This window comes from Crotalus tigris, unplaced genomic scaffold (assembly GCF_016545835.1).
Source record: "Crotalus tigris isolate CLP2741 ecotype Arizona unplaced genomic scaffold, ASM1654583v1 scf7180000024383.4638030, whole genome shotgun sequence".
NCBI classification, from domain to species: Eukaryota; Metazoa; Chordata; class Lepidosauria; order Squamata; family Viperidae; genus Crotalus; species Crotalus tigris.
The window spans coordinates 19,355-1,172,787 of record NW_024100553.1 but is presented as its reverse complement, the minus strand read 5'-3'; the positions used below and the strand labels follow the sequence as shown (position 1 = coordinate 1,172,787).

At 39.5% G+C, this 1,153,433-nt stretch overlaps 3 protein-coding genes across 39 annotated transcripts; 2 read left to right on the top strand and 1 right to left on the bottom strand.

Annotated features, from left to right (window-relative positions):
* The first annotated feature begins 30,019 nt into the window (after positions 1 to 30,019).
* On the top strand, positions 30,020 to 167,924 carry LRIG1 (leucine rich repeats and immunoglobulin like domains 1). 2 transcript variants are annotated; one of them, XM_039328764.1, is made up of 19 exons: positions 30,021 to 31,125; positions 83,901 to 83,972; positions 90,292 to 90,366; positions 119,501 to 119,638; positions 121,729 to 121,872; positions 124,202 to 124,345; positions 125,575 to 125,718; positions 128,892 to 129,035; positions 131,988 to 132,068; positions 141,468 to 141,539; positions 144,070 to 144,141; positions 145,928 to 146,091; positions 153,833 to 154,153; positions 155,197 to 155,478; positions 155,928 to 156,347; positions 157,229 to 157,354; positions 159,110 to 159,256; positions 161,110 to 161,406; positions 164,696 to 167,924. In XM_039328764.1, the coding sequence occupies exons 1-19, from the start codon at positions 30,920 to 30,922 to the stop codon at positions 164,881 to 164,883; spliced, it is 3,237 nt and encodes a 1,078-aa protein (XP_039184698.1). In that variant the 5' UTR covers positions 30,021 to 30,919; the 3' UTR covers positions 164,884 to 167,924. The 2 variants fall into 2 exon arrangements, with proteins under 2 accessions (XP_039184699.1, XP_039184698.1); XM_039328765.1 differs by lacking the exon at positions 159,110 to 159,256 and having other exon boundaries at positions 30,020 to 31,125.
* Positions 167,925 to 169,188: 1,264 nt separating this feature from the next.
* Positions 169,189 to 318,293, bottom strand: SLC25A26 (solute carrier family 25 member 26). Of its 6 annotated transcripts, XM_039328633.1 has the most exons (11): positions 318,162 to 318,293; positions 311,247 to 311,403; positions 307,544 to 307,653; positions 299,101 to 299,205; positions 296,695 to 296,742; positions 294,944 to 294,974; positions 213,406 to 213,450; positions 201,061 to 201,130; positions 180,768 to 180,832; positions 179,644 to 179,717; positions 169,189 to 170,829 (listed from the first exon to the last, which is right to left on the bottom strand). In XM_039328633.1, the coding sequence occupies exons 1-11, from the start codon at positions 318,192 to 318,194 to the stop codon at positions 170,758 to 170,760; spliced, it is 810 nt and encodes a 269-aa protein (XP_039184567.1). In that variant the 5' UTR covers positions 318,195 to 318,293; the 3' UTR covers positions 169,189 to 170,757. The 6 variants fall into 6 exon arrangements, with proteins under 6 accessions (XP_039184567.1, XP_039184569.1, XP_039184568.1 ...); XM_039328635.1 differs by lacking the exon at positions 201,061 to 201,130; XM_039328634.1 differs by lacking the exon at positions 294,944 to 294,974.
* A 181,888-nt stretch (positions 318,294 to 500,181) lies between these two features.
* On the top strand, positions 500,182 to 1,010,948 carry MAGI1 (membrane associated guanylate kinase, WW and PDZ domain containing 1). 31 transcript variants are annotated; one of them, XM_039328724.1, is made up of 25 exons: positions 500,182 to 501,289; positions 752,080 to 752,196; positions 881,355 to 881,474; positions 892,368 to 892,571; positions 895,703 to 895,913; positions 901,212 to 901,294; positions 907,220 to 907,258; positions 913,532 to 913,589; positions 916,708 to 916,814; positions 920,382 to 920,474; positions 923,367 to 923,552; positions 925,782 to 926,402; positions 946,678 to 946,709; positions 960,240 to 960,456; positions 972,229 to 972,306; positions 977,497 to 977,588; positions 978,570 to 978,762; positions 979,933 to 980,226; positions 985,021 to 985,221; positions 997,927 to 998,017; positions 998,152 to 998,212; positions 1,002,884 to 1,003,030; positions 1,003,627 to 1,003,765; positions 1,006,463 to 1,006,551; positions 1,008,097 to 1,008,298. In XM_039328724.1, exons 1-25 carry the CDS (start codon positions 500,833 to 500,835, stop codon positions 1,008,151 to 1,008,153), a joined length of 3,987 nt encoding a protein of 1,328 aa, XP_039184658.1. In that variant the 5' UTR covers positions 500,182 to 500,832; the 3' UTR covers positions 1,008,154 to 1,008,298. The 31 variants fall into 31 exon arrangements, 30 of the variants coding, with proteins under 30 accessions (XP_039184658.1, XP_039184670.1, XP_039184660.1 ...); XM_039328736.1 differs by having other exon boundaries at positions 500,184 to 501,289; positions 907,223 to 907,258; XM_039328723.1 differs by having other exon boundaries at positions 500,187 to 501,289; positions 985,018 to 985,221.
* The last annotated feature ends 142,485 nt before the right edge of the window (positions 1,010,949 to 1,153,433 follow it).

Genomic DNA, 1,153,433 nt, shown 5'->3' with positions numbered 1-1,153,433 from the left:
TCAGCAGAACCGGTAATTAATTTTTTATTGCCTAGGCCCGGAATGGACTTCCGGAAGCAGCATCCACACAGAGAACCGGTTGTTCACATATTTGATTCCCACCACTGCATAACATCCATCACTTACAGCCAGACCTTGCAATACAGTTGCATTGTTCAGATCCATTCAACAAAAGCATATAATGGATTTGGACTAGTCATTGCTTAAAATACAGAAGCTGCCCAGATCAGCAGGATCACAATGGTTTAAAGACTTCATCATCTTCTGGATGAAAAACAGAAGAGAAGCCATCATCAACCATCAAGCCTGCCCTCAACAATTACATTTCCATTTCAGATATCAGAGTCTAACCCTGCAGGAGACTCAGATGGCAACACTGTCCCATGGTTATTTAACAACATTATTGTATTCCTAATGTGACTATAGCAATACACTCTCATCCTTAATGTTGTTTATGTCATCGTTTGCCCCACAACTCTTTACAATGGAGAAACTACCTAATCTCTGTACAAAATAAGCAATGGGCACAAATATATCAGAAATGGCAGTCTACCCAAAAACAATATTTTGCTTCTCCAGTTTTGTCTTTCACTAGCCTTAGAAGCTGGATTCTTACTTCTCTAAATGAGTACAGTATACAGGTATTTAGAAGATTTAACATCATTTAACAGGGATAAAGCAAAGATCAGGTTTCTTACCATAGTATGTTAACTAATTATTCAGTACAAATATGTGTCATACCCAACTGTTAGTTTGTTTAGGAGCAATATATATATAAAATCCTCACTGCCTTCCATCTGTGCTTTGACCCTTCTACTTTCTCCATCATTTCCCTCTCAGAGACCTATGTTCAAATATCAATGTCTAGGCCAGGGGTGTCAAACTGCCAGCCAGGGGGCCGAATTTGTTACCAGGAAACCACGCCCACTCCATTGCCTGCAATGGGGCGAAAGCTCCGATTCGTCACGCGATGTCACATGACGTCGCGGGTTTGACCATCTAACCATTGAAATGCATAGATGAATAGATGTATTTGTTTACATTTCTATATATAAATTTGTATTTGTGAATAGTTGTGTTTGTACTTTGTCTAAATGTTAATACAGTGACTGATAGGTCTGCTGGCTTTTGGGGGGGGGTCTGCTACAGCAGCACCAGATTCACTGAAGATCAGTTGCATTTATGTGAAACTTTTTAGGATGACCATATGTTCAGCAATTCTGTGTGAACCCTTCCTGCTACCAAGAAGCCCCTGGGGGGAAAAAAAAATCTGTTGCAAGCATGCAAAGTTTTTATTGTTATTTTATTTTTCTTTCACAGAAGCATTTAACTTCTTTAACTAAAGGTTCTAAAGCATGTGCCATATGACCCATATGTGGTCTCTAGTTCACAAAGATATTTATTTCTCATTTTTTAAAACAGACTAGATCTGACAGATCAGAACTCTGTCCTGAAAACAGAATTTAACGAGCAGGGGACTTGCCACATACTCTGCAAATCTCCAGTGTTGACATATAGTTTTCAAATGGATGTTCAGATACGACTTCTGAGTTTATCAGTAAGCGTGGCTTTCTTACACATCCACTGATGAGAAATATTGCTTTCAACAACACTTTGTTCCTCTGTTTGTCACGGGGCCAATGGCCTTTGAAGTCTTGTTTGCATTCCACTATTAGAGCCTCTGAAAAGAGCTATCTTTGATAAGGGGCCGCAGACACGTTAGGAAATAAAGATGATTGATTGCTTCACAAATCGATTGTGTGATTCTTGGGGAAGATTCCTGTTGCGCTGCCCATTATTATTTCTACCGTGGGCAATTGTCTGTAACTTTTATCTGGCATGACCTCATGTTTAAAAAGAAAAGAGACTCCCTCTCTCCAAACCCCCCCCCCTCTGATTTCCAGTTTAAACAAATGACATCAGAAAGTAAATTATAAAAATTTACCCTGTTAGGTGTCAGCACGATGTTGATTCAGTCTGGCCAATTTTCAGGCTGCTTTTGGATTTTGAAACATTGGGCTCTGCAACCAACCAGCTAAAACAGCTCAACGCTTGATTGTTAGCCCATCTGTTTCAGGCAAAAGGACACCTAGACCAGTGAAGAATTGCCTTTTATAACTGTTTGGAAGTTCTAGCAAAGTTAGAGACCCAACCCTTTATGATGTAGATCAAATAAATGTGCAAAAATACTTTTATCAGCATGCTGTTGAAAAGGCAATGAACACAATGTTTCATTAAAATGTATGATTTTGCAATGTCCTCAAGTGATTATGTTCTGGGAAGATAGTATTAATTTGAATTTGAAATGAGATTTAGTAGAGGGTTAAGAGCTAAGCATCTCCTAGAAAAAAAAGTCTGAGATTTTCAACATAAAGAAGTGCATAACACTTCATGAAGGGCCAAGAACTTTTGTAAATTCTAATTTTAAAAAAAAAATTCTGAAGTTTTTTTTTTAAAAAAATCTTTTTTTTCGAAATTTTTCAGTTTTTTTCAATTTTCAATTTTTCTTTTCAATTTTCAATTTCTTTTTTCAATTTTTAAATCTCTTTTCAACTTTTAATTTTTTTTAATTTTAAATTCCATTTTCAATTTTTAAATCTTTTTCAGTTTTAGAACTCTTTTTTCAATTTTTTTATAAGATTCTTTTTTCATTTTTTTTTCATTTTTCAATTTCTTTTTTCAATAAAATATTTAAAAAAACAGTTTACTTATTTAAATTCTTGAGAAATTTTTAAATTCTTAATGGTCTAAGAGGAAAAAAATAAAAAAATAAAAAAATATGGAAGAAAGAGACATTTAAAACAGGGAAGATAAAGGTGAATTTTTGAAGCCTGAGAACAAAGGGTCAAGAACTTTTGTAAATTATTGTTAACTGACACTTCGCAACAGGGAAAATGTTTTTTTTTAATTCTTTAACAAACAAAAAAATCATGGTCTGTGAACATCTGGAAACAAATGAAGTTATAACTAAAAGCCAGCATGGGTTTGATAAAAATAAATTATGCCAAACCAATCATTATTTGACAAAGTGACTAAATTAGTAGACCAGTGAAATGCTGTGGACATAGTATACTTAGACTTCAGCAAGGCATTTGACAAAGTAGATCACAACCTACTTCTTGGTAAGCTAAAAAAATGTGGGATAGACAGCATCACCACCACCACTGTCTGACAAACCGTGCTCAACAAGTTGTCCTTAATGGTACTACATCTACATGGAGGGAAGTAAGCAGCAGGGTACCACAAGGTTCCATCTTAGGCCACTCTCTTCAATATCTTCATAAATGACTTAGATGAGGGAATTGCAGGGGAACTCATCAAATTTGCATATGACACTAAGCTGGCAGGAGTAGCCAACACCCCAGAAGACAAGCTCAGGATCCAAAAAGATGTTGACAGATTTGAACAATGGGCCCTATCCAGCAAAATGAAATTTAATGAGGAGAAAAGCAAGGTTTTACGCCTGGGCAGAAGAAATCAAAGGTACAAGTACAGATTAGGCAAAACTTGGCTCAAAAACAATAACTGTGAGAGGGACCTTGGAATCCTAATGGACGATCACTTAAACATGAGTCAGCAGTGTGCAGCAGCAGCCAAAAAAGCTCATACAATCTTTCGTTGTATAAACAGAGGCATAGAATCAAAATCACATGAAGTATAAGTACTGCTTTATAAAGCCTTAGTAAGCCCACACCTGGAATATTGCATCCAGTTTTGGTCACCACATTACAAAAAAGATGTTGAGATTTTGGAAAAAGTACAAAGAAGAGCAACTAAAATGATTAAAGGCCTGGAGATTAAAACATATTAAGAACAGTTGCAGGATTTGGGTTCAGCTGGTCTAAAGAAAAGAAGGATAGGGAAGACATGATAGCAGTATTCTAGTATTTGAGAAGCTGCCACAAAGAGGAGGGGGTCAATTTATTTTCCAAAGCACCAGAGGGCAGGACAAAAAAGAATGGATGGAAACTAATCGAGGAAAGAAGCAACCTGGAATTAAGGAGAAACTTCCTAACAGCAAGGACAATTAACCAGTGGAACAGATTGCCTTCAGACATTGTGGGTGCTTCATCGCTGGTGATTTTAAAGAAGACACTGGACAGTATCTTGTCTGAAATAGGGTCTCCTGCTTGAGCAGGGGTCAGACAAGATGACCTCAAAGGTCCCTTCCAGATCTATTCTAATTGATAGATAGTACTTCTTAGGTATTCATGTTGTTTTGAACGATATACAGTACTTATTATAGATAGTCCTTAACTAATGGAGCCTGTTTATTATGGTTCTAAGTTGCGACAATAGAAAAATGGGTTGATCACATGTCTGACCCAATTTTGTGATCTTCTTTGTGGTGGTTGTTCAGTGAACGCTGTAGTTGAAGAGTGGGTGCCACGACCGTTAAGCAAACCAATGTTTGCTATAGGCACAGTTTTGCTGAAAACCAGAAGTAATGCTGGGTTTGAGCAAAATTGTCATGAAACATAGTCACATGGCTGCAAGATGCTGCAAACAACCATAAACGTGACCAGTTACTGGGTGCCCAAAGTTTGGTCACATTAAGGAGTGAGGGCAACTATCAGAATTTTGAATCTGGGTGGTTTGGTTTTGGTACTTTTGTGGTGATTGTCATACTCCATGGCACTGTGATTTTTTTCTAGACTAATTGAACTACTATATTTTTTTTTTAGAAACCTGGTGGTATTGTTGCGCAGTTTGGCACAGCCAGATATGGGTCAAAGTATTTTTCCTTTCATTTGCAAATTTTTACAATAGATTTTCAGTATTCTTTGGGGGAAGGTGGTGAAGTCAATAACTACTCAAGGGGAAATGTTGAAGTTGATCCCTTCAATAAGCATGTCTCATATATCTGAAGAGATCCTAAATATTTGGGATGGTCTTTTAAGTTACTTCATATCTGTCTGTGAAAATGTCACAAAACAGAAGGGGCCAATCAATCAACTGGAACTTGAGAAGGTAAATTAACAAGTTTTACTACTCAGTGTGTGAGAAATGGGTCGCTAAGCATGACTGAGTTTTAACAGTCCTATTGCAACTAATGAGACTTTTTCATGATTTTGCAAAAGGAGTTCCAGTGGTCAACTAATCTGCCCTTCACCATTGGAGAGCGAGCTATGTCCAGAAGAAATTTCCCATTGTTAGTTCTCCCTCCAACAGCTAATAGCAAGATGGTGTTGGAAATTTCTGTGGGTGAATTTCCAGTTTCATCTGACCGCAGTGCACTCCCAGTCAATCACATTGCATCCCTCAGCTCAGCTAGCAAAAATGCAGTTTAATGTTTGTTTATTAAGAATCAGCAAACATCCCAAAAGTTTACTGGCAAAAATAATATGCAAAGAAAGCAGAAGCAGGGAGAAAGAGATGAATAGACAAGAATTAATATTATCTATATCTACAAGTAGCCCTTAACTTACAGCTAGTTGCTTAGTGACTGTTCAAAATTACGATGTACCCAGTTGTGGGATTCAAATATGTGAACAACCAGTTCTCTGTGTGGATGCCGCTTCTGGAAGTCCATTCTGGGCCTGGGCAACAAAAAATTAGCTACTGGTTCTGCCGAAGTGGTGCGAACCGGCTGAATCCCACCATTGGGTGTACTTTCCCAGAGGTACTTAAGACCCAGTTCTGAAGTTCTGACAGTTCCCCACACACACAGGCTCTTGGCAACTGGGTTGCATTTACACACATTTGCATCATCCTGCAATCACATGAACATCCAGCATTTATTTTTGGGTTTTGGCAAAACTGGCCCATAGTGAACCATTGATTCATTTAAGAATCATGGCATCTGCTTAATGACTGCCACAAAATGGTCAGAAAATTGGGTTGATCACATGGGTGACCCAATTTACGACAGTCACCACTTACAACTATGATGGGTATACTTTGTTATAGTCATAAGTCAAGGACTACCTGCATGTTATCAAAAGAACAAAAATTTTCCAGAGCCACTGGAAACAACACTGTAAGTGATTAACACAGACAGTTCCAAAATGAGTAACCTTTGTTATTTCAGTTTTAAGCCTGTATGTACATAACAGCAGCAGAATAGAGATAGAAAGTAGGACTTCTGGTGATCTCTCCTTGATTCTGCACCATTAAATAAACAATTTGGTAGGCGGGGATGTTGTACCCAACAGACTGGGTAGAAGAATGGAAGTTTCCACTGTGACTCTATACATCATGAGCTAATCTTAGTTCCTTCCATCTGTCAGGCCCCAAGAACTAAGAAAAACATGTAGAGTTACTTCTGAGCAGTTTCCTTCATTATTCATCACCTACAGACAGAGATCTTGCCAAATTAAAGCAACTATTTGCATGTCTATAGATCTGTTCTGAGAATTGTTAGGGAGGAGCCTTCTTAACTCTCTTTCTCCCAACCAAATTTTCTAAACTTCATTGTCTCTTTGCTCTTTGGAATGCAGCCCCTCCTGCCTGGGAATCCAGACTACATTTCGCCACACCATTTCCTAAATTAATATTTATAGTTCAAAAATAAAACATGTTAACTGCAGTTGCACAGTAGATCTCATGTTTGCTTTGGCATCAAGATGGACTTACTGGAGGCTCTTTCTCATTGGTCTTTTGTGGGAGTTCAGAATGAATTCTGGATCTGTCTCATCTCATGATCTCCACTGGATCAACAGATCACTGATGGAAAGGATCACTAGAGTGCCTCAAACTAATTCCAAAGGATAGGGCAGTAAAAGTTATTTATTTATTACTTAAATTGGTATAGTCACCCATCTCATATATATGACTCTGAGTGGTGGAAGCAAATGGCTTAACTTAAACAATTAAAACTAATATAAAAACAACAAAAGAGACTACAACAACTTAAAAGCAAGAAACAAAATATAACAGCACATTACAAACCATAATTAAATACATAAAACTCATAGCCCATAATCCAATTAATCAAAACAGACACCATGCTGGCTCTAACACACTCCTGAACAACTGTGTCTTCTGAGCCTTATGAAAAGTTTTGGTGTGACCTTTGTCACTCTGCCAGAAATTGTCAGCAAGCTGTGAGAGAAGAGAAAAATAACAAAAGGTATGAAAGCAACTTCAACAGTGCATTTGATTAAATAATTGTGTACATTAAATTTTAAAATGTGAATGAAAACAAACTTTGTTTTGTCCTGGCTCCACCTGAATTTTGGAGTATGGCTTTAGTGTGTCATCTAATTCCATCTTTCACTCCAAAGACAGAGAGGATTTTATCATAGTGAAGTAAGAGCAAAATTGTACTTTCAACTCCAGACCTAATCTAGCTTCTTCAGCATTTCTATTGTAGGACAAATCTCTCTCAGGAATTTCTCCAAACAATCATTTAAATCAAAGATCAGCAGACCATTCTGTTGGGATATAGATGGTTTATTATAGTACCAGAGGAAACAGAAACAAACTTAGAAGGATATGGGGATTCTCTCTCTCTCTCTCTCTCTCTCTCTCTCTCTCTCTCTCTCTCTCTCTCTCTCTCTCTCTCTCTCTCTCTCTCTCTCTCTCTCTCTCTCTCTCTCTTTTAGTAACCCATCTCAGACACTGAGCAACTCAAGACATTGTACAATAATACCATAAAAACTTTATATCCCAGTAGGAGGCAATTAAAACCATGAAGAATGATTGGCTGTAGCAACATAGTTGATATGCATGCCGATGAGGTAAAGAGGGTGACACTACAAAGACAATAGCTCATTCACAAAGACTGTGTTCTTTGAATAACAGTTGCTATGTGTTACTTTTCCACTTGTTATCTCCCAGGGGCTCCTCAGCACTGTTCCCATTTCCTAGTGCCCCAATCAGCAATCTTTGTGTCTAAATGTTTATAGCTGACCTGACAGTTCATTTTTCTCTGTGAAAGTGAATCTGAGGAGTGGATAATCTACTTGCCTTACCGGATGGCATTTTCTTTTCACCATACTGTGTTGCACATCGTTGTTTGCAAACGAATCCTGTAATATGTGGATCAGATTTTGTGGGCAGAGGCTCCACATAACTAGAATAATTTTTCAAGCACGTATCTCTTTTGGGCATAACACTCACACCCGAACAACTGCTTGCCCATATGAGTTTTTCGCAGACTTGATGAAGGCATCATCAGAAGTTTCAAGAAGGTGAGTTCATGGTTAACAAGGTGTTAGTGTTCAAGAGTGTTCAGGAAAGTGGACAAGCCAGAAGTTACAATAAACCTTGTTGTTGTTTTTTTACATTCTTCTTGATTCTGAAAGGCCAAGCATCTTCAAGTTGTCTTTGGAGTGTTGATTTAAAGAAAGAATGTGCAAGACAAGCTTTGAAGATGGAAACATCTGTTCAAATCAAATATGAACCAGATGTGTAATCATTCGCATGCACATACACACAGACAAACAGAGAGGGTCTGTAGGAAAAAGATCTCAAGAGTGCCTTCAGACATCTCTGTTTGTAAGATGGGTCAACATTTGACCCACATTGCATGGGAAAGCTTTTCAGGAAAACATCTGTTGACATCATGGACGTCAAGCTATACGTTTCCTGTTTCCCAGCTGAAAATCTGAAAGCCTTGAGCAGCTCTATCGGCTGTCTTGCTGTCTCTTCGGTTGCCAATTCATTTATGGTTTTTGCAACTCTTCACTGAAGTTGCGGGCACCTTCCCAACTGCTTATGATCCTGCATAATATACAGCATACAGCATAACATTAATAAGAGTGTTTGCTGTGGCTAATGTAGGAAGATCTCAGTTCAAACTCTTGCTCAGATATCAGTCCACCAAATTCACCTTGGGCCACACGCTATTTCTTAGCATAATCCCCCAAAAGAGTTGTTTGAAGCACAAAATGAGGGAGATGGGGGGGGGAGAAAGGAAGAGAACCATGTGTGTCTTTGAGCTCCCGGTATCATATGAAATGGAGAATGTATATGAATGACCAATTATTAATAATTGCAAGGAAATAAACATATTAATTAAAAAATGACTGAATAAGAATACCCACACTGATACACGACAAGATAAAAAAATACAAAATCGATATTAAGGCAATATTTTTATTAGACTCAAGCACAAGAGTTTGCACATTTTTGACTGCTCCAAAACCTTCCCATAAAATAAATGTTGCAAATGTAACTAAAGGGGAAGATTTTGAAACAAAAAGAAATGTCTGATTGGCTGTAAAAACAGAAATATCACTAGTCCTCAGCTTGTCTTCATTATTGGCAAAGTTCATAGGTTATTAACCTATCCCAAAACCAAAAAAAATGTACTTAATTACAGCTAACTTGTGTTGTATTATTAGAGAGGATCACATCGTCAGACTATAAAATCTTTCTTTAGATTGTAGTCATTCAATTTTATCAATCTAATTGTCCCTTCAAGAGATTTCTAGACGGAAAAGAAGGTTGCATATACATATAAAAGAGTCGCTGTTAGTGAGATGCACAGGATACTATATAAATTTGATAAATAAACAAATAAATGTACAGAGTGAGAGATCTAGACTAAAGGGATATTGATTATTATATGAAAAAAATAATTCTATTTGTTAATACAAGAATATACATTGTATCATGAGAAAATGCAGCAACTTGGACTAGAGATAAGGAAGGATGAAAGCAAAAATTGGGGTGGGAGCACAGGTAGTTAAAAAAACAGACAGATTTTCTGGCTCCTTTATATTGGAGGTTGGAGATTTTCAGTTGTCTTCTGAACAACTGTGAAGGAGGAATAGCACAGTGTTCTCTGTACCACCCACCCACTCATCACCGACCATCCAGGATTCTTAACTGATTTCATACATTAAGAACTCACTGCCTTCAGTCCTTCACAGATCATGTAAGATCAACACCAAAGTCTCCTTTGCCTTTTTTTCTAATGCTCCTGTCGCTGTTCTAGCCAGTAACTTGTCTATTATCTAGAACAGAGGTCATCAACCTTTTCATGCTGGTGGCCCAGAGGGAAGGGGAGCAGCTGGGAAATTTGTGTGTGTGTGTGTGCGTGCATGCACATGCGTGCGTGCGAACGGAGCCCCGCATAGGGCTATGCACACTCACATGGTGCAAGCTGCTCCATTTGCACATGCACACAGGCACTAGCCACCGCCGCTGCTAGCACCCGTGAGCATGCACAAACAGGCTGTGCAACCCATTTGTGCAGGGGATCGGGCGTTAGTCACCGCTGCTAGCACCCGTGAGCATGCGCAATTGGGCTGTGCAACCCCTGCGCATGCTAGCGGCCCCATTTGCACAGATGCTAGCTGCTGCTAGCCCCACGCACATGCGCAAACAGGTCCACGGGCGCTAGCGCAAGTGGGTAGGTGCATGCACATAAATGTGTGTACTAGCCAGCCTGTCCCACGACCTGGTGGCCAGTAGGCCATGGCTTGCTAGTGGGCCCCAGCCCACAGGTTGTGAACTCTTGATCTAGAAGAGTCATCCTAATCTAGAAGTACTCCCAATTTCACAGGTTCTCATAACTCATTTCCATGCAAACCCAGCCAACGTTGAATTGCCCTGGAGGTAATGGGAAGCTCACAGCTGGTTCTGAAATAGGAACACAAATATAGACATTATTAAAATATATGTCATAACCCCCCCCTCCTCCAGATTCTTCTATTTCTTATCCTACTTGCCAGCAAACCACAAAGTTTGTGGATGTTTTGGTAAAACTGAGTCTCCGTATCTGGGAAACAGCAAGTGAAGCTGAAGAGATATGAAAGATTGGAATTCTGTTCAGAAGGAAATGTCACCAGTCCAGCTGCTTCTACTCACCTAGGAAGTCAAAAGCTTTAGGGATACAAACTTTTTCGTTCTTATGACTGGCTTACTCATTTATTTCAATTATTTCCAACAAAACATTATCCAGTCCTCTTAAAAACTTTTTAAAAGATTATTTATTTATATTTTTATTAAAAAAAAACTTGGGAAGAAGCAATAAAGGATTAAACATCCCTTTTTGCTTTGAGTCCCAGACTAATGACAAACTGAATTATTTTGATCTTTGGCTTTCCTTTTTCCATGATCATAGTTATTCTGTAGCTATTCTCCTGACAACAGAACTTTTAATTTACTTTTTTAAGTATAAGGCTACATTCTAGAGCATTATAGACTCCCTCAAGAACTGCATGGATCTTTCACTAAACACTAAAGTTTCATCTCTGCTCTAGTGTGAAAAGTACTGTAAAATTATTATAGAAACATGGAACAACATCATAGATTAGGGAGGAATCTTCTTGTCCAAAGCCCTGCTCCATGCATGATCCATCAGAACAGCTTTGATAGATGACCATCCCAACTTTGTTTGAAGTCTAACAAAAGAAAGCTCACTATTACAGCTTGTTCCACAGGGGGGGGGGCAGCTTGTATGACTAGCAAAGTCTAGTCAAGTTTTAATCTACTAAATTTAGTTCTGCCTGTTGAGACAATAGAAGATAAGTCCAGTTCGTCTCTGTCTTCCTTCTTCAGCTATTTCATTATGGGCTTCTTTTTAAAAAATATTCGATTTATTAAATAGTATATGTTATTATTTTCTAAACTATATAGTCTTTTACATGTTAGCAATATTGTGATAGCTAGTTTGATGTAGCAGTTAAGGTATCAGGCTAGAAATCTGGCAGATCGTGAGTTCTAGTCTCACCTTACGCACAAAGCCAGCTGGGTGCCTTTGGACCAGTCATTTTCTCTGTCCTAGGGAAAAGGCAATGGCAAACCACTTCTGGGGGGGGGGGGGAAATGCAAGAAAATTGCAGAGACTTGCTTCTCTGAGAATTAGATATGAATGAATGGAAAAACAAAATATTATAATGTAGTCCACATATAAAACACTACACATTTATATGAATGTCTTTTGGTATTCTTCTTACTTCAAAGGTACTCAAGGAACGTTTTGTTGCTGACCTCTCCCAAGACTCAGCTCATTCTTTGTTTTAGCCCTCAATTACAGTTCCTATAGTTTCTAGAAAATACCCTATGTTCTTCTTTGGTTATGTGTACTTCCTTACGTTTTCTACAGGTTGCTTTTTTTGTTTAGTATTTCACAAAGCTCTGTATGTGTCCATGCTAGCCTTATAATATTTTAACCATTTTCTTGCTTAAATCCTATAAGATATTCCTGTAGATAATTTCTCATATTTCCTGGACATGTTCTTCTTGCAGAATTTCAAGTCATTAGATCCAAATGACTTTCCTTCAGAATTCATCAAAATCTGTTCTTCTGAAGCCCAGCACACAGGTATAATTCTTCTCAATTTTTTTTCTCTTGGATATCACACCTTCAAGAGGACCTCGATCACATTCCCTCAGTCAATTAGTAATCTTCACTACTGCAACCAATTATTTCCTGTTGATAAAGTTTAGCTCAAGGATAACACACTGGCTTGCTCCTTCTTTCATTGAGGGATTACAGCAGTTGTCAACCGGAGAAGATGAGAATTTATTAGATGTCTCACTCTTGTTCAAGTTAGATTCCCAGCAGATGTCAGGTAATTGAAACTTTTCCTTCCTTACATGTTGGTTGCATGCCTCTTGGAAAATCTGGTCATCGGATGAAGAAAGGTCTCATCCAAAGCTTCTGCTGGCCTTGACAATTTTCAATAAACTCTTCTGATTGCATCACTGTTATTACTTTTGTTCTTCTCTCCTTTGATTTTTTCCAAACATTTTTGGTATGATTTTCAAGCTCCCATTTCTGAATGTTTATGCAAGTATGTACTGCATATGTGTGTGGAATGTACAGTTCAACATCCCCACCCATTTTATTTTTATTTGATCTGTTCCTTTGGCACAAGTTGTAGCCTTCCAATGCTCTAGGCCAATCATGGATATCACCCTGCCTCTCATAGCCTATTTGAGCTAGGGTCTCTCATTCTCCTTCTTTATTTCCCATATTCTGCTCGTTGGCATAGAAACATCTGAGATTTTAAATGGCATCATCTACTAGTATCTTTGTTGGAGTTTTCTGTGAAAGCCTTAGTTCCCATTTTGGTTTTCTGCTTTTCCTTTTGTGACCCATTTTCTTGACCTTAGTCCTTGGCTGCATATTCTACCCTCTTCCTTTTGGACTTCAGCACTTTGTAGAGGAATTTGGAGAGATGCCTGGCAAACACTTTCTTCTGAGTCTTTGTTAAGATGTCTCTTCCCAGGACTCTTTTGTGAAAATAAATCTAGGCTCTTGCCAGAGAACCTAAACTCTATGTAAAATCATCTATGTAAGCCAGTTGCTGCCTTCCAGGATCCTATTTTCTTTTCTTGCATTATGACACTCAGTTGTAAGAATGGATAAACAACTCCTTGTGTCCCAGTTTCTATACCTTGTTGTTCATGATCTGTAATCTCCACAGATTCTTCTGAGGTCTTTCCTGAGCATGAAGATAAATAAAAGTCAGAAAAAATAGCTTCAATGTAGGGATGCATGACAGTTTTTGACTGATGCTACTAAAGCCCACATTAGACACTTACCAAAATGATGTTTAATACTCAATTTTGTTCATTCATTGTAGGAAAGATTTGATGGATTGTTCCCCCATAGCTAACGGTTATTCATGTGGGAACAATAAGTGAATGTAGCCTATGCCTGAAAAAAAGCACATGAAAGCTCAAACTGTACAATCTGTTTTTAGATTTCCTCACTCCACCCCGGGAATTGATTACACATCTGGATATTGGGTACTCCACACATTGGACTACATCCAACAATGAAAGTGGAGATCTCTTTACCAGTGCAGTTCCCATGATCTCCTCAAAACTGCCCATGATATTTGAGAGATTTCCTAAGCAATGTGAGATACAAAAAATCAATCAGCTACCAGTAGCTTAATTAATTAATTAATTCTTAGACATCCATGGAAGGGAAAGGGGTTCATCAGGATATGAATGAGATTTTCAGTAATAGTATTTTTGTTACTCTATATGGAAATCATTTGGGTACCCTTGAGATTAATTATGTTATGGGGACCTAGCCAGCCTAATCAAACATTTAACAGATTCAATCAATGTAAACAATATGAATCTTATAAAAAGTAAAAAAAATTGTCTCAGTAGCAATCAAATATTCACAACATATCAATGACAAGACATCTACTCCTCCATTTGAGATAATTTACTTTTAATTTGGGCATGCAATGGACATAATGTATTTCAAGGAAGGGAACTAACTCCATAACCTCCAGAAACTTACAAACTTTGTAAATACAGATTAGAATCAGAATTTAGATTGTTGCAGAAATAAGACAGGTTTAAGAAGAGATCATCAGGAATCTCAAAGTTGTTTATCCATAAAAATCTGCTTTGGTCATGACCTTCCCTAATAGGACAAGAAATATCTGCACATATAAATCTAGTGAAATCTGAATAGTCCACACAAATCTATTTTTCCCTTTATTTTCTTCCCTGCATACCACAAACAGCAGTGGGTTGGACTAGACGACCTCCAAGTCCCTTCCAATATGATGATGATGATGATGATGATGATTGATCATCGCACAGTCAGCCTGGATTTGGCATTTTTGTCTACCTATCGAGTCCTTACCAAGGACCTGGGATAGGCAGATGTGGATGTTTGATGGTATTACAGATATCGTCGCAGGATGGAAGCAGTTCCTAATAAGGCCGCCTTTTGCAATTGACTAATGGCAAATTTGTCAGTGCCAATGGTGTTCAAGTGGTGCTCCAGTTGTTTTGGGATTGCACCTAAGGTGCCTATTACTTTTGGTACTATCCTTGCTTGCCTTTGCCACAGTCTTTCTATTTCTATTTGTAGGTCTTCGTATTTTGTTATCTTCTCTAGTTCTTTCTCGTCTATTCTGCTGTCTCCAGACACTGTCACATCCACTATCCAGACTTTTTTGTATTTCTTATTGACAATTGTTAAGTCCGGGATGTTATGTTGCAGATACTTGTCTGTTTGAATTCTGAAGTCCCAGAGCAGTTTAATTTTTTCATTTTCTATGACTTTCTCTATTTTTATGATCCCATCAGTTCTTGCTTAGAGGCAAATGATATTGCTTGCAGATCTTCCTATTATTATTAGTAGTAGTAGTAATAGTAAAATGTATAAATCATTATTGCTTATTCATTTGCCACAAGTTAGAATATCCAGATGATGTCATTATTCCTTCTTTACAAAAAAGAAAAGATAATGAGCTATATTCCCAAAGTTTATTCCCCAAGTAGACAGCACTTAGATGCCCTTTGCTGATCTCAGAATGCTAAACAGCTTCAACCCTACTTGTGAATGGGAGATTGCCTGAAAATCCCACTGGCTAGACTAGGAAGACAAAAAATGAACAAAGGTTCCCAAAGAAAGCAAACAAACCCTTTCCACCATGTTGGCTTTCCCTCAAGCTAGCAAAAATCAAAGTCATTTCAAAGAAGGTTTCACCTTTACATGTCTTTGATATTTCATGATTCAAAATATGTCACCCCATTAAATAGAATAGGAGAGAAAATATTTGGCTTTATTCTCTTGAAAAGACTGGCAAATCCACTTTTTGGATTCTTCAAGAGCTCATCTGTACAATACATGGTTCCCCTCCCCTTGCTTAAGAGCATCTGTTTTTTTTTTTTTTTTTTTAGCAAAAATAGCTCTATAACATGGGTGTCAAACTCACCATGTCTTATCATGACTTTTTTTGCATTGCCGGAGCTGGGCTGGGCACAACCTCCGCATGATGCAACTGGCCTATGGGCCTGCAGTTTGACACCCTTGCTCTATAAGTTGCTTGCTGCTTTTGCTGGATAACTGAGGGAGTTTCAAGCTAAGCAAGCGATTAAACCCACATCTCTCAGGCCCAAAGGCAACACTCCAGCCACCATTTCAAATGGTTATCTCCAAATTACCAATGGCACTTATCCTTATGCAGCAGCAGAGGTGAGCACTTTTTAAAATATTCACTCAAATCAGTCTGTTGGGCACACATCCCAGAAGAAGATGGAGACCAAACAAAATTAGCCTTATACTTAGTAGAAAAGAGTGACAATAGTAGAAAAGAGAAAACCTGCATTGTGGCCTTTCTTATTTCTTAATTTCTGTTTTTATCCCTCCCTTTTTTTTTTCAGCTCTTCTTTCTCCAGGCTCCTCTTTCTTCCATCTCTATCAGCCTTCCAATGAAAAAAACAGGTCTGGACCTGTCGCTTGCAGAATACCTTAGGGACTGAATATTGGTTCACATAGAAGCTTAAAGTAACACCCTTTCTGATTGTATACGACATATTTCAAGATATAAATCCTGGTACCAGACCTAGGAAAGAGCCATGATGAGTCTCTTCTGAATAAATTCATCCTAACAGACTTCTAAAGTATATAATAAATGCAAATTTAGACATGCAAGATTCCTAAGGCTTAGAGCTTTGGCTGAAATGGAAAGAACATTTGAGCGGGTTCCACATAGAGATTTAATTACTAAAGTTCACAGTATGTCAGTATCTCCTTCTATATTTAGTACCGAGATGTCTTCCTTATTCCAAATGCGGTGGTGCATCATCTAGTTAATACACATAAAATATGAATTACAGTTTAAGAGTGTACTAGTAAATTGTTTTCCAATTAAAACACACAGTAAGTAGCCTGAGTGAAGTAATTAGAATAAACGAAGCATGTTAATTATAGCTTGACAGATCCTGCATGTGGTTGGCAATTATCTCTCACCCCTGTGTTTTCTGAAATCAGTCCAAGTGTATGAAGAGACTTGGATGTGAACCATCAAGCTGAGCACAATCTTAATGGGTCACGCATTAAGTGTGAGCCTCATCAAATGATGCATTTGATGCTGGAATCATCTTCTAACATAGCTGGCCCATCTTCCTTTTTAATACTTTATGGCTGGGGAAGGCAAATGGCAGCTTGGATACACTTTCCAGGGCCTTTAATATAAGCTGACACCCATCACCCTCTGCCAATTTCTATCATACTAAAATTGCAGCTGCAATTTTCCCAGCTGATTTGATGAAATACCATGTTCCAATTGCAAAATTCCATTATTTCCATGGATTTGTTTCCACAACCTTCCCAAGGCAAGGTTTATTGTAATCATGGTATGTTGGACAGGTCATCACATCACCATACTCAGGTGCTGGACTAGAATGGAGCAAATTCAGGTTCAAGTTTACTTAGTCACTGGGTGATCCAAGCCAGTCACCATGTTTCAGATCAAACGATTTCAACATTGGAGGAAGGAATGCTATGAATTCTGTCTTAAATCCCCAAAACAAATATGGAATATAAGACAAGTAAGCAGATACATAAATGCTATGCCATTGGTTGGGCTCAAACATCACATTATGACCATATGATGGATTAGCACAATATGCAACTCAGCAAGTGATATTCTTTCATTCATGTTTATCTGAAGGGGTCAAGAAAATAAAGTAACAAAGAATATAGTCGTTATACTATATACCCAAGCTATATCCAGATGGATCGTCCAACAGTTCTGGTATTGCCAAGTGGGAAAATGCCAACATAAAACCTTTTGAAATGATTCATTTAGCAAATACATTTATTACTATGTTCCTTGTTTCTTTCTCTGTTATATCTATGTAGACATTCATACTGTTATTTAAGGTTGTGCAAAGAGATTTTACATTGATTTTTTTTAGCATCATCACACATACATTTTTTTTTCTGAATTCATCTGTGATTTATTTTTAGAGTCTGGTCACCGATGTCCACCATCCCCAACACACAAATTATTCCTGCAAGAGTAAAGTTCTAAACATAAAATTGCCTGTCAGTATTGGTCTGCCTGCTGACTTTAGTCAGAGCCTTTCTCAGCGGTAGATATATCACTAGTTATGAAACACCAATTTGGAAATGGTCATCAGTTTGGTGGGAGGGGGTTTAATCCCCTCTTACAGTTTTTGGAAGAATGGAGAAATAATTAGCATGCACAGAATAGAAGCAGCACAATGGGGAATAGAAGTGGCAAATTGGAGGGAGAAGAAAATATGTACTCTGATACAGATGGGTCTAAACGCAAGGGAACAGGTCAACAGCACTTGCCAAGGGCGAGACTTAATATGGAAGCATAAAGTGGCCAGAGCTGTAAAAGAACATTTGATGGGTTCTTTTAATAGACACAAGTAGTAACATAAGGGTTGAATCAGATGGGCACATTATGAACAAAACAAAAGGAACATTACACCCTCCAGAATTAAGACATTTCACTATTTGCTTCATACATTATATTTCATTTTTCCCCCACACCTGGAATACTGCAACCAATTTTGGTCACCATACTACAAAAAAGATGTTGAGACCTTGGAAAAAGTTCAGAGAAGAGCGACTAAGATGATCAAAGGCCTGGAGACTAAAACATGAAGAACAGCTGTAGGACTTGGGTTTGGCTAGTCTAAAGAAAAGAAGAAATAGGGGTGACATGACAGAAGTATTCCGGTATTTGAGGGGCTGCCACAAAGAAGAGGGGGTCAAATTATTCTCCAAAGCACCAGAGGGCAGGACAAGAAAAAATGGTTGGAAACCGAGCAAAGAGAGAAGCAACCTGGAATTGAGGAGAAAGTTCCTGACAGTGAAGACAATTAACCAGTGGAACGGCTTGCCTTTGGAAATTGTAGGCACTCTATCACTGAAGGTTTTTAAGAAGAGACTGGACAATCACTTGTCTGAGATGGTATAGGTTCTCCTGCTTGAGCAGGGGCCTCGACTAGAAGACCTCCAAGGTCCCTTCCAGCTCTATTCTATTCTATTTGAAGTTGATAGAACCTGAAGGGAAATGAAAGCTTATTTCCCAAATTTAGAATTAACATTCAGACTATTAAACCTGTTGGAGGCATGACAAAGGTCTCAATGCAGCATACAAGTAGTCCTCGACTTACGACTGTGATTCAGCCTGCATCACATGACTCCTCCCAATTTTACAATGTAGCTTGCAGTGGTCATTACGCAAAGACTGCAGTTATTAAGGGAACTCATTGTTCTCTATGGGTGGTTTTTGCTGGAAACCAGAAGTAAATGCCAGTTTTAGAGGAAAAACGTTGTAAATTGCAGTCATGTGACCGCCTGGTGCTGCAAATGGCTGCAAATGCAGGCTGGTTCCCAAGCACCCAAAAGGCAGTCATGTGACTGTGGAGGGTATTGGGCTTTGGATCTTGGTCATAAGTACCTTTTGGAGGTTTATCAAAACTTCTAATGGTCACTAAGCAACCAGTTGAAAGTTGAGGACTACCTGTATGGAATTACGCATCTCAATGCCTCCTAAATTCAATGGGATTTAAGTACTTGAACTTTGCATTAGTTTGCAGCCAAAGTCTATTTACATAAAAATAAAAAGAGTGAAAAAGGACATAAGCAGAAAAAAAAACCCAGAAAAGAAGAAAAAAACCCTTTATTTTATTGGCCAGTAAATGCAGTTTTGGTAAAGAAGGATGCTTTAGAGAACATTTAAAAATTTTGAAGCCTTATTCCCATTCTCTGTGGGTTCACATGTGGGTGTGATGTGGAGCGTTAACAGGGTAGAAATGAAATTTTCAGTTTGAAGAACATCCTTGTAGGAATTACATTTGGCACAGCGTCATTTTTGGATGCAAGCCAACTTTACTCCATTGATTTCTGTGGCACTAAAGCAACTAAAATCCAAGTAATTTGTCTTAAGTGGTTTGTGGGTACAGCTGCCAATGCAATGCACTGTTGCAATGAGCATCTCTTTCTCTTTCTGTCCTGTACCGTGGGAACAGAATCAAAACATTGGGGGACAAAGAAAGGACCATCTATACACTTAAGAGCCTTCAAAGACTCGGCTAGAGAAATAAGCCTTTGTGGCATCATCAAGGCTGGTGTGTGAATTACAGCTACCATAAATCTGTAGACGTTAGTTGTGCCAAGGTTAAGTCCAATACTGTATGCATTGCTATCCCACATGCTGAACTTCAGGGAGCTGTGAATACAATACACAATAATCAGTAGATCAGTTGCTCTAAGGGTTGGCCAACATCTTGGATGTCTTCTAAATAAACAATCCCACAGCTGCTGAAACTCTGGGAAGGCAGCTCGTGATTGTGAAGATACCATGGCATCTTTCCAGTCGACTTACCACTGCACTGGCTTTCTTTACATCAGACTTTCCCAACTGAGTTTCCTTTCAATAAGATAAGAGCTTATTCCCAGGATTCCCCAGCCAGCATGACGGTTGGCCTAAGTCCTCCAATTTCTAGAAGGAGCAATCTTGATAACAATTGGAAGCACCAGGTTAGGGAAGCTGCCCCCAGCCTTTAACCAGTTCCAATTGAAGGATGGTTCAGTTGTGTTCTTTGTTTGTCCAAAATGCTTATCTTCTATCTTTCCAAGTAAATATATCTAGAGCAGCTCAACATATTATTTCACAAGTGTTTAGGCTGCAATAGAAGGGACACAGTTATTTCTATAACTCTGCTGAAGGACCCATCCCATTAATTTTCTCCCTCTTTGGAGTCTTAGATAAAGAGGAATCATTCCATCTGTTCCCAACAAAATTAAATTTACTCTGAGACCTGCTTCCACTTCCTTTTCTTGATCTGTTTCTGGTTGGTCTTTATATTTATTTTTTGATGTTTGAATTTATTTTCTCCCTCTGTCTTTCCTACTGGCACCTGGAGACAGAGACTGTTCTATTGTTACTTAATCTATTCTGCTATTCTTTGAATCATTTTTGGCTAAGAAATACAAGGTAAAAATACTATAAAATAAAAGTAATAAATAACTAAGCAATACAAGAATAAACAGCAGAATCAATTCAACATTAAAAAATATATTCATCAATGATCACACTAAGCCATAATGCCCAAAATCATGATGGTTGAATTCACACAACAGAACCACATTATGGCCAAGCGGGTAATAAAATTGACATTGTCAATTGTAAGGTGACCAACTTTTTTACAATGAAAAGGAGGACACAAATAAATTGAAGAAAAAAATATCGTAAATAAAAGAAACATTTTATTAATTGCAACAATAATACAGACAACTTGTATGTGCAAAGTTTGCCAACCGGGTGTTTTGGCGCACTCAGCAGCAATTCCTATTGGCTTTCGAAAGCCAATAGTGGGAGTAGCACGGCTCATGCAAAAGTTGAAAACAAAACCCATCAAAAAAGGTGCCAGAATGCTGTTCTGAGCGTTCTATGAGGGGGAAAAAAAGCCCTGCAGACTAGTCTTCAAATATCGAAAAGGAGGACATGAAGGAGGACACTTTTTGAGGGAGGACAGAACTTACAAAAGGAGGACTGTCCTCCCTAAAGGAGGACGTTTGGTCACCTTATCAATTGTCCCCCTCCCATTATGAATGGGATGTAGCATGAAATAAGATCTAATTCTTATTTGACCCCAACAAACCTTTGTTTAAAAATGATTTAGAGTATACTAGTCAGCAGCACCTTTGTGCACAAAGCATAATTGTCTTTCTCTACAGCAGTTTAATTGCTCAATGGCCATGCAACTTTCCCATTGATTCAGGGTGGAGAAAGATTAATTGAAATGTTGAAATTCTGTAAATAAACCATTTCATCACGCTCAGCATGTTGACACAGAACATACCTAAACTTAAAATAAAATAAAAGTTGTGCCTTGGAATTATAACTCTTCGGATCTGATTCTTCCAAATTATGGAACAAGAGCAGAACACTTATTTCAGCAGGAAGGTTTCCAATACAAGCCAATGGGTGTACTTCAGCCACTTCAGGCCATGCATGAAAAAAAACAACCCACCACTAATAAATTATTGCCTTTCATAACAATTTTTGAAAATGCAACACACACCCAGGGAAAAAAATACTATAGATCATTCCTCTGCAACCTCTGCTAGTTTTCTATTTGCAGGGGTGGGGGGAAGGATGGTTCAATTAAAAGATATGAACAGGACTAGGAAAATGGATTATGTTTGGCAAGATTGAGGAAATAAGGAAAGAGGAAGGCAGAAACTAAGGTGGGTGGATAGGATCAAAGGAATTACTGGAATAGTGAAGGACTTGCCAAAAGGGTCCCTTCCTTCTTCCCAGAAATTGGAGCTGGTATGCAGTGACATATAATATGATTTTCCTGTTTGGTTGCAAGTAGAAATCAAGCCTTGCATAGAAATCTAAATGCAAGCAATGGTCCTTTGAGGATGGACAAGGATGCTTGAAAGCAAATCTTCCAAGGCTCAAGCCTATCCACTTTTGACTCCCTGTCAAAAGTGGCTTATGTCTCTGGCTACACATGGGCAAAGCGTTTTTATATTTCATTTGGCTCGGGTTTGCTCGTCTTTGCAAAAACAAAGCAAGTGATTCAATATTATTCTTTAACTAAGGAAGCAGATGGTGGGGGCGGAGATGAAAGCAAGAACATACTGAATGGCAGATGCAACTGGATCCAGATTTAATGCTTTTTTCAGTAGATCTCCCTGGCTTCTCTTGGAAAAGCCATCAGTCAGTACATTCTGCAGAGGGAGAGGGGAGAAATCCTTCCTGATCCCAAATAATAAGATCAATCTGGGATGCCAAGTACACAAGTGAGGCTTGCCAAGCCAGCCTCCCGAGAAATCTCGAGAGCGAGGGGACCATACAAGGTAGTGGCAGCCAAACCATAACTGGGAAGCAGTCGGGCAATTAAATGGTCTTGATGCTGACAGGTTAGCAATGCAGGTGGCACAATGCACTTCACATAGTGCAAAAGCAAAAATCTCTGAAAACTTACTGTTGGTTTTGGCTCCTCAGCATCCTCCACTGTGTGTGGCCCATAGGTGGAACACAAGTGCCAAAGACAGACGGTTGCCAGAGAAGTGAGATGGAAAAAGAGTCATCTGACTTTGCACATAGCCAGTTTCTCGGCAGCACATTTTTGCTAATAGGACATGGTTGTATCCAGCATCAAAGGACCTGCATTTCCCTTTAAGTATCTTGCTTATTAACTATTATCGTTTACTTTGTGCAAAACTTCTCCCCTGCCTGATATTTTCCCACATCATGCTAAAAAATTAAGTGATGCCACGTGGCCCAGTAAAGCAAAGTTCTCCCAAACATGTAGAAAGAGTAGACATGACTTCATGATCACCTGGGTGTTTGCCAAACCTGCAATCGCTTCCTTCCCTCCCCCCAATTTCTTCAGTGCAAGCTTGACTTTCTTGACTCCAGGTTCCACCCATGTCTCAGCAAGCTGATCTCCAAAAATGTCAATGGTTTCAGAGCCAAAATTATAGGAGGGTTATTATTTCTCTGAATAAAGCAAATTTGATACACTTAGAGTATTAGCACCGTATAAAGTGCAATGAAATAAAAAGAGACTGAGACTTTACTATCAGCAAGTCTAAAATTATGTATGGGATCGTCAGTCGGGTGCATATCACTTTAACGGTCACTAGAGTGCAAATAATGTGATACAATTTAAGTCTATTGCTCAGATGTTTAAGAAAATTCTTGTAATGTTTACTGCATCCCCGGAGTGGCTGTTAATGTTCCTTAAGCTGTTTAAAAATCCCACTTGGGGAGTCTGTTGCCCTTTGCTGATCTGGAGGTGAAGGGAAGCCAAATTAACAACAAAACAAAATAAAACATCTTGAGAAAATTGGATTTGGTTAGTACTTGAATGAGAGACCATTGAGAAATTCTACAGTCATACGCTAGAATGAGACTGGGAAATGGAAACATATGTGTTTGTTTCAGGAATTTATAAAACTTCTCAACTCACAATGGGTGACTCTGGGCAGAGCCCATAAATAAAACTGAAAACAAATCAAAAGATACATACCATAGAGAACCAATACATCAAAAAGATGTCAGAAGAAGGGAAAGGTTTTAGACTTACTCTGATGTGACCATGAAGACACCAGGAACCGAGTTTGGTTCAATGGCTACTTTAATTTTACATTTGATGAAGTTTAACTGCTACTTTTATCCACAATGTCTTGCTTATCTCACATCGGTAAGTCAAGTTTTCACTTAAACCTCCGGTGGGAAAGCCATAGATGTTCACCTGGCTTCAAGAGAAAATAAATAAATAAATCAATGGCAAGCAGAGCACCCCCAAATTTCAGTTTAGCAAGTGATAAACCATTAGTTATGCAAGCAGGTTTGGACAATGAAATATTTCTTCCTATGTTTATTTCCTCCAGGGTGCGTGCCCCCTAGATCAACCCCAAAGAATTTCATAAATTGAGAGGGGGGCCCCTCATGCTAAGCTGCATAGAAAAAAGGACCCACTGATGACCTATTTCATCAGATATCAAGAGTTTGTACTAAGCCATAATGTGAGTATTGTACAGTCTGAGCCAATCAGCAAACCGTGGGCTTTGATTTAGTCTACGGTATGAACAGAGCCAACTGTAACTGACTGAACATAGTATGGTTTTGATACCTTGTGTGAAAGACCATTTTTGGGGTGTTACTTCTTTTCTACAAAGTGGTTTGCACCGTTCAATTCATCTTTGTTTCAGGAGAAGCTGTATTTGTTGAACTCCAGTACTGGCCACTGGTAGAAATCCTATGATGCTCTGGATCCTGGCTTTAGAGCTGGTTTGGCCTAGAAACCAGGAGGCTGTGAGTTCTAGTTCTGCCTTAGGCATGAAAGCCAGCTGAGTGACCTTGGGCCAATTCACTCTCAGCCCAACTCACCTCACAGGGTTGTCCTTGTGAGAAAATTAGGAGGAGGAGGAGGAGGGGGAGGAAGTATTAGGTATGTTCACCACATTGAACTACTTATAAAGTAAAGGTGGAATAATGATCTAATAAATAAAAGAAATGGTCTTCATACAGTGCACGGAACCATGCTATAAGTCAGGTTACAGGTGCAACAGCTGTCACATGCACATACAATACTCCCACTTTAAAACACTGCAAAAATATAGTTGGCATGAAATTTTGGGATTAGGGCCACCCCAAATGCAGGACGGCATGCAGCCTAATTTGAGACATGAGTCTATTGAATAACACAATTATAATTTCATGGGGACTTTGGGTAGGAAAAAGGTTGCAGTCTCTATGTAAGTGCTTGTCAGGATCAGCTGTGTGCTGGGAAAAGAAAGGAAAGCTTTCTTCCCTCCAGATGGTGCTTAAGGCTGATCTGATGCCCATTGTTAGCATCCGGAGCCCGAATATTTTTCGGCACAGAGCCCAACATATATTGGAGAACACAAGGAATGTTTTCTTCTCGTTTTATTATTACTTAAGTTAATCACTGAATACAACTCCTTTTTCTATTGATTTCAGTAGTGGCACGTTGGCTTCTGTGCCAAAAAGAAAAAAGAAAAAAGAATCCAGAATAACATGATTCTCTCCCTGCAAACATTCATATCTATTCAGGTTTAGATTGACACTATCAAGGCAAGTGTTTCCTTTAGATCAAGTCTGGATTTTTTCTTTTAGAGCAAAAATCTTAGCTACTACCTGACAATTTCAGAACTTGAACACGCATCATGCATTTTTCAAAGATCTCCTTGAGGTTTATAGTCAGTTTTTATTTTTATTTAAATGGTATTATATCAATTTTTATAATGCTTAATGCTTTGTGTGTCTCAGTGGCTGGCTTTACACATTATGCCATCCCGTAGATTTGATTTATATCTATTATTAAGACATATTATTCAATAAGCCACAATGGCTTGGTTCACACAATGCTCTAAGACACAATGAGATTGCCTTTGGGCTTTATGGGAAATTAAATACAGGTAGTCCTCAGCTTATGACCACAACTGAGTCCAAAATTTCTGATGCTAAGTGAGACACTTGTTGAGTGGGTTTTGCCCCATTTTTCTTGCCAGTTGTTAAATGAATCACTGCACTTGTTAAATTAGTAACACAGGTGTTCAGTGAATCTGGCTTCCTATAGACTTTGCTTGTCAGAAGGATGCAAACTGTGATCACATGATCCTGGGACACTGCAATCGTCATAAATGTGAGTCACTTGCCAAGAGCCTGAATTTTGATCACATGACCATGAGGGTATTGTAATAGTCGTAACTATGAAAAATTGTCATGTCACTGTTTTCACTGCTGTTGTAACTTTGAAAGGTGACTAAACGAACAGTTGTAAGTTGAGGGCTACCTATACTATCGTTTATAAATCATGGTTTACAGTTTTTCTTTTCAAGTTTGGAGCTGGCCAGTTGCTGCTTATTTAGCTAATCTTGATTTAGGATGTGCAAAGCCCAGCTTATTTTTTTACCACACTACATGATTCAAGACATCATTTTACTTGTAAACTATGAGGAATGTTTTTGTTATGTGTGATTGCCCCCCCCCCAAATTTATTATATGCCATCAATTTGTTGATAATTCTTAGCAACCACATGCACAGATTTTCTCTAGAAGTTATGTAAAAACCCAGCCAGTTACAGTTTACACAGAAATTTTTGGCTAAATAGACTTTCACAGGATTCATGAATCCTGGCAATAATTAAAGGTGTTAAGAAAGAAGCTTTGGTGAAGGCCACCTTGTGAGATCATCACTGAAATTAAATTTAGACAAGGCTAGGTTGTTACAAATTATGTACACTAGCCTTACTTTTCAGTCTAATGTTTGAGTTGGCTATTGAGTTTGGGTTTTTTTTCAGAATACTTGGAGAAAGTGTTGAAGAGGTATTCTTCCTTGAGTCAGACTACTAGACTCTGGCCATTGGAATCCAGCTGTTTTCTTTTTTTTGCTTGATTATAAAATCAAAGTTAAACTTGGATTTTATTGCATGGGTATGTGATGGGCTTTCCAGTTTCCTGCTCAGCCATGAAACTTACAAATGATTGTAACACCAGTCGCTATAGCCCTTTTCAATAAAGCTGCTAAAAAATACATTTGAGTGAAGGGTTGAGTACACTGGTGCTGTCTCAGATGTTTGTCTGAATCCCCATCCATCATCTACTCCACGGGTGTCAAATCCGATTGCATCACATGACATATCGTGACGTATTGTGATGTTTTTTGCCTTTGTGGCATGTGATTGGCCTAAAACCATACATGCCTCAAGGAAGTAGTTAAGACTTGGCTCTTCCTTCAGGTTTTGGAGTCAGGTTGAGATAGGTCCCCAACAGTAAATTGTGGAAGTCCTCAGTTCTGTTCACCATATTATTTTATATCAATTATGGGTTTTTTAAAAAATTGTTTGTTCATTGTTTTGTTTGTTTGTTTGAATACTCTCTAGAGCAGGGATGGCCTCTTTACAACCTGTGGACTTAAAATCCAGAATTCCTGAACCAGCATGGCTGTCCCAGAAATTCTGGGAGTTGAAGTCACAGGTCATAAACGGGCCATAATTGACCACCTGGCCTAGAGTTTGAATTAGCCATATAAATATAAATGTAGAAATAAATAAAACCATATAGTTGAAGACTGATGGGATTTTTTTTTCTATGGGTTGTGGCATGGCTTCAATTTCATGGTTGTGGCTGCTGTCCTGAATTTTGACCAACTCCTTGTGGACACTCCTGAAAGAGTAGATCAGAGGTGTCAAACTAGTGGCGCACGGGCCAGATGAGTTGCTTTTGGTACTGGCTTTTGGTTGGCTCTTTAGAGTTGACTACTGCCAGATCACTTTCTGTAAGGACCCACCTCAGCTAACCACCCAAGAAAGCAGAACTCTTGAAACAGGCATTGTCTCAAAAGGAAACTTTTATTAGGGGTTAGTGGCATTAGGGAAGTCAAGGCGAGATCTGGGGAAAATCCCGTTTCAACGTTATAGTTAAATCATCAATATTCCTCCTCCCACCAAAGTCATAATGGCCATTTGAAATCCAGCCAATCCACAGGTGGCGGATAACTGGCACAATTGGCACGCATCTCAAGGTCTTCTCTAGTTTCCTTTCTCTGCAACCCTCTCCCTGATAAGGGAGACAAATTCCTTTCTCAAGTGGATAGAGGCAGGAGAAGACAAGCAGAAAGCAAAAGTTATCCCAAGCGAAAGCAAATATTCCCCCTCCCCCCAGCAGAATGGCAGGCCCCAAAACAAAAGGACAAGAGTATATATATATATATGCAAGGAAAACAATGAGGATTTGAGGACCTGACACTTTCTGGTTCATGCCAGATGACTGCTCATAGCCTAGCCCAGTGATGGCAAACCTTTTAGAAACTGAGTGCCCAAAAACCGGCCCTGCCCCCGCTCCATCACCCACCCCCCCGCTCCACTCCCTGCCCCGCCCCCCACCCCACCTGCAGGGCCACCCACCGCCTCCACAGCCCGCCGCAGATCACCCAGGCGGCCCAGCAGCGCCATGGCATCCACGCCCTCTGCCCGCACCCCGCAGCTTGAAGTGCATGTGATGGGATGCGAGGGTGGAGTCTTGGCCCTGCTGCCCAGCTGCCATTCCTTGGCTGCACTGCTCCGCATGGGCTACGCTTGGGGGCAACTCTTCTCTGGGGGGGCTGCTGGTGAGGAGGGGGCTTCGGGAGGAGGCAGGGCTGGGGGGACGGCGTGCGTGCCCACAGAGAGGGCTCTGAGTACCGCCTCTGGCACACGTGCCATAGGTTCGCCACCACTGGCCTAGCCCTGCAAAGAAGGCATTCTGTAGGTTTTAAAAAAAGAAAATGCTATTTTGGAAATAAAATGATTATTTTGTCACTCATGAAACTGTACCAATGAGTGGCAAAGGCAATAGAAACAACCCAAATGTATACTTGGCTATTGAACATTTTCTCTCTTGAGGCATAGTAGGAAGCCTGAAATACAGGTAGTCCTTGAGTTACAACAGTTCATTTAATGACTGTTTGAAGTTACAACGGCACTGAAAAAAAGTGACTTATGACCGTTTTTCACACTTACGACCATTGCAGTATCTCTATGGTCACGTGATCAAAATTCAGATGCTTGGAAACTGGTTCACACTTAAGACTATTGCTGTGTCCCGGGGTCATGTGATCACCTTTTGTGTCCTGATAAGCAAAATCAATGGGGAAGCCAGATTCGCTTTACAACCCTGTTACTAGCTTAACAACTGCAGTTATTCACTTAACAGTGGCAAGAAAGGTCACAAAATGGAGCAAAACTCACTTAACAAATGTCTCATTTAACAACAAAAATGTTGGTCTCAATTGTGATTGTAAGTCGAGTACAAGCCTGTACCAAGCCCTCTTGGGCATTTTGTGCAAAACAATTACTTTTCTATTTTTTTTTTAATTTAAATTTCTTAAAGAGAAGCCAATATTCTTAAATTTTAATTTCTTAAAGAGAGCCAATATTAAGATTCAGTGGATTTTTTTTAATGGCAGGATCCAATTTCACAAACATTTCCTAACTGACCCAGAAAAACCCAGAAGTTGGTTTTTACCCTCTTTCCAGAGATGAGGAAGGAACAGTAGTATCAGGTAAGCTTTGAGCAGAACTCTGCCGCCTTCTTCTGACAGCTTTACTCTTCCTCCACCTTTAGGGTGAAGCAAAGTAATAGTTTTCTGTGTCGCTCTGCTGCTCTCTAGCGATCGACCGGGTTTTTGTAGGCAAGATTCATTAACCCTAAGAAATAACAAACGGTGACTAATCGTGTGGGACTCAAACAATCATTGAGTTTGCTGTCGTGGGAACATTGTTGCTCCTTTCGTGGGACTAATTCTACCCACCCTGTCCATTGCAAAGCACCCAGACACAGCCCCGCGCGTTATACAGCCCCTTCATCTTCCTCCGATTGGAAATTTCTGGTTCCCAAAAGTTAAATTTCCATTTAAAATGGCAATCATCCAATCGGGAGCTTGAAGGAATTTCTATTGCTCAGGCCTCCTTATAACTCAAAGGCTGGGATCTCAGACACCGAGTGCAACCTACGAGTAAGGAAGATGCGTTTGTTTTTCCGCCCGATACGCTCTTCCCCTTTAAGACGCTCGGATTGAACAGGGAGTCTCCCGCTTTCACACCTTGGGTGGGAAAGGGAGGCGGGACCTCTCGCTTCTGATTGACGGCCTGCCAACCTCAATGGAACGTTGTATATCCAAACAGGGGAAGGGCCTTCCGTCCAATCGGGAAGCGCGCGGGCACGCCGTGGAATGCCCAGGAACCAATAAGAGAGCGGGAAGAGGACGGAACATGTTGCAATGTGTCCAACGTGGGTTTGAGTTGGGCAACCGACGCTTGGGGGGACTGAAAAGTGGCTTTGCGGACGGTGAGGTGGGAGGTGGGGACGCGAAGGTGACAGGCCGCTTGCGCGAGCGCCCCGAGAGGACCGCGCGGCTCGGCTCGGCTGGCTGCTCCCAAGCGGGGCGCGTATCAGTCCCGAGGAGGCGGGAGGAAGAGGAGGAGGAGAGCCAGCAAGGAAAGCCAAGAGGGGAAAGTTGCGGAGGCGGAGATAGAGAGCACCGCTTCGCCCGTGCTTGGGAAAGGTGTCGGAGCCTCGGAGGAGAAAAGGGCAAGGCATCGGCAGAGCCGCGGCGTTGCTGTCCCCGCTGCAAGCTAGGTCTTTGCTCCGCTGAGCTCTCGGGCTCGGCCTCAGCTTGCAGCGGAGGAGGCGAGAGAAGCGGCGGGGAAGAAAGAAGAGGAACTTTCTGGATGCGTGGAGCTTTTCCCCGGCTCGGCCCAGGCGCAGCAGCTGCAGCCGAAAAGATGCGGGCTCCCTTTTTTCGAGCACAGGATCCAGTCCCTTGCTTAGCTCGCGAGTAGTGATCCCGGAGGGGACATTTGAGCTTCGTGCCGGGGCCAAGAGCTTGCTTCTTTCTCTCTCTAGGCATTGGAGACTCTTAAAGACTGCTGCGTGGAAGAGCCGGCGCTGTGCCCTTTTCCCGCGACACCCAGCGCCGGGATCGGACCCGGAGAAAAATTGAAGGAATTGCCAGTGCTTTGGATTGAGGTGTCATGGTTTAACCAAGTGCCTCTGGAGGCCTGCTGACCTCGGAGCAAAGAGTTCAGGTCTAGGAGAAAGAAAGGGGGGAAAAAACAACACGCGTGGGACTTTTCTTTGGTTCAACCCTCCTCCTCCCCTCCCCCCTCCCCCAATAAAGAATCTGAACCTTTGGCTGGGTATTTCCAGTCTTGGTCCCCACTTTTTCACAACGATACAAAATGGCGCTGCCAGGATGGGGAGAGATGAGGTCTTCACTCCTTAGAGATGCATTTTGGACCCTCTTTTTGATTTTCCAAGTGTTCGTGGGAATGGGCTCTTGCGTGGAGTGTGACTCCAACTGTACGTGCATCGGTGATATTTTGGACTGCAGCAACCGGGGATTAGAAAGCGTTCCTCTGGAACTGCCCACCTGGATAGTTCATCTGTAAGTGTCCTATTTGCAAAGTTTAAATCCTTGTTTTGGATAGGCATGCCAGATTCTTTTGAAATTCTGTTATGTGTGTGTTTTCATATCAAAGTCTCCATTAAAGGCAGTTTCTCATCCTTCTTTGCATAGTATGATTAATATAATAGTGTGTTTCCTTTTCATTGACATATCTAGTTGTAGCTAGTTGCTGAGCAACTAACTGACATCCCTTTGGGGGTAGAGAGTTCTCACATCCTCAAAGAGTGAAGAACTTGGAGGGAATAGAAGCTGTCCATTCTAGTTATAGTACTGACACTCTGCAGAATAAATGTTTTAAAAGGGACACATCTCACCCTCATTCTTCAAAGTCTGTGGGTGTAGGTTTGTTGCTGAGTTCCTTCATGGGACCTCATCTGCAAACTCACAATATTTTCTTTCTATCCTCCCTGAAGTTCTCAATTGAGTTTCTCTTAGCAGGATATATATGCAGTACAGGACATAAGTGCTTTAATGTGCTTTGTTCAACATGTGTCTGTTCTGAAAGGTTCATGCTATAATCTTGTGAAACCTGACTGATTTGGACATGGGAAGGTCATTTGTCCAGAGAAAAAATCATTCTGATTAATGACTGAAATAAGCATTGAAAGTGGACAGGTAGGATTCTTTTATTAGAATTATTTTAAAGACAAGATTGACAGGTTGGAAAACCCCATGTTTTTAAATATTGATGTTGTCTTAGGTTTTACTTATAACAGCCCTGATTAAAACTCAAGATTAGGCCCCAGGAAACCCCATGTTGTATATGACAGGGTTCCTTAAAGCTACCGCACAAGCTGAGGGAAGCTCAAGATTGTCAAATGTAAGGATTTCTACAGAACCATCTGATTTATCATAAGGTTGTCATTTGTATGTTGTATGGATACAGATTTCAGATACAGATTTTTAAAAACCTGACCTAGGCTCTTCTACCAATCTTTAGTTATTCAACTTTTTCTTCTGGCTGTATAAAATTATCTTTTTGTCTTTAATTCAGTGGTGACATTTAAAGGCACTTGAATAAACACTTGCTATTTACTTTTATAAGACAAAGAATATTCTACTTGTCTAAACTGCTTCTTTATGCTTCCTAAGGAATTAATAGTTACAGTCCAAAATAAAGAAAGCTGATTTTTTTTTTTTTGTAGAAAAAAAAAATGAATGGTTTGCAGATGTAGACCAAATGCTTTCCTTTGCTTGCTGCACACTGGACCCTTGTTATCTGTTAAATAGTTTGATGAGTCTTAACTTAGTAATTATTTACAGTACTTAATTCCTGATGTACTCAGATTGGGGATCTATATGACTACTAAAGTTAAGGTGTTAAAATATGGGCCAATAAAATGTGATTTTTATCTAAGCCCTAAATTGGTGCATTCAGATTCTCATCACACCTCTCATGTACAAATATTTCCTTTTTGGCTGTAGATACATTTACTTGGAAGTAAGTATGTTTAGGACTGCAGCTTTTATTCTCTTTTGAAGCAGAAAACTGCTTATACATTGTGTAAGGATATAACGTTATAAGTAGCTGTCAAGAGTTATCAAAATTTTGACTTTTTTAAACGTTAAAATTATCCCTAGGAAATGAATTTTTTCATTGTTACTTGTTGTAATAACTTTTTAGCAGAGTTAGTCAACTTAAATATACTATACAGGGATCTGGTATTCTACTTAAAGATGTTAGAGCACTTTAACATACGTTGTAACCTGAGAAATGTCAAATTGCCTTAACAGAATACGATATATCTGTGCTTAGATTGAAACGTATGGGCAACCTGAGAACCAGAATTAGGACAAAATCACTTTAAATAAAGAGATAAAGAGATGTCCTTATTTGTCATGGAGAGTTTGATACCTAACCAGACTTAAAAACTAATGTAAAGGCTCTTATTTCATGAGAAAAAAAAGATAGAGATTAAAGTACCAAAGCTATAGCTTGCAGCTCACATTCTTGAATAAAATTCTGCACTTGCTTCTTTGATGTCTACTTTTATTGATGTTATATAAATTACGTGGCCATGTAAGTCTCATTCTTCTTGCATGAGAGTTAATGAATTAATGACTTCATATCCACTGCAAATGTGGTGTTAGAGTGATTTTTAAACTAAGATTAATGGGATTATAATTGAGCTGCCAGTCCCTAGAGTGCAATATTGCCTATCTCAGTATTAACTAACCCCTATCTCAGGAGTTATATGCAACAGACTTTTCACATATATAAAAGTCAGAATGGAGTATACGTCTTTGTACTCTGCCATCAGAAATCAGGAAGTGGTTGATCTTTTGATTGTGTTAACCACAACAGTGATTACTTCCTACGGCTGATTCTTGTAATCTGCTACGGTTTTGTTATTAAACTTTCATCTAGAAGCCAGCACTTTTCCCCCTCACTGTACATCAGTGTTTCCCAAACTTGACAATTTTAAGGCATATGGACTTCAACTCCCAGAATTCCACAGCCAGCATTGCTGGCTGTGGAATTCTGGGAGTTGAAGTCCTCATGCCTTAAAATTGTCAAGTTTGGGAAACACTGCTGTACATGTTTGCTATTTAGGAAGGTTAATTGCTCAGAGTTAATGCTGTGCTACAAGAGGACAGATGGGTGGCTTTTTCATGTGTGCCAGCTTTATTTTGATTGTAATTTTAGGATTTGTAATCCATTGCCAGTGGTACTAAATGGTGGGTGTTGTTAGACAAGTAGATACCTATAATGTATGAAGGATATTTTTTATAAAGACAAACTCCTTTGCTTTTATTACATCATGTTTGTATTAACTCATGCTTGGATGCCCAGCTTGTTGATGACAGTAATCTCCTACTGTGTGTCTGCAGTATTGTGGCAGTGGTCTTTGTTTATTCCTGTGAAAGTTTCACCAGGATTGTGCATGCTAGCAAGTAAACTGTTAATCGGAGTGGAGGCCTTTGTATCCAGTTTGGACAGAAGTATAATGTCACTTGAAATCTCTTATAAACTTTCTGTGGTTGGGTTCATGCATTACACAAAGCTGTGGTTTGTTTAACAGCAGTTTATGGAATAAACTATAATTGCTTGGGTTCACACCCAAGTCACTGACATAAACTATGGTTTATAAATCATGATGTCAGAGTTCACACAGAACAGCAAATCACGCTATAGCTTAAGGTCTTGCATGAAATCAGTTTGGGCATTTGGAAAAGAATCCTCTTGCTTGGGGAATGGGTTGCGTCTTTGGGGTGTCTTTGATTTTAGCTTTACTTTCATGTTGGCATAGTTATGTGTGATTTATTGTTTCCCTCTATTTCTAGCTGTATATTTGTGTATTGATTTTGTACTTAGAAATTGTATTAAAAAATCAATATGAGGTTCTAAGCTTTTACAATAAGCATTTATTTACACACATAATACAAAGTGGCTTGCTTGAACATGAAAATTTAGGACTGATTTGCATGTAAAAACACAGGGAATAAATTAGTACATTAATTAAAGGTGTTTACATTATTTTGTAATTCATTTGTGCTAAATGTCATGACTTGCACTTTATTATATTTATGGGAACATAGAATCCTGGTCACATGGTTGTCCACTCTATTTTTGAAAACATCCAATGATGGAGCACACACAACTCCGAAAGGCAAGCTATTCCATTGATTGTTATCACTATGAGAAATTTTCTTCTTATTGCTAGGTTGGATCTTTTGAAAAAAATGTCAGTTTGTAAATGCATAAATGTAACATTCTGGCAAAATGATCTTTTCTCTTTTTCTTGCCATTGCAAATTATACTACTGTATATGCTCCCTTCATATTAGTTAGAGCAGTGTTTTTATATCTTGGTAACTTGAAGATCTGTGGACTTCAACTCCCAGAATTGCCCTTGGCATGACACAGATCAAATCTGGCTGTTGTGGTTTGGCATTGTTCAGTACATAAATCATATTTTATGGCTTAGTATGATCTGGCCAATAGTGTGGCTTATTCAACTAATACAGCTTCATATTAATACAGTGTTTTTCCACCATGGCTGCTTTAAGCTCTGTCGACTTCAACTCCCAGAATTCTCCAGCCACCATGGCAGGCTGAGGAATTCTGGGAATTGAAGTCCACAGAGCTTTAAAGGGGCCAAGCTTGAGAAACACTATATTTGTGTGTCCCCAAACATATTTTTCAGAATGGTTTGACATTTTAGACATCTTTTTAAAAAGTTGCAAACTTTGTTTTTTTAAAAAATAGGCTCCCATCTCTGTAATAAAAGAATGGGCTTATTTTGCAACTGATGTAGATGGGGGGGGGGGAATTCAGGCTTCTTATTTGACAGTTATGATCTCATATCCCTAAATCCTCTTTGGAGTCCATAAATGAATGGAATTAAATCGAGGTATGATCTCCAAAGGTCAAATTGGTATGTAGCTCAGCAGATCAAAAGCCGCCAGCCTAAAAGTTTCGGCTCTCCCTCTTTCCCTAGCCTCATCCAAACATCCCACAAAAATTTCCAATTTTGTATTTTCAGCACTGGTAAATTTCTCTCTGTATGGCAAGCTTTCAGAGATTGAGGTCCTTTCCCGACATTCTCCTGCTTTGTTCCTTTTGGGATTTGTAGCAAAAATTCCAAATTGGTGGCACACTGAAGTGATCATCAAACTTGGTGAGGTAAACTGAATATTATATCTTCCCTTATATTTATTAAGACGGAAATATTCTTTCATGACCCTCTTAACATTACTATAAGGTAGTCCTCAACTTATAACTACAATTGAGCCCAAAATTTCTGTTGCTAAGTTAGACAGCTGTTAAGTGAGTTTTGCCCCATTTTATGACTTTTCTTGCCATAGGTGTTAAGTGAATCGCTGTAGTTGTTAGTAACCCGATGGTTTCAAGTTAATCCAGCTTTCCCATTTGCTTTTCAGAAGTTCACAAAACGTGATCACATGACCCCGGGACACTACAAACATCATAAATATGTGCCACTTGCCAAGCATCCAAATTTTGATCAAGTGATCATGGGGATGCTGCAACAGTCATAAGTGTGAAAAATGGTCATAAGTCACTTTTTCCAATGTTGTTGTAATTTTGAATGATCACTAAAGGAATGGTTATAAGTTGAGAACTGTCTGTATTAGAGAAAGCTAGTTTGTACTCTTTCATTTTTTGTATGAAGAATCGGTCCTCTCTTATGCTACAGGCATAGATACAGGTATAACTTCTACTGGACTTCTCTGTCTGATTTGGCCCCCTAACAAGTTATAAGGAGATGTTTGGATGAATGCTCCCTTGTCTGCACGAGCATAGCAGATTTATTTAGTGAGTTATAGGCTTGCCCATACAAATGGATTGATGTTGCTTTTGGTTCAATGGGGTAAATATTTCACAAGCTTCTATTGAAGTTGGGGACGGTAAATTTTCCATTGAATCTTAGAATGTGACCCCTTCCTTAGTTACATTCAGGGAGACTTGAATGAAGTCTTCTGCTTGATTTACTGTGACAGGCATGCGTGTTTATGAAATCATGCTATTGGCCAAAGGTACTGTAGATTGCTACTTAGCTACCCCTAAGAATACATTTAGAAATAGCTAAAAGGTGTCCCAATGTTATTAGAAATATCCAAAAGCTCTAGAATCAGGAAAGGTTATAGAAGTCTTGAGGCTTTAAAATTTGGGTTGTTAATTTTCTGAGAGATCATGGTAAAACTTAAAATGGCATATTGCTAATTATATGTGTTTATTAAAGTAGAGTTCTTGGAGGTGTTTAATATTGACACCCAAAGATTGATGGGGTCCATGTTATTATTTGTAATATTAATAATTAAAGTAGTATTTATTAAATTATGTTAATATAATATTTGGAGATTAATGAACAATCTAAAACTTCATGAAGAGGTTTGGGAACCTGTTCTAAAGTATGTCTTCATGGGTTGAAAAGGATCTATTCCTATGAAAGTCTATTCAGGATCGCAGCCTGGAGATCTGTTCAGGCCCTGAGTTTAATTAAACAAGAATACACCAATGACTTATGTAAGTGACACTCTACTTGTTCTTAGGATATCTGGTTTGCATTACAGCTTAAGTCTGCAGCTGTAGCCCCAATAGCATGCATAATAATAGGTGTGCATGTCACTATCATCTGAGTGGATATGCTCAGAAGACATGCATTAAATCATTTTTATGGCATCCCACTTTATGGTTATGAAAATCTATTACATCTGAATGGTTTATTTTTACAACTTAACATTTTCCAATTCCCAGTGTCTTATCTTTTCTGATTTTTATAGTGATAATTTGTGATACTTGTTGCTGCAGAATGGAGAAGTAGAAGGGAGCCAGTGCGCACCTTTGAGGAAAGTCAGATTCAGAGTCCTCTTTAATTTGAAAATTAAATTTCTCAATGTGCAAAAGCATATTTGTTTTGGACTGCCATCCTGTTGGTTATGCACCGTTTTGCAATTCCGCATGCATCTTTACCTCATGCAAATTCTAAAACATTCATTTTTTTTAAATAAGAGTTTTATTTTAATTAGCAGTTTTGCTTGTTATTAAAGTCCATGTGTGCTTTGACCTTTTTCTTCAAAAGCCTTTAATGTTAGCCTTGGCTGTTCCACAGAGGCAAAGCCTGAATGAGACCTGTATTATGGCAGTTATGTTTAGGCCAGATTGTGAGGCCCAGGACCAGCCAGATGACCTCCAGATGAGTTCTGAAAGGGCCTATGAGAAAGGCTCCTTCCATAGATTTTTTTCAGGAGTGCCTTGGTTATAGCACTTGCTGAATATAGCTCTTATTAGCACTTTCTGAAGCATCATTCAGTCTGATGGATTTGGGGATCTAAGAGCAAACCATTTGGGATCCTCTTCTCTTGGGAAACTTTTTGTAGCCTTTAATCACTCTTGGTTTTTCCCTCCCCATGGTGACTGCAATTTGAAACGGCAAGGGCCAGATACAAAGGGAGTTGCAACTCAATAGATTCAGAACCACTTACAAAGGGGATGTTTGAAAGGTGAAGAATGAATGGGCTTGAGTGAGAGTGTGTTAAGGGAGGAGCAGCAGGGGTGAAGGACACATTTTCAGGGAAACAACCTTTTTGATAGGCAGCTGAATTAGTCTCACGTACACAAGCAAATACCTCTCTATTCTTATAAATGGGTTTATTTCAGAGTTGTTCAGAATTGATTTTTTTAAAATGGATTTTCCCCATCCAGATGTTCCTTAAACTTCAGTCTTGAGCAAAATATGTCAGAAACATATGTACTCTGCAGAACTGAATAGATGCCAAGGAATGTAGGAGTTGTCGCTTTTGGATCAACCTCAGAGGTCTCTTAAGATCAGCTGCTCCTGCATCTACTTAGAATTTTCTGAAAATCCGAGAAAAAACTGGGTTCCCTTTTATTTTCTTATTTTTGTTTCCATAGTATCCAGGAAGCATAGATCCTGTTATGAGGTGCTCTTCAAAGAATTTTGAGTCCATATCTTTAAGAGCATGCAAGGCTGAAAAGGGCTGAAGTAGTAGATGCTTAATTTGATTGTATCAGCACATACACCACAACTATTATTTGAATGGAGAGGAAGAGCAAAGAATTTTTCAGGAAAAGAAAAAAAAATAGAGGCTTATTATTTTAAGTTGGAGTTAACAGGGTAGCAAATAATCCTTTGTCTTAGCTATTTTTACTTCTAATCAGTAAGTCATAAATAATACTAGGCAACTTGGCTAGCATAAATAAAATAAAACAGAGTACTGCTTGCAAAATTAAAGATAGATCCTAAATGTAGAAGAATTGGAGGCTGCTTTCTCTTTTCTGAGGCTCTGTAGATTGAGTAATTTCTCTGTTTTGGTTCAAACTTTAAAAAAAAGGAGTAACTTAACTTTCCCCCAGTAGTTTTAATGAAATAAAGAATTGATAAACATTTTTTTTTCTCTATAGGTATTTTGGAGATATGACAAGTTATGAAATTCTAAACTGGGTATAATTTTATGTAAGTGGCTTAGCCATACATAATAAACCATTTGAGTCCCACAATTAGAATAGAGTAGAGTAGAATAGAATAAAATAGAATAGAATAGAATAGAATACTTTATTGGCCAAGTGTGATTGGAACACACAATGAATTTGTTTCCAATGCATAAACTCTCAGTGTACATGCAAGCAACAAGTGATTTCTAAAAAGCATTTTTATTCTTTTTCAGTATTCATTTAGACTGTCTAAAAGGTCTTCAAACAAAAAGAATTGTCTGTATTTCTTTTATTTAACTTCCAACTTGTTGCTTTTCTTAAGGCTGCGTCTAAAAAAGCTGTCCTCTCAATTGAGAACTTGTGTGAGATTTGGAGACAAATGATTTTACCAAAGATAATTGAAACTATTGTTCAAAAGAGGACTTCCTGGTAAAAGTGCTAGTTACGGTGTAAGATGAAGTAGCATTTCTATTATACAAAAACTTAGGCAATAATAAATAGATCAACTTTTTTCAGGTGCCCTCTGTTGTTTTTGCTGCAGAAAGCTAACATTAGCTGCTTTGCTGGAAGCTGATGTAAGAACAGTGTAATTGTGCGTGTGAGATCACAGTAGTGGTTGTAAAGTGGAAGAAAGTCCACTTAAAATAGATTAATTGTGTATATCTGGTTTATAACCTAAATATCCAGAAAAGTCACTTCCACCTGTTGCTTTTCTTGAGGCAACTTATAATAGAGCAGAGTGTTGAACTTGAGGATAAGTTTATCTGTGGTTGAAATGTAAATGAGAAAGATACTAGCTTGCGTCCTAAAGCATTTAGAGCACGGGTGTCAAACTTGATCACGTCATGTGACATATCATAATATTTTTTGCCTTTGTGGAGCTGGGGCGGGCTTGGCCTGTGTGTGATGCATCCGGCCCATGGGCCACCAGTTTGACACCCCTGATTTAGAGGCTAGAATTCTGATTAGTAGGTAGGTTAGGATCAGAGGGCAAATAATAAATGGAAAAGTGTGATTGTCAGTTATGAAAGAATGTTGTTGAATGAAATGGTAGAAGCTCATACTGCAACTGGTATCACTATTTTGGAAATTTTTGCCATACATACATACATACATTTTCTATAGCTGCCCATTTCAGCCAAGTGACTCCGGGTGGCTTACAACTCTAAAATGACTGTATGGACCAGAAACTTATTTTTGAAAAGGACCTTTTTTGTACCTGTGTTTCCATAGCCTTTGTGAGACTTCATGGGGAGGATTGCTACACCATATGGCTTCTTGAATCTGTTGTTTTTAGACTGCTTGGCACCTCTGATGTAAACATAACAGAGGAAGTGATTTGAGTAATTATGGTTTCAGAGTTGTGGGTGCATAAGGAATAAAGGATTGTTGTTTTTCTTTACTCCTAAATTTGTAGATTGTCTGAGTTTTATCAACTGGCTATTCTCTTGCACACCTTAATATCTAGCTATATCTCGTATAGGTTAGGAAATGTGAGCAAGTCATGTTCAGAATTTACAAACTGAAAACCTTGGTGATGAATAGAAAAATTCCCTCTTGGAAAAGTGTAGACAATTTTCTCAGATCTAGTGTGAAAATAACAAATAATTCTGACATGAATGAGTGAGGTTCAGCACCACTATATATAAAAAAACTACACTATTCAGAGATTGGTAGAAGTCAATCCCTTGAATCACAAATGTATCTTTAAGTTGTTCCACTGAAAATGAACAAAATCCTGATATGTGGATTTCTGCTTCATTACTAATCATTCTGTCTAAGCCCATTCAAGAATAATTTCTGTATAATCTCATTGAACTGTGGTGGCATGCAGTACTGCTGACTGCCAGTTTGGCAGTTCAATTCTTACTGGCTCAAGGTTGACTCAGCCTTCCATCCTTCCGAGGTCGGTAAAATGAGGACCCAGATTGTTGGGAGCAATAGGCTGAATCTGTAAACCGCTTAAAGAGGGCTGTAAAGCACCATGAGGCGGTATATAAGTCTATGTGCTATTGCTATTCAAGCAGTTCAGTTCAGTGCAAGAGAATAACTCCTATAACTAAGGGTGGTACACAGTTTGAGTGCCTAACCTCTTACATATGACTGTTTTCTCAGATTACATAAAAAGTATAAATGGATCCAGTGACTGGATATTTCACTTGGCTGTGGGAAAAATCTGCTCACAGTTCAAATGAGTACTAGCCATTAGCTCTTTTAACCTAAAAATTGAGCACATTCAAGTCTGCAAGGATCAGTCACTGTGTAATAGATCATAGGCTTGCTCAGATCAAATATAAACATGCAGGCCTTATGAAGAAAAGGTGAACTATAAATACACTGAAACAAATAATAGTCTACAGGTTATTCTTGCTTATGACCACAGTTGGAATTGCCAACTCTGTCATTAAGTGATGCAGACCTCAAGCAAGATGTCACTTGCAATTGCACTGCCAACTTCTCCATTGGCTTTGCTTATTGGAAGCCAGTTGTGAAGTGTTCAGTTGGCAATCATATAACCAACCACAGAATGCTGCAATGGTTGTAAACTCCTGTTGATTGTGAAGCACCTGAATCTCAATGGCGTGACTGCAAGGATGCTGCAGTGCAGGTATGGATCATAAAGTTACATTTTCAGCGCCATCCTAACTTTGAATGATTGCTAAACCAGGCAATCATTAAGTGAGAACTACCTGTCGTAGTTTTGGGTCTTTTTTTTTACAAGGCAAATTTATTAATAATCATGATGGTTGTGAAAATACATGTGAGCTAGGAAATTGTCCTTAATTTTAATTGTCAGATTTCTGCTTTGATAGAAATCTGTAATACAGTGTTTGTTGTAATTATTTAAAACATTTATGTATCTGCCCATCTTATGTTAAACTCTGGGTGGCTCCCCAAATGGTTTCTTAATAGTAAAAATAACAATACGTTAATAGACATTTAAAAGTCACAAAAAGCCAGAAAAGAGGTAAGCCAAACAAAAAGAACACAACAAAAGAGATTTACAGCTTTGTAAAACTGAGTAAAAAATTTGAAGTACTGCTTGATTGTTACTGTATATGAAAGTGATCAAACCTTTATTAAAATGTAGTTTCTACTCAACAATTAATACTCAGAAAGGTAATTTGTATGATAAGTCAGAATAAACAAAGAGCCATTATCTAGGAAGTTTTATCTAATAAGTCAGACATTATATAATTAAATTGTTTTAATCCTTTTTATGTATTGTAGGATTGTAAGAGTTGGTTAGTGATGCAAGTAGCACATAAAGAAAATAAATGTGATTCTGCCATGTTTTAGAGCTCAAGTGATAGTTATTGTAATTTTAAAATATAAACCTCTCATATAGCTCTCTGGAAGCAAGTATATTACAATTATAAAGAAAATCAACAGTTTTACTCTTTGCTTATTTCAGATCCCAGGATGGACAGTGAGTTTTTTCTATTTTTTTTTCTGAGTGCAGAAAACCAACAGTGGAAGGTTTTTCCACCAACAGTGGAAGGTAGTGGATTAGGGAACTGCTGATCTGCAAATACTATCAGAGGTAATAAAATGAATAGCACAGGAGAGCAGCCTGGTTGGAGGCCCTATGAAATACAATCCTTCAAATGGTTTCCAGTTGTCCAAACACAACTGCTTCTCCCTCTTTGTGCATGTATGTGTATGAGAGTCTGGCTCATTAGCCAACAAAAAGGAAAATTGAACTGGCAATGGATGGAATTTAGCCCACTGCCCTGGCAGCCTAAACCTCTGAAAGCTGGTTTTTATTGCACAGGTTCATATTAAAATATGTTGGCTTTTGTGTAACAAAGCTATAGGATCTGTGTCTTCTGTGGACCAGGTAAAAAGTCTTAATGATTAAGTGTATTGCTCTTTTAAAAAGTATTCCATTGCAAAGAAGGTTTTTAAAATCTATAGCAAATATTCTTTGCCTAAGAATGGGCTAAAAGTTGAACCCTGCTACTTCTTCGTAAAAACTTATCCACTGAGTTCTCTTCCAGCAGATCTGAATTGCCTTCTGGCTGTCATTAGTAAATTATAAAAAATAACAACAGATAAAATGACAACTTACACTTAGCTTTTGCTATAATGGAGAGCATCTTTCCCCATTTGCTTGGAAATATATAAGCAGTATATTATTTATGGAATCCAAAGAGCTGCTTAGATTCACTTACACCATATCATTTGCAGTAAAGCAGGGTAGGCAATATACTTAGAATCTTCTACAACAGCGGTCTTCAACCTTGGCAACTTTAAGACTTGTGGACTTCATCTCTCAGAATTCCTCAGCCAGCAAATTCTGTGAATTGAAATCCACAAATCTTAAAGTTGCCAAGGTTGAGGACTCCTGTTCTACAGAGACATCAGAGTTGGCCAGTATGGGTGGCATTGAATTTTTAAAATATGGTGATGTTTGGAAGGATTTAGGAAAAACAGTACAGGCTTTTAGGTGTCCATTGAGCCTTTTAATAATCTTACCCATTGAATTGATTTTTCCAGTTTGGGGACTTTAAGAAAAAATAGTTCTCTGCAAATCACCTCCAAGCTCTCTTTCCCCACTACAAAAAGCAAATGGGAACAGGCAAGGTAAGCTAGAGACATAAATTATTTGTTTGAACTTATGGCATTGAACTGTAATAGGCAACAAACAGCAAATTAAAACAAAACCATGACAGCAAGAATAGATAAAAATAAACCGCAATAAATAAAACAGAACTATTAATACATTAGGAAAATCTGGTTACATTTGGCACTTAGTCCAACTCCAGACATTCTCCAGAAGACTGGAGACTTCACTCCCTTTTGGAAGCCAACCATTTCCAGTGTATTAGAGCCACAATGAGATACAACATTTTCCCACTCCTGCAGCCTCCCTCCTGAAAATGGCAAACCACAAATATGGCCCCTCCAGTCTGAAAAAGATTGCTCATCTGTGGCCTTTGGAACCCACTATTGACTTTCCTGTGCTACTGCTTCCAAAATCCCTACCATTCAGAAAAACAACATGACTTGCTATTTAGATTGGAACTTTGTTGACCATTTTTAGGTCTAGTTGTTTTCATCGTATGTACTTTTGGGTATAGTGATGTGACTTTTATACATATGTCTGGGTGCATGAAGACTCCCACTTCCTTTAAGGGTGTCTAATGCTTTGGACACCATGAGAACTGGTGAGAATGATTTTGCAACTTGCCAGGTGTGGGTCTGTGATGAACTGCGAGCTCAAAGTAAGCGTTCTGCTTTAGGGAATAACAAACACATGCTATGTGCATGCTAGCTAAGTAGGCTGTTCCCATTGCTTTTCTTGCACTTAAGGCTGGTCTGTTATGGTTCGGAATCTATTGATACATATTTTTTCCATTCATATGCTTTGGGAAATAAGAAATAGACTGCAAGTATCCAAACTTCAGTTTTCCTAAATGCAAGGCTTCAAAACAGTTGATGGCCAACAGTGAATTACTTACTTTTTTCAGTAATTTCTGCAAGTTTATTGAGGTGTAAGATAGCTTATTCAAACTCCAGTTTTATAGCTTATTTTGTAGTTATAGAAATGCCATAATCTCTGATGTCCTTCCTCCCCACTACTTTATTATGACCGAGCCTTTTCTTGTGGTGTTGATTTTGCTCTTAACCGCTGGAGCACGTTGCTTTAATCTCAAATAATTTGAATCTTGTTTATCTCTTATACCCTTGGAGTTGTGTAAGATCTCAACTCTTAATACCATCCAAAGTGATGTAGATTTCAGTTATATCACTTTATTTCACAAGAAATTATTGATTTTGACTCAATCAGTACTTAGGTTTCATTTGTTTTGGCTGTGGAATTCCAGAAGAGAGAAGCCAATCTCAAACTTCTGCCAATTGTATGTTTGAGACATTTGTATTTGAGCGATTTTAAAACAATGATATCTCTACTAATAAAGAAAATATTTTCTTTTTTAAAGCATGTGGAATTGAATAAATTTGGGGAAGCAGGAGGAAAAAAAAAAACCCCTTCTAGATATCAGGGTTCCATATCTACTGATTAAATATACACAGATGATATACTGTATAATAGTAAAATGGAAACGCAGATTTCTTAGAGCTTCCATGTCTTATGTTTTCCCATATTTTTGTTGGCCAATGAAAGCCTTTCTTCATGCCAGAGATTCCCAGCTGTTTCCTCTATGTGGATCACCACAGTTTGGAATAGTGACCCAGTGACGCCGTACTAATGATCAAGCTGGGGCTTTTCTTTCTAATGACTTACAAGCCTATTTCCTTTTCTGAGGAAAAAAAAAACACCACTTGTGTTTGAGACCCAATTTTTAGGATATAATGGTCATATGCAGATTTTGGGTTCCCCATCTCATGCTCTAGAAATTCTCCAAGGTCAATCACAATTTTGGTTTTTTGGGAGCAACCAAGTTATATTGGCATGTGTTGCTGGGTCATTCCATCTTGCTAACTGAAGTTTCTGTGCAACCAAACATGATTCATTGAAAGTTGCATCTGAATGGGAGCTCTCTGATTTGTTGTTGTCTTAGCAGACCAGAATTCAAAGCCAAGAGGAATGCAGTGAAACAGGAAATAGAGGTTAGAAAGCAAGTAACAGATGGGGATTTCCTGTTTGCTTTTTTTTATCAGTCCTGATAGTGAGATCAGTAGGTGGAGAACATTCAGAGAGCAATACCAACAAACTTGATCAGCCCTAATAACCAGTTGACCAACTTCTGAATCTGTGATCAGAATGTAGGTGATTGTATATTCCCTGCAGACCTTATGGTATATAAATTTCTACAGAGTTGTTAGATAGTGCCCTTGATGCAATGACCATGAATTTGGGCAAACTCTGTGAAACACTGGCGGACAGGGGGACCTGGCGTACTATGGTCCATGGGTCATGAAGAGTTGGACACGTCATAGCAATTGAACAATGACAACAAATTTATATAGAGACTGGTCTGGATCTTTATTTTATTGCCAAATTTATTCAAATGCGAGCACATATAAAGTGGTTTTGGGTTTTCATATCATAAATATGTAGAAGCTCATTAATAAAAGTAAAAGTACATAAAAGGCAAGGAGAAAGTCCTAGATTCAGGTTCTGTTATTAAGAAAAAAACACTTGGCTGAAACCCACTTACTTCTTTGTGTTGATAGTACAAAGGAATAAGTGGGTAAAGATTATGACTTGCTATTGTGGTTTAGAAAAGGGGTCCCCAACCCCTGGGCCTCGAGCTCTTTGGAACTGGGCAGGCAAGCAGCAGGCAAGCACGGATATATATGTGCTTCATTTGCACAACAGGCAGGCACATGTGCCCGCTTCTCATGTAAATGGAGCTGCTTGGACATGTATGCTTGTCCCCCTGCTCATGTGGAACCATCCCCTCTACCCCCCTCCCCCAGTCTGTCTGCAAAGCCAGAAAGGTGGGGAACTTTGCTTTAGAACAGTGGTTCTTAACCTGGGCGATATCGCCCCCCAGGGGGCAATTTCGTTTTTCAGGGGTGCGAAGGAACGAAAAGGGGGGCGATGGAGCAAGAAGTTTTGGGGACACTTTTGAGACTTTTTCATACAGTGAATCGCTGTATATCTGTCATACAAAAACATCAGATCACTCGCTATTAGTGGATTGAATTGCGTTTTCAAATGTTCCTCCAGCTAGCTTCAGTACAGAACGCCGTACATATGTGAATACGCATTGCTTATCTTCATGCACGTTGCGCAGCAGCCTCTGCCCTTTTTATATTTCTTTTTGCGTCTTAAATTTCACTTGTAATTCAGTTATTAAATATTACTGTTTTTCTTTTTGGGCATTTCACTTTCTTGCAGTTGAATTTTGTTTTCAGTGGTCATTACATTTAAGTGTCTTGAATAAATAAGATAATAATGTAATAATGATAATACATGTATCACGAAGTTTGGGAATAAAGTGACGGGTGGCACCAAACTTTTTCACACATTTGAGATATGGGAAAAAGGCTGGAAATAAATTATTTGCATCGATATGTCCTGATGACAATTTTAAAGAAAACAAAACAAGTGTTTGCATAAATTGAAGAATTATTTCCTATGTTGTGATTGAGAGGCTATGTTGGGGGAGGGGGGCGATGACAACTTCCTCATTGGCTCAAGGGGGCAATTCATTCAAAAAGATTAAGAACCACTGCTTTAGAAGATGTCTTTTCTTTCCCATAGAAAGCAAGCTTTTCTCCATGGAACATGTGATGTTCAGTTGAGTCGTGGTGCTTTCCTACTGGTTAAAATGTAAAGCAAGTGAAACATGCTAATTCCTGGATTGATTTTAAAAAGCATATTTCTCAGGGCGGGGTTTTAAAATATTTAATACATGGTGATTTTGATTATTATGTACCATCAAGTCAATATCCATTCTTAGTGATTACAGGTAGTCCTTGACCTATGATCCTAACTGAGCCCAAAATTTCTATTGCTAAGCATGATAATTATTAAGTGAGTTGTGTTCCATTTTGCGACATTTTTGCCACAGTTATTAAATGAATTAGTGCAGTTTTAAATAAATCATATGGTTGTTAATCTGAGTTCCCCCATTGACTCTGCTTGTTGGAACCGGCTGGAAAGGCTACAAATGGTAATCACATGATCTCAGGACTTTGCAGCTTTCATAAACACATGCCAGTTGCCAACTGCCCGAGTTTTGATCACACACCCGTCATGAGTGTGTGAAAAGCACCGAATGGTTGTAAGTTGAGGTTCGTAGATTTTTCCCAGGAAGATCTGTCCCCAATTTGGTGCATCAGATCTCCTCCTACTAGATCCGTCCACCTTGGTACTTTATCTTCTACTTTTCCCAGGATGAGAACCTTCTCCAGAGAAACAGGTTTTCATATAATGTGTCCAAAATACAATTATTTGAATATGCTTATTTGTGCCTTGAGTGAGAACTCTGTGTTGATTTGTTCAGTGATCTATTTCTCCCCCCCCCCCTTGGATATACTTGGTATTCTCAGGTGTGTTCTCCGACACCAAATTCAAAGGCATCCACGCTCTTTCTATCCTGCTTCTTCACATGGTTTTCAATAGCTTCCTCTATGACTTCCTGAATCCTGCTAAACTCATTGTTGCTTTGGCAACCTCTGTCTTTATTGTTTGAGGACTTAATTCTTCTTTATGATTATTTGTTGCTAATCTGGCTGTAAATCATTGTAAATCAGATTCTAAATCATTGCTTAGAATAGGCCTATTAAATTGGTAGGATGGATGAGGCTGAATCCTACCTCCATTAGCTGACAGTTTGTTTGTAGTTCTCTGTATAGTCTAATGAAGAATTTGTTAGTGTTTGTGGAATCTTTGGAATGTGAAAGTGAACATCTCTCTCCTCCAACTGGATGAATCCAAATATTATAAAAATAGTTTAGATTAGAATTTGGCAAATCTGATACCAAAAGTTATTTCCAATCTTATACCTGATTTTTCTTGGTTTCTCATGAGAATGCTAAAATCTTGCAAGTTTAGGGAATGACATAACATTTTAGCCATTTTTAAATGTAATCCAGCAATGTGGAATCTGTGATACCCCCCATTTTAGGAATAGGACCAATACTGGTTAAGTGCTGGCCCTCTCAGAAGGCTCTGAAAACACAGCTCTGCCATTGGGCCTGGGAATTCCACTGTGGTGTACAACCTGTTCAGTGCTTGTTCTGTTCGTCGCAACAATAAAACGTTCGTCAATGTCTTATTATTATGAATTTTTCTTATGAATGTATTTATTTAGCTATCGTATTTGTATAGCTGCCCATCTTACATAGACAAAAATGAAACTCCCTAGCTGAAGGGAATAGCAGCGCACCTCTGGATTGTGCTCTGCTGTTGTTTATGTTTTAATAGGGTTTTTAATAATGGTTTTTAGCGTAATTTTGAGGGCACTGATAATGTTACGTAGTTGGGTAATGAAATGTCTGTAAGAAAACAAGATCAGAGGGTACCAAGGATCCCACAGTTCAGCCCCTAGCTACAAATTCTCTCTTCTGTTGAATATGATTTTGTATGTATGCTTTCATTTATAGTTTTTTCATTCTTTTTTCTGTGCCCCTTTTTTAACTGCTGTGAGCCGCTCAGATTCACAGATGTGAGATGAGCGGTTACAGTATATAAATTGAAGGAGTGAATATGTAAATAAATAGGCAAGCTAATAAACTATCATCAAGGCTTCTGAGGGAAATATGCTGCATTCCTTTTATTTAGCCATCCAAATTTCTCCTTAGTTCTGCTTGCATGATTATGAAATTTCCCTATCTTATCACTAGCTAGTACTGTCAGATACAATTGTAGGGATAGTTATTCTGTATAATTTGAAACAACTAAATAGGTTCTTAGAGAAATAAATGCCTCTTATAATTGTCATATAAACATGCTTTCTCCAACAACGATTTTCTTACTGGATAAGGAAAACTTTAGGACATTATCCGGAATTATTTATGGAATTGAAGGATTCTTTAAAAAAACAAACAAAAACACACAAGTATGCTTGCAGTATACTCTGGCATGCTACTTGGTGCATGTCATGGTCTGTCTTATCCCAGATTCCTTAAGAACATTTTCTTCTCTCGTCTTGTGTGGGATTTGTTTATTTTTCCAGACATCCAATTCAGAATTCCTTTGCTTCCATTTGTTTGGGTAACTTTGTGGCTACTGAAGCATGTCAGCTGTATAGCAGGAACATTACTACCCCCTTCATGTAATAAGTTTATTTTGGAAGAGCAGCATAGCATGTTACTGGTTAGAACTCAGTCCATAGAGAGCAGCTCCCAAACCAAGAATAGAAATGTTTCCTCTTTAAAAACATAACTACCAGGAAATTCTATCTCCTCTTTGTAAGGCACATCAAGTGTAAACTGCTCTTCTGGTATCTGTGCAGATCAGCAGGCTGAATTAGACATTCTCAGGCAAAGTGAATACAACACCCCGTTTATGCATGAATACATGCTCAGGGTTGCCTCTAAAGCCAATAGGTATCTCCAGTTGGAAAAAGCTGGGCTTGGTCAGAATCTTTTCTTGGTAATTTCTGGTTCATTATCAGTTTTTCTGGAAATGAAAGCAGGTGCTGAGCTTCAGAATGAATCACTGACCTTTCAAGATTCTCAAAATTAGACTGTAATTAGCAAAGAGTTATTATGTGGAAAAGGTGAGAAGGGCACTCATATCTGTGCATTTCGGTGTACCTTTCCAAAGAACTGGTTTATTGACCAATAAATGTGCAGTAGATATTCAATGATTTTCAAGCATGTTGATTCCTTGATTATGAATGCATTCATTGTCTGAAACAAGAACGTAATTCAAGGCAAACCATTTATTTTTATCATAGAAATTACCTCCACCAATGATAGTTGTGGTTTCTCTCATCTTAACATGTCTTTTAAACTTCATTCCATGGCTTAATATACTTATTTTAATATACTTATTTTAAAACAACATGCAGTTTATTTGTCATGGTGATGCCCAGATCTTCCTCTCAATCTTCAAAGTTATTTATTCATCAATTTTGTTTGATCTTCTGTTTTCAATTTTTTTGTTTGCAGCACTTAAGATTCCGCCACTACCCCAACCTAAGAAAATTTGGTGCCTTTTTTTCTGCCATATCTAGTGCATCTGTTGCATTTTTAGCATTGTGTGACTGTCCCAAGTATTGTATATTTCTCTTGGTCTTTCCCCATAGGCCAATGGTCCCCAATCTTTGCGGCTTGGTGGCCCGGGGAGTGGAGAAGAGGGGAACCAGGCTGCGCAAAAGGCAGGCTGGTGTACTCGCACCTGTGCGCAGCTCCACTCGTGCAAGTGGCGTGTTGGCACATGCACATGTGTGACAGCCTGCCGATTGCACGAGTGGAACTGTGCATGTGCATGCATGCTGGCCTGCCTCTTGTGTGGCCTTGTTCCAAAAAGTGGCTGTGGCCTGGGGGTTGGGGATCCCTGCCATAGATTATTGATAAGCTATGCTTTTTTCTCCTTTCCCCAGGCATGCCCCGATAATAAACTTTCAATATGCATTGTTTAGTTTTGCTTTCATTTCTGCTACTGGGACATGCTGTATATTACTTTTTCTTTGAAACAAGCAAATTCTTTTAAAAGCATATGATTACTCTTAAGTGGGGGGTCTCCAAACTTGGCAATTTTAAGACTTGTGGACTTCAAATCCCACAATTCCCCAGCCAGCATGTGTTGAAGTCCATGTCTTAAAGTTGTCAAGTTTGCGTATCCCTGCTCCTAAGCATATTTCTTGAAACTGTATTTTGTGAAGATGTTCAAACTATGCAGATAATTTCAAACTGAAGAATGGAATATATGTGGATGACTTTATTGGATTAAAAAGGGCCACATATGTTATCCTATTCCTTTCGCTTGTCTTCCTACGTTCACTCAGATATTTACAGGAAAGTTGTGCTTGTATTTCATTGAACATAAATATAACTCTGTGTTGTCTTGGAACCTGTTTTATTAGGCTGTTGGATCATGCAAAGGGTTAGTTCAAGCCAACGCAAATAAGGCCATCTGTCAGACCTCTTGCTGAACCTGTGGAAATTTGGGTGATTAAATTGTGTGTGCCTCTGCAGTCCTGTTTTCTATCCAGTTAAAAACCTTTCACATTCTCAGATGAATTCCTGAATGAATTATTCATTTTTGTTTTATGCAGAATTGGGCCTACTATTAAAAGAATGGAGGTAAATTGCTTTATTTTTCTGTTCTTCAGAAGACAGCTAAGTGAATGCGAAGGGTTATTGTTTCTGTGTTGACACAGAAATTTGTAATCTTAAGTATAAAGTAGAAGTATTCGAGACATTTCAAACTGAGAATATTTTGCATTCAAAGTTAATTTTGCATTCAAAGCAGTTTGTTTTAGCCTCAACAGAAATCTTTGAGTGCTGCTCTGACCATTCTGGAAATCTTCTGAGCCGGAAATGTTACTGTTTTGAATTCAGAACAAAGTTTTCAAGCTCTTGGAACATTTCTGGAATTGTTGGAAAAGTTCAGGTGAAATCGGAACACAATTTCAGATTTCTGGGCATCTAGAATAGGAAATGTTTTGGCTATCACCAGTAGAAAGCTGATTTTTGTATTGCTTTGAGAATTGTCGAAAGAACAATGTTCTGGCAAATTAAAAAGCCTTGCTGGGAAGTGATTGAAAACCTTGAGTTATAAAAATGAGAATTTGGAAGACAAGTAGAAAATAATCCAAATTGGTCTTGCTTCTCTGTATATGCCCAACCACTCTTCTGGCTAACTGCTTAAAGTTTTCTGGCTGAGGGTGTAAAATACAGCTGGAAGAATGTGATTTTGAGATGAAATTGGATAAGAGAATAAGCTACACTGTTCATATTTTGATTTTCTCCTATAGCTTAAAGATGGAGTTTTGAACCTATCAGAGAAATAGTACTGACTTCTTTTGCACACACTATGGACATTATTTATTATGTAGCAAGTTTGTGTTTGCTGGGCAGAATTATACTTTTCTTTTATTATTATCTAGACAAAACATTTTAAACAACTCCTAACTGATTAGGCTAAGTTGGCCCAATTCAAGAGTCAGAGTCTGGAATGCTTGGTTTGGTTCCATCTAGCCTCACATTTTACTTCTCTTACAGTTTTACTGCTGGTTAGTTTCTTGAGGATTTAACTAATTTCAGGAATATAATCACAGTTAAGAATTCTGCTGGCCCTATTTCTCTCTTTTGTGGCAGGCCAGACCCAGCCGAAATGAAGGACAGGATTACCTTTGTGTCATTTCATGTGCAGAAGTCAAGAGATTGACAGGTGAAAGCTTCTGTGTGAGAGAAACACCACTGTACCTGAGGCAGCGGGGATAAAAAGCTGTTCCTGGAGCAGATACTACTCTCTTCTCAAAGGCAGAGTTTCTCAACCATGGCAACTTGAAGATGTGTAGACTTCAACTCCCTGTTACAGAATTACAAATAAAGCTATTGTAAATACTTCTTTCTTTGTCTGCCTAGTCTTGTCTGGGTTGGGAAGCTAAGGTATGCTTGGCTAATACTGTGACGAGAGGACTGCAAGCTGGGCTAAGAAAGGAAAATACTGTTTAGAAGAAGGAAAAATCATTTTTGTATTGTGGCCAAGAACATTGCATAGTTGCTTCCACAAAATCACATGCTTCAAATTGGCTCAAGGGTGTCTTTGACTCCCTCCCTCCCTCCCTCCCTCCCTCCCTTGGAAGAATACCTGCTGGTCATCATAGGAGGATTTACCCCTGCTTCTATTACCACCATCAGAATGGAGTCAATCTTCTGGATCCCATTCCAGGAAACCCTATTGCCCTTCAGGTGTTTTGGATTACTTCCCATTGGCACCTATCAGCAACAGGCAGGAATTGTGACCATGATGATCTAGATCAGAGGTCCCCAACCTTTTGGGCACCAAGGACCGGCTCTGTGGAGAGAGGTTTGTCTGCGGACCGGAGGGTGGGTGGTTTTGTGTGCTCCCTGCATCTCACGGATGGGGCTTTGCTTGTTTATGCGAACAGGTTGCTGGCATGCTCTGGCCCCGGAACTGATCCACGGACCAGGGGTGAGAAACAATGGCTCTTTTATGAATGGTGGACTTCAACTCCCAGAATTCCTGAGCCAGCCAGGAATTCTGGGAGTTGAAGTCCATAAGTCATAAAGAAGCCATATCTCTGGTCTAGCCTCTAGAGCATCTGGAAGGCACTAGCCATTTTTTTCTCTCTCCTTGAATGTTTTAAATAAACTGATGCTCGATTATGTGTGCTTTTGTTTAGCATTTTGATATTGTAAGCTGCCTTTTGATGGCTTAAGTGGATGAAACAAATTTCAGTTTAGATAAATAGAGAGGAGGAGGAGGCTTTGTTTGGCGTCTCTCTTCTGACAGTTTCCAGAATAATTCCAAGGGATGATTATGAAAAGAAATCTTTGCTGCCCCATGTCGTACCTGCAATGGTTGTGTTTTGTTTTTTGCCATTAGATCTGGTAGCTCTTTCCAAACTTTAAGCAGAGTAGCTTTGTCCTGGGATGTGGGCCTGGTTTTTATACGTGTGTGTGTGTGTGTGTGTGTGTGTGTGTGCACGCGTGCGCTAAAAAAACTCTCGCCTACAGACCTTTTCTCCTTTTCTGTATACATTTTTAGCTGGGAAGTCCACATACTTCTCCAATGTTTGCCTTGGTTGAGAAAAAAAGTGGAGAACTTAAAAGCTGACGTTGCTGATTGACTCCCTTCTGCCTCTCCTCTTCCCTTTCTGTTAAAAGTGGAGAACCACTTCAAAAGCTGCGATGAGCTGGTGCCAGACGCCACACAGTTATTGTTAGAGGAATTTAAAATATAATTGAAAACAAACGTTTGTTCAGCTGAACCAATCAGCCAGACTTTTCTTTCTTTCCCTCCTCTTCTCCCACCCCTCTCAAAAAGAAGATGCTTTCTGGTGAAATTGCCTTCATTGTCTATATTGCCTCACGATCACGAATTTACACATTCCTTTGCATCTGGTAACCATTTGCAGAGTTAGAAATCTCTCTCTCTGTGTCTCTCTTTTTGTAAAGAAAATCTTGTAAAAGACACACACAGCCTTTCTTTTACACTCTTATTCTCATGTTGCGTGTGTGGCAGAAAGCTGAAGCTGCAGGGATAATTTGAGTTGAGACACTGAGAATCTCAAGGCAGAAGTCGCAACTTGAAGCCCGGCTGGGTTAATTTGATCCAAATCTCTTTTCTCTGCCACAATGTAATTGGCTGAAATAGTTTCTCTAGAGTGAAACTGTTTGGCTAATGTCTTAATATCCGTTTATTTAATATTAATCATATTATTTCAGAATTTTTATATTTATGAATTTTGGAAAGTTGAAGAATGCTGCTGGATCTGACTCCACGGATAGAAGAGTTTTATTGCTGCTGCTGTTTGAGCCATGTGGGAAAGTATGAGGGTTAAAAGAAGGGTCTATTAGCTTACGGTAGTCCTCAACTTATAACCATAATTGACCACAATTTCCATTGCTAAGCAAGGCAGTTAAGTGTGTTGCCTCTGATTTTACCCTTTTTGCCACAGTTATTGGGTGATTCACTGCAGTTGTTAAATGAATCACCCGGTTGTTAAGAGAATCCACCTTCTCCCATTGACTTTGCTTGTCAGAAGCTGGCTGGGAAAGTTGCAGATGGAGATCACATGACCCTAGGATGCTGCAACCATTGTAAATGCATACTACTGCAAAGCCCAGTATCTACAAGGCCCAGTCCTATACCTTGTTATTGATTTTGAAAGCCACCCAAATGAAATGCAAGGATTCTAGATGCTGCTACTCTGAGGCTACTGATTGGTTGACGGTACACAATATATAAATGAACCCAAAACCAGAATCTAAATTATCAAAACCAGCAGTCCTCTGGGACTTTAAATACTAACAAGTTTTCAATTAATTGCTTTTACTCTCTGGATTTTGTTGGATAGAATGGCTTTAAAATAGCAATAGCTCTTAAGACTTATATACCGCTTCATGGTGCTTTACAGCCCTCTCTAAGAGGTTTACAGAGTCAGCCTATTGCCTCCAACAATCTGGCTCCTCATTTTACTGACCTCGGAATGATGGAAATCTGAGTCAACCTTAAGCCAGCCAGGATGGAAGGAATCAAACTCCTGTCAAAGTGAGCACAATTAGCCTGCAATACTGCATTCTAACCACTCCACCACCACATATGTCTGCTATAGAAAATTTGAGCATATTAAATTTATGAAAATGTGATTTACCTTTGTGCATTTAATATGCAAACTGGATATAGCTTTGAGTTGCCTAGGGTATATTTTTGTATGTGGTTTTTGTTTTTTGTCATGTTACTACAGTGTCTAGGAATTCATGTATTGAGAGTTTTGGAAAAAAAAAATGAAACTGTGTTTATTGCTAAATCCTATCAATTAACTTCAAATATAAACTTTGCCTTGTCGTTTTAAGCACTGTTATTTTCCAAATCCTGTACAACATGTGTGTATTAGATTAGCTGATTTAGTGTCTCTTCATTCGAATCACTAGCTGTTTAACAGGTAGTAGGTTTTTTTTCCCTCAGAGAGATGTAAGTAGTTCATAATGTGATTGTACTTGATGAAGCTGAGGGAAAATATTTATATCAAGTGGGATAGTTCCTGCATGACTGTTTTTTTCTTTTGCACTGAGATTGCTTAGGACAGAAAGAATTTGACCTGTATGAGCCAAAAAGATGGCCTTGGAGAAGTCTGTCTAGACTCTAGACAGATCTCTACAAGGGTTTGTCCCATGGAATCCCATGAAATCAAAATGGAAGTGTATCTGGAGGACTTTTGCGAGAGGAAAGTCTCCAGTTGTCGATGGGGGAAATTTTATGGGTTCTTTGGTGCACATCCACTTCTTCGGTGCCATTTGGAGCATGCATTTCACACTATACCTTTAAGGAACAGTTTGCAGGTGGAAATTGTGGGAGCTATTTATTTATTTATGCAATTTATACAGCTGTCTATCTCACGGCAATTATGTACTGGCATGAGAATGTCTGGAAACATGACAGTTTCAGCAATTGATTTAAGATTCCCATCTGAACTGACCCCCCCTTAGCAGCACAGGAAAATTAATCCTTGGAAAACAAGGAAAATGTGTTCATGATCTGAAGCATTCCTTGCCTGAGATACATGTGGATGCCAAAAAAATAAATAAAATAAAATCCTTTTAGCAGTTGAAATGAAAGTTGCCTATGTGGGAAAGGGTGCTTTCTCTTGTTACAAGGCTTCTTGAGGATCAGAGAGGAAGCACTTCTGCTGCAAAGTGATGGCTACATTCAGCAAAGTGAGAAGCAGTCATTTTTGTGTTTGTAATCTAGAGGGGACTATAGCTAATTAAACTATAAGCAGGAAACATTTCAAAACATGGTACTTTAAAAATAGTTGCAGATTGAACTCTGTTAAACTTCTGCCAGGAAGTCACTTGGAAGCTTTAGGTGTTGGAACATTTCATGACACGAGAGTTAGTCCTTGACTTTCAACTATAATGAGCTTGCCATTACGATTTTAAATTATGTTGGTTGTAAAGCAGGTCATCATATAACCAGCTAGATTTTACACCCTTTGTTTTGCAGTGGTTGTTAAATGAATACACATTTGTTAAGAAAACCCATTGTTCAATATAGAATAGAACAGTGGTTCTCAACCTGTGGGTCGGGACCCCATTTGGGGTCAAACGACCATTTCACGGGGGTCACCAAACAACGCAGTCCACCATTTTTTCCCCCTTTTCCTTAGCTGTGCTACTCCCTTTTATTCTATTGGCTTTTGAAAGCCAATAGAATAGACTCTCTTAAATAGAGTCTAATTCTATTGGCTTTCAAAAGCCAATAGGAATTATCCAGGCTGTCTCTGCCCTGCTGAGCCCGCCAAAAGTCCCATTCTGCAAACGGTGCTGCACCAGTTGAGTAGTTCTCGACTTACAACCTGTTGAGTAGTCCTCAACTTACGACCGGTTGGGGGGTCGCAGCATTAAAAAGGTTGAGAACCACTGGAATAGAATAATAGAGTTGGAAGGGACCTTGGAGGTTTCCTAGTCCAACCCCTTGCTTAGGCAGGAAACCCTATACTATTTCAGACAAATGGCTGTCCAGTCTCTTAAAAACTTTCAGTGTTGGAGCATTCACAGCTTCTGGAGGCAGGTTGTTCCATTGATAATTGTTCTAACTGTCAGGAAATTTCTCCTTAGTTCTAGGTTGCTTCTCTCCTTGGTTAGTTTCCATCCGTTGCTTCTTGTCCTGCCTTCAGGTGCTTTGGAAAATAGCTTGATTCCCTCTTCTTTGTGGCAGCCCCTGAGATATTGGAACACTGCTATCATGTCCCCCCTCGTCCTTCTCTTCATTAAACTAGACATACCCAATTCCAGCAACTGTTCTTTATATACTTTAGCCCTCCAATATGGCTCTTTTTTGCTGAAAACTGGAAGTTGGTGCTGGGTTTTGGCAAAAATGTCGTAAATCATGTGCTGCAAATGACAATAAATGGGAGGCTGTTGCTGAATGCCTGAAATGCAGTCACATGGCCATGGAAGGGGATGGCCATTGGATGTTTGGCACAGGGGGTGGAGTCTGTTGTAACATCAAATGGGTGTCAGTTGAGGACTATTGGTACAAATATTTGACAAAAGTTAAAATACCATATAAATGTTGAGTTTTGTCTTTGTTTCCAACCAGATTAAGTAGATCAGTATGCAACTAAAGTTATCTTTATAAAATATTCTTAATCTATTTTATAAAGATAATTTTCAGTTACATGCTTGAGCTGTGTATTTAAATACAGGCAGACTTGAGAAGTATGTTGAGGTTTTATGCATGTCTGATGTTTTTCCTCCTTATAGAAGTTATGTGGAAGTTGAAAAACTGTTTATTCAGCTTTGGTAGTCAGCAAGATATCTCCTTAAAATTCTTTTTCCAATGTTGAAAAATCTTCAACTCTTTGGTTATTAGGATTAATCTTGGAAAATACCACCAATCGTTCCCAAGGTCATTAATACTGATCATTTTAAAAGAAAATAGGTTGTGGCTCATTTGAGTTTTCTTGGCCAACAGGCATGTATTTAATGTATTCCTTCATGTGACTGAATTAAACCCAAGATTTAAAGTGGTTTTTTGTGGCCTCTTGCACTTACAATCTTAATAGGCGACTTAATGATGCCATATCATTATGTGGATGCAAATGGTTTTAAGAATCATAGAATTTCATGTAGGAAGTGGTTAAGACTAGGTACAGTCTTATGTGCTTCTTAAAAAAATGGTCAAGTTTGTAATGCCAATTGGGTAGGAGTACTGGAGGATTCGTTTGCAAGACTGGATTAAACAACAGTGGCAAGTGTCTTAAATTTTATTGTTATTGTTAGTAATAATGCTGGAGAAAAGTGTTGTTTGTCTTGCAAGAGAATTGTACTAGTGGGAACAGATTACTAAGAGAAAAAGTCCTGTCTAGAACAATAGAACAAAGCCTTTAATGTTACTGGTTTTGTATTAATGAACAGCTAAGCAGAATTGTTGGTTGCCAAGAACTAGCAAGTGGGAGAGCCAACAATATCAGTGTTATGAACTTTGCACTCCACAGAGTGTGAAGTGATATTGGTGAAAGGAGTTTATTGCACAAGTAGAATAGCGGTTCTCTTTCACGGTTTAGCTTTTCCTTTAATAAGGGAAAATAAAGCAAGCCCACTGGGTCTGAGGTACAGATCTTTCTTTTCCCTGGTCCTAAATTCTAACATAATTGGAAATAGTTATATATCTGTGAATTAAACGTGCACAAATCCAATCAGTGACCCAGTTCAACATAATCTTAACATCTTCATGTTCATTGCCCACACTTGTATTGATACATCATTGATACATCTGGTTTAGGTCACCTTGACATATTTTCTATCATGCAATCATAATGTACAGGCAAGCTTCTTCAGAGACTCATGCAAAAATATACCAGGTAGATCAAAATCTGTTTGAAATATCTACAGAATAGGTTAATATAAGTTAATTCATGTAGTATAATTGCAATTTCTTTACTAGCATGGACATAATAGTTTTACCATATTACTGAGGTTCAGTTCTTAGGTCTGAATTAGCTGAAGTTTATTACATTATAAGAACCTCTCAGCATTTTTTCCTTTTTAAAAATGCTTTTTAGATTTCATTGAGTCAAAATGGGTTAGATTTTCAACTTGCATTAGATGCCCTTCATTTAAAATTTCTGTTTTAATATGCAGATAGATCTTGATTTACAACCATTCATTTAATGACACTTTGAAGTAACAAAGTGCTGGAAAAAGTCTGGTCCTCACGCTTAGGACTGGTCCTCACATTTAGGACTGTCACACTACTCCCATGTTCATGTGATCACAGTTTGGGCACTTAACAACCGATTTGCAATATACAACTGATTACAGGGTCGTGCAATCACATGCTTGTGATTTGCGACCTTTTTTTGTTTTGTTTTTTCAGCAAAAAGCACCCATTCTGCACACAATCACGCTTAATGACTGTCTTAAAAATGTCTGTAAAATTGGGTCTGATTCGACTTAACAATAGCAAGAACTTAGGATAGAAATTCCATGCCTAATTGTAGTTGTATGTCAAGGGCTACTTATATGTAATGACAATGTATAGGTTCTGCAGTTGATTTTTAGGGCTAAAATTTGTTGCTTTTTTGTTAGCCAGTACGTGTAAGAAGTGTCATTGAGCCTTGCATCTGCAGTGCATGCCTGCAGATACAGGGTCTGAATCTACATCTTTTAGTGTAGTATTCAAACTAACCACAGTGTGATGTCTGCTGTCTAAATTATGATTAGAAAATAGTCAAGTGTGATCACTTTTCTGGAAGGTTATTCATCTTATAACTGATTTTATTCTAATGTTGTGGTAAATGTTGAATTTGTGGTTTGCTAGTATCCCTGAAACCTTAATTTACTATGTGGTCACCATCAAACAGTAATTGCAGAGTTTGGTTTCCTGCATGAAAACCAATTCTTGAATAAGATTGTAACTGGCCTTTCTAAATTTAGTAAGACATGAAAAGAGTTTCTCATGATTTGACAGTAATATGTTTTGATTTTTGCTCTAATAATCTAGTGGCCTAGGACTAGTAGTGGGAGAATATAAGTATTTAAAATAAATAAATCTTTCCGGGCTTAATCAAATTCCACAGGGCTTATCAACAACTCACAAACAGGATTGAGCAAATGTATGCTTTCTCTCGGCGTTCCATTTCCTCTCCAGCTTTTAAAATCCCCCCATCATATTACTACAGTAATTAACAAATCTTAATAATAATAATAATAATATAAAATTGGAAGGGACCTTGGAGGTCATCTAGCCCAACCCCCTGCTCAGGCAGGAAACCCTATACCAGCGGTTCTCAACCTGTGGGTCGCGACCCCATTTGGGGTTGAACGACCATTTCACGGGGGTCGCCAAACAACGTGATCCGCCATTTTTTTGTCAGCTGGCGGCACCGCGCATGTGTGCCGCGCATGGGGACGCTGTCGCGCATGTGTGCCGCGCATGGGGACGCTGTCGCACATGTGTGCCACGCATGGGGCCGCCGCCGCGCATGCACACCGCGCACGGGTGCGCCGCCGCCATGCGCACCGCACATGGGGGTGCCGCCATGCGTGCGCGCTGCACATGGGGGCGCCACCACACATGCGCGCCGCATCCTTATGACCGGGGTCGCCAGAAAAAAAAGGTTGAGAACCACTGCCCTATACCATTTTGGACAAATGGCTGTCCAGTCTCTTTTTAAAAACTGCCAGTGTTGGAGCATTCACCACTTCTGGAGGTAAGTTGTTCCACTGGTTAATTGTTCTAACTGTCAGGAAGTTTCTCCTTAGTTCTAGGTTGCTTCTCTCCTTGATTAGTTTCCATCCGTTCCTTCTTGTCCTGCCTTCAGGTGCTTTGGAGAAGAGTGTCAAGCCCAGGGGCTTGACAAAGAGCTTGACTCCCTCTTCTTTGTGGCAGCCCCTGAGATATTGGAACAATGATAATGTATTTTCAGGTTTGTTTTGTAACTTTGCCTATAATTTTATTCAGGGCTTTTTTTGTCATAGAACGTCCAGAACGGAGTTCTGGCACCTTTTTTGGATGGAACCTTGTAGGGTAGGCAAGGTGGGTTGTATGACATGTGTGAGTTCTAGCACCTTTTTTTTTTTTTTTACAAAAAAAGCACTGATTTTATTAGTATACAAACTTTGAGTAAATGCTTTTTCCTGGTAGAGTTAGTTGCATATTTATTAAGATACACTAAAATGTAATGTTTCTTCTAATCATGTAAAAGTGATCCTCATGACCACAATTGAATCCACAGTTTCCATTTCTAAGCAAAACTGTTTTGCTCCATTTTACAAACTTTCTTGCCACAGAGGTTAAGTGCATCACTGCAGTTACGTTAGTAACACAGTTGTGAATTTGGCTTCCCCATTGCTTGTCAGAATGTCGCAAAAGATGGTCACATGACCCCCAGGACATTGCAACTGTCATAAATATGAGTCAGTTGCCAAGCCTCTGAATTTTGATCACATGTTCATGAGGATGCTGCAGTGGTCGTAAGTGTGAGGGGGAAAAAAGTCATAAGTCACTTTTTTTCAGTCCCATTCAAATGGTCACTAAAGAAAAGGTTGTAAATTGAGGACCACCTGTATACATTTTTTATGTGTATCTCTTGAGACCTTCATTGCATTAAGGGCAATTTCCATTGTTTTCTGTTTACATATCCCACCAACCATTTGCCTTACATAGCCTCTATTTGTATCATGTAACCTGAGATGTAGCAAACTTGTTTTGTGACTTTTCAGGGGATGGATTCCCTACATGGGAAAACAGAATAGTTTTAGTTGATGAAGAGGTGTCATGACTGATGCAATTCACACATTCTGTAAAAGCCAACCAGTATTTGTAGCTTGTAGTTTTTCCACCTCAGAGAGCTTTTATCTATTTATGACTTCCTCACCAGTGTGCCTTGGTGAGGGGCCTGTTTGTTACATTCACAGTTTATATTTGTGTTTGATCTCTGATCAAAAGCCTAGGCATGAAGAAGCTGTATATGCATGAGGTAGCTGTAGAGGAAATAAATAATTGCAGTTGGGTAATATCCCAAGGCCATTGCAACGTGTTTTGAAAGAGACAAGTCTACTGTGGTGCCGCCGAGAGCGAGGGGAGGGGATAATCTCAGATTATCTGAGACCCTTACATCCAGCACTTCTTCAGCCCTGTGAACATCCTGTGTTGCCTGCACTGTTACACTTCTCCAGTAGATTCAGGTTCCCTTTTACTGTCACCTCTGCCCTCAGGACAAGCCTGCTGTTGCCACTGCAGCAGCTATAAATTAGCCGGCTGTGTGTTCTCAGGCCTATCTACCCAAGGAAGGTAATTGCTCTGGACAGCTTTACAGTAAGGAGGTGTGAAGGGCCTGCTCTCTGAGTTGGGGGAGGACACCCACTTGAGAGACAGTGACAGATTAGTAATTGTCCAACTGTTGAGATACAGGTGCTGGATTGAGATAACTGATTGGAACTGGAGACAAGTTCATTCCTGCTGTGACACGTAATAAGTTGGAGAAGCCAAAATTGCTGCTTGGCCTGAAATTTTTTTGCACTTTCCTCAGTGAGCTGGCTAGGAACTCTGCGGAGCAATGCAGTAAGATGTCCCTCTCGATGTGGAGAGATACACAGGTAGTCCTCTACTTATGACCACAATTGAGCCCAACATTTCTGTTGTTAAGTGAGACATTTATAAAGTGAGCTTTGCCCCATTTTACGACCTTTCTTGCCACAGTTGTTAAGGGAATCACTGCAGTTGATAAGTTAGTAACCTGGTTGTTAAGTGAATCTGGCTTCCCCCATTGAGTTTGTTTGTTAGAAGGTCGCAAAAGGTGATCACATGACCTTGGGACACAGCCATGGTCATAAATATGAACCAGTTGGCAAGCATCTGAATTTTGATCACATGATCATGGGGATGCTGCAGAGGTCGTAACTGTGAAAAATGGTCATAAGTCACAATTTTCAGTGCCATTGTAATGTTGAACTGTCACTAAATGAACCATTGTAAGTCGAGGACTACCTGTATAGTGAAATGTCAGGTTGTCAACTGTAGTCTAGTCTTTTGGGTGATTATTAATACATTTGGGGAAGACTAATCTATTGGTACTGCTCTTAATAAAGATACAGAGGTCAAAAATGATTGCTTCAGGTAACTTCATCATAATCAATAGTAGTTGAAATATATTCTTGATTCTTTTTAAGGACCCTGACCCTGGAATTAAGGATTAAGCAAAAGCAGAACAATTGTACTTTGCTACTTCCAAAGGTTTGATATATTGGTTTTGTAGTAATCTTCATGTTTTAGGTAGAGTGAAGAACTGTGATCATGACTGTGGTCCCGGGATAACAGCACACAGGGCCGAGTGATGGGATGCGATTGCCAGCATTGTGAACTTCATCAACTACCTTTCTTTGTTGTGGCACAGGTACTTCCTATTTGAGGATTTAGCTTTATACTTACTGCAATGAGAAACAATGCTTAAGTTTCACAGTTCAATCAGAACAAATGCTATCGCTCTCCTTTAAAGTTTGTTATATGCTCATAATTATTGTATGGATTTAAACATCCTTTGAGACGTGGGCACGTTTATCAAGCAAAACAAATGTGTCAGAGGCTGAGTTTACACATAAAGTTAGAGCTTGGCTTCCAGTTCAAATGAAAGCTGCTTTTGTGTGGTATGATTTCACGGCAAGCTTTTTGCCCATCACACTTCTTACCAGCATTGCATTAGAATTCCTTTTCTAGGGTTTCCTTTAATAGTTCCCAAGGTTATATATTTATTTATGAGCATATAAGGCAGACATGTCAAACACAAGGCCCGGAGGCCGGATGCGGCCCGCAAAGTGGTTTCATGTGGCCCGCGAAGCCATCCTGAAAACAGTGAGGGAACGGCCCCCACTGCCTTGGCCCTGGCCCAGGCCAGCTGGCCGGGAGCCAATGTACAATTTTGTGGTGGCCATCTATGCTGAAACACATTCAGTCTCCCTGTGACTTTGCCCTGGTACCCATCATGAACAAGTAGAGCAAGCACATCAGCAGCAGCCTTGAGGAGGAAGTAAGTGCAGCTGGGCGCACCCTTGAAGAAGTGGGGCTGGGCTTGGTGCCATGGATGCTCGAGGGCCAGGCTGGACATTTGACCTCTGCTGCACCACCATCCAGCCCCCCTCACATGGCCTGAGAGGAACAGTGAGGCTCTTCCAGTGGACCATTCCTTGGCACTTGCCCCGGTCCAACACCCTTCTGCCAGAGATCCTCAGATCTGTCCCACTCCTGCCCTGTCTCCCACACGCACCATTGACGCGAACAATGTAGAGCTGGCCACGCCCACTCCCTCCACGCCCACCCAGTAGGCTGCACCCACCCTGGTCACACCCACCCGGCCCCCCAAGGGCAACTGCAATGCTGATGCGGCCCTCAATGAAATTGAGTTTGACACCCCTGATATAAGGCCATCCCATTCACAACTAGAAAATGGTCTAGTTTCATTGGATCCAGCTGTGGGTTCTGGAGGGGTGTCTACATCACTCCCTCCTTTAGATCCAAGAGATCCTCTCTCTCGGGGATGTATTCACTCCGCATGGAGGTCACCTTCCAGAGTGTTCTTGACCAGGGGTCTCCGAACTTGGCAACTTAAGTTTCTGGACTTCAACTCCCAGAATTCCTCAGCAAACCATGCTGCTAGAAGTTATCATCAAAGTGTGGGGTTTTTTGACAAAAGAGGGAAAGAATTCAATTTAAGTCTGAGAGTAAATCATATTAGCTGCACTTATTTTAAATGTGGATGTAAATGTCAATGAAATCAAATCAAATTTAGTTTTTGTCCTGGCCTGACCCACTACTTTTTGGCATGTAACCCAAGCAGATCTTTCAAATAACCAAGGCTACAAGCAAAAATGGCAGAGCCCTGGTCTAGACGCTTCACTTTCCCTAAGAACTTCAAAGCTGATTGCAAAACATTTGGTGATAAATACCAAACCACAGATTTTGGCAGGCCTATTATTTCATAAGATGCCCACTCTTTTGCAATCTTCCCTGTCTGTGTCTGGGACTATATGACTATAGATGGCTGTCACTGTTATTTCCCATTTTAAAAGTGATGTTTAGAGTAATGATGGTTTCAGAGATACTTCTTGGCAACCTTTCAGGAGTCCAACCTTTCTTTCTTTCTTTGTTAAGGTGGGGTTTTTATTTTGGGGGGTTTTTTGGGGGGGCCTGCATGTTGATTATTGGTCTTGGCTTTTTTCTCAGGGAAGTAGGCATGCAATCGGGGCATGGCCTATTTGTTTATTGATTTATTAAAATATTGACATTATTTTTTAAATATTTGAAAAAAGGCACTTTGGAACATGTGGCAGGACATGTTTCAGGTGAATCTTACAACCTTAGTGTAGATTGTAGAACATTAAAAAGAGAGAGATGAATGTTGTGTTGAAAAAGTCCAATATCAATTAACATTGATTGCATATAAACGTAACTGAGTATCAGAACATAATACCAGTAGAATTCACATAATTCAACAAAGATTAAATACACAGAATTAATATTTGAACTGGGCCTAACTAAAAATCAGCAAGTTGACGACCTATTTTCCAAATGAAACTTTTAAAATGCAGGTCAGCCTTTAGTTCTGTTTCATGAGTTTTTGATAATGTACTTGATCGTATACAAATGAGCATGGTACCCTGCAAAATGAACATTTTTCTCAAACTTACTATAGTTCTGTTTAATGTTTCATATAGATTGGTTAGTCAGCTTGTTGTTGACTCTCGGACACCCCATAGATCGGTCTTCATAATGATCTGTCCCTAACCTGAAATTTCAGGTCTTCCATGGTAAATCCATCTCCACTTTAACTGAGCCCATCCACCTTACTAATGCTATTCGTCCTCTTTTCCTCTTCCTCAGTTTAATCTTAGTTGGTTATCTGCCATCCAGGCCTTTATCAAATTCAGGCCCCTTTTGAAGATACGGAACATCTTCTTGGAGTTAAAACGAGAAAGAGCAACAGGCATGCTGGCTGAGGAATTCTGGGAGTTGAAGTCCACAAGTCATAAAAGGGCCAAGTTTGAAGACTCCTGGTCTAGAACAACCTTCCAGTGAGGTTCTTCGTGATGTTTTAAAGTCCTGTTTCCAGTTATCCCCTAGATCAGTGTTTCTCAACCAAAGAGGTGTGGCCTTCTACACCCAGAATTTTCCATCCTTCAATTCTGAGAGCTGAAGTCCACATCTTTTCAAGTTGCTACGGTTGAGCAACACCGCCCTAAACTGTTGGTATATGCTTAGAACATTCTGCTTCTGTTGTAATGCAGGTAGTCCTTGACTTACAACATTTCATTTAGTGACCGTTAAAAGATACAACGGCACTAAAAAAAAGTGACTTAGGACCATTTTTCACACTTATGACCATTGCCGTATCCCCGTGATCACGTGATTAAATTCAGAAGCTTGACAACTGGTTCATATTTACGACAGTTGCAGTGTCCTGGGGTCATGTGATCACCTTTTGTGACCTTCTGACAGGCAAAATCAACGGGGAAGTCAGATTCACTTAACAACTCTGTTGCCAATTAACAACTGCAGTGATTCACTTAACAAATGTGACAAGAAAAGTAATAAAAATGAGGCAAAACTCACTTGACAAATTTTTCACATCAATATAAATTCTGGGCTCAGTTATGGTCATAAATTGAGGATTACCTATATGTATCCTACTTGACATCATACTATCATACAGTACCATTTGCCCATGTCCAAAATGAGATTTGCTTTTAAAACAAATCCAAACTTGCACTCTCAAATTATCTTCCAACAGGAAATAAAAATCTGGGCTATCATGACCTGCCATGAAATATAAATCTATTATTCCGCTGATTTTCATTTTGAATCATATAAATCTCAATCTGATATAGGAGAACAGCTGCAGTGACAAATGATCTGTGAACTCATTTATGCTTGTGACATGCACACCTACACACAGGTGTTGAAATCCCTCAAGGTATATATCTAGCTATCTATCTGTATGGCTGTTGATCAGACTTGACATTTTTAAAATAAATGAATGACTCAGTTTAGAATATATATTGGGAAGGTCTTTGCATTCCATTTAAATTTTCAAGTGGTATTCAGTGCCTGTTCCTACAAACTGGATCCTGTTTTAACTTGATATTTTTTGTGCCAAAATGTTTCCAATGTTTTGATTGTGCAAAATAGTTCGGGTTGAAATGAAGCGCTTACGGGGGACGCCAAGGAAGAATTACAATTTGAAAAATATATATTTCAAATCTGGCTGCCCAGTTCTACTATTCAATCTCATCTCGTGCTCTCTCTGGCTTATGTATTTATCTATTTGCTTTTATTTTAAAGTATTATGTGGTCACCCATATTAAATATATAACTCTGGCTGAAGAACAAGCAGTACAGAAACAATATCAAAACCTGGCTTAGAACCAAAATTCAGAATAATGCAAGACAAAGAGGAAAAAACAAGGCACTATATAACTAGATGCACAAAAACAGGCACACATGTATTGGTTCCCCCCTTAAAATCCTGGCTCTAATACCTGGAGGCAGAGCCAGGTCTTGCTAACATTCTTGGAAGCCAAGAAGGTTGATCATACAAAGGCAATGCTACTTTTAAAATTAAAGAAATGGCAAGGTGGAGAGAAGCACTCCACCAAATTAGTGTGATAAATCAAATCAACAATTATTGTGGAGTATCTAAGATCAACATACAGTACGGGATTGATTGACCTTTTTCAATCTCGGCAAATTTAAGATAAGTGGATTCAACTCTCAGAATTCTGGGAATTGAAATTCACTCATGTTACTCAAGTTTGAAAAAATGCTGCTTTAAATTTTATAGATATAGGGTGTGTGTGGGATTGAAAAATCATTGAATTATGGCTAATGTGTTACTATTACATTACATTTATATCCTGCCATTTACCTGGAAACCCAAAGCAACATATGGGAGAGAGGTGCACGTCTCTTTTATTTTATTCCTATAACTACTTTGTAAAAGAGATCAAGATGAAAGAGAGTGAATTGAATGAGTTAAGATGCACTTGATATGACTTATGACAACAGTTAAGACCCAGATTTCTGTTGCTATTTGTTATTTGTTAAGTGTTAAGATATTTGTTAATTCTTGCCACAATTGTTAAGTTAATCACTGCAGTTGTTAAATTGGTAACAAGGTTGCTAAATTAATCTGGTTTCCCCGTTGACTTTGCTTATCAGAAGGTCGCAAAAGGTGATCACATGACCCCGGGACACTGCAACCGTCATAAATATGAGCCAGTTACCAAGTATCCTGAATTTTGATCACATGATTCCTGAAACAATCCTAAGTGTGAAAAATGCATACAACAGCATTTTTTCAATGCTGGTGTAACTTCAAATGGTCACTAAATGAACCGTTGTAAGTTGAGGACTAGCTGTACATAGCATAATATAAATTTTGGAAATATAATAATGGGAAGAAAGTATATTTTAGTACCACTAAAACTCGGGAAAGAGAACATATAATTACACAGCCCATTAGTGCATGTGCAAATGGGGCTGCTATTGCCGGGTATGTGTGCGGCCCATTAGCGTATGTATGAACAGGGCCGCTAGTGCTGCACCAGTGCGCATGGTGCTGTTTGCGCATATGCTCATGCACCAGTTTGAAACCTGCTCTCCTTCCCTCTGGGCTGCAAGCCTGGAAAGGTTGGAGATCTCTGGTCTACTGCTAGATATAAGTGCATTAGTTGGGATGGATTAGAGATGTGATCACAGATATCTGGAGAGTATCAGATTGAAGAAGACTAAATTCTCACTCACACAGGTACATATGCACACCCAAACGCAGAGAGGGAGGGAGGGAGGCAGGGAAGGAAGGAAGGAAGGAAGGAAGGAAGGAAGGAAGGAAGGAAGGAAGGAAGGAAGGAAGGAAGGAAGGTATTCCTGAATGTACACATGTCTCATTTTAATTTGCAGAATGTATTATATTTCCTGATGTTTTTTAGTAATAAAATCCTACCATGGCGGGGACTAAACTTATTATTAGCCATTGATTTCTTAGAAGGAGACAAGGCACATGGCTATAGAAATTGGACTCCTTTTTTTAAAATAGCTACTTTTAGGTTGGAGTTTTTAATTTTTCATTTTTTAATACAAGCATAATAGTAGAATCATGCTTTTAAGCAGAGGACAGAAAAACAAGATCATATGTTTCTTTTTTTAAAACATTAGAAGTGAAAGCTTTGTTTATATCACTGCTTTGTGGGTTACGGTAATTTTGCAGCTTGAAGACAAATCCTAGAACATTGGTCTGGATTACTTTAGTGATACATTAGTGATACAGGTAGTCCTTGACTTTCAGTTGGGAGCAGAAAGTTCATCATTAAGCAAATCACCACGATCATTAAGCAAGGCATCACATTTGTGATTTGTGACATTTCCTGCTGGCTTTTCCATTGACTTTGCTTGTCAGAAGCCGACTGGGAAGGTTGCAATCATAATCATGTAATTACAGGAGGCTGCAGCCATTTTAAGCCAGTTGCTAAGTGCCCGAATCGCAATCATGTGGCCATGGGGGTGATGCAGTGGGCATAATTTAGACCAGGGATCCTCAATCCCTAGACCAGGGCTTTTCAACCTTTTCACCCATTGTACCACTTTTAGGATATGGCAATATCCAAGTACCACCAGTCACCTAGCAAGGTGTCAAAAACTTGATGACCCCCCAAAAATAAATAAATAAAGGAAAAAAGTGATATAGTACAGGTAGTCCTCGACTTATAACAGTTTGCTTAGTGACTGTTTGAAGTTACAATGGCACTGAAAAAAGTGCCCCCCAAGCCACAGCTGAGCAAGACACTGCCTGCCCACCTGGCGGTGCTCTTCCTCCTGTCCGGGGTTTCCATTGTTGTGAGCATTTCTGTTGAGGATTGACAGTGGGGGTAGGATGGGGGGATGTTTGGTTTTTATTCCCCCCATCTGCTGGGTGGTTGCAGCAGGTTTTGGTCACTTCACATGACCCTGGGACACTGTGACCGTCATAAATATGAATCACTTGCCAAGCATCTGAATGTAAATCACAAGACCCTGGAGATGCTGCAACATTCCAGCTGATCGGCGCTTCTTCTGGGCTCAGCAGAAGCACCAGGATCAGCACCGAGCTCCAGCTGGAGCCTGGCGCTGATCCTAGTGCTTCCACTGAGCCCTGACAGCCCTGAAGAAGCGCTGATCCTAGTGCTTCCGCTGAGCCCTGACAGCCCCAAAGAAGCGCTGATCCTGACGCTTCCGCTGAGCCCTGACAGCTCTGCAGCTCCAGTCGTCTCTCACTCAGGCTTGTGCGGTACTGCCACTGGTTCAGCTCATTCCCCTTCGCCGCTACCACTTTTCTAGGATGGTCGCGTACCACCTGTCAGGTGCCAATGTACCACAGGTGGTACCACTGGTTGAAAAGCCCTGTCTTAGACCATGGCCCACTACCGGGCCGTGGCCTATTTAGAATTGGGCCAGGCAAGTGGCTGGCAGGAGCAAGTGCGTGCAGCTCAACTTGCATGGGTAGCAGGCACATACATGAGTGTGCACCAGCCTGCCACTCATGCGAGGGCTGCATATGTGCGTGCGCCAGCCCACTGCTCATGCGGCCCAGTTCCCTTCCCCTTCTGCCCCAACCAGGCTTCCAAGGTTGGGGACTGCTGATTTAGAGAACGGATCGTAAGTTTGAACTGTTGTTAAACAAATGGTCATAAGTCTACCTGTATTGTGATTGAAGTTATAGTTTTCTTGGACAAATGGAAGAATTATATATACCAACCAACCAACCAACCAACCATATAATCTACTTTTCTTCTACTCTGCACTACTGCTTTCTCCCTACCTTAGTTGAAAAGTAAACAACCCTGCCCCCAATTTTAAGAAGGCCACTTTTCATAGTTTTATTTATTTTGTCATATTTAAGAACAGCCCATCTCCCTCCAAATATTTCAAAATATTTGTATAGCCATCCATCATAAAACCAAAGTTCTGCATGGAGCATGACCATAATATAAAAATGGTATCACATAAAGCATGGAAACCAACCAACACAAACAAAGAAAAACACCTGGTGCCGCACCCAAACTCCCTGGATGCAATCCACAGCAGTCTCTTCCAACTCTGACTTCACCCTGTCCCAACACTTGAGAAAATAGCCAGCTTTTCACAGCTTTCCAGAAGGTTAAAAAAGGTAGGGCTTGGCTGGATCTCAAGGGAAAGGATGTTCCATAGAGTAGGGGCTGCCACAGTAAAGGCAAGCTTCCAAGATGCTGCAAGGTAGCAAAACTTTAAGTGGAAGAATCTGACCCACTCTATCAAATTGGGTGGGATGAGCAGATACCTTTTGGCAGAAGTGGTCCTGCAAATAACCTGGCTCTATGCTATATAAAGCTTTGAAAATCATAATCAGCACCTTGAATGACATCCAGAAGATGCCATTGGGAGCCAAGGCAGCTCATGCAACAAAGGTGTAATATTAAGCAAATCTAGATGTACACAACTCTGCATACGTTGTAGCATTCTGGACCAGATGTAATTTCCGGGTGCTCTTCAAGAGCTTCTCTACCCAGAGTGCATTGAAATAGTCGAACTGGGAAGTGATCAAGGCATGAATGATTGTGAGCAACAATAATTGTTCACTGTGCCAAAAATAGTTGTTATTGATATTGGTGTGGCTTCTAATGCTGGTTTTATAACCTTGGGGGGTCATCTAGTCCAACTCTATACATTTCAGACAAATGGCTGTCCAGTCTCTTAAAAACTTTCAGTGTTGGAGCATTCACAGCTTCTGGAGGCAGAATAATTGTTCTAACTGTCAGGAAATTTCTCCTTAGTTCTAGGTTGCTTCTCTCCTTGGTTAGTTTCCATCTGTTGCTTCTTGTTCTGCCTTCAGGTGCTTTGGAGAATAGCCTGACTCCCTCTTCTTTGTGGCAACGCCTGAGATATTGGAACATTGCTATCATGTCCTCCGTCGTCCTACTCTTCATTAAACTAGACATACCCAATTCCTGCAACTGTTCTTTATATGTTTTAGCCTCCAGTCCCCTAATCATCTTAGATGTTTGCAGTGTTTGTTCATTTACTTTGCATTCATAACCACTTGTTTAGTATTGAGACAGTCTCTCCTTGTGTCCCATGAGATGTTTCCCATATGACTGAAATTACAGCTTTTGCCAAGGAGAAGAGTGGTGGCTTCTTAGGAGCTTTTCAGTAGTTATACTCTCTAGAGAGTTAAAATTGGTTGGCTTCTTTTTGCACCAGCTTCCCTTTTTATCTTCCACATTTTCCTTGTATCTCACTTTTAACTGACTCTTAATCCAGTTTAGTACAATGATTAAGGTGCCCACCTAGAAATCAGGAGTTCTAGTCCTGCCTTAGGCACAAAGTGACCTTGGGCCAGTCCTTCTCTCTCAGCCCCAGGAAGGAGGCAAGGGCAAAATACTTCTGAAATCTTGCTAAGAAAACTGCAGGGATGTGTCTAGGCAGTAACTAGGAGTCAAGACTAAATAGAAGGCACCGAAAAAGAGAGGGTGAAATCCTGGCATAGCTGCAGTTGCAATTTGTTCTAATATATCTACTATTCTGAATTATTTTCTTTCAATGAACTGTGGGTTGGTTTAATTATTGCTTTACTTATGGCTAGACTTTGAGAACTTGTGGCAAAATATAATGGATGGATGGATGGATGGATGGATAGATAGATAAATAATTTGGCAAGATTTTACATTCTGTTATTCTTGCACCAGATCTTATTTGTTCCAGCTTCATCCCATATGTAATACCAGACTACACTTCTGCTGCACAGACACCGTCTAGACAAACCTTCAAACTTTAGCTCCATGTACCACAACAAAGAAGGAAACTGCAAATGGGAGACTGCTTGCCTTGGCACCAACTCACAGTCCTGAAGCACACTTTGTTTAAAATATTTTATACCGCTTTCCTTTCTCAGTGTGACATTCTTTTTCTTTACAAAAAAAAGCCCATCTAGTCAGAGCTGTGCTAATAGAGCACAACCATGACGAAATCCAGTTTTACAACTAATTAAAATTTTATCCAACTCGTAATTCACCCACCAACATTATGGAGAACCAGCTCTGGGGTTCCTAGGCAGATTTTCAGTGGAAAGGAATTCCATAATCAAGAAATAATCCTCTTTGTCATAGCTTCTGACTTTGCCACCAAAGAAGGAAAAATCTAGAGAAAAATCTATGAACATGAACCTGATAGTTAAGAGTATTGAGAAAAGAGTACAAATGACAGAATGACATAAGTGTGCTTCTTTTGTGGATGTTATTCTGGGAGAAGTGTTGCTAATTTTAGCCCTTAAATAGTTCATTCAGCTTTTCAAATCTTTTTTAGGAAATAATTTTACAGATTAGTCCTTGGTTACTACACATGAAGAGAGGGAGAGAAATCTGTTCAGGAAATCGAGTAAATATCCTTAGGAGCGACTGTGCCTATTCTCCAAAATAGCACTGTTGATTTGTTTTGTTTTGCGGTTTCATTTTCACAGAAGCAGGCAGGACCCGTCCATGTTCAGTGATTGGAAAAGCCTTTGGCTGGGACCATAAGCAAACCTTTGCTGTTCTACAGCTCTAAGAGAAGACAATGTCTTTACTCTGATTTGCTAAAGTGAGAAATTACATCGAGACATGTTGGTAACAATTAAACTGCATGTTGTGCAGAAGTTTGTTTACAAAACAAGTGGATTCATTTTGTTCTCTTTTTCTCAAAGGTGACGTCAGTTTGAGGTTTGGGAATAGTTAGATTGGAACATCTGTGTTGTTAATTCTGAAATGTTACAGCTTCTCTCTTCTCTTTCTCTCTCCACCTCCTATCTACTATTATGGTAGTCCAGGCATTTTTGCTGGTGTAAGTTTAACAAAGAGCTTTCCAAAATAAAAATGTGCATTTTATTTTGTGCATTTCATGACATCTCCCATAATTGATGACTTCTGTTATCTATTCCATTGGTCCGCAATAAATGGGTCTCAGAACATAAACTGCAAGAATTTATCTTCATGTCTTTGACTGATTCAAACTAAGATATTCTTTGCTCAAAAATTAGCTGATCAATGCCAAAAATGCAAACTAATTTCAGCCAGCATTTTTTCAGTCAGTGTTCATATAGGATTAAAGGAAAACTGTTAAATGGTTCAGTAGCTTGCCTTTAAAACAGGGGTCCCCAACCCCTGGTCCGTGGAGTAGTACCGGGCTGCAGCATGCCAGCAACCGGGCCGCACAAACAAGCAAAGCCTCATCCACGAGATGCAGGTAGCATACAAAACCACACACTCTATGGTCTGAGGAAAAACCCTCTCCACGGAACCGATCCCTGGTGCCCAAAAGGTTGGGGACCTCTGCTTTCAAAGATCAATTCAAAGCAAAATAACCCCAAGGAATTCACACCTATCTTTAGCATGGTGACAATCAATCTCACTGGTGGTTTAAATTAATTCTGAATATGGGATCTCACGTGTTTGCAGTAAAAGTTGATTTTTTTTTTCTTTAAGGAGTCCCCGATTCGAAGACAGTAGTACTGCTGAATTCAATATGCATTTAAAAAATATCTTTGAATCTATTTTGCAAGATAGTTTCCCCATTGAAATTGGTAGGATTTAACAGTAGTTTGCAGATAATTGAAGCTCAAATATAATATTTTGGGGGGGAGGCTTGGGAGCTGTGCAGATCTATTCCTTATATTTAAAAAAACCCTCAAGATATCCCTTTTGGGATGGATGTACATATGTTAACAGTAACCCTCCCTCCCCTCCACCATCACCACCTGCACAAACACACAGTATGTCTTAAGAATGTAACCAGCTCATAATAGATTTCAGCCTCTACAGTTGGATGCTTAGTTATGCATACTTGGGAGATAGACCTCCTGAAATCAGTGGGATTTTATTTCTGAGCAAAAAAAGTCTTCTAATTATTAAAAACATATATAAGTTCATGGCACTGGAAGAAATGTGTGACTGCAAATATCTAAATGATATGAGCATGCTTAGTATTACTGCGTTATTTTCCTTTGGTTTAGATGACAAAGCCTCCATCTTTTATTTAGATTTTAAGGAAAGACACTTCTGGGAGCAGCATAAATCAAGTTACTCATGAATGCAACCATGAGTAAATGGATTTCTTTATTAAATCGCAGTTACATTTTCTGTAGTTTGCACTTGGATGGCTGAGTTCTGCCAATCTGTGTGATTTCCATTGCCTTTGAAGAATCCACTGGCAACATACCAAATCAAGTACGTCCTTATAGTCTGAATATTTACCAAAACTCCTAACCCCCCAGGAAAATATAAAACATAGGTAGGCAAAGTTATCTTTTCAGGGCTGCTTCTAGATCTTTTGTTATAACCCATTTTTTTTAATGAACATCTTAGAACAGGACAGTTTGGTATCCATCTTGGAAAAATGGCACCCCTTGAGGTCACAATATGTTAGGAATCTTTTTGGATCAGACTGAAGCCCGTTTTTCCCTTTGGACATGAATGAAAAGGGTCATAATGTCACAACTTCTTTTCACCATCAACTAGTAGCCAGTCCAGAGAAAAATGCTTCTTTTGTTTCTGGATGGGTATAGTTATTTTTATGATTGTTAGCCACAGATAATTAATCTGCTGCTTGACTTGATTTATACCCACCCTTACTTCTTTAGTGTGTATTCAAAGCTGTGAACAATACTTAGAAAATAAAATGTAGATGAAAAGCAACAAATAGACCCTAAAACTGAACAATAAGGAGCCTGGTGAAAGGAATCTTTACAGAATTTGCAATGAGGATGAAGTCCAAACGCAATTCCTAAGGGAGCACATTCCACAGTTTAGAAGCCATTGAAGGTCTTCTTTTACATGCTATAAAGGCAATGGGAACTTTGACAAAAGGGCCTTTCCTGATGGCCATAACCCTAGCTGAACAGCTTTATATTTTTAATTTGTCTAATCCTCGAAGAGCCATCTGAGATAGTTGCTCTCATCCTAACTTGGGATAACAGATCCCATTCTTTAACTAAAAAGACTCCATTTCAATAGTTTCTTGTTCCTCTAGCAAAGTGGAGAAGGAATGAATAGGAAAGGGAAGAGGACTGTTATGGCCAACTTGGAGGTAGAGGGCTCTGATGCTGCAGACCCTGCTATGGATACATTGGGTGACTGTCAGGAACCGAAGCCTGATTTCATCTACATTCATCCAGAGCAGCTGTGTCTGCACCAGATGACAAAGAATCTGATCCCAGCTGATGCCCACTCCCTGGGAGTCAGTCCAACAAAATGTAAATCAGACTTAGAAACCAGGCCAGTTCTACTATTGTGAGAGGGAAAAAAAATAACCTGTTTTTCTTCTCTATGTTGCTCATGGCCATAAATGTATACTGAGATCCTCACATGGGATCTTTTTGAAACTAAAAGGGCTTGAATGTTTTGAGCTGCAAACGGAGAAAGAGCATTCTGTAAGTATTCCTTCACTTTTGATCACAGTTTGGACCAGAATTTTCGTTGCTAAGCAAAGCGATTCTTAAATGAGCTGCTCTTGATTTTATGACCTTTTTTTTGCAATGGTTGTTAAGTGTTAAGTTGTTTACAGTTGCTAAGTGAATCAGAAGCAAATCTAGCTTCTTCCATTGATTTTGCTTGTCAGAAGCTGCCTGGAAAAGTTGCAAATGGCAATCATATGATCCCAGGAAGCTGCAACTATTATAAATACATGCTCATTGTCAAGCATCTGAATTTTGATCACATGGCGATGCTGTAATGGTCATAACGCAAGGACCAGTTATAAGTCACTTTTTTCAGTGCCATTGCAAATTTGAATGATTGCAAAATGAATTGACTGTTATAGTCATAAGTCAAGGACTCACTGCATATTTCTCCTCTTTTTATTATGTTATTATAAATCTTAGTTCATTGCCTTGTTTCTATACAGTGATGTTAGCTTAACATGTTTAAAATTTATGATTCTATTAAAATAAGTTAGAGTATCAAGAAGAGAGAATAAAGAAAAATATTCTATCAATGCTAACTACAGTTTAGGATGAGAATATTAGAAGCATAAAATTATTTAGCTTTTTCATATACTATATATTTTTAAACTACCAAATCATAGTATATTATGTGTTTGGCAGGCTAATTTTCTATTTGCATTATTGTAATTGTATTATTATTTAGGAATCACCGGACTTGCTTGCAGAAATGATGTAAAACCTCAAATTATAAGAGCGAGAAAAGGATGGATATTGACTAGTCTTGCTATTTTATTCTTTTTTTTTGAAGACTTTGGTGCAAGATTCTCCCAAGAGTAAGGCCAAATTATATTAAATATCTAATCTGATGTGGCCATTCTTTTTTTTTTTATCCAGTGACGTCAAAGTAGTGTATACATTTCATACGGAATGGAATTAAGCTTCAATGTGTAATCCCCTTAGGCCCACTATTCCTGGTTGGCAGGAATCTAGATCTGTACTGAATCTTGCAAGGCATCTTCTGCAGAAACCCTACTCTGTCCTGTGTTTCGATAAAGAAGTGTGTGTTTCTGAAAACGCATGTGTTGAAATTGATCTTGGATCAGACAGCTTCCTGTTTCAGAATCTCTTCTGCAAGGCAGAGGAGAAAGAAAGATCACAAAAGGCCTCATTCCCATCTGTGAACTGATGTCATGGGTTGAAATGCATGGTGGCAGGCTGTCAAAAAGCTGCAGGTTCTGTTAGTCCAGGAAAGGGACATTGTTGGTTTTTTTTTTTTTTCCCTCCCTGTGCTGTCCCTTCAACAGCAGTTCAGAGGCTTTCAGTTCTCTATTGAAGTCCAGCCATGTGTACACCAGACCCTCCTCTGCTAAATCATCTGTAAAGATATCTTGGATTTGGGTGGGGTGTCTGCTCAGGAAGCTGCAGGCGAGGGAGCTCTCTCTGGGCAGATTAGTAGAGAGATTCCTCTTGTGAGTTTTTGATTGTTCAAGGCTCCTGGTTCCATGGAATCCTTGGTGCTGTCTGAGCTTGGTCATTTTCTTGCAGATGTTTCATAACCCAACATCTTTATAAAATGCTACCTATAGTTGGGTAATGAAAGGTCTGCAAGTAAGCAGCCAAGCTCAGACAGCACCAAGGACTCCATAGTTCAACTATTAATATTCTCTTCTGTTGGCTCCTGGTTCCTTTTTTGTGGGAAATGACGAAAAGCTGGATTAGAACAAAGGCTGGCAAAATGTTTAATGGAAGTAGCATTTGGCACCAACAAATATTCCTGGATTGCTCCTCTTCCCCTTAGCTGTCGCTCTCCCACCTTATTAGCAGAAGGAGCCACAGAGTTGTGTCCTGAAAATGTAGAGAGTATGAATAAGAACTGGAGTTCCAAAAGATCACTGGACTTTGTCAGCAAGATTTGGAAACTAAAAATGGATCCAGATGAGACAATGGTTTCTTATGATGTCACTTCATTTTTCACCTGTATTCTAAAGCTGTCATGGTAGTGAGGAAACCACCGCTACAAGACAGCACATTAGGTGACAAAACTAACCACAGCCCATGCTGCACCTCTGCCTACAAAAACAAAAAAAGTTCAGTTGCCTTTTGAAAAAGCACTTTTGGGGCAACCACGACCTGGACAATTGACAATCTCTATAGACGTAAGTGGAGAATGCTGTAGATCAGACATGTCAAACTCGCGACATCACATGACACTGTGCAATGTATCAGAGCTTTTCACCATTCCCAGCAATGGGATGGGCGTGGTTTCCCGATGACGCATCTGGCCCGCGGAGCGGCAGTTTGACACCCTGCTGTAGATGGATAGATGCCTCTACTTCTTATATAACAGGACTAAATTAGATTGTCTATATAGTTGTTCAGTATATGAGTTTGTGTAGATTGCATATATAGATTTCAAAACTAAACTGTGTTCTAGTAAACTTGTGCAAAACCTTTCAATTCAGATTGTATTGAATTTGAAATATGCTTCTAAAATGATTTAAATACGTTGTTCTGTGCTTGAAGCAACATAATGCTGTGCAGGGAGCAACTGTTTTATTATTTATTTATTTGATTTATTTATTTGATTTGTATAGCTACCTATCTTAACAAATATTTCTGGAAGGCGAACAATATCACACAAAAAAATAAATATGCCATAAATACAAACTTTAAAATGCATAGCAGCCAAGGAAGGCATCACAATCAACAATGCTAATACATTCAAGGGGATCTTTGTGTCATTTTACACACAGGTCTGGGCACAAGAGTTTTGCACTAGAAATAGTCCGAATTCAGAATGTTTTGAATCAAAACACATCACTTAAGCCAGAGGCCCCAACCTTTTGGGCACCAAGGACTGGTTCCATGGAGAAAGGTTTTTCCACGGACTGGAGAGTGCATGTTTTGTGTGCTGCCTGCATCCCATGGATGGGGCTTTGCTTGTTTGTGTGGACCAGTTGCTGGCATGCTGCAGGCCGATACCGATCCACAGACCGGGGGTTGGAGACCCCTGACTTAAGCCATTCTATTTCATTATTTTAAATACTGACTGGCAATTGTTCTCTAGGTTTTTACAAAGCAATTTCTAACCTAGAGATTGAACTTGAGACTTTGTATATACTGTGTATCATCACAACAACATAATTTGGGCCCAATTCAAATTTTCAGTATTAGAAATTCAAGCAACAGGATCTGACTGAGTTATCCAGTTCTTTATTTTATTGAATGTATTCTTAGACTCTATACAGATTGTGCTATCAAAGTACCTCACACAAAAACAAAGAAATCAATTGTTAAACCATATGCCTCTTCTCTTTTAAACTGAACAGTCGCATATAGTACTATATGTTCCTTATTTGTTTTCTAAAGGCACTAAAGAGCTTGATGAAAATTTTAATGACAACATGAAATTTGCAAAGTTAAAAATACACATGCTATTTTTACACAAATGTATCTAATTTTCCAGTCGTGTGTGTGTGTGTGTGTGTGTGTGCATTCCTTTTTGGAAAATGAAATCCACGTTACTTGCTCTCTTTTTCTCTTCACGATGCAGACCAGCTCAGACCCGTATTTCTGGTTTGCGTTTTTTTTTTTTTTTTTTTTGAGCAAGGGATTTGCAGGACAAATTGTGTTTTTGTTTAATCTCTTCTTGATTGGGAGATACTGTTTCAGGTTTAGAAGTACCTTGGAATTTTTGAGCCGCAATTTGCTGTTTTTTCATTCAATATAAGCCTCTGTGAATCCAATGTTGATTTTTATCCCAGATGGGGAAAAAATGGTCTTTTGAAAACAGCAGAGAGGAGTTTGACAGGTGGGATTTTCTTCCATTTGCTAGTCTTATTTTGTCCTTTAAAAGCACTGGCACTCTTTCAGAATCATATGCTAGCAGTGTTATCACCAAAGTAACACATATGCATAGTGAGAAGGAAGCTGCTACTTACAAGTTGTTTAAAGTGATGGGGTTCTTTTTCCCCTCCCTAAAGGCAATGTAGTAAGAGACTTGAGAGGGCAAATAAGAGGTGCTTGTTTCCTTGCTCAACCAAGAAGACCTATGTTGAAATCCTCTCTCAGATGCTAGAACTTAACAAGAATTCTTGGGCCAATAATTCTCTCTTAGTTCAACTTATAGTACAGGATAATTATTGTGGGGAAAAATGGAGAAGGTGTATACCACTTCAAACTCCTGAAGAAAAGGTAGAATAGAAATCTCCCCAATAAAAATGAACAAAATCAGAGGTTGTAATAATGAAGAAGAGTCTAATAATAAAGACCATACTAGTATATTGTTTAATTGATACTGTTCCATTAAATCAAGCAAAGAATGGTATTTAACAGTGTAAATAACTCCTTCTGATTCAGTGAAAATATACAATCCTGTTGATCTTCACTTTATCAGCCTGTTGATAATATTATATCAGGTAGAGGTATCAATTGTTCTTCATCCTGTTGATAATATCATGGAGGATAAAGGTATCAGTTGGTCTTCATCCTAGAAGCAAAGTATTTGTTACTCTATTTTAGAGGCATCAAGTCTCTGAATATAGTTTGCCAGAGAAAAGAGATGAGAAGATCCCAATGTTTTCAGGGCCTGCCAGGAAACAACATGGGAAAACAGAATACTGGGCTAAATGAGTTTTTGATCTAATCCAGCAAATCTATTTTTAACAATTTCACAATAAGCTTCAGAAGACAGATGCCTTAGCTGCTTATCCTGTAACCTTGTCGTTATTATTTTCTTGGGCCCACAGAAAACTGAGTAGGAAAGGTAAGACTTTTGCAGAAGTAATAAAAGTTGCAAGTAAACAAAACAGAGTCAAGGGTATTGTAAATCTCTTCAGTGGGTTTCGAAAGCATTATTTTAAGATTTTGATCACCGCTTCTATTTACAGCTAACCCAGGTTGCTATAGGGGGAAAAATAACGATATTAATTTTGTAAAAAGTAGAAGATGCAGATGACCTTGACAGAAATAGGCAAGATCTGTTACCAAAGCAAAGAGGGAGAAAAACAAATTGTTGAGTCCAAAACAAGCAGAAAATGCATGGAAACAGCTGGGACAGAAATCTCCCTAATCAGCCTAAGAAGGGAGAGAAATAAAGCAAGTCAGACTTACAAGATTCTGTTACTATAGACAATAATAAAAAAACAGTCTCCATAAAAGTAGTTTTGGCCTTCCTGTGGAGTTGATTTCTTGGTTTTCCTACCTAGTGGAGCCGACATTTTGCTGGATACGACAATAAAACAGTAGCTTAGGCTGTACTCTTAGCTCTGGATTTACTACGAATTGAGCATCATTAACCCAATGCTTCAATGTAGAATTGTGCTATTTGCACATTACTTAGAAATAATCTTCACAGATTTCATCATTTGTTAGATTTATATTCCACCTTTCATTCAGGAACTCATTGTAGCTGATATATTATTTTCTCCTCCTATTTTTCCCCACTATAACCTATGGGGATAGTTGGAATGCAGTTCCACAGCTCAACCACTACACAACATTGGCTGATCATAGGGGCCAACTTTATAATAAGTGATAGTGTTGTGCTGTTAATTTTGTAAATGAGATGGGGTTTTAGAGAGATGTAATATACATATTTTACTTGTGCCTATTCCTGTCTTTTTAAAATTTACAGTTGAAGTACATTTCTAACTTTGTTCAGTATTTAACAGGGATATTATGCGGATTTCAGAATGGGTTGATAATTTCTTATGAACTTCCATATATTTAATGAGGTTTCACCTTTATATCATGTAGGATAATGTCTCAGACCATATCTACTGATATTCAAGTTTCCTTTAGATCCCCTGAGTTGGGTCAGGATGAAAAATATTGCGCATTCATTCTTCTGTTTTTTACCCACCATACACTCAGTTGAATGCCTAACAGTTTTTGTTTTAAAGCTTTTGCAAAGCTCTAGTTAGTTTCAGCATTCCAGTGAGATACTCTTGCGGTTGTTAAGGTAATTCAAGATGCTAATTTAATGTTGTCTTTGTACCTTCATACTCTGATGGAAAAGCATCATTTTCATTGCTCTTAATTGCAAAAAATATCATATATTTACACATGAAGGAAGATGTCAGGAATGTGGCAAGAGAGAATTCATTGACATATCAAAAAGGTCACAAAATGTATAGATCAGTGGTGGTGAACCTATGGTATGTGTGCCAGAGATGGCACTCAGAGCCCTCTCTGTGGGCACACGTGTCGTTGCCCCAGCAGAGTTTGCCAGAGTAGCAAATACATGGCGTTTGGAAGTGACAGGGCAAGAAGTGAGCGAGCAAGCAGCATTGGCCCCACGGGGATGCCCCGGAGATGACGAGGGACTGGCCCTGGCCACACTCACCCAGTCTGTCGTGACCACTGCAGCCATGCCCACCCAGTGGGCCACACACCCCGCCCCCCCTGAGGGCACCACAATGCTGATGCAGCCCTGGCACTTTGCGATAAATAAGTGGGTTTTGGGTTGCAGTTTGGGCACTCGGTCTCTAAAATGTTCGCCATCACTGGTATAGATGATATTTATTTGTATGTATGTTTGTTAAAAGATCTCAAATGCAAATCCAACAACATGCAACCTTGCTAAAATTCATCTTATTAACAGCAGGACTGGAAAATGTTAGCCAGTAAAATGCCAATTTTAAGGTAGGGTTTGTGAGGCATTTCCCTTCTTTTTGCCTTTGAACTTATTTTTATTATTATCCAGTACAACTCCAAAATAAGTAGGATTGCCAATTTTTGCTGAGTGTAGAAATTGTCTTTTGCTGATACTACTGTCTTTTTTTAAAACAGAAACCTGAGCCACAATAAACTGACCGAGATTGATCCTTCTGCCTTCACAAAGCTGCCAAAACTACGGGAAGTGTAAGTATTTTCTGTCTAAAGGACTTTTCATCCTGGCTGCTCTCTGTCTTCACTTCCATTCTGGCTGGGACAGCAGCAGGAAAAGGTATACAGTTTCCTAGGACGTGACTCTATTGTTCCTCCAGCTTGCATCAGCAAATTAAATCTGAGCTTTTGTTTTTCTTTCATATAGTACCTGGGTGCTGTTTAAAAAATTAACAGTCAATTAGTAGAACAGAGTGTCTCAATTAAACTGCAGTGTCTTTATTGGAAATCATTGGTGTTGTCTGTTCTTCCCTGGCTCTCTCTGCATCTATATTTCATAATCCCAAGGATAGCCAGGTAATCACACCAAGCTGCATGGATCTGTTTTCCTCCAATACGAAGTAGAGTCTGCTGTGACATCTAATGCTAATCTTTTCCTGCTGTCTCAAGAAGAAAAGGTGTAGTGTTGGTGCCATGGGATAATTATTTTCCCTCCCTCTCTCCCTCCCACCCTCTGCTCTCTAGCAGGAGAGACAAAGAGCTTCTTCCCAAGGCTGGTTTGAAGAGCTCTCCGTCCTTGAGTCAGCAGAAAACTATCCTAACACAAAAGTGGCTGCCCCATTACTCTGTCTGTCTGTCTGTCTATCAATTAATTTCTCAGCATTCACATTGATTCACCAGTTTTCAACTATAGTCTCACCACACCATAATGTACTCTAGATGATGAGAACCTATATAGTTGCCCATCTCATAAAACATTACTCCGGGCAGGGTACAGCAACTGATTAAAATAAATATATAAAAACAGCCATTATTAAAATATTTAAACCTTCCCCCCTCAAAAAAAAAAAAACAAGAGAGAGTGAACGTTAACCCTGGAGCCATCTCAAGTTTTCATCTGTCCCCTGGAGCCCCCAGATCTGATGGAATAAATTATTAAATAATAACATATTTTACCCTAATACTAATCTTTAGAGATGTTTGAAAAGATGTGTCTTGCTGTGCAGGCATGTTACACTAATAATATATTCTGCTGTATATTGCTATACAATTAATTATTTCAAATAGTTAATTATATTGCAAACAGTACAGGTAATAATAGTAGTAATAATAATAATACAACAATAACAACAATAATAATATAGTATAGTATAGATTGCATATATAGATTTCAAAACTAAACTGTGTTCTAGTAAACATGATATCTGTAGTGTATGCAGAAGGTTAGGAAATGGTACTTTGTTAATATCCTTTGATAGTTCGCAACTTAGTTGTGATGATTTGGATACCTCCTTTTTGCAACTGCATACAGTACCCTTAACTATTATACTATTACATTCACATATCAATGAAACATTCCATTTCTTGTGAAGTGGCTTTTGCTGCTACAGCTTCACAATGAAGAATGCAAGCAACTGATTAAAAAATGATTTAAAAAACCCCAACATAGTAGCCACAATGTTCTTTTAATCTGCATTGGTTAGAGCAGGGGTAGGCAACCTTGGCTTTTTTATGACTCATGGACTTCAATCCCCAGAATTCCTGAGTCAGCATAGGGTTAGAGCTTCACTTGCACCATTGTGAAAGCCATCTTGACTTTTTTGACTACACTCTGTGGTTACCCCTGAATGCGAAGTTGATACTTTGCACATGAACTGGTGATGTGGCATAGGGAAGGCAGGACAGTATACAATGTTTGCAATAGCGGTGAACATCTGTAGCTCGGGTGTAGGAGGAGGGTGAAGGTTCGTTCTCCGAGCTTTTGGGTTGGTTTCTGAACATTTTGTTACCAGGCTAGGTAACATCTTCAGCAGAGTTTAGGGGATTTCAGTGTTCTTCTGTTTCTAAGGGCTTTAGGTTTACAAAGTGTTATATAAGAGTAGCAGAACTATTTAGAATCAGTAATCTAGCATGCTGTTCCCACAGTGGCTAACCAGATATTTCCTGTTTTGTACCTATCATGAATCTACCCAGGATTGCAATGAGATATATATATATAGGATTAATCCATTCAATTAATAACTAAAATAAAACAAATGATTCTGCTTGACCCAGTGATTAGCATTGGAGATCATACACCATTGGACTACATAATAATAATAATAATAATAATAATAATAATAATAATAATAATAATAATAATAGTAGTAGTAGTAGTAGTAGTAATAATAATAATAATAATAATAATAATAGAGTTGGAAGGGACCTTGGAGGTCTTCTAGTCCAACCCCCTGCTCAGGCAGGAAACCCTATACCATTTCAGACAAATGGCTGTCCAGTCTCTTCTTAAAACCTTCCAGTGGTGGAGCATTCACAATTTCTGGAGGCAGGTTGTTCCACTGATTAATTGTTCTAACTGTCAGGAAATTTCTCCTTAGTTCTAGGTTGCTTCTCTCCTTGATTAGTTTCCATCCATTGCTTCTTGTCCTGCCCTCAGGCGCCTTGGAGAACAGCTTGACTCCTTCTTCTTTGTGGCAGCCCCTGAGATACTGGAACACTGTTATCATGTCTCCCCTCGTCCTTCTCTTCGTTAAACTAGACATGCCCAATTCCAGCAACCGTTTCTTATATGCTTTATCTTCCAGTCTCCTAATCATCTTTGTTGCTCTGTACTCTTTCCAGAGTCTCAACATCTTTTTTACATCATGGTGACCAAAACTGGATGCAGTATTCCAAGTGTGGCCCCACCAAGGCATCGTAAAGTGGCATTAACAATTCACGTATTATGTTGTATGAAACTTGCTTTTTGTCTGAATATTCCCCTCTCCACTCTTTTTACACGATGTTTAATTAAATGACATTTTTTTCTTTTTAGCAATTTATTTTTGTAAGCTGAAAAGCCAAAAATTCCTGCAGTTTTTATCTATCAAGGCTCTTGAACACCGCATGGAATGAGAATTTATGGCTGTCTAAAAGTTGTTGAACTATCCCACCTGACGGCATAAAGGGCGCTTGAAAGTCTTTAACACTTGAGCACAATGTCTAATTTCAGAGTTCACAAAACCCTAAACTAGTTTTAATCATAATCAGGGCCAAATTGCATAAAGTTCCTTTCCCAAACTAATTTTTTTTTACTATTTTGCCTTAAAAAAAAAGAGTAAAATCTAAGTGCCTTTCAGTGACTCCTCAAGAGAACTGTGCTATTTTTAAGTAGGATCCATTTCAACATGACATTAGCCTGGCAACTAGGTTGTAAATATTTTATACTGAGTGGCACTCCCCCTCCCCCTGTTACCACACGTAGTAGTATCACGATCAAAGGGTTGGAAAGAGAGCTTTTAGTTGTAGTTGCTTCAGAGAGTTGTTCAGCCTGTCTTACCTTTGCTTGTTATTTAAGAGAAGCTCCTGACCACATGCCAAAAGCACCTTACCCAACAATATGCCAATATTTAACAGCAAAATAAACTAACAACCAAGAATTTACTGTTTAGATTGCTAGTAAGTTCTAACTTGTCCTTCCAGGTTATACCTGCCAATCAACACCCTATAGAAGCTTCTGTTATTGAATATACCTGAGGTCCTTCCTGTTTGCATTAACAAGCCTTAGAAAAGAATTCATGAATGAAGCCATTCGTCATCATTGAAAACCCTATTTATGTTCCAATGTTCATATGGAGCTCTTTCATAAAAAGATGTCCATTTACACATCTTTTGTGTGTGTATCGATAAAGGAGATGACATTTTTGAGATCCAAGCAAAATTTGTGAACTTCTGGAGAACATCAGGATGTTTGCTATCTATCTTCATGGCACAGCTTTCAATAGATATATAAGTTCAATAATCTCTTTCTTGGTTTCTGGAAGGTTTTATTGAACCCAAAATACCCACATGTATTTTTTTGAAGAAAACTGTTTATACTTGTAAATGATTGTTCTTGCTATGGTTTATGTTTGGTTAATTGGATATATGCATTACTGCTATATCTTCTTATATACTGCTTTATCTTTTATATACTGCTAGAACATTTTCAACATAGCATCCTTCAGATATGAGTGTTATTCATTTATTTTTAAATAGTGGATATTGATTTAATAAACATTCAAATTGGTTTACAAAATGTTCAGCTTTTGTATTGCCCAGAGAATCTAGCCAATACAAAAATCAGGCATTTTGTAATTTCTGTTTTGTTCGAAGGATGCTGGCCTGGGAAAGATTATTGATATAAACAATAACTTATAATTTGTTGGTTAACAGGTATATTTTTAATAATTGTAACCATTTTCTTTGCTTGACTTTTAAACATAATGTTAACAAATACAGAAATGCTTTGATATAAAGGAGCTTCCTGAAACAATTGGACCTCAGTTTTATTTTGCAACTTTTCTCCCATCTCTTCATTTTACTGATATAGTGAATCTTATATCTAAAATAAAGCACAAACCATTTTAAATCTTTGCTGCTTGAAAAGACAAAGGATAAATAAACAAGATCCAATTATATGTACCTCTTGTAGAGTGAGAGAAACTCTCCTATTCTTAGGCAGGAAGCAAAGGTTTTTTTTATCTCGGTAACTTTTTTTGACTATTTCTTTGGAAAGGTTAAAGCTAGGCAAGGAGGCCAGGAAATTGGGCACTTTTCAAGCAACCAGACAAGCACCTGTTTAATGCTAATTAATGGACTAATTCAACATGGGAACAGCAGGTTTCTAAATCCTGAAGGAAACAGGCTACAGTACATGACCTAGGTCACCTTTTTTTCAGTAGCCCAGTACAGACCTCGTACTACTAAGAGCGATAGTCTGAAATCCAATAATTCAGCAATGGAGGATGAAACTGTAGCAGTCCATTTTTTTCATTTCCCTTAGACAAAGATTGAATCTTAAAGCATCAACCCTTATTTGTATTTCATTTATATCCAGCATGTACCCCAAAAGACCATTAATAATCCTTAACTGAAACAGTTAAATGGGTATACTTTGCTGAAATAAGTGTACTTTTGATGTAATAATTTATTTTACACAATATATCTTTTCTTCTTTAAGAAGAGGTAGGGGATGTGCTTGTGGAAAATAATAATAATAATCACAAATTCAGTCCTTTCAATTTCAATTCCTTCTTTCTGCTGAGCTACTGAGCATTTACTGATTTCTTCCATATCTTTTTATCTTCTACTTCTTTTTATGCCTTTGAGTCAGTGTTGACTCTTGCCAACTGCCTGGGCAAGACTGCAGTTTTCTTGGCAAGATTTCAGAAGTGGTTTGCCATTGCCTCTTTCCTAGGGCTGAGAGAGAGAGAGGGACTGGCCCAAGATCCGCTAGCTGGCTTTGTGCCTAAGGCAGGATTAGAACTCCTAGTTGCCCAGTTTCTAGTCTGATGTTTTAACCTCTACACCAAACTTTCTCTCTCCACATGCAGTAAGATCCCCAAATTCATGAGACTGATGGACTCATTTAGACGGAATAGTTGCCATAGGGTCTGACCAGCCATAAAGCCATCTGAGTCAATGCATATTGTGAGAAAAAAGAGGAGAGACAGATGGAACAGGATGCCAATTATAGAGAACAGTCATACTCGCAGCAACATCAATCCTGTATGCAAATAAATTCTTCATGCTGTTGCCTCTGTCAGCATCTAGCTAAAATGGACAGCACTAATCTGGATTGCTGAAGGGACACAGCATAGGAGACAGGTGGTTGGGAGAACCAAGTCTTATTGGCGCTTTATACAGAATAGACTTGGGCAGCAGGTCCTTCTTTCATTTCCCTTTGACCACATGATGGTATCTAAAGCAGCAGACTACAGTGGTGTCTAAAGCTGGAGACTACTGCCTAACACAATAGCTCTAGGTGGGGTCATTATCATCTGTTATAACTAATGATGCAGTCCTCTTTCAGGAGTCATTGTGGCTACGATCACTACTATTCCTGAAATGGCTGTAACCATATCCAGTACAGTAATTAAGTCCAATGAGGAGATCCTAATAGAGATTCTTCTTGTCCCCAAGCCATCCATTAAAAATACGTACTGGTATATCAAAATAAATTGTATACAAGGATATGGATCAGGAACTCTCCTTAGAACTGCCCAGGAACTGCATATGTCCCGTGATCTGTAGTTTGCCCAGCCTTGGAGGGAGCTGGCACTTGTTGCTGTTCCATAAATATGTGTTAGCAATAACTGAAGTAGGCATGGAATGTGCAGCTGGGTTTCTGTTACAAGTGCTCTTGGCAGTGACTTGGCTGGAAAGTCACAGAATTACAGGAAGCGCACTGACACATTTCTGCATGCAACTGGGCTTCTAGGTTAACAATCATGACCGACAGCAAGCAATAAAAAGTAACCTGAGATTTGAAAAAAAAAATATTGCTTCATTTTTTTTAATAATTGTTTCTTGTTGTTGTCATTGTTTCCTCCAGGCGACTGAATAACAATGAACTGACAGCCATTCCATCCCTGGGAGCAGCTTCAGCCCACATAACTTCCTTGTTCCTGTAAGTCTCAGCATTAGCATTCCTATGAGTATATTTTTAATTTGAAGAATCTGTGCAAGGTATACTGTGTGTTTCTTATTTTAGCTTTAATACATTCAGTGATATCTGACCAGCTGGAGCTTAGTAAATGTTGAAGTTCCAGTTAAAGACCTCTACTGTTCTCACCTGTAAAGTACTTAAAGAGAAAAGTGAAATCTTCCATGAGTTTTTTCTCCAGAAATGCCTTGGAATACAAAAATCTAGAATACATTAGTAAAGTCTAACCTGAAAGAGAGAAACACTGGTATGCTGTGGTACCTGAAAGAGAGAGAATGAAGGTGATCGGTTATAGGTCTCAGGACTCAATAGAGGTTATAGGTTTGCAGAACTTAGTTGAAAATTTATTTTTTTTTCCAATCATTTATATAAATCCTTATCTTCAGATGTGCAAGATTTGGTTAAAATGTCATTAAAAGTGCAGTCCACACATTCCTGAACAATATGTTTCTAGATTGGCTTGATTAAATTCTAAATCCAGCGACCCTGAAAACTATATTTGAATAAAATTTCCCTGCTAAGTATCAAATTAAGGATGGCAAGAATACAGGTAGTCTTTGACTTACAATCATTCCTTTAGCAACCATTTGAAGTTATAACAGCACTGGGAAAAGTGACCTATGGTTGGTTCTCGCACTTACAGCTGTCACAGCACCTCCGCAGTTATGTGATCAATTTCAGTCAGGATGTATTTATGATGGTTGCAGTGTCCTGGGGCCAGATGATCATCGCCTGATAGCCTTCCTAGCTGGCTCTGACAAGCAAAGTCAATGGGGGAAGCTGGATTTGCTTAATAGCAATAGCACTTAGACCCAGTGATTCTCAACCTTTTTAATGCCGCGACCCCCAACTGGTCGTAAGTTGAGGACTACTCAACTGGTTGTAAGTCGAGGACTACTCAACTGGTGCAGCACCGTTTGCAGAATGGAACTTTTGGCGGGCTCAGCAGGGCAGAGACAGCCTGGACAATTCCTATTGGCTTTTGAAAGCCAATAGAATTAGACTCTATTCAAGAGAGTCTATTCTATTGGCTTTCAAAAGCCAATAGAATAAAAGGGAGTAGCACAGCTAAGGAAAAGGGGGGAAAAAATGGCGGACTGCGTTGTTTGGCGACCCCTGTGAAATGGTTGTTCCACCCCAAATGGGGTCCCGACCCACAGGTCGAGAACCACTGACTTAGACTTATGTATCGCTTCAGAGTGCTTTACAGCCCTCTCTAAGCGGGAGAAACTGTAATAATACCTTCTATAAAACAATTTATTTCAACAGTAATGCATCAGGATATACCTGAAAATTTAAAAACGTTGTCTCTAAGTGATAGCACAGTAAAGCGACAAATTGATGAAATGGCAGTTAATGTTGAAAAAAAAACCTGATAAGTATTCTCCAAAACTCTTCATTTTCCATGCAATTGGACGAGTCTACCGCTGTAGATAATAATGCTTTATTGATGGCATATGTACGTTATTTTGATGAAAACAATACATTACGAGAAGAAATGCTATTCACAATAAATCTCACTACAGATACAAGAGGATTATCTATATTTAATACTGTGAAACCATACTTTACAAAAAATAATATTCCTTTGAATAATATTGTTGCATGCGCTACTGATGGAGCACCATCAATGGTAGGTTGCTATTATGGATTTGTTGATTATTTGAAGGAAGAAGTGCCAAAAGTTTTATGTATTCATTGTGTGGTGCACAGACAATGAATACATAATACATTAGGAAAACATCTAAGTATAACTCTCCATTCATCATTGACTATAATAATTCGAGCCATAAACAAGATCAAATCCAAACCAAAAAATGATAGAATGTTTCGACAGCTTTGCCAAGACAATAATGAAGATTTTATTATGTTACTTTTGCACACAGAAGTTTGGTGGCTGTCAAAGGGTACATCTTTGGCTCGTTTTGTAGCATTATATGATAGTGTCATACAATTTTTTGAAAGTAATAATGAGACCAATCTGTGTCAACAGTTAAAAACAGTAAAGAATGATGCCTTTTATTTGGCAGATATTTTCAAGAGATTTCATGATGTCAATTTGCAGCTTCAAGGAGCTAATAAAACTCTTATAGGTTGCTAAAGTATTGTGTCATTATTTATTGACAAACTTGAACTATTTCGTTATAATCTATTGAAGAGACAATTTCATCAGTTTCCTGAATTATCATCTATAAAAGAGGATGTAACTCCAGAGGATATTGACAGACTCAGTAGCCACCTCAATGAACTTAAATTGGACATGGAAAAACGATTTGAAGATATTTTGAAATTGAAGGTGTATGACTGGATGAAAAATCCTTTTACCGCAAATATTGAAGAGGCTGATACAACTTGCCAAGAAGAACTATTAGAAATTAGATATGATGAAGAAAGTAAACATACATTCAATAATGATAGATATGAAAACCTATGGCAAAGTAAAAAATGCCTGTCTTATATCCAAATATGTGGAAAATGATATTCAGTTTATTGATACCTTTCCCTACCTCATATCTTGTGGAATCAGGCTTTAGTGCTGTTCATCATATTATGACCAAAGAAAGAAACCGTCTGAATATTTCCGAAAGAGGAGACCTTTGTTTGTTCCTTATAAAAATTGAGCCAGATATCCAGTATTTAGTTTCGTAGCATCAGCCTCAGGGATCTCATTAATAATTTAATTAATTAAATGTAATTTCATCAGACTTCCTGCTTCTATGTATGCAACGGTAAGTTGTTTTATAAAGATTTATTCTGCCAAACTTAGCGAAAGTCCGACATAAAGTATTTGGTAAGTAATTATTATTATATGCTTTAACTTGCTATAACTCTGCTTTATAAATTTTATAAAGTAAAGTTACTTCCCTACTTTATAAATCACCTTTACTGTGGAACCGGTGGGCGGTTAGAAAATTTTACTACTAACAGAGATACAAAAGTGGGCGGTAGGTATAAAAAGGTTGACTACCCCTGATTTATAGTAAAAATCAAAGCATTGAGTGAAATTATATCAATTACTGCTGCTGTCACTACTAGCCACAACGCTCAATTGACAATTTACAAATAACAGTATCAAAGTATCGTAACGTTAATCAATCTGAAACTATCAAATCTCCCTTCCCCCCAAAAGAAAATTCCTATTCTAAGAGGCAAAAATCATAATAATGAAAGCAAGAAAGTAGTTTTTTAAGCCTCTTCCGAAGCCATGCAGCCAGGGGATGGTATGCATTTCAATGACGGAGAGTTCCATCCACTTGGTTCAGTCACTCAGTAGCTGGATGAGGAATTCTGGAATCTGAAGTCCACAAGTCTTAAAGTTGTCAAGGTTGAAGACCCCTGGCTTAGTTGAGTCTAACTGACCTCCTAGGTCAGGGGTAGGCAACCTTGGCTCTTTTATGACTTGTGGACTTCAATAACCAGAATTCCTGAACCAGTCATGCTGACTCAGGAATTTTGGAAGTTGTAGTCCACAAGTCATAAAAGAGCCACGGTTGCCTACCCCTATCCTAGGTTAACACCTGCAATACAATCCTTCAAAGGCCACTGGAGCTTGTGGTAACCTTTTTACAATTGTGGTATGACCAGCTTGAATCGCAATCTGTCCTGGAATTGCAGTTGCTTACTTACTGCCTGTGGTGTGCTTAGATTTGCTATGTGGACACTTTCTAAATGCAACTGGTTGTTTCTTAGTTGTTGTGGTCATAGACCAGCATCTGATGATTAGCAGATTTCTATACTTTTTGGCAATTCTTCTGGCTCAAACATATCCTTTATACTTAGCTGTTTGATTCTATTGAGGGCATTCATGTTGAGGGTATTTTTCCTAGGGTTGATGTAGAACATTTAAGTAAAGACATAAAAAACAAATGATACGTCTCTGCAAAATCTCAGCATAATTCTAGACGTAGCAGTCTCATAGTATATTGTTAATTGAGGCACAGCCTGACATGTATTACAGTTTAACTGTTCACTGGGGAACAGATTTTATTTTTTTTTCCTTTCTGCTTTGAAAATATTGCCAAAGAAATTCATCTCCAACACTAGCAAACATTTGGAAAGGATTTTATGGGAACAGAAGAAAACAATTTGTATGTGAGTTAACCAAAGACAGACCTGCAAAAGAGATATAAATATCGACAACCTGGTGGTGATTCTGATCCAGGAAATTCAAAGTGTGGAGACTATATTTTGAAGCACATCTCTACAAATTCCAAAGATACACCAGGAGCAGATCTCATTGTAACTTATTTAATTATTGCTTGTGATGTAGAACCTTGACGGATTTTTTTACAAGCTTTCTGAAAAGTTCAGGAGAAGCAGAATTCTCTCTATGGTACGCATTGTTCCAATTCTCCAATTCCTTTTATAAGGACCCCTGAGGATACTGAATTACTAGAAGGGAGTTGAAGAAATTTGCAAAGCAGGCAATGACACAATCAAGTAAAAAGTCATATAGCCTCCTTTGAGGACTTCACAGATACCAAAAATGGGCTTAAAATGATAAAACTGATCCATCCCCATTTTTGAGGCCTTTGAGGACAAATCCGTGTAAAGAATATTTTTCCGACATTTGGCACTTTGAAGCACTAGCAAAAGAATGAGAGTGTCTGCTAACTGATGAGTTCAATACAGATGTCTTTCCCAATAAAGACACATGTTAACTAACTACATATGTTAAACAACTGGTTGGTTTCAAGATGGAGAAGGGAGGCCAGAATTCAAGGAGGAGAATAAGTGTGGAGAACTTGTGGCCCCTCCAGATATTGCTCAATTGCTATTCTCATCTTTCTTCAACTCTGTCCACATTGGAACTGTTGGGATTTCCGGTTAATAAACATCTAAAGTATGATATGAAAAGGTTTAGAGTATATTATAATGTGTTTAAAGATTGGGTTTTTTTTCTTTTCTTTTTTTTCTTTTTATTATTATTTTTAAGAGAAGGTAATTTGTTTAATTAAACGTATTTAGATTTGTTTAGGATTTATATGTCTTTTAAGGTTTTTTTTTTGATAGGAGAGAAGATTATGGAGATTGAATGAAAATCTTAGATAAGAAGTTTAAGTTTAAGCATTTAGTTTAAGTATTCAAAAGAGTATTCAATCTTAATGGTATAATGAATGTTTATATGTTTATATTTGTGTTTTAGAATAAAGAAAGAGGGAGACTAGATTTTATATTGTAGGTATAGATATTTACAGAAAGTAATGTTTAAATTTGTGTTTTGGAGGGAGTTTATAAAGAATGATGGATAATAATATAAGTATAATATTAGAAAATGTTTAGAGTATATTATAATGTGTGTTTAATGTTTGCAATTATTATCTTTTAGAGAAGGTAATCTGTTTAATTTAATGTATTTAGATTTGTTTAGGATTTATATGTGTTTTAAGTTTTTTTTTTTTTTTTGAAAAATTTTAATTAAGCCTGTACTCAGCTCTGGGAAGGTTGAGGGAGGGTATGGGAGGTTTGGGGAGGTGGGGGAGGGTATGGGAGGGTGGGGGGGTTTGGGGAAGGGATTTGTTTTGTAAAATTCAAAAACTTTCAATAAAAAAATAAACATCTGCAAGGCAGACGTTCCCTATCACTGGAGTGAAATGATGTTATTTTATGGTAAATCAGGAAAACCTTTTAAACGTTCCTCATCTGCTTCTTGAATAAGGCAGTAGCATGCTCCAACACTGGAAGTTTTTAAGAAGAGATTGGACAACCATTTGTGTGAAATGGTGTAGGGTTTCCTGCCTGAGCGGGGGGGGGGGGTTGGACTAGATGACCTCCAAGGTTCCTTCCAATGCTGTTATTCTATTATTATTATTATTATTATTATTATTATTATTGGTAACTATTGTGACTAAGGAGATTGTCCGCTTTTTGCAGCAACCTAGGAGAGCTAGGCAAACTTGGTGAAGTTGTCTGCATTTTCTTTTACTCTGTTACAATATCATTTTATTATATTGCTTATTTTTGTGCATTAGTGATTCTTAAAACAATTGTTCCATGACTAATTAAGGGAAATCATGAGGTTTGTTATGTTGCCTTGTTATGGTAAAACGTATCTTTCCTTTCTTGATTAGACTTTAGTTTTCAGACCAAAGAATAATTGCAGGATATTGTTACATGTCTAGGTAAGTGAATGGCTGGCTCCTTGAACCATTCCTATTTACGAGGAAAATGGAGATGAGGAGGTGCTTTGTTTATCAAATCACAATTGGGTTTTGTTTATTTGAAGTCTGCAGGAATCAAATAACATAAAACAATGAAAAAAATATCTGGAAAGACTCTTATCCAATTTTCTTGTATCATTTCTCTATGCTTTGGACTAATTGCTGCCCTGTTTAAGATAGAAATGTGTGCTGTATATACATGCACTTGTACTTGCAAACACTGTGAAATAGAATTTGCTTTACAATAAATGGGTGTTACAAATGTCACCTATGAATTCTTAGCATTCATACAGTCTCCCCTTCATCTCTTGATGATCTTTACTGAGGTTGGGCCCTAATATTTTGTATAGCTCTTATCAATGAATTAATGCTGTCACTGGTAATAACAATCCCCTCTACAGTATGGATTGTTCCATGTATAGATATTTGGAACTCCAACACCCCATGGCATGCTAATTGAAATTTGTTGTTGAGCCTTTTCAGGTTAGCCATCGTGGCACAGTGGCTATTCTGCCAATTGCCAGCAGTTTGATTCTCACCGGCTCAAGGTTGATTCAGCCTTCCATCCTTCCAAGGACAATAAAATGAGACCCAGATTGTTGGGGGCAATAGGCTGACTCTGTAAACCATTTAGAGAGGGCTGTAAAGCACTGAAGCGATATATAAATCTAAGTGCTATGGCTATTAGCAATTGTGTTAAAACGAAAACATTGAAAAGCAAGAAGTTATATGAAGAGTTTAAAAGTTTAGTTTCTTTCTCCTTTTACCAACAGAGTGGAAAATAGGATTGGATAATTAATAAAGGACTCAGCAGCAGTAGAGCTACTCATCTGCTAAACAGTGCATAAATCTTTCTTGGAAAACACTGGTGATCTTTACAGATTCATTAGTGTAGAGATGAATTCATATTAAATTATAATTAAACAGATTAGTCTAATAATGGGCAATGCATTGTAAGTTAGGGATTCTACTACTGCTGTTTCAGAATACATGGAAATTAAGTTCTCTTCCATGTTGAGATATTTGGATTACCTACAGAAAGATGGAAGATATTTCAGTAGGTCATGAAGCAAAGAATTCAGAGTGGAAACAGGTTGATAAATAAATTGTAGGAGGATTGAGTCTAGGATGCTGAACTATTAAAAAAAAGCAGTTTCTTTTACTGAAAATAATAGTTTCCCAAATGCGGTTCTTCAGATGATGTTGAACTACAGCTCTCACAGTTGTTGATCATGGGTCTGCTAGTAACTGTTCATGGGGATAAAACTTCAACAATTGGAGAACCAAAACTGAGAACTGTTAATTTAGATGGATTTTTGGAATGAGTGGGTGGGGTAGAGCAAAGAAAAAAGAAAAAAAGCTATGAATGAATTCAATTTGTAGATATAATGGTCCATTTTACATGGTGCATGGATGCGTACGCGTGGTGCCTTTGAGTAGTAACACAATAAATTTAATATCCCAAATACATGTTTTATAAATCTAAGCATGGTTGAGATAACTAACCCAAGGAAACCCATGGCTTAAGCTGTAGTTCAAATGCTACGCTAGGCTTAAGTACAAGATAGCTTAGTGTTTTGTACTACCATGAAGATTTTAAATGACTCTGTCACCACTTTTAGGTCAGAATATACTTCATAGCAGTCCTTCTTGCCTAACACTCTTCCAGTTGTTGGGACTGCTTCCTCTAAGAATTAGTAGCAAATTGTCCTAAGATATCCGAAGAACTCTGTATTGCGAAAGGCTATTTTTCTTCCAACAAAGGGCTATGCAGAAAAAGTTTTCTTGATTGTTATAGCTCTTTGTTATGCCTATCTGGCCCAGCACAATTTTCCATGTATTTTTAAGTGATAAAATCTGTACAATTTGCCTATTATCTCTAGGCTGGAAGGTGTTAACAGTTGAAATTAGCTATTTTCTCCTGTTAATGTATGACTGAGATATTTAGTCCCTTATATAGCCCTTAATTTGAAGAGCTGCACTACCTAGGATTATATACTTAGGTGACAGAGTCCAAGTAACTGGCTTTTCCAATATTGTTTCAGTTCCTCAGTTTGGGAAGTGCTTTTGGTATTTTCAGAAATGTTTTTAAAAACAATCTTTTATATAATTTTCTTTAAGTTGAGAAACTGGTAGCAGTTAGCATGGCCAAGTGCCCACCTACTGTATTCTTGAGGCCATAAAGTGCCAAGCAAGAAATATGTCTGTGGAGATTCTCATCCAGGTCATGGTTGTCCCAAAGGTACTTTTTTTCTCAAAAGGCAACTGAGCTTTGTTTTTCCTTGAAGCCGTTTCGCTTCTCATCCAAGAAGCCCAGTTGCCTTTTGGAAAAAAAAGCACCTTTGGGAGAAGCAAGAAATATATGTGCTGGGTTCCTATTATTTCCTGTTCTTGGAACCACTTAAACATTTTCTAGCTTTGTCCTGTCAGAATTCAAAATGTGCTAAATTTTGTTCACTGGAATTCAACTGTTTCATAACATTTCAAGCAGGGCAGTTTTATGCTTGAAACAAAAACAGTTTTCATTTCCTACAGAATACAGTTTAAGCCTAACAACAATTGGCCAGTTTGCAATCATGGAATTTCAAAACCTGTAGCAAAAAGACAGATTCTGTAAATGGCTTTTCAATTCGAAACATGATTGTTAAATTGCATTCAGTGGTTAGAGAAAATGGAAATAGCAGCCTGCTGTGCAGTCAAATTAATGTTTCCTGCTGACACAGGGAGATTTGGTTTGGAAGGTACATTTCCTTTTAGGGAGAGATTGGACAGCCTCAAGGAAGCCTTTCCTGATTGGTTCATTTTCACTTCTTAAAGATAAAAACTCTTTCTTTTTCAGAGGGGGATCTTGGGAAAGCAATGTTGAGTCTGGCGGGGAAAGGCTGAGGAAATACCCATATATAGGGCTCATTTTAGCTGGTTTTAAGGTAACCTCACTCCATTCAGATATTCCAGGAATGCTGGGGAAACATAATAGCAGTCAGCTAAAATAATCTATTCCTGGGCTCCAATTCCTCAAAAGAATAATTCTGCTATCAAATCAATTAGCTTCACCCAAATGGGTTTATTTTGTTGCTTTGATTTATATTGTATGATTTTGTATTTATAAGAGAAAATAGCAGCAGAGATGAAATTGCTAATACAACTCTGTAGAGGATGTGTTTTATAAATGAAGACCTTGCTGCCTTTCTTGAAATAGAAAGAATGGGATATCTGTGGTCAACTACTTCAGATTTTTGAGAGGCAATGATATACAAAATAACAATAGCATTAGAATTATATACCGCTTCACTGTGCTTTTCAGCCCTCTCTAAGCAGTTCACAGAGTCAGCATATTGCCCCCAACAACTGGGTCTTCATTTTACCAACTTCAGAAGGCTGGAAGGATGGAAGCGAATCTTGAGGTGGTCAGGATCGAAATCCAGGTTGTGGGCAGAGTTAGTCTGCAATACTGCATTCTAACCACTGTGCCACCATGGCTCCTGGTAATAAAGTAATATTAAAACTGACACCAGAAGGAAGGCATTCCTGGGTTTGAGAACAGTCTTAGAAAAGCCACTCTTGCAGATGTGACAAGCCTGTGAACATGAGGGCATCTGTAAGAGATCTTTTGGTGATCTTCATGCCTAGATAAATTTGGTCAGTCAATTTATACAGCTGTCTATCTCAACAAATGACTCTATATGGCAGGCATGTCAAACTCGTGACGTCACGTGACTTCATGCAATGTATTGTGACTTTTTCTCCATTGCCAGCAATGGGGTGGGTGTGGTTTCGGTGTGATGCATCCAGCCCATGGACCAGCAGTTTGACATGCCTGCTATATGGCAAACAATATTTAAAATAAAAGTGAAAACAATTATAATCACAATTGCAACCATTAAAATATGTAGCTGAGAGAAATATAGCAATCACCAACACAATTGGGACAGTAGGGGCCCCAGGCCCAGGCACAAAGTCTGGTCTTTAAGGCCTTATGAAAGGCCAACAGGGTTGGGGCCAACCAGATTCCAGAGGGAGAATGTTTCAGAGGGTGGCCACTATGGCAGAGAAGACTCATCACAAGCTGACATTCCTTAGCTGATGGGACCTGGAGCATGCCCATGTTTTTGGACCAGTTCAGACAGGTAGAAACAAGAGGTTGATAGCCAAATAATACCTCAGGGTAATCAAGCCTTTAGCGATTTAAAACTAATATCTTAAACTATGCCCAGGAAATGCCCAATACAGTTTTTTTTTTACAGCTAAGATGCTTGTAGGATCGTACGCCAATTGGTAATCTAACTGCAACTTATTCAATTATTTGAAGCTTTGGGATATTCTCTAAGAATAGTCCCACACAGAATGCACTGAGGTAACTAAACCATTTTGCGTCTGTAAGCAATCAATCTGACTGATTTAAGGATGATTGTGGCTGAAAACACAGGTAGAGACATTTCTGACCATTGCTGTCATCTGGAGATTGAGAGATATCTGGGAAACTAGGAGCATTCCCAAACTGCGAACCTGCTTTTTTAGCTGTTACTAGAAAAAAGTAATGCATTAATTCAGCTCTTACTAAAAAAGTTGAATTCCAGAGTCCGAATCTGATTTCCTGCAGACCAGCAATCCCACCATATTGATTTAGTTCCAGCTTGTTCACCCTCTTAAAGTTCACCATCAAAGGGATTGACTGATTCCTTGGATAGATGACAAAGAACTATATATTAGCATCAACAAGAATACTGACCCAACTAGCAAATAGTAGTCCCTTGGCAATACTATCTAGATTTGGCCAGAATTGTAGTGTCTCCAAAGGCCCAGTTTTGCAGATGGTCCTGAAGGAAAGTAGTATCAAAAGTTGTCAAAAAAAGAGAAAAAAACAAACTAGACTCTTCAACTTGTTTTTTAATGTTTTTAATTGATCATCTTGACCGGCTACCATTGTAGCGACAAATTGAGTTCAGTGCGTTGCAGCTTTCAATGGTGCTTTGAGATGGTATCTGCTGCTCCTATAAAAGCATGGTTTGGGCACCAGGGTCACAGTTGAAGAAACACAAAGGGAGGTGAAAAAGCTGGTTCTCACAGGTTGGCAAGCAGCCAGTCCAACAGTCCACATGGAGGTGTATTTCCCAATGCTGGGTGTGTATGTTGTTGCACAAAGTATCTCTTCACCTCTTGAAGAATGTCACCCACTGTGTATGCTTTGTTGCCTGCTCTCTCAGCTAGCTCTGGTAGCTTTGACAGTTCATTGTCGTTTTCATTTATAAATGTCAAGCTGGGGACATTGAGATGGGAAGCAGCCATCCACTGAAGAATAGCTTGGAGTTCTCTGTTTATTGTGCTGTCGTCAGCATGCTGGTTGTCCACTATTACTTCTGAATTTATTAATTGTTCTTCATTAGCTGGTAAAGCTGATATTTGCCCTTCACAGTAGGAGTCACCAGAACCATTTTGTTTGTCTGTTAAGTCATCAGTTGCTGCATCAGAACTATTCTCTTTATCTGGGTTTAAGGATAGCTTTATTATTGATACTGATAACTGATCCATGGGTTGGCTGTCTGTTTCATTCATATTCTCACAAGTAGCTGGAAGACTTTCTTTCTGTTCTGATTCAACCGTGCTAGTTTGGGATGAATTGTCAGGGACAGGAGTGGGATCTGGCTCTTTGGCACTATGGGGCATTCTGGCCAGAAATTTCACGTCACAACGTTAACCAGTACCGTAATGAAAATCCTGTTCAGTTGAGCAGCTTGGATGACTTAGCCGGACTTGGTTTTGTCTGGTCTCTCAGGTGTTCATGCTCTTAGTACTGGCTTGATAGCAATTTCTCTTTTAAGAGCACAAGTTTATGTGTCAGCAGTGACATCATAAAGAATATTTATGATTTCCTAACCAATCATATCTTGGCAATGCTGTATTTAAATATTAAACCTGCCTAATTCCAGCAGCTGCTGGAAGGGCAGACTCTTACATTAAAAAAAGTGTTTTCAAGTCAAAATTGACTTCTTGTGTCTTATATAAACACCTCCATGCAATCTTGGCATAATACAGAAATGTTGGCCATTGTTTTCTTTCAGGACCCTTTTTTTCAACTTCCTAGCCTAACTTAGAATAACCGTAATGCTAATGTTCTGCTCCTTATATGATGAATTGTGTAAGCTGGCCAGAATCCTTTTGGAGTGGGCAGCTTCTAAATCAAATAAAAAAATAAGCTAAAATTATTGAATTCATAAAATAGAATGAATGAAATGAATGATGAAGCCCTAGAAATGTCACCTTTTCTGCATCTCTCTCAACTACTATTCTGCTAGATATCCAGAAGTAGTAGCCCTTTCTTAAGGGAAAGCACAAAAGCTGTCCTTTATCTAAAGCAGGGCTTTTCAACCTTTTCACAGATTGTGCCACTTTTAGGACACGACAATATTTGAGTACCACCAATGCTTAGCAAGGTGTCCAAAACATGATGACTAAAAAAAAGGGAGGGATTTTGGGTTTTACTGATTAGATTCATTTGTTATAGAAATGACTAGTTTATAATATTATGGAAAAGTAAAAAGTTGAGGTTCAGTGTTAATGCTTTCTTCTAATGCAACAGAGGAAGCCTGTTCTTTTTCCCTTCTCCCCCTCCCTTCCCCCCCTTTTCCTGCCCACTGTGTCCTACTAATTGCTTTTGTATTTTTGTATTCTATAATCTAATAAATATTACAAACTGTAGAAAAAAAGGAAAAAATGTACCAGTTTTAATTTCTTTGGTGGCTCTTCCTTTGCTGAATCACTTTCCCTTTGCATTGAGAAATGTATGATGAATTTATCCATGTTTATTAATATGCACCACTACCAGCTAGTTCAGGGGTCTTCAAACTTGGCACGTTTAAGACTTGTGGATTTCAACTCCCAGAATTCCTCAGCCATCATGGCAGGATGAGGAATTCTGGGAGTTGAAGTCCACACGTCTTAAAGTTGCTAAGCTTGTAGACCCCTGAGCTAACTGGTCGGCCCTTCTTCCTCTCTCCCTTCTGAGCTCTTTCCACAGTGTAGAAAGAATGCACACACACCCCCAATCCCTTCCTTGTACCGTTAAAGAGACAGGAATCAAGTGCAAAACAAGAAAGGCACATAAAGAAACACATAAACTCCGTTTTTTTTCTCTTTAAGCTGCCTCAGGCGTGTCACGTGTCACAATGTTGCAATCCGAGACCGAAAGGCTCCAGCAATTGCGAAAAGCTTTAGCCTTAAATTAAGCCTGTTTACCTTCAAAGAAAACTTCTAAAAGCCATAGACAGGCTCAAGATAATTACATTTGTTTAAAGGGATTAAACCTACGGAAGTCAACACTTCGGACTCATTGCTAGCCTAAAATACAGACTAAAATATTCCAATAACCAAAGCACACAAAGGAGTCTCTAAATTACAAAATTGTCATGGTTCCAACAGATGAAACTCTTCAAAAGAACTTCAAGCATTGTTTACCTTAAAGAATATTTTATTCGAGAAACAAAGTATTGGCACTACATAGTCGAAACCAAAAACTAAATTCCCCTCCCCTGAATACAAAGTAACAAAGCACAATTCCCTCCTCCAATAAACAGTCATAAATCACATTCCCCAATTACCTTGAAGCGCAGGCTTTCTCCCCGCTCTCCAGCCCGCCAAAACTCTATCAACTCTGGGCCCAATTACCTTGGGTTCCCATGGTGGAGTTATTATTGCTATGACTAGCTGGACTCTCATCCACATTTCCCCTCGCAGCATCAACTAACTCTAAAAGCAATAAAGAAAAATGGCTGCATTTCTATCTGTTGTCAAAGCAAGAACATCCAATGTTAGCAGCGTTGACAAAAACACTGTAAAAACTATACAAAAATCCTTATGGTAACCCAATCAAGCTACCAGCTGATCCAGAACCAAATAAACCCACCTCCTTTCTGACATGCTGGCTTTTCATTTCATCAGAGCTGATTGCATTCTCCTGGCTGAAGAAAACGAACCAGGGGACCTTTTCTTCCAGCAACAGCTACTGTTTCTTCTCTGTCCCTGTTACCTCCCTGCCTGCTGACCTCTCCTTCTTTTTCCCTGTTGTCTTTTTCTTCCCTTTCTTGCCCAAACTATCTCCTTTTATAGCCTCTCCTCTCCCCTCCCCTTTTTCTTTAGTTCACCTCCAGCTCTGCACTGCTTCCGGAAGCACCAATCACCTGGAGCCAATTAACTGGAGCCCTGCTGGCTCCTGGGACTTGTGCCGAGCCCAGACAGTCCTGCAGCTGCAGCAGCCTCTCCCTCAGGCTTGGGTCGCTTCGGCTCATTCTCCTCCCCCACTACACTTGGCTAGCAGTCACGTACCACCTGCCACGTAGCAAAGTACCACAAGTGGTACTTGTGAAAAAGCCCTGATCTAAAGCACTGTACAATTATAATGTCAAAATATCAGTTTAAATTACAGGAAAATAGAACAAAGCAACTGTAATAATATCAGCCTAGTATTCAACATAATTGCTGAAAAAATTACGTATTATTATTATTACCTGGATTTTTGTTTAAATATTTAAAATCAGTGTACGGTATAAATGTAAAAGCAACTCATAAATATTATGATATAATAGAAGCATTGCTTTGTCAACATCAACACATTTTGTAATATTGTATAAGTACCAATGATGATAAGTTGAGGCCCAAATTGTTTTCACATTTCCAGAAAGTTATGAGAGTTGCCAGGTCTCCTTCTTAATTGGAATGCCACAATTGAGGAAAGCCCCTTATTTTCATTCAATGGATCATTTTCAATAGTGGAATGAGAGGATTGCTTGAGCCTATCTTCATAATATGTAGACAATGTTCATAAGGATCTCTACCAAAGGAAGTCTTGATACCTGTGTCTTGAGCAGCTCAAAAGATCTGATTCTAATTAATGATCTTTCTATTTGGTTTGTAATAACTCAATAGTCTAATCTTACTTTATTATCAATTTAGGACTAAGTGTCACAAAAAGAATTCCTCTGTAACTTACTCATAGTCTGGGTGAATTTCAAAGGGAAATAGCTATTTGAATTACAACAAAGGTGTTCTTTATCACTTGACGTATTGAGATGAGAATCCATTTCCATAGTTGCTTCAGATTGCTTTAGGCAGAAATGTTTCATATCTAAGTAGAGGTTTTGCTTTCCCTAGCCAATATTTAAGTTTTAAATTCTCCCTGCCCTCCCCCTCTAACACACAAACACACACACACAGAGAGAAAGAGGGAGGTAGAGCGCTATAAGTATTCTGACTTTTTATGTCAATCTTCTAACTGATAAATACAAACCCTGAGTTTTCCAAAAGCTGCTGTTTGCACTCTCTCGTCTATAGTGGGGCACAAAATGTACAATTTGGAAAATGATTTGGAAACAAAGCATTTGGGTTTTTGAAAAATAGTCCAGTGCCTATAGTTATATTTTATATTAGAAGGATCCTGTGGGGGAAAATCAGCTTCAGTATACAGTTTGTGGAAAGAATTTTGTGTGCTCATGATGGATAACTGTAGTCTTTTCTCAAGATACATAGCTTTAGAGAATTTTGTGTATTTCTTCTTTGGAAAGGAGACAGTTCAAGGAGAGATTATATTTCAGAAAGATGTCTGATGGATTATACTGTTTGCTCATGCCTTCTGAAGTCTTGCATACCTCCCCAATGGAGATTTTATTATTATTATTATAAAGCTGGTTTGCAAATGTGTTCTGTTTCTGATCCTCTTGAATGCATTTTAGAAATTGATTTGCACAATTACTTGCAGGATGTTAAATGTTGAAAAGAAATAAACTTGTGATACTCAAAGATATCTCTTTTCTCAGCTAATGGACTATTTTGTTTAGAGATGCACAAAGCTTTTCTTGTTGTAAGTCTACATGATCTGAGACGTGTAAAAATAAAATAAAGATGGACAACTCCCTTCCTGTACTATCTCATGGTTTCTCTGACCATAGTCACTGACAAAGGCTTTCAACAGTATAAAAAGCAGGCCACATTTTACACTTTTTATCTTGTATGTCTTGAAAGTGTTAACAGCGGTCCAAAGTGATCATGGAAGTATTAACGAAGTGTTAAATAACAGAGGTAAATCTCTACCAGCTCCATTCTGCCTAGGAGGTAGTCTGATATGTTGCCTCTCCGTTCCTTTGCATTTAAACTGCTATACAAGTTGTGAATGATTGAGGCTGCAAAATAATCTTTCTAAAGAAGGATTCCCATTCCTTTAAATGATGAACAAAATACTGTTCTCTTTTATTATATCATATCCAAGATGAGAGAATTTATTTACTTTGCTTCCTATGTGATATTTAAAATCTTGTTTTACTTAACAATTTGTATAACTGCCCAACTTGTAAAAAGCTATTCTGGGTAGCTATTGTTTAGGATTAAAAAAACATGATAAGCAGTTAATGAAAAAATATGTAACTATGCAATGTAAAATAGCATAACTAGAGGTCAAAACCATAACATATTCAAAGGCTGTAATAAATGTTTCATTTTTGGTTTTGATTTCAATTTTTGACTTCGATTTTTTTTAGTTTATATTCCAATTTTATTTCAGAAAACATTTGTAATTTTTCTTCATCTTGTGACATAGATTGGATTATGACATTGACTGGCCAAATCACACATCCAGCTTCCATGCTTTAAAAAAGACTAAAATTCAAGGGTTTCTTGGTTTCTTGTAATAGCACTTGAAGCCTACTTGAATGTAATATGTAGCTCTATAATTTATGAGGAAGAACTCAGAACAAATGCACAAAAGTTGCCATAGGCTTTTCTTTTGGTCTTATAAACAGTACTTTTTATAGGAATCAAGAAAAGATACCTTCCAAAAAGATATGCATGGGTGTGTGTATATATTCTCAAATACATGTATTTATGTATGTTTGAATTCTGAATTGTGATAATAAGGATACCTTACTTCTTGCTAAAATATGGTTGGAGAGGAGCCTTGAAATGAAAAGGCTCATTTTATTTAGTTTTTGCTTTCAGATCAGTACATCCTTGTTCTTTTTACCTAAAATCTAGCTTGTACAAGGGAACAGTAGTTGAACAGTGAAGATACTTGATTAAATCCCTGTGTAGGTTATGAGTTGCTTATGCAAAGATTGTTTGCCTGTGAGAGTCTATCTTTTAGAGATCACACCCGTCTGTCTGATTTCAGCACAAAAACCTACAAACGATCAGGAAGTTTCAGAATCCCTTATGGAAGAAAGAGATGGATTTTAGGCAGCACTCCTAAGCTCTCTTGTTAAGGAGTCCAATAGAATACAGGTGACTAATGCTTCAATAAAAATGCCAAGGATTATGCTGTAAGTGTTCACAAATGTGTTGTAAGTGTTTACAATTTGAGTGGGAAATTCTGATGGGAATGGAAACCAGATATGAGCAAAACTCTTAGCTACTTCATGTTTTCACCTTTTTCATCCCAATGTACCACATTCTTATGGCTAAAGTTTTATATATTCTGGGTATTGGCTGGGCTCAGTGGTGTGACATGGCCTTTCCATGTGGAATATCTCCACAGTTTCTAGGTATGCTTGGGAAAGATGTGCCTCACAGCTGCTGTCTCAAAAACCTGGAAGGTTGCTTTCAATATGTCTTGAGAAGTGGCCCTGTGGTCTGATGCAGAACAAGGCATCTTGATGTGTCAGATGAAAGAGAGTGGCAGGCAGGGTTGTCAGCTTTTGAATCTGCTTTTCTTAATAAAAGTTAGATCTGCCCTTTTGATCCTCATCATTTGATAACCATGCTAGCAGCATCCTTCTAGAAAACTTTGGTGATGGACATTGGGTGGAATACTCACGTTGGGTCTTTGCCACCATAATGGAATAGGAGAGTACCTGATCTTTCTTTTGCATTATTTTGAGAATCTTTAGCATTTTTATTTGAAACAGGCACACACTAGCTATAAATGAATTCAGTTAAGTTTTTGATTTATTTAAATCAGTTCAGGTCTGTTTGCTGATGTATGAATATAAATAGTCTCGGGACTGAAGCAGGGGAGGTAAATGTTATTCTTGAGGGGTTTATTAGGTTGTCCTCATGAGAAATTTATATAATGTCAGGGAACCGGTAAAACATAGTGAAACAGATTGTCTCCAGGTTGGCAAAGGAGTGCAACAAAGCTGTATATTCTTCCTTTATTTAATAATATAATAATAATAATAGTAGTAAAGTTGGAAGGGACCTTGGAGGTCATCTAGTCCAACCCCCTGCTCGGGCTTAAGGGAAGCTGAACTGGCAAAAGATGGGCAAGGTTTTAAATCTGAGGAAGAAACATCAAAAACCTGCAGTATGCTGATGACGCTACCCTGATAGCTGAAAATGTAAAGGATCTGTGGTCTTAATAATAAAAATTGAGCAGCATAGTGAAAAAATGGAACTAAACTTAAGGCTAAACTAATGATAACAGGTAAAACAACCAGCCTTAGAATTGGCAATAAAGATATTGAAGTGATAGATAACTTCCACCTTTTAGGATCAACCATGAACACTAAAGAAACAAGCACTGAATAAATACTTTATAGGCTTCTGGACAAGGAATGGTGAACCAAAGCAAAAGGTGACCCAACAACAGTGGCTATGAATGAAGAGCCAATGAGTATATCAGCTCTTTGGAACCTCTCTGTACAAAAGGGTTAAGGAATAGAGTATCATGCCCAAAATTTGCCTATGTGGTTGCTAATAGTTGAAAATGTGTTTTGAGTAAATTTTTCACCTGTTTTCAAATGATTCTCAGCCCAGTTCTTTTAGTAAGAAAATAGAGCTCTGTACCAAAAGTCTTTTTCATCTAAGGATGAAGGCAAGTTGAAACTTAATGGCTAAATTATATTTCATTTTGTCTATGTCTTTGTTGGATTTTGCTTCCTCCCAATCCCCAGTAAGGTTTAGGAAAGGCCTACTAAAGTTGTCACCACTTGAGAACCAACTGGGCCTCAGTAAGTGTATCTATCACTTTCTCTTGCTCACCTAGCTGATAGGTGGCAACACTTGTCTGATTTCATTTGAATTTAGAAACTAAACAGTGCTTGACCTGGTGAGAACTGGCATAGGAAACCAACAAGAAAATCCATGATTATAGACTAGAATGGGAAGTTGAAAAAGCTTCCTTAAGGAAAGCAGCAGCAGACTACTTTCATCCTGCAACTTGGAAAACTTTATGGACATGTTAGCAAAGTCAGCAGAAATCAATCTCAAGTTGAAAAAAAACTATTGTTTAGTTTATTTTGGCATGTCACTTAAAGTGTCACAAGAGGTAGGTGTGGTTCTTGCTCCTTGCTTTGAACATTACATTTCCTGATAAGGAGTTTTTAAGCATGCAGAAACATACAGTACCGTATTTTCCGGCGTATAAGACGACTTTCTAAACCCTGAAAATCTTCTCAAAAGTCGGGGGTCGTCTTATACGCCGGAATATACGGGTAGCTGTTCTCTGAATTTAAAACCAATCTGCCCCCTAGTGGCCAGCCCTATTTTTTTTTTTACAGAAATAAGCACTAACAGGACAAAGCATACAAAAATCCCATTTTTCTACATCGCCCATCACTTTATTCTTTTTCAGGAAAAGCAATTAAATAGTAAAAAACAGTATGCTATATAAATTAAGGACATTACATCTACAAAAAAAAGAAACATTCGATTTACTTCTTATACCTATAGCAGCAGTCGTGAATATATGGAAAAACTTTTTGATTCAGCAAATCACATTGATTAAGAAAGATACTGGTCAAAGGAAAAAGATCAAAGTGAAAATTAAGAAAATAGATGATGGGATCTATCAGAGAGAATATTTAAAAAAGAAACATTTGTTTGAATATGGTTAAAGAAAAGATTCTGAATACATATGTCATTCTAAGAGAGATGAATTCCTTAAATAATACTGTATGCTCCCTCCCCTTTATTTTATTTCTTGATATAAGTAATATAATGCTGCTGAAATGGCCTAGATGAAGGAAATGTTTTAGATAATTAAATGTGTCTGAATTTAGGGAAATTATAATGTATAAAAAAGAAAAAAAATGTTTTGAATAAGACCTAAAGGATTAGATGACTAGGCACATTAAATGGAATATTTAAAGATTAAATATATTTTATCAAAATAATAAGAACTATATTATTTCAAGGTTTGCAAAGAAGACATTTTGGGGAAAAGGGGAAATCAACTAAATGTACTATGTGGATTATAGATTATAGAAACCAATTGTTAATGATTTTTCTTTACAAATGTAAACCCACTGTTTACCAACTATTAAGTGATTTATGTTTTAAAAAATCAATAAAATATATGGGAAAAAAAATACCAGTTGAGTTCAGGAAGCATTAGGGAAGCAGTGGTGGGCAACACTCGCTTTCTAGCAGCAAAGGAATGGAGTTCCTATTGTGCTCATCTATAAACAGAAATTCAATATTGTACTGTATTTTCCGGCGTATAAGACGACTTTCTAAACCCTGAAAATCTTCTCAAAAGTTGGGGGTAGTTTTATACGCCCAGTCGTCTTATACGCCGGAATATACGGTAGTTATGATCTTGAACTGGTTACTTAAAAAGCATCTTATTCTGGATTTGTGGAATTTTTCCTTATAGCTAGTATTGGTACTTGTAATTTTCAAAAGCAGCATGGTTAATACAATTTATTTTGCATTGTGTGTGTGTGTACTGTGTGTGTGTATGCATATATATATTGCTTGTCTATCTGTCTGACTTCCGTCCATCTGTCCATCCATCTATGCATCAATCCATCCATTTTCTGTTTTACATTTCATGTTGCCATTAAAGCAAGATACAACAATTACTTTGGTTAAGCTAAGATTAATTATAAGAGTTCAACTGATTTACTTCAGAGGAATTTAATCTATGACTGTTGCATTTTGATCTTAAGGCATAGCATTTTTGCTTAGACTTTTTTCTTTTATTGTTGGAATCTTAGAAATGGAGGGAACATTTAGCTAAAGTTTCCCTAGGTGGGAATTATTCTCTTTCAGAACAGGTTCCATCTCCCCCCCACCCACCCCCCCCCCCCGGTGGTCCCCCAGATTATAGCTGCTTATCTCTCCATAGATCTTTAGAGATTTCTTTCAGTGAAGTTCTACCTTTTCATGCTGATTTGTAACAAGAGTGAAACAGGTACCTTTTGCTAAAACCTATGGTTGAAAATAACTGTTTCAATGTCAACAGCTACCTTATAAGCCTGTTTGGACTTTGCAAAGGGGTCATTCACTTTCTAATCACTAATGAAAGTGTGTCTAGCAAGAAGAGAAAAGAGAGAATCCTCAGTGATTGAGCACTTTGATAGGGAAGAACATCTCTTCTTTTCTGCTGTACTGTTATAAAGAAAAAAATATATAATTATTGAGGCTGGATTTTAATTTTTGGCAAACTAGATGGGCTATCTGCAATGTAGCATTTTAAACTGTTCAGAAATTGTGATCTTTAGAATTTACTTCTTTCAAAGATGTTTCTTAGTTTTAGTTTTGTGTTTGGATTTTTTTAGTAAGTTTTTTTTTTCTTTTAACCACTTTGCTCCCCATACTTTTGCAGAAAGTCAGGCCATAAATCGAAGAAATAAATAATAACCATTTCAAAAAAGCAGTGCAGTTGATCATTTATATTGATGCATTTGATGTGTAATGGCCTATTGTTCAAAGAAAAATTAGTCACGCTTCCTCTGGGAAGGTCGTTTAGTCAGGGCTGTATATTAAACATTAATGATGATTTAACCAGGCTTAAAACAATCTCGTACAAGGAGTGAACAGAGTTAGATGGGGATTTTTTTGAGCACAAAGAGATTCTGCACTCTGCTCCTTTCATTAGGATGGTAGTTTCTTTTTAAAAAAGTAAAATTGAGGGTTTCAAACAGCTGTTAAAACATCATATTGGTCAGACCATGGCTGGGGAAATGACTGGGATAAGCACAGATGCCTGCCTAGTGGGTTGGGACTTCAACTCCAGAAAAACACATGGATTGCCAGCCAGTGAGAAAGATACCTGAGGCTTCCTGTGTTTGTCTGTCTTGTGATGAAGTTGACGGTGATGTAAGCTCTGAGTGAGGTAATCAGTCAGCATCTGTGCCCACACATTAAATAAACAGGAGCTTTGTAATAGACCTGAAGTGAGATTGACCCAGCTAGAAATAGTACCTGTTTACTTTTGTCAAAGTCAAGAATGGAAATACAGTAGGGCAGATATAATGGGTTCCCAAATCACTTTTGTGCAGTTATCAACAAGCAGATGGATACATTTCTTAATTATAAGATTTGGGGAGTAGAATTTTCTTAGGGATGCTATTTTGTCCTCTATGCCTTCCAGAGGACATGCTAAATAATTGTCAGTTGTCTGGCTGAATTGTGCTTCTAAACACCATGAACTCTATTAAAGTGACCCTTAATTGGATTTGTGACAATTAATAAAGGTGTACCTTATGAGAGCAGAGAGTGTAACAGTTGTAGAGGTCTACTCTGAGGAAGATGCTATATAAATAAATAGAAACTGATTTTGTTCTGTACTCTTGTCATTGTCAAAACAAAACAATTTTTGTTCTTTGTCAATATAAGGGTCAACTGTGTTAGAAAGCCTCAAATTCCAGGTGCTAACCTTAAAAGAACATCATACTTCGTCAATAGAAAAACAGTGTTATATGATTTTATTTTATATATACGATGCAATTTAAGATTTTGGGGGTGGGGACAAGCAGCAAAATACATCCGAGAAATGCCAGTCACTTGTTTTAGCTCGTTTATCCATACAGTTCTTTTACTTTCATAAGAAATGTCAAACTGTATGTTAATATTTTAGCCAGACATTCTGTTGAACATCTATGAGTAATATGAATATAGACCCAAACCCATAAATTAGCCAGACAAGAGAAACAGAAGTTGTACAGCAAAAATTATACTTGAAATAAAGAATGAGGGGATGTATGTGTCCCCATGCATGTGCATGCACACACACACACACACACACACACACATCAGAATGAAGAGTTGCTTTGCTCCTGTTTTTGAGTTCTAGCTTAGAATGTAGTTGGGACTCAATTGTTGGTTCATGTTTCTTAAAGCAGGGGTTCTCAAACTATCTGCTTTAGGCTGAAAGCCACAGAGGAATCCGGTTTTATGAAGGGGACAGTATAATATATTTAATTACTGGAATGATCACCTCAAGAAACATTCAGTGCAAACAATCCAATAAGAAATATTGTCCAGGGAAATTCCTCTGAACTGAAAAGTTGGAGTCATTTAGCTCTGTGAAACTTTGCATAAAGTTTGTGAAGTTTTAACATGAAAGGAAATGGAAGTACACAATATTCTTGGCTATCAATATTTTTCAGTCATCTTGTTCCTGTTAGTACTTACCACATTTCTTATTGCTGACTCCACACGTTCATTTCCTTCATTTCCGTGGAGTCTCAAGTACCTCAGTTTAGCGGAACCATTGTTTTTCTTGCTCAAGAAAGATGATTGGTCAGGACTCACAGGTTGTGGTTATATAAATACAAACAAATAATGTTACGTACCCTGGCCCTAGTTTATCTATTTTCAAAGGGGTAACTTTTTTAATTCCAAAAATTAAAAAATTTCTTGTATCAATTTAAAAGTAACATTTTTATTACTGGGGTTTTGTTTTTTGTTTGGATTCTGCTATGCTATTAGTAATGCTTGTTAGTCTTAGGTAATATCTTTGTTGTTCAGGAATTGTTCACTCTTTTAAAAATATACAGTATATCCTATCCCCTTCATCTTCTACCATGAATGATTTTCTATAATAATAATAGGTCAGAGTTTTTGTTGAATATGCTTTCTCTGGGTCATATAGATGAGAAACAGTAGATTTTTATGCCTATAAAATATAAGAATGATATTAAAATTCTACCTCAGGTTATCATCTCTGTTTTTTCCCAAAAGCGATTCCCTCTGTGCTTTTCTATAGTATATGCTGTTATTTATACTTTGTAGTTTGTCTTGTTGAATATTTATTTATTTATTTATTTATTTCCTGCCTTTATTATTTTGACAAATAACTCAAGTTAGCGAACATCCAACCCATCTTCCTCCTATTTTCTCCACACTAACAACCCTGTGAGGTGAATTGGGCTAGGAGAGAGTGACTGGCCCAAAGTCACCCAGCTATTCACTGATGTTACCAACAGCTTGAAAGGACACTCTGTTTTCAGATAGCTTTAAGTAATAAGTAATAGTAGTAAAGTTATATAAATACAAACAAATAATGTTACGTACCCTGGCCCTAGTTTATCTGCAGACCTGTGGTACTTTTTCCTTAAGAGTTTTAAACTCCACTGCTTAACATTTATCTTGTGATGATTAGTGGTTGTACTTCTGTGCAGCCAGTCTTCATTTCAGGGAAATAAAACCTCCATAAATTCCTGCAGATAGGAAATCCAAGCAGGGGATTTGGCTTTCTTCACTCCTTTGTGTGTCCAAGCAAACCCATCATCTTACTCCAGGGCCAGTGCTGCTACTAATTAAAATGTTGGTGCATACAGTTTATGTTGCGTATTAGGAGTACATGTTTTGCTCATTTGAGCTGTACCTGAACAGCTTTGGCAACAGTTTTAAGAATCTACCAGATGTTCCTTTGGAGCTTGTGATTCAGTGGCCTCTTAGAAAAGTACGATGTGCTTTTATGGATAGTCAGTCATTCCTGCCTGATGAACACATTGCAACCAGTCTTTGCAATTTCCTTGGGAAATATAGGATAGCAGAGGTATTAATAAAAACAAAGGGCATGATTCAAAGGATGGACTTTCCCTTGTTTTGCTGGAAATCATGTGTGGAGCAATACAATGTAATACATATTCATTACCATGACCCATTATTACAATGCACAGGAAACATGTATAGGGTGGCCTGCATTTCAAGACAAATTATGGCAAAAGTAAGCGTGAAGTTAAAATGCTTGTTTTATCCTTGACTCGTTATGGCCAATTTTCTTCTTCTTTTGAAATGTCTGAATCTCTCAAGGCATATCATTGGTCATTACGATTCCATCTGGGCTATTTGAATGGCATTGGAGTTTGAAGAAAGTGAATAGATTGCTTTCCTGGTCTTTTAGCCCTGGATCTGGGAGTTCCAGGTATAAATTCTGAGATCTTTGTCAGAATGCAAGCATTAACCTATCGTATGTACCATGTTTGCATGCATTTGAAATGCTTTGGATGGAAAATATGTGTATTTCCTATAAAATCTCCAAAAGAGCTGTGCTAGTATCACCTTCCTCTGGCTACCAGTAAATTATGTTAGGAAATCCAAGTTCCCCATAGTAGATTTTACTCATTTAATTAATTAATTTAGGTAGTCACTGATCAACTCCAACTGATTCTCAATATAATACATCATAAAAAAAACCCAAATACAAAACAGAACAAGATGGGATCCAGTCAATCTGGACAGCCATAGACAAAGAAACATCCAACAAGGGGCCAAACTCATCTCAACTCAAGGCCTGGGAGGACAACCAAATCTTCATCGCAAAGAACCAGTTTGGTCTAGTGCAGGGGTAGGCAACCTTGGCTCTTTTATGACTCGTGGACTTCAACTCGTAGAATTCCTGAGCCAGCATTTTGGGAGTTGAAGCCCACGAGGCATAAAAGAGCCAAGGTTGCCTACCCCTAGTCTAGTGGTTAAATAAGCCAGGAGACTGTGAGTTCTAGTGCTGCCTTAGGCATGAAAACCATATGCGTGACTTTGGGCCAATCATTCTCTCTCAGCCCAGTCTACCTCACAATGTTTGAAATAGGAGGAGGAAGGAGTATTTTGCGCGTTCATCACCTTGAGTTATTTATAAAAATAATGAAGGTGGGAATTAAATAAAATTAAGAAAAAAATTGGTTTACAGAATATCAGCAGGGTGGGGCTAGATGGGTTTCAGGGAGGATCTTATTCCAGAGGGCAGGCACCACAACAGAGAAGGCACACTTTTTGGATCCTGATAGATGGCACTATGTAATCCAAGGGACCTTCATTGTGTCAATTTTGTTGGCTCATGCTGGCTAGGCAAAAAACATGGGGACAGATAATTTCTCAAATAAACTGGCCCTATGCCAGGTAAAGCTTTATAATTAATAGCCTTGTATCACATCCAGAAGCATACTGGTAACCAGTGCAGCTTCTGGGGTAGAGATCTCATGAAAATGTGGCATGTCCTTCTCTGTCTACAATTCTGCATCACTGTATTGTGGATTAGTTGAAGTTTCTGATTGCTGCGGTAGCCCTATGTATAGCACACTGCAGTAGACAAGTCTTGAGGTGAATAGAGCAGAAATGACTGACTGAAATAATAAAGGTGAGTGAAAGACCTTCCAAACTAGGAAGAGGCACAAATTTTCTTTTCTCTCTCCCTCTCCCCTCCCCTCCCCCACACTTGTGAAGAACCTTTCTTCTTCCCAGTCCACTGGCATAATCTTATGATGGATCAAAGATCATTCTATCATCAGAGTAAAACCAATTGTTTCTTGCTCATAAAATTTGGTCGGTATGTGGCTGCTCACTCTGGGGACAAGCAATCTGTTGTTTGGGGCAATAAATTGCAGACTTTTTGATCAAGTATAAGATTATTTATAAGAGTTCTTGCCTGCTACATGTGTTATTGTCCTAGATTTCTCAGTGTTTTGACCATTGAATCCTGCATATGTTCAGTATATAACATGCACCATCGTGTTGTGGTATGTGGACGAGAATGTTTATTTTGTGTGTGTCAAAGTTTTTACTGAAAAAGTGTGAAAGACAATGGTGAACAAAAATTTTAAAGTAGAGTGTGGCTGTCTGCTCAGTATGGGGTTGTGGATCAGATTTCTATTGTTTAGCTGTTCATTAAGAAATGTGTGAAAGGAGACAGAGTGTTATGTTTTGTGGGCTTAACGACAACTCATGTGAACAAAGTGAACAAATGTAAAATTAAAGTTTGACTGTGGATTGCTGTTAAGAGCAATATGTGATAGAAATAAAGCACCATAAGGATGACTGAGTACAGTGAAATAAGTAGTGAATAATGCAAAATTGGGGAAGTATAATGTCCTATTGATTGTGTGATGAACATATAGAAAATATGTAAGAATGTTTGTGGTGATGTGTTTCTTGGGACATGAATGTGTATACAGTGTTGGTTGAAAATTTAATTGATAAACTGTATGATACAAAGAAGAACTATAGATCTGAAAATTATTGTATTAGAATTAAAATAATGTTTGTCTGAGTTCTCTGGTTATTTGAAGCTTGGTTTTGTTGCTTGCAGCAGGTGGAGTTTTGCTCTGTTAAGACTTAACTTTAAAAAAAAAACCCACTGACTAATACTGTAAGGTGATCCTGATGAAGGTTAACTGTATGGTTTCATCTTGCTTTCCCATTCTTCAGAAATAACCTCCATTATGGAGGAGCCTAATCATCTCTATGTTCAGGTTAGTCTTCTTCCTCCCAGGTAATGTTACTTGCTGAAAGACTTTCCAATAAATATTCACACAGATACTTAGCACAGCCTCCTCGTCAGGATTAAGATATAATCTTACTTTCTAAAGCATACTTCAGTATTCCTAGGAAAGCCAGGATTGTTTGAAGTAGCACCACCTGTTTTACTCTATCATTTCTCACGCCATCCGCGCTGCAGACGAACATCAACACTTTACCTCCTGCCTGTGTGTAAATTGCAAATGTTAATGCAATTCATAGAAAGGTTCATCAGTTTTGGAAACCGACCACATTCAGTTTCTGAGGCAACTTAAACTTGACTGAAGAAACTCATAGGCCCTCTCTGTAAGATCAAGGATGAAACTCCTTGTCTCATTAGTTATCTAATGTTCTACTCTCTCTCTTGTTTTATTCAGAGAAGAGAATGGAGGGCTTAGTTCTGCTTTGCATAGGGGTAAGAAATATGTATCCAGCTATACATTCCCATTTCCTCCTTGAAAAAAAGGGGGAAAGGCAGAAAATATTGGAGGATTCAATCTGGGTCAGTCACTGGGACCAGGGGTTTAGTTATTTCGAGCTTTTGGACTCATACTGGAGCCCATCCTCAGGAAACTTCTCTCTAGCAGAATGTGTGCTCTTTCTGGCACACTCTCTGCTAGAGAGAAGTTCCCTGACGATGGGGTCCAGCAAGAGTCCAAAAAGCTCGGAAGTCTAAACCTCAGTCAGTCCCAGTGACTGACCCAGATTGGATCCTGCAACATTATCCTGTGGTACATATATTTGTTTTCATTCATAAAAAAATATTGGCTTCTCTGGCAAACTGGGAGACTTAATTGTACTCCCAAAGAATATCCACCTGTAGATTAGCCCTTCCCTCTCAGGGTTGCCCAATAGAGGTCTCACATGTTTACTCAGTAATATAATGATAACCTGCATAATTGATTTTGCTTAATCTATAATCTCAGCTATTGAGGTAGCCTGTGACTGCAATCTTGGTCAACTTAAACGTACCTCAGGAATACAGATTTTAGACAGATTTCCATTCTGCGTGCAGTTATTTCTTATGTAGTGCAGAACAGGGTCTCTTGGCTAGCTTCATACATGGTGCTAAGTCATAATGGGCTTTGGTTTTGTCAGAATGTGATGTGTGAATCTAGCCACAGTAGATCAGACATAGTTTATGGATAAGCACCAAATGTAGACTCAGCCAGTCATTGTTTACTCAACAAATGATGGTTAAATAAAGAATAGCATAGTCAGTAGATCATGGTCTTAAACTTATAGCTTCAAAGTGGTCTTTTTTTCCACTGGATATTTTCCATAGTATTTTGCTTCTACATCAATTTCTGTCATTCTAATAACACGTTTTATCTTCCCATTCTAAATTCAGCTGTACTCCCTTACTCCATCCGATGAAAGTGCCAGATCAGTTACAATGACCTGTGTCTTGCTGTATGGATGTACTTTTAAATTCTAACCCAAAAGGGCAAAAAGTGAGTTTATGTCTGACTTTTCTCCATTCTGTGTGGCAGGAATCGCAACCGAATCCACGGCATCGAAGCCAGCCAGTTGGAGCCCTATGTTTCCCTGGAAACATTAGACCTCAGCTCAAATAACATCACAGAAATCCAAAGTGGCTGTTTCCCGGTGGGGCTTCCCATAAAGGATCTGTAAGCTTTCTTTCTTTTTAAAATGTTTTATGGAAAAGTATTCATTTATACAAGAACAACTGACTTTCAGGTTACTTTGATCTTTTAAAAAAGGGTTACCGATTATAATACGGTTAAAACTCAAATGAGTGCTGTTCATTTGCATCTCTTATATGTATATCATCTCTAGTATCCAGTTCTTTCATTGGTCATGTTATGCTTATGGAAGGAATGGAACAGGGATACTTGGTTTTTGCTCTCTGTCATCAACTTCTGCCTCTTCCTATTGAGCTGATATGGAAACTGAGTTTTTCTGGCCATCTTTTTTTTTTCATGGCCTCTTACAGTAGCTGATATGAGAAGTGTGAGTAGTGAAAGTGCAAAGAACACTAAGTTCAATTATATTCTGTCATATATACCTACCACAAATAATGAATAGATGAAATTCTTTCATCAGGTTTTTAAATTAAAATGTCTTTCTTATTTTCCCTAATTACTTTGAATTAGAATTAAAATGCTAATGCTGAACATTTCATAATGCTATATATGTCCATTATGATGAATACATTTTTTAAAATGAAGAATCACGTCCTCTGATTTCTGATGCAACAACATGTCAGAATTGATCATTAACCAGTGGGGGCGGGATATACAGTGGAACTGTTTCTGTGCTGTCTTTCTTTACATTCAAAATGGTTGAGACAAAATATGGGAGCCAAAATTCCCACCAGTAAAGAAGAAAAACTTTGCCCTTTGCTTCATTCCTTCATCAATTATTTTCAGCTGTATAGCAGTTGAATGGTACTGTAATAAATGAAAATGAAGAGTGAGAGTGTAAGAGAGAGGGAGAGGGAGGGAGAGAGAGAGAGAGGGAGGGAGAGAGAGAGGGAAAATAAACTTATAGATAAGTTGAGAATTTTAGGTTCTAAACTACTCCCTCCAAAACTGAGTTTGGATGATAGTTTATCTGAAAGTATGGCCTTATCTGCAAGTATATATAGCAATACTTTTTTAAAGGACCCATATATATTTCTGGATAAACCCATCAATGGATAAGACAACCTTCAAATACTATTAAATGTATCACTCATAGATAAGCCAGTTATAAAAATCAAAACATTTGAATAGTTTGAGGGACTGGAAATACGGATGATTAGTAGATCACTAGATTTATTGCAATTAACAATCCCAGCTCTCTTAATTTAAGAATGTTGTCTTTATAAAGATTGTGGCTGGCTGTATGCCATTGGCTTTTCCTCTTGTACTATTATTTTACATCATTGTTGCTCATCATACTTCATCCATTACTCTGTGTTCAGATCTGTTTGATAGATTTTGGAATTCTGGTTAAATAGACAAAGAATTTATTATCTCACTAGACTTGCTGTTCTTTCACATCCCTGTGAATGAAGACGCTGTCATTCCCATTTTAAGGATGGCTAATGTAATTGAAACTAATTTCTTCAGAAGGCAATGTTTAATCTACGTGGAATGCAGTTGTCCTACTTTCACTATGCTTTATTATACTTAGTTGTTGTTCAGTGGCTAAGTCATGTCCGATTTTTAGTAACCCCATGGCCCACAGCACACCAAGCCCCTCTGTCCTCCACTGTCTTCTGGAATTTGTGAAACTTAATGTTCATTGCATCAATGACATTATCTAACCATCTCATCCTCTGCCATCCCCTTCTCCTTTGGCCATCAATCTTTCCCAACATCAGGGTCTTTTCCAATGATTATTAAACTTACTGGTAGACAATGTGTGTTGGTTCTACTTTTGGTTTGGCTTTGATTCCTGTATGGACATCCTTTCTCATCTGGACTACTGCTCCAGAATTCAAAGCAAGAAAAAGAGGATACAATTCTGGAAGCTTTAGTTCATCAAAAGGCATTTGAAGAGGGGAAGGAGACTGGAAGTGCTTCAGATCGGAGGAATCTTTTAATCACCACCTGCCTATAAATTGTGCAAAATGGCTTGATTGTTGTTAGAGCAGGGAGACATTTGGTTTCTGAAAACAGCATGTCTGATGTCACCACCTGCTCAGATAAAGAAGGATTAATCAAGACCTCCAACACAACCATTTTGAATGTTCTGTTATAAATTATTGCAGCTACCTGGGGAACAACAAGATCAGCATCCTAGACACCAAGGCTTTTAACAGCTTGTCACGATCCCTGCTGACACTTCGCCTGAACAAAAACAGAATTGTTCAACTTCCCGTCAAAGCATTCAAACTGCCCCATCTAACACAACTGTGAGTAGAAATGTGCAGTTTAATTATAACTTGCCAAGCTTGAGCTCCCTAAGGACACCTCACCAAGCACAATCCTTCAGCCTGCATGTGTGAAATGTTGATTAAAACATATCCTAGTGGTCTTTTGTGACGTGAATGAAGTAAATAAAAAATTGGGTGTGGCTCCACCCAGGATTGATTTTTCAGCTTACATTCTTAATAGGACCAAAAGAAAGGAAGGAAAATATCTGAGTATTCATTAACTAAAATACATGTGATAAATTTTCTTCCTTATGTCAAGAGGCTGGCTTTCACTTTCTGGTTTGTACTTCTATTTTGTGGGCACACAATTGAGAGAAAAAAGCAGGATTAAGAGGGCTTTCTTAAACCCTGTTTTCACGTGCGATGTTCAAACTGCAGGGAAGAAAGATTGTAGAGTTGACATTTAGGTAGACAAAGAGTGCTTTTGATGGTTAGCGCACATGTTGTTGTTTGTTTGTCCAAGGTACAGTGTAGGTTGCATTTGATCTGCATCTGTGACAGTGCTTTATGTACATATAATTGACCTTTGGCATCAACATTTGCTTGCTACTTTCTTGAAGTTTGGAACCCAACTCAAAGGGTAGATTCAGCATAGTTAGTGTAAGATTTCATGTAATAATACAGGTAGTCCTCGAGTTACAATGACAACTGGGATAAATATTGCCATTGCTAAGTGACGCAGTCATAAAATACAACATCATGTGAATACATCGCTTAGCAACAGCAATCCAGGCAGTCCTAGTTGTCGTCATAACCCAAAGACATGTGGGTCATTAAGTGAGAAGTGGAGGGAGTCTCAGGCAAGGAATGCAGGATTGTCACAAAGGGATGTGTCTTGGGAAGCCCAGTGCAAGTTGCGCGCATGCTTGTGTGTGTGACGTGATTTCAGGGAGGCCAGGAAAAGAGGACGCTGGTGGGTGTGTCCCTGTGTGCAAGTCCAGAGAGGTTCAGAGAAGAAGGGGACTGGTATTGTGTGTGTGTATGTGAATGCAAGCAAGCCCAGGGAAGGAAAGTACTGGTGGATGTGTGCATGTATGTGAACACAGGGAAACCAGGAAAGGAGGGAACAGGTAGGGACTAGCAAGCACAGGGGAAAGGAGGGTGCAGGGTGTGCAAACAAAGAAAAGCCAACAAAGAAGGGAAGTGTACCAAGCAACCTGTGACCTTCCCTGCCAGCGTCCCTATTGACTTTGTGGGAAGCTGGCAGAAAAGGTTAGAAATGTCAATCACATGACTTTGGGATGCTGGAACCAGTCAGAAGTATGTGCTGAATTTTGTTCATTTGGCTACAGCTTTGAACAGTCACTGGACAAATGGTCATAATTTAAGGACTACCTGTAAAAAAAAAATAAGGGAAATTTTTAAAACTGAAATAAGCAAGGAAGTATATTCCCCTTCCTTTTTAAAATCAAATTAATAGCGTTTGGGCCCATTTGGCTTTTGTGGTTAATTTAATATTCTTTTATTTTTTCCTGTTTTTTTGTAATCAGATTACTTTTTCTGTTCAGATGACTCACATATTCTTTTTTTTGTTTTCAAAAATTCAAATTTATGCTTTTGCTTATAATTGAAATAAATGGCAGAGGTGGAAATCCTGTGGTCTTCCAGATTTTTTTAGGCTATAGTACGAATAATCTCTACCCACTGGATTACTCAGATGAGGTTTTGGGAGGTAGAAATCTGGCCTTGTGTACCAAATACTTATGGACTACATCTAGGGTGTCAAACTGCCGGTCTGCGGGCTGCACACATCACGTGGAAGGCCGCGCCCACCCCATTGCCAGCAATGGCAAAACCGGCCCGATACGTTGCGTGATGTCACGTGACGTCGCGAGTTTGACATGCCTAGACTACATAAACCATTCATTGTTCCAGACAAACCATTTTTATTCTAATCAGCCTGAAGTAAATTAGATTGATTTCTTCTATACGTATACAAAGAATTTAATAAATAGCAAGATTTTGAACCATTTTCTACAAGAAATAAATGTTAATAGCGTACAATTACGTTTATATTAGGAAGAAATACAATATATATTGCCTTCTGTTTGTGGTTAAAAATCTTATGGTTGAAAACTTTGATATTTTTACAAGGTCACTAAAGGAATCCCATTGCATTCTAAAGCATGTAATTTTTACAAACAAAATACTGTAGAATGTATTTTATATATAAGTAGAATGTATACATTTTGACAGAAAATGGGTCTAATGTAAGGAGGTGCCACTCTGTTTCTCATTTACCTATGCCTGGCTGTTGCATTGAGAAAGACTTGAGTTAACATCCTTCTGTGCTGTTGGTCATTTTCAGAGAGTTAAACCGGAATCGTATTCGTTTGATAGAAGGGTTGACATTTCATGGACTGGACAGTTTAGAAGTTTTGAAGCTGCAGCGCAACAATATAAGCAAGTTGACGGACGGAGCTTTCTGGGGTCTGGCCAAAATGGAGGTTCTGTAAGTCAATAGTTATGTTAATAGATTTTAAGGAATACTGTATTTCTTTTGACATTTTCTTTGGATGCCAAGGAAGTCATCCTCCCACATCACAGCACGACTGCAGACATGTGATTTTTGGTGCCTGAAACATCTGCTTTTGGGCAATCCTTTTGAATGAGCCGAGGTGGCGCAGCAGTTAGAGTGCAGTACTGCAGTACTGCAGGCCACTTTAGCTGACTGTGTTCAGCAGGTCAGCGGTTCAAATCTCACTGGCTCAAGGTTGACTCAGCCTTCCATTCTTCCGAGGTAGGTAAAATGAGGACCCAGATTGTTGGGGGCAATGTAAATATATATATACATTGCTTACTGGTGTACACCGCTTAGAGAGTGCTTGCACTTAAAGCGGTATATAAGTCTCATAAATAAATAAATAAATAATGAAGTGGAATCACTTCTGGGAGAGCATATATACTTTTGCTGTTATTTGTGTAAAGGTACTCAATTTATGGCCCAAAGCCATATTTGCACTCTCTCCAAAGCTTGGTTGTAATTTTCGAGTCCTTCCAAGGGCTACTTCTGCATGGTGGCTCTTAATATAAAGGAAGAGGAAATCATTAAATACATGGACAGTAATGGTATTACCTACATTTAGTTCATTTAAATTCCTTTAAATCAAGGTTATGTTGCCTCCTAGTCCTGAAGACCTTTTCCAGTACAGACTTAGAGTGTAAAAAGATTATATACCCCTTGTTTAGAAGTTTGATTTAGTAACAGGGCTTATGATAGGGGCAGCACTGAGTGGAACTCAGAATCAGTGAGTGAGTGAGTGAGTGAGTGAGTGAAGAGGGAGGGAGGGAGGGAGGGAGGAAGGAAGGAAGGAAGGAGGTCCTTAGGTTATACTGTAAAACTACAAAAAACATCCCAGAAACAGGCACCAGCAAAGCACTTTTGTTTCATTGCCAAAAGAACCATATGAATATTTCCATGCAGTCAACAAGGGTCAAGTTTGACTTGGAGGTGGCTTTCCTTTTATCAATAACAATGTTAGGGTGTTGGAACACCATGCAAGGAATTTCATGTCAGCTATAATCCCAGAAGTCAAATAAGCATGTTATTTGGATTATGGTTTTTTTTTTCCTTCTTCATTAGATAAAGAAATTGCAGATTTGGGGAATTTTGTAGTAAAAATCAATGTCGGGTACAAATTTGCGTGCCATTTAAAATGTCCAACTTGGTCTTTCATGTAGGCACCTGGAGCACAATGTCCTCACAGAAGTGAACGGTGGTTCCCTGTATGGCCTGGTGTCCCTTCAACAATTTCATCTGAGTAACAACCTGATATCCAGTATCAATCCCGCTGGATGGAACTTCTGCCAAAAGCTGAACGAACTGTGAGTTAGCTAATTTGGGAGGCAACAGTTGATAATAAAAATAGATACTCTGGCACTGCTATATGTGTAGGCAGTGCTTTAAGAAAGAAAAGTTTTTAGAAGATTCAGGTTTTGTAGAATGTAATTATTTCTCCCTCTTTTAAAATGCTAGTTTTTAATTTAGAAAATTTGGGACTAGCGTATATTAAGGCACTCTTTCTTCCACAGTAACTATCAGTAACTATGAAGTTATTGGCTGTATCTTTTCTTCAAATACCACTTCTATCAAAGAAATTTGTTTCAGCTAGATAAATTATTTTCAACAGTCAGCATCCATATATTAGTTTCCATCGCTAGCAAGCCTTATCTGTCCCTAACCTCTCTTAAAAAGACTTTTTATGAACCTAGATAAATATGAAACAATTACTTATTTGATACTTTTAAAACTTTTCTCCACCATCTAACTGTGCTTGGTCGATTTGTATATTTTAATTATAATTATTTTAATTTCAAATATTTATAAAACACTGAATGGACTGAATGTATGCATGCATGCACACGTCTATACATTTGTACATGCATATATGTTTTTTTAAAAAATGTCTGTGATGCTATGAAGAACATCAATTGATGTCCCTAGAGGTCTTTGAGATTTTTCTTTAACCCAAGGGTTTGACACTTTGTTTGCTTCCCTTGTTAATGTCTGTTTTAGTTTTATCCAAATATCCAGATAAAGAATATTAAGAAAGTTATTGCAAATGTCTTTTAAGGATACACATTCAGTCATTCAAGGGACACAGGTGTTGTGGATTTATCCAGAATACAAGGAGCTTCACAAATCCCTTAAGGGAGAGGTTTTTCTTTCTAAATCTGAAATGAAAATGTGTTTTTGGTAAATCTACATATTCCCTTATTCAGGCTGTCAAGAGGTACAAAATGTGAGCGAATACATTCCTCTTTCTGGCTGATTGCAGAGGGATACTACAAAGCTTTATTTTGAATTTTGCTCTTGGCTAATTCTAGTTGACGTCAAAAAAGAAACGTGCCTCTACAGTTCTGACAAAAAAAAAAAAAAACACCTGCTGCCAACTATAAGAGTTTTTTTAACAGTTGTGCTTAGCACTATCTGCTAGCATTGGATTTCTTCTGTGTAACCCCCTCCGTTCCCCCTTTGAAAAATTCTTTCATCACAGGTGAGGAAATAATGTTGACTGGTTGCCATCTCTTCATAATTTGACACCACAGTCTCCTTGGGAATTAATTTATGTTGTTCCTTGCCTTTTGGAAAGCTTTTCCAAATGCTTTCTTCCATGGCTCCTTAGTTACTATCTCTGTGCACGTTTGCAAAAAGCATGCCACTTGTTTGCGAAGGAAATAATACCCTTTTTACTTAGGAATGTTTCTGTCCTAACTGTCCTGGTTTTGGCAGATGTCATTAACTATTATATCCCACACTTCAGCATAGGCAGTCCTTGACTTAACAATTGTTTGTTTAGTGGCCGTTTGAAGTTGCAGTGGCATTGAAAAGAGTGACTTACGACTGTTTTTCACACTTACAACCCATTGCAGCATCCCCATGGTCACAGGATCAAAATTCAGACACTATCTGCCTCATATTTATGACGGTTGCAATGTTCGGAATTTATGTGATCACCTTTCGGGACCTCCTAACAAGCAGTCAGTGGGGAAGCCAGACTCAATTAACAACTGTGTTACTAACTTAACAATTGCAGTCATTCACTTATCAACTGTGCCAAGAAAGATCGTAAAATGGGGCAAAATTTACTTAGCAACTGTCTTGCCGAGCAACAGAAATTTTGAGCTCAGTTGTGGTGGTAAATTGAGAGCTACCTGTATTATTAAAGCTGGATAGAAGAAATTGTTGACACTTTTGCCTCACTCTCCTCCCGGAATTTCTTTTGTAGATTTTGTCTCAAAACTACAAAAACAAACGCCAGGGTGTATATATAAAACATTGCTATTTTAGGTTGGCTTATTTGAAGAGAAGTTGCTCCCAGACTAAAATGCAACTCAACCCTCTGCTGAAGCCGTAGGTACATAATTCATGGACCTCACTGAGCTTCCTACTTTTGAATTCACAGCCTTTGGAGCATGCCTGGATTGCACGGGGTCCACATTTTTGTTCTATCTTTTATTTGCTGTGGATGGAGGAAGTCGGAGAACTTTTAAGGGGAAGGGGGTAAGGGAACTGGAAAGTCAAATCAGTCTTTATTGTAGTCAGGGATAGGGAGTTTTGAGCCTCTGTACGATGCAAGGCAATCTGAGGGATTTCCCCCAAATGTTGCTATTCTGATGCATGAAAGAAGAAAATTAGGAAAAGGAGACAGCAACTTGCGTAAGAAGTTCAGTTAGTGGGAAACCATAGTCTCCTGATATTTTGGAGCTGACCATTTATTATGACTGAGATCAGATGGCAGAGAGACAGCCCCTGCTTTGCAATCCTTCCAGTTCTTAGGCATTGCCTAAGTTTCATGACTGAATCTGGAGTTTTGGGGTATATGTTTATAAAAGATTTATATGGCTGCCCATCTTGAGCAACACTTGGTGGCTTACAACAATTAACTCAGTAAATCAAGCAATCACAAAACAGTAAACAATTGTCACGATTGTCCCCCTAGGATGCCTCACTGCAGGCTCGGCCACCTTCCTTCCATACTATCTGCTTATATAATCCTATCCCAGCATCATAGTAAAAAGCCAAGTCTTAATAACCTTCCAAACTGCTAGAAGGATATATGGATATCTGTTTCCTTGGTTCAAAGAAATGTGGACAATTATTTCAATGATTTATCAGGATTGCTGTACCGTAATATAACCAAGATCTTGAAGTTAGCTTGAAGATAACTCACTCTGAAAGCAAATACACTTTGACTTTGCCAATGACTAGATGGAATAATTGGGCTTAACTGTATGAATAAATTCTGAGAACCTGAAGGAGCTTTTGGGTTAAAGCCATATGTAAAAGTTAAATGAGTTAGCTTCTGGCTTTATTTTGCCCATACAGTAAATACTTTATCTGACTTGGATATTCTTGACCCTCTTTCCACAGAAAAGACATTTAGGATATTCATGAACTAAATTATTTTCAGGACAAAGGAACTATCCAGTAGAGTTATCATCAAGAAGAAAAAAATAAATGTTTTACACTGAAATTTTGCTTTTTTTCCCCTCAGGTCCTTGTCATTTAACAACTTAACCAGACTGGATAAAGGAAGTTTAGCAGATCTGGGAAGCCTGGAGATCCTTCACTTGAGTCACAACTCTGTCAGTCACATTGCCGAAGGAGTGTTTAAGGGACTCAAAAGCTTACGTGTCCTGTAAGAGCTTTTTCTTTTTGTTTGTCAGGTTAACTCTTGAGAGGAATAAAAGGGATAGGTCTTGATATTTGCTTTTGCTTTCTCTTAATTAGACAATGAATATCCCAAAGGTGCGTTTTCCAAAGGCAACTGGACTATCTTGGGGTGTTTTTTTTCTTTGATAACCATTTGCTTATCTTCCAAGATACTTCTTCAGTTCTGACTGGTGAGGAATGGAAGGATTTATATTCTTTATGGTCTTCTGGTCATTAGCAGTTTGAGGATCTCTAAGCTCTCCAGAGTTATGGAGGCCCCTTGGGGGTTTAATCTGTATCCTCAGAGTCACCTAAATTAGAATACAAACGGGTGTGGAACATTCTTGGGACGACTGAAAGTCCTGGATTGTAAAAAAGAGATAGTTGGTGTCTTATTTCTTCCCCTCTGTTGAGAGAGGACTGTTCAATTTTGACATAGATGGCTTTTTTGACTCCTGTTTCAAACAAAAGGAAGTGTGTTAATAACCAGATGACTGCAAATAATATAAATCCTTCCATTCCCCAACCAGTTAGAACTGAAGAAGCTTCTTGGATGAGAAGTGAAACATTTTTAAAGAAACCCCCACCCCCCAAAAAAGTCGAGTTGCCTTTTGGAAAAGGACCTCTTTGGGACAAGCATGACCTGGATGATTGAGAATCTCCATAAACATTTAAACAACAATATCTACCCCAAACTTAGACTATGTGGATGAATTGAACCATAGTAGTTGTTGGTACTGAGAGGACATCAGCTGAGGATGACCGTCTCTCCATTTAACGGCTTTTGGGAAACTTCCAGTGTAGCAAATATTGCCTCCAGACTCAACTAAAGAAGAAAAATGCCATAAGTGTGTTCAAGGAGACATTTTACCCCTTTACTTAATGGGATATTTCTTCTTTAGTTCAGTCTCTGCTTTTACTGACTTGTCATTCCATGTGCACAATTGTTGATACTTTTGGTTTTGTGAAATCCTTAGCTGAAAACCAGAATAATTTTATAGGATCCTTGTTGTTGTTGTTTTTAAATAATGTCCTTTCACCAAATGAACAGTACTCCAAATTACTTATTTAAAATTCTTTTCTCCTAAGCTCTTTTGAAGTTGAAGCTGAATGGAAAGGAAACACAGACTTTCCCCCCTTGGTTACTGCACTGTGCAGTTATTTATTCCTTTTATTGAAGTTAGGACGGGCTTTATGTTTCTTTGCCTTTCCCAGACCCACTTTTCAATCCCATGCCTGTTTTCAGAAAGGGCTTGCTCCTAGGCAGCTGGCACAGAAAAGGACGAAAGACTTTCCCAAACTGTTTGGCTTGCAGCTAATTCTCCGTCTCCTTTTGTGTCCAGTACACAGAGAGGAAAGGAGGGCGGGAGAACAAGTTCTAATTGAATCAAGAGGAAGGCCCATCAGTCCCTGCACCTGGTGAAAAAGAGCTGGGCATGCTTTAATTGCGATCTATTGTTGACAAGCCTTTGGTGGGTGTGAAACTGCTGAAATGAGAAGCTATTCAAATAGAGGTCAGTCCCAGAGACCTCACAGCAGAATGATTAACAAGGCAGTATGCTTTCAGGGCCAGCCAGCCAGAAAGAATAGGAAATTGGCAACAGAGGTTGTGAGAAAAGCAAAAGAGAATGCAAAGAAAACTGAACTAGAATACTGGATTCCCCCCCCCCCCATATGTTGGATTTTTTTAAAAAAAAAATATTTATGAGAAAGTGTGCTTCTCACAAAATGATGTTCTTCTTAGAAGAACCAGAAGAGCGGTAAACTCTCTCTTCACCTTTTATGCAAAATACAACGTACAAGTCAATTATTATTATTTTTTTTTAAAAAAAGGATGTTGCAGAAATCTCAGCCACACACCAAATTCCCCTTCAGCTCATCTCACACATATGGCAAGACGATCATGTGCCATTTCCCAATCTTTCAGAGATCAATTTCTCTTTGCAGAAAGAGAAAATGGAGGGAAACGAGGAGCTTACTCAATAAAGAGCAAATGACTCCATGCAAAACGTAATGCTTGATGTTCATGCTTGCATCTCAACCCCTGGACTTTAAATGCTTTGCCATCTACCTCTAGATCCCATTTTACTCCCCTGATTGCTTTATTGCCTTTATTACCCAGGGCTCACTCTTTTGATGTTAGTGGGGGAGGGGTGAGGGGGAGGAGGAACTTTTGGTAGCCATGTTTATATCACCCAGCTGAGCTATGCCCTAAAGCCTGGGAGCCCCCTCTCCCTTGACTCAACCCCAGTAAAACCATAGTGACTGTATTTGTAATTATTTGCATGTTCTCATCCTTACTTCTAGTTGCCTATGAAGATTCTCATTCATCTAGGCTGTGGTGGTCTCAAAGGTTCTTTCATTTTAAAGACAGGTGGACTCTGTCTGGTTTTTTTTTTAAGATGTTTCATTTCTCATCTAAGAAGCTTCTTCAGTTCTGAAGAAGATGAATTGAAGAAGCTTCTTGGATTAAAAGTGAAACATCTTAAAGAAAAATTACAAAGTCCAGTTGCCTTTAAAATAAAAGCACCTTTGGGCTTATTTCTAGTTACTAGTTTTATTAGATTTGTTAAGACTGTCCCACTCCAAAAAGATTTTAGGGGTAGGTGGGTGTAAAATAAATTCTTTTTCTTGCACTTTCTGAACACCAGAAGAAGTAAAACCCTAACTCAGTTGACGAGAATCAGGTAGCAGAAGCATCACTTGTGGGAGTTTTCTTTGAAAGAGAACAATACAGAAGAGGCCAAATCTAGTCAACTAGAGTAAATTACTACTGTTTTTCCAGAAATGCTTCTGATGAAAGCTTTATGCTACGGGAACAAAAGGCAGTGTCTTTGGGGAAGGTTTCCTAAAGGTTGGCCTTTGTGAGCCTCTTTGAACACTGGGCTCACAAACTGGGAAATTGATTGCAAGCTTTCTTTTGTCATCTTCTCCCTAGGAATCTGGATCATAACGAGATTTCAGGGACAATAGAAGACACCAGTGGAGCTTTTACGGGCCTGGAAAACCTAAGCATGCTGTGAGTATTGGATAAGTTTTGCTTCTAGAAAACAAAAACTGTTTTTCCGAACAGCTTTGTATATCTCTGTATATATTAGGAGTGGAATGGGAGAAAGTGGGACATCTGTTGAGCTTCTATCATATGCAGGGCAAATATTTTTTATTACTAGTACATGCCTTGGAAGCTCACTTGGCAATAATTCAAACTCTGACTATACTTTTTTTCTTAGTTTGTAGATCTAAAGAGGGGTTTTTTTTTGAGAATGAAAGAGAGTCACCTTATTTTATGAACCTCAAATGATAAATTTGTTTCGCTTTGTGTTCTTGACAAATTGCTTAGTATCTGATACTTTGTGTCTTCTTGGGAAAGTGAGGCATACATTTTATTTTTTCTTACATTGTGTTCAGATGGTGACCTTTCAAATAGAAAATGCATTCGGCTTTTGTTCTGGGGAGACAGGTAGTCCTCGATCTATGACTGTTGGATCAGCAACTGTTTCAAGTTATGATATTGCTGAACAAGTGGTTAATTATGACCAGTCCTCAGAGTTCTGGCCTTTCCAGAACCCTGCAGTTACTTGGTCACAATTTGAGTGCTTGGAACCCATTTGCATTTGCAATCGATTGCCAAGCTCTCTATAATCATGTGATTGCCATTTGCAACCTTCCCTGCTAGGTTCCCTATAAAGTCAGTGGGGAATATAGCAAATCACTAGGGTTAGTCTCCCTTAGCCCTTCTGCACCGGGACATGCCAGTTCGTGTACCCCTGCACACCCTCCTCATTCACCTTATACCCCCCATGCACACCTAACCTGTGCCATGCAACTTACCTGACTCACATGGTGCCTCTTGCACACCCTCATGCACCTGCCCAACCCGTGCCACACCTCTTGTGCTTCCTCCCCAACCTGTGCTGCACTTATTTATTTATTTTTATTTATTTATTTTATGAGACTTATATACCGCTTTAAGTGCAAGCACTCTCTAAGCAGTGTACACCAGTAAGCAATGTATGTATGTATGTGTGTATATATATATATATATATATATATATATATATATATATATATATATATCTATATATATATATATATATATATATATATATATATTTACATTGCCCCCAACAATCTGGGTCCTCATTTTACCTACCCCGGAAGGATGGAAGGCTGAGTCAACCTTGAGCCGGTGAGATTTGAACCGCTGACCTGCTGAACACAGCTAAAGTGGCCTGCAGTACTGCACTCTAACTGCTGCGCCACCTCGGCTCACTTCTTGAAGACACATCTCTTACACACCTTCCTAGACATGGTGGCTCAGAGGTTAGAATGCAGTGTTGCAGGCTAATTCTGCTGACTGCCAGCAGTTTGATTCTGAGTGGTTCAAGGTTGACTCAGCCTTCCATCCTTCCGAGGTTGTTGGGGGCCATAGGTTGGCTCTGTAAACTGCTTAGAGAGGGCTGTAAAGCACTGTGAAGTGGTATATAAGTCTAAGTGCTGTTACTATTGTTATACTGTCTCCCATACTTTTGCACATCCCTTTGCTCCCTCCCCACCTGGTAGCAGCCACTTAACTTCCTATAGGGTGTGGACTTGCATCTTCCCGCTGTCTTTCCCACTGACTTTGATTGTGGGAACCCGGCAGGAAGTCGCCTTATTTAGAAACTGTGGGATTAAGTAAATGATGGCAACAGAGCCTACAGGGATTAACTAAGATGTTAAGAAGTACATCCACATTCTTTAGTGAAGGAAATTGTCACAATTGCTATCATAAGTCAAGGACTACCTGTATTTAAAGATAACTTTTTGACTTCAGGGCGATAAACGTACAGTATTTTTTTTTTTAGGCACCCAGGCCTGCTAAAGTTATTTTTATATTGTTAAAAAGGCAGAATAATATTTTGCTAAAATTCTCCAATTAACAGTGTCAGCAAGAAAGCCTGAGACCTTAAAATACGGAATATTTTATTTTTTCTTTAGAAGCAGCAGTCCTTGTCCCAGGATTCAGGATGTTTAAATAAAGTACTGAGCCAGATACTGGTTTCTCCAAAATAGAAACATGTAAACTATTATATATGTATGAATGTGCATATATGGATGCCTCTGAAAGACAGCTGGAAGACGTTGTGAACTGAGAGAAACCATTCTGCAAATGTAGTAAAACCACACGAGAAAAATTAAAAACAAGGGTGTTCTTATATACTTTTTTTTAATGCAGGAAGATATGAATTCATAGCATCAGTGAAGTAAAGATTTTGCTCTGTAAAAGAGATAATGACTTCCAATATAAATATAGCATGGTAATTTAATTCAGTTTTAAGCTCCAAAACTATGGCCCTTAGTTGTCTAGGAAAACACTAAGAAATGATTTGAGATAAATATCTAACCTTGGAAAATGGATGAAAAGATGGAAGAATTTCTGTTTTCAAATTAACCAAGTATCCAAATGTATGAGTGATGATGATTACCTTTCATTGAAAAGCTGTAGAGGATTCCTGCTCCCCCTAATCCTTTGATATGCCCGCAGGAGACCATTACAAGGCCTACTGTGAAATTGACTAAAAGCTTAGCTTTGTTTGGATATTAGGCCTCACATGATTACAGATGCGTGAAGGAGAGAGTGGTCCTCACTTGTTGCCCCCAGCTTTAGCATTATGTCTGTTGAAGGCACCATGCCCCCTAATTGGCATTACTAGGCAACTAAGTAGGAAGGGGCCGCTCCGAACAAAAATCGGAACTTTGTGTAATCGGGTTTCTTAATTCTTTTTGGGGGGGGGGCTTCTGCAGAGGGAGAGAGGACAGATTTCTCCTTTCAGAACTTGCCCTCCAGAGTGAAGTTGCTGGGTGAGCTGTAGTATTGGCAAACACACATCCGCAGGAACATGCTAGTGCAGCAGTAGGCAACCTTGGCTCTTTTATGACTCATGGACTTCAACTCCCAGAATTCCTGAGCCAGCATGGCTCAGCATGGAAACCTCTCCATTTCTCCTCAGCATGGCTGGCTCAGGAATTCTGGGAGTTGAAGTCCACGAGTCATAAAAGAGCCAAGGTTGCCTACCCCTGAGCTAGTGACTATGGTTATGCACAGTCAGACGTGCATGTGCTTTGTCGGAACAGAGCAGAGAAAGTCATTCATACTCACTTAAGCTTAGACACTAGTGTGGGCAAAGCCAGATAAGGAAAAAAAGGGAATGTGGGGGTCCTTTGTGTTCTCTGAGCTTGGTTTTTCATTACTAAACTAGGTAACATCATCAACGCTAGTAGGGAATGGAAGGAACGTCTTTTGCCTAGGACTCTTATTAAGCTTCTAAAATAAGTAGATAGGTACTCTGTAGTACGAGCTCTGTAGATTGTCTCCATACCATACCTAGTTTATTGGACAACTCACTGGATCTGGGAAGTTAATGGTCTGCCCTCTCTTGAATAGACTATCTCTTGACTTGTCCTTATGCAACAGCTTTCACCTATCTAGAATCTTCCTACAGTATATGACAGTGCTTGTCTTATGCAATCTGTTTCCTCCAGGATGTATTTTTTTTTTTTAAAAAAATTATACATCACTCAGTTTTTTTAGTGGTCCGTATATATACTTTTTAATATAAATGAATAACATCTTTTGTTTGAAAAATAATCAAAATAAACTTTTTATGTGCTGGGTACTGCATTTAAACTGCCAGACTGAAGCATTTTACTGTATTAATATAAAGACACATAGGTAGAGGGGGGGGGGAGAGACACTTAAGAGGAAACCTCCACATGAATTAATAATTACTTCAGTGTTTTGGAGACGGTTTTAAGAGCTGTTCCTCTTTTGATCTGTGTGGACAAGCTACTGAAAGGAGATTGCAGTGAGTGCTCAAGCACCTTGTTCATCATAGTGGAGGTGTTAAGGGACAAGCAAAGATGTTAGCCCTCTCTGAATTATAGATGACATTTTCCACTGAGGAGGGAGCAAGCTTAAATTAAAACATTGTCTCTGAAGAGCAATCAAAACATTAGACTGGCAAAAGCTGATGTCTAGAAATAGCTCTGATTATTCAGACCTTGCATTTCTTTGCAATTTGGGGGGGGGGGGATGATTTTAGTTCCATTCTTCTTGGGAACAAAAACGTGGCCTTGTCCACAAGCTGTGGATACTTTTCTTCATAACATCCCCGCAATTAGTTAAAGCAGGAATAGAGAGGCCACTGTATTCTGTGCTTTATGCACCTTTTATATATTTGTACATTTATTTCATCCAGTTTATATGCTGCTCAATTTAAAAAGAAAAAACATCTAAGCAGCTTACAAATAATGCTAAAATAAAAGTAAAAATATACCAAGGAAAACATTCTTCTTTTTTTCTTCTTTTGATAGAGATGTAATAGAGAAGCTGTCAAGAAATATAGGTTTGGAAAAACAGACCAAGTATATGGAAAATATTTATCTCTATTCTGAAAACAATGAAATGTATTTTTACTAATCAGTGAATAACTCTACTTATTTCTTCCCCACCTCTAAGCTTCTTTAAAAAATAAATTTTATTAAATGTTTTAAAAAGAACATAAAAACATAAACCAATACAAAATAGAGAGAAGAAAGAAAAAACAAAAAAGTAGAATAAGAAAGAATAAAAAGAAATAGAAGAAGCTTCTGTTTTCCTCTATGGTAAATTTGTATGATTACAAAATTATCTCTTACTTTATGATTTATGACTTTTATCTTTACCTTTAAGAATTTAAGATTAGGTTACATATGGTGCATTTATCACAGAAATCAGATTGTATAAACTTGTTTCATGGTTTTATTTTTACCTAATTGTTGTTTCTTGATTATATTGAAAAGCAACCTTCAGCTAAGCAAATCTGATTTACTTGGGATAGCTTGCTTCTCCAGTTTGGCTTAGTTCTTTTATATCATTTGTCATTCTCAACTATTGGGATCCACCAAAGAAGACACATGGTATCTTCTTGCTAAAAATAGCCACCCACAAAAGTTATTCATATAAAGCACTGAAATAATATTTTGCTTTTCTTACAAGTTACTTGCCAAATGTTTTCATCCCTCAATATACGGATAGCACTCAGCCTACGACCTCAGTTGAGCCCAAAATTTCTGTTAAGTGAAACATTTAAGTGATTTTTTCCTCCATTTTACGACCTTTCTTGCCCCAGTTGTTAAGTAGTGTTCAGGGCAGTGTTCAGTTAGTAATACAGTTGTTAAATAATTGACTTTGTTTGTCATAAGGTCACAAAGGGTGATCACATGATCCCACGACACTGTCACCATCATAAATATGAGTCAGTTGCCAAGTGTCTGAATTGTGATCACATGATCATAGGGATACTGCAACAGTCATAAGTGTGAAAAAAGGTAATGTCACTTTTTTCAATGCCGTTATAACTTTGAATGGTCACTAAATGAACTATTGTAAGTCGAGGACTACCTGTAGTTTTAATCTAGTGTCACGCTCATGATAGGCATTTGCAAGTAGCATTCCTATTTTTGTACATACGTATGTCTAGATAAGCCTATCTTATTTCAAGTAAAGACTACTTAAAGTTAAGCTTGATGTCTGGTGACTACAAGGATCTGTTGCTTTCTTCAGTCTAGCCTACAAATCTCCAGTACAAATATTAACCAGACTCAATCCTACTCAAATCAACTTTTTTGAGATCAGCCAGGCTTGTTAACATGCTGCTAAAGGCTATTATTTGTGGACTTTGTACTGAGTAACATTCCCTAAAATTCTCTTTATTCTCATAAGAAAGAACTACTCCTAAGAAACGTATACATTGATGTTAGGTTAATCTCGCAGTAGTAAGATTTTAATGTAGCTTGCCCCTCATATTTAGACACATGGTCTCCTAATTCTAGAATTTGGTCAAGGCACGTGTATAGACAATATTATATACATGCCTTTATAATATTTTTTCGTGGTTCCCATTTTTATAAAAAAAATGGCCCCAAAAAGTACAGAATATGAATAATATTCTCTATGATAGAGCTAGTAAAAGAGACATCAAAGAGTACAGTTTGAATGAAGGCTTTTCTCAGTATCTATGGACAATCTCACTACATTGAGCATAGTGTATACGTTTTGCAAGCTGAACAGTTTCCCTGACCTTCCTAGCTTCTAATTGTATTTATTTCATGTCTTTATCCAAAGCAGAGAGTTACGGGGATATTTGTATTAACAAAAAACTGAAATTAAAGAAGCATTCCAAAAGTCCCCATGCCGTATCCTCCTGAATTAATTTGTTGCAGAAGTTTAATCTCTTCTGTCATCAGGACTCAGGATGGGCTATATTGCGTTTGTAAAAAAGAAGAAAGGAAAATGTTAGAAATCAGATAAGTAACAGAATAAAGCTGTCTATATTATCTCAAACCAAATTCCGCAGGCCCAATTTAGCCCAGCAATGGGGCGCCAGCAGAACTAGGAAAGTGTTCAAATATTTCTTGGATTGTAGGAATCAAGTATCTATCAGATTTGATTTCATGACCAGAATATTTGAATGTCTCCCTACGGCGATTTCTCTGCTAGGAAGGCAGAGCCAAATGGTATGCTAGAATTGACTTGCATTGCCTTTGTTTTAAAAATACACTTCTTACTTTATATGTATATTGCAAAGTGTAAGGAAGTTATTGAAGATTGCAGTAATTATTACTGTTGTAGTTATAAACCAGGCATGTCAAACTGCCGGTCCGCGGGCCAGATGCATCATACTGAAACCGCACCCACTCCATTGCCGGCAATGGGGAAAAAGTCGCGATACGTTACGCGACGTCACATAACATTGCGAGTTTGAGATCCCTGTTATAAACTAAAAGAAATATAAGAATAAAAAATAGAAGGTGTAGAAAAGAAATAGAAAAGAAAGAAAAAATACGAATATAATAAAGAAAAAGCAAAGAAATATATAAGGAAACGATTTGCTTCTTCATTTCAAAAAGTATAAAACATTTTAGTCACATACCATCTTCTCTTAAAATGCAACAAACGTCTTTCCATATTTTATCTCTTATTGGTAAACATCATTTCAATCCTGATTTTACCAAAAGTCCATTAAGTCCATTTTTTTGGTTTTTGTTTCCCCCCGTTTAAGTTCCTAAACTTGTCGATCCAGAGGTTGCTAATAGCTAAAATGAAGTTGACACAATTTGCAAAAGTGAATAAAAAAGAAATTGTCAACGCTGCAAATATTGTATATTCTTGCTTTTGACAATATGCCGAATTGTCTGGTAAATATGGGGTTAATAAAGAGCAGAAGGGGCATTGGGGGTAAAGCCGGGAAAGAAAGAGGAAGAAAACATTTGACCTTCACACTAATTGGATAGTGTGAGATACGACGGCTAATTTAGGGAGGGAACATGCTGATAATTTAACTGCTCAGAGGAAGAGAACTTAGATCCTAGCATCCCTCCGTTGTGCCTGTGCCGACATTTTGTAACAATAAAAGACTTTTAGGAAAATAAATGCCTGGAAGTTCTTTGGAATATTTCATTAGCCGGAACCACAACAGGAATATTTGAACATGGTAATCTTCTCAAAGGCACTAACCACAGTTTGAGCAAAAAGATGACTATTCTTTCGTCTGTCAGAGCTCTAAGCCCACTGTCTCCTTGGGAGTAGCAACTGTCTAGAGCCCTTGTGGGCGATCTCAAGTCATCTCCTTATCTGGAGAGGAATTACAAAGAGCTGGTCTCCTTGCTGGCTCTTCATTCTGCTGTGGTTGTTCGCTCTGCTTTTTTTTTGCAGAGCAATCTTTCAGTCTTCCATTTCTTTCACAGAAGTTGCAAAGGGTGTTAGAAGACAACAAAGCTAAAACCACATGCTACAAGACTTTTAATCACCTTGGCTACCGGAAAGGAACTGCCATATTTTTTTGCTAAGAAAAAAAAATAATCTTAAAAAACCCTAATTCCCCATCTTGGCTTGCTTATAGGTTCTATTGGTAAGCAACTTCATAGGTATTCACTGGGGGGGGGGGAAGTATCTTTTCAGGGTACTGTAAGTCCATGATCAGATCAATGTTATTTTTTATAATTAGAGGAGTATATCTAACTTCTTTTTGGAATAAAAAGACCTTGAAATCCTTTTGTTGGGATTTTTGCTAGCAAGTCAGAAGTGAATCTATGTGGTAAAGTAGCACTAGAAAATAAAATTTTGACGCTTTTTGTCAATAAACTTCTGAGGGAGAAAGAGAGTTCTACCCTAGGCAAAGATATTTTGTCCCTGAACTTTGAAAAACATTGATTAAACTTGCTGTGGGGGAGGGGGGAGCATATTCTTCCAAAAATTCTCCGTCCTTTATCTCCCCAAACATACAGTAGCATGAAAAACCCCAAATCAAATGTCTTTATTACAGTCTTTGATCAGCCTTTACCATAAAAGAATACAGTGAAAAGGGAAGTAGTTTAACGTGACAATTTATTGGGAAAAAATAATCGGACAATAAAACAACATATGTAATTAAACATTTTGCACAGTTGAATAATTTGATGAAGATAGTTGGCCTCCTGATATGTGAATGTGGGATTATTAGCATCCCTTAAAAATAATAAACATAAAATTTATCTCTCTGGCTCTCGTGTTTTGGCCATTAGAGTATATCTTAGGGCAGGGGTAGGCAACCTGGGCTCTTTTATGACTCATGGGCTTCAACTCCCAGAATTCCTGAGTCAGCTGACTCAGGAATTCTGGGAGTTGAAGTCCATGAGTCATAAAAGAGCCCAGGTTGCCTACCCCTCTCTTCTTAGGGCATCATAGAAAGGCACCATATGAGAACATGGCTGAGCATTTCTACCTCCCTGGATCCACGCCAGCAAAGTCTCTTAAAAAAAAAAAAAAAAGAGGAGTCCTATGAAATCTTCAGGCCAATAGATCTGATGGGAGGGTATCAAAGGGAGGCTCTGGAGAAAGCCCTCTATATTTTGAAACGGAAAGTCTGAAACTTTGTGGTCCGTTTGGAAAGCCACTTATTACCAACTGTGAAAAGGTCAAGGGTGAACTGCCCAGTGGTGAATCCAGTGTCTCGTTTAAATGGTGTTTGGGCTGATAAGCCAAGGTCAGCTCACATCCTGACTGACCTTCCCCCGCCCCCCTTTCCAGAGCAAACCTGCATTTCTTAACTCAAGACAGAGCGTCCTGTATAAAGCTATCAACACTATTAAGCTCTAATAAAGATTAAAGGTATTTAATTTCAGGGAAAGGAAGAAAGTACTGCCTGCTTGTGGCCTCCTTAATCTCGACAGATTGTATTTCCAGCACCTTACATGGAGATGGTTCATCAGATAGACGCTCGCTAATTGGGTTCTTTTCTTCCCCTCTTGCCTCTCTTTCTCTCCACCCTCCCCCCCCCCTTCCCCCTTGCCTACTCTCCCTCCCTCCTCCCCTGGCTGCTGCTTATCTGGCTTGCTGGGTGTTTGGCAACTGCAGGACTCTGTTTGGAAACAAGATCAAGTCTGTGGCCAAGGAGGCGTTCTCCGGCTTGGAGGCCCTGGAACACCTGTGAGTAACCCACAAGGCTTTGCAGGTTGGGAGAGGAGGGGCTGGGTGGGAAAGGGGAGGCTTGCCAGGAATGGCTGCTGCAGCGGCCTGCAAGCAATTTAATAGCATCTTTGTAAGCTGAGAAGCTCTCCGTTCCTGAGAGCCAGCTGCTTCCTTCTCATTATAAGTCAGCTCCAACTTTGGCTCTGCTCCCCCCCCCTTCTCCCCCAGCTAGGAAGAAAGTTGTAGAACACATGACCAGTTATATGGTGGTTTTTTTTTTTAAACCTATATTGGAATGCCTTTTTTTTAATTCACAAAAATTCAAACCTTCCGGAGAAATTGTTCTCCTTTCCCAAAAGTTTGAAGTTGCATCTTTTTTTTCCTCTGTTCTTCCTTGCCACTGAGCATATCTACAAAAAAATTGGGGTCAAAATATCTCACCACAATCTTTGCTAAGCAGGGCGGAAAAAGCAACCCTTGCAGTTTGAATTGCTCTTTTATGCCATTGCTTGAACATATTTACAATAAATTAGGCCAGAGTGGCAGGGAAGCTAATTGAATATCAGAGAATCTACCTTTCTTGTCTTCTTGAACATTGCCACTCTTATAGATGGCAACTTTGATCAAGATCGGCTTTACTCCCATCGTCTTCGCTTTGACTCCCTCTGCTGGCATTAAGAGCAGCATTTGGTAGAAAATAAGTCTATAATATTAAGAGTCCGAAAGACCCCTGGGGTTATTCTTCTTGAGGGTTATTTGTTTTGCCTTTTTCTTTTTTTTTTTGTACTTGCTATTTTTTTAAACACATACTTGCAGAGTCCAAAGAGGAAGAACACCATTTTAGAAGAGGCATTTCTACTACTTTTTTACCTAACCTTTTTTTAACAGAGAGGGCAGGTTGGAGAGTGAATTAGAGGGCTGGCATTGAACCCCTTTTCCCCCCGTCCTGCTGCTCTCTTCACTTTGTCTGTGCAAATAAAGTTCCCCTAGGCATGGATCCTTCCTCTGCAGGGATTGGAGCCTGTTTTAAAATGTCTGCTCATTTTATACATCCTTGCTGTTTTTACTCATGTGCAAATGACTACAAATTACAACTAAGACATCTTTACTTGGGGACCAGCCAAGTAATGTGTTTCAATTGTAATGTGTGTTTCTATGAAGTAGATTCTGGAGTTGGTTCTTTGGCTGTTTTCCCCCCCAGCGTAGTTGGCTGAAGTTCTGAAATTCTCTTCTCTCTGTTCTTTCTATCTTGCCCAAATTGCAAAGGAGGAGTGGATTCCTTTGGAAAGGGGGTGGGCGGGTGGGTGAAAGGGGTTAAAGTTTAAAATACTTACTACATGTTCTTTGCTTTAAGTACAGTTTTTCAGCAATTGGCCAGATGAAATGCTAAAAACCTTGATATTTAAAATGCTGGCAGATTTACTAAGCAATTGGAATGGAGTTGTGTGTGCAGATGTACAATTTTTAAAAATTCCACCTTAAGCTATTAAAATAATAATGGGTGGAGAATAGTACTACTCGTGACCCAGTTCATATGTAACATTAAATCACAAGAATAAGCTGCAGCCCATTCCATTTCAGTTTTGCCCTGAAAAACCTACCTCCAAGGCGTAATATGCAGTTAACCTGTATCTTGACTGGCTAACAAAAAAATATACAGGTAGTCTATGCTTAACAATCACAATTGGGGCCATAATGTGGTTGTTAGTGAGCTATTATATGACATCAATAGAGTTATGACATCACTTCCACTACAGTTCTTAAGCAATCTCTTGTGGTCATTAAACAAGACACAACGTGATTGTGACTTGTGATTTTACTGCCAGTTTCTCCATTGACTCTGCTATTCATCAGCTGGCTGTGAAGTGCATAAATGGTGATCCTGTGACCACAGGATACTGCAAAGTCATAAAGCTGCAAAATCCCCAAATCTCAATCGCACGACCATGGGGATGCTGCAAAGGACATAATAGCAACAGCACTTATATACTGCTTCAGAGTGCTTTACAGCCTCTCTAAGGGGTTTACAGAGCCAGCCTATTGCCCCCCAACGATCTGGATCTTCATTTTACCCACCTCGGAAGGATGGAAGGCTGAGTCAACCTTGAGCTGCTCAGAATCGAACTCCTGGAGTGAGCAGTGGGTTAGCCTGCAGTCCTGCATTCTAACCACTACGCCACCATGTAAACATAAGAACCAGTGGTAAAGTTATTTTTTTCAGCACCTGTATAAGATAAATTGCCTTTTTTCATTCATCACCATTAGGATTCATTAAAACAAAAAATGATAGAAATTGGATGTGAAGCGAAAGTAGACAGATGAGAGATTCACTGTGACATGTCCTGGTAAAGTTAGTATGATGTGGAAATGCATTCGGGCCCTAATTTCTGTACATCCTCTGTTTACTAGGATCAGAGATATTATGAATAAGTGGAAAATCACAAAGTGCCGTATTAAAAGAAACCACACTTACACAGAGTTACTTTTGTACCACCACAGTACATCTATCATATGTCTATAAATTAAAATAAATGCTTACTTTCTGTAGGAACCTTGGGAATAACGCCATACGGTCTATTCAAGAGGATGCCTTTGCAAAGCTGAAAAACCTGAAAGAACTGTAAGGAATGAATCCTAATATTTGCTGTATATTTTGGTCCACTTTTGTGACATTTCTTCCAGCGACTCCTCCCTCCGATAGCTCCTTTTCCATATTATCAGTAATTCCATTGTTCCCTGCACTCTTCTTCTTACGAGCTATTTTTGCAAGAAAGCAGATGTCAGATAGTGAAATTCCACAATTAGTGAAATCAGATCTTCCTTGTGGTTGATTTCATTGGGCTGCAGCTCTGCCTTTTTCCATTGTGCTCAGGAAGTCCAAACTCCTGTCCTCTAATCATATAGATCATATAATGGAATATCTGCCCTTCTCATCCCCCCTCCCCTTTTTATATCTGTATGATAGAAATTTCAGTAATAAGCTGTCTTTGAATTTGCTCCTTGAACCCATTTAGGATGGGAGAATTAAAAATGGGATCAGCAGAAGGGAATATTTGTAACTCAGCATTGAACTTGGTTGCCTGAAATTGGTTGTCTTTTTGGAGACGTTTCATTACTCAGCTGCTAGCACTGATAATGTTACCTAGTTGGATAATGAAACGTCTGCAAGGAAACAGTGAACCTCAACTATGTCAGCAGAACCTTGTTTGTCACATTCTGTTTTGCGATATATATATATTCTGTTCTTTCCCTCTCTCTAAAATAGTGTGTGGCCTATACAGATGCCCAGAAGCTAAATTTACAAGTTTATTGTTGAAGAAGGTGGGGGAGGGGAACATCCATATGTGGCTCTGTCCAAAATCAACCACAAATCACTTAAACTTTATTTTATTTAAACATAGCAGAGCGGGGCTGCTTATTCATGTGGTAAACCCATGGTTATCAAATAATTGGCAATTGTAGATTTAAAGGGCTTATTCATTTCCACTTCAGGTATTGGCACAACTATTTAGAAATATGCAAAGTAATTTGGAAGATCTACCTCAAAAGAAACTGATGACCACTAAGCTAAGTTTAACTGTAAATCAAAAGCTTAATGAAGAATAGTTTTATGAATGGCTATGAATCAGGGAATTTCTCAGAAGCGAATTGTCACACTAATACATATCAGCTGCTATGCAGCAAATGTCAAAATTAATTGTCACAATACTGTCTTTATACTGTGCTTGAGAGCTTCTCAAAGAATTCCGATAGCTGTTGTAGAAAGGAAAAGGCTGGATTAAGTCTATAATTGATTACTACCAAACTACTTTTCTTATATTCTGATTTTCAACCACGATTTTGGTAGTCTTTCCATCTTTAAATCTTAAAGTGTTAATACTTGCCTATTAGATTGGGGTTATCTAGATGCTATCTACTGCAAAATATACATTTAAACACTGCATTAAAGAATGAAATTAGCACTGCAAAATGTGACCATGGTCTGCTTAAAGTGGGGCCTATATCTTCATATGATACTTCTCCAAGTAAAATGAAAATTCCTTCCCTCCGTACAAGGCAATAGCATTGTATGAATCTGGTTGGATTCAGATTGTTACATGAAACAGTTTGGAAAGCCAATTGAATTTGGAGCAGAGTTAGGCCTGCCATCATAAAGTTGAGGGTTTTTCTTTCCTAAATGCCCAAGCTGGGACAAGCCTGACACAAAGCCTTTTCTGTACAGGTACAAAATGGTGTGTTGGACTGACTTGGAGGCAGCAAACTGAGTAATTTAATCCAAGGCTGATATTCATATAACAACTAATAAGGACCATCTTTACACACCTGAACATTTGTAACACTTCTTTTGCCAGTTTTATAAGAATTCACATTTTATTCTTTTCGTTGCTTCCTTTGCTTTCTTCCAGACGCATCAACAGCGAGAGCTTCCTCTGTGATTGTCAGCTCAAGTGGTTGCCACTCTGGTTAACCAAGAAAAAACAACAGCTGTTTGTGGAAGCCACCTGTGCCCACCCAGAATCATTAAAGGGCAAAAATATTCTTGAAGTGGTCCCAGAAAGTTTTGTATGTGGTGAGTCTTAGCTGCCGCATGGTAATTTTGAGGTTGCTTTGGAGGGTAGCCCTGACACAGGAATGACTATGTATTTTGTGGTCAGCTTATTATTTCATAGGCAGTGGAGTGTAGCATCTCCTTTTCGTGGTCTGCCTTCACCATTGAGAAGACCTGTAAATCATATTCACTGCATCTATCGGGAGCAATGATCCCAAATGAGCTTGCTTGGGGAATTATTTGGTGGTCATGGAAATTTGATGATAGAAGGGGTTAGAGCTTGGATGAGAAAGCAGCAACAGCCTTTCTGAATAGCATATCCTGCTTTGATTCATTTCAGTTTGGGTTCCAGCTTGGCTGAAATTGCCTTGACTGCTCCAGCTGCTGATTTTTCTTGATTTATTTGACTTGACTTTTGTTCTGGCAGAAAACAAAAATGATTCTATTTGCTCTTATTAAAGGAAGGCTCTTCCCAGCTTTTTTGTTGTCCTTATATGAGGTGAATCTTACTTTGCGGGCAGCGTAGAGCTAGCCTTGAGACAGACTCATCCGATACCCATTCAATAGCCTATTTTGGATTTTGAGGGTGAAGTTTCTTCCATCAACTCTAAATTATACATCACAATTAATGCAGGTGCTCTTGAGATGATGGAGTTTCATCTTGTCAAAATGTAGGTGACTGGTTTCAATTAGTGTGACGGACAGAGTGAGCAGAATTTGTAGAGTTTGGATTGTTAAGATTTTTAAGAACCACCAGTGAAGGTCTTATGTGGGTAGATCTAGGGATCTCCTGGTGCAAAAATAAGATTGTAAAGATTTCTTAGTTTAACAGAATAACCACATCACAGAGCTTTTTTCTTTTTTGGGGAGTACTGTATAGACTTTTAACTTCCCGAAAGCAGAATCCATAAGGTAAGCCTAGGCAAGAAATTAGATTTAATATTAAAGCATTAGAAATTAGTCACCATATAATCCCAATTAAAGCATGCCAACTGAATAGAAAATCATCGATTTGCAAGGATTCAATGTTGTTCTGTCACCTACCTTTTTTGGGGAGGGAGGATGGATATATTTTATTTTTTAAAAAAACAAGTAATAATAAATAATAAATCTACCCTCTTTGTCAGTGGTTGTAGCCACCCCTTGTGTATTGCATGAGGTTAGAGCAGTGTTTCTCAACCTCAGCAACATGAGGATCCATGGACTTCAATTCCCAGAATTCCCTGAAATAGCAGCATTTATTTAACACATGCCACCTTCTTAATCTGTTAAAAATAGCAATTTGAGCCGCAGGTAGAGAAGGCCATGGAAAATCTCTTGGTCTAGCAACAACTGCCAGTTGTGGAGTTGTCACATCCCCCAACAATGTACTGCCTCTCTGGGGGGGGGGGCAGGGACACACTGCTGTCCCTGTCACTCAAGGTAGAAGCCACTGGTTGGGGCAGAGCAGCTGAGTCATGCGGTCTTTTCTCTCATGCCTGGATTGTACTAGAAGATAGTATAATATTGCTTATCTGTCTGCCTGCCCTCTTCAGAGTCACAGATGTTTTGGCTTTAGGAAACTATAAATTTGCCACCCCTTCTCTGGTTGTGCCCAGCATATCCACTGTATCCATCTGATACCAACGTTTTTTTCCCTATGTTACAGCCTGCTGCAGTCTCTTCTCTCAGACACTAGAACAGGGGTGGGCAACTATGGCCCCTTTATGACCTGTGGACTTCAACTCCCAGAATTCTTGAGGCAGCCATGTTAGATAGAACTGGAAGCCGGAATGTCTAAATGCACCAGGAGTGATTGTTGTCACTTCTTGGGCCAATGCTTTTTCCTTTGGCTACTTACTGAATTGATGTTTGGTACAGCTTTCAGACATTGGTATTCCAAGCTCGGTTCTTAAAACATGAATGTTCTGCCGTGGCAAGCAATCTCACTATTTGACAATCTTTTGTCATTGGTACTTCTGTCACTGGCCTTCTTTTCAGGGGAAGGGAAGGAGGTAATGGTGAATAATGAAATGAGAGATTGGGGGGGAGTAGGACTGATAAATGAAACTGCTTGGAACTCAACTATACTAAAGACTTACAACAGTTCATTTAGTGACCTTTAAAAATTATAACAGCACTGAAAAAAGTGACTTAGAACCGTTTTTCATACTTACGACCATTGTAGCATCCCCTTGGTCACATGATCAAAATTCTAAAGCTTGGCAACTGGCATGTATTTATGACAGTTGCAGTGTCTTGGAGTCGTATGACACCCCCCCTTTCCCAACAAGCAAAATCAGTGGGGAAGCCAGATTCACTTAACAGCTGTGTTACTAACTTAACATCTTCTGTGACTCACTTAACAACTGTGGCAAGAAAGTTGCAAAATAAGGCAAAACTCACTTAACAACTGTCTTGCTTAGCAACAGAAATTTTGGGCTCAGTCATGATCATAAGTTGAGGACTACCTGTAGAGTTCATTTGCTGGGCCCAAACTTTGCTTTGGATGGCGGACATACAGCTCTATATGCCATATCTTCAAGGACCAGGATGCTTTCCCACTGTCAGCAATTCTTACTAATGATGTCAGCTGCAATAGTTGTAACTCTTAGCTAATTAACATCTTGCCCCCCCCTCCTCTCACTAGAGGTGAGATCCTCACCACTGGGTGAGATCCTCTCCCGCCTTTCTATTCTTCTATAAGGGCCTGAAGACCTGGCCCTGCCAATTGGCCTAGGTCTCCAATGGGGAAGTACCATGCTGCAGGCAGTTAATGAACCCAATAGAAGATCCCACCTCCTCCCCTGCAATCCTGCCCTGTCCCTTTCCACCTTTTAATTATAATTTTTTATTATTGTTGTTAGAAATATTTACTTTTGTGGTTTTATTGTTTTTGTATGTCATATGTCCCCCAGAGTCACCTTGTGGGTGGGTAAACAAACTTAATAAATGAATAAAATTTGCTGCATAAAAGTGGAAATTGGATAGGATGCATGTGTGTATTTCTTGCATATACACTCTATTTTATATATATATATATATATATATATATATATATATATATATATATATATATATATATATATATATGTATATACACACACACATACATACACACACACACACACATATATACTTTTTTCTGCATGCCTTAGAATTAGTGGTAAGTCATTGGAAAATAATTTTGTCCCCCCTTAGATCCTAAAAATAATATTTTTTGTTATATATTTTTGTTAGGATAGCAGCTATCTTATTGTAGGTCATCCTCTAGATCAGTGGTTCTCAACCTGTGGGTCGGGACCCTATTTGGGGTCGAACGACCATTTCACGGGGTTGCCAAACAACACAGTCCGCCATTTTTTCCCCCTTTTCCTTAGCTGTGCTACTCCCTCTTATTCTATTGGCTTTTGAAAGCCAATAGAATAGAATCCCTTGAATAGAGTCTAATTCTATTGGCTTTCAGAAGCCAATAGGAATTGTCCAGGCTGTCTCTGCCCTGCTGAGCCCGCCAAAAGTCCCATTCTGCAAATGGTGCTGCACCAATTGATTAGTCCTTGACTTATGACCGGTTGAGTAGTCCTCGACTTACGACCGGTTGGGGGTCGCGGCATTAAAAAGGTTGAGAACCACTGCTCTAGATATTTCTTAGGGCTTTATCCCTAATTCAATTTATTTCTAGTGCTTTTCATAAAGTCTATTACCATTCAACTTAATTTCATGCAAAGGGAAACAGGCAGTGGTAGCCATATCAATGCAAATATTGTCAACTATAGTAAATGCAAGTAGTCCTCACTTAACAACCACAATTGTGCCTGGAATTTTAATCATAAGTCATTGTGGTTAAATGTGATTTGATTTTATGACCATTTTTACTAAGTCATAAAACAAGTCATTGCAGTTATTAAGCTAACTATATGGTTGTTAACATGTCATTTATTTTTTTTAATATATTTTATTAATTTTTTACAATAACAAACTTTAGTGCTTAGTGAACAGTGTGTTGTCTGGGTTCAATAATAATTAATTTCTGTAATTGATCAATATGTAATTTTTTAAAATTTTACAATAAAATTCCCTTCCCCAAACCCTCCCAACCCACCCCAATACCCTCCCCCCATCTTCCCAGAGCTGAATACAGGCTTAATTAAAACTTAAAAGAAAACATTTAAACACCAATAAACCATAAACAAATTTGATTATAGTCATTAAACAAATTATAAAATACTTTAACACCAATATATATAGAAAACAGAAAGAGGAAAAAAAAAAGAAACAAGAAGAAAAAAAAGAAAAAAAAGGTAATAATAATTATACTTCTAATTATACTTCTAAATAATATCTTGAACTTTAAATATAAATTATTCAAAAACTAAATAATATTTTTTTATATCGTACTTACATTTTATGAAATTTATCCATCTTTTCCACACCAAAAAATACTTCTCTTGCGATTGCTCTTTCAAGAAAGCCAAAATCTTTGCCATTTCCGCTAAGTAGGAAACTTTAAAACATATAACATCTTTTCTAATCAGTTTATGTTTCAACTGTATTTATAGAAGTCATCGTATTAAGTCATTAAATGTCCTGTTTTCAAGATTCTTATTTAAGCTTAATATCCCTCAGTATTGAAACCACTCTTATCAGTCATAATTTTCTCAAAATTCATTATCTTTCAATATCCAAACTTTTCATTCAAATACACCGCCTCAATATTTTTACATTTCATATATTATAAAAAGATTATACTACTTATATAACTTATCCCTTTTACTATAGGGCCATTTTATGTCCAAGCTTTGTCTATTCTTTTAACCATGTTCAAACAAATATTTAGTCATATACCATCTAGCAATCTTACTATAAGGCCTCTTTATATCCAAACTTTATATTTTTTTAACCGTATTCAAACAGGTGTTTAGTCATACAGTATTCCATCTGGTAAGCTGAATCACATCTCTTAAATCTAATTCTAATCTTCTTTTGCCAGGTCGCTTTCCAAATCAGTAGGTTTAGCTTGCCAGGTTGTATTTTTACAGATATTGTTAAGTAGAATATTTGTTTTTTGTCTCCCACACTTTAATGATTTTCCTGACAGCTCTTTAATCCATTTTATTAAATCTTCTTTTTTGTGCTCAAGTTTGTTTTTAAATCCTGGAAAATAAAGCATCTTTTTTATTTTCTTTGTTGTAGAAAAATTTTGCGGCTTTTCTTTTGTTTGTATTAAGTTGTAGTTCTCTTCATTTGTAGCTTCCATATTTAAGTCATTTTCTTCTCATTTGTATTCTATTGTCTGATTTATTTGTTCATTCTTTATCGTCATTTTTTGAACATTGTTTAATTGTGAATTTAGGTTAGAGATATGTTCATTTATGTTATCAAATTTATTTTTAATCTCATAATGATTTAAGACAATTGTCATTTGAATCTGTCGCAGCATTGCATATATTTTCTACTGGAATGTATTTGCTTGGAATGTCTTGAGCCATTGTTCCTGCAGATCTCTGATGTTCCACGCTGGGGTGTTCAGCAGAAGGCGTTAGGTGTGGTTTTCTGTCACTTTTAGATAAATATACACCATCCATTTTGTCTCCCTTCTCTAAGTAGTTTTTCACCTATACCATAGTCTCTTTAATTAGCTTTATCAAATCAGCCCATCTTAAAATCCAAACAACCAAAACTTATGTAATTCTTATCTTTATATATGGTTTTTGAAATCCAATATGTTTCCAATTATCAAAGTACTGAAAACGGTATTTTGTAACAGTTCTTTCTTCTTTTATGATTATCAGCCAGCCAAGATTTCAGTCCTAAGTGTTTAACCACCTGAAAGTTTTCCAGTAACTTCCCCTTAGGAGATTAACCAAAGGCCAAGGTTTTTCTTTCTCTGCAAACAGTTCTTAAACTTAAAAATGCAGCTCAGTATGTTTATAATCCCAGAAGGTCAGCAGTTTCTAACCATATATAATTTTACTCTGTAGTAGATAGTCCAATGCTTTGTTCCCAGTTGTTTTTTGATATTTCTGGGCATCTTGCCAAATTCTGAGTCAATGCAGCTATAGTTTTCTCTAATCCTCCACTAGATGTCAGTAGCTGTTCATTTTCCAGCTTTTAAAGCAAAGTGTTATTATTTTTTTTCTAATTTCATCAATACTTTTTTAGGTATGGAATTTTAACAGTTATCTTAGTTTTCAAATTTATCCAGACTGTAGTATTTTTAACCTCATTTCAATATATTTTTGTTCCCTATAAGAGTTTAATTTGCCGCTTCCGTCTATGAGAGGATGGGGGTGTAGTCCTCTCCCTTCTCATTTTGGGAGGATTTTTGCTTCTTGGGAATCTTTTCCAGGAAATCAGATACAAAATAGGAGAGAGAAGGTTGAATTCCTCACCCAGTTTCAAGCATGCTGTTCACCATTGTTTTGGTTAGTGCCTTTGAACTTTGGCTGCAAGTAACTTGGGCTGGTCACCGATGTGTGGCCAGCCTTTTTTCTGTTGGGTTAGAGAGCTTCCCCCGGATTGAGCGGGATGACCATCGTAGTTCTGTGATCATTGGGGTGCCCCTCTTTGGGGCGACTTTAGACCCATTTAGGGTCCCCTGGCAGGACAAAACTAACCGTGGGGTCCGGAGCTCCTCAATCCCTCAGCCATGTACTACGCCGCAGAACCGGGAGTCCAACATGTGGTCATTTAGTGAACCATGTGGACGTTAAGCAAATCCATTCTCCCAAATGGGCAGTTTTTGCCAAAAACTGTCAAAAAGGATTGGAAAGTTATGTGACGTAAATGTGAGCCAGTTATTAAATGCTTAAAACACAATCATATGTACAGCAGTTATAACTTCAAGGATGAGGCAAAAATTCAGAGAACAGCAATTAAGTTGATCAGAGGCCTGGAGACTAAAACATACGAAGAACGGCTGCAGGACTTGGGTTTGGCTAGTCTAAAGAAAAGAAGAAATAGGGGAGACATGATAGCAGTATTCCAGTATTTGAGGGGTTGCCACAAAGAAGAGGGGGTCACATTATTCACCAAAGCATCAGAGGGAAGGACAAGAAACAATGATTGGAAACCAATCAGAGAGAGAAGCAACCTGGAATTAAGGAGAAACTTCCTGACAGTGAGGACAATTAACCAATGGAACAGCTTGCCTCCGGAAATTGTGGTGCTCCATCACTGGAGATTTTTAAGAAAAATCTAGACAGTCACTTGTCTGAGATGGAATAGGTTCTCCTGCTTGAACAGGGGACTGGACTAGAAGACCTCCAAGGTCCCTTCCAGCTCTATTCTATTCTATTCTATTCTATTCTATTCTATTCTATTCTATTCTATTCTATTCTATTCTATTCTATTCATATCTTTGATTAATCATTAAGCAAGGACTAGCTGTAGGTGGGAGGGCCAGGAATGGTTAGTGCTTAGATGGGGAGCTATGAGGAATGTTTCAAAACCAAACCATGTTTCTGAGGGAAGTAAACAAACAAACAGCATCCTGAAAGAAGGCAGTGACAATCTGCTTTGCTGTTGTTTCCCCAAAACACTGGATTTTTCTGTGGCATTGTACCTTTTCAGTGAAATTCTATAAGAAATGCAAGGGAAACGGGGAGCAGGGATTGAGACTCCCAGTGGGATAACGTGTACAGTTGTACTATATTTGAATTTCATTGTCGGAGATTAGCTGAAGCAGACTGCTTTTCTTAATGACAGTCCACTAAAGCTTTCTGGCATGATTTGGATACCCGGTGCGTCCTTTTAAAGAGGGAATGGTTCATTTCTTTTCCAGACGATTTTCCCAAACCCAAAATTATTGTTGAACCAGAAACTACTATCGCTGTTCTTGGCAAAGACATTCGTCTCACCTGCTCCGCAGCCAGTAGCAGCAGCTCTCCGATGACCTTTGCCTGGAAGAAAGACAACGAGATTCTTCACCATGCCGAGATGGAGAACTTTGCACATGTCCGAGCCAGGGATGGCGTGGTGATAGAGTACACAACCATTCTGCACTTGCGCCGTGTCACTTTTTCGCACGAGGGACGCTATCAATGCATCATTACCAATCATTTTGGCTCTACCTATTCTCAGAAATCTCAGCTTACCGTTAATGGTGAGTGAGGAAAAATGTGGCTTGAACATTGTTTGCATTCTAGAAATGAGCTTTTCCTATTGTTATTATAATGTTGTTAAACTGCTTCCTTTATCCTGAAAAAGTTCCAGATATGTACACTTCAACTTCCAGAATTTTCCAGCTAGGATTTGCTGAGTTTCTGAGACCTAAAACCTCGAGGCACTAACTTGGAGAAAGTGACCCCAGCCTCTCTCTTTCTAGATGCAAGTATTAGAGCAGTGTTTCTCAACCTTGGTAACTTGAAGATGTGTATAGACTTCAACTCCCAGAATTCCCCAGCCAGAAAGCTAACTGGAGAATTCTGGGAGTTGAAGTCCACACATCTTAAACTGTGAAGGTTGAGAAACAATGTGTTAAAGCTGGGGTGTCAAACTAGCGGCCCGTGGGCTGGATGCGTCACACGCAGGCCACGCCCACGCTGCCTCCGCAAAGGCAAAAAATGTCACGAAATATCAAGATACATCATGTGATGCAATCAAGTTTGAAACCCGTGTGTTAAAGTATAGCAACAAAAAGGGAAATGACTCCAAAGTGTTGTGAACACCAGTAATATTTCCTTTCGAATTTATTGCACAAAGGACTGGTTTGCCATTGTGTAAAAATTATTCCCTGGACAAGTGATGGGAGTTAAGACGCATCAGTCTTAATAAACACTGGCTTGGCTCATTGGGATTTTTCTCATTGCCTTTATTTAAGTGTTAGTCTCTGGAACTTCTTAAATGAACTTAAAACACTCCTTTAGAATGCCGTGTTTTAATTTTAACTCATAATGTCTGAACGCTAGTGTGTAAGCTCCATTGAACGAAGGAGTTGAACTGTGTGGTCAAATTGCATCCCTATAAATGTCTGTCTTTTTTTTTTCTTCCAAAAAAGCTACATTTTTGTAGCAAGTTAGAGGATGTTAACATGCTATAGTAAAAAAAAAAAAAAGAGAGAGAGTTTGAGTCCTATTTGCAATTGAGCTGCCCAGCCAATATTCTTTACTAGCTTGGGGTACAGTCACTCTCTTTTATCTTCCACAGTGTTGCCGTCTTTCCTCAAAACCCCCTATGACATTGCAGCCCGGACTGGAACAACTGCTCGGTTGGAATGTGCTGCTCGTGGGCATCCCCTTCCGCAGATTGCTTGGCAGAAGGACGGAGGGACAGACTTCCCTGCAGCTCGGGAACGCCGCATGCACGTCATGCCCGACGACGATGTCTTTTTCATTACTGACGTGAAGATAGACGACATGGGTGTTTACAGCTGCACTGCTCAGAACTCTGCAGGTTCCGTGTCAGCCAATGCCACCCTGACCGTGCTGGGTAAGAAACGCTTATACATCAAAGAAAAGTTTGTTAGATTATCTTTACTGCACAAGTGAACAATAAATCCAAAACGATCCCCTAGAGAAATGCACAGAAAGTTAAGAAAGTGAAATTTAAAGGAGGCAAAATTTGAAACTCTTTCACTCGGGAGCAATAAATCAAGTGGGTAAGTATAGGATATGGGACAGATACCTGGATTGGTCATAGATTGGGAGCTGGTTGCCAAACAACCAAAATGTGATTTTGTGATTGGGAGAGGAGAATTAGCCATCAGAACTCTGGAACTAGGTTGTAAATCTGCTAAGTGACTGGTCATTAAGTGGAGTTCAGAATGGCAGCGTATGCATCTTGTAAAGGAACTCTGAATGTCAGAATGCTCCTTCCTATGTTATCAGAAATAGGATGACATCATTTATGTGGTATCATTTCTTTTTGGAATCTTGTAGAGACTCCAAGTTTGGTTCAACCATTGGAAGACCGTGTTGTGTCTGTTGGTGAAACTGTGGTTCTGCAGTGCAAAGCAACTGGAAGTCCACCTCCACGCATTAACTGGCTGAAGGGTGACCATTCTCTGGCTGTTACCGAAAGGCATCACTTTACACCAGGCAATCAGCTGCTTATTGTTCGGAATGTTGTGTTAGAAGATGCTGGGAAGTATACATGTGAAATCTCAAATACAGTCGGAACAGAACGGGCACACAGCCAAGTTAGTGTATTGCCTTCACTTGGCTGCCGGAAAGATGGAACCACTTTTGGAATCATGACCATTGCTGTAGTCTGTAGCATCGTCTTAACATCTCTGGTTTGGGTGTGCATCATCTATCATACCCGAAAGAAGAGTGAAGAATACAGTGTCACAAACACAGGTTAGTCCATAATAATTGTTTTTGGTGGCCAGAACATTAAATCATAAGAAATAACCAACTCATCCTTCCAAGAGATTGCACCTTCCCTAAGCATAGCTTTATGTATCAGCGATTTGACTATTATCCTAAATATGCTTTGAATTTTACCTTGGTACAAAGCAATCTTTGCTCAAAAAATTTGAATGCTGTTAAAGTCAAATGCTATGATGCTCTTTTTTCATAAAATTGGTAAGCTCAAAAATAAGATTCAAAAAGCATTGCAGTGATTTGAATACAAACCTTATCATTATCTGCTCAGAACTGTAAAACAAAAGGCATGGTTTTAATTAAATTGTTGGTTCTGTGATATAAGTTCTTTGGTTCAGGTTAGAGTTCTTGCTCTTGAAATGTGACTCCAAAGGGGATGCAGACCTTGCTTCAATAATGACCATGATTCACCCATGGGCTGATTTTTATGGCCCATGATTAGGCCAGCAAGTTAAGAGAAAATCAGTGGCATCCCCTCTTCATTGGGAATGCAATGGGAATATCTCAGTTAATTTTTATATTGACGGAGGTAAATGTTTAGGGCAGCCCCCAGAATGCTACTTTACTTATTTCTGGAATATATAGAATCTTTCCCGGTTAATGTAATTTCCAGACATTCCCAACCATCATTTAATATTTTTTGGGGGAATATAATGGTGCCTAGAACTGGTCTCTACACCATTCCCAGTTTGTTTAGATCAGGGCTAGGCAATTACAGCCACTTTATGACCTGTGGACTTCAGCTCCCAGAATTCCCGAGCCAGCATGGCTTCTGCTGTTTTTGAATTTCAACACTATTCCTTGTATTGTGACATTGGTTTTTTACTTTTTCTCTCTTTTTCCTGTTTTTCAAGATGAGACTATTGTACCCCCTGATGTGCCAAGCTATCTTTCCTCCCAGGGGACACTTTCAGATCGACAAGAAATAGTTGGGAGAGTGGAAAATGGCCAACAGCCCAATGGCCAAATCCAGAGCAACGGTACGTTTTGGGGGAAACAGGGCTGTGTCTATTTTTATTTTTATTTTTTTTGCAAAAGATGCAGGCCAAAAACTCAGAGGTGCACTGCTATTAAAACTATTACAAATTGCTTTTCTGTTCAGAAAAAGCATAGCAATTTCTTCTACTCTTCAAGGGGGCTTACACAACTGACACATAACAAAAGATGAGAAAACAGGTAGGCTATAATAAAATAAGCAGCAGCCTATATTTGCAGTTTTGCCTGAGGAGGAAAAAGCCTTAAATCTGTAGAGTTTATCACTGATCACCAGACATTTCTGTATGTACACAGTTAGCCCTTAACTTATGACAGTTCATTTAGTGCAGGGGCGTCAAACTCAATTTCACTGAGGGCCGCATCAGCATTGCAGTTGCCCTCAGGGGCCCGGGTGGGTGTGGCCAGAGTGGGTGCAGCCTATTGGGTAGGCGTGGATGGAGTGAGTGTGGCCTACTGGGTGGGGGCGGCCACTTCTATATCATTCACGTCAAAGGTGCCTGTGGGGGCCTGGGCAGGAGTGGGACAAATCTGAGGGTCTCTGGCAGAAGGGGGTGGGACTGGGGCAAGTGCCAAGGCATGGTCCACCGGGGCAAGTGCCAAGATGGCCACCACAAAATTATACATTGGTTCCTGGTTGGCCTGGGCTAGGGCCAAAGCAGCGGGGCCCGTTCCCTCACTGTTTCCAGGATGGCTTCATGGGCCGCATCCATCCCCTGGACCTTGTGTTTGACATATCTGATTTAGTGAGACCGTTCAAAGTTAAAATGTCAGTTAAAAAAAAAAAAGTGAGCGTTTTTCATACTTATGACCATTGCAGCATCCCCATGATCAAAATTTGGATGCTGGGCAACTGGCTCATATTTATGACAGTTGCAGTGTCCCGAGGTCATGTGATCCGCTTTTGTGATCTTCTGACAAGCAAAGTCAATGGAGAATCCGGATCCACTCAACAACTGTGTCACTAACTTAACAACTGCAATGATTCACTTAACAACTGTGGCAAGAAGGCTCATAAAATGGGGCAAAATTCACTTAATAAATGTCTCACTTAAGAACAGGAATGTTGGGCTCAATTGTGGTTGTAGGTCGAGGACCACCTGTACTCTACTTCAGTCTGTCTGCTAATTATACAGCACTATACAGGTTGTCTTCAGCTTATGACCATGAAAGACATCAGGGGCAGTAAAGCTGATAATCACATTAGTACAGTTAGTCCTTACATAACAACCATTTGAAATTACAATGGACCTCCCCAGGAGTACTTATGACCTGGTTCCAAAATTCTGACACTCCCCCACCCTGCAATCATGTGTTGTGCACTTGGCAACCAGCCCACATTCACAGCCATTTGCATCAGCCCATGGTCATGTGACCGTGTTGTATGACGATTTTGCAAAACGGGCCCATAGCATACTACTGGCTTGCTTAATGACTGCGAGTTCACTTAATGTCCGTGGCATTCACTTAATAACTGCTGCAAAAAGATCCTAAAACTGCATTGGTCATATGGGTGACCTGTTTTACGACAGTCACAACTTACAAGCAGGCTCCACTACAGTTGTAAGTCAAGGGATCAACCGTAATCCATGCAGGCATCATGCAGATGTAATCTGCTAACTCCCTCAAATGAACTTTGCAGGCTTCTCTACCTGTTCCATATTCTGTAAGATGAGAATATCGTTATCTGTAAAAGTTGGCCAAGCCTGCAATTCGACAACATCTTTATCATTTGGTTACAGGTGTTTGCCAGCTCATTAGAGGAAGGGACGCAGAGGGTGATGCTCACTCTGTCATTTACCGACAGCCAAAGATATGCTTAGGCTATGATAAAGAGTCTTGGAAAGGAGAGGACATTCCCGATAGGATGCTTCTTACAGACAATACAGGTATGGAAAGTGGGCTGCTTCAATTTTCTTTCATAAAGAGACACAAAGCAAACTGGGGCAACAGTTTTTAACTTTGAAAAATGTTCATCTGTAACAAGGGACACTTTTTTTTCAGTGATACAGCCTCTCCATCTGTTTTATTAAATAGCAGACTGTCAGTAATGATTATACTGTAAAAAAAAACACCTACAGTTGTATAATTTACATATTCTCTTAAACATTTATTTATTAAAAAAAAACCTATGGAGCTGCCTGTCTCACACACATAATGATTCTGGTGCAGTTCACAACAACCAGAAAAGCAACAATATAAAAACATACTGTGGCCTTTCCACCAAGGCACTAGAACCACCGATACAGTCTTCACCCCATCCTAACCTTAGGATTATTATTGACAAGTAGAAGTTGTTAAAGAAGAAACGACGAGTAGACATGGAAGTTTAGTGTGCTTTGAGGTGTGGAGCCTGTCATTTCAAAAAGAAGAGTATAAATCTCAGAGTCTTTCAGTGATACCTTGTACTGAGTCAGGTGGGGTTTTTTATTGATATTCATAGCAACACGTAGTTATTTCAGTTAAATGTATTGGCCCACAACCCTCCAAATGTAGATGCATTTTACAAATAAGGCAGAAGAAAAATGGGTAGAGAAAGTGGCCCAAGAAGGCCATTATTTAAAGAAGAGGTAAACAAGCTTCTCCTACAGAATTCCAACACATCCGTGTACGCGCGCACACATACACACCCATGCATACATATAAGTAGCTTTCTTTTGCAATCACACCTCCAGAATTTTACTAAGGTTTATTCTTCCCTGCCACATTTCTGCCTCAGATCATACTCTCTTTGTTTGATTGTTCAGCTGCACATGTTGCTAAACCTATCTTCCTTAACTCAGTAGCAATTTCCCATTATAGAACATTTTTAATAATGGCTCATTCTTGATGGTGATGATGAGCTAATGTATACAGATTTCATGACTCACTTTTTTTAAAAAAATGCACCCAAAACTTGTTTTGCATAATTTATTATTTGTCGTAAAAAGTCCAAGCAATTTTTTCTTGAATGCTAAGGTCACTTGAAAGCATACCTCTAAATACCTTTAACGTGCCACGTGCAATAGTTGCAGAATTGGGAAATAGGAACACGTTGTTTATTTCGAGTAAAAATTGGGTTACTTGGGAAGCTATATCCATATCTTTGGCTTTTTCTGTGAAGGTGGTCCTTGACTTACAACCACAACTGAGCCCAACATTTCCATTGTTAGGCAGATACTTGTTCAGTGAGCGTTGCCTTTCTTTCTTGCTAGAGTTGTTAAAGTGAATCGCTGCAGTTGTTAACTTAATAATGTGGTTGTTAAGTGAATCTGTCTTCTCCCTTTATTTTGCTAGTCAGAAGGTTACGAAGGGGATCACATGACCCCGGGAACCTGCAGCCGTCATAAAACACATGCCAGTTGCCAGGCATCCAAATTTTGATCATGTGACTCTGGGGATGCTGCAATCATCGTAGGTGTGGAAAATGGTCCTAAGTCACTTTTCCCAATGCTGTTGTTAACTTTGAACGGTCACTAAACAAAGGGTTGAAAGTTGAGGACTACCTACAGTTCAAAAGAATTGTGGCATATGCCTACTCAGCTCTGTGGAACAATGAAGGGGGCTCTCTAGCATGAAACACAAATACAAAACTCCAGAATTCCTAACCAGTCATCCTTGTTAATTGGGAATTTGGGCCACTGACCCAGAATAATATACTTGGCCTACCTATCAGTAACGGGCAGACTCATGAAACCATTGCTATTTCTTCTACCTGAATATAATTCCAGTTTGTTACATTTGTCTTCCTTTCTACCTCAAGCCTATAGCCTGCCTGCCGCTTATACTGACTATGAGGGAAGTGTGGGTACCAAGAACGTTTATCCCAAGGATCCAGATTACTATTCTCTGGCGGCAGAGGCCAGGACTCCGAATACTTCCAGTAGCAAGGAGCCCGACAAGCATGATGGTGCACTTACTGCTAACTGTCCTAGCCCTCTAAAATGCAGCACGAATACGGACAATAGAAAACCAGATATCAGTGGCACTATTTACCCTAGCAATCATGACAGGATGTCAGCGGCTTGCCCAAGCAAGTCACCTCTAGAGGACAGCAAAGGTATGTGCCTATTTTTTTGATTTAGTTCTTAAAATACCTCCCACGCTTTTCAGGTTACCTTTGGCAGTCACTCACTCTCATCTCTCTCGTAAGGCACCTGACTACAAAGGGGGAAACTGTTTCTAGTCCCGCTTTAGGCATGAGAGCCCAATGGGGTGACCTTGAGCCAGGCACTCACTCTCAGCCCAACTCGCCACAGAGTTGTTTTTGTAGCGACAATAGAGGGAGGAAAGTGTGTTGGTTATGTTCGCTGTTCTGAGTTATTTTTAAAAAGAAAAAGTTGAGATGTAAATAAATATCTCTGCATTTAAAATGGCAAGATGGGTGACGGACAGATATATAAGCTTTAAGTAGGACTAGTCTCTTTGCTGCCATTTAGTGGCCATTTGGATTGTTCTAGCCCAGATACGGTAACCCTGGCTTAGGTCTGTTTCAAATTGGTCCATCCTTTTCCTCAAAATGATCCCTTTGTAGTTGTTATCTTGTATTTGATTTTTCTTCTAGAAGCATATAGGAGTCCTCTGGAAAATAAATAGAAAACCAAGATTGGCTCTTGTTGTTTTTCTTTTTTTAGTCAGCATTTTTGCCCAGGAGGACTGTTGGAGTGTAGAAACCAAACTATTTCTGGCAAAGAATATAAGAACTGAGTGTTTTAGTAAAGAGAAAAAAAATAGATTGCTACAGTAAACCTATTATCCAGAAATTATCATAAAACAATAGAAGAACAAATCCGAATCAAAGTTTTGCGTAGTGGTGTGGCTCAATAAGAGGATTTAGTAACCTGGAATGTAAATGAAGAGTTGACATTCCTTTAAAAATAAACATAACATTTTTATGCTTGACCCTCAAATATGAAAATAATTAGAGAAACAAAGTATATCTTGGGATATCATGTAAGACGTATGTATGTAAGAAGAGAATTTGGCTGGAATATCTGCCTCCCTAGAGCCACAAGTGCAATAGAGCAGAAGGAAGAACATTAACACAGGCTGTAGAAAAGGCCCTTCTATATTTTTTGTGGTTTGATTGTGTAAATAGCCTAAAATAGAGAGCTTATACCAACTTAACATTTGGTGATAAAATTCTGATGATCATTGTCCCTAATTCATTGATTTGGCCTCCATAAGGTTTAATTGGTCTATATATTCAGGAGAAAGGCTGAGATTAGATAATTCCTCCATACAAGTCTGATACCAACAAAATTGGCAGCTGTCTATCAGTACAACCTTGCAGAATCAAACAGGTTTCTGAAGGGTGAAGTTAATCTTGCTCCAAGCTGCCCTTAATGGTTGGTACACTAGCTTCAAGCCTCAAAACTGCATTAGGAACACATTTTGGAGACTTGAACAGAGTCCAAAGAAAGTTTGATTGAATGGTCTACAGTGCCTGTAGGTTTATAAATAGGCCAGGTTGAATGCCATACAATAGTCAAGGAGCTATTTTAGCGGTAAACAATTTAATTGCTGCTGGAATGTAATTTGCCCCAGGGTGCATATAAAACTGGGTTATAGCTAATGTAGTCCTTTGGGCAGTAGAAGTGACAGAACTACCCAAACTGCTGATCTTCTAGAAACCTGAAAGTCTATGCTGAATTACTTGAAACATTTAACTTATTCTAATGGATAAGCAAGCCAGGTTCTAACCAGGATGATCTAAGATATACTACTGCTTAGTGCTGTAATATATGGCCAATAAATATGTAAATCATTCTGATCTGACTTTATACACAGGCTTCATTGATTTTAAAGCAATGTTCAGTTAGTACTCTGAGACATATTGAGTAGATTATAAAAAAATCAAAATGTTTAGCTTTCTCTGATATAAGACGCACAAGTGATAATTGATTCTCATGCACTAGAAACGATTGCTCAGGTCTGCCAAATGGTTGCAAAAGTTTCCTTATTTAAAGCAGGCCTCGATCAAATTAGCAATAGGATTTAGACTTATATACCGCTTCACAGTTCTTTACCGCCCTGTCCAAGCGATTTACAATGTCAGCATATTGCCTGCAACAATCTGGGTCCTCATTTTACCGACCTCAGGATGAAAAGCTGAGTCAACCTTGAGCTGGTGAGGATTGAACTCCTGACAGTAAGCTCAGTTAGTCTGCAATACTGCATTCTAACCACTGGGCCATCATGGCTCTAAAGACAATTCTGTATCACTAGCCCCTATGGGTGGGGGGAAGTCAGAGATTTCTGCTGAATTTCCAAATCTTGTGTTGGGTGAGAACCACTAGTGAGGCTGGGTCTCTCTTTATGGACTATAGCAGTGATGGCGAACCTTTTAGACATCGAGTGCCCAAAAACCTTCCCGCCCCCCACTTGTCACCACTCTGGCCTGCCCTGCCCCCACCCTTCCGCCCGCAGGGCCACCTACTGCCTCCATGGCCTGGTGCAGCAGATTGCTTAGGCGGCCCTGCAGCACCATGATGGCCATGCCCTCCACCCACACCATGCATCATCTGCGCGTGATGGGGCGTGAGGGCGGAATCTTGTCCTTGCTACCCGGCTGCCATGTCCTTGGCTGTGCTGCCCCACTCAGGCTACATCCGGGGGCAACTCTCCTCTGAGGAAGGGACCATGGGGGGAGGCAGGGCTGGGGCGATGGCGCAGGTGCCACAGAGAAGGCTCTGAGTGCCACTCACGCGTGCCATAGGTTCGCCACCACTGGACTATAGAAATACTTTATAGCAGGGTGGGCAATTTTCCCAAAGGACCACATGAGCCACTGGGACTGTTGTGGAGGACCAAACCAACAGCTCCTGGTTGTGCTCTGCCCACTCATTTGCATGGCCATGCTTCGACTAAGGCAGTGGTGAGTGGCCGAGCCCATGTCTCCTCACATGACTGTTACCACCGCCGTGTCAGGCTGCTTCAGGTGAGGGGTAAGTGCTGTGCAGCTGCAGAAAAGCGCTTTCTCTCCTTGCTCTCCTGCATTCGCCAGCCAACTGAAGGAGCGCAGTTTTTCCTCCCGCCCTCGTAGCACATTTATTTGCATGTGATTTCTAATTTCCAACTGACCTCTAGCAGGCTGGACAGGGACAGCCCAAAGGCCTGTGGACCATGAAAGGCCCAGGTCTGCCATACAGCAAACGTTCTCTGGCATCAAATACAGCCCAAGTTAAATTGTGAATGGAAAAATCAAAGCCAGATACAAATAAGATTAAGCAGAATTAGATTTTACTTATACTTAGGCCTCTGTACAGAGAAAGAGGAGGTGGTAGAAATTAAGAGCATAGTTTGAGAAACTCTGTCCTTAAACGTTCTTGCTTTTCATTGTCTTACAGGTCCTTCACAGCTCTTGGCCGACTGTGAGCCTTATAACTGTTTATTGCCTGGTGAAGGCTCTCTGCTACACCAAAAAGAAAGTGCTGAACTATCTGAGGCATTACCTGGGGGAGAAGTGCAGCCACGGCTTGTCTCCAATGGGCATTTAACAAGGTCACTCACCTCACTCCCGGAGTCCAGCCACTGAAAGGCTGACAAGGGACCCAGGAAACTTGCGAGCGTGCTCCCTCTGTCTCTCCCACTTATTTGCACAGAATTATCTAGGCTACTTCTACCTCAAAGTCTGAATGGACAGCTTTGCAAATTAAAGAAAAAGTGACAACTCCATGAGGTATAAGAAGCAAGCTTGAGTAAGGGAACAGAGCACTGTTTCTGCGTTGCCCGCTTGTAAATAGTTGTTAAAACTTCCCTGAGAAGGATCAGTGGCTCCATGTTGGCTTGCAGATAAAGCACAGAAATGCAAAATGTTACGATGTAAAGTGAAAGAAGTATTTGATAACAAATGTGTACATAAGAGTTTTCATATATATATATATATATGAAATATATATTTATAGATATTTATATATATAAATATCTATAAATATATATATATCTTTTAACAGAGGCTGTTTTATCCCTTGGTGCATGTGTGACTGAGTGAAATTATATAATGCTGACAATATGCATTGTTTTTTCATTGTTAACAGTTTTTTCTATTTTTAAATCTTTTCCACCCATCTCCAAGATAAATAGTTCTGGTGTCGTAGTTAAAACTTTTGAGGTTGGGACCACAAACTTTACATAGGGAAGATCACACTGATAAAAATGCCCTTTCTATGGTAACCCACTGTAAAGGTGTGCTATTTGAGAGAAGTGCTCTACCTTCAAGAGCTGAACACTTAACCTTCAAAATGTGTGCATGCACAAGTGACATTTCTATTGAGACTACAAGCTGAAGAACTGTGTGTAGGCTCAGACATGGAGCTGAGGAGAGTGTTCAAGCAGATTAGGTGGAATGTGTCATTTGCCCCAGTGTTCTTTGCCAATCACCTCTCAAATAGCTAGCATTGAACTGGTTCGTTAGTTTATCTTCTCAGAGATATTGATAGCACAATGGTGGACAACACATTTCTTCTGTAAACTTGATCCCAAGTGAATCCATAGGATTGTAATGCTCTGAGCTTAAAGCAAACTAAAGTCTGCTCTTGTAACATTGCTGTGCAGGGGTAAGCCAAATGCTCCAAGGATATCTCCAATACCTACTTTTTGAAACATGACTGAATCAATGGCAGAGTTTCTAGTTGGTGTAAATTGGCTTGCGCCAGAGGAGGGAGTGGCAGTATACAGGAATTTTTTAGGACACATTGAAACATTCTAGCACTATGGTGCCTTGTGGAATATATGCCTATCTATACAGTTTCAACCTTAATATAGATGCAAGCAATCTTGTGTAAAATCCTGACTTCTGTTTAAATATTAAATGTTCATTGCACTAGCAATGATCCTTGTGGAACAACATTTAACTGCCAAGCTCCCCTCAAAAAGCAGAAGGAGTAAGAAGATTATAGAGACATCCTCATGCTGTTTTATTTCTCATAGGAAGTTATTGTTTTCTCTTGGCACCTTGGCACCATTTTTAGAGATTTCAAAATATATTGCTAATATTGCTTATGCAGTAACCTGACACACTGAACAATCCTTTTGCACACGCACACCTAATTTCCTTTTCTTTTCAAGTCAGACTTAGAATTCAGGTTCATAGATAGTTGCTCAAATTCTGAAGGTCTTCTCTGTATTGAGAGAGACTTTTGACTTAAGATCTATCAAGGAGAATTATTCAAAAAGCGTGGATCCCCTTAGGCTACTCTGCTTTAATTTTTATACAGTTTTAAGTTCAGTTAAGTGTTCAACACAAATATGAACACATACATAAAAACTGTTTTTATAACCTAAGAGTGGATTTTAAAAATAAAATTGCTATCTTTTTTTTATATTGGTACTATGTAGTTCCCAAAAGTCAATTCTCCAGCCCACTTGACCAATTGTAGCTCTGACCCAAAGTTGGTAAACATAGGTTAGGACATTGTCTGTAGGGCAACATCAAGTTGTGTGTGTTCTTCTCCTTATTTTCTTTACCTTGACTTAAAGGCCAGTTTCAGAGAAATAAAGATAGGAAACGTGATTTAGTTTAGGATATTAGGAGTTCGTATTAGGGACATAATATAACAAATGCTTTATTTGTGGGAAGGGCAGAATAGACTTGATCTACTCTGAAAACCAAGAAAAGCTTTTTGGTATGTTCTTATATTTACAGATTGACTGTAAAGGGAACTTTGACACCAGATTTTTCTCCTGGAACTCTATTAAATAGGCATTAGAAGGCCATCTGGCACAGGTTATTTCTCTGTTGTGAGGTTTAGTATCTTGCTACAGCAACTGGATAGGAAACAGCCAGAGGCTTTGGTGTGCCATGTGCAAGCCTTTTTCTACATAATTTTGTGAGCAGAGGGCTTTCTCTAATTAATAGGAAAGCTGTGGTAAAACATACTCTCTCCCTTTAAGTAAGGGAGAGCTTTTAAATATCTGATTACTATGGCATCAAATTACTCTTCCTTCTCCTTCAGTTGGCAGATGTATAGCTTTATAAGACAAGTTTTGTCATCTGCTTTTTAGCTGAACCTGGACTTTCTGAAGTAATGCATCATTTCATCATCTCCCTATCTCCAGACAATTAAACATACTCGGACTTTGGAATAGGAGTCCAATGATATAAGGTGCCAACTTGTAGCTTATTTGGTGATTTTAAAGAAAAAGGGTCAGCTAATAGGGAAACATATTCAGGGTGCATTGTTTGTCTTGTTCATAAAGAGAGTAAGTGACATGCTTTCTAAAGAAAAGTGAACTTGTAAAGGTTTGGTTACTAGATGAAAAAGGTAAAGGTGAAGATAAATGGGGAAAGGCATAGGAAAAAGGTATCACCATTGGAATTGCTAAGCACATTTGCCATATTAACATTTTGGGAAATTTAGTTTTGGATGTTTAAATGTTACTTCCACTAAATATGTGAATCTGCTGCTTCTGAGAGGCAATGTGAAAGAGGAAGTATTAATTTTTGTGTAAAAAGTTATTTATTTATTACACTAATATGGTACAATGTTGTACATTGAGAATACATTGTAAAGATATTGGAAGTGTTTAACAAATGGCATTGAAGTGTCTTTAATAAAGGTTCATTTATAATATCAATTATTCTGCCTTGATTAATTAATCTGCTTTTTTTATGTAATTTGGTTTTGAGAGAAGTAAAATGAAATTCTGCATTGCTATGCTTCCTGGATTTTGAAGACTTTTTACAAGGCTATGACTGTTTCATAATCCACTAATAATGGGTTAGGATGACCAAATGGAACTTGTGTTTGAATATCAAGAGTATTTATAGCTCAGAGTTAAACAATGAGATTCTTAGTGCTTTCTTGAGTTTGATTGTTTTGTTGCAGATGTTTTACTATCCAAGTAGTGGTAGAAGGGAGTGGGATGTGAGTATCAAGAACCTCACAGTTGTATTTAAATAATTAGGATCATGGACATGGTCCATTTCTGAGTCATTCACTAGTTCAATGAAATACCTGTTATCTTTAATGAGTTTGGGGTGATTTAATTGCCAATTTTAGCCAATGTCCTACTATCTTGTCTCTAATGCTGTTGTCACCCAGAATCATCCAGTTCCTACTGGAAGAGTCAGATCTGGTTAGTCCATGGATACAGGACTATTTGGAAAATTTAGGACTGTAGGATAAACTGGTGGTGGTGTTTTTTTAAGTGTTAACTTTGGAGAATTGCAATAGCTACCCATTAACAGAAAACTGCTTAGAAGTGTCTGTGTTATATCACCCAGAATTGAACTCAGCTTGAAGGAGATGTCTTCTGAATGACAAGAAACCTATACCTTAACCACCAATTAGGTGGTTTCCTTGAGCAAAAGACAGTCTCACTTATATTTCTACAACCTTACATCCAATTCTGCAACGTCTGGGCTGGAAAGAAGCTTGGTGTGAGTTCAACAGTGCCTACTTTTGAGTAAAAAGTATAGGATCACTGAGTTAAACTTTTGTTGTTGTTAATTGCGAAGTTGTGTCTGACCCATCGCAACCCCATGAACAACGTTCCTCCAGGTCTTCCTGTCCTCTACCATCTTCTGGAGTACATTTAAGTTCACACCTACTGCTTCAGTGACTCCATCCAACCATCTCATTCTCTGTCGTCCCGTTCTTCTATTGACCTCAATCTTTCCCAGCATTAGGCCCTTCTTCAGTGAGTCCTTCCTTCTCATTAGATGGCCAAAGTATTTGAGTTTCAACTGGCCTTCTAAAGAGCAGTCGGGGTTGATCTCTTCTAGGATTGACCAGTTTGAACGCCTTGCAGTCCAAGGGACTCACAGGAGTCTTCTCCAGCACCATAGTTCAAAGGTTAACCAGCAACTCTGAAGGGAAGACATACAAATTCTGCAGGAGATAGTATGAGGTCAGCAGAGGACTTTTGAAATGGCTGGATTTCAAGAAGCCGACACAAAAATTAACTCACTAATGAAAGAAAGCAAGAAAATATCAATAGGCACTTTTCTTAGTTTATGTCAGGCTCCCTTCCCTTCCAGGGTTATTTTTTTAGATTCTTTTAATTAAAGTAGCTAAGTGGAACTAGCCTGCTGCACAATGAAATGCAAACAACATTTTTGTTTTCAGTGCCTACATAGGCCCTATAGGTATTCTTCGAAAATGCAAATAGTGAACGGCAACAATCCAAAGCTTGGTCTGGAAGTATACCCATCAGGCAAAACCCAGGTAGACAAAAGTAATCTGGGATGAATAGCTCTTGGGGTGAGCCATCATTATGGCAGTCAAGGTCATATATTGGAGTTGGGATGCAGCTCAAAATAGCCCAGATGGTGGCATGCAATCAAAACCTTACAACCCTATGACTTTTGACCCTCCTTAAGGATTTGCAAGAGTGCCCTAAAAATTCCCAATGTGTTCTTCAGCCACCAAAGCCACCTTGCCCCTGTGCACTGTGCTCTCTTTGGACTCAGCATCTGTTGTGGTCCATCACTATCCCACTCTGCCTCTCAAACAAGGTCACTCATTTTTGTGACTGTCCCTGGAGAACAGGAATTGAGATTCTTCCCCTTTCTGGATATCTTCATTTTTTCACCTCCTGAAAAACTGATTCTTTGGAAGCAAGGGATGGGAAAGAAAAGAAAAAAAATGAGCTTGCTCTTTTTTTCATGGGCAACCTTGTTAGGCGGTAAAATAATACAACATTGTACTCAATCAGTACTAAAGAAATTTGAGTCTAATTAAAAAAGGCAGTCTTGCTTATCCAAGCAAGAATGCTGGCTATGCACCTGTAGGTATGAACAGTGGTCTAGATTTTCCAAATGGGTTTCAAACAAGAAACAAATGGCTTTTTCCCCTTCTATACATTTTAAAAGAAAGAAAAAAAATCATTGCTTCTTCGGTCTCTCCTCCAGAGCATGGCAAGTCTTCAGTCATGTTAATGATGCTGTTTTCTTCTCTGGGGTGACTCTGTTGCCATTCTATGATGAATATGTGTGGCTGCTATGCCATGGAGACCAAGCTGTCATTTGCACATCACGCTCCCTAAAGTGACTGCTAATGATAATGCTTTTCAGTCCCTTGGCTGGAGCCCCTAAGTAAGTTCTTTGCCCCCCAAAGTTGAATTTTTTGGCAGACTCTTCTCCATGAGCTCACCACTATAGCAGGACTCTCCATACATGGCATTTTTGTTAAGGAAATGGAATTACAGGCTTTCTTGTTCTTGTTTAAATAGGGAACATGAAGTCTGGGCTTCTGAACAGCTGCTGAGCCACAGGAGGTAGGAATGGCAGGGAAAGGGGGAAGGGAAAATGGGGGGGGGAGAGGAGAACAGAAATGTGTGGGAAGTAAAGGAATAACTTTCATGAATATGTGTTTTCTCTTAGAATTAAGGAGGACTGGCTGGGTGGAATAATGTCTCCACAGCTGTTCCTCTTGACCAAAATCATAAAAGTAAGCTTCGGATCTTGTCATACATCCCAAGAAAGATAAAACCTCCAAGGCTGATTGAAGAGATTCGAGGGACGATGCCGGAAAACAAGCTGGAAGAAAAGAACAAAAGTCATTTGACATCTTAGAAGTTCTACCACTAGGATGTTCTCTCATTCCACTCCCACAAATACTGTAGAGAGGTTCCCCTCCATTTTAAAACTGCTTCCCTGAATGTCAACTTGAGTTCAATTTATTTGTAATTGACGGCTGCATGAGAGCAGATTTGGGAGCAAGGCTTTCTGAGATGGGGTCACTTTAGTGAGGAGAGAGTTGGGCCCTTTCCTACCTCAAAAATGCACCATCTAGTTCAGTGGTTCTCAACCTTTTTAATGCCGCGACCCCCAACCGGTTGTAAGTCGAGGACTACCCAACCGGTCGTAAGTCGAGGACTTTCCCTGCCCGGGAGCACCGCGCATGCGTGGTGCCACCCCCTGCGCCAGCCAAGGTGTAGCTGGCAAGCGGCAGAGACGGCACAGGCCAACCACCGGCTGGGCCACCAGCTGGCCCAGCCCAAGGGAGGTAAGACACCCGCCGAGCCCCACGCGCGCCAGCAACCCTCCCTGCACCTGCCGGCCTCCCACCTCCCACCCCTGGCCCTCTTTTACTTACAATTTTAGTAGTTGCTCAGTAGGGAGGGGTGGAAACCTCCAGACAGCTCGCCTTTGCTGCAGACAACTTGAAGCACTGTTTGCAGAATGGGATTTTTGGTGGGCTCAGCAGGGCAGAGACAGCCTGGACAATTCCTATTGGCTTTTGAAAGCCAATAGAATTAGACTCTATTCAAGAGAGTCTATTCTATTGGCTTTCAAAAGCCAATAGAATAAAAGGAAGTAGTACAGCTAAGGAAAAGGGGGAAAAATGACGGACTGCGTTGTTTGGCGACCCCCGTGAAATGGTCGTTCGACCCCAAATGGGGTCCCGACCCACAGGTTGAGAACCACTGATCTAGTTGCAAGCTTCATGTCAAAAAGTGGCACACCAGGGGCCACAAATAAGCTGAGGCCATCACTGTCCTCTCCAAAATAGGGCTCCCCTATACAGTCCCCAACAAGTCCAAATAATGTGACAGAAAAAAAGAAAATAATCAAATATAAGAAAGTAAATCAATTTTTAATGTTGAACTCTGGTCCAAATCAAGTTCTTGTTCATGTGTCCAAAATAACATTTTCTTTCAAATTCTGAGAGATGAGTTTATATAAATTCTGCACATGGGTGTTTCCCGATATCCAAAATGTGTGGGTTTATCTCATAAAATATATCACTGAATTATTTTTCACAACAGGCTTCTGCATGTTTCCTGAAAGATTCATGGATTTAAAAAACTTAGACAAGCATGGGCAAACCAGACAATCACAAGGGGGTTCATGAGAACTCAAACACAAATTGAATACTGGGAAAATAATAAAAGAACAAATAAAAGGAAGAGGGTCATTCCAGTGAAATAGATACACTAACCCTTTACTCATAATCCATCCTTGCTCAAGGTTTGGGAAAAGAGCCACAACTTCAAGCCTTATTGAAGGGAGCATAGGATTGGGGTTGCTGCAGCACCATGCTTCCTGGTCCCATCAAATGACACTGCTTTACATGTGCGACCTGGAGCATGTGCCTTCTGTTGGAACTTAAAAGATGGGAGAATGGTGACAGCCACACCTTATGTTAGGGATTTGTAGACAATAACCAGTACCCTGAACTGTACCTGGAAACCTACCAGTAACTACTGCAGTTCACAAACAAGGTGTTACATAGGCATACTGTGGTATGCCCGTTGATCCCACATTCTGGATTAACTGAAACTGATGCATTTCCAAGACAGCTCAAAACACAGCATATTGTAGTTGTCCATATATGAAGTAAACAAGGCATGAGTAACCATGAAAAGAGCCTTCTGGTCCAAGAAGAGGAACAGCTGACACACAAGACAAATCTGTTCAAAGGCCTTCTTGGCTACGGCTGCTACCTGATTTTCAAGCAAGAGCTGAGAGCGCAGGAAGACACCCAAATTGTGTGCCAGTTTTGCCTGGAACGGTGCAATTCCACTCAGAAGTAAACCAGGACATCAGAAGAATTATGAATCCACAGCCAGTCAGTCTTATCAGAGATCAGCTTAAGCCTATTCTTTAGCATCGGGACCCTGATATACTGCAAGGACTGGGTCAAAACTTTCCAAAGTCTCCCCCCACCTGAGTCCAAACACCTCAGCATATTAAACCTCTGCAATTCAGCCTCTACTTTAGTCCTGCAGTAACCCAGCACTCTTCATACTGCTCCTTCCAATGCCAACACCACAGCAGTCATTTCAACCCATTGGCTCCATCATCTTCAATAAATCTTGTTAAAGAAGACACTGTGTGCCTCATGCTTGTACTGCTACTTTCAATTTGAAACAACAGCCCAATAGCCTGTTCCATTTTGCTGCGATTACATTTTCTTTCTTTTTTTAAGTTTTATTACTTTTTAACAGAGTTCAATAATAATTATTGAACAAAAACGTGTTGTCTGAGTATTTTATTCACTAATACAAATTAAATTCCTAATCCCTAAATCTTTTCTCTAACCATTGATAAAATAGGTCCCAAGTTTGAAAATATTATGTTTCTTCTTAAAGTAAGTCTGTCCATTTCCGCACAGTCTAATATTTTTTTGATTATTTCTGCTTCTGGTGGTATTTCTTCGTTCTTCCAATATTGTGCAAGTACAATTCTTGCTGCTGTTATCACATGTAGAATCAAATATGTACTTTGCTTATCAAGTTTTTCTGGCATTATAACTAGTAAAAAAATTCAGGTTTACAGTCTATGTGTTTCTCTAACATTTTTTCTAACCAAGTGTGGATTATTGTCCAATATCTCCTTGCTTTAACACATGTCTACCACATATGATAATAAGTACCTGGTTTGTGTTTACATTTCCAACATTTCTCTGACATGTTTTTAAACATTTTTGCTAATCTTGTTGGTGGCAAATGCCATCTATAAAACATTTTATATAAGTTTTCTTTGTATGAAGCTGACATTGTCAAGTTATAGTTTCTTTCCCAGAAACTTTGCCACTTTTCTAAGTCTATATTATATCCAAAATTCTTTGCCCATACTATCATTGTCTCTTTTACTTGTTCATCTTCCATTTTGAAATTTAATAAAATAATTGTACATTTTTAAATTAACTTTTCATCAGAAGTTAATAATGTCTGATCAAACATAGTCTGTTCTTTGTAAAATCCATACTGTTTGATATCTTTATCATATCTGACTTGCATTTGTAAATGTGACCACCATGTTAAATCGATGTCCCGATTTTCCATCTCTTGCCTGGATTTTAAGTTCCCTTCAGAATTTAGAATATCTTTGTATGTCCATATTTTATCGAGACTGACTAGATTTGGATGTACAAATGCTTCCATTGTTGAAAGCCATCCTGGTATTTTCAAATAAATTTTACATTTTATTTTTTTCCAGGTTAATAATAATGCATTTCTAATGTAGCGGTTTTGGAAGTATTTATGTATTTCATTTTTTCCGTACCATAGAAAAGCATGCCAACCAAGTTGCAGGTCATGTCCCTCCAGATACAGCAATCTTTTATTTTTAAGAGTTATCCATTCTTTTGTCCATGTTAACACTGATGCTTGATAATATAAAACCATTTTCTGCTTATAGAAGACAGTTAGTTCTGAAAGTCACCTATGGATCATTCTGAGACTGTGTTCAATACTGCTAAAAGCAGATATAATTGCAAATGATGACAGTTTTTAATTTCCAGGCCTGTTAAATGGCTATTTGGCAGTTCTAGAGCCTATAGTATTTAATTTTGATCTGCCATTTCCAATGTTTACCCATAACTTAATTACCACACTAAAACCAGTGGTGGGATTCAGCCAGTTCGCACCACTTCGGCAGAACCAGTAGCTAATTTTTAGTTGCCCAGGCACAGAATGGACTTCCGGAAGCGGCATCCACACAGAGAACAGGTTGTTCAGATATTTGAATCCCACCACTGACTAAAACTTTTCCATCTCATTCAACAACCAATATAATCCTCTAAAATTCAGATCCACGACATATTTTGTGGATTCCTTCAATTGTAAAACAAGCTCATCAGAACCAACAAGCCTTTCTAAAAGGCTTGTTGTTGTTTTAACCAAACCAGCCACAATCAAAATCTCTGATTAATCTATAGACTTTGGAAAACATGAGAAAATTCTATAACACCCTTTTGTGAAGTCCCCCCCTCCCATCCTTAGCCACTGCTAAGTCAGATTCTTTGTCTTCCTTCCTGCACTTGTCTGTGGTCTGCTTCAGGGCTGTGGCAGGCATATGGAAATGTTTTATGGTTTCACTAGACAGCAAGCCACTGCATTACCATAATTACAGCTTTAAAGCTAAGTAATTTGTAGCAAGACAAGTCCTGACAGAAGATTCCCTCAGCAGACCAAGACGTATATCTGGAGATTAGAAGATTCCTACTGGAAAAAGATTAAGATGGCACCCAAACACAGCCAAAGAAATTGCCCCTATTATTTTATCTATTCAATTTCTCTTTCAAAGGGTAATTCCTCAATAGACTTCTGGTTTACCTAGCTCTTTCTTGTTCTGACTGTAGTCCAATCATTTAACTCCTTCCACAAAAGAAAATTTTAAGAATGACACACTTTAGTTTGGTTTTCTCATAATGCAAAGAAGGTAGAAAACAGATTTGCCTGAAGTATTTCATGTTCTTCTCAGCCGCATATAACTGTGTTGTTTTCCATGGCTATAGCAAACTTCTATAAGTTGTAGGCCACTCTTAGGCCACTAAAATAAATGAGGTGAAATATATGGAAATACGGAACTTATAAACCTCCCACCTCACTGCTTTAACACGCTGTGAAATCTTATTAAAGGTGCAGTGATAAATAAGGCCTGCTTACAAGACAGGTGTCAAGCCAGGACCAATTATTTCTAAATAAAGCTATAAAGGGATATAATCCAAAATAATTCTTGATCAGTATTTTAATAAATGTATTCCACTGGGTGCTAACACATGTGTGCTAAGGCAGACATGTCAAACACAAGGCCCGGGGGCCGGATGCGGCCCGCAAAGAGGTTTCATGTGGCCTGCGAAGCCATCCTGGAAACAGTGAGGGAACAGCCCCAGCAATCCCACCACTGATAGTATCTCCAGATAGGCAAGCTAACGACTGCATCAAGACAGTCAGGTTTAATTCTCCCTCCTGCTTACAATGGTTGCCAGCTCCAACAAGCATAAACTATGATGACTAACGCACATATAAGCTCAGAGAACTTGATAGTCCATCAATTGGTTCCAAATGCCCAATACATTAAAGTTTAGGATTGGAAAGGAATAGGAAAAGTATTCAACTGATAATCCTAACCACTGCAAGCCTGTCCTAGCTGCTGGTCAAAATATCTCAGCTAATAATTACTGCCTCGCATTCTGTAGGGCTGCATGTAATACCGCTATGAGGCATGATTAAACTTGGAAGCTACTCATCCGGGCATGGATTCGAAAGAACAAAACTGGTACAAATCTATGTCTAGTTTATGGCCCTTTAGTCTTTTTTTATAATCCCCCATTACATCATAGTGACTGAAAAAGAATTAACATCAGCAAAGAGAAGATGGGATCTTAAGCCACTGGCCTGCGCTTCGAGCGCCACTTGGAAGCAAATACGCAGCCTCTGGTTTTAATAAGGTGGCAGTCTGCAATCTGAGGCTCTACAGTTTCTCTTAGCTCTCTGTGAAATAACAGGATAGGAGATAAGACAGTCACCATCTATCCTCTCAGATGGACACAACGCTTGACACTTTTACTGTTTTGATTAACCACTTATAATTGGTAGAAAATCTTGCAGAATTGGCCTGTAATATTTCCAGCTGCTTTCCAAAACTTTCCTGAAGCAATGTTGCCCCAGCTTGCCACTTCTCCTTTCCTAGACATCGCTCAGAGCTATAATTTTTCTGACTCTATGATTCTAGACAAATTTCAGTCACTGAAATAATAAATAAATCCCCAGAACAACCAGAGGAATGTAATTGTAGGTTCCAAGCCTGGCAGCTGAAGGAGTCCATCAATTAAATGTGATTTTTTTTCAGCTACAATTTTATATAAATTGTATTCCTCCATAATTCCTCCAGCTTTCTACATTTATCGGTTCTAGTTAGAAATGCTTTCCATTACAGCAATCATGCCAGAGGAACACCCCAGAGCAGGAAGGCATTGTCAAGAAGAGCTCTTAGAAGGGCCTGGATCTCTTTAAGATGGGCCAGCATCATCTTTGGGCCATATACAACCCCTGCTAGCAGCCACACTACCAATTTTCATTGTTTTTTTTTTTCCCATGGAAACACATGGCAACTCTAGTATATCCTTAAACATGATTCCCAATTTTAGAAGAAAACCTTTACTGAAAAGCAGGGATTAAGAGTAATTCAGAATATTTTAGCTTTGGCCAACTTGCATCACTTCCTCATCCACATATATTTGAGGAAAATGTCCAATCACTATATTGAGCATTCTTTCTTTTCTTTTCTCTTTTCTTTTCTTTTCTTTTCTTTTCTTTTCTTTTCTTTTCTTTTCTTTTCTTTTCTTTTCTTTTCTTTTCTTTTCTTTTCTTTTCTTTTCTTTTCTTTCTTTCTTTCTCTCTCTTTCTTTTTCTTTCTTTCTTTTGTTCTTTCTTTTTCTTTTTTTCTTTCTTCCTCCCTCCCTTCCTCCTTCCCCTTCCTTCCTTCCTTCCTTCCTTCTTTCCTTCCTTCCTTCCTTCCTTCCTACAAACCTTATAATCCAGGGGTCCACATGTGTCTCCTTTTCATATTGGGGAACTAGCAAGGGCTGCTGTGGCTAAAAGCTGCTGTGACAGAATGAGATCACTGAGCACTGTCTATCATTGGGTTACATGACTGCCCAGACACAGACATCGTTCTTCTACCCTGATATGGGCTGGAGAGAACAGCAGATAATTTTTCAAGCAGACAAAAATTTTCTCAAGAAATGGGAGAGAGAAAATAGTGTGTGTGTGTGTGTGTGTGTGTGTGTGATATGCTAAAAGGAAGGGTAAGTTAAGGCTAAGATGAAGCAATGGCTGATAAGCCCTTTTAGACTAAGCATCTTCGAAGGTGAGGAAGGATTCTTTGCACTAGAACAGTGTGGGAGAAAATCACTGAAACATTTAAAGGGTCCACAGACTCCATTTCCTTTGCTTCCCAGCTATTGTATTTGTTTATTTTGACACTGTTTATTTTGTGACTTGTGACAAAATAACACTATTGTTTTAATACACTACATTTCACCAGGCATAAAGTGTCTGCTTACTGACAAATAATAGGCAGCTAGAAAATAGTATGCAAATTTCATGTCCTTACAGTATTTTTTTTACCCAAAAACTATTAAAAGCACACACACATGCACATCTAAAACAAACAGACATGCTAATTGCTTTGTAGTATAGAACTAATGAAACAGTCTTTTAATAAATCAGTTTGAAAGTTGGCTAAGAACTGAACACACTCCAGTTCTTAAATACTGAGTTCCAATATTTGGAGGGGGCTCCTACAAAGACAAGGGGGCTCACACTATTTTCCAAAGCACCAAAAAGGCAAGACAAGAAACAATGGATGGAAATTAGCCAAGGGGAGAAGCAACCTAGAAGTAAGGACAAATTTCCTAACGGTGAGAGCAATCAACCAATGGAATAGCTTTTCTTTAAAAGTTGTGGGTGCTCCATCACTGGAGGCTTTCAAAAAGAGACTGGACAACCATTTGTCTGAAATGGTATAGCATCTCCTTCTCAAGCAGGGGATTGGACTAGAAGACCTCCAAGATCCCTTCCAATTCTATTATTCCGTGTTCTGTGTTCCATGAGTTGAAGTCTACATTTAGCTACAGATGTTCACTGGCTGATTTAGGGCCACTAATTGTCTTGCAGCCTAAGTTCTTGTTGTTTTGGGGAAGATAAATTGGAGGAAAATGTGAACTATACAGTGTATGAACTCCTACAGGAAAAGTAAGTTAAATCTATGAAATAAAAAAAAGAATACATACAGTCAGTGATGGAATTCAAATACCTGAACAACCAGTTCTCTTATTCGATGCAGACCTGGGCCTCCAAAGCCTAGAACGGACTTTCAGAAGTGGCATCACACACTTTTGGTGGGCCATTCTAGGCCTGGGAGGCCTCCTCCAGGCCTCCGAGGCCTAGAACAGACTTCAGGAAGTGGCATCCATGCACTTCCAGCGGGCTGTTCTAGGCCTTGGAGGCTTCCTCCAGGCCTCCCAGGCCTAGACTGGACTTCTGGAAGACAGCTGGTTCTCCAAATGCAGCAAAATTTAGCTACCAGTTCTCCTGAACTGGTGCGAATCGGCTGAATCCCATCACTGCATACAGTAGATCTATAAATATTTTGTGTTAATCGTAATTTTCCTGATGCTCTTTGGGGAAAACTCTGCTATCTTTTGATTCAAAATAAACTATAGAAGGCCTTAACAATGGACTCAGACCAGTCACAAAACAGATTATGATTGTTAGCTTCCCTAAGCAACAAAAAAGCTTTTTTTTTCCCTTTCCCACTGTGAATTATTTACACGGTTGCAATATACACAAATTATGGAAGAAAAACAACTACTTGGTTCACAGCCCTCCACAAAAACTATCTAGCTGACATCAATTTAACTTTCTCAAAGACTTTCTCATGAATTATCACCAGACAGCACATACCCAAACTTTAAAGCATGGAACATTTAAGTGAAAAAATATACATATATGTTGCTTTGCTTAGACATTCAGGAAAAAAAGTAACGATTTTCCACTGAAAAAAATGTGCTTACATTTTCCCTCAAATCATCCCTGTCCCTTTATTTATCCTTACCCAGATATTCCTTGAGTTCTCCATACATCTTGAAGAGCTGACAACACATTCCCACTTGCAGTTCTGGAGCCAGTCTATTCAAACAAAGAAACAGATATATACATATAAAAAGCTGCCTCCAAGAAAACCATCATTTTATCCAAAATGTCATACAAACGTCTCTCATAGCTGGAACTCTTTCACTGAATTACTGAACTAGGAAACAATTATCTGCAATGGATATGCAATGGATAATAAATATTTAGTTCAGCGGCCTTCTCTGTGGTGGCTCCCTCCCTGTGGATCATCACCCCTGAGAAGATTGGCCACCATTTTGACACTCTTTTGAAAGGCCTTGAAGACATAGTTTTGTCAACAGGCCTAGGGACCCCAGGGAGATATGGAGCCCATCAAGTGGTTTCTTTGATTATTTGAACCAGGTGGGTAGGGGTTTATTGGGTTTTGAATTGGGATTTTACTTTTGTAAGTTTCCAGGAGTCACAGTGAGGGAATTCATAATTTATATAATTTATGTGAAGGCAACCATATCCATTTTCTTACTATATATTTGTAACATATATTTGCAATATAATATAAAATAACAATATATTTAGGTGTGTGTCATGTATGTGTTTCAGTTTAAGAGCGGGCAACTAAATTTCATTTTTGATGTGTGCCGTTGTGCCCACAGTAAAAAAATGACAATAAAGGTTATCTTACCTTATCTCTGTTTACATTAAATGGAGGCAAGTATATACATTTTCTTAATAAATAATAAATATGCCCTACAGCTCACAGTCAAGCACTTAAAGTTTCCCATTTATTCTACCAAAAAGATACTCGTCATTAACAGTACTGTAAATGTTATCGCCTACGAATATCATATCACACAAAAAAACAATGAATTGGAAAGCTGCTTGGTCTTTCAAAGATACAACTTTGCTCCTAGAACTAGTTTATTGAAGAAGACAAAGGTAGCAGTTCTTTTAGTCAATGCAGAAATGAAATATACCTGTTCTTATTATGATTCTTGTACTAAAATTAGCAATAGACGCTGGATTCAGTTTTGTTGCTGCAAGCAAGATGCCAGAATTATTAATCTGAAAACTTGTCAGCCATCTCTACACTCTTCTTCAAGTTCTTACCTTTGCCAACATAATTCTTGTCTTGGCTACATCTAGAGGAGTGGTGACTGCAGCTGCAAATCCACCTGAGCATATAAAAAATGCCAAATACAAGCAAGACTTTGTTAGTTTACAATGCAGGCTGCTTAGCCCCATAGTTCCCACAGCTTCTGCCAAATTCACTTTATGATTACACCTGAACCTTGTCCTTCACCTCAAGATTTATTTGAAGTCAGAGCCACATTGACTCGTGGTAATCAGTCCAAAAATGTATCTGTACGTATATGTATGTGTAGATAAACACCATATCTTTCTGCATGTATTTATTTATGTTGGATATAAAAATTCTCTGAACAATTTTTGTCTAGTCTCCAACCTTTCTTTTTAGAGGAACACTGTTGAGAAGATGTGCAGGCTGCATTTACAGAGGACCCCAGAAGAAATGGATTACCTGGACTCTTTTCAGACTGGTTTTCAGTTTGGATAAAGTACAGAGATGCCATTTGATTCCACTTGATGATGATTTGAAGAGGCTAGATTGGAGAGATGTGATCATCCTGGCCACCTTAAATCTCTCAGTGATTCTCAATTCCTCAATATCTTTCTGTCCTGGCTACATGAAGAGAGATGGACTGACTGACTGACTAATGGTCCTCCAACTTTCTTTGTGGCTGATTTTATCAGCTTTGGGGGAAGGGGGGGGAGAGAAGGTCATCACAGGATTCTGAACAATCTCTTCCCAGTTTAGCTTTCCATTCTATCTGAATTACAGGAATTACAAAAAGAGTAAGAAAGATTGAAAAAGTCCTCTAGCTAGATATAGGAGGTAGAAGAGAAAACATGGAAGGAGATGCAAGCTAAAAACATAAAGGAAGAGTGAACTATACTTATCCCATCACTACTTTCACTAAACATGCCTACAGTACTTCACAACAGGAAAATGAAAGACACAACGTTCAAAGAACATGGCTTTCAGTAGATTCATGTACCTATTCATTTACTCATCATTCCCACCAAGAAAAAAAATTGAGGTCTAATTCAAGAGGTGTTTATTTGTTTATGTATATTTATGGAACACAGCAGTGCAACTGAAATCAATGGTACGGAGGATGGTGGAGCATCACTGAGAAAAAACAAAAATGGAAATGCAGTTAAAAATTACAACATCTACAATTAATAGGCAATTGGGAATCCTTGGTATATACTATATCTCCCAAGGTGAGATCTCTTATCATCCTGACCCAAGCATCTGAGGGAACAGCTAAGTGTTTAATGTGCCTTTTAAATGGCAACTGGATCAGGTGAACCATATGTCAGAGGAGATCCTTCTAGAGAGCAGGTGTTGCAACAGAAAAGCCATGTCTCCTCATTCCCATCCCATGATGTTCCTTCACCAGTGAAATCTGAAGCACGTCCATTGCGCTAGAATGTGTAAAACTGATAGAAACAATTGGAGAAAGCAATTCCACAACCAAGCTGGTCCTGAACCTGTGCCATATAGGGGATAACCAAGACTCTGAATTACATATGGAAACTTATTAGGACCCATGAAGCAGGTATGTTACATGGCCCTGCCAAGACAAGATGGCTTGACTGGCCAACTCAACGTTTCAAATCTCCAGAGCAAAGGCAAAAGCTATTCTTGGTATCATGAAGCTTTTATGACTCATTTCTTAATAAGTTGTGCTGTTCTTAGATTAGTTATATATTACATTGTTTAGACAACGATTATGGATTTATTGCATTTATATTGTATATTAAGATAATTAATATCATGTGGTATTTTTATGCCATAACAGGTAAAAAAAAGCACCACTCAATATATGAATCAGATTATCATCTGTCAACTTTAGGTCAATGAAAGTTTAATAAGCCTTCATCTGCCTGCATTGATTTCTCAACATCTGGAAAATTATCCCAATTATCTCTTAGATTCCAATCATTTGAACAAGATGCAGAATAATGCTTGTAGCCAAAATCTTTCTGGCTGATTCATGAAGGTGGGACATAGTCTCTTAGAAGTGCCAACCCTAATTTCATTAGAATGTTCAACAGAGGAGCCTAAAAGTTGAGACTCCAAAAACAATTGCTTAACAGTAAAGTGAGTTACAAGCCTACATGTTCCCCACTATCTGCTAACATATGCACCAGTCAAGTGCATATCTGGAAATGGCCAGTTTGGGAAAAGGTAACCTTAACCATCAAATATGTTATTTTTTCTTAAAACTGATAAGATGGAAAAGGGACAATGCTAAAAAGACAAGACAGTTTAGTGCAGTGGTGGCGAACCTATGGCACGGGTGCCAGAGGCAGCACTCAGAGCCCTCTCTGTGCGCATGCGCGCCGTCGCCCCAGTCCTAGGCCTTCAGCTGAGTTTTATAAAACCTTTTTGCTTTAAGCCTCCGCCGCTGTGTGCAAAAAAAAATGTTCAATCAATCAGTCAATTTCAACTTTTCGCAGGGAAAAAAAAGATCTTGCAAAGTTGGAATTGATTGAACTTTTTAGTCCCACCCAGTCTGCCATTACTACCGCAGCCACGCCCACCCAATGGGCTACACCCAGCCAATGGGCCACACCCAGCCAATGGGCCACACCCACTCGGCACCCAACGATGCATAAGTGGGTTTTGGGTTGGAGTTTGGGCACTCAGTCTCTAAAGAGTTCGCCATCACTGGCTTAGTGTGTTATCTGAACTAGAGATTCTGATTTATCATTCTCATACAAGCCAGGATCTATAACCAGTATTAGATCTAATTTGCATACCTAGCATGCAGTGGACATGGGAAGAATTATACAAGAGCAAAGAAGCAAATAGCCTGCTTGCCATAATCCAGGATTATCCAAAATCCTTTCTAGTACAAAAACACATTTGTACAGTATATTTAATTGCTACTGAAAAAAACAGGAAAGAATGACTCATGTAATTTTTTAAGCCAGATTGCTGACCAAGTGTAATTCTTAACTATGCTCATTATGACAAAAATGACTACATTTGAACAATCCCACCTTGCTTCTAAGCTGTGGATATAACTATGCTGCTGTATTCCTTAGAAACAATAACATGACTAATGCATTTAGAATTAGGAATAGAATTTACTGTTCTAACAATGAGATTTGGATACAACTCTAGCTAAGAAAAGAATCACAGCAATAAAGAAAAGAAGAAGAAAAGAGGTTAAAAAAGCAACATTTTCTCAAAGGAGAATACAGTGTAATATACAAAGGGCCAAGATCAGACCACTTGTTTCAAAAAATCCAGCACCGTAACATTGGCTTGTAGATATCTATAAACAGTGAGCTTTTCCTCTTAGTTTTGTGGAATACAGAAAGCATGTGCTTTTTCAAGGTATAGGTGGGAGGACACATATTTTAATCGATAAAGGCTGAAAACTGCATTTTTCAACTAATTGTCTATGAATTGAGAAAAACCTTTTGATTTTTTAATTTTAACTTCATGTATATTCGCATCCAGGCAGGTAGATTAAACTACATCTTAGCCAATATACAAACAAACAAGTCTAATTAAGAGCAGACTTTTACTTTCTCAGATGCTATAGGTTTTCTAACAGCTAGTATTTGAGGTCCAGGGAAAGAATAGGTTGAGTGGGGGTAGTTATTTCCGGTCTCTCTTGTAAATGAAAATGGATGTTTCCCTACTCATTAAAGAACCAAGAAATGTTAGTATTTGTGTTCATTGGCATTGTTTTGGAACACATCTTTTTTTTTTTATCACCAGGCTAGGTATGATTTCAGAGAAAGAAACAAAGTGAAATTACACTTTCTAGCTGTCTATTATTTAGACAGAGCCTATAATAATCTAAAAATATTTCTATTATTGTCCAAGGCAATAATAAGAAAGGGACTGTTATTTCTTACCATACCCATATGCTCATATTCAGTAGGTTACGAATACTGAGTAAAACATAACAAGATGCTTAATTATAACAAATGTAAAGATCTTATCTTGAGGAAGGAAAAATCAGCTGCAGAGACCAGACTTAGCAGAAATGAAAGTTCCAATGCTTTCCGCAACGCTGGGCACACACTGCGTTACGAAAACAGAAAGGATTGTTTCATTGCGTGACCACGTGGTGCAATTCCAGAAGCGGCCACCATGTTCTTAGCAATAGTTCAGTGTGGCAACTGGCAACATGACAGTCGCTTCCAGAATCGCACTGTGATGAAGTATCTTGTTCCAATACTACAGAAAGCTCCAGAGCTCTCTTCCTTTTTTTTTAATATTTTTATTGAATAACAAAAATTAAAAACATTGAACATGGTAAATCAGATTTGACATACATCACAGTTCATATTCACAATTAACTACTAATACAAGAAAAAAAAACCCTTTACAATAACATCACTCTAATCTCAATCTTAACTTATCTCATTACAATGACTTCCATATTTTTTCCCCCACCATCTATAAAATTTATTCCAAATTTGGTAAAAATCCGTTTCATCCTGATTTTTGAGTTTCTTAGTTAACCTATCTAATTCTGCGCAGTGCATAATTTTATGAATTAAGATTTCCTCACTAGGTATAGCCGTAGCTTTCCAATTTTGAGCGAATACAATTCTTGCCGCTGTAACCACATGAGTGAATAAATACATATCTTTTTACTCATTATTTTCAAGAATTCCTAACAACGTCTCAGGTTTATACTAGATGTTTTGCATACTCATTTCTGTTACCCATTCCCAAACCATACGCCAATATCTCTGTGCTTTCTTACATAGCCACCAAACATGAAAATATGTGCCCCTTTCTTTTTTACATTTCTAACATAATGATGAGGTATCCTTTGTACATTTTGGCTAATCTTGCTGGAGGGAGATGCCATCTGTAAATCATCTTATACGAATTTTCTTTGTATGATGACGCCAATGTAATTTTATTATTTCGCATCCACACCTGCTGCCATTGATCCAAACTGATGCTGTGTCCTAAATCTATCACCCATGTCACCATTGTTTCTTTAACCTGTATTGGCACGGAACCACTGATTGGTTCAAAATTGGAAAAGGAGTCCGGCAAGGCTGTATACTGTTGCCCTGCCTATTTAACTTATATGCAGAGCACATCATGAGAAAGGCAGAGCTAGATGAAACAAAAGTTGGAATTAAGATTGCCGGGAGAAATATCAACAACCTAAGATATGCAGATGATACCACTCTAATGGCAGAAAGTGAAGAGGAACTAAAGAGCCTCTTGATGCGGGTGAAGAAGGAGAGTGCAAAAGTTGGCTTGAAACTCAACATTAAGAAAACCAAAATCATGGCATCCAGCCCTCTCAATTCCTGGCAAATAGATGGGGAAGAAATGGAGGTAGTGACAGATTTTATTTTTCTGGGCTCAAAGATCACCTCAGATGGGGACTGCAGCCAAGAAATTAAAAGACGCTTGCTCCTGGGGAGGAAAGCTATGGCAAATCTAGACAGCATACTAAAAAGCAGAGACATCTCTCTGCCAACAAAAGTGCGTATAGTCCAGGCCATGGTTTTCCCAGTTGCAATGTATGGCTGTGAAAGTTGGACCATAAGAAAGGCTGAGCGCCAAAGAATTGAGGCCTTTGAACTATGGTGCTGGAGAAGACTCCTGTGAGTCCCTTGGACTGCAAGGCGTTCAAACCGGTCAGTCCTAGAAGAGATCAACCCTGACTGCTCTTTAGAAGGCCAGATCCTGAAGTTGAAACTCAAATACTTTGGCCACCTAATGAGAAGGAAGGACTCACTGGAAAAGGGCCTAATGCTGGGAAAGATTGAGGGCAATAGAAGAAGGGGACGACAGAGAATGAGATGGCTGGATGGAGTCACTGAAGCAGTAGGTGTGAACTTAAATGGACTCCAGAAGATGGTAGAGGACAGGAAGACCTGGAGGAATGTTGTCTATGGGGTCGTGATTGATCGGACACGACTTCGCAATTAACAACAACAACAACAACAACAAACCAATAGGTGTTTGTAAATATTCCTTATTTGTTTTTTTTCCGGACCAAGCAAAATTTTATCTAGACCCGTATCTTGTCTATAAATACCCCATTCATCTTTATCTTTCAGATATCTTGCTTGTATCTGGAGATAAGACCACCATTCTATCTCTATTCCTTGTTGTCTTAACTCTTGTTTAGATTTAAAAAAACCCTCTTCTGTCAAAATGTCTCTGTACCTAATAACCTTATCTTTCCTGAGCAAATTGGGGTATTTAACTGCCTCCAATGGCGATAACCAAGTCGGAATCTTTGTGTAATATTGAGATTTGACAGTATTCCAACTTTTCATTAACCCTTGCCACACCCTGTGTTTTAAAAAATATTGGTAATTTCTATTTTGCCCCTTCCACATATGAGCATGCCATCCCTGCTGAAGATCATAACCCTCTAACTGAATACATCTTTGATTCTTTAAGGTTATCCAATCACTAATCCAAGACAGGGCCGCGGCCAGGTAATATAATTCCCAATCAGGAAAGCCTAAACCACCCCTTTCCTTGGCATCCTGTAAAGTCTTTAATTTTATTCTAGCCTTCTTACCAGCTCATACAAATTCTAAAGTTATTTTATTTAACTCCTTAAAGAAATTTTTATCCAAGAAAATTGGAATATTCTGAAACAAAAAAATCAATTTGGGTAGGATATTCATTTTTACAGCAGCAATTCTCCCGAGTAATGAGAGGTGTAAATTTTTCCAACGTTCTAGATCAACTTTAATTTTTTGCATTAATTTAATATAATTATCTTCTTTAATTGATGAACAACGTGCAGAAATGATTATCCCTAAGTATTTAAATTTAGAAACTACTTGTATACCTAATTTAACCTCGAGGAATCTTTTTTGAATATCAGTCATATTTTTAGTAATAATCTTTGTTTTATTTTTGTTTATTTTTAAATCTCCGTAATCTTCTAAAATTTCAAATAATTTCTGCCCGGAGTGTTCTGGGTCTTCCAAAATAAATGCTAGATCATCTGCATAAGCCTGAAGTTTATATATTTCTTTCTTAATCTTAAATCCTCTAATCTGTTCTTCTTGCCTTACCTCTCTAGCAAGAATTTCTAGAGTATAGATGAACAGCAATGGCGAGAGAGGGCATCCCTGTCTAGTGCCTTTCTGTATGTTAAATCTATCTGTTGCCACCCCATTTATTATGATCTGCGCTTATTGTTTGGAATATATTACAGTTATAACGTTTAAAAAATTTCCTCCGGCTTCCATTAATTTTAATTGTTGTATTGTGAATTGCCAATTAACATTATCGAAAGCCTTTTGAGCATCCAAAAACAGAAGTGCCACTTGCCGATCATTGTGTGATTCATAAAATTCTAGAATATCTAAGATTGTTCTCATATTCTGTTTAATCTGTCTGTTTGATAAGAAGCCGGGTGTATAAAATCTATTAAATATTTTTTAAATCTCTCTGCCATTATTGAAGCAAAAATTTTGTAATCCAAATTCAATAAAGATATGGGTCTATAATTTTGTATCCATATTTTTTCCGTATGTGCTTTTGGAATCAGTGTTATATTTGCCTCTAACCAGGACTTAGGTATTTTAGCTTCGGTAAGTACTGCATTAAAGACCTCTAATAGATATTGATTAAAAACACTCTGCAAGTCTTTATATAGTTCAGCAGGTATTCCATCTGGGCCTGTCGCCTTATTAATTTTTTGTCTATTTATAGCCCTAATTAATTCAGACATGCTTATTTCCTCATTTAACTTAGATTTTATTTCCTCTGGTATTTTTGGCAGCTCTGCCTTTACCAAATATTCTATTATCTGTTCCACGCTTCTTCCCTCATTATTCTTATATAAATTTTCGTAAAATCTTTGAGCAATACCCCTTTTTACAGTCTCCTCCCCCTGGATTTCTCCATTTTCATCTACCAGATTAGTAATCCATGATTTCACTTTCTGTTGTCTTAATTTATACACTAGCCATCGTCCCAATTTATTTGCATGCTCAAAATTTTTTTGGTTAGCTGCCTGTAATTTTTGTGCGTATTTTTCCAATTCCTCTAAGTTAAGTTTGTGTTTAATTAAATACATTTTTATTTTCAATCCTTTATTTCCAGGATCTCTCTGGAGTAATATTTCAGCCTGTTTATAGTTTGCTTCAAGCCTCATCTTATATTGCTGTTTCTCTTTATTACTCTTAGCTGTATACGAAATAATAACTCCCCTCAAATATGCTTTAGACGTATCCCAAAGATTCTGCAAAGATGTGTCCTCATTATCATTCACTTGAAAGAAAAGATGCATTTCTTTCTCCATACTTTCTCTAAATTCTTTTTCCTTAAGAATCCTTCTTTGGAAGGTCCATCTTGGCCTATATCTTTGACCTTTCAAACTTATCGGGTTATGATCAACCCAGAGACTGGGTTCTATGTCTATTTCCTGTATTTCTGAGGCTAATTCTTTGGAACACCGTAGCATATCTATTCTAGTCCATGATCTGTGCCTGTTGGAATAATACGTATATTCCCTCTTATCAAAATTCCTCTCTCTCCAAACATCCTCTAAACTAAGATCCATACACATCTCAAATAAAATTTTTGGAAGTATTTTTTTATGTCCTTTCATTGCCTCTGTACATTTATGGTCTTTAGTTTTATCTACAATCGCACTGAAATCTCCGATTATTCTCTTCCAAAGGTAAGAGAAGAGGAGGGTGTGGGCCCTAGTGGTTGGGAATCAGACCTAAGTCCTATAGAGATCCAGTGAGGGAGGCAAAGGCCTGTGGGGAACCAGTGGGGGGGAAGCAGGCCCAAGGGCTGTGGGGACCCGGAGAGACAGAAGAGAGCATGGGATGTCCCAGGGGGTAGAGAGGCCTTGAGAGACTGGGGAAGGAGGGCCTAGGCCTGCACTTTCCTTCTCAGGGCCTTCCCAACCCCTGAAGCATCCCATACTCCACTTAATGACTGACATGTTCATTTAGCGACCACATCAGGGAAAGCAGGGGTGAGAGTTGTTAAGTGAAGCTGTCTCGCCTAACAGCCATCACAACATGAAACCGTAATGGGCAGACTCCATTATGGTCATGTGTCAAAGACCTGTAAAACAGTAGAGGTGCAGTAAGAATTGTTAAAAAGATCTACCCTCTTTGAATAGAGAGGTTCACACCAAATCTCTAGTTTACTAAGCATGGTGCCAATTTTTAAAATCTGATAATATATGCTGGCACAATATTTTGAAGAAACTAATGGCCTAGGTAGAGAAACCACACACACACACACACACACACACACAACATGCACACATCAAAAAAATTCAGAATTGCAGCATTTTCAATTGTAATTATTTAATATAGGTATAAAGTCTATAATCAATATACATGTTTATATTTTAGTACAGTTCCTTAGAGAAAAAAGCCACCATAATTGATTCCTCTAGCAAACAGAATCAATGCTACCAAGATCATACACAAAAATAATTCAGCAATAACAATTTAAACAAGATGCCTTCCATGTAACATCATGAAGCGCCAGCCTCATGTACATTTTACTTCATAGTATTTCTGATTCTCACTGCCTCTGCTAGGAGAATTAACTTCAGGTGCGGTTTGGAAGCCTAGTGGGAAAAAAATAGTGAGTCCTGCCTCCTGCAACTTGGTGTCTGGCTCGCCCAACATTAATTGCTAACAGATCTTTAAAGGAAATATAATCCATCTGGAATCAAATAATAGTGACAATTATATGCTATGATGGTACCTATCCCCCAGTGGGCAATTTTTTGCCAATGTCTGCCCACTGGCTAAATTGTACTTCTTAAAGAAATCCACACTTCATTTAAGGTCTCTTAAAGAGACTTAGATTTAAGAATATCAGCATCCATATGTGTATATTTAGATTAAAAGCTCCTGGAGGACTCACATCCCCAAAGACTTTCATCAGTTAAAAAGTAAATGTTGATATTCTATAAAAAGAAGATTTGAGACACAATAGGAGCAGAAACTTTAAAACTGGGCATTTCCTCTGTAACTCTTTAACCAATTTAGGATTGGAAGGACTGTCTTGAGCATCTGCACAGAGTCACTTCTAAAGAGAGATGTCATCATTGACTTTAAATGCCTTGTATGGGCAGGGAAACTCTCTAAACACAGCACTGTAAACTTGTCAGACCTAATTAGAGCAAAAGGGAAACCAAGGCAGCTGTCCAGCTTTATGGGCAAAAAAGCCATTGCTAGCATTTTATTGTTTGCAATCTTCACTTTCAATAGATTTCTGCTCTTATGACATGTCCATGATTGAAGAAGAAATGTGTCTTACGGACAAGATGAAGTGGAAAAACACTACAGCATTCATCAATTTCTTCAAATGCATCAAAACAGTATTGTCAATCCAATATATTATAAAAAGCATCAGTGTGAATTAAAGCAATCTAACAGAAGGAAACTTCTACACTGGATAGAATAACAAAACTATATTAACAGCAATCTTTAAGTCTAGGTTTACTTCAGAAAACAAATCCCTTCTCAGAGCAGTTCATCATAACACTATTTTTTTAAATTAAATAATGAAGTTGGGATACAGGGTAGCCAATAAATATATTCAATATCTAAACTTTGGGGGGAATCTTAAAAATTAAATGCATTTCTAAATTTTTAAATGCATTACTGAAGGATAGGCTTTTATATTTTTCTCTTTATTCAGGTGAGAAATTATAGTTTTGACCTTACAAACTCACTAGAGAAGACCAATATTTGGTTCAAACGTGTTTTGCATGAATATTTTCATGGCTGTTGAGAGATGTACTGTGTGGTTTTGTATGTTTGGGGAAGGCAACTGTAGCAGTAGAGAGGATTGTTTTAATGTCTTTATTAATATGAGGTATCCCTAAATATACCAACTGTCTCTCCCTCTGGGTAGACTTATTCCTTCTGAGTTTTTCTATCAGTTCCAATCTTGGTCACAAGTTGAAAAAAAGTACAGCATCTGGCTTTTTCCAACAAAGCATTACATTGAGCCTCTCTGCCTCTATAGAGCATCTGACATGTAGAATGACAGGGCTTCTGATCATGGACTTTGTATTTCCGCATCCTTGATCATGATAGTGTTTCTTTTCCCTTTGCTATAATACAAATTAAACTGGATAATTTAGCCAATTTTAATTTGCCCAATTCAAAGTGTTGGGAGGATTGTTGTAGAATTACAGAGCAAATGCTGCCATTCTGGTCTCACTTATCAGCCAGAGAATTAAGAGATGGGGGGGGCTGCATGCCCTCCAGTCCTCTGCTTCAACTAAAGACACAGTAGCTCCAAAAATCCAGTTTTCATGCAAGACAACCTTCTCTTTTCTTCCTCTTTCTCTCTTTCTTTTTCTTTCTCTTCTCTTCTCTCCTCCCCTACCTTACCCTACCCTCCTCTTCCCAATCTTTTTAAAAACAGCTTCTTTCTTATAAGTTGAAGAGAAGAACTATTCTAGCAAATATGGGCAACCGCTGGTCCTTCCCCCCTTTTGGTAAGTCTCAATTTAATACTGAAAATTAATGGTACTATTTTTCTACCCCCTTGAGACAGAAAGCACATTAAAACTGAAGGAGAAGCCCTGGAATAAACAATCTAGTTTTTGAAAACCATGACCACCAAAGTAAAAATCAAAACCTCACCCATTTACATGATCATCTACCCACTGAGCCTCTTTGATTCTCCCAATATTAAGTGAGGCCCTCAGCCCATGTCCAATTGTGTCATTCCATATCATTCTTCTGTCTTCTGCACCCCTATTCAGTCTACTACACAGAATTAGAAGACTCTCCAGAATACATCTGAGACATTGAGTAGAAGCAGAATTACACTTGTGTGTTGTTGGTTGTGATTCAGTACCAGCAGTGGCTGCAGCCACGCAAGGGTGACATGAAGAGGGGAAACCTCCAGTTGTTGAAGCTATTTTGGCTGTCTTCTGACTGGCATCTGCCTAACATATTTGTTGCCTTTTTGACTTCAAGAGAAAAACCTGGAATCTTGCCTAGACAATTCAAAATGGGTAGAAGGAGAAAAGAAATTCTCATCAGTTTGTTTTAGAAAAAGACTCCTTCAGTCTTCTTTATTTAAACTGACTGAAATTTTGTGACATGCCAATGGTTACATATGTTTCGCATATGTTTATTTAATCTTTTTAGTTCGTCCCATTGTTGAAGACTCAGGATATTATACATATTTTATAAGACAGCTTCATATGCAGAAGAGGAGAATTAAAAGAAGTCCTTACTCATCCATAAATACAATTTTGTGTAGAATGCTGGAATTCCTACAGGTAATCCTTTACTTACAACCATTCATTCAGTGACTGTTCAAAGGTGCAACAACAGTGAAAGAAGTGACTTAAGACCATTTTTCATACTTATGATCATTGTTGCAGCCTCTGCATGGTCACATAATCAAAATTCAGACACTTGGAAACTAGCATGTATTTATGATGTTTGCAGTATTCTGGGGTCATGTGATCCCCTTTTGTAACCTAATGGAGAAGCCATATTCACTTTAACAACCATGTTACTAATTTAACAACTGAAGCGATTCACTTAATTGTAGAATAGGGCAAAAGCCACTTAACCACCATCTTGCTTGGCAATAGAAATTTTGGGTTGTATTTGAATTGTAGTCATAAGTTGAAGACTACCTGTATTGTGTCCCTGAGTCCTGCAAAGTATATACAAGCTGAACCAATCTTTATGTTGACTTTTACTAGTGAAAATATCTGGATATAGAAACAGTAGATTCAGTAAAATTGGCATTGTGGAGATGGAGAAATATGGCATTCTTTTTTAGAGTCTGCTGGCTTGAATATTTTTAATATTCAATATTTTTAATATTTAATATTTTTAATATTTAATATTTTAACACAACATAGACCAATATTAAACATACAAAGACAAACATACACAGCAATTCAGAATAACAGAAAGGCCTTTTATATAAAATGTAAATATAATGCAAAGAACGGGGGTTAATTTCTCAGCCAACTTTGTGTTCTACTAAGCAATGGACCAGAATTACAACAACTTCCAGTCTATTTCTCTTCCATGATATTATTACTCAGCCCACACAAAGAATTTCTTGCTTAGAAATCTGACCTACCATTTCCATACAACTGAGAGGAGAATAATGGTCAGCAGTTAGCAGGGTTTGTATTCTTTCCTTTTCTGAAGCTGAAGACTATTATTGCTTTATTCAGGCAAGCAGTCAAGCCTATTAATAATAGGTGCAAAGAACTGAAAGCAGAAGTGCCTGATTGTTGCTATAAAATTTCTCTAACTTGGAAACTTTGAACCAGCACCTTATGCTTTGGTAGGTTTGCCTGAACCAACTTTCCTCTCTATAGAAAGAGAAAAAAATATATATCTGAAAATTCCTACAAAATTTCAAAATATAGCAGATAGAAATTTCACAATAATCTTCTAATACAACTGTCCTTATAAACAGAAGGACACTGACACTGGCATTCCCTAAACTCTGCTGAAGATGTTACCCAACCTGATAACAAAACGTTCAGAAACCAACCCACAAGCTCGGAGAATGAACCTTCACCCTCATCCTATGCTCGAGCTACAGATATTCGCCACTATTGCAATACAACTCTCTGCTAGAGTCATAGACTATTCCTTTTTAAGGTGCTATAAGGAAGCAGCTGCAGCAATCCTGTTTTCCACTGTTAGGTAATCCCACACGGTTGCAGCATCCCACAGGTCCCTGATTACTCTTTGTGACATCCTGGCAGATTCCTCATACACCTCGTTTGTCAGAAGACAGCAATCAAGATTGTATATGGTGATTGCATGCCTGCCCAGTTTGGTATAAATGCACACACACTGAGAAAATAGATGTTGCCCTGAAGAAGAAGCTAGCAGAATTATTACTGGATGCCTTAAACCTATTCCTCTAGGTAAGATCTACCATCTAGCCAGTATTGCCCTGACTGCTCTTTGCAGAGAAACAGCAGCATACAGAGAGCTTCCTTCCCTCAACGGAAGACTTCAAACAATTTAAAAGCAGAGAGGACCTATGGAAAACTACAAAGAATCAACACTGGATAGAACCAACGGAGGAGCTGGCACTTGGGTTTGGCGAGCGCTGGGAAGCATGGGAATCAGACTGTGCAGGGGTACAACAAGATCCAAATGGGGCTATCTAGTGGCTTCTGCTTTTGTGATGGTGGTCACATACAGACAACAACACAAATATATATCTGTCCTTTGTGTCCTGATCAGTGCATATTTGAGGGCTCATTTATTAGTATTGCTAATTGCAGTAATATTGTGACAGAATGAGGTGTTTCTTCTTTAACTCTGAAGAGGGACTAAGTGGATGGTTGTAAGAGCCGAGGTGGCGCAGCAGTTAGAGTGCAGTACTGCAGGCCACTTTAGCTGACTGTGTTCAGCAGGTCAGCGGTTCAAATCTCACCGGCTCAAGGTTGACTCAGCCTTCCATCCTTCCGGGGGTAGGTAAAATGAGGACCCAGATTGTTGGGGGCAATGTAAATATATATATACATTGCTTACTGGTGTACACCACTTAGAGAGTGCTTGCACTTAAAGCGGTATATAAGTCTCATAAATAAATAAATAAATAAATAAATAAATAAATAAATAAATAATGTTGCTAGTTTCAGGGCATGATCTGTTTAATTTGAACATCTGCAACTACAGGGACCCATCATAAGATCCCCTAGTTCAGCACTGTCCTAACTTTGAATCGTCATTGGATGAGTGGATATTAAACAAGCACTATCTGTACAGTGAAAAATTAGCTTTCCGGAGAAGGAGAGAGATCTATTTTACTCTTCGGATGATTCAAAATAATAATTCTGTATCAATGATTATAGTTAAAAAATAAACTTAAAAACACATTTTTCCAGGTTACACACTGGGCATTCCAGACTCCAGCAGGAATTTTTCCAATGGTGAGAAATACACTCTATCTTATGATTATAATACACATGGAAAAAGCATATTACTAAAGCACACCTATCCGTTTTTGTTTTTAGGTTTATAATGGCACTTAAAATGGTTTTTTTTTTCCTGAAGGAAATATAACACAATTGCAGAAAAAAAATTGGAACTGCCTGTATTTACCTGTAGCACAGATGTTTGTACCTGGTTGCAATATTATTGCGATTAGCAATACTAATAAATAATAATGAAAAATAATAGTGCAAAACAACAGATCTACTATTACTTGCAATTTTGATAACTGTATAGTCTGGCACTTAGATTATTACCATTACATTATCTAACTTCAAGACAGTTCATTCATGTCTTTATATTCAATAATTCTTTATATTCGTGCATATTCATATATATTAGAAAAGAGAAAAAGTGCCTCAATTTGGCTGGGATTAAAATTAGATTCAAGAAAGATTCAAAGACTTTAGGGATGAAAGCCAGCTGGTGACATTGAACCAGTCACTGTCTCTCAGCCCAACCCACCTTACAGGGTTGTTGTTGTTGTGGGGAAAACAGGAGGAAGAAAGTGTGTTAGATATATTTGCTGTCTTGTGTCAACCTTGCAATGGACCTGGCCAAAGCCATTTTCCTTGTTTCCGGTTGCCACAAGATTGGGGGTGTGGGGAGAAATGGGAAGTTTTCTAACAGACTAAACAGTTTTCAGTCCCATGGGAACCAAGGTCATTTCTGTTTCCCTCAGCTGGGAAGGATAATTCAAGTGTTGGAAAGCCCACTTGGATGTGTTATTGGGGAACATAATTGAATGCATAGCCAGAGGGGTGGGAACTGTAATTTTGTATTACTGTTGCTTTTGGGAGGGGATTTTAGTCTCGGTTTCACTTTTGACCGTGCCGATACTTTGTATTCAATAAACATGTACTTAGAGGAAAACTCAAGCCTCGTAGTTCTGTATCGGAACCATGACATCTTGATTTTTTTGTAAAAATAATAAAGGTGGGATATAAATAAAAAACTAAATAAAATAGCAGGTAGTATATGGAAGACAAAGAATATACTGGTGGAACCCATTCATAATTTCATTTTATTTCAATCACAGGGACAATTACTTGATTGCAGGCTTCTGATTGTATTTTAAAGTTTGTATTCCTCGCTCTTTGTGGAATAGCTGTTTTTTATAGACATACAAGAAAACATAACCAAAAAACACACTGCAAGCTGATAAAACATCATTGAAAGTTGACTTTAACCACTCGAGTTTTAACGGCGTTAAAAACAGAAAAGGATAGTGTTGATGATTTAACTTTGCAGTAATGTTTGTTTTTTCTGTCAAGTATACAACCTTTTGGTTAAGAAAGCAGCCAACAATATTTTTTGGGCTATCATGAGAGATTAAAATCAGAATGTGCATGTACCTTGTTTCATTTCCCCCCGCCTCTTCTCTGACCTCTAGAACACTTTAAGTAAATTTTGTGGTAAAGCAAAGACCACGAGCACAGAGGGCATCTGAGACAGTCATAGTGTCTGAATATGCTTTTTGTGGTATTGGCAACATGGCTTGAGTTTGTACACTTTTATTTTCCTTCCCCCAAAAAACTGTAACTGAATTAAATAATGCAGAGGCAACTGATCTTACTTATATATGTTTAAATGATTTTATACTATGTCCGATTTAATTCTGAAGTGTAATCATATATCTCCATCTCTTCATGACCAATGCGCAATTCGGTAGACGAAATATTTTAGGCTTCTAAATTTTCATGGGAAAGGAGGGTTAAAAAAAATTATACTCTGTCTAGAGTCTGTTCCCTGATCTCTTATAAGATATATGAAAAGACTGAGACAACCAGAATCTCCTGCAGGGGAATATGAGAACTAAAATAAGTGACGATACTGGCTTTTTGTTCAGCAACTGTTAATACACTTTGTGACTCCTTCAAAATCCAATTTGGAAAGTCAGCATTTCAGCAGCTTAAGGAGATTTAGCAATGGCTTCTCCCCAAACCACATAAAGCTTCTTCACAGATCAGACAATGTTCCCTAGATCTCAGCTCATGAAAACCCAAATACCAGTACAGGTAGTCCTCAGCTTAAGACCATATGGAACCTGCCCAGTTGAGACGGTCATAAAGTAGGTCATCATATGACCAACCTGATTTTATGACCCTTTTGCGGTGGCTGTTAACCAATTTCTTTATTTGCTATGGGGTGTTTTTGCCAAAAACTGGAATTAAACCCTGGTTTTTGGCAAAAAACATTGCAAACTGCAGTTATATGACTGAGGGATATTGTAAATGGCTGTAAATGTGGACTGGTTGTTGAGCACCCAACATGAGGTCACGTGACTGTGGAGAGATGGGGCTGGCCATCAGAACTTTGGAACCAAGTTATAAGTATCTTTGAGGTGTTTCTTCTTTAACTCTGAAGAGGGACTAAGTGGATGGTTGTAAGTTGAGGACTGCCCCAGTGGTGGGATTCAGCCAGTTTGCACTAGTTCGGCAGAACCGGTAGCTAATTTTTTGTTGCCTGGTCCAGAATGGACTTCTGGAAGCGGCATCCACACAGAGAACCAGTTGTTCACATATTTGAATCCCACCACTGGGACTGCCTGTGGGATACCATGTTACCTCAGACACAAACTCTAGGTATATCAAAACTATACAAGACTTTATATTCAGAAAAAATATGGGACTATAAAGTGTCATTTATTTTATGAGTAAATTTTATAGTAACTGTTGTAGAGATTTGTTTATATGACTTAATTTAAGGGGAGTTAAAGGTTAAGTATGATGTTTTATTCCTTTTTTTCTTTTTTCTTTTCTTTTTTTATTATTGTTAACTTTCTTATTAATAACCCTGTATTCGGCTCTGGGAAGCGAGGGGGGGGAGGGTTGAGGGTGGGTGGGTGGGTGGGTAATGATAATATAGTCATGGCAAATGCTTGGGCATTTCCCCTATGCTGCGTTCATGTGTGTGAGAGGGATGAGAGGGGAGGAAGGAGTAGGGAGGAAGTAGGATGGTTAGAGGAGAAGGGGAGGGGAAGAGAGTAGGAGGGGAGGAGAGAAAGAGGAGGGAAGTAGGAAAGGATTAGAGAGGGTGGACGCAGCCTGGGGGGAATGGGCAGGCGGTACCAATTGTTACGAATTTATTTTATTTTGTATGAATAAATGGAAAATCAAAACTTTTTAATAAAAAAAAACTATACAAGACTGAGAAATTGTGAGGGCATCCATTTCTTATTTATCTGTCTTCCTTATTTTATACAAAAGAAGAAGTCTGTTTTACATAATATAAGAGAAGCTGAGTAGACTTCAAGCCTTTTTCTTCTCAGAATTCCCTGCTAGATGTTGGAAAAGTGTTTGGCATAATGGTATACAAGTAAAGAATATGCAGTCCCTGTGTTCAGTGCATTCCTCTTTCTATTAAAAAGAGGATAATTTATAGCCTACCTTACATATGAACTGAGAAACCAGGTCCAGTTCAAGCTTCCAAAACTTTGTTAAAGTCAAGGAGAACTCCAATAGTTGGCAAAACCCCACAAATGATGTCTGTCCAATACTTTTTTTTTAGGCAGTATGTATACAGTTCTTGTGTTGTTCATTAAAACCACTAGGAAGCTTTTACTAAAGGAAATGGGTTCTTTACTCAGACAACGGGACACCAAGGCAACTAAAACTTAATGCTCCAAGTACAACTATAGAAGCTGAGTGCAAACATTATATCAGAAAATGTCTTCTGGTTTATGCTTGATTGATTCAGTGGTTCAATTTCAAGATGACATTGAAAAGGGCAGGGGAAAATATTCGTATTTCTATTTCTGAGATCATTTTTTTCAAAAAATAACGATTACAGAGCCTTAAAAGAGAATGGGAACAAAATCTTCAAGTTACATTTTCAAGTAATTTCATTGTCTGAAATAGTAATAATATTAATAAGTACTTAATGTTCATTAATTTCTTCCAGTGACTTTGCATATATTGGCAAAGAAAATGGAAAAATGGAAAAGGTTTGCTTTTAATGAGTAAGTGCATTAAGTACCTAGTCTAAAAATAGTAAAAATATAAAGGCATGGGAGGAGACTGACATATGAAGGAGAAAGAGAAGTCTAATGTATTAAAATACTTTCATGCAATGTAAATAACTGAACTGAATAAGTGAACCAGTATTTACAAAGATAACTACATTTAGCAGTTTCCTCAAACTTGACTCTTCCAGAAATGTCGAATTATAACTTTCATCATCCCCAATCACCATGACAACTGGCCATGCAGCTGTTTGTGAGGGAGTATATTATAATTGCTCTGGGGAAGGCTGCTAGAGCATCTTCAGCTATTTAATCATTCATACAACTATTTTATTTTACCCTGTATCTGAATGAACTGTTAATTTCTAAGAAAAGACTTCAGATGTTAGGATACCTCAGCCATAATGAGAAGGACAACAAAAGGTTAAGAACTTTTCAAAGGCCTTTATAACTTCAAACGATCACTAAGCAAATGGTTGTAAGCTGAGGACTACCTATATTAAAACTGAGTGAGTTTTGCTTAGCAACAAGCCAAGAGTACCACTGTTGCTCCTATTTGCACCTTCCTTCCCTCCACCTTCAGAACCTGAGGCTGTGCATTTTGGAGGGTTTTTGCCACTCAATCCTGAATGCCCCCAAATCTCAGATTTCTAGCAGAACATTTACACTTCCCCTCCACGCTCCTTGTCAGATGGGTGGGATGGGCCACTTGTGACATCTGAAAGGAAATTATTTCAAAGCAGGCTGTTTTAATAGGGCAAGGTGGCTCTTTAAGAATTCAATTAACTTCCAGTCTCTTTTGCAATCAATCATCCCAGAGAATGTCCTGCCACTCTTCATTCCAGGGAGAGTGTCCGGAGACTGCCCAGATGTTTCAGCCTCCGGTTCTCCTCCGTGGAAAGTTTCCGCCTGGAGGCTGCTGCGGGTAGACATTCTGTTCTCCTGACTCTCCTTAATCTAGAGTCCTGTCAGAGCTGTCACATGAAGAATGAATCATTGGAGGGCCCTTGAGCCTGGAGAGGAGCTCAGGGCAGGCAGCTGCACAAACCCGCACCCAAATGCACGTTCTCCTCACTGAGAGTTTTACTGCTCAACCTTTGGATAATCCCAGAAGCTGACTGACAGACCGTTTGTTCAATAACAGAAATTTGCCAAAAACAAATTGGCTGTCTTTCAAACCGACACCCTGGCCTGGGCTTCTTAGACTCACCTTCTTCTCCCCCCTGTCTCCATCTCCACCCTTCCCCACATTCCATTTTCTTCACTCTAAACAAACCAGAATTATAAAAGAATGCGGCTGCCTCACTGGCCTTCATAGAGTTGTGCTCTGTCCCTCCTCCCTGCTTTTCTTCTTCTATGTTTCCCAGGATAACATATAATCCTTTGCACCTGCAAATGCTCCACAGACTGCCGACTGCCAAGAATCCACCACGTGTCCTTGCTTCCATGACCAAAGTTCCTGTGTTTAAAGAGAGAGGAGGTGGGTGGACAAAATGTTAGTCTCTGCTTTATTTGCAGCTTGCTAGCTTCCTATCAGGAGGGTGGGTGGGTGGAGAGTGCTAGCCTTTTAAATGGCTATTTTTGTGGCATCTTCAATTATAGAATAACTGATCACTTCTACCCACCATCCTCCACCACCCTGCCAAAAGACCACACGTAAAAGTGGTTGGTCTGAGAATGATAAATAGCACTGAAGCTTGCTTGGGGAGAGTTAAATATATATTTTTTTCAGCCTGGAGAAATGCAATTTTGCAGATACTGCCCGGATCTTTCTTCCTCTTGGGAAGATAAAACACATGAAGGAAAAATATTGGAAAAAATATCAGCAGTGACTTCCAAGCTGAATATTCACGCCAAACACTATCTTTTCCAAACAACTGCTCCACATTACACCATACCCAAAATTTTGGCCTATATTAATAATATTAAGACTATACTAAGTTGACCAGTCCCAAAGCTAAGCAATCATCACTATTAACAGTAATCTTAATGAGGCAGAAAAATGGCCAGAAAATAGTAACTTGTCATAGACAAGCGGCTAACTTAGTGTTTCTCAACCTTGGCAACTTGAAGACATGTGGACTTCAACTTCCAGAATTCCCCAGCTTAGAGAATTCTGGAAGTTGAACTCCACATGTCTTCAAGTTGCCAAGGTTGAGAAGCACTGCTCCAACTATATAGCTAAGCTGCTTAGATGTTATAGAGTTTTATATATCTAACAGCTGAGCAGTGAATCTGTATTCCCACCTGACCCACATTTTGGGCAGAAATACAAACATCTAAACTGAAAGCCAATTTACAGTTTCAAAAATAATAGCTAATCATGAGCATGTTCTCCCCCAGTCTTCCCAGAAAACTGATTGACAGGCTGTCGCATCAATTTCCTAAACAGCAACCCCAATTCTAGGGTTGTTGTTTTTAAAAAAAAGTTCTGAAGAATGCTGGAGAATGAAATTTCAACAGCCGAGTCTTATATCAGTAGATAGAGAATATCCAAAGTAAGGCTCATCTCACAACCACAAAAGCCACAACTATTCCTGGAGAAAGACTCAGATTCAAAAGTTCAAGCCTAGACGTCTTCGTGATGCCTTCCAGATGTTTTGGAGTACCTTAGCTGCTTTCGCCAGCATGGCCAGCTATCAGGAATGGTGACAATCAGAAAACATCTGGAGGGCACCACATTATGAAGAGCTATTGCAGACAGTATCTCTAACCTAGGTTTATGCCAACTTCTAAAAAGCTGAACTGAGAGACAAGAACCAAGAAAACTGGGCAACATTCTTCCATATAAGCACTCAAAGCAATTTAGATGACCATGGCCAAAGGGAGAATGCAAACTGGCCAACAGGAAATAAGATAATCCCCTTACAAAGAGGCCAATTTAATTATGGTGCAGTCTTCCCCAGCAAAGCAGGGAAAGCCCTACTCTCAGAATCATTTAAAAATAGACCACAGAATGCAGCACTTGAGAGCATACCACAGGGAATAATTCACCATTAGCACTTGACATAAATGAGCTAACATGTTTCTTTCCATTTCCTTCTTTTACATGGAGATCCAGCTGAAAATGTGAAAGGAAAAAAGCAAAACAAAAAACAAAAGAAACCCTATCTGCTAAAGGGAAGGAGAGATTTTTCTAACAATTACTGAAAGTTTGCAAAGTTTGGTGGAATTTTTAACTTAGAGAACACAGATGAGTATATATTTTCTTAAGGAGTGCATTCTGCTGAAGGACTGTCTGTCAGAACTTTAATCCAAGAATGGGTTAAGGGAATGAGTTCTCTCTCTCTCTCTCTCTCTCTCTCTCTCTCTCTCCCTCCCTCCCTCACACACATATTTCCTCTACCAATTCTTCTCTTGCACACATACTTCTCTCTTTTTTCATTCTCTTCCCTTCCACAAATTTATCAGGGCGGGATTGAGGGCTTCCACCTGAGAAGTGAACCAATCAATGACAGAGATCTACTCTCCCACTACTTGCTATTCTTCTCTCCTGTCAGTTCTTTTCCTCTCCCTCCCTTTTCTTTCTCCTTTCCATCTTCCTTCTCATATTAGTCTCTCCTGCGTGTAATTAGGCAGAATGTCATATGTAAATTTTGCATAGTATTGTATTCATTTATGCTGTATATAACATTGGGACTTTGGGAAGATGTATGTGTGTAGAAAGGAATCCCATAATAAGACTATATGGGACATTTTGAATCTGATGGAAAATCCTTTGGAGTCTGTTGCTTATGTTGGTTATGGTTAGAGTTAAGAGATCTCTAAATTAGAAGATAGACAGACAGACAGACAGCTCTGCCACTGGGAAAACAAGGATTACTCTAACTATGGTATAGTTTTTAGATATTCTGCCTCAAGATGCTGTTTTGTTGTGAAATATATAGCAAATTATTTATCTTGTATGTTGTAATTACTTTTTCCAAATCTCATAAGGTGAATGCTTATGAGGCATCAGATCAGATAATATTTTCTGTGTCTCTGAAAAAAATGATATAAATGCCTGGCAGGGGAAGATTGATCAAATCTGATGTCCTTCAGAATTTTTTATGGCTATCACAAGCCAGCCATAGTTGAAAGGCTGAGTTAAAATTCCTTTGTAAATGTTTTTCTTTTTAAAAAAATGAAAATCTCAAGCATAACTATCTGCTGTACCTCTCTGATATGCCTATATTCATGGACAGACAGTTACGAGAACCACTGAAGTGGTTATTGTCACAGACTGGCATTGAAGAGAACTAGGTTCAATTCCACCCTCAGCTACAGAAACTCACTGGGTGCCTTTGGGACACTCTCTCTCTCTTTTTCTCTCTCTCTCAGATCACCCTACCTCACAGGTCAGCTCTTGCTGGGATAAACACAAGAGACCTCTCCATGGAAGGCACCTTGAGCTCTTGGAGGAAAGGCAGGAGATACATCTATCAAAGAAATAAAATAAATAACTACAGATTGAAATATTTTCCTCTGTGGAATGAAGAAACTAAACAACGAAAAGCAAATTGTTGTATAGGAACGTTTTTCGACTGTTTATGCCTCTCAATTGCAGCCATCAATTTCTACGATTTCCTTTATGGAACCAAAACAGAACAAACAAAACCCACAGAAGCACAACATAGTTGTGTGGATCTACTACTTGAGACCAGATTTCAGTAAGGAGTTTAGAGTGTCCAGGGCACCCAAGTGATTTCCCCACAGAAAAATAATAAAGGCCATAAATTTACCATTGACAGTGGAGGGAAGATTTTTTCAATAGTTCTTGAACATATTATCATGGGACTCACTCCTAAGAAGTCCCCAGATATAATATTCTGCATCAGTTAAGAATAGGCAAGAAAACAAGAAAAGATCAGTAGAGACAAGTAAAAAAAAAATTATGCATACACACATGGCTAGTACAAATTGGCAGTCTTTTTGAAGTGCAAAATTACTCCTCTCTTCATTTTGTTCTCAGAACTGGTTTTAGAGGCACAAAATCCACAAACTATTGTGCTATATTGCGATAATATACTATGAAGCATGACAAACCATTTGCTGCCTTGTTGTGGGATCCCAAACACTGATGCTCAAAAACTTGTGTTGCCTATCCAGAATATAAAATAATACTTATTGATAATGTACCATTCTAATCAATATCAAATACCATCGTGTTAAAGTGTCTTTCTGATAGAGATTAGCAGAATTAGAAGAATGCCAACAGCTGAAAGAGTTAGAGTTGGGCTGGGAATGTTAAAAATATGTGTCATGACTCACTGGGACTAAATAATCCAACACTATATGATTGGATAACACAAGATAGCTCCAGTCTTTCAAATGTACATTCATAAATGTCCTTGACTTGCAACTATTCATTTAGTGACCATTCAAAGTTACAACGGCACTGAAAAAAGTGATTTATGAACTTTTTTTCACAATTTATGACCATTGTAGCATTCCTATGGTCACATGATCAAAACTTGGACACTTGGCAACTGGCATGCATTTATGACGGTTGCAGCGTCCCAGGGTCATGTGATCACTTTTTGCGATCTTCTGACAAGCAAAGTCAATAGGGAAGCCAGATTCACTTAACAATCGTGTCACTAAGTTAACAACTGCAGTGATTCACTGAACAACTGTGGCAAGAAAGGTTGTAAAATGGGGCAAAACTCACTTAACAACTATCTGGCTTAGCAATAAAAATGCTGGGCTGAACTGTGGTTGTAAGTCAAGGATTACCTGTGTTTTCATGAAGTCAAAAGATAAACCTGAAACCCAATGCCCCTAAAACAGTCACACGATTAACCATAAACTAAAACAGTCGAATACAATTATGATTATTTTGCTCTTTTAAAAGATATGTTGGAAAATGACAAAAGCTTTTTATCTGCGTCTTTTAGGACTAATTATCTCTGAACCTAAAAATTCCCTGGCCAGGCATTAATATACGTACCTAAGGTTTCAATCATCCAATTTCTTTCTAATAATTCCTTTAACTGATTGCCTGGGGTGTGCACTATTAGAGGCAGCAGGATATAATTAATCATGTTTTTGTTCCAGAATAATATCTGTTCCCACCAGTGTTCCCAGTATAGGAAAGCAAAAAATGACAAACAGTGCACTTTTACAGCAGACGGTGATGCCAAGCCTGTGTCATGTGTATTTTATTAGATCCAAGCCTGAATAAAAGACTTTGTTTCCACTTCAAAGGACTCATCCCAATCTTCTGCTCTTCCTTTATGAATAACAAATTTAAAATAAATCTTTGGGATGAAACACATGGAAACTCATAGCATCTCCCTGTCTTCCCAGGTCACTTATGTGCTATGTTCCTTTGGTTTATTATTAAATTTGTTTAAGAAATTCCAACGTATGACCTATGTTGGAATGCAAATGTATTTCTGTATTCCATAAGATACAAAGAACATCTTTCTCAAAAGACAAAGGATATTCTCCTGTTGCATTATATTTAAGACTCCGATACTTTTTACCACGTGTGTCTCATCTTCATCCACCTGCTGTATAATTTATACTAGTACAATACTTGCACATCACTGTTTGATAGATAAGGCTTCTCTTGGAGGGAAGGAAAATGTGCACTGCTGCATTCAATACAGACAATATTTCATTATTTCCGGACAAAGAAAATTAATCTTATTAATTAAAAAAAAACCATGCTACCTCATTAACAATATTAAATCTTCCGCAAGTACGGGTAATCCTCCACTTGATAACCATTTGTTTAGTGACTGTTTGAAATTACAACAGCCCTGAAAAAAGGAACTTACGACTGTTTTTACATTTATGACTGTTGCCACATCTCCATGATCATGTAATCAAAATTCGTACACTTGGCAACTGGCATATATTTATGATGGCTGCAGTGTCCCAAGGTCATGTGATTACTTTTTGTAACCTTCTGACAAGCAAAGTTATTGAGAAAGTCAAATTAACCATGTTACTAACTTAACAACTGTGGCAAGAACAAATGGGACAAAATTCAGTGGTGGGATTCAAATACCTGACCATCCGGTTCTCTGCGTGGATGCAGGCCTGGGCCTCTGAGACCTAGAATGGACTTCTGGAAGTGACATCCATGCACTTCCTGTGGGCTGTTCTAGGAGGTCTCCTCCAGGCCTCCGAGACCTAGAATGAACTTCCGGAAGCAGCATGGGTTCAGCCGGTTCTCTGAACTCAACAAAATTTAGCTACCGATTCTACTGAACCGGTGCGAAACGGCTGAATCTCACCAACAAAATTCCCTGAATTTGCTTACTTAGCAACAGAAATTTTGGGCTCAATTGTGCTCCTATGTCAAGGACCACCTGTATTCCAAAATGTTTAATGTACTAAAATACCCACAAAAATCTTGATATCTGCTTTTACCAATGAGAACATAAACTGAAACATTCTAGTACACTTAGATGAAAACACTTCACATACATAAGTTTAGACTTGTTGCTATTCTTCTTTTCTTCCTTTCTGTCAGCAATCTGACACAATCTAGCGAAGCAATCTTGTCACTCTAGTTTTCTTTATTTTTATTTTGTTCACTACTAGCCAGATAACTATGCTCATTAACACTTCAAATACATGTTGGGACAGCAGGTCAGAAAGGATTAAAATGGAAGAATTTTCACTGTAGTAAGAGATTAAGATGGTAATTTTTGAAGATAACTCCTTCCTCTTTCTGACTGAAAAGTGACAACTGGATATATAATAATCATGCTTAGGAAGCCCCAAATTAACCAATAATAGCCAAACTGTATATACTTCTCATACTAAGCTCCTAGATACTGATCTCATTTTCTTCTCCCTAGTGAAACCCAGTTTTAAATTTTTAAAAAGAGAAGGGCTATGCTTGGAAGCCCAGCAGTAATATCAGATTTGTTTCAACTTATTGTCCAGGGGGACAAAAATAGAGATTGGTAGTAGATTGAGGGTATTAGGTATATCTAGTTTAACAAATAGAAGGATTGGGGTGATATGATAGTAGTCTTCTAAGGATTTGAGGGACTGTCACAGAGAAGAGAGGGTCGACCTATTCTCCAAAGCACCTGACAGCAGGACAAGAAGTAACAGGTGGAAGATCATTAAAGAACTAAGGAGAAATTTCCTCTCAGTAAAAACAATTAATCTGTGGAATGGCTGGCCTTAAGATGTTGTGAATGCTCCCTCACTGGAGGTTGTCAGGAAGAGCCTGGAGAGCCATTTGTCTGGAATGAATAGGTGATAGACTTGAAGACCTCCAAGGTCCTTTCCAACCTATTATAGCAATAGCATTTAGACTTATATACTGCTTCATAGTTCTTTACTGCCCCTCTCTAAATGATTTACAGAGTCAGCTTATGGCCCCCAACAATCTGGGTCTTCATTTTACTGAAGGATGGAAGGCTGAGTCTTTCAGAATCGAACTCCTGGCAGTGGGCAGAATTAGCCTGCAATATTGCATTCTAACCACTGCACCACCACAGCTCTTATTATTCTGTTTTATGTTCTAGCAGCAGCAGCAGCAGCAGCAGCAACAGCACATGCATTACATTCTGGGATTAATTCCAGCAGGTAAGATAAGCATCTGGAGAGCCATTACCACTCAAAGTAGGTTGCCTGATGAATACTCCACCAAAGGTGAGAATCAACAGGATTACTTAACTAGGGCCATATCCTAGTATACTCCATTTCAGCAACTTCCAGAATCCTCTCTGGTCTTCCGCTGAACATTAGCAGAAAGTATTTCTGCTATTCTGAATCAAGAAAGATGACAAAAGCTATTGACTGAAAGGCTAGATAACTGATAAGAAGGATACCCCTAGAGATATGCCTGAAAACTCTGCCATCTCATCTTTACAATTCAGCCATGATTTGTTTAATGGAAGGCTCAGCTACTCTACTTTCAAAGGAGCAGGGAAAAAGGAAAGTCCTGACTAGTACAATATATTTAGGATCATCATTCAGTCCACTGATGGGACTGAGTAAGAGGGAGATCTGTGTATATAGCCTTGAGTCCCTGAATGAAAAGTGAATTAAATTAAGTACATAAACACATCTACTGGCTCCTACACTAGGACTTCTTGGGGACATGGTGGCCTAATGGTTAAGATGCTGGACTTGTCAACCGGAAGATCAGCAGTTCGAGAACCATGTACTGCATATACGGTGAGCTTCCATTCTTGCTCTAGCTCCTGCCAACCTAGCAGTTCAAAAGCTTGCAAATGAAAGTAGATAAACAGGTACCACTACAGTGGGAAGGTAACAGTGCCTCGGCATATAGTCATGCTGGCCACATGACACAGAAGCATCTTCAGCTGGCTCTCTCAGCTAAGAAATGGAGATGAGCATTGCCCCTTAGTGTTGGACATGAGTGGGCAGGGGAAACTTTTACCCTTTTACACTAAGGACTGCATAGTCCTTCCTGCCCAATTCAAGATCGCCTCCTAGGCCAGCCAAGTTCTTCTTTAGTTGCCAGAATGTTTTATTTTATTTATTTATTTATTTTATGAGACTTATATACCGCTTTAAGTGGAAGCACTCTCTAAGCGGTGTACACCAGTAAGCAATGTATATATATATTTACATTGCCCCCAACAATCTGGGTCCTCATTTTACCTACCTCGGAAGGATGGAAGGCTGAGTCAACCTTGAGCCGGTGAGATTTGAACTGCTGACCTGCTGAACACAGTCAGCTAAAGTGGCATGTAGTACTGCACTCTAACTTCTGCGCCACCAACATGCTCATCATAATCTATATTTTTGTATCCCCTCTCAAATTCTTTTAATGTCTGAAGAAATGTAGATATACCATCCTTAAGATAGATTTTTTTAAAAAATGCTCAAAGATACCCTTCTCAATCATGATGATAGATGTGAGGCTTAACTGAGCTCCCAGCACTAAGTAACACTAGAAGAGCTCAGACCAGAGATTAAATCCTATTATTACAATCCTGGGACTGACTTTCTTCAAAGATTCCTTCCAGCTTCTGCCTACTTTTGCCATAAACCCATATGTCCAAAAGATATTCTAATGAATGTCTGTAGGAAACCTCTCTTTGTAGACAATTTTGCAGATCAACAAAAGATTAGTGCATCATACAATGAGATATTGGCAAAGAAGCACCAAATTCTCAAATGAGGGAGTTCACAAATTAGGAATCACTACCCACAGGATGGTTTCAAAACATTTTAAAACCTAATCTGGTTTGCAAGGATAAAACAGGAGCAGAGTCACTTTGGATAGTGAGAAGAGCAGCATATACATTTAATAAATAAATACTAAATAAATAAGTAAATAAAAGATGTCAAAACTCTATCAGGCTTTGTCCCTTGCTTGGCCTGTACAAGCTTGCAGTAGCAACTATAGTACCACAAATTACAAAATCTCCAGATTAAAATTTAATTATTAAAATAGTATATTTATTTCTTGCACGACCACTGACTGCCTGATTGATTGATTATTGATTGATTGATTGATTGATTGATTGCTACAAAACTCCATGTAGCATTTGAAGGAATCGTGGTATTCACTGGGGTACCTTTTGTGTGGTGCTATCCAAACTTGTTTAAATGCAAAGCCACTGAAGAATAAATATATTTGGGGGTTTTTTGTACACATTTAGAGTGAAGCAGAGAGACTTTTTTTTTTTTTTTTTTTTTTGAGAAAAAGGATTGCATTTCACTCTAAAAGCAGGTTTAGAAGCCCTGGAGAAACACCCTGTGTTTCTGTTCTTTGGCAGCTTGTTTTCAAACAAGCTGTCTCTTTCCAAATTCTTAAGTGGTTTCAAAGGGTGTTTTAACGTTGCCAGTAAGGCCCTTTCTCCTTGCTCTGGCTGCATACAGATGGTGCACAAGAATGTCTTTGACAATATTTTAAAGCCACTGTGAATAGCCATTCTTGTGACATGAATAAAGCAATGGCTTGTTTGCTGAACAGCTGAAGCTGCAGTGTTCTTTGCGGGGCCAAGAGGAGAGGAGAGGGGGGGAAACAGAGAAGAAAAGACTACCATTAGGTAAATGGCAAGTCCACTCCCACTGTCTGGAAGTGACATCACCTCCTTTGAAACGGTGCCCTAGAAATTGGGTTTTCGGGGAAAGAGCACCCCACCAAATGGTAGACACGTTAGTGTTACAGAATGATTAGTGTTTAATCCCCCAAAGAAGCACAGTCGTTACAGCAAGATGGAGAAGTGAATGGTAGAACATTTATTGCACAGCTTGCAAGGAAATGGATTGAAAGCTTTGTCTGGGTTTTATCTAGCCTGAGTTTTAATGCCACTGAGAACAGTATGAAGGGAAATAGGGAGGGGGGGTGGTAGAAAGCGAGAGGGCTGTGAAAAGAGAATGTGAGAGAGGTAGAAGAAAAAGAAATAAAGAAAAGTAGAGAGGCAGAGGTGCCCAAGAGAATAACATTTAGGGATTTAAAAAAAAAAAAAAACACTCTGGGATGCCAAAAACAACAGACTATTGATTTTTTTTTAACCTGTGTGCATGAGAATATTCTCATCATGAGCTGCCAAAAATAAAATCTAAGCAGTGAAAAAGTGAATGATTAATCATAACTGATAATTAAAAATAAAAGAATGTTTGTAATACTTTAAAGCAGTGGTTCTCAACCTTTTTAATGTCGCGACCCCCAACCGGTCATAAGTCGAGGACTACTCAACCGGTCATAAGTCGAGGACTACTCAACTGGTACAGCACCGTTTGCAGAATGGGACTTTTGGCGGGCTCAGCAGGGCAGAGACAGCCTGGACAATTCCTATTGGCTTTTGAAAGCCAATAGAATTAGACTCTATTCAAGAGAGTCTATTCTATTGGCTTTCAAAAGCCAATAGAATAAAAGGGAGTAGCACAGCTAAGGAAAAGGGGAAAAAACGGCGGACTGCATTATTTGCCGACCCCTGTGAAATGATCGTTCGATCCCAAATAGGGTCCCGACCCACAGGTTGAGAACCACTGCTTTAAAGGAACGGCCTATGCCACAGATCCTTCTGAAGATGTTTTGCAGAGAAACATTAAGCTGGTAGATTGGGATATGTATGCAAGCTGTTTTGTTGGTCATCAAGGCAAGAAAGAACAGGGTTCAAACTGTTACTGAACATTTAGTCCAATGTAGGGAAGAATGGAGCCCAATTTGGCCAATATGCAACAACATTGGCCTTCCTTTCCCCTTATTCTCCCCTTTAGGAGAGGGCATGCTTGACATTTGAAAAGGATGGCAACCCGGCTCTATTCACCAAGACTCACAAAATTCTAGATAATTGAAAGACAGATTGAAGGGTACATAGACTAGGGCCATTCAAAGAACTGATGAATTATCTTCCCTGAAAGTATTCACAGACCACTTCTATGTTGTATTGGCTAAGATCATAGATCCCACAAGACATTCCTTCCTGTTCTGAAATTAAAACATATAGTCAGGTTAAGATGAAATGCTTGAAAAAAAATGTCTGTTTCACTGTTCGGGAGCCAGCTTCTCAGATACAGCTAAACGGTTCTAGCAAAGATGCGATCCACCCAAATCATCTTTGTATCCTTTCAGAGTCCTGATGGGACAAAATGTAGACCTTAAAAAAATATTTGAGGGGTTCAAGGCATTTTAACTGAACCATTATCCTTGCAGATATTTGAGGAAACCACTTTAATTCTTTAAAATTCCTGAAACCTGCACTCTAACTGAGGCTTCTTCCAAGACTTTGCCCTCTTTGGCTCTGGGTGGTGTTGCGTTACACCAAAGAGAACCAGTGTACAATCTGGGGGTCCTCCTGCTTAACGAGCAGGTGGCAGTTGTGGCTAGAAGAGCCTTTGCACATCCTCATCCGGTGCACCAGCTGTGTCTGTTCCTGAATTGGCAAGTCCTATTTTCAGTCATTTATGCCCTGGTCACCTCCAAATTGAACTACTACAATGCGCTGTGCTTGGGGCTGCTTTTGACAAGTATTTGGAAGTTTCAGCTAGTACAGAATAAGTGGTGCAGGCAGTTATATGCACTCCTAGAGTAGTGCATATTGCACCCTTGCACTGCGAGCAGTCTAACTCCTACATTTTGCATTAAATGTAACTTCTGGACACTTACCATGGGTCATTAGCCAGAGTTAAGGCATAGTAAAGAGAACAATATTTAGGTAAAGCCTGTAAAGTGTACTTGATACAATTTATATTGAAACTGTCTTTCGGTTCAGCCTTTAGATATGTGGATATTAACTCTCCAAATTTTACAGTCACTATTAGCATTGCAAAAAAAGAAGAAATAAATTCCACATATTTAGATAGGAGAAGGCTTTCAAACTCATACAGGCTTATTTTTGAAGATGCCACAAATGGAATTAGTTTTGTACTTCAGACGTATCACAATATGGTAAAGCTATTACACTAGGGTTATATCATAATGCTTTAGAATAATTAAAGAAAATTGTGGAAAGGGATATGTGATATAAGAGAAGACTATATCTATTCAAGCAAACTGTACAATTCCACCATTCAAATCATTTTTGTTCACCTCTTTAGCATAAATGTCTGACTGCATATAAATATGTAGTGATTTCACATTCATCAAAATATCCGCAACTATTGTAAAAATATTGGACAATTTTCAATTTTTTCTTGGTCATTTTCACTGTTTTTTCTGTATTTTTTTTTTTTTATTTCTGCAAGACTCTGCAATGCCCTTTTAATCAGGGACCTCTCCTCTTTTAATCTGTAATAGTTCATATTTAAAACAAACAAACATATCAAACACCCAGAATTATATATAAAGGGACTTACCTTTAAAGATTCCCATACAGGAAACTGGACAAGAGAGAAAGGAATCTGTAGTTCAAGAAAGAAAAAGAAAAATGAGATGCATATTAAGTTGGATACAGTTAGTTAACTAAATTAGGAAAAAATATTCGCTCAGTGGAACTGTGGGTTCTTAAAATGATAAATGTCAGAGTATTATATTATTCACGAGGCTGAACCTTTGACTTATTGTCAAGTATTATAGCCAGGGTGGGCTCCGATAGTCAGAACTGGCACTACCAAGTATGGTGAACTTTAAGGACTTAAAGCCTGGAAAAATAATACAGAGAATAGCCTAGAAGGTACACGCAGAAACCTATTGCCAAAGAGCTGCCTGCTCAGCTTTGCAGCTCAGTAGAGACATTTAACTGAAGACTCAGCTATTTACACAAGGAAGCTCAGTTCAATACTGACCATTAGAAACAGAGCTCTCTAACTCGCCAATCCCTTGGGAAATCAAACTATCAATGCAAGTAACCATATCTCCAAAGGGTTGCCATCTAGCCTTTGCAAACAGTCCTATGCTGAAAAAAGCCTAAACACTGCTGTTCTACTTGTTTTCAACACAAATGAATAAATATTTAGACCAAGAGACTGGTTGTAACCATTTTTGGCTAACAAGACATATCAAACAGAAAGCCAGAACTTTGAAGGCCGTTCTTGTTAGGATACCTTAAGGCAGAAGTCCCCAACCGGTTACGTGGAGAGAGGTTTTTCCGCGGACCAGAGGGGGCATGGTTTTGTGTACTGCCTGCATCCTGCAGATGGGTTTTTGCTTGTTTGTACGGACCGGTTGCTGGACCCCTGCCTTAAGACACACAAACAGATTTCCTCTCCACACATATATATGCTGATCTAAGGGGAAAAGACTGGCCATGAAGCTATTCTTCCCAACTAAAGGGAGGTTTTGCTCTGTCCTTAATACAAAAATGCAAGGAATAATTTTAATTTATTTTTATGTAATGTATTCATATATTTATACTCCGCTTTTATTATTTTCACAAATAACTCAAGATGGCGAACATATCCAGCACACCTTCCTCCTCCTATTATCCGCACAGCAACAACCCTGTGATGTGATTTGGACTGAGAGAGGGGGACTGCTCAAGGTCATCCAGATGGCTTTCATAGCTAAGGAGGGACTTGAACTCACTGCCTCTTGCTTTTTAGCCTTGTACTTTAACCACTAGACCACTTAACCGATAGACAAGTCCTGAAATTTCTCCAATGAGCACTCATACAGTCGTTATAGTTACAGCAAATACACAGTCATTTAGTCCCTTTTGCTAGAGTTAAAGACATATGATAATCCTCGGCAGTCCACTCACTAGCTGGGACGCCAAGAGATAAAGGACAGCTAGTTTCCAGAAACAACAAGCTACTACAAGCCCAAGTTATGTGATGAATTCTCATTTCTAATCCTAAAAATTCATCATGAATGTGGTCTGAACCCTGAGAAGGTGTAGGTCAGGGGTAGGCAACCCAAAACATTCAAAGAGCCACTTGGACCGGTTTCCCACCAAAAACAAAACACTGGGAGCCGCAAAACCCTTTTGATATCTAAAATGAAGATAACACTGCATATATCCTTTTTTACCTTTATTATAGGTGTGTGTGTGTTTGTGTGTGTGTGTGTGTGTGTGTGTGTGTGTGTATATGTATATGTATATGTATATGTATATATGTATATGTAGGTCTTTGGTTGTTCGGGTTTTCTCCCGCGTAAAATTGGAAGTGTCTTGGCGACGTTTGACGAAGTCCCATTCGTCATCTTCAGGCTGGTGTTTTCAGCTTCGTGCTTTGAGCAGCAATGTGTGGTCTTAGCTGTTTCTTCCTTTTAACTATTCATACTATTAAAACAATGATCACCAAGAGAATGCTTTAAGAGAATAAAATTACATACACACACAGGTAAAAAAAGGATATATGCAGTGTTATCTTCATTTTAGATGTCAAAAGGGTCTCTCTCTCTCTGTCTCTCTCCCTCCCTCTCTATCTGCCCTTGGTCTGCCACTCCTCTTCCCCCACTCTTTCTCTCTCTCTCTCTCTCCTCCTCTCTCTCTCTCTTTCTCCCCCCCCCCTCCTATCTGCTGCTCACCTGGAAAGCTTCAAGCTGTTGTCCAACAACAACCTCGTCTCTTTTATGACTCATGGACTTCAACTCCCAGAATTCCTGAGTCAGCCTAGCTGGGCTAGCTAGCTCTCTCCTGCCCTTCCTGCTTCCTGCTTCCTGCAGAGACGCAGCAAAGGGAGGAGCTCCGCCCAGTAAGCTTTTCAGCTCCTCGGAGAACACTGTGAGTGCATTCTCTTTTACACACACACACACACACACACACACACACACACACACAAAACATCACACACACACACACACACACACACACACAGACACACACACACACACACAGAGAGAGAGAGAGAGAGAGAGAGAGAGAGAGAGAGAGAAAGAGAGAGAGAGAGAGAGAGAGAGAGAGAAGCAGGGAAGCGCAATTGCCTCTCTCTGTCTCTGTCTGCAAAGGCAGAGGCGGCTGGGAACCGCAGGGGAAGGCTCAAAGAGCCGCATGCGGCTCCGGAGCCGCAGGTTGCCGACCTGTGGTGTAGGTAGTCCTCAATTTACAAGAATTTGTTTAGCAACTGTTTAAAGGCACTGGAAAAAAAAGTAACTTACTACTAGTCCTCGCACTTATAATCATCACAGCATCCCTACAGTCACATGATCAAAATTGAGGCACTTAGCAACAAGCATGTATTTATGACAGTTGCAGCATCCTGGGCTCATCTGATTGCCTTTTACAACCTTTCCCAGTCGCCTTCTAACAATAGGGGAAGCTAGATTCATTTAAGAACCACACAATTCACTTAACAACTGCAGTGATTCGCTTATCAATCATTGTCAAAAAGATCATTAAATCAGGTCTGTTTCACTTAACAATGCCTTGCTTAACAATAGAAATTCTGGTCCCAGTTGTAGTCATAAGTCGAGGACTACCTGAATCTTTTTTAATCACATGTTGATCTATTGAAATTCCTTTAAGAGAAACACTCTTTCTTTCTGAAACACATCCTTTCCTACCCTTCACTACTTCCTGACTTTCTTAACGTTCAAGTTTCTGGTATCCACTGAATGAAAGCAACAAAACAACCGTAACAGTAAAGAAAATAGCAAAGCAGCACAGAATCCATTAGCAGATATATGGATCTAACACAACTACTAATAGGTACTGTAACTGCAAGATTTTTTGATAGGAAAAACTGATCGTGAGAATCCATTTTTAAGTCTGTAACGCTAAACTGGGATGCCAGTTTTACCATGTAGCCGAACTTTTCATCTCTGAAATTTTGGTGGAATATATCAGATCCTTTCAGATTTTATTTATGAATGTTTTTTCACAAGAAGCTGCATGTTCAACAAAAATGTCAATCTTGAGAGACAATTGTGTATTTATTATATGTATGTGGCTACAAACAGGAAATCTACTTACCATGTTTCCCTGAAAATAAGACCGGGTCTTATATTAATTTTTGCTCCAAAAGACACACTAGGGCTTATTTTCCAGTTAGGTCAGTGGTGGCAAACTTATGGCACGGGTGCCAGAGGCGGCACTCAGAGCCCTCTCTGTGGGCACATGTGCTGTTACTCTAGGTTTGCCTCCACCTGCGACCCCCTCCTCACCAGCAGCTCCCCTGAGCGTGGCCCACGCAAAGCAGCACAGCCAAGGACATGGCAGCCTGGCAGCGTAGACAAGACTCTGCCCTCATGCTCAAACATGCACAGTTGATGCTGCAGGGCGCGGGCAGAGGGTGTGGCCGCCATGGGGTTGCTGGGCTGCCTGGGTGATCTGTGGCAGGCCCTGGAGGCAATGAGTGGCCCTGAGGGCAGGCAGGGTGGGGCGAAGCGGGGGCAGGGCAGGGGGTGGAACAGGGGTGGGGCAGGGGGTGGAGCAGGGGTGGGACCAGTTTTGGGGCACTCGGTCTCTAAAAGGTTCGCCATCACTGAGTTAGGTCTTATTTTCGGGAAAATACAGAACTAAATGTGTCTGTCTGTCTGATGATCTTAACTGGGGCTTATTTGGGGAGTAGGGCTTATATTATGAGGGTCTGGAAAAATCATGCTAAGGCTTATTGTCCAGTTGGGTCTTATTTTCGAGGAAACACGGTACATCAGTCTGAATTCAACAAGCATGCTTAATTTTACAATGCAATAACCCGAGGTGGCGCAGCAGTTAGAGTGCAGTACTGCAGGCCACTTTAGCTGACTGTGTTCAGCAGGTCAGCGGTTCAAATCTCACCGGCTCAAGGTTGACTCAGCCTTCCATCCTTCCGGGGTAGGTAAAATGAGGACCCAGATTGTTGGGGGCAATGTAAATATATATATACATTGCTTACTGGTGTACACCGCTTAGAGAGTGCTTCCACTTAAAGCGGTATATAAGTCTCATAAATAAATAAATAAATAAATTGTCAATGTACTGTAGTGTATTCACAGCTTTTCATGTTATTTGAACATGTCTACAAACTGTTTTTACAAAAGCTATATTACTTAAAAGCTACAATTTTTCAAATGTAAAATATTATTATAGGATGATTGTCAACCTCAGCTTATGTCACAACTAGCTATCCTATGAAATCTATACAGGCATATATTGGGGAAGACTGAAGATGAGAATGAAGTAAGCTATTCATAATGACATGTAATTTAATGTAATACTAAAATATGTTCGAGAATTCTGAGACAAATTGTTTACCCTTTAAAATTACGAAGATGACATATATTTGAACAAAACAGCAGAGAACCAGATGTAACCATTTAACATTAATCTAATATATTCACTCAAAAAAAACCCTTCACCATTTGTTATCTGTTCACATCACCATCTGTCTCCTTCTCAGTTTCAATTTCCAAAAATGGAAACTCAGCATAATACAATCCATGTGCATTGCAATTTTAATACTTCCCTGTTTAAAAAGTTGAGGAAATGGGCATTTCTGCTATACTATTTTCACAAGTTATTAATGTTGTGGGGCGCATTATATGAAATCCATCGGGTGCAATTCAAAGGATCCACCTACTTCTGAATGTCTGCCTCTTGAAATCTTCATTACAATCTAGCTAGACCAGTGGTTCTCAACGTTTGTGTGACGGCGACCCCCGTCACACAAACGTTCTGCGCATGCGTGGCGCCGCGTGCATGGGGGCGGGGCCACGCACGCGCACCGTGCATACGCGGCGCTGCCCCCTGAGGGGAGAAAATGGCAGATCGCCTTCTTTGGCGACCCCCGAAAAATGGTCGATCGACCCCAAATGGGGTCACGACCCATAGGTTGAGAACCGCTGAGCTAGACAATGGGATCCTATCCTGAAGATGTTAAAGCCATTTAATGAATTGCTTTGCACAACATGCTATGGTGTTCTTAAGTAGCTTTGTAAGGGCAGGGTGAAATCCACCCCATGCCTACCAAATGAAGTAAGGTTTGCTTGATTCCTTTCCCATCCATGCTCCCCCAACAAACACTGGTTTTAGAGATAAGCACTGAGGTTCAATCCTTGTGCAAATGGGGATCTTATGAAGCAGCCTGAGTACCTTTGTGCAAGTTTAGATTTGCACATATGTCACCTCTTTTACAGGAAATGCACTGGCTGTCAGTCTGCTTCCAGGTACAATTCAAGGTGCAGGTTACCATCTTTAAAGCCCCACATGGTTTAGGACCACATTATTCGAAAGACGGCCTCTCTCCTATTATATCCAACCAGGCCACCAGGATGAGAAGGCAGGATATGTTACCAGTTCCATCGATTACGGACTGTCATCTGGCGGGATCACAAAAAAGGGCCTTCTCAGTGGTGTCTCCTTTTGTATGGAACAACATTCCCTCTGAGGTATGGTTGGCTCTCACCCCCAAGGCCCTAAAAACGTGGGTTTTATCAGTGGAGATAGAGCCAATCAAGGGGCTGATTTGATTGTGTTGTTGCTGCCATTGGTCATAGGGTGGGTTTTTTATAAGTTTTTATTAGGCAGTGGATTTTTAAATGTTGTAAGCCACCCAGAATCCACCTACATAGCCAGGTTAGCCAAATTTATTGAAATTTGTTTAATAAATAAATCTTTCCACCATTTTTTCTTCTTTTTTCATCTTCTTTTCTTCTCTCAACTCCATTACTGATTTGCTACAGAAGAGTCCCAGTTAATTTCTGTTTTTTTAGGTTTCTGCAATAATGTAGTTCATGCTTCACACTTCTACATAATTAGGAAAGCTACTCCCGGTTTTTGTTATTCAATTTATTTTATTAATCATACAAGAACAGTCATATTATGATTGCTCAAGTGTTTTTAGCTACATAAAACAATTTAGTTTTGCTGTTCAGTCAAACCTTGAAACTCCAACCCAACCTGAGGTCATAGGACTAAACACAGTCCCTAAAAGCTTTCAAAGGCTTCCAGAAGTTATCTCCCATAATTACAATTTTCAATGATGCAGACACCCAAAATAATTATATATTAGGTCTGTGCAAAACAGTGAAATAGTGTGTTCAGCCCAATGAAATATATGACAGAAGATTAATTCCTTTAACCATATCTATGTTAATATAAATGAGCTGAAATTTAATTTATGCACTGATTCTCACTACTTTTTGAAATGCAACCACTACATGTCATTCAAAGGATTAAAGGTAAAATCCTGGTTCAGAAATTACAGTATGAAATGTAGAATAAATGAGGCACAATGAAACGAATAAATCCAGACCCCACTTTTAAATTGGATAACCAAGAGGGCCTATTACAACTTAATGAAAAGTCTGCTCTTAGATAATAACTAATGGGAAGCATATTTAACCTTTCAATTCATCGTGCTTAGAGCTCTTCATAAAATAATACTGTTATAAGTCATTTATTTCAAAGTCAGCCCAAATGTGAATATATATATATATATATGTAGGTCTTTGGTTGTTCGGGTTTTCTCCCGCGTAAAATTGGAAGTGTCTTGGCGACGTTTCGACGAAGTCCCATTCGTCATCTTCAGGCTGGTGTTTTCAGCTTCGTGCTTCGAGCAGCAATGTGTGGTCTTAGCTGTTTCTTCCTTTTAACTGCCAGTGGGGGTATGAACTGATTGGGTGGGAGCTTGGCTGTGTTCTGATTGGGTGGAGGTGTGTTCTGATTGGTTAGGGGCTTGGCTGTGCTCTGATTGGCTGGGGGGTTGGCTGTGCTCTGATTGGCTGGGGGTTGGCTGTGCTCTGATTGGCTGGGGGAGTGTTCTGTTTGGTTGTGCTCAGGTTAGTCTGAGTTGCAGAGGGGTTTAAGATTTTGGGCTGCCTTGCTATTTTTTGGCTTCGCGTTCGTGGTCGTGCCTCCTCTTCATGGAGGGTGTCAGTTTGCTTCATGTATGGATTGGAGGGGTTTAAAGTGGCTAATGATGCAGCTGTGGTCTGGCTTCTGGTTTGTGGTCGTGCCTCATCATCGGTGTGGCTTTGGGTTTGTTTTTTGCGTGGATGTGTGGTGGTGACATCCTGTGTGGTTTTTGTGAGTGTGGGTCTGGTATCATTTTTTGTGTTAGGGAGTCGTTTGTCAATAAGGGCGGGTTTCCAAATGGCTGGTAGGCGGGAGGTATCATCTCGCTTGTTCATGCTGTGTGGGCGTTTTTCTATCTCGATGGCTTCTCTGATTATTCTGTTATTAAAATGTTCACTTTTGGCAATGGTTCTGGTATTTTTAAAGTCAATTTCATGTCCTGTGGCTTTAAGGTGTTGGACCAGGGAAGATGTTGGTTCCTCTTTTTTGACTGAGTTCTTATGTTCTTCAATGCGTGCACTTATTCTTCTGTTGGTTTGTCCGATGTATGTGGTGGGACAAGTGGTGCATGGGATTTCGTATACTCCTTGATTTTCTAATTCAATTTTATCTTTGGGGTTTCTAAGGATGGTGGATATTTTTCTGTTTGTGCAGAATGCTGTTTTGATGTTGTGTTTATGGAGGATCTTACTGATTCTGTCTGTGGTGCCTTTTATGTATGGGAGGAGGGCTTTGCCGTTTTCTTGTTCTTTGTCTTGGATTTTAGTGGGGGTTTCTTTTTGGATTAGGTTTGTAATCTTATTTCTTTGGAATCCATTGGATGTTAGTACATTGGTGAGAGTGTGTAGTTCGGTTTTTAGGTGTTGTTCGTCAGCTAAGCGTTTTGTTCTGGAGATGAGTGTCTTGGCTACAGAGTTGATCTGTGCTGGGTGGTGGTGTGAGAGAGCGTGCAGATAGCGGTTTGTGTGTGTTTTCTTCTGGTAGATGGTGTGTCCTAGGGAGCCATTGGATTTCTTGTAGACTAAGACATCCAGGAAGGGAAGTTGGTTGTTAGCTTCTGTTTCCATGGTGAACTGTATTTTGGGGTGTAGGCTGTTGAGGTGTGTGAGGAAGTTGTCCAGTTTTTCTTTCCCATGTGGCCAGATTATGAAGGTGTCGTCTACGTATCTGAGCCAGAGTTTGGGTTTGTGATCCGATTTTTCTAGAGCTTGGGTTTCAAAGTGTTCCATGTAGAGGTTGGCAATGACAGGTGAGAGGGGTGATCCCATGGGTGCTCCTTCTGTTTGTTTGTATTTTTGTCCATTATAGATGAAGTATGTGTTGGATAGGCAGTGGTTGGTCAGATCTAAGATGTGTTTGGGGGGGTTATATTTGTTTTGGATAGCTGTCAAGGCTTCTTTGATAGGCACTTGGGTGAAGAGGGATATGACATCGAAGCTCACGAGTAGGTCGCTGGGCTGTAAGTTTTGTTTCTTTATGATCTCTATAAACTGGAATGAGTTTTTTACGTGTGAGGTGATGGATTCTGCATAGGGCTGTAGTTGTTTGGCGAGAAATTTGGCTAGGTTTTGTAGAGGTGAGCCTATGGAGCTGACTATAGGTCTGAGTGGGGTTCCTTCTTTGTGTATCTTGGGGAGACCATAGAGTTTGGGGCATCTGGATGATTTCTCTCTGGGAATGATTCTTTGCTGGATCTCTTCGCTAATGGGGGAGGCTTTTATTTTGGATCTGGTGGTTTTTTCCAGGTAGGTGGTGGGATCTGTATTTAGGGGTTTGTATGTGGAGTCTTGGAGTAGGTTGGTTAATTTGGTTTGGTAGTCAGATGTGTTCATAACCACCGTGGCGTTGCCCTTGTCTGCTGGTAGGATTATTATGCTGGTGTCTTCTTTCAGGTTACGTAGTGCTGTCTGTTCCTCTTTGGGTAAGTTGCTTTTGGGTGGCTTGCTGGTGCAGAGGATGTTGGTGATTTCAAGTCTGATTCTGTTAGTGTCGTCGGGGTTGATTTTGGTCAGGCTGGTTTCAATTCCACATATAATGGTTTCAGTGGGGATGTGTTTGGGAGCGACTGCAAAGTTGAATCCTTTGGAAAGGACATTGGTTTCGGCTTTGGTGAGGATCCTATCTGAGATGTTATGCACTGTTTGTTTCATGTGTGGCTGTGAGGGAGGAGGGGTTTGTTTCTGGCGTTCTTGTAGTCTTCGGAGTTTGTTGGTGTGTGTATCTGTCTTGAGGGTGGTCTGTGTTTCGGCTCTCCAGACGGCGAGTTGTTTGGATTTGTCCCAAAGTGCGGGGTGGATCTTGTTGCTGAGTTTGAGGTGGAGTGTGAGGAGATCTTTGTTAATTCGGTCTAGGAGGAATCTTTTTGTGTGAAATTCATTTCTGATTAGGGCCAATTCTGTTCTTTTCAGGATCCGTTTGGTGGCTGCAGAGTTGGAGTGGAATTTCAGTTGGAAACATGTGGGGATTAGATTTTGATCTCGGCAGTTGCGTAGGAATGCGAGGTCGCATAAAATGGAAGCTCTTTGGACTTCAAGTTTTTCATAGGTCCTGGTCAGATGGTGGATTTCCTCCCCGTAGAGGTTCGATATTTGTTTTCTGAGGTTTTCGCGGGTGTTTGTATGTAGGTCTTTGGTTGTTCGGGTTTTCTCCCGCGTAAAATTGGAAGTGTCTTGGCGACGTTTCGACGAAGTCCCATTCGTCATCTTCAGGCTGGTGTTTTCAGCTTCGTGCTTCGAGCAGCAATGTGTGGTCTTAGCTGTTTTCTTCCTTCCTTCCCAGTGGGGGTATGAAATTGACTTTAAAAATACCAGAACCATTGCCAAAAGTGAACATTTTAATAACAGAATAATCAGAGAAGCCATCGAGATAGAAAAACGCCCACACAGCATGAACAAGCGAGATGATACCTCCCGCCTACCAGCCATTTGGAAACCCGCCCTTATTGACAAACGACTCCCTAACACAAAAAATGATACCAGACCCACACTCACAAAAACCACACAGGATGTCACCACCACACATCCACGCAAAAAACAAACCCAAAGCCACACCGATGATGAGGCACGACCACAAACCAGAAGCCAGACCACAGCTGCATCATTAGCCACTTTAAACCCCTCCAATCCATACATGAAGCAAACTGACACCCTCCATGAAGAGGAGGCACGACCACGAACGCGAAGCCAAAAAATAGCAAGGCAGCCCAAAATCTTAAACCCCTCTGCAACTCAGACTAACCTGAGCACAACCAAACAGAACCCCCCAGCCAATCAGAGCACAGCCAACCCCCCAGCCAATCAGAGCACAGCCAAGCCCCTAACCAATCAGAACACACCTCCACCCAATCAGAACACAGCCAAGCTCCCACCCAATCAGTTCATACCCCCACTGGCAGTTAAAAGGAAGAAACAGCTAAGACCACACATTGCTGCTCGAAGCACGAAGCTGAAAACACCAGCCTGAAGATGACGAATGGGACTTCGTCGAAACGTCGCCAAGACACTTCCAATTTTACGCGGGAGAAAACCCGAACAACCAAAGACCTACTATATATATATATATATATATATATATATATATATATATATATATATATATATATATATATATATATATATATATATGTATATATATATATATATATATATATATATATATATATATTCAACAAATAAAAGACGAACACCAGGAAATAAAATAATCAAATATTTAATAAATAAGTAACCTAGCTTTCGATGGCTGTATTGCTGCCATCATCGTCAGGGTATGAAAGCCAAAGAGTGGGAAAGCTCACTTATGAGCGCAAGCGCGCCCGCATCCGGCTCATAGACCTCGTTACGGGGCCCGGTCAGTTGATCCTCGCATCACTCATATCAGACATACTTTTGAGTTCTAAGTTCCTGCTGCTCGTGCTTCCTAGGTTGGGGGGAGAATCGCCTTGCACCAAAGTAATCTGTTTGATGTCAGATAGATCCTCTGATGGAATTCCAGAGGATCAATCTGACATCAAACAGATTACTTTGGTGCAAGGCGATTCTCCCCCCAACCTAGGAAACGAGGTCTATGAGCCGGATGCAGGCGTGCTTGCGCTCATAAGTGAGCTTTCCCACTCTTTGGCTTTCATACCCTGACGATGATGGCAGCAATACAGCCATCGAAAGCTAGGTTACTTATTTATTAAATATTTATTATTTTATTTCCTGGTGTTCGTCTTTTATTTGTTGAATATGTATACACCCAGGAAACTACGTTCTTCGGTTTTTAGTATAATTCTTTATATATATATATATATATATATATATATATATATATATATATATATATCAAAATAGTCAAAGATACTAGTGTGTTCATGGCAGATGAGGTATATAACACCTGTGTGCAACTCCTTCAACCAAGTGTGTCTTTTCTTCAGACTGAGCAGCCACACAATTCTAGGAAAACATAATGACTGAAGGACTTGCAGGCAGATATACCTGAGTATACCATTAGTAGAGAATATTTATAGCTCAGGGTTGAATTATGGGGTTCTTGGTGTCCTTTGGTTGTTTTCTTGCAGACGTTTCATTACCCACCTAGGTAACATCATCAGGTAATGAAACATCTGCAAGGAAACAACCAAGCTCACATAGCACCAAGGACCCTATAGCTGTCCCAGATGCCTCAAACGAGCTTTTTGCCTTTGAATTTCAAGTACTGAACAGCCCTAATAAAGAACAAAAATGCTTTTGCATAGGATTTTGTTCTACCTTATGCAAAAACAATAGACCCATTAAAAATACTCTGCAGTCTACTGCAGCTTTCCCCAACTTGGCATCCTGCATAAATTGGGGTTTCTACTCTCAAAATTTTCAACAGGTCTAAAATACTAAATTGGGAAACTTTGCTTTAAAAGAATACACAGAAGGATTTCTTTCACCGAGAAAGTTTTCTGCGGAAAGCAAGTATGAGTAAAACTGGAATAAACTAGTATTTGAGTTATTATTTTCCACAATAAAAACCCTCCATGTCACCAGAAAAGGTTCTGTTTCTATGTACCATTCCTCCCCCATCTTTTTCAATACCCGCAGAGTTAAAGATTAAGGTCTGGTTCATCATATTGCAGCTAATGATTAATAAATGAAGCTACACCATTCCTCCACCAGGCAAAACTCAGTTTGATAGGCACCTGCTAAGGGAAATTTGTTATCTGGATTGGCAGGAAGTAGCATGGAGAAGAAATCAATGTCACTGCTGCACACGGAGCTGACAGACTGAAATCTCATAGGAAATTTGGCATCACAAACAAGGAAGAATTTCCCTTGTGGCATCTCAAAACCCCACAGTAAAGGTCAAACATGGTTCTTATTTATCAAGGCCATGAAACTTAAGTGCTGTGATTAAGTTTCTTCCAAGCCTCAATTTCAGGTACCAAAGCCCAGCTCATTTTACAGCAAAAAGGTATAATATATTTATGAGGGGATTCATGCTTGCTACCTTGTTGCTGAACGGCAATTAGCTGGAAGATTGCCTTGTCCTATTGAAGCAAATGCAACATCGCTGTCTTTGGCTAAATAAGTATGCGGTTCACATCACAGAAATACAACATTCAACAGCTTCCTTTCAATTATTAATTTTCAATTGTTTTTGTTTTAATTTTCTAATCATTGCAGCTTTCAATATAAGCTTGAAATACATCTGAACAAAAGGGTTGAGCTTTTCTGAGCTGACTTTGGCTCCATTCCGTAGACATGTCTACATGGATTGCTTAGCAATAAGAAGGCAATGAGCTGTCATTGCCCTCATCAAATGCACAGAATGGGACATCTTGATGTGGCCAACTTGCCATGGCCAACTCGTTGTGATCAACTCCACCGTGAGACGGTTCGCTGTAGGACAATTCAACAATTCAATTAAGGTATTTAAAATAATTTAAAAAATATTTTAATTGTCATTCACATTTTATTTTGTCCCTCCTTTTGCATCCTTTCTTTAACGATTCTGTTCCATCATTTCTTCGATATCAATGTAACTCTTGTCCCACAGCGAGTTGTCCCACGATGAGTTGGCTGTGGCAACGCATCCTGTAGTGAGTTGACCGTGGCAAGTTGGCTGTGATGAGCTGGTCGTGATGAATTGGCTACAGTGAGTTGTCCTAGACCCTCAAATGCAATCTAGGGGTGATACTATTTAGCTTTTCAACTTTAGTCAACTTAGATTATCCAAGTGCTCCCATATACTTGAGCAGTTTTTATTTATTTGTTTGCCCAGGATATGGCTTGGATATCTTCTTAAACTTCCTTGGAGCAAACTAAACAAAAGATATGGTAGTCCTCAATTTACAACATTCATTTAGTGACCATTCACTAAATAGCACTGCAAAAAGTAATTTATGATCATTTCTCACACTTATGACCATAGCAGCATCCCTATGGTCACATGATCAAAATTTAGATACTTGGCAACTGATTCATATTTATGACAGTTGCAGTGTCCCAGGGTCATGTGATCCCCTTTTGCGACCTTCTGACAAGCAAAGTCAATGGGGAAGCCAGATTCACTGAACAACCATGTTACTAACTTAACAATTGTCAGTTAACAACTGTGGCAAGAAAAGTTGTAAAATGGGACAAAACAATTCACTTAACTGTCTTGCTCAGCAATAGAAATTTTGGGCTGAAGTATGCTCGTTAAACCAAGCACTACCTGTATTACGTAACCCAGAGAATTGTCAATCTTCTGTTAACCAAGTTTCTTGACTAATGTGCTCCTTTTCTCCTCCACCAACCTGCTTGATTACTACCTTTTCTTCAAGGAAAGAAAAGCTTCTTCTTTTGGGCACGGGGTCAAGTGTGTGCTGTTTTATCTCTTCCAATTTGCAAGGCAGAAAACTGGAAGTTTTTTTTTTTTTAACAGTGACTCATAGCCATCAAGTAAAGATTGTTGACTCTGGTAAATTCTTTGGCTTTTGAGGTAGTTCTCAACTTAGGACCAGTTGCTTAATGATCATTTTTTACTATGACCAACCTGAAAAAGGAGGCTTTTGACCAAGATTCAAAGTTTTGACAGCCAGGTCCTTCTGCAGTCATGTGACTAAACTTTGGGTGCTTGGCAACGTGACTGCATTTATGGCCATTTATGACAGGTTTGGCAAAAAATGGCCTTAACTTCCATTTTCAGCAAATGTGCATGCCATAGCAAACCATTGGTTCACTTAATGACTATGGTGTTCATTTAAAGACTATTGTGTTTGCTTAATGAATGGTGCAAAAAAGTCTTAAAATGAGGTTGATCATGTGGCTGATCCATTTTATGACTATTATGACATATAACAGTAATGGACAGGGTCCATTATGATCATATGCCAAGGACTACCTGTACAATGCTAGCTACACATGTGTTCAACATATATGTGCCTATGTCTATGGAGGAAAGGCAGGCAAGGATATCTCTGTAGGCACCAATGTGTGTTTATGGACATCAACTTCTGCAATCCCTTCTTACAGGGTTTCTTGTCCCACTTCAGTAAATATTTGAAGTAACCTTTTAATTAAAGGCAAATAAGATACAAATTGACATGTTGCCAAGCACCAATCTCTTACATCATTTGCCTTTTTAAAATAAAATGTCTCTTGGGCTCATACATGTAACAATGTGAAGGAAATCTAAGAAAAAATATTTTAGAAAATAACAGCAGGAGATAATGCAGATTGTTTCCTAGAGGGAAAAAAAAATACTGGAAATGTGCAATCCTGTCCAAGAAAATAGGAAACAAAGAACTCTGCCTCAGTGGCAGCCATTTTAGCAGAGGTCCTAAAGTGACATCAGGCCTGAAAGGTTTGTGTATCATTAACAATTGTATGAATAATGTCATACCTTACTGAAAATGTTTACATTGCTATTTTTGGCAAGAAAAAAAATGAATGTTTGGGTTAACCTGTTGATTAACCTCTTTCTTTTTGTACATATATACTGTGATCAGATGTTGGGTCGATTTGATTATCAGAGAGAGATCCCCTCACTTGGAACATTTGCTTATTTAATACAGTAATTTGGGATGGGAAAGTTTATAACTATTTGTAGGCCCATTATGTAAACGGGAGGAGAATTTATCAGTTTTTCTTGTTCTGTTTTTTTTTTCCTCAGCATCCAGCCAGGGTGCATTCTATATATTTAATGTTAAATTTGTATGATATTTGGGTTATTTTTTTCTTTTTTATACACATTTTTGTTGTTGTTGTTGTTGTTATTAATGCTAGATCAGAGGTCTTCAAATGTGGCCCTTTTATAATTTGTGTGCCTGGCTGAGGAATTCTGAGAGTTGAAGTCCACAAGTCATAAAAGACCCAAGTTTGAAGACCCCTCTGTTAGATGTATGTTTTTCTGTTTTGTATTTTATTTTTGTTGATAACACAAATACTATGAAATAGAAAAAAATAAATTGATTTAACACAAGTTTTGATGCTTCAGTATAGTGCCTTAGTTCCAACTGTCTTCTGTCGGGCAAAAGTCAGATAGTCTTGATGTCACCAAGGAATTAAACTAAGAACTTTCCCCACTGTGGTGGCCTCCAGATATGTCAGACTGTAATTCCCACAATCCCCTGCTACCCTCTCCTAATCAATCATCTACTAACTAACCTCTAATTTGAATTAATGCTCATGTTGGATGTGCATACTGGGTCTTTCAAATTCTAGTAGCAAATTTTGCAGAGCACATATCCTTCATGTAAAGGACTAGTTCCAATCCCAAACATTACTATGTTCATAGCATAAAATTAGATTAGTTATACTTTTGCCAAGAGAAACATATTTGCAATAGACTCTTTGGGGAAATGGGAAGGACAAAGGTGATCTGGCCATTTCATAAACAACGGAAATCAAGAGGACATAATGACTTAGCTATGAATTTATTTAAATTATTTGTCCCTTGCTTTCCAAAATAACACAGCTCCCAAGTGACTTATAAGAAAAATAATTGCAAATAAAATCACAAATAAACAAAGTAATTGGTCATTTGGAAGGGAGGGGAGGGGGGAGGAAAATGAAGGACACATAGAATTAGAACTTTTCCTCCAAAAGACGAAAAAAAACCCCACTTTGCATATCCAATCTTTTACTTATATTTCCAACAGTGGCTAAATCCAATGGCATTGCTAATAGCACCATTCCTCTGGTCATAGCCAATTAAATCATTTTTCTCCTTGAGGCTAAAATGTTGTGATATCCTCCATCTCACCAGAGCAAACTGACATTTGAATAACACTTCAACACCATCAGCAAAACAACATCTTTTGTCACATCTTAGGGCAGCAGTATAGTTTAGGAGGAGAATGCTTGTTGTGGAGCACAACAACATTGGTTCAACAATCCCTCTGTTCTTAGCATCTCTGTTGCCCAAAGCAGCCACGTTATTCTATATAATGATATAGTCAAAGTTGTTCATAGTCTTGTTTGTTAGTGGCTCTCATTAATTCTACTTCTGTTCCAAGGTTTTGCTGTCATGAATAGAATATTTATAGCCAGCATTTTCTGAATAGCTTTTCTACAAGCAAATGGTCATCCCATTATGTCAGACTGCAAATATATAAGAGGAATCTGATCGAGAGATATATACTAGGCTCTTTCCAGGTTGATTCACATACAAAAAAGAACGGTAGCCCTCAAATTATACTCTTTTGTTTAGTGACTGTTCAAAGTTACAACAACAATGAAAAAAGTGATTTAAGATACCGTAATTTTTCACACTTATGACCACTGCAGCATCACCATGGTCACATGATCAAAATTCAGATGGTTATACTCTCATATTTATGACAGTAGCATAAATATGCTATGTGATCATCTTTTGCTATTTAATTTTGCTACTAATTTAACAACTGCACTAATTCACCAAACACCAGTGATAAGAAAGGTCATAAAATCACTTAGCAACAGACATTTTGGACTCAATTCTGGTCGTAAGTTGAGAACAATCTGTATAGAATTTCCTGCCTAAGCAGGGGGTTGGACTAGAAGACCTCCAAGGTGCTTTCCAAGTCTGTTATTCTGTATTTTTGCAAACTTAACACTGAATGAAATTAAATCCTTCTACGAAGTGTTTCAATGCTTAATGAGTAATATTTTTTTTAACTTGCAGATGTCATTCTGAACCATCTGGAGATTCTACATAATCATATCTAAGCTGCAGAGGGCACTTTCAGAACAACTATTCCAGGAAATATATTAATGCACCCACAGTAAAGCAGTAATGTGGGATCAGTTGTTATGCTTTTGTTTTCACCCGCACTAAATGTATAAGAACGCTGGTATGAAAGTGAAAGTGTTGATTGGAGCCCTAGAAAGTTTGCATCAAGGTAGATTTACCAAGAGACCTAATGAACAAACTATCCCACAAAATATAGAAAGCAATTTGGTTTCTCACATGCTTTATTTTCCTAACAAAAACGCAAGGCATTTCTCTCACCACTGAAATATAAATATGGAGGCAAAAGGTTCCTTTATAGTCACAGCAAATATTAAATCAAAATAACTAGATGTTATTCAAAGGAAACACTCACTCTTGAAAATGATTTTTTTTTTTTGCCTTCTCTGTGAGAGAGTATTCTACAAGAAAGCTGGAATCATTGGATGACACAACAGATGATACAACAAAAATAAAGACACTGATGCACTGGTGATGTTACTTTGTTTGGTAATAAAACGTCTACAAGAAAACTGCCAAGCTCAGAGACAACCAAGGACCCCACAGAAATGATAGTGGTTTTCCTACTCTCCAGCTTCATTGCAAATATTCACCCTTTAGTCCTGCTCAGCCATTGCCCATTTTTAACAAAAAAGGGATAAAATGCAGTAGAGAATCAGCAAAAAGGAGTCCTGAATTCTCCCAACCTGCTCATATCCCTTGCTTGAAAGTCTGAATGTCTTTGAAGATGAGATCACTCACAGGACTTGGGTGAAGCAGGTTCACTCCTACTGCTTACTTAAGGAATTTCAACTCTTTAATGTCTTGATTTATATGGTGTCTTTTTGCTTCCCTGTTTCATTGCTGCTGTCCTCCTCGCCATCCAATTTAGCCCTTTCATTCTTTTCTTCCTTTTTCACTATCATGACCCTTCTCTTCATGTTTTCTCTATAAAATTCTTTAGCTCTTTCTTTTTTTCTTTTGTACTCTCAGGTGGAAGGAGGGGAGGGGAGGTGTATGTGTACCTGTGATCACTGTATGTAAAAAATGGAGTCGGAATAATGTTATACATGGATGTCTTATTTTACATGGAAGTACAAACTGTTGACAAGGTTTCATTTCCTTCTCTCTTGTTTTGGTCCTATTTACCCGGTCCTCCTTTTTAGGGAATGTAGTTTGTTGTATGTGAGTGCCAGTGTATTATGTTACATATCATATCATGTTACCTATGTTACATGTTACAAGGAAATCTCCAATCCCCAATCAGCCACCAACCTTCTGGGCTTCTGGAAGAGCGATAAGACTTGGTTCTGCCAACTGGCATGGGGATCTAAGAGTGGCAGGCAACCCTGGGGGTGGTTGGAAGCTTAAGCTGCCCTCTCCCCCCCAACTTTTTAATTTTTAACTTTTGTCATTCTTAATTCTTCAACTCTTTTTATTTATTATTTTTTTAACTGTCTCTTTTTTAATAAAATGCTCACAGTCAGTAAGGTAAGATGGATGGTGTAGAAATTTGATAAATAAACCTCAGATGAAATCAACTGGAGAAGTTGGGCATGGATTTGGGGGGCATGTTTGTAAATTTTTGTTCCTGTGCACCCCTCCTATTTGGGGGAAGGGCAATAGTCATTTTAAAATTGGGGGTCAACTTCCTTTTGGATAAATGAAGTTTCTCAACACTTTTTCTTTTTCTAGTTTCACTATAGCATTTAGTCCAACCACTTTCCAAAGTAACAAAGGCCAACGGATACACAAACCAGGCCTCCCGGAGTTCTGGTTTCCCCAGGCAATCCACTTCATTCATGACACTGAATTCTAAACCCAATTGCTTTTCAAAAATAGAGACCAATAAAGGAAAAAGGAGCCCACACAATAAACCACTACTGATTAACCACAATTCACTAGATTAACCATTCATCTCATTTTATGCATCTCAAACAATAACACCAGGGATGAGATAAAGGAGTAGTTAGTTGCCATGGAAGTTGAAAATCAGTACCATTATTAGAGAGCTGGCTGAAAAATGTTAGGAATGGTAACATTTTGCTGCAAAGCGTATTACCATTATGAGCTTAAGAATTTTTCTTAACAAACAAACTTGTAATATAAAGATATGTTTAGAGTTACACTGTAATTTAAAGGAAAATAAGAAAGCATGTTCCAAAATATTTTATAAACGGTCATATGGATTTTTTTTCAGTTTGCAGATAAAGGGGATAAATAGATGTATTATTATCATTAAATTGACTCATACCAGTCATGACCAGAACTTTCTGTGGAGTCCCAGGATTTGATAGAAACTTGGTGCAAATATTTCAGAATGTTTCATTTTTATTAAATACTTAGACATCTAGTTTGCATACCCCATCCAAGGTATTTTATTTTAATGGACACTTAGAAAACTTCACTTTGTTACTCCCTCTTTTTTGTGCCCACTTTCAGTTAAGAGCAACTGGTTGAGACATTAAACTATCGTGTATCTGAACTTTCTTCTCTCTACTTAATATTATGTAGCAGGAGGTTTTTTTATACAATTCATAACAATAATAATAAAGTTGGAAGGGACCTTGGAGGTCATCGAGTCCAACCCCCTGCTCAGGCAGGAACCCTACACCATTTCGGACAAATGGCTGTCCAGTCTCTTCTTAAAAACTTCCAGTGTTGGAGCATTCAGAGCTTCTGGAGGCAGGTTGTTCCATTGGTTAATTGTTCTAACTGTCAGGAAGTTTCTCCTTAGTTCTAAGTTGCTTCTCTCCTTGATCAGTTTCCATCCGTTGCTTCTCATCCTGCCTTCAGGCGCCTTGGAGAATAGCTTGACTCCCTCTTCTTTGTGGCAGCCCCTGAGATATTGGAACACTGCTATCATGTCCCCCCTCATCCTTCTCTTCGTTAAACTAGACATACCCAATTCTAGCAACCGTTCCTTATATGTTTTAGCCTCCAGTCCCCTCATCATCTTTGTTGCTCTTCTCTGTACTCTTTCTAGAGTCTCAGCATCTTTTTTACATCGCGGTGACCAAAACTGGATGCAGTATTCCAAGTGTGGCCTTACCAAGGCATTGTAAAGTGGTATTAATACTTCACATGATCTTGATTCTATCCCTCTGTTAATGCAGCCCAGTACTGTGTTGGCTTTTTTGGCAGCTGCAGCATACTGCTGGCTCATATTTAAGTGATTGTCTACTAGGACTCCGAGATCCCTTTCACAGTTACTACTATTGAGCAAACTGCCCCCTATATTATACTTGTACATTTGGTTTTTCTTGCCTAAATGTAGAACCTTACTTTTTTCACCATTGAATAGATAGTGTCCAGTGTTCAAGTCTGTCCAGGTCCTCCTGTATCCTAAGCCTGTCTTCTGGAGTGTTGGCTATTCCTGCCAGCTTGGTGTCATCCTCATCTATCCCCTTGTCCAAATCATTGATGAAGATGTTGAAGAGCACTGGGCCTAGAACAGAGCCCTGGGGCCCCCCACTACACACTTCCCTCCATGTAGATGCAGTTCCATTGAGGACCACACGCTGAGTACGGCTGGTCAGCCAGCTATGAATCCATCTGGTGGTGATGCTGTCTAACCCACATTTTTCTATCTTATCGAGTAGTAGGTTGTGATCTACTTTATCAATGCCTTACTGAAGTCCAAGTAAATTATATCCACAGCATTCCTCTGATCCACTAATTTTGTTACTTGGTCAAAGAATACAATAAGATTTGTCTGGCATGATCTGTTTTTGACAAACCCATGTTGGCTTTTAGTAATGACTTTGTTTGCCTCTAGGTGTTCGCTGATTCGTTGTTTAATTATCTTTTCCAGGATCTTCCCAGGTATTGAGGTCAGGCTGATAGGTCTGTAATTTCCTGGATCCATTTTTTTTCCTTTTTTGAAGATGGGAACTACATCAGCTCTTTTCCAGTCCTCTGGTAGTTCCCCAGTGCTCCAAGATCTTTGAAAAATATAGTTCAGTGGTTCTGAGATCACATCTCACAGTTCTTGAGAACCTTGGGGTGTAATCCATCTGGTCCTGGTGATTTGAACCCGTCTAGGCTGGACAGGTGCTCACTTATCATTTTCTTGCCTATTTTAACTTGTGTTTCTATACTGTTTTTTATGGCACTATTTTTGATAGGTTGGTCTGTTTTTTCCCTTTGTGTAAAGACAGATGCAAAAAACGAGTTAAATAGTTCTGCTTTCTCCCTATTGCTAGTCACCTTCTTACCACTTTCACCCACTAATGGACCAATCGTTTCCTTCACTTTTTTCTTGTTTTTTACATGTTGAAAGAAGCTTTTTTTGTTATTTTTTACTTTGGTCGCAAGCCTTAGTTCATTTTGAGCCTTGGCTTTCCTCACTTCATCTTTGCAGGCTTGGGCTATTTGTTGATATTCTGATTTACGGTAGTTATGTGCCCCTCTTTCCACTTTCTATACTTGTCCTTTTTATCTTTCAATTTGTCAGAGAGTTCTTTATGCAGCCATGCTGGTTTCTTTTGAGAGCTGTTATTTTTCCTCTTTGTTGGTATTGAGCTAGACTGGGCTTCTATTATCTTGCTTTTCAAAATTTCCCAAGCTTCTTGCGTTGTTTTCCCCTGGAGGATTCTCATGCATGGAATCCTTCCCAAGCCCTCTCTAAGTTTATTGAAATTAGCTCTCTTGAAGTCCAAGACTCTAGTTTGACTGTGTTCTATTGCTTGTGCTTCCATAATGTTGAATTCCAATATTGCATCATAATACGGACTAAGACAGAAATGCTATTTCTATTTCTATACACTGCATACTTTCTAATTTAATGAATGGTTTCAGATATAGTAATAGCAAGTAGAAACCATGCTCAACTTTGGTTGATGTGATAGTTACAGTACATCCAGGAAGCTTTACTGGTTACAAGTCATGCACTGATCACCATATAACTAGACTTCAATGTACTCTAAATAGGGCAGGCTTTGAAGAAAACACTTGGATTAGAATGCAACAACCAAGCTACTGGTAGAGAAGCTGTGGAAATTCTCCAACTGCTATGGAACCAATATTACTTTTTATTAATATGGTACTGCATAAATCTCATTGGTGATTGGGCTGAGACTTGGAGGGGGAAAAGCTCAACCATCCTTGGATATTTTTTGACCACAGTATCCTTCTGGACCATTTGAAAGGATTGGGAATTGGAGGTACTATTTTATGGTGGTTCAGTCAGGACCAGGAACCTGGATCGGGAGAACAGGCTTAAACTAAATCCAGGAAAACAAAGTGTCTATTAATTAAGAAGCCTACTGATTCCAGGAATAGAAAAACAGATTCTCAATGGGACTGTCCCCTCATAACTTGGGATTCTTTTGGAACTCATACTGCTGGAATAGTTATCTTCAAACTCTTCAAAGATGAAGGATGTTATCAAGAGGGCCTTTGCCCAGTCTTAGCTGGTACACCAGCTGAGGGTTTACCTGGAACAGGCTTCACTAAGGACAGCCACTTGTGATTTATTGTCTCATGGCTGCATTACTATAATTCTCTCTGCATATAGGGCTTCCCTTGAAGACCATCTGAAAAGTTCAACTGGTTCAAAATGCAATGACCTGTGCTTTGTAGGACGGACCTGTACTGTCAAGTGACACTACTGCCGTGGGAATTGCATTGGCTATTGCTGCATTTTCAAGCATAATTTGGATCAGTGAGGGAACTTTAAGGTGGCTCCCCTCTTCTGGAACAGCTATCTCCCAAATCAAAGAAGGCCTCTCTAATGGCCTCTGAAAGCTAGTAACATTTGAATTTTTCCTCTTTGGAGATTGTCTATGTTGAGTCACTAATACCAATTTGAGCAACTCTACTCCATTATATGTCCATCTCCTTCAGTGTGAACTCTGGCATGTTCACAGAGTTCTATGAGACATTCATGGTTGACATTCATTTAGTGCTCATCCTAGACTATGAGAAAAATCCTCCTACAGTAAAAAAAAAAAAAAAAAAAAAAAAGAATGACAGAAATCCAATGTAATTTGTTCTCCTTAGCTGCAATTCCCCACAAATCGTAAATTTCTTAAAAAAAAAAAAAGGTCTATGTTTTGACACCATCTTCACATAATACCCGTAAAGAGAAAAAGGGAGGCCCCAATACTGAGACAAAGATACAAAGCCTGCTTTCTTTAGGAGGTCATTCAAAGACTGACAAAAATCGATTGGATTCACCACAAGTTTTTTTTTTTTTTTTTACAACTTCACCACAATTAAAGCAATTAAAATGTCTTGCACCAGAAAAGACTTTTCTTGCTGCTGCAGCAGCTTTTTTGGGGTGGTTTGTGAACTGATTGCATTCTGTGATTATTTTCCTAAAGAAATCACTGAAACAGAAAATCATCACGCCCTGCCAAGCATTTCTATTTACACCTGAAATATGTTAAAACAACACTGAAAATGTGTTTCCCACATGTGCATAACTTTCTGCCAGGAAAAGGCTGGCTGGCTCCATCAACTCCTCTATAATCTTCACAGAGAACAGACACTGCAGTACCAGCTCTTTGGCTTAAACTTATAACGACTATACTGATTATTCAGCAGAGCTGACAAATATGGAATTACTTCCAGACAGACATCAATTATTGCAGAATGTTTTACATATTAATATTGTCAATTCTCTATCAGCCACATATACTTTTATTCCACAATAATAATAATATTCATAATAATAAACCACAGCTGCCAGTTAGTTTTTTAGCTAGTGTCAGCCTTCATATGCATCAAGTTCCCAAGAACTTAGGATGTCGTAATACATTGGTATAGTACAGTATACATGCAGATTCAAGCAATGTGGCCTCTGGATGGAAATTTTGTCAATGCACAGATTTTTTAAGAGCTGTCCAAGATTTTTGGGTATGGCACCCATGTGACAATAACAACTGGGAGGCTGGTTTATGCCATAATCATTCAGTTTTCAGATCCTGATACTCTCTTAACTTCTTCAATTCTTTGTCTTTTATTCCACGATATTCTGATATTGCCATATCAATTATCTACACTTTTTTATTTTCAAACACCATTAAATGTGTGTTAAGAGTTGAGATTTTATGAGTTTGGAAATCCCACAACCTGCTCATTTTTTACTTCTTTTTCAATTGTATGTTCTCACCAATTTTTCATCACGAGCTCATCATTTTTAGATGTTAGTGTGAATCATTTTGGCAACAGTTTATAATCAGTTTGTGCAATCTTCTTGCACGATCTGAGCATATGATCTATTGTTTCTTCTGTGTCTTTGCAGTCTGCATTTTGAATTATTTATTTTTTAGCTCTGATCTTGATTGGATTAGTTCAAATAGCGTACTCTTGAGCAATGAAAATCAAGCCTTCAGTTTCTTTTTTTAATGTTCCAATTTTAAGTCACAGTCAGGTTTTATCTTTATCCACTTTCCCCTCAGTCTTTAGTAGGAATTGACCATGTAATGCTTTTCCTTGCCAATATTCTTATTTTTATTACATTATTTTGAACCAAATATGTTTTGGTTCCTGCACATTTAGTAAGTTCAAGTTTTTAATTTGCATCAATGCTTGTTTTGTAGTTTTTTTTGTATAATCAGCCAATGCATGTTTTTCTTCTTGAACAGTTTGACTTAAAGCAAATCTTTGGAGAAAATCACAAAATATACTGCTCAAAATAATAAAGGGAACACAAACGTATAGGATCCTATACGTTTGTGTTCCCTTTATTTTTTTGAGCAGTATATAAAAACCTGCAAATAGAAGTTGAATGACAGTGGCAAAAGAAAGCAAATATAGTACCAATAGTGTAAGATATTTTGAATGCAATCACAAAACAAATGGAGCACCAGCTGAACGTCATTGGTATAGATAAAATCAACACCAGCCAATTACAAAAGAAAGCTTTACTTGGAACAGCTTAAATCCTGCGACAATACAAACTAACAAACAACATCTGCCTATCCCAGGTCCTTTGGAAAGACCAATAGGTGAAAAGAATGCCAAATACAGTCTGAACATCTGGCTAACTATGCAGCCAATAACATTAATATCATTCATTTTATGGCAACAAATGTTCCAGGTTTTACAGTTTTATTGTTTATATTAATTCCACCTCTCTTTATATAGTCTCTTATTTCAATCTATGTTCAACTGTATTTTAAGGAATGTTATATTTATTTCTGAGACAGAACAGCGGTTGTACACATTACCAAATTAGTGCACAATATTTTGAGCATACTTTTTAATCACAACAAATTTGGCTGGGCTAGAATTCTACTGCTTGTATGAATGGTGAAGCATTTTCAATATTCTACAAAAGATTTAGTTCTGAAAAAGAACATACTTTCAGTAAACTGTCTTTCTTGGGTGACAAATTCCAGAGAAGCAGTTGTGTTTAGCAGAGCAAAACTGGCATAAGATCTTGAGATGTTTCTTTATGCTTTTGGTTTTGCCATGATAATTTAGTGACTCATTCAATTTGATTCTATTCTTTGGGTTGGAACTTGCATTCATTTCTGTTCTATGTAGGATTCAAACATGCTGACTACAGATTCTTTCATTGTTTGGCCATGTTGACTCCTCATTTTCCTCAGGGATCTCTATATGTTTAGGACCAAAACTTGGTATAATTCTGAACATGCTATATCTCTTCTTATATTTCATTTTCACTGGAATAGCAGAGAAACCACCAACTCTCATCATGACCTCCCAAAGTCTACTTCCCCAAAATATTTTTTTGTAGAGTGTTGAAGCCTCCATGAAGCGCCGCTTCTTGAATGAACTGCTTTAGAGTATGCAGATATTTATGTGCTTTAGAACAAGACAAATACTGCCAGCCCTCTCATGGCACGCATCGAAATTTCCATTTTCCTGGAGAAAAACTCTCTACATATCACTAAGAGTCAACTGCAACTTTATGGCATATAATATAATATAATCAATAATCAATGTGACTGCTAAGCTACGTCTACTTCCAGACTAGAAAAAAATGAAAATAATTCTCCAGGATAATGAAGAATTTAAATTTAAGCATCAGGATTTATTAACAGAGCTTGCCACCATACTCAGGTAAAGGGTCACAAGGAGAATAATAGCAATAGCACTTACACTTATATACCACTTCAGAGTGCTTTACACCCCTCTCTAAGCAATTCACAGAGTCAGGATATTGCCCCCAACAATCTGGATCGAAAACACAAAGCCTTTCGTTCCTTCTAGAATCCACAGATTTTGTCTACTACTCCAATCCTGTTTGTACAGAAAGGCTGATTACACCAATGAAACCCTACAAAAAAGAACACTGCCGAAGTTATGTTTTGGACAACCAGTTGTCCTTAATGGCATAAAGTCTCCTGCTTGAACTGGGGGTTGGACTAGAAGACCTCCAAGGTCCCTTTCAACTCTGGTATTCTATTATTTCTACCTAACAGGAGACAGTAGGGATGGATATTAGGAACCAAACGTTTCTGTTAAAGCTACAGAAGCTTCCATAATAAAAGACTGAAAAATGGTATGCTCAACAATGCATAACAGTTCTTTTGTACTCCTCTTACAGCGTCAGTTTAAAAGGTCAGACAAGATAGATTGCAGTTATCCTCAAGTGTGGGAATTCGCTGCCGTTCATTTGTGCAAATCAGCTGGGCGACAATGTGAATCTTAACAAAACAGATGAGAAACAACAGTCTTCGGGGTCTAAGCAGGCCCTCTGCAAATCCTGATGTTGAGCAGTATTTTGGAAAGCCCACAACAGACACAGCTTGCTTGGAAAGAGGCAAAATATGAGAAAGAGTCCTTGAGAAATGAAATAGCCTTCAGAATACCAGAATTCTTCGCATCAAGAGGAAACAGATGTCCATGGTTGGAATGTGCATGCAGCCTTACTTTCTTCTATGATACAATAAAGGCACTCTTCTGCTGGGGCCCTAAAATGTAGAACTAAAACAGTGGCATGGCATGCCTACTGCAGCTGTGCCTTCTGGCCTCATCCTTTGTTGCTATATTTTTTTAAATGGGAAGAAGAAAAAATGGACAAACAAGAAGTAAACCCCCCCCAAATGAAAACAATGGCATGAACTCTCAAAACAATCTCAAAACTACAGATGTTCTTACTAATCTGCAGCAAGCATTTGTTTATTCAGGTTCTGTCTGTTTCTGAAGTAGGTCAGTCTCTGCCTTCCAAATTAAGTCCTTTAGCAAAACTCTAAAGTAAATACTGGAAGAGAAGATCTGTATAAACAGCCTCGGGAGAGACGTAGCTCACCTTACAGTAACAGCAGGCTTTGTTTAATTCAACAGGTGCAGCTATGCCTTTCTGTAGAGAGGCTAAATATATCACCAAGCAGAACTTAAACAGATGAAGACTCCAGAAAAGCAAACTTTTGGCAATTACATGTAAACTCATCATCCACATATAGTCATGAAGCAGTGTCCCTTTGCTCAGTGGATATGAGCAAAGAGGAAATAAAAACAAAGAATTAAACAAAGCAACAATGGCAATACAAAAGTCAAATGGCAAATTCTTTTCTAAACCCATGCACTTCCTAATGCCAGTGGTACGGAAATGTTTAATGGTAATCAGAATATTGTGTTTTTATAACCGCCTTTTCTTCCTTCATTGGATTACTGTACTGAAAAACTGGCAACTAGGGATGATGGGAATTGTAATCTACCACACGTAGGGACAATGATGTACAGAATGTGAACAGATATGGCCTATCTTTCTTTCCCTCATTCAGCTTTCGGCACCTGAATTGCAGAACTGGGCTTGAAGCAAAGATCCCAACTGCAAATCCACCATGCATATTTCCTTCTCACTCAGTTCAAAGCATGGCCACAAAAAGGTTTGATCATCCTTGAAGTAGAAGGAATACACCATTTCAAGATTTGAGATGTCAAGCCAGAAAAAGACAGGGAACTTGAAAAATGCAGGAAGAAGAGACAGGCTACATACTTTTTCTTGCAAATACTGCTATGGAACCCTTTCTTTTTGGTCAAACACCCTGTTCCCACTGTAGAAAAACAACCTTCATGGTATGTCTGGTGCATCATCTGGTCCAGTGTTACAGGTAGACCTCAACTTATGATGGGTCATTTAACTACTCTTTGAAGTTATGACGGACCCTTCCAAAAAGGACTTATGACCCCGTTTCAAAGTTCCAACATTGTCTCCCCACGGTCACATGACTGCATGTTGGCCACTCTGCAAACCGGTCTGCCTTTATGGCCATTGACAGCACCCCCTATCTAATCTACAGCACAGAATGTGAGCTTATGACATTTTTACTAGAAACCAGTCTTTACTTCTGGTTTCCAGCAAAACCTACCCCATGCCAAGGAATGGATTCGCTTAATGACCATAGTGTTTGCTTTATGACTGCCACTTTCGCCCAACAACTGCCACAAAAAAGATTGTAAAATTAGGTCCTGTAATGCCTGAACCACTTTACAACCATCACAACTTCTAGCTCTAATCGCCAAGCTCAGTGGTGTCCAGCTGGATAATATAGAACTCCTTTTTTGAGGGAATGTACCTATTTTTGTTGCCTGCTTGGCAGAAGTTATAGTTATTAGGAAACATCATTTTCCATGTCAGTTGTTCTAAAGATAATTTCGAGCTCAAAAAGAGCTTGGGTTCAGACAAGTTCTATAACAGACATTATGACAGTATCTGGGTGGTCTCAATAGGAAGACTCCAAGGGAGTTCTCTTATATGAGGGCAGGATGAGAAAACCTCAGTGGTCCACAGCAGAGAGACAAAGAAGAAGTTAAAACTTTTCTGAAGAGTGCTTGGTTGTAATCCTTTATTATGATCTCTTATAAGAAGACCAGAATCAAGAGTAAGAGGGTGATATTGATGGGATTCCCTTTCTTTAGCCAATCTGCAGAAGCCTCACCATGTGAACATCTATAATAATAATAATAATAATAATAATAATAATAATAATAGTAGTAAAGTTGGAAGGGACCTTGGAGGTCATCTAGTCCAACCCCCTGCTCGGGCAGGAAACCCTACATCATTTCGGACAAATGGCTGTCCAGTCTCTTCTTAAAAACTTCCAGTGTTGGAGCATTTACTGCTTCTGGAGGCAAGCTGTTCCACTGATTAATTGTTCTCACTGTCAGGAAGTTTCTCCTTAGTTCTAGGTTGCTTCTCTCCTTGATTAGTTTCCACCCGTTGCTTCTTGTCCTGCCTTCATATGCGAATGGTGGAAGTTCTCCAAGGTAAAAGATGGTCTACATAGTTTTACTATCCTTGTAAATAGCCTAGGTTGGCAAAATGACCTCAACTCAATGGAGTAAGAAAATATGGGATGAATTGCTTGACCTTATATTTGGTGGGGGTTACTAGATCTCTTGTTAGCCTCCATAAATTAATGTTATTTACTTGAACACCCTGAGATCAGGAGGACCAGGTCTTCTCAATCACGTAGCCATGTTGAGGATCACCTGGATGCATTCAACTATAACAGATAGCATGTTTTCCTTGACCAACAGGAGAGCTTCCATTCTCTTCATGGGGATTTTGGTAGACAACAATGTTGGCTGAAGGGATAGTTTGGTCTTTTAGAAGAATCTAGAACTTGCTCAGAAGGGGAAAGGAGTGAGGTAAGGCTAAAATGTGTTGAAATTGCAGAAGTCTTAGATGGAGCCAACAAGCATATAAACCTTCCCAAGCAAGACAGGGCCAGAATTAGGAAGATGTCTCCTATCAGCAAAAGTTTTTGTAGCCCTGCTTCTGGAGTCAGCGAGAGATAACTTGCTGTAGGATGCAAAAAAAAAAAAAATCTGTTTTATAAGTTAAAAACACACAGAGCAAAATAATATGGAAGTGTAGAGGCTGTACAATAACTGCTTTTGAAAGCATATAAACTATCCCAGTAGCACCAGAGGTCCCCAACTTTCAAGTAGAAACATACAGATAGTAGTGGGATTCAAATATGTGAACAACCGGTTCTCTGTGTGGATGCTGCTTCCGGAAGTCCATTCTGGGCCTGGGCAACAAAAAATTAGCTCCTGTTCTGCCAAAGTGGTGCGAACCGGCTGAATCCCACCACTATATGCAGATCAACAATAAGGAAGACTGTGCTAGATATCTCCATCTCACTTTGGTGGAGACCTCATCCTCTAAGAACCCAGGGCCAACAGAAGAGGCTTGCACTAGGTACATCTTCTGAAATATTTCAGAATTTCAGTATTTCTGTCTGCTAGTCTTTCCCAGAGGCGGAAATCCACCCAATACTCCCATTTTCAGGCTTCAGATGCAGAAGAGATGCAAGAGTACTTTATTTCAAAATAATGCTAGAGGCAGTAAAAATATACAAATCTTCATGTGAGGGAGGCTCAGTATTGGAAAAATACTGAAACTGGCATCAGTTTTGATGTTTCCAAGTTGCCCAACTACTGATCTCGGGCCTCTTTGTGTCCATATGTTGGATTATACGTCATGCTCATGAACCAGAATTATTGTTTAGCTTTTCTTCTGGCTTTGGACTTTCTTGGTAAGACTTTCTTGGCTTCTTTTCTTTTATTCATTCAGTCAACCTCCTGAGATGTACAATACACCTGCATGTGATTGTGCCTCTCACACTTAAAGACATGCACACATACCACTCAGTCTTGCCCACAGCATATATCTTCTGGCCTTCATCTTAACCGTGACCAGCATGACCCCTATTTGGCTTGTGGCTTTCATACATGCTCAATTAACATACCTGACATTTTATGTCTTCCATCTGGAATCATTCTGCCTCACTGAGGAAGAGGGAGGAATTCAAAGGCTTCCCTTCTATTCTGTTGAATGTTCCAATATACGGAAACAATCTCCTGCCAAAGGAACTATTTCAGTCTGTGGTCAACTTTGAAAACACCAAAGTGACGATTCTGTTTATTCCTCCCATTGGCCCTTTTATGTAACACGGTCCCACCTTTTCTGGTTTTGGTTTGGAGTTTGTTTTTTTGTATTCAGCACCATCTAATTTCAATTCACAAATCTCAGTAAATGTAAAGCAGTCTGGATATTTCTGGAAAGTCATCAATGAATGTTTTACCTCACCCCTCCATGACAAGAGACAGGAAAAGAGCAGAAAAGTTCACACACACAGACACAAAACTGAAGTGAAAGAACATTTAAATGTCATCACATGAAATAACTGCAATCTGTGACGTTAGCAGAACAATGGCTACTATTAGGCAAATGTGAATGGGCAGAAATTTCAGGATAGAAATTTCAGAGTAGAGTAATGGGTCACCTCAGAAATATTTTTGGGGGCAAGAAAAGGAGGAGAGCTGAATTGCCTTGTTCAAGCAAGAAGAGGAGCAAATGTATGGCCAGCTGACTGTTAGGATATACTGCCATCTATTAGTCTGTCTCATGTGTGCAGAGACAGAACAAAAAACAAAAACCAGCCCTGGTGCCACAAGAGTGAGAAGAAAGAAAGGACTTATCTTTGAGCCCGATAGTCAGAGAAGAATGCAATCAAGAATCTCTAAATTTGCTTAATATCTGAAGATATATCTTAACATCTCACTTAATATCTTAAGACATTAAGGTGGGGTCAAGCAGGCTCCAAGATAGGGCATCCACACCCAGTGTTCTTGGTTTAGCCAAGAAGCAAGCAGCACAGAATTGCAAAGTTAAATACAAGATTCTCTTATGTGAGAAGCAAACCTTTCTAGATTCAGATGTTCTCAGACTTGAGTCCTTGGTACTCTCTGAGCTTAGTTGTTTTCTTGAAGACATTTCATTATCAAACTAGATAACATCGTCAGTGGTAGTAAGAGTCTCCTCTCACCAATACTGTCAGGGCAAACCACTAGTACATAAAATGAGAGCAAACCTTATTCCTTTACTAGCACTGATGATGTTACCTAGTTTGGTAATGAAACACCTGCAAGAAAACAACCAAGCTCAGAGAGCACCAAGGACCCCACAGTTCAACCTTACAAATATTATTTTCTATCGGTGCCCTCAGAGTATAAGATTTTTTTAGCCCATAGGCAAACTTGCACACTTCATGTCCATGGCATTAGCTTATGGTCACCTGTTAGTCAGACTACTAACAGAAACAGTCAACAGTCCTCAAGCCTTACTGAGCAAGTTCTACAATAAATTAAGTTCTAATAAAATTACAAAGGAAATTTAAAGCAATAGAGCCTAGTTGTATACTCACTCAATCTAGAGACTTTCTCCTCTTTTGTATGCAAAAAGGGAAGAAAATCATCATTTTTTCATCATTTTTCTATAACTAACTTGTGCAACAGATTTATTCACTGTCAGGTTTCATCCAGAGAAATACAGCAGTATACAGTAGCTTACGAGTTAGGTCGACTATAGATGTTGAATTGTATTATTGTAGTGCCAAAATATTACAATAATTATCCAGCCACAAGTCACTTTTGTAACTTTTGTGTGTTCTGATTTCAAATTATTTATATTTGGAATATGCTATAATGACAATGTAGAACAGGGGTGTCAAACTGCCGGCCTGTCTGGATGCGTCATGCGGAAGCCGTACCCACCCCAGTTCTGGCAAGGGGAAAAAAGTCATGATACGTCGCGACACATCACATGACACAGCGAGTTTGACACTCTGATGTAGATTATGCCTTCCAGCTAGGAACTGGGAGACATCAATTTATGAAATACCATTTCTAATTGTATCTTTGCACCCAAAAGATGCAAACTCACTGCAGTCTTCTAGAGTATTATGATTTCCAGTCACAAAGAAGAGGACCAGGAGGGAGGCATTCAAAGGGAAACAGAATATATAGCAATCCACTTGTATTTGCCGTTTTCAAGGCAAAGATACAAATCTCATAGGATAACAGATGAGTTTAACAGCTCTGGAAGAATGAATATATTGTTTAACAGGAAGCAGATGTATGTCAGATGGCAAACTCATTAGAGTGTCCCATCGTTAAAGGAAACAGGATAACAATGAGCCATCTGAAAAAAATGAGACATAATCAGGAAATATACAAGCCGCAGCTAATCTCCTATTTATTGGTAGGTAATGCCTTTAAGTCATGCACATGCATTGAGTTTAGGACCATGAAGACTGAAGCTTTCTTTAGACTGGAGGAGGAAAATCCATAGCTGGCAACCCCTTTCCTTTCTTGGGTAGGGGAGGGGGACCTTCTGACCCCACAAATGTATGAGAATGCAAGGGCCCTGGTATTTGAAGAAACAACTTGTAACTGTTCACATTGTCCCACAAATCTGTAACAGTGAACTTGTACCCCATTCAAATCCCGATGGGGTACCCATTATATCAGCAAGCATTATTTATTTATTTTTTAATTTTCTGAATGTGGTTATGGAGCCTATTTGAGGTCCAGAAACATTCTTGGAAATAAAGATGATGCTTCATAGTTTTCATAATTTTTCAATATTTATTACTTTTTTTAATGAAAATGTCAGATAGAGCGAGGATGCTTGGGGTGCCAAAAGAGATATCTATAGGCATATGGTCACACAGTCATGATGTAAGGAGTCTTAGTCTTTAGCACTATACTACACTGAATGTAGTGTAATGTAATGGATCCCCTATAAAGCAAAGTAATTTTAAAAACAATAATTGCTCATTAACATTGATTTTTTTTAAAAAAACAAACCCTTCCATACTTATTCAATCAGACCTTAATCCAGGGAAATCTAAGAATAAATCGAATGACTTTGGCATGCTAAACTCTGCATGAGAAAGCAGTCTATTAATACTACTGAATTTTCCATGCACATTAGCATAGCACAGATCAATACATAAATAGTAACAAGCAAGATTCCCTTTCAATTTACAGGTAAGAGAAAATCCATTTCCCTGTCTTCTTGAACTTTGGAGGGTTACTTCTTAATAGACCCGTTACAGAATTGGTGTATGTGCCTTAATGGGATTACATAGTACATTTTAGATTTGGGTCCAGCATCTTAAAATTTAATCAATACTGTATGTATCATCTACAGCGGTGGTTCTCAACCTGTGGGTCGGGACCCCATTTGGGGTCGAACGACCATTTCACGGGGGTCGACAAACAACACAGTCCGCCATTTTTTTCCCCTTTTCCTTAGCTGTGCTACTCCCTTTTATTCTATTGGCTTTTGAAAGCCAATAGAATAGACTCTCTTGAATAGAGTCTAATTCGATTGGCTTTCAAAAGCCAATAGGAATTGTCCAGGCTGTCTCTGCCCTGCTGAGCCCACCAAAAGTCCCATTCTGCAAACGGTGCTGCACCAATTGAGTAGTCCTCGACTTACGACCGGTTGAGTAGTCCTCGACTTACAACCGGTTGGGGGTCGCGGCATTAAAAAGGTTGAGAACCACTGATCTACAGCAACAAACGAAAAAGATTTCTAATATATGAGAAATAACTTTCATGTATTCAAGTTTCAAATTAAGTTTCAAATTAAGAAAATTAATCAAATCCCACAGACTCTATGCAAAACAATGGTTCATTATGAATAGAGTTTTGCTGAAAACTGGAAGTGCTGTTATTTTGGAAAAACAATCATAAAATGTGGTCTGGTGACTGCGGGAGGCTGCAAACAGTTGTAAATGTCCCCATGCTGCTGAATGTCCAAAATCTGGTCACATGATCGTGGAGGAGATCCAACCGTCGGAACTTTGAATTGGGCCATAAGTCCCCTTTTACAGTGTGGTTGTTAAGTTCAAATGGTCATTAAGTGAGCAGTCATAAGTTGAAGACTATCTGTAATTGTTATTAATATTCACCGTACACCGTATAACAATTAGACCTTGGGAAAGCAAGATCATTAGCCTGACAACCAAATGAGGTTAATCCGCTCTATCGTGTTTCCTGTAGCTATCTATGGTTATGAAATTTGGACCTTAAAAAAAAAGCAAGATAGGAAAAAAATCAACTTGTTTGAGCTGCAGTGCTGGAGAAAGCTCCTGCATATTCCTTGGACAGCAAGTATTGGAGCGTATAACATCAGACATCACCGGAAGGCAAAAATCATAAAACTGTGTCTCACTTATTTTGGCCATGTCATGTGGGGGAATTCACTGGAGAAGGCAATTGTGTTTGGAAAAGTTAGCGATAAAAGGAAACCAGGCCACCAAAGAACACAGTGGCTGGACACCATCAAAGCTGACACGTCAGAGCACAGAATAACTCAGAGAAATAGTGCAAGATCAGAAGACATGGAGAGACCTGGCCCACAGAATCGCCAAGAGTCTCAGACACAACTGAATGGATAACATCATCATCATCAACCCAGACCTGCCGACTACAAATGAACTACCTTGATTACAGATCATGTAGCTCTACACTTTTAAATCCAGGATGAAAGAAAAGGGAACAATTCTAAGACTATAAACCACTGTAAGATTGCTATGCAATAAAGAGAATGAAGACAAATCAATTTTCAGCTAGAAAAACCGTATTGCTTTTATCTGACACCATCTCCATCATGTGGCTGAGAAATTTATCACAGACGTTTTCTCAGACTCTGAAAACAAAAGCCACTGCAATGACATCATTATTAATATTTATGGGCCAACCTGCCAATGAAAACTGCTTATTCTCCAAATGTCCCCTCTCAAATATCTACAGACCTCTCACATCCTGGACATAATCTATTTCAACTTCTCTCCTTAGGAGGCCACTATAGAGCATTGCATGCCAAAACAACTAGACAAAAAGATAGTATTTTTCCCCATGCCATCACTCTGGTGAACACTTTATTCCCACAGCACTGTCTCTTTTCTCATCTTCTCATCTTTCCTACTACATTCTCGTATTGGTTTCTTATGATTTATCAACTGTTGTTTGTAACTTATGATTAATAATGTAACTGTGATTTATGGTCTATGAACTATTACTTGCTGTTTATATGTACACTGTGAACTTATGCACCAGAGACAAATTCCTTGTGTGTCCAATCACACTTTGGCCAATAAATTATTGTACTGTACTGTACTGTACTGTACTTCTATTCTATTCTATTCTATTCTATTCTATTCTATTCTATTCTATTCTATTCTATTCTATTCTATTCTATTCAGTGGTGGGATTTAGGCGGTTCGCACCAGTTTGGCAGAACCGGTAGCTAATTTTTTGTTGCCTAGGCCCAGAATGACTTCCGGAAGCGGTATCCAAACAGCGAACCAGTTGTTCACATATTTGAATCCCACCACAGATTCTATCCTATCCTATCCTATCCTATCCTATCCTATCCTATCCTATCCTATCCTATCCTATCCTATCCTATCCCATCCCATCCCATTCCACTGATGTTTTAAATAGCTTGCAAGTTATTTATTTATTTATTTATGAGACTTATATATCCTCACGTTTTGCTATTTTAACCATCTGTATTTTGAGTAAGATTTTTGTTGTATTAAAAGAATATTCATTTTCAGCATTTGCATCCAGTCCTTAGGTTGTGTCTTCTCAATTTTGGAAGGCTCGTACATGCTTGCTTTTTTCTTAGCACTCCACACTGTTCATTAGACTAAGAACTGTTCTTTGAGTTTAATATAGAGAGAGAATGGATGGAAAAACTGCAAACCCCACACTTCTTTTCCTCTCCCTCTTTCTCTCGCTCTATAAAAAGGTACCAAGTTTAAACCCACCACTGAACAATAGAAATGATATTAGATACAAGCTGTAAAAATAAAATTAGGACAACTTGAACATGTGTAATTTCTCTTTCATTTACCAACAAAAGAATCTGTAATGGATAAACTTCTTTGGAATTTATCTTTTAAAAGCAAAACTTAAAACAAACATTCTAAGTATAAACTTAATTCTACCAGTTTGATTAGTAATGCTTAAATGTGCTTTTTATCGGAGGTCTTAGCAATTTAGTAATGTGTTAAGATCTATTCCACTCTATTAACTGGAAATCCATGTTTCAAAACTTGGAGATAACATTCAGAAGATTCTTGTAAAATTGGATTTTTAACATGGAGTAAGTACTCTAGAAAGCAATAATGAAAGATCAAAAACACCACCATTTTCTCTAAAACGTTGATACCTATGAGTGAATGCTGAATTATTTAGAAAACTGATTAAGAGCAGAAGTCCTTAAATTCAAGGCTATAACCTAAAACACACATTCTTCCCTGAAACTTTTGCTGAAATCACATTTAGGGTGCAAGCCTAGTCATGTTTATTATGAATTCTTACTGGCTTGGTGGGGCTTATTCTGAAGTTAATATGTCAGAAGTTCATCCTGAGGGCTCATCTGCAGAGGTACAATATTTCTACATTCTCTGCTCCCGTTCCAAATCATGCTAACAAATTTTAGGGTAAGGATTCAACAGAAATGCCAATCAAAGTCATATTGCAAAATACAAATAAAAAGAGTAGAAAAATAAAAAGAGTAGAGTGTAACATGAAATAACAGTATGCTTCTGCTTTATAAAGAAACTCACAGAAGATCCGGATGTTACAGCAGCAATAACAAAAAGGATGAAAGTAGTACAATATAACATAGTTTAGAAATTTATGGGCCCTCAAACAGAATTTAAGAACTATTATTTTATGTCTTTGCAATATTAAGTAATACCCAGCAATATTTAAAACAAAAACAAAAAAATCATTCAGTTATTCATATTTACCTTCCTTTCACTTAAGTAGCCTAAAATTTCAATCACTACTGAATTAAAATAGAAGTATGTTGCTATTTTTGTTCTTAATAACTGGAAATTTGGGAACAGCTTTAATTTTGGAACTTATTTCTTTTAATATCTGACCTTATTTTTTCAATGTTTTGGTTTATTTTATTTCAATAGACTTAACACTATAGCCAGCTTTGGTCCCTAACTATAATGAAGTACGGTGTTGTAACCAATTAACTAATGAATGAACTACTCTAATTCAATGAAGATTCATCTGTGATCTTTGCTATGAAAAGATAAAATAAAGATAATTTTTAAATTACAAGCTGATAATTTTCATTCAGTTCAAGTTAGAAAGTGGAGGTAGAGTAACTAGTGGTTTGACAGAACATCCTGTGAAGTGAGAAGTCTATGAATCTCAAGTAAATGGCCAGAATTCTCTGTGAAATCAATTCTCTTATGGACTGGATTTTTGCACCATCTGGCAGCTAGGGAGGAGACTGGAAGCTGGATTGCTCCTTCTTTGGATGATATATTGGTCTTGCCACTTCTCAAGAAGCCAGCCTGGACCCAAGATATGAAACCACTACCATGCAATTTCCTCTTCTTAAGGAACATCTCAGAAAAAAATGATTCCACTGCAATTACAGAGAGTTCTTGAAGGAAATGGATTCTTTGACCCATGCCAGTCTACCTTCAGGCTTGGACAATAGGATGGAAATCAGTTCTGGCTGTTGTCATGGGCGAGAGGGATATAGATGAAAGGAATGCTTTCTTAGACCTGCCAGCAGCTTCTTGACTGTGGCATTCTTCTGCCAATCCTTCAAGGTTGACAATGTGAGAAAGCAAGAACTACTTGGATTTCTGGAAAGATATTTAATGCTAGTAACATAATGTAAAAGAATCTTGAACAGCTGTCAAAGTGATTCTTCCTCTTATTTTTATATAACTAGCAGAAATATATAAGGCAGAAATGCTGTAGATCCCTATCTCATGTTTCTCATTTCTCTTGGGCTGAGGTGTCCTATTCAAAGAGTCCTGATTCCTCTTTTTGGGATCTATCGGATATTCCATCAGACCTCTGAGCTGACTGAGAGCTACAATGGTTCCACTCCTACTTGAGCAGACAGTTTCAGTCAGGGGTTTGGGGGTGGGGAGAGATGCCAGGCCTTTGGATGCTGTTATTGGGAGACATATAACAGTCCTTTCCCTAATCCTGCTTAACATCCACATGAAAGCAGTGGGAGAGGCAATCCACACCCCCCACACCCTTGAGGCTCAATGGTAGATGCCCAGAAATTGTGTCTCAAGGCCTGGAGGACATCAGAGACAGGTTGGGGAAAAACAGACTTAGACACAACCCAAGCAATGTTGTGTTAATTCAGAAGTCATTTTGCTCCAATATTGTACCATATTTGACTCTTACCAGAATCAAGAGAGCAAGGGATCCTGGCCTTGCAGATTGTGCTCAAGTTGTTTATGGAAGACATGAATAAGAGACTCACTTCCCAGCTTCAACTGGTACTTCAGCTGCAGATTTAACTTGGAAAAGAAAGCTTGGAGATTGATTGCCCATATCTTGGACATATCCTGATTAGACTCCTGTAAGTCACTGTACATGTGGCTGCCTTTAAAGACTTCTAAAAAACTACAAGTGTTCAAGAATGCAGGATCAGTACAGTGACCAGGGTCTGTACTACAGTATCATATCGCACTACTGCTACAAGAACTGCACTGGTTGCCAGTATGCTTCTGAATACAATTCAAGATAATGGCTATCTTTATAGTCCTTTAGGGTTCACTGCCAGAATATTGAAGAGACTGTTCCTGTCTTCCAACCCAGGCAGGTAGAGAGCACATACTAAGAGTTCCTACCTATAAATACTTCTTCTCTTACAGAACAGCCTGTAAACAACCCTAAACAACTTCCCTACTCATGATTTTCTGGAAACCAATACGTATTTGGCTTTTCCAAATATATATGTGTACATGTATATTTATTTATGTATTTCATTTTTATCCCACCTTTATTTTTAGTCAACTCTGGGGAGCATTTGTAATGTTCTTGCTCCCTATTTTCCTCACAAAGAAGAGGGAGTCAAGCTATTCTCCAAAGTGCCTAAAGACAGGACAAGAAGCAACGGATGGAAACTAATCAAGGAGAGAAGCAACCTAGAACTAAGGAGAAACTTCCTGACAGTTAGAACAATTAACCAGTGGAATAACCTGCCTCCAGAAGTGGTGAATGCTTCAACACTGGAAGTTTTTAAGAAGAGACTGGACAGCCATTTGTCTGAAATGGTATAGGGTTTCCTGCTTGAGCGGGGGGTTGGATTAGATGACCTCCAAGGTCCCTTCCAACATTACTACTACTACTATTATTATTATTATACAATAACAACTCGGTAGGCTGGAGGGGGGAGGAAAGAAGAAGAAGAAGAGAGAGAGAGATGGAGATAGAGAGATAGAGATAGATAGATAGGGGGGGGGAGAGAAAGGGACACTGGCCCTAAATCAACCACCTGGTTTTCATGCCCAAGAGAAGCATAGAACTCAATCTTCTAGTTTCTAGCCATGGACTAGCTAACTATCGCAACAAGATGGCACTCAATTTGTATATGTATTTCACTATTATTAGATGTTATAGTTTTTGTTATTTTGATTCCAGACTGTATTTATTATTCTTATTGCTAGCTTAATATTTATAAAATACCTTTGAAGGTGGTCATTTGGACTTATCCCATCAGCATTCATTTTGCTCGCCCGTGCATTTCTAAGCAATGTTTTTTTTTTCTTTAAAAGTCAAATCTAAACCCTTCTTCATTTGCTCTGGAACATATAGTGCCAGAAGATAAATGGCAGAAGTCTTTACTATGTCAAGAGAGCTAAACAGAACCCTAATAACATTCCACCTGTCAAGCTCCAAAACTACCACACATGTAGAATATATACAAGTGGAACTGAAGTTATTTCAGGGCACGTCATAACATTTAGTCCTTTCTGCAACATGCACCATTCAACCCATTTTGGAAATGAAACAAGGGCCCACAAAAGAACAACTGCATCTCAAGACAACCAAGACAATCCACAATGGATTTACTGATATCTTAAGGCTCTGTGTTAATATTCCAGGGTGCCTGATTGTGCTTCCTGTGTAATGCATTTCCCAAAATTAATAATCCAGTAAAAATAAACCTCCAGCAAAATTTAGCAGCTGCTAATAACACTTTCAGTTTACACCAAACAATTTTTTATATATATATCTCCAAACCTGAGCTGGTTGTGGGTATGTAGGAGCCACAAACACATCTTGGCTGCTATTAATTTTGTGTACTTTGTCAGTTGCCATAAATTACAGTTTCCATAATGACAGCATCAAGAAAAAATATATTAAATAGCCATCACATGTATTTCAGCATAGAGTACTAAGGCTGACCTTGAGAAGCAATATTATTAAAAGCACTAGCTTGAATTACTTTTGGATAGAGAAGTTTTTTCCTAAGGAAAAATCCTGCCTGGACAAAAAAAATTAGCTAAATCCTGTTGGAATGGAAGGAGTTGAGCATCTCCTGCAGAAGAAAGCAGTCTGTCACAGGACTGTATTCATGTTTAGTTGTTTAATGTTTAATTGAATGAGTCGAGGTGGCGCAGCAGTTAGAGTGCAGTACTGCAGGCCACTTTAGCTGACTGTGTTCAGCAGGTCAGCGGTTCAAATCTCATCGGCTCAAGGTTGACTCAGCCTTCCATCCTTCCGAGGTAGGTAAAATGAGGACCCAGATTGTTGGGGGCAATGTAAATATATATATACATTGCTTACTGGTATACACCGCTTAGAGCAGTGGTTCTCAACCTTTTTAATGCCGCGACCCCCAACTGGTCGTAAGTCGAGGACTACTCAACCGGTCGTAAGTCGAGGACTACTCAACTGGTGCAGCACCGTTTGCAGAATGGGACTTTTGGCGGGCTCAGCAAGGCAGAGACAGCCTGGACAATTCCTATTGGCTTTGGAAAGCCAATAGAATTAGACTCTATTCAAGAGAGTCTATTCTATTGGCTTTCAAAAGACAATAGAATAAAAGGGAGTAGCACAGATAAGGAAAAGGGGGGGGAAATGGCGGACTGCGTTGTTTGGCGACCCCCGTGAAATGGTTGTTCAACCCCAAATGGGGTCCCGACCCACAGGTTGAGAACCACTGGCTTAGAGAGTGCTTGCACTTAAAGCGGTATATAAGTCTCATAAATAAATAAATAAATAAATTGTTGGTGGCTGATGAGCTGGACCTGCTGCTGCTGCTGCTGAAAGTGGATTTAAGGGGCGTTGTCTTACCTGAACGCCTTTTCTCAGCAGGATGATGTAGAGTCCAATGGATGGGTTCTATGACAGCCTTCCTGCCCGGCAGACTGGGTAAAAACTTTGGCCACACCCTTCCCCTGGGCGTGACCCCAGTTTTGACTGAGGCGAGAACCTTTTGTTGGAATTGATATGGTAGCTCCTTGTCCCGTACCTGCCTAGACCTAATACCTGGGGGGGCTTGGACTCTACATCATCCTGCTGAGAAAAGGCGTTCAGGTAAGACAACGCCCCTTCTCCAGCAGGATGGCTGTAGAGTCCAATGGATGGGACATACCAAAGCCGTCATGTCCCCCTGGGAGGGAGTGTCTAGGCCACTGAATCCTGAGCCGATATGACTTGCTGTAGCACTCTTCTACCAAAGACAGCATCCGCTGCGGCAAAGGAGTCTAAACGGTAATGCCTAATGAATACAGAAGGAGAAGACCAGGTTGCGGCCTTGCAAATCTCTTCCACCAACGCTTGTGTCGACCACGCAGCAGATGTGGCTGCGCTACGTGTTGAATGGGCAGTCACGTGTGTGGGCACTGGAAGTGCCTGCGAGACGTAGGCTTGGGCTATACAGGCTCTAATCCACCTACCTATGGTAGAAGATGACACCTTCTTTCCCATAGTTGATGGTTGGAAGGAAACAAATAATGCTTCCGTCTTATGGAAGGCCGAAGTGCGCTTCACGTAGAAACACAGCGCTCTACGCACGTCCAGCTTGTGCCATCTATGCTGTAGCCTACGTCTGGGTTTTGGCAGAAATCAGGAAGAATCAGTTCCTGAGATCTGTGGAAGATGCTGTTTACCTTCGGAATGAAAGCAGGGTCTGGTCTAAGAACGACCTTATCCCTGAAGAAGGTACAGAGATCCTTCCTCACTGACAGTGCTGCTAGTTCCGAAATTCTCCTTGCTGAAGTAATAGCCACTAGAAAGGCTACCTTCAGCGATAGGTGATGAAGAGAACATGAGTCAAGAGGCTCAAAGAGTGCTGATGTCAAGGCTTGAAGAACTTTAGGCAAGTTCCAAGATGGGTACCTGTGTATAACAGGAGGTTTAGTATTGGCCGCGCCTTTCAAAAAGGCGCTAATCGCTGGATGTTGCGCCAGAGAGGTTGAGTTGTCACAGGAAAGTACAGTTGAGAGGGCCGATACCTGTCTATGGATAGTGTTGACTGATAGGCCCTTATTGAGTCCTTCCAATAGGTAATCTAGGATATTGGGAATAGATACTGAGGTTGGATCTAGGTGAAGTAGGACGCACCACCGGCAAAAACCTTTCCATGTAGCATCGTAGATCCTGTTTGTTGAAGGTCGTCTTGATGCTTGTATGATCGATATCACTCCTGAGGAATAGGATTGCTTGGCTAAAGTTTGCCGCTCAAATGCCAAGCGGCTAGTTGTAGCCACTGCGGATCTGGATGCAAAAGTTTGCCCTGACTGAGAATTACTCGGTCCAGGGGAATCCTCCATGGGGGTGATATTGAAAGATCCACGAGGTCGGCAAACCACGGGCGCCGTGGCCAATGTGGAGCAATCAAGATTACTTCTGCATCTTCCAGGATCAACTTGCGTATGGTTGCAGGTATTAATGGCAGCGGTGGAAAGGCGTACAGGAGTTGCGCCGGCCATCGACACCTGAGAGCGTCCGTTCCCTCCGATCCCGGAGTCGGGAATCTGGAGAAGAACCTGGGGAGTTGTGTGTTCTTCGGAGTGGCAAATAGGTCCAGGTGTGTCTGTCCGAACTTCCGGGAGATCTCCTCGAACAGAGCTGGATCCAGCCGCCATTCCGACTGATCCACCTTGGCTCTGCTCAGGGAGTCTGCCTGGAGATTCGTCTCCCCTGAGATGTGCTCCGCTCTGATGGAGCTCACATACGTTTCTGCCCACCGAGCCAGAGCTGATGCCTCCTGCATTAGTTCCGCGGATCGTGTTCCTTCCTCCTTGTTGACATGGGCCTTGGCTGCTACATTGTCTGTTAGAACGAGAACGTGTCTTCTCATTACTAGGTGGGAGAATTGACGTAGAGCCCGAATGGATGGCCCGAAGCTCCAGCCAATTGATGCTGTGAGAAAGGTCCTTCTGATCCCACTGGCCCTGCGCTATCTGTGTTCCCAGATGAGCTCCCCATCGCGTCTGTCGTGAGCGTGATCCGGTTCGGCTCCCTGAATATACTCCCCTTGAGCATCATGGGGGATATCCACCAATTCAGTGATTTCAGTACATGTTCTGGTACCAAGACCCTCCTGTTGGAGGTACTGAGGGTCCTCCTCTGATAGGGGAGGAGAAACCACTGCAACTCCCTTGAGTGGAGTCTTGCCCATGGAACAATGCCCATGCAAGATATCATCTTTCCCAGGAGTTTTGAGAGCTGTATCAAAGGTACTCTCTTGTCTCTTTGAATTTGGTGAACTAGCTTGGAGATGCTGGTCTGACGCTCCTGGGAAAGGTATACCCTGCACTGAGACGAGTCTATCACCGCACCTAGATGCTGTAGTTTCCTTGAGGGAGTGAGATGGCTCTTTTCTATATTGACCGAGAATCCGTGCTCTTGTAGGACGCGAATTGTGGTCTGGAGGTCTACTTTTGCTTGCTCTTGCGAGCTGGACTGAATCAAGATGTCGTCCAGATAAAACTGTACGCGCACCGGCATCAACCTGAGATGGGCTGCTATTACTGCTAGAATTTTGGTAAATACCCTTGGGGCTGAGGATAGACTGAAGGATAGAGCCCTGTATTGGTAATGCCGGTGTGCGTAGGTAAATCTGAGGAATTTGCGGTATTTGGGGTGGATGGGAATATGCAGGTACGCCTCCGTGAGGTCTATTGAGCACAGGAGGTCGCCCTTCCTGACACTGGCTAGGATGGATTTCAGGGACTGCATTTTGAACCTCCTGTAAGTCACGTAATAATTTAGGCCCTTTAGGTCCAATATTGCTCTCCACCCTCCTGATGTCTTTGGGATCACAAAGAGGATGGAATAAAATCCTCTTCCTTCCTCTCCTTTTGGTACCTTCTCTATGGCCTGAATTGACAGGAGGTGTGCTATGGCCGAGGTTACCAACCTTGCCTTCTGTGCTTTTCTGGAGATGGGACATCTGATGAATCGGTTTGGTGGGGGAGAATAAAAGTCTAAGGTCAGGCCATGCCTGATTGTCTCCAAGACCCAGGCGTCGGTAGTGGTCTGTTCCCAGACTTTGATGAAATTCCCTAACCGACCTCCTATGGAGTGTCCTGTCTGGCGGCACTTGGCGCGTTTAAAGGGTCGGCCTCTCGACCCTCTAAAGGGACGCCTGGACAGAAACTGGCCTCTGGCTCCCCTGTTTGGGCGATCCTGGGAATGATCCTGTCTTGAATAGAAGGATCGTGAGCCTCTAGACCAGTCCCAGGATTTCCCTGATCGAAAGGGCTGAGCCCAATCCCAGGAATTGCCTGGGCGGAAACTTTGCCTCCGGAATTCCTGACTGCCTCTCCTGTCTAATTTCTCTGATGGATGGACTAGAATTTTCCTTTTGTCCCTACTTTCGCTTACATGTGGATCCAGAATGGATCCGAACAAAAATGACCCACTGTACTTGGACGTCGAAAGACGCCACTTGGCCTTCAGATCTGTCTTCCAATTTTTGAGCCACAGTAGTCTATGAGAGGCCACTGTGGCTGCAATGGATCTTGCCGCATACTTGGTTGCATGCAGTGAAGCGTCAGCCATAAATTGTGAGGCCGCCAGTATCTTGGCCAAAGTTTGGTGCGCTCTGACCTGATCTGGAGGTACAGTGGTTTGCAGCTCCGCAGCCACATGATACAGGCCCTGGCAAAGAAGGACGATGATGTTGCTGCCTTGGCCGCCCAGGCTGCGGCCATGTGGGAACGACGGAGGGAGTGCTCAAATTTCTTTTCCTCCGGTTTCAAGGCCTCCGCCATGTCTCCTGGAATCGCAGAGGTAGAAAATAATGAGATCAGGGGACTATCTACTGTAGGGACCTCTAGCATGCCCGAAAAGGAAGGAGAGACATTGAATAGCTTCCTTTCCACGCTATTGGGTGCAGGTGGAGTTGCGAGGGAAAACCATTGTTCCTCTACCGTGGTGCGGAAGACCTCCAGACAGGGGATGTATTTGTCCTGTGGGACTTTTTTGGCAAAGAGAGGGTTTGCCTCCTTGCTTGTGGAAGGCTTCTCCTCCTGGACTGAGGTCAAATTGACCATAGAGACTGCCTTTATCAGAAGTGATTTAAGAAGCACTGGATCAAAGAGGCCAGAGCTCGTCGCCCGCTCAGGGGCGGTCCTCTCATCCTCCGAAAGGGGCATGTCTGTCATGTCTAGATCTAATGAGTCTCCCTCTCCTATCTGAGAGGAAGTCTCAGAAATGTTAGTAGGCGGAGCCTTATTTCGTCCCTTATGGGATGGTTGAAAGGCTACTTGTCCCTTAGAAGCCATAAACTGGGAAAAGGCATCCTGCATGAATGCCTGAAATTGGGCCGACCATATGTCCTCCTGAGCTCTGTCATTGGACGTAGCTACAGTGGGAGTGTGGTCTGGTGTAGATGCTGGTGAAGAGGAGTGGGAGGAATCCAACGGTTCGGTTTCCCCAGGAGGAGACCAAGTTCTGAGAACTTCCTGGGAAGTAGGTTCTGCCGTGGGGGCCACCAATGGGGCAGGGGAAACCATGTTTGTCCCATTGGAGCTGGTCTTCTGGGCCCTGGCAAATTGTCTTTCTAGAGCCAAATGTCTCCTTGAGGCCTCTCGCTCAGCTGATTTGGATGGTCCCCTTTGGTTAAGGTGCTTTGTTTTAGCTTTCTTCTTCCCCACCTCAGATTCAGAGGATCTGCGTTTTTGCTGTTATTGTGGGGGGGGGGCAATTGGGAGACCTGCATAGCTGAATACGAGACATTGTCTGCCATTGTGCCAGGTACCCCGAGTAGGCAATACCTGGAGTGGGGAAATAAGGTACGCAGATCAGTTGCAGATAATTGGGGACTAAGAGCCCTCTTCTGCACAGAAAAACAATGGCCGGACAGACAGGTTCCTTTGGAAAGGAGGACCCTGTAGGGCAGTGACTAAAGGTCACAATAAGGAACAGTTAGATAGAATTCAATTCCTCCTCACCTCTTTCACCAAGGTCAATGGACAGGGATGTCCAGACCTAATAGGAATTCACTTGTAGAATTGATAAACTGTTTTCCCCTATCTGTGGCTGTGAAAACAGACCACGAGTTGTAAGGAGGTAGTTCGCTCTTTCTTCCCTTCTCTCTTCTTATTTCTATAAATTGTTGTTATTATTGGTTAGACAATTACTACCAAATTATCTCATCTGTAAGGCAAAGGAAACTCCGGATGGTAGATCCACCTAAAATGGCGGATTAAACTATACCAGCCAAAATGGCGTCTGAGAAGAAGCCACACCTTCCAACAGTTTGCTGAGGATAGAGCCACAAGGCTCAAAATGGTGAATTTTAACTGCTGAGGCAATCAGCTTAGAGGCCCACAGAAGTATGAATCTTGCACTGGCACACACACCCCCGGGACCCCGCGGGTATCCGCAGGTGACTGGGAGGTTCTTGGAGCCGAGAAGGGAGAGGTCTGCGCCTATTAATCTTGCCTCCCTGAAGTGCCGATAGAAGAAGGCGGCTGGGCGGCCCTTTCGGGCTTCGAAGGCCTGCGCCTTTCCGCTGATTGGGGCGAGCGGGCGCAGCGGCTCTGTCGACCGATCGGGCTGTGATTCCTCGCGCCTTTCAGCTGATTGGCGTACTGGAGCGCGGCGAGCGCTCCTAGGCAAAAACGGCTCGATTCCCTTGGCTAGAATCTCTAGACCCTGGGGATACTCTCACCACTCCGTCGATCGGGAATTTCGTCAGGGAATGGAGATCTGGTAACAGCTCGGAGCCCCGAGCCAGTAGAGTAGATTGACTCTCTGCTAGTGCTGGCCAACTTAGAGAGCTTACAGAAAAGGGAAGAATCTTGCTTTTTTTAGATTGAATTTCTCAGGAGCTAATTTTTTGACTGCTAACGGGCTTCGAGACTGAGTCAAAACTGGGGTCACACCCAGGGGAAGGGTGTGGCCAAAGTTTTTACCCAGTCTGCCCGGCAGGAAGGCTGTCATAGAACCCATCCATTGGACTCTACAGCCATCCTGCTGGAGAACCACATTTTCCCCAATTGCCTAGCAACCATCAACATTATTTTAAAATTTTAGTATTTTATTTTTAATAAAATAAATAAATATTTATTTTTAATTTTAAAATCTATCCCCCAGTGTTCCAGCTCGTGTTTTGCAGCAGAGACCTCAGAGTTTCCCCAGAATTTTTACAGGCTAAAAGTGGTAGAATTCTGAGCCCCTTTTTAAGAGAAACAGAACCTCACACTAGGTTCATGGGCAGTGCAATTTATGCAGGTAGGGTTTTTTTTTTTTTAAAAAAAAAAGTTTATGCTTCTGTGTGTGTGTGTGTTTCCAGAAGCCTGGTTAAATTTCTAACCCTCTCTTTCTGAAAAGCAAGTAAACTGGATAATCTTAAAAAAAAAAAAAAAGACAACCTTGGTACAGCCATTACACATTTCTCAAAACAAGTGAAATGACCAATGGTTTATTGTCATCTATTAATGTATTGTACTTCATAATGTCTAGTTACCAAGCTCTAAAGGAAAACCACATAATCTCTGGTGTCTTAACACAAGTCAAACACAAGCTATCCATTTTTAATATTATATGCATCTTGAAAGTAATATAAACTTGATGGAAATTTTTAAAATAAATATATATGTCAGGTAGCAACTCTCTTAGAAGGCATAAAGCTAAATAAAAGTGCTCCAGCTTTTTCCATTTATGGAGTAGATTGTGGCAGAGAGAGAGAACAGACTCAGTTCAGCCTCTCTAAGCAAAAAATATTCAAGAATGATCCACAGGCACAAGAACTATTATTAGCCATGTATTATGTACAATGGATTATTTTAAGGTAAGCAATTGAATATTTAGATTTTCTCTTATTACTTGAATCTTACCCTTAAAAGGAATCAGAGATTGGCATTAACACAAAACTGTGCTGGCTTCACCCAAGCATTGAGAAAAACACATTATATTACAATTTCTGTCCTTTTTGACACACAAGTAAATTTACCATTGCCTTCTCCCTTTTCTTAACCCAAGACTTTTAGCTTTAAAATGTAGTGATTAGGGAGATAACATTTAAAACTAAGTTGCATAGCTCTGAGAAACCAGACCAAGGAGTCTAGAAATCATATCCTAAACCATACAATCGCAGAATAATTCTCCTCTCCCTGAAATTCATGATCTATAGAATGTAGCTAGTAACTAAAGAAAAGTTTGTTCTAAGGAAAAAGGAATGTGTGATTAGATGGATGCCCCTTGCAATGAGTCAGAGGATAGTGATGTTCAGTTCTCATTTAAGAGAAAGTTCCTCAGTAACTCATCTGGGATCATTCTTGATGCAACTAAGTTTATAAGTGAATGTGATGCATCCAATAAACCATCACAAATACAGGGATTCTGGTTCGATAAGCATTTGAACATGCTTCATACTACAGTGCTAGCAAAGGGACACATAGAGGTGAGGAACAGGGAAAGAATGATCTGAGAAAAGGACATCAGAAGGGCAGACCAAAAGCTGATCTGTGATCTTTGATCTCCATGGGTTCTTCTCCTGTGATTGTTTTGCATTTGGGCATTGGTCAAATGTTATTATCCATCTGACAACCGACTGAAGTAGGGCAGCATCTTTGCAGCAGTATTTCACATCACTCTGCTTTATATGAAGACCCAGTCTGGAGATGGAAAAAGATATGAGACTCTTCCCAAGGGAAAAGAAAAGGAAAGTTTATTTCAGTGTGTTTATAGAATGAACATCATAAGGATCTATAAACAGCTTTATGGCAAGAACAAACATGGTTGAGGGTACACAGGACCAAACTAAAATTAAAAGATGGAGGGAGGAGACTATTGAGCAAGGAATAATGTTAAAGGAGGATCTGGCTGAAGGATCTGACCTCCCTTATACTGCTTGGAGGACCCTGAATAGGTTGAGAGGTGGAATGTCTACATGTAAAATGAATATGCTAAAGTGGAGGCTCTTAGCGGATAACAACATGCTATGTGAATGTACAGACACAGAGCTCGGCCCATATAGTGTTATGTTGGCTACTAACAGAAACATGTACCAACAATGACTTATTTTTGGCCAACGACAAAGCCAAGGAGATGACTTCATTTGGCAGTTTAATGTTTGATCTAGATGGAGGAGGAGGAGGAAGAGGAGGAGCAGGAGGAGGAGGAAGGGGGTTGGAAAATTGATTTTTTTTTAGTTTGATTAGTTTGGGGGGAGCTAGTTCCGTGAATTCAGCTGGCTAATCCAACAAAGCCTAATTTTTTTTGTTTTTTTTTGTTTTTACAATTTATCTATTCACAACCCTGCTTTTGAGCATATTTAATGCTTACTGAAGGTTTCAGATGATTCATGCAAGACATTACCTAATCTTAACATAATTAACTATCTTTGGCCAAGAGGGGCATAGAAAAATCCACAGAGAATTTTAACCCATGTTATGTACTTTGAACATCAAACTGAATATTCTGCATCCTTCCATAGGCCCACATTCCCCAATTATTGGAAACACATGCTGGCACTGAATCATTTCACGGTTCATTTCAGACAAACATGCAGAAAACTGTGGGAAACAAATATGCAGCCCTGTGAAACGGTAAAATGAAAAGAGTGCTTGCAGTCAATGAAAACTGAGACAAGCTGCTGCTTGAATCACGAGGAACAAGGAAAGCTTGCTAAGTGTGCAGAGAAAGAAGAGAAGAAAAAATATATTCAGACAGTTATCCTAAAGTTTCACCACTTGGAAAAAATGAAGACTATTTCTTGCAAAAATGCTAAAAAGCAGGTTGCCTACATTTAAATTGAAGAAGCAGATAAATTATACTGAAGGAATATATGAATGAATAAAAATGTTTTATTATATGAATAAATCACTTTGATCATTAAACCATATGTACATTATCTTGAGATTTAACTCTTCTGATTCCTAACCACATGTAAAAACTCAATTCTGCTTGTACTGTAGCCACTTCTAACGTAGGACTGATGTTTTGTTTTGTTTTGACAAACAAAATCAATGGGAAAGCCAAATTCACTTAACAACTGTGTTGCTAATTTAACAACTGCAGTGATTCACTTACAAATGTGGCAAGAAAAGTCATAAAATGGGGCAAAACTCACTTAACAAATTTCTCACTTAACAACATAAATTGAGGACTATCTGTACTAACAATTCCATTATATTATCAGCAACACCTGAAAATGGAATGAAGATAATGTTGTTTTACAGCTAAATAAAGTACAATTAGAACAAGTACAAGAATTCAGATACCTCAGGCCCATAATACAGGAAAAGAAGAATGCCTGAAGTAAAATCCCAAAACTGATGCTGCCATCATTACATTTGGTTCACTCATCTGGGTTTAGGGTGGAAGCCTAACATTACCATATAAACTAAAATGCAAAGATTTCAGTTAGTGGTGCTACCGGGGCTACAGAATCTTGGACACTGCTACAATTCTGCAACTGGCCAGCAACAGTTGATGAAACACCCAAATGATGATTGAACTGGTTTGGGCTTATTTCCAGAATGGACTCAGTTTGGTGCCCATACACGCTATTCTGAAGAACACAACAATACAGATGGCAAGTTCAGTGCAGGGCAATGAAGAAAATACAGAGAAGACAAACTTAAACTATGTAGCTCATTGCAGAGTAGGCTAAAATCACAGCAACGGACAACGCACTTAAATGAGGTATTGTTATCAAATGTACATGGCCCTAAAGCACCCACAGTAACATATTGGTTGTGAAGCCACACTCAGCTAATCATACCGTTAGGAAGATCAAGATCAAGTTCATTTTTGAAAAATCATCGCCATAATTTGCTAAATAAGCTACAATTGACTAGATATGCTCATCATACAAGCTATAAATTAGTTTGCCAAATCAAAACTACTGAGATTCTTATATCTCACTAAATCAAATCTAGAAAAACTCACATAATGGTTTGGTGTAGTGTTTCTCAATATCTCACATGTTATTATGAGCGTAAAATGAGAAAGGATAGAGGTTCCCAAACTTTCTCCACTTGTGGTGCCTCAGTAATTTTTTCAAGATACCCCACAGTTCCCAAACAGTAGCCTGAAGTGTCCTCAGGCACTTGTGGATGCTATAGGATACTTTAAATTGGAGATCACACAAAGCCCCTGTGAGTCCATTGTGGTGACCCAAGACACTCGCACCACACCACAGAGTTTAGGAATAGGAAATGAAATGGTATAAACTCTTTAAAGAGTTATGTATTTAAGAAACAAATATTAATATTTCTTTTTTTCAGAGTTCATATTATTCTCTAAATCAGTTTCCATTTCTAAAGAAAGTATGCTTGATTTTTTTTTTATAGATTCCTGGGCTCTATTATATATCAAGGCTGTCAATTTTTTGGATTTGATAAAGCTTTTTAATGCACGTAGTGTGCATTTTGCATATAATCTGCACAATTGTCTTTGGAAGTTTTTAAAAAAATTCTTCCAATGTTCTTGAAGATAATTAGCCTCCTCTACCCACCCATTTATGTTTTTAAACTGTTACTTTAAAGGATCTCTTGGCTAATGCAGTGGATACAATAATGCCATGTCTCTTTTTATTACAAGCATTCTTTTATGAATAAGGGAATCTTCCAAAATCTGAAGTGTTTTTATTTAGGGAAAAACAAGCCTTGAAATTTCATCCTTTCTCATGTTTGGGAAGAAAATCCCATGACATCGTTAAAACATAAAAAGCTAATTTAAGATATTTCATTATGACAGTATTATTTTTCCAAAACACATGACAGCATCAAATATATAAAAATTCTGCACACAATGTTTTATTTAATATCCATATGCAACTTTGTGAAAAATATTCATTCTTCTTTGGATTATATAAAGTTTAACCACTCAGTGTTTACCACTTTATTACTCAATGTCCTATAACAAGCTTCATATGTATCTCATAAAGGGGATCTGAATAAACAAAAACCCCCAAAGTGTGCTGCTTGTTTCATTTATTTCCACCGAACATCTGATGTCCCAGTGAGAAAAAAGAATCACTCTCTAATTTAATCAATCCATTTAAAGGGATAACTAGGACCAATTGTGTAACAATTTCATTACACAATTAAAATTGTCTTGAGGCAGCCTTGCCCTACATAAATCTCATGAACTTTGGTTCTCCTCATCAGAGTGAACCATAAATATTCTAGAGGCATGTGTTGTCCCAATCAAAAGAAATATTTGAAGACTCACCAAAATAGTCAATGATGCCTATCAGTTTACAAACGGTTAGGAAATCATTTTAAAGCTCTGGAGTTCCCCTTACCCACAATTCAAGTTTTTTTTTTTTTTTGAAATGGAAACAATGTGGGACAAAAATGAATCTCCCCAAGACTAGGCATCCCATTAAAATCATTCCAGGAAATTAGAAAGAATTTAGGACAACCTCCAGGGATCTGAAGGCCATTTTCATTTCGACCGAAGAAAGTCACAATTTCACCATTACAAAGCAATGGGTAAAAATGGAATTAATGGAAGGGTAAAAGGCAGAAATCATTCTTTATTAATAGCACTGATATTTGTGTCATGAAAAGCCCTTGGATTATCCTCAAGGCTCCTGAAGGAATGTTCCAAATTGAAGCTTTGGGGAGAACTGTGTTGATATTAAGTTTGGTAGAAACCAAATGATGCATTCCACAATAAGAACTTCATATCAACTGTCAGGACCTTTATGACTTGCAATTACTGAAGAATTCTACCAGGCAATAGAGGAAAAATGGACTATTGGTCCATCATCTGAAACAGACGCAGTAAAATACTGATCTAAACATACAAGCAAAATAATGTTCAAAATAATCAAGCAAGATAATGATCCCAAACATGCAAAATAATGTATGAAGAATAACAAGCTAAGTGGTTTGGGGTGACCAAATCAAAGACCAGAACTAACTCTGTAGAAATGTTGTGGCAAAACCTGAAACAAGCAGTTAATTATAGAAAATTACCATACTGCATCCAGTTTTGGTCACCACGATGTAAAAAATATGTTGAGACTCTAGAAAGAATACAGAGAAGAGCAACAAAGATGATTAGGGGACTGGAGGCTAAAACATATAAGGAAAGGTTGATGGAATTGGGAATGTCTAGTTTAATGAAGAGAAGGACGAGGGGGGACATGATAGCAGTGTTCCAATATCTCAGGGGCTGCCACCAAGAAGAGGGAGTCAAGCTATTTTCCAAAGCGCCTGAAGGCAGGACAAGAAGCAACGGGTGGAAACTAACCAAAGAGAGAAGCAACCTAGAACTAAGGAGAAACTTCTTGACAGTTAGAACAATTAACCAGTGGAACAACCTGCCTCCAGAAGCGGTGAATGCTCCAACACTGGAAGTTTTTAAAAAGAAACTGGACAGCCATTTGTCCAAAACGGTATAGGATTACCTGCCTGAGCAGGGGTTGGACTAGATGACCTGCAAAGTCCCTTCCAACTTTATTATTATTATTATTATTATTATTATTATTATTATTATTATTGTTGTTGTTGTTGTTGTTGTTGTTGTTGTTGTTGTTTTGTTGTTGTTATTGTTGTTGTTATATATCTTAGTAAAGTCATTCACTTTGAAGGAACAAGCCAAAATTCAAACAAGAGAAGCGAAAGAGGCATCACCAATTATAGGACGTGTTGGTTACTCTTATTTTAATTAAAGTTGATGCAATCTGTTACAGAATCCAAGGTCAGAATTACTTTTCTGTACTGGCAAAAAGCATTTTAGATAATTGTGAGTATGGAATACTTGAACCAAGCTTGACATTTTTGTATTATATATTCATACAATACAGACCTACATGAAGCTCTGTAAAAAAAAATACTGGCAAAGCTATGCAAGAATTCAGGAAATTCAAAAGAGATGAAGAATTTTTTCAGCAATATACCATCAATCATTGTCTTCATCATACATCAAACAACACTCATACCTTTCATTACCTTTACTGTCATTACTGAAAGTTATGTTTGTTTCCTTCTTCCTCTACTTTAAAATCAATTACTTAAAGTTTCATAATGATAAAGCAAATAACTTAATCCTTCATGTTTTTCAACAGTTGGTAAATAATGTTGTTGTTTTTTGCAGGATTTAAAGTGACAAATTTAAATATAATTGATAATATATTCTCCTGATTCTAAACAATTACATAGTTGAAGAAATTGTTCACTCAAGTGGAGGGAAGAGTATACTTAGGGTTTTTTTGGCATGACTAATAGAATATTTAATCTTTTATTTGCCCTCTACTGTGACACCTATGGTATTTTGCCTTACTGGAAATTTAACTGTGGGATTAAAATAAATCAACCGAATAAGTGAATTCTTTGAAAAGAATTAATATCATGTACTCAAGAATCAGCAATTTTTTTAAAAAGTCAACCGGTGAGCAATTTACAATACATTGTATTTAGCAGTTATCATATATAATAAGGAAGAGTATATAAGAGTGCTGATATGGGTTGATTCACTCCAAGCATCAGCATCACACAGCAGAGGGTTGACTAATTGGCTATTGGCTACATCATGGCAAGGAGAAACAAAGGTCACAACCTTCTTTTTGCACTATAAATTTACAACTGAATCATAATGATATGACTTCATCTTCTCTAGTTCCTTAGAAAATTCAACGAACATCTGCTATTGCTTGGTGGGATTATTCCACATACGCCAAGAATCAAATTTTCTCCATTTGCTGACTTAGTACACGGGTATGCTTGGATTAGAGCCAAAACTGAACACACCTAAATTCCCCTATCCCTTTCCATCTCTGTAAAATGTTCAAGGAAAATGTATTTATTAAAATTAGACAGCGTAAACCAAGCAATTAACACAAAAAACCTAGAGCCAATTGTGAGGTTTCATATCTTGTAAAAAAATAAATTGGCTATTACACATCTAAGCCCCACAATTTAGGCAAGCATCACCACCCACTAAGCAACGAGCAGAAGCAAAACCAAACGTAACACCCGGGGCCAGAGAGCAGCGGTAAAGAAAAAACAAACTATTAAGTATGAACAAGGATTTTAGATTCTGCAATTAAGGAAGCACAATATATTTAAACAGATATCTCCAAGCTATTTATAAAATGATCATCAGAAAATGAAACAGTTTAAATACTATAATCAGATCTTTAAATCTATTCAAGACATTACATAAAGGAAACTTAAATTCCCAGGGCTTACTACAGAAGAACATAAGAACTGCTAGCAGATTTTTTGTGCTGTGAGTCTGTTTTAAATAAAACAACTGATTTATTACACCTATTTAAAAAAAAAAACCTTTTTGCAGTTAGCATTGTAAAGACAGCCAACCTGTCCATCTCTAGGTTGGTCTTGTGAAAACACTAAAATTTCAACCAATTTCACTGCAATGTTCATTCTCCAAGCAGGAAAGTGCAACTAATTTTAATGCCCTTCTTGGTTTGAGGAAAATTTTCATATATTCGCGATTGTTTAGTCATGATTCAAAAACTGAGCACGCAATCATAAGATTATCGCATTTACATCTTGGTATAAAAACAATGGTTCTGAACCCAGAAGAAATTCCATTTTATCTGTTAAAAGAACACAGTACCAATATTTGTACCGGGGACATTATTAAATGTAATATATTTCTTCACATTGTGTATTATCCTCTTAATCTGTACTTTCCTGCCCTTGAAAAGAATGCTGTTTGTTTCCTTAGGAATTCAAGTCCTCTTTTTGGGGCCCCTTACAAAAACAAATGAAGATATAAAAAAAATCATATAATTTCTTAAAAACTAAGCTTAATCAATCAGTGAAACACATTTTCCCAAGAAATGTTGCTACATTTGGGCAATTCTGAAAACACAATACTGAATAGAATAGAGCTGGAAGGCACCTTGGAGATCTTCTATTCCAGCCCCCTGCTTAAGCAGGAGAACCTATATACCATCTCAGACAAGTGACTATCCAGTCTCTTCTTAAAAATCTCCAGTGATGGAGCGCTCACGATTTCTGGAGGCAAGCTGTTCCACTGGTTAATTGTCCTCACTGTCAGGAACTTTCTCCTTAATTCTAGGTTGCTTCTCTCTTTGATCAGCTTCCATACAAAGTTATTGTTTCTATGATGACAGAAGGCCAAAAATGTTTCCATCATGATGTTGCCAATATATCCAAAGGACTGTCACAGGGAAAAGAGAGTATGGATCGCGGGAAGGAAAGACAAGAAACAGTACAGAATCTATATAGAGAAAAATCCAAACATAAAATAAGAAGCATGAGAACTATTGAGAAGTAGAAAAGTTAGCTTCTTGGAGCTGTGGTGTGGCTCTCTCAATGAAGATTTTTAAAGACTGACAGCCTTTTGTCTGGATATCTGAGGGATTTCTGCCCTGGGCTGAACTAGAAGACCAGCAAGATGTTCTCCAGCCCTATGACTCTATGACTGAGACCGTGGTTTTCTTTTGTAACAGCAGCATGAAATGGATGGTGCTGCAACTGGAAAACCAAACAGCTATCAAAGGGACAATAGCCCAGCTGAGTCAAGAACTGACTTTTCTACATTGATGCTATCTGGATGAAAGAGACAGAGTGATAGCAACAGCTACAGGCAAACATAAACAGAGAAGCCCAAGACACAACAATCAGAGATGAGAATTCTCCCCAGGATACAGCATCTGTTCAGGAGGAGAAAGACAAAGGGTAGAACACAAAAAAGTTATGTATCTTCAGTTTGGGAGAAACTGCCCCACAGATCGTGGAATTTATTCACCTCAGACTACCGACTATAAAATCACTGCCAGAACACTCAAAGATCAAATTTATGCAAGCCTGATATTAAAACAAAAAGTTAGATCCTCAGTAAGAGGGAGATCCTGCTTGTCCCAAATTCAAAGCCATGTTATATGGCACTCTAGGAACCTTAGGATCATATTCCCCTACCGTCAGTTCTCCATCAGAGGTTCCCTCTATTATTTTTAAATCTAAAAACTTGATTGCTTAATCCAACAATAATTCAACCAAACAAAAGTATACATAACAGCAAACTTTTAAGTTTTTGATCTCACACACATAATTCATAGCTGGGAGCATAATGTTTAACTCACTTTCTTTGGGATGATTGTCTTTGTTGTTTTCCAAATACAGCTTTAAGTGTAGGATCTGCGATTTCTTTCATGGAATTCTGAATAATTCTAAAGTTCCTTTATTCTTGATTAATTAAATTGTTTTGGGGTAGATCAAATATTGATCTGGCCACATTCTGATGGAAATTCTGGAACTGCCCAATGTAATGAGATCAATTGAATTTTCTATTACCTCAGAGATCACTACTCCTGTTCAAAGTCATTTCTTCTGACTTTCATATCTAACCTATATAGTTCATTAGGCTAAAAGTTAAACCAATGTAGGATGTGGGGGGGGGGAGACCACTATCACTACAGTATTTCTATTAAATTTGTGAAGAGCTTCTCCACATTGAAAAACTTTCTTTTCCCCATTAAAAACACAATATTTAGTTTTCTCTTTGGAAAATAAAGCAAAACATTTAATATTTTAACATGGTATGGTATGGTATGGTATGGTATGGTATGGTATGGTATGGTATGGTATGGTATGGTATGGTATGGTATGGTATGGTATGGTATGGTATGGTATGGTATACTAAAGTACAGTATAATGTAGTGTAGTGTGGTATGGTGTGATGTGTTGCATTATGTAATGTACTATAGTTAGTATAACACAGGGGTAGGCAACCTTGGCTCTTTTATGACTTGTGGACTTCAACTCCTAGAATTCTTGAGCCAGCATAGCATAGCTGGCTCAGGAAACCTGGGAGTTGAAGTCCATGAGTCATAAAAGAGCCAAGGTTGCCTACCCCTGGTATAACATAACATAGTAGAGTTTGGACATGGGAGAAAACCTAGCATGTTTGGAATCAGAATTATAAAAATTCAGAAAAACCATTATAATGAAATGCAGAATACTGTAATGCTATTTGCCTAGCTACTATTATACACGTTGTATGTGAAACAGATAGGGAGAAAACTGTTATTGGAAATATTTCACACTCTAATGAAAATACTAGCCAGATCTCACTTCCTGTTTCTCAGTGGAATTTCTACCAAAATCTGCCATAAACTGATTCCTTTTCAAAGCTTATTCCCCAAGCTGACATGTTCTCCTAAATCAACTGCATAAGCTTTTGATAGAACTGGTTTGATAATTATCAGAACTATAGTGCAAGGCCACAGAGATTTTATTCCCACCATTTAATTGTTATAAAAGAGATTCTTTTCCGCCATGTTATCTCATCAGAACTCTGGCCCATTTGATCATAGTAAAACTTCACTTGTCCCAAGACACCATCATTTCCCCCTAGTTTCTCACTGACAGTGTGTCAACTCTACACACTGCAGTCATCTTACTCGTTCTAGGTTGCCACAAGAATGGGAGGGAATGTGCAGGATTTCAGTTAGTCTAAACAATTCTATGTCCTGTGGGAACCAAGGTCATTTTTTATGATTAAACTGGGGGGGAATTGAGCGTTTTGTTAGAAAGCCCACCAGACTATTCTATTGGGAAACGTAGCTGATTGCATAGCACTAGGATGGGAAGTTTGACTTTGTAATAGTGTACTTCTTTGGGAGAGATAGATCCTTCTGTTTTCTAATAAATAATCCTTTCAAAATGTTTTTTCGCTGGAATGCAACTTTGTTCAATTTTGTTTTCTTATTCTTGAGACAAGAATGATATCAATGACCATGTATTCAAGTAAACAACCTTTAGTAAATCTTGCTGCAAATATAAAACGACATAGTCACTTGAAATGCAACAGACTGGGACTGAAAAACTGCACATATTCTAAAATACATAAACCTTATACAAAAAGTTAATACTGTATTCCTCAAAATTACTTTTTATTTCAGCAATAGGCCACATTGAGTGCCAGCTGGTATATCCCAGTCTGCTCTTCCAGGAAAAGCAAATTAGATCAATGACCAAGTTGATAGGAAACAGGTCACAGAAGAAGTAAGCTGAAGGATTCAGCATATTGTCACTTGAAATAACAGGAAATAGTTTGTCAGTAAACCTTAAAGGTTGTAACTAACAGACAATATTCTAGGACACATCAGGCTCTTGAGCAGACTGACTAAATGGGCCAATTTCCTCTACTCTTTCACCACCCTACATCATCATGACTGGGTACAAAGAAGTGCCTTAGCAACAACCTTATGAGGGATCCAGCAATTCTTCTTTTCCCCAAAGCTCACCCAAAGTCATTATTTGCAATAGGGTCAGGCGTTCAACTTGGAAAGCTGTAGCTAAATCTTTTATCTGAAAATAATCAAAGGTAATGAAGATGTAGAAGGAAAGATGGGATATAATGTTAAATGTTCTGATAAGAAGAAAAAGACGGGCTAGATCAATTGATGTTGGGAGAAAGGCTCCCAACAGTGGAAAGAGAACTGCAGACAAGGGTACCAGATACCTCGACAGAAGCCCACTTTGACACAAAGGCAGAGAAATGGAGTGAATGAGGATGGAGTTGGAAGACAGTTAAGAATGGGCTGGGAAAATAAGAAAGGGACAATGATTTGGTTCTTGGAAATGAATTGAAAATGACAAAGAGAAAATAGCTGGGAAGACAGAAGAGAAATCCTGAGCAAGGTGATGCCCAGAGAAGACTTAAAAGAAGATGCGTCACAGTAACTGGGGAGGGATGAGATGCTGTTTTCTGTAGGACAACTGATTGCATGAAAACCACATGTCTCCAAGTACAAAATGGAGTATAGACAATTATATGTGTGGGGAACACAAAGGAAGATGGGAATGTGCCAGATCAATCTGCAGGTAGAACAGATCATACTATACATTCACAGTATATCCATACAGGTAGTCCTCGGCTTACAACCACAGTTGAGCCCAATATTTCTGTTGCTAAGTGAGACATTTGTTGTGTTTTGCCCCATTTTATGACCTTTCTTGCCACAATTGTTAAGTGAATCACTGCAGTTATTAAGCTAGTAACACAGCTGTTAAGTGAACCTGGTTTCCCCATTAACTATGCTACAGTGACCCTGGGACACGGTAATCGTCATAAATATGAGCCATCTGCCAAGCATCTGAATTATGATGATGTGATCATGGGGATGCCACAGTGGTCTTAAAATGTTGAAAAATGGTCATACATCACTTTTTTCAGTGTTGTCGTAGCTTCAAATAGTCACTAAGCAAACTGTTGTAAGTTGAGGACTACCTGTAGTATCTGGATTGATCCCTGCATGTAAATTACAATCACAATGATGGGCAAAAGAGAAAAAAAATGCCTTCAGGTCTGATTCTTTGCAGAGCAGTAACATTTCCATTCCTATAATCTACCTTAGCCTTTTTTAATAGCATTATTAAGTAACCAGAGTTATACAAGGTCAGATATCACCCTTTTTATTTTTGCCAAGAAATGTGTGTGCTTTTTCAGTGAGATTAGAATTTTTTTAAGTAGAAAGTTGTGATAATGGGGGTGGATAGTATGTGCAATTAAAAAAAAAAAAAAAGCAAAGGATAAAAGGATTTAGTAGAGAATGGAAGAGCGAAACCCTGAGAGGGTGAGAACATCATGCAATATCTGTGCAAACAAGGGACATCCCAGACATCCCAAATACTTCTCTTTGAAAAGATACTGCATCTTCACACAGAAATCTAAAATTACAAAATGATTAGGAACAATCGGGGCTAACTCTCAGGATGAGATGTCCAGTGTAATTGCTTTGTTGGACTTTCAGTGCGAGAAAGAACAGTTGTTCTTTGATGTTAACCACTTCAAATGTAACAGAACCATAAAAATCATAAGTAGCACCTCAGCAAGAGTCTAATCAGAACGCAAACATCTACCAGAACTCTTCACTCTGAAAAATACATTCTCTCTGAATACACACGGATCACTTAAGGCCATCGAAACCCACTTCCTGTTATAAAACTATCCTTGATTTTGACTGAAATCACTTACCTGGTTTTAAAAATGTGTACTGTCCACATGATTAATAGAAGTTGAGATTAGTATTCCCCACCACCATTTCCAAATAACAAGAAGAGAACAGATAAATTCTTGGAATCTTAGGTTCAAATGAAGTAGCAGCACGAATAGGAAAGAAGTGCCTCCATATAGCTGGACTATAAACACTAACAGTAAAATAGCTGATACAGCAAGCATCAAAGACTTATAAAGTAAATGACCCTTTACCAGGCAAAACCTGAGCAGCTAAAGCCCAAGTGCTCTGTTAAAAGAAAAAAGTCTTTGATAACTAAATTAACAAGGTTGCACTTTTTTTTTTTTTACATCCTTAGACAAACGGATCATCAAAGCCAGTGTAAAGTATGTGAATTTGCGTAACAGCAAGAAACTGAAGCAAGGACACTCATGATGCGTTTCTACCACCAGAATGGCAATTGTGTGCCATTCCTCTGAATTTTTTCAGTGATTCCCTTATTTATTTATTTTTTACAAAATTAATCCCCCTTCCCATTCTCCTTCAGTGAAATGTCAAACACGATTACAGGAAACTTAAGTTTCAAAATTGCCATTCTACAAAAATATTTTTTTCTGCAACAGCTGCTTATATGAAATAATTCTTTAAGATTAATTTTGTATAGCTGGAGAGCAGAAAATGCAAAAGTGGTAAAGAGGAAAAAAAGGAAAATGTTTAATGAAAGCCTTCTAAGCTCTCCATATGGACATACTTCTTCCTTCACTAAGAGACGAGCCTACAGAAAGAATTTGAAAATTGCAAACGAGAATAAGGCTTTGTTTTGTTTGCTTCAAATCATACTAGAACAAACCTGCATACACTGATAAATTAAAAATTAAAACATGAAGTCAAAATACTAAAAATATAACTCATGATAGATGACAGATGTTATCAAATGCTCATAGAAAAAGCTAATATGGTCTCCCAAAATAGCAACACTAATAGAATACAGCATTCCAAACTGAACAGTGAAGAAATTTCACGTTGTGATCCGTCCTTGAGCAAAATGTTCTCCTTTAATTCCCCACTTTGTGGCTTGTTCGTAAAACATCATGTTTTGGGAAGTCAAATCAATAATTACAGCTGCTTAGTGGAAGCAGCTCATTCCTCATATTCACAGGCAAGAGATGCAGAAAAATTAAAGGGAAATATCCTCCATGTTGATGAATGTTTTAAGAGATATTCCAATATCTTACATTCAAACCTCTAGATAGCATATGTAAAGTCTGAATAGCACTGGAGGCTACATCTGCCCATATGAAATCAATAATTTCAAAGACCCGATTGAATTTAGCAAATGGCAATGGCTCAGCATATGACAAATTATTTTAGACATTAATCCATTTCGCTAGGCATATATGCATGACTAGACTGAAGCAAATTCCACTGAATTCAGTAGAGATTACTCCCAGATAAACAGATGTAAAATGCAGCCTTTTAATCTGTTTGCTGACACTAACTCAAGGACAGTAATTCACAGGGAAGCTATATTGATAGATTCCCCACCTCGTTCACTTTTACAAATGTTTAGCCATAGTTAGTTTCTGTAATTAGTTTACCATGTATTAGAACAGTACAGAGGTAGTCGTCAATATATGACCATATTGACCATCGTTGGACTGGAATTTCTATTGTTAACAAGGTGATTGTTAAGTGAGTTGAGCCAGATTTTACGATGTTTTTGCTGCAATTGCTAAGCAAATTGTTAAGCAAATCCAACTTCCCTCATTGATGTTGCTTGTCAGAAGCTGGCTGAGAAGGTCACAAATGACAACCACATGACTCTGGATGCTGCAACCTTCGTGAATGCACGCCGATTGCTAAATGCCCAAATTTTGATCATACAATTGTGGGACTGTTGCAACAATCTTAAGTGCAAGGACTGATTGTTCATCACTTTTCTCCTTGCCATTGTAACTTTGAAGGCTTGCTAAACAAATGGTTGTAAGTCAAGGACTACTTATACAAAAATTAGTCTCCATATTTACATAGTTCACTAGTACATCAGTGTACTGCTACATCATCATCATCATCATCATCATCATCATCATAAAGTTGGAAGGGACCTTGGAGGTCATCGAGTACAACCCCTGCTCAGGCAGGAAACCCTATACCATTTCGGTCAAAAGGCTGTCCAGTTTCTTCTCAAAAACTGTCAGTGTTGGCACATTCACTGCTTCTGGAGGCAGGTTGTTCCACTGATTAATTGTTCTAATTGTCAGGAAGTTTTTCCTTAGTTCTAGGTTGCTTCTCTCCTTGATTAGTTTCCATCCATTGCTTCTTGTCCTGCCTTCAGGCGCTTTGGAGAATAGCTTGACTCCCTCTTCTTTGTGGCAGCCCCTGAGATATTGGAACACTACTATACTATGTTTTGGATTATGTGTTTCACATTCTTTATTTTTGTCTCTTGTGCTTTTTGATCGAAAGTGATTTGATTGTACTATACAATAAATAATAACTTTATCATGGATGCTTGGAAGACAAGCTCCGTCTTCCTTGTCCAGTTTTGCATCGCTGGGGGACCCTGAAAGGGTCGAAAGTCACCCTGTGGAGGCGACCAGTTAGGAGGGGCCCTTGCTGGATTGCGGGAGAATGGTAGCCCTCCCGCTAGAACCAGCGCAATCCTCCGAACTGGCAATATGGCCCGTCACTAGGCTGCAGACAGACGAAGTCACACTTACCACCAGGCAACCTTAAAGCAGCGTGGAAGAGACTGGTGAGATCTACCTCTCTTAAATCCTAACTTTTTTTTTTTTACCTACATAAGCTGCTAAAGTACTTTCCCCCCTGTGGAGAGGGAAGGGGGGTTTTAGCCCTCCCTCTAGAACAGCAGTGACCGATTATCCAAGGGAGTTTAAAAATGTTGAAAAAATAATTGGATCCCAATCAGAATTTTATTTCCTAAAGTTTGTGGACTAAAAGATTTTCCATTTTCTATTCTTTATTTTCTATTTCTACTGAAGATCTGGGTTTTTTCTTAAAACTGAAAACTGAAAAGATTAAAAAAAATAATTATGGATGAATTTCTGAGATTCTCTAAGCACATGATGTCATGTTTTGTTCTGTTTTTTTCCATAAAAAACATTTTCTAATGACCAGAGGACAAAAATTCTGTCAAGTTCTCATTTTTAAAATGGCCAAATAAAACATGATGTCATGTTTTTGTCCTCTGGTCATTAGAAAACGTTTTTTATGGAAAAAAGCAGAACAAAACATGATGTTTTGTTCTGTTTTTTCCATAAAAAACATTTTCTAATGACCAGAGGACAAAAATTCCAAAAATGCTGTCAAGTTCTCATTTTTAAAATGGCCAAACAAAAAGATGAGGAATAGTTACACTAACTGTATTTAATAGAGGTTATAACTTGCTTTGATACAACATCTAGCCTGTCAGCAGAACAAGAATTAACCCAAATGAATTAATATTTAAATCAAATTTCAATTTAGTTTTTTTCTGGTTCTCTCCTTGTTTGTGTGTCTGTCTGTCTGTCTGTCCCAATAGCTTTTAGAGTGTAGCCCCCAGCACACCAGTCAAATATTAAGTTTTTAACTGCAATGCATCTTTTGACATCCAAAAAGTTGCATACCCTACCTTTGGTTTACCAAATTATAACTGAAAATTGACATTCGTTTTCCCTGCTGCTGCATCCTTTCCAAAAGAAGAATAAAATTTTAAAATTCTCTCCCGGTATCCTAGTCTAGGTTGAAAAATTAATTATCTAATGCTGTAAGCTAGCCTTTTACTTATATGTACACAACCACATGAGTTTGGGCTGAATATAAATTGGATATTCTTCCAGTTGCATACTATATGAAGGCTAATTCTTTAAGTGGGTGCGGAAGGAAACCAGGTTTTTTTTCAATAGCAAAACTAAAATGCCGGCTGAGGAAAATGACAGTTGGGAAAGAAGAAAAGAATTTGGGAGGGGAAGGTGAAGCTGTTCCTTAGCCCTGGAAAGGATTTAGGCAATGCAAGAGAAAAATCTCACAGGAAGTTCTCACAAACATATGATACATCTCAGAAAATCTGAAGAAGAATTTGGGCTCCAGAAGATGAGAAGCCCTTCCACAGTTTCAATCTTTTATCATTCACTCTCTCATCCTAACTTTAAAGACAGCCTCATTTCTCAGTTATTCATGCAGTTTTTCCCTATTCTACATCCGCCATATCCTTGACACCACACTTGGGTTTTATTCCAATTAGCTATTGAGTACAAGAATCACTCACCCCCCCCCCTCTGAATATATACATTACAATGTTATTTGCTTCCTTCTCATATTCAGGCTGTGCATATGGACCTTAGTGTCTACTAAATGTCCATTCCCACCTCCACAATTCATCCACCCGCCCGTTCCTCATGAAATGCAAGTGGACCTCACTGCCAAAACCTAGCAGATGCAGAATTAATTTGTTCCAAAGTTGAAAAGAATTCTCCAAAGGCATCACTCCATAATGTTCTACTCGCAGGTTTTTTTTCCTTTCAGTGACCGTCCACCTGGTTATTGCTTTATGAGCGACACATCGCTCTGCCGCAAAAAAAGCTTCCAAATGAGAATGAGGAATAATAATAAGTTTTGTAAAAGCATACTGCATTTTGCTCCAAAACATGGCAAAGTAAGCAATGTATTTTATTTAACCTTTCCTAAAAACCTATTAACAGAAGATTGGAAGTCATTCATTTTGCAAAGCTAACTAAGAAAAAATCTGAAATCCCCATTGGTCCACAGTGAATAATCAAATCCTAGTTTAATAACTCAAGATCTGCATGAATTCCATATGTTCTCTCACAAATTCCTTTTGTATTGCTTTGTTTCATTTCTATATGGGGGATAGAAATCAGAACATCACATCTAACTTACATGAAAATCAAGAACTGGGACGAAGGGCAACCAAACCACCTCCCCATTGTTTTTATAGAGTTGTGTGAAAGGAAGTGGGCAAACTGAAATTAGATTCAGGGTGTTTTCACATGCATTAGTAATTTAAGACATATTTGTTAACTTTCTGAAGGCCCTCTTTACTAAAAAAAAAAAACCTTATGTACACATCAGCCAAAAGGTTATTGAGTAAGTGGGTTATCCGATTAGAAATGATCAAATATTAGATATAACATTCCTTTTTTATTAGTTGTAGCTATTAATTTGAGGTCAATCCTCAACTCTGTGAGAATGACAATTATCATTACAATCCTCGTAAGAATTCTATAGATAATAATAAATTTTATAAACAAATAAAGTTCACCTGACATGTTTCCCTAAGCTTCTGCATTTTTTAATTAAACATATAGCCATTTCAGGAGGTAATATTTTGTAGTTGCTTGAAATCCTGCTCTTGTTTATCTTTTGAATTATTTTAATTTTGGAGACGTTTTCATTGCTGTAAACAATAATATTTGGGATGGCAAGACACATATTTTTTACAAAATTTGATACAAATTGGCCATATGGCCCAAGCATGACAAGGGTTGAAATCATAAAACAACGCATAAAAGGGTTCTTGGTATTGGGCAATTACACCACACAATTTCTCCCAGCTATGACCTAGCTTCAAATTGCACAATAGAATATTCAATGCCAGTTGAACATGTGTATACTTAAAAATAAAACTCTTGCTAAAACTGCATTGCAATTACTTTATTGCGGCCAGAAGCAAAAGTAAGTGTGGATGGTAGGGTGAAAGGTTAAGTCCTCAACTTACAACAAAGGTCTTCAAGATACAACGGTATAAAGTGCAACATCACATGACCACATCGTTTAGTGAGTGCACACCTGGCACTCCCCACTGCCATTGTTTTACCCTAATCCCACTGGTCATTTGCCAAGGATCCTAGCCAAGCTAAGCCATTTCTGTGTCAACTCTGCAACAAACCTGAATGAAGCCATTTGGCTCGTTTTCGGTTGCTACCAGAATGGGAAGAAGGTGGTGGAACTTTTCTGCTAGCTTAAACAATTCTCTTGTCCCGTGGGAACCAAGGTCATTTCTGTTTGTTAGACTGGGGAGCTGAGCCTTCTGTTATAAAGCCCGCCAAACTATTCTACATAGTCAATTGCATAGTACTGGGATGGGAAGTTTAACTTTGTATATTGTAAAGTTTTTTGGAGGGAACTTTAGTCTTTTGCAATGCCAATACTTGTAGCCAATAAACATGTTCTTAAAGGAAACCTCAAGCCTCAGAGTTCTATTTTAATTGGTCTCATCTATCGGAACCATTCTGCTTGATTCCTCACAGCCCCAAACCTTGATTCTTCCAAAATAAGGGACTGCCACCCTTTCAACTCTCCCTACTGCCTATTTCCTCCACATCTCTGCCCCTTTTGGCTGCAGAAGAGGGCATGCACGGCCAACGGTTGCCTTGCAAAGGTCCAGGTTGGGCGTGCTTGGTCAGCAGCAGGAGCAAGAAGACAGCAAAGGTCAATTGCAGCAGAGGAGCACAGAGCGGCAGGGACCACAGAGTGCAGGAGCCAAGAGAGCAGAGATGGGGAGATAGGAGGGTGGGGATGTTGAAGCATACCTGAAGACGTAAGCATGGGCCGGTTGCCAAGTGCCAGGATTTTGATCACGTGTTTATGGGAGCACTGCAACAGCCGCAACTTTGCAACATAAGTACAATAAGTACAATTCATTCAGAGTCACCATAACTTTGAATGGTAGCTGAAAGAATGGTTGTAATTTGAGAAATAAATGGACTTCAAAACTCAGTTTTGTAAAAGAAAAAGTCTATTATGGTTCCAAGAACTGCATTAACAAAGAAAAACTAAACTGTGTTGTAAACCATGTTGGGAAACCTGATTTTAAAGAGCAGCATTAAAATAAATACATGTCTATTATTTGTGTGATTAACATATTAGATACTTTATGTTAGACTTCCCCATTCAGAGTAAAGTACTTGAAATCCCATCCATTTTCATTTGAACTTGTTTCAAGAAGATGTCATACTTATTCACTTGCAACAAACTAATTAGTAAACCTGATGGACTGTTGCCTAATGGCCTTTTTAGTAGTTTCCTCTATTTAGTTGCCTTATAAGTGAATATAAGGTGGAATATAAATTTAATAAACAAATAAATAAAGTAATATAGACTTTACTTCCAGAAGAAAACAATTGGCTCCCTTTATGAATGCTTTTTAAAAGGTGTGGTCACAGCATAGCAATAGCATTTAGGCTTATATACCGCCCCATAGAGCTTTAAAGCACTCTCTGGTCAGTTTACAGAGTCAGCCTATTGCCCCAAACAATCTGGGTCCTAACTGTACCGACCTTGGAAGGATGAAGGCTGAGTCAACCTTGAGCCAGACAGGATTGAACTCCAAGAGGTGGGCAGAGTTAGCTTGCAATACTGCATTTTAATTGTTGTACCACCAGGTCTAATGGATATTTAATGGATATTCTGATGTTTCTTGATAGATCTTTTATTAGAGTTGGATTTATTTCAAATTATTTACATTCAACATTGCATTTTGTACTATATTTATTCTCTTAATCCGCCTTGGGAACACTATGGTATTGAACAGTAGATGGAGAAACACAGTTGTAATGCATTTCTTTTTTTAAAAAAAAATCAATAATCTAGGCCTTACAATTAAATACGGAAATGCATTCATTCATGTACTGGACCTTGCCTAATAAACAAAAATGAGAAATTACTCAAATGTAATTTTAAGAATTATAGTGCTCCTTGAAATTAAAAAAAAACTTGAACAATTTCACTGCACAGTTCAAAGATGTAACATAAAATTCACTGCAAGTTTAAAAACAAAATTTTGCAAAACGTGTTTGAAGTATTTTGAGCTAAGTATTAAAACCCATCAGTTATTTACAGTTCAAAGAAGCTCAGAGTATCCTAGAACAATCCGGGTGAGAAATGCCAAAATCTGATTTCATCCATGTCCACATGTTTCTTTGAACTTGTAATTCAGAGAATTGGTCAGTGTATTGAACTAATTAACATGCTTAACGCTTGCCAATTTTGATGGCTGTGATCCTTTCTTGCTGGAGAAGAAAAGAGATGAAGGAAAAGCAGGAAAAACATAGGAAGAGGGTAGAGCTGTCTGTGATGGGAAAAGGACATGTGTCATGATGTTATCACACGTACAAAACTTTCCAAAACACATATGATTATCCCTCAGAGATCTCAAAATGAACTAATTTTCCTGCAAGTCTCTCTTGAAGTTGCTGTTTGCAAAATTTCATATTTAGAGAGTTCTATTCAAGCAACATCTTTACTAGCCAGGAACAAATCTGAAGTTCTTACAATCAGAAACTAAACTTTGTTCTTGTGAATCATACGATGTCATTTAAATTGGGAAATTTTGAAGATATAAAAATTCAGGGAATAGGAGATTAATCCTGATTTCATGAGAAGTCTATTGCTCCTGAAACCACAGAGTGCTTTATTTTTATTTTTGCAGTAACTCTTATGAAACTGACTAATCAGAAGAGAGAGGAGAGGTTGCTTTGAAAAATTACTCAGTGATTGCTAGCAACTATTGAACTAACTGTGCAATGAAAACTTTTAGCGAGATTATCTGTGATGAGAAATTCACCATCATAATATTGCCCAGCTAAAAGGGATGAACTATGCATAATCTTCAACCACATGATCTGAACCAAACTTCTTCAGAATTATACTGTTGTTGTTGTTAGTTGTGAAGTCGTGTCTGACCCATTGCGATCCCATGGACAACGTTCCTCCAGGCCTTCCTGTCCTCTACCATCTTCTGGAGTCCATTTAAGCTCACACCTACTGCTTCAGTGACTCCATCCAGCCACCTCATTCTCTGTCATCCCCTTCTTCTATTGCCCTCAATCTTCCCCAGCAATAGGCCCTTCTCCAGTGAGTCCTTCCTTCTCATTAGGTGGCCAAAGTTCTTGAGTTTCAACTTCAGGATCTGGCCTTCTAAAGAGCAGTCAGGGTTGATCTCTTCTAGGACTGACCGGTTTGATTGTCTTGCAGTCCAGGGGACTTGCAGGAGTCTTCTCCAACACCATAGTTCAAAGGCCTCAATTCTTTTGCGCTCACTCTTTCTTATGGTCCAACTTTCACAGCCATACACTGCAACTGGGAAAACCATGGCCTATTAAGCAAAGTATTCATAAACGTTGATAACACCAATAATCTACTGTAGTCTTCAACTCAGAAAAGGTACCCATATTTTCTAAAAACTATATCAGAGAATGACTGCCAATAAAATCAGGCATCAGAAAGTGTCAAACAGTTCTCCAAGTTGGCAGACTAGTTTGAAATAAAAAGAAATGTTTAAAATGAATATTCATTCGTATCAGTCTAATGCCTTTAACAAGAATTAGTCAGTCACAAAGGCAAAAGAAAGCCTTTCTTTGATACAAATTAACTTCTTGAGAATGAAACAATTAGAAAACTATTTTTGAAAAAAAACATGGCCAGAATTTAGAAAATGTTGCTGTGATTTAGTGGATCTAATCTAAATCAGACCGCTTGGATCATTGATACGAATATTTCTTTTAAACTGCAGCAAAAGTTGAAGGACAAGTTTGACTTTATGAGAATTACTGTTCACTAAAATTTGAATGAGTGTACAGGGTGACTGGTAACTATTTTCAGAAAACCTTCAGGGAAAACCATTTTTCTGAAGGCAGGTAAACTAATTTGCATCTGAAAAATCCCAAATTCAGTATGTGGCATCAGCAGACGATCACAATTATATCTGCTTGAGATACTGGAGAGCTATTGTTGGTCAGGTAATAATGCTTCAAAAGAACAAATAATCTGATATGTTAAAAAGCAACTGTCTTTTTATAAAAATACACCATCTATGTCAGGTCCTGGCATTTAGTGCTTCCAAGAAACTATTTCTAAACTTTCAAACTACATTGCTTGGTTCAGGATTTCAAAATAAGGCAAGAAGGACAGAGGAGAGCCAGTTTGGTATAGCGCAAGGGTAGGCAACCTTGGCTCTTTTATGACTCATGGATTCAACTCCTAGAACTCCTGAGCCAGCCACGCTGAGGGGAAAGGGAGAGGTTTCCAAGCTGAGCCATGCTGGCTCAGGAATTCTGGGAGTTGAAGTCCACGAGTCATAAAAGAGCCAAGGTTGCCTACTCCTGGATAGCAGCTAAGGTACCAGGCTAGAAATCAGGGACCTGGGCAATCTAGCTCTACCTCTGGCATCAAGGCAGCTGGGTGATTTTGAGCCAATCATTTGTTCTCAGACCTAAGAAGAAGGCAATGGCAAGCCACTTCTGAAATGTTGCCGAGAAAACTGCAGAGACTTGCAGAGTCAACATTGATTTGAAGGCAAGAAGTGAAGCAGAGTGGAGTGGAGCGGAACTGAGAGGAACAAAAAGATAAAATAAAGAACTGAGGATCTGGAAGTCCATTAATTGAAAAGCAAACTGATTGTTTATTGTGACCCAAATGTAAATAGCATTATGTTTTTCTAAATCTGTCACACAATCAAAATGGATATTTCTCTCCTCCCAAACAACTAAAAACTAAAAAATGTTTTCAACTGATTTTTCTGTTGAAGATATTTCTTCTGGAAACGTTTCAGCTACACAAAGCTTAGGCATTAAGCACCCTCTAGTGCACTGTCACAGAATTGTCATAACATTGTTCCAACAAGCTAGTTATTTCAATGACTACAAGGAAAACAGCATTACATTTTCTAAATATCATGTTCCTTTTCAAAAGGAATAAAAATACTATTCCTTTTACTGAAGGAAAGTACTCTTAAGAATCCAGGTTTCCAAAGAAATGTTCTTTTCACTTTGTCAAATTAATAGGGAATATTGCTAATTCTCCTATCAGAACTTAGGGAGAAAACAGGCTTAACCAAAGTCATAATTCATAACTTAATAATGTAATTTTTTCAGAAGAATCAGAGAAACATTACAATTCATTATGGCACACACCAAATAAATAAATATCATTCATTAAAATAAAGGAATGAGAGGGAGACAAATGAAATCTCTAGATTAGAGTTCCCCAACCTTTCTGGCTTGATGGCCCGAAGGAAAGGGAGCAGCCACGTGGCTCCATGCACACATGTGCAAGTGGGCCATGCGCACCCATGGCCTGCAGGCTGGCACCCGCACACATGCACAAACGGGCCACTGGCACCCACATGATGTTGGCAGCGGTGCTAGCGTCCCCGCGCATATGCAAATGGGGTAGCTAGTGCCTGCACAGAGGTGTTACCGCAAATGGGGCGGGGCTCGCTAGCTATTCCCGGGGCCCGGTGGCCAACAGGCCACAGCCAATACCTGGCCACAGACCATAGGTTGGGGACCCCTACTCTAGATCAAATTAAATTTAAAATAGTATATAATCAAATACAAAAAATCTGAAATATTCAGAAAATATATCGCTTCCTTTCTTTTTCACATTTGATTATCTCAAAGGACTACAATAGGTTTATTAAGCACTGGCACACTGGTAGTCAACATCATGTGTGTTCATTGACGGAAAAACATCCATGAAACTATTCAATTTAAGTATTTTGTTTTATCCAAAGCCCTAAAAGTTGGCATTCTCTCACACTGAAATTTTATTATATGGAGCTTCAGCACAAAATTTTCACAGAGCCTGCTAGGGTATTTATATTCACAATTGCCACATGTTAATTAGCTTTCCCACTCTTCATCTGTACATTCCTTTCTCCATTGTTGTTATAGCTGGTTTAGATTATTTGGAAATCCCACCTCCATCCTTTGCAAATTTTGGTTGCTTGACGAGAACCAAGACTCAGGTCCTTAAAGAAAACAAGTAATGCATCTCTAATTGAAATCTGAATGGAATTTTAAAAAATAGAAACCTTCCACTGACTTAAATCAAGGGCAAATACGATTCCAAGAAAGAATTCCTTTGCTTAGCCTAAGAGTGTCTTGTATACATGAAAAGCATTTTGTCTCCCCTCCGAACAGAAAATGAAATCCAAGCAGTCTTATTTAGATTAGGTCCACTGAAATCAGTGCAATGCAAATTACATAAAAACAACTCATAAACAAGCTATGAAATGTTAACAGAAATAATGTCAAAGACATTATGGCAGAGTTGAAATTAAAATTTGTCAATCTACTGTACGATGGAATCTAGTTTTGACAAGGAGTTCTCCCTTATATATTTGTCACTCCAATCTCAAAGGTCTCTGAGTCCTTTATTTACGTATTTATTTATTCAATTTGTAAGTGTTGATTGGCACACAATTGTTTCTAAAAGCAGGACAGATAAGGAATGTACTAAACTCAATACCTTCAGAGTTGTTTTCTATAAAATTATATTAAGTTTCAGGACTATCTTTCCAAACATATAATTGTATGAATCCAAACAGAATATACCAATATCGACACAGTTGATTTGTCAAGACAAATCGGCACATTATGCTTAGACAGGGGTGTCAAATTGCCGGCCTGTGGGCTGGATTCGTCATGGCGAAACCGCGCCCACTCCATTGCCAGCAATGGGGAAAAAGTCACAATATGTTGCAATGCATCACGTGATGTTGTGAGTTTGACACCTCTGGCTTAGGAGGAGAAGCCATAAGCTGGAATGTTGGAAGTGGTTAAATCTCAATCTATCCTAACCTTAACTATACTATTCTGAAGACTTCAGAAGAGACATATCTGATTTCATCATCAAAGTGTTCTATTTTATTTTTCTTTTAACAATCCTGTAATCCCTTGCACTGGGGTGGAGTCGAGGTAACCGAACATACCTCAAGTGTTTATTGGTCGGATGCCCTTCCTGACGCCTATGTAGAATTCATAGTAGACAAAAATAAGTCATTGCGCCCAGAGAGAAAAATATCTGCCACTCACAGCCTCCTGATTCTAAGGAGAGCACTCCACCTCTAGGCCACCGTGCCAGTCACAAAAGTATTGTATAAAGAAACATGTTGCAATTAACAAAGCAGCAACTACAAGCACTGTGAATAATGACTCCAGTAATTGATACTCAATGACACCAAGCTGGCAGGAATAGCCAACACTCCAGAAGACAGGCTTAGGATACAGGAGGATCTGAACAGACTTGAACACTGGGCGCTATCTAACAAAATCAAATTCAATGGTGAAAAAAGTAAGGTTCTACATTTAGGCAAGAAAAACCAAATGCACAGGTATAGTATAGGGGGTACCTTGCTCAATAGTAGTAACTATGAGAGGGATCTCGGAGTCCTAGTGGACAGTCATCTAAATATGAGCCAGCAGTGTGCTGCAGCTGCCAAAAAAGCCAACACAGTGCTAGGCTGCATTAACAGAGGGATAGAATCAAGATCACGTGAAGTATTAATACCACTTTACAATGCCTTGGTAAGGCCACACTTGGAATACTGTATTCAGTTTTGGTCATCACGATGTAAAAAAGATGTTGAGACTCTAGAAAGAGTACAGAGAAGAGCAATAAAGATGATTAGGGGACTGGAGACTAAAACATATAAGGAACAGTTGTTGGAATTGGGTATGTCTAGTTTAATGAAAAGAAAGACTAGGGGTGACATGATAGCAGTATTCCAATATCTCAGGGGCTGCCACAAAGAAAAGGGAGTCAAGCTATTCTCCAAAGCGCCTGAAGGCAGGACAAGAAGCCACGGGTGGAAACTAACCAAAGAGAGAAGCAATCTAGAACTAAGGAGAAACTTCCTGACAGTTAGAACAATTAACCAGTGGAACAACCTACCTCCAGAAGCGGTGAATGCTCCAACACTGAAAGTGTTTAAGAAGAAACTGGACAGCCATTTGTCCAAAATGGTATAGGGTTTCCTGCCTGAGCATGAGGTTGAACTAGATGATCTCCAAGGTCCCTTCCAACTTTATCATCATCATCATTATTATTATCTTCAGTATTAAAATGATTGAATTTTAGGCATAACAACATGAGTATAATCCCTAAATATGATGCAGACTCCAAAATAAAGTGTTTTTCAAAGAAAACAAATGAAAAAGCAACAGTAGGCCTAAAAGCAGGGGCCAGGACCCAAACAAACATTCACTGGGAAAGGGAGCAGCATTATCTAGGGCACTAAACTATCATACTTCTAGAGACAGAGTGTACATTTTAATGGCATATTCTACAGAAGACCAAGTCTCTGAAGTTGTAAGTAAATTTGAAAGAAGATTACAACAGCTTAGTAAGACGTCGATATTTCTTTTTCTTATGTGCTTATATTCCATTTCACTATATTGCTGATTAACAATCTTATGAGTCAAAGGAGTTTTAAAAAGACTAATCCATTCAAACTTACAATACTACTACTAATGGAGAAATAATGTTAATTTTAATTGCATTATAGTTAAATAGGACAGATCATTAAGCACTATAGTACAGTAAAACTGCAATTAAATTCAAAACTTGCATTTTATTTCTACAGCTGCACTCATTATAATGTCCATTTTGCAAATCTGATAAAGGGAGAGTTGAAGATCAACAGAGGGATTCCCTCCTTTCTATGCTTTTTCCCATGAACTAAATATAATGGAATTCTAACAGATGTTCTCCTTGGTCATAGTTAATAAAATGAGTTCTACAGACAGTGAAAAGCTTGGCTCAGCTTACTAGGATAAACTTTCAGCAGAGGAACTATAGATGTCACCAGCTCATCATCCAACTGTGAGCCCAAGGACGTTCAATTCCCCACACCGCTGGCCTTATCGGTATGATCACATTTGGCAAAAATGGTGTGTGAATGCCACATGGAGAGTTTTTCCCTTGCTGTGGCTTAATTTACCCCTTCAGACTCTTTTTTTTTCCCAGCACAAGCTGTGTCAATATGCCTCTGTTCTATTTCATGCAACAGGATTCCCGATGCTTCCAGCACAATTAAATGTACACATAATATATAATTTTTCATTTTGTTAAAAAATCATCTGAACCATTTATCGTTATTAAAAACATCATAGTGATCATTAGGCAAAAAGATGAAATGAATGAGCAAAAAGATAAGCCTTTCATTGCTCAGGGAAACATTCCAGAGCGGAGAGATAATTCTAGGTACTGAGCCTCATCACCGTTAAATGAGTATCAGGAAGCTTTCTAGGTATGAAAAAAGACTAGGGCTTTTTTGTACTCCATTACCTCATTTTCTATGCACCCAGGAAAAGATACACTCGTTTTTAAAGAGACTTGGATGGGATTTTATGAACTGTCATCTTCCTACTCTTACATATAACTGCCTATGGCAGGGGTTCTCAACCTTGGCAACTTTAAGACTTGTGGACTTCAACTCCCAGAATTCCTCAGCCAGCTTTGCTGAGGAAAAGCTGGCTGAGGAATTCTGGGAGTTGAAGTCCACAAGTCTTAAAGTTGCCAAGGTTGAGAACCCCTGGTCTATGGAGATTCTCAGTTATCCAGGTCATAGTTATCCCAAAGATGCTTTTTCACGAGGCAACTGGACTTCCTTGTTTTTCTTTGAAGACATTTCGATTCTTACCCAAGAAGCTTCTTCAGCTTCCAGAGCTGAAGGCGTTTCACTTCTCATCCAAGAAGTTTCTTCAGCTTCCAGAACTGAACTTCAAAGGAAAAACAAGAAAATCCAGTTGTCTCATGAAAAAGCACCTTCAGGATAACCATGACCTGGATGATTAAGAATCTCAGTAGACAAGGGCAAATAAATTAATTTATGTAACTAATATTAAAGCAGTATAGTGATTGTTCATATAGAAACAGTGAATGAGAATTAAGTCACAAAATATATGAAGGAGGAATGAATTAATCAAGAGGAAAACCAAGAAAGTTGCACAACATCACACAGTTGCAATTTGCAACCTCCAACCTTCCCCACTGACTTTGCTTGCTGGAAGCAGGCAGCAATGTTAGCAAATGGAAATTACATTAATACAGGATGCCGCGATATCACAATCGCAAACCGGCTGACAAAACCCTAGGTTGTGATCAGGTGCTTTTGGGGACACTGTAACAGCCACAACTGCAAGGTCCTATTGTTCAGCGGTTCATACGGTTGCTGAACGAACGTCATTAAGCAAGAACTACCTGTCCAGTACTCCACACTTTATCAGAGGCCAGAAAAGAGATGAACATAACTCTGGTCCTATCAGCATCCATAATCAATATGAAAAAACAAAACAAAAAAATCCTCAATAATTAACAACCTGCTTCTCATACATTATAGAACTTTTTCCCGCTTCAAGAAAAATGATAATGTCTGTATTTTCTTTTATCCTCCTTTGATCTAACTTAAATATGGATTCACAACATGCCAGTGGCTTGTCTACCCATATATATCTATATATCTATATCTAATATATCTGTATCTGTATCTATATCTATATCTCTAACATATCTATATCTGTATCTGTATCTATATCTATATATTTATATATATCTATATATCTATATCTAATATATCTGTATCTGTATCTCTCTATCTCTATCTCTATCTATCTACACACACACACACACACACACACACACACACACACACACACATCAAACAATTTAACAGACAGTTTTCCACAAACCAGCAATATTTTGAGTTGGGAAACAGCAGCCTTTTAACATAGAGTTAAGCATACAGCATTAGAAAAGATCTAACAGCATTGTACAGCTCATCATTTGTGATTTGTTTCATTCTGCCGCGAAGTCGCATTTCATTTCAACAATAATTTGTTTCTCATTCTATTTGGGCAGGTGCTTCCCTGCCGCCCCCCAAAAGCAATATTTCAAATGAAATTGGTTTTGAAGGAACTTTTTATGAATATACATAATAGAAAAGGCCCCAATTAAATTCCAACAAAATGTTGCCATTTTCAGTAAACAAAGGTCAGGTTTTATGCTAAGAGACCGGCCTGGAAATTAATTACCACCCTGATAGATGTCAAAACACATTTTTGAGAGAGAATAGCATTCCATTGCAAGTGTGTGTTTTATCTGATAGGATACAAAAAAGAAAAAAGAAATCAAATCAGTATTCTTTACCAACTACATTTATTCAACGGCCCTTAGAGAAATCAAAAAGCCTTGTTAGCCTTTTCATCTTCTTTTTCTTTCTTCTCTCTTTCTCTTTTTTGCAACTTTAAGTGGAATCTTTGCCAAGCAACCTGTGTTTAGTCAGCCAGAAAACAAGAAGGTGGAGGGTGTTCCTGTTTTGAGAAAAGCAGGTGTCATCTCCTCATACAACTAAAAAATATATATGAGGTGCTACAAAAAAGCACACCCCATCCCCATTTCTCCCAGTAACTAGAGGAAGTATACCTGTGAAGGTTCTAGCAGTTAGTGTATATAACAGCATTTACACACAGAACAAAAAGTCATTATGATGTTCTTTCAGCCCAAGATAGTCATTACCAGCTGATCAAAACCCATCAAGGAAAAGATTTAAAAGAAAAAAAAATAAACTACCGAAGAAATTGGCATTTGAAGTAGCAATTTTCAGATGTCACAAAACTCCGAGCTGTTTCACAATTTATATTTTGTGTTGAAGCATGCAAAACATTTTAACCTCCTTGCTTTATGGTGCCCAAAATGTTTATCCTACTCCCCTTCCCAAAAAGGGAAAGTTGAGAGAGAGGGAGAGAGCCGGAGAAAGGAAGAGAGGAAAGGGGAGAGAGGGGGGAGCAGAGGGGGAGGGGAAGGGGAGAGAGGGAGGGAGGGAAGGAGAGAGAGAGAGGGAGAGAGAGAGAGAGAGAGAGAGAGAGAGAGAGAGAGAGAGAGAGAGAGAGAGAGAGAGAGAGAGAGAGAGAGAGATGGAGAGAGATAGATTAGTGTAGAGATTAATGCATCAAACTAGAAACCGGAAGACTAGTGTTACCTCCTGCCCAACTGCACTAGTTTTTGAGATCAATTGTGGTTAAGTTTTGGCATTTGCCAAAGAACACATTCTTTTGGACTACATTTGCTTTGAGCTACAAAAATTTGGGGCACCTCACAATATTGGAGGAGACCATGCATTCTACAGTAGTGGCCAAAATTGTGGAAACCTTTTGGGAAAAGTGTTTGATTTCTAATAACACCACTTTTTGGGGGGAGTAGTTCCATAAAATTATATATCAATGGAAAGATAGTTTAATCAAGAATGTAATGCAACAAAGTTTGTTCAATTATTTGTACTATATTCTATGAAAGGTTAGAGCCAAATAACCAGAAAAAGGAAGCACAACTTGCTTAGGTTGATATCAGGTATCTTTCCTTCATCTGATTGTAGCCAATGAGCATGAGTGTTTAGAGAGCCAATTGGGTGTCATCTTGTTTTGGTAATGGGCCAATCAAATCACAGTAGGATTCAGTTATTGATGTCATGTATTGAAGCTGAGAGGAGGACATTTGTCAGTGTGTTATGTGATCGCTAGCAAGTTGGTTGGGTTTTTTTGTGTTCTTTCATTTAGTGAGTTTGTAAAACGTAACAAAAGTAAAATAATGGTGCAAAGAGTTGACTCGTTGCCCAGAAAGTGATGTAAAATAGTATTATTAAGTGAACAAGGCTACAGTTATAAAGAAATTAGAAGAAAATGGGTAGAAACTTAACCAAAGGTGGTATTTCTATTGTACACTTTTCCCAAAAGGTTTCCACAATTTTGGCCAGTCCTGTCTTAACCATGAAGCCATCTGGGTGATCTTGACACAGTTTTCTCTAAGCTCTGAGAAGAAGGCAGTAGCAAACCATTTCCAAAACCTTGTCAAGAAAATTGCAAGGACTTAATCAGAAAGTTGCACCAGAAGTCAGTGCTGACTCAAAAGCTATATACTGTATACATTATGTATATATGTATATATACACACAGATCTGGGCATTTGTATGTCATATATAATTGCCAACAATTCTGCTAAATAATATTCTGAAATCTAAAAATATCTCACAGCAAATTAATTTTTTACAACGCCAGCTTTTTATGTTAATGATCAAAGAAATGAAAATAATGAATCTTGCAAAGTGGAAGAATTTTGAATTAGTAAATAAGCCGGGGAAGTGATTAGCATATAAACTAAGAAAAGAAAGTGAGAAGGAATAGATTAAAATTACAAAATAGGAATGTTATAATGGATGATATGGATATGCAAAGAATATTATATCAGTATTGTACAAAACTATACAAAGGAGGAGAAATTTCCCCAGCAAAAGTGGATGAACGTTCAAAGAAACAAAATTTACCTAAAATGATGAATAAACAGATAGAATGGACCTATAACAGTAACAAAATTTTGTGAGGCTATTAAAAAAAAAAGGAAAACTCCAGACCTACGCAGATTGCCAACCTCCTATTATAAATATTTTGAAGATGAACTGTTATAATATCTTCAAAAAATGATGAATTCTATTCTAGATAGTGTTAGGATACAAGAAAGTTGGTCAGCTGCAAACATAGCATTAATTCCTAAAGAAGGTGAAGACCTGACTATCAAAAAAGATTACTAATATCTTTATTGAATAATAATTAAAAAAAATATTATGACTTTAGCTAAAAGGTTGAAAAGTGTCTTGCATGATTATATACATGAAGATCAATGCGCTTTTTGCCTAAAACATGGTTAAGGGGCAATATTAGAAATATTTTCTTAACGTATTAAAATATTCATAACATCTTGAAAATCAGACCGCACTGAAGTTTCTGGACTTGCAGAAAGCATTTGATAATTTGAATGTGTTAGGGATGCTTTCTTCTTTTTTCCATTGGCAATGCCACCAAATCTTCATTTACAGAAAGACTGTGGTTGGATTAGACTTCTTTTTAAGGATATAAGAGAAGGAAAATGAAAGGACAAATACTTGTTGAATCAAGGAAAAACGACTGCAGCTCATAAATGCAACACCATGCAGATAAACGTTGTCTCTTGGTCTAGACCAGGGGTAGGCAACCTCAGCTCTTTTATGACTCATGGACTTCAACTCCCAGAATTCCTGAGTCAGCAGGAGTTAAAGTCCATGAGTCATAAAAGCCGAGGTTGCCTAGCCCTGGTCTAGAAGCATCTTTTTGTGCCTTTTTTATTAGAACTAGTTTGTTTCTGTTTTTTGTTTTGCTTTAATTGAAATTACTTTTTATTCGCTCCAAATACCAATGGGGCAAACCATTGAAGGTCTGGCTATCCTCCCAGATGCCTGGATCAGGAGATAGGTAAGTTCTGCTACTATTGATAATGAGTGGGTTACCATTGGTGTGTGGGAGGTTACTTTGTTGGGATTGTTTGTTTTAAACTTGTCAGCTGCCCAGAGTCACCTGTGAAAGATGGACATCTATATAAATCACATAAATAAATTATACATTTTAAAAAATAGGTTGATTGCACCAATTGCTATCAAAAATTGCTAGTATCGTTGGTCCAACTTATTCACTGCAAATTAAAAATATTTAATCTGGATTTGAGCTGTGGAACAAATTATCCTTTTTAATAAGTCCAGACTGGTTCCTTAATTAGCTTCTATGTTAGGAAGGCAGGAAGATACTCCTAATAAGTTAGAACATAATTTATCTGAAGCATTTCTATAGCATTCTACATTTCATTTTGTATTTGAGGGCCCTGTGTAATTCATTCAATCATTTAGAACATGCAATAATTACTATTTTGCTACTTAAATGTGTACACAAGTTAAAACCATAGGAAGACTACAATCAGTTTGCCAGGTCAGGCCATTACATAATAGAGAATGTATTCAATGCAATGTCAGGATTAATTACTGTATATTAACAGTTTTTCCTATTAATGTTATTCATTTACTCATCCAGTCTCTAAATTATGCTGTAACTGAAAGCCTCAGAGCAATACACAAAGTCAACTACTATGAAGTCTCAGTGCAAACTCTTCCACGATGAGCCTTGTTTTCCATTCAGGGAAGAAGCATTTTTTATCACTCCTTATCAATGCTTTTTTTCCCCCTTAACGAAATAGAAAAGCAAATTGTGTTACTTCTCTTAATACTGTGCTTTTGTAACCTCGGTAGAGTCCTAGGATACCCTAAAAAAATCAACAAAGAAAACCAATCAACTCCTGCAAATTGTTAGGGAAGGCTGAAAACATATTGAGGATTACGGTAGATGATAAGCAGAACAGCTTTACTAAGGATAATGTAATGGTTTCCAGGAAATTGACAATATTGATTATAAACACACTACCCATTGACTTCCTGAGTTTTATCTCACTTTTGAATGTGTTCATCATCTAGAACTGGACATTGAAGGGATAATATAAAGTTAATAACCTAGAAGAACAAAGAGAGAAAGAAATCTGTTGCTGACTCTTATAGTCACTGGCTACTCAAAATACATACCATAAAAGAAAGTAAAGCTACTCCTGGACTTATGACTGTAATGGAGCTCAACACTTCCCTCTTAAGTCATGATGGTTGTATGTTGAAGCACTTAGGTAACTGACCTGATTTTACAATCTTTTTTTGTGGTGGTCATTAAGCAAACAAGGCAGTTGTTAAACAAATGTCACAATCCTATGGGCATTTCTTTGCTGGAAACCAGCCAAAAAAAGCAACTTCTAACTCGTATCATATGACATGGAAGGCTGCAACCAGCCATGAAGGTCAGCTGGTTGCCAAGTGTCCAAAATGCATAGGGTGTGTGTGTGTGTGTGTGTGTGTGCGCGTGCACATTGTGTTGTGCTGCCATCAAAACTCCAGAATCGTGTCACAAGTAACTTTTGAGGTGTCCATCATAATGAAGTGACTGGTTGTTAAACAAAGGCTACTTGTAAGTTAAATTTAGGAAAAAATAAATATTTAACAGTGTTGCCTCACAGCGAAATGGGCAGCAAAGAAATTTAATAAATAAAAATAAACTTTAAAAAATTCATACTGATTTCATTGTCAGGGTCAGAGAGTTAAATTTTCTATTTTCTTTTTATTGTCAGTTACTTTCCAATTTAATCATCAAAATACTCCCTTATTTTAAATACTATTTAACAACTTGGAAACAATTTAATTAAATTAAAACGACTGTAATAATTAAACAATTAAAATAAATAACTTAAATTATTTGGGTTAACTTAATTCAGTTAAGTTCAATTCTAATTAAAAACAAAAACAATATGACACCCTGCATCTTTTCTCAAGGCCAAGAATTCCCTCTTAAGAATTTTTTTTTAAGATAGCTGTCTCAGCTAAGTGTCCTCAGCTAACTACGGTAATAAAGAAAAATAAAAATTTTGGAAGGTTAGAGCCAATATCATTATACAGTTACCATTAGACAAAGAGAGTCACCATTATCTAAAAATATATACACATATGCATGGAAAGCATAAAAGCAAACATCTAAGGAAGCCAGTTGAAGAGACAAATGAACAAGTAGCAATTAATCCATTAATGTCCCAGCAATACCAACTATAAAATCTGGAAAAGAGAAAGTGCTTCTGATCTGGATAAGAGCTTCCCCTTCTCTCATCCTGGTGTTTGGGCAGTTCTAGTAATGAGAGATAACTGGAGATATAAGCGTGTGTAAGTATGTGGGTGCCTACAGTATTTTGTTAAACCAATAATGCTTTATTGTTGAAAGAACTTACTGCTCTTATTACTTATAGCAAGATCCTAACTGATTAGAATCCTAATTGAAAGTTAGGGATAAATATCTCACTGAACTCACTCTCTCTCTCTCTCTCTCTCTCTCTCTCTCTCTCTGTGTGTGTGTGTGTGTGTGTGTGTGTGCGTGCGTGCATGTGTGTGTGCATGCGTGCTTTCCTTCAATAAATTGCCTCTGTTCACTAACAATTCTGCACACTTAACATCTTCAAGGCACCCAATTTCAACTGTCTACAAGTTGCAGATCAGAGCAAATGAGAGCTGGGACATACCTGCCCCAATGGGAAGCTTAAAGAATAAGGTCTCGCTATATTGAAAGGGATACATACAAACATTTTTCAGGGGAAAGTTTGAGAAATTTGTAAACCCGTCTAGAAGAAATTAGGCAGCGGTAGGACAAACTGTCCTGTGGGAAGAGGTCTAGAAGAGGTGCAGGTAAAAATTCTCCCAAACTGGTGCTTTGAAGTTTGTCATCTAACTCATGGCAGCCATATTGTAAATAGCCAAATCACCCCATGCCCATTTTTCAAAAGTGTTCACAATATCTTCTCATTGTGATGTACCCTTCAACCCTTCAAAGTTAGGGTTTTCTTTCCTGAATATACTAATATACTATTTATTAGCTCCAATAAGTTAGAGAACCCCTTCTCTCTCTCTCTCTCTCTCTCTCTCTCTCTCTCTCTCTCTCTCTCTCTCTCTCTCTCTCTCTCTCTCTCTCTCTCTCTCTCTCTCTCTCTCTCACACACACACACACACACACACACACACACACGGCTTCTCTTCAGGCTTACCTCTTCATAGACAGTTTGGGAAAGGATCCGTAAGGTACTGGAGGATGGGGACACTTGTGCTCTTTGTTTCACAACTTCAGCAGGAACCCGTATTAGACAAGCAACCTGAAAAAACCAATATAATTTAAGAGTAAGACCTTGGTGGAGCTGCAAGACCTGGCAAGGATTGCAACGGCCAAGAAACCTGTGGCCTTAATGTGAGCAGTGGAGGACTAACACTATTTAGTAGAGGAATCAGATGTCAGAAGGAAGGCTGAGAAAGTATCTACAGACCCCTCACTTCCTGGATATAAATTGTTTCATCTCCTCCCTCAGGATGCCACTATAGGGCATTGCACGCTAAAACAACCAGACAGAAAGACCTAATTCACACAGCAATGTCTTATGCCTAAGGATATTTACCCATCCTGTATGGCTGTAGTAATAGTATTATCCTTCTCTTGATCTCTATTACCCCATCTTGTTGGCACCATCTTATGATTATCATTACTTTGTTGCTTTACATTTAAATTGAGAGCTTCTGCACTGGAGACAAATTCCTTGTGTGTATAATCACACTTGGCCAAATAAAGCATTTTCTATTTCTATTTCATTCCATTCCATTCTAGTCCTATGCTACTCCTATGCTACTCCTATGCTATTTCTATTCTGTTCTGTTCTGTTCTGTTCTGTTCTGTTCTATTCTATTCTATTCTATTCTATTCTATTCTATTCTATTCTATTCTATTCTATTCTATTCTATTCTTTCACAACTTCAGCAGGAACTCGTATTAGACTAGCAACCTTGTTTATTATTCTATTCTATTATTATTCTATTCTATTATTATTCTATTCTATTATTATTCTATTCTGTTCTGTTCTGTTCCATTCCGTTCCATTCTACTCCTATGCTATTCCTATGGTAATTCTATCCCAGTTATGGCGAACCTTTTAGAGTGCCCCCAAACTTGCCCTGCATCCACTCCACTCCACCTCCTGCCCTGCCCTGCCCCGCCCCCACCCCATCCCCCACCCTGCCACTCACTGCTTCCAGGGCCCACCGCAGATCACCCACGCAGCCAGCAGCGCCATGGCGGCCAAACCCTCTGCCTGCGCCCTGCAGCATCAACTATGTGAGAAAGGGCACGAAGGCAGAGTCTTGTCTACGCTGCCTGGCTGCCATGTCCTTGGCTACACTGCTCCGTGTGGGCCATGTTCGGAGGCGACTCTCTCCAGCGGGGCTGCTGGTGAGGAGGGGGTCATGGAGGGAGGTGAGCCTGGGGCAACATGTGCCCACAGAGTGCCACCTCTGGCACGCGTGCCATAGGTTTGCCACCACTGTTCTATCCTATACTAATTCTATTCTATTCTATTCTATTCTATTCTATTCTATTCTATTCTATTCTATTCTATTCTATTCTATCCTATCCTATAGTGCTCTGGGACATGTGATGATATGGCAGTGAGATAGGCGCAGTGAGTGTAATGGGTAGCCTTGCCCAGAACTTGATCTTTGACTGCTCCCCTCTGGCTATGGACATATCTCACCTCCCCATGTGTGATTCATATTCCGGTGTTCAGAAAAACAAACAAAACAAAGAAACAAAAACAAACCCCAATTAACTTTTCTCAAGTTAATTCTATAGAACACTCTCTTCTTACAAGCTTCTCAAGGTAAATTGAGTTCCACCGCAGATAGAACGGTGACCATTTCACTTACATCAGAACTCTTCAGCTTATTGCATTTATTTTATTGTACATGTCACAGAGAGCTAATGGCAAAGAACAGCCATTCTGTGTGCTTTCAAGCTACAGGCTACCTACTGAAATAAATTATTCTCACTGATTTTGACCCAGATAGTTACCTGAGGACTCTTGAAAATCAATCCTCAATAGGTTGTCTAGATGTATTGGGCCACTTATCTTATTCCTTATATGACTGATGGAAAACATGGGTTTTCCTGCATTGAATGCTTGCCTAGTAATCAACCCACTAACCTATCTTTTTTATTTGATATTTTTCTTTGGCAATGAAACATCAGTATGGTCATAAAATCATAGCATGGAAAGAATTTAAAGGTCAGCTAGATGAAAACCCTGCCCAGTCAAAGAATCTATTGCAATAGCATCCTTGACAGACAGTCACCGAGCATAAATTTAAACACTTCCAAGAGAAAGGGAGGGAGGGAGGGAGGAGGGGGAGAGACAGACAGAGAGAACTATCTCCCAAATCTATCTGTTCCACTTTTAAATAGTACTTACCAATAGGAATCTTTTTCTGATGCTCAACCAAAACCTTGCATTTTAAGTCTGTTATCCCTTATACTGTCTTCTGAAGCAATTTTATATGAATTGAATGATTTACCTATATCTTCAGGTCCTTGTTTTCCTATCTTTTTTTGAGGATTGCCTTAAACATTTCATTATTTAATATATGGGCCAATACTGCCATCTAGTGATCACAACTGCAATACTTCATAAGCACAGATCTATTTTTGTTGCGAAAAGTTTGACACTAACTCTTTCAAATGTTTGGGAGGACAATGGAAAAAAAAAACTACATCTACCTCTATACTACTAAAACTCTCGACATTACCATTAACTAGGCAAAACAGAACATCACAGGGCAACAATTTTTGAATCAAGCTACCTCAAAAGGGCTTAGATACAGAATGCATCCAAAATCAAAGAACCGTAACTCCTAAGGAAATGAAATTTGGGGAAATTGTGGTTGCTTCAGGCTGCTGCTATGGTCACATGATAGCCATTTTGAACAGCCCGTGACAATTTCCCAGCCAGTCTTGCAATCCCTTGCTCCCACCCCCACCAAACAAGCAAAGAATTGACTCATCATGTGGCTCTTAAAGAAACAAGGGTTGTACATGTGAAAAATGGTCATAATTTACTTTTTTCAGCGCTGTTATAAGTTTGAACGGTCACTAAATGAACTATTGTAAGTTAAGGGCTACCTATATATTGGAAAGCATTCATAACTGAAAGTCCTGAATTTCATTGCCCACTAAAGGAATGAGGCAATGAATCTAAATAAAAATAACAGAAAGCCACAGAGGCCACATGCAACCTCATTTGACCTCCTAAAGTAAGCTGCCAAAAATTCAGCAGAAAAAGTACCAATTTTCACCTATTTTCTGGAGAAAGTAAGGGACAAAGTAAGCATGTTAAGCATTCACAATGTTTTAAACCATCCATTTTGCCCTTTAAATCCCCTACAAATCTCACTCCAATACAGGAAACAACAGAAAATTCAACACTGCTATGTTACCAGCCATGCATCTTTTAGCTTCTGAATTCTAAAATATCATATTTTACAATTAATATATTAAATAGTGATAATATATTTACTCCTCATCCCTTCAATCATTTCTGCTGTCTGGTTTTAGTGGAGGACACTTCACCTTGAGCTTTATGGACACTCACTATGAGTGATGTAACCTAAACTTCAGCAACCAGAAGACTTGACTCTCTACAAAAAAAAAAAAAAAAATCCAAGATTTTTTCAAAATAGGTATGTTTCAAAAACATAGTTTTCATCAGTAAAATTTTATCATTTAACCTGCTTGGCCTGAACTTGTTATCACAGGCCAATATCATCAATCATTCTTATCACACCAACTCATCACCTAATCAGAGGAGACAGACTGAGATGTGATCAGAAAGCATGATGTGAAAGTTAACGATGAAGCTACTGCTTCATGACCCAGACAAAAATGTGCACACTGTGTCCTGACATTGCTAGAGTGAAGCAATCCTTCCTCTTGAAGTAATAAGCTGGTCTGCAGTAGTAGTTGTGGTCTTTGAGACTCTGGAGCTTCGTCTCTCATAGCCATGGAGGTCCACTGGGCCACTTAGTCCACACATTTCGCATAAATTTGGAGGAGGGAGGCAGAAATATGTAAACCTGAAGCCCTGAAAGAAGCCTAAGAACAGGGGTGTCAAACTGCTGGCTCATGGGCCAGATGCGTCACACCAAAACTGCGCCCACTCCATTGCCAGCAATGGGAAAAAAGTTGCAAAATGTCACGACACGTCACGTGATGTCACGAGTTTGAGTTTTGGCATGAAAGCCAGCTTAGCTATTCCGAGAACAACAACAACAACAATAAAAAAGTTGGAAGGGACCTTGGAGGTCATCTAGTCCAACCCCCTGTTCAGGCAGGAAACCCTATACCATTACGGACAAATGGCTGTCCAGTCTCTTCTTAAAAATGTTGGAGCATTCACCGCTTCTGGAGGCAGGTTGTCCCACTGGTTAATTGTTCTAACTGCCAGGACATTTCTCCTTAGTTCTAGGTTGCTTCTCTCCTTGAGTAGTTATGGTCCCAAAAATTTTGAAGGACCTTTGGGTGAAGAAGGCTGGGGATCATAGTTCAATAGCTCTTCTGATGGTTAAACTAAAAGGCCAATCATAAAAAATAAATCTTGAAAATGCTAACTGTAAGGGAGAGGGTAAAGACTTAAGTTACAGCTATAGTAGGAAAAAGCAGGGAAAAGAACAAAGAGATGAAGTCTACTACTGAACCAGGACTGCAATCTCAAAATAGTCTACAAATATATATCCGTATCTACTACCTAGCCAGGGCTACCTATAACTACTATACCATTTATCACTAGTTTAAACATAACTCTTGGGAGTTTGGAGGTTAGGAGGAAGCAACAACATCTGCAGCATAGTAAATCGTATAAACTGAAGTAATGTGGGTTGTAAAAAACAGAAAGAGAACACGCCTGAATATAATTCCCATAAAAACCATGTGGGCAGCTGCTTAGAAAGCTGACAGTTCTTAATTTGCTGGTTTGGGCCTTTAATTGTGTGATGAATCTGCTGGTGTGGCTTGTAACTCTCTGCTTCCATTCATCTTGATTTACAAGCAATTTCCAGCTGCAGCCATAATTTGAGTCTCCTCCCAATATAACTGCCCTTCATTTTCTCCAACAGGCTCTAGTGCAGTGTTTCTCAACCTTGACAATTTTAAGGCATGTGAACTTCAACTCCCAGAATTCCACAGCCAGCAATGCTGGCTGTGGAATTCTGGGAGTTGAAGTCCACATGCCTTAAAATTGTCAAGGTTGAGAAACACTGCTCTAGTGGCAGACTCTCATTTCCTCCCCCCCCCCAGCACTTTTAACACTGTTAACTACTCTCTTGCACAAGAGTTCAGCAGAATCCTAGCATTTTTATAACATGAACAGGCCCCAAAGTTTATGAACATTTCAGAATCTGTTGTAATTTGTTCAAAAGTCACTGCTCATGTCCTATCAGTCCCTTTATCATACATTGGATCATAGACACCTGAGCCGCTTTATGCAGCTCAGGTTCATACAACGTTCAGAACCAAAGCTAACTACATTATGGTTTGGGGCAGGATGTGAAGTCAGCCATTATGGCATATAAACCATACTTTAAAGTTTAGGTTCTTGTTCAAGCCAGATAAATGGTTGACTAATGCAATGATTGCTTAATAATTGTTTAATTCATAGACCTCATTTGGTTTAATATTTATTGTTTTATCATAAAAAAAATAAAATACAAAACAGTAAAAACAAACAAACAAAATGAAACAAAAAAAAGCATACATTCAACCCTAACAACAACAAAAAGGAAAAAAAGTGTACAAAAAAAGAGGAAAAAATGATCAATTAAATTTAACATTTAACCTGTGGGTGTTAAAAGAAAAGAAAAAGCAGTAAATTCTCCTCTGCCTTTTTGTATTTTGTATTTATATACACACACATATGTGTGTGTAAAAGGGGAGGAGAATTTTCTGCTTTTTCTTTCCTTTCAACACCCAACCAGGGCAGTGGTGGGATTCAGCCAGTTCGCACCAGTTAGGCAGAACTGGTAGCTAATTTTTTGTTGCCCAGAATGGACTTCTGGAAGGGGCATCCACACAGAGAGCCATTTGTTTACATATTTGAATCCCACCACTGATATATATATATATATATATATATATATATATATATATATATATATGAAAACAGAAGAAAAAGCAGTCAATGGGTTATTAAAAAAAAGACCTCATTTTTGTTGGATTCGTATAATATGCTAAAACACAAATCCTGCATTAATACAACATAGTAATCCAAAACCAAGCTATATTGTGAATGAAAGAGTTAAGCTTTTTCACTATAGTGTCTATAGTGTCTACAGGTTGTCCTCAACTTACAACCATTCCGTTCAGTGACCATCTGAAGTTACAGCAGCACTGAAAAAAAGTGACTTATGGCTGTTTTTTTCACACTTAGGGCCATTGCAGCATCCCCAAGGTCACGTGATCAAAATTCAGATGCTTGGCAACTGGTTCATATTTAATGACGGTCGCAATGTCCTGGGATCATGTGATCACCTTTTGCGACCTTCTGACAAGCAAAATCAATGGGGAAGCCGGATTCACTTAACAACTGTGTTACTAACTGAACCACTGCAGGGGGTTCACTCAACTACTGTGGCAAGAAAAGTCTAAAATGGGGCAAATCTCACTTAACAACGGTCTTGCTTAGTGACAGAAATTTTGGGCTCAATTGTGATCGTACATTGAGGACTACCTAGATATAATGACTCTCTGGGTTTCAGGCTAATCCCAGGCCATATGGGACCTTCTGTAGGCAAAGCATGCTCTGGATCACTCAGCCGTGGAGCCTCCTTAAAATAGAGAGCCTTGCGATTCGTAGTTGAGCACTTTCAAGGATCACTTGAATGTTTCTCCTCCAACAGAAAGCTGCAAGATAGAAGTCAGGTCTCTCCTGATGAGAATTCACAAGGAGCTGCCAATAAAAAAGCCTGCTATCCTATCCAGCTCAATCAGAGCAATCTATAGAGTAGGGCCATGATTTTGCAATGCACTAGAGACATTCTGAGAACATAAAACAGCAATTTCACAGGAACCTACGCTTGTGCCTGCATCTTATTACTACATATCTATATGCCAGCCATTTGTTACAGTCCAACAACAATTAAAGTGTGGGGAGGGAAGCGGTGCTGAAAGTTGAGGCCTGCTTACCAAATAATAGTCTTTTCCTGTGGTTATGGCTTGATTAAAGTTTAATGACTAATCAATAAAGCTATAATTACAATTTTTACTCTTCTGCGTGCAATTTGGGTCACAAAGAAGAATCAATCAAAGAGTTCAATAGCATTTGGCAGGGGAGAAGGGAATGAGAAATTCTCATTCACTGGTGCCAGCTCTGAGACCAGCACACCATGGCTCCAGGTTCCTGGCAAAGCTAATGGCAACCGGAAAGTTAGAGAAGAAAAATTACAACCCATCTACCTTTTGTCCATTTTAACTACCGTATTTTCCGGCGTATAAGGCGACCCGGCATATAAGACGACCCTTGACTTCGATGCCGAGTCGCATGCCTAGAAAGTCATCTTATACGCCGGAAACTACCGTTATTTCCGGCGTATAAGACGACTCGGTGTATAAGACGACCCCTGACTTCGGCGGCAATTTCAACGCTCTCAAAAGTCGTCTTATACGCCGGAAAGTACGGTAAATGCCCAGGCAAGTTATATGGAGGTAATATTGATATCCAATAAGCTGAAGTGGGCTATACTGTGGGTAGATGGTCTCTTCCTGGAGGATGCTTATTGATGGGAAGAAACAGGTCCATATATCTCTCTTTAGCACAAAATTATTTTCCAAAGTATAGATAGCCTTAGTAATAAGAAGAAGCATTGCAGATTTTCAACCAGACCAATGTTTTTCAAGCTCAATAACTTTAAGATGTGTGGACTTCAACTCCCCGAATTCCTCAACTAACATACTGGCTGTGGAATTGTGGGAGTTGAAGTCCACGCAACTTAAAGTTGCTGAAGTTGAAAAACATCAAACTGCCGGCCTGCGGACTGGATGCGTCATGGCGAAACTATGCCCAACCCATTGCCAGCAATGGAAAAAAAGTCATGATACGTCGTGACATGTCACGTGACGTGGTGAGTTTGACACCACTGAACTAGGCTATCAACCCAGCCATTACTAAAATGGAATTGTGTGAATTGATTTATCCATACTCTAACAGCTTCAGAGAAGAACTATTGCAGTGACACAGTAGATATATATGTCTTTCTCAGTATTGATAAATCCGTGTTTTATTACTGCTGTTTTACTATTATGCTGATGTACCTTGGGGTAGTGATTTAAGACAAGGCCATTTCATAGAACAACCACAGTTATCAATCTTTTTTCTAGGAGACACAGTTGACTCTGGTGCTACTGAATTTTAGTTATCTTCTACAATCCTATCTACTCTATCTGGAATTCAGATATAGCTGTCTATTTAGAATTGAGATGTAGCTGCTGTCACGAGTGTATGCTTTAATTATTTTTATGTTATATAATCATTATCTTATACATTACTACCCAGTTACTCCAGAAGGTAGGAAAAATCATAACAATGGGGTTGTTTAAGTACATTTCACTAAATATAAACTTTTACTTACTACTTCTCCAAAGGAGGCAGCCATCATATGAATTATTGGAGCAAAATATGGAGAAGCATCTGTGTGCAGGACAGCTTTCGTATATTCATAAGTGACAAAAAAGGCAGCAGCTGAAATACAAAATGGAATGTCTTATAAGTCCCCTAAGAGTCCTTATGATTACACACAATGTTTGTACAATATACAGTAAATATCAAAAGAAGATGTTCCCCTTTGTTTGTAGGAACCATCATATTTACAAATATTTTCCATAGTATCAGGCATCTTTCCCCCCATTCCAGTTTTTTTTAACCAGCCATGCTGCTAAGATAGTCATTTTGTGAAGGAGCAAGCCTTCTCTATGATAATCCTCATCATGTTGTCAAATTGTCTGACATATCCAACAACAAAGACGACTAGGTCCCATGCTGTCTCTAACACACAATCTTTCAGAGATGGAATGTCAGTAACCCAACCTTTCTTCTTTTTTTTTCCAAAAAGGATCCAAAAATGATAAAACTAAAAATGATAAGTTTAAAATACGGAGAAATGATAAGACAACTAGAAAAGCCAAATGATTGTTTTCTTGGAAATACAACAAATACCAACAAACAAAAAGTGGGACATTTGGGGGCCAACCATATGATGCTTTCTTGACATGTGGAGACTGTGAGATCCCGGATCGGGAAGAACAGCCTTCAGCTGAACCCTAGTAAGACTGAATGACTTTGAGAGTTAGGAGTATCCAGATATACTGGTTTCTCCTATTATTTTATACAGTATTTTTAACATTACTTAGCTGCCCAATGTCACTACAGTGAGATGGGCAACAATATGAATTTAATACAATTAACTTCAAGAAATCCTCGACTTATGACAATCAGAATTTCCATTGCTAAGCAAGTTGATTGTTAAGTGAATCAGCATGATTTTTTTTGTCCAACAGCTGTTAAGTGAGTCACTGGACTGCACAGGCATTAAGCAAATCTCTCTTCTCCCATTGACTTTGATTATTAGAAGCCATCTGGGAAGGTTGTAAACAGCAATCTCATGATCCCAGGATGCTGCAACTATAGTATTTAATAATAATAATAAAGTTGGAGGGAACCTTGGAGATCATCTAGTTCAACCCCCTGCTCAGGCAGGAAACCTATATCATTTCAGACAAATGGCTGTCCAGTCTCTTTTTAAAAAAATGTCCAGTTTTGGAGCATTCACAGCTTCTGGAGGCAGGTTGTTCCGCTGGTTAATTGTTCTAACTGTCAAGAATTTTCTCCTTAGTTCTAAGTTGCTTCTCTGTTTGATTATCTTCCTTCCATTGCTTCTTGTCCTGCCTTCAGATGCTTCGGAGAATAGCTTGACTCCCTCTTCTTTGTGACAGCCCCTCAGATATTGGAACACTGCTATCATGTCACCCCTCGTCCTTCTCTTCATTAAACTAGACATGCCCAATTCCAGCAACCGTTCCTTATATGTTTTAGCCTCCAGTCCCCTGATCATCTTTGTTGCTCTTCTCTGTACTCTTTCTAGACTAGAGTTTCAACATCAAATACATGCTGGTTGTCAAGTGCCCAAATTTTGATCACATGACCACAGGGATGCTGTGATGGTCATAGGTGCGAGGACCAGTCGTAAGTCAGGTTTTTTCAGTGCTGTTGTAACTCTGACAAATTGCTAAATGTAAGTCGAAGAACACCTGTGCTTACAAACAGCACTTTGGATCCAAGGCCAAAATGGTGTTTCAGAGGAGGTGAGGGATCATTTGAGAGTGAGCAACAGAATTTCATTTTTAATGTGAGCCAGTATGCTCATAGTAAAAAATGACAATAAAGATTATTTTAATCTAATTTTAATATTTATAACTCAGGAAGGAACTGTCCTTGGTGCTCTTTGAGCTTGATGATTTTCTTGCAGACATTTCTTTACCAAACTAGGTAACATCATCAGTGCTAGCCCATCATTCACCAACTATCACTCACCTGCATAACTTCAGATTCAAAGCATTGAATCCCACCTTATTTGACACTATGTTCCAGAATTAAAATGTTTTTAAATGGTTTTTGAAAAACCATGTCCCTTTAAACACTGATCAACTGAAGCCAGCAATTTTAAAATAGGTTTTAAGAGAAAAATACTAGGGGTGCTCTTACTGCAAGGAGAGAATATCTAAATCTAATATAAGTCCTATCTTCAGGTAGCAGCACTTTTGTTGATGTGAACATAAAATGTAAAAAATTATACACAGTACTTTTGTAGATCTAAGAGATGAGACTAGAAGTCCCAAAGACTCACCAATGCAACATGTTACTTTATTTCAATCACTTATTTCATTCAATGAAACCCCAAACTAGCTTACAAACTTTCCTAAATTTAAAAAAAGCCATTGAAGGATTTAGCATGGGAACCTCTGAGACAAAGAAAACAAAAAACAAAGCAAAACATAAAGGTAAAAATGAATACATATAAACTATTTTTACTTCTTGCATCAAATCAAAAACCATGTCTTTTTCCACCTCTTATGTTTTTCAGGACTTCTGCTTCAGAAAGCACATACATAAGCAATTTTGCAATTCAACCCAATTCAGTCAAGTGTTATTTTAAATATCTTATTTTTTTTTCTTCTAAGTGTAAGTGTTCTAAAGAAGCAGCATAAAATGAAAGACTGCATTATGAATTGGCAGCAGTATTTCATACTGGCAAAAACGAAAATCAAAATATATGTTTCCCCTGATATTAAAGGTGGCTTTCTGTAACTCTAATTTACTCTTCAAGTAAATTTGTCTGTAACCATAAAAATAGGACAAAGTTCAGAATTTAAAAATACAAATGGTGTAAGAGAAAAAGAGTGGACGTGTCAAAAGGAGCAGTTGCTAATTCTGTTTCAGGGCTACCTCTGTTGCCCTCTGTGGCTAATCGAAAGATGCTTATCTTCTCCAAAAGAAGATAAGGAAATAGAAGATTAAAAAAAAAGAAACAGAAACATTAGTAAGTTGGGAAGAGCTTAGTAAGTTTAAAAGACGCCTGAGGATGATTCTATAAACCTATGTTAACATCCACCTTCGGAAGACGAAGCTTAGAAACAATGATAACATTGTTGTATTCATCGAAATTAAAAAGCAAATTAAGTTTAAGGAAGTTAGAAAGTCAGGTATCTACATCAAAAAGAATGAGATCCTTACATTGTCCAAAACAGACACCTACTTGTGTAATAAAACTGTTTCTTCTCTAAAATTTGACAGTTCTATTATTATTGATTTGACTTTCATTCATTATTTTTATTTATTAAATTTACATGCCACCCATCTCAGAATTTGAGGCACCTTTATCCCACCTTTATTATTATTTACAAATAACTCAAGGCAGCAAACAGTCTCCTAGTTTCCCAACAGCAACAACAACAAACCTGGGAGGTGGGATGGGCTGGGAGAGATTGACTGGCCCAAAGTCATCCAGCCAGTTTTTCATGCTGAAGGTGGAATTAGAATTCAGGGTCTCCTGGTTGCTTTTTTTTTCATTAGGGGAAGAGGCTCCCAAATGAGAAACATCCTTCTTCCTATCTAGAATCCTTCCATTCCCCACCATTCAGTTGGAACTGAAGAAGCCTCTTGGATGAGAAGCAAAACATTTTCAAGGAATGTTGCCTTTGGGAAAAGCTCCTTTGATCAATTAGAGGGAGGTCACTGTAGAATAAAACTGGGAAAGACAGTTGCACAGAATGCCTTACCATTTGGAAAAGATCCTATGGCAGCAGAAGGAACTCCAGCATAAATGCCACGGAAACCACCAGCCTTTTTAAGTCCTTGAGGACTCTGCAATCTAGTTTTGAGTGTATCCAAAGGAAATAATGTCAGATCCACACACACACCAGCTAGCCCGCCAGCCTTCAAAAAATAAAGATACAAGCAAAAAAAAAACCATTATTAATATCAGCAAAAAAAAAAAAAAAACAATGATTTGTCAGAAATCAAGAACACATTAAATAAGCCAATTTATTTGAAAATCAGCCCTTGATACAGACAGCCCAGTATCTAAGTTCCTATTCTGTTCTGGGCTACTAAGTAATTCCACGTCATCATTTTCAGAAGGGGAATCAAGCAGCCAATTTTTCAAGCAAAACAAAAATTAAGAAGAATAATTATTAATGCTGGAGTATGAAAGTTCAATTAATATTTAACCTGTAGCTATACAGAATTATTATTGTCCTACTCTGATTTATCTAAAAGGGGGTTTATAGTAAAAATAACAAAACATGCAAACAAATTAAAAATGCTTTCCAATATGATACAACAGGACATGTGGGAATGACACTCCCAGAAGTAGATACCTATACTGAATGTTTGAAAACAAAATAAATGAAAGTTATAGATTTAAATCGTGTCATTTGGGAAGAAAAATAATTAACTCCACATTTTATCATTACTTCATTGGGACATAATTGCTCTTTTCTAGTTTGGATGAAATGACAGAAGCAAATCAGCTATTCCAATATTGATGGTAAAATCCAGGAAAGCTCATTACAATATGCAAACATGATGTCAACATGATGTGCCATTAGCACAAGAAACAGTTCTGAAATATAAATATGCGGCACTAACAGCCACAAGATGTGATCAGATAGCTAACATTTATCCAGTGACAACATTGCGCTAAGCCTAAGTTATAAAGGGTCTGCTTATTGCTTCTGTCTCACTTGGGACCAAGGAGAAATTAAGGAACAAAACAAGTAACTTCAATAAAGTGGGTGGGTGAAGAGCATCAGATGAAGGCCCCAGCCTTTAAACGTTTTTGTCATGCAGACAAAAATTATCACAACCGCTGTATATAATTTGCAAGATTTTTCACCTTTCTGAAACAAGAAATATTTTTATAAATCTATTCTTAAGTCTATGGAGTTTCTCAATCACCCAGGTCATGGTTGACCCAAAGGTGCTTCTCCAAAAGGCAATCAGTCTTTCTTGGTTCATTTATTTATAAAATGTATTGGCCACCCATCTTACCACATAGTAGTTCTGGGCGGCCGGAAGGAGCCCCTTCCTTATAAAAGACCCAGTTTTTTTATCCCTCCCCCCCGAATTAGGAATCAAGAGGAAAGCAGGATGCTCTTTGAATGGGAAAAGGAGGAATAATTAGTACTAGAAGGCCAAATTCTGTGCTGAATATAGGACTGTTCAGCAATTTGGAAATGGAAAATCTACCAATAGAGACTGTACCTGCCTAACAGCCAAACTTGCACAACTGTCCTGGGCGAGATCAAGACAAGAATGGGATCTCTATGGTCCAGGACGGGCATGGCAACTTTGGCTGACTTGATCTGATTGGGCAGGAACACAGTCTAAACCCATTGGTGGATTATCCATCTCCAGTGCTGAAGAATTGACTTAGTTACCATGCGCTCCAAAGCATAGCACAAATCTCCCCATTTAGTATAAACAACTCATTCACCATGAGCCTTGCATCAGGCAACTCCAAATGTTAACTTCAGCTTTCAGCAATCAAGAGTTCACTGCAGTACAGGTAACCCTCACTTATTGATAGCCTTATTTAGTGATCGTTCTAAATTACAATAATGTTTTAAAAAGTCAGCTTTGCAACCAGTCCTCACATTTACATCCTCTGCGACAACCTGCATTCACATGATTACCATAGGGATCCTCACAACTGCCATTTATAATTATAGCATCTTACAGTCACGTGGTTGTGGTTTGTGCGCTTCAACTCTTAAACAAAGTTAAACAGAGACGGCAGAAGTAAAATTGTAAGTTACTTTTTTACTTCTTTTATCTTTCTTTTGTTTTTAATTTTACTCTATATTATTTCATGTTTATCTTTTACTTATGTGAAAATCTGCAATATTTATGAAAAGAAGACTAATGATGACTTAGAAAACAAAAAAATAAAATCCTTAAGACAATTAAAATCAGCAACAAAATCACAAAACAGGTCCCAACATCCATATTAAATGGCCACACCGACTTTAGAAGTGCCATTTAATTAAAAATTCTCCAGAAGAACACAACTATGAATTTCGTCCTGAATGCAGTACCAGCGAAGCACAAACTGTAAAATATCAAGATCTGGTAATCCTCCCCAAATTTCCAGCAGTCCTTTCTGGGGACCAACATAGTAGAAGGATCAGTTCTGAAAGAAGCAGTTCTGCAAATGTTTAGGCAATAAAACAATTTTATAGAGTAAGGCGAGCATTCTGAATTAGGCTCAGAAGGCTATAGGAAGCTAATGTGGGGCCCCCAAAATGGGTGCTATAGCTTTTTTATGTGCCATCATCATTACTCAGCTTCTGAGGAGTCTTCAAAGGCAACCGTAACTGGCTGACCGGCTGTACTCAGCATGTGGTCCTCAATGGAACCGCATCTACATGGAGGGGAGTGTGTAGTGGGGTGTCCCAGGGCTCTGTTCTGGGCCCAGTGCTCTTCAACATCTTCATCAATGATTTGGACGAGGGCATAGATGGGGAACTCATCAAATTTGCAGACAACACCAAGCTGGCAGGAATAGCCAACACTCCAGAAGACAGGCTTAGGATACAGGAGGATCTGGACAGACTTGAACACTGGGCACTATCTAACAAAATGAAATTCAATGGTGAAAAAACTAAGGTTCTACATTTAGGCAAGAAAAACTAAATGTACAGATATAGTATAGGGGGTACCTTGCTCAATAGTAGTAACTGTGAGAGAGATCTCGTAGTCCTAGTGGACAATCATTTAAATATGAGCCAGCAGTGTGCTGCAGCTGCCAAAAAAGCCAACATAGTGCTAGGCTGCATTAACAGAGGGATAGAATCAAGATCACGTGAAGTATTAATACCACTTTACAATGCCTTGGTAAGGCCACACTTGGAATACTGCATTCAGTTTTGGTCATCACGATGTAAAAAAGATGTTGAGACTCTAGAAAGAGTATCGAGAAGAGCAACAAAGATAATTAGGGGACTGGAGGTTAAAACATATAAGGAACAGTTGCTGGAATTGGGTATGTCTAGTTTAACAAAGAGAAGGACGAGGGGGGACATGATAGCAGTGTTCCAATATCTCAGGGGCTGCCACAAAGAAGAGGGAGTCAAGCTATTTTCCAAAGCACCTGAAGGCAGGACAAGGAGCAACGGATGGAAACTAACCAAAGAGAGAAGCAACCTAGAACTAAGGAGAAACTTCCTGACAGTTAGAACAATTAACCAGTGGAACAACCTGCGGTGAATGCGCCAACACTGGAAGTTTTTAAGAAGAAACTGGACAGCCATTTGTCCGAAATGGTATAGGGTTTCCTGCCTGAGCAGGGGATTGGACTAGATGACCTCCAAGGTCCCTTCCAACTTTATTATTATTATTATAACCCCAAGCATAGGGCACTGTAGAAGTCAATCTTAGAGGTGATAAGATGGTAGGTAACTGCTATTCAATAGCCCAAATTGGGCAAAACCCCCACAAGCAATTATCTATCTAGCAGTAAGTCTAGAGGTGTCTCAAGTCACAAATCTGCTCTTAGTGGAAAGTTGTTTCCCATCCAGAGTTATAACTGAAGCAGGCAAAGGCCAAATAGTTTCTGAAAAAACATAGCACCTCTGCTTACTGGAATTAAAGTCAGCTCTTTCCCATCCAATCCTTGCAGTATCCAATCCTTGGGTCAACACTTCTATTATATTCTTTACTTGTTCTGGGATAGGTATCATCAACAACCCTCAACGGCACCTCAAAATAGTCCAACATCCTGATGGATGACCGCCAACACTAATTCAGGAATGAGCAAAGGATTTATCAAAGAAAAATGAAAAAGTAATAAGCAATTGTCATTAATTTAAGTTGACATAGAATTAGTTTGCCTTGCATTATTGGGTTCTTTTTCAGCAGAAGTCAAGGATGGTCATCTTCAGCCATGATATCTCATTCAAAAAGTGCTCACTAGCTTCAGTTAAAATTTTAATCAATAAGTTAATTACTCTTTTAATCTGCTTGGCTATTTTGCATGCATTGATTTCACTACTCCCTATCCTTTTAGCTCTTTCTCCATCAGAATTCTTATCTGTAGCAAGTGATTAAGAGAAGAAAAAGAAAATTGATCTGGTTTTAATCTAGCCATCTGGCAAAAGCATGAATCAAAAGTTACTAATTGGTTCTTTGGATTTGAAACTTTTTTTATCTTAGACATAATTTAAATTCATGAAGTAGCTAATGGAGCACCTGCCAGAGAGTACAAATACCTGGATGCCTATTTTAACTGTGGAAAACAATAATGATTTTTTAGACAGCAAAGGAACATTGATACCCTTTCTGGAACTACTTCTATAGTTCTGAAAGTGAGAAATAGAAAGCTTTGCACAGAACTTGATTTTTTTATGCCATTTCATTATTTTTGGACAGCAGGAGACATTTTAGACACCTGAATACCTGAGAAAAGATTTAATATGCTCATATTCTTTTGAACAATATATTGACTACATGAAAACTGAGGAAACAGATTCTTCTTAACGAAGGAATAAATTTACCGTGGTTATTATATTTGTAAACAACCAGAAAAGTAAAAAGCAATCTTACGAAAGGAGGGACTTTGAAGAAGATGACAGAATTTAAAATACCTACAAAGAATTAAAATCATTTATTAAGCCACATAGTTACAAATTGCTAATTAAACATGATATGGAGACAGAGCAAATAATAAACTATATGATTAAATGCATGCAAAATGTCGAAGATGCAAAGGTCACAGATCAATGGAAGAGGTCAGTAACATTTATACCAAGCTACAGTTTTAGGGAAAATTGGTACAAAATGAAACATGGTATATAACTCTGTTAAAAATTGCCAGGATAGATAAATCAACCACCCAGAGTCACTTGGTTGAGTTGGCGGTTATAGAAATCAATGAACCAATCAATCAAATAAATAAATTGACAAGAAACGTTAGAAATGCCACAACAAAAAAGAATGGTTTATCATATGTGGTGGTTATGTAAAAATACTCAAAAGTACTGGAAAGAAATACCCTAAAATGTTCAGAAAATTAAATTTGATTTAAAACCACAAATATTTTTAGCAAGTGTGATCCCAGAGAATACAAATGAAAGATATCATAAGACTTACTGTTCAACATTGGAAATACAAATATATGGCTCCACAGTTATTCAGTGGTTTGCAGTATTAAAATAGATCAACTATGGCTAAATGTTATGAATCATGGCTCCAATTTATTGATATTTGTAGTTGTGCAAATATATATCTTGTATATTTTGGGATTTTTTTCTTTGTATATTCTGCTTTTACTTTGTTTTTTGTATTTGATTATGTGTCATCATATGGTTGTCAACTCTTAGCAACCTCATAGATTCTCCATGATTATGTAACCTAATCTTTAAGGTCTTCCAATAATGCAACAGGGATCATAGATATAGTAGTCCTTGGGTTCTGTAGTTCCTGGGTGAGCACTGGGGTAATTGTTCTGCAGTTCCAGGGTGGGCACTGGGGTAATTCTGCAATCCCAATATGGAAATGCAGAATCCAGTACAATGAGAGCACTGAAAGTTTATTGTTGTAGTCACTGTGGGTGTTATTTTTATAAGACTGAGACACTACCTATTGCATGATCTTACACATATTTTCTTTCCAATATACCTGTCATACCATAGTGAATTCAGATATATTTATTTTACAATAATAAGCAAGAAATATCACACCACAAAGCTCTAGGTGGATAAACCCTTTAAATTTTCAATCCCTTCTAAGTATAGTAATATACAGAAGGCTGAATAGTGGATATATTCAATTAATTATAGTTTTCATTCAAACTTCATATACAATTCATTGGGAGGGAACTAAATTATTTTTATTAATACATTTTAAAGCACATGCGTTTGTAATCTATTTATAATCAAGATGTCTTCTAGTCAAGCTGTTTCAGGGGGCTACACAGACACATCCATGCAAGTTTTCTCTGCAACAAAACAAATAACATTGCTTTTTTTCCAACATCCTTTTTTTTAGCAATCCCAAATCATTGATGGTCTTCCATCGAAATATTAATCAGGATTCACAGTAGTTTTTGAACCCAGACAACACAGCCATCGGCTGAATCTATCATATTTGATATAAAAATTATTTTAAACAGGTCTTGTGCAGGAAGATAGCTAGCAGCAGCATGATTAGGAAACTTGTTCAATATCAAAAAAGTTCAGTGTCAAAAGGAAACCGAATTCAGTCCAAATCCAGTAATTAAAATTACTGCAATGTGTTCCACTCCCAGTATCTATAGAATGTGTATCTCTTTAATCCTTCTTTTTACTAAACTACCAGTTCTGAACTGCAAAAATCCGGGTGACACCAGATGGTAGCAAAAAAGACTCCCCCTGGGAAGTTGTCACATTTTCGCTCCATTCCCCTTCATCTTGACTTTGCATATATGCCTTTTGATCTTTTTTTAACTGTGAAGATGTCAGCAAAATGTCCCGCACACCGAGTGAGGATCGTATACAAAATCAGACGATCATGGAGGTTTCAAAAGGGTTTAGTAGGCAAAGGGCTATGCAGTTTTAAATTCATAATTAAAAGATTTTGTCCTGAAAGCCATTTCAAAGGATCTTCCACCGATAACCAAGTTTATCTAGTGCGGACTGTAAGTCTCCTTCACTCACCACAAGGGAGACCAAGAAATCCCCACGATCCATGCGTGCTCAGAAAACCATCGAGACGCGGCAACTACATTACAACTTGCTTCCCATGGGCGCAGCCATATTGGAAGGTTGCCCCGCCTCCCTTAATATCACATGAGCAGTTACGGCTCAGCAGCTTTGACAGATTTTTTTTGTCCCAGTGGCGCATGCGCGCTTCCGATAAGTACTTCGCATGTCTTTTCTCAATTCAGAAGTGGATTAGGGGCACGGTTATTGAGGAAGTGTGTTTACTCAAATCGTGGGAGTGGGGATTTCTAAATATTGTATGCAATATTCTGCTTTGACTGTGCAACAGAAGGCACGTTTTTCAAGTGTTTCTGCAGCGAAGAAATGCTGTTTGTAAGGCAATGCAGAGAAAGTAAGCAAATTCTCCCGTTCCGTTGTCTAAATCAGTGTTTGTCGAGTTCAACAAATTTAAGTTGTGTGGACTTCAACTCCCAGAATTCCCCAGCCTTTATTTAAGACTTCAAACATTTCAAAGGTTAACTGAACTTGAGAAACAACCGCTCCAAACGACAAAGGAAATGGCAGCAAAAGGATACTGATAATCTGAGCAATTGAACAGGTATTTGCAGCCCAGATATTGTAGATGTAAACATCCCACGTTTCCCTTTTAGTGTTTAAAATTGCGAGCAATTATTATTTTTTCCTTCAATAACATTGATGCTTCCAGTTGGCTCATTTTCTTTTATTCTGGTTATAAACATTTCCAAAGGTTAAAAAGCCAAACATTTTCTCTCTGTAAACAAAGATGTATTGACAGCAGTGAAATAGTACATGTGAGATATAACGTTTAATTATAACACAAAGGGGGATTTGTTTTGCTTGCTTGAAGCTGATAAATGATATGTAACTATAATCTGAAGGTGATAATCTTCAGTTAATTCATGGACAACCCTACAAAAGCCTTCCCCCAACCCACAAAGGGTGGAGACAGCTGTTAGAGGCTAGTTGCACAACCATCTGTGAGAAAAAACCCATAATTAGTTTTGATTGCAGTACATGTTGGAGAGATGCATTTTCTAGAGCAGCAGCATTTTCAGTACTTAGCACATACACAGGGGGTACCTGGCTGTGGTAGGGTCAACAAACTAAAATTAATATATATAATCAATACCTGGGAAGATCCTGGAAAAGATAATCAAACAACGAATCAACGAACACCTAGAGGCAAACAAAGTCATTACTAAAAGCCAACATGGGTTTGTCAAAAATAGATCATGCCAGACAAATCTTATTGCATTCTTTGACCAAGTGACAAAATTAGTGGATCAGAGGAATGATGTGGACATAATTTACTTGGACTTCAGTAAGGCATTTGATAAAGTAGATCACAACCTACTACTTGACAAGATAGAAAAATGTGGGGTAGACAGAACCACCACCAGATGGATCCGTAGCTGGCTGACCGGCCGTACTCAGCGAGTGGTCCTCAATGGAACTGCATCTATATGGAGGGAAGTGTGTAGTGGGGTGCCCCAGGGCTCTGTTCTGGGCCCAGTACTCTTCAACATCTTCATCAACGATTTGGATGAAGGGATAGATGGGGAACTCATCAAATTTGCAGACGACACCAAGCTGGCAGGAATAGCCAACACTCCAGAAGACAGGCTTCAGATACAGAAGGATCTGGACAGACTTGAACACTGGGCACTAACTAACAAAATGAAATTCAATGGTGAAAAAAGCAAGGTTCTACATTTAGGCAAGAAAAACCAAATGCACAAGTACAGCATAGGTGGCACCATGCTCAATAGTAGTAACTGTGAGAGGGACCTCGGAGTCCTAGTAGACAATCACTTAAATATGAGCCAGCAGTGTGCTGCAGCTGCCAAAAAGGCCAACACAGTGCTAGGCTGCATTAACAGAGGGATAGAATCAAGATCACGTGAAGTATTAATACCACTCTTCAATGCCTTGGTAAGGCCACACTTGGAATACTGCATCCAGTTTTGGTCACCACGATGTAAAAAAGATGTTGAGACTCTAGAAAGAGTACAGAGAAGAGCAACAAAGATGATTAGGGGACTGGAGGCTAAAACATATAAGGAACGGTTGCTAGAATTGGGTATGTCTAGTTTAACGAAGAGAAGGACAAGGGGGGACATGATAGCAGTATTCCAATATCTCAGGGGCTGCCATAAAGAAGAGGGAATTAAGCTATTTTCCAAAGCACCTGAAGGCAGGACAAGAAGCAACGGGTGGAAACTAATCAAGGAGAGAAGCAACCTAGAACTAAGGAGAAACTTCCTGACAGTGAGAACAATTAATCAGTGGAACAGCTTGCCTCCAGAAGCAGTAAATGCTCCAACACTGGAAGTTTTTAAGAAGAGACTGGACAGCCATTTGTCCGAAATGGTGTAGGGTTTCCTGCCCGAGCAGGGAGTTGGACTAGATGACCTCCAAGGTCCCTTCCAACTTTACTACTATTACTATTACTATTACTAATATATATCCATTAACACTTTTTCTGTTCCAGATAAGAAATTATGCAGACAGCAGAAAAGCAGTAAAAACAAACCACAAAAATTAAAGGCATGAGAGAAGAAAATAAAATTGCCAATCTCATTCTCTATGCTTCTCTGTACCTTTATATGCTTGCTTCAACTATATCCATGTGCTGCTTTATACACTGTCTTTTGCTCTCTAAACTTTCTCGCCTGTTGGTCAGCTTCCTCCAACCATAACTTCTCATATTAAAAAGAATACATAGATTCTTCGGAGAAGAATTCAATATTGTGAAAAGATCCCTTATGACACCATAAGGAAGGGAATGGTAACAACCTAAATTCAGCAGAACACAGAACATCAGTATTTCCCGTTGATGATTTGTTTTTTAAAATAAAGAGCCTGAAACTTTGAAACAAATTTTGCAAGATCCTAATAAATCATAATTACATCCGTTGATATAGTAAATTAAACATCAGGTGGAGCTGTGCAAGTAGTCCCATGGTTACTATGGCAATTGGAACCAGGATCGCTATCGATAAGCAAAGCAATCATAAAGCACAATATCACATGACATCATTTAGTGATTGCAGTCCTGGTTGCCATCATAACCCCAGGATCGCACAGGTTGTTAAATGGGAAGAAGCAAGAGTCCCAGACAAGGAGTGTAGTAGTGCCATGGGGAAGAGGATACCATGGATAGGCACTACAGAGTTGGGAGGCCATCAGAACCTGCACAGGTTGGGGGAGGCCTGAGAAGGACCAGTGGAAGCAAACAGTGGTCAGGGGAGATCATGGGTGGATGGAGAGATTGCAAAAGGCAATCACATGATTGTGGCTCACTGCGACATTATCATCACAAGTCAAGTACCCAGGCATCTGAACCACAATCATCTGTGGGGTGCTGTGATGGCCAGAACTTTGAGGATGGATCATAACTCTACTTTTTTAGCACCACCATAACTTTGAACAGTCACTGAATTAATGGACATAAACTTAGGACTATCTGTAGGGATGCATTTATTGCCAAATGTCCAATGCTTTACACCGGGATGTTCAACCTTCGTAACTTTAAGACTCGTGGACTTCAACTTCCAGAATTCTTTAGCCAGTTGGCTGAGGAATTCTGGAAGTTGAGGTCCACATGTCTTAAAGTTGCCAAGGTTGGACATTGCATTAGACATTGTCAAGGTATTGATTTAACAGCTAACCAACTTATGTAATGTAAGATTTAAGATGTAATGATGGGAATGACTTAGCAGGGTCAGTGTCTCTTTAAGAGCCTTTGTATAAAGGGAACACTGATGTGTTCGCTCTCTTCCGTTTACTGCTGTAACTGTGGTTTGTTGCTGTACTAGCACGTGGCTGTATATTGTTCCTGGGTTTTGATATTGTAGCTAGTGTAAGATAAACCGCCATTTAATATAAACCACTGTTTACTGGGTTTACTTCTCATGTAATAAGACTGTACACGCTCTAACAGACATTCTGATAAGAAAATGCCCAAAGAAATATAGAGGGAAAAGATAAAACAGGGAAGAAATATCCATGCCAGTTAGACGTAGTTTATAGTAAAATACATAGATATAGTTTAAAATAAGATTTAGGGCCAACCAAGTTGGAGTAAATGCTTCATAAGTAATAAGTCTTTTGAGAAGGATTTGAAGGAAATGAGCATTTTCTTCTGGTAGGCTCTGAGGGCATTTATTTCCTTTTTTATTTTAATTTAGTCAATAGACAGTTTTGAATAATGTAGCAATAAAAATAAAACCATTCACTTTTATATAGTGCATAAACAACACAATGACAAGCAGATCTTTCCATAATGAGAAGTTCCTCTGATCAAGTCTTTTTCAATTATCTGAACAGTCTTTTCAGCTGAAGCTGATAGGCAGCTGAAATTGGGCTAAGATTTATTAACTTTGATAAAGGATTTTCTCATATTTGCTTTGGCTGAATTATAAAAGATTTATTTATAAACAGACTTGTTAAGAGAAATGAAGTCTGCCATCACTGCTGGCAGTGAGTGATTTAGCAGCTAAATGGCGACTTCCATTAAAGAGATGGACTTTTGAAAGAAATTTCATACATGGAAAGAATCCCATTTATTCCTGTGCATTGAACAGAAATCAGCCCTTGTAAAACTTAGTAAATCTATTTACATCACAGCTCTCTTAACAATCTGAGGATGTTAGTATCAGAACATGAAAATCTGCTTTATACACAGACTTAAACAACAGGTTCATCTTATTCAGAAAAGAATTTCTCCAGATATGTCTTATGTAAAAAATGTGTCTGACTTCTAAGCCCACTATAGATTCTTAGAAAGTGAGAACAGAATAAAAGAGTTGGAAGGGACCTTGGAGGTCTTCTAGTCCAACCCCCTGCTAAAACAGGAGATCTATACCACCATTTCAGACAAATTGTTGTCCTCTCTCTTTTTAAAAACCTCCTGTGATGGAGCACCCACAGCTTCTGGAGGCAAGCTATTCTCCAAAGCACCTGAAGGCAGGACAAGAAGCAATGGATGGAAACTAATCAAAGAGAGAAGCAACCTAGAACTAAGAAGAAATTTCCTGACAGAACGTCAGTGGAACTACCTGCCTCCAGAAGTTGTGAATGCTCCAACGCTGGAAGTTTTTAAGAAGAGACTGGACAGTCATTTGTCTGAAATGGAATAGGATTTCCTGCCTGAGCAGGGGGTTGGACAAGACCTCCAAGGTCCCTTCCAACATTATTGTTGTTGTTGTTGTTCCATTCTGCTGATTAAGTGTTCTCACTGTCAGGACATTTCTCCTTAGTTCTGGGTTGTTTCTTTCCTTGATTAGTTTCCACCCATTGCTTCTTGTCCTGCCTTCAGGTGCTTTGGAGAACAACTTGACTCCCTTTTCTTTGTGGCAACCCCTGAGATATTGGAACACTGCTATCATGTCACCCCTAGCCCTTCTCTTCATTAAACGAGACATACCCAATTCCTGCAGCCACTCTTCATAGGGATGAATAAAGATATGAAGTCAGGCTAATAATATTACTGTTGCATTTACACTACCATGCAGACAAGACTGCACAAAGTTAGCATAAAGAAATTAGTAGTGGCAGTGACAAGATGAAAATACCATTTTTTATTTATTTATTTATTTATTTATTTATTTATTTATTTATTTATATATTCATATGCCATTAGGGTTCTGATGAAAGCAACATCAGGGTGTCATTTCACACCCTGTGCCCTTTTATATGTGCCACAAGGCTACTTTTATCAGTCTGACATCCTTTTCTCCTTCTTCCTACTCTCCTAAGGACATCGGTGAAGACCCTTTCCCTTGTCTCTCTCACAATTTGCCCTAGTGGTCAAAAGAGCTTATAGGTATAAATAGATAAAACAATGTGCAACAGATGTCCTGTGTTCTAATTTACTCTTTTCTAAACTAGAGCTGTCCAGGACATTGGAATTACAGCTCCCTGGATTTCTAATTAGTGTAGAAGTTGTCATTCCCATTGTAGGCATCGATATGGGGAAAGAGTGTAATTACCACTGAACTGCCAATCAAATTCTTCTTGACATTTTGCTATTTCATGGATTAATGAAGCTCAACAGGTAGTTGCAGGGGGGGTAGTGAGTTTCTGAATTCAGAACCAACTCTTCTCTTGGACTAATTTGCATGCACTGAGCACACCATGTTTACAAATTTAAAATAAATATTTTAACTGGTGCTTTTAAAAGTGCAAATCTCATTTAAAAAAAGTTGAGTACAAGTTTTAAAAATAATGTCTTAGAGAGAGAGAGAGAGAGAGAGAGAGAGAGAGAGAGAGAGAGAGAGAGCTTTGCCACTATCCCTCCTTTTATATGTTAATGATCTTTTATGCTGACATGAGATACAGAAATGTCGATTAAAAACAATAGTGGAAATCCATACTTTACTACCATAGTGCAGTATATGCATATAATAACTCTGGTCAAGGCTGGCTGATGATCTGAGAACTGCTTTTGTTTATAAAATCATCTTGCAAAAAAAGTGGGTGGTTTTGAGTGGGGAGGGGGGATAGCTGGTGAAAAGTAAGATTAGAGTGATTTGGCTAAAGTATTGTGGTAAGTTTAATCTAAACAGATGGGAGAAAACAGCCAGCCAATCAGCTAATGGCTCCTCCAAGTGCTTAATACTAGAAACACCTGTTTCACAACTCATAAAGAAAAATGATTAATGAATATGTCATTTTTTCACAATTAGAAAAGAACTGGAGCTCTACAGTTTATTATCTCAGCTTGGCTGAGATTTAAGTTCTTTTCTGGATGCCTGGTTAACCTGAGACTCATTTCCCAAGTATTAGTTAGGCTTCAGTCCATTGACTTGAGCTCTGAGACAGATAAAAACTGCAAATGAATAACTGAAACAACAAAACACATTTCCTGAGACAAAGCCCTCCAAGGACAGAGATGAAGAGAGGTTTGGTATTGATGGATGTGATCCAACTTCAAAATCCCTTCCTTAGCTACCTTAACATCTCTATACTCTAGTTGCTGCTTCTCTGGTGTACCGTTGAGGAGACGAAAGAATTCCAGAGATGAACTGGAGTTTGTCAAGAAAGGATCAACATTTTTTAAAATTTCCAAATACACTGCCAACCTAGTATCTCCATTCTGAAGTTGTACAGATTTTTTTCTTTTCTTGCAAGAAAACAAGGGAGGATTTTTCTTTATATAAAAAAAGTTCAATTACAACTCTAATGGTATTTATTTAGTTTTTCTGACATGAATTTGCAAGATTAAAAACAGAGATTAATTTTCTTGCACTGGCTTAAACCTTAATGATGTCAGTGATTTTTTTAAAAAAAAAATCCTATACATCTAATGAGAAGTCTGCCTTGTGTAAAGTCTTGTCCTTAGCTCTGAATAGGCTTCTTAAAATTGACATGAAAATGAAAATTTTAATATGACTGAATGAATTAGTTAGGTACTATAGAATTGAGCTTGACTCCTGATGATATATGTTTGTTGTATTTACTTGCCTCTAATAATAATAATTTTTAGCTCTTCCAAAGATATGCCAGTCATGTTTTTGATCACATCCATCATCATATGTGGTTTTCCACTCTTCCACTCTTCAAAACCATGTGAAGCATGATTTTTTTTCTGGAACTTCTATTCACATCATTTCCTCAAAGTATGTGAGTTTTCTACTTGCTGATCATCAATACATAGAAGGCAGGCAATCTTTAGTTGGCCTAAGAGTGATTTTTTTTTGGGGGGGAGGCAATATCTGGTATTCTCATTATTCACTTTTAAATTTGATAAGTCATAATTAGAAATTATATTTATGTCACTTTTTCAGAATGTCCAACTTTCATAGCCATGTATTATGGAAAGGTCACAACTTCAGCTATTATGATCTTCATTATCATAGAAATGTGTATTGATTTTTTTTTCTAATTTTGTCATTGCCAGCTAAGGTTAATCTTATCTTTGTCTAAAACACTGTCCATCTCTGTCTATTATTTTATCTACTACCTTCACTTCTTTGTTGTCAATTATGCATTCACTGAGCATGCCAGCTGATATTATTCACAGCATTGTATTAATATTTTGCATGCTATCCATTTTCAAAAGCTCTGAGCAGCTAACAGGAGTCTCATAAAAAGCAGAAAAAACCCTCCCTCTGGAAATAACGTGACAAAAATCAGAATATATCACAATAACATAAATAAAAGCAAAAGAAACATATATCTGCCAGTTTATCTTCTCAATATTTAACAATAGCCCAGATTTTTCACCTTCTATTTTCCGTTTTTACTTTCAAATGAGTTTGAAGTCTTTTTTGATTACTTTTGATTAACAATATGGTATTATATGCATATTCCAACCATGTAGTGTTTTATTTCAGCTATTATTTGCTTAATCCTTTTCTCTGCATACACTGTTTAATCTCATGGATATTAAGGTATGTATGTCCTTTTCCTATCCTTTTCTATTAATCTTATAGAATATCTGAGTCCTTTCCTATTCTGAAACACTCTTGTTTCCCCAGCTCTTAACAATAATTTCTTGTTTATTGTAACAGTTTCTTAGAAAAATAATCAGGTGGGCATACCAATTAGCCCTAATATATTGCAGCTTCTGGCATGGTTAGACAGTCAAAGGCCTTGCTGTACTCCATGAAACAAACTTAAATCTCTGGTATTTTCTTGCTCTTTTCATTATCCACCTTAATACTGTAAACATTAGCTAAATGAACTCATTTTTTTCGGTCTGCTTTAAAACTGTTCTGTTCATTTGACATTTCTCTCCTAATACATGACTCTATTCCTTTTTGTAAGTTTGTAAGCAAAATTTGTGAGTTTGAGGAATTAATGCAACTATTTGGTGATTTGTACCTTTTCTCCGTTCTTCAGGTATATTATACATCAATCTTCTCTGTTCTCCAAGCTACCCACTCTTATTTCTCATTTGTCAACATATCAGCAGGAGCTCTTAAACTGCTTCTTCTGCAGTTTTAAAATTATTCAATGAGTTATGAATAATTTGTGCCTAGTGCTTTTCTATTCATCAACTGGTCTACTGCTTAATCGTGTCTCAATTTCTAGCAAAAACAGTACTTGAATGTTATTATTAGTTACATGTATATGTTGCCTAGCCCACAATGACTTGGGGTAGTTACATGTTCTCTTTCTGCACATATTTTTGTCATTTCACTTAATGGAATGGTTTTATCTTTAGTCACATTTGACTCTGACAAATTTCTTCTGTTGTGTACTTCGTTCGCGTGCGAATGATGATGACACATGGCAATGCTGAACATTGTATTCTCTTTCTACAACAACCAAGCAAAAGCAAAAGGCTCGCAGGCCTTTTTATATGGCCAGAAGCCCGGACAGTGTCAACCAATAGGAACGTATGCGCACAAGGCCGGCACTGCTCTGTTTGGTCCCGGGCAGCTTTTGAAATGCCCGGGACCAATGCAACGTCCCGAGCCTGCTTTTGTAGGCTCGGGACACAACACCCTTCCCCCCTAGATGGAACATACTTTGCGTACACACATGTACGTTGTGTGTTGGGAAGAGTGGCATACAGTTGCATTATTCAAATGCAAAGAGTGTGGAATACTCAAGTCTGCCCTCAGGCAAACCCCCTTCAATATTTATAAATAAATGTATCTGAAATCAAAAATAATACAAAATAATCTACCCACGAGTTACTCCCGTTATTCAGGGACCTCATGAGCAGGTCCCTCATGATTTGACAGCAACCTCACAAAGTCTCTCAGATGTTTGGATGGGCCCTTGGCCCCCTGCAACCTTCTAAGGCCCAGAGAAATTGCCTGGCCCACCTGCTTGCCTACCAGGCTAGGCAGGCCAGGATGTTGCTGCCCTAAATCCCCAGGTGACCCTGGTGAGGGTGCCTGGCCTACCTGCTTGCCTACCAGGCTAGGCAGGCCAGGACTTTGCTGCCTCAAATACCTGGTTGACCCACCCAGCTGCTGGCTGGCTGGACCCTCTAAGTCCAAGCCAGCATACTTTGGAGGGGTAGAAGTCCCTGAGTCCACAATGGACCCCTCTTGGGAAGACTGTCCCTCAAGCCCAAGGCCAGCAGATGGAGAGGGTTGGGTAGCGGAAGTGCCCCAGTACTCTGTGGTCCCCAAGCATGTGCCAGAGGTGCCAGAGTCAGGAGTCGCCTCCATGACAACCTCCTTTGCTGGTGACTTCCTTTTGGAAGCAATTGCTGAATTAGGCGGTGCCCCTGATGGAATTCCTTTTCTCTTGCTGCTTGTGATTTGTGTGGATACCCCTGGTCAGTCTCCCTGTCTGGAGCACTATCTGACATATGTGGATACTGTGGATACCCCCGGTGTGACTCCCTGTCTGGAGTAATTATGGATGTGTAGGATGACCCCCTATCTAGTGAATTCCTGTTTGCAGCACTTGCAGAACCTTGGGATGACTCCCAAACAGCCTCAGTATCAACTAGTGATGGCCTGTTAGGCCTGGGAAACTGTGACCCAGAATGCATATTACGGTCCTCCTCCCCCCCCCCCAGAGCAGAGCCAGGAGCAGAAGGGTGAGAGCCCGGTCTACAACGCGGTTGTTCTATGTGTCTGTGAAGAACGCGGCCGTCACCCAAGGCAACTTCGTATGACAACAGCCCTGAGACCTTGCAGACCACCGCTGTGACCCAGAGATTTCCAGGCCCATAGTTTCTTGCCCAAACCAGATTGCCCACCTGGAGTCTCCTAGGTGCCCGCGGTTGTGACACCTGTGAAGCCACCCGATCAGGGTGCAGCCTGTCCAGTTTAGTGATGAGGCGGCGACCCCAGCGGAGTTCAGCAGGGCTCTTCACTATGGCTGTGCATGGTGTGGTGCGGTGTGCAAGAAGGAAATCTGCTAACCTACTGTAAGTCAGTTTCTTGGAGAGCATTTTTGGTGGTGCGCACCATTCTCTCTGCCAAGGCGTTGGAAGATGGATGGAAGGGAGCCGACGTTGCATGCCGGATCAGGTTGGCCTGAAGGAAAGATGTAAATTGAGGGCCATTATCAAAAACCAGGACATCTGGAAGTCCGTGTGATGCAAAAATTCCTCTCAACATCTGCAGTAGTAGTGGAGGAAACAGGAACAACCTCTAGCCACTTGGAATGGCTATCAACAACAACCAGGAAGAATTGTCCCTGAAAGGGCCCAGCGTAATCTATATGCACCTATGTACTGGGGCCTGAGGCATTTCAGGCCATGACTGTTGGCACAGCTGGCACCCATGCACCTGAGCCTCGATAGGGCTGGAAGTACTAATCAGGTCTGATCCTACTTAATTTGCATGTGATGAGTCAGAGTTAACAGGGACACCATCTTTCCCTGTGGTTCCTGAATGAAATGGCCTAATGAATCCCTTTTCACAATACTTTCACATTCTTAAAAATATATTACTATTATTTTTTTCATGTAACATATATTTTTGATAAAGCTTCTTTCATTGTCTGTTCAAGTACACTTCCCATCTTGCAAGAAATACTTGAAAAATAATGCAAACATCAGCTAATAAGTTAGAATTATAGAACACATTATTACCTCTATGATCCCTTCTCAATCTGTCCCCCTACCTCTCTGAATCCTGTGCAATCTATGTCTTCCCATTTGTTGCTGATTTCCTACTTTCAGCAAATTCTGCCAACATGGCCTATGGTAAGAATGATGACTTAAGAGAATGGACATAGAAAGGGTATGATAGGTAAGATTGGAATGAATCATATCTGCACTTGTCTGGACTGGGCATTTTCAGGGTACAGTAGTGGGCAAAACTGGAAATCTTTTGGGAAAAGTGTACAGTAGAAATGCCACCTTTGGTTAAGTTTCCACCATTTTTTCTTCTAATTTCTTTATTACTGTAGCCTTGTTCACTTAATAATACTACTTTACATTGCTTTCTGGGCAACCAGTCAACTCTTTGCACCATTATTTTAATTTTATTACGTTTTACAAGCTCACTAAATGAAAGAACACAAAAAAACCCCCAACCAACTTGATAGCAATCACATAACACACTGACAAATGTCCTCCTCTCAGCTTCAATACATGACATCAATAACTGAATCCTACTGTGATCTGATTGGCTCATTGCCAAAACAAGTTGACACCTGATTGGCTCTCTAAACCAGGGCTTTTCAATCTTTTCACTCATTGTACCAGTTTTAGGATATGGCAATGTCCGAGTACCACCAGTCGCCTAGCAAGGTGTCAAAAACTTGATGACCCCCCCCAAAAAAGGAAAAAAATGATAAAGTACAGGTAGTTCACTTAGTGACTGTTCAAAGTTACAATGGCACTGAAAAAAGTGCCCCCCAAGCCACAGCCGAGCAAGACACCTGTCTGCCCACCCAGTGGCGCTCTTCCTCCTGTCTGAGGTTTTCATTGTTATGAGCATTTCTGTTGAGGATTGGCAGCAGGGGTGGGATGGGGGTGTTTGGTTTTTATTCCCCCATCTGCTGGGTGGTTGCAGCAGGTTTTGGTCACTTCACATGACCCTTGGGACACTGTGACCGTTATAAATATGAATCAGTTGCCAAGCATCTGAATGTAAATCACAAGACCCTGGAGATGCTGCAACATTCCAGCTGATCGGCACTTCTTCTGGACTCAGAAGAAGCGCCAGGATCAGTGCTGCTTTCCAGTTGATTGGTGCTTCTTCAGGGCTCAGCAGAAGCACCAGGATCAGCGCCGAGCTCCAGCTGGAGCCTGGTGCTGATCCTGGTGCTTCCACTGAGCCCTGACAGTCCCAAAGAAATGCTGATCCTGGCACTTCCGCTGAGCCCTGATAGCCCTGCAGCTCCAGCCATCTCTCTCTCAGGCTTGTGTGGTGCTGCCATTGGTTCAGCTCATTCCCCTCCCCCACTACCACTTTTCTGGGATGGTCACGTACCACCTTCCAGGTGCCAATGTATCACAGATGGTACCCGTACCACTGGTTGAAAAGCCCTGCTCTAAACGCTCCTGCTCGTTGGCTACAATCAGATGAAGGAAAGCTACCTGAGCAAGTTGTGCTTCCTTTTTCTGGTTATTTGGCTATAACGTTTCATAGAACACAGCACAGATAATTGAACAAACTTTGTTGCATTACATTCTTGATTAAATTATCTTTCCATTGATATATAATTTTATGGTACTACTCCAAAAAAAAGTGGTGTTATTAGCCATCAAACCTCAAAAATACACTTTTCCCAAAAGGTTTTCACAATGTTGGCCACTACTGTACTTTGAAAGCTATGTTTGTCCAATAAGGAAGTGTTCTTTCAAAGAATGGAGAAATGTAGGATTTTAATTTGCACATCAAAAGGTTTTAGCAAAAACAGCAGTTCCTGATCTATAAATTCTGAGAGAGAGAGGAAAAGACACAGAAAGACATGCATGAACAAGGCTAGTTCTAATGCACCCAAGTGTTTAATATGAGTTAATTTGTTTTGATTTGATCTGTAAGGCTCCCTAATTAGCAAATAACTCAAAGCAAGAAAAGTTAAAAACCCAGTGTAACAGAACTAGAATAATATAAGTAACAAATTCCTCAGGGAATAGAAAAATTATTAACTATTAAAAATAATAGTTATATTAATTGTTGTTAATAATTAACTATTAAAAATTATACTAGTGAGTTCACAATCTGTTGGAACCCTGATGCAAACTGGAGAAATCAAGGAAAATGTGGTTTACAACAATCCTGCAATTCAGAGCTGATATGAACTTCTAAGATTAAAGTTTACCACACAACACAAAGTGCTCTTCAAATTTAGTTTCCAGCTAAATCCAGCCCATCTGTGATCACCCATGTAAATGTATGAGAGCTAGTGTGGGCTAGTAGTTTAAGGAGTGGGCAAGTTCACTCAGGGTCAAGTTCACATACGGTCACAAAAATATGGTGCATTATTTGGGGGCATTCTTCTTAATTTAGCCTCCTACACAAGGTTGTTGCCCTGAGGAAAAATAGGAGTCAGGAGTGAGCTTCTAAATCCCATCTTTTTAGCCAGGTTGATTTTATAGTATTGTATTTATATTATGATAAATTATACAGTTTAATTTTTTTAATATTGTAAGCTGTTCAGAGTGACTTTGAGGCAAGATGAGCGGCTAATAAATTTTACAAGTAATAAATAAATAAATAAATAAAAAGTCAGAAGAAAATGCTCTTGAAAAAAAGACAAAATATAACTCTAAAAATAAATAACACCTGTGTCAAATGTTTTCTCCAAATTTTTATTAAAATAATTTATAAAGCTGTGGTGCTCATCTGTTTCAGAAACCCTGGCCCCCTCTTATTTCATAAATTCAGACCACCCGCAAATATCCTGCCTGACCCCCACACAGCAAATTAGCCAAGCGAAGACAGGTACAGTGTTTACAATGATTTAGATGTAATCTATAACATATATCTTTCCTCCCTATCTAATTAATTCCTCTAATAGAACTAATCAGCACCCTAAATACAAGGCTTGCTAGCAATTAAAAAAAATAAAAAATGCTATCTATCCTAAAATACAATTATCCCGACAAACTCAATTACACGCCTCAGTTCCTTCTTAAATTGTGTTGCTGACTTGTTTCTTCAAACCAACCTATGACTTATTCAAGTTTTGATTGTTAAGAGAAATCACCACTCTCTAAATCAGATAGTGTTTACGAAAATATACAGCCACAGCACTTTATTACCCCCATGGGTGAAATTAAATTGATACATGAAAACCAAATGAGTAAAGCTGGGCAGAAAGCAGCTTCTTAGTTGTTTTTTTTTCCTCATTCAGTTAATATCTTTTCTATTAGAAGAACATTTCACCTTCTTCAAGAGTTCACAAAGACAAATCACCATTTCAAACTGAAGATCAAAAAGAATTTAGATGTAATCAACAAACATCAGTTACAGAATTTTGGATGACGGATGTGACAGTGGAGACTTTGGATAGTAGGAAGTCTATTGTCAGGCTTAATTTGAGAGAAAAATTGGAGAGTATTTAATACAAATTTGATACTATAGGTAGTTTTTGACTTAAAACCATCCATGTAGTGACTTTTCAAAGTTACATCAGCACTGAAAAAAGTGACTTATGACCATTTACACATTGATAACTATTGCAGCATCTCCATGGTCTTGTGATCAAAATTTGGACGCTTGGCAACTGGTACGTATTTATCACGGTTGCAATCATGGCTAGGAGAACTTTTGCACAACTTTGTGTTGTGGTCCAGTTGTGGCCCTTCCTGGATCAGGATTCCCCATGCCCCATTGTTCAGTCCCTGGTCATCTCACGGTTGAACTAGTGTAATGCACTCTACATGGGGTTACCCTTGAAGAGTATTTGGAGATTACAGCTGGCACAGAGTGTGACAATGTGCATGCAATTTTGGGGTCCCCAAGAATGGCCCCTGTATTGCTCCGCAAGCTGCATTGGTTGCTGCTCTGCTTGTGGATGGTGTTGGTGATCACCTTTAAAGTCCTTCACAGCATAGGTTCAGGTTTCCTGAGGGACCATTTCATCCCACTGGGATTGGCCCATACCACTTTTGTGACCAGAGGAGGCGTCCCTTCAGTCTGATTATTCTGGCTGGTGGTGTCCAGGAGGAGGGCCTTCTCTACTGTTGCTGTGGAACATCTTGCCTCTGATGTGAGGCAAGATGTCCCAAACCTCCCATCCTTTCATAAGAGCCAGTTGGCCTGGTGCTCCAATGGGGGTGGTTGATCGAGTGACCATAGATCTCATTCCACTACCGCACTCCCCATGTGTCCTTAGATTTTAATCTTTGGTTTTAATTTATGTTTTAATGTAGATATATATTTTTATGACTGTAAGCCGCCCAGAGTTACCTTATGATAAGATAGGCGGCCTTCTTTGCCTACTTTAGAAGAATGGATATTTAAAGTATCTAGTTTTGCAGAAATGGCAAAAATTTCTGCTTATTTAAAGGATCATACACAAGAAAGATATATTACTGTATGGGGAAGGTGGATAGATTATATTCAGAAAAAATATGGAATTAAAAAGTTTTATTTATTTTATGAATGAATATCAAATATTATAGAGAATTGTTTTATAAGTTATGGAGTTAAAGGTTAATTATGATATTTTTTTTCTTTCTCTTTTTTTTTCTTTTTTTTAATTATTATAATTTTCTTTTTCTTTTTTTTTCTTAACCCTGTATTCTGCTCTGGGAAGTGAAGGGAGGGGGGGTGGGGGTGGGAGGGAGGGTAAGGGGGGGTTCTCTATTTTAAAATTTTATTGTATTTTTATAAATGATTGTATGTTTTAAAAAATAAAAATTTTCAATAATAAAAAAAAAAGATAGGCGGCCAATAAATATTATAAATAAATAGATAGATAGAAATAGAAGCTCAAATACTTCAGTCACCAAATGAGAAGAGAGGATTCATTGGAAAAGACCCTGGCGTTGCGAAAGATTGAAGGCAAAAGGAGAAGGGGATGGCAGAGGATGAGATGGTTAGATATCGTCATTGACGCAGTGGGCATAGGTTTGGGTGTACTCCAGTAGGAGTACACTGTGGTTCATGGGGTTGCAGGGAGTCAGGCAGGACTTAGCGACAGAATAATAACAATGTCAATCTACTGCTATTGAGGAAGCAAAGTAGTGCCATGGTATTGCATATCACCCTGTTTCCTCTCCTGGAGTTTTAATTCAAGTTCTTCTAGATGATCTGAGTTGGGTTATGAACTCAAAACTTCAGGAACTATATTGGAGCAAGGAATGGTTTTCGGTGCCTGTGGAAAGCCAAGATTCAATCCTTATTATGCCTAATTAAAAGGACCATTGGGTACAATAGCAGCTGATATGAAAGCTGTCTTCTGAGTTAGTCCAGGGGGAGCTACTGCCAGGATATGTGAGCAAGATGGATTAATAATCTAACCTACAGCTGCCTCACATGAGATTCTCCAGCTAGATCAAAGCACCTGTTTAGGGAAAGGTACTGTCACTCATGGTAGAGTTTAAGCAGGGAGCAAACTCTTGCATCAAGTGGATACTGTCAGCAGCTCAGGTATGCTATTGTCTGAAATAACCCTTTGTTCATTCTGTGCATGTTTCTCCACAACAATGATACATGAGCTGATACTCTAAAAGGCTACCAAGCTCATACAATATTAGATAAAAATTACAAGTGAGAAGCTATTTTACTGCTATTTATTTTCATCAGCTAAGCATCGCTCTCCTAAATGTCATTGCTGGCTGGTCGATATTGATTTTTCAGTCTCCTGAAAAGTTTGGTAATTCTTTTTTCGCACCTTATGTATAAAAATCAATAATAGTTTGCAATTTGTTGAAACTGTGAAATGGTCCACGTTGCTACTAATGTATTTCTGATTTCGCCTTGTATTATATTCCCATTTGCCCCACAGAATGTGAATGATTTATTCTCAAATTGAAGTCCTGTTTATCTGCTTGCTTAAAGTGGTTCCTTAGATCTTAATACTCTCCGCACATCCCACAGCCTTACTTTTAAAGTTGCATCAAAGAAAAATAAAGATGCCACTGTATATATGAAGCTGATAAAGAGTGTATGTGAGTGAATTTTATGCTATCATGGACCCAGTGAGCTGAGACTTCCCAGAATTCCCCGGGAACATGGTTGAAAGGATGCATGATCTGAATCTCTACATTTGTCTGTTCCTGGATGACAATTATATTGCTTTCCAATTACATCATGTACATATCAACTGAGCCCATTGTTTCTTCCTGAAACCAACTCAAAAGTTAACTGAATTCAAGTATCATACAAATCTGTATTATAACTTTGTAAGGGACAGGGAAATCTGAACCTGCTTTAGATCATTCACAGGGAAGGAAAGATGAATTCTGTACAATATTTTCACAAAAAAACCCCAACCTTTCCAAAGTAGCTATTTTCAGTTCATGCTATCTTTGTCGAAAGGAAGAAGGAAAAAGATGAGTTCCTCCTTCATTTATTCCCCACAATACAGTGGGTGGCTAAGATTTCCCTTTTACGGTTCTTTGCATAATAAAAGTTCTTGCCCTAGCAGTTGAATTTCTGCAGCTGATTTTCATTTTGGTTGTAAGTTATTTCTCAAATCCCAATACATAATATAGCCTGATGTCTTCCAGATGTATGCAGGTGTAACTTCTAGAATTCCAAAGCAGAATTTCAGTGCTGACACTGAGATGGAAGAGAAAGAATTTCAAGCAATTTAATACCAGCTGGAGCTAAAAAACGGCAGACTAATGTCAGTGCCTCACTAATAACCAATAGTCTCTTCTAGTGCTATCCAACCATTGTTGTGCCCGAATAATAGGAATAAGCCATTTTAACCATGGCATTTAGGAAACCATGGCTGTAGATTAATAATTCTAGTCAGTGCTTTTTTTCTAAAAAAAAAAAAAAAAAAAATGGTGCCGGAACTCACACACATGTCATACAACCCACCTTGCCTATCCTACAAGGTTCCATCCAAAAAAGGTGCCGGAACTCTGTTCTAGGAGTTCTATGAGAAAAAAAGCCCTGATTCTAGTACAGATTAAGAAAATGGTCATCTGAACAGCAGTATAATAAATTTAAAGACAGGAGTTTTTATGGATTATGTGCCCTTGAGTTGACTCCTAGTGACATCACATGGAGATTTTCTCCATGATGATTGGTCTGTACCTTAAAGCAGGGTGTTTTAGGTCTCCCAGTGGTGCATTCATTACCATGTAACTGAGTCCATCCTTCTTGCTGCTGGTCATACCTTTTCCAGCATTAGATCCTTTTCCAGCAAGCTGGCTGAAAAAGACAGGATGGGACTCTTGAGATAGTCAGAACCACGTCTCATTGAATCACAGGTAGGATTCATTCTAGCTCTAAGCCATGGTTTGTCGAATCCATTTTCCATGCAAGATACTCGTGTTATCATTTCATATATATGGTTGTAATTATATGGATATAATTTCAAAATAGAAAGCTGAGCTACTGGATCTTCTACCTAATTCTTGAGATGTTATTACCGTTTTGGGGAAGAGCAGGGTGCTTGAGAGAATGGCAGGCCCTGTGCTTTTTTTCTTTCCCTTCCATCTCAGTGTCAGCACAGCAGAGTTGGCAATAAAGCAGCAACCTTGACACAGTTGTAGGAAGAGAAAGGAAGAAGATGTGTGTGTGTTTTTGGATTCTTCAGTCACCAGAGAACTGCAGCAGCCAAAAGAAAGAAGCATCTTTAAAGGGCATGGATGGCCCAGATGATAAAAAGTGCAGAGACCCAGCAAGGAAAACCACAGCCTGGAAGGTGTAAGAGTTTAGCTGCTATCCATTTAAAAAGAACAACAGAGAAGAAAAAAGTAGAAATCCCAGAGAGACGAAATTGGACATAAGGGGAACCCCCCCCCCGATGTACAGGTAGTCCTCATACGATCATAACTGAGTCCAAAATTTCTGTTCATAAGCAAGACAGTTAAGTAAAATTTGCCCCATTTTCACGACCTCTCTTATTTATTTATTTATGAGACTTATATACCGCTTTTAAGTCCAAGCACTCTCTAAGCGGTGTACACCAATAAGCAATGTATGTATGTATATATATATATATATATATATAGGTCTTTGGTTGTTCGGGTTTTCTCCCGCGTAAAATTGGAAGTGTCTTGGCAACGTTTCGACGAAGTCACATTCGTCATCTTCAGGCTGGTGTTTTTAGCTTCTTGCTTTGCTACATTGCTGCTCAAAGCAAGAAGCTAAAAACACCAGCCTGAAGATGACGAATGTGACTTCGTCGAAACGTTGCCAAGACACTTCCAATTTTACGCGGGAGAAAACCCGAACAACCAAAGACCTATATACAAATACCCGCGAAAACCTCAGAAAACAAATATATTAATATATATATATATATATATATATATATATATATATATATATATATATTACATTGCCCCCAACAATCTGGGTCCTCATTTTACCTACCCCGGAAGGATGGAAGGCTGAGTCAACCTTGAGCCGGTGAGATTTGAACCGCTGACCTGCTGAACACAGTCAGCTAAAGTGGCCTGCAGTATTGCACTCTAACTGCTGCGCCACCTCGGCTCTCTTGCCACTGTGGTAAGTGAATCACTGCAGTTATGAAGTTAGTAGCATGGTTCTTAAGTGAATCTGGCTTCCCCATTGACTTTGCTTGTCAGAAGGTTGCAAAAGGCGATCGTAGGACACTGCAACTGTCATAAATATGAGTCAGTTGCCAAGCGTCTGAATTTTGACCATGGGAATGCTGCCAACAGTTGCAGGAGTGAAAAACAGTGACAAGCCACTTTTTTCAGCATTTGAACAGTCACTAAATAAACTTGTAAATCGAGGACTACCAGTATAATTGTAATAGTATATAGTATAGAAATTTGGTATAGAGGCAGTTGTTATAGTAATAATACTGTATAGAAGTAATAGCAATAGAATTAGAATATAGGAGGGTAGTAATAGGAAGTATTTACAAATATATGTCTAAGTTTACATATCATTTTTATGACATTCCTTTATTTTACAAAATAAAAAGTCCCCCATTATATATAAACATCTTATCAAGGTCCAGTGCTTCTGTGTCTGTCTTGAGTCTAGGTCAGGGGTAAGCAACCTTGGCTTTTTTATAACTCGTGCTGGCTCAGGAATTCTGGGAGTTGAAGTCCACGAGTCATAAAAGAGCCAAGGTTGCCTATCCCTGGTCTAGGTCAATCCATTTGGGCATGATTTAAAAAAGAATCCGTGATACCATCTTCATTATGGCTGCTACTAGAGACAATCTGTCAAGTGTCGTACAAAAGTTTATTTTCCTGTGCATTCACAGAGCTGGAACAATACATGCTTCTTTAAAAGCAATTTGTTGAAAGACTGAAAATCTTTAATAAATCATTTTATTGCACTTATTCCTCTCTGATGTTGAGCAATTATTTTATGTGCTGGGAAACCAACATTTTTTTACCTGTAATTGTATGAAGTGACACTAATCTGGCTTTTTGGATCTCTGATTCTTGACCCTGATTTAAGAATCAAAAAATGCACTTATATTTAAAGTTACGTTTTGGTATTAGCCATGGCTATTTATTTATTTGAATCCCACTTTATTTTACAAATAATACAAGATGGCAAACATAACCAACACATTTTCCTTCTCCTATTTTCCCCATGACAACAACCTCGTGAAGTGGGTTGGACTGAGAGAAAGGGACTGGTCCAGAGTCACACAGTTGGCTTTTATGGGCAAGGCAGAACTTGAACTCACAACCCCCTGTTTTCTAACCTAGTATCTTAACCACTAGACTACAGGTGTTAAATTCTCCACATCATGTGATGTGTCGCGACTTATCATGAATCTTTTTGCATTGTTGGCAATAGAGTGGGTGTGGCTTCGGTATGATGAAACCGGCCCTTGGGCCGGCAGTTTGACACCTCTGCACTAGACAAAACACATTTTCTTAATACTGTCTAGCAAGATTCACATAGTATACTAAGGCCAAAGTTATTGCATAGATCACAGCTGCAGGGATTCATATAACACTCTATGCATAATCAATGGCTCACAACCCACAATATTTTAACTAAGCCAAAAATTGAGGATTCTATTTTATGGCGTGAACCCAACTGTTTTTTGTTATCATAACAAAGGGATAAAATGAAGAGGATGAAACTATGAAGCAACTTGTTCCCTCCGTCCTGTATATATATATGTATGCATATAAATAAAATATAAGGATAGAATTCATCCATAGATGGGTGTGAGGTGTAGCTGACATGCTTTCCTTGTTTTGTGTGTCATTTTCAGTGAACTATGCAGCCAGTAATTTGTCTGGTCTCAGGTTGCCATCTAGTGTTTGACAATACAGTACAACTTTTCATTGAAATGTCTATGTTAGAGACATTAACATGCCTTCATGTTAATATCGCCAGAAGATAGATTTAAAAAAATAGAAATACATGTAGAAACAGAGAATAGCCTTTTTAGGATCTTGGGTCTACTTTAAGGATCCTTGCATTTCCTGAGCCAGGATGGAAACTTCTCAGGATATAAGATTCCAAGTGTTGCCCTCCTATATGTCACTATCAAGCAATTAAATAATTTTTCTGCTGAACCAGTATTCATTCATTCATTCATTCATCATTGATTCATTGATTCATTCTGCATTGCTGCTCATCATATAGCAGTGACTCTTGGTAATATACAAGAAGTTGAAACAATACAGTAAAATTGAACAACCAATAATATAAGTCTAGGGTCAAGAAAACTCTTTCCCAATTTACCATGCAAAAAGCAGCAATAAAAAACATTAACTCAACCAACCAACAGAGCTCATTTTTACCTGATCCCAGAGGAAACACTCAGGGTTTGACCACTTTATTAATGGCTAATCGCGGGGGAAGCCATTTGACTCTCTAGGGCAGGGGTAAGCAACCTTGGCTCTTTTATAACTCGTGGACTTCAACTCCCAGAATTCCTGAGCCAGCATGGCTGGCTCAGGAATTTTGGGAGTTGAAGTCCACAAGTCATAAAAGAGCCAAGATTGCCTACCCCTGCTCTAGGGGGATGAACTTCTACAGGGCAGGTGCTGTAACTGAAAATGCATGGATCTAAAGAGATGATATTGCTAGATCTAAGAGAATCTAAGAGATCTGCATGAGCAGAAACAATTGGAAACAGTTTATAGGTCATACTTAGTCACAAAGCAGCTGTGTTAAATAAGCATATTGTGAAATGTCATAAACTGTCCACATTGTTACATTCTGGACCAGGTGCAGCTTTTAAATGCTCTTCAGGAGCAACCCCATGTAGAATGCATTATAGTAATCCAAATGGGAGGTGGCCATAAATAAGGCCACGATCTACACTTTTTTCTTTGAATAGGACTCATGACTCCAAGAGACCTCCCAAACTGCACATCAGCTCTTAGGGATTGCCTAAGTTAAAGACAGAAAATCTCTGGATCTGGTGGCCTCAAATCATACAACTGTTCAATCCTACCAAAGTGGGCTAGCACCTTTTCTCCTCCATCCAAAACCCACAAAGACTGGAAAGAATCTCAACAGCATTGCTTGGTTAGGCCAAGGTAGAGATGTAGAGTTGGGTAGAATCAACAAACTAATGAAGTTTACCCCATGCCAGCTGATGTTCTTACCTAGGAAATTGGTGATGAGTCCTGTTGTCTTCTTTCTGTGTTTGATTTTGACCTAACCACACTGAAGGACAATTCTTACTTCCAAGAAATCTTCTGGGTATTACTAGAAAACATAAGTACTATCCAGTGAACCATACTTTGGAAGCATGTTTCATTGGAAAATAGTATCAGTGTCAGGTCCCCAAATCCTTATTGTCTCCCTTCCATATATATATTCCTGTGCTTTGCTTTGGGCCCTGCCATTTAGCTGGGGGGGGGGGAAGGGAGGATATTTGCTTTTGCTTGGGATAACTTTCGCTTTCTGCTTTCCTTCTTCCACCTCTATCCACTTGAGAAAGGAATATGTCTCCTTTATCAGGGAGACGATTATAGAGAAATGAAAGCTGGAGAAGACATTGAGATGCGTGCCAACTGTGCCAGTTAACTGCTCATTGTGCCACCTGTGGATTGGCTAGATTTCAAATGGACATTATGACTTTGGTGAGAGGAGGAATATTGCTGGCTTAATTATACCGTTCAAGCGGGATTTTCCCCAGATCTTGCCTTGACTTTCCTAGTGTCACTAACCCCTAATAAAAGTTTCCTTTTGAGATAATGCCTGTTTCAAGAGTTCTGCTTTCTTGGGTGGTTAGCTGAGGTGGATCATTACAATCAGCCTTTTAGGGTAGACTAGCAAACCAAAGTCATGTAGGCCAATATTACTTTTATTGTAAACTTGCAGTATGTGCTGCCGCACTCACTCACACAAACATCTAACTGTGGTTTAGTGAGTTTATTAATATTCCCCAGCAATTCCCTTCACCAAAAAACCCCAGAATTGTCCCAATTAAATCCAGCCATAAGCAGACCAATGTTATGGCCAAAGAGTCCACAAAGCACTGAAAGTTTCTCAAACAAAATAAATCCACCAAACAAATCTACAACACAAAAGAGCTCATGAGTCAAGCAAAGTCCAGAGTTTACAAAGCACAATTTCAGCCAAGGCACGGTGTCAATCCAAAGTGAGGCAGGAATTACCACGACCAGAAAACACACAGTTAGGAAACAAACACGTTGTTCCCAGCAATGCCTCCCTCTGTCTGCTGTGCTAAAGTCTAAAAGTTATATGCATATTACATTCCTGTCTCAGACTCAGATTCCTTTTATCTGATTGTTGTATTAGCAGTGCTTCTTCCTCTATTATGAAAGTACCTTGTTGGAAAAAATACCAATATATTATCTCTCTGGCTTTGCAAAGTTACAGTGGACTATAAATTGAAACAGAAGGAATGCACAAATTCTGTTTGCAGCAGTAGAAATCATCTGCTCAGAGTATGATGATAATGGCGATAATGATGATCACCCAGACAAATGTACATGCAGTAGTATGTGCTTACAATTCTATCCATATTTCAAAAATAATTTGGAAGAATTGCTTGAGACCAGGCATGTCAAACTTGCAACATTGTGTGATGTATTGGAACTTTTTCCCCATTGTTGGCAATGGGGTGGGTGCAGTTTCGGCATGATGCATCCGGCCCATGGGCCGGCGGTTTAACATGCCTACTTTAGACCTTATAACAGCAAAGTAATGCTCTGTTATTCATTAAGCTGACACATCTTTTTTTTTGTCTGGATTCCAAATATTAGTCTTTTAAGAGTAGCTTATTAATGCAACTGCCTCTTTCTTCAGACTCATGAAAAACCATATTCACCCTTACTGAAGGGTTGGTAGCAATTTATTTCCATTCCATTTTCAACGTTCCTGGTTTTGTACACTCCTTTTTGTTCAGCATGGAGCATTGAACAGCTCATGGTGTTCTCTGTTGTTACTCATGTTTGGCGACAACAGGAGGACTATAAGAGATTTGAACTGCTTTTGAGGAACTGGAAAGCAAAAAACATGATCTGAAATGCTCTTAGCTGACTGATAGCAGCTGTTCTCATACAATCATACTGGTTTCAAAAACACAGTAAAATATGATAGAAATTAAACAATCAACTGATAGCTGATAAACAGCAGAAATTAAAGCAGAAAAAAATGATTAACAGACCACACAATAGTACTAAGATTAAAAATAACTAAGTTAAAAATAAAGCCATTATTGCTGATATACCATAGCACAAAGCATTATTTTCATTGTTTTGCACACTGAGGCATGTGAAAGAAGTAATAAACTCAAAGATTATTTTCCTCTACCACTAGATGCTGCTCCTGCTGCATTATGAATTACCTTACACAACTTTTTCCGCTCAGTTTATTATATAATTTGATTGCATAACTTTTCTCACACAAAATGCATAACCTGGAGAAGATGGATCTTTATTATGCCTCACGTCGTTCCAAATCTCTAAGCTTTGCTCTCCAAGCCTAACAATCTATTCAACTTATTTGCACATACAAATATTTACATACTTATCTTTTTTTTTTCCAGGGCCAAAACAGTTCAGGCATACCTTGCTACAAAATATACAGGACAGTGTTTTATTTTGAACCTAGTGCAGTAAAAAATGGATGAGATTAATTTGGCTACAATATCTACTGAAAATACGATTTAATTTTTAAGTACAGGTAGTTTTTGACTTATGACCACAACTGAGCCCAAATTTCTTTTGTTAAGTAAGTTTTGCTCCATTTTACGACCTTTCCTGCCTCAATTGTTTAGTAAATCACTGCAGTTGATAAGTTAGTAACCCAGTTATTAAGTGAATCTGGCTTCCCCATTGACTTTGCTCGCAAAAGGGGATCACCTGACCTTGGTACACAACATTGGTCATAAATATGAACCAGTTGACAAGCATCTGAATTTTGATGACAGGCTAGAAATGTCGTAACTGTGAAAAATGGTCATAAAAGTCATTTTTTTCAGTGCTGTTGTAACTGTGAACCATCACTAAAAGAACTGTTATAGGTTGAAGACTACCTGTAATTGGCTTTCATAATCCTAAAAAGCAGAAGGATGGTTTGAAAGGAGATCTAAGATTTGATAACAAGAAATTTAATCACTTTTAAATTTTTATCACTGTTGCATTAGCCACTTCCATTAAAATTTGTGGTTTCTTATATTGATTGAATTTTTCTGTCTCTTTCTCAGGATCTGCACCTTTGTCCACCTTCTTCCACCTTTATATATATTTAAAAATACATATATTTAAGAATTTAATTTACAATAGTAAAGTCTGATAGAAGCTAAACTTTAAAAAAAGAAAAAATAAGAGGCAAGAAGTGCAAGAAGAAAGACAAAGAAGAAGCAGAAAAGAATATAATAAAAAAGAAAAGAAATATAAACAGAAATAATGTCATTAATGTTTTCATTGCTTGAGTTTTATAGTTTTGATGATTTTATATGTCTTTTAATTTTTTATTGGGAGCTGCCAGAATTGGTTAAAAATGGGTTACTATAAATAAATAATTAAATAAATAATACCTTAGAACTAGTTAATGAGCAATTTCCAAAAGCAATTAGAAAGTGAAGTTTGTGAATTTACAATTGTCTGCTTGGTTGCAAACAAAATGGCTAATCCCATCATGTCCCAGCTTTCAAACCCACAGAAAAACTATGGTCTGCTTGCAAGAAGCAGCTGTCTGGAGCTCATATGGGCAATCTCCCATCCTCTCTTTATCCAGAGAGGTTCCAAAGAATTAGTTTACTTGCCAATTCCTTGATCTTCACCAAGATCATTAGCTCTGCTGTCATCTAGCTGTCTTCATGTTGAAAGAAGCTTTTTTTTTGTTATTTTTGACTTTGGTCGCAAGCCTTAGTTCATTTTGAGCCTTAGCTTTCCTCACTTCATCTTTGCAGGCTCGGGCTATTTGCTGATATTCTGACTTAGTTATGTGTTCCTCTTTCCACTTTCTATACTTGTCCTTTTTATCTTTCAATTTATCAGAGAGTTCTTTATACAGCCATGCTGGTTTCTTTTGAGAGCTGTTATTTTTCCTCTTTGTTGGTATTGTGCTAGACTGGGCTTTTATTATCTCACTTTTCAAAATTTCCCAAGCTTCTTGAGTTGTTTTCCCCTGAAAGATTCTCATCCATGAAATCCTTCTCAAACCCTCTCTAAGTTTATTGAAATTAGCTCTCTTGAAGTCCAAGACTCTAGTTTGACTGTGTTCTATTGCTTGTGCTTCCATAATGTTGAATTCCAATATTGTAGGCAAGTCACTGCTGCCAAAGCTTGCTCTTCTGCGTTATCATCATTTTGCAATTAATCAGTAACAAGAATTATTTCAAATTCCTTTCTAGTATAAAAAAGAAAGAGTGCCTCAATAGGATTAGAGAATGCGATCACAAGAGAATAAACATGGTGGGGAGAAGCAAAGATGTTTCCAGCCTATGTCTTTCTCAGCAATATACACCATCACAAAATAAGATCTTAATATATAGGACAGTTAGCATCCTTATTCCAGCCCTTTCCTTTAAGATTAATATTACTGTGATGCACATGGATAATCATCCTGTCCTGACAAGAGTAATTCTAAACATTAGAAAACCCTGGAGGGATTTATGTTTCTAATCTAAGATTTGTGTCTACCTTTTCTCATCATTTCTGATTGCTGAAACTCCTCAGCCGTGAACATCTATTCTTGTGTTATCCATCACTTAAGGTATCCTAGTTTAAAACAAAAATGGTCCTTTCAGAATTCCTCATTCTATAATCTGTAGTGAATTAAGTGCTGTCCCAGAACAAAAAAAATCAGAATTCCCTGGGAGCGGATGTGAGCATAAGACATGTTCCTGACCTTGTTGTTTTGACTTCCCAGGCTTACAGAAGCCTCCCCCCCAAGCCTTGACTGTAGTTCCCAGAACTTCTCCATTGGAATTTTTAATGTGATAGATGGTTAAATATTCTAGGGTGATTATATTGCCTTCTTTGTCCTGGTCCTATTTTCTGGAATTCAGCCCCTGGGTTCCAAAGACCAAATGGCATCTCTAATTTGGAATAAGAATCTGGCAATGGAGGTGGTCCTAGATGACTTCTGCCAAATCAGTTGGGCAAGGAAACTAGAAACAAAGAGAAATTGCTGGCTGATTGATATTGAGCTGAAGATTTAGTGACTTCGGTTGCTTACTTGTCTAAAGCTGTGACTTTAAGGTCAGGAAGCTTTGTACAAGGTTCACTCTGGACCTGGAAGTTCTCAAAGACCCCCATTTGCTATTCCCTGTCATCCAGTAGACCAAGTGACCATGTTTCTACCTCCTGCCTCCCAGAAAGAACATCATGGCAAGGGAAGAGTAATCTGGCCCTTTCCATTGTTCAGATAATAAGTAGCTACAACGGGTTATTTTCCAATTCCCTACCTCCCTTGTGACAATCTTATTTGAATAGAAATTTTTCTCTGATAGATGGATGGGACTGGTATACTTCCCCCTCATGGTTCTCTTGGCAGTCTTAGAATCACTCCCAACTGTTGTCATTCATCCAAGAATGCTAGCAAAGGAGAGTTTAAAGTGGACCAAACTACATATAAATCCTGGATTGTAACTTACTACTTCATTTTGGTCTTGAGAAAGTGAAACTTTTCCCATCCTTCCATTTTTCCCCTTGCTTCTCTTGATTTTTTAAAATTAATATTCAAGCATAACAACAGAGGCCACCTTACAATTTATACATGATTTGTTCACTGGATTTTTTTTTAATTTCAGAAAAGTAAGGTCAAAATAAAATAAATCAATTTGAGTTAGAGCTGGCATTTGGAACTTCTCCCCACTATGTGATTCCACTATTCAAAAAAAAAAAAAAAAGGATGAAATTATTATGTCAGTGGTTAACAGCTTTTTCATTCTTAAGAGGGAGCAATGTGGCACATGGTAGTAGCTGTATTGGCTGTTAAATTAAAAACAAACCTTCAACAGAAGTCAATATGTCATGGGCATTTCTTAAATCTTCTGGTGGTATCTCCAGCTAGATTAGGGGAAGGAGTGAAGAGACTAGCAAGTTTAAAGCAGGAAGCAACACAGATTTAACACACACACACACACACACACACACACACACACACACACACACACACACAAAGAGAATCCCTGAAGTCCTTTTCTGGCTGTTTCCAAGATAATGCAGTCAGTTTGCCTTGTAAATAGGCAAGCAACAATAAAGAATCTGATCAGTTCAAGGAGTTGTTCTGGTTCTAGCATTTATATACAGTTTGGTGGATCCATAAAGAAGCTATCCCTAAAATAGACATGCCAGGAAAAATATTTTCATTGTTTGATTTACCTTTTAACATACGAAGGCTTTAAAGACTACTGGGAACAGTTCTTTATATTGTTTTGCATAATCAAATGAGCTTAAATGTTAAGCAAGGCCAGGCATGGGTGAAAGGCCACAGGAAATAAACATTTATTTATTGCATTTGTATCCTGTTGCAATTACTGTTTCCCCCCCCAAAATAAGCCCCATCCCCCCAAAAAGACCTACCCTGATTTTTTGGGGTGGGCCTACTCCAAAAATAAGCCCTAATTATGACCCCCCCACACTCCATCCCACCTGGCTGTCGCAATGGGGCAAGAGGTTGCATGGCAATCTTGCTGCTAACCCGCTTTCCAGCTCTGGCACGTTTCTCTCCTGCTGAAACAGAGTTGGTGGGACTAAAAAAAGTTCAGTCAGACCTTCCAACCTCTCGTGAAAAAAAAAAGACCTCATGCCAGAGCTAGAAAGCAGGTTAGTATTGAATTTTTTTTGCTTCCGGAAGGAGACGTGGCAGGAAATGGAGCTGCCATTTCGAGAACGGAGAAGGGAGACGTGGGGTGATGCAAGGCGACAAGCAAGTGCTCTTCTCTGCTCTGCATCGCTGCGCAGAGCTGCTCCGCTTCCCATTCTCCATTTTCTCCAGTGGCAGCGATGGAGGGCTGGCTGAGGGAGGCAGCAGGGGAAACCTATGCTGCCCGGTCACGGTGCAAGCCACAGGAGATTTGGAGAGGAGAAGGAGGTGGTGGCTGCCGCTGGACAGGTGATCTGTGGGGTGAAGCATGAAGAAAACCCCTGAAGATGCACACAGCAGCAGCAGAGCCTTTCATCATCACCCCCCGACTCTGAAATGGTGAAGGGGAACCAGGCCTACCCCACCCATCCTCCATCTGCTAGCATGGCAGTTCGGCTTGGGAGGGAAATGAAAGGGAGCAAGGAATGGCCCGGCTGGGGAGGCCCTGAAAGAAGTGGGTGTGAGGCGCGTGGGGTAGCTCCACCCCCCTCCCCCACCTGCCTCGCCTTATTGTGGTGGCAGCGGCAAAATTGCCGTGCATCCTCCTGCTGTGAATGGCTGCAGCAGAAGTGGGTCAGCAGCCATGCAGGCTCCTGCTGGATAGGGCTGTTGGTGCAGCCACTGTGAGGTGTGGCAGGTGTCACAAAAAATATAAGATACTGCCGGAAAATAAGACCTAATTCCTCTTTTGGAGGAAAAAATAATATAAGACCGGGTCTTACTTTCAGGGAAATACAGTATTCAACTGATCTCTGCAACTGTAATTTAAAAAAACCCCAATATTTTTATACCATGATCTTGCCAAAGAATGATATAAGCTTAAGGAATAATATTCAGAAAACCTATCTTTTTTAAAAAAACAGAGGATTCGCAAATTATCACTAGGGTTAGGAGTCCATAACATGATAGCTTATGTACTTGCTGCACAGGGAACTGTAGCAAAGATTGCATTTAACTGCTTTTCTCTGAGATTCTGCACCAGTTAGAAATTTAGAAGTTAACCAACTTAAATGTCATTTCTGCTGTTTCTTTAAAAAAATGTGAGTACATGTCTGATCACCATGACAACCACAGGCTGCCCGGTCTGCTTCCGCCTAAGAACCAGGAACTGTGCATGCAAGATGCTTAAAGTATATACATAAGATTAATATTAATCTTCTTAACTAGAACATACTCTTCAACTGCTGGTGCCTATTGGAGAAATGCCAGCAGAATATATACAGTATATTTCAGAAGTCTGAACTGAAAGCTGTCAAAGTCTAGTTCTTAAATATATATGTTAGAGCTCTTGCCAGAATTTAAATACACTTTGTGTTCTGGCATATTACATTCCAATTTTCCTTCAATGATGAGGTGCCCCATAAAAAATGATCCACAAACAATTAGCAAGAAATTTAGTTCTACCCAGAATCATTGAGTTTAATGGGACTTATTTCTAAGTAGATATGCATCATATTGAGCTGTGATTATTTTTCAATGGGTTTCTTTCCTAATTGCATAAAAGGAAGTAAGTCAGAACATATTATGAATTCAGGAGTTGGTGAAAATAATCTGACAGGATCTCTTTCATGAGTCCAATGTCCTTAATCTGAAATATCAGTGCAGTCTATGACTGCTAACAATCTGGGGAGTAGGTTTGTATGACTGTTTACCCATGGTTAATTGTGAAGCATTACATTCTAAGGCAGTGGTTCTCAACCTTCCTAATGCCGCGACCCTTTAATACAGTTCCTCATGTTGTAGTGACCCCCAACCATAAAATTATTTTTGTTGCGACTTCATAACTGTAATTTTGCTACTGTTGTGAATAGTAATGTAAATATCTGATATGCAGGGTGTATTTTCATTGTTACAAATTGAACATAATTAAAGCATAGTGATTAATCACAAAAACAATATAGCAATGCTCGCTGGAGAAGCTTACTCTTCCTTGATCAAAAATGTTGGGAAGCAGGGAAGGGAAAGGAAGGAAGGAAGATTGAAGGGGAAAGGAAGGAGATGGAGAAGGAAGGAGATGGAAGGAAGGAAGGAAGATTGAAGGAGAAAGGAAGGAGATGGAGAAGGAAGGAGATTGAAGGGGAAGGAAGGGGAGAGATTGAAGAGGAAGGGATGGAGATGGAGATGGAAGGAAGGAAGGAAGATTGAAGGGGAAAGGAAGGAGATGGAGAAGGAAGGAGATTGAAGGAAGGAAGCAAGGAAGGAGAGATTGAAGAGGAAGGGAAGCAGATGGATGGAACGAAGGAAGGAAGGAAGGAAGGAAGGAAGGAAGGAAGGAAGGAAGGAAGGAAGGAAGGAAGGAAGGAATGATCTTTGGAGAGTCATGTTTTTCTAGATGGTGATGAACTGCAACTCCCAGCATTCCCCACTCTTCCACAGTGCTTTTTAGGGCTGCTGGGGATGGTAGTCCAGTAAGATCTGGAGACACACACAGATGCCCTCCGACGGCGAGGGGGGCGGGCCAGGCAGCGTGGGGGAGGCTCCAGCACAGTGCGGAGGGTGGCCAGGCAACCAGGAGGTGTGGGGACAGGCTCGGCGCCACAGCTCAGCTCAGCCAGCAGCAGCAGCAGCAGTAGCAGCAGCAGCAGCAGCAGTAGCAGCAGCAGCAGCAGCATGTTGCTAGAGCAGGGCAGGAAGAGAGGGGGCGGTGGTGGCAAGTCATGAAAGCAGCATCCACATGTTCAGGGTGCAAACAGTTTGGCTCCCCCACTCCTTTATTTACTAATCTGCCACAAGCTCGGGCAAACAAGCCCCGAGGAGTTTTGAACGAGCAATCGTTAAAAAAAAAAAGCTTTAAGCAACAAGGCAGAAAGGGGAACTTGCTCACAGCTCTTTTTTTCCCCTTTCTCGGCGACTGGGAAGGCAGCAGCCAGAGACGCCGCTGCACAAAGGGAGGCAGAGAGATGGGTGAGGGGGAAAACCTCACTCAACTTTCGCCCTTATCAGACCCGGTTCCCTTCTGGTCAACCCCCCCCGCCCCCTTCACCTCCCGCTACAGATCGACGCTACCCCTTGGGAGTATTTCGCCAGGCTTTTTTTTTTACCTTGGCCCTGCACTTGTCCCAGACAGAAGCCAGGCAAGAGGACCTGAAAGAAACCGAGCAGGAGGTTCATAGCCGTGGCAACGCGGCAGTAGTTGCTCTGCGATGGGTAGCACAGCCCCGCCATGCTGCTGAGGTGGCTGCTTTTCTGTCTGCCAGAGGTGGCTGGCAGAGCTAGCCTTGAGAAGAAATTCTCACTAGTGTCTCGGTTCCTAAGACCATCGGAAATATGTGTTTTCCGATGGTCTTAGGCGACCCCTGTGAAAGCGTCGTTCGACCCCCAAAAGGGTTGCGACCCAAAGTTGAGAACCACTGACCTAAGGTATAGTAGCACACACTAATCCCATGGGCTCAGTTCACACAATACGCTTTGATAAAATATAGTTGGCTGGTTTTGGAAGGACTTGATAATATGTGAAGATGATTCTTTCTCTGCTTTCAATACACAAGGAGAAGTCTATGGAGATTCTCAGTCATCCAGGTCATGGCTGTCCCAAAGATGCTTTTCAAAAGGCAACTGGACTTCCTTTGTTTTTTTCTTGAAGACATTTCTCATCCAAGAAACTTCTTCAGAACTAAAAAGCATCTTGGATGAGAAGCGAAATGTCTTCAAGGTAAAAACAAAAAATCCATTGCCTTTTAAAAAGCACCTTTGGAACACACAAGGAGAAGGGACAGGAGAGAGATGTGCATAACAAGAAATTGGTAGGTTGTAAAACTGGGTTTGGAAAGATGGTGTAGAACAAATCTTCTGACATAATAAAAAAAACAAAAAACTTAAAAACTCCAAAAGAACAGAAATTTGCTGGAGTATTCACAATGGTCGGCTCTGACAAGCAAAAGCTCTTGAATAAGAAATATCTTTCTCATTTTCAGTCTCCTAAGGAATCATACACAAGTTTAATATTTGGTTCCAAATTTTATTCTTGGTGTTGCAACTTAAGGGAATCTCTAATTTGTAATACTAAGGATAAAATTTGGAACTTGAGATTAACCTTATTATGGATCCAGCCTAAAAAGAGCACGTAGATGGTTATTTTGCTGCCATCTGACTGGAGACATAATTACTTGTTACTTCTTATTAATTTTCTAGATTTTGAGAGAAGGAAGTGTGAGACTATAGGAAACCAATTTGTCTAAACTACTTGGCAAAAATTGGGTTTTCATTAAACTGAAGGCTTCAGGTATCTTACAAGTTATTATATGATAAACATCTATATTTTATATCAGTATTTTTTACTTTGACCAAATGATTATTATAGAAAATACACAGCCTATAACTATTATACACACATTTTTAAGGACGTTTTCCTATTCATTACTCCTGGTTTATACTAATTCCTGTTTGAAGTCCTTTCTTCCCAAATTGTTGCCTCTTTAGGATGACAAGAAATATATAGATTTTTACTGAGGTGTGGTTATCTAAATTCTAAACCATGATCTGAGAGGAATGCTTCAGAATATTCATAAAGTGATTATTACACCTTTTAAAGCAACTGCCTCTTTATTCTCTACAAGAGTGAAAACAGATGCAACTGTTCTAAGAAATTAAATGCAGAAGGAGGGGGAGGAAAGGGAGGGGGAGGGGGAGAGGGAGAAGGAGATATTCTTTATTGGCCAAGGATGATTGGACACCCAAGGAATTTGTCTCTGATGCATAAGCTCCCAGTGAACATACAAACAACAAAATGCATATGTATAGATAGATATACAATATATATAATATGCCTAGCCCCTCTTCCAGCATTAATCTAGAAACCAAATTAAACAGTTGCCTGGCACATTTGCAAAAACTGCAGAGATTTCAATATCTTGATAATGGTGCAAATTCTATTACAAGCCAGCAGGTGTTGCTCAAGTCAAAAGCAGGATTTATTTAAAAGAGTCCTTTCATATAAAGTATATTGCAGGTTGTTGAGTCATGCTAAAAATGTTGCATTCAAAAGCATGATTTACCTATAGTGAGTCAGCCAAAAGTTCTTCTTTACTCTGTTTTTTTTTTTTTTAAAAAAAAAACATCTTGTGGGACTAGATTAAAGATGGCTTGCACAATGCATAACCGCAATAATGTCACTCTGCTCTAATCTACTTACAATATAAAAAAGTGCATCAGGTACAGAGACAGAATATTGGGATTACTATCTGAAGGGACTATAGTACAAAACTGCAAAGCTTTATTTGGGATTAAACTATTAGCTTCAAGTGAAAGAAATTTTAAAGTAAAAAGTGGTATTACGGGGAATCATTCCCTGTCACCAATAACACAATATCAAAAAGCTTATTTATTCAGAAACAGGACTGTAGCCGTCCTTAGTGGCCAGCCCAATAGCCAATCTGGTACATTGCAAGAGAGCAATTTGTGGACTGCCAGGTGTTCCCTTGCTCCTGACACATTGGTCTTCCTAGCTGAAACTGACAACAATTGCTGGATAAAATCTAAGTATAAGAAGGCAATGAGTGTAGCCTTGTAGTTTATAAGCAAAACTAGAAAGAATTACAAGGCCTTCTGATAGCATCTCTGACACCTTGAATGACTACTTAAACTTGAAGTAGGCTAAATGTAACAAACGTTTAACTCAAAGTTTGCTCCTTATTATTAAGTTATTCTTAACTTAGTACATTATTTTGCCATTCTGGATTGGTTCCACTTGTCCCATCTTCACTGCTTACGGACCAAAGTGTTACGCTCATTCTTAATTTAGCATTCTGTGATGTAGATAAATTTAAGAATTTGTATAGATAATTGCAGGCAAGCTGAACAGTATCACCTGAAGTGCTAGAAAGTAATTTTCAGAACTCCACATTAGTAAGAACCAGTGTTTGATAAATGAAGCATCACATTGTTTAAAAAATGTTATCTTCAAATACATGGAGCTGTGATTATTTCTCAGATGTTTTAGGAATGACATGGAATAAGTTACATTTACCATACTATACTAGTTCAATATGTGTGAAAACCTAGGTTGTAGATCAGGCATGTCAAACTCGCGATGTCACATGATGTCACACAACATATCGTGACTTTTTCCCCATTGCTGGCAATGGGATGGACACAGTTTTGTCATGATGCATCTGGCCCGTGGGCCGGCTGTTTGACATGCCTGTTGTAGATAGAAGGGGAGAGAAAAATAAAACATTTCAAAAACATCCTTAACCCTGCTTCCAGGTCACTTATTACCCCAGTTCACCACAGGAGAGTGAATGGTCCTTTCCAAGATATCTAGGGATGACAGAAAATGTTTTCAAAGGTCTCTTTCTCTTACAATAAAGCAAGTCTCTGCAGCATGCATAGGCTTTCATAAGAAGGAAATGCTGCACTATTAGCATTTGTGGGCATTATATCTCAAAGTAAATATATGATAAATGTGTTGAAGCTGTGACTGATCAATTTTTCTATTGACACTGCTGGAGCAATTTGGTGAGAGGGAAGACCTGCTCAACATTCTTTGTATCACTCTTGTAGCCCAACAGGTTGTAAATCAGTGTTTTTCAACCTTGGCAACTTGAAGATGTGTGAGCCACAACTGCCAGAACTCTGAAATTCGTGTCACCTGAGGAATTCTGGGAGTTGAAGTCCATACATCTTTAGGTTGCCAAGGGTGAGGAAACACTGTTGTAGATAAGACAATCTAGATCAGGGGTGTCAAACTGCTGGCCTGCAGGCTGGATGTGTCATGCTGAAACCGCTTCCACCCCATTGCCCATAATGGAAAAAAAAGTCACAATACGTTGCAACACGTCACGTGATGTTGCGAGTTCGACACCCCTGATCTAGATAGAGATCAGGCTATCACAATTGTTGCTGGTTTTCAGGAAGTGGTTAAAAAGGAGAGCAGGTTTAATTGACCTCATATGCAGTGTGGTCTTTTATTCTTTTCTTTTCCCTTTTCTTGTATTTTACTTTATTAGAATTTTAGTTATACTGTGGCTTTTATTTTTGTATATACCATGTAAGGCAGGCATGTCAAACTTCCACCTGTGGGCTGGATGCATCATGCTGAAACTGTGCCCACCCCATTGCCAGCAATGGGGAAAAAGTTGCAATAGGTTGTGCGACGTCATGTGACATCACGAGTTTGACATGCCTGATGTAAGGCCTTGAGCATATAGAAATAAATGTAACAAATAAAGCAGGGGTGAGGTATATTGTTTGGTTCTGCCTTAACACATTGTGGGACTACAATCATTTATGGCTTATTTGAAAAGTCTGGTTGAATAAACCATGGATTAACATAGGGACTAAGCAAGAGTTGAAGATGTATCAGTGAAATTTTCACACTGAAGTTATTCTTAAGAATATTCATTCAGTCATTTAGCCCAAGTTTTTAGCCTCTAGCTCAGTGCTTCTCAGCCTTCCTAATGCCGCGACCCCCAACCATGTGGTTGTAAGTCGAGGACTACCTGCATTCTCTCTCACACACACACTTTTTCTTTTTCTCTCTCTGGCACGCATGCTCCGCCTCCTCTCCTGTGGCTGGAGCACCCGCCGGACAGGCTGAGGGCGCACATGGGCCGTCGCCCAACAACCACCTCAGCCTGGGAGCATGCGCATGCATGGTGCTGCCTCCTGCACCAGCCAAGGCGTAGCTGGCAAGGTGGCACCACCTGCAATTTCATCATGCAGAGGGCTTGGCTCGGACCAGCCACCCACACAACTGAGCCGGCCCCGGGCAGCATTGGGGGTGCGTTTCAAGCCCCTGGGCTTGCCATGATCCAGGAGATGGGGAGGACGCAGCCAGCAGCCGGCCAACGTCTGCATGGCCCCCAGAAGCACAGCCTGACTCCCGACAGCTGGGAGCTGGGTCGGCATCCGGATGTCAGTGGGGAACCGGCGGGATCGCTACCCACCGCCTGGCTCCCGACAGCCAGCGGAGAGTCGGCCCCACACGTGCCAGCTACCCTCCCAGTGCCCGCCACTGCCCCCCTAGCCTTACATTGGCCACCGCCCATTTGGTGCGGTGGCAGGCAGGCCCAGGCGCTCCTGGGTGGCCATGGCAAGCAGCAGCGACAGCGCAGGCCGACCACTGGCTGGGCCACCAGCTGGCCCAGCCCAAGGGACGTAAGCCACCTGCCGGACCCCACACGTGCCAGCTACCCTCCCAGTGCCTGCCGCTGCCCTGCTAGCCTCACCATGGCCACCACCAGTTCAGTGTGGCGGTAGGCAGGCCCAGGCGCTCCTGGGTGACCCTCCCACCCCTGGCCCTCTTTTACTTACATTTAGTAGTAGTAAATGGAGGGGTAGAAACTTCCAGAAAGCTTGCCTTAGCTGCAGACAACTTGCAGCAACGTTTGCCGACTGGGACTTTTGGCGGGCTCAGCAGGGCAGAGACAGCCTGGACAATTCCTATTGGCTTTTGAAAGCCAATAGAATTAGACTCTATTCAAGAGAGTCTATTCTATTGGCGTTCGAAAGCCAATAGAATAAGAGGGAGTAGCACAGCTCATGAAAAAGGGGAAAAAAACAAACAAAAAAATGCCAGTGCATTTCATAAGGATTTTATGAGGAAAAACTCCAGGACTTTGGCGACCTCTGTGAAATGGTCGTTCGACCCCAAAAGGGGTCACGACCCACAGGTTGAGAACTGCTGCTCTAGCTTCAGATATGTTCAAAATGCCACCAGGACTCACATAAACAGATGATAAATAATCTCTTTCCTAGAGCTCCATTGTGCCACTTTCATACTGTTTTCCAGTCGATTAATTTTTACTTGGTGAGACAGATAAAATTAGTATGGAAACACTAGCCACTCAAACTGTGGATTAGGGCAAACAGACCAATAAGGTAAAATGATTTGCTGAAGGTCAGAAACCGATCAAGGACAAAGAACTGTGAACAAATAGCTGATCTGATTCTCCAGCTATGTGCTAATTAATGTCTAATCATCCATCTGTAAACACAATTTACCTTAAGAGATTATTGTAACAGTTAGTGTCCTATGTTACATGAACAAACATTTTTGGAATCTTCTTTTTAGCAAAGCAACCATAATATCTGCTATCAGATTTTTAGTACTAATTTAAAATTAGCCAAATGGGAAAAGGGAAAACCTGCAAAAATCTGTACCTTGTTTTTTTTCTCTGATTTCAATAGCCCAGGAATATCCTTTTAACTGCAGTGATGATGGGAGAACTGATATTCTAAAGGTGGATTGGAGGAGAATCAATTGATTTAATAAGAATGAGCTCATTAATTAATTCAGCATAACTAAGTTAGCTGATCATAAGTAGCAAGACTAACTGTAATTAAAGTTTGTTCTAACATCAGTTACTTTTGGGAAAGCGGTTGCTAGTGTGACATTCCGAGGTCAAGCACACAGTTTTCAGCTTTGGTTGTGCATTTGGGCCAAGTTTGGAACCAGTTTATCTGGTTTTGAATTTGAAAGAACTTTTAGTTCCCAAAATGGATGATGGCAGTTTTATGTGATAACCTTTTGTTAAAGATCCTTAATATGAATTTTGTCTTTTTTCAGAGTTGTCATATACTGAGTTGGCATTTTCATTAAACTATCCACAACAAGCTGAAGATCTTTTTCTTAATCATTGCTGTCAGCTGATATCCAATAGTGTTTGTGTGGATTGAGAATCTGTTGCTTCAGCTCCATTGCACAATGTCAACGTTGCTAACATCGGATGTTTTGCATTGACAACAGATGGAAATGTAGCCATCTTTTTCCCTTTTGCTTTTAGAGTTAGATGATGCTGGGAGGAGGGGGGATGTGAATCAGAGTCCAGCTAGACATAACAACACTAAACTTAGTGTGAGAATCAAGGCTATTGAGCCCAGAGTTGATAAAGAATTGGCGGGTTGGAGAGCTGGAGAGGAAGCCTGTGCTTCAAGCTAATTGGGGAATGTGATTCATTACTGTTAATTGGAGGAGGGAATTGTGCTTTGATACTATGTGCCCACGGGAGGAGAATTCAGTTTTTGGCTTCAATTATGTAGTGCCGATATTATGTTACTCAAATAAAAGATCCTTTGAGGTAAACTGTCAACGCTGCAAATATTGTATATTCTTGCTTTTGACAATATGCAGAATTGTCTGGTAAATATGGGGTTAATAAAGAGCAGAAGGGGTGTTGGGGGTAAAGGCCGGGAAAGAAAGAGGAAGAAAACATCTGACCTTCACACTAATTGGATAATGTGAGATATGACAGCTAATTTAGGGAGGGAACATGCTGATAATTTAACTGCTCAGAGGAAGAGAACTTAGATCCTAGCATCCCTCCGTTGTGCCTGTGCCGACATTTTGTAACAATAAAAGACTTTTAGGAAAATAAATGCCTGGAAGTTCTTTGGAATGTTTCATTAGCCGGAACTACAACATAAACAATTCCTTGAAGTTCTTTTGAAGAGTTTCATCTGTTGGAACCATGACATACAGATTTGCAATATTAGTATTCATTTTTTAAAAAAATCTTTGCAATTCTATTTTTTTATACTTTGTAATTTTGTACCCTCAGCAAATCTGACAACCTCACTCTTTGTCTTGAAATCAGGTGCATTCATAATCAAATTTAAAAAATGGAAATTAACCTAGAAATTTGAGATCAGCCTCCCCTATATTCCTATTCTCTGCTTCCTATATTTAAGCCATATTGCTTTTCAACCCCCTTTTGTGTGAACCCAGAAATTATCAAAAATTTCTGAAAGTCAAAGTACAAAATATTTAGTGAACCATTTCTACCCAAATGCTTCTGGAGTGACATGTCTCAAAAGTACATGCTGAAATTGATTGATCGATTGATTGATTGATATCTGGGATCTTTGGTTAAATGAACTTTGAGTCTAAATTACTACAGTAGTAGCTTTTTAAAGCTAAACCTTTGGATTCTTGTGTATTTTCAGTTCAGTTCACTTCTTTCCAGTTTTAAAACAAATTATAAATCCAATGCAGAATAGATTTCAAAATAAAACTAGATCACATTTCCTCATGCATACTCACACTTTATTAAATACTATATGAACTACAGACTATCAGAACCAGACATTATATTTAATACTCAAACACATATCTAAGAACAGCTCTGCTGGATCAGGCCAAGACTCATCTTAGCTCTGGGTTTTTTTTCACAGTTGTTAGTTAGAGCACTCATAAGCAACAGATGGAAACTCTCTCCTTCTGCCCTCACACTAGCCTGCAAGTCCTCAAATCAGGAATCCCTCAAAACTTTTGTTTTTATTTAACAATTTTATTTTTATTCAAAAAATTAAAATCCAAAATAAGAAAATTGAACAGAAGCAAAGAAAGCAAAAACATTAAAATGTGAATTAAAATTAAATAAAGAAATGAAAATAGCTCAATTATCTTAGTGAAATATTTTTGTCCCAGAAAGGACATATTCATTAAACAAGCATTTTTCTTTAAAAAAATGAACCACTGAAAATTGTAGATGGATGGATGTTGTAGTAACACAGACTCAGGAAGGAAGGGCTCTGCTTTCCGCAGCTGATTTCGCCCTGCTAGGGGCTCTAAAAGGGCCTAAAATTGCTCCGGAGAGGCGAACAGGTGATGAAGTAAGAGGGGTGCCTTGTCAATCATGGAAAGACAGAGGTTGGTCCATTTGATTTGAAGAAAGCCCTCTCAACCAGCAGAGGAAAGATTGACTGCATTCCTGTGGCCAGCCTCCAGCTACTGACAACCGAAGAAAGAAGCACTAATTAGCAGATTGTAAACAGTGTGTTTGGAACTGGGTGAGAATATTGATCCTTTCTTTACTATTTTACAATTGGATTTCCTGGAAAAGGCTCCCAAGAAGCTAAAAACCTCCAAATGCAAGAAGGAAGGAATTGCAGCCCCACCCTTCCAGAAGAATGAAAGCAGTGTTTTAATTTTTTTATGAGGGACAGAAATATTTAACACTGAAGTGGAAGTAATATAAAGTTTAGTTTTGACAAATTTGAGAACTGAGAAAATTGTTAAGATTTTCTCTTTGAAAGAATACAGGGGTAAAATACAAGAAATCAACCTTCTGTTTTAAGAGTCGGAAAATGAATATTGAATGCCATTTAGTGGTGGATGAGAGTATAGCACCATAGCTGCAATGACTGATGCAGACCTGGCAAGAAGCCTAGAAACAGATAATAACCTAGCTTCTTTGTTGTTTGGTGACTTTTAACTCAACAGAGGACAGCTGGCAACAAAGAAAAATATTTTGGCATAATTACTACAGTGTGAGAACTTAATTGTTTTGAAACCTAGTGATCTTCTTGAATTATAAACATATACTGACCTCTGACTTTTAATCTTAATAACTATTTGGAGAGAAAGAAAAATTTGACTGTTGGCTACATTTGTCTGGGGAAAGTTTTTGGATTGTTCTTGGGGTGGTTGAAAATTTGGAACACTTTGAACATTTTGGATTGTAAATTTTGGCTGATTGACAATTTCTGGATGCCTGAGCAGAAGAATTATTATAAAACATTGCTTTCAGTGGTGGACTTATATCCTGGAACCTATTGGATTCTAAACGCTACATATAAAGACCAGAAGAAGCAGATAAGACTTTGTTCTATGCACATTAAGATTGATGGTATTAGACAAGACTAGTATTTGGGAATTGCAACACTTCTGATAGAATATCTGTAGAGAGAAAATAAAATGGATCCTTTATAGTTATCCAAAAGTGGTAGGAAAACATACTTAATACTTCCATCTGAAACCCCCAGCCAGGTTTACAGGGATCTGCAGGAGTGACTCCTCAAGAAGAAGAAAACATTTACCAGAACAAAATACATTCTATGCTACAATTAATTCAGGAGACAATTATTTCACACAAAGAAGATGCAAGAAGAAACCATAATGAGATTAAAAACAATTTTGACAATATAAATGAGCAAATCTCTAACCTAAACTTACAACTAGAAAACTCTCAGAAAACGACTACAAAGAATGAACAAACAAGTCAGAAAACAGAAGATGAATCAGAGGAAACTGATCCAAAGACACAAAATATAAAAGAAGGGAAACATAAATTGGCACAGACAAATAAACATCTGCAAGACTTAGTTACAACAATGAAAATGGGAAAGACATTCTATTCTTTAGGCTTTCAAAATATACCTGAGGATAAGAAGATTTAAAAAAATTGATTATAAAGCTGTTAGGGAAAATTCCAGAAATGGGGAGACAAAAAATGAAAAGAGAAGCTGAGGGAGAAGGGAAGTGGGAGTTGTTTAATTAATACAACTGGGCGGAACTCCCCCTCAAAAATAACCTAGTTAAATTGTTTTTCCCATTTCAAGCAATATTCATAAAAACAGAGGAAGAATTCTTTGGCAATTTAATTACTTTGGCCTGGAAAGCTAACTGGCAAAGGAAGAAAGCTAGAGTTACTCAAAAAACAGAAGATCTGACATACCAGATGGGGTATTATATGATCCAATATTTGTTTGAATATGGTTAAAAGAATAGATAGCACATAGATCTAAATAGATTTTTAATTTATAATAAGAAAGAAATTTTATAATTAGAATAGCACCTTTTCTTTTGATATGGGAAGTATAAAAACACTAGGATGGCTTGTATAAATGAAATTTCTGGCTACATAAATGCAACTAATTTTGAGAAAATCATAACTGACAAAGACATTTTGAATACTGATGGGAAATTAAACTTAAACTAGAGTTTGAAGAACAGGACATTGATTTAATAAGGAGACTTTAATTGCAAATACAAGTTAAATATAAAATGGTTAGAAAGGAGGTTATAAATTGATACTATTGGCATTTGTATAACAGTAGAAAAATATGAAGAGGATGTGTATACCTAATTTTGTATGTATTAATAGTAGTAAGAACTGTATTTGTTCAATGCTGAGAAAATGAAAATGAAAAATTATGGAAAGAAGAGAGGATCGGGGAAAAAAACACTGGATTGTGTAGCATTGAACAGATTTATATTGAATAAGTTAAGATGTAACATTGAGTAACAAATGTACCCGGACATCACGTTGTTTACTAAGCACTTATGATTTGTAATAATAGAAAATGAATAAAATATTTATAAAAAAATAATAATTCTGAAAACAAGTAGATACAACAGATGCAAATGCAAGCTTATTATTTTAAAATAACATGCTAAGCCTTCCTAGTTGACCAAAAGTTTTGAATTTATTAAAAAAGATAAAACTTCTTGTTTCTTGAGATTGTTTTTAATTTTAAAGCATCATACTGTTATGTCAGAGAATTAAAAGTTACTTAAACAATTAAAAAACTGTAGATGGTTAAATTGCTGAGGATTTTCTTAAGGCCACAGTAAAACATTCTGGCTGCTTAATGTTGAGTCTCGAATGTGGGTGAGACCCCATTTCTTGTTATTGTCACCTACCCTGAGTCTGCCACTGTGCCCCTGCAATAGTCTTTATTCTCAAAGCAGTGGTAACATTTGTTCTGAGGACCAGTCCTGAATGATTTTATTCAATTCTCCCTTTAAAGTTATCCGTGCTAGTGATTGTCACCAAGTCTTATGCTAGTGAATTCTACTGTTTTAATATATGCCATATGAATGGTAATAGTAATAGTAGTAAAGTTGGAAGGGACCTTGGAGGTCATCTAGTCCAACCCCCTGCTCGGGCAGGAAACCCTACACCATTTCGGACAAATGGCTGTCCAGTCTCTTCTTAAAAACTTCCAGTGTTGGAGCATTTACTGCTTCTGGAGGCAGGCTGTTCCACTGATTGATTGTTCTCACTGTCAGGAAGTTTCTCCTTAGTTCTAGGTTGCTTCTCTCCTTGATTAGTTTCCACCCGTTGCTTCTTGTCCTGCCTTCAGGTGCTTTGGAAAATAGCTTAATTCCCTCTTCTTTATGGCAGCCCCTGAGATATTGGAATACTGCTATCATGTCCCCCCTTGTCCTTCTCTTCGTTAAACTAGACATACCCAATTCTAGCAACCGTTCCTTATATGTTTTAGCCTCCAGTCCCCTAATCATCTTTGTTGCTCTTCTCTGTACTCTTTCTAGAGTCTCAACATCTTTTTTACATCGTGGTGACCAAAACTGGATGCAGTATTCCAAGTGTGGCCTTACCAAGGCATTGAAGAGTGGTATTAGTACTTCACGTGATCTTGATTCTATCCCTCTGTTAATGCAGCCTAGCACTGTGTTGGCCTTTTTGGCAACCTTTCCAGTCAGCTTAATTGGATGGCCCTGATCATAGTGTTTTGAAAGAAGGAAAAAAAACTCAACCTCTCGCTGTTCATTTTCCATGCCGTGCATGAAGTTAGAAGATATAGCTTAATCAGATCACCCCTGAATCGTCTTTTTTCCAGATTATTTTCTTGTAGGGAAAGTGTTTGAGTCTACTTCTTATCATTCTATACTTTTCTTCAGTTGCATACTATCCTTTTTCAAATGTAATGACCTAAAATTAGTGGTGGGATTCAGCCAATTTACACCACTTCAGCAGAACTGGTAGCTAATTTTTTGTTGCCCAAGCCCATAATGGACTTCCAGAAGCAGCATCCACTGGTTGTTCACATATTTGAATCCCACCACTGCTTAAAATGGTAATGAGAGCCACTTTGGCATGGTGGTAAGCCATCAGGCTAGAAATCAGGAGAATGGGACTTTTAGTTCTGCCTTAGGCACAAAGCCAATACTTTTTCTCAACCCTAGGAAAGAGGCAAATAACCTCTCAAAAACCTTGCCAAGAAAACTGCAGGGACTTGTCCAGGCAAGCTGTGAGTATTGGACACAACTGAGGAACCATTCGATCTTTGAATGTAAGATTCTTAGAAACTGGGCTTCTGTTTGTTTTCCCTAGCCTTGTTAAAATGCTCATCACAAACAAACAGGCCTGATGAGAATCTGTATATGCTTTCTCCTTAGGAGTGGATAAGACTGAAACAGACAGCCAGGAAAGAAATTGCTTCCAGTAGCAATTTATGTAGTTATTTCTTATTCTCCTCCTTTCCCAGTGTAGAACATAAAACACTTGAGCTAGAAAAAAAATGAACCACTGTCTTCCAAAACCTATGGGCATTGTTTATAAAAGTTTCCCTTAAATATTATAGTTTGGGAAATTTATAAACTGAGCACGGCTTAGAGTTTGCAACCAATTCATCATTTGAGTGTGAAGCCTGAAACAAAGATTTAATTTTTCTTTTATTTTGCTTCCGTATTCAATTCATACATCACACTAATCCATGAAGCCATGATTTGTTTTAACTGTAATTTATTGAACAAACTATAGCAGACTGCTTGATAGCAATGCTCCCAAATGAATGTTACAGTGATGTTATTGCTGAAGAAAACAAGAATCCATAGCTGGATTTTAAGATTGGTCTAGTTCATGGATGTCAAATCCGATCATGTCATGCGATATATCGTGATGTTTTTTTGCCTTTGCGGAGCTGGGATGGGCATGGCCTGTGCGTGATGCATCTGGCCCATGGGCAGCCAGTTATTACCCCTGGTCTAGTTAAATGTTTTTCAGAATGGTTCTTCAGGCTAGCAACAATGCCTGAAGACAGCCTTCAACAGTTGCAATCCTAGGGACAACCTGGGTGAAATCTTGAATTAATTTCAACTCTTCAACTTTCATATACAACAAGAAAATAATTCAAAGAGGGGCAAACTCAGTTCTCAGAAGAAGGCAGAGGAAGATGACGGCAGAACAATTAGAACATCTATACTATCCACTATACCTTGTTTATTTTAAGGGCCCCATCCATATCTTTTTCAGGGACCTAGCCCTTTAAACAAGGTTCACCTGAAAGGAAGGAAGGAACATGGGATGGAGTGGGATGGGATGGGAAGAAGATGACTCCATAGGAAGAGAGAAAACAAAGAAGAGGAGAAAGTAAAAACAGAGAATGAAGCCATGTGCATTGGAGAACAGAGAAGCAAAAGAATCCAGAGAAGAGCAGCTAAATGATATAACATGGTACACTGACAGCAATTGCTGCACCCTTGGTAGAACTCAGCCATATCTCATTGAGGCCTGGATGCTGACAAAATTTCACGACAGCCTGGCAGGTATTTATTTATTAACTCAATTCATATGGCTGTCAATCTCAACAAATTACTCTGGGCAGCTAACGATATTAAGTTTTTTTAAAAAAGAACAGCTGTTGAGAAAACTACAGTAATCATTGCTTCACACATTTGGGCCCAAGGTAGAACCAGGTGTTTCTGACTTTATGAAAGGCCATCAGGGTTGGAACCACTCTGATCTCTGGAGGGAGAATGTTCCAGAAGGCAGGTGCTACAGCAGAAAAAACATTCCATAGGTGACAAGATCCAGTATATAAGAAGCATCTTGCTGGATTGGATAAGGCAGGCAGATACAACATTAGTGATGTGAAAGTAAAATTTTCATCAGGGTCCAGTCCAAGCCAGGAATAAACAAAATGAAGACTGCTTTAGGAAGAAAGTTCTTGTTTATTGAATTGGCAGAAACTTCAGTGATAGCAGCATGTTTCTGGGGTGGCTGACCATATGGTGCTGGGAGTGGTGGGTTTTTATACATTCTTAGGCTTTTGTGTTTGGAGTTGTTCCTGTGGCATGAACTTTGACCTGAGGTTTAGTGTGCTCTTTTAGTATTCTGATGGTGGTGGGTTAATCCTATTATGTCCTAAAGATCATGTCCTGCTTCCCTAGAGCTATGGCTGATGGCTATCTCACCATGTTGGATGGTGAGAGGTTGTTGGTTCTTGGGATCTTTGTCTTTCTAATCCCATCAGCTCCAAGCTTCCTGGCTTCAGTCTTTCTGAAAGGATTATCAAATCTGCATTTCTACATACCTGGCTTCTGCTTGAAGCAGAGAGACTTGGGCTTGCTTTCCTTTGGGGAAATATAATATTCTATAAATTCTAATATTCCTTTGGGGAAATATAATATTTTTAATATCCACCAAAATATTTCATTCTCTGGAGGGGGCTGACTTCTCACAGTGGGAACAACAAAAAGAAATGGCAGCTCAGAAGCAAGTCAGAGAATGCAATCAAAAGAATGCTGCAGGAGGCTTCAGAAGGTCCAAGCAAGGCAGAATTTAAGAGACAACAGAAGCCAACACCAACCTATACTAATTGCTCAGATGCTGGCCCGAAATTCTGGAAAGAGCTGTAAAGTCCAAGATGAGGTAAAAAAAAAAAAAGGTCTGTGTCAGTGGTGCCAACCCAGTCAACTGAGGCTATATGATTGATTGTGGGAAAGTGTGGATTTGAGAGAAACTGGCCTAAGTCTACAGGTTCAGGAAAAATAGGAGAGGAGAGGGAAATTAGAACTATAAAGGATATAGTCATAGATACCAGAATTGTAAATGATGTAAAGGATAGAAGGTAAGAAGACATATGTTTGAGAAATGGAAGTAAGGTGGGGGGAAAAAGCAGCAGAACACATATTGTGGATAAATCCTTATTTTAATATATTTTTCTGTTAGAAATCCCATTTGAAAAGAATGGCTCTTCCTCTTGACTCATCCTATCTCCATCCCCTAAATGTGACCCTTTTCTAAGAGGTGAGCACATGTAGTAGCTTAACATAACTTTATGGCTTGTTCTATCATTCAACCACAAAGCAACTACCCTTTGGGCTTCACAAAAATCAGAACTTGCAGTACAAGGCACATCTAAGTCTTGATTTAGAAACCCAAACAATGCCCAATTTGAATTTGAGTGATACAATCAGTCACAAATTACATAAATTTAAAATGTATTTAAAGATAGGGACAAAATAGTATGTTTGTTAATTGACCTTTAGTCCTTTATAGCCTAATGTTTCGTGCAAACCCAGCCAACCTGCTACTGTGACAGTCCAAGTCTAATGAAAGGACAAGAAATGTCCTTCTATGGCAGGCAGCTTCCTTCCGTCTGAGCTATTGGATTAGGCTAATTTACCATTTCTTTGTATTAATGGCTTCAACCAGGAAAGATAAAGGGAATTCTGTTCATTTGTTTTTTATCTTATCCACTTCTTGTCAAGAATGAACAGCTAGAGTACTAAATAGCTATAAAATATTTTGTTGCTGACTGTTATAGCTTCTTCAAATTAAAAAAAGAGAACCCCTTTTGCTCTCAGGCAATTACAGATCAGAGAAAATTATCACATATCCAGCATGTTTGTGAGTAACTGCTCATCAACATGGCAAGAGCTACTTATAATGAAATATGCAACGCATTGTATCAGTGAATTGATCAATGCTACTTGCAGTTTTTCAAATTCTGAAAAGGCCTATTTAGATGGAGGCATATCTAAATAATGAGATCAGACACTCTGAAAAAAAAATGGAAACAAACAATGAGCACAGTCGACCTGTGGGAGAAACCAGCCAGATTTATTACCTGAGCTGCAGGAGGTGTATTTCTGGGGAGGGGGCCGTGGGGGGGGTGTTGTTCCAGAAGAATAAGAAGCAGCTCAACTCAGATATTGTATGCGAGAGAAAGAGGGTGAAAATAGCTCTGCTCTAATAGTTCACTAAATACATTGCAGATGCTTATAGAAGTTTGGCAAGGTTTTGTCCATAGGTGTGAGACAAAATAGGGAACCCAGCACGGAAGAATCACCACATGCCATTCTTATTTTGAGGGGTGACAATGTAGCAGGATCAGTCTTTGCATAGAAACATGAAAAGCACTCAAGGATGCTAAACTGATTCTCAGTTAGGGCAGTCCCTTTATTCACACATAGCCTTTGAGTCTCCAGTCATCTACCCACATAGGGTAAGCCAGAATGATGGGAGTACACATGCATACAATCGGGTTCCTTTTCTTTTTAAACAGCTATTTTTCACATACGATACACCAAATGATTTGTTTACTTCTACAGCTTTCAAATGAAAAATCATATGAGGTTAATAAATAGGTGACTGAGCTAATGAATGAGAAATGCTATCAATATTTTGCGTATACATATCGTTGCGTCCTTCGCGAAATGGCAAGACACGAGAAGCAGTTGTAGTTCTCAAGACTTCTTTATTCTTAGTTCAGCTTACAGTTGGAAGATGCCGGCAACGCCCAAAACTCTTGTCCTCTTATATAGGCCATTCCCGGGTCAATCTGCAACTTTTGGCGTGCCAGCACTTGCGCATGTGCACAAGTACTGGCGACAGCCTGTCTGGTCCCGGGCAACTTGCACCTGCCTGGGACCGTTTGCAAAGCCCCGAGCCTGCTTGCACAGGCTCAGGACATAACACTCCTTCCCCCCGGGTTAAAACTATTAACCATACCATAGTAACACATAACCCATTGCGAGTGTAGTGCCATACTACCCAATGCCAGGTATTACTTTTGCTTCCATTAGTCTAAGTGTTCTGTTCCCTCTGTTAACTCTGTTTTGCCAATAGAGTTACAAAATCTTCTAAATACTTAGGAGATTTCCTGGCCCTTGTGACCTCCTAACTTCTGGGTACCTGCTAAGTACCCCTTGACTGAGGGATGATGCGTACCTGTCCCCCTTGTTTTGCCTTGGTGGTTCCCAAGGACTGTGCTCCAATGCCTGGCCTGCTTGCTTGTCCACCGGGCTCGTCAGGCCAGGGCTTCTTTCTTTGTTTAACCTGGTTGTCCTGCCTTGCTGCAGGCTCTCTGGCCCCTCTAAGTGACTGTCACTGTTGGGCGATTCTGTAGAACCTCCAAGGTCCGTCCAAGACCTGTCAGGAGGTTGTCTGTCCCCTGGTTCCCGTTCTGTCCCCAGGTTTGTGGGGTTTTCAGTACTGTCCCAAAACTCAGTTGTCCCCTGAGTGAAGTCAGAGGTGTTGTAGTTGGGATTTGGTTCCTCGACCACCTCCCTGTATATTTGCCCCCTTCTAGAGAAAGGGTAGTGTCGGGCAAACTAGAAGGAGTGTGTGCCAGCTCTCTTGCGGGAAATGGTTTATTGGGATGCTCCCGGGTATCCTCCCTGACTGGAGTACTGTGTGATGTGGGTGAGTAGTGATTATCCCCCCGGTGTGACTCCCTGGCTGGAGTAGGCGTTGATGCCTGGTATCTAGTTGGGCTCCTTGAATTCCTGTTTGGAGCACTCGTGGAATCTTGAGATGAGCCGCTTGTGGCTTCCTCATTGATAATGGGCAGCAGCCCATGCCCTTCCCCTTGCCCAAAGGGGTCCCCCTCCCCCCCCTGGAAAAGACCCAGGAGTCTCAGCGGGAAGGTCCCGTCTAGGGCGAAGTTGGTCGATGTGTCGACGCAGGACACGACCATTGTCCAGGGACACCTCGTAAGACAGAGGACCTGTGACCCTGGATATAGAAGCGGGGACCCATGAATGACCAGGCCCGTAATTACGAGTCCAAACTGGGGCACCCACAAGGAGTTGTCTCGGTGCCCTGGGGCGTGAGTAAGAAGAAGGCAGTCTATCCGGATGCAACCGGTCAAGCTTGGTAGTCAGTTTGCGCCCCCAACAAAGTTCAGCTGGGCTCCTCCCCGTAGAAGTGGATGGTGTAGTGGGATAAGAAAGGAGGAAGTCAGCCAACCTGTGATGCCAGTCTCCGAAGGTAATTTTCTTCAAGGCGTCCTTGGTGATGCGAACCATGCGTTCAGCCATACCGTTGGTGGACGGGTGGAAAGGTGCAGAGGTGGCATGACGAATCATGTTAGCCTGTAAGAAAGCTTGGAATTCGGAAGAAGTGAATTGAGGGCCGTTGTCAGACACGAGGACATCTGGAAGCCCGTGTGCAGCAAAAATCCCCCTCAGTACTTGAATAGTCTTTGCAGCGGTGGTGGAAGATACAGGTACAACCTCAAGCCATTTTGAATGGCTGTCAACTAGGACCAAGAAGAATTGACCCTGAAAGGGCCCAGCATAGTCAATGTGCACCCTAGACCATGGAGACTGTGTTTCCTCCCATCTATGTACAGGAGCTTGTGGCATTTCGGGGCGCGAGCGTTGGCAAAGGTGGCATGCGTGCACCTTAGCTTCAATGTCACTATCTAACCCAGGCCATCACAAATGGCTGCGCGCGAGCGCCTTCATGCATACAATGCCAGGATGACCCTCGTGGAGGGAACCTAAGACCCTAGTTCTCATTGAGTAGGAATGACAACTCTGCTTCCCCAAAGCAGACAACCCTGGAAAGTGGACAACTCGTTCCTTTTAGACCAGAAACTCTGAAAATCAGTGCCTGGACAGCTCTCTGGCCATCCAGATAAAACCCAAGAAAGGACACGTGAAAGTGTGTGATCTGTGCCTGATTCAGCGGCTACATCTCTGGCACTCAAAGGAGACTCGGGCAAGGCTTGAATGGAGAGAAGATTGATAGCTGAAGCAGGGTCAGCTTCTATTACCGGCAGGGGTAACCTACTGAGGCCATCAGCATGGCCCATTTCCTTCCCAGGTTTATGAAGTAGGGAGAAATCATAGGCAGAAAGAAAGATAGACCATCTTAGCATTCTGGGGGAGATGATTTGGGGAGTTTGCTTACGTGTGGTAAACAGTCCCAACAAAGGCTTATGGTCAGTGAAGACCGTGAAATGCCTGCCATATAAAAAATCATGGAATTTTTTAATTCCAGCAACCACAGCTAAAGCCTCCCTGTCTATTTGAGCATAATTACGCTCAGCAGAAGACAAGGTTCTGGAGTAGTATGCAACAGGAACCTGAGTTCCATCTGCCCTGAGGTGGCTTAGTACAGCTCCTACCCCATAAGGAGAAGCATCACAAGCGATGCACACAGGAAGGGATTCATTGAAATGTGCGAGTACACTGTTAGAAGTGAGTAAGGCCTTGACCTCATTGAAACTTGCCTCATGTTTTTGTGACCACTGCCACACTGCCTGTTTGTCTAATAGCCTGTGAAGAGGCTCAGCTACACTAGCCTTATGTGGAAGAAAGGAATTGTAGAAATTCAGGAGGCCCAGGAAAGCCTGTAGTTCGGTCTTAGACTTTGGCCTGGGAGCATGCATAATAGCTTTCAGTTTGGATTCAGCAGGGTGAATCCCAGTAGCATCAATTTTGAATCCCAGAAAATCAGTAGAAGGCACCCCAATTTTACATTTGTCTTCTTAAACTTGAGGCCTGTTTTCCTGAACCTTAACAGGACAGCCGTTAGTCTCTCAGCTAAATTGTGTGTAGAATCTCCTGCAATTAAGACATCATCAAAATAGGGGCAAACCCCTGGTATACCCCGTAGTGTGTTTTCCATTACGCTTTGGAAAATTCCAGGAGCGACATTTACTCCAAATTGTAGCCTCTTCACCTTGAAGGCCCCTCTGTGGGTCACAATGGTCTGCGCTACAGCAGCATCATCATCAACAGGCAGCTGTTGATATGCCTGAGCTAGGTCAAGCTTTGCAAAAACGCGCCCCCCCCTTGAGGGAGGCCAGAATATGACTGACCACAGGAACAGGATAGGCATGTTGCTGCAATGCCTTATTCAGAGTGCATTTGTAATCAGCACAGATGCGAATGTCCCCATTTGCCTTGAGAGGCGTGACAATGGGGGTTTCCCAGGGACTGGAGTCAACAGGTTCTAGAACTCCTTGCTGAATCAGTTTGTCCAACTCAGTGTCAATTTTACTTTTTAAAGCAAAAGGGACCCTTCTTGCTTTAATTCTAATGGGAGTGACAGTGGGGTCTAGTTTTAATGACACAGGGGGTCCTTTGTATGTGCCCAGCTGGGGGCTGAAGACATCTGAAAATTCTTTGCAGACTTCTTGTAGGTCAAGTGTTTGCAGACTATTGAGCCCTGTGACGTGTATTCCCAAGGCCTCAAACCAATCGAGTCCTATGAGACTCGTTCGTTCACCCCTACTACTATTAGATCTAGTGGACCTTCAAAATCCTTATACTGAACGTTAAGGGTGGCCTCCCCCTTAACACACACTCTGGAGTTTTGAAAGTCTGTTAACACAATGTCAGAAGGCCTCAGCTTGGCCTGAGTTCCATTACCGGAACAAATCTTCCTAAACGTTTGCATGGAAATGATTGAAAGTGCAGACCCCGTATCCAGTTCCATAGCCAATGGAACCCCTTGTAGCTTCACCTTAAGTGACAGCTTTTTCTTAATGGGCTTGTGTGTGCCTGTCCTATAGATGCTTCTTTGCGAAGCGCAAAACCCCACCCTGTTTTGGCTGGGAACCCTGGTACCTTTCAGGCGCAATTCTTCCTGAGGTTGTACCTTCTGATGGCCCAGGCACACAGCTGCAATGTGTCCTTGTTTTCCGCACGCCCTGCAGATAGCGGAGCGGAACTTGCAGTCGGTTCTCTTGTGGCGACCTCCACAACCGATGCACTTGGGGAGAGCTGAAGAGCTTCCTTTTTGTTTTCCTTCCTTTGTGGGGTGGAGACGGTCCACTTTCTCGTCAGGATCCTCCTCAGAGTTCCTTTGGACTTCTTCCTGGTGCACGGACGCAGCATCTGGACTGTTTCTGATCGGCCGCATGTTCTTGATGGCGCCGCCCGCTGCTTCTTCTGCGGTGACCTCTCTCAAGGCATCTTGGAATGACAAGTCCTCCTTGGCAAAAAGTCTCTGTTGTAACTCCCTATGCCTTAGACCACATACAAATCTGTCCCTCAGTTGTTCTTCAAGGTCTTTGAACTCGCAATGTTTGGCGGCTTTCCTCAACGCGGCGATGTACTCCTTGGCCGATTCTCCGGGTCGTTGATCCCTCTGCTCGAAGGTGTGGCGCCACGCGATGACGGACATCTTGGGCTGGAAGTGCTCCTTCAGTAGCTTTTTTAGATCTGCGTAGCTGACAGACTCTAAAGGGACAGGTGCTGCAAGGTTCTCAGCGATTTCGAATGCGTCTTGACCGCAAACGCACAGCAGGGTGGCAGCCTTTAAACTCTCTTCCTGTACTTGATTTACCTTGAGGTAGTTTTCCACCCTGGCTACGTAGGACTCCCACCTCTCTGGATGTGAGACGTCAAATTCCGAAAGCCTTCCAATTTTCGCCATTTTGTAGAAGGAAGGGTCTATCTGCCAGCCTACCCCCGAATGCACGCTGGATTGGCGGGTAGCTGCCGAGTCAACGCCGTTCCTGCCGCTCAGGACTCACTCAGGTAAGCTTACACCTTTTCGATTGATGTAAGGCATCCCACCTTCATCGCCAGTGTTGCATCCTTCGCGAAATGGCAAGACACGAGAAGCAGTTGTAGTTCTCAAGACTTCTTTATTCTTAGTTCAGCTTACAGTTGGAAGATGCCGGCAACGCCCAAAACTCTTGGCCTCTTATATAGGCCATTCCTGGGTCAATCTGCAACTTTTGGCGCGCCAGCACTTGCGCATGCGCACAAGTACTGGCGACAGCCTGTCTGGTCCCAGGCAACTTGCACCTGCCCAGGACCGTTTGCAATGCCCCGAGCCTGCTTGCACAGGCTCAGGACATAACACATATCATATCTACTTTCTGCACAATATAAAAGCTTTATATTTAATATATCTTTATTTAATGTGTTAGTTGCTGGATGCAAAGTTGGATCTTGGTCCTCCTCAGGCAAAAAGAAGGTCCTCAATCCATTCCCTAAATCATAAAGGGTGCTACTGTTATTCTCTATAATGAGATAAGCTAGCTTCATCCAGAAAACCCTTAGAAAACTTGCAGATCAACCCCCATTACAACACCTGTTTTCTAAATTCATAAAGTTGTTTCCAAGATGAACTGGAATCCTGTTAATTTATCTAGATACATCCATGAAATTTTATTGACAAAAGTAGTTTAACCTTGTCTTTTTTCTGGATTTTTTTTTCTGAATTTCCCATAGCCTTAGATTTCCCAATTTCTCCTTCATCTAAATACTAAACAGGGATGATCCCATTTAGTTTTCTAGCATTGCTATCTACTGAGGCACTCAGCTCCCCCCTAAAGTCCAAACATCTGTAGAAAACTAGGTCAGGGGTGGGGAACCTTGGCTCTTTTATGACTTGTGGACTTGTGGACTTCAACTCCCAGAATTCCTGAGCCAGGAGTTTAAGTCGACAAGTCATAAAAGAGCAAAGGTTCCCCACCCCTGGACTAGGCCATGGACCTACTCACAGAATTCTGTGGGCTAGACCATAACATTCTGTCTGTGGATCTTGATTAGTGCTGGTTGGGCCTTAACATTTGAGAAGAAGAGAAGTTACCAGCTGTGGCTGAGAAAGTGCTCTTACTCTCAAACATGAATTTCATAATTTTTTACTTGATACCTGTAATTGCTTTCTTGCTTTTTCTGTCAAACCTGGTCCTGTGAGATACCTTGCAACAAATTCTGAGTCATCATTGACTGAGATGGTAAGATGAAGCTTGTCATTGGGATCCTCAGAAGATTTGATATTAGAACTTATAAGACTGTCTTTTTAGTTTGTACATTTGAGTGCAAAGTTCACAGTGACAACATGCTAAAACAGGACGTGTTTTGTCTTGCCTTTGGGGACAGAGGGCTCACTGTGATATATGAAGTCCTTATGGTTCCTGTATGCTGATTTGTGCCTTAACATTATAGGTGAATCCATCCATAAGAGTTCATTTTACAATCTAGGAGAAAAAGATACAATGAGTACATCTAATCAATGGAGAACTTAAGATGACATCAAGGGAACAATTAACTGCAGAGGGATTTAGGTTTTGATAGTTTTCATATGCACAACTAAGAGAAAGAGTTTTTATCTGTAAAAGCGCCAGGAAAAGAATATCACAAAATGGAATTTGAAAATGAATTATGCATACATGATGAACGTTTGATTGCCAAAATGTACAAACTTTTGCTGAGATTTGAAACTGAAGAAGAGCCAGTTAAGAGGTGCATGATAAACGAGCTAAGAAGTTCGGTTATAATATTCAAATGGACCAATGAGGAAGAATGTGGTTAAAAGTTTAAAATTCACATTGTCTTGTAATTTAAAAGAAAACTTTTACACAAATAAAAGACCATCGCTCTAGGGAAGAGCTCTGCTTCTTTCTGGAAGGAAATGGTTTTTATTTATAGGTATTGACTGAGAACCACGACTTGCTATTGATTTTCATTCTTAATGGAAAAAAAGTTTAACCTTAGCAGTAATTTAACATTTGCCTTTTGTAGCTGGGTAGTTGAATGTAATTATCCCAGTGAGGACATATCAATTACTTTACCAATCTGTCAGGTAGAACTAGTCATCACTGGTAGATGAATACAGAATACAGCTTTCCAAAATTTTCATAGCCAAAGTATCCAAACATTCCCTTCATCTTTGTAATGGTACATGAGAAACACCTTGGGAGACTGGAGAAAGAACTGCAGACTAGGCAACAATCAGATAAGAGCCAACTTAGCCCACTGAAAAAATGGGAGTGGGTCAAATATATCAGAATGGATCCTCCCTAGTTTCTTGGACTATAAAGCTTAGGGGGAGAGATTTGCTTTCAGACATGCAAGCAGTGGTGGGATTCAGCCAGTTTGCACCACTTTGGCAGAACCGGTAGCTAATTTTTTGTTGCCCAAGCCCAGAATGGACTTCCGGAAGTGGCAGCCACACAGAGAACTGGTTGTTCACATATTTGAATCCCACCACTGTATGCAAGATTCTATTATTGTAACCTTACAATCAAACCAGAGCTAGTGTCTTTGGTAGTGTTTCTTTTCTACACTACCTCACATGGCTGACAGTCTTCCCTTACATATTCGCTACTGTTTTATTCACCTATCTACGACTAGAATTCATTAGTATTTTTGCATTGGGGCATGAATACTCTGGAGGGTGTCTGCAATTCACATTTCCTCTGTAAATTACAGCAGAATTCAACTGCACTTTCCAGATCATTTAATTTATTGAGCCGTTTTACAGGCTTCTTTACCTTGAGATTGGAGGCTGGGCTTATAAATGCAAAAATTAACTGAGACATTGTAGTCTGCTTTTGGCACCAAGAAGAGAAAAATTGCCCTTCCAGCTAAGACAGCCATTTTACAAAGACCTTTTCTTGGACAACATTTCTTTATCTTTCATCTCCCCCCCCCCCCCAAATTCAACAGACTTAGCAGTAGCTGCTTTAAAACTAAATGGGCAGCAAAGGACAACCCCACCCAAATAAAGGTGCATGGCTTCCAAAGCTAATAAGCTTTGGTGGCACTGATTTCATGAGCCAATTTCCCTTTCCTGGAAATAAAAATGCAAAGGTAATATAGATTGTGACATTTTGCTCTTCTTTCTTGAAAAGCCAGATTAGATACAGGAAGTGATTGATTGATTAATCTCAATCCTATCAGGTAGATTTAAACAGAAATTTAACTCAAATTTTATAAACTGCCCAAAGTCACTATGAGTTCAGAACAGAACAAAACAGAATAACAGAGTCGGAAGGGACCTTGGAGGTCGTCTAGTCCAACCCCTTGCTCAGGCAGGAAACCCTATATCATTTCAGGCAAATGGCTGTCCAATCTCTTCTTAAAAACTTCCAGTATTGGAGCATTCACAACTTCTGGAGGCAGGTTGTTCCACTGGTTAATTGTTCTAACTATCAGGAAATTTCTCCATCAGGTAGTTATATAAATTAATAATAAATAAATCCCTTATAAAAAGTAGAATTATATTTTATTAAGCTAGGCTATAATAACAAAATTGTGCAAACCTGATTACACCTTATGTCCCTTCCTTCTGTTATTTCAGGGAATCAGAGTGAAGCTGGCTGAGTCTCTTCCATATGCTATCTTGCTTTTTTAGGACTAAAATAATGTTTCATCCCTCTTTGCTTATGTAACAGTTCTTGTATATGTCTATTAAGGTCATTTACATTTCCCTCTAGAAATTTGTATGGCTCACATAATGTTGCTTTTATGTTCCCTCCACCATAACATGCTAAACATTCATTGCTGTCCATTCCAGAGCTTTTACCACATTGAGTAACATTTTAATAACTTTATTTTTTTTAATTAAAAGTGCAGTCCCTGGCCCTTCTCAGCTGTGTGTTTTAATAATAGCATCTTTCCCACAGGAGCCTCATGTGTGCAATAGCACTCAGTAACATAAAACTGTTAATTCTAAACTCTTTTGCACAGGATTTAATTGGAAAGCAATTCCATATAATTATGAACACATTTGTTGTTTGCCTTAATTACAAAAAGCCATAATAAATAAAGCTAGGATTTAAGTGAATTATGTTCTTTTAGTAAGTTAATTTGTTAAACTCCTCACAAGGTTTATTTTACAGGATCTAATTTTTTTTTTATTGAAAATTTTTAAATTTTTACAAAAACAAATCCCCTTCCCATACCCCCCCCCCAACCCTACCTCACCCCCCTCCTCCCCAACCTCCCAAACCCTCCCCTGGACTTCCCAGAGCTAAGTACAGGCTTAATTGAGAAAAAAACTTAAAACACTTTTAAAACCTAAACAAATTTAAATACAATCATCATTCTATATAAACTCCCTCCAAAAACGCAAATTTAAACATTACTTTCTTTGAATATCTATGCCTATAATATAAAATCTAATTTCTCCCTCTTTCTTTATCCTAATACAAAAAATAAACATATAAACCTTTGTTATACCATTAAAACTAAATACTCTTAGAAAACTTAAAGTAAATACATATTTCCTTCAATCTTCATAATCTTCTCACCTATCCAAAAAAAACAAAACAAAACAAAACAAAAAAAACTTAAAAATCCTAAACAAATCTAGACACATTTAGTTAAACAAATTATTTTCTCTTAAAAATATTAATAATAATATTTAAAAACTTGAAACACTTTTAAATCCTAAACAAATCTAAATACAATCATCATTCTATATAGACTTCCTCTTAAACAATATTATCATTAAAGATTTAAAACTTAAAGCTAAAATATATTATTATCCCAAAACACATGTTTAGACATTACATAAAACATTTTCCAAAAACAATATAAGTTTTACTTCTCCCACAATCTCAATAGTAAACTTCTTGTCTAAAGTTCTCATTCAATGTCCATAATTTTCTGTCCAATAACCAGTTGCATCCACTATAAACACAAACTTCTTATCTAAAATTTTCATTCAATATCCATAATCTTCTGTCTAATAGCCAGTTGCATCTACTATAAGCACAATCCATATCAGTCTCTCTTGCCCGCAAGCATCGAAAAGAATGCGTGAAATTCTGCCCTTGAAGATCGCTCCAAAGAGTTTGTAAGTCCTGGTTGACCCACAAACTCAGGAATCAGTACCTGTGAAACTTCCTCAACCTCCTTCTTCTGTTGGTCTTTCTCTTTATGTTTATATGTTACTTTTTCTCTACATTTATATGTTGCACAAGTCTCAGGGACCGATACCTGTAAAACTTCCTCAGTGAATTCCTCCTTGTGTTGATCTTCACAATTATAAGTTGTACAAACTCTTGAAGATTGCTCCAAAGACTTTGTAGGTCCAACATCTCCCAGAGATTCAGAGACCACTGAATATGAAACTTCCTTAACCTTCTTCTGTTGCTGCTTTTCTTTGGAATTATGTGCTACACAAGTTGTCTTCTGCTCCTCAATCTGGACTTGTTGAGACCTAATAGATGGCGATGCACATACCCCCAGGACCGAAGTATAAAAATCTTTTGCTTGAGAAACAGTATTAAGTCTATGACATGTCCCCAGGTAGTTCACCACCATTCCAGTCGGAACATCCCATCTGAATAGAATTTTTCTCTTTTTAAGTTCATTTGCTAGAAAAGCAAACTCCTTTCTTCTTCTTAAAATTTTAGATGGGATCTCCTTAAAAATTATGACATCTTGTGAAGCAATTTGAAATCTCTTCTTATAATAGGCTTGCACAATTTCATTGCGTAAAGATCTTTTACCAAAGTAAATTACCACATCTCTTGGCAGATTCTTCTGTGCTGCCACCACAGAGTTAACCCTAAATAATTTTTCAATTTCACTAAGTATTCCCTCTTTTTCTTTATTCAAAATCAATGCAAAGTCCTTTGCAACCATCTCTTTCAAATCTCCTTGCAAAGACTCTTCCAGGCCTCTGATTCTTAAGGCATATTCCATTTGTCCATATTGAAGCATAAGAATCTCATTTTCCATTTCTTTTTCCATACTTTCAATTTTCCCCTCCATTATGTCCACTTTTTCATCTACCTCTTCCACATGGGAGTTCACCTTTTCAAGAACAGAAGCAACTCCTTCTAAAGCCAAAACAAAATCTTGTCTCAAGATCTTATTATTTTCCTCTAAAATCTTTTTCATTTCTGCCCTAATTTGAATTATAACATCTCCCATCATGTTTTGCAAATCCTTCATAGTTATTAGCTGACCCCCAGAAGAGGGTGAAACTGTTGATTTAGAAGCTGTAGAAATCCCTGGACGCTTTGGAGCCATCTTAAAGAAAAACCTTTAACCCTTCTTAAAAAATTATAAAAAATTCCTTCAAAAATCATAACTCCCTCCAAAGAAGGTCATTATAATAAAAAGAAAAAAGGAAAAAAAAAAGGAAGAGAAAAAGAATTAAAAAAAGCTTTACTCCTTCTTAAAAATTGCAAAAAATTAAACAGAAAAAAGTCCTTCAAAAAAGGGTCATTACAATAAAAAGAAGGGAGAAGAAAAAAAAATAATAATAATTAAATAGAAAAAGTCCGTTCCAAAAAAATACTTAGAGATACCAAAAACAACCATTCCAATCATAAGAAAATAAAAAGGGAAAGAGAAAGGAAAGAAAGAGAAACACCAAAAAGCCTGCCGGTCAGCATTCTAACTTCAGAAAAAAAAACACCGAGAGATTTGCCGATCGCCATTTTACTTTCCCTTTCAACAAAGAAAAAAAAATAAAAAGAGAGAATAAAAATAGAAGCAAGTCTTAAAACTTAAAATCCAAATAAATCAAAGAAAGGAAAAACTAAATCCTCTACTCAGCTCTGTCCGTTTATAAAAAAACTCACCAGTTCTCTTTAAGCACGGAGGTGTTTGCAGCGGCTCGTTTTGTCCCTGAGGACAAAAACAGCTGGGAAGCGGAGACAAGTCTGAACTCCGTGGGAGCACTCCTTTCACCCCCCCAAAAAAACTTGGGGGGTGCAAAAGAGGCTCTACCACTATTCAGACACTCTCTACCCCCCCCTTTGCCCGGGAGGGGGATTTTGAACCGCTGAACAGCTGGTGTCTGCTGTTCATAGCGGTTCTTACACTTACCCAGGAGAGACGGCTACAAAGTAGCCGCCATCGCGCGCGCAAAATCCCGGCCACTCAGGATCTAATTTTAACTTTGATGCAAAATATATCACTATTCAACAGGTATTAACTTGAAAGAGCCAGCCTCCAGTCAGTACAATCTTCCTTCCAACCAGCATTTTATTCTAGGAAAAGTACATCGTTTTTGTTATTGTTGTTGATGTTGTTGTTGTTTAATTCCTTTTATCTCAGTTCTCTATAGTGGTGAAGAAGTTTCTTGCAGTATATATATCTAAGGGTGTATATGTGTAAGAAAGGGTAATATATATAAATTGCTTTCAAACTTTTCAGAAGAAGATAAAAACTGACAAACACTAATACAGTGTCAAGAAAACAGAGAAAAAAAGACAAAAGTGCAGAAAAAAAGAAAAAAAAGCTTCCAATTTCCTATGCAGCAAATACAAGTTTAATTACAAAGCTCTCTTTTTCTATTTTTCTCCTAATTATCAAAACTACTTAACGTAAGTGAATTTTTTTCTGTTCCTTGCAAAAAAAAATTACGTTACAGAGTTTTTAGTAAGCCACAAATGTTGACTTTTTTCTACTGATAGCTGTTGTCCTTTTATTCAAAAATAAAAGCCTTTGATCTAACATCTTTTGAATGTATGTATGTATGTATGTATGTATGTATGTATGTATGTATGTATATATGTATCAAGTGTAAATTCAAAGTGCCTTTATACATTCTAGACCATTTCTTTGGTGACAAATACCAACGACATACAATTTTCTTTTTAAGATTTGAACATAAAGTAAAATTCAGTCCTTTCCACTATATATTTTCCCACTGATACATTTGTATATTGCAAACAACAAAAATAGCTCCTTTGATTATCTATTCTTTCACTTTTTGGAACAAACTACCTTTTCTCTCTGAGAGATCCTCTATTTTGATTTCCTTGTACGCTCTGTACTGTCAGCAAATAAATCTCTTATCTCTTCTATGCTCAGTTTACCTTTATTGCTTTCTTTGTACCTTAATATCGGAGGATCTTTTTTTTTCTACTTCTGATTCCTTTTACATACGCAACCTACGTAGCCAGATTCCCAAGATCCACGTAATTTCCCTATTTCTCATGGTAAATCTGTATATGCACCAGATTTATAGATCCTTTTCTTTCTGTTTTGTATGAGAAGCAAAAAATAAAAATAAAAATAGGAAGACAGTTCATAATACAAATGAACTACTTTTTTGCATTAAAGCAGCAACTTCGGGAAGAGACTAGACAACCATTTGTCTGAGATGATTTCTTTTTTTTCAGAAAATTTTATTGATTTTCTAGTTTTACATTTAAATATTTGAAAAGCAACATGGCGGCTGAGTTGGTCAATGATTCAGTAACATACAGATATCTTTAGTACAGATCTCAAACTATTACATTAAATATTTCCTCTCTTTTCCCTTGGTATTTACTGTTTCATATTTAAATTAATATAATTCTTATTATATCGATTAAATAAAAATAACTTTCTTACATTTATCAATTTTTAGGTTATACATATCATAGTTGTTTTAACACTCACTCTTTTTAGACAATCAATGTCCTGTTTCGTTTTTCCCAATTTTTAGTTTCTCAACAATATTTAAATTTAACGTTTAATATTTATAATTTCCAAGTTTTAAATAACCCCAATTCTCTTTATCACAATTCATCACAAGATCTAATGTTCAGAATACACGTCTTATCTATTTGAATTCTTGCCTGAGATGATTTCCTGCATCTGCAGAGAGTTGGACTAGAAGACCTCAAAGTCCTTTCCAGCTCTGTTATTTTGTTACTCTATTAAGAAGCTATTTTAAGATTTACAAGTAGGAAAAAACACAATGTGCTTAGTTAACATGGGAACACACGAAAGCCAATATCTGCTGTTTTATTAGATAACGTAGTGAAAAATAGCTTTAAAAATTCCTTTTGTTGATTAAGTTTTTCCCTGAGAGTGAATGACCAAACCAACAATGATATATATCATTATAACCTTTTGGGTTTGAAATTTATGGAAATATTTTTTTCTAGAATGTCCTAGTTAAAGTTGTAAGCTTCTTGGTTTATTGCTGAATTCCTAGGGAATGGAAGAAAGTGCAAAGGGGATGAAGTCATCATAAAAATAGTCTCTGAAAACAAACCTGATTTACCTGCATCGGACAGCTTTAATCAAATTGTAAATATATGGAGAATAAAACTAGAACTAAATCTAGGTCTGGTTTGTCTCTTTTTTAAAAAAATAAGGTAGTTTAGAAACTAATGGGAAATTAATCAAGCCTTTACAATCCACAGAAGAATTACCAAGGCTACCTTTTGCTTGGTAGGCAAATTTAGATTCAAGGTTACAGTGCTTGATTTAAACCTGTTCAGAGAAGATCTTTTTTTTTTATGAATCTGTTTTCCCCTTTCATCTTAGAAAATGATCTAAATAAGCAAGTGCACTTAAATAAGTAAGCCCAGAGCTTGGCTAAATGCTTTGATTCTAAGACAGGAGGCAATTTAATTCAAGAATCAGTATGCTAGGACCAAACAGTGTCTTACACTGAGTTAGATCAGGGCTGCATGCACCAGCCTTCTATGGTTTTAATCAAACTTACTTTCCAATCCTACTTATAAATGCCACAGATTTGTCACATTCTGCACCCAGAACAAGCGTGCAGTTGCAGAATTTAATGTCTTTTCCATTTCCTTAGTGCTAAATTGGAAATAACTGGCAAAAAAAATTAGAGGGAAATGTTTGCAGACATTTGAAAGTGGTGCGAATATTAATTGAATCTATTTGGGTGATTTAGGTGAGAAATGAATTAATTGGGTTGTCTTGGAGAAATTTAAAATTAGTTATCTAAATCACACCTTTACATATAAATATTTCATATCTCACATTTGGTTTAGAGCTCTATCAACGAGCAAACAACGAGTTCCACTGTCCACACAAGGTCCAGTCAACTTTTAAGGACTGATTAAAATATGATCATTGCCATGACTCTTAGACAACCTCCCCCAAGGTATATGGAAAGGATTCAGAAAAAAAAAAGGGTGGAATTGGAAGGGACTGTCTGGATCAGTATCCAGAAAAACAAATTAAGCCACTTTTGAGAGGTAGCCTTTACTTTAAAATCTTCGGAATAAAATCTTTTGTCTGAGTAGAGTTAAATGAGTAGACTATTCAACTTTTGTACATATTTTACAACCAGGAAGTTTTCCCTTATATCTGAACACAATCTAGATAGTTGGTACTTTCTGCTGCAGTATTTGTGATGAGGGAAATGTGATGGGATGGAATCCAGAGTTGCAGAAGGGAGGGTCTTTTTCCCAGGAAGCAAAGAGACAACTAGCTTGGAATCTTTGGTATGCAGATAAAACAGTGAAGGCAGACCCTCCCAGCAGTTCACTATCTCTAATAGTTATATGAATAAGTACTGTGGTCTGGCAAGAGTTCTGTCTATAGCAGAAGTCCCCAACCTTTTGGGCACCAGGGACTAGTTCTGTGGAGAGAGGTTTTTCCACAGACTGGAAGGTGCATGTTTTTGTGTGCTGCCTGCATCTCGTGGATGGGGCTTTGCTTGTTTGTGCAGACCAGTTGCTGGCATGCTGCAGCCTGGTACTGGTCCACAGACTGGGGGTTGGGGACTCCTGGTCTATAGGCAAGCAGCAATAAAGAAACTTCTATGGTAGTGATGGCAAACCTTTTAGAGACCGAGTGCCCAAAAACTGGCCCCGCCCCCTCTTCACTCCTTGCTGTGCCCCCGCTCCGCCCCCACACCGTACCCCACCCCACCTGCCTGCAGGGCTACTCACCGCCTCCAGAGCCCACCACAGATCGCCCAGGCAGCCCAGCAGCACCATGGCAGCCACACCCTCTGCCTGCACCCTGCAGCACCAACTGTGTGCGATGGTGCGTGAGGGCAGAGTCTTGTCTACACTGCCTGGTTGCCATGTCCTTGGCTGTGCTGCTTCACATGGGCCACACTCAGGGGTGACTCCTCCAGGGGCGCTACTGGGGAGGAGGGGGTCATGGGGGAGGTGAGGCTGGGGCAATAGAATGTGTGCCTACAGAAAGAGCTCCGAGTGCCGCCTCTGGCACGCGTGCCATAGGTTCGCCACCACTGTTCTATGAAGTAACTCCTCATGTTGTTCTTGGTTCCTTGCATCTGACAGGAAAATAGTTCTTGACTATTTTTCTATAGTTTCCCTTAATGTAATGGAACAGCTATCACTTCCACTCAGTTGCCTTTTCTCCAGAGTGAACATCACAGCTTCCTTTGGCCTGTCTTCACAGGGTGTGCCTTAAATCTCTGTATCATCTTCGTCACTTTCCCATGAAAGATTCTAATCTGTCTATGTCTTTCTAGAAATATGATGTCCAGATATTGTACATACATTATTTATTTATTGCTCAAATTTAGGTACCACCATTTTACTCTCATCTTACTTCAAGAGTGGTTCACCAGTTCAGAGTAGAGGGGAATGAGGACTGAAACAATATTTTCTCTAAGCTAGAATTGGGTTCGTCTTTTTGGAAGTTCGTCTTTTTAGTTGTTGACTCATACTATTGGTTGAGGTTCAGTATGTTGTTTGCAAGCTCTGAATCCCCATCCCCCTCTTTTATACTGTATGTGTCCTCCTCCCTAAATGTTATTTCTGCAATTTGTTCCTCTCAACCCAATCTTCCATTCTGCCCAGATTTGATTGCAGTCCTGTGCTGACAGCTGGGTATTGGCCAGAACACCCAACTCTATGTCATCCACTAATCTGATGAATTAATTAAAGTTTATCCGTGGTTTTTGCTCAACTTACAATTTACAAGCTTTTTATTAAGCTAGAGAACTCTATCAATACATGGCAACTTGCACTGAAAGTTCCTACTATTTTACTGTAGTCAATCAACTCCTTCCTGTTATAATGGGCAAATGCAAGGTGGCAGATTCCTGATGCCCACTTCAATATTTATGTTATATCTTGTGTTTAGCAGATATTGGGTAGTTAAAATATCTCAACTTCATGACTCTTGCAGCTTCAGTTTTGTGCTTTAATAAATCTTCATCTATCTCTTCTGAGTGATCTGGCAGTTTATAACAGACTCCTAGCAAAATAACCATTCTGTTAGATCAGACCAGTGAACTTCTGAATAGACAACTTCATTCTTAATATGCATCTCTTTTCCTCTGTTATCTGTTCCTCTGAAATAAGTTAATATCCATGAAGCCTAATGTTCCACTGTTTTGATTAATCTCTGAAGAATTATTTATATTTGTGACTCTACAAATATTTCATCTTTGTTAATCATACTTTGTGCATTAGTCTAGAGACATTTAAAATAATGGGTTAGACACTCTATGTTCACTCTCTATTTTTCTTTTTGCCAATATTTCCTTTGTTTCTTTTTTAAATTAATAATTTCCAAATGCTTTGCTGTTGTATTCAATCCATGATTTGTCAATTCATTACTTACTTGGGCATCACTAGTAGCACAAGCCACAATGATGCTAGAGTACAGCCTCCTCCATATATCCAAGAGTAGTGACATGCAACAAAGATTAATATATGTGGAAAGATGCTATTTGATCTTTCAACACTTAGCTTGAATTCAAAACCTAAGTAGGGCTGAACCTTGCTAATCATTTGATTTCTCCAGGATATCCAATGCTATAAACTAGATTAGGAAGTTAACAAAAATCCTATAGAAAGGCAAATTAGGCTCTGAAAAATATTTTGAAGAAAGTTTTTGACTTTGCTCTCACATTATAAATCCCTGCTATTAATTCAAGCAACCCATTAAAGACAAATTTCCAAATAAGATTTCAATGGTTGCCATGAAAACTATCTGGATGTGTCCATGAAATCACCAGATGTTAAGATGACTTTTTCAAGTTGAAAGAGACCTTGCCTCTGCAGAACTTTGGATGTGATGGCAATTGGTTAACTAAGGCCATTTGTGGTCTTTGGAAATTTAAATGACAATTGCATCACCTCCCATCTTCTCCTTCAAGATGGATTTGAAGTGGCCCAGCTGTCTCAACCTTGAGCCACCAATAAGGGGAAGCTAGATGAGGAGAAAGAAGCCTTCGTCCCTTTGAAATCCCCTATATGATAATCCTCTCATCTATCTCGTTCAAATCTGCATTCCTTATAAAAATCTAGGAAAGTTTTCCACGAGTTCATTTAGAGGGGCAGCAGACAAGGGAAAGAAAGAGAGAGAAGGAGGGAAGGGGGGAGGGAGGAAGAGACCATGTATGGTCAACTTGAAAAATGAATGCAGTAATGGGAGCTGAAACCCAAGGCCAAACACTCATTAGATTATTCAGGCGATTAGCAATTGTATGCCTTTTTTTTAAAAAAAAATGCAACAATCTCATTCTAGACTGAGAGAATGGTATCGGGGAAAGAGGTTGAACTCTTAGTCCCCATTATAGATATAGTCCACAGCAATTTCCAGCGATAACTATTATTTACATCAGAGAAAAAAATTCCCCCTTGACAAATAATGGTCTTATAGCATTACTAATCAGAAAAATAATGTCATCCCCCTATCTTGGCCTCAGTAGTCCCAAAGCAAAATCCAGGAAAAAAAGGTCTATATCTATTTCTTGTAAAACACTTCTTCTTCCCAATTTAATATAGAATTCACGGGGACAGCTTCCCCAAAACCAGGAACAATAAAAGTAGCAGCCAGACACACAAGATAAAACTAACCATAAATCCTTTAAAAAAAACATTACAGCTATAAAAAGCTTTTAAAAGGCCCTGACAATTTAATTTTAGGAGCAAATCCAGCTTAAGTCTTAAAGCAACTATCTGAATGCTGACAGATAAGGAACTGAATAGCTTATTCACATCTGAGACTAGTCTGTTTCAGGTGCTTTGCAAAGCTCCATTCATAGTCTGCTGATAGCTGTGGAGATGCTGTTTCACTTCATGACGTCAAAAGGACTGATCTCATAGGTGTCAATGATCCTTGTACAAACCACATCACTGGAATCCAAAAATCCCATATTTTCTCAAGAAAAAAAGATGGCTATATGAAACTGAGGAAGCCATATATCCAGACACAGAAAGACTCCCCTGCAGGAAAATGACCATGCATTTCTGGCTGTATATTTTTACCTGGAAAGGCTTTCAATTTGGCAAATGTCAGGAGGAAACATTATTAATATTCTTTCACCATTCCCACCTGAGATGTGCAGGAAGTTATATTAGCAAGTTAAACTAAATCCTTGTCCTCTTCATGACAAGGTTTTCAGAACGTGAGGCTCCAGCCCCTTTCTGTCATCTTAGAAGCAGCTGTCTAAGGCAGGGGCGTCCAACCTTGGTAAATTTGAGACCTATGGGCTTCAGCTCTCAGAATTTCTCAGCCAGCCATGCTGGCTGGTGAATTCTGAGAGTTGAGGTCTACAAGTCTTACAATTGCCAAGGTTGGACACCCCTGCTCTAAAGCTTGCCAACAAGCCATTCTTCTTCCAAGGGACAGAAGAAGAAATGTTATTATGGCAAATGATCACAGTAATTGAAACTATTTATTTTAAAGAAAGAGGTTGAATCCTAATAATTTCATTGACATGTCTAGGTATTTTCTCAGGAACAATACAAAATAATTTTATTTTACTTTTTCCCAGCATGGTGGTTTTTTTTTTAAATCTAATATAATCTACCACCCAATATAAGATTTACTGCGGTCTCCCATTTAAGTGCTAACCAGTCATTTTAGCTATTTGAGTGAGTTAGGGGTTACCATTTGCAATAGAGTAATTTCAATTCAATTAATTTTAGACCATCCCATTTAGTTTTTGTTCTAGTCTGTCCACTTCTTCCTCCTGACTTTGCCCATTTTTGAAGTAAGCTCTTTGACATATCACTCAAAGGACAAGTGTGACCTGTAATCCAGACAACATTGTGCACCACTGCTCTGCAATACAAATGTCTATAGAGATTCTCAGTCAGAACTGAAGGAACTTCTTGGATGAGAAATGAAACGTCTTTAAGGAAAAACAAAGGAAGTCCAGTTGCCTTTTGAAAAAGGCACCTTTGGAACAATCTTCTCTGCAGCTACTCAGTAGTAAGCTCCACTGTGCTTAATATGATGTATTCCCAGTTGAGTATGCATATAATTGTAGCCTTGAGATGGTCGGTCAAGAAGGCAGATGCAATTTATTTTACTTCATGGTTTGCTTTGGATGTCAACGCTGCTAACATCGGATCTTTTTGCATTGACCACAGATGGAAATGTAGCTATCTTTTACCTTTTGCTTTTAGAGGTAGATGATGCTGGGAGGGGGAATGTGAATGAGAGTCCAGCTAGACATAACAACACTAAACCTAGCATGAGAAACAAAGTTTTTGTAACCAGAGCTGATAAGGAATTGGTGGGCTGGAGAACTGGAGAGGAAGCCCGTACTTCAAGCTAATTGGGGAATGTGATTTATGACTGTTAATTGGAAGAGGGAATTGTGCTTTGATACTATGTGCTCAGGGAGGGGAATTCAATTTTTGGCTTCAGTTATGCAGTGCTGATGCTATGCTACTCAAAATAAAGATTCTTTAAGGTAAACAACGCCTTGAAATTCTTTTGAAGAGTTTCATCTGTCAGAACCATGACATTGGATTTCTCAGCTGAATTGCAGTAGAATTGGATTCAAGTCTCAAGAATTGGTTCAACCCTCAAATGCAGCAAAGATTCATGGATTGGCATGTGAAGTTCAGAAGACAAGATCCAAAGAAAAGACATAGTCAAGTCTCAGAGATCTGGAACTCATAGATTCTAAGAACTATAAGGCATGAAACATATGAAACATAAATTATTGTTTTATTGATTTGTCAGTATAGATACCAGAGCCTATTGCTACCTGGTCAAGTAATAGCCAATTACCTAAGAAGAGAGGATTACAGATAGAATAGGTACTTTTCCTAGCAATTATTCAAATCTTAGGAAAGCTTACCATGTTAATGCAAATGCTTAAATCTGTCCATTAATAAAAAAAAAAAGTAGGGGAGAAGGGGAACTTGTGGGGAGGAGGTAATGGATTGTTGCATTGCATTTTCTCAAAGTAAAATAGGCACACAAGACAGCCTGTAGGATTCTGAAAGTTGCTGGCATCCCTCAGAAAGAAATATCATGTCCTATGCACATACATAAAAAAAGTTCCTGGCTTTATATAAAGATGTATCGTACAAGCCCCCAATTACATGTGCTCAAATATTGCCAGCTGTTTGAAAATCCCAACAGTATAGCAGCTAATTGAGCCTTCACTCTTGCGTTCCTCCGAATATGAGAGAGCTCCCTTTTGGTGTACAGTGCTTCATCTGGTTTTCCTTTCTTGATTTTTTTTCAGTAGAGGAACCTAGAAATTATAGCACTTCTCTTATCTTCATTGCTATGTTATCTGATAAGTCCAACCTTCCATTTGTCCATCATGATTTTAGATGACTAGCTCTTCTAAGATTCTCTCTCTCTTTACCCCATATCTATTCTTTTGTTTAACTGTACCTTTTAGGATAATGAACATAATTCAGCTGATATAGCACGGCTTTTCTTATGTTTATGACATTATATTATTTATTGCCACCTAATAATGATAAATAACAGAAAAAGAGGTTTTCATGAATGATGGCTCTCAGTAGAGTTGTTTTTTAAAGCAAACATATAATGTAGGCATCTCTTGTGAGAATTCTGTATTGGTAGGTACAAATATACAAAAAGGAAATAGTTATTTTTCTTTAGTTTTGATCTTGGTTTCACTTTGAGTTTTTTCCATGATACAGCACATTATCTTTTGCAAATAGACATTGTAAACAAACCAGAAGATTTTAAACCTAAATTTCCCTTGCACTACTTTCCAATCACCTATTTCAGGAAAATTCAATAACTCTCTTAAAAAGCAAGTGTGAGATTTAAGTTTTGGTTGTGTTAACTAAACAAAATGTTTTTCGAAGTCCTACAAACAGGCTAGAGAGTAAAATTATTATGTCCATAGACTGTATTGCCCTTCCTAATATCAGAACAATTGAAAAACATCAGATAGATTTTGCATTTCAATCTGTCTGCATTTTCAGAGCTTAAGACTCTGTAGTCTTATGTAGTCAAATGATAAGGAAAAACAAATATGAGATTAACATAATGGTTGTTAGAACTATATTGAAACAATTGAACTGATGAGAGAGAAAAAAGATAAAATCTAACTGATAGCAATTTTAGTTGCTAGGTAATATATATTTCTCTTGGTGGATATACATAATCACAATACTATAATTAACTTTTTTTTTGCAGAAAATACTGCAGAAATTCCAACAATTTGGTAGTCTAGACTCTGACAAGCTTATAAAGAGCTCATCTTGATCTTTGCTCCCCTCTTAATAAAGATAACAACAAAAATTGTAGTCTATAATCTAAATGTAGACATTCAGATGGTACAGATTTTCTTTGAACTGCATTCAAATCCAGTGTTGTAGAGTTGCTGGTGTATAGTTCTTCTTCATCAAACAACTACAACTAACTTACTACATATTTAGTCATATAGCCAATAGACTTCTCCCTATCATCATCATTATCATTGGAAAAAAGTGTTGGGAGGAACTCCCCCGTTCGGTCCTTCCAGCCGGGATTCCCCTTGACGGCGCAGAAGAAATAGATCGTGAAGCCAGCTACCGGAAAGAGGTTTTATTTCGAGGATCAGCGTTGAGTGACAATTCAGCTCGAGTCCCCGGCTAGCTAGGCAGAGTGATCTTTAAACAGGGGTTTTTATACCCTTTTGTGGTTTCCAAACTTGTCATTTCTGATTGGTAACAAACTTACCATTTCTAATTGGTGAGTTAAAATTTGTCTTTCTTGATTTGCTGGTTTGTGACTATTGTTAGTTCCTTTTTCTTGCCTAAAAGTTGTTAATTACTTTTATTGTTGTGTCCTGATTGCTGCTAGCTGGTTCCTCATTGTGTGTGTCAAGTGTTTGCTGTTTTAGCCTCAGGCTGCTGTTGACCCAGTTTAGTTGGGGTGTTCCTAGATTATTTCTTAGTTGGGCTGGGGAGGGGGTGTCCAACTCTCATCAAAAGGAAACACCAAGAAGTTGGACATTGTTTCCCCTCTGAGTATTTGAAATAATTGATCAAGAGGTCTAAATTTAACAATGATTATGTTCATTTTTTCCCCATGAAAGTTAGAAGTGAAGAAAGCATTCAGAGCCATGTTGTGCTAAAATATCATGACTTACATCTCACGAAGGAACTTGAGTCTTCCAGATTCTTCACCCTAGAGAGGAAAGAGTAATAAATTAACACGGACTGTCAGTGCCAGATCCCAGCCAAGTTCCTCTCTTTTTCCATAAGGTTAGAAGATAAATATCTCAGCGGATTCTATTAATAAATCTGTTGGCTGTAACACAGAAATGGAGAACAATAAATTGTCACCTACCTATTAGCATAGGTAAACATACAACTTAGATTTTAGAATCATTGTTCTATCATAGGATAAGACCTTAGTATTTATCAAAATGTGGGGTTACAACTTCCCTCAATTCTTGAGTTGAGAGTTCAAAATCAAAGAATATCAATCAGAGGACTACAGGTGTGCTCTGTCTGTGACCCAAAGCACAATGGTCTCTAAATTGTTACCCTCCAATTGTCTTGAAGGTCTAAATTCCAGCCAGAATTCCAGGAAATTCCAAATACATATCCATCTATGCACAGGAAGAATAAGGATGCACTTAATCAAGATCTTCCCTGTCAGAATGGATTTTTGTAGGACTAAGTATCTAGAATTCAGTCTTAACTGCCAGTTAAACAAATTAGGGTGTTTTTTTCTGAATAATGTGAGATGTAAAAACCCCAAATTTTGATACTCACAATATGAAGACAAGTCTGGTTAACAAAACAAGGGTTTATTGGAGAATAACATAAAAATAATAAAAAGAAAAGAAAAGAGAAGAGAAGAGAAGTGTTTGCAAATGCGGCCTCTTGGATCCTTCCCTATGGAATGGTTTCCAGGAGTGCACTGGCCTGGTTTCAAATTTTACATTTTATACCCCTACAATGCATGTCACATCTAAGAAGCTCTTTCATCTTTTTTTGAAGTTGTACTTTGTTAACCTGACCTCTTCCGTCCATCTGCTGTTATCTTGTTTATTTGTAATTTTTACTTTGGTTCAAAAATCCCCCTCTTTGATAGTGATTTCTACTCAAAGTGTAAGTTCCTGTGTCCAGAGGATTTTTAGGCAGGAAATAATAAACATTTGGTCATAATTAATTATCTTTGCTGATTACCATTTGTAGTCACTTTTACATGGGCAGGAAACAGTAAACATTCCTTGGCATTGCATTGTTACATTTACGTTACAGTGTTACATTTGTGTTAAATAGACAGTCTCATATATTGGCATTACATTTCTACAATTATTTTTCTGCAATTTTATAAAAGAATAACTTTTATTTCCTTCAATAATTATGTATAGGATTATCTTATATATCATCTAACACTGCATGCATTTCTTTCAAAATAGGGTTTTATAGTAGATATTTTAACAATGTTATTGATGGTTTAGGACTTTTCTTAACATTCTGTAACTCAGGGAAGATATTTTATTTCTACAATGGAAAATGGTAAAGGTATTCAACATTAGCCAGCTTTAAATGATGCAACATAATGCATATATCACACCAAAGTTTGGCAACTGAACTCAAAGGGAAAGAGATATTACAAACAATAGAGTTCATTAAAGTTGGGGGAACTAATACATTTAAATAACTAGATACAAATAAAAAAATAAAAGAGCGCCCTCTAGAAATCAATGAGATTTTTGTTCTTGGGCTATATGTCAGCGGCCACCTTATGCTTGCTTGTGCTTCACTGCTAGGCAGAGACAGACTGCCATGCACTCTGGGGAGGGGGAATGAAAAGGGGAACGAAAGGGGGAATGCTTGGGGAAACAAAAGTGAGTGCTATATCTCCTCAAGACACTGCCTCAGGGTCACCCAACTGGAAGGATCCCCTTACTGACTGTTATGAAAACATTTGCCTGAACCTGATTGGTTAAACTGGGGTGGGCAATAACAAACAGTTAAGGGAGGGAAAAGTAGAACTTAGGGATTGTGGCATGCGACTCTCAGTTCTGGCTTTGCAATACTACAATATCTTTGATCTCTAATAAATATACCTATATCAGTGGTTCTCAACCTGTGGGTTGGGACCCCATTTGGGGTCGAATGACCATTTCACGGGGGTCGCCAAACAACGCACTCCACCATTTTTTTCCCCTTTTCCTTAGCTGTGCTACTCCCTTTTAATCTATTGGCTTTTGAAAGCCAATAGAATAGACTCTCTTGAATAGAGTCTAATTCTATTGGCTTTCAAAAGCAATAGGAATTGTCCAGGCTGTCTCTGCCCTGCTGAGCCCGCCAAAAGTCCCATTCTGCAAACGGTGCTGCAAGTTGTCTGCAGCGAAGGTGAGCTGTCTGGAAGTTTCCATCCCTCCCTCCTGAGCAACTACTAAAAATGTAAGTAAAAGAGGGCCAGGGGTGGGAGGTGGGAGGCCGGCGGGCACAGGGTGGGTTGCTGGCATGCGTGGGGCCCGGCAAGTGCCTTACCTCCCTTGGGCTGGGCCAGCTGGTGGCCCAGCCGGTGGTCGGCCTGCGCCGTCTCTGCCGTTTGCCAGCTACGCCTCAGCCGGCGCAGGGGGCAGCACCATGCAGCTACGCCTCCCGGCAGGGAAAGTCCTCAACTTATGACCGGTTGGGTAGTCCTCAACTTACGACCGGTTGGGTAGTCCTCGACTTATGACTGGTTGGGGGTCGCGGCATTAAAAAGGTTGAGAACCACTGACCTATATAAAGGGAGCCAAGGATTGTTTCTATTTAGAGGTTTAAGTTGTGGCAGGTCTGATAGTATATATATAATAATGTATAATAAATAATACCTTCAAAGATAGGTGACTGACAGGTTCCAGGATGGAACATATTAAAACATTTTTTAAACAGGGAAAATCAGGTGAATTAGATAACCCATTTGGTGTAGTGGTTAAGGCGTTAGGCTAGAAACCAGATGGCTGTGAATTCTAGTCCCACCTTAGGCATGAAAGCCAGTTGGGTGACTTGGTGCCAGTCTCTCTCTCTTAGTATTTCACAGGGTTGTTGAACCCATTTTACAGGGTTGTTGTTGTGGGGCAAATAGGAAGAGGATGGAGTATTAAATAAGTTTGCTGCCTTGAGTTATTTATAAAAATAATACAGGTAGTCCTCAACCTATGATCACAATTGAGCCTAAAATTTCTGTTGCTAAGCAAGACAGTTGTTAAGTGAGTTTTCCCCCCATTTTAAAATATTTCTTGCCACAGTTGTTAAGTGACACACTGAAGTTGTTAAGTTAGTAACATGGTTGTTAAGTGAATCTGGCTTCCCCATTGACTTTGCAGAAGGTTGCAAAATATAATCCCGTGACCCAGGGACACTGCAACGGTCATGAATATGAGCCAGCCACCAGGACCCGAATTTTGATCATGTGTCCATGGGGATGCAACAGTGAAAAATAAGTCACATTTTTCAGTGCCATTGTAACTTTGTTATAAGTCAAGGACTATCTGTAAAGGGAGGGTAAAAAATATAAACAAACACATTAGTGGGTTTTCTAAACAAGCAGCTATGGGTATTTTCAATAGTTGTTTACAGCTGAAGAGGCAGGAGTAAAGGCCTTGTTCACGTTTCTAACTTTATCATCAAATCATTGGAATAGGAATTGCATGCATAAAGCACATTGGTGCAGCAACATAAAATGTTCATAATTTCACATCAGCTCTGGGAAGTGACCCAGGCATTCAGCTGTGAGTCATTCCATGATGAAATATCAGAGTGCCATTGTAAATCAGCCCTGAAGCCTATGTTTATTCCAGCACATTCATTATGGTAAGCATTCAGATTTCCAGTGGTAGCAGCCCCTTGGCCAATATTTCAAGGACAAATCAAAATGATAGGAAACACCTCCAACGCACCCACATTTGAAAGCCAACAAAGGCTAAAAGACATCACTTCTAGGAGCAGACTAGTCGCAATTGTTCTGTTGCATTCTGAAGGAACTGCAAGTGAATGGGGAACTACTGTATTTGTTAGAATTTTTTTTTAAATGCAGTCCACTGGATTTGAGTTGTTGAAAAGTAAGAAATAGAATGGAGAGGCAGCAGACAAGAAGACAACAGTCTTTGAGAATATAGGACCTTATACATGACTTCAGCTGCAAGGCTTCTATACACACGAAGATGGAAAGAGGAGTATCCACAACAGAAGAATGGATTTTGAAATGAATAGAGATAGCTGAGATGGCAAAATTGACTGCTTCGATTAGACCCCATCACTCTGGGAAAAAAATGTTGCAGCTTGGAGGCTCTTTCCTACAAGAAAAGGAGAAAAACCAACTTTGGAGTTTGGGAATTGAGGATTAGACCTGATTTGATTAGAAAAATATTGTGGATTCTTAATAATGTGGTTGTGATTTATTTATAGTTAATAAGTTATTATATGTTAGGCTAAAAATGAATTAAGAACACAATGTCATTGTTTTTTAATTTATTATTAGTGTTTTGAAGGTCTTTAAGTGTAAATATTATTTAATTAAACTTGATGGTTGTATTACTGTCTCTGTGTTGGAAAAAGTTGGAAGTTATCTTTGTTACATATCTTTTGCATATTTTGTCACTTTTTAACTTTACCCTTTTAATCTCTTTCCGTTGCCCCTTTATGTTCATTCGTATTTTAATGGTTATTTTTATTTAATGAAAACATTTTTTTAAAAAAAACTATCCTTGTATACCCCATAAAATATTCTATGTAATTAAAAATGTGCTTGGTCGAATATGATGCTACTATCATTTTATCAAGCACCAAAATGTCCCACCCATTCACAGAGGTCCTCTCTAATCTCAGCCATCCATTCCTGCAACTATCACACCAGCCTTCCTTTGAATGAATATTAAATGCTCTACACCTATCCTTTTATCAGTTGCCCCTGGTTCCAGGCAACCCATGCATAATTTTAAAGGGGTTGCTAGGCATGTAGAACAAGCAAAGCAGAGCCTTTTGTTTGTCATGCTCAATACTTCTGAAATATCTGATCTGGCCATTCAGCAGTGAGATTCTGCTTTTTAGAACTGCAGTCTCTGGAGCTGTTTGGTCTCCCTAAATCATCCTAGCTAGTTCAGTTCTCTTCTGACACCTTTCCAACAATTTTATAGACTTGGGATCTAGTTTTACTTTAAAAGTTGGATTTCCAAAAATGAGGGATTGACGCCTTCTTAGAGTCTCCATTTCCAAGAAATTTCCAACATGAGTCAGGTAAAAAAGGTAAAGATTTTCCCTCTCCAGTCATCTCCAACTCAAGGGGGCTGTGCCGATCTCTGTTTCCTAGCTGAGGAAGCCAGCATTGACCGAAGACACTTCTGTGGTCATGTGGCCGGGCGTGACCCTACACCAAAGGCATTCAGAATGCTGTTATTTTCCCACCAAAGTGGTACCTATTAATCTACTTGGATTTGCATGCTTTCGAATTGCTAAGTGGGCAGGCTCTTGAGCAAGTAATGGGAGCTCACCCTGTCGCACAGTGCTCAGGTCTCTAATTGCCAACCTTCCAATTGACAAGTCCAACATCTTAATTGCTAGGCCACCATACACGTGTCAGACATGGCTTATTTATTAATGTGAGCTACATTTTATAATAATAATAATAATAAAGTTGGAACGGACCTTGGAGGTCATCTAGTCCAACCCCCTGCTCAGGCAGGAAACCCTATACCATTTCAGACAAATGCTGTCCAGTCTCTTCTTAAAAATTTCCAGTGTTGGAGCATTCACCGCTTCTGGAGGCAGGTTGTTCCACTGGTTAATTGTTCTAATTGTCAGGAAGTTTCTCCTTAGTTCTAGATTGCTTCTCTCCTTGATTAGTTTCCACCAATTGCTTCTTGTCCTGCCTTCAGGTGCTTTGGAAAATAGCTTGATTCCCTCTTCTTTATGGCAGCCCCTGAGATATTGGAATACTGCTATCATGTCCCCCCTTGTCCTTCTCTTCATTAAACTAGACATACCCAATTCCAGCAGCCTTTCCTTATATGCTTTAGCCTCCAGTCCCCTAATCACCTTTGTTGCTCTTCTCTGTACTCTGTACTCTGTACCCCTTGCTTTCTCTGGATTTTTTTTAAATCTTTCCTGATGAATAGGCCTTGGAAACTCAGAAACTTGCATTATTTTGTAAGCCTTCTGTTTACAAAAACACATATTTTTCCTCAATGTAGTTGTTTTTCCTTGTTAATGATTATCCCTGAATTTAGAGCCTGTTTGTTTATTGCCCAGAAAAAGTTATCAATGTGTATACACCTGACCAAGAATCCAGTAAGAAAGGTTATATACCATCTGGTTATGTGTATGAAAGCTTAGCTCTGCAGAATTAATTGCAAGGAGATTTCACAGAGCATTATCGGATTAAAGTTATATCAAGGTGATCTCAAGATGCTATAAATACTCTGAGCCAAGACTGTGAATTTTAAATACCACTCCTAGCAGACTGCTTGCCTGCTGACTGCCCAGGGGACTTAAAATTACAGCTCCATGACCAAAATAAGATTCTGTCTTAGTTTATTGCCATTCTTGTACTCATCCTCAATGTGGGGAAAAATAAATACACCATGTTCCTGTCTTGCAGTTCAAAAAAGAGAGTCAAGACTCATTGGGGTATTTCAGCTTTGTTTTTTTCCTCAGTGTTTGCTCTCTTAATGAATTAGCACTCAACTGGTAAGAGTGGTAGAGATCTTTGTTCTCCCTGCCTGCTCTTGCTCATATTGACAAGAATAGATGACTAGAATAGAAAGCAGCAAGCCATTAATCTAGTTGAATGGATGGTATTGGAACAAAGCATTGCAGCCAATGTCACAGCATGGATTTTTAATCTACGGATATGCTATTTCATTCCCCCCCCCCCCCCGATTTCTGATTTTTTTCTCTACTTGACTCTTAGCATCTTCTGACTGCTGAGCATCCTAAAGTTTTCTTAATACACTCCTTCCTTTAGAGTTGCAAAATTCAAAAAACTTTAAAAAAATAAAAATTAAAATGGCCACATTTCTAATAATCGTATAGCAGTGATGCACAATTTGCAACTCTCCAAACGCTTGAGTATGGTCTCCAGAACCATCTAAAAGTTGCTGCTGAATTATTGCTGTTGCCATTTTTGATACAAGTGCAAGGAGCAATCCTAATAACATGGCCTTTCTCTGGTTATTTTTGTCCTGTTGTTTCTACTTTTTAGAAATCAGTATTTGTCCCACCACTCAAAAGCTAAATATAACCTTTGACTCAAGGAAAAACTGAATATCCCTAATGTGCAGAAAAGCCAGTATCTGTCCCAACTCCTCTTTCAATAAAACCCATAAGTTCCCGTTTGCATGCAATCTCCAGATCTGCCCCTTCTCTCATCCTCACTCCCAGGATTTGCAACAAGAAGCTGTGGGCAACTTAGTTTTGGCACTAAACTACTTTGTTCCCACAACAAGAAATAAGGCAGATGGCAAAATTACTCCTCCTCCTGCCAACTGTGACCTCTTGGTCACCTGCAAGAGCCAGAATAAAGTCTGGAGTTGCAACATGCTGAACTCCATCAGCCTTCACAAAAGCACTGGAGATGTCTCTGCTGAGGAAAATAAATCTCAACTTGGCTGCTGTTGAAGGAAGTGGAAGGATTTGGATGGAATGCTATTCCAACTTAGGTCCCAAGCCAACTGTTATGGTTCTGGCTAATGAAACACTTCAAAGAACTTCCAGGCATTTATTGATTGTTACAAAATGTCAGCACAGGCATAACGGAGAGATGCTAAGAACTAAATTCTCTTCCTCTGAGCAGTTAAATTATCAGCATGTTCCCTTCCTAAATTAGCCGTCATCTATCACATTATCCAATTAGTGTGAAGGTCAAAGGTTTGTTTCCTCTTTCTTTCCCGGGCTTTACCCCACCCCCCTTCTGCTCTGTATTAACCCCATAAATACCAGACAGTTCTGCATATTGTCAAAAGCAAGAATATACAGTATTTGCAGCGTTGACACCAACTCTTCCTTCTTCATACGATAGTAAAGCCCCTCTCCACAACACTTTATATACCTATTCCATGAAAGGCAATTGGGGATCTAATTTATAGAGTTCGCGACAACATTTTATGAGCAATTCCTTTGTTAACAGATTGACAGCAGAGCCTTGAAACATTTGGAAGGGGAGGCAAGATGAGAAAAAGCAACCACTGAAGCAATCTGGGTTTTATATCTTTATTGAATATTTAGTGGCTTATGAGATATAAACAATGTAGAATTATTAAATGAGTTATAGTTCTAACTTGTAGAGTTATAATTTTGAAAAATGCAGTGGGTGTGGGCTGCTTCAGAAGTGACTGTGATAAAACCAGAAGATTGAAGATCATGAATGGATTGCCAAAGGAATTTGGATCGAATGTAAGAGTGAATTATTGGTATGAAAAAAAAACCACTTTGAATGGTTTTGTTACATAGAAAGAAGGAATGAGGTTCAACCCACAAAGAAAAGTTGTGAACGGGTTGAGAGGAAGGAGAAAAATGATCAAATCATTGTGATGGGGCTGATGAATTCTTCAAAACAAAAAAGGTGAAAAGTTTAAAGAACAAAGAATGATGTATGGATGTACCTGAAGTAAGGATGATTTGCCAAGATAGAAAGGTATGGACATGCATAGTGTACAAAGTTGTGTGTGATGTCTGTGCTGTGCGATCACAAAATATGTTACAGAATTGGCTCATTTTCATTTTATTTTATCTCTTTTGCTTACCAGTCCTTTTCTCTTCTTTGCATGGCATTGCTTCCCTTAAAGGAAAGAGCATAGCATGTATCTAATAAAGATCTATGTACACATGCTAGATTTTCACTGTTTTAGTTTATTTTGTATATTTACCATTTCAGTTGGGACTAGAATTTCAGTAGAATAGAATAGAATAGAATAGAATAGAATAGAATAGAATAGAATAGAATAATAATTTTATTGTCACTTGAATGTACACTAATCGGCATACATTAAAATGAAATTTCGTTGCATACAGCTCTCAAAGGGTCACCACCTCCGATATACATGACATAAATATGACAAAAATAAATAAATAAATACAGAATTATGCATATACCCACATATATTATATGATACAACAGTCTAGTTTGGATTATGCATTCATGTGCATGGCAAGAAAAATGAACCTTGTGAGTTTACAAGACCATTGCTTACCATTGCTAAACAAGGTGGTTGTTAAACTGAGTTGTGCCCAATTTCATGACTTTTTTGCCACAGCTGTTAGTGAATCGCTGCAGCTGTTTATATTTATTGATTGATTGAACATGAGGTATTTATAAACTACCGACCTCCCTCCTAGACTGCCTCTGAAGCAAACTCGGCTTCCCCCATTGACTTTGCTTGCTTACAGGAAGTCAGCTGGGAAGGTTACAAATGGTGATCCCATGATCCCGGTGTTGCAACCCTCATAAATACATGCTGGTTGCCAAGCACCCAAATTTTGACCACATTACTATAGGGAGGCTGCAGAGGTCATATGTGTGAAGATTGGTCGTAAATCACTTTTTTTACTGCTATTGTAACTTCAAATGTTCATTAAATGAATGGTTCTAATTTGAGGACTTCCTCTATACATATCTTGTTATACTATCTCCTTTGAGTCAGAATTTATATTTTTTTTTCCCCTGTTGTTTCAGTGTGAATTTGTGACAGAACAAAATTCTGGAGATTTCACGTATAGTGTACTATTGAGACATCTCTGCCAAAGCTACATGAAAACTGATACTATATGTTTAAACAGCGGTGGCTTAATGGTGGAAAGAATAATTGCATAACCAGCAACCACTTGGAGCTCTCTCTGTTCCTCAGTAGATATTTGTGATAACAGAGTGAAATGTACAGATTTCCTTCTTGCTAGTGGCATTATACATAGTAATGGGAAAATAACATTACTGTCAAAGCAGAGCTTATAGGACTCTCCACTATGATAAATTCCTGATGAAATGACCTTTAATAATAACTTGATGGGAAAACTGGTTACATTAAAAAAATCAGGCTTGAGACAGGAGATTTCTTGATCCAGATAGTGTATACGTAATATGCGTGGTGCAGGAGAACTTAATTAAACCAAAACTGATAGAATCTCCAGATGAAAATTCAGGTATTAAACTCCGAACTATTTTCAATCTACATAGGATCAAAAAACCTATTTTAAAGAATATTCATAGTGCTCTTCAGTAGTCAACAGGCAGGGAGTGAGGGCGGTAGCCTTTTGCTGTAATTGACATTCCTCATCAACACATTCTGATATGGATCATGTAACTAAGCCAAGGATAAATAGCCTTTAATAGTCCAGATGTGCTCAACTAGAAAGTCCCTGTATCACTAGTAACCATTGCTAATAGAAACTGCTGTTGAGAAGTCTTTCTCCCCACTACCTACTGCACCATGGCGACGGCGCACCATGGCGACGTGAGGCCGTGATCCTCGGCCTGGCATGGCTAGATAAGTGGGAGCCCACTATCTGGTGGGAAGGGGGGTACCGTAGAGTACGCTTGGGTGTGGGACCTCAACCCCCCAGTCAGTGTCGGGTTCCAGGGATGGACACACTGGCCCCTGTGTGTGGAGTGAGTGGGGGAGGGGAGGACCTGTTTCCCCACGAATATCAGGACCTGGCTGCAGTGTTTAGTGAAACAGAGTGCAACCAACTACTCCCCCATCGACCGACGGATTGTGGCATTGAAATTGAACCTGGGGCTACACTTCCAAAACCTCGGATGTATGCCATGACACCCAAAGAATTAGAAGAACTGCAATGGTTCATTGATGTGAACCTGGCACGAGGCTTCATCCAACCAGCTCGATCCCGAGTTGCGGCCCCTGTATTGTTCCGAGAAAAAAAAGATGGATCATTATGTCTCTGTGTTGACTTTCGGGGATTGAATGCTGTGTGCGTGGAGCATTTATACACACTCCCCCTTATGAAAGACCTACTGGCCCACTTAGGGAAAGGGAGGATATTTACCAAACTAGATCTGCGGGAGGCGTATTACCGCATACGAATACGATGGGGGGACGAATGGAAGACGGCATTTAATTGTCCCCTGGGGAGTTTCCAGTACCGTGTTATGCCCTTTGGGCTACAGGGGGCTCCCGCCGTCTTCATGCAATTAATAAACCAAGTATTGCACGAACACCTTTATCGGGGGGTCCTCGTCTACCTTGACGACATCCTGATTTATACCACAACTATGGAGGAGCATGTTGCCTTGGTACGACAGGTATTAGAGAAACTATTGGAGGCAAAATTGTACGTCAAGTTATCCAAATGCGAGTTTCATCGTACAAGGTTGGACTATTTGGGCTATCGCATATCAGCGGCAGGAGTGGAAATGGATCCACTTAAGGTTAAAGCAGTTCTCGATTGGCAGGCTCCTACCACCCGAAGGCAGTTACAAAGTTTCCTCGGGTTCGCCAATTTCTACCGGCAATTTATTCCGTCGTTTGCTGGCGTGGCTCACCCTTTAACAGAACTATTAAAAACAAAACACCTGGATGTAAGCCACGACCTGGCCAGCCAGTAGGATGGACTATAGCCTGCCAGAAAGCATCCGAGGAACTTAAAGCGCTTTTTGCGAAGGAGCCGATATTGCTCCATCCAAATCCAGATGCTCCATTCATTGTCCAGGCTGACGTGAGTGACGTAGCTGTAGAGGCCATCCTACTCCAACCAAACCAACAAGGGTTACTACAGCCGTGCGCATATACGTCTCGTAAATTCACTGCGACAGAGCGCGGATGGGCCATTTGGGAAAAGGAAGCATATGCGGTCAAATGGGCTTTAATGACCTGGCGGCACGTGCTGGAAGGCTCCCCTCATCCATTTGAGGTGTGGACTGATCACCGAAACCTTGAAGCGCTACAGAAACCACGGCGTTTATCACCAAAACACATCCGGTGGGCCCAATATTTTACTCGGTTCCGGTTTACTCTGAAATATGTACCGGGAGGAAAATTTTTTCTTGCGGATGCATTATCCCGCCTTCCCCGGTACCATAGTGATCGAGAGGAGGTTGTACAGGCATTAATCCCTACCTGTACTCACAGGGTAGCGGGCATAAAGACATCCCGGACGACCACCGTTACACTACCAGAGTTGCGGGAGGCTGTAGTACATGATAAGTGGTTACAGAACCATCCAGGCCTACTAACCCAAAGGGATGGGCTAGCATGGAAAGCCGACAAACTCTATGTCCCTGAAAAATTACGCTCAGTTGTCCTTAAGAGATGCCATGACGCCAAGCAAGCAGGACATTTCGGCTTCCTGAAAACCCTCCATCACATTCGACGGCAATTTTGGTGGCCCCGCCTAAAACCAGACATGGAAACGTATGTCAAAGCCTGTCACGTCTGTGCTACCGCGAAGCCTCGAGTGGGAAAGCCGATGGGCCTACTACAAAAAGTAGCAGATCCACGACAACCCTGGGAAGAGATCGCAATGGACTTTATTGTAGAGTTATCCTCAAGCTGCAACTACACGGTAATATGGACCGTAATCGATCTCTTCTCGAAACAGGCCCATTTCATCCCATGTAAAGGGTTGCCGTCGGCGCAGCGGCTAGCCAGAATGTTCGTACAGCATGTTTACTGACTACATGGCGTGCCACGACGTATCATTTTGGACAGAGGAGTACAGTTCACAGCCCAATTCTGGCATACATTCCTAACCTTAATTGGATCATCCCAAGGTCTTAGTTTGGCCTACCACCCGTCTACCAACGGTGCCGCGGAAAGGGCAAATGCTATGGTTGAGCGGTACTTACGTAGTTACGTCACCTTCCAGCAAACTGACTGGGCGGATTTACTGCCATTCGCTGAGGTGGCGTACAACAACACCATACATAGTAGTACCGGGTTCGCTCCGTTCCGGGTGGTGAACGGGGTGGAGTTTGTCCCCTTTCCGGAGCGGTCTGACGAGATGGGTAACGTGTACACGCCCCAAGCGTGGATGACGCGACTAACAGGACTTTGGGGAGTAATAAAGGACGCTCTACAAAGAGCAGAGGCAACCACCAAAAATCAGGCTGATAAGAAAAGAACTGACCATCCACCCTTTAAAGTGGGGGATTGGGTCTACTTATCGACAAAATATCTTAGGTTGCCGGTACCTAATAAGAAATTAGGCCCAAAATATGTAGGTCCCTTTCAAGTGGTCAAAGTAATCAACCCAGTCACAGTACGTCTGAGGCTACCCCCCCTTCTAGGAAAAGTGCACCCGGTGTTTCACAGTAGCTTGTTGAAGTTAGTACAAGGACCCGCTGTGGGTGCTAAGGGGCCTGGATCAGTCATTGGGGAAGAATATGAGGTACAGGAGATAATCGACTCCCGAATGAGACGTGGCCAATTGCAGTACCTTGTCCAATGGAAGGGATATCCCCTGTCGGATGCATCCTGGGTGAGGGAGGGGGACGTGCATGCCCCACGACTCATACGGGCTTTCCACAAGTGCTGGCCGGAGAAACCGGGCCAGGCACAACACAACCGAGGAAACTCACTCTCTTGTCATTTATTTGCAGGTGAGGACGTGGTAGGGGGAGCCGCATGTCAAGCCCCAAGGGGCTTGCCATTCGGTGGGGGGGGAATGAGCAAACAACCCCACCCCCACCAACACGCCGAGCCAGAGCCAGCCCGCACCGTCGCAACCGCCCGCCGGGAGGAGGGAAACAACTTACAGCCTCCCGGCCAGTCCTCGACGCCGCGGCTGCATGACGCCCCACTGCTCAGCTGGGAGGTGGGGAGGAACCGGCAGCAGGGAAGCAGCCTGCGCCTCCCGGCCAACCCTGGACGCTGAAGGAGACGCCGCGGCTGCGAAGCGTCCCGCCGCTCAGCTGGGAGGCGGGGAGGAACCGGCAGCAGGGAAGCAGCCTGCCGCCTCCCGGCCAGCCCTGGACGCTGGAGAGGGCGCCGCGGCTGCGAGGCATCCCGCCGCCCAGCTGGGAGGCGGGGAGGAACCGGCAGCGTCGGGCGGCGTGGGGCTTCTTCTCAGCGCCGCAGAGGGTGCCGGAACCGGACTGCAACACTCCGCCGGCCAGCTGAGAACACAGGAATGGCCGATGGGTTCCGGGACCGGACTGCCCCATCCCGCCAGCCAGCTGGGAGCACAGGAATGGCAGATGGCCTCCCAGCCAGCTTTGGATGCTGCCGGCCAGCAGGGAGACGGGGAGCGGCCGGACATGTCGGGCGGCGTGCGGTCTCTCTCCGACGCATTGGAGGGTCCCACAGCCGACCCGGAGCACCCTCCCCAGCAACAAGCCAACCCCAGCACGGCCCTAGAAGGGGAGGAGGTGCACATTACTATCTGTATGGCTGGAAAGGACTGGCCAGCAGCTAAGCACATAAACTTACCATTGCAACTGAAGGCAGCAAACATGCGGCAGCAACAGCAGGCGGGCTGACGCTGGACCATGGGGGGTGGGGCTGCACGGGGAGGGGGGCTAGGGCACGGGGGTGGGGTTATAAGGATAATTAACCGGATGGTGGTTTGTGGGTGGAGGGGGGGTGTGTGGGCGTGGACACACTATAAAGAGCTCTGGGGAGAAGTTATCCCCAGTGCTGACTTTGTTAGTTAGTAAATAAAATTGCTAACGTGCACCAAGTTTCTGCGTTCCTGACCCTCATTCTGGACGATCTAGGACTGTGGTTTGTCACACTACTAATTGTCTCCACTAACCAGTAATATTGAGGTTGGACTTAATATGTTATGTTGAACCACCCATACTGATTTGTAATGTAAAACATATATAAAAAGATGTTGAGACTCTAGAAAGAGTGCAGAGAAGAGCAACAAATATGATTTGGGGACTGGAGACTAAAATATATAAGGAACGGTTGCTGGAATTGGATATGTCTAGTTTAATGAAGAGAAGGATGAAGGGTGACTTGATAGCAGTGTTCCAATATCTGAGGGGCTGCCACAAAGAAGGGGGGGTCAGCCTATTCTCTATAGCATCTGAAGGCAGGAAAAGAAGTGATGGATGGAAACTAATCAAGATGGGAACCAAGCTCGAAATAAATAAGGAGAAATTGCAAGAACAAATCTGGGTTGGTCACCAGGACCAGAGATTTACTCTTCCAAGCTTTTGGACTCATTCTGGAACCCATCTTCAGGAAACTTCTCTGTACTGGAATATGTGCTCTGGACTATTCTGTGAATCATATTTTTGTGGCGCCTTCCTATTGGTTGATTGCTGTGTTGATGGCTGGCAATTGGCTGTTGTTTACTTGTGCACAGGAAACGGGGCTGGACTAGAAGACCTCCAAGGTCCTCTCCAAATCTGTTATTCTAAGTTAGACTCATCATATAGTGAAATATGATTTGAATCCACTGGAGTCATATGAGTAGGTAGTATTCCAATATGGGTAAAGGAATATTCAGCAAAGCATGGCTTAAAGGGATGTAAGATTGAGGACATTGTCCCTAATTTTGGTGGTATCATCAAAGGATTTATACAAATCTTCTTGAAAACGATGAACCCCAGTGAATGCAAAGCATACTTAGACAAAGCGCATTTCTTCTTTTCTGTTTTAAATTCTCCCCTATTAAGCTTTATTAAATAAGTTCTGAGAAAGTTCTTTAGAATTTCTTCTACTCTTTCCTTTCATGGGAACACAGCAATGTTCTGCTTGCACTGAGGCAGTCATTTAATTTACTCTACATTTCTGATTTTGAATAGCAGCAGCTGATATTACCTTAGATTTTCTGTATGTACACTATGTACTCTACTACTGTTCCACTTATATACAGCAAAATATCCTAATATGAATTGTGCAAGGATTTCAAGATAATTCTTGCCACCAACTGTAGACACTTTTCTTCATTCGTTATTAAGATCACCTGAAATGAAACGTTTTGCCATGAAAGACAATTTCTATGTAGATTGTTTATAACCGTAAAAATATACCAATTTTGTTTAGGCTGAAATATGAAAAATTCATATAGAACTATAATAAATGTATTAGTGGAATGTTCTATATGTAGCAATAAATCATCCTCTGAGTAAATACTTGACTGCTTCAGAATCTGTAGAACTATTTATCAACAGCTCAATTACCCTTTTGAAAGGCATACATATAGAAACCTTATTAATTCTGTTCCCTGGAAAAATAACATTTTATTAATGTCAGCCCTTCAAGGTAGGCAAGGTCAAGAAACAGAAATAGCAAGGTTTCTAGAAATACTCTTCATTGTTGCAGGATAGGACAAGAAAATCTTTTTTTAAATCATTTTATTTATTTATTTAAAAATGAACAAGTGGAAGAAAGGTATAATATTGGCTGATTTTATTTATTTATTTATTTATTTATTTATTTAGTTAGTTAGTTAGTTAGTTAGTTATTTCCAACCTTGTATGCCACCCAACTTGCCGAATCATCTTTAAGTGGCTTATAAACATCCAATTAAAATGCATGATAAAACATTAAAACAATAAATAAATTTAAGATTTTAAATCTTGAATTTAAAATTCAGTTAAAATAAAATAATAATAATAATCCCACAACAACTGGAGCACAACCTGAACATTATCGGCATTGACAAATTCCCGATAAGTCAATTGCAAGAGGCAGCTTTACTTGGAACAGCTGATGATATCTGTAACACCATCAAACATCCACATCTACCTTCTTGGGAAGGACTCAATAGCCTGAACATCTGGTTGACTGTGCAACAAACCATAATCAGAAAATAATAGTAAAACAGTAAATGATAAAGAGCTTTGAAAGCTTGTCTCACTATCCATCTTATACCAAAGAAAATCAAGAAAAGTTTTTTTTCTCCTGCTTTTCTTTTTCTCAGGACTATGTAATCTTTCAGAAGATCTTTTTTTAACAATTCCTTCATTCCTTCTCCAGTGAAGGACCACATGTACATTCTTTCATAGCTGGTTAGGAAAATGAACAAGTACATTACACGCAAAAGTGTTGTTTTATTTTATTTTTGAAGATACCTACATTTTTAAGAAAATATTTTTGTAATGTATACAAACAGCAGTGTAACTATATAATTATATGACTATGTTATAAAAATATATATAAAGAATTTTACTCTTTTATATGGGTATACAGTGACAAATATAGTGAGCAGACTGATTGGAGTTGACCTTTATCATTATATAATAGATTATAGGGGCAAAGGAAAAAAGTATGGAGGAGGCAAACCCTGGAAAACAAAGAACTAAAGAAGGGGGGAGAATCCATACCAAATTTACATATAAATATGCATGTGTATGTGTCTGTGTATGACCATTTAAAGAAAAAAAATGTAAAAATTATTTAAGTCTCTTCTTGGGTGACCTAAGAAGCTTTCAATCTAAAGCAGATTAAGGGAAATAACAGAAGAAACAACTAAGATTTATTTGTTGTATCATGGTTCCGACAGATGAAACTCTTCAAAAGAGCTTTGAGGCATTGTTTACCTTAAGGAATATTTTATTCGAGAAACTAAGTAACAGCACTACATAGTTAAAGCCAAAAACTGAATTCCCCTCCCCTGGGCACAAAGTAGCAAAGCACAATTCCCTCCTCCAATTAATAGTCATAAATCACATCCTCCAATTAGCTTGAAGCGTGGGCTTTCTCCCCAGCTCTCCAGCCCGCCAAATCTTTATCAACTCTGGGCGCAATAACCTTGTTATTATTGTTATGACTAGCTGGACTCTCATCCACATCCCCCCTCCCAGCATCAACTAACTCTAAAGGTGAAAGAGAAACGATGGCTACATTTCCATATGTTGTCAAAACAAGAATATCCAATGTTAGCAGCGTTGACACTAAAGCAGATTAAGAGAAAATAACAGAAGAAACAACAAAGATTTATTTATTACCCTGTTTATTCCAGGCATTTTTATGGCTAACCCCTTCTATTGAATAGCTGCCCCTAAAGAGAAACGGATGCCTGTTCTCATTAAGAGTTGCTGATCCAACAGCTCTTTGAGAAATAATGGGACCAGTGTTCTCCTAAAGTAAGATTTTTCTTTAGACATGCATTTGCTTTGTTGTTGCTTGGCATTGTGTGAGATTGTTGTTGTTATTCAGCTTTTGTTTACTGTTTTAATCTTTTTACTCTAATTGGGCATAAAAGCTGTTTAGAGTCTGTTTACTACAGAAACAGCCTCCAAGCCTGAGTAAATAGATAATGAATAAACTTCTGTTTTAGATTAGAAGAAAAACTTGTCTGAGACACTAATGGAAGCGCAGATCCTCACATCCTTCTAATTGCACAGCCCAAAGATGACATGTCTTGTATCTCAGCCCCAGATCACATGGAGTTAGCTTAAATTTATATCTAGCTACCAGTTTTAAAGAAGACTGGTATTTTGTCTCTTGTTCTGACACAGTTTTGACATCCTCTACTTATGTTTCACTAACTGTATTGTTACTGGTGTCCAAATTCCTCTGCCCACCTTAAGGTTGCTGTGGACATATTGCTCTCTTCTCTGGTTGCTAGGTGATGCTCAACATCTCCATTTTGGCTTGAAGGACAAGGAAGACCTGTCCATTGACTTTTATGTATTCTGCCTGCATAATATCTGACCAGGACTTTGTGGAAGCATTTGCTAGTTCTTAACTGGTCCTTTTACATGTACAAATTTAACAATCTTTTGAAAGCATGTTAGACTTGCTTTTTCAGTGTTTCAGTCCTGCCCTGCACAGAGGCAAAATTCAAATTATGAAAGTCAGATGAGTCTTGTCACTGTGTGGATCAATTTTTTCCCCCTGCTTCTGTCAATAAAGATGTTCTGGTTGTACTTTCCTGCTGTTTTAAAAAAATGCTTTTTATTAGTGTTTTGACTATTCCTATGTTACTGGAGGGGGGGGGAGTAGTAGTTATTCTAGGAGCTATTACCACAGATTATGAAATTATTGCCAGATTCCTTAGTCACCCATTGTCACTTGCAGCAATTTGCAAAATAAATAAAACTTCATATTGAGGCACACAGGAGAAATTGTCTTTTTTTTTCTTTTTTAAGAGAGAGAGAATGAATCTGATATCACTAACAGGACTGCACTGTTTATTTCAAAACCCATGTTAAAGGGGATAGAATATTTGGAATGGGGTTAATTGTAGGGGTGCCAACCTACTATGAATATGTCCTATTACTCTTTGTATCTACTTGCATATTTGCATTAGTTTTATATTTTGATGTGGTCAAATAACTAAATGAATAAAGATTCTCTTCTCTTCTCTTCTCTTCTCTTCTCTTCTATTCTATTCTATTCTATTCTATTCTATTCTGTCACCATACAACAAAAAAGATGTTGAGGCCTTGGGAAAAATTCAGAAAAGAGCAACTAAGATGATCAAAGGTCTTGAGACTAAAACATATGAAGAACGGCTTCAGGACTTGAGTTTGGCTAGTCTAAAGAAAAGAAGAAATAGGAGTGACATGATAGCAGTATTCCAGTATTTGAGAGGCTGCCACAAAGAAGAGGGGGTCAAATTATTCTCCAAAGCAGCAGAGAGCAGGACAAGAAACAATGGTTGGAAACTGATCAAAGAGAGAAGCAACCTGGAATTAAGGAGAAAGTTCCTAACAGTGAGGACAATTAGCCACTGGAATGGCTTGCCTTCAGAAACTGTGGGTGCTCCATCACTGGAGGTTTTTAAGAAGAGACTGGACAGTCACTTGTCTGAGATGGTATAGATTCTCCTGCTTGAGTGGGAGGGAGGCTGGACTAGAAGACCTCCAAAGTCCCTTCCAGCTCTATTCTATTCCGTTCCGTTCCATTCCATTCACTTTCAGTTGCATAATCAGTTATGCATGCAAAGGATGCAAGAATACTAGACCCATCTTGATTTTTTTAAACTCCTTCCTCTCCTCTAGATGTCCTAGATAGATGGACAATTCGCATATTGCATTGATATGCAAAACGGAATACCTCAAAGTTCGGTATTGGGACTGGTGTTTTTTAATTTGCTTGAAATTAACTGAGATTTAAGAGGGACTATTAAAGTGGCTAAACCTGCATTAAGGAATGTAAAACAAACAAACAAACCTTTAGACTAAACAAGTTTAAAATAATAAGGGTAGTTCAGTGTAAGCAAGTGCCCAGTGAAATTCAAGAGAAAAAAAAATCCAAATTTTACATATATAGTAATGAAGTCTAATGCGACAATAAGTGAACAAGAAAAAGAACCGTGGGAAACAGACAGCTCCATGAAAAAAGAATCATCATCATCATATAACATTTATGTAAAAAGAAGTTGAATTCCACATAGGTATGATTAGAAAAGGGTTTGAAAATAAAAGTGTGGCTGTTTTAACTAAAATCTGAACTTTGTGCATCAGCAAAAGCTAAAAATAAACAAAGAGAGAAAAGGATGGGAGGGAGGACAAGGAAATAGCTAAGCACATGATGTACCAGAAGTTATAAGAATATTCATATTTAACTCTCTAATCCTGGCGGTGCATGATGTATGGCTGGCATTAATCTGCTGAGTCACAGAGTGTTTTATACAGCAGAAGCTACAGATATCTCCTCGCTCCAGTCAATAGTCACATTCTCAAAATGCATTGCTGTAGCTTACTTGGTGATTATCAGAAAAATATCTCTTTTCATACACCACCAATAACAATCATACAGAAAAATGCCATGTTCTACTGCTCTAGAGCATTCCAGAGCTATTCCCTGTGTTCACATTTCAGGAGCTTTTATTGGAAAAAAATGAAAACAACTAATTTGTCTTTTCTAGGGCTGTGCACTTGACATGAATACAATCCGCCTTAACAGGCACAAGACACATCTTCTTCGCTTTTCTAGTCAGATTGCAATCCTATCAGAGGCCTATTCATGTTATCAAAAGCCTTTCTGAAGGGAAGCATTCGATGATCATACTTGCAAAATGGCTGCCATTTTGCTTATTCACAAAATAGTTGTCCTAACGAAGATGGCCAGGCGTAAAACTTTCAATTAACTGTCTCCCATTCAATCTGAGCTTAGTGGCTTCCCAAGATAGGCCTTTGGTGATGATGAGCATTGAGACTTTGCTTGGGAACTTGCTAATTTCCAATTTCATTTTTATATTAAAGGGATCTTTAAAAAACGGAAAGAAAGAAAGAAAGAAAGAAAGGCATGGAATAAAGAAAAGTACCAAGGTGAGTTTTTTTTAAAAAAAATACCAAAGTCAAAATAAAGAAAAAGTATTTCAGAGAGTAGAATGAAAACACACTTTTGAAAGCAGAAACAACATTGACTAGCTAAAGAAAAGGATGTTTTCTTTTTAATCTAGATCTGTACAACTGACAGTATAATTCTTCTTTCGTATCATTTAATGATAATTAGGATTATTTTATTTTTCACAGAACTTCACTTAACTCCAGTGATTTGCTTAACAAAAAAAAATATTGTAAACTTGGACACAACTCAACAACTGAAATCCTGGTCCCAATTCTGGTTGTAAGTTACTATACTGTACTATACTGAGTAACTAAAAATGACCCACACACATTTCTTAGAGAATCCTATTAAATTAAACAGGACTGCTAAAATGACATGTAAAGGTGCTGCAATTCATTATGATGTCTACATTGACATAGGCAAAAGACACAGATTAATTTGTAAAACCAGGAGAAAAAAGTTCATAATTTCCTTTTCTTCCAATAACTGGACTAACTCAAAGCAACTCTGTAAAAATAAATTGCATTTCTGTTATGCATTTCCTTCCTACTTCATAAGACAAATTTACAAGAGTTAACTTTGTTAGTTGTTTTGTAGACTGTGGTTGAAGCTAAGTGCAGGAAGGAGTGTGTTTGTTTATACATGGAACTGTTTTCTTTGTCAGACTTTCAGAAGTCTTTACTTATTTCCTGCAAATGGACTTCCAATTAAGATATATCTGACTGTTTATTTAAATCAATAGCGTTTGTATGTAGTTCTGAATCATTGGTCCCACATGGCTATTTTACATTCTACTGTTTCATATAACAGAGCGCCAAGGACAGCCATCAGGAAAAAACAGCCAAACAGCTTTTCATCAGAACAGAAGTGTTTATAAAAACCAAACAAATAAAGAAAACCTGAATGGAATAACTGTTGCTCAGCCAAGATTATAGTTATCCAGATACCTTTTAATAAGATTCAACATTGATTTTTTTCCCCCATCAAACATTTACATATCTTCTTACTTTCCTACAGCCTCAATTACCTCACCTTTTCCTGAGCTGTGGGACAGGATAATTCTCTTCAACATGGATGCAGTTATATAATAAAATACACTCTTGTTTTAATTTAACAAAAAAAACCCTAAAAATATAAAGATGGAAACCAAACAACCAAATATCTCTGAGAGAAATGGAAGATTAAGAAATATGAAAGATTGTCTGAGATGGTATAGGTTCTCCTGCTTGAGCAGGGGGCTGGACTAGAAGACCTCCAAGGTCCCTTCCAGGTCTATTCTAAATAAACAAACAAACAAATAGATGCACAAATAAATAAATAAAATAGTTATAGCAACAGTATATAATATTATAATCTCTTAATCTGAATAAAAATATATATTATCAATTTCAAAACTATATACAATATTACTATATATTTCTATAATAAAAATATATAATGGAATATCCTCTACTTTCAGATTAGATAAATACACGAAAACCTAGGTAAAAATGTATGATTGTTCTTTTAAATTGTAGGCCACCCAGGGAGATAGCTGAGTTGCTCAAACTATAAGCAAAATATTTGTTGCCTGATAGATTTTTTTTTTTAATCATTTAGCAAAGCATTTTTATCAGCAGGGTGTAGTCAGTCTGGACAAACATTCCATGTATTGTTTCCACTGGGCAGGACCATGTGAGGAAAAGGCAAAAAAGGATTAGACCTTTTGAACAGATCTGGTTTCATCCAGCAGAGGGCAAGAGTGCAGCCGGATCTTCAGAGTACACTAGGAAACAACCCACTAATTCTGCTTTGTTTCTTTCCCTGTCCGTGTGCTTGTGCATGTAGATAACGTGCAATTTCATGTAATGCAAAGATGCAGATGATCTGAAGGATGAATCTCTTTCATCCCAATAAATCCCAATGCATTTCCATATTTGTCTACGAGATGTATTGTTCATCATCTTATTTAGCTAAGCTTTTTCCTGTCCTGTCAGGCTCCTGCTCTGTGAGTTGAGTCTAGTTTGTCTTTGGCCAGAGAAACACAGTTTAAAAATGGTTTTATCATCTTACCTTTTTCTGATTTTTCTTTTTAAATCCACTGAAAGCCATCACGCATGGCTGCTGTTTCTTTTTAAACGAGAAAGCTAAGCAATGGCCTGCAAGTCTATGTGCACATAGAAAATCTCCACAAAAATTGGGGGAGGTTATAATTTTCAGACCATGCATTTCCAAACCAAAAGTCATTGTTGTTCCTAATAATGGAGATTCACTTCTTTGTTACACTGGAATATTTTAATTCTTACAACGGGGATGTGAATCAATCAAATCCCTTTTGGAGTTGAGGGTCAAAGACAGAGAAGCTTAATTCAGATTTGAGATTTTTAAAAGCAACAAGATTGATTCTATTCCAATTAAAGTGAAGTTTAAAGTTCAGTTCGATAAATGATTCAGCTAGAGACTGTAATGAGGAAGAATCAAAATGCCTTCAACTGCTTCCTTTTCAGTAGAATATGATCAAAACATCAAAGGTGGTCATCAAATCCGCCCAGTTGAAGCTGAATAGCTTCAAAAGTTTTACTGCAATAATTTTATGAAATGTTTCCTCTGTTCCACTTTTAAGGCATGAAGGAATGAAGAGAGGCATCTTCAATTGTCCATCAAAAGGCCTTTAGAGGAATTGTGTTAAAATCCTACTCCAACTTAAAAATAAAGCAAACTTTCAAACACCTTTTAAAAGGTAAGCTTTAGTAAAGATGAAAGAGTTCACCACTTCTTGACAGTAGCTTTTCTAGATTGTTCATCTTGTTGGCATCAGCCTTATCGGTGAGATGGGTAGTGTTATGTCCCGAGCCTTGCAAACGGCTCGGGGCGTTTGCAGGCGGTCCCGGGCAGGTGCAAAGCTGCCCGGGACCAGACAGGCTGTCGCCAGCGCCATGCGCATGCGCGGGTGCTGGCGCGGGAAAAGTATCGCATTGACCCGGGAAATGTCTATATAAGAAGCTGGGAGGTTTTGGGAGCTGCTGAAGCCATCTACTGTAAGCTGAACGCAGAATAAAGAAAACTGAGAACTACAACTGCTTCTCGTGTCTTACATTTCCGCGAAAGACTCAACACTGGCGACGAAGGTGGGATGCCTTACATCGCCTGGAAAGGAAGAAGTGTAAGCTTACCCAAGTGAGTCCTGAGCGGCGGAACGGTGTTGACTCGGCAGCTACCCGCCAATCCAGTGCGCATTCGGGGGTAGGCTGGCTGATAGACCCGTCTTCTGAAGATGGCGAAAATCGGAAGGCTTTCGGAATTCGACGTCTCACATCCAGAGCAGTGGGAGTCATACGTAGCCAGGGTGGAGAACTACTTCAAGGCAAACCAAGTGAGGGAAGAGAGCTTGAAGGCTGCCACCCTGCTTTGTGTTTGCGGTCAAGACGCCTTCGACATCGCAGAAAACCTTGCAGCACCTGTTCCAGTAGAGTCTGTCAGCTACGCAGATCTGAAGAAGCTACTGAAGGAGCACTTCCAGCCCAAGATGTCCGTCATCGCATGGCGCCACACCTTCGAGCAGAGGGATCAACGATCCGGTGAGTCGGCCAAAGAATACATCGCCGCATTAAGGAAGGCCGCCAAGCACTGCGAGTTCAAGGACCTCGAAGAACGACTGAGGGACCGATTCGTGTGCGGGTTAAGGCATCGAGATCTACAACAGAGACTTTTCACTAAAGAAGAATTGTCCTTCCAAGATGCTTTAAGAGAAGTCACCGCAGAAGAAGCAGCAGGCGGCGCCATCAAGAACATGTGGCCGATCAGAAACAGTCCAGAGGTTGCATCCGTGCACCAGGAAGACGTCCAGGGGAACTCCGAGGAGGACCCGGACGAGGAAGTCGACCGTCTCCACCCCACGAAGGAAGGAAATCAGAAGGGAAGCTCTTCAGCTCCACTCAAGTGCATCGGCTGTGGAGGTCGCCACAGGAGAACTGACTGCAAGTTCCGCTCCGCTACCTGCCGGGCATGCGGCAAACAAGGACACATTGCAGCTGTGTGTCTGGGCCGACGAAAGGTACAACCTCAGGAAGAACTGCGCCTGAAAGGTACCAGGGTCCCCAGCCAGAATAGGGTAGGGTTTTGCGCTTCGCGAAGAAGCATCCTTAGGACAGGCACACACAAGCCCATTAAGAAAAAGCTGTCACTCAAGGTGAAGCTACAAGGGGTTCCATTAACTATGGAACTAGACACAGGGTCTGCCCTTTCAATCATCTCCTTGCATACATTTAGGAAGATTTGTTCCGGTAGTGGAACTCAGGCCAAGTTAAGGCCTTCTGACATTGTGTTAACAGATTTTCAAAATTCAAGAGTGTGTGTTAAGGGGGAGGCCACCCTTAACGTGCAATACAAGAGTTTTGAAGGTCCACTAGACTTATTAGTAGTAGGGGGTGAACGAACGAGTCTCATAGGACTCGATTGGTTTGAGGCCCTGGGGATACACGTCACAGGACTCAACAGTTTACAAACACTCGACCTACAGGAAGTCTGCAAAGAATTTGCAGATGTTTTCAGCCCCCAGCTGGGCACATTCAAAGGACCCCCTGTGTCCTTAAAGCTAGACCCCACTGTCACTCCCATTAGAATTAAAGCAAGAAGGGTCCCTTTTGCTTTAAAGAGTAAAATTGACACTGAGTTAGACAAACTGATCCAACAGGGAATCCTAGAACCTGTTGATTCCAGTCCTTGGGAGACCCCCATTGTCACGCCTCTAAAGGCAAATGGGGACATTCGCATTTGTGCTGACTACAAATGCACTCTCAATAAGGCATTGCAGCAACATGCCTATCCTGTTCCTGTGGTCAGTCATATCCTGGCCTCCCTCAAGGGGGGGCGCGTTTTTGCAAAGCTTGACCTAGCTCAAGCGTATCAACAGCTGCCTGTTGATGATGATGCTGCTACAGCTCAGACTATTGTGACCCACAGGGGAGCCTTCAAGGTAAAAAGGCTACAGTTTGGAGTGAATGTCGCTCCTGGGATTTTCCAAAGCATAATGGAAAACACACTACGAGGTATACCAGGGGTCTGCCCCTACTTTGACGATGTCTTGATTGCAGGAGACTCCACACACATTCTAGCTGAAAGGCTCAGGGCTGTTCTGTTAAGATTCAGGAAATCAGGCCTCAAGCTCAAAAAAGACAAATGCAAGATTGGGGTGCCTTCTACTGAATTTCTGGGGTTCAAAATTGATGCTGCTGGGATTCACCCTGCTGAATCCAAACTAACTGCTATTTTAGAAGCACCTAGGCCAAAGTCCAAGGCCGAACTTCAGGCTTTCCTAGGCCTCCTGAATTTCTACAATTCCTTCCTTCCACATAAAGCTAGTGTAGCTGAGCCTCTTCACAGGCTACTAGACAAACAAGCAGTGTGGCAGTGGTCACAAACGCATGAGGGTTGTTTTAACAAAGTCAAGGCTTTGCTCACTTCTAACAGTGTACTTGCACATTTCAACGAGTCCCTTCCTGTGTGCATCGCTTGTGATGCGTCCCCTTACGGGGTTGGAGCTGTCCTGAGCCACCTCAGGTCTGATGGATGGAACTCAGGTTCCTGTTGCATATTACTCCAGAACATTGTCTTCTGCTGAGCGCAACTACGCTCAGATAGACCGGGAGGTTGGTGTTGTTGCTGGAATTAAAAAATTTCCATGATTTTCTACTTGGCAGGCATTTCACGGTCTTCACTGACCATAAGACTCTGTGGGACTGTTTACCACACATAAGCAGACTCCCCAAATCATTTCCCCTAGAATGCTTAGGTGGTCTATTTTTTTGTCTGCATATGATTTTTCTTTACTCCACAAGCCTGGGAAAGAAATGGGCCATGCTGATGGCCTCAGTAGATTGCCTCTGCCAATAGTAGAAGCTGACCCTGCGCCAGCTGTCAACATTCTATCAATCCAAGCCTTGCCCAAGCTCCCTCTTAGTGCCAGGGATGTTACCGCTGAAACAGGTACAGATTACACACTTTCACGTGTCCGTTCCTGGGTTTTGTCTGGTTGGCCTGAGCACTGCCCTAGTCCTGAGTTTCAGAGTTTCTGGTCCAAAAGGAACAAGCTGTCCCTTTCTCAGGGTTGTCTGCTTTGGTGAAACAGAGTTGTCATTCCCACCTCAATGAGGACTAGGGTCTTAGAATCCCTCCACGAGGGTCATCCTGGCATTGTTCGTATGAAGGCTCTTGTGCGCAGCCACTGGTGGTGGCCTGGTTTAGATAAAGATATTGAGGCTAAGGTGCATGCATGCCACCTGTGCCAATGATCTCGCCCAGAGATGCCCCAAGCTCCCGTGCATAAATGGGAGGAAACGCAGTCCCCATGGTCTAGGGTGCACATTGACTACGCTGGGCCCTTTCAGGGCCAGTTCTTCTTGGTCCTTGTTGACAGCCATTCAAAATGGCTTGAGGTTGTACCTGTCTCATCCACCACCACTGCAAAGACTATTCAGGTACTGAGGGGGATTTTTGCTGCACATGGGCTTCCAGATGTCATTGTGTCTGACAACGGCCCTCAATTCACTTCCTCCGAATTCCAAGCTTTCTTACAGGCTAACATGATTCGTCATGCCACGTCTGCACCCTTCCACCCGTCCACCAACGGTATGGCTGAACGTATGGTGCGCATCACAAAGGACGCATTGAAAAGACTCACCTACGGGGACTGGCATCACAGGTTGGCTGACTTTCTCCTTTCTTATCGCACCACAACGTCCACTTCTACAGGGAGAAGCCCAGCTGAACTTCGTTGGGGGCGTCAACTTACTACTAAACTTGACCGGTTGCATCCGGACAGATTGCCTTCATCTACCTCACATCCTAGGGCACCTAGACAACTACTTGAGGGTGCCCCGGTCTGGACTCACAATTACGGGCCTGGTCATACATGGGTCCCCGCTTCTATTTCCAGGGTCACAGGTCCTCTCTCCTACGAGGTAGCCCTGGACAATGGTCGTGTCCTGCGTCGGCACATCGACCAACTCCGCCCTAGGCGGGACCTTTCAGATGAGACTCCTGGGTCTTTTCCGGGGGGGAGGGGGACCCTTTGGAGCAAAGGGAAGGGCACGAGTTGCTGCCCATCTCCACTGCTGGAGCCACTGACGGCCCATTTCAAGCTTCCGCAAGTGCTCCGAAAAGGAATTCATGGAGCTTACCCACACAACAGGCACTCACGCCTACTCCAGCCAGGGAGTCACCCCGGGGGCATACTCACTGTCCACACACATCACACAGCACTCCAGTCACGGAGGATAGCCGGGAGCATCCCAACAAATCATTCCCCGCAAGAGAGCTGGCACACAATCCCCAGAGTTGGCCTGACCTTACCCCTAATCCTACAGGGGGTCAAACTTACAGGGAGGTGGTCGAGGAACCAAGTCCCGACCGCAACACCTCTAGCCCAAATCAGGGAGTAACTGAGTTTTGGGAAGGTACAGAGACCCACACGAGCCCGGACACAGAACGGGGCGTAGGGATTGGACAGCCTCCTGACAGGTCTTGGACGGACCTAGGAGGTTCTATAGAGACGCCCAGCAGTGGCTATCACTTCAAGGGGCCCGAGGGCCTACAGCTAGGCAGGTCAACCATGTCACAAAGTGACAGAAGCCCTGGCCTGACGAGCCCGGTGGGCGAGCAAGCAGGCCAGGCATCGGGGCAAAGTCCTTGGAAGGCACCAAGGCCTGATAAGGGGAACAGGCTCTTGTCACCCCTCAGTCAGGGAACACCTGTCAGAAACCCAGAGCTGAGAAGGTCACAGAGAGCAAGGAAGTCTCCTAAATACTTAGAGGATTACATAACACTGCTGGCTAAACACAAGCCAGGTAACGATAGGAGCACTGAGAAGCAGAACACTGCATAAAATAATGATTATATGTTGGTAGTAGTTTTAGCCCGGGGGAAAGGGGTGTTATGTCCCGAGCCTTGCAAACGGCTCGGGGCGTTTGCAGGCGGTCCCGGGCAGGTTCAAAGCTGCCCGGGACCAGACAGGCTGTCGCCAGTGCCGTGCGCATGCGCGGGTGCTGGCGCGGGAAAAGTATCGCATTGACCCGGGAAATGTCTATATAAGAAGCTGGGAGGTTTTGGGAGCTGCTGAAGCCATCTACTGTAAGCTGAACGCAGAATAAAGAAAACTGAGAACTACAACTGCTTCTCGTGTCTTACATTTCCGCGAAGGACTCAACAGGTAGCATATAAATTTAATGAATAAATAAATGAATATAAACAAACAAACAAACAAACAAATAAATAGTCAGCTACTTACCTCTGCACTAGACAGCACATCACATTCACTTCCTGTTTATGGAAAGAAAGCAACATTAGAGGCTCTGCAAAGCCAGAAAGCACCCAAAAAACTTATCAGATTTCTAGATCACCTTTAAAACTTGTTAAGTGGTTTGCTCTAGCAGTTCTTCCTCTATGGTATAACCTGTCTGCCCATCACCCACTGTTTCTCAACCTTGGTGACTTTAAGATGTGTGGACTTCAACTCCCAGAATTCCCCAGCCAGCTTTGATTGAGAAACATTGTTCTAGACCACAGGTGTCAATCTTGATTGTGTCATGTGACATATCATGATGTATCATGATGTTTTTTGCCTTTGTGGAACCAGGTGGGCATGGCCTGTGCATGATGCAGCCCGTAGACTGCCAGTGTGATACCCCTGTCCTGGATCCTTGTTTTTGCACTTTGAGAATTTTTATATCTCACAACCACATCATCAGATATTTAGCTTGGTCTTTTTAGTCACCATGTGTTTCTCTTTTCTGATTTGTATTCAGTTTTTAATACTTAAATTCTGGCAGATGCCTAGAGTCCAGCTGGTTTCAGGCAGTCAGATAAATGTCATACATATATAGTGATTCAAATGTATTTAATTCATTATGACAATGTAAAGCAATTCAGACATTGGCTCTGACAATTCTGTTTGAAGGAGTGATTCAACTGAATCTCCTACAAATTGAATAATCCCTTTAATCAAAGACTCTAGATCCCTTATGGGGTAGGAAGCTGATTGTCCAGGGATGAAAAGCTACAGCCCTTCAGTATTATTGACCCATATCTTCTACCATCCCTTAGGCTGTTAGAATTAGTTCAACAACATTTGGAGTGTCGTAAATTGTCTAATCTCGTGGCTGTGTCTTTTCTTGGTCTGCTGCAGCTACACTGCTACTGATACATAATCCCAGGAAAAGACAGTCCTGGTTTAAGATGATCCCGACCCATGCTGCACATAGATCCACAATTCTGCAGGTCACAGTTATTTCTCTGAATCTGTATTTCTTACTACATAGTGAAGGTTTCCTGTGAAGGTTTGGCAACTGTGTTATCTCATTATTTATAATCAGTTTGTGCAATCTTCTTGCATGAGTTGAGTACATAATCCACTGTTTCTTCTTTGTACAATTTGCTCTTTTCAATTTTGATCTTGATTGCATGAGTTCAAATAGCTTACTCTTGAGCAGCCAAAATCAAGCCTTCAGTTTCTTTTTTTAATATTCCAGTTGTAAGCCATTGCCAGGTTTTAGCTTCATTCACTTTACAGACAAACCTATTAGAAACAGAATATCTACAAATTGAATGGCATCCTTGTCCTGTCCATCCTAATTCAGGAGCAACAGTTTAGCCACATGCTGGGGGGGGGGGGAGGGTGTTAGCTTCTGGGGGGAAGAGTGTGTAATGAGACCATATTTGAAAACAAAAGTTGACCACATTGCATAGCAATAGCACTTAGACTTATATACTGCTTCATAGTGCTTTACAGATCTCTCTATTCAGTTTACAGAGTCAGCACATTGCCCCCAACAATCTGGGTCCTCATTTTACTAACCTCGGAAGGATGGAAGGCTGAGTCAACCTTAAGCCACTCAGAATCAAACTCCCAGAGTGAGCAGTGAACTAGCCTGCAGTACTGCATTCTAACCACTGCGCCACCACGACACTTATAGCTTTCCATAAACTGACATTCAAACTCCTTGTCAAATGTATTCTTCTAATGGAAAAGAAACCTCCATGTGGAACACTAAGGTCTTGTGTTTCTTGTTAGAAAGCAATGTAAACATGCCCTTACAAATTTTGAAATGCAAGTACCTGATTAGGCTTGTAAAAATTTAATTCTACTGAGCATTGAGTCTTTGCAAATTCTTCACAGGGACAATTTTGAAAATTATGGGGGCATAGTCTTTCTTTTCAAATTGTTCAAGCGGTCATGTCTTGTTCCAGACTTGGTCAGATAAAGTTTTCCTTGCTGCTTTCACATATGTGTGTACCAGAAAGACAAAGTATCTTGCGTAGTAGGCAGTAGATTCAAAAAGGCTAGAGCACTGGAAAGAAACAAATAGAATGAAGTTTAACGGGGGGAAGAGTAAAGTCATACATCTAAGTAAAAGAAACAAACAAAAAAAGATGTATAGAATGGGGGAACTCTGCCTCAAGGGCAGTATATGTGAGAAGAATTTGGATACACAGCTAATCCTCGACTTACAACAGTTCACTTAATGACTGTTCAAAGTCACAACAACAGTGAAAAAGTGGCTTATGACCATTTTTCACACTTATGACCATTGCAGCATCCCCATGGTCACATTATTTACATTGAGGTGCTTGACAGCTGACTCATATTTATGATGGTTGCACTGTCCCAGGGTCATGTGATCATGCAAAGCAAAGTTAATAGGGAAACCAGATTCACTTAACCACCATGTTACTAATTTAATAACTGCAGTGATTCACTTCAGAAATGAGGCAAGAAAAGTCATAAAATGGGGTAAACCTCATTTAATAAATTTAGCAACATAAATTTTGGGCTCAGTTGTGGTCGTAAGTTGAGGACTACTTGTACTAGTAGATCCCAAATTCAACATGACCCATCAGTGTAATGCCACTGAAAAGAAAGTCAACAATATCTTGAGGAGTGTTAAGAGGAGCATAGAATCCAAATCACAGGCAGTAATTATTCCACTCTACTCTTCTTTGTTTAGAGCAGTGGTTCTCAACCTGTGGGTCGGGACCCCATTTGGGATCGAACGACCATTTCACCGGGGTCGCCAAACAATGCAGTCCGCCATTTTCCCCCCCTTTTCCTTAGCTGTGCTACTCCCTTTTATTCTATTGGCTCTTGAAAGCCAATAGAATACACTCTTTTGAATAGAGTCTAATTCTATTGGCTTTCAAAAGCCAATAGGAATGGTCCAGGCTGTCTCTGCCCTGCTGAGCCCGCCAAAAGTCCCATTCTGCAAACAGTGCTGCACCAGTTGAGTAGTCCTCGACTTACGACCGGTTGAGTAGTCCTCGACTTATGACCAGTTGGGGGTCGCGGCATTAAAAAGGTTGAGAATCACTGGTTTAGAGCTAGCTTGGAGCATTGTGTTCAGTTCTGCATATCTCAGCTTAAAAAAACATTGATAAATGGGAGCAAATCTTGAGAAGGTTACAAAGATGGTAGAAGGTCTAGAATACCAAGTCCTAGAAAATTGGTTAAAAATACCTAGTGTCAATGCTGCTAACATTGGATGTTCTTGCTTTGACAACAGATGGAAATGTCTCTTCTCTTTCGCTTTTAGAGTTAGTTGATGCTGGGTGGGGGGATGTGTATGAGAGTCCAGCTAGTCATAACAATAATAACTCAGCTTGGGAATCCAAGGTTATTGCGCCCAGAGTTGATAAAGATTTGGTGGGCTGGCAAGCTGGGGAGAAAGCCCGTGCTTCAGGCTAATTGGGGAATGCGATTTATGACTGTTAATTGGAGGAGGGAATTGTGCTTTGCTACTTTGTGCCCAGGGGAGGGGAATTCAGTTTTTGGCTTCAACTATGTAGTTCTGATACTTTGTTTTTCGAATAAAAGATTCTTTAAGGTAAACAATGCCTCGAAGTTCTTTTGAAGAGTTTCATCTGTCGGAACCACAACACCTAGGTACAGTTAGCTTGCAGAATAGAAGGTTGGGAGGAGACATGATAACTGATTTCTTCCCCTGAACATTTTGAAGCAGAATCTGGATAATCATCAAGTGGGGATCATGAATCCTGTAATGTGAAAGGGGTGGACTTGATGATATCTCGCCTCCCTTCCAACTCTATGATTCTATGGATTGGACATATCTGGGAGCACTTTCCAAAAGGAGCTGCATAGGCTTACTCAGTTCTTATCAACATATGGAATCTCCTCAAGGCTTGCAGACATAAAAGGGGGTTATGTGCAAGAAACTTGTGTTGTTGGTCCACAGATTCTAACTCACAGTTGTTAAGTGAATCTGGCTTCCCATTAACTTTGCTGTCAGAAGGTTGCAAAAGGTAATCACACAATCCCAGGACATTGCAAACATCATAAATTTGAGCTGGGATTATATTATTATATAGGGAAGACTTTCTTTGTTTCTTAAACAATGAATCGTAAATCCTGTAAATTTTCCAGCAGTTTACTCAAAGGTCCCGAAGTCTATCTTTTGTCCCTCTTTGCTAGATAGGAAGATTCGGTAGGAAAACTAAATCACTTCTTGCCTAACCAAAGGAAAGTATTGTTATGTTACATTGAATAGTATTTCCTTTCCCAATCCCTTCTTTACAAAGAAAATAAACTAAGACCTTACAGGTGATCACTCCCCTGAAAATCCGCTATGGTGGCCATGTTTTCCCACTCAAGAGATCATGTTCTTGGGTGTGCAGCAGTCATGAACAGTGTGTGGTGTACAAGTTTGTTTAGAACTTCAGTAGCAAAATGTGCAGGATTTTAAATAACTGTGTTCAACACATGGAACATCAGAAAATAAATGCAGTAGCTGAAGTAGCCCTAAGTAATACTAGCTCACATCAAATTTGAACTAGCAACAGTCACAAAGAGGTTCTGGAAGATATTATCAATCCCTGAGTTTCTGCTTCTACCCACAAAGCATTGCCATATATAACAAAAGACAAATGTTGCCAGTAAATCATTTTCTCTACTTTGATCAAAGCCATAAGTTACAAAGCTATAAAAGAGATTACATCTCAATTTATATTCCTTAGACCAAAAGCATAAAAAGACTTATGTCCTTGGTGCGCACATGCCTGTCACAGGTCATCTCTGGTTTTAACCTATCTAGCTTGGCCTAACTTTCCAGGGGGTCATCATGTCTGACAAAAGTTACTAGGCCACACTGTATGTTCATCCCAAAACAGTCTGCTGAGGATCCCCCGATCCCCTGATGTAAAAAAGGATGGGAGGCTGGGAGAAGGCTTTCTTAATGGAGGCACCCACTGTTGTGTCTGTAGCTTGTACACGCTATTAGCTCAGACACAGAATACAGGTAGTCTGCCCCTTACAATCACAAATGAGCCCAAAATTTCAATTGCTAAGTGAGTCAGTTGTTAAGTGAGCTTTGCCCCATTTTATGACCTTTCTTGCCACAGTTGTTAAGTGAATCACTGCAGTTGTTAAGTTGGTAACATGGTTGTGAAGTGAATCTGGCTTCCCATTGACGTTCCTGTCAGAAGGTTGCAAAAGGGGATCACATGATCCTGGGACATGCAATTGTCACGGATTTGAGCCAGTTGCCAAGTATTTGAATTTTGATCCTATGATCAAAGTGTGAAAAATGGTCATAAGTCACTTTTTTCAGTACTGCTCTAACTTCAGTCACTAAAAATGAATGGTTGTAAGCTGAGGATTACCTACACATATCTTGTCAGACATATTGCTGATATATTCAATCCACCTTCATAAGTGAGGTATAGCTTCTTTTGTCACAAACCCCAGCCTCTCCATCTTTGGGAAAGAGAGAGAAAACTGTTTCAAATCCTGAAGTAGAAGATAGGGAGTATAAATTGGAATTACTGAGCTGTTATCTCAACATAAAAAGTGGGACCAGATTGCGCAATCTTCAGAACCAGGTGGGATATGCCTTAGCAATTTAGACAGGTCATTTGCCAGAATTAGGGGTTAGGACCAGCTCAAGTTCAACATTATAAATTCAAAAAAGTAATTTCCATTCAAGAATACTGTTGTCATATCTACATTGCAATATGACCTAATGCAGATTCCACATCAGAGTTTAGGAAGGAAGGAAGTAAGGAAGGAAGGAAGGAAGGGAAGGAGGGAGGGAGGGAGGGAGGAAAGGAGGGAGGGAGGGAGGGAGGGAGGAAGGAAGGAAGGAAGGAAGGAAGGAAGGAAGGAAGGAAGGAAGGAAGGAAGGAAGGAAGGAAGGAAAGTTTACAGTGGAGAGAAAATTTAAGGCCCATTATCAGGGAGTGAATGATTTCAGAATGATAACTAAAAGACTGGCAGAAGAAGGTTTTTCAGGAAAAGGAGAGACAAGGGAGAAAGTGAACTTGACTGAATGGCAAGAAAAGAAAAAGTATCTGTTGCTTAATAGAATATAGAATATTCTTTACTGGGCAAGTGTGATTGTTCTGACTGATCTTGAACAACCTAAACTGACTCGAGTCTAATAGGTAGACTGAAGATCATCAGAAAAATCCAGGTGGTAGGCTAGACAGTTTTTTTTAAAAAACCCTAAGAAATTTATAGTTACTTGTAGTTTTGCCATGATGATTATATGGACATGTACATGAAATCTCCAAGATTTGGCCTTGACCAGGAGTGTCTTCGGGGTATGGTCAAAACAAATAAGGATGGTGGTGAGATGCTTGCAATGCCTATGGAAAATAATCAGCTAACTTTACAGCTACTATCTTGAGTTGTTTTGACCACATCCTGTGGACATCCCTCAGCTTGACTCAAGTGAGGATCCTTCCTTTTATATTGGAAGAGTGGATAAATGGAAAGAGAGAGAGAGAGAGTGTTTACAGTTTCTGTACACCAAAGCCAACATATGTTGATGTCTTTGTCTTCATATAATAAATACAATATAATCAAATATAATTAAGTATAATTAAGTATAAAAACATTAAACCAGAACATTTTTAATTAGGGTTTGTTGCAAAACCATAATGACCCAGTTTATACATAATGCAAGGCATAATAGCTGAGCTGAGCTAAGCCCCAAACAAACAGTACACATTATGGTTTAACATGATAAATGAACACCATTTATAAGTGCCTCCCATATATTTTAAAATATGGGATGTGAATGTTTTTGTAATTACAATTCCTTCCCTTATGGTTTTGCTCTTCCATAAACTGTGCTGTTGACTTGCTTTTTCTTAATAATCCTGACAACATGAATATTTCAGTGCAGTAGCCCAGAACTAGGCCAAATTAATTACTGCCATATGAACATTTTAAATAGATTGATCCCAGGACTTTAACTCTAGAATCAAAGGCAAAGCCAGGGTTGCGTTACAGGATGAACGTGTATCTTGGACTGTGTGGAATATGAATCCACAAAAGATCAGGGAACAGCATGAAACAATTCAAAGTCCATTTCAGGAAACATTATCCTACTGTAACTAAGGCCACAGCCCAGCAATAATTTTTTAAGAAAACCAAGAGTGTTCTGGTTTCCATCAGAAACAACTCTATAACCCATATTTCCACATTATACTTTAGAAAAAGAGTCAAACAGCAAAAGAAGGAAAAAATGCAGAGAAGGTCTGACACATTCAGCACTAAAGGATGTTTCCTCTGGATATCTACTGTACAGCATTTCAAAAATTTATTGAAAGCGGTGAATTTCAAATTCCATGCATATGCTTTTCACTTAAAATTAAACAATAAGGCTAGAGCTCTTATCCTGCAGAGCATCACTCTGCTGTCATTCCCATATAATCAATGTCCATAAAGAAGATAATTTATCATTTTTATTATTTATTCATACACCTCCTTTCTTGCAATGAGGCCTGAAATTAAACTTTTGGGGATCCTACTGATTCCAATCAGGGAGATTTATTCAGTAACCTTGTAGAGGCCAATTCAGTTTGATTGATTTCAATGAGCCTACTTGTAGGTGAGTGAAGAGAATTTTGTAGCTTGACTCCCTACATTAATTTAATCACCGAAATCAACTGCATTTAACATGTTTCCACTTGGCTGATGGAGCTCCTTGGTTTGAAATGAGCTCCGTATTATCAGATTCCTCCATACCCTTGCAAGTGATTCTTCAAGGCTATAAGGGCTAGAGTTTGTTTGAGTTAGTCTGCCAAAGCTTGGATCCAAATGTAGTTTGTGTATTCGTCACCCTTTCTATGGTAGGCTCTCTTTGGCAAACTACACTGCTGTTGATTTAGCTTCTCCATTTACTTTCTTCACCAGGATTTCTGAATCTGAGTATAGGTTTGGATACAGATCTCTTCAGGGCTTGACTGCTTTCAACCAATGTTACAAGGGTAGCTGTTCTCCTTTTGAAGACTCAGCTTCATCATTTGGATTTTGATTAGAGCCTTAGAACTCCAGATGGTCAAAGACGTGTCTTTCACGTGCTATGGGGAATGTACAGGAAGTCCTTCACTTACTACCATTTGTTTAGTGACTGTTCAAAATTATCCCAGCACTGAAAAAAGTGACTTATGATTAATACTCACACTTATGACCATTGCAGCATCTCCATGGTCATGTGATCAAAATTCAGGCACTTGGCAATCAGCATATAATAATAATAATAATAATAATAATAATAATAATAATAATGGGATCATAAAATAGAGAAAGTCATAGAAAATGATAAAATTAAACTGCTCTGGGACTTCAGAATTCAAACAGACAAGCACCTGCAACATAACACCCCAGACTTAACAATTGTCGATAAGAAAGACAAAAAAGTCTGGATAGTGGACGTGGCAGTGCCTGGAGACAGCAGAATAGAAGAGAAAGAACTGGAGAAGATAACACAATACAAAGACCTACAAATAGAAATAGAAAGACTGTGGCAAAAGCAAGCAAGGGTAGTACCAATAGTAATAGACTCCTTGGGTGCAATCCCAAAACAACTGGAGCATCACTTGAACACCATTGGCATTGACAAATTCACTATTAGTCAATTGCAAAAGGCGGCCTTACTAGGAACTGCTTCCATCCTGCGACGATACCTGTAATACCATCAAACATCCACATCTGCCTATCCCAGGTCCTGGGTAAGGACTCGATAGGTAGACAAAATGCCAAATCCAGTCTGAACATCTGGCTGACGGTGCGATGATCAATCATCAATAATAATAATAAAGTCAGAAGGAACCTTGGAGGTCATCTAGTCCAATCCCCTTCTCAGGCAGGAAACCCTATATCATTTCAGACAAATGGCTGTCCAGTCTCTTATTAAAAACTTCCAGTGTTGGAGCATTCATATTTTCTGCAGGAAGGTTGTTCCACTGATTAATTGTTCTAACTGTCAGGAAATTTCTCGTTAATTTCTAGCAAGGCAGAGATGATAGAGATAAATAAGGAGCAAATTAAGAAAAGGAAGGATAGAGATGATTTTTTAGACAGAGAGCAAAAAGCAAATCCTTTGCTAAGGAGAAAGCAGCCTTTCCCTTCGTTAAATAGCCCTATGCTAACTTTAACTTTTAACTTCATTAAAAACTGCATTTTTCCCCATTAAAACCAAAGGGCATACTGCCACATACTTTTATCTAAACTTAAATAACAAGGCAAAAAAACCAGCACAAACAGGCAGAAAAAAGGATAGAAAAAAATAGGCATAATTACCCAGAACAGAGAAGCTAGATTCACAGTGTTTCTCAACCTTGACGATTTTAAGGCATGTGGACTTCAACTTCCAGAATTCCACAGCCAGCATTGCTGGCTGTGGAATTCTGGGAATTGAAGTCCACATGCCTTAAAATTGTCAAGGTTGAGAAACACTGAGCTAGAAACAAGGCTAACAACAAATCATATCCATCAACCAAAAAGAGGGATTTTCAAATAACAAACTCATGAAACAAGTGACTGATACTATTATGCTATTCAAATACATGTTCCTTGTATGTGCTTATGCCTAAAGAACACCCAAACTATACATGCATTACATGTAAACTATGTAAACTATTGGAAAAAAACTAAGGAACTTAGAGGCAACTCTAGCCAAACCCCAACATATGAAAGAAAGTTCTACCCAAACTGAACCAATTAATGAACAAATAACTCCCAGAGGATTTGACCCTACTGATAAATCCAGTATTTGAGGGGCTGCCACAAAGAAGAAGGGGGTCACATTATTCACCAAAGCACCAGAGGGTAGGAGAAGAAACAATGGTTGGAAACTGATCAAAGAGAGAAGCAACCTGGAATTAAAGAGGAACTTCGTGACAGTGAGAACAATTAATCAGTGGAATAGCTTGCCCCCAGAAATCGTGGGCGCTCCATCACTGGAGGTTTTTAAAAAGAGGCTAGACAATCACTTGTCTGAGATAGTATAGGTTCTCCTGCTTTGGGGGGGGGGCTGGACTAGAAGGCTTCCAAGGTCCCTTCCTACTCTATTCTGCTCTGCTCTGCTCTGCTCTTTTCTAGGTTGCTTCTCTCCTTGATTAGTTTCCACCCGTTGTTTCTTGTCTTGCCTTCAGGTGCTTTGGAGAATAGCTTGACTCCCTCTTCTTTGTGGCAACCCCTGAGATATTGGAACACTGCTATCATGTCACCCCTAGTCCTTCTCTTCATTAATCTAGACAATTCCAGCAGCCATTCCTTATATGTTTTAGCCTCCAGTCCCTTAACCATCTTTTTATGATGTTTGCAGCATTTCAAGTCATGTGGTTGCTATTTGCAAATTTCCCAGAGGGCTACTGACAATCAAAGTCAATGCAGGAAGCCAGATTCGCTTAACAGCCATATAATTCACTTAACCAGTGCAGTGATTTACTTAACAGCTCTAGCAAAAAATCAAATGCAACTCACTTAACAAACATTTTGCTTTGGGAAATTCTTTTCCCAATTGTGGTCATAAGTCAAAGACCACCTGTCTATAGATAACCTCTGCCTTCCCAAACTTGGGAGTTTTCAGATGTCTTGGGTTTCAGTTCTCATATTCCCATTCAGTCTGGCATTAGGCTTTGATGCTGCAAAAAATCTTAAGTAGCATTGCTGCTCATTAGGAGGCTCAGGAATTGCTGCAAATAAACTATTGCCTCCCATCAGAGCAAATTTACCTACACAGCAAATGTGCTCTGAATTAGTTTGTGCTCTGAGCTGATCTGAAACTATTCATTAGGGAAGTAAACCAATGTATACATGTACTACAAGGCATCTTAATGTAGCGACGATTAAGGCATGCTTGTAAACACTGACAATCAAAGACCAATTGGTGAAAGTTAACAGACACATAAATGCAGCTATTGAGCCTGTGCAGTGAAAGGGAATTTTCTTCTTTTCAGGCATTCCTGAAATTATCCTAGGATTATCTGCAATGAAATTCAATGGTGAAAAAAATAAGGTTCTACATTTAAGCAAGAAAAACCAAATGTACAGGTATAGTATGGGTGGTACCTTGCTCAATAGTAGCAACTGTGAGAGGGATCTCGAGAGGATCTAGTGGACAATCACTTAGATATGAGCCAGCAGTGTGCTGCAGCTGCCAAAAAGGCCAACACAGTGCTAGGCTGCACTAACAGAGGGATAGAATCAAGATCACACAAAGTGTTAATACCACTTTACAACGTCTTGGTAAGGCCACACTTGGAATACCGCATCCAGTTTTGGTCGCCACGATGTAAAAAAGATGTTGAGACTCTAGAACAGTGGTTCTCAACCTTTTTAATGCCGCGACCCCCAACCGGTCGTAAGTCAAGGACTACTCAACCGGTTGTAAGTCGGGGACTACTCAACTGGTGCAGCACTGTTTGCAGAATGGGACTTTTGGCGGGCTCAGCAGGGCAGAGACAGCCTGGACAATTCCTATTGGCTTTTGAAAGCCAATAGAATTAGACTCTATTCAAGAGAGTCTATTCTATTGGCTTTCAAAAGCCAATAGAACAAAAGGGAGTAGCACAGCTAAGGAAAAGGGGAAAGAAATGGCGGACTGCATTGTTTGGCGACCCCCGTGAAATGGTCGTTCGACCCCAAATGGGGTCCCGACCCACAGCCTGAGAACCACTGCTCTAGAAAGAGTATAGAGAACAAAGATGATTAGGGGACTGGAGGCTAAAACATATAAGGAACGGTTGCTGGAATTGGGTATGTCTAATTTAATGAAAAGAAAGACTAGGAGTGACATGATATCAATATTCCAATATCTCAGGGGCTGCCACAAAGTAGAGGGAGTCAAGCTATTCTCCAAAGCGCCTGAAGGCAGGACAAGAAGCAACAGATGGAAACTAATCAAGTAGAGAAGCAACCTAGAACTAAGGAGAAACCAGTGGAACAACCTGCCTCCAGAAGCGGTGAATGTTCCAACACTGGAAGTTTTTAAGAAGAGACTGGACAGCCATTTGTCTGAAATGGTATAGGGTTTCCTGCCTGAGCAGGGGGTTGAACTAGCTGACCTCCAAGGTTCCTTCCAACTTTATTATTATTATTATTATTATTGTTGTTGTTGTTGTATATAAGTGTCAATGTTCATCCATTTTTTTGATGTGATTTGTGGTAACATAAAGTAATGTGGAGGTATTCAATATCTTTTAAAAAGTGAAAAAAGTGTAGTGAAGTAATTGCACATCTGGATTGCATGTGCAGATCACAAATGCTATATCAGGAAACATCTGAGAAGCCAATTAATGATTTGCTGGCAATATGTACAGTGTGTAAAGAGTCAGAATGAGAAATAAAGATATTTTATTCATTATTGCCTGGCATAGCAAGTGAATCAAGGACAACATAGGTCAAATTTGGTTAAAAATGAATGATAGGTCATTTTATTTAGTCCCTAGGAAAAAAGAAAAAAAAATCCAAGGAAACATTATTAAATTTACTCTTTATCTATCAATTCTCTCAGTGAAAAATTCTCTTAATTTTTATTGATTTTCACAATGGTATTTTATTAAGTTTGATTGTCAGTTCTGCTTACAGCATAAAATATGCATCTCCTTCCCAACATAATGATTAGTGCCCATGACAACATTTAAATTATGCAAAAGTTCATTAATTTACAAAACTGTGAACATGAAAGAGAAGTGAAACAGAATATTAACTGAAAATTGGTAAAGCAAATGTACAATATCTGCCTGCCCAGATGCTCTGTAAAATATCTATCTATCTATCTATCTATCTATCTATCTATCTATCTATCTATCTATCTATCTATCTATCTGTCTGTCTGTCTGTCTGTCTGTCTGTCTGTCTACCTACCTACTTACCAACCTACCTACCTACTTACCGACCTATCTATCTATCTATCTATCTATCTATCTATCTATCTATCTATCTATCTATCTATCATCTATCTATCTATCTATCTATCTATCTATCTATCTATCTATCTATCTATCTATCTATCTATCTATCTACCTACCTACCTAGCTACCTACTTACTGACCTACCTACCTACCTACCTACCTACCTACCTATCTATCTACCTACCTACCTACCTACCTACTTACTGACCTACCTACCTACCTACCTACCTGTCTGTCTGTCTGTCTGTCTGTCTGTCTACCTACCTACCTACTTACCTATCTATCTATCTATCTATCTATCTATCTATCTATCTATCTATCTATCTATCTATCTATCTATCTACCTATCTATCTATCTATCTATCTATCTATCATCTATACTACAACCATGTTTCTGGTGTTCTGAGGAATGCTTGACACATTACTCTTCCAACACAGAACATAGAATATAGAATAATAGAGTTAGAAGAGACCTCGGAGGTCTTCTAGTCCAACCCTCTGCTTGAGCAAGAGACTTATACCATTCCAGACAAGTGGCTGTCCAGTCTGTTTTTGAAAGCTTCCCATGTTGGAGCACTCGCACCTTCTGAAGGCAAGCTCTTTCACTGGTTGATTAGGAAATTTCTCTTAGTTCTAGGTTGCTTCTCTCCTTGGTTAGTTTCTAACCATTGTTTCTTGTCTTGCCTTTCGGTGCTTTGGAAAAAAGTTTGACCCCCTCGTCATTTCTGATCTGGATAGAGAAAAATCTGATTTTAAAAAAGTTTCCCTTGCTTCCACCTTGAAGCTAACTTGATTTTTGTTCTGATTGTTTTAACCTGACTTCTCTAAGCAATCTGATTGCACATATTATCTACAGAATGTTGGTAGTTAGGCTTCTGTTTGTCAAAAAAACAATAACAAATGAGATGGATGTGTCTGGAGTGTTTAAGAGCCTAAGTGTAAATGTATGAAGCATCAATCAGGGACACATGTAGCCTTCAAAACTGAAAAGGTAATATGGCCCATTTTCCACAGAATAATCTGAAGGGTTTCATTAGGTGCAGTACCTGTGGCCCAACATCTTTGAAGGATGTATAATTCCCAGAATCCCTTCAAACACTGCCACTAAATTGCACTGAAAATTTCCTTTCTCTGAGAATTCAGCTCAGCTTAGGTGGGACCTCCCCTAATTTTACTTCCACAACAACTTAAATGGAAGATTGAGCTAAGAAAGACTTTGAAGTTGGATAGCAAATTGAAACTCAGCCACCAAGTTCTAAGCCAACACCTTTAATTCTTTCTCTATATTGACTTATTGATATTTTCTATCACCTGAACTGGGACATCTTTTTAAAATGCTGTAAGCCAGGGGTGTCAAACTCGCAACGTCATATGACATATCACAACTTTTTCCCCATTGCCAGAGCTGGGGTGGCCGTGGTTTCAGCATGACGCAGGCCGGCAGTTTGACACCCCTGCTCTAAGCCCTCCATCATATTTAAATATATAAAAACTTGAACCAAGTTGCTGTTTCCAGCATCACATACAGGCAGTGATTAACTCTGACCTGATGTTTTTCTTGCTGCCTATTAACCCCTCAAATAGATAAATTAATGGCAGGGAGATTCTATGGAGACTTTTAAATGTCTTTTATTGGCAGCGAAGAAGAAACATCCTAGTCAACCATGTAAAATGCTTCTTTAAAACATCCAAGGGAAAATTCCCATTGGTCATTGTTTATGTACAATGCTGTGCAGTTCCTTGTAAAGTCTCAATTTGCTGGCTGCAAGGCCAGCAGCAACAATGATGAAGAGTTTTGTTCTTTCAAACAAAGCTTTTAAAACAGAGTTGAAAGAAGAAAGTATTTCTCCAGCTTTGATGAACTGACCAGGTCAACTTTATAGGAAGGAAGTTTGCAAGCATTCCTGGATCATTGTTTGATTTGGATGAGCGTTTTATCACAACTGCCTTCTCAAGTAGTTTAAACATTATTTTAAAAACTGAAATGCAGAAATACATTCAGCGTCAAAATGGATATGTCAAAATGAACAAATGAAGCATTTGAAAGAAATAGCAACATCTGTTCCCTAGACAGGTAAAATGAAATGCAGACTCTTTGGCAACAACAGTGAAGGAGTTTTATTGGCCTTTTGTTTCGCTTCTCAATGTACAGAGTGCATCAACCAGTTACTATGGTGCTGGGTTCATGTTTTGCTTTAACCATGATTTGAACATAAACCATGTTTTTTAAACCACAGTGATTTCAAAAAAATAATTCCAACTCAACCCCAACATAATTAGGGTATACAAGTCTGTGTGACTAAAGTCTGTGAATCAAACCTATGACATAATTCATGAAACAGATCAATGAGGGAATTCACATAATTTGTTGTTGTTAGTTGCGAAGTTGTGTCCGACCCATCGCGACCCCATGGACAACATTACTCCAGGCCTTCCTGTCCTCTACCATCTTCTGGGTCCATTTAACCTCACACCTACTGCTTCAGTGACTCCATCCAGCCACCTCATTCTCTGTCGTCCCCTTCTTCTATTGCCCTCAATCTTTCCCAGCATTTTAACCATAATGGTTTGGTTATTGGCTGGTTTCAGATACCAATTTGTGTGCATTTAATTTTCCAGGCAACACTAATGGGAATAAAGGAAAATTTGTAGCTCAGGGTTGAAATCAGGGGTCCTGGGTGTTCTCAGAACTTGGTTGTTTTCTTGCTGAGGTTTTATTACCCAAACTAGATAATCTCATCAATGCTGGTAAGGAGTGAGATTTGCTCTCAGTTTATTATATATTCTAGTGTCTTGCCCTATCAGTGTTGGTGGGAATGGTCTTAGAGATTCTTTGCTTGGGCCATTTGTTGTTATCTTTCTTTAGCAATTTCTTGAGTGGGGTATTGTTTACTTCTTGATGGTTGATCTGATGTTATTCTTGGAGTTAATCTATGCTCATCTGGGAACTGATTGCTAGTGAGAAGGTGGTTTGGTCTTTTTGTTCCCGTTTTTGGGCTTGTTGATAATTACTTTTGCATAATATATAGATATTGTTTATGTCAATGGGTCTATTGATGGCTAATTTGTCAGTATGTCAGTCTAATGCAGTGTTTCTCAATCTTGACAATTTTAAGGCATGTGGACTTCAACTCCCAGAATTCCACAGCCAGCAATGCTGGCTGTGGAATTCTGGGAGTTGAAGTCCACATGCCTTAAAATTGTCAAGGTTGAGAAACACTGGTCTAATGGGAATTGGTGTCTTTTGACAATAGAAAAGCCACCAATCACAGTCAAAGAAGAATAAGGGACTAAGATAAGGAGGCAGTGTGAGGACTTCATTAGGGACTGAGTTGTTTGTTTGCTTTCTTTCTCCATAAAGAGGCTTATAGCTGTAAGGCTGATTTAGAGTTGCCCACAACTGCCCATAGCTGCTGCTACTTACCTGTGCTGTGAAGGGGTTGATGGATAAGTGGAGGCTGCAGAGGACTATAGATGGGCCAACACAAACACCTCACAAGTTCCAACTATGCATTGTGTGGCGGTGCACACAGTGAGTGCTGATTAGTTCTGACTTCCTGCTGTGAGGCAGGGGAAGGCAAGGCGTGTTCAAGCAGGGAACATTGAAATCAGCTCTTTATTCATATTAACTGGCCATAATGATTTAAAGTGTTGTTTATATACCAAGCCTCTCCCAGTGTCTCTGCAGTGTTCTAGCACAATCGATGCTTTAGGTCTCTTCTGTCAAACATCTTATTTGAGGCTGGTGTTGTGTCTTCTCCTTGGAATGCCTGCCTTTGAAGAGCATGCCCAAGAAATCTGGATGGCTCCAACTCTATTAGACTTTCATAAGGTGTTGAAAACCTGCTATTTCTCTAGATGTGCTGCTGTTGATAAGTTATTTTGTGTTTGGGGTTATTATTTATTTCTTGTACATCACCCAAAGTCACTTTTATAGGAATAGAATAGAATAGAATAGAATAGAATAGAATAGAATAGAATAGAATAGAATAGAGCTGGAAGGGACCTTGGAGGTCTTCTAGTACAGCCCCCTGCTTAAGCAGGAGAACCTATACCATCTCAGACAGGTGATTGTCCAGTCTCTTCTTGAAAATCTCCAGTGATGAAGCGCCCACAATTTCTGGGGGTAAGCTGTTCCACTGGTTGATTGTCCTCACTGTCAGGAAGTTTCTCCTTAATTCCAGGTTGCTTCTCTCTTTGATCAGTTTCCAACCACTGTTTCTCGTCCTTCCTTCTGGTGCTTTGGTGAACAACCTGGCCCTCTCTGTGGCATCCCCTCAGATCCTGGAACACTGTTATCATGTCTCCCCTATTTCTTCTTTTCTTTAGACTAGCCAAACCCAAGTCCCATAGCTATTTTTCATATGTTTTAGTCTCCTGGCCTTTGATCATCTTAGTTGCTCTTCTCTAAATTTTTTCCAAACTCTCAACATCTTTTTTGTAATATGGCGACGAAAATTGGCTGCAGTATTCCAGGTGTGATCTTACTAGGGTTTTATAAAATGTACTAATACTTCGCGTGATCTTGATTCTGTGCCTGTTTATACAACCCAGAATTGTATTAGCTTTTTTGGTTGCTGCTGCACACTGCTGGCTCATAGTCAAGTGATCGTCCACTAGGACTCCAAGGTCCCTCTCACAGTTACTGTTTTTGAGTCAGGTTTTGCCCAATCTGTATTGTACCTTTGGTTTTTCCTGCCTAAATGTAAGACTTTGCTTTTCTCCACATTGAAACTCATTTTGTTGAACAGGGCCCATTGTTCAAGTTTGTCAAGATCTTTTTGGATCCTGAGTTTGTCTTCTGGGGTGTTGGCTACTCCTGTCAGTTTCGTGTCATCTACAAATTTGATGAGTTCCCCTTCAATTCCCTCATCTAAGTCATTTATGAAGATATTGAAGAGTACTGGACCTAAGATAGAACCTTGTGGTACCCCACTGCTTACATCTCTCCATGTGGATGTAGTGCCATTGTGGACTACTCATTGAGTACGGTTTGTCAGCCAGCTACAGATCTATCTGGTGGTGATGTTATCTATTCCATCTTTTCCTAGCTTACCAAGGAGTAGGTTGTGGTCTACTTTATCAAATCCCTTACTGAAATCTCAGTATACTATGTCCACTGCATTTCGCTGGTCTACTAGTTTAGTCACTTTATCGAAGAATGAGATAAGATTGGTTTGGCATGATATGTTTTTAACAAACCCGTGCTGGCTAGTAGTTATGACTTTGCTTGCTTCTAGTTGTTTGCACATCTGTTTTTTGATTATCTTTTCTAGGGTCTTCTCAGGTATTGATGTTAAACTGATTGGTCTGTAGTTTCCTGGGCTGCATCTGCTTGGGTTGGATTGGGCAGAAGGGGTTTGTTTGTTGTATGCTGTTTCTTTCTTTGGGTGTTGTGTTTCCTTCTGTATGTGACATACCTCCATCTGTCTTCCTCCAAGGGTTTATTGGTAGAGTCATGTCCTCTGGGATTTATTTGTTCATTATTTGGTTAGGTTTGGATGAAGCTTTCTTTCGTAAGTTGTTTTGCTAGAGTTGCCTCTAAGTCTTAACCTTTTCCTGTAGTAATTCACATAATTTGCATCTAATGCATGTATAGTTTGGGTGTTTTTTGGGCATGAGCACATACATGGAACATGTATTGCATACTGTTGTGTACTCTGTGTGCGAATGATGAAGACTCATCGCGATGCTGAACAAACACTTTATTCACCTTCTACAACAACCAAGCAAAAGCAAAAGGCACGCAGGCTTTTTTATATGGCCAGAAACCCAGACAATGTCAACCAATAGGAACAGAGCGTTTTCGCGCCTTGCGCATGCGCACAAGGCTGGTGCCGCTCTGTCTGGTCCCCGGGCAGCTTTTGGAATGCCCGGGACCAATGCAAAGTCCCGAGCCTGCTTTTGCAGGCTCAGGACACAACACATACCACAATAGTATCAGTCACCTGTTCCATGAGTTTGGTGTTTGATAGTCCCTCTTTTTGGTTGGTGGATGTACTTTGCTGTTAGCCTTGTTTTTAGCTTCTCTGTTCTGGATAATTATGCCTATTTTGCTATTCTTTTTTCTGCCTGTTTGTGCTTGTTTTTTTGCCTTGTTATTCTGGTGTAGATAAAGTATGAGATAGTATGCCCTTTGGTTTTGAGAGAAGAAAAATTACAGTTTATATTGAGGTTAATGGTTACTGTTAGGATAGGGCTGTTTAAGGAAGGGAAGGGCTATTTTTTCCTCAACAAGGAATTTGCTTTTGTCTTTCTGCTCTCTGCCTAGAAATTCATCTCTATCCTTCCTTTTCTTGATTTGCTCCTTATTTATCTCTGTACTCCTTTTGTGAGATGGTTGGCCATATAAATCATATACATAGACACACACACTACTCGGTGACAAAGAATGCTGGATTAGATGGAGGTTTTGTCTGATTCAGCAGCAATAGCAATAGCAATAGCTTTTACAGCAATAGCATACAACAGCCTTAACCATCATAGCTGGCTATGGTATCCAGGGATAATAGGATTTATGGCTCATCTTATAAGGATAGTTCACAATATACAGGCATTGCAAGACAGAGGGGCATGAAGAGTGTTGATCCATAGAGTGGCTGAGGGTCAGACACACCTGAATGGCTGACAACTACATGTACAGAGAGGACTGGATGCCGAAAAATAGTATGTTCTAGCAAAACAGCTCTGAAAAATAAGCTCTTACTATTCCTCTTTATGGATTACTGCCTTGTCGTGGCGAAGGGGCTTGCGTAACTCAATGAAGCTATAAGCTATGCCGTGCAGGGCCACCCAAGACGGACAGGTTATAGCAGAGAGTTCTGACAAAATGTGATCCATTGGAGAAGGAAATGGCAAACCACTCCAGTATCTTTGCCATGAAAACCCCATGGACAGTACTAAAAGGCAAAAAGATATGACGCTGGAAGATGAGCCCCCCAGGTCGGAAGGTATCCAATATGCTACTGGGGAAGAGCAGAGGCTAGTACTAGTAGCGCCAGAAAGAATGAAGCGACTGGGCCAAAGCCGAAAGGACGCTCAGCTGTGGATATATCTGGTGGTGAAAGGAAAGTCCGATGCTGTAAAGATCTTTTCTCCATAGGAACCTGGAATGTAAGATCCATGAATCAAGGCAAGCTAGACGTAGTCAAAAAAGAGATGACAAGAATGAACGTTGACATCTTAGGAATCAGCGAACTAAAATGGACAGGAATGGGTGAATTTAACTCAGATGACCATCAGGTATACTACTGTGGGCAAGAATCCCTCAGAAGAAACGGAGTAGCCTTCATAGTCAATAAAAGAATAGGAAAAGCAATACTGGGATAAAATCCTCAAAATGACAGAATGATCTCAATTCGAATCCAAGGCAAACCATTCAATATCACAGTAGTCCAAATCTATGCCCCACCCACTGGTGCTGAAGAGGATGAAATTGACCGGTTCTATGAAGCCCTACAGCACCTTATAGAATTAACACCAAAAAATGATGTCCTTATCATCATGGGGGATTGGAATGCTAAGGTAGGAAGCCAGGCAAAGTTTGGGATTGGAATGCTAAGGGAATAACAGGCAAGTTTGGCCTTGGAGTACAAAATGAAGCAGGGCACAGGCTAATAGAATTTTGTCAAGAGAATACGATGGTCATAACAAACACTCTTTTCCAACAACCCAAGAGACGGCTCTACACATGGACATCACCAGACGGTCAACATAGAAATCAGATTGACTATGTGCTCTGCAGCCAAAGATGGAGAAGCTCTATACAGTCAGTAAAAACAAGACCAGGAGCTGACTGTGGCTCAGATCATGAGCTTCTCGTTGCAAAATTTAGGCTTAAATTGAAAAAAGTAGGGAAAAGCACTAGGCCACTCAGGTATGAACTAAATCATATTCCTAATGAATATACAGTAGAGGTGACAAATAGATTTAAGGAATTAGATCTGATAGACAGAGTGCCTGAAGAACTATGGATGGAAGTTCGCAACATTGTACAAGAGGTAGCAACTAAAACCATCCCAAAGAAAAAGAAATGTAAGAAAGCAAAATGGCTGTCTGAGGAAGCTTTGCAAATAGCTGAGGAAAGAAGGGAAGCGAAAGGCAAAGGAGAAAGAGAAAGATACACCCAATTGAATGCAGAATTCCAGAGAGTAGCTAGAAGAGATAAGAATGCCTTCTTAAATGAACAGTGCAAAGAAATAGAAGAAAACAACAGAATAGGGAGGACCAGAGATCTCTTCAAGAAAATTGGAGATATGAAGGGAACGTTTCATGCAAAAATGGGCATGATAAAGGACCAAAATGGCAGAGACCTAACAGAGGCAGAAGAGATTAAGAAGAGATGGCAAAACTACACAGAAGAACTATACAAGAATGAGCTTAACGTCCCAGATAACCACAATGAGATGGTCAATGACCTCGAACCAGACATCCTAGAATGTGAAGTGAAATGGGCCTTAGAAAATCTGAGCAACAACAAAGCTAGTGGAGGTGACAGTATTCCAGCTGAGCTATTCAAAATCTTAAAAGACGATGCAGTAAAAGTGCTACACTCATTTGCCAGCAAATTTGGAAAACTCAACAGTGGCCACAGGATTGGAAAAGGTCAGTTTACATTCCAAGTCCAAAGAAAGGCAATGCCAAAGAATGTTCAAACTATCGCACCATTGTACTCATTTCACATGCTAGTAAAGTTATGCTTAAAATCCTACAAGCTAGACTCCAGTAGTATGTGGATCGAGAACTACCAGAAGTACAGGCAGGATTTCGAAGAGGCAGAGGAACTAGAGATCAAATTGCCAACATATGCTGGATCATGGAGAAAGCTAGGGAATTCCAGAAAAACATCTACTTCTGCTTCATTGACTATGCAAAAGCCTTTGATTGTGTGGATCACAACAAATTGTGGCAAGTTCTTAAAGAGATGGGAGTACCAGACCATCTCATTTGTCTCCTGAGAAACCTATATGTGGGTCAAGAAGCAACAGTGAGAACCGAACACGGAACCACTGATTGGTTCAAAATTGGAAAAGGAGTCCGGCAAGGCTATATACTGTCGCCCTGCCTATTTAACTTATATGCAGAGCACATCATGAGAAAGGCAGGGCTAGATGAAAAAAAAGTTGGAATTAAGATTGCCGGGAGAAATATCAACAACCTAAGATATGCAGATGATACCACTCTAATGGCAGAAAGTGAAGAGGAACTAAAGAGCCTCTTGATGCGGGTGAAGGAGAGTGCAAAAGTTGGCTTGAAACTCAACATTAAGAAACCCAAAATCATGGCATCCGGCCCTCTCAATTCCTGGCAAATATATGGGGAAGAAATGGAGGTAGTGACAGATTTTATTTTTCTGGGCTCCAAGATCACCTCAGATGGGGACTGCAGCCAAGAAATTAAAAGACGCTTGCTCCTGGGGAGGAAAGCTATGGCAAATCTAGACAGCATACTAAAAAGCAGATACATCACCCTGCCAACAAAAGTGCGTATAGTCCAGGCCATGGTTTTCCCAGTTGCAATGTATGGCTGTGAAAGTTGGACCATAAGAAAGGCTGAGTGCCAAAGAATTGAGGCCTTTGAACTATGGTGCTGGAGAAGACTCCTGCGAGTCCCTTGGACTGCAAGGCGTTAAAACCGGTCAGTCCTAGAAGAGATCAACCCCGACTGCTCTTTAGAAGGCCAGATCCTGAAGTTGAAACTCAAGTACTTTGGCCACCTAATGAGAAGGAAGGACTCACTGGAGAAGAGCCTAATGCTGGGAAAGATTGAGGGCAATAGAAGAAGGGGACGACGGAGAATGAGATGGATGGATGGAGTCGCTGAAGCAGTAGGTGTGAATTTAAATGGACTCCAGAAGATGGTAGAGGACAGGAAGACCTGGAGGAATGTTGTCCATGGGGTCGCGATGGGTCGGACACGACTTCGCAATTAACAACAACAACAACAAAAGTAATGTGGAGGTATTCAATATCTTTTAAAAAGTGAAAAAAGTGTAGTGAAGTAATTGCACATCTGGATTGCATGTGCAGATCACAAATGCTATATCAGGAAACATCTGAGAAGCCAATTAATGATTTGCTGGCAATATGTACAGTGTGTAAAGAGTCAGAATGAGAAATAAAGATATTTTATTCATTATTGCCTGGCATAGCAAGTGAATCAAGGACAACATAGGTCAAATTTGGTTAAAAATGAATGATAGGTCATTTTATTTAGTCCCTAGGAAAAAAGAAAAAAAAATCCAAGGAAACATTATTAAATTTACTCTTTATCTATCAATTCTCTCAGTGAAAAATTCTCTTAATTTTTATTGATTTTCACAATGGTATTTTATTAAGTTTGATTGTCAGTTCTGCTTACAGCATAAAATATGCATCTCCTTCCCAACATAATGATTAGTGCCCATGACAACATTTAAATTATGCAAAAGTTCATTAATTTACAAAACTGTGAACATGAAAGAGAAGTGAAACAGAACATTAACTGAAAATTGGTAAAGCAAATGTACAATATCTGCCTGCCCAGATGCTCTATAAAATATCTATCTATCTGTCTGTCTGTCTGTCTGTCTGTCTACCTACCTACCTACCTACCTACCTACCTACCTACCTACCTACCTACCTACCTATCTATCTATCTATCTATCTACCTACCTACCTACCTACTTACTGACCTACCTACCTATCTACCTACCTACCTATCTATCTGTCTGTCTGTCTGTCTGTCTGTCTGTCTACCTACCTACCTACCTGCTTACCTATCTATCTATCTCTCTGTCTGTCTGTCTGTCTGTCTGTCTGTCTGTCTGTCTGTCTGTCTATCTATCTATCAGCTATACTACAACCATGTTTCTGGTGTTCTGAGGAATGCTTGACACATTACTCTTCCAACACAGAACATAGAATATAGAATAATAGAGTTAGAAGAGACCTTGGAGGTCTTCTAGTCCAACCCTCTGCTTGAGCAAGAGACTTATACCATTCCAGACAAGTGGCTGTCCAGTCTGTTTTTGAAAGCTTCCCATGTTGGAGCACTCGCACCTTCTGAAGGCAAGCTCTTTCACTGGTTGATTAGGAAATTTCTCTTAGTTCTAGGTTGCTTCTCTCCTTGGTTAGTTTCTAACCATTGTTTCTTGTCTTGCTTTTCGGTGCTTTGGAAAAAAGTTTGACCCCCTCGTCATTTCTGATCTGGATAGAGAAAAATCTGATTTTAAAAAAGTTTCCCTTACTTCCACCTTGAAGCTAACTTGATTTTTGTTCTGATTGTTTTAACCTGACTTCTCTAAGCAATCTGATTGCACATATTATCTACAGAATGTTGGTAGTTAGGCTTCTGTTTGTCAAAAAAAAAAACATAACAAATGAGATGGATGTGTCTGGAGTGTTTAAGAGCCTAAGTGTAAATGTATGAAGCATCAGTCAGGGACACATGTAGCCTTCAAAACTGAAAAGGTAATATGGCCCATTTTCCACAGAATAATCTGAAGGGTTTCATTAGGTGCAGTACCTGTGGCCCAACATCTTTGAAGGATGTATAATTCCCAGAATCCCTTCAAACACTGCCACTAAATTGCACTGAAAATTTCCTTTCTCTGAGAATTCAGCTCAGCTTAGGTGGGACCTCCCCTAATTTTACTTCCACAACAACTTAAATTGAAGATTGAGCTAAGAAAGACTTTGAAGTTGGATAGCAAATTGAAACTCAGCCACCAAGTTCTAAGCCAACACCTTTAATTCTTTCTCTATATTGACTTATTGATATTTTCTATCACCTGAACTGGGACATCTTTTTAAAATGCTGTAAGCCAGGGGTGTCAAACTCGCAACGTCATGTGACATATCACAACTTTGTCCCCATTGCCAGAGCTGGGGTGGCCGTGGTTTCAGCATGACGCAGGCCGGCAGTTTGACACCCCTGCTCTAAGCCCTCCATCATATTTAAATATATAAAAACTTGAACCAAGTTGCTGTTTCCAGCATCACATACAGGCAGTGATTAACTCTGACCTGATGTTTTTCTTGCTGCCTATTAACCCCTCACATAGATAAATTAATGGCAGGGAGATTCTATGGAGACTTTTAAATGTCTTTTATTGGCAGCGAAGAAGAAACATCCTAGTCAACCATGTAAAATGCTTCTTTAAAACATCCAAGGGAAAATTCCCATTGGTCATTGTTTATGTACAATGCTGTGCAGTGGGTGTGAATTTAAATGGACTCCAGAGGATGGTAGAGGACAGGAAGACCTGTAGGAACATTATCCATGGGGTCGCGATGGGTCGGACACGACTTCGCAATTAACAACAACAACAACATTCCTCTTGAGTTTGCATGAAGACTGGATGAAGTTGGATGTGAACAGGAATTCCAGATTGTGTTAGGAAACTGGTTTGCCACACCAACACTGCTCTATGATCTGGACATGGAAGTAAGATAGCTGTGTATGGCACCCATTATCTTTTTGAGGATGAGTTGGGATAATGTACTAATTTAAAAGCCGAACAGTTGTTGCAGCCAGCTTCTGCTACGCTGCAGTGCTTGGGGAGATCTTGATGAAGGCTGTCTAGAAGATCATGCTAGATTATTGGTTACATGAGCAATATAATAAATATACACAATATTCATTCTGTATAATTGAATATGGCACCGAGCTGGGAGGATTGTGAAAGGATGAATAATGAACTCCCCAAGCTTAGCAGAAAAGAAAAAGTCTTGCCTGGTTTATTATCAACTGCTGAGAGAGTTCAATAGCCAGCAGTCTAAAAAAAATCAAGGGAATTTTAACTTCCTTCCTATCTACTGTATGCTTAATACCTCAGATTGACCAGAAATTTAGAGGAGTTAGCTATCATATTGTGGGAACAAGATACCTCTGTGCTTAACCCAGCATTGTAGGTTGTTAGGTATATCCTTGGAAAGTCTAAAAATATTCAGGCATTATTCAGACAGCTGTTTCAGCTTCCAGTCAAAAGGTATTCTGCAGTGGTTGCATGTTTCCTTAACAGATTATTTTAAGATGGCAGATTTAGTGATGCAGAAACAAAATACAAAATGAATGAAGATTAATTGATTGACTTGATCTAATTCTTTTGCTTGCCACCATCAGTACTTCCAGTGGGTTACATTCCTAATTGTAATAAAACATGCATGGCATTATAATCAAGAATAAATAAAACTCCACTCAAATGAAAACTGTAAGAGTAAACAATGAGTGTAAAGAATAGATTAAAATGTAATGTAAAAAATAGCCGGCAGCATTTATACTATCCTGGCACTAAAATGTTATAACAAAGCTAAATCACAATTTATCTCACATGGAGGATTCTGATATTAGCCACACTTAACAATGCTAATTCTTCCAACTGAGAATGGCTAGATTCGCATATCATACTATGCTGAGCTATACTGCACTGCGATTATGAATTGCACATTATAGATTATTGTTTAATGAGTTTGGGGCATATGAGTTTGGGAAGGCCAAAGGTAGGTTGTAAATGCCCACTTCCTTATTCTTCATCAGTTATTATTTTAACCTTATATGATTGACAATACCTTGTATATCTCGACAATTTTGCTTGTATTAATTCTAAATGACAAAGTCTATGGCTGAAATTCTTGACTTACTTTTAATTTTTTTTCTCCTTCTTCTCCATTCTTATTTTATGTAGCACTTCCCCTATAGAGAGCTTGAAAGCTTGTGTCTTTGTGTTTTAGGATAGGTAATATTTTCATTGGCAGCAAACTATGGATTTTTTTATTGTAATAATAATAATAATAAAGTTGGAAGAGACCTTGGAGGTCATCTAGTCCAACCCCCTGCTCAGGCAGGAAATTCTACACCATTTTGGACAAATGGCTGTCCAGTCTCTTCTTAAAAACTTCCAGTGTTGGAGCATTCACAGCATCTGGAGGCAGGTTGTTCCACTGGTTAATTGTTCTAACTGTCAGGAAGTTTCTCCTTAGTTCTAGGTTGCTTCTCTCTTTGATTAGTTTCCACCCGTTGCTTCTTGTCCTGCCCTCAGGCGCTTTGGAGAATAGCTTGACTCCTTCTTTGTGGCAGACCCTGAGATATTGGAACACTGCTATCATGTCACCCCTCATCCTTCTCTTCATTAAACTAGACATACCCAATTCCAGCAACCGTTCCTTATATGTTTTAGCCTCCAGTCCCCTAATCATCTTGTGCCAAGATTGCTAGCTTTTCCATTATTTTTCAAATTGTCCAATGAGTAATTCTGTAAGAAAGCCTTGCAGTTAAAAGTCACTGAAAAGTTCCTAGAAAGAAAGCCTCTATTTGCTTTGCGGTTCCATATATGTGTGTCTGTGTGTGGAGTGGGAGGACCTATATCAGTGGTGTGTGGATATTAAACCTGGGCTAGTAAATCAAGCAATGTTATCAAGCTTGTGTTGCAGTTATTCACCACCATTCTTCCCTTTCCAAAATTGATCTTTTAGGCAGCACAGTTTGTAGGCTGCCCACATCAAAGCCAGCCTTATAATAGTGCCACCTTATCTTTTTATTCTTCTCAGCCCACACAACACTCTGCTCCAGAAAGATGGCATGCTTGTATTACACATGTATAACAGAAGTCTGCCAGATAACGTGCCATGTAGTTGCCAAAAGAGTCAAGACTGACTCCTGGTAAACAACGCAACAAAGCAAGAGTAACCTTTCTTATGCAATTCAAGGTGTTGTTTTTTATTTACAAGCCCAGATTGACTTAATATCCGATTGTGTATAATAGCTCCCACTCTAAGAGAAAGCTACTCATTCAGTAAAAGGCAAAGGAAAGGATATGCTGGGGTTGCCTCTCTTAACATTTGCCCATTTAAGGTACTTCCACTTGCTTTAGTTTCTTTCTTTCTTTCTTTCTTTCTTTCTTTTTCTTTCTTTCTTTCTTTCTTTCTTTCTTTCTTTCTTTCTTTCTTTCTTTCTTTCTTCTTTTCTTTTTCTTGCTTCCTACCTACCTACCTACCTACCTACACCAAAGAGCAACATAAAAAGAGTAGCTTTTGCAACCCTTAAGAAGGAACCTATTTTCTTATTTTTTTCATAGCTGATTGGAAACATACCAAGCTTCTGCTGGCATGTGTGGCTGGCTCTTGTGAATGTTAAAGATGCATGCCAAATACAGAATGCCTCAGTTTAGATCATTTTAAAATGTGTTTGTCCCATAATGACAGTATATTTAAGTAAATATTTTTAAATCAGTCAGAGTCACCTGGTTGGTATGGGCATCTATACAAATTTGTTTAATACATAAATAAAAATTATTCAAAAAAGAGGGATACCCAAACTGCACACACAGATTTCATATATCTAAACTGATGTGGGTATGTATGGTGCTATTTAACAACAAACACTCAGGAGTCAACAGTGACTCAAAGACATACAAAAATGCCCTAATCAATACCATAACACAGTGAACAGCATCATACTGTTTGCATGCTAGGAAATGGATTTACTTAAAAAGCAATAGCACTTTTCTGATGGAGATGTGTTGCATTTACTGTTAATTTTGAGCTAAAGTACAGAGGCATTTCAGCTGGTTTTGAATGATCAAGGCAATGGCTACCCAGAGAACTAAATGATAGATGCAGGGAAATAAGGAAAACAGGCAGAGTGAGAAGGGAAGGTTTAAATAAAAGCTCAAAGACCAGTGACTTGAGATTAGTTTATTTTGGCACACTTTCTTTTATTGCATTTATGATGAGGTCCAGCATAATGGTAAGGTTGTGTTCTGGAACATCTCTATTTTTTCTCTGTATTCCATCGCTGCAACAAGCTTTTTCATTTTAACTTAGAAAAGTACAAGTCCTGATCACCTGCAAAACAAGAGAAATAGAGAGATTTTAGGGTTACCCTACCATAGGGGTCTTCAAACCTGGTCCTTTTATGACTTGTGGACTTCGTGCCTGGCTGAGGAATTCTGGGAGTTGAAGTCCACAAGTCATAAAAGGGCCAAGTTTGAAGACCCCTACCCTACAGACTTGGTGTCTCTTTTTATGCTGCTTTTGCGCATGTGTGATTCTGTGCACAATTATTATTTTTCATCCTGTTGTTAATCTGTGCATGTCTGCATATCTCATCATGGTCCAGAATTTTTCTACACCCAAAATCCAAATGTGCTAGAATCCAATTTCTGAAAAGGGGTGCATGGGGGGAGAGGAGAAGGAAAGGGCAACCCAAAATGTGCTAAAAATCTCTGTCAGATTGAACTCATTATGATCCATTGCATCTTTCAAATCAGCAGAATATTTTGATTTCATTTGTTGGCTTGGGGGGGGGGTTGCAGTTTGATACCGTCTGATTCACATTAGCCTGACTGATGTATGCATAGCATTTGTGTTGTTCTCAAAGACCCAAGAGTACACTTTTAATCATCTTCCCATCCACAGTGGTGGGTGTCTGCAGCATTGGTTCAGAATATAAATGCTACTAAATAGAAACAGAGTTGGCATAATAATTGGTTAAAAAAACAAACAATGGCATCGAGTCTTTTTCTTATATGCAAGAACAGCTTATGCATTACAGAAATCTGTTTTTAGAAAACAATGCAGTGTTTCCGAAGGCAATGCAGAGAGCCAGAGAGAAAGAGCTTCAGGTGAAATCATGTTGTAAACCAGGGGTCTTCAAACTTGGCTCTTTTATGACTTGTGGACTTTAACTCAACGTCTTGGCCGCCTGCACCAGCAGCGAGCTGCGCGTCCTCTTCCAGGAGTTCGGGCCCGTCATCAAGTGCCACATTGTGAAAGAAGTGGGAGAGGTGAACTTGTGGCTTAAGAAATCTACTCTGTACATGCTCAGAGGTGTTGTTACGTTCTCCATTCCCGGCTGCGATCCCAGCAATTGAAATCAATTCAGCTTTAAGGAGCCCCAGTTTCACTAGTCGTCCCGCCGTGGCTGGGTTGACTTTACACAATTGTTGGATGTCCAGAGAAGCCATTGATGAGCTGCACGAGAGGTACTTGGAGAAGTTGACCCAGCTCTTTGAGGAGCATAAGGCCAAGTACGGTCTGCCCCAAGACAAGTACCTAATTGGTCACCTAGCCGGCCACATTGGACCAGCCTGGGACGCAGAGGGGCAATACTATTTTTTAGAGAATGTTTGTTGTGGGTGTGAGTATGCATGTAGATGAATGGTGGCCCTGTTATGTATAAATTTTATTATTGTATTTAGGGCGTATGAATATGAATATTTTTATTTTCTATGTATATAAATTGAGTGTGAATGTGTATTGAGTGTTTGGGGTATGAAAATGGTGGAGTCGGGGGTGGAGCTTGATACCCCCTCTGCTGAGTGCAATAGAAAAAGTAGGGGGGGCAGGACTTACCCTTGGGCTTGGTCTGTATGGAAAGCGAGTCCGGTCAGGAAGGGAGAAGGCTGGTGAGGTTGGGGGTACTCCAGGGAGGGGAGAAGGTCGGAGCATCCCGGTCATGACTGGGATGGGCAGATATGGCGGGAGCCGAGGGGCAGGCCAACTTTGGGGAACGAGGACTCGCTATGTTAGAGCGATTCCTTGTTCCGGCCCCTCAAAAGGCTCATCCTGTAGTACTGGTGACAGGGGAGTACAGGGCCCTAATTGTAGGCTGCTGTTGCTTAATGCCAGGTCTGTTGTCAGCAAAGCCCCCCTTGTCCGTGATTTAATATTGGACAGCGGGGCAGACCTGGCATGTATAACCGAAACCTGGCTGAGGGGAGGTGTTTCCCTCTCAGAGATGTGCCCAGACGGGTTTGTGGTGCTTCATCAGCCTCGACATCAGGGCAGGGGTGGGGGAGTGGCAGTCATCGCTCAGAAGTCCTTGAGCCCTCGTGGGATTCCTGCCCCGGAAGTTGTTGGGTTTGAGTCCCTCCTATTGAAGTTGGGTTCACGGGTTCAGTTGGGCTTGCTGCTGACGTACCTACCTCCCAGTTGCATTACAACAGCCCTGCCTGCGTTGCTGGAGTCAGTAGCCGGGTTGGCGGTGGAGTTCCCCAGACTTATAGTATGGGGGACTTTAACCTACCATCACTCGGCGATCACTCAGAGGCAGCGCAGGAGTTCATGGCTTCCATGGCAACCATGGACCTGACCCAGGTAATTCAGGATCCAACTCATAGGGGTGGTCACACACTCGACCTTGTGTTTCTCTCGGGGCAATGGAGACATGATCTGGAATTAAGGGGAATAGAGATCTCGCCCTTGTCATGGACAGATCATTTCCTATTGAGGCTGGACTTCAGAACATCACTCCCCCATCGCAGGGAGAGGGAGCCTACTAGGTGGTTCCACCCCAGGTGCCTAATGGACCCAGATCAGTTCCAGGAGGAGCTTGGGGAAATACCCGACTCCCTTGTCCACAACTCGTCCGGGTCCCTGGTTGCGGCCTGGAATGAGGCGGCGTCCGGGGCCCTGGATCGAATGCGCCTTTGCGACCTCTCTGTGGTATTGGTCCCCGGAGGGCGCCTTGGTTTACTGAGGAGCTCCGGAAGATGAAGCGCCACAAGAGATGTCTAGAGCGACGTTGGAGGGCCAGTAACTCTGAATCTGACCGATCACTATTAAGAGCCTATCTTAGGACTTATTTAGTGGCGATAAGGGCGGCAAAGCATGTTCACTTTTCCGCACTTATTGCATCCGCAGAATCTCGCCCGGCCGCCTTCTTTAGGGTGACCCGCTCCCTTCTTAAAGTGGTGGAGGCGGAGGAACCCTTGCAGGGGAGAGCTGAGGAGTTTGTTCAGTTTCTTTCGGACAAAATCGCTCAGATTCAGAGAGACCTGGACTCCGACTGGGCAGTGCCAGCTGAGTTGCCAGGGGATGGTCTTAGTCATGTTATCTGGAGCGAGTTTGAGCCTGTGACCCCTGATGAAGTGGACAAGGCCATGAGGGCAATGAATGCCACCACCTGTTTATTAGACCCATGCCCCTCCTGGCTGGTTTCCGCCAGTAGGGAGGTGACACGAGGCTGGCTCCAGGCAATAATCAATGCCTCCTTGATGGAGGGGTCTTTCCCGCAACCTTTAAAGGAAGCGGTGGTGAGGCCCCTCCTCAAGAAGCCTTCCCTGGACCCAGCTGTTTTGAAGAACATTCGTCCCGTCTCCAACCTCCCCTTTGTGGGGAAGGTTGTAGAGAAGGTGGTGGCATCTCAACTCTTGCGATCCTTGGATGAAACCAATTATCTGGACCCTTTTCAATCTGGTTTCAGGCCCAGCTACAGCACTGAGACTGCTTTGGTCGCACTGACCGATGACCTATGGCGAGCCCGGGATAGGGGTTATTCCTCTATCCTGGTGCTTCTTGACCTCTTGGCGGCTTTCGATACCATCGACCATGGTATCCTTCTGCGTCGTCTCGGATAGGTGGGGGTGGGCGGCATTGTATTGCGGTGGTTCTCCTCCTACCTCTCTGACAGGTCGCAGTCGGTGTTGGTGGGCGGACAGAAATCGACCCCTAGGCGCCTTGATCATGGGGTGCCTCAGGGCTCGGTCCTGTCCCCCCTCCTTTTTAACATCTACATGAAACCGCTGGGTGAGATCATTCGGCGACACAGGGTGAGGTATCATCAGTACGTGGATGATACCCAATTATATATCTCCACCCCATGTCCTTTCAGTGAAGCAGTCGACGTAATGTGCCGGTGCCTGGAAGATGTGAGGGTCTGGATGGGAGTGAACAGGCTTAGACTCAACCCTGACAAGACCGAGTGGCTCTGGGTCTTGCCTCCCAAAGGCCACCTGGATGGTCCATCTTTAGTCCTGGGGGGGGGCAAATTTACCTCCCTCAGTGCAGGCACGCAACTTGGGTGTCCTCCTGGACTCACAGCTAAATCTGGAACAACATCTATCGGCTGTGGCCAGGGGGACCTTTGCACAGGTTCGCCTAGTGCACCAGTTGCGGCCTTATTTGGACCGGGAGGCTTTACTCACAGTCATTCATGCCCTTGTCACCTCAAGACTGGATTACTGTAACGCGCTCTACATGGGGTTACCCTTGAAGGGCGTTCGGAGGCGGCAGTTGGTTCAGAACGCAGCCACGAGAGCGATTGTGGGCGCGCCAAGGTACGCCCACGTGTCACCTATCCTCCGCGAGCTTCACTGGCTTCCTGTGGGTCTCCGGACGCAATTCAAGGTGTTGGTTATCACCTTTAAAGCCCTTCATGGCATAGGGCCAGGTTACTTACAGGACCGCATTCTGCCACACAGCTCCCAGAGACCGGTGAGGTCCCATAGATTGGGCCTCCTTCAGGTCCCGTCGGCCAGACAATGTCGGCTGGTGGGCCCTCGGGGAAGGGCCTTTTCTATGGTGGCTCCGACCTGGTGGAATCAACTTCCCCCCGAGGTTTGAACTACTCCCACCCTGCCAGCCTTTAAGAAAGCCGTTAAAACTCTCCTGTTCCGGCAGGCCTGGGGCTGATGTCCCCGGGGGGGGGGATATGATCGGACTCGCGGTATGACTATTTTATTTTATTGTTTTATGATTGTTTTAACTCTGTACGCCGCCCTGAGTCCTTTGGGATTGGGCGGCATATAAATATTTGAAAATAAATAAATAAATAAACTCCCAGAATTCTTCAGCCAGCGTGCCTGGCTGAGGAATTCTGGGAGTTGAAGTCCACAAATCATAAAAGGGCCAAGTTTGAAGACCCCTGTTGTAAATTATAGATAGTTCTTGACTTACAACCATTTGTTTAGTAAGTGTTTGAAATTACAGCGAACAAAAATGGTGACTTACCACAGTTCTCATATTTATGATCATCACAGCATTCCCACAGTCTTTATCAGAAAATCAAAAATTGGTCAGCACCAGGTGAAGATGAACTGCATGGGTTTTGGTTGAAACATCTAACTGTTATACACCCACTCATTGCCAAACAGTTCAACAATATACTACAAGGAGGAGAAATTGAAAAGTGGCTAACAACTGGGAAAACCTACCTAATAATGAAAAATCCAGAAAAAGGGGCAACACCAGGTAACTACAGGCCAATTACCTGCTTACCAACAACTTTCAAATTACTAACTGGTGTAGTAGCTGATGCAGTGCAACAGCATCTAGTTAAAAACAATCTCTTTCCACCTGAGCAGAAAGGAAACCGCCCCAATAGCAGAGGACCAAAAGATCAACTCCTAATAGACAAAATGATCTTGGAAAACTGCAAGAGAAGGAAGACCAACCTGAATGTTGCATGGATTGACTACAAAAAGGCATTTGACTCTCTGCCACATGATTGGATAATAAAATGCCTAGAAATAACAGGAGTCAGTAGAAACATCAGAAAATTTGTGCAAAGATCGATGGCACAATGGAAGACACAGTTGCAGATCAATGGTGAGAGGCTGGGAGAGGTTAATATCAAGAGAGGAATATTTCAAGGAGATTCATTATCACCATTACTATTGGTTATTGCACTGTTTCCTCTGTCAACAATACTGAATAACTCAGGACATGGCTATCAAACATCAAAAACATCTGCCAGACTATCCCACCCCCTTTATATGGATGATCTGAAGCTGTATGGAAATACATCATCTGAAATAGAATCGCTGCTCAACACTGTCCGTATATATAGCCAAGATATTGTAATGGAGTTTGGCTTGGACAAATGTGCCACACTTACTATCAAACAAGGAAAAATAGTGAAAACTGAAGGAATCAAGATGCCCACGAAAATAACATTAAGAGTCTGGATGAGGAAGAGTACTACAAATACTTGGGTATCCTTCAAGCTGACAACATCAACGCACACTGAAGTCAAGAAAAAGATTAGAGGTGAATACATCAAGAGAGTGAAGAAGATCTTAAAATCCAAACTCAATGGAGGAAATACCATAAAGGCAATCAACACTTGGGCAATCCCAGTCATTAGGTACACAGCTGGAATAGTGGACTGGACTCAAGCAGAACTAAAAGCAATGGATAGGAAGACCAGAAAAATAATGACAATGAATCATGCCCTTCATCCACGCAGTGACATTGACAGACTTTATCTACCAAGGCAAATAGGTGGGCGTGGAATGCTACAAGTACATCAGATGGTTGAAGAAGAAAAAATGGCTTTGGAAGAATATCTGAAGAACAATGATGAAGATGCACTGAAATTAGTATATCAGGAAGGCTTACTGACTACTGGAGAGACCAAACTGGCCTACAAGAAAGACCAAATGAAGAACAGAATAGAGGCATGGGAAGACAAAGCACTACATGGCCAATACATGAAAAAAATAGCTGGGAAAGCAGATAATAATAAAACCTGGCAATGGCTAAGAGAAGGAAAAAATTGAAGAAAGAGACCGAGGGGGACTAATTCTGGCTGCACAAGACCAAGCCTTAAGGACAAATGCATACAAAGTCAAAATTGAGAAGACAGCAACAGACAGTAAGTGCCGCCTATGCAAAGAAGCTGAAGAAACAGTGGCCACTTGGTAAGCTGTTGCAAGAAGATTGCACAGACTGATTACAAGCAGAGGCATGACAAAGTAGCAACAATGGTGCATTGGAAGATCTGCAAAAAATATCATTTGACTGTAAGCAAAAACTGGTGGGATCATAAAATAGAGAAAGTCATAGAAAATGATAAAATTAAACTGCTCTGGGACTTCAGAATTCAAACAGACAAGCACCTGCAACAAATTCGCTATTAGTCAATTGCAAAAGGCGGCCTTATTAGGAACTGCTTCCATCCTGCGACGATATCTGTAATACCATCAAACATCCACATCTGCCTATCCCAGGTCCTGGGTAAGGACTCGATAGGTAGACAAAATGCCAAATCCAGTCTGAACATCTGGCTGACTGTGCGATGATCGATAATAATAATAATAATAAAGTTGGAAGGGACCTTGGAGGTCATCAAATCCAACCCCCTGCTTAGGCAGGTAACCCTATACTATTTCGAACAAATGGCTGTCTAGTTTCTTCTTAAAAACTTCCAGTGTTGGAGCATTCACTGCTTCTGGAACCTTGTTCCACTGGTTAATTGTTCTGTCAGGAAGTTTCTCCTTAGTTCTAGGTTGCTTCTCTCTTCAGTTAGTTTCCATCCATTGCTTCTTGTCCTGCCTTCAGGTTCTTTGGAAAATAGCTTGACTCCCTCTTCTTTGTGGCAGCCCCTGAGATATTGGAACACTGCTATCATGCCCCCCCCCCTCGTCTTTCTCTTCATTAAACTAGACATACCCAATTCCGGCAATCGTTCCTTATATGTTTTAGCCTCCAGTCCCCTAATCATCTTTGTTGCTCTTCTTTGTACTCTTTCTACAGTCTCAATATCTTTTTTACATCGTGGTGACCAAAACTGGATGCAGTATTCCAAGTGTGGCCTCACCAAGGCATTGTAAAGTGGTATTAATACTTCACGTGATCTTGATTCTATCCCTCTGTTAATGCAGCCTAGCACTGTGTTGGCTTTTTTGGCAGCTGCAGCACACTGCTGGCTCATATTTAAATGATTGTCCACTAGGACTCAGAGGTCCCTTTCACAGTTACTAGTATTGAGCAAGGTACCCCCTATACTATACCTGTGCATTTGGTTTTTCTTGCCTAAATGTAGAAGCTTACTTTTTTCATCATTGAATTTCATTTTGTTAGATAGCAACCAGTGTTCAAGTCTGTCCAGATCCTCCTGTATCCTAAGCCTGTCTCCTGGAATGTTGGCTATTCCTGTCAACTTAGTGTCATCTGCAAATTTGATGAGTTCCCCATCTATCCCTTCGTCCAAATCGTTGATGAAGATGTTGAAGAGCACTTGTAAGTGCTCTTTACTTACTTTTTGTAAGCTCCTGCTTGTGTTGATCAAATGTAGCCACCTTCAGGGGACCTGTTCTTCAACTGCTTTTGATTTGATTCCAAGGATTGAGATCTTTTGCCCTTGTATTATACGTCCAAAATTTCTACCTTCCTTATTAGAGCTTCTGGTGAGCAATCTGCTTTTACTTCATCTAGTGCTGAAGTTTTGCTTGTAAAGTATTCTCAGCCATTTTCTCCAATACCACAATTCAAAGGCACCCATTTCTCTTCATTCAGCCTTTCTGGATGGTTCAGCTTTCACAGCCATTTATTTACAACTGAGGAAACTATGTCCTTCACCAATGGTATTTTTGCAATTTTTATACTTTAGTATCTTGTTTAAATACGTCCAAGTCTTTCTCTCAAGTAGTGAGTCTTTCTCCTTCTCACAATTACATTCAATATCCCTTCAATGTTTGAATCTAGGCAGATACAGTTTGTTAGTACATCAGCTTATTCTCTACCTATTTACATAAGACTACATTAGAAACTGGGAGACCATGAGTTCTAGTCCCACTTTTGGGCCAGTCACTTTCTCTTAGCTCTCGGAAGGAGAAAATGGCAAAGCACTTCTAAAAACCTTATTGAGACAACTGCAGCAGTGACTTGTCCAGTCAACTGAATTTTAAAAAAAAAGTGTGTTTGTGTGGGTGTGTATAATTATAATTATTTAGAAGCAACTTGGTTTGTGCACACTATTCTTTCCCTTTCAATAAGACGTTCTTACCAGAGGTAGTTGATAGATCTCTTTCTAATTTTCATTCCAATTTCTATTTTTTCTAGTCCGGTATGTCTAGTGAAATGTTATCTGTATAAATGAAACTGTGGTTTCCATTCCTGATTAAAAACAATAGCTATCATTTTTAACTGCTGTATATCATCTTGTAAGGTGGTCCTGCAGGTATTTTATCAATCATTGTAGCTGTGTTGTAGCAATATTTGCTAGGGCCCATTACCTTCATTTTCCAAAATGTCTAGTTGCAGTATAGTGATCTTTCAAACAATTCCAAGACTTAGGGGGACATCTTCTTTCTCCAGTTGATCTTTGATTTCTCTGTCTTTTACTGTGCCAAACTTTGTGTAAGAGCTTCTCTAAATTTTTGTAATTTTAAAAATAAAGTTCTTGTCATTTCTACTTGATAATTATTCTCAGTTTCTTAGAATTAGAATTAGAATAGAGCTGGAAGGGATCTTGGAGGTCTTCTAGTACAGCCCCTGCTCAAGCAGGAGGACCTATACTATCTCAGACAGGTCCAGTCTCTTTTTAAAAAACTTCCAGTGATGGAGCGCCCATGATTTCTGGGGGTAAGCTGTTCCACTGGTTGATTGTCCTCACTGTCAAGAAGTTTCTCCTTAATTCCAGGTTGCTTCTCTCTTTGATCAGTTTCCAACCATTGTTTCTTGTCCTTCCCTCTGGTGCCTGGGGAGCAACCTGACCCCCCCCCCCTTCTTTGTGGCAGCCACTCAGATACTGGAATACTGCTATTGTTATGTCCCGAGCCTTTGCAAACGGCTCGGGCGTTTGCAGGCAGTCCCGGGCAGGTGCAAAGCTGCCCGGGACCAGACAGGCTGTCGCCAGCGCCGTGCGCATGCGCGGATGCTGGCGCGGGAAAAGTAACCCATTTACCCGGGAGTTGCCTATATAAGAGGCTGCGAGGCGTTTGGGCGAGGCTGAAGCCATCTTCCTGTAAGCTGAACGCTGAATAAAAAGAAACTGAGAACTCCAGCTGCGTCTCGTGTCTGTTTTCCCGCCACGGACGCAACACTGGCGACGAGGATGGGATGCCTTGCACTACCTGGAAAGGAAAAGTGTAAGCTTACCCAAGGAGTCCTGAGCGGCGGAAGAGGAACGGCGTCGACTCGGCAGCTGCCCGCCAATCCGGTGCGCATTCGGGGTAGGCTGGCTGATAGACCCGTCTCCTGAAGATCCGAAGATGGCGAAAATCGGAAGGCTTTCGGAATTCGACGTCTCACATCCAGAGCGGTGGGAGTCCTACGTATCCAGAATGGAGAACTACTTCAAGGCAAATCAAGTGAGGGAAGATAGCTTGAAGGCGGCCACCCTGCTTTGCGTTTGCGGCCCAGACGCCTTCGAAATCGCAGAAAATCTTGTAGCACCTGTTCCAGTAGAGTCTGTAAGCTACGCAGACCTGAAGAAGCTGATGAAAGAGCACTTCCACCCCAAGGTGTCCGTTATCTCATGGCGCCACACCTTCGAGCAGAGGGATCAACGGTCCGGTGAAACAGCCAAGGAATACATCGCCGCGCTACGGAAGGCCGCCAAGCCCTGCGAGTTCAAGGACCTCGAGGAACGACTGAGGGACCGATTCGTGTGCGGGCTAAGGCATCGAGAGCTACAACCAGAGACTTTTTGCCAAGGAAGAATTATCCTTCCAAGACGCCTTAAGGGAAGTCACCGCAGAAGAAGCAGCAGGCGGCGCCATCAAAAACATGCGGCCGATCAGAAACAGTGCAGAGGGTGCGTCCGTGCACCAGGAAGACGTCCGACGAAACTCCGAGGAGGATCCGGACGAGGAAGTCGACCGTCTACACCCCGCGAAGGAAGAGAACCAGAAGGGAAGCTCTTCGGCTCTGCTCAAGTGCATCGGCTGTGGAGGTCGCCACAGGAGAACCGACTGCAAGTTCCGCTCCGCTACCTGCCGGGCATGCGGCAAACAAGGGCATATTGCAGCTGTGTGTCTGAGCCGACGAAAGGCACAACCCCAAGAAGAACGCCTGAAAGGTACCAGATTCCCCAGCCAGAATAGGGTAGGGTTTTGCGCTTCGCGAAGAAGCATCTGTAGAACAGGCACACACAAGCCCATGAAGAAAAAGCTGTCACTCAACGTGAAGCTACAAGGGGTTCCATTATCTATGGAACTAGACACAGGGTCTGCCCTGTCCATCATTTCATTGCATACATTTAGGAAGATTTGTTCCAGTAGTGGGTCTAAGGCCAAGTTAAGGCCTTCTGATATTGTATTAACAGATTTTCAGAACTCAAGAGTGTGTGTTAAGGGGGAGGCCACCCTTAACGTGCAATACAAGAGTTTTGAAGGTCCACTAGACTTATTAGTAGTAGGGGGTGAACGAACGAGTCTCATAGGACTCGATTGGTTTGAGGCCCTGGGGATACACGTCACAGGACTCAACAGCTTACAAACACTCGACCTACAGGAAGTCTGCAAAGAATTTGCAGATGTTTTCAGCCCCCAGCTGGGCACATTCAAAGGACCACCTGTGTCCTTAAAGCTAGACCCCACTGTCACTCCCATTAGGATTAAAGCAAGAAGGGTCCCTTTTGCTTTAAAAAGTAAGATTGACACTGAACTAGACAAACTAATCCAACAGGGAATCCTAGAACCTGTTGATTCCAGCCCGTGGGAGACCCCCATTGTCACGCCTCTAAAGGCAAATGGGGACATTCGCATTTGTGCTGATTACAAATGCACACTCAATAAGGCATTGCAGCAACATGCCTATCCTGTTCCTGTGGTCAGTCACATCCTGGCCTCTCTCAAGGGGGGGCGTGTTTTTGCAAAGCTTGACCTAGCTCAAGCATATCAACAGCTGCCTGTTGATGATGATGCTGCATAGCTCAGACCATTGTGACCCACAGGGGAGCCTTTAAAGTAAAAAGGCTACAGTTTGGAGTAAATGTCGCTCCTGGGATTTTCCAAAGCGTAATGGAAAACACACTACGAGGTATACCAGGGGTCTGCCCCTACTTTGCCGATGTCTTGATTGCAGGAGACTCCACACACATTCTAGCTGAAAGACTTAGGGCTGTCCTGTTAAGATTCAGGGAATCAGGCCTCAAGCTCAGAAAAGACAAATGCAAGATCGGGGTGCCTTCTACTGAATTTCTGGGATTCAAAATTGATGCTGCTGGGATTCATCCTGCTGAATCCAAACTAACTGCTATTTTACAAGCACCCAGGCCAAAGTCTAAGGCCGAACTTCAGGCCTTCCTAGGCCTCCTGAATTTCTACAATTCTTTTCTTCCACATAAAGCTAGTGTAGCTGAGCCTCTTCACAGGCTACTAGACAAACAAGCTGTGTGGCTGTGGTCACAAGCACATGAGGCTTGCTTTAAAGAAGTCAAGGCCTTGCTCACTTCTAACAGTGTTCTTGCACATTTCAACGAGTCTCTTCCTGTGTGCATCGCTTGTGATGCATCCCCCTACGGGGTTGGAGCTGTCCTGAGTCACCTCAGGTCTGATGGAACTCAGGTTCCTATTGCATACTACTCCAGAACATTGTCTTCTGCCGAGCGCAACTACGCTCAGATAGACAGGGAGGCTCTGGCTGTTGTTGCTGGAATTAAAAAATTCCACGATTTTCTATATGGCAGGCATTTCACGGTCTTCACTGACCATAAGCCTCTGCTGGGACTGTTTACCACACGTAAGCAGACTCCCCACATCATTTCCCCTAGAATGCTTAGGTGGTCTATTTTCTTGTCTGCATATGATTTTTCATTACTCCACAAGCCTGGGAAAGAAATGGGCCATGCTGATGGCCTCAGTAGTTGCCTCTGCCAGTAGTAGAAGCTGACCCCGCGCCAGCTGTCAACATTCTATCAATCCAAGCCTTGCCCGAGCTCCCTCTTAGTGCCAGGGATGTTACCGCTGAAACAGGTACAGATCACACACTTTCACGTGTCCGCTCCTGGGTCCTGTCCGGGTGGCCTGAGCACTGCCCTAGTCCTGAGTTTCAGAGTTTCTGGTCCAAAAGGAACGAACTGTCCCTTTCTCAGGGTTGTCTGCTTTGGGGAAACAGAGTTGTCATTCCCACCTCAATGAGGACTAGGGTCTTAGAATCCCTCCACGAGGGTCATCCTGGCATTGTTCGTATGAAGGCTCTTGCACGAAGCCACTTGTGGTGGCCTGGTTTAGATAAAGATATTGAGGCTAAGGTACACGCATGCCACCTGTGCCAACGATCTCGCCCAGAGATGCCCCAAGCTCCTGTGCATAGATGGGAGGAAACACAGTCCCCATGGTCTAGGGTGCACATTGACTACGCTGGGCCCTTTCAGGGCCAGTTCTTCTTGGTCCTTGTTGACAGCCATTCAAAATGGCTTGAGGTTGTGCCTGTCTCATCCACCACCACTGCAAAGACTATTCAGGTACTGAGGGGGATTTTTGCTGCACACGGGCTGCCAGATGTCATTGTGTCCGACAACGGCCCTCAATTCACCTCCTCCGAATTCCAAGCTTTCTTACAGGCAAACCTGATTCGTCATGCCACGTCTGCGCCTTTTCACCCGTCCACCAACGGTATGGCTGAACGCATGGTGCGCATCGCAAAGGACGCCTTGAAGAGACTCACCTACGGGGACTGGCATCACAGGTTGGCTGACTTTCTCCTTTCTTATCGCACCACACCGTCCACTTCTACAGGGAGAAGTCCAGCTGAACTTCGTTGGGGGCGCCAACTTACTACTAGACTTGACCGGTTGCATCCGGACAGACTGCCTTCATCTACCTCACATCCTAGGGCACCTAGACAACTACTTGTGGGTGCCCCGGTTTGGGCTCGCAATTACGGGCCTGGTCATACATGGGTCCCCGCTTCTGTGTCCAGGATCACAGGTCCTCTCTCCTACGAGGTTGCCCTGGACAACGGTCGTGTCCTGCGTCGGCACATCGACCAACTTCGCTCTAGGCGAGACTTTTCTGCTGAGACTCCTGGGTCTTTTCCAGGGGGGGAGGGGGACCCTTTGGAGCAAAGGGAAGGGCAAGAGCTACTGCCCACCTCCACTGAGGGAGCCACAAACGGCTCGTCCCAAGGTTCTGCAATTGCTCCGAAAAGAAAGTCATGGAGCTTACCTAACTACAGGCATCCACGCCTACTCCAGCCAGGGAGTCACCCCGGGGGCATACTCACTTTCCACACACATCACACAGCACTCCAGCAACGGAGGATACCCGGGGGCATCCCAACAAATCATTCCCCGCAAGAGAACTGGCACACAATTCCCAAGGTTGGCCTGACCTTACCCCAAATCCTACAGGGGGTCAAACATACACAGAGTTAGTCGAGGAACCAAGTCCCGACTACAACAACCCTAGCACAAATCAGGGAACACCTGAGTTTTGGGAAAGTACTGAAACCCACACGAGCCCGAGCACAGAATGGGGTTCAGGGAATGGACAGCCTCCTGACAGGTCTTGGACTGACCTAGGAGGTTCTACAGAGACGCCCAGCAGCGGCTATCACTTCAAGGGGCCTGAGGGTCTACAGCTAGGTAGGTCAACCAGGTCACAAAGTAACAGAAGCCCTGGCCTGACGAGCCCGGTGGGCAAGCAAGCAGGCCAGGCATCGGGGCACAGTCCTTGGAAGACACCAGGACACAATAGAGAGAACAGGCTCACGCCTCCCTCCAGTCAGGGGACTTATGCCAGTAATCCACAGCTAAGAAGGTCACAGAGAGCAAAGAAATCTCCCAAGTACCTAGAAGACTACATAACATTGCTGGCAAGGCAAAGGCCAGTAAACAGTGGGAGCACTGGGGAGCAAAATGTCATATAAAATAAATGTTGTATGTTGGTAGTAGTTTTAGCCCGGGGGAAAGGGGTGTTATGTCCCGAGCCTTTGCAAACGGCTCGGGCGTTTGCAGGCAGTCCCGGGCAGGTGCAAAGCTGCCCGGGACCAGACAGGCTGTCGCCAGCGCCGTGCGCATGCGCGGGTGCTGGCGCGGGAAAAGTAACCCATTTACCCGGGAGTTGCCTATATAAGAGGCTGCGAGGCGTTTGGGCGAGGCTGAAGCCATCTTCCTGTAAGCTGAACGCTGAATAAAAGAAACTGAGAACTCCAGCTGCTTCTCGTGTCTGTTTTCCCGCCAAGGACGCAACAGCTATCATGTCTCCTCTATTTCTTTTTTTCTTTAGACTGGCCAAACCCAAGTTCTGCAGCCATTCGTTGTACGTTTTGGTCTCCAGGCCTTTGATCATCTTAGTTGCTCTTCTCTGAATTTTTTCCAGACTCTCAACATCTTTTTTGTAATATGGTGACCAAAATTTACTGCAGTATTCCAGGTGTGGTTTTACTAGGGCTTTATAAAGTGGTACTAGTACTTTGTGTGAACTTGATTCTATGCTTCTGTTTATACAACCCAGGATTGTATTAGCTTTTTTGGTTGCTGCTGCACACTGCTGGCTCATAGTTAAATGATCGTCCACCAGGACTCCAAGGTCCCTCTCACAGTTACTGTTTTTGAGCCAGGTCTCGCCCAATCTGTATTTGTTCCTTTGATTTTTCCTGCCTAAGTGTAAGACTTTTCTCCACATTGAAACTCGTTTTATTGAATAGGGCCCATTGTTCGAGTTTGTCAAGATCTTTCTGGATCCTGAGTTTGTCTTCTGGGGTGTTGGCTACCTCTGTCAGTTTGGTATCATTACAAATTTGATGAGTTCCCCTTCAATTCCCTCATCTAAGTCATTCATGAAGATATTGAAGAGTATTGAGCCTAAGATAGAACCTTGTGGTACCCCACTGCTTATTTCTCTCCATGTGGATGTAGTGCCATTGTGGACTACTCATTGAGTACGGTTTGTCAGTCAGCTACAGATCTATCTGGTGGTGATGTTATCTATTCCATCTTTTCCTAGCCTACCAAGGAGTAGGTTGTGGTCTACTTTGTCAAATGCCCTACTGAAATCTCAGTATACTATGTCCACTGCATTTCGCTGGTCTACTAGTTTAGTCACTTTATCGGAGAATGAGATCAGATTGGTTTGGCATGATCTGTTTTTAACAAACCCATGCTAGCTGCTAGTTATGACTTTATTTGCTTCTTGTTGTTTGCAGATCTGTTTTTTGATTATCTTTTCTAGGATCTTCCCAGGTATTGCTGTTAAACTGATTGGTCTGTAGTTTCCTGGATCCGTTTTTTTCCCTTTCTTGAAGATGGGGACCACATCAGCCCTTTTCCAATCCTCAGGTACTTTCAGTCTCTTCTTCTTTTTCTTTGAAAATAGCACTTAGACTTATATACCGCTTCACAATGCTTTAAGTGGTGGTGGACTGCGGCCCATAGGCCCACATCCATACAATAATATACAATAATAATGAACACTAACCACATTATAGCTTAGTGTGACATCTCCCTTCCACCTGAATGGGTCTATTTAAACGATTGTTTCAATAATTAACATTTGAACAATTATGGGAATATCCTGCTTGGGATATAAATTTGTCTTGTAGACTTGAATTTAGTAGAAGTTCTTATTAGAAGATAGCTTCTGAACAGACTGCTAAAAGAATACCACATAATTAAGTAATAGGAAGTACCATTAAAAATGCAGCAATGTTCATCAAAGTGTTGCCTAGAATGTAAAGTCCACCTGTCAATGAACTTCATTTTATTTGAAGTAAAGGCTATGTTTATTAAGACACAAATGAGGATATAAAGTCTTTGCTTCTGTCTAAACCACAACTTGGAGGGAAAGGAGCATGGGGCAGGAGGTGGTGGGGGGGTTTCCATTATCTTTTAAACACATACAATCATTTAATTGACAATAGGTCAGATAAGAAAGAGACAATGGATTGTGTGTGAAGGCCCTTCTCATCTATGCTACCATATGGCCTAGTGATAAAAAAGGCTCCTACATTCAAAGAGGTAGGATCATCTCCAATTCTTTACCTGAGCCAAATCCTGCCTCTGCCATCTTCCTGGGCTGCCATCCCACCTTTTGTACCTTGGCTGTAATTCCTTGGTACAGTCCTAAATTCCAACTTGCTACCTTTTGAGCAAACTTTATCTGTTGTCATTTATTCAGCCTTGGCAACACCACTGAGACCTCTGTAGCAAACTACTTGGTGCTGTAATCTTAAAGAAGCTATATTTTCTTGGAGACTTTGAACTGGTGAATTAAAAACTGGAGCAGAAACCTTAAGCTTCTTTTTTTTTTCCAACAAAGATGTTCATTTCTTATTCTTTTACCAACTTAAATTTACAAATGAATAGGTTAACTATTCTTGTAACATACAGTCAGGCATCACATTCTGCAAATCTGAAACTCCTTGCTGGAAGATTACCAAAGGAGCTGAGAAGAAGAAAAAAATTTACTTTTGTTCTGCAGTGCTTACTGACAAAATGAGAAATAATTTAACTAGATTATGCAGCCTTTTCTTCCTGTAGTGGAATAGGATGATTTGTCAATGACAAACAATGGATTCTGAAAAGAACAAGACTTTGGGCATTTATATATGTTTTAGGTCTCTTTTGTGGATGCTTTTTATCAAGTGGGATCCATTCTATGACTGCTTTGGTCCCGCTGCCATCAGTTCTTCTTGCTATGTGACCAGCTCATTCCCATTTAAATTTCAATTCATTTAATATATATAATATCTTTGAGGTTGGGGTAATCATGAAATGATTTAAAATCTGAGAAGGTTTTTTCCCGTAAGTAAAATCTAAAAGAGGCTGAATGTCTTTTAGTCAAAAGGTATCACTTTTGAAAATTGGTGTTTCAAGGGGTGTTATTTACCCATAGATAAAAATTACCATTACTGGCTTTACTGCAGGAAAGCCAGTAATGTGGAATAGGATACTAGTATTTAAAAGGGTGTGAAGAAAATGGAGGTGTTTTCTGAAAGCAAAGCCAAGATCATCCCATGAAACTAAATGGCAGAAGATTCAGGGAAGACTAAGAATAAACTACCACTTTACACACAGAGAATTAAATATGAATTTGCTATGGCAAGTGGAGATAATGATCAGCAATTAGGTGACCGTAAAAGGAGTGATATAAATTATATGGAGAACATCCTCTTCAGCAACCAACATCCAGATAAACAGAGATTAACACCAAACAAATGTCAAGCAGGAAAAAAAAATATCACAATCAAGAAACTACCAGGAGAAAACTACACCCTTACCAATACTTGCAGTGCAAGGTCTGCATATAAACAAGGAGCAAACTCCACACTTGATAGCATTGATGATGTTGCCTAGTTGGATAATGAAATGTTTGCATGCAAACAACCAAATTCAAAGTGCATCAAGAACTCCACAGTCCAGTCCTGAGCTACATATATTCTCTTTTGTTGATATGAAGAATAAGACTACACCTAATGATCATTCATGACAATGTGGCAGAACTATGCATGATTTTTTACTTTCTCTTTTTATATAATGATACTAGGTGTAAAACTCCTGTTAATACCTTTTTTCAAACATATTAGTGCTGCTGCTGTAATGGATCCTCTACTTACAAGCATGTGCATGGATATGGGAATGAATGACAAATTTCAATGGAAGAAAAATATCACATTTACTTTGAATATTATACTTAGAAAAAAATTGTATTTTCATTATAGAATGGAAAACATATTCTAAACATTGTAATCCCTTTTACAACCTGAGATAATCTTACTAAGTTTCACTAAACCAAGTAACCCTTTAAAATATAACTACCTGGCATTAAATATATTAGTAGTTCTAAGAATTCTACATGAGTTAAGATTTTTTATTTCTTCTTCAGAACAATGGCTAACTAAATAAAGAATATGCCTTGTTTAGAATAACTTTTCATTTAAAAAATAAATCTGACATAGAATTTAATTCCAATAGGACTACATGCCATGTACAAAATTTGTTTTTAAGTTAATATCTCATTTTGATTCATAATTTAAATTACTGATTTAATGTATAATTTACTATCTATGATTTTTTTAATGACTGGAACCTTGTGAATAATTTTTAGCTTCATGACATGTGAGGTCTGATTAAAAATGTACATGAAATATCTTATCAACCTATAATGATTTATTAGAATATATTAGCTTGATATTTTAGGCTTGTTGCTTGTTCATCTATATTTCATTACATGTACCTGATATTCTTGTTTGTTTCATCTACTTTTTTTATTCCCCAAAAAATGATAATAAAATGGGAGTGGGGAAGCATATGCATCATTATGCCAGACATCAGCAGATGGTGCTGTTGAACATCGTCTTCCAAATTTTTCAAAAATGGAAAAGAGGAGATGCTATATTGATAAAGATTAGAGGTCCAGGGAAATGTTTCAAAAATGGATACAAATAGAACAGTCAGAGAATTTGCTTTTTTCCATTACACTTGGCATGCAGAAGTAGTTTTATTATTTACTTCCCTACAAAGTATTCTTTGGAACATAAATGAAAATCCCTGGTGTCATAACATTTATAAGATGTATGAAACTGTTGGATTAATATACCTATTCAAATAAACTCCTGCAAAAGTGACGGTCCTTTCCTGTTCTGGTTTACTCAGATTCTCAGATCTGTAAATTGAGAAAAAGCAGATCTAACTTTTTGTATTATATCACCTTCCGTCAGGGAGCACATTTAGTGCAGTGGTTAGGGCACCAGACTAGAAACCAGAAGACAGTGAGTTCTAGTCCTACCTTAGGCACAAAACCATCTAGGTGGCCTTGGGCCAGTGACAGTCAGCCCTAGGAAGCATGCAATGACAAAATTGAAGGGACTTGTCCAGCTGGTCAGTAGGAGATTTATTTTATTTATTTATTTATTTATGAGACTTATATACCGCTTTAAGTGCAAGCACTCTCTAAGCGGTGTACACCAGTAAGCAATGTATATATATATATATATATTTACATTGCCCCCAACAATCTGGGTCCTCATTTTACCTACCCCGGAAGGATGGAAGGCTGAGTCAACCTTGAGCCGGTGAGATTTGAACCGCTGACCTGCTGAACACAGTCAGCTAAAGTGGCCTGCAGTACTGCACTCTAATTGCTGCACCACCTCGGCTCTTGATTGATTGATTTGAAGGCACAAAATTAAAAAAAAAAAAGATCCAATACCTCATAGAAACACAAACCCATCTCCATCAAATTTACATGAAGCAATAATAAATTCCCCCCAAAACCCCACACATTAAACAAGATTAAAATATAGTAAAAATAAAATTATGGCAATATTAAGATTCCACCAGCCAACAGAGGCATCTGGAGAAAATGGATAATCAGCAGAGTTTAGTGTGCTATAGAACATTCCTATTCAACACCAAAACTCTATGGGTGGCCTTGGCATACAACATAGTTGAAAGAAAACTATTGTTCACTGTTGATATCTGCTATGTAACTTGATGTTTTCAGAGCACAGATCTCAAGACTGAACACTGAAATTCTTGGCGTCAACAACCTGAATTAGATTGGAATGAGTCACTTCATGTCAGTGGAGCTTCATATTTTTCCATGCAGACAAGAAGATCCTAGAAGTAATAGAATAACCATCACAATGAATAAAAGGGTGTTAAGTACCCCACTATGAACTCTAGAAAGAGTACAGAGAAGAGCAACAAAGGTGATCAGGGGACTGGAGACTAAAACATATAAGGAACGATTGCTGGAATTGGGTATGTCTAGTTTAATGAATAGAAGGACGAGGGGGGACATGATAGCAGTGTTCCAATATCTCAAGGGTTCCCTAAAGAAGAGGGAGTCAAGCTATTCTTCAAAGCACCTGAAGGCAGGACAAGAAGCAATGGATGGAAACTAACCAAGGAGAGAAGCAACCTAGAACTAAGGAGAAATTTGTTGACAGTTAGAACAATTAATCAATGGAACAAGCTGCCTCCAGAAACTGTGAATGCTCCAACACTGGAAGTTTTGAAGAAAAGACTGAAATGGTATAGGGTTTCCTGCCTGAGCAGGGGGTTAGACTAGATGACCTCCGAGATCCCTTCCAACATCATCATCATCATCATCATCATCATCACTATTATTACTATTATTATTATACCATAAAATAATAGAATGATCACAGTTCAAGCCAAAGACAAATCAATCAAAATGATGATTAATCAAATTCTATGTTCCAATCAAAGAAGCAGAAGTTGAATAGTTCTATACTGATTTGCAACACTGAACCAAACAACACACAAACACAAAACAAGGTATCATACTAATTATAGATTATTGGGAGGATAAAACTAGATAAAAAATAGTATCTGGAAATATAGCAAAATTAGGTACTGGTGTGTGAAACGAAGCAAAAGACAGATTAACAGAATTTTGCCAAGAATAGTTAGCCTTTATAGCAATGATCCAACAAACTCCAAGACACTCAATACATGGACATCATTGAATGGACAACATCAACTTAATTATATATTCTGCAAGCAAATATGAGAATATCTATTCTCTCAGGAAGAACAAGATCTGATTGTAGCTGAGGTCATAAATAAATTGTTGCAAAATTGTAAGTTAAGCTAGGGAAAATGAACAAACTGATCAGACCAACAAGACACAGCCTCATCTATAGTAATATGATTATGCAGTGAAAGTATAGAATAAATATAAGATATTAGATTTAACAAATAGAGTGCTTGAAGGACTCTGAAAAGATATATATGTATTTAACATTCAAGCAAAAGAAAATTGAAATGCAAAGAGAAAAAGAGGATAAAATGGTTGTCTGCAGAACTTTTACAAAGAAAGACCCCAAAATTGATGATATGCACAAAGATTTGACCATTGAACTAGAACTGGACATTCTGGAAAGTTAAATGGGCCCTATTGCTAGTAATAGAGCTACAGAGGTTGAGTAAATAGAAGCTTTTCTATTTTGCAGAACCATTTTAACATAAGATAATGCAGTTGTGGTTTCTAAGCATGTTCAAAATGATCAAATGTCTGGAAGAAAATCAAATTATATTTCCCCTTTAAAAAAAAGCAGTATCAAAAACTAACAAACTAAATAATTACACTTATCTCACATGTAGTGAGATAATATTCAAGATTTTTGCAATCTGATTGTAATAATATAGGGAGCTATACCTAATGCAGTTAGAGAAGCTGGTAGTTTACCCTGTCAATGTTGGTGGGAGACTCTTTAATTTCACAAAATATGATCAGACTTAACCATAGTTTCAGCTGGGAAACTGTGACCATCCTAGACCAAGCCAAATCCAAAAATGCTAGAGAATTTCTAGAAGCCTGGCACTCTGACAAATTTGCCAAAATAGACACATAGACATAAGCAATATCTACCTACTGTGCAAAAGAGACAACCAAACAAGCTAAAGGGGAAACAAAAAGACCAAAACCCCTTCCCACTAGCAATCAGCACCCAGATGAGAGTAAATTAACTCCAAGATTAACATCAGACCAACAGTCAAGAAGTAAACAGAAGTAAACAATACCCCAATGAAGGAACTGCCAAACAAGCTAACAATAAACAGCCAACAAAAGAAACCCCAAGAACATTCCCACCAACATTAACAGAGCAAGCTATTAGAATATAAACTGAGAATCTCCATTCCTTAGGAGATTCACTAATTATGTTACCTAGTTTGGGTAATAAAATGTCCAAGCTCAGAGAGCACCAAGGACCCCTCATTTCAACCCTGAGCTGCAAGTATTCACCTTTATTGGTAAGCAAGTAATACTCTGAAGCTGTCAAACTGCTGGCCCGCGGGCCAGATGCATCATAGCAAAACTGCGCCCACCCCATTGCTGGCAATGGGGAAAAAAGTCACAATACGTCACGACACGTGATGTGACATTGTGAGTTTGACACCCCTCAGCTAAAGCAACTCAAGGACCACTAGGGTTAGGGGATTAAGTTAGGAACTTAGATTCCAGTCTCAATCATGATAGCTCACTGGATGACTTGGGTTAATCTTCATTTTTCAGTATAATCTTCAGTAATATTTATGTAGTTTGAGATGAAGTGCTAGCACCCTGAAAAGCAAAAGAGTAAAAAAAATCGAATATACATTATCATGCATAGTTATTTGTTATGGGATTATGATTATTTAATGCTCATTAAGAAATCTTGCAATCTGCCTTAAATTCTGTATCATTTCGGTACAGACCTTCCAAACAGACCAGACAATGTCAGGATAAAGAGGCATTTTTAATCTATATGAGCTGTGAAAGAATTATGCTGCTGCTAGCTTATTTTCATGGAAAAAAGATGGGCACTACACACAGATGTTATATATCCGATAGATTAAATGAAAAATATGCTTGATTTTTTTTAATCAATACTGGCCTATATATCTTTACTTAGTAATAAGTCCTATTTGTTTAAGCTCTCAGATAATCCCATTTTATATTGATCTTTTGTATTTTATTAAAGTGGGAGGATTTTATCTTACAGCTGAGGTTTTTTGTGATTAGTCGTCCTTTCTATTGTTTCAGTTTAAACCCTGGGATATATTTGTGTCTATCATTATTGGTCGGTAGATTCTAAATAAGTGGCTGCATCCAAAATTCACATTATATTAAGTCATGACAGAAAGCCATAAATCATGGTTTACACAGAACCATTAGTTGGTTCATACAAGCCATGTTGGAAATAAACAAGCTACCTTAAGTGACTGTAAGCTTGAATCAAGTCAGTGATACCTAGTTGGGATGTTCATTTTTTTCTTCTTTTGTATTAAATTAGAAATTTCTTTCAAATACCTAACCTAAAAGAAAATGTTATCAGTTTATTCATCCATTAATTAATTTACATGTGGGAAAAACATACAACTGATTTGTATGCCATCAAACGAGTGTCAACTTTTAGGAACCACCAGGTAGTTGGTTTTTTTTTTTCCAGGAGCATCTGTCTGTAGGTAGGTTCTTCAGCTCTTCCAACAGAATATCTTTGTTCTGCAACTGAGTTTATCCAACTTGTTGCTGGTCATGCTCTATTTTAATTTCTTTCTACTTATCCTTAAGACCTGTGGTGGCACAGTGGTTAGAATGCAGCATTGCAGGCTAACTCTGCCTACAGCCAGGAGTTCGATCCTGACTGGCTCAGGGTTGACTCAGCCTTCCATCCTTCTGAGGTTGGTAAAATGAGGACCCAGATTGTTCAGGACAATAGGCTGACATTTGTAAACAGCTCACAGAGTGCTGTAAGGTACTATGGACTGGTATAAAAGTCTAAGTGCTCTCCCAGCCTTACAGACTTCTCTAGCGAGAAAGATCTTTTGAATACGTCCAAAGTATACTCATTTGAGATTGATCACCTGTACCTCAACTGAGAGTTTTGGATTGATTTTTTTACTAAGATCTATTTTTTTTTGTTTTGTTTTTCTTGGCTATCCACAGTATTCCTGGGAATCTATTCCAATAACAAAGTTTGCAAAATTCTTTCTTTCCTGCTTCTTCAAAGTCCAATTTTTTGCTTCTGTAGAGTGTTACAGGGAACACACTTGTCTGCATTGTTCTGATCTTTATAGATATAGACCAGGGGAGGGGAATTATGGCCCTTTTATGACTTGTGGACTTCAACTCCCAGAATTCCTGAGCCAGCTGGCTCAGGAATTCTGGGATTTGAAATCCACAAGTCATAAAGGAACCATAGTTCCACACCTCTAATATAGACACACACATCTGAATATGTTTTGCAAGGCCTCCATTGCTACTTTACCAAGCGCCATGGTGTCTGTGGTGTATTTTTGAATGCACAAAAAATATAAAGGCAAAACAAAAGTCTCATTGTTTAAAATGAATACCTTTTTAACAATCGAACCAATATCTTTAAAAGATAATGTTTTGAAATGCTATTTAACTCTCAGTAGTTTTATTGAAAATGTACCCTTTAGTTTTATAGACAGGAAATTATGTTTTGGTTAAGAAATTGTTCCCTTATGCTCTCTAGAGGAATTTAAGTTACTCTCTAATTGGTAACCTCCATAACAGAACTGTTTGTTTTACTTGTTTACTGTATTTATGGATTTAGTATACATAGTAATGGATTGCATTTTTTGATGTACTATTTTTGCCATATTTACATTATTGCATTGGGAGGATAATGAAAAAGACATCACAGCTACTTTTTTTTGCATTAGAAAGCTCTGTTAGACAAAGGGAAACTATTCAAAGGGAGACTAAAGAATGGTTGCTAATTTAATAAAGAGATGGACTAGGGGTGACATGATAGCAGTCCTCCAATCTCTTAGGGGTTGCCACAAAGAAGAGGGAGTCAAGCTATTCTCCAAAGCAACTGAAGGCAGGACAAGAAGCAATGGATGGAAACTAATCAAGGAGAGAAGGAACCAAGAAGTAAGAAGAAATTTCCTGACAGTTAGAACATTTAATCAGTGGAACAACCTGCCTCCAGAAATTGTGAATTCTCCAACACTGGAAGTTTTTAAGAAGAGACTGGACAACCATTTGTCTGAAATGGTATAGGTTCTCCTGCTTGAGTGGGGGGCTGGACTAGAAGACCTCCAAGGTCCCTTCTATTCTATTCTATTCTATTCTATTCTATTCTATTCTATTCTATTCTATTCTACTCTACTCTACTCTACTCTACTCTACTCTACTCTAGTCATACAGGGGGAATGCTTTATCATGAATATTGTTGATCTTATGGCATATTTTTGAGACATAAGCTTTTCCATGGATTAGGATCCCAATTCTAAAAGTAGGTGCAAATAACCAAGAACTGGAGTTGAATTCAAAGCACCTAAGAGTTTATTATTGCCACCTATACACAAGAACCTGGTCTTCTCACACAGTGGCCCCCAACCTTTTGGGCACCAGGGACTGGTTCCGTGGACAAAAGGTTTTTCTGTGGACTGGAGAAGGACTGGTTTTGTGTGCTGCCTGCATCCCACATATGGGCCTTTGCCTGTTTGCATGGCCTGGTTGTTGGCAAGTCTTGGATCAGTGCCAGTCCACAGACTGGGGGTTGTGGACCCCTGTACTAACAGTCAAGCTAAATTGACCCTAGATAAGAGTCAACAGAATTCAGGGGGGGGTGGACTTGGGTCTCTTGTGACTATGCAATAACTCCAAACTGATGGTGCATTTAACCCCATCCTCCAGCTCGGCCTGCTCATCTCCTATACATAGACTACTAAGTTATAGTTAGTACAACAATTCCTAAGCAAGGGTTGTTGTGTAAGATGCAAGTGATTGAGTTGAGAATTTTTTCCCATTTGTCCTTATTTCTTATCTACTTCTACTTTGACTTCATTGAAAGCTGCAAGTAAATCTTGACAACAATTAAATTTTGCTTTCTTCTCCTAATTTGATGCGTGGGGTGTGTACAATAATTCATAACATGCCTTGCATTAAGTTACAAGTGAGTCAACTTTTCAAAGACTAAATAGTCTTGCCACAGACAAAGCAACAATCAGCAATTGTTAATCATCTTTATCAAGATGCACTCTGTGAAATCAGATTGTGCAGTTATAGAAAATGAAGGTCAGTAAACTCTGTGGCAATTACACTTAAAAGGACTAATTTGTGAATGTAGTATCATTATCCTTACACACTAAGTTATAGGCCAGGCAAATCACAATGCTGAGGAGTAGCTAAGGTGACTATTATATATAACCATGTTCTTATTTATACCATATTAAACAGAAAAGTTAAATTCACATATGCTAAACTGCTGCTTGTTTAACCACAGCTCAAATTTACACAATATTCCATGGATTTGCAAAAATATTCTTTCATCTCGTTTAAGAGGTTCCTCAAATCTTCTGAAGAAATCTGGAGATTATTAGGAAAAGGAAATACAGGAAAATAGTTTCCTGGTATACCATTTTATTCTTGTACAGCTGATTTTTGCTTAAAGACTTTTAAACTTTTAAAGTGCATTAAACACTTTAGCAGCCTCAGCAGGTGCCCACTCTAACCTGACCTTGGCTGACCCCCCCAAAAGTCAAGCAGGACTGAATCCTGGTTAATACTTACATAGGAGATCAACTGGAAATCCTTGAAGTGTAAGTCAGATGGAAAAAACCTGGGGAAAGGCAGAGGTAAAACTTTTATAATTTTCGCAAATAAACTAACTAAACATATTTCTCTGTGAAGTCCATAAAACCTGAGCTGAATTGGAAGAACTGGGACCTTGAATTTTGATGGCACAGATTCCTTTTTCATTGCTCATTCTGAAATGCTGATTTATAAGAAAGTTGATGTTGTATTCATATAACCACTTAATCTAATTTCACACAGTACATCTAACTCATTGTACTTTATACAACATGACTTGTGCTGCTAGATCACATCAATTATAGTATATTGGCATCCTATATGCAGTGATTTATCTCTGCCTGCCTACCTGGCTGCCTGCCTGCCTACCTATCTGCCTACCTATCTATCTATCTATCTATCTATCTATCTATCTATCTATCTATCTATCTATCTATCTATCTATCATCTACTGGGCTATATAAATGAATAAAATTAGATAATAACAGTGATGTATAGAGAATCAACACAGTTACGTTTGTCAGCACATTTTAAGAAATTTATCTTTCTCTTGCCCATCTGCACATGCAAAGGATTATTACCCATTGCCTAAGCTACTCCGTTCAGGGAGGATAAAACCACAGAGTGATATTGAACACTGTCATATAGTAGATAGAACAAGATATTCAGAACAATCAAAGCAGAGCAGTCATATTAATAACAGTTTGTCACTCTTGTATTGGCAAGATTTAAGAGAAAGGAATCAGGAAGTTTAGGACCCATACATTGTATGTAACTGATTTGTTCTGGGTTCTCCCTTGAGTTGGAGAAGGGCAAAGATCACTGTAAATCTATAGAGATCAGTAGCAGTGCCTCCGTTTTTCAATAATCTAACATTTGATCCCGAGTTGCAGGCAGAGCAACTCTGCTTGTATGTTTGTGTCTCCACTTCCACTCAGGGGCATCACAACAGTGCAATGAAAGCCCCCTTCTCCCCCCCCCCTTTTATTAACCTGTGGGACAATGCATGGTCCTGTTTCTGCTCCCTGCAACAAAGTCCCAATTTATCTGGGAGACTGAAGCATTATGTATTTTACATTGACTCTTCTGCCTGGAGAATTTTCATGGTAGAATGTTGACAGGAATTCCTTCAGGAGCAGAATCTATCAGAAGAAAACAGCAAGCTTGACCAGCTAAAGCACTACGGATCTAACAAAATAAACTGACTGCAGTACAATTCCATTCCTGTGCCACTGAAATAGCATAGAAAATACGACCTCAGGAAGGAATTGCTAGCGCAAATGAAAATCAGATGCAGCAACGTAAAGACCGCAGGGCATATGGCTCATCCAGATGCACTGAGATTTATGTACCTAAACAGAAAAGTGTGGCTTATATATTGTACTTCTCCTAGATGGAGATGAAAGTTACTCCAGGAGCTTTCCAAAGAAATGAACAAGTAACAGTGGGGGAGGAATTTATTCATACCATGCAACACATACATATGTATGCGTGCACATGCACACAAGAACGCACACACAGAGTCTGCTTTGGCCTCTGGAAAACAAGGACCCCAGCCTCTTAATCACTGTTTCTGCCAAATAGTGCCCTGGGCAACTTTCAGCTGGGCAAACATTAGAGGAAAAGCAACAGCCTTAATGCAATTTCCCTCCCACCCGCTTTCTGCTACACAGCTACAGCTTTCTGCAGATTCACAGATGTGAACTGGGAGTTTTTCCAGAAAAAGTCAAGATAGAATGTGTGTTCTAAATAGCTTCTTAATTCCTTGCTGTTATGATGATTGAATTTAATTAACTAATTAAATAGAATCCCAAATGTTCAGGTAACATTTTTTGACTGAAGGGAGTTTGCCTGGTGTGATTGAGTTCTGCATCCATCATTTTGTTAACACAACTGGACTACTAGTCTTGGTCGCTCAACAATGAAACACTGATGAAACAGGCACAGCAGCGCTTGCATTTTCTGCATCGCATGAGAAAAACACATCTTCCTTCCCCTGTCCTTAACGCTTTCTACAGAGGAACGATCAAGAGCATCCTGTCATTCAGCATCACAGTCTGGTTTGGAAGCATCACTGCTTCAGATAGGAAGGCGGTGCAGAATGTGATGAGGATGGCTGAAAAGATCATTGGCAGTTCCCTCCCTTCCATCCAGGACATAGCACGTAAGTGTTGCTTGAGCAGGGTCCACAAGATTGTCTGGGACACTACACATCCTCTTCACGACCTGTTTTCCTTGTTATCTTCTGGGAGGAGGCTCCGTGGTATCCGAAACAGAACATCCAGATTCAGCCACAGTTTTGTTCCATACAGTATTAACCTTGTGAACTCTCAAGCTTCCTCATTCCATTATATATTCAACATGGACAGTGTTTAATATTCATATGTTATGTATATGTAGGGGGTAGGTCTATACATATGTTGTATATAGTATGTATATGTTGTATATAGTATGTTTATGTGTTCAGTTTGAGAGCGGGCAACTAAATTTCATTTTTGATGTGTGTTGTTATACCTACCCACAGTAAAAAATGACAATAAAGGTTATCTTATCTTACTAACGTACCCTATAGTCTCCAATTCTACACCATAACTTTTTACATTAACTTTTTTTTCATTGTTTACTCTTTTTTTTTACTTTATTTTACTAGGATTCACTATTAGAAAACCTAAAAGACCAGATCGTCTTTGAGAAGGGTCTATGTGGACACTAAAAGTTGACACTGACTCGATAGAACATGACCAATTGATCACCAATCAATCAGATTAGGAGTTATAAATAGGCAATAATATTCTGATTGTTCATATAATGCTAATTCATAAATTATAGCTCACCAAAAAAACCCACAATCGATTTCATACACATATCATACTAAACCAAATCCAAACAAATCACAATATAGCTTAGTGTAACGGGGGGGGGCAGTTAGTACAAATCAAAGTTAAGCCAGCTTTCTGCCAAATAGGAAAGACAGATTTAATAGCTCAGATCAGCAGAAAAAAAGTGCTAATAAGAAAGATTTCTAAGAGTGTGGAAATTAACTAACAACCAACTGCCTTAGTAACTGACTCTTCTGCATATCATAGTGATTTCCCCAAATCTTCTTTCCAAAATCCTCTTTCCCAAAACCTTCTAAGGAAAGGATGTCCAATCTTGGCAACTTTAAGACTTATGGACTTCAACTCCCAGAATCCACATGGCTGGCTGGAGAATTCTAGGAGTTGAAGTCTACAGGTCTTAAAGTCGCCAAGGCTGGACACCCCTGCTCAAGGGCCAAGGAATTATTCCAACAGCAGGATAAGGCAAACTTTAGAGTTTGGAGGTAAAAAATCACTTTTTTCCATGGGTAAATATGATTTGGATATTCAAAATATATTTCTTCAAAATGCCCATCTGTTCTGTTCCAGTCTACGTGAGTCTTTGTTACACTCACAAGGAGAAACTCCTCTTCTAAGAAACAGGCAAGAACTGCAAGAAAAACCAATCCCTTTTATTCTCAAAGATCTGAGTCAATGTCCAAGGCAAACAAACACAGTCCACAGAAACTCAATCCTCAACACGAACGGTTGCCTTCAGCAACCAGCACCTCCCACACCTTCCCTTTTATAATTCAGCCAAGGCGTGGCTTCCTAATGCCTTCTCCTTTGCCTTTGGAGCTGCCCCATTGCATTCCTCTGTCCTACTCACTGCGCTTTCATGCATCCTGGATTTGTCCCAACTGTTCTTCATTACTGTCCAACTCAGGCTCCCAGCACAGCTGTGTGTCAGCCTGAGCATGAGTAGAGGGGCCAGGCTCCTCATCCGACTGTAAGTCTTGGAGGTCCTCAGAGCCTTCCTCTGACTTTAAGGTCACTCCAGGCCCCTCCTCCTCATCTGATCCCTCAGACTCAGCTGCTGGATCCATTGGCTGGTGAGGAATCACAACACCATCTCCTCTGCCACACTGTGGGCCATGTCATTAACTCTCCAATCTCATCCTACTGCTTGCAAGATCAACTTTCTTTAAAATTTGGTTGCAACATTCAGACTTCAGTTTGACTGTTGATCAGCTTCAAACATTATGGCACTGCCTGAAACAGGCATGTCCTGGGACACCAGCTTTGTGTGGTTAATATGTGCGGTTTGCCAGAAAAAGTGTCCATCTACATCATATTGCCTGCTATACAAAGGTTGACTAACAGACCTTTCTCTATGCTCAGGTTCAGTGACTGCATTTATAACCATATTAAGCCATGGTTTATCTGAGCCACGATTTATTAAACAAGACAGAAATGAGCAGATGACCAAGAAAGTAATGATTTATTTATTTTTCCTTTTAAAGAAACAGCTCTTGCTTTGAATTTCTGTAGATTGAATCAAGGCATGGGGAGGACACTATACCAGAAAAGAATAATCTAGGAAAACTCACATGAACCGTAAATCCTCCTTTGCACAGCATATTGTATCACCATTGCAATTAGCAAGCCAAGAATAAGCTAGTCTTCTAAGCAGTTTATTGCCTTTAAACAAATCCTGGTTCACTGTTCCCCATACACAAAGACAGTAAATTATGGCTCAGCATGTAAATGCATCCAATAATTTTTGCACTTTCCTAATTTTCCTCTAATGTTTTCCTTCAATTACTTTCCTTGAATTCCTTATCTCTCATTTCCTTCTTTTCATCACGGATTAATCATTAATTATCAGTTCCTGATTCTTAGGACATTTCTGCCGAGCAACCTAACCTGCTTGTCATCTATGTTGCGCTGGGCTTTTATTTTTTGAGGAAACTTTGGAAATTCTCTGGAAAATCTGGATTGCATGGGTTGCCCATGAGATTAGACTAATCAATTAGGTCAATATAGGATTTGAGTTGTCTCTGTATTTCTAGTCTTCCCATCTATACAGGGAGATCTAGCATTATTGGATGACTCATGTGTGAATGGCTGTCCCTGTGTTGGATGTTTCCTCTTGAGGACTGGGGGTGCTTCATTGGTCTCCCATTTTGTTTCTTTTTCATAGATGCTCTGCCCTTATTTTCTTGTTTCCTACCATTTTAATTTTATATAATCTTCCTTTTCCTGATCTTTTTCCATTTTTCAATCTTGTATCAGTATTGCCTTGCTGAACTGAAGCAGTGGACTAACATCTTTTCCCTCAATTATGTTTGTTGGCCTGTTTCCATTTTTCTTGTCCCCTTGCAATAAGCCCGTGTGCCTTTAGGAGTGTGGTGTGATAATCCTTGATCACTGTAAGTCATAGAATGAAGGGGAAAGATTGCATGCAGAGTGGTTAGATAAAGGAGAGGAAGCTTCATGGAATCTGGGAAAAACCAAAGAAGTGTTTTCTGGGAATAATAAAGGTTCAGTGCAGTGGGAGCTTTTGTACATGCTAGGAAATCACTGTCAGGCCAGCTTTAGCTCAACTGCTCGATTTTACAGTCTTTATTTTACAATACAGGTAGTCCTCGACTTACAACAGTTGGTTTAGTGACCATTCAAAGTTACAATGGCAGTGAAAAAAAGTGACTTCTGACCATTTTTCACACTTACAACCATTGCAGCATCCCCATGGTCCTGTGATCAAAATTCTGACGCGTGGCAACTGACTCGTATTTATGACGGTTGCAGTGTCCCAGGGTCATGTGATCAGCTTTTGCGACCTTCTGATAAGCAAAGTCAATGGGGAAGCCAGATTCACTTAACAACCCTGTTGCTAACTGCAATGATGCACCTAACAACTGAGGTAAGAAAGATCATAAAACGGGGCAAAACTCACTTAATAAATGTCTCACTTAGCAACATAAATTTTGGACTCAATTTTCAATTGTGGTCATCAGTCAAGGACCACCTGGAGATAGAGATACAGATACAGATAAGCAGAGATCTCAGCAGTTCAGGAAGAAATAGCTTTATACAGTAAAGTACAAGTAGCCAATCACAGCCAATCCATGATGGTTAACTAAATTGGGGAGACTTAAGGTAGCTTGGCAGAAAAATGCTTCTTTTGACTCATAGCTGGAAAACAATGGGGAAGAATATCTCTTGCAATGAGCTAGCAGTAGGAGGAGCCCAGTGTTGCCTACTCCCACCCTCCGGAAGAGATTTGTGGGCCATATGGGTGACTGGCTCAGTAGGATCTGTCAATCTGCCCCGGCGTTCATAGATGCTTCAGAAATGCAGATTTCAAAACTAACTTCCGGAAAGCTTGGGGACCTTTGCTCCCTTTGCAGGCAACATTCCAAGCATTCTTCAGGCTTACGGTTTTTAGATCCAGCAAGGGACAAACCGATGTTTGACTTACAGTATTTCTCTGGGAATGTTTATCTTGTTTGTTGAACATTTACAAAGCTCTAAACACTGGGCGAATTGTATTGTTTCTCTCTCTTTGAATAAGGTTATAGTTCAGTGATCAGGCACATGCTTTGCATGCAAAAGGTCTCAGTTTGATCAACCCTTGGCATTGTCAAGTAGAACTGGGAAATAGCTCTTCCCAACCTCCTCTCCCCTCCCCCCCCCAAAATTGCTGTCAATCAAAGGCTGGGTTTACATGCTATATTAACTTCTGCTCTTTCTAACTGAGGGATTGATCCTGATTAATCATTGCAAGTTATTTAACTATTGTGGTTGGGTTCACCCATAATACTTAACCACAAAAACATGGTTTACAAAAGGCCAAGTTTACACAGCAGCTTATGGCAGTCCCAAACAAACTACGTAATGGCTTAGCACAAATCTCCATGAACAGGCAATATACGGTAGTGAGCTACTTGGATCAGTGGCTGAACCTGCTCTAAGGGAGCCTCCACTTTCGTAAGCAAAGAATGAACATACAAAGAGCTGCATTTGTATATTTAGCCATAACTCAGACAGTGATAAATTCTGACATGCAGCAGATTCCCAGTCTGGACTAGGACAGTAGGCAGAAAATTGTTTTTACAGCACATTCGAACTTACATTGTTATAGCCTCAGCTCTCTGGTGGTGTCTGTGCCATGTGAAAAGAAAAGAGGAAAGAGAAAAAAGAAGAAAGAGGAAAGAGAGGAGAGAGAAAAGGAAAAAAGAGAGAAGAGAGAAAAGAGGAAAGAGAAGAGAGAAAAGAGAAAAATAAGAATAGAATAGAAAAAAAAGAAAGAAAAGTTGTCTCCCCCTATTATACTGCAGAGGTTTGGGGTGAACTTACAAACTTCTGAAGACTAAGCATCTGATCAGTCCTTATCCGAAAGGTGCTTTTTCAAGAGCCAACTGGACTTTTTTGTTTTTCAACCGTGACTTGGATGACTGAGAATCTCCATAGACGATCAGTCCTAAGTTTTCTACTTCAAGTTACAAAATATAAGAACATTACCTGCCTAAGGTTACTGTCTATAAGTGCCACGAATTCCTTGTACAGACAGATGTCCTCCTATTAATCTATTTGCGCAAGCATTTAACCTACTCGGTTAGTCCTTCTGTTTTTTGAGTACATTTATAAGTACTGTATAAAGCCTTAGTGATTCTTTCTCCCTTCTCCCCCTTCTTTGGCAGGCTTTATGATAGAGCTAATTTTTGGTTATGAAAACAAACGAAAAGTTAAAGATAATAAATGCCTGGAAAGCATTTTTTCCTAAGGCTGGGTTTCTGAATTCTTAGCACTTGATTCCTCTTCAGATCATCCAGTGTCTGTCAAGTGGCTGGAATTTAAAGATATAGCAAAGAACTGCTGTTGCTTAGGAAGAAATACACACAGGGAAACAATGCAAAGTACAACAAAGGAAGGATATTAAGGAGGTAGTGAAGGAGCAAACACACTCACACGCTCTCTCGTGAACGACATCAACTTTCAATGTTTAAAAAGAGCTACACTTTTTAAGATCTAAGTTAGCCGAACTGTATTTTTGAAATGGCTGGGGGGGAAAGTTGCATCCCCCCCCCCCGCTTTTAAAGGTATTCCCAGATATTTGTTTGTTCTACTTACTCTCAGGTCCCATCATAGGAAAGACTTTTGCAGAGAAAGATAAATATGCATGTTTGCACGTCTGCAATAAGTTATCTGCGTTTTTGCTTTACTTGTGGCAGACTTTGGAAAGTCGTGAAAATGTGTAAAGATGGTATTAATTAGCTAAGACATTTTGACAGGGTGTTCGCATTGCACAGTGTGATCAAATGATTGCATTACATAATTATATTTGATTGAAACCCAAAAGTTTGCAATCCAGTTATGTATTATTAAAAACAAAGCTTTTTAAAAAAACTAAACATAGCAGGGTTCAGTGTAAAATGAGAAAGCATCGGCTAAATGTTTCAGTATTTGCATATAGCGTAGGGAAACATGAAATCTGCGCTATGGTAGGATAATTCACAAGTTCAAATCAAAGGAAGTTTAAAACAACTAGAATAGATAGTCCTCAAATTGCAACCCCAGTTGGGACCAGAATTTCCATTGCTAAGAAAGGTGGCTGTTATGATGATGATGATGATGATGATGATGATGATGATGATGATGAAGTTGGAAGGTACTTGGAGGTCATCTAGTCCAACCCCCTGCTCAGGCACGAAACCCTATACCAGACAAATGGCTGTCCAGTCTCTTCTTAAAAACTTCCAGCGTTGGAGCATTCACAACTTCTGGAGGTAGGCTGTTCCACTGATTAATTGTTCAACTGTCATGAAATTTCTCCTTAGTTCTAGGTTGCTTCTCTCTTTGGTTAGTTTCCATCTGTTGCTTCTATCCATTGCCTTCAGGTACTTTGGAGAATAGCTTGATTCCCTCTTCTATTTGGCAACCCCTGAGATATGGGAACACTGCTATCATGTCCCCCCTCGTCCTTCTCTTCATTAGACTAGACCTACCCAATTCCAGCAACCATTCCTTATATGTTTTCGCCTCCAGTCCCCTGATCATCTTTGTTGCTCTTCTCTGTACTCTTTCTAGAGTCTCAACATGAAGTTGTTAAGTGAATCATGCAATCTTTAAGCAAATCTGCATTCCCCCATTGGTTTTGCTTGTTGGGAGCCAGTTGGGAAGGTCCCAAATGATGATCACATGACCCTGGGATGCTTCAACCCTCCTAAATACATGCTGGATACCAAGCACTTGAATTTTGGTTGCATGATCTTGGGAATGCTGCAACAGTCACAAAGCCTGGATTTTAGTGCATTTTTGGAACCTCCATCAATTATTATTTTTTCTTGGATGTTAGTTGTGTGGTTTTGTCCATGTTTCTTTAAAAACACAATCTTCTTTTAAATATTGTGCACCACACAGAGCTTTTTTGAAAATCCAATAAACAAATAAATTAGATGACATCATATTTCTGTCTAATGTCGAACTGGCCAAAATTTAGGATTATTGGCCAGTCATATAAAAATATTATGCATGTTATTCATGCAGTGGGTGCATTCTAGCACTCTTTCCTCTAATTTCTATGGCACTGAATGGTGTATAATATTCCACGCCCAACTAAATGGCAACGCTTGGTTCATCTTGGATAATCTCAAAAACTAAACAGGGACATACGTACCCCTTGAGCACTTGAATGGACCAGCTACAGTATATTGCTAGGAAGTAAAATTAAAAAAACCCAGAAAGCAATATCAAATAAACATCTTATTATTGTCACAGAAATTATATGGATATATGGAAGAGGTTACTAAGAAGGATACTTTCAACATGTCGGAAACTAGTTGCAAATGCTGATCACATGACCCCAAGATTCTGCAACCATCATAAGTCCATCAGTTTCTCAGGGTCTGAATTTTGATCATGGGATTGCAGGGATGTTGTGACGGTCATAAGTGTGAGGACCAGTCATCAGTCCCTTTGAAGGAATATTAGATAGAAATGTAAGAAATAATTTATTTAAATAATTATTTATATACTTGGATTTCCTTAACTGCTTCTTTTCGCAATACAAGACAACTCCGTGTAACACTGAAAACAATCTCTAGCTATAGAGCAGGGCTGGCTGAGGAATTCTGGGAATTTCCCCCAGCAATGGGGAAAAAGTCGTGATTTGTTGCACGATGTCGCGTGACGTCGCGAGTTTGACATGCCTGCTATAGAGGGACAAAATGATGCCAGTAATAGCAGAATAAATCTTATCCTTTACCTAGAGAGCTTTCTAAACTGGCAAAACAGCTGCAAATGTGTGATCTAGCTGGGACTTTAAAATGCATGCAGGCATTTGCATGATTCTTACGTCAAGTCTCCATGTTGACCTAACTTTATTAATGGATTATTTTCTCTCCATCCACATGGCTGCTTTTGCCTCTAATAGATAGTTAGCAGCTTAGCATAATCTTCTCCCAGACATTATCCTTTTTTTCCTAAATGAAGAAGATGTGTTCCTGCTGCTGCTGTTATGAAGAATAACTTTGGTAAAGAGCAGCAATTTTTTTTATATAAAATAAGAAAACCTCCTAGATTGTTTAGGCTGCCTCTAATCAAGAAGGAATACAAAGCTGTCTTCACACAAATCACTAAGATAAGGTTTACTCCACTGCTGTTGGTTAGGTTTCACAACACATGTGGGGAAACGGCAATAGATGGGCTTGTACCACATGCTAAGCTGCAAACAAACAAGCCACATATTGGCTTTGATCTTTAGCTTCTTTGTTGTTTTTGGTTTGGCTTTCTGATATTGACTCTTGTCTTGTTTTCTGACTGGATAATAAATTTTGATTGTTCTTCATTTCTGATGCTCACCTGCTGACTCATTGACTGGACTCACACATCTTGCTAAGCCTTTACATAATTTGTTTGACTTGCTAGTCCTCCTCCATTGGACTCAGATTTAATAGCAGATTGCTGTCTAGGCTTTGGCTCTTCCTCCTGTCTCCCAAGGTTGTTTTCACATACAACATCTAAACTATGGCTTGCTTTAAAAAGCAAACTTAAATAAACTATGCCTTAGTGCAATGTGTGAAGCCAGCTTTATGAAAAATGCTTCTGGTGGACCAAATACATTTCTAATAATATTTGCTGTTATTTAAAGCCACTGCAGTGCTTTCTTGATCACTTGGGAATTCTGCTACCAAGCTCTTGTAGGCAATCCTTGTTTTGATAACCATTAAAAAAATGTCTTGTTGCACGAAAACTTTGACTTTAGCTGACTGGAAAGGAAATGTAATTTTAGAACCAAAGTTTATATTATTGAATATCAGGTTCCATGAATAAGGCTGAACATACTATCCTTTGTCTGCTAAATCCTTTCAAATGTGATTCATTGTTGTGCTACTTCATAAGGCTAGCATTTTAGTTGCTAACCTTAATTCAGATGTCTAATATAGGTAGAGGCTTCTGACAAAGACACTCTAGCAGTTAATCAGTAAAGGTAGGCTTCAGCACTAAAAGGCCCTGTGAAATGAAAAATGGGCAGGTTTGGCTGAATATTTCATGGCTTGGGTGTTCACCTGTAAATGGCCCATATGATACCATGTTCAGAACATACACATTTGAAATTGTTCAGCTAATGGAGTAAATGATAATGAATCTAGTCACTGACTCTTTCATATCTGTTACAATATATTTCCCTTAATATGGTAAACTCAGCTGATCTCAGAAAACTGGAAGAGCCAATATTCTAATAAGATCACCAGGAAGATGGGGAAGGAAAAAAACTATATGGACTTGTCCCTGAAGTTATCAATAGTTGAGGTTGAACAAGACTTTACTGAAGCTTTTAACTGAACAGCTTCTAAACGCCATTTCTCCTAAGGCATTTGATGCTGGCTCCCCAGCAGGCTGTTGATTGTGATATTACGTAAGTCAAGAAAGATTATTTACAGAGTATATTTATGGAACCATTAACTCACACCATGATTGAGTTTCTACCACCCAAGAAGTTTATTAATGACTTCATAAAACACACCCTGGAGTATCAACATGATGATGTGACTGATCTTCAGCTTTATATTTCATTGCTTACAACATGACTGGGCTTAATTATGGAAGCATTTTGCCATCAGTTCGAACATCACTGCAAGTTATTTCAGTCAGAGACCTGAAAGTCAGCCCTTTGCTATAAGAGTCTCCTGGCTGTTGACATGGGGGTTATCTCATCCAGTTTCATTTCTTTCTTGTTCTTTGTCCTGCTACAGCTAATCTTGCCCCTCTCGGGCCTTAAAATAGAAGTCTTCAAACATGGCCCTTTTATGACTTGTGGACTTCAAGTCCCAGAATTCCTCAGCCAGGCACGCTGGAAGTCCACAAGTCATAAAAGGGCCAAGTTTGAAAACCCCTGCCTTAAAGGTTTTCTTCCCTTTTAAATTCCTGCCCCAATAATTAAATATGGACAATTATATCCATTTATCTTGATTTGGAATAAATATAATATAGCTCCATGGGCAGTTATTGAAATATTGGTGTAAGGATGCAAGATGAACTAAAGAACATACAGGTAGGCCTCAACTGATGACCACAAGTGGGATCAGAATTTCTGTTGTTAAGTGAGTCATGCCCAATTTTACAACCTTTTTTAGCCATGGTTGTGAAGCGAATCACTGCAATTGTTAAATGAATCATGAAATTGTTAAGCAAGCTCAGCTTCCTCCTGCTCGGCTGATCAGAAGCCAGCTGGGAAGTCACCAATGGCAATCACATGACCCATGGACACCACAAGCATTGTAAATATAAGCCGGTTGTGTTTTGATTGTGGGGATGCTGTGATGGTTGTAAGTGCAGGGGCTAATTGTAGGTCACTTTTTTTCAGTGCCATTGTAACTTTGAATGGTTGCTAAACAAATGGTTGTATGAGGATGACCTGTAGTAAAGGACGTGTAATGTAACAAATTCAGCATAAATACATCAGAATGGTTATTTTTGAAAGCAGTTCTTCAAATCACAAGGATGGTATTCCATTAAGCTTTATATGCTGCCCTTCTACATTCATCTGTCTTATGCCCAGCAAAATAATAGATGTACATAAATGTGACATCTATTCAAAAGCGAAGAAATAAACACTCTTTTCATGGATGCAACTTAAGGAAGACCTGTTACCGATACAAGAATATTAGAACTACTTTAAAAAATAAAAGAAACCTCTTTTTGTTATATTCTCAAAAGAGAATGTACTGAATTTTTTTTGTTGTTGCAATAATCAAATCTACTGTGTTAGGGAACATCATTAATGAATGTCTGCAAAGTGCTATTTGGTCCCATGGTAAATAAAAAATGCTATTATTAGATTCTTTCTGGCTTGCCATGCAAGTGACCCATGAGATGGTTTTTCCATAGTGCCTACCTTCAAGTTTACACCAGCTTCCCCAGACAGTTTTGGAATCTAATGGATGCTGAGAGCATCTTATTCGAGACTTATAAAAATGCCTCAAACATGTTGAGAAACTTTTTAGTTACAGTTGCTGTAGCCAGGAAACACAGACCTAGGCCAGTCCCAAAGGTACTTTTTCAAGAGGCAACTAGATTTTCCTGTTTTTCTTTTAAGATGTTTCACTTCTCATCCAAGAAGCATCTTCAGCTCTGACTGGATGGTGGGGAATGAAAGGATTTATATGCCTTGCAAACAGCTGGTCATTTGCATTCTTTTAGAGAGTAATTGAGGCCACTTGCAGCTTTATCTGTGTCCTCAGGGTCACCTGACTAGAGCAAATGGGTGTGGAGCCTTCTTGGAACTGCTGAAAGGACTGTGTTGTAGACTGGAGATAGATGATTTCATATCCCCTCCCCCCTCTGTTGAGAGAGGGCTGTTTGGCCTCTTTGATCCCTCTTTCAAACCAGCAGTATATATATATTATTGTTAATTATTTTATAAGTTGTATAAGTATTGTATTTAGACTTACTTATGGTTTATATTCTTCTTTTTAAGATTTTAAGAAACTTAAGAAATTTTAATTAAGCCTATATTCAGCTCTGGGAAGGTCGAGGGAGGGAGTGGGAGGGTTGGGGTGGGTTGGGTAGGGTTGTTTTTCTTTTTTGTAAAATTTTAAAAATTTTCAATAAAAAACAAACAAACAAACAAAAAAAAACAGCGGTCCTCTCTGTTCATCTATCTCCAGTCTACAAGGCTATCTCCAGCCTCCTGAAAAAGCACCTTTGGGACAACCATGACTTGGACGACTGAGAATCTCCATAGACATTTAGGTATAGACCAAGCCCAGGTAGACTGCTGCCTTTTAAAGTGTGTTGCACAGGGAGAAAATGAACATGACTGTTCAGTGAGGAAAGTGTGTGTGTGTGATGTTGACCTATTGACCCATTGGGCAGCCTGGCTCTACAACAATCCTGTGGAAGGCAATCTAGAAACTATGCTGTTGCACCTGTCAGCATGGCCTGCCAGCATAGCATGAACTGGAAGGGAGGATCATATAAAACCTTACTTAAAGATCCTGTTTTCCAAGAGCTTGCCAGTAAAAGACACTTATTAGAGTTCCCATGAATCAGGCAAGGCCTCCTGGCACACCCTAGTCTTTACCAATGTTTTTCAACCTGGACAACTTGAAAATGAGTGGACTTCAACTCCCAGAATTCCTCAGCCAGAACTGGTTAAGAAACACTGCGCTCTACAGATGTGGAAAATTCCCTTATTAAAGCAAAGAAATTAAACAAATCTCTAACTATTTGGCAGAGGGAGATTTTTTTTTCCCCTCCCTGATGACCTCCCACTTGTAGGGAATAGCTGGTGGCATTCGGGTAATATTGTAGAAACTGAGATATAGTGCAATCATCATTTATTCCCATTTTGTCCCTATTTTTCAGGGGTTTTTTTTAGCATATGCTGGAAAATATCTTTTGCAATGGTTAATATATACACTGTTTGGAAAGATTTAAAAAAAAAAAAATCTGGTGAAAATTAATTCAGAAATCCAGGCTCTCAATGTAGCTGGGTTTTGGTGATCTTCTGGAAAAATTCAAAATAGGAGCAAAGATAGGAATTTGTAGTATTTCTAATGCAGTTCTTTCTTTTACGAACAAAGTCTCAAAAAATGACTGATTGTGTTTTCTGTCATCAAATAAGGTATTAAGCAACAAGGCACGCATGGATAGATGTGCTGAAGTGATATATGCTATTCCTTACAAATTGTAGCCACGTCCTTCATTACAATTCTGCCTCCTCCCTGAAAAGCTTTCCCATTGTGGTCTCTGTGCCAGTTTATGGCAGTGTTAAAATGTAGTCCTAGGATCCCTGCATCCCCTTTCCAATACCCTATAGGTGGTCTGCAAAATCAAAATTATTTGCCAGCCAATGTTGACAAATAATACAATATTAAAATCTCATCCAACAATCATGAGAAGAGGTAGCAGCGGTGAACACATCAATTTTAATTTTTAATATGGCAAATATCAATAAATAGTCCTCATACAAACAAAAGCTCTTTGAGGATTCTCTATAATTTTCAAAAGTGGAAGGGGTCCTGAGACAAAAAAGGTTAAGTAACACTAGCTTATTCGAAGAGTGGTAGTACATGGCCTATACCAGGGGTCTTCAAACTTGGCCCTTTTATGACTTGGGAACTTCAACTCCCAGAATTCCGCAGCCAGCATGCCTGGCTGAGGAATTCTGGGATTTGAGGTCCACAAGTCATAAAAGGGCCAAGTTTGAAGACCCCTGGCCTATACGCTACTACCCTCCCCACTTGCATTTTTGTGGCCCTGAGTTTATGCATCTACAGTTAGCAACCATGATGCCAAATGACAACAGTTACATTGTACTGTCATGACTTGCACTGTTTCAGTACTGCACTGCAATGTTGTCTGTAAGCGGAACAGTTTGCCCGCACATATTTAGCAATAACAATAGCACTTAAACTTATGTATCACCCTATAGTGCTTTCCAGCTCTTTCTAAGTAGTTTACAGAGTCAGCCTATTGCTCCCAACAATCTGGGCCCTCATTTTACCAACCTCGGAAGGATGGAAGGTTGAATCAACCTCGAGCTCATCAGAAATAAACTGCAGACTGTGGGCAGAATTTGCCTGCAATACTGCATTCTAACCACTGCACCACAAGGGCTCATTTTGTCCTTTCTCCATTCCCTCTGAAAGCCAATTCTTGTGATCAGAGTATCTCTCCTGCCAGGTAACCTTATTCCCCTCATAGACTGTACTGTTCTTTTCACAGCACGCTTCCCTCTTTTACCATAATGTTTTAAGGCTAAAAAGTTTTTTTCTACAATTTTATACTGTCCCTCAACCTTACTAAATACTAAATGTATTTTATCTGTCATATGACCGAATAAATAATAAACTAACTCTTTGGGGTGGTTTTACATAAAGTTCAGACGCCACTGTGATTGTGTCGTTTGTGGTTCAGTGTACTATATCATGAGAACACAGACATAGCAAATGTCAGGAAAGCACAGGTGTCCATTCCAGAGTCCTCACAGCGTTTCTTTGCGGCATTCATTTCTTTGCAATGTGAAATAGGAACATGTATTACAAGGAAGTGTTGTAATACATCAGACAGCGCACAGACCTTGTCATGACTGCACCCTGGCTTTCTTGATGCGTTGCTCTCCTCTCTAATGACAGTGCTTAGAAGAATTACTACAGCTTTCTTTTTGACTGCTGGGTTATTACTTCACAAGGCCACAAGTCTGTATCTCCAGTAAATTATTGAGATAATTAGTGGGGATTGCACAGGTGAACCAGCTCTCAGTTGTAAGCAGGCAGATTTTATATAAAATAAGTGCTCCTGTAATATAAATGTAAACTAAATGAATATGCTGACTGGGCTCACCATTTTTTTGGAACATACTGAATAGATAACAATTAGCTGAGCTGATGCAACTTATTAAGCCAAACACAATAAACAGCTACTCCTTAGAGTACTGTGACAATTCAGATTACTGCAAAATTCCAAACAACTACTGGAAGGCAGCCAAGAGCTGTAGAATACTCTTTGCTGCCATCTTCTGGGGAATGGGTTATTTTCAGCCCAGAGAAAATCTACCATATGTACTTTGCTCGACTAATTGTGAACAGCATAAGAATTTTCTTGGCAACAAATGTAAAGGGCTGATCACAGAAAGGAGGTAGTTCCCAGGGTATTCCAGCGTGTTTTTTGACTTCCCCAAATATTCCACAATGCTGGGATTTCCTGGCAAAATTCCCTCCAGCTCTTTTCCAAACCTGACCTTGCTTAGTTGTGGAGCCCAGAAAAGGTCAGCCAGGTGCCATAATGCAAATGCCAGGGCAATTGAAGCAGCAACTTTCTGGTCTGCCAGCCTGCAGTTTGGATTTTCACTTCTGATTACTGAGAACTTGGAAACCGAGTTTCTCTTTCCATCAAACTGCTGCCATCCTGATTCCTGGTTGTAATTCTTTAGAAGAAGGGAGGCAGCCAACTGGTTTAACTGCTTTCATGAACAGCGTCTCTGCAGCTCCAGGCAGGGAAAGGAAGGCTGCATGTGAAACCAGCAGGAACTCTGCTGAAACCAGCCAGCTCCAGGATCCCTTGTGCTCAGATCAAACCCAGGGCAGCAGAGTGATTTCAAATTAAAGATGAAAAGCAAAGCAAAACAAAACCCATTAAAGAGGGCGGGTGTCTTGGACCAAGACCTCAAAGGGAGAGAGCCAGAGAGACATAACTAAGACTGGCCCGCTGCTCTTAGGAGGAACTATTAAGTCTTTCTTCAAACATGCCCCCAGCACGGAGCTATGTTGTCATTGCATCTTTATTATCTTCACTTTGCAGCACATTTACGAACTAGTTTATTTTAGCATTTATTTGTTGGCGGAGGATTTGGGATAAATGATTTTAACTTCTCTGCTTGGAGAAGACAGGACTTGGAGCTGATTTTTTTTAAAGAGTTTTAACGGAATCTCTAAACATTCAACTCTAGATAATTTCAGAGATGTCTCCCACAGAGTTCCTGGTGGCACATCACAAGCCCTACCTTTTTTCTAAGGTTCCCCCCCCCCCCCCAAATCTCCAGGTTTGCAACTTTGGGATGATGTGGTGTCTGCTCGTCTGAATATTGGCCTGTCCAACTTAGTTTAGTTTTTCCAAATTAGCCAAAGAAGAGAGGTTGTATGATCACACTTTCCTTCTTGCTAGGAAACCTAAAATTTCTAGAAAGGAAACCATGGCCTTCTAGGTGATTGACCTCTGAAGAGCCCCGACCAGCAGGGTCAGTAGCCAAGGATGAAGGAAAGTAAAGCCTAATTTGGATTGTGTGTTGTGCAGGGTTGTCTACAGATCAGGAATGACTTCACAAACTCATTTACACTCCTAGATTTGCAGTATATGCCAACATTTGGAATATCACCCTTATCTTTCTCTCAAGCTTATGAATATTTTGTGTAACAACACTCTGTCTCTCTTTTGTTTGCAAACTCAGCAGGCTGCTTGTTGGTAAAACAACACTAAACAAATGCAGTAAGGAAAATGTTCCAACCCATGAAACAGACTAAATCACATTCTAAAACAATTCCTATTTATATCAGAGGCATTAGCAGGTAAGTCATTTATGAGCTCAGTTTTTATGTGTTTAGTGCCTATCTCCTTTTCTAACTGCTACTATTTTAGATATAACAACAATGTTCCTATATTCCACAGTGCCTTTAAAAAAAAAACTACATAGTCTGACTTTTATTTTATAGCTCTAATTTGTACATGCCTATTCAGAAGTAAGTCTGGTTAAGTATAGTAGCCTTACTCCTGAACAGATAATAACAAGGTAATGAAACGAAATGTATTCATCTGCAATTAACAATAGCATTTCCCAAATGACTACAGAAAAGACAATTGGTCAAATAACAGCTGCAGGACCTGTACAAGATTAAGATGATTCATTACATTAATTTTTGTAACAAAAAGGTGCCTTATGCCACTCTCACTGAATTGAATTTAAATGCAAAACGGCATGTGTATTTTTTTGTTGTTGAAATCTCAAACTCTTTTATCCCACTTTTTTTTATAGATAACTTAAGGCAGGGGTCCCCAACCCCCGGTCCATGGATTGGTACTGGGCTACAACATGCCGGCAATTGGTCCGCACAAACAAGCAAAGCCCCATCCATGAGATGCAAGCAGCACGCAAAACCACGCACCCTCCGGTCCGTGGAAAAATCTTACTCCATGGAACCGGTCCCTGGTGCCCAAAAAGTTGGGGACCTCTGACTTAAGGTACATACTTAATACTCCCTCCTCCTCCTATTTTCACAACAATCCTGTGAAGTGAGTTGGTCTGAGAGAGACTGATTGGCCCAAAGTCACCCAGCTGGCTTTCATGTCTAAGGTGGCACTAGAACTCACAGACACCTGGTCTGTCGCCTGGTGCCTTAACCATTAGACCAAACTGGCATTTCTCTTTCTTTTTGAAACCCTAATTAGCAATCAATTTCCTACCCACAGTCTATCAACAATTTCAAAGCTATTGCTATGTGAAGAGGACCCTATTTCATTCCCATATCAGACCCCCAATTCTGCCTTAAGGGACAAGGTTGAAGAAGCTTGCTTCTTTGAAGGATGGCCCTCTGGGAGGAATAATAGAAAATAGTTTGGAGAGGTACAGTGGGCAGAACCACTGAGTATCTCTCTTGTAGCCACCTTCCCTAAATTGTTTCTTTCTCCCAATCATCACGTGATCAATTTTTTGAGGAAAGATACGAAAGATTGCACTGTAGGGATGAAAAATAAATACTAATTCTCTGCATGAAAACCTACCTTGAGATGCTTCTCTTTATTGTGGCTCTCCCCCCTCTGAGTGCTAAAATATTTATTTTGTTTATTTATTTCTTAAATTTATATGCTGCCCGTCTCATTCTCGAGCAACAATTTATCTTGAGAAAATTATGCATTTGTTGCCCCTGTAGCTGTTCCTACAGCAGATTTCTGGGCAACTTGTACAATAGAATAGAAATACAGAGTTGGAAGGAACTTTGGAGGTCTTCTAGTCCAACCCCCTGCTCAGGCAGGAAAGCTTATACTATTTCAGACAAATGTTTGTCCAATCTCTTCTTAAAAACTTCCAGTGCTAGAGCATTCACAATTTCTGGAGGCAGGTTGTTCCACTGGTTAATTGTTCTCACTGTTAGGAAATTTTTCTTTAGTTCTAGGTTACTTCTCTCTTACATATTTACTAGTCCTCGACTTACAACCATTTGTTTAATGACCATTAGAAGTTATAACGACACTAAAAAATGACCAGTTCTCACACTTAGGGCCTTTGCAGCATTCTCATGGTAACCTGAGCAAAATTTGAGAGCTTGGCAACCAGCATATATTAATGATGGTTGCAGCATCCTGGGGTCCTGTGATTGTTATCTACAACCTTCCCAGCCAAATTCCGTCAGGCAAAGTCAACGTGGGAAGCCAGATTCATTTAACAACCATCACAAAAATGGCTGTAAAATAGGGTGTGAGTCTCTTAATAGCCATCTTGCTTCAGCTGTGTGGTGCAATAGTTAGAATGCAGCATTGCAGGCAAACTCTGCTGACTGCCAGCAGCTCGATTCTGACTCAGCCTTCCATCCTTCCGAGGTTGGTAAAATGAGGACCCAGATTGTTGGGGGCAATAGGCTGACTCTGTAAACCACATAGAGAGGGCTGTAAAGCATTGTGAAGCAGTATATAAGTCTAAGTGCTATTGCTGTTGCTGTTGCTATTGCTTAGCAATGGAAATTCTAAGTCCCAATCTGTGTGGATGCTGCTTCTGGAAGTCCATTCTGGGCCTGGGCAACAAAAAATTAGCTACCGGTTCTGCTGAAGTGGTGCAAACCGGCTGAATCCCACCACTGATCGTACGTCAATGAATACTGTACATTTTCTTGTAGTACTACAAGCTTTTTATGCATGTACTATACCCACACAAGTGGTTTGGTTCAGCATGTGAAGTCGCAGGCCTATTAGGCTTAGCATGAAGTCTAAACCCGGATCATAATTCTAACTAAGATGGATCACCATAATCACCATGGTTTATTTTTACTTTGTTACTTTAACTATTGTGCCTTATTTGGCCCCGAACTTATGGAGGAAGGTTAATTCAGGTTGACCTTCGCTTCCATCTTTCAGGCATGCAGAGAAATGTGGCCACAGCAACCACATTCTGTCCGCTGCTCCCAGCATGAAATGAGAGCACAGAGGAATGTGGGCAGGCATAGCATTTTCTCACAGGCACCGAAGCTCCCATCTTCATTAAGCTGCTAGGATTTCTTTAATATCCAAACCGAAGAAGTGTCAGCCAGCTGCTACAAATTACTGGGATATCTACTGACAGAAATAACTACCGGCAAACTGCTGCTCGCTGTGTTTCTTGTCTTAGATGAGTCTTTTATCCCTAGTTCCTTGTAAGCGAGGTTTACTGTTTAATGTAGAAACACCCAGCAAATTGGGGTAAAGAAGGCTTTTTCTTTTGAGAAGTTATTACTGGGGACCTAGAAGATGGCATGCTTCATATGTCATACATTCCTTTCTATGTTCAAAAGGCAGAAGAATGGTGATGGAGTATTGGACACGTACACACGTGCACTTGGGGCATATAGACCTCCAATTAAAAAGCTGGTGAGAAGCAAAGACCAGGGGGTGACTACTCCACTACTTCTCTCTGCTAAAGAACCATTTGTTAAATCTTGTCTCCAAGGGCTATTTGTGTGTGTGTAATGTTATTAACTACCACTTGGCCCCTAAACAATAAATCAATAAATAACGAACCAGCAAATCCGTGCTTATTATAGCTCAGATGCAGGTTTTAAAAGAGACGGAGCTAACCAGGATGTGGACAGAAGCCAGAAAGTGGATTCAGCAATGGGATCTGACCATTTTTCTTTTAACCCCCAGTGTTTTTTGAGATAGAGAAAGGGGCAAAATTTTCAAAGGCCCTCATATCTTCTCTCCATGGTCTGGAAAATGGTTTTTGATAAAACTTCAAATATCCCAGCACTTTCTATTTTTTTTTTAAACAAAAAAGACAACTCCTGGACAAATCCGGCAATGAAACCTCAGAATAGCTGGAAAAACTGAAATAATTGCAGCCAGCTGTTTCTCCAATGCATCGCTTTGATTAGAGAACACCTTTCTGGTTTTTTAAAAGAGTCCACGTAGAATGGAGACAAAGAACTATTTAAAGCACTAATGCCACATCGGATATTAATCGGATAATGTGGTACTGTTATTCTATACTAAAGTGGATTTAGGAATAATTATTTTTTTAATGAGGAACAGTTTAATATTTATTAATCAAATTTATACATCTAAATTGGCAACTCAAACACAATGATAATGAGAACATTTTATTTATATAAGTGTATTTAACACATTTCTATGCTGATTCCCATACAAATTGATTTCAAAGTCGTTTACAATATTGAAAAATAATATTGAATGCCATCAATTCTAACTATATGGTTAGAAGGAGTCAGATACGACTTAAAGGTGTGTATCAATCAAACAAATTAGTTAACTGGCACCCACCTCTGTTCTTCTAATTTTAATAACTAAGAACTTTCCCTTTCCCCCCAGAAAATAAAATAAAGCTGAGATTCCCAAGACACCTGACTGATGAGAAGCTATGTGCCCAATATCTATTTTTAGGTAAACAAGCATTTGGTACTTTTGCATCAACATCCAAACAATTCTATACTTGCCCAATCCATTCTTAATATCATTCCTAAGTGTTGATTTCTTGGTGTTCCCTGAATTTGTTTTTCTTCTTACACATGTTTAACTCTCTACTTTAACTACTTCTTTCAAGTTTGGCAAATACTGTATACAGGTAATCCTTGACTTGCAACAGTTTGTTTAGTGACCGTTCGAAATTACAATGGCATTGAAAAAGTGACTTATGACCATTTTTGACACTTATGATCATTACAACACTCCCAGGGACACCTGATCAAAATTCAGACGCTCAGCAACTGACTCATATTTCTGACGGTTGCAGTATCATTGGGTCATGTGATCAGCTTTTGCAGCCTTCTGTCAAGGAGTCAACGGGGAAGCCGGATTCACTGTCACTAACTTAACAATTGCAATGATTCCCTTAACCCCTGTGGCAAGAAGGGCTGTAAAATGGGGAAAAACTCACTTAACAACTGTCTTGCTTAGCAACAGAAATTTTGGGCTCCATTGTGGTTGTAAGTCAAGGACTACCAGTAATTGTTTTTTCTAGTCCAGAGTTCCCCAACCTTTTGGGCACCAGGGACCAGTTCTGTAGAGAGAGGTTTTTCTGCGGACCAGAGGGTGTGTGGTTTTGTGTGCTGCCTGCATCCCATGGCATGCTGCGGCCCGGTACTGGTCCACAGCCCTGTTCTAGTCCATCAGCAGCTTACATCACATGTCCCAAACCAGTGGGTTTCTGCTTGTTGATCATCACTTCAACAGAACTGCTAGCCTTTATTTGAGTCGTAGCACATGGTAACCATCTCCATCATTTTTTTTCCCTCACATTTTTTTTTCCAGAGTCTGGTTTTCACGGCCATATTGCATATCACCACAAAGAAAGACCATTGCTTTAACTACTATAATCCATGTTATCATGGAAATGGCTTTATCCTTCTTGATCTTGTCTGAGTTTTGCATCGCTTAGTTCTGTAGGATTAATCCCTTGACATCTCCAGCACACTGTCCATCTGTATTCATTTCTTGGGCCCAATGTAGCACAACTCGAATACTTTTTGCTTCTTTGCCATCAACTAAGGAGATGATTTTCCCATTTTTATTTTCACAATAACAGTCATAAGTCACTTTTTTCAGCGCCACTGTTAAGTTTGAACGGCCACTAAACGAACTGCTGTAATTTGAAGACTATCTGTACTGTTTTATGTTGTAAGCCCCCTCCAGTCGCGTCCCTGTGAGATGGGTGGTATATAAATTTAATAAATAAATGATTGAGGTTGTCCAGAGGTTTGTGAAACAATTACTTACCCATCTCTGCAGAAATCATCGAACAAGACCATGTATATTATTCTTGAGTGTGGGATGAAGTTTCCCAAAGTTAAATGTCTATGGAGATTCTCAGTCACCAAGGGTTGTCTCAACCTTTGTGTTTCCCCAAAGTTAGATTTGCAGGACAGGGTAGGTTAACGATATTCTATTACTCTACACATTACACTACACTACAGTCTGATTGGAATTTTGTAAATTTTGCATGGACTTCAGTATGACGCACTACTGTACTTATTTTATAAAACGTGGGCACACTGTAATAAGCAGCATAAACTCCCACAAAAGGATGCAGAAGCAGAATGCAAGTATTCCTACGGTGTTAGGGTTTGCCCATAAAGCCCCAGTGATTACGCAGAGGAGATCATTTTATTACGTGGAAATAAGTGCGGTAACTCGACGACTACAGTAAATACACACTAAGCGACGGAGTCGGCTGGAAAAGAGGAGTCAACTTTTAAGCATCGTGATAGGCTCCGGAACAAGGGGCAGGTTTGGAAAACAAGGGAGACGCCCCTTTAGAAAGAATAATAATAATAAGAAAAAAAAAAAACAGTTGGCCATGGCTGGATCCGTTTCTGGGCACTTTCCCTTGGAGGGGGGCGAGGGAGGGAAACTTCATTCTGGACAGCACCACCGAGCGCACATGGCCCCGGAGCGCGCGCCTGCGCGCACACACACACATACTTGGAAGCGAGGAACCCAGCTTTCCTCGGCAGGGCGGGGCCGAGAGCAGGAGGGGGCGGAGAGTCGGCCGGGCGCCTGCGCCAGCCGTTCCTATCGCTACTCTCGGGCTCTGCTCGGTCTTGGTGGAATCGACCCGAGTGAAATGTAACAAAACAAGCGGCGTCTTTGTATTTGTTTAAAGGAGCCGCGGTCGCTCGGAGCCCCTCACGGAGGAAGAGAAAGTAGCAAAGAGGGGCAAAAGAACGGCGGCACCAGGTGGGCTGAAGGATCCGGGACCAGGCGCTGCCCGGGAAGACCCTCGGCGGGGAAAGAGAATTTAGCAAAGAAGAAGAGAGCCGGACGAGATCCGCGCAGGGGGAAAGCCAGGAGGAGAGCGGGGCAGGACGACCCGGTGGTTACGATGGGAACCTCGCTGGAGGCGCCGGGGGAAGAGGCTGCGGGCATGAACCGCGCCAACTCGTTTCGGTGATGGCTTGAGCGAAGCGGCTGGAAAGTTGCCGGAGAGCTTGCTCTATGCCTGGCCGGTCGGGTCCCTTGTCCGGAGCAGCCTGCGGTGGACGTCGGGTTTCCAGTCTCGATCCTTTCTCTCCCCCCCCCTCTTCCCGGTGTAAATTGCCCCTCCCTTCCTTTTGCGCGCAACTGGGCGACCCGATCGCCATGTCGAAAGTGATCCAGAAGAAAAACCATTGGTCGGCCAAAGTGCACCAAGCCACGGTGAGCCGCAATGCTCAGGGCCAGCTCGGGGTCACCATCCTCGGCGGAGCGGAGTACGGAGAGTTTCCATACGTCGGGGCGGCCGAGGTTGACGGGGAGGCGACGCTGCCCGGCGACAACGGCGAGGGCAAACTTGGCGAAGGGGAGCTACTCTTGGAGGTGCAGGGAGTCCGGGTCTCGGGGTTGCCCCGCTACGACGTGCTGGAAGTTATCCGGAGCTGCAAGGAGCCCATTGTTTTCAAAGCCGTCAGACAAGGTGAGAGCGAGAGGCGGGCCGCGTGGCAGGACTTGGTGCGGACTTCGAGACGGGGCGGGGGGCGCTGCGCTGCAAGGAGCCTTTGCCTTCATTGTTTTCTGCCCTCTGCGAAGGGGGCGAGGGTCTGTGAGGTCTGTGAAGGAAGGTTGCTGGTCCTGAAGCCTTTTGGAGGTGAAGTTGTGAGATTTCCCCCCCCCACACACATATACCTTTTTCCTGCATCGGCTGCAGAGACCTGCCTGAATGGGTGTTTTTCTGGCCGTCGACACTCACTACAGCAACGCTCAGACGGCCTTCTGCCTTTCGGGGATTCTTCTTATATGAAATATCTGATTGGTGGTTGCTATTAAAATGAAAGCATTCTAGACGAGTGTTTTCCTCGGCCATCCCGTGGGACTTCTAACTCCTATGGGTGCCTGGGACTTAGGAACTCGCTCTTCCTAGACTTTAAACCCTGGCTCTTTAGGTAAAATGGCATTCTGCCAAGGCATCAATCAAGCAAAGGAGGACTTCCATTGGTTTGCTGCGTCTGCAGGGATCTAAGTTCCTGGGAAGGGAGGGGATTTAGGTGCACTTGTTTGTGGGGTTCTGACTGGTCGTCCTGATGGCCTCCTAAAGTTACTGGCTTTATTGTATGGTTCTGACAGGGCTGATTCCTGAACGGGTTTAATTGCTTCAAACCAAGCTGGTTGGACTTGGAGCGAGGATAATTTGCATGTGTTTCAATTTTTAACCTTTGTACTTTGAAGTATGAGCTATGGTTTCACTTTAGCAGTCCCTCCTGTAATGTAAATGGCTGAAATCCCAGACCTGACAAAGCAGTAATCAAAAAGCTAGCTTAGTTCTCCCGAGATTGACATCTTTCTGCAGCATGGAGCTGTTGATCCCCATTGGGCTGATAAAGAATGGTGGCAAGCCTTTAAAAAAAAAAAAAAAACTTCTGAGAGTCAGACAAGTTTAATTCCTACTTGGCTCCAACTTGGGTAGCTTTCTTATGTCTTTTGAAGGAGTAACAACATTTTTTGGTACCCTTAAAATTCTAGATGTATTATTGCATAGCTTTTGGGGAGTGCATGTCATGGAATGCATGTTAAGGATTAGTAAGTGGGTTTATCCCTGTCCAATTCTTGGAAAATTTGCAGTGTCTTTCTTAGAAAAAGCTGAGTTTTCCCTTACTGGGCAATTTTTGTCCCTTGGCTTGGATGCAAAAGGTTCTTGGTCTTCTATCTGTCACTTTGGCAAAGCAAAGTTGGAAAGATGTGCTTTGTCTCAGGTCCCTTTACAGTGTAGCTGGACCTGACAGATGAAAGGATGTGGTGAAATGTGCTTTAAAAAAAGAGAGAAGGGTAGCTTCTTGAAGAAAATTATTAGGTAATGTTGGGTGTGCATGAGTTTCAGATGCTTATCAGATTCCAGCTGGGGCTTCATCTTCTAAACTCACAGGCAGCCAAGCAAGGAATAGAAAAGTTTAATTTGTCTGAGTGACTTCTGAGTCATTTAGCTTTTTTTCTTAGGTTCCAAAATAATGCAGCTTTTTTACCTTTTTCTTTTTCCAGCAATTTCTGTATGTTCTGTTTCTGAGCATTTGAAGGTGAATGAATTGGTTTGTTTTCTTTCCTTCTGGACTGCAAAATTGCATGGGGCAGAGCCACTTTCAAATAACATTTATTGTTGTCCTCTTCGTTTTGTTTTTAATGCAGCCAGCAGGGAATCCCTTTTCCCCTCCCCCTTATCTTGACATTATTAAAGGAGCTGAATAAACCAATAGAGTAGAAAGAGAAAGGACCAGAATGTACCAATATATTTTGTTTGGATGCTGGACATCAATTGAGAGCAATGTAGTCACCTGAGAAGCCAGCATCATTGTTTCTGACTTTTTTTCCTTTCCCTCTTCTTGTGGGCCTACATTTCTCTCTCATACACCCAGATGTTTCAACTCTTGGATTTAACTTAAAGTTTTACAAGTAGCCTTAGACCAGGGATAGGCAACCTTGGCTCTTTTTTGTCTCGTGGACTTCAACTCCCAGAATTCCTGAGCCAGCATGGCTCAGCTTGTAAACCTCTCCCTTTCCCCTCAGCATGGCTGGCTCAGGAATTCTGGGAGTTGAAGTCCACGAGTCATAAAAGAGCCAAGGTTGCCTATCCCTGCCTTAGACTTACGACCACAATTAAGCCCAAAGTTTCTGTTGTTAAGTAAGGACATTTGTTAAATGAGTTTTGCCTCATTTTATGACCTTTCTTGAATTACTACAGCTGCTAAGTTAGTAACCCGGCTGTTAGGTGAATCTGGCTTCCCCATTGGCTTTGTGATCACGTGACCTTGAGACTCTGCAACTGTCATAAATATGAACCAGTTGCCAAACATTTGAATTTTGATCACATGATCATGGGGATGCTGCAAAGGTCGTAACTGTGAAAAACAGTCACAAGTCACTTTTTTTCAGTGCTGTTGTAGCTTTGAATGGTCCCTAAACAAACTGTTGTAAGTTAAGGACTACCTGTGCTTCAACATCCCCTTGATCTGTAAGTGACACAGAGAGTCAGATGTTCTTGGCCAGCATGTATTCAATGGCAATGTTTTCTTCAGTTTACTAAATGGGGAATTTCCAGGCTGGGTGGCAACCTCTATCAAAGAGCCAAACAAATATATTTCACTAGACTGGATTTGGAGGAATTTCTGGCGAGAAAGAGAAAAGCTCCTCCTATGGCAAAGTATCCCTTTGAATTGGAACATTTTGATTCCTCTGCTGGAGGATGACTAGGTCTGTGTATGTGAGTCTTTTTTCAGTGGAAGCATGTGATTGCCAGCTGCTTCCTTACTTTGCGTCAAAAGGATGGCATAGACTTTGCATGGAGAATGGATTATTTCCCCTCCCTTTCTCCCTCCTCCCCACACACCAGACTGTTGCCTGCCAGGAAGGGGTTATTTTCAGCTTTGCTGAAATCCCAAACATTCCTTCAAATAAGAAACTCCCCTGGCAACAGGATGCCTCTGGATCACTAGCTCCTAGTCTGTGCAAAAATACATTTTCATATTTTCTGCCTTGGGCTGTTCAGATGTCGGGGAGGGGGGGAACGGACCCTCAACAGTAAGTAGGAACTCTTGATTAAGGAAGCTGGACAACCTGTGGCTCTTCAACTGGATTATACCAACCAATGTCTCTCACTGTTGGCCATCTTGATTGGGGTTGTTAGGAGATAATAGTTCATCAGGAGCAGCAGGGCTGTAAGTTCTTGCCCTTGAAGCAAATTGAATCTTTGTTGTCCACCAGAATGATAACAAGAGACTTAGCCACCTTGATAAAAGAGAATTGTTTGTTCCTGAAGGGATACTTGAGGAGTTGGGAACCATACTCGAGCATCTAGTGCAGGGGTGTCAAACTTGCCGCATCACATGACATGTTGCGATGTATCGTGACTTTTTTCCCATTGCCAGAGCTGGGGTGGGCATGGCTTCAGCATGACACATCTGGCCCACGGGCCGGCAGTTTGACACCCCTGATCCAGCAAGCTACTTACCCGCCATGTGGATTTTATCCTTGTTGAAGTATACATTTATATAATTTTTATTAAATATTTTTATTATAATAGTAAAATCTAATCCAAACTAAACTTAAGGAAAAGAAGAATAAAAAAAGAAGTAAAATGCACAAGAAAAAAAAGAAAGAGAGAGAAGAAAATAAAAGACACATTCTGGTGTGAGAGAAGTTCTCTTAGGATGGTTCGAAAGCTCGGAAGACTAAACCCAGATTGGATCCTGCGACATTATCCTGGGACATTTTTGTTTCATTTGTATTTTGTTTCATTTGTGAAAAAGAAAAGTAATAAAAACAGAGAAAAGAAATATATAAAGAAGTGGCTTCCAACTCCACAAGTATAAACAAATTTAGGGATTCTTTGCCCCCCCCTTAAGATTATAAACATTTGTCTCTTCATCCCATATCCTATTTATAAACAACTCCACAAAACATTATCTTTTCAATCTGATGTCAACAGAAAGTCCATAAAGGGTAGTCAAAAGTACATAACAATGTATCTTGTTTTAATCTTGATCAAATGAAACACTTTATATTCCTTCCTTTTACTTCTAACAACCTTAATCTTTAGTTCATTCAAATATTGTCATAAGACTAGATTTTCCTGTTTGTTCTTTGTTTCATTGCACAGGCTTTAACAAACATCTTCTGCTTGTTAAATAGGAAAAAAATTATCCAAGTCACTCTCTTGGTTTGTCATTTATATTTCCCTTTTAAATGTTAACACCCTTTTCTAAATCATTCTTTTGCACTGTCAGCTGTACATCCACTTTTGTCATTTCTTCAATAAAGTCTTTTGGACATGGTCTAATCATAGAAGCAGGCATTGATATTTTTTGATTCTGTTCTTCAAATACTTCAATATTTTTTAATGTTATAATTTTTATAAATTTAATAAACTTGTAAATCTTTCCTCTACCTAAAAAGGTTAGTCTCCTCTAATGATCAGTTTTGAAATAATTAAATTGCTTATCTTTGTTTTGTCTTTGAAGAAACCAAAACAGAATTGATTTCCCAAGAGAAGCTGTTTGTTTTTTATAATTAATTCCAAAATCTTATTGTAAAAGTTTCAGTATTTCAATTATATGTGGACCTTTACTCCATTTATAACTTTCTAAGATCAAAATCTTATTTAGCTGTTTATTTCAGATTCTTTAATTTGTTAAGCATATAAATATTTTTTTTTTCATTCAGGATTGAAGGCAGAGTCACCTGGCATTGTCAAACATGGCATTCTAAAGGTCTCTCAAAGCTTAGAAGTAATTAATGAGCAATTTCCAAAAGTAATTAGAAAGTAAGATTTGTGAACTTAGTATCCTTTAAAAATCCCCACCATAGTTGCAAGCAAGACAGTTAACTCTGTTTTCTCCAGCACTCAGTCTGTGCAAAACTATTGTCCGGCAGTGTCCCTGTGGGGAACAGTTGTCTGGACCACATGTGGGCAAATCTCTTGTCCCCTCCTTATCCCGGGAGATTCCAAGGAGCCAATCTACTCATTGGTTCCTTGGCTTTTGCTATGGTTGTTGGCTTTTGGAGAGTCACCTTGCATTTGCAATACTACTCCTGGAACAGCAATTTTATCCATATGGGTATGAGAAACATGGTTTGACTTGCACTTATGGTCAATTGGATAATACATTGCAAACTGTATTAATTAAAAAGTGCATCTCTAGCACAGAATCCTAATGTATCAAAGTTTTAGAGATTACCTGAAAAAACCCAATCAATCTTTGGGCTAGTTTTCCTCATCCTGATGACCTAGGCAGTTACTGGGATTGACTGGAACTCTCAAATTTCTAACTAGTGTAGAATTTTGTTTGTTTCCTTGTTTGCTTGTTTTTATCACAGCAGATGAAAACCGAGAAGTTGGAGTTTCAGTCCAGTTGAAAGTTAATGATAGCAAGGGTTCCACCTGTAAATTGGAGAGGTTTTTTGTGTGAATGTGAATAAATTTTGTCAGGCATTTTAAAATAATAATAATAATATGCAAAGTGTACTTTTGGAAGGCTTGTGCAGTTTTAACTGTAATTTAGAGAGCCACTATTGGTTAAATCCTTGCCATGTATAGTATTAAAAGAATGTCTGGGTTTTGTTTTTCCCCAAATAGTTTTTTTTTTTGTAAAAATTTTTATTTTCAACTTTACAATACATAACAATCTTACAAATACTTCAGATAAAAAATAAAACAAATTGATACACACCACATTCGGTCTTGCCCGCCCATTTCCCCCCAAACCGCATCCCACCTCAACCAACTTACTTCTTTCCCTATTTTTCTTCACTCACCCCCTCTCCTCCTTCACCTCAACCTTCCTACTTACTTCTCCCCTTCTTCTCCTCCCTCTTGATGCGGTCCAGAGGAAATGCCCGAGCATCAAAATTAAAACATTAATATTATATACAATAAGACTATTTCTACTTTATCTGAACTACTTAAACTTCAACCCATCCACCCCCCACCCCCCTCCCCCCGACTTCCCAGAGCAAAATACAGGATTATGCAAACATATTAAACATAATCTATTTAAGTTTACTAATTATACAATGAAAAAAATCATAAAAACCCTTAACTCTCTTCAAACTTTAACATCATAAGTTTATAAACAAAATCATTACTCACAGAATAAGTGAAACTTTGTAGTTCCATATTTCTTCTGAACATATTCTATCCATCTTCTCCATACGTTAAAATATCTCTCTTGTGAATGGTCCTTTAAATAAGCAGAAATTTTAGCCAAATAGTTTTTAGATGGAGCTTGTATCTAGGGGATTTATGTGTGCATTGAAGAATACGAACTGCATTACAGTAGTTGCAGTCGAACTCTGCACACATTTTGCTACATTTTCTATAATCACTTGCTGCTCATTATGGCTTAGAGGTTAATGCAACTGCAATGTTTTTCTAACTCTCTAACATTTTTTGTGGGGTTCACCCAAATGCATTGAACCACAAGTCAACAAATTAAACTTAGTAGTAGTAGTAGCAGAAAAGCAGAAAGTTTGTTCAAAACCACATTTTAGCCTGGTTTGAAATAATTGAAAAATGTCCTTACAGTTTATTTGGTTTGGTGATTTTCAGACTATTGGAGTTTTTTTTAAAACCACTTCACTTTACTACATGTTTTATGACTTCATGTGTGAATGTACTTGACTGTCCGTTCGGTAAACCTTAGTTAAACAAAAAAGGACTTAGCAAAGTGTGGCTGTTCTTTCCCAATCAGTATCCATTGTTGTCCTAATGGTGAGAACAATCTACCAGTGTAATTAATGGCTTGCCTTAGAAGTTGTGGGTGCTCCATCACTGGATGCTTTTAAGAAGAGACTGGACAGACATTTGTCTGAAATGGTATAGGGCAGGGGTTCTCAACCTTGGCAACTTTAAGACTTGTGGACTTCAACTCCCAGAATTCTCAGCCAGCAAATTCTGGGAGTTGAAGTCCACAAGTCTTAAAGTTGCCAAGGTTGAGAACCCCTGGTATAGGGTCTGCTGCTTGAGCAAGGGGTTGGGGTAGATGACCTCCAAGGTTCCTTCCAACTCCGTTATTCTGTTTCTATGTTTCACTTCAACCAGTGCAGTGTGACGTAGTGTCAGAATTTAAAGTTCAGAAGGATGCTATACTAGTAGTGATTACCCCAAATTTGGTTTGCAAAAACCGAGAGAACCATAGCTGGAAGCAAAGAGACCTAGGAAAATCTCCTTGCTGATGTCTAGTGGTCATCTGAATTTTTGCAGCTCAGATTGAACAGCCATTGCTGTAACTTGGAGGTCCAATTCATTTACTTGTGATTTGACTGCAGATCTCTGTCTTGTTTCAACATTATCCTGGAATTTGTAGACATGTAGCTCTGGAATCTGCCTAGACTGATGTAAATGATTTATGTATGGCAATGCAAAACTATTTGTAAGTTATGGCAGCAGCTAAAGTGATTAGAAAATGTAGACGCTTATTTTGAAAGCACTTTTCTGCTTCTTATCTTCAGTCTTACTTCAAGATATTGAAATGAGAGGCAGAACTGATTTCCCTGAAAAGGCCAGGGGCTAATTGTAATTAGGGAAGAGTGAAATGCCATAACCATAATCTATATTCAGCCTTTAATTGTGACATCATGTATGAGTTTCTGCAAGTTGGGAATATAAATTTAACAAATTATTATTATTATTTATCATTACTACTGTTATGATTATGTTGGGAATGGTGGCGGTGAACATAAGAGTAATTTTTCTGTTTTCAAGATACAGAGACAGGAAGTAGGAGAGGCCACAAAGAGGCCACACTAATTTTAGTTCTTTCAATGCTCCTAACTTTTTAATTTATCCTTGGTGGGTAGAGATTGAGGTAGACTGGCTGATCAGGTTAAGGCTTTTTTGAAAATAAAGCATTCAGAAGCAAAACTAAACAAGGAAGTCTCATCTTGCCACTCATAGGAAAGATGCTTGAGATATTATCAAAATGAAGGGAAACCAGCAAGGTGACATGCTATAATGTACTACTGCTAATGCCAGTTCTGGCTTAGTGTGCTAATGTACTTCTGCCAAAATGCACTGAAAAATCAGGCTAAGACCTCATTGAGAAATGTGAAGATTTTCTTTCATAGGAGTCTCATTAAACAAGAGAGCGTTTTAAAAAAGTGAAACTGAGTTAATATTAGCTTAGAGTTAGATAGGTCTTGCAAAGCAATCATGCCAAATTCTCTAATATTAGTTTTGCCCCACTGTAACTTCATACAGCCCACTTTACATTGTGTCACGGGATCTTTTATTTCTTTTCAGTAGTTTTCCTGGAATGACTGAAGAAGATTGTAATGGCAGGGGCAAAAGAGAAAAAGCCATTCAAGGCCACCAAAAAGATCTTTAATTCTGGTTCATACCCAAGGTGCAATATGTAACCTTAATGAGATATCAGGATCTGGCATTGGACATATCTAAATCTCAACTTGTTTAAAATCAACAATGGTATCTGAGCTTGATTAGGAACTTGAACCTCTTGATGTCTATCTTTATGTGAGAGGAGCCATCGCTGTATCTAACTTGATCAGCAAGAACTCCATTCAAGCATCATGATGATAGTATCCTAACGCCGTTTTATCTAGCCCAAGGTTGTAGAAAAAAATAGATTTTAAGAGCAGTATCTTTTCTCATAGTGCATAGGCACATTTCATTTTTTTTCCAATCTACTGGTGCAACAGAATTTTATGGGTTTATGATCCAGTGCAAAGACTTGTGAAACTTGTTTAAGCAGTGGCAAACATGGGAAGAATTTCCATATCATTGAGCAGTGATTCTCTCTTCCAAATTGCTCAAATAACTGTTTACAGCCAGGTCTGTTGGACTTCAACTTCTTTGCTTGTTTGTTTATTTTTCACATTTTTGAACGGCCCATTTCCTCAGAGAGGGAGGAATTATGAGACTTGAAGAGCACAAAGTTGGGTGAATCATACTACAATCATACTCACTAAAGACATACATGGAGAGAAATGATAGAGCAAGAAGTAAATCCATCGAGAAGGCCAATAAATCATTGGGTGGTTTTTGCCTTGATTTCCCTTTTAATGTTTTGAGGCATATCTTGAACTATAAGGTCAGTTGTCAGATACTGAACAGTGTAGAGCAGCAATAAATGATTGGAAGATAAGATACTTCATGCTACCATCACCTATCTTATATTGTCTAAGTTATCCTGCCATCTTTTAACTCAATGCAAGAGTCTGTCCCATCAACTCATGGTTGCAATAAGATGCAGTTGTTAGTCCAAGACCTGTATTGACTTAACAGTTGATGTGTGGTTATATTCCAACAATTTGGTGGTTTACCATTCTTCTTCTGATGGTAGCTTATTGCCAGGAAAACCTAATTTTCCACTGCGCTGCTTCAATTTTTGCACTAAATACTTTAAAACAGTGGTTCTTAACCTTTTTGAATGAATCGCCCCCTTGAGCCAATGAGGAAGTTGTCATCACCCCCCTCCCCCAACATAACCTCTCAATCACAACATAGGAAATAATTCTTCAATTTATGCAAACACTTTTTTTGTTTTCTTTAAAATTGTCATCAGGACATATCGATGCAAATCTCAACTGTGTGAAAAATTTTGGTGCCACCCATCACTTTATTCCCAAACTTCGTGATACATGTATCTTATTTATTCAAGACACTTAAATGTAATGACCACTGAAAACAAAATTCAATTGCAAGAAAGTGAAATGCCCGAAAAGAAAAACAGTAACATTTAATACTTGAATTACAAGTGAAATTTAAGACGCAAAAAGAAATATAAAAAGGGCATAAGAACAAACCGCAATGTAGGAACTAAGAAGAAATGGACATAATCCAATAACAAGGCTTCATTTTCACAAATCGTTGACTCGTCAATCTGCATCATGATTTCTGTATTTTTCAAGGTGTCAATAAGCCTTTCTTCCACATCAGCAGCCATTTCATCAATTCTTTTTGATACGGTGTCATTGCTCAAAGAAATCGATTGCGTGATAGTGCTTGCGCTGGGCCCCAACATGGTGGCAACAATCTGTTTTACTGCTGGTAAAATCAGCGTTTCTCCGATATTGTGAGGTTTGCCACATTTTGCTATCAACAAAGATACTTCATAGGAACAAATGAGCCCCTTGTCGGCGTTGAGTGACGATTTTCCAGATAACTTCCCAACAGTGCTGCAACCCTCAAACTTGGCCTTTAAGGATTGGAAAAACGATGCCGGTTTGTCGGCTTTATCCGAATGAATTCTTACCAGATGGTCTTTCAGTCGGGAAGGCTTCATCGCTTCATTTGAAAATGTTTTCTCACAAAGAAGACAAAACGGAAGCTGTATGTTGAAAGGTGATGGAAAGAATCCCAATTTTAGGTATTCTGTTGAATATTGGCGACACTTCCTCTTCTCGGCCATGTTGGGAGGTCTTCAAAATGAAAGGCAGTACCTGCAAATTAAATTTTTGACTCCACTGGAACACTAGAAAAACACGTGGATGTCGATAAACCTAGTTTCAACAGTTATGTTGACATTACAGCTGACGTCACAGGGGACAGCCACTCAGCATGCGATGTTTCGAAAGAAGCGCTCCCCCCTCCATCACTGCCCATTCTGGCCAATGGCACGCCACTGTATGGGTAGAGGCTGCTGCGCAACGCGCATGAAGATAAGCGATGCGTATTCACATATGTATGACATTCTGTACTGAAGCTAGCTGGAGGAACATTTGAAAACACAATTCAATCCACTAATAGCGAGCGATCTGATACTTTTCTCTGACAGATATACAGCGATTCACTGTATGAAAAAGTCTCAAAAGTGTCCCCAAAACTTCTTGCTCCATCGCCCCCATATTGCCCCCTTTTCGTTCCTTCACCCCCACGTTGCCCCTTTTCATTCCATTATCCCCCTGAAAAACGAAATCGCCCCCTGGGGGGCAATATTGCCCAGGTTAAGAACCACTGCTCTAAAACATGCTGGAATTCTGTTTCACTTATTAAGCATAATGAAATAAATGCCCATTTTCATATTTTTGAGAAGTTGGTCTGAAGATTGCATTGGCTTTCACTTAAATTGGTGTTTCCCTGTAAGAATAGATTTTTACAAATTGGTGAAATGCTTTGAATTCCAGTAGGCAGAATAGTTGTCAATAACCTCATTCTTTTCCTTTGTTTGCAACAGGGAAGTTGATCTGAAACTTTCCAAAATCTGTCCTGAAACTGACTCAAGACAAAAAAAAAAAAAAAATCTTAGAACATGTGAACAAAAAGTCAAAGCCTGCAGATGACATTAAAATGCAAACTTGTTTGTTCAGATATGACTAGTTATTCTTCAACTTGTATTTGAATTTTAAAATCAGTCTTGAATGGTAGGTTGGTGGTGGCTGAATATTATGAAGTTAAAGAGGGGTCTCTGAGTCAGTTTTTCAGTGGAAGAGAATCTGGTTTTTATAAAATTCATCTAGTCTTACATTCCAGGCTGAGGAGAAAAAAAACAGTTGAAGTGCAAATCTTCCCATACACAATTCCTGATTTTATTCCAGTGGGGACACTGTAGTCTGTATTCCAATGCCATAATTTAAATGAATTAATTCTCCAAGTAGTATAACCACAGTATTTAAAACCTGTAGTGAGTTTTCATGCTAAGCCTTTTTTTTTAATCTGTAAGTTTCTCTAATTACATAACCAAATGTGCTTAATTTAGTCTTTTGCAAGCTTTCGAACTGCATCACAAAAAAAAAAAACCTTGGGGTTTCCAAGAATATATTTCATTAAGCAGGTTTTTAAGAACAAGCTATTATTGTGCTGTTATCATTTGCCTTGCAGTTTATTTCTTTCTATTTTGCATCTGGCCATTCCCAGTTCAAGTCTGTGATTTTAGGGTCAGGGGGTTAAGTTTTACCATGAAGGTCAAAGGTAGAAAGTTAAAAACAATGGTTAAATTAACAGCTGCCCATTTACATGATGTTGTTTGTTATGCTCTAATAAAATTGTAAGTGGTTCTTAGATTTTTGAGTTTATTTTCCTGGTTCGAGATCACTTTCAATCAAATTGTGCAGCAGCGTATTCTTAACCCAGTGTCTAGTAAGAGTAGACCCTCTGCACTTTGGTTTAGGGCTGTCCACTTGTATTTTGTCTCTTTTCTTCCAATATTAATTGTAATGGAGCTGGAGAATAGTATGGGATTAATACTTCTTTAATAATGCAGTTACTAGGATCTAAGCAATGTGCTCTTTTTTTAAAGCTTTTTCTGGTTCTGTTAAGCCAGTGGTTCTCAACCTGTGGGTCGGGACCCCATTTGGGGTCGAACGACCATTTCACGGGGGTCGCCAAACAACGCAGTCCGCCATTTTTTCCCCCTTTTCCTTAGTTGTGCTCCTCCCTTTTATTCTATTGGCTTTTGAAAGCCAATAGAATAGACTCTCTTGAATAGAGTCTAATTCTATTGGCTTTCAAAAGCCAATAGGAATTGTCCAGGCTGTCTCTGCCCTGCTTAGCCTGCCAAAAATCCCATTCTGCAAACGGTGCTGCAAGTTGTCTGCAGCGAAGGCGAGCTGTCTGGAAGCTTCCACCCTTCCCTGCTGAGCAACTACTAAAAATGTAAGTAAAAGAGGGCCAGGGGTGGGAGGTGGGAGGCCGGCGGGCGCAGGGAGGGTTGCTGGCACGCGTGGGGCCCGGCGAGTGCCTTACCTCCCTTGGGCTGGGCCAGCTGGTGGCCCAGCCGGTGGTCACCCTGCGCCATCTCTGCCGCTTGCCAGCTACGCCTTGGCCGGCGTAGGGGGCGGCACCACGCATGTGCAGCGCTCCCGGGCAGGGAAAGTCCTCGACTTACGACCAGTTGGTAGTCCTCGACTTACGACCGGTTGGGGGGTCGCAGCATTAAAAAGGTTAGAACCACTGTGTTAAGCAGATACATTAATGTCTACAGAGCATTGTCATACATTGCTGTAATGTATGAAAACAACTGTATAAGGATCTTGATAATGAAATACTAGAATTCTGGAATACCTGAATTTTTTCTTTAGAATTGCCCTGATTTGAATTTGGGAGTGGGTGAGGTGGAGTGGAGGGTGGGATGTGGCGGGGAACCATCTATCAGTAAAACATACTTGTACCTTAAAAATCTGACTTCACCTCTCATACCAGCTTTTTGTTTCAGCTGTTGCATTTTTCATTCCTCTCTGTGAATTCATCAGTCTAAAGTTACTACTCATAAAGATTTGTTTATCCGAGTGATGTAGTTAAAATATTTTTGAGGATCGCTAAAAGGAAAGGGAACACATGCAGTCAGTTAATGAAGGGAGACAGTGGTCCTGTTTTTCTGCTTGCCATCATATATATTGATCTGACAACATTAATTTGAGCCTGACCTGACTTTTCAAAACAGAGAGAGGGAATGGTGGATTTCTTTGCAGGGCTGGCATGAATTAACCCAAGTCAGCTGTGGAATGCTAGGCTCAATTACATTTACCAGTGTGAATGAAACAACCTCTTTAATTCTGACATCTTTTCCCCTGAGGATGTCTGAGAGGGATGTGGTGGCTTCAATAGTCTGTATTTTTTTTCCCCTTCTTTGCATCTCCTCCCTGGAAAACACTTGAGGGGTTTGGATAAGTAAGAGCAGGAGGAGAGAGAGAGACATAATTATCAGCGCCTCAGTGAATTTTTATACAAGTTCAACAGCCTTATGTATACAGAGAAGTGATATGTCAACCTTGTTAATAAATAACTTTGATAAATAGTTATAGGGTGGAAAAGGTAACTGGATAATGATATAGGACATCAAAGGGTGGAGATATGTGCACCATGTCTTATATTTGAGAAACCCATTCTACTTGAATTTCAATAAGTTTTTTTTCCTCAGTTTTATTTGTTCTGGGCATGAAATGTGGAAGTTTCTCTGGTCATGGATACAATATTATTATTCTTTATAAAATCAAGCATGATATGATACACCCAAAATTTCAGGAGATGCTCTTTCTTGAAAGTTGTCCAGTAGCCCTCCTTTTAAAAAACTGCTTCTCTGATTTGCATTATTATAGTGTGTATATACAGTGTTGTACTTCAAACAAGCATAATGCGCAAAACCTGGAAGTCTGAATAGATGTATCTAATGGAAGAGGCTGTGCTGCATATTTTAGGGCTGTGACTATGTGTACCTATTAACTCGCTGATTAGCATTTTATTGTAGCCCACCAACAGTTCTTTTTTCCTTTTAACCAATTAAATAAAAGTTTGGAAATCAATCCTGCAGATTTAATGTTTCGAGGTATTCATTTGGGGGGAGGGGGCTACTGAATCATTCTTATGTTGTTTTATAGTTTTCTATTTCATAGTTTAAAATTGTTTACATTGTTGAGTGCTTTTTACCTGAAGTTCTTATTTTGGCTTGGCTTACGGGAAGACTTTGCTAACTCTACCTATTGCCAGGAGTTTGATCCTGACCGGCTCAAGGTTGACTCAGCCTTCCATCCTTCTGAGTTGGTAAAATGAAGACCCAAATCTAAGTGCTATTGCTATTGTTAAGTAGAAAACCAAGGTATGAGTGTATTTAGAACCATGGTGGCGCAGTGGTTAGAATGTAGTATTGAAGGCTAATTTTGCTGACTGCCAGGACCAGTTCAAAGGTGACTCAGGCTTTCATCCTTCTGAAGTCAGTAAAATGAGGACCCAGATTGTTAGGGGCAATATGCTGACTCTGTAAATTGCTTAGAGATGGCTGTAAAGCAGTGTGAAGTGGTATATAAGCCTAAGTGCTCTTGCTATCTTTAAATAATAATAATAAAATCAAGGTAGCATGGTAAAGATATAATTTATATAGCCTGCCCTACTTGCTTATTTAAAGTAGGGAAAAAGTAGGGAAAAGCACTAGGCCACTCAGGTATGAACTAAATCATATTCCTAATGAATATACAGTAGAGGTGACAAATAGATTTAAGGAATTAGATCTGATAGACAGAGTGCCTGAAGAACTATGGATGGAAGTTCGCAACATTGTACAAGAGGTAGCAACTAAAACCATCCCAAAGAAAAAGAAATGCAAGAAAGCAAAATGGCTGTCTGAGGAAGCTTTGCAAATAGCTGAGGAAAGAAGGGAAGCGAAAGGCAAAGGAGAAAGAGAAAGATACACCCAATTGAATGCAGAATTCCAGAGAGTAGCTAGAAGAGATAAGAATGCCTTCTTAAATGAACAGTGCAAAGAAATAGAAGAAAACAACAGAATAGGGAGGACCAGAGATCTCTTCAAGAAAATTGGAGATATGAAGGGAACGTTTCATGCAAAGATGGGCATGATAAAGGACCAAAAATGGCAGGGACCTAACAGAGGCAGAAGAGATTAAGAAGAGATGGCAAAACTACACAGAAGAACTATACAAGAATGAGCTTAACATCCCAGATAACCACAATGAGATGGTCACTGACCTCGAACCAGACATCCTAGAATGTGAAGTGAAATGGGCCTTAGAAAATCTGAGCAACAACAAAGCTAGTGGAGGTGACAGTATTCCAGCTGAGCTATTCAAAATCTTAAAAGACGATGCAGTAAAAGTGCTACACTCAATTTGCCAGCAAATTTGGAAAACTCAACAGTGGCCACAGGATTGGAAAAGGTCAGTTTACATTCCAATTCCAAAGAAAGGCATGCCAAAGAATGTTCAAACTATCGCACCATTGCACTCATTTCACATGCTAGTAAAGTTATGCTTAAAATCCTACAAGCTAGACTCCAGCAGTATGTGGATCGAGAACTACCAGAAGTACAGGCAGGATTTCGAAGAGGCAGAGGAAACTAGAGATCAAATTGCCAACATACGCTGGATCATGGAGAAAGCTAGGGAGTTCCAGAAAAACATCTACTTCTGCTTCATTGACTATGCAAAAGCCTTTGATTGTGTGGATCACAACAAATTGTGGCAAGTTCTTAAAGAGATGGGAGTACCAGACCATCTCATTTGTCTCTTGAGAAACCTATATGCGGGTCAAGAAGCAACAGTGAGAACTGGACACGGAACCACTGATTGGTTCAAAATTGGAAAAGGAGTCCGGCAAGGCTGTATACTGTCGCCCTGCCTATTTAACTTATATGCAGAGCACATCATGAGAAAGGCAGGGCTAGATGAAACAAAAGTTGGAATTAAGATTGCCGGGAGAAATATCAACAACCTAAGATATGCAGATGATACCACTCTAATGGCAGAAAGTGAAGAGGAACTAAAGAGCCTCTTGATGCGGGTGAAGAAGGAGAGTGCAAAAGTTGCTTGAAACTCAACATTAAGAAAACCAAAATCATGGCATCCGGCCCTCTCAGTTCCTGGCAAATAGATGGGGAAGAAATGGAGGTAGTGACAGATTTTATTTTTCTGGGCTCCAAGATCACCTCAGATGGGGACTGCAGCCAAGAAATTAAAAGACGCTTGCTCCTGGGGAGGAAAGCTATGGCAAATCTAGACAGCATACTAAAAAGCAGAGACATCACCCTGCCAACAAAAGTGCGTATAGTCCAGGCCATGGTTTTCCCAGTTGCAATGTATGGCTGTGAAAGTTGGACCATAAGAAAGGCTGAGCGCCAAAGAATTGAGGTCTTTGAACTATGGTGCTGGAGAAGACTCCTGCGAGTCCCTTGGACTGCAAGGCGTTCAAACCGGTCAGTCCTAGAAGAGATCAACCCCGACTGCTCTTTAGAAGGCCAGATCCTGAAGTTGAAACTCAAATACTTTGGCCACCTAATGAGAAGGAAGGACTCACTGGAGAAGGGCCTAATGCTGGGAAAGATTGAGGGCAATAGAAGAAGGGGACGACAGAGAATGAGATGGCTGGATGGAGTCACTGAAGCAGTAGGTGTGAACTTAAATGGACTCCAGAAGATGGTAGAGGACAGGAAGACCTGGAGGAACATTGTCCATGGGGTCGCGATGGGTCGGACACGACTTCGCAATTAACAACAACAACAACAACAACTTGCTTATTTAATTCATTTTTATACTGCTTTCTTATATCTAAATCTTTTTAGGTTAGTATATATAATACTCAGTTTAAATAAATAAACCAATCAGTATAAATAAATAAATAAATCAACATTAGAGCAATGATGTTACTAGATAACTTTGATTAGTAGTTCCAGGCATGGCTAATATGGAAAAAGTGAATGATTGGTAATATAGGACACCAAGTGTGGAAATTAATATATTAATTACAGTAGGTTTCTCCAAGCATGGTCATTGCTGGGAAGTAAGACAGGTGTTTGCACATCTGTAGGGCCACCTCTTGGAACAGGCTAATTCTTGTCTACTCCTTAAAATTATTGCTTTTTTTCTCTTGTAAGATTCCTATTACCTTTTCACATGTCATAATTACTAGTAGCAAAAATTTATAACACATAATATTGATTTTTATAATTTTATAGTATGAGACTCTTAATGGGTTGTGTTTTCTTCAATCTGGTTAGGTCATTCGGTTATATTATGAACTAATACCTCCAAATGTAAATTTTTGAAGTTCTGTGACCACCGAGCAATTACCCTTCCATTACAAGTAACATTAAGTACAAGCACTACTTCAAAATTAATGACCAAAAAAACACCCCCCTAAATTATTTAAGATTCTCATCTTAAATAATTTAGCTAGATTTTGGTGGTTGTGTTCTTATTTTTAAAACGAGGATGAACTTTTTCATCCTATATATGCTTTTACCCTTCCACCCAAATATTAACATTTAGCTGTTCTAGCTGTAAGCTCTGTGTCTTCCGCTATTAAGACAGTTGCTATGTATGTAAAAAAAATAGGGCTGAGGGCCATAAGGCATGCCTCAAAATAAACTTTGCTTATACTAGTTTAAATATCACTATATAGATTTAGGCATAGCTGTCATGGTAAGGTCTGCAACTCTACAACCTCTCTGTGGCCTCTAAAATCATGCTATCGAACATTGATAACAAAATACCCTATTTCCTTCCTTCCTTCCTTCCTTCCCTCCCTCCCTCCCTCCCTCCCTCCCTCCCTCCCTCCCTCCCTCCCTTAGAAATGGGAGCCAGAGTTGTCTGGAAGGCAAGCTATTCTCATTCATTTCTTAACCCCCATCCACAGGGTAAAGCCCAAATTGCACCTCTGAAACTTGACCATTTTACCAAAACACCATCTTCTTCTTTAGATCCATGAATTACCCTCAGAATGTTGGTCTAGACCGGTGGTAGCGAACCTATGGCACGCGTGCCAGAGGCGTCACTCAGAGCTCTCTCTGTGGGCACAGATGCCGTTGCCCCAGCCTCACCTCCCCCCATGACCCCCGCACTAGCAGCCCCCCTGGAGGAGAGTCACCCCTGAACATGGCCCACGCAGAGCAGCGCAGCCAAGGACATGGCAGCCAGGCAGCGTAGACAAGATTCTGCCCTCACGCCCCAGCGGGGCCAGCTTTTAGGCACTTGGTCTCTAAAAGGTTCGCCATCACTGGTCTAGATCAATATGGAGGAGGTTGGGGGGGGGAGGGTTGGGAGTGGAGGAGAACACATGTTAGAGTGCAGTACTGCAGGCCACTTTAGCTGACTGTGTTCAGCAGGTCAGCGGTTCAAATCTCACCGGCTCAGGATTGACTCAGCCTTCCATCCTTCCGAGGTAGGTAAAATGAGGGCCAAGATTGTTGGGGGCAATGTAAATATATATATACATTGCTTACTGGTGTACACTGCTTAGAGAGTGCTTGCAGTTAAAGCGGTATATAAGTCTCATAAATAAATAAAATAAATAAAACTCAAAGGAAATTGCCTATCTCTGTAGTCCATTTCGTACAGGAATAATGCCTTTTTTAACTCCTCCTCTTTCTTTAATTATTTTAGTTAAATTAATTAGCTACCCGGGATTGCTTTGAATAGTGAGATGGGTGACATCTAAATATAATACATAAATACATTTTAATTGGCTTATTTAGAGTCAAATCTCTTTCTCTTTAATTACACTGACAATCTTTCCAAATAAATTTAGCCTCTACTTACATGGATCAGGTTTGATTAAAACCCACAAAGATTTAGATGAGACATGTGCATGTATCACAGAGAGTTAAACTCACAAGGATAGTAAGGTCTTGCCTTCAATTTCATGATCAGCCAGTCACTCCAAATGTTCACAATATTGATCCATTCTATCACTTATCTCCAAGTGGTTCAATTCTTAGTAAAAATCTACAACATGAAGCCATAGGTCAACAACAATCCTGAAAATAGAACCAGAATTGAAGACTTATAGCAGGGGTCTTCAAACCCGGCCATTTTATGACTTGTGGACTTCAACTCCCAGAATTCGTCAGCCAGGCAAGTCTACAAGTCATAAAAGGGCCAAGTTCGAAGAGCCCTGACTTGTAGCAATAATAGCAATAGCACTTAGACTTATATACTGCTTCACAGTTGTTTACAGCACTCTCTAAGTCAGAGGTGTTAAATTGGTGGCCCGTGGGCTGAATGCGTCACATGTGGACTACGCCCACCTCGGCTTTCGCAAAGGCAAAAAAGTCACGATATGTCACATAATGCGATTGAGTTTGACACCTGTGCTCTAAGTGGTTTATAGAGTTAGCATATTGCCCCCAACAATCTCGATCCTCATTTTACCAACCTCAGAAGGATGGAAGGCCAGGACTGAACTTCTGGTTAATTGTAAAACTTGTGATAAGAATATGGCCTCTGCCTTCCAAATTGTCACTGTTCTCTCATTCAAATCATTATTCAAACTTCCACTAGACTTATGCATATTTAATATCTAAGTGGAAATGAGGAATGCTATCCTTTTGGCTGGCAACAGTTATCTACTGTACTTTATTTTTAGACCTGAATCAATACTCTTTTAATTGGGAATCTGGATTTTTAGATGCTGCTAATTCAAAATATGTTCTAATTGAATATATTATTTCCAAACAAGGAAACACCAAGTTTTTACAATTTATTTTGCAGAAATACTTGGATCCATAGGTGGTATATGCGAATTCTAATTAACTCAGTATTAGCTGTGAAGTAGTTTGGGTGAGGGACCTACCCAATTATAAATAAAATTGAAATATGTCATCAACTGTTTTCTCTCCAGTCCAGCTGCTGTTAGATCCCAAAATATGTTTGTTTTGTGTAAGCAAATACTTCTAATATCAAAATAATTATAACATAAATCCAAACCCATTCTTACAGGTACTTCTCAACTTACGACCATTCAGAGTTATAACAGCACTGAAAAAAATGACATGACAGTTTTTCACACTTCTGACTACTGCAGCATCCCCATGGTCATGTGATCAAAATTTGGACAGTTGGAACTGGCATATATTTATGACAGTTGCAGCGTCCTGGAATCATGGGATCACCTTTTGTGACCTTCCCATCTGGCTTCTTTACCAGCAAAATCAATGGGGGAATCCAAATTTGCTTGATGACCATATGATTCCTTTAACAACTGCAATGATTTGCTTAACAACTGTGGCAAAAAAGGTTGTAAAATGGAGCACAACTCATTTAAAAACTGCCTTAGCAATGGAAATGTTGGGCCTAATTGTGGCTGTAAGTCAGGGACTTAACCTGTATTTGCTAGGTGATCACCTATCCTATCAGACAGGTATTCAGTTGTTCAAGGCCCAAGCTTTAAGGAACTTTTTTAAATGTCAGAGCAAGAAGACCTATTTTTTTTTTAATTTCCTCCTTTAAATTGGAAACTGATCAAAGAGAGAAGCAACCTGGAATTAAGGAGAAACTTCCTGACAGTGAGGACAATCAGCCAGTGAAACAGCTTGCCCCCAGAAATCATGTGCACTCCATCACTGGAGATTTTAAAGAAGAGGCTAGACAGTCACTTGTCTGAGATGGTATAGGTCCTCCTGCTTGAGCAGGGGGCTGGACTGGAAGACCTCCATGGTCCCTTCCAGCTCTATTCTATTCTAGTCTGTTCTGTTCTGTTCTGTTCCGTTCCGTTCCGTTCCATTCCATTTCATTCCATTCTAAATTTCTTTGGCTTATAGCTTTTTCATTTTTTTCCTGTACCATCATCACTGGTTTTGTAGGCAGAGTCATTTGCAATTACAGGAAACGATAACTAAATCAATCACTCAGTCAATGAATCAACCAAGATCGCTTATCTTGAAAGGGACTACATATGTGTGGTGTATGTACTTATATGAGCTTGTGTGGATCCTCAAAGCATCTTTTGAAGAAAAAAACAACACATTATATTAAAAGCAAGTGCTTTGTTTTGCAGAAAGAAGACATTCTGTTATCTTTTTTCCTTAATGAAAAAAAAAAGCCTGATGATCCCCAGTAGGCATATTCAGTGGCATGTAGTTGGCTATGGACACTCCAGTTCTGGCTGGGAAATGATGATGTACCTCAGCTGTTCCTGTTGCACAGGACTTTGAAAAACTGGATTTGTTGAGTTTTACATAACAGTGTCCACCCCATATTGTGAGGATATGAAAAAGAGATGACCATTTATTCAAAGTATCCTAAGCCTTTGGGATAAAGCAAAGAAAGGCATGTTAATTAAGTCTCCCTCCGATAATAGTTTGCCTAAGCTAGAAATATAGATAGTCTTTGATTTACAACAGTTCATTTAGTGACTGTTCAAAGTTACAGTGGCATTGAAAAAAAGTGACTCATGACTCCTGATTTTTCATACTTACGATAATTGCAGCATCCCCATGGTCACATGATCAAAATTTGGATCATGACTTGTATTTATGATGGTCCCAGTGTTCTGAGATCATGTGGTCACTTTTGGTAACCTTCTGATAAGCCAAGACAATGGGAAAGTCAGATTCACTTAACTGTGTTATTAAGAACTGCAGTGATTCACTTAACAACTGTGGCAAGAAACATCGTAAAATGGGGCAAAATTCACTTAACAAATATCTCACTTAGCAACAGAAATTTTGGGGTCAATTTTGGTCGTATGTCGAGGACTACATGAATATTCTTTGAAGAATATTCTTTCCCAGGTATTTATCAACAGTTCATTGTTGATTATAGGTTATATTTTGAACTTTAAATTTTCATTCTTCCAAATGAACTAAGGCGAAACTTCCTGACAGTTAGAACAATTAACCAGTGGGACAACCTGCCTCCAGAAGCGGTGAATGATCCAACACTGGAAGTCTTTAAGAAGAGACTGGACAGCCATTTGTCCGAAATGGTATAGAGTTTCCTGCCTGAGTAAGGGGTTGGACTAGATGACCTTCAAGGTCCCTTCCAACTTTGTATTATTATTATTATTATTATATGGATCATCGCACAGTCAGCCAGATGTTCAGACTGGATTTGGCATTTTGTCTACCTATCGAGTCCTTACCCAGGACCTGGGATAGGCAGATGTGGATGTTTGATGGTATTACAGATATCGTCGCAGGATGGAAGCAGTTCCTAGTAAGGCCGCCTTTTGCAATTGACTAATAGCGAATTTGTCAATGCCAATGGTGTTCAAGTGGTGCTCCAGTTGTTTTGGGATTGCACCCAAGGAGCCTATGACTATTGGTACTACCCTTGCTTGCTTTTGCCACAGTCTTTCTATTTCTATTTGTAGGTCTTTGTATTTTGTTATCTTCTCCAGTTCTTTCTCTTCTATTCTGCTATCTCCAGGCACTGCCACGTTATTATTATTATTATTATTATTATTATTATTATTATTATTATTATTATTATTATTATTATTAAATGTCTGGTCAGCAGAGAAATTGGCCTAGGGCTATAGAGAGAGATAATAATGGGGAAAAATGTAAGCATGCCATTCTACGATTACTCAGTCCTTTAAGAATTTAAGAACTAATAACATCTCTGCATGGGCACTTATTTTTTTTTCATGACTTATGTATATGATGCTTCATAGCAGGAGTTAAGAGTAATTTTCATTATTTAAGAATTGCATCGGGACTGTGGGAAAACAATGCTAAAATTGAGTTCTTTATATTTTCATTAAAACCTTAGAGTTCATATTTAAGTTCCATATTTGAATAAAAAAGATGGATTGAGTGTATACATCTGTACATTTCCAGAAGAAAAATTCCGAGTGGCAATTGAGAAAATCTTCAATTGTTCTTTGTAGTACAAGAAGGATTTCACTTTTTTTCTGTAAGGGTCCTGTCTAATATGGAGTTACAGGCAATTGTTGAGAAAGCTGCACTAATATCAGGATAATTTTTGACAGGTTACTGCAGAAGGGCTTCTGAAACTCAGCTTAGAAATTCTTTGACTTCTTTATTCTCTTACCACATCAGGAGAGTATAGAGAACAAGGTAATGTAATTATGGTATATGTGACAAGCCTTACACCTTAAAGTGGATGAGGTGATGACAACAGCTTTAATCAGTCTGCTCTTTTTTTTCCTCCCCCAACTGGCAATCTTTTTGCATAAATACTTCTAAGATTATGGTCAAAAGCAGACAACTGAAGTTGTATAGCTATGTGTCAGTCTGTCTGTCTACCTACAGGTAATAGTGTATTATAACCCATTTTGTATATGGGTTAAAGGTAGATTAGGTGGAAATTATCTTTCTCTAATAAAAGCTTGCTTTTAACGAAATATATGTTGATATTTTACTTGAGGGATGGAATAGTGCTTTGGCCTACCTCTTTCAATTACAGGTAGTCCTCTACTTATGACTGTAATGGAGCCAAAATTTCTGTTGCTAAGTGAGACATTTGTTAAGTGAATTTTGCCCTGTTTTACGACCTCTCTTGCCACAGTTGTTAAGTGAATCACTGCAGTTTTAAGTTAGTAACACTGTTTTAAGTTAGTAACACTGAATCTGGCTTTCTCATTGACTTTGATTGTCAGAAAGTTGCAAAAGGTGATCACGTGACTCCTGGACACTGCAACCGTCATAAATGTGAGTCAGTTGCCAAGTGTCCAAATTCTGATCACATGACCATGGGGATGCTGTAATGGTTGTAAGTGTGAAAAATGGTCATACATCACTTTTTTGCAATTCCGTTGTAATTTCAAACGGTCACTAAATGAACTGTTGTGAGTTGAGGATGATCTGTACTGCCTATAGGGCAGAGGTGATGGGGATACCTTGAGGGCACTAAGCAAAGGAATGCTATAAATAATTACAAATTATCGTAATAGTTATGCAAAGAATATTTTGATGCAAGCTATTCTTAAATAGCATAGCACTTAGACTTATATACTTCTTCACAGTGCTTTTACACCCCCCTCTAAGTGGTTTACAGAGTCAGCCTATTGCCCCCAACAATCTGGATCATCATTTTACCCACCTCAGAAAGGTGGAAGGCTGAGTCGACTATGAGCCGGTCAGAATTAGCTTGCAATACTGAATTCTAACCATTGTGCCATCGCGTCTCTTAAAGTGAAAACTGTAGACTTTAGTCCAGATGGTGATGATTTTTTTTTTTATTTCTTTAGCATATATTCATCAGGCATCAGGTCCATAATTCCTGGAGCAGCCTTGTAAAGTATGACAGTATTATCCCCATATTGCAGCTAAAGATTATATGTTTTCTCTGCTGCTGTGTTTTCAGTAGCATCTTGATATTCAGGCATTACCATCTGCTTATCCTAAATGTTATTAAATAGTCAACTGCTGCCTTTAACAAGCTTGATAATGGTCAGTTGACATCTTGGTTATTTATTTGCTTTATTTTTTTTTTGAAGGCGAGAATGCCTGACTGAGTGGCCTTACAGACAACAAGATTAAAACTGAAGCATAAATTATAGATATAGTAATATAGTAAAATAACAGTGTCATAAATAACAATGCAATACGGGTAGTAGTCGACTTATAGCAGTTCATTAGTGACCATTCAAAGTTACAACAGTATTTAGAAAAGTGACTTATGACTGATTTTCACCCTTACGACAGTTGCAGCATCCCTATGGTCACATGATCAAAATTTGGATGCTGGGCAACTGGCATGTACTTATTATGGCTTTTGCAGTATCCCAGGATCATGAGATCAGCTTTTGTGTTCTTCTGACAAGTAAAGTCATTGGGGGGGGGAATGTGTGGTAGATTCGCTTTACAACCCTGTTACTAACTTAATAACTGCAGTGAATCACTTAACAACTGTGGCAAAAAAAGGTAAAATGGACAAAACTCACTTAATATCTGCCTTGTTTAGAGATGGAAATCTTGGGCTCAGTTGTGGTTGTTAATCGAGAACTACCTGTAACTAACACTAAGGAGCAATTATAACATGATCCGCATGAAGAGATGTAAATTAACTATCAAGGATGACTGTCAGGTTTCTTATACAGGTAAGATCTGAAGAGGCAGCCCCTTGATTACTGTGTAGTCAATATATTATCTGCAATTTTGGGGCATGTGCAGCAATTTCTAGTAGATTTGTACTAGATTTCTTCTTGGCTGGTTTGTGATCATTGCCCAGGGATCACTTTTTAGGACAACTTGTTCTTTCCTAAGTCCCACTACAGTATTTTGAAGCTGAGTCATAGCAATTCCTATAGCTCTACCCCAATATGAACAGACAAGGGATAGAAAAGGTTCTAATCCTTCTGCTCAGTTTTGCATGTTTTGTGTGTTTGGCTGCTTTCCAAAAAGCCGTGTGCTTTTTGAGTATGAGAGGAGAGCTGCTTGGCTATCTAAATGTCAATCTTCCTGCATATAAACAATTCCCCTTGCAAGATGTGAGGAGACCAGAACACTGTAGCTTCATAGCCTGAAGCGTTTGTCAGCAGCTGCAATATCTGTAGGTCGCAGTGTTGAATCTGTGCATGTGTGTGCCTTCTAGAGGAGTTGTAAATGTTTCCTTGAGCTCAAAGTTGGAGATGGGGAATATCAAGATGGACGGATTTGAATAGGAATTAATGAAACTAAGCAGAAAGAGCTGTAAGGATCAAGTCCAGGTTAATAAGGTTTTCTGTGAAATCCGTTGGAGATCTTGTAAACCAGATATCAGGAAATTGAATGAGGCATCAGCCCATGCAAATAAAAACACAACTTACTCCCGAGCTTCACAATGCTGTAGCATGATACAGAAGTTAAATCTTTCAAAACAGAAATTTAAAATGTTGTGTTAGTTAATCAATTGCAAAATGTCTCTTCAAGTCCTGGGTACATAGGGACATAATACTAACGCCTGATTAGCAAAACCTTTAGTCAGAGGTCCCTGACCTTTTGGGTACCAGGGACCAGTTCCGTGGGAAAAAGTTTTTCCACGGACCAAAGAGTGCGTGGTTTTGTGTGCTGCCTGCATCCCACAGATGGGGCTTTGCTTGTTTGTGTGGACCGGTTGCTGGCATGCCGTGGCCTGGTACCAGTCCATGGACCAGGAGTTGGGGACTCCTGCTTTAGGTGTACTTGGATTCTTATGCAAGTGGACTAACTCTTGGGTGAACTGTGATCTCAGTGTGAATTTGCCAACAAGGCTACAGCACAGAATATCGACAAGATGTTGTGCTGCTAGTCAAGAAGTCTTTGATTGAGTTTTATATCTGCATTTCATCTCCTCATGCTTTCAGTTATTTATTTAGGACAAGTGAGGGCTGCCCAACTCAAACGAAGTGAACCCAGACAGCAAATAAAATCATGAAAAATTCCAAAGAAAAATAATACACGCCACTGAAATAAACTAAAGCCATTAAATGGTGAACAGGACTAAAATATACTATTATTTTATTAAGAGTTGTGATTATAATCATAATATCTAATGCAAACTAAACTTAAAGAAAGAAAAGAAGAATAGAAAGGGGAAAAAGTGCAAAAAGAATGCAAAAAGGAAGAACAGAATAAACAAAGAGAAAAGAAACATATAAAGAAATTTAGTGATTCTTCATTCTCTTTAAGATTACAAACAATTATCTCTGCATTTTATATTCCCATCTCTTATTTATAAATAAATCCAGAAAGCATCATCTTTTCAACCTAGTGACAACAGAGAGTCCATACAGGGGCTTCAGAAGTAACAATATATCTTGCTTTAACCTTAATCCAATGAACCTAAAAGATACTTGGTGCTAAACAGATCTTAGCAAAATCTTAGTTCAGTTAAAGAAAAGCATTTCCCCCCTCCCATGGGTGAATTTCAAAAGTAAGTTCTGAAAAAAAAAAACCTCTTAAAAACCCTCTGTATATAATGGAAAAACAATCTTGGCATCATAGTTACTATCTTTTTTTTAAAAAAAGTTTGTAGTTTCCGCATGCTTTTACAGTAGAATAGGACCAACAGCCTAGCTTGTTGATCATTTGCACAAAAAGTACCACCATGGAATGCTCCCCCCCCTCTATCCCCTCACAGGGGCTGCTCTCATATTTCAGACTGGGATTATTCTTGAGAGCTTTGCATGAAAAAGATTGTGTTAAGAACTAGGTTTACCTTTGGTGTTGGAAGCATATGGGAGATGGCAATGGCTGAGATCCAAGCCATATGTTTCTAATTTCTCTTCTTGCTGACCCCCTGCTGTCTTTCTATTACATTTTTAAAAAACTGAGATGGCTTCAGTTGTGAGAGACGTCATAAGTCATGCTTTCTAGACCAGCAGACACATTTATTGCTGCTTGAAAATGGACAAATTACTCAGATTCAACTTGGGGTAATTTGGAAGACCTTGGGGGCAGCACATATAACTTAAAAAAAAAATGATATTATCCTATGATGAAACTGAAAAGAATGCCTAGGGGTGACATGATTGCAGTGTTCCAATATTTGAGGGGATGCCACAAAGAAGAGGGGTTCAACCTATTTTCAAAGACCTGAAGGAGGGACAAGAAACAGTGAATGGAAACTAGTGAAAGGAAAGAAGCAACCTAGAACTAAGAACAAATTTCCTAACAGTGAGAACAATTAACCAGTGGAATGTCTTGCCTTCAGAAGTTGTGGGTGCTTCATCACTGGAGGCTTTTTAAGAAGAGACTAGACAGCCACTTATCTGGAATGGTAGAGTACAGGGTATTCTGCTTGAGCAGTGGGTTGGACTAGAAGACCTCCAAGGTCCCTTCCAACTCTGTTATTCTATTGTTATGTTTGATATTCCCCCCCCCACCTTCTTGGTTGGAATAGAAAGGTTAGTATAAAATCTAGTTAAATGTTTGACCCAGCTCTTTTGTATGATGTAGCATGAAAGATTAAATAAGACATTGAACTTACTGGTTAATATTAAACCTATCAGTTGTGTGCAGTATGTTGATACTTGTTTGACCCTACATTCTAATGACAACATGTCACACTTTTGCGGCACTGAGAGGTTGATACTATACATGTGTTCTTACCGGTATTTGTCTGTTTATTAATGATTTATTAGAAAATATGGTCCATTTATCTAGAAAAAAGTTTTCTATCTTTGTTTTGATATGCATGGAAACATTAATGCACTTTGGTATAGATCTTAGGCTTGATTGGATATTACCCTCTTTTACTTTGCTTAGGAATTAATTGTTTTATTTAGTATCCTAAATAAACTGAGTATTGTATCTTATGATTTATGATGAATTTATTTTATTATTACAATCATGATTGATCACTTGTTGCTTGTATCTACACTGAGAGCTTATGAACTGGAAACAAATTCCTTGTGTGCCCAATCACACTTGGCCAATAAAAAATTCTATTCTGTTCTGTTCTGTCCTGTCCTGTCCTGTCCTGTCCTGTCCTATTCTATCACATCACTACTTACAAGCTTCCTTCCAGTTGGTGTTGCTGGTCTTTTTCTATATCAGTTAGTTCCCTTTCTCTTTCTCCGATTCTTATTTTTATGTTACTGCAAATTCTCCTGCCAATTCTGTTCTTGGGAGATAACAGCTTTAAGACAGATTTTGGACCTCTTTCTTTTGGTTCACGCATGCTGCTTTCTTGAGATTAGTGGTACCATACTTTAAGCAAGGCTTGGAAATCCTGTAGTTTTATTACTATAAAAGAAACAGATCTGTAGGAGCAAGTAGCTTGTGAATCCACCTCTGAGTGGTGAGAAACAAAATGCTTACAGAAAATACACGTTAAATCTCTTTTTAAGATGGCCTGTGGAAGGCACGTGCACTTCATGTATTGTAGAGGGTGACTTATTCTTTTAGATTCTTTTATCTCAGAGGTCCCCAATCTTTTGGGCACCAGGGACCGGTTCCGTAGAGAGAGGTTTTTCCACGGACTGGAGAGGTGTGTGGTTTTGTGTGCTGCCTGCATCCCCATGGATGGGGCTTTGCTTGTTTGTGCGAACTGGTTGCTGGCATGCCGCGGCCCGGGGGTTGGGGACCCCTGCTTTATCTCATAATGTCTGACGTTCCGGAACATTTCATGAACTGTACAGATAAGATTGAATTAGTTTTTTGAAACTGCAGGAAGGAGAAAATGCTTTGGAGAGGACTTTTTTTTTTACGTCTTCAAGGTGTTATTTTGCTGCTGGTAAGAGCTTTAAAATGACTAATCCCTTAATAAGCTATCTACTGTTTTCTGATTTCGGTAGTGCCTATTGATACTGGAAATGATTCTTTCTTTGAGGATTTAAATTCTTTCTACTGAAACCAGAAAGAGAAAAAAGGAATAGATTTTTCTTCCTCAAATTGTGGCTTCCGAGATGGATTAGTCATGCATATTCTGGAAGTCCAACACAAAAGGGAATTCTGGGAATTTCCTGGTCAACAAAGGCTGTAACAGGAGCTTTACACTTTAGGAGATGGGAAAGTGTCTTTTCTCGTAGCCAGATTGACCAATAGATATTTTCTCATGTATTCAACTTGTGAATATTCTATTTTACAACACATTAATTTATAAATAGTCTGCAGATCATTTTTAAAGGAAAACTTAAAAAGACTTCAGTCTATAAGCATGCAATTTCTACAGATTTTTTTTTTTAAAAAAACACCATAAACAAAGTTTTTAGCCCTGTCATATCATATGCTGATTCAGGAACTCACCTTTTCATATGCTTTGGTTCCCATAGTTTTAAAGGTGTGTAGGGGAAACACCAGTGATGGCGAACCTTTTAGAGACCAAGTGCCCAAAAACTGCCCCCGCCCTACCCCCGCATGCCCCCGCTCCACCCCCAGCCTTACCCTCAGCCCCCCGCTCCGCTCCCTGCCCGCCTGCAGGGCCACCCACCAACTCCATGGCCCCCTGCAGCAGATCGCCATGGCAGCCCTGCAGCGCCATGGTGGCCACGCCCTCTGCACACACCCTGCAGCATCATCTGTGCATGACGGGGCATGAGGGTGGAGTCTTGTCCCTGCTGTGTGGTTGCCATGTACTTGGCTACGCTGCTCCACGTGGGCCGCACTCGGGGGTGACTCTCCTCCGGAGGGGCTGCTGGTGAGGAGGGGGTCGTAGGGGGAGGCGGGACTGGGGCGACAGTGCCCATGCCCACAGAGAGGGCTCTAAGTGCCGCCTGTGGCACACGTGCCATACGTCCGCCACCACTGCACCAGACCATGCTTGATAGGTATCCAATATTTCCATTAATACTTCCACTGATATTTGTAAGCCACCCAGATTCACTTGTTAGTGAGATGGGTGGCATATAAATAAATAAATAAATAAAACCTTTTCCATGCATAGAAAAGAAATGTTGCTGGTATTTTTTATGATAACATAATCCCATCTTTTCCAACACATCTGTAATATCCAAGAATATGAGCCTTCTTTTAGCCTTCAATTGACAACTATTGATAAGAGAAAACCAGCTTCTGTTTAATCACGTTTTACTGAATAAACCTATAGTTATGGTTTAGTGTGATGGGTAGGACTAGTCTTTGCCCCTCCTTAATTACAATGACACAGAACTGAAGCTGCTTCCTTGCTACTGCCTTCATTTTTAAGGTTGTCTATTCAACAACAACATGCTCATACTGTCTTCGATGCTGCAGCTCAAAATGCCCAATGTTTGATGTAATGTCTGAACAAGTAGATATGTAGACCCTCATTAGCAGCAGGTAAGAAAACAATCCTCACAGAAAGACATTTTACAACTCCTCTGCTTGAGGAAACATTGCTGCTTAATAAGAACTGAACTGCTATAGTAGGGTGATCTGAAGGCATTCCAGACACATCTGCCTGTTGTAAGCTTGTGTTTCTATTTTTACCAACTTATCTCCCTCATTCACCAGAGGCACTGATTCCTCTTTCCGTGGGCAACGGACACACAGTATACTTTTTCTTGCTTCGGTATTTTTGGCTATGCATGCAAAGGTATTTTTTTATATAATATAAATTTAGGAAAGTCTTTCCTAGGCTGATACATTTGATTAATTCCCGATTAGCATGGTGAATTGTTGTCTGGGAATTCTACAAACTGTATTGCCAGCATATTTGGAGGGCAATGGAGAAAAGAATTATGATTTGATATACTCAGATGTAAAGGTGTTTGCTGCATTTATTTTGCTATTGATCCAGCATTACCTTAATGACTAGGTACTGTGCTCTTCATGTTTTTTTTTCTCTTCCCTTCAGTTTTCCAGGGAATATCCAGATGGCACAATGTAATTAAACCTCTCCAAAAAGCTGTTTTGTGTCTATTTGTGTCTGTGTCTCTCTGTGTATGTTTTTTTTAAAATGCTTGACTTTCCAAAAAGAAGACAAAAATAAGCTGGGGATAGAGCTATTGTCATGAGTGGATAATAACCTAAACCATTCATTCATTCATTCATTCATTCATTCATTCATTCATTCATATTGCTGCCCATCTCAGCAAGTGACAATAGTGAAAAATCTTAAAATAAATTAAAATATTGAGGAAGATGTCATAATGAATGGTTGTTAGACCCCTCCCCCGCTAACAGTCATGTGATTGTATCAGGCCCTGGTTGCAGCATACTGCAATCTGGTGACCACAATTTGTTATATTTTGCCAGTTTCTAGCAAACTCCTATTCAGCAGAATGGGTTTGCACTCATGGCTGCAGCCTTTTGCTTAACAACTGAAGATTCACTTAATGATCACTACAAAACATGTCATAAAATCAGATCTGGTGACACAGGTCCCTAAACTTATTACCATACTGATTTACAACTGGAAATCCAGTCCCAATTGCAGCCTTAAGTTGAGGATGACTTGTATTTCTTATCCCCAATAAATCATTGATTGTGGTATTATGACAGTCATTTTGTGAATGTGTAATCCCTAACAGAAGCCGCTTTGTGAAATCACACAAAACCTCTATCAAAATTCCATTTCCTCTGCTCTCTCCAGCTTTGCTTAATCTCAACTGATCAGTATACAGTATATATATATATTTCATAACAACATCCTTATCCTATAGGATTAAGCCAAGCCTAGGTCATTATTGGAGATTAAAAGAAAAACCCAAATTCAAGTTCATGCTTGATCATGGACTCAGTGGACCTGGATCAGTCAATCTTGGTGAGGTGGAACTCTATTTCAAACATACACAGATTATGGTATGGTTATATGTGTGAACTGTACTTTATGTGTCAATTCCTATATATGTCAACTTGAAGTTTTAAAGAAAGGTTATAACAATAAGAAGTCTCTAAATAAATTAAGTAAGCTTCAGTGAGGAACAGTAAGACATGGAATGCTCTGTTAGCATTCCATGTCTTACTGTTCCTCACAGAAGCTTACTTAATTTATTTAGAGACTTCTTATTGTTATAAGACATCATCTGCCCCTTGAAGCCGTGTATCCTTTGACCTCAGTTTCATGTTTTAATTGACATTCATGTAAAAGGAAAGATCTCTCAAATGATCCATTTGAGTCTAAGAGGCACAAATTGCCAAAGTCATAGTGTAATCTTGGTTTGTCCAACTTACTAGTGTGAAAAAACTAAGTAAATATTTCATTATTGCTACAATGTACAAGGATTTATATTGCCCCCTTGTTAAGTACCATGCTGTTTCTCTAACCGTATTCTTGTGCTGGGTACTCATTATTTATCAGCCAGCCTAATCCTTTTGCAAATAGCATTAAGCCAAATAAAAAGTTTTTATACATTTGTATATAGAAATATTTTGGGCATAAAGCTGTAAATTTGATTGTTAATTTACAGCTATTAGAACAACATTCTCTGAGGTTCATAACTACGAAATGTTCCCCTTCTTAGAAAACAGCAGAGAGACTGCATTGATTTCTGTCAACATCTCTTTTTTTCCATAGCTCTCATTTTCAGTAACATACAATCTAGCCTGCTTTTTATACTTCCTTGTATAACACACAGAGAGATGTGTGTTCACAATAGTATTTACTTTAGGGAGGAGGGAGAAATAAGTGCTCTTAATTGCATTCCCAGGTCAGTATCAACTCTCTTTTCCTGAGGGAGAATGTCATTAATGCTCACATTTAAAACGCTAATAAAGTCTTGCCTCATATAGGAAAAAAAGTGAGTGCTTTTCCTGAAAGCCGAGCATAGGACATATGGTTTGCGTTTTTCTGAGTTCACCTGAAGGGATTGAATCTTTTTTATTTATCTGTCACCTGTCTATCCAAAGTAAAGTCACCAAGGTCTTTTCAAGGGCTGGAATAAAAGTAGAATGCTGATGATGGCTCTCAATGAGTCTTGGCTGACCTAATGTGAAAACTGAGGTTCCCCCCCCCCCATGCAAGGCTGGCAGTTTCAAGGAGATGAACTTCAATCTTTTGCTTTCCTTTCTGTCAGCTTCAGAGGGACACTTCAAAACTATCTTTCCAATGCTTTCTCTGGGTCAACAGTTTTGGTCACTGATTCACCATCTTAATGCACACACAACCTGCTCAGAAGCCCCAGGGTGCTATTGTCAATTGGTTATTTATTTATATAATTATCCATCTCACAATGGTTATAGAGACATAGAGATATGGTGCCACCCCACCATAGACCTCATTGGGTTTTATGACTAAATGGGGATCCAGCTTCTGTAATGCTAACTGCATCAATCTTTTAACAAAAGTGGGGAAATTATTACAGTATATCTAAAGAATGTAGGAGAGCCTTGAGGGTGGAGTCAAGAGAGGAATCAGCCTGAAGTTGTTACATTCTCACAAGCAGTCCATGTTCAGCCCCTCTTGAATTCCATTAACTGTTATATAGCTCCAAATTAGTGCTGACTGTTAGCTGACTAGATTCTTGTGAATAGGCATGAACAATAAATTAACTTAATTAGAACTTAATGTGTAGTCCTGATTTTTCACGCCTAGGTTCGAAGAATCAGGAATACAAACTATATCCATAGTTTTTAGTACTAAAATTTCTAAGTAAGTGTCATATTACAACTCCTGGTATCCCTTGCTATTGACTATGATGGCTGAGATTGATATAAATTGTTGTTCACAATATTTGGAGGACCCTACTTCCTCATCTCTGCTATATTCTGTAGTGAAAGGGGACTTTCCATTTAATTCAGGAAGAAAGTGCGATCAAATAAAATTTATATGCATCTCATTTTGTTAAAATAACAAGCTATCTTTATTTAGGTCATTACAGGCTATTCTTCTGAACTGAAAGGTACATACAGAATTTATGATGAATGCATTTTTTGGCTCATGTTTCAGTATTCAGGAACAAAATGCCTGTAACTATAGCATATAAGTGAACTATAAAAAATCCATTTCTTGTATCAGATAATGGAGTGGTGGTAACCCAATAATATATCTTTAAGAGTTTACTAAATTACAGTTTTATGGGCTTCCAAGCTTTTTGCACTGGATAAAATGAATTGTTATTTTAAAATGTCTCTTGACTTGGGTCTCTTAAAAAATGAAAAACACCTAAAAGAATCTCTTTTGGAAAAATAATGATGAATGATCTCAGGAATTACATTCCTTAATTTGATATCACATTATTAATGGAAAATGTTATGTGGTGTCTTACAGTATCCACCTTGTTGAGTCAGAATCTTGATTTCAGATCTATGTTAATTATTAACATATTTCTAACCTACTTTGCCTGGATATACAGGTAGTCTTCACTTACTAACTGCATCATACAATGCGTGTTCAAAGTTACCTTGGTGAAAAAAAACAACCTTGGGATAATTCATTCATTTATGACAATTTCACTGTCCTGCAATTGCATAATTGCCATTGTGACAGAGTAAATAGAGAATGCAGAAGTAAAATCATAAATTGTGATAACATGATTTTCTGCTTAGTACCTGCAGTGCATAGTCACCAAATTGCCAGTCCCAATTGTTGTTGCCAAGCACAGACTACATGTAGTCAGTAAAGCAAACCAATATGAAAACAGTAAGTTGTATAGGGTCACTTGGTCTCTATCAGATCCAGCTGGTTAAACCAGCAAAATCTAATGAAAAATTTCCTTCCATCCCACAAGTTTTTATAAGCTATTACATTATTGATTAGCCAAATATTAGCCTAGTGTGCTTCCCTAACCAAGAATTAATAAGAGAATTATTTGCATGCCTTTGCTTAAAATATTTTTATATGGATAACATGCATATAGCCAGTATTGTGTTCCTTCCCCATTATTTCAACATTTAATATTTTAATGGGATTTTCTAACTTGAAGGCATTTTCACTAAACGTCAGGTGAATCATATTAGTTGTTTCTAGTTGTGTTTATAGATATGTTTATAGACATTTAGGTGTTATAGATATTACAATTGGCAAGTCCTGAATGATCAGCAATGTAATGAGTAGGGAAATTGAGAGCCAAAAAGATGAGGCAGTTCAAAGGAATTCTCTTTAAACTGAGTTAAGCAGCTGCTATACAGGTTAATTTTCAAACATTGTATTAATGCAGTTTATCCATTGGAGTGTTGAGGCATTGCAGAGGTTGCAAATGGCCCAGAGAGAACATAACATTAATTAATTAATTAATTTAATACATGCATTACATACATTTGCCGCCAGTGCATTTTTGAGTGTTAAATATCCTGAACATATAAAGGTGGTCCTCGACTTACAACAATTCATTTAGTGACTGTTCAAAGTTACAATGGCACTGAAAAAAGTGACTTATGACCATTATTTCACAGTTAGGACCATCATAGCATCCCCATAGTCACATGATCAAATTCGGATGCTTGGCAAGTGGTTCATATTTATGACGGTTACAGTGTCCTGGGGTTATGTGATCATATTTTGCGACCTTCTGAAAAGCAAAGTCAGTGAGGAAACCAGATTCACTTAACATTTGTTAAGTGAGTTTTTCCCCATTTTACAACCTATCTTGCCTCAGTTGTTAAGTGAATCACTGCAATTGTTGAGTAAATAAGCTTAAGTTCTTAAGCTTACTAACTTAACACTAAGACGAGAAAGGTTGTAAAATGGGGCAAAACTCACTTAACAAATGTTTCACTTAGCAACACAAATTTTGGGCTCAGTTGTGGTTATAACTTGAGGACTACTTTTACTACTAACATAATTTCTAGTTTGGGTCTACAAACCAGGTGTTGGTTGAACTTAGTTTTTCAGGCACAAGTACTTATAAATATGCCTATAATGTAATAATTCAAATACTCCTGATAAATTTAATTTACAACATTAGAATTATTAGAAAGTAAAAGAAACTTAAGCCTTGTAGTATTTTTTTTCTAACAAACTGGATGCATTTTGCCCCCCCCCCAGGTAATGCTATATTCACCAGAGAAAACAATTGTAAGTAGCTCTCCTTAACCAAATAATAAAATTTATATTCTATATTTATATAATATAATATTTAATGAGACCATTTGAATGCTTTCAGATTTGTAATCTCTTTCTCCTACTGTTTCAAACTAAAAACGTGTTTGCAGTTCAAAATAGATTTAGCTGACTTCTCTTCTACAAATCTTCTCCCTTCAGAATAATTTTGCATATAACATTTAGTCCTTTAAAACTTTAAAGTTTTTTTTAAAAACCTTGTTATATGAGCAATTAAACATATTCAAAATCTGACAACAGTAATAGTAAAAGATGACAAAAGCAAGTTTTATGTTTATACCAGCAGTATAAACAGAAATGATTGGATATGGGAATTGAACATTACCTAAATGATCTAACTTGAAGAAAAACGTTTGTTGTTTTGGAGAAAAGTAATTATCAAGTGTATATTTTTATACATTCCTTCTGGTGAGTATTCACAGTAGCTTAACAGGAAGCAATGTTTGTTGTTTGGGAAAATGCTGTTGTAACAGATGAGGAGAAGCTGGAATAGTGGTGAGAGCATGTTGTTGACTTTAATGATGGTTGATTTTAATCTCTAATGCTGGTGCCTTTTAGGCAATCTCTTCCCTCTATCTTGTCTTCCTATCTATAGATAGGCCTCAGGTCATTCCTTCATCTTATTGTTACATTGTGCTAGGGAAACAATGCATAGTTAGATGTTTCAAGAGGTTTTTTTTTTTTTTTTAAAGGTTTCTGACAATAATCAATAAAGCCGGTTATTATTCTAAGCTCATATAAACTTAAAACAGCTGCAATTGTATTATAATTTAACAACAATTAGTTCTGAAGCTTAAGACTAATAGGAGATGTAAAATTAGACAAAGTTAGCCTAATAAACCCTTGGTCCTATTTTTAACTGAAAAAATATGGAAAATTTTCATATGTCCAAAAACAGAGATCAAAACCATCATCTGTTTTTTTTCTTCCTAGAAAACACTGAGAAAACCCTAAATGCCTTCTCTGTTCCTAATAGGTAGCCAAGGGGGGGATTCTATTTTTCCAAACTGGGTAAAGTAAACTATGAACATTCTGAAGATGGCGGAATAATATTCCCAATAATCTACACTGACTAAGAATGATCTTGTACTCCTCTTTGATTCAGCTCTTCAAAAAGCTGCAACTTTCCTTAATCACATATTTTAAGAAACAGACGTTGGGTTGTGGACTTCAAAGGCATAGTTTATTTCTAAAATTGGAACTGTGTGACAACAGTAACACGATTCACAGATTTTTTTTCCTGTAGATCCTTTTGAGGCATCACTTCACATGACATTTTGTATCTCCTGCCCACAGCAGGCCCTGCGATCCCATCTTTTCTCTCTAACTGGGAATGGCCAGTAGTGTCACAACATTGTGAATTCTCTTCCTTTGCTTTACAGGTAATCCTTGATTTGTGACTACCATTGGAACCTGAATTTTTGTTGCTAAGCAGGAAAGTTGTTAAGTGAACCACACCTGACTTTATGATCATTTTTGCCATGGTAGTTAATGAATCACAGTGGTTAAGTGGATTTGCCATCACCCCATTGACTTTACTTGTCAGAATCCAGCTGGGAAGGTCACAAAGGGCAATCACATGACCCCTGGGCTCCACAACTATCATAAATATATGCTGGTTGTCAAGCTCCCAAATTGTGATCATATGACAGTGGAGATGTTGCGGTGGTTGTAAGTGCAAAGATTGGTCATAAGTCACTTTTTTCAGTGCCATTGTAAACAGATGGTTATAAGTTGAGGAAAACCTATATAGATATGCAGAGGTAAGATAAATTCATCAGTTGATGTTATCATTCTGCACACTTTTCATTTATTGAACATTCTTGATAGAAAAAATAGACAAATGTACTGTTGAACATATTCTTGATGTTTCACACAAGCCTGTCCACTACTCATGATTGGAAAATAATAATCTTTTGCCAAACATGGATAAATAGAAACTACAGAGTAATATTTTGGCAGCCAGCCATGGTCAACATGATGGGGTTGTTTATAATGGAGAATCCTTTGAGAAAAACAGTTCTTCCCAGCTTGACTGGCAGGCAAGATAATGTTTTATGTAAGACATATGTTGTTTAAGGAAGTGATTTCCACAAACTATGTAGAAACGTTATTCTGTTAAAATACTAAGGATACAACTGGGTTTCATTTTCTCTCTCTTCCAATTATAATTATTGTGCACAGAGAGGTAAGGGGCACATTATTGATGTGAAGGCAATCTTGTTGCCTGTGTACCTGCATACATAATACAACCAAAGATATACTAATATTTGTTAGGTGATGGCAGAAAATAAGAGTCAGATGAAATCTAGGAAGCTCTGGTAGACAATTCTGGATTGAGGACCGTACTAATCTGCTTCTTGTTGTATTTTACTGTATTTTACATTTTACAGTAATTGGATGCTGTTATTATTAAAAGCCACATAGAGTTCTTACAATGTTTGCGGATCTCAGGTTGAAGTCCAAGGGTTCTGCATGACAATCTATACAGCGAATTTTTTTTTTTTTATTATTATTTTCTGAATCATGTAGGAAACACTCCTTAAAGGCAGCCCATTCACAGCTTTTGTAAACACAAACTAAAAACATTTTGCACCAGAAACTGGTGGGATTTTAGGCTTTTTAAAAGGTAAAATACCGTAGACACTCTGCTGTGCTAAAGGAATATGATTACTGTTCCTCATTGGGACTACGGGGGAATCGAACTGTTAATTGTGCTTGGGATGGTGCTTTGCAGAATTCAGTAGAAAGGGTAGGAAAGGTGACCAGAGCCTTGCCATCCAGAGTTGCTTTGCCAAGATGGGTGGTCGTGTAAATCAAATAAATAAAACAAACATTGGGAAGTGCAATAGATTTATGTCAAGCCAAAGTAGCACAGATCAGATTTTTGCTTAGAGGACCAAAGAGAAATGCATGAATGTGAGAAAGAAATGTTATTGTGTGTTAGTTGAATAGGCTTCAATTATAAACATTTTGTCTGACTGTGAAGGTTGATTGCTGAACCCAGTGCTTTTTTTTCTAAAAAAAAAAAAAAAAAAAAAAAAGAAGTGCCGGAACTGACACACGTCATACAACCCGCCTTGCTTACCCTATAAGGTTCCATCCAAAAAAGGTGCCAGAATTCCGTTCTGGGCGTTCTGTGAGGAAAAAAAGCCCTCACTGAACCCAATAATAGTGGAGTAAACAGGAAGTAAACCTGTTCTTGCACTTTGCTATTGTCTTGCTGATAGCTGAAGCCTAAAACGTTTGAAGGGCATCATGCCTCCTTGAAAACCACAGCAGAAAGAAATCTCAATCTCATCTTCATCCCTTAGGTGAGGATATTAATTGCCTAAAATATGTGGAGTATTGTGGGGCTTTGCAGATGCATCTGGTTGGCTTCCGTGAGATCAAAAGTTAGATTAGCGAGTCCTCAAGGGTGATCCTGCAGGGCCATTTTTAGGATCTGAAAAAGAAATGCAGATGTATCGAACTGGATTTTAAATCTCACAGTTGTCACAAGACAGTGCTTAAGAACATTTGCATTATCTATTTTTTTCCTGTTTCTCTGGCATTTTCTCTATTAATAGTTCATCTCTGAGTTGCATTTTGAAATTGGGGGCTAGAGTGGGAATGGCAGAATGTTAAAGCTTGCCCTGTGCAATAACAGATGCTAACTAATACAGGCATGATACACAATTAGTTTATAATGATTGCAGCCCCCTTATGGGAGCCAATTGGGTCTAATCGTTAATGTCCTAGACCAGTAGGGAAACCTGAATTCTGATCCCTGCTTAGATATAAAGCCAGGGGTGAATGAAGGCTAGTCACCCACTCAACCCTAGGAAGAAGGAGGCAAACCACTCCGAAAATGGTCCCTAGAAAATTGCCTGGACTTGTTCATGTAGTTGCCAGGACTCAAATCCAACTTGAAGGGGGAAAACAATGCCCTTATGTTTGCTTATATATTTGTTAGCCTATGCCAGACCTTAAATCATGTTGTGTTTTGAAGCCCTGGAAGGAGCAAAATGCCTATATTAAGTGCTGATAACATATTCCTCCCAGATAGAATAATGTGGCTAAATATGAGGACCAGTTTCTATCTGGTGTTGAAGTCTTGAAAGCTCTTGGCATTTGTTTCTTGTTTGTTCTTCTGCCCAGTTGACTCTTTTTTTTCTGAAGAACAATAGTGACTTGTTATTCTGGTTGTGCTGTGTTTCATTCAAACAAAGCAGCTTCTCATGTAAAGGAAAGAGGAAATTAGAAAGAGTGTTGAAATAGGTTCCCTTGTGTTAAAATATTTAGTTGTCCTGGCCACATATTGAATAACAGGACTGTACTCTTATGTGTTTGGCTTCCTTCCTTCCTTCCTTCCTTCCTTCCTTCCTTCCTTCCTTCCTTCCTTCCTTCCTTCCTTCCTTCCTTCCTTCCTTCCTTCCTTCCTTCCTTTGGATTTAGCAATGCATGTGAATCCACATGGTGAATATAGTTTTCACCTTGTCTGTTTTTCTCTTTTCATGGTCCAATAATGGCACTCTGGCTTGAAATGCTCTTTTATTGGCAGTAAGGCTGACATTAAAATTATTTACTTTGTGTCAATTGGTCAGTACAGTACTTGCCCCTGCATAGATTTGGGTTTTTTTTAAAAAAAACTGGGAATCTCTTTTATAGCATTATGATGCTGGTTCTTTTAATTTTTCCAAGATTTGTTTGTTCTTACTTCCCTTCATTGTGTGCATTTCATGGACCGTAGCTTGCCCTGAAAACCTTATGATAATGAGCAGATTATAAATATTAAAAGAAACAAAGCATTTACTGAATGCAGAGAAGGAACACTTGTGCCTATTGGGTTATATATTAATTTGTACACACATTCTGCAGAAAGTGAGAGTAGAGATTGCGTATCTGCTCTACTCTATTCTTGATAGTGAGTACAGATTCTGGAACTTGTTCATGTGTTTCCTTTTCTCTGAAAAGCTAGGGATGATGCTAGTAATAGAAGTCAGTCTCTACTGCCTCAATATTTATCTCCAACACTGGAGGTTTTTAAGAAGAGACTGGGCAACCATTTGTCTGAAATAGTATAGGGTTTCCTGCCTCAATAGGGGTTGGACTAGAAGATCTTCAGGGTCCCTCCCAAGTCTGTTATTCTGAAATCAGTGTCTGGGCTGAATAGGAGGAAGGCACTTCAAGTGGAGAACTTTTATTTATTTATTTAAAACATTTATATAGCTACCCATCTTCTAACCCAGTGGTGGTGAACCTATGGCATGCGTGCCAGAGGCGGCACTCAGAGCCCTCTCTGTGGGCACACACACCATGCCCCGGAGATGGCAACTGTCCCTCTTTAACCAGCCGCCTGCTAACTAGCCGAGGTCCCATGTGGCCAGATGCATCCCGGCATGGCTGGTTTCCCTCCCCCCATCCCAGCCCTCCTGGCCTCGCATGCTCTCCTTTTCCCGAAGCACAGATCCACTGCATCGCCTCCTCAGCTGTCGGCCGGCCATCCATCTCAGAGGCGGCTTCTTTGAACTCCTGGCAGCGGGCTGCGCCAGTCAAAGGGCCAGTAGGCTGTGGCTGCTGATGGACACCGTTGGCCCCATGCGCTCGCTGGCCTCTGTATGCGGGGGCCGATGGTGCCAGGCAGCCACCGCTCTGGCCCTTGCCTTGCCCCATGGCAATGGCACCCCCGCCCTGCCATGCCTCACCCCGCAGGATGAGCCTCCTGCCTACCACCCCACCTACCAGAAACTCCCTGGATCTCCCCCAACCCTGCCCACCCCCCACAGGCATCCCTCCCCACGAGCAACATTGAGGTAACCATGCCAACCTTGGCCACATCCACCCAATTTGCCATGACCACCACAGCCATTCCCACCCAGTGGGCCACACCCACCTGGCACCCAGCAATAAATAAGTGGGTTTTGGGTTGCAGTTTGGGCACTCGGTCTCTAAAAGGTTTGCCATCATTGTTCTGGGCAGCTTCCATTCAAAGTCCTGTTTTAAGCTTTGCTTCTCATAATATTCAAAGTGAGCCATTATGGATACAAAGCAAGGTTAGTCAAGAATATTTTAAGAACTGCCCCTTGACAGTATAGTACTTTTTTTAAAACTTAAAAACATATTTGCATAGCTAGATGGAAGGAAGTTTCATACGTATTCTCAAGGAAGTATCGTAGGTGCTACCAACATTTTTAATCTAGACTCACCTAGGCCAAATATTTATCCAGCTGTGTAAGGTGTTACCAGTTACAGCTCCTGATTATTTTTCTAATACTTTTGTATTATTATTCATTATGATCATTCATTTGCCACAACAGCAGATGTGAAGAAGAACAGCTGTGACGAATAAGGCTAGATCTTCCACCAAATGTAAATCACTGAATCTTTTAAAAATACCTTCTCAATTTTTGGGCCCTCGTCCTTGTTCCTAATATTTTTAATTGTTTGCAAGTGATATGATGGTGTATGTCTAAAATCTCTAAAATGGAGGGGAGCAACAGAGGTTGCTTTTCAAAGTCCCTTTTGCAGTACCTAAAATTAGATTTCTAGTATAGCCTTGAATCTCAGGTGTCACCAATTATTTCTTCACATTCTCTGGGGACAGATTTCCTGTAAATTTCAGTACTTGGCTAAGTGAGAAGAAGATTATATAGGGATGAAAGAACAATGTGGGAAGTATTTTCCACACCTTCTTGTAGACTGGGAGAACATAGCAAGAAACAAAGATTGATTTAGTCTTCAATAAGACGCAGGGGTTCTCAACCTTGGCAACTTTAAGACTTGTGGACTTCAACTCCCAGAATTCCTCAGCCAGTGCTGGCTGAGGAATTCTGGGAGTTGAAGTCCACAAGTCTTAAAGTTGCCAAGGTTGAGAACCCCTGATTAAGAGGTTCTCCTCCACTCCTTCTGTAAACAATATCAGTTCAGAAATGGTTCTTTAAAATATAGAGACTGTTTTTTATTCTTTTGTGTTACTAATCGTGAAATGGCTAATTGTGTTGTACCTGAAAATTAAATGGCTCCCCAAATATGCTTTAGGAGACAGGGGTCTCCAAACTTGGCAAATTTTGAGAGTTGTGGACTTCAACTCCCAGAATTCCCCAGCCAGCAAGACTTAAAGTTGCCAAATTTGGAGGCACCCCTGATTTAGGAAAGGGCTCTCCAAAATAGTGAGATAAACCTCCTTGGTTCAGCACAAGTGTAAATAACCTTTCCTTTTTTATTTTTTATTTATCTTTTTATTAAAAATATAGATTCACTGTATGGTTCCCATTATTAATTTTGTGTTCATTTTAGTGTTTGTATTTTTAAGGGTGGTATATATACTAAGATTACACCTAAGGGAGATATGATGGCAAAATATTTAGGGACCCCTGCTTTTAGAATTACTCATTTAAAATGAAAGTTTATTAAATCAGAAAGACATTTTGGTGTAGTGGAGATGAAGCCATCAGGGTGACTTTGGTCCAGTCACTGTCTCACACAATCCACCTCACAGGGTGGTAGTTGTGGGGAAAATAGGTAGAAGGAGTATTAAGTATGCTCACCATCTTGAATTACTTATAAAGTAATAAATACGAGATAAACATCTAATAAATAAAGCTGTATTATTAATCTAAAGCTTTTTCCTAAAGCATGCTAAAAATAGTTGCAATGGATTCAGCAATTTGAATTTCATGTTCACATTTCCCCCCTTAAATTGTGAATGACACAAACCAGATTCACGCATCACATAAAGCCATGATTTCTTTGCAACATGCTACGTACGCTATATGCTAAGCTTGCAGTTTACGAATGGAAAAATATGGGCTCACACAAAACACTGAACTAAAACCAAATTATGTTATGATTTGGCACAACATGCAGGTTTTGAAACCAAGCTTGTCTGAGTGTAAAGCAAGTCTTTTCTAGTGGTGTGAGATAACTGTGCAAGAAAAGGCAACTCAATAGAGATAGGAATGTCTTCAGGGAAAAGAGCCAGCCTCTTCTGCTAGATCCCTGCCATAAAAAAAGTTAATCACAACTTCTTCTGGGTTGCTGGGTTACCTTGCTTTAATAGAAATGCACAAAGCTGCAGGGAATAATCAGAACAACAGAAGAAAAAACATGCAGATAAATAAAATGCCACAAGTCCCAGAGAGATAATACTTTGGTTCTTTAAAATAGTGGTTAGAAGGGGGTGTGGTTAAACTCCATCCACCACTATATTATTGAATTGATTTGTGGATGGGCAAAACATAGCAGTCCTTTTTTATAACTTTTGTTTTGTCTACCTTGGTCAAAAGATCGGAACTGCTGGAAAAGATATGATATTTACACAAGGTAATCATTACTTTGGGGATGAAGTAAGAGGAATGCTATTTGGTGGAAAGACAGCTATGTTTTAGTTAATATAAAATAAAAGCAGTTGGACAGTGTCTTCGGTGGAGATATGATGTATGACTTTCACCTCCTGGAGAATGTTCTGTCTTGTCCTTTTCTGCAAATACTGACTTTACCAGAAATTAATCTCTGTATTAATAGAAGAGAATATTTGTAGCTCAGGTTAAACTGTGGGGTCCTAGTTTCTCTTTGAGGTTGTTCGTTTGCAGACATTTCATTACCCAACTAGGTAACATCATCAGTGCTAGGGGGGACTGGGGCTTGCTCTCTGTTTATATACCAGTGACTTGCCCTATCAGTTTTAGTGAGAGTGTTCTTGGTAGAACTGCCAAGAACTACTTTGGTAGTTCTACCAAGAGCACTCCCACCAACACAGATTGGGCAAGCCACTGGAATATACAGAGAGAGCAAACCCCAGTCTCTTCTAACACTGATGATGTTACCTAGTTAGGTAATGAAATATAAGCTCATTTTCTGAAAGGATAAATAGATTGGGAGAATGGTTAGCTTGCCTTAAGACCTGTGTGCATTTGCCAAAATAGTTAAGGACCTAAGATCTTAAACCTTGCTAGACTCCTTATATTATTGCAGTCAACAGAACTTTCCATAATCTCGTCCTAAGCAAGTTGAGAGGCACAATGCCTTTGATATGGAAGAAATATGCAGCTATCATGACTAGTATCATTTGATAAATAAACTGATAGAGCAGTTTTTCTCAACTTTAGCAGTTTGAGAAGATGAGCGGACTTCAGCTCCCATCATACTCTAACCAGCATGTTGCCAAAGTGAACGAGGTAAGGTTAATATTGAAAGAGGCCAAGAAAATAGAGTGATTTTGATGAAAATTAAAACAAAAATTGCAAGAAAATGAAATGAGCTAATCAAGGAGAGAGAATGGAATTAAAAAGAATAAAGAAGATAAAATGATTTGGGGTGAAACTAAATAGAGGGAATATTAAAAGGAGTTGTTTAAGGATTTTGGACAGGAATGAAAAGTGGCATTGAAACAGGTGATGTATATCACTTAGTTCCCAAGAAAATATAATGAAAAGGAAATAATGAATGCTGAAAAATGGTAAGATAGCCGGTGTAGACAGTATGTGCCTGTCCACTAGGACTTGCTTTGAAATATGGGTCTTAAACCGTCTGCTAACTGGAGACAGGGAGAGTCACAAACGTTGTCCCAAACAGTCCAGGCTTCTAGCACCAGAAAAATGACACATGTTGAGAATCTGAAAGTAAGGCAAGGAGCAAAAATAACAGGAATGCAGGCCTGGAGCATGGAACAATTGTTTTCAAGCATGGAACAAGGTCAAGGAGACTGTTCTTATATAGTAGCCCCAGGTACTAGCAGGGTCATCAAGAAGGATGCAGGTGCCCTCTCCTCTCAAGGAGACATGCCAACCATCTTTGCCCATCCTTTCATAGCTACCACACTAGGTAGTTGATCAGAATCTGGTCCCTCATAACTAAATGTGGTCCCACCTGCTCAAGCTTATTGTTTCCTGGAGAGGCTGCTTTCTCATCAGCCTGATGGTCTGCCTGGCCCGGCTGTTTAGCTTTTGACTCAGAGGATTCAGAGGGGGAGGACATAATAGACGGCAGCATTCGAAATCTGAGAAGTGCAGTGCAATTTTCTGTCAGGTAGAGGGTGCATAGACCAGGTTTTTTTTTCTATTCAGCAGGTAACAGAGAAATGTATGAATGTGAGGAAGAATGTTTATTGTATATTTTTTGCTTTAGAGAAAGTGTATGATGAAGTAGACTTGAATTATGGAGAGTGATGCATCAGTAGGGCATTGAAGCCTGGTTGCTGACAGTGATGAAGAGATATTTGATGGCAATAAAAGCATATGTGAGAATAAATGGAACATTAGTGAATGCTTTAATATAGAGCAGGAAGTAAAGCCAGGATGTATGCTATTCTATTGACTGAATAAATATAAGTAATGCTTGTAGACCTGGAGGGATAAATTCTACATGTACCTTTATCTACAGGTAATGTATTATTGTTTGAGAAGTTTAAAGGATGAAAAGCTATGTTTAGATGTAGCAGGTTATGGGGATTATATGCAAGTATAGAACAGTATAGACAGGTATGGCATTGGTTTAAACCAAGTTTAGCTACAGTAATTTCCTTTTCTTTCTCTTATCTCAAATTATTGTTTTCTTTTGTGTAATATTTTTACTCCTTACTTGCTGCTATACTTTTTATATCATTTATTGGTTAAGAAAGACTTACTATTGGCATTGATCCTGTATTTCATATTACCCATTTGCTCTGTTTTGGAATTGAAACCTCTTTTTATTTTCTTTTTCTTTTGCCATGGTTTTGTTGCCTCAATGGTCCACAGCTTATAAATATCCTACATGAGTTTTGTTGCTTTCTTTCACTGCAATTGTTCAATAGGTTAGACTGTTGCAGTGTTTGAATTCATTAAGTTTGAAAGTTGTTTTTCATGTATACCTAAAAGCATTCATTGTGATTTATATGGCTAAAATTTAGGCTCCTTTTCCCATTCATTTCATGTTGGATTATCACTTAGACTCTTGCCTGTCTAGGAACAATTCCTGCAGAAGTGTATGCAAAAGATGAAAAGGCTATAAAGGAACTGAGTTGAGACAAATCCTGAACTTCAAAGAGCATGCAGTCTAATTAAAACCATCCATCACGAAGAAAGTGAATATGCTTCCAAGTTTTATTCTGCAAAAGGGAATGGTGCGAACTGCTAATCTGAATGTTGGCTTTCAGTTGCCAAGGAAATTAATATAGGTGTAATTAAAAAAATGTACAAATGGCTTTGAAATATGTTATTTTGGAAATGGGGACCAGAGAAACTGCAATGACTTTTCAAGTAATGTAGAGAGTGGCTTTGAAAAGTATTAATGAAGTGGGGGTGTTATTTGGTCGGACGTGGATCCTTAGACTTCTGGAATGTTAGAGCACTTGACATAGAATGCCTGGGGTAGGGGTAGCCAATCATAAAAAATAATTTTTCAGGTAGCCAAAAAAGTCTTATAAAACTTATAAAACCACCTCTAACACCCTCTTTTCCCCCATCTCTCTTTTTATTAATCTAGGTTTCATTTGTCCTTGAGAGGTTGTGCCCAACCTCAAAATATGTGGTCCTACTGATTTTCTTGCAAAGAAAAGATGCTGCAACTGGTACCTTATTTAGCGTATGTTGGCTTTTGGTCAGGTATGGTAGCAACCTTGGGAAGGACTAAGAGATATTTTGAGTCCCATTGGTACCCATGAGCTCAGTGTGAACAGTCACCAGGCTATGGTGTATTTTGGCCATGGACTATTCTAAAAACAGTTTTATCAGTAGTAAAAAGAAACTTAACTGGATAAGAGCATAAATAGCTCTTATCCAGTTAAAGACATGGTTCATCCATATTATTAAACCAAAACTATTGTGAATGCAGCTTATTTATATGGAATATGATGGTACTTGCTGCTTAATAGGTGCTTTTTATCTATTTCTGCCAAAACATAAGGAAGAAAAAAAATAAGTAGAAAGATCGCACTACACTTGTGTTGGAAGTACCGAGGCTCTTCCATGTTGAAAGGATTAGCCAGTGACATCACCATTGCCAGGGGGATAGCCAGTCGGGGGCGAAGGACGGAAGCTTACCCCACCCCAGCACATGGAACTCGAACACAGGCTTGCTAACCTCCAACCCAGCATCCTAACCACACGGAGCCACTGTACTCTTAAAGTAGAAAGATGATAGGGAAAAAATATTAATTTTGTATTCAAACAAAATTCCTGGCTTATTGTTTCCTATCAAATCACAGTCTGAAAGAAGGTTTTGTTTTTGAATTATGACTTCTGATTTGAATTTAAATGCAAAGATTTCTCTTGTTTTTAAATCATTGGTTGGATCAATCACTCTTAGTGTGATTAGCTTCAGAAGATGGGTGGACTTAGCCTAAGAAAATCAGCCATTTGCCACCTTTCTTGCTTTATTCTTTGTCTTCATATTTAATCATAATAGAGACCCTTTACTTTTAAAATAAGCTCTATTAAGTCTTTGCTTTTGGACTAGACTAGACTAGACTAGACTAGACTAGACTAGACTAGACTAGAATAGAATAGAATAGAATAGAATAGAATAGAATAGAATAGAATAGAATAGAATAGAATAGAATAGAACAGAACAACGAGTTAGAAGGGACCTTGCAGATCTTCTGAATCTAGTCCAATCCCCTGCTCAGGCAGGAAACCCTATTTTGGCTAATGAAGTTGTGTTGTCTGTATATCTCAATTTGACATGATATCTCTAGATTTGAGAAGGGCTTTTAGTGGATGATACTGCTAGATACTACTTTTTATCAACTGATACACAATCTGATATCAACCAGATTGGGGAGTTTTGCTTGTCCTCAATGAACAAAGCTCCACAATCTGGTTCTGTTAATTAATTCAAGGTACAGATAGTCCTCATTGTAAAATCATTTGTTTAGTGACTGTTCGAAATTACAGTGACATAGAAAACAGTCACTTACAGCTGGACAACACACTTACAACTGTTGCAGCATCTCCACAGTCATGTGGTCAAAATTTGGTGGCTTGGCGATTCCATGTATTTACGATAGTTGCAGCCACCCAGGGTCATATGATCAGCATTTGTGACCTTCCTAGCTGGTTTCTGCCAAGGAAAGTCAGTGGGGAAGTTGGAGTCACTTAATGACCACATGATTCACTTAATTAAAGTTGCCCAAAATTTGTAAAATTAGGTGTGACTCACTTAACAACTGCCTTGCTTAGCAATTTGGGGAAAGTTTGGTCTCAGTTGTGATTGTAAGTTGAGGGCAGCTTGTATATACTTCACACTTTGCCTAGGTTTTCAAATCAAGCATTTTTCAAACAAAAATCACTTTATAAAGTTATTTCAGTATGACCATAAACATTAATCCAGAATAGATTTGCTACTGTATACTGCTCCTAACCAATGAAATATATAGGAGTATATAGTATATAGATAGTTCATGGCTCAGTAGTAGTAACTGTGAGAGGGCTCTTGGAGTCCTAGTGAACAATCACTTAAATATGAGCCTGCAGTGTGCTGCAGCTGCCAAAAAAGCCCACACAGTTCTAGGCTGCATTAACAGAGGGATAGAATCAAGATCATGTGAAGTGTTAATACCACTTTATAACACCTTGGTAAGGACACACTTGGAATACATCCAGTTTTGGTCACCACAATGTAAAAAAGATGTTGAGACTCTAGAAAGAGTAGAGAGAAGAGCAACAAAGATGATCAGAGGACTGGAGGCTAAAACATATAAGGAACAGTTGCTGGAATTGGGTAGGTCTAATAGTTTAATGAAGAGAAGGACGAGAGGTGATATGATAGCAGTGTTCCAATATCTCAGGGGCTGCCACAAAGAAGAGGGAGTCAAGCTATTCTCCAAAGCACCTGAAGGCAGGACAAGAAGCAATGGATGGAAACTAAAGAGAGAAGCAACCTAGAACTGTCCTGACAGTTAGAACAATTAATCAGTGGAACAACCTGCCTCCATAAGTTATGTTGTTGTTGTTGTTGTTGTTATTATTATTATTATTATTATTATTATTATACACAAAAATGACTGATTTTTAAGAATATTGGATAAATACGTCTTTTGGCTTGTTACTATTGTATTTTCCAATTCAAAAATGTTTCTTTTTGTTCATGTTCTAGCATGTAAATCCAACTGGGAATTTATTAGATTATTTTAGCCAGCAACATCAAATGGACTATGCTTTGGGACTGTGCAATAGAAATGATCGAGGTGTCTGTACGATTCACTTTGAATAAGAAGCTCAGTGGAAACAAAGATGCAAAGTCAACATGATATAATTTATTTATAAATAATTTAATATCTCCCTCCAGAAAGTATATTTACTTAGAAAAAAAGTCCTGCTGACTCCACGAGAACATAATTTTCATAGGAATATACTTCGGATTCATACTCTGTATAATAAGCTACTTATTTTGTAAGTCTACCCTTTCCCCCTGTCACCCTCCTGCCCTCATTTAATAGAATATTCATTTCTGAAGAACAGTAAATAGAATAATTCAATAGTGAGGGTCCCTAATTATGAATGGAATTTTATAGTAGTATTCTGACTTGACAGCTTCCTTTTTTACAGAAGTATCTTTTTTTGTGGAAAGAGTATAAACTCATTTATAGTTATTTCTTCCATATAGGGCGATTTTAACACAAGTAGTTCATCAGTGAAAGCTATCCCTTTCCTAATTGTTCTTTGAAAAAAAGGGTCATTGTTGTAGAAAGAGCTTGTGAAATTCCAGTGAACTACTCTGGATTTGCCAGACCTTCAAGGTCGACCAGATCTGGAAACATTCTCTAAAATGACTCAATCTACGTGTACTTTTTTTTTTCTTTCTTCTAGAGACAGGCTACAGTAACAGAATTTTGCAAGATTGACTGCATTTTTTCTTCTTCTCCCCTTCTTATAACCCAGGGGATGAAGGAGGACTCCACCTGAGTCTTTCTCCAAGGTCACTTCCATGGTTCCATCCATGATTGTAAAGTCTTGTAAGACTCAAGTTTCATCTTAGCTGCCTAAATTGGGTCCCTCAAGAGATGCCTGCTAGTCCCCAAAATTGCTAGTGAATTGTAATTCTAATTGGCTTTAGGCCCAAATTATGTAAAGGAATATATTCATGTTTAGCATATCTGCATATTTGGGCCCTCAATTTGAGTTTCAAATGATGCTTGAGAACATCAAAGGTTAATTTGATGTAGGCCATAGAGATGGAATTGCTGCTACGATTACATGAATCTAGGCGAGGTTAAAGTGTATTTGTCACCCATTTAAGACTTTAATATTTCAATGTTTAAGAATTTAACATTAATTGGTAGTACTATGCATTTCTTGTCTTAACAGTATTTTATTGTATTATGTATTGTATTATTTATTGTATTAATTAATTTAAAATGTGATTTAAAGTGTACTGCTTGGCTTGGCCCTTCTTATTTCCATCTGGGCCCAGTTTGCTCTCTCTAGCTTTCTTGTCACCCAAAGACCAAAATGTATCTTGGCCCTAAAACGGCTGCAAGTGATTAAGGTAGGAAACATTTTGTGTCTTACAAATGGGTCAGAATGAATTCTTCTTAACATATTTTGGATAATCACCCCTTTTATATCTTGCCCTGGAGGGGGAAATAAAAACTTTGCATTCAGAGGTATCTCCTGATCATTTTTCAGAGATCTCAGGAGTCACTGAGAGCTGGTTGCCATCAGCTGGTGACAGCTGGAAATCTGACTAGGATTTTTTTTCTTGAAAATCGTGCTTCTATTTTTCCCGAGGCAATTTCATTTTAATTCTACATTTCTGATGGTACCTGATGAAGTCAGATTTATCTGCATATCTGGACTGTAACACAGGCAATATTGTGTATGCACATCTAGTCTTCTTGTTGTGAATGTTTTGAAACACCAATATTATTATTTGTTTAGTTGTGTTAGTTTAGTTTAGTTTGGTTTGACTCTTCCCAAATGTTGAGTGGGATGCAGAGACTCAGTTTAGACCATTATCTAAAATATCCAAGTTGCAGAATAAGTCTGTCTATCAAACTTGGAAGCTTTCCAACTTCTGTGAAGATGAGAGTGTAAATAGCTTTCGCCTCCTCTTCAGACTAATTTCTAGCTTACATTGGGATACAATTGCTTAAGCCAAGGAACCCCAACATGAGTCGAGGTGGCGCAGCAGTTAGAGTGCAGTACTGCAGGCCACTTTAGCTGACTGTGTTCAGCAGATCAGTGGTTCAAATCTCACTGGCTCAAGGTTGACTCAGCCTTCCATCCTTCCGGGGTAGGTAAAATGAGGACCCAGATTGTTGGGGGCAATGTAAATATATATATACATTGCTTACTGGTGTACACCGCTTAGAGAGTGCTTGCACTTAAAGCGGTATATAAGTCTCATAAATAAATAAATAAATGATTAGCCTCATCAGAGATGAGAAGTTTGAGTCATGATGTGGGCATACTTGGGAGAGGAATACCTTGGTGGGGAGTATGCCTAGAATAAAAAGGTTGCCCCCTTGAACCTCCCAGCCAACCTTCTTTTATCTTTCATGGATGCTCATTTGGCAGGTTGGCACATTTTCAGACAAGCCACGTAGTATCATAGCACTTTCTGCCTTATCATTTAATTGTTTTAATTTTAAAAAATGCACATGCACCCCCCCACACACAAAGTCAAGAGATGCCAACCATGTCCATAAGACATCACATAAAAGAACTCAAATTTAAATGGCCCTTTGACTTCAAGTGGTTGGTTGAAGCAAGAGAGGATGGCGTGCTTAATATCATAAATAATTTTTATTTGATTTTTATCCCACTTTTATTACTTTATGAGTAACTCAAGGCTGCGAACATTCCTAATACCCCTTCCTTCTCCTGTTTTTCTCACAACAATCACCTTGGGAAGTGACTGGCCCTAGGTCACCCAGCAGGTTTTCATACCTAAGATCGGACTAGAACTCACCATCTCCTGGTTTCTAGGATCAGAACCTTAACCACTACACTAAACCTAGCTCTAAAATAAATAATTTTGTTATGGCTGAGTGAATCTTGAGTGAATCTTGAGTCTAGTCTTCCTTGGTCAAAGTCCAATAATTTTGCCAACACATAACTAAGAAGGTGAAGAGGCGTACACATTTATTGAAATAATGATATTCCTAAAATCCATTTGGTGATGATCTGCAGAATTGCTATTGATGCAAACTAACTGATTTCTAGGTATCTGTGATACCTAGATATCTGATAGAACATTTCACAAGATGAAGTGTTTATATCAGTTTTATATGATAACATGGAGAAAAAGTATTCACCTTAACAGGTCATGGACTGATTTGGAAAACAGAGAATCCTAACTCTTCGAATGTGATTGCTCATCTCCATCAATATATGTTACTGTATTTTCTTTTCATTTGAAGAATATGTTTGGATGTATGTTCTGGAGAGCAGATGAAGGAAACCTGAGCTCGCTATACATTCCACCAAGGTTAATGTGAATCTCTGGTGTTAAGAAAGAATGCAGAGTGTGACACACTTTGTATATTCATTCTGTGTATTTAATTTCAGCCACATATCCTGTCTCCCATGATTGTTAACATAACCTGCTGTGCTTTAGTCTTTTGCAAAGATTTCCAGAGATTGGGTGGTCTTATGGCTGAAATTCTAAAACCTAGGAAGGCTAGGTAACTGGAATTTCAGTGTTAATTTTAAGTTTGCTTGTGTTTGAAAAGTGAGGCCAGAACAATTCTCCATTTGATCAGACTTCTGGTTCAGCTTTGGGGGGGGGGGAGTACGCTGTTTTCTTAGCTCCCCCTTTCCCCTCCACTCTAGTTTTGTTAAAAAAAAATGTTTTTTATTTTTTTTTAAAGGCTGCTGGGGATTTGTTTGAGGAAAGCCTGTTGAGAAAATGTCTTTGAAATTACAGGGATCTTGATTGTATCCTGCCTGTCCGTTAGGGTGCCTTTTATTTTCTCAATTAAGGAACAAACAAAAAACATATTTGGTTCAACAGAGAAACATAGAGAAAAATGTGTTTGAGCATTTATTGTTAGATAAGTTAGGAATACAAATAGCTTTTGTGCTCTGAGATTTCCAGTGATGTTAATCATTTCAGAGTTCACTTACAGTCATTTTAACAGCCAGACAAGGGAAGGGAGGGGGGGGCATAACAAATTCTGCTTTCTTTTGTAGAGTTGTTGCTATGATCTTTGCCATTTTTGGAAACTAGCCATAAAATAATTTTGCATGATTTAACCCATGGGGATTTATTGCAAATTGACATTAAGGAAAAGAACTGTGGAAAAAAAAATTTTTTTGCTGCAAATCTATGTAGGGAATAAGCAGAGATGTTAAAGGCTGATCTCCCACTTATGAATTCTGGCTTTGATTTTCCTCTCCAATTATTTATTTTGGTGTGCAGATCCATACTTATATGCAAGAACATACATTTCAGTATTTAATGCAGCAAACCAAGTTGTCTGTGAGATTACAAAATTGCTAGAACATTTTTTTTGAGTTAACAATAAGTGGGATGCTACAAACAGCCAGAAATACAGGCCCATCGCCGAGCGCCCAACATGGGGTCACATGATAGGGGTGTGGCCATCAGAACTTCAGAACCAAATCATAAGTGAAAACATCCAGGGAGTTCCATTTTAACCTTACCTGTTTATTAGACAACCGTCATAAGTAAAGGACTACCTGTATTTGTTTTAAAGATACAGTATTTCCAAGCTGCTCAGGACCAGAACCTTGAACTGGGTCTGGAAAAAGAGTTATCCTTCTCCATCAACACACTTCTTTTCCTCCCCCTTTTTCTATACATTTATTTAAAAAAATATTTGTATGCATTCAGCTGGCTAAGCGCAACATCACTTGAGTATGTAGCAGGTTTAAAGCTCTATATTACATTAGCTGGAGTATCCCTAGTGCAGTTATCCAAGAATAAACTTATTAGAGCATGTGTAACTGAAGGCAATCAAAGATATAGCAATAAGGAATTATGGGCCACAGATCATCTATAGCAGGGGTAGGCAACCTTGGCTCTTTTATGATTCGTGGACTTCAATTCCCAGAATTCCTGAGCCAGCATGGCTCAGCTTGGAAACCTCTCCCTTTCCTCTCAGCGTGGCTGGCTCAGGAATTCTGGGAGTTGAAGTCCACGAGTCATAAAAGAGCCAAGGTTTCCTACCTCTGGTCTATAGCAATGTTTCCCAAATTGGCAATTTTCCGATATATGGATTCAAACTGTCAGAATTCTCAAACCATAACCATCCTGATTAGAAAATTCTTAAAATCTATAATTGGCAATTCTCAAAGCGGAATGGGACAACTCTCTACAGCCAACTCGCTGTGGCCAGCTTGCCATAGCCACTCACCATGGCATACTTGCAGGACAATTTAACAATTCAATTTCAGTATTTAAAATAAATAAAAATATATTAATTTTTGTTGTTCACACTTCATTTGGTCCCTCCCTTTGCACCAGTTCTTTAATTATTCTATTCCACCATTTCTTTGATATTAGTGTAACTTTGATCTCCTAGCGAGTTGTCGCACAAGAAGTTGGCCATGGCAAGTCTTCCCACAGCGAGTTGCCTGGGGTATATTGGCCATGGTGAGTTGCCCGTGGCGAATTGTCATAGACCTTTGTCAAGGTTAGGAAGCATGGATCATAAATCGTAGCTTCGGAGATATACAGTGTTTCCAGGATTTGTGATGGATCCTAAAACAACCCAGAAATACTAGGCTACTCAATCATGGGGAGCACAGCCCTCTTCAAAACAGTAAACTCCGCCATTTCCAATACTGTAATTCAGCTATATCTCACGACTGTGCAGGTAGTCCTCAACTGACGACCGCAACTGAGCCCAAAATTCATGTTGCTAAGCGAGGCAGTTGTTAAGTGAGTTTTGCCCCATTGTACAACTTTTTCTTGTCACAGTTATTAAGTGAACCACTGCAATTGTTAAGTTAGTGACATGGTTGTTAAGTGAATCTAGCTTCCCCATTGATTTTGCTTGTCAGAAGGTGATCACATGACCCTGGGATGCTGCAGTCACTAGCTCAATGGCTTAAATAGAGATGAGCACTGCCCCCTAAAGTCGGCTATGACTTTAGAGTAGAGTAAGGGACTCCTTTACTTTTACCTCAGTAGTCAGAGTTCTGGAATACTTGGCATAGGTTTCATTCAAGAGGATCTTGAAATTATTTTTGTGGCTTTCTCAGTGGTCAAATTTCTGCACTTTTTGGAAGAGACTTCATTCATCTTATCCAATGTTCCTCCACCAGAAAGATACAGATCTCCCAATCAGACTCTTTTAACAGTTAATTCATAGGAGTTCTTTCTTTTTTCCCACTTTTTTTTTACTCTAACATATAATGGTGCAGATGCAATTGGACTGAGATTGATGAGGAGATTAGAATAGATCCATGAACAGCTGCCAAAGGCCTCTAGCCATAAAAATCCACTGTTTGTGTCCTCTACTCCTTTTAATAGTCAACCCACATTGAAATGACAGGGAACCTACTTCAATTCTGCAGTCCCAACTCTTTGTTCAATTAGAAAAACAAATTTATCCCAGTAATAGGGATGCTACTGGACAGACCTGCTTTGCCAATTTAGGATAGAACAGTTCAAACCTCTGGTGAAGTGGAATTTGATCTATAAAATTACTTATTTTGATGTAGTAGATGGTGCTTTATAGAATGTTGGTTTTTTGTTCTTCTCTCAAGATGTGATGGTTTCACCCATTACAGAAGAAAGAGAGTAGCTCTTCTACTCTCTTGTTAAAATGGATTTTAAAATGGATCTTTTATAAGTATTTTGTCATTCTTTCTCAACTTCTAAAGACATTGTAACTTCCCTCGCCCTCTCTTCATAAAGCTACAAGGAAAACTTAAAATTCATTTTCTTTCCAAATATCTCTACCAACCAGTGTCTACAGAGGCTGGTTCTTTAATGGATTAGGTGCACCCAATTCAATACTAGCAAATTGAATTTATCATCTGTAGGTTCAGTTAAGATGTGCCAGAGAAGAAATGAATAATATCAAAAATAGATTTGTGGTAAAGAGGGAAAATAATATTTTAACTGGATAATTAACTGTCTCACTCCTCCCTTTTGATTTACAAGCTCTTAGTTTGCTGCTTTGTTACAGTATAGTTTTAAATGTCTTCCGGCAAATTTTATTTTGCATGTTAAATTGTATACAAGTTATTTTCCATTGCTCGTCAAGAAGGTAGTTTTGATAGTTATTTTGAATACTAAATTGATTTTAACAACTGCATAAGCAATTTCAGGCACTTGACTAATGTAACTATTGAGTTAGGGCAACAGTATCTTTCATCAAACTGGTATTTAATTAAATTTTCATTTATAAGTCTCCAGCAGCTGAGTAATTGTTGCAGTACCCAAACACTGCCTATGGGTTGCTTTTACTGATAAATCTTCATTTTCCCACAGTATAAATTCTGTATGAAATCAAAATCTTTATAGACATATATATATATATATATATATATATATATATATATATATATATATATATATATATGGTACAAATAAAATACGAACACCAGGAGAGTATAAATATAAAAATATACTTTACTAAAAGCTGCCAAGCTTTCGTTTGGAAACTCCAAACATCATCAGGGCTAAGGAGCCAGTAAACAATGATGACTTAAATGATCGTATTTTTATGCAAATTTTCCAGCATGCATATATATACACACACACACACACACACACACACACACACACACACACACACACCTTAACAAAAACCTGGCTGTGGCCAATGAAAACACTCTAAATAAGTGTATAGTAAGTGTATGATTGACCCTCCCTCTTCTATTGAAATAATGTACAAAAACTACTGTAAGGATTAATTCATTATTGACTTTTGGGAAATCTGCATACAGTATTTGGCTATTGAAAAAAAATAAATGAATATGGAAATCTAGAATGAAGAAAAATGTTTAATTTATTTCAGTTTGTATTAATAAAATCAATTTGATTTTATTCATAAATTTCCATATTGACCTCTTGTTATCTACAACATTGATTTAACTGGTTTTAGTGAAATGTTACTACTAATGAATTTTTGTTTCTTTAATGTTACTTTATTAATCACTTTAGTGATAGTTGATCTTATACTGTATGCTATAACTGATTTGTATGCCCAAGGAAGGGTGGTAGATTTTCATTGTAATAAAACAACATTTTAATAAAAACAGAATTAGATAGTCTGTGTCCACCCCAACAATGCCTTCTCTTTGCTCAAAATGTCTAGAAAAATGCAGTGGCAAAAAACTTCTTTAAAAAGGGAAAGAAAAAAGGCAGATAGCAGTAATCTTAGCTGTATTTCCATGGCAAAACTGGTGCTTTCAAAAAACACAAGGTCTTACCCAAGAATTCCAGGTTTTACACCAGTATTTGTTTTGAAAAACAAACCTTTGTTTGTTTTACACAGAGTTAGAATGCCCAATAGGCAAACACAGTCACTATTTTCAATATTTTTCCTCATCTTTGGATTAGATTCATAGGCCAGATCACAGATCATGATCAGTATTAGTGAGGATGCTGAGAGACTTGCATTCTTTTGATGCCACAACTTCAAAACCAGTAAAAAAAACATGGGGACTTTATTGATTTGAATGTATATCTTTGTTTTTTCTCTGAGAACTTGACATCTAATATTTTTATCTTTTTCTGATCTGAGTAGGGTACATCATTATTTCTTGAAAGTCTGTCAAGGATATGAACACTGAATGTGTATAAACTCTGCATTTCTGTCCAAGGGATAGTTTACCTCTGCTGCCATCGTTCACTTTAGATAGATATTTCCTTTTTTTTTCTATTTGAATACGCACAATATGGATCGCCTGTCTTAACAGAGAGCATCATTAAATGCAAAATGTTTTTATGGGCTTTGTCATTTCTTTAGATTGTAAAACCAATAACATTGAATTGTGACAGTACTTTGAATAGATAGGCATGTGTGTGTGAGTGCCCTGGTCCATCTGATAGCTAAATTTCTATCTCCATTTTTGTGGATACTATAGGGATTTGAGACCTTTATTTCCCCGTTTTTTAAAATTTTTCAAGCAGGCTGTTTAAACCATGCATATGCAAATTTTCTCTTACCTGGCTTTAGGCACAACGTGATTCTGGCAGTAGCCAATTTTTTTCGCTGTCATGATCAGACATAGGAAGAAATTATTTTCTGAACAATCTGTTTCTCTGAAATATCAAAATGTATACTGTTTTAATACTTTGTTTTTGGGTCCTTTGATTGTAATAATCTTTTCCACTCCATTCAACAGTTCTGGAGAGCATGGAGTCCTAAGAGCACTTATAGCCATAGTTTACTTGTTTTGGCTTCATGTGATATCTAAACCCAGCCATTGTGGATCTGCCAAACATTATTTACCATTTAGTGAATCTGGCTGGTTGTGGTTTAGGCAATGAATTTTGGGCAAGCAAAGCACAGTTGGTATTTTCAGCGTGAAGATCCTGGGAAAAATGTGAGGTTCCAAATCAAGAAATGTTCCAGTACAATATAACTGGGAAATAAAATTGAATGCAGATCAGCTTCTCACCATCTGTTCTTTACCTATTCTTTCCTTGGACATGCATTTATAGGATAGGATAGGGTAGGATAGGATAGAAAGGGACCTTGGAGGTCTTCTAATCCAGCCCTATACCAGGAGACCCTATACTATCTCAGACAAGTGACTGTTCAGTTTCTTCTTAAAAACCTCTAGTGATGAATTACCCACAACGTCTGAAGGCAAGCTGTTCTAGTAGTTAATTGTCCTCACTGTTAGGAAGTTTCTCCTTAATTCCAGGTTGCTTTTCTCCTTGATTAGTTTCCATCCATTGTTTCTTGTCCTGCCCTCAGGTGCTTTGGAAAATAAGTTAACCCCCTCTTCTTTGTAGCAGCCCCTCAAATACTGGAATACTGCTATCACCCCTACTCCTTCTTTTCTGTAGACTGGACATACCCAATTCCCAATTTCATATGTTTTTGTCTCATAATGCAATAGATCCCTCAAGATTAGAATACAAAGACTGAAAAAGTTTCTTTTCCTTTGTGATTTTTTTTTCCTGGCGCCTCCAGATTCTACCTCTTATAAGTTGGATCTGCTGATTCAAGAGTTCTTTCGTGACAAGTATGACACTTTAATAAGCTTGGCTTCTCTGTGCTTTTTATATTACTTCCCAAGCTCTGTTTGGTGAGCTATGTGCACCTGATGCCCTGGATGGACCTGTTTGACTAGTTTCACCTGTGGAAGGATCTACCTGCAAGCTGTGTTTAAAAATAAGTGTGGAAATCTCACCACCTTGGCAACAGCCTCTAAACAACCAGTGAACCAAACAGTAAGGACACCTAGAGGTGCTTTGGCCACAGAAGTTGCTTTTCCTTTGATACTACTGCATGATTGCCGCCTGGACCAGATGGATCTTACTTCATTGAGACAATTTTGGGATCTTGGAACATGCCAAGTAGAGTTGCCGCCAATATCATATGCAGAGATAAAAATCAAGAGAATGTAGAGAGCCAGAATGAAAGAGGCTATGCTTTCTCCTTTCCAATGCATATGTCCAAAAGAGCAGTTGTGCTTTATGAAGGCTATCAAGTGTTTACCATCTTGGTGAGCACTTGCTTCCAACATACAGGTAGTCCTTGACTTATGACCACAATTGAGCCCAAAATTGCTATTGCTAAGCGAGACAGTTATTAGGTTTTTTGCCTCACTTTACGACCTTTCTTGCCACAATTGTTAACTTAATCACTGCAGTAGTTAAATTAGCAACACAGTTCGTAAGTGAATCAAGCTTTCCCGTAGTCTTTGCTTCTCAGAAAGTTGCAAAAGGCGATCACATGACTTTAAGACACATAAATATGTGTTGTTAAACATGTGACCATGGGGATACTGCAACAGTCAGAAGTCATTTTTTCAGTGTTGTTGTAACTTGAGACGGTCACTAAATGAACTATTGTAAGTTGATTACCTGTAGCAAGAATCCCCAAAGAATAAAAAGTTATCTTCCTTTGTGTTTCCACCAATTAAATCACCAAATGAGATACTTGAGATTCTACATTAAGGTGTCACATAATTATCACACTTCAAGGTTCAATAGATAGTTGTTTTCTTTTAAACACTTGGTTAAATGACTATATGAACTCAATGAATATTTTTATACCTACACGAACAGCAAATAAAGGGAAACAATTACCTTTCTCTTAAACTTTTATTTTTCAAACTATTATTGTTTATTTCCCTTTCTGGTTTTCTGGTTCTTGAAATAATTTTGTTCATATTTGGCTAGGATCTTACATATGCAAATGTAAAAATTGTTAGCAATGCATCGTAGTCATACATGAATTCAGAATAATGTTGATTTTTAAATGACTCAAAATTCAGTGTACATTAATAATACATTAATCATACAATTCATCCTCTCCCCAGTAAGTCCAGATTCAGTTGTAATGCATCAAACAGCTATACAAAGTTAATTCAAATTTTGATGACACACATTAAATATATTCTCTGTGCTAGAAATATTAAGACCTTGTAAAAACAAACCTGTATTGTTAAAACCCTTAATTATACCAAACCTAAGGATGCAACATATATGCACCAATCTGGAAGAAAATTCTATTGGACAAAGGGACCCACAATATTTTACTTTTAAACTTGCTATAGTTTATTTACCCCTTTCATTTCTCCATCTTCCTGGAAAATATCTGCATTGCATTATTGACAGAATTATATTCTCCAGAAATGTTTTTGTTATGCTGTGTATAGGACATCATTGCAGAATTGCTTTAAGACAAGTGTGAACTTTTTCTATTTTCCAATCATATCTTTTAATATGGTATTGAGAAAAGGTTTTGTTCCCAAAACACCTGATTTTTGTTTTGAGATTTGCTTATTTGCAGCATTGCATGTTATTTGGTTTTTATTTTTTCTTGTTTTGATCTAATGTTTTTGATGTATTGTATATTACTTACAGCTGCTTTGGCAGCTGAGGTAATTGATGTAGCTTATTTATTTATAAAATAAAATAAGCATTTTAATAAATCCTTGCTTCTTCCTCCTCCTCCTCTTTGAAAAATTGTCACAGACTTCTGGGCCTGATTCAAAGCATGGATTGTCACTTATGAAGCCATGAAACCATCAATGGTGTGGTACAGGATTCATTGGAGTCTACTTTCCCAAGCATGATTCTCACTTAAAATTGAAAAACTCACTCCCCCCCATGAAGTGAAGAGGGCTTTAAGTAGAAGGCTGTAGTAGCCCCATATGATAAAATATGCAGAATCCAGAATTACAGTTGGCTCCTCCCCCTCTCTGATTTAGGAAGGCCCATAAAACCTTATATCAGATTTCAAGATAATTGGGGGTGTATTATTTTTATGATGTGTTCATTAAGACACTCTGTTTTGGTTTGTTGATGTATACTACAAAGAGTTGGTCACATTGGGGTGGTCTGTTGATATTGTAAATGACTAAGACACATAATCAAAGTATTTTTAGGCCTCAGACTTTAGGCCTAGCAGGCCTTAATGTTTTTAAGAAGGGCCAGTTACCAAATCAACATTTAGAGAAGTCCTGATAGTTTCATGCTACTGTCAGCTCAAGAAAGTATTGGCCATTTCTAAATGATGCATCCAGTGGTCCATTTCATTTGCCATAGATCCACAGCTTTCCAGGCCTCCCAACTGCCCCCAGGTTCCTGCCCCAACCTATGCCTAAATTCTAAATTCTCTTAGTGGTTTTCCTTAATCTGATTAAAAAACAACCAATGGAGTAAATAGGTGCCCTTTTTGTTAGACAGAGATGCTTGTAAAGACTGCAGTCTTTCTAATGTTGACTTGAAAAAGATAGATGCTTCATTTGTAAAACAATGTGACCATATAAAGTCCAGAGAATAGACCTGGGGTTTAAATCCAGCATTTCTTATCTGGGAAACACCTTTGGTCTTAGATAGCTGAAAGTGAAATTCTGAAACGTTTTGTTTACTTAGTAATGAAGAGATGCTGCATTGGCACTCTTCCTTAAAGCTTGGGTATATCAGTGCTTTCAGGGAACAGCGCTATCAATTATGTGTAATTATGTATTACTGAAATAATAAAATGTATTTATTTTATTGCTAGGCCTCTCACCTGCATACTCTCAGCAAACAATAAAGCCAACCATTAATAAAAGATGACATTAAACCAATACTACCGATACAAATAGAGCCTTATAAAATATTACCAAAAGAGCCATTAAACATAAATGATAAATATAAAGTGCCAATCAGAAAAGGAAGGTTTATTTCTACTAAGTTTTTAATTTCACAAAGATATAGGGAATTAATCATTTCAGTCTTCTTTTCTTTGTATCTGCATTCTGACATTAAAGAGTATTTGAAACAACTTCAGGTACATTAGGCTATAATGTACCTGAAGTCCCATGCCCAATGGGTAATAACAACGACAACAACAACAATGTTGGGAGGGACCTGGGAGGTCTTCTAGTCCAACCCCCTGCTCAGGCAAGAAACCATTTTATACCATTTCAGACAAATATGGAACATATGATACACATAGTAAGAGACCAACTGATTCAGGCAGGTTGTGTGAAAATTAAACAATTGATTCCCCATCCTACCTATGCCTAATATAGAAACCTATGAGCAAACACATTATCCAGGAGCTCTTAAGAGTGGTGTTTGATTATTGGTGATTTGAAATTGATGTGGAAAAAATGGCAACAGTGAAATTTATTTCTTTGTGGATTATTTTTGTTGGTCAAGCATCCATGGGTCTTTTTCATAATACAGGTACGTTCTTGACTTAAAATTATTTATTTAGTGATGGTGCAAAGTTACAGCAGCACTGAAAAAAAGTGATTTATTACCATTTTTCACATTTACAACTATTAGAGCATCTCCGTGATCATGTGATCAGACACTTGACAACTGGCATGTATTTATGATAGTTGCAGTGTCCTGGGGTCACGTGATCACTTTTTCCAACCTTCTGACAAGCAAAGTCAATAGGGAAGCCAGGTTCACTCAATCGGGTTACTAAAATTAACAACTGCAGTGATTCATTTAGCAACTGTGACAAGAAAGGTCATAAAATGGAGCAAAATATCACTTAATGATTGTCTTGCTTAGCAATGGAAATTGCTAAGGCTCAGACAGGAAACCCTAGACCATTTCAGACAAATGGCTGTCCAGTCTCTTCTTAAAAACTTCCAGTGTTGGAGTATTCACAGCTTCTGGAGGCAGGTTGTTCCACTGGTTAATTATTCTAACTGTCAGGAAATTACGTCTTAGTTCTTGGTTGCTTCTCTGTTTGGTTAGTTCCATCCATTGCTTCTTGTCATGTCTTCAGGTGCTTTGGAGAATAGGCGCTTTGTGGCAACCCCTGAGATATAGGAGCACTGCTATCATGTCACCCTTAGTCCTTCTCTTCATTAAACTAGACATACCCAATTCCAGCAACCAATCTTTATATGTTTTAGCCTTCAGTCCCCTGATTATCTTTGTTGCTCTTCTCTGTACTTGTTCTAGAGTCTCAACATTTTTTTACATCGTGGTGACCAAAACTGGATGCAGTATTCCAAGTGTGGCCTTACCAAGGCATTATAAAGTAATATTAACACTTCACGTGATCTTGATTCTATTCCTCTGTTAATTGAAATTGAAGTCCACAAGTCATAAAAGGGGCATGGTTCCCCACCCTATTTAGATTGTGCATATAATCAGGCAATAATCATGATGTAAATTCCCCAGGGCACAAGCTGTGGACAAGGTTAAGTTGTGCTGAAATTCAGCAAGTAAGGGACACAGCTTGGACAGCTCCAAGTCAGGTCTACCATCTTGATTTCTTTGGTGGGAGAAAGGAAGGCATGTGAAAGTAACAGTGATTAATAACTCAAATTCTTATATCTTGTTTTTTGAAGATATTGGATAGTGGCCATAAAACGAGAGGTAACATCTTTTAAATGGCATTGCTTTTAGCCATGAAGTCTTGTTAATGTGGTGCTTTATGTGGGTTACACTATCGCTGCAGGACTTCTCAGGAAGCAAGGGATAATTTTGTATCTGTACTTACATCTTTATCACTTTATTTATAAAGTGCTGACTTTTCAAGGTTGGAGTAAATTTCCAATCTTGGAGAGTTTGTTTTTTTAAAAAAAAATACTGTTTAGCGTCTATAATATTTTTATGTTTTCTGTTGCTAGATTGTAGTGGTTGGTTGACTAGTTTGTTATACATCAGACATTGGACTATGCAAGTGAATTGCTAGATGCCCAGCTTAAGGTGGCTCAAAGCCATGCCTATTTAATCAAAGCTGTGCATACCTATTTGGAGCAGATATCACAGACTAAATCTGAATGTAATGAAGCAGTTTTGTCTGCAGAAAAGCTGGTGGCAACTGAATCAGTAGAATCCACCTTTTAATTCCTCAGCTGATCTCAATCCTGTCTGTTGCCAATGAAAGGTCATTTTTGCGGGCCTGCGTCCTAATTTCATTTCTGCAAAGCAGGTTATCCATGTCCCCTCACCCTGTAATTAAGTTTGTTCCATTTCTGCAGCATAGCCTATTTTCTGCAAGCAAGAGCAGAGCTTTGGCAAAGCAATGCAAGGGCATATGTACTGGATAGACAAAATTACTTTCATCAACTGTATTATACAAACTTGATATTTGTAAATCTTAAACTGGTGTTCCTCAGCTGGAAGTTCAAGAATTTGTAGTTCAAACTATTTGGAGGAGCCTGCTTGAACATGGTAATCACAAGGCAATTCCATATATAGCCACCAACCTCGTCCCTCTAACACTTTTGTGTGGTTACACCAAATCTTCATGAGGCTTTGGTGGGTGAGAGAAGGAAGGGAAGAAAGGGAAGGGAAGGGAAGGGAAGGGAAGGGAAGGGAAGGGAAGGGAAGGGAAGGAAGGAAGGAAGGAAGGAAGGAAGGAAGGAAGGAAGGAAGGAAGGAAGGAAGGAAGGAAGGAAGGAAGGAAGGAAGTCTGGTTGGCCAGTGGGGAAGTAGGAAAATCTGTGCTCCACCCCGTCCCCTCTCCTGTACTTATTTTCATGACAGTGTTTTGTTTTTTCAATGAGGATGTTTAAAAAGTTGAGACTGGGCCCATCTTTGACCTCCTTCCAAAAGTCCTACAAAATGATGGTTGTACCAACAGGCTTGGAGATCTCAAAGTAATGGGGAATTAGTGAGGAGGCTGCATTGACTTTTGTATCAAATTCTCTCTGATCTGTTAATAGCACATACTGATATTTGTTTTTCATAGTATGCCACCCAGCTATACTATACTATATTATATACTGTATGCAGCTATATAAATATGAATGAATAAATAAATAAATGCCTTGCACATCGCTCTCAGATTGCAATTTATTAAGTATATTCCCAGTTTCCCTTGTGCTGTTAGAAGCCATGGGATTAAAAATAAAACTTATATATATTATAAACCAAGAATGTTGAAACTCATGTAGACTGTGGGGATCAAATTACTCATTGATTAAATTTCCAAGGGCTAAGACTATTAGAGGGTCAGTGTGCAACAGCGGTTAGAATATTGTAAACCATGTTTGTGTTTGACTAAATCACTATACATTGTGTTCACTCAACAAACTAAGCCAAAGTTTGGCCTGCTTGTCTGTGTTTTAGCATGTTGGGTGAACAGAATGTCTATTACTTCAGTCAAAAAGCTGTAAGTAAACTGAAACCTGGCTCACTGTGATGTATGATCCAACCTGTATGAACCCAGGTTTATCTAGGTTTGAGTCCATACTGATCGGTGAAAATCACTCTGTGGAGCATAATTTTTGGCTAAGAATTACTTGCATATGCATTCTTAATCATTTTCTAAACTCAGCTGGTGGAATAACAATGTAAATGACTTATTTTAAATTTCCTATCACAAATTTAAAGGATATGGTTGCAACAGATGTCTGGGGATACAATACATTAGAATTGTTAACACTTGATTAAGTGAAATTGCTATGCAGAAGAAGTGCTATCTTTACTGATAGAATCTAACCTTATTTTTCAGTGGCTCATCAAAATAAGCAAAGGTACATTTGAGGGGGGAAGGTAAATAAGAAAAACCAGATGTGTTAATTCCTTGCTCTTTTCACTCTGGATCACAATCGGCACTTTCTTCTTGTGGATCCCTGAGGATTTAAAAATGAGGAGAGATTAAAACAAGTGGGCGCAAGGCAGAATTCATTTAGCAAGTTCTGTTTTCAAGGCCCAGTTCCATTTGAAATCTAATTGCTTCTCTGGGGAAGCCCTGGGAGCTGCAGTTGAATGAAAATACAGAGGTTGGTTTTTAAATTGATTTATTAATAGCTGAATTATTTCTCCTTTGTCACATACTGTGAAAATGTTCTGCTTAAGTTATTGGTAGAAACCACAGTCCAAGAGGCTGAATGCTTTCTTTTGATATTTAAACTGGTTCATTATACAAATATAACTTTTGCTGAGTTATACCACTATATAAAACTAATCTTCTTTCGTTGCTTAGTTACATTTACAAATGACAATGTTATAGTGATAAGTGAAAAGTAGCCATACTTAACAAAGTTACAGGTTTCCTTTTTCCGATGTTTTTTTTTTAAAGGCCAACCTTTTCCAACAATAAGGAAACATTTCTTTCCTTAGCTCTTTTCTTTAAGAACTCTGAATTCTGTTCCTTTTACTCCTGCCTACTGTCCTTTTGGTTTACATTTAGCTCTGTATGATATTCAGTCTTTTAACCCTTAGATTTCAGGAGGTCTAGCTCAAGGTTTATGCCCCCTTGCTTTTGTGTTGCTTCTCCATCTTTTGCCAGTTTATAGGAGGGAGGGAAGCAGTTACTTGTCACTGGTCTGCCTCTTGTGAGCTGTAAGGCTCTGCTGCTCCTTTCTTAGCTGCAATAGCTTCTAAGTCTCTGTTCACTGTACCAACTGTTTTGGTCTCACCTTCTTCGCACACAACTAGCTACTCTAGCTCTCTAATATACTCTTCTTTCTCTCTTCCACCAATACCTACAACCTGGGTCTTCAGCATTTCTGTTTTATGTTTCTGCAGGTGTGCTTCCTTGCTCTCTTAAAATCCCAAGGAACAATCCATAAAGGAGGATGTAATCCATAAAGAAGGAAAACACATCAGCAGCTTTGAGTCTTTCCTTCCGCATATACTAAGAACACTGATCCTTCTGGGTTCAGGGTTAAATGCAGGAGCTCTATTGTGCTTCTTTTGGCTATCAGTCTGGCTATATTTCCTGGTGTTGTTTAAGGGACAAATACGTAGGATTGGCAGGCTGTCAAAATGGCATAGTCTCTTTAGACCTTGTTCTTATGAAGAACTTAGGACAGGTTGTTCTAGGGAAAGCTTTAGGAACATGTTGTGCTTCTGTGGGCAACATCATTTTGGCTGCAAACTCTTTGAAGAAGCAAGCAAGCAAAGCAGTTCCATGACAATCCAGGCTTTGGCTATTTGCAGTTCTCATTCCTTTCTAGTTACTGCTGCATGAACAATCTCATGGGGATGCCATACTTGATATACATGTAGTCCTTTCATCAAATAGCTGAGGTTCCTGTAAAAGAACCAAAATTGTCATTCATACAATAACATTGAGAAACTGGGCTGTTTCTTCGTACACGTGTATGAAGAGTTCAGAAAAACAGTATTTCAAGGGCTACAGTGCAATTCTCCTGCTTTTATTGTGCAATTGCCTGGCCTGATTTATAGAGCTGTTTGCAATCTGCAAAAATCATCACTGTTGGCTTATAACACATTGTGTTGCTTTCACTGTTTCCCTTTACATGCACACACAGCTGGATCAAAGAAAAAACAACAACAGACCAACTCTGCAATCCCTTTTGATGGGCTGTAGCCAGGAGCTATCCATCTGGAAGCATGCTTGAAGATTCAGATTCAGCTTTGCTGAATCATCTAGTATGACTGATAGGGACATCAGAGGAATTTCCCCTTTTCTTCCCCGTTTTCCAAATTCCATCCAGCTTTCAGTGTACTTTTGCCAACATAGGAAACAGCTGCTTTCCTAGCCAGCATTCAAGGCACAAACAAACAAATGTTTTATTACAATCCAAGGCCAAATCATGCATTCAAGGCAAGAGATGACTCCCATAGCTGAGTTCAGCTTCTAGAACTTCAAAGTCACAATACAGAATCTCTACTGTCCAGATGTGTTAGACTATAACTTCAAATTACTATGGGAAAAGTAGAGCTGGCTGGGGATTAAGAACATTTATTCATTAACTCAATGACTTGCTTTGACATGAAGAGCTCCTTTCATTTTATTTCTACAAAACCTCAGTGAGATAGACTGAGCTGAAAGAGGATGATTGACCCAAAGATAATTAGGGGTTTTCCATGGCTAAGAGTAGATTTGACCCCGGGGTCTCTGCAAACTTATTCCAACACATTAACTCCTATTCCACACTGTCTCACATGATTTCCTGGCTTATCATCTTACCAGAGGGCACACCTGGATGGAAAAAGGTTGTGCTTTGGGATTCAGCCATATCCTCAATAAATGGAATCCTAGCAATAAGAATATCTAAAGAAGCCTCTAAGAATTCTTTTCTAAAATAAACACCCCCGCTTTTGCAGTGAAAGTGTATAGAAATTAGATGCACAGATGAAAGCTACATTGGAAATAAATTAGCTAAATAATGAGAGGGTGACACTTATGATTTTGGTAGTCCCTTTGCCACATGTGGTGAAAGTTTATCATTCTAAGTTAGAAGAAGCTTGACAATTTTTATTTTCTTTTTTCAAAGTATGTAAACAGTTTTTTTTTAAAAAAACTACTTTTCAGTTTTTTTTTTAAAAAATGTATTAGTTTGGAACAGGGGTTCTCAACCTTGGCAACTTAAAGACTTGTGGACTTCAACTCCCAGAATTCCTCAGCCAGCTTTGCTGGCTGAGGAATTCTGGGAGTTGAAGTCCACAAGTCTTAAAGTTGCCAAGGTTGAGAACCCCTGGTTTGGAAGGTCAAATTATATAGAGTTGTCATCTCAATGTGTTTGATTAGTTCAAAGGACAGCCCTTCCCAACCTCAATTTCTGTATCAGAGAAATAAAGCCATGGTACCCATAATTTCAGAACTGTATCCTTACATCCAGTGTAAGTTATTACATCTAATGTAACCTTCATTTGTCAGCTTTTAAAATACTGAACTACTTGAAAAGAGGTCAACTGGTATAGCAATCAAGAAACAAGCAGGAACACCTCTACTAACACTGACAGGGCAAACCACTAGTAGTGAAGATGTTGCCTAGCTGGGTAATGAAACCTCTGCCAGAAAACAACCAAACTTTGAGAGCACCAAGGACACCAAGGGTTATTTGACATTTTTGAATAAAACTGGGTCATTTTTTTTTATTGTTTCTAACTTCTGTTGGGAAGGTAAAGTTATTTGTTCCAGAAGGGAGCCTGGGAAAACCTCCCTAAAATAAAAAGCTGAAATCAGACCTCAATCATTTCCACTCTGAGCAATTGGCTTTTATTAAATTGCACCATAACTGGGATCCTGGCAATTTTTCAGAGTGATTGACTTCTTTTGTGGAAATGTTTCTCACACTGCAAACACAGTTGGGGAATCAGATGGACACTCTACCCGTTAACATATGTTCCTCTAAATTAAAACGCCCCTGAAGTTATTCTTTCTCCAGTACGAATAATATGATATAGCATTCCACATGAACAAATGCTTTGATATGTTTTTAGGTCTTGGTATTTTTTTCAATGCTTCTGATCTAGATGATTTTTTTTTCTTTTTTAGTGTGTTTGTATGGGTGGGTGCTAATCTTTTTCTATAGTTACAGTTAGCAACTTTGTCCCTTGCTGCTACAAGGAAGCACATTCCAGTCTTTGCTTTCCTTATGGAACAAGTAATTCCCCCCCAAAGAAGTTAGAAGCAATCAGAATTCACAAAGTTTTATTCAAAAAATGTTAAATAATCACTTACATACTTTCAAAGTAGTTCAGCCCTTAAAAAAAAAAAACTTGGCAAATGAGCGTTATGTTGGGTGTTTAAATGAATTCAGTTTTCTATATGCTATGTTCATTTGCAACTCTACAACATTAATAGAAAATGAATACTTACACATCACTTTTGTTGTGAATCAGACCTATTGCTTATGCAGAAAACCTGCTAATTTTCTTTAGCCTCCTCATTGTTATTTATTTCATTTTGTAAAGCAAAAAAGCATCAATATACTGGTATTGGCCAAGTTGTTCCTTTGAGATGAATCCAAGGAAAGGTAAAATGGTGCAAGCGACAATTCCAGGAACGTGGAATGGATTTTGCTTGTATCCAGTTACCTTGCTCTTTGACTCTTAAGATGGCAACTGAGAATGTGCAGATGTTTATTTATTTATTTATTTATGAGACTTATATACCGCTTTAAGTGCGAGCACTCTCTAAGCGGTGTACATCAGTAAGCAATGTATATATATATTTACATTGCCCCCAACAATCTGGGTCCTCATTTTAGCTACCCTGGAAGGATGGAAGGCTGAGTCAACCTTGAGCCAGTGAGATTTGAACCGCTGACCTGCTGAACACAGTCAACTAAAGTGGCCTGCAGTACTGCACTCTAACTGCTGCGCCACCTCGGTTAGGGTTAGGCACCAAAACATTTTTCTGCTCTTACTTATCTGACCTTGGTATACTCAGTTTCTACCATCAGGAACTTGTATACCAAGGTCAGATAAGTGGTAGCTAGTAAATAGTGAAAAATATGCTAGTTCTTGAGAGAGACATTTCATACTTAAAAGCTTATGACAGTCCAAGGTGACCTTCCCCAAGGAGCCTATCTAATACGTCTGATGATTCTAGACAAGGGGTCTGCATAGCTGGCTGAGGAATTCTGGGAGCTGAAGTCCACAAGTCTTAAAGTTGTCAAGGTTGCAGACCCCTGGTCTAGACAGCTCTACTGTCTTTACATCAGATATCAGTGGCCTGTTTGGAAGTCCCTGCTCTAGGGTCTATCCTTACTTCCTTCTGGAGAGAACCAATTATATTTACAGAAACTCAGGCAGTGAGTCCACTTCTTGGCAAATATGTAGCCCAAGCTGTTTGCTATAAGCAAACTAATTCAGCTGTATAGGTATAGTCCTTTTATTCAGAAGAGTACTTCTGTGTATTTCTGATCACAATCATCACATACTGTAATTTTTCTAAGCCTCAAAATGCAGAAAACTTTTGTATCTCGCTGGATTCTTGCTCTTGCAGTTTTTTGCTGTTTATTTTGACCTTTTTAAGTTTTCCTTAAGGAGGTTTTAAAGAAGCATGGATTATATAAGCTAGGATGGGGAGCAAAAACTCAGGCAGAAAAGTTGAAAAGTCACAAATCATCTTTTCCATAAGCTCTCATGGTCTTCACTAGCAGGTCTTGTTTCTTGCTTTCGGAAAGTGACTTGATAGTTTTCCTTCGCACAAGCAAAGTGCCTTCTATGTTTACCTCCTAACCCCAGTGTCAACTCATGCTGCCCATCGGAAGATTAAAAGATAGAAAATAGGGACAATCAGGAAAAATAAATCTATAGTGTATTCTTATGGCCATGTCATAGAGTCATGTAGCTTTTCTTGAAACTGAAATCAACTTTTCTTGAAAAATAAAAAATAAAATGCAATGCCCTTTTTAACTTTAACTAGCCAAAATACAAACATTTAGTAGTGAAGGAGATCGATTACAGAACTGTTCAGATTATGACAAAACAGTAGTTTAGAATAGAATAGAATAGAATATTTTTATTGTTATTGTGTAACTCACAATGAAATTACAAATAGGTAGGTACAGGTAGATCACAAGGTGATGTTGTTCTGGAAGAAGTAGAGGAATTTAAAATCCCCGTGAAAAGAGATAGGATGCACGTCCCAAAGCTGCTTTTTTTAGAAGGCAACTAGACTTTCTTGTTTTTCTTTGAAGATGTTTCGCTTCAGCTCTGAGCTGAAGAAGCTTCTTGGATGAAAAGTGAAACGTCTTCAAAGAAAAACAAGAAAGTCCAGTTGCCTCCAGAAAAAGCACCTTTGGGATAACCATGACCTGGATGACGGAGAATCTCTATAGACATTTAAAGATAGCATGGAGAATTCCATATTAATATTACAGAATATTTTTACAGAGAAAAGTGATCTGGAACCAAAATGAGAGTCAGAATTCAGGGTGAGGTTCAAGCACCCAATTTTGTAGTTTATAGAAGACAGTGAGACTTACTTAGCAGCAAATAAGGAAACAAAATCCAAATTCCTTAATAGATATATTTATCTATTACTTCAAAAATGCAACTGTCTTAGATATCTTTTTCCCAGCTTCTTTTTTCAGACTTTATCTTTTTTCCTAAAAAAAAAAATCAAACTTTTATTTGAGGCTATGGAGACAAGGTTGCTTTGTGCTTTTCCCAGCCTTGATTTACAGCTTCTAGGGTTATGATTTTTTCTTTTTGTTTTTCTTTTAAACCAATCTTTCTTCAGTCGAGGGAGACACTGAAGTAATCTGACTGTGTATGTGATGAAAAGACATGCCTCACACATGGAAATAGCTTCTATGTCTGGCCTGTGGTCTGACTGGCTGGGATTGGATCATGCCATTCAATATTAGTTTTAGAAGAGCTCTGAATTTTTCACTTGTGGTCACAATACTGTAAAATAAGTATGTTGCCATAATAGCTTAACATCTCTAAACATTTGCTTTATTGCATTTTTTTTTGCTCCCTAATGTTCTTATTCTCTCCCATAAAGTAGTTGTTTCAAAGTCATTGCTTCTCTCTCAAGACTTGTGAGTAGGTTTACTTAGTAGGAGAGGCAAGGAGCTGTATTGGGAACATTCTTCATGGAACACCTGTTCTACACTATCCTTCCCACTGAGATGGGAGGACAAAGTAAGGGGTAGGACATCTATTTGCATGGCTCAAATCAAACATAGGTTTCTAGGTTTTCCCAGGGCAGGATCCATGTCTGAAACTTTGGGAACTTGTACAAGGTATAACAGTGGAACAAGATGAAACACTGCTGTGATTTGGAACAGGCACCATTCTATGTTCTAAACTGATTCCTAAGATTTGTGGAAGATTCTTAAGATTCCCAGTGCTGCATTTGTTTTCATGCTGGGGAGCCTTGTGACTTTTGTGCTACCAGGGGCAGCCCTGCAAAAAGTAGTTGTGGTAAATCACAATCACAGTAAGACTAGCTTAAAAGCAAAGACTTTGATTAATGTATTTATGGTAATTAAATTAATATGATCCATTTCTTTTTTAGCCATCGCCTTTAAGTTCCTCTTTCTTTAAAGCAGTTTACCTGGGCATCTCCTTCATGTTAATCTCTACAATAAAAATCCTACAAAATAAATTGCCAGAGGCTATGGTTGACTAAGAGTCACTGAGTTGAGTTTCCCTGGAATGGATAGATTGATACCTTGACCTCTTCAATTATAAACCAATATCTTAGTCACTACGTTATAATTGTCTCTTTCTGTTAGAGGGGGGAAAAAAAGATAAGGTAACAGTTTGGTTAAGAGGTTGCGCTTAATTTACCCAGAGTAGTTTTTGATATAATGTGATACTATCTCGACACTTTGGGACTCCAGATTTTCAGCCAGGATGGCCCAAGGAAACCCTGTTCATTATAACCTGATATTTTTAGAGTTATACCACTGAAGATAGCACTCAACTGCAGCCTTTATATTCTTTTTTTTTAATAAGATGGAGATATACATTCTATTTAGTGCGTTTGTGAATCAGAGAAAATGTTCAGTATTCTAAGAGTAGGAGAATTTACTAGGCCAGAATGGTCTGCTGGCTTTTCCTTGCAACTCAGCTTGGAAAACTTATATCGAGGATTCATTGCAGTGTTTCTTCCCATAACACTTGCCCTTCTCAACTCAGCAGCTTTGTAGATCCATGAGTTGTGCCAAGACAAGAGATTTAGGACTCTACTGCGAGTTGGACGGAGGAATGTGACTTAATCTTGCTTCACAAAGGGAAAACATACCATTTGCTTTGTGTCATTCTGTTTTAATTTAAACATAGTCTGGATAAAATGGAATTGATCCGTGTTACAGCATTATTGGGTCAGCTGTAAATACAGCAGGCAGAAAGTATGCACTCATGCGGTTGGTCACATGAAGGTTAAACGTATAAAATACTTCTAGAGTTATAAAGGCCAAAAGCTTTTATCTGTGGTGTGAGAATCAATCTAAAGCATTGCTCTTGCCTAAAGCGACCCTAATCCTTGGCAAATTCTTGGAACCCTCTATACTATACAGCCCTTCTTTATTATATTTATGTTAGAAAATGCTGAGCTTTTTCCCCTCTAGTAACAAATTGCAACCAGCCTGTCTTCCATTGAGGACCTGTTGTATACTGCATGAGCCAGAAAAAGAGCTGAGAAAATACCTCGCATCCTGGATATAAACTGTTCCAACCTCTCCCCTCAGGACACCGCTACAGGGCATTGGATACCAAAACAACTAGACACAAAGACAGTTTTTTCCCCCATACCATCACTCTGCTAAACATCTAATTCCTACAGCACTGTCTTATGCCTAAAGATATTTACCCATGTAGTAGGACTGTGTTGCTATTATCTTTCTCCTGTTCTCATTGTTCTCAGCTTCTCATCTTCTCTATTATATTTTCCTATTGGTATCTTATGATTTATCACTTGTTCTTTGTATCTTATGGTTTATGATTATATCTTATTATTTACGATTGTGTTTTAATGATTCATGATCTATGACATACCACTTTGTTGTTTGCGTGTACACAGAGAGCTTATGCACCGGAGACAAATTTCTTGTGTGTCCAATCACACTTGGCTAATAAAGAATATTCCTATTTTCCAGTGTGACGAGTGGAGAATCCACCAATGGGTTAACTTTGTCTTCTGCCCGTAGACTAGTTGTCCAATTTTTCTCCGCCTCTCCTCCTGCGACCTCTCTTCCCCAGTCTCGACTAGTCTTGAGCCCATTTAGACTGAATTCTTGACTCCTGAAGTGATTCTTCTTTAAGGTCATATATTTCTGATATTTTGGTTAATCTGTGGGGGGGGGGAGGAACTGCAAAGAACGAACGGCTGTTCGTTTGAGCCCTTTCTGCTGCCGGATTGCAGCTCAACAACGAGGCTGGCCTGAGCCCAGCCGATCACTGGACAAACAAGGAACCGGATGCCATTTTCCGGTCACCAAGTGTGACCCTGAACAGAGGGTCCCAGGGTGTTCACAAAGGTATTGGCAACAATACCGCACACTTGAGAATAATTCCGTTGCGCATCCAATGCTATCTGGACGACATTCTCATCCAATCCTCATCAGTCCAGACAGCACAGTCAGACCTGGCACTGACTCTGAAAACCCTTCAAGACCACGGGTTCTCAGTAAATTTTCAGAAGAGCCAGACCGTTCCCTCAAACCGTCTTCTTCATCTGGGAGCGGTCATAGGCACACAAAAATGCACAGTCCATCTCTCTCAGGACCGTCAATGCAGCATTCGAACCCTGGTCAGGCTCATCCGAAGGAAGCGATCCTCAACGCTGGCTACACTCTCACAGTTGTTAGGAAAGATGGTGTCATGCCTCGCAATCGTACCTTGGGCAAGGCTACACTCCAGAGAGCTCCAGTGGTTCCTACTTCTGTTTCAAAGAGTGGGGATAAGCTCCTCAAACTGAAGAGTGAAAGTGCCACCAAGGGTCCTGAGGCCGCTCCAGTGGTGGTCCTCCCCAGTGATGGGGAAGGGACACTTATTCAGGGAAGCCAACCGAGTCACCCGATGCCAGCCTATTCAGCTGGGGAGCGCACCTGCAATCACAGCTAGCACAGGGTCAATGGTCAAAGAAAGACCTAAAGCACAACATAAACTGGCTAGAACTCAGAGCCATACACCTGGCCCTCCATCACTTCTGCAGCGCAGTGGCGCATCGACATGTGCTCATACTCATGGACAACATGGCGGCCAAAGCGCATGTCAACTGACAAGGAGGCACATGATCCAGGGCCCTCATGAACGAAGCACAAGTGCTGGGAATCTGGGCAGAAAACAACCTAACTTCCATCAAGGCCGAGCACATCCAGGAGAAGCCAATCGCCAGGCAGACTTCCTGAGCAGGACAACAATAGACCACTCATAGTGGAGCCTGCACCCTGCTGTCTTCAGAGAGGCAGCAGAGAGATTCGGCCATCCAGTGTTGGACCTGTTTGCCAGTCCAAAGAATACTCAGCTTCTGAAGTTCTTCTCTCGTTTTCCGACACCAAGAGCAGAGAGAGTGGATGCACTCTGAGGCCACTGGCTGAAAGGACTGCTGTACGCATTCCCACCTCTTTCTCTGTTACAAGCAACCATCAGGAAGATATTACAGGAACAGGCGGAGGTGACACTCATTGCCCCACACTGGCCAAGATGGCCGTGGTTTGCCGATCTCATAAACCTACCTACATCTCCACTGTGGAGGATTCCACACGACCAAATTTCCCTCAACCAGGGGTCCCTGCTACATCCAGACCCACAGTGGCTCCAATTGACCGCCTGGCGCTTAAGCGGCATCTCCTAGAGAGAGACAACTTCTCACAAAGAGTCATTAGGACTCTCCAGGCCTCTAGAAGGCCTACAACTAACAGGATCTATGATTCCACTTGGAAAAATTATTGCGGTTGGTGCAACAGTCAACAACTAGACCCATGCAACATCTCTATCCCAGATATCTTAGACTACCTAGCGGAAGATCTGGATAGGGGGTTAGCACCCAATACAATTTGTAGACAGGTGGCTGCCCTATCAACCATTCTTACCTACAGCAACTCCGAAACTCTAGTCAGACACCCAGTGGTGCGATCCTTTGTAAAGGGCGCATCTAACAGTAGGCCACCTGTGGTGCACAGATACCCCTCCTGGGATCTACTTAAGGTCTACAGGCCATAACCTTACCTCTGTTTGAGCTTCTCAGGACCTGCGACCTACAGTACCTGACCCTTAAGGTTGCCTTCTTAGTCGCTGTTACCTCAGCAAGACACATCTCAGAACTAGCAGCCTTGTCAGTGAGGGAGGACCTTTGTACCTTCCACACGGACAGGGTGGTGTAATGCTTGGACCCCTCCTTCGTACCAAAGGTCAATTCCCTATTCCACAGAACACAGGAGATGGTGCTACCAAACTTTTGCTCCGAACCGTCCCATTAACTGGAGCGCAGTGGCACACCTTAGACATTTGCAGAGTTTTAAAACAGTACATCAAGCAAATGGCACCCTTCCATAAATCGGAAGCACTGTTTGTCTCCTTCCATTCTCACACAAGAGGTTGGAGGGTCACTTCATTCACAATCGGTAGATGGATTAGAAGGTGTATAGCGGAGGCATACAGGGGACAGTCCTTGACGGTCTCCAGACGAATCACTGCACACTCCATGCGTAGTGCTGCAATCTCAGCAGCATGGGCAACTCAGGCTTCGATTGAAGAAATATGTAGAGTGACGACATTACAAATTAGACAGATTTGCATCTGTGGAGGCCTCCTTTGGCAGGAGAGTACTCCAGTGCATAGTATCAGAGAGTGGGACACAGGCCTAGACGGCATCCCACCCACAAGGACAGTGAGGCTTTGGTATGTCCCATTGGTGGATTCTCCACTTGTCATACTGGAGAAGGGGCATTGGTCTTACCTGAATGCCTTTTCTCAGCATGACGATGGAGAATCCACTCCCACCCTTGAGGCCAGTCAGGTCCTGTGAGGGGAGAGGATGGAGTCAACACAAGAAAACATAGCCAAACAGCTTTCGCCTCGTCGAGACTGAGGAAGGGAGGTCCCAGGAGGAGAGGCGGAGCAAAATTGGACAACTAGTCTACGGGCAGAAGACGAAGTTAACCCATTGGTGGATTCTCCATCATCATGCTGAGAAAAAGCGTTCAGGTAAGACCAACACCCCTTCTCCTGTTCCTATAAATAAATAAAAAAGATACATGTTCTCAATTTGAATTGAAGTCAGTCTTAAATATAATGTATTCACGTCAAGCTGGGATATTTTGGACTATGATTTCTTGCCATAAGCCTTGCTAGTTGGAGTGGATGGCTGAAAACCAAGACATCTGGAGAGCTAGCAGGTTGCCTTCTCCAGCTGTATGAGAATATTGCAAACATCATGAAATATTAAGCTAAGTTGCCCTGTAAGCTTCAGCCTGTCTGTGAATAATATAAGTCAAACTAAAGTGTCCAAGTTAGAAATTGGTGTAATTGATGTATCCTGAAGCTTTTACAACAGGAGAGTAAAATAGAGCACGGAAGCATATTAGGTGCCTGTAAACCTCCAATAAGGGAGTTTGTTTGCCATCTTTTTCACTTCTTTCTTGTCTCTTTCCTAGTTACCTGGTTTAAGTGAAACAACTTAAGCCCACTGGAAAAATATTGTGCTTATATGCGTTCTTCGGAAGCTATTTTCCCAAAATGATGGTCAAAGTCATTAATTTGGGTATGGTACTTTAACCCTTTGTTAAAAATCCATGGAAATTTCTCCCTTATCATAAAAGGCACTGTGCAGAAAGTGGTGACGTTGAAGACTGGTTTGTCTTTATAGTTCTTTCTGTCATCACCGTCTCATAGCTAGAAGCTTTTAGTGGCAGGAGATTGTTGAGTTGACATGTTAATCATGTGTGAAATGAATGGCTGCTTTCCTTTGCTTCCTTTTTTGTTTGCTTTGATACCTAAAATAAGCTTCTTAATATATTCAGACAATGATACTTCTCAGAGTTTGTTCTTTCCCCCTTTCTTGTAAAAAGTATTTGTATGCTGAGCCAGTTTTTCCTCATTGTTTTGATCTGAAATACAAATTGGAGTTAGTTTTTCCTAGACTGTGAATCAGCATTAGCTGTTCCCCCGAATACTAAATTCAGCATTGGGTAAGTGCATGTGTTACATCTTAATTAACAGTAAAATAAAGTAAAAAAACAGTAAAATAAAGATATTAATTTAAATATATATTAGACTGGATCATGACCATATACATAAACATCCTCATTGTGTACATGTTCATATGCATATTCATATTTATATGTACAATATTTGTCAAGGAATAAGTCTACTTTTAGTTTAATTCAGTAGTGGATAACTATGCTGTATGTGTATCTTCAGTCAGTTAAATACACTGATTCCTGACTATACTTGTTCAGATTTATTTAATTTTGTAGCCTGATGCACAAAACAGCGAACAAACCTTTGTCACTTAAAAAAAAATCATTTTTTAAAAACTATCTTCAGAAAACTGAGCTTAATTGTGGCAGCTTCTTGATTACAGAGAAACCTGGGCTAGTAGAAAGAAAAGTAAATAAATGTGAAAAGCAAATACGAAACATTTAAAACTGAAAGTTTTTAAAAGACATTTTCATATTGTACTTTATGCTTTTACAGTATAAAGTTGCTCTAATGTTTCTTCATAAATGCAGTGAGCCTGAAACAGCAACATAATGGGGTTAATTTGGTTCCTGGTATAACATTGATCGCTGCTAAATTAGGAAGTACAAACTGTACAATAGTTTATTAAAATAGAACTGATTTAAAATTAAATTTATATTTCTTTTCCTCCCCTTGAAAGGAAAATGAAAATTGATTTTTTTTTCTTCCTCACTTTTTCCTGCAAGAACCAGGAATCACTTTTTTTCCCCAGCTGAACCAAGTGTTGATCCATTGGTTATGATAGCAATTGACTGACAAGCTTGTCGCCCGATCCTGACATTGTGAGCTGAGAGACAGTGACTGGCCCAAAGCAAAATTGGAAAGTGATAGAATTGTCTCATAAATATGTCCAAGGCTCATAACTAAAACAATATTCAAATACTGTTTTCATAATGTGGTATGTTGGATTTTGACTATGTTGTATAAATTCAGTCAGTTGTGATTTGTTTGGTTTTTTTCCCCTTCTTTTCCTTTTGCTTGCCTTGAGGTTAGTTAAAGAAAAAAATGTGGGACCTTGTTAACCTTGAGGCACAGAAGAATAATGCACACTATTAGTTGGGACTGAAGATCGTCCTTACAGTTATTCCTGCAAGTGCAAAGTTTCAAGTAGAACAGATGGTCTGAAGCATTTCTTTAAGGCAGGGGTCTTCAAACTTGGCCCTTTTATGACTTGTGGACTTCAACTCCCAGAATTCCTCAGCCAGAGTGCCTGGCTGAGGAACTCTGGGAGTTGAAGTCCACAAGTCATAAAAGGGCCAAGTTTGAAGACCCCTGCTTTTAAGGAGATGAGAATTTGCTCCACGTTGGATGTCATGAGTATATGTTTTTCACTAGATCACAAAACCTGCTGATTGTTACTAGTTTTCCTGACATTTCTCCTATTTCAGCAGGGGGTTGGACTAGAAGACCTCCAAGGTCCCTTCCAGCTCTATTCTGATTCTTCTGATTTCGACTGAGTTGCTTGATCATAGATCATAGATCACAAGAACTGCTTCTATATGCATACCTCTCGTGATCAGCCTTTGGGTACCTCCTTTTGATTTACATCTGGGCAAGTTGTAATTCAGAATTATAAACTATGAAATTGGTAATCTACCTTAAACCATTCCAAATTGTTAGTCTGTCTAGTGTGGTATAATCTACTTTAGATCTTGGCCATCACTTCCAGCACAATCTTTAGACTGGTGATGGAAAAGTTTCTGTGTAACTTCTGCTCTGTAGCAGTCATGCTTCATTGACCAAAAGCGTTTTTTTAAATAAGATGGATGACAGGCCTTCCTCTGTGCAATAAGAGGTCTTGCTGTTGGCCACTTTGACTCCCCCAGAGCATGACCCTTTGTAGTATTTTATTCATAGTAGAAAGCTGTGATGGTACTAAAATGTTTGTTGGCACTGAAATGGTTTAAAATCTATGACGTTGTGAAGCCTTTCATAGGATGTCCTACACGGTTGAATGCTCTTATATTTAAAAAAGAGATGGAAAGGAGACTTCCTGGGGATAATTTGGTGGCCATAAAACCAAAACAAACACCCCCTCCTCTCCAATAAAAAGCTTAAGAGCTTTGGCTGGAGTGTGTCTGGTGGAAAAAAAGTCATTTCATCTTATTTAGAATGGATCAAACTGGATATTTTGTGCAGTCATATTCAAGAAATGCTGTACATAACCCTGAGCTGTTTTCATGCTTGTAATAGCTATTAATTTATGTATTCTCTTTTGACTATATGAATTTTAACTGATAGCCTCTGGCTTCTAACAGCATGTAAATACTTCTATTCTGGTAACTGTAACCATGGAAAGCAGAGGGATGAAACTGTCCTTAAAACAGAAGAGAAGAAAACCTTCCAATTTCAAGTCCAAACTAGAATATAGTATAGGAATTTGAGGAGGTTGGGTTTTATTTTTTTATTTTAAGATGGACAGAAAATTCATAAGGGCACTTAACATGGTATTTGGCATATTCACATTTGTGTCTTCTTGATTCTGTCATGAATAGGTGAACTTTCAATGTTGGCAGTGAAGCAAACATTTTATAGGTGGCTGAGGGCTGAAATGTGTCTGGAGATGGTGTGGAAGAGATGAACCCAGGATTCTCAAACTTTGCTTTGTTTATAAATTACACAATCATGCCTATGTTATGATAGATGGTTTGCATTAAAGTGCTTTTGTGCATGGACGTGCAGGTGTGTGTACCAGACTACCAAGTTTGATAATTGTTGTCAGTAAATAAACAGGAGGGATGTGTGTCACAGGCTATCCTATGTTTTCAAGTTGCTTGATAATAGTTATAGATATTAAAAGTGGTATATACAAGAACCAACTTATGTTAGGCCCCTTCTGCTATTCACTGTTACATTCTAGCAATGTATCCTTGGCATATTCATCTTGCAATTGTTGGATTGATTCTTGGCTTTGGTGATGAATAATTCTGAGTCCAATACTATCCAATGATTGATTTATTTTACTATTTAATGTTAAATATTTTATTACAGTATTCTACTCTATTGTACTGTACTCTCCACTCTAATTTCTATTCTATGCTATGCCATGCCATGCCATTCCATTCGATTTCATTCGTTTTGAATTTATAAGCTTTTGATTTCATTACTACCCAGGACGGTGTACAATGTGACTTTAAGACAATATAGGGACCTCAGAAATATTGCACCTCTTTAAATCAGAATTTATTTCTTATAACAGGTATTTTTTAATAAGAAACTAAGAAGATGGTAGAATTGGCTGGCTGGTTGGCTGGAATGCTCTTCAGAAAGAGTCCATCATGGAATGTTTTCCTGTAATTTCATTGCTGTCTTTTAACAATGACCCAAACGATTTGATTGGCCTTTTGGGATGGCAGCAAAACACTAACATTCCAAGATAAGATAGTGGCTTATCCAACACTTGGAGGAATACATTACCCTGCTACAGTATCTCTATAAATAATTTGGAGAAGATGAAATATTTTAAGCTTCTAAAATTATCTGGAAATTATCTATAAGTGTTCAGGATATTTAAGTGTCTGGTGAGAAGAAATCGGAATAGAAAGAAAAGGAAGATGGTCTGCCTGAGTCTCTATCAGCTTAGATAAGCATTCTGGTGGGAAAATGTTAACAACTTCCCATTAAAGATGCACTTTTGTAAACTAAAAAAAAATATTTCTCCATTATGTTTTTGGATTTTAAAAAAGTCTTCAAAACATGTGTTTGTTGTTTATTTTCTGAATGTTGGTTTTGTGTCTGCTTTGTTTTGGGGAATTCATTTATTGCTGTTGATCCTTTCATATGATATGCCATTCCATCAAGTGGAATAGTTCTCTTAAGTTGGCTGTTTGCCCTAAATCACATCAAATTGGGATGAGATTGTGATCTCCCTACTATGTTTCTAATGATATACTCTAAGATTCTGGCAATTGGCCAGAGTTTGTGTTAAGTATGTGTGCATTCCTTCACATCCCAGCACATGTGTGCATCTATACATGCAATATTACTTACACACACACACACACACACACACACACCCCTCTTCTTTTTTCCTTTGGAACTGTTGATCCTGTCTGGTAACCAAAGTTCAGCTAAACCATGAATCTATGGAGATTCTCCGTCATCCAGTTCCAAAGGTGCTTTTTCAGGAGGCAACTGGAATTTCTTGTTTTTCTTTGAGGATGTTTTGCTTTTCATTCCCTTCCGTCCCCCACCATCCAGTCAGAGCTGAGAAAGCTTCTTAGATGAGAATGAAACAAGGAAGTCCAATTGCCTCATGAAAAAGCACCTTTGGGACAACCAAGTCCTATGCTTTCTTTATGCACCAAAGCATTCAAAGGACCGCCAAGTTGATGGTGCTCTCAACAAGGCAGGTATAAGCAAGGTCATACCTGGGAATTTATTAGATAGAGCAAATGCTTCAAGCCACCTTTAACCATGAGGAGCATAACCTTCCTTTTAGATGCATTGTAATGTTTAATAATAGTTCTTAGATATACCATTTTTATTTAAAAAGATGAGTGCAACATTGAGAGGAAAGCCCTGGAAGCATTCAATCACCAATGATCAAGATATACATTTCTCTTTTTTTAAAGTAATATTAACCATCTAAATGACATACATGATACAAAGGAAACAATTCCTAGTGTGGTTTAGTATAATTCTTCTCCAATTAATGTTATTTAAAATGTATATCAGATTTTAAGGTTCTGACTACCAGAATTGATAGATTAATGAAATGTACATGTTAATACAATATGTAAATCCCTTTTTGCATCATGAAATGCAAAATATGCATATTTTAGCATGTTTATCAAAAAAAATTCCCCTAGCAGGATTTTCAGTTCCTCTTCTCTGATGTGATGTTATAGAATAGTCACAAATATTCTAATTTGGGTCAGGTAAATATTTTGTTTCTAACTTCAAAATCAGTGATACCAAACATTTTTCAACCATGGGAATACTTGTCTTGCAAATGAAATCCTAAAAGATATACTTCAGAGAGTAGGTGGGGCCAAGATGGAAACCCTGAATGAAAACTAATTTTGTTTTAATTAAAATTCAATTAAAATAATGTAATCACAGTGAAAGTTAATAAATTGTTCTCCATATACTTAACAGTCTCCCTATCAACTTTTGAAGGAGTTTGAGGACTACAGCTTAAGTTGCTCCATAATAAATATCTAAACCCATCGTCTGGGTTGTATCTCTAATAATGGGAGATGTGTTTTATGGAGATTTTGCATCAACTGGAATTTTTAGATCACAAGTTTTAGAACTTAAGATTTCATGTTAAAAGTAGAATTTTTGGCTGGACTTTGTTTATATCCTGGTGACACGGAAAGGACAGTGAGGGAGAAAAGTAGTGTTAACATTGAAGAATTAAGAAATGGAAGCAATTAAGAAAGATTGAAGACAGAGGTAGAATGCATTAAACTTGCTTAGTCCAGGGCCTTTGCTTGAGTCCCAAATAATGCTTCCTTTTACAGACTGGCAGAAAAATATATGTCTCTTGATTGAAAGAGCTCAATCCTGCTTCTCTTCACTGGGCCTTGCCTTTTTATTTTGTCTAGATTGGTTTGTATTTCAGAATTAGAGCTTCCTTCACACTGTTACTCTGTGGTTACTGATTGGGGGCATAGGCCCACAATGCCTAAAAACAGATTGCCAGACAGCTGAACTTGTATGTGTGGTGGCTTCTAATCAGATTAGATTAGAACACAGATCTACATATCTGTAGCAAACAAGCCTACAGGGACATCTGTAGCAACTACATATTTGCAAGCATTGCAAGCTGCAAGTATTTTCAGAGACTATCAAAGGGGATTATGGACACTCAGTAATATGCTTTTCAGTCTTAAGTGTGTTATTTTCAAAAGTGAAGTGAGGGGTTTTAGTGATGTTAAAAGCAAATGGAAAAAATATCCCTTTTTTATATTTGCTGGTCAACCCATGAAGGAATAGGATAGCTTTCTTAACTTTACCTTTCACAAACAACACTTTTAAAAGTGATGAAGCCTGCACAGTCCCTATCCATAATAAGCCTTTTTTTTAAACAGTCTTTTCGCATTTTATATAGAGATGCAATAGCATACGACTACTTAAATAATTCCAGACTAAGAGAGTTAGTTGTCCGTGTTTCCATTCAAGGGAAGCTGAGTATTGCAAACCAGATCTTCATTACAGGAGAATGTGATTGTGTGAGTTGTACCTTTTGCATTTATGTATGGACACCTACCTACTATACGTGGTTTATTTATAAGACAGAATGTCTTGATTTTGTTCCTCAGTGATTAAGGTAGAACGTTTCAATAGTTGAAAACTTACAGAACAAGTTGCTACTGCCATGTCTGTAGAATCACTCATGAAGTTTCTTAATCACAGCCACACCTAGGAGGAAATAAGTTCATTTATTGTAAATATTACAAGGGAGTTTAAGGGTAAGCAGAAGGGACAGGATGTTCATTACTCAGGTTTTAATTAAAATTATTCATGAACTCTCGTAGTGATTTGCTTAACAAATATAGCAAAAAAGTTGTAAAACCGGGCACAACTCAACAATCACCACACTTAGGAACAGAAATTCTTTTCCCAGTTGTGATTGTAAGTTGAGGACTACCTGTAGAAAAGAGCCTTCTGCAATCTAGCCCCCCCCCAAAAAAAACCATCTCTTTGAAGTGTGGGATTCCAATTGTCATAATTCCCAGTCAGGATAGTCCAGGAATTGAATCACTTGTGGCATGCAGTCTCCTTTGCCCAAAACAGCACAGACAACAAAGGTATAGCTGTTGTGTTAGGCAAGATGATGTGTTCATGGGGAATTTGAATCTGTGACTGCTTAAGTTTTTATTCCATGCTATACTTAATGGATAGGTTGATATTTTCATGGCTTATTTAATTACAGTATAAGTATTTGTTAACACAGAACAAATCATTTTCAGCATAGTGCACCCTCTAGTGGTGAAGGAAAAGAAACCTAAATTTAAAATAAATATTTACTTCTGCAAATATTTACCTCACGTAAATATCCCCCCCCCCCAAGCTAATATAGTGGATAAACCTAAAATCTTGACAGTATGAAAGTAATATACACAGTTAATTTGAGTTGGATTAAAAATCAATGGGTCTAGGAACAAAGAAAATCTAATTAAAGAGAGAATACAGGGTTCATTTATATAGAAATTGCACTGCGTGCCAAATATCTGTAAGTTATTCTGTACAATATAACGGTGAGTTTAAAACAATTCTGTCAGGGATCCAGTGTTTTTTTTTCTTTGAATCCACTATTGTTTTAAAGTAGTTACAATTGGATGGCATTTCTGTTTACTAATTTGTTGAGCAGGTCAGCTCCAATTTCTCTTGGTGTACTTTGTCTAAGCTGGGAAATTTACTCTTGATTATTCAAACCAGCACTGAGAATTAAAACTAATGACATTATGCATAAACCTCTTACATAGCTGTTGCATTTTTCTCCATTCCTACTGAGTTTTTTCTCGCCTGTTTAACACTTTCATTTGGCATCAATAGTTATTGTGCCAGTGAATCTCCTGAAAAGGAATGAAGCAGAAGCTGGAAAGAAGTCTGCATTTCTATTCTCTTCTTTCAAGATACTATTTTTTTAAAAACAGAATATTGGATCAATGAGTGAGCAGCATGGTGGCCTAATATTGAAGGCTCTTGCCTCCCATTCGGAAGGTTAAGAGTTCAATCCTAGGTAGCAGCAGGTTTCTCTCAGGGCGCAAAGAGAAAATATCTGCTGTGAATTCCACATAGGTGTCAGGAAGGACATCTGGCCAGTAAATGATTAGCTCCATTCAGTTGCCCTGATTCTATCCCGAATTAAGGAGTTACAGGGTCATAAAAAAAATTGGATCAAATGAGTGTAGTATGAATGTAGGCAAACAAACAGTCCTAGCAGTCGAAACAGTATTAACAGACCAGTCCAGAATCTTCTAAATCATTTTGGCCTCAGAATGTCTGAAGGCTCTTTTCTGGTTTCCGAACCTACAAAGGAGAGTCTCATTTTTCTACTAGAATTATCTGGATAGAAGATGAGATAGAAGAATTCTGGGTGCATGGAGTATAAAGGGCATTCTTGCAGGGGCTCCCAGATTTGGGGTAAAAAATGTCTTAAAAGGTCACGAGGCTGTCAAAAGAAGAGTTTCAATCTATAAAATGCAATTGGAAGTTTATATTTCTGTTGTTGTTGTTGTTTTACTTTGAGCTTTGAATTATGTTTGCACATGGGATGTTTGGAGGGAGATTTTCCCTGAGGATTCCAAAGATACCTCTCTTTAATTTATTTTTAATTTTCAAGTGGCCCAATAACATATAAAATTGGGCTGCCTTTGTTCCTTGTTGGTGGACTGGAGCCAAGAATGGGATTAATTTTGTGCCTCTGGTTTTGCTTTTATCTTTCATTGCTGTTGCTTTTTAAGCCAAGTTATTCAAGATGCGTATATAATGCATATTGCATAACAAACACACACACACACACACACACACACACACACACACACACACACACACACACCCCAAAAATAAATGCAGAGTTAATACCAGAAATAAATATGGAGACACAGGTTACCTCCTCAAGCACCAGGACAAAATGATAAGCAGAGTTCCAGTTTCAGATCTGTGGTTGTAATGCGAAACTTTATGCAGAATAAATTCTTCTCCTATGAACACTTACGCAGTAATAATTGGCTAATAATGGGCATCAAAAAGAATTCAGCTGAATGGCTAGAAGATACTAATTGTGAAATCCTGAAGTGGTGCAAGATGGCATAGATTTATCCTCTGTGACCCCAGAAGTTGGGATATGTATGTCAGATGTCTATGGGACCAAGTCTCAAAAAGGTTCCACACCCATTTGCACTCTGATTTGGGTGATTCTGAGGATAAGATAAACCCCAAGTAGCCTCAACAATTTTCAGAGTGTTAACCACCAGATGACTGCAAAGAATATAAATCCTTCCATTCCCCACCATTCAGTTAGAACTGAAAGAAGTTTCTTGGAGGAGAAGTGATTTAAAACAAAAAAACAAGACAGTCCAATTGCTTTTTGGGAAAACAGCTTTCATGTAGTCAAATGTATAAGGAGGGAGATCCAGGCTAGACATCAAGAGGATGTCAGTCTTGGAAGGTATCCCAGACAAGAAGCGCTCGCTCTCTCTCTCTCTCTCTCTCTCTCTCTCTCTCTCTCTCTCTCTCTCTCTCTCTCTCTCTCTCTCTCTCTCTCTGTGTGTGTGTGTGTGTGTGTAAGTACACTGAACATGTAATACTTAGTCTTGCCATGTCTCTTTTTACTTTTTATTTCGTTTTTCTTGTGGGCCATTTTGGTCTCTCCAGTATTCAGTAAACCTTTCTGGTATACTAACTTCAGTAAATCTTCTTCACTGTCCTTCAGATATTCTTCCAATGCCTTTTTTCAACTCTCTGATATATTTGTCGTGATTGTCTTCATCTAGAACTTGATGTTATTTCCATAGGACATCTTGATTAGTTTTCACTATTTTCCGCCTGTTGATAGTAAGGGTTGTACATTTTTCCTGCTCCATTGTAGTATCTTGGCTGTATATACAGTCAGTGTTGAGGAGCGATTCTGTTTCAGATGGAATTGTTCCAACAGTTTCAGATTGTGCATGTAAAGGAGGTAGGATAGTTTGGCAGATGCTTTTGATGTTTGATAACCTTGGCCTGGCTTGTTCAGTACTGTATTGTTGGCAGATAAATCAGTGTAATGACAAACATTAGTGGTGATAGTGAGACTCCGTGAAAGATTCATCTCTTGATATTAATATCTCCTAAAGATTGACCAGCAACTATATATTCCTTTGTGCCATTGATCTTTGCACGAAGTTTCTGATGCTTCTACTGACTCCTGTTATTTCTAGGCATTTGATTATCTAGTCCAGTGGTTCTCAACCTGTGGGTCGGGACCCCATTTGGGGTCGAACGACCATTTCACGGGGGTCGACAAACCACGCTGTCCGCCATTTTTTTTCCCTTTTCCTTAGCTGTCCTACTCCCTCTTATTGGTGGCCACACCCACTTGGGGGTCACCACAACATGGGGAACTGTATTATGGGGTCACGGCATTAGAAAGGTTGAGAACCACTGATCTAGTCATGTGTCAAGGAGCCAAATGTCTTCTAGTAATCAATCCAAACTATATTGAAGCTGGTCTTCCTTCTTTCACAGTTTTCTAAAATCATCTTGTCAAGAAGGAGCTGATCTTCTGTTTCTCTGCTGTTTGGGCAATTTTCTTTCTGTTCAACTGGAAAGATCTGTTCTCAACTAAATGCTATTGGATTGCATCAACTACCATACCAGTTAGACATTTGAAAGCTGTTGGTAGCAGGTTATTGGCCTGTAGTTGACTTTTGCTGGATCTTTCATCATCAGGAAGGTTTTGCCAGGTGTTAACAAATATTCAATTTCACCTTCTTATAGTATGTTAAACAATCTGGCAATGAGTGAGTGTAAGCCAGTCAAATGTTTCAACCATAAACTATGCAATTCATCTTTCCATTTGAACAGAAAGAAAACTGCCCAGCATCAGAAATGGGAAAAAAATCTTGATCTTCCTTGCCCCTTTCTCCACCATTTCTGATGTTTTTACAAGTTCTTTCATTTCAGTTTTTTTATTTCCACCTCATTTATCCAAGCTGCAATTCTTTTTTTTTAATCATCATGTCTATGGGACCAAGTCCCAACAAGGTTCCACACCCATTTGCTCTCTGATTTGGGTGATTCTGAGGATACAGATAAACCCAAGTTGCCTCAACAATTTTCAGAGTGTTAACCACCAGATGACTGTAAAGAATATAAATCCTTCCATTCCCCACCATTCAGTTAGAACTGAAAAAAGTTTCTTGGAGGAGAAGTGATTTAAAAAACAAAACAAAAACAAGACAGTCCAATTGCCTTTTGGAAAAACAGCTTTCAGGTAGTCAAATGTATAAGGAGGGAGATCCAGGCTAGACATCAAAGAGGATGTCAGCCTTGGAAGGTATCCAAGACAAGAAGCTGTGTGTGTGTGTGTGTGTGTGTGTGTGTGTGTGTGTGTGTGTGCGTACACTGAACATGTAATACTTAGCCTTGCCATGTCTCTTTTTACTTTTTATTTGGTTTTTCTTGTGGGCCATTTTGGTCTCTCCGGTATTCAGTAAACCTTGACCAGCAATTCTTTTTTTTTTAATCATCATGATCATCATTATTATCATACCAGCAGTGTATGATATGGGCACTGATTGACTGCATTGTCAATATATAATAAGTCAGTTTATTTACTAATTTAGAAGGATAATGAATTGATTTAGAGAGGCTTTTAATCAAGGAACTAATATAGAATTTCAGCAGCAAGAGACAAATTGCAGCTGTGTCTCTCTGCTCCCTGAGTGTAGGCAGTTCCTGATAATTATAGCTACTAATTAGTCATAACTCTTATCTGTGTTGTAGTACCTCAAATTTTTCTTTTTTCAATTTTTTATTTCTATGAACTAAGTCAAATACAGAATTACTGTCTATATTCCTCTAGAACACATTTTTCTCCTCACAAACTAATTTAGAATTAAGAATTGGGTCCAATGTTCTTAGACCTGTCCTAAAATTCATGTGTTCCTTTGCTGGAATATTCACTCAGTTTTACCAATCCATAAATTTCCTATGGAAACATCTCGCTTACAGTTAGCATTATAAAGTCTAAGTTTTAAAACATTAATTAAGATGGTCTTTTCTCCCTTTTTTATAAAATGGAATTATAACTAAAGTCAAAGCTTTTTAGAGCTGTCTGCTAAATAACTGCTACAAAGAGAATGCTGCAAGTACTTTGCGAGGGATGAATTTTTGAAACATTTTTTCCCAGGCATTTTTTTTCCTGTAGGCGGCCACCAATTAGATGCTAAAAAAATTGCACAATGTTTTGTGTTGATATGTAGCAGAAGGTAATTAGATCTAGTCTGGCTGGCAGACAAAAAGTGTAAAAAAATAATAGATAGTTAGTAGAAGAAATTCAAAGCAGGAAGCTGAAAGGAAGATAAATAAAATCTAGTTTACACCAGTGCTATTTATGAAACATTTTTATACCTTTTTATCCTTGCAACTGGTCTTTGCTTGCACCACACTGAATGCATCTTCCATTCTTTAATCTCATCAGCTGTGTCCACAACTTTCTTGGTTTCCTCTTGGATCAGTTCATTCCTCCTTCATATATTTATTTTGTGACTTAATTCTCATTCACTGTTTCTATATGATCAATTACTATACTGCTTTAATATTAGTTACATAAATTAATCTATTTGCCCTTGTCTATGGAGATTCACAGTCATCCAGGTCATAGTTATCCTGAAGGTGCTTTTTCACGAGGCAACTGGACTTTCTTGTTTTTCCTTTGAAGATGTTTCGCTTCTCATCCAAGAAACTTCTTCAGTTCTGAAGAAGCTGAAGAAGCTTCTTGCCTGAGAAGTGAAATGTCTTCAAAGGAAAAACAAGAAAGTCCAGTTGCCTCGTGAAAAAGCATATTTGGGAAATCTATTTGCCCTTATTAATGGTCCCATAACTATTAATCTACATGACTCATCATGGATTTCAACCAACACACTCAGAGTAAGATCAGAAAATAGAGGATAATTTGGAAATTGCATTGTAGATTTACTAAGGATTAATCCAGAGAGGATGGATTTTGATGATTTAGAACAAGGCTTCTTAAAATTTTCTCTCAGGACTCTTTCCCACTTACAATTATGGAGGACCCCCAAAAGATCTTTGGTTTGTATGGATTATATTTTTTGAATATATTAAATATATTTACGGTATTAAAATTAAACGTGATGCATGCATTGCCCTACAACTTCTGGCAATTGTTTAATGGGATTTTAAAACTATATTCTTTTTTAACAGCAGTGGCAAGTAGTACTGATTCCATTGACTCCTAATAAAGTATTTGGAAACCCAAAGGGGTCCTTGGACCACACTTTGAGAAACACTGATCTAGAACTATGTTCACTACTTTAGTTTGCCACCAGTTGCTGGTGAAGAATAACCATAGGATTAATAATCTAATTTTCTGAGTTTATACCTTATTCTAATAGCAGATAGAGTGTACTTTGTTGTTCTTAATAGGAAGTAGAGGAAGGCAGATGGACCGCTGTTGCCACCCACTGAAGTGGTACCTATTTATCTACTTGCCTTTGCATGCTTTTGTACTACTAGGCTGGAAGGAACTGGGGCATGAATGGGAATTACCCCGTCACATGATACTTGGGGCTTGAACCTCTGACCTTCTGGTTGACAAGCTCAGTGTCTTAACTCTTAGGCCAATTTACAAAATCTCAGACAGGGTAAGCTACAGTATATGGAAAGAGAATTATGGACATCATACTCATGGATATCTAGAGCAGGGGTCCCCAATCCCCAGTCTGTAGACCAGTACTGGGCCACAGCATGCCAGCATCCAGTCTGCACAAACAAGCAAAGCCCCATCTGTGGGATGCAGGCAGCAAACAAAACCACGCACCTTCCGGTCTGTGGAAAAAACTCTCTCCACGGAACTGGTCCCTGATCTAGAGGATATTTATTTGCAGAAGGCTGTAATTGCAAAATCACTGCATAGTTTGAAAAATGGTGTGAACCACTCTGATTATTTGTACCTTATTTTAACTGGCTTATTGTTAAATTTGTTAAACCGTTTCAACTCCTATGATATGCTGATGGATTGTTCTGAATGATTGCCAGGAGATGCATCAAATGAAGAAATAAATGTGCAATCACTGCTGTTCAAGAATTTTGAAAACGAGGCAGGAATAGACACGTTAGAATACCTGGTACACTTCATGGCTTTTCCAGCACCCTACAATCCTAAGCATTAATCACAGAGCTTAGAATAATAGTTTAGACATGTTTAAAAAAAAGAAAAGCATTGACAGACACTTTTTGATCTACCTTTGAAGACGCTGACAAGCAAGGCAGCTCTGGGCATGTTCTTGCAGCGCCAAGAACCGAAAAAGGCAAGACAATACTTAATTACCATTTTCATCATTATCTTTTTCTTCTTCTTTTTCTTCTTCATCTACAACTACGATTTACTCTGCCAGTAAACTAATTTCAGACGGGTTTGCTGCAAACTTTGTATCTACCCAGGGACACAGGTAAGGTATCCTTATTCCTGTTTCATAAGCTTTTTTACAAGAAACTAATCTTTGTTGCTTTTGCATGGAAAGGAAGCAGTTGTGTCAATCTTTTGCAAAACTCTATTCTGGGAAAGCAGAATATTCTGCGCCCTTTTTGAACTATTTTTTTTTTAATTCTTTCTGTCTGCTTGGAGCTATTGATAATGTCTTCTTTGTTTGGAAAGCCATCTTGCAGAGAATTGGCGTGAGCTTTTATCTGAGGAATGTTTTTACATTTAGCAACCTTGCTGCTGCTGAGAAGATTTTTTTTTTTCTGTCAGGCAAATGCTAAAGTGGCAATTCTAGCTTTTATTCAAGGAGGAAGTAGTAGAAGGGTTTATATCTCATCTGTTTCCTTGGTAAAATAAATACATGAAATTCTCCCCCCCCCCAAGACAGAATATACTTAAATTTTCACCTGCTTTCATTTTTTAAAAATCTATTTATTTAAATATATTGGCTTCCCAACTTCAGTAAACGTAAGTTTTATTAATATTAATTAATGCATTAATCAAAGTTCATTAAATTAAAATTTGTAATTAATTTGATAGTGTTAATGTTTTATTAATAATCTAAACCAAAATCATATGAATATCTTATTTTCCCCTTCCTTGCTGTAATTCTAGTAGATATAAACATACCTAAAAAGCTCTTAAGTATGTAAATAGGATAATAAGAAGCAAAAGAGAACTATTAAAATTTCTGGAACATTACATTTTGCATGTTTTAAGTACTTATATAAGCTCAGTTTCTACCTTTTGGAGTAATTTATAGTATTTTATATTGTGTGGATGTTAAATATAACAGCATTAGTTTGAAGAATATACCAAAATAATAATTACATAGTTGTTCAGTTTTTTAAAAATAACAATATGTTTACATTTTAAAAGAATTATGCATTTGGAAATGATATTCTAATGTACACTATGATTTGAAGAACATTAAAACAATATGAATCTCTCTTTTAATCTTTTACATTTTGTTATACTAATACTAGCGATATCTTTTTACCATGCTCAAATTTGAAATAATTGCAGTAAATGAACCTAGTTAAGTTTCACCAAACTTTAAATATTTTTTTTTCCTTTCTAAGTCTTTCTAAGGGGAAAGACAGGGACATATATACTGTGAGATGTGAGGATTTGTGATAGGCATTTGAATGACATTTAAGTGTGGCCCTGGTGTTTGAGGCTGGAGATGGGGATGGGGGCAAAGAAAGGTGGAACAAGATTGTCCATTTCAGTGTTTCTCAACCTGGGCAACTCTAAGATGTGTGGACTTCATCTCCCAGAATTTTCCAGCTGACCGTGTTATGCCAGCCATGAACTGAAATCCATAGCTGAAATCTTAAGGTTGGCTAGGTTGAGAAATACTGGTTTGTTTGTTCAGGGCATAGATTGCAATTGGAGGAAATACAGAAGATCAGGGGTGGGGCAGCCTTCCCCAACATGTTTATTTTGGCTGGAAGCCTAATTCCCCTCTCCCACTTTGACATATGCTAGTGTAATTGAAGCAAGTTCTACCCAGACATAGATTGTGCTTAACCAAGGGAAGCATCTATGTAGACATTAAACAATTACATAGCTGGTGCTTTTTTAAAGTAGACTTCTATAAAGATGAATAGGGTTTTTAAAATTTATTTTCTTCCTTTAGTTTGTTTTTAAGGTGCCATAAAATCTATTCAGAGTTATTTTTCCTTCTGTAGCAGACTGACAAGCATATCTTCTTGAAATTACAGTAGGACTGATAGGGGTTGTGATTGACAAAAACCTATAAAGCAGTGGTTCTCAACCTGTGGGTCGGGACCCCATTTGGGGTCGAACGACCATTTCATGGGGGTCGCCAAACAAGGCTGTCCGCCATTTTTCCCCCTTTTCTTTGGCCACGCCCCTGGCACCCGGTGATGTATAAGTGGTTGGGGGTCACCACAACATGGGGAACTGTATTATGGAGTCGAGGCATTAGAAAGGTTGAGAACCACTGCTATAAAGGGAAGAAAATAAGTTCTCCTTCTCTGTATGTCAAACAGATATTTTCTAAATTAGAGAATGGGTATCCAACCTTTTAGCTTCCCTGGGGCCCACTGAGTGAAGAGGAATTGTCTTGGGCCACATATAAAATATACACTAACATTAGTATATATCTTTTTCATGAGACAACTGGACTTTGTTTTTCTTTGAAGACATTTCACTTCTCATCCAAGAAGCTTCTTCAGCTCTGACTGGATGGTGGGGAATGGAAGGATTTATACCCCTTGCAGACAGCTGGTCATTTGAATTCTTTTAGAGAGTCATTGAGGCCACCTGAGGTTTATCTGTGTTGTCAGGGTCACCTGAGTAGTGCAAATGAGTGTGAAGCCTTCTTGGAACTGCTGAAAGGACTGTGTTGTAGATTGGATATAGATGATGTCATATCTATCAAGATCCATACATAACTCAATCTTAGACTGGGTAACTTTGAGAGGGTCTTTGTTTCTCAAGACCAAGAGTTATGTTTTGTGTGCTTATTTGTTTATTAATTAAATTTATATGCTGCCTGTCTCTGGGCATCACTTTCTGAACTGACATAAAACATTGCCTTGAGTTTGCTTGCCACCTCATAACCATATATGCCCATGTAACCCCTCTGCTTTGTAAACTGCATTGATTGCCAGTGCATTCAAATCATAAAAGAGTCAAGGTTTCCAACCCCTGATCTAGTCTACCCTCCAAAGAGCAACCAAATCAAACCCTGGTTAATATACCATTTTTTTCAAACTCTTCTCACTGCTACACAGAGGGTGGGCTATTAGCTAATTAATACAAAGATAAGTATTAAAAATGTGAAGAGTTAGTTAGTTGAAATGAGTGACTGCAGTCAGACAAGGGTGTCCTTTTCTCTTATTTGAAACCTAAAACAAATGTTTTTTAATTCTACTTCAACTTCGGTTACTTGGTCCCTGATGGCTTGCAGGAGAAGTGAGTGGTGGGTGGTTGATTATACAGTTAGGAGAGAAAGAAATAAGATTGCATCCCATAAAAACTTGTTGCATGCTGCAACCCCAGTCTCATTGCTGTGCAAATGTCATCAATGAGAACACAATAATGAAAGCTGTATATCATCTGTAGTAGCTGCTGATGCTGCACAATCTTTTTTTCTCCTGGGAAACAGTCATTTAAAATAGTAAGTGTTGTATGCAATGTGTTGATTTATGAATTCTTAATACCCAAAGGGGTTGTTGTTGGACTTACAGAATTTTATTCATCTCAGCAGATACAGTGGGAAATCCTTAGCCCTCAATGGTGGGACTTTTTTTTTTTTTAATTGTGTGTGTTACAGGTGGTCCTCAACTTACAATCATCCATGTAGTGACTGTTCGAAGTTACAGTGGCACAGAAAAAAAAAAGAGAATTACAACCATTCCTTACACTTACAACCGTAAGAGCATCCCCACGGTCACGTGAACAACATACAGGCGCTTGCCAACCAATATGTATTTACAATGGTCTCAGTGTCCCCGAGTATTTGTGGCTGCCATTTGAAACCTTCTCAGATGGCTTTTGACAAGCCAAATCAATGGGGAAGACAGTTCCGTTTAATGACCGTGTGATTCATTTTAAATCTGCATTGACTCATTTAACGACAGCGGGAAAAAGGTCATAAAAATCAGGCACAATTTCCTTAACTAAGTCTTGCTTTGCAACAGAAGTTCTGATCCCAGTTGTAGTTGTAAGTTGAGGACTGCCTGCATTTCCATTGAAAAAATACTGTCAGAGCCTTCCTTAGAATGAGGTTGGTTCAGATTTTAAGGTTCTGTGTTCCATGTTGCAAGGAAATTTAAGAATTGTGCTGTTCTGTTTCAAAAGATGGCTTGCTGTTTGCCCCTTTCTAAATTTTAATCAAAACTGATGGCCTTAAATTTTTAGAAGCTCTATGGAACTCCCATTCCAGCTTCTAGAAATCTAATTCCTCAGGTTTCATTATGGTAAAATAATTTCAGATAGATGTGTTACCCAACAAGGTGGTGGTTAAAGATTAAATAGAAGATCAGAAATGCTTTGTCTTATAGAGGAAAAAATATATATCTGTATTTCCAGTGCCTTGTGGTTTCATCTCCTTTTCTCCTGTGATGATAATTGCCTTCGTTGCATGCATGCCTAAACTGCTCATCATACATTTATAGAAGAATGTTAGCGATATATTTCATGCCCCTCTCAATTAGTTTGACATGATGTGTCTTTTGCTAATCCACATAGACTCTTAGAATTATGTCTTGCTGAAGCATTTTTTTTTTTAACTTGGAGACTTTTGCAGATAAGCAAGTGCCAAAAACTAAAAGCCGCAAGTCCAGATCAGACAGGTGAGCTGCTTTGTGGAGCCTTCCCTTGAAAGCACAAGCTCTGATTTTATTATTATGTTTTTAGATGATTTTAATGGAACTTTTTAAAAAAAATCCCTCCCAGTGGGGAATGTTTGCTGATGCAAAGGAAAGCTCCACCCTTAATGTTGTTTTTTCTTCCTCTCAAAAATGCCGCTGGGCCAATGCAGAATGCATATTGGTGTTATTAGAAAATGATGGAAAGCTGAAAAAACACTGCTTTATTTGGAAAAATACCCCCCTCTCAGCAAAAGTCTCCAGGGTGGTTTGCAGAATTTGAAATGGAAAAGTAGACGCAATTACAAAAGCAAAGCTCATCGAAAGAAATAAAGAAAAACAGATCTATATGCATTAAAATAAAGAAAAAGTCTGGTGAAAAAAAATCTTTTATCTCTTACTTAATTTGTTTATTTTGCATGTTAAAAAACAGCGGGTGATAGAAGCATGTGTGAGAATGCACAATTTTCTTTCTTGCATAGCCTTTTAGTACACCTCTGGAGAGGTGATTTAAATCAATCAATCAATCTGTCTTTCTGTCCATCCATCCATTCTGGCCATTTCAGTTTTTTTTTAATTCTGGCTGTCAATGTACCATACCAGGCTGAATGTATCTCTTAGCTCAAAATGCTTTACTTACCACTGACTTTAAAGTCTTAACAAAAGATCTCCTGATCTCATAATGTCAAGATAAATAGGATTTTTTTTTTCTCTTCCATTTTTTAAAAATGATTTTCTGATACCTTGAATAATTTTTGCTGCTCTTTGGGATGGTGTTTTTAGTCCTGGGTACTGTAAGCATCTACTAATCAGTTCAGGATTTTCCCTTACATCTTTTTGCTTTTCCCAATCTTGATGTTAGAAAATGTTGGTGGATCAAGAATTGCTAAGATTTTCCTTGGGCATAGAAAGTAGCGTCTGCCTCCCTTTTACTCCTCTCTCTGTCGGGGATATCTGAAATATCCCATGATTATATGTTTAGTCCATATATCATAGAAAACAGTTGCAAAAATCATCACAACACCAAATGTGATGAAAGTTGAAAATGTGTGAATCTATGAAAGTGGTTTTGTCTAGCACTGACCAACCTTGATATTCATCCAGATACACATAAGAGTAAGTCTCATTTAACACAGTGAGACATTTCTGAGTAGACATCCTTAAGGTTGTGTGATAATAGCTCTCTCCGCTGCTCCAAGAAGCCTTTTCCCCAGAATTTCAAATTTTATTTGGTTTGTTATCTGATGGAAAATATAGTGGTGGAATTATCACATAGATGCTTTGCAAAAGTCAACTGTCTATTTGAAATGGTGTAGGGTTCCTGCCTGAGCAGGGGGTTGGACTCGATGACCTCCAAGGTCCCTTCCAACTTTATTATTATTATTATTATTATGGATCATCGCACAGTCAGCCAGATGTTCAGACTGGATTTGGCATTTTGTCTACCTATCGAGTCCTTACCCAGGACCTGGGATAGGCAGATGTGGATGTTTGATGGTATTACAGGTATCGTCGCAGGATGGAAGCAGTTCCTAATAAGGCCGCCTTTTGCAATTGACTAATAGCGAATTTGTCAATGCCAATGGTGTTCAAGTGGTGCTCCAGTTGTTTTGGGATTGCACCCAAGGAGCCTATACTATTGGTACTACCCTTGCTTGCTTTTGCCACAGTCTTTCTATTTCTATTTGTAGGTCTTTGTATTTTGTTATCTTCTCCAGTTCTTTCTCTTCTATTCTGCTGTCTCCAGGCACTGCCACGCCCACTATCCAGACTTTTTTGTCTTTCTTATCGACAATTGTTAAGTCTGGGGTGTTATGTTGCAGGTGCTTGTCTGTTTGAATTCTGAAGTCCCAGAGCAGTTTAATTTTATCATTTTCTATGACTTTCTCTATTTTATGATCCCACCAGTTTTTGCTTACAGGCAAATGATATTTTTTGCAGATCTTCCAATGCACCATTGTTGCTACTTTGTCATGCCGCTGCTTGTAGTCAGTCTGTGGAATCTTCTTGCAACAGCTTACCAAGTGGTCCACTGTTTCTTCAGCTTCTTTGCATAGGCGGCACTTACTGTCTGTTGCTGACTTCTCAATTTTGACTTTATATGCATTTGTCCTTAAGGCTTGGTCTTGTGCAGCCAGAATTAGTCCCTCGGTCTCTTTCTTCAATTTTCCTGCTCTTAGCCATTGCCAGGTTTTCTTATTATCTGCTTTCCCAGCTATTTTTTTCATGTATTGGCCATGTAGTGCTTTGTCTTCCCATGCCTCTATTCTGTTCTTCATTTGGTCTTTCTTGTAGGCCAGTTTGGTCTCTCCAGTAGTTAGTAAGCCTTCCTGATATACTAATTTCAGTGCATCTTCATCATTGTTCTTCAGATATTCTTCCAAAGCCATTTTTTCTTCTTCAACCATCTGATGTACTTGTAGCATTCCACGCCCACCTATTTGCCTTGGTAGATAAAGTCTATCAATGTCACTGCGTGGATGAAGGGCATGATTCATTGTCATTATTTTTCTGGTCTCCTATCCATTGCTTTTAGTTCTGCTTGAGTCCAGTCCACTATTCCAGCTGTGTACCTAATGACTGGAATTGCCCAGGTGTTGATTGCCTTTGGATACCCAAGTATTTGTAGTACTCTTCCTCATCCAGACTCTTAATGTTATTTTCGTGGGGCATCTTGATTCCTTCAGTTTTCACTATTTTTCCTTGTTTGATAGTAAGTGTGGCACATTTGTCCAAGCCAAACTCCATTACAATATCTTGGCTATATATACGGACAGTGTTGAGCAGCGATTCTATTTCAGATGATGTTTTTCCATACAGCTTCAGATCATCCATATAAAGGAGGTGGGATAGTCTGGCAGATGTTTTTGATGTTTGATAGCCATGTCCTGAGTTATTCAGTATTGTTGACAGAGGAAACAGTGCAATAACAAATAGTAATGGTGATAATGAATCTCCTTGAAATATTCCTCTCTTGATATTAACCTCTCCCAGCCTCTCACCATTGATCTGCAACTGTGTCTTCCATTGTGCCATCGATTTATTATTATTATTATTATTATTATTATTATTATTATTATTATTATTTGCAGTGAAATCTTCCATTTTCTGCTGCTTCAGTGGCTTGGAAGAGCTCTGTGCTGACGAGTGAACATGCTGTCTCTTTCTCCTTTTCCCCATTCTTGATAATCCTGGCTTGTAGAGTTGTTAAAATGTAGGTAAAATAATGGTAGCCTCTCCAGTATATATCCTTTATAAAAAGTCTTTGACTATTATATAAAGTGAAACAAGGGTTAAAACAGATTTAAAAGTAGGTTAAAAATGGGTTAAAAGTAGGTTAAAATGCAGTGTTAAAAAGGGTTCAAAAGTTAAAAAGAAAAGAAAGCTTTTACTTTTGGAAGAGCTCTTTACAGCCTTTGCTGCCTGTCCACCCTTTCTTCATTTTTTTCGTTGAAAATGTTTCACTTCTCATCCAAGAAGCTTCTTCAGTTCTAATGAGAAGCAAAGCATTTTTCAAAGAGAATAACCAAGAAAGTCCATTTCCACTTTTGAAAAACCCCTTGGGGACAACCATGACCTGCATGATTGAGAATCTCCATCGATATTTTGTGGTAGAATCCTTGGTGCTCTCTGAGTTTGGTTGTTTGCTTACAGATGTTTCATTATCCCACTAGGTAACAGTATTGATATTGTAATATTACCTAGTCGGACAATGAAACATCTGCAAGAAAATAATCAGTCTCAGAGAGCAACAAAGATTTGACAGCTCAATCTTGAGCTAGAGGTATTCTCTTCTATTGGAGGAATATAGTGATTGAAAGTTTAAACAGAAGATGGAGCCTTATTTACAAATGATAGTTTATTTGGGTTATTTTTTCAACAATAGCAAAGCACATAGCTGACATTGGCTGGTCTAGAAAACTAAGCAGGATCAGTCCTGGTTAGTATTTACCTAGAAAATCCAGATGGGTGATTGAAAAACCATCTTGGAAATAGGAAATGGTAAACCACTTCTGCATCAAGCTAAGGAAACTATGGAAGCATCCACATAAATGGTAACTGAGATAGACTTTAAGGTGAATTTACTGTTTGGAACCAAGCTGAATATTTCTTAGGCTGCAAGATGATGATTTATAATCCATAAAATTTCAGTTACCTATGTTTCATTTTCATATCTTTGTGCCTGATGTGTAATCTTAAGTACCTGAATGTTACTGAAATTTGATTTATTCCCTGGTATTGCTGCTATCAGTTAAATTTGTCCATAAATGTCATTTCAACCACATGATCTCCAGGGGCTGAGAAAACAGAAAAATCCAGGACATGTGAGGACAGAGCATATTATGCATCTAGGAATGCAAAGAGGGCAGTCAATATGATTTAACATTTGCTCTGAGGGTAATTTTGGCAGCAGTCTTTATGAGACATTAACTAGCTAATTTATTCCATTTTGATTTTGGTTCTAAGTTGCAGCCTTGGCACTGTAAAACTGCATAAAATTTAGATTAAGCAAAAAAGAACTTTGTAGTGAGAAACCATAAACCAAATGTTTTTTTTCTCCCCTCCTTTTTTTGCATTAACTTTGTTTCCACCCCTTTCCATCCATGCAAAGATGGAATTACAGAATGCACATAACAGGGTGGTACAAGGAATTTTCTCTCTGTACCCCTCAAACCATGCCAAATTAAGGGTGTCTTTAGGCAAAGTAGTTCTCCCATGTCAGATTTTATGATAAAGGTTTCTCTAAGTCAAATGCTCATGATTTTTTAGATTTGGAATTTTCCTTTGCTTCAGAATCAATTTGTCATGTGTTGAGCTGACAGCAAAGATGTTTTAGAAACACAAACTTCAATCCTAAGATCATTATTTCTTGCTTTCCCTCTTTTGAAAACAATGATAAAAAGAGGTGTGTTGAGCTTCTTCTAAGCTTATCATACCTACTTTGATTTGGACTCCTTTCCCTGAGAATTTCCTGGACAAAGCAGGAAAAAAAAAGATCAGCGTGGTCCATTAAAGTGAAGACACTATGTCATTAGCTGTGAAACAATGAAAGTTAAGCCTCCAATCCCCAAAATTGCCTGCTTCTCCTATGGTGTGAAACAAGGAAACCAAACTGCAGGCTTGCCCTAAAATGATTGGAGAAGGTGTGAACCTCCAGTTGTTGTTGCCTAGCTTGAAATAAAAAGTATTATGAACATTTTGAAGCAAGAGGAAAATAAAATAGATCACCTCCTTTTTTTAAAAAAAAATCAAATCTGGAAAATTGAGGAAATATGAAAATATATAGCATAGGTATGTACTATATGTATATTTGTACTACATATGGTGTATCAAAGGTCATATCCCATAGACAATTTTTTTTTATAAAGTGCAACCATTAAATGTCTGAATAGTTGCCATTATCTTCTAAACATTTCCAGACAACCTTTGAATGTTTCTGAGTACAGTAATGTTTTCCCTGAAAAAAAAAAATAATAAAACATATTGTGATTGGCCTATGGAGCCTGGCTAAGACCCTATATTACATATGGAGAAAGCACACACGGGGGGGAGGGAGGGAGCTGCACTTCACAGATGTAAATAAATAAATAAACGGATGTTGCTACAAGTGGCTGTCCCCACCTAATATTCTGAAGTTAAGTGAAGGAGAGAAACAATGACTCCTTCCTTATTCAAGGAGAGGAAGGAAGAACAAAGAACAAAGCGAAAGAACAAAGTGGAACAATGACTGATGACCTTTTTTTACCAGTCCACTATAGAAAGCGTCCTCTCACATTGCATTATGGCAGTGTTTCCCAAACTTGACAATTTTAAGGCATGAGGACTTCAACTCCCAGAATTCCACAGCCAGCGTTGCTGGCTGTGGAATTCTGGGAGTTGAAGTCCACATGCCTTAAAATTGTCAAGTTTGGGAAACACTGCATTATGGTGTGGTGTGCTGGCTTGACAGCTGCGGATAGAAAGACAATACTGAGGGTGGTGAGCACAGCACAAAACATCGTGGGCTGTCCCCTGATACCACTAGACGCCATCGCTAGGGCCCGCTGCCTTAGAAGAGTGAGGAAAATCCTCAGGGACGACTCACAACCTGGTCAGCACTTCTTTACTCTCCTACCATCGGGCAGGAGATATAGAAGCATAGCCAGCCACACCAACAGGCTGAAGAACAGTTTCTACCCCTGGGCTGTCAGATTCCTGAATGGAAAATAACTCTGTGTACGATAGACTTGCAGGGCTGGTGCATTGTGCAATAAGTTCACATGGGGCAATAAGGTTGTCTGTTTGTTGTCACTGTGAATTGTGTTGGGGGGGGTGCACGAAGGGAGGCTCAGCCAATCTCATTGTACACATGTTGTACTTTGACAATAAAGGTTGATCTGAATTGATGAGCGAAGGATTAAGCTTCTTCTGTTGTTAAAATTCTTAAAGTCTCTGGAGGAAGAAAAGCACACTTGTTCTGTTCCTTTTAAAGTGCACCGTATGACTTTGTCCACTTTGATTGATCGGAGTTTTGTAAAAAATTGCTCCTATTACAGAGTTTTTCCAAAGGGACAGTTTGCGTAGCAAATTTGGAAGACTTTTCTCAACAATCGCAAGAAACGTGTTTGTTTATTTATTTATTTCCCGCCTCTATTATTTTTATAAATAACTCAAGGTGGCGAGCATATCCAACACATCTTCCTCCTCCTGTTTTTCCCCACAACAACAGCCCAGTGAGGTGGGTTGGACTGAGAGAGGGGGACTGGCCCAAATTCTCCCTCTGGCTTTCATGTCAGAGTTGGGACATGAACCCACAGTTTCTTGCTTTCCAGTCCACTAGATCAAGGGTAGGCAACCTTGGCTCTTTATGACTCGTGGACTTCAACTCCCAGAATTCCTGACTCAGCCATGAGTTTAAAAGAGCCAAGGTTGCCTACCCCTGCACTAGATCAAACTGAAAAAATGTTTGCATTTAAAAATGAAATGTTCAAATGCATTTATTTCATAGCCTTCCTTTCCAATTTTCCATTTGGGAAATGGAACACATACAGAAAAACATTTCCTCTTCCTCCACGCCCATATTTGTCCATTTTTTTATTGAGCTGCCACATTTACAGCAGCCAACGAGAGATGTCAGCATCAGCTGGAGAGTCAGTTTCACCACGCTGTTCTAGGCAGTGACATCCCTCTCCACTCTTCCACTCCCCCCCAAAAGAAGGATGAGATGCTAATTTAGCACAGGGTTAAAGACTGTGTATCTTAGGTTATATACGCATACACCCATCGTTACAATTATACTTGTTGCCATATATATTTATTTTGTACTTTTTAAAATCGTTTTTATGCTTTATGGTGGTATGTAGCCCAAAGTCACAGTTGCGTATTATCAGAAAAAAACAACAACTGGATTCTTATTACAAAAACCCTTTGAGGTGGGTAAATCCATGCATATGTAAAACTTGGGAATCCTCTGTGGTATTCTGTCAAAGAATATGAGGGAAAGTATTATAAGGACTGCCAAATTCTGCTGTGGCACATTGTGCGTATTCTGAAATTTGCTTCTATTAGCAATTTCCCCTCCCAATGAGTTAGAAGGCTAGGAGGTACTGTCCCGATTCATTTCAGGGTTCCAGACTGTGAGAGGCTGACATGCAGGATTTTAACAGATTTTTGCATCCGAATTAGTCCAGAGAATGGGGACTCTTTTTTTTTTTTTTATTAAAGAGTTTTATAAATTTTACAAAAAATAAGAAACAATACAAAAACAAAAAACAACATATACAAATAAAAAACAAACATTACCCAACAAAACCCCCCTTCCCCCACCCCTACCCAAACCCCCCCTTCCCCCCCCAGGACCTCCCAGAGCAGAATATAGGCTTAATTAAAGAAAAAGTTAAAAAAATTTATAAAAAAAGAATATAAAATAGAAAATATATATATATATAAAGTTAAAAATTATGAAAAAACTATATAATATTTTTTATATCAAATTTAAATTGTATGAATTTTATCCATTTATCCCAAACAGCAAGAAATTTCTCTTGCGTTTGTCCCTTTAAGAAAGCCGAAATCTTTGCCATTTCCGCCAAATGAGACACTTTAAGAAACCATTCCTGCAATGTAGGCAAAGATTCCTTCTTCCAATATTGTCCTACTAACAGCCTCGCAGCTGTTATCAAGTTTAACATCAATATAACCTCCTTTGTGTCACAATCAGTAACTATACCTAACAAAAATAATTGTGGAGTAAATTTTACCCTCCTTTTAAAAATTCTCTGGATATTCCACCATATCTTAATCCAGAATGCTTTTATCTCTCTGCACGACCACCAAATATGATAATAAGTAGCATCCATACAACCACATCTCCAACATTTAGGTTGTAAGTCAGGGTACATAAAAGACATTTTTTGTGGATCAAGGTGCCATCTATAAAACATTTTATAAAAATTCTCCCTTAAGTTCTGTGCTTGTGTAAATTTGACATTTCTCACCCAAATAATTTCCCAGGTGTCCAATGGAACTGGCTCACCAAAATTCTGCGCCCATCTAATCATACAATCTTTAATTAGTTCCGTTTCTGAATCCAATTCAACTAAAACCCCATAGATCCTCTTAATGTGGGTTTGTCTTTGATCCTTCACTTGCTTAATAAGATTTTCATCTTCTCTGTAAAAACCCACCTTACAGTCCATCTTCCATCTATCTAATAATTGCCTATATTGGAACCAAGAATAAATAATATTTTCTTGTGCTAACTCTTCCCGTAATTTTAACTGCCAGTTTTGTCCATCCCATTTAAGTAACTGTCTATAGGACACCATATCCATTTTAACCCCTCTTTTTATTCCTTCTATTGCATGCCAAGGTACGGCCCATAATGGTACTTTAAAATCACTTTTGTAATATTTTCTCCAAACCCTAAGTAAAGAAATTCTTAAGATATGAGATTTAAAAGCCCAATCCATTTTTTTATTAAATATTAAATAGGCATGCCACCCAAAAAGTAAATTCCATCCCTCTAAGTGAAGTATATCAGAATTTGTCAAATTTACCCAGTCACTAACTAATGTTAAAACCACCGCATCATAATATAATTTCAAATTCGGCACCTTGAGTCCTCCCCTCTCACGGAAATCTTGCATAATTTTAAATTTAACCCTTGGCTTTTTCCCTGCCCAAATAAATTTATTAAGGCCTTTCTGCCACTCAGTTAAATTGATCTCATTCTTCAAAATCGGTATCATTTGGAACAAAAAGAGAAACTTGGGTAGAATATTCATTTTTATCACTGCAATTCTTCCCATGAGGGATAATTGCAACTTTTCCCAATTCTTCAAGTCTCTCTGTACCCTAACCCACAACCTTTCATAATTATTTTTAAATAATTTTGCATTAGAAACAGATAGCATCACCCCCAAATATTTTACCTTATTAACAATTTCAAAACCCGTCAAGTTAACCAAAGTCTGCTTCTCCCGACTAGTCATATTTTTAGGTAAAATTTTTGTCTTATTAACATTAATCTTAAAACCCGAAACCAAACCATAATTATGAATCAGCTGTAATAATTTTACTACAGAATAAGTAGGTTGCGACAAAGTGATGACCAAGTCATCCGCAAAAGCTCTTAACTTATACTCTTTTTTATTAACTTCTATTCCTTTAATTTCCTGCGACTCTCGAATTTTGATCAACAGTATTTCCAGTGTTAAGACAAACAGCAACGGTGATAATGGGCAGCCCTGTCTAGTACCTTTCTCTATTGTAAAAACCTCTGACAAACCTCCATTAACGATAAGTTGTGCCGTTTGTTTTTGATATATTACCATAAGAGCTTGCAATATCTTTTCACCAAAATTCATCTCTTCCATTACTCTTAACATAAAATGCCAATTCAATTGATCAAAGGCTTTTTCAGCATCTAAAAATATCAGCCCTGCAGGAACTTGGTTGTTTTTATCTAAATATTCTAATAAATTAATAATTTGTCTGACATTATTTTTCATGTACCTTCCAGTTATGAACCCAGATTGATCTTTATGCACAAGGTAGTGCACAACCCTCATAAGCCTATTTACTAAGATTTTTACAAATATCTTGTAATCCACATTTAAAAGAGATATAGGCCTATAATTCTTAGGTAAAGTAAGATCTTGATCTTCCTTTGGAATCAATGATATAAAAGCAGTACGCCATGAGGGAGGAATCTCTTGACCCTGTAAAATGCCATTAAAAAGATCACCTAATGGTTGAGTCATCTCCTCCAGTAAGGCTTTATAATAAACAGCTGTTAACCCATCCGTACCCGGTGCTTTCCCTGGTTTCAATTGTTGAATTGCTAGCGAAATTTCCTCCTTAGTAATTAAACCATTAACTTCATGTTTCTGATCCTCTGTCAATTTAGGGAAACTAACCTCACTTAAGTATTTATTTATCTCTAAAATTTGCACATTAGTAGATTTATATAATTTTTGATAATAATCCAAAAAAGATTTCTTAATCAATTCCTTCTGAGAAACTAATTTACCCTTGTAATTTATTTTATCTATTGTTCTCTGTCTCTGTTTCTTTCTCAACTGATAAGCCAACCATCTCCCTGGCTTGTTAGCATTACAAAATGTGTTTTGTTTCATAAACAATAAATTGGTTGCAGCTTGATCTGCTAACAACATATTAAATTGTGTTCTTAACAACTTTAAAGATTCTTTAATACTTTCATCAGAAGGATTTAAAATCAAAGACTTTTCTTTTAATTTAATTTCATCTTCCAATTCTTTACGTTTCTGAATCTGTTTTTGCTTATGACAGTTATTCATTTTTATCAAAATCCCACGCATAAATGCTTTCCCTGCATCCCATACCATTGACATTGAAGTCCCCTTATACATATTCAAAACAAAGTAATCCTTTAAACACTCCTTTAGTTTCTGAACATTTTTTTCTTGTCTAAATAAATTCTCATTCACCCTCCAGGATCTTCTCTCCTCTTTTTCTTGAGTCAACTCCATCCAAACTGGACTATGATCCGTCAAAGACCTAGGGAAAATCTTGACATTCTTTACTCTATTATATAAGTCCGTTGTAATCAAAAAGAAGTCAATTCTTGAGAAGGATTGGTGTCTATCTGAAAAGAAGGTAAAGTCTTTCTCCTCTTGATTACATTCCCGCCAATAGTCCCGTAATTCCCAGTCCTCTTTCATATCAAAAAAGGCTTTAGGTAATTTTGCCTGCTTAAAAAGAGAAGAGCCTTTTTTGTCCCTTTGTACGTCTAAAACACCATTCCAATCCCCCATTAATACCACGGATCTGTAGTCCAGCAGATTTATTTTTTCATGTAAGAGTCTATAAAATTGTTCCTGTTGCTGATTTGGTGCATATAGTCCCACTATAAGTACTTTCTTACCATATAAGCCCAATTCAACCATCACATATCTCCCTTGGGGGTCAGACTCCACCAGACAAACTGGTAGATTTTGCTTGACATAAATAACAACTCCCCCCTTCTTCCCGGGAGCAGAAGATACGAAGTGAGATCCCAGACGGGCATTAACTAAATATTTCTGATCCTTAAGTAAAATATGAGTTTCCTGTAAGCAAATAACATCATTATTACGTTGCTTCAAATAATAAAAGATTTTTTTCCTTTTCTGAGGAGAATTCAATCCATTAACATTCCAGGTCAAAAACTTTGCCATCTCCCTTGGCCCGCAGCCTGGAGAAGACACCTTGGAGATCTGAAATTGCAACATGTGTTGCATGACTCTTGGGTCTTGCTCCTCCCACCGGCGGTGATACATTTCCAGGAGAAATCTCTTTGGCCTCTTTCTTACGTTGCTCCTTCTCTTTACGTTTATAAGCTGCACGAGTCATTCTCTGCTCTTTAACCTCCGTCTGGCGTTGCCATTCAGCTTGCAGCATCCCAGCAGAAACCGAACTTAATGCCTCAGACTGCTGCTCCGCCTCTTTGCCACTCAGGGATTTCTGAACAGGTAAAATTGAGCCTGCACCTAGGACTGAAGTATAGAATTCTCTAGCTTTATCAACCGTATTCAATCTATAACGTGTCCCCGCATGGCTCAGAACAATACCCATCGGGATTTCCCATCTAAATGGTATCGATCTAGCTTTAAGCTCATTAGCTAAGAAAGCAAAATCTTTCCTGCTTCTTAAAATTTTTGATGGGATTTCCTTTAGTATAATGACATCTTGGGCAGCTATCTGAAATCTTTTATTATAAAAGGCTTGTATGATCTCATTACGCAGAGACTTCTTCGTAAAATAAATCACCACATCTCTAGGCAAATTCTTCTGCTTAGCAATCCAAGAGTTAAGCCTATACACTTTTTCAACTTCTCTGCATAATTCTTCTTTGTCCATGTCCAAAACCACAGACAAATCAGTAAGAACCACCTCCATCAGATCTTGATTCATATCTTCCTTGAGGCCTCTAATCCTCAAAGCATATTCCATCTGCCTGTACTGAAACATCAAAATATCTTCTTGTGAAGTCTCCACCTTCCTTTCCACATCTTGAATTTTATCATCAAAGGAATCAACTTTATCTTCAACTTCCTCGAGTCTTGCATTCAGCTTAACCACCACTGTAGCCAAACCTGAGACTGCTGCAAGTATATCTTGTCGCAAAATATTATTGTTCTTTTCCAATTGATCCTTCATCCCACTTATCTCTTCTTTGAAGTCAGATTTAATTTCTGATTTAAGCTGTGTAGAAAGTTGCTTCATTTCCTCTCTCATTTGAGCTACAGCCTCTCCCATTATACCTCTAGCCTCTTGTGCTGAAAGTCCAGGCAAAGGAGGGGAGGGTGGTGGCTGTGCCGGTGGTGCATGTTTAAGTTGTTGTTGTGGTTGTGCAGTAGAAGCTATAGGAGAGGAAATCACCTTGGATGTTGTAGAAGGCAGCTGTCTCTTTGAAGCCATTTTAAATAACACAGTTCTCACTTCCCTTTCCCCCCCCCCAAAAAAAATGAGGGGGAAAGAGAGAAAAATTTTACTTTTAAAAGAGGCAGCAAAAACACTATAATCCTTGAAAATCCAGAGGAAAAAAAACCAAAAAGAAAAAGAAAATCAAAAAAGAGGATTCAATACCAAAAGCAAAAGTAAAGTCCAGTCCTTAACAGGAGAAAGTGAAACAGGAGAAAGTGAAACAAAAGACAAGGAAAAAAAACTCCGTCACTTTCAAAACGCCATCTTAATTCCTTCTCCACAATAATAAAAAAAAAAAAAGGAGAAATAGTCAGAACTAAATAAAAAAAAATAAACACCTAAATTATATAAGAAAAAATCCTTTAAACTGCTCTGTCCGTTTTTTAGGAATTACTCACCAACTCTCTATAAGCACGGAGATAGAAGCGGCAGTTTCTTTTGCTTCCTAGGAAGCAAAAACAGCTGGGAGGCGGAGACAGCAAGAGCTCCGAGGGAACACTCCTTTCACCCCGTCTAGGATTAAATCCAGAGAGGGTTCAGGGGTTCTACCTCTACTCTTGCACTCTCTGTCCCTTCCCTTTGCCCGGGAAGGGAGTTCCGAGCCGCGGACCAGCTGATGCACGCTGTGCTCCGCGACTCTGACACTTTCCCAGCTGGACGGCTAAAAGATAGCCGCCATCGCTGTCGCTCCGTACCGGAAGTGAATGGGGACTCTTGATTGATCCACATAATTGGTGCTGACATTTCTGACATCAGATGAAAGTGTTCTTGCATTTGATAATATGCAATTATCAAGAGCCTTCAAAGGCTCTTGATGTCTGTGCCAGCTACTGAATCTCAGTGATTCTTTCTGCATATTATCTTCTGCTCTTTGTTTAGGACGGATCTGTCTGAGGGAGAAGATGACAGTAATGATGATAATAATGGGTATAGGTCTAGTTGCTTTAATATGTATAATGACTATATATTTAAAAGATGTTGGATGTTGAAAATGGAAAATCCGGATTGAATCCAACTTCAACCACAGTGACCCACTGGGTACTTTTTTGGGCAGTCAACTTCTCTTGGCTGTGGGAAAAAATGAGCACCTGAAGGAATAGTGAGATATAACTCTAATAAATAAACACTAAACTGTGCATGTCTAGGGAGGTTCTCTGTCACCCAGTTCATGGTTGTCCCAAAGGTGCTTTTTTAAAAAGGCCACTGGACTTTTTTTTTTAGTTTTTAACACTCTGAGGGCCATTGAAACCACCTGGGGGCTAATCTGTGTCCTCAGAGTCATCTGAGTCAGAGTGTGGAACTATCTTGGGACAGCTGAAAGAGATAAGGAGTCGTATCCCTTCCCTCTATTGAGGGAGGACTGTTCAATTTTGACACAGATGTTTCTCTTTCAAGCCAGTGATTCTCTCTCTCCAGAATGTGAACCTTGCTGTCTTCAAAGGAGTGGCCCTTTTCTTTCAGGTCCTTTTGAATTCTGCCCTGATTCGTTGGGAGAATGCTAATGACTGACTGACTGCAAAGAGTATGCTTTCCATTCCCCACCACTTAGTTAGAACTAATGAAGCTTCCTGGGTGAGTGGTGAAATGTCTTCAAGAAAAAGTAAAATCAAGAAAGTCCAATTGCCTGTTGTGCATATTCTGAAATTTGCTTCTGTTAGCAAAATAAAGGTGGGAAAAAATAATTAAAAAAATCAATGGTGTAATATCTTCCTGGTTTCTTGTTTTAATTAAAACAGACATTTTCTTTTCAATCCATCACCAACAAAAAATGCTTGAAGCTCCGTCACTTTATAATCTTTGCAGTCTTTTGATTGCCGGAAGTAAAAATAGAAGTTGGAAAAAATTTGACCTGCAATAGAATTTAGCTTCCTTGATACAACTACATTACCACATTGGAGCTTTTTCTTCACTTTTTGTGTCTATGGAGATTCTCAATCATCCACATCATGGTTGTCCCAAAGGTGCTTTTCCAAAAGGCAACCAGACTTTCTTGGGATTTTTTTTCCCCTTGAAAACGTTTCGCTTATCATTCAAGAGCCTTCTTCAGTTCTGAACTGAAGAACAAAACTGACAGAACTGAAGAAGCTTCTTGGATAAGAAGTGAAACTTTTTCAAGGAAAAAGTAAAAGAAAGTCCAGTTGCCTTTTGGAAAGTCCAGTTGCCTTCTGCTCCAAGAATCACTTTTAATCTGCTGTTCCTCTACAGCAGCGGTTCTCAACCTGTGGGTCGCAACCCCATTTGGGGTCGAACAACCATTTCATGGGGATCACCAAACAAGGCTGTCCGCCATTTTCCCCCCCTTTTTTAGCTGTGCTACTCCCTCTTATTCTATTGGCTTTTGAAAGCCAATAGAATAGACTCTATTCAAGAGACTCTATTCTATTGGCGTTCAAAAGCCAATAGAATCTGTTGGCTTTCGAAAGCCAATAGAATAGAGTCTCTTGAATAGAGTCTAATTCTATTGGCTTTCAAAAGCCAATAGGAATTGTCCAGGCTGTCTCTGCCCTGCTGAGCCCGCCAAAAGCCCCAGTCTGCAAATGGTGCTGCAAGGCGAACTTTCTGGAAAGCTTCCCCTCCCTGCTGAGCAACTACTAAAAGTAAGTAAAAGAGGGCCAGGGGTGGGAGGTGGGAGGCCGGCGAGCACAGGGAGGGTTGCTGGTGTGCGTGGGGCCCGGTGGGTGCCTTACCTGCCTTGGGCTGGGCCAGCTGGTGGCCCAGCCAGTGGTCGGCCTGCGCTGTCGCTGCCGCTTGCCGTGGTCGCCCAGGAGCGCCTGGGCCTGCCTGCTGCTGCCCCGAACGGACAGTGGCCAAGGTAAGGCTAGCAGGGCAGCGGCGGGCACAGGAAGGGTTGCTGGCGCGCCTGGGACCTGGCGGGTGCCTTACCTGCCTTGGGCTGGGCCAGCTGGGAAATATAGGTAGTCTTCGACTTACGACCGGTTGCGGAGTTGCGGCATTAGGAAGGTTGAGAACCACTGCTCTACGTGTATGTGTGTGTGTGTGTGTGTGTGTGTGTGTGTGTATGTATAGTGTTGTGAAAAAAAATATTTTGAATGAGGGGTCCCTGGAGCTCTCTGAGCTTGGTTGCTTTCTTGCAGATGTTTCCTCACCAAACTAGGTAACATCATCAATGCTAGTAGGGAATGGGCTTTCCTCTCAATTTATATTCTAGTGGCTGACCCTGTCAGTGTTGGTGTGAATGGTCTTGGAGATTCTTTGGTCGGACTGTTTATTGTTAGCTTGTTTTGGCAGTTCCTTGATTGGGGTATTGTTCATTTCTTGATTGTTGGTCTAATGTTTGCACAGTCTGTAGATGTTGTTTATGACTATGTGTTTATTGATTTCTCAGAGTACCAGGTTTCAGGGAGTCTTTAGTGTTTTTGGACTTGGCTTAGTCTAGGACAGGGTAGGCAATCTTGGCTCTTTTATGATTCGTGGACTTCAACTCCCAGAATTCCTGAGCCAGCCATGCCGGCTCAGGAATTCTATGAGTTGAAATCCATGAGTCATAAAAGAGCCAAGGTTGCCTACCTCTGGTCTAGGACAATCATGGTTTCCCAATTAAAACTATGGTTAAGTCTGTCTATATGTTGTGAAATTAAAGATTTTTTTGCATCATGTCTTCTGACTGCAGAATGCATCCAGGAACAACAACTAGCAGTTTGAAGTATGAAATCTAAGGTTCTTCCTGCCTCTCCTATTATCTCTAACATTCATTCCTGGAACTCTAGCATTTCAATGGAAAGTTAGCCAGAGATAATTTTTGTTGCTTTTTTGATAACAGTCTGTGTGATGGAATGTAAGAATGACCTTGAGAGAAGAAAGGACACATGCTACACCTTGGAAGCAATCAGACAAGAGTGACGGGAGCTCACAGTCACTTATGTTCAGAAAAGGGTTTAGAAAAGATTGCTCTATTGGATCAAGTTGTTTAACGAGGAGGCGGAAAGCTTGTGCTTGCAAGATTCTGTTAATGTAACCTTACAATAAAGTAGAATTAGTTTAGCTTGTGTTTCCTGTTTGGTTTGCTGACAAATCTGTAAGGATAAATTTTCTATGACAGATGTCAGAAATGCCTGAGCATTATGAGAGATGATGGCAGATTTATTTTTCCTCTCATTCTAGTGGGGATTTAAGATGTCATAAGTGTTTCATTTGAATTAAATCACGAGTGCTTGGCAGTATCTGAATCCCATGATTCCCAACTGTTTATGTGCACATTATACATCCATTAAGGTGGAGCAACTACATTTTGGGATAGTAGAGATTTTGATTGTAAAGAATCTGGAACTTGCTATATGGCAGCAAAGAGACAACAAATCACTCTATGCTACCATCTGTTGGTGATCTGCTTGCAGCAAAGATCTGGTAATCCTATATTACTATGAAACCTGGGACCTGTCCATAACTCTTAAAGGATTAGTTTTTCAAAGTTTCCTTCCTTGCTGCCTTTGGACAAATTGTCAAATCTTCCTTCTTTCCTTCTTCACTCCCTCCCTCCCTCCCTCCCTCCCTTCCTCCCTCCCTTCCTCTGGGCAATACATACGTCTGTTCTCCTTCCTCTAGTTTCTTATGCCTCCTAAAGGCTATAATCTATATACCCAATAGAAATGGTTCCAGCGAAGTCATTGAATGTATGAGAAAAGATACAATGGTGAGATTGTTTTAGAAGTCTAGAATCTATGAAGGCCAGTGTCTTCAGTTTGTCTTAAACACTATTTTAATAAGCTTTTCTTTCAGCCTTGCCAAGCTATTTGTAAAAATAAAAGAATAGGAAAACAAAGTGTATCAATAACAGTAAAGAACAACTTCAAAAGTTCTTCCTATCTTCTTAAACGTATTAGGCAAGGATTTTCAAAGCATGTTGTTTAGTTTTAATATTACTAGAAGAATGAATTTAAAAACAAAGCAATGCAGTATGAGGAGGAGGAGGAGGAGGAGAAAGAGGAGGAGGAGGAGGAGGAGAAGAAGGAGGAGAAGGAGGAGGAAGAGGAGAAGAGGAAGGAAGAAAAGGGGAAGGAGAAGGAGGAGAAGGAGAAGGAGAAGAAGAAACATTCAATTATCACAAAACTCCCAGTGTCCTTCAAAACAGCAGATCCTTACATATCAGCAAAGTTTACAGGGCTTAATCTCACTTTTCCCACACTGTCTAGATGCCAACATTTAAGAGTAAGTAAAATCTGGTAAAACTGGTAGATACCCTCAGGGAGAGGCAGTCCCACAAATAGGTTGGCCCTGAGCCATTCAGGGCTTTAACCATTATAATCAGCACCTTGCATCAGAAAAGAATCTGAAAGCTAATGCAGCTCACACAACACTGGCATGACATAGACAAATTGTGGAATACTTAAAAGTGTAAAAGTGTGTGCCACTGCATTCTGGACCAGTTGTAATTTCCAGATGGCCTTCAAGAGCAGCTCCATGTAGAATGTGTTACAGTACAGGCAGTCCTAAACATACGAACACAATCTGATGCTAAGCGAGACAGTCAAGTTATTTTTGCTCCATTTCATGACCTTTCCACAGCTGTTAAGTGAATCGCTGCAGTTATTAAGTTAGTAGGAAGGTTGTTAAGTAAATCTGGCTTCCCCATCGACTTTGCTTGTCAGAAGATCACAAAAGGTGATCACACGACTCTTGGACACTGCAATCTTCACAAATACATGCCAGTTGCCAAGTGTCCGAATTTTGATCATGTGCAATGGTCGTAAGTGTGAAAAACGGCCCTAAGTCACTTTTTTCAGTGCTGTTGTAACTTCAAACAATCAATAAATGAACTGTCGTAACTCGAGGACTAGCTGCAGTCCAGCCAGGAAGTGACCAGGGCAGGGTCCTTGGTGCTTTCTGAGCTTGGTGGTTTTCTTGCAGACATTTCATTATGAAACTAGGTAACATCATTCGATGCAGTGACCCGGGTGTCAGTGACTGTGAATTCACAGGAATGGAAACAATTTGGCACCATTTACACTTCTGATGATTCCACCAGCCACAACTGCTAGAGCAACATCAGAAGGAGGATGGGCTCCAGTAGGAGTCCAAAAGCTTGGAAGACTAAATCTCTGGTCCCAGTGACAGACTCAGATTGGATTCTGCAACATTATCCTGAGACATGTATATTTGACACTCAGGCCTAATGACCTAGAAATCTTTACCTCCTTTTATATTTCAGTTCTAAAATAATGCTAATGCACACAGTATTTTGATAGGGAGCTGGACTAGAAGACCTCCAAGGTCCCTTCCAGATTCTATTCTATTCTATTCCATTCCATTCCATTCCATTCCATTCCACTCCACTCCACTCCACTCCACTCCACTCCATTCCATTCCATTCCATTCTATTCTATTCTATTCTATTCTATTCTATTCTATTCTATTCTATTCTATTCTATTCTATATAGCAGGGGTGTCAAACTCAATTTCATTGAGGGCCACATCAACATTGCGGTTGCCCTCAGGGGGCCGGGTGGGTGTGGCCAAGGTGGTTGCTTGGGCGTGGATGGAGTGGGTGTCGCCTGCTGGGTGGGCATGGCCAGCTCTACATCATTTGCGTCAAAGGTTCCTGTGGGGGCCTGGGCAGGAGTGGGACAGATCTGAGGGTCTCTGGCAGAAGGGAGTCGGACCAGGGCAAGTGCCAAGGCATGGTCCACTGGAGGAGCCTAACTGTTCCTCTCACGCCACACGGGGGGGGGGGAGAGAAGCTGGATGGTGGTGCGGGCTGCCCAGAGCCCTGGCAGCAGAGGTCAAATGCCCAGCCTGGCCCTTGAGTACCCACGGCACCAAGCCCAGCTCCACTTCCTCAAGGCTGCTGCTTAAGGTTCTCCTGGCTCCTCGCTGTTTCCAGACAGCCTTGTGGAGCTAAGACTGAATGCATTTCAGCATAGATGGCCACCACAAAATTGTACATTGGCTCCTGGCTGGCCTGGGCCAGGGCCAAGGCAGCGGGGGCCGTTCCCTCACTGTTTCCAGGATGGCTTCGCGGGCCACATGAAACCACTTTGCGGGCCGCATCTGGCCCCCGGCCCTTGTGTTTGACATGTCTGCTATATAGGACTGTTCCTTTCCCTGCTGAATTTGCATAAATTTTAAGGGCCCATGGCAAATGGTAGAAGGGGAAAGTTAAAACAAAACTCGCTTACTCGATATTCTGAAGACTGGGTGTCTGTGAAGAAATGTCAGTCTGAATAATGAAAAAGTCTGTGGGTGTTCCTACTTGATGACGGAGAAGGATTTTATTAATTAGTTCATTACAGATGGCTATCGGAGCTCCAGTTTTCTTTTCTTGTTCTTTTTCACTTTCATTCCGGAGCAGGAAACAGAAAGCAACTAATGATTTATAGGGGTATGCTTAGATAGGCAACAAAACATCTCAGTTAAATGGATAATTTATGTATAAATAAAAAGGAAGAGACAGATTTTTATAGATTCCATGGTACAAAAGGCAGTAAATTAGCACTTGTTACAGCATTGCATGTTTGAAATAAATGGTGTGTGCTGTGAGGGGTTCATTTTGATTTCTGCTCCCTTCATTCACTCCCCCACCCTCCCCTTAGCATGCTAACAAAACATAACAATACTGAATGGATTGTATAAACACCAGTGGTGGGATTCAGCCGGTTTGCACCACTTCGGCAGAACCGGGAGCTAATTTTTTGTTGCCCAAGCCCAGAATGGACTTCCGGAAGTGACATCCACACAGAGAACCGGTTGTTCACATATTTGAATCCCACCACTGATAAACACCCTATAAAGGTGCTGAGTTCTTTTGTTCAAATCTTATCTGGAGGTCATGAGTTTCTGTGGCAATCAAAACAATGCTTAGTACAGGGGATCCTTGACTTACCACTATTCGTTTAGTGACTGTTTGAAGTTACAACGGCACTGAAAAGCATGGCTTGTGACCCTTGCTCACAATTACAACCAGCGCAGCATCCCCATAGTCATGTGATCAAAACTCGGGTGCTTCTCAACGGACATATATTTATGACCATTGCAGCATCTCAGAAGCATTGTGTGATTGCTCTTTGCGGCTTCCCAGCTGGCTTCTGACAAGCAAATTCAACAGGGGAAACCAAATCTGCTTAACAACGTGTTTCACTTAACAACTGCACCGATTCATTTAACAACCGTGGCAAAAAACGAAGTCATAAAATCCGCCATGAATCACTGCCTTAATGACTGCCTTGCTTAGCAACAGAAATTGTGTCCCAGTTGTGGACATAAGTCGAGGACTACCTGTATAGTAAACCAGAAAAGCAATTCTTTTCCACATTGCATCTTTTGTAAAAGAAAGGTTTTTTTTTTTCACACAGCTACAGAAAATATTCCTAGTCTTTGGGGTAAAGTTAAAATTTTTTGGAAGCATGAAATAGCTAGTAGTCAAATTCATGGTGACCAGTCACAAACTGCCCGTTTATGAAAAGGAAACTGGCTCTGTAAGATTACAGGGTGCTCTCCATTCTGAATTAACTTCACTCTTTTTTTGGAGGGGGGGAGGATATTAATTAGTACATTTTTGGATGAAGCACTGTGTTAGAGCTCATTGTTATTTCTATATTTCTATTCTACGCAGGGACCATAAACATTCTTGGAAGATAGTTTGTTGTTAATCAAGTCAGTTTTAATTGTCTGCCCATTCCAGTCTTCTTCAATTGGGGTCATCCACCATAGCTTCTGCTGGTTGGGAATAATAGCAATTGCCAACAGATTTAGAGTTGTGCAAACTGAGAAAAGGGAGTTTTTCTTGTTCTTAGGCATATGTTCATTTATAGATGATAATCTGCTGCTTTTTAAACTGAATTTTCTTTGTACGTGTTAACTCACAAACTTAATAAGTGAGCCTGTATAAATTAATGCAAAGACTTTTTTGCATTAGGTTTGCTTGATATCACATTAATGTCTTTCAGCCAAGGGTATATGGTATTCTATTAAGAGAGTTAGCCGGTTAGCAGATTTTGTAATGTGGAATCCAATTTATTTGAACTTCAGCAAAGTAGACCACAACCTACTACTTGACAAGACAGAAAAATGTGGGTTAGACAGCATCACCACCAGATGGATTCGTAACTGGCTGACCAACCGCATTCAACATGTAGTCCTCAGTGGAACCGTATCTACAGTGCATGGAAGGAAGTCTGCAATGGGGTACCCCAAGGCTCTGTTTTAGGCCCAGTACTCTTCAACATCTTCATAAATGATTTGGATGAGGTGATAGATGGGGAACTCACCAAATTTGCAGGTGACACCCAACTGGCAGGAATAGCTTCAGAAGAGCAAGGGGTTGGATTAGAACAGTGGTTCTCAACCTGTGGGACGGGACCCCATTTGGGGTCGAACGACCATTTCATGGGGGTCGCCAAACAACGCAGTCCGCCATTTTTTCCCCCTTTTCCTTAGCTGTGCTACTCCCTTTTATTCTATTGGCTTTTGAAAGCCAATAGAATAGACTCTCTTGAATAGAATCTAATTCTATTGGCTTTCAAAAGCCAATAGGAATTGTCCAGGCTGTCTCTGCCCTGCTGAGTCGCCAAAAGTCCCATTCTGCAAATGGTGCTGCACCAGTTGAGTAGTCCCCGACTTACGACCGGTTGAGTAGTCCTTGACTTACGACCGGTTGGGGGTCGCGGCATTAAGAAGGTTGAGAACCACTGGATTAGAAGACCTCCAAGGTCCCTTCCAACTCTGTTATTCTAAGGAATCTCCTTAAAGCTTTAAAATGGCTAGTCTATGGCTAGTCTAGAGAAAAGAAGGACTAGGGATGACATGATAGCAGTATTCCAGTATTTGAGGGGCTGCCACAAAGAAGAGGGGGTCAATCTATTTTCCAAAACACCAGAGGGCAGAACAAGAAACAATGGATGGAAACGAATCAAGGAGAGAAGCAACCTGGAATTAAGGAGAAACTTTCTAACAGTGAGGACAATTAATCAGTAGAATGGCATGCACTCAGAAATTGTGGGTACTTCATCACTGAAGGTTTTTCAGAATAGACCGGACAGCGACCTGTCTGAAATACTATAGGGCAGTGTTTCTCAACCTTGACAATTTTAAGGCATGTGGACTTCAACTCCCAGAATTCCACAGCCAGCAATGCTGGCTGTGGAATTCTGGGAGTTGAAGTCCACATGCCTTAAAATTGTCAAGGTTGAGAAACACTGCTATAGGGTCTCCTACTTGAGCAGGGGGTTAGATTAGAAGACTTCCAAGTTTCCTTCCAGCTCTTTCCTGACATGCAAAATAAAAGCTACTAGCCTTTTGTTTACGTCCAGTTGCTTTTTATGCCAATCAGCAATGGCAGAACCCAGAAGATTTAATTGATGTATGCATTTGACAAAAAAAAAAAATGCAGAAAGTCAACTTGTTTGATTGTTATAATGCTATTCCTCTGTTTTCCTTTTATTAGTATTGTGTGAGAGAAATTGCTTGGGAACTAAACAACATCAAATACCTTTAATTCAGCCGTTCTTAGTTATATTTGACTCTAGTCTCTTAAAAGTAGTTTTGTAAATATGTAGTAGAGAGAACCTTTTTTACTGTAGGCAAATCCCTCTGAAATAACTTGCTTTCTTTTAGCCTTTAGAAAAGTATTGAATACATGAATTATTGGATAATTTGGATAATTTTCTGAGGGAGACTGTTTAATGTCTATTTTTTTTAATTGAACTTAACCTGTTGTACTGTTGCAATCATTTGGATGCTGGTGTCTTATTTGCTATTGCTCATATTGTGTAAAAATAGATATTGTACATTTCCAGACACTTTAAAGAAAAACAGAAGAATTCTGGGAATCATAATCCAACATGTCTGGATAGCATCAGGAGAAGAAAAACAAATCTGAAAAGAATGAACCGCCTCTGATCTTGAAGGGACAATGACTAGGGATTCTTCAAAATAGCAAACCAATATGCAAAGCCCACACCTTTTCCTCTAAATTTTCTTGAGAAAACTTTTTTTCCCCTTGCATCAACAAGTCTGCAAATTCTCAAGAATGGATTCAGGTTTGTCTGTCTCTGGTGTGCAGAACTGACTCATCACCAATTATATAGTGTTCTGCTGGGGATAAATGTTGTTTATAGAAGATGATTTAAAAGGGAAAAGAAAATGCTTGAAGCAGAGAAGTTCAGGACAGTGTGCCAAGCAGAACTGTGGGACTATTTGTTTTCGTAAAAGAAAGGTCTTCCAAATTTAGGGGTGGGGAGTTACTAATGACTCCTAGCAACTTTAGACATCACAGTCAATGTTGGGAATTGCAAACTAGCTATATTGGGAATATCAACAGGTTTTTCAATCCCTGCCCTACATCAGTGCTACACTGAGGCCAATTATAGTGCTGGGAACAGAAGTTTCCACTATCGTGTGATTTTATTTTGAAAGGCTTACCGTGTTTCCCCGAAAATAAGACTTAAATCTTAAAATAAGATTTTTTGGGGGGGCCTAATATAAGCCCTACCTCTCAAAATAAGCCGTAGTTTTGGGGTGAGGTGCACACCTAAAAATCAAGCTAGGGCAGGGGTGGGGGGCAGAGCTGTCCCATGCACCCCACACCCGCTTACCTTACTATAGGACTGCCGCAGCCAGGCCTCCCATGCCCCAACACCTGTTGTGTCACTGCCCGAGTTTTTTTGTGGCTGCTTGTGGCCGCATGGCTTGTTTTGGGATGGTGCTGCCGCTTGTGGCAGGACGCCGTGCGGTGTTTCAGGATAGTGCCACTGGTCATGGCAGGAGGCCATGTGGGGCTTTGGGATGGTGCCACCGCTTGCAGCAGGCAGCTGCATGGCATTTTGGGATGATGCCACCGCTTGTGGCAGGAGGCCACATGACATTTTGGGATGGTGCTGCTGCTCGTGGCAGGATGTCACACGGTGCTTTGGGCCGGTGCCACTGCTCACAACAGGAGGCCCTGTGGCATTTTGAGACAATGCCATCGCTCGTGCACCGCACAGCCTCCTGACATGAGCAGTGGCCCCAGCCCGAACCGCTGTGCAGCCTCCTGCCGTGAGTAGCGGCACTGGCGCAATTGACACCATGTGGCATGTGGCAGCATTAGCCCGAAGCGCTGCACTGCGTCCTCCTGCAAGAGGTGACATCAGCCCAAAGCAGCATGCGGCCTCCTGCCATGTGCGGTGGCACCAGTGCTATACACAAACATGGCATCTGGCCACAAATGGCAGCAAATGGCCACTGAAGAAGTCAAGCAGCAGCAAGACAGGTGTCAGGGTGTGGGAGGCCTGGCTGTGGCAGTCCTAAGGTAAGACATCCCCCCAAAGTAAGACTTGATTCCTCTTTTGGAGGCAAAAAAAAAATATAAGACCAGGTTTTATTTTCAGGGAAACATGGTAGTAAGAAGCAACACTTTTTTGAACAAAGGGGTTAACAACAATTCTTTCTTTCTTTCTTTCTTTCTTTCTTTCTTTCTTTCTTTCTTTCTTTCTTTCTTTCTTTCTTTCTCTCTCTCTCTCTCTCTCTCTCTCTCTCTCTCTCTCTCTCTCTCTTTCTCTCTCCTTCCTTCCTTCCTTCCTTCCTTCCTGTCCATCTGTCATGCTTCCAATCTACCTGGAGACAACTATAAGTGGCTTGCAATCAGTAAAAGCAACAATATGAAACATTGAAAAAATAAATAGTTACTCTAAAAGTGACTTAAAATTAACAAAGGTAGCAAGGTAGAGAGCAAGATGCATGCAGGGAGGTGGTGGGGGTCTTATCTTAATCCATTAACCACCTCTAGAATGACATGCCCCCATTGAGGCCCCAGGTTTGTGGCCAGATCCTTTCAGAAGGCCAAAAGGGTGGCTGTAGATCTGACTTCAGGGGGGTGTTGTTCCTGGGGTGGGGTGGGGGAGCCAGGGTAGAAAACCCTCTTTTCCTCGACTCTGCCAGCTGTAATTCTTTGATTGACGGGTTCTGCAGCATGTCTCTTCTGCTGAGGTTGTGTGGGCCAATCCCATTGGGGTGAGATGGTTCTTCAGGTGGCCTGGATCCATGCCATGAAGGACACATACAAAATGTGTCCAAATCTGACCCTTGAAACCTGACACAATGGCTGCTATTGGGCTACTGCTGAGATCACATGATCTTCCCAGATCATTTCCCAGCCAGTCTCGCAATCCCTTGCTCCTTCTCTCACCCAATACAGCCACTTACCTGCCTGCTAGAAAAGGAAGGAAAGGGAGGGAGGGAGGGATAGTGAGGAAGAAACTCCCAGGTATCTTTCCCAGCCCATGTTCCTCTGCATGCTCTCCCAACCTGTGTTCCCCCCTGTGCACCTTCCCTGATACACATACCACCATTTGCACACCTCCAGATACCCTTCCTGACCCATACCTCCTACATGTCTTTTCTGACCTGCAGGGCACTTCTTGAATGCCCCCGTGTATCCTTCTTGACTCATGTTGCCTCCTGCCATTGCACTCCAGAACAGTTCTTTCCTTCCCTCTGCCAGGACCACTGACTATCTGCAGTGTAAAAAGCTTTCTCCAGATTCTTGGCGGGGAGTGTCCCTTTTCCTGCCCACCCCTGAGATACTCCAAGCACCTCAGACCTTCCATGCTACTCTTCTCTCTTACAACTAGCAAACTCTAGACCAGAGGTAGGCAACCTTGGCTCTTTTATGACTCGTGGACTTCAACTCCCAGAGTTCCTGAGTCAGCCATGCTTTTTCTGCCCACCCCTGCTCTAGACAAAACCTTTCTTCCAACTGTCTGCCCCCAAGCTCATGTTGAATTGCCCCCCCCCCGATGCCATCCTGGGAGGTGGGGGGGCAGGAATAGAATTTATATGGAATTTATTGGTAGCAGTTATTTTTTTCAACGGTAAACAAAGAGAAACTTTTTCATCAGGAATGCGTATCTCTTGTAAATCTAGTTCATTTGCTCAGTTTTTTATGGGTAACAGAATATTGTTTTTCTTGGCAGTAAAATTTGGGGAGTACCTGATACTATTCAAGTATCTTAAGGAAAATTTGAAAGGAAAAGATTATCATTCGTAGTTCCCTTGAAAGCTACCTGAACTAGCTTTAATGATACGCAAGTGATATGCAAGTTAGATATTCAGAAGAAGGAGAAGAGCAATATTTTGCATTTCTGAGAAATGGTTATAATGCATGTGGCTGACGTCAGGAAAGTTATTAAAGTCTTATCTTTCAAAAAAAATCATTTCTCAATCTTCCTACTTTTATATAAATAGCTTTTATCCTCCCGGTGATGATTTATTTACTTATTTATCAGATAGTTATAGCTGTCTATCTCACTCAAGGTGACATTGCGTGACATGCATGATATAGACAGAATAATAAAAAAAAAAACCTTAAAAACCATTGAAAACAAGTAAAAACGTAAACAAAACCACACGAGAATGCATTCACAATCTTACATAAAATTCAGCCATTTGGTGGGCTATCTTTTTTACCTGGCATCCCTAAGCCTGCTGATAAAACTTTAGTATTATGAAAAGCGAAACACAAGGGAAAATATGCACTTTAGAGGTTGTTATAAAATACACAAAAAGTAAGCTGTATTCTGTTTTGCACCTGCCCCATAAATTACAGAGAAATGTACTGTCATGTGAATGATTCGTAATTTAGAAGAAGTAGAACTAACACAACTGGTACAGTTAGAAAAGAAACATGCACCAAACTTTAAGGGAGCATCCTGAATTTTCCAGTTCTCCCTCAACAATTTCAATAGAATTCATTGATCATTCAGTCTTACTATTTAATTGACTCTTTTAAAATATTACCTGCTTACTCTTTCTCTCTCTCCCAAATTCTGCTTTGGGAAGAATAATTCACAAGCATCATATGAAAGCCATATAATGAGCTGATTTTACAACACTGAAATTGAAGTCAATTTCACAAACTGCATTTTAGGTGGAGCCTTATGTGTATATACAAATGCATCTGCATAAAAGGACACAAAAGCTATTTTCTAATGAAAAATGGAAAATTAGAAAATTATCCTTGGAAAGATGTGAAGAATCCATAGTTATATACAGAGATTCTGTTTGATGATCAAAATGCCTTTAGATCAAATGAAGAAGCATGGAATATTGAAATTGCTCTACAACTAAGTTTTTAAGTACTTAATACTTGAGATAATACATTCATTATAATCATACTATCGATAATGCCAAATAAATAACATATGATACATTATATTCAGTGGTGGCCTTTTGCTAGGGAAAAAAAAATGACGGTATTCCATGGGGTAAACTTCCTCATTCAATTTACTGAATGATTTACAGGATGTGGCACAGCCATAAGGATCTTTTGGTGTAGTTAAGAGGATGAAGAGGAAGTTGGAGGTAAATTTAAGGGAGAAAATGTTTTATCTGGGTTTATATTATGTCTCCACATTTTGTCAAAACTGCTACTGATTCTTACATGAACAGGAAGTCCAGCAGGAGGGAAGAACAAAGTGGTCTGATTGCAGTATAAGAGATCTGGTTAATAGCTGGAGATGAACAGATTTCGATACCAAGCTTTAAAACCAGGATCACCCTGGCATGTAAATGTTGCTGAATTCAAAATAGGATGCTCCTTCTGTTGTATCTTTGTCAGCTGCGGTATGTGTTTCCTTCATATATTTAAGACAAGGCAGCTGTATTAAACTGGCACTTTGTCATCTTTGCTGGCACAGGCATTAGCGAAGTGGTTCCTTTCAAATAAAAAACAGATGCTGCAGAGGCTAATGATACAGAAGAAATTGGAACAGGGCTTCAGTATACAGGATAAAGGAATGGGAAAACGAACAGGGACAAAGAAAGAAAAAGTGACGTGTCCAATGAATTAATGAGAAAATGCTTGTTGGTGGGAATTGGATTTTCATTTTAGCCAAAATAAATTGTTTGGTTAGCTCAGAATATTAGGGTATCCATTGCTTAGAAAGGGTCTTAAGATCTGCCTAATCTCAACATTTTACACTGCAATAAAATTCAGTTTATTTTCCAATGAAAACCAGAGTGCCCACATTCCCTCGTTTTTTCTCATGACCTATCTTTGCCCTTCAGCTCTGTACTTTTCCAACCTTTATTGACTGTTGGACAGGGAAGGGACCAGCAGCATGTTCTCAACCATTAGAATTATATCATACTGTCAGGGAACAGATGCTAAAGAGTAGTAGCAATAGCAATAGTTGTCAAGGTTTCATACCCAGTTATAGCAATTGCTCACTCCACATGCCCATGCTGAGTTAAGTTAAAACATATCTTACAAAATCCGTTTATGTATGTTCATTATATATGTTAGTTTTTGGGTCCCTTCTTCCTAACATTCATGTCAGCAGTGGTGTGGCTAGTTCAAGACCTCTGCCTGAGTTTACTAAATAGTTTTCTCTTGTGAGAATCAGATTCCAGCATCTTTTAACTTTTACAGTGATAACCTTTGAGCCATTTCTTCTGAGGGCCAGGGCCCCATTTGCTTCTTGGAGGATAGAGCCGTGTCTAGCTGCCTGCTTTTTCAGATAGTGTGGAAGTAGAATCAGCGCTGCATGTGGAATAATAATAATAACATTATTGGATTCATCATTTGACCATATCAAAAGTATAAAGCTAATACAAAGATACAAGTAGATACAAAGAAAACAACAGAACATGTTCATAGTAAGTCATCACCCTTACAGTTAAGTGCCATCTGGCCTAACTATTCAGTCCTCTTTGAAATGGCATTTAAAATAAAGAGTTTCAAAACTCTGGATGACCCCATTGCCATGAACAGTCAACAATAGCAAACCCAATCAAGTATTAGAGATGAAGATAACAACAACAACAACAACAACAACAACAACAATAATAAAATTTGAAAGGGACCTTGTAGGTCATCTAGTCCAACCTCCTGCTCAGACAGGAAACCCTATACCATTTCAGATCTTCAGACCCCTTGCAATACTGGACCTTAACACCAGTGCATTGCAGTGTCAGATTTACACGGACATGAGACAAAACATTGCAACAAAAGGAAGTCAACATGGTGAAGAATTTCATAGACTAGACAAGCTGCTTTGCCATGTAGAGTCTTCAAGGAAAATCAATGTGTATACTGTATCTAAATACATCAGGTTCCTTCATTCTTCTACCTGCAGATGACTGACTGAATGGGATACATTACAAACCATCCCCAGAAGCCCCTCTTCTCCCACAGGTATGATTGATGAAGGAGATGACCAGGCTGAGCCTGACAGTGGGGTCAGATGGATCATCAGTCTCAAATCCCTAAGTACATTCCCCTTGAAGTCTGTTGAATGTTATCTGGCACCAATTTGCCTTGACCATTAGTAGATCAGATTATTGTGTATAGGTAGCTTGAAATAAACTCGTAGTACTTTTGAACCCTATCCTGGCTCTGATTTTCTGCACCTGACAATTAATGATACATTGATTCTTATACTAACATGAAATCTAGCAGGATGGAAAAATAAATTATATGATTTACCTGAATTTCTGTCTGATTGCAATATAAGAGATCCACTGGGCAACTCCTGGAAAATTATTTGAAATTGTGATATTTCACACATCTTAGCATGCCAGAATTGAATTCAGCAGGTGGCAGTTTCTGAAAGCGCAGGAAACGTGGCTTCTAATGCCTTATTAATAGGATGTTTAACAGAGTTGGGCAGTCCCATTTGTTACCAGAAAGGCCTCTTCATTAATCTTTTCTTTGCTTTTTATATTATGAGGTGAGCAGAAGATAGAACCTTCCAGAAAACATGTTAATAAAATATGGGAACTCATGGTTGAGTTTAAAATTGCCTGTTAGATCTGACAACACAGTCAACAAAATGGCTCAGATAATGTCTTACTGCATCTTTTTTCTTTCTTTTTAAAGAATCTTTTGACGTGAAACAAAAGCCCTGTTTTTTTTAAAAAAATCATAATGATGAACTTTTGTTTTAATGTGGTAGAGTATATTATTTAACCTGACTAGATTGCTTATTGCTTTTTGTTATTTCCAAAATGTGAATAAATGTACGAAAAAAATGGATTGATGCATGTTGCCAGTTTTCCTCTTATTCTGTGTAGTTCTGTGCCCTCCTGTATCCTTTCAGCCAAATTCTAAAAGATCCATTTCCCTTTCTCTTCCTATGACCTGTCAAATAATGTCAAGGGCTTCAGTTCAAAATAATTTATGTTCTATTTCATTTATTCCATTTGAATAGCTCTTGGAACTGAAGTTCATTATCTTTTTTTTATAATATATTCCATATTGGTTTTATCCTGGCATCTTATTATGAGGGCTGAAAAAAGGAAGATCATTGTGCTCTGCAAGAAAATGGAAGAAAATGAAAAAGTAGGATTTGGGAGGTTCTGGAATAGGTTTCTTGGAGTTTATTATTTTAAGAATGATCCTGGAAAAAAATATTATGCATCAATCCAGTAATACAACTAACTATTCTTACTTAGTTGCCAGCTAAGTGGCCAACTGAAATGACTGTGTTTCCCATGTAGTTCTATTTTATAATAATAAGGTTTTTTTTCTTCATTCTATACATTTATATTTAATGGCATACCCATACTTTTCATCTTCCTCATTTTTTACTAAATGAAGACTTTTGCATCAGCGTATAAGAGGATTTCAGTGTTATAGCCTCTGGCTGATGAATGACATAAAAAAAATGAAAGGAGACTATTTTAGTTTCTAAAGGAAAAAACGTCCTTGAATTTGTTTCTTCCACATGGAAGTCCTATAGATAGCACCTGATTGTTGAGGCATCATTTCTGAAATCAGTTTGGATCTCATGATCATTTTAAAATATTTCCACAAGAGGACTTTCCATTACTGATAGCTTGAAAGGATCATGTGCTAAATGTTAATATGATTATGTCAAGAATATGTCAAGGATTCAGTCTGAAGGAGGAGCACAATACTGAGAAAAACCATGTTTATTGCAACAATTTCTGGGTGTCTACTTTAGAAGAAAGAGGGACCTGAAACAATGGGAAAGCTAAGATTTTTGACAGAGGTTGAGGGCTACAATGCAGGAAATCATAGGGATCTGATTTGCTGGCCAGTGTGGAAAAGGTAGGCAGGTCCTTGTCAATGTGTCTGAAACTGTATCTACAGCAAAATGGGCCTTTCAGGAGGGAATCAGAGTTGGGGAAGTCCATTGTGAAGAAGATGGAATGTTGAGGTCATCAGCTGAAAAGAATATGGAAAATGGATTGCAATTTCCTTTCAGAGCTGTCCTTGGGCTGTACTCTAAGCTGGTGAATCATAATCATAGGGCTGGATGGGATCCTGGAGGTCTTCTAGTAGGCCAACCTCCTGCTCAAGGCAGGAGTCTTATACCATCCATAACAATAACAATAATAGAGTTGGAAGGGACCTTTGACGTCTTCTAGTCCAACCCCCTGCTCGGGCAGGAAACCCTATACCATTTCAGACAAATGGTTGTCCAGTCTCTTCTTAAAAACTTCCAATGTTGGAGTATTCACAACTTCTAGAGGCAGGTTGTTCTACTGATTAATTGTTCTAACTGTCAGGAAATTTCTCCTTAGTTCTAGGTTGCTTCTCTCCTTGATTAGCTTCAATCCCACTCAAATGATTGTCCACTCTATTTTTGAAAATCTCCAGTGATGGACCACCCACAATGCCAGGAGGCAAGCAATTCCATTGATTGACCGCTGTTACTGTCAGAAAAGTTCTCCTTACTTCTAGGAGATTAAGAGAGATACAGCTACCGTATCATGTTCCCCCTAATTCTTCTCTTTAATAGGCTAGAGTCTAGACAAACCTAGGTCCCTCTACAATTCATCATATGATTTACAGTAACCTCCAGACCCTTTATCATGCTTGTTGTTCTTCTCTGCACACTTTCCAGGTCTCAACATCTGTTTTGTATCATGGTGGATGTAGTATTTTAAGTGTGGTCTCATCAGTGCAGTGTAGAGTGTTACTGTCACACCTGTCTTGACACTATCCCTCTGTTGATGTGAGGAAGTTTCTGTTCTTTGATCCAGAGAGGATTTCAGAGGGCTTTGTTTGGGGACAGGAACAGTCAATTTAGGTGTGATAGGAAGGCAAAGAGATAAAGTGGGTTTGAGCCTGGTCTTGTCCAAAAGATGGATTGGTTATGATACTACTGGTGGTTGCAGCCTCCATTTTATTTGTTAGATTTATTTTCTGCATTAAAACTGAATGCAAACTAATTTTTTCAGTGATCTTAATTAAACACTATTAATACTAAGCCTGGTTCCAACAGTGTTGCCTGTACCAAATAATGTACATTTATTTCCTTGCAAGAAGGTGCCCATCAGTTGTTGAATTCTTGGGGAGCTTATGATGGGGTGCAAATCTACTGGTATTACATCTGATATTTCTAGAAAAGGCAATTCAAGTGTATTTTGCTGAAAATGTCATTTTTTTTCATTTCATTATGAAGTTGGTCTTAATACAAATCTGATATATATTCTGGAATTTATTCCTTATCAGTTTGCACAGAATTAACTATACTGTATATTAACCATATCTGTTCCCACTTGATGACAAAATGGCTGTGTTTCTATAACTTGCTTAATTCGTCTAGTGAATTAATCTTTTTTCAGCATTCAAAGAGGAAATGATCAGAAGCCTGGCAAAGATTAAATCTAAGCTTGCCATGTTATGTAAATGTATCTACTAGCTTCTTTAACTGATCTAGGCTTTGTTTGCAAAACCATCCAGTTTATAATAAATAGAAGACCAGTCTACTTACAGAATTTGTCCCAGATGACATAATCTGTATTTGTCTTTGTTTTTTTGTTTTGTTTTGCTCTAAGTATAGAAAGGGAGATCTACCAGGTACATACACCTAAAAATGTTAAGAAATGACCTCTGCCTACTTTTTCTTGGTTAATTAGATATGTAGTTTTTATTTTTTGTTATGGGTCCGCCTGTTCTCTGTTCTGTGGTGAACTGGTAGTTGGCTTTAATCAAAATGGAGCTGGAGGGTGATTCATGATTCTATCTCATGCATAGCTGGAGTTACCTAGGTGACTATTTGAAAGCATGGAGCTTTGCAATTTTACTTTGAAAAATAAAAAGTGCTTTTAGTATTGTCATAAATATCAATGCAGCCATTTGATAAAACCTAAACTGGCCACCTAGGAGAAAAACCGAATGATTTTTTTTTTCCAATGTGGGCTTTCAGAAAAGTTTGTTTTAAAAAGGTCAAAGCTTTCTCTTTTACTTCTATTGATTCAGTTTAGTATGCTTTTTTATTGCATTGTGTTTGCTTTTATGCTGAATCATTATTGCAGCTGCAACTGTAACTTTTACTGTATTTAGAAAAAAACATTCTTTTTAATGCATTATTATATGCTTACGTGTTGTTTAGTTCCAGTTCTCGTCAAAAAACAAAAGGAAAGGAAAGGAAAGGAAAGAAGAAAGGCAGGAAAGAAAGGAAGGAAGGAAGGAAGGAAGAAAGAAAGAAAGAAAGAAAGAAAGAAAGAAAGAAAGAAAGAAAGAAAGAAAGAAAGAAAGAAAGGTGTCATGCCACATTTTAAAAAATCAGATAAGCACCCATATCAGCAAAAATAAAAATGATCTTCATTTACTCTTACTGTCATACTAATTTACTGAGAAAATTTGGTATTTTGAATTTCCATGATAACATTTATTAGAACTAAATCTAAATTAAAATGCATAACATTTTACTGTCCAAAATTTTTATGGAAAACAGAACAGTTGTAATTATGAAGTCTAACTGGTGATAATTTTAAGAGAAGTATATAAAAAGACAGTTTTATTTATCTGTCCACTGTCTGTCTGTCTGTCTGTCTATCTATCTATCTATCTATCTATCTATCTATCTATCTATCTATCTATCTATCTATCTATCTATCTATCTATCTATCTATCTATCTATCTATCTATCTAGCTAGCTAGCTAGCTAGCTAGCTAGACAGCCAGCCAGCCAGCCAGCCAGCCGGCCAGCTATCTGGATCTAATGTATATGCCACCCACCTCACTATCAAGTTAATTAGGTTTCAAATTAACTTTGAACCTTCAATCTCCAATGGCAGCTAACTTTTAACTGATCAGTTCATAAACAGGTACATCTGCGGTAATATTGTGCCCAAATTGGAGTTGTGCCACACTGCCAAAAAATTCTGACAGGTGGAAATTCAGGATATCTGAAAACAAGAGATTGATGAAGACTAGGGCAGACTGTGCTTGCCAATTTCAGTCATAAGCCAGGTAGTTAAAGTGAAATTTTATTCATTCTTTCAATATTCTGAACAGCAAAAATGACAGAAAATAATCATATTTCTAGAGTATTAGCAGGAATATCTTGTGCCTAAAATGTAAAACAGCAGGAGCGGGAAAAAAAAAATTCCCCCCACTGTTAATGCTTTAATAAAGTAGCAGAACAGGTCTTTCTGAAACATGAAGAAGGATAGAAATCTTTTTGGAGATTACAAACAGGATAGACAATCATATATACTAGAAATGTATCATACATTTGAACAACCATACACAGATACAAATGCATATTTAGCAGATTGCCCTTTTCTGGTGATATTAGGTTGATGTCCCAAGTACTGTGGTTTTGTTGAATCACAGTGCTCAACAGTCCCACTTAGCATGGACAATGGCGAAAGATCCTAAATATTTAAGTTAGCATTTTTTGGAAAGCTAACATTTCTCTATCCGTGCTAAATTGATGTACGGGAAACTACATGCTGATCAGCAGATGTTGTACATATAATTGGCTACATCGCCACTATTTTTGGCAGCCTCTTCACGAGAGCTGTCTTGTTAGAATTGGCCCTGTGCTCATTGTGGAATAAATGAGCGTCTATACCAAGTTAAAAAACTTTCTAAACTAACTAATTAATTTGATTTTATTATACTTTTTGTAGGGGAGCTCAGGGCAGCATAGACAAGGGCTCTCTTTTCCTGTTCCCCACTAAAAAAGCCTGTGAGGAAGGCTGACTTGGGAGAGAATGAGTTTTTCTAGCTCAGGGTGACACCGACTGGCCCCCCCCCAATCTTAGTCCAGTATCTTGATTACTACACCGCACTGAGGAGAAATTCTGATTTTCATTTCTCGTATGAATCCATAATGTGCACAGCAAATACCAGCTTAAATTGATAACCCTACTCTCAATTTGGACTGTGGTTTTCAGTATCTTGTAGGAAGCCTGATGGGTAGTGGAATTGATCATAGACTATCCATGACTAGAGCTGAAAATAGAGTAATTAAAGAAAAGAAAGATAATTAACCTAGACATAAAATTAAATCCTGGAGACAGTTACGGTGTTGTTATGTATTTAACACAGTATGTTAGAATGAAATATCTGCACTTTCAAGAGTTAAAAGTAAAATTGAATGGGAATACCGATGTAGTTTTTGATAATTTTTCTCATATTCACCATGCTTAATTTTCATTTAATTCTCATAAATAACTTCTAGCCTTTCTAAAAGAGCTTGATAGTATATTTTATACCTTAATGCTGCAAATGTGAAGATATGAATTAAAACATCACTGTGCCAGACTGTCCATTAATAAGTGGAATAAATCTCTTGATCTTGGCAAAATGGGGTTGAAGTAGCTGTACTTGGTTTACAACCTGGAGTTGTAAAGTTTAATAATATCACTTATTATCCCATCTTGAACAAGTAAATAATAATTCTAGAAAAGGGTTGTAATAACTTTTTTTCTTTTTTGTTCTTTTCATGGCCTCCTGGTTCCAAGATGAGCTGCAATAACAATAAAAATATTAATGTCTGGGCAGAAATAACTTGACCCTTTTGGAATTTTTCTACAAATTAACTTCTTAAGTCAGTCTTCCATTTATGTGAAAACAATGGCAATTCCTATTCTGTAGCTCAGTCAAGCTCAGATGGTCCTTGACTTAAGACAATGGCAGTGAGAATTTTTTGAAATATTATAGCTCTCTATAATAATGATAAGGAAACTCTGCTCCTCTTCCTCCTCTTCCTCTTCCTCCTCTAAATAGGAATATCACTGATATTTTTGGGTTGCACATCAAACTGCATAAGAATTCATGTTTGCTTTTGGCTTAGCATAATATGTGAACTCAGCATTGTGGTTTGTATACTGTGATCTGTGGCTTAATATATTGAGTGGTCCAGCAGAATGCCCTTTCTTGGTGTCTGGAGGTTGTTGGAATCTGTATGAGGAGTAATAGATTGAGATTTCAAGACAAGAGAGTATAGACATAATTTCTCCAATAATACTGTAGCAATAGCATGATTTCAGTCCCATTATCAAAGCAGTGCCTTCCCTGTGGATGTGCCAGCCTTTTGGAACAGCTATGACCATAAGTCCCTGCTTCTGTGTCCTTTTATTTTCTTTCATTCAATTGTATCCAATTGTCAGAGACTGCTGGACTGCCCTGAGATTTTTTTAGCAAGATTTTTCAAAAGTGGTTTGCCATTGCTTTTTTTCTAGGGCTGAAAGAAAGTGACTGGCCCAAGGTCACCCAAATGACTTCATGGCCAAGGTGGGACTAGAACTCACTTTCTTCTGTTTTTAGCCTGATGCCTTACCCACTGCACCAAACTGGCTCTTCTGTGTTTTTTATGAAAACCATAAAGACCTGACTTTCTCAGCAGGCCTTAGGACAGGACAATTCTTTCAAAGGTATGTGTTGTGTGTAGGCGTCTTATTCTTATTGTCTAGGTTAGCTTATTTAAAAAGTTTCTTAATGGGGGACGAACGTTATGTGCTGAGAGATAACGAACAAATAATGTAAAAGAGGATTGTAGACAAAATAAGCATTTTCCAGCTGAATTAAACACCTGATTTGGAAAAGGATAATATTTAGAGTTTTGCTATTATAGAAAAAGTGCTGAGCCAGTCCTGAAACAGCTCTGGCAGAAACAGATGAATATTTGGATTGTACAGCCAAAAATGGTTTGTGGTCTGGATTGTTTATAGCATCTAGAAAAACTGGAATTATAGCCAGAACTAATGAATCTAAGAATCAGCAAAGGAATAAGGACTTATTATCAAGGAAACCTTTTAAGTTGGTGGTGGCTACATCTGGGTTTCCTCTTAAATGGGAGCTGTATCCTGTTGGCTGTGGTGGCTAGGAGCCACCCTGCCATTAGGTGGTGACTATTTGACCAGTGATAATTGTTAGACTTGCTGTTTTCGGTATTATTACATGGGAAGTAAACAGATGAATTTGAGGTTAGCTAACCAACTACTCAACTACTAAATGAAAGTACTGTAAACGGCCTAACCTATTTATGGAAACCTTTCTCATAGGTAACAATATTACAATATGTGATCTTTAGAAAGATTATTATTATGATTTAGTATGAGTTTCAGTATTATTTGAAACATTGTAGAAAATGTAGAGCAGTGGTTCTCAACCTTTTTAATGCCGCGACCCCCAACCGGTCGTAAGTCGAGGACTACTCAACCGGTCGTAAGTTGAGGACTACTCAACTGGTGCAGCACCGTTTGCAGAATGGGACTTTTGTTGGGCTCAGCAGGGCAGAGACAGCCTGGACAATTCATATTGGCTTTCAAAAGCCAATAGAATAAAAGGGAGTAGCACAGCTAAGGAGAAGGGGACAAAAATGGCGGACTGCGTTGTTTGGCGACCCCCGTGAAATGGTCATTTGACCCCAAATGGGGTCCCGACCCACAGGTTGAGAACCACTGATGTAGAGTATTAACTTGCTAAAATAATCTTCTTAAGTTCTTGAAAACTTAGCTATGGGTTAATAGAACTGGGAAAAACCTATGCTGAGGCCGACACTGACAGCTGTGGGAAGAGTAAACCAGTGATCTGGCTTGAACATTAATTCCATAGTTTTATTTCATTACTATTGCAATGGTACATAATACTCTACCCCTACAGGACTAGTTGCTGAATATTTTTGTATATTTTCTTTTCATTCTTCATTGCTTTCTACTCTGTACGGTAAATAGCAGCTTAATATTTAATTTTCTCAGTGTGTGCAGACATCAGTCATGGTTCATAAGAATATTTAACAAGTAATGCGTCCTGCTAAGGGCAAGGATCTCCCATGAAAATGCAAATTGGACATGCTCTTTTTTGGGTTGGCTAAAGGTAACTGACCCTCAACACAGCTGGCAGGGATTGAAGGCAAGCACCTCTAGCTTGTCTTTTTAACAGCTGTGGCGAATCATGTAAAAATTAAAATTTATTCTAGGCTCAGAGCCCCCTGGAACCTCCTCTAAGGCTTTGTGGCTTTAGAGAACTGAAGTCTGGTATGTTGTCTCTGCCAGAAAACGTTCATTTCTGTTTGATGCACAGAGCTGTGGATTGCAGAAGTGATAGACTCTTTAACAGAATAACAGAATAGAATAGTTGGAAGGAACCTTGGAGGTCTTCTAGTCCAACCCCCTGTTCAGGCAGGAAACCCTATACCACTTCAGACAAATGGTTGTCCAATCTTTTCTTAGAAACTTCCAGTGTTGAAACAAAAAATGCCCAAATAAAGTTTGCCTCCTGTACTGTCATGATATATAGTGGAAATTCCAGGCTGCATTATGGTGGTAATTTGAGGACTACCTATAAGTTGCTCTTCTAGTTTGGAAGCAGGTGGAAATAAGCATGTGAGAAATACGGTTAATATTTGAATGACTTTAAAGTTGAGTAAATGTGTTTTGTTTGCTTGATGTATAAATCCTGCATTTCCTTCAAGAGTCCAAACAACGTGAATTGAAGATTATATTTCATCCCTAAGCTATGCTGGCCAATGGGGCCACTTCCTGGAATTGCAAAGATTTGCATGATTAGAACAATTTGGAAGGAGGGGTGGTTTTGGCTCTCCCTAAATAAGATCATGGCATCCGGGCCTTCTCAATTCCTGGCAAATAGATGGGGAAGAAATGGAGGTAGTGACAGATTTTATCTTCCTGGGCTCCAAGATCACCACAGATGGGGACTGCAGCCAAGAAATTAAAAGATGCTCCTGGGGAGGAAAGCTATGGCAAATCGAGACAGCATACTAAAAAGGAGAGATATCACCCTGCCAACAAAAGTACGTATAGTCAAGGCCATGGTTTTCCCAGTTGCAATGTATGGCTGTGAAAGCTGGACCATAAGAAAGGCTGAGCGCCAAAGAATTGAGGCCTTTGAACTATGGTGCTGGAGAAGACTCCTGCGAGTCCCCTGGACTGCAAGGCGATCAAACTGGTCGGTCCTAGAAGAGATCAACCCCGACAGCTCTTTAGAAGGCCAGATCCTGAAGTTGAAACTCAAATACTTTGGCCACCTAATGAGAAGGAAGGACTCACTGGAGAAGAGCCTAATGCTGGGAAAGATTGAGGCCAATAGAAGAAGGGGATGACAGAGAATGAGGTGGCTGAATGGAGTCACTGAAGCAATAGGCATGAGCTTAAATGGACTCCCGAAGATGGTAGAGGACAGGAAGGCCTGGAGGAACGTTGTCCATGGGGTTGCAATGGGTCGGACATGACTTCGCAACTAACAACAACAACAACAACAAAATATTGGTATCCTAGGCCAGTGTTATTGAGTCTTAGCGTAAAAATTGGCCCTGAGTGCCAAGTCACTCTCTTTCAGTCCAATCTGCCTCACATGGTTATTGTTGTGGAGTAAATAGGAGGAGGAAAGAATTTTAGGTATGTTCATTGCCTTGGGTTATTTATAAATATACCGTATTTTCTGGCGTATAAGATGACTTTCTAACCATGCAAATCTTCTCCAAAGTCGGGCATCGTCTTATAAGCTGAGTTGTCTTATACGCCGGAAAATACGGTAAATAAAGAATGAATAAATAAATAATGTATGTTTGTTGTCTTGAATTATTTATAAAATAAATAAAGGTGGGATAAGAAAGGAAGGGAGAGAGGGAGGGAGAGAGAGAGAGAGGGAGGAAGGAAGGAAGGAAGGAAGGAAGGAAGGAAGGAAGGAAGGAAGGAAGGAAGGAAGGAAGGAAGGAAGGAAGGATATATCATATTCTTGCCCATTTTTTCCTCATAAACCTGGCAGGTTGGGCTTCAAGGAAATCTATTGGCTTTAGTTCAGCCATTGTTGCTTCTGTTCTGAGCCCCAGGCCAGGAGCAAAAAAAAGCAGTTGAGATTGCAATGTGAATGTCCCACTCACATGGCTCAGGATTCTCAATCTAATGGGGGTCAAAATTATAGTTTGCATAAACTCTGGTTTGCCTAATTCAGCAGACATAATAGTCGTGATTGGCCCAGATCAGAAGGGACTTCAGTGGAACTTCAGAATGGAGATGGTCCTCCATTTATGACCACAGTGGAGCCCCAAATTTCTGTTGCTAAACAAGACATTTGTTGAGTGAATTTTGCTTTCTTTTTGACCTTTTTTGCCACAATTGTTAAGTGAATCACTGCAGTTGTTAAGTTAGTAACATAGTTGTTAAGTGAATCTGGCTTTCCCGTTGACTTTGCTTGTCAGAAGGTCACAAAAGGTGATCACATGAGCCTGGGACACTGCCATAAATGTGAGTCAGTTGCCAAGTGTCCAAAATTGATCATGTGACCATTGGGATGTTGCTATGGTTGTAAGTATGAAAAAGGGTCATAAGTCAGTGATGTTCTAACTTCAAAAGGTCACCTGATGAATTATTGTAAGTCAAGGATTGTCTGAAATTAATTAATTTTATAAGGCCAACCAACTCTATGATGGCTTGGGATAGTGTACAATAATAAGATCATTACTTTAAATTACAGGGGTAGTCAACCTTGGCTCTTTTATGACTCGTGGACGTCAACTCCCAGAATTCCTGAGCCAGCATAGCTCAGGAATTCTGGGAGTTGAAGTCCGCGAGTCAATAAAAAATAAATAACCCACACTCACAGGGTCTAAACCAGGGGTCTTCAAACTTAGCCCTTTTATGACTTGTGGACTTCAACTCCCAGAATTCCTCAGCCAGGCACGCTGGCTAAGAAATTCTGGGAGTTGAGGTCCACAAGTCATAAAAGGGCCAAATTTGAAGAACCCTGTTCTAAACTAATGCAAAATCCAGGATGCACCACATATATGGGAATATTGTTCCAGCGACTGTGATTGAGAACCTATCTTTCCTGGTATAGGACAGGCAAGATATAAGATTTTCACAAATCTCAGCTGCCATGCTATGATCAGACAAAGACAACAGATTTTCCTTGATGTTACTCTATAAGAAACTGCACCGTGCAAGTACTATACTACACTTTTCACCTTACTATTGTATAACATAGTTCCTACTCCAACTCAGAACACTGTTAATACAAGTAAGTTGGTATAATATTCACGAACAGCTCAGTTTGAAGTTCACAGTGGGGCTATATGGGTTCATGAAAACATGTCCTTCATCGTATTTTCTAGTCCTTAAAAAAAAAAAGAACCCATGGAGACCCTTGAAAAATAGAAAGCCCCCATGTGTTGTCGTAGGTCTGAAAAGGAAAATTTGAGGATGTAGAGATTTGGAGGTTGTTTGAAGTTTGAAATGGGAGATGTTTTAGAAGTCTCCTAGGATATTTGAACATTCCCATCTCTTCACATGGCAAGTAGGCTGTGTTGATATCCCATGTTCTTTATGCTCATCCATGATATTAGCCTAAAGGCCATTATGCCCTGCTGAAATGGCTGCACAATGTTCAGTTTCTGTTGCAGAGTTCTTGATTTGTTGTTGTTTTTGTTGTTAATTGCGAAGTCGTGTTTGACCCATCGCGACCCCATGGACAACGTTCCTTCAGGCCTTCCTGTCCTCTACCATCTTCTGGAGTCCATTTAAGCTCAAGCCTACTGCTTCAGTGACTCCATCCAGCCACCTCATTCTCTGTCGTCCCCTTCTTCTATTGCCCTCAATGTTTCCCAGCATTAGGCCCTTCTCCAGTGAGTCTTTCCTTCTCTTTAGGTGGTGCTCAGTTTTAATTAGCAAACAAGCAAAACATTTTGAAAGCAAAGTGAGCAGACAATATAGTCCTTGGCTTAAACTCTTACCCCCTTTCCCTGCTTAGCCACTGAATATTGGAGCAGCTGATTTCTTCCTTATATTTGATTGTAGCTCTATTTGCAAATATGAGCTAGTAGTGCCTCCTGCTGCCCAGAGGATGTAAGTCTCCTCTTCAGAAGAATTTGAAATTTCCAAAATTCAGGAGTCTGGAAGTGTGGAAGAATTTAAGTGATTTGAATGGGATTAAATGTTTTAACATGGAGCTCCTGGGCATGGTAAGACCTAAATGTATAGCAGCAAGTATTTACCAAGCACGTAGGGTTCATGACAATATATGTTGTTATTATTGTCATATATATTGCATTAGACTGGAAAAATAAGATGTGAAAAGTGGACTATACTCTTTGACCTAGTGCATAGCCCAAGTGCAGCTGGACCTACGGCTAGTCTTCAACTTTCCCAGCTCTGATAATTCCATTTCTAGAAGCAATCTTGTGATTAAATAGGTGCTAAATGGGTTACAATGAAAATTTCTGTCTGCTGGTCACAAAAATAACTCTAAAAAACTTGAAAAGAATTGAATTAATTTCTCTCCCTCCCTCTCCCTCTCTCTCTCTCTCTCTCTCTCTCTCTCTCCCCCTCCCTCCCTCCCTCCCTCCCTCTCTGTGTGTCCCTCCCTCTCTCTCTCTCTCTCTCTCTCTCTCTCTCTGTGTGTGTGTGTGTGTGAGAGAGAGAGAGAGAGAGAGAGAGAGAAAGAGAGAGGGACCAGAAAAAGAAAGATGGAATTTAAGAGGGGTTCAGTTCCAGCTGGGGAGACGAGTCATCCAATACACTTCTATGGGAAAGAGAATTGATGCTAGCTCAGAACACTGCTCCATTCTTAAGACCATCTTATTCCTGGTCATGTGACTCCAGCATTGTTACTTACGGTAGAAAAGGTTGGGAATGTCTATGGAGTTTCTCAATCATTGAGGTCATGATTGTCCCAAAGATGTTTTTTCAAAAGGCAACTGGGCTTTGTGTTTCCTTGAAGATGTTTCGCTTTTCATCCAAGAAGCTTTTTCAGTTCAGTCAGGGACAAAGGGTTGGGAAGCATTCCAGAAGCCATTTACTGCGAGCTTTGCTGACTTTGTAGTTCAGACATGTCAAACACAAGGCCCAGAGGCCGGATGTGGCCCGTGAAGTGGTTTCATGTGGCCCACGAAGCCATCCTGGAAACAGTGAGGGAACGGCCCCTTCTGTCTTGGCCCTGGCCCAGGCCCAATTTTGTGGTGGCCATCTATGCTGAAATGCATTCAGTCTTAGCTCCACAAGGCTGTCTAGAAAAAGCGAGGAACCAGCCCCTACCACATTGGCCCCCCTGGGTGCATGCACCCCCTGGGTGCATGCTGGGGAGGTGTCACCCTTTGTGAGGAATGAAGAAATGCACCATCGCCTGGAAGTGGCCAGCAAATAGCCCTCGCCTACTTCACATATCCAGCTTGATGGGCTCGGGGGGGTGGGCGTTGGCAGGCAGCGGGGCGCTCTCCTCACAGTGCTGAGAGGCTGAGCCGGGCGGCTCACATCATGAGCAATCTGGGTAAGGAGAGAAGCACAGCAGCAGTAGCCTTGAGGAGGAGGTAAGTGCAGCTGGCTACCCCCTTGGGGAAGTGGGGCTGGGCTTAGTGCCACAGATGCTCGAGAGCCAGGCTGGGCATTTGACCTCTGCTGTCCAGGGCTCCGGGCAGCCCACACCACCATCCAGCCCCCCCCCCGCATGGCTTGAGAGGAACAGTGAGGCTCCTCCAGTGGACCATGCCTTGGTGCTTGCCCTGGTCCCACCCCCTTCTGCCAGAGACCCTCAGATCTGTCCCACTCCTGCCCAGGCCCCCACATGCACCCTTCACGCAAATGATATAGAGCTAGCCACGCCCACACAAGGCCACACCCACTCCATCCACACCCACCCAGTAGGCCGCATCCATCCTGGCCACACACCTCTGCACCCCCGAGGGCAACTGCAATGCTGATGTGGCCCTCAATGAAATTGAGTTTGACACCCCTGTTGTAGTGAGTTGATTTTCTTTTTCTTGCCACAAACAGCAAACATAGCAATGGAAGATTGAGGATAGGGAGTCCTCTACCTGCTATTACTCATGTTCCTACCTCAGCCAAGTGGAGATAGATAACTGCTCAGCTCATTGAGAGGTCCAAGCACAGCAAGGAGGGCAGCAGGGAAGACCATCCTATATCAGTATGAAAAGGCTATTAAGAACCCAGGAAGTTTGGAGGATGCATGGAAGTGTGACATTTCACCAGCAAAAAATGCCCATGGGAAACTCTCAAAGACTATGCTAAATCACATGGTTCTTTATAACTATAAATATACACAACATTATTTTATTACTACTTTAAAACAACCGCTTTCAAAAAAACTTTTGCCAGACCAAATTATTGTGGCTTATTTTCCAGCATTTGCTTGCTTTATTTACAGCTTTTATAGTTTAACTCAATCAGAAGATAAACTACAGGATCGGTAAAATAGATAATGCAAATAGCGCAAATAATGCAATATGAACACTTAACTGTGTCTCCTAGGATGGACACCTCTAGCAATGCATTGGGTTTAAAAGCATGGTGGTATAAAGCAGTTTGAACTGTTTTTTTTTAAAATGCCATGAGGGAGGAAGCTGTGGAGACATCTGGAGCAAGACATTCTGCAAATGTTCTTACCACAATTGGCAAGGAAAAGTGTTTGATGTATTTTGGAACTATCATGTCTGGAGTTTTAACTACATAGAACATGGTGTTACATAATCACAAATAAGCCCCACTGAGATGAGCAAACTTCACACTGAGAAAATATGTGTGCAGAGTAATGTCAATTATTATACAATGTACTTGGTACATTATTATAAAAACTAACACAAACTCCATCCACCATGTCTCAAGAGCAGATCAGTCAGTCTAGATGCCCTTAGGTAATACTTTTACGTACATAATACAGAATAGCAGAGTTGGAAGGGACCTCAGAGGTTTCTAGTCTAACCCCCTACTCAAGCAGGAGACCCTATACTATTCCAGACAAATGACTGTCCAATCTTTTTTTAAAAAACTTCCAGTGATGGAGCACCCACAACTTCTAAGGCAAGCCATTCCACTGATTAATTGTTCTCACTGACAGGAATGTTTTCTTTAATTTTAAGTTGGATCTCTTTCTGATAAGCTTCCATCTGTTAGTTCTTGTCCTGTCTCCTCAGGTGATTTGGAGAATAGGTTGACTTTCTCTTCTCTGTAACTGCCCCTCAAATATTGGGAGACTACTATATTGTCACTCCTAGTCCTTCTCTGTGTTGAGCTAGGCCAGGGGTCTTCAAACTTGGCCCTTTTAAGACTTGTGGACTTCAACTCCCAGAATTCCTGAGCCAGGTACACTGGCTGAGGAATTCTGGGAGTTGAAGTCCACAAGTCATAAAAGGGCCAAGTTTGAAGATCCCTGAGCTAGGCATATCCAGCTCCCACAACTGTTGTTCATCATATGGTTTAGCCTGCAGTCCCCTAGTCATTTATTGCTCTTCTCTAGACTCTTTCTACAGTGCAGAGTGATACTGTATTGTTTTAAGAAGAATTCAGCTTGCTTGCTGTAATAAGTATGAATTATTTCCATGGAACCAGTTAATGAAAGCTTATGAAAAGCTTTTTTTTTAGTTGTTACTCTTTGTTTTCCTGTATTATACCAAATCACAGAATTACTAATATTGTTTTTTTTTCAAAGATAATTTTTATTAAATTTTTAAAATTTTACAAAAACAAAAACAAAACAATCTTCCCCCCACCTCCCCAACCCTCCCATTCCCACCCCCGATCTTCCCAGAGCTGAATATAGGCTTAATTAAAATTTAACCCAAAAATCTTAAGAAAAAAAATATAAACCATAAATGAGTCTAGCATTAGTTAAAAATCTAAATACATTAATTAGAAAAATTATAAAATAATTAACAATAGTATATATATATATAAAAAAACAAAAAATAAATGTTTAACAAGGAAAAGAATAGAGGAAGAGAAAAAGTATAAATTATTAAAAAACTAAATAATATTTTTTATATCCAACTTATGTTGTATAAAATCTATCCATTTTTTCCATACCGCAACATACTTCTCTTGCGATTGATCCTTCAAGAAAGCCGAAATCTTTGCCATTTCCGCCAAGTAAGAAACTTTGAGAAACCACTCTTGCAGAGTAGGCAAAGATTCCTTCTTCCAACATTGCCCTACTAACAACCTTGCGGCTGTAATTAAATTTAACATCAATGTAATCTCCTTGATATCACAATCAATAACAATACCTAACAAAAACAATTGTGGGGTAAATTTTACCCTCCTTCTAAAAATTCTTTGGATATTCCACCATATCTTAATCCAAAAGGCTTTTATATTTTTATACAACCACCAGATATGATAATAAGTAGCATCCAGACATCCACATCTCCAACATTTAGGCTGTAAGTCAGGATACATACGAGACATTTTTTGTGGATCAAGGTGCCATCTGTAAAACATTTTGTAAAAATTCTCCCTTAAGTTCTGAACTTGTGTAAATCTAACATTTCTCACCCAAATAGTTTCCCAAGTATCTAATAAAACTGGTTCACCAAAATTTTGTGCCCATTTAATCATACATTCTTTAACTAATTCTGCTTCTGAGTCCAATTCTATTAACACCCCATAAATTCTCTTAATGTGAGTTCGTCTTTGATTTTTTACTTGTTTAAAAAAATTCTCATCTTCTCTAAGCAAACCCACATTACAATCTACCTTCCATCTATCCACAATTTGTCTGTACTGAAACCATGAATATATAATATTTTAGAATTACTAATATTGTTGACTAAGGTAGGATTTACTGTATTTGCACATTAGACCAAACCATAATGTGGTTTATTTGGTTTTGGCTCAGAGCATTGTGAATAAGGCCATTATGATTTGTGAACCATGATGCTTGGATTAACATCTTACTGCTGTAGTTTTTTTCAATAAATCATGATTAAACAAATATTACTTAGCTTAATGAATGAATCTGATCTTTATATGAAGATGACTAAACTCTTGGCAGATGGAATATAAATATTAAGCTATACAACGAGTGATATACTTTCATGGTCTACACTTCAGAATTAATAGAAGGCATAAGGACTTAGTCGGGATGTAGATATTCTTTCTTTTATAGTGGTAAACCACTGTCTTTGAAGACTAATTAAATCTGTCCATTCCAGAAAGACATGAAAATAATCAGTATCTTCCTGAAATTAAATCTGTGGTCTTATCACTAAAGCCCTTTGTTACAAATTAAACTGAAAATGTAGAAAAAAATGGGAAAAGTACTTGACTGTGAATTAAAGAAAAAGCAATCAAACACTTTAAAAGATACCTAAAAGAAGTTGGCTCCAATTGCCTCATCAGTCAAATAGTCTGTGGGATTTTAATGAGAATTAGTTGTGGTCACCTTTATATCTGTAACAGCAAAAATAATGAAATGTTATTTTCACCATAAGAATTCTTTTGAACAAAGTCTTTTAACTAATCAAATAGCTTTTCTGGAGTTATTTTAGTTATGTTTTATAAACACAGTTCTCTTATAGCAGGCATGTCAAACTTGCGGCGTAACATGACGTCGTGCGACGTATTGCGACTTTTCCCCCATTGCTGGCAATGGGGTGGGCACAGTTTCAGCGTGACACGTCCGGCCCGTGGGCCGGCAGTTTGTCATACCTGTCTTATAGTCTATGAATCAAATTCTGAGAAGAAATCTATCTAAATTCTTATCTATCTGCCTGTAACTATACTTATTTTTATAGGAGAACACAAATTTTCATTCCATAGAAGGTTCAATTCAAGATTCAAGTCATGTTGTGACAGGTCTGAGATGGAACCTTTGGGCCACAACAGCTAGAAATCCCATGGTTTGACTCTGTTTTTCAGGTTAGAAGTTCTGCAATATTTAACAGAATCTCAAGATATTCCAAGAATAAGAGGAGAACATCCATAAAGAATGGATAGGACACTATCACTTCATTTCCCTCATGATTTGCTAACCCATCTGTTTCAGCAAGATGTGTCTGCTCATCAATTGTGAGACTGCTGACAGGAGTTGATCCGTGGAAATGGAGTGGTTGATGGATTGATAGTTGTGTCTTTCTGCAGGAGTTAGACAGTTATATTTACTGCCCCCTAGCAGGAAGCCCTATGATTCTTACATTTTAAAAAGTAGAATCCTTATAGTCAACAGGATTTGCTACAGGTATACTGCTTTTTCCTGTAAAAAGAAAAGGAGAAGCTTGAAATTAGTATTCAGTCCCAAGGTTAAAATTCTTGATTATGTTCAAAATGTATCCTGCTTTAATTAGCCTAAATCTAAATGAGGCCTGCCAAAGCAAGGAACCACTAAGATTGCTACTGTGTTTGAATTTTGTTTCAGTTTGGGTGGATGTTGTGGACATCTAAATTCATTGTCCTTTTGCAAATCAACCTTTTGAAATGGATGCTTAAAATGGACCTCAGGTATTTTGTAGGTATGTATTAGTTCAGGACCAGGAAATGTGACAAGCACCTTCCTTGTAAGAAGAAATAAATTGAAGATCTATTTTGGGCTGCAGCATCCCCTGGAATGTAGTCTGTGAAACAGCTCACTTTCTTCTGTCACTGCCATGGTAATGAGCCAATCCAGGTTAGCAGATGTACTGTAGTCACCTATTCACACAATTGTTCGAATTAATCTGAAAAGTGTCACATTCTTTGATTCAAATGCTTATTTGCCTATCAAGGAGAAATCCCAGTGCATTCATTATATATCTGGTAATAGCGTGTGCGCATGTATGCACGCGCACACACATACACAACTATAATGAAAATGCTGAAAACTGCCATCAGTAAAAAGAAATTTGCATCTGACTTCATGGTAGCTGACATATCTTTTTCAATACAATTCATGCACTGTAAGCAGATTCTGAGCTGTCACAGATTTAACTAGCATCCAGTGTAGAAACACCACTAATTAATGCTTGTGCAAGGCAGAGCCATCTTTTCTACAAAATCACTCAGTCCTATCTCTTTGGCATTGACATTGTTGATCCTACTTTTTCCATTCGCTTTAGTGCTTCACGGAGACAGTTTTTATACCAGGAAGTAGCCCCATGCTGCTAACCACCTCATCTTAAAAGTGACAGAGCCAGTTGTTTTTTAGGAACAACTCTTACAAAGTCCAAACTAAATGCTTTGAAACCAGACTAGTTTGTTAAGAAAGCAAGAGACAGATGGCTTCAAGTCACTGTACAAACAGGAAAGAAGAGCAGAGTTTAAAGCTTTGATTTTACTGTAAGTAGGTTTTGAATTTGAGATGCGATAATAAGTGGGATTTTGTTCATAAATGGCCTCATTAGTAATTTTACTTATGAGAAAGTCCTCTGAGTTCTTGAATACTTGTTGTGCCTGCTTTCCATTCAGTTGCTCAATGAAATCTTGATCAGTTGCTCAATGAAATCTTGATTTGTGGATTAATTTATGGGTCTTGCTGCTTCTGGAGGAACCCTCTCTGTTGCTTCTTGACAAGCAGTTTATTCCTAAGAAGTAAGGAATAGGGATTCTAGACCCTGAAAGAAACAACATCTGGACCTTGAACATCTGTGGACCTCAACTTCCAGAATTCCCCAGCCAGCATGCAGATAACGCTTGGTCATAACAGATTGGGAGTCTACACATCTTCAAATGCCAAAGTTGAGAAACACTTGATTTAGATGATATACCCACTGAGTACATTTCAGCATAAACTCTCCAATGACATGTGTTTCCTTTCTTTGACTATGTAATAAATAGAAGCTACTGTTTTGTTGTTGTTGTTATTGTTTTGAAAAAGTTCAATCTGAGAAGGCTCTTTAAGAGTATCCTCCTGTGGTAAAAGAAAGAAGTTGAAAACTTCTGTTAAAATTGCCAAAGTTGAGAAATGTTGATCAGGAAAAGACCTGCTTAGGGTCCTGTCCTCTTGAGAAGTGAGAGGAGCCTGGACCAAAGAGTAAATTTCTCAGGGGTGGCCTTGCCCTTGTGACTGTGCTGTTCACAGAGGTGTATCTGGCTTCCTTACTTATGCCTTTCTGAAATATGCTGAAAGATAATAATAATAGTAAAATTGGAAGAGACCTTGGAGGTCATCTAGTCCAATCCCGTTCTCAGGCAGGAAACCCTATACCATTTCAGACAAATGGCTGTCCAGTCTCTTCTTAAAAACCTCCAGTGTTGGAGCATTCACCACTTCTGGAGGCAGGTTGGAGGCATGTTGTTCCACTGGTTAATTGTTCTAACTGTCAGGAAGTTTCTCCTTAGTTCTAGGTTGCTTCTCTCCTTGCTTAGTTTCTACCCATTGCTTCTTGTCCTGCCTTCAGGTGCCTTGGAAAATAGCTTGACACCCTCTTCTTTGTGGCAGCCCCTGAGATATTGGAACACTGCTATCATGTCCCCCTCGTCCTTCTCTTCATTAAATTAGACATACCCAATTCCAGCAATCGTTCCTTATATGCATTAGCCTCCAGTCCCCTAATCATCTTTGTTGCTCTTCTCTGTACTCTTTCTAGAGTCTCAACATCTTTTTTACATCGCGGTGACCAAAACTGGATGCAGTATTCCAAGTGTGGCTTTACCAAGGCATTGTAAAGTGGTATTAACACTTCACGTGATCTTGATTTTATCCCTCTGTTAATGCAGCCTAGCACTGTGTTGGCCTTTTTGGCAGCTGCAGCACACTGCTGGCTCATATTTAGGTGATTGTCCGCTAGGACTCTGAGGTGCCTCTCATAGTTACTACTATTGAGCAAGGTACCCCCTATACTATACCTGTACATTTGGTTTTTCTTGCCTAAATGTAGAACTTTGCTTTTTTCACCATTGAATTTCATTTTGTTAGATAGTGCCCAGTATTCAAGTCTGTCCAGATCCTTCTGTATCTTAAGCCTGTCTTCTGGAGTGTTGGCTATTCCTGCCAGCTTGGTGTCGTCTGTAAATTTGATGAGTTCCCCATCTATCCCCTCATCCAAATCGTTGATATAGATATTGAAGAGCACTGAGCCCAGAACAGAGCCCTGGGGCACCCCTCTATACACTTCCCTCCATGTAGATGCGGTTCCATTGAGGACCACATGCTGAGTACGGCCGGTCAGCCAGCTACGGATCCATCTGGTGGTGGTGCTTTCTACCCCACATTTTTCTATCTTGTCAAGTAGTAGGTTGTGATCTACTTTATCAAATGCCTTACTGAAGTCCAAGCATTTAGTCACTCAATAACTGGGTAGTGACCAAAAGTTTTGTTTCTTGTTATTTTAATTGAGGGGCATGAGAGTTGTGATTTAGGAAATGATTTGATTTAATGTTTTATGTTTTATACTCACTGAATTGCCCAGAGTTAGTGTGTGATATACAGCAGAGGTCCCCAACCTCCAGTCCATGGACCGGCCCCAGGCCGTGGCATGCCATGAACAGGTCTGCACAAACAAGCAAAGTCCCATCTGTGGGATGCAGGCAGGACACAAAACCACGCACTCTACAGTCTGTGGAAAAACCTTTCTCCACGGAACCGGTCCCTGTGCCCAAAAGGTTGGGGACCTCTGATATACAGGAATTCCTCAAATTAGGAATGTAATTGAACCTGTCAATTATGATTGTAAGTCATGACATTTGTAAAGCAGGTCACCATATGACAGGATCCAGTTCTAGGACCATTATTGCAGTATTTGTTAAGCAAATGTGTTATGGTTGTTAAGCAAACTCATTTTTTCTTATGGGCTGGATTTTTTTTTGCCACATACCAGAAGTAATTAATGGTTTTTGGCAAAAAAGATTGTAAATTGCATCCCTGTGATAAGTGGCTGTAAATGCGAACAGATTTAATGCAAAATGTGGTCACATGACTGCTGGGGAAGGAAACAATGTCAGAATTTCAAAACTGGATTGTAAGTACCGTATATTCCGGCGTATAAGACGACTGGGCGTATAAGACGACCCCCAACTTTTCCAGTTAAAATATAGAGTTTGGGCTATACTCGCCGTATAAGACTACCCCTCTTTCAACGCACACCAAATAAAAATTAAAAAACATCAGATTTGATTTCAATATGGTAATTTTAATTCAAATGCTTATGGCATAAAGGTACTTAGCAGGAAAACTGTCACTTATAAACATAAGGCTGTTTGTCATCAAACATGTAAACATAAAACAGTGCAAGTGATTAAACTTTTCCTAATTCACTCTAAAGCTGAAAGGAATGATAAGACAATAAACCCATGGGAGCTGCCATGCTATTTGTTTTCTAAGCTGTCAACCAAACTGGAACTGATGATGATAGGAGGAAGATAACAAACAATAGAGAGAGCAAGTGCCGGGCAAGTCCCTGGCGAGTCAGCAACGCCCATCATAACTGCAAGCTATTTTTATAGGTTTTGCTGGCATGATACTTTCCCTTTAAAAGCCTTTAAAATCATCCTGTTCATCATCTGATATCATAAAAATATCAATGACATCTTGTGATACATTTGCAAGGCAGTCATCGTATGGATCGAATTCCGTATCAGATGGTGTGGTCTCAGCTTCGGCTTCCTCTTCCTCTTGCCACAAGTAGTCGTCCTCCATACCATCTAATGAATTTGATATGCCACACTTCTTGAAAGACTTGATTATTGTTTCTGAATCAATATCATTCCAGGCTTTTATGACAAACTTGCACAAAACATCCAATTGTGGAGCACGCATGTTTCCTCCTTTTGTGAATGACTTTTCGCCACTAACCATCCATTCATTCCACTGTTCTCGAATGCGATCTTTAACTGGCTTGTTTAGGCATACATCCAGTGGCTGTACTAACGATGTTAATCCTGCAGGAATAACTGCCACATCTGTGTTTAGTCTTGCAAGCTTTTGCTTGGTGCTGGGAGTTAAATGAGCCCTGAACATATCCCACACCAGTAGACTACGTTTTTGAATAAGTCCAACTGGTCGCCTGCTCCATACATTATCAAGCCATAGCTTTACCCCTTCTTCATCCATCCAGCCTTTTTCATTCACATGTACAAAACAACCAACAGGGAACGTGAGTTTTGGCATTGTTTTTCTTTTAAAAATAATCATTGGTCTCAGTTTGGCACCATCAGCTGTGCATGCTAGTACCACTGTAAAACTGGACTTCTCATGTCCTGTTGTTTTAATTAAAATTGTTTTTTCACCTTTCTGATGGACAGTTTTATTTCCAACCATATCAAAATTCATTGGAGTTTCATCCATATTTCCAATACTACTTAATGCATAGCCATGTTTAATGCGCTGTTGTATTATGTATTGATGGAAACTAATTACTTTGCTATCAAGATCTGCAGGTAATTTTTGTGCAATTTTCGTCTTTTGCCTCAGTACCATATTATGCCTTTCCAAGAATCTAGGACACCAGGATGCAGTGGCCTTAAATCTGTTGCTGTGATCTGGGTTAGATTTGGCCCACTGAAGTGCAAACAAACGTATTTTATTTCGTGTCACTACATAACCGTTTTGGCGATGCTCATTCACCATGTCTGCTACATGTTTTTCAAGTTCTGGCCAATGTGGGGTGCCTCTTCTTAATGCACACTTACCCCTTGGCAGACTCTTTAATGCTTTTTCATTTGCTTTCCAGTCCCGAACCATCTTTTCTGTTACTCCATATTGTCTTGCAGCAGCGCAGTTATTATGTTCCATGGCAAAGTTTACAACTTTAAGTTTGAAACTGGCTTCATATTTCCTTCTTCTTGCTGGTGGAGCCATGATAGGGTCTTGACTATTGGACATTTGTATACTGTACTGTATGTATTGGTGCTGTACTGTATGAACTGGTACAGATACTGGTGCTGTACTGTATGTACCCAGTATACAACAACCAGCCAATCACAGCAAGCGATGAACCTTAGCTGGTGGTTGTATACAAAGCCTGCTTGGATTGGGTGGATCAGCTCTCCCTGCCTGCCCAACCCTTCCTGTCATCTTATAGGCCAGGGGTAGGCAACCTTGGCTCTTTTATGACTCATGGACTTCAACTTCCAGAATTCCTGAGCCAGCGATGCTGGCTCAGGAATTCTGGGAGTTGAAGTCCATGAGTCATAAAAGAGCCAAGGTTGCCTACTCCTGTATAGGCCCTAGGGAAAAAATGGACAAGCTAATTCCATGAGGGAGGGGGAAAGGTAGCACAGTTTCTGAGTTCTCATTGGCCACCTGTAAGTCCAAATGAGTAGCTCAGGGTGTGTGCGTGCACATGTAGGCATGCGTGTGACTCCCTGGGTCCCTTCCATTGCCCTCCCCCCAGTAGCAAGCTTTGGCTTGGAGCAAACAGGCTGCACACAGGGATCTCCTCCTCTCAGTCTTCCACCCTGCGAATACTCCACAGCCTCTCCAAGCTGAGTGAGCAGAAAGCCTGCCTGTTTTTCAAAGGCTCTGCCTTGTCAATCGCACACACACCTTGATGAAAATTGCCCTGCCTGCAAAAGGACTTCTCAGCAGTTTTTTAAAGCAACACTACCAAGAATGAAATTGGAGACCGCCAGAATGTTTAGGGAAGAAGGAAAGGAAGCAGTTAATAAACTAAGTAAGAAAGGCATTCGCCCTTCGAAAACTTGCATTTCCATAAATGTGATAAGTTGCCCCCTTTTCAGGTAATGGGGGGGGGAGTAAATGCTTTCCTTTTAATTTGTTATTAAAACTCATTGCACTACAGTACTTATAGATGGGAGCCAGATTGACCAGCCAGGATCTGTCATAAATAACACCACAAATGCACCATGCAAGTTTATTTAGGCAGGGGGGGGGGAGAAACTGCTTGCATAAGCTCGGGCAAAAGGATTGTGTAGCTGTTTTCTGTCCCCACTCCATTCCTGCTTCTTAACTCCGAGAGGAATTTAGCTGACACCCCTCCCCGTCCAGACCCATAAGCTCCGCCTCCCCCAAGCTACTCTCACCGGCAGTGAGAGGTAAACGCTGAAAAGCTTGCATGAAGAAGCACTGAGAAGTGCCTCGAATGGACGCAGATGCTTAGGTTTGTTTTCATTATATAAAAAAAACCACCCTACAATTCTTTTCCCCCCTTCCCCATTACATGGGCCATTCCTTTCTACTTCCTTTGAATGAATTAATCAGGGGATGGCCACTACCAATCCGCAGTTCTGGAGGGGTGGGCAAGGAATTGGGATGCAAAAGTGAGGGAAGAAGAGAGGAGACGGTTTGCAATGTAGCATTATAGAATGGGGATTAAACCTCCAGGAAATCTTACCGTCACAACAGCCAGATAATGCCTATCGTACTCTCAGAGATATCTTTAGTTGATCGGCTGGTTTTAATAATAACCCTAGGACTCTTTTTGAGTGAGAGAGAGGGGGGGGGAAAGAGAAAACTTGCTGAGTAATATTTTTCCGGCGTATAAGACGACCCCCCACTTTTGCGAAGATTTTAAGTGTTTAGAAAGTCGTCTTATACGCCGGAATATACGGTAGTTTTTTGGGGGGGTGTTGTAAGTTTGAACTAAATAACTGGTCATAAGTGAAGGGCTCCTTGTAAACATTTTCTCAATTAAAAATGGTTGATTGAACTATGACAAGATGAATAATGAAACCCTTGTAACCACTTTGCTTACAGAGCGGGTGGGTGCCACATGAGCCTGAAGCTTAGGTACATAGCAACATTTTATACAAACTGGCTTTTTATATTGATGATGATGATGATGTCCATTCAGTTGTGTCCGACTCTTGGCAATTCTATGGGCCAGGTCTCTCCACATCTTCTGATCTTGCATTATTTCTTTGCATTGTTCTATGTTCTGCCTGGTGTCACCTTTGATGGTATTCAGGCACCGTGTTCTTTGGTGGCGTGGTTTATTTTTATATTGAAGGCTTCATTAAATCAAGATTTGACAAGACCTCACAAATGTGTCCACTTTTAGAAGAAATAGTTACACGTTTAGGAGGGGTTTGTACTTTTTGGAATTGGTGAAGAAGAAGTGCTTTGAGTTGTGTGTAAGTGTATCAACTCCTTTGTTTCAGCCACAGGTATAAAACAGCTGTATTAAGTTTACTTTCAGGCTCATGCAGAAAGCTGAGAAAAGTGATACTCCTGAGCAAATGTGTATTTTAAGGTTTGTAGTTAACTCTCTTGAATGATATAAAGTCACAAAGATTTCCCCATAAATTTTATTAGATATTCGCTTAATTCATACTCTGGTGCTGTGTGTAATTTTTTTTATGAGTATCTCAGCCAAATGATGGAATCTGGAAGTGATGTCATGATCTCAGTTTTTGGGGGAGCAGTCGCTTAGACATATGGTTCCTTTTCCAAAGAGGTTTGTATGACAGTCATTTAAAGTAATGCAGAGAACTGTCATACGGTATTGGGTTTGCTGTTTGGGTGTTTGTCGTGAAGCTTCAGGAAAACAAGGACAAACCAATGCAATATTTTGATGCTTTGTTTCTGCTATCCACTGACACACACACCCCGCTGCCAATCTTTTGGTTCCAGCATCCCAGTGTTCCATCTGTCATGCATTGCTCAGTGCTTTGTTCTAGGATTAATGGCCTTTACAAAACTGTCTCTGGCTAAATTGGTTGGTTTCCCAATACTTAGTGAAGAAACTTGGTTCCATGACAGGTCTGATCACAGCCAAGAAGATTCCATGCTTAAATGTTTTCAGCTGGTGGGAGAATTCAGCCCTGTATCTTTAGGCTCTGTAGATAGCAAAGGAAGATAATGATGTTTTGGCTTCCTTTATGAATGAGGCAATGGTGGGAGAATACACACACACACACACACACACACACGTGGGGGGGAGAGACCACACATACTTCTCTAACCCACATGAAACATTGACTGTGACTCTAGCAATTCTTCATTTAGGAATGTATCCAGTTGGGCTTCTTTTTTTAATGTTCACGTTTTATTTTTTGTTTTTTTAAAAAGCACAATTAGAGCAAATCTCTGAGGAAATTCATGAAATTCTCTGATGAGGAGACATTGCTATACAGCATTCTTTCTATAACTTTGGTGGGAACAGAGTGAAGACCCCAGAGATCTATTGCTAGAGGAAGTTTGAGGACCTCCAGCCTGTAAACAACAGATTCATCTGGTGCTTCAGCTACGTGTGCATTTTCTGTGCCAGACTTACTATTTTTCATCTAGGTTAATCTCCATACAACTGCCAAGAGACTCGTTGAAACAGATGTGTGATAAAATAGCTGTATCGTACAGAAATCGTCATCAAGTTATTGTGAGGCATTGTGCGGAATGTCTGCTTATCCATTTGTATTTATAAGTGCTAGACAAGAACAAAGCAAATACCCTGTTGATTGTGGTCGATATGGGGAGGACCAAAACTATCTTAAATGGTAATTTGAGCAAAGGTCACCTTCAGACATCGTGCTTAATGAAAACGATACTCTATAATCCCAGTTAGGTTTGAACCATAGTCATAATTTAGAAACCAAGCATTAACTTCTGTCAAGTTAGAAAAGGAAAAAAAAATCAGGGATCTTTGTTAAATATTGGTTTGTTTAGCTTTAGCAGCTCTTTCTGGAAGGACAAATCAAATTGGAATGATAGAACATCATGGACACGTATTCTTCCTTTTCCCCAAAAGTATTATGACGAAAAGGGAGGAGGTTAATGATAGACAGGAAGATGGTAGTGGCAACTTTGCCTTTCGTGATCCATACGGTTTAGTTTGAATGACAAGCACTTTCAACAAACATAGGCACAGGTTTAGAAAATATTTGCAAGAATATTTTACAAGACAAGGACACAATAAATTAATAGTGCCTATTTAAAAGTATATAGAAATAATGCCTACTTAAAAGTATATAGAAATGAACATTTTTTTCTTGTAAGAACTACTGTTGACAATGATTTGATGCTTTTTAAAACTCTATTTCAGTACTTATTTTGAAAATACAGAAATTTAAAAAGGAAAATTAACCAGTGACCAAAGTAATTAAAAATAAAAAAGGAAATAAAATTTGTATAAGTACATAAATATTCTGTTTCTTTCATATATACACATGATTTTAAGGAGAAATAAAACATTTTAAACTATTTAAACAACACTCTTTTTGCCTACAGGATTTGATTCAGATATGTGTTTGATTTTCTTTGTTAATAGAGTTGGTTGTGAATTGCCGCAGCCTAGTGACTGATTATTGTTGTGTGTAAAGGTAGCAAGTCTGTGTATCGAAAGTATTTTTTCCCCCTTTACTGTGGCTTTTTTTGTGAAGGCAATCAGCTCATTTCTCATTCTTATCCTGCGTGACAGAAGGTTATTGGATAATTGAGTCTGTCCTTGAAGAGATATGACAGCTTTTGCTAGAAACTTGACAGTTGACTGTCTTTCAGCACAGTTGCCTTGCTGGGTGACTTAAAGAAAGACTGGTTTGACTGTTCTTCCTTTTTCCTATTAAGGATCTTGAGAATCTGTCACTTGATGAACTTCAACAATTATAGCCAGGAAAAGATATCATGTACCTGAATTTGTACCACTTGAACATTTTCATTAAATTGAATGATTGATTATGTGCTATCAAGTCATTTTTAGCTCCTAGCAACCACAAAAAATTCTCTATGATGATCTGTCCATAACTAGTCCTTCAAGTTCCCCAACAGTGCACTCATCAGCACTGTAACTCAGTCCATCTTGCTGCTGTTTGTCACCTTCTTTCTTTCCTTCCACTTTTCCCAGCTTTCTCCAGAAAGCCTATTCTGGAAAGCTAGGTCAATAATAGAGAATACAGTAATCCTTGATTAAGGGCTTCCTTGTTTAGTGACAGATGAAAGTTATGATGGTGCGAAAAAGTAATCGTATGATTGGTCCTTGCACTGTTGTAGCATCTCCACAGCAACATGATTGCCATTTGTGTACTTCATAGCTGGTTTCTGACAAACAGAGTTAATGAAAGTCAGCAGTAAAAATGCAAGTTATGGTCATATGTCTATGGAGATTCTCAGTCATTCAGGTCTTGGTTGTCCCAATGGTACCTTTTTTCACGAGGCTACTGGACTTTCCTGTTTTTCTTTGAAGACATTTTGCTTCTCATCCAAGAAGCTTCTTCAGCTCTGATTGGATGGTGGGGAATGGAAGGATTTATACTCCTTGCAGACAGCTGTTCATTTGCATTCTTTTAGTGAGTCATTAAAGCTACCTGGAGGCTTATCTGTGTCTTCAGGGTCACCTGAGTAGTGCAAATAGATGTGAAGCCTTCTTGGAACTATTGAAAGGACTGGGTTGTAGACTGGAGATAGATGATGTCGTATTCCTCTCCCTCTGTTGAGAGAGGACTGTTCAATTTTGACATAGACAGCCTCTTTGACCCCTCTTTCAAACCAATAATAATAATAATAACAACAACGCCCTTCCAACTTTATTATTATTATTATTATGAAGAAGAAGAAGAAGAAGAAGAAGAAGAAGAAGAAGAAGAAGAAGAAGAAGAAGAAGAAGAAGAGGAAGAAGAAGGAGAAGGAGGAGGAGAAGAAGAAGGAGAAGGAGAAGGAGAAGAAGAAGAAGAAGAAGTTGGAAGGTACCTTGGAGGTCATGTAGTCCAACCCGTGGTCAGGCAGGAAATCCTATACCTTTTCAGACAAACAACTGTCCAATGTCTTCTTAAAAACGTCCAGTGTTGGAGCATTCACAGCTTCTGGAGGCAGGTTGTTCCACTGATTAATTGTTCTAACTGTCAGGAAGTTTCTCCTTAGTTCTAGGTTGCTTCTCTCCTTGATTAGTTTCCACTTGTTGCTTCTTGTCCTGCCTTCAGATGCTTTGGAGAATAGCTTGACTCCCTCTTCTTTGTGGCAGCCCCTGAGATATTGGAACACTGCTATCATGTCCTCCCTTGTCCTTCTCTTCATTAAACTAGACATACCCAATTCCAGCAACCGTTCCTTATATGTTTTAGCCTCCAGTCTCCTAATCATCTTTGTTGCTCTTCTCTGTACTCTTTCTAGAGTCTCAACATCTTTTTTACATCATGGTGACCAAAACTGGATGCAAAACTGGATCCAGTGGCCTCTCTGTCCAAAATGTGGATTTTGCTTCTCTTCGAAAGAGTGGCTTTTGTCTTTTAAATGCAGATGGGCTGCTGACTTTTGTCCTGATGGGTTTGTTCTCCTATGTCATGCCATGCGTTTATGAAGTGGTTGTTTTGTTTTCCTAATGTACAGATCTGCACATGGCTCACTACATTGTACTGCATATACCACATTTCCCCCACCATCCAGTCAGAGCTGAAGAAGCTTCTTGAATGAGAATCAAAACGTCTTCAAAGAAAAACAAATAAGTCAAGTCCAGTTGCCTCATAAAAAAGGGACCTTTGGGTTATAGTCATGTGATGTCTCACTTAACAACTGTGGATGATTTGCTTAATGACCATGGAGAAAGTGAGGTCATAAGTCCATTGTAATCATCTGATGGCTTAACAGCCATGTGGTTTATCAATGGAGTTGCCATTGTTGTTGTTGTTGTTGTTGTTGGGCAAGGACTATCTGCATACATAGTTCATGGCTGAACTGTTGGTTTTTGGTGCTCTCTGAATTAGCTATTTTCCTTTTGATGTTTCATTATCAAGGTAGATAATATCATCATTACATTTCTGGTGCTTATTTTCAACTGCTTCTAATCTTTAGGGATTTAATGAGTAAGGAAAGACTTGATCACAACTATGTAGTTGTGTCAGTGGTGCTAATAGGTCATAGTTTTGTACACCTATTCTTCAGTAACTTGTTTTGCAAATGGTTGTGAGGTGGGCAGGGAAGTGATTCTATAGACATTGGCAAACCTTAGTGCTCTCAGTTTCTCACCGCTGTTGAGGCTGATTGAGGTGATGCAGTGTTGCTCTTCCATGACATCCAGACATCCAGTAATATCTAGTGACATCCAGAAGCTTCTTATCTTGTTTTTAAGAATTATATTGAGAGAATACATTGCAATATATTTGAACCACTTAAAAATTGCTGAGCTGAAACCAAAATTCATGGCAAATTTTAAGCCTAGATTCTTGTGTGGATACTTCGGGATAGTGATTTATTGTATATTTAGATTGTTGATTGCTTATCTAAATATTGTATATTTAGATCAGCAGTCTCCAACTTTTCCAGCTTGGTGGGCTGGCAGAAGCAGGGGTCGGGGATGGTTTCATGTGCGCGTACACCGCTTCCCACACTCACCTAATACTTGCGCAGCATGGTTGTCAATGGGCCACAGACTGATAGTGATCTGCAAACTGGGGGACCCCTGATCTAGATGACTTGTTAACCCCAAATCTGACTGTGGTCTACAGTTCATTTAAAATATTTAATTTAATAAAACTGGTTGTACCACTGAGCTGTAAGCTGCCTTGGGGAAACTTGGGTATGAAAGACATCATATGGTCCTAAAAATGAAACAGATAAAATAAATCAGAAAATCTATATTAAATCCTAAATTATAAAGAGAATAATGAAAACGGTAATCAAAACAATTGAAGTCAATTGTTTGAAAGGTCATTAAATTCAAGAATAATGGTAAACAATGGTACTGTATTCAAAATCTATTATTGTTGTTGTTGTTGTTGTTATTATTATTAATCATTGCACAGTCAGCCAGATTTCAGACTGGATTTGGCATTTTTGTCTACCTATCAAGTCCTTACCCAGGACCTGGGATAGGTAGATGTGGATGTTTGATGGTATTACAGATATCATTGCAGGATGGAAGCAGTTCCTAGTAAGGCCGCCTTTTGCAATTGACTAATGGAGAATTTGTCAGTGCCAATGATGTTCAAGTGGTGCTCCAGTTGTTTTGGGATTGCACCCAAGGTTGTTGTTGTTGTTGTTGTTGTTCTTCTTCTTCTTCTTCTTCTTCTTATTATTATTATTATTATTATTAATAATAATAATAATTTTCTGCCTTTATTTTTATAAATAACTCTGAATATACCTAATATTCTTCGTCCTCAGATTTTTCCAACAGCAACCTAGTGAGGAGTACAATGAAATGATTGTGGTTGTTACATGTTGCAGTTATAGTTAAAATCCATTTTAAGAAATTGGATTGAAACTTCCCCTAATAAAAGTGGCTCATTATGCACCACCCCTCCCCTCATCCAATTAAAGACCTCTATTAATGTGCTCTTTTTTGACAGATCATTTTAAGAACCTCTTTAGTTTTCGCATGGATTGTTGTATTTAAATTAAACAAAATTGCCATCAATTGGGTAATAGAATTCTAAAATCTGTATGATGAAACTGTATATTTCTCAAATCTGTGGTATTGTTTCAATATATCATCTTCGAATGAAGTGGTTTTTTGTTCTTATTATATTAAGATGTACTTTGAAACGAGTCTTGATAGAAGAGCAACGTGCTTGTATAACATTACCAGAAAGATGTTCCTAATCTTTTAAAAAGTTGATTCATTGATTAAGTATGTTAAGATTATTTGAAGAATTATACTATCTGCACAATGGATCCAAATCAAAGACAAATTTGTTTTAGATGAAAACTAATAGTCAGATTTTAATAGCATTACTACTAGATTTTCAAGAGTTGCCTTTTTAAATTCCTGTGAAAGGTTGATATTTGCATAATAAATCATTGCACTCCTTTTGCCACAAAGTAATTTCAAAGGGCTGATCATTGTCTCTAACCGGTTTTGATATGAAATGTAAACACTAGGAAATGGTAATAGTACCATTAAAGTCATCCACATTTTCTCTTCAGAAAGAATGTAATAGTATTCTTCAGGTCATTAGAGAAGAAAAATGAGAGCTGTGCTAACTTGCAATAATTACAATAATAAAGAGGAAAGGAGCACTCCAGGTATTGCAATATCTAGATCGAACATACACCCTTTGAGGAATATTAACCTGTACATTAAGAGCCCAATCTCAGTTATTTGAAAAGAGCCTAAGATTACAAGCTAGCCTAATTTAAATTGGCACTCACTGTCACAATTTTTATTCATTTTTATAGGAGGATAAAATAAGGTAACTCCTTATCCATTTGCACACATGTATGTGTAGGTGTGTATTTTTCACTGTAAGTAAAAGTGCCATAGAATTTGGAACTCTAGCCAGATTTAAAAAAAAATCCAGCCTAACAAACTATTTGCTGTAACGTTTAATGAAATACTCTTCGTAAGTAGAGAATCTTTTTTTTAAAAAAAAACTACTTCTGCAATTTACTTATCTAGGAATTGTTAATACCAACATAGCAGAGATCAAAGGAAGGACTTCCCAGCATTTATATTATTACATGGAGAAATGCCCTATTCTACTACTTTTCTATTTAAAATGCTCCCCATATACCTCAGGAGTCAATAGGACAGTGTGTTTACTAACATTTAATCCAGCCAAGCTCCATGATGGATATCTCTGTAGTTTTTAAATTACTTCATGTAATTAAGGAAAAAAATGGATTTTGCAAAGCAAAATCCCTCTCTATTTCCATCTTTATTATTGCTTTAAAATTTAAATGTATTGCATTAAATTTAATGTAATACATTAACATTTAGTATTGCTGGTTATCACCTTTAAAGCCCTACTTGGCTTGGTACCAGGCTATTTGAAAATTTTTTCCCATTACATCAACTTGGCTACCAGGAAGAGAAGGCAGGATCTCTTGCTGATCCCATCTATTGGGGATTGTTACCTGATAGGATAGTGAAAAAGGACCTTCTTGGTGATGGCCTCTTCTCTATGGAACATCCATCCCCATATGGTACAATCAGCCTCCACCTTGTTGCTTTTCTGAAAGATCCTGAACATGTGGTCTTATCAGTGAGCCTGGGGACCAGGAATGGAGATGCGGGGGTCAAGCTGTTGATTTGATTGTGTTGCTGCTGCTGGAGTGGGTGGGTGGACGGGCGGAGGTGTGCTATAGGTTTTTATGTTATGAATTTTGATATTGTAAATCACTTGGAGTTACCTGTGTGTGAGTTGGGCAGTCACATAAATTTGTTAAACAAACAAACAAATAAAATTGTATCCACTTGTCTAGAGAATTAGAAAAAAACTAGAGAACATTCTACAAAGGAAGAGAGATTATCAGGGAAACATGTCAATAATTTCATTTTCTGATAAATGAGTATTTTGACACAAATAATGCCCATTATCAGATTCAGAAAAGTTTATCATTATGTAAGTCCATCCAGTAGAATTCAGAACTGTTAAAATAATACACATACACACACACACACACACACACACACACACACACAGAGAGAGAGAGAGAGGGGGGGGGGGGTTAATGTACTGCATTTTACTTGAGCCTTTATCTCAAATCAGCAAAGACAATTTGTTTCATTTGGTGTCCTCTCTCCTTTACATCTTTATGTGTTTTCTTTTTAAAGTAGGAGAAGAATTTGGATAGGTTTTACGGGGGATACTCTGGGAGATTATGGTCTCAAGGATGCCCAGTTTAGGGTAGTCCAACGGCTTGTGGATATAGACTTGCAATACTTAAGAGCCAGAGCCAATAAAACCTGCTCCCCTTTGATCTTTAGCCATTCTAATAATTATGGATTGAGGATGGCCTCTTATTTCTATACTCTTAACCATCTCCAAGTGTAGAAGAGTCTTTTCCCTAGCCCGTTTCAGTGTCTTGCCCTCAGCACTACTCAACGGGGCGATTCAAGAGGCTCCCTTTTAGTGAGCGATTATGCCCCTGTGATAGGGCTGAAGTTGAAACTGTGGAGCATGTCTTATTATACTGCCCTATGTATGTATAATACAGCCAGAATTAAATTATTGCCTCTCCTTGGAATTGATCCCTCTGGTTCTAATGTTAGTAATTTGGTTTTATATTGTCTAGGGGATGGCTCCTCCTATATTACTTCTCAGGTTTCTAAATTTCTTTTAAGAGCTGTAGCTATTAGAGGAGAATTCCCCTTAGCTAAGGCTTCTGGTATTAATTGTTTGTGATTATATTTTTCTTGTGTTTTCTTTTGTTGCACTTGTATTTTGGTCTGTGACTGCAAAATAAAAATTATTATTATGGTCCTAATTCTTTGGGCTGGGCACTTTCTGTTTTGACCAACCTTGGTCTTTAATCTGGGGTTTGGTTTTTTTTGTTTTTGACTTGCTGTTTATTTGCTTCCTTGTTCAAATCATTGCAGGGTTCCACTCATACATTCTGATTGGATGGATTTTACGTATTTGACAGACAAATCTTTATGAGCAGCTAGGAATTTTGTTTTTATTGCTGATTTTGCGGTGTGGTTTGTTTTGGGTGTTTGATAAATTAGGATAATGAAATGAAATAAATGTGAAACTAATAATTCAATAAAATTCTTCAAGCATCAATGGAAGCATCTCCTTCCAGCTAAAAGGGGATGGATGTATTTTGTTATAATAATAATTTGCCCACATTGTTTGCTTAGATGTTCCCACACTGTTTGCTTAGAAGCTTTCTTGTCTGTGTGTTTCATAAAGGAGACTTAATAAAAATGAAAACTGCTAGCAATAACATATTGGTAATTCTCCAGAATGCTGTTTTCTGCTGAAAAGATAAAATAGATCGCAGTACACAGTGGTCCCTTTGTTATATATTTTTATGAGTGCCTTTTAGAAATGATCTTAAGTTCACATCTACTATCTTGCCTCATGTTAAATACTTCTCAACGACATCTTATCAAAGTCAAGGGCAATATACTGCGGTTTACTTTATCAACTACTGAATTGTGCATTTTTTCTGGTTAAATTGATTGGGGTGACATCTGAGTGTGCTATTCAAATGGGCTAAGTGTCTGATGTGCCATTTCCAAGATAGGGCAGGTTGGAAGTTCCTAGGATTATGGTTTCTGATCCTATAACAAGTATGCATCTTTTTTTCTTTTTCTTTTTAAAGAAAATGTATTCATAAGAAAAACAGTGAAAATACCAGGAATTTTGAAGATTTGGCACACTGCTGAATAGGGCTCACTTTACGGCTACTTATGCCTGGGATTTTTTTCCCCTCTCTCAGTTAGTAACCCAGTTGCCACAGGGATTAATCCCCCTACATGTGATAGTGCAGAACCCTAAAATTAAATTAGTTAATTTGAATTAAAATAATAATAATTTAAAGGAATGATTGTAATCTCGAGAGAAAATTTAAATGTATAAATATTTGGTTACGAGCCTGAAGAAGAAATACGGCTTGAAGAAGAATGTATTGGAGAAAAGGCCCAAATCTTGCAGTGGTTTGAGTTTTTGTGGAGTGGGGGGGGGGGTGCCCAACTCCAGAAAGCCGTAGCTCATTTTTAAGGAAATCCCTCCAGCTGTCTGCTATTGATCAAAATGTCTTGGAAGTAGTCCAGGACATATGGCATATACCAGATTTCAGAGAAATGGCATAAGCTGTGATTCAGTGTATTTTCCAAAGGCCGCCTCTCTTTGGGAATCTCTCTATCCTTTCCTAAAATTTTTAAGGCACTCATTTTAAGGGAGAGGTATGTTTAAAAAAAACAACACACCAACCACTGGATGAGGTTGTTTAGGGGCTTGGATGGAAATACAGTTAATCTGGTATACAGGCAGTCTTCAACATACAAGCACAGTTGGGACCAGAATTTCTATTGCTAAGCGAGGCATTTGTTAAGTGAATCCTGCCAATTCTACAACCTTTTTGCCAGAATTGTTAAGTGAATCATTGCACTTGTTAAATGGATCATGCAGTCGTTAAGCAAATCCAGCTTCCCCCCACTGACTTTGCTTATTGGAAGCCAGCTGGGAAGGTTGCGAATGATGATCACGTGAACCAGTAAATAAATGCTGGTTGCCAAGCGCTCAAATTCTGATCGCTTGAACACGGGGATGCGGTGAAGGTTGTAAATGCGAAGACTGGTGGTAAGTAATTTTTTCCAGTTCTGTTGTAACTTTGAATGGTCATTACATGATTGTACTTTGAGAACTACCTGTAGTAGGGATACACTCTTACCTTTCAACTGCATCTTCTAATCCTGGCATGGAGGCCAGGATACATAACTGGGTTTAACAGAACAACAGAGTTGGAAGGGACCTTGGAGGTCTTCTAGTCCAACCCCCAGCTCAAATAGGAGACCCTATACCATTTCAGATAAATGGTTTTCCAATCTCTTCTTAAAAACCTTCAGTGTTGGATTAGCCATAATTTCTGGAGATAAGTCATTCCACCAATTAATTGTTCTCATCATTGGGAGATTTCTCCTTAGTTCTAGGTTGCTTCTCTCCTTGTTTAGTTTCCATCCATTGCTCCTTGTCCTGCCTTCAGGTGCTTTGGAGAATAGGTTGACCCCCTCTTCTTTGTGGCAGCCCCTCATATATTGGAACACTGCTACCATGTCACCCCTAATCCTTTTCATTTTTTAATTTAATTAATTTAATCTAATCTTCTAGGCATAGCCACAATAACAAGCAAGAACAACTGGATTTACTGGATTGTTTTATCTGGAAAGGTAATGCCTTTCACACTTAATTATTACAGAAATAAATCCAATCCTGAGATTATTTTTGTTATTGGGGAATTATCCTGCATGCTTTATTTGCAGCTTCTCTTTAATGCATTTAATGACTAGGCCTAGCTTCCTATCTTTGAACATAAAGATAGGAGGTTGAATGGATCCAAATGGGTTTGTTTTAGCTTTAATGATTTTTCTGCTACGGTGCCCTCTACTCCCCCCCCACTGCGTGTATTCACAAGAGGAATGCAGACATACAATAGGAAGGTGGGGAATGACTCATTTTCTTTTCTAAAATGGAACTGTTAAAAAAAGATAAGACTTGTTGGTTGGCCAGTCCTGACAAAGATATTGGTCTAAAAGGGAGAAGAACCAGTAAACTATGAATGCCTGTGATTTGCTGTGCTATCTGATGGTTAGGGTCATGTCCATATTTAGCTTATGTTTGGTGTATCATGTCACATGAATACCCTCCGTGGAGTACAATACGCTGTTAAGCAGTTTAAAGAAATCAACTGTAAAAGCTTTTGAGGAACATGATATAAGTGGTTACCTAGATTAATACTGTGTGCCAATGTCTTGTTTTTCCATAAATAATGCAGCAATTAGTAAAGCTAGTTACGATGATTAGTAAAGTTGTTACAATGAGGATCAGTGTGTTCTAGTGATTTATGTATTGGACTAGGTTTGGAGAGACTTCATCCAAATCCAATAACATCAGTTATGAAAACTCTCTGTGTGACTGTAGACCAGTCAATACAACTTAATTAAGTTTACTCCATAGGGTTATTGTCAGGAAAAAAGGAGGCATCAGTTGTTTCCAGTCACGTGTTCTTAGAGCAATATAACCTAGCCCAATTTTTAACAGCAAATTTTACAGTTCCTCACTATGTTTATTATGCATCCTCTTCCTTGTACCCCATTGACTTGAGTTCCATTTCCTGGTAATGCACAATGACAAGCAATCGATCCTTCTCATTTGTGATATTTATTAGTCACCTAATACGTTTGCTATGTGCTGTGATGGGGAATTTTACAAGACAAATAAAAAAAAATGAACTTAATGAGTAGATCAGTTCATGTCATTGCTAGCTTAGTAGCATAGTTAACATCTGATGACTGCTGGATGATTGCTTGGAGTTACTCCAAGCTTATAAACTCTCTGGATTGATTTGCAAATGGCTTGATGAGTAGCAGAAGAAAGTTGCTGTATATGAAGTTGTAATTGTGAGATTTGCAGACCATTAAAAAACTTCATGCTTTGGACAACGAGGCCTGACTCGTTGCAACAAACAAATGATGCATAGGTACACTGTTCGTAAGTACTCTTCTTCTACTTCTTTTTTTAACATGGTGCTATGGATAGTGTTAGGATTGAGAAAACCCAGTCTCCAGTTAGCCACGGATAAATGGTTTGGACCTTTTGAGTGTGCAGGGACTTTATATGTGTAGCATAGCATATGACTTGAATTGTTAAAGCAGCTGTCTTGCACGGCGTGGCATGGCATGGCATGGCATTGCATTGATTTTACCTTTAAAGCCCTACATGGCTTGGGGCCAGGTTATTTGAAGGTCGTCTCCTCCCTATTACATCTACCCAGCCCAACAGGATGGGAAGTCAGGGCATGTTAAGGTCCCATCAATTAGGGATGGTCATTTAGTAGGAGCATGAAAAAGGGCCTTTTTGATAGTGGTCCCCATGAGGTATAGTTAACTTACACCCTGTTGCTTTTCTGAAAGGCCCATGAACATGGCTTTGTGAGGGCCTGGGGACCAAGAAAGGAAGTGGCATTGATCGAGTGGCTAACATAATTGTGTTGTTGTTGCCATTGTGGGTAGGGTAGAGTTTTATTTTAATGGTTTTATTATCTGATGATTTTTTTAAGATGAAGCCATCCAGAATCATGGGTGAGTTGGGCGACTATATAAATTTGTTTAATAAATAAATATTGTTTTTCAGACCCAAGCAGCTGTATTGGGGGCTGCTTCTGCACATGTTATCTATATTTGCTCTCTTTACTTCAATAGCAGTTTTTCCAGAATTTTACTGAATCTAAAAAAAGACACAGATGCTTTAACTTTTTTTTTTTTTAAAAAAAAGATGCTTTGCATACTCCAAAGCATCTCTTTTGAAGGATCTGCTCAACTCTGTTAGAAAGCTCAGCATACCTCCTCATTTTTTTCACACAAATCAGTCTGAATTTATCCTCTACTATGTGGTCTTTTCCATTTTCCATTGATTGTGAATAGAAATAGAATCTACTGGTTGTAGCTGCCATTGTAACCATATCCAGGGGTGTCAAACTGCCGGCCCACAGGCCGGTTCATCATGCAGAGGCCACATCCAATGCAATTCCGGCAATGCAAAGAAAGTCATGATATGTCATGACATGAGAGAGAGAGAGAGAGAGAGAGAGAGAGAGAGAGAGAGAGAGAGAGAGAGAGAGGAGGGAATTCAGAACATTGTGGAAAAAAGACATTCCTGGCATATAAACATCTTGTGGCCTCTGATGTAGTTTTTAGATCCCCCATCCATGGGACAGAGGCAGCACACAAAACCACACACTCTCTGGTCCACGGAAAAACCTCTCTCCACAGAACTGATCCCTGGTGCCCAGAAAGTTGGGTACCTCTGTCTTAGAGGCAATGCAGAAAAGCATCTCCAGCGGCAGCGTATTGATTATGCTGTCTCATCTGTCACTTCTTTGGAAAATTATAAATGATTCTGAAGATATTATACTGGGAAGATGTGCTCAGTTTTTAAATCATGTTTTGACTGGTTGATGTAGACATCTTTTACAAGGTTGGCAGAAGGGGCTGATTGTGCATATATTTAAAAATGGCAAATATGCCATTAGTTTCTGCAGAATAGAGTGTAAATGTGACTTTATTCTTTATGTTTTTCAGGTAAGGAATTGCATTCACTGAATCCAGGATGCCTTTTGAACCTGACAGATGTTTCCATTTTACTGTCATTTGTAAGCTTCTAAATCATGCAAAAATGTTCTAGCTTGTGAAATTAGGGAGCCGCTTGTAAGTATTTTTAAAAATCCTCTTGATAAAATATTTTTAAACTGCTGGACAATTCCTGTTATTATATGTGAATGGTTTCCTGCACCATTGCAAAGGATTGGCTTAGATTATCTTTTTGGTTCCAGTTGAATAGCTATATCATTCTATGATTCCTTAAGAGAAGAATCTTCTATAAATGTCCATGTTTGCTTTAGATACAGCTGAACACATGGTTAAAAAATAATAGTCTGTAATGAAGAGACAAAAAGTGCATAAACAAACAAAATTTCCATCTTTTGGGAATAACCAGAAGGCTAATAAACATAGAAGACATATTATAACTAGGAAATTAACATAGCTCATTACGCTTCTTCCTTTCTTGAATAAAAGGATTCTGGTTTTTCCCCCCTAACACCTTACTATTTGAGCAACCAGGAAGGATTCACATTATTGTTGGCACATATCCCAATTTTAATTGCTTTCAGGGACAATGATTGTAGATTCTGGGAAGCTTTTAGTACTAAGGAAATTGACTAATTCTTGCCTTAGATCAGATTTTGCTGATCAGAGGTATTTATGACTGAGATAATTGTATTCTACAAATAATGTCAGTATCATATACTTCTATAATTTCTCCAGCACTGGAGATGGATAATCCACGCAGTGGGTTGAGACTGTATTCCTGGCCAATCAGATCAGTCAGCCAAAGTTGCCACGCCCCGTCTTGGACCATGATCCTTTAGTCTTGACTGATCTGGCCATGCGAGACATCTACAACTTTTGGCTCCTGGGCAGGTATAGTTCCTTTCTATTAGGGGGCATTTTTTCTAGTAGCTGAAATTGCTTAGTTTAAAAGTTAATTAGAGATAATTAATTCAATTTAATTGACCACTCAAAAATTTCCTTGCTAAATTGTAAAACTCAGGAAGTCAGATTCCTACAGGGGAAACCACCCCCACTTAAAAGGGGGAAATCCCTAACTCCCCTCCCTAACCAACCCCAGCCACCTTCCAGCAGCCGGCAGCCGCCTTAAACAAACGGGGAGGCTCGGGCAACCCCTCGCGTTTAAAACAACAAACAAAAAAAAAAAAAAGACAGAAAGGCAAGCAGTTAGCAAGGGAAGCGGAGGACAAAGGGGACGCATGCTGGGAGGGAGATTGATTAAGGGAAACAGCTGGCGTGCGAAGGAGCAGTCTTTTCACTCCAGGCTGCTCAGGATTTTTTAAACGAGGCGCCATTGTCTGCACAGCTGGAAGCACGCGCAGCTCTTTGTTACAACCGCACGTGGCATAGGCAGCCTTGTTAACACATGCGCAGTAGTTTCCTGGCAGCGGCGGCCATATTTTTTGTCCAAACAGGGGAGTTAAAGTTCCTTAAGAAAGCTAGGTTCAGCCGCTGGAGTGAATTAATAGGCAAGCAGTACTGGGGTACTAAAGCATCTATTATTCATTCAGAGACATTCAAATCAGACACATAGCTACTGGTTCCAGGACTTGGTGTCTTCTACCTAAAGTAAATAAGAACCTTTCATAACTAACTGTGTTTAGTTGCCTTTGGCTCCTCCCAGACTTCGGGTCCCCCATTAGTGGCCCGTACGCCTCTGGATTTAGTGGTGGGTTCCAGGCATCCCCAGTCGCGTGCCTGTCCTTACCCACCATAGTCAAGCCGGGTTCCAGGCATTCCCATTAGCGTGCCTGTTCTTATCCGTGCACAGTGACTAACTCTGACAATTTTGCAGAGTCTGCTCCTGAGTTCCAGACGCCCCCAGTAGTGCGCCTGTCCTTACTCAAAGTTGGAGCTCTCCTACTACCTGGGTCCCCCCTATCGCGGCCCAGCGTTAGTGGAGAATGGAGGAAGCAATCATTCCCTCCACTGGAGCCCCGCCTTCATCCTCTGGAGCACCTGCTTCAGAGGATTCGGAATCCTCTGCAGCCCCTAGAAAGGCTGCAAGGAAGTCATCAAAGAAGGCTGACAAACAGGCAATCAGAAGACACCAAGCCCTAGAAAAAGAGTTCGACAGAGCCCAGAAAAGGGCCAGAATTGAAAATAGGCAGAATGGGGGAATAGGTCCTGACCTACCGCTGGGTCTCCCTTCATCCCCACGGGCCATTTGGTCATTAGGGAACTCATCACAGTCCCAAACAGAGGGTGGGATAGGCGAATTCTCATCGCTCTCCCGATCCCCCTCCCCACGGAGGTTACAGGAAACCCCGAGGACCATGCTAACCACAGCACCTGCAGGGTCGCAGGCAATGGTCACTCCTCCTGCATTGACAGGGGATCTGCTAGCTACCCTAATAGCACAGGCAGTGGACCGTGCATTTGAGGCCAGGGCTCAAACTTCAAAAGCCAAGGCTCTAGGACTTAGAACGAGGCATCGGGAGGAAACGGAGGACCATCAGGACCTCTCCTCCATCTCAGACTCGTCGGTCTCTGAGGAAGCTTACCTGGACCAGCCAGGTACGTCACAAGGGATTCAAATGTCTGAGGAGGAGGAGGACACCTCACCTCAAGGGCCGTCCTTCAGCGGCCTGTTTAACCCTTCTCTTTTTGTTACTATTCTGCGCAAGGCTGAGGCCACAGCCCATCTGGGGCATGGGACACCAGCGGAGCCTGTCACAGTTGACACGGAGGCTGAGCCGACGTTCGCCGAAAAGGTAACCACTCAACACCGCATACCATGCCCGACCATGTTCCTAAACACAATAAGGAAACAGTGGGCAGCGCCAACCTCCCTACCGCTTCCTAGCAATGCGGAGAGGAAGCTATTTAACGTAGCAAGGGAGCTAGAGGGAACATTGGAGGTGCCGGTGGTGGACGAACCCATAGGTCCCCTGATATCGGACACGGCCATATCAGGAGATTTTGCTGAGGCTCTTAAAGCCGAGGACCGAAAGAGTGAGTCCAACTACAGGAGAACGCACCAGGCAATAGCTTGGGCTACCAGGGCGTCTACCTCCGCGTCCTTTTTCACCAGAGCCACACTTTGTTGGCTCCGTGAGTTACAGGGCCGGGTTCCCATGGAGGATATACGCACTCACCAGGAACTCAGCAAAATGGTAGCGGCCACGGAATATGCGTCGGACGCAACACTTTTAGCGACCAAGTTTTCAGCCAAGGCAATGGCGGCAAACAACACGAGCAGGCGCATCCTCTGGCTAAAGAACTGGCAGGCGGATACCAAATCCAAGTGGAAATTGGCTTCGGCTCCGTACCAAGGGGCAAAGCTGTTTGGTGAGGCACTAACGCCATACCTGACAGAGAACAAGGACAAGCGCAAGGTCCTTAAACACATGCTTAAAAGGCAGGACAAGAGACCCGGCTCCTGGGGAAGGAAACAATCCTTTCGTACGGAAGCCAGGGTCAACTACTTTCAAAATTCCCAACCCTTCCAAGCTAGACAGGATAGGGAAAGACAGGGGGACAGACAGAACACAAGACATAGGCAAACACAGGGAAGACGGCCCTTTCGGGGGAACAACCGCCCCTTCCGCCGTACCAGATGACTCCCGCCCAGACCTTCCCATAGGGGGCAGACTAGCAGGGTTTGCTCCCCAGTGGGAAGAGACCACCACGGACGTATGGGTCAGGAACACCATACGTCATGGTCTATCTCTAGAATTTCTCTCAAAGCCCCCGAACCGCTTCCGCCCGTGCCCCTGTCCCACAAACCCAACAAAGAGAAGGCTCATGAACGAGGCCGTTCAGCACCTTCTAAACATACGGGCCGTAGAGCCGGTGCCTATGAACCAGAGAGACCAGGGGTTTTATTCTATCCTCTTCGTGGTCCCAAAACCCTCAGGGGGTTGGAGAGCCGTTTTGGATTTGAAAAGGCTAAATTTCTACATAAAATACCGCAAATTCAAAATGCAGACACTACGCTCCATCCTTGGAAGCGTAAGGAAAGGGGATTTTCTGGCATCGATCGACCTCACGGAGGCATACTTGCACATCCCTATCTCTCTGGCTCACCGCCGCTTTCTACGGTTTGCCTACAGGGGGCACCATTTTCAATACAGGGCACTTCCATTCGGCCTGTCATCAGCGCCCAGGGTGTTCACCAAGATTCTGGCGGTTCTGGCAGCACAACTAAGAAACGTACCAGTCAGAGTCCAGTGCTACCTGGACGATATTCTAATCCAGTCATCGTCCGCCCAGCAGTCTCGGGCGGACCTAAAGTTAGTGATAAAAATGCTGCAGGACCACGGCTTCTCGGTGAACTTTCCAAAGAGCCATCTAACCCCAACTACGAGAATACTCCACCTGGGAGCGGTCATAGACACAAAGGAATGCAAGGTGTACCTATCACAGGAACGCCTCAGCAGCATAAAGAAAGCCGTAAAACAGGTAAGCCGCGGTCAGTCAGTGACGCTGGTCTGCCTCTCCCAGCTGCTAGGGAAGATGATATCGACCATAGCAATAGTTCCTTGGGCAAGGCTGCACTCAAGAGAACTGCAATGGTTCATGCTCCCATTTCAGAGACAACAAATCAGTGCATCCCGGAAGAGGGTAGGCATACCTCTGAGAGCACGACACTCCCTCAGGTGGTGGCTATCTCCAGCTCTCCTCAGGGGGTCCCCCTTCAGGGAACCAGACAGAGTAGTAGTCACAACAGATGCGAGCTTATTCGGCTGGGGAGGCCACTTGGGGACCAAGTGGACACAGGGCCGCTGGTCAGCGGTGGATCTCCGACACAACATAAACTGGCTCGAGCTGCGGGCTATTCACCTAGTGTTAAGGCATTTTCACAGCAGCATAAAAGGCAGGCACGTACTGGTCCTGACGGACAACGTGACAGCCAAGGCCCACATAAACCGTCAGGGGGGCACACACTCTCGCTCGCTCTCGGCCGAGGCCCTCCTACTGGGGGCCTGGGCGGAACAAAATCTGGCCTCCATAAAGGCCGACCACATATCGGGGGAGGCAAACATCCAAGCAGATCTGTTGAGCAGATCAACAATAGATCACTCGGAGTGGCAACTACACCCGAGGATCTTCAGGGAGGTCTGTCACCGCTTCGGGCTTCCCCAGGTGGACCTTTTTGCCTCTCCTTCCAATGCCCACCTAACTCGCTTCTTCTCCCGATTCCCATCCAAGGGAGCAGAGCAGACGGACGCGTTACGGAGCCCATGGCCAAGGGGGCTCCTGTACGCGTTTCCACCCTTACCTCTCCTTCTGGCGGTAGTACGCAAGATTCTGCGGGAAAGGGCCGAGGTAATCCTTGTGGCCCCTTATTGGCCAAGGAGACCTTGGTTCGCAGACTTGAGGAGTCTCTCCCGCACGAATCCATGGCGGATTCCTCCGGAGAGGATCTCCCTCAAGCAGGGGGAGATCTCCCACCCAGAGCCACAATGGCTACAACTAGCCGTCTGGCTCTTGAACGGTCAATTTTAGCCAAGGGGGCTTGCTCACAGGGTGTAATTAGGGTCATACAGGCATCAAGGCGCCCCTTCACGAACCGTATCTACGAGGCCACATGGAGAAGCTTCCAATCATGGTGCTCTAAACAGGAATTGTTACTCGAAGGGATCACAATTCCCAAGATCCTAGAATTTTTACTAGATGGCCTAGAGAGGGACCTCTCGCCAAACACACTGCGCAGGCAAATCGCCGCCCTCTCAACTATACTTTCTGCCAGCCCCGGTGAATCCTTGGGCAAGCATCCCTTAATACGATCCTTCCTCAAGGGGGCTGCAAACATCAGACCGCCAACCGTGCACAGGTATCCATCGTGGGAACTACCACGAGTACTACAAGCTCTTACCAGAGCGCCCTTCGAACCACTCAAAACATGTGACTTTCGCTATCTGACCCATAAGGTAGCATTCTTGGTAGCCATCACGTCAGCTCGGCGGATATCCGAGTTAGCTTCTCTCTCAATGAGGAAGGACCTGTGCCATTTTCACAGGGACAAGGTAGTCCTAAGAATAGACCCTTCATTCATTCCAAAGGTCAACTCCCTTTTTCACAGATCACAGGAAATAGTCCTACCAGACTTCTGTCCAAACCCAGCTCATCCCCTGGAACAACAATGGCACACCTTGGACGTACGCAGGGCACTAAGACATTACATTTCACGCACAGCGGAATTCCGACGCTCGGAAGCGCTTTTCATATCCTTCCACCCTGCTACTAGGGGCCGGAAGGTCTCGTCCTCTACCATCGGTAGGTGGATTAGGGCATGCATCACGGGGGCATACCAGGCGGAGTCCTTGCAAGTCCCCAAGCATATCACAGCCCATTCCACAAGGAGTGCTGCCACCTCAGCAGCATGGGCCATGCAGGCTTCTATTGAAGAGGTATGCAGGGCAGCCACTTGGGCCTCGCCCTCTCCATTCATTCGTCATTACAAAATCGACAGGTACTCCTCTGCAGAGGCCTCCTTCGGTAGGAGGGTTCTCCAGCAGGTGCTAGACCAAAGTTGCACACGGGACCAGTCTATTCCCCAACCCAAGGGACAATAGGCTTTGGTATGTCCCACTGCGTGGATTATCCATCTCCAGTGCTGGAGAAGGGGCGTTGACTTACCTGAACGCCTTTTCTCAGCACGGAGATGGATAATCCACACCCACCCTTATAGACTAGAATAATAGGGTATATTTAGTGGAGCCAAAACGTCTTACTGTCAGTCAATGGCTGCGCTCGAGTCAAGACTAAAGGATCATGGTCCAAGACGGGGCGTGGCAACTTTGGCTGACTGATCTGATTGGCCAGGAATACAGTCTCAACCCACTGCGTGGATTATCCATCTCCGTGCTGAGAAAAGGCGTTCAGGTAAGTCAACGCCCCTTCTAGGACATATTTTGTAGAATATTTTATGAGATTGTCCATGATATGGTTCCTACTGAATGCCAAGCCAGAAGCAATGTGTAGAAGTTTGGCCAGTTGGCTGGATTCTCTTGAGTGGTGATTATTTTATTAGCTAGGCTGGATGGCACTCTGGTTTGGGGAAAGAGTGGAGAAAGGGGACAGCCAATATTACATACAGGAGTAGGGTAAGCAGTGATATCTCTGTAGTAGTGTGCAGAGGTCAGGTTGTTCATGAGGAGCTTATATCTATACCAGGGGTAGGCAATCTTGGCTGTTTTATGACTCCTGGACTTCAACTCCCAGAATTCCTGAGCCAGCCATGCTGAGGGGAAAGGGAATGGTTTCTATGCTGAGCCATGCTGGCTCAGGAATGCTGGGAGTTGAAGTCCAGGAGTCATAAAAGAGCCAAGGTTGCCTGCCTGCCCTATACCAGGGCTTTTCAACCAGTGGTAAGGGTACCACCTGTGGTACTTTGGCACCTGGCAGGTGGTACGTGACCATCCTAGAAAAGTGGTAGCGGGGGAGAAGAATGAGAGTGCTGCCGGGCGGGCAGGCGGGTGTCTTGCTCGGCTGTGCCTTGGGCGTTTTTTCAGTGCCATTGTAACTTCGAACAGTCACTAAGCGAACTGTTGTAAGTCGAAGACTACCTGTACTTTATCACTTTTTTCCCTTTTTTTTTGGTCATCAAGTTTTTGACACCTTGCTAGGCGACTGGTGGCACTCAGATACTGCCATATCCTAAAAGTGGTACAATGGGTGAAAAGGTTGAAAAGCCCTGCCCTATACAATACGGAGGCCACATGGTGCTGTCCTGGAGGTGGATACTATTTAAGAGTGGCCACAATTCACGATTCAACCTATATATAGGAAGGTTAGGTGGCAGAGCAGCTGCTTCCCAAATGAGATCTATGAAAAAGGTAAGTAGACAAACTGTGATGAGGGATAGGAAGTACAGTGTGGGACCCAGAGAAAGCAGACCCAAAATCTGTGGGTGCCGGAAGCAAGAGATGCCTCAGGATGGGGGGAGTCTTATCACCTACTATTCCTTCATGGCACAGAGCCTTCATGGTTGTTTGAGAGACTGCCTACCTCCAGTAATTTCTGCTTGTCCCGCACATTCTGACAAAAGTTGGTATTTATCCAGTAGATAAATAATGTCTCTTGATGGGACCCAGAAATGGCTGAACTAAGGCTTAGTGCAATGTATAAGACACTGAATTTTATACAGATGAGCTGTACCTTGTGGATGGATATAACCAGCTAAAATAAAAATGGTGCTACCTTCATTATGCCAGTTTCTAATTCTCCTCTGACCGGTACAACTAAATAAATTTTATTCCGGCACATATTTTTTTCATGTATCAAAATGGTATGTAAAATTGTAAGATAAGGTATTCACCTTGAAATGAGAGCTTAGGCTACAGAAATATGACTGCCATTATTAACTTTCTGGAATGCTTTCAAAGCTGTTTCTCGTTAAGAAGAATTGCTAATAGCCTTATGCTCTGGATTCTGTTTTCTGTGAGACATTTGTCACCATTCTTTCACAGATATTGGATTAGTCAATACTTCTTCTATTGCTAGCCAGTATATTGGCATGTTTAGCAAGCTGTCATCTAAGCAGATGGTCAGAAAATATCTGGCAGCACAGAACTGTGTGCATATTAATAAATATTTTTGCATAAATATAACATATAATGGACAAATTTCAGCCATGTTGGAAGTAACCCTGTATGCAGAATATTAATTTACACAAGCATATGTGTCTGTATATGTAAAATATTTAATGCTTACATTTTAAATTTTTGTTTTATATTTGGGGAACCTTTTACAGAATTACAGAATAACGGAGTTGGGAGGATGAATTTAAAAACTGAAAAAGAAACAGAAAGGAGAATTTAAAAGGTTGTTTTGTTTCAGCAGCTGCTTGAATAAAATTATAGATTGACCAGTAAAGTTACTTGAAGAGGAGATTTCACTGTGAACATAGGTCTAGATTTGTTTAATTGGTAAATTTTCTGGAAAATCAGAATGATTTGATTTTATCTCTGTTCACTGGAATGATCCACACTGAATAACGCTTGTGTTTATAGGAAAAGGTCTGATGCACAATTGCTCAGCAAGATACTTAGAATTTTTTTCAATCTATTATAGTTCTTGATCATTTACAGATTATTTATAATTATCTGTGTCCTGGGAAAAGAAGGAAATAATGGCTTCTTTCTGCAGTCCATTTAGAGAAATTCACTGGACAGATATTTGAATCTTTTATTAGTGCCATTAAGAGTATTGTCTATCATTAAATCAGTAGTTTTGATAACCATGAGAATCTGAACCATAGAAGAGAACAGTTTACTCGGCTTAATAGGGCTAAAACAGTGGTTCTCAACCTTTTTAATGCCATGACCCCCAACCGGTCGTAAGTCGAGGACTACTCAACCGGTCGTAAATCAAGAAATACTCAACTGGTGCAGCACCGTTTGCAGAATGGGACTTTTGGTGTGCTCAGCAGGGCAGAGACAGCCTGGACAATTCCTATTGGCTTCTGAAAGCCAATAGAATTAGACTCTATTCAAGAGAGTCTATTCTATTGGCTTTCAAAAGCCAATATAATAAAAGGGAGTAGCACAGCTAAGGAAAAGGGGGAAAAAAATGGTGGACTGCATTGTTTGGCGACCCCCGTGAAATGGTCGTTCGACCCCAAATAGGGTCCCGACCCACAGGTGGAGAACCACTGGTCTAAAAACAAATGGTATAGGGTCTTCTGCTTGAGCAGGTCCCTTCCAGCTCTATTCTGATTGATTGATTGATTGATTGATTGATTGATTGATTGGATATACTTGGCCCTATAAGGCTCAGGCAGAGATATTTTTTTCATTCTCCTAAAACTTAATATATAAAAAGTAATATGTAAATATTACAAATTTACATACTAGTCTCTCCCTTTATGTGTATAATATATTTTGCAACTTAGTACTTATTTATTTACATCAGGGTCTCCAAACTTGGTAACTTTAAGACTCATGGACTTCAACTCCCAGAATTCCCCAGCCAGCATGATTCAAGATTCAAATGTCTGTCCAGTGAATTTCTCTGAACGGGCTGCAGAAAGAATTTATTTCAGTACAGTCAGCCAATACACCAGCGTGAAATGAAGTTTTCTAAAGCTTAAGAATTATGGCTTAATTTTGCCTTTTCTTTCAATATGGCCCAAATGTATACCCTTTTCAGACACCAGGTGGCAACAATGCCACCAATTAGAGATGGAGATAGAGAATATCTAGATACCAAGTTTTAGAGCATAACTAAATTCCTACCTGTTTAGATTCTATTCTAATGTGCTCCTTTTTATATAAATATAACTAAGATATAACAAGTGATAGACTTTCAACTATATTAATTAAGGTCGTGGGAAGTTGTTTAAAGCTTGAAGTTTTGTAATATTGTTAATTCACTGGTACAAAACAATTTGCAGATTAGAATTCTTGTTCTTTTAAACTTCTCAATGGTTTTCTATAATCAAGGTATATATTTTTAGATTGGCTTTGGAGGTTAAGTATGGGGGCACAGTTTTATGCTACTTTTCAAACTTAAATTTACCTTTTCAAAATTTACCTTTGGTCCTTTCTTTTCACTTTTTCTTTGTCCCTTCTCACCAAATACTTCAAAACTTTAATGGGACTTTTTGGGAAATCCAGTACAGGGAAGTTATCCAAGTCACTCATCTGGTTTATGATGTGCATGTCTCTTTTAATTATTAAGACTTCAGGAAATCTGGAAGCATTAATGCAAAGGAAATAATATAACTAATATTACATTGCAGCTTCTCCAGTCCAAAACCATGGGTCAGAGAATCTGAAATGTAATGTTCCTAATAAACCTCAGTTGCTTATTGTTTATATTTCATATTTCATTTTTGCCCAGAAAAGATAGGCAAATCAAATACAAAATAATACTATAATAATATTTTTAAAATCCAATCTGAAAATGTTTTTAAAAGCTCAAGAATATTACTTTTTTCTGGTTTTACAAATGTGTTCTTTATAATTGACACGAGTACAAGAAATGTCTCCTTACTGTTAAATGTAGGATTTTTAAGAAACCACAAATTTGTGAGCTACCATAACATTGTAGGCTCACTTGTGAGTAAAAGCAAGGAAAAGAGAATTGATAATATCATTTATACAAGCAGGAATGTACTACCGCATTCCGAATGATGTATTAAATCATGTATAGATACTGTGGCACAACTTTTTGTGTAACATAGCTAAGATTTTTACTAGCCTTGTAAAGCAAAGTCTTCAAAGGTTTTATTTAGCCTCAGAGGAAGTCTTTAGCCTTGTGAGTTGTTTATTTTGGCTTGTGCTGTGTTCAGAGACATCAATCAGAGCAAGAGAAGAGCATGTTAGGTCTTACCAACTTTATGACTATTGGCATGTTCCTTTATTTCAACATTATTTTTATTGAAGGATTAGTATGAAGACTATTGTTACAAGAATGGCCCCCTCTTTGATAATATGATTGGATTTTCCTCTTTTATTTCAGACACGCATGTGGAGTGCATGTACGTGGGGTGCATGTATATACATATTAATCTCTCCATTAATCTCTATTTCAGCTATGTATGGAGAACATATTCAAATGACACAGAATACTGTAGAAAACCATTGTCAATTATTTCACGTCATTAAAAAAAAAAAGTATAAGGCAAGTTCCTGGTTTACTAATCATGCTGCATTGGCCTTCTGTAACCTGGCAACTACATGTGTTGGCAGGTCATCTTGGATAATTCTTAGCCAGTGTGACCAAAGACCACAATGGCTTAGAATTCTTGGGAGTTTCTGGAGGTGCCAAATTGTAGAAGGTTGTATTAAACAAACCACAGTTGGATCCATCCATATTTGTTTAGTTGGTCTCACTGACAAGAGGTACTATGTAATAAAAGGCTTTAATAGAATAAGAGAATAACAGAGTTGGAAGGGACCTTGGAGGTCTTCTAAACCCCTGCTCAAGCAGGAAATCCTGTAACAGTGGTGGCGAACCTATAGCACATGTGCCAGAGATGGCATTCAGAGCTCTCTCTGGCCACATGCGCCATTGCTCCCATCTCCCCCATGACCCCCTCCTCACCAGCAGCCCCCCCAGAGAAGAGTCACCCTCAGGCATGGCCTGTGTGGAGCAGCACAGCCAAGAACAGGACAGCTGGGCAGTAGGGACAAGCCCTGTCACACGCAGATGATGCTGCGGGGCATGGGCGGAGGACGTGGCTGCCATGGCGCTACAGGGACACCTGGGCGATCTCCTGTGGCAGGCTGTGGAGGCGGTGGGTGGGGCAGAGTGGGGACGGGTCAGTGGGTGGGGTGGTTTGGGGGCATTCGGTCTCTAAAAGGTTCGCCATCAGTGTCCTGTAACATTTCAGACAAATGGTTGTCCAATCTCTTCTTAAAAAACCTCCAGTGTTGGAGCACCCACAACTTCTGGAGGGAAATCATCCTACCAATTAATTGTTCTAACTGTCAGGAAATTTCTCCTTAGTAATAGCTTGCTTCTCTCCTTGATTAGTTTTCATCCACTGCTTCTTGTCCTGTTTTGGAAAATAGGTTGCTTTGGAAACAGGTTGACCCCCTCTTCTTTGTGGAAGCCCATTACATATCTGCTATTATGTCACCCATAGCCTGTCTTTTCACTAGACTAGTCATACCCAATTCTTCATATGTTTTAGCAGTCCCCTAATAATTTTGTTACTCTTCTCTGCATTCTTTGTTGAGTAGTTTGTAGTTACATAAAGTAGTTATTTTAGGATGAAACATTTACTTCTTTTAAAGTTGAGATATAGAGAAAGCAGGTAAGGCAACAAAAGCTTATAAAATGCAGGTATCATTATGGTTAAGTGCTGGTACCATATTGCTGACAGTAAGCTTAATCATCCAGAGATAATAAGCTAACCAACAGTGGTATTTCTAGGGACCTATGTTGGATCATATAATTGCTCCAGAACCTTGACTTCATATGGTCAAAGAAACCATATCTTTCTGATGTTTTTCCTCTTGCAGACTATAATATCTGGACATTTTCTTTTCACAACGACCAAAGATTCTCATCCTTTTCTGCAAGAAAAAAAGATTTTGGTTATGGCACAGTGGTTTAGCTGTCCTGTCATCAAAGACTTTCAGCCTGAGTCCCGGAGAGCCCTTGAGCCTCAGGTTGCAAATGTCAGGCTGAGCCCCATCATTGTTGCAATTCTAAGGATAAGTTGAAGTTCCTGGATCATAAAAAGTGCCTCATTGATGTCATGATCAAAAAGGTGAAAACCTACAGGAGAGCTGAAGCAGGCCAGAGGCACATCTAGCCTGTGTTTAAACTGTGTTCTGGATCACACAGCAGCCAAACAGATGCATTTAGAAAGGCACAGGTAGGACAGAAGTGCAATCTCTGCCTTGGATTCTGGAGTTATTATGTAGTATTAAGTCTACAACAGAGAGATATTGTGTTTAGTGATTAAGGCACCAAATTCTTAGGCACAAAACTAGCCATTCTCTCTCAACCCTAGAAAGGATACAATGGTTAAAAAATTTGAAAAACTTTACCGAGAAAACTGCAAGGAATTCTCCAGACCGTCTCCGAGAATCAGATGGGATTGAACAGAATAGGAAAAAAGCCTACCTGAAATAAATTGATTGCCCAAAACTATAATTGTCTCATGTTTATATTTTCATACACAGGGAGAGAACAACACTGTTAAAAAATCTGCCAGCGCTGTGTATCCCAGCAGTGATCCAACTACCATTCTCTGGGGCTGAACTTAAAAGAACTGGGAAAACTTAAAGGCTGGATATTTACAGGTAGTCCTCGAGTTACAAGTGTAATGGAGTCTGCCCATTCCACTTGTAACTTGAAAGCTTGTAGAGTGAATCTTGTACCTCAAATGAGATTACTCCCTTACTCATTAAAATGCACATGGTTCGTTAAGCGAACATGATGGGGAAGGCTATGGAGGGCCTAGTGATGGAAGAGGCCACCAAGGCCTCCCTGAGCCACTAAACTACCGCAGGCTTCACCCTCCCTTCCTGCCATGTCGGACTCACCTGGAAAAGATCCGTCTCCTCTCTGCCACAGTTCCTGCTGCTGCCCAGATGTGAAGCCCGGGAATGCTTCCGCGCCACCCCTGCAGCCTGATCTGGGCTCCGGAGGCCTTTTCCAGGCCACTGCCACCTGGATATAAGGCTGGCATACGCTTCCATAGTCCCCCCTGGCCCAATTGGGCATGGAAAATGCCTCCGGAGCCTGAATCGGGCCACAGGGAGGTGGAAGTGTTTCCCCAGCCTCAGATCTGGGCAGCAGTAGCAGTCTGGAAAATGCCTCCAGAGCCTGGATAGGGCCATGGAGGGGGGCGCAGAAGCATTCCCTGGCCTCAGATCTAGGCGTCAGCGGCCTGGAAAAGGCCTAGACACCCGGATCCAGCCTCTGGAGATAGGTGGAAGTGTCCCCCAGCTTCGATTCCATTTTCTGTTGCAGAGAACAGAAGCCTAAAGTACCATGAGGTCACATGAGATCAGTAGCCTGAGATCTTGCCCCACTGATTTGGAGTGATCTTGCGTTACTTTAGGCCTCCATTCTCTGCAAATGCACCTAAGACGAAGAGCAGCCAAGAAAGCGAAGGATCTCGATTTTCGCAGGGGGAGTATTGAAGGCCTGGTGCCTAGGGAGACCAGGGGCGGGGCTGGGGAGGGAGGGAATCACCAGGGTGAATGTTGCAGATCCACTGTGGTTCGTAAGGGCGAACAACTTCCGTGGTGCTGCAATATTCATTACTTCGGGACTTGCTTGTAAGCACTAGAGGGCTCTCATCACATAGCTGTGAATAAGTGTTAAGTGAACGCTCGTAACTTGGGGATTACCGGTATATTAACTAGTCAGAGATCGTTTGTAATGTTTCTAATGATTTTATGGCTGTTTGAATCTGGTTACTTAAAAGTTTGAATCTGGTTATTTTGGTTCATTATTTAAGAAACAGCTGGAATGAGGAAGGTATTTATGTGTATCAAATTTCTGTATAAGTGCTTGATGTAATTGCATGTGAGTTCCAAATGATTCTGTGCCAGACGCATATTTTTTAATGGATGTCTAGTCAGCTTTTCAAAATCTCTCTAAAACCAGGTGTATAAATATAAAACTAATTGACATGAAATGAAAATGAAATGAGATAGAAATGTGAACCACACAAGAAGCTGTGTGAAAAACACAGGATTTAAAAGCAGATAAACGCTTACCTTATATCAATGAAATTTCAACAGTCCAATTTTTATGTTTTAAAATTAATGTGATATTGAGACTTTTTGGATTGCATCTGAGTACAAATCAGAGTCAAGCTATCTAAATTAATGTGCAACAAATGTAACTTAACAAATGCCTTAAAAATAAACCTCCTAAAACACTTAGCAAAATTGTATGCAATCAACATTTTTCTGTTTGTTTCTTTCGTCTGTACGCACATGCTCTCGTATATTATTACAATTCTGCTCTTCCTTCATTTTTTATCAAATTTTATTGCCTCTCCTTTTATTACCCATTAGAGGTAGGTTGCTTATCACTTCATGTAAATAAATAAATAGTAAATAAATAACCCAGAGTCACTTTGAAACGACATGGGCAGCAAATAAATTTAGTTAGTAATAAATAAATACGTTTCACACCACAAAGATTTATTGATGTTGCTTGTTTTTACATCTCCCCTGCATTTTAGATAATACTTGCATTTTTTTGTTTAAGGTTAAAGGCATTTCTGACAACTTGGGATTTTATAATTTCAAAAGAAGCAAAACTCAGCATGGACTGGATTCAGTATTTTTGGTTGTGGCTTAGTGTGTGCTACATGAATCTAGTCAGTCATTGCAAGATGTAAACCATTATTTATGACCTAGAGAAATTAGCATAATACATCAGTGTCTTTGGTTCACCTGCCCTAGGTTCTGCTCAAAAACTTCATAGCTGCTACAAAATGAAGTCTGTTCTCATCTCCTGTATTTGGCTTTAGTATCAGCTTCTCTTTTTCATCCCTTCTCCCAGCTTTGCTCAAGATTGACAAAGAGTTGTAGAAACCCTTCAAGCTAATTAATTCTTTATAATACTTTGCTCATCTGGGGATGATTTCTCTTGTGATTTATGACAAAATTAAACACCTTCAGAAGGAAATTAGGAAAAACATCATAAAATCAATTAAATCACACAGCAAACCACAGCAGTAAAACGGGTGGGGAGTACTTCAGGAAATGAGGAAAAAAACCTTCCCCAACTAGGATTTTAACTGTAGCAAAGAATTCCAAAATTCTAGTGAAGAAATTGCAATGTCTCAGGTGACCATGATGGTAATATTTAATGCTGTGACAAGGCCAGGCATCTATGATTTTACTGCATTTTACAAGCCACTTGTTGAGACAAGCAAGGTAAGCAGAGAAATTTGAATTCTATAAAAGGGTAACCAATTCAGATTAAGTTGAGTTGTTTCTATAGAACCAGTTTGGTCTAGTGCAGGGGTAGGCAACCTTGGCTCTTTTATGACTCGTGGACTTCAGCTCCCAGAATTCCTGAGCCAGCCATGCTGGCTCAGGAATTCTGGGAGTTGAAATCCACGAGTCATAAAAGAGCCAAGGTTGCTGACCCCTAGTCTAGTGGTTAAGGCATCAGGCTAGAAAATAGGAGATTGTGAATTTAAGTCCTGCCTAAGCCATGAAGCCAGCTGGGTGATGTGATATTTGGTTAGTCTGCCTCTCTGTCAGCCCAACTCACCTCACAGGGTTGTTGTTGTTGTGGGACAAATAGAAGGAGGAAGGTGCATTGGGTATGTTTGCCCAATAAATTTGTAAAAAGAATAAAAGCGGGATATAAATAAAATAAATAATTTTTTTTCCTCACGTTCACAACATTGCAGTTTTTTCAATGCAGATGAACAATTCCTTTCATTTTTGTTCATCCAAAACAGGGGTTATCATAAAATAAGCACAGAAACTTAACGAAATATGTACGTACTGTGTTTGCACAGAGCTATATCGGTGACTCTGTTATGTTTAACCATCTACACCCAAAGACATACTTACATTAGTTCCCAATGGGTGGCAATACATTAGATTTGGAAGCCTTCATTGATCTAATTTCTCTTACTCTCTCTCTCCCTCCCTTCTTCCTTCATTATTTTTCTGAAACTAGTTTCCATGGTGATTGCTGCAGCTTTGATGGTTGTGAGTCTGAAGGAGGTTGATAGTTCGTTAAAACAGAGCTGAAAGAAGCATGGGGGTACCTGAAGAGTAGCCTTCTCATTAAGAGTTTCCCCACCACCACCATTTCCCTGAATCTCTCTTTATATGAAAGAACCTATCTTTAAAGAAAAGAGGGATCAGTAGCAGAGGAGAGGAGATAATCTGCTCTTCTTGTGTTCTGTGATTCCCTTTCCCTCCTGAGCTACCACAGCTTGAAAGAGACACGTTTTAACATCTATCTACTACTAAAACTCTTACGGTCGTAACCTGTAATTAGGCAAAATGGTGCATCATAGGGTCAACATTTTTGAATCAAGGTATCTCAAGTGGGCTTACTTTTAGTATGTGTTCAAAATTCAGACCCTTGACTCCCAAGGGGATGACATTTGGTAAAGTTGTGGCTGCTTCAGTGCTACTGGCTGCTCCTACTCCACTCTTGCAGTCACGTGATCTTTGTTTTCAGTGTTCTGTGACAGTTTGCAAACCAGTCTCACAATCCCTCAATCCCTCCACCACTCAGCAGCAACCACTTACTTGCCTGCTGGAAACGGAAGGGAAGGGAGGAGGGGAGAAATAGGGATGGTGGAAGGGAAGGGAGTGAAGGAAATTAGGGAAATCCTCATCATACTTTTTCTGTCCAATGCAGCCCCCGCATTGCAAATTTCCCCTGTGTGCCTTTCTTGACCCATGGGGCATCTCTTGTATCCCCACCATGAAATGTCCCTGATCTATGCAGCGCCTTTCATATATGCCGAGCAGAATGATGGATAATGACCATGATAATGTACTAGCTGCCTCAAAATTGATCCAAAAGGGCGTCAGGATGCATAAAAATATGGATGGTGAATGCTGCATTTGCTCCTGAGGCTACAGGTTGCCCAGCTTGTTACAAAGCATTATCGGTGAAGATAAGGTATTTCCTTTTGTGCTGGGAAGTATTACAAAAATTACAGAATTTTTGTTTCATCTCCACGTCTTGCATTTCTGAACCTGACATTTTAATACATTTTCCCTTGAAGCTTTGACCTTTTTCATTTGTCTTTTTATGTGTATTTTTTTTGACCTGCTCTTCTTTCTTACTCTTCATAAAAATCATAAATATGTATGAGGTTCATATTCAGTAAGTAAATGTCCTAATTTTTGATTTAGTGGTATTTAAAGATATGAATTCATTGTAACTCTGCCCAGAATGGCTTGTTTTTATGCACAGATAGTTGTGTGCCATGAATTAAATGCCCAGCTACTAGAATGAATATATTGTCATAACCAATTGCTATGTTTATTATATTTATTAATAAACATAGGGTAATAAGGCTAATTCCTTCGTTCATGTGCATTTTGGCAGTTATTTACTCTATGGGTTAAAAGAACCCTTATTAAGAAAATTTGCTATGTTGGATTGTGAGGCTGATAGCAAATGGTAGTGTGTGCACCTGAATCACTCTCATAATAACCAAAAATAAAAGGTATACTGTATTATACTGGACAATTCTTAAATTATGTTAGATTTCTTTTAAGGAATAACCACAGGCATAGTATGAGTGATCTACACAACTTTCTAATGCAGGTGTCTTTAAACTTGCCCTTTTATGGCTTGTGGACTTCAACTCTCAGAATTCCTCAGCCAGGCACGCTGGCTGAGGAATTCTGGGAGTTGAAGTCCACAAGTTATAAAAGGGCCAAGTTTGACGACCCCTGTTCATTAATGGCTGCCTAAACATATTTACTGTTTATCCATATAGTCTACCTATTGGGAAGACTCTATCACTGACTATGAGACAGAAGACATGGAGCCTCTGACTCAACAGCCCATTACTAACCCATTACACACCCACAAAACAGAACAAAATAGAATAACAGAATTGGAAGGGACCTTAGAAGTCTTCTAGTCCAACCCCCTGTTCAAGCAAGAAACCCTATACTATTTCAGAGAAATGATTGTCCATTCTCTTCTTAAACCCCTCCAGTTGCAGAGCACAAACAACTTCTGGAGGAAAGTCTTTCCACTGGTTAATTGCTCTAACTGTCAGGAAAGTTCTAGGGTGCTTCTCTCTTTGATTAGTTTCCATCCATTGCTTGGGCTTCTTGTCCAGCCTTCAGATGCTTTGGAGAATAGGTTGACACCCTTTTCTCTGTGGCAGCCCTTAGATATTGGATACTGCTACCCTACTCCTTGTTTTCATTAAAGTAGACATACCCAAGTATTCTGGCATGGAAGTAATGTTTTCCCTCAGAAGATAGAGTCTGGTTCCAACAATATTTATGCAGCAGCTGGATCCGACTTGCCTAAATCCAACTGACCACTTGGTTGGAACTGAGAGACTTTGCAGTCCTTTGCAAAAGAAAGAAAATGGCTGAGTGAAAGAGCTGCAAAATACAAGCACTGCCTTGGCATATTTTCTGTACAAAGATTGGTAGCAACTTTTCCTGCATTTGGGAACACTTGAATTTCAACCAGAGAGAACCAGTAGTCACCACCGTTATAATGGCCCCACCGAGGAGCTGTGTAGAAAACAACAGTCTAGAGTTGGCTCAGGAATTCTGGGAGTTGAAGTCCACGAGTCATAAAAGAGCCAAGGTTGCCTACCCCTGGTGTAGGGTCCATTTCAGATGCACTTTAAGAACATTCTGGGACTGGAAGCAGAGTGGTTTTATGGATGAGATTTTAGTTTCCAGCTTTTTCTCCGATTTTGGAAGAAAACATATAGGGGATATTTAATTAAGTTCTGCTGGTTATTTATAAAGCCCAAGAAACCTTTAAGTATCTTCCAGTATTATTTTTTTTAAAAAAATGCTTTTCCAGTAGAATAAAGCTGGAAAGCATATGGTATAATTGTGTCATCTGGTATCTGTAGAAGGAAGAGTTGCTATTAAAACATTGCCACATCTAGCAAGATTTTGCTGAGGACAGGAGGACAGATTTTTCTTCATCAAATGACTGTCCCCAAGTACAATCTTTTTCTAAAGTAAAGATAAAAATAACATTGAAGCAACCTTGACTGTGGGTAACTATATCCAAGCAGTTTTCTTGGTAACGTTATAGAAATGATTTGTCTTCAGCTGGGCTGGTTTTTTGGGGGGGAGGTTTGAAGTCTACTAACAGGAATTCCTAGGTAACAACCATAGCTCTGCAGCTTAGCTTATGAGAGTATCAGGATTGGCTGTTTACTTAACAATCACATAGTTCATTTAACTGTACCGATTCACTTAACAACTGTGCCCCCCAAAAGGGTGGAAAATCAGGTCTGATTCACTTAACAACCTCCTTGCTTAGCAATGGAAATTCTGGTTCCAGTTGTGGGCACAATTCAAGCACATTGTGTTACAAAAGGTTATACACAAAGTAAACAGGTAAATGTAAGTCAGGGCTATCAGAAATACCTGCGATTAGCACAATTACCAATGCTGGGTGAAGTGACTCCTAGTCAAATCTACACTACTAGTCCACCTGGAATTACAGATCTGGGAGAAGCCCAACCATGGACCTGATCTTGAGTAGTGTCGAAGCTAAACCTGATCAGGTTTGATCAGACATTGACAAACAACAATTCTCTCCCCCAAAGATTTAATTTAAGCTGCTTCTTCTTCTTCTTCTTCTTCTTCTTCTTCTTCTTCTTCTTCTTCTTCTTCTTCTTCTTCTTCTTCTTCTTCTTCTTCTTCTTCTTCTTCTTCTTCTTCTTCTTCTTCTTCTTCTTCGTCTTCTTCTTCTTCTTCTTCTTCTTCTTCTTCTTCTTCTTCTTCTTCTTCTTCTCCTCCTCCTCCTCCTCCTCCTCCTCCTCCTCCTCCTCCTCCTCCTCCTCCTCCTCCTCCTCCTCCTCCTCCTCCTCCTCCTCCTCCTCCTCCTTCTTGCCATTTGGATTCTTACAGTCAAACTTTCCCACCTCCTGCATTGATCTAACCATTTTGACTGAATTGTAAGAAAAAAAAAAAGAAACTTTGAAATGACCCATTTGAGGCAGTTTTGTTGGAGGACTAGAATATCTAAGCCCAAGTCTACAAAATCCAAGAAAATGCCTTTCCCTTTTCAAAGGAAAATTCTATTAGGTTAAATTACATTTCATGCATCTCCAAGGGAAAAAAATTGATCAGATTCACCTCATCTCTGTGAAATTTTAATTTTTTTGTTATTACTCAGTTGCCAGCCTTCTCTGACTCTTCATGACCCAATGGAAATCATATTAACTAGGATAAGAAACAAAAAAAGATAGATAGAAATAAAGTGTGTGTATATCATTAATTTTCACATTGATTGTTTTTAACAGAGTACAGAACCTTCACAAAAAGCTAGTGGAGGGGGATGGAACTCCATCTGCTGATCCTTCTGGTATGGAGTTGAGAACAAATGCCAGATACCCTATACACACACACACACACACACACACACACACACACACACACACATACATATCTTTACATTTTCTATATATTTTAACTGCATGGGTTTGTGGGAAGAAGCGTAATATTGGACAGGTTTGCCAGATCAGATTCAGATGCCTGAATTATTCTAAACACCTTCTTGTGAAATATTATTTTTGGACTATAAACTAAAACCTTGTGTGAAAATAAGTAGTGAAATAAGGAGTATGGAATAGAAATTAGCATTTAGGCTATTTCATTTATTATGCAAAATATTTCAGTACTATGGTATTCCACATTGATTCTATGTTAGGGATTAAATGCTATTAAAACAGGGGTCTTCAAACATGGCCCTTTTGTGACTTGTGGACTTTAACTCCCAGAATTCCTCAGCCAAGCATGCTGGCTGAGGAATTCTGGGAGTTGAAGTCCACAAGTCATAAAAGGGCCAAGTTTGAAGACCCCTGTATTAGAAGATTACCTTTTCACTTACATCCTGATTTTCTGTTGTTCAGTGTACAGTAGCACTAAATTGTGAGATGCATCTTTCAGTCACAAAATATCCATAGACTGGGCAAAGCGTTTAGGAAGGATATTCATAAATCTGTTTGGGTGAAGGAAGCATCCTTCCCTGAAGTATTAAAGTAGCTGCATCTTTAGAGGGTTTAGCCAGGCTGTCTTTGTTTGTATTTGCATATGTGAACAGCTGCTTCACTTGGCCCAGTGTTTCTCAACCTTGACAATTTTAAGGCATGTGGACTTTAACTCCCAGAATTCCACAGCCAGCATTGCTGGCTGTGGAATTCTGGGAGTTGAAGTCCACATGCCTTAAAATTGTCAAAGTTGAGAAACACTGACTTGGCCAGTGGTCCCATGAAAAGTGTCATCTATTTTCCCTGCCCACTTCTCGAGGAAAATGCCTAGTGGTTATAGCATGTCAATACCACTAGCATTAATTGTCATTAAATCCTAGCATCTTCTCTCCAGCTAGGCAGGGAATAATAGGTGAGCCTTGATTTCTGAACTCAATGTTTTGGAGGTATGTTCCCAAAACTTTTAACAGTGAAGCTATATATGTAATCCTCAACTTACATCCAATCACTTGGTGGCCATTCAGAGTTATGACAGACCTACCTTGTAGCCACTTACAACTTGGAGTCAAGGTTCTGATATTCCCTGACCCGGTCATATAATCAAACTTTGAATGCTTGGCAACACATCTGCATTGATGGTCATTTCAGCATCCTGTTATCACATGATCACGTTCTGATGGTTTTGCCGAAAACTGATACTTCTGATTTCATTGGACATTTTTTTTCAAAGATTTTGCTTCATGAAAAGCTTTTTGTGAGTATGATAGACTTCTTTAAGCTGAACACAAATATAATTTCAGAATGACTGTATCATGTAGTGACCATTAAGCGGTAAGTAGAATAGAATAGAATAGAATAGAATAGAATAGAATAGAATAGAATTCTTTATTGGTCAAATATGAGTGAACACAAAAGAATTTGCCTCGCGGCGTACATATAAACAGCAGGTAATAGGTCATAAATCATAGTTACAATCATTAAACATAAATTACAAGACAGCAATGTTAGAAAAGTTTTTAAATTTTAATTTATTTATTTATCAAATTTATTGGCTGTCCATCTTACTATAGGGTAACTCTGGGCAGCTAATATGTCTTTACTCTCAGTTTATGTGGAAGATGGATTTTGAAGAAGCAAGATAGGAAGCATATACAGACTCTTCCACTTTAATGTTGAAGAAGACTTCTGAGAATACCATGAACAGCTAAGAAAATAGATCAAGGTTTTGCGAGGTAGCAACTGGTCACAGGCTTGTGGATTCTCCACACCCCCATGGCTAATTTCACCCTGCTTGGGGACCCTAAATGGGTCTAAGTCACCCCAGAAAGGCAACGAAGAAAGAAGGAAGCTCCAGCGATTCTGGAACGGTGGCAGCCATTCCGTTCAACTTGGGAAAAGCTTTTTAACCCGACAGGAGAAAGAAAACAAATCAATGAATCATTGAACAAATCAAAGAAGAGCAACAAAGATTATTAGGGGACTGGAGGCTAAAATATAGAAAGAACGGTTGTTGGAATTGAGTATGTCTAGCTTAATGAAGAGAAGGACTGGGGTGACATGGTAGCAGTTTTCCAGTATCTACAAGATGGAGTCAAGCTATTCTTCAAAGCACCTGAGGACAGGACAAGAAGCAATTGATGGAAACTAATCAAAGAGAGAAGCAACCTAGAACTAAGGAGAAATTTCCTGACAGTTAGAACAATTAATCAGTGGAACAACTTGCCTCCAGAAGCTGTGAATGTTCCAACACTGGAAGTTTTTAAAAAGAGATAGGACAACCATTTGTCTGAAATGGTTTAGGGCTGGGGCGTCAAGCTCAATTTGATTGAGAGCCACATCAGCATTGCGGTTGCCCTTGGGGGACCAGGTGAGTGTGGCCAGGGTGGGTGCGGCCTACTGGGTGGGTGTGGATGGAGTGGGTGTGGTCTACTGGGTGGGCATGGCCAACTCTACATCGTTCACGTCAAGGGTGCCTGTGGGGGCCTGGGCAGGAGTGGGACAGATCTGAGGGTCTCTGGCAGAAGGGGGTGGAACCGGGGCAAGCGCCAAGGCATGGTCCATTTCTTCATTCCTCACAAAGGGTGACACTTTTCCAGCATGCACCTAGGGGGCGGGGCTGACACACCAGGGGCTGGTTCCTCACTGTTTCTAGACGGCCTTGTGAAGCTAAGACTGAATGCATTTCAGCATAGATGGCCACCACAAAATTGTACATTGGTTCCTGGCCAGCCTGGGCCAGGGCCAAGGCAGCGGGGGCTGTTCCCTCACTGTTTCCTAGGATGGCTTCGTGGGCCACATGAAACCTCTTCGTGGGCTGCATCCGGCCCCTGGGCCTTGTATTTGACATGTCTGGTATAGGGTTTCCTGCCTAAACGGGATTGGACTAGATGACCTCCAAGGTCCCTTCCAACTTAATAATAATAATAATAATAACAACAACAACAACAACAACAACAACAACAACCACTATTACTTGCCACCACAATTGAGCCCAAAATTTCTGTTGCCAAACATTTGTTAAGTGAATTTTGTCCCATTTTACAATTTTTCTTGACACTTCAGTTGTGAAGTTAGTAACAGGGTTGTTAAAAGAATCTGGCTTTCCCATTGATTTTGCATGTCAGAAGGTTGCAAAAGGTGATCACATGACCTCAGGACACATCATAATATGAATCAGATGCCAAGCGTCTGAATTTTGATCACGTGACCAGGGGGATGCTGCAACTGTCATTAGTGTGAAAAACGGTCACAAGTCACTTTTTTCAGTGCTGTTGTAACTTTGCCCGGTCACTAAATGAACTGTTGAAAGTGGAAAACTACATATATTACAAAGGACAGGACAGAATCTCCTAAGCCTATTCATGCAGATCATCTGATGCCTCAGTGAATGTGGTGATCGTCTTGGTGTAAAAATTGCCTCCGCCACCATCTCTTTCCCCTCAGCAGCAGCTGTCAATTTAAAGCAAGGCCTTGCACAGTTGACTGATCAAACAAGTTGCCTGGATTTTTTTTTTATTTTTCTTTTCTTTTTTATATAGTGAAGCACTTTAATAAAAAGCCATTATTGGAGACAAAACCTTATCTCCTGTCTGTAATAATAGCCGTAGTTATTAAGGCAAAAGAAATTGTTTTTATCCAAATGTAAAAGCCAGCTTCAGACTCCGGCTATGTCTGACACTGGCCTTTTTGTTGTAGCATTTGATCTCTATCGGTGGCAATTATTTCTCAGCTGAATTTTACTCAAGATAACAAAAACTATCATGCAGCAGTTCCTTCAGGGTACAAAGTAGTTGAGCGGGTAGCCAGAAATTATATTTTAAATAAGTATGTAACTTTTTTTCCCATGAGAAGAAAGAGGTCAAAAATGTTGCTTGCCTTTTGTGTCCTCGTCTGATATAGATGAAATGGCAAAATTTGACTTTCTGCTGTGTGAATGAACTGTAGCAACCCTTGTCTCCTCTTCCGATATCGTTTGTCCCCCAGAGGAGGCAATCAGAAAGTTCATTTTCTGATTTTATATAAAACTTCACAACCTTTTTGCACATGGAAAACATGACATGCTTTAATCATGGCTACGGAAAATAATGCTGGATCCCTGTAGAAAATGTTTTCTGTTTGGGACAGGGGTAGGCAACCTTGGCTCTTTTATGACTCGTGGACTTCAACTCCCAGAATTCCTGAGCCAGCCATGCTGAGGGGAAAGGGAGAGGTTTCCAAGCTGAGCCATGCTGGCTCAGGAATTCTGGGAGTTGAAATCCACGAGTCATAAAAGAGCCAAGGTTGCCTACTCCTGGTTTGGGAGGACCAGAAATAAAAAATTAGAGGTAGTCCTCAACTTATAACCATTCTTTTAGTGACCAGTAGCACTGAAAAAAGTGACCTCTGACCGTTCTTCACATTTACAACCGTTGCTGGATCTCCATGGTGACATGACCAAAATTCAGTTGCTTGGCAACTGACTCGTATTTATGATGGTTGCAGTGACTCCAGGATCAGGTGATCTCCTTTCGTAACCTTGTGACAAGCAAAGCCAAGGTGGAAGCCAGGTTCACTGAACGACCATATTACTAACTTAACAACTGCAGTGATTCGCTTAACAACTGTGGCATGAAAAATGGATCAAAACTCACTTAACAAATGTCTCACTTAGCAATGGAAATTTTGGGCTCAATTGTGGTTGTAAATTGAGGACTACCTGTACAGGATTTCTTTATACTTGCATTGATACAAGAAATACTTCTTTGCATAAAGTATTAGTAAACCTTTATGACTCTGCTTTCCCTCCCCCACAATAATATTTTAAAGTTAATGGGATTCTGGAGAAAAGAACAAATGTATCTGTCCTTCTCTTTGAAATGCTAGAAACTTTATGAAATTGAGCTTTGGAACTTCAAATCTATAGCTTTGGAACTTCAAATCTATAGATACTTTTCCCAGTTTGCTGTGCAAATTGCATTGTTACTCTGTTTTTATTTTTATGGTATACTCATGTATACCAGTCACCAAACAACCTGTCAAAGTGGTGGTTGCTTTCCACCTTCCATGTCTGGGCAGAATTTGGGCTATGCAGATGACAGAATAAAAGGTAGATCATGAGACATAGCTTACAATTTTTTTTAAAAAAATGGCTTATTACATAAATATAGAAGTATACTTTTCTGCTATGTATTCAAAATGGACTGTGATTAATATATAACAACAACAACAACAACAATAATAATAGTAATAGTAATAATAATAAAAAAGTTGGAAGAGACCTTGGAGGTTATCTAGTCCAACCCCCTGCTCAGGCAGGAAACCCTATACCATTTTGGACAAATGGCTCTCCAGTCTCTTCTTAAAAACTTCCAGTGCTGGAGTATTCACCGCTTCTGGAGGCAGGTTGTTCCACTGGTTAATTGTTCTCACTGTCAGGAAGTTTCTCCTTAGTTCTAGGTTGCTTCTCTCCTTGATTAGTTTCCACCCGTTGCTTCTTGTCCTGCCTTCAGGCGCTTTGGAGAATAACTTGACTCCCACAATACAACAGATATTGTGTATATATGCATGTATATATACAGCATGTGTGTATGTCTGTGTTTGTATAATGGGTAGTCCTTGACTTACGACCATAATTGAGCTAAAAAAGTCTGTTAAGTGACACTTTTGTTAAATGAGTTTTTGCCACAGTTGTTATGTTCAATTTTAACAGTTGTTAAGTTAGTAATAAGGTTGTTAAGTGAATCTGGCTTCCCCATTGACTTGCTTGTCAGAAGGTTGCAAAAGCTGATCACAAGATCCCAAGACACTGCAACCGTCATAAATATGAACCAGTTGTCAAGCATCTGAATTTTGATCAAGGGAATGTGGATGTGCAAAGGTCATGAAGTGTGAAAAATGGTCATAAGTCCCATCCTATCCTGTCCTGTCCTATCTTTCATCTCATCTCGTCTCGTCTCATCTCGTCTCATCTCAAGATAGAACATTTCCCTTTATCTATTTACAAAAATATACATAAAACATTGGAGGAAGAAGGGGAGGGGCAAAGAATATAGACAGTCTTCCTATAATTCATAGTGTAGCCTTCTTAACTCCAGGAAGACAGTTGTGCAGTTTATCTGGAAGCAGTCAGGTTGCATAACTGTCCTGTTTTTTTGAGACTTTGGGAGAGGAAATACTGATAGGCAAGAAGAGATGGAAGAGATGGACAAGAAGAGGATGCTGGAATTGGGTATGTCTAGTTTAATGAAAAAAGGACAAGGGGGGACATGATAGCAGTGTTCCAATATCTCAGGGGCTGCCACAAGGAAGAGGGAGTCAAGCTATTCTCCAAAGCGCCTGAAGGCAGGACAAGAAGCAACGGATGGAAACTAATCAAGAAGAGAAGCAACCTAGAACTAAGGAAAAATTTCATGACAGTTAGAACAATTAACCAGTGGAACAACCTGCCTCCAGAAGTTGTGAATGCTCCAACACTGGAAGTTTTTAAGAAGAGACTGGACAAACCATTTGTCCTGCCTGAGTAGGGGGTTGGACTAGAACAGAGGTCCCCAACCTTTTGGGCACTAGTGACCGGTTCCATGGAGAGAGGTTTTTCCACGGATGGGAGGGTGTGTGGTTTTGTGTGCTGGTTGCATCCCACGGATGGGGCTTTGTTTGTTTGTGCGGACCAGTTGTTGGCATGCTACGGCCTGGTCAATGGACCGGAGGTTGGGGACCCCTGGACTAGAAAACCTCCAAAGTCCCTTCCAACTTTGTCATTCTGTTACTAAATGAGCTGTTGTAAGTCGAGGACTTTGCTCTCAATCTAGAGAAATTAAAGAGTTTTCCATCTGATCTGGTCTGGAGATAGATACCCTCTGTTGCAGTTCCAAAAGCGTGTTTCAGCATGGCAACAAAAAAGATCCCGAATAAAGTTGGTGTGAGGACGCAGCCCTGCTTCACTCCATTTCGAATGTCAAAGGAATCAGTCCCGGAACCAGTGAAATCTGGGGGCTGGACAGGGGATAGATTGTATCTGCCCTCAGTGTGGAAGGGACTGCCACTCTTGAATTGGCCTTTTTAGCCACACCAGATGCTGTTTTAGGACCTCTTTCCAGAGCACGATACCATAGTCTCTCGAGACTGAAGGATGCCAGTGGAAGTTGAGGACCGCCTGTATTATGAGCTATTATAAATTTGTGTCCAATGTAATATGAACTGCAAAGAAAACAGAATTGTTCTTTGCCAGAATCTTCCAGGATGTTACAAGAATATGCTTTCTCTCTTGCCAGAGAAGAGAAACCTTGATCAAGTTTGTTAGAAGAACCTTATGAATGGCATCTTTCACTCTACCTGGAAACAGTCTCTGTTTAAACTTTTGATCTGAAATTCAAGGTTGATTGGAGAAATTGTATGTTGTGAATGGTACAGAAACTAGTTTTTTCCTCTTTGAGGAGAATGCTACTGTGCAACAATGGGAGATTAATGGTCCTGTTGTAAGTTAGTTACCTAGGACCTCCCAAGTGGAAAGCGTGAGACTGCCAATTAAAGAGGTGTTCCTAGATGATTTGATTGTGTTAGCAATCTGGCAGAGGGTAAAAGTGTCTGTTTTGGAAGTTTCATGTTGTTTACATAAATAATAATTAACGTCTTTGATTTGTATTACACATGAGTACACTGTGGCTTTCCTATTTTCTGGCTTGAATTGTCCTTGCCAAATATAATGGAGATAGAAGTGGCAAGGAGACACTCAAAATCTATACAGTACATAAAATTTTACAGTCCTCTCTGGACTAATCTGTTGTCCCAGATAAGCATTTTTACTGCAGGTCAGTATAATAGGTCTTTAAGTAGTTATAAATAGGTCCTTTAATTGGAGATCTGCAATGTCAGAATTGGCAGAGATGGGGAAAATGACCCATTTGAACAGAGACAAAGCAATACGTACTTTTATAAAATACTGGAAACCCTTTATGGATATCTAATATATTATGGTTAATCGGGTATAGAGAATTAGAAGGCAAAGTAGTTTTTTTTTCTTAGACTGAGAATATACTCTGTCCAGTTTTCATTGCTTAAATCATACAAATCTGCTGCTATTTGCCATTTCCATTTGTGCTCTTTGTTTGCAATCTATTAACTTTGAAGGCTAACTTATTAAAACCAGCAATGCCTGGACATACATAGATATAAACTTTTTTTTGCAGCCTTGAACGGAAATAAAAATAGGAGTAATTGAAAAGATTTTATCCTCTTGCTTCATATGTAATATGTTTTTCATTTAGTTTTAATGCTGAGCTATACAGCCTTCATTTTTATTATTAGGCTACAGGGTGAAAATTGCTTCGTTGTTCTTTCCTGCATTGTAAACAGCCACCTGTTTCAGTGTATATAAATTTTGACTCTAGTGTATATTAACAAAATGCTGAAGTAAATGTGTGGTTTTTTTTCTCCTGCAAATTACTCTATTCTCGGTGACAGCATTCAATATCGGTTGATGAATGTCAAGCCTTTATGGATAAGACCTTTAATTTCCTAATGTTTGCGATTGGAAAAGCTGCTTTGGCTTGCAGTGTATGTCCTGAATTCAGTGATCCGTATTATCACTAGTGAGCAAGTCAGCAATCTGCTAGCAATATTTCTGACATTTAGGCAGTAGCTACAGCCATGGAACCTGCACTAAATGTTCACACTTCAGTGGCAGGACTGTAAAGTAGCAATAATGTGAAGTAGTGTATACTTCTCCATTGCATTGCCATTCACAATCTTAATTTCTCCTTTCTATTCAATGTTCTGGGGAAGGAACATTGACTGCTGAAGTACTGGGACTCCTTCAGAAGACCTTGGGATGCTGTCCAAGGTGCTACTTTTCTTGATGTGCAGTTACAATACCTACTGCTGCCGTATATTTTAATTTTCTCAGGATAAAAAGCCAATATTCATAAATGGGCAGCATATTCAGTGGGCTTATCAAAAATAACACAAAAGAGAGTTCTTGTGTGCAATTATTATTGTAATGCTCCCTGTTCTGTGAAAACATGAGATAAAACACAACAGAACTACATCTTCTCACCAACATATGACATCCTGTTCAGTCAGTAAAATTTTTCAGTTGAAGCTTATCATTGCTATATCAAAGCTAACAAAATATTCACTTTGAACCAGGATACTGTAAAAAGTTTGGTGTGCAAGGTCTCTTGGCACATGAGAAAATCTTACACAATAGATCAGAACTTCATTCAACTTCATTCATATTTATATCATTTTCATAGTGGAAAAGCGAGAATCTTTTAATCTGAGTATTGGAAGGAAGACAGACAGACAGACAGACAGACAGATATAATTATGGAATCTTCTCAAAAGATCTGACTGGATTATTATCATCAATACACCAAAAGTGTAGGATATCTTTTCTATCTCTCTATATATAGTCATCCTATGCTCCTTAAGTTTTTTTTAAAAAAATGCAACAATAGGGAGCTGGCCAAAAAAATAATAAGTTGAAGGGATGTGGAAGCAAATACAAAAACATTGGCATTAATTATATATTTTCTGGTAAAATTAAACCTTCATAGGTTTCAGTCAACTGCTACAAGGATCAGAATATTGCAAGGGTGGAGAATGACTTAAGTGCTGTCCCTATTCATTACCAGGATCTGTAAATTAGAGGTACAATAAACCCTTAATTTTATGGATCTTTAGTCAGTGACCTTTGAATGGATACAGTCTAGATTTTAGGCTTTCACTCCAAGCAGTGAACACAGTCTGTCATTTGATGAGTCAGTCTAGACAGTGTTTGTGCATTTTGTGTACATTATGTAAGATTTGTAAAATCCCATTCATCCTTTTTTCTTTATGAATACTTTCCCCCTTTAGCAGTTCATTGAATTGAGTTGGTTTGGGATATAATTTAGTAGGGTGTTTAAATTGTAAAAGGAATCAGATTCAACCCATCATTGACCATGGGTTTTGTGCCAATTAATCCAGTAACTTCACCTGGTTCTTTTTGTCAAGATAAAATAAACAAAATTTCCCATGGATGCCAACTTTCACTTGCACAAGAGAAAAAAAGAATGATAAAGGGTTAATGAAAAATAATAAAATAGTAATGATAAGTAGCGTAGATGGGGTACAAAGAGTTTAAGGCATTTGTGTTTGCTATCATATCATCCTGCAGCAGGAAAATTGTAAAGCATGCAATCATAAGCATGCATCTGAAGGAGTGATGATCTATACCAGGGGTAGGCAACCTTGGCTCTTTTATGACTCATGGACTTCAACTCCCAGAATTCCTGAGCCAGCCATGCTGAGGGGAAAGGGAGAGGTTTCCAAGCTGAGCCACGCTGGCTCAGGAATTCTGGGAGTTGAAGTCCACGAGTCATAAAAGAGCCAAGTTTGCCAACCCCCGATCTATACGTTTGCACCATTTATATACAGTTAATCCTCAGCTTACAACCACAACTGAGCCCAAAATTTCTGTTGCTAAGTGAGACAGTTGTTAAATAAGTTTTTCCTCATTTTACAACCATTCTTGCCATAGCTGTTAACTGAGTCACTGCAGTTGTTAAGTTAGCAACCCAGTTGTTAAGTGAATCTGGCTTTCCCATTGACTTTGCTTGATAGAAGGTTGCAAAAGGTGATCACATGAACTTGGGAATCTGCAACCATCACAAAAAAGGATTCAGTTGCCAGGCACCTGAATTTTGATCACGTGTCCATGGGGATACAACAGCTGTGTGAAAAATGGCCATAAGTCACTTTTTCCTTTTTTTAGTTCATTTTTATTAGTGCATCAATGTATAAAATACAAAGAGAAATTTTAAAAAGTGATAGAAAACTGGGGGAGAAGGTAAAAAAGAGAAAATATGGAGTACAGAGGGAAAAAGAAAGAAAAAGGCACCAACTTCCAACTCCCTTTAGCACAGTACAGTAGAAGATAACAACATTATGACCTCAACTTTTTACTTTTACACAACAGTGTATACTAGTCATTTCTATAGCAACAACATCAAAGTTTCAATTTTTTCCCCATTGCAAGGACAAAATCTGGAAGCAATTTCCAAATAGAAACACGATTAAATATATTCTCTTCTTTGGATAAAAGAATCAATGTATCATCTTTGCTCCTCTTTGCTATGGGGAATAATATATGCTTCTGTTTATTCATTAATCTTTATACACTGTCATAATTAATATTAAAAGGATTCCCTATATTATTTCAGATTTTTTTAAGTCACTCTTTCCAGTACTGTTGGATGGTTACTCAATGAACTGTCGTAAGCCGAGGACTATTTGTTCTCAAGTTTGTTTCCAAGGTAGAACCAGTTAAAAAAAAAACTAATAGCCCAAACCAGGGTAGCCACCAGAATTTTAAAATGTCTAGAGTACTTGGAGGGGATGAACAGAAAACATTATATATGCCAATTGATATTTTTGCCATGGCCAAATAGCAATAGCACTTGGATTTATACACCACTTCACAGTGCTTCACAGCCTCTCTAAGCTGTTTACAGAATTGGGCTATTGTCTCCCAACAATCTGGGTCCTCAAATTTACCGACCTGGGAAGGATGGAAGGCTAAGTCACCAATAAGGCTTCTCCTGTCCTCATTCTTCAGAAAAAAAAGTCCTTTATGATATTGGACAGTAGGCAGGAAAATATATGCAGTCAGAAAAAGCTCGGTCATAAATTTATTTCGTGTGATTCCAAAGGCATCAGAACAGGAATATACAATAGTTATTGTGATTAGAAGCTCCATGGAGATCAGAAATGCAAAATTAAGAAAAAACCTTGGAGATTCCTACAGAATGTCACGATAAAGATACCATTAAAGCAGTTCTAACTCTTGGTGTTTGCTAACACATCAACAATACAGAAGTAATTTCTATTGCAATGTGTTCCTTGTTTGTTATGGATATTTTTCATAACCTCCTCTTAAATTGGAATGATGGATAAAGGTTATCTTAGATGTTAATGTTTTCTATTCAAAAGTGCAGTCTGAAATTGAGACTGACATTTCTTTCTACACAATATTTACTTAATTGAATAATGACATAAACACTGCATGAAACCTTCATATCTTTATATCTTTTGGAATGGGAAAAGTAGAAAAAAATGGTTCTAAGTAAGGATTATGAACCTCTTTCCTAACAGCCACTGACTAAAAAGTAATTACGGTTCAGAGTTTCATAATGAGGATTTGACAGCTAGTCAGACCACCCAGAAGAGCGAGGGGCAATATATCTCAGAGAGATGTATTTATTACAAAGAGCTTTTGTGATTTTGAAGGAAATGCAGCTTTACAAATTACAGTGTGCATCTCTGAGACATAAGCTGAAATGCTGTTTTGAATGGTTCTTCCCTCATTTCTTCAAAATGTCAAATTCCATAGAATAGGCCATAAATATTAATTCTGTTCTGGAGGGGCACTCTGGGCTACAAATAATTTTGTGTTAGACTAATTATAGTTTAATCCATGACCATCCAGTGAATATGATTGGTGGAAAACTGACAAAAGAAACTGTTCTTTCATACAGTTCCTAATTAATTTCTTGGACTGGCTTCTGTGAGTTGAAATGGACATTGGTTTGCATATTCATGAAGCAACAGTCTATCAGTGGCTGGCTATGTTGGATAAAGGCAGATTTAAATACCACTCAAATACCAGCACAGAAATAAAATGACTTTTAAAACCCTGTTGTAAAGGAAGCATGAAATTGGTAGTTGCATGAAAAAATCTTTTTGTACCACATAGGCTCCTTGTACACTACCTTTGCCTTCCCAATGTCTTAGACTACACTTCTCACAACCCCTTTTTCACAGATTGGGATGGATAGGCATTGAAGTTTAGAATATCTGGAAAACATCTGATTGCCTACGCAACTTAGTTTTTGTGTGTGCAACAATGGGGAATTAGATGATTTTTTTTCTTTTCTTTATTATCACATATGCCCCATCTTACAGATTTTTGTGATATGGATTTGTTCCCCTGTCTAGATTTCTTTTATGTCTTAATGTTTAGTTTAATTCAAGATCATTGTATGTATGTGTGTCTGTGTCTGAATGTATATTTATATGCCTATGTGTATGCTTACATATGTGCCCCATAGAACAAGAAGGCTTGTTAATGATATGGTTAGAAAAAGAAGTAGCATAAATAATTTGGGACTACTGTTAATAATGATGATGATGATGATGATGATGATGATGATGATGATGATGATGTTTGAAGGGACCTTGGAGGTCATCTAATCCAACCCCCTGCTCAGGAAGAAAACCCTATACCATTTCGGACAAATGGCTGTCCAGTCTCTTCTTAAAAACTTCCAATGTTGGAGCATTCACCACTTCTGGAGGCAAGTTGTTCCACTGGTTAATTGTTCTAACTGTCAGGAAGTTTCTATGAAGAGAAAAAGTTTAGTGTAAAGACTAGGCATTGGGAAACTGGGAGACTATGAGTTCTAGTCCCACTTTAGATACAAAGCCAGTTGTGTGACCTTGGGTCAGATGCATTTTTTCAGTCCTAGGAAGGAGGCAATGGCACTTCTGAAATGTTGTTATCCAGTCAGGGCAGTTACTAGGATTCAATAATGATTCAAAAGCTTTCTCTCTATGTCTACGTCTATGTCTACCTCTACTTCTATTTCCCCCTTAACTTTAAGAAAAAGCAAATAATGCATGTGAAATAAAAATATTGAGTGAAATAGAGTTCTTATTTCATGTTACCACGTTTATTGATAGCAAGGAGGTTTCTCTCCACTATATATTCCATACCAATGTATTTATTTATTGATGTAGTAATATTGGCTCTTATTATGAATGGCTGATTTGCCATTTTTGTTTAACAACTGTCAGATCCCCAAAGAAATGTATACCTTTTTCTTCTATCCTATACTTACTTTTATAAACATTTCCTGGGGCCTGCCATTCTGTTGGGAGGGGGGGTGCCTGGGGGGATACTTTGCACTGCCTTGCCACTATGCCCTTCTCCCAGGGGAAGGAATGCAACCGAATAACATCACTCTTATCTGGGAGAGGTTTGTGCTTGGAGCGGGAGAGAAACGAAACTGGAGAGACCTTGGAGAGTGCACCAAAGGAATCCGTTACTAAAACACTATACCATCTGTAGATTGGCTGAGATTCGAACAGACTCTGGGGGGAGGAGTAACAATTATTGCTTTTCGTATACTGCTTACACGGGTTTTTCCCTCAGACCCCACTTTGATTCCTTGCTGTCACTAGCTCCTTATAAAAGTTCCTTTTGAAACTGTTTCAAGAGTTCTGCTTTCTTGGGAGACCTAGTTGAGGTAGATCCTTACAACAACGTATCTTTTTAAAAACACCAACTTAACTTGAGAGGGGAAAGTAAGGACATAAGAATCAGTGATGAAATGTGTTGGTTGATTTGGAAGCCCTTATTCATTGAGTCAATGTTGAAAATTCACCAGTAAAAAAGACAGCAATGGAGAAATTAGCCTATGTGTCAACTAGGAATTCACTAGGCTATTCAATATAAAACAAAAATTGTGCTATTCCAGCATTGTTATAGTACAATTCTGCTTGATTAGTTACAGGTGGTCCTTGGTTAATAATCATTCATTCAACAACTATTCAAACTTTTGATGGCACTGAATAAGGCAGGGGTGTCAACTGCTGGCCCGCAGGCCAGATGTATCATGTCGAAACCGCGTCCACCCCATTGCCGGAAATGGAGAAAAAGTCATGATATGTGGCAACAGATCACGTGACGTTTCAAGTTTGACACCCCTGGAATAAGGCATCACACACGCACACACACAGAATGATCATGTGATTGTGATCTGGTGACCAGCCTGAATTTTTCATGGAAACGTCCCATGATCATGATTTATGACCATCCCTGCAGCTTCCCACAAACAAAGTCACTGGGGAAGCTGGCAGGAAGTCGGAAGTTATAATAATGTGGATGATTCATTTAATGATGATAACATTTAATTCATTTAATGATGAATTATGGCACTGTCAGAACTGCTGTCACAAACTGTGATGGCTTTGGATTTACCATCAATATCCAAAAGGCACCAGCCCACTCGGTATGCACTATACACAGATCCCAAAATCACAATCACAGGGCAGAAACTACAGGCAGCAAACCAGTTTCATTATTTTGGCAGTACCCTGTACTGAGTAATGCTGATTTACAGAAAATAGCTGCAGAATAGCAAGGACCTGTTACCCGATTTGGATAGACTATGCTCCATGCTGTGGGCATATTGAGGAATCAGCTCAGTAACAAAACTGAAGATCACCACCAGAGTTCCGCAACTTTTCCGGCTTTGCATACTGGCAGGGAAGTGGGAGGAGTTGCCAGATGTGCTTGCCTGCTACTCATGCAAGTGGGGATGTGCACGTATGCACACGCTCATCCACTGTTGTGATTCCTCACCAGCCAGTGGACCTGGCAATTGATTCTGAGGAATCAGAGGAGGAGGGGAGGCCTGGAGTGACATCAGAGTCAGAGGAAGGCTCTGAGGAGCTCCAAGACTTACAGTCGGACGAGGAGCCTGGGCCCTCTACTTGTGCTCAGGATGAGACACAGCTGTGCTGGGAGTCTGAGTTGGACAGTGATAAATCACAGCTGGGAGATATCCAGTAGGCACGAAAACGCCTGCAAGAAAAGGGAGTAGGACAAAGGAATGCAATGGGGTGGCTCCAAAGGCAAAGGAGAAGGCATAATAAAAGGGAAGGTGTGGGAGGTGCTGGTTGCCAAAAGCAATCGTTCATGTTGAGGATCCAGTTTCTGCGAACTGTGTTTGTTTGCCTTGGACATTGACTCAGGTCTGAATAATAAAAAGGATCGTTTTTTTCCTGAGGTTCCAGCCTGCTTGTTGGAAGAAGGGTTTCTCCTTGTGAGCTTAACAAGGACTCATGTAGGCTGGGACAGAACACCCACAACTTCCATGGCCCGGTTCTGAAAAGTCCTAAATCAGTGGTTCTCAACCTGTGGGTCGGGACCCCATTTGGGGTCAAACGACCATTTCATGGGGGTCGCCAAACAAGGCTGTCTGCCATTTTTTCCCCCATTTTCTTTGGCCATGCCCCTGGCACCCGGTGATGTATAAGTGGTTGAGGGTCACCACAACATGGGGAACTGTATTATGGGGTCGCGGCATTAGAAAGGTTGAGAACCACTGTCCTAAATGTTGTAATAGAAATTGGGGAGGGGGGCACAAACTGGCAAAGAGTGGCAAGTAGAATTCCAGGCAGAGCTTCATTGTCTTCAAAAGATTCAGAGTCACAAATGTGTCAGGTATAACATAATTGATTCTAAAAGTAATGATGCTGAATATGCTTTGGCATATAATGCCTCTCTAGGTAGTGCTATGACACTTAGCTGCCAGGTTCTTTCTGGATAATTCAGTTAAAAAAAAATATTCAGGTAGTAGAATCCAGCTGCAATTATGGTCAGTGCAAGTGCCCTGAAGCTGGAGAGACTGAAAAGCTGAAATATGTGCTGAGTTCCTTCTGCCCAGCAACAGAAGTCAATCTCTCCGCTGCCTGAAGCTTTCTTTTACATAGATTGAGTGAGAGAGGAATCAGGCATTGGAAGAGTCAAAGCTTTTTAAAATACTGGGTGTCCAACCATTGTACTGCTCTTAATCACACTGCTTCTCATAGTACAGTGATTTCCAACCTTTCCTGTACCCCGCACCCCTAGAACGCTTCTGATATATTCTTGCACCCCTTACAAAAGTTCAACATGATGGCAATGAATTAGGCATATACACTATAATTTTTCACACACCCTGGAATATTGTCTCGCGCCCCTGGTTGGGAGCCCCTATCATAGTATGTCCCAGTGATGCTTTTTCGGGAGGCAACTAGACTTTCTTGTTTCTTTTTGAAGATGTTTTGCTTCTCATCCAAGAAGCTTCTTCATGTTTGCCACTAATGCAAAAATAAAAAAGTCCAGTTGCCTCGTGAAAAAGCACCTTTGGGACAACAATGCCCTGGATGACTGAGAATCTCCATAGACAATCTCATAGTATGATTCAGGTTTACACCTGAAATGTTAAATGTGCCTTTGGCAAAGGGAAGGAAAGTACACAGAACCACTGTTGTGGGGGCAGTTCTCCAGTACAGGAGATGGATAATCCACGGATGGGTTTTCTCTGTCTGCCTGCTCTTGAGACCAAGTAGCCAAAGCTTGACATGCCCCCACTTCCTGTGGAGTCCATTCTTAACTTGGTCTCTGCTCGGAGAAGACTCGTTTTGGCGTGGCTCTCAGCTTATCAGGTTAGACAAGAAATCCATTGATTGATTATCCCTTGATAATTGGCTTCCCCTTCCAAAAAAAATTGCCACCTATAGGAATTTAACCACAAAATTTTCTGGGGATCAGTCCTGATCTCAAACCTAAAATTAAAAAGGGGATTGGTGGGGAGGGAAATTTCCCCACAGATATCAGCCAGCCCCAGGGCTCTGGGGGGTGAAAAGGGGGGGAAGAAGGCATCAGCAGAGACTACTTGCTGAACCTTTTCCCCAACCACTAAGTTTTCCTTGGGATCATCCCTGAAAATTGAAAATTGAAAAAGGGGGTGGGGGGGGAAACTCCCCACGGATCCCAGTCAGCCCCAGGGCTCTGGAGGTGGAAAGGGGGGGGAGGAAAGGCATCAGCAGAGACCACTTGCTGAGCTTTTCTCCCCAACCTTCCAAGGGATTTTTTCCTCAAATTGGGGGAAAAAATAACAATCTCCAGGTCCGGATTCAAACTTGAATTCGGATCATCGGAGATTCCCTAGCAGCCCAGGGCAACCGCGGGTGCCATTTTAGTTGCCGTTTTCAGACAACAAAGGCAATCCCTGACTGGGATTCCCTTAAAACGTCACCAGCGCGCCAAATTTAAATCCCCGGGCACAAGCAGCTTCTGGGAGGCTGCGGAGCTTATTTTCAGAGGGAAACGAAGCACAGGAAGGGAGTAAGCCCCAACCAAGAAACGGAGGCTAGAGAACCCTCCTGGGATCCGCAAAGCCCTTTTTCAGGGAGAAACGAGCTGTGGCTGCCATCTCTTGCCAGAGAAAGGCAAACCGAGCTTAAGGAAGCTCTACATCATATCTGGAATCACTGATAGAGGCGGAATAGGAGCACACAACCAGCGCTCCACCCCCGATACACACATATAATAATAGGACAAAATATAATAATAATAAAAATAGATACATAAATTTTAAATAATAATAATAATAATTAAAAAAAAATTTTTTTTTAAAGCTAAAAATTAAGCGACTGCAGGGCCAACAGGCCTAAAGACAGAACACACAATATTATCATCATCACCATTATTGTTGTTGTTGTTATTATTATTATTATTTTATTATTATTGTTGTTCCTATTATTAGTATAATAGTAATAGTATTAATAAGAATAAATTCCGCTCTAGGTGACCGCCATTTGATACCTGCTGTGTATTAAGTCAGGCCTACAGACCCTTTTGAGGTCGCCACTGATATTTTTTGCCTCCCTTTTCCTTTTTCTACTGGTGCACGTTGCCTGGTCACCTAAGGCCTCCGGGCGGAACCCAAAGAGTGGTTCCAAACGTGCCTTCGGTACCTCCCTCAGCTACCGTGACCTTAGCCCAGAGAGAATATTTTTGTTGTGGTCGGGTGATCAGGGGAACAGTCCTGGTACTTGTTCCAATTTCGCTCCCGCCAATACTTGCCTGCCTGAGCGTCTTCTCAGTTTTTCTGGGACTGCTCAAGCGGAATGGAGGGACCCTCGTTGCCTCAATCCATGAGCACGACCCCTCCATCTCCCAATTACGGCTGCAACACACCTTCTGACCAGAAGGCAGCAGGCAAGTGCAAAGCGAAGACAAAACACTCGCTCAAGAGGCCCTCCAAGTTGGCGGAAAAGCAAGCCAGCCGTAGGCACCAGGCCCTGGAGAAGGAGTTCTCCAGAGCGCAGAGGCAGGCCCAATTGGAATTGGTTCAAATAGCGGCCACTGAGATGGAATTACCATTGGGTCCATCCACATCAACCCAGAGCGCGTGGTCCATTCCAGGAACACCGCAACCACTGGATCCGCCATCTACATCAGCCCAACAAACAACCACGGCGGCAGGCACAACCACTGAGTCCAACTCTCCACCTGCGGTCACCACACCCAAAGGTAATGACATAGGGGACATCTGGGCAGATGGACGGCTAGAGGCCCTATTAACCAAAGTGGTGGACCGAGCCCTAGCACAGCGCTCCGCCCACCACGACCAGGGGCCCTCCATCTCAGCCATGCCACACTCGGAACTCCCCTCAGAGTCCTCAGGCATTCAGGAACCCGTCTCCCCGGCCCAGTCCTCCATGAGTGGTTATTCTTCACCACAAGAGGAGGATCAACCTGGGATCTCTATGTCAGAGGATGAGGAACTTCCCCCTGAGCCCCCCTCAGGGGGATTATTTAATCCCAACCGCTTCCTCACGATACTACGCAAGGCCACAGCCATTGCGGACATGGGGACGGATCAGTTTTCTCAGCCGCAAGCGACACCGGCCACCACATCCAGACCCGTATTCGTAGAAAAGGTGACAACGCAACACCATATACCTTGCCCCGCCATTTTCCTGAAAGGGATCAAGAAGCCATGGGACTCTCCCGCTTCCTTCCCATCAGTGAGTGGTACGGACAAAAAATTATACAGCACTGCCACAGACCTCAATGAGGCCTTAGAAATTCCTAAAGTAGATGAAGCCTGGACCCCCTTGGTCTCCCAGACAGCCATGGCTGGGGACCTAGTGGAGGCCCTTAAGGCAGATGACAAAAAGTGGGAACAAGCCTTTCGCAAAACCCACCAGACAGCGGCATGGGCCATCAAAGCAGCCACCTCGGCCTCCTTTTTTGTCCGGGCCACCCTCATCTGGTTGCAACAACTACAAACCATAGTTCCTATGGAGGACATACGAACACACCAGGACCTGGCTAAGATGGTAGCAGCCACGGAATACGCTGCAGACGCAACGTTCCAATCGGCCATTTTTTCATCCAGATCCATAGCATCCAACATAATTGCCAGGAGAATGCTATGGCTAAAACACTGGCAAGCTGACACCAAGGCTAAGTGGCGGCTAGCGACCGCCCCTTACTCAAGCAACGGTCTGTTTGGGGAGGCCTTGGACCCCTATCTTGTAGAGAACAAAGACAAGCGGAAGGTCATGGCACACTTGAACAAAAGGTCAGACAAACGTACCACACCTTACTTTCGTAGGCAGTCCTTTCGCCAACCGACAACCACGCCTATCAGTCAGGCACCCAAGCCATTCACTCCCAGGCAGAACAAACCGTACGGCCGCCCCTACGACAGACCGGGGTTCCAGCCCAGACAACAAAACCAGTCGAGACGACCCTTTCGTGGAACGGGTCGTCCGTACCGGAAGACAAAATGACTCCTACATAGACCTACCCATTGGAGGAAGACTAGCTCACTTCTTCCACCAGTGGGAGCAGACCTCCACGGACAACTGGGTACTACAAACCATCCAGTCCGGGCTGTCCCTGGAGTTCCTGGTCACACCCCCAGACCGACTCATCAACTGCTCGGTCTCCAGGAACCCCACCAAACGCAAACTCATGCAGGAGGCCATCCAACACCTGTTGGACATTCAAGCCATAGAACCGGTCCCAGCGGAATACAGAGGCAGAGGATTTTACTCCATCCTCTTCGTGGTTCCAAAGACTTCAGGAGGATGGAGGGCAATCCTGGACCTAAAAAACCTCAACCGCTACATCACATACAAAAAATTCAAGATGCAATCCCTTCAGTCCATCCTGGGAAGCATCAGAGAAGGAGACTTCCTGGCATCGATAGACCTCACGGAAGCCTACCTTCACATCCCCATCCACCCAAACCACCGCCGGTTCCTACGTTTCTGTTACGGGGGAAAACACTTCCAATACAGAGCTCTCCCCTTCGGTCTATCTTCGGCACCCAGGGTATTTACCAAGATACTAGCAGCGGTAGCCGCCAAACTGAGAAAAATCCCAATACGCGTCCAATGTTACCTAGACGACATACTAATCCAAGCAACATCCCTACAGACAGCTCAGGCGGACGTAAGGACCGTCATTCGCGTCCTCCAATTACACGGATTCTCAGTAAACTTTCAGAAGAGCCAGACAGTTCCCTCGTCCAGGCTGCTGCATCTGGGGGCCATGATAGACACAACCAACTGTATGGTCTATCTCTCCCAAGACCGGGTGGCCGGCATCAGGGAACTGGCTCGCTGGGTTCACAGGCAACGTTCAGTTCCGATACTAACACTTTCCCAATTATTGGGCAAGATGGTATCGGCCATAGCCATTGTACCCTGGGCCAGGCTCCACCTACGGGAACTACAGTGGTTTCTGCTCCCTTACCAACGGCAGAACACCAGCGCATCCAACCACCTAGTCAGGGTCACGGCACAAATCCGCAGGGCGCTACGCTGGTGGTGCTCTCGGGCCGTGACCAAGGGGTCACCCTTCAAGGAACCAGTCAGAGTTACCATCACTACAGACGCCAGTCTGTATGGTTGGGGAGCCCATCTGGACTCCCAGTTTGTACAGGGACGTTGGTCCGCCACGGATCTGAGAAACAACATCAACTGGCTAGAACTCAGGGCTATCCACCTAGCCTTGCAACAATTCAAAGACAGAATCAGAGGCCACCACGTTCTAGTCCTAACAGACAACGTAGCAGCCAAGGCGCACATCAATCAGCAGGGGGGACCAGATCAAAAACCCTGATGACAGAGTCACGACTCCTATTCAGCTGGGTAGAGCCCAATCTGAAGTCACTAAAAGCGGAACACATATCGGGGGTCAACAACCAACAAGCGGACTTCCTAAGCCGCACCACAGTGGACCCTTCGGAGTGGGGGCTACACCCGAACTTGTTCCTAGACATCTCCCGCAAGTTCGGGTACCCGATCCTCGATCTGTTCGCATCATCAGACAATGCCCAGCTCCCCAGATTTTACTCTCGTTACTTCAACCCGCGAGCAGAGGGGACGGACGCTCTGAGAACTCAGTGGCCTCAGGGTCTGTTTTATGCCTTTCCCCCACTACCACTCATACCGGCGGTCATCCGAAAGCTGATTCAGGAGCAGGTAGAAGTGATCCTAGTAGCACCATATTGGCCACAGAGACTGTGGTTCGCCGACCTGATGAACCTGTCTCAGTCGCCCCCATGGAACATTCCCCCTCATCAAGTGTCCCTACACCAGGGAACCATCAGTCACCCGGAACCCCAATGGTTACAACTGACCGCCTGGCACTTGAGCGCCAGATAATGGCACAGGAACTATTCTCTCCCGGGGCCATTACCATAATTCAAGCTTCACGCCGTCCGGCAACAAACCGCATTTATGACTCCACTTGGAAAAATTTTTGCCTTTGGTGCAGGGAACGGCAGTTTGACTTACACAAACTCTACATCCCTCAGATAGTAGATTACCTCTTGGAGGGACTAGACAGAGGCCTCGCCCCCGCGACCATCCGCAGGCAAGTGGCGGCCTTGTCCACCCTCCTCACCTGCACGGATTCGGTTCCCTTAGCTCACCACCCCAGGATCCGCGCCTTTATCAAGGGCGCCTATAACACCAGACCTCCAGTAATTCACAGGTACCCGTCCTGGGAACTACCGCGAGTCCTTCACGCACTCACTCGGTCACCATTTGAACCATTGGCGACCGTTTCCTTGCGACACCTGTCGCTAAAGGTGGCGTTCCTGATTGCCATCACATCGGCCAGACGAATTTCGGAACTGGCCGCACTGTCAGTCAGAAACGACCTATGCATTTTCCACAAGGACAGGGTGGTCCTTAGGTTAGATCCTGCCTTCATACCGAAGGTGAATTCACTCTTTCACAGGACACAGGAAGTAATTCTCCCAAACTTCTGTCCAAATCCAACACATGACCAGGAGCGGCAGTGGCATACATTGGACGTCCGCAGAGCCTTGCGGCGTTATATAAAGCGTACAGAACCCTTCCGCAAATCGGAGGCCCTATTTGTGTCCTTCCAAGCGGGCACCTTGGGGCGGAAAGTTTCCGCGGGCACCATTGGAAGGTGGATCCGAAGCTGTATCGCAGAAGCTTACAATGTATCATCCCTGCCGCCCCCAAGTCATCTCACAGCCCATTCCACCCGAAGCGCTGCAACTTCGGCGGCATGGGCTACCCAGGCGTCAATCGAGGAAGTTTGCAGGGCCGCGACATGGTCCTCGCCTTCCCCGTTTATACGACACTACAAGATAGACCGCTTTGCATCGGCGGACGCCTCCTTTGGTAGGAGGGTCCTCCAGCAAGTTGTCTCAGAGATCAATCTACCGGCCTTATCTGTTTCCCACCCCTTGGGACAGTGAGGCTTTGGTACGTCCCATCCGTGGATTATCCATCTCCTGTACTGGAGAAGGGGCGTTGGTCTTACCTGAACGCCTTTTCTCAGTACGGAGATGGATAATCCACACCCACCCCAAGGCCAGCAGGCCGCTAGTAGGGAGCTGAGAGCCAATACCTCGTCAATCATCAGCCAATTCGCCCTCGTTAAGAATGGACTCCACAGGAAGTGGGGGCGTGTCAAGCTTTGGCTACTTGGTCTCAAGAGCAGGCAGACAGAGAAAACCCATCCGTGGATTATCCATCTCCATACTGAGAAAAGGCGTTCAGGTAAGACCAACGCCCCATCTGGTTGCCTTGAGTCAAATACAGGTAGTCCTTGACTTATAACCACAACTGAGTTCAAAAGTTTCCATCCTAAGCAAGAGACTTGTTGAATTTTGCCTTGTGGTCTTTCTTGCTACAGTCATTAAGTGAATTGCTGTGATTGTTACATTGGTAATACGGTTGTTAAATGAATCTGGCTTCCCCATTAAATTTGCTTGTCAGAAAGTTGCAAAAGGTGAACACGTGGCCTTGGGAATTGCAACTGATATAAATACCTGCCAGTTGCCAAGCATCCAATTTTTGATCACATGACCAAGGAAATGTTTCAGTGGTCGTTAAGTGTGAAAAGCGGTCATAAGTCACTTTTTTCAGTGCCATTATAATTTCAAACAGTCTTTAAACAGAGGGTTATAAGTCAAGGACTACGTGTAGTATTGGATGTCTGAAGCTTTTAAGCTTCTATGTGGTGACTGAAGTCATTGTCTAAAAAATTAAAAAAAAAAACTTAGAATGCCTCATCAGCATCTAGATCAGTGGTTCTCAACCTTCCTAATGCCGCGACCCTTTAATACAGTTCCTCATGTTGTGGTGACTCCCAGCCATAAAATTATTTTTGTTGCTACTTCATAACTGTAATTTTGCTACTGTTTTGAATCGTAATGTAAATATCTGATATGCAGGGTATATTTTCATTGTTATGAATTGAACATAATTAAAGCATAGTGATTAATCACAAAAACAATATAGCAATGCTCATTGGAGAAGCTTACTCTTCCTTGCTCAAAAATGTTGGGAAGGAAGGAAGGAAGGAAGGAAGGAAGGAAGGAAGGAAGGAAGGAAGGAAGGAAGGAAGGAAGGAAGGAAGGAAGGAAGATTGAAGGGGAATGGAAGGCGATGGAGAAGGAAGGAGACTGAAAGGGAAAGGAAGGAAGGAAGGAGAAAGAGATTGAAGGGGAAGGGATGGAGATGGAGATGGAAGGAAGGAAGGAAGGCAGATTGAAGGGGAAAGGAAGGAGATGGAGAAGGAAGAAGATTGAAGGGGGAAAGAAGGAAGGAAGGAAGGAAGGAAGGAAGGAAGGAAGGAAGGAAGGAAGGAAGGAAAGAGAGAGAGAGAGAGAGAGAGAGAGAGATTGAAGGGGAAGGGAAGGAGATGGAAGGAAGGAAGGGAAGGATTGATCTTTGGAGAGTCATGTTTTTCCAGATGGTGATGAACTGCAACTCCCAGCATTCCCCACTCTTCCACAGTGCTTTTTAGGGCTGCTGGGGATGGTAGTCTGGAGCCCCCCATGCTCATCCCGGCACCTTTTGCCCTCTCCCAGCCGCCTCCCCGGGACCTGCCCACCTCTCCAGCCTCCTGAGCACCATCGCAGTGGCAGAATTGTGGGAGCCCCTTTCCACGCCACGCAGCCCTTCACCGCCAAGACCCTTCCCCAACTTGTCACATGCGAGAGGGGCGCGGCTGGAGTGCCAGCTCTTGCTCGGAAGGCGCCGCTTCTCCCCTCCTGGCCCGTCCGGCTGGCCTCCGACGCACATGAGGGCATCGCCCTCTTCCCCGCCGCCTGGCTGCTTCCGAGGCCCAGAGTCCGGCGGGCGAGGAAGGAGTCGCTCCTTCCTGCCAGCCCCAGGGCTGTGCCGGGCACCAGAGGGCCAAGACGGCCTCCAACGGTGAGGGAAGCGGGCCGGGCAGCATGGGGGAAGCTCCGGCATGGCGCGGAGGGCAGCCAGGGGTGGAGCATGGGTGGGCAACCAGGAGGCGTGGGGACTGGCTCAGCGTCGCAGCTCAGCTCAGCCAGCAGTGGTGGCAGCAGCGGAGCAGCCCAGAGGCAGCGCCAGCAGCGGCCTAGACCCGGCTCGAACTGGCTGCCCACACAGCTGAGCCGGTCCGGTGTTGGGGGCGCGTGTCAAGCCCCTGGGATTTCCATGAGCCGGGAGACGAGAATGCAGCCAGCAGCCGGCCGACGTCTGCATGGCCCCCATGAACACCACCCGACTCCCGACAGTCAGCTGGGAATCGGGTTGGTGTCCGGACGTTGGTGGGGAACCGGCTGGGCCGCTACACTCCGCCCGGCTCCCAATAGTCAGCTGGGAGTTGGGTCGGCATCCGGACGTTGGTGGGGAACCGGCTGGGCCGCTACACAGCGCCCAGCTCCCTACAGCCAACTGAGAGTCGGCCCAGAGTGCGCAGGTCAGCTGGGAGTCGGCCCAGCCTCCGTGTGTCAGCCTGGCTCCCGGGAATCAGCCGGGAGTCGGCCCTGCTCCTGGCTAGCAGCCGGGAGTTGGCATGGCCACCGCGGAATGGCACTGCGGCATCAGGAGTAGGCGCTGTTGGAGGAGAAGGGCGCCCTGGAGGCAAAGGAGCTGGCGGCGGCGGAGGAGGAGGGCGGCGGCGGCTGGATAGAAGAGCGGTGTCTCGGTTCCTAAGACCATCGGAAATATGTCTTAGGTGACCCCTGTGAAAGCATCGTTTGACCCCCCAAAAAGGTCGCGACCCATAGGTTGAGAACCGCTGATCTAGATGAAAATGTCTCAATAAAGAACATTGGTAGCTCAGGATTGAAATGAGGGGTCCGTGGTGCTCTCTGAGCTTGGTTGTTTTCTTGCAGATATTTCATTACCCAAACTAAGTAACATAATCAGTCCTAGTCCTGATGATGTTACTTCGTTTGAGTAATGAAACATCTGCAAAGAAACAACCAAACTCAGAGAGCACCAAGGACCCCCTCAGATAAAAATATCCCATAAAATTAGATATGTAAAGCTCTTTCCTTTTAATTCACACTTTAGGATGTTGATCCGGTTTCTTAATTTCACACTATTTTGATATGCATTTCCCTGGTTTTTTATGCATGGGTGTTATGTATTATTTAACTCACTACGCTGTCAGCCACCAATCAAATCCGTGCTTTATCAGAAGCAGGTGAAATTAGTTTGTGAGGTTTTGTGATGTGGAAAAGCCATCTGATGAAGGCCTTTATTTCCCAGAATTGCTTTTCTCCATGAAATAGGAGAGTGGACCTGATTGTTCTCTTACCTTTTTCATGTGGAGAAAATAGTTCCAAAAACAATGTTCACGTCAGCAACTGGTCAGAGATAACTGCTGAGAAAAAGACAGCTTCTGGCTACGGTATAGGAGCTAATCAACACCAGGATGTTTAAGCTCAGCAGGGTCTGGAGAAGGGCCCAAGAAAAGAAGAAAAATGCCAGCAGGCCTTCTTCAGCCACAAGCTGGACTTTCTCTATGTCTGGTTCCTGCTGATTAAAATTGGCTTCTCCAACTTTTTAAGGTGGTTCTGGAGATATCAGGAATGAAGCTTCCTGTGTGCAGCGCTACTAGCAATGGCAATAGCATTTTAGTTTCATATACTACCCCCTAGCTCTTTACAGCACTCTCTGGGTGGTTTACACTGTAGAACAGTGGTTCTCAACCTGTGGGTCGGGACCCCATTTGGGGTCGAACGACCATTTCACGGGGGTCACCAAACAACTCAGTCCACCATTTTCCCCCCTTTTCCTTAGCTGTGCTACTCCCTTTTATTCGATTGGCTTTTGAAAGCCAATAGAATAGACTCTCTTGAATAGAGTCTAATTTTAGTGGCTTTCAAAAGCCAATAGGAATTGTCCAGGCTGTCTCTGCCCTGCTGAGTCCTCCAAAAGTCCCATTCTGCAAACGGTGCTGCACCAGTTGAGTAGTCCTCGACTTACGACCGGTTGAGTAGTCCTCGACTTACCACCGGTTGGGGGTCGCGGCATTAAAAAGGTTGACAACCACTGCTGTAGAAGCAGTATTTGCATGTTGCCCCCAAAAATCTGGTCTCTCATTTTACTGAAGGATGGAAGGTTGAGTCAACCTGGAGCCTGTCAGGATTGAACTCTAGGCTGTCGTCAGAGTTTGCCTCCAATATAGTATTTTAACCAGTGTGCCATCAGGGCTCCTCCAGGCTTCCAACTTAATTCACAACATCAGGAAAATGTTTGGAAGGCGAGAAGGATTTTCCACAATGGAATATTGGCCAGATTTTTGTTCACAAGGTGTCTAACTTTTCCATGGCTCTTCTATTTGTATTTGTATTTAATTTTATTTATATGCTGCTCAATCCCAAAGGACTCAGGGCAGCGTACAGAGTTAAAACAATCATAAAACAATAAAATAATATAGTCATACCGCGAGTCCGATCATATTCCAGCCCCCCCCCCGGGACATCAGCCCCAGGCCTGCCAGAACAGGAGAGTTTTAACGGCTTTCTTAAAGGCCGGCAGGGTGGGAGTAGTTCGAACCTCGGGGGGGAGTTGATTCCACCAGGTCGGAGTCACCACGGAAAAGGCCCTTCCCCGAGGGCCCGCCGGCCGACATTGTCTGGCCGACGGGACCTGAAGGAGGCCGAATCTATGGGACCTCACCAGTCTCTGGGAACTGTGCGGCAGAATGCGGTCCTGTAAGTAACCTGGCCCTATGCCATGAAGGGCTTTAAATGTGAAAACCAACACCTTGAATTGCGTCCGGAGACCCACAGGAAGCCAGTGCAGCTTGCGGAGGATAGGTGACACGTGGGCGTACCTTGGCGCGCCCACAATCGCTCTCGCGGCTGCGTTCTGAACCAACTGCAGCCTCCGAACGCCCTTCAAGGGTAGCCCCATGTAGAGCGCGTTACAGTAATCCAGTCTTGAGGTGACAAGGGCATGAGTGACTGTGAGTAAAGCCTCCCGGTCCAAATAAGGCCGCAACTGGTGCACTAGGCGAACCTGTGCAAAGGTCCCCCTGGCCACAGCCGATAGATGTTGTTCCAAATTTAGCTGTGAGTCCAGGAGGACACCCAAGTTGAGTGCCTGCACTGAGGGAGGTAAATTTGCCTACCCCCCAGGACTAATGATGGACCATCCAGTTGGCCTTTGGGAGGCAAGACCCAGAGCCACTCGGTCTTGTCAGGGTTGAGTCTAAGCCTGTTCACCCCCATCCAGACCCTCACATCTTCCAGGTACCGGCACATCACGTCGACTGCTTCACTGAAAGGACACGGGGTGGAGATATATAATTGGGTATCATCCGCGTACTGATGATACCTCACCTCATGTCGCCGAATGATCTCACCCAGTGGTTTCATGTAGATGTTGAAAAGGAGGGGGGACAGGACCAAGCCCTGAGGCACCCCATGATCGAGGCGCCTAGGGGTCGATCTCTGTCCGCCCGCCAACACCGACTGTGACCTGTCAATACGGTGCCTCCCACCCCCACCTCTCCGAGACGACGCAGAAGGATACCATGGTCGATGGTATCGAAAGCCGCTGAGAGGTCAAGAAGCACCAGGATAGAGGAATAACCCCTATCCCGGGCTCGCCATAGGTCATCGGTCAGTGCGACCAAAGCAGTCTCAGTGCTGTAGCCGGGCCTGAAACCAGATTGAAAAGGGTCCAGATAATTAGTTTCATCCAAGGATCGCAAGAGTTGGGACGCCACCACCTTCTCTACAACCTTCCCCACAAAGGGGAGGTTGGAGACGGGACGAAAGTTCTTCAAAACAGCTGGGTCCAGGAAAGGCTTCTTGAGGAGGGGCCTCACCACCGCTTCCTTTAAAGGTTGTGGGAAAGACCCCTCCATCAAGGAGGCATTGATTATCGCCTGGAGCCAGCCTCGTGTCACCTCCCTACTGGCAGAAACCAGCCCGGAGGGGCATGGGTCCAATAAACAGGTGGCGGCATTCATTGCCCTCACGGCCTTGTCCACTTCATCAGGGGTCACAGGCTCAAATTCGCTCCAGATAACATGACTAAGACCAGCCCCTGGCAACTCGGCTGGCACTGCCCAGTCGGAGTCCAGGTCTCTCTGAATCTGAGCGATTTTGTCCGAAAGAAACTGAACAAACTCCTCAGCCCTCCCCTGCAAGGGTTCCTCCGCCTCCTCCACTTTAAGAAGGGAGTGGGTCACCCTAAACAAGGCGGCCGGGCGAGATTCTGCGGACGCAATAAGTGCGGAAAAGTGAACACGCTTTGCCGCCCTTATCGCCACTAAATAAGTCCTAAGATAGGCTCTTAATAGTGATCGGTCAGATTCAGAGTTACTGGCCCTCCAACGTCGCTCTAGACGTCTCTTGTGGCGCTTCATCTCCTGGAGCTCCTCAGTAAACCAAGGCGCCCTCCGGGGACCACCACCACAGAGAGGTCGCAAAGGCGCAATTCAATCCAGGGCCCCGGAGGCCGCCTCATTCCAGGCCTTCTGTTGTCCGGTGACGAAGATTAGAAAGGCTACCACTTTTGACTCAGTAGTTAAGACTTGTTTGAATTCTTTTAGACCAGACATGTCAAACTCACGACATCACATGACGTCACACGGTGTATTGGGACTATTTTGCCATTGCCAGCAATGGGGTGGGCATGTCTTCCGCATGACGCATCCGGCCCATGGGCCGGCAGTTTGACACCCCTGTTTTGGACTGATTTTTTTAAAAAAATTCTTTTTGTTTTCTCCCTCTGCACTTTTTTCCTCTCTTTCTTCTTCTTCTTCTTCTTCTTCTTCTTCTTCTTCTTCTTCTTCTTCTTCTTCTTCTTCTTCTTCTTCTTCTTCTTCTTCTTCTTCTTCTTCTTCTTCTTCTTCTTCTTCTTCTTCCTCCTCCTCCTCTTCTTTTCTTTTCTTTTTTTGTTCTTGACCACTTTGTGTTAGTGTTTATGTAATAAAAATAATGTTTATATAAAAAGAATGCAAAGCAGTGAAGAATTTAAAAAAGTAAATGAATTTTCAAGTGCCATTTCAGTGTGATCATTTAAGATTCCTAGGCAACCTACTTTATAAGAAACACCTGCATTCATTGTTTTATCCCTTGACAAGTGTCTTTTTTTTAATTTATGCAACAGTATTTTCTTTCTGTTAATAAAATTAGATGCGGATGTACAATTCTTGTTCAGATCCAATCTTAGCACATGATTTTGTAATTATGTTTTGGGTGGTTAGAACATCCAGAGACATCCAGAAATGGATGTCTTTTCATAGCTGTGTTGTTAATATTAGTTTCTCCGCTGTCTGATCACTCTTGCACTCCTGGGTATTCTTTTAAGATGGTGATTGACGTGACTTTGGAATTATATTTTTAAAAAATAATCTATACAGATAGCCCTCGACTTACGAACACAGCTGAGCCTGAAATTTCTGTTCCTAAGTGAGACATTTGTTAAGTGAATTTTGCCCCATTTTTTGCCCCAGTTGTTAAGTGAATCACTGCAATTGCTGACAGTGACACAATTGTTAAATAAATTTGGCTTCCCCATTGCTTGTCAGAAAGTCATGTGACCCCGGGACAATGCAACCGTCATAAATATGAGTCGGTTGCCAAGCATCCAAATTTTGATCATGTGACCAAGAGAATGCTGCAATGATCATAAATAGGAAAAACGGTCATAAGTCACTTTTTCAGTGCTGTTGTAACTTTGAAGGGTCACTAAATGAACTGTTTTAAGTCGAGGACTACCTGCAATTCATTTTTTGAAGGCTCACAAGGACGCCTTTTTTCATTTTGAATTTCTTAACTTTGATTCTGAAGTCAACAGGCTACATTCTGAAGGCAAAGCGATGATGCTGGTGTGTTTGCTTCATATGCACTGGGGAATCTCCAGTAACCCCATTTGTTTCTCAGGGCAGGCATGAAGCAAAGCATTCCTGGTTCTGTGCAGAAAATGGTTGAGATGAAAAGGACAGGATTTTTTTTTCTCCACACCTGCCTAAACAAAGAAATGATTAATAGTTTTGGTAATTCCTGCTACCGAGCACTGGGAATACTTCCTGGATTTGCTGAGGCTGTAAACCCAGCGAACATCTGTATTAATGTGAACAAATAAACAAAAATGAGATATGGAAACAAGCAGAACATGGGTTCTGGAATTTTTTCCCCAACCCTTTTAGCAGGAGTTAAGAGGTACCTGCATTTGCTCCTCCATAATGAAGTTCCCTGGGTGCACTGGGAAATATAGAGTTTTAGTTGTCTGTCGATTAATAATAATTGACTGTCCTGCTCCAACAAGAAAATTCGTTGAATACATTTATATTTTATTTTATTATGAAACCGATGTGCTGCCCATCTTGCCTAGAGGCAACACCAGGCGATTTACAGTAAATAAATGTTGAGTTTGAAGACTCAAGACTCTCCCTTCTTTAAACCGCACTTATTCTATTTTAACTGCCTCCTAGTGAAGTAGAATACAGGTACTCCTTGATTTACAACAGTTCATTTAATGACCGTTCAGAGTTACAACAGCACTGAAAAAAGTGACTTACGAACAATTTTCACACTTAACAACTGTTATGGCATCCCCAGGATCATGTGATCAAAATTTAAACGCAACTGACTCATATTTATGACAGTTGCAGTGTCCCAGACTCATGTGATCACCCTTTGCAACCTTCTGACGAGCAAAGTCAATGGGGAAGCCAGATTCACTTAAAAACTGCGTTACTAATTTCACAACTGCAGTAACTGATTTAACAACTGCGGCAAGAAAGGTTGTGAGATGGGGCAAAGCTCACCTAACAAATGTCTCACTTAGCAACAGAAATTTTGGACTCAGTTATGGTCGTAAGTATTTATGTGGCTTTTTATGTTTTTAATTGTACACCACTCAGGGTCACTCTATTTCTAAATTTGATAAATAAATAAACAACAGAAATGCAATCAAATCAGAATCCGAATAGAGCTGGAAAGGACCTTGGAGGTCCACCCACAGCGTCTGGAGGCAGGCTGTTCCACTGGTTAATTGTCTACGCTGTTAGGAGGTTTCTCCTTAATTCCAGGTTGCTTCTCTCCTTGATTAGTTTCCATCTATTGTGTCTTGTCTTGCCTTCTGGTGCTTTGGAAAATAAATTGACCCCCTCCTCTTTGTAGTAGCCTCTCGAATACTGGAATACTGCTGTCATGTCCCCCATAGTCCTTCTTTTCTCTAGACTAGCTAAACCCAAATCCTCAATTGTTCTTCATATGTTTTAGTCTCCAGGCCTTTAATCGTCTTAGTTTTTCCAAAGTCTCAACATCTTTTTTGTAATGTGGTGGCTATATCATGTGGATTATATTCATAATGCTTGTGTTTGCATTATGCTGAATTCCAGTATGACATGGTCACTCTTGCTCAAGGTTCTGGCAATTTCAACTCCTATCACGTCTTCTCTGTTAGTAAGAATTAGATCCAGTATACCTTTACCTCTAGTTCCCTCCTCTACCTTTTGGCTGACAAAGTTGTCAGCTAAGTAGGTTAGGCATATTTTGATCTCCCATTTGCTACAAAGTTTGTCTCCCAATTGATATCAGGCTATTTAAAGTGTCCCATTAGAAAATATACCAACAAATGTAATGATTGTTTACAAGATACTAGAATGTGCTGAGATGTACAAACTTACTCTAGAAATAAAAGACAAGGAAGTTACAGAATTTTATGAGATATGGGACAGGTATTACAATTGGTTAGAATTGAGGAATAAAAAAGAAGTAATGTAAAAATAAGTGTAAATAAATGTAAGGGATATAGGACATAGTATTGTTAAGAAAAAAGAAATGTACTTTGTATTTTGTTTTTTGTAAAGAGAAAAAGAAAAAATATTTTTTTTAAAAAAAAAGTTTCCTATTAATACTGTGGTATGTTTCTTACATACATTTGTTAACTGATTAGCAAAGAGTTCATCTATTTCTTCTGCTTGGTTGGTTGGTCTGTATATATGCCTAACTAGCAATGTCATTCTTTTTTCCTTTTATATTGACCCATTTAGATTCCAGGAGGTTTTCATCCTTGGTTTTGCGTATTTCTGTAGAGATGTAGTGATCTTTTATATATAATGCACATCCACCTCCTCTTTTGTTAGGTTTGTTTCTTTTGAATAGTTATTCCTAATCTTAGGCAACATTTTTTGTTTGTTCCTCTCACTTCCCAATAGAGTATCTTCTTTCTTGTCTTAAATGCTATTTTAATTTGCTCAGGATTTGTTGGTAATGGAGTCACCCTAGCCATGTTTTAAAAATGGGGGCAGGACAGAAGGCTGCTTTTAGAAAGCCCCACTGTGGGAGGGCTCTTTCATTGCACAGCATCTCCAGTGTAAGATTTTTTTTCTCCTTTTTTTGCTCCAGTGGATTGGGTTTGAAAGGAGCAGCTGCTTGAATGGGAAAAGGGCAAAACTAAGCAAGTCCTTTGTTTTTCTCACCCACCCATATTTTAAAGCCTGCTCCAGGCGTGCATCTACTTGCAAATGGATGCCCCAAAAGGATATGCTGCAGAGTCTGAGCAAAGAAAAGCCTCTGAATAAGAAAGTGTATGTGCGTGTAAGAATTCAACACAGGTAAAGTTTAATCAGACATTATCCATCCCTGACTATTGCAAAAAAAAGGCATCTTTATTGTAGACACTGTGTAATTCATGATCCTTTTTTTTTTTGAAAAATAGGATCCGTACAGATTAATGCACATTAAAATTTCAAATTATTTCTCAGTTATCCCAATTATTTTAAAAGATGTTAAACAATGCTATAATAGCAGGAAATGTTGAGAAATAAGTTTTAAGACTGGGAAGTTCACAACAGACAAAATAATGCAGATGTGTAAGTGTTCCAAAAATAATGAGCTGCCCTACCTATAATTTTTGTTATATTGTGTTGGTTAGCCCATGGTTCCTCTGGATATGATCAGTTCCATTCTTTCTTCTGAGACTACTCCAGAATGGTGATTAGGTTGTCTCAATGGTGCTTTTTTCAAGAGGCAACTGGACTTTCTTGTTTTTTTTTGAAGATGTTTCGCTTCTCATCCAAGAAGCATCTTCAGCTCTGACAGGATGGTGGGGGATGGAAGGATTTATATTCCTTGCAGACAGCTAGTCATTTGCATTCTTTTAGAGTGTTGTTGAGGCCACTTGAAGGTTTATCTGTGTCCTCAAGGTCACCTGAGTAGCACAAAAGGGTGTGGAGTCTTCTTGGAACTGCTGAAAGAACTGTGTTGTGGACGTAGTCCGTTCAGCAGTTCCACAGCACAGGCCTTTCAGCAGTTCCAAGAAGGCTCCACACCCATTTGCGTTACTCAGGTGACCCTGAGGACACAGATAAACCCCCAAGAAGGAATGCAAATGACCAGCTATCTGCAAGGAATATAAATCCTTCCATTCCCCACCTCCAGTCAGAGCTGAAGAAGTTTCTTGGACAAGAAGTGAAACATCTTCAAAACAAACAAACAAACAAACAAACAAACAAGAAAGTGCAGTTGCCTCTTGAAAAAAAGCATCTTTGGGACAACTATGACCTGGATGATTGAGAATCTCCATAGACAGGTTGTGAGTCAATGAAGGCTAGACTGAAACCTTATAAATAATGGTCATCTCAAGGCCTGGAAGCCTCCTTTATTTCTCAGAAAATTCAAGTCTGGGCCTGTACTAGAATGTCAGTGTTTATTACAAAGTAAGTGATTCTTAGCTAACATTACAGTCTTTTGAGAAAATTAGATGGTGTGCTTTCTCTGTTATTCAGTTATACTTCAGGTACGAACAATACTGTACAGTATACATGTTTTTCTTAGCAAGGCCATCTTGCAGAGAACAAGATGTAAATTCCCAGTCAATATTTCTGGTTAATGTCAAGCAAACATAAGGGAGTAAATCACATACACACACACACACACACATACACACACACATATGTATGTACATACACACACACATGTACATGACTACATACCGTACATACAATCAAGAGTTGGCAGATGTGCAAAGGGTGCTTACAATATGGTCCCAAAATTTTGACAGCCCCGCCCCCAACAAAAAGGTTTCTTTTTCATGGCTATCATAGAAATGCAATAGTCTTTATCTTCTGTTATGTCCCGAGCCTTGCAAACGGCTCGGGCGTTTGCAGGCAGTCCCGGGCAGGTGCAAAGCTGCCCGGGACCAGACAGGCTGTCGCCAGCGCCGTGCGCATGCGCGGGTGCTGGCGCAGGAAAAGTATCACATTTACCCGGGAAGCGTCTATATAAGAAGCTGGGAGGTTTTGGGAGCTGCTGAAGCCATCTACTTGTAAGCTGAACGCTGAATAAAGGAAACTGAGAACTTCAACTGCTTCTCGTGTCTGCTTCCCGCCAAGGACTCAACACTGGCGACGAAGGTGGGATGCCTTACACCGCCTGGAAAGGAAGAAGTGTAAGCTTACCCAAGTGAGTCCTGAGCGGCGGAACGGCGTCGACTCGGCAGCTACCCGCCAATCCAGTGCGCATTCGGGGGTAGGCTGGCTGATAGACCCGTCTTCTGAAGATGGCGAAAATCGGAAGGCTTTCGGAATTCGACGTCTCACATCCAGAGCAGTGGGAGTCATACGTAGCCAGGGTGGAGAACTACTTCAAGGCAAACCAAGTGAGGGAAGAGAGCTTGAAGGCTGCCACCCTGCTTTGTGTTTGCGGTCAAGACGCCTTCGACATCGCAGAAAACCTTGCAGCACCTGTTCCAGTAGAGTCTGTCAGCTACGCAGATCTGAAGAAGCTACTGAAGGAGCACTTCCACCCCAAGATGTCCGTCATCGCATGGCGCCACACCTTCGAGCAGAGGGATCAACGGCCCGGTGAGTCGGCCAAAGAATTCATCGCCGCATTACGGAAGGCCGCCAAGCACTGCGAGTTCAAAGACCTCGAAGAACGACTTAGGGACCGATTCGTGTGCGGGTTAAGGCATCGAGATCTACAACAAAGACTTTTTGCTAAAGAAGACTTGTCCTACCAAGATGCCTTAAGGGAAGTCACCGCAGAAGAAGCAGCAGGCGGCGCTGTCAAGAACATGCGGCCGATCAGAAACAGTCTAGAGGTTGCATCCGTGCACCAGGAAGATGCCCAAAGGAACTCCGAGGAGGATCCGGACGAGGAAGTCGACCGTCTCCATCCCACGACGGAAGAAAAACAGAAGGGAAGCTCTTCAGCGCCGCTCAAGTGCATCGGCTGTGGAGGTCGCCACAGGAGAACCGACTGAAAGTTCCGTTCCGCTACCTGCCGGGCATGCGGCAAACAAGGACACATTGCAGCTGTGTGTCTGGGCCGAAAGGTACAACCTCAGGAAGAACTGCGCCTGAAAGGTACCAGATTCCCCAGCCAGAATAGGGTAGGGTTTTGCGCTTCGCGAAGAAGCATCCTTAGGACAGGCACACACAAGCCCATTAAGAAAAAGCTGTCACTCAAGGTGAAGCTACAAGGGGTTCCATTATCTATGGAACTAGACACAGGGTCTGCCTTTTCAATTATCTCCTTGCATACATTTAGGAAGATTTGTTCCAGTAGTGGAACTCAGGCCAAGTTAAGGCCTTCTGACATTGTGTTAACAGATTTTCAAAATTCAAGAGTGTGTATTAAGGGGGAGGCCACCCTTAACGTGCAATACAAGAGTTTTGAAGGTCCACTAGACTTATTAGTAGTAGGGGGTGAACGAACGAGTCTCATAGGACTCGATTGGTTTGAGCCCTGGGGATACACGTCACAGGACTCAACAGTTTACAAACACTCGACCTACAGGAAGTCTGCAAAGAATTTGCAGATGTTTTCAGCCCCCAGCTGGGCACATTCAAAGAACCCCCTGTGTCCTTAAAGCTAACCCCACTGTCACTCCCATTAGAATTAAAGCAAGAAGTGTCCCTTTTGCTTTAAAGAGTAAAATTGACACTGAGTTAGACAAACTGATCCAACAGGGAATCCTAGAACCTGTTGATTCCAGCCCTTGGGAGACCCCCATTGTCACGCCTCTAAAGGCACATGGGGACATTCGCATTTGTGCTGACTACAAATGCACTCTTAATAAGGCATTGCAGCAACATGCCTATCCTGTTCCTGTGGTCAGTCATATTCTGGCCTCCCTCAAGGGGGGGCGCGTTTTTGCAAAGCTTGACCTAGCTCAAGCGTATCAACAGCTGCCTGTTGATGGTGATGCTGCTATAGCTCAGACTATTGTGACCCACAGGGGAGCCTTTAAGGTAAAAAGGCTACAGTTTGGAGTGAATGTCGCTCCTGGGATTTTCCAAAGCGTAATGGAAAACACACTACGGGGCATACCGGGGGTTTGCCCCTACTTTGATGATGTCTTAATTGCAGGAAACTCCACACACATTCTAGCTGAAAGGCTAAGGGCTGTTCTGTTAAGATTCAGGAAAACAGGCCTCAAGCTCAAAAGAGACAAATGCAAAATTGGGGTGCCTTCTACTGAATTTCTGGGGTTCAAAATTGATGCTGCTGGGATTCACCCTGCTGAATCCAAACTAACAGCTATTTTAGAAGCACCTAGGCCAAAGTCCAAGGCCGAACTTCAGGCCTTCCTGGGCCTCCTGAATTTCTACAATTCTTTTCTTCCTCATAAAGCTAGTGTAGCTGAGCCTATTCACAGGCTACTAGACAAACAAGCAGTGTGGCAGTGGTCACAAACACATGAGGCTTGCTTTAACAAAGTCAAGGCCTTGCTCACTTCTAACAGTGTACTTGCACATTTCAACGAATCTCTTCCTGTGTGCATCGCATGTGATGCGTCCCCTTACGGGGTAGGAGCTGTCCTGAGTCACCTCAGGTCTGATGGAACTCAGGTTTCTGTTGCATATTACTCCAGAACATTGTCTTCTGCTGAGCGCAACTACGCTCAGATAGACAGGGAGGCTCTGGCTGTTGTTGCTGGAATTAAAAAATTCCACGATTTTCTATATGGCAGGCATTTCACGGTCTTTACTGACCATAAGCCTCTGCTGGGACTGTTTACCACACGTAAGCAGACTCCCCAAATCATTTCCCCTAGAATTCTTAGGTGGTTTATTTTTCTGTCTGCATATGATTTTTCTTTACTCCACAAGCCTGGGAAAGAAGTAGATTGCCTCTGCCAGTAGTAGAAGCTGACCCTGCGCCAGCTGTCAACATTCTATCAATCCAAGCCTTGCCCGAGCTCCCTCTTTGTGTCAGGGATGTTGCCGCTGAAACAGGTACAGATCACACACTTTCACGTGTCCGTTCCTGGGTTTTGTCCGGTTGGCCTGAGCACTGCCCTAGTCCTGAGTTTCAGAGTTTCTGGTCCAAAAGAAAAGAGTTGTCCCTTTCTCAGGGTTGTCTGCTTTGGGGAAACAGAGTTGTCATTCCCTCCTCAATGAGGACTAGGGTCTTAGAATCCCTCCACGAGGGTCATCCTGGCATTGTTCGTATGAAGGCTCTTGCACGCAGCCACTTGTGGTGGCCTGCTTTAGATAAGGATATTGAGGCTAAGGTGCATGCTTGCCACCTGTGCCAATGATCTCGCCCAGAGATGCTCCAAGCTCCCGTGCATAAATGGGAGGAAACGCAGTCCCCATGGTCTAGGGTGCACATTGACTACGCTGGGCCCTTTCAGGGCCAGTTCTTCTTGGTCCTTGTTGACAGCCATTCAAAATGGCTTGAGTTTGTACCTGTCTCTTCCACCACCACTGCAAAGACTATTCAGGTACTGAGGGGGATTTTTGCTGCACACGGGCTTCCAGATGTCATCGTGTCTGACAACGGCCCTCAATTCACTTCCTCCAAATTCCAAGCTTTCTTACAGGCTAACATGATTCGTCATGCCACGTCTGCACCCTTCTACCCGTCCACCAACGGTATGGCTGAACGTATGGTGCACATCACAAAGGACGCCTTGAAAAGACTCACCTACGGGGACTGGCATCACAGGTTGGCTGACTTTCTCCTTTCTTATCGCACCACACCGTCCACTTCTTCAGGGAGAAGCCCAGCTGAACTTCGCTGGGGGCGTCAACTTACTACTAAACTTGACCGGTTGCATCCGGACAGACTGCCTTCATCTACCTCACATCCTAGGGCACCTAGACAACTACTTGTGGGTACCCCGGTTTGGGCTTGCAATTACGGGCCTGGTCATACCTGGGTCCCCACTTCTATTTCCAGGGTCACAGGTCCTCTCTCCTACGAGGTTGCCCTGGACAACGGTCGTGTCCTGCGTCGGCACATCGACCAACTCCGCCCTAGGCGGGACTTTTCAGATGAGACTCCTGGGTCTTTTCCAGGGGGGGAGGGGGACCCTTTGGAGCAAAGGGAAGGGCACGAGCTGCTGCCCATCTCCACTGATGGAGCCACAAACGGCCCATCCCAGGGTTCCACGAGAGCTCCGAACAAGAATTCTATGAGCCTACCTAACTACCAGGCATCCACGCCTACTCCAGCCAGGGAGTCACCCCGGGGGCATACTCACTTTCCACACACATCACACAGCACTCCAGTCACGGAGGATACCCGGGGGCATCCCAACAAATCATTCCCCGCAAGAGAGCTGGCACACAATCCCCAAGGTTGGCCTGACCTTACCCCAAATTCTACAGGGGGTCAAACATACAGGGAGGTGGTCGAGGAACCAAGTCCCGACTACAACACCTCTAGCCCAAATCAGGGAGTAACTGAGTTTTGGGAAAGTACAGAAACCCACACAAGCCCGGACACAGAACGGGGTTCAGGGAATGGTCAGCCTCCTGACAGGTCTTGGACGGACCTAGGAGGTTCAACAGAGACGCCCAGCAGTGGCTATCACTTCAAGGGGCCCGAGGGTCTACAGCTAGGCAGGTCAACCAGGTCACAAAGTGACAGAAGCCCTGGCCTGACGAGCCCGGTGGGCAAGCAAGCAGGCCAGGCATCGGGGCACAGTCCTTGGAAGGCACCAAGGCAAAATAAGGAGAACAGGCTCACATCTCCCTCCAGTCAGGGAACTCATGCTAGTAACCCAGAGCTGAGAAGGTCACAGAGAGCAAAGAAGTCTCCTAAATACTTAGAGGATTACATAACATTGATGGCTAAACAAAAGCCAGGTAACGATAGGAGCACTGAGAAGCAGAACACTGCATAAAATAAATGATTATATGTTGGTAGTAGTTTTAGCCCGGGGGAAAGGGGTGTTATGTCCCGAGCCTTGCAAACGGCTCGGGCGTTTGCAGGCAGTCCCGGGCAGGTGCAAAGCTGCCCGGGACCAGACAGGCTGTCGCCAGCGCCGTGCGCATGCGCGGGTGCTGGCGCGGGAAAAGTATCACATTTACCCGGGAAGCGTCTATATAAGAAGCTGGGAGGTTTTGGGAGCTGCTGAAGCCATCTACTTGTAAGCTGAACGCTGAATAAAGGAAACTGAGAACTTCAACTGCTTCTCGTGTCTGCTTCCCGCCAAGGACTCAACATCTTCCTTTCTCTGGTTACTTTTGTGATTTATATTGATCCAAAATATTTTCAGCTGTGCTGTGCTTTTTTCTCCTGAGTGTTTCAACACATAAATTGGACTGCCAGCACTTCAGATGCTTTCTAAAGGGAAAATCATTGCAGGGCATGCTGAATGTCACAAAATTAGAAGTGGGAAATATTTCTCCTATCATTTCTTTATTTACATTAGGAGTTTGAAAAACTATTTGAGTATAATTTCTTTTTTTGTATTTATATCTATATATCTATAAACTCTTCTCAGTTTATCAGCTTCTGACAATATTCAAATTAAGGCAAAATATTTTGTCCTGTTATAATGAAAGCAGTTTGATCCCTACGCATCAGCTCATGAATGGGCTTATTGTTGAAATACGAGCATGATTGTATTATTATTATTTTTTTAGCCCTGGAATATAGACTCACCATTAGCTTTTACATCAAGGCTAGAGCAGGCACCCTAGTGAAAGCTTGATTATTGGGTTTTATAATTATAATTATCTTTTCATGAGAGGGTAGAAACATAATTCAAGAGGAAGTGAACAGGTTCTAAACACTTTCTATAAATGAAAGATTTTTTCAAAACGTTTGTATTTTAAGATCCAAATGAGGATTCCATTCTAAGACAAGATAGATAACAATTGACATATTGCAAGAGTTCTTTAGGTGATATTTTTATTAATGCCTAATTGCAAGTTAAGATAATGTAATCCATACTAAACACCTAATACTGTTTAAATTCAGTTCTGTTAAATTGGCAAGAAATTTATCAGCAGGAACAAATGTATTAACAGGAACACAAGTGTAATAAATTTGATAGCAACTGGTCTATGCAGAAAATACCCAACTTTAAAAAGTTACTTAATTAAATGAAGGTGAACGTTTTGTTATGTTCTAATGGAAGAAATAAGTATCAATATGTTTCAAAACATTTATTGTATTTAATGCAGTTTTATACTGTTTCTCATTAAAAAAAGCAATCTTGAAGTTGTTTGCAGTAAAACAGTACACTAATACTTTATTAGTGTACTGTTTTATCAGTATACTAATTTATCAGCTCCTTTATTAACTGAGTACTTAGCTCCTTTGTATATTCATAAGTATTGGCTGCATATTAAGATTACATCAAAATGGTACCATATGATATTATAACCCAAATCCTGTCATTACATAGTTGTGTCCCAATGTCTGATGCTTTCGTCCCTATTTGCGCTTCCAGATGCCAGAAACCTGCTAGTATCTCATTATCTTTTGTCAAGATATGTAAGAAATGATACCCACTGTTGTGTCATTTATTAATAGCAATGTATACATGATTCTTTTTTATCTTATAATTATTTTCTTTTATGATGACATATCTGTGTTAGTCATAACACTTCTAATCTTAGATATTTCAACAAATATTAAGTATGAATGGTATTGTGATAGATTGAACATTTCACACTTCAGCAGAATATCTACCTTGAACTGGCTACAACTGATTGAATTATAAGTGCAAGTGCAAATGGCAATATAATATATGATTTTAAATTCAGATAAAATTTTGAAAATTTGAGCTCATGAGAAGGAAAGAAGGCTTGCAATGAAAAGCAAAAACATTTTGTTGGTTGAGTCTGGATGTAAGAATGTGCTCATTTGCAATATCAATCCTTGCTTATTGTATGTGTGACATATGTATCATATATGTATGAAAGCCTAGAGTCGCTTTGGATAGTGAGATAGGCAGCATATAAATTTAAAGAAATAAAAATAAATTTTTGTGACTATTAATTTCAATTTTTTGAAAAAAATCTACAAATGAAATAAATCTTAGAAATGAGCAATTAGATTAAACATTTAGTTAATACTATCCATAACTTTGAACAAAAAGACTATATCCTTAGGACTCATTTTTTAAACCTAGGAATCAATTAAAAGTTGTGGCTTTTATTCTGCAGTTTGGAACTTTAGCTTCTTGGTTTATGGTTGACTGATATATATGATGCACAAACACGAAACACATTTCAGGTTTATTTCTGCTTATTTATTGACCCTTTCCAGCTTCACAGATGTGTAAGCCAAGTGGAACAAAACAAAAAACAACAACAAATTTACTAGAAAAAATAAGATCTTTGTGCTCATCTGCAAAAAAAAAACAAACAAACCACATTCTGGCTTGTTTCTGCCTTGTTCAAATTATTATTAAACCATGTAATATGCAATATGTCTACTCCAACAATCACTGTGTACTGTATCTGTCCATTACAGATTTTGAAATCCAGTTCCAATGCCTACTCCCATATATAATACATTAAGCATAAACTGATTTTACCACGAAGTATATACGCCAAGGATTAAACTTAAACCCTTCCTTGTCATGCTTGTTTTCTATCTGTGTGAATATTTTTTTTCTAAATGGCTGAGCTTTCCAAAACCGTCATCCTACCATCTGTGTTGTGATTATGCAAACTCATCCTCCCAGCTAAGATAAAAATAGCAGTTACCAAAATAATGAACAGACAAAGATGGGCCTATTCACAAAATAAGCAAACCTGTTCCTCTCTGTGAAATGAAATGGACAAGAATTTTGCCATTACAAAGTACCTAAGTATGGGTGTCTGTTTGGAAAAAGAGTACTTGCTGGAATGTTTGTATTGTAATTTTAATCTTCCTCCTGATCCTAAATTCTTGTTTCTTGGATTAACTGATTCCAGTTAATAGACCGTAGGGTGAAAAATCTGACAATCTGCTATAAAAATGTAAACAAGAATACTGAAATTCAACAAGCTTTTTTTCCCTGCTAGTTATAATTTCTATTGCATTAAAGATCTCTGTGTTTTCTGAAGACAAAATCTTGGTAATTTTAAAGCCAGCTGTTTTTCTTAATAGTGAGCATGCTGATACATAGCTGGGGGGGGGGGGTAGGAGACTAAATAATGGGAAAACCAAACTTCCCCAAGCCTTGAGGATCAAACGAAAGCATAGAGCCAAGGTAGAAATAAACTGACTTTTAATATCACCAGCTGGTAATAATGTCAAATCAATCATCTGGTGCCGATTGCAAAATAGTACAAAATACTGATGCAAAAGTATCCGTAGCTAGGTTTAGTATGTCATACAAATCCAGCCAGTGTGCATTAGAGAAAGGCAGCCTCTTAAATCCAAATGCATTTTATGTTTATAATGGATCATAAAAAATAATAAAACAGCCCTCTGTGTAGTCATTTAACACCAGTAAAAAATTATGTTGGGGTGCTTCTCTTTAATTTTGCTTCCTTTAATTTTACTGGCATCATGGGCTTTCTCTCATTCATGTTTGTATTTTGAGATGGTTCCCCCCCCATATTTACTTATCATCTTTGCCAATTCTATTATGTCCCAATGTAGGCAACTAAATTTGTAAGCTAGCAGCTGAAGCTGCTTAAGACTTTGTTCAGAATAATGAGTTATTAACTGCTTCCAGTGAAAAAATGGTGAATAAAATGTGATCCCTATTCTTACATATGTTCACCATTAGGAAACTTGCTGCTACAATTATTACATTTCCCGTTTTAAATGCTGCTCTATTATCCTGTGTTTTCCTATTGTTGCCCAGAACGTTGAGATCATTGGCTTTCAAAATGTCTTTGGCTACCACTTCCTACCTTGGAATTTGTAAATAATCAACATCTTTCATCCCCTTTCCTTATTGCAAAAGGGCTGACGAACTTTTCCTGCATCTTGACCAAGAAGATTAGGTTGGAGAGAAAAGGCTGGAAATATTTTAAATAGCAGAAGGTCTAAGGTTCAATTTCATCTGGGTGACAATAAGCACCCCTTTCTCCAACATGATGGCTTTGATACAGGGTACTTTAAAGCCAATAACGTGTCTTAGAAATCAATAGGAGAGAATATTTGTAACTTAGGGTTGAACTGTGGGGTCCCTGGTACTCTCTGAGCTTGGTTTCTCTGTTTTCTTGCAGTCATTTCATTACTCAACTAATAACATCATCTGTTCTAGGGTTCAAAACTAGCATGGATGATGTTACTGAGTTGGGTAATGAAATGTCTGCAAGAAAACTACCAAGCTCAGAGAGCACCAAAGACCCCACAAATCAGAAAGCTTTTGTTTATTTACATGTTCAAACCTCTACAAATGCCCAATAACTCAATGCTGAATTTGAGTAGATAATCTTCTCTACCACTCCATATCAATATAGGCTGATGAAGAAAAGGGACAGACATCAATTCCGTCAGTGCAAGACTGAGTGCTTTTAAAAATAAAGTGTAAAAGTAATTTTCATATTTGTCAGTTATTATTTACCAAAAGGGTTTGATATGATTTTTAAAATAAATTAATCCCTCATCTTCATTATATGCTATAATTTGACACTATAGAACATAAACCTTTATTTTTCATTTCACATATACAACCTTACATTAATTTGCATCTCCTTTTTTAAAAAATTATATGTTGAAATAGCACATTTAGGGGGTGGGTGGCAGGATGGCAGTGCACACTTTTTTGATGGACCTATTACAAATGTAACTTTGTCTATCTGAACCTTGGCTGTTTAATATTTCATTTCTATTCATTTGAGGCATGCACACTTCTGATTTAGTTATTATCATTCAACGTGTAATGGCTTCATAAATTACATTATTTTCTTCTAAGGATATTAAGGATATTAACGAAATTTATTTGTTTTCCAAGTCCTACGCATAATGTAGTTACAGTGGGAATCTAGTGGCTGATCTTATATCTTGCTGACATCATGACTTCTGTTAGATTGTAACTTTGTTAAGCCTGCCATCTTGGGACACAATTAACTACAACATCCTGTAATAAGTGGAATTTACTCCCTATAATGTTGCAGACGGTTAAATGGTTAACTCCTAGCAACACATTCATTGAACGACGACTCTATTTAATAAAAGTTCTTGTGCTTACAGATTGCTTGTTGCATGTAGTTGGTACTATTTTTTTTTAACCTTAGTACTGATCTTTATTGTCATCTGTTATGCTTTGGTTTGTTTACTTTCTTGGGAAGTCATGTCTTAGCAGTTTAACATGTGGTCTGAATTGGAAAATTAGGAAGCTTAATATGAGAACAATGTAAACTAAAAATGTAAAAATTATGCTATTGACCTTACAAATGACTTCAGGGATTTACTAATAAGCCACCAGAGAATTTCACAACTGACATGCAACAATAGCATTAATAACTCATACTGCATCACACAAAACTTGTCTTTTGCCTGTAGTGCAGAGATATGTATTCTCCCCATGCATCATTTCTGGGAATTTATATTCATCTTTTTTTATTTTAATGTAGACATTTTTAGTTTTACTTTGTGCCATGTCCAAGAGTCCCAGCAAATGTGCCATATGAAAAAGGCACAATCTTAGTTTGCTCGCTCTTACATTGTATTTTTTACTTGCATAATGTAAATCAAACGCATTATTGTCCAACAAAATTCAGAAAGCAGTGAACTGATTACTGTACTATACATTGGTGCCATAGTCACCCTTCTATCCACAACTGTGAAGATAAGGAAAAGTTAAAGGTTTCCCCTGTCCAGTCGTGTCCGACTTTAAGAGACAGTGCTCATCTACATTTCCTAGCTGGAGGAGCCAGTGTTGTCCAAATACACTTCCATGGTCTTGTGGCCATATACCAAGGTGCATAGAACATTGTTACCTTCTCATCAGAGTGGTACCTATTTATCTACTTGCATTTGCATGCTTTCAAACTGTTAGGTTGGCAGGGGCTTGGGCAAGAATGGAAGCTCACCTCATCACTGGGTTTTAGGTATTTTATTGGGATTATGTTGTAGAATTCTGGGCAAATTATAAGAAAATTGTTTCTTAATGGATTATTTTATGCTAATTGTCACAGGGAGTTGGATTTTTAGCGTGCAGTCAAACAAAACTCACATTGCACAAAGATTTTCTGATGGGCTAGCTTTTTAAATTAAAAAACTATGTAAGGTATATAATATACAGTAAGTTGCAGCCAACCTGCACTATCCTCTCCCAGTGTTTGACTTTGAAAAATTTTGACATGCAGTCAAGCAGTAAATTAATTATGTCTTACCTCCTTTTAGTGATTAGTTCTCTGCCTCCAATAATGTACTTTCATTACCATTACAAAGAGTATATTTAACTTAAGTTAACACCTTGCATATACAGCCATTACCAAATTTACCCTTTAGGATAATCAAGGACATTAATTAAGTTTGACTGGCAATATTTTGTAGCTAATAGAGCATTGATTTTCTTCTTGGGTCTTCTCTAGAACTTCTTCTCCATTTGTGAACAGTTAGACATGAATTTTCAAAGATTTTTCCCTTCATCCAGAAACTCTTTAATAATCTTCCAAGATTCCACTCTCGAACCTGCGTTCAGCAGCTAAAATTGCCGAAATCCAACTTAGTTTGCCAAAAATTGTTTTCTTTTCCTTACACCCTAAAATTTCACCTGTGTTTTTGCCAGCATATCAGCCTATTTTTATTTTTTCTCCCCCTCTTGGGAGAGCTTCTGCGGAGAAGTTAATAACCATCCAGGTACAATGGATTGTGTGTGTTTGAGAAATGATTTGATCATGTTAATGTGTTAAGACTGTGGGGTCTTTGGTGCTCTCTGAGCTTGGTGGGTTTCTTACATATGTTTCATTACCAAATTAAATGTATCAATGCACTGATGAATGTTACCTAATTTGGTAATGAAACATCTGCAAGAAAACCACCAACCTCAGAAAGCATCAAGGACCCCATAATTTAACCCTGAACTACAAATATTCTCTTCTAATGTATTAAGAAGATAATCATTCCTGTTATTTTTCATGAGGTACCCATACATTTACTGCTAAAAGTTATTCTGTATCTAGAATTTCTGGTAAGAATTCAGCGAGAAAAAGTTATTCTACATCAACAAAAACTGTAATTTGAAGAATGACTGTTAACTAGGGAAATAATGTTTAAGATAGAACTCATAAATTTCAGTACCCTAGGAATAATGCCGGCAAAAATATCAGTAGTGAAATATATGCTGCTTAACTTCTTGACATTTTCAATTTCAGTGAGAAAGAATAAATTTATGATTTATAATTTTTCTTTGTCATAAAATTAGGTTGTGGTTGATTGGCCTTTTTTTTTGTAGCCTTTAGTTTCTTGAGTTAGATAAATGCACTGTTGTATTTGATTCTTTAGATCAGTGGTTCTCAACCTGTGGGTCGGGACCCCATTTGGGGTCGAACGACCATTTCACAGGGGTCGCCAAACAACGCAGTCCACCATTTTCCCCCCCCTTTTCCTTAGCTGTGCTACTCCCTTTTATTCTATTGGCTTTTGAAAGCCAATAGAATAGACTCTCTTGAATAGAGTCTAATTCTATTGACTTTCAAAAGCCAATAGGAACTGTCCATGCTGTCTCTGCCCTGCTGAGCCCGCCAAAAATCCCATTCTGCAAACGGTGCTGCAAGTTGTCTGCAGAGAAGGCGAGCTGTCTGGAAGTTTCCACCCCTCCCTGCTGAGCAACTACTAAAAATGTAAGTAAAAGAGGGCCAGGGGTGGGAGGTGGGAGGTCAGTGGGCGCAGGGAGGGTTGCTGGCGCGCTTGGGGCCTGGCGGGTGCCTTACCTCCCCGGCAGGGAAAGTCCTCGACTTACGACTGGTTTAGTCTTCAACTTACGACCGGTTGTTTAGTCCTCGACTTACGACCGGTTGGGAGTCATGGCATTAAAAAGGTTGAGAACCACTGCTTTAGATGCTCTTTTCTCACTTTTAATCTTTGGGATCAGGTAAGGGAAATCTGAGGATATGTTTCTCTCTTTTTCATTAATATCAATCTTTGATTAGTATTTTTCAGAGACAACAGAGAAGGACAGATAAATCAGACCCAAGGGGCTGTTATTGTTTTCTGACATGGTGATTGTGAAAGAGAAAGCTTTCTGTCCCATTGAAAGGTAACATAGCAGGAGTGAGCAACTGTGGCCCTTTATGACCTATGGACTTCAACTCCCAGAATTTATGAGCCAGTTGCCCACCCTAGGATATAATTAACTCTTCCAGAAAAAAATAGATTTATCATTTGGTGTTTTGCTCATTTGTGTCCAGATAGATGCAACCTTGGCAAACAAAGGTCATAAAATTGATGTGACTCACTTAAGAACCATCTTGCTTAGCAGCAGAAATTCTGATCCCAATTGCAGTTGTAAGTTGAGGACTATCTGTATTTCCTTTCCTCCCCTCCCCCTTCTCTCCCCTCCCCTCTTTTCTCCCCTCCCCTCCCCTCCTCATTTCATTTACAATGTGAGTCTGGGCAGTGTCACATTAATTTTCTTTTTTTGTGTAAATAACATTCATAAAATCATAAATCCAAAATCCAAAACTATTTTTTGACCTATCGGTTTATTTGATATTTTCATCGCATGCTTTGGACAGCCCCACAAAATGGTTGTTATGGATGAATTTGCCTATTCATGAAAAGGTTGATTATAATATCTTTGGTCCATTACAAAACTCCCACTTGATAGGGGGAAAAAAAACCTGTTCAGGTAGTTCTGTCTCTTTTAGCTGTGCTCTTTATGATTGTCACTTATTTTGAAGTACAATAAATGGAAGCACCCAACTCTTCATTCGCGGTCAAGGTACAGCCCAATGGTTTCCTTTCTTTTTATATAATAAAAATAAAATGAAAATTGGGGAGGCGTAGGAAGTCTGGAGGGATACTGAAAGATTGGTTCATAGATATATTGCTGCTGATTGCTAAGTTCAGCTCTAAGTATTTTTACTGTTAGCTTGAAATATCCAAAGAATATTAAATAGATATCAACTCCCTTCATCATTGCATTTCATTGCATCTGTAGATGTGAGGTACAGGCATAAGTGCTAATAGCTTAAGTTACTGTCTGCTGCACATTTAATTGGTGGGTGACCCTAGCCAACTCCATGAAACTAATTCCAAATAAATGTCAAGCTCAGTCCAAGCACAACAGATCAGCCAGAGTTCAGTTTTTTATTTGCTTATATACAGTACACAGAATCTTGCCAGATGAAACCCTTACTGTTCTCATCCTAAAGGATATACCTTGGGAGATTCTAGAGCAGGGGTCTTTAAACTTGGCCCTTTTATGACTTGTGGACAGCCAGCGTGCCTGGCTGAGGAATTCTGGGAGTCCACATAAAAGGACCAAGTTTGAAGACCCCTGTTCTAGAGAGTGTCTATCCTTACTTTGATGTGGGATGAATTTTCCTTTCATCACTTTGGCATTTGGCCAATGAGAGTGCTAATGATTGCACCATTTTAACAACCCCATAACTTACCAATTTTGGATTTCAGTAAGAAGACTGGAAGTAATAGAGCACAAAATGTCAGTAACAGATATTGATCATTTTGGGCAACCCTGACCTTTGTAGTTACTGAAAGTTGACACTGACTTGATGACATATAATCAATCAATCAGTCAGTCAGTCAATCATTGTATCTAAAGGAAGTCACTGCATTCTTTTCACTGTCAGCAAATTGAAACAAGGCCAGGTGAAGGCCTAAGAAACAAATCTGTACATTTTATAATGCCTTCTAGATGCAGTTAATCATTTTTTTCATGTGAGGATGCTTGTTTGAATTTTTAAAAAAATAAAGACTGAATGACCTGTGCCCTGGAAGACTTCTTCTGTTCCTGCATTTATGAAGATTCCCCCCCCAAAAAAAATCCTCTTAAAGGGATCCTTTATAGCAGACATGTCAAACTCGCGACATCACGTGATGTCGCATGACATATCATGACTTTTTCCCCATTGCCAGCAATGGGGTGGTTGTGGTTGTGGTTGTGGCGTGATGATCCAGCCCGTGAGCCAGCAGTTTGACATGCCTGCTTTATAGCAACAGTGAGGGAGATTGGCTTTCCCTGTTAATTAAAACAGAATAATTATTAAAGAGACATTTGAACTTGGATTACCCATGTGCACTGAATGTAAATATTCTGCTAAGCACTAGGCAAATCTGTAGTGTCAGCAGTTACAAAAATAGCTTTTTTAAAATGAATTCAATAAAGTAGGTGTTTAGAGCTTTCAGCTTGGCAGATTAGCTTTAATAGGAGGAATTATCATTTCCAGAAGTATATGATCTACCTGCTCTCTAAACATTTGTCTTCATATGCCAGTTACAAAATAATGTCAACGTTTCAAAGCTTCCATTCTGTGATTTTCTGGTAAAGGACAGACACACTGGAAGTGTGTATGTATTTCTGCTACCAGCCATGTAATTTACTTTCCCACCAAACTTTGAGAACCGTCACTTGGAGGGTGAAAGTTTGTTCTCTGAGCTTGTGGGTTGTTTTCCAACATTTCGTTACCAGGTTAGGTAACATCTTCAGCAGAGAATCCAAATCAACTGCACAACCAATCAGAGACAACACCAACCCTCAACCAACCCACGCAAGCCCCCCCCCAGCTGTTTACCTCCCAATGGCCCTGACCTGATTTAACCTCCTCATCACAAAACCCATTACAAGCCTCTCACCGATGACTCACACCTGAAACCCTTATAAACAGAAGACACTGACACTGACATCCCCTAAACTCTGCTGAAGATGTTACCCAGCCTGGTAATGAAACGTTCGGAAACCCACAAGCTTGGAGAATGAACCTTCTTCACCCTCCACCTACCCTAAGTTACAGACATTCACCACTATTACGAACTGCTATTTTATCCGGTAAATTTAATAATGTAGTGAGCATATCCAAAGCAGCTTGTAAAAATTCCAGGTCAAGCTGTATTTGTAATCCATGGAAGTCAGATGACTTCAAAACAACTTTTATTTGTAATTGTAATCCATCCTGTAAAAAAGGGCAATCCAAAAAGATTCTTCTTTTTTCCAGCCAAAATCGCCAGGATTATAGATTCCAAGGACATCAAAAAGTTTAAACTATAAGCTGTGTCTGGGCATCTAGCCAAGTTCTAGGGCTCCAGTCATAACAGTAGATAAAATTAAAAATGCAAGGCTAAATGTAGTTCTTAGTTTTGCCAGTAGATTTCATTAGATGTCCATTCCCACCAAACTTTAAAAAGTTTAGAAAGTTAAAATCCAATGGTTTCCAAACAAGGAATAATAATAATAATAAAAAAGATTTATAAATGCAAAACTTTCCCAAAATATCCTTCTTCTATCCCTCAATTATCTTCACAATGTTATTATAAGTCAGTTTTAATTTCCCCCAAAGCTTAAAGCGCTGCTTATAATTCAGGAGAGAGAGAAAAATCCCCCCTCCCTAAAGCTTGGGGATTTCTTGCTTTTGGGAGCTTTTTCTGGAACTGATATTTTTCATTTGTAGAGAAATAAGGAAAATTGTTTCACCCAGATCAGCTGTTTTGCTTTCCGCTTGTTTGTGTTCGTTGTCTCCGATGATCAGTGGCTTCTTGGCTGGCCACATGGGTGCAGTCAGCCTTTCTTCCTGCCAGTTCTGAGGGCATCTTTGGATCAAGCGGGTCAGCAACCACTGGCCCACAATCTGCAAAGCTTTGCCCTTTGTCCAGTCACCTCTACGGGGCAACCTTTGGTCCTGTTGGACCCCCCAGCAGGTAGAAATCAGGCATGGGGAATGGAGCCTTGTTCCCCTGCACCCGTGTAGCTGTGACATCACCAAAAACAAGAAACTTCTACTAGCAGAACACTCTGGATTACAAAATGTGGTATATTTTTTCCTTTTTTCCCTTTTGTTCTTTTTTATTATCTATTATTTTTACTATTTACCTCTCCTATTTGTTAGGAGCCTATTGGATTACAAATTCTGATTTACTTGGTAGATTATAAACTATGATTAAAAGATAAAGATGAGCATTCCAAATCTATCTAAAACGTGACAAAAAGTATCTTCTGCTCCCTCCTCTGCTTCTGTAAGTCCAGTTTATCAGAGATCAGTTGATACAATGCTCCAACAAGAAAAGGCTAATAACTTCCAAAAAGAAACTCAAGCGATGCTACAAGCAATCCAAGAGGCAATTGTTACTCACATGGCAGCAACAACGAGAAACCATGAGGAAATGAAAAGTGATCTTGATAAAATGAACCAAAAAATTAATAACATGGACTCTCAATTTGAACATTTCAAACAGATGGTCACAAAAAAACCCAACAAAGAATTAAAAAATAGAAGATAAATCAACTGAGGTTGACCAGAAATTAGAAGACTTAAAAGATAAAAACCAGAGATTGATGCAAATAAATGGAGAACTAGAAGACTCGATAGCTGTCATGGAAATGGAAAAGGCCTCATACTTTCTAAGATTTCAAAATACAATGGAAGATAAGAAAGAGGACCTTCTAGACCTGATAACGGAATTATTGGCAGGTGCATTAGGAATTGGGAAACAGGAAATGGAAGGAGAATTAGATCAGATCTATCGAGTCAACTCAAACTACTCTAGAAGAAATAAAGTCCCCAGAGAAGTACAAGTTAGATTTCTTAAAAGATCCATGAGAGACGAGATTTTGAGAAAAGTAAGAGATGAACCTTTGAAATACAAAGAAAAAGAAATTGTAGTTCTCAAACAAATCCCTAGGAGAGTAAGAGAATCCTGAAGAGAATATCAGTTTCTAACTAGAAAATTAATTGAAAAAGTTGTGAATTTCAGATGGCTGATTCCAGAGGGGATTTTTATCTATTGGGACATGAAAAGATATAGACTGGATATGCCACTTAAAGCAGTGGTTCTCAACCTGTGGGTCGGGACCCCATTTGGGGTTGAACGACCATTTCACAGGGGTCGCCAAACAATGCAGTCCGCCATTTTTCCCCCTTTTCCTTAGCTGTGCTACTCCCTTTTATTCTATTGGCTTTTGAAAGCCAATAGAATAGACTCTCTTGAATAGAGTCTAATTCTATTGGCTTTCAAGAGCCAATAGGACTTGTCCAGGCTGTCTCTGCCCTGTTGAGCCCGCCAAAAGTCCCATTCTGCAAACGGTGCTGCACCAGTTGAGTAGTCCTCAACTTATGACCAGTTGAGTAGTCCTCGACTTACGACCAGTTGAGTAGTCCTCGACTTACGACCTGTTGGGGGTCGCGGCATTAAAAAGGTTGAGAACCACTGACTTAAAGCAATGGAATTCTATGGCAACCATAGAGCATGGAAGGAGGTGATTTGAATCTGGTACAATGAGAGAAACAAAAAAAACAGGAAGAGATGGCAGTCGAAGGAGCAGACGAACCAAGAGAGGAGAAAGAAATTCAAAACACAAACATAAGAAATAGCAAGACCAAGAGAACAGAGACAGATAAGATCAACTAGAAGATTAAGACCTAGATATAATTGAAAGAGATGGAGAAGGAAGGTGAGATCTTGTCAATGAATATAAATGGACTAAATTCTCCCTCAAAAAGGAAAAAAAAATACACGACTACAAACATTTAAAATGGATATAATTTGCCTCCAAAAAACCAAATGCACAGGTTCAGAATAGGTGGTACCTGGTTCAATAGTAGTAACTGTGAGAGAGATCTTGGAGTCCTAGTGGACAATCAGTTAAATATGAGCCAGCACTGTGCCACAGCTACCAAAAAAACCCAACACAGTCTTAGGCTGCATCAACAGAGAGATAGAATCAAGATTATGTGAAGTGTTAGTACCACTTTATAATACTTTAGTAAGATCACACTTGGAATATTGCATCCATGTTTGGTCACCACAGTATAAAAAAAATGTTAAGATTCTAGAAAGAGTACAGAGAAGAGCAACCAAGATGATTAGGGGACTGGAGGCTAAAACATGAAGAGCAGTTGCAGGAATTGGGTATGTCTAGTTTAATGAAAAGAACGACTAGGGATGCCATGATAGCAGTGCTCCAATATCTAAGGGGCTGGCACAAAGAAGAGAGGATCAACTTATTTTCCAAAGCATATGAAGGCAGGACAAGAAGCAATGAATGGAAACTAATCAAGGAGAGAACAAATATAAAATTAAGAAGATATTTCTTGACAGTAATCAGTTGAGTGATTTGTCTTCAGAAATTGTGGAAGCTTCAACACTGGAGTTTTTAAAGAAGAGATTGGACAACCATTTGTCTGAAATGGTATATGGCTTCCTGCTTGAGTAGGAGGTTGAACTAGAAGACTTCCAAGATCCCTTTCAACTCTGTTATTCCATACAGTTGCAGTGATGACTGCCAGTGTTCACATCTATATAATAACCACTGGCTATTTTTTACTTTAGAAAACCAAAACAATATTGACTTCTGCATTCCAAGTACTTTTGCAACCCCCTGTCTTAAGAAACAGAAGTTCTAGAATGGTATTGTTACCAAACAAAATATCTACTGTATTATATTCTGGTTTGCTTTAAAAAATCCATTATAGTGTTATTTTAAAATATTAAAATGAGACATGTGAATAAAATAATGACAATTGGTTTAAAAATAACATTTTATTTTTTGGATAGTGAGATGGACAGCATATACATTTAATAATAAATTTTGAAAGAGATGTGTTGCCACCCTTCACTGAAAGCACACAAATAGTCAGGACCAGTCATTTTTGGAGGAATTGTAGTCCATAATTTGAGAACAACACAGCAGAAAGCTCTTTCCTGACATCTGCAATTCTGAAATGTGTTTTTTTTTAAATGTTAACAGCTTGTTAAATACCTGTTTAGAGAAATAGCTGGTCCTTAAAGGGTTTGACCTTGGGCAGTATAGGGCTTTACATTTTAAACCACAGCTTTGACTTGAGAAGACGGTGCCGATCTCTTTGCACTGGAGTACAAATTCCAACTCACACTTCAGAAGGCACTCCAAGAGAAACTTTATGGAAAACACATTGAAATTATTTAAATGTTATTTTACTAAGGCACAAACAACTGTAGAAAAATAAACGTAGAATGAATTTTTCTCTATATATCACTATACATTAGAAGATGTATTTATGTTTTAGGAAATTTGGGAAATCCACTTAGCTTAATATTATCATCTTAGTTTTGGCTTCTTGTAAAGAGCCGTAGTGGCACAGTGGTTAGAATGTGGTATTGCAGACTAATTCGGACGACTGTCAGCAGTTCGATTCCCATCGATTCAAGGTTGACTCAGCCTTCCATTCTTTCGAGGTTGGTATAATATGTTGATTCTGTAAATCACTTAGAGAGGACTGTAAAGCACTGTGAAGTGCTATATAAGTCTAAATTCTGTTGCTATTACAATTGCATTTTTATTGATGTAAAGTAGCCTGATGGAGCAAATGGACAGGAGATAGCAAGGCAACTCCAGGTAAATGAAATAAATTATATATATAAATTTGTTTCTAGGCAACTGTGGGTATTTGTAAAGGTTATCACTCTTTCATGTAATGCAAAGCCAGTAGAGGGTTGTTTTTTTTTTTGTTTCATGAAAATGATTGAATGATATACAATTAAATTGAAACATGATGATGGTGGAATTTGAAAGGGTGTATTCATACCTCTGGGAGTTTGCCCTACTGGAACAATTTTGTTCCTGCTTAATCATTTTGCATGTCTGGAGAATGAATTTGCTTGGATTTCAGAGACTATGAGGAATAGATGACTGTAGCAAAGAGAAAAGTTTCTTAATGGTTCCCACCTTTAAACAGATAAACAAATAAACAAAAGATTGCTCCTTTGCTTGGAAGACTCTAAGAGTGGGAATTCAGTTGTGATCTCTCTCTTTCTGCCCATCTCTGTCTCTCTGTTTGTCTATCTCAGAGCAGTGATTAGTCTTAAATGGAGAACTGCTTCTATAAAAAGACTTAGAGGTTTCTTCCTTATTATTTTTAATTAAGTGTTTCAAATTCATTTTTAACTACTGGATGTTAAATCCCTACTGGCCTGAGACCAGATAACTAATGACTTCATTTATTGATGTATATGATTATGAACAGAGGAAGATATGTGATTTATATTCTACATCGATCTGATGTGCTGATGCTGCAGAATATTCTACCATAATATTTTATTTACCTGAATAAACATTTCATTTCCCTGTAATAAATTTGACCTAATCCCTTCTATCTTTCTTGGTGCCTAGAAGTAAGATTCATTTCTAATGTAGAAACCTGAAGATTTAAAGTGGGGAATGCATACTTTTTAGCTACTATACATTCATACATGTTTTTATTAGACTGGGAAAGGACAAAAAGAGCTGACAGTATAAAATCTGGTATTCCAGTTTACTTATTCAAGCTTGGATATAAGCCAAGAATGAATAGGAATCTATGTGTCTCATCTTACCCTTGACTGATTATGTTTGTACTTTACTTTATGTATTTGGTTTTAACTGGTTCATTTAAACCAAATCTTCTATTATGCCACATAGGCTTAATGTTGATTTATAAACTAAGATTTAAACTGTATATTCACAGCTGTTCCCACTGATATTGAGTTATATTTGCATGTAAGAAATTCATCATTTAGGTTGAAATCTGCATGATTTAATGGGTATAATAGAGGAACAGTAGATTCTACTCTAATATAAGTATCGATCATGGTATCCTTTTGCGACGACTTAAAGGGGTGGGGGTGGGAGGCACGGTGGTTCTCCTACTACCTCTCTGGCCGGTCGCAATCGGTATTGGTGGGAGGGCAGAGGTCAACCCCGAGGCCCCTTGAATGCGGCGTGCCACAGGGGTTGGTCCTCTCCCCCCTCCTATTTAACATTTACATGAAACCGCTGGGTGAGATCATCAGACAGCACGGGGTGAGGTTTCATCAGTATGCTGATGATACCCAGCTATATATCTCCTTCCCGAGCTCTCTCAGTGAAGCGGCTGATGTGATGAGCCGTTGCCTTGAAGCCGTGAGGGTCTGGATGGGGGTTAACAGACTCAGGCTCAATCCTGACAAGACCGAGTGGCTTTGGATGTTGCCTCCCAAGGATCATGTTGACTGTCCAGTGTTGACTCTAGCAGGGGAAAATATACTTCCTTCGGAGCGGGTTCGCAACTTGGGTGATCCACAGCTGAATTTGGAACATCATTTGACGGCTGTGGCTGGGAGGACCTTTGCACAAGTTCGTCTGTTGCACCAGTTGCGACCCTATCTGGACCAGGAGGCTCTCCTTACAGTCACTCATGCCCTTGTCACCTCACGTCTGGACTACTGCAACGCGCTCTACATGGGGCTACCCTTGAAAAGTATTCGGAGACTACAGTTGGTCCAGAATGCAGCCGCGCGAGTGATAGTGGGTGCTCCTCGATACACCCACGTTACACCTATCCTCCGTGAGCTGCACTGGTTGCCTATTGGTCTCTGGGTCCAATTCAAGGTGTTGGTTATTACCTTTAAAGCCCTATATGGCTCAGGGCCAGGCTATTTGCGAGACCGCCTACTACCTCATAGTTCCCTTCATCCAGTTAGATCCCACAGCCTGGGCCTCCTTCAGGTCCCGTTGGCCAAGCAGTGCCATTTGGCGGGGCCGTGGAGGAGGGCTTTCTCTGTGATGGCGCCCACGTCTTGGAACCAGCTCCCCCCGGAGATTAGGACCGCTCCCACCCTGTTGGTTTTCCATAAGCTGCTTAAGACCTGGCTTTTCCGGTAGGTCTGGGGTTTATAAAACCTGACCCCTGGATGACTGTTATTGTACTGTTTGTTTTGTCATGTTTTATAGTGTTTTTATTGTTAGCCGCCCAGAGTCCTGTGGGAGTGGGGCGGTTTATAAAATTTAAAAATAAAATAAATAAATAAAGTAAATAGAGGTAGCGCTTAATGCTTGCATTGTACCTAGGTCTTGTTGTTGTGAGGATCTTGTTAATGTAGCTCCTGTTTTTAAGCAACTTCTCATTCCTATAATCCTTATGATCTACATCTAAAAAATTATCACAGACAGATGTGTTGCTTAACTTTTTGCTTAGCTTGGTGAATAGAGACATGACGAAAACAAATGCTCTTTTTAATATTTTCATTTTATCTAAAGCAGCATGGTGGCCTAGCGGCGAAGAGGCTCGCTGCTCATTCCAAAGGTTGAGAGTTCAATTCTTGGCCGTGACAGATGTTTCTTTCTCAAGGTGCAGAGAGAAAATATCTGCTGTGATCTCCATGTAGGCATCAGAAAGGGCATCCAGCCAGTAAATGCCCCTGACTCTACTCCGAATTAAGGGATTACCATGTTCTTTTTGTGTTAAAAACAAAAAAAGAACTGTGATATGAAAGGGATTATAAGAAAAAAGAAAGATGGGTTACAAAGCCACTGACATCGCATCTTTGCAACAAATTCATTTTTGATAATCAGCCAGAAAGGGACATATAATAATCGAAATTACAAATCTAATGCTCACCCAGACAAGAAAACATTAACTAACTAACTTTATTTATTTATTTATTTATTTATTTATTTATTTATTTATTTATTTATTTATTTTAGGAAGTCGGCTGAACAAAGACCTGAGACATTTTCTCAACCAGAGGTTTCAGAAAGGATCTCCAGATCATGAGCTTCAGCAAACTATTAGAGATAACCTTTATCGCCATGCTGTGCCTTGTAAGTAATTAACATCTCTATTATATTTGGCATAACAAAATGTAAGTCCTATTTAGGGGTACCCTTTTAATCTCAGATAATGTAACTGCTGTTGGAAGTTGTCTTCATTTTTTTTTTTTTTTTGTAAGATGAAATATTCCCACATTAGTGAGAAAACATTGAGATTGCGTTCCCAGTAGTTGGAAAGAGTGCTTAGATATGTTATATCAAAAAGCAAGACAGAAAAATGTATGGTTTGCATACCAAAAGTTCCCGATGTAAACACTGACCTCATAGTGACTTAGGCTCTAAATCAGTGTTTCCCAAACTTGACAATTTTAAGGCATGAGGACTGCAACTCCCAGAATTCCACAGCAAGCAACGCTGGCTGTGGAATTCTGGGAGTTGAAGTCCACATGCCTTAAAATTGTCAAGTTTGGGAAACACTGCTCTAAATGATTACAGTTATCCAAGGGGACTGTATTTTTGGCACTCAACAATCAGCTCACATTTATGTGACTGGGATTTATGCCATTTTTTGAGAAACCTACATTTACTTCGGTTTCCAGGAGAAAAAAGGCCCATGGCGAACAACTGCTTAACAACCAGTGCAAAAAAAATGTTATAAAATCGGGTCTGATAATCAAGGACTATCAAGACTTAATGATTGTAATTGTGGGACCAATTATATAGTAGTCGTAAGTTGAGGACTATCTATATTTCCCTTTAATTTTGTTATCTTATGCCCCTAATTTAATTGACTTACTATTTCTTATTTCCATTTTATTCTCTGCATAATGTTGCTTACCCTGAACGGGAATAAAATGGTGCATAGTAGATGTACTTGGAACTTCAGTTCTAACACATCTGGAAGGCAATCGGTTGGGAAGGCTATATGAAAATGTGTGTGTAGGGAAATGTCTGCTGTTTTAAATCCTTTGTACATGTATATCTGTTGCTGCTGACTTCCTTGAGAATATTTCTTTTCATTTCCAATTTCAGAAACGACAAATAAAGCAAAAGAGGCTAAGTTCTGTTGGTTCATTTCTCTGCGTTGCTAAGGTTACATTTGGAAACGCTTCTGATCTGATTCTTTTCTGTGATTTATTGGGCATGGCTGGGATCTAAACTACTTTGGTTGCTTTTAAATCTCACCCAGGGCCATGATTATAGAAATAGATTTCAGTTTGCATGTTGGATGGGGATGAAAAAGGGCCCCATGCTATTTGATTCCTACTCCTCCCCAAAATAGGAAAAGGAGTTAATGATGCTGAACAAGAAACATTACAGTTTTCCCCATAAATATGAATGTATGTATTTGTAGCTCATTGCTAGGGAGGAGAAGCAGTAGTCATTTAATGCTACCTTGACTGAGCTACTTGTCAAATATTATCCTGTCTTTCCTGCCTTTCTTTTCTTTACAAGGCTTGGCCGTGATAAACATGCTTAGGCTTGTATTAGACTAAAGCTACTATACCTATGATTGTCTGCAGCTGGGAGTTGGTAGTAGACGGAAAAAGAGAAGGAAGAGAGGGATTTCTTCTTAGAGGTTGAAGATTAATCTGGCTGCATACTATTTTTGTTTTAATTCTTTGATACATATGACCAGAACATCCAGTACTCTGGGCCAGTCTGTATTGCCAGTGGATTATGAGGTCGAGCATTTTTAAAATGGAGTTTCCTGCTGATCATGGGGTAAACATGGTCGGCTTGCACTGAGCAGATCTTGGCTGCTGTTGATTGTTATTGCTGCAACCAGAGGACTTATGGAATTGATGATTAATGACCCAGAATATGCAGAGCAGCTCCTTGTCTCAGCATCCTGGGTGGGTTGGTTAGAAATCTTTGCATTTTGAATCTAATAATGCAGTTGCATATTGTGCGGCCACATGAAAAGAACATATCAGTTTAATAAAAGGATTCTACCAGAGGAATCTCGCTGGATGCAGGCACCACTGGTACAATGGTAATTTAACTAGAAGACCTATAATTAGGCATTACTCTCTTTTTTTTAATCTGAAATAGGAAGAACTTGCTTGGAACGAAGAGCTAATGTCGGAGTTGGACAGCCACAAATATTCTATATTATATAAGCAGTTGGCTTGCTTATGATGAGATGGGGAAGTAATTTCCTGGGAGGTAGTTAATATCTCATTGCAGGAAGGGATGTAATCCCTTGAAGAAGGCTCTGGTGTGGTTCCACCTTAATAAGCCCTTTCTCGATTGGGAAATATTAGACAACTATTGCCCAGTCTCCAATCTTTTAGGGAAGGTTTATTGATGGAGTGTGGAATCAGCACCTAAAGAAAATAGATTATGTTGCCTCCGACCATCAGGGTTCAAGGCCAAATGTGGAAAGGAGGCAGCATTGGTTGCACTAGTGGGAGACCTTCTTTGGGTCATGGATGGAGAAAGTGTGTTCATCCTAGGCCTTTTAGGTTTCCGTGAGTTTTCGTACTATTGGTTTACTTATTTAAATTACTCATTTGATCTCTGTAGCCATCCATCTCACATAAGGGCTCAAGGCAGTCTATAATAAAATAGATTAAATTCATAGAATAAAAAATAAAAACACACAGCAACCAAGCGCTATCAAACAACTGTCAACATAGCCAGGAGACTGGCTCTGTCACACACCCAAGTCTGAGGTTTTCTTGCAGATCTGAAATTACAATTCTCCCACCGTCACATTGACAGCCCGAGAATCAGACAGAGTCCCTTCTGAGCCTTTAGCTCCTTACACTATGCAGCTGCAGGCTACACTGTCTCTTATTATGACCATTCCCTGGGCTGAATCTCTTTGCTCCATGTCCCAAGGTCATTCTCAGAAACCATTATAGGTGTCAGATTGTCAAATACCAGCACCATTAACTGCCTGCCCCACCACATTCTGTATCAGTTGAAGCTTCCGATAAGGGCATGAATGAGAAATGAGCAGCAACCTTTGTACAGGAACAGGTGCAACTTCCCATAACACAAATTTGTGCAAATTCCTAGAACAGAAGCTATGAATACAAGAGGATTCGCGATTGTGTACCTGTTCTATTTTAAATAGAAGTACCCCATTTAGAATGAAAAATGGAAGGTCTCCAGAACCATTTGGGTTGAGTCAAAGCCTATTGTGCCCCATTCAGACATCCATATACTCCAAGCACTGAGATAGAACCTCCCCAACATCACTCTGGCAGCCTAGGATGGAGATAGAAAGTTGAGGGGTCCTTGGTGCTTCCCAAGCTTGGTTGTTTTCTTGCAGATGTTTCATTTCTCAAACATCATCAGTGCTAGTAAAACACCAAGGATCTCTCATTTCAACTTTGAGGTACAAATATTCTCCTTTGTAGATATACAGTTGAATATTGTTAGCATGCTGATCATATCTCACTCCAAGCCATCAGATGAATTCATCCAGCATCTTCATATAGATGTTAAATAGGAGGGGAGAAAGTCCCCTGCAAAACCTGAAAAGGATGGTTCTGGCTGGACCTCTCCACCCTCCTTATCAACACTGACCAGAACAAGCTATAAAGGAAGGAGAAGAACCAGCACAATCCTGTGCTGTCTACCTGCAACTCCAAGAGCTGGCTCAGAAGGATACCATGATCAATATTACTGAAAGCCATTAAGAGCCCTGCCTGCATTTACAATTGCCCCCCTCCTCCACCATCGCCACTCTGCCCAACTTGCCACCATCATTATCTTTGCCTGCCTCCCTTTCATTGGGCTCATCATCCCAGCCCTAGGACTACAGAAACATCCCATAGGCCACCGGGTGAAAATTACAGGCAGGCGAGTGTGTGTTTTGCCATGTGCCACCACTGGCCTGGTCTTTCTTTCACACCCTGGCTAGGCCTCATTTTGTTTCCTGGCTGGGGTCCTCAGAAATGGTGTATCACTAGAAAATCTTAGTTTTAGCCTCATCTTTATTTAGCCTATTCCACTTCTACCATGCAAAGAGCAGGTGATTAAAAATGTCCTACAAAATCTGAAGACCTCCCCCCTCAAAAAAACGCCATCCCTAAAGTACACGAACCACAAGCTAAGATTTAGCAGCACCAAAACTGAATCAGAAAAATCTACAACTAGTAGTAAATAAATAAGCATTATTGCACTTCTGTGTGAGTTTCACAGAGGCCCTGTAGAGTATGAATAAAAAGAAAAATAAATAGGAAGGATGCAAGGTGGGCTGAGAGTCAATGTGAAAAACAGATTAGGTGGAAATGAAACGTACATTTCATGCTTTTTAAAAATTCTGCCTGGAGAGAGTTCCCTTTAGAAAAAGGCCTCATCTCTCCAAGCTGCTCTGGGATTATTATTATGGTTTTGACTCTTTCCTGTTCTATAGATTCCAGTTCTTAAAAGAAGCACATTTTGTGGAGAAATACTAAAGGTTTATCCAGGGCTTTTTTTCTCATAGAACCCCCAGAACGGAATTCCGGCACCTTTTTTGGATGGAACCTTGTAGGGTAGGCAAGGCGGGTTGTATGACATGTGTGAGTTCCAGCACCTTTTTTTTTTTTAAAGAAAAAAAGCACTGGATTTATCTACCAATTCTTCTGCCTCTTAGCCAAGTAAGTTAATTATTTCACCCAATTTGTCCTAAGTTTCTAATCAGCTTATTGGAATGGAACATTTTTATGGCATCTTTATCATTCATTAATATTTTCAGAGATAATTTTAATTGCACTATGCCCTCTCTGGAAGATACTAAAACTGTTGAAGACCGTGTGACCTGCCAGCACACAGGAAGTCTTTACAGTATATGCCACATATAAACTATATGAAGGGATTATTTTTTTTATTTTCACAAAAATCAGGCTCAAGAAAAGTAGCCCATAAATCAGCAACAAGTTTTATAAGTGTTCTAAATAAGAGGTAAAGAGGGATATGTTCACAGTAACATTAGAGCTAACACAGAAATTTGTAGTCACTGAGAGAGTCCAGGTACCCCTCCTGTCAGGCTTCAAAACCCAAGAAAGAAAGATTTTTCCAAGGAGATTTCCTTATTCTTTCTTGCCTATAGACAGAATACTATATTGTCAGACTAAAGCATGCTGTCACTCACATAAAGCATAAATTCTGGGAACTATTGGGGAGCAGCCATCTTCATCCTTTTTCTCTCACACAACTATCTGAACTGAACTGATCTGTTGATCCTCTGGAATGCACCCTCTCCCTCCTGGGAATTCGGACTATGTTCCATTATAAAGTAGTGGCCAAAATTGTGGAAACCTTTTGGGAAAAGTATATTTTTGAGGTTTGATGGCTAATAACACCACTTTTTTTTAATAGTACCATAAAATTATATACCAATGGAAAGATAATTTAATCAAGAATGTAAAGCAACATAGTTTGTTCAATAATCTGTACTGTATTGTATGAAAATTATAGCCAAATATCGGAAAAAGGAAGCACAACTTGCTTAGGTTGATATCAGGTAGCTTTCCTTCATCTGATTGTAGCCAATGAGCATGAGTGTTTAGAGTGCCAATCAGGTATCATCTTGTTTTGGCAATGAGCCAATCAGATCACAGTAGGATTCAGTTATTGCTGTCATATATTAAAGCTGAGAGGAGAACATTTGTCAGTATGTTATGTGATCGCTATCAAGTTGGTTGTTTTTTTTTCCTTTCGTTTAGTGAGCTTGTAAAACGTAATAAAATTAAAGTAATGGTGCAAAGAGTTGACTGGTTGCTCAGAAAGCGATGTAAAATAGTATTATTAAGTAAACAAGGCTACAGTTATAAAGAAATTAGAAGAAAAATTGGTGGAAACTTAACCAAAGGTGGCATTTCTACTGTACACTTTTCCCAAAAGGTTTCCACAGTTTTGGCCACTACTGTATCTTCCTTTCGAAAGGCTGTTCCATAGCTGTCATTGCATGATACAGAAAGATCTCTCTGCGGTCACTCAAAATAGGACTTTGAAAGAATATTTGGAAGATTTGTTCAGGGGAATTGACCCTCACCATGAGGTGATGAAACCTCATCCTGATATATTATATAGTTCACAAGTTTTGCGATTGAGGCAAGTAGACAATGATTGTGTTTGTGAGAACATAACTGGTCTACATTTTGGAATACTGTTTGAATGACTGAGAAGGAGCGAACTAGCTTAGCAGCAGCATAAAGGTACAAAGATTTTTTTAAACAGCTCTCATGTCTATAAGTTGTTACCTGAAACTCTGTGTGTGATCTAGAACAGTGCTTCTCAACTTTTTCACCAGGGATCCCCTTTAAATACCTGTTGTGGCCATAGACCATGGCTATGGACCCCAAAGAATGAACTCAAAGACTTAACTAACTTAAATGTTAAATCATAACATTTCTTCCAGCCTTCACGGACCCCCTGTGATGACATCATAGCCCCCCCAGGGGTCTATGGACCACAGGTTGAGAAGCACTGATCTAAAATGTGTAGACAAGTTCTAGCTTTTTCTTTTTAAAGTTGAGGAAATGTTACCGTATTTCTGTTCCCCATGGTCTGCTTCATTATCCAATGCATAATTCATGCAAACTAATGATTTTCTGCCCTCTGATATGCAGAACTGGGGATAGGTCTCCCACAAAAAAGATGGGATACTCACTTTTGGTTATTAATTGCATCCCTATCCCTTAATGTCGGGGGATACTGTAATCTGTGGAAACTCATACAATAAGAATATAGCAGTCACATTTGCTGCAAAAACTGTAACCATGGATACAGCATTGGTCATTGCTTTTGGATTCAAATTGAGAAGTGGTGCTGGCTGCTGCTAACCAGTTGGGAAAGATTTAATTGAAGATGCTGGATGGGTAGCAGTAAGAAAGGGACTGCTGTGTTTATCTGGAGGAGTCTTCCTGTGGGGAAGGGTTTGAGCAGAAGATGCAATGAACCTATTGACCGAATCCCTAAAATAGTAAAATAGCTGCAATAGTAGGAAGGTTATTGTGTCTTCCCACAACATGTATCTGGCAGTGTATCTCATTCTGAGAAATATTCTCTTGAAGTAAAGCATGGGGACTTTGTGTACTTGACTCTTATGCTGACCTGTACTGCAATGCATCTTTTACCATAGGAGATGATTAATCAATTTAATTTTCCAGGTTTGGAGATGAAAAAGGACTCTTTTTTCTTCTTCTACATTTTCTCCCCAACATTGTAGAGTTGCTTCTGCTTGAAACTGGCCAAAGACTAAAAGAAAACACAAGCATCAGTGAATTCCCTGTGTTGCTTAGCTCCACGTTTTTTTATGTTTTTTTGCCAGTAAGTTTCTCAATAGAAATTGTGGGAAGAGAGTTAATGATTTAGTGGCCTTGTTTCTTTATTAATTCTCGGCACTCTTCAGTTTGCTCTCATCATGACTAAACAGGAAAGAGGTTCAGAAAATTACTTTGACTCTTTATGGCAAGGAGTCTGCACTGGGGTGCTTAAATAGTTCTAAAAGGTATTTGATAAAAAATTAGGAACCAACAAGGAAGAAGTTGAAGTCGTTAGCAGATTTATTAGGGTACTTTATTGTTGTTGAGGCATTCAAAGTCTAAAGCCCAGGCACCGGAATATTTTTGGAATCAAATGGATGTCTCCTCCTCAGAGGAACAATGAGTTCAAGTGACGGAAGGCCATGGGAGTTTTTCTTCCATCTACCAAACTCTAATGATGCAACACCATTAAGGGAAAATTAAAAGAGTTGAGGCTTATTATGAATCCTCCTTTCAGTAGAATTGGATAGCCATCTGGGAAAATGGACTTCTCTAAACAAAGGCTTTAATAGTTGAAAACAGCCTACTGTATTTGTCTGTTATGTTTCTACTGCTAGCATTCCTTTCGCCTTTCTCCCAGTAGCTGGAGGAATAAGCAGCGTGATACTCAGATCATCAATAGGTATGAAGATGCCACCATTGGCACCATCACATACCCCGTAAATGCCGGCGTATAAGACGACTTCCGCAAGCGCTGAAATCGGCGCCAAAGACGGGGGTCGTCTTATAAGCCGAGTCGTCTTATACGCCGGAAATACTGGTAGTTTCCGGCGTATAAGACGATGTTCTAGGAATGCGGCCCGGCTATAAAGACGGGGGTCATCTTATACGCCGGGTCGCCTAATACACCGGCATATACGGTACTTTGCCTTACCGTATATTTTTATTGTAAGAATAAATAAATTTGTGGGAAGCTGACATGGTATGAAGTCAGGCTCCAACCTCTAGTTTCATTTCTGTTTACAAGAATGCCCTTGTTTCTAACCTGGGTTCAAAAGGCAATCTTTGAATGTTTCTTTTGGAATAACAGAATAACAGAATTGGAAGGGATCTTACAGGTCTTCTAGTCCTCTAGAACATCTTTAAAGTCCTTATACAATTCTGTTGTAGAAGGCTGTGTTATATTCATCCATGTTTGTTTAGCTGGACTCACTGACAAGAGGAGCTATGTAATAAAACAGAATAACAGAGTTGGAAGGGATCTCCTGTTCAAGCAGGAGATCCTATATCATTTTGGACAAATCCCTGTCCAATCTCCAGTGTTGGAGTACCCACAATTTCTGGAAGCAAATTGTTCCACTGATTAATTGTTCTAACTGTCAGGAAATTTTTCCTTATTTTTAGGTTGGTTCTGTTTTTGATTAATTTGAATCTTGCTTCTTGTCTTGCCCTCAGGTGCTTGGAGAATAGTTTGATCTCCTCTTCTTTGTGGGAGCTCCTTAGATATTGGAGCACTGCTATCATGTGACATGAAAATGTGCTGGCTGCTTCAAAAAAAAAGAAAAAAAAAGAAAAAGCGTTGATAGGCACTTTCCTGGGTATGTTAATTGAAGATTGGGAATGAACTTCCTACACTAGCTTGCCCATCCATTGCATGGCTTTTGAATGGTCATGAACTCATCATTGCAGCCATTTTATGAATAAGTAAGCCCTCTCTTGACAGCCATTTTGTGAGACCACTTATGACAGTCTCTTATTATGCCAAGCATGCTCTAAAATACTGTTGATGTCTGTCCTAATATCCTCAAATGTTTTTTTTAAATCTCCTCCCACTTTTTTTTAGCTTTATGACATCTTTGAAAAAAAAATACTACACTTTAACCTGCATTTGTTTCCATCTTCACATCTCCTGTTCTGGGCTACAGCATATCTGTACCTAGTGATAAACTGTGTTTGCATAGTTGGATATTTTGGCTGCAGTCCTAAGCATATTTTTGAAAAAGTCCCACTGGTCTGACTGGGATTACATTTCAGACAAATGTTCTTAGAATTAGGCTGCTGTGACAAGGTAGAATCAAACATATTGAATTTCAGGCTGTTCCTGCGATCAAGATACTTAAATATTTCACACATTGCTGCAGATTACATGATACTGCTGTATTTTTCAGATGCTTTGTGTAGGGTGAAGGATCTAGATTGCACAGTTCCCTTACCTTACCATGCTGCCTTTCCATTCTCGTTGGTTTTCAGTATTTCTGCTAAAATCCAAGCAGGAGTTTTAACTCCTGAGTGGAGAGATATGTTTGAGAGACCTAAAAATTCTCCATGGCTGAAAATTCTGCTTGGATTTCAGCATGGATCTTTAAAAAGTCCCCTCAGCTGGTTGCAAAGACATGCGACCTTCTCTGCTGGCTTCCCCATTGATTTTCTGGGAAAGCCAGCAGGGAAGATAGCAAATGGTGACTGTGGGCATTTGGCAGTTGGTTGTAAGTGCAAAGAGGTTGCCAAGTTCCCAGATTGTAATCACTTGCTTGCAGGGATGCTACAATGACCATAACCTCAAGTACAGGTTGTCTCTTCATTCAGCACTACTGTAATTTTGAATAGATGCTGAGTCATTTGAATAGATGCTGAGTCATAAGTCAAGGACTGCCTGTACTGTGAAATAACATAGATGAAATAGCTTTGCTTTCTACTCCTGTAAAAAAGGAGGAAAAAAAAACCCTCTTTGTTTCAAGAGTGGTGCTTTGGATGTATCAATAATCAAAGGCCTGTGTTCCAGGAAGAATTACAACTTTGACCTGTGAAGTCAAGGTTGCTGGAAAGTTGCCAAAGCAGATTGTTTAGGACTGGACAGGAGCTACTTCCCACTTTTGCAGCTTTTAAAAGGCATTTTAATGTCAGAGGCTGCACTTAAGATTTAAGAGCAAAATTGGGAAAATTATTATTTAACCGAGAATGTTTAACTAATGACCCTTGAAGGGCAACTGCATCTTGAAAGTATGGTAAAATGATCTAATAGATATTAGACAACTTTACAAACAACACTAAACCAAACTACGATTAAATCTTCCTTTTTTTTTTACTACAACTGTGAGGAGGAGATTGGAGGATCTTGTTTTCTTTTCAGTTAAATTAACAATTACTGCTATATTCAAGCTTGGATGGACTATGATTATTTTTATTGCTATCTGCAGAATAGGAAAACAAGCCAAATTCTACCTTGACTAGTCATAGTTAATTGGAGATTAAACATTCTAATGGTCTCCTTACAACTGCATTGAGATTACAGAGGGGAAGGAAATATGCACTAGCCAAGATTTATCTCCATAGTGCTAAGTTTAATGTAATGATAAACTATAGTTTAATGTTGAATTAGGTTGAAATCACTGGAGACATGCAGAATCATAATCTAATATTTTAATGGAAATGTGTTGAGGGACTTCTCCAATGGCTGTGTGCTAAATTTTAGACCTGTCAGAACAAAAAAATAAAGTAACTGCTAAATATTATCAGAGAGGTTGCAAAGTGAGAAGAGAATGCAAAACACTGACCCTTTCATCTGAAGTGAACCATCTGTGTTTGATTTCCACATCATGCTGAGTTTTCAGTTAATGTGAATTCACAGTTTGATTCTCAATTTGGTGCTTCCACATGCTAAGTGAATCGGTTCCAATATGTACTACTGCAGACGTTGCCTTCGTCCTAAAAAACATCATATTTTCAATGTGTCATGAGCATTAAAACGTAAGTACTTCAGTTTAAGAACTTTCAATTAAATGAAACTAGGTGAAGTTACATACACAATTTCCAGCATGGAATGTTCACTTCTGAACAAATTCAGAATGGTATTTGATAAATACCAAATCAGTATGGTATTTACCTCTCTAACATCAGACCTTATACCTTATATAATTTTACATGTTGAGTTAATGCTCACTTTGAAACTAAATGGCTGGAAGATTTTCCAGTTTGCTCGGCTTTGCTTGGGTATCTCCAAAGGATCCTTAGCAGATTTTCCCTTATTGAACAAAGATTACTATCAGCTTCCAGTCCAAGTCCTGCATAGTACACTTGGTCACACATACTATTCATTTTATTAGAGAGTCATATTTAGTACCAAATCCTGGTTTTTATTAAATTGGTGATTCCTACTGCTGAATGGAACCTGGCTACTGATGGCTATGATGTTTATGTTGTTGTTGTTAATTGCGAAGTCATGTCCGACCCATCGCGACCCCATGGACAACGTTCCTCCAGGTCTTCCTGTCCTCTACCATCTTCTGGAGTCCATTTAAATTTACACCTACTGCTTCAGTGACTCCATCCAGCCATCTCATTCTCTGTTGTCCCCTTCTTCTATTGCCCTCAATCTTTCCCAGCATTAGGCTCTTCTCCAGTGAATCCTTCCTTCTCATTAGGTGGCCAGAGTACTTGAGTTTCAACTTCAGGATCTGGCCTTCTAAAGAGCAATCGGGGTTGATCTCCTCTAGGACTGACCGGTTTGAACGCCTTGCAGTCCAAGGGACTCGCAGGAGTCTTCTCCAGCACCATAGTTCAAAGGCTTCAATTCTTTGGCACTCAGCCTTTCTTATGGTCCAACTTTCACAGCCATACATTGCAACTGGGAAAACCATGGCCTGGACTATACGCACTTTTGTTGGCAGGGTGATGTCTCTGCTTTATACAATATGCCATATGTTTATACAATATGCCAAATACATATCTCGGCATCATTATAGATTAATTTCTCCAAAATGCAAAGGAGCCACAGAGAAATTGCATGAAACATTTCCTCAATCCCAGATTCCTTCTGATGCATTCCAAAGCCTTTTTTTTTTGTCTTTTAAGTCCTATTCTAAGACTTTCCTATTTGAACTAAATGGTATTACTATTTTTTTTAATGTAAAGGATGGAAGAATTATCTCACTTGGGAATATTTACCTTCTACATCAGGGGTGTCAAACTGCCGGCTCACGGGCCAGATGCATCATGGCGAAACTGCGCCCACCCCAATTGCCGGCAATGGAAAAAAAGTCATGATACGTCGTGACACGTCACGTGGCATTGCGTTTGACACCCCTGTTCTACATGAAACTCCTAGGTGAAATCTTCTATTGGCAAATGATGAAATGCCATCAATATGCTGATGATACTCAGCTATATAGGTAGCCCTTAGCTTAAGACTACAGTTAAGACCAAAATTTCCATTGCTAACTAAGGCAGTTGTTAAGTGAGTCATGCCCAGTTTTACAACCTTTTTTGTAATGGTTGTTAAGCGAATCACTGTAGTTTGTAAGTGAATCATGTGGTCCTTAAACGAATCCAGCTTTCTCCATTAACTTTGCTTGTCAGACCCTCACTGGGAAAGTTGCAAATAGCGATCACATGACCGTGGCATGCTGCACTTGTCATTAACACATGCTGGTTGCCAAGCACCCAAATTTTTGATCACATTATCATGAGGATGCTTCAACAGTTGTAAGTGGACCTGTAGTTACTTTTTTTGGTATCATTGTAACTTTGAACAGTTGCTAAACAAATGGTTGAAGTCAAGGACTATTTGTCTATTTCCAAACCTGGCCATTCAAGTGAAGTTGTTAAGGGTCTTACCCAGTGCTGGATGGGGAGAACGCAGATTGCAGTTCTATTATACCAAGATTGAGTGGTTTGGACTTTTGGGTCCCCTAGATGATTTTCCATCTTTCACTCTATGGAGTTGCATTCCTCCAAAGCTGGTGCACAATCTGGGGTACTTCCTGGGTTTATATCTTCCCCCTGGCAGCGGGGTCTTTGCACAGATTTGTCTCGTGTGTCAGTTGTGCCTTTTCCTGGGCTGGGAGGCCCTGCTCACTTTCATTTCTTAGTTACTTCCTGATTTGATTACTGCAATGCTCTTAAAGAACACTTGGAAACTTAAACTGGTCTAGAATGCAACAATGTGCTGCAAGTTTGAGCATCCAGAGTTTCTCCATATGATGCGACTATGTTGCACTTCTTTGAGATATGCTTCTGGATGCAGTTCAAGGTGCTGGTTATCATCTTTAAAGCGCTTCATGACCTGAGCCAGATTAATTAATTGTGGGGACCACCTATCTCAAAGCATTTCTGCTATGCTACCTGAACTGTCAGGGTGATCCTACTCCATAACACCTCTATTAAACAGGGTCATCTTGCAAGACCAAGGAGGCATATGATTTATATAGTCAGCTGGGTGTAGCAATTAAGGTGCAGGCCTAGAAAGTGGGAGAATGTGAGTTCTAGTCCCACCCTAGGGCATGAAAGCCAGCTTGGGCCAGTCACTCTGTCTCAGAGCGACCTACTTCATATGATTGTTGTGGGGAGAAGAGAAGGAGGAAGGACTATTACCTATGTTTGCCACCTTTATAAAAAAAAAGCAGTAAGAGTGGGGGATAAAAACAAACAAATAGCCACCCAAGTCACATAGGTGATTCCGGGTGGCTTCAAGGATTAAAACACAGGACAACTCATGACATACCTTATATATGTTTATCTGTTGATGAATTGCTTACATGGCACCTTGGTCTTTTCTGTGTGCTAGATTATTTTTTAACTTTGTTATGAATTTAGTTTTGTTTTGATTTGTAAACTGGTTACTAGCCCCCTAGAGTTATATATTTAAGATATATACAATAAACTTTCTTAAAGAAGGAAACAAATCAACTGGGTTTGCTTTTTGAATTTGAATGCTAAGTGACGGTCCAGAATTATTCTTAAGCACCAAAGAAGAGCATGTAAGATCTCCCTGCATCCTAGGAGACCTTGAATGAATTTTTGGAGGATGAGACATTCTTCCCAAAATTATTGGCGGTGCAATAAAAACCATATTTACTTAAAAGGAAAGCTAGCCTTTTCCTCCAATGATTTGCCTTGAATAGTAGAAAGTCCTCACTCCCTTCTAGCATTGATGATACCACCTAGTTGCGTACTGAAACGTCTGGAAGAAAACAGCCAAAGTCTAAGAGCACCCCACAGTAAAAAGTAAATTTAGATTCACTCAGAATACAATAGGAGAGGTAGAGTTTCCTCTTCTCCCCCAGATTCTTTTTGTGCTTATATGTATTTGTCGTGCATCTCAACATTAGAATCATTTGAGTTTTTGCTATACCCTAATTTAATAACCTAAGAAATCACTGAATAAACTACTCTGAATGTAGCATATGAATCAGGGTTAATAAATTTTGGGTTAATTTATTCTGAGTTTGTCAAAGATTCCCATAATCTGATGAGAGGCTTCATTGCTCTTCCTGCACAATTAATCATTTTAGAAAAAAGTTCACTGGCTCCAATTAATTTTTTTTTATTTTTAAGAAATCCGTAGAGGTCCAAGCTAGGAATGTTGTTTCTGTCCCACAGAGGAGAGCTGCCTTATCCATTCCTCCAGTGAAATCCATAATCCACAGCAGATGGAGGTGTGGAATGTATAGTTTGGCTCTTGCAAACAGCAGAAACCGGGCCTTTGGGGCAGACAGTCTCTCCAGGATTGGCAAGCTGATAGCGAAAGCAGTTCAAGCAGGGCAAGGGAAATGGCTCATTTCCAGGCAAAAGGCAGGAGAGCCAGACAAGCAAATGAAATCTGCAGACTGATACCAAGAACTTCACTGTGCAGGCAACTTGGATGCCTTATGCAAAATATGCCTTTGATTTTCCAAGGTTCCCAGGGAATTGGCTGAACTGATAAGATGACAAATAGTGGCAGACAAGTGAGGTTGAAGGCTGAGCCAGAAAGGACATCCTAGGAGTCTAATAGCAGAAACACCTGAAAGTATCTTAGACTGAGTCAGATAGTTGATGCCACAGCCGATTAACAGTGAATTGATCAGCAAGGAATTATCCTGTTTTATTCATAGAATCCACATCCAGATTCGCATTCCTATAATTGGCTATAGTTCTAGGTTGTAATTAGGACACTTACATACCAGCATTAGTCAAAGTGGTGTGATTTTGCAGAAGAGAACATAGCAGGCAACATAGCAAGTGGCATCTGATTTGTGAGGTCCAGCCTGCTAATTGCACGGCATTGGGTCCAAATTGTAACAGGCAATGGGATATGCGTGGACAAAGAGGACAGGAAATGTTCTAGCTGTAGATTATATTTATAGTGTTGGTCAGCCTAAAGATCAATACATTTTTAATATGAAATTTTGTCACGCCTTTTTAAAAATAGATATCCAAGTTCCCTGCCTCCTTTTAGGGACATTATGGCAATGCCTAACCTGTTTAGTAGAAAGGAGCAACTAATTTTACCACCAATCTGAAAGGAATTAGATATTTTCTGATTTAATTAGTAGTAGAAAAAAGGTCAAGCAGCATTTTTGAAGAGAGATTCAGGTGCAGTATTTAGGTTGAAAAGAGAAGCTGCCCTGGATGAAGGAAAAATTTAAAAAGTGTAATTCCCAGGTTTTGTTCTAAAATTAATCTGGGGCTTCTGATGAAAGGGAAGTGGTTCTGCTTTTTTTTTTTAAAAAAGCAGAATCACTCCATTTGCACAGACACATATTGTGCATCCATAGATACTCAGCCTTTGGTTCTTTTGCCTTGCGAAGGAGGGCAGTACCATTTTGGATCTTCTTTGAGAGTTTGCTTTGTAGAAAGCTGCAGAGAAGGAAGGAAAGGGATTCCCAAAGCAATCTGTCGGGATTTCACTTGGCAACAATCCTGGGGGGGTGGGGGAGCGTTGGGGTCTTGTTGGCCTACATCTCTAGTCCCTGGAGGAACTGTGTGGCAAAGCTGCCTGGTTCACACTCCTAGCTTCCCACCCAGATGGAAGTTGTTGTCTTGTGTTAGAAATGTCACCAATAACATAAAACCGTGGCTCCTGCCTCTTTCCTTTTGGTGCTGCCGGCTGCAGCCCCAACGATCACTTTCCCCTCTGCGTCTCCCCGTTTTGTGTCATGTGGCAACTTCTCTGATGCAGTAAGCCCCGACCACCCTCCGCCCCCCACCTTCCACTCCTGAGCTTTGCCAGTCTTTCCTCTGGCTCTTCTCTTTTCTGGAGGGGGGAACCCCCCTTTTTTTTTAACCGCAGCGGCGGGGATCGTTCAATGCCCCGACTTTTTAGAGGCGAAGGCGGCACAAAACGAGGATTAATCCGGACCTGGCTGCGTTTGGAAGGAGCCAGGCAAGTGGGAGCGCTGCAAAGCGTGCGGAAGGGTGTGTGAGGGGGGAGTCCTCTGGCAGGGTCGGTGCCGCCTTTCGTTCCCGAACCGCGCAGCTTCAGGCGGGCGGGGGTCACGCCGGCTGCCTTCGCCCCCTGGCCAGCCCGGGAGACCAGATGGCCGTTGGGGCGGCTTTTCGGGGCCCCTGAAGCCAACTTTGCGGGAGGCCCGTCTGTGGCCCGGGCGCGCCGTTAAAGAGCGAGGGTGGGGGGGGAGGTCAATGAAAACGAATGAGCCCGGAGTGGGACCAGATGCCTGGCGCACAATGGGGCTTTTGAGCGCGCGGCGAGGGGGAAGCGTGGCGCGGGTTTTGTCTTGCCTCCGCATTGCAGGTTGGAAAGGGGCCGCTCCGCTTTAATGAAGTGAGGCCGAAAGGGGATTGGAGGGGCGCTCCCCCTCCCTTTCCGAGGGAGGAGGGGGAAGCAACTTGTCAAAGAGACTCGGGCTCCGGGATGGAAAAAGGGCAGCCAGCAGCTGATGGGTCGCTGAGGGGAGGAAAAAAGGCGGTCTCAGTGCTGCCGGGGAGGGGGGAGGGGGAGAGGAGAAAGAAAAGGCGGTGGGGGAATCTCTCAATGCCCGCCCCTTTCATATTAATGGGGGGACGGCAGGTGTTGTCCAAAAATATCCCCCTGCCTTGTGGTCTGACTGCCGAAAGGGTGGTTGGCCAAAGGATGGGGCGGCGTAGTTGGTTTGCAAAGAGAATGCTTGGAGAATCTTCGTGCGCGAAGCAATTTAGTTTGAATTAGGGGAAGAAGAAGAACAAGAAGGGGGGGGGGAACCAAGCTTAGCGGCTTCTCAGGCATCCCTGCATTTTCGAATCGAAAAAAAGAGAGAGAGAAAAAGAGGGCGGAACCGTCAATCCCATTTCCAGTTCATCCCCGGAGCCTGGGAAGTGGCGGGGGGCGGGGGGCGGAGGGAGGCGAAGCATGTGGGCAAGCGGCGCTAGCACGGAAAGGAGCCGCGCTCCCTGAAACCGACAGCTGCGCGCTGCGCCCCGGAACGGCCACTTTGGGCGCCTGAGGCTGGCCCGCCGAGGTCGGAGCTGGAGGATTCCTTAAGGGGGGCAGCGGAAGCGAGCCTTCCTCAAAACGGCCCTAGGTATAGGGCAGAAGGAGGGAGATTCGCCTCGCTGAGGGAAACCGGGTTGGCTCTAAGTCTCGGACGGCAGATGCTTCGCGAAGGGAGGTCAGGCGCTTGCATTGGCTGAAGCGTTAGCTTGGGTCTCTGGCGTGCGTTTTCGGTTAACCCGTTGTGTGATCGCCGGTGAGGTATATTGTGGTCTAAAATAGGCAAGGTTACAGTTGCGTTAAATAAAAGGTTAAATTTGATTTCCAATACGGGGGGTGGTGGTTCTTTCAGGAGTCGGGATGTAATTTTTCTACATTTCCCCAGTCATTAGATTAGAGCAACGTTAACCGATACTAGACAATAGTGGTAAAAATGTTTCTGTCTCTCTATCCTTGCTTTAGTTGACGTATCCTATTTTCATTTCACAAAGATCTGCTTGCCGTGGTGAGATATCTTCTGTGTCAAATTGTATCCCACCGTTGTGGGGAAAAAGGGAATGCCTCTAACCTTGTTCCTTCTTTGTAAAACCCTGTAGCTTTTTCTTTCCCAGTTAAATGTGATGTACTTGTTGCAGAAACCTACTTTTTATTTGTGCTAACAATGCCTGTAGTTTAATCTCCGGACTGACGCTTTGTAGGCACATTGGACTGCAATCTCCTTCAACCTATAGATGAGGGTGGGATGATGGCAGCTGTAAACCGGAATATCTGTAACATCAAGTATATACTGGGAGAGCTGGCATAGATAACCAGATACTTTTGTTTTCTTCGAGGAATTAACGTTTGACTTGGTTTCACATATGTTAACTGGTATGTTTTAAAGTGTGTGAAATTAGTAAATATGCTATTATGAATGAAAAGATAGAATACCCCTTTGCATTCTCTTTTTTTCTGGGAATAAGTATGTACAGTAATTCAAAGAATGCAAAAGAGTCCAGATTTAAGATCCTTCATGCCCAATGATTAGTTCAGTTACTGTCCAACCACATGCAATTAGAGGGTCACCAGCAGGATCTAGGTAGGATAGCATCTCCCACTAATAACCGGTGTGAAGTTGCATGGTGCATCCCATCCTTTGTAGATGTTTTAATTAGTAGCCATAACTAATCTTAACTTCATTGATGTTTACAGTAGATCAGTTTGAGGACCATCAATATCTTTTGTAACAGTGATTTGAATTTCATATCAAGTCCATCTGACCATGGATTTATCTGTGAAGAAGAACATTGATCATGTTGACAGTCAAGCCATTTGAGATCCTCCTCAATCAAATCCTATTAAATTAATTTCACTTCATTTCATCTCTTTTCATGCTACTTATTTATCAGTCTGCTAAGCTACTTATAATGATAATAATAATTTTTATAATAGTGCTAAGCTACTTAAATACTATTCTGTGCCAGCAGGCAATATTTACAAGTGTAATGTGTCTTTAATATTGACATCAATGGCAGGAGCATCTTAAGATTAACTATCTACTATTTAAATGGTTTGCTTTTAAAGTAGGAGTGGCAGAAAGTGGGTCATAAAATGGAAGCATGAAAGAAAAGCTCAGAATGTTATATATGATGTACTCCCCACCCTCCTGTTATGGGTGGACATATACATAATATTTCATACTATTCCTATTGGTATGTTAACTTGAATTTAAAAAAAAAACTCTTAAAAAAACAACAAAGCTCAGATAGTACCAAAAACTCCACAGTTCAACCCTGAGCTACAAATATTCTGTTCTATTATGTACTTTAGCCTCCATTTGATATGTCTATATCATGGTCTCTGTGTTTCATATACCCCAGGTTACATGCCTCTGCAAATCTTGTTAGTAATTTTCCAAAGCATATATAACTATTGGTGGGAACTCGATGGGAACTCTGTCCGTATGCATTATCTCCCACCAAACTCCATCTATTTATTTTTGATTATCACAGCATTACTCTAGCCTAACCCTAATTCTGAGCTGATCATATTTTTGTGTATTTTTATTTTACTCACTCTTTCTTCAGCTTTCCTTGAAAATTCTTTACAGTTATTAGTTGGGTCATGTTGTTCTTCCTTTGCAGGAATCCAGCCTTCAGTCTTATGACCATTTGGTCCCTAACCAACAATGCTGCGTGACCAAACTCTGTCTCTTCAATGGGCACAAATTGTGTTTATTTTGCCTAGGTCACACTATAGACACTTGTAAACACTAAACAGCTTATCCTCATTCTTTCTCTGTGGGAGCAATTTTTAAGGGTAGCAGACTACAAAGATACTGTAGTCCTCCCCCTATTTTCCTTCAAGCCTCCTACAATGTGCCCCAAGTTGACTGATAACTTCTTTGTCTCTTCAAAGAAGAGATCCTATTGATCCTATTTTTCACTGCTCTCAGGATTCTCATGTCTCTGCTGTGTGATTATCAGCACTGAGGAAAATACTCATTAAAGGCTCAAAGTCTTCTAAAGAATCTACCACACTCAATTTCAAACAGAAATAAATGGGAAAGAAGGGACAAAGCCCATGTTACTCTCCAATTCCAGGTCCAACAGCCTTAAGTTTCCCTCCACAGTGTTGATGGATTCTCCAATTTGTACTGCCTAATCCTCACAAACTGCTGTTCAAGCATAATGTCTCAGAAAGGGTGACATGGAAGTGATAATTCCTTCAGACTATTTTCTAATCTTCTGGGGTATTTAAAATTAACTCTCTCCTTCCAGTTACCATAATATCATCAAGATTATGCTTTATGCTCACTCTGCTTCTGAAAGTTTTCTCTCCCCAATTTTGTTGCTTCTCTTCCAGAAGTTTATTGGTCTTTTTTTTTCTTCAGAGGTTCATTAATTTTTTTTGGCAGCCAATCTTTTCACCATCTCTTTCTGTTGGACCAGTACGCAGTAGAAGAGCCCAAGATATAGTAAGACAAGGTATTTTAGTATTAGCTGGTTATAACCACATCAGGAAATCTATTTGACCTTAGTTTTTTTTTTTCATTACTATTGAGCCATAAGATCTGTTCCTGTCATCTGTAGTACAACTAATACTGATTTCTGTGAATCTGATAATTATGTCTCTGATGTTTCCTGGGTTTGTTTGAGTTTTTCAACTTAATCTCATGTTATTTAAGTTGGGGACTAAATGCCAACTTTCAATTCAATGTCCTCAGTTCTGTGGAGTGGGTGGATGGTAGTGACAAAGAATGGTAGAAGATCAGGCATACCAGTTAGTTTAAGATATTATTCCTTCAGTGGTCCTCAATTCAATGTTTTCAGTCATGTCAAGCCAGATTTTGTGGCATCAACTTTTTGTTGCCTTGAGAATCTTTATAAGGGAGGGGAATTCTGTTGTTTCAACTCTATTGTAATAAAGGTATCACAGTCAAGTTCCCATCGTTGTTAGTGTCCAGAGGTAAGAAGAGGCATAATTTACTTTTGTTGTATCTTATACTTCAAGCAAGGTATCTTCTGAGCTGATCCAGCTTCTTCTCCTTCCAGTAAGGAGAAGACTTCCATTCAGACATTATTTCCCTCTGTTTTGCAGCTTGAACGATACAGTTCTACAACTTTTCTTGGACAAGATAGAGAAGGATATGATGGCTTCTTGGAATTCTTCTAGCTAAATGGTAATTCTTTCAGGGTTTTCCTCGAGAACAGCTTTTCAATTCCATGCAGAATGAGATCGATCAAGTTTTAACTATTTTCTTGCATTTGAAACAGAAAAGCTTATTTTTTCTCTCATCAGGTGGTATTTCTCTTTATTTGAACCTGCTAAAGAAATATTTCCTGAAATATTTATAACATAAATAATCAAATGAACCCCTATGCAAAGTAGCACTGATTTTTCTGACAGTGGCCATCAACTAGATATCAATGGCAGGAATACTTAACCCTATAGGTAAATGAGTAAATTTGGAATTTTCAGACCATTGGGGCTATTTTTCAGAATATTTGCTATATAAAGCGTCATACTCATTTTTAACTTCTTAAAAAATATTAAAGGTATAATTCCTTTCATATATGGGAATTGCTCCCGTATCTTCTTTATTTTGATTGTCCAGTTTTGTATTTCTTTCCATATCTATAATAGCTTTTTTTTTTGCTAAAGTAATTCATCTTCACGGTTTTACATTAATCTTTACCTTGAAAGAGGCTTTGCAAAATAATATTCCAAAAAGTAACGATGCTTTAGAAAATGTAAGACTCCTTACATATGGATCTGCAGTGTTAGAAATGATGGGACAGGACTTCCATATTATGGAGTTGTGTATCAAATATGCGAGGATATTTCAATTTGGGGTAGCGTTACTTACTTTAAGCTTCTTGTTTTAGATATTTTACAAGAAGAGCTGAAATATTCTGTGGTGATAAAAAAATAGAATTTCTTTTTAATAAAATGTGTTAGAAAAGGTGCTGTCAGATAGTAATTGTCCTTTTGGGGAACTGTTTGAGTCAAAAAACTTCATGGATGAAATGCATAACAATTGGCTTCCTGTAGCTTGGTCTACTGCAAATTTCAATGTACCTCTGATTTCTAAAGAGCTTTTGTTGATTTCAATGGAAGGGAGCTAACTATTAAAAGCAAACTATTACAAGGGAATGTAGGTTCTATTAGTTGAGTCCAGCTGGAAGAAAAGCAACAAAAATATAATTATGCTGGAGCTGAATTAACCTTTAATAATCCTTGAGTATTACAAGTTCTACTACAACTGTTTAGTAAGGAATTCATTCAGGACTTCTAACACCACTGCAGAATGTTGATGTTTCTAAAATTCTAAAACGACTGTATGTGGAACATTTAGTGTGAGAATTGTGCTGTTCCTAGTCCCACTCTGTACCATAACAATATGCATCTCCAGGCTGAGTTATATAAACAATCAGCAATCAAACACATTGATTTAAAAGTGTAACCTTCTTAAATGAATATCTACATTTACATAGTCAACCTTACATTGTTGAGTACAAATGGCATATAGTGGAAAGGAAAAATGCAGCTGTTCAAGGCATTAATTTAGAAGCACAGACTGATTAGATTGCTCAGGATTTTTATTTTATTTACGATAACAAAACTGTCTTTGAATTTCAGTTATATATTTGTTCCCTAAAATCTCCCACAAAGAAACCAAGTATGTTAACTAAGGTTTGTGCTGATACTTCACAGATCTCATGTTGATATTCTTTTTTATCCTTCTATTCATATTACCAGGGAAACTTCAACATAGTTTACAATATGAATGCTTGCGAAACTGATGTGTGAAAAATCTGAGCTGTTGAGTAAGAGAACTGGATGTAACTGTGTTGAAGAAAAATGGTACATTCATTTCTTTGTCGTTCAGATCTCTTTATTTATTTATTTTTTAAAAACCCTCACTTGTATGCTGCTCTTAAATATCCTGATAGGCATCATGATAATCCCACATAGACTCCTCAATTGTTAATCCTGAGCTGCATTTTTAATAACCATTAGAATTTCAGCAGCATTTATATTTATTTAGAAGATTTACATTGCCACCCAGCTCACATAATCATAATCATAAGTCTAGGTGGTATACATCAAATGAAACTAAATGAAAAGCAGTGGTAATGGTTGCAGGTTAAATTGATCATAAAAAATTAAAATAAAATAGTCAACATATCAAACAACATATCATTATCACTGGGGCCAACCTAATGCAATGCAATCCAAATTGGCCTTCAAGAAAGCAGGCCCTTTTATTGTCCTGACACAGCACCTGGAAGACAAATCAGGATTTTTAAACTTTCTAGAAAACTAACCATGGTTATCTAAACTTGGTGGGAAGAGGAAGATCATTCCACAGAGCAATTCTGCCACAGAAAATATTCTTAATATATTATGCTCCTTAATGACTACAGGAAGATTTTTATCTAGCAAGTTCTGTGATGATAATGATTCAGATTTCCATTTAAGTTGAAGGTCAGGTTGTCCAGAGGTTGGATTACCAAGTTCAGGACCATATGGAAATTATTGTTAGAAATAGATATTCTGATCTTGCTTCTTGACACTTTTTAGAGCGTCCCAGTTTTCCTCTAAAAGTTATTCTTATTTTCTTTCAAAATAAGGATCAAGGATTAACAGTGGATTAGACAAGCTAACAGCGGGCTAGGCATACATCATGCAGTAGCTATAAAATTAGTGGCAAGTGCAACTGAATTAAAGAAGGCTAACATAATAAGATTCAGTGCTTGCAGGGAGACTTATGGTCTTATAAACATGGTTTTTTTTTTAAGAATTCAGATTGTTGGTCCATCTAGACAATAGTTGTCTGATCAGACTGGCAACATATTTGTATGGTGTTTGTTAGATTTAAGAATACATTAAAGCAGATACTTTTTTCATGCATATGCTGCTAGAATATAGTCCCTATGGGTCATTTTATGTCTGTCTGTTTCCACCTACCTACCAACCTACCTACCTACCTACCTACCTACCTATCTCATTTCTACATTATCCGTCTCACCTAAGTAAATCTGAGTGTTTACATCATCATTATCTCTCCCAAGTACACTTTTTAAAAACTTCAATCAAATTCAGGGAACCTGATCTAGATTACAATGCTAACTTAAGAAGTGGGAACGGTTCCCAGAAGGGGAAAGTTGCTGTGGATCTATGCCAGTGTTTCTCAACCTTGACAATTTTAAGGCATGTGGACTTCAACTCCCAGAATTCCACAGCCAGCAAGGTTGAGAAACACTGATCTATGCCATTACACAGAATTTTTTAAAGCATTTTTTTATTCTTTGGAGATATGCAAATTAAAATTGTTGATGCCTCTGTCCTTCATTGCAATATCTTTTCTTGCAACATTTTGTTACTAATTTGTGTTCAAATATTTGTATTTAAATGGGTTTAGCAGACTTTTAATACCAGTACAAGTTTGGTGGAATGAAGAAAAGTTGATATTTTGCAGCTTAATATATGACAGAGAAAATTATTCTATTTATATATAATTGTATTAATCATAACAGTAATATCTAATACAAACTAAACTTAAAGAGAGGAGAAAAAAGTGAAAGAAAAAAGAAAAAAGCAAGGATATAATGAAGACAAAAGAAATATATACCCTTCATCATAACCAGTATGAACATATTTGGTGACTCTTCATCTCCTCTAAGGTTACAAACAATTATCTCTTCATCTCATATATCCCCTTAGCCATAAAGCATCGTCCTGTCAGTCCTTAAAGGTCCTTAAAGGGTTGCCAGAAATAACAACATACCTAGTTTTAACTTTGATTAAACAAGTCCACTTTATATTCCATCCTTTTATTTCTAACAGTCTTAATCGTTGTTCAAGCAAGTATTATTGTAGTATTTGATTTTTTTTTTTTTGTCTGTTCTTTGTCCCATCACACAGAATTCTTCAAGGCTTTAACAAGCATCTAGGAAAAAAAAAATATTCAGGTCACTTTTTTGGTTTGTCATTTGTATTTCCGTTTTGAACTTCAAAACATGAGCCAATTTCTTTTGTAGAACCAGTGAAATAGCTTTTTGAAAGCCATTCCCTTGGCCTATTCATTGTAAATCTGCTTTCAATACCCTATCTTGTCAGATAAAATTTGTTCTATATCTGTCATTTCATTAATGATACCTTTCAGCTATATAGTAGTCTACCCATAGAAGCACACTTCATTACTGATGTTGTTGATACTGTGGCTACTAATTTCTGACTCTATTCTTTAAAACCTCCTTCAATATTTTCATTATTATAACAATTTGCATTTTATAAGCTGCCAGTTTCCCCCCTGCCTAAAATCTTTAGTCCCCTGTAGTGTCCAGTTTTTAAATCATGAAATTAACTATCCATGCTATGCCTTCCAAAAAGCAAAAGAGATCAAATTCCCATGTGAAGCTGGTTGTTCTTTATAATTAATTCTAACCTCTAATTACAAAAGTTTCAATGTACCAAATTTCTTGGGATCTTTAGCACTATTTAAATTTTCTAAGATCAAAAATCCTATTTAGTTTTTTTGTTGTTTTTTTCAGATTGTTTAGGTCAGTGATGGCGAACCTTTTAGAGACTGAGTGCCCAAAAACTGGCCCGCACCTCTGGCCCACCCCCACTCTGCCCCCGGTTCTGCCCGCCTGCAGGGCCATTCACCACAGATCACCCAGGCATCCTTGCAGCACCATGGCCATGCCCTCTGCCTGCACCCCGCAGCGTCATCTGCATGTGATGAGGCATGAGGGTGGAGTCTTGCCCCTGCTGCCTGGCTGCCATGTGCCTGGCTGCGCTGCTTCGCATGGGCTGTTCCTGGGAGAGCCTCTCCTCTGGGCAGGCTGCTGGTGAGGGGGCTGCGGGGGGGATGGGGCAATGGTGCGTGTGCCCACAGAGAGGGCTCCGAGTGCCACCTCTGGCACGTGTGCCATAGGTTCACCACCACTGGTTTAGGTTCTTAAGCTTATAATTAATTTTTCTTTTGTACAGAGTTAAAGGTAAACTAACTTGACAAAGACTTTTCAGATTTGATGTTCCAAAATCTTAATAGCTTTAAAATATTAATAGGGATTTTTTAAAGAAATGATTAGGAATTGAAGTTTCCAAACTTGGTGTCCTTTAAAAGGCTGCACTGTGGTTGTGAGCAAGATGGATAATCCCTTCATTTTCTGTCACTCAAATCCCCAGAAAAATATTGTCCTGCAGTTTCCTCATGAGGTGTAATAGAATGTGTGAATGACCTTGCAGGAACAGGGGAAAACATGGTGCCTGGGAAACAATCAGACAAGTGAGGAAGGAGCCCTCCGTGGCTAATGGTCAAAGAAAGAAATTGGGAAAGGATTCACCTTAATTGACCTAACAGTGAAAAGTGCAGTGGGAAATTTGTATTTTCAGACTTGCCTGATTCTGTTGATGTAGCCTTACAATAAAATAGAAATAGTTCATCTATTAATGCTTCCTCTCTAGTTTACCTGGGAGTCCTAACATCAGTGTTGCAAGTGGCCAATGCATCTTACCAATGGATTTACCTTTTAGACACTATTTTAGGTCCCTAACTAAAGAATATAGTTAGGTGGCACTGTCTAAGTCTTCAGCCAGGGTCTGGGTGAGTGTCCCTGTATATATACATTCAGACGTTTGAGGGAAAGGTTGTAGTCTTTAAGACTAGATTTCCTGTTATGTCTTACATACACACTATATTACATAAAATAAAATATGAGCAGTGTGGTGGCCTAGTGGTGAAGATGCTCTCCTCCCACTCGGAAGATTGAGAGTTCAATCCTAATCTCCTAGGATGCAAAGAAAAGATATCTGTTGTGAACTCAGTGTAGGTGTCAGGAAGGGCATCTGGCCAATAAATGCTCAGCTCCTTTATTCACCCTGACTCTACCCCAAATTAAGGAACTACAGGGTTGTAAAAAGCGATTTTTATGTAATATAAACATTAATATATTAAAATCAATAAAATTTTGCAATATATATTGATCGCCCAATATAATGTTGTATTGAAAAGTAAAATTTGCAAAAAACATGACTGATTTCAAAAGAACAATCCAGAAATAAAGCTAGAGCAACCATGAAGCTTTGTGAGAAGCACATATTCTTGATAATATTTGATACAAGGCCTAGCAATTGTTAATTTACTTTATATGCCAAAGAATATATGGAGCAGCTATTCTACTTGGAAAATAATGGTGCTTTCTTTGCCTTTGTGAGGACAGTATATCAGCTGAGCTTTTATGGAAATGAAAGTTCTCAGGGTTGATGATCTGCTACAAAGCAGAGTTCAGCGTTACCTAGTGATGAACTGGGTGACTTATGATCTGATATGGATTCTCAGTCTAGATGATCAAAATATATGAAGCTTAATTACTTCCTATTAGCTGTAATTGAGTCAGAGTAGGAATGTTGTATTCTGCCAAAATGGTTTGTTCCTGATGCATCAATATTTCAACTCCTAAATAATGTCTGTGGACTATTATCTGTAAATATTAATTGGGACTACTAATTGGGAACTCTACGTGCATCTCAAATTGTAAAAAGTTCCACAAAGCTTTGACGTTTCTAATGACCCCAACTTGAAAATTGTTCATAGGTTAGAGCCAAGAACTCAGTTAATGTCATGGTATTTAGAATGAGCTTTGGAAACAAGGGAGAAGCAGCAGCTACAGTTCTAAATAATAGTTTTTCAATGGATTTTTTTTAATATCTCTCATTTAACTTAAAATGGTTTTCCCTTACCATCTTCAATGAAAATACTGTTTTCTTTGTTTTACATTTCTTTCAAGTATTTAAAAGCAGGCAACATTTCAACCCAGACTAAATTGTTTTCTTTACCCTCCCAGTTCTATATATAGTTTGGATCTGAATTCTGCTTTTAGGTAATGGATTGTACCATATGTTCTGCTAATCCTTTGAGATCTCTAAATTTGTATTTACCCTGCGAGCCACAGAAATGAAAATAGGTAGGTGATGATTTTTTTCACCGTTAACTCTGAAAGTGAAAAGCAGCTTTATTTTATAACCTTATAATGCTACATAATCAATGGACAATTATATTAAAGCTTTGTAAATCATAGCTGGTTTCAAATGTGAATTTCCATTATCTAATATGGTTTGTAACTTTAAATTGGAAATAAAACAGCCACCTTTCTCCTTGATCTTTAGAATCGCTAACAGACAATCTCATTTCAATCATATTTTTTCTCTTTGTTGAACATTTGAAGAGAGTTAAATATGATTAAATGTATAATGTGCTAATAATTTTATCCATTTAAGAAGTTATTAACCTTCGGAAAAAGTATTCTGAAATGTAACATTTTAATAATTTGGTTCTTAGCCAACAGTTTGTGTTCAGGAATATTTTTAATGCAGGAAAAACAGATGCCAAATTCATTTATACCTATCTTCAACACCTTTAGGGTATTCTGTTCTATTGTTCATTGTAGAGATTTAAAGTTGTTCCTGTGTATAGATCTGCAGCCTCTTAATTGTAAAGGGAAAATTAGGCTCTGTGATATTACACCACTGACAATTTATGCAATAGGGCAGGAGAAATGGATTAATTTAGATTACAGAAGTTTCAGTGGAATGACTTTATTTTTTTAATAAACTGTATTAGAATTTTGAAAACAGAACAAAAAACTAACAAGAATTAATATTTAGACTGAAAAAGAAGAAAGAAAAGAAAAAAGCAAAGAGATCAAAGAATAGCAATATAAATAGCATTTAGATCATGCCATAGTGCTTTACAGCGCTCTCTTTACAATGTCAGCCTATTGCCCCCAACAATCTGGGACCTCATTTTAAGGACCTCAGAAGGATGGAAGGCTGAGTCAACCTTGAACCGGTGAGGATCGAACTCCAGACTGTGGGCAGAGTTTGCCTGCAAATTCTACCAGGGCTCTGGCTCTGGAAAAAAAGAAAAAGTGAAAGATTTTCTTTTATGGCAGGTATAAGTCTGAATTATACCTAAGTATAAGTAAATTCACCTCTTAGTCGATGGTTACAGAACTGTTTACATTTTCTGCCTGGTGGCACAGTGGTTAGAATGCAGTATTGCAGACTGATTCTGCTCACTGCCATGAGTTTGATCCTGACCAGGTCAAGGTTGAGTCAGCCTTCCAGCCTTTCAAGGTCAGTAAAATAAGGATCCAGATTGTTGGGGGCAATATGCTGACTCTGTAAGTTACTTAGAGAGAGCTGGAAAGCACTATGAAGTGATATATAAATCTAATAGCTATTGTTATTATTCCAATTATAGCAATAGCAATAGCGCTTAGACCAGGGGTTCTCAACCTTGGCAACTTTAAGACTTGTGGACTTCAATTCCCAGAATTCTGGAAGTTGAAGTCCACAAGTCTTAAAGTTGCCAAGGTTGAGAATCCCTGGCTTAGACTTATATACTGCTTCACAGTGCTTTACAGCCCTCTCTAAGCAGTTTACAGAGTCAGCGTATTGCCCACAACAAACTGGGTCCTCATTTTACTGACTCCGAAGGATGGAAGGCTAAGACAATGTCCTAACTCTAATTAAAGCGGTCAGTTTGACTATTTCAGCAATTTCTATCATCTTCACTATCCATTCCTCCATTGTGAATAAAGTCAAATCTTTCCATCCTTGTGCACAGAGCAGTCTCACTGCTATTGTCATATATAGAAATGAAGTTTCTGATTTTTTTTTTCCCAGTTGCCTATCCAGCAATCTCAAAAAAAGTCTCTGGTTTCAATTGAATCTTTAACATCTTCTGTATTGTTTATATGCAATAGATTCCAACATTTCTAGCTTTTTTACATATCCACCAAACATAATAAAATGTTCCTTCTCTTTGGTAATGTTTCCATCATATGTCTGAAGAACGTTTATACATTCTAGATAGTTTTTCTGGTGGTATGTACCAACAATACCTATATATCATTGTGTAAATTTCAGTCCTTTCAGCCACATACTCTCCTACTGATCCAGTTGAATATTATAACCAGGTTTTTTAGCCAATTTTTTCATATAGTCTTTCACTTTTTCTTTGCATGTAGAATGATTTCATAATTGGAAGAAGACCATCTCCTTTTTCCATGATATCCTAGAGAGAGTGATTGGATTGATGTCATTATTAGCTTTCTTTTGTTCTTAACTATGTTATGCTTTTCCCTTTCAAAAGGAGGAAGTAAACATTGTTGTGCCTGTAGGGTCAACTTAGTTTCTTCTTCACATTTTGATAAAATAATTGAGTATTCGCTTAAGAGCTGAATATTGTCCTCTTTCCATCCAATCTTTTTCTGAGTTGATTGAAAGCAGTTGCAAAATCAGATTATTGTAATTGCTGGAAAATACACCACACAGAAGGCTTATTCTACTTTCTGGCCACGATAAATTAAGTGTACTTGCCTCAGTGGGTGGGAGTACCTAGTCAGCCATAGCTAATCCTGGAAGCTAAGAAAGAGCTGTTTCTGGTTAGTAACTTGTCTGAGGGCCATCTGGAAATCCCAGAGTTGGGATATAATAAATAAATAAATTCTGTTTCCAAGAAAACTGTGTGGATGTGATTACAAGGAAGCAATCTCATCTCAAGGGTGTCTTTGCTTTGTGAATTGAAAAACCTTTTAGAAACAAACAGAACAGAACAGAAAAACCTGGCTCTAGATTCAGAACTATATATTTAATATAAATTTATTGAAAATTTTAAACATAAGAATAAAACTAACACCAAAACAGGGCAAAAAAGAGAAAATGAATGAATCAACTGCAGAAAAATAGAAACAAAAGAAAAACGAAATAAATGACTTTGAGTTCTGATCTGTTTTACAACAGTCATAAACACAATTATAATTAGGCCTTTCTGTCTAAAGTTATATCACGACCCTCTTTTTTCTAAAATCTCTCTGACTTAATCATCAAAACCACAGATCCTAAGTTTGAACTCTCCTCACAGGGAAAGGTTGGCAAATTTAATAAATAAATAAAATAAATTATTTTTCTTTTTTATGCAGAATGTCCATAAGGGGTTTCCACTTACCAATAAACATAGATAATTGTCTTTTTCAGAAGTATAGATTGTGCCTGGCATTTGTTGATCCCTTACTGCCATTCTGGGAAGCACAGTCACTTGTATTTCCAGCACTTTATTCTTAAATAGTTATTAGATGAATTTTGGACAGAAAGGGAATGAAAGGATAGGGAGAAAACCTCGGAGGATTATCAAGGATTTGCACTTGAACAGCCTGAATTGAGGCCCGCACATTCCAGCTTAGTTTACCAGCCAACCAATATTTGCAGTTACTCTCAAATCCGTCTCTTAGATAGTTTTTTTCTCACATTTATTTTTTGTAGATGCAAATAAATGCTGAGAAAGATGAGAAAAAATATAGAGCTATTTCTAGACTGAATTTTTATGGGAAAGCACTTTGCATAAATTTCCTGCTAAAGAAGATGAAGCTAGACTTTTTAAATAAGTTTTGTTTAATTTCTTAGTTTTTATAATTATTCTTAAGTTCTGCTTGCATTCTGCTTGCATTCAAGATGACAACTGATGGATGTGTTTTAACAATGCTCTTTGAAGTTAATATAATGTTTGGCCCTTTCTCAAGCTCCTTTCCAGCCAAAACCACAGCATCAGGAAGCATAGAGCAAAGGTCCCCAATCTTTTGGGCAACAAGGACCAGTTCTGTGGGGAAAGGTTTTTCTATGGACTGGAGAGTGCGTGGTTTTGTGTGTTGCCTGCATCTCACGGATGGGGTTTTGCTTGTTTATGCGGACCAGTTGCTGGCATGCCATGGCCCGATACCGGTCCACAGATTGGGGGTTGGGGACCCCAGCATAGAGAACAGCTGTACATTGTTCAGTTTACAGAGACAAGTGAATTTTAATCCTGCCACTGCCTCTTTCTCTTCTTCTCCTTGTAACAGTTTTCTTCTGCTAATTTTATTGTTCTAAAGTTTGTAAAACCTTTGTCATAAGGTTTTAAATGCACTTACCCTGGGGACTCAAAACAGAATTGCAGGAATTCTAGTGGAATTCCATATTTGGTTAAAAAAGGCAAATGCTGAAAAACTATTACACAGCAGAATAGATTTTAAGTTGTAAGTCAGGTATAGGAGTTCTGTTTCAAATATTTTGTAGAAGGGGATGGAAGATTAATTTTTATACTATGTTTAATATTAGTATTGAAGTCGACCAGCGAATTGAATGAGAAATTGGAATAAAGCAGTGAGCCCCAGCTGTGTCTATGAAGGATTTCATGATCCTTGTGAGATTCCCATGTTATTTGGTTACCCAACTAGAAAAGAAAAAAAAAAGTTCTTGGTGAAACCTCACAGGGTAGGTAAACATATAAAGTGTGTATTGCCATTCTAACTACACTGATCCTTTAAAGATTTTAAGCGTTATTTTTAATTGGGAAAGAATCTTTGATTCCATTATCTTTAAGCACCATAGCAGCTATTCTTTATCAGAATTTTCAACCATACATCTCTCTAATAATGCCTGGTGCTATTCCAGTTTTATCCTTTCTACATCTTTGATCTCTCAAAGCCTAATTATATTAAAGTTTTTGAGAAAATGTTACGGAAATCGTTGATATCACTTTTCTTTCACTGTTTCTCTACCCCTCCTGATTCATACCTTTAAATCAGTTGGGACATAGATCTTTCAGATAATAATTTCCGAAATTCTTTTTGGGTTCATTCACTTGAGTTGTGCAGTGGTGTCTGATAGCCTTCTGTATCACCCTAGTCAAGTGCAGCTTCTTTTCAAAATTATTTTTCCCCCGTACTGTTTTGACTCAGTTTGTGGCTACAGTATTTGAAGCAAGGGAGGCACATTTGTAAGACATTGTCTAATGTAGATTTAAAAAAAAAAATTGTGGACCATTGCATTGAGTTTGCTGTTGGCAGAGCCAAGGTTGAAAAATAGATTTTGCATCCCACGTCTTCTATTCCCTGTTGGTTTTGTTGGGTTTGTTAATTTTTTTTCTGCCAGCAAATCCACACAGCAAAAGTCAAAAGCTCCAATTAAGTATTTCCAAAAATGATGACAGATCAAAAGTGCTGCAGATACCTGGAGATTGGCACCTCCTACATCAGTGCTATTCTTTTTTTTTTTTTTAAGATATTGGAAAATGTCATCACTGGGTATGGTGAAAAGGAATACTGAATTTCTATAAATTCCTCACTAAACGTATCAAAGGAGTACATTTCCAAAATCACCTCAGCTGGCTTCTGACAAGCAAAGTCCATGGGGGAAGCCAGCTTTGCTTAATGACCACGTGATTGAATTAACAACTGCAGTGATTTGCTTAACAACTGTGGCAAGCAAAAAAGGTTGTAAAATGAGGCACAACTCACTGAACAACTCACTGCTTAGCAACAAAATTTTGGGGCTCATAAGTCAGGGATTACCTGTATTGAACAATTGGTCATTAATCAAGGACCACCTGTATGGTAGCTGTTTCTTACCCCATTTCATGGCACTAAGCCTGCCGGCTCTACAGCTGCCTGAACTGAGCTTCTGCTCTTATTTACTTCTGCAAAATGGGAAGCATCCGGTAATAAAACAGGGCTAGATAGGACTTAACAATTTAGAACATTACATACCGTTATATTGTACTATTGCTTGTTCAAAGAAGCATTAATTTTTGATAGGAGAAAATCATTTGTTTCTTTGCATTTGTCAAATATCTCTGTGTTGTATCCCCGTTGCAGACAAGTAGCCCCCAGATTGCTCTAAGAAGCTGACAGACCAGATGGTAGTGGCCTATTTGTTTATGCCCATATGTCATTCTCAGAAGCATACCATCTCTGAATATGGAGAATTTGTTTGTTTGTTTGTTAAAGAATTTATACAGCTACAGTGATTCTGGGTGGTGCATAGAGAATTAAGCCAACAGAGAAACAACAACATGTTATATGAAGTATGCATCTACACCACCAATCCAAAATAGTAATGATAATGTAACATACGCTAGAATCTAAAAATCATTGCATTTCTATTGATAAAGTCCAGATTAGACAAATCTACCAACAGAGATGATTTACTTTCTTGGCACAAATGCCTGAGAGGACATTCCCTTGTTCATTACTTTAGAAATGACCAAGGGGTTGGGGCGTCTACATCTCCAAGTGGACACTGCTCTGTAGGGCAGGTGCTGGGATAAAAAAGGGCATGGTTCCTAGGTCCCATAAGATGACATTGTGTAATAGAAGAGATGTGTTGCATATCAGTCCGGCCAGTTATAATAATAATAATAATAATAATAATAAAGTTCTGGTGGGACAAGCAGAAAAATGACAGTAGGGTAGTCCAGTCCTTGGCTATATGCCATGTAAGGCAGACATGTCAAACACAAGACCCGGGGCCAGATGTGGCCCGCAAAGTGGTTTCATGTGGCCCACGAAGCCATCCTGGAAACAGTGAGGGAACGGCCCCTGCTGCCTTGGCCCTGGCCCTGGCTGCATTTCTTGCCTGTTTTTCTCCCTCCCTCATCTCAAATATTTTCCCACCACTCTGTACTTAGGAAGGAAGAAAGGGAAGAAGGAGAGGGAAGGTCTGAGGGAAGTCCTGCCCTAGTCCGGTCCTGCTGCCCTTTTACCATCCCCTTGCCTCCTCCTCCTCCTGGCCTATCCTGGGGTCTCCCATCCTATTGCTAAGGAAGCTTTGGCTACAAAGCCGGTCTCCTCCCATGGAGAGGGAATGGGCTTCCCTCTGACTTTGCCCTCGTACCCATCATGAGCAACCTGGCTAAGGAGAGCAAGCACAGCAGCAGCAGCCCTGAGGAGGAGATAAGTGCAGCTGGGCGTTCTCTTGGGGAAGTGGGGCAGGGCTTGATGCCATGGGTGCTCGAGGGCCAGGCTGGGCATTTGACCTCTGCTGCCCAGGGCTCCAGGCAGCCCGCACCACCATCCAGCCCCCCCACATGGCCTGAGAGGAACAGTGAGGCTCCTCCAGTGGACCATACCTTGGCACTTGCCCTGGTCCCACCCCCTTCTGCCAGAGACCCTCAGATCTGTCCCACTCCTGTCCAGGCCCCCACAGACCCCTTGACGTGAACGACATAGAGGTGGCCATACCCATCCAATAGGCCACACCCACTCCATGCCCACCCAGTAGGCTGTGCCCACTTTGGCCACACCTACCCACCCCCCCCCCAGGGCAACCACAATGCTGATGTGGCCCTCAATGAAATTGAGTTTGACACCCCTGATGTAAGGCTTTATAGGTGCCAAAAATTTCATTTATTTTATTTATTAACTTAATTCAGTGTTGGTGCTGCCAAATTCCAGAATGCATAAGATGTGGCAGTCCAAATGTAAGACAAGTAAGATCTCATGAATAAAGGCAAATATATGTGTTCCGGGATAATGTTGCAAGATTCAATCCAGGTCAGCCTTATGTAGCACCAGATAAATACGACTCACAGAATAGCACAAAGCACATATTCCTGTACAGAGAAATTCCCTGAAGATGGACTCCAGCATGAGTCCAAAAGCTCGGGAGAGTAAACCTATGGTCCTTGTGACCGACCCAGATTGGATCTTGCAAATAAGATCTGTTCCAAAGGACAGCAGCCAGCTGTACAAGGGGTGAGTTGGACTGGAAATCTTCATAAATTATATAGAATACCTTAATCCATCTCAGCTAGATATAGCTTTGACTAAACTGTTAACTTAATTTCAACATGAAAGGTGGGTGATAACAGATAGATGAGCTATTAAACTGACCAATATTCTTTCATCAGCACATCACCATGGAATAATTACTGTTCACACCCAAGATTTCAAGTCTTCAATTTAAGCTTTAATGTCTAATTAGAACAGAACATTCACCTAGATTTCCAACTCTGCCATTAGAGCCCGAATGCAGAATTTGAAATTTAAATTTCAAATGACATTTTGTCTTAAAATAAAGTTGTTTTACACTTGTTGGCATCTGTGGGTCGTTTTGATTTTGGTAATGTTGAATATGAAATCTTATAAGCTGTCAATTGTAAAACAGTAGATATTGTTATGTAAGCTTCAAATATTGTCAGATTATCAAATATCAGTCAAATATTTAAACATCAGTTGCCAAAGACAGATATTATGTCGAGTAAAAACTGGGAATAATTAGAGAACAGCTTGTGTATATTCAACATCAAATTCATACAGCTCTTTTGACATACTGTCATTTGGGATAGTCTTACGTTCATTTCTTGTTTGCATACTCTTCAGATGTGTCCTTCTGGTGTTTCCAAGATATTTTGATGATAAAGAGAAAAACAAGTCAGGCAAAAATTTTCTTTTGAGCATCTGACACTCATGGTTGTCTTTGCTAGATAAAATTAAGATAATTTGCTAGACAGAATTAAGAGAAGAATTTTTATGAATATTGTTTTTTATTAAGACATTTTAGAAATTGGTGTTATTTGTTTAAATTTAGAGATATACTTCTGTAGTAAAAGAAAGTCTGTAGCCATTTTTGTTATAATTTCATTTTATGTATATTTTTATAATAATAATAATAATAATAATAATAATAATAATAATAATAATAATATAAAGTTGGAAGGGACCTTGGCGATCATCTAGTCCAGTGGTTCTCAACCTTTCTAATGCCGCGACCCCATAATACAGTTCCCCATGTTGTGGTGACCCCCAACCACTTATACTTCACCGGGTGCCAGGGGCGTGGTCAAAGAAAAGGGGAAAAAAATGGCAGACAGCCTTGTTTGGCGACCCCCGTGAAATGGTCGTTCGACCCCAAATGAGGTCCCGATCCACAGGTTGAGAACCACTGATCTAGTCCAACCCCCTGCTCAGGCAGGAAACCCTATACCATTTCAGACAATTGGCTGTCCAGTCTCTTCTTAAAAACTTCCAGTGTTGGAGAATTCACCTCTTCTGGAGGCAGGTTATTCCACTGGTTAATTGTTCTAACTGTCAGAAAATTTCTCCTTAGTTCTAGGTTGCTTCTCTCCTTGATCAGTTTCCATCCATCGCTTCTTGTCCTGCCTTCAGGTGCTTTGGAGAATAGCTTCATTAAATTAGACATACCCAATTCCAGCAACCGTTCCTTATATGCTTTAGCCTCCAGTCCCCTAATCATCTTTGTTGCTCTTCTCTGTACTCTTTCTAGACTCTCAACATCTTTTTTACATCGCGGTGATGAAAACTGGATGCAGTATTCCAAGTATGGCCTTACCAAGGCATTAATTTGTTTTCTTATTACCCTTTTCTGATCTGCTTTCCTGTATAACCTTATTTCTAATTTTTAAGTTGCCAAAAGAACTCCAATGTACTGTAATAGTTCTTTAGATGGTAAAGATCATATACTGTGTCCTCTGATGGAAGCAGTTTATAAAGATGGAAAGTTTGTTTATTTAATTATTTTATACTTTGTCTTTCAAGTTAAAGTAAGGATTGTGGGGCTTACAGTAGAAAACAAATGTAGCAACAAAGTTAGGCAAGGACTGAAATTGGCACAGCAGGAAACAACCATTCTGAATTGTGATTGTGAACTTGGCAGATCAAAAAAAAAAAAAAGAAGAAAGAAAAAGAAAGAGCAAATACAGGCAATCCTTCACTTATCACCACAACTGAGCCCAAAATTTCTGTTGCTAAGCAAAACAGTTGTTAAGTGAGTTTTGCCCCATTTCATGACCTTTTCACATTTGCTACGTATATGTAGGGATGTGGGTCTATACATATGTTGTTCATAGTATGTTTAGGTGTGTGTCATATATGTGTTTCACTTTGAGAGTGGGCAACTAAATTTCATTTTTGACGTGTGCCATTGTGCCCACAGTATAAAAATGACAATAAAGGTTATCTTATCTTATCTTATCTTATCTTATCTTATCTTATCTTATCTTATCTTATCTTATCTCATCTTATCTTGTAACATGTTAGTAACATGGCTGTTAAGTAAATCTGGCTTCCCCATTGAGTTTGCTTGTCAGAAGGTGACAAAAGATGGATCACACGACCCTGGGACATTATAATCGTCATAAACGCGAGCCAATTTCCAAGCATCCAAATTTTGATCATGTGACCATGGGGATGCTATGCGAAAATGTGTGAAATGTTTCATATGTGTGAAAACAAGCCATAAGTCACTTTTTTCAGTGCCATTGTAACTTCAAAACGTCACTAAACAAATGGTTGTAGGTCAAAAACTACCCATAGAAATTTTAGGAACATCAGCGATATGGATTGCAAGAATTGTAATTTTGGTTGAAAAAATAATAATAATAATAACAATAATAATAACAACAACAACAACAACAATAATAATAATAATAATAATAATAATAATAATAATAATAATAATTGGCTGCACAAGACCAAGCCTTAAGGACAAATGCATATAGAGTCAAAATTGAGAAGACAGCAACAGACAGTAAGTGCCGCCTATGCAAAGAAGCTGAAGAAACAGTAGACCACTTGGTAAGCTGTTGCAAGAAGATTGCACAGACTGATTACAAGCAGCGACATGACAAAGTAGCAACAATGGTGCATTGGAGGATCTGCAAAAAATATCATATGCCTGTAAGCAAAAACTGGTGGGATCATAAAATAGAGAAAGTCATAGAAAATGATAAAATTAAACTGCTCTGGGACTTCAGAATTCAAACAGATACGCACCTGCAACATAACACCCCAGACTTAACAATTGTCGATAAGAAAGACAAAAAAGTCTGGATAGTGGACGTGGCAGTGCCTGGAGATAGCAGAATAGAAGAGAAAGAACTGGATAAGATAACAAAATACAAAGACCTACAAATAGAAATAGAAAGACTGTGGCAAAAGCAAGCCAGGGTAGTACCAATAGTAATAGGCTCCTTGGGTGCAATCCCAAAACAACTGGAGCACCACTTGAACACCATTGGCATTGACAAATTCGCTATTAGTCAATTGCAAAAGGCGGCCTTATTAGGAACTGCTTCCATCCTGCGACAATATCTGTAATACCATCAAACATCCACATCTTCCTATCCCAGGTCCTGGGTAAGGACTCGATAGGTAGACAAAATGCCAAATCCAGTCTGAACATCTGGCTGACTGTGCGATGATCCATAACAACAACAACAACAACAACAACAATCTATGTAACTTGGGGTTTCACACACCGTGCTAAGCAACAGTTGGTTGGAGTTTAGGTTTATCTGTAAAATAGTTCACGATTTCTAAACTACATTATATAACATACTAAGCCAAAGTCAAACTGCCCCATTTTGTTGAGATATGTGAACCCTTCCTATATTTGAAAGAGGCTGCAGAGTTAATTCCTTCATTTGTCAAGACATTTTGATTGGGAAGAATTCACTCATTTAGTAGGTTTATTGTGGTAATAGTAATAATAAAAAAGGAACTTCAAGGGGGAAGAAAGCAATAAAACTAGTGATGCTTGTCAGATTCACTTGTCTGCCATGGGATTTTGCAGCTGTTTAGGTAATGTAACTTCAAGCCCTTGGCAGCTCCATTTGTGGTATCATCATTTTCTTGGCCATTAAGTTTGAATGCTTTTCTCCTCCCCACCTCTGCAAAGGTGAAGACACATTTTTTTGTTGGGGATTTTTTTTGGGGGGGATGGAAGGGCGAGAGTGTGTGTGTGTGAGAGAGAGAGAGAGACCCATAACTTACAAAGAAAATCCAGTACATGCAATTTGCTTCTTCAGATACATAGTTATGAAAGTGAATTGGCAACTGCTTCAGATGCTTTTCAGAATTTCTTGTTCTCAGCATACCTGTATATGGATAATTATATAGGTGGATTTATTCATATATTTGTGTCTTACTGCTAAATTATATACATTTGTGAATCCGGCATGAAATAAACTTTTTCTGTCATTTGGGAAAAGTAATAACAATGTACAGTCCTTTTGAGTTTATTTTCTTAATACAAAAATTATGCTGTTATTCTTTTTTCTTTTTGATAGAACAGAATATAGAAGTTCCTTAAAGGTGTTATGTATCAGTAAATAAATTACCAAAATAGCCATTCAACAATTTTTTTAAAAAAATCTGTATATAGGATATGATATCTCTTTGGATCAAAATATTGCATTATCTGTTCAAGATTTAATAGCAGAGGATTCTTCTTTCTGTTAATATATGAACAATGGGTCCTATTCAACAAAATGAGTTTCAATGTGGAGAAAAGCAAAGTCTTACATTTAGGCAGGAAAAACCAAAGGTACAAATACAGATTGGGAGAGACCTGGCTTAAAAACAGCATCTGTCAGAGGGACCTTGGAGTCCTAGTGGACGATCACTTGACTATGAGCCAGCAGTGTGCAGCAGCAACCATAAAAGCTAATACAATTCTGGGATGTAGAAACAGAGGCATAGAATCAAGATCACACGAAGTATTATTACTGTTTTATAAAACCCCAATAAGACCACACCTGGAATACTGCAGCCAATTTTGGTCACCATATCACAAAAAAGATGTTGAGAGTTTGGAAAAAATTTAGAGAAGAGCAACTAAGATGATCAAAGGCCTGGAGACTAAAACATATGAAGAATAGCTATGGGACTTGGGTTTGGCTAGTCTAAAGAAAAGAAGAAATAGGGGAGACCTGACAGCAGTATTCCAGTATCTGAGGGGTTGCCACAAGGCAGAGGGGACCAGGTTGTTCACCAGAGCACCAGAGGGAAGGATGAGAAACAATGATTGGAAACTAATCAAAAAGAGAAGCAACCAGGAATTAAGGAGAAACTTCCTGACAGTGAGGACAATCAACCAGTGGAACAACCTGTCTCCAGAATTCGTGGGTGCTCCATCACTGGAGGTTTTTAAGAGAAGACTAGACAGCTACAGTACTTGTCTGAAATGGTATAGGTTCTCCTGCTTGAGCAGGGGGCTGGACTAAAAGACCTCCAAGGTCCCTTCCAACTCTGTTATTCTATTCTATTCTATTCTATTCTATTCTATTCTATTCTATTCTATTCTATTCTATTCTATTCTATTCGGGTAAACAACCTTGTATTCTTCAGATATTTTTGGATCCTGGTCCATAACATTAACAATAGAACCCTGCTTATAGTATTTGGAGCCTCAACATATGGAGGATTCCAAGGTTTTTGTTTCTCTTGTAAGTCATATGAAAGAACTCAAGGGCCTAGTTCACGGGTCGGCAACCCGCGGCTCCGGAGCCGCATGCGGCTCTTTGAGCCACCTCCTGCGGCTCCGGAGCCTTCTCCGCCATTTTCATAGAGAGAGAGACAGACAGAGACAGAGAGGCACTTGTGCTTCCCTTCTCTCTATCTCTCTCTCACACACATGCAGATTTGCCCCTTGCTCCCGATTGGCCCTGCAGCCGGATGCCCTGCCCCCTGGTGGCCAGGAAGGGCCTTTCCGGGGCTGGCCCAGTCTGAGGTGCATGTGGCCAGAGAGCCGCGCGGGGAAGCCCCAGGATCGATGCTGGGAGCGGCCCAGCAGAGCCTCCGTTGAAAGGGCCAGCCCTCCCGCAAGCTGCGGCCCTAGTGGGCCAAGCAGGAGCAGACCCGGAGATGGAGGGTGAGTGGGGAGGAGGGAGGGGGCTTACCTGCACCAGGCGGAGGGGCAGCCGAGCCGGCCTCGTGTCTCCCCGGGCTGGGCAGCAGGCCTGGCGGGGCCAGCGGCCGACAGGGGCATTGGTTCCTGCCCTTCCCCGGGCCAGGCGGTAGGCCCAGCGGGGGCAGCAGCCGGCGGGGGCATCGGTTCCTGCCCCTCCCCGGGCCGCTGAGCTGGCCTCGTGTCTCCCCGGGCGGCAGACGGCGGGGATATTGGTTTCTGGCCGTCCCCGGGGCGCTGAGCCTGCCTCGCGCCTCCCCGGGCTGGGCGGCAGTGGCGGCTGGCAGGGGCATTGGTTTTTGGCTGTCCCCGGGGCGCTGAGCCAGCCTCGCATCTTCCCGGGCCGTGCGGCAGGCGGCGGGGGCATTGGTTTGTAGCCGTCCCCGGGCTGCTGAGCCGGCCTCGTGTCTCCCCGGGCGGCAGATGGCGGGGATATTGGTTTCTGGCTGTCCCCGGGGCGCTGAGCCTGCCTCGCGCCTCCCCGGGCTGGGCGGCAGTGGCAGCCGGCAGGGGCATTGGTTTTTGGCCATCCCCAGGGCACTGAGCCAGCCTCGCATCTTCCCCGGCCGTGCGGCAGGCGGCGAGGGCATTGGTTTGTAGCCATCCCCAGGCCGCTGAGCAAGCCTCGCATCTTCCCGGGCTGGGCGGCAGTGGCGGCCGGCAGGGGCATTGGGTTTTGGCCGTCCCCAGGCCACTGAGCCAGCCTTGCATCTTCCCGGGCCGTGCGGCAGGCGGCGGGGGCATTGGTTTGTAGCCGTCCCCGGGCCGCTGAGCCAGCCTTGTTTTTTCCCGGGCCAGGCAGCAAGTGGCGGGGACATTTGTTTGTAGCCGTCCCCGGGGCGCTGAGCCTGCCTCGCGTCTCCCCGGGCTGGGCGGCAGTGGCGGCCGGCAGGGGCATTGGATTTTGGCCGTCCCCGGGGCGCTGAGCCAGCCTCGCATCTTCCCCGGCCGTGCGGCAGGCGGCGGGGGCATTGGTTTGTAGCCATCCCCAGGCTGCTGAGCAAGCCTCGCATCTTCCCGGGCTGGGCGGCAGTGGCGGCCGGCAGGGGCATTGGGTTTTGGCCGTCCCCAGGCCACTGAGCCAGCCTTGCATCTTCCCGGGCCGTGCGGCAGGCGGCGGGGGCAGTGGTTTGTAGCCGTCCCCGGGCCGCTGAGCCAGCCTTGTTTTTTCCCGGGCCAGGCAGCAAGTGGCGGGGACATTTGTTTGTAGCCGTCCCCGGGGCGCGGAGCCTGCCTCGCGTCTCCCCGGGCTGGGCGGCAGTGGCGGCCGGCAGGGGCATTGGGTTTTGGCCGTCCCCGGGGCGCTGAGCCTGCCTCGCGTCTCCCCGGGCTGGGCGGCAGTGCGGCCGACAGGGGCATTGGGTTTTGGCCGTCCCCGGGGCGCTGAGCCTGCCTTGTGTTTCCCCAGGCCAGGCAGCAAGCCCGGCGGGCAGTGGGGGCATCGGTTCCTGCTCGTCCCCGGGCCGCTGAGCCGGTCAAATCAACGGACGTGGAGGTACTGCAGCTGGCTTTTTGATTCGCCGCAGACCTCCATTGACTTCCATGGGGATTCTTGGCAATGAATGGGGCTGATTGAAATCGCTTCAAGAAGAAAGCTGCAGAGACACAGAGAGCTGCAAATGATCTCCACAGGAGATGCAGCAAGGGCAGGAGACGAGAAAGAGTCCGCTATGTCTGTGCACAAGCCCCGAAATCTTTCTTCCTCTCCCTGCCTTTCTTGCTGGCCCTCTGATGTAAGCATCTGCTGGGTTTCCTCAACCTCCCCCCCCCGTTTTATTTTAATCCCACCATCGCCTCCCTCTTTCGCAAAGTTGACATTCCTAGGACTCGTAGCTCGCTTCGCTCCTGGAGTCACTTGGCAAAGTTTGAAGGAGAGGCTGCCTGCTCCCACCTCCCACGGAGCAGAACTGCTGCTTCCTCACATCCCAGCGAAAGAACCCCAGAGAGCTGGAAGGCGTCCTTTCTCCCACTTTCCGCTTCCCATCCTCCCTTTTCCAAGCACCCCTCCCAGAGCAAACCAGAAGCCTCAACTCCAGCCTCCTGCAGCAGGCTGAGATAGGCGAGCCCGAGCGACCGTCTTCTGCTGCCTCAGAACATTCACTGCAGCAGCTCTTTCTCTCCGTCGGCTTCCTCCTCCGCTCCCTGGGAACCTTCGCGCCAAAAGGCAGCAAGAAGAAAGTCCCAGAGAGGGAGAGCGCGGGGGGAGGGGAGAGCAGTCTTTTCCGAAGGGAAGAGAAGCCAGGACTGCAGAGCCGTTCATACCAGAGCTGGATGGGGGGCAGGGCAGGCGCACGTTTCGCCTTAAGCTCCTCTCTTCAATCAAGCCCTGTGTTCTGTGCGCGTGCGCGCGCGTGCGCGCGCGCACATTTTGCGGCTCCCAGGATTTTTTTTTTGTGAGGGAAATGGATCCAAGTGGCTCTTTCACTGTTGCAGGTTGCTGACCCCTGGCCTAGTTACTTTGCCAGGCACTTGAAGAAGGAATACGCTGTTCATACAGACAGCATAAAAATTGTAACATTTGTAAAAGAACTGTAGGTTTTTGATAGCTACTTTGTAAAAGTTTTTATTTATATAATGGGACTGAGAGCACAGTTTTAACAGATAGATGTATGGCTTAATAATATATTGTACAATCTTATCTGTGCCGCGAATGACTGCACTTAATTAACTTTGGCTGATTTCAGAAGCTAAGCTGAATTAAGCGTGATTAGAATTTATCAAAGAGGACAATGACAAACTAAATGCTACAATCAATCAATCAAACAAACAACTAACTTCCACTGCCTAGCATGGATCTAGTCAGAAGTTGAACTTGAGTCAAGAGTATCTTCAAGTACTGGACACTTCCAGTGGATCTGCGCGCGCGAGGGCGGCCACTTTGTAGCCGTCCTCCTGGGTAAGTGTTTGAATCGCTATGAACAGCGGACATCAGCTGTTCAGCGGTTCAAAAAACCCCTCCCGGGCAAAGGGGGGGGGTAGAGAGTTGTCTGAATAGTGGTAGAGCCTCTTATGCTCCCCCAAAGTTTTTTGGGGGGGGGCGAAAGGAGTGCTCCCACGGAGTTCAGACTGTCTCCGCTTCCCAGCTGCTTTTGTCCCTAGGGACAAAACAAGCCGCTGCAACCACCTCCGCAATTAAAGTTAACTGGTGAGTTTTTTTTAGAAGCGGACAGAGCTGAGTAGAGGATTTAGTTTTTGCTTTCTTTGATTTTATTTGAATTCTAAGTCTAAAGATTTATTTTTACTTTTATATTCCTTGTTTTTATCTTTTTTTCCCCTTTGTTGAAAGGGAAAGTAAAATGGCGATCGGCAAGCCTCTTGGTGTTTTTTTTTTTTTTTTCCGGAAGGTAGAATGGTGACCGGCAGGCTTCTTGGTGTTTCTTTTTTCCCTTTCTCTTTTTCCTTTTTTTTTTTGTTTTTTTTAATGATTGGAATGGAGTGTTAGTATTATTGTTTTTGTTTAATTTTTTTGTTTTTTGTATTTTTTGTATTTTTAAAAAATTGAATGGATTTTTTCTATTTAATTATTTTTTTCTTCTTTCTCTTTTTTCTTTTTTTTTGAACTCCTTTCTCTTTACTATAATGATCTCCTTTTGAAGGATATTTTTTTTTGATTTTATGGAGTTAATTTTTTTTTCCTCTGCTTAATTTTTGCAATTTCCAAGAAGGAGTAAAGATTTTTTTAAGATGGCTCCAAAGCGTCCAGTAATCCCTACAGTTCCTAAAGTGGCTTCTTCTTCGGTGTCATCTTCAGTGCAACAACCTAAATTAATAGCTTCATGTTCTACCTTGGCACAGTCAACAACGGTGAAGGATTTGCAAGATATGATGGGAGACGTTGTACTTCAAATTAGGGGAGAAATGAAAGAGATTTTAGAGGAAAACAATAAAACTTTGAGGCAAGAGATAGTTTTGGAATTACCTTTAAGAGATTTATGGATAAGAGAAGGAATGTGTTTATTGTGGAGGAATTTGTTATTGGTAAAGATTTAAACAGGTATAAGGGAATTTTAATGTTTTAAGTAATGTTTAAATATGTGTTTTGGGGTAATAATATAAGTATGATATGAAAAGGTTTAGAGTATATTATAAAATGATGGATAATGGTTTAGAGTATACTATAGTTTGTTTAAAGATTGGTTTTTTTTTTCTATTATTATTATTTTTAAGAGAAGTTAATTTGTTTAATTAAACGTATTTAGATTTGTTTAGGATTTATATGTTTTTTAAGTCCTTTTTTTATTGATAGGAGAGAAGATCATGGAGATTGAATGAAAATTTTAGATAAGAAGTTTAAATACAAGTATTTAGTTTAATTATTTAAATGGGTATCCAGTTTTGATGGTATAATGAATGTTTATATGCTTATTTTTGTGTTCTAGAGTAAAGAAAGAGAGAGATTAGATTTTATATTGTAGGTATAGATATTTAAAGAAAGTAATGTTTAAATTTGTGTTTTGGGGATTCTTTATAGAATGATGGATAATAATATAAGTACAATATTAGAAAAGGTTTAGAGTATATTATAATGTGTGTTTAATGTTTGCAATTATTATCTTTTAGAGAAGATATTTTGTTTAATTTAATGTATTTAGATTTGTTTAGGATTTATATGTGTTTTAAGTTTTTTTATTTTTTATTTTCTTTGAAAAATTTTAATTAAGCCTGTACTCAGCTCTGAGAAGGTTGAGGGGGGGTATGGGAGGTTTGGGGAGATGGGGGAGGGCATGGGAGGGTGGGGGGTTTGGGGAAGGGATTTGCTTTGTAAAATTCAAAAACTTTCAATAAAAAAAAAAGAGTATCTTCAAGTACTGCCATAGATGACTTGGCTGATCTCAGAAAACCAATATAGGATGGGATCTGGTTAACATTTGTATGGGAGGCAGTGAGGAAATTCCAGGGATATAGATTAGATTTGGAAGGTGTAAGTAAGTAAGTAAGTAAGTAAGTAAGTAAGTAAGTAAAGAAAATGCAAAACCACATTGATATTGTTGCTAAGAGAAAACAGTGGTTTGCACAGTGTGGGAGAGATATAATAAGAGTTTCAAACATCCCACTTAAAATATTTAGCTTTTAGCATTTATTGTATTTGCAGTTACCCACATTGAAATCCTACCTGCCAGCTTTGGGGAAGTACTAAATACCCCAAATAAAAGAGAAAAACAAAGATTCTCCCAGTGTTGAGATCAAACCATTTTACCAATGGCAATTTGTTTGGACTGAAGAAATGCAAAAGATTTTGGAGGTTGATCGTGGTTCACAGTAGTTTGTCTGAGATGAACTAATTTTCATGGTTAAAACTACTACTATACATTCTGCTATATGTTTGTATCAATCAGATTGAATTTGTGCTGAACCTAATAACATTTGGTGTCAACTTAAGATACATCTGTTTATTGTATTCTGTTACCCTATATTATTTTAAATAGTTTCATAGTTTTTCAGCTGATTTTGGTTTCAAATACGTTGTGTCTTTTTTTGAACTATTATTTTTAATTTATGGTTCCGTGTTTTGTTTTTTAACAATGCTTTTAACCGCAAGAGATTAAAAATTTATAAATAAGATCGATGCACATTATATAACTGCCCTGAAACATTTTAAGATTGTAGACATGTTTTGAAGCCAAATATGAAGAAGAAATTCAGGAAATGGTAAACACCATTAAATTAAAATATATTTAAGTTCCATCCATATTACAGTGAAATCAAATATACATATTGTTTCACATTCAAAACGAAAACAGAATATGGTTCTGTTTGCATTGGTTTGATTGTAATGTGAATCTAATATATGATTTATAGCTTTGCATATATGTAAGTGTAACTAGTTGTAACTTATTTGATATTATCTGTGTGGAGCTATTCTTAATAAAGGTTGAGAGATTGTACTTAACTTCAAATGCAGAAATTAGGTTGCTAAACATTGTGATTAATATACACAATTCAGATGCAAGAATCACGTGATGGCTATGTTGAAAGATCTCTATCTGTTCTCCAGCATGATAGATGTAGCATCCACCGGTGGGTTATCTCAGCCTTCCTGCTCAGTTGAGACTAAGTTCAAAGTTCAGCCACGCCTCCTTGGGGCGGTCCTTCCCCCAGTTTTAATGTAGTCTCTGCTCAGGAGGACGCAAATTTGGTGGCTCCTCTGTTAGACTAGAGCAGGGGTCAGCAACCTGCAACAGTGAAAGAGCCACTTGGATCCATTTCCCTCACAAAAAAAAAATCCTGGGAGCCGCAAAATGTGCGCGCGCACAAAACACGGCTTGATTGAAGAGAGGAGCTTAAGGCGAAACGTGCGCCTGCCCTGCCCCCCATCCAGCTCTGGTATGAACGGCTCTGCAGTCCTGGCTTCTCTTCCCTTCGGAAAAGACTGCTCTCCCCTCACCCCGCGCTCTCCCTCTCTGGGACTTTCTTCTTGCTGCCTTTTGGCGCGAAGGTTCCCAGGGAGCGGAGGAGGAAGCCGACGGAGAGAAAGAGCTGCTGCAGTGAATGTTCTGTGGCAGCAGAAGACGGTCGCTCGGGCTCGCCTCTCTCAGCCTGCTGCAGGAGGCTGGAGTTGAGGCTGCTTCTGGTTTGCTTTCTGGTAGGGTTGCTTGGAAAAGGAGGATGGTAAGTCGGAAAGTGGGAGAAAGGACGCCTTTCCAGCTCTCGGGGTTCTTTCGCTGGGAGGTGATGAAGCAGCAGTTTTCTGCCCGTGGGAGGTGGGAGGCAGGCAGCCTCTTCCTTAAACGTTGCCAGGACTCCTACTGAGGCGTAAGGCGAGCTACGGTCCTAGGATATGTCACTTTATGCGAAAGAGGGAGGCGATGGTGGGATTAAAATAAAATGGGGGGGAGGTTGAGGAAACCCAGCAGATGCTTACATCAGAGGGCCAGCAAGAAAGGCAGGGAGAGGAAGAAAGCTTTCGGGGCTTGTGCACAGACATAGCGGACTCTTTCTCGTCTCCTGCCCTTGCTGCATCTCCTGTGGAGATCATTTGCAGCTCTCTGTGTCTCTGCAGCTTGCTTCTTGAAGCGATTTCAATCAGCCCCATTCATTGCCAAGAATCCCCATGGAAGTCAATGGAGGTCTGCGGCGAATCAAAAAGCCAGCTGCAGTACCTCCCCGTCCGTTGATTTGACCGGCTCAGCGGCCCGGGGACGAGCAGGAACCGATGCCCCCACTGCCCGCCGGGCTTGCTGCCTGGCCTGGGGAAACACAAGGCAGGCTCAGCACCCCGGGGACGGCCAAAACCCAATGCCCCTGTCGGCCGCACTGCCGCCCAGCCCGGGGAGACGCGAGGCAGGCTCAGCGCCACGGGGACGGCCAAAATCCAATGCCCCTGCCGGCCGCCACTGCCGCCCAGCCCGGGGAGACACGAGGCAGGCTCAGCGCCCCGGGGACGGCTACAAACACATGTCCCCGCCACTTGCTGCCTGGCCCAGGAAAAAACAAGGCTGGCTCAGCGGCCCGGGGACAGCTACAAACCAATGCCCCTGCCGCCTGCCGCACGGCCCGGGAAGATGCAAGGCTGGCTCAGTGGCCCGGGGACGGCCAAAACCCAATGCCCCTGCCGGCCGCCACTGCCGCCCAGCCCGGGGAGACGCGAGGCAGGCTCAGCGCCCCGGGGACGGCCAAAATCCAATGCCCCTGCCGGCCGCCACTGCCGCCCAGCCCGGGGAGACGCGAGGCAGGCTCAGCGCCCCGGGGACGGCTACAAACAAATGTCCCCGCCACTTGCTGCCTGGCCCGGGAAAAAACAAGGCTGGCTCAGCGGCCCGGGGACGGCTACAAACCAATGCCCCCGCTGCCTGCCGCACGGCCCGGGAAGATGCAAGGCTGGCTCAGTGGCCCGGGGACGGCCAAAACCCAATGCCCCTGCCGGCCGCCACTGCCGCCCAGCCCGGGAAGATGCGAGGCTTGCTCAGCGGCCTGGGGATGGCTACAAACCAATGCCCCCGCCGCCTGCCGCACGGCCGGGGAAGATGCGAGGCTGGCTCAGCGCCCTGGGGACGGCCAAAAACCAATGCCCCTGCCGGCTGCCACTGCCGCCCAGCCCGGGGAGGCGCGAGGCAGGCTCAGCGCCCCGGGGACGGCCAGAAACCAATATCCCCTCCATCTGCCGCCCGGGGAGAAACGAGGCCGGCTCAGCGGCCCGGGGACGGCTACAAACCAATGCCCCCGCCGCCTGCCGCACGGCCCGGGAAGATGCGAGGCTGGCTCAGCGCCCCGGGGACGGCCAAAAACCAATGCCCCTGCCGGCCGCCACTGCCGCCCAGCCCGGGGAGATGCGAGGCAGGCTCAGCGCCCCGGGGACGGCCAGAAACCAATATCCCCGCCGTCTGCCGCCCGGGGAGACACGAGGCCAGCTCAGCGGCCCGGGGAGGGGCAGGAACCGATGCCCCCGCCGGCTGCTGCCCCCGCTGGGCCTACCGCCTGGCCCGGGGAAGGGCAGGAACCAATGCCCCTGCCGGCCGCTGGCCCCGCCAGGCCTGCTGCCCAGCCCGGGGAGACACGAGGCCGGCTCGGCTGCCCCTCCGCCTGGTGCAGGTAAGCCCCCTCCCTCCTCCCCACTCACCCTCCATCTCCGGGTCTGCTCCTGCTTGGCCCACTAGGGCCGCAGCTTGCGGGAGGGCTGGCCCTTTCAACGGAGGCTCTGCTGGGCCGCTCCCAGCATCGATCCTGGGGCTTCCCCGCGCGGCTCTCTGGCCACATGCACCTCGGACTGGGCCAGCCCCGGAAAGGCCCTTCCTGGCCACCAGGGGGCAGGGCATCCGGCTGCAGGGCCAATCGGGAGCAAGGGGCAAATCTGCATGTGTGTGAGAGAGAGAGAGATAGAGAGAAGGGAAGCACAAGTGCCTCTCTGTCTCTGTCTGTCTCTCTCTCTATGAAAATGGCGGAGAAGGCTCCGGAGCCGCAGGAGGTGGCTCAAAGAGCCGCATGCGGCTCCGGAGCCGCGGGTTGCCGACCCGTGGACTAGAGTTTAAACTTAATTAATTGAATAGATAGTCATTTAAGCTTTCTTTAACTTGTGTTTTTGTTTTGAAGTTATTTACTGTTAGTAGTTTTAGTAGTATTTCAGGAGTTTAGAGGCAAGTAGAACCTTAGCCAGCAGAGGCTCGTAGGCCTCTGGGGCTGATCAATCCGACTCCATCGGAGCCAGGAATAGTGCTAAGCAGCTGTTTAGTGCTAAAATGAAGCCTGATTTCGTTGCTTAGGAGCAGGCTGCCTCGTCGGTTCTAGCGGAGCACGCCTCGGTTGGGAGGCCTCGTTCTTTCCTCGTGACCACGAGGCTCCAGCCTTGATCTGGATCGCAGCGGAGGCTACGCAACCAACCGCAAGTGTTTCTGCCTTATAGATAAAGAAGAGGAAGGAGCAAGTGTTGCAGGATTCCCCAGTATTGTTGTTATTCTGGCTGAATTAGGCGTTGGGGAAGTTCTCCCTGAGGTATCGCCATTTTGAAAGACACGAGGCTTGCGGCCGCCGTTTTGAATTCCACCTTGGGCGTGGTCGCCATTTGTAGGCCTTATTTACCAGTGGTATTTTTCAGGCCTGAGTATTTTATACTATAGCCTACTGTGTTAGGCTCCTAAGGGGGAAATTAAACAGTATATCTTGTTGACTTACCTTATTATTCTGAATAAAGGAAGAGTGGAATCAAGAACATATATACATATATACATAATCTATTTGAATTACCTGTTCCTCGTAGTTCGCAGGCGCTGTTGTCAGCAGGGCCTAACCAGGCAGTTCTAGTGGACTGTCTGGCTGTTTGCCATTGCTGTTGTTCAGAGTGTGGGAACTTCCCTCTCTGACAACCAGATCTACGTATTTTTTTCCCCCATTCCTGGATATCTCTACTCGGAATATCCAGCGAGCGATGGCAGACAGTGAAACTCCTCAGACATCGCAGGGTTCTGGAGTTCCCCCCACACAACCAAAATGCAGATCTTCTGAATTGAACATGAGGGGGGGAGAAAAAGGTTAAAACCAAACATTTAACCACCAAGGAACCCTCCAAGGCTGCTGAGAGAGAGGCCTCGAGGAGACATCAGGCACTAGAAAAGGAATTTTCCAGAATTTAAAGGCTCAGGTCCAGTGAGGCTGAAGTGGTTCCCCCTGTTTCACTGAACTGGTCCCCATTTGAGCTTCCAAGTGTGCCTTCTTATGATGCCCCCAGGGCTTGGTCTCCTCAAGGGGAAACTGAACAGGTTAGTCCCTCTTCCTCTCATCTTCCTCCTCCTCCTCCTCCTCCTCCCTCTGTTTTTTCCGCTTCCATCATACAACAAGTTCCAGTGGCCACACATCTTCCCACAGCGGCTGGTGCTCGTTCCACAGATCAAAGCATGTGGGCAGAACAGTTCCAGAGCTATATGCATCAGGCGTTCAACCAATTTATGACTTTTTCAATGAGTCAAGCGTTTCCCCAGGCACCATCGCCTCTGCCCACACCTGCATTACAGGCGGGGCGTGTTCAGATACCAGGTTCAGGTGTCTCTGAAGCATCATCTCAATTTAGGAGAAGATGAATCGATGTACCTGGAATCGGTAGATATTCCCATGTCAGAGGATGAGGAGGCAGCTCCGGACCCGACTCTGACAACGGGTCTTTTTGATCCATCCCTGTTCAGGTCTTTACTTCTGAAGACCTGTACCATGGCCAATTTGGCCACGGAACAGGAACCCAAACCATCTACCTCTGCTACACAGGAATCTAATCTTTGTTTGTGGAAAAGGTAGTGGAGGAGAAACAGATTCCTTGTCCTACCATATTCCGTACTACCATGGAGAAGCAGTGGACCTCATTGGCCACTTTGCCTTCTCCCAATAGCACAGATAAGAAACTCTTTAATGTTTCTTCCTCATTTGACTCTCTCCTAGAGGTGCCTATGGTGGACACTCCGCTCACCTCTCTGTTCTCCACATCCACAATCCCAGGAGATATGGCAGAGAATCTAAAGGCGGAGGATAAAAGGTTTGAATTTTCCTTTCGCAGAGCTCACCAAGCCTCAGCATGGGCAATTAAGACAGCAACGTCTTCGTCCTTTTTCGCAAGGACATCCATTATGTAGTTTTGTGAGTTACAAGCTCTGATTCCCCCTGAACAGGTGCGTACTCACCAGACATTAGGGAAACTGGTGGCTGCGTCAGAATACATGGCTGACTCTTCCCTACAATCTGCCAAGTTTTCCGCTAGGTCCATTACGGCCACTGTTTCTTCACGCAGACTTCTGTGGCTCAAACAATGGAGGGCAGACTTGAAATCAAAGTGGCACCTATCAACGGACACTTATAGTAGGAAGCAGCTATTTGGTCCGGTTCTTGAACCGTTCCTGATAGAGGGGAAGGATAAGCGAAAGGTTTTGGCACACCCATCTAAGAAGGTGGATAGAAGGTCTCAACAGGAATTTCGCAGGCAGGCCTTTCATGCTGGGGGTTCTTGGGAAGGGAGGCAGCCCTTTGAGACCAGACAAACCTGGGATTGGTCCAGAGGCTCTCGCTCCTTCTCCCCCAGGCAGGATCGGCAACAGGACTGCCAAGGTTCTGGAACTAAAGGTCAGTTCCAATCCAAACATCCCTTTCGAGGGGCTGGGGGTCGCCCCTCCAGGAAATCCAAGTGATGCCAGAGCGGACCCTCCCATAGGCGGTTGCTTAGTGTTGTTCAGCAACACTTGGGAGATCACCACCAACGACACCTGGGTGAGGGAGACCATAAGATACGGTCTCGCCTTAGAGTTCCTTTCCATTCTGTCAGACCATTTCATTCAGTGTCCCACCTCAAGAAAAGCACACAAGGCCGAGCTAGTGTCCAAGGCCATATCTCATCTGCTAGAAATAGAGGCCATAGAACTGGTACCGTGGGATCAGATAGGAAAGGGGTACTACTCCATCCTATTCGTAGTTCCCAAGGCCTCGGGAGGTTGGAGGGCGATTCTGGACCTAAAAGGGCTAAATTACTTTCTAGCCTACAGGAGATTCAAAATGCAGTCCCTCAAATCAATTCTGGCCAGCATCAGGAAAGGGGATTTCCTCTCCTCCATGGATTTGACCGAAGTGTACCTTCACATTCCCATCCTCCCACAACACCGCAAATTCCTCCGGTTTTGTTATACGCATCAGCATTACTAATACAGAGCTCTACCCTTCGGCCTCTCTTCGGCCCCTTGGGTATTCACAAAGATATTGGCAGTGCTAGCAGCCCACCTCAGATTGATGCTGGTGCGCATACAATGTTATAATTATCCAATCCAGTTCTTTCCATTCCGCCTAATCGGACCTACAGATGACAATAGAGACACTGCCGGAACACGGATTCTCGATAAACTTCAAAAAGAGTCACATAGTTCCTTCCACTTGAATTCTCCACCTAGGGACAATAATAGATTCCATTCTGTGTAAGGTTTATCTCTCCCAGGAACGCAAGGACAGCATCAGGTCGCTCGTCCAAGGGATCCAGAGAGAGAGGGTAGTCTCGCTAGTCCAGCTGTCTCAACTGTTGGGCAAGATGGTCTCTTGTCTGGGCATTGTACCATGGGCCAGACTGCACTACAGAGTCCTCCAGTGGTTCCTCCTCCCCTTCCATTGACAGAACGTAAGTGCCTCAATAAAGAAGATGAGAGTTCCACACCACATCCTGTCGTCCCTCCTATAGTGGACATCGTCAGCATTGAACAGGAGGTCCTTATTCAAGAAACCTCCCAGGCTCAAGTTGACCACAGATGCCAGCCTATTTGGCTGGGAGGCCCATCTACAGGCTCACATGGCACAGGGTCAATGGTCACAGTCAGACCTTACACACAATATAAATTGGCTAGAATTGAGAGCAATACATCTAGCTCTCCGTCACTTTTCCAATATCGTGACAGGGAACCATGTCCTGATAATGACGGACAATGTAGCAGCCAAGGCACATGTCAACAGGCAGGGAGGGACCCGGTCATGGTCCCTCATGCAGGAAGCACTGGATCTGGGGCTGTGGGCAGAGTCCAATCTGAAGTCCATCAGTGCGGAGCACATATCAGGGGAGGTTAATAGTCAAGCCAATTCACTGAGCAGGGCGACAGTCGACCACTCAGAGTGGAGGCTGGACCCGGCTCTTTTCAAGGAAATTTCAGAGCGGTTCAGACAACCGCAGGTGGATTTGTTTGCCTCAGCGACAAATTCCCACCTCCCCAGGTACTTCCCCAGGTTCCTGTCACCAGGGGCAAAGGGAACAGATGCCCTCCACAGCAAGTGGCCGAGGGGACTGCTCTACACATTTCCCCCACTTCCACTCATTCAGGCTACCATTTGCAAGATCCTTCTGGAACAGGCGGAGGTAATCTTTGTTGCCCCACACTGGCCAAGATGACCGTGGTTTGCTGACCTCGTGGACTTGTCGGTATCTCCACCGTGGAGGATTCCGCCAAGCTGCATATCACTCAGTCAAGGAAATCTCCAACACCCAGATCCCCAGTGGCTTCAACTAGCTGCTTGGCACTTGAGCAGGAGAGTTTAGTCAAACAGTCCTATTCGTCTGAGGTCATGTCCATGATACAAGCCTCAAGGAGACCCTCCACTAATAGAATTTATGACGCCACGTGGAGGATTTTCTGCAAATGGTGTATCACTCATAGTCTTAGACCTTTAAAGGTCACTATTCCTGATATTTTAGACTACCTTTTAGAGGGGTTGAATAAGGGTCTTTCACATAGTACCATCCGCAGACAGATTGCGGCCCCATCAACGGTCCTCACGTGTGACAAATTTCACTCACTATCTCAACACCCGGCAGTTGCCGCTTTCCTAAAAGGGGCAATTAACACCAGGCCCCCCACGGTACACCGATACCCTTCATGGGATTTACCGAAGGTGTTGCAAGCCCTCTCAATGGCCCCATTTGAGCCCATAGGGTCTTGCTCACTTTATTTCCTCTCTTTGAAGGTTGCGTTTCTGGTAGCCATCACGTGGGCAAGGCGTATTTCAGAACTGGCCGCCCTCTCAGTCAGAAGTGATCTGTGTATGTTTCTGGATGACAGAGTGGTCCTTAGATTGGACCCTTCTTTCATCCTGAAAGTCAATACATGGTTCCATAGGTCCCAAGATTTGGTTCTTCCTAACTTTTGCCCAAACCCGACTCATTGTCTGAAGAGACAGTGGCATAAATTAGATGTGCGCAGGGCCTTGCAATATTACATCAAGCGGACTGCCGCTTTTCGCAAATTGGAGGCTCTGTTTGTGTCTTTCCAATCCTCTTCCATGGGTAGGAAGGTTTCATCTTCAACCATAGGGAGATGGATCAGGGCATGTATTTCTCACGCGTACAGATCTCAATCCCTGCCTGTACCGAAACATATCACAGCTCATTCAACACGTAGCGCGGCCACATCAGTGGCCTGGTCTACGGAAGCCTCGGTTAAAGAGATTTGTAAGGCAGCAACTTGGTCTTCTCCCTCTTCATTTATAAGGCATTACAAACTTGATAGGTTTGCTGCTGCGGAAGCCTTTGGCAGAAGGGTCTTGCAGCAGGTTGTCTCCTCCGAGGGGACACATGCCTAGACTGTCCCTCCCGGCAGGGACATGGGTGGCTTTGGTATGTCCCACCGGTGGATGCTACATCTATCATGCTGGAGAAGGGGCGTTGTCTTACCTGAACGCTTTTTCTCAGCATGTAGATGTAGCATCCACATCCACCCTTAACAGTCAGTCTAGGCAGGTGTAATTACAGGAGGAGCCATTGTGTCAGACTTCGTCATATTTGCTTCGCCTCGTTAAAACTGGGGGAAGGACCGCCCCAAGGAGGCGTGGCTGAACTTCGAACTTAGTCTCAACTGAGCAGGAAGGCTGAGATAACCCACTGGTGGATGCTATATCTACATGCTGAGAAAAGGCGTTCAGGTAAGACAACGCCCCTTTACTGAGCACAGTTTAAGATACTAGTATTAACTTTTAAAAACACTTAATAGCTTAAGACAGGTTCTCAACCTGTGGGTCGGGACCCCATTTGGGGTCGAATGACCATTTCACGGGGATCGCCAAACATGGCTGTCTGCCATTTTTTCCCCCTTTTCTTTGGCCATACCCCTGGCACCCAGTGATGTATAAGTGGTTGGGGGTCACCACAACATGGGGAACTGTATTATGGGGTCGCGGCATTAGAAAGGTTGAGAACCACTGGCTTAAGATAAGATTTACTGATAGATTAACACACATTAAAAAAATTGTTCAGATATCTTGTGTGTATGTTGTGGCTGCCTGATGCTTATTCAGAGGAATATAGAGAAAAAAACTCTATAAGGATCAAACAAAAGAACATGCCTTTGAATGAGAATAATACCAAAAGCAAGAGGTGTAAAAGAGATGTCCATTGCTGAACCTAATAACAGTTTTGATACCTCTTTCATGAAAATAAAGGGGACAATAGGGTTAGAAAATCTGAGAGGAGAATCTGAATGAAGAAAAGAGATGCAGTTATACCTTACGTGAATACAGAGAAAAGAGTCATGGTCTTTCATGACTTACTACTATGAAGAAGGAAAACAGAAATATGTTAACTGGATCCATTGCCTGAGAAAATGGGATGATTATTTGAAATATAGATTGAAAGAGAATAGTTTCTAAATCTCAAAAGTAGACTGGCAGTTGTATCCTCTTGCTAATCTATATGAGCAAATAATACTGGGAAGACTGCAGCACTGGGGTTTTGAAGATCTAGGAAGAAAGTTCTAGAATCCAAAGGCTGAAGTGATATTTTCATCTATCCTTCCAGTGCATAGAAAAAAAACTGAGGAAATACTAAAAGTGAATGACTGATTATACAAATCATACCTGGTTTCTGGAATCATGGTTTTGAATTACCTGGAGGATAGACTAGGGGCAGGAGTAAATGACATTTACAAGCATTGGTAATGATGTAATTGAGTGAAGCATAGCAACCTTGATCAGGAGGAGCTTTAAACAGAATCCTATGCGTGTTACAGACAAATTCCTAAAGTAAGGAAAATCTTTCACATTATTGAAATGATAAATAGAAACCATTCAATGAAAAATTGGAGAGAAATTGCCTTATGAAATTCATTGTCTTCATTGGCTACTGTACATACTAATGACTGAAGAACATGAAATAAACAAAGTGAGCTTGATCTCTCATTATAGGAAGGTAAATATGAATTAACAGTTGTAACAGTGATCAGTTGGACTGATATTATCTGAAGAGATTTTGGATACTGTAGACATGCTTTCTGATAATGGTAATTACTTTTCTTACATTATTTGTAAATTAATTACTGTGTGCTAGTTGGCATGAAAAGTGATATTGTAGCTTGACAGTGATACTGAAAGGAGGTTCTTCCATGGGTTCTTGTTAAGCTGGAGTTAGATATCATATGGTTATGACACAGTTCAGTCCTGGACTATGAACTCGTGTTTGTGTGTCTGTCTGAGTGAGTGTGTGTGTGTGTGTGTGTGAGACAGGGAGAGAGAGAGAATGAGAATATCTTTGGCAAATGTGCAGCCAACTGTCTGTAAAACAGAAATAAAAATCAAAATAATTTTAATATGTTAGATAAGTGAGCTGAAAGTATCAATAGTTTTCAGCAACCACAAATGCAAAGTTCCTCCTGTAGGAAAAGAAAGAAATGGATAGGCATAGTTTTGGGGACTATCTGGTTTAGCAATTTTTTTTAAAGGTATTGGATTGGTAGTTGATTGCAAATAGTGAATTAATATGATGTATCTGCAAAAAAGAGAAATGCAATTTTTAATTTTTGCACCAATATAAGTATAGTTTACTTTTGAATGTTACATTTTAGGAAACGTTCAGAAATAAAGGAACAGATTCAGAGAGAGATGCTAAGGTGATTAAGAGACTGGTTAAGTCCTACGATTGAAGGAACATGGTACTTTTAGCCTTTATGAAGAAAAAACTGAAGAAATAGTTGGGTTTGATGGCCCAAATTTGTTGCCTCCAATTACAGGATTTGGGATTTTTTTTCCTTTTTTTCTTTTTGTTATTTGGACCAGCTTAGTGCAAGAGAGGCTAGCTTCCTTTTATTGCATTTTTAACTTTTTTACACAGAGTGTAAAATAGAGGAATAAAAACATGCTTTGGGGAAAAACAGAACTCACTGCTTTCCAGCATCTTAAATGTTACTCATAATTTTATTTTGGCAGTGTAATTTTTGATTCAGTATCAAATAAATATTCAGTCATTGTATCAACAATATTTAATTAGATGAATTTTACTTTGTTCCTCTGGGCAGGGCAGCCTTTTTTCCCCTCTCCAGGGTCATGGTAACTAGGCACTATGAAATCAGCTTTTTCTTTCCCTTTGTTCTTGTAAAATTTTAATGGTTTTTTGAGGTCTTTTTATTTCACTGGTGGATTAGTGTAGGGTCTGCTTATCCCATGTCTATGGAGATTCTCAGTCATCCAGGTCATAGTTATCCCAAAGATGTTTTTTCAGGAGGCAACTGGACTTTCTTGTTTTTCTTTGTTGTATCTGAAGGTAGGAGCCAACCTACCATCTGGAATGGATGGCAGAATCCATCTGATACTGAGACGCTGACCCACATATGGTTTTATGGTGATAATTAGCATCTTGAATTGTATTTTGAAACATATCAGCCAACGCATCTTCCATAATAGTAATATAATGTGGCAATAGTGAGATTGGTCAGTAGGTCTATCTACAATCTGCATCAGCTGAATTCCCCCCCCCCCCAAAAAAAAATCTTCAAAAGAAACCCCATATAAAGCAAATATCAATGATCCATACAAGATCACAAGAGGCTGTCCTATCCTTTTTTTTCCCCTGCTGCCTCCTATCCATAACTTTTGTAGAAAGGCACTACCGAAACATTTTTAGTCCTAGGCATTTGTTTGTTTATTTTGTTCATTTATTTATACATTCTGTCTAATTAAACGGGCTAGAAACAAGTTGAGAGTTGTAAGGAGCTTTCTCCTTTTTCTCTGCATGACTGCTCTCTTTGCTGACATCTATATAAAAACCTCGTAGGAGGAGGAGAAATATGTATGGCAAGTGGAAACAGTGAGAGAGACTGAAGCAGCTAATTTGTAGGTTATTGGGTTGAATGCTCAGCCCTGAATGTCTTAAACTTCTAATAAAAGCTACACAGCAGAATAGCTTGTCCACAGTTAGATAGCAATGAACTCTGAAGGAGGCCTTCTCCCTGCTCTGAATATTTTCAGGTTTTGATACCTAGATCAAACTCATAAGTATTCTCTTGCCTGGTAACAGTTAACTACTTTGTTACTTAATAGATTTCCTGAAGCAAAATATATAGTTGATTATCCTGACACCATATTTTAATACCTAGTGTCTTTATTGGAGAGCAGGCACCATATGTGGAAGCTAAAGCACAGAAGAACAATTCAGACAATGAGTTGAATAGGATGAACAGTTCTAGTAATCTGGACTATTGTCATAGGACTATTAGATTTGGACTCCAAAATTCTGGACAGCCACTAGGTAGTTACAAATGGGTGCAGTAGATAAAAAAAAATATTGGCCATCTAATGACCACCTGAGTATCTATTTATTTATTTATGAGACTTATATACCGCTTTAAGTGCAAGCACTCTCTAAGTGGTGTACACCAGTAAGCAAAGGTCTTTGGTTGTTCGGGTTTTCTCCCGCGTAAAATTGGAAGTGTCTTGGCGACGTTTCGACGAAGTCCCATTCGTCATCTTCAGGGTGGTGTTTTCAGCTTCATGCTTTGAGCAGCAAGAAGCACGAAGCTGAAAACACCACCCTGAAGATGCGAATTGACTTCGTCGAACGTCGCCAAGACACTTCCAATTTTCCGGGAGAAACCCGAACAACGCACGACCTACATACAAATACCCGCGAAAAACCTCAATATATATATTATATATATATAGATATTATTATTATTGCTATTATAATATATATATTAATATATATATATTTACATTGCCCCAACATCTGGGTCCATCATTTTTACCTACCCCCGGAAGGATGGAAGGCTGAGTCAACCTTGAGCCGGTGAGATTTGAACCGCTGACCTGCTGAACACAGTCAGCTAAAGTGGCCTGCAGTACTGCACTCTAACTGCTGCGCCACTACAGCAAGGTTTGGGTGACTGAGGTATGGCATACATAGAATTATAGGGTTGGATGCATCTTGGAGGTCTTCAAGTCCAACCACTGTGCAACCAAGTCAGGAGTTCTTTCTGGACAAATGATTGTCCAATATTTTCTTAACCTCCAGCAATGGAGCATCCACAACTCTGGGAGGCAAGACTGTTCCCTTGATTAATTGTTCTCACTGTCATGAAATTCCTCCTTATTTCCAAGTTGCATCTCCCTCTAACAAGCTTCCACCCATTGCTTCTTATCCTGCCCTCAGGTGCTAAGGGGAATAAATGGACGTCTTCTTCCCCGTGACAGCCCTTCGGTAACAAAAGACTCTCTCCCTTAACCCTTCTCTTCATTAGGCTAAACATACCTAATTCATGACTGAGTGTTTCATTCTGTGTGAAAAATTCTGTGCTTGTGGAATCTTTGAGTGTAAGAAGCTATTTTTAGTTCCACTGATTCCCTTAATTATGACAAAACGTAGCTGTCAATTTTTTATATTGGGTTGTTTCCAAAAACAAAGCAAAGACAGAGGAATCCAGAAGGACAGTAATAATCAACCTTGGGTAGAATCCAGTGCTGGGACAGATGAAAACATAATTAGGGTCACCTCTAAATATACTTGTCTTTCTGGATCAGGTATTTAAGAGCGTCCTGATGTCCCACTGGAAAATGAGTAAAAGCTGATCTATACGGTGAGGTGATGCCAATTTTCTCACATAGCTTGTATTTTAGAGCCAGAATTAACTGCTTGAAATCAGGTGACTAGCTGGTCTAAATTTAGGTTACCTAAACAGTGGGAATAGGCTTTGCTTAATTTAGATTCATGTTCTTTTTGTTGTACAGCTCTAGCCCTACTGTGCTGCCTTATTTGGAGGTTTTATCTTTTAAAGATAGCAACACAGCATCTTCCCTTACGTAGTAGGCATTGCTCAATAGGCTAGCATAATTGTCCAGAAAGTATTTAATATTTCATGAGTGTGAAGGTGAGGAACAGATATGTGATAAAGAAGTAATTAGCCATTGTGTTAAATGGAGTAATGTATTGGAAGGTGAGATAAAAGTGTTAAAAAGTTCCTTTCAACTTTTTAGAGTCATATTTATGGCTCTGAACTGAGCCAGGACAGTATGTCCTCATTCATACAAATAAACAATTTAATATATATTGCAAAAAAAAACACATTCCCCAAAGGTTTGGTACATACAGCAGACCATATACTGTTCTCTAATTAATTGGAGATCTTGCAATAAGGAAAATTATCTTGATGGCAACCATTTGAAACTCACTCTAAAGTTTTACCGAAGAGTAGGATCTATACCAACTTTCTGGTGCTTGGATTCGCTCATTATTTTTGAGGACAGTAGGCTTAGGGTAGTGTTCCTCAACCTCAGCCACTCTCAGAAGTGTGGATTTTAAATTCCAGAATTCCGTACCTTGGGGGAATCTTAGAAGTTGAAATTCACACATCTTAATGTTGCTGAGGTAGAGAAACATTGTGGCTTAGAGAAAGGCTGAGGTACAGAATTAGCTTCCTTTAAATAAGTAGCACAAGCTCTTAGGTGAGACTACATAAGAGGTGGGATCACTAAATCAAGGGAAAGTAGGATAAAAACTCAAAATGAGTATATTTTCTTTGTTCCATTGAAACATGAAGGACCTTATTTTCTTATTTGTTGATACATGGATTATCACAGAGGGTATAATTGATCCTATCAGTTATTGGCTTTGTCTGTGAATTCAGATGGAGAATTATTTATCCCAAATGTCATCTACTTAAAATATAGACAATATCCTGTTCCTCAGTTTCTGAGTATCTGATAGTTGATTAATATTTCATAATGTTTCAGCAAAACATAGTTTTCATAATTCAGCTCTTTTTTTCTTTCCCTCATATCTTTGCACACACACACACACAAACAAAGTTTTTAATAAGCATCCAGTATACTTAATATATTTTAGCTGTGCATCGTAGTGCCATTTTCACTAACTAAGAATCTATCTTACTGCAGAAACAGAGCAGGGGTGCCTATGAAAGGATGTGAATCGCTTTCTAAAAACATTTTTCTGCACTGTTTCCCAAGCATTAACAGCAAGGTTATTCATCTGCAGTTTTCAACACAATATTTTGCAATAAAATTCCACATTAATTTATAACTCTCTTCCCCATTAAAGGCAGGGTCAAAAAGTTGGGTGATAAACTTTATTTGATTTCTCTTTAGTGTAATAAAATGGTTTGATTACTTCCAGTTTCTATAATGACATCACTAGTTTTGATCCTAATGAGAACTGAAACAAATTTTGAAAAGAATTACTGTCTTCTATGTATGTATTTTTGCAACGTGAAAAATGAATTGATAATTCATTCTGTCTTTTTCTCTAATTAAATATTGTAGGAAAATGGATTGTTTTATAGTATTGAACCTCTGTGAATGTCTGTGAACATTATTTCATGTTTGAAAGAATTCTTTTGGATACATAAGGGTCTATCAGACTTCACAGTTGCAGCAGATAACAGCAGGAACTTCCAAAGAAAAGACTATTATGTTTCATTTGTAAAGCTTTAAAAGAGCACTTTGAGAAAGCAAGTCAATTTAAATTTTACTTCACTCGTGTGAAACTTAAGTAATTGTATATTATCTATCCTATTAGAATTGTACATATATGTAAAAGAAGTATATCAGTAAAAGCATAATAATAATAGTAATAATCAAAAGATAACATAGGAAAAATGAATATTCCTCTCTCTGTGAGTGTGCATGGGAAATGACTTCTTTGAAATTGTGTCCTTTTACTGTAGTTGCTGCAAATGAAGTAAATATGATAATAAAACATTTTTTCTCCAGTGTTACTTGATAATTTTAATTGATTGATTGATTCTAAGTCAGTGAACTATGTACACTTACTTTTTGGTGGGATGTTGGTGATATTATCCTATCCACATTAGAAACCCTAGATAGCATTGAATTGTGTGAGCATGTCTGTGATAAATCCAAACTTGGATTGTGTATTAATGTGCCAGAATTACAGATAACATCTTTATTCTTAACTGAGCTGTGACTAGGTTTGGTAACATAATCTATACCTTCTGTACCAGGGGTGGCCAACTATGGTGTCTTTACAACCTATGGACTTCAACTCTGTGGAATTCTGAGAGTTGAAGTCCACAGGTCATAAAGGGGCCTTAGTTGCCCATCCTTGTTTGGTACGTTTAGTCTTATTTGAAGGCCTCAGTTGATCAAAGCTATGAAGGGTAACAGAGGTCAATATATGTGAGTCCATCTCACGATGAACATAGCAAAAAATTAATGACAGGAAGGAAAATGAATGGTTATAAGAATCAGACACAAGTACTAAAAAAAGTAATGCAATACCCTGAATAAATGTGATCTGGAATTATGAAGTAGAATTTTTTTTCTAGGTGATGTGAATGGCTTGGTAGGGATGAAGTAAGACAGTACAGAAAAAATATGATTGGGCTGTTTGGAGATTGAAGAATAAATAATGACTATTGAGTATATACTTTAAAAATATCTGTTTTGAATACATGTTTAAGTATAAATTTATCATATAACTGGTTGATCTAATAGTTATGAAAGACTGAGAGAATTCGGGCATCAAGGTGATGAGAGGTTCATCATATGGGACAAAGCATTTGTTTGGCAAGAATAGATTGGGAGAGGGGATGGACATAAAAGAAAAGAAGTGGAAGAAACTAGAAAAATGACCATATGAAATGACTACAGAACCAGAATGACAAAGTGCTAAAAGATAGATGAATCTCCCAACAGAATGAATGGAAAATAGATGAAAAGAAAAGATGTGATTGCAGGTTAGAGTGAGAAGTAGCATCACCAAAGAGTGTTGGGTTGTCCAAATGGATGAAAAGGATGCTTGGTAGAATGAGGAAATAAAAGAGCCTGTGAATGAGAAAAAAACATACATACATATCTTTGTAATAGTCATTGAACAGGATACAACAATCAGCCACAGATGAAATGAAATAACGCATATCCTTGCTAAGAAGAATGAGAATGATGGGAAATAGAAATCTAGTCAAAGAGAACAAAGTACAGTTAAGATTAAAAGAGCCCCCCTCCCCCCCAAAAAAAACCCCAGTGAAGTGATTTTGGTGGAAATAAAAATAGTTTTGGAAGTTGATGAAGAGAACTAAGCAAGGCGTTTTCAGCACATGGAACAGAATTAAAAAATAGAAGTGATGGGATGATTCAAGGTAAAGCTGAAAAGAGGGAAATACTAAAGAGGGAGTTTTAGATATTTGTATGAAAATGATTGTGTGATGTTGAAGATTGAAGTTAAATCCATGCTATAAAATTAGTGTAAATAATGAAAAGGAATGTTTCATGAGAATGTCAGAAAATGGTAACAATCTGTGTACCTGTGGAGGAACTTGAGTAGTGTTAGAACATAGATATGATTTCTGAATGAGGTGAAATCTGGCACATTCTGGTGTTAGGCCAGATTTTGGCTCTTCAGAAAATCACTGAGAAATGTGAGAAGGAAATGTTATTGTATGCTTGTTGGTATGGAAACGTTGATATGGATTTGAAGATAGGTTACTAAATACAAGTGGGGTATAATCAAAGTATAGTATGTATTAAACAAACAAACAAACAAATAAAAAAGAGTGCTTTTGGATGGTTCAACACTGAGCAAGAAATAAGACCTGATTGTGTGACATATTTAATATAGATGTGGGTTAGCATATAAGGTATGTTTAAGGTGACATTGAAAATGTGTTGATTGGGAATATTAATGTGTGTGTATTTTTGCATACAGATACTGTCTTGCTAGCTTAGAATCTTAATGATTTGCACTGAATGCTAGATAGATTGTATGATGCAACAAAACTGATGAATCTAATAACTAAACTAACAAAGATCAAGGCATTGTCTGGGAAAATGAAATGATTGCAAGTTATTTCTGTATCTTAACTAAAGCTGGGAAAATGGGAGATTTTAAGATGTGCAAATGCTGGTAAAGTAGAAGATCATGATTGTGGTTTGTTGTATAAATACAAAAATGGCTGACAGCTGTGAAATAAATTGTGATGGTAAGTGATTTAGAGAGAATGAATGAGTATCAAATTTCAAAACAAATGTATGAAGGAAGAAAATATTGATCCAGAGGAAAGAAAAAATGGGAAAGTCAGAGCCATATAGAGTTTAGGAGATCCTAAAAAGAGTAATGAGAAGTTAAAAGAACAAAGGCAATATATGAAGTAATATATAGAAGAGATGAAAACAAGGAAGGATAGAATAGAATAGAATAGAATAGAATTCTTTATTGGCTAAGTGTGGTTAGACACACAAGGAATAGTAAGTACAGAAATCATGATGTGATATGTGTTTTGGTGTAAGCTAATTTTATTTAACTGACCTTTTCTTGTTTCTGTCACACAGAATTTTTAATTTTTTTTGTTATCTTTCTTTTATGTATAACTGCATAACTTGGCTTATTCTGAAAGTAACTAGTATGATATGTATGGATAGATTATTTCACAAAATGATTTGTGTAAAGGTTTCAATACTACAAATTTGGGCTTCCTTTGTACCTATGTAAATGTAACCACCCTAAGTATGTTCAACCGTATCTAAAAGGCATAAAGTGGATAGCACGTTTTCATTATATACATATGGATTAACTCTGTATTTTTGTCTTTATTCGCCTCAAAATGCTATGAAAAATGCATCGAAAAAAAATAGAATTTAAATAATAGAGAGTATTGAAAAAATAGATAAGCAATAAGAGTACCTTTAGCCAAGACCAACCAAAACCAAGTTTAGGAATAACAATGAACCAGAGTTGTTTCTTTCCTGTGAATCTTCTATACACCATTGTATGCCACCTATTTATTTTTTTTATTTTGGCTAAGCAAATCAAATTGTTTGGTTTATGTTAGCTCTGCATTCACTATGTGGGCTTGTTTTTCTCAAACAAAACAAAATTCATAAATGTAGCTTTTGTTGGCTTGGGATGCTAGCTTTGGGAAAATAACACATTGGAATGATAGCTTTGAATTTAACAGAAAGTTAACATTTCTGCTAGCTAATCTTTTCTTGGAAGGAGCAAAATAGGACTAATTGATGTGGGTACACTATCATGGATTTCATTCACAGTGAGTCACAACAGGGTACTTTTAGATGGTTTTGAAATTATTGTCTGTTTGTAAAGTGTATTTAACAGAGTTTTCCTTCTGTATCTCTGTATTTATATATCTATAGCTGATACAATACTGTAAAATTAGGGAGCCTCTGGCAGAACAGGCCTTGGCATTTTCTTATTCAGTATTGTAAATGTTTTGGTGTGTAAATGTACAAGGCCTGGGAGATAATGGGTGTGATTTACCTCAAAATCTCCTCATTCAATTAATTTTGTGAAAACAGCATAGTAATCAAAGTTAGGAAAACACCCAAAGAGCTGCAAGAAACGGAAACCCAAAATACAAAATTGAATTATAATAAAAAGGCAAATATAAATTGAATTACGATAAATAGGCCAACAACTAATCTTCAGATTGCTTAGTTACGAATGACACTTTAAAAACCTATTTGCAGCTTGAATATCCATAAGAATTTGTAGCCAAGTCTGTGTGTAATAAAGCGTCCATGTCCCTTTTGCTAAATGAAGAAAACATCTCTTGGTCAATGGAATCTTATGCGTAATTGGGAATAACCCAGCTCTGACTTTCACCTCTAGGAAGACCTAGATGAGTAGCGAAAGTACAGTGGTTTCACTAAGAGTCTGCTCTAATTATCTTTCTTAGGGGAGAGAACTTGCTCATCTGGGAAACCTATATTTTTGAAGGATCTGACAAGAATTTATGGTAGTCTGGCATGAGGAGAGTCAGATGTTACACTCTTCTTGTTAATTGAGCCCAGAGAGGATGGAGACTCTGCGCTTATCTTTCAATTTCAGAACTGAGTCAAATGCTTTAGAAATCTCACATAGCAAATCCTCTAGGAACTAAACTATAACCTTCTGTTACATGGTTTATAGCAGGGGTTTCCAATCTTGGCAACTTTAACACTTGTCGACTTCAACTCCCAGAACTCTCCAGCCAGCGTGGGAGTTAGCTGAAATCCATGAGACTTAAAGTTGCCAAGTCAGCATCCCTGGTTTATAGGTAACTAGCATGCAATATAAACAATTAACCTGGGATATTATTTTACACAGTGGAGGACAGGAGGGCCTAGCATGCTGTGGTCCATGGGGCCTTGAGGAGTCAGACACAATGTAGCAATTGAACAACAGCACCAACAAATTATTTTACAATCCATTAGCTCTTCTTGTTGAGGAGAAGTATATAACAATTACTGTACTAACTAGAATAGAATAGAGTAGAGCTGGAAGGGACCTTGGAGGTCTTCAAGTCCAGCCCCAGTGCAGGAGAACCTACACTGTCTCAGACAGGTGAATATCTAGTCTCTTCTTAAAAATCTCCAGTGATGGAGTGCCCACGATTGCTGGGGATAAGCTGTTCCACTGGTTGATTGTTCTCACTGTCAGGAAGTTTCTCCTTAATTCCTTAATTCCAGGTTGCTTCTCTCTTTGATCAGTTTCCAACCATTATTTCTCGTCCTTCCCTCTGGTGCTTTGGTGAACAACCTGCCCCCCCCCCCGCCTTGTGGCAGCCCCTCAGATATTGGAACACCACTATCATGTCTCCCCTTTTTCCTCTTTTCTTTAGACCAGCCAAACCCATCCTGTAGCAGTTCTTCGTATGTCTTAGTTTCCAGGTCTTTGATCATCTTATAATCATATTATAACTAATACTTAGGAATCTGGTAGCATCTTCTCCAACTAATAGATTTTATTAATTTTAATACATTTTAAATTTGTTAGCTGGAAAAGTTGCTGCCGTGTTTCTCCAAAAATAAGACCAGGTCTTATATGAATTTTTGCCCCCAAAGACGCATTAGGGCTTATTTTCCAGTTAGGTCTTATTTTGGAGAAAATATGGTACTAAATGCATCCATCTGTCTAGCGATCTTAATTGGGCTTATTTTGGGGGGTAGGGCTTATATTACGAGCATCCTGAAAAATCACACTGGGCTTATTTTCCAGTTGGGACTTATTTTCAGGGAGAGTACTAGTTTCCTCTTAACTTTTGGGCATCATAAACTAATGCAGCCCTTTTTCTACAGTGTTTATAATAAATAGTTGTATTTGTCTTGATTAACAGAATCAAACTAATTCTGGGGTCATGATGCTTGAAATATACCTCTGCCTCTAAACATTTCAATGTGAAGAGTCACACCTTCAGTCTGTAGAAATTTTTCACTTCCTTCTCAATTGCTCCAACATGCCGGGAGTCTTGATGTGATCTACACATTAGAATGAAGTCCAAAATTTGTTCATAGTCTCAATCTGTGATGATTCTTCCTGATAGGAACACATCAGGTAAAAATTTCTTGAGCCAAAGAAATGTTTATGGCTGAAATTATTTCTGAAAGAGTTACGTACATTCTACACTCTATATAAATAATTTTAGCATCAAATACAACTTGGAATATATCAATCTGTCGCGCACACAATAAAAATGTGGGGCATTTTACTCCTGAATAGAGGTTATTGTATTACTGTCAGTATCTAAAGTGCTTAAGAATAAGAGATGGATTGGTTGGTTGCTTCCTTTGTAGAACTCAGAATTGCATTTTGACTTCACCACAACCCTGGCCATTTACCGTAATAAGGGTAAGATTGAATAACTTGCCTAAAGCAATGTGGACTATTCTGTGCTTGGGCTAGATTTAAACCTGGCTTTTTTTTTTTTTCAGCATCACACATGGTGCAAAGAGAAAATTTGCTTGTAAAGCAAACCAAATGTTTTAGCTAAGCTATGTCATTCAGCACTCTGAATTCTTTCCATATACTAGGTGCCTAGTGAAATCAGTCTTACTATCTCAGTCCTAAGACAAGGCATCACCCTAATAAAATCCTAATAAAATTGCCAAATCCATGATTGCTGATCAGTATTCTATACTGGCAAGAGTTTTCAAATGGCCCACAGCTAAGTAAAACAAAGTGAAACAAAAAAAGAATACTGTTAACATCTGCATGTAACTTGATATGGATGAAGCAAGTCTGGTTTTTAACCAATCTCTGGGGTGTTTGTGCTTTAAAACTAATTACTTTCTTTTTTTTATCAAGGCCACCCTTTGCTATTTATTCCATAATAGAGAAGTAGAGGATGTCAGCTCTTGTTCTGAGCAATATTGGGGAATTCCAAAGTTCTCTGAATGATGTTCTCCTTTATCTGCTTATGCATAGACAGGCACTAGCAAGAGAAGAATGCCTTATAAATATGCAGTAATCCCACACATTTTATAATACTTCTTCGGTGGGCAAATTGATATTTTTCCTAACGTTTTCACACAGCTGGGAATATAACCAACTGAATTGTACACAGAAAATAGAACAATCAATGTTACATCTCTAGGTTCTCCTTTCCCTTTTCCTCCCAATCCTTATATTTATATAATTATTTTTAAATCTCTATGTCCAGTACCAATTACATAACTAGGTAATCAAAAGCCAAGCAGAATATCCAAATTTATTGTTGAAATAACTTATAATATTAAATCAGCCTCACAGTAGAAAACCAGTTTTGATTATGTGAAAAAACGTGGCAAAGGGCTTTTGCTAAATATATCCATATTTTATAAAGCGAAGGTGGAATGGAAAGGAGGGAAAAAAAGAAAGCTCTTGCACTAATGAACATTAATTTAATTGACTGATCTAAGTTGATATAATTTCTTCATTAAAAGTAATATAAAGTTGTTAATAGAAACATAATTGTTGTCATGTAAATTCATTAAGCAGGCTCTCACATATTCCACCAACCCACCTTTAAAATTGGTCCTTTTCATTTCTCCTTTCTCTTTTGTTTACAGGCATGTTATGTACACTTCTGTTTATTAGGATCATACACTCACACAAATTGATCTCCAGCTCCCCTTTTCTCAAATCCTTGGCTTTGTAGAACAATCATCTCTCCTAGCTGTCCAGACTGGGAAATTGAGCAGGAAATGGTCATTTGCAGTGCTGTAGCAATACTTTGCCACTGCACTATTGAGGATCCTTTCTTGCCTCATGCCAGCTGCTCTCTATGATAATGGAGGAGATGGCTGAAAGAGGGGATTGATTGGAATGAAAGGGAGGATATTATAGATTTACAAAATTCCTATATGATTCCCATTAAACAAACACTCAAAATTGTTTACAGTCACCAAAATAATGCAGTTAAAGGGAGTGGGTGGAAATATAATTTGTTGTTGCCTACCTGGTCTCCACTATCTTTCCGAAATCATGAATGGAATAACTCCTGAGCCACAGCCCAAGAAAAAACATATTTGAGACAAAAGTGGGAACAGACATTTGCAACAATAGAGTGGAATCAAGCATGTGTCTCTTATGTCTTTTAATTGTTTAGTTGTTTCATAATGCTAAGATTGAATTTAAACCCTTAGCATGAGCCAGAAGACTAAACCCTGCAGCTTAAATATATAATTAAAAATGGTTTTCTTAAAGCAACTCAGCAAGCACACATAGAGGGAAAATGGGCCCAAATCAAAGGAACCAGAACATAATCTGCTCACATTCAAGGCTGAGTGAAGAGAACAGGAGGGAACACAGCTGAGGGAGGGATGGGGTGTGTGATAGGTCACTGCAAATGCATTGGCGTTTCTGGATAAGATAGAGCTGAAATAAAGCAGAATGTAAAGATCTGAGGAGGACGCTTGCTTGCTGATCTGTTTTATATGCCACTGAATCTTTCAAGATAGCTTACAATAATGTTCTTTTTAATTTGTCAGTTAAACCCTGTTTCCTGGCGATTACACAGACAATGGCAATGTTTTCAGAAGTGGCTTGGCAGGGTCATCTTTATAAGGCCGAGAGAGAATACCTGGGCAAAGTCACCAGGAGCCAGGCTTCCACACCTAAAGCAGCATTAAAACTAATCATCTGAAGGTTTAGCACCTTAACCATTAGACCAGACTGGCTTTCCAATATATTGTATTTTGGGTTTTTACTCTTGTTTCTAATCATGTGTTCTAGTTCTAATTCTAGTTTCTAATCACATGTCCTAATCACTGTAAGCCACTGATGTATTGTCAAATCTAAATAAATAAATAAAGTGACAACCATGGTACTTGCCTGTAAGTAAGAATTAGGAGAAACCACACAATATACAAGGTAATAGAAAATTATAGAAAAGGAATAAACTAAAATCTTCTGAAATTTTAGAATCCAAGCAGACAAACATCTGCCACATAATACCCCAGACTTAACAACTGCTGGTAAGAAAAAAAAGTCTGGATAGTGGACATTGCAATACCTGGGTTGGTAAGAAAAAAACAAAACAAAAGTCTGGATAGTGGACATTGCAAGACCTGGGGATAGCTAAATAGAAATTAAACTAGAGAAAATCACAAAATATCAAGACCTGCAAATAGTAGTAGAAAGACTGTGGCAAAAGAAAACAAAGATAATATCAAAAGTTATAGGTGCCTTGTGTGCAATCCCAAAACATCTGGAGCACCACTTGAACAGCATCGGCTTTGACAGAATCGCCATCAGTCAATTGCAAAAGGCAGCTTCTGTGATGATACCTTTAATTTTATTAAACAGCAATCCCAGGTTCTTGGGAAGGACTTGATAGATGGACAAAAACATCAAATTCATCTAACCATCTGGCTGACTGTGCAACTACCCATAATAATAATAAACAATAAAACATCCATGATAAAAAAAAGAAATTAACCTATAATCTCAAATAATACCACAGGATTACTCTGTGACCCAGATAGATAGAAATACTTAGTCAGCCTTTTTCTAGCCACAAAAACAAAGCAGGATCGATCAGGCAGTTACTCCTTGGATAGAAACCACTAGAAAATATTACAGTTTTAGACTGTTGAGAAATTTAAAATAAAATCCCAGAAAGAATCAAAGAGAAGGGATATTTGCATTGTTTCCTAGAAGGTTGCATAATGCATAGGCACATCTGAATTAGTCATCAAGAGTCAAACTTGATTCAATGGAGACTAGCCTTTTATTTTACTCTGTGATTTATATTGATAATTTTTTTAAAGGTAAAGATTCAATATAGATTTTAAAAAATATTCTAGGTAATGTGGAGTTATATTTCAACTCTTATAATTTTCTTTTTCTAAATGAAGATGGAAATATTTCCCATCCCATCCCAAACTTTCAGAGTCCATCTTCCTCCATCTCTCTCATAGACAGCCCTCACATCCAAACTGGTCCTCTGTGTGTTTATTCAGCCAAATAAACACTTTGTGGTTTAACCCACTGCCAACCATAATATTTATTCTGTCTAAAGGAGTTTGAAAGGAAGGATCTTTTGGACTGAAATACTATTGTATTTCAAATTGGCTAGAGCTAAGTTTTCAGCAAGTGCTCTGCCTAAAAAAAAGGATGACTGGAATCTTTTGAAGACTATTATCTACACCAAGATACATTATATAATTGTGGTGACATGTCATAGGAAGCTTTATAACAAATATAACTGCTATCGCTTGAGTATAATCAGGCCCATGTGAGTCATAAAAAAGTATTGACCCACTGATCTATTTCAAAAGGAGCTGGATCAGTTTACATTTGGGCATGAAGAGTTGTCTGGACCACATTTTTTTTTTGTCTCTTCCAGAAATAATGATCTCAAAGATGATACCAGAGATCTTTCTAAACACTGAAAACAATACTCTCGCATATGTCCCTCTACTGGAAATTAATGTTATATTTAGTCAAAATGATAATTAATATTGAGGAAATGAGGGATACATATGATTAGCCAATTTGATGTCATATTAACCAAATTGGGGAAGCAGTCATGTTTACAACTATCGATAGTAGATAGTTTCAAAATGTTGGTCTTCATATTCACTAAATTAATTCTCACAGTGTGAACGACAGGATGGTGAAGAATTCATCCTAGAATTGTTTTGAACAGTAGGTGAATTGTACAAGCAATAGGCGATAAAATTTTAACCATAGACTTCACTTTTCTGGGACCTGTCTCCAAGACTGACATTCAAAAAGAGCCCAGAATTTAAAAGATCAAAAGAATAGCATACTGTATGTCTATCTGCTACACATGGGAAGAGGAACAAGGATCCAAAGTACAAAGATGGAGACAATTTATCAACCTTCATGAAGGCTAGTTATAATGAGAAGACTGGTTTATCTTAACACATTATATTTGGATAGTATTTTTAGCTATGGTACGAGGCTGTAGAGGTAAAGCATTCAGAGTCACTAATTGGGTGCATTTAGGAAACACAGTGAAATGTAGAAGAGTCATAAACTCATCTATTTAAAATATATTTATTACTTATTCAGTTTGGTTCATTTCGGTTTTCAGTTGCACAGTCAGGCAGATATTTAGACTGGATTTGGCATTTTTGTCCACCTATCTAGTCTTCCCCAGTGACCTGGGATAAACAGATACAAGCTCTTCCAAGTAAAGCTGCCTTTTGCAATTGACTGATGCTGATTTTGTTAATGTTAATTCCAGTATAAGAAGACTATGGACAAATTGAAATGTATTCAGAAAACAGGATGAAGTAGGGGAAGAAGAAATAATAGGAACTGGGAATGTTTAGCCTAAGAAAGAGAAGATGGGCTAGGAAAGATGTAATAGTTTTGAAATAATCAAAATCGGTATCACCGGTAGAAGAGGGTTATGATCTACTGCAGAACATAGCACCTGAAATTAACAGAAAGCAAATTCTAGTAGAATAATACAGAAAAAATCCTAACAGGATCCTCAATCCTCAACAGAGATCCTCAATCATCCAGGTCGTTCCAAAGATGCTTTTTCAAAAGGCAACTGGACTTTGTGTTTCCTAAATAAAATCCAGTTGCCTTTTGAAAAAGCATCTTTGAGATCATGGATAATGGAACCAATTCCTTGGAGGCTTGAAATAGGCTTCTCACGGGATTATTTATTTGGACCAACACCAGACTGTAAAATACATTGGAAATGAGAGAAAAGTCATATATTAAGTTTCCAGATTCTAAGTAATGGCCTTTATTGAAGCCATTTAGATATGTTCATAAAGTGTTATGACACTTGAAGTATAAATGGATCTGAATGGGGTCAATATGTTTGTTAAGTAACTACTGAGTAGTGTTAATAAATGCCGCTATACTTTTAGTATAGTTTTTAAACAAGGGATATTTAATTTTTTTAAAGTTAAATGAGAGCAACATATTTCTTTTCTTTGTGTCAGCTGATTAGGGATAGCAATCTGTGAAGAACAAGACACTGGTCATCAAATATCAAGATTGTTGTCTAAGCACTAGAATGGAGAATTACATGTTTTAATAATAATAGTTCAATAAAGAGTGATCATTCAGTACTGCTTAGTCATTTATTTGGATTTTTCCCAATGAAAAATGATTTATTTCCACTAAATTAGACACCAAAAGCTATTCTCTATGTACTGTTTAATATTATGGAGGCTTTTTTTTTTTACATTCTTAAAAGTTTAAATTCATTTCAAGGCAGAGATTTCCCTTCTTTTTATCACCACCGCAAAAAAATAGTGAGGTAAGCTGGGCTGAGGGAGAGTGGCTCAAAATCACACCCAAAGTTCCTTTACTGTAACACCACATTGACTCTCCTGTCTTTTATCTAAATAAGCTACATTCTTATAGTTGAGAAGATAAATATTTGAGAATTTTACCAGAAGGAAGTAAACTCAGATTTCCTGAAAGTTGAAATGACCTAAATAGTTTCTGCCCACCCATTTAGATTGGGAAGAGTGGGCTTCCTTTAGATTCCTTGTCTTCAGGAATGTCTTCTACAAAGTTCTCAAAGATGGAATCTTTTAATCACTGATCCATATCTCTAGAAGAAAATCCACATAGATATTCAACTTGCCCCAATATTACTATAATTTAGGAAGACAAAAAACTTGGTTACTTCAATTGGCATTTGAAGGGGAAATGATTTGAAAGTGATTTCTTTGGTACGGGAGAGTATGATTATAAAGATTTTTATAATTCCTTAGCATTGGAATGTTATTATGTATTATCATTTATTGTTTAGCTATTTTGGCTATTTTAATCTTGTTAATGTATGGTAGGGTTGTAACTTGCTGAGAATCAACTGATTGGTTAGAGCAGGGGTAGGCAACCTTAGCTCTTTTATGACTCGTGGACTTCAACTCTCAGAAATACTGAGCCAGCCATGCTGTCTCAGGAATTCTGGGAGTTGAAGTCCACGAGTCATAAAAGAGCCAAAGTTGCCTACCCCTGGTTTAGAGTAGAAGTCTTAATTAAATGAATGTATGGGTAGTTCTCGACTTACAATCACAACTGAGCCCATAATTGCTGTTGCTAAGCAAGACAGTTGTTAAGTGAGTTTTCACCCACATTATGACCTGTTTTGCAACAGCTGTTAAGTAAATCACTGCAGTTGTTAAACATGGTTGTTAGGTGAATCTGTCTTCCCCATTGACTTTGCTTGGTGGAAAGTTGCAAGAGGTGATCATATGACCCTGGGACACTGCAACCGTCATAAATGAGTCAGTTGCCAGGCTTCTGACTTTTGATCACATGACCATGGGGATGCTGCTATGGCAATAAGTACGAAAAACCTTCATGAGTCACTTTTTTTCAGTGCTGTTGTAACTTTGTAGAGCCCCTGAACGAACTGTTGTAAGTCGAAGAGTATCTGTATAAGTGAATTAACGAATTTATGACTATATTTTATAGTTTCTTGCATGGATTAGCCATTTACATATTCAACTCAGAAGTCAAACTAAAAGTATTTTCATGGAACACACTGATCTTGGACCAAGCTGTTAATATGAATGTTGGACCACATTACCAAAGATATTATTGCTTCAATTGTCTTTTAAGTCTGTAGGGAAAGCAGTTTATTTCTGACAGCAACTAACCTCAGAGTGAATGGACATTAGTTGTTCATGATGGATATTAATGATTCTTGAGAGCATGGGCAGAGGATGTCATTTTCTAAAGCTATTTTTAAAATATTGTAGGTTTTTGGAGTTTGGTATTGTTACTTCTGATGATTTCCCTGAATACTGCATTTTCTTCGCTTCATATTGGTGGCAGAAAATATTTGGTATTATGCTTGTGACATATCCATATCCATATATTCTTGTTTCAGAAATTCCTCATGGTAACCCACCATTATCCTATCTGTCCAAAATGGTATAAGGTTTACTGCCTGAACAGGGGGTTGGACTAGATCAGTGATGGCAAACCTTTTAGAGACTGAGTGCCCAAACTGCAACCCAAAACCCATTTATGCATCCTCGGGTGCCGAGTGGGCGTGGCCCATTGGGTGGGCATGGCTGCGGTGGTAACAGCAGACTGGGTGGGACTAAAAAGTTCAATCAATCAATTCCAACTTTGCAAAGTCTTTTTTTTTCTCGCGAGAAATTGAAATTGACTGATTGATTGAACCTTTTTTTTTGTACATGCTTAAAAAGTTTTATAAAACCCAGCTGAAGGCCTAGGACTGGGGTGACGGTGTGCATGCCCACAGAGAGAGCTCTGAGTGCCGCCTCTGGCACCCGTGCCATAGGTTCGCCACCACTGGACTAGATGACCTCCAAGGTCCCTTCCAACTTTATTATGGATCATCGCACAGTCAGCCAGATGTTCAGACTGGATTTGGCATTTTGTCTACCTATCGAGTCCTTACCCAGGACCTGGGATAGGCAGATGTGGATGTTTGATGGTATTACAGATATCGTCGCAGGATGGAAGCAGTTCCTAATAAGGCTGCCTTTTGCAATTGACTAATAGCGAATTTGTCAATGCCAATGGTGTTCAAGTGGTGCTCCAGTTGTTTTGGGATTGCACCCAAGGAGCCTATTACTATTGGTACTACCCTTACTTGCTTTTGCCACAGTCTTTCTATTTCTATTTGTAGGTCTTTGTATTATTATTATTATTATTATTAATTCACAATGCATCTCTGGCAAATTTGCAGTGGAAAACTTCCCAGTGGGGAATATGGTTTAGTATATCTGTAGGAATTGTGGAAGCCTAGTACAGACTCATTTGTTTTTATTTCCATCATTTTTCTCTGAAAATACTTTTTAACCCTTCTGGAAATTTAGCATTAATTGCAAGTTCCTCAGACTATTTTTTTCTCTCTAGATTACTTTTACTGAAATTATGAAGACTGTAAGTGGATCTTATCACAACAAATTTGGTATACTTTTACTCTGCAAACAATATATACAATATACTCTTGAAGCTGTCTTATCTTCTTGAGGGTATGATCCTCAAGATAATCTCATCATAATTTTTTTAAATTAAGTTTTACCTTTCTAGTTAGGGACTCTTGTGTATTTTTATTTAGGGAGCATCCCCAGTATGTTTTCCTTGTGTAATGTCCCAGTGAAAATAATTACGTTAAAAGGATTGTCTTGAATGCTATTTTTGGTGGCAAATGGGATATAAATTTAGTCAATAAATCAGATAAACAGCCCTGAGTGATTACTTCCTGAGACTCTGAACAGTAGCTGTTTGTCAAGTAGACATCATTGGCCTGTATAGATCAATAGAGTTAGCTAGCATAAAGCAACTTCCTATATTTCAATTCTCCATCAAGTAACCCTATGTGGGGTTTGTCTCTTCCTCTTCCCACTACATATTCTTGTTTCCAAATAGATGCGTACCTTGTATTATTTATTCTGCATGAGCCTGTCTAGGATTGGCTTCTAAGGCAAGTTTAATAGTAAGAAGGGTGACAGAAAGAGAACTGGCTGATGTTTTATACTGAGTACTTTAAAACAGGTATGCATCCCCTTGAAGGGCTGATCAGAGATTGGGTTTGACCAATTCAGATATCTCTACCTAGCATTCTTAAAAAATAAATTCAGAATATATCAGACTAATAGATTTCATTAAAGGCATAGGCTTTGGTGTGCCACAGCTCACTTCATCAAATTCATGGCATGACTTGAACAGATGTAGGATTCTAATTGGGAGGAGGAAAGGGGAGGGGGAGACAGGATGATGATGCAGTTGCAGGCTACATGTGAGACTGGATACAAGTACCCGATCAATTAAAAATGGCAAAGTATTAAACACCCATTGTGTCTGCTGAGATAGAGTACAGCATATGCCCTTCTGTTCTGCCTTCCTTTCTTTTAAGTGCTGATCTCTGTTGAACTTACTGGTATATGTCCAAGGATTAGATATTTTAGGAAGATGAAATAAGGCATCGGAGGGAAGGGGTAGGAGATCCTTTTAGGCAGGGCCTTCAGCTCTCAACCCAACATCTAGCTCTTTCTCTTTCTCTCTTGCTGCTGAGTGCCAGGGTCATGTGATTTGCTGGGTGGGCGATGCAAAAGTCTTGTTTATCCAAAGGCCATGTGGAAATGGGGGGGGGACTTGCCAGGGGGACAGAAGGGGCTGTCCTCATGCAAGATTTTGGTGGCTGAATAGATCGCACTGACTAAATTGGATAACTGGGCAGGGGACTAATTTTCCGTGCCTGTGGGCTTAATAAAAAGAAGCAGCTGCTGGTAACTGCTTGCTCTGATGCATGTAGATGAGACTGTGGACTGCAATAAAATAAAAGGGGGGTGGGTGGAATCTCAACAGACTTTTTTTCCTCTACATTAGCTCCAGAATCTCTGCTTCTCTCTCTCTCTCCCTCCCTCTCTCTGGTTCTCACACATGAAGTTGCACTGAATCAGGTAAAAGGATCTTCCGTTCTCTTTCGGATAATATCTTTGTTGGGTTTATTTGATTGACAGAGAGAGACATGTTGGAATGAATTGAGAGAGCGAATGAATGAATGAATGAAGCGGTGCTGGGGGAAAAAAAGATTCCAATTATATTGGCCAAGCCTTTCGAGCCGACTCGAGTTGCTTTGCCAGGTTAATAAAGGGAGACCTGGCTCTCATTAAAGAAAAGGGGGGGAACTGCAAGCCTAGAAATAAGCTTCAGTCAGTAAGTTCTTATTTGCATCTGTCGATGCACCAGCCAGCCATGTTTTTCATGTGATTATCCTACTATGTTGGCTCTTGCTGAGATGCTCACAGTCCTTTCAGAGGCAATGCTACCACAGCTTCATGAAAAGGTGAAGAAACAGAATAATCTGGTGCTGGATGGCTGATATTATGGGTTCCCCTCCCCTCCAAATGGAATAGTGAAGAGGTAGGAATATTTAAATTATATACTTGTAGGCAGCAGTGAAAATCCCTCCCTCCCTCTCTCCCCCCCAGCTTTCTTCGTTCTGTTTATTTTTTCTGGTTAGTTAAATCATTTTCTTCCATTGTATTATGCTCTGTTTTTAAAACGTTGGAATAAGGCTGTATTGCAGCTAAGGTAAAATGGAGAGGCTGGGAGGAAGAAAAGGCTGGCCTTTTGTATTAAGAGCTATTGTGCCTTTCTCTGTGTGTCTCTTCACAAACCTCCCCCCCCTGCAATCCAGTAGTCCAGCAGCCCTTCTTAGTTAACTGTCTCTTGCCTGCAGAAATAGGTTTGCCAAAAAAAAGCTTGCATCCTAAACGTGTTCTAGATTCTCCCTGCTGGAGAAGGCTGTGCGTTTTGCAAAACCTGTGTTTTCCTCCACCCATTTGTGGACAAGCTGTTCTCCCACTATCACTTTTGATTCCCTAAGTGGTTGATATGCCTTTCAAATTGCTCTCAACTGCAGGCTGTCATGTTTTATAGACTGAATTTAATAAAACCTGGTGGAAATAATGTGTAGATGGTAGAAAAGGCATGCTTTCTCCTTTATTCGGAAATGCTGAGGATGACGTGCTAACACATGCACACACTTACACACACATTCACATATGCTTAAGATGTGTGATGTACTCAGACAGCATTGACTGAAAGGATCCCATATTTAATTGGTGAACTGTTCCAAAACTATAACAATCTGTTCACATCACTTTCTTGTTTTGAATGATTCTGTTTATCATCAAATTGTTTGGGCTTCCCTAAGGTTTGGCTGTTATCCTGGAATGTTAAATAATCTGTTTCTGTTTGTAACCAATAATACAGCAAAAAAAAGCAATTGGGTGAGATAAAAAAAAAAGTCTAAACAGCATAATGATTTAGATGAATTGCAGTTGATGTGTATAAATGTAAGGGAACTTCCTTTTGTATCACAAATACAAGATTTGACATAATTGTAAAAAGCTTTTTAAAGGAATGAAGCTTTAAGTTTCCTTTAGAAAACCGTTAATGTTGACTGCCTTGTGTCTCAGAATTGGAAGCTAAATCTTTTGTTTTGCTCTTTGCAAAGGGAGAGAGTTTAACATATGTTGTCTTCAAACAGATGGGTGCCTTGTATTAAAATTAAAAAATGCCTGTAGTTACTGTTGAGCTTTGGGTGACAAATAACCATGATTCTGCTGAATGGTGTAGCAAAAAAGCATCTTATGAATCTGCCTGACTGCCTCTCTTGCACACACGTACTTGATTAAACATTAATAGGAGGCCGTCTTCTTTCATGCTTACTATTAGTAAAAGATAGAGTGGTAGTTATAATTTACTGCTACTCGGCAGCTAATGTTCCAGAGTTGTTATTCCATGATACAGATTTTGCACTGTTATTTTGTTTTTGATTTCTGTCTGTACTGAGAACAGATGTGAAAGTTCTCTTGTAAACCATTTGCCTTTGTGCTTCTCACACTTAGGAAAAGTTTGAACTCTTTCCTGACTTTGTATCATTTTAAATTGTGATATAGACTTTCTTTGAGAAGAAGAGAGAGAGATTGGAAAAAAAAATCACTTCCATATTGATTGTCCTGCTGTTTACATTGTTTTGTTTTACTTGGACATAACAGTAGCCTAGCTGGTTGTCCCTTAAACCAGGGTATCATAATCCAACATGCTGTTCTTTTTACCATCTTCTGTTGAAAATTGTATTTGGGATTCATATTTTTTAAAGTTAATATTTGTGAAAGCCATTATTCTTTTATTTTCCTGAGATGTCTTATTAACAGCTTTTTTTTTGGATAGTTAGGGATACTGTTCTGTTGGTCTCAGAAGACATGTGATGAATTGTTAAGTGGATTGTGTGTACTGTTTTCATGTGCTTGAGAGAAATTATTCCAGAAAGCCACTCATTTTCACTTAGGTATAACTATGTTATTAGTGGCAAAATAATTCCTCTGAAGCTCATCATGCAAAAGTGGTACATTTTGTTTCTCACTTTATATGAAACCATGGTGGAAGATTCTTTATATGGAATCATACTGGAAGATTTCTATATTTAAGTGGGATCGGCTCCAACAGGATCCAAATCAGATTTAACTTAGAATCCCCACCCCCCTTCTATTGAACATTTTCTATATTTAAAAGTGCATTTTCTCTTTTGCCTGATTTTGAAATTGGACATGTTCCCATCTAGAAGACAAATAAATGATTGAGGCAGAAGGTTGAAGGATTAGAAGTGAGCAAAGAGTTGGCTACTTTTTATAAATATGTCTTTTTTTTTCTTACATTGCATTCCATCATATTTTGCTCCATACATGATTCAATTAGGTTCATAGTTAAAGACACATATATCAAGCTGGAGCCAAACCCATTTCAAATATAAGATGGGGTAGAATATATAGAACATAGAATAATTGGATTGGAAGGGACCTTGGAGATCTGCTAATGATATAAGGACTCCTTGCTCAATCAGGAGACCTTGTATCATTCTGGACATATGGCTATCCAGTCTCTTCTTGAAAACCTCCAGTGATGCATTCTTCATTCAGGTGCCCCAAAATGAGCAGAATATGTTGGTTTACAAGAATGCCCTTTTGGTTTGAGCTTTGTGATCATATCTAACAGTTCCTGTTTTTCCCTCAAAGACCTTTTATCCATCATGGTTGATGACCTCTGGACATACCTGTTTGCCAGTGTCATTCTTAAAATGTTATAATCAGAACTGGATATAATAGTTTAGATGCAATCTGAGGAGGTATAGTGGAGAAGAATGAAGATTTAAGTTTCAGTTATTGAAACCTTAGAAAATAAGGAAAATTACTGTAGAAGTTAATAAACCAACTTTTGCTTGTTTAAATTTTTCCCTATTGAGACAAAACAGGCAAAATTTACTCCCACATACCAAGACATGCTGACCACTTCTTGGATCAATGTCCGTCTTAGGACAAGGCATGATGAATAACCCTTGCCCTATTTATAATATTTTGTCCTTTCTCATCATTAGAAGCAAGCCTGAAATGGATTTCCTCTAATAATAGTTATAACTTCCTGAAATCAGAGTTGTACAGAGAAGAATTTCTGAAGTATTATTTGATTTATTTTATGCCTTTATTTTCCTTGCTTTATTCCATCCTTGATTTGTTTTCCTTTAAGACACCATGGGTCCATTGTGACATTGTAACATTAGATATTCTGACTCAAAATTCAAAACTGTTCTCTTTGCTTAGGATTGCACTGCTTTATTTCTTTCTGAAAAACACTCTGTCAGTGGAGTTGGAATTATATTCAGTGATGGTCTGCCATAGCACTAGTTATGTTCCAAAATAAAAAGTAGTTTATGATACAATGTGTTATATTGCTTTTCTTTTACAAATCAAATTTCTTGAGGGTTATAAAACTAAATAATATTCTCTTATGGATTCCCATAACCCTATATATTTTCCCTTTTTCATTTCTTTTTTCCTACAGGTATACAGAAGAGTAAAACATATATTACATATTTTCTAAGCTTCACAGTGTGATGGAAGATATATAAAGAAAATCAAACATCACTGTAGAATTGTGAATTCTTCTCCTGAACTTTAATAACAGGGCTATGTTACCATTTGCACTGAAATTCTTTTTATTCCTCTCTTTATATTCAGAGCAATCATTGTGGGCGCACATATTGGACCTGCTGTCTGCATCTTTTTTTTTTCAACTTAGTTTGGTCTTTTTCACTGTAGTGCTTGCAAATTTGCATACAGAATAGCATATTGAAGTGAAAACTAATAATTGTACATTTTTGATGGCGGATATGATGGATAGACACACTGACTTACTTCATGCTCCAACCAACTAGATTGTCAGATTGGACATTTCTCCAGTCTCTACATATTGTCCCTTTCGGGTACTTTGTCCAACTTCATTTTGTGTCTTGATTTATAGTTTGCTGTTCCAGTTTACAAATTGTGATTTGATCCTTGTTTGTAATCCTGGATCCTAGTGTGTACTCATTTATGTCTAGAAGTGCTCAAATCCAGTTTGACTGGCATGACCGTCTGCAGTTCATCAAAGCCTCTTGTAAGTCTGTGAAAGGCATAAAAAACATTTCCACTCTGACAAACAATGTGTTTTTGAATTAGAAAAGTGATTGAGCTGTTAATGGCTTTAAAAATATTTTGGGTGGACTCCTCATGAAGACATTTCTCAAACCAATACTAGCATTTAAATCAAAGAGAAACACTCCTTATTTGAAATATTATCTATCCATCTTAATCACTTCTTAAATGTTTGGAGACTTCTTCCCTAATGAGCAAAAAAACATTATGCTTGCCATCCTTCTCTTTGTAATGGATATTAGATTTGGCCAGGCAAGAATATTTTTCATGTTTGTGCCCCAGTGAAGTAACTGCAAAGAATAGTGGTGATTCCAACAAAAGAATTCAATGTAACAACTCAAAATAATATTGCATTGCACAAATAACATATTCAACCAAATGCTCTGATTCACAGCTTTCGGTTCAGAGTATCGTCATTCCTGATATATAAGTATCAAGAATTCTAAGACAGTTTTTGAATTTTGGAAGTAAAATAACTGTATATTTCTGATTAAAACACACAACCGCTTAGACTTTTATGCCCTTTTGTAAATACCATGAACTTCTCACAATTTTAGATATGACTGCAAGGAGTTCTCAACTTACAACCGTTTGCTTAGCAACTGTTTGAAGTTACAATAGCACTGAAAAAAGTGACTTACACTAGGCATGACATTTACAACTGTGGTAGCGTCCCCATGATCACATGATCAGGATGTGGGCACTTGGTAACTGGTATATATTTACAATGGTTACTGAGTCCTGGGGTCATGTGATCACCAGTTGCAACCTTCCCAGTCAGTGTCCAACAAGCATAGGCAAAGGAGGAGGTTGGATTTTGCTCAACAACTGCATGATTCACTTAACAAATGCAGCGATTTGCTTAACCACGGGAAAAAAGATGATTCAGTCAGGTGTGATTTATTTAACAACCACACTACTGAGCAATGAAAATTCTGATCTTCATTGGGGTCATAAGTTGAGGACTTCCTGTACTGTATTGGAAAATGAAACCCAGACTGGGTAAAGTGAAGGAGTATTATATGTCGAGTGGCTTTTAGCATTTTCATTCTGATGTGTCTATATACCATGTTTTCCCGAAAGTAAGGCCTATACCAAAAATAAGCCCTAGCTTCATTTTTTGGGGGTGGGCCTAATAGAAGCTCTATCCCCAAAATATGCCCTAGTTTTGGGGCGAGACACATGCCTAAAAATCAAACTAGGGTGGGGGTGGGAGTATGGAGCTGCCCCACCCACCCCACACCCACTTATCTTGCAGCCAGGCCTCTCCTTGCCGGCCCACTTCTTCTTCTAAAGCCTTTCTGCAGCTAGGCCTGCATTTCTCAATCACAGAACTTTCCGGAAGGCCTGTGCAACCAAGAACCGAGCTATGGATTCAATCCATAGCTTGGTATTCGGCTGCTTAGGCCTTCTGGAAAATGCAGGCCCTAATGCAACTATAGAACTTTGGCCCCAGAAGAAGGACCGGCTGGTGGGGCTGTCTGTGCCAGAGGTGAGGTAAGGCCTACCCTGAAAATAAGACCTGGTGCCTCTTTTGGAGGCAAAAAAAAAAGACCCGGTCTTTTTTTTAAAATTATTATTTATTTATTTATTAAAATTTATAGACCGCCCTACTCCCGCAGGACTCCGGGCGGTTAACAATAAAAATACAGCATTACATAACAAAACAAACAATACAATAACATTCATCCAGGGGTCAGATTTTATAAACCCCAGGCCTGCCGGAAAAGCCAGGTCTTAAGCAGCTTGCGGAAAACCAACACGGTGGGAGCGGTCCTAATCTCCGGGGGGGGGGGAGCTAATTCCAAGATTCCATTTTCATGGAAACATGGTATTACCTCTTTGTTGCAGTTTTCTCAGTTAATAAGATCAACCATCTTGGGGTGTTGCCATTAGGTACCTGATATACTTTCCTAACTTCTTCACTCTTCATGCTATAAATGTATATAATACAGCCAAAGTGGTAATAAGGAAGAAATAGCTGGGTGATAACAGTTATACTTGCACAGATGGACACCTACACATGGCAATATTTTAAGAAGAAAGGCAACCTGCATGACAGCTTTGAAATTCAGGACCATTGATATCCATAGTTGCAAGCCAGCTTGTTATAAACATAGCTATTTTCCTTCCAAGTTTGGCAGCTTTGACAAATAACTTGTCAGGATGCAGAAAGTTATACTAGGATGCAGTAGTACTAGGAAATGTATTTTGTGATTTAAGCAATACCCCTTGGGGTTTGCACTGTCAACCTGTCTCTTATTTATAGTTTTCTCATGGAGCATAAGTTTGCATACACTGCCATAAAATGCAGGGATTATGTTAGAAGGCTTTTCAGAGAAGATTAGAAAAACTTATTGAGGGCATTACTCTCACGCACTTGAAGATTAATTAAATCTTGATATACAGAAACATTCATTACAAAATGCTAAGAATAAGTAAGAGGGCCATCATCTCCCTTTTCTGTTTGAATAACTTCTAAAACAGCCTTCTGGGCCTGTTGCTTTCCAAATGTGGTGTGATTCAATTCCCATGACTCCAAATTATTTGGGTATATTGAAAGCATTCAAAAGGATTGGTGCTGTAAATATAGGACTAGGCTGTGCACAGTCTGATTCAGCCACGTAGTTCATTTACATTCATTTCTTTTCTTCATGGCTTTTAATTATATTGTATTATGTTTCACATGTAGAAGGGCAACAGAGCAAGGTGCTTTTTTCTGGAATCTTCTCATATAATCTCACTTTTTAGCCTGAAGAGATTGAAAGAATATAATGTATGTAGTGTTTTTTCTTCTATTTTCCCCATTTCATAGGTTGGGCTGAGAGAGAATCTGTGGCTAGAATCACCATTTGTGCTTGAGGGTAGATTAAATTTATTTACAGGATCAAATCTGGGTTGGTCACCAGGATCAGAGATTTAGTCTTCCGAGCTTTTGGATTTGTACTAGAGCCCAACGTCAGGGAACTTCTCTTTATCAGAGTGTGTGCTTTGGGCTATTCTGTGTGTGGTATTTATATGGTGCCTGTTGTGTGTGACTTTTTAGATGTTGATTGGGGTGTTGATGATTTATTTAGTATATGGTATATCATACATGGACTAGCAATACAAACACACACACACACACACACACACACACACACACACGTATAAACATTTCATCTAGATTAGTAGAAGCCAATAAAATATAAATGTTAAAATGATTTAGTTCAAGTACCAGTATCTACTCTAGGGCATATAACAACTGAAGCACAGCATTTTTTATATTTAAAAAAATCAGATATTAATAATAGTAATAGTAATAATAATAATAATAATAATAATAATAATAATAATAATAATAATAATAATAATAATAATAATAATAATAATAGAGTTGGAAGGGACCTTGGAAGACAGGAAACCCTATATCATTTCAGACAAATGGTTGTCCAGTCTCTTCTTAAAAACTAGTGCTGGACCGGTAAATGCCCTCAGCTTAAAGCTGGTCACAATGTGATCTACAGTTTGATGGGGGACCCCCGCTGTCACACTGAGGGGAGGATACAATGCTCCATTTATACAGAGAGTCTCGGCAGATGCCATGTGAGGTGGGAATCCTATTCACCAGGTAGACTAGAATCCAGGTTTCGCTGTTGCTAGTCCAACACCAAGACTTTACCACCCTACCTGTGATTTTTTTTCAGGGATTTTTGAAAATAACATTGCATCTAATTGTAGAACTGGAGCAGAAGATATATAATTATGAGAGACAAACAACACTGAGTTTTACCAATTCTAATATAATTAGAGTCAATGCAGCCAGTAAGATTCAGGAATATCAAATAAGACATTCACCAAGTAATTTTATTATAGTTGATTTATTTACACATTGCATTTTTTACAAAAGATTGATTAATATTGCATAAAATCATTGTGAGTGATAGAGAGAGAAATTCAGCAGGGACCCAATACTTTTGCTTGGGATAAATAGATTGCAAACTGCTTTGAGTGATTCACAGAAAATAAAATGATAATTAAATACTGTGTTAGCAGATTTCATGAAACAATTAAGATGGAGGTTTGTGGTTAAGGAAAGAGAGAGAATGCTTAGGAAGCTAGATTTAGGCTCAGGAAACTCAAGAGTTAAGTTCACCCTCAGCCATGGAAATATATTCAAACCTATATGCCTCACGGGGTTGTTGGTGTGAGGTTCAAGTGAAGAGAGATCCCCATATAAGCCAATATAAGTTTCTAGAGAAATTGGATGATGATCGTGACAATGACGATGATGAATTTAAATGATAGCAAAATTAAACTTAAATAAAATTATCAGTGTTATAAAAGGCTACTAATATTAGCATCACATCTACATTATGCAATCCATTCGACAATTGATAAAAAGGGACATAAAACTAAAGTGCTTAACCTAAATAAAAACAAACAGTACTAACGGAGGAAAATACACAACAATATGTCTAGACTACATTAGCAGCAGCTTCTAACCAAGCCACTCCAAGCATATTGCATTCTCTGACACTGATATAATCCAAAACTCTAACCAGAAGTCTGGGTTTTGCCTCAGGGAAAATCCAATGTTGGAGGCCGATCTGTATACTCCATATAGTCAACCTGACAACAACAAGCCACTTCAGTCAGATCAAACTGGAACACAAAATTCTCATAATCTGAGCCAAAAAATTAAAAGAGCACCAAGAGAGGAAGACATGATGACAATGCTTGATCAAAGCTGTATATTATCATTTTTATCAGTCATTGGGAGCTAATAATAAATAGTAATAGCAACCACAGTAACTATGAGCTGTGGTGGTGCAGTGGTTAGAAGGCAGTACTGCAGGTTACTTCTTCCGATTGCTGGCTGACTGCATTTCGGCAGTTTGATTCTCACTGGCTCAAGGTTGACTAAACCTTCCATCCTTCCGAAGTGGGTAAAATGAGGACCCAGATTGTTGGGGGGCAACGTGCTGACTCTGTAAACCGCTTAGAGAGGGCTGTATATAAGTCTAAGTGCTATTGCTATTAACATTTGGCACTATAGAATTATTCCCTCCGTTGTTTTTCATTATCCCAGAGTTGATGGGGAGAAATGAGTTACTCCGTTAGTTTTCAGATCCAAACGTTTTATTCCATTAGTTTCAGCATCAAGGTTGTTTTATTTTTTATTTTATTTTATTTTTTTCCAGCATGTCCAAGTATATTTCTCCCATGGTTAAAGCTTCATAGATCTTACTTCTGATACTTTTTGTTCCTCAAAAACAATAGAAGAAATGAGAGAATGGCCATTTGGTTTGAGGTAAATTCTGTAAAATCAGATTGGATATATGTTTCCTTATAGAATAGCAAACATGGCTTGGTAACTATTAGTGACTAGTTAACCAGCATTGCTGGAATGAATGACATATAGCTCTTTAACAGGTTTGAGAGCTGTGGGCTTAGCAGAAAGTTAAAGGTTTCCCTGCCGGTCATATTTGATTCTAGCTCAGTGCTCATCTCTGTTTCTTGGCCAAGGGCATAAGTGTCCAAAGGCAGTTTCCATGATCATGTGGCCAATATGGCTATATGCCAAAGGCACATGGAATGCAAAGTATTCTGCATTCCCACCAAAGTAACTGCATTCCGTGTGCCTTTGACATATAGCCATATTGGCCACATGACAGCCACATGGTACCTATAATTAACATACATTTGCATGCTTTTGAACTGCCAAGTGGGCTTTAGCACATCTTTGTTATTACTGATGTTTATTAATTTTTAATATTTTTCCATTGGAAAGATGACAATATACATTTGTGTTTTCAGCTTCTAGCTTTTTCAGAGATATCAGAACTTCCTAAATTATTTTTCTCAGACAAAATAATAATCTTGCCTTAGAACAGCCGGAGAGATTACCCTGTAAATCTGTGACTCACACTTGGGAAGATCTTGCTTCCAAGAATATGAATAGGACTCAAGACTGACTGCTGCCAAAATAATGAGTGCCTATAAATAACTCCACAGAACCCTGTCAAACAAACATTGTGATGAGCTGAACTCACAATGGAGCCACAGTGCCAACCTTACTGGCAACTGGTGGTTTCCATTAACAGCACATATTTTTGGCAATGGGAGATCTGAACAGAGCAGTAAATGGAATTTATGAAGGAGTTTTGAAAGAGGAGAGCTGCAGTCATTACAAATAAAATGTACTGATAATTGCTTTTTCATTCTGAAAATGTGCTATCCCAGGATGCCTGGAATAATTTTGCTCAAACATGATTCATTTAAAGAACACCTTACTCGTTTGGCATATCAGTGGTTCATATATTGTATAAAAGGGAGTAGTCTTGAACAGAAATTTTAAGCATAATTTACAAGGTCTGTATTTATGAGATTGGAGTTAATCACCATGGGAAATTTCATTGTGTTTTAGTTAAACTATTTGCTAATGTGTGGTAAAAAAATTTTTTTGTGGGGGAAGTAGTTTTTTACAACAATAATAGTAATAATAAGACACCACAAATCAGTTTACTAAATCTGAATTTCTTGAAAGTATAAGCACAACAATCTGGGAGATAGCTATTGCTAAATATTATTAGTGCTTTCCTCTGTCAGAAATGGAATAAAAAAAGATCCATATTAAACAACAATTTAGTTTTTCAACATAATTTTGTTAAAAATTCTGTTTATGTATAGCCTTATAGCCCTACAGATCAAATCAAGTGTATAGTTGCCATGGGCCTTGCTGCTTAACTGATTTAACTGTTATGGGAAACTCGCCTCAGAACAAAAAGAACATAGAGTATAACCATACAAACTTACAAACCCAGCAGACTTATAAACACTGCCATCTACTGGCTGAATACTTCTGTAGTTGTTGCAATACAAAATACATTCTGACATGTATTCCAACAAATTTATTAACAAAGATTAGAAGGTGGCAACTACACACTATTTTGTGTGTTTTGTGTGTATGTGCTTCTAAGACACCATTGACTCCTGGCGACTGCCTAGATTGGTTCTCCAGTTTTCTTAGAAAGATTGCCATTCCTTTCTTTCTAGGGCTGAGAGAAGGGGAATTGGCCCAAGGTCACCCAGATGGTTTTGTGCCTAAGGCAGGACTACTAGAACTCACAATATTCCAATTTGTAGCCTGGTGCTATACCTATTTACCTGGACTTAAACTCAGTGATTCTGGTTCTGAGTAAAGACAAATAGGATAATTTACAGATTTATCTTTGCTTCCCCCCCCCACTTAATAATAATCTATACATGAAGAAGACCAAATCAAATTTGGATTTACCAGGTAAATTGTGCTGCATAAAAAAGATTTAGTAAAACATAATTTCAACTATAAGAAATATAAAAAAGCAAAGAAATATTGCTTTTTTGAAGAATTTTAACTTTTTTAACAATGTTTTTTCAAGCACGCTTTTTGAAATGTTATTAGTTTTCAGCATTTTTTTCATGTTTTCAACAAAATCATCCCTTACGACCATCAAAAGATAATTTATTAGAAGATGAGTCAATATCTAAGCCACCTTACTTGGAGTACTAATGCAGTACTTTTTAAGACAATATAATATAGAGTTATATAAAATACATAAATAACCTCAAATACCAATTGCAGCACTAAATGGACAAACATCTTTGTGTTGTTGATCTCAGCATAATAAGATTTTGCATTACAAAAGCAAAATATTATCCATATTGGTCAAATTTACATCCAAAGACACAAAGGCATAAAGACAGAAAGCTTTTAAGCAAATGATTTTGCCCACCAAAGTTGCCTGTTGGCTACTTTTTATGAGAACTCATGTATGATGCATAATGTGCAGCCGATCATATTGTGAAGGAACCAAAACATTCCTTATTATTTAATTCTCATACAGTTCAGTTTCTCAAATTAGCCCTGCCTAGTCCTGAGCATATTGTTAAAGCAGATCACTGCAATTTTCTCCTTATTTAAAACCACTTGTAATTGAGTTATATGGAAATTGTTAGATTGAATTTTCAATTGTTTAAAAAGAAATGAAATGACCACAAATGTATATAATTTGATACAAATTGCATTTTTGTACAGAAGTGAACAAGAGGTTCTGTGCTTTGTTAGAAATTTAATGTGGAGCCAATCTGATGATTATGGTTAACCAAAACTTTAAGAACTTGGTCTTTCTTCTCTTATATACAATGTTTAAAAAGTCATTTTACAACAAAACTACGTAAGAAAGATTACAGGGTTGGGATGAAGTGATTTCCAGATTTTCCCCTTTAATCATATGAACTAAATGGCTGAACCATGCAAAAGAATTAAATCAAAGGCAATTTGATTGCATTATTTTTTTAAAAAAAGGAAAGACAGAAAAAAGTTGAAAAAAAAAGTCAGTTGCTAAGTGTTTCTTATTAGAAACACGTACCCTACATATTTTGAAGGTGAGGCAAAACAATTTTGAATACCAGTAACTACCATATCTGGGCCAATTTCTGTATCATGAGTATACCGAAAAGAAAGGAACTTGGCATATTGAAACCATATTTTAAGATTATACATAATCAATTCTCTCTTAAAAGTGACCACAAAATTGGTTTCCTATTCTCTTGATTTCCTCCAGTAAATCTGCAGGTGGTCAAAAACTCAAAAGAAGTCTTTTTTTTTTTTAATCCTGGTGATTTAATAAGGGCACAGTCATTCAACCCGAGTTCTTTCTTATTCTTTGGCAGATAAAGCTTATTTTGGTATACTGGTATAGGCTTTCACGGCTGGCATCCATGAAGTAGAAATGATCTTTCAAGACTAAATGATCCAGTTTTCATTTGTCCTAGTATATTGCCAGTAGATGGGGTTGGCATCTTCAGAGGTAGAGGTACTTCATTGTGTACCTCAGGCAATTGAACAGGGACTGACTGGGCTCTTGTATTTGAACCTGGCAAACTGAACTCTGCCATGGTAATTCAAGAAAGCTGGATTCTGATTGGTTCCGTGTTCATCTCTGAATATTTAAGCCAGTCAGCCCACACAATGAGGCCAATTTCATAATAGTTTGAATGGGATGAGAATCTTGGTATTGTACTGAGCTGACAATTTCTTGTAGGAAATTGAGAATTCTTACCATTTCCTGGAATACTAATAAAATCCACAGTGTCACAAATGATGTATAAGAATGAGAATGTTAACATCTCTGGTTTATGCATCTTTTACATCAGGGTATATGTCTTTCAACAGGATTTGCACTGCTGAAGGGCACACTTCAGAAAGGTCACACTCTCTAAACAGGTGACACTAGAGCTCCTTCTGAGAAGAAGTCTAAGCTTTTAAGGCAGTGGTTCTTAACCTTTTTATACCAGCGACCCCGGTCATAAGGACGCACTGCGCATGCACGGTGCGCATGCGCGGTGCCCCCCACGCACGGCGTGCATGCGCGGTGGCGCCCCATGCGCGGCGCTCATGCGCAGCGCCGCCAGCTGAGAAAAAATGGCGGATCGCGTTGTTTGGCGACCCCCGTAAAATGGTCATTCGACCCCAAATGCGGTCGCGACCCACAGGTTGAGAACCGCTGTTTTAAGGAGTGAATTGGATATTCCAAGCATTTACAAGGCTGAAGTCCCTGATTTAGCTGTTTCAACTTTCTTCAAACCTAACTAAATATGCAAAGAAAAGGTTTAAATCTTTGGCCTTGGGCCACAAAAGAGATGTTGGTCCTGAGATATTTTTAAGTTTGGAACTTAATATATCCATGATACAGATACTTAGAGCTATCTCAACAGCTGAATATTAGCCTTTTTTTTGTATATCTCCTGTAAACAATGTTTCTGGATTGATAGTCGCCTTATGGTAAGATGGGCAGCAAATAAATTTAATAAATAAAATAAAAACAAATAGTTCTGAGATTCTTGTGACTGTTAGAAAAAAATGTCATTAACATCTGTACAACAGATCATGGTCATATAAAAAAGAACCTCTTTTCAAAATTTCTTAAGAAACCCACAGTTGAGAAATACTAATGTTACTCTTAACCAAAATGTCACAAATGGATATACAATTGATTGAACCCTACAAAATGAATCAATTATATGTTCCTTCTCTCTGTTCTTGGTAGGGTTTTTATTCTCAGCAATTATAAAAATATAATCAGATAAACAGAATTGTACAAATGCCAGATAATTGAATCAGATTTATATTTGGAAACATCAGTATAAACTTTAAAGGCATTGAATTGTGTCATCTGTGTCTTCACCAAATTAGTGTTTTTCTAGTAATATTGCTTTAAAGTTGTGTTTGGATTTATCTACATGGTTTAAGCCCATATCTCATCTATCTTTTGAACATTTGACTCCAAATGCATTGTAAATGAAATTGTTGTACCTTTATAACTAAATGAGGTATCTTAACTGGGTTAAATCATCGGTGTACCTTTCAAACTGAATAAAGTAAGATATTTATATTCTACCTACTTGTAATTTCTCCAGCATAGTCCTTTATTGCACCTGTAGCTTTAATTTTTTGATGCAAGAACCTGCTTCTTCTAAAACAAATGGGATGGCATGGATCTGTAAAAGTACTTCAGGCATGATTTAAAGGAACCCCTTTTCATCTGACACTGGTAGAAGGTTGAGAATAAGTTATTAAAAAGATGGGTCTAAACAATAGCATGAATAAAAATGTGTAACAAAAGAAAACTCATTTACTTTTCATAAGATTTGTTATGTAGAATTCTATGATAATTGGCTTGTCAGGTCTCTGCAACATTTCCTTTTGACTTTTCAACTGGTACATATTTTAATACTTCATTTATTAAATTGGCAACTTCCAAAGTCTCTTAGTGGTTTGGAATAATCCAAAACCAGGGCTATTAAAAGTCCAAAGTCATAAAACAACAAAATAGAATAGCCTAAAATAATGATCTATTCTAAAGCTTTCTCAATCTTAAAAACCAGCAAAATGACTTAACTCCTTAACACATCAGGGATTATATACTACAGGTAGTCCTCAATTTAAAACATTCACTTAATGATGGCTCGAAGTTATGATGGTCCCAGAAAAAGTGACTTGGGACCCATCCTTGAAGTTATGATCATCACACCATCCCCATAACCACATAATTATAATTTGGGCACTTGACAACCAACTCACATTTATCATAATGGCAATATTTTATAGTCACATAATCCATGATTTGTGACTTTCCCAGCTAAGGCAATGGAGAAAGTTGAATTGGCTTAATGACTGCAGATTTCATTTTATAATTGCTGTGATTTGCTTAATGACTGCAGTAAACATGGTCATAAAATTGGGTCTGGTTATATGGTGACTTATTTACATCCCTTAGCAACCAAAATTCCAGTCCCAATTGTGGTCATATGCCAAGGATTGTCTATAGAGTCTTGGAACCACAAAGTTAGAAACCCTTGACTCTAATTCATTACAGGAAAAGACCGGAGCTTTAGATGAATTTCCTCAGATGATCTCAGGCAATTTGGATTTTATATATATACTTCCACCTTCCCCCCCTCCATGTCCGTCATTCACATTCACGTTGTCATCCTCCTTACCGCGGAGCTTCATTCTAAATATCTTGCCTTGGCCCCTGTTCTCCAGTACCTCCCCCTCATCAGCACATTTGTCAATCTCACGACTGCTATCCCTTCCAACACTTACTTTCCCCCTTTTCCCACTCCTAATGGCCACACTTCCTGAGATGTCATGGAAATCAACCCATAATTCCCGCTGCCTCAACCAGGCCGCCGATACGGGATGTACTCTCGGGCATGTCTGCTTCGTCATCCCCTCAAGTCAGCTCCTCCCACCCTCCCCACACAAGGGGTTTGGTGGAGTCCTTGATCCGTTGGTCGTCTCTTCTTTACTATCCGTCCGTTTCCCTGCTCCTCGGGAGCGCGTAATCACCCCCCAGGTGAGGGGGTCCTCTGGTCCTCGATTATCTCCCCCTTGCATGTTCCCAGGGGGTATTGCTCCTCCCAGATGTTTCGGGAGGTGCGGGGAGACCCCCAACTTATAGGCTACCACCTCTTTGTCACTCCGTGGTCTCTCTGTTCTCCAGGGTATACACATGCTTCCGAGGCAGAGATGGGGTGGCGGTGGAGGTAGCGATGGGGATGGAGGCGGTAGCGGGATCCCTCATGTGTTGATTATCTCGCGTCTGAGTGCGTATGTGCGTTGTCGTCCCTTCTAAACACCTCACATGGCACGGGGAAGCATCTGACCCATTAGGGGCTAGGTCTTTGATGTCAGTAGGTTTCCTCACTTGTTGCGAGTGCGTGCGTGCCCTCGTAGTTGGGAGGTTTTCCAGCTGTCGGTTGTTCCTTTCCTGGATGTTCCTGAATCGTTGTAATGGGGGGCTCATCTCCATGTTAGATTGTTTCCTTCAGGATGGTCAACCACACATATCCCATGCCCTCAATGTCACATGCGCCAGGCACAGGTCTACATGTTGATTAATGGACTCTCCGTCCGATAGCCAGGCTTCCTTGAGTAGCCGGTCCCCTTTTGTACTATCACTGGCAATCACCTGTACATTGTCAAAATCAAACTTATGTCCGGATTCTGCCATGTGTGTCCAGATTTGGGAGTACTGTTCCCCTCTTTTTACGGCCAGCCTATGTTCATGGATCCTGGTTTTAACTCTTTTTGAAGTTTCTCCCACATAGTTGCTAGGGCAATCCTTGCAACCGATCTTATATACGATCCCTGATTTTTCTGCAGTGGTGAGTGGATCCTTAGGTCTCATAACCTTAGACCGTAATGTCTGGTTAGGTTTGCGTGCCACTCTCACATTGTAGGGCACCAACAACCTAGCTGTGGCCTCCGAAACATTACTGATATAGAAGAGGGTAACACGGAGTGCCTGTGATGGTAATTCTTCCATCCGTGGATTACCCGGGGGTCTGGATAGCATACAATGGTGCTTAATAAATTTCGTTGGATAGTCATTGCATCTACATACATGGAAAAGATATTTTCTTTCCTCTATTCTAGCTCTAGCTGTGTTGCAGTGGGAGTCTATTCTCTTAAAGAGTGTTCTAATACAGCTGATCTTGTGGGCCACAGGATGGTTACTGTCATGATGTAAAATCCTATCAGTATGCGTGGATTTATGGTGAACCTTGGTCCTCAGGGTTCCATCCGATTGGCGGTGGACCAAGATGTCCAAAAACGCCAACTTGCCCTGGTGTTCTTCCTCCTCCGTAAACTGTATATCCAAATATACTGAATTGAGTATGCCCACAAAGTCAGCTTTTTGGCTCCTTTTGATGACCACAAATGTGTCATCTATGTAGCGGGCCCAAAATTTAGGACAGTACCGGGCCTAAAAAGGAAGGTGGTTTACCCCCTGGTTTACGGACATATGAGGAGGGGGGAATGGGTAGTAACACACACACAAGCAAGAAAAGTAAGGAAAATGCAGTTAGTGACACGGAGGCTACGACCAAAATGCAGATTGGTTGGCTAGGACCCATGATGAGATCTAAGAGTTGGGCGCAAACGGCATCTCACCTATAAATGAACTCCCTCATCGACTAGAATGTACCCTGACGATGTTGGCAGCCGCCAATGAAAGCTTGGTGTTTTATCGAATTAAAACTTTTATAGTTTTGTAATTTTCCTGGTGCTCGTGCTTTTTAGCTATTTGATATGAATACACCCAGGAATCATTCTTTTGTTTTCAATATTGTTGTATGTATGTATGTATGTACGTACGTATATATTATTTACATTGTGTACATTTTTAGAATGCTTTGGTTCCAAGCATTTTGTTCCACTTTTCCCTGACAGCTGTGTTGTGAAGTGGAGGTGTAAGTCAAGCTGTCTGAGCAGAGCAAGACACACCTCTGAAGTGGGCCCAACTGATGAGAAAGCTCAAATGCCAAATGAAAAAGCTCAAGACTGAGGAAAGGTGGGAAAAAAGGAGAAAAATCCACAAATGGCATCAATTCTCTCTCATTCACACCAGCACTTTGCTGTGGCCTGTTGACACAAACCACTCTCAGGAGTTGAGAGAAAATGGTAACAACAGTATTTGTGTACCTGTGTGTATTCAATTTTGCCACTGCAACATATTCTCCAATTTTACTCTCACAATCTGATATTGTCAGCAAGGTTTCTCTTTTCCAGCATTGTGCCAAGTTTGTTCTTGCAGCTATCAACATATATCTTAGTAAATTGTGATAATTTTCATTCATGTTTCTGGAAGAATGTTTCTGTAACATCTTATACCAATTTTCCCTTAAATTATATTTTGGAGTGAATATAATGGACTTTTTTCCATAACCTTTCTCATTGATTTACTGTAATTGCTTGTTTGAAGTTTTGCATCTATTTTAATCATGCAACTTTTGATTTGTTGAATCTTTATATTCACAGGGTAGACTCAGTAGCAATTTGTAAATAGGTCCTAATAATTCATATGAGAGTTTCAAATTTTGTTTCTTTCTCAAGATAATTTTTTTGTTCTTACCAGTCCTCCAGATATTTTTCTGACATTAAAATTAATGTCATTTGGAATATAAAGTTTCTCTTGGAATCCTACATCTTGCAAGATATTTATTTCCATAATTTATTTTCTCTGTGTGTTCTTTTCAAATAGAATTTTAGGTGTTTCACAGAATATTTTGCTGTCTCTCAGCCAGTTTGTTTTTCCACAAAGTTATCTTCTTCAGAGGTTAAATGTCTCATTATTATCTTAGTTTTCTTTTCATTAATTTTACATCTAGCAAGGCAGCCAAAGTCTTTGATTACTTGCATCAAATGTTATATGTAACTTTGTGGTTGTATTATTGTTAATACTGTTGTTGTCTGCATAGCGTTTCATCTTGCATTCATCTCCTCAGATTTTAATTTAATTATTTGTCTATCTGTCCTCATTTGGTTTGCTCTTTACACTTTATTCTTTATTTTCAAAAGGTGACAGTGGATACCTTCACTTGCACCGTCACCTATTTGCTTGCAGAGAGTGTTTCATTTGCTATAATGTTTGCTAGTTGCCTTTGATATATTTCTCTACTCAAACAAGGTTTTGAACTCAGGTTTCCTGTTCCACATTTCACTGCATCAAGCCTGAAGCCTAACAAATATATGTGCACAGGTCAGGAGCTACAATCTTTGTAATTACTTTGAAGTAATTGTTCAGGGTTTCAAGCTGTGTAGGGCTACCATGTGTGATAGGAAAAGGAACAGCAGAGAAAAAGAAAAAACCCACACTATTATTATAATTTGCAGTTTTATCCTATGTTTATAGTATATATGCCTCAAGTGGAGGCAAGAAAAAAGAACTGTATGAATTGAGGCTAAAAAACATGGCAATTTTAAAACAGTATGTAGTACATGATAGTGTAGGCCATAAATGAATGGAAATTCCAGCCTGCATAAGTAAAACCAATTTGCAACTAACAGCTACTATTGGTGAATCAGCAGCAAGATGAATAATCTTGATAAGACTTCCCTGACATGGGATCTTAGAGGTGTGTTGTTTTATAAAGTTCATTGTCCCAAGCAGGAATAAAAAGAGATGAGTTTTTTTTTTTTTTAAATTGTGAATTTGTCAGTTTTGAATCCTTCATCTTGTAAAACTGACTGGTCACTTTAAAATGCCCAAATGAAAAAGGAAATCATGGATTTTCTGAGATAAGAAGACCATTGACTTCATTTGTATCCAGAGTCTATTCTGTAATGCATTGCTACTATAGATTCTAGGATGGGATTTCCAGTACATTCTCTGACTTAAAAGATCTACATAAATTTCTGGACAATCTGCTTCAACTTTCCACTTCACATGGTTGCTGTCCAAATGTATTCCATTCCATTCACCCATGTTCAAGGGGACTTCACAGTTGAATTTAATTTTTATTTTTTTACATCTCAATGTGAGCATGCTTTCCTGAGGTGTTTTTCAAAGAAAGAAAAAAGAAATTTAACAAAAACAATACAGAAAACAGAATTGCATACAGAAAGAGCAAGGAAGAGAGTAGATCTATGCAAAGGGATAAACTCTGCAAGTACACCCTATGGACGCTAGATGTTTATTCTGAAGTCAGTTCTGTCTCTCATATTCTGAGATGCAAACATTTAAGTTTTTTTTAAAATACGGATAAGCTGTGGAATACTACTGTGTGTTTTGGAAGGCGGAAGAATGTGTTTATTCTTTGATATTGAAGTGCAGGGACACCAGAAGAAAAGAGAAAGAGAAGATAGGCACACAAAGGTTTATTATATTTCTTTTTCAACCCTGTCTCCAGATGACTGGATGAGATAAAATATCTGTAGAGCAGAGTTCCCCAACCTTTCTGGCTTTGTGGACTGGCTGCGGGGGGAGGGAGGGAATGGTTCCGTGCAAGCAGCGGGCAAGCACGTGCATGCGCAGCTCCATTTGTGCATGCAGCGGACATGTGTGCCCAGTGCGCATGCAAGTGAGAATGTGTGCACCTGCCACTTCTGCGACCCAGTTCCAAAGGGCTCAAGGCCTGGTAGTGGGCCATGGCCCAAGGGTTGGGCACCCCTGCTGTAAAGATACAGTTGAGTGCCTTTTCTGGCTAACAATTTTCAAAAAGCAATCAGCATTTAAGCTTAGGAGATAATCAGTTTTTAATTTCCTATACTATCTTAGGTGAATGGAACATGCCCACATATTTTCGCCCCATAACTCTCCTTTTTTGCAGTGAGGCTGCAGTTCTAATGAGCTCTCCCCCTTCTTTGTGTGTTTTCTTCCATTTGCCCATGTTGTGTTCCACAGCAGCTAATGACTGATGTCAGACCTTGGAACAAACAGCTGTTGATCTTATTGTTAATCCTAACCTTCCCTACATATATATGGTTATATCTGCTCATCTTGCAATCTTTAATCAAATTTGGTGCAATATTACTGGTTTTTATCATATATTTTTATTTTATTCAAAACAAAGTTAAAATATAAAAGTCCCCCCAAAAGAAAAAAAAAACATAAAACAATCAAAACATTAAAAAAGAGGCCAACACATATTATCTACCCCTAGTTGAATACTAATTAATACATTATTGCAATATTAGTTCCCAGCTCTTGTGAAACAGGCCCTCCCCAAATTTTTAAATTACTAAAACTGTTTTCAAATTATTGAGCCATCTTTTATAAATTATATTAGTGACAACATTGTTAGCGAGAAGAATAAGATATAGGACAGGACAGGATAGAATAGAATATTCTTTATTGGTCAAGTGTGATTGGACACACAAGGAATTTGTCTGCGGTACATAAGCTCTCAGTGTACATAACAAACAACAAAGTGATAAGTCATACATCATAAATCATGAGATACAATCATAAATCATAATAAATAATGCTAAAAACAAAACACATTTAAAGTTTCAAAACTCTCTGTTAACAAATTGCTATTGTAATCCATTCATAGAAAGTGCAATATTACAGAGAAAATTTACCTCTGCAATTTCTCCTAAAATTAATAAGGTTCCCTGATCATGTATTCCTTTATTTAATTGTCAACCCCCATCTAATGTCTTCTGTTTCAGTCTGTTAGTAGCAGAAGAGGTGGGTTGGTTAGATGGTATGTGTACAATTATTGCATTACAAAGTTTTAATTCATTTCTTTTTTAATGCATCCATAATTGCTAATATATAACATATGAAAATAATTGGCATACCGATAAGGAATTCCTGACAGTTTAGAGTCTAATTACAACATTGCACAGAATGTTACCACTATGAATCAAAGCTGATGCTGGAAATGTGCTCGTGAGACTAATTTGGCAGAGGAATAGGAAGCATTTCTTTCTTCATTGTGATGGACGTAGAAAAGATCCTAGGTTATATCTTAAGTATTATTAATAAAAAAAATGTGCAAGAAAGTTACTAGTAATAAAGCTACCCAGTCCACCCAAGTGAAGAATTATTGGTAAAGTATTGGATTCTCTTGGTATCATGAGCCTTATTTGTTAAAAAGATATATTAGGGCAAAAAAATGAAAGGGGTAGCTCTGCATACAATAGTCCTCGACTTACAATAAGTTGTTTATTTATAACCTAGATATGAAGTTACAATGGCCACCCCATTCTTACCCTGCGTGGTCAAGGGATTGCATTTTGTGGGCTGGGCAATCACGATCACATGATCCTGATTTACAACAATTTTTTTTTACTGGAAACTGGCATTTACTTCCAGTTTCTAGCAAAATATGCTCATTGCAGACAATGGGTTTGCCTAACAACCATGGCGTTCACTTAACCACTGGATTCACTTAATGTGATGATTTGCTTAATGATTGCCACAAAAATGTCACATTGCGTCAGTCACATGATGACCCACATCCTGGGCATGACTCATGACCATCATTCTGGGCTCAATTATTGTCATAAGTTGAGAACTATCTATGCAGGTGGTCCTCGACTTACACAATTGAGCTCAACATTTCTGTTGCCGAGACAGTTGTTAACTGAATTTTGCCCTATTTTACGAACCCTCTTGCCATAGTGAATCACTGCAGTCGTTAAGTGGGTAACAAGGTTGTTAAGTGAATCCGGCTTCCCCACTGACTTTGCTTCTCAGAAGGTCACAAAAGGCGATCACAGGACCCCAAGACACTGCAACTATCATAAAAATGAGTCAGCTGGCCAAACGTCTGAAATTTGATCATGTGACTATGGGGATACCGCAAAGGTCATAAGTGTGAAAACTGGCCATAAGTCATTTCTTTCAGTTTCATCGTATCTTCCAGCAGTCACTAAACGAACGGTTGTAAGTCGAGGACTACTTGTATTATAAGTGCTCAAATGCTTGTAACCAGGCATACTTAAAAGTATTTAAAATTTCTGGGATTTAGTACCAGTTTGAAAGGAACGGAATTTATCATAGAGTTTGCCGAAACTTTCAACTAGTTCTTCAGCAGCAATGACGAGTGTATTGCTCGGTTCCGTTTAAAAGTGAGACAGTCGTTATTTTGGCAAAATAACAGGAATGTTGTGTTTTTCCATGAAGAAAGATGCTTGGGCTTGAAAGCTAAACAAGGTCAGGCCTGGTTGGTACTTGGAAGAGAGGCTTGGGAAATATAGCACAGCAAATCCCTTCTTCCAAGACAACGCCATGGTTGCTTGTATGTAATCCCAAGCGTCAAGCTTGACTTAAAGATTTTACCAGGATACAGGTAGCCCTTAACTTACACCCATTTGTTTAGCAACTGTTTGAAGTTACAACAGCACCGAAAAAAATAGAAAAGCTCTTGCACTTACGACCATTGTAGCCTCCCCATGATCACATGATCAGAATTCAGGTGCTTGGCGCCTGACATGTATTTATGTCGGTTGCAGTGTTGCGGATTATATGGTGACCATTTGCAACGTTCGAGGCTGGCTGCCTTCAAGTCAAGGGGGAAAGCCAGTTTTGATTAATGACTGCATGATTCACTTAACCAATGTAGTGATTCACCTCACTGTTGTAAGAAAGGCTGTAAAGCCAGGTATGACTCACTTAATAATTGCCTTGCTTAGCAACGGAAATTTTGAAAGTCGAGGAAGAGCTGTGTAGTAGAGTACTTTAATATATTGCTTTATATCAGTGGTTCTCAACCTGTGGGTCGGGACCCCATTTGGGGTCGAACGACCATTTCATGGGGGTCGCCAAACAAGGCTGTCCGCCATTTTTTCCCCCTTTTCTTTGGCCATACCCCTGGCACCCGGTGATGTGTAAGTGGTTGGGGGTCACCACAACATGGGGAACTATATTATGGGGTCGCAGCATTAGAAAGGTTGAGAACCACTGCTTTATATGATCATTGAAGCACTGACATTAAGAGCTGTGGCGGTGTAGTAGTTAGAATGCACTCCACAGTCTGGAGTTTGATTCTGACAGGCTCAAGGTTGACTCAGCCTTCCATCCTTCTGATGTCGGTAAAATGAGGACCCAGATTGTTGGGGGCAATAGGCTGACTCTGTAAACCGCTTAGAGAGGGCTGTAAAGCACTATGAAGTGGTATATAAGTCTAAACTGCTACATTTAACATTATGAGGTTTATAATGTGAGATTTTGGGGGGGTTATATTTGGTTTGGTCTCCTTATAAGCGGAGGTCAAAAACTATAGGGAAAGCCTTCACCACTGTTGCAGTCTTTTCACACTGCTTTGGAAGATAAACTCGGGGATTGCCAAAAGCTCGTTTCCTAGGTTGAAGCAGAAGCTTGGACTTTTAGAATAAATTCCCCTTTGGGGAATGTTTGCATGACTATTTCTGTACAATCTCGGCAGAACACCATGTGAATTAAACTTAGATCCGTTTTTCATTCTTAGTTTAAAATCCTTGCTTTGCATTTTGAATAGTGGAGTAAATATCTATAGAAAAGAATATTTGTAGTTCAAGGCTGAAATGAAGGGTCCTTTCTGAGCTCGGCTGTAACAGCATCATTGTTAGTTGGGAATGGGATGTGCTCTCCTTTTGCATTCTAGTGGCTTGCACAACCAGTATTGGTGGGAATGGCCTTGTTGGTCCTTTTGTTAGCATGTTTGGCAGTTCCTTGTTTGGGGTATTGTTTATTCTTGATGGTTGGTTTGATGTTAATCTTGCTGTTAAACTCTGCCCATCTGGGAAATGATTGCTGATGAGGAAGTGTTTTGGTCTTTTTGTTCCCTTTTTGGCTTGTTGATTGTCTCTTTTGCACAGTATGTAGATGTTGTTTATTTTTATGTCCCTATTAATGGCCAATTTGTCAGCGTGCCAGGCCTCCAGGTATTCTCTAACATTTTTGAAGTTGGCTTGGTCTAGGATGGTTACAGTTTCCCAGTAGCTATCTATGGTTAAATCTGTCTATGTGTTGTGAAATTAAGGAGTTTCCATCATGTCTTCTGAGTGCTAGTGGTGTTCTTGGAAGCATTCTGCTAATCTTTTGCCTGTTTGTCTTATATAGTGGCTGTTGCAGTCCTTATATATTGTAGATCAGGGGTCCCCAATACCTGGTCCATGGACCGGTACCAGGTTGCGGCATGCCAGCAACTGGTCCGCACAAACAAGCAAAGCCTCATCCACAGGATGCAGGTAGCACAGAAAATCATGCACTCTCCAGTCCATGGAAAAAATCTCTCTCCACAGAACTGGTCTCTGGTGCCCAAAAGGTTGAGGACCTCTGTTGTAGATGACTGCAGTTTTTTTTTTCTCTCTGGGGCTACTGGGGCTTCTGGTTTATTTAGGATGTTTTGGGAGGCTAAGTAATATCTTATTCATACTATATCTCCATAAATAATAAGATTCAGGAAATGTCTGTTTAGCAAATTTCATGTGACTATTGTTTGAATTCCCCATTTCTATCTTCATCAAGTTGTCATTGTCTAAAGAACTCCTTCACAGGTTGACACCTACATGACTCCTTCACAGGTTGACACCTACATGACAACACAATAGAAGACAACAATTAGGAAGCCACTAAACATATAAGCTATATTTCAATTAAATTGCATTAAATCAGATTTAGAATTCTGAAACATGCTTAGTTATTTACTGCATAGAGAACGCTAGTCGATATTCTAAAAAAGATATTTTTGTAGGATTTTTTCCCCTCAAAATGTAGAGCAGTGGAATGTTGCTATGGATACTATATCCCAAATTATATGCTGTAATTAGATTGTGAGATACTTTCAGGCAGATATTTCCACATGCTCCGGATACTCTTTGCAAAGATGCAGTAATTTCATGGCCATATAAGTAATTGTCATCATGCTTTATTAGCAGCCTGTATTTTATCTTTTCCATTTCTTTTTCTTAAGAAATAGAAGAAAAACATATAACTAGAAGTGCCAATTTTGAAAGGTGTAGATATTCCACAATTTTTTATCCCCCAAATTAGAAAGGGTGGCAGCTTTGACATCATCAGTGATATTCACTGAATCTTCTGCCTGTCCCATAGTCAGATTTGCAAGTAGTTTTTTGTTTCTTTTTTACAATTAAATATTAAAAGTTCTTCCTTTTGACATTATTTTTATATACCTTGTTTCTATTTCTATTTGGGGTTTTTTTCCATTCCTTATAATCACATTACTGCCAAAAATATTGTTTTACGTTAAATGTATTAATAGATAACCAACTTACAGATCATATAAGTGTTTTCAGTATGCTCATATGACAACATTGCTTTTAAGAAAATGGGTCTTGAGATTGTCTTGCTGCACTTTATGTGCCTTTTGATTTTGGGTTTGGAGCAGCCGTATTTTGACTTTCAGGGTGGTCTTGAGTTTAAAATCCAACCTTGCATAGCTTGGGATAAAACTAGGCTGTGGTTATGCTTCTGGTCTGCTCTCTTTCTGTGCTTTGTATAACATTGTTTACTCCAAAAGGGAAGAGCTTGATGAATATTTATGTAAGAACTTGCATCAAATAATTGTTGTTCTAGTACAGCGTTTCTCAACGTTCGTGTGACGGCGACCCCCGTCACACGAACGTGCTGTACATGCGTGGCGCCGCCCCATGCGCGGCGGCACCCCCATGCGCGGCGCGCATGCGCGGCGGCGCCCCCATGCGTGGCGCGCATGCGCGGCGGCGTCCCCTGAGGGGGTAAAATGGCGGATCGCATTGTTTGGCGACCCCCGTAAAATGGTCGATCGACCCCAAATGGGGTTGCGACCCATAGGTTGAGAACCGCTGTTCTAGTACATTTGATTTGAACATTTGTTCAAACCAGGGCTGACCAAGTGATATTCTTGAGGTTCTGCCTCAGTGTCCGGAAACTTTCGGGGTCTGGATGGGGAAGAATAGGCTTCATCTCCACTCTAGTAACACTGGATGATTGTGAGTTTTGAGGTTGCCCAAGATCCATTGATTTTTCCAACCTTTATCTCTGAATGGGGTAGCATCCCATTCAGAGCCCTGAATGAAGCCCTGAATAAAGAGCCCTGGCAGTGCAGTAGTTAGAGTGCAGTATTGCAGGCAAACTCTGCTCACAACCTGGAGTTCGATCTTGATGGATCTCAAGGTTGACTTAGTTTCCATCCTTCTAGGGTCAGTAAAATGAGGACCCAGATTGTTGGGGGGAATATGCAAGTAATGCTTAGGTTGTAAACCACCCAGAGTATTGTAAGTCTATATGCAATCATCATCCCCTCAGACAAAGTTTATACAAAACTTGGAGGTCCTTTTGAAGTCATTCTTGCTCACACTAGCTGGACTTTTACACAGGTCCATCTTATGCACCCAATGCACCCATTCCTAGACCATGAGGCCCTACTTGTGCCTTTATTACGTTCCAGTTGGATTACAAACACAGCCATATCTTGGTACTTGACTGCTTTGAAACTCATTGAATTTGGTGCTTGACATATTTTAAATAGAAAATGTTGTCCCATTACTCATTTTTTGTTTGGTACTCAATGTGCAAGCTAAAACTTGTCAGTGTCGGTTGCCTCATAACTCGCTACCTTTTCCAGCTGAAACAGAGGATCCCATGTTAGTCACGTGGTAGCTTTTGCCTTGTGCATATCCCCTTGGCAGTCTTATCTTAGCTTCTGTGGTCATTTTGTGTATTTTTGGACATTTTTTTCCTCATCAGTACAGGTAAAGTGAAATTTTTATTTTATTTAACCTAAGCATTTATTAATTTGTAGGTTTGTTTCTCATGTAAAGTAATGATATAAAACTCCATCTTTTTGCGCATTGCCTTAAAATATGCATTGTATTTAGTTTGGCATTGCATTGAATTGATTTACATTATGGGAAAATGTACTTTGTTTGGTACTCATTTTTGGTATTTGTCACACCTCCCAGAATCAATTAACGACGAATACCGAGGTGTCATTGTAGTACTCGACTTACAACCCCAAATGGGAGAAGAATTTCCATTATTAAGCAAGGCAGCTGTTTAATGAGTTGTGCCCACGTTTATGACTTTTTCTGCCATGGCTGTTAAGCAAATCACTGCAGTTATTAAGTGAATCTAGCTTTGCCCACAGGGAAGGTTGCAAATGGCAATCACATGACCCTAGCATGCTGTAACTCTATAAATGCATGTCAGTTGCCAAGCACCCAATTTTGATCATGTGATCATGGGAATGCTGCATAACTGCGAGGACTGGTGGTAGGTTACTTTTTCAGTGCCATTATACCTTTGATTGCTAAATGAATGGTTTCTAAGTCTGGGACTACCTGTACTTCATCATAGGCTTCTGAGTATTTGGAAGTTGCAGCAGGTTGCCTGCCAAATGGCCAGAACCTGAGCATAATGGTGCCCTGGCCTTTTAAGACCTCTCCCTAGCCAACACAGCAACTGGTGGCTATAAAAACTGACCAGAGAGATGGCTGGTGGTTGACGTAAGAGAGACAGTGGCTTATGTTTGTTCAGGAAAATTAAGCCTAAAGCAGCCTAAGGCAAATAGTGATACTGCTCTTTAGCAATAGGACTCACAAGGAGTAGTAGTGGAGGAGCAGTAGGAGGAGGTGGAGAACAACTGGGTAGGAGTGGAATAGTGAGCAATAAGTACTAGCCTTTGAGTGCTTGTGTGGCTGTTGCCTAGAGACCTGTATGGTTGTATTGGATATCTGGGGTTTTGGAGCCCACTGACCAGGATATGGTTTCAAAGAATTTGTGACAGTCTAGAATGCAGGAGAATGATCAGTTATGGATCTGCCTTATTATGCCCATGTGATGCTTTTTTTTTTCACAAGCTGCATTGGCTCCCAGTTTAATCTTAAAATTGCCAAGGTTGGACACCCCTATCTTAGAGCCTTAAAGAAGTTGTACCAGAATGAGTTATGAAGAAGGAAGACTCAGGCTGAAAGACTTGCCCATCTCCTGGGAAATAAGGATAATATAACATCCTTCCCTCTGTCCTTTTCTTATTCTATTGAAGTCCATTAAGTGTTTCATCATTCAGTAATGCTAGGGAATCCAGCTAATGTAAATCAAATGCATAATTTTAACCATTTTCCCTAAGGCACCAATTTATCCTTTATTTTGCTTTTCACCGGAAGGCTTTTGTTCATGTCGCCAGCAAATCCTAGGAAGATATAGGGGATCTTAAGTACTTCTGAAGTTTGGCATGTTGGCCTGTTATTATTATTATTGTGGTGGTTGTTCTAATATTTACAGTTGTGATGGCAATAATGAGAAACAAAATGAATCAAAGGCTTTTTGAAGGCCTGTTCTATTTGATTCAGTTCCGCTGTTGTTGAAATGAGGAATGTGCAAGTAATCTTTGTGGATTTTTACTGAGCTGGAAAGAGAAAGGAGAGTCTTCTTGAGCATCTGATCTTTTTTATAAGACTCTTCAAATGAATTAATTCTGACTGCCGCTTGTGGGTAGAAGGGCTGGAGAGGGGGGATATGTCCTGCTTCTTAAATAGTCCTTCTGCCTTTATCAGGGGCTTTCAAATGGGTTTCTTAGGAAGCCTGGAATTCCTTGGCAGAGGTTTATTAAGGTGAAGGTGAATAATAACAGACCAGACTTCTTGGAAATTAGCTTGCCCATTATTTCTGACCTTCTGTGCTGTTCAGAATGAACTTCACAGGTCTGCACACTGAACGCTCTGAATTGTGAGCCCTACACTAAACTTAAAGCACAATGACAGCCAGTTAAGCTGGATTTGGCATATCTTTATAACTGATGTTTTTGCCTATGTATGTGGCTGTGCTATACTTGAGATTTGTAGGGGATTCAGAATGGTAAATGGTAAATAATGATGGGACGTGGTGTTAAATTGTTCTTTTTCAGTCCAACATCTTGATCTCTTTGTGTTGCAATTTTCTTTTGATGAAGAAAAACTTAGAATTCTTTTCCCTGCTTAGTCACCTAAGTGGTGAGATTCAGGTCTGTCCCTCTATATTTAATCTTCCACAATTTGTGAAATCTCCAGTACCTTTATTAAAACTCAGTTTGACTAGTACCTGGGACACTGTAAATTATAGTCCTGCCATAGGCACAAAGCCAGCTGGGTTACCTGAAGCCAGTCCCTCTTAGCTGTAAGAGGCAGGCACTTCTGAAAATCTTGCCAAGAAAACCATAGGTATTTATTCAGGCCATAGCCAGCAATCAACATTGACTCAGAAGCACACACAACAAAAGAGTCTAGTCAAGCACACAAAGAATAAGTCTGGCAACTTTTCCATATCTTGAGCATATGGTCAAACATATGCAGACAGTTCAGATACAAGGATATACAGAGAAAGGCACTACATTGACTACTACAAGCACCTAGATCAGGGGTAGGCAACCTTGGCTCTTTTGTGACTCGTGGATTCCTGGCTCAGGAATTCTGGGAGTTTAAGTCCACGAGTCATAAAAGAGCCAAGGTTGCCTACCCCTGACCTAGACAGTTTCAACCATTCCTGTATTACAGCCAGGAAGTTAAGGTTTAGCTTTGGGGGAAAAAAAATCTGCAATAGCACCAGCTAGTGCTTAGTCCTGTTATTATCCACATTCTGGCACCTCCAGGGGGTATCTTTACCTTCTACTTGTCAGTAAGAAACTTCCCTTATTATATATAGGGAAGATTTGCTAAGGAGTAGTCAGTTCTTAATTTTAGCATTTCCTCTAACTCCCTTTTTAACCCTCGTTGCTTGCTACACAATCTGGAATGCTCATTATGCAAATTCCTTGATAATCCTCCTCCTCCTGATCAACATTGCTGAAAGGATTTTTTTTCCCCCTTGGAAACATTCATGCTGGCTCACATGGAAGCTGTCATGCATATGCACATATATGCATGAAGCTTTTCTCCTTCAGACATTGATGCTCTCAGCATGTGAATATCCACAGGAGACTGATGTCACTTTGACAATGTTGGAGGGAGGTTGTGCATTTCTTAACAAGTGACAACAGCGTCTTTTTATTTTTAATCTTTTAATCTAATCTTGGTGAGTAGAATCTTAAGAGGAAAGTGTTGAACAAAGTGTAGAGTTGTCCACGTGTGTATCACGCACAGATATATCTTAAGGCATCTGTTACAAATAGACCCAAAGCAAGCAGGGATGGGATCTTGCATTTTAAGCTTGGCTTCCAGAAGCCAGGTATATAAGTTGTTCCTTTAAAATAGGAGTCTTCAAACTTGGCCCTTTTATGACTTGTGGACTTCAACTCCCAGAAGTCCTCAGCCAGTGTTCATGATCGCATGCTATCTAGGGTAGGCCCTAGGGTGTGAACTGCTCCACACTCAGAATGGCTAATGGCATTCTACAACATCATCCAGGGCTTTTTCCCTCCAATGATGTCACTTCACAATCAGGCATTGCATTGGATAGGTCCGGCATCAGTTGGGTTCACTTTCCCACACGAAGCACTGTTATTTTCCCCACCTAAATGGTACCTATTTAATCTACTTGTGTATAGCATGCTTTGAACTTCTAGGTTGGCACAAGCCAAGGCAAATGAGGGGAGCTCACCCCATCACACAGCGCTAGGACTTGAACTGCTGGAACACAGACCTTCTCCAGCATCTTTAAGCCATAGAGCTACCACACCTCTTTGCGGAAATAGTTATAGGTGGGGATGGAAGCAAGGAGCCTGTTAGAGATAAACCACACCTATCTCCCCTTAAACCATCTTCATCACCACTACCCAAAAAACATGGTGCCATTTTGACCACAGTTTTTGATGGTGCAGTCTCAATACTTGTGGGGGGTCCACAAATGGTGGAGTGCTGAGGATGATGATGCGGTGTTTGTCCATTCTGGGTTGATTTCTTTCATTTTCTGTTTGTTTGCATAATAAAAATAATAGAGAGGAGTTCTCTGTATCACTGTTGATTTTTCTAACAGAAGCGAGAGAAAAGGATGCCCATTTTCCCCATACCATATGTCCAACAACCATGAATTCATCTGGATATACTAACAAAGCAGCAGTTTTCAAAGAGTGCTGTACTGATGTTTATTTTTGCTTAGTGTGTGATGTGATCAAAGCCAGTTTTGGTTACTGAGTAAGCCGCAGTTAAACACGTTTTTGGATAACGTGATGTACAAACCCAGCTTATGTCTTATGTGACAAGCATCCAAATGCAGAAGTAACATTTCTGTAGAAAAGTAGAGGTAGCATTTTAGCAGCAGAATAATACTGAGAACTCAATTGTTTCTGATGACTGTTAAGCGGTAAAATGTTTATTGAACAAGTAAAATAACTTCCAGAATCATAGATATCTGAGAGTAAACTTTCTGAACCAAGACATAGCATGGTTTCCCTGTGAACAAGAGTCGTCGAAGCTAAAGATAAGTGAGCAGATGTCTTTCTTGCTGAAAATTGGCATGTCACAGAAGCCTTATATTTGTAAGAACACTATGAGGTTATCCCAGTTGGAGATCTATTAATTTTATAGCATCTCACGGCTTCTGCACTTTGGGAGGGAAAAAAATGCACAGAAATGCTTGTAGTTTTTATTGCTGAACAAGGAACATTAAATGTGGATAGCTTTATAAATAAGGATTGAAAATGAAATCAACTGGAATTTGATTATGGGTTACTTAAGTCTTTTCCCAATAGTTTCTACTCACCCAATTCTGTCCAGCATTTGGGTATGCTTGGGTCCCACTAGACAAGGAATGTCAGGTGGTAGGGACTAACTGAAGTGTCTTCTCTGTTGTAGCCCCTGCCCTTTGAAACATCCTTCCTTCAGGATGGCCCTGATCCATAGCCTTAAAAACATGGTTATGTGCCCAGGCTTGAGGCTGTGAGGGTGTTAAGGCCAATTCTTGGCTATACTGACAATTGTTATATTGTTTTGGCTGCTGTATATATTTGTTTTTGTATTTGTTTTTAATTGTTTTAATTGTTTTTCAATTGGTCTCTGCCCATTAAATAAATTAATAAGTAAATTTGCTACTATGAGATGTTTTCATTGATGATTTAAAAGGAATATGGACAAATTTGCTAAAGATCAAACTTTCAACAGCTATGAGACTTGGTGGCCATTTATCACCTCCAGAATCATGGGCAGCTTGCTTTACTTTACTTTACTTTACTTTACTTTACTTTACTTTACTTTACTTTACTTTACTTTACTTTACTTTACTTTACTTTACTTTACTTTACTTTACTTTACTTTACTTTACTTTACTTTACTTTACACTTCACTTCACTTCACTTACTTTACCTTTACTTTACTTACTTTACCTTTACTTTACTTTACTTACTTTACTTTTACTTTACTTTACTTTACTTTACTTTACTTTACTTTACTTTACTTCACTTCACTTACTTTACCTTTACTTTACTTTACTTTACTTACTTTACCTTTACTTTACTTTACTTTACCTTTCCTTTCCTTTACTTTACTTTACTTTATTTTACTTTACTGCACTTTAATACCCTTTCTGGGGAGAAAAAGCAGAGGAGAGGTCTCTGTTCATCTTTGTTTTTTTATGGATCATGTTAGCTGGGTTAAGTGGGCTTTTGGCTCAATCCAGCAAATCACTTATTCTTTCTTGATTAAAACTTTAGCTCTTTACAACAATATCTAGCAGTTTGTCTTTCAGATCGTGTACTTCAGTGACAGTGTTTCAGCCCACAAAAGTGATATCTTCACATCTTTTTTAGAAGTCGAAAGTGATGGTTGGAATTCAGAGACACCCCCAAATCCAGAGCTTTCTTCAAAATGAGCCATCCCCTTGCAAGCTCCACTCCTTTTATACGTGTGACCAACGTTATCCTGTAGATTCCAAGGGATGGAGCTTGCATCATGATGATGCAATGCTGCTTTCATCATTTTTTTTCTTTTTGTAGACATTTCTGAGTTGAATATACTTCTTAATGGTATTTCTTAATCTGGGTGATATATAATTCTTAATTGACACACTGCCATTGCTCTTCAATAACTAATATGTTGCTCCAAGTAGAATCTGGTCTAATTATCCTGTGCAGATTACAAAAGCCGGATGGAAATAATAGAAGGGAAAGCAGCCGAATGAGGGGGAAAAAATGGAAAAATTAAAGCCTACATTGGAAATGCTTGCTTAAAAGTGAATAAACTGATATGACCTCTCCAACTCTAAAAGCAATTCTATATTGCTGATGGAAAAATCTGCTGAACTGCTTACTGCCCCAAGGGAGAGCTTACTTTTTTTCCCAGCAGTTAAGTGATTCCATTCCACAAAAGACTAAAGAAAAGTTGATGGATATTGTTCGTTCCTATGTAACTTTGCAACCTGGGAATTGGCATACAACAAGGATATTTAAATCATAGTTAGATAGCTCAACATCAAAAAGCACAAGGATCTTGACAAGATGATGGTATCATATTCCAGGAAGAAATAAAAGGGGAAATGTTTTTCTATTTTCCATAACCTAATAAGACCAAGTAGCTTTCTTACAGGGTTTTTTTTGTGTGTGTGTATTGGAATTGCTAGTCTAGTGTAATTTACAATTTCTTGTGTAGTAATGTATGTGCTGTATCAATTACTTGCTAGGAACCTTACACGTTCATGAGTGAACCAGAAAAACTGCATTAAGTTGACGGTATTCAGCAGATCTTCCCGGAAAGATAAAAAAAAGCAAGAGTATTAGGTTCACTATTAATTAAACGTAGTTGTCTTATTAGGCTGGGTGTAGGTGCTTTCTCACCTTTAGTCTGGAAATCTTGATTTCATAGTCAGGTTTGATAGATCTTTTCCAAGTGATTGCTTTTCCTTGTTTAGAATCAGAAAGTTTAGAATTAAATTTGGCAAATGCTAGACCCAAGATTTGAGATGTGATAGAAACAATTAAATGCAGATATTCCTTGACTTACAACCATAATTGGTTCATAATTGAGCTGAAAGTACCCTTGTAAGTCATGCCAGTCATTAAAGATATACAAAATAACCTTTATTGTCATTTTCTTTTACCATGGGCACACTGGCACACATTAAAAATGAAATTCTGTTGCCTGCTCTCAAAAGTGTACACATACATAACACACATATAGACATGCTATATACATACATATGCATATACCTACAACCTTACATATAAATGCCTATAAATATTAATCACTGTCTTCATGTATCTTCACTGTCTTCATAAATATTAAGCAGGTCTTCCTGTGACTGGCCTGGTTTTATGACATTTTAATGGCAGTCATTAAGCGAATTCATGGTCATTAAGCAAACAGCACAGCCATTAAGTGAACCCATTGTCTGCCATTGGCTATTTTGCCAGGAAGTAAACTCCAGTTTCCAGCAACAAAAATGTAAATTGTGAGATGCTGCAAATGGCTGTAAAATGCAGACCGGTAGCTGAGTGCCCAAAATGCAGTTAAGTGGCTGCAGGAGGGAACAGAAAAATGGCCATCGGAATTTTGAATTGGGTTGTAATTACTTTTGAGGGAGTCTGTCATAACTTTGAATGGCCGCCCAGCAACTGGTCATAAGTTGAGAACTACCTATAAGTAAAGAATGGAAGTCTCCCGTGTATTTACATAGGGCATTTCAGTAACTGATCAGGCTTCTGTTCCTACATAGATTGTGTGACTAATGCAAAAGGCTGTTGGGCAATGTTCTCTTTATGATAGCTGCCATTTCAATATCGTTGAGGACGTATGCAAATCTGTTTTCTAATTGGGCAACAGCCAGTTCCAGTGAAAGTCATGATCTGTTCCAATCTCTTCATCATATACCAGAGATTTACTCCTAGGGAAAAAAATGATAGGATTGCAGGCTCCATTCTCCATTTTGAGAGCAGATGTCACATAGTTGAGCTGTGGTGGCGCAGTGGTTAGAATGTAATATTGCAGGCTAACACTGCCTACAGCCAGAAGTTTAATCCTGACCACTCAAGGTTGACTCAGACTTCCATCCTTCCTAGGTCGGTAAAACAAGGACCCAGATTATTGCGGGCTATAGGCTTACTCTGTAAACTGCTTAGAGAGGGCTGTAAAGCACTGTGAAGCGGTATAGAAATCTAAATGCTATTGCCACTATTCCTTCTCCCACTGGATGTCTTGCAATCCAGAACTTCTTTCCCTTCCTTTCTTTCCGCATGACCCTTCTAGGAATCTGTTTTCTTCCCCACAGTTTCATCTCTAATTCTTATACCCAAGAACCGGAAAGACACTTGTCGCCACAACATCTGTTCCAGGCAGTGCAAGGGAATAGTGGGCATCCTCTAATCCAGTTCCAACTGCTGAATAAGAAAAAAGACCCTTTCTTTATCTCTAGGAAGCCTCAACATTGAGTACAGATAGTCCTACTAGAGTTTCAAGTGTAATGGAGCCTGTCCATCATGGTCAAAAATTATGACAATCGTAAATTGGCTCACCCACAGGAACGACCTGATATTATGACCTTTTTTAAGCAGACACCATGGTGGTTAAGTGAATCAATAGTTCGCTGTGAGTGTGGTTTTGCGAAAAACTGGAAGTACATACTGGTTTTCAGCAAAACCATCATAAAACACAGTCACATGACCATGGGATGCTGCAAATAAGCCATAAATGTAGCCCAGTTGCCAAGCACCCAAAGTATAATCATGTAATTCTGTGGGAGGGGTCATAACTTTAAATCTGGGTCATAAGTAACTCCAAGGAGATATGTCATAACTTCAAAAAGTTGCTAAGCAACCAGTCTTAAGTCGGGGATTACCTATACTTCCAAAATATCATGGTTAGTTTGTGAACCAGATTTTCAGTGCCCACTTGGGTGTGTCATTTGCACTCATTTTCTATACCCCTGGCTGCTAAATTTTATTAAAATTTTAATAACCTTAAGGCAGAATATTAATAAATATTATCCTGGGAATGCCAAGGGTGTTTCAACATGTTTTCATACTGAAGTCATATATCATATCACTGTTAATACCAGTTCAGCAAAAATATACTCTGCATCTGTGTCCAGTACATGTGTGTGTGTGGTTATTTCATCACTGAGGAAAAAAAATGGGCCAACAAAAAAATGAACTAAAGCGTAATAGTGTGTGTAACTTCTATTGCTAGAAGAATGAAATTCCAGAGATACTTATTTAGAAATAAGCCTCACTAAGTAAGAGTAGCAGCTATTGTAATATTTAATCACTTTTATTTCAACTAATAACTATCACAGAAGGAAGATAAAAAGATATTGCATTTATAAAATCTACTTATTCAGTGTATGATAATAAAATACATGCAAACTACAAATTTACAAAATATTGACATGCGCCATTGATTATATTACTAACCAATGTAACGATAGTTAATAGCATGTAGCAAATATTTCAATACTCTTGGCTTCAAACACAACCAAAAATAAATTAAGACTAAAATACAGCATACTAAAATATAAATAGTAACAGAAACAGGGCATATTTGCCCCCAATTATATAATGAAACAAACAGATTGCTTTCTTCCTTACCAGGAGGGTCTCAGAAATGCTGATTTGCAGCAGGTAGCAAGAGGACCATAGGAAGAGATTAAATCATTATTATTTTCTTTTGAACACATCTATTATACAAAGATTTAGGAAGTAGAAATCCACATCTCCTGGGAAATATTTTTTTTTTAGAGAGCACTTTGCCGCAACCCTATTGCAGCTAGATTGAGGGAGAAAAGGGGCGTTGTCATACCTGAACGCCTTTTCTCAGCATGACGATGGAGAATCCACCAATGGGTTCTGCTTGTCTTCTACCCGTAGACTAAGTCAGTCAAATTTTTGCTCCGCCTCTCCTCCTGAGACGCCCCTTTCCCAGTCTTGACTGAGGCGAAAGCTGTTGGCTATGTAATCTTGTGTTGGCTCAATCCTCTCCCAGCACAGGACCTGACTGGTTCTAAGGGTGGGAGTGGATTCTCCATCATCATGCTGAGAAAAGGCGTTCAGGTAAGACAACGCCCCTTCTCCAGCATGGCGAGTGGAGAATCCACCAATGGGACATACCAAAGCCTCCCTGTCCCTATGGGCGGGAGTCAGTCTGGGTCTGTGTCCCACTCTTTGAAACTACACTCTGGAGGACCCTCCTGCTGAAGGAGGCCTCTGCAGATGCGAATCTATCTAACTTGTAGTGTCTTATAAAGAGGGAAGGTGATGCCCATGTAGCCGCCCTGCATATCTCCTCAATTGGTGCCTGAGTCATCCAGGCTGCTGAGGTGGCAGCGCTGTGAATGGAGTGTGCAGTGATTTGTCTGGGGGCTGCTAACGACTGTCCCCTGTGTGCCTCTGCTATGCACCTTCTAATCCATCTTCCGATTGTGGAAGCTGTGGCCCTTTGACCTCTTGTGTGAGAGTGGAAGGAGACGAACAGGGCTTCCGACTTGAGGAAGGTGCCATCCGTTTAATGTATCATCTTAAAGCCCTGTGAACATCTAAGGTGTGCCACTTGCGCTCGAATTCATGGGAGGGCTTGGGGCAAAAGTCTGGTAGCACTACCTCCTGTGTTCTGTGAAACAGGGAATTGACCTTGGGGATGAAGGAAGGGTCCAAATGTAGGACCACCCTGTCCGAGTGGAAGATACACAGATCCTCTCTAACTGATAGTGCTGCCAACTCTGAAATGTGTCTAGCTAAGGTAACAGCGACCAGAAAGGCAACCTTAAGGGTCAAATATTGTAAGGCGCAGGTCCGAACCGGTTCAAATGTGGATAAGGTAATTGTCTGTAGGACCGTAGACAGATCCCAGGAGGGATATCTGTGGACTGCGGGTGGACTGTCGTTTGTTGCGCCTTTAATGAAGGATCATACCACTGGATGCCTGGCCAGTGGTTCAGAGTTGCCATAGGAAAGAATGGTAGATAAAGCGGCCACCTGTCTGCGAATTGTGTTGGGCGCTAGTCCCCTATCCGGGCCCTCTGCTAGGTAGTCTAAGATCTTCAGAATCGAAATACTAAAGGGGTCTAGCTGCTGCTTTGTGCACCAGCTGCAATAATTTCTCCACATGGAGTCATAGATTCTGTTAGTTGTAGGCCTTCTAGAGGCCTGGATTGTCCTGATGACTCTTTGTGAAAAGGTCTCCTCCTCGAGGATGCTCCGTTCAAGTGCCAGGTGGCTAATTGGAGCCATTGTGGCTCTGGATAAAGTAGAGCCCCCTGGTTGAGGGAGATTTGATCGTGTGGAATCCTCCACGGTAGGTATGTAGAAAGATTTACGAGGTCTGCCAACCATGGCCGTCTTGCCAATGTGGTGCAATGAGAATTATCCCTGCTTGTTCCTGCAATATCTTTCTGACGGTTGCTTGTATCAGAGAAAGTGGTGGAAATGCGTATAGCAGCCCCTCTGGCCAATGACCTCGAAGTGCATCTGCTCTCTCTCTGCCCCTGGTGACAGAAAGCGGGAGAAGAACCTCAGGAGCTGAGCATTCTTAGGCTGGCAAATAGGTCCAGCACTGGGTGGCCGAATCTCTCTGATGCTTCCCTGAAGAGAGCAGGGTGAGTGGTCTATCGTCGCCCTGCTTAGGAAGTCTACCTGATGATTCTCCTGATATGTGCTCGGCCTTGAGGGAGGCTAGGTTCCTTTCTGCCCAGGTTCCCAGCACCTGTGCTTCGGTCATGAAAGCCCTAGATCGCGTGCCCCCCTGTCGATTGACATGGGCTTTGGCCGCCACGTCCATGAGAAGCAGGACATGCTGATCCATTATTGTGTTGTGAAAATGGCGAAGGGCCAGGTGAATGGCTCTGAGCTCTAACCAGTTTATGTTGTGTTTTAGGTCCTCCCTTGACCATTGACCCTGTGTTAGCTGTGATTGTGGGTGTGCTCCCCAGCCGAATAAACTGGCGTCTGTGGTCAGAGTGACCCGGTCGGTCTCCTTGAACAAGTGTCCCTTTCTGAGCGCTAGAGAAGCCCACCACTGGAGGGACTTCAGGACCCCTGGTGGTATCCTAAGTCTTCGGTTGGATGAGCTCATTCTCCTCTTTTGGAATGGGAGTAAGAACCACTGCAGATCTCTGGAGTGTAGTCATGCCCAGGGCACGATTGCAAGGCATGAAATCATCTTTCCTAGTAATTGGGAGAGTGTGGCCAGTGTTGTGGTTTGCATCTTTCAAACCAATTTGACCATGGTTCAAATGCTATCTTGGTGATCTCGAGAGAGGTAGACCCTGCACTGTAGTGTGTCTATCACAGCTCCCAGATGTAAAAGACGGGTAGGTGGGACTGTCTGACTCTTTTGGAAATTTACTGAGAAACCGTGTTCCTGAAGGGTTGTTAGGGTCAGTGCTAGGTCTGACTGTGCTGTTTGAACTGACAAAAATTGGATGAGAATGTCATCCAGATAACATTGAATGCACACAGGAATTGTTCGCAGATGTGCTGCGAGTGTTGCCAGTACCTTTGTGAATACTCTGAGAACCGAAGAAAGTCCAAAAGGCAGAGCCCTGTATTGAAAATGCTGCCCTGTGTGGCAGAATCTGAGAAACCTCCGGTGTTCCGGAAGTATGGGAATGTGTAGGTAGGCCTCCATTAGATCTATGGACATCAGAAGGTCTCCCTCTCTGATGCTTGCTAATATTGACTGTAGGCTTTGCATTTTGAACTTTATGTAAGCCAAGTGTCTGTTGAGGCTTTTTAAGTCTAGGATTGCTCTCCACACACACACACCCTGAACTCTTTGGGACTATGAACAAGATGGAATAGAATCCCTGCCCCCAGGGATTCTCTACTGGTTCTATGGCCTGGATGTCCAATTGATGCTGGATGGCCTCCTTTATAAGGTTCCTTTTGGTTGGATAGTTTGGAGATGGGCAAGGAATGAAGCGGTTCGGGGGTATGAAATGAATTCTAGTGAGAGATGGAATCTGACGGTATTTAGGACCCAAAGGTCCATGGTGGTGGCTTACAATTTGGGAGCGAAGAGAGCTAGCCTGCCACCAATGGGGGAGTCCTCCCAGCTGTCACTTGGATCTTCGGTAGGGGCGACCTCCCACTCCCCAAAAGGGCCGCTTTGATTGGAATTGTTGTCTGAACCTGTCCCTGTTGCTGGTTCTCTCACCCTGTCGGTCTAACCTAGGCTGATAGAGGCAAGAAAATGAACCTTGTTCTGTGCCTATGTCAGATCGAAAGGATGGTCTGTGGGGGTAGGAGGAGACTCTCCTCTCCGTTCTCCTTGTCAGGTGTGCCAGAATCTTGCGTTTATCCTTGTTCTCTATCAGATAAGGATCAAGGGCCTCTGCAGAATGAAACCTATTTTTTTTAATTAAAAAAAGCCATTACATTCTGATTCTGTGCTAAAGCATGATAAATTTAACCATGGTTCAATGAATAAAGTACAGGCCAGCTACATGCAACATGCTAAGCCATAAAGCTGGTTTCTGAATCATGGCTGGTTTCATAGGACATGCTTATAACAGAATAACAGAGTTGGAAGGGATCTTGGAGATCTTCTAGTCCAACCCTCTGCTCAGGCTGGAAATCCTATACCATTTCAGACAAATGGTTGTCCAATCGCTTCCTAAAAACTTCCAGTGTTGGAGCACCCACAACTTCTGGAGTCAAGTCGTTCCACTGATTATTTGTTCAGAACCTGAGACCTTGGGTGTCCCTAGTGGATAATGGCAGATGCTCTACATCATGGGTGTCAAACTCACGATGTCACGCGATGCGACGTATCACAACTTTTTTCCCATTGCCAGCAATGGGGTGGGCGCAGTTTTGGCATGATGCATCCGGCCTGTGGGCCGGCAGTTTGAAACCCCTGTTCTACCTGTCTAATGATTGCTGTTTAGCCTATCATGATTAACCAGGCTATGTGGTTGGCTTTCATTTAAGGTAGTGAGCAAACTCAGAAAAGGGGAAGCATTTAATCATGATAAACTTTGACAGGAGACATATTCATCTACCAAAAGACCCTTGAGTGAATATTAGAACGTTTCCTCCAGGAAGAACCACCGTTTCACGGGAATACATGAAGGCAGGCTAGAATCAAAACTGATCATTTTGACTTTGCTCTTTTATCACATTAACTATTCAATTTTGCCACAACAGTTAGATATGTCTGGAGGCTCACCTAAAGAGGTTAAAAGCTGGATTAGAGGCAGTGCTTGCCATACTTCTTTGGGCTAGCACAGTCAAAAGAAAAGAATGGCAAAACTGCACCAGGTTTGTTCTGTTCAAATAGGCTTCATCCAGTTGGAGTGGACTGCAAAGTCCATCCAGTCCTGCTGAAAGAAGAAAGAAAAGCATTAATAGCTGCTTGCTATTTTCCCAGGATCAATCAGTAAGTGCAGGGAAGCACAGAGCTAACCTTAAGAAAGCAATGCAAAAGTCCTTAGGGGAATTGTTAAGAGAAACTAAATGACAAAATAAGTGGCAACTCACCAACGTCCACAATTCGGCCCTGGAAAAGGAGGGACATGAAAAAGAGATTTGAAATAATCTGCCTTGATTCACTCTGGTACAGGAGGAACAGAGAGAAACTCTAGCAGGCTTTCAAGCTTCTGCTTTTATATCCAGCAACGATAAAGTAACCTTCCTGTACAGATAGTCGTCAGCATAAAACTGGGACCAGGACTTCCATTGTTAAACAAGGCCATTATTAAGTGAGTCACACCTGATTTTTATGACCTTTTTTGGCATGGTCACTAAGCAAATCACTGTGGTCTTTAAGTGAAGCACACTTAAAGCAAATTTGGCTTCCTCCATTGTCTTTGCTTTTGGAAGCTGATTGGAAAGAGTGCAAGTAGCAATCACATCCTGGGACACAGCAACCGTCATAAATTCATGTCCGGCCCAAATTTTCATTACACGAATCAGTTATAAGTCACTTTTTTTCAGTGCCATTGCAACTTTGAATGGTCGCTAAATGATTGTAAGTCGAGGATTACTTGTAACCTTTATGGTGCCTGTTTCCTAACTTGGCTTACCTCAAAGGACTGGTAGCAGGAGAGTTGGCTCTTTCCAAAAGGAAGTTCTGGTTCAGATCCAACATAAACAAAAAGCAATCTGAGCTTAATTTGCTTTTATTCCTAAAGTGAGGTTCTAGCACACACTCCTCACCTGTACCTGTCTACCTCTCCAGAGATGTTTGACTTGTGCGAGTACTGTGTGGGAAGTCAGCCCCCCGGAGAAGGAAATATTAAAAGGGCAGAAAAATATATTTCCTCAAAGGTTCTTAAAGAGGCAGAAAAGCATGCCCAGTTTTTTTTCTTAATATCCCCAAGCAGAAACCAACTCCGTAGAAGTGCAGATGTAAACCATTCAGGAAGGTTGAAGCTAGAAGATTAAGAAGACAAAGACACCTATAATCTACATACCCCACCCAAACTCTAAGACGGGACATAATAGGATTAACCCACAGATGCCAAAGGGGCACACTCAGACTCAGGTCAAAATACATGACACAGGAAATACAAAGCCTCAAACAGGAACAGGAAACAACCTCAAGAGCCCCAGAGGGTATAAAAACTCACTCCCTATATGTGCTCTCTCTCTCTTTTCTTCCAGAGCCACCTTTCTGTCTGGCTGTCCTCTTTAATAAACTGCAACCTTCTTTCTAAAGCAGTCGCCATGTTGTTTATTCCCAGCTTGGAATGAACCACGATGAAGACTTTTCCTTCAACAGCTGTATTCTGCAATAGTAATTCTTTGGTGAAATTGGTCTTTAAAATCCATCTTTGCAACCGATGCGCTCCACTTTCAGGGAACTGAAGCTCAGTCGTGCTGCTTTGCAAGGGAACTACACTGCCAATAATTAGTGATATGGTGCAGACCTCATTCAGATGGCAAAATACACATTGCTTAGAGCAACAGCTGTTGCCGCTTCTTTCTTCTTTTTTTTTTCCACTCGCAGCCCCAGCCAGGAGTCAAGAAGGAACAAAAGTCTTTTGTCCCCAGATAGCAGCTGTCCCTCCCTTCATTTGCACACTACACTGCAGAGAGAAGGGGGCAGACACAGACTCCCCTTCCCACCTGCAGCAAAGACATGTGTAAGGAAAAGGGAGGAAGTGACTGAGAATTGGGAGTCATCGGCCTCTCCTAAAGCTTCTGTGGTTGTAAACCTGCTCCAGTAATGTTTCCTGTTTGCTGCATTAGCAAGCAGTTAAATGAAATAAGTGTTTACGATACAAAGACAGGCATTCACATGTATATGGCCATCCTGAGAAAGGAAAGAGCTTGCAAAAAATGCACACGTGCACACAAACACACACACACTTGTATACATGCACACAAAAATACCCATTATATCCATTTCATTCTGTTAGTATCTCAAGCATTGGAGTCTGCAGCTAGCTACAGTGATAACAAATTAAAAAAAAAAACAGGATGATATCACAAGTTCCAGCCTTTTGTACTTACATTATGATGCTATGCTAAGTATGTAAGAGGCTAAGTTTATGTTATGACATCACAGTGCATACTTTCTCTCTCCCCTCTTCTCCCCACCTGTCCTGTGGATATCAAAGGGCAATTTTCAATATTGCCTGCTCAGTATGGCAGGTTTTGTTGAATGAGAAATCAACTCAAATGAAACTTTGCAGATGGTCTAAATAGGAATTGCCATCTAGGGGTCAAGGATAAAATAATATGTATTATTGCGAGTTTATTTTCCATCTGCTTTCTAGGCAAGCAACATCTCTCTTGAAGCCCCTTACATTTTAGTTGCGGTTCTGATTGAGTTTTGCATTTTTTTCTCAAATCATTCAGCCAGGTAAAGTACCTTGGCGGTGCGTCAGAAGTAGAAAAGTTAGATGCCTCAAAGTTCTTTTGAAGAGTTTCATCTGTCAGAACCATGACATTGACTATGTTGAAAACCTGGATGCAATTTTTCTCAGGTTTTATCACAATTGACTGGGAAATTGCTAATTATGTGTCATACACGGTTATATTTTTTTGCGTAGTCAATAATCAGGTTGCCCCTTCTGGAAATGGAACAGGTAGATTCTGTCTGTTCCATTTCCTTATTGCCTTCAGCAGATCTGCAGAACTCTGGCTGTCCACTGTGATTTAGGTGACAGAAGCAGAAGAAGCAAACCTCTGTATTTATCACATGATGTCATCAGCAGAAGATGACCTTTAAGTAACCTGGGCTCCCTTAGTTGCTGAGGATATTAAAGTTGGCTTTGATATTTAGTTCAAAAGTTCAGAATGGATCTCAGAAGTTCTCGTTTGAGAAGAATAGGACAGGGTCACAGGAAGATACAACCAGTTATTGCTTAGCTTTAAGCTCACACTTTGTATATAACTTAATATTTGCTGGGAGCAAATGGAAGAGATCCATTCCAATTTAGGAAGGGTACAAGACATATAAAGAGACTATTCTTTGTAGTGACCAGCTGCCCTAGAAATTCTCTCTGTTTGTTTCTGTCTGTCTGTCTGTCTGTCTGTCTGTCTGTCTGTCTGTCTGTCTCTCTCTCTCTCTCTCTCTCTCTCTCTCTCTCTCTCTCTCTCTCTCTCTCTCTCACACACACACACACACACACACACTCTCACACTCACTCAGTGGAATTTGAAGAAGCAGAATAGAAAGAGTATAGATGCTTTGAATGTTTGTGTTGGAGAAGACTCCTGAGAATACTATGAGTAGCCAAGAAAATAAATAAAGAGATACTAGAACAAATCAGTTTAAAGTTTTCACTTCCGGTACAAATGGCTAGGCTCCAACTTTCATGTTTTGAGTGCATTATGTGAAGACCTACTGTAGCTTTCTTGAGAAATCCATAATGTTGGGAAAGGTAGATGAATTAAAAATTAGGATGACCAGCAACAAGGTGTATGGATGGGTGCCTTGTCGGAAGACCTGAAAGGCCAGGTTGAGGACAGATCATTCTGGAGAAAATCTATCTACATGGTGGCTAATAGCCAATGCTGACTTAATTACATGTAATCAATCAATCATATTTATATTTCATCTGAATAGAATATGCCTTCCTATTTTAATTTTCTTTTAAGCAGAATAAAAAGAATATACAGAAACCATCAGCAATGTGATACTTTCTGTCTTTCTTTGAGTACTTCTCTAAACCTGCAAGGTCAGTGCCCAAAGCTCCTGGGGTTAATGGAGTGAAAGTTTAATGTTGTGGAAAGCACAGGGTTGAGGACAAATGCCATTGAACATGGCCATCTGCAAAAGAGAGTGGCATCATTTTTTTAACTCTCACATCTTTTGGCAAAATTCTTCAGATTCACCCATCTTCACATCACAGTGCTGAGAAACATGACTTAACAATGTGATAAGGATTGAAGGAAGAGTGGGGAGAATGCTAACTGTGGTTTGATCAAGAGACCAGGCTGTACTTTCTTGATCTGAGCTAAGTGCATATGCATGTGGGGTTGCATCACAGAGTACCAAAGCAAAACTGCTTTCATAATATTGCATGCAAGTATAAATTGGCAAGGTTATCTAGATGGTACAGTGTAAATTTGGGATTACCATATTTTAGAAAGCATGGACTGGGTTTCAATAGTTTCTGGGAGTCCAAGAAACTATAGGAGAAAGAATGGCAGAATCTGGGAGCAGAATGAAAAGGGGAATCAGCCTAGAATCATTATGTAGGCACAACAAACTAAATCCAAACTCTCTCAAGTGCATAACTCTAACCAGATGTTGATTGTTAGTTGAAAAAATTCCTGTGCATAGACCTTAGGAATAAATCAGTTTAATTGAACCTTTTGCACCTCATAGAAAACAGCCTTAAGCAACTAAGACCAAATATCCCACCAATCAAGCATTATATCATTATTCTGATTTGTATTAAGCTAGGATTTCTTGCTAGGTTCAAATCAGAGAATATGGGATTGATATAGGGCAACAAAGCAATAATGTAAAGAAGACTCTTTTAAATCTGTAATTGTTTTCCCAAGCCATGCGATTCATTTTAAGACTGGTTACCGTATACGTTTTAATTGCTCTGCAGTATCAGATAAATGTTTCAATCTAATGGAAAAGCAATTGAGGTTACCAAATGCATGTTTTTTGAAGTGTCATTCTAAGATTATGGTAAGCAAGTTTGGAATTAAGTTAGCTGATGAGTGTCAACATTTATTAAACAGTATAACAGGAAACCTTGCAAAACCAAAAATCTCTGGGAAAAGGTGAGGAAGAGATAAAGAGAATCAGGATTTTTCATACTAACTTCCTGATTTAAGATATAATTTAAAATTCTTTAAAAGAGTTTACAGCTGGGAGATTCAAACTAATCAGTGTATCAGTCTGTTTTTGTACTGTGACAAGTTGAAACTAGTCATATTTTGCAACCTAAATAAAACCAATGAAAGCAAATTCAGTTTCTCTGCCAAGTAAATGGCATTCTTGACATCTAACATACTTGCAATAGATGTTACAGAACAGGAAGACTTTTTTTGAAGATAGTATAATGCCTATAAATTTTAAGAAGTTCTTTATGTTTACAAATGTTGATAGACATTTGGTAAGATTTTCAATAAAGTTACATTTGCATAAGAGCATTTTCATGTCAGAATTTGTTTTCCTGAAATTTATTCAGAATTCAGTAATTTCTTATGACTGGGTCTTGGGTGTTTCATTCCCCCTCCTCCCAAAAATATCTAAGTTCTTTATGTATTGTTGTGATTTCTAGTGCTAACATCTGATTAAACGAGCTGTGCTTCGTATGCCTTTTAATAAAATTGTTCAGTCTGCAATGATGCTATCAGATTTTTCCCTGATTTTTTTGGCTTACATAGATGATCACACCCTTCTGCACGGGTGTTATTTTGTGCATGTTGAAAAGAAAACGTATGTGTGAATCAGTATTTGATGAACATTTTTTGAGCGTGATTCCATAAAATCAGTTGTTTTTTCAAGAGGTTGTTACTGATATGATAGCAACACATTTGCTGCATGTTCAGCTCAGGAATTCAACAAAGAAGTTGGCACTTACTGTTAGTGCAACAATCCTAGAAAAATGTACTGCATTTGATTTTCTTATTTTTATATTTCTCCACATAAATCACATTGAGGAGGAAAATGTCCCTTGGATGGTGATAACTGTAGTTTAGTCTTATTGTAAACACCCCAGATGGTTCATAAAATCCTTTTCAAATGCCATCTGTCAGGCGTGTGTCCAGCCAGCAGCCCATCATTTTGCTACAAGAAAAGAAAAGGCGGGGATTCCTTTACCCCTTGTTTCCTTTAGTTTGTTTCTGAATCTCAGTTGGGAAGGTTTTGCTTTGAAGCTACAAAGCCAGGAGCGATCATTGCTCTAGAGAACCCATGCAAAACATGGATGCTTGTAGCTTGGTTAGTTCTATGGAACATGAAGTGACACGGTGTCACTGATCCTGTATCTTAAAGTTACACCATGGCCTTGCAGTAAGTTGTCTGTTTCTTGGCAAAAAAGACATGCCTGGAGCACAAATAAAATTGAAAGAAGGTTAATCAATGGACCTATAGCTCAATCACGGCTGAGAGCTTGGGAAGAACAGTGGGGCTGATACAAACCAGCCCATTTGATGCAGTCAGATTTGTTTGGAACAAAAGGAATATTACTAAAGGTCGCATTTGTATAGAATTCAAAGCATTACAGCTGTGTGTCAGTCATAGGATATCTCTTTTCCTTAATATAAATAAGATACCGATTTATTTTCTTCTCGGCGAGCCTCCAAGAATACAGGAACTGTGTTTTGAAGAGATACTCAAAATAAAGTACAGTGAATTACCTCCACCCGGAGAAAATTAAATCTGCATCACTCAAAGTGCTTAATGTTCAATCTTTATTGATTTTAATCAAGATTATTAGAAATAGCTCTCCCTCACCCCATCACACTCTTGTTTTATGCAAGTATTAACTTATTCAGGAAAGCTTTGTGAAATTAATTCGTATTTTTCCCTGTATAGGTATTTGAGAGGAATGAAAAAGTATAAGTAAACCGAAAAATATTTCTATTTAGCATGTATGTTCCTGGCACTTAGAGAGAAAAAAGAGTTAGACTATTACAGAAATAGAAGATGCACAAAACAGTGCTCCTTGGAGGATGTCAGAGTTAAGAATGTGATTATATTATGGAAATAAGCGCATGTTATAGAATGATTCCAGTAAAAGAACCAGTTCCATCAGTGACCAATCAAATAGAAAGGACATTGTGTGAAATAATTTCTAGAGGGAAAATTACCCTCTTCTCTCCTCTCCCCTCCTCTGCTCTTCCCTCCCTTCCCCTCCTCTCCTCTCCCCTCCCCTTGCCTTCCCTTCCCTTCCCCTCCTCTATTCTATTCCCTATCCTCCTCTTCTCTCTAGCTTCTCCTCTCTCCCAACCCCCTCTCCTCTCTCTCCTCTCACCTCTACTTCCCTCCCCCTCCCCTCCTCGCTTCTATCCCCTATCCTCCTCTCCTCTCTACCTTCTCCTCTCCTCCCTTCTCTTTCCCATCCCCCTCTCCTCTCTCCCCTCCTCATCCCTCTCTCCCCCCCTTCCCTCTCATCTCACAAGCAGAGAGCAGAGCAAATGAAATAGTGGTAGTTATCCATACTTGGGCACAGTGGTGCTCCTTTAAATTCTGTTGGCTTCTCTACATTGTCTATTTTTCACTGAAAATCCCACCTGGCCTTGCCTCCACTACTGTTTCCCTTAGCATCATACTAAAATATTTGTTTCTTTCTGATAGTACTCTTGTAACATCAATACTCATCCTGTTCTGTTTTTTCTTTACCTAGGCACAACACGTCCTCCAAGGGAAGGAGAAGTGCCTGGTGTGGACTATAACTTTCTAAGCGTACAAGAGTTTCGTGAACTTGAAAAAAGCGGAACGCTTCTTGAAGTAGGAACCTATGAAGGTACGCTCTGAGACACCTGAATATTGAAAGACCTCCTGAAGCATTTTGGGAAAGTTTAAGATTGAATTATGACACTCCTGAGATATTTTGTAGGGGGGGGGGAAATCTTACCTGTCTAAGTAGATTTTTACTACAGCCCCAAAAATCAGCAATAGAAAGAATCCATTGGAGTTTTACATTATGTATTAAAACTAGTTGCCTACAAAAATACATAACTGCATATTTTCATATATTGGTGAACCTTATGTCAATCAGAGCTGTCTTCTAGTCCCATCCCCTGCTCAAGCAGGAGATCCTCTACCATTTCAGACAAGTGGCTGTCCAATCTTTTCTTAAAAACTTCCAGTGAGGAAGTATCCACAACTTCTGAAGGCAAGCTGTTCCATTGGTTAATTGTTCTCACTGTTTAGGAAGTTTCTCCTTAATTCCAGGTTGCTTCTCTCCTTGATTAGTCGACATCCATTATTTCTTGTTTTGCTTTCTGGTGCTTTGGAAAATAAGTTGACCTCCCTCTTTGTGGCAGCCCCTCAAATACTGGAATACTGCTATCATGTCACCCCTAGTCCTTATTTTCTCTAAACTAGCCATACCGAGTTGCTGCAATCATTCTTCGTATGTTTTAGTCTCCAGGCCTTTAATCAACTTAGTTGCTCTTCTCTGCATTTTTTCCAAAGTCTCCACATCTTTTTCCTAATACGGGAATCAAAACTGGATGCAGTATTCCAGGTGTGGTCTTACTAAGGTTTTATAAAGTGGTTGTATTAGCTTTTTTGGCTGCTGCTGCACACTGCTGGCTCATATTTAAGTCATCATCCACTAGGAAAAGGGTACCCAACCCTTGGTCCATGGACCAGTACTAGGTCGCGGCATGCCAGCAACTGGGTCACACAAACAAGCAAAGCCCCATCTGTGGGATGCAGGCAGCATGCAAAACTACACCCCCTCCGATTCATGGAAAAACCTTTCTCCATGGAACCGGTCCCTGGTGCCCAAAAGGTTGGGGGCTGCTGCACTAGGACTCCAAGGTCCCTCTCACAATTACTGTTTTTTGAGCCAGGTTTCACCTAATCTCTGCTCGTACCTTTGGTTTTTCCTGCCTAAATGTAAAACCTTGCTTTTCTCCACCTTAAATTTCATTTTGTTGGGTAGGGCCCATTGTTCAATATATACACATATATACAATAGCTATAGAGTGTTTGCTAGTTTTTTAAAAATATATATTTTCTTTGGGGGGGGAAACAAACAGTTCAGGAAGCAGAATAACAAACATATGGGTACATGACACGAAGCAGTTTTACATTGTTCCACTTATTTCTAAAAACTGCATTACCTCATTGTATTAGACAAGTATGCTCTAGAGAGCAGAAATATTCATGATACAAGTAGTCCTCGGCTTTCAACCATTTGTTTAATGACCGTTCAGAGTTACGACAGCACTGAAAAAAAAGTGACTTCTGACTAGCTTTCACAGTTATCACCACAGCATCACCACAGTCCCCTGATCAGACTTTGGGTGATTGGCAACCAGATGTATTCATTTTAAATCTTCTTAGGGAGCTTAGGGAGTCGGTTTTGCTTAAAGACCACATGGTTCCTTAAAAACTTCAGTGACTTGCTTAACAACCATGGCTAAAAAAAAGGGGACACAACTCATTTAACCACTGCCTTGCTTAGCGGTGGACATTTTGAGTTTCATTGTGGTCATGAGTCAAGGACTGCCTGTAATATTGAGGTTTATTTCAGCCTAATGTGTGCTGTGGTTAACAATTAACTATTGCTTCCTGTAATGTGTTTATTTGAAAATGTCTGGGTGTCTGAATTGTTGGGCACTGTGAGCCTAAATATCATTGGACTTCATTGATTTGTTAATGATGTTGCAGGCTTTTAGCTGAATTCTATGCATTCTTAATTAGAAGAAAGCTTCACAGAATTGAGTCAAATATATATATCTATGTTCAGGATCATTTTGTATTGTTTTTCCCCCTCCTCTGCTGCTTATTTTGCTAATGTTTAAATTCTCTGAAGTTTACTTAACTTTCTTTTTAAGCTGACAAAGAATTTGCTAGTTGGAGTTTTTAGAAACAATAGCAAATAATTCTTATAATAACAAATATAAAGGCATCCTGCAAAGGCTTTCTAAATGAGAGGTTGCTATGTCAATCCAGCCACAAGAGCTTATAATAGACACATTTCTGGGTGTCTTGTAACAATCACCATAAAACCTTTTCTTAGATTATTGGGAGGATGAATGGCTGTATATTAAAAAGAATTACTGAAATGTTCCATTAAAAAGAAGAAGAGTGGTCTTTCTTACCAATTTAAGAATTATTCATCAAGTCTGTTTTCTTGCAAGTTTTATAATAGATCTTTACCCTTTTTTACTGCATACGGAAATTCTTCCCAATCTGACTCAAAATCTTTACAAGTATCTGTTCTTGTTAAAATAACATTTATAAATGAATGAAATTAAATGCAAATTTTCACTAAAGTGAAAGTTAGTGGGGAAAAGAACTATGACCCGGGTATACATCTCATCTTGCCACTAAAAACAATTGATTCTTTTTACAAAATAACAGTTGGAAGGGACTTTGGAGGTCTTCTAATCCAACCCCTGCTCAAGCAGGAGACCGTATACCATTTCAGACAAGTGACTGTTCTTTAAAATCTCCAGAGTTGGAGTACTCACAACTTCTGGAAGCAAGTCGTTCCACTGATTAATTGTTCTCACTGTCAGGAAATTTTTCCTGGCTTCTAGGTTGGTTTTCTCCTTGATTAGTTTCCATCCATTGTTTCTTGTTCTGCCTTCAGGTGCTTTGGAGAATCGATTGATTCCCTCTTCCTTGTGGCAGGCCCTCAACTGCTATCATGTCACCCCTAGTCCTTCTTTTCAATAAAGTAGGCGTGTAAAGAGCATTAAATAAGAAGTCCTGGCAGTTGGCCCCATCATAATGCACCTGTATCAGGGCCCCAAGCCAGCCATCAGAACCAGGTTTTAAGGCTTTTCTGGAAGTTTCCTGCCTGAGCAGGGGGTTGGACTAGAAGACCTAAAAGATCCCTTCCAACTCTGTTATTCTGAGACCAGGAGTTTGGGGGCAGACTTCACCATATTGCAAAGGCCAGGAAAGAAAAGGCTTTTCTCCTGGATCCTACAGCTGAAATCCTTTGGCAGATGGGATCCAAATAGGCCTCTTCCGTAGAGCGAATGGGATGGGCTAACCTCATTGAGGTGAGATGGCTCCTCAGATACCCATGCCATAAAGAGCTTTAAAGGTAACGGCCAACACTTTGATTTGGACCCGGAAGCAAACATTGCTTTGAGGTCTAGTACAATAATTTAAAAATATAAATTAGCAGTATTGAGATAGCCTTCAGGCCATCTTTGATTTATGGACTTTTACAGGGATCTTTCAATAGGAAACAATCCTACTAAAAAATCTTGTGTTTCCATTGGTTATCTTCTGCTTCTCATCCTTTAAAAAAAAACTTGTAACAACACTTTGCTAGTCACAAAAATAGAAACCACAATACAAAATTGCTTAATTCTTTGTCTGTTTCATTCATTCATTACTTTTAATGAGGCAAGGAAGCTTCCTCTTCACACGTTGTGGGAACCACCACATTATTAATTAAACGTGTTTTGAACATTGTATTTTTTTTATCACTAAATTACAGTGGCTGCATAAATTCACTGCAAAATGGAAAAGGTTATGCAAACGCAGTTCTGGCTTATGAGAAGATTATGATGATTAGACAACCATTGATTGGAATTACATGTAGACTTTCCCCCCTCTTCCCCCCCCCCGGCTTTTCTTGTGGCTTCCCAAATCATTTGTAAAATTGTGATGCATTTCCTTCAGGATTCCTTCTCTTTCCTGCCACCCCCTCATTTGTTCCCTTTGCTTTCCATGAATAGCCTGCAGACTAGAGGTTGATTTGTTCTACATAAGCTTTGCTTTGACTGCTCTCATTACTTGCAGTGGGTGTGTTGTATGTACTAAATCATAGGGTAAGGCTTGTGTTTCTTGAGTCGATGACTGAAGTAATTTACATCATTAGGAGGTAAAAGAACAAATGGGGTGCAATTGAAGAGCTCTGGAAATCAGGATAGTTTTTTTTAAAATTAAAAAAATCAACATATGGACAAGACCACTGGATCAGATTGGAATAAACACTTCCAAATATTAACATAGTAAGCTATTGCAGTTAAGAGAATACCCACATTTCAATAATGACATTTCATAGTTAACGTCAAACTGATCTATCCAGTTTTACAACCTCTCTCACAGATATGCAGATGAAGGTTTCAGGCTTTACCTTTTTAGAAAGAAAAAAGGATAATTTACTCTATTAGTTAATATTCAGGGGAAAACTGAATTACAGGAAGACTTTGTAAAGGTTATCAGTGAATTATTTGTTTCTACTTGTGGTCTAAAGCATATGCACCCATGTGAAATGTTTCACAACTACCTTGGCATTTGTTCCTCCATGTTGTGGAAAAACCAAATGTAACCTTTAATTACAATCAGCGACTAAAACCAGGTGTAAATGACATTTTCAAAAGGACAATGTGATTTTACTGTAATTCTTAGAAAAGGGGTACAGGTAGAGAGTAGAATTCTTTTTTTTAAAAAAAAATCCTTTCTGTACAAGAAAAGGTAATTCTTGGGAAATTATCTGTAAACATAAAAGTTTGAGATGCTGTGCATAATATCTTAATATCTGGCCTAACATCCTTTTAATTGTCTATTGCAGGGGTGTCAAACTGGAAGCCACGCCCACCCCATTGCCGGCAATGTCAAAACAGTTCCGATACATTGCATGCCATCACATGACGTCACGAATTTGACATGACTGGTCTATTGTGTTGAGTGAGATAGAAAAATGTAATGTGTATAGTGTCTGTGTGTGTTGGAGTAGTTTAAGATCGTAATTAAATTGTTGGACTGAGATTAGGAAGACCCAAGTTCAAATTCCCATTCACAATGTGATTTTAAGCCTTTCGTAACTTCTCAGGTTATCTTATATTACAAAACTCAGTTATATTGCCTTGCTTGCCCCTAAGATAAGCAGGATATAAATGTCCTGGTAAAGGAGGTGGTCCTAAATTGGGGACTATAGATTATAAGTGACCATCCCAAACTCCATCTCCCGTTGAACTTTACCATGAAAAATAACTGTGCTTGGGATGGTTTTATGTCCTAGTTATCAAAGGCTCACCAGTCCAAGACAAAGAAAGGAAATCTGAAGTCTTAAAGGTGTCCATCAGGGATGAACCTATGCCCTACAAAACTGGTGACAGGTCACAGATCACAATCTTCCCCACCCAACCCAGGATCACAAACTTAGAGACCTTAGAACAGAGGTCCCCAAACTTTCGGGCACCGGGGACCAGTTTGTTGGAGATAGCTTTTTCCACGGCCCAGAGGGTGCGTGGTTTTGTGTGCTGCCTGCAACTTGTGGATGGGGCTTTGCTTGTTTGTGCAGCCCAGTTGCTGGCATGCCATGGCCTGATACTGGTCCATAGACCGGGGGTTGGGGACCCCTGCCTTAGAGCAATGATTAGTTTCAACATAAGAGTGATGATACTCTGTTTTGGATACTAAACTAGCAGGAGTTGTTCTGCAGCCTTGTTAAACTGAGTGGGAGATGAATTGGAGCAGAACATGAATGATTGCACCAGTTCATGGAATGTCACCATAACAAGACTGTCAACTATTGTTTCATCTACAAAACTGGAGACTTTTATAATGCAATTTTTTTAAGGGGAGTAGCATTCCAAGGGCAGGGTGGTGGGACCAGGTAATTGGGAGGTGCTACTGAAGACAAGGAAGCAAACTGGAGGGTGGATGACATGTGTGATGTTGAGTCAGTTAGCTAATCAGCTGGTTTGCTAGGCAGCACAGTGATGGAGATGAAGAGGACTGTGGTTCCAGGCTCTTGTGGTGGTGTTCAGCGAGTGGAGGTGGCCATTGGTGTCAAATGTGCTAGGTATGCCACTGTGAAGGATCATCAATCTATTTGGCTGATAGGTACATTCAAAAATATGAGAACATGTCATGAGTGTACATACCAAATGGTTTCCATCTGGGCATACGCAATCACAGAAATATGATTTCTATGATTTCTGAAGAGGAAACTTCTCTAATCTCTGTACCTTCTACCTCATCCTGGATTTTCTTTGTCTACCTCAATCAGCATGAGACTTTCTGTGGAACAGTGGACTATTCTTCCAAAAAAGTGGGCAGCCAATAAATTTAGCAAACAGACAAACAAATATAGACCCAGTTTCTATTTTTTTGCAATTAAAAGTTTTTTTTTTTTTAATAGCTGAGGGTATTACAGCATCATGGAAGTTGTCAGAGGAAACAAACTGTTACTTATGGACACTTTGTCGACTATTTCAACACAACTACTATAGGAAGATGGTCTAAATAAGTGCTTTCTTTTCCTATTTCTTTCTCTCCCCCCCCCATCTTTTTCAATCTTCTTCCCCATTCATCATCCTGCTGTCTCTTAACTACCCTGGCATTATATAGAGCATACAAATAAGAGAGACAGGATGTGCTGTAAGAGCACTCATTATTCCCATTAATGCTTTTACTAGAAGAAGCCATTTCCTCTGTATCAATAATGTATACATGTGCATTTCAAATCCAAAATGAAGAAGGGGTTTAAAGGTGCTGCATCTGCACTGAAGCTAAAGCCTTTATGTTCATTAGAACTGATTTATGCAAAACCTTTGAAAAGGAATCATTCTATCAAGCAATTTACTCCAGCTTCAGTCTCCTCCAAAAGCGGATTATACTAGGTGTAAATCAGGATGTGGGTGAGAGAAAGTTCACCCCACTGAAGCCTTAAATGGGCTTTCACATCTCTCTGATCCAGAGAGGTTTAGAGGTTTAGAAATCCAGTTAATGATCTAGTCCAGTTTCTAGAAATATTTCTATCATTCTACTATGGCTCATTTTAAGGTTGTACTTTGATATATGACATTTTTTAACCTAATAAATTGATGTTGGGCTAGATTGCAGAATTAAGGCTTGCCTCTAGCTAAAACTAGATCATTCCAGGATAGATTTTGTTCCATAAAGCACCTAGCATATTTATTGTGCATTGAACATCATTTCCTAAACTTGAATGATGGCTTGGTATTTCTCAGCCACCTTCATCAATCTCCATTTCCTGAGATTTCAGTATTCTCACTGCAACATCAGCAAGACCTCACACAGTGATACCAAAAATCTCACCAGATTTGGAACTGCGAGAAAAAACAGCCCATTAAAAAAGTTTTAATTTAAATGAGGGTGTCAAAAGTGACATTTGCAGAGTGACTGATACCCTGGTATTTGCACATATGGCATTTGTTATTCCTTTGTTAAAAATGCCTAGGAAATTCAGTTTTCCTGTTTAGGAAAAAATAATCAATTTATATTACTGACTTTACTGAATCCAGGGAAGTATTTAATTGAGAGTCTGCAGTTATTTCAAACAAGAGTGAGCAGCCTATGAGCTTCATGAGATTTCAAATGCTACTCTCTACACATTTTTTTTTGGCAGTCATTTTTCTGAATATTTTGAGCAGGAAACAAAACTGTCAGATAGACTTAACACATCTTAAAAAGTATTTTTAAAAATCTACACCCTGAGGGCTCTCCCCCGGAATCTGAGCTATGCCAAGCCCATGGATTCTAACAGTTCCTGGCAGGCACAAATCTCGGCAACTGCGGTGGGATAAATGTGTAACATTTTCCGGGTGCCATCCTGAAACTCTCCAAGCATATGCTACAGAGACCGGAGATAAAATGACTCTAATGTAGTTGGAAGAGCTTTTCCTGGACATCCATTTTCAGGAGAACAGCTTCCAGATTTGACACGCATTTGTTTAGGAATAATTTTCTATTGTTCAAATTAGATGTATCTGATCTGTCTTTGGTTTCTCTTTTTTGACTTCACCAGTTGAAAGCTTATTCTTCTAAAGCAGGTGACATGGTTTTATATTCTAGGCCAGGGCTTTTCAACTAGTGGTATGGGTACCACCTGTGGTACATTGGCATCTGGCAGGTGGTACGCAACCATCCTGAAAAAGTGGTGGTGGGGGAGGGGAATGAGCTGAACCAGTGGCAGCACTGCAAAAGCCTGAGCGAGAGATGGCTGGAGCTGCAGGGCTGTCAGGGCTCAGTGGAAGCGCCAGGATCAGTGCCGCTTCCTAGCTGATCAGCGCTTCGGGGCTGTCAGGGCTCAGTGGAAGCTCCAGGATCAGCGCCAGGGTCCAGCTGGAGCTCAGCGCTGATCCTGATGCTTTTCCTGAGCCCTGAAGAAGCACCAATCAGCTGGAAAGCAGCATTCATCCTGGCACTTCTGTTGAGCCCAGAAGAAGCGCTGATCAGCTGGAATGTTGCAGCATCTCCAGGGTCTTATGATTTACATTCAGATGCTTGACAACTGATTCATATTTATGATGGTCACAGTGTCCCAGGGTCATGTGAAGTGACCAAAACCTGCTGCAACCACCCAGCAGATGGAATAAAAACCAAACACCCCCCATTCCACCCCTACTGCCAATTCTCAACAGAAATGCTCACAACAATGAAAACCTCGGACAGGAGGAAGAGCGCCCCCCAGTGGGCAGGCAGGTGTCTTTCTCAGCTGTGGCTTGGAGGGCACTTTTTCAGTGCCATTGTAACTTCGAATAGTCACTAAGCCAGCTGTTGTAAGTCGAGGACTACCTGTACTTTACCACTTTTTTTTTGTCATCAAGTTTTTGACACCTTGCTAGGTGACTGGGGGTACTCGGATATTGCCATATCCTAAAAGTGGTACAATGGGTGAAAAGGTTGAAAAGCCCTGTTCTAGGCCAGAAGTCCCCAACCTTTTAGGCACCAGGGCCTGGTTCTGTGGAGAGAGGTTTTTCTACGGATTGGAGGGTGCGTGGTTTTGTCTGCTGCCTGTATCCTGCAGATGGAGCTTTGCTTGTTTGTGCATACCAGTTCCTGGCATGCCACAGCCTGGTACTGGTCCACGGACCAGAGGTTGGGAACCCCTATTCTAGGCTGTGTATTGCAATTTTTTAAAAAATATTCCTTTTAAAAAATAAAACCACCACCTGCTGAGGTTGTGTATTAAGGAACATGATCTCAGCCTTCCCTTTTTTTTTTTTCAGGTGATGATAGAATTTTGTGAGTTCACTATAAATACGTTTCAGCATTAATTTAGTTTTCACTTCTTCAGAGATAATTAATTGAAATTCAAATGTAATAATTTTTGTCTTCCCTTTTTTCTTCCATTAGTTGCAGTTGCCTTTTTTAAAAAAGACTTTGTACACTTGGTGCCTGTAAAAATGCAGACTTTTTTTTCTCCTTTTAAAATAAAAATGGTTAAATTGCTGCAAAATAAAATAGCAGACATCAATTTAAGCCAGTGAACACAAGTTATTCATTTAGGCAAGAAAAACCAAATGTACAGGTATAGTTGATACCTTGCTCAATAGTAGCAACTGTGAGAGGGACTTCTGAGTCCTAGTGGACAATCACTTAGATATGAGCTAGCAGTGTGCTGCAGCTGCCAAAAAAGCCAACACAGTGCTAGGCTGCATTAACAGAGGGATAGAATCAAGATCACGTGAAGTATTAATACCACTTTACAATGCCTTGGTAAGGCCACACTTGGAATACTGTATTCAGTTTTGGTCACCTCGATGTAAAAAAGATGTTGAGACTCTAGAAAGAGTACAGAGAAGAGCAACAAAGATGATTAGAGATCTGGAGGCTAAAACATAAAAGGAACAGTTGCTGGAATTGGGTATGTCTAGTTTAATGAAGAGAAGGACGAGGGGGGACACAATAGCAGTGTTCCAATATCTCAGGGGCTGCCACAAAGAAGTTATTCTCCAAAGTGCCTGAAGGCAGACAAGAAGCAACGGATGGAAACTAATCAAGGAGAGAAGCAACCTAGAACTAAGGAGAAATTTCCTGACAGTTAGAACAATTAATCAGTGGAACAACCTGCCTCCAGAAGCAGTGAATGCTCCAACACTGGAAGTTTTTAAGAAGAGACTGGACAGCCATTTGTCTGAAATGGCATAGGGTTTCCTACCTGAGCAGGGGGTTGAACTAGATGATCTCCAAGGTCATTTCCAACTGTGTTGTTGTTGTTGTTGTTGTTATATCTGTATAAAAGCATTTAGGCTGCCAGGACTGTGTTGTGTCTAGCATTTATAGATTTCCCTGACATTGTATGAGGTAAATCATGGGTATCAAACTCGCCGCTTCACGTGATGTGACGTGACATATCGTGACTTTTTTTGCATTGTGGGAGCTGGAGTGGGTGCGGCCTCCATATGATGCAAGCGGCCTGCGGGCCGGCATTTTGACATCCCTGAGCTAAATAAATAATAACGGGAAAATGCCTATTGTTGCTGCTAGTGAAGGGGAGAAAAGGAAAACATTGAATATGAATAACCTCTATTTTTTTTAAAAAAAAACCTTGCAAATTTAGAATGAGATCCCCTGTGAAATTCATATTGGCTTTCCCTAATAACCTGGTTGTTCTTCAAGGCCTTGTGTTTGATGTGGATCAGGGCCCCTTGTTAGTTGTGCGTTTATTTTTTTTATATAGCATAATAAAAATAAACAAAAAAAAGCACAACTAACAAGGGGCCCTAATCCATGTCAAACACAAGACCTTGAAGAACAACCAGGTTATTAGGGAAAGCCAATATGAATTTCACAGGGGATCTCATTCTAAATTTGCAAGGTTTTTTTTTTTTTAAAAAAAGTGGCAGGATTCTTTTATTTTCTTTTTAAACTTATATTGTAAGCCTCCTCCAGCTGGAATTGGGTGGTGCCTCAATTAAATCAAATAAATAAATAAATAAAACATGTTTCTATTTCCTAGGTAACTATTATGGAACACCCAAACCTCCCAGCCAATCCCTCAGTGGGAAAGTGAATAATGCTGATGCTTTGCAAAATCTCCCCTCAAGTTCCAAGCAGACAACTCCCAAACGAACCAAGTCCTACAATGATATGCAAAATGCTGGTTTAGTACATGCAGAGAATGAAGAAGATGACTCCCCTGAAATGAACAGTAGCTTTACAGGTAAATTCCCTCCCCCCCTCCCCTTCTCTCCCCCCCTCCCCTTCTCTCCCCCCTCCCCTTCTCTCCCCTCCTCCCCTTCTCTCTCCCCCCTGATTAATTGGAGGATCAGGAGAATTGTGATCCACGTAAATCAATATTTTTTCTTTAGATAATTCCTGGGATTGATGCCATTCTGTTAACAGTAAGATTTTCTCTAGTTTCAAATTTAAGATGTGCATTGCAGCTTTTGAGAGAGTAATCAGAACAACCCTGAGGAAGCAATCTATTAATTTTTTAATGTAAGTTATCAGATGGGGTCATCAAAGCATTGGTTGGAATTTGACTCCTAAGCAATAATACTGTTTATTTCTTACATCATCATCATCATCATTATTATTAAATACATCAGATTAGTTTTTGTCAACCTTGGTGGCTTTAAGACATGTACATTTCAACTCCCAGAATCCCCCAGCCAGCATTGCTCTGGAATCAGAGTAATTGCATTACTGCAATTAGATATGCATTGGAGTAATGTATTAGCTGTAATGTGTGATAAGATATATAAGACAACAACACTGACAGATTGAAAAAGACAGTTGCTGCTAACTACAATTTTTTTTAAAAAAAAAATCACCTGATGGAGCATAATTGGAACGTCTATATCCTATTTCAAAGAGGACAGCTTCTTGGGAAAAAAACTCAATAGATGGATAAAAATGCCAAATCCAGTCTAAACATCTGGCTGACTGAACAAACAACAACAATACCAATAATCATAATCATAATAAATAATAAGAGACCGAATGAAGAATAGAAGGCAAGGCAAAGTATTACATGGCCAGTTCATAAAATAACTAGCAGGCAAAACAGATTAAAACCAAGCCTGACAAAAGTAGGAAAACTGAAGAAAGAGACAGAAGGGCTGATTCTGGCTTCAAAGACCAAGCCTTAAGAACAAATGCATACAAAGCCAGAATTGAGAAGACAGCAACATATAGCAAATGCCGTCTCTTCAAAGAAGCTGAAGAAACTACGGACCACCTGGCTACTTGCTGCAAGATCACACAGATGGACTATAAACAACAGAATGCCAAAATAGCAACAATAGTGCATTGGAATATCTGCAGGAGATACCGTTTGCTTGTAAGCGAGAACCATTGGGACCACAAAATAGAGTCCACAAAGTCCTTGGCTTGCGACTAGTCACTTAGCAATTGTTCAAAGTTACCACGGACCTCCTCAAAGTACTTACAACTTGGTTCCAAAGTTCCCTCAATTTAGCTGTCCTCCCCCACAGTCACATGTCCTCCACATGTAGCCTGCCTGCAGGTGCAGCCATTTGTGGTAACCCATGAACACGTGACTGCATTTCACAACAATGTAGCTGAAAAGTGGCTTTTACTTCAACCCAGCCCATAGCAAACTTTTTTTCTCTTAATGACCATGGTATTCACTTAACAACGACCACAAAAAAGGTCATATGTTTGGTTGGTCAGCTGGGTAACTGGTTTTACAACCATTAGGACCTATGACCATGATGGTCAGGTTCCATTATGGTCATATGTCAAGGATTACCTGTAATAGCAAATGAAGAAACTAAAGGGCTCTGGGACTTTAGAAATTCAAACGGACAGGCATCTGCTACATAACACCTCAGGCTTAACAATTGTTGATGAGAAAGTTAAAAAAAAAATCTGGATAGTGGACATTGCAATAGCTGGAGGCAGCAGAATTCCAAACCGCTGCATATCCCTGCTTTCCCATAACCAGTGAACTGGGTCATGCTTTTAAGGAACAGCTGCTTTGTACAAAACAGCAAGTCAGAGGATAGAGTCTGATGATCTGATTTTTCTGATAGTTTTGAAAAAGTTTCTCTAGATTGTGCTAATGATAACGAAAATATACATATCATTGATAAATAATGACATTAAGCATTTAGTTCACGATGGTAACTGTCCACAGTGTAGCCAGAAATATCTTACAGAATTGAATTCCATAGTCTGATGTGATTCATTATTCAGTTGTATCCATCCTGAATATCCCATTTCTCGGCATTTTTAGTATTATGACTTCTCTGTGTCATATAAGTAGTCCTCAACTCATAACCATTTGTTTAGTGATCATTTGAAGTTACAACAACGCTGAAAAGTCTTCACATTCACCAACATTGCCGCATCCCCATGGTCATGTGACCAGAATTTGGGCATTCGACAACTGGCATGTGCTGAGGTCCTGTGATCACCATTTGTAACCTTCCCAGCTGGCTTTTCACAAGCAGTGGGGGAAGCCAATTTTACTTAATGACTGCATCATTCACTTAACGACTGCAATGATTCATTTAACCACTGTAGCAAAAAAGGTGGTAAAATGGGTCAAACTTCACTGAACAATTGCCTCGCTTAGCAACGGAAATTTTAGGCTCAATTGTGGTCCCGAGTCAAGAATTATCTGTACTTAAGTTTTATATACTTTACTTTCACTATTTTTTTTTTCTCTATGTTTCAGAAATCCAATCAGAAATATTATACTTGGGAGAGTTACTTCAACTCTTGATTATTTTAGTTCTATTCTATTTTCTACAGTATATCTTTTCCAGGCTACAATTTTATGTTTTCTTGTTTATATAGTAATTGTTCTTTTTACTTTTTCAGCCATTTAGAAGTATGTATCAGTTTCTTGTTCACTGGCTGCTAAGTCAGAGTCCATGAACATATATTTAAAGCTTTTTTGGGACCGGGAGGTGTCTCAGTATGGATTTTTACACTGAAATTGTATTTGTTATTTTAAGACTCATTTTTCAATTTTGAAAGACTTTTTTTTCAAAACGTATGTGTGCGTTACTTTCCATAAATAATGTACGTCCCTCTTACCTGTTTGCTTGTTACGCCAGATCATTGGTGATAATTTGTTTCTAGAAAAAGCACAAAAAACTAATCTGTCCCTCCCTCATTTAGTCCAGTGTGATGGACCCTTGAAAGGGCCTAAAAATCTGTATCACTACATGACAACATCAGACCCCCCCCTCTGAATTAGTGAGTGGAGAGTCTAACTCTAAACCAAGTAGGGATAGAAACAACAACAACAAAAAAATGGCTTTGCAAATATTCCAAGTAATAATCTCTTTTATAATTTTGTGTGATGTTCTTCTACAGCAGACTCTGGTGAACAAGACGACCACAATATACACAGTACGAGAGATGCAGCTCTCCCGTCTCTGAATAGTAGCATCACCACTGTTCCCATCACGGAACCATCTGAGAAGCTCCCTCAATACCTACCTCCTTGTGCAGAGGAAACCTTGGGCCCTCTGCCTGAAAACTGGGAGATGGCTTATACAGAGAATGGAGAAGTCTACTTTATAGAGTAAAGTGTATTTTAATTTCCTTTTTTAATCTGTAGGGACCATAAGCGTCTGGGTTTTCTGAACATGGAGAGAGGAATTCTGCAGAAGGGTCGAATGTTCATTGCATCTCTGAAGACATATAAACTATTTACTTTTGCCTGGCTTCACTTTGTAAAATCTTAGTCTTGTAAGTGGTCCCCATCTCAAGCTCTGAAGTTATAAGAAGCAGAATTGTGCCGGAAGAGACCTTGGAGGTCTTCTAGTCCAGGGCTTTTCAATCTTTTCACCCATTGTACCACTTTTAGGATATGGCAATATCCGAGTACCACCAGTCGCCTAGCAAGGTGCCAAAAACTTGATGCCCCCCCCAAAAGGAAAAAAGTGATGAAGAACAGGTAGTCCTTGACTTACAACAGTTTGCTTAGTGACTGTTCGAAGTTACAATGGCACTGAAAAAGTGCCCCCCAAGCCACAGCCAAGCAAGACACCTGCCTGCCACCCGGCGCTGCTCTCCCTCCTATCCGAGGTTTTCATTGTTGTGAGCATTTCTGTGGAGGATTGGCAGCGGGGGTGGGTGGGGGGTGTTTGGTTTTTATTCCCCCCATCTGCTGGGTGGTTGCAGCAGGTTTTGGTCACTTCACATGACCTTGGGACACTGTGACCATCATAAATATGAATCAGTTGCCAAGCATTTGAATGTAAATCACAAGACCCTGGAGATGCTGCAACATTCCAGCTGATCGGCGCTTCTTCTGGGCTCAGCAGAAGCGCCAGGATCAGTACCGAGCTCCAGCTGGAGCCTGGCGCTGATCCTGGCGCTTCCGCTGAGCCCTGATAGCCCTTGCAGCTCCAGCCATCTCTTGTTCAGGCTTATGCGGTGCTGCCACCGGTTCAGCTCATTCCCCTCCCCCACTTCCACTTTTCTGGGATGGTTGCGTACCGCCTGCCAGGTGCCCATGTACCACAGGTGGTACCCGTACTACTGGTTGAAAAGCCCTGTTCTAGTCCAACCCTCTGCTCAAGCAGGAGACCCTATGCCATTTCAGACATTGATTAGTTTCCATCCATTGTTTCTTGTCTTGCCTTCAGGTGCTCTGGAAAATAAGTTGATCCCCTCTTCTTTGTGCTAGCCCCTGAAATACTGGAATACTGATATCATGTCACCCCTAGTCCTTCTTTTCTCTAGATCAGCGGTTCTCAACCTGTGGGTCGTGACCCTTTTGGGGATCGAACGACGCTTTCACAGGGGTTGCCTAAGACCATCGGAAAACACATATTTCCGATGGTCTTAGGAACCAAGAAACTGCTCCTCTATCCAGCCGCCGCCGCCGCCCTCCTCCTCCTCCTCCCCCGGCTTCTCCGCCTCCAGGGTGTCCTTCTCCGACAGCGCCTGCTCCTGCCGCTGCAGCGCCATCGTGCGCTCCCCTGACGCCAGCCCGGACCAGCTCAGCTGCGTGGGCGGCCGGGCTGAGCTGAGCCGGGTCTGGGCGGCTGCTGGTGCTGCCGCTGGGCTGCTCCGCCACTGCTGGCTAAGCTAAGCTGCCAAGCCAGTCCCCATGCCTCCTGATTGTCCGGCCACACTCTGCTCCTGGCCGCCCTCCGCGCTGCGCCAGAGCCTCCCCTGCACTGCCCAACCCGCTTCCCTCACCGTCGGAGGCCGCCTCGGCCCTCAGGCGCCCGGCGCAGCCCTGGGATTGGCAGGCAGGAGCAGCTCCTTCCCAGCTCGCTGGGCTCCAGGCCTTGGAAGTGGCCAGGTGGCAGCAAAGAGGGCGAGGCAGTGGGGATGCCTGCATGTGCGTCGGAGGCCAGCCGGCCGGGCTGGGAGGGGAAAAGCAGCACCTTCCGAGTGGGAGCTGGTGCTCTGGCCGCGCCCCTCTTGCATGCAACGAGTCGGGAAGGGTTTGGCGGTGAAGGGCTGTCGGCATGGAAAGGGGCTCCCGCGACCCCGCCACTGCGATGGCGGTTAGGAGGCTGGAGGGCAGGCAGGTCGTGAGGGGGCGGCTGGGAGAGGGCAAGAGGTGCCAGGATGAGGATGGAGGGCTCCAGGTTGGCGGGCGCAAGAGGGTGGCCGGCGGCTCCGAGGCCCCGGAGGTGATGCCACTTGGCTCTCCACCAGGCTCTCTGCCAGAGCCTCGCCTCCTCCCCAGGCAATTGTGCGGAGCTGCTTGTGTATCCTTGGAAGCACCTGCAGGCAAGGCTGTGTGCCCAAGCCGAAACGCCGCACTTTTCCTACCGATTCTCCTCCCAAAGAGGCAGATGCGATTTCCCTTTCCCTGTTTTTTTTCATCTGCGCTGGAAAGGACAATTTGGGCTACTTTATAACCGGTACCTGTTGCTTGTTTTATTACTTGTTGCCTTTGCTGAACCAGGGAAAATTGGTTAAAGTGATTTTCAGGAGCTGCAAAATGCCTTCAAAGCCGCAACAATTACCCAGCCAATTTTCCCTGCTAGGGCATCTGTGTTTGTCTCCAGACCTTACTGGACTATCATCCCCAGCAGCCCTAAAAAGCACTGTGGAATAGTGGGGAATGCTGGGAGTTGCAGTTCATCACCATCTGGAAAAACATGACTCTCCAAAGATCAATTCATCCTTCCTTCCTTCCTTCCTTCCTTCCTTCCTTCCTTCCTTCCTTCCTTCCTTCTTTCCTTCCTTCCTTCCATCCATCCATCCATCTCCTTCCCTTCCCCTTCAAGCTCTCCTTCCTTCCTTCCTTCCTTCCTTCCTTCCTTCCTTCCTTCCTTCCTTCCTTCCTTCCTTCCTTCCTTCCTTCCTTCCTTTCCCCTTCAATCTCCTTCCTTCTCCATCTCCTTCCTTTCCCCTTCAATCTTCCTTCCTTCCTTCCTTCCATCTCCATCCCTTTCCCTTCAATCTCTCTCTGCTTCCTTCCTTCCTTCCCCCTTCAATCTCCTTCCTTCTCCATCTCCTTCCTTTCCCCTTCAATCTTCCTTCCTTCCTTCCATCTCCATCTCCATCCCTTCCCCTTCAATCTCTCTCTCCTTCCTTCCTTCCTTCCTTCCTTCCTTCCTTCCTTCCTTCCTTCCTTCCTTTCCCCTTCAATCTTCTTCCTTCTCCATCTCCTTCCTTTCCCTTTCAATCTTCCTTCCTTCCTTCCTTCCTTCCTTCCTTCCTTCCTTCCTTCCTTCCTTCCTTCCTTCCTTCCCCTTCCCTCCCTCCCAACATTTTTGAGCAAGGAAGAGCAAGCTTCTCCAGCAAGCATTGCTATATTGTTTTTGTGATTAATCACTATGCTTTAATTATGTTCAATTCGTAACAATGAAAATACACCCTGCATATCAGATATTTACATTACAATTCACAACAGTAGCAAAATTACAGTTATGAAGTAGCAACGAAAATAATTTTATGGTTGGGGGTCACCACAACATGAGGAACTGTATTAAAGGGTCGCGGCATTAGGAAGGTTGAGAACCACTGCTCTAGATTGGCCATGCCCAATTCCTGCAACTGTTCTTCATATGTTTTAGTTTCCAAGCCTTTAATCATCTTAGTCGCTCTTCTTTTTGGAGAAGATTATATAAGTAAAGAAAGTAAAAAAGGAACAATTTGACAATGTCCTGAATGAAGTGATGAGGTTTACACAGGCATTTAGATGGGCTGATCTTCCATGCTGACAGATCTTCTATTGATATATGCATTGTAATTGGTCTAGTAGCCCTTGCTACCTTGAGTAAGTACCTTAGTGTATTTTTCAACTTTAGCAAATGGAATAATGTTCTTTCTCTTATAGGCAAGATAAACTAAATTTGTGATTGTGACTAGGACAAGATTGTTTGTTCCTTGTATGATAATTATGCTTCTTGGGCATTTGGAAGTACAATCTCCAAGTAGGCTGCATCTCATGGCTGAGTGATTCATCCAGATTATGTGTTTCTCAGTTTAGCAATTCCAGGGAATAGGCATAATGGTGGCAGCCTTCGGATCTTTTATTCAGCAATTAATAATACATTGTATATTATTCAGCATATTAATTCATAAATACATTGTACTGAATCCAGTAGAGTTTATTTCAAGCAAACGCACATAGAGTCGTTCATGTAGTGACAATTTGTCATATAATGATGATGCTAAACATTTCATTGCATAACACTTTGGCTGTCGACAGAATAAATTAGAAGCTAAATTCTTACAGTGTGGTAAGTTATTAAAAACATTCAGCAGTAACTGCCTTACAGTTTTCACAATTAGTCATCTTTATTTTCTATAGTAAACAAATTATAGGATGAAAAACTAAAAAAACTCTAATTTTCATTTATGCAATACTTAGCCCAGGATTTTGCATTGTTCTGCCTCCATAAATATATCCCTCGGCCTCACGTTTGGAAGGATATTCCAATATTTCACGACATCCCTTTATGATTTTGAGGTATAAACTGTTTTGTACTTTGGCAAACCCAGTGTTTTCCATTATTGTTAATTTGCTTTGCTCGTTGGGCTTCTATGGCTTAGTTTACCAACTGGTGATTAATTGCCCAGAAATGCACAAAAGAATTGAATGGATGGATTCTTCTTGCATTGTAAGGGTGGGTAATGTAGTATGTGTGAAATGGTGACCTTCCACTCCAGCTTTCACATCGCTAGTAATGAATAGCCGGGATGTGAATACTCTCCTTTGAAAGCAGAACTGTTATTTAATAGTAAGTCTTCAAAGAAACATGTATATTTTCCTTCACATAATTTCACAGGAGGGTTAGATCAAGAGCACTTTGATGATCAGATCATTCTTTCGAGATTTGTGGAAGGAACCATGGTATTCTGTTTCAACAATATAGAATAGCAAGTTTTCTATGTTTTCCTATTTATCTGTGGGTACAGCAAATGCATTGTGTCTCTTTGAATGAAGAACCGTGAATAATCGTAGGGCTCAGCTGGGTTGTAGACACACCAAGAATTAAAATGACATATTCTTTAAAAGTCAACTACAATAGTGACTGGAATGGGGAATAAAGAACAGCATTGTATGTGGCTCACAATCCAATCATGCAGCCCAAAGAAACAGAATAACAGAATAACAAGTTGGAGAGGACCTTAGAGGTTTTCTAGTCTAACCCCCAGCTCAAGCATTTCAAACAATGGTTGTTCAATCTCTTCATAAAAACTTCCAGTGATGGAGCACCCATAAGTTCTGGAGGCAAGCCCTTCCACTGATTAATTGTTCTGTCGGGAAATTTCTCCTTAGTTCTAGGTTGGTTCTCTCCATATGCTGAAAATAAAAATTATGTGGACGTGTTATTATTATTATTTTTTTGACTGATACTATGTTTTTTAAGAAACTCATTTTTCTATTTTTTATTTGTAGTCATAATACTAAAACAACGTCTTGGCTAGACCCAAGGTGCCTGAACAAACAGCAAAAGCCTCTAGAAGAATGTGAAGATGATGGTAAGACAATCAGGACTTAAATAACATTCGGGAAGTCCACCTTTTCTTGTTTTGAAAGTCAGTAGTTTACCATTCAGGCTTGATTCTCTGGCTACAATAAAACTTTAGTTGTTAGCAAGTCATTGTGCATTAATGACAAGCGATCTAAGAATCTCACGTTGGTCTGTGATCAACTTCAGCAATTGGCTGCCCTCAAGAAGTCTTGGAGACAAGAGAGTCCCCAGAAAATTCCAGCATGGTCTGTAGTCTTAACACAACCGCAGTGTACAAATTTGAGTGGGCAATGCTCTTGTAGCTAGTGAAAACCCCCTTTTTTAAAAAAATGGCTGGTAGGCCTTCAAGAGTTTCAGAAGGACCATTGGTGACATAATGATGGAAGAGAAGGAGCATAGGTGGGATTTTTAGTGTTCTCCTCGCTGCCGTTTTAATTTTGTTTTGTTTACTACATGCACAGTTTCAGCAGTATGATCTTATGGTACTCCAAGACTTAGAAGAGGCTGGGAGGAACGCCATATATCTCATTGTTTCCCTGCCCTTGATCTTTATCCAAAGAAACCTTCTGCCAGTTCAGTGAAACTCAGATGTGGGTCCAGACAAAGGAAATGAAACAAACATACATCCATAACAGCTGCACACATAGGTTTTGGGTTGGATGTGTCTGTATAGGCAACAATTCTTTTTTCATGGCATGGAAGTAGAGGGGGAATATTCAAGTTTCGTAGGAAGTATGAAACCATACCCCCAGCAAACACCCACCCTGGAAAAATGCAAACTAAAACAATTTTGAAAGCAGTAAAGATAAAACCACCACTAGCAGCAACAGTAGTAATAAAAAAAAGTCAGTATAGGTATCTTTGACTTAAGATCAGTTGCTGTGAACATTCAAAGTTAAGACAGATAACCTCCTCCCCAAGGCTATATTTTTGAAGTTATAATGCCACTCCCTTCCTCCATAGTCACATCATCGTATTTGGGGTGCTTGGCAACTGACTTGCCTTTACGACTATTTGCAGCCTCCCGTGGTCATATGATTGCAATTTTCAATGGTTTTTTTTTTGGTTTTTTTGTTTTGTTTTTTGCCATTTTAGGCGTTTACTTCCAGTTTCTGGCAAAAAGCACCCATTGGGAAAAATGGATTTGGTTCATGACCACGGCATTTGCTTAACAACCACCACAAAAATGCTGAAAAATCTGGTCCGGTCACGTAGTGACTCTCTTAATGAGCGCAACAAATTATGACTATAATTCCAGGCTCAATTACTGTCCATAAGTTCATAAAGGAAAGGAAAACAACAGTGAAATAAGTAGTGCACATTTTTTTTTTTTATTAAAAGTTTTATAAATTTTACAAAAAAGTGCACATTTTAACATTAGTAAAAATATTAAGGAAAACAAGATTATCATCTTTAAAAGAGCACAGTGCAGGAATCCAATGAGCCTCTAGAGAGGGTGTTTGATGAATAAGGCCTTGTACCGAAATAACTGTGCATTTAATGGCCATCGACATCTCATTAGCTGGAATGTCTAATTATGGTTACAGGGCCTTGGCAAGGAAATAAGGGAGAAGATGATCAAAATTATTATGGGATTAAAGGATAAAACTAGATTTCCAAGCTAGGTAGTATTTTAGTTATGGCATCATTGGTCCTCTTAGATTTTTTTAATTACTGGAATCATAATTATAGTAGGTAAAACAAGACTAGACATTAGACTTATGAAATCATGTGTTTTATTATCATATTATTTGGAGCCAAAGACACTTCCTTAACTTTATTGAAGGCAAATCTGTATCTCATTCTTCTTTTCTTTAGTAATATATTTTGCAATATATAATCTATATATTTCTGAAATGTTATATTGGCAAAGATTTAATTCTGACTGTTTCTGAAATACTGAAAGAAGGAAACTAGTGTGCTGTTTAAGAAACTAAACTACCTTAATTTGTTAGGAATGCATTGAGAATAGGAGAAAAAAAAGCATACGCATAAAAGTATAATATTTTTTTGCAAGCATAATCTATGTTATTTGAAAACATTTCAAACAGGCTAAGCCTAATTCATTTAAAACAAAGCATTTTCAAAGTTCTCTTTTGAACATGCAAATATAAGCTAGTTCTACATATATAAAAGTTGCAGAAATATTAGTTAATGTAACACCATTATGGATTCTATGACTCAAAAGATTTTCTTAGACTATAGAATTAGGAATGGTAGATGTGGGCAGACAGAAGTTCCAGCAATAAATTAAAGAGAGGTTAACATCATTGATGATGTTAAAAAGCTAAACGCCACATCCCTCTTGAAACATAAATTGAATTGACATATGAATAAACCAAAGTTTTATATATATTTCAGAAATAATAAACTCCTGCTTTGAAGGTACTTCCATAGCATGTTTTTCAAATATATCTTGCTTTGGGATTAAGGCTGCAGGGATGACAAAAATTTTCTGGCAGGCAGTCACACTAAAAGCATATCAACCACTTGAAAAGTGAGTGGATTTAGAAAAACAAATGCCAGCTTCCATTTTGATTTAACTCTTGGAATGTCCTTGCTGCCTTTTAAAACCAGTTTTAGCATGCTTATTTTTAAACTCAAGAAACAACACTGGTTATGTGACATGGCTTCTGTGTATGAACTCCTAGAGTGATGGTTTATGATATCTACCTCTGACCCAATGTTCTTCAGGTAGGCCTCAAGTTACAACTATCCATTTAGTGACCGTATGAAGTTACACAGCACTTTAAAAAGTGACTCGTGTCCTTTTTTCACACTTATGATCATTGCAGCATCCCCGTGGTCACACGATCCAAATTCAGATGCTTAGCAATTGACATGTATTTGCGATGGTTGCCAGCCAGCTTCCAACAACAACAAAAAAGTCAATGGGGAAGCCAGTTACACTTAAGAACCATGTTACTAACTTAACGACTGAAGTGACTCACTTAACAATTGTAGCAAGAAAGGTTGTAAAAGGGGCATAATTCGCTTAACAGCTATCTTGCTTAGCAATGGAAACTTTGGGCTCAATTGTGATCATTGAGGACTACCTGTGCAGACATGTGTTAAGTGAGTTTTGCCCTATTTTGCGACCTTTCTTGCCATCCATTGGCATCCTTCAGTCTCGAGAGACTATAGTATCGTGCTCTGGGAAGAGGTCCTGAGGCAGCATCTGGTGTGGCTAAAAAGGCCAATTCGAGAATGGCAGTCCCTTCCACACTGAGGGCAGATACAATCTGTCCCCTGTCCAGCCCCCAGATTTCGCTAGTTCTGGGACGGCCTCTTTGCCTCAGCCTGCCGCACAAGTGTCTTCTCGAATTGGAGAAAGCCATGCTGCGTCTTTAGGCTCCAGGCTGAACGATCAGAGGTCAAGGATTCCCAGCTGTTAATGTCCATTCCCAAGGCCTTTAGGTCCCTCTTGCAGATATCCTTATATCGCAGCTCAGGTCTTCCTCTGGGGCGCTTTCCCTGCACTAGTTCTCCATACAGGAGATCTTTCGGAATCCGACCATCAGCCATATTCACGACATGCCCAAGCCAGCATAGACGTTGCTGTTCAATAGTGAATACATGCTAGAGATTCCGGCACATTCCAGGACTGCGCTATATTTGGGACTTTGCCAGGTGATGCCGAGAATACGTCGGAAACAGCGCCATAGTCATTAAGTATATCATTAGTAATTGGGTTGTTAAGTGAATCTGGCTTCCCCATGGCTTTTGCTTGTCAGAAGGTCACAAATGCTGTTCACATGATCCCAGGGACACTGCGACTGTCAGAAATATGAATCAGTTGCCAAACAGTTATAGGTCACTTTTTTCAGTGCTGTTGTAACTTCGAATGGTTACTAAGTGAACTGTTGCAAGTCGAGGACTACCTGCCTATCACGCCCCAATTCACGGAAAACTCCCTGTCAGTAATGGCATTTATTTATTTAAAACATTTATATAGCCACCCCATCTTTCACTGAATTCTGGGAAACTCCCCACCAGCAGTTATAACAACTTCAGTAATAAACATAATACATAAATATATTAAAACCATAAGTGCTTGAAGTTCTGGGACATAATGTTCAAGAAATTGGGTGGGCATTAATTCGGAATCTTTACACATCAAGTTAGACCTGTTGGCTCATTTCGTCCTGGTTAATCAGTATCCAGCCATCCAGATGTACCAGCATTCCTCACTGTTGACCATGCTAGCAGGGATTGGTTGGAATATTTGGATTTGAATATTGTGCAGCCCTGAGCAGGTCCATTATGTTGCTTCAACGGCAAATGGCTCTAAATTCTTATGGAAATTCTTAATCATCCAGATCAGTGGTTCTCAACCTGTGGGTCGGGACCCCATTTGGGGTCGAACAACCATTTCACGGGGGTCGCCAAACAAGGCTGTCCGCCATTTTTTCCCCCTTTTCTTTGGCCACGCCCCTGGCACCCGGTGATGTATAAGTGGTTGGGGGTCACCACAACATGGGGAACTGTATTATGGGGTCGCGGCATTAGAAAGGTTGAGAACCACTGATCCAGATCATGGTTGTCCCATACCTGCTTTTCAAAAGGCAATTAGGCTTTCTTGGTTTTTTTTTTTTTTTTCCCCTTGAAAATGTTTCATTTCTCATCCAAGAAGCTTCTTCAGTCCAGTTGCCTTTTAAGCATCTTTGGCTTTACCAATGGCTATGTAAACGTTTCCTGCTCTCGCTACCAGTAAAATTGTTTTGTATCGATTCTGGTTCTTATACATTAAAAATGGTGTCTGCTACCTGAGTCCTGGTATCCTCCATTTGAAATTGAGAAAACTTTATACTTATTAAAAAAATAATACTTGAAATCAATACTGTTTGCAATGTGACTGATAGGAGATTATATTTACAATTATCAATTAATCTAGCTGCGAACAGTACTTGGTTATGTTTTTTTGATGCTGAGAAATCTTATGTTTGGTACCTCTTTTTGGAAGATGTGGCTGATATGTTCAAATGAATCCATGCCTGTCCTATAATTTGCTTGCAAGTTTTCTCATTTCTCATTTGCCGATTACAGTTTTGTTTCTTAATTAAAAAAAACACACACTCTCATTCATACCATCATTTACCCATAAAAAATCTACGCTTTAGTGGTATTTTTAAATAGAATACATTTTTTGCAAGTACTTTCACATGAAAGTGTTTCTTAGAATAGAATAAAAGACATTTGCTTTGAAATTCCTTCAATTAGTCCATTTTGAAGTTACATACTTTGGTTAAAAATACACTCCTAAGATGACACCAACTAGCAAGCATGCATTATATGATGTGTCACCTCATTCCAATAAAGTTGGCACAGGAGTTATAATTAATCATTTCCATTAATGGTTTTATTCAATAGGAAGTTATAATTGGTCAAGGTTTTTTTTATTTTATTTTAATTATTCTGGAATGAAAGTAATAGTGTATCAAACCAGATTTGGAAACAGCTGAATTGCATCTAGTTTGAGACTTTGTTCTTGGCACACAGAAGAACTCTGATTTGGATATTTTCACAAATTATCACAAAACAACAGGCAAAAAACCACTTAAGCCTTTCCGCCATTCCCAGAAATGAATGGAAATTCCAGACATACAAGAACTCTCCATGCCCAAAGCCCTTAATTAGTACAGTTAATGTTGTAATCCTTGAATGTTCTTGATAGTCCTGCAAGTTGTCTTCTCCACCCTTTTTGAAGAGGAGATCCATGTTTTTACTCTTGCAGTGCAAAATGTATCTTTAGCATGGTTGCCAAGAGCTACATGCTTTCTAGTAACCAAAGTGTTGTGGCATGGGTTTGGGCTAAATTGGTATGAAACTTGGTGTTGGTTCTGCTATATACTGGAAGGAATTTCTTGCTTGCTGCTGGTGTCTGAATGTTTCTTTTAATTTTTTTTTCTATTTCACTGCTCTTCCTTTGGAGAAGAAGGGGTACACACGGAGGAACTGGACAGTGAACTAGGTAAATCATCCATCTCTCATTTTTTTTTTGTTTCATTGGTTGGACTGCACTATTAACCACTTAACATCTTTTTTCTTTCTATCACTTTTTCCTTTTTTTTTTAATTTCAAGCAATAACAACATGTAGCTTGGCTTCTGCACCAAACAGCATTTCCATAGGAATAACATTTTTGGATCAATACCCCATTTTGGGGGGATATCTTTTTTCCTTCTTCCCCCATGGCATTATTGTAACTTTTTCTGTTTGACATATGTAGCTATAGAGCATTGAAGGACTTTTCCCTGGGCTGGGTGATAATTCTAATTATTGACTCCTTCCTGTTTAGTTTTGATGTTAAATTAGGAACTTGAGTTTTGAGTCTAACTTTGTGAAATACTACAGCATTAGGATTTCATTTTTTTTTCTTGTAGGATATATATGATACCATATGGCTTAAGTACTGCTTAAAGTATAAAATGTGCTTGCAAATATCTAGAATTTGAAACTGACATTTGAGACCATCCAAATTACCATCCTAATTCTGGTTGCTGAGTATTTTTAGGCATACTTAGAATAAACATGTAACTGGCAAGATGCTACATAACCATGAAACCCCTAAAACGATGCAGCTCAATTATTGAATTTTATTCCTTCTGTGGGATTCAAAAAGCATCAGTTACATTTTGAATGGAAGGTGTAATTTACTTGATGCAAGATGAGCTGATTAACTATGTGTTTCCAATCCTTCTGGGAAAAATAAGGAAAAAGTTTAGCAAATTAGCTGCAAAAGAAAATTATGTTTGCTAGATTGCCTTTCAACGTATAAAAATAGTGACATGCTTGTTAATGTACCTGTTTCCATTCTGTTCATAGTTCTTTCTCACAGTTACACATTATTGAAGGTTTTTTTTTTTTTTTTTGCTACAGTGGTACCTCGGTACTTGTCATTAATTGGTTCCGGGAGGCGTGGCAAGTACTGAAAATGATGAGTGCCAAACAAACCATTGACTTGCCACATGACCCTTTGATTCAGCCAGAAAGGACTTTGCATCTGTCCCTTTTCCTATGTTAGTGATCTTCCCAGCATGGCAGATTTCTTGTCTGCCCTCTGCGGCCATACTCCTCTTTCTTTAGCAGCAATCTTCCAACATGCCCAACTTCCTGTCCATTCTCAATAGCCGTCCCCCTTTTCCTATCGCAGTGTGTCGAGTACCAAACAAACGAGTACCAGGACAACATTTTCATGTCAAAAATGCATCAAGTACCTAATTCGACGTGTTTTGAAGCAATCGAGTACCGAGATACTACTGTATATATTTTGCCAAGTGTCAGATGACTAGGCAACTGGCTATTTTGGATCCAGAGGCAACGAGCACACCAATAAATAAAGGGGCTTTTGGCTCTGTTAATAGCTCAAGCAAACAGATTTAAAAACATAATATGAAAAGCATACATACCAAGCAAGATGATACTCCAGTCTCTTACAAGTTATCAGGAGCTCTTTAATAACGACAACAGAGATATCCCAAGGTGGCCAATTTCCACAGTATCTAGTGCTAGGTTTTACGCAAAAGCTGCCAACGAACACCACCACCACCACCACCAAGTTTTTTAATCAAAACCCAGTACCATGAATTCATGGCCCTATGGTGGTCAGGAGACTTGCAAGACCCAATCTTGACTGGATGGCACATGACTTGAAAGTCTGAGACTTTCACAGGTTTGCAGCTATGTGAAAATTGTCCCCCATCCTTGTCCTTTATCCATAGATTTTATTTAGTTAAAATTTAAATAGATGCATATTTTTAAAAGCACATTTTTTTCCTAAACACATTATCAATAGCAGCTGCAGTGTGCAAAATCAGAGAGTATGCACTGCGTAGAAAGCTTGGATCTGCCGCACTTGATTTGATGGTTGGGCAGTTAAAAGAACTTTCAACACTCATTTATTGAAGTAACTCCTATGGTTCCTCTGGAGGACATTGAACCCTGAAATATTATAATAATAATACCACAAACAAAACTAGAAATAAAAGGAATGAAATAGGAGCTGGGATTTCTACTTGGCAGAAGTGGGTTAGTCACTTAGACTTCAGAATGATCTATTTGATAATGCTTTTAAAGAATTTAGTTGCAGTTCTTATAATTAGTTTTCCTATTCTTAAAGCACACTTTATCAAATAATTTACTTTTACAAGCTGAACACCGACAGCCTGGTATTCAGCCAGGATGCACACTTCCTTCAACAGGCACACATTTTTGTCTGTTTCGATTTCTACTTTAAGTGTGAAATACAAAAATATTCTGCAAGGAATGTGGGACAAAGGGGAATGGGAAGCTATTTAATGTTGATTGTATTTTATTTTGTTTATTTATTTATTTATTTTTTGAAAAAAAGTGTGTGTGGTCTCTTTTGTTATTGTGCTTCCAAGTCTTGTCTTAACTCCTAGAGAACTGTCTAAATAAGTCCCTGTGGTTTTCTTGGCAAGTTTTGGGAAGTGGTTTGCCCCTGCTTTCTTCCTGGGTCTGAGAGAGTGGCCCAAAGTCACTCCACTGGCTTTGTGCCTGAGGCAGGATGAGAATTCACGGTCCCCAAGTTTATAAACTGCCTTAAATCACTACATCAAACTGGCTTTTGTGTGTGGTCATGGCAGATGAGAAAATGTCTTCTTCCGCCCTCCATCTTCACTTCCTAATTAATGAGACCTATTGCACAATCTGCAGGCCCACACAAGATCTTTTTATTCTTTGCAGCCAAGTGGAATATTGGAAATTCTGTAAAGGGGGAGTGGGATTCCTGTCTATCTGTCTCTCATAACTTTTCAAAAAACTGAACAGAAGGGGACCAAAGATTCTTATGGGGAAGAAAACATGACAGAAAAAAAAAATTGGCTTTCAAAATGGGCTGGATCTAACCAGTGCACTTTATACAGGTAGTCCTTGACTTAAGAGCACGATTGAGCCCAACATTTCTGTTGCTAGCGAGACATTTGTTTAAAATGAGTTTTGCCCCATTTTATGAACTCTCACAGTTGTTAAGTGAATCACGGCAGTTGGTAAGTGAGTAACTGGGTTGTTAAGTGAATCTGGCTTTCCCATTGACTTTGCTTATCAAAAGGTTGCAAAGGGGGATCACATGACCCCGGGACACTGCAGTAGTCATAAATATGAACCAGTTGTCAAGCCTCTGAATTTTGATCACATGAACATGGGGATGTTGCAAAGGTCGTAACTGAAAAAGGGTCATAAATCACGTTGTAAATTTGAGCGGTCACTAAATAAACTGTTGTAAGTTGAGGACTACCTGTATTTTATTTTCAAGGGGATGCCTGGAATTTCTTCTCTAAATAAATAATAACATCCTACTGACAGGGATTTGGGGCTGGAGAATGATCAAAGTGCATTATAGAAGTTTTATCCTGAGTTAATAAGGGTTTGTTTCATTCGCTTATATAAAACTATTATCCTCAGAGAATCCACATTTGTGAAGGACTTGAGAAAAGGCCAATTTTTTTAAAAAAAATTATTGCCAAATATTTTCTCATCACACCTACTGCCAATTAGCCCCTGATTTCCTTTCTTCATCTCAGGAAATCCAAAAGCTCTTCAGATAGATGCCTTGAAAAAAGTGTGGGTGGGATAAATTGGAGGAAACCTGTTTTTTATTTGCAAACAAGGAACATGTGGAGCAAAACTTGTTTAATATTTTTCCTTGATTTTTAGCCAGTTCTGGGTTTGCAGTATAAACTTTGAGTAATTAGCCCATGTGTGTTTATAAGGGATTAATTCATTTTCAGTCTGGAACTGTTTGTGTCCGTATGGCACACTGCAGCTAGCACATTGAAAAACACAGAAATTTATGTGCAAGTGTCTGATTCTATAAACAGCGAGATTTTATCTTGTATACAATAGTACTTACCTGAACTCAGCTACTTTTTTCCCCCTCATTGGTTGCACAAAGGATTGCCCTGTTAACTACTGTGTATTTCCTGATGAATAAAGAAATATGACTTCTGATCATCTTTGTATATTTATCCTGAGGTTGAGTAAGTTAGGATTCATTTTCCCCTCCCCCATTTCACACACTGATACCTTTAATTGTCAAAATCAGTGCATTGGCAAAATACAATGATTTGCCGAAATGAGGAAACAAGCAACATGATGGGCTTTTGGCTCCACCTGCATCTGGCAATTTGAACTATGTAAAAAAATAGCATAGTTTGAAATGCAGTGGCAAAATGTTGTTTTTGTCATTTGCCATCCAGTCCCCTCACAGGCACCACTACACAGCTAATAAACTATCTCCTTTTTGGGTATCTTTCTAAGCTTTATGCTTATAGTTTTAGTTCAGAGGGAAAGAAAATCATAGTTTCTCCTTGTATTATACCATATCACTATTCCAACAGAGCAATTAACTGCTGCTCAGTTGCCCATCTGGTCATTGTAAACTAGCATAGTTAAGAATCTAGTTCAATTTCCCTTGCATGTCATGTCCTGATATATTCTCTCTCTCTCTCTGTAGGTAGATAGATAGATGGATGGATGGATGGATGGATAGATAGATAGATAGATAGATAGATAGATAGATAGATAGATAGATAGATAGATAGATAGATAGATAGATAGATAGATAGATGACAGAGGGGGAGAGATAGACAAGATAGAGATCTGCTTGAAAGGCAAGTATTCCTCTTTATGCATTTTCATACAATATGGGCTTAGAATGTTTCCAGGCTTCTTTCTTATTAGTGTGCCTATAGAGAAATGTAAATCTTTACAGTACAGTATAGATACTCTATTGAAAAAAATATACATTTGTAGAAAATTCTACTCTCTGATAATTTTAAGTAAGATGAGGATATGAAGCCATTGTTGTTGTTGTTTTTCATTTTGCCTGCCTGCTTCCCTCTTTCCTTCCGCCTCTCTTTCTCTCTCATTCACATATGCACACACTCTTTTCCAACACAAGCACTGTCAGTGTATTTACCCCTGATTTGAAATCTGTAGGCAGAGCATAGGTGAGAACAATTGCAACACCTGTGACACTGCAACATTCAAATAGTATTCTTCACCAGGATTTACGAAGGATTTTTCATTAATCAAGAAAACAAAAGAGCGGAATTAAAAAGGTAAATTCGGATACACGCTCCCACGCTTTCTCTCTGTCGACTAACCTATGTTTATAGAAGTATTTACGCTTTCAGTCAGCAAATCTTCAGGCACGGAGCTCTTTAGTTTCCCTCGGCAACCCTCTTTCTCTTATTGCTGCGCTCTTTTCCCCTGCAGTTGTTTTAAGAGTGAAGATTACTGTATGGTGTGATTAAAGGATAATGATTCAGTGACAAGTTTTGTAACATGATAGAATGACGGTATGTACTCAGAGATTTCTGCTGTCAGCTCTGGGATTCTGATTCATTTCAATTGCAATAGAAATATGAAATGCCTTGATAGCTAACAGGCACTTGATACAAGTCAGACCTCATCGGTTGGATACTGGAGCCTTCTTCAACCAAGTGCCCTCCAGATATTTCAGGTCATATCATGGATAAGAATCTTGGGATTTGCAATCCCAGTACTCCCGACAGAATTTGAAGTGATTTCTTTTAAACTTTATTTCATTAACTATAAAGTAATTTGTTGCTGAAGATTCTATAATGTTCTCCTTCTGCTACATTAAAAATTACAACTTGAGTTCAACTTTTAGAAAAGTTTTGGGAGAAACACACCAAAGACTTTGGGGAGTCATTTGTTCTCTTTAATGAGTCACCAAATTATTATTTGTTCATTTTGATTTTACTTTTAATGTAATCTTTATTTCTTCTTTGTCGTTTTGAACAATACCATAATGTTCAAGTGTTCAGACATAATTTCCACAGCAGTACCAGAAACCTCAGTATAATTGGTAACATGATTCTTATATTTTACAAGAGTTACACAAAAGCTCCTGGATCATGAAAGTTACTCTTAATCTGCATTCTTTGCACTACTACAACTTTGCTCTCTTTCTGGATAAGAATTGCATGCTCTTTACTCTTAAGTAGCAAAATAAGAGCCAGGGATCCATAAATCTTAATTCTATTGCCTGAATGCTTGGTTAAATAAAAAATGAAGAATAAGTGGGTATGTCTTAAATGGCATAATTTTATTCCTGGGGAAAAAAAGTTTGTAATTGCATTTGTATGTTTTAAATAAGGAACATTGCAGCTTTATGGAAAATGATAGAGGTGTGCAGTATTTTTCCATGTACAAAATTAATATACTTAAAGAAAATTTTCTTTTTTGTTTGTTTCTAGAACTACCTGCTGGTTGGGAAAAGATTGAAGATCCTGTATATGGTGTCTACTATGTAGAGTAAGTCTTTTGTACAGATTATTTTGTAGGAACACATGCCACAAAATAATTTTCAACTGCTATGGAAATTCACCTTAAGTTCATATTTGTCATTCAAACAAATTAGCAGTCTTGGTTATGTTTCCTTTTTTTTTTAATTCTAATGCTGTATTTTGTTAAAAGCACACACTTGTATCTCATAGGAAGGATTTCAAGAGTGAAGCAGTAAGATTTGTGATGTATTGCTCTTGTGCTCCCCCTAGTGATATTTTATTGCAACATCAGCATCTCAGCCTGCAAAAGAAAAAAGAAAAAAAGAGGGTTCCTAAATACAAAGTTAAAATAAAACGTTCTGATTGAGCTATGCTCTAGAAATAAAATATAGCAAAACTAAGCAACATGAAGAGGGTCATATATGTCATTAGGTTCCTTTAAAAAAAAAGATGCTTCACAGAAAATGCATTGTAGCCAAACAGGTTCCTATTGTATCATGACTTTTAACAATGGAGAATAAAAATTAATAATTTTAAATGTATAAAATCAATATTAATCACATGGAATTCTGCAGTGTTTAGCTGTTCAATACAGAATGAAGGAGCATACTGTTATCATCATTTTAAATGAGCTTAATCCAGGTGGCGGTAACCTTATACTTTTTGATAATCTGTATTCAGCATTAGCTATATTGCTAACTTGATAAGAATGCACAGTTAAATATAAGCATGTTCCTATTTATAATGGTGACTTATAGTAGTTGTGAATAAAAGTAAAAGGAGAATTTTCAAAGTCCCTCCTCTCCATAGTACGGTAATAACATTTAATAATTTGTGGCATTTGTTTTGGATCATACTTTGTCTGTACTAGGGACAAAATTGGATAATTATTACAATATAATATTTATTTTGTAGAAAATGCCAGGATAAAATAATTGATTAATTAATATTTCTTAAGGGGGACGGGGAAGGAGATCCCACCATTTTCTGGGCCACAGTTTGGACATGTAATTGAGCATTCCACATGGCTGTTTCTATTATATTTACATATTATGTGAGAGATTAATTAAGATGCTCTCCAAATACATGGGAAACCACAGCTTGTAGAATCCATTGGTCATGTAACTAGGAATTCAAGAAATCTGGAGGGACTGAGGTGAGAACAATGCTAAAATCAAATGAATTGAGATCCCTGATGGATACCTACCTGCCTATCAGAATTTCATTATTATTTTTTTCATTTCCCCAAAACCTGTTTCAAAAATTGGAAGAGTTTCTGGAATATTTTTTAAGGTGACCTGAGAAGCTTCTTGGGGAATAGGAGATAAATAAAATAGTCAAGGTTTCTACTAGTTAAGTAGTAACCTTAATTAAGAAATTTTTCATTTGGAAATTGGTTTCAATTTTTGCCATTTGTACATGAATTTACTGGTTTTCCTCCAGGTAAGTGTAGCTCTCATACCACAATCCTTCAAATATTTATGTTGCAACAGTAGTTATACATAGCTACACATAGCCCATGTATATGGGAGTTTTATGTATGTTCATCTAACCCAATTTATTTTAGTTACGCTTGCTTAGAAACAAAGATTCCTTCGTTTCGTACAGTTGTTGAAATTTATTTATTTAATTATTTATTTATGAGACTTATATACCGCTTGTCTGCTGTAGAGCTAGAACAAAAAATTATGGAGCAAATTTGACATTTTAAAATGCGACACAAATCACTCATTTTTTTTCCTGATAAATTTAAATTTAAAGAAAAATAATCTGCCTCAATACTTGTATAACGTAATGTCAATAAATTTGATAAATAAATAAACTTTGGGATTTTGTTTTTAGGGGCAATCTATTTCACGTTACAGATGTGAGGATCATGTTTGTCCAAACAACTGGGAAATTATATTTAATTTTAATTAGACTATAGTTGCAGTTGTTGCTCTATTGATTTTTTTTAATTATGTCATGTTAATAATGGTTAGTGCTGTGATTAATATTAAATGCCCCAAGTAATCTATTTGCATTTGAAGAGAAGGATGATTTTTTTTAATAAAAAAGAAAAGAGATCCATAGAGTAGGTTGAGGGATGTAAGATTTAAATTGGGATGAGGTTGGGGGTAAGGAGGAAGGAGAATATGAGTTGATAATACTGATACAGGTTACAAGTGAGACAGGTTATACCTACTGTATTAATTTGGGGGCCTGAAACCTCTCCACTAAGGTATTTATATACAGGTAATCCTTGACTTACAACAGTTCATTTAGTGACCATTCAAAGTTATGATGACACTGAAAAAGGTGACTTAATGGCCATTTTTCACAGTGACAACCTTTGCAGAATCCCTTTGGTCATGTGATCAAAATTTTCACGCTTGGCAACTGGCATGTATTTATGATGGTTGCAATGTCCTGGGGGTCATGTGATCACCCTTTGCGCTCTTTGGGCAAGCAAAGTCAATGAGGAAGCCAGATTCACTTAACAACTGTGTTATTAACTTAACAGTTGCAGTGATTCACTTAACAACTATGGCAAGAAACTTCGTAAAATGGGGCAAAATTCATTTAGCAACAGAAACTTTTGGCTCAGTTGTGGATCTAAGTTGAGGACTACCTGCAATAAAAAATATGTTTCCATTTTTTTAATGTAGTCTTCTACCCTGAATTTATGGTGAAATGTCTGAGAAGATCCAATTACTCATTTTAAGAGATTTTTGTCAGGACTATTAATTTATAGCACTGTGTCCCTAGTTTTTGAAACAGTCTTCCATGCAGATTTAAAGTTTTTGTTTCCTTAGCAGATGAAACACACATTAGGTATTTTAAGACTATCCAGTATTTTGATCAGATATTTTAGAGAAGCTAATTATTTGAAACTTCACCAAGCCAAACCACAGGCAAACCTACCTTGAGTTTTTACTTTTTTAGAATATTTGAAAGTTGCTGTGTCAGAGAAGTTATTGTAATTCATAAATCAACATTTGGCACAAAGTAAAGGAGCATTGCTCCTGCAGATTTTATATCTAATGTTTGCCCTGTTGTTGTTGTTTTTGTTTTTTTTTTTAAGAAAAACTTAAATCTCCCTATCATTTTTGCACTTTGCACCAAAAGTTTCCTTATTAATGAATGTGTTTTCTTTTCTTTTTTAGCCATGTCAACAGGAAAACACAATATGAGAATCCAGTTCTGGAAGCAAAAAGGAAAAAGCAGCTTGAGCAGCAGCCCCCAGCACAGCCTCCAGCACAACCATCTGAAGGTTGGCACCTCCTCAGTAGAAACACCAGGGTTGAAAGATTTGCCAAATGCCATACGTGCATACATATTTCATATTTTTGATAAATTTCTGGACAGGTCTGACTTCCTTCCTGCATGAAAACACAGGGAACGTGAGCTAATTTAAGTGGAATATTTAAGACAAATAATCCGCTCACCCAAACTGTTATGCAGCCATTATGAAAAGTCTCTTTGGGACTGATTGGGGAGTCTTGATGGAGAATCCTATGCAGTTGTGATTTAACCATTGAAACTTGAATTTGAAATATGCATGCTTGAGACATGTCTAAAGCACTCTTTGTGGAAGAAATGGATCCTGGTGTATTCTACATGTTTGGTACACACAAAGTGCTATGTTCAGTTCTTGTAATCTATCTCTCTCACAAACACACACAGACACACATACACACTTATAAAGGGCAAAAAGATAGGGCTGCCAAAACGTCAAGCTAATACAAATGCATTCTGTATGCACAAATTGCCATGTAACTATATTGAAAATTGTTCCAAAGTAAACAGATACCATCCCAAATTAGAGTGATTCGTTATAACAACAAGGTAGTATTTTTTGTTTGTGTGATTATGTATTTAATATTCTTATCTGACTGCCTGAAACCAGCTGGAACTCTAGGTGGCTTATAGAGTGCAGGAATTAAATACTAAAAACACAAAGCTAAAAATGATCAAAATGTAAAAGCACTGTCTGGAACTGATGGGCACAAGCAACTAAAAACACTTGTGAAAACTTTATTGTTTATCACTAAATTGCTAACTTTCCCTGGGAATGACCAGATAAGGCTTAATGGATTCTGGGAGGGGGGGAGGGTTATGCTTATACCAGCAGCATAAGGAATCTAAGTTCAGCCCTTGCTTGACCCTCCTTCCAGATAGCTGGTGATTCCCCCATATGAACAGTTCATGTACAAAAGAAAAGCCCTATTTCACTTGCTTCTATAAGCCATGAGAGTGAGGAGCAAATATGTTCTTTTAAAGCTTGTTACTTTTGGGCCCCCTTCTTCTAGCAGGAGGTAGATAGAAGGACAGAAGAAATTCTCAGGTGATCTCTAGTGGTCCAGGTAAGATGATTGGATGTTAATTGGGAAAGGTAGAGAATCAAAATCTATTATTATTATTATTGTTGTTGTTGTTGTTGTTGTCAAAACCAAGACAATAATCTGTAGATGGTACATTCTTCCCCCCCTTCCTCCCAAACCTGTGTGGCAGCTGAGAATGAGAAAGATAGTTTCAGCCAGGTTGGTTTCAGAAGTTGACAAGTAGTTTGGATATCCACAGGCTTTCCCTTTTTTCTTCATCAGTCCAGCTTAGATGCTGCTTCTGCTATGGCTTCTCACAATTTGAAAGCGAAATCTCAGGTTCTCTCTGTTGTGAGCTACAGAAATATAAGACTTTTTTTTTTCTGATATAAGAAAGAGGCACTAGAAAACATTTCTCCAAATAATTTCTGGGGGACAAATTTGTTCAGTGGATAAATCATATCTGTTACATCTCAGTACTTTCTTCCATTAATCATTTTTTTACATCGATTTTCTGATGTGCAAAATAAATTAATGTAAGGAGGGCAGTCTAAATTACATACGCATTCTAAGATTTTTTTTTATTGAAAAGTTTTATAAAAGTTACAATATACACCCCAAAACCCACCCACCCTAAACCCCCCCTCTCCCTCCCCCACTTCCCAGAGCTGAGTACAGGGTAACAAATATAATAATCATACTCTAACGAACATTAATCAACTATGTAAATAACCAAGTCCATAATGCGCTTTAACTCCCCTTTAACATAAAAATAAACAAATTGAAAATAAGCATAATAATATAAACAAGTTAATATCCTAATTCTTGAACAATACAATATCCAAATTGTTAAACAATATTAATACTAAAAATAATAATAAAACTAATAAAAATTCCACTATAGTAAACTATTAATAATAACAATACTCTAAAATTTACTCATAAAGTAAATGGAACTTTTTAGTCCCATATTTATTCTGAATATAATCTATCCATCTTCTCCAAACCGAAATGTATCTTTCTTGTGAATGATCCTTCAAATATGCAGAAATCTTAGCTATTTCTGCTAAATTTGAGACTTTAAGCGTCCATTCTTCTATAGTAGGCAAACAATCCTTCTTCCAATATTGCCCTACCAATAACCTTGCAGCTGTTATCAAATTCAACATCAAATTAGTTTCTTTAGCATCACAATCTACAATAACACCCAATAAAAATAATTGTGGAGTAAACTTTATCTTTCTCCTAAAAATCTTTTGAATGTTCCACCAAATCTTAATCCAAAAAACCTTTTATATTTCTGCAAGTCCACCAGATATGAAAATAAGTAGCATCCAAACTACCACTTCTCCAACATTTGGGCTGTAAATTAGGATACATACAAGACAACTTTTTAGGATCCAGATGCCATCTATAAAACATTTTATAAAAATTTTCTCTTAAATTTTGTGCCTGGGTAAATTTTACATTTCTAACCCAAATTACCTCCCATATATCCAATGGAATCGGTTCTTGAATATTTTGGGCCCATTTTACCGTACAATCTTTAACTAAATCCATTTCTGAATCCAATTCTATTAAAGCATTATAAATTCTCTTTATATGCGCTTGGTTTTGATCTTTAATCTGTTTTATCAAATTCTCATCCATTGAAGTAATACCAACCTTTTGATCTAACTTCCACCTAGCCAACAATTGATTATACTGAAACCAAGATTGTACAATATTTTCTTGCTTTAACTCAACTAACGGTTTTAATTGCCAATCATTCCCTACCAATCTAAGTAGTTCCTTATAAGAAATCCTATCCAAATTCACACCCATAGACACCCCCTCTATCGCGTGTCCAGGAAGATCTTGTCTACCTCTGTAGTGATAGGTAATGATGCAGTTCATGGTGACCAATACATTCCACCCACTGGTTGGTCTCCCACTCAGGTTTCCAGCTTCTGCTTGGTTAATGTTGTTGTCTATGCTTGGTCTGCATTTAGTTGAGATGATGGATCGCTGTTTGCTACTCTTGTTCTTGAGAAGACTTTGAGAGACATCCATAAAATCAGTTGTGACAAGTCTTCTGAGGGAAGTCAAAGGAAGAGATCCAATGATCTTGCATTAACAATGTACAAAACCCAAGTGGTTCATTGTGGGGCTGGATGCTATATGTTAGGAGTCTCCCAATCCTTGGCCCATGGACCAGCACCAGCATGCCAGAAACCAGGCTGCACAAACAAGCAAAGCCCCATCCACAGGATGCAGGCAGCACACGAAACCACGCCCCCTCCGGTCCACAAAAAACCCCTCTCCACGGAACCTGCCGCTGGTGCCCAAAATGTTGGGGACTGCTGCTATATATAATATTCCAATAGCGCTTCCTGTTCCAGACGATACACTTCAAAAACAAATATGCTCTGAATGTTCTAGTCTGTATGTTAATGCCCTTTGGATTATAGAATGTGTTTTAATGGTTAAAACAGTTTAAAATTCTGTTTTTCTTTTTCTCTCTTTTTTTTTTCCAGAATGGACTGAAGATAATCCTCCCCTTGCTCCTCCTTCTCTTCCAAACCATATTCCCACTAACCAGGAGACAGTTAGAGATGTTCCAGTACAAGGTAAATTGCTATAAGTGTAATGAAAGTTGTTTTTTTAAGTGTCAGAGAAGAGCATTAGCTATCTAAAACAGATCATAGGACCTTCAAGAACGTTCATCCCCACTTTACACCTCCCTCCAAAATTGTTTGGTGTCCTCACTGGCAGATGCTTCTGGGGTTATCACAACCACTATCACCATCTTCAAATAAGAACATACATGTAGTCCTCTACTTACAAAAGTTCATTTATTGACCATTCAAAGTTACAGCAGCGCTGAAAAAAAGTGACTTATGTGTACAAACATTGCAGCATCCCAGTGATCAACTGATTAAAATTCAAATGTTTGGCACCTGACCTGTATTTATGACGGTTACAGTATCCTCGGGTTATGTGATCATAACATGCAACTTTCTGACAAGCAAAGTCAATGAGGAAGCCCAAATCACTTAACAGCTGTGTTACTAACTTAACAACTGCAGTGATTCACTTAACTGTGGCAAGAGAGGTCATAAGGAGAAAAGGAGAAAACTCACTTAATAATTGTCTCACTTAGCAACAAACAATTGTAGTTGTAAGTCAAAGACTACCTGTTGTGCTTAATTTAATATTATTAATTCCTATTATTCATCCTAGGAAGTAACTTTCTGATAAATTAAAGCCTAGAATAACAGGAATAGAAAATATCATATGTTCTATAATATAATTGTATAAGATTATACACTATTGTCACATCTAATCTCTCCCCTCCAATCTATCTAAACTAAACTGGACAATGTGTCTTAAATTCTTCCCAGATTTCAGGCAGATATTCAGAACAATGTACTAATACGGGGTTTTTTTTTAGTTTTAACTCTGATGTTGCCCTCTATGCTGAGAAGAATATTACTTTCCACAACATTACATTCTTAGCTGCTCATCTTTTGAGATGTTCAGAGTAGCAAGGAAATTCTCAGATTCAAGGTTTGGAAGTCATTAAGACAAGAAGCTTTGCACTCTCTCTGAAATATTCTGTACTCTTGAAAAGCTGCACTTAGAAGTCTACCCTTTTCAACAAGTTTGGGGGTGCCAAACTGTAACAGGAAAGGGAGAATTGGAGAATATTGGGCATCTGCAGCTAGATATGAACCAAGATGTATTAGCAGTATAGAAGCTCACTGTTATTGTATATACAGTAAGTTATTAATAACATGCAACAAGAAGTGATGATGACTAAAGGATGGGAATTCAGATGCTGGATGGCAAGAGACTCTATCTGGGGAGTAGTTATGGGCATTATTACCATACCCCTTACTTAAAGTCTAGATGCAGTCAGAGACACAAACAGATCATTGATCTGATTTAAACTTTGTGAACAGATTTATCTTTTGAAGAAGTACATTATTACTGCTTTGGATTAATATAAAAAGAAAGTGTTGAAGATGTTCTGCCTTAGAACAAAGGTCCCCAATCTTTTGGGCATCAGGGACCAGTTCCGTGGAGAAAGTTTTTTTCCACGGACCATACAATGCATGGTTTTGTGTGCTGCCTGTATCCCACATATGGGGCTTTGCTTGTTTACGCGGCCCGGATGCTGGCATGCTGTGGCCCGGTACCGGTCCATCAACTGGGGGTTGGGGACCCCCTGTCTTAGAATATTTGGGAATAAACAACTTAGGTTTTTTTTTTCTGTCCCTGTTCACTTAATGTGTACCTATATACAAATCAAGACCTGCTACGCTTTATTATTTGTTTTATTTCAATCATGCTTGTGACTGAATAACTTAAGAGAAGCCATGGAACTCCTTCTGAGTTCCTTTGAAACTATGAAAATATATACATTTGGAGAGATTTTCTTGTATAGTGACCAATCGAAAAGAAGGCAGTCCATTAATGTAGAAAATTCTGCCTTTTAATTGTTGTTCCTCTAAAACTTAATGCATGCTATATAATTGCCCATTAATTAGAAAAGCCAGAATATATAATTTCAAAAGCTTTGCAGCTATTTTGAAGGGCTTTACTCCAACAGAAACCTGGAGAAAAGCTTACTACTCTCAAATACATCCACTGTTTTGACAAAGAGGCTGAATCATAGTCTCAGCATGTATGAACCATTCATAGGTCTAGTTAAACTTGTACCTGACCTTTTGATTTCAGCTGATAAAAACTGGGCTTTAAGTGCAGTGGCAGTGTATCAGAAATACAACAAGGAATTAATGCATACAAAAATAATGCAGTATACCCCTGCAATATTTTTTTTATTTTAATTGGTATTATGTAGAATTAACAAATTGTCATATGTATATACATATCTTTCAGTGTCAACAGCACTCTGTAGAGCAGGGATCTTCAAACTTGGCCCTTTTATGACTTGTGAACTTCAACTCCCAGAATTCCTCAGCCAGGCATGCTGGCTGCGGAATTCTGGGAGTTGAAGTCCACAAGTCATAAAAGGACCAAATTTGAAGACCCCTGCTGTAGAGCATAACCAAGGAGTAAGAAATAATAAGAAATTAAAGGTATACGATAAAAAGAAAAGGAAATGGAAACACAACTAAATCTACTTAATAGCAAGTCCATTCATACTATTGCAGCCTTGCAAGCAAACCTTTTTTTGCCCTATTTATACATCACATTGTAGATGCTTTCTGTTCTTTAACTCCTCACTTCTTGCTTTCTGAAGATCTCGTCAACTCCATCCAACTATAACGTTCTCAATCTTACTCTCGGTCTACTTTCATTTATTCCTCTTTCATAAGTTTTCGGTTTCAATTCTTCTCCGTAGGACAAGACCACTTGCCTCTTTTGTGTTAATGAATACGAAAGGGGAGTTAATTTATTGCGCTACGGGCAGAATATTAGAGAAGAGAAGGATACTGTAGAGAAATTAGTGGATTTTTTTTCTCTTGACTTATAAACTTCTGAAATTTTCACAGCAGGGAAACCATTTTTTACCCGGAACCCATCTGAACTGAAAGGGAAGTTCATTCACACCAAACTGAGGAAAAGCAGCAGAGGCTTTGGTTTCACTGTGGTCGGCGGGGATGAACCAGATGAATTTCTACAGATAAAGAGTTTGGTGCTTGATGGGCCTGCAGCACTGGATGGCAAGATGGAAACAGGTAGCCTGTCAGACACGAGAGGTTTCTCTGCTTTAATGGGGGATTAGCCATGGGAAAGTAGGGTAGTCACCTACATTTAAATCATGTTAGTTAGTTAATTTCTGTCTCAAAGCAAAGGAAGGGAAATAACACATTCCTTGGGATAAAACTAGGAGTTCCATTCCACAGTTTTTTTCCGTACTGTTTACAGTGCATTTTGCCAACTATTTTGGAAGATGTGAGTTCCTTGTTTTTTTTTAAAAAAAATTGCCTTGCCTCCTATAAAATTTCATGTCAGCTCAATGGCAGTTATCATTGATGGAAACTAAATGAAATAAAGAGCAGAGACAGAGCCAGTTTGGTATAGTGGCTAAGGTACTAAGTTAGAAACCGGGAGGCCGGGAATTCTAGTCCCACCTTAGGCACAAAGCCAGCTTGGGCCAGTCACCTTTTTCAGCCCTAGGAAGGGGACAACTGCAAGCTACTTCTGAAATCTGGTCAAGGAAACTTCAGGGACTTGTTTAGGCAATCACCAGGAATCAAGGTTGACTCAAAAGCACTTTAAAAAAGAAAAAGAAAATAAATAAAAAGAAGAGCAGTCCCATAACCTCTGTACACCTAATTCTCTTGTAAATATAATGAAAATAATGAAATATTCAATCAAGAGTCCCTTTAACTAATGCAATGCTAGAGAAAACTTATTAATCTACCAGAATCTAAAGCTCAATTATTCTATTTTGGCCAAAAGTGTTATTTTATTTTATTTTAAAGAAAAGATAATGGTTAGAATGTCAAGCAGGTTATGGCGTCTTTATATAATGTGTCTATATATTGTCTGTATATAGCACTATAAACAGGTTATACTGCCAAATCAAGCTATTACAATTTAGAAGCAAAATATTACAATCTGCGGAATGTCTTAATAGCAGAGAATTAAATCGAAAAGGTAGAGTGTACCTTGAAACATGTGCTACGTCAAAGCCAAAATGTTCTGCCATTTTTGTAGACAGAATTCAGAGCAAAGTCCTCCCCTGTGTGACTGATAATTGAAGACACACAATATAGTACTGCTGCACTTAACAAACCTTTTGAAGAGACAAAACATTAGAGCTTAAAAATGCAAACAATAGATTTCCAGGGCACTGAAGGATAATCCCATATCTGCTTAAAACCTCATTTTATATAGGCAAAAGAGTTTTATGTAAGCAATTTCTTTTTCAGAAATAAAAACATCAAAATGTTTCTTCCCAAGTGAACTGAACTGTAACACAATCAATCAAAAAAATATTTTTGAAATGTTTTAAAACAACTAAAAGCAAGAATTCCCTAGTCATGACGCTGTCTGCTGAAACCAGTGCAGTCTTTTTCAGTCATCATAATAAATTCTGCTTTTTTAAAAAGTGTTTATCAGCAAGTTAGTTTATTCTCATTGAAGAATGAAATTTATATTACTCTAGGAATATTTCCATGTTGGAATATATTTACTACTATAACAATGTTTCTTCCAGTTTATATGGCATTCTATTATTGTTCCCACTTCCTTCCTGGGGAATTTTAGAATCTTAAGAAAAGTAGAGGTAGTCTTTGACTAAATTACAGCCATTCATTTAGTGAACATTTGAAGTTACAACAAATATCCCCAAAATGCTGTGAATAGAAATATGCACACAAAACATTGAATTCTACAGTATCACCCCTAGCATTAAACACAGATCCAAATCCAGTATTTTGTCACCAGAAGCTCATGAGTTTAGCTATGTAAGGTAACCTCTGAATTTTTTAAAAAATATATTAAATATTAATATAAATATTAAAGTTTTAATAGATTTAATATTTTACTTTGGATTCATTGCCTCCTTTTTTCATAGTCTCTGAATTTGTTGTGGTGAAAAAATGGCCATATAAATTTTAGTTTCACAAAAAGAAAAATTATTATAATATTCAAATATGCATTTTGATGAGCTAAAATCATTCTTTGTCTCTGTTACATAGCATTTTGGATTATGTGATGCCAAGATAAATGAACTCCCTGGATCCATTTCCTTGATCAATGCATTTAAAGAAATATATATGATCATCAAAGGTTTCTAACTCTGGACGTTGGGTTCCCAAATATTTTCAGTAATATATATTTGATAAAACTGCCACTGGTTTTCACTATTGTTCCACCTCTTTACTTTTGCTATGCACTGAATGAAACAAGAAGCTTGTATGTATAAACTAACAGAGTTTCAACCATCTGTTCTGTAGGAGATGTTATTGTCAGCGTGAATGACACATGTGTACTGGGCCACACCCACGCCCAAGTGGTCAAAATCTTCCAGTCAATTCCTATTGGAGCCAGCGTGGACCTAGAACTGTGCCGAGGCTATCCTCTGCCTTTTGACCCAGATGATCCCAACACAAGCCTGGTGACATCTGTGGCCATCTTGGATAAAGAACCAATAATTGTAAACGGGCAAGAAAGCTACGACTCTCCGGCAAGCCATGGCAGTAAAACAGGGAAGGTCAATGGGACGAAAGAGCAGAGACCTAGCAGTCCCACTGAGGTTTCTTCCAATGGATCCCACGGCTACCCCAATGACACTGTCTCTTTGGCTTCTTCTATAGCAACGCAACCTGAACTCATAACTGTACATATAATTAAAGGGCCAATGGGCTTTGGCTTCACTATAGCAGATAGTCCTGGAGGTGGGGGACAGAGAGTGAAGCAAATTGTTGACAGCCCAAGATGCCGAGGCCTAAAAGAAGGGGACCTTATAGTTGAAGTCAACAAAAAGAATGTGCAGAATCTAACTCACAACCAAGTTGTGGATATGCTGATTGAATGTCCTAAAGGAAGTGAGGTGACACTGCTGGTACAGCGAGGAGGTAGGTCCCAATTTTTATTTTTTAAATTTAAGACCAAAGTACTCTACTTAAAACATTGGTGTCTAAATACACATGACTAGTTTAAATTGACTAAAAATAATTATAGCTGCTGGCTTTTAATTTAAATATTTTTAAACAGCATTGTGAAATAACAAAATATAGTGTAATCTTATTTTGAGTTGGTCCTGGTATTTGCCTTTATTTATTTATTTGTTTATTTGTATCCTTCTCACACACAGAGAGAGAACATAAATGCATTAGAAGGTTTGCCCATGGTATCAATTTTTTTCAGATATATAAACACTACAGGTAGTTCTCGACTTACAACATTTCATTTAATGATCATACAAAGTTACAACAGCAGTGAAAAATGTGACTGATGATCTTTTTCACACTTACAAAACCATTGCAACATTGCCATGGTCATGTGATCAAAAATTTAGATTCTTGGCAACTGGTTCATATTTATGACAGTTGACATGTCATGGGGTCACGTGATCGGCTTTTGCAAACTTCTGACAAGCAAAATCAATGGGGAAGCAGATTCACTTAACAACCGTGCTAGTAACTTCACTTAACAACTGTGGCAAGAAAGGTCACAAAATGGGGCAAAATTCAACCAATGTCTCACTTAACAACATAAATTTGGGGCTCAGTTGTGTTCATAAGTTGAGGACTATCTGTATTTAGAAATTGATGGCTATGTTACAGGCATAGATGGCATTTAAACTTTCTTGACCTGAATATGATTAGATGGGAGTTGGCTTGTTTGCTTACTGAAATGTTAAAAATAGCCATTTTTCATGAAAACTTTGAACTTGTCGAAGTCAGCTGATTCATAATGTATCTCATTTCTGTCCATTTTTTTTAGTACATTTCAATTGACTATTTTATTACAGAATTGTAAGAAGGGATTTGCTATCACCTTGCTTTAGTTGTTAGGCTCACCTTCCTATTACTACATAAAATTCACTTAATTCTTGGTACTTAAATACATGTTTGTTTCTCCATGTTCTCCATTGCCTTGATGTATAAAGGAAGAGCCATTCATCTTTGGACTCCATCTATCTTTTTTCACAGAATACATCCCAATTGCTTTAGAATTAAAAACAGACAATATTTTGGGCCTATGGATTCAATTGGTTATTTCTGTGATTGTGAGACCTTACCATACGATAACATTGAGGGAGGTGTTGATTTGCAAAATGGCTGCTAGGATGGATGTGGCCACTATAGATTATTTATTCATCAAAAGACAAACAGAGTGGGTTTGCCTCTTCTCTAGCTTGAATCTACCAGAATATTTGTACTACAATGTTCCAAGTTATCTTGTTTTATTATTTTAATTTTCCAAGAAAGTGAAGGGACCAATATGCAGCCTAAAAGCAATTTTGGATAACTTATGATGTGCATATTGACTCTGATGGGTTATCAGAGGACGATTCACAAGCACAAGGTACCTATGGATACCACAGCGCCTAGTCTGCACAAGATGGGCTCGGAAAGAACGTGCATATCCCCACATTGGTTATACTGTTTGTCTAGTTTCTTTAGTTAAGGTGGGTATTCTGATTGTGGGATGTGCATCTAGTCATTTAGTGTCAAGCACCAGGGAAATCAGGAGATCCAGGCAGTTATAATAAAGATTTATTGTAAGCTGAAGCTCTCTTCTAGAACCTGAACTAGTAACGGTCAAAGAAAATTAGCGGGAGTTAAGAATAGAAAGGAATCCAAGGTGGGCTGGACTTAGACCTCTTGTGAGCCTGAAGGGACTCATTACTGATGACATATTTCACCCCTACCTCAGCCTCATTCTGGTCAACTCTTACATCTAGCAGTGTATTTGTGGCTGCAGTCCCCAACCTCAGGATAGGTAGGGCTGATATTTCAGAAGCATTTCTTGGATTAGAGACTAATGGGTCAAATGGTGCCTTAAACCTCGCAGAATCTAATTGCACTTATTTCATCCTTTGAAATCTCCGAATCCCTCCAGATGCTGGATCAATTTTTCCATGTGGAGAGGTTGACAAACAAAATCAGATAAAATTTTGCCAGTGCAAATTATAATACGTGCATTTTATCTTCTTAATCTTATTCTTCAAAGTAAAACACGGATCTGAAGATAACTGCCAATTTTCACATAATATCTCTGGTCATTCCTCCTGAGCTTCCAGGCAGAGCAGAAAGTGTAGCCTTTAGACTGAAAACTCCCCCAGGGTGTTAGTCACCTTCTGTTCTAGTGACTTTGTAATAAAAACTTCTCAGTTTCTGTTCACCCGTATTGATAATTCATCAAGCCCTTGGTATGTGTAATCACCCAAAGCTCTTAAAATTGACTTCCACCTCTCTTTAGGACATCTCTCCATCACCTTCTCTTATCTGCAGCACCACAATAACAAGCAGATCATTGGAAATGCTGATCATTTCTTTATCTCTGACTTTCACTTCCTGTGTATGTGTAGCTATGCAATTCATTGTTTCCATCTGCATAGTGGGATTTCTCATTTCAGTGTCATAGATTATGCTAAAGGTTATCACATTCTACTTAAACATTGTCGAATCTCTATTGTTGCTCTTGAATAGCTCGAGGAGTTTAGTATTCTGTTGCATAGTAAGAATCTTACCCTAGACATTGGAAGAGATGTTGAAGCTGCCATCTTTAAAATCCATTAGTACTCAGCTGTCCCGTTTTAGCTTTCTATATTATTTTTGAGAGCACTTAAAAAAAAAGGATACATGAAGAACAAGAGATGAAGATCCCCTAATTTGATAGTTCCAACAAAAATGGAAAACTTACATTATGGCAGACATGACTAGCTAAAGTTGCCTGTTTGCTTGTTGTTGTTATTAGGCAGACAGACAGACAGACAAGACAGCTTAACCTTGGCTAGAGGAAAAAAATATGCAGGGTATGATTTATTTATTTATTTATTTATTTATTTATTTATGAGACTTATATACCGCTTTAAGTGCAAGCACTCTCTAAGCGGTGTACACCAGTAAGCAATGTATATATATATTTACATTGCCCCCAACAATCTGGGTCCTCATTTTACCTACCCCGGAAGGATGGAAGGCTGAGTCAACCTTGAGCCGGTGAGATTTGAACCGCTGACCTGCTGAACACAGTCAGCTAAAGTGGCCTGCAGTACTGCACTCTAACTGCTGCGCCACCTCGGCTCTTAGAGCAGCGGCCCCCACTTTGAGCACCAGGGACCGGTTCCATGGAGAGAGGGGACGAGGTTTTGTGTGCTGCTTGCATCTTGTGGATGGGGCTTGGCTTGTTTGTCTGGCCCGGTTTCTGGCAGTGCTGGTCCATAGACTGGGGATTGGGGGCCCAGGGATCTCTGATTTAGAGCACTATAATGTTTCCATGCCATCCGAACCAATTGCTTTTCAGATGGCACTGAATTATGACCATTTGGTTACAACAGCACTGAAGAAAAGAGTTACAACTAGGTTCACATATCTGTCCATTGCAGTGTCTTCCACATCATGTGATCAAACTTCAGGTGCTGGGCAACTGACATGTATAAGTGATAGTTGCAGTGGTCCCTAGATCATGTGATCCTCATTTGTGACTTTCCCAGCCAGCTTTTGGCAAGCAAAATCAATGGGGCAAGCCAGATTTGCTTAAAAACTGTGTGCTTCACTTTAACAAGCATGGGATTTGCTTAATGGCTGCAGCAAGAAAGGTCATAAAATTGGGCAAAACCCACTTAACAACTGTTTTGCTTAAATTGCTTGGAATACTGCATCCAGTTTTGGTCACCACGATGTAAAAAAGATGTTGAGACTCTAGAAAGAGTGCAGAGAAGAGCAACAAAGATGATTAGGGGACTGGAGGCTAAAAGATATAAGGAACGGTTGCTGGAATTGGGTATGTCTAATTTAACGAAGAGAAGGACAAGGGGGGACATGATAGCAGTGTTCCAATATCTCATGGGCTGTCACAAAGAAGAGGGAGTCAAGCTGTTCTCCAAAGCGCCTGAGGGCAGGACAAGAAGCAATGGATGGAAACTAATCAAGGAGAGAAGCAACCTAGAACTAAGGAGAAACTTCCTGACAGTTAGAACAATTAATCAGTGGAACAACCTGCCTCCAGAAGGGGTGAATTCTCCAACATTGGAAGTTTTTAAGAAGAGACTGGACAGCCATTTGTCTGAAATGGTATAGGGTTTCCTGCCTGAGCAGGGGGTTGGACTAGATGACCTCCAAGGTCCCTTCCAACTTTGTTGTTGTTGTTGTTATAAATTCTAGTCCCAATTGTGGTTGCAGCTCCAGGTATAGAAAAGAATGAGTGTTTTTTACAAGTACATTAACAGGACACACAAAAGTTTTAAGGGCATCCTTGAATTTTCCAGAGCCATTTGTTTTATGTAAATAAGATACAACCGTAATGCTCCAGTATTTTTTCAGTAGATGTTTTGGAAAGGAAATTTTGACAGACATCGCCCCCATTCTGTCAGTGAGAAGAGCGTCACTTGTGAAAACTAATCCTTCTACACAACTCTGTTCTTTTTCACTTCACTTCTCCCCTGTTCTTTCCTCGGTTGTGCTGCCAGGACCAAAAGTTCATGTGATACACAATTTCTCATTTTTGTTGAGCTTCCTCTGGGAGGGATTTCTGGCTCTTGGTTTATAATCAAACTCTTACACACGTTTGGGCTACCTCTCCTTCTGATGTCCATTTGGAAACGGCATCTGGGAAAATACTTCACTCTCAGGCAGGGGTGGGCAACTATGACACCTTTTATGACCTATGGACTTTAACTCCCAGAATTCCTAAGCCAGCATGGCTGACTCAAGAATTCTGGGAGTTGAAGTCCACCGGTTGTAAACTGCTATAGTTGCCCATCCCTGTTCTTAGGTCTTGATTTTATTGACATGCCATTTCTACCCGGTCAAGCTCAACATAGCACAAAGCTTCTGTTCAAATATGCGTCAAAGATTCTTCGGCCATGATTACAAATCAGGCTGAAAAATATCAGAAATGTACGCGTAGTAGATGTGACAAGCTCAGCCAGCTTCCAAGCCACTGGCACCTCTTCACAATTATGCCTGTCTTTTAAAATTCGAGACGCATATCCAGGGAAAGCATAGCCTGTAAAATATTTACGACAATGCAGCCACCATTGGAATCTTGATTCCCTGTAATTAGATCACTGGGGCCGACAGATTCTTACCACCGCTTACCACAGTGAGGAACAAGAAGAAAATGAATGAAGGAGAAAACGGTACAAAGAAGTTTCTTTTGTAAATTCACCTTCTGAAAACTCCTTTAGTGCAGTCTCAGGTGTACTAGTCCACTCCACTAACCAGTAAAATAAACTTGTCAGTTCTGACAGGGTCAATTTCTAAGTTTCTGTAGGAAATTTTATTATATACTTAAGATAGGTGCCTGCACTGTTGTGTAAGATCCATGGCCTTCATCATTTTCAAAGGGCGTCACTACACAAAGTACAATAGGCACAATAGTGTAAACTAATTACTGGTAGTCCTCGACTTAACAATAGTTCGTTTAGTGACCATTCGAAGTTACAGCAGCACTGAAAAAGGTGACTTATGACCATTTTTCACACCATGGTCATGTGATTAAAATGTGGACTCTTGCCAACTAGCTCATATTTATGACGGTTGCCGTATCTCAGAGTCACATGATCCCCTTTTTGCGATCTTCCGACCAGCAAAGTCAATGGGGAAGCCAGATTCACTTAACAACCGTGTTGTTAACTGAACTACTGCAATGGTTCACTTAACAACGGTGGCAACAAAGGTCATAAAATGGGGCCAAACTCACTTAACAAATGTCTCAATTAGCAACAGAAATTTTGGGCTCAGTTGTGGTCTTAAGCCGAGTGTAACAATGCTATTTTATATTAATCGGTTACCTACATTTATCAGCTATACTATGATAATACCAGCAGAATGTGTGATTGTAGTTATTAAGTCACATTGTTATTTCAAATACAGTCAACGGAATTTAATTTAATTCTGGAATAGCTACACAATATATCACAATGTATGAATAGTTTGGATTTTTTTCTAACTACCCTTGCTGCTGCTTCTGAACTCAAAACAAGACGAAAAAAGGATCCTTACAAGAGCAGAAATTCATATTCTTCATTTCTCTTTCTTTGTGGAAATGGCAATAGATGCTTTCATATACTTGAATCTACCCATCTGACTGTGCTTATATTTTTTTCCAAATAAAACATAGAAACAGAAAACTGATGGCAAAAAAGACCCAGTGGTTCATCGAGTCTGCCATTTGAGTTTTTTTTGTATCATTTTTAATTATTTGTTATTTATTTAATTTAATTTTAGTTGGATTATAGGCATGTGTTTATCCTAAGCATGTTTAAACTCAGTTACTGATAATTAACTCACTACCTCACTGGAAGTTGGTTCCAGTAAATATAATATAATGACTTTATATATTTTTAGCATGTTATTTTTATCGCTATTGGCATATTAGAATATTTCTATATTTAATCTATTAACTATTAATAGATTATTAACTGAGACTGACTGAAACTTTTTAAAGTAATTGTCAATATTTAGTGCATTGAATCTTAGTTTAATAAGCCAAGCTGATGCCTAGCCCCTCAGCTTCTAGTTTGTTTTTCCATTATTACAATCAAATGAAGAAGGCAGGAATGTTCCTGTCAAAATTGGGAAGCGGTAATTCATTACTTCCAAATGAGGCAAGATTTGGAAGCAAATCTTAACCATGGCTTTATTATCCACAAACTAGGTCAGAATAGCAGGAAGTTACCATTTAGTTAAATGTCCTGATGAATTGAAAAAGTGAAGTGGGAGCCTGGAGGATTCATTGCAAATATGAAGAACTGGGTCTCAGTTGACTCACAGTCAGAGGCATAGATTTGAAATGGAGAAAATTTGGGCTCCTATGAATCTCCTTACGAGTGATTGTCCTGCCAAAACCACTCTAGAACTGCAGCATAAAATCATCCAGGAAGTTGCAATAAAAAACATTCAAGGATCTTTAAGACACCGCTCTCTGGTTAAACTCTCATGTTCATGACTCTACCATAAACAAAATACCTGGATAAAAATGTGTTTCATTAAATGAGGTGGAAGCAATTGCTTACTAAGAAAAACATTCATGCTTTTCTCAGATTTGCCAAAACATTTTCCAGATTACCCTCTAGCATTCTGGAGGTACATTCTGTGGATATATTTTCAGACTATATGGCTACAGTTATGTTTGATGAACACCAAACATTGCCATCCACAATTAGACTCTCACACCGTCTGTGAAGCATGGAGGCAGAGCATTATGTTTCAAGTATGCTTTGCTATCTCAAAATCTGGGCAATTTGCCATCATTGAAGGAAAGATTATTTTTGCTTTGTATGAGAGAATTCTGCAGGAAAATATTAAGCCATCTGTCTTGTCAAGTGCAAGTGGGTCAGATAGCAAGACAATGAACCCAAGAATGCAGATATATCTACAAGAGAGTGGATGATGAAGAAGAATCTGTTTTAGAACTTCCAAGTCAATGTCTGGATATGAACACCATAGAAATATTTTGGGAGGACCTGAAATAAGCAATACACGTTTGAAAATCTTCAGAAGTTACTGAGTTATAGAAGTTAGCCTTAGAGGTATGGGTCTTAGTTCTTACAAGTAATCTAAAAAACAATGCTTTTTTTGTAAAAAAAAAAAAAACACATGTTATACAACCCGTATTTCCTACCCTATAAGGTTCCATCCCAAAAAGGTGCCAGAACTCTTGTTCTGGGCTTTCTATGACAAAAAACCCTGCTAAAAACTAATCACCCCTTATTGTGACTTTTACTTGCAGTTAATGTAGCTAAAAGTATCCAACCAAATACTGACCCCAAGTACTCCCCCCCCCCAAGTTTGGCACATCACAGGTCGATTTCATGTCTCAAATAATCAACCACCAAACTTGTATTGTTTATTCAGTCAAACTCCTTTGAGACAGTGAATGTCTATAGTTATTCTTTTTTTTTCCTGTACCTATATCTCAGCTGAACTATACAGTCATAATTAAACTAATATATAGATTCATCTAATAGGTAAATTTATAGAAAATAACATTTTTTTTTAAGAATGTACGGAAATATATATGTACTAATGTCAAGGATTGCCCTCTGATTACTTACAGAATGAGAACGATCCTTTCTGTCCCTAGGCTGGCGTCTTCTGGAAAGCAAACTATGTCCACTGACATCATGACTATATGTATGTCTTCTCAAAATGGTCTTCTCTTCTCCATCGCACACAATCCCAGTCTTTTCAGAATGCAAAATAGAATATTGAAGCTCACCTTTAAATTTTCTGCATGTACATGATAAGATGTACATGTAGGCCACTTCTTAAATTAAAATACTTGATTAGGTTTCGTAATATTTAAAGATCCCAGTCACTTGGTTTTCCTGCCTGTATGTCTTTGAAAATGTTCCTAATCCTTACTATCAAAGAGTCACTAGGCCTGCATCTCATAGCATTTCACCAATCCCTAAGGAACCCTCTCTCAACTCTAACAGTACTTCTCATTTGTTAATCAATTCCACAGGGTAAAACATGGTATAGATAACTGAACAGAGTGTTATCCCATGTGATAGATGATTGGCATTATCAGAATTGACAACACTGATTATTCATTATTTGTAATGTACCGGGTGATAGGTTAAGATCAGTGCAAACCTTAAGTACTTACTTAAGTACTTACTTTATCTAAGTGTATTAATGCATCCTTCCTCAAATGAGACAGATGTAAATATTATCAATACTTAACAAAGCCACTTACATATTTGAGTCATTTAATATTCAGATAAAAGCACTCTGGATAGCATTGGGAACTTTTTTATTTGTGTACACATTTTAATATATCAAGCAGCACGTGTCTTCCAAAACTTGCACAATTTAAAGTTGCATAGAATACCCAGAAGCAGTTGTAGAAAATTAAGCAGATAGGCAGTTCATGTAATTGTAATGGAAAAATAATTGCAAGTTGTAGGGGATGTGATTGAAATGTGTTCGATTGCATTCCCATAGTGATGTTGTAGTGCAAATGTGTGGAAAATTCAGGGATGCAGCTGCTAGGTGACTATGATGGTGGTTAAAAATAATTGAAAATAAAAAAGGCTTATCTTCTCAGAAATTGATCAGCTGGTCCCTTTGAGCTGCAGGAAGAAGGAAAAATGATCTGAAACTAACAATACCCAAGACTTGAAAACTTTAAATCTAGGGCAAATTTCCAAGGGGTAGCCTGATCCAGCCATTGCAGTAAAAAACACATGGATTCTTGGAACAGCTTAAAGGCTATCACAAATTTATTGTGGCTTAAGCTTTCGTAAAGTAGAGTTGACTTCTACAGATATACCTGATAAAACTCAGTCTACTAAGAATTATGGTACAATAAATCTACCCAGTGGCCTTTTAAGTTGCTGGATTTTTTTTTTTAGTTTCTCTCTCCTTTGGGCTCTGAATAATGAGGTTTTAATTATCATCACTATGAGTGTGAAACTCTGCTACCAGAGATGTTGACCTAGGATGAGTTTTTAAATATAAAAACTGTGTGATTTTGAATAATCCTACAGACTCTAGCTTTTGCTGGTGTTTTTTATTAGATGTGATATAATATAACACAAGGTGGCACAGCAGAACCTTATATTGTGCATTAAACAAGGCACGTTTTAACAAGAGGTGAGATATTTTCCCAGTTATGACTTACACACCAGTAAATCAAGCAGGTATTAGGTTGTCTCAGCTAAGAGAGACAAACAGTATTTTACTCTGCCTTGCTGAAAGCAGATTGCGATGTCATGTTTGTCACAAGTGGCTTCTATATATAATTTTGAAAGGTTGAAATGCCAGTATTTGGTTAAAATAAAGTTTGTAGCTGGGCAATTGATTAAGCAGCCTCTTTGAAAGCTACAAAATTCAACATGAATAGGATGAACTATGTGCCTAGAATATTCTAAAAGGAATTGGCTTCTTTAATTGATTGCCTTGACTCATTAATGGAATAGGAGTCCCTAGACCTATTGGTTATTTCCCCCCCCCATTTTTTTCATGTCCTATAAGTCCTTGTTTTTGAAAATATATAAACCTCATCAAATTTCATGAGTCGTTCTCAAATGCTCTGTCTTTGAATTCCAGGAACTGTTAATTAGCTGTTCATTATCATCACTCTATATCTACTGCATAGTTCTTTTTCTACTTTTGATGGAAAGAAGAGCAGTCAATATTAATAGATTTAGTCTAGATTTCCATACACACTAAATAGTAATGTGGTTTGTTTAAGTTTGACTCAGAATGATCTGTGACTCTAACTAAATTCTTATTTGTGATTTAAGACAATGTAAATTCATTCAGTTGTGACTTAATCAACAGTGCAGTTAAGCAAATTATGATCTAGTACAGACAGGTCAAACTTGTGATGTTTCATGACATCGTGCAACGTATCAGGCCGGCAATGGGGTGGGTGCGGCTTCCACGTGACATGTCCGGCCCGCAGGCTGGCAGTTTGACACCCCTGATCTAGTACAATGTATAAAGTTGTTGTACTTGGTGGCGTTAATTTGTTGTTGTTCAGTCACTAAGTCACGTCCGACTCTTTGTGACCCATGGAACACAGCACACCAGGGCCCCCCATCCTCCCCGGTCTCCCAGAGTTTGCCCAAATTTATGGTCATTGCATCAATGACACTATCTAACCATCTCATCCTCTGCCATCCCCCCTCCCCTTTGGCCTTCAATCTTTCCCAACATCAGGGTTTTTCCCCAGTAAGTCCTCTTTTCTCATTTGGTGGCCAAAGTATTTGAGTTTCAGCTTCAGGGTTGTATTAATACCATTCCCAATATTTGTAACTGGTATCATAGCTCAGTTAGAGTGACTTGGCAGCATTTATTTTCTTCCTCTGTTATATGAGAACTCAGAGATCCCCAGTGAATAAGTTGACAGCAAGTATAGATGAAATTTCTGAATATAGCATGTAATATAAAATTTTCCATTCTATAATGTTTTGTGAAATTTCTTAGCCTTTTAAAAAGATTGATCAAATTAATGTATTATAAATATATCAAAGGTTTTATTCATAATAGCTAAATTGAATTTAATTAAAATTAAATGTTTTGAGACAAGGATATTCTGAGTGCAAGATGTGAGATGGGATAAACTGAACTTTTATGAAACCAGACCTTGAAGGTTATATGTCAGAGAATATCATACATAGGTCTACAGGCAAGACGAACACTTCAGTGTTTTTGTCTCAGAATTTAACAAGAATTAATGTTGATTTTCGTGCACGAAAAATGAAATTCAAAGATTTTCTTGATGTGTACACTCATGCCAATGCTGTTTTTCATAAATTATATATATTTAAGTTTATTTCATAAACAAGTACCGTAATTTTGTTGAAGTAGCAACACATCAAGACTTTTTTTTCTCTTTGTTTTTCAAGCCAACTTTTAAATGAGTCTTTAATATGATTTTGCTGGCAAAATTTTCTGCAGAGTTAGTTTAGTATCCCCCTGCTTTATCCAAAAAAGAACATTATTGCTCATTAGTGTAAATAATTAAGAGCTTCTTCTTTTCCTTTTAGAAGCCCTATAAATAGATGTGTATTTACCCAGTAATGTGCCTGTTCACCTTTGTGCGAAAAAGTTTGATTGCTGTTTCAGATGTCCGTTTGTTTACAGTAAGGGTGAAGCTTATCTTTCACAAAATAAAATTGTTCCTTATTCCAAAACCCTAGAAAGGGTGGGCAGGGCATTTGGGGATTCTAATATAACTGGGTCTCAAGAGAAGATCCAGGAAGCAGCCATTACGAAGCTGAGGTTTCCAAGACACAGAATCAAATTGAAATTGCTAGATTTCTATATTGATTCCACAACTGTGGGTCTCTAAGCAAACAAAAAATCATCAAACCCAATGGTTAACTGAGGACTTTTTGAAATGCTTAAAACAAGGGATGCACATTTTTTGCAAATGATTGCTCAAGAGGCTTTCCCATCTACAAAATGGCAGGCATTAAGGATATCCCCATCTACAAAGCACCACTTTACCAGAATTGTGCCAACAGTGCTGCAGCTGCAAAAAAGCTAATGCAGTCCTAGGTTACATCAATAAAGGGATTGTTTCAAGATCACGTGAAATGATAGTACCACTTTGTATTGCACTGATGAGACCATGCTTGGAATACTGCATCCAATTCTGGTCACCACGACACAAAAAAGATGCTGAGATCCTAAAAAGGGTGCAGAGAAGATCAACAATGATAATAAGGGGTCTGCAGGCTAAACCATACGATGAACAACTGATGAAACTAAGTATGTCTAGTGTAATGAAGAGAAGGACTAGGAGCAGTATGGTAGCCATCTTCCAATACTTGAGAGGCTGTCACAGAGAAGAAGAAATCAACCTATTACCCAAAGCACCTGAGGTCAAGATAAGAAGTAATGGATCGAAGATCATTAAAGAGAGAACCAACCTTGAGAGTGAAAACAATCAGTGAAATTCCTTCCTCCTCCAGAAGCTGTGGGTGTTCTGACACTGGAGGTTTTCAAGAAGAGACAGCCATTTGTCCTGAATACTATAGGACAGGGGTCTTCAAACTTGGCCCTTTAATGACTTATGGACTTCAACTCCCAGAATTCCTCAGCCAGGCACACTGGCTGAGGAATTCTGGGAGTTGAAGTCCACAAATCATAAAAGAACCACGTTTGAAAACGCCTGCTATAGGGTCTCCTGCTTAAGCAAGGTTTGGACTAGGAGATCTCCAAGGTCCCTTCCGGCTCTATTCTGATTATTATAACTTCAGAGCTTGAGATGGGGACCTCTTACAAAACTAAGATTTTACAAAGTTAAGCCTGATAAAAGTAAATAGTTTATATCTTCAGAAATGCAATGAACATTCAACCCTTCTCCAGGATTGTTCCGGGTAGATTTTGAATGTATAAGGTATATTTGCAGACAGAGCACTAGGCTGTAGTTATTCATCATCTCTAGTTTTCAAGAACTCTTGATTGTTCATTTATGAAACTTTATCCTTCCTGAGTTAGAGATGACTCTTAAATGATCTGTATATTACATTCAATTAACCAACACTTGAAACAATGTAATAAAGGCTGTAATACAGTTATTCTATACATCCAAAGCAACACTCTTTCCTAGCTTTGCATTTTCCACCCCGCGTGATCTATATTGGCCTTCTGCAATAAATAATAATAATAAAGTTGGAAGGGACCTTGGAGGTCATCTAGTCCAACCCCCTGCTCAGGCAGGAAACCCTTTACCGTTTCAGGCAAATGGCTGTCCAGTCTCTTCTTAAAAATGTCCAGTGTTGGAGCATTCACCGCTTCTCGAGGCAGGTTGTTCCACTGGTTAATTGTGCTAACTGTCAGAAAATTTATTAAATAAGTTTTATTAAACCTAATATCACAAAGGAAGCAGCCCCTTTTGCCTTTAGGGCAAGCTATACAACTTGAGAGGGACCCAGAGAGAGAATGGGCCCTGTCTCAAAATGTGAAGAATCTCAGCAGCTTTCTGTGATTTGCCCAGGTGAGCTATATTTGGAACTCAAGAGACATTCTTGGAAATAGATGTCACTGAAGGCTGACATTTACTTTGCAATGTGCCACTTCCCTTCTTTACGATTAAAATAATGTTTGAAAGGTGTAAAAGAGTCATTTGGTATAGGGAGCCTGGCAACTTCCAATGAAAGTGTCTACGGGCACATTAGTTATGGATGTTTATTTGATTAGTTCCTGCCCTAAGGTGTTTTAGGTGCTGCCAGTATGATTCACGAAGGTAAGCCAACTCTTTGAAAAGAGAATAAATAGTTCCATTTTAATAGCTTGCGCAAATGCTAGGCAAAAAGAAAATATTACTACCACAAGAAATTCCACTATTGATAGTTATTCATAATATTGCAAACATCAGGAATAATTCCAAATTACAATACAGTGATTTTTTTTAAAAAAAAATCCTTAATAATTAAGGATTATCATTTCCTCCCAGCAAACTGTGTAAAGCAAACTTTAACGAATGCTGAATTTTAAACAGAATCCTTTGCTTCAGATGTTTCTGATAATTAGTTTAGTATATGTATTTTCATTGTTTTAGATTGACCTCATATATAGCACTAATTGAAAAGTGACATTTTATGTATATGAGGAACATAATGGGTGTATACAGCCTCTAAATAGCCCCTGCAGCCTTTGCTTTTGTGATGGACTTCGATTCCTGCATTAAAAATATTGTTTATATCCAGCAGAGGACAGTATTCCATATTTAGATGGAACACCTATGACAGAAATGTTAGTTTCTTATGCTAGTTCTATTAAACTTCTTCCTCCCTCCCTACTAAATGTGCTTATTCGGTGTGTTTTTTAATGTATACAGCAGTATCCCTTTTATCTTCTTTTTCTACTGGACCTTTTTGTTACTCAGGTCTATCTAACTTTGATGAAAGATAATAGAGCAATCCCTCTAGTGTTAAATTAATATCTGTCTAAAGACTTGATGTTGCAACATAATTTACCATCCTGCTGCCAGAACCAATGAAGTCAGCAGTATAAGAGTCTTTTAAAGTTAATGAATGATTAATTTATTAATTAAGATCACCATGCATCTAGATCTCCCTGGATGTATTATCTTTTTGCTCCAAGTGCACTCCGGCCAGCAACAAAAATAATCCTAAAATCCTAATCCAGGACCAATAGCAGGGAATAAGCGGCAGTTTGGTTGGAAGCATAGCTGGTGCTTCCCAGCTGTTTCTTCTGACACAGGAAGGGTAGTAAGCATATAAATGAAGTGATTTAACAGAATAACAGAGTTGAAAGGGACCTTGGAGCTCTTCTAGTCCAACCCCTGCTCAAGCAGGAGACTTCATACCATTCCAGACAAATGGCTGTCCAATCTCGTCTTAAAAGCCTCCAGTGATGGAGCACCCACAGCTTCTGAAGGCAAGCTCTTCTACTGGTTAATTGTTCTCACTGTCAGAATTTTTTCTCCTTAGTTCTAGGTTGGTTCTTTCCTTGATTAGTTTCCATCCATTGCTTCTTGTCCTGCTTTCAGAGAATAGGTTGACCCCCTCTTTGGAGAATAGGTTAACCCGCCCTCTTCCTTATGGCATTGGAACACAGACATACCCAATTCCTGCAACCGTTCTACATATGTTTTGGTCTCCTAATCATCTTCGTTGCTCTACACTCTAGTTTCCAGAGTCTCAACATCTTTTTTACATTGTGACCCAAACTGGATGCAATATTCCAAATGTGGTCTTACCAAGGTAAAGTGGTACTAACACTTTACATGATCTTGGTTCTATCCCTCTGTTAATGCAGTCTAGGACTGCATTGGCTTTTTGGGAGGGCTGCAACACACTGCTGGGTCATATTGAAGTGGCTATCCAATTCCTGTCTTTTTGTTTCCAAGAGACTGAGGTTGCCACAAGCATGGACTGAAATGGCACAGTTTTAGTGGCCGTTCTTATAAATCAAAACAAATCTACCATTTTGTTCATCTCTAGGCTCTTTGAAATATTCTAGGAAATTGTAATATCTTGTTTCCTTGGCTCGATGAAAACTCATCATATAGCCCAAAGCATATTAAGGTTTTAATTTCTCATTTGGTTCAATAAATGAAATAAGGTGAAAAGTCATATTGCAATTGTGGCTTAGTGCCAGATTAGTTCTTACATCGTGGAGTTTCTTTTCCAAGTCATGATAGCTGCCATGACCAGATGGAAGATCCTGTTAAATCTAATAAGATAGAGAAATGGGGTGGGGTTGGGGATATGTGTGCAATGGTGCCTATTATCTGGTTTCTATGTGGATTTTCAGTATGCACAGAGCTTGTGCAATTCTTCTTACGTGTCTGTTCTTCAAGGTGAATACAAAATATTTCTGTGTGGGAAATGCTGATGAAAAGTATTGCTCCAGACCATCCCCTGGCAAAGGTTGTCATTCATGTGTTAGCTTGAGTGTTCTTGTTTCTGGTCCAATATCCAGAAGTACAAGACTGGAGATAGCAGCTCTAGGCTAATGGGAATTAAACTACTTAATGGGAATTTGATAACCAAGGAAGCTGGCATGCAGATTTCTTACCAAACCTAAGTTGCTATATAGGGATGTTCTACTACATCTGATGTTACAATCCAGATTGAGTCATTCATTGGACTAAGGTTTACTAATTTGTGGGCTGGTTGGTCAGTCATATTTCCTCCATAAACTGAGAGTTCATTGAGTTTTTGTTTTTTCTTTAAATCTGCTTGCTCTTCACTCTTGAATATTGAGGATTATTGAAGTATTGAAGGAAGCCTTGTTGATTTTTTATTAGAAAGCCTAAATGAAAAATGAAAAAAAAAATTCAGATACTTCGGACAGAATGTGAGACTATAAGGCAAAAGGGTTCTCTAAGGACAGTGGTTCTCAACCTTTCTAATGCTGCGACCCCATAATACAGTTCCCCGTATTGTGGTGACCCCCAACCACTTATACATCACCGGGTGCCAGGGGCATGGCCGAAGAAAAGGGGGGAAAAATGGCGGACAGCCTTGTTTGGCGACCCTCGTGAAATGGTCATTCGACCCCAAATGGGGTCCCGACCCACAGGTTGAGAACCACTGTCTTAGGAGTACAAATGAAAAGTTAACACAGGGTGTTTTCCCTCCTTCCCCGTTGATCTTTGTGGTCCCACAAAGTGGAGTGGAATGGGATGTTATGAAGAGGTAAGACGTGTATACTGAACTCAGCTGCACCCAACATTTTGTGTCAACTACAGAAAACTTAGCGAGAAAAGGACCCCCTCAAGAGTCCAGTTAAGAGATGACTGAGATGAATATGAACTGCTTTGAATATTTTAATCTCTATTGGTAAATGCTCAGTACTTCATGTTATTATCATTTCCTGTGCCTGCTCCATGGAAATGTACTTTTCCAGCTTTTCATCCAAGAACGCTAACTCAGAATGACTGAGAAATCTGGTTTATTATTTGAAGTAAGCATTCAGATGCCCATTGTCCAGCCACTTCCACCCCTCTGCTTCAGTAAGTGGAAATAACCATAGACTCACCCCAATGAAAAAATATATATTTGTATTATTGTTTTTTTTTTGTTTATAAGTATTATTGGAGCCAGAGGTTTAGACTGATTTACATATCTAAGGTGGCTTGTGGAAAAACAAGCTATGGCCCAGACATCACCATAAAGCTAAGGTGGCTATCCTAGCTATTTTCTGATAACCTCAGTTTGCAAGGGAAGTGAGCTGACCAGAGGAAATCAGCAGGCACCAGCAAAGTTGCTCCCGAACCACAACAATTCTGGCTTAGCATTTTGTGAGACTACATTAAATTCAGACCCTTACTTTTCAGCAAAACCAACATTTGCACTTGGTATATTTAATTTGATCTGTTTTCTTATTTTTTTTTTTTTTTTGCTGCTATACTCCACCAGAGACCAAAGAGGTAAAAATTAAAAATACTTGTAGTCCTTGATTTATAATACTTCATTTAGCAACCATGGAAAATTACAGTGGCACTGAAAAAGTGACTTACGACTGGTCCTTACACTTATAGCCATTGCAGCATCCCTGTGGTCCCGTGATCAAAAGATGCTTATATTATTATTATTTTTTTAAAAAAAGGTGCTTGGCAACTGGCATCTAGTTGTGATAGTTGCAGAGTCCTGGGCTCACGGGATCACCAATTGCACCCCTCCCATCTGGCTTCTTGACAAAGTCAATGGGAGAAGCGAATTTGCTTAACAGTTATATCAGTGGTGGAGAACCTATGGCACACGTGCCAGAGGTGGCACTCAGAGCCCTCTCTGTAAGCATGCGTGCCGTCGCCCCATCCCTGCCTCCCCCTGCGGCCGTTTCCTCACCAGCAGCTTCCCCGGAGGAGAGTCACCCCAAAGCGCAGCCTATGCGGAGCAGTGCAGCCAAGGACATGGAAGCAGGGCACTGGGGACAAGACTCTGCCCTCGCACCCTGTCATGCGCAGTTGCTGCGGGGCATGGGCGAAGGGCATGGCCACCATGGCACTGCTGGGCTGCCTGGGCGATCTGCGGTAGGCCATGGAAGCAGTAAGTAACCCTGCGGGTGGGCGGGGAGCGGGGTGGGGGCGGAGCAGGCAGGACAAGGGCAGAGCAGGGGCAGGCAGGGGAGCAGGGCAGGGCTAGTTTTTGGGCACTTGGTTTCTAAAAGGTTCGCCATCACTGAGCTATATGAATCACTTAACAACCATGACAAAAGAAGTCACAAAATCGGGCTTAACTCTCTTAACAACCACCCAGTTTGGCAACGTAAGTCCCAATTGTAAGTCAAGGACTATCTGTAATATGTTTCAATGCCTCTGGCGCTGAGGAATTTGCACATTTTATTATAATAGGGAAAATATTTCTGGCGTCTCCAGGGACCATCACATTTCTTGCCTTGGAGTAACCTGCCACAGGAAGAAGGGCTTTATAAGCATAGACTCCTAAATTAAACTAATGGTTTAATTAATTAATTTTTCAGTACCCTACAACCCCAAGTCAACTCATTAACACAAAAAAAAGTGCTCTCAACAAAAGGATTTCTAGGGAGTTGCTAGAAATTCAGTTTGAACTGGCACCCTGCTACTGTTTCCTAGCTACAGTTACTGTCAATAGACAATTTGGTGTCTAGAAAATGTGATGATATGGACAATATGCAGCGAAAGCAGCATCTAGCACAAGCATATCAGAGTTAAAAGCATTGAAGTCAGTATTTATCATTGTTGGTGAATAGTATTCTGACCAAAGGGAGCCACAATTTGGAGGGCATTACTCTACAGGATCATAGTGGCATGGATCTTAGTGATTGATTAGGAGTAAGTTTGTATTTCTTGATGGTGTATCTCGTACATGATCTCAATTCTTTATACACGTGCTACTCTTTTTAGTCAGGCATGTAATCCTTAGCATTGGATCATCGTAATACACCAAAGAAGTAATTCTTTAAAAAGGAAGGAAACATGTTGAGTTCCTTTACACTGTAACCTTGATTGTGGGGGTACATAATTTGAAATTATCACTTTGCCCATTTGTTCCACAGTAAGTTTTTCTTCAATTCCCAAATTATTTTTTTGTTCCTTACCTTTCTCCATCAGGGTAGGGACCTAGTTTTCTTTCTTTTTTTTTAACCAATCAGCTCACATAAACGCAAAATCCCGTTTCCAGCGAGACATTGTATGACAAAAAGTGGTGACAAAAGAAAAATTTGCAACACCAAAAAAGAAAAAAATACACAGCAATTTTATGGGTCTATATTCAAAATGCAAATACCTCCTCTGGGCTTCTCCACTGAGTTTTAAAGGGTTTTCTTATTTGCCCTTTCATCCCTCCTTCTGTTCCTTAACGGTCCTTTCACCTTTCTTTATTCAGATATACTTAATGGTGCATTTGTTGTGAATCTTCTGTACTCTGCACAGCATGACTAGCTGAGGGTCTCCTCATTCAATGATGCAGACTAGGCTTGGCAAGAAACTGGGGGGGAGGGTTGCCAATTGTATCCACCGTTATAATTGACCTTGGTTTTCATTAAAATGTTGTCCTCCTTTGTTCTTTCTCGTCTTTGGCTTTTGTTTCATCGATGCGTGGGTGACAAGAAATCTCAAATGCTTTTGTCTTTTGTGAAAGTGTTTAGATCTATCTATCTATCTATCTATCTATCTATCTATCTATCTATCTTCATCAACCTCCTCTTGTTTATGCACCACCCCACCACCTGTCCAATTGGTCTGATAAATTTCACACGCCGGTTGCATCAAAAGGTAATATCCTCAGCTTAATTGTAAGCTAAATCTCTCTTAATCCAGGGGAGCGTTTGAGATTCTATCCAAGTGTTCAATTTCCCAGGCCGCTGAGGTCTGTGAATTTCTTTCTCCAGCCTCCAGGCTGCTGCAGCACAAGTCAGCATAGCTAATGCAGATAGATCTCCTCCCCCTCCACACACTCTCCCCCCCATCTCTTTCCCTCTCTCTCTCATTCCTCTTCTCGCGCCAACTCTACCCCCCACCTTTGTAAAAAAAAAAAAAAAGCTGTGCTTTGATTCGATATGAACAGACTGGCAACTCTGGTGCTCCAGCAACATCTGACATAACTCTGCAGATGGCTATGTTCGGATGATATATCTAGGGTTTGGGGTGGGTTTTTGTTTTTGTTTTTTTTTTTTTTTTTTTTGTTTTTCCTTCAGGAAGGTAAAGATCTATATGCTAATCCTCTCTTTTTCTCCTTGTTGCCATCTTTTGCAGGATTGCCAGCCCCTAAGAAGAGCCCAAAGTCGGTAAGCACTTTTCAGCTACTAGACCTGTTTGATTATTTTTGTCTGGGGCGTGGGTGGGCGTTTCTTGAAATACAGATAAAAATAAGGTGGAAGCTAGATCTATGCAGCTGGCTCCCAATCCTTATCCCCACCTTAGCCAGTCCTTTTGAAAGTTGCCCGATAACCATTTTATTGCTGCACTAATTGCTTGGCATGGCTTTTGCTGGAAGGAGGTGGGGAAGGCAGGGCAGAAAGTGGTTAATAAAATTGGTGCGGGTGGGAAGACTTGCACTGGATTCAGTTTAGCAACTTACATATTTCTTCTTTTGATATTGGGCTACCTGGGCATTTAATTTAGGCTTGAAATGCCCTTTCTTTCTTTCTTTCTTTCTTTCTTTCTTTCTTTCTTTCTTTCTTTCTTTCTTTCTTTTCCCTCTAAAGATAGTACTCCCTATTGGTGGCTACAATGGTTTTGAGCTTTTTAATGTGCTATATTATGAATAATGCATTGAGGGGGAAAATCTTAGAGCTGGCTGCCTAACAGTATTACCGGAGAAAATCCCTTTTTATCAATACAAAAAGGTATCCTTGTTGTTTCCCGTGACTGCGTTAAGCTGCCCCGGCATTTTGCTTGTGTGAAGCAGTTTTCTTTGGATAGGGAGATCATCCTTTATTGTTCTTGCTTGGATTCAGCAGCATTCAGTATGCTGCAGGTTGGATTACTGTATTTTTTTTTTAAAGAAGAGAAAGAAGGGAGGGATCAATATTTTATTGTCCTTGCTAATCTCGTTTCTTTGCAGAGCAGTTACCTGGTTGATGTGTTAGCTAATAGCTTGGAGGTGATTGCAGAGAAGTGTAATTAAAACGGGCGATGTTGCAGACCTACACATGCAGACCCAGAGGAATAATGTAAATTACCTTTGCTTTCTAGGGAGTTAGCTTCTGCGGGAGGAAAGTTTTCTCATTTGTTGGATGATGGGTAAGGAAGCCTACAGGGTAATCTCCAGCCATTCAGTTTCTGGATGGCAGAGAAGGAGAGGATTGCAGTCATTAAGAGATTCTGCAAAACTTTGCAGATGGTTCCTTCTAGGGCTGCTTAGGATGAAACCCCACCTTTGTGTGACAAACGGGGGAGAGATGTGCTGAAATCCCTTGCTAGTCTCCATGCAACTTTGCTCAGTGAAAGAGCAAACCCTGATATAGTGAATGTGGCTTCTCCTGGCTTAAGCCTGTGCTGATTAAAGTCACACATCCCCAGGCCTCTACTACAATCAGGTTTGCTTTCACACGGGTGAGACGGACAAGCATAATTTGTACTTAGTCTCAAATCCCACATACTCTGGGCTTAATTTTGTGTTACTGTCAGCAAAGGATTTAAGCCCTCAGATAAAATGGAAGCAGGTGTGCAAAATGTGGGAGGGGGATAGACAGGCAAGCAGAAATGGTAGCCCTTCCTGCTTCCCCTCCCCTTTTCTCCCTATCCCTGGAATTAAGTAAAATCTGATAAAGGCATCCAAAACTTTGGTGCAAGGCAGCTGGTGGTCTTCTCCCTTCGCTTAAGTTCCAGAACACCTTCCTATACTAATCAAGAGGCTGTCCCAGGTGCCTACCTTGTGAGTGGCTCAAGAGATTCGTAAGAAGCTTCAGAATCTTCTGTATGCAATTTGAGATCCATTTAGAGAGGATTTGGATGCTGAGTGAACAAAGAGGTTGTTTACAAACAGCTGTCATTCTAGAGCTCCTTCTTCTTTCCATTCACCCTCCCCTTTCCATCTGTCTCAAGAGTCAAATCTTTATATAAAGGGAGAAAAAACGGGAGTCTTGCATTATTGCATTGCCGAGAGCACATGCCACACCCCCTTTTTCATTTCCTTCAGAAGAGGGAAATTCTGTAGAAAAATATAATTTTATTTTTTTTTAATAAAAAGAGCTTCCAAAATGGGGCAGTAGTTCTGTATATGATGCTGGTGTGTGTGTGTGTGTGTGTGTGTGTGTGTGTGTGTGTGTGTGTGTGTGTGTGTGCGTTGTGTTTATGTTTTAGTAACAAAACGGCTTTATCCGAAGGTATCATTTTGCTGGCAGCAAGAAGCAGAAACACGAGATCTCAGGAGATGTTTCTTTATGTCACTAGAGATGAAATCAATCATAATATTGTAACAGGGATGTTTTAAAGTATGGAGGAAATTAAAAGTATTTGCTTTGGGAATCCATATTGCTAATGCTTGAAGCAGTTTTTCTCCAGACATGTAATGATCCACCCTTCTCCCTTCCCCCACATGGGATTTTTCTGAATCTAATTCTTGAAAATGCTGTATAATATTATCCAGTGGTTGCTGTTATTGGATGAAATCTACTTGTTGACAGCTTTCCAGGATGACAGAACCCCTTTGTCCTTGAAGTCCCCAGCGACTACTAACATGGTCTGACAGTTGTGTTTCTTTTCCCTCTTCTACCTTCCTGGCTTTGTTTCCAAGAGTCCCTTAAACACTAATTATTTCTTGATCAATAATAGATTAGCTGTTGTTCTGTGAGCAATGTGCAGCTTCCTCTCCTGGCCACCCTTTTCCTCGGTTGTTTGAATTAAATTTAAAAATTCACCTTAGCAAACCTTTGCTTTTTCAGTCAGTTATGCTATGGGTGTAACAATTCCAGACATGCATCATGAGGTTAACGTTTTATTCTGCATCGGTCAGGTCCCACCCTGAGTATCGTGCTCAGAGAATGATCAAGGGGCCAGAATCTAAGTCCTATTACAAGAGGTTGAAGGACCTGCAAATACTTAGATTTGAGAAGGGAAGACAGAACAGGGGCAAAGACCTGAGGACAGAGAAGAATAGAATCCCATCTCTGTCATCCCAGAAGGTTAGGAATGGCATTCAAGCTGCAAGAAGGCAGATTGCAGTTCCTAACAGTAAGAGCGGTTTGATTGTGGAATTAATTGCTCAGAGAGGTGGTGAACTTCCCTTCATTGGATGAATGTCTATGGAGATTCATCATCTAGGTCACGGTTCTCCCAAAGGTGCTTTCCCAAAAGGCAATGGACTTTCTTAGGTTTCCCCCCCCCTTGAAAATGTTTTGCTACTCATGCAAGAAGCTTCTTCAGTTCTTGGTAACCTCATTGGATGACTTCAATGTTTTAGCTTGGTTTCTGGCACTGAATAGGGAGTTGGCTTCAGTGGCCTAAATGACCACTACTTTCTATGATTCTAGGATATCCAAACCTGTTGGTAGGTTTAAAGAGTAAGGAAGATGATCTTGACAGAAAAGATCTAGGCAAAAGGGTCTGGAACATTTTTAAACTCCACAACACCCAGGTAACAATTAAAAGTGACTCAGGCAAATGCCTTCCTAATTCACTGAACCATAAGGATTTTATTGTAGCCAGTCTCAAGGAAAGTAGTTTTTTGCTTTCCTGTGGAGTTGATTTCATGGTCTGGTCTACCTGGTAAGATTGATAGTATGAGTGATTTTTCTGAGCATTGTTCAAGCTGATGGTCACCATATTACATTGCTTCATGGGTATGATGGGTATATGATGTCATCTAAACCAGACCAAAGGAATCTACTTGTGAAAAGCAAATGGACTTAGCTTTTCATAAATAGAAAAAGGTGTCATTGTAGGAGGAAAGTTGTGCTAATTTGCAGTGGCAAAAAATCAGGAGTTTGGTAGGACATTTTTTAACTGACCAATTTCATTAAAAGGCATAAGCTTTCATGAGCCGCAGTTCACTTCATCGGATGCTCCATATTCAAATATCCACATCTATGTTTAATTATCATATAAAAATAGAGGAAACATTAACATTGCTTATTAAGTAGAATGGAGATACCTTACGCCATTTTGACAAATAGGGAAATCTCTGTAACTACTATGGAAATTATCAACTTAAGTCATTTTAGATGACAAGTGGTAATGCTATATGAATCAACTGCGTTTGTAGAATGAGTAAGGGCAACCATTTTACCAGATGAATCAGATAAACATTGATAATATTACTTCCAGATCTATGACAGGGATCAGTGGAGAAGGATGAATCAGTTGTTTCTAGTGGAGAGATCATAAGTCAAGGCAAACGAAAAGTTATATGGAAAATAGAAGTTCCCACAGAAGTCCTGGTCCCTCAATTCTCTTTACTGCTCTGAATCTGCTGCTGTAACTGATTTGGAATAGTCTTCTACCACTTGATAGAAGCTTGTGAATAAAGGGTTAAGTTCATCTCCATCATAAAATCAATGATAAAGAAAGCACTATAATTACAAATAAATATTGTAGTCTTCGACATTCTATGGATGCCTTCCAGATGTTTGCACTTTAAAAAGTGTTTGCTGGTTGGTAATTGTAGTAGGCACCAGCCTAGAGAAAGATGGAGTAGCTGTTATCTCATAGGATGAATGAAATGGTGAAGATGCTGTATATAAAAATGACATTGCATATGTTGCATTTATGCTCATGTTATTAACACTGCAAATGTCTTTGAAACAGAAGCAGTCTTATAGACTTGAAAGTACCATGAAGGAAGGAGACAAATACACTTCCACGCTTTTTCTCAAGGACACCATTTTTTGAAGTCTTCTTCCCATTTATTTATGAGATAATGTATCTTTTTTATTTCAGGTTAAATGTAATTGCAAAATCGATTGTATGCAGGATTTTTTAGACCAGTGCCAGTTGAGAAGCAAAACATCTAATAATTTCCATGTTCATGGCATGGACAAAAATTTTTGTAAATATTTTTGAATATATTATATAAATATGTTTTCATATTTTTTCATTATAAGAGTTCTCCTGGAAAGCCTACATACGTGTAGGGCCAACGAGCCAATATAATTTGCCAGATGACCAAATGATGCTGGTATATTTGGCTGCCTTTCTTTGAGTTCCAGATAAATAAATGTGATCAGAGTCAAAATCACTGCTGCCATTCCAGCAAATAGAATTATATGGCATTTCCATTTGGAATGAAACCACCAAAGTACTGGTGCTAAGGAAAAATTAGGATTGAACTATGGACTGTAATAAGTCATTGCATCATTTTGGGGCAAAAAAAGTAGTATTTCAGGAAGACTGCCCACTGTTAAAGATATGCCTAGATTTTTATAGGCAACAGAAATTACCTAGGAAGGAGGTCATCTTCTCATCAAGTCCAATAGTCTATCTCTTGCTCATATAACATTTACCATGTGACCTTCATTCAAATCTTATTTTTTAGCTTAGGTACATTTATCTTTTTAGGTTTTTTTTCTGCTTAGCATGACAGCTTTTGTGACTAGCAGCATATGACAGGGCATCAAAATATCAAGCACGTTCTTCTTAAGAGTAAAAAGTCTTGTAACATCATAAAGTCCAGCATGTTTATTGCACAGTCTTTCCTGGATCATTTTATCCAATTTTAAACTTAAGACTAATTGTAGACCTGAAGATTGGTTTCAATTTACATATAGCACAATCATTAGAGATTTGGCTGCAGTTTTTCAGTTAAAATGGCTGGCACTCAAATATGTAAAACAAAACTTGCATATGATAGTAATTTAATAACAACGCTGTAAAACTTTGTGTTCCAGTCAAAGAATTTTACTCTGGTTTCACATTTACTACTAGAAATCAATGAACAACTCCCAAAGTTATGTATCCTGGGCAAAAACCAAGAAATGTTGAGAAGACACCAGAATATTCCATAGCAGGAATACATTTTTTCACACAATTATGTATACTTGCACAATACCAAAATAAAATAGTGTATTTCCAAATAAACATTAGAAGATGGCATTTCCTCTCTTCATGCTATACTCATAGCATCTCTTTGCATTCTTCTATGCTCTTTGTGGTAGATAGTTCTCAATAGCTTGAGACCACATTTATTTCAAGGTAAAAGCAATAGGCAAAAAAAAAAAAAATCTGGCAGCTGCCTAGTATAGGAATACTTGAATAGGGCAACTCTTAAAGTAGAAAACATATCAGTGTTGAGATTTTAGCTGGAGGGAAATGATGGTGCAAAGGCTCCTCCCATTTCTGCATTCTGTTGAGTGCCCTGACTTGGCTCAGTAGCTTTTTAAGCTTTGCTCATTGGGCATGTTGTTATTTCTTCATAAGCAAAGCCCATAAATAAGGGGTCCTCAAACTTGGCCACTTTAAGACTTGTGGAGTTCAATTCCCCACATGGCTGGCTGGGGAATTCTGGGAATTGAAGTCCACAAGTCTTAAAGTGGCCAAGTTTGAGGACTCCTGCTATAGATGAACTGAGAAGTAATGTCAAAACTCTGCCTGTGTACATTCATTCTTTCGGGTGCCTTGTGGTTTTTACACTTATGACTTTATATATTTATTATTTTAAGTAATTGTATGCCATCCAGAGTCATTTCTGTGTGATGTGTAGCCATATTAATTTGATTGATAAATAAATAAAATAAGTGAGTATATGCTTTATAAGCGCTAAATGATATAATGAGGATTTCTTAAACAGGGATTTTAAGGGGAAAAAACATAGATATAATTGGGAAACAAACAAATTTTCATTAATAGAGAAAAAGTAATATTCTTTTTATCCCAGTCATGGATGTACTGTAAATAATTTTCCTATTGTGTCAGTAAGAATAAGATAGAAGACTTATTTAAAGTCTCAGTATTTGGTGTGAATATTAAATTCTTCCATTGTATATCTAGTTAAAGCTCAAAACTGCAATGGAGCTCATACATGATCCATGATATTTTATTTTTACATTTTTGATGACATATCTTCATTTTCTCTATATCGGTCCCCTTCTCTATAAATTGCTGGATCTTATGACAATAAATTGTTATGGCTATGGCAATATATTGTAATAATAGTCATGGCCATATTCGTGATTTTCACATGTAATTTTTCTGTTTCTCCAAATATGCCCTCTAAACTTTCTATTTAGCCTTATTAAATAAAATTTGAATGCTGAAATTTCCAAGACATTTTTGTAGGTGAAGGAGAAGTAGACATTTTTTTTAAAGAAAAAGTTTCTCTAATCCAACTGATCCAATTCAGTTTTGCAGTTTTATCAATTTACTTAAAATGTGTGTTTTCTTATGCATTTGTGTTTCCCCTTGATTTGGATTTGCAGTTTTAGAAAAAAGGGTCATTTGTGCAAAAGTTCATCAAATTGATTTGAAGGCACCTATACTTGATTTAGCTCATTGATTTGGTTCAAACATTCAATTTGATGGATGATTTCAGTCAAATTGCTCTCATATCAAATCTCTGAAATGAAGCTTCCTACAATTGTTTTTAAGGCATTGTTGATTTTGAATGATTTTGTCTCAGATGAACTATGTTTTTTTAAAATTATTTCTATTGTCCTTTGGAAGTTTTAACTACTGGGCCAAAATTCTGAATTACTCAGCAGTGAAGTAAAGTGTGATCTGGAAACCCAGTTTGAGTCTTTATATCATTCAGTTAAACAAGGGAACATGAGACATGCTTTTGATCTTGGAGAGTTTTCAAGGGTCCACTCTGAATCTATGCTAAAATCATTGTTAGGTAATGTGAAACAATATTATTTTTATTATTTGTCTTCACTATAAGCTGGTCAGAGCAATTGGGATTAATTTTCTACTTTCTACTGATTGTCCTGCTTGATCTTTCATCCTGCCCCAGCCATAGTGGTAGTATGTCACTTTTTTTTTTCTTTGCTATCTCCAGGTGCCTCTGAGAAACAGGCAAAGTGCTATTGGTAGTTGTCTCTCTTGAATTACTACCTTCTTCTAAAAATAATTTTGATTGGGTGAATGGTTGAGTGGTTGGGTTTGTCACAGTTTACAGTTTACAATTCTCTGAAAATTTAGGGTGTCTTACATGGAGGTCTTCCTATATTTTATGGCACTACAAGCTTGTGAGATAATTGGGGCTAAGAGAGAAGAAAGATTGGGACAAAATCATTGAGTGAATTGCCTGATTAAATGGGTTTCTTCAGTCCAAATATAATACCCTAACCTCACTCACTCTGACAATCCGATCTCAGTCTCTCTCACTTTCTCTCTTTCTCGAGCTTTCTTACTATATATTGGAATGGACAGAAGAAAAGCAAGGTAGTGGGCAAAGGCTTAGAGCATTAAGTTGATTAAGCAATGGTTTAGTTCCTATAGTTTGCTGTTTAGCTTCTATTTTGCTTTTCAAGTTTTAAATATGACAACTACCTTTAGGAATGGATTTCCCTCCCATCCCTTAATTCCTGTGGGAACACTCAAAAGGGCAACTAACAGGTTTTATGCCGTTGTACTTGAAGAAAAAGCAGTTGTCCTCATCCAAAGGTTGTTTTCACAGTATATGTATTTTTTTTAAACAGGTGTGAATTAGTCATACCTGATAAGGAGAAAATTGGCCACATTTAAGCAACAAAAATTGTAGTACTTGAAAAAAGAGAGCTAGCTAATATTATTCAAAGTATCACTTGAAGTTAATTTTTTAAAGTCTGTTGGGAGTATATCATTTTAGAAAAACGTCACTGATGGGTCAAAAGCTTTTACAAGGTGTCAATAAAGCCACAAAGCAATTTTTGCTTTTGGAATTGCCACATCTCCTCAAGAAACACACTTGTATTAATTTAAAACAAAAACAAAATAGCAGTTTCAATCATAGAAGCAATATTAAGAGTTGCTTTATTTTCTGTGCTCATCTGTGTTTCTTAGAATTTACTCATCACTGCAAAGCCTGGGTTGCTATCATTCCAAGCAGTTATTATTAGATATTGTTATATTGCAGGTCTTGTAACATAATTAGTGTAAGAGTTCAACATGAAATAACCTGGGAATTAAATTTACTATTTTCCATTTGGTTATAAGAACTTTTTACTACTTTAAAGTTTGACTTTGTAACAGTGTAACTCTTTGGAGGCAATTTCAGACTTGGTTTAATGTCAAGTTTCTGATAGATAGAGTCAAATAAATGAGAACCCGAAGCTAGAAGCTTCTTCAGAGAACATGTTTCTTGGATACAAAATATCAGCACAATCAAAAATGAAAACAAAGTTAAACTTCCCACCCCAATACTATGCAATCATCCACATTCCCCAACCCTACATAACCAAAAGAATGACCTTGGTTCCCACGGGACACAGAATTGTTTAGACTAGCAAAGATATTCCACACCCCCTCCCATTCAGGTGACAACCTAGAATGAGCAAGATGGCTGCAGCCAGGTTCCTTGGAGAGTTGACATGGTCATATACAGATAAGAGCATGATTGAAAAGCCATCATAGTGACACAAGTGGTAGTGATCTTTCTTTTCCATTCTCATTGCAGGTTGTGTCCCTGCAGCAAGTTTTAGGGTGACCTATGCCCTCTTGGTGTGTAGAAACAGGAAGCTGTTAGTGAAGGTTATAATGAGATGTGGCAAATATTTCCACACATAAAATCACTCCTATTTGTTCTGCCTACTGCACATGGAGAGAATCAACAATGATTTGGGATGAATCTAGCAGTTTAACCCAGGATTCATTTAGGTTTGTGAACTCTGAGAGAATGGGCAGGACGATCTGTGGTTTGAGTTCTGCCACTTGTAGGATTGATTCATGGTCTGCCTCAGGCACCCTCCCAGAGGTATTGGAGGTGGAGCAGAAGACTGGATCTTATGTCAACTCATCAAGGGGCTATTTGTTCTACCTTGAAGGAGGCATGATATGCCATCTTAATACATGTGGCAAATCTTGCTATTTGCTGCCTGCTTCAGTCTCTCCTTTTCAGGGCAATGTTCCAACTCCAAAGTGTTGTAGAAACCACAGATGGTCTGGACCACATTGATTGCTCTGATGGATGGTGTGTGTTTAGCCTGGTAGAGGGAAGTGCATGGCTACTACCTACCTCTTGAATGGCCTTTCACATTACTGACCATCGGTGGTGTGCTTACATATCATCTATAGAGTTGGGAGAAAAAAGGACTTTTTTCCCCATGGTTCTGCTCCCTACTTATTGGACATGACCACTTTCAGAACTCACAGCTATTAATAGAGAGCTGTGAGGAATCCATGGGGCGGAGAGCTTGCAACAGGATGCATGGAGCAGGATAACCTGGCAGTGATTACCCATGCATGCCCTTATCTTCTCTCAAATTTTATACTGCAGTACTCTACATGGGGCTGCGTTTGAAGACAACCCAGAAGGAGCAATTGGACAGAATGCAGCAGCCTACCTAGTTATGGATGAGAGGCACCAGTACTACCTAACATTGGTTTTGAAAGTGTTATGTTTGCTTCCAGTAGGCTTCTGAGTACAATTCCAAGTGTGTGATTTAACATATAAGGCCATAGGAATCTGCAGGATCTGACTCAATACGGTGTGTTCATTCCAAATTGTTCTAAGGGAGTTCTAAAGGAGGGGGAGTGAGGACCCTGCTACTTACGTTAGGCCCCACTCCCTAGAACAGGGGTCTTCAAACTTGGCCCTTTTATGACTTGTGGACTTCAACTCCCAGAATTCCTCAGCCAGGTATGTCTGGCTAAGGAATTCTGGGAGTTGAAGTCCACAAGTCATAAAGGGCCAAGTTTGAAGCCCGCTGCCCTAGAAAAATGCATTGCTGGGGAGCCAAATGGAGCCTTCTTAACCGTCATGAACACTCAGCTCTTCTGCACACCTTTTCAGTGGCATGTTTTGGGATGTCTGCTGCATTTGCCATCTTGCTCTCTTCCTCCCTTTGGTTCTAGTTTGGTGGTTGTTGTTTCCTATTACATTATTTTTATGTTGTCTGGTGTATTATGGGCAACCCAGAATCCTTGAAATCAGGGAGCTTTTTTTAAAAAAACAAATGGATGATTGTTGAGTACAGGCAGTCCTTAATTTACAACCATTTGTTTACTGACAGTTCAAAGTTAACAATGGCACTGAAAAAAAAATGACTTATGACCAGACTTCCCACTGGTGACAGCTCTCCCCACTCTCATGTGCTCAGAAGTTGGACACTTGGCAACTGGCATATATTTATGATGATTGCAGCATCCCAAGGTCATGTGATCACCATTTACAGCCTTCCCAGCCAGCTTCTGACAAGCGAAAATCAATGGAGGGAAGCTGGATTTACTTAGTGACTGCATGATTTACTTAACTGCAGTAAATCACTTAACAGGTGTGTTAAAAAAAATTGAAAAATTGGTTGTGACTCACTTAAAAATGGCCTTGCTTAGCAACAGAAATAATGGTTCCTATTGTGGACATAAGTTGAGAACTGCCTGTAGTGATGGATGTCACCTTTTTGATGGCAGATTGTTGGGACAATGTCTTTTTTTAAAGCATTGTTTCTATGGGTTTATGTCAGGGGTTTTTTTTTTAATCAATTGTTAGGGGAGTCAGTGATATAAAAATGCTGTTACAATAACCCATGCATATTTATAAAATGCTACCGAAAAGCACTTCTAAAACTTTTCTTTTAAATGTGCTATATATCTCAGACAAAGCTTTTTAGAAAGCTGAATATTTTTGATAATGAAATGAGCTTAGATAACTCCAGACTGTGATATCCAACGCCATAATTATATTTCCTCCTGCTTGCTCATATTCCCTATTCTTTTTGGCAGGTTCTTGCTGGCACAATTTTTCATAATTGTATTATAGTCTTCTTCCTCAGTTGGAAACATGATCCTAATCAGCAAGGACACCCACTGCGGTAGAAATTCTACCTTAGAGATGTAACCGTTTGGAACGCTAGCAGTATTTTCTTTCTGTCAATCAGTTTAGAAAAGCTAGCAGCCAATCAGGTTTGTCTATAACACGGTGTCATAAGTCAGATTTTGGGGAAAAGGAATGGTAGGGAGGAAAAGTATCTGCCTGCAGCTTCCGCCAGAAAGCTGAAGTTGAGATAGATGGAATTAGTGAAGGTAGCATTGCAGTTTTTCCATCAAGGAAGCATCCTAAAAGTAATGTTTTTCAGCATAGTCTCCAAGCCCTTGCTTTTAAAAATATATTTGTACTAAGATGTAATAGCTACAATTTAGTTGTTCTGTCTGTTTTTTTTTAATATTTCATGTTAGTGATGATGTTATAAAATTGTGTTTTGAAGCATATGAAAATAATTGGCACTGATTAATTCAGCATTTCTAGACTGTCTTTGGATTTCTCTTTGAGTACTTTCAGTGAAAAGATTAGCATGAGCAGACAAGCTTCTTTGAAAACCATTGTCCATTTCTTTCAATGTTATTTGTGTTGTTCAAATGTATTGGACATAAAGAAAGTGATCTCACTCAACAACATGCTTACTCTCCCACAAATAACTTAAAACGTGATGTAGAAAATACAGTAGTCCAAATATTCTAGCTATCACAGATACTTCAGATAAGAGGGTGATGATTTTCAGACTTTGGAAATTAGGTGTGATTTAGTTTAAAGCATTATTTTGAGCATTGTTTCACATTTGCGATGCATCTGAATATTCTTAAATACAGTGGAAACAGAACATTATTCCAGGTCTGAGTTATTGTAATGTATATTGATTTTGTACTGTCATGACTGCTGATGTATGGGAGATAAATAGAATCTGCGTAGCTGCACACACTGCTTTGTTCCCCTGAAGTTGATTTCATTTATGCTCATATTGTTTTGGCATTATCATTTATATAGAATGAGAATCTCTTCTGTAAATTTCATTTCACTGAACCTAAACATTGTAACAAATTATAGATAGCTGATTATTCCCACACTGGATTTTTTTTGTCCCATGTTTAATGAACTATTGTAAGATATCAGAATTGAAAGAGAATTTAGGATATGACAATTTTAAATTTCATATTAGAGATTAATGGAATTCATTTGGCAAAGAATTCTGCTTTTGTACCAATGTAAGAATTCAGAATAACTTTGATTTTAGTATCTAACCTGTCAAGGGGAAAGAGATGTGTGTTGTCCCTAATTCCATCTCCCATATGTGTTGATTCTGTTCAGGGATCTATTAAAGTAAAGTAGAGGAGTTTTCCTGACAAAAAGCAGATTAAGAATCTAAAACAAGAAATATCACACCCTTCAAATTTAATTCCTGTTAGCCATTTTCCTTATCTGAGAAAAATGGTATGTTTGAGTACAAATCTCATCTTTGTTATGATGGCAAGAGAAACTTTGTGTGTCTGTTTGTGCTGTGTATAGTGTTTGGGGGGGGGGGAGAGAGAGAGCCACTGAGTTATTGTACGTACCAAAGAGAAAATAATTGAACTATAAATATAATCCATTCCTTGTTCCTATTCTGGATTTGAAATGCTGTCCTTAGCAGAAGACGACTCTTTTGATTGTCTAATCCATACAGAATCCTTCATTTGGGATGTGTCTATGCAATATCGGAGAGATGCTGGTGTTTTTTGGGATGGATGACTTTTCCTTCCTCTGTCATTCTGTCTGTCTATCACTGGGTGAATTTTCCTGTGCTCAGCAAAAAAATGGAAATCGCCAGAGCCCCAAAGTACCCTTTTATATTTATTTGGGAAGTTGCAGAAGTGCTGAAGCTAGGAAAAAAAAAATTAAAGGAAATTGCTTGCTTGCAGATCATTAACCTTCTTGGGATTTCCCATCCCATCCCACTCTTCCTTTTTTTTCTGGCTCTCTTCCTGGACAGCAACCACTTGAACGGAAAGACAGCCAAAACAGCTCCCAGCACAGCGTCTCCAGCCACCACAGCACCCACACGGCTTCACCAATTCATAGCACTCAGGTGCTTCCCGAATACCCTGTTCCTGAAACACCAGCGACAGACCAACCGGACAACGCAGGGCAGAAGAAGCCAGATCCATTCAAAATCTGGGCCCAGTCCAGGAGCATGTATGAAAGCCGACGTGAGTATGCCACGAGATATTATTATGTTAATGGCAGCTTTAGACAGCAACGTCTACTCATTATTATCGACTCTGACTTCAGGAGGACGTTTGCTTAGACTGAAAAGAATAAATTTGACTTTGATTGCATTAGCAGGATATGTGAGCAAAGGATGCTGGCTGTGGCTGGAAATGGGTGGAGAAAGAAACCAGTATTTTGCAACTAGGAAGATTAGCAAATTATCTGTAATTGGAGGAGCCTTGCTTACTTTCAGCAGGCAATTTGAAGGCTTAATGATGAGCGATGAAAAACACATATTTTCAGTATTATGACTTTTTGGGGGGAGAGGAAATGTCTCTGTTTATTTCTTTCTTTTTTTTCATTTAAAAATAAATCCATTCGTAAAAGGAGCTATATTGTATAGATTGCCCAAATGCTTTTCTCAGAAAGGGAAAACTGGGCAGTGTTTCCTGTTTGTAGATAATGTCTACAAAATCTTATGCTCTCAAGCCTTGATCTTGCAAAGGGTTAATTAAGGAATCAGTTGAAATTGAAGAACACAGTAGTATGCTTAGACAATTTTTGCTTAGGAGCATCAGGCCCTTGTCTGTTCAGTTATTCCATTGTTAACATTTTCTAGTTAGCTATTTGAAATTCAAAGGTTTAAATCCAAAGATGCTGTAGTCCTAAGTTTAAAAAAAAAGTACAGGTGTATGGTTGAGTGTATGTCTGCCATTTATTATTATGGGCTGTTCCATCAATGCAGAAAACAAATAAATGCAGTAAGCAGTTTTTATTTTAGTTATTAATAGATTTGGTCCACAAATAATTCAACAGAGAGTTGATTTGAATCCAAAGGATTTTGTTTATTTATTATTCTGACTATTTTAATGCATTTTTTTTCTTTTTTTGCCTCTTTTATTGATGAATCATTTTATGATGAGATTGATAGCCACCTGGAACATTTTGGGGATAGAATGTGATACAAATAAAGTAAATAAATAATAAGTAATAACATTAAAAATACATGTCAGTGAATCTACTTTTGATTTTAAATAATGGAATTTTTTTTAAAAAAATAGCATCTTTTAGAGCATGAATTATTATTTAAGACTTAGGGATAAAGCAGCTTTGAAACTATCTACATAAAAAGTGCCATTTATTGTGTGGAGTTGGGATTTTACATTTGTCTGTAGTGAACTGAATGGACTTAGAGTAAAATCAGTGTTGAATGTATTGCATGAAGGGCAGGAAAATGTTGGTAGAAGCTTTGGGGCTAAAACAGTGCCAAACTCTCTTTATTGCTTGGCTGTTCCTATCGTATTACTCATATTTATTCTAAGGGAACGACAAATAGTATAATGAGCTTGTATACTAGCCTTTTCTGAAGTTGAAACTCAAATTCTTTGGCCACCTAATGAGAAGGAAGGACTCACTGGAGAAGGGCCTAATGCTGGGAAAGATGGAGGGCAATAGAAGAATGGGACGACAGAGAATGAGGTGGCTGGATGGAGTCACTGAAGCAGTAGGTGTGAACTTAAATGGACTCCAGAAGATGGTAGAGGACAGGAAGGCCTGGAGGAACGTTGTCCATGGGGTCGTGATGGGTCGGACACGACTTCGCAATTAACAACAACAATACTAGCCGTTTACAATGGGTGGGCATCTGCAGGCTAAGAACTAGTCCCAAAATTTCTGAGCTTAGTCTGATCTTAAAACTACATCTTCCATAAAACATGAACAAATTTATTTTTCTGTTTCAGTTCTGGAAATCTGGGATAAAAATATGTTCAACTTATTAATTTTCCATAGATTCGCCTGGGGTTATAGAGCCTGATTACACCTGAGGGGAGCTATTCATCTTTCCTTTGTCTACCCACATTAGTAGCAGCTCCTCCCCATCTCAAAATGTTCAACTGTTTTAAAGTAGGAAAACAGTTAAGACCCAGGGCCAAGGTGAAATCCTACCTTCTAGGAAGAACCTCAGAGCCGGGTAAGCCACCTGATCTATCTAAGCTAGGCCAGAAAAAGAGCAGATGCAGGCTTTGTCCATTCCCATCCTATAAAACAGTATCTCTCAACTTTGGCCACATAAAGATGTGTTGACTTCAATTCCCATATTTCCCCTGCCAGCAACTGCCCATTATGATTGGGGTACTCTGAGAATTGTAGCCCATCCATCTTCAGTTGAGAAACGCTGTTACAAAACATTGGCAAGAATCCCAGTTGCCAAACACTCACACAAGCAAAGGAAAATCTGCCCCTACGAGGGTTTGTGCAAAGTGCTATTTTATGATTTACCCTTCCCTCCCAGGTTTGAAGAAATGATTTTCTTCTGTTCCTCCCTCGTTTGCGTGACTTGTCTTTTTTTAGCTTAGAAAGCTGGTAGCAGGGCTGGCTGCACAATTGTTAAGTGACAATGACTCAAGGGGAGGTAGCAGTTGACTGAAAAACTGGGAATGTACAGGAATCCTGTGTGATATTAAGGAAATTCACCACTCTGATATTCTAAATCCAGCACAATTCTAATGCAGATTACAAGAGAAAACTACCCCCTATTATTTTGGGGCTTATTAGTTGCATGTTTAATGTAAACATGTAGCTTGGCCTAAAATAAATTTGTGAATTTTTTGCATTCTCATCATGCAACTTCCATTACATGGAGTTTTTGTCTCCTGTTCTCTCCCCTAGTCATCCTTGCACTAACATTTATTATTTATTTATTTTTACCTCACCTTCATTATTTTTTTATAAATAACTCAAGCCTGCAAATATACCTGATGTTCACTCCTCTTCCTTCTAACTTCCTCCACAACAACAACAACAACGCTTTGAGGTGAGTTGGGCTGAGAGGGAGTGACTGGCCCAAAGTCACCTGGCCAGTTTTCATGCCTAAGGTGGGACTAGAACTCAGCGTCACCTGGTTCTAGCCTGGTGCTGTAACCAGGAGACCGCATTTGTCTAAGACCCTCTCCCCCATAGCTATCTATAATACTGCCAACTAAACAGTTTATTAGAAATAGCTAATTCGTAATCAGAATAAGCTCAACAATATCAGCTGCAATCTGTTCTCCCCTGCATCCATGTGTCTGTGTATATTATAATCTCTGTGTCCGTGTGTGTGTATGTGTGTGTGTGTGTGTGTATGTGTGTGTGTGTTTCTCAACTTTTCCATCTGCACATTAAGGCAAGACAAGTGACATTCATTTAGGAGTTTTGGACTCCTTGATTTTGGATATGGGGGTTTCTTTATTGGGTTTCTTTATGTATATATAAAGTATGTAATGAAAGACAAAATATTCATACATAGATTTATCCAGTTCCTAGATCACTAAGATTTGACTTCTCTAGACTCTATACTTCTCCAGAAAGAAAGGGGTCTTGAAAGAAATTTCAAAATCAAATTCTCTTTTAGGAAATTAATGCCTACTGAGATTAAAAAAAACTGCAAGAGAATTTTCTTGCACATCAGTACTTCAAAGGTTGGTAGATGGATCAAAAGGGATTTCTCACAGTAATATTGTTCCAGCTGCAGCAGCCCATAGAAGTGCTGTAAATTGTATGACCATTGACACTTGGATTGGGTTTAATCTCATGCAGATTTTAACATTATGTTTGCTTTTTAAAATGTAATTAAAAAAAAAAACACCAGTGCTTTTTTTTAGAAACGAGATAAGTTAGTTAATCAGAATTAGCTCAGAACATTCTAAATTTTAAATTTGAACTAGAAAAAGTTCAAATTCCTTGAAATATTAATTTTACTTTTATTTCAGTTTTGCTGTTATTTACCGTTTAAAGTGACTTTTCCCAACTTATCATTATTTAAGAAATTTAAATCTATGAGCAGAATTATCCTTTATTTTAATATATTTCGTATTTTAGCAAATAGTACATGAACAAACATTGGCAATAAAAACCAACACAATAAAGAATGTTGCTGAATGTTAGTAAGATTATAAGGGAAGGGGCAGAGAGAGAATAACCTTAGAGATTTTAATCCTGATTGATTAATTTTGTGTTATCAGGTTGATGTTGACTCTTGGTGACCACAGAGATTTTCTCCATGGTGATCTTTCTTTAATCTAGTCTTTCAGGTTTTTCCAATGGTGGAATTTTCACATAGTAGTAATAATAATAATAATAATAATAATAATAATAATAATAATAATAGTAGTAGTAGTAGTAGTAGTAGTAGTAGTAGTAGTAGTAGTAGTAAGCCCACTGAGTACAATCTCAAAACAGTTGGAACACCACTTAAACACCATCAGCATTGTCAAATTCACCATCAGTCAATTTCATCTTTTTTTTAATTTATTTTTTTTAAACCAACAAAACAAAACAAAACATAACACATATACACACACAGTATCCCCTTTTTTTTAAACAGTGATTTTGTAATGGTAATCTTCTATTATTTACATTTCACCCCCCCTTATTCTTCTTTAGAATATTTGTCCTTATTGCCCCGTTGTTTCTTATTTGCATTTTTCTTCCTTCATACATATTATTATTACTATACATTATTATACACACATTTTCCACTTTTGACCTTTCCCCATTTATTCTCCTCTATTATTTCTAGTCTCCAACTAGTCATATCACTTGTTCCATATTAGATAGTACTCTGTGTCTTCCTTTTCTTTTATCTCTTTTGTTAATTTGTCCATCTCAGCACAGTCCAGGATTTTTCTTATCACTTCTTCCTCTGATGGTATATTCTCATTTTTCCAGTACTGTGCATATGCTATTCTTGCTGCCGTTGTTATGTGTAAAATTGAATACCATATTTCTTTACTATATTTTCTGTTTAAAATACCCAGCAAAAAGATCTCTGGTTTCCAGTCTACGGGTTGGTCTATTATTTCTTCGATCCATCTTTTTATTGTAGTCCAGTATTTTTTTGCAACTGGGCATGTCCACCATAAATGATAATATGTTCCATGTACTTTTTTACATTTCCAACATGTTGGTGAATTGTTCTGGAATATCTTGGCAAGCTTTGCTGGTGGAAGATGCCATTTGCATTGTCAAATTCACTATCAGTCAATTTCAGAAGGCAGCTTTATTTGGAACAGTTTACATCATGTGACAATATCTGTAATACCATCAAGCATCCACATCTGCCTATCCCAGGATTCTTGGGAAGGACTTGATAGGTGGATAAAAATGCCAAATGCAGTCTGAACATCTGGAACATCTTAATTGCAAACCATCAGTTGCAATTACTTGGAACAGCTTACATCCCACAACAAATTACCGTTAATACCATCAAACAACAAAATCTGTTTTGGGGCCTTTGGATCATACAAGATCTGATGGGCAGCTGACTACCAACTGCTCAGCTTGATCCATTACCAGAAATGCAAATCAGAGTGGACTGCTTGTGAAACTCACCTTTTGTGGCCTTCCTTGGGCAAATGATCTGAGGGCTGCAGATTACCATCCAAATGTTGCCATACTTTAGACACAGAACATTTTTTTATTCCTTAGAAATCTGTTTGGTTACCTAGGCTTTCCTTTAACTATCTCTGAATTTGTTGCTATGTTTGTGTGTATATGTATTTCCTAGGCTCAGAAAACAATTCTAAGAAAAATCAGTTTTCCTGTGCCCCAAAATTAAGACTTCTGAAAAATATTTTGGATAAGAAATGTATACAGTGCAAGTTAGAACAGTGGGCATAGCCTTTGCATAAGCCAGATGAAGCCATCTGGAAAACCTACCTGGCTATTTCAGATCTGTCTCAGCAATGAGAAGTGACTCTTCTTAAAATATACTTTGCTCTACACAGGTAAATGAATCTCCCCTCCCAGGATGGAATACAACCTGAATTTGTAGTGTTCCCTAGCACACTATTTTTAGTCCTAGGCTTCTCCTTACTTGAGGCAGAGATACCAATTGTATCTTAATCTTTCAGAATAAAAATAGCCTATTTCTTCAGAGCACTGTGTGTGCAGACTGCTAAAATGCTCCTACATTTAAAAAAAAAAAATAGGCTGCTTCTGATGTTCAGGTAGCTAGTGGTGGAGGATTTAATCACAGAGGAACATTTCAGCAAGTCTGTTAACATTATACTGTGCAAATGTTTGTTTGTCTTAAAGGGAATAGAATAGATCAGAACAGAATAGAATCTTTATTGATTTAGTAATTTGAGCATATCAAATGACTAAATCAATAAAAGTAATACAAATATGCAAGTAAATACAAAGAAAACAATAGTAAATTGTTCATAGTAAGTTCGCACCCCACAACTAACCCCAAACTGATCTAAATTCTGTCCTCTTTGAAATGGCCTTTGAAATGAAGAGTCCATCTTACTAGTGATATGCAGGTTCATTCCCTGTAAGAATTCTCCTGGTGCTCCAGTATTTTTTAGTTTTTAAATAGCAATAGCACTTGGACTTATGTACCATTTCATAGTGCTTTATAGCAGTCTCTAAGCGGTTTATAGATTCAGCATATTGCTCCCCAACAATCTGGGACCTCATTTTACCGACCTCGGAAGGATTGAAGGCTGAAGCAACCTTGAGCTGGTGAGAATTGAATTCCTGGTAGTGGGCAGAATTAGCCTGCAATACTGCATTTTAATCACTCCGCCACCGTGGCTCTTAAGAATCTAAGCAACCAGCTTAGTTGTACAGAGTACAATTTGCAGTCAAAAAGAACTTGTCCAATGTTTTCAGTTGCTGATGCTAAACAAATATATAGTCTTTCTTCAAATGAAAACTCCATGAAACCTCCCCGTGTCTCTGCAGAAGATTGGCAGAGTATGCCCATGAACACCAACTGGCAGTCAGAAGACACGATGACAATACCTTAATTTCACAACACATAGACAGACTTAACCATAGTTTTAGCATCTTAGACCAAGCCAAGTCTAAAATCATAGAGAATTCCTGGAAACCTGGCACTCAGACAAATCGACTGTCAATAGGCATATAGGCATAAACAACATATACATGCCATTCAAGAGACAATGAAAAAAACTAAGTAAGAAAACAAAAAGACCAAAACATCTGCTCATTACCAATCAACACCAAGATGAGCATAGATTAACACCAGTGGTAGGATTCAAATATGTGAACAACCGGTTCTCTGTATGGATGCCTCTTCCAGAAATCCATTCTGGACCCGGGCAACAAAAAATTAGCTACCGGTTCTGCCAAACTGGTGCGAACTGGCTGAATCTCACCACTGATTAACAGCAAGATTAACACTGGATCAACAATCAAGAAGCAAACAATACCTCAATCAAGGAGCTGCCAAACAAGCTAACAGTAAACAACTGTCCAATCAAGGAATCACCGAAACCACTCCCACCAACACTGACGGGGCAAGCCAATAGAATATAAAATGAGAGCAAACCTTACTCCTTATTAGCTCTGATATGTTGCCTAGTTTGGTAATGAGATGTCTGCAAGAAAATAACAAAGCTCAGAGAGCATCAAGCCCCCACAACTTTGTTTGACTGATTGGAACTGCTATTGGAGAAATTGACACTTTGGCTAGAAATCTTCTGTTAAAAGTGGAGTTCTCAAGAATACCAAAAAGGCTTCCAAGAAGTTTGGAATCCGTACATTGACTGCTTCCAACCTATGTCTTTGGATACTCAAGTAATAAATATTAAAAAGTAATAATAATGGAAAACAAATCAAAACAGTACTTCTTACTTTCTTGCTGGTGTCCATTCCTTCAACCATAAAGTTTCTGCCATTAGCAGCACAATGCCTTCCTTCCCCCCCCCCAATGAAATTCAGTCATCCCTCACTTTACCTACATTAAAGAGTAAGTGGCTTATTTTAAAGCATTTAATCAAAATGTTATGGCTACATTTTTTAGAAAATGTTCTCAAATATAAAATTATCAGTCATACAGATTGAAAAAAATACATAAAAGATTCAAGCCATAGAATCATGAAATGTAAATTTAATGTAATTTAGGGTGACTCAGAACATTGAATAACCAACCTGCAGATATCAATAGCAGTGCAAAATCATTCCACTTCTGAATTCTACACTGTGCAAACACCGCCATTATTTCAAACAGAGCTGAAAATACAAACTTTATGATAAAAATCTGTGTAATATTGTTCCAGGAAATGGCAAGTTTTAGAATGTTTATCAACATATGCTAATACAAATGGTCTATGTGAGACCACTAAGATGGAGTTTATATTATTAATGTCCAAATCACAGTTATATGGTCAGTAATCTTGGGTCAGTTTCAAGTATAGTTATTATTATCCACATTATGTTATTAGACAATTGCAAAACTGTTCTAGAGCTCAACCTTAGCAAACAAACCAGCTACTTGTCTCTTGTATGAAAGCAAGCTACTTACCTTAAGATATCTGAGGAGTGGCCCACAATTAATATATTGTTTACTTTCTTACTATTATATATATATATATATGTGAGTTCAGTTGTCACTTTGTACATAACAGGTAACTGCCAATGTATTCCACGTGTTTTTATACACACACAAACAGAGAGATATATAGATATAGATATACAGAATAAAAAACTGACAAGAACTAATATTTTGAATAGTGTTATTTTCAAGAACCATCCTTTATCTATTCAGCGAATGTTGTGCCTGGATCCAAATAGGTAACTTATTTCTTAAAAAATAAATTTAGTAGAAGTTGCTTATTTTCCCCTTCTTTCTCTTTGTTATGGCATCTTAGTCTAAAATTTCCTTGAGGATTGCTGCAATCTGCTACTGTGCTGCCTCATGCTTTACAAAGCTGCTGTATCCTATGTGGGGTCTATCTGTCAAAACAGCAATGACAGAATGAATTAATCTGAATTGCAGATGTGTTAATGAACCCCTTTGAAAGGCTTAAGCAAGCTTTAATTAAAACAATGCAGAAGAGGATTTAAACTTTTTTTAAAGAGCTTTAACAACTATTGCATTCATTTTTTTAATATTTGGATTTTATTTGCAGTCACACACTAGATATGTGGCTTGTAAATCAGATAAACAGAAAAGCACATGAAGCTTTTCCTTAATCCATAATTAGATAGGTTTGAAAAATGTGAGAGCATGAGAAATAGGACATTTTTGATGAAGCAGCTTTGAAACAAAGTGTTGCCTTCTGTGTTGGGGGAAGTTTTGAAGTGCTTATCCTTGCATGGCTAGGAAACAAAACAACCACGTTTAAACATACAGCTAGTCCTCATCTTACCATCACAATTGGGACCAGAATTTCCATTGCTAAGCCTAAGTGAGTCGTGCCCAATTTTGTGACCTCTTTTTGTGTGTGTGTGTGTGCCATGGTTGGCAAATTATTTTAGTTGTTAAGGGAATCATGTGGTTGTAAAGCAAAGCTGGCTGGGAAGATCACAAATGGTGACCACATGACCCTGAGACGCTGCAACCATTGTAAATACATTCCAGTTGCCAAGCACCTGGATTTTGATCACATGACCATGGGGATGCTTCAACTCCTTGCGCTCATCCTAAGTTTGAAGACCGATTAAAGATCACTTTTTCCAGTACTGTTGCAACTTTGAATGGTTACAATAGAGGTCCCCAACCTTTTGGGCACCAGGGACCAGTTACGTGGGGAGAGATTTTTCCATGGACTGGAGGGGGCATGGTTTTGTGTGCTGCTGCATCCCACGGATGGGGCTTTGTTTGTTTGTGTGGCCTGGCATGCCACGGACCGGGACCGGTCCGCAAACCGGGCTTAGGGACCACTGGGTTACTAAACAAATGGTTTTAAGTCGAAGACTACCTGTATATCCTATTTGAAAATCTTAAAGAGTTAGTATTACTGTATTTGTAAAAGTGTCCAGCTTCTAAGGGATACGGTCTTTCATGTGGCAATGTAAGTAGAAAGGACAAAGGCAACATTTGATATTTTTTAAAAAAATAAAATTGAGCAAAATAGGTGCATTATTTCTCCAAGAGGAAATAGTTTGATAGTTTTAAGCTGTCAATTTGTAGCTTGGTAAGTTTTGAGGCCTGGGCAATGGGTTTTACTTGGTAGAGGATGTCCAGGCCTGCTACAGAAATAGAGATAAAACCACAGAAAGAGCTCATTTTCACATTCATTTTGAATCCAGACTTTTTTATTCAAAACTTTGGATAGAATAGTGTATTTCAGTGCCAACAGTATTTCAAGTGCAGTCTTACCAGGGCATTGTAAAGTGATATTAACACTTCACATGATCTTGATTCTATCCTTCTGTTAATACAGCCTAGGACTGTGTTGGCTTTTTTGTGACTGCACAACGCAGGCTCATATTTGTTTGTCCAAGATCCCTCTCACAGTTACTACCACTATTGAGCTAGATACTATCTATACCAGTGATGGCGAACCTTTTAGAGACCAAGTGCCCCAAAACAGCCCTTGTCCCCACTCCACCTCCCGCCCTGCCTTCTCTGCCCCCGCCCACCCCCTGCCTCACCCACCCGCAGGGCCACACACTGCCTCCCTGCAGTGCCATGGCAGCCACGCCCTCTGCCCACACCCCACAGCATCATCTGCATGCTATGGGATGCGAGGGCGGAGCCTTGTCCCTGCTGCCCAGCTATGTCCTTGGCTGCGCTTTTCCGTGCGGGCCATGCCCGGGGGCGACTTTCCTCAAGGGGGATGCTGGTGAGGAGGGGGCCGTGGGGGGAGGCGAGGCTAGGGCAATGGCACATGTGTCCACAGAGAGGGCTCCGAGTGCCGCCTCTGGCACGTGTGCCATAGGTTCACCACCACTGACCTATACTATACCTGTTCATTAGGTTTTCTTGCCTAAATGGAGAGCGTTCTTTTCATCATTGAATTTCATTTTGTTAGAAAGCACCCAATGTCCAAGTCTGTCAAGATCCTTCTCTATCTTAAGTCTATCTTCTGAAGTGTTGGCTATTCCTGCCAACTTAATGTCATCCACAAATTTGATGAGTACCCCTTCTATCCCCTGATCTAAATCACTGATGAAGATATTGAAGAGTGCTGGGCCTAAGACAGAACTTTTGGGTACCCCACTGTATACTTTCCTCCATGTAGATGTAGTTCCATTGAGGACTACACATTGAGTATGTAAGGACCTGAATCTATATGTTGTTAGGCTAGTGATCAACAATCAACAACAATTAGGTCACTAGCCTAATAACATATATATTCAGGTCATTGAACTGGTTAGTAGCTTTAAGATTAATTGAAATTTCTTATAGGAGTTTATATAATTTCAGTTTTTCAGAAGTCTAAAGTTAAAAGCAAAGATTGATGTCACCACAGCTTTATTCATAATTTGGGAAAGCTGTGTCTATATCAGCTGAGGCAACATGAGTATTATATCCAAATCTATGCTTTAAACAAACTCTTCATGTACAAGTAATGAGTATTATTATAATAAAAAGTTGCAAAAATGTTTTATTGCAATAGGAGTTCTAAAACAATGCAAGGCAAGATTTTATTCAACTTCCTCCTGCTTCTGGGTACCTCCCATTTAAAAAGGGTATAATAAATCAATATGTTATTGAAAATCATTAAATATAATTTGCTGTAGATTTTGCGTTCTAATCCAATATAAATGCATGTTGTCAAAAGCAAGAATTATTCTTGCTGCTTTTTCTAAAACCTAGCTAGAACCTGTTTATATATTATATTTTGGTCTAATTATTCCAACATCAAATAGTTCAGCTCTAGATAGAACTATTAAATCTGGTGAGTCTGTTCTAATCCTTGGGAGTGGCAACTTTTGAGAGTCATGATAGGCATGAAAGCAAAACTGAACTGAACCAACAAAAATGGATTTCATTAAGCTCTGCAAAATGTCAAAATTAATATTCACAGCTATGTCACCTTCGCCTACGACTGGACTGAGCAAGGGTGAAAGAGAAAGAGAAATCAATTCCACGAGTTTTGGAGAATGTAAGAATGAGTTGAGAATTTTATATCTTGTCTTGCTGTCCATCGTGTAGCAGTGTTTGTGATTTGGGGAGTTCATGTGGCTGGACTGGTTGGAGATGTTGGCATGAAGCATGAACTGTACTAAGAGTCACTAATGCTTTCCTTAATGTGTCACTGTCAACCAACATAATGAAAAAAATATATATTCTAGCTGAAGTGAAATATTAGGACTGTTCTGTTTAAAAAAGGTTTACCTATAGCTACTTGTTATCATTCCTTCTCATCCCATGTTAAGAACTCTTTTTATAACTTTTGCATGAAATCATTGAGAGACTGCAATAACAAGTCAGTATGGATAAACCACTGGTGTGAAAATTGATCCTTACATCATGGGAGACTGAAGGCAGAATCAAGTTTAGTCATTGTAAAATACTTGGTAGAGGGTTTTTATTCCCCTAAGGAGTGTTTCAAGTCCTTTAAAACAGGGGTCCCCAACCCCTAGTCTGTGGACCGGTACCAGGCCACGGCATACCAGCAACCGGTCTGCACAAACAAGCAAAGCTCCATTCGTGGGATGCAGGCAGCACAGAAAACCACGCACTCTCCAGCCTGTGGAAAAACCTTTCTCCATGGAACCGGTCCCTGGTGGCCAAAAGGTTGGGGACTTCTGCTTTAAAATGTCCTTTAATTTGAAATGATAATTATGCTGATCAGCATTTAAGTGTGCTTATCAGTCTTGAAAATTGTTTTACCATTTGATAAACCAAACAAAATAAACATTAATGTGGGGGAAACAGGCAACATCATTTTTAATTTGGAATTCCCTTTACGTATTTTTTTTTTTTTTTTTTTGTCCATGTGGCTTGTTTCTAAACAATGCCACTTGGTCAGTTTCTATCATTCCATCGGGGGAAATATCAGATAATGTTGAGATTTCATGTTTGATGACAACTTCCAGTTTAGCAGCCAGTGACTCCATTGCCACCTACAACCAATTAAATAGCCTCTCAAAGATATGGAAACTACATCAGTAGGGACTTAGGATAAGATTTTGTTTAACTCACCACTCAGTCAGATGCTAATTTTATACGTGTACTTGGATCAATTGATGCAAAAGGCTGTAAAATGAGTTTTGACTCACTTTTGGTTATGTTGTGCACGTATGTGTTTGTAGTTCATGATGCCATTATCTTATTACTATCTCCTTTTGCTGTCAAAGGAGATTCACTGCTAGACTGTGTCAACCATAATGGAAATAAGGATGTATTGAAATTCTTGAGAAGTGTTTGCTGAATTGTAAGCGGTCACATGTACTAGATTTTATATTGGATTGGATTGTTTCAAACCCAAACCATTATTAACACTCTGTCCAAAGATCATCAGAATTAAAATTCATAACATCAGTGAGGTAACAATAATTACATGGAACTATGAGTGCATAAGAATCAATGAAGGAATATAAATGGAATAAGTGACTAAGCCTGAAATACGTAATATGCTAGAGCAAACAAACTTCTTAACCTTGAAAGTGTCATCTTCCTTATAGTAAGTCACATTTTCAGGAACAAGTTTCCAGGAACAGTCACTGTAGATAGACTAAAACAACTTAGTTTATTTGCTATCGTGCTACTTTTACTATTTAAAAATAGCTCTATTGTAAGGGAAAAAACACAGTATTATTCTCATTAATTTTTTCTAAGTAAACTATGCAAGAACTGCAAGTAACATAGGCAGAACTTAAGGGTCCGTATCGTCATTGAAGAAAATAGAAGAACAGAAAGCATTATGAAGTTCACAGGTTAAGATAGGTGAGAAAGTGGTGCGGAAATGTTCTACAGAAGCTATTTTGCATATATCAGACTAACACTTAACATGTTTCATCTAGACCTAATTGGAAGAAACCTTTAGCTTTTGTGAACTAGAGGCAGCAGCCAAGACCAATTAGTTTAGAATACAGTTGGCTTTCAGCTTGAGTTAGTAGCAAAGTTCACATTTTTTTTATGCATTTGACTTGCATTTAAATTGAGATGCTGTAAAATAACCTTCAGATATTTAAGTATTGACCAACCCTATCATCTCACTATTATACTTAGAAAATTGTTGAGCTGGAGCTTAGTGCACTAATGCATGTAGCTTTAGAGACACTTTACTAAATAATGGAAGGTGAAGATGATAGGACATGGAAAATATAGACAGAAATCAATAGATGTAAAATAGAAGAAAAACCAATGTACAGTATATGTGCTTTTTTACATTCCAACTATTTAGTTCATGCACTAATTTAATATGTAAACTCTCAGTCATAAACTGTTAGCAAAATGCTTGATTTAATGTTATTCAACAAACAGAATCCAAAATTCATTTTAGCTTCATTAGCTTCCTTTCAACACTTCCATCAAAAGATAGGTATTTGGTTTTACCTGTGACTGTTCTTTTCTGGATGACTCTTTGGCATTGAATTTTCAAAAGCCAAAGGAAGTTCTCAAAGAAAAAAAAATTCAAAATACCTTGGAACTCATTATTCATAGAAATAGTGAGGATTAGTTCCCTCCACTCAAATATTTCAATTTTAAAACATCATTTGTTAACTGCATTTGAAGCTTTGTGTTTTGATACATTTAAAAGTAATTATTGGTACTTGACTGATAAGTTAGTACACTTGGTTTTATCTGGCTTTTATAATATTTAGCATATACAGTCAATGTCTTAAAAGATTAATTTTCCTATGAAATACTGTATTTTATATATTCTGACCATATTAGTGCAAACAATATTATCTCCTGAAAAGTTTCAGAAATTGAGTCATTGTAATGGTCAGAAGCACAGTACATCTCAAAGTACAGGAAGAGAAGTCAGGAAAAGTAGTATCCTTTCTTGCACAAATGACAAAATAAGGTTTATGCTTAATTTACTGTTCCTGGTTGCCATCTGGTATAAGTTCGTATACTGTGTTGTAAATGATCCAGCATGATACGTTTATCAACAAAAAGAAACCTTCAGCCTGAATACTCAATAATCCATTTACTCAATGCATTCATTTTGTTACTGCTGCTGCATCATGTCACTGAGCCCTGCCAATATTTTGGGTTGCGGCAATGCACAAACATGCCACACTGTGCCATTTCTGGGGATAGGAGAAAGAACCGGAGTGAGAATAATAGTGCTAGCCAGGTCAAAATGAGCAAAAACCATTCCCTTCATTTTGAATAATTTTTGTAGCCAAATTTCAGCAAAGCATCATGATAGTATCAAATTTATTTAGCTGATGAGAAGAGGGAAAAGCTGAAGAAAGAAAACAATTCCCAAACTGGAACAATAGCCAGAAAGGGAAAAGTCACTACAAGCAGACAATGTGTTATTAGGGCTGGGGCAACCTAGAAATGTTCAGTTCTCCTAAAGTGACTTTTGCCTTGATTATGCTTGCAATATGACATTGAAGCTTGCAACCATTAACAAGAGGGCTGATGCACATTTGTCTTTGTGCACTTAATCTTCTCTCAATGCTGAACCTGGGTACGATCAGTGGATAAACAGAGATTTCTCCCGGGGAAGTGCTGCGTATATAAAACTGGATAAATAGAAGAGATATATACTTAAGTCAATTTAACAGATATTTTGCAAGGATTGTGCTCCAGCCATTTATAGTACTGTCAACTGAATTGATGCTAGCAGTTTAAAAAAAGGCTTGCAGATGTTAATTATCACAAAAAATCTTTCAGAAAAGGGTTCCTGATTTGTTTTCCATTTCTCATCTCTCTTTTGAAAAGAAAATCAACAGTACTATACTACTAATGGAGTTATACTCTCTAACAGGATCTCATTTACCTAATGACAAAAAAAAAAACTATCTACTCATTATTTCCAAAAAAGATCAGGGATTTATAACTGATGCTAGCATCAACAAATTCCGATAATGCGGCATAGAGCAAATACTTAATTGGCAGTCAGTTGGCATCTGAAATAAAAACCATGCTTTAGGCTTATTGAGAGCTGAAAAGAGAAAAATAAAATACCCTGACCACATTAAAGACTGTCCATAGCAGATTGCTTTGAATTATTGCAAAAACAGGGAATCTAAATTCATGGATTCAAGAGTTTGCTGAAATTGTTCATCCATGATAATATCATATTTTCCAAGTTGGTACTGTGTTTTGTCCTTATATATGCAATTTTCTTTAGCATATACAGTAAATTAGTGGTTTGGGTATTAGATATATTTTACGTTGTACCTCTGTTCAAATCCCATTCAGTTTTAAAGATCCCTAAACACTGACAGAGGTTACATTAACACCTTTTAGATTTGAAAGAAGTTTGTTTTAGATGCGTATAGTGCATTGATTATGGCATGGATTACAACTGCACACACGTACACATACAAATCTTGAGTGGGTAGTTTTACATTGAACCAGAAAGCCAATGTCATAAAATGGATTCCTCAAAAATCTCTTTTGCCAAGTGTGAGAAGAAGTGGATTATATTGGTTTTGCAATCCATTTGGCTGGTAAGGACCAGATGCCCTGAAGCTCTGGCACATTTATTTTGGAAGTATGATATATGCTGAATGCTATTCCTCTTATTGAAAATTCTCAAGCAATAATTGGCAACCAGATAAACAACTGTTCCAGAGAAAAAATGCTTTGATTGTTTTGTCCTACTTGTACTTTTTTCCAAAATAGACAAATGCGTTACTTTGTGATATTAACTTTTGAAATTCATGTGACAGGTTTATAAATATAAGACGTAAGTAAATTAAAAAATATGAGCTTGGCTCTAAACCAACTTAAATTTACAATAATTCCAGTGAAACTACTGGGTATACTCTAAGCCTGATTAAATCTGTATCAAATAATTGGCTTGTTTTGCAAGGTTTTGAAGATGGGTATCATATTTACATCCTCTCAAGATCAAATGGCATTATGGTATATTTAATTTAATTTGACCATGGGAAGATCTTCCAGAAGGCCTTAAAAACTGTGCCATTTTAAAATGGTATAAATAACAAAGGATGCATTTTGTAAATTACATCTCCTTCATTGTAGAAAATGGATGTCATTCCTTGCAAATCAAATTGCTTTTCTTGCCTTGCCCATAAGTACAAGACAATGCCACTATATATCTGTATTTTATAATCCCTAGTTCAACATATACTGGGATCAACAAAACACATATTCAGCTAGTTATAAATCATGAACTTCTTCTACTTCCTTACAGTTCCAGATTATCAAGAACAGGATATATTTCTCTGGAGAAAGGAAACTGGTTTTGGATTTAGGATTCTTGGTGGAAATGAGCCTGGGGAACCAGTAAGTATCTGTAAAATTAGAGTTTTTTTTAATAACTTCTGAATTTCTAGGATTATCTTCAGCAAAATGTGGGTTTGCTTATTTTATCTATATTGCTAGCATAGCCATTGAATATCTCTTGGATATGGCACTTGATTGTGCTAGCAGAAAAAAAAAAAACAATAGAGAACAAAATGACCAGCCATGTTCTGAATAGCTGAATAGTTCGGTCTAGCTCAAATAAGAGTGGCCAGTTTCCACCAGCAACTGGCTTGACCTGAAGCAGTTGTAATAGCTGTTGAGCTGAACATTGAAGAGATGTTATCAATTCTAGTCTGTTGATGATTCAGATCACACTAACGTAAGACTTCTAAGCTGCATACACAGTCTCATTTAAGAGAAATCTACAAGAAGTAAAAGTGAGTTTGTGGTGAAACTGTGTATCCAAGTTGAGTTCCATTCCCTAATCAAGGAAAATTCTGTAATATAAAATACTAATCCAGAATGATTTTTTAAAAATAAAACTGCACCAGAAACAATGAATTCTTCTTGTTGTTTGAAATAAGAAAATAGTATTTTTCCTCCTATGCAATTAGCTACATTCTTTTTTGTGGTCTTTTTTGTGAATATGTTTCACAGACATGTGGTCTAGGTTAGATCTAGGTTATCAGATCAGTCCTTTAGATCAGGGGTCCCCAACCTCCAGCCCGTGGACCAGTACCGGGCCACAGCATGCCAGCAACTGGTCCGCATAAACAAGCAAAGCCCCATCTGTGGGATAAAGGCAGCACACAAAACCATGCCCCCTCCGGGCCACGGAAAAACCTCTTTTCATGGAACCGGTTGGGGACCTCTGTTTTAGATATTTGGATATGAACCCATTAGGAAAACAGCTCTCTATTGGGAGCAATCTCTTCAAAAGTGTCAGGGGTATAGATAATCATGATTTATTTCTTGGGCAAGTGAGAACTCTTCTCATACACATTCACTTCCTTTTCACAGATTTACATTGGTCATATTGTGCCATTGGGTGCTGCAGACGCTGATGGTCGCTTGAGGTCTGGAGATGAATTGATATGCGTGGACGGAACACCAGTGGTTGGAAAGTCACACCAGCTTGTAGTCCAGCTTATGCAACAAGCTGCAAAGCAAGGCCATGTCAATTTAACTATCAGACGCAAAGTGGTATACACAGGTAAGCTTCAATGTGACTATGTGGGTGTTTTATTTCTATTCTATACTTGGAAGAATAGTATTGTACTTGGAGGAAAAATACAATAAGAGGTCCTTGGTGCTCTCTGAACTTGGTTGTTTTCTTCAGACTTTTTATTATCCAAACTAGGTAACATCATCATACAGCATTGCGTAAAAATACAATACTTGGAAGAAAAGCATCTGTGAAGGTATTGAATGGAACCCAGCAAAATTACCAAAGTGATCAGGATTCAGTCTGAATATACTCCTATAAAAGTTGCCTTGTTAGATTTGACCAAATTCAACTAGTTCAACTATCTGTTTACAGCAGATTTTTCTAAAATTACACTGATACGAATGTGATAGTCATACCCTTCTATTTATAGAACTCTCTCTCTCTCTCTCTCTCTCTCTCTCTCTCTCTCTCTCTCTGTGTGTGTGTGTGTGTGTGTGTGTGTCCTAGAGGCTAAATTGACCTAAGGAAGATGTGATAGTACCTTATGTTAGAAGGCAAACTATGCAAGCATATGACCTCCAGATGTTCAAGTGTTCCAGCCTTCAGTATGGCTTCTGACAGCATGAAGCATGCTTAGTGCAAGGGCTGAGAATGCCTTTCCTTAACTAAAGCCTGTATTAAGAGTATCTTCTTAGCGATTGTTACTTAGAATTACTCCTCAAAACATGAAAAAACAAAATGGAACACACATAATAAAATGTGGTATAAAAGAGAAAGAATGGATTTTTGTATTTCAACTAGTAATACAACTTTTTGTCAAACTATACTAAATTCCACAATAGAAAAAATTATTTGGCATACCAGTTCTTTGATTTGAACGGTACTCTTAATCTTTGAGTACCAGTGAGCAAAAACATATCATGGGTATTCTTCTCCAGTGTTAATGTCCCCTCAGATGGGTGCCACTACTGAATACACAAAATGGAAGCCTCAAATGAACTTTAGAACTATAGAAAAATGTTAGAAAAAGACTCTCCCTAAAAGTTGTTGCAGTAGCAGATTTCTCCCACCTCTTGAGTCCCTCAAGTATTTTGTCATTTTCCTTAATACAAAGCAGAAACCTAATGTATCAGCTTCATATTTTTTCTGTAATGTTCCTAAAATCTTGGCATTGCTGAAAAGCTGTTAATCCAAGATTGCATCTTTCTCAAACAGTCCCCAAAGCAGAGAATGAGGTTCCTTCTCCAGCTTCTTCTCATCACAGCAGCAACCAACCAGCTTCTTTGACTGAGGAGAAACGCACTCCACAGGGGAGTCAAAACTCACTCAACACTGTCAGTTCAGGCAGTGGCAGCACCAGTGGAATTGGTAGTGGTGGGGGCGGAGGCAGTGGTGTGGTCAGCACCGTGGTCCAGCCCTATGATGTTGAAATACGGCGTGGAGAGAATGAAGGTTTTGGATTTGTCATTGTGTCTTCAGTTAGTCGTCCAGAAGCTGGAACAACTTTTGGTAAGTACAGAAAATCCTTCTAAAATTTAGGTCTTGTTATGGGATTTATGTGACTCTTATCAACATTTTAACTTCAAAAGGGCATAGAGTAGACATGTCAAACTCGTGACGTCACGTGACATCGTGCAACGTATTGGGCCGGTTTTGCCATTGCCGGCAATGGGGTGGGTGCGGCTTCCAGATGACGCATACAGCCCACGGGCCGGCAGTTTGACACCGCTGGCATAGAGGCTCCAGTTATGCTTTTGGCTGGGAGGGATATTTTTAATACATCTGTAGTGTTTATTGACGAAATAAGCCTTCACTGATGACTGAAGCAAAAGCAAGGGAAAAGACAGCAAGCCTAGGTTAATAACAGAACCTTAATTGTTATGCCAGAGTACAATGACAATGGTAATTACAAATACAAAACAGTAATTAAAATTCAAAAATGTGCCCCTTTCTATTTCAATAATGTGCCTAATTGGAAAGCCAGGCTTTGGGAAATGTTTGCCTCCCAGGTCTTGTTCAAAGCTGAATTACAATTTTGTTTTGTGTTGGTTTTATTTTTCTTTCTAAAAGAGACATTTTGAAGTTGGGATTCTAGAAATAATGGCAACAGAAGGAGGGGGGGAAAGGCAACAGGGGGTATAATCCCACGCTTAAAGTAAGAACCCTCCATAGCATATGGCTTTTCTTGAGATAAACAGATTAGGAATTTTTAAGAAGATACCGTAAAGGAAGCATATGTGCATTCACTGTACGCTAGCAATGTGGATTGTGTAGTTGGCATAGCCTTCCTTTTGATACACTTTTTAAAACATGGCACCATTCATGAGGAAAACCTCTCAGATAGGTTCTTTGCCTGTGAGTGTATTCCCATTTACCTTCCAGGTAAGGCTTGACCTTCCAGGTGATAGTTGCAGATGAAACACCTGCACCCTCCCCTTTCAATTCTCCCACCATTGCATTTAATACATTTTAAATTAACTAAAGCCTAAATCAATGGTGACTCGCTATTCCATTTATATTTCTCTTGGCATAGGGATGGAACTGAGAGGCTTAGATAGTCTAAGACATTCTTGCAGAATAAAAAAAAAATACAACGGAAGCTTCTTATCTCTAGAGCTTTTTAATCTGGATTTAACCCTGCACCTAGGTAGAAGTGCTGATGTCCAAATCAATCTAAATGTATTAGGGGGTTTCACCTCTTGACTCTAAGACCTGCTTATATATTTATGGCTAGAGCAACAACAAAATAGTCATCTTCCAATTTTCATCTGTCGGCCCTATTCATAATGTGGTGATGCCACTGGTTAAGAGAGAAATTTTCAAACTTTTTTTCCTCTCTTGAGGAATTCATATGGTTCTTGTTTGCATTTATTTAAAAAAATTTACTTGGAATCACATGAGATATTCAATCTTAAAAAGGTCTAAGGAGACATAGTGATACCTATTAAAAATCACAATGACAGATAAAATAATGAGGCAAATATAGTCCAAAACACTTAAATCCCACCCATTTAATACAAACTCATAAGTATAGAAGGCAACTCTAACATGGTAAAAATATATATTCCAAGCTCAGAGAGTTTTACTGCAAGACATATTGAAGGGGTAGAGCGGTCTGTTAAATAAGGGTAATTAAATGTTTCCTTCTCCAGTCTGGTTGGAGCACCCATGATTAATGTTCATTTCTGAAAATTTCTTGAAAGCTAGACATACAAAGCCATGTGAAAGCAAATGTATGTCTTGACTTCAAGTTAATCCCTCCCTTCTCCTCTGCTCCCATATTCTGCATGAAATCCTTGTCCTTGGCTATACAGAGCATGCCCTGCATCTGTAGGAGGCTTTATAGTTTTATATAGGTGGTCAACAAAAGTGGGCCAACTAAGTCAAAACTGTCTTTTCTATAGTCCTATGGATTAGGTTTGTTCATTCATTAAATGGACATTTTTCAGAAATTAACCAAGAAATATTTTTCTTGTATGGTGGTTATATTTAAGAATAAAGAATAAATCATGATCACTGCTATCTGTTATGAAAATAATCTATTTCACGAGTTATAATGGACTTCTGATAGTATATGACCGATAGTATTTAACTCGTCCTTCATTGTGATTTTTTTCATGTTGTCATAACATAGATATATTTCTAAAATTACTAATACAAATACAGTACAAGCATATATTTGGATGGCTTGATAAAATCTCCATTCACACACAAATGAAATCCCCATAGTCATTATAGCCCCATGCAAAGTGAGTGAAGTACCTGCTTCAAAACAGAATTATGTGTAAAATTCTAAAGAAACACACCAAGATGTGGACAGCAGACATTGACAAAACGTAGGTAAAGGTACATAATGTTTGATGTTAGTTCACATTGCAATTCCAGAGCTGCATTTTTGTTGAAACAAAATTGGCAAATTGAGATAGAAATGTGAAGCCAAATCAGAACGCCAGGAAAATAAAATGTCCAAAGAAGAGTACAATTAAGCAGTAGCAGTAATGGTTTAGAACGATTGTAAAAGATATAAAAATATAAAGAAGAAATTAATGCACAGTAATAAATAATTTGGAATGAAGCCAAGCCATTAAAGTTCCTTATTTGTTAAATAAAAAAAATACTTACTGGTTTTCTATACTCTATAAGCAGAAAAAAATGAAGAAGCAGATATATGGATATAATTATAAGTAATTTATGTTACTGAGTAATCATATTAAAAAATAGATACAGCTTAAACTGAGAAATGGCCTGGTGTAGCTAACCTAACTACCATTGCAAGTTAGATTATGTAACCCATTAAACTAGTGCATAAAGTAACTCCTTTTTATTAAAGAGAGAAGATTTTCATAACTTCTAAGTGTTGATTTAAAACAGCAGTAGGATAGAAAATCATTACACAATTCCTTCTTTTTGTTCTTCACCGTCATTCCAGTTAATGTTTATCATTTAATCATCATATATTGCTGTCAATATGCAGTGGGGCAGAGCCCATGTTTACTATTAGCAGCAATCAATCTTGCATTAAGAGGTGAGTTTGTCTCTTATTAGGTTTACATCCTGCCTTTTCTCCAGGAATGCAAGTCAACATTCAAAACAGTCTCTCCTCCATTTTTTCCCCACAAGAACTTAGTGATATAGATTGAGTTGAAGAAGGTGACAGGTCCATGTACAAGAGTAAACATGAACTTATCAATTCCCAACTTAACATCCAAGAAATAGTAGAAGAATATTTTTAAAGGGTTTGTTATAAGCCACTGAAAGTGATTACCACATATATTATATAATGAAATTCCTTTATGTCTGATCTTGCCTCCAATTTTTAATTAACAGTTATACTGTGTCTTATGATACCAGGAATACATTTCTAAACTATTTTTTATTGATTATTTTAACACACTTCTTGTTGCACATTGCCTCAATATTACCCAACATCTAGTTGTCCATTTTCCATAACTTTGTTGCCCCTTTAAACACCCAGTAGCATGGAAAATAGGAGACTTTCATAAAGCCTAATACATAGCCTCTTTGGCGTCTTTAACTATTATACTATATCACTCCCTTCAATTAATAATGAAGTAATTGAGACTTGAAGAAAAAAAACAGACTGGCATTATCTACGAGTTATAGTGAGATTAAACATAAAGTAGCATAATAAAAGTTTGATGTCTCATATATAGGAAAGAGTTCAATTTTGCTTTGCTGATCTTCCAAAATGTACACAAATTTAGGGTGGATCAAACCCCATAGTGAGAGTTACAGGTACAGATCAAGGTCAACAAGCCTGTTGCTCTCTAAAGACTGATGTGAAATTAGTAAAGGCATGTTCCTCATCATTACCCACACTGGCTGAAGATTTTGGTATTAGAAACATTTGGTAGAGTTGATTAGGAAAAAAGTACTGTAATCATATTTTTCCTTTTCCTTTACTATCATCATTTAATCTCCCATCCGTAACACACATATCAAAAACTATTTGCTATGGAAATAGGGGTTGACAACTACCTGTATTTAGATTCTTGAGCTATTTGGGAGTATTTTTAAGATTTCCCACTTATTTTGTTGACAGTTTATATTAAATTATGTTGAAAGTAAGCATTTTTGGAAAGTTCCATCTTTAGTGGCTTTGTTCCTGGCCTCAATTAGTCCCTTTATTCATTGTAGTAGAAACTCCTAATTCCCTACTGTTTTTATCCTTGCTGAAGTTATTTTTGTAGAATTTATCCTTCTGAGTTTGAATTAAGAGAAAACTCATTCCTTGGTAGGCGATACAGTGATTGTCTTTCAAAATGGAGAAAGAACAAAACATTGGCAGAGATTTTAACCATCATTGGCTAAGATAATGAGAAGAAAGTCGGGCTCAAGGAAAAATCCAAGAGGGTTGGGCTGCCAGTCAACAATTTCAGATTTACAAGTAGAATCCTTCAAGATTGAGTGGCAACCCACTCATACTACAGATTTACAAGTAGAATCCTTCAAGACTGAGTGGCAACAAAAATACTATGCGATGTAACAAGATGCTTGTGCACAGAAGAGAAGCACTACTAGAAGCATAGGAAATGCTGATTAGCATATTTCTAATATTTGCACTCCCCGAGTCAATTGCCAATGTTTTGAACACTGGCAGCAAAGCTCTCCTTTAATAACGTTTGCTTGATGCATTAATTAATTAACCCTTAACCTTCTCTTTCCCTTTTCAACCCTTTTTCTCCTTTCCCCCCTCTCGCCATGTTCCCAACGTATTTAAACAATTTGTTTAAAAAAAATGCACACGCGCAAAAACAAAACAAAAAATCAATTCAAAAGCAGGCAATGCATGTGTGGCCATGCCTCACAAAATAGGTCGGATTATTGAGGGGAGCCCAGCAGACCGGTGTGGGAAGCTGAAAGTCGGAGACCGGATATTGGCCGTTAATGGATGCTCCATCACCAACAAATCACATTCTGACATCGTCAACCTAATCAAAGAAGCAGGAAATATGGTTACTCTGCGCATAATTCCAGGGGATGGTAAAGTATACATTCTCTCTTTCACCCTTTAACCTCTTCCATACAATGCCACGTGATTATTGCTGTTGAATTGCTCTGAGCTGCATTGCTCAGTTTTGCCTTCTTCTCCCCCTGATTTTCTCTTTCTCTCTGTGTACAGGTAGTCCTTGACTTATGACCATAATTGAGCCTGGCAATTGTGGCCATACGTTGTGATTGTTGTAATGGGGGTCATTACATGACCAATCCAATTTTAGGACTTTTTTTGTAATGGTCATTAATTGAGTGCTGCGGTTGTTAAGCGAACCCACTGTTTGCTATGAGCCAGGTTTTTGCTGCAAAGCGAAAGTAAACGTCAGTTTCCAACAAAAATGTGACTGCGGGATACTGCAAATGGCCGTAAATGTGGGCCAGTTACCAAGCACCAAAGACTGCCCTGTGACTGCAGGGAGGGCAGCCATTGTAGCTTTGGCACCGAGTCATAAATACCTTTTTGGAGTGTCCATTGTAACTTCATTGTAAGTCGAGGACTACCTGTATGCTAGGGCATGGGGGGAAAATGCTACTTTTATGGAGAAAAACAGATGTAGTGTTTGCAAGACTAGTGTTTGCAAACACTCTTTCTTTATATAGATGAAAGCAAAGGTTAAAAAAAAATACTTTGCAGCTCTGATTTTTTTCCCCCTGATTGGTATGAGCATCCATGCACATTGCATATGCTTCCTAGATGTGTGATGTGCATAATAGTATATTGATTTTCAAGTTAGTCTCAGGGTTGTGTCTGTGGCATATTGGCCCAAAACATACTAAACTATTACTGTTATGGTTGCTTTTTATGCTTATTACTCTCATTATCCATGAAGTAAAACACAGGTGCAATTCAATCTGCTAATGTAGTCAACCCTTTATCTTCTTATCACCCTGCTGATTTTGTCTTTTGATGAAGAGGAGGAGGAAACTGGGCTTTAATCTAACAGCCTTATGAAGTGGTATACAAGTCTGTGTGCTTTTTGCTATGTCTTATTATGCATTATATGAAAACCTCAGTTGATTACAGATCAATTCGGCTGGAGGTTAAATACCTAGGGTCTTTACCATATGAAAGATGAATGGAATGTAAGAGAAGTAAACCAACCTATCTATCTATCTGTCTGTCTATCTATCTACCTACCTACCTACCTACCTACCTACCTACCTACCTACCTATCAAACTTTTTAACCATCCATCTCCCTCATGGAGGATATGGGAAAGAACATGAATTAAGGAAAGGAAAGGGGAAAAAAGTATTTTGGTCTTTCTGAAAGTGAGGGACTGATTATAATAAAGTTTGAATGAAGGTTTCTGATCTCGGGCTGCTGAAACTGAAGAATACATGAAGGGAAAGGAAGATTGTAGTTGTGAATTAAAGGGCTACTATCAGGTTCGGAAGATCAGAGCCATAGGTTGAGTTGTAGCTCAGAAATATTTATTGCTCATGCCTATACATAAGAATTGGGTCAACTATCAGCCAGCACTAAATTGGCCCTATATGAGGGTCAACAAATTCAAGGGGGGCTGGATTTGGATCTCTTGTGGCAATGCAAGGACTCTGAACTGGTCATGCATTTAACTCTGCCCTCCAACGCTGTCTGTCTTCTACAGCTACAACATTGAGAAAATATGAATTGGCACTATCTGTGTTAGTATGTGTGTGTGTGTGTGTATGTGTGTGTGCGCGCGCACACGTGTGTATAAATCCATGGGCTTTGTTATACGATAGGAACTATTAACCTCCATGGCAATAGTTCTGTTCAGTGACCATATTTATATGTATTTGTATTGTTTTAAATTTGTTTTTATTTTTTGCGAGATATACCACGTAGAGTCACTTGTTGAGAACAGCTACTATAGAAAAGAAATAAACAAATAGTAATGGTAACGTGTTATGCTCCATTGTTATAATGGAAAGACAGAGATGGATTTAGGGAGAAATTATGCAACATTCTAAAGAAAGTTGGAGTCTTTGAGGATGATACCCATGGATAGACAAGAAAGTATAGAAACACAATTAACTGGGATAGTCAGAGGCCTAGAAATAATTGAGAATGTTGACTTTTGGTGAGTATATGTTTGGGAAAAAAAAGATCTATTCAGCCATATGTTTTGAAAGCAACAGATGCTAGAATTAGTACTTTAAAGGTTTTACATGGGAATGGTAGTGAAATGTCAAGAATGGAGTTAAATGAATGCTATAAAAGTTACTATCAAATTAAAAATGAAAAAGAAGTCATGCATGCTATGAGAATGTTGAAAAACGGTAAGGCTATGAATATAGATGATGTAACTGAAGAAATGTTAAATATGCATATAGTTCATATTGTTTACTTCTAGGGAAACAATAGTAATGGAGTAACTATATGACTTTTTTAATGTGTGTGTGTGTGAAATTGGCATCTGTGTCTGATAATAGAAGAGATGCTATTATTATTCCCTGAGGGGAGTTTAGCAAGAGTGAATGGAAATATTGTAGGGTATCAATTTGCTAAGCATGTTTGAATTTGGTAAAATTATTATCAAAGAGGCACTAGGAGGAGATAGTGACAAATTTGGGAAGTGCAATGCAGTTTCAGGTCAAGCAGGGAATGTCCAAACCAGATTTCTGCTTTTCAGCAGTTTCTTGGGAAGAAAAAAAGTCTAATTGCAACTTTGTTGATTCAGAAGCAGTGCATGGTGAAGTGAATAGTTTTGAGCTGGGGATATTTTAGTGCACTTACAGAATTGAAAGTTGGTTATTGAATGCAATATCAGGTATATGATAGATCAGAGGTCCCCAACCTTTTGGGCACCAGGGACCGGTTCTGTGGAGAGAGGTTTTTCCACAGACCGAAGGGTGCGTGGTTTTGTGTGCTGCCTTCATCCCACGGACGGGGCTTTGCTTGTTTGTGCGGATCGGTTGCTGGCATGCCGCGGCCCAGTACCAGTCCATGGAACGGGGGTTGGGGACCTCTGTGATAGATGTGATATGGCAGTCAGGAATATGTTTGTGTGTGTGTGTGTGTGTGTGTGTGTGTATCTCTCTTTGTGTGTGTGTGTATTCATACATACATACATACATACATACATACATATATGTGTGTGTTTTTGTGTGTGTGTACAAATAATGTCAGATTATTGTCTGACATATGATATAATGAGAAGTAAGAGCCTAAAAATTGAATGACTAGTTATATACAAAGTTACACAAAAATGTTTAGATACCTCTGATTAAATTGTATGTATCAATAAATTCCTAAATTAGCAGGAGTTTACATTACCTCTGTATGGTACAAAGTGAAACATTTCTTGCATTTACTTCATCTCACGAGATCTGATAGAGTGAAAATATGTGGGGTACCTTCTATGAAATGAGATTCAGATTATTTACTTTTTGGAATAACACACCATCAAGATTTGATTGGCTCCGATTCATAAGGCTATAGAAAAACCTATTTTTCACCCCTGTGCATTGGATTAGGTATTGGTTGAGCCTGTCTGGCAAATGGTTTTGGAATGTGAAGTTGCTATAAATTGTGTTGTGGGGTGTTCCAGTGATTTTTAAGTTCATTGGCTATTTTGCTCTGTTAATTAACTAAAGTCATAATTTGCAAATTGGGTGACCATTTCAATAGCTAATAAATATGTTCAGGTATGTAAAACTGTTTCAGTATTGCCTAATTTTTTCAGCAGGTGATTTGCAGTGAACTATAGGAAGATCTGGCCAGTTTTTAAGGCAGTTCCAGCAAAGATTTTTCTCAGTTTTCCATGTCCAGACTTGTCTTTCATGGTTCTGAGTAGACCTATTATAGGCCTTACATGCTTTGTACCTTTTCTAGTCTTATTAACAACTTGGTAAGTTTCAGGTTACTCTCTTGTTGAAATATCCAACTTTTTTTTAGCTTCAAAAATTTCACTGACTATGGCATCCTAGTTAAATATAGGGAGTCTTTGTTTAGTGAGCACAATTGAGCCTGGTAACTCTGTTCCTAAGTGACATGGTTGCTAAGTGGAAAATCATGTGACCATAACCGTGCTTTCAATTTTACTTTAGCTTTCCCTTGTCCCCAATCTTCCACCCTTTGAAATATTCACCCTGGCATTGGGATAGTTAGCAAGAAGGGAATTGTTTGTATTTACATTCACTGGAGAGAAAGGGATTATAAGAAAGTAAACAGGCACACAATTGGGAATACACATCAGAAGGAATGCATTAGCTATTTGTCTAGCATGCTTGTAGCTCCTAGGTCAGTGATGGCGAAACTTTTAGAGACCGAGTGCCCAAAACCCACCCCCACCCCGCTCCGCCCCATCCTGCCCACTCTGCCTCCACCCTGCCCACCTGCAGGGCCACTCACCGCCTCCATGACCCACCGCAGATCGCCCAGGTGGTCCAACAGTGCCATGGTGGCCATGCCCTCCACCCACACCCTGCAGCATCATCTGTGTACAATGGAGTGCGAGGGCAGAGTCTTGTCCCAGCTGCCTGGCTCCTTGTGCTTGGCTGTGCTACTCTGTGTGGGCCACACTCGGGAGCAACTCTCCTCTGGGGGGCTGCTGATGAGTAGGGGGCCGTGGGGGAAGGCAGGGCTGGGCGACAGCATGTGTGCCCACAGAGAGGGCTCCGAGTGCCGCCTCTGGCACACGTGCCATAGGTTTGCCACCACTGTCCTAGGTGGTTGCTAGCACATTCCTTTTGCTGTGTGTTCCCCATTGTGTGCTTCTCACACTCTTGTATCCTTTTCTGTACAATCTCTCCAGTCTGCAAGGTGGGTGGAAGAAAAATTGTGATAATTTGACAGATACTGAAATTTGCCATTCTTGCTGTTGGTTCATTGCTGCTTTTTTAAACTGTGCAATAAATAGCCTAGCATTTAGCCTTATATACCACTTCATAGTGCTTTATAGCCCTCTCTAAGCGGTTAACAGAGTCAGCATATTGCCCCCAACAATCTGGGTCATCATTTTACCCACCTCGGAGGGGTGGAAGGCTGAGTCAACCTTGAGCCGGTCAGGATTGAACTCCTGGCAATGAGCAGTGAGTTAGTGAGTTAATACTGCATTCTAAACTCTGCACTGGTTATAGAAAATATTTAGAAATTGTTTTCCATTGCCAAAGTAAATATTATAGAGTACTAATTCAGAGTGTGCCCAAACCTATCATGTTAATTGTTTTCTAATTTTGAATGTATAAACAACAACACAAAATAATAAATATGCATTCCCATTTGTTGAAAGAAATTGAGTCCAAGCTTGTGTCAGCTTCTGTTCACTTAGAAATTCCCAGAAACATATATTTGACTAAGGATAATTAAAGCTTTGCCTGCAATTGTAAGGTATATTTTATTTTATTTATCTAATTTAAATAGCCACTCACCTTATCTCCCAGAGTCACCATATAAAGGAGATGAATGGCATAAAAATTTAATAAATAAATCTCACAAGCAAGTGACTCTGGGGGATATACTACAAAACTAAAATAATAAATATCTAAAATAATTATTATTAACAAATATTAAAGTACTAGAAAACAGGTACAGCAAAACTAATAAGGCAAAGGGAGTTTAATATTAATGGAACTACGATATGGTGGAATATTCAAAGAATTTTTAGAAGGAGGGTAAAATTTACCCCACAATTGTTTTTGTTAGATATCGTTACTGATTGTGATACTAAGGAGGTTATACTGATGTTAAATTTAATTACAGCTGCAAGGTTGTTAGTAGGGCAATATTGGAAGAAGGAATCTCTGCCTACCTTGCACGAGTGGTTTTTTAAAGTTTCTTATTTGGCAGAAATGGCAAAGATTTCGGCTTTCTTAAAGGACCAATCGCAAGAGAAGTTTTTTGCGGTATGGGAAAAATAGATAGATTTTATACAACATAAATTGGATATAAAAATATTACTTAGTTTTTCAATAACTTATATATAAATTTTAATATTTTATAGATTGTATCCCCTTTTTTTTCTTTTTTCTCTTTCCCTATATTTCCCATTTTTACTTTATCTTTTTATATCTCTTTTCTTCTTTCTTTTCTTTTTTATTCTTTTTCCTTTTAAGTTTTTTTTTCTTTTAATATTTATGTTTTTTCACTTATATATTATTGTTAATTATTCTATAAGTTGTTTATGTAATGTATTTTGATTTATCTATGGTCTATACTTTTTTAATTTTTTTTTTTTTAAGATTTGTAGAAATTCTAATTAAGCCTATATTCAGCTCTGGGAAGGTTGGGGGGATGGAGTGGGAGGGTTGGGGTGGGTTGGGTAGGGTTGGGTTTTTTTTCTTTTTTCTTTATTTGTAAAAATTTCAAAAATTTTCAATTAAAAAAAAAATATTAATGGAACTACCTCATTGTTTCACTCATCCCCTAGAGTCTCCAGGCCTCAGGGCAGTGTGTCTTTGTGTGTGTGTGTGTGTGTGTAGGGTTATGAAAAAGTAGAAGATGAATTTGCATAACTTCAAATAATGTCGGTGGAGATTCTCAGTCAACCAGGTCATAGCTGTCTCAAAGGTGCTTTTTCAAGAGGCAGCTGGACTGTTTTTTGTTTATTTTTTGTTTTGGGGATTTTTTTGTTGTTTTTGTTGCTTGTTGTTTTTTGAGGAAGAAGAAGCAGCCATTTTGTTCACAAGTGATGAATCTTCTTCAATGAGAAGCAAAATGTTTTCTTCTTCCTAGAAAAAACAGTCCAGTTGCCTTTTGAAAAAGCATCTTTGAGACGACTTTAAATACTGTTTAATAAAAATGGAAAATGGAAAAATTATAAACTATACAAATAATGATAGATGGTGAAGAGTATGTAGTCTATGCCAAGAAGGGAATGTTTATTGAAAAAAAAGCAAAATTGGCAGTATATAAGAGCAGGGTTTGGATGACCTTGTTGTATGGAAGAAAGAGTGGAACCTGTCAGCAGAATCTCAAAGCTATTTGAACTGCTGTGTAAATGGGATAGTAAGAACTGTGTGTGCTCCAATGAGAAAAGTCGAGAATGAATGTGGCTTGCATTCAAAAATGAACAATACAAAAGAGAAAGAGTCATATAACTGAAGTTGCACAAGTATATGAAGAAAGAGTGAATGGGCTGTGAGAAAGAGGAAGACAGAGAAAGCTGGGGTGTCACAAAAAAGACATTTAAAGAACAAGAGTCAGCACAGAAAACTGTCTTTAGATGTAATGGAAACAAGGATGGTTTGCAGAGAGGGAAATTTAAAGAGACGTACAGTACATGGAACAGTCTTGATAAAAGCTAGCTTCTGCTATATTTCCTTTCAGTTTTTTTTTTAAATGCACCCTTTATTTTCTTTCTCTTAGTAATTCTTCCTTCGTTTCTGCTACACATATCTGGTTGCTTTCCCCAAAAGGAATCTGATTGACGGATATCCATTTTAGTATCCATTCTCTACTATTTTATCTCTTCCTTATTTAATATATATGTTGTCAAGTATCAACAACTTTATGGCGACTCACTCAGTATTCCCCTGACTCGCTTCATATGATATTTTAGGCTCTTAAAATCTCAACTTTACTTTTCTTATTTAAAAAAAGGGGGGGGAACCTCTAAGCATGGGTTTAGAAGTAAAAAAAAAATCCAAAAGGTGCTTTTTCGAAAGGCAACTGGACTTGAACAGGCAACTTGAAGACATTTCACTTGTCATCCAAGAAGCTTCTTTAGTTCTGACTGGAGTTCAGAACTGAAGAAGCTTCTTGGATGAGAAGCAAAATGTCTTCAAGGAAAAACAAAGTCCAGTTGCCTTTTGAAAAAGTACCTTGGGGACAGCCATGACCTGGATGACTGAGAATCGCCATAGACAATTTAAAAAATCTTGTACTTTTTAAAAATATTATTTATTGTTTTATCATAAAAAGTGAAATACAAACAGAAAAACCAACCAAAATGAAACAAAACAAAAGCATACATTCCACATTAACAACAAAAAGAAAAGAAAAAAAATAGTGTACAAAAAAAGAGGAAAAACTAATCAAATATATTTAACATCTTGTACTTTTTTGATGTTTGAGCTTCAGAGGCCCAGGGCCATGCCATTCACTCCTGATCAACACTTCTTTATCTCTTTACTTGTTGGCTACATATATTTAGTAGACCTCTTTCTCTGCTTTGCCTTCTTTTATTTGCTCCTGGTTAGGCCTACTGTCCCTTATGTTACATCTTAAAAAAAAACAAAAAACAGCACATCACACAGTGCAACGTCTGGTGTTAAAAGATGTCCCTGCGAAGGTAACACACTCCTGTGTTAAATATGTCTGGAAATAACTCTCATTTCAGCATCTTTATTTCTATATTTCTGGGGGGGGGAAAATATTATGAACCAATTGCTAAACCAATGGTTCTTTCAGAAAGGAGGAATTGGGAACTGGACTCCAGTTTTATAAAATTGTTGATATACTTTGAGGCCTAAAATACCATCAATAAATCTATTTTTATTTATTTATTTATTTTATGTTCTATGTTTCTAGACCAGAGGTCCCCAACCTTTTGGGCACCAGGGACCGGTTATGTGGAGAGAGTTTTTTCCGCAGACCAGAAAGTGTATGGTTTTGTGTGCTGCCTGCATCCCACGGATGGGGCTTTGCTTGTTTGTGCGGCCCGGTTGCTGGCATGCCGCAGCCTGATACTGGTCCACGGACCGGGGGTTGGGGACCCCTGTTCTAGACCATCCATCTCCCTCAAGGAAGAGCTCTGGGCGGAGTACGTACTTCCAGTATGTTTACGGACTATATTTTTTGTTAAGTGTGAGTTGTCTATGCAGAGGGAGATAGTTGGTTCTCATCCTTTTGCCACATTGCCTTATATTAGGCCTGTTTTTCTGTTCAAATTGAGGGAGACTTAAAGGGTTTCTCTTTAGCTGTAACAGTGGTTTTAAAAATTATTATTATTTTTAAATGGTGCTCATCTTCTAGTTTTTGGAAGATGTTTCCTAATTGAGGACATGCCCCAAAAAACAGAACCCAAACCAGAAATATTATCGGATGATGCATTTGTAGGCTAGTCTTTTCATTCTGCAATCTGACATACCAACTTTAGTAGGTACATTATCTGATTTTTGACTGCTATAACATTTTAAAATCTAATACAGTAAATATATGTTGTCATTGTTACTCTCCCAGAGGGGTTTTTTTTTTTGAGGAAATAAATTAATGCTTACGAGATGTGCTTTTATTTGGAAATAAATAATTAAAGGTATTGATGAAATGCAGTGCATTTCAGCATTGAGCCATACTGTATATATATCCATGCTTAACAAGACAGATTTACACTTGCTGCCTGGCTCTTGTATTTGTACTCTTCTCTTATACATCTTCTACCCTACTGCAAATCCATCCATGAAGAAATCAGTGAAACTATGTTAATTCTTGTCTAAAGATTGATCCTTTCATTTAAGGTTATATATGACAGTTCAATCTAGAATTGTTATCAATATGAATTGTCTATTATAGGTAAAATAATCCAGTTTTTAAAGGTTCATACAAAGTTGTTCTCTTGCCTTTTTAGGTATATGGTTGTTCTCTTGCCTTTTTATGTATACACCAGCTACCTTTAGTAGACAATTGCAGATACACAATCTTTTCTACTTAACTTTGAGTAATCACAGAGTTGGCAGTAGGGATTTAGACTTCTATAGAAATCAGAAAAAAAATGTTTTCTTTTTCAAGTAATTTTATTACACTTATGCAAGATTTGATAAGGCATTGTAAAAATAGTGCAATGTGACTTGGCACTATTTGGTAGCCCTATGCAAAGTGACCTGGATTCATTTAGACAAAAGATTCCTGTTAAAGAGGCAACATGATTATTTTCATCAAAGTAAATATTTATTTCACTGACGCCTTTTATATGCCTCAGATCTTCTCACTGTCGCCTGCCTGTCACTTTCCCCAAACCAGAAGAAGCTTCTGTACAGGCAGTGCATCTGGGCAGAAGATTCTTTGGGCCACAGCCTGGTCATGATTGAGATGGATGTTCTCCAGTATGGCTCACCAAAGCTTGGAGCAAGGCATGCCAGGGAAGGAAGATAGCACATCCTTCACAGAAATCACAAAAGCTGAGGTGTATCTTCTTTAGCAGCATTTCCAAAGCTTTTGGCAAGCAGGTTGAAGGACGTGAAAAATGAATCTTCATTGTACTGACTAAAAGCTTTGCAAAGCAGACTGAAGGTAAAGCAAGATGAAGCACCTTCAAAGAAGTGCTTGCTTGCAGCTCTGTTGAAGAAAAGCACCTCTTTGAATATTTGCACATTTGTTCTCCTATTTAAAAGAATGTGATATGGTTATTTACAATGTAGTTAATAATACACTGTAGTCCAGGGGGTTGCTACTTTCTATGACTATTTGAAGAAAGCCCTGTTGTGATAGAAGTTAACAAAATCATTGGCACTAATCTGGAATCTCACCAATGGGAACTGCATTTCAATAAGAATATACATTTGATACCATGACTATTTTAGAATTGGAAACTGTAGGAATAATACCAATATATATATATAATTTGAAATAAATGTTATCTTAACAATACTGTATGCCCAGAAAAATCTGTCTTTTTTTTTAATATCATTTTGGTTTTGGCCTTCAATGTAGGCTTCCCACAGGCTTCTGAATGGCCATTGTGAGACACATAATGTGGGAACTTGAAAGTTTTTCTGTGTGATCCATCCAGGTAGTTTAGAGTTCTTTGTGAGGGAACAATGCAAAGCTCTTGGAGAAGAAGACTCAAATATGTATTTCAGTCTCTTGAGCAATTTGATGTCTTTACTACTCAGCTTAATATCTGAATAATGATATTAGAAAGAGTTTATTCTTGATGGAATTGAAAGATTGCACTAGAAAAGTCTTCTCCACTCTTGAAATCTCCAGATACCATGGCCAAAAGCTAATCGTGATTGGTCATTCTGAGTATTTAACATATCCAGATGGGTTGTGAACAGTGCATAATAGAATCTCAGGAGAACCAAGCTGTTTAACAGTTTGTAAATTAATCATTGTGTAGGTTATTCAGATATGAATCTACTTGTCTGTATGTATTTGTTTGTTTGTTTAGGAAAGCCTTAAAATATTTCTGTACAAGTGTGAAAGACCAGATATAGCAATTTACATTCCATTTACAACTTTGTAAAACATTGTAAACATGTCTACCTTATTATTCTGTGTGGAACAGCTTTAAAACGTTTATCCTATTTGTTTTATATATTTTAAAACTACAGTTCTGTTTTCACAAAGCCCTCAACTCTTCAGAAAGTTTTTTTCAGGGTACAATTTATTTGAGATAAATTTAAGGCTGACAAATATTCACTTGTGGAAAGAGAAGATGACAAGCAAACATTCTTAAGATAATTTAATTTCGGATGCAAGCAAAAGTTCACATTTTCCTATAATTCCTGTATATAGTTCATATTTTCTATAATGCATTGATGGCAGATATTGGGTAGTTTTATCTTAGAACATCTTTGTAGTTTAAATGTCAGATTAAATTGTAGGTAGGAGTCAAGAAGCACTTTGCCTAAATTATGTATGTGTAGTTTCTAACTGAACTGTACAATTGAATCAGCAATTATGCAATTGAATCCGATTAGGACAGGAATAGTTACTCTACTGCTCTTCTGGTGTTTTGGACCAATTTCCTTCAGTTTATACCCAGAACTAGTAATGACAAGAAATTATAGGAGTCTTTAACTTATTTGAAGGATACCACTTTGCTTACCATTGAGTTAGAGGCTCAGTACGGTACTTGTCAAAGGTCTCTTCGCTGAATCTCCTAAACAGATTTTATCTTAACACTCAATATGGAATGGGCATTGAGAAGCTTGTGAATAGGATTGGCTAATAATAATTCACTTATTTAATTATTTATTTGGCACTTATTATTCACCCAACTAATAATGAGCAATTGAATCTTGAATAGACTCATTGGAAAGCATTGTGTTTGGATTACTAAAAGACTTGATAATAAACAAATAATAAACAAATCTTTTGGTTTAGGAATAGCACAGGCTAATACTAAAATTTCTGCTTATTTATTTCTATAACTTCATTGCTCCTTCTTTGATTTAATCAGATTGATCACTGTGACCTATGCGATTGTATCAAAATCAATACAACATCTGATGTGATTATCATGACAAGGGCAATTGAAAAACATTATAGGTCACTGTAAACTCTTGGACTAAATGATTGTATTGGCAAATGAATTCAAGGTCATGGGAAATAAAGGAAAAAAACCTGGGAAATTGTGTTAGAATCTTGGGAAGCAAAACGATATTAAACTGCATTGAAATCATTTCATGAAAATAAGAGGGTTTTTAAACAATTGGGTAACATTAAAGTAGGAAAGTAAACACCTACACAGTCGGTAGCTTTGATTTGATATTCCATGCCATTGTTCACAGCTACTGTGAGAGAACAGAAATTATGATTTTCATAATTGCATTTGAGGGGTTGTTTTTTTTTGCTCCATTCCTTTATAGTAAAGATTTGTAGGCAGTGTGTTTACCAGTGAGTTGTTAAATAAATACTTCTATACAGTAGTATGTTTTCTGTTATTGGATTTCTGAAATCTGAGCTAGTACAAATCCCTCATGAATAGTGTTGAAAAATCTATTTGATAACTTCAAAAGGGTTACCTCAGCCCACAAGAAGCTGTATGCATATCCTAATTACAGGAATAATCTGATGCACTAAAAGCATTGCTTTATTTTGCAGAATCTTCCAATGCAACATTATTGACCAATGCAGAAAAAATTGCTACAATTACAACTACACATACTCCTCAACAAATGCCACAGGAGAACAGGTTAGTTTAATGATAACCCCCCCCCCCTTTAGAGTGGCTGTGCTGTCATGTTCATTCAATACTTCCCATGTATCTTCACTTCTATAAATTTGATCTTTTTTTTTTCTCCTTCTTTCCATTATTAATTTGAACAGAAACCATGCAAAGACAAAACAGGAATCCCAGTTTGATTTCAAAGCACCCACAGCCTCCCAGGTAAGGCTATTTGCTGCCCACAGTTTTAGTTTATTCGTTGCAGCTTGCTAATGTACAATATTCGTCCTTTCTCTGTATAAACTGTATGTATTTTACAATATTTATCATCTATCCATATCCTAGTGACTAATTTAATACATACTAATATAGTTCCTTCCCAAAAGATATTTATAATAGGCGGCAATGCATCAAAATGAAAGGAGGATACAGTATTGTACATAGCACAATATCTTTGGACTATGTTACCCATAATATGTCTGCAGAAATATAGTACACTTGTTGAATATATTTAGGTCTACTAGGAAATTATATTTTAAACTGTAAATTAATGAAATAAAACGCAGGACAGTGTATATATCCTGAATGGCTTTCTACGTATCCAAGCTTGTTACTTTGCCTTTGTACTATCAATTTTTGTAGAACTAATAGTTTTCCTATTCAGAGCAAATTTGCTGCAGGGAATATGTACAGAACATATTTATTTTTCTTCATAATTGATCAGAATGATTGCAGAACAGGAGAAAGTTTGTGAGGAGAAAAACTGAGACTCCTGCAAGATGGGGTGTTTATTCTTAAACACATCTGAGAAGAGCATGGCTATGGTCTGAGCTGCATTAGAAGAACAACATACGAAGATGTTATTCCTCTGTACCGGCTACACCTAGTCTGGCTACACTTGGAGTAATGTGTGTGATTCTGGGCACTGCATTCCCACAAGCATAGAGGGAATTCATAGGATGACAACAAGGACCTAGAGGTATTTCATAGGAAGGAAGGGTTGAAGAAACTTGGGATAATCAATCTGGAGGAAAGAAGAGTGAAAGGAGACATAATAGCCATGGACAGATACATAAGGAGAAACTGCAGGGATAATGGTCAAGAACTGTCCTCCATGGCCACAGAAACTAGGACCATAAATGATAAACATAAATGATAGGTTGAAAGGTTGATGTCAACGCTGCTAACATCGGATGTTTTTGCATTGACAATAAAGGGAAATGTAGCCATCTTTTACCTTTTGCTCTTAGAGTTAGATGATGCTGGGAGGGGGGATGTGAATGAGAGTCCAGCTAGACATAAGAACACTACACCTAGCGTGAGAAACAAGGTTATTGTAACCAGAGTTGATAAGGAATTGAAAGGGTGGAGAACTGGAGAGGAGGCCCGCACTTCAAGCTAATTGGAGAATGTGATTTATGACTGTTAATTGAAGTGGGGAATTGTGCTTTGATACTATGTGCTCAGGAGAGGGGAATTAAGTTTTTGGCTTTGTTTATGCCAGTGCCGATGTCATGCTACTCAAAATAAAGATTCTTTAAGGTAAACAATGCCTCAAAGTTCTTCTGAAGAGTTTCATCTGTCGGAACTATGATGTCAATCATTTGAGATAGTCCAGTCAAGAAACCAAAACCATGAGTTCTAACCCTACCTTTATTGTAATGTTACAATAACAGAATCTGGATTCAAATGCGTACACTGGTTCACAAGATTTTAAAGATTAACATTCAATTAGCACCAGAGGATTTTCTTTTGTGATTGTTGGATAAACAGTGGGAAAAAAGTTATGGAATTTTGTATATGATAACTGTAGCAATATTGTCGGTTGCACAAGATTCAGGCCTACCTGGAGGAATGCAATAGAGGAATGGTGGGTGAAGATGATGGAACTTGACAAAGTGGCTAAGTTGACTTTTTTGATCAGAGAAAAGAAAATATTTACAATGATTGCTGAGTGGAAACAACCTTATAAATTATATGTGTGAAACAGAAAAAAAATGAACTTATAATTTATGGTTTTGATGATTATACAGTATAGATAATAGAGTTATGTTATAACCATAGAGTAGAAGATAAATTTATAATTAAGATTGCTGTAAAGAAGATTGGAAATTACTTCATTGCATCTTTTTTTCTCTCTTCTATTTTTCTTTTACTTTTTTTGGTACATTCAGTTTCTCTTTGATTTCTTTCTTTTTCTTTTTTCTTTACCTTATATTGGTTTTATTAGGTTTTATCTTCCTTTTAAAAAACCTTTAATTCTTTTTTTAAAGTGTAGTTGTGTCTGATTCTCAGACACTACATGGAAAGGCCCTGAAGTTCTCTTGGCAAGATTTTTCAGAAGTGGTTTGCTATTTCCTCTTTCCTAAGGCTGAGAGAAAGGAACTAGTATCATGCCTCAATAGGAGCCTGAATTTGCGGTTGGAACGGGACCCTATGGAGGTTAAGGGAGAGGTATCTGTGGTTTCAGAGTAATGTGGGGAAGAGCAGGCCGAAGCAGGCCAGGACCCTTCAGGAGTGGGACAAAAGGAACAGGAGAGACAGAGTTCAGGCAATGAGCAAGGGCTGTCCCCACCTGATCCTAGAGCACGGAGAGTGGAGAGAAGAAGGGAACAACGCAGGCAGCCTCAACTACTCGCCCCTCTCCACAAGGCACACCTGAAGACTGAGATTTAAGAAGACACTGTGGGGAGAGGCATTTGTCAGGAACAAACGCTGATTCCTTGGTGTTTTGTGTGTGTTGTTGCTGATCTCTTGTTCTGTGACTTCTGCTTGGAAATCTTGAAACTGACCATTGGACTGGCTGACAACGTTGCTTGGATGTTTAAAGATCTCGGACTGTATTTTTGCTTCCCTTTTGAAACTGTGCAGGCAAGCGAGTATTCACACAGACTCGTTAGATTTATGATGTATGTGTCATTTCCTTGTTATCTCCCGTGGTCTTAAATAAAATCCTCTCCTAATCAGACTGTGTGTGAAACTACTTGCAGCCAGAGGCAGCTGAAGGTGTGTGTGTGTCTTCTTGTGTTTGGAGGCTTGCCAGAAACGTGGGAGCATTTGGGGAAAATTTGGAGCAATTAAAGGGCGGTTTGAATTGCCAGCTGACTGCATTGCGTTGGTGCTGTGCCCTGGGTCATCATAACTAGTCCAAGGTCACCCAGCTATCTTTGTGCCTAAGGCAAGACTAGAACTCGTAGTCTCTGGTTTCTAGCCTGATTCCTTAACCACTCCACCAAAGTGGCTCTCAATTAAAAAAAAAAGTTCCCTTCTCAGCCTTATGAGTAGTGTGTGTCTTCCCCAAACTCAGGTCCTCTACCGAAGGCCTAGGAGTTTGAGGCTTCTTCGTGATATCTTACCTATTCCTAGCACTTCACTCTTCTAAACAGAGAGCTCTGATGTTGTTCCTGGGATCACTTGGAGCCCCTCTCCCAGCTTAGGAGTCATGGCCTCCACCTTGGCCTTTATTATATGTTATAAAGTACACCCCCCTTCTCTGCCTTTATTTTCCAGAGAATAAGGGAACATCATTTCTGAGGTACTTTTTCCATCCCATCCTTTCGACTCAGGTTTCATTGATCAGAGCATTGTCTAGGCCAGGGGTTCCCAATCAGGGTTGCAAGACGATATTTTAGGGCAGTGGTTCTCAACCTTTTTAATGCCGCAACCCCCCAACCGGTCGTAAGTCGAGGACTATTCAACTGGTGCAGCACCGTTTGCAGAATGGGACTTTTGGCGGGCTCAGCAAAGCAGAGACAGCCTGGACAATTCCTATTGGCTTTTGAAAGCCAATAGAATTAGACTCTATTCAAGAGAGTCTATTTTATAAGAATAAAAGGGAGTAGCACAGCTAAGGAAAAGGGGGAAAAAATGGTGGACTGCATTGTTTGGCGACCCCCGTGAAATGGTCGTTCGACCCCAAATGGGGTCCCAACCCACAGGTTGAGAACCACTGTTTAGGGGGTGCGAAAACTTGAGTTTTCAAAATTATAGTGTGTATGCATAATTCGTTGCCGTTATTTTGAACTTTTGTAAGGGGTGCGAGAATATATCAGAAGCATTCTAGGGGTGCGGGGTATAGAAAAGGTTAGGAACCACTGGTCTAGGTTGTGGTTCTTCCTTCTGTCTCCCAAGGACAGAGAGGGCAGTCTGTCCCACAGAAAATTCATTGAGTGCTTTCTCAATTTGTCTCTACATGTATGCATGTGCTGTTACAACCGCCCAAAAATTGTGCTTCAAATTGGGTGGCCTCGCAAATCTTTTAAATCAATCAAATAAATACAATAAAAATACAGAGCAAATATGCTTTGCTGACAATGGTAGCACTAATGTAGTTTGTGTACACGCAGGCATACTAATTACTCAAACAATTGTACCAAAACTTTGGAAAGAAACAGCTGCTTTAGCACTTCTAAGTGGTCTTAACACAGATTTGAACAACTTAATTCAGGGGTCCCCAACCCCTGGGGGGCAGCCCAATCACCGGGGCCTGGCCTATTCGGAACCAGGCCAGGCACACCAGTCCATCATTCACACAGCCTGGTTCCCCTCTACCCCCTCCCCCCAGTGGGGCTGCCAAGCTGCAAAGGTTGGAGACAGCTGACTTAGTTAATGACTTTTTGGAGAATGCCAAGATGAACAATGCAATAAGAATTCTTTCTTTAAAAATGGAGCTATCTTGCCTTTGATATAAGAACTAAATTTAATTTTCAAGGAATAGATTAAAGGTAGTGGTTTGAAAATTAGGGCATTTTCAATTTTTTATGTCCTGTGTTCATTTTAATGTGATGTACTGGCCTGATCATTTGGACCAATGCTCTTCTGTCTTTGCATGTAAGTGATTTAAATCTTCTTGATGGTTAAGGTTGCAAATTGTATTTTATTACTTTCTTCTAGCCAGAACAAGATTTTTACACTGTGGAACTTGAAAGAGGAGCTAAAGGGTTTGGCTTCAGTCTACGAGGTGGCCGAGAGTATAACATGGATCTCTATGTCTTGCGGTTAGCAGAAGATGGCCCCGCTGAGAGATGTGGAAAAATGAGGGTATGTTACTAGTCCACATGAGCTACCATTTCTCCTTTGCCTTATTTGCAGCCATCCTTTCTACTCAGTTCCCTCCTTTTTCTTCCGTTTGGCTGCAGAATATAGATGACCTTATTCAAGCCATTAGTCAAAAGTCATCAGCAAATTATTATTTTTTTTGTTATGTCTGAAAGTGAAAAAGCCTTTTAGCCCACATAAATGCGTGCTTAGATTATTGATTTTCTTCTATTCAATATGGATTTTTCATTTCATTAGATGCCATTCTCTAAGTTGCTCTGCATTTGGACACGGTGTTTCACGTAAGGATGTTTTGTTTGTTTGTTTTAGAACTGCTATATTTTTAAACAATTCCGTCTGTAGAATTTTACTAAGAAGTCCTTAGGACCTTCAGACTTAAATGTGCAATCTTTTCTGGACCAAAGACTACCAGGCTCATGACGTATATGAATACCCCCAAATAATATTCCCACCTCAAAATGTGAATGTTGACTCATGTTCAATTTTGCACTTTGGCAGCCAGCTCATTCGAACTCTTCTATGTGGTGTTTTCCCTGCCAGCATTTATACTTTAATCATAGAGTATTTTATTTTCACAGATTGGGGATGAAATCCTGGAGATTAATGGAGAAACCACAAAGAACATGAAGCACGCTCGAGCCATAGAACTAATTAAAAATGGTGGCCGCAAAGTTCGCCTGTTTCTCAAACGTGGAGATGGCTCTGTACCGGAATATGGTGGGTCAAACTATGAAAACATTCCTTATCTTGCTCCGGGCATCACACCATGAATGATCTATCTCCAAGATCTGAAGCGGGGATTCTTCTTTTTCCTTTTCTTTCTTTTTTCTCTTTTTCCACCAATGTCTTACCAACCTTGACAACCATGGTTAATTGCCTCGCTTGTGCTGAATTTTCTCTACACTTTTTCATCCTTTGCTTGCTACTATGGACTTTTGTGGGGGCACAGTGTACAGGCAAGACCATCTTCAGAGCAGTATTTTGGTGATACAAGGGGGCAAAAACATATAGACAAACCAAAACTGTACTATCCTGTCCGACCAAACAAGGAATGTTTATTGAACTGTGCCAAACTGTTTCTCAGCGGATGAATTGTTCTCTCGTCTTCTGATCAATGCAGAGTTGGGAAATTTGTGTTATCCTTCGGAAACTGTTGTCCTTGGCTTTTGTCTGTAATCATAGGCATGAATTCCACGATGGTGTCTGGGCTTTTACTGTCCCCGTACATTTATGTAAATATTTATAAATTTATTTTTAAAAACGTATGCAATACAAGAATATATTCACTTGGATTCCCCTCCCGCCCCTTTCCTTTAGACTGTTTGTTCACAACTGTGTCAGCTATGAACAAATTAATATTGCCATTCTCAATGTTTATTATAAGAGAAGAGATGTTGTTTTATTTGGTTGCTGAGGGATATATCTGCATTAAAAATCCCACTTGTATTTAAGTTCTGTAGTATTGGTTTTGGGTGGCTTAGTACTGTATATAATATTATGATGTCCTATTTATTTGAGATAGTTATTTCAGATATATGCCCTAGATGTAGGGCTTTTCCCAAATATAATTGGTTTCCAACCAGTTATGAGTTATAAGCACACAAATGAACAGGTGTCCTTTATGTTTCCCCATATTTGGGATAATATACCAATAAATTATATTTCTTTTTATTCCCAGTGTGGAACAGTATCAAAGTCCCAACTATTGTACTTTTCTATTTTTGTTTTCTCCCAGAGATGGGAGAAGTGGCAAACAACATGTGGGTGGGATCTTTCAAAGGTTATAATTGTATCCCCACAAATTACCAAAAAGAAAAAAAATTCTTTATTTTTTCACTCCATTATATTAGCACCAGGTTGAACTGGTCTTATAAATGAATCGGTGAATATCTAAATATCAATTCAGTTTGTCTTGAGAAAGATGGACTTTTCTTGTTGATATAGGCCCAATTATATTCCTTGTAAAGCCACATAATCTGAAGAAGGTGGCTTATATTCATTATAATAAGTGTTGTTTTTTTAAGAAGGGGAGATTATATATAAGGTGTCAGCAAGAGTGACCTCATAGGTACTATAAGAATTGAAAAAAACTTAGCAGTCATTTAGGGCAGAGGGGGAGGGAAACTATGGCCCTTTTATGATTTGTAGACTTCAACTCCCAAAATTACTGAGCCTGCATGGCTGATTCAGGAATTCTGGGAGTTGAAGTCCACAAGTCATAAAAGGGCCATAGTTCCCCACCCCTGATTTAGGGCGAAGTTATTTGGCATGCTTTGGGATTGAGAACATTGCCCTTAAAGTTTTTCTGGCATGGCCTCCAGTGCCAGTTTCTTAAAAGAATTCAATTAGTATGCCATACACAAACTTGTCCTTTTTTTTTTTTAAGAACATCCTGAAAACTTCACACAGCCAGGTGATTAGTAGTTTAGCCAACTCACTCTACCATTTTAATCCATGTCATGATTAAAATTCCTGTGTTTGCACTTCTGTTGTACACTTAATTGGCCATGTTTCCGCAGGACTAAAACTGTGTAATGTTCTTTATGTTCTGTCTTTTTCCTATGCTCTTTTGGCTGTAAAGTATTGTACCATATGCTAAACATTGCAAATATAGCCTATCAAAAAAGTGTTTCACATCTTCCAGAATGTCTGTTGCCCTGAGGATGAAAAATTGAACACCAGGGTTTGGGGTTAGGGTAGCTTTTTTTTTGTCCCTTTGTTAGCTTGTTCTCTTTCTTTTTCAGTCTGGACTGCCAGTCGCTTTTGAAATCCCCTAACAAATTCCATTTTCAAGCCAGGGGCTGCACAGTTGCTGTCCTGTGCCTGTAACATTTGGGGGGGGGGGCTGAATTGCTTCAATCCTGTCCATTGCAATCACTAACAAATTGCTTCAAAAAAAAAAAAGAAAAAAAAAGAATGAGGTTCCAGTATTTTTTTCTGACTCAATTGGAACACGCTTCTCTGAGGAGGCTGTATATTTTTGTAATGAGTTTTGTACTTCTCTTCAGTGTCATAGTCTGTAGTGGGTTTTATTTTGGTTGTTGTTGATTGTTAATTGGTTTATCTCTGACATTCTGTTTCACTGTCCCAATTATGTCTCTCTTCTCTCCTTTGCACTCTCCCTCTCCAAACTGATATTTTCGTTGTCTGGGTTGTTTAGTCACCTTTTTTTTCCAATGTTTAAGGACACTGTCTCGCTTTAACAATCATTGTTTCCGCAGCCTTATATTTGGGTGATGCCTAGACAATCCTGATTGGGAAAAAAAAATAAACTTTTCTTTATTCTAATATTTTTTTAAAACAAATGAAGATTTTTTTCCCCCTTACCTCTTTATTATAGGGAATCTAAACATTCTACTTTTTTTCTTTCTCTTTCTCCTACTTTTCTTGATGCCGGGGCTCTTCCTTCCTCAGCGATGATACCTCCTAATCTCGCTGCATGTATGAGAAATGACAAGCTCGGGGAATCTTGCTTCTACCTTATGGGCCATAATCAAACTACGGTTTGTAGCTAAAATCAATACTAGGTGTTTCTGTGCTGTGGCCTAATTCTCTCACCTTGCTTTCCACTTTGCTAAACCTCTGCATATTCGGCAATTCATTCTGAGCATCCTGCAGTTCCATGAATTGTAAGTACCCCGTACCCGTGGTCTTCTGCAAGAGACCACAAGATGCCAAGCTGACTTGGCCTCATTTGAAGATGAAATAGTGGTTCTCCATTTCTGAAGTCTTATGGTGTAAGCGATCCATGGTTTCCTCTCAGAAATCGTCAAAAGCCTGCAGAAAACCTAAGCTAACCACGCCTGTTCAAAAGAGAGCTTGTATAGGAAATTTTATTTCATATTCAGGAGAAAAGACAGAGGAATTTAGGATTCCAAGGAATTTTATGACTTGTTGTTCTCAAACATTTTATTGGGCACATGGTAATTATTTGGCTTAGAATCCAGGAAGCAGTATCACACAAGATATCTGTTTTTTTCCAAAGCAATAAACAATTACAGTACCAACCTCAAAGCAATTGAATTGCCATTTTTAAAGCAATTCATAATCAACTATGATTGCTCTAGCAAAATGATTTGCTGTTTCTGCTTACAGCATCTGTGTTTACTGCAACAGGATAAGTGTAAATATTTTACCCGATATTTCTGCAGATCTAAACAGACTCTGTTGCATTGATAAGATCGGATCATGTCTTTCCATATCCTGCTGCTCTCATTGTGTGTGTTTAAGTTCAATCATTGTGGCAAACCAAAATTGTCCTCAATGCTTGCACGTGTTATATATAAAGAGGGGCTAAGTTGTGTGTTCACTGACAATCTATAGGTCTCATGATGCCCAATGATTCTGGGTGGCTTACAATTAAAAGTATAAAGTACAAAAATAAAAATAATAATGATACCAAAGCAACTTATAACCACCATCACCCCCAATTCCCCCCCAAAAGTATCCAGTAGGGGCTCAACCTCTGTCCCAGATGCTGGAAGAATAGTTAGCCATTCCTGAACATCATCAGAGTGGCAGCTGTCCAGAGCACTGGGGAATCTCATTCCAGAGTTCTGAGAATCAGTACTGAAATAATTAAAAATACATCTGTCTTCAAAGCTTTCACAAGTTACAATACAGCTTCCAGATATAGTTTTCTTTTTTTAAAAAAAAATTAAAACATTTTAAAATTATTTGAATGGCTAGCTTATATCAGGAAATGAAAAGAAAAGGAAGCTATGACGGCGTTCTCTACAAAGGCTTTATGCTAGGCTAACATATTCTGATTTGGACCTGGGAAAAAGTTAATTCTCCCATTCCTAATGCTGTAGAGACCAGAATTTAACTAGAGATTGACATTGCCATGAGAAGCATCCATACTAATGTAGAGCGCTCATCCTTTGTTGTTTTGCTAAAATTAACAAAAGCTTCAGGAAGCATCTTTTTGACTGCTTAACAATTGCTTGTTTTTTTTGTTACTAATGAAGTGTTCAGAATAATGACTGGTATCCAACTCTAAAATCAGGCCACCGTTGCCAAACCTTGTGTTGTTATCTTTTTTTCAGACCCCAGCAGCAACAGGAGCAGCCCAGCCACAGGTTCACAAAAAGTATCGGAAGTGAAAAATATGCAGTACGATAGACAACAACACTTACCATTGGAGCCCAGTTATCCACCAGATCTTCACAAATCACCCCAACATGGAGAGAAGCGGATATGTTTCAAGGACCCCAAAAGCAGCAGAGAGTTCGGCAGACAATCCAATGAGCATCACACATGGAATGGAACTTCTAAAAACAGCAATAGCATCCCAGTCCGAAAAAAGGACAGATCACCGGAAAAAAGGCATGAGCGCCAACCAGAGAGAATGGCCATCAATGGACAAAAACGAAGAACTCCTGAAAAGAGGAGAGAAGGTACAAGGAGTGCCGAAAACACTCTGGAGAGAAGGGACAGGTATGAGAGGAGAAGAGACTTTTCTCCAGAGAAACGAAGAGAACGATCACCGACTCACCGACGGGATAACTCACCCAGCAGAAGAAGACGGTCGCTCGAAAGACTTATGGATCAGAGGAGATCACCAGACAAGAAGAAGGAGAGCTCACCTCCTGAAAGGAGGGCTAAGTCAACAGAGAGGAGGAGAGAGAGGACCCCAGAACGAAGAAGAGAGAGGTCTCCCGATAAACGAAATAGAGATGGCAGAGTCAGTTTTCGGGAGAAGGAAGAAGGCACGCTGAGATACGACACAAATAAAAGTAACAGGCACCCAACAGAACAAAAACGGCGACCTTATAAAGAGTGCAGCACTGACCTCAGTATCTAGTGGCTTTTGTAGCCTTAACAATACTTTTGCGGCCTTTCCAGCATTCAGAGTTCCTAGGAAGGAAGGTAGCAAGCCTCGAAGGAGCTTCTCGCAGCCACCATAAAAAATAAAGTCTAATCATCCACAACCTATTCACACGTTTTGCACATGGTGTGGGCAGCATTAAAGTATATGCATTTCAAATCATATTTGCCAAATGTTCGTCCCAAAAGGGTGATGAAAATTGTGTTCCTTCTTAACACATTGCTGTGAGCATTAGATGCATTGTACTTTTTTGTGACTTAGTTGTCCCTTTTTTAGTTTTATGGTGGGAAGCCAACAGTAGTTAAACATTTAGGATCAATCACACTGTTTTGCTGACTATTTCATTGCAATCATGAATTTATGATTTTCTAAAGAATGGGTTGGAGGAAGAGGGGGGGTTGATCAGTAAAACTTTAAACTACTGCAGAGGGATTTTTTTTCCTTTACAAATAACCAACATAGTTCTCAAACTAAGAGAACTATTTGAAGAGACTACTGCTGGGATGAAGGAGATTTATGCAGATCTACACAGCACACGTTGTTAAGAAATGTATGGTGTGTTCCATTGAACAATAAGTACTTTGGGTCTCCTTTAAAAGGAAGTAACGTGTCCAAGGATCGGTAGTCATCATGCATTGTATCATGTGCAGAATAAACCACCATGTTTTGTTCATAATTGTGACCATTAATGAAATTTCACAAAGGCAGCACCACTGTTGTTCTTGTTCAACCAGTAGAACCACTCAGATGAAATTGGAGCCTGAATAGTATCACTTGTTTGCCTTAAAAGGGAAACTGATGTGAATTTGATTCCTTATTCAAAAAGCATTTTGAGGAACAAATACTTCTTTCATAGGCCGAGTTTAAATGCTTTCAGGTCAGTCTAAGCATTTAAGTACTCTTGTCGCCAAATGGAACTGTTTCTCTGGGCTTCTGTGTTTTTTTTAATTATTATTATTATTTTACCTTTTTTTCCTTTCTGGTGCACCCTTACTTGAGACAAAAGGAAAAAACATTTGCAAAATTGTCAAATAATAAGTTAAAAATTTGGTATGGGGTTCTTGAGAGAAAGCTGTGGTTTGAGCTCTACATCAGACTGTCATGAGGGGAACTAACCTATTCAAGATTCTTTTCTGTTGGGTATTTTCATGCAACAAGTTTATGCGGTAAGTATACTGTAGTACCAATAGCAGAACTAATGGATACTGCCTAGCTGAGCCAAAAAAAATAAAAAAAATGCCGTTACTGTTGGACCACTAAAAGTTTTAAACTGCTGCTTTTTATTTTACAGTGCATTGAGGTGTATGTGTAATACTGTTTCACTGTATTTTTTTGTTCATGTGCCCATGCACAGACACATATACATAAAGAAAATAAGATTACAAGTCTATCACTGTTATTGCCCTGGTACTGTAAAGACAAAGGAAAGACAAAGATGGCTTGTCATTGTGTGTACAGACTTTAAATTGTAATTAACAGAGCCTGTTGAAAACAAACAAAAAGAAACAGTTGCCTTTTTGCTTGTATAAAAGAGACTTTATGACAGAATTTAGCTGTGAGGAATGTGCTACATGTTTATAATTCTGGGGGAAAAAATGGAACAAATTGATTCACGGGGATATATTTTAATGTAAACTGAATCAGGTATGTAAAGCTATTTTAACAGAAGACAATATAAGTAACTTGGAAGCTTTTGTTGATCCGGATATATCATGTCCTTTGGTGGGGTGGAAAATGCCTCCTTGCGGCCTCGGGATACGGTTTCTGTTCTTCAGTTATCATTTCTTACCATGTGGTCTAGTTATAGTGCTGTTTTTTTCTGTGTTGACAAGAAACATACGCGGGCCAATCTTTTTTATAAAACCCTATGCATATATAAATACGGCATTGTTCATAGCTTTATTTGAAAGATTGGGTTTATACATGACGATAGTCTAAGTAGATGTGGACTTTACTCAATATAAGATTCTTTCCTTGGGACAAAATACAATGTATATGATGTAGCTACAACGAAGGAAAGAATCTCTGAATGCTATTTTTATTATCAAATAAAGATTTCCATACAAAGCATCCACGTGATTCCAGTGGTAAAATTAAGGAAGAAATGCCACGTATTTGTCTGGATTTTTCTTGCTCTTTGACGTTACATTTCACAAAGCAACACGAGCTTTGGGTTTCTTGCCAGATGTTTGTACCTCCTGTCGTTTTCTATATGAGAGTCAGAAGAAGAGTCATTCTCCAGGGATTATTAGTATTAATAGAAGAGAATATTTGTAACTCAGGGTTAGGTACATTATTAGTGAATGAAACATCTGCAAGAAAACAACAAAGCTCAGAGAACACCAAGGATCCCATTATCAGTATTGTTTGTGCATTTTCTGGCCAACAACTGAAGAAGGAAGATTCAAATAGGCAAATTGAACACAGAATCTGCCTGCAATCAATTTGGTCCTTTACAGGGCCAGATTAAATGTGAAACATCTCCTGGGTAAAACCGTGAAAAGGCACTGCCAGTTAATGAATTAGTAATATTGAAGTAGGCTGTTGTGATTTCCCAGGACAGCCTTTTCTTTGGTGTGTCATCATCGTCATCATCATCATCATAATAATAATAATAATAATAAAGTTGGACGGGACCTTGGAGGTCATCTAGTCCAGACATGTCAAACACAAGGCCCAGGGGCCGGATGTGGCCCGCGAAGTAGTTTCATGTGGCCCGGCGAAGCCATCCTGGAAACAGTAAGGGAACGGCCCCCACTGCCTTGGCCCTGGCCCAGGCCAGCCGGGAGCCAATGTACAATTTTGCGGTGGCCATCTATGCTGAGGTGCATTCAGTCTTAGCTCCACAATGCCGTCTAGAAACAGCGAGGAACCAGCCCCTGCCACGTCGCCCCCGCCCCCTGGGTGCATGCTGGGGAGCTGTCACCCTTTGTGAGGAATGAAGAAATGGACCATGCCTTGGCGCTTGCCCTGGTCCCATCCCCTTCTTCCAGAGACCCTCAGATCTGTCCCACTCCTGCCCAGGCCCCCACAGGCACCCTTGATGCCAATGATGTAGAGCTGGCCATGCCCACCCAGTAGGCCACACCCACTCCACACCTACCCAGTAGGCTGCACCCACCCTGGCCACACCCACCCGACCCCACAAAGGCAACCGCAATGCTGAAGCGGCCCTCAATGAAATTGAGTTTGACACCCCTGATCTAGTCCAACCCCATGCTCAGGCAGGAAACCCTATACCATTTCAGACAAATGGTTGTCCAGTCTCTTCTTAAAAACTTCCAGTGTTGGAGCATTCACACTGGAAGCTTTTAAGAAGAGACTGGACAGCCATTTGTCTGAAATGGTAAAGGGTTTCCTGCCTGAGCAGAGGGTTGGACTAGATGACCTCCAAGGTATCTTCCAACTTCCTTTCTTTAATTTTATATTTCAATTAGTTTTACGATACAGTGGGTGTCCTTCCATTGAGACCACTGGCATAACTGATTTGGAGCCCAGAAAGACTTTTCAACTGTCTTGAAGCCAAACTAGAATAGAAGTATTAACAATGAAGGGTTGTATAAGTTATTATGAGAAATAGCAGTGAAGCAGCAAAACAATAATTGTTTGATGATTTGCTTATGGATCTGGGAATTAAATCAATAAGAGCATAGGCTGCTAATTTGCAAAGATCATTAAAAGCTGTTCAAACGTAGCCAGAGGTACCTGAGAATTAAAATGATTGATTTTAATTTCACACTGGGGAGAAAGACCAGTTTTGTTCTCAGATGTGATGAACAGTCACAATCCAGAGGGGCATTCAAAGTCACTTTGCCTCCTGTTTCTTAATGCAGCTTTATTTTGCAACCACTTCATTTAAAAATATCAGAGGTCAGAATAAAACAACATTAAATTTAAGAACCACAATTCTTGACCTGATAATCTTGATGTACAAAAGAAGTTTTGTTGGATTGCAGCTGTTCTTTTAGTGCTAACCACTATCAAAATTGTTCTTAATTTCAGCAGCTTAATTATCACATTCTGCCATGCAATAAGAAGATAAAATACCCCTGGACAATATTTATTCTTGGGTACCATTTTCTTTTCATTGATTAAATTTGCAGCCTTGGAATATCCCATTTATCTATAAGGAAACCTATTGAAATGTTTTGACTCAGGTCTAGATGCTTTACATAAATGTTGAGATTATTCATATTCTTTTGCAACGATGCATTAATTCACAGTTAGAATAATTAACCAGTGGAACAACCTGCCTCCAGAAGCAATGAATGCTCCAATACTGAAAGTTTTCAAGAAAAGACTGGACAGCCATTTGTCTGAAATGGTATAGGGTTTCCTGCCTAAGCAGGGGGTTGGACTAGATGACCTCCAAGGTCCCTTCCAACTTTACCATTATTATTATTATTATTATCGATCATCGCACAGTCAGCCAGATGTTCAGACTGGATTTGGCATTTTGTCTACCTATCGAGTCCTTACCCAGGACCTGGGATAGGCAGATGTGGATGTTTGATGGTATTACAGATATCGTCGCAGGATGGAAGCAGTTCCTAATAAGGCCGCCTTTTGCAATTGACTAATAGCGAATTTGTCAATGCCAATGGTGTTCAAGTGGTGCTCCAGTTGTTTTGGGATTGCACCCAAGGAGCCTATGACTATTGGTACTACCCTTGCTTGCTTTTGCCACAGTCTTTCTATTTCTATTTTGTGTATTTTGTTATCTTCTCCAGTTCTTTCTCTTCTATTCTGCTGTCTCCAGGCACTGCCACGTCCACTATCCAGACTTTTTTGTCTTTCTTATCGACAATTGTTAAGTCTGGGGTGTTATGTTGCAGGTGCTTGTCTGTTTGAATTCTGAAGTCCCAGAGCAGTTTAATTTTATCATTTTCTATGACTTTCTCTATTTTATGATCCCACCAGTTTTTGCTTACAGGCAAATGATATTTTTTGCAGATCTTCCAATGCACCATTGTTGCTACTTTGTCATGCCGCTGCTTGTAATCAGTCTGTGCAATCTTCTTGCAACAGCTTACCAAGTGGTCCACTGTTTCTTCAGCTTCTTTGCATAGGCGGCACTTACTGTCTGTTGCTGTCTTCTCAATTTTGACTTTGTATGCATTTGTCCTTAAGGCTTGGTCTTGTGCAGCCAGAATTAGTCCCTCGGTCTCTTTCTTCAATTTTCCTGCTCTTAGCCATTGCCAGGTTTTATTATTATCTGCTTTCCCAGCTATTTTTTTCATGTATTGGCCATGTAGTGCTTTGTCTTCCCATGCCTCTATTCTGTTCTTCATTTGGTCTTTCTTGTAGGCCAGTTTGGTCTCTCCAGTAGTTCAGTAAGCCTTCCTGATATACTAATTTCAGTGCATCTTCATCATTGTTCTTCAGATATTCTTCCAAAGCCATTTTTTCTTCTTCAACCATCTGATGTACTTGTAGCATTCCACGCCCACCTATTTGCCTTGGTAGATAAAGTCTATCAATGTCACTGCGTGGATGAAGGGCATGATTCATTGTCATTATTTTTCTGGTCTGCCTATCCATTGCTTTTAGTTCTGCTTGAGTCCAGTCCACTATTCCAGCTGTGTACCTAATGACTGGGATTGCCCAGGTGTTGATTGCCTTTATGGTATTTCCTCCATTGAGTTTGGATTTTAAGATCTTCTTCACTCTCTTGATGTATTCACCTCTAATCTTTTTCTTGACTTCAGTGTGCTTGATGTTGTCAGCTTGAAGGATACCCAAGTATTTGTAGTAATCTTCCTCATCCAGACTCTTAATGTTATTTCGTGGGGCATCTTGATTCCTTCAGTTTTCACTATTTTTCCTTGTTTGATAGTAAGTGTGGCACATTTGTCAAAGTCAAACTCCTATAACAATATCTTGGCTATATATACGGACAGTGTTGAGCAGCGATTCTATTTCAGATGATGTTTTTCCATACAGCTTCAGATCATCCATATAAAGGAGGTGGGATAGTCTGGCAGATGTTTTTGATGTTTGATAGCCATGTCCTGAGTTATTCAGTATTGTTGACAGAGGAAACAGTGCAATAACAAATAGTAATGGTGATAATGAATCTCCTTGAAATATTCCTCTCTTGATATTAACCTCTCCCAGCTTCTCACCATTGATCTGCAACTGTGTCTTCCATTGTGCCATCGATCTTTGCACAAATTTTCTGATGTTTCTACTGACTCCTGTTATTTCTAGGCACTTTATTATCCAATCATGTGGCAGAGAGTCAAATGCCTTTTTGTAGTCAATCCATGCCACATTCAGGTTGGTCTTCCTTCTCTTGCAGTTTTCCAAGATCATTTTGGTCTATTAGGAGTTGATCTTTTGTTCCTCTGCGATTGGGGCGGTTTCCTTTCTGCTCAGGTGGAAAGAGATTGTTTTCAACTAGATGCTGTTGTACTGCATCAGCTATCACACCAGTTAGTAATTTGAAAGTTGTTGGTAAGCAGGTAATTGGCCTGTAGTTACCTGGTGTTGCCCCTTTTGCTGGATTTTTCATTATTAGGTAGGTTTTCCAGTTGTTAGCCACTTTTCAATTTCTCCTCCTTGTAGTATATTGTTGAATTGCTTGGCAATGAGTGTGTGTATAACAGTTAGATGTTTCAACCAAAACCCATGCAGTTCATCTTCACCTGGTGCTGACCAATTTTTGATTTTCTTTGCTCTTTTTTCTACATTTTTGTTGTTATTACTAGTTCTTTCATTTCAACTTCTGTTTTATTTGCATCCACCTCTTTTAACCAAGCCGCATCCTTGTTGTATTTCTTTGGGTTATCCCATATCTGCTTCCAGAACTGCACTGTTTCTTCCTTGTCAGGTACTGACTGATTCCTTGCAGTTTCTCCATTGATGGATTGGTAGAAACGTTTCTGATTGGATTGAAATTGGAGGTTCTGCCTATAGTTTGCAATTCGAGCTTCATATCTACTGATTTTCCTGGCTATAGCTGTTATTTGTTGCTTTATTATTTCCAGTGCTTCCTTGATCTTCCTTGTTTCTAAGTGGTATTTCTTGATTAGGTATTCTTTGGTCTTCTTGTTCTTCAGCTTCTTTTCTTTCATCTGTTCTAGCTTGCTTGCATGTGATCTTAACTTGCTGATCTTATTTTCTAGTCTAACCTTCCATTTTTCTGGTGCACTGTTTGTTTGTTTTTCTTTTTTGTTGATTTTACATCCCAGGTATTCTGTTATAACTGCAGCTGTGCTGTACATTAATTGGTTTGTTTCTTGCAGTGAATTGGTGCTTATACTTGCTATTGCAGTATTTGCATCTTTTAATGCTTGTGCTAGCTGTTTCTTTGGAACAAGCTTCAATGCAGGCAGCCTTATTCTGTTGTTTTTGTGCTGTTCTAGATGCTCAATTATTCTTTGTTTCAATTCTTTTATTTCTTTAGTTAGAGGGTTTTGTTCTTCCTGAGGAAGAGGTGCCTGGTTTCCAAATGAGAACAGTTGTATATCTCTACTGGATTCTTTCACTGCCAACTCCCCTGGGTTTGCCTCTACATTCTGAACTATCTTGTAAGGCTTTGATTTCTTTGCCTGGGTAAACCTTTGCAGTTCGTCTAATTCTGTTTCTGTAAATACTTTATTTCGTGTTATAAATCGGCGTTGATCTGCTAGTCTCTGTTCTGTTATTTCTGATTCTGGATGTTGTTCTTTCCAGAATTGGTGCATTCGTTTTAGATATCCTCTTCTTGTTGGACTTGATCTGTAGTAACAGATCATTATTTCTTTGTTTTCCATCACTGTGTATCTGCGACGGGTAAACACCTTTTCTTCCAGTAGTTCTGCAGCTGCTGGCCCTGGTTGCTCAGCCAACAGTCCTGAGTCCTGTAACCCATTTTTCACCAGATATCCAGGAACTCCAATATCTAGTGCGGACCTTGTTAACCCGGGCGACGTCCGAGCCGGTATGGCATTCTGAAATTTACGTCTCACCATATTTTTTATGGGAGAGACACTCTTGGTCTGACTCCTCTGATGAGACCTGTCCAGTATGGTTGAACCTCTAGCATAGCTCTCATCTTCCTCAGAGTACACAAGCCCCACAACCACGTCAAGGTAGTGCCTCACTGGGGGATTATTATTATTATTATTATTATTATTATTATTATTATTATTATTATTATTACTTGCCATTACAGCAAGCCAACGAAGGCTCAAAGCACAGCAAAACACAAAAGGAGGAAGGAGGAAGTCAAACTGAACACAAGGCATGTGTAATTGAAGGAGGATAATCACTAGCGTCTAGCACAGGGTCCCCAACCCCATGCCAACAACCGGGTGGCAACAAACAAGCAAAGCCCCATCCGTGGGATGTAGACAGCACACAAAACCACACCCACTCCGGTCCACAGAAAAACCTCTTTCCACATAACCAGTCCCTGGTGCCCAAAAGGTTGGGGACCTCTGGTCTAACAAATTTGGAGATGGAAAAATTGCATCCAGTTAATTAAATCCAAATTGCATCCAAATTAAATCTAATACAGGTAGTCCTCAACTAACAACAGTTTGTTTAGTGATCATTCAAAGTTACAATGGCACTGAAAAATGTTACTTGTGTCCATTTTTCACAATTAACAACCTCTGCAGCATCTCAATGATCATGTGATCAGAATTCAGAGGCTTGGCAACTGGTTCATACTTATGACAGTTGCTGTGTCCCCAGGGCCACGTGATCACCTTTTGCAGTCTTCTGACAAGCAAAGTCAGTGGGGAAGCCCGATTTGTTTAACAACTGAACTACTAACTTATCAACTGCAGTGGTTCACTTAACAACTGTGGCAAGAAAGGTCATAAAACGGAGCAAAATTCACTTAACAAATGCCTCACTTAGCAACAAAATTTTGAGTTCAGTTATGGTCGTAAGTCGAGGACTAACTGTAAGGGCACATGTTAAGATCTCATTTCAATAGCAGTTTATATGAGAAAGAATTAGCTATGTATTTGAGTTACTTTTTTTAAAAAAAAAAACTCATTTTTGCTAAATCCAGAAAATATAAATACAGTGTAATGACTGGCAATAATTTGAGGGAAAGTGAAGTTTAGACAGAATTAAAAGAATATTAAAATACCATACTATAGGAAAAGATTTTAAGTTAATTAAACATAATTTTAAATTAAATACATTAATAAGCATTTATAAATATATATCTGAGGAGAGAGCTAGTGGCAAAATAGTAGCAGTGGAAAATGTGGGCATTAAGAACAGGGTGCCTCTGAATATGTGCTCAGCCAAACACAAAATCCATATTAATTTTTGAGAAGCTTTTCTTTTTCCCCTACATTCAAATGTTAAACATCCTTTCTCCTATAATACAATTGATTAATACTTTTCTAGGCACATTGATTATTATATAGAGTAGGGGTCTTCAAACTTGGCCCTTTTATGACTTGTGGACTTCAACTCCCAGAATTCCTCAACCAGGAACCAGCTCTTTAAATAACCAATTGTTTCCAAAGTGGTAATGTCTCCCAAAGAGTTCAGTATAGCATTCTTTATTCTCAATAGACAGGTAGTCCTTGACTTAACCTGCTTTATGACTATCATGACTTATAACAGGTTCCATTGTGGTTGTAAGTTGAGGACTTCCTGTAGGCTGCAGTACTGAACAAAGTTTCTCACCTTTAACCCTTGCTAGTGACCACCTTGAGGCAGTTCACATATCATTCTGAGAGTTTAAGAAAGTCAAGGTGGACTGTATATACCAGGGGTATTCAAACTTGGCCCTTTTATGACTTGTGGACTTTAACTTCCAGAATCCCTCAGCCAGCATGTCTGGCTGAGGAATTCTGGGAGTTGAAGTCCACAAGTCATAAAAGGACCAAGTTTGAAGACCCCTGGTATATGCCATTCTAATGAGCATCAAAGCAGAGGGATGATTTGAAAAATACCTGGCCCTCTCAGTAGCGTTTGCTAGCCACGAAACCACAGTAGAACTAATAAATTCTAGCAAATTACTGATTAAACCTCCATAATCCAAATTGCACAGACATCCCACTGCTGAGGTATGTTCTACAGACAGGTGGAAGGAGTCTTGTAATGATTGTTGTGATTGATCTATAAGCCCTGTTAACTAGATTGTCCCAAAAAAATAGATGCCCCTTGATTCCAGCACTACTTTCCTTAAAACTTTCACCAATTTGTTTTTTTTTTTTTTTTAGGGTTTACTCTTCATGATTCTGCCCACAAAGTTTGCTTTAGCAAAACCATTATAAAGGTTCAAGTAGTAAACTGAACTCACTGATGTCGGCCGTCAGTTGAATTAATAAAATATGTTTGATGATAGTATAATAGTTTTAATTTTCATTTGAAAAAGGTCTCCTAAACGGAATGATCTTCTTTAGTGTAGCCAATTCTATATTGTATGAACTATACCATTCTTGATGCATAATGGTAAGATTGTGTAGCATATAAAAGAGTATTTGTCTTTTAGGTATTTTCTTTGATGAATATCTCTCATGTTCCTATTTAGCCCAATTTAGCTCAACAGATCTATAGACTCCCTCCCTGCCTCTGATGTGTTAGAACATAATTGAACTCAGGAGAAAACTCAGTATAATTAAGATTCCTACTCTTCGTCCTTAAACTGTGTATTACTTAGATTGCTTTCTTTGATCCCATACAATCCCATACAAATCCAGCGTGTAATTCAAAGAATTATCCATAAAAGTTAAGGTTAACTAATAAGAAATAGTTCTGAATAATCTAATTCCCTAAATCAAGGCTTTCATTCAATCCCAGTTTATTAAAAATCCCTGATACAATATTAAGGTCAGCTACAAATGGACTTAAAAATAATAGGCACATTTAAGTATAATCTAAGAATGTTTTTTTAATAGCATTAAAGCACATTTGGGAATCTTTGGCTACAAATAAAAGATACATATAGAAAATTCAGAAATATATAATCACATAAGTATATATTATGTTTCTCAAGTATTTGTTTTAGCTCAGTGGTTCTCAACCTTTTTAATGCCGCGACCCCCAACCGGTCGTAAGTCGAGGACTACTCAACCGGTCGTAAGTCGAGGACTACTCAACTGGTGCAGCACCGTGTGCAGAATGGGACTTTTGGCGGGCTCAGCAGGGCAGAGACAGCCTGGACAATTCCTATTGCTTTTGAAAGCCAATAGAATTAGACTCTATTCAAGAGAGTCTATTCTATTGGCTTTCAAAAGCCAATAGAATAAAAGGGAGTAGCACAGCTAAGGAAAAGGGGAAAAAAATGGCAGACTGCGTTGTTTGGCGACCCCCGTGAAATGGTCATTTGACCCCAAATGGGGTCCCAACCCACAGGTTGAGAACCACTGTTTTAGCTAAATTATTCAGTAGTTATCCACCCACAATTTCTTTATAATGTATTTTAAGTAATACATCTTCCCTTACCTATAGTTTAATAATAATACCAATCTTAGTCTTTTTTTCTATCATCGTTGTTTCATCTCTACTAATGGATCAGAGCCTATCAAACTGTTGTTCACAGTTTGTATATAAGCCTTCTGCAATGTATGTACTCCAAATTTGTTAGACTTAAATTGCATTAAATTGAGTTTGACTCTTTGCCCTATTAGTTAAAATCAATTTATCTTTGTTCATTATTCAACATTTTGAATCCTCTGAAACTTCCTTCAGTTTGTATCTATTGCATTGAAAAGAGAGATGGGAGGAAAATGTCTACCAGAAAAATTATTCTGCTTCAAGTTTGTCTTCTTGTTATTGGGAAAAATATTTCGTCAGTTCTGTTGAAGCATCAGTTACAACTAATATACGTCCGAAAAAGGAGAAAATTCAATATTAGGTCTTGGAATGACCTAATATTTTTTTTGTGGATTTGAATGGTTGAATCACATTAGTCTGAAGAATCAATTTGAATAGATGACAGGATAATGGATTCATGCTACAGGAAAGCAAGTTCAATTCAATATATATATTTTTCCTAACAACAAAAGCAACAATGGGAAACAATTGCAAAAGAGAGAGACTTCCTTTTGCTGGATGTGTTCAAGTACAGGAAGGACAGTCAAGTCTTAATCTGGAGGAAGTAAAATTGCCTGTGGGAGTGTCCTCCAGATTTATGGTCTAAATTTATTTTGCATTTCTGTCTCTGCTTCAAAAAAAAAAAATGGCAGTGGGCATAGCTATCAATTTCAGCAGCATCTATCATCTCTGTCCATGGCAGCAACTGAGTTGCATAGGGCTACTGAGTATATGGGATACACGATAGTACACTGGCAACTGTACATATGTCACAAGCTCATAGTTGCAACACTGATGAAAAACTGCCCTGCATTTCACAATCCTACTGGAACATGTACAGATCTCTGCTAGATCAGATCGAACATCCACCTTATAAAGCGTATGAACAGAATTCTTTTGCTCTGCTCCAGCTTTCTACAATGAGCCAACTAGATATGTCTAGGAAGCATATAAGCTGGTAGAAAAGGCAGCATCCCTTCCATCTGGAATGGGGAAGTTAAGATGTTATCACCTGAAATGAGATGCAAATTATGCTCTTCACCCTTGCCCTTACTTTACTTGTTAAAGCCTCATTGATACTCCCCAAGTCTGCTATATTTAATTTATTATGCAGCCCCACTACCTATTTTAGCCATTCTGAGCAGCTCATGGTGTTAGCCTTTAAATTAAGCAATATATTTTCCAAGAGGTGTTTGATCCAGGAGGGTCTCAAGAGTTCTATTTATTCTGGTATTTTTAACCTGGTGCAATATTCTTTCACATTTTTCCAGCAAGACACAATTAAGAAGCTGTAAAATGCCTATTACAGCATTCTAAACACACAAGAATGGTACCCCTGGGGACTGAATGCTATCCAGTGTGTTTTTAAATGGAGCTTTAACAAAAGAGAAATTGTCACACAGAAAAGCTAGGTCTTTTTAAAAACATTTGCTACAAATACAAAGCCGTTAGTTGGAGTGTGGGTGCTGATGAATGATTTCAACGGCTGCATTAGTACCTTGTACACCATTTCTTCTGTCCTAAATATTGTGAGTGTACAAATTGAAACATATAATATTCCATTATATCAGGTGACCTGGTACCTAAGAGATTTATCTTGCTTGATGCCTTAATAAGCTATGTTGATGTAGAGTTGAGGAGAAACAAAACACTAAAAACCCACAAAAAGCCTTTTAAAACCTCAGCCTCAATGTAAAAATGTGTCAGAGCATTTGAAAGCAGCAATTCCAATAACAAAAGGAACATTTTGCCATTGAGAGCCATACTGAACGTTGAGAGCTGGTTTGGCCAAATAGTTAAGGTGCTGGCCTAGAAACCAGGAGACCGTGAATTCTAGTACTGCCTTAGGCATGAAAAACCAGCTGGGTGACTTTGGGCCATCACTCTTTCACCCCAACCCACCTCACAAGGTTGTTGTTTTGGGACAATAGGGAGTGGAAGGAGCATCAGGTATGGTCAGCACCTTGAGTTATTTATAACGAGTAATACAGTTGGGATAGAACAATCAACTAAATAAATAAACATTTCTTTCTTCCCTGCAGAAAATGTAGCCATTTCACTGATTTTAGAAGTTTTCTCCTGTAAATCTTAATAATATGGACCTGTTCATAATTAGAGAAGCATTAGATAGGCAGAGTCCAAATGGGAGAAAAAAACCCCACCTTAAATTAAAGACTATAAAATTGCAGATCTTTCAGTATCTGAGCGATAGAATTACAATTTTCCAGAGTGATTTAACTCTCTGGTCTCATGTTGTTGTCCCAAAAAAAGTTTTTGAGTAGTCTTAAAAGAAGATATCATGTAGAACAGTGTTTCCCAAACTTGACAATTTTAAGGCATGTGGACTTCAACTCCCAGAATTCCACAGCCAGCAATGCTGGCTGTGGAATTCTGGGAAGTTGAAGTCCATACATATTAAAGTTGAGAAATATAGATAGTGAATGCATTGCAATAAATGCAGCTATGATAATGGACATGGTGCTACAGCCATCATCTGAGTGTCCAGGACTCTCCAGAAGGTCTCATCTTTCAAAGGAGTGCCATGAACAAAACCAAAATTCTGGCTGTAATTGTTCAGGTCTATTTTGGTAAGGGGGAAATAATTGGATCCGATATCCTATGTTAAGCTTGGGATGTCCAAAGTTTAAATATCCAAGGTCCAAAATGCTTTTGATTAACTGATGGAAATTAGCAAGGCCCAAATAAATGTCTACATGGCTCTCTAGAGGTGTAGAAATCTCTAAATCATTTGTGCTCAGAATGCGGTTTCTATAATCTAGGGACTCCCTAGGGTAGGTCTACCACGCTCAACAGCACCAGCGGGTGCACCACCACACACTCCACGGCCAGCTCCGCATCGCGACGGCGACGCGCGACAACAATGGCAATGGCAACGCGCAACGGCAACGCGCAACGGCAACGCCTCCTGGTTCTGGGGCTCTGCAGCTCCCGGCGTGCCATGAAAATGGGCATACGGGCAAAACAACTTTCCAAACCGGTGAAGTTTGAGCAAGCCAATGGCTCCCTGATGGGAGGGACTCTTGTCACACAATTAACCAAAAGATAACCCTTAACATATGCTTTAGTTTACTTTAAAGGATCTGTCCTTCTTGGAGGACTGGATGTCAGGGGGGCTGGATGTCAACGCTGCAAATATTGTATATTCTTGCTTTTGACAATATGCAGAATTGTCTGGTATTTATGGGGTTAATACTGAGCAGAAGGGGGTGGGGGTAAAGCCCGGGAAAGAAAGAGGAAGAAAACCTATGACCTTCACACTAATTGGATAATGTGATATATGACGGCTAATTTAGGGAGGGAACATGCTGATAATTTAACTGCTCAGAGGAAGAGAACTTAGATCCTAGCATCCCTCCATTATGCCTGTGCCGACATTTTGTAACAATCATTGACTTTTAGGAAAATAAATGCCTGGAAGTTCTTTGAAGTGTTTCATTAACTGGAACCATAACACTAGGAGTTACACAAATGAATATATGTTATATTATATGCATTGTCAGCTTCTGTGCAGGCTCAAACGCGGCTGAAGCTTCAGGGTGTGGTCTACCTAGGAAGGACCTTACTTGCAAGCCAAGAACTGAAGTCATTTCCAACAGGTGACTGTCTCTAACAGCTAAGGTTGCCACCTTACACAATAATCACTTTGGCTTAATGGTGGGGCCATTAATGGTGAGGCCATCTCACTTTTCTCATGGGCCATCTGCTAAAAGGAAGCAAGGCTATGGCATCCACTTGAAAGAAAACTGGGATGCCTATAATTGTGGAGTCTGTCTGGCCTCAACAAAAAATGTTTATTCACAGAGAATATGCAAGTGTAACACTTGTATCAATTCTAGGTGATCAGAGGACTGATAACAATAAGAAAGAGTTAGACATACTGCATACCTCAGCTAGAAGTTAGAAATAGGGATGGCCTATAGCAACTACAAGGTGTATTAGATAACTCCTGGAGAATTCATTAGCCGAGGCTTAGGCTTAGGGATGGCTGGAGACCAATGGGACAATTGTTAGATCATTACCAAAAATTTATTACATGATTTGTTTTATATTTTGTGCCTTATCACACATTCCATTTTAGTGAAAATTTATAAAGCTTTCTTAATTCTATTGTTCAAGGTTCCTTGGCATTTTCTAGCCAGGACCCCTTTTCTTGGAGCGTTTGAATAAAAGGAAACAAAACCTGCACCTCGTGTCTGGTATTCTTCATCGGCTTCAGCACCAGGCTCAGACCTGAATTGGAGACAATATTTCCCCAATTGCCCCATTTAATGGAAACCCATATGTATACTCCCCATCAACTTTGGTAATAGGCAGTTGCCTATTGGTATCTGCTCAACAGCTTTGACATTGATTCCCAAAGGAAAGCCAAATGGAATGGAAGGAATGGAATGGAATGGAATAGAACAGAACAGAACAGAATAGAATAGAGCTGGAAGGGACCTTGGAGGTCTTCTAGTTCAGCCCCCTGCTCAAGCAGGAAAAACTATACCATCTCAAACAAGTGACTGTCTAGCCTCTTTTTAAAAATCTCCAGTGATGGAGTACCCACGATTTCTGGAGGCAAGCTATTCCACTGATTAATTGTCCTCACAGAAGGCTCCAATACTTAAAACCACCCAGTCTTGCTTGAGTTCAGTTGAAGCCCATCGCACTCATCCAGACCCTTATGGCCTCCTGGCATTGAGATAGGACATCTATGGCATCGCTCAGGCAGCTTGGGATGGAGATATAAAGCTGGATATCATCATCATATTGATAATACCTCACCCTAAACTGTCAAATCATCTTACCCAGCAACTTCATGTAGATTTTTAATAGGAGAGTAGAGAAAACTGAGCCTTGGGTCACCCCACAATGTAGGGGCCATGGCTGGATCTCTCCCCCTATCAACACTAACTGGAACTAACCCTGGATAAAGGAGGAGAATGAACGCAAGACACTGCCACCCTCCCCCCAATTCCCAAGCTGGAAAGAAGGATAGCATGAATGATGGTATCAAAGGCTGCTGAGAGGTCAAGAAGAGCAAGGACAGTCACATTACTCCCATCCTTCTCCTGCCAGAGGTCCCCTAAGAGTGATCAATAATCCAACCAAAACCCTACCGAGAAGAGTCCGCATAATCTACTTCATCCAGGGTCAAATCTGAACTGCTATGCAACCACTTTCGCCATAACCCTCCCTAAAGAGAGGAAGGCAAAAACTGGGAAATTATAGATGCAATAAGTGTGAAGAAATAACCATGTTTCGCCACCCCACCCTTATTACCATGAGATAGGTTCTATAGCGGCTTTAGCTTGTCTTTGTCTTCATTCCCCATCCTTTGCCAGTGACGCTCTAAGAGTCTCTTAACCCTCTTTAGCTATCTCAACTTCTCTGATTACTTTGGGGAGTGCTGGGAACCATGGGCATGGAGAGGCCACTCAGGTGCAATCTGATCCAAGGCTGCAACTGTGGACAAATATATTCTCTACAATCCAAATGATATTATTTTATATGTTTATTGCATTGGTCTTCTCACTGTGTCCTTTGATTAATCCTTCCACTAGATCAGTAATGTGTCTTGTACGACTCCTTTGCAGTTTTTAGCTTCTCTTCTTCATGTCCCTTTTTGATAAAAGCAGCCTCAAACCAATTCCTGCTTTCTTCTTTTCAGCTTGTTCTTTGGTTTTGATCAATCTTATTTCAAATTCTAATTATTCATTCTCTCAGAGTACTCACTGGGTCTGACTTCACAGACTAATCCTGATGGACTTCAAACTACATTCATCAAAGGATCCATTATGCCTTGAATGCTTTTGGACAAAAAATATTGAAGTTTTGTAAATCTGGGAGGACAAAGTAATTCAAGGAGATTCCAGTCTAGTTTGGATTTACCTGAAACATAATCAGATGCCACTCATTTGCTCAAAGTCATTTTAAGCTTCAGTAATAATAGCTTTCTTTAAATATGTAACATAGAGGTAAGATTAGCTCTGTGTATTGTATGGTGGTCTACTCAGTATAAATATTTGAGATGCAATAGAGATTATTTCTTCTTCCTCCTCCTCCTCCTCCTCTTCTTCTTCTTCTTCTTCTTCTTCTTCTTCTTCTTCTTCTTCTTCTTCTTCTTCTTCTTCTTCTTCTTCTTCTTCTTCTTCTTCTTCTTCTCCTCCTCCTCCTCCTCCTCCTCCTCCTCCTCCTCCTCCTCCTCCTCCTCCTCCTCCTAACAATATGAAGTCATGGGGGTCAGTTCTTTAGCCAGTATTGGCCTTCATGCACACTGAGTTCTTCCCAAGAACATAGGATGTCTTATGTCAATGCACAGATTTGCAAAGTGCTGTCCAATATTTTTTTGGGGGTATGGCACCCAGTGTTCTGATAACCACTGGGACCACCACATTATCTTTCAATTTTTATTTCAGATTTAGATACTTTGTGATCTTCTCCAATTGTCTTCTATTCTAATATATCCTGGTATTGCCACACTCTCCTCCTCCTCCTCCTCCTCCTCCTCCTCCTCCTCCTCCTCCTCCTCCTCCTCCTCCTCCTCCTCCTCCTTCCTCCTGTTTAAACAGAATTTGGGATTTTATCCATCAATCAGGTCCTTCCCCAGGACCTGGTAGAGGGAGATATTGATGTTTGATTGTATTAAAGTATCTTTATATATTGTATATTTGCCACAGATAAACACCCTTTCTTCCAATAGTCCTGCAGCTGCTGGCCCTGGTTGCACAGCCAATGGTCCTATATCCCATTTGTCACCAGATATCCAGGAACCTCAGTACCTAGTTCTTGTTGACCTGGGTGATGACTAATCTGTAAATTACATCTTACCATATTGTTAATAGGAGAGACACTCTTTGTCTTCTGATGAGACCTGTCAGGCAACAAACATACCTAATATTCATGGTTCTTGTTTACCCCACAACCCTATGAGATGGGTTTGGCTGAGAGAGAATGACTGGCACAAAGTCACCCAACCCAGCTTTCCTGCCTAGGGAAGGCTTAAAACATGGTGCAATATAGAGAAGGGATCAACTGTTATCCTCCTTTTCATCTGTATTCTGCCACGATTAGGTACATAAATTAGTTAAAGTTGGAACAACCCAAGGATTCTCCCTTTGGGAATATCCAGGGTATTTATCCAATCTTTTTCCTAGTGGCTTTGGAAAGCTATGCACCTCTTCATTGATATAGACCAGATATGTCAAACTCATGACATCACGTGACATTGCACGACGTATCGGGACTGTTTCGCCATTGCCGGCAATGGGGTGGGCTCAGCCTCTACGTGATGCCAGCAGTTTGACACCCCTGATATAGACTTTTCATTTAGTCAGACACATAGGATGAAATTTGGGAGTCATTTAAGCAAAATACAATAGGTTATAAATATGATAATTATATCATGTATTAGAAATATATATGTATTTGAATAATAATTGTATTAGAAAACCTTATATAAAATTGTAACTAGAGATAAAAATGATCAATAATATTTTTTTCTTTCCTATTAAAAAAAGTTTTATTTCCTTCCTTCCTTCCTTCCTTCCTTCCTTCCTTCCTTCCTTCCTTCCTTCCTTCCTTCCCATGATGCATTTTTATCTTTGTGGGTTTTTTTGGTTTGCCATTATTTTAAAAGCAATAAAGTAAGAAATAATAATAATAATAAAGATTTTTAGAAGTGCCTTGCCTTCTTCCTAGGACTAAGAGTGAGGGACTAGTCCAAGGCCAGCCAGCTGACATTGTACCTAAGACAAGACTCAAACTCATGATATGCCCATTTCTACTTCATGCCTTTAACCACTGCACCAAACTGAGTCCCATTGCTATAGACAGGTACAGATAATGTAAATTCTTGCCTGTTATACATATTTCTCTCTCTCCCTTCTTTGCCTGTCTTTTATCCTATCTTTGCAGGCTAATTCTCTTTGATAACTGCTAATGTTTAATAAATTAATATCAAACTATATTTTTGCTAGCTGAAGTGAGTGTCATAGCTACTTGCTCTGATCTGCATATAAAGATTGACAGGGAGTGTGCTGGGGACAAACTAAACTGGATATTAACCACAGCAATTTTTCCAACAAAAGGGTTATGGATCCAGCAAGGAGATGCACGTGAACTCTCAGCACCTGGGAGCATGCAAAGCATTGTCACAAAAATACTATTAAGAGAAAATTAGCAGAAGCCACCCTTTTGCCAAAGTTGAAGTTGAAGCAAAGATCATTGTAGCCATCCAATTGATTTTGCAAGAAAAACATTTGCATCCTATTTGTTGACTTGATACCATATTTTTTTTTCTGCTTCACAGAGTAATCAAGGCAGCTAATAAAATTTAAAAGGGAACAGAAAAGGATAGCAGTAAAACTTGAACGTAAACATAAAAATAATTTTGCAGTTAAAAGTTAATTAGCTAGGCATGTTGTAGATCCCATCCACAAAGGAATGTCATCTGATAGGACATAGGAAGAGAAGCCTTTGTGCTATGACCTCCGCCTTTTGTAACATCATTTTTCTAAGGTCAGATTGACCCAACCTTGCTGGTATTCAGGAAATGCCTGGAAACATGGCTTTGACATCTGGCATGGGGATCTGGTAACATGGGTAAAGAGTCTGCAAGGCAGATAAGGTGTTAAGGAAACTGACTGTGCTCTCCCACAAATTATGCTTTATGGTTTTAATAGTTTTATTGCTTTTAATATTTTAATACTGTTTGTTATTTTTTCCCATTATTTGTTGCACTCTTCTTTTTTAAACTTTGTTCACTATACACAATGCGATAGGTGGCTGTATATAAGTAGTCCTCACTTACTATCCACTTACCATTCAGCAAATGCAGCCATCTCAGTGTCCCCATGGTCATGGGATCCTGATTTGGGCACTCAGCAACTGGCATACATTAACAACAGACACAGTGTCTCACAGCCACATAATCTCCACTTACAACCTTCGCACACAGCTTCTGACAAGAAAAATCGATGGAAAAACCAGTAGGAAGTTGCAAACCATAGACGAGTGATATTGAGCTTAAAGATGGCAGTGATTTCTCTTCACAATTGCAGCTGAAACTGACGTGGTAAGTGTATGCTATAACATGACGTTTCTCTTTACGACTGCATTGCTTAGCAATGGAGTTGCCAGTCCCAATTGTGTATGGTGAGTTGAACCATAAGGAAGGCTGAGTGCGAAGAATTGAGGCTTTCGAATTGTGGTGTTAGAGAAGACTCTTGAGAATCCCTTGGACTGCAAGGTGATCAAAGCAGTCGATCCTAAAGGAATTCAACCCTGATTTCTTTGGAAGGACAGATACTGAAGCAGAAGCTCAAATACTTTGGCCACCTAATGAGCAGAGAAGACTCATTGGAAAGGACCCTGATGTTGGGAAAGGTAGAAGGCAAAAGGAGAAGGGGACAGTAGAGGATGAGATGGCTAGATAGTGTCAGTGGCAAACTCCAGGAGACAGGGGAAGGCAGGAGAACCTGATTGCTATGGTCCATGGGGACATAAAGAGTTGGACATGACTAAGCAACTGAACAACAACAACAAAAATGTGAGGACTACTTATAAGTGTACCAAATCAAAATCTTGAGACAGACAATCAAGGAAATGTCCTACATAGCTTGGGAGCAATGCAGAAGGCCCACTTCCACTTGCCAGAATTACAGTCTTCTAACAGCTGGGACTCACTTATTTTGGCCTTGGCATGCAGGAGAATTCACTGGAGAAAGCAATTATGTTTGGAAGAGTTAGCAGTAAAAGGAAACCAAGCCACCAAAGAACACAAGGGCTGGACACCATCAAAGCTGACACCAGCCAGAGCATAGAACGACTAAAAGACACAAAATCAGAAGACATGAGAGAGATCAAGTTCATAGAATTGCCAAGAGTTGGACACAATTGAATGGATAACATCATCATCATCAACAACAGCCTGAGCATTCCTGGAAGATCTGTAGATCTTAGCAGACAGATGGGTTCATAACATCCTCCCTGACTGGGGGATATAATTTAACACAGGACAGAAGAATCTATGCCCTGGAACATGTGAAAAATGTAACTGGGCAAACTCTGACATGGATCTTCGAACTTGGACCTTTTATGATTTGTGGATTTCAACTCCCAGAATTCCTCAGCCAGCATGCCTGGCTAAGGAATTTTGGGAGTTGAAGTCCACAAGTCATAAAAGGGCCAAGCTTGAAGACCCCTGATTTAACATACGCTGCAATAATTTTCCATGTCTGAAAACACAAAGCATGATCCAGAACCAAAATTCAAATGTTCAGCAATAATGAGACTCCACTGATTTTTCAGAGGATTGAGGGACTGGAACTAAGTACCTTCTTGCCTTTGAGAAACTAAATGGCCCATTTATTTCTCAGAATGAAGCCAAGCAGCACCATTGCTTTGCTAATCTGGTTCAACAGACCTAAGTGACATTTGCAATTGCTAAAAGCACCTCTAGTCACCTCCTGCAAAACTCTTCTAGCTTTTGCGTGGACCAGTCAAAGCTGTAAAACTTGTTCAAGACAAATTGCAATGTATCATCCCTTCACCTCAATAAAGCAAACTGTGCTACTTCCTGGCACAAAGCTGCCTCTACAGAACTAGTAGGTATTAACTTCTAGATAAGGCCATGTGAGGTGGAGGGGTTTTTTTGAGGGGGGGTTAGGGTTGGGTTGCTTTTTACTTAAAGCATGCATTTCTCAAGCTTGGGTAAATTGACACTCCAGTACAATTTGAAAGAAAAAATAAAAGACACCTGCAAATTAAACAGTAAACTAAATTAAATAGCAATTAGAATGTCAGTAGAAGACTCTTGCATCAGAAAGTATTATTTCCTTTCTGATCTTAAGAAAAAACATATTACAGTGCTGGAAAAGCAGATGATTATCTAATTATTTATTATAATTTAATTATTATAATTTAGAGGCTGCCTGACTCTAGAGGACTCTGAGTGTTTTGTGTTAAAAAAGAAAGAAAATAAAGAAAGAGATCCCCACATCCAGAGAGCAAACTCTACAATAAAACCTCCATTTTGATCATGTCAGGAGAAGAAGCTAGTTGATAGCAATAGCACTTAGACTTATATACTACTTCACAGTGCCTTCTCTAAGTGGTTTAAAAATGTCAGCATATTGACCCCAACAATCTTGGTCCTCATTTTACTGACCTTGGAAGGATGGAAAGCTGAGTCAACCTTGAGCCGGTGAGAATCAAACTTCCAGCCGTCAGCAGAATTAGCCTGTAATACTGCATTCTAACCAGTATACCACCATGACTCTTTGCTAGTTGTTCCTCATTGGGGGGGAGGGTGCTCGATGAGGCTGAAGCTTGGAGGAGGTCATTTCTCTGCAATGGGGCCAACTTTCTGGAAAGACTTCCCAAGGGAGATACAATTGGCTCCAACATTATCACCTTCTAGAACAGTGATGGCAAAACTTTTAGAGTCCAAGTGCCCAAACGGCAACCCAAAACCCACTTATGCATCATCGAGTGCCAGGTGGGTGTGGCCCATTAGGTGGGCATAGCCCATTGGGTGGGCGTGGCTGCGATGGTAATGGCAGACTGGGTAGGGCTAAAAAGTTCAATCAATCAATTCCAACTTTGCAAGATCTTTTTTTTCCCGTGAGAAGTTGAAATTGACTGATTGAACCTTTTGTTTTGTTTTTTGCACACGGCAGCAGAGGCCTAAAGTGAAAAGGTTTTATAAAACCCAGCTGAAGGCCTAGGACTGGGGCAACGGCACGCGTGCCCACAGAGAGGGCTCTGAGTGCCGCCTCTGGCATCCGTGTCATAGGTTCACTACCACTGTTCTAGAAACAATCGGAAATGGAACTTCTGGAGGTGCATTTGGGGCTTGATGCCGGGTGTTGTTTAAGGGCTGAAAACATTGGTTCATTTGTTATGTATCACTGTGCTATTTTTTGTTTGTATGTTTGGTGAGCCACCAAGAGTGTAGTTATGATTGTGGTGGTTTTAAATGTTATAAACACATATAGATCTTAGCGGGAGGGGATTAATACAATTATAAAATAAAGCCTTCCTGATGTTGTTGAACTATGTCACCCCACCTCCCTCACCAGTAGCCATTCCAGCTAGGATCGCTGGTTATTGTAGTTTAGTCATTTTAAGACCCCTACCCCAACATATGAACTGCAGATAGTCCTTGTTTAACAATATTAATTGGAATTGGAAATTCCATTGTTAAGTGACATGGTTGTAAATTAAAAAAAAACCCTATGTGGCTGCTTAGCACAGGGGTATCAAACTTGCAACATCACATGACATATCGCAATGTCACATGACGTATCGCAACGTATCGTGATTTTTTTCCTATTGCTGGCAATGGGGTGGGCGCGGTTTCATCATGACGCATCCGGCCCATGGGTTGGCAGTTTGACACCCCTGGCTTAGCAGCAGTTCTGGCAGTCCTGGTTGATGTCATTAAATGAGAACCAGGTTTGTCATTAAGCAAGGACTTCATGTGATCACAACTTCCAACTTCCTGTTGGCTTCTCCATTGACTTTACTTACCAGGAAGCAATGGGAAGCCAGCAGGAAAGGCACAAATTGTTAGCACATGACCGCAGGGATGCTGCAACAGCCATAAATACAAAGACTAGTCATAAGTACCACAAGTTCAACACTGTTATAATTTTGAATGATTGTTGAATGAGTGGTTGTTAAATAAGGATCACCTGTATATCTAGTTGGCTCTTCTGAGTTTTTTCTTTCCTTTCCTCTTCCAAGATTTAATCCTGATTTTCAACTTTAGAATAAATAACATCACCAGAATGATCAACACTACCAACAATGCAACAATTTTGGCTACATGCCCAATATCAGATAAATTAAGGATTAGAGCAAGCACTGGAGTGGTGTAGGGACAATTCAGAAGACCACTGTGTTTCAAGGAGATTATGACATCTTTTAATTTCTCCTTCATATGAAGAAGGACATAGAAGCTTAGAGGTCATTCTCAGTCATAATAATGTTCAGATGGCTTGTTTCTTTTATTTTTTCCTGGGAAAAAAGAAGAAGAGAGGAATCTTCCCACAGCTGTCGGACAACCTCAGGATTGTTTGAGTCAGTGCTGGCTTATCTGTCTAGTTCCCAGGATCTTGGTTCCTGTCCCAGGATTCGGTCAGTTTGCAGACGCACCCTCTAGCCAAGGTCAGGTCCTGTAATTTCAGCACCATGGAAACAGGGTCACAAGGTCTTAGTGCCAGATTTTAATAAGACCCTGGTAATTACCTCTTGAGTTTGGGGCATTGGCCCAGACCTAGCACTGGATGCTGTGTCAATTGGCTGCCTTCTGTGTCCTCTGGTGTCATTCCACTGGAGCTCCTGAAGGGAGATTGGAGTATCATCTTGCATTGGTATCTTCTACTTTCTTGTGTTTCTGTTTAATTTGCCAGCCACAGTTAAACAATAAAGCTTAATCTCTTCTTATTCACGGGTGTGTTTATTGCTTCTGGATCCACAACAAACTAATTGTTTAGGCACATGGTCGCTGCCTGGACACTTGACAAAACAGTGGGTACCGTAGTTGTTAAACCTCTTTTGGTGTTTTTTCTCCCCCCATTGGAAAAAAAATAGTAAGAAATGCCAAGGGTTGTTCCCACTCTTGATGTTTGGTTGGGCTTTGGATGCTAAAACGGTGTGGTGGTGTTCTCTTGAGAGGCTGATTTTTTTCTTTGCTCTCATTTTGTGGCACAGAGTTTTCCTTGTTGCTCATGGTAAATATTAAAGCTTCCCTTACTCTCTGGAGTGGAGCAATCTACCAATACAAGGTAAATGAATAAATGAATTTGCCAATATTTGCTGGGTTGCTTTTTAATTTCAGTGCTGTGATCTTGGAGGAAAAAAGAAAATGAGCTAGGGCTTAGATAAGCTAACCAGTGGTGGGATTCAGCCAGTTTGCACCACTTTGGCAGAAGCGGTAGCTAATTTTTTGTTACCCAGGCCCAGAATGGACTTCCGGAAGCAACATCCCCACAGAGAACCGGTTGTTCACGTATTTGAATCCCACCACTGAAGCTTACCATGTGTAAAAGAGTTCCAGTTTCCTGTCAGTATGTTTAGTTGATTCATTCAAGGAGAACAGAGAGGGGCGAAAGGAGAGATTATTGGGAGACAAAGATCCCTTTGATGCTTGAATTGAACTGGACCCCCCCTCACATTCATGTATACATATATACAGTGCTTTTTTTCTTAAAAAAAAAAAAAAAAAAAAGGTGCCAGAACTCACACACGTCATACAACCCGCCTTGCCTACCCTACAAGGTTCCATCCAAAAAAGGTGCCGGAACTCCATTCTGGGTGTTCTATGACAAAAAAAGCCCTGCATATAGACATATATACATATATACATATACAGGTAGAGGACAGGAAGACCTGGAGGAACATTGTCCATGGGGTCGCAACGGATCGGACACGACTTCGCAATTAACAACAACATACATATACACACACATATACGTGTGTGTGTGTGTGTGTGTGTGTGTGTGTGTGTGTGTGTGTGTAAAGGCATGTTGCTCATCTCCATTTTTTGGCCGAGGGAGTCAGCGTTGTCTGAAGACATTTTCTGTGGTCATGTGGCCAGCCTGGCTATATGCCAAAGGCACATGGAATGCATTCCACAGACACATATGTATGAATATGTACATTACATACACAAAGAAATATACATATATGTTTATTATAAAGAACATTAAAAATTAACACAAATTGATAAAGAGCAAAAGAAACAAAGAAGGAAAGGAAGAGAAGAAAAAGAAAAGAAAAAATGCAAAAAGGGAGAACTGAAAGAAATAAAACGAAGAAGCTTCCAATTTCTTCTGCAGCAAATATAAATGCAATTACATTAACTTTTAGTCTATGATTACAAAAAAGCTCACTTTTTCCTATTGCCCAGTTTTTCCTAATCATTAAAACAACAAATCAGAAGTGTATTTTGTTTTGTTATGTATAAAAGGCCTACAAGAGGTTTCCACTCAGCCATAAATATACTGTTTTTTCTCTAATCCAAGTGCTTAATTTAGCTGTCTCTGGAGATCCATCATCTTCTCCAGTCATTCCTCTGTTGTAGTTAGAGTATAACTTTTGACCATATAATAGTTTTGATGCAGTTATCATGTATAAAAGTTCTATGACTATTTTTTTAGCTGCCTATCCATTAATCCCAAAAGAAAAGCCTCTAGTTTCAGTTGTACTTTAACCTTTAAACTCTTCTGGATTAATGCATTTGTATCCATTTTTTTTAGCTTTTTTATATGCCACCAAATATGGTAAAAGTCCCTTCGTATTGCTTGTATTTCCAAAAAAGTTTCAAAATACCTTTGAAAATGCCAACAATACACCATTTTATAAGAATTCTGTTTATGACTAGAAGATAAACTAAATTTTAGTCCTTTCAACTAAATATTTTCCCATTGATCCATTTGCATATTATAGCCAAATACTTATCTCACTTTATCATACATTCTTTAGCTTGTTCTTCTTCTGTCTCAATTTCAACAAAAGGTTATACATTTAGCAATAACATGATCATCATTAATATGCAATTTTACTTCACACTCAGCCTTATTTTGTTCAAAACCATAAAGTCTTTTTACCCACTTTAAACTTTACTGTTAATTATATGTAAGAAAATTATGAACATGGATTCCTTCTTTATCAGATCTTTTATTGATTTCATTTTACAATCCTCTTCAGAAAATTCCAATACACCATGGTTAATTAACTGTTTATGTTTACTTATCATTTCTTGAGTATAAAATTATTCTTCTTCTCTTCTTCTGTAATAAATTCTTCTTCTAAAAGCCTCAAAGGTGTTTTCAGGTAAAACCTAAAATTTTATATTTATTCCATATGTAAATATAGCTCATCTAACATAATGATTTTAAAAGTCTACATTCACTTAGCTTTATCATACCATAAATATCCATATCATCCAAATCTCAGATCATGACCTTCTAAACCAGTAGTTCTCAACCTTTTTAATGCCGTGACCCCCAACCGGTCATAAGTTGAGGACTACTCAACCGGTCGTAAGTCGAGGACTACTCAACTGGTGCAGCACCGTTTGCAGAATGGGACTTTTGGCGGGCTGGGACAGCGGGCTCAGCAGGGCAGAGACAGCCTGGACAATTCCTATTGGCTTTTGAAAGCCAATAGAATTAGAGACTATTCAAGAGAGTCTATTCTATTGGCTTTCAAAAGCCAATAGAATAAAAGGGAGTAGCACAGCTAAGGAAAAGGGGAAAAAAATGGTGGACTGCGTTGTTTGGCGACCCCCGTGAAATGGTCGTTTGACCCCAAATGGGGTCCCGACCCACAGGTTGAGAACCACTGTTCTAAACCCAATAGTCTTCTATTTCTCAAGAACACCTCTTCTCATCCAAAATAAGCAACAGGCAAAATACTATAGTTTCAAATCTGGTAAGCTGAATCTTTCTTTGGTTTTTGCATCTTGTAGCACTTTATATTGTGTTTTTCCTCCTTGCCATACACATTTACAAATTTATATGCCATTGTTTAAATGGTACGTCAGTTGTCAAAAAAGGCATTGTATGAAGCAAAAATAACATTCTAGGTAAAACATTCATTTGAATCCTAGAAATTCTACCCAACAGTGCTGACTGGGGAATTATGAGAGTTGAAGTCCACACAACCTATAGTTGCCAAGGTTGAGACTCCCTGATCTGGATCAGGACAATCAACCAATGGAACAGCTTACCTCCAGAAATCATGAATGGTCCATCACTGGAGATTTTTAAGAAGAGACTAGACATTCACCTGTCTGAGACAGTATAGGTTCTCCTGCTTGAGCAGGGGGTTGGACAAGAAGACCTCTAAGGTCCCTTCCAACTCTATTCTATTCTATTGGTCCTTGGCAGAAAGTCAGAGAGGTGAGTTGGGGCTTGTGGATTTTAGAGACAACTGTGTTAGTGAATGAAAGGGGATGGGGAGAATTATCTGCCTCTGAACAAAAGCAGCCAATGTGGAATTGTGACATTTATTGCAAGTAAAACATTTTCTTTTACAAGTTATATAAGCTACAGGCTTCTATTTCCATATTCCATATTCATGAATATGCACTGAGATAAAACAGAAATCATGTAAGCCAAATTTACAGTCTAGGGGACTGCTGGTACTACTATAGATGACACTGTATTAACAAGTGGAGTATGACAGATATATATTAAGGGAAAAGCATACAGATAGTCCTTGACTTATGCCCATAATGGAGCTAAGAATTTCAGTTGTAAATCATGACAATTGTAAGTCCTGACCCAATTTTATGACCTTTCTTTGTAGAGGTTGTTAGATGAATACAATGGTCACAATGCAAACGTGGCAATCATAAAACAAGTCTGTTCATTCCTATGGGTATTTTTTTTTTTTTTGCTGAAAACTGGCCGAAAAAGCCAGAATATGGCAAAAAACAAACAAACCCAACCTTGTTGTAATTCAATGTGACAGGAATACCACAACTGGCCATAAAAGTGAGCCAGTTGCCAAGCGCCTGAAATACATGTGACCCGGGGGCGGGGGGAGTCTGTATGTGCCAGCACCAGATGGCAAGGACTTTTTGGGAGGTCCCTTGTAACTCTGAATGGTTGCTAAGTGGCCCGTCGTTAAACCTGCCTTTAGAAAACACTTTGGAAAAATATAGCATATTAAGTTGTTTGGATGCTTTTTCAGTGCAGTCTGAGTGAAAGAAAATCTTTAAGATATTTTAAGACATTCATTCTCCTACTACCACCATTCAGAATTCATGCTGAGGGCTTTTGTGCTACCTAACTTTGCCAAAGTGTTTCCTCCAGAAGCATCAGCTTTTCACAAATTCACCACCTAACTCTTCCCCCTGATGTTTGTTTGCTTGTTTAATTTGATTTATGTACCTTTTTATGTACCTTTTTCATTTTACAATGAAAAAGGCAAATGAAAAAAATAAAATATATAACATAAAACAAAAGCCTGGAGCAGCCAAACATCATAAAACAGCTATCAACATAACTAAGAGATGGACATTTTCACACTTCCAGGGTCCCAGGTCTAGGTATAAAACCAAGTTTTTAGAGATTTTCAAAAGACCAGCAGAATTGGTGCTAGCTCAATCTCAGATGGATTGATAATCCATAGGGTGGTGCAGAAAAGGCTTGCCTCCTGGCCTCTGCCAGAGTCCAGAGCATAGCCTCTCTTGCCAAACCAAGTGGGATAGGTGGAAAGAATTGGGGAGAGACGGTCCCATAACTAACCCAGAACCAAACCATAAAGGGCTTTAAAGGTACCTACTCATTCTTGAATTTCACATGCAAACAACTGGAAGCCAACAAAGACAGTGGAGGTATTTTTTTAAAAAAAATAATGCAGAAATTGAAGGGGCATGATGGGTCAGCAGTTCAGATGCTGAGCTTGTCAGTTGGAAAGCCGATAGCCTGGGTTCGAGACCCAAGCACCACACGATGGGGTGAGTTCCCGTTACTTGCCTCAGCTCCTGCTCAACCAGCAGTTCAAAAGCATGCAACTGCAAGTAGATAAATAGGTACCATTTCTGTGGGAAGGTGACAATGTTCCATGCACCTTGGCATATAATCATGCTGGCCACATGACCACAGAAAATGTCTTCAGATAAAGCTGGATCACTCAGCTAAGAAATGGAGATGAGACCTGTCCCTTAGAGTCAGATATGATTGGACAGGGGAAACCTTTAACTTTACTAATGCAGAAATAGTCTAGTTCAGGGGTGTCAAAATGCTGGCCTATGGGCCGGATGCATCCTGCCAAAACTGCGCCCACCTCATTGCCGGCAATGGAAAAAAAGTCATGATACGTTGTGACACGTCACGTGACATTGCAAGTAAAGGAGAGATTTACTTTTCTTAAAATGGCTGCCAAGATGAAAACTGATATTCACATTTAGCAAAAGGCAAATATTCCTGGTAAAATCTTGGCAGGCCTCAAAGGATTGTTGCAAATAAATGTGAGGGTAGAGACATTCTTAAGTACACAAATGCATTCATTTGTTTAATTAATAGGATCTGCATCCATTTGCAATCCATGCCTCAGTTATAAATAACAACAGTGGAAGTGCAATAAATAGACTTCTCTTTCAACAGAGAAGCTTTCTGGCTTTCTTAAAAGTCAACTCCCTAGATTGCCCTACGTGGTTTTCATCTGTTGTTATAGTTTTCATTTATACAAATTAGCAGGCATGATTCTCCCATTTATTGTTTGTCTGAGTGTACATACAGCAGGAAATGAAATAAGAGTCACATTCTGTAATATCATTTATTACGTAAAGTGTCTTGGATGGAAAGAATTCAAATAAATTATGAAGTAGATGAGAGTGAAAACTCACTTATTCTTTTACAGAAGCTGGAAAAATGAGCAATGAAACATATGCCAGTTAAATACCGTATTTTCTGGCGTATAAGACGCCTTTCTAACCATGCAAATCTTCTCCGAAGTCGGGGGTCGTCTTATACGCTGAAAAATACGGTAGGTAAAACTGCTTCATCTTGCAGGAATATTAGAAGACAAGACTCTACAAAGAGCAATGACATTTATTTATGTGTTTATATGTGATAAGATTGTGCAAGGTTTTTTTTAAATCTGTGGACCCCACACTTAGCAATTATGGTACTCCAAAAAGTAGGAAGTCACAGAACAAGAACTGAAATAGATTAAAATTCAGTTTAATGAACATTAAAGCAATTAAGCATAATTAAGAAGGGATAATCCTCAGGTATTTAATACTTCTCCCTCCTATCACATTAAAAAAAGTTCATTTTGGTTGCAGCTTTTTGAAGCAGCTTGGAAGCAATGCTAAGCCTTCTAGGGGATGTGAAACTGTGGATGGGGTTTTATTTTATTCAGTGTATGGCATTTACAGAGGGCATGCCATCACTGATATACAAATATAAGTTTTAAATAAAACAAATGAGGTGCCTCTAGTTTACAACTGACCTTGAATGTTGACAGTTTTCCTTAATTCCAAGTTATCTGAAGAGCTCGCTTGCTCCAATAGCGTTGGCCTTTCCTACTCACTCCAGCAGAAGAGGCCGTCTATAAATGCTGTCGGTCAAGGACTTTTGTCTAGTGGTGGCAAAGAGAATAGACTTCTCTGCCATAGCTTCTGCCCTCTAAAACAGGGGCCCTCAACCCTTGGTCCATGGACTGGTAACGGACCATGGCATGCCACCAACCAGTCTGCACAAACAAGCAAAGCCTCATCTGTGGGATGCAGGCAGCACACAAAACCACACACTCTCAGGTCCGTGGAAAAACCTCTCTCAATGGAACCAGTCCCTGGTGCCCAAAAGGTTGGGGACCTCTGCTCTAAAACATCCTGCCTCCAGAAGTGAGATCTATCTCCACCTTTCTGGCCTTCTGGAAGGCCCTTAAAACCTGGCTCTGCTGATTGACTTGGAGCCCTGATGGAGCCACACTATGCTGAAGATGGTTAGTTAAGAGATAAAAGCTCATCCCCTGTACCGTCCATACTCTTGGTTTTTAACTCTTCTTTAACTGTTGTTTATTTTAACACTTTTAATGTTTTTATATTTATGCTTTTGTGCCATTTTAAGCCACCTGGAGTCACTCTGGATAGTGAGATGGGCAAGATATAAATTTTAACAAATAAAGACTTTATTTACTCAATCCTGATGGAGAAGAGGGACATCGGGCATTAGTAATATGTCCCACATTGTCATGGCCTCCCATTGAAATCTCCAAGGTTTTTGTCTGATATCCTGGGCTCTTCCAGGTAGCCAGACTTTCCATTTCATAAGCCTTTTGATCCTACTTTAGTGGTTGTCTTTCTCCTGCAGTCCCTTTCTTGTCAATCTTCCTGGGCACATCATAGCAAAAGCCAAGGGAGCATGAGTGAATTAGCTGGTGTTAATGAGTCAGATGAAGTACCTGGTTTGAGCTGGAAATGTTTCAAAAGCTCACTTCTTTTGGCAAGTGATAAGCCAGTGATTGGCTGTTTGTGACTTTGCCCCCTTCCCAACACACCGTTGTTTTTTAAATGATTTGCAGAGGTAGTTCCAAGTCCAAACTCTCCAGGTCTTCAAAGCATGCAAAACATCCAGCTGCTTATTTTCCTGATAACCTGCCTCTTTCCTTTGCTAATTCACGGAAGAAGCTGGGACTCTCCAGAGAAGAGTCTGAAACTACATGGACTCATACTACTTCCTGCAGGGAAGAAAGTAGAACTGGTTTTTTTTCCCCCTTCACAATCAATGAAAATAGTTCCCACTGGCAAAAGGCATCCACAGGTTACATTTGCAAATTCCCATTTCTTAAAAAAACAACCAACCTATGACATATTTTTTTCAGTGTTTATAATACTATTCTGTAAGTCTTCATTGGTATTCCTTTTGTTCGCTCATATTTTTTTTCAAGAATTATAAACTTACTTTTAGAGTCCTTAAAATGCACATTACTTTTTTTTTTAGCTGCGAATGATGATGCCAGGATTTATTAATCTGCTCTCCTGAATCTTTTCCTCTCCAACACTATGTCTACAAATCTAAGATGACTGGGCTTCCTCCATCCCCAGGGCTCATAATTTAAGTGGAAGCATCCCATAAATGGCTTCCAGTGATCCAGTTTTCAGCTAGTATGCTAAAGTGGTGTAAGTCACTGGCTGTATGAAACTGCTAAATTATATATTATCACAGCAGATTCACTACCATTAGACTGTGTCTATCTAGGGATGACCTGAAAAATATCTGTGAATTCAGTGATTAGATTCACACATGTGAAAGATAAAACCAGCTACATTATGACATGCCTCAACATTCAGATAGCTCAATGTTGGGCGCAAAGAATCAGGATCATTCATAAAGTTGCAGCATAGAGGATTTCTTTGAACTTGTACTCAAGAATCTAGTCAACTAATGGTCAGTGATAAATTGGTGCTAGATAAGAGTCAACAGAATTCAAGGGGGTTGGACTTGGCCTTAGAGTCTTGCAAGGACTCTAAACTGATGACACATTTAATTTTGCCTCCCTAGCTCTGCCTGCTCTTTTACAGTTCATCAGCTGTGCCCCTAAGTAGTTAAAATAAATATCACCTCTTTCTGTTCCATGGTCTTTCCTTTCTGTCTCTATTCTTTATCTTTTCTAAATTTCTGCAGAAAAAAAAGAACACAACCCCACATTCCCAGTGGAGGAGGTACTTCTTTTGTGTGACAACAAAGCAATAAGTAAATAAGTAGCACTATTTTCCCTAGTGCTCTGAGTTACCAACTAAAATCGTCCTTGACTACAGTATGTATATCTTGGTAAATGGCAATAGAAATAGTGCTGCCTTAAATAGAACAAGGAATGCAGTAGTGTTTTTTTAAATATATATTCCGTGGCTGAGTTGAGCCTTCCAAGAAGAGAGTATATTAGTTGATGCTGAAAACAAAAGATGCAAGGCAGCATTGGTCATGCTTCGTGAGACTACAAAAGCTATTATCCTTCCTGAAAGATGAAATATTTCATGAGCTAGAACATTTGGCACATCCGTACTATGCAATGCACAGTGATGTGGAACTGAATGCCTTCTCGCTTGCCCTGTGCTTGTACTTTGTTTATTCCCTATAACCAGGCTGCACATGCAGTACAGCGGTTCCTCCCCTTGCAGATTTGTATTTTTCAGATGAAGAATGGATCTAGCCATAGAATGCACTGCAGATGTGCACAATAGTAACACTGAAGCCCTGGTGGCTGAGCTACTGTCAGATCTGTCATTACACCGCTGCAGCCCTACTTCACTTTGATGGTTGAATGATCCAAGGACACAGGCATGGGAGCGGAATGCAAACCCCACCAAACAGGTGCCCAACTTTACAATTGTTACCAAAACAACTGGTTTGAACCTTATCGGACACTAACAAGATGGCCAAGAGGGGAGGGCCTGGGAGAGGAGAAAGTTACTAGATTTATACAGGAGTCCTCAGATCTGCTTTGCTTACACTTAACCACTTGGCCTTAGTAAAAGTATACCTTGCACTGCAAATTGAATCAAGGGTCTTTCTTTCCTAAGTGCCAAAGCTGAGACAGGCTTGACAGCTACATAGAAAGAACAAAAAGTATGTGTATGTGTGTGTTTTGTGTGTGTATGAGAGAGAGAGAGAGACAGAGAGAATGAGAGAGCGAGAGCAGGTAGAAACAGTACACCCAACTCGTTTTGGAAATATAACTGCTGCATTGCTATGGAAGCCTTATACTACAACCCTCATCCCCTATTCTGGCCATCTCACATTTGGCAAAACCATCAAGAAGTAATGTTCATACAAGAGGCAAAGCAGTTCTATTTTGAAGTGGGCCACTCTAATAAAAAGAAGTCATTATTGTTCAATAAAAGAAAATATGGCTTTCCTTCCTGGAATTAACAGAACTGGATCTAAATCTATAGCAGGTAGCAGCACCTGGCTAATTATGGATAAGCTAAGTAGGGTCAGACTGATTAATATATGGATGGAAGGCTGCCAGAAATCCCAGGACTGTAGATTATATGAGGAATCAAAAACAACAATTTTTGAAGAAGTCACTTCTTCATTGGTGAGAGGAAGAGGAGGAGGAGGAGGAAGAGACAGCTTTATTTGTTAAGATATAAGACTAAGATTTCCCTGTTAAATTGGGCTCAAAGAAGCTCTAGACAAGGTGAGCCACTATCTACAGAAACTGTCCAATATATCTTATGTTCTTATCTGGCATTGATAGTTGCAATAATTTCTCTCTCCCATTCAAATTCCAACCCAGGAGCAGAACATGGTATAAACATATTTCACAAAATTTCAGGCTCAGTTGTGGTTGTAAGTTGAGAACTACTGAAAGCTCAAATGATTAAAGTTGAAGCTGTTGTGCCACATGATATTTCATATAAAAGAATTTTATGAAGAATACTAGGTAGCTGAACCAATCAGATGCAGTCTTTTGGGGATACACAGTGAAAGAGGATGCCGGGAAGGCAATGCCTTGTTAGTTAGACTTTTCTAAGTCAGCATATAATTGGTTCAACTACCCGGAGCTTGCGCTTTGTAAAAATCTGTTATTAAAATTTGCATGGGCCATTGATTTAGCCTTACTCACAGCTCTCAATAGACTGAAGCTTTGGACAAACAACAGTTGAAGCACCCTGGAGAAGAAACGTATCAAAGTTGTTGTTCTTGTTACTTTTTGATTTGTTTGGAAATCATTTTCCCATAGCTAATTTGAATGTTCTCTACTGAGAATCCACTTGAGGTAATACAGTAACTACTATTCTTTTGCAGTGTATTCTGAATTACCTGTCAATATTCTCTTCTAGGGAGTCTGAAGTCTTTATGATAGATCTCCATTTTGTCTTGTGATAATTACAGAGGAATAACTATGGAGCATGTAGCTGAAGTAATATATCGCTGATGGGTCTTTAACTTCTGTCCATACTGGTTCTTGGTAGTGTAGCTGTTTTCTTGTCCACCAACCTGAGGGGGGGGGGGGGGGAAATAGAATTCTTGCATCTTTCAGGTGGAAGTTGTCTATTCATTTATCCTTCTCTTTTTTCCAAATTGTGATTCTGCATTCTCCTTTTTAAAGATATCTTTCATTCCAACTGGATGGCAATCCAACTTGACAGCAATCCTGAGTTTATCCCAAGCTTTTTAGAAAAGTTCTTGGATTATTAATATAACATTATTGTAAAAGAACCATTAGCCAAAATGCCCAGATGACCCCATTGATGAATGGGAACACTGAGTAGGGTGAAAGCGCCTTCCTTATAACTGTGCTATGAGTTTGAGCATAGTTTACCAGCTCCTTTGGATCTCTTGTGCCATTAAATTCTGGGGCTGATATAGTTGATATTTCTCAAACCATTATGATTGAATTCCTTTATCCTCTATTCCTTCCCCTATTTACCTGAGTGAGCCTTGAAGAATTATAGATCCACCATTTATATCTTGGCATAAAGAGGAGAAAGTACATGCTGTACAATAATCACAAAACTGGCAGATAATAGATTAGGAACAGCTCATCTGTGGGAGAAATGAGTAAGACTTCAGTCTTTTAGTGTTTATTTTAATGGAGCACTGAGAGAATGCTTGCTTGTTCAGGTGGTTTTTCAGCTCCTTCTCTTGTTGAGCATGAGAACTCCATTCTAAAAGCTGCTTGTTAAAAGCTTTTCAGCCAAACAGAGAGATATTCAAGTGTTTGTTCAAGGTGCATTCAAGTGTTTGAGGGGTTCCTATGCTCCTCTTTTCATTGCTTTGTTTGAGCTCAGATTAGATTAGAAAGAAATGGAGTTAAGTTCCAGATGGGCTAAAGAACATTTCTCTCTAAGGACTGGTCACTTCATTCTGGCTTAGAAAACCCTATCACCTTTATCGAAGGGCTGTGGATGGGCAATGCCAGCTTTTATGTGGAAACAGAAGGGAATACATAGAAATAATTCCAAATTGCAAGACGTGTCAATGTTTTTTTAAAAAATGCTGAATGTTTAAAAAATGTTGAATGAATGAAGTGCTGGAGGTTTTCGAAAACAGGCTGGACAACCCTTTGATTGGGATGGTAAAAGGTTTCCTGCCTTGAGCAGGACGTTGGACAAGAAGACTTCCAAAGTCCTTTCTAGCCTTATGATTCCATGTTCTATGAATAAAATTTATGTTTCAAGGTTTGTTAGTAGTAACTACTTTTATGTTCCCAGATGGAAGCTGACCTACATTCCATGGAAGGCTTGACTTATCAAATACAGTAATTAACTATTGGCTGAAGGTTGTGGAAAGATCAGCATCATCATCAACAACATCTTATTAATTTTCTATACTGTCTTTCCTTCGTCTAAGGCAGTGATGGCAAATCTTTTAGAGATCGAGTGCCCAAAAGCTGCCCTTGCCCCCACTTCACCTCCCTGCTCCGCCCCATTCTGCCCCCCATCCCCCACCTCATCTACCCACAGGACCACTCACTGCCTCCAGGGCCTGCCGCAGATCGCCCAGGCAGCCCAGCAGCACTATGGCAGCCATACCCTCTGCCCACGTTCTGCAGCATCAACTGCATAATGGGGTGTGAGGGCAGAGTCTTGTCTACACTGCCTGGCTGCCATGTCCTTGGCTGCGCTGCTCCATGTGGGCCATGCTTGAGGGCGACTCTCCTTCAGGGGGGATGCTGGAGAGGAGGGGGTCACGGGGGGAGGCAAGGCTGAGGCAACAACACGTGTGCCCACAGAGAGGGCTCCGAGTGCCACCTCTGGCACCCGTGCCATAGGTTCGCCACCATTGGTCTAAGGAATGTAGGGTGGTATATCAGATTATTAGATTGCCTAATCACAAGTCTGTCAACAATCCCATGAAGTTATTTGTAGGGTGAAACAGTTGTTGCCCCAAAGTCAAGTAACACATTTCATAGCTGACTGGAATCATGGTAGTCCTTTTCTGAATGAGAAATTTCAAAGGCATAAACTTTCATCATCTGCAGCTTTCTTCATCGGGTACAATGAGGTGGCTAAATAGATGCAGGATTTAAATTAAGAAGAGGTAGGGGGAGGGAGGGAAAAGACAGGGTGGTTTCTAGTTCTCATAGACTAACATAACCCTCCCCTTACAATAGCTAAGTGGGCTTTTGAATGATCCTAGTTAGGACTCATCATTAAGATATAGTATTTTCTTTAGATCAGGGGTCTTCAAACTTGGCCCTTTTATGACTTGTAGACTTCAACTCCCAGAATTCCTCAGCCAGCGTGCCTGGTTGAGAAATTCTGGGAGTTGAAGTCCACAAGTCATAAATGGGCCAAGTTTGAAGACCCCTGCTTTGGTTACAAAAGAAGAAGATTTTCATTTGAAACTTATTTCTTTATAATTTTTCAGTACTTTGTAAACAATCCCCAAACTTCACAATTCCCCCTCTTATGGACCCACTGCTTCTTCACGATCCCTTCTTAACCGTAAAGCTATTATATAGCTGGGTGTTATAGAGCTGTTTGTGGCTGTATTTGAACTTTATCTGACTAGCAAGGTCTTCCTGAACTCTGGTTATTCTTCTTGAATTCTGCTTTTTGGACTGTCTTTCTGACCTAGTCTTTGGTCATAATTTCCTGCTTCTCCCACAGGCACTTGACAACTTCAATGTCAAATTCTTTGACAACTAAAACCTATTACTGAAAACAAAGACTAAAGAGATAGAAGTGAAACAGGCTCCAAACTCTAATCTCAATGTCCTCTACTGTGATCAAACATGTCTCAAGGTCCATCAAGGATGTTGAAAGCAAAGTGACTGGACAAACTGAGTTGGTGCACTTCAAAAATTACCATATCCTCTTATCAAAAAATTCCTCTAGCTATCACCGACAGATCTTGTGATTCTTCAAATCATAAATACGTTTTGTGAGGTTTTCTTTTATTGCCCTGCACTCCCTGCTCCCCTTCTATTTTTTAAAATTTTCCTGAAATTTCCACTGCTCTTGAAGTCCTTTTTGAAGATAATGTTACTCCGTGGTCCTGCTTGCAGAGCAATACTGTTGATGTGCAAATGAATTCAGCTGCCATGAAACATAGAGGGAACAAAAAGACAGTCAACCTGCTGTGCTGGCTCCTGGAACAATCTTGTTTTACCCTGAATTAAATAAAAAGAAATAAATAAAAGGAAAAAAATGGATCAGAGAAAAGCACTCATGACACCCAAGATCTGAGAAACTTCTTCAAATAGCCAAATTAGATGAATTATGCACCGTGAGTATAGTTGTTAATTCATATGGGTAGCACTCATATTTCCTAAATTGCATGGTTTCTCCTCTATTTGTTATAGGGGCTGTTGATATAGGCATACGCGACCTCACAAAAGGACGTGGTGTGCAATTCCTTATGGAACCACACAACTGTGGCAGCTACTTAATAGCCACTCTACAACATGGTACTGTGCTATTATTTTGGAATTAAGTGCCCAAGCCCCCAATTCCAGGGTTTTTTTTCTCTAACAGCAGGCACCACTCTTACCTCCCTTGGGTTGACAACAACCTTACAAAGTCTTCCAGGTGTTTGGGAGACCTTCTAACCCTCTATGACCTCCTCACATTTTGAGGACACCCTTGACCTTCATGTGTAGTTGTTGCAGGGACACCCTCTTTGTTGCCCTGGTGGTCCCCGTGACCTAGGTTCTGTTGCCTGGTCTGCTTGCTTGCCCACCGGCTCGACAGACCAGGACTTTGCCACAAACTGTACCTGGTTGATCTGCCTAAGTGTAGGCTATCGGGACCCTCTGCGTCCCACCCAGTATGTTGTGATTCTATGGTATTCTCCAAGTCCACAATGGACTTATCATAGGAACGCATCCCTTCACTCCCAAGCCCAGTATCTGGGTTGTCTGGGGTCTCTGCAGTACCCCAGTACTCTGTTGCCCCCCATTCAGTGCCGGAGGTACCAGAATCAGGATTTGCCTCTCTGACTACCTCCTTGTATACTGATTTCCTTTTGGAAGCACTTGCAGCATTGGGCCAGCTTGTTTGTTTGGATGCCAGTTCTCTTGTGTTAGTTGGGTTATTTGGATGCTCCCGGTTATTCTCCCTGTTTGGAGTGCTGTATTGGGGTTGAGAATAGTGAGTATGTCCCCTGGGTGACTCCCTGGCTGGAGTAAGTATGGGTGCCTGTATTATTCCTTGTTCCCCTGAATTCCTGTTAGGAGAACTTGTGGAACCTTGGGAGAGGCCTTCCCCGCCTCTCCATTTGCCCCTGATTGCTATCAGCACCCTTCCCTTTGCCCACAATGGTCCCCCTCCCCCCTGGAGAAAACCCAGGAGTTAAAGAGGGAGAGTCCAGTCTTGTACGCAGCTGATTGATATGCCGCCGAAGGACACGACTGTCATCCAGGGAAACCTCGTAGGACAAGGGACCAGTGACCTTGCAGACTACAGCCGGGATCCACAGGTGACCGGGCCCATAGTTCCGGGTCCACACCAGGGCACCCACTTGCAGACATCTTGGTGCCCCTGGTTGGGAGACCCGAGGAGCCACCCTGTCCGGATGCAGCCTGTCAAGTATGGTGATCAGTCTGCGCCCCCAGCGAAGTTCTGCCAGGCTCTTCCCAGTGGAAGTAGAAGGTGTGGTGCGGTAAGCAAGAAGAAAATCTGCCAACCTGTGATGCCAGTCACCGTAAGTCAGTTTCTTGAGAGCATCCTTGGTGATGCGAACCATCCGTTCAGCCATACCATTGGTGGAAGGGTGGAAGAGCGCCAAAGTCTCATGACAAATCATGTTGGCCTGAAGAAAAGCCTGAAACTCGGAAGAAGTGAATTGAGGACCGTTATCTGAAACCAGAACATCTGGAAGGCCATGTGCAGCAAAAATTCCTCTTAATACTTGAATGGTCTTGGCAGCAGTAGTGGAGGAGACAGGAACAACCTCAAGCCACTTGGAATGGCTATCAACAAAGACTAAGAAGAATTGCCCCTAAAAGGGCCCAGCATAATCAACATGCACCCTAGACCAAGGTGATTGTGTCTCCTCCCATCTATGCACAGGGGCCTGAGGCATTTCTGGCTGAGAACGCTGGCACAAGTGGCATCCATGCATCTGGGCCTCTATGTCTAACCCTGGCCACCATAAATGGCTGCGTGCAAGTGCTTTCATCCTGACAATGCCAGGATGACCCTCATGGAGAGAGACCAAGACTCTAGGTCTCAATGAGGTAGGAATAACCACTCTGCTGCCCCACAACAGGCAACCCTGAAAAGTGGATAACTTATGCTTCTTGAGCCAGAAGCTTTGGAACTCAATACCTGGACAACTCTCAGGCCATCCTGCCAAAACCCATGAAAGCACACGAGCAAGAGATAGGTCTCTGGCTGATTCTGCAGCCACATCCCTGGCATTTAGGGGACACTCAGGCAACGCCTGAATGGAGAGAATATTGATGGCAGGAGCAAGGTCAGCTTCTACCAGCTTTAAAGGTAATCTGCTTAGGCCACCAGCGTGGCCCATTTCCTTATCAGGTTTGTGAATCAAGGAATAATCATAGGCTGACAAAAAAATAGACCATCTCAACATTCTGGGAGATATAATATGGGGAGTTTGCTTGTTAGTTGTAAACAACCCCAGCAGAGGTTTATGGTCAGGGTAGACTGTAAAATGTCTGCCATATAAGAAATCATGGAATTTTTTAATTCCAGCTACGATGGGCAAGGCTTCGCTCGGAAGTCCTTGAGCCCTCGTGGGATTCCTGCCCCAGAGGTTGTTGGGTGTGAGTCCCTCCTATTGAAGTTGGGTTCACGGGTTCAGTTGGGCTTGCTGCTGACGTACCTACCTCCCAGCTGCGTTGCAACAGCCCTGCCTGTGTTGCTGGAGTCAGTAGCCGGGTTGGCGGTGGAATTCCCCAGACTTATAGTACTGGGGGACTTTAACCTACCATCACTCGGCGATGCTCAGAGGCAGCGCAGGAGTTCATGGCTCCCATGGCAACCATGGACCTGACCCAGGTAATTCAGGATCCAACTCATAGGGGTGGTCACACACTCGACCTTGTGTTTCTCTCGGGGCAATGGAGACATGATCTGGAATTAAGGGGAATAGAGATCTTGCCCTTGTCATGGACAGATCATTTCCTATTGAGGCTGGACTTCAGAGCACCACTCCCCCATTGCAGGGAGAGGGAGCTGACTAGGTGGTTCCACCCCAGGTGCCTAATGGACCCAGATCGGTTCCAGGAGGAGCTTGGGGAAATACCTGACTCCCTTGTCCACAACTTGTCTGGGTCCCTGGTTGCGGCCTGGAATGAGGCGGCCTCCGGGGCCCTGGATTGAATTGCGCCTTTGCGACCTCTCTGTGGTGGTGGTCCCCGGAGGGCGCCTTGGTTTACTGAGGGGCTCCAGGAGATGAAGCGCCACAAGAGACATCTAGAGTGACATTGGAGGGCCAGTAACTCTGAATCTGACCGATCACTATTAAGAGCCTATCTTAGGACTTATTTAGTGGCGATAAGGGCGGCAAAGCGTGTTCACTTTCCCGCACTTATTGCGTCCGCAGAATCTCGCCCGGCCACCTTGTTTAGGGTGACCCGCTCCCTTCTTAAAGTGGAGGAGGCGGAGGAACCCTTGCAGGGGAGAGCTGAGGAGTTTGTTCAGTTTCTTTTGGACAAAATCGCTCAGATTCAGAGAGACCTGGACTCCGACTGGGCAGTGCCAGCCGAGTTGCCAGGGGCTGGTCTTAGTCATGTTATCTGGAGCGAGTTTGAGCCTGTGACCCCTGATGAAGTGGACAAGGCCGTGAGGGCAATGAATGCCACCACCTGTTTATTGGACCCGTGCCCCTCCTGGCTGGTTTCTGCCAGTAGGGAGGTGACACGAGGCTGGCTCCAGGTGATAATCAATGCCTCCTTGATGGAGGGGTCTTTCCCGCAACCTTTAAAGGAAGCGGTGGTGAGGCCCCTCCTCAAGAAGCCTTCCCTGGACCCAGCTGTTTTGAAGAACTTTCGTCCCGTCTCCAACCTCCCCTTTGTGGGGAAGGTTGTAGAGAAGGTGGTGGCATCTCAACTCTTGCGATCCTTGGATGAAACCAATTATCTGGACCCTTTTCAATCTGGTTTCAGGCCCGGCTACAGCACTGAGACTGCTTTGGTCGCACTGACCGATGTCCTCTGGCGAGCCCGGGATAGGGGTTATTCCTCTATCCTGGTGCTTCTTGACCTCTCAGCGGCTTTCGATACCATCAACCATGGTATCCTTCTGCGTCGTCTCGGAGAGGTGGGGGTGGGTGGCACCGTATTGCGGTGGTTCTCCTCCTACCTCTCTGACAGGTCACAGTCGGTGTTGGCGGGAGGACAGAGATCGACCCCTAGGCGCCTCGATCATGGGGTGCCTCAGGGCTCGGTCCTGTCCCCCCTCCTTTTTAACATCTACATGAAACCGCTGGGTGAGATCATTCGGCGACACGGGGTGAGGTATCATCAGTACGCGGATGATACCCAATTATATATCTCCACCCCGTGTCCTTTCAGTGAAGCAGTCGACGTGATGTGCCGGTGCCTGGAAGATGTGAGGGTCTGGATGGGGGTGAACAGGCTTAGACTCAACCCTGACAAGAACGAGTGGCTCTGGGTCTTGCCTCCCAAAGGCCAACTGGATGGTCCATCTTTAGTCCGGGGGGAGGCAAATTTACCTCCCTCAGTGCAGGCACGCAACTTGGGTGTCCTCCTGGACTCACAGCTAAATCTGGAACAACATCTATCGGCTGTGGCCAGGGGGACCTTTGCACAGGTTCGCCTAGTGCACCAGTTGCGGCCTTATTTGGACCGGGAGGCTTTACTCACAGTCACTCATGCCCTTGTCACCTCAAGACTGGATTACTGTAACGCGCTCTACATGGGGCTACCCTTGAAGGGCGTTCAGAGGCTGCAGTTGGTTCAGAACGCAGCCGCAAGAGCGATTGTGGGCGCGCCAAGGTATGCCCACGTGTCACCTATCCTCCGCAAGCTCCACTGGCTTCCTGTGGGTCTCCGGACGCAATTCAAGGTGTTGGTTATCACCTTCAAAGCCCTTCATGGCATAGGGCCAGGTTACTTACAGGACCACATTCTGCCGCACAGCTCCCAGAGACCGGTGAGGTCCCATAGATTGGGCCTCCTTCAGGTCCCGTCAGCCAGACAATGTCGGCTGGCAGGCCCTCGGGGAAGGGCCTTTTCTGTGGTGGCTCCGACCTTGTGGAATCAACTTCCCACCGAGGTTCGAACTATTCCCACCCTGCCGACCTTTAAGAAAGCTGTTAAAACTCTCCTTTTCCGGCAGGCCTGGGGCTGATGTCCCCGGGGGGCCAGGATATGATCGGACTCGCGGTATGACTGTATTATTTTATTGTTTTATGATTGTTTTAACTTTGTACGCTGCCCTGAGTCCTTTGGGATTGGGCGGCATATAAATATTTGAAAATAAATAAATAAATAAATTCTCTGTCTATCTAATTACGTTTAGCAGAGGATAAGGTTCTGGAGTAATATGCAACAGGAACCTGAGTTCCATCAGCTCTCAAATGGCTGAGTACAGCCCCCACCCATAAGGGGAAGCATCACAAGCGATGCAGACAGGTAGGTTTTCATTGAAATGTGAAAACATATCATTTGATGTAAGTAAGGCCTTGACCTCATTGAAACTTTTTTCATGTACTTGGGACCATTGCCAAACTGCCTGCTTGTCTAAAAGCCTATGAAGTGGCTCTGCTACATCAGCCTTATTAGGTAGGAAGTTGTAAAAATTTAAGAGACCTAGAAATGCTTGTAACTCAGCTTTAGACTTAGGCCTAGGAGCCTGCTGTATGGCTTCTAATTTAGAATCAGCAGGGTGAATACCCCTGGCATCTATTCTGAATCCCAGAAAAATCTATAGAAGTGACTCCTATCTTGCATTTATCTTTTTTAAGTTTAAGGCCTGTTCTTCTGAAATGAAGCAAAACAGCCCTCAATCTCTCAGCTAAATTCTGAGTGGATTCTCCAGCAATAAGGACATCATCAAAATAGGGGCAAACCCCAGGGATACCCCTCAGAGTGTTCTCCATAACACTTTGGAATATTCCTGGAGCTACATTTACTCCAAATTGTAGTCTCTTGACTTTGAATGCCCCTCTATGGGTTACAATAGTCTGTGCTTCAGCAGCAGCAGCATCAACAGATAACTGTTGATATGCCTGTGCCAGATCTAACTTAGCAAAAACATGCCCCCCTTTGAGGGAAGCCAAAATATGGCTGACTACAGGTACAGGATACGCATGCTGTTGCAATGCCTTGTTTAATGTGCATTTGTAGTCTGCACAGATATGAATGTCCCCATTAGCCTTGAGAGGCGTGACTATGGGGGTTTCCCATGGACTTGAATCAACAGATTCTAAAATACCTTGCTGGATCAACTTATCCAGTTTGGCATCTATTTTCCCTTTAAGAACAAATGGTACTCTCCTTGCTTTAACCCTAATGGGTGTGACAGCAGGGTCAAGTTTCAAAGACACTGGAGGTCCTTTGTAAGATCCAAGCTGTGGACTAAATACATCTGCAAACTCCTTGCAGACCTCTGCTAGGCCTAATGTTTGCAAATTGTGTAGTCCTGTAACTTGGATTCCCAAGGCCTCAAACCAATCGAGTCCAATAAGACTAGTTTGTTTACCCCCAACAACCAATACATCCAATGGACCTTCAAAATCCTTGTGTTGTACTGTAAGGGTGGCCTCCCCCTTTACACACACCTTGGAATTTTGAAAATCTGTTAAGATTATATTGGATGGCCTAAGTTTGGCCTGGAACCCACTGCTATTACAAATCTTCCTAAAAGTGTGAATGGAAATGATTGAAAGAGCAGACCCAGTGTCCAGCTCCATAACCAATGGAACTCCTTGCAACATCACCTTAAGTGACAATTTCTTTTTAAGTGGTTTGTGTGTGCCTGTTCTACAAATACTTCTGTGTGATGCACAGAAACCCACCCTGTTTTGGCTGGGGACCCTGGTACCTTTCAGATGCAATTCTTTTTGAGGTTGTGCCTTCTGGCGGCCCGAACAAACAGATGCTATGTGGCTTGCCTGCCACACGCTCTACAGATTGCAGAACGGAACCTGCAGTCGGCCCTCTTATGGCGACCTCCGCACCCGAAGCATTTGGACACAGCTGGAGACTTTTCTTTGCCTTCCCTCTGCTTCCTTTCCTTGGGTGGGTAGAGATGATCCACTTCATCTTCAGGATCTTCCTCCGAGCTCTCTTGGACTCTCTCATGGTTCACGGAAACTGCTTCTGGATTGTTCCTGATGGGCCTCATGTTCTTGACCACCCCACCTGCTGCCTCCTCTGCAGTGACCTCTCTCAAGGCATCTTGGAAGGAAATATCTTCTTTTGCAAAGAGTCTCTTTTGCAAGTCTCTGTTCCTTAACCCGCATACAAAATGGTCTCTCAGCCATTCTTTTAAATCTTTAAAGTCACAGGGCTTAACTGCTCTTCTCAAGGCTGCAATATATTCTTTGGCTGATTCACCTGCTCTTTGATCCCTCTGTTCAAACATGTGCCTCCACGCAATGACAGACAACTTGGGCTGGAAATGTTCCTTCAATAACTTTTTTAAGTCTGTATATGTGACAGACTCTAGAGGAGCAGAGGCTGCCAAATTTTCTGCAGTTTCAAACGCATCTTGACCACAGACACACAGCAAAGTTGCAGCCTTCAAGCCATCTTCTCTAACTTGATTTACTCTAAAGTAATTTTCTATTCTAGTGACATAAGACTCCCATCTTTCTGGGTGAGTAACGTCGAATTCAGACAATCACCCTATCTTTGCCATCCTTGCTTCTAATTCTAGGAAGGGGTCTATCAGCCAGCTTACCTCCAGCGATGCTGTACTGGCAGGCCAGATGCTGAATTTAATGCCGTCTTCCTTTCCTCCAGGACTCCTTGGGTAAGCCTTACAAGTCTTCTTTCTTTATCTTGTAAGCCATCCCACCTTCGTTGCCAGTGTTGAGTCCTTGAGGCAATGGCGAAAGAAGAGCACACATTCTGATGGTAATAACAGCCTTTATTCTCTTCAGCTCTCTCCGACACAACTCTGAGGCTCGCAGGCCTCTCTGCCTCTAAATAGAATCCCCAGGCAAAAAGTTAACATGAGATAGCGCGCTTTTGTGCCTCGCGCATGCACGCAGGCTGGCACCACTCAGTCTGGTCCCGGGCAGCTTGCAACAGCCCGTGACCATTGCAACATCCTGAGCCTGCTTTTGCAGGGTCAGGACACAACAGGGGCATGAACCTCTTTTTTGTTTATGTTTTCCGCTCTATCTGAAATTCTGTGACTCTCTAATAGGGGACAATGAGGCCGGAAGGGAAAGGGCAAAGGATTGCTTCCCAAACTTGGATTGTTCTGCAAAACAAACCTTTGCACTGTCCCTCAAAACATAAAAGTAGCAAAGGTAACCTCATGGTTTATTTACCGAATTGGGAATCTTAATTTTACTCTGGGCACAGATGAGTTAGGCTCTTCAAGAAATCCACAAACAAGCTCCTAGTCAGTTTTACCAAACCAAGATCTGTTAGAAGAGAAGTAATTCAAGTGACTGAGCAAGCTAAAGAAGCTAGTATTCAACATCCGAAAAGCTCGCTTCGTTGCATTTTTGCATAACATGTTCTTATTTTGGATTTCCTTCTGCACATTGCAAAGTAGGAGGAAATATTTTTGACTATGTCATTGCTAATGTCTTCTGCATTCTTCTAAATTATTGTCTACCTGATGTATAATCAGACTCCCAAACACCTACCACATTTCACATGATGAAATTTGAGTCCAATTTATTAAGATTTTATTGGAAGAAACTGACAAAGAATATTTTTGCTTCTTTGTCTCTAATTAGGATAAAAATGTGTTATAAAGTATAGGAAGATTTTATATGACTGCCAGCAGAATCTGACAATGGCTAATATCGAGTTTAATTCACAACTGGATGCTTTTATCTTACAAACTGCAAAGCTGTTACATGGCAGTATTGTTAGTTAGTGCCATTTTGTTGTTCAGTTTTCTGTTTCAGAGATTTTGCTCTTTAGGAGCATTAGGTTTCCTTTCTTTGCTAGCTGATGAGCATAGAATAAAGATTAATATCAATATTGATAATTTCCACATACATAAAAGATTATGCAATTAATTATTAGCCTTTCAAGGTATTATGATTTATAAAAGGAACCACAACATTATCTAGAGAAATACCTAGAGAACAAATTTCCATCATCCCCTCAGGCTGATTGGGGAATTCTGGGAATTGCAATCTCAACATAGCTGGAGGAGATCAGACTGTGAAAGGTGGACTTAGACCTCAGGAGATCCACCCAGTGGACTCTTTCTTAAGGGCAGTTTTCTTCAGTTTGCCATCTGTCATAAATGTTAGGACATCTTCTGAGATTTGTCATTTGGGCACACCTGGAAGTAAGGACCTTTGCCAGTAAAAATGTCAACCCAGAGCCATGACTGCATAATTACAGCCATCATTTTAACTGTTTTGACCCCTTCTTCTTAGTTGCAATCTCAAGAGGGCATCAAAAATGGTCTTAAGAAGCAACTAGCTGCTTACAATTTAATTTATTAAAAATATTAATAAATGAAAAATTAGAGTTCTCCAATGCTTTAACTCTTTTTTTTCCTTACTACAGCCTGAGCTCATATATTATCTACTATTGGGCAGGTTTTCTGCTACTTGAGAAAAAATGGCTTTGTTGAAACCCAACCCAGCACAATCAGTAACAATCCTGGAAATGGTGATTCTCTGTGTGCACCCAAAAGTCAGTTGCCAATGGCTGCAATCTCTTTTTGCAAATGCAGACTTCCTTTGCTGGGAGAAAGATCTCAAGCTGACATTATTCTGCATCTATGGAGTTCTCTTGGTAGTGGCCTGCCTTTGGCTTTTTCAGTGCATCTTTTCACAATATGTACAACCTGGATTCAAGTATCCCTTGTGAATTGCACTCCGAAAAGCCTGGTGCTTGATTCTCTTGTCAGACACAACTGAACAATTGCTGTCATTCCCTTGTCAAAGAAAGAAGTGGATATGAAGCATACCTTGAGAAATATTTCAGCAAAATAGGAAGGCATGTTTATACTTCCTAAACTGGTTAGGTGCAAACGTTGAAATGAGATTGTCATGGTTCCGACAAATGAAACTCTTCAAAGAACTTCGAGGCATTGTTTACCTTAAAGAATCTTTATTTGAGTAGCATAGCATCAGCGCTAACACAATCGAAGCCAAAAACTGGATTCCCCTCCCCTGAGCACATAGTATCAAAGCACAATTCCCTCCTCCAGTTAACAGTCATAAATCACATTCCCCAATTAGTTTAAAGCACGGGCTTCCCTTCCAGCTTTCCAGCCCGCCAATTCCTTATCATCTCTTATTTCAACAATCTTGGTTCTCACACTAGGTCCAGTGTTATTATGTCTAGCTAGACTCTCGTGCACATACCCCCCCACCAGCATCATCTGACTCTAAAAGCAAAAAGAAGAAAATGGCTGCATCTCCATCTGTTGTCAATGCAAAAACATCTCATGTTAGCAACATTGACAGAGATTTTTGGCCAAAGCTATTTTATATGTTTTGTGTTTTGTTTGCTAATTTTGGAAATGGCAAATGCAGATGAGATGCAGATGTGCTGCAGTATTCCTCAAACTGGCACCACATAGGTATGTAGGACAGGTGATTCACAGAATTCCCAGCCAGCATGATTGTTGCATCCTCAGCGCTGATATGTATAGCTTGGTGAAGAGAAGGTTTAGGAGTGACATGATAGCTATCTTCTGGTACCTGAGGGGCTGACACAGAGAAAAAGGGATTCTTATTATTCTCAAAAGCACCTAAAGGAAGCAATGGGTGAAAGCTCATTAAAGAGAGATTCAACCTGGAACTAAGGATAAATTTTCTGACAGTGAGAACAATTAATCAGTGGAACAGCTTGCCTCCTGGAATAGAATAGAGCTAGAAGGGAACATGGAGGTCTTCTAGTCCAGCCCCCTGCTCAATCAGGAGAACCTACACCATCTCAGACAGGTGATTGTCTAGTCTTTTCTTTAAAATCTCCAGTGATGGAACGCCCACGATTTCTGAAGGCAAGCTGTTTTCTACTGGTTAATTGTCCTCACTGTCAGGAAGTTTCTCCTTAATTTCAGGTTGCTTCTCTCCTTGTTCAATTTTCAACCATTGTTTTTTATCCTTCCCTCTGGTGCTCTGGTGAACAACCTGACCCCTTTTGCCTTGTGGCAGCCCCTCAGATACTGGAATACTGCTATTATGTCTCCCCTATTTCTTATACTTATTTGGAGTTGTGGGTGTTCCACTGCTGGAGGTTTTCAAGAAAAAATTGGACAACTGTTTATCTAGGACAGTATAAGGTGCACTACCTTAGGCAAGGGGTTGGACTAGAAGACTTAAAGATAGACTGGCCCCAAGTTCTGTTGAGTTTTATAGAGCATAAGCAATGTTGAAACGTGTCTGGAAATGGAATATTAACTAATGAGATTAATGTACAAAGGAAATTGTATCTATTCTTTAACCAATCAATCCTGATCAATAGTCTGACTGCAAGATGCTGGATTAGCTGACATTTGTGAAATGGGATTAAAACATTTCCATGAACGGGAGCAGTACACATACTAACTGTATTTGTTCAAATGCAGGTCTGGCTGCAACTGAAAGGTGGGCATTGAGTTTCATAACTAATCCAAAACAGTAAAATAAGGAATTCTCAGGAATTTCCTATCCAAACCAACTGAGCCCTCATCCCCTGATCTGCTTTTCAACTGAGCAAAACTAGCTGAGCCTTGCTTGGATTAAGATTCCAGACCATTGCCAACTTCAAGCACTGGTCTTTGGCTTTGGTTTCACAGATTTTGAAAGAAAGGAAAGACAGGCTTGGATGTCATCAGCCTAATGGTCTGTGACACTGAAGGCTAAGGACTTTTCCAGATGATCTGTATTTCTGCCATCCAGACTTTCTGAAGATAGATTAAAATCTGCTTTTTGTAATTCAGCACAATCACATTCATCTGTTTGTGCATTTACGAATTGTAGGAAACCAACAGCCAATTAGAGTTTGCCTTTCCTGGCTAATATCTAAGCACAGAGAACTGCCAGAAAGTCAACTTCCAATCTGCTACTTTTTAAGACTGTCAACAATTGTAAGCCTGGACCAGCTTACTCAACTTCTCTGTCTTAAAAAAAAATAGTAAATAAATTGCTAGCATTCCGTTCTCCTATAATGAGTGGTTTTATCTGCTTGCTTTTGAATCTTGTTCTGTAATCAAGCAGGTTGAGGAAAACTCAAATCCAAATTGGGTAAAAGATTAGATGGATTGCCAAAAGTATAAACAAAAGTATTGAAAACTCTTCAAACTTTCCCACTTAGGAAAAGTTGGGGGGGGGGAGAGGAGAATTGCTATTACTTCCAAGTACTGAGAGGCCAATGATTCTGCATTTGGATATTTGGTTCTAGCCAGGCCAGCAAAGAGCAAGTGGTAGGTTCTCAACAACTGGGAAATGGGAGCAGATAAGAATATCCTCAATAGAAGAGAATATTTGTAGCTCAGAGTTGAACTGTGGGGTACTTGGTGCTCTCTGGGCTTGATTATTTTGTTGCAGATGTAGCGGGGCTGTTTGAGAGTGTTTGCAGGAGCTTGGTTGGGAAGGGAGAGATTGGGACAGCTGCTGCTGGCTTTGGGTGTGGCCAGCATGGGCAGAAGAAAAGATAGAAAAGGGAAGGAAAGGGAAGGAAAGGAAAGGGCCGGGGGTTGTTGCTGTTGCGGTTGGTCAGGTGAAGGTAAAGGGACTGGAAGTTTTATTTGTTTTTCTTCATAACGAGGATATTTTAAACAGAGGCTAGAGGGAGGGAGAGAGTGGCTGTTTTATTGCTTCCTTCCTAAGGAAGATATCTCAAATGGAGGCAAGAGAGAGAGTGTGTAGAAAGGAGTTGGCTGAGGCTCCCAGCCTCAGATTTTAACAATAAAGATAAGGGGGGGAGGGCTTTGACGCTGAAACCTAACTGAAGAAGGAGAGGAGAGACTGGTGGTGCTATTGTTGCTGCAAAAACTGGAGGCTATTTGGACTGTGACTATTGCTGCTGGTACAGGTTTTAGACATTGTGGGGGAGTTGCCCTGGGGGAGGCAACTCCCCACACTGACTGTTGTTTCTACTACCGTCTGGAGCCGGGGTTTTCCTCCATCCCACTTGACTCTGAACGATCCCTGAGGAATCTTTTATTCCTGCTGCTATACCGGCCTTGGGCTGTTGGATATCATCATAGCATTGACTATCATGACTGGTTATTTTTGTTCCTGGGAGCCCCTCCTTGAGGACAAGAGCCTGCTACCTACTAATTCTGCATGAGCTCCAGCTGGAAGAGACATCTTATCAACCCCTAGAGAACACTACTGCAGGGCTTGACAAAGGGGGATGGGGCTGGGAGGGCCTGGTTTTTGGCGGCCTCTGAGGAGGTAACACTACACAGACATTTACTGAAACAACAGCCTATTCAAGGCACCATCAAGAACACTCCCCTCAAAGAATACCATCCACAGATTATCTCATTAAATAGTAGACAATAATATATTGGAAAACCAGTTTGGTTTAGTTGCACTGGATTAAGAAAAGAAAAACTTGACTTTCAGTCCTGTCTTAGACAGACTAACTAGGCTTTTGGGGAGGCAGTCATTCTCAGTCATAAGAAGAAAGCAATGGCAAACCATTTTCAAAAATTTGTGCTGGAATTTAATCTGGAGTCCCAGGAAGATGGGGTTGCTTTCCAGACGGCAAAGAGGCAGCAGGGCTTGGAAAGTCTGGTAGGTAGGAAGAGGGCTAAGACAGCCCTTCCCTAGTAATTCATAGAGTATATTTAGAGTTATGCAAATAGTTGTTTTAATCTGGCAAGATTCTGTCTATAGGTGAATGGAATAAAGAAACTACTTAGAAGTAATTCCACATATCATTCTTAGTTCTCAGGGCTTGAGAGAGTTGCGTATGAAACTGCATGTACCTGGTCATGTAGTCATCAGGAGTTGAGACTGTTTTGAAACCAAAAATAGAAAGGAAAGAAAAAAAAGATAAGATTCACATTAATGAAGTGGTATGCACAGCAGTCAAAAGGCATTTTCCTGTTCAGGGATACCATGTCACTGGCCAAGAGCTATGCCGTGGTGGCGCAGTGGTTAGAATGCAGTATTGCAGGCTAACTGTGCTCACTGCCAGGAGTTTGATCCTGGCCAGCTCAAGGTTGATTTAGCATTCTATCCTTCTGAGGTCAGTAAAATGAGGACCCAAATTGTTGGGGCCAATATATTGACTCTGTAAAGAGAGGGCTGTCAAGCACTATGAAGCAGTATATAAGTCTAGGTGCTATTTCTATCAGCCTTTCAAGGGAGATCAGAAAAAGGAAACAAACTCCCTAAAGATGACTGGAACTCTGCTTTATTATTGCAGGGTATAATAACAACAACTTGAAAATCTGATGGAAATTCTTTCTCCCTTCCACCACCTCCCCTTTCCACATATCAGAGCATCGAGGCAAGGCAATCTTGAGTTTCTTTCTCATTTTTCCTCCCTTATGCAGGGGATGTTTACATAATGACTACTGAACTCCTTCTTCAAGGTCTTCTCGGTATTCTTCTACATTGTGCCAAAAATCGTCCAGTTATAATAGGGGTGCAATTAATAAAGGGTTTAACTTGCAGGCTGCCAGAAATGCACCTTCATTTGGAAGACCACCAACATTTGGGATGGCTTCTTCCAAGCCTTTTTATCTAAATACTGAATGGCATGAGGGCCAAGAACAAACTTGTTATAAGCAAATGGTAGTAATGTCCTTGAATAGGAATCACCCAAACCCATCTTACAAAACTGTCCTTTGCAGAAAAAAATTGGAACTGCTGCAAAACAGTGAATCTAATAGATCATCTCTGCTGAACTGTGTGGCCATCAGCTAACCAACTGGGGAAATTGCATTTGCTATGATCTAAACAAGATATGGTATATTTTTGCTTTAACTTGGACCTCCATTCAACAAGCATACAGAACTATGATTCTTGCCTTCTTATTAGGCAACTTTCTTATAGGATAATTTTTCTTGCTCTGAATAATTGCATTCAAATGTTATCCATTATTTAGATACCTAAATCTATATATAATTCATTACTAACTTTCCTATGAGCTTCTTTGAGTTCTAATTTGAGCTAATACAGCTGGAATGAAGAAATGTAAAATAATGCATCTTGGGAGAAGTAAAAGGAGAAAAGAAAAACCCAAATCAAATAAATATAAGACAGAGGCCAAATTTCCAGGCTCAGTTGAATCTGAGACTCATGGATATTTATGCAGAAATGGTTTATAAAAATGCTTTGCTTCTTCTGTTTGTACAGTAATAGATCATGGCATCAAAATTATCCCAACTCGGCCTGATTAAAGTAAAAACGATGCTCTAAAATGAACAGCTTTATCCATTGAAATTCAGAGCATGAAACTCTTAATGCCCTGAAAATAAAATAAGAAACATTTCAGTCCTGGATTTGTGGCAACGAACCTTGCAGCTTCTCAGAAATTTTCCTTGCCTGCAGGAAAGCTCCTGTTTTTCTGACTTGTTCTTTTGATGAATGAGAATTCCTTTCAGATTTTTGTCTTTTTTTTAATTTTGTCTTCTTTGAGTTTTATTTTGTTGGAGTTTTATTCATTGACAGAAGTGGCAGATCTCTCCTTTTAAAGCCTTGCCACGTCCAACAATATCATTCTCATTTACATTAAAGAGAGTTCATATATATATTTTTTAAAAAGAAACTCAAAGTGAATGACCATTCAATACTTGGATACCTAAACTCAATATATGCAAGAAGGGCTCTAATGACAACCAACCACAGCTGAGACCAAAATTTCCACTGCTAAGCAAGGCAGTTTTTAAATGGGTCTTGCCCCTTTTTACGATCGTTCTTGTCATTAAGGGAATCACTGCAGTTGCTAAGTATTAAGCCAGGGGGTCTTCAAACTTGGCCCTTTTATGACTTGTGGACTTCAACTCCCAGAATTCCTCAGCCAGGCATGCCTGGCTGAGGAATTCTGGGAGTTGAAGTCCACAAGTCATAAAAGGGCCAAGTTTGAAGACCCCTGGAATATACAGTCCACCTTGCTACTCTTAAACTCTCAGAGCGGTATGTGAACTGCCTCAAGGTGGTCACTAGCAAGGGTTAAAGGTGAGTAACTTTGTTCAGTACTGCAGCCTATAGGTATTCCTCAACTTACAACGACAATGGAACCTGTTATAAGTCATGACAGTCATAAAGTGGGCTAAGTCAAGGACTACCTCTCTATTGGGAATAGAGAATGCTACACTGAATTCTTTGGGAGACGTTACCACTTTGGAAACAATTGATTATTTAAAGAGCTCAAAAATGTTGTCTTCTCCATACTTTTTTGCCAGACCTTCTGTTTGTATTTTGTCTAAATGGTTTTGTAAGATTTGATTACATGCATGGTTGTAGACTCTATAACCTCTATATCAGGGGTCTTCAAACTTGGCCCATTTATGACTTATGGACTTCAACTCCCAGAATTCCTCAGTCAGCACGCCTGGCTGAGGAATTCTGGGAGTTGAAGTCCACAAGTCATAAAAGGGCCAAGGTTGAAGACCCCTGTATTAAGCGAAGTGGCCATTAAGCAAATCTGGCTTCCCCCATTGACTTTGCTTCTTGAAAACTGGGTGGGAAGGTTACAAATGGTGATCATATGACCTCAGGACAGTGCAAATGTCACAAATAAATGACAGATGCCAAGTGTCCAGATTTTGATCACATGACCAAGAGCATACTTCAATGGTCATAAGTGAGAACCAATCATAAGTCACTTTTTTCAGTGCCATTGTAAGTTCGAACAGTCCCTAAAGGAATGGTTATAAGTCAAGGACTACCTGTTATCTGCTTTCTTGGCTCTGAAACCTTTGCACCAATGCTTTTATAATTGCTTCAGTTTTCCCAGACCAAATCTTCCATTCTCCGGTGTAGAAAAATTCACCTAATGTGAATACAGGAGGGGAATGCATGGATAAAGCACGGGATTAATTTCACAGCCTTCCTATTGTGTGTTTGCTCTTTTTTTCACTCCCCGCATAATGAAAGGAAAATGGAAAACAGCACAAAACCCCGTCTTTCGATTTAAGCTCTTTGATCCCTCTGTTGCTCGGCCAGTCGCTCTCTCAGCAACACTTTCTGAGATTTTTGGCTGAGCACACGCCACCTGTGTGCTTTGTCCTCAGCTGCCTAATTCCTTGTGGTCTTATTTTTACACGCTGCATTTTACATCACTTTCTGGAAATGTTATGCAGTGCTGAAAGATATGTGTGTGGTTTGCGAAGGCAGGAGAGCTCTGTTCTTCGGTTAATTATACTGTAGATGCAGCTCCTGAGGGTGATGTCTGATGAGGAAATGTAGCTTCCAGAGGAGACTCAGAAAGACTCTGACAAAACTGCTTTGTTTCATTGGCCAACATCCTCCTCTTTCCCAGTTTGTTAAGTTCAAGCATCTCTGTTTTTCTCACATGGCGCTGCTTGTTGTAATTGGAAGAAAACATTGTGGAAAATATATTGCAGCTGCAGAGAAAGACAAACATAGCCAAGGAAGATGAACATTAAAGCAGATTCTAGGAAGAAACAATCTCCTGAAAGTTTCAACCTTGCTTAAGCTCATTGTGATCCAGCTCCCAGGTATAGAGTTATTCTAAACAAACAAACAAACAAACAAAACTTTTCCATAGCTGGTGCCACCACTTAGACCAATGTTTCTTAACTTTGACAACTTTGGGATGTGTGGACTTCAACTCCTAGAATTCCCCAGCCAACATGCTGGCTGAGGAATTCTAGGAGTTGACCTCCAGATGTCCTAAGTTTGCCAAGGTTGAAAAACACTGACCCAGACTGTGATTGGAAAAAGCCACGAAGGATTGGATCTGGTTAGTCCTTGAAGAGGAGACCACCAGGAAACCACAGTGGAAGTTAAAAAAAAAAGCAACAGAAGAAGGCAGTTGCCATCTATTTTTTTATTGTAAACTCTGGTGTCCAGGTATTGACTAATAGTTGAGTCTGATTCACAGAAGACTTTCCTTTTATAGACTTTTAATTGATTTGTTGAAATTTGCATATGCCTCACTTTGGGGAATTCAGTCTTCCAAGATATCCTACCAAGCATTTGGATAGAAATAATGAACAAACAGCATCAAATCATAGCAACTGGGTTTAATCCAATTTTAAATCCCACTAGTATGGAATCATGCCCCAAATAATGATTTTTTAAAAGTTTTTCTAGATGTTTTCTGAAGGACAAGAAAAATGCATGCCTGTACACATAGAGACCTATATCATTTAAATGTTACTTATGCAGCACCCTTTCCTTACATTCTGTCACCTTTGCAAGTTAGACAAGATAGAAAGGGCCACAAAACTAGGGAAGGACCATCAAGAGTCACTTGCTCTGCTCACATTCCTGCTAAGCTGCTTTTTTTCTGACGACATACCCTTACACCTCCCCACTGTACCCACTAAAATGTGCTCAGGATACATTCAAAACAGTGTGGATGCTTAGTAGTAATAAGAAAAAGGAAGAAAATTCTTCAAACTAAAGTAGGATATCTTCTTCCTAGAGGGATATTTATTTTCCTTAAGACACTATGGTTTACTTCACATCAAGCCAGGTTCTCCTCCCCCTCCTCCTCCTCCTCCTCCTCCTCCTCCTCCTCCTCCTCCTCCTCCTCCTTCTCCTCCTCACAACAATATGAAGTCATGGGGGTCAGTTCTTTAGCCAGTATTGGACTTCATGCACGTTGAGTTCTTCCCAAGAACATAGGAAGACTAATGCACTGATTTTTAAAGTGTTGTCCAAGATTATCAGCAGTTTGGTCTAATGCAGACCTGGGCATTTTTTTGGCTGTCCCTGCCTGACCCACATGAGGTTAATGGGAAATTAGAAATCAAATGTAAATAAGCCCACTATTCAAAGGGAGCGGGAGAAGAAGCCGTGTCAGGTCTGGCTCTGCGTCATGCTCTTCTTCGTCAGCTGTGGCTGCAGGAGGGCAAGAAAAGAAGGTGCTTTCTGTGCCTGCCCAGCACTTGCCTCTCACCTGGAACATCCTGAGGAGAAGATGGTGGTGAACATCATGTGAGGGGACTGCTGCCACAGTCAAAGCGCAGCCTTGTGGGGGAGTGGGCGATTGGTTCCTCTCTCCACAACAGCCCCAGTTCCTGATGTGGCCCCTTGGGAAAATAAATTGCCCAAATCCTGGTCTAGTGGTTAATACAACAGGCTGGAAACCAGGAGATTGCGAGTTCTGATCCTTAGCCATGAAAGCCAGCCGGCTGGGCCAGTCATTCTTTCTCAGCCCAACCCACCTCACAGGATTGTCATTGTGGGGAAAATAGGATGAGGAAAGTATGTGGGATATGTTCACTTCCTTGAGTAATTTTTTTTTAAATAATAAAGCCAGGATAAAAATAAATAAATAAATAAATAAATAAATAAATAAAACCATCTTTACATATACAATAATTCTTAAGACTTCCACCTGGAGCAGAGTAGGCGTATTTCATTCTTTTTCTAATTGCTTCATAATCTCTCAATGTGACAAGAACTAATAGCAGCCCTGGCCTAAACTATTATGAGAACCTTAGGATAGAAAGTCCACTTATTTTTATTTATGTGCTGGGTCTCAACAACATGGTAACTAATTCCATCTGTCTGCGGAATTAATGCAGAGGTAGCTCCAACCTTTATATAGGCAAATGTGGCATTGACTGACCAAACTGAAAAGTAATGATAAGAAGTGATTAATGTTATAAAAATGCAATTACTATTTGACATTAGGAAGGTTTTCAGGGCTCCCCTCATTCATGTAGATGTGCGTGGTATACAAATGGAACTTCTACTGATTGCTGGCACCAAATAAATTGTTAAAGTTTTATGATGTGTCTCTATTTAAAGAGAAAAATGGCGAACCATTTGTGGCCTCTCATTCATTTAGTTCTTCATTTTCTATTCCTTTTTGGTTGAATCTGTGCAGATTTTTAAACAATCTAGGTGGAAAGAATGGTTGTAAATATGTATATGAATATGAATATGTATGCATATACCTATATATATACTTATATCTATAATCTATATGTATATGTGTATGTGTGCATGTACATGTACTTATATGTATGTGTATCTATCTATCTATCTATCTATCTATCTATCTATCTATCTATCTATCTATCTAATCTATATCTAATCTATATCTATCTATCTATCTATCTATCTATCTATATTTATATATCTATATATATCTATATTTATTCTATAATTTATATCTATATATGTTATCATGATGATACTCAAATATTTTAATGTTTTATTTAATTTCAGATACTCTTGAAAGGAAAACATCTGTATTGTAGGTTCATCATTACAGAGAGTTACATTTAGGAGATCAACTTTATGACCTCACCTTCTGATGCAATTTTGGACTAGTAATTTATTCCTGAAGTTGGTCATTAATTCATCCTCTCAAAAGGAGAACCATTACCCTGCAGGAGTGCTGTGTGAATAAATTTCATGTCACCATTTTTTTTAAATAAGCAGTTGGTCCACATGTGTCACAGGTATTTCAACTGTTTGTAGTCTGGCTTTGCAGCAGAAGAGTTGGTTGTTTACATAAGTCTATCTTATTGGGGCCAATGAATGAAATAAAGAAGTCTTCCCTCAATAGGTTTTAAGCCTTGGCAAAACAAAATAGAATAGCTATGCTGCTTGTCAACGAGAGACACAAAAATATGTAACTTGTATCCTTTGCTGCCTGGACACTGTCCGAAAGCAATTATTTTCTCATCAGCTAGCTTAAGTATGAATAGTTGCTTAAGTCAAGGGAATCACATTTGGATGGGCGATGACACATAATAGAGGTCAAGAAAGATTGTATCACTTGGTCTTCACTTGAACCGCCAGGCTGCAGCCTAGTTAGGGATAAGCATCTTTAGATTGGACTGGCAATTTGTAAGCTTTTCGCTTTTCAATATCACAACTGAATCTGTTGTACAAGCAAAACTCGTGGCGCAATCCAGACCTTTGATAAAGTGCTTTACAGCTGACCTAATGAGTTCTTCATGACAGGAAGATTTCTGCACTGGCTTATTCAACAACCCATTTTCTGTTCCAGAAGTCACAGCAGGGGAGAGAGCAGACAAGAACAAGGGAGAGCCATTATGCTCTTGGGTGAAGATTAATCTGAGATATTATGCCAGATTGTCTTCATATGTAAAAATTGTGCCAGACTACAATTTATCTGCAGCTGATTAATTGCACTTATCACCAGGGAAACAGTGCTACCTCTTGACCTATTTGATGTTTTGGATTAGGTTTGTTTATTTTTAGCTTCTTGGAAACAATTGCTGCCTTCTAGTTAGAATTTCAGTAATAGCTTTGCTGTTGGTGAACTATTAGCAAAGATTAGAAATATGATTATTATATCAGTTTAACTTCCCATTACAATGATGCCATTAGAACCCTTTTGTTCATTAGGGGACCCATCACTAGGGACAGCCCTTCACAAAATGTTTGCAGGGCATAGAACTGAAATAAACAATGGGTGCCAGGTACATTATTTGAAGAAGAATAGTATAATTATATTATCATTATTAAAATTATCATAATTATGATGGTTATTACTATGGTTGGTTGCACAGTCAGCGAGATGTTTACATTGGATTTACATTTTTATCCACCTGTGGAGTCCTTCCCAAGGACCCCTGACCGAGCAACGTGGTATATGCAGTACAATGTAGTCAGCCATGTGCAGATCTGTACATCGGGGAAACAAAACAATGACTTCATAAACACATGGCACAATATAGGAGAACAAACTCATCAGGACAAGATTCAGCAGTCCATCTGCATTTAAAAGACGAAGGCCACTCTTTCGAAGACAGCAAAATCCACATTTTGGACAGATTTGACACATTTTAGCTGGTTTGAAAGAGCGGTCAAAGAGACCCTCTATGTCAAAATTGAACAGCCCTCTCTCAACAGAGGGGGAGGGATTCCACATCATCTATCTCCAGTCTACAACACAGTCCTTTCAACAGCTCCAAGAAGGCTCCACACCCATTTACACTATTCAGGTGACCTTCAGGACATAGATAAACCTCCATGTGGCCTCAATGGCTATCTAAAAGAATGCAAATGACTAGCTGCCTGCAAGGAGTATAAATCCTTCCCTTCCCCACTATCCAGTCAGAGCTGAAGAAGCTTCTTGGATAGAAGCAAAATGTCTTCAAAGAAAAACAACAAAGTCCAGTTGCCTTGTGTGTTCCAAGTGAACTGTCTTCTGCAACTGATTGATAGTAATTTTGTCAATGCTGATGATCTTCAGATGGTGCTCTAGGTGTTTTAGGATTATACCCAAGATACCTATTATCTTTTGCCACAGTACCTCTACTTCTATTTGCAGGTCTTCGCATTTTGTAATATTCTCAGTTCTTTCTCTTTTCTTCTGCTATCTCCAGGTATTGCAATATCTATTATCCAGATTTTTGATATAGGCATTTTTTATTATATGCCTATAATCACTGGAACCATCCCAGCCAGTTTACGCCACAAGCTTTCAGTGTTGATTTTCAGATCTTGATACTTTGTCTATCATCTCCAATTCTTTGTCATCTATTCTGCTATTACTTCTATTGTACTTAGTATTGTTATCAATCACTTAAGGCTCTAACTCCTTCAACACACTTTCTGTTCATTTGCTGACTCTTCATCGTCCAACTGGACGGAGCAAAAAGAGGGGAACAAAAATCTCCAGGGCATTTTTTTAAAGTATATATATTTTTTATTAGAACTTAAATAAGAAGATAGTAACTCAAACTAATGTAAATAAGAAGGAAAAAAAATAAATCAAAAGCAAAGGCTGAAAAGCCTGGTCATTGAGAGAAGCTTCCAAATGAAGGAAATATCTGCAGCAGTAAATAACAGTAACACAAATAGTAACACCCTCTACTATAATAAACCAACTCAAAAATATAAGCCAAAGAAAGCGAAAAAGAATTCTCAAGCACCATGAGAATTAAAATGGGAAGATAGCTTTTCAACATCTAAAAGATGGATTTCAGCAAGGTATCAAATAATATTTCATTTGTGTGAGATCTTTGGGGGTCCCTTTCTGTTTTATGATTATCTAAGAATTTGGTTTTGATTGGTCCATTAATGGGTGAAAGTGGCAAGAAGGTGACAAGCAACAGGGAGAAAGCAGAACTATTTAACTCCTTTTTTGCATCTGTCTTTACACAAAGGGAAAAAACAGACCAACCTATCAAAAATAGTGCCATAAAAAACAAAACAGAAACACAAGTTAAGATAGGCAAGAAAATGGTTAGGGAGCACCTGTCCAGCCTAGATGAGTTCAAATCGCCAGGACCAGATGGATTACACCCCAGAGTTCTCAAGGAACTGGCAGATGTAATATCGGAGCCACTGAACTATATTTTTCAAAGATCCTGGAACACAGGGGAACTACCAGAGGACTGGAAAAGAGCTGATGTAGTTCCCATCCTCAAAAAAGGAAAAAAAATGGATCCAGGAAATTACAGACCTATCAGCCTGACCTCAATACCTGGGAAGATCCTGGAAAAAATAATCAAACAACGAATCAACGAACACCTAGAGGCAAACAAAGTCATTAGTAAAAGCCAACATGGGTTTGTCAAAAATAGATCATGCCAGACAAATCTTATTGCATTCTTTGACCAAGTGACAAAATTAGTGGATCAGAGGAATGCTGTGGACATAATTTACTTGGACTTCAGTAAGGCATTTGATAAAGTAGATCACAACCTACTACTTGACAAGATAGAAAAATGTGGGGTAGACAGAACCACCACCAGATGGATCCGTAGCTGGCTGACCGGCCGTACTCAGCGAGTGGTCCTCAATGGAACTGCATCTATATGGAGGAAGTGTGTAGTGGGGTGCCCCAGGGCTCTGTTCTGGGCCCAGTACTCTTCAACATCTTCATCAACGATTTGGATGAAGGGATAGATGGGGAACTCATCAAATTTGCAGATGACACCAAGCTGGCAGGAATAGCCAACACTCCAGAAGACAGGCTTCAGATACAGAAGGATCTGGACAGACTTGAACACTGGGCACTAACTAACAAAATGAAATTCAATGGTGAAAAAAGCAAGGTTCTACATTTAGGCAAGAAAAACCAAATGCACAAGTACAGCATAGGTGGCACCATGCTCAATAGTAGTAACTGTGAGAGGGACCTCGGAGTCCTAGTAGACAATCACCTAAATATGAGCCAGCAGTGTGCTGCAGCTGCCAAAAAGGCCAACACAGTGCTAGGCTGCATTAACAGAGGGATAGAATCAAGATCACGTGAAGTATTAATACCACTCTTCAATGCCTTGGTAAGGCCACACTTGGAATACTGCATCCAGTTTTGGTCACCACGATGTAAAAAAGATGTTGAGACTCTAGAAAGAGTACAGAGAAGAGCAACAAAGATGATTAGGGGACTGGAGGCTAAAACATATAAGGAACGGTTGCTAGAATTGGGTATGTCTAGTTTAACGAAGAGAAGGACAAGGGGGGACATGATAGCAGTATTCCAATATCTCAGGGGCTGCCATAAAGAAGAGGGAATTAAGCTATTTTCCAAAGCACCTGAAGGCAGGACAAGAAGCAACGGGTGGAAACTAATCAAGGAGAGAAGCAACCTAGAACTAAGGAGAAACTTCCTGACAGTGAGAACAATTAATCAGTGGAACAGCTTGCCTCCAGAAGCAGTAAATGCTCCAACACTGGAAGTTTTTAAGAAGAGACTGGACAGCCATTTGTCCGAAATGGTGTAGGGTTTCCTGCCCGAGCAGGGGGTTGGACTAGATGACCTCCAAGGTCCCTTCCAACTTTACTATTATTATTATTATTATTATTATTATTATTATTATTATTATTATTATTATTATTACAGATTTATCAGCCTGACCTGAATACCTGGGAAGATTCTGGAAAAGATAATCAAACAATGAGTCAGCGAACACTTACAGGCAAACAAAGTCATTACTAAAAGCCAACACGGGTTTGTCAAAAACAGATCATGCCAGACAAATCTTATTGCATTCTTTGACCAAGTGACAAAATTAGTGGACCAGAGGAATGCTGTGGATATAATTTACTTAGACTTCAGTAAGGCATTTGACAAAGTAGACCACAACATACTACTTGATAAGATAGAAAAATGCGGGTTAGACAGCATCACCACCAGATGGATCCATAGCTGGCTGACCGGCTGTACTCAGCGTGTGGTCCTCAATGGCACCACATCTACATGGAGGGAAGTCTGTAGTGGGGTGCCCCAGGGCTTTGTTCTGGGCCCAATGCTCTTCAACATCTTCATCAACAAACTGGACAAGGGGATAGATGGGGAATTCATCAAATTTGCAGACGACACCAAGCTGGCAGGAATAGCCAACACTCCAGAAGACAGGCTTAGGATTCAGGAGGATCTGGACAGACTTGAACACTGGGTGCTATCTAACAAAATGAAATTCAATGGTAAAAAAAGTAAGGTTCTACATTTAGGCAAGAAAAACCAAATGCACAGGTATAGTATAGGGGGTACCTTGCTCAATAGTAGTAACTGTGAAAGGGATCTCGGAGTCCTAGTGGACAATCATTTAAATATGAGCCAGCAGTGTGCTGCAGCTGCCAAAAAAGCCAACACAATGCTAGGCTGCATTAACAGAGGGATAGAATAAAGATCACGTGAAGTATTAATACCACTTTACAATGCCTTGGTAAGGCCACACTTGGAATACTGCATCCAGTTTTGGTCACCACGATGTAAAAAAGATGTTGAGACTCTAGAAAGAGTACAGAGAAGAGCAACAAAGATGATTAGGGGACTGGAGGCTAAAACGTATAAGGAACGGTTGCTGGAATTGGGTATTTCTAGTTTAACGAAGAGAAGGACGAGGGGGGACATGATAGCAGTATTCCAATATCTCAGGGGCTGCCACAAAGAAGAGGGAGTCAAGCTATTTTCCAAAGTGCCTGAAGGCAGGACAAGAAGCAATGGGTGAAAACTAACCAAAGAGAGAAGCAACCTAGAACTAAGGAGAAACTTCCTGACAGTTAGAACAATTAACCAGTGGAACAACCTGCCTCCAGAAGCGGTGAATGCTCCAACACTGGAAATTTTTAAGAAGAAACTGGACAGCCATTTGTCCAAAACGGTATAGGGTTTCCTGCCTGAGCAGGGGGTTAGACTAGATGACCTCCAAGGTCCCTTCCAACTTTATCATTATTATTAAAAGGAAGCCAGATTCACTTAACAACTGTGTTATTAACTTAACAATTGCAGTGATTCACTTAACAACTATGGCAAGAAAGTTTGTAAAATGGGGCAAAATTCACTTAGCAACAGAAATTTTTGGCTCAGTTGTGGATCTAAGTTGAGGACTACCTGCAATAAAAAATATGTTTCCATTTTTTTTACGTACTCTTCTACCCTGAATTTATGGTGAAATGTCTGAGAAGATCCAGTTACTCATTTTAAGAGATTTTTGTCAGGACTATTAATTTATAGCACTGTGTCCCTAGTTTTTTAAACAGTCTTACATGCAGATTTAAAGTTTTTGTTTCCTTAGCAGATGAAACACAGATTAGGTATTTTAAGGCTATCCAGTATTTTGATCAGATATTTTAGAGAAGCTAATTATTTGAAACTTCACCAAGCTAAACCACAGGCAAACCTATCTTGAGTTTGTACTTTTTTAGAATATTTGAAAGTTGCTATATATCCTATTGAAAAAACTATATTATAGGCTGATAGCTTGAAATATGGTGATGGTTTTAATACATATAAATATGGGTTGTACATTGAACTTAAGACATGGCCTAGGTCAGGGGTCCTCAAACTTGGCCACTTTAAGACTTGTGGACTTCAACTCCCAGAATTCTGGGAGTTGAAGTCAACAAGTCTTAAAGTGGCCAAGTTTGAGGACCCCTGGCCTAGGTCTTGCATTATCATTAGCCCAATGAAATGTATATTGCTGACCTGTGTCTCAGTTGTGCTTCTATGTTTCAAAAAACTTATTTTTATTCTACCCATTTCTTGGAATATTTGGCTTTTGTATGCTATTATAGTGTACAATAGCAAAGTAATATTTATTCATCCTGTTTACATCTGGGAGATAAAACTGAATTTAAACTAGCTTTCCCAGTAAAAAAACATGAAACACCTTTTTTTCATCCACTCTTATCATCATTACCTTGGGAACGTGCACCAGCCTGAGCTAGAAAATCTAGAGGTATGTTTCTGGAACTAAAATGGTATCCTCCTTCTTTCTGCATTTTTCTTAATTAGAGTTGTGAAAGCAGATTTGGCACAAAGATTTGTAAGCTCTGTGTACTTCAGTATCTTATTATTATATTATTAGCATCTGTTTTTCCTTTTGCTGGCTGTAAGGGTAGGGTGCAGTGAGATCTGGGAGTTGGGGATAAAATGTATGAGGGGTCCTTGGTGCTCTCTGACCTGTCCCACCATCAATTAATCAATGGATTAGGTTGCCTCCCAGAGTATGTGACCCATCAGGTTTCCAAAAATAGACAGGACAACCATTTGACTAAGATGGTATAAGATTTCCTGCTTTGTGCAGGTGGTTGGACTAGAAGATCTTCAAGGTCCCTTTCAGTTTTATGATCCTATGTTCTATATTCAACCCTTACTCGTACATTTCCTGCCCCCACCTCTGAGTCTATGAGTACTTTTCTCTTTCTTCTTTCTGGTTTTGTGTGGCTACACTCCCGCCCTGAATTTCCATGTTTTGTCACAGTACTTCTTGTAAGTGGCCTTGGTGTGATTCTTAAGAAGGAATTAAATGATCTTAGACAAAAGGGGAGGCCTGTAGTATGGGGAGGAGGGGCAGGAGGCAATCAGCAACAGATCTGGTGGAAGACATAGGTGATCTACAATGGTGACAACTGAATGGAGACATCAGCTATGTGTTTATAAATAAACTCATCCGTGAGTTAAAGGTTAGAATTGTCGCAGTGGTACAGGTAATCCTCAACTTATGACCACAACTGAGCCTAGAGTTTATGTTGCTAAGAGAGAATTTCTTTGAGTTTTGTCACATTTGGAGACTTTTCTTGCCACATTTTTTAAGTGACTCACTGTAGTTGTTAAATTAGTAACATGATTGTTAAATAAATTGACTTTGCATGTCAGAAGATGGTCACATGACCACTCCAGGACACTGCAACTGTCATAAATATGAATCAGTTGTCAAGCATCCAAAGATAAATCATGTGACTCTGGGGGATGCTACAATGGTGGTAAGTGTGAAACATGGTCATAAATCACTTTTTTCCAGTGACTTCAGTTCGTCACTAAATGAACTGTTGTAAGCCAAGGACTACCGTAATGTATACAAAAGCAAAGGCATTTGTTTTAAGGTGCCATTTGTCTCACAGTTGTGGTTGTATATGACAGGCAGAGGATAAGTGGAATTTCACATCCAAGAGTCGAAATGTGTTGTCATAGATGGGTCTCTGTCAGAAATTCGGGGAAGGGGCAAACTAGCTCTGGCCAATGAACAGGCGAGGTGACTGAGAGGGAAGGAGAGGCCACAGCAGGAAATGATGTGCTCCATTCACAAATGGGATCAACTGCCAACTGAGAGGCCTTCAGTCAGTCCCACTAGGAGGCAACTTGGCTCTTTTATGACTCGTGGACTTCAACTCCCAGAATTCCTGAGCCAGCTATGCAACTTCCCCTGCAACTAGATAGATCAGACTGGGAATTCAGTTCCACAGAAAGGTTAAACCTACTTTTATTGAGACTGCTTGCAATAATAAAAATCTTGCTAGTCTGATTTTGTGGTACCCCTCTTTCTTCTGATAGTTCTGTGAAATAGGAAAGTCTCTGCCTAAGTCACTTCTGAATGTTATCTCATTGTAGACTTTAAAAATGCTTCAGTCCCTTTTGCCTTGGACAACAGTGCCTGCTGTAAAGAATAAGAAAGGTGACCTGGAAAGAGATAGGCCAGGTCTATTACCAAAGTAATAAGGAGAAAAATATGTCTGAAGTCCAAAGCAAGCAGAAAATATGCATAAGCCACTCAGATAGGCACTCCATAATTCACATAGGTATAAGAAGGGGAGGGGGGGCACAGCACAATTTCTTGCCTTCTTTTCCTGGCTTTTGGTAACAGCCAGCAGGGAAGGGATGAAGGGACAGCCTGAGATTTAAAACATACTGTTAAAACACATAGTTGGCAGGCAAAGAAAGAAAAAGTACTTGATGAAGTATGTGACTAATGAGAACTTGGGACTCTGCAGGTTATGAATCATGTATTCTGGAGAATCAAGAGTGATGTCATTTGGATCCCAATGAATAATCAGATTTTAAGTCTGTAGCCTGTCCATTCCCAGAAATATTGGACAATAATGATTTACTATTCAATTTGTATGTTGTCTGGCTCCCAAAAACTTTGGGATGCTCGCCAGGGAGAAGAGCCAGGACTTCAGGACTTCAATAGGCTAAATAAAGTTGCAGGCATTCCTGATTTTTTCCAATTATCAGTTTTAGTGATTATGTGCACTCTCTGCTGGGTTCCAAACACAAGAATCCACAGTCATTAATCCCCAGCCTAGGAAGAGACTGAACAGGCTGAACATGCAGAGCACCTCTGCATGTCCCGAAGACGTTTTTCTGAAAGGCAACTAGACTTTCTTGATTTTTTTCCCCCTTGAAAATGTTTTGGTTTTCCTCCAAGAAGCTTCTTCAGTTATAACTGAAAAGCAAAACATTTTTAACCTCCCCCCAAGAAAGTCCAGTTGCCTTTTGGAAAAGCATCTTTGGGACAACCATGATCTGGATAATTGAGAATCTCCATAGACATGCACCATATTTGTATGTGATTTTGGTGAAGAATTTGGTGAAGTTGCCCATGACATCAGACTCTTACATTTGCAGATGTATTCTAGTGAAGGGTCTTTGGTGCTCTCTGAACTTAGTTATTTTCTTGCAGATGTTTCATTACCCAACTATCATTACCCAACATCACCAGAGCACTGATGATGATGTTAGCTAGTTTAGTTAATGAAACATCTGCAAGAAAGCAATCAAGCCCAGAGAGCATCAAGGACCTGTCATTTCAACCCCAAGCTACAAATATTCTCCTTTAGCTGTAGTCTAATGTCAGTTATGACCTGAAAGGTAACAAGTATGACTAAATGTCAGGGCACACCGCTGAATGTCTGACCTCTTAATTTCTGTTTGGTCTAGCAATTGAGTCCATGAGGGGGTGGGATTGTCTTGTTTTAGAAGGATTAAGATAATCTGCCCTTAGAATGTCCCCCTCCCACCAAGGACAACACTTAATTCTTTCAAGGGGGAAAGACAGTCTTAGCACAGCACTCATATGCCAAGTGGCTGAGCTCTCCACAATATAGATATAGACCAATGATGGTGAACCTTTTAGAGATTTGGTGCCCAAACTGCAACCCAGTTTTCGTCGAGTGCCAGGTGGGTGGGTGTGGCCCATTGGATGGGCATGGCTGCGATGGTAATGGCAGACTGGGTGAAACTAAAAAGTTCAATCAATCAATTCCAACTTTGCAAGATCTTTTTTTTCCTGCAAGAAGTTGAAATTGACTGATTGACACCCCCCCCCTTTTTTTTGCACATGGTGGCAGAGGCCTAAAGCGAAAAGGTTTTATAAAACCCAGCTGAAGGCCTAGGACTGGGGCGATGGCGCACGTGCCCACAGAGAGAGCTCTGAGTGCCTCCTCTGGCACACGTGCCATAGGTTCGCCACCACTGATATAGACCCTTGTGAAATGACAACTTTTCTCAGGTAGACAACAGAGGTAAATGAGGTCAACTTTTGAAGTCTCCCGAATGGAAGGGGGAAAGGGAATGAAAGATAATAGTGGCATGTTCCTTCCATAATAGTCTGTCACCATTCCTTGACTCTTCCAGCAGTGTCCAGGTACGCCTGGATTCATACTGTCATAATCTCTGTGGTGCCATGGCAAATGAGCTACTCTGACAGATCTTCTTTGGTCAATTAACTCTCTTTCATTCCTGTCCACATCCTGAGCTAGAAGCTGAAACTCAGCAGCATATTCCTGTGCCGAACTCTTACTCTGTCATATGTGATGGATTTCACAGTTGGCAGATACTTGCATGACTAGATCCTTGAAGTTAGGTTCCAGGCATGTCACAAAATTAGCACAGTAGTCTAAAACCACACCTGAGTTGAATCAGAAAGAAGCTGCCCACTTTAGAACTGTATGGGATGGGGAAAATTCCTATCCCAAGAGGTTCAGACATAAAATGGTTACAGAAAAATATGAAATTTGTCTGTTAGTCAAGGAAACCTGTCAGTGTAAATAGTGGTCAGAGACCATCAAAGCCCAGTAAAATCATACTTCAGAGAACCAATAGGAGTAGATAAATTCCCTTCTCAGATGGGCTTTAAAAAGAAGACCAAGCAGCTCCATTTTTTTGTCTTTTTCTTTTGTGCTTTTCTCTTCTATGTCTACCGTGTTAGCCTCTTTCCTGAAGCTGTCCAAATGCCAGATTTAAAAAAGGAACTTTAAAACAAAGAGAGCTAAATTGGAGATGAAGAAGAAATATAGTAAGACTAGGGATTAGTAGAGAGTGGATGTGAAATTGGAATATTGGCTGCTGAATGTTGCTCTATTGAAAAATGATTGGAGTTTGTTCCCTTTTGTTATTCTGTATCTTCTTTCTTCTTACTGTTTTTATTTGTGTGAAGATATATAGCCATTGAAGAGAAAACTCTTCAAATTAGTTGTTCAATTCTCCTTTTAGTTCTCCTTTTTATTTGTCTTTTACTCCTGTTAATTCTTTAAAACTGATAAACATAATTAAAGGCTTGCTGTTTTTTTTAATTGAATTACCTCCAATCTTTTTAATAGGACTTTAGCAGGTTCATATATATATTAGGCTGCAGTGAGAAAAGAGAGGGGAGATTAAAACTCTCCTGCTTTTGAAATAAACCAGGATAGAGGAAAACATATCCTGGAACAGATAAATGTAACAACAACAACAACAACAACGATGATGATGGAAAGGACCTTGGAGGTCATCTAGTCCAACCTCCTGCTCAGGCAGGAAACCCTATAATATTTCAGACAAATGGCTATCCAGTCTCTTCTTAAACACTTCCAATGTTGGAGCATTCACAGCTTCTGGAGGCAGGTTGTTCCACTGATTAATTGTTCTAACTGTCAGGAAATTTCTCCTTAGTTCTAGGTTGCTTCTCTCTTCGGTTAGTTTCCATCTGTTGCTTCTTATCCTGCCTTCAGGTACATTGGAGAATAGCTTGACTCCCTCTTCTTTGTGGCAGCCCTTGAGATATTGGAACACTGCTATCATGTCATCCTTATCCTTTTCTTCATTAAACTAGACATACCCAATTCCAGCAACCGTTCCTCATATATTTTAGCCTGCAATCCCCTAATCATATTTGTTGCTCTTCTCTGTACTTTTTCTAGAGTCTCAGCATCTTTTTTACATCATGGTGCCCAAAACTGGATGCAGTATTCCAAGTGTGGCCTTACCAAGGTATTGTAAAGTGGCATTAACACTTCATGTAATCTTGATTCTATCCCTCTGTTAATGCAGCCTAGCACTGCGTCAGCTTTTTGGGCAGCTGCAGCATACTGCTGGCTCATATTTAAGTGATTGTCCACTAGGACTCCAAGATCCCAACATACTGAACAGTGACAACATACTGAACAGGCTTTCTCCAGAGCTGTGGAAGAGTGCAGTGAAAAGATTGCAGTGCTATAGTACAGTATAGTACAAAGCATTGATAACTTAGCTGACCATTAATGAGTTGACAGAAGTTCAGAACTCTTGTGTTAATCCTTGAGGTGTGGATGATGGTTAAATGTGGGAGTAGGAGTCAGCATTCAAGGTATTAGGTTGTTCTGATCTGGACTAAACAGTAAATCATGGATCTCCTGACATCCCACAACTTTGTTCAACTCTATGGTTGACTTGGCAGAAGACTCCCAGCCGTGGCTTCATTCAGCTACACTAGAGACTTTATTGTAGATGAGAATGAAGCCATACATAACAATTTATTGCCCACTGCTAATGCCAAGACAGAAATAACTTAAATATCCTCATAAAATTAAACTTGCTGTCAGACTGGCCACAATCTAAACTTCTAAATATAAATGATCCTTGGCTCCATTTGGTTTTTTATAACAAATTTTATTGGTTTTCCAGTTTAACATCCAAGTATTTAGAAAACAATGTGGTGACTGGGTAATCAATAGTTCAGTATCAAAATTTTTAGTACATATCTCAGGTTACATTATCAAAAATTCCTTCTCTATTTCCCTTAACATTTGATACAACATACATAAACTAGTAAATTTCTAACCATAACAAGCTCAGTTAAAGCATGTATCAATCTATTTTTTGCTTATACATATCCTTATCCTTTACCTAATTCTTAATTTCTTATTACAGTATTCCAATTTAACCTTTAACATCCATAATATTCAAATTTCTGGTAACCCAAATTTCCTTTATTTCACTACACAAATTTCCTTTATTTCACTACACATATGTGTACTTTATCTAAAATACACATATTACTTACTTAAATATATTCTTATTTCATTTCATAAACATTTTCTATTTCTCATCCTAGTACATCACACTTTACTAATAGAGTAATCTTTGTTGTCTCACATGCATCATTTATATTTTCTGGGCTAAACAACAGTTCAAAGCTGATTCCTAATATTTAATTTCCATTTCCCTTATAAATCTAAATCCTAATTATTAATCCAATTAGTCCCTTAATTGTTTTTATCAGTTTCCAACAAGATTTGAGTCTAGTAGTCACATTTCCCTTCATCTCTAGGTCTCCCTTTAGCCCATTAGTTGAGACTTTAGGCTCTCTCTTCCAGTTTGTGATTGCGGCTCTGGCAGATGTGCGAATTGATCACTCCCTCCGCTGTCCGGTTTTCTCCTGCCGGGGTACCCTGAAAAGGGTCAAAAGTAGCCCTGGAGGAGTGACGAGCATGAAGAGGACCTCCGATTGATCGCGGAGGGTCAGCAGCCCTTCCATCTGATCCAGAGCAGCTCTCCTAATTGATGGGGAAAAGATCGGCCATTAACATGGCCCATCATTAATGTCGTTTCCAGCCGAGGCCAAATTTACAACTAAGCACTTGAAAGCACGGCTGAGATCTTACCTTCTTTCTACCCCAAGTATTTTTTTCTGTAAAAAGCTTTTTGAAACTGCTTCCCGCTGTGAGGAGAGAGGGAAGGGAACGTTTTTTCCCCACTCTCTAAAATGGCAGTGTTTGATTACATAGGGGAAATGAGGCCCTGAAAAATATAATTAATTAATTGGACTTACATGTTTCTTATATTTGGTGACCCAAAAAATTCCTACTTTCACAGGGACCAGCTATCTTATCTACTTGAAAAAGAGAGAGAGAAAACGAACCTAAATTGGATAAAAGTTTAGCCCCTCTGAAAAGGATTTCAAATGCTATCAGGGACATCTTGTGATGAAGCTTGGTACAGCAAGTGAATATCCCTGCTAAAAGAGACCTGTTTACAACCTAGATCTATCCTTGGTATTACCTAAAGATAAAAAACTGAAACAGCTGGGAGGTGAAATTGGCTTTTATGAACTGTGGAGGTGAACATTTATTGACTCTTGCTTAAAAATTAGCCTCCACTAAAGGACTAACTATAACTATTTTAAAAGTGGAGGGGGACCAGTAACAAATTTTGCTAGATTATAAACTTATACTTGAAAAAATTCTTGAAGCTACTGAGATAATTAAATCCAGACTGAAAGATGAAGGTGCTAGCTTGAACCTTCAAACTGAAACCCAGCTTCCAACTAAAGAACTTACAACTCAGAAAACAACAGAAACGGAAGAAATCAACACTAAGACAGAGGTCTTTAAGGAACAACAACAATATATTGAAAACTCTGACAACCAAATCCTGTTTGCAACTAAAGAACCCACAATCCAAAAAGTAACAGAAATGGAAGAAACTAATACCAAAACAGGGGATGCTAAAGATCAACAAGGACTCTATATTGAAAACCCAGATAACATCTCCCTTGAAGTTAAACATATTAACCATCTTAAATCTGGGCCCTGCTGATTCCTGGATCTCCCACCTCAATCCTTACACTGCTTATTTGTCGATGAAATCAAAGTAATTCTGCTTTGGTTTAGAGTTTAGTGGTCCATTGGTCCTGTATCTTTTCCTGGTTTTGGAGGGTGGATTGTTGGTTGGTTGGGGATTTAAAACTATCTCTAATTCTCCAAGCAATGAGCACACTAGCACTAGACTACAGCTGCTACTGCTGCTTTCTGCTTCAGGGTGTAAAAGATGGTGCTTGGTGGGTTATAAATATTTTTTATGAGCTGCCATATTAGCAAGGCTGTTTTACAAACAATTCAGAGCAACGTGTTTGCTTAGGCCACCTTCATGTTTCATTGTTACATGGAGAATTGCCTGGAGCGGCTTGTCTAAACAAAGGCTTCAGGAATTCTGCTAACTCCACATGGAAGGTGCTATAGAGCCATTTGGAGCTACAGAAGAAGTGAGAACTGATTTGTTAAGTGTGAACTTCACTGTTGCTTTTGCCAAGCAAGAATCAATCTGGGAACTTCATTTTATTTTATAATCGTACAAACATACTTGCATCTCAGTAGATTCTCCTCCCACCAAATGAAATGTTAGAATGACCTATTTTGTGCCAAATCACACAAACTTCTATAGTTTCAAAAAACATACACTTCCATTTTGTACATCTGTGTCTGTGCCCATATAAGAAGATCTATTTAATCTAAATTTACAGGGGAGTACTTATAGAATTTAGTCTCTTGATCCTTAGAAGTTTACTGAAAAGGTGACATGATAGCAGTGTTCCAATTTTTGAGGGGTTGCCACAAAGAAGAGGGGGTCAGCTTATTTTCCAAAGTACCAGAAGGCAAAACAAGAAGCAATGGGTGAAAACTAATCAAGGAGAAAAGCAACCTAGAACGAAGGAGAAATTTCCTAACAATTGACCAATGGAATGACTTGCCTTCAGAAGTTATAGGATGGTGCTCCATTCCTGGAGGTTTTAAAGAACGAGATTGGATAGCCATCTGTCTGAAATGGTATAGTGTCTTCTGTTTGAGCATGGGGTTGGGCTAGAAGACCTCCAAGGTCCCTTCCAACTCTGTTATTCTATGCTCTATGTTCAATAGCTGTTTTGTCTCAGCTCTGGTACCTTTCTGGAAGTGCGAGAAATATGATTTTAAATGAACAACCCCACCCAACAAAATTAAATTTTGCATCTATACCAGTCCCTAGTTTTGTGTGAGTTCATTACAAAAATTACAGTTAAGGATTGTGATAAACATATATGACATTTTCAAGAATATAAGAAACACCTTTATATATATTTTTGCCTTAGCAATGATTGCCCAAGAAACTCTGAGACATCAGTTTCAACACATGTTAATGGGGGCATTTCAGTTTTTTTTTTTTTCATGAGATAATACAGGTGTTCCTTGTACCAAATATTTTGCTTTCCTCCCTAAATATACATCAGGGATAAATAGGGTTTACACTTTTGGTTATATATTTCATTTTTCAATACAGGTAATCCTTGACTTAGTAATTGAAGTTACAATGGCACTGAAAAAAGTGACATAACTGTTTTTACATTCACAACCATTGCAGCATCTCCATGGTCAAGTGACCCAAATTCAGATGCTTAGCAACTGACTCATTTGTGTGATGGTTGCAGAGTTCAAGGACCATGTGATCACCTTTTGTGACCTTCTGAAAAGGAAAATCAATGGGGAAGCCAGATTCACTTTATGACTGAGCTGCTAATTTAACAATAGCAGAGATTCACTTAACAACTGTGTCAAGTGAGTAAAATGGGGCAAAACTCACTTAACAATGGTCTCGCTTAGCAACAGAAATTTTGGGGTCAGTTGTGGTCGTAAGTTGAGGACTATGTTTAAAAGGTCATAGAGTGGAAGCTGGTTCAAAACAGTGGATTAAGTACTCTGGAATAAAGCATCTCTGTGCATGTGCTCGAACCGGGAGTTGATTTTCAGTAATAGGAGTGCATAGAGAATTAGCATGGTATAATGTAATGCTGAGTTGTTCGTCTAGGTGGGTTGCATGTTCCTACTATGTGGATAAAATAAAGGGAGAAGCCAGTGTAATCTGCCTCCAGCTCCTCAAAGAGAGGCAGGATAAAAATTGAATATAAAACAAACAAACAACTGGAATTTCTGCAAGCATCCTTTTAGAAACAAGGAATATTCACATGTTGAGCGGACTCAAGCTGTGAAACAGAGAATTAGCCCACACAGTTTCCAGCTGTCAAAACGCATGCTGTCACCTGCATGAAGGAAGGGGCTATTGCTATCAACTCCTCAAAGACTTCATTAACCAGCTACTCAGCTTTTCCAAATCAGTTGCCTTGGTTTCTCAGGCAGACAGATGCTATACTCAGCACATGTTCTTGATTTATGCCCAACAGGCAGATAAGACACATAGCCTAAAGAAGATGAGAGCAAAAGTGACTCTGGATAAGCGGTCTCTATCAAGAGGGTCACAGTTGGTACATCAGCCAAAGTCAAAGAGGTTGTTTGATCCCTCAAAGGTTGTGAGAGATTAATAACTATTGTATAATTTGATTTTTGCAATCACTCTATCTAGGAAAGGTTGAACATCATTCACTCCAAAATATTTCCATCTTATTGGAGTCAGTCCCAATTTGTTTTCATTCATCTGAGTCCATTACTGGTCTTAGATACTATGGCCTCATGAAATTGAAAAAGAAATTATGGTGACATAAGAGATTAAATCACTGGGAAAGAGGAGGGGAGGTCTAAAAGCATAGTGGCTCACTGAATATCAATAATCTTCCATAACCAAATTTGCTGCCCCGAATTAATTCCTAAATCTGAAATCATTGAGATGATGAATTCCTCAGAGATATTTGATTTATTTATTGCATGTATTACATGATGCAAATAAAGATTCAAATGGACAGATAAGAATCAGCAGATACTTATATTCTTCCTGCCAGTCTTCTAAAGGTGAAGAACATCAAGGATTCATGAACTACACAGATTCTAATAATTTCAGGAAGATTTCTTTATTACTAGTCTCTCATAACTAAGGAATCTTGGATACTCTAAGACAGTGTTTCTCAACCTCGGCAACTTAAAGATCTGCAGACTTCAATTCCCAGAATTCCCCAGCCAGTAAGCTGCCTGAGGCATTCTGGTAGTTGAAGTCCACACATCTTTAAGCCGCCAGGGTTAAGAAACATCTTAACCTTTAAGCCTCCAAGGTTAAGAGAAATTTCTAAGCCTCATTTATAGTCAGTTAAATGAAGGTGAAGGCATTTGAATGATTTGAAACATATCTTCCTGGATTTCTTCCCAACTAGGCTAAGTTGCTGTATATGAGATAATCTATGAACTGACTCCTCCACCAATTCTTGAATGTTTAGATCTGCTCTCTTCTGGTTTCTTTCCCAGCCTTCCCATGACCTCTCCATTCCCCCTTTTGAGCAGGGTGTCCAACTTTGGCAACTTTAAGACTTGTGGACTTCAACTCCCAGAATTCCTCAGCCAATATGGTTCTCTGAGGAATTCTGGGAGATGAAGTTCACAGGTCTTAAAGTTGCCAAGGTTGGACACTCCTGCTTTAGAGAGTAGTTCCTTTCTTGTATGCACCACAATGTGGCTTCTCATCAGTTGGAAGTCCAGTGACAGAAGAGTGCCCCCATGACAAAATGTGCTGCCAAGGAACTTGGCAACAGACACCACTAGTGAACCAATAAAAGCCACAATGGCATCACATGCATAATGGCCTCCAAATGGAAATTCCTATGCAGGGAGATAGCCTTTTATTTTTAGCTGCTTCTCCAAACAACAGTCATTGTTAATCTGCAAGATGCTGTTTTAAGAACGCTAAGATAAGATAAGATAAGATAAGATAAGATTTGTTGTCATTTTTTACTGTGAGCACAACAACATACATCAAAAATGAAATTTAATTGCCCAGTCTCAAAGTGAACACATGCATGGCACACACACCTAAACATACTATATACAACATATTATATACAACATATGTATAGACCTACACCCCTACATATACATAACATATGAATATTAAACACTGTCTATCTTGAATATATAATGGAAGGAAGGAAGCTTGAGAGTTTACAAGGTTTATACTGTATGGAACGAAACTGTGGCTGAATCTTCAGACTTCAAAGAAGTCTGCACTAATATCTTTTGAAAACTTTTTTTTAAATGCAGGAATCATATTCTTATATTTCATTGAAATGATTTCTAATATACAGCCCTAAAATAAGGAAGGGGATGAGAATCTCATCTTCAAAAAGATGCCTCAGAAACAGAAAGCCAAATTAGAGGTATCTGATAAGATTATCTGGTTAGAAAATATACTTCATGGATAGTAATTAAAAAATTGCCCATCTCATTTTTGTAGGAAAGTGAGAATATTTCAACTAATGTTTGAAGATCTGTAGAAACATTTAACTTAACTTTTGAAAACCCTTTTATTTTATTTTTTACTGCCGGAGACTAATTTTAAAACACTGAATTGCAATGTTTTGCATGCCTATGAATAGATGGTCTTCAGGTTACAATCTTTCATTCAGTGACTGCTCAAAGTTACAATTGTAGTAAATGAAAGGTATTTATGATGAGTCCTTGTAAGTCTGGTCATTGCAGCATCCCTGCAATCACATGACTAGCAAAATAAATGGGGAAGCTGACAGGGAATTGGAAATTGTGATCATATGATATCTTCACTTAACATTCTGCACAGTCCTTGGCTTACAATGGTAACTGGGACTGTTGGGATTGCTGTCGCTAAGCAACAAGTTCATGTGACATTACATTTTACAACTGCATCACTTAGCAATGAAAATTCTAGCCCCTATTGCCATCATGAGGCAAGGACTATCACACATCTCTCACACTTTTAAGATAAGCAACATTATCCAATTTACAGAAAAGAATTAGTGACTATTATACCAAGGAAATTGAACACACTATCTCTCTCTCTCTCTCTCTCTCTCTCTCTCTCTCTCTCTCTCTCTCTCTCTCATTCTCTCTCTCTCTCATTCTCTCTCTCTCTCGTTCTCTCTCTCTCTCTCTCTCTCTCTCTCTCTCTCTCTCTCTCTCTCTCTCCCTCCCTCCCCCCCTCTCTCTCTGACTCTTTGAGAAAGAAAATAATTTACTTTGGACTAGTAGTAGAAGATTTAATTGATATTAATGAACACATCCCCTTCATGGATTACTGCCTTGGCATGGTGAAGGGGCTTGCGTAACTCAACGAAGCTATGAGCTATGCTGTGCAGGGCCATTCAGGACAGGTCATAGCAAAGAGTTCTGACAAAATGTGATCCACTGGAGAAGGAAATGGCAACCCACTCCAATATCTTTGCCATGAAAATCTCATGGACAGTACCAAAAGGCAGGAAGACCTGGAGGAACATTGTCCATGGGGTCGCGATGGGTCGGACACAACTTCACAACAACAACAAATGAACACATAAAACTTGTACTTTTAAAAACATTGTAATTCAAATAAAATCAATATATTTCAATTTATATATATAATTATGTTAAAATTATTTCACACATTTTGCTTTTCATCCAAGAAGCTTCTTCAGTTCTGAATGGGGAAGGGGGGGGGGAATAGAAGGATTTATATTCGATGCAGTCATCTGATCATTAGCACTCTCTCTGAGATTCTCTGAGACTCTCAGAAAGAGTGCTATTGACCATATGACTGCAAGGAATATAAATCTTTCTATCCTCCCTTCCCCTCCCCCCCAACCATTCAGAACTGAGGAAGCTTCTTGAGTGAGAACCTTCAAGGAAAAAAAATAAAGAAAAGTTCAGTTGCCTTTTGAAAAAAGCATCTCTGGGACATTTTGTTTCTGGCTTGTTGTATGCTGCTCAGGGTCACCTGTTTGTGAGATGAGCAACTATGTAAATACCATAAATAAAAATGACCAAGTCTTAAATAATGCTAAGCAAAAACATCGTTCTGCATTTTTGTATAGTTCCCTCTGAATTTAACAAAACAAAAATTATTTTTAAAAAAATAGATTTGGGGAGAATGTATGAGTATGTTATTCTTATCTAGTCACAGATATTTGTGAAAGTCCTATTTTTTTTCATTGTATAATCTGGGAGGTGGTCTGTAGCTTTAACTAAATCCCCAGGAAAAATATCCTAAGGGACACTTCCAGGACTTTTCCCACAGCAGTACTACTGCTTCCTCTAAGGAAAACCTTTAAGCAATGTAGAAATTTTCTCTTTTTTCCAAGAAATTTGGAAAAACCATTAGAGTTTCATTCCAAAAATTATTTAGAGAAGTGCTTTGAATTTTCATGGGAGCGCAACACCTCTGTGCAATTCATTAAAGCAGCTCATCTCTTTTTTTCCAGTTTTCTGCACAAGCCTGGTAAGATTTATTTAATGAAAAACAGAAGGGTGCTGTGCTCACATGAGGTTCAAAATAACTTCTTGTGAATAACTTTTTAAGCAAACAAAGCTTGAGATACAATCCATTGAAATTCCTTGCCTGGCAAATTTCCAAAGACCATTTATCCCCAGCTTCCTTTTTAGACATAACTGAAATCAGTTATTCAAGATATAGCAAGAAGTTATTCTGAAATAGACTAGACCAGGGGTAGGCAACTTTGGCTCTTTTATGACTCGTGGACTTCAACTCCCAGAATTCCTGAGCCAGCACAGGAATTGCAGGACTAGCCTGTAAATTTGGTGAAGTATAGTCTTGTTCTAAAAGCACCAACCTGGAGGCGGCTTGATGGGACAAAAGCTTTACCATTCATGGCGAATCTTTGGTAATGATGGTGAAATCCACACAACACTTATGAGTGAAAGATACAAAACTCTTATTTAATTAGCCCTTCATTTCATCAAGTGAATTTGAGTTTTAGCATTATTGTGTCTGAATGGGGGGGGGAATCATATCCCACCTGACACCTTCAGCCTTCTTAGACCTTCCGATTCAACTGTATGTCATCAACAAACTTCTTGTCTTGCAACAGAGCTTATATATTTCTGTACATCTTCTCTAAGTCTTCTGGAAAAATCTTGTCCTTACCTTTTTGCCTACCCTATCATGAGTCATTTTTAAGAAACTGCAGAAAGGTGGGATAGCAATATTTATCTGGCAATTTAATTAAATATTGAGTTGTAACTCAATTCAGCATAGTTCTGAATTTCAGTCACTCCTGTTATTGGAAAACTGCCTTATCAGTAATCCAAAAGCTGCTGGCCATATCTTTTTAAAAAATTTCCAGAGTTCGAATGGAACAGAAGAATCATCTAATATTTTGAAATGATGGATTCTATATTCCTAAAGATCAGATTCTTCTTGGGGATTATATGTGGCATTGGAAAGGACATTCCTGAGGGCTGCAGACATAATAAATGCATAAGACTCTATGAATCAGATTATTTATTTTATTTTTATTTATGTGTATAGATTTATATGTCATCCATCTCACAGGCAAACAACAGGAATTAAAATACAATATTGTATAAGCACAATGCATCTATAAAAAAAAATTCCCAGTTGACTACACAGAAAGTAGTGCAATTTGTATTGTTCCCTCCCATAGTTTTGCTGTAGAGAGAAAATTGTTATGACTTTTGATTGGAAGTGATAATTATAGTAATCAGTTTTGGCATGGGTAGCAAATTCTATTCCACCTCTGTATTGTGTTTGTATGTGTTTGTCTCTCTGTGTGTGTCTCTGTGTGTGTCTGTATTTTATCTCTGTGTGTATACAGAATATGTGTGTATATATCTTTTTCATACAGAAAAAGGAAATGGAATTTCCTACTCTGGCTGTTTTCCAGTTAAAAACTAGCTCCCTCCACATCATAAGATCTGTTATGGTACACCATCATCTTCCTGTGCTTGTTTACATGGTAGGTGAAAAGTTGTTTCTTGTAACAAGTCATCCTTCATGCAATCTAGAATAAAAAGAAGCACATATCGAAAATCCATCTGATATAGCTGCAGGCTGGAAGGAAAGTGGGTTTGGTGACCTTGATGTGTGTGCTGCAGTTGTTATGGCAACAAGGGAGTAAAAGCACTGTTGCTAAGGCACACACAAGTGAGGCAATTTCCCTCTCGCTTAATGGTCACTCTTCTGCAATAAGTTAATTTGCAATCTGCTGCAAGCAAAAACAAGAAAAGTCCATGAGTCAGCAAAATGCATCTTGGAAACATTCAGAAAAGCCAATATTGGGTGGATAATAGAGTTGAGCAGTAAGCCAAAATAAACATTATAAGGGCCAAACTGTATTCAAACACAAATTTGCAAGATTTAAAGAGAAGATACAATAAAATAGTAGAGTTGGAAGGGACCCTGGAGATTTTCTAGTCCAACCCCCCACTCAGGCAGGAGACCCTGTATCATTTCAGAGAAATGGAGGTCCAATCTCTTCTTAAAAACCTCCAGTGATGAGGCACCCACAACCTCTGAAGGCAAGTCATTCCACTGAGTAATTGTTCTCACTGTCAAGATATTTGTCCTTAGTTCTAGGTTGTTTCTCTCCTTGATTCATTTCCATCCATTCCTTCTTGTTCTGCTTTTAGGTGCTTTGGAGCCGAGGTGGTGCAGCAGTTAGAGTGCAGTACTGCAGGCCACTTTAGCTGACTGTGTTCAGCAGGTCAGCGGTTCAAATCTCACCGGCTCAAGGTTGACTCAGCCTTCCATCCTTCCGGGGTAGGTAAAATGAGGACCCAGATTGTTGGGGGCAATGTAAATATATATATACATTGCTTACTGGTGTACACCGCTTAGAGAGTGCTTGCACTTAAAGCGGTATATAAGTCTCATAAATAAATAAATAAATAAATAGTTTGACTCCCTCTTCTTTGTGGTATCCCCTTAAATATTGGAACCAATCTCTGAACCATTATTTGTTCCTCAAAACATCCATACTCTGAAAACAGAATACCTTCCTGATGGTCTTAATTGCACTGCTTTCAGCCATGCTGTGCTAGTCAAGAAATAAGGCAAAGAAGCAACGTGATTTACTTCAGTGCAACATTTTGTGGTGTCTTATTTCTCATGACACTTTTTAGCAATCTCAGCTAATACCTTTATACCCTCTTCTGACTACAGCCATGAAAGAACATCTAAACCAATGGTGGGATTCAGCCGGTTTGCACCACTTCAGCAGAACCAGTAGCTATTTTTTTCTTGCCCAGGCCCAGAATGGACTTCCAGAAGCGGCATCCACACAGAGAACCCATTGTTCACATATTTGAATCCCACCACTGACCTAAACCCCATTTTAACTAGATGAAAAAGAACTCTCCAATGCAGATACATCTTGTATTGATGCATCTTCTGGATTGCAAACTAAAATTTGTAATGTATGTTTTGGTAAAACATCATGACACAAAGGAACTTCATCAGACCGAGCATGCAGTTTGGGCTGAAGAATAAGCAAATTATTAAAAACTGTTATCTAACTTGCCAACTATCAAGCACCAACAGACTTTGATGTCATGCCCCAAACCAGTACAACAACTTTGTGCAAATTATAAACAAAAATTTGCAGCTGCAAACAGAATGTCATGGTTCCAATAGACAGAGATGAATAAAGCAGAACTCCGAGGCTTAGAAATTCCTCAAAAAACTTGTTTATTAATTACAAAGTATTGGCACGGTCAAAAGTGAAACCAAGTCTGAATACACAAGTAACAATTGCCCAATTACAAAGTTAAATGTCCCACCCACAAAACTGTACAATCAATTACATTCCCCAATATACTTGTTTGGTGGGCTTTTTATGCAACGCCCAGTGCCTTATCTCAGGAGCAGCATATGACCTTGGTTTCCATGGAATAGAAGATTATTTTGACTAATGAAGCACCTGGGCAACTCCCCTCCCTCTGCTCTTTGTGACAACCTAGAATAAGAAGAAAAAATGGCTACAGCCATGCTCATTGTAGACTTGACACAGAAATTGACAGAAATTAGACTCAAGTGAGGTGTTCCTAATCTCATGTCCAGACCCTCCCCCTCTCACTTTGTGCTATATAACATTCAGTATATTGGCAAACAAGAACTGTATAATTCCTGGAGACTTACAAGCTATCAAGTACAAATTATAGAAAATGCATGTAAATACCATGTTTACCCGAAAAAAAGACCCAACCAGAAAATAAGCCCTAGCATGACTTTTCAAGATGCTTGTACTATAAGCCCAACCCCCAAAATAAGCCCTAGTTAAGATCGTCAGGCAGATGGGTGCATTTAGTACTGTATTTCTGAATATAAGCCTTAACCAGAAAATAAGCCCTAACACATCTTTTGGAGCAAGAATTAATATAAGACCCGGTCTTATTTTCAGGGAAACATGTTATATGAAGATGAAAATAGATACAATTTAGTGAGATATAACAAAAGCTTCCCTCTTGTGGGCTCACAGGTAAAGGTAGCTGCCAATGTGTTACTTTTCCATCAACGATGCTTCTGGTTTATTTATCAAGATATATCTAGCCCTTAATATTTACATCCAAACTCAGCAATGGATCTCAGACAGGTATAAACAAAGAACAGACATAGAGTTGTAAAGAAGCTCGGTGCCAGCACAAATAGGCTCCATGATATAAACAAAAAGCATGTACAAAAAGAAGTATCTCCTTTAGGATCAAGGTCCCCCATGATTTAGATCAGGAAATATAATTCCTTTTGGATTAGAGTCATGTAATTTCCCAAAGATGTTCTCACACCATCTACCTGCTGTAGATTCTGGATTCTCCGGAATCACAGCCTCCAGAGCAAGCATTAACGCCAAACACTTCCTTCCTTGCAAATTAAAGAAAAGCAGTTTGGAATGGATTCTTCAGTATCCCCTAATCAGATGGTTTGGCTTGCTTGCTTGTTTATTTAGTTTTTCTTGTGTTTGCAATTGGGCTGACTTTTTGAGTGAGCTAAAACAAATTCTTCTGTGACCGCAACTTAGGCTATTTGATATATTGGTTCTATTTTTACAAAAACTGCAGGAAAAAAGTCTTCGTTGTTTTTACAGAATAAACAATTTATAATATTAAATAAGAAAATCAATAGAAACCTACATTGCTTGTTTTTGTCTGAACACTCCTTATCCTTCAAGAAAATACTACAGTACATTTTCTACTTATAGTTTTAAAACTATGCCATTGTACTGAATTGATTACAATATATTACAGTTACAATATACTGATCCAGCATTAGTTGTGCTGATTTTCTGATTATTCATTCCTTTACAGAATGAACCAGATATGTGTCTCCAAATATATTTATAAACTGGTAAAAACAAGTTTGTTGCTTTCATTAGTTCCGATATTTGTACATCTGAAAAATATGATAACTAAAACTAGATGTTTTAGTACATATAAAGAAAAATAACTCCCTGGGACTGTCCAAACATTAATTTCCTCACAATAGTAGAAAGATATCCAGCTATCCTTCCAAATCTTTCCTGAGACATTTTTTTTTAAAAAAATTGTAATACATAATTACCACCAGCTACTGGAATAAGTCTTGCACATTCATCTAGCCAAATGTGATATTAAACATATTTGGAAATAATCTCCGCTTCACTGAGATCAACTCAATATGGCTCGGTAAAATTACTATTCCACATTAAATATTTTCCAGACGAATCTATGCCGTATTTCAGTTGAGGTGGCTGTATCTGAACTTAACTCATAACATTATGGACATAAATTGCATTTAGGGATGGCACCTTTAATCTTCCTGATATGGGTTAAATGGTACAATAAATGTACCGAAGATCTGGACACTTAAGGATAATGTGTTTCTAATGCTCTTAATGTATCTGGAGCACCCAAAAGATTTGGAAAAGTAGAAGAGGGAGGCACCAATCAGGAGCAACAAGCAGTTCTGTGAAGATTTTCCTGGTGATATCATTTAGTTGCAAGTCAAATGGATGACTGGGAAAGCTAACCCAGAATTTCTATGGCTGGTAAGATTGTATTTTAATGAGCATGATCATCTCTCAGGCAACAAAGCAACATTTTCTAAAATGTAAACAATCCATATTAGCTGGAATAAGGCATCACAGGCTTGAATTGCTTAAAATTCTCCAGTCTCAGTTGAGGTTGCAGACTCCAGTTATACGGCTTTTTGCTAATCTATATTTCATGCTGGCATCAAAAAGAAAGTGATGACAAGGGTGCTGGTTCTATTTGGTTGCTGAAAACGAGGCAATACATCTCCACAGTAACAGCAACCAATAATTCTCTATAAAGTTAATAAAGCCAGCTTTCACTAAAAAACCCCCAAACAAACAGCACTGTATAAGAGTGAATAGACTCTTTCTATAATATAAATACAGAACATTCTGAGATACACATAACCCAACATTGTGCAAAGAGCACCCTATTTTATGGAACAAGGATTTTAGGTGAGATAGTTGATAGCATATGCTGTTGTCCTTGACTTATGACCATAATTTGAGCCCACAATTTTGTTTGTAAATTGTAATAGTCATAAAGCAGATCACCACATGACCTTATCCAATTTTACAACCTCTTTTTTGCAGCAGTTGCAAAGTGAATACTGTAGTCATTTAGTGAACTCATTGTTCACTATGAGGTGGTTTTTGAAGAAAACTGAAAGTAAATGCCAGTTTTTTGAAAAAAAAAAAACCCTTGTAAAATGCAGTCATATGACCATGGAGTGCTCTAAACAGCAAATGTGAACTGATTGCTGTGTGCCAAAATGCAATCATATGACTGTGCGTGGAAAGGTGGCAGACAACGGAACTCGGAATCTAAATCAAAAGTCCCTTTTGGGGGGATCTGTTTTAACTTCAAACAGTCATTAAATGATCAGTTGTAATTCAAAGGCTACCTATATAGTAAAATTATCTGGCCCTTGGATGAGACAAACTTACTGGGTATCAGCAGATTACAAGACTTTAATGGCAAAAATGGAAAAGTCAATGTCACAATGTCCTGGTTGTTGGTGGAACCCTATCAGCATTAAAAGGAAGAGTAAATAGAAGGAAGACATGGTATTAAAGCAGAGGTTCCCAACCTTTTGGGAACCAGGGACCGGTTCCGTGGAGAAAGGTTTTTCCGTGGACCGAAGGGGGCGTTGTTTCATGTAGTGCTTGCATCCTGTGGATGGGGATTTGCTTGTTTGCGCGGCCTGGTTTCTGGCATGCCATGGCCCGGTACTGGTCCACAGACTGAGGGTTGGGGACCCCTGTATTATAGGACTGATCAAACAAAACCTAACTAGGCCATCACTCCTGGCATTGCTGTAAATACTGCATCTGCAATGAGCATTTTGTAAGTCAGACTTCCTTGATTTTGTACTCTCAAGATGCATTGAATTTCAACACCTTCAATAATATCCAACGTAGACATGGCCTATGCTCACTGGGTATTATAGGAATTGTAGTTCTGTGTGCAAGGTGTCAGGGTAAGAAAGCTTTTGCATATTATATTTTATACTCTTTTTCACTCGCAGGATAATTGAGGCGGCTAAAATAAAATAACCCCTTGGAATCTTTAAATGGTTTTAACCATTTTTGCCCAATGTCTTTTTTTTTTTTTAACAAAAAGGAAATTTATGACACTTGGAAGCTAATCAAAACATAACCCAGAGATAATTAAATCCAACTGTCTACACCAGGTGTCTTCAAACTTGGCCCTTTTATGACTTGTGGACCTCAACTTCCAGAATTCCTCAGCCAGCGTTCCTGGCTGAGGAATTCTGGGAGTTGAAGTCCACAAGTCATAAAAGGGCCAAGTTTAAAGACCCCTGGTGTACACAGAGGGCAAAACACTTTTTTTTTTGCCTACCTTCTATAACTATAAATTGAGAATACACAAATTAGGAATTTGGTATTTCATGTTTGGTTGATAGCTGTTCTGCATGAAGGAAATATTTGTTTCAAAATCAACCCAGCCCCACCTAACCCAACCCAACCCAATCACTATTTCAGGACCCAGAGACAATAAAAATAAATAGAAAACAGAGAGCTAAGAAATATTATAGTCCTCCTAAAACCCTCTTAAGTTTTTAACTAGCAGACTAATGGGTCACCCCACTAACTATGGCACAAAGATATCCTGCTAACCATTTATAAAGAATATTCTTATGATGAATGCTTTGTTTTATCACAAGAGTGCTGTAGGTGAAACTTTTTTTAAAAAAATCTCTAGCTGTTCTGGTGCCAACGTGTTTTTTTCCCCCTTGTTCCAACACAATTAATGCCACACAAACAATCTACAACATGGTTGATGACTTGTTCGTGGGTTGGGCCTAGCTTCCACTGACCATTTTATAACATTACAGGCTTATTCTCACTTCTCCTGTTACTGAGCACTATACTTTATTTTGGTCTTGATAGGACTTTCTTAGCAGGACTTTTCTCTGTGCTCACTATATCTCCGACTGTTAAGAGCTGCTTGGAAATCTGCTTGGAAAAGAAGCATCTCACCCTATTTCTTTTGTCATCTCTACCAGACCTTGCAAAAGGTCCTCAGGTTAACAGGCACCATGGAGTGTGAAGAGAAGTATAAAAATACTGGTTAGGATTTTCTCAAAATTAATTACACTTAAGTCTTTTTTCTCATACTGGCCATCCCAACAGTTTTACATTTCTCGTATCTTAAAAGAGAGAGAGAGAGAGAGAGAGAGAGAGGACAAAAAGAAATAAGAAGATAGTATACTACTTAAAATACATATCTCTCTTAGGCTAATGTACATTTATATCCAAATTTTTTCTCTCTTTTTTAACCATATTCAAACACATGTTTAATCTTTAAATGTTCTATTTAATAAATCCAATTATCTAATCTTTTAGATCTATTCAAAATAATTTTATCCATTCTCAAGATCAATTACACTTAAATAAGAATGTTTTGAATATTGTGGGGAAAACAAATTTAAATAAGAATTTTGTAAACGGCATCTATGATGAGGCAATCAAGATGATCAGTTAGAAAAGAAGCTTTATATTGATGTGGTTATTATTTGCAGAAATATTAGAAAAATGTCTATATTTAATTGTTATTTATCCAAATAATAATAAGAATTGTATTAATTCAAGGTTGGCAAAAGAGAATATTATTGGAAGAAGAGAAAATCAAGCAAAGTTGTTATGGTATGTGGACTATAGAATTATAGACACTAATTGTTATTGATTGTTTTTAAATATAAACCCAGACAACATGCTGTTTACCAAATATTAAAGTGATTATGTTAAAAAAATCAATAAAACATATTTTTTAAAAACTAGTATAAAATAACAAAAGTACCACACTTATCTGTACAATGAAATCTTCAATATTAAAAATGTGCACACAAGAACTTGCCAACTATTTTATACCTTATTTTGGAGCATATTCACAAAATCCTGAACAGACAAACATATTTCAGCCAGTTAAAATGAGACAGCATGATAACCATCTGCACTTCTTAAAACAAAGAATTCCATGATTAGGGAACATCCCTGAAAAAAAAATCTGTCAAATTACAAGTGTGGATCATGCCCATAGGATGAAACAGGGAACATGCACAGAATGACATTGGCACAATATCTAGGTCATTGATATATGTTTGAATATTAGTAGCTCAGGTTGGTAGTTAAGCTGCTGATTTGATCTCCAAGCTTGGTGATTTGGCTGCAAACATTTCATCTCCATTCGGGGGAACCATCTTCAGTGCACTTTGAATTGTACTCATCAGTCACAGCACTGGCCTTTAAATAACTTTTTGTGTGATGTAAATTGGCGTGGCTGTTATTTGTCTGGATGTTTTTAAGTCATGGTCTGGTTCTGGGCTGTTTGATTGGCTGGTTGTTGTTGCTGGGCCACAATCTTTGGTGTTTAATATAGTCTGTGTGATGCAGATGGTGGTTGTTCATTTGGTTGCCTGAGACATAGTCTGGTTTTGGGTTGTTTGACTGGCTGGCTGTTGTTGTTGAGATGTGGTCCAGTTTCTTGTAAGGGTTTGTGATTTTTGTTGCTGTGTGGTGGGGTGCCTATTTGTTTTAAATGGTGCCCTCGTGTTTGCAGTTGAAGTAGTTCTTTTGTTCTCAGTGGTTAGTGGATTGGATTGATGTCAATGTGTCTGTTTATTGACTTATTGGTGGAGAACCAGGCTTCGATGAATTCTCTTTCTCCCCTTGATTTTGCTTGGGTTACAACCATGATCCCAGTTAGATCAAACTTGTGTGCTTCTGAGTCTTCGTGGGTGGACATGAGGGATTTATTTTATTTTATTTATTAAAATTTATAGACCGCCCTACTCCCGCAGGACTCCGGGCGGTTAACAATAAAAACACAGCATTACATAACAAAACAAACAATACAATAACATTCATCCAGGGGTCAGATTTTATAAACCCCAGGCCTGCCGGAAAAGCCAGGTCCTAAGCAGCTTGCGGAAAACCAACAGGGTGGGAGCGGTCCTAATCTCCAGGGGGAGCTGATTCCAAGACGTGGGCGCATCACAGAGAAAGCCCTCCCCCGCGGCCCCGCCAAATGGCACTGTTTGGCCGACGGGACCTGAAGGAGGCCCAGCCTATGGGATCTAACCAGACGAAGGGAACTATGAGGTAGTAGGTGGTCTCACAAATAATAGTGGGTCATGTCTTTTGATAGCCAGGAAATGTTCATGCAGTCTGGTAGACAGCTTTCTTCCTGTTTGGCCCACATAGTTCTTTTCACAGTTGTTTCATTGGATTCAGTATATGACACCTGATCTTTGGTTTGTTTCTGTCTGCTCCTTAGGTTTTGAGAGTTGAGACTGGTTTGTGGGCTACTGCGAGGTCATGTTTGTGTAATAGTCTTGCTATCATCTTTGAAACATTATGTACATAGGGAATTAAAACAAACAAACAACCACACAGCACAAACACCATCACTTCACAAAAAACTGGACCACATCTCAACAAAAACAGCCAGCCAGCCAAACAACCCAAAACCAGACCATGACTCAGAGGAAACCAAACGAACAAACACCATTTGTATCACACAGACTATACTTAAAGCCCAAATATTATGACCCAGCAACAACAACCATCCAATCAAACAGTCCGAAACCAGACCATGATTCAGAAACATCTGGACAAATAACAGCCACACCAATTTACATCACGCATAAAGGTATTTAAAGGCCAATGCTTTGACAGATGAGCACAATTCAAAGAGCAGTGAAGATGTCCCCCTGAATGGAAATGAAACATTTGCAGACAAATTGCCAAGCTCGGAGATCAAACCAACACCCCAATGTCTAGGTTAGGCTACTTTAAATGTTTTGTGCTGTAGGTCTTGCTTTGATGGCCTGAATATTACAAAATATTCAGGATTTACTGCTGACCTTCTGAACCTATACTTTTAGACAGAGATGCAGACTGGTTTGCCTTGCCCTCCTTACTAACCCTGACTATCTTTTTGCTGCAGACTTTCCTGAAAGTACCCTATGCTAGATTCAGACTGTTTGACCTTAATTTTTGCCTTCCTGGACAGGACAATTTTAAGGTCTCATTTAGTTAGCCAACTTAAAATACAGCAATTGCATCCTGAACTTTCTGTTCATTTTGAGGGTCATCCATGTGGAACATACTGCATAATTAAAACATATTTTTAATATGAGTTGATATTATCTTCATTCAGGAATTTTTGGAGGTCCTGAACAATTAAAGTGAGTTTCCAAGCTAGCAAACTGTTCCCTGGAGGAGTGGAAATGGAGATTTCCCTTACCATCTCATTTTTTTAAAAAAGATGGACTACGTTTGCCTTTGTTGAAGATAATGAATTAATTGTGAAACAATCACCCAACTACAGTAGGTTGGACCTGTTAGATCAGTTCTTCTTTTGAAAGTTCACAAATGCTGAGGTCTTTGCATTACAGACACTTGAGAGATGCTGTTTAAATAGCTGATTGCTTTTTAGGCTGCCATTATGTGTACTTTTTGTGTTTGTTATTCTTTTAAAAAATTTAATATTTTCATTATATTTTATTCATGACACATGATGTGTTTTGATGGCTTCAGTAAGCACTTGGGTTATAAATCCATAATACATAAATTCATTGCAAGAAGAGAGAAATAGATCTCTGTTATCTAACTTTTCTTATAGATACATCCTTGATCTAGAATTGATGGAGTATTCTGCTGGTCTTCAATAGATAGAAGAGTAAACAGGATGTTTTCAGAAGTGTCTCTTCAACAAGGAATCAGTTAATAAAAGTAAATCCCAATTGCTTTGCATGAGTACCAAACCAAGTAACCACTTAATAGCTTCACTATTAAAAGTAATGTTAAGAAGGCGTTTTCTGAGCCTACAATCACAGACGCAAGTCAGTAATGGTTGTTAAGTGGGTCATCACCTGATCATTGCCATTTTTGAGATAGTCATTAAGCAAATGTCATTAAGTGAACCATTTGTTATGGGGTATTTTTGTTGGGAATTGGGAGCAGATGTCAGTTTCCAGCAAAAAACTCATAAATCTCACACACATAACTGCACGACACATAACCCACAAAGAAGAGGGTGTCAAATTATTCTCCAAAGCACCAGAGGGAAGGACAAGAAACAATGGTTGGAAACTGATCAAGGAGAGAAGCAACCTGGAACTAAGGAGAAAGTTCCTAACGGTGAGAACAATCAACCAGTGGAACAGCTTGCCTCCAGAAATCGTGGGCAGTCAATCACTGGAGGTCTTTAAGAAGAGACTGGACAGTCACTTGTCTGAGATGGTATAGGTTCTCCTGCTGGAGCAGGGGGCTGGACTAGAAGACCTCCAATGTTCCTTCCAGCTTCTGTTCTGTTCTGTTCTGTTCTGTTCCGTTCAGTTCCGTTCCATTCTTGCTAAAAACAATTGCCAAGTACCCAAAATACACTCACATGATTGCAGGGAGTCCCCGGCCATTGGAACTTCAAATCTGGGTCATAAGTACCTTTTTCAGGGTATGTTGTAGCTTCACATGGTCCCTACACTGCTGGACATAAGTTGAGGACTATCTCTCCTATTAATAGTCCTATTAAATATAGAGTCAATAGATTTGAGAATTGATTAGCGCAATAATCCAGTGGGATTCTTTCTAGCACACTTCTGACTTTCTTTTAAACAAAATCAGCACCAATGAGGTAACTATATGCTGGTTGGGACAGAGGGAATCAATTTCCACCCCCACCCCCACCCCCACCCCCGAGGAACTCTAATCAAAACATGATAGAATGGTCACCTTTTGATGGCAAATGTAATTTATATTTATCACTAGTACTTTTCCAACATTCTACTAAAAGCAAATAATTAAGACAGAGAAGCCGCTTAGCATAGACGTCACCCTGACATAGAGTGGTTAGAACAAAGAAAACCTTTAGTTTGCTTCCAGAATGACATTAATAGCTCTTGTTCACTGGCTTCAGTCTTTAGCCTTTAGTCATACACAGAGGTCAGTGTTAGGCAAATGCACGGTCCTTGGCATGCAGAGGCAAAATTAGCAAATTAGCAAAATGGCAAATTAACAAATCTATTCCTGCCCCATCTTCACAAACTCCTTGTCATTCATTGTTATGGGGGCTGTTCTTTCTACCACACACAAATAGCCCTTGGTTGCTTCCTTCCAGTCCTTGCTGTCTGATTATCTAGTGTTTTCTGGGCAAATACTGACAGCATGTAAGAACCAACATTTCTTTTTTTCTTCTGTTGACTCTTATTCCTCCTTTACCATCCTTGGCTTTTCTCCCTTCTTTCTCCCCTCTTTGGCTTTTCTCCCCTCTTTCCTCTGGCCTTTTCCTAATTCTGCCCCTTAGTCTGAACTTCCCTTCTGGCTGTGTTGCTTTTCTTCTAGCCTTCTGTTCTCTGATCTCCTCTGCCAAATGTGTCTTTCAGCATTCTTTGATATTTTCTAAAAAAAATTCTCGCTGTCCTTCAGCTGAATTTTCTCTGCCACTGGTCACCACCACATCTTGGTCTTTCCCTGATCCATCACCTCCTGTTGACTCTTGCAACTGCTTCCAAGGCATCACTCCTGGTGTGCTGGTCCCTGCCACCAGCCCAACCACACCATCCATTGCCTCCAGCCACTGATATTGGTTTTCTTCTCTGATGTGGTTTCTGGCTTGATCTATCTCTTCCCTCCCTTTGTTCTTGGGACACTTGCTTTCTATCTAGTTTTCTCTCTTCCCTCCTTTTTGCTAAGTGTTTTCTTGACCTGCTTTAGTTTCTCCTAAGGTTCAATCCCTCCCATTCTGTCTAACTTTAATTCTCTAACCTTTAAACAAGTGTGGCTCCTCTTTTTCTAAACTGCTTTGCAACCCTATCCTACCTTTCTGTACTGCCCAGGTATGATGTTGAAAAGAGGAGAGTTGCATTCATTCTGATTAAAAAGAATTTGATTTGGAATTTAAAAGAAGAAAATGTCAGGACATATTTAATGGGTGGGAAGAGTAGTGGACAAGGTCTAGGTGTGATATCTTGTATTTCAATCAATGTTTCAGCAAAGATGTCATGGTGGAACTTGTCTCATTCATCCACAACATAGGATGTAAGCTCTGTAGCAGCTACAATGCAGGACAGACAGGCAGAGCTCATCCATGGACACCAACTATAAGTCAAATGGCATGATGAAAATTCTTTACTCTCACAACACATAGAGAAATTCAACCATAATTTCAACTGGGAAATTGTGAGCATCCTAGATCAAGCCAAATCCAAACATGCTCAGGAATTCCTGGAAGCTTGACAATCAGAAAAATCAGCCATCAATAGACACTTAGAACTAAACCATAGTTAGACATCATTCAAAAGAGATAATAAAAACAGCTAAGAAGGAAATGAAGAAACCAGAACACATCCTTTCCAGCAGCCTACAACTGACTGTGGTATGTCTGTATGTATGTGTGCTTCTGTCAGAACTTCTAAATCAGATTGTAAGTATCTTTTTTTGGGGGGGGGAAGGTCTGTTGTAACTTTGAATGGTCACTAAGCAGCTGGTTTTTAAACAAGGAGTTACCTCTATAGAAAATTGTAGAACAAAAAGAATGTGAACATAGAAGTGTTTCTTCTTTTAATAGGTGACTTCAGTGGACCAAAGAGCTTGGTCAATGCAAGGGTACATCTATATAGAAATGCTGGTGTCCCTGGACATAGGACTGAGAATCTGGCCCTTCCAGCACAGAATGGGACAACTCGCCCTGGCCAACTTGTTGCAGCCAACTCACCACAGGACAATTTACAGTGGCCAATTCATTGCGGGGCAATACAACAATTTTATATAACAACAACAACAACAACAACAACTATTATTATTATTATTATTATTATTCCCAGTCATTAGATACACAGCTGGAATAGTGGACTGGACTCAAGCAGAACTAAAAGCAATGGATAGGCAGACCAGAAAAATAATGACAATGAATCATGCCCTTCATCCACGCAGTGACATTGATAGACTTTATCTACCAAGGCAAATAGGTGGGCGTGGAATGCTACAAGTACATCAGATGGTTGAAGAAGAAAAAATGGCTTTGGAAGAATATCTGAAGAACAATGATGAAGATGCACTGAAATTAGTATATCAGGAAGGCTTACTGACTACTGGAGAGACCAAACTGGCCTACAAGAAAGACCAAATGAAGAACAGAATAGAGGCATGGGAAGACAAAGCACTACATGGCCAATACATGAAAAAAATAGCTGGGAAAGCAGATAATAACAAGACCTGGCAATGGCTAAGAGCAGGAAAATTGAAGAAAGAGAAAGAGACTGAGGGACTAATTCTGGATGCACAAGACCAAGCCTTAAGGACAAATGCATACAAAGTCAAAATTGAGAAGACAGCAACAGACAGTAAGTGCCGCCTATGCAAAGAAGCTGAAGAAACAGTGGACCACTTGGTAAGCTGTTGCAAGAAGATTGCACAGACTGATTACAAGCAGCGGCATGACAAAGTAGCAACAATGGTGCATTGGAAGATCTGCAAAAAATATCATTTGCCGGTAAGCAAAAACTGGTGGGATCATAAAATAGAGAAAGTCATAGAAAATGATAAAATTAAACTGCTCTGGGACTTCAGAATTCAAACAGAGAAGCACCTGCAACATACCACCCCAGACTTAACAATTGTCGATAAGAAAGACAAAAAAGTCTGGATAGTGGACGTGGCAGTGCCTGGAGACAGCAGAATAGACGAGAAAGAATTGGAGAAGATAACAAAATACAAAGACCTATAAATAGAAATAGAAAGACTGTGGCAAAAGCAAGCAAGGGTAGTACCAATAGTGATAGGCGCCTTGGGTGAAATCCCAAAACAACTGGAGCACCACTTGAACACCATTGGCATTGACAAATTCGCTATTAGTCAATTGCAAAAGGCGGCCTTACTAGGAAATGCTTCCATCCTGCGACGATATCTGTAATACCATCAAACATCCACATCTGCCTATCCCAGGTCCTGGGTAAGGACTCGATAGGTAGACAAAATGCCAAATCCAGTATGAACATCTGGCTGACTGTGCGATGAATGATAATAATAATAATAATAATAATAATAATAATAATAATAATAATAATAATAATAATAATTGGAAGGGACCTTGGAGGTCATCTATATGTTTTAGCTTCCAGTCCCCTTATCATCTTTGTTGATTTTCTCTGTACTCTTTCTAGAGTCTCAATTTATTTAAAATAATTTTAAAATTAATTTAATTTTGGTAATTCACATTTCATGTTGTCCCTCCTTTTGCATCCTTTCCTTTAGGATTCTATTTTGCCATTTCTTAAATACTGTGTGGTTTTTATCCTGCAGCAATTTGTTCCACAGCAAGTTGGTCATGGCAAATTGTCCCGGGGCAAAAACATTGAATCAGCAGGTCGATCAACTCCTGTTTCTTAATGCTTACCAGGTTAAACATAAGAATTGGTAATATTGAAGCTATTTCTTCAGAGAAGATTTTTTTCCTTTTTGAACTTCTCACATTCTTGCTCGTGACAGTTTGAGTTATCATACGCTATGATGACTCTTCTAAGTGTCTGCTCAGTTTTTAACATGTGACACCTGCTTCAAGACCTCGGAGTCCTAGTGGACAATCACTTAACTATGAGCCAGCAGTGTGCTGCAGCTGCCAAAAAGGCCAACACAGTGCTGGGCTGCATTAACAGAGGGATAGAATCAAGATCATGTGAAGTATTAATACCACTTTACAATGTCTTGGTAAGGCCACACTTGGAATACTGCATCCAGTTTTGGTCACCATGATGTAAAAAAGATGTTGAGACTCTAGAAAGAGTACAGAGAAAAGCAACAAAGATGATTAGGGGACTGGAGGCTAAAGCATATAAGGAAAGGCTGCTGGAATTGGTTATGTCTAGTTTAATGAAGAGTAGGACAAGGGGGGACATGATAGCAGTATTCCAATATCTCAGGGGCTGCCACAAAGAAGAGGGAGTCAAGCTATTCTCCAAGGTGCCTGAAGGCAGGACGAGAAGCAATGGATGGAAACTAATCAAGGAGAGAAGCAACTTAGAACTAAGGAGAAATTGCCTCCAGAAGTGGTGAAGTTTTTAAGAAGAGACTAGATAGCCATTTGTCTGAGATGGTGTAGGGTTCCTACCTGAGCAGAGGGTTGGACTAGATGACCTCCAAGGTCCCTTCCATTATTATTATTATTATTATTATTATTATTATTATTATTATTATTATTATTATTATTATTATTATTATTATTATTATTATAATACTACTATTATTATTATTATAACCTGCGCTCTATTGGAAACTAATGAAAAAGTTAACATGAACAGATAAAATGTTATTTCTTCAACTACTGTGTATTACACAGTGAGTTCTGGAGGAGCGGGGTTTTTTTTTTGAGCTATACATCATTACAAATATATAGCAAATTTGACATAGTCTCCCAAATATCAACTTCTAGGTGTCAACTTGTTCCTAGAGACCAATTTTTCATGAGAAATAGTTTTAACTCTGTTTTGTACTAAATCATTTTGAATGAAAGAGGTATCTACCTTAGTTTTATTTGCAAACTTGTATCTGCCTTTTCTCTGGTATTTGCCTTGTCAATCCATCAAACAAAGACCTTCAGGAAACTTAAGGCAATGCATATTTATTCTCTAGGCACTGATCATTTGTCCTGCTGGGTTTTGAAATGTGCATTGTTTTCATAAGAAAGATGCCACTGATGATGGGGAAAAAAAAAAGGAGAGAGAGGCTTACTTCGTGACACACATCCCAGAAAACACTAAGATTCCGGCAGTTAAAAATATGTCCAACTTTTCACCTATCCAAACTTACGTAGCAGGGCTGGCTGAAAGGCTTTGCAGGAGCCTGCCAATGGAGAGGGAAGCTCGGATAGCTGCTGCCAGTTTTGGGGATGGCGGGCATGGATCCAGTGGAAGGAAAGAAAAAGGAGGAAAGAAAGAGGGTGGGGGTGGTTGCTGTTGTCAGAGACCAGGTGAAATCAAAGAGGAATTTGAAGTTTTAAGCTGATCCCTTTCTGTGAAGGAGAGGGAAGGAAAGAGTGAGTGAGTGAGAGAGAGAGAGAGAGAGAGAGAGAGAGAGAGAGAGAGAGAGAGAGAGAGAGAGAGAGAGAGAGAAGGTGGAATTTTATTGCTTTCTTTCTCAGGGGGGATATCCCGAGTGGAGGCAAGAGAGAGAGTGAGGAGAGAGAAAGTTGCTGGGGTTGCTAAATTCAGATTTTAACAATAAAGGACAGGGGGAGGAGTTTTGACACCGACGAGACCTGAGACTGCGAGTGACGACAGAAGAGAAGGAGCGGCTGGTTGCTATTGCTTTTAAGACTAGCGGCCATCCAAACTTTGATTATTGTTACTTGTGCAAGTTATAGACATTGTGGGGAGTTGCCCTTTCAGGGTGAGCTGTTACTGCAGAACATTGACTACCTTTGTTCATGTTCCTATCGCTGCCTGGAGCTGGGGTTTCCCCCACCCCACTTGTTTCCAAACGGTCGCTGTGAAATTATTGACTATTGCTGCTATGATTGCCTGGGCTGTTAAACACCGTCACGCATTCACTATTGGAGCGGGGCTGGGAGGGGCTCGTCTTTGGTGGCCTCTGAGGGGGTGATACTGCACTTATATAACAATGGATCTGGATTGTGTGTATTTCAGGAAAACAGCAATTGGATTTAGATTGTTATGTACAAAATGATAAATACTCTTAAGCAAATGGCATGTTTTTCTAAAACAATGATCCGCAAAACTTTTAATTTTGGACAATTGTTACCTGATCATAGTTAGTTTTCCTAGAACACACTGCAAGTGGCCATGATGGCATCCACATATGAGCCAAGGTGCAGAAAACACCCATGGATGTCCTCCACAACATACATACATGCATACATATATACAGTACATACATACAAACATACATAAATTGCTCATAATCTCATGAGTTTGGCAAATCCCAAGACTTGCAATCTCATGAATAGATAAAAATAATTAGCGGGCACCATAAGATACAGATTAAGTTCTAAATCAAGTTCTACATGCTGGGAGATTATGCTCCTCTGTGCTCAAATATCACTTTACTATAGCAATAGCAATAGCACTTAGACTTATACATAGCTTCACAATGCTTTACAGCCCTCTCTAAGCAATTTACAGAGTCAGCCTACTGCCCCCAACAATCTGGGTCCTCATTTTACCGACCTTGGAAGGATGGACAGCTGAATCAACCTTGAGCTGGTCAGGATCAAACTGCCAAATTGAAGGCAGCTGGGAGTCAGAAGAAGTAGCGTGCAGTACTGCATTCTATCCACTGTGCCACCATAGTTCATTACTATCCTAATGAATACACAATTTCTAAATCAATGGTTTCAGAAACATGAAATTAATGGCTTAATTACTAAAGAGGAAATTGCGATAGCAATTAAACAATTGAAACTAGGGAAAGCACCGGGTACGGATGGGTTGACAGCTGTTTATTACAAAGTTTTAATGGAGGAGATGATCCAACCACTAGGCGATCTTTTCAATGATATCCTACAGGGCTCAGAGATTCCTCCTTCCTGGCGTAGTGCTTTTATTTCTTTGATTCCAAAAGAGGATCAAGATCTTACTTTACCAAAGAATTATAGACCTATATCTCTTTTAAATGTGGACTATAAGATATTTGTAAAAAATTTAGTAAATAGGTTTATGAGGGTTGTGCATCATCTTGTGCATCAATCTGGGTTTATAACTGGTAGGTATATGAAAAATAATGTTAGACAAATCATTAATTTATTAGAATATTTAGACAAGAATAACCAAGTCCCTGCAGGGCTGATATTTTTAGATGCTGAAAAAGCCTTTGATCAATTGAATTGGCATTTTATGTTAAGAGTAATTGAAAAGATGAATTTTGGTGAAAAGATATTACAAGCTCTTACGGTAATATATCAAAAACAAACGGCACAACTTATTATTAATGGAGGTTTGTCAGAGGTATTTACAATAGAAAAAGATACTAGGCAGGGATGTCCACTATCACCGTTGTTGTTTGTCTTAACATTGGAAATATTGTTGATCAAAATTCGAGATTTGCAGGAAATTAAAGTAATAGAAGTTAATAAAAAAGAATATAAGTTAAGAGCCTTTGCAGACGACTTGGTGGTTACTTTGTCGCAACCTATTAGTTCTGCAGTAAAGTTATTACAGTTAATTCATCAATATGGTTTGGTTTCGGGTTTTAGGATTAATGTTAACAAGACTAAAATTCTACCTAAAAATATGACTATTCAGGAGAAGCAAACTTTGGCTAACTTGACGGGTTTTGAAATTGTTAATAAGGTAAAATATTTGGGGGTGATGTTATCTGTTTCTAATGCAAAATTATTTAAAAATAATTATGACAGGTTGTGGGTTAGTGTACAGAAAGACTTGAAGAATTGGGAGAAGCTGCAATTATCTCTCATGGGAAGAATTGCAGTGATAAAAATGAATATTCTACCCAAGTTTCTTTTTTTGTTTCAAATGTTACCGATTTTGAAGAATGAGACTAATCTAAGTGAATGGCAGAAGGGTGTTAATAAATTTATTTGGGCAGGGAAAAAGCCAAGGGTTAAGTTTAAAATTATGCAAGACTTCCGTGAGAGAGGTGGACTCAAGGTACCGAATTTGAAATTATATTATGATGCGGTGGTTTTAACACTAATTAGTGACTGGGTAAATTTGACAAATCTCGAGATACTCCATCTAGAGGGATGGGACTTACTTTATGGGTGGCATGCCTATTTAATATACAATAAAAAAGTGGATTGGGCTTTTAAATCTCACATTATAAGAACTTCTTTACTTAGGATTTGGAGAAAATATTATAAAAGTGATTTTAAAGTACCATTATGGGCTATACCCTGGCATGCGATAGAAGGAATAAAAAGAGGTGTTAAAATGGACATGGTGTCTTATAGACAGCTACTCAGATGGGATGGACAAAATTGGCAATTAAAATTACGGGAGGAGTTAGCACAAGAAAATATTATTTATTCTTGGTTTCAATATAGGCAATTAGCAGATAGATGGAAGGTGGATTGCAAGGTGGGCTTTCTTAGAGAAGATGAAAATCTTATTAAGCAAGTGAAGGATCAAAGACAAGCCCATATTAAGAGAATTTATGGGGTGCTAGTTGAATTGGACTCAGAAACGGAATTAATTAAAGATTGTATGATTAGATGGGCCCAAAACTTTGGTGAATCAGTCCCATTGGATACATGGGAAACCATTTGGGTAAGAAATGTCAAATTTACACAGGCACAGAATTTAAGGGAGAATTTTTATAAAATGTTTTATAGATGGCACCTTGACCCACAAAAAATGTCTTTCATGTACCCGGACTTACAGCCTAAATGTTGGAGATGTGGTTGCTTGGATGCCACCTATTACCACATTTGGTGGTCGTGCAGAGAGATAAAAGCATTTTGGATTAAGATATGATGGAATATTCAGAGAATTTTCAGAAGGAGGGTAAAATTTACTCCGCAGTTATTTTTGTTGGGTATAGTTACTGATTGTGATACAAAGGAGGTTATATTGATGTTAAATTTGATTACAGCCGCAAGGCTGTTAGTAGGACAATATTGGAAGAAGGAATCCTTGCCTACACTGCAGGAATGGTTTTTTAAAGTGTCCTATTTGGCGGAAATGGCAAAGATTTCGGCTTTCTTAAAGGAACAAACGCAAGAGAAATTTCTTGCTGTTTGGGATAAATGGATAGAATTTATACAATTTAAATTGGATATAAAAAAATATCATATTGCTTTTTCATAATTCTTATTTCTATATGCATATACATATATTTCAGTCTTAATTTTTTTTCTTTTTTATATATAATTTTTTTTAATTCTTTTTTAACTAAGCCTATATTCTGCTCTGGGAAGCTCGGGGGGGGGAAAGGGGGGGTGTTTTGGGGGGGATGGGGAAGGGGATGTTATGTTTAGTTTTTTGTATATGTTGTTTTCTGTTTTTGTATTGTTGTATTTTTTTCTGTTTTTTTGTAAAAACTTATAAAAATTTTCAATAAAAAAAAAAATCTGTGCACGATGAAAGGACCAAGGTGAACATGCATCCACCTGCCTTTTTGGGCGTGGGAGTGTCATTCATAAGTGAATGAATGTGTGGGTATATATACAGGCAGTTCTCAACTTACAAAGGATCATTTAGTGACTGTTCAAATTTGCAACGGCACTGAAAAAAGTGTTCTTTACACTTGCGAACATTTTTCATACTTACGACCATTGCAGGATTCCCATGGTCATGTAATCAAAATTCAGACGCTTAGCAACTGACTCATATTTATGACGGTTGCAGTGTCCTGGGGTCATGTGATCCCCTTTTGCGACCTGCTTACAAGCAAAGTCAACGGGGAAGCCAGATTCACTTATCATGCTACTAACTTAACAATTGCAGTGATTCATTTAACAACTGTGACAAGAAAGGTGGTAAAATGGGGCAAAATTCACTTAACAACTATCTCGCTTACCAACAAAAATTTGAGGCTCAGTTGTGGTCATAAGTCGAGGACTACCTTTATAATATATGCCATAAGGCTATATGAACTTGTGTGTGATGTTCCAAGGGAATAATTGTAAAACCAGGCTGCTCCATTGTGATGTATATCATACACTACAAGTTCATTTGACCGCATTAGAAGAATTAGAAGAATTTCCACAGCAAGGAAGAAAAAAGCAGAAATTGATTGTTCTAGTCAAAGAGAAGTATATAATAATAATAATAATAAAGTTGGAAGGGACCTTGGAGGTCATATATTTAATTATGTTTTTTATTTGGATATCACTTCTGGATTTTTTTCTTGCAATAAAAAAAAATGAAACTTTGACTTCAGTTTTGCCAATTAGATAGATTTGTTATAGAAATGGCTACTTATATGCTAATGTGTAAAAGTAAAAAGTTGAGGCTGCAATGTTGTTATCTTGTGCTGTGCTAAAAAAGAATTGGAAGTCAATGCCTTTTTCTTTCTTCCCTTGTATCTCGTATTTTCCTCCCCTCTCTTTTTCCTTGCCTTAATTTCCTATTTTTATTTTTCTTTGTATTTTATCCATTGATAATATAATAAAAGTTATGAGATAAAAAAAAACACGCATACCCATTAGAAAAAGACAGCTAGGAACCTTTGTCAAAAGATCCACAAAAAAATATTAGGGAGGAGAACTTATTACCAAAGGCTTTGTGTAAACAGTGAGAATTACGCTGGTTAAAAAAAAAAAATCTTACATCGATGGATTTTTGTGCTTTAAAAGGCTACAGCAGGCAGAATTTAGGTGAAAAAGAACGCAAACCGGCTTTCATTAAAAGAAAAGATTACTGGCAACTTACTTTAACAATTATGTCAATTAAAGGAAGATGCATACAAAGCTTCCATATTTTATGAGATTTTCGTAAACAGTTATGAAATGTTTAGTGGAGAAATAAAAACCTACCAAATCTGGCTATTAAATTGCTTGAATAGTAAAGCGGACAAGATTTTTAGCAATTTGCTTATCCGTATTTCTCACTGATTAAAAGCACACTTTCTTTTCCACTGACTGCTTTTAAACAAATGTGAAAATTGTACTCTCTTTGATTAGCAATGGCGACTTTTGTAATGGCTAAGGGTTATGCTGGCAAATGTTGTAATTATTATCAGTGATGTGAGTTATACTGTCCGTGTAAGACTAAATGACCTCTTTACACTTGGAAATTCAACAGTTGTACATCATTACCCATCACAACTATCTCCACTAAAAAAAAACTCCAAGTCTTTCCTCCAGCTTATAGCTTTTTTTCTGCAAGCACTGGAATTAAAAAAGAAATTGCAAGTGGTCACACATCACCAAATTTTAGAATTGCAACATCATATCCTTGGGTTCCTGGAAATGCAAATACATTATCCAGGGGCCACAGTACCATATCCCTGCTGTTTGGTATGTATGTATGTATGTATGTATGTATTCATGTATTTTGAAATTGACAAGGTGCACAGGTGTAGAATAGGTGGTATCTGACTCAACAGTAGGACCTGTGAGAGAGATATAGGTGTCCTGGTGGACCATCACTTATGCAGTATGCTGCAGCTATCAAGAAAAATGCAGTCGCAAGCTGCATTAACAGAAGGATAGCATCAAAAATGTGAGATGTGATGGTACTGCTTTATACTGCATTAATGAGGCCACACGTCCCATACTGTGTCCAGTTCTAGTCACCATGATACAGAAAAGAAAATTGCTGAGGCTTTAGAAAGAGTGCAGAGAAGAGCAGCAAAGATGATAAGGGATCTGGATGTTAAACGATATGATGACTAGCTAAGGGAACTAGGTATGATTAACCTAAAAAAGAGAAGGCTTAGGGGTGACATGATTGTTGTTTTCCAATATTTGAAAGTCAGGTCACAGGGAAGAAGGCATTGATTTATTCTCCAAAGCACCCCGAGAGCAGGACAAGAAGCAATGGGTGGAAGAGAGTCAAAGGGAGAACCAACCTGAAACTAAGGATGACTTTCCTGACGATGAGAACAATTATTCAATGGAACAGCTTGCCTCCCAGAGTCGAGGATGCTCTATCACTGGAAGTTTTCAAGAAAAGACTGGTCATTCATTTGTCTGGGATAGAATAAGGAGTCCTGCCTTGGACAAGGGTTGGAGTGGAAAACCTTCAAGGTTCCTTCCAGCGCTACGATTCTATATGATTCAAATCAGATTCCCTGAGTATGGTGTGGACAGCCTATCTAGAAGATTCTCTTCTCCCCACCTCTAACATAATATATAATCTGGCAAAGCATTAGAGATAAACTCCTTCACACAACACATAATTAAGCATTTGAACTTCTAGCCACAATATATACTGATGACTCATACCTTAAAGGGCTTTCATGGGAGATGAAGCAACATAATGGCCAACTAATTTGCTAGGAGTTATTAGCTATGGAATCTCTTGAGTTCTAGGAAATATTTAATCGTATGTAAAATATTTTAACATAGTACAGTAAGCTTGTCATACTTATCGGTTGTGAATGAGATGAAGGCAGCAACATGGATACAAGGCAAAAAAAAGATGTTAACTAGGACAATGGTTTCTTCCAATCTTCTGCTATCTTAACAGTCCCCTTTTTTTTAATTTGAAGGCAGTTGTTTAAAATGATGGCAAATAAATGTCTGTGCTGAATCTTAGCTTGTGTCTGCATTCAACATTCAAGATAATTTAGTGGTGAGGACTGACAACTATCCTCACATCATTGAAATTCAGTAGCAAAGGAATGGAAGGAAAAATAGGTATTTTGAACCTCCAGTAGGTTTAACATACAACATAAGCATTCCACATAAACCTTTCCCAAGAGAGAAAATGGACTGAAAATTCTAGCCTGTAATCTCTGGTGACACTCTAATATCCTAACCTACTTAGGGTAACTTTTGGGAGAAATGCAGAATAAAGAGAACCAGAACATCTCTCCTTCCCCACCAGAAAAAGGTTACTTGCCTGCAGGCTGTTCTTTCTCAGGCTCAGAGCTTCTACATTTTCTTATAGAGTAATAAAGGCCTTTTGATTTTAATTCCCTTTCTTGGATTCACAGCACAATATTCACTATATGCCCCTGCTAGATCAGGATGGAATGCCAATTCTCATTAAAACTTTTCTTTAATTTCTCCTGCCCTTAAAAAAAAAAAAAAAGCAAACTGGATCCAATTTCTCATTTCTGAAGCAACCTTTTAGGTGACACTTCATTTGACACACACACACACACACACACACACACACACACACACACACACGATAACAATAAAATATACGAACACCAGGAAGTTATAAAACTATAAAAAGTTTTAATAAAACCAGAATAAAACCAAGCTTTCGCTGGCATCTGCCAGCATCATCAGGGTAGTCTCCAGTCGATGGGAGAAGCTATTTATAGATGTGGCGTTCTTTGAGCCCGGCTTCTTGACCTCGTCATGGGTCCCAGCCAATCCACCTGCGTTTTGATCGTAGTTTCTGTGTTGCAAGCTGTAATTTCCTCACTTTCCTTACTTGTGCTGGTACCGCAGCTCTTCCTCCCTTCTTTGCATAACTGTAAGTCGGGGGGGACTCCTTAATTCCACGTAATTAGATGTGCACTGTCTGTGTTTATGTTGTTTATTCTCCTCATCCTCCTTCTTGGTACTCCCTATTTCTCTTCTCCCCCTATTTCTTTGTTTACGATCCTCTTTCAAAACTATATCCTCATTGTTTGTCTCTGTAGCCCAAGATTCCATTGTGTTTACATCATCCTGTTTCCCGATCCTTCGTATCACTTTAGTAACTCCCCTTTCTATTTTCTCTTCAATGGGGGTGATTTTAACACCCTCTCCAGAATTCATGGCGCCCACAAATTGATTGCTGACCCCTTTTTCCGAGGGGGCTGTCCCTTCACTGTTGTTTGTGTATTCGCTCATTACTTGGGGGTATGCAATCTTCCTTAAAAGGAGAGAGGCGGAATCCTTACGGTCGTGACTTGTATCTCCTTGTGCATTCCTATGGGGAGGAATGCACATATATGTTTTCTGAGGTTTTCGCGGGTGTTTGTATGTAGGTCTTTGGTTATTCGGGTTTTCTCCTGCATAAAATTGGAAGTGTCTTGGCGATGTTTCGACGAAGTCCCATTCGTCATCTTCAGGCTGGTGTTTTCAGCTTCATGCTTTTAGGAGCTCAAAGCACGACACCAAACTGACAGGAGTAGCTAACACCCCAGAAGACAAACTCAGGATCCAAAAGGATCTTGACAAACTTGAACAATGGACCCTAGCCAACAAAATGCATTTCAATGTGGAGAAAAGCAAAGTCTTACATTTAGGCAGGAAAAATCAAATGGTACAAATACAGATTGGGTGAGATGTGGCTTAAAAACAGTAACTGTGAGAGGGACCTTGGGGTCCGAGTGGACAACACTTGGCTATGAGCCAGCAGTGTTCTGCAGCAACCAAAAAAGCTAATACAATCCTGGGTTGTATAAACAGAGGCATAGAATCAAGATCAAACAAGTATTAGTGCCGCTTTATAAAACCCTAGTAAGACCACACCTGGAATACTGCAACCAATTTTGATCACCATATCACCAAAAAGATGTTGAGAGTTTGGAAAAAATTCAGAGAAGAGCAACTAAGATGATCAAAGGCCTGGAGACTAAAACATATGAAGAACGGCTGCAGGACTTGGGTCTGGCTCAGTAATCGTGGGCGCTCCATCACTGGTGATTTTTAAGAAGAGACTAGACATTCACCTGTCTGAGATGATATAGGTTCTCCTGCTTGAGTAGGGGGCTGGACTAGAAGACCTCCAAGGTTCCTTCCAGCTCTATTCTATTCTATTCTATTCTATTCTATTCTATTCTATTCTATTCTATTCTATTCTATTCTATTCTATTCTACTCAGCATCTGTCATCTATCTATCTATCTATCTATCTATCTATCTATCTATCTATCTATCTACCTACCTACCTACCTACCTACCTACCTACCTACCTATCTATAATCTATCTATCTATCATCCATCCATCCATTCATCCATCCATCCATCCATCCATCCATCCATCCATCCATCCATCCATTTCTTTCCCTCCCTCTTTAATCTACCTACCCACCTACCTACTTATTTAGCTACCTAAGTAGCTAATGAATGATTGTGGGTAAACTACATTCATTGCATCTGCTTTTTATTGGACCGATTCACATCTGTTATTGATAAACTGTGATGCTGTTTACCTGACCTTTGTTCATAGACATTCATCCACTTATACACTAAATACTGCACATGGGCTAAATAGGTTAATAGCAAATAAGAGTTTAAACTTGTAAGGACAGAGAAGGCTTGGAAAGAATGTGTGTGTAAATCCATGCAGTCTACTGTTCCCAAATTTTTTAACCTAATCTCTCGTTCTGCCTGTCATATCCCAGATCCCACAGCTTTCTATTTGCTCATTTTCTTTTCTGCAAACCTCAGGAGATTTTCTCATTCATGCTTTGAACTTTCAAGGAGAGATCTGCATTCTGGAGAACAAAGATAGGGTTGCACTGATATTTTTACATCCCACAGGAGAAATGAAAATGCCAGATATTCATTTCACTAATGTTCCTGGCCACTTTTGAAGGTAAAAAGAAGAAAAAAAAAGAGGGTTCAGGTAGAGAAAGAACAGAGAGCCATAAAGCAATGGGGTAGACCAGAAAGCTTTAGATTTTTGCCCCAAGTAGGTAGCGGAAAGAGACAGTTTGATATATGAGACCCTCAGATTTATCCTAAATAGGTCAGGCCTGTTGCAATTGTCTGCAAAAATTAAGATTTGATATGAATTTGTAATAGGGGAGGTTTGAAAGGAAGCTAATGCATCATTTCTCTTTTAGGATATGGAAGGTAGGTTATCTGAATAGAGTCTTAGTAATTATTTAGCAACAATTATACTCTCTCGGCTTTTCTCTTACTATTGCCTTTTCCCATTTTAAGATTACAGTTTGCCTTCTTGAAAATCAGGCAGATGTTGTTGGTATTCATTCAGCATAATTCCAGCTTCTTGCTGTCATATCTTCACCCTTTGGCCAGATAGTTGCCAGATAATTATACCTTTCTTACTACTGCAAGCTTGAAGGGTTGCAACTCCTTATAATTCCCTGCAGATAGTTGTTAGGAAAACTCTCTCGGATGTGAGTGATTTTAGTTATCAGATCCTGCATTCTCGTCATGTTGCCTTTATCTGTTTGCAATTCAGTTAACAGTTTGAGTTGATTTGGGATGTGAAGCTGTGGGTGGCTATGTCATTCCATTGTAATTCCCAAGAGCTATGTTGTGCCATATATGTTTTATAGGATACATATGGCACAAATATGCTTCATGTTCATGGACTATGTGAAGATTTGGGAGGGCTTTTTTATTGAAGTGAAAAGTCTTACTCAGATTAAGACCTATACATAACTTCAGGCCTTTTATTAAATGGCTTAGTAGAAGTATGTAAACATTGGAATTGTAAGCATCCTTTTAAGGCAAAAGTTACTTCAACTGGGAGTTGGGTTATGTGGTCCTGTCTTTTCATCTCCCAGACTTGGAGTTGGAGAGTGGGATGATGCACTTACATGTTGATGGACATCACATCTGGCAAGGATGTGGTTGTCAGGACCTTGGATGATGTACAGAATAAGGTTTTGGTTGTGTTAGTGGTTCTGAATTTTAAGATATATTTTAAGTTAACTAGTTAGGGAGGACAACATTCACTATTCTAGAAGGTCCCATACTGAGAGAAATGGGGGAGAATACAGCCTGACCTGAAAGGTCCCAGACTTATAACTTCTTTCTACCTAAACTATGGGTGTCCAACTTTTTGGCTTGCCTAGGCCCCATTGAGTGAAGAGGAATTGTCTTGGGCCACATCTAAAATATGTAATATACTTAATGTAGATAAAATCACAGAATAAGGTTGACAGTTTACGATCAAGCAACCTAGAACTAAGGAGAAATTTCCTAACAATGAGAACCAGTTATGGGTTCTCTATCACTGGAGGATTTTAAGAAGAGATTGGACATCTATTTGTGTGAAATGGTGTAGGGGCTTCTGTTTGAGCAAGGGATTGGACTAGAAGAACTCAAAGACCCCTTCCAACTATGATGATGATGATGATGGTGATGATGATGATGGCGCTACATTACTAGCTATCTAGGATACACACAAATCATAGGCCATGAGTTGGACATACTTGATCTAAATCTTCTTGTGATTTTAGAGATCACGATCAAAAAAAGAAGCCATGATGCAATTTGGGCTATATAACATATCTACAGCATATAAAGGTCAATGAGTCACATTGTAGCTTGGAAAGCTGTAATTTGGACAGACTGGGGATAATACGCTGTCTTCCCTAGCAACTAATGACAGAAAAAAATAGCAGAAATATCATTTGACTGGTATTTATAGTAAAGGAAACAATGCTATTTAGTAAGTGATTGTACTTTTCTATTAGGCATTTTCAAACAACTGATTTTCAATTCATGTTCCAGTTTTTTTTTAATAGAATAAAATTGGTATTTATTTACATCTAAATATTTCTACTCTGCCTTCCTGATTAAAAAGTAATTAAAATAGATTATCAATATAAATAATGTTGAAATACAAGTAGGAATATAATCAAAATAGAAGCAAGAATGTAAAACGGTACCCATATAGGCTGATCTTAAAAGATGGTATTTAAAATTGCTGGAAGAATTATATTTTTATAGTCAACTGAAAGATAAGATATAGCTAGAATGTGTTCATTGGAACAGTCCAATACAGAATAATTCACCCCTTTTATATTCAGAAAAGGATTAGAATATATAACTGTTTCAAATACAGCAGCAATAATTTAGGTAGACAGCAGTGTCCTTTGTGAACTAAGTATGCACCCTAAAAATGTTTTGCAGTATACCAGTTCTTCCACTGCAATCATTAGAAATATATTGGATCCCATATTGCTGATCTAAATCAATAGTAGAATTATAGGCACCTATTTGTAAATGATAAGAAGGATTAAAGTGGCTTCATTAGGGATAGTTGTGCAGAAGGGACTATTATCTAAGCTGGCCAGTACTTAATTTTCCATTTGGCAGCTTCCCTATTTGGTCTTATAGCTCGACTTTATGAAATTGGATTGAGGTCATGCAAACGACCCTGCGCACATTGGAGTAAATCAATCATTTCGTTGCCTTCCTGCAAGAAACTGGCTGTCAATTGGGATTAATCAGTTTCTGTCATTACCCGCTTCCAAAAATCATTTGCATGTTTAGCCTCATGCTACAGTCTCTTGACATAAAAAGAGCACATTGTCAATTGCACTTTTGTTGTGAACAATGATGGAAGAGTGGCTTTTTTTCCCCAGAAAAAGCTTTTTGTTTAATATATTTAGCATTTTCCAATTCATTCATTAACTCCTTTATATTCTCTCTTTCTCTCCCTCTCTCCTTCTCCCTCTCCCTCCTTTCTCTCCTCCCCAACCTTTGTAGAGATGAACTTGGTGCATGGAAGAACTTCAATGTTCAGCAGTTTCGGTGTTCAGTTAAGATCGCCAAGGATCTGGCCCAGGTGGTATAAGCAAATTAGGATGTTCAAAGGATGGATGGTTTAATGAGATTTTAAAATATTAAAGTCAGTTTTGTTATTGCCTCTGTCACAGTTTTAAATCACTCTAATGTGGGATCAGATAGCTTGGCTTTTGAAGTCCAAATAACTTCCTGTATCACAGAGATTTGCTGATAAATTGTTTTGCATGCTGCAGAAAACTGCTTATTGACCTGCCAATGTGATTGGTTTCCTGAAAACAAACATCACCTTTAAGTAACTGAATAATGCATATGTGCATGGATTCCATAAAATGTATTTTCATGTCATTCCTTTAGATTTTATGCCAGGAATAAAGGTTGGGGGAGTGGGTATGCACGTGTGTGTTATTCATATGATTTCTTAGATGTGGATAAATCAGTCAGATTCTGCTATGTGTTAAATCTGAAATGTGCCTAATATAATAAGAATTGTTATACACTCTTGGGAGGAAAAATTAACATGTCACCCAGAGCAGCAGATTATTGATGGGCATGTTCATCAATTGTTCTGTTTATGGCAGATGGTCAAAAAAAAGATTTTCAAGCAATCAGATCAAACCAATTTTTCTTGAGTTCTGCTATGATTATACATACATGCATACATATTTTTCCCATAGAGGAGAATATCTGTAGCTCAGTGTTGAACTGTGGAGTCCTTGTTGCTCTCTGAGGTTAGTTGTTTGTTTGAAGTTGTTTCATTACCCAACTAGATAACTTCAAGGACATCCAGTGATGTATCCGACATTGCTGTAATTGGGTCCATCCATTTTTCTACTGGTTGTCCTTCTCTTTCTTTTTACCTTTCCCAGCATTATGGGCTTCTCCAGAGATTTAGGTCTTCATATAATGTGTCCGAAATATAATCATTTGGGCCTAGTCATTTTTGCCTCAAGGGAGAACTCTGAACTGATTTGTTCTATGATTAATTTGCTTGTTTCCTAGCTTTTTCATGGTACTCTCAAGGATCTTCTCCAACACAAATTTCAAAGGCATCAATATTCTTCCTATCCTACTTTTTTAAAGTCCAACTTTCACTTTTGTAGAGTATCATGTAAAACACATTGCCTGCAGAACACTTACCTTTTTTTAGTTATAGACCTCGTGGTATTTGAATATTTTTTTCCCCCAAGACCTTCATTGCTACCAAGTACTGATTTCTTAACTGCCAATTCCTTTGCTATTGACCATTGATCTTAAAAGGTTGTGGTTTCTTTCCTGGAACTCAGTGTACTATGATTCAGCACATACAGGTAGTCCCTGACTGATTTGTTTAATGAAGTTAAAATTACAACAGCACTGAAAAAAGCAACTTACAACTGGTTCTCACACCTATTACCATCGCAGCATCCTCACAGTCCCATGATCAAAATTTGGTTGCTTGTCAACCAGAATGTGCTGGAAAATTGCAGCATCTCGTGGTCATGTGATTGCCATTTGTGATCTTCCCAGCCAGTTCCCAACAAGCAAGGAAATCAGAGTCACTTAATGACCTCATGGTTTATTTAACACCTGCAATGATTTGCTTAGCAACCATGGCAAAAAGTCATAAGCTCAGCTGTGACTCATTTGCAACCACATTGCTTAGCCTTGGACATTCTGGTATCTAATGCTAACCTTAACCTTGTTCCTGACAGGATGGGTACTCTTGGGAGAGATGAATAAAGAATACCAGGCATGTACGCTGAGAAAATACCCTCCCAGCAACTCACTTATTCCAGTGCCCGTGTAAGGCAAACAAGGATCAATGTAAGCCGCAGTATCGGAAGATGCTGGATGGTTATTTTGCATGTCAGAAGGCAATGACAAACCACTTTGCATTTTTCCAAGAAAAAAATGTAGATTTGTACCAGTATCTATGTCTCTGTCTCTGTCTCAGAATGTGCCCATCTAAATCCCATATTAATATCATATGTAAAAATGACATTTACAAATATTGGCAGGTAATTACAACACACTGTATGGATTCTTGTAAAGAAACTGAGGAGAAACAACGCTCTAAAGCAGAGATGGGTAACTATGGCAACTTTGCATCTTGTGGACTTTGACTCCCAGAATTCCATGGTGGTTCAGGAGTTCTGGGAGTTGAAGTCCCCAAGTCATAAAATTGACATAGTTGCCTACCCCTGCTCTAGAATATGTTTGTGTTACTGAGATGTCAGGAGCCTGAAGCTACCACCTTCTCAACCTCCTGGTCATATGGCTCTAACTTCTAAATGTAGCTAACAAAATATAGAATATAGAATTAGCTGTTTTATAAAATTATTAGTTGAACCATTCCATAAAGTCATGCCTGCCTGGTGTAATTCTGCAGTGCTAATATCAGGAGGTCAAGCTGACAAATTATTCCAAATCACACTGCTAAGCTGTGGCGGCATGTAGGTGAACTTGTCTGGGCTTGGGAGCTAATTAGGCTCAGATCTTGTAGGGGAGACCCCACAGAATTCCAGGGTTATAGGCTAGAATGGGAAGTCAAAGCATTCTGGAGGAAAGCAGTGGTTAACAGCTTCTATGAAAATTGTGTGGTTGGATCCTGAGCTTGAATTAACAATGCCTCCACTTATTCTGTACTATTCATTCAGAGCTGCGCATAGTTCTGAACACCAAACTACAATATGGATTGGGCGAAACAGAAAATGGTAAGCCATATCCAAGCTAGCTTTGAATATATCCTGGCACATATATTTGAATCTGCTGTGAGTTTTTATTTCTCTGACAAGCTGTTGTATCAAATGGGGTATCAACGCAATGCCTTTCAAATTAGAAGTGTGAAACAAGCATGCATGCAAAGTTGTGCCACTTAACACTGCAGCTGTAAGCGACGTTTGACTGAGAATTCACTGCTTTCCTAACATGAAGACGACAATGTGCTAGAGATGGATTTTGGGCACCAGCCATCTTTTCTTCTGCTGCATCTGAACTCCTTTAGTTATAGTATGTTGTTGCATTGATGCATTGGAAAATCTGAATAGAACATGGACCCCTATTTTTAAAGTATCAGCTCCTATAATATATGCAGATACTTATTCATAGAAATTCCTATAGCGCATATGGCCTCATCTAAACACTGTTGATTTTGATAAACAGATTGTGGATCAAACCTACTATGATCACTAAACACTGGAAAACTGTGATCTCAGATCTGTATACACAAAAGTGGACTGTATTCATTACTGACTTCAGTATTATAGCCAGCATTTCAGCAGAAACAAATGATGAAAGAGGAAAGAATTTATTAAAACTCTCTTGTGCATTTTCCAAATGTACTTTGTCAGTTTGGAGGACTCACTGAGTTGAGTGTGTGTGTATGTGTGTGTATGTGCCTGCTGTTTGCTGCAGGGGCAACAAGGAGCTGTCATGTTATATGACTGTAAATCTATTTGGATCAAGTCGAATGTTTCCAAAGTATGAAAAATCAGATAGCCTGTAGAACATAAGCTGCACTGGCTACTACTTTGCTTCCAGGTGCAATTCAAGGTGACAGTGGTCACCTTTAAAGATCTATACAGCTTGCAGATTGGCTACTTATGGGATGTCTCTTCCTGCTTGTTTCTAGCCATCCAATCCAATTTGGCAGGAGGTGACCATGCAATGGATATCATTGGCCAAGGAATGTCAACTGGTGGCAGGCCCTTGAAGAAGAGCCTTTTCCACTCTCTGAACATCGTCCTTCCTGAGATTAGGTTGAATCCCATCCTGCTGGTCTTTGGTAAATTTTGGGAGACCTAATTCTCTGCCAAAGCCTGGAGCTCCAGGTGTGTGATGGAAGATGTTTCCTGCCTATGTTGAAAACTTTGTTTAATATAGTTTTCTGGATATTGTATGTTTTATTTTGGGTTTATTTTAATTAAGAGTATGTGTGAGTGTGTGCGTAGATGTATAGGTCATCCTTGACTTAGAACTATTCATTTAGTAACCATTCAAAGTTACAATGGTACTGTAAAAAGTGACTTATGATCTTTTATCACATTTATGGCCATTGCAGCATTCCCACGGTCACATGATAAAAATTCAGATGCTTGACAACTGGTTCTGACAGTTGTAGTATCCCAAGTTCATGTGATCACCTTTTGCGATCAAAAACAGTAACTGTGAGAGGAACTTTGGAGCCTAGTGGACGATCGCTTAAACATGAGCCAGCAGTGTGCAGCAGCAGCCAAAAAAGATAATACAATCCTTGGTTGTATAAACAGAGGCATAGACTCAACACCATGTGAAGTATTAGTACCGTTTTATAAAATCTTAATAAGACCACACCTGGAATACTGCATCCAGAATTTGTGGGTGTTTCATCACTGGAGTTTTTAAAGAAGAGACTGGACAGCTATTTGTCTGAAATGGTATAAAGTCTCCTGCTTGAGCAGCGGGCGGGTTGGACTAGAACAGAGCTTTCCCAACCTTTTGGGCACCAGGTTATATAAAGAGAGATTTTTTCAGCGGACCAGAGAGTGCATGGTTTTGTGTGATGCCTGCATCCCACAGATGGGAGTTTGCTTGTTTGTGCAGCCCAGTTGCTTGCGTGCCATGGCCCGGTACTGGTCCACAGGCTGGGGGGGGGGGGTTGGGGACCCCTAAACTAGAAGACTTTCAAGATTCTTTCCAGCTCTATTCTGACCTTTTGACAAGAAGTCAATGGGGAAGCCAGATTTACTTTACAACTGCAATGATTCACTTAACAATGACAAGAAATGTCATAAAATGGGGCAAAACTCACTTAATAACTGTCTCATTTAGCAATAAAAATTTGGGGCTCCATTGAGGTTGTACATTGAGTACCGCCTGTATGTGTAATTTAAATGTTGTGCATCATCTAGAGTTATGAATGTGAGATAGGCAGCCACAAAGAAGAGGGAGTCAGGCTATTCTCCAGGGCACCTGGGGGCAGGCAAAAGGCAACGGATGGAAACTAATCAAGGAGAGAAGCAACTAGATCTAAGGAGAAATTTCCTGACAGAACAATTAATCAGTGGAACAACCTGCCTCCAGAAGTTGTGAATGCTCCAACACTGGAAGTTTCTAAAGAAGAGACTGGACATTCATTTGTCTGAAACGGTATAGGGTTTCCTGCCTGAGCAGGGGGTTGGACTAGAAGACCTTCAAGGTCTCTTCCAACTCAGTTATTCTATTCTGTTCTATTCTGTTCTGTTCAGACAAACATAATCTGAATTTCTGTGATTGTTTTGCTTTCTTCTGTAAGCAGAAGGACTGCCTACAAAGACAAGAATAGTGCAAGCAATGACATTCCCAATGACATTCTAGGGAAATGAAAGTTGAACTTTGAAGAAATGGAATAGGAAGCTGTTGACACTTTTGATATTGGACAAGACTCTTAAGGCTAACATTGACAATCAAGAAAACAAACAAATGGATCATCAGACAAATCAACCCGTGGTTGTCACTTTAGGCACAAATGATCATAATTTGAGCCTAATTATCCTACTTCAGACACACTATTCCAAGACCTAGCTTTTAAAAGAAGACTCTATTGCTGGGAAAGTGAAAGGAAAAAAAAAAGAGAGATCAGCAGCAACATGGATGGACTCAGTTACAGTGGGTGATGATTTCAGTGTTGGAATACCTGAAAGACCAGGCTAAGGACATATCAGCATGGAGAAAATCTGTCTATAAGATTGCTAAGAGTTGACACCAACTTGATAACAGTATAATCGATCAGGCAGAAGAACAAAACCTATAACCCAAGGACATGATGCATCTCCCAAGCTCTGATTGCTATCTTCAGATGTCAAACATTGATTACAACATTGTAAAGGAAGGAAGAAATATATGACCTGGTAATACTCTAATTTTGGTTACATGAAAATTAAATTAAAATACATTGAATTTTTGGCCAGGTCCCCTCTGTTGTCTTTGGGGCGCAGCCTCCATCATGACAATCAAAGGACAAATATGGATCTTGAAAACATCCTCTTCAGACCTTGACTTACGAGAAGGTATCTCAAAGCTGATATCTTTCCCTGTCCCATAAGTACAGCTGATATCCTTCCCTGTCCTGTTAGTGAAAAAGAAAATGCTATTTCTTTCCATTCCTCCTAATTGTTATACAGCAATATCTCCATTTTGTTTTTAGAGTGAAATCATATAATCATGATTATACATGTTATACAGACAATATACATTTTGTGCTAATATTTCATTTAAACAGCCCAATGCACCAAAAGGAAAAAAAAACAAAACACATTGCTTTATTGTCATGGCTATTCTGTCTCTCTTAACTTTTCTTTCTGGAAGACTGAAGGAGAGTTAAGTGGCACATAAATAGAATACTGATTTTCAAGAATGACTTTTCAAGGCAACATTTTCTGATTAACAGTTTTCAATATTTGATCTCTGAAACAGACAACATATTTTTCCTACATATTGATTTCTCTCTTTATATATATATATATATATTTCTATAGCACATTTTATAAACTTGTGCTTTATATAGTCAATCAGAATAGAGCTGGAAGGGACCTTGTAGATCTTCTAGTCCAGGGGCTCTCAACCTTGGCAACTTTAAGACTTGTGGACTTCAATTTCCAGAATTCCTCAGCCAGCAAAGCTGGCTGAGGAATTCTGGGAATTGAAGTCCACAAGTCTTAAAGTTGCCAAGGTTGAGAACCCCTGTTCTAGTCCAATCCATTGCTTAAGCAGGGACCCTATGCCATTTCAGACAAGTGGCTGTCCAGTCTCTTCTTAAAAATCTCCAGTGATGAAGCACCCACAACTTCTGAAAGCAAACTGTTCATTCCACAGGTTAATTGTCCTCATTGTTAGGAGGAAGTTTCTCCTTAATTCCAGGTTGCTTCTCTCTTCGATTAGTTTCCATCCATTGCTTTTCTTTCACTTTCTGTTGTTTTCTGTGCCAAATTGTTCAGAGAGGTTTACCTAGACTAGTATTTCTTAACCTTGGCGACTTTAAGATGTGTGTACTTCAATTCATAACAGCCTTGTGAGGTACTAATTTTCATAGTTTATCCAAGTATTCACGACAATCCATGTCTCTTCAGTCAAAACTGCAGAGGATGATATACCAATTGGCTTCATAACTAAGGCTTCATTTCTGTGTCATTTACCTGAGAATAAATCTTATTAAACTCCGTGGGGTTTATTTCTGAGCTAAGCATGTACAAAACTGTACTATCACTTTCAATGAGCCTTTCACAAACTCATTACAAGTATCCCATCCACTTTCAGATAGATTGAATTGTTATATTGTCCTGTACCAAAATCTCCATTACAGGGCCATGTGTAGTTTTTCCAATGTATTGTACATGTATGCACATCTCTACACCCCTCTGACTAAGCAGACTTTAAATTCAAACGACATCTAATGAGATTAAACATAAGAGGGCAGTATTACGTTGAATTAAGGTCCGTAAAATGCAATTAGTACTGACATACACTGTGTCAGTTTACAGTCATCTAAATGTATTTGCACAAAGAAGACTTTTATTACTTTTGGAAGAGACAGGGAGAAGAAGAAACAGGGAGCCATGTATGCAATTATTTTATTTATTGTTATAGAAGCCCATGTATTTATTATAGGAATTATTTGGTTCCTTCCTCATCTGACAAACTGTTCTGTCTGAAGTTGAAAGTCATGCTAAAAAAAAAAGGCCACTGTTGTAGACAAAGATATTACTAACAGCACATAATAGGTCTGCCAGCTTTACATCTGATAGAAGAAAATAGGTCCTTTTTAAAACCAGCCTTGTTTTAAAGACATTTATAGCCAAGAGTAATAGGATTGCCTTGACACTTCATAGTTTTAGAATATGAAAAACTAACTTCCACAAATTATCTCTGAGTGTAAATGATTCCATGACTCAATTATATCTTGGGCACAAATGCTGTTACAGAACATCAGCTTCTGACTTTCCAAAAGTCTATCTGGAGGGATGTTGTACAGCTAGAAAAAAAAAATGCAGCAATGACAACCAAAATGTTAAATGACCAGGAAAAGCTCTTCACTAAGGAAAATAAAACTCCTTTTCGGGTGGATGGGGGATGAGTTCATGAAAAAGACGAGTAATTGGAATATATTAGAAATTTATGAAATAATGCATACTATGATAAAAATAGAAAGCTTTTCTCCTTCTCTCATAATATTAGGATACTGCATTATTTGATGAAGATTGGTGCTGGAAGATTCAGGACTGAACAAAGGAGATACTTCCTCATACAACAGATAATGACTTCAGGCAACATAATGTGTGGTTGTGATGGCTACTTTGGATTTAAAAGAGAAGTAGAGAACTTGCCATAGGATAATCTGTCCCATTCTGGGCACTCTCTAGGCCAGGGGTGGGAAATTATGCCCTTTTTACGATCTGTGAACTTCAACTCCCAGAATTCCTGAGCCAGCATCCTTAGTAACAACAATATTTGCTGGAATAGTACAGAATAGGATCTATACATATTTGGAGGATGCCCAAGTTGGAGAAGACTAAGCTCATCAATGACTACTCATTATGATGCTTAAGAGGATTGGGTGTAGCGTACAGCTGAATGCCAATTGCTGGGAGGCAATATACTGAGAATTACTCATGAGTTATATCTGTGTTGGCTTCTATGCTTCCTATCAGTTAGGTAGATCTTCTGAGTGAAAAGGATTATTGTTATGGTCTGTAAAACATCATAGAAAAAAAACAGTCTCAAACTCCTAAGAACGAAAAGTCCACAGTTTTAAAATTACAAAATAGTATTGTGTATGAAGCTGCTTCATTTCATCTGAATAAAGTGCTCAGTGCTGCAGAAGCAACCCAATTCTTCTCACTGAGTTTAAGAGGTGGTGCTTCAGATCCTCAACCACCAGTTCCAACATCACAAGGAAACCGCAGATTAGGAATCCTAAATCACTGCTGCCACTTCACTTAGTTTTAGAGGCAATTCACATTGCTCTGTGAAACAGAGAATACAAACCCCTCCGCAACAATCTGGATAATCCTCAAAATAGTATTCTTTCTAAGCTGCCACTTACCTAAATTCACATATTCACTATGTTTGAAACATTGAGGTGCTCTGGATGACTGCTCTCTATAAATCTGATGCCGGTTTTTCATTTCCCCTTAGCGATCGAAATAAATCAAACAGGAGGTGAAAAGGAAGGAAGAAACAAAAGGTAGGCAACAATTTTTGATTTTAGTCTAAGGCTTGGACACAAACTGGTGATCCTTAACAACTCCAAAGAATTATAAAGTCTTGGTGACTTAGAAGGCAAGAAGATTTATAGACTTTCAGAAGAAAGTAATTGCACAGTCCCGGAATTTATCTACAATTACTTTTAACGATATGTTATAGAGGAAAAAAAAAAAGTCTAGGAACATTACAAACTTTACAAACTCCTTAAGTTGGGATAAGACATTTATTTTTATTTATTAGATTTAGATTTATTTAGTTGGGTATTAGATTTGTGTGCAGCTTCATTCACATCTAGAGGGTACTCTGGTCAGCTTACAAACTTAAAAAACTGGTGAACATTAAAATGATAAAATAATACACAATAATAATGATAATTTATAATTCAAAGATTGGGGGAAGAGAGGATGAGGTACACAAGGAGAGGTGGGTCTTCTCTTAATCTGATAGCCACCTCCAGAGCAGCAGAGTCAGATCTTCAGAGCCTTATGGAAGATCAGAGGGTACAATGTGTACATTTCCTCAGAACCTGCTCAGAGATTTGAAGAGCAAGTACCAGCACTACAAATAAATTAAATTTTAGAAAGCATTAATGATTGTGCTCTGACTAAAGCTTGATTTTCTTCAGGAAGATCTGGAGACTGCTCAGCTCAGTGGTAGAGCTAATAATTTTTTATAGTTCTTGGCAAACACGAGAGCAAGTGTAACCTGTGTAGTGGACAAGCTAAATTTCAGATTAATTACTTTTGTGTAACAAATATCCTTATAGTTTGAGGGTTCTGAGAAAGCAATGCAGGAACCCTTGTGCATTGGTTGTTTAATAAATGGCCCAAATGAGTACTGCCTCTTGCAGGACTGCTGACCTTTCTCAGTTCTATCATCTTCCTATTTATTTATTCATTAGATTTTTCTACCACTTTTATTACTTTATAAGTAACTCAAGGTGGCAAATATACATAATATTCCTTCCTCCTTCCCCACAACATGAATCCTATGAGGTGGATTGGGCTGAGAAAGACTAACTGCCCAAACTCATCCAGCCAGCCTTCATGCCTAAGGCAGGACTAGGACTCATGGTCTGTTTTCTAGCCTGATTCCTTAACTATTAGACCAAACTGGCTCTCTATTCACAATAACACTACAATGTTAAATCCTTATCAGGTGAGTTTCCTGTAGAAGACCATCAGGTGTCTTTTGAATAGTAAATCTTCATTGTACCTGAAAGCATAATGATTTATTTGTAGCTCCATATGCTATCATTTGATATAATCAAAGAATATTCATCAGCAGTAAGAGATTGGATAGGGTAAGAACAGTTCGATTGAGGGAATTTATGAAGAATACTCTAATAGTAAGCTTCTAAGGAATGAGAAGGAAAAGATGGCGCTGGATCTTCCAGCAGATTATTTCCCCAAGTTTGGGTACTACAGAGATGAATGAGATGGTGTCCATCCCAGCATGAAGATCAGATGAAGGCATGGGAGGAGTGCTGTTTTGTACAATTAGTTCACCCCAAACTTTATCCTATAGGTTCTATTTATACCAGTCAATCAAAGCTACCTCATTCCAGCCCATCCTAACCAAAAAGTTGAAACTCGGTCAAATATGCCCATAGTTTATGTTTACTCCTTTTAAGCATGACTTCTACAATTGGATGTTGACTCTTTGGTGGCAGTTCTCAGTTTGATTATGAAATTAGCATAATTATTCAATCTGCACTTTTTTGTTTTAGGAGAGTGGCTATTTTGTAGCTTCCTTGCTTAAGAGACTAATTATAAATACAACATTGACAAAAAAACTAATAAAGCTCTCTCTGGCTAATGGGGCAAAAGGTCTAAATTACATGAGTGAGGGGGTTTTCCTTTACCTTTTAAGGAGGACTTGGATCACTTCCTCTGCAAGAAGCCATTGCAGGACCCCACTACAATGGACAATTTTCATCCAGTATCAAATCTTCCCTTTTGGGGCAAGCTAGATGAGAAGGTGGTTGCACAACAGCTTCAGAGGACTTTGGATATAGCGGATCATCTGGATCTCTTTCAGTCAGGATTCAGATCTGGATATGGGACAGAAATGGCACTAGTTGTGTTTCTGGGTGATCTCTGGAGAAGGTGGTACAGGGGTTCTGCATTCATTTTTGCCTTACTTGATTTCCCTATGGCTTGACCATAGTATCCTTTTGGATCAATTCAGAGGATTGGGGGTGATGGACACTATGCAGTGCTGGTTTGCTTCCTTCCTACTATGTAGGTACTTTAGATTTCAGTGCTCTCTCTGCTCCAATCCAACATTTACAGAAGACTGCTGAGGGAGCTCACATTGCCATGTGGTAAAGTATCATCAGTAAGCTGATGACACCGAATTATATATTTCTGCCCCTGGTGAATTGAGGGATATCATGCCTCCTGATACCTGGAGACTGTGAGAATCTAAATCAGAGATCTTCAAACTTCGCCCTTTTATGACTTGTGGACCTCAACTTTCAAAATTCCTCAGCCAGCTTTCCTGGCTGAGGAATTCTGGGAGTTGAAGTCCACAGTCATACAAGGGCCAAGTTTGAAGATCCCTGATCTAGATGGCGAACAAGCTTTAGCTGAACCCTTGCAGATTGAGTTGCAATCTTGTCCTGCTGGTTCCAGGACAATCATCCATGTTTGTATTTATTTATTTTTATGCTGCCTTTATTATTTTTATAAAGAACTCAAGGCAGAGAATGTATCTAATTCTTCTTCCTCCTATTTTTTCCCACAATAAAAACATTGTGAGGCAAGTTGGACTGAGGGAGACTGGCCCTAAGTCACCTAACAGGCTTTCATGTGTAAGATGGGACCAAAAGGCAATGCTTCCTGGTTTCTAAATGGTTTAGTCTAGTGACAAGAAAAACCAGACATGATAGGAGTGTTCCCATATTTGAGGGGCTGCCACAAAGAAGAGGGGGTCAACCTATTTTCCAAAACACCAGAAGGAAGGACAAGAAGCAATGGATGAAAACTAAGAAAAGATAAAAGAGATCCAGAACTACTGTCAGGAGAAATTTCCTGACAGTAAGAACAATCAACCAGTGGAACAGCTTGCTTTCAGAAGTTGTGGGTTGGACAGCCATTTGTTTAAAATGATATAGGGTTTCCAGCTTGAGCAGGGGGTTGGACTAGAAAACCTCCAAGGTCCCTTCCAACTCTGTTATTCTGTAATTATTCTGTTATTCTAGCCTAGTGCCTTAGCTACTAGCAGTCATATTTCCTATTCTTAGACCAGAAAGGCAGACAATGTTGAAGGTTTTAATAATTTTCTATAAGGCATGGAAAGGGTGAGGCTTAAATCTTCAGATCAAAAATATATTTTGAAATTTCCCCACACTGAAAGGATTAAATAAGGAAGAGAAAAAACATTATTGGAAGGTGCGGAAAGTGGTGAAGGGAAAAAAAAGATAGAGAGATGAAATTAAATCCTTCATTTTTCTCGTACAACAGTCTTTACCTGGAACAGTCTTCCCCATCTTGATATTAAAGTTTTTGAAAAGGACTCACTTGGATGCTACCTATTTTGGCACAACCGGTAGTTGAACTTAAAAAAGAGTTCAACAAGAACTCTACAGCAGTAGAAATTTTCCATGGAACTGAGAAGGAGTAATGTCTTTCAAAACATTTAATATTGTTTCCTGCTCAATGAGTCTCCAGAAACCTACTTTTGAAAGAAACTCTGTGCTTTTTATCCAGTTGTGGCAGTTGCCACACATGAGTGACTTTAACAGCATCTCCTCCTCCTCCCTCAGCCCACTTATCAACTGAGCTCTTGATTTCCAACAGCCAAAATGTTTTTTACTGCATGTGCTTGCCATCTCACAATGGAGCCCTTACTTTAACAGCCTCTCATGGTGGTGATAAAGCTGGCATCTGAAGTTGGATGCCTGTTTGGCAAGACATGTCAATTGTTGATCACTCACTGATGTCTTGTTCCTATTATAAAGCATTGGGTTTTTTTCTATCATACGTTTATGATGCTAAGAAAAGTATACTTCCAGGAGAAAAAGCATTTTTAAATTCTCTTTACATTCCAATAAAAGAGAATATCTGTTGCTCAGGGTTGAACTGAGGAGTCTTTAGTGCCCTCTGAGGTTGTTTGTTTGCTAGCAGACATTTCATAATCCAACAAGGTAACATCATCAGTGCAAAGGAGTGTGGACTTTGCATCTTATCTGAACATGGGCTGCTGGAGGGAACGTGTTATAGTCTGTTTCTTTCCTAGACTTTTAAAATTGTGTCTAAGAGAGACAATAAATAATATTCAGACTCTAAATAACACATTAAGATAAGCAGAGATGGGCACTGGACAAACAATCAGGCAGAACAATACACCAATCAAGAACCACTAAGCAGGGAACTTCAGCCCCACCAACTCTGACAGGGCAAGTTATAGCATATAACCAGGCTGCAAACCCCACACTCACTTGCAGTGATGATGTTACCTAGTTGGGTAATGAAATGTCTGCAAGCAAACAAAACAGTTCAGAAAACAACAAGGGATCCACAGTCTTGCGTTCCCATGAAGTCAAGAATAATGGAGTATTGCAATTGAATGCCACTCTCTAATATTGAGCACATATTTAACACTGGTCACATGGATTCTTATTTTTATTAATTTGAATAGTGCCAGCATAGAGTTTCTTTTTGCTTCAGTTGGATGTTTAGAGGTTGTTCTCCAAAGCATGAGCTTTACTCTATGGATTCAAACATTCCTCTTTTTTTTTGCTTTTATCTAGCTATAAACAAAAGATAAGATTTACTGAAACCAGACTTCCTGTTTTACATTAAAATAAAAATGAAAATAAAAATCTCTGCCAAAAGGTAGCACAGCAATAAGAGTAAATGAGTTTTATTCCCAAACATACACACACACACACACACACACACACACACACACGGGGGGGGGGAGGAGAGAGAGAGAGAGAGAGAGAGAGAGAGAGAGAGAGAGAGAGAGAGAGAGAGAGTGAGAGAGAGAGAGAGAGCGCACTACAAAGGCTGGCTTCTAAAACTGTTGTGGACATAAACACAAAGCCAGATTTGGCACACACACATACATGATAAACTCTGAAAAGAGACCTATTGCCTGAGATTGTGAAAAGAATATTTATATTACAGACCCAGCTGCTTACCTATGCATAACACAGAGCAGGGATTCCAGCAAAGGATTCTCAAGGGAAATCTATTGTCTCCACTAACATGGAATCTATCTAATGTATTGTTCCATAACTCAGTGTCATCTCCTTTTGATTTTACCTAGCCTTGATAGCTGCTCCATATGCATGTTTCCTTTTAGTCAATGGGTAAATATGGAGTTGTAGTCCTAACAGTGCACAGTGACCAATATGCAAGGATGGGCAATTTTGTTAAATTATTTTCATCTACAATATATACAAGACTCAACATTGGAAAGTGTTCCCACATGTTAGATTTCAGAACAAATGAGAATTGGGTAGCCTTAATCTAGTGAAAAGAAGGATGAAGGGCAACATGAGAGCAGTGTTCCAGTATCTCAGGTGTTGCCACAAAGAAGAGGGAGTCAAGCTATTCTCCAAAGCGCCTGAAGGCAGGACAAGAAGCAACGCATGGAAACTAACCAAAGAGAGAAGCAACCTAGAATCAAGGATACATTTCCTAACAGAACAATTAATCAGTGGAACCACTTGCCTCCAGAAGTAGTGAGTGTTCCAATACTGGAGATTTTTCAGACGAGATTGGATAACCATTTTTCTGAAATGGTTTCCTGTTTGAGCAGGGGGTTGGACTAGAAGCTCTCTTCCAACTCTATCATTCTGTCCTTCTGTCTTTCTGTTATTCTTCTACATGGATAGTCCATGGCAGCATTGGTAGCATCTGATAGAGAATGTCTATGGAGATTCATTCAACCATCCAGGTCATAGTTGTCCCCAAAGTGCTTTTACCAAAAGGCAACTGGACTAGATAGAACTGAAGAAGCTGCATGAGCTGAAGAAGCTTCTTGGATGAGAAGTGAAATGTTTTCAAAGGAAAAAACAAGAAAGCTCAGTTGCTTTTGGGAAAAAGCCCCTTTGGGATTATAAAGGAGAAGCACTGGTCTAGGAATGGCTTTCACAACTAATAGTTTAGTCAGCCACATGCTTCTTGCTATAATGGGAAGGCTCTGATATGAGTATTTGAATGAGTAAAATATAAATTAAGTTAAATATTTTGGTGTTTTGTATTTTAATTTTTAAATAAACTAATTTTTTCAAACAAAAAGTATAAATTAAGTCTTAAATACATCCCTGTTGGGGGTTAGGTATCTTTTTATCTCCAACCATGAAAGACTTAAGGAAGCAGTATCATATTTGGGCCATTATGCATATTTTTAAAGCCTTTTCACAAGCCCATGGTTAGTAATAGTAGTAATAAAGTTGGAAGGGACCTTGGAGGTCATCTAGTCCAATCCCCTGCTCAGGCAGGAAACCCTACACCATTTCGGACAAATGGCTGTCCAGTCTCTTCTTAAAAACTTCCAATGTTGGAGCATTTACTGCTTCTGGAGGCAGACTGTTCCACTGATTAATTGTTCCCACTGTCAGGAAGTTTCTCCTTAGTTCTAGGTTGCTTCTCTCCTTGAATAGTTTCCACCCGTTGCTTCTTGTCTTGCCTTCAGGTGCTTTGGAAAATAGCTTGATTCCCTCTTCTTTATGGCAGCCCCTGAGATATTGGAATACTGCTTTCATGTTCCCCCTTGTCCTTCTCTTCGTTAAACTAGAAATACCCAATTCTAGCAACCGTTCCTTATATGTTTTAGCCTCCACTCCCCTAATCATCTTTGTTGCTCTTCTCTGTATTCTTTCTAGAGTCTCAACATCTTTTTTACATCGTGGTGACCAAAACTGGATGCAGTATTCCAAGTGTGGCCTTACCAAGGCATTGAAGAGTGGTATTAATACTTCACGTGATCTTGATTCTATCCCTCTGTTAATGCAGCCTAGCACTGTGTTGGCCTTTTTGGAAGCTGCAGCACACTGCTGGCTCATATTTAAGTGATTGTCTACTAGGACTCCGAGGTCCCTCTCACAGTTACTACTATTGAGCATGGTGCAACCTATGCTGTACTTGTGCATTTGGTTTTTCTTGCCTAAATGTAGAACCTTGCTTTTTTCACCATTGAATTTCATGTTGTTAGTTAGTGCCCAGTGTTCAAGTCTGTCCAGATCCTTCTGTATCTTAAGCCTGTCTTCTGGAGTGTTGGCTATTCCTGCCAGCTTGGTGTCGTCTGCAAATTTGATGAGTTCCCCAAATTTGATGAGTTCTTAAGTGTCCTTATTTCTTATTCAGCAAAGATACTTTGAGTTGGGAATATAAGTAGGAATAATAGATGTGGCAAAGGCCATAGAAAATGTAACATTCTCCATCAACTGAATAGACCCTAACCCTATATACCAGTTCCTCTCTTTTCCTATTTGTAATTTTTAAGAATGGAAGAAATGATAAACTTATTTAGCCTTGATACAAAAAGACATTTAAAAAGTGTTTTTTTCTCTCCATAGCCACTGCCTCTGAATAACCCCATGTGACTAAAATTTGCATTTGAGAGGTATGACGTCTACAAAAAAATAAAAATAAAGTTATCTTGCAAATATTGCTTCAATTTCTTCAAGATTTTTTCCGATAGGTTTTGTGTCAGCAGCTTCCACATTTTCACAGCTTGGCACATTCCTGTCCTGGAATGTGCCAAGGCCTTCTTTTCTTTTAGAGAGCTCTTATCAGTCCTGGCTTTGGAAAGTGATAGATCTTGACAAGGCCTGATAGTGTAGAATATTTTGAAGGCACCAATTTCCTTATCTTGACAATTCTCTAGGCAAGACAATCCAATACAATGAGTTAATGTCCCACCAGTTAGAGAGGCTAAGCTGATAGTTATTTGAGACAAGACCATACTGAAAGTAACACCTGGATTTTAGAACCACCTTTCCTAAAATAGTGAAATTGGTTTCTTATCTCCTGTCACTCCTCCATTTTAATGCTAGTGTCACCTCCAAATATTATTGTAGGATGTTTTTTGCACTTTTATTTCTTTTCATTCATAACATGTTTACTGGACATTTTTATCGTCTGTTGCCCATAGTATCCAGCAGGCTGAAGATTTATTTCACTAATTGAATCCATACATAAATAACAGCAAATAAGGGTATCTTTGGGTGATTTGATCTGTTATGTCCCGAGCCTTGCAAACGGGCTCGGGGCGTTTGCAGGCAGTCCCGGGCAGGTGCAAGCTGCCCGGGACCAGACAGGCTGTCGCCAGCGCCTGTGCGCATGCGCGGGTGCTGGCGCGGGAAAAGTAACACATTGACCAGGGAACTGCCTATATAAGAGGCTAGGAGTTTTTGGGCATTGCTGAAGCCTTCACTTGTAAGCTGAACACAGAATAAAAGGAAACCTGAAAACTACAACTGCTTCTCGCGTCTGCTTTTCGCCAAGGACTCAACACTGGCGATGAGGATGGGATGCCTTACATCGCCTGGAAAGGAAGAGGTGTAAGCTTACCCAAGTGAGTCCTGAGTGGCGGAACGACGGAACGGCGTTGACTCGGCAGCTACCCGCCAATCCAGTGCGCATTCGGGGGTAGGCTGGCTGATAGACCCGTCTCCTGAAATGGCAAAGGTTGGAAGGCTTTCGGAGTTCGACGTCTCACATCCAGAGCGGTGGGAGTCCTACGTAGCCAGGGTGGAAAATTACCTCAAGGTGAACCAAGTGAGGGAAGATAGCTTGAAGGTTGCCACCCTGCTTTGTGTCTGCGGTCAAGACGCCTTCGAAATCGCAGAGAACCTTGCAGCACCTGTCCCATTAGAGTCTGTCAGCTACGCAGATCTAAAGAAGCTATTGAAGGAGCACTTCCAGCCTAAGATGTCCGTCATCGCATGGCGCCACACCTTCGAGCAGAGGGATCAACGATCCGGAGAGTTGGCCAAAGAATACATCGCCGCATTGAGGAAGGCCGCCAAGCACTGCGAGTTCAAGGACCTCGAAGAACGACTGAGAGACCGATTCGTGTGCGGCTTAAGGCATCGAGATCTACAACAGAGGCTTTTCGCCAAAGAAGACTTGTCCTTCCAAGATGCCTTAAGAGAGGTCACCGCAGAAGAAGCAGCAGGCGGTGCCGTCAAAAACATGCGGCCGATCAGGAACAGTCCAGATGTTGCATCCGTGCACCAAGAGGATGTCCAAGGGAACTCCGAGGAGGATCCGGATGAGGAAGTCAACCGTCTCCACCCCACGAAGGAAGGGAATCAGAAAGGAAGCTCTGCAGTTCGCCACAGGAGAACCGACTGCAAGTTCCGCTCCGCTATCTGCCGGGCGTGCGGGAAACAAGGACATATTGCAGCTGTGTGTCTGGGCCGACGAAAGGTACAACCTCAGGAAGAACTGCGCCTGAAAGGTACCAGGGTCCCCAGCCAGAATAGGGTAGGTTTTTGCGCTTCGCGAATAAGCATCTTCAGGACAGGCACACACAAGCCCATCAAGAAAAAGCTGTCACTCAAGGTGAAGCTACAAGGGGTTCCATTAACTATGGAACTAGACACGGGGTCTGCCCTTTCAATCATATCCTTACATACCTTTAGGAAGATTTGTTCCGGCAGTGGAACTCAGGCTAAATTAAGGCCTTCAGACATTGTGTTAACAGACTTTCAAAATTCGAGAGTGTGTGTTAAGGGGGAGTCCACCCTTAACGTACAGTATAAGAATTTTGAAGGTCCACTAGACATATTAGTAGTAGGGGGTGAACGAACGAGTCTCATAGGACTCGATTGGTTTGAAGCCTGGGGGATACACGTCACGGGGCTCAACAGCTTACAAACACTCGACCTACAGGAAGTCTGCAAAGAATTTGCAGATGTCTTCAGCCCCCAGCTGGGCACATTCAAGGGACCTCCTGTGTCCTTAAAATTAGACCCCACTGTCACACCCATTAGAATTAAAGCAAGAAGGGTCCCTTTTGCTTTAAAGAGTAAAATTGACACTGAGTTAGACAAACTGATCCAACAGGGAATCATAGAACCTGTTGATTCCAGCCCTTGGGAGACCCCCATTGTCACGCCTCTAAAGGCAAATGGGGACATTCACATTTGTGCTGACTACAAATGCACTCTTAATAAGGCATTGCAGCAACATGCCTATCCTGTTCCTGTGGTCAGTCATATTCTGGCCTCCCTCAAGGGGGGGCGCATTTTTGCAAAGCTTGACCTAGCTCAAGCGTATCAACAGCTGCCTGTTGATGATGATGATGCTATAGCTCAGACTATTGTGACCCACAGAGGGGCCTTTAAGGTAAAAAGGCTACAGTTCGGAGTGAATGTCGCTCCTGGGATTTTCCAAAGCGTAATGGAAAACACACTCTGGGGCATACCGGGGGTTTGCCCCTACTTTGATGATGTTTTAATTGCAGGAGACTCCACACACATTCTAGCTGAAAGGCTAAGGGCTGTTCTGTTAAGATTCAGGAAAACAGGCCTCAAGCTCAAAAGAGACAAATGCAAAATTGGGGTGCCTTCTACTGAATTTCTTGGATTCAAAATTGATGCTGCTGGGATTCACCCTGCTGAATCCAAACTAACTGCCATTTTAGAAGCACCTAGGCCAAAGTCTAAGGCCGAACTTCAGGCCTTTCTGGGCCTCCGGAATTTCTACAATTCCTTTCTTCCACATAAAGCTAGTGTAGCTGAGCCTCTTCACAGGCTATTAGACAAACAAGCAGTGTGGCAATGGTCACAAACACATGAGGCTAGTTTCAATGAGGTCAAGGCCTTACTCATTTCTAACAGTGTACTTGCACACTTCAATGAGTCCCTTCCTGTGTGCATCGCTTGTGATGCTTCCCCTTACGGGGTAGGAGCTGTCCTGAGCCACCTCAGGTCTGATGGAACTCAAGTTCCTGTTGCATATTACTCCAGAACACTGTCTTCTGCTGAGCGCAACTACGCTCATATAGACAGGGAGGCTCTGGCTGTTGTTGCTGGAATTAAAAAATTCCATGATTTCTTGTATGGCAGGCATTTCACGGTCTTCACTGACCATAAGCCTCTGCTGGGACTGTTTACCACACGTAAACAAACTCCCCAAATCATTTCCCCTAGAATGCTTAGGTGGTCTATTTTTCTGTCTGCATATGATTTTTCCTTACTCCACATGCCTGGGAAAGAAATGGGCCATGCTGATGGCCTCAGTAGATTGCCCCTGCCAGTAGTAGAAGCTGACCCTGCACCAGCTGTCAACATTCTATCCATCCAAGCCTTGCCCAAATCCCCTCTGAATGCCAGAGATGTCGCCGCTGAAACAGGCACAGATCACACACTTTCACGTGTCCTTTCTTGGGTTTTGTCTGGATGGCCTGAGCACTGCCCTAGTCCTGAGTTTCAGAATTTCTGGTCCAAAAGGAACGAGTTGTCCACTTCTCAGGGTTGTCTGCTTTGGGGAAACAGAGTTGTCATTCCCACCTCAATGAGGACTAGGATCTTAGAGTCCCTCCACGAGGGTCATCCTGGCATTGTTCGCATAAAGGCCCTTGCGCGCAGCCACTTGTGGTGGCCTGGTTTAGATAAGGACATTGAGGCTAAGGTGCATGCATGCCACCTGTGCCAGCGCTCTCGCTCAGAGATGCCCCAAGCTCCTGTGCATAGATGGGAGGATACACAGTCCCCATGGTCTAGGGTGCACATTGACTACGCTGGGCCCTTTCAGGGCCAGTTCTTCTTGGTCCTCGTTGACAGTCATTCAAAATGGCTTGAGGTTGTACCTGTCTCATCCACCACAACTGCAAAGACTATTCAGGTACTGAGGGGGATTTTTGCTGCACACGGGCTCCCAGATGTCATCGTCTCTGACAACGGCCCTCAATTTACTTCCTCCAAATTCCAAGCTTTCTTACAGGCTAACATGATTCGTCATGCCACGTCTGCACCCTTCCACCCGTCCACCAACGGTATGGCTGAACGCATGGTCCGCATCACAAAGGACGCCTTGAAAAGACTCACCTATGGGGACTGGCATCACAGGTGGGCTGACTTTCTCCTTTCTTACCGCACCACACCGTCCACTTCTACAGGGAGAAGCCCAGCTGAACTTCGCTGGGGGCGCAAACTTACTACGAAGCTTGACCGGTTGCATCCGGGCAGACTGCCTTCATCTACCTCACATCCTAGGGCACCTAGACAACTACTTGTGGGTGCCCCGGTTTGGACTCGCAATTACGGGCCTGGTCATACATGGGTCCCCGCTTCTATTTCCAGGGTCACAGGTCCTCTCTCCTCTGAGGTAGCCCTGGACAACGGTCGTGTCCTGCGTCGGCACATCGACCAACTCCGCCCTAGGCGGGACCTTTCAGATGAGACTCCTGGGTCTTTTCCAGGGGGGGGAGGGGGACCCTTTAGAGCAAAGGGAGGGACACGAGCTGCTGCCCACCTCCAATCATGGAGCCACAAACGGCCCATTCCAAGATTCCGCGAGTGCCCCAAACAGGAATTCTAAGAGCCTATCCAACTACCAGACATTCACGCCTACTCCAGCCAGGGAGTCACCCCGGGGGTACAATCACTATTCACCTGCACAGCGCAGTACTCCAGTCAGGGAGGATACCCGGGAGCATCCCAATAAATCAGACCCCGCAAGAGAGCTGGCACATAATCCCCAGAGTTGGCCTGACCTTACCCCAAGTCTACAGGGGGTCAAACTTACAGGGAGGTGGTCAAGGAACCAAGTCCCGACCGCAACACCTCTAGCCCACATCAGGGAGTAACTGAGTTTTGGGAAGGTACAGAGACCCACACGAGCCCGGACACAGAACGGGGCTTAGGGATTGGACAGCCTCCTGACCGGTCTTGGACGGACCTAGGAGGTTCTATAGAGACGCCCAGCAGTGGCTATCACTTCAAGGGGCCCGAGGGCCTACAGCTAGGCAGGTCAACCAGGTCACAAAGTGACAGAAGCCCTGGCCTGACGAGCCCGGTGGGCGAGCGAGCAGGCCAGGCATTGGGGCACAGTCCTTGGAAGGCACCAAGGCATGATAAGGAGAACAGGCTCACGTCTCCCCTCAGTCAGGGAACATCTGTCAGAAACCCAGAGCTGAGAAGGTCACAGAGAGCAAGGAAATCTCCTAAATACTTAGAGGATTACATAACATTGCTGGTCAAACAAAAGCCAGTAAACAGTAGAAGCACTGGGAGTAGAACATTGCATCAAGAAATAATTGTATGTTGGTAGTAGTCTTAGCCCGGGGGAAAGGGGTGTTATGTCCCGAGCCTTGCAAACGGGCTCGGGGCATTTGCAGGCAGTCCCGGGCAGGTGCAAGCTGCCCGGGACCAGACAGGCTGTTGCCAGTACATGTGCGCATGCGCGGGTGCTGGCGCGCCAAAAGTAGCAGATTGACCCGGGAACTGCCTATATAAGAGGCTAGGAGCTTTTGGGCGTTGCTGAAGCCTTCACTTGTAAGCTGAACACAGAATAAAAGGAAACCTGAGAACTACAACTGCTTCTCCCGTCTGCTTTTCGCCAAGGACTCAACATGATCTAAATTTAGTTCCCTAAAAAAATACCTTGTGATGAATTGGCATTTTTTTTTAAAAAAAAACCCTCTTGTACTATTGCAAAACAACTGGGTTTTTAAAAAAGCAAATATAGATTTTAAAGGGAGCCATAGACTTCTTGTTGCCGGTACAGGATGATCCTGACTTTGTGGACTTAGCATTAAGCAAATGGAATTAGAGTTTATTGGAGTTAGCAGACCCAGCAGGCTCACATAAATTTGCTTGTTGTCTGATTTAGCCTCAGCCATGGAGAAAGTAAACTGTGGAAAATCACTGTCCTAAATTTGCAAGAATGGGACTTACCATTTTCCCTCCCTCCGTCTCTCTCTTCCTCCTTCTCTTCATCCCTCCTCTCTCTATCAACCAACCAATCAACCTCTCAGCCCTGATATGGTTATCTGTGTTCTTTGATTGCTTGTCACACACCGTTCCAGGTAGTTTTGTCTGGGAACAATATCTTTTTAGGAATGCAGAGACAAGACCAGTTCCATGATGCTAAAATTACAAGCTGCATGTGCGAAGCATGTTGCTCTGAATACAAGGTTAGGATTATTGTTCTTTTCAGTTAAATCTCAAGGTCTTTTGCACAGTCATTCTCCTATCTATTTTGTATTGCAGAGCAACCAATGACAAATACATTGCCAAGGATTTGATGGTTCACTGCAACTGTGAGTCAATAAATACTTTTCCCTGAAACATAGGAAAAAATGCTTTAGTCTCGCCTACGGCTTTGAAGAGGCTTCGATATTTGTTGAGCTCTCCTTTAGAACTGCTTGCTAATTTCTAAAATGCTACATTGATGTTTTGCTTAGCTTTTAGGGCCCTGTGATCAACAAATTAGTATCTTTGACTCCCCTCCTCTCATTTTTTTAAACTAAATTCTCCTCCTTTTAGTTCTGTAGTAAACAAAGCTAATTTGTACCTAATACCTCCTCTGTGGCTTTCCTTAATTGCTATATAGTTTTTTTTCCCTCCTCTTTTGCTAAATGAGATGCATATGTGCCTGCTTTTAAGCCAATATTATTTACATTTTGTGTTGTTGAAACATGTATACTTTTGTTATCTCTATCATGTATATTTATCATTGAAGAGCAAATATGATAAGGTTTGGCAGAATACAGATAGTGTCTTCCTATCTTTTTTTTCTAAAAAATCTGAACCTTATCAAAACATACAATAATTCAGATAACCCACATCCCATTGCCAGTATGCTATGTCCAAGTGTATATAATGCAAAAATATACATACCACAATTTATCTATTTAGTGAACTTTATGAAACGAATTGAGACTGAAGACAAAGATTTCAGGCACTTCATTCTAAAAAGTAGCTTTTCTTTTGCTGTCAATACAAGCATCAAAGGAAGAAGGAAGAAGGAAAAACACATTACAGATACTTTCACCTTTAGTATTAATATATTTCTGTTGTGTGTTCTTCATTAAAAATGACTAGAATGCATGTTTGCTGCTTAATTCAAGACAGTGCAGAATCTAGGTTTTATTTAAGTATACTAAAAGGCAGAGACAGCAACAAAGGTCTGTTTAGTCAAAGCTATGGTTTTCTCAGTTGTAATGTATGACTGTGAAAGTTGAACCATAAGGAAGGATGAGCACCAAAGAATTAATACTTTTGAGAAGAAGCAGCCAAAAAAACTAATACAATCCTTGGTTGTATAAATGGAGGCATAGAATCCAAATCACATGAAGTATTGGTATGGCTTTATAAAGCTTAGTAAGGCCACATCTGGAATACTGCATCTGGTTTTGGTCACCATATTACAAAAAAGATGTTGAGACTTTGGGAAAAGTGCAAAGAAGAGCAAGATGATTAAAAGCCTGGAGACTAAAACATATGAAGAATAGTTGCAGGATTTGAATTTGGCTAGTCTGCAGAAAAGAAGGACTAGGGGAGACATGATAGCAGTATTCCAGTATTTGAGAGGCTGCCACAAAGAGGGGGAGTCAATTTATTTTCCAAAGCACCAGAGGGCAGGACAAGAAACAATCAAAGAGAGAAACAACCTGGAATTCCTACAGTGAGGACCAGTGCTTTTTTTCTAAAAAAAAAAAAAAAAAAAAAGGTGCCGGAACTCACACACGTCATACAACGCACCTTGCCTACCCTACAAGGTTCCATCCAAAAAAGGAATTTCCTTTTCCCTTCAACAAGGAAAATTACAAGAAGAATTTAAAAAAATAGAAGGTGATCTACAGAAGGACCCACAAAACAAAAAGCTAAAAGAAAAATGGAATATTATAAAACACAAGATTAACCTGACAAGACAAAAAGAAATGGCACAGAAAATTAGGCTGGTGAAACAAAATTTGAAAATGCGAATAAAACTGGTTGATGGTTGGCCTATAAATTAAAAAAAGAAAAAGGCAAAAGAACAATACATCAACTACAAGACGAAAGTGGAACAGTACAATATAGACGGGAAGAAAAAAAGAATACAAAATTTCTTTTCAAAGCTATACCATCAGGAAGATATAGCAGATGATAAAGTCAAACAATATATAGAGGCAGCAAAAATGAGCAAAATCACCGAAGAACAAAAGGAAATGTTGAATAGACCAATAACCGCAATAGAACTAGAAACAGCATTGAAAAAACAAACAAAAAAAAAACAATAAATCACTAGGCCCAGATGGAAGTCCGGTTGAGTTTTATAAAAATATACAAAAGTCACTACAATGGATAATGTCAGAGATTTACAATGAGGTGCTGGAGGAGGTGAAGATACCAACTATTTGGACTGAAGCAATCATCACCCTCATCCCTATGGAAGACTCAGACCTGCAACAAATTCAAAATTATAGGCCAATTTCTTTACTGAATACAGATTATAAGACATTTACAACAATAATAGCAGAAAGAATTAAAAAAAATGAATAACTTCATCCACCCAGATCAAAATGGATTTCTACCAAGATGACAAATAAAAAATAATATGAGGATAATAATGAACACTTTAGAATTTTATGAAGTCCATCCTGAAAGACAAGCTACACTGGTTTTTCTTGATGCCCAGAAGGCATTTGATAATCTGAATTGGAAGTTTATTATAACACAATTGCACTATATGGATTTTGGGACAAAATTTGGAAAGATGGTTGAGAAAATATATACTAAACAAACAGCTAGGGTAATTATAAATGATGAAATGACAGAAAAAAATGATATTAACCAAAGGAGTAAGACAAGGATGCCCACTTTCCCCTCTTCTATTTATTTTATCATTATAAATACTCCTGAGAAAAATCAGAGAGGACCAAGAAATAAAGGGTTTAAAAATTAAGAAGGAAGAATATAAAGTCCAAGCCTTCGCTGATGATTTGGTATTCATTTTGGAAGATCCATTAGAAACCGGCTTTAAATTGATTAAAAAAAATAGAAGAATTTGGTGAGTAGCCGGACTTAAGATTAATAAGAATAAATTCAAATTAATAACCAAAAATCTTATAAAGGCACAGGAAAGTGAACTGGAAGATAAAACAAAGATAAGTATAACTAAGAAAATAAAATATTTAGGGATCTGGCTTACAGCGAAATGTTCCTTGATTAAGGAGGACAATTATGATAAAATATAACACCAGATAAAAAAAGATTTAGAAAATTGGGAAAATCTGCAAATTTCATTTTTAGGGAGGACCTTCCCTAAAGGGTCAAAATGAATATATTGCCAAAAATATTATTTCTGTTCCAAGTTATTCCAATAAAATTAGGGAAAACATTCTTTCAAGAATTAAATAAATTGGTTACTAAATTTATATGGCAAAGGAAAAAACCCAGGATTAAATTAAAACTCTTGCAAGATATGAAAGATAAAGGGGGATTGGCGTTACCAGAGTGGGAAATATACTGCCAAGCATCGAGCTTAACTTGGCTAAAAGATTGGATGGATTTGAAAAATATTAGAGTTTTAACAATAGAAGGACATGACTTGCAAGCAGGGTGGCATGCATTCCTTTTTTTTTTTTACAAATTTTATTTATAATAGAATTAAAAACAAACAAACATTGGATTTGATGTGACATTCCAGTATATGCATTCTTATCAGATTATTCCACTTTTTACAATCAATTATTCATCTCTACATATATATCTAAGTTTTATATACAATACTTGTTCTAAAATAACATATATTATCTTAACATTCGTCTTTTATCCCTACTGTCCTCTTCAAATTCCTCCAGCGGTAAAATTTATCCCAGGTTTCATAATAAACTGATCCACATTTATCTTTTAATATCATTGTGAGCCTGTCCATTTCCACACATGCTAATATTTTATGTATTAACTCTTCCTCTGTGGGAATTTCCTTGCTCTTCCATTTTTGCGCTAAAGCAAGCCTAGCTGCAGTCAGGATGTGTAGCAGCAGGTAGATTGTTCCCTTGTCATATTTTTCTGTCAGGTTTTAACTCTAAGTCCAGTGTTAATATATCCCTCAACCAGTTTCGTGTCCTGTTCCAATACTCACATATCTTTGGGCATTCCCACCACATATGGTAGTAAGGGTGGCATGCATTCCTATGGGACGAAAAATATAAAATACACAGATACTTTCAAAGACACATAGTTAGGAATGCATTGCTACAGACTTGGGAAAAAATAAAACAAAAACATTATATAAGAATTCCAATGTGGTTATCCCCAATAGAAGCTCTGAAATACCCAAACCTATTGGATATAAATAAGATAATTAGATATAAGGAATTAGTAAATGAACAGGGAAATTTGAAAACAAAACAAGAATTGGAACAAGATATTGGCAGAGAGATTGACTGGTGGACATTTACACAAATTCAATCTAAATATACAGAAGACAAAAAAATATATGAAATACAAAAAGAGCCGCAAGAATTGGATAAAATTATACATGGAACTGAAATTAAATTAATTAGCAATTTATACAAATACGTATTGAGATATAAAATGCAAGATGAGGTTGTCAAAGACACTATGATTAGATGGGCAAAATTTTTTGGATATAATATAGAATTGGAGAAATGGGAAAAAATATGGGAAATAAATATAAAATTGACTATGTCGGCGGCATTCAAGGAAAACCAGTTGAAGATGTTTTACAGATGGCATCTTCCACCAGCAAACCTTGCCAAGATGTTCCAGAACAATTTGCCAACATGCTGGAAATGTAAAAAAGTACATGGAACATATTATCATTTATGGTGGACATGCCCAGTTGCGAAAAAATACTGGACTAAAATAAGAAGATGGATCGAAGAAATAATAGACCAACCTGTAGACTGGAAACCAGAGATCTTTTTGCTGGATATTTTAAACAGAAAATATAGTAAAGAAATAAGGTACTTAATTCTACAAATAACAACGGCAACAAGAATAGCATACACACAGTTCTGGAAAAATGAGAATATACCATCAGAGGAAGAAGTGATAAGAAAAAATCCTGGACTGTGCTGAGATGGACAAATTAACAAAAGAGATAAAAGAAAAGGAAGACACAGAGTACTATCTAATATGGAACAAGTGGTATGTCTGGTTGGAGACTAGAAATAACAGAGGAGAATAAATGTGGAAAGGTAAAAAGTGGAAAATGTGTGTTTAATAAAAACAACAGGACAACAAGGATAAATATTCCAAAGAAGAATAAGGGGGGAAAATGTAAGTAATAGAAGATTACCGTTACAAAATTGCTGTTAAAAAAAGGGAGGAGTATACACTGTGTGTGTATGTGTGTTATGTTTTGTTTTGTTTTGTTGGTTTAAAAAATAAAAAATTATATTAAAAAAAGGTGCCGGAACTCCATTCTGGGCGTTCTATGAGAAAAAAAGCCCTGCTGAGGAAAATTAACCAATGGAACAGCTTGCTATCAGAAGTTGTGGGTGCTTCATCATGGAGGCTTTTAAAAAGAGACTGGACAGCTATTTGTCTGAAATGGTATAAGGTCTCCTGCTCAAGCAGGTGGCTGGACTAGAAGATCTCCAAGGTCTCTTCCAGCTCTACTTTGTTCTGATTCTTGAGATTCTCCTGGACTGCAAAGAGATCAGATCAGTCAATCCTAAAGGGAATCAATCCTGATGTTTTTGGGAAGGTCATATATTGAAGCTGAAGATCAAATACTTTGATCACCAAATGAGAAGAGAAGACACATTGGAAAAGACCCTGATGTTGGGAAGGATTGAAGGCAGGAGAGAAGGGGACAGCAGAGGAGGAGTTGGTTAGATAATATCATTTCATAAATTTCAGCAAACTGAAGAGACAGGGAAGGATAGGAGAGCCTGTCATGCTATGGTCCTGGGATTGCAAAAAGTCAGACAGGATTTAGTGATTGAACAACAGCAACAATAGCACTACCAAAACCACTAACTACTTACAATCTTAAAAATCCTCAATTAAAAACTATATTCTATAGCCGAAGTTGCCTTCATTGAACACTAAAAACAAGGTTTTTTTTTGGTGGGTATAGACTTTGGGGATAAGATTTGCAACTGCACAAAGGTGAAGACCTTTAGGTTGACTTCTGGAAAGATTAAATCCTGTCTCACTGTTTCTTTAATATTCCTCAGGAGGGTCAATAAACACATGGATAGGATGATTTGGTAGACTTTGTGTATTTAGACTTTCATACAACATTTGACAAAGTTCTTAAACAAATGCACTTCAGCAAACAGAGCAATCACTAAGCTTTCCTATATTATAGTTCAATAAGTTATTACAAACTAGAAATAAAGAATAGAACAAGCTGGATAATTCTCATAATGTTGGAACAGAGAAGCTTTACTGAGACTGTCAGATTGGAGAGGTTGATCTGAAGGTCTATTTTCTCTTTCTAATTTATCATGATAAATTGGTATCAGATTGTGATTCACCCTCCCTTATTTTTCTGTAATTAAAGTTGGTTAAAATGAAGTTTCTTGGATCATGAAGAGGGAGAGGGAACAAGTGAGTCGAAATGAGCATATGTCCCTTCCATGTGTGTACCATGAGACATTACATGCCTGTACATAAGGGCTGAAGTTTACTTCACAATTTTGCAGTACTCAATTCATCATTCACACAGTATCATCAAATTCTGTAAACTGCATGAAAGATCCCTTTGTACCTACTATGACTGTGAGAACTTACCATTTGTTCTTGTGCTTTGTTCTCTGATCCATAGCATGTCGCATAAAATGTTACAAATCCATAAGAGAGCCTTTCCCCTTATCTCACAACAGCTGAATCTTCTCAGAAAACCTTACACATTCTTTCAAATCAGTTTTTTTTATTGAATGAAGCCCAAGATGGTACAAAAGTATACATGCTTATGAAATCAAAATTCCTTTTCGTCTTTGGACCAGATGGACTAGGAAACCAGAAGATGGATGGGGAATTTGTTTTTCTTTGTAGAAATTTTTCTGTTAGAAAGAAGTTCCCTGTCTATGATCCAACTAGGGAAAAGGAAAAAGGAGGAAGGGAGGAAGAAAGGAAGAAAGTCTACTATAAGTATTGAATTCCTTGCATTTTCTTAGAATAGACATAAGACTGCATCCAGATTAATTTTCACATTCCCCTTGACTAAAGTCCCATTGACTCAGCATGGACTTAGTTGGGCTTCAACCAAAAATAATTTTGACAGTGAGTAAAGAATAATATACATTTTTGGGAACACTGCCATGTAGCAAAAAACAAAGTGTAACATATTAATAGTTTCCACTGCTTATACTATCATGCCAAAGAGAACAAGAATATTGGTCTCAGTTTATTATTATTGCATTTCAGGTTTTAAGAAAAACAACTTTTCCTATGTGAAACAGAGGTCATTTTGACCATCGATGGCTCTAATGAAACAGGTTTATATACATATTAGATTGCAAGTGTTTAATCAGAATTGGAAAAATGTGGCATATTGTTACCTAAATACCTCTCAAGGAACAGAGACCTAAGAATTAAATCCAAAATCGAAAAAAGTAGAAAAGATGGCTTCCTGATATACACTATTTAATTTTGTGCTTCTTTCTGAACATGAGAGCAATTTGTAGAATACTATCCAGACCAATGAAAACAAGAAAATGATACGAATAAGTCAGTAACTAGAATAGCCAGGGGTATATAGAAAGTTCAAAGTATGTGGGAGCTGATTTGGGAAATAGCTTGTGAAAAATTGTAGCTTTTTCAGTAAAAGTTGTTGTAAGTTCTTTTCTTTTGCTCACTGTTTATTATTAGTTTCTCATTGCCCATTTTAGGATTCAGATATCCAAAGCTACACAAGCTGTAAATGACGATAGCATCCCTCAGTGACTGCTTCATATTCTTAGAGTTTGGCACTTTCTGAAAAAGAGGCTGGCATGAAAGTAAAAGCTAGGGATTGTCCCCATGACAACACACTTCTACTACTTCTTTATTTTTATTCAGGAGAGGAAAACATAATGTTTATTGATATATTGTTCATTTGAGCTGTACCCATTTGGACTATCACTACATGACAGTTAAAAATGAGAGGGGTTTTTGTGTCTGGATTGTATCTGGATCCAGATTTTTATAGTTCAGATATGGTAATCCTACCCATAAGGTTTTTTTTTTAACAAGCTAATTAAGTACTACCTGAGAGGCATGTCTGTTAGGAAGATTCACAGCTGATTTAAAAAGTGTACTCAGAGAGTGCTGGTGAAAACCTATTTGTGCTTCTCAGCCAGTCTCGAGACAATACAAATACATGAGAACATGACAGACAACCTAGCAGACAACTTTGTCTCCCAAAAGGTAGAGAAGGGAATTAGGGGATTAGCCATTTTGGATCTAATTCTCACTAACAGAGATGAAATGATAGAAGGTGTTGAAGCCATAGGAACCCTGGAAGGAAGTGATCATGCAATATTAGAATTCAACATTATAGAAGCACAAGCAATAGAACACAGTCAAACTAGAGTCTTGGACTTCAAGAGAGCTAATTTCAATAAACTTAGAGAGGGCTTGGGAAGGATTCCATGGATGAGAATCCTCAAGGGAAAAACAACTCAAGAAGCTTGGGAAATTTTGAAAAATGAGATAATAAAAGCACAGTCTAGCACAATACCAACAAAGAGGAAAAATAACAGCTCTCAAAAGAAACCAGCATGGCTGCATAAAGAACTCTCTGACAATTTGAAAGATAAAAAGGACAAGTACAGAAAGTGGAAAGAGGGGAACATAACTAAGTCAGAATATCAGCAAATAGCCCGAGCCTGCAAAGATGAAGTGAAGAAAGCCAAGGCTCAAAATGAACTAAGGCTTGCGACCAAAGTCAAAAATAACAAAAAAAGCTTCTTTCAACATGTAAAAAAACAAGAAAAAAGTGAAGGAAATGATTGGTCCATTAGTGGGTGAAAGTGGCAAGAAGGTGACAAGCAACAGGGAGAAAGCAGAACTATTTAACTCGTTTTTTGCATCTGTCTTTACACAAAGGGAAAAAACAGACCAACCTATCAAAAATAGTGCCATAAAAAACAAAATAGAAACACAAGTTAAGATAGGCAAGAAAATGGTAAGCGAGCACCTGTCCATCCTAGATGAGTTCAAATCGCCAGGACCGGATGGATTACACCCCAGATTTCTCAAGGAACTGGCAGATGTGATATTGGAGCCACTGAACTATATTTTTCAAAGATCAGTGGCTCCTTAAATTCTCCTTAATCAGTGAACACCTACAGGCAAACAAGGTCATTACTAAAAGCCAACACGGGTTTGTCAAAAACAGATCTGCCAGACAAATCTTATTGCATTCTTTGACCAAGTGACAAAATTAGTGGATCAGAGGAATGCTGTGGACATAATCTACTTGGACTTCAGTAAGGCGTTTGATAAAGTAGATCACAATCTACTACTTGATAAGATAGAAAAATGTGGGGTAGACAGAATCACCACCAGATGGATCCGTAGCTGGCTGACCGGCCTTACTCAGCGTGTGGTCCTCAATGGAACTGCATCTATATGGAGGGAAGTGTGTAGTGGGGTGCCCCAGGGCTCTGTTCTGGGCCCAGTACTCTTCAACATCTTCATCAACGATTTGGATGAATGGATAGATGGGGAACTCATCAAATTTGCAGACGACACCAAGCTGGCAGGAATAGCCAACACTCCAGAAGACAGGCTTAAGATACAGAAGGATCTG

Excerpts from the sequence above, each read along its gene's own strand:
- MAGI1 (XM_039328709.1), top strand. The coding sequence starts at position 500,833 with ATGCCTGGCCGGTCGGGTCCCTTGTCCGGAGCAGCCTGCGGTGGACGT. Across the intron at positions 916,815-920,381 it reads TCCAGCACAACCATCTGAAG|AATGGACTGAAGATAATCCT; the intron begins GTTGGCACCTCC and ends TTTTTTTTCCAG. Across the intron at positions 980,227-985,017 it reads AGAAGCTGGAACAACTTTTG|CAGGCAATGCATGTGTGGCC; the intron begins GTAAGTACAGAA and ends TCAATTCAAAAG.
- SLC25A26 (XM_039328633.1), bottom strand. The coding sequence starts at position 318,194 with ATGGATCGTGGGGATTTCTTGGTCTCCCTTGTG. Across the intron at positions 307,654-311,246 it reads CATAGGATCTTTTCCAAATG|CTGCTGCCTTTTTTGTCACT; the intron begins GTAAGGCATTCT and ends TTTGTATTTCAG. Across the intron at positions 299,206-307,543 it reads CTGCCTCCTTTGGAGAAGTA|GTTGCTTGTCTAATACGGGT; the intron begins GTAAGTAAAAGT and ends TGGTTTTTTCAG.
- LRIG1 (XM_039328764.1), top strand. The coding sequence starts at position 30,920 with ATGGCGCTGCCAGGATGGGGAGAGATGAGGTCTTCACTCCTTAGAGAT. Across the intron at positions 132,069-141,467 it reads CTGGAAAACCTAAGCATGCT|GACTCTGTTTGGAAACAAGA; the intron begins GTGAGTATTGGA and ends TGGCAACTGCAG. Across the intron at positions 154,154-155,196 it reads ATCTCAGCTTACCGTTAATG|TGTTGCCGTCTTTCCTCAAA; the intron begins GTGAGTGAGGAA and ends TATCTTCCACAG.